The sequence below is a fragment of the Pleurodeles waltl genome, chromosome 1_2, assembly GCF_031143425.1.
Source record: "Pleurodeles waltl isolate 20211129_DDA chromosome 1_2, aPleWal1.hap1.20221129, whole genome shotgun sequence".
In the NCBI taxonomy this organism is placed as follows: domain Eukaryota; kingdom Metazoa; phylum Chordata; class Amphibia; order Caudata; family Salamandridae; genus Pleurodeles; species Pleurodeles waltl.
The window spans coordinates 1,025,451,557-1,026,604,989 of NC_090437.1; the positions used below are offsets into that span (position 1 = coordinate 1,025,451,557).

General features: G+C 45.8%; 3 protein-coding genes across 5 annotated transcripts in view; 1 reads left to right on the forward strand and 2 right to left on the reverse strand.

Moving 5' to 3' along the window:
- RFC1 (replication factor C subunit 1) overlaps positions 1-26,583 on the forward strand; it is a 622,078-nt gene extending 595,495 nt beyond the window's left edge. The window contains exons 24-25 of the mRNA XM_069202064.1: positions 21,247-21,435; positions 25,985-26,583. Of these exons, the coding sequence (XP_069058165.1) occupies positions 21,247-21,435; positions 25,985-26,077 (282 nt within the window). The 3' untranslated portion in view covers positions 26,078-26,583. The remainder of the gene's footprint in view (positions 1-21,246; positions 21,436-25,984) is intronic.
- Positions 26,584-96,833: 70,250 nt separating this feature from the next.
- Positions 96,834-698,138, reverse strand: WDR19 (WD repeat domain 19). Of its 2 annotated transcripts, none has more exons than XM_069202086.1 (37): positions 698,027-698,138; positions 663,957-664,048; positions 656,640-656,705; positions 646,930-647,055; positions 641,379-641,494; positions 633,803-633,918; positions 629,246-629,323; positions 618,863-618,975; positions 618,596-618,769; positions 593,802-593,872; positions 591,004-591,176; positions 589,058-589,172; positions 587,595-587,701; positions 585,762-585,884; positions 579,508-579,657; positions 575,027-575,174; positions 543,903-544,107; positions 514,139-514,298; positions 490,106-490,216; positions 482,879-482,988; positions 476,215-476,272; positions 460,554-460,700; positions 460,361-460,443; positions 458,818-458,901; positions 426,238-426,384; positions 388,675-388,799; positions 387,723-387,835; positions 345,561-345,629; positions 314,998-315,075; positions 294,203-294,299; positions 247,878-248,002; positions 214,127-214,208; positions 195,866-196,016; positions 178,528-178,651; positions 163,665-163,741; positions 124,818-124,942; positions 96,834-98,021 (listed from the first exon to the last, which is right to left on the reverse strand). In XM_069202086.1, the coding sequence occupies exons 1-36, from the start codon at positions 698,030-698,032 to the stop codon at positions 124,831-124,833; spliced, it is 4,032 nt and encodes a 1,343-aa protein (XP_069058187.1). In that variant the 5' UTR covers positions 698,033-698,138; the 3' UTR covers positions 96,834-98,021; positions 124,818-124,830. The 2 variants fall into 2 exon arrangements, with proteins under 2 accessions (XP_069058187.1, XP_069058181.1); XM_069202080.1 differs by lacking the exon at positions 698,027-698,138 and adding an exon at positions 697,958-697,986.
- Positions 698,139-801,538: 103,400 nt separating this feature from the next.
- Positions 801,539-1,153,433, reverse strand: part of KLHL5 (kelch like family member 5) — a 439,436-nt gene continuing 87,541 nt past the window's right edge. Inside the window, exons 2-12 of one of the 2 annotated variants that reach the window (XM_069202095.1) lie at positions 1,145,388-1,145,464; positions 1,044,425-1,044,607; positions 1,030,348-1,030,484; positions 992,368-992,564; positions 950,611-950,823; positions 949,807-949,993; positions 888,414-888,638; positions 870,736-870,898; positions 839,730-839,942; positions 810,092-810,263; positions 801,539-803,330 (exon numbers count right to left, since the gene is read on the reverse strand). In XM_069202095.1, coding sequence (XP_069058196.1) covers positions 803,274-803,330; positions 810,092-810,263; positions 839,730-839,942; positions 870,736-870,898; positions 888,414-888,638; positions 949,807-949,993; positions 950,611-950,823; positions 992,368-992,564; positions 1,030,348-1,030,484; positions 1,044,425-1,044,567 — 1,707 coding nt within the window. In that variant the 5' untranslated portion in view covers positions 1,044,568-1,044,607; positions 1,145,388-1,145,464 and the 3' untranslated portion in view covers positions 801,539-803,273. Of the gene's footprint in view, positions 803,331-810,091; positions 810,264-839,729; positions 839,943-870,735; positions 870,899-888,413; positions 888,639-949,806; positions 949,994-950,610; positions 950,824-992,367; positions 992,565-1,030,347; positions 1,030,485-1,044,424; positions 1,044,608-1,079,753; positions 1,080,479-1,145,387; positions 1,145,465-1,153,433 lie in introns of those variants that run through there. The other variant, XM_069202090.1, reaches the window with a different exon arrangement.

Genomic DNA, 1,153,433 nt, shown 5'->3' on the forward strand with positions numbered 1-1,153,433 from the left:
AGAAGCTTACTTTCATTGGAGCTGTTCTGGACACTGTGCAGTATTGGGCCTAATCTCCCGAACAGCGAGTCCAGGATATTCAGGTTACGATTCCGGTGTTTCGGCCTCTATCCTGGATTTCGGTGAGACAGACTCTGAGGCTGTTGGGACTCATGGCTTCCTGCATCCTATTGGTCAAGCCTGCCAGATGGCATAAGAGGGCTCTGCAGTGGGACTTGGAGTTCCAATGGGCACAGCATTTGGGAAATCTTACCGACGTGGATCAGATCTCAGAAGGAACTGCAAAGGAGCAAAGGATCTGCAGTGGTGGTTAGTGAACTGTGTTTGGGTCATAGGCAGACTCCTCTCCCTTCCCCAACCAGATCTCACAGTAGAGACAGATGCATCACTTCTGGGACGGGGCGGCCATCTGGGAGAGGTGGAGATCAGATGTTGCTGGTCTCTGGCGGAATCCAGGCTCCATATAAACTTGCTGGCGCTCCGGGCGATCCGGCTAGCATTAAGAGGATTTGTTCCTGTTGTGAAAGGGAAGGTAGTGCAGGTGTTCACGGACAACACTACCGCAGTGTGGTACTGCAGCAAGCAGGGCGGTGTGGGGTCGTGGACTCTTTGTCAAGAGGCTCTGCGTCTCTGGACATGGCTGGAACAGCAGGACAAATCCCTGGTGGTTCAACATCTGGCAGGTTCTCTGAACGCCAGGGAGGACAAACTCAGCTGACAATGCTTAGCAGGTCATGAATGGCATCTCCATCCGTAGGTGGGGCAAGGACTCTTTCAGCAGTGGGGAGAGTCTTGGTTAGATCTGTTTGCCTCCGTAGAGAACGTTCAATGCCAGCAGTATTGTGCATTGGAGTTTCCAAGGGGGCTATCGCTAGGCAACGCTTTTCGTCTCAAGTGGAGTTCAGGCCTCCTGTATGCCTTTCCGCCCATACCACTTCTGCCCAGAGTTCTCAAGAAAATCAAGAATGACTGGGCCCAAGTAATCCTAGTGGCTCTGGATTGGGTACGGAGAGTCTGGTATCCAGAGCTTCTCAAAATGAGCATCAGTCCTCCAGTCAGGTTGCCTCTTCGGGAGGACCTTCTGTCGCAGTAGCAGGGGAAGTTTTTCCATCTGAACCTGTCAACTTTGCGGCTTCATGCGTGGAGGTTGAGCGGCGGCAGTCAATGGTTTATGACCTCCCTCCCGGAGTCTGTGATGTCATTCTGGCAGCCAGGCGTCCCTCTACTAAGTCGATTTACGCCTGCCGGTGGAAATGTTTTGTTTCACATTGTAGAGAGAGGTCTATTGATCCTCTTTCTTCTTCTCTATCTAATGTCCTTTTGTTTATTCTATCACTTGCCCAACAGGGTTCCTCCTTAGGGACTCATAAAGGGCTATCTTGCTTCCTTATCGACTTCTTTACGCTTGCCCGACCAGCCATCTTTGTTCAAGTCTCCCGTTGTACAGATATTCTTAAAAGGGCTCGTGCATATGTTTCCACCTGTGCCTTTTGTCATGCCCCAGTAGGATCTTAATCTTGTACTTACTTTTCTAATCTGTGCTCCTTTTGAGCCTTTACATAACTGTCCTCTCAGCTGCTCACTATCAAAACAGCTTTTTTGGTGGCAATTACATCTGCCAGGAGAGTGAGCTGCAGGCTTTATCATCGAAACCGCTGTATCTCACGATATATTCTGATAGAGTAGTCCTCAGAACCCATGCCTCTTTCCTCCCTAAGGTGATGTCTCCTTTCCATTTGGGTCAAAATATCACCCTGCCCACCTTCTTTGCGCCACCGCATCCCTCTAAGGAAAAGGAGCATCTCCATTGGCTGGACCCAAAAAGAGCGTTATCGTTCTACCTTGACCGCACAAAAGAGTTCCGGGTGGGCGACCACCTCTTTGTGGATACGTTGGTGCAAAGAAGGGTCAGGCAGTACAGAAACAATCCATTTCGTGCTGAGTGTTGTAGGAAGTTGGCTCTGTATATACTATCTCAAAGTGAGAGATAGTGTGCACAGAGTCCAAGGGTTCCCCTTAGAGGTTGATAGTGGCAAAATTAGATAATACTAATGCTCTATTTTGTGGTTGTGTGGTTGAGCAGTAGGCTTATCAGAGGGTAGTGTTAAGCATTTGTTGAACACACACAGGCAATAAATGAGGAACACACACGCAGACTTACTCCAGACCAGTAGGTTTTTATATAGAAAAATATATTTTCTTAATTTATTTTTAGAACTGCAAGATTCAAATTTGAGGTAAATACATAAAATGCAAGGTACTTTACACAGGTAAGTATAGAACTTTGATTTAAAACAGTAGTACACACAGTTTTGGTTAAAATGGCAAATAGCTATTTTAAAAGTGGGCGCTGCAAAAATCAACAGTTCCTGGGGGAGGTAAGTAATAGTTAGTTTCTTAGATAAGTAAAGCACCTACAAGTTCAGTCTCCTGGGCATAGGCAGCCCACCGTTGGGGGTTCAAGGCAACCCCAAAGTCACTGCACCAGCAACAGAGTGCCGGTCAGGTGCAGATGTCAAAGGCGGGCCCAAAACACATAGGCACCTATGGAGAATAGGGGTGCTCTGGTTTCAGTCTGCTAGCAGGTCCTCAGGGTGCAGACCAGGGGGTTTTTGTAGAGCGCTGGGGGGGGATCACTTCTTGATTTCCCTGTCACTCTTTAGCTGTTTGGTGGGTATCAGATTAAATGGACAGGTTGGAGTGATGACAATTCCTTGTTGTTAGTGTTAAAATACCAGTGCCAGCGCTCCTTCACTGGGTAGTCTGCACTGCAACATCTGACTCCCTCGAATCAGGGTAGACGTTTGAAGTGGTCCAAAATAATTCCGGAACAATTCTGTGGGTCTTTGTTTAGCCAGCTGGGCCCTGAGTTAGAATGCTGTCTTAACCCTAACATCTCTGGCAAGAAGGTTTTCACTGCTTTTTGCGCTCTTTGTGCAGGGGTGAGACTTTTCCTTATGTGTTCCTTGCTGAGGTTTACAGATCCAGAATATTCCCCAGCAGTTTAATAAAGCATGTTCTAAAGCTCTTCATGGTCTAAAATCAGCCCTTAAATATTCTCTGAGAAATAGGGGGGATTCAGGAACTAAGATCCCACTACAAGAAAGTGTTGAAGGAGAGAAAAACCCCTTAAGGATGATGCCTGGGACCAGTTAGTCTCTGCCAGTGAATCAAAGGATTGTGTAACCTTTTGGAGAACTTTCATTCACCCCCTTCTTGCTGAGGATGCCAAGTCAAATCTTGCTACTGTGATTCCTGAATGGTATGAGCATTTTTCTCAGATCTATTCTTTTTAGGTTAGGTCTGACTCTGGCACCCCAAATAGCAGCATAAATGAGGTTTATGTCCCTCATATGGGTCCACAGGTGAGGAGTGCCTCTGGCCTTAACCTTTTCTATCTCAGAAGTTACCTGTGCCATTAGATGTTTAACTCGCAATAAGGCCCCCAGACCTGACATTGTTTCAGCTGACCTTTTCAAGAGTGACATAGCTATTTGGGCACCCCTGCTGACTAATACCTTAAATGCTGCAGTGTAATGCTCCCTCCGTTCCTGACTCCAATCCATCCTTTTACCAGTTTTCAAGAAGGGTGATCTGGCGATCCGAAAAGTTACAGGCTCATATCACTTATTGATACCGCTGTCAGGGTCCTGGGGCAGGTAGTCCTTAAGAGATTGTCGGGTTGGGCTGTGGAGTTGAATATTATCATAGACTCCTAGTACAGTTTCAGGCCATGTTTAGGCACTGTTGATCAGTGTCTAAACCTTGTGATTCAGAAATTACTGTGGCTAAAAGGGGTCCTCTTTTTGGGGGTTCTATGGATCTCTGCCTTCGATCGGGTGATTCGCTCAAAGTTGTGAGCCTTGTTGTGCTTAGAGCTAGAACGAGATCCAATTTGTTTTAGCAGACCTCAGTATGGAAATGTCTGCCTCAGTCAGATTTAAGGAGGATGGTGCCTGTACTAAATGCTTTTGTATTATCAGAGCAGTCAGATGGGTGCATTTTTGCCTATTTTTTTATGTACCATTTATAGTAATGGGTTAGAGGCTGCTCTGGTGAGAGTGCAAGGAGATCTCCCCAGGCAGGTACGTGGTGTAGGAAGCAGGCTCTGTATATACTGTATCAAAATGAGATATAGTGTCACAGAGTCCAGGGGTTCCCCATTGGCTTAACAGAGGCTAAAGTAGATAATACTAATGCTCTCTTTTGTGGTAGTGTGGTCAAGCAGTTAGGCTTATCAGAGGGTAGTGCAAAGCATTTGTTGTACACACACAGACAATAGAAGAGGCACACACTTAGTGACTTAACTCCAGACCAGTGTTTTTATATAGCAAAAATACATTCTCTTAATTTATTTTTAGAACCACAAGATTCAAGTTGCAGGTAAGTACTTCAATGGTTTCGTATTTCACTCGTACCAATAACACTTTGTTTGAAATCGATGTTATACGTTTTTTGAAATATTGGCAATTATCTGTTTTAAACGTTGACAGTGCAATTTTCAGAAACAGTTCCTGAGGGGAAGAAAAGTTAGATCAATTTGCAGGTAATTACAACACTTACAGTTCCAGTCTCTGGGGGTTAGGAAGTCAACAGGTTGGGGTTCATGTTAAGCCCAAACACCCACCACCAGCAACATGGGGCTGGCCGGCTGCAGATGTCAAAGTCTCCTATGGAGACTGGGGGTACCCTGTTTCAGATCTCCAGGCAGGTAAGTACCTGCGTCTTCGGAGGGCACCAAACATACACCCTCAGTGGCGCTGGGGCGGCCGGGTGCAGGGTGAAAACAAGATGTTGGGTCTCCAATGATTCTATGCGAGGGACCCTGGGGTCACTCAGAAGCTGCAGGCGAGGTCCAGGGGGTTGTCTCAGGCAAACCACAGGCTGGACGGGGAGGAGGGCCGCCTGCTGAAAGTTGTTCCACCGTGGGTCGTGTTCTCCAAGGCCTGGGGGCTGCGGGTGCAGTGTGTATTTAGACATCAGATATCTTCATCTGGAGCTTTGCGGTCAGGTAGGTCCTCGGGATTCCCTCTGCAGGCGTCGTCGTGGAGGGGTGGAGAGCTCAACCCAGGGTGGGCACTTGCTGTGAATTGCCTGGGGATCCTCTCTAGATGGTTGGGGCACCTGGACACGGGGCGTGGGCACCTGGTGCAGAGTGGTCAGGACTCACGCATTTGGAGTGATACTGGAGTCCTTAGTTGTTGTTTCTTCTTGCCCAGGGCAACTGTCAACGGGGGTTCTTTGTTCTTTTGGGTGCAGGGCTATCCTCTAGAGCTTGGCAGAGGTTGCTGGTCTCGCTGGATGCGTCGCTGTTCTTCTGCAGGTTCTTTGAAGCAGGAGACAGGCCGGTAGGGCTTGGGGCCAAGTCAGTTGTTGCCTTCCTTCTTCTCTGCTGGGGGTTCAACTTAGCAGTCCTTTTTGTCAGGTCACCAGGAATCTGGTGAGCTGGGTTCAGGGAAGCCCTAAAATACAAGATTTAGGGGCGTCACTGGGGTCAGAGGGCAGTAGCCTATGACTGCTGTCCCTGATGGTGGCTATACCCTTCCTGCGTCTACTCCCTTTGGGGAGGGGGGCACAAACCTAATCCTATTGGTCCTTGTCCTCCAAACCAAAATGGAGGATTCTGCAGGGAGGCGGGGGGTCACCTCAGCTCTGGACACCTTAGGAGTGGTCCTAGTTGGAGTGATTACTCCTCCCTGTTTTCCCTAATTTTCCATCCGGACTTGCCGCCAAAAGAGGGGTGTTTTGAGGGGGGGGGGGTGTGAACGGGTGGGGGGGGGGGGAATGGGTGGAGGTCTTCTCCACTAGCTGGAGTGACCTTGGGCATCCACCCAGAGCAGGCTTGTTTCTGGTCTCATAGGGCACAAGGCCGTCACCCCATGGGGTCAGAGACTTGTTTGCAAGTGGCAGGCTGGTACAGACCAGTCAATCCTACACTAGAGGATTGGGTAAAATACAGGGGGCATCTCTGAGAAGCCCTCGGGGTGCTTTTTAGAATAAATCCAACACTGGCATCAGTGTAGGTTTATTGTGCTGGGAAGTTTGATACCAAACTTCCCAGTATTTGGTCAAGTCCCAGACCATGTACTTAATATGGCCACACTGCATTTACACTGTCTAAGAATGGACTTAGACTCTGTAAGGGTAAAATGCTCATGCAGCTATGCCCTCACCTTTTGATATAGTGCACTCTGTCTTAGGGCTGTAAGGCCTGCTAGATGGGTGACTTACCTATGCCACAGGCAGTGATTTGTGGGCATGGCACCCTGAGAGGGATGCCATGTCGACTTTGCCTTTTTCTCCCCACCAACACACACAATCTGCAATGGCAGTGTGCATGTCTTTGGTGAGGGGGTCCCCCTAGGATGGCATAACACATGCTGCAGCACTTAGGGACCCTCCCTGGTCACAGGGCTCTTGGTACCACTGTTACCTTTTACAAGGGACTTATCTGTGTACCAGTGGTGTGCCAATTGTGTAGACAATGGTACATTTTTAGGGAAAGAACACTAGTGCTGGGGCCTGGTTAGCAGGGTCCCAGCGCACTCTGTCAAGTTAGCATCCATATCAGGTCAAAAGTAGGGGGGGTAACTGCAACAAGGGCCAGTTTCCTACACAAGCCCTATCCCCCAGCCCAGGAGACTCAGCCAAACCTGGGAGAGTATTCCTAGTCTGTTAGACGAGGAAGAGTAGGGAAACAGGCTGGTTTGTTGCAGGGCCTACTCTGCGTTACATCCTCTTGTCTAGGTCATTCCCTCTGGGGGAACTGACCTACCTCAACAGTGCTAGGGCCCAATCTGAATTGCTTCTTGTCTGTGTTCTTTTAGTGTCTTCATCCATTCTTTTTATCTTGGGGCTAGAGCCATCTACCTCTGCCAATCCTATCTTAGCCAGGGCCACCCCCAGCTTACCCAAAATAGTTACCCACATCTGGAGTAACCCTACCACGACCAACAGGGTCAGGGGTCCTATCTTGCTAATTGGGATGCAGTCAGACCACCTTGCCAAGGACAGTGCAGCCATAAGGGCTAGCACCCAGCAGAGGCCACTGACAGCTGTCTGTGCCAAGAACTACGCCTTTAGCTCTTCACCAACAGTGGAAGGGGCTAAGATACAGGCTTCTTTGGGTTCAGGGTGCCCGTCTGATGTGGTAGAATGGGGAGGGGGGTTGCCACATCTTTTAGTAAAATACCCCCTTCCACTCTCTCTTCTGTTAGCTGAGGAGTCACCCACTCATGTTTAACAGTTGCTTGACTGGTCAGGACTTCTTGTGGATCAGCCAGGAGTTTATCAGTGCCAACTTTAGGGTTCTCCCCTACTGGAACAGAATCTCCTTGGCTTACTGAAACCTTGGCTAAAGGCTGTCCACCTTCCCTGTTTTTTCTTCTTTCTCTTCTGGGGCCTTCCTTTAGACACTGCAGGGGCAGTGGGCAGTACCTCCAGACTCCTTGGGAGAGGGCTTGACTGGACCAGCTCCTCTTTTGGGCTCTGACCAACCTCGGGTTAGTCATTTCCAAGGAAACAATCAAGGGGGGAAGGCCTGTACTGGCTATCACCCTTTTCCAGCTAAAAGTCCCATCCACTTCTAGGGGCACTAAAGTTACAGGCCTGTTAGTGACCTCCTCTGGGCTAACCCTTACCCTGGCAATCTCACTTGGAATGTTCTACCAGCCTGTCATGCACAATTGTGTGACTGGCACAAGTGTGGTGTGTCTGAGGGCAGTGGCTAGGATTCCATTCACCAATATGTGGTGGAAGTGTCTCCTTCCCTCTGGAATCTGTAACTCACCTGTGGGGCCCATTTTCCAGTTAAAGGCTATGAGGACCTTCTCATCTGAGGAGTCATCCTCCATGGCTTCACTAGCTACCCCTGGGGATTTGCTAATTGGTTTGCTTTTAGTACAAGACGTGACCTTGGTGTGGTGCCCTGTCTGTCTACAGTTGTGGCACAATGCCTTAGTGGCATTCCAGTTTTAACGCTGGTACCCACCTTTGTTTTGGGATGTGTCTTGGGGCCCACCCACCTGGACAGATCTTTTGGGGCCTACTGAGGAATATTTTTATTTATTTATGGGAGTGCCACCCACCTTCTCCTGGGGTGGCTTTGTAACCCCCTTCTTTTGGTCACTACCAGTGGAAGTCTTGGTCACCCTAGTCTTGAACCAGTGGTCTGTCTTCTTTCCCAATTCTTGGAGAGAAATTGGACCTAGTTCTACCAGATAGTGATACAAATTTTCATTGAAGCAGTTATTTAAAATGTGTTCTTTCATTACCAAGTTATAAAGCCCATCATAGTCATGCACTTTATTTCCAGTTCCCCAACCATTCAGTGTTTTCACTTTTCATTGAAGCAGTTATTTAAAATGTGTTCTTTCATTACCAAGTTATAAAGCCCATCATAGTCATGCACTTTATTTCCAGTTCCCCAACCATTCAGTGTTTTCACTTTTCATTGAAGCAGTTATTTAAAATGTGTTCTTTCATTACCAAGTTATAAAGCCCATCATAGTCATGCACTTTATTTCCAGTTCCCCAACCATTCAGTGTTTTCACTGAGTAGTCTATAAAATCAACCCAGGACTGGCTTGAGGTTTTGTGAGCCCCCCTGAACCCAATAGTATACTCCTCAGTGGTGAATCCAAAGCCCTCAATGAGGGTAGCTGTCATGTGGTCATAGGATTCAGCATCTGCACCAGTGAGTGTGAGGAGCGTATAACCCTACAGTTACCAGTAAACAGTTCCCAAAGAAGAGCTTCCCAATGAGACTTTTTTAATCTTCTGTTTCCACAGGCCCCCTCAAAGGCTGTGAACCACTTGGTGATGTGATCCCCGTCCTCATATTTGGGGACAATCCCTTTTGGGATTTTAAAGGGTGTCAGAATACTCTCTGTCTCTAGTTCTTATGTTGCTGCTACAGTAAGTGGGTGTTAAGCCCATTTCTGCTCTCTCCCTTTCTATAGCCAGGAGTTGCTGCTCTAAAGCTAATCTTTTGGCCATCCTTGCTAGAAGGAGGTCTTTTTCATGAGGCTGCCCTCAATGTTTCTAGAGGAACTGGACTCCCCTGTGGGACTCCCAGATCCTACGAGTACTGTCCTTGGAGGCTGGGACCTTGGGATCCTGCCCTCCCTAGTTAGGTTAGGAGAAGGAAGTTCATCCTCCTGATCCCTAACGTCTTCCCCATCTGAGGGGCGATCTTCCTCCTCAGCAGGGTGGCCCCTTGTATAATCTGCAAAGAGCTCCTGGAGCTTGACCTTGGTAGGGTGGGCACCTGTTTTAATTTTCTGAGGTTGAAAAGATTCCTTAACTCTCTCATCCCAAGATGAAGGTAAGAGGTGAGGTTGAGTTCCACCTCCATGTTCCCTGAGCTACTCATTTTGTTTACTAAGTTTGGGGATTACTTTTAGGGACTAGTAACTTAGAATAACTTTTAAATCTAACTTTTGAATCTAAAAGAAATGCTAAAGGGACTTAACCAATGCCCTAGCAGGACTTTAAATTTTTTGAAATTTAGAAAACTTTGCCAAATTCAAAAATCAGTTTTCTAAAGGCAATTTTGGAATTTAGTTGTGTCATCAGGTATTGGCTGAGTAGTCTAGCAAACGCAAAGTCATAGACCCCACTGCTGATCCACCAATGTAGAAATCTGGCTCTGTATGTATTATAGAAAAGTGAGATATAGTGTGCACAGAGTCCAGGGGTTCCCCAGAGGCTTAGCAGAGGCTAAAGTAGATAATACAAATTCTCTCTTTTGTGGTAGTGTGGTCGAGCAGTTAGGCTTATAAGAGGGTAGTGCAAAGCATTTGTTGTGTACACACTTAGAATAGAAGAAGCACACACTCAATGACTTAACTCCAGACCAATGGTTTTTATATAGCAAAAATATATTTTCTTAATTTATTTTTAGAACCACAAGATTCAAGTTGCAAGTAAGTACTTTAATAGTTTCGTATTTCACACATGAATCGATAAGTTATACAGTTTTTAAAATATTGGCAGTTATCTGTTTTAAAAGTTGACTCTGCTATTTTCAGAAACAGTTCCGGGGGGAAGGGAGAGAGAAAAGATAGATCGATGTGCAGGTAAGTACAACAGCTCCAATCTCCGGGGGTTAGGAAGTCCACAGGTTGGGGTTCAGGTTAACCCCAAACACCCACCACCAGCAACAAGGGGCTGGCCAGGTGCAGAGGTCACAGTGTAGGCAAAATTAACATGGGCTCCAGTGGAGACTGGGGAGCACTCTGTTTCAGATCTGCAGGCAGGTAAGTACCTGCGTCTTCGGAGGGCTGACCTGGGGTGTTTAGAGGAGCACTGGGGGGGCCCACAAGTAAGCCCCAAACATACACCCTCAGCGGCGCTGGGGCGGCCAGGAGTAGGGAGCAAACAAGATGTCGGGTCTCCAATGATTCTCTATGAGGGGACCCTGGGCGTCTCTGAGGCTGCAGGCGAGGTCCAGGGGGCCGTCTCAGGCAAACCACAGGCTGGACAAGGAGTAGGGCTGCCTGCTGAATGTTGCGGCACCGGATGTCAGGTTCTCCAAGGCCCTGGAACTGTGGGTGGAGTGTGTCGTTAGGCTTCAGATATCTTCGTCTGGAGCTTCACGGTCAGGGGGTCCTCAGGATTCCCTCTGCAGGCATCGTCGTGGAGGGGTGGATCGGTCAACCCAGGGTGGGCACTTGCTCAGAATCGCCTAGGGATCCTCTCTAGCTGGTTGGACCACCTGGACACGGGCCGTGGGTGTCGGGTGGCGAGTGGTCAGGACTCACACATTTGGGGTGAGGCTAAAGTCCTTAGTTGTTGAATTTTCTTGGACATTGCCACTGTCCACAGGAGTTCTTAGTCCTTTTGGGTGCACGGCAGTCCTCTGGAGTTTGGCAGAGGTCGCTGGTCCAGCTGGATGAGTCGCTAGTCTTGTGCAAGTTCTTTGAAGCAGGAAACAGGCCAGGAGGGCTGGGGCCAAGAAAAGGATTACACTAGCCAGGCTGTGTGGCTCTGTCCTGGGTTTTAGCTTAAGGGTGGGCAAGAAACCTATAAAAACCTTGATTAACATCTAACCAGCTGAGCGTGTCTTTTAAACCTGTTAAGGCAGTGACATTTGGGGGTACCGGGACTGTAGCTCTTTTCAGTTAGAGAAAAACAAGTTTGTTAGGAGGGTGTTGGGGTTACCTCAAAGCACCCCTACATTTGCAGGGAATTAGGAACTTGGTCTTTGATATATCACAGACATAATCTAACTAAGGCTCTTACTCAGTCGCCTCCTCCTACTCTCAAAATCTCCACAAACTTTGAAAGATCTTTAGTTGTTATCTTCCTTCTTCTCTGCTGGGAATTCAGCTTAGTAGTCCTTCTTTTTGTCAGTTCACCAGGAATCTGGTGAGCTGGGTTCAGGGAAGCCCTTAAATACAAGATTTAGGGGTGTTAGAGAGGTCAGAGGGCAGTAGCCAATGGCTACTGTTCCTGAGGGTGGCTACACTATTCCTGTGTCCACTCTCTTTGGGGGAGGAAGACACACACCTAATCCTATTTGTCCCTGTCCTCCAAACTAAGATGAAGGATTCTGCATGGAGGGGGTCACCTCCGCTCTGAACACCTTAGGGGTGTTCCTAGCTGGGGTGCTCACTCCTCCCTGTTTTCCTGTCGGACTTGACGCCAAAAGTGGGGCTTTGTCCAGGAGGCGTGCATCTCCACTAGCTGGAGTGCCCTGGGGCATTGTAACATGAGGCCTGAGCCTTTGAAGCTCATCGCCAGGTGTTAAAGTTCCTGCAGGGGGAGGTGTGGAGCCCCTCCACCCAGAGCAGGCTTTGATTCTGGCCTTAGAGGGCACAACACCCTCACCCCATGGGGTCATTTGTCTGCTAGTGGCAGGCTGGTACAGACCAGTCAGTCCTACACTAGATGATTGGGTAAAATACAGGGGGCATCTCTAAGATGCCCTCTGTGTGCTTTTTAGAATAAATCCAACACTGGCTGAGTGTGAGTTTATTGTGCCCGGACCTCCCAGTATTCGGTCAAGCCATTATGGAGCAGTCGAGTTCGAAATGACAACCACCAGACCATATACTTAATATGGCCACACTGCGCTTACACTGTCTAAGAATGGACTTTGACACTGTAGGGGCATATTGATCATGCAGCTATGCCCTCACCTATGGTGTGCCCTGCCTTTGGGTTGTAAGGCCTGCTGGAGGGGTGACTTACCTATGCCACAGGCAGTGTTTTGTGGGCATGGCACCTGGAGAGGGATGCCATGTCGACTTTGCGTTTGTTTCCCCACCAACACACACAATATGCAAAAGCAGTGTGCATGTGTTTGGTGAGGGGTCCTTTAATGTGGCATAACACATGCTGCAGCCCTTGGGGACCCTCCCTGGTCACAGGGCCCTTGGTACCACTGGTACCTTTTTACAAACAACTTATCGGTGTGCCAATTGTGGAGACAATGGTACATTTTTAGGGAAATAACGCTGGGGCTTGGTTAGCAGGATCCCAGCACACTCTGTCAAGTCAGAATCAGTATAAGGCAAAATGTGGGGGGGTAACAGCAACAAGGGCCAGTTTCAAACACATGGGCCTTGCCTGTTCTCTTATATGCAGACAATGATGTCCTTATGTCAATGATTGCACTAGGACTTCAATTACTGCTTGACTCTTATGTAGTGTTCATGGAGGGCCTGGATCTCTCTGTGAACACTATGAAATCTTTTGTGATGGTTGCAGAGGAAAGCCAGCTAAAACCAAAAGTCATTTCTGCCTTACTGCCAAGATCTCTCAAGTTCGAACTTTTACCTATTTGGGTATTCTTTTTGATCAGCAATCTTCCTGGGGTCCTTCTATCTGTTCGAAAAGGCTTACACTAGCCAGGCTGTGTGGCTCTGTCCTGGGTTTTAGCTTAAGGGTGGGCAAGAAACCTATAAAAGCCTTGATTAACATCTAACCAGCTGAGCTTGTCTTTTAAACCTGTTAAGGCAGTGACATTTGCGGGTGCTGGGACTGTAGCTCTATTCAGTTAGAGAAAAACAAGTTTGTTAGGAGGGTGTTGGGGTTACCTCAAAGCACCCCTACATTTGCAGGGAATGAGGAACTTGTTCTTTGATATATCACAGACATAATCTAACTAAGGCTCTTACTCAGTCGCCTCCTCCTGCTCTCAAAATCTCCACAAACTTTGAAAGATCTTCGGATGGATCCCAGCAGACTGTCGCAGGACAGTCACCCACACCTTAGTCACAAGCAAGCTCAACTACGGCAATGCCCTCTATGCCGGCACCTCAACTAGAAACATCAAAAAACTACAACTCTTCCAGAACGCAGCCACCAGACTCATTCTGGACCTCCCAAACCGAGAACACATCTTCCAACACCTGAGGACTCTCCACTGGCTACTGGTCGAGAAGCGAATCACCGTCAAGCTACTCACCCACACGTACAAGGCCATACACAACGCTGGACCAGCCTACCTGAACCACTTCGTCTCCATCCACATCCCCGCCAGATCCCTCTGCTCTGCCCAGATAGCCCTGGCCACCATCCCTCACATCCGCAAAACCACCGCCGGAGGATGATCCTCCACCTACATTGCAGCTAAGAGCTGGAAAAACCTCGCCCACACATCAGAGAAAGCCCGTCGCTCACCATCTTCAGGAAGAACTTCAAGACGTGGCTCTTCGAATGAGGCCCCTCCCCCCAGCGCTTTGAGACCTTCACGGGTGAGTAGCCACGCTCTACAAAAACTGATTGATTGATTGATGTTGGCTTTCGCTATGGTGCAAGAGGGAGACTGAACTTAATCGGCTTATAGTCTGGGTCTGCCTCTCTCTGGATAACTCTAAAGCCGTTTCCTAGTTGAACTATGTTAAGTCGGAATTAGCAGTCTTGGGCTGCCCCAGCTTATTCACCCATTCAGACAAGATTGTTAAGGTTGACTTGTCATGGGTCAAACATAATTTCCTTCAGCCCCTTTCTGCTGTTAGGGAGTGTCTTGAAATGTGGAAACTAGCTGTCTGGGCATATTATCTGACAAAATCAGTCAACTCAATTGAGCCATATTTGACCTGGGTTACTAATATTTACCACCAACAGCTTTTAACCAGGTTTAGGATGAACTCATTCCTCCAACGAATCATCTTTCCTCAAGGCTGGGCTGCTGATGGTACCTTAGACCTGTGTGTGTGATAATACTTCAGCTCCTGACCATCACCCATGTAGTAATGTTCTGCACTTTATGTACTATCCGCAGGCGAACGTTTTTGGTTCCTGTATAAGGGTGGCCCATTTTAAGCAAGTAAAGCCTGCAATGTTTTTTCTTCTTATGTTTGTAGGAGCTTCGTGCCTGTGTACATATGGGCCATTTTTAAGTTGTATTGTCAAGATGAGAGGGGCTGGGCCACAATCCCGCCCATGGAGGTCGGGTGAACCATGCTTGCTTTTGGACCACAATCTTTCATGGTTATGTGTTTTAACCGAATAAAGAATTTATCTAGCTACTATGCAGAGGTGCCTGCTGTCGCCTCTGCTGTTTGCACTATGCTTGGAACCGCCGGCCTGCTTGGTGCGTTGCAGAGTGGACGTAGTGGGATTCCCCCAGATAAAGGACACCGTGGAAAAACTGTACCCATATGCAGATGGTGCATTGGTGTACATGTTGGACCCAGAACGGACAATCCTGGCAGTGATATTGGTACTTACTCACACTTACATAAACTAGGATAAGTCAGTTCTCTACCAGACTGGGATGGCCTTAGGACATTGCAGTCGACTTCAGGCTGAACAAGAATGGCATTCAATACTTGGGCATAGAGGTCATTATGAATGTGGAGCGCTTCCTTGACCTCAACTTAGTAATAAGGGACTTCCAAGCTGATATGGAAAGGTGCCGAAAACGTCCACAAACACGAATTTAGCCACCCTGTAAAAAAATGATCACACTGCCCAAACTGCTCTGTGTATTGCAGATCTACTTGTATCTCGTCCTTGAACACTACTTTGCTAAGTTGTATACAGCGCTCCACACAGTGCTCTAGGATGGAGGCGCTCCTAGAGTGGCCCTGCGAACACTGTACAGGTCAGTTTATGATGGAGGCCTAGCACACTGCCAGAAATGCGAGTGTGTCATAGGGCCACTCAGTTACACATTATTAACGAATGGGGACATAGTCCACAAGATGAGCTTACATACCAGGTAGAGAGAGCGGTAATGGTAGTGAAGACACACATCCACTCCACATACAGGGAGCAAGACAGGCACATCCTACTGGAACCAACCCGGACGACCATGAGGAACTGGGATGGGACTATCAGGGACCTGAGGTGGAAGGGCAGCCTCACTGTACCCATTCCCCTTGTGGAAAGGCACCTCCTTGGCAGAAGTGGGCAAACTCACCAGATTTCACAGCTGTGAGAAAATTGGTATGGACACCGTGGGTGTCCTGTTGAGGGGTGGCTCAAGACGTTCAAGACACTCCAACAAGCATACACCTTAGCCCCCAATCAGATGGTCCGATATATGCAAATCTCTCATGCCCTAGAGGCGGAGAGCATGCTAAGCAAGGAGCTTCAAGACGCCAATCCACTGAAGAGCTGGGTCCTGGGGTGCGAGATTACCCACTGGATGGTATCACAGCTATACCAGACCATTCTGAATAATATCCCAGACAACTTAGGAAAACCCGGGGAAAGATAGGAGTCCGATGTAGGACCCCTAGAAAATATTGATTGGGAGGCGTTGTTGATGCACCCCAGGTAGATGGCCATTCAGGCCAGACTGATACTGATTCAATTCAACATCCTATACAGGGTCTACTATAATAGATCTCATTTACATAAAATGGGGAGGGCTGATAGCCCTTTGTGTCTGTGGGAGGGGTGGGGGACTCCTCTTTTGCAGAATTTCTACCCTCCACTTGTTTCTTCCTTCATACCACCACCGCTGTCGTATCTACTGATACTGTCTCTGCCACCTACACCACAACCTCAACCACAAGTTTTTTCTTCAGAATCTCTGCCATGTCTATCATCACTGACCCCATCACCATGTTCTGTAGCGCAACGCATAGGGACATGGGAGACCACGATTCTCCTCTTCCCCCATAGCAGTCGGTATTCATCCGTAAATGAAGAGGATGGTGAGGTATGGAAAAAGGACGGTAGAAGGAAGGTGATCACCAAGAGGAGGAAGAATGGCAGAGCTTCATTCTACCTAAAGACATCAGCAAGAGTCCTCTGCAACTAAAATCTCCACGGAACAACATTGGTCATTTTCATGCCCGCCAAGAATGAGCAACAAATAAATTTGACCTTCCAATGTCTTTATTGCAGCCAGTTTCACTGGTTTCCAAATTGCAACCTGTCTAATGAATAGATATGGGGCAGGTCATTATATGACCTCCTATTCCTTGCTTTAGGAACTGACCTATAAGTACATAGGCTTCTTCACAAAAACAAATGGTGGTTGTTAAACTTTTTGTGCACAATTTGCGACTAGTATATTAGTACATCTGGCCCTAAATTCTCTCTGATGATGCAGTGCCAGGTGATGGCGAGCCTTCACAAAACGCTCATAGTGCCTCCGATTAATCCACAGCAAGGCATATTCAGTCAGGGATGTGAAAAATGCATTAGAATCATTTTGTAATTTAGAGATTTCACAGGTTTTTGGACGGCTAAATCATTGAGTACATCTAGCCCCAGGTTCTGCCATGTCAGCTCTTAGGAAAGAGGATGGTACATTACTAACATACCATCTTAATATTCCTGAGGCGTTTGCCTGTTACTTTAGGCAACTGCATGTCTTGAAGTTATTGGATGTTAGTTAATCAGGTTTTGAGAAATGCGGCTTAGGGTAACATCAAACCATTGTTGCTCAGAACATTTCCAGCGGTGACTACTTCCGTATCGATGTCTCTGTTAAAGGATGCAGGTGATTAAAATGAACATTGCTCCATAGTTTAATTATGTCTTTAATATGTTGGCAATGGCTATCCCTAGACTACTTGTAAAGGAAATAGTCTTAATGATCAAAGGTCTTCTCTGGAATGAATTGAGGCCGAAGTTCAAGATTTCAGAACTGTACCCTGTGTACATGGCATGAGGGTTTTCCATTTGCCATATGTGCTGCTATTACATATGACACAAATATCAGGACCTTGTTTTTATACAGATGGTCACCTCTTGTCTGCATGAGGATTCAAAAAAATTCTGTCTGCTAGACATTGTCAGAGTATTCAGGTGGTGACTCCAAGCATAATGGAGGAGCATAAAATCCTGTTTTACTATTCACCTATCACGTATGGCGTGCAGCGCTCAGACAACTTAGGAAGTCACTTACACTCGGAGTCTCCTTTGTGCACAATCACCAAGTTTAGCATTTGAGAGTCTTCGAGCCACTGGGCTCCGTGGTCACAAGGGAGTATAATGAGCATCTTGATGTTCAGTGGAGAAGCACTGCTTCTTGTAGGATTTTGAGGAACAGCCCAGAAAGACAACTAAGTTCAACCCTGTCATAGATTATACCTGGAAAGAAGGGCTCAAACCCACGCACACACCAGCCATGGTACAGTGATACTGGGCCTTGAAAAGAAAAACAGAGCACTGAAGTCTGCACTGGCATGTATAACTGCATATGTAAGCTGGATTCCATTATTACAGCACAGGCTCAGAGGCAGTCAAAAATCCTGTAACTGTCCTCCTGATAGACATGGGAGACGTCTTGATAAGTTAGGCTGCAAAATCAGGTCGACGGCCGTGAAATCCACCAAGGCAGATGCCTTAGCCATCTTTGGTCACTACTGCTGCCGGTTCAAACTCTGTGGCATTTAGTTCAATACTAAAAGATTTAAGCATGTGTAGGAAGTTGGCTCTGTATGTACTATTTCAAAGTAAGAAATAGCATGCACAGAGTCCAAGGGTGCCCCTTAGAGGTAAGATAGTGGCAAAAAGAGATAATTCTAATGCTCTATTTTGTGGTAGTGTGGTCGAGCAGTAGGCTTAACAGAGGGTAATGTTAAGCATTTGTTGTACACACACAGGCAATAAATGAGGAACACACACTCAAAGACAATTCCAGACCAATCGGTTTTTATATAGAAAAATATATTTTCTTAGTTTATTTTAAGAACCACCATTTCAAGATTTACAATCAATACTTTAAATGAAAGGTACTTCACTCAGGTATCATAGAAAATTAGAATCAGCAAAATAGCATGTACGGTTTTGGCAAAAATGGCAATAAGCTATTTTAGAACTAGACAGTGCAAATTTCAACAGTTCCTGGGGAGGTAAGTGTTTGTTAGTTGTGCAGGTAAGTAAACCACCTACAGGGTTCAAAGTTGGGTCCAAGGTAGCCCACCGTGGGGGGTTCAGGGCAACCCCAAAGTTACCACACCAGCAGCTCAGGGCCGGTCAGGGGCAGAGGTCAAAGTGGTGCCCAAAACACATACACTTCAATGGAGAAGGGGGTGCCCCGGTTCCAGTCTGCCAGCAGGTAGGTACCCGCATCTTCGGAGGGCAGACCAGGGGGGTTTTGTAGGGCACCAGGGGGGACACAAGTCAGCACAAAAAGTACACCCTCAGCGGCACGGGGGTGGCCGGGTGCAGAGTGCAAACAGGCGTCAGGTTTGCAATGGAGTTCAATGGGAGACCCAAGGGTCTTTTCAGCGAAGCAGGCAGGCAAGGGGGGGGGGGGGGGCTCCTCGGGGTAGCCACCACCTGGGCAAGGGAGAGGGCCACCTGGGGGTCGCTTCTGCACTGGAGGTCGGATCCTTCAGGTCCTGGGGGCTGCGGGTGCAGTGTCTTTACCAGGCATCGGGTTCTTAGAAGCAGGCAGTCGCGGTCAGGGGGAGCCTCTGGATTCCCTCTGCAGGCGTCGCTGGGGAGGCTCAGGGGGGTCATCTCTGGTTACTCACAGGGTCGCAGTCGCTGGGGAGTCCTCCCTGTAGTGTTGTTTCCCTGCAGGTCGAGCCGGGGGCGTCGGGTGCAGAGTGGAAAGTCTCACGCTTCCGGCGGGAAACGTGCAGTCCTTTAAAGTTGGTTTCTTTGTTGCAAAGTTGTTTCTTCTTTGGAGCAGAGCCGCTGTCCTCGGGAGTTCTTGGTCCTTTTAGATGCAGGGTAGTCCTCTGAGGCTTCAGAAGTCGCTGGACCCTGGGGAACGCGTCGCTGTTGCAGTTTTTCTTGACGTCGGAAGACAGGCCGGTAGAGCTGGGTCCAAAGCAGTTGGTGTCTCCGTACTCTCTGCAGGGCTTTCAGGTCAGCAGTCCTTCTTCGTCTTCAGGTTGCAGGAAAATATCTTGCTTGGTTCTGGGGGCCCCTAAATACTCAATTTAGGGGTGTGTTTAGGTCTGGGGGTTAGTAGCCAATGGCTACTAGCCCTGAAGGTGGCTACACCCTCTTTGTGCCTCCTCCCTGAGGGGAGGGAGCACATCCCTAATCCTATTGGGGGAATCCTCCATCTGCAAGATGGAGGATTTCTAAAAGTCAGAGTCATCTCAGCTCAGGACACCTTAGGGGCTGTCCTGACTGGCCAGTGACTCCTCCTTGTTTTTCTCATTATCTCCTCCGGCCTTGCTGCCAAAAGTGGGGCCGTGGCCGGAGGGGGCGGGCATCTCCACTAGTTGGAGTGCCCTGGGGCGCTGTAACAAAGGGGATGAGCCTTTGAGGCTCATCGCCAGGTGTTACAGTTCCTGCAGGGGGAGGTGAGAAGCACCTCCACCAAGTACAGGCTTTATTACTAGCCACAGAGTAACAAAGGCACTCTCCCCATGTGGCCAGCAACATGTCTGGTGTGTGGCACGGCTGGCAAAACTAGTCAGCCCACACTGGAAGTCGGGTATGTTTTCAGGGGGCATCTCTAAGATGCCCTCTGGGGTGTATTTCACAATAAAATGTACACTGGCATCAGTGTGCATTTATTGTGCTGAGAAGTTTGATACCAAACTTCCCAGTTTTCAGTGTAGCCATTATGGTGCTGTGGAGTTCATGCATGACAGACTCCCAGACCATATACTCTTATGGCTACCCTGCACTTACAATGTTTAAGGTTTTGCTTAGACACTGTAGGGGCATAGTGCTCATGCACCTATGCCCTCACCTATGGTATAGTGCACCCTGCCTTAGGGCTGTAAGGCCTGCTAGAGGGGTGACTTATCTATGCCATAGGCAGTGTGAGGTTGGCATGGCACTCTGAGGGGAGTGCCATGTCGACTTAGTCATTTTCTCCCCACCAGCACACACAAGCTGGCAAGCAGTGTGTATGTGCTGAGTGAGGGGTCCCCAGGGTGGCATAAGACATGCTGCAGCCCTTAGAGACCTTACCTGGCATCAGGGCCCTTGGTGCCAGGGGGTGCCAATTGTGGAAACAAAGGTACATGTTAGGTAAAGAAAACTGGTGCTGGGGCCTGGTTAGCAGGCCTCAGCACACTTTCAAATCATAACTTGGCATCAGCAAAGGCAAAATGTCAGGGGGTAACCATGCCAAGGAGGCATTTCCTTACAGCATGTCTCCCCAATTCCTTCTTCTTTGCCATGAATACTTTAGCTCAGTCCTCAGCCAGGAGATTCCTGGAGAGCTGCTCTTGCCAGCACAGGCACAGTAACTCACTCGTAGGTCCGAGCGCAGGCGTTCTCTAATAGTCCCATAGAGACCAGAGACCACATCCCAGAACCATCTTCAATTTGCACAGGGCCACTTACCAGCATGCAAGAATACTGCTTTTTGGGCTTCTAGATCCTGACTGGCACCTGGGTTGACTACCAAGGTGGGAAATCTGCAGTTAGAGTATCAACCAGCAAGAGCATTGCCAAAGGTGAGTAACTTGTTTGTTTAGCCAGTTCTTTTCATATAAACCTTTTATGCGCCATTTATACTGTGTAGCTTTTTGAAGTGAGCAATGTGCCTTTTCTCAACGATTAAGCACTCCAAACATCCTTTAATCTCAGTCCATATTTTTATGATGCACTTAAGTTTTGATACTTTAAATTGTGTTCTGCACAAACTACAGTAGTGGAATTATCAATTGGATGTCTGTCTTTCAAACCATATCTGCTAGAATGCTATCACATTTTGTTTGACCCAGGCTTTGAACTAACACAAGATTTTAGGAAACACTTTACATACACTTGATTTGCAAAAGATGTAGGTGAATGGTACCATATAGGGAAAACGCAATGCTCAGTTTTATAAGTCAAACAACTGCATAGTTTGGATACATTGTTTTCAGCGCTTTTGAGGCTAATGTGTGCTTTCTCATCTCCTCTTAGGTCAAAGCCGCATTCACCCGGGGCTATAACAAAGAAGCCCATATGACTCCTTATTCACTTCAGGTGGTGAAAGCATCGAAACGGGGGGCAGCATCTCTGCCTGATTCTGAAATGAATGAAGACCCAACCTTGGACGACTCACTGCCTGACGAAAAGGATGAGGATATTGAGACCGATGCAATGATTAAGGTTCTTTTTTATCATGCTACTAGCTTTCACATTTTACCTTCACTTTACATCAGTGGTGATGTTACTGTTTTCGCCAGGATAATAACTCTTGGTTCAGGGCTAGGTGAAGCTCAGTTGATTATTGAATGTTTGTACTGCCTGGTACCATAAAGATCTCCGACTCCTTTGGGAGAATGGTACACAAGTAGTATGATTTGTAAATGTAGAGTCAAAGGAGAAACGCAAATGATGAGCTTCCACACCTTGTGTCCAGATATAGCCAAACATTGTATTGTCCAGAAAATCAAATTCAAAGACAGCACACAAGAGATGCCCACAGTGGCACTTTTGTTTGTAGGACCACAGATGCACCAGTAAGTAAAATTATACCAGTACAAAAAGCCAAGCATCAACAAGCTAAACATAAACTAAAATGGTCTGTGGATAATGTTATTAAATTTAACAGGCTGCTGACCTCCATCAAGGAACTAATAATGCATGAACCTAATAGCTGTGCAAGGTCTCAGGCTACAAGATCAATTCCACATAGTTCTGTCTAGTTCCTAATTTGTGCCAAGTTGCACAAATTAGGTAGCCTGGCTGATGAAGGGTGACACCTTGAAACCGGTCCCAGAATGCTTGTTTCTGGTTCAGGGAGGACCTGGCCTGGCAGTTTGGGCTGAACTGTTTCCATGGGAAACATTGTCAAGACTGATTCGCATATGCCTGGTTCCAAACTGGAATGGCATGACAAGCAAAAAAACGAATGGATTAAACCCAGATTTATGACTGGGAGTGAATGTTTGATTTTCTCTGCATTCCGTCTATCTCTTGTTTTTGCATGTGCCGCCCCAAGTGGGAAGGGTATGCCCAAACATGGGTCCCGTGCTTGCTATGCCACCATATTCAAGCTAGCCTGACTGATGAAGGGTGATACCCTGAAACCCGTCCGAGGATGCTTGTTTATGGTTCAGGGAGGACCTGGCCTGGCAGTTCGGGCTGGACTGTTCCCACGGGGAACAGGGTCAAGACTGATTTGCATATGGCTGGGTCCTAACTGGAATGGTGTGGCGAGCAAACAAAACTGATGGATTAAACCCAGATCTGTGAATGTTTGATTTGCTCTGCACTCCGTCCATCATCTGCTGTTTTTTGCAAGGGTTGCAGGTGATGTGGCACCAGCACTCATTTTTGGGGACCAGAACTTGACCCACAGTAAGAAAGGCATAACATGTAGAAAGTAGGTAGAAGACCTAAAAACATTAACAATGCGAGCAAGCAAGGATAACAAGTAAAGCAAAGCTCCGATACTGGAGAGGGTCCAAAGTCACTATTCTCCTGTGTAAAGTGCCTTATTCACAAGGTGGGGGACTTGACCAGAGGACAGGGACCCAAAGTCCTCTAGAAATACAGGAAAAAGGTAAAGTCCCACTCTAAGAAATCTTGGGGTTATCAAGTTCAAAGTTTATTGCAGTGCTATTCAGACGTTTTACTTCCAAAATTTCAAAAAGTCACTTTATTTCCATAGCAAAGGCAACATCCAAAGTAATGACACGAGAAAAGAGAATCAGCCAACACGTGTTTCGCCCCCTCTGGCTATATAAGCCGGGGCTTTCTCAAGGCTGAAAGAGAAAAGAAAAATCAAACTCGCTGATAATGTTGATCAAAATACGGCGAAAAAGAATTATCGAGATACCTTCAAAAAACCACCGAAAAGTGAGCAAAAAAACAAAATCCTGTGTGAAAGAGTTACCGATGTGAAATTCCAAGGTTGGAAAAGTCTTAAACCCAAACATGGGAAAAAGTTAACAAGCATTTATAATTTGTTTAGTTAGTTATTCAATTACACTATCGTTGATATCATTATTATTATTTATTTTTTCTCACGTTTCTCTTTTAAGTCTGAAATGCCTCAACATTTGATTAATGTTTCTTTACAGAATATGACTGACTTAATATTAAAATTATAAATGCTTGTTAACTCTTACGGTATGTTAGCTCAATTTGTTTCATCATTTTTTCACCTCTCACTCTCTAGTATTGGTTTACCTTCTTTGGGGCACCTCTAGTTTTTTCTGGACTTGGGCACCAAATGCTCAATCACTATTTCATCTCTCTCCTGTACATTTTTCTGTAATAATAAATAAAAAAATCTCTCTTAAAAGATTTCTCTTTAAATTAGAGTGATCATGATACTAGTCGAAGTGACCTTGTTTATCTCTCGGATTTAATATTTTTGTTGTATTCACAGTTTCTCTTTTTCTTTCTAACTACTCAGACTGAATAACATCACAGCACTTGTAGCAAGCTTGGTTCTGTATGATTCCAAACTGTTTTCTTTCTTATTCTCAAGGACTCTGTATCTCACTTTAATAGCTTACTAATTTTTTCCCATGTTTGGGTTTAAGACTTTTCCAACCTTGGAATTTCACATCGGTAACTCTTTCACACAGGATTTTGTTTTTTTGCTCACTTTTCGGTGGTTTTTTGAAGGTATCTCGATAATTATTTTTCGCCGTATTTTGATCAACATTATCAGCGAGTTTGATTTTTCTTTTCTCTTTCAGCCTTGAGAAAGCCCCGGCTTATATAGCCAGAGGGGGCGAAACACGTGTTGGCAGATTCTTTTTTCTCGTGTCATTACTTTGGATGTTGCCTTTGCTATGGAAATAAAGTGACTTTTTGAAATTTTGAAAGGATAACAAGTAACCTGCAAGTGAGGTAAAGAGACAGGATGGTTGAAGAGGCATGAGGTGCAATCAAGTCTAAGTAGCCATTATGTTTGGCCCGTGATAGGCTTCTTAGAAAATCTTTGGGCCCTTGCACTTACCTTTTCATAAATTAATTAATTACTGGTTCTTTGAAATCTGAAATTCTGAACGTGTCCTTAGGTAAACTGAAAAATGTGTCATTGGATGTAGCAAATATCTGTGAATTAATGTCACTAATAGCTACCACAATACCCGCAAGCCAGGCTATAACCCTAGCTATTTAAGTTTATAAAAATTGATTTTTTTATAGACCCAACTGGAGTAGCCCTAGACTGACTAGAGTAAAGTGAACTGGAATAGTCCTTTTACAGTGGGGATGGAGAGTGCAGCATATCACAAAGAGAATGCATGTCTTGCCGATTCACCTGTTTAACATGATCCTAGTAAAACAGCCCAGTTTTCATCACACTTCCACAGAAGGAGTGGCATGCTCAACTTTGGTGAAGACTGATGTTTATGGACTAAGGATACTTGCTGAAACAGCAAAAGAGCTTTGGCGCATTACTGTGAACACATGAAACAGGCTACACCCAGAACAGAACTTGTGGGCCAGCTAAGCAACTTTGACTGATAAAAATCCCTATACGCCAAATACAACCAAAATAGCAACACAGGCCTGCGTTACAGCATTTAGAGGCTTAACCAGTATTCCCTCACCTTTCATCCCCACTCATTGTGCTAGCCAGTCACATCTGTAATCAAGGCAGGTAATGTTAAAGCGTTGACAAGGGACATGACGTCAACTGGTTGAACTGCTCCACAAGAGGAAACGGAGTCTTTCTGTGACCGTATAACTAAATTTGAAGTTTGGAAATATTGACAGTTATTACTACCATCTAAATCCACCGTAAAATGTATCTGTTGGCGAGAGCGTGTAAAAGTAATCAGCTTATTCTCGTTTCTGAGCCCAACCAAATAGAAGGCACAATAGGAACGTGATCAGACCCGGAAAGACACGCTGACGCAGAGGCAGGCCAGCAAAACATATATGTCATTGCTAAAGCAGACTATAGTATAAATTGCTTCATGAATGGCATTACACATGAGCCAGTCTGAAAGTGCATCATCCTAGTAAGTGTGGCAGCTGCTGGAGTCTGTCCGAAGCAGGTAACCACCATTTACGCGCGGTGAAGTGCATTTTTGGATAGCTGCAAGGGGAAACATAGCCAAAAGAGCAGAATAATAGATTCCCTGAAGGCCACTTCAGCTAAGTCTTGGAGATTCAGACCCTTCCCTCCCCCCTTCAGCAAAAGGGAATCTGTGATGCTTATGGGAGCCATCGATAGCTTCCCGTAAGAGGCAAGATCATGTGAATAATAATTTAAAGTAATTTGCAGAATTCTGTCATTTTAGACTCTTTCAAAGGTAATCCACACATCGTGTTTTGAGCGGTCTATAATTGCACTTTAAAGCAATCTCTGCCATGTTAGTAGAGCAGAGTAAGTATGTAGGGAAGTGTAGAGGGGCTGGCGAGTTAAAGCCAGTCCGTTGTTTGTTTGTTTGTTTTTTTTTTTTTTTTTTTATTGTATCGGCAGAGAGACGCACCCTCTGTGACATTATTATCGCATATGTTCATATATGTTCCTGTTGTATTAGCAATTATTGAATACTGCTAAAATAAAAACCTGGAATTGAAAAAAAGTAAACATCAGCTAGGATACCTTAATGTGACAGGACAGTCGAGTGCTCTTTTTCACCATTCGAAAATGTCATTTTGGTAATTATTAAAGTACTGTATTCGATAATTAGAAGAAATATGATTTCTAGTTATTTTTAATATGCAATGTTGCTCTTTGCAGGCCAAGAAAATGAAAGCTTCAAAGGCTGCCTCAAAGTCAGAAAAAAGCGGAGAAGTTAAAAAAGGCAAGGGTAAAGGAAAGAAGACGAAGTGACGTCTTATTCCAGGAAAACAGAACTGTGCGATACTCGGGAGTACTTTCGAGGCACACGAGGACAGGCACGTGTTTCCTGGGATCCTATGTGCGGAAGTGACGGTGACAATTCTAGCTTGGACGTGTGATGCTGTGCTATAAGGCTGCAATGCCTGCTCTTCTCTGTCCTTTTTTGTTAAGAAGTTTATTCGTCTTAGACGCATCAGTTTATTTCCTAAGGAGCGCAGATGAATCCGTTTTCGTTTTTTCAGTCTGTGCGAAAGTGTGCACCTTCGGGGAAGAGGTTATGTGCACGCGGCTCCCTGCAATCATGTAAAGTGCTTCCGCCTCCGGCTCACAGTCTTCACAGGACTTGCGCTTATTTTAATAGTTTCTCTGTTACAAGGTAACATATTTGTAAATAGTATATAGAGTAAGGCTCAAACTGAAATTGGGCATTTCTTTTGTACATTACCTAAAAAGTATCTATATAAAAACTACAATAAAATTAGTTTCACAGAAACTCAGTTTGATTTAAAGTATTAATTTGTTCCTCATACTGTAAGACTTTAATAACCTTTTGGAGGCTCCTGGTGCGTGCTTCCTGTCCGTCGGCATGGCTTATGCTAGGGTGACGGGCGCTGCTCGAGCCATAGATATTAGCGTCTTCACAACTTGTCCTGCAGCTACTTGAAGGCGCGCTGATGCTGCTGACAGCCCTCCCTTGCTTCACCATGCCTGTTCCTGCCTCATGGTCTGCCTCTGGGCGCCGACCAGACTGACTGCCTACGTGACTGTCAGCGTTAACCAGCTGCGCCAGGAGGGCAGCGTGAGTGGCACCGGTTTACCCCAGTGGATGCTAGCAAATGGTATATTTTGATCTGCAGTGAAGTGCTCTCGCTCTCTGTACGCGCGTGCAGCATAGGTGCATGGCAGATTAATCTGTTAGGTGAGAGAGATTGGTTTTTGCTTTGTTTGTTAAATTAGTTATGTTGGGTGTTAATTTCTTATTTCGAATGTTGAATAATAATCTGTTGCTGAGTACGTTTATAAAGCTGATTTAAAAGTAGATACTTTTGAACTGTCATACCTTTGATTTGTTATTGTTGTTCCAGCAGAAATGTTGAGAATTGCCTACACATTGTTCACTAGGACTAATACTGTACTTGTTTCATAAAACTACTTCTCGGTAAAATATATTGCATTTGTAAATGCGTTTTAATCTATAGACCTGAAACACTATGACAACCAGGATTGGTAAGGCCAAAAGGTCTTCTTTAATGTGTTTGTGTGTGCAAACATGCGTGCCATACTGCACCACAGTATTTGTGATGTCAGTTTGCAGCCTATCTCTTTCTGTACCTACCGTTGCTGCAGTTTTTTTAGTTAATTCAAGCCATATCTTTTGACTTTCCAAATGCTTGTTTTACTGCTGGCTTTATAGATTTTTTGGGAACGCAAGATTTGGTTATTGTATAGTGTTAGAAATGGGGTTTTTGGTTGGCAGTCAGGTTACCCTCTGTTCAAGCAAGAACCCTCACTCTAGTCAGGGTAAGTCACACACAATCCAAATTATCCTGTGCCCACCCTCTGGTAGCTTGGCACGAGCAGTCAGGCTTAACTTAGAAGGCAATGTGTAAAGTATTTGTGCAATAAATCATACAATAACACCATATAGCACCACAAAAATACACCACACAGTGCTTAGAAAAATATAGAGTATTTATCTGGATATTTGTAGTTCAACACAATCAAAGATGCAATAAGAATTTGTAGAAATATCACTGAAAAGTGATATAAAGGCCCTCATTCTGACCCTGGCGGTCGGCGGAGAGACGGCGGTCGGACCGCGAACAGACCGGCGGTATTAAAAATGGCATTCTGACCGCGGCGGTCCCCGCCGCGACCGACCGCCACTTCTCCACTCCGACCGCCACGGCGGTCATGACCGCCGGGCTGGAGTTTGCGCACTCCGGCCCGGCGGTCGTCCCAAGACCGCCAAGGGTATTATGACCCTGCCTACCGCCGCGGTTTCTTGCGGGCGGGAACCGCCGTGTGAACCATGGCGGTAAGCACTATCGGGGCCAGGGAATTCCTTCCCTGGCACTGATAGGGGTCTCCCCCACCCCCCACTACCCACCCGAGTCCTCCCCCCACACCCTCCACCCCCCTGCCACCCCCCAGAGGTGGTACGAACCCCCTCCCCACCCCCAGCCCGACATGCACATACATGCACCCCGACATGCACACACCCCCAACATGCACATATACACACCCCCTACACACACATACACAACGGGGACACATACCCGCACACATACATGCAGACATGCGCACCTGCCGAACAGCACACATTACCCATAGACACAGCAGCACCCCCCGCCCGCATACACGCACTCACACACCCCCTCTACACACTCACACGCACACCCCCATGCACGCCCACATCACACAACACCCCCCCCACCCCCTCCCCTCACGGACGATCAACTTACCTTGTGCGTTGGTCCTCCGGGAGGCGACGGGAGCCATGGGGAGGTGACCGCCAACAGAAGACCGCCAACAGAAGACCGCCACACAGAAATGTGGGTCGTAATTCTGTGGGCGGTGTTCTGCTGGCGTGGCGGTGGAGGTTGACCAGTCTCCACTTTCCCGCCGACCGCCAGTGTGGCTGCTGGCGTTTTTCCGGCGGAACGCTCCCAGCGGTCAGAATGCGCACAGCGGCATACTGCCGCGGTCGGCGGTCTTCACCGCGGCGGTAACTCGGCGGTCTTGCGAAAAGACCGCCAGGGTCAGAATGAGGGCCAAAGTGTCTTAAGTCTTTAAAAAGCAAACAAAGTCTCTTTCAAGCACAAAGTACCTGGTTTGGAGTGGAAAATCTCCGCAGAGGGCCGCAGAGGAGGAGATGCGTGGAAAAATGGTGTGTGTGTCGGTTTCGCCCCTTCACACACGGACTTGCGTCGTTATTTTTCACGCGGGGAGACGTGCGTCGTTCTGCGGGAAGAAAAATGGTGTGTGCGTCGGTTTCGCCCCTTCACACACGGACTTGTGTCGTTATTTTTCACTCGGGGAAGACGTGCGTAGTTTTCTGGCACGCGGTCCGACTCCTCCTATGGTTCGCGGGATTACCAGATGTCCCAGGGTCTGTGCGTGGATTCCTCGGCTTGTTATCAGGCTACGCGTCGTTCCGGGAGGCTGTGCGTGGAATTTTCTTTCTCACGGCAGGCGTCGCGTCGATTTCCTCTCTGGAAGCCGGGTGGCGTTGTCCATGCGAGGCCATGCGTCGAAGTTCCGGTCCCCCGTAGGCGTCACGTCGGGCAGCGTCGGCGTACGGCGATTTTCTCACCGCGGAGCAAGCTGTGCGTCGAATTTTTCGGCGCACGAGGAGTCCAAATGAAAAAGAGAAGTCTCTTTGGTCCTGAGACTTCAGGGAACAGGAGGCAAGCTCTATCTAAGCCCTTGGAGAGCACTTTGGCAGCCAGACAAGAGTTCAGCAAGGCAGCAGGCCAACAGCAAGGCAGCAATCCTTTGTAGAAAGCAGACAGGTGAGTCCTTTGAGCAGCTAGGCAGTTCTTCTTGGCAGGATGCAGGTTCTGGTTCAGGTTTCTTCTACAGCAAGTATCTGAGGTGGTAGGGCAGAGGCCCTGTTTTATACCCAAATGTGCCTTTGAAGTGGGGGAGACTTCAAAGAGTGGTTTAGAAGTGCACCAGGTCCCCTTTCAGTTCAATCCTGTCTGCCAGGGTCCCAGTAGGGGGTGTGGCAGTCCTTTGTGTCAGAGCAGGCCCTCCACCCTCCCAGCCCAGGAAGACCCATTCAAAATGCAGATGTATGCAAGTGAGGCTGAGTACCCTGTGTTTGGGGTGTGTCTGAGTGAATGCACAAGGAACTGTCAACTAAACCTAGCCAGACGTGGATTGTAAGGCACAGAAAGATTTAAGTGCAGAGAAATGCTCACTTTCTAAAAGTGGCATTTCTAAAATAGTAATATTAAATCCAACTTCACCAGTCAGCAGGATTTTGTATTACCATTCTGGCCATACTAAATATGACCTCCTACTCCCTTAATATCAGCAGCTGCCACTTCACCAATGTATGAGGGCAGCCCCAATGTTAGCCTATGAAGGGAGCGGGCCTCACAGTAGTGTAACAACGAATGTAGGAGTTTTACACTACCAGGACAGGTAAACTACACAGGTACATGTCCTGCCTTTTACCCACACAGCACCCTGCTCTAGGGGTTACCTAGGGCACACATTAGAGGTGACTTATGTGTAGAAAAAGGGGAGCTTTAGGCTTGGCAAGTACTTTTGAATGCCAAGTCAAAGTGGCAGTGAAACTGCACACACAGGCCTTGCCATGGCAGGCCTAGGAAAAGGTAAGGGGCTATTTGAGTGGGTGGCACAACCAGTACTGCAGGCCCACTAGTAGCATTTAATGTACAGGCCCTAGGCACATACAGTGCCCATATTAAATAATCCAATTGGGTATGATCCAAAGTTAGCATGTTTGAAGGGAGAGAGCATATGCACTTCAGCACTGGTTAGCAGTGGTGAAGTGCGCAGAGTCTAAAAGCCAGCAAAAACAGAGTCCAAAAAGTTAGGGGTGACCACCCTAAGGTATGTCAGGTCTAACATATAGTATTTTCAAAATGTTTTTTCTGGTGCTGATGAAGTGACTTGGCCCAGTAACTTTCTTTCTGGTAGATACTCTGTTCTAACAGCATATTCTTCACCTTGTGAATCTCCATCTGCCAGACCGTATCCAGCACCAGCCAATGCCTCCTCCTCCCTTCCACCTCCAGGCAGATATGACGACATGGGGCAGCATATAGGGCTCTCTCCCTACACACTGATGTCAGTTTGTTGATTGTTATTATCCAGGTTGGAACCTTAGAAACCCCTGAAATCCACTCCACAGAACAGGGAAGAGGAGGAAGGTAGATGTGAGAAATCTGTTGTTGATGTGATTGACATTTGTAAGGAAATGCCTCCTTGGCATGGTTACCCCCTGACTTTTTGCCTTTGCTGCTGCCAAGTTATGATTTGAAAGTGTGCTGAGGCCTGCTAACCAGGCCCCAGCACCAGTGTTCTTTCCCTAACTTGTACCTTTGTTTCCACAATTGGCACCCCCTGGCATCCAGGTAAGTCCCTTGTAACTGGTAGCCCTGGTACCAAGGGCCCTGATGCCAGGGAAGGTCTCTAAGGGCTGCAGCATGTCTTATGCCACCCTGGAGACCCCTCACTCAGCACAGACACACTGCTTGCCAGCTTGTGTGTGCTGGTGGGGAGAAAATGACTAAGTCGACATGGCACTCCCCTCAGGGTGCCATGCCAACCTCACACTGCCCAGAGATATAGATAAGTCACCCCTCTAGCAGGCCTTACAGCCATAAGGCAGGGTGCACTATACCATAGGTGAGGGCATAGGTGCATGAGCGCTATGCCCCTACAGTGTCTAAGCAAAACCTTAGACATTGTAAGTGCAGGGTAGCCATAAGAGTATATGGTCTGGGAGTCTGTCAAACACGAACTCCACAGCACCATAATGGCTACACTGAAAACTGGGAAGTTTGGTATCAAACTTCTCAGCACAATAAATGCACACTGATTCCAGTGTACATTTTATTGTAAAATACACCCCAGAGGGCATCTTAGAGTTGCCACCTGAAACCATACCCGACTACCAGTGTGGGATGACTAGTTTTGCCAGCCTGCCACACACCAGACATGTTGCTGGCCACATGAAGAGAGTGCCTTTGTCACTCTGTGGCTAGTAACAAAGCCTGTACTGGGTGGAGGTGCTTCTCACCTCCCCCTGCAGGAACTGTAACACCTGGCGGTGAGCCTCAAAGGCTGACCCCCTTTGTTACAGCACCCCAGGGCACTCCAGCTAGGGGAGTTGCCCGCCCCCTCCGGCCACGGCCCCACAAACAAGGAGTCGTCACTGGCCAGTCAGGACAGCCCCTAAGGTGTCCTGAGCTGAGGTGACTCTGACTTTTAGAAATCCTCCATCTTGCAGATGGAGGATTCCCCCAATAGGATTATGGATGTGCCCCCCCTCCCCTCAGGGAGGAGGCACAAAGAGGGTGTAGCGACCCTCAGGGCTAGTAGCCATTGGCTACTAACCCCCCAGACCTAAACACACCCCTAAATCGAGTATTTAGGGGCTCCCAGAACCTAGCAAGATAAGATTCCTGCAACCTAAGACGAAGAAGGACTGCTGAGCTGAAAAACCTGCAGAGAAGACGGAGACACCAATTGCTTTGGCCCCAGCCCTACTGGCCTGTCTCCCCACTTCAAAAGAACTGCTACAGTGACACGTTCCACAGGGTCCAGCGACCTCTGAAGCCTCAGAGGACTACCCTGCATCTAAAAGGACCAAGAACTCCCGAGGACAGCGGCTCTGCTCCAAAGAAGAAACATCTTTGCAACAAAGAAGCAACTTTGAATGAACACACGTTTCCCGCCGGAAGCGTGAGACTTTGCACTCTGCACCCGACGCCCCCGGCTCAACTTGTGGAGAACCAACACTACAGGGAGGACTCCCCGGCGACTGAGAGCCCGTGAGTAGCCAGAGTTGAGCCCCCACAGCGACACCTGCAGAGGGAATCCAAAGGCTCCCCCTGACCGCGACTGCCTGCTTCTAAGAACCCGACGCCTGGTAAGGACACTGCACCCGCAGCCCCCAGGACCTGAAGGATCCGACCTCCAGTGCAGAAGCGACCCCCAGGTGGCCCTCTCCCTTGCCCAGGTGGTGGCTACCCATTGAAGCCTATGCGTTTTGGGCACCATTTTGACCTCTGCACCTGACCGGCCCTGAGCTGCTGGTGTGGTAACTTTGGGGTTGCCCTGAACCCCCAACGGTGGGCTACCTTGGACCCAACTTTGAACCCTGTAGGTGGTTTACTTACCTGCAAAACTAACAAACACTTACCTCCCCCAGGAACTGTTGAAAATTGCACTGTGTCCAGTTTTAAAATAGCTTATTGCCATTTGTGTGAAAACTGTATATGCTATTTTGCTAATTCAAAGTTCCTAAGTGAAATACCTTTCATTTAAAGTATTGTTTGTAAATCTTGAACCTGTGGCTCTTAAAATAAACTAAGAAAATATATTTTTCTATATAAAAATCTATTGGCCTGGAATTGAGTGTGTGTTCCTCATTTATTGCCTGTGTGTGTACAACAAATGCTTAACACTACCCTCTGATAAGCCTACTGCTCGACCACACTACCACAAAATAGAGCATTAGAATGATCTCTTTTTGCCACTATCTTACCTCTAAGGGGAACCCTTGGACTCTGTGCATGCTATTTCTTACTTTGAAATAGTGCATACAGAGCCAACTTCCTACAACATTCCATTTTTATCACTGGCTAATTGGAACCAACAATGAATAAATCCAGCACTGAAAAATCACCTTTGTTTTTTGGGCATCAATTAAGGAACCATTTGAATGCCACCATTTTAATGTGCTTCTATCTGTTTGATGTTAGGTACATTTAGAAAGAATCCTTACTAAGCAAAAAGTGGTACCAAAGGCAAATACGGAAAATGTTACTTACCCAGTAGACATCTGTTTGTGGCATGTAATGCTGTAGATTCACAAGCTGTGCATACTCCTGCCATCTAGTTGTTGAGCCTGAACTGTGCAACTATTTTTCTTTGAAGAAGTAGGAGTAAGTAATATTTTCCCTTCACACACGTGTGGCTGTAGATTGACATACTATGCATAGGAGACTGTAAAGCAGTCCTCCCAAAAGTGGTGCCTAGCCTGTGGGTGTTGCAGTAGATTCAAAAAGTGTACAGAGTACTGTCTGGCACCTTTGGCCTGTTGGTGGGCAAGCACATCAACACAGAGGTGTTTTGTAAATGTGTGTGGTGTGGACTAGATAGCTGCTTTGAATATGTCAACTATAAGAATATTCCCCAGGAAGGCCGTGGAGGCTCCTTTCTGCGAGTTGAGTGGGCTTCAGGAGGGACAGATAAGGTTCTCTTTACTTTAGCATAGCAGGTTTGGATGTATTTAACTATTCATCTGGCAATGCCCGATTTGAAGAGGGCCTTTCCTTTGTTGGTTGAGAAAGTGGCAAAAAGTTGCGGAGTCTTTCTGAAAGGTTTTGATGTAGCTATGTAATACATAAGGGCTTGTTTGACATCTAGCTCATAGAGAACCTTTCTGCTATTGAAAATGGTTGAGGAAAAAATACAAGGAGTTCTATTGACTTGTTCAGGTGGAATTGAGAAACCACCATAAGAAGGAATTTAGGGTTGGGGCATAGGATGACTTTGTCCCTATGCACTTCAAAGAAAGGTTCTTCTAGGATTAGTGCCTGGAGCTCACGGACACACTGAAGGGAAGTATTGGCAAACAGAAAAGCCACCTTACATGAGAGGAACGGAAGAGGGTAAGAGTGGAGAGGCTCAAAAGGTTTGGCTGTGTAGCATGTGTAGGTAGTGGGTCTACATGCTTCTGAACGTCAAGTCAACTTTATTGTTTAGTTGATAAAAACCATAACAAGGAATTTTTGCAAATGATGCAAAAAATGCATACTCAAAGATTGTGGATTTAGTAACACTTTTAGTTGCACTGCAAGCACCCAATAATTAATTTACCATAAAACAAACATTAAAAAGACCAAAAGAACTGGTTAAATTCAAGGACTGGGTGGTTAAGGTGCAAGTATACGTCCAACTAATTTAGGTCTGACTAGTATGTAAAGTGCTGTGTGCAGTGGGGTCGCCCCTGTAGTGTACAAGTTAGATGTTTCAGTGTTTCTGGGTGCTGTAATTTGTTATAAGCTGTTTGGTGTAATTGATGGAATTTGGTTTCTTGACACGAGGTCGAAGGAGGGCTCTAAATTCTTTGACATATTTGGTACACCTTGATAAGGATATTGTTAGTTTGAGAGGAACATATTGAAGAGGCCTCCTGGCAAGTGCGAGCCCCCCTTTCATCCGAAAAGTTGGTTTCAGTAAAAACCTCCTGGTGGCGTCAAGGGCGGGGCAGCAGCACAGAAGGTGCAGCCTTGATTCTCATTTAAAGTTGCACAGTCTGCATGGCCCCTCTTTGCGAGAGGTGACCCAAGCTGGCTTAAAATCTGTTGTTGGTAGGCAGAGCAATCTCCTGTACATGATATCTCTGCACACCCGACTGTTAATAAGCTCTATGAGGTAGGGTTGAGATCTCCCCACCTAGTATGAAGTGTTCGGGGGGGGGGGAGAATGTGTGGAGGTCTTTAAGGAAGCAGTATCCTGCTAGTAGTAGATTAGACACAGCTGCCTGTTAATTACATTTTTCCAGGACGAAAAAGGAATCTAGTTCATTGTGAGTGCTGGGACGTCTATTTGAAACATTGCCTATGCCCTCTGTAGATGCCCAAACCAGAGTTTCCTGGGGTTTTCGAAGGTGTCCTTCAAACAAACCTGGAGTGAGTTACAGGTTAAGTATCCGCAGATAATATTTCAGGATCTCTGACTCACAGGTTAGCTCTTGATGTGCCAGGCCGAATTCTAGGCAGATTTAAGATCTACGAAGATACCTGGGTAGAAGAAATATTTTCTTATAACATGAGTGTAGGAAACTCCCTTCTTTTTGGCATGGTTACCCCCACTTTTTGACTGCTGTCAGTGTGTTCAGACTGTCTTCACTGGGATCCTGCTAACCAGCACCATAGTGATTGTGCTCTCCCCCTCTAAATTTGGTTGCTTAGGACTTTGGACACCCCACAATTGGCATACTGGTGCACCCATATAAGTCCCTAGTATATGGTTCCAAGGTACCCAGGGCATTGGGGCACCAGGGGTTCTCCATGGGTTGCCATATGTATTGTGCCACCCATGGGAGCCCATGCAAAATGTGTCTGCAGCCCTGCCATTGCAGCCTACGTGAAAACGTGCATGCATCCTTTCACACCAGGTCACTAAGTCACTCCTATGGTAGGCCCTCTTAGGTCAGGGTGCAGGTACCTGTGTGTGAGGGAACACCTACATGAGCAGAGGTGCCCCTACGAATTCCAGCTCTATTACACTGGACTTCGTAAGTGTGGGGAAGCCATTTTACCCATGTACTGGACACAGGCTACATAATGGTAACTCCGCAACTCGGCATGTTTGGTATCAAAGATGTCAAAATCATACCCCAATACTGTTGCCAGTATTGGTTGTATGATTCCATGTACTCTGGGGGCTCCTTATAGGACCCCCAGCATTGCTCCTATCCGTCTTCTGGGGTTTTCCGGGAAGTCCGCGCTGCTGCCACCCCTCAGACAGGTTTCTGCCCTCCTGCTGCTTGACTAGCTCAGGCAGAGGAAGGCAGAACAAAGGATTTAATGTGAGAGAGGGAGGTATCACCCTCTCCCTTGGAAATAGGTGTTACATGGCTTGCAAACGTAGCCTCACAAGCCTCCGGTATGCTTTGAAAGGCACATTTGGTGCCCTCCTTGCCTGAACCGGTTTGCACCACTCCAGGGACCCCTAGTCCCTGCTCTGGCACGAAACTGGAAAACGGAAAGGGGAGTGCCCACTCCCCTGTCCATCACCACCCTAGGGGTGATGCCCAGAGCTCCTCCAGGTGGCCATTTGATTCTGCCATCTTGAATCCAAGGTGGGCAGAGGCCCCTGAGAACATCTGAGTGGCCAGGTCAGGTAGGTGACTTCACAGCCCCCTCCTGATATGTGATCACCCTGCTAGGTGACAAATCCCTTTTTCCTGGGCTATTTAGGGTCTCCCTCTTGGGTGGGTCCTCAGATTCAACGTGCAAGATTACAACATGACTCCTCTGCATTGCTTACTTAATGTTCTAGCCACTGGGACTGCAACTGGTTCCTCCAGTAACCAACAATCTGCAACCCCAACGACGACCCCGCTCTGCAACATTGTTTCTCCGGCTCCTTCTAGCAACTGCAACATTGCCCCGGCTATGCATCCTGTGAGTGTGACAAGTCTTCAGCCTGCACTAGTAGTAAGAAGGAATCTCCCTTGGAGTGAAGGAGTCACTCCCCTGCATCCACAGGCACCAACTGCAACGACTATCAACTGCGTGGATCCTGCATCACAGGTGGTGGTCTGGAGGGGTCCCCTTGGTCCTCTCTACCAGCTGTCCAACTTGGTAGACCGTAAACCCTTACCTCTCCTTGCTGGACAGTACCCCTGTGCACCGCGACTCTTGCAGCTACCAAGGCTTGTTTGTTCCTCCTCCAAGGCATCTTTCGGCTCTGTGTAGCCCCGGCTTCCAGCACTCCTTTCTGCAAAGCACAGTTTCCTGCCTGTTGCTCCAGTGACGTGGGACTCCTCTTCAGGTGTGCTTAGTAGGCCTCACTGTGACTCCTGTGCCTGCTGCCAGTGGCTTGCCTATGGGGGCTGCCTCTTCTTGTGACTCTCCCAGCTGCCAAGGGTCACCCCGGACTCCCCTCCTTGGCTCGAGTACCCTGAACCTTGCTGGCCCCCTTCAGCCTTGCAAACCTTCTTCTGCGTCTCTTCCAGTCTTGGTTGGCTCTTGCATAATCGTTTTCCAAAGTCTTCCTGTTGGTTTTCGGGAAAACCAGGTACTTAACTCTGCTCTCCTGGTCGCTGGGGGTCACTCTGGTACTCACCTCTTGGGGTCCCTAGTTCCTCCAGCTCCCTTCTACTGATTCCACTTCCTTGAGTGACTGCCTTTCACATTCCTCTTTTTTTGTATATGGTTTAGCCCTCCCTTATGGCCATCACTATTTGTGATTGCTTTTACCAATGCCTGTTGCTTTCTATGCTATTTACGGATTGCTAATGTGTATATAATAGTGTGTTTACTTGCCTCCAGTTGGGGGACTGCCTATTCAGTATTCTATTATTTATGTTACTATAATAAAGTACCTTTATTTTTATAACACTATGGTGTTCTTTCATGTGTGTAAGTGCTGTGTGACTATATTGGTATTGCATAAGCTTTGACTGTCTCCTAGATAAGTCTTGGCTGCTCATCCACAAATACCTCTAGAGAGCCCTGGCTTCCTACACACTTCCTACACTAATAGGGGATATCTGCACCTGGTATAAGGTGATAACACCATAGGTGCTCAGCACACACCAGGCCAGCTTCCTACATTGGTGCATCGGTGGGATAAGACACCTGCAATTTCCTTTCCACTTTGTCACTAGTCACTTTCCACAGGAAAGACCATTTCCAGCTGTTATGTACACACTGCACTTAGTTGTCAGTGTCAGGATTTCTAGTCTCCTAAGTTTGGTTAAGTTAGGGTTCTAGCATAGCCCTTGCTCCAAACGTTCTAAGGTGTCTGGTTGTTAGAGGAGTTAAGAGCACCCACACCACTCTAATGTCTTCAGTAGAGCACATCTCTCAGGCCCTAGACTCTCACTATGAGAGTCTCACTTTCCAAGAGTTGAGGGAGATGTGTGCCTCTAGAAAACTAAAGACAGGGAGAAATCCCAATAAGAGTCTGCTTCTGGGGTTAGATTTCCAGGCTGACCAGAAAAAAGCAGGCAGCCGGGAGGAGGAGGAGGAGGAAGTAGAAAATGACCCTCCAGTCCTAGACAGGGTACATTTAGGCTACACTAGGGAGGGCCAAGAAGAACCTGGGGAACAACACAGCCCTGTTAGGAGCACTACAGACAGTGAGGGAGGAGTCATTTCAGTAGGCCCACCTTTACTCCTAGAGGGTTGGTTCAGAGATTCCCCAGGAGGAGGGATAGGTCCTTTTCTTTCAACACCCATATCTCCTCAGAATCTGAGGAAATTGTAATAAAGTGACACTGTTGGCATGGTTACCCTCCTACTTTTTGCCTAGTGTTGATGCCAACTTTGATTGAAAGTGTGCTGGGATCCTGCTAACCAGGCCCCAGCACCAGTGTTCTTTCCGAAAATCTGTACTTGGTTTCCACAATTGGCACAACCCTGGCCCATAGTTAAGTCCCTTGTAAAAGGTATCCACGGTACCAAGGGCCCTGTGGCCAGGGAAGGTCCCCAAGGGCTGCAACATGTATTATGCCACCCTAGAGGACCCCTCACTAAGCACATGTAACACTGCCTATGCAGCCGGTGTGTGCTGGTGGGGAGAATAAAGTCAAAGTTGACATGACCCCCTCTCAGAGTGCCATGCCCTCAAACCACTGCCTGTGGCATACATAAGACACCCCTCTGGCAGGCCTTACAGCCTTAGGGCAGGGTGCACTATACCACAGGTATGGTATAGCTGCATGAGCAATATGCCCCTACAGTGTCTAAGTCCATTCTTAGACATTGTTAGTGCAGTGTAGCCATATTGAGTATATGGTCTGGGAGTTTGTCATTACGAACTCCACAGCTCCATAATGGCTTCACTGGGAACTGGGAAGTTTGGTATCAAACTTCTCAGCACAATAAACCCACACTGATGCCAGTGTTGGATTTATTGAAAAATGCACACAGACGGCATCTCGGAGATGCTCCCTGTATGTTAGCCAAACTAACTGCTAGTGTAGGACTGACCGGTCTGTGCCAGCCTGCCACTTTCAGACATGTTTCTGGCCATATGGGGGTGAGAGCATTTGTGCACTATGTGGTCAGAAACAAAGCCTGTCCTGGTTGGAGGTGCTTCATACCTCCCCCTCCAGAAACTGTAACACCTGGTGGTGAGCCTCAAAGGCTCAAGCCTCGGATTACAGTGCCCCAGGGCACTCCAGCTAGTGGAGCTGCCCACCCTCGGACAAAGCCCCACTTTTGGCAGCAAGTCCGGCAGGAAAATTAGGAAAAACAGGGAGGATTGACTACCCCAGCCAGGACCACCACTAAGGTGTCCAGAGCTGAGGTGACCCCCTCCCTGCAGAATCCTCCATCTTGGTTTGAAGGATAGGGACCAATAGGACTAGGCTTGTTCCCCCTTCCAGAAGGAGTAGGCACAAAGAGGGTGTAGCCACGTTCAGTGACAGTAGCCATTGGCTACTGTCCTCTGACCCCTAAAATGCCCCTAAGTCTTGTATTTAAGGGCTTCCCTGAACCCAGCTCACCATATTCCTGGCGACCTGACACAAAAAGGACTGCTAAGCTGAAACCCCAGCAGAGAAGAAGGAAGACAACTGATTGGGCCCCAGCCCTACCAGCCTGTCCCCTACTTCAAAGAACCTGTAAAAGAACAGCAACTCATCCAGCAGGACCAGCTACCTCTGCAAAGCTCCAGAGGACTGCCCTGCACCCAAAAGGACCAAGAACTCCAGTGGACAGCTGCCCTGTCGAAGAAGAAACCAACAACTAAGGACTCCAATCTCACTCCGAATGCGTGAGTCCTAACCACTCTGCACCCGACGCCCACGGCCTGTGTCCAGGTGGTCCAACCAGCTGGAGAGGATCCCCAGGCTATTCCGAACAAATGCCCACCCTGGGTTGACCTTTCCACCCCTCCCCTGCATGACAACTGCAGAGCAAATCCTGAGGACCCCCTTACCTTGAAAGCTCTGGACGAAAATATCCGAGGCCTAAAGCCCCACTGCACCTGCAATTGCCAGGCCTTTGAGAAACCGACACCAACTTTCAGCAGATGACCCTCCTTCCTGTCCAGTCTGTGGTTTGCCCGAGACGACCCACTGGACCTCGACTGCAGCCTCTGAGTGACCCCCAGGGTCCCCTCATAGAGACCCAAAGTCTTGTTTGCATCCGGTCGCCCCGGTGCTGCTGAGGGTGTATGTTTGGTGCCTACTTGTCTTCTCTCCCCCCCCCCCCTTACCACTCCCCCCCCTTCCCACCAAGTACTCTTCTAAACCCCCCAGGTCTGCCCTCCGAAGTCACCGGTAATTGCCTGCCTGCAGATCTGAAACTGAGTGCATCCAGTCTCCATAGGAGCCCATGTTAATTTTGCCCACACTTTGACCTCTGCATCCGGCTGGCCCCGTGTTGCTGGTGGTGGGTGTTTAGGGTTAACTCAACCCCAACCTGTGGACTTCCCAACCCCCGGTGACTGGAAGTGTAAGTGTTGTACTTACCTGTAAAATTATCTAACTGTTCTCCTCCTCCCCCCAAAAAAAACAAATCTGTTGAAGTACTTACCTGTAACTTGAATCTTCTGTTCTAAAAACAAATTAAGAAAATATATTTTTGCTATATAAAAAACATTGGTCTGGAGTTAAGTTACTGAGTGTGTGCTTCTTCTGTTGTCTGTGTACAACGAATACTTTGCACTTCCCTCTGATAAGCCTAACTACTCGACCACACTACCAGGAAAAAGAGCATTAGTATTATCTACTTTAGCCTCTGTTAAGCCTCTGGGAAACCCCTAAACTCTGTGCACATTATATATCATTTTGATATAGTATATACAGAGCCAGCATCTTACAGAAACCCACTGCTCCAACTCCGGAGAAGATTTCTTAGATAGGGAACTTAAGAAACTGAGATTGGAGGAGGCAAAGGTGAGGCTGCAGCAGTAATAGCTATCCCTAGATAGGGAGGCCTTATCAGTGGAAAGGGAGCGACAGGGTTTGGGGTTAACTCCCCATGGTGGCAGCAGTCTTAGCTTCAAGGACAGTAGGGTCAGGGAGTACTCCTGTGATTCAAGGAACCTGAGCAAGATAGTTCCACCTTACAAGGTGGGTGATGATATTTATAAATGGTTCACTACTTTGGAAAGGGCCTGTAAAGTACAGAAGGTACCCCAAAGACAGTGGGCAGCAGTCTTGTGGCTCTCCTTCTCTGACAAAGGCAGAGACAAACTCCTCACTGTCAGTGAGGAAGATTGTAGGAAGCTGGCTTTGTATATACTATATCAAAATGAGATATACGCCCTCGTTATGGCATTGGCGGTCATTTCCGAAGACCGCCATGGTGACGATCGGCAACAGGCCGCCATGGAGGCGGCAATCCACCCGCCAGATTATGACACACAAACACAAAACCGACAGAAAGCAGCCCCAACAACAATTCCACCAGACCCAACGGAGGCGAAAAACTGTCAGACCCATCACCCTCCCTGCTATGCCCGCAACACACCATCCTCCAAATTATGAACCACGAATCACCCCAACGGACAATCAACGGCGGTCAGCCGTTGGCAGTGCGGGCCACCGCGGTTGATTTTGCCACTCCACACCAACAGAAGCCAACATTGGCCAGATTGAAAAACCCACACCTGACACATATACACACTATGTACACACCCACCAACAGCACTATAAAACACACCCCCACACAACCCACAATTCTTTGCAAACTCGACGTTGCCAGCACATACATTGACAGAACTGCATGCACACACACACCACAGCCACCTATACACCCATCACACATCGCATACTACACACCATACCTCAACAACTAACACCCTCTCCACCACACACACTACACAATAGGCATGTCCCCACAACAGAACCCCCGTTTCACTAATGAGGATTTGTGGATCATGGTTGAAGAAATTGTCAGGGTAGAGCCACAGCTGCACAGGTCCAGCAGATATCCATTGCCAGGAAGATGGAGCTGTGGCAGAGAATCATGGACAAGGTGAACTCCATGGGAACCTATCCACGCATAATGGATGACATTCGAAAGAGGTGGAACAACCTACGGGGGAAGGTGCGTTTTTAGTGGCTTCCAGGCACCAGGTTGTGATCATGAAGACTGGCGGTGGGCCCCTACCTCCTCCCCCACAGTTGACAGCATGGGAGAAGAAAGTCTTCGCTAACCTGCATCCAGAGGGCCTCACTGGAATCACTGAAGGACTGTACACTGGTAAGTCACCATTACCACTTCACCACCACCAATACCTGCATGGCATGTAACCCACTCACCCGACTCCCTTCACCCCTATCCATCCCATAGAGAACCACCCTCAACTGTGTACCCCTGCATGCCCTACCCACTGCAAGCACACCCCTCCCAGCTCTACATGCACACACAACAGTAATGCATGGATAACATGTAGCACTACCAATCCCACAATCCATCACCATACATGAACCAAAGGTGGAAGGACAATACCCATCCCAAAGAAAAAGCAAGAAACGCTGAATATGCAACTGACAATTACTGTAACAGATCTTTTACATGTCCACAGGTACCCCAGCCAATGACAGCGTCGAGAATGTGCCACGGCAACCCAGTCCTCCACCAGAAAAAGCCCTCAGTGATGACAGCAATTCTGGACAATCTCCCTGGCCCATCTGAGACCACTGGTCAGTCGTGCACCACAGCCAACACCCAGTCGACCACAGAGCCCCCCCTTTGGACTTCAACAGCACAGCAGCCACCCAGTGTCCCTAAACCTTTGTCCCCAGGACACGATAATCAATAGTGTGCTCACCTGCACAGGGACCCGAGTCGACACCAGACAGCAAGACGATGAAGGTCCTGCTGTAAGTTGGAATAGGTACACAGTTCAGGGGACACAGGCACAGGTGGCCAGGGTCAGTGGGAGGTTAGCTGTGCACCAAGGGAAGGCCCAAACCAGGGAACCAACTGCCCAGGAGGCACTCGCACATGTCCTGGGAGCCTACCAGAAATCCTAGGACAGGATGGGCCAGGTACTTAACATCTTGCAGGAGAACCAGCGGTTTCAGAAGGCACACCACCAGGAAGGTCATGCAGCAGTTGCAGGGCTTAAATTCCAACATGACCTCCATTGCAGGGGTGCTGGGTTACATGGCGAACATCATGTATGAGTACACAACACACCAGCGGGCCCCTTCCATTAGTAAGTGTACTCACCAGCCTTCCCCATCTGCTGCAGCTAGTGGACAGGTGGATCTGCCACAAGGCCGACAGGCCACAGCACTGCTCCCTCTGCAGCAGGAGAACCACCACGCAAACGTTCCCTGCGGCCCAGACACCTGAGACTGCAGCCAAGACCCAAACCACCGCCAGGAAATGAGCCCCTCCTGAATGTCTCCCTTGTGTGCCACTGAGACACCTTGTTCACTTTGGACTGCCATTGCTCCATTTCCTATGGCCCCATGGATACTGGACCTGTGCTACAAACCAACTGGGCCACTACACTGAATATTTCGTCCACATCACCCCACTCTATTGCACTATCCCTTCCTTTTTGTCACTTCAACAAACACACTTCAACAGAACTGAAGCTTTTGTGCTTTAATTACAACAATATGCAATGTCTTGACCTGTATAATCCTGTGCAAATGTCATGTAATTTGTGAATCCATACAATGAACAGTCAGTTTTGGGTACACATAACCAGTGTGAGAGCATGCTACAAATCACCATCCACCAAACTGTGAAAGCAGTCTGTAGTCATCATATTAGTTCACAGTTGTGACCACAGCAACAGCTGCAAAAAGCGAAAGCATTAGTGACAGTCGTTTGAGAAGTAAAGGAAGTAGAGCAACATGAGCCCCTGTAACAACATAGCCTACATTCAGCTGGTCACTTCTACTCAGTAATTTGCACAGCAATTGACGCATAACACCATAAGTGAGGAGAAACAACCCATTACAGGCCCTCACACAAGATACCACAGTGTCAGCATGCCAATCCCTCCTCTGGACCACCTAGTCTGGTTCACACTGTCAGGGAAATTGAAGACACAGATCAGTTGTGTAAGCACATTGTAGGTCACATGACATTCCCAGAAACATATGCTATGTACTGTATGGGATGAGGGCACAGTTTGCAGTGGGCATGTATTTGAGAAAGCTAAACTACTGACACATTGTATGAGCTGAATAAGCTTGTACAGCATCACCATAACACTGGCACGACTGACCAGAGATGGAACAGTGTCAGCTCACATAATGCACACAGCACTTGACTGTAATGGAGATATGAACAGACATTCAGTCTTACTTGAGTTTCATTGGAAGTACTGCTGTATCAGATGTGTCCTGTTGTCCACATCCTCCCCCCCATCCTCATCACTGTCTTCAGTGTCATCTGCTGCAGCAGGTGCATTGCCCCCCTCCCCAACCCCCACCCCACCCCAAGAATGGCACATGGCAGCAAACCACCTCTACCTGACAGACCTTCCTAGGGGCGTAGAGTAGGGATCCACCAATCCATCAGATACATGGAGGCACCGGAACCTGGCTTTCAGTAGCCCAAAAGTCCTTTCAATTACCCTTCTGGTACGACCTTGTGCTTCATTGTACCAATTTTCTGCCCCCGTCCTCGGATTCCTCACTAGTGTCAACAGCCAGGATAGGTTTGGGTAGCCAGAGTCACCTGGAAGTAGTGAGAGACACACATTACTCATGTACAGTAGCACAGAGTACAACTTCGTGTGACATACAGTGACATACATTGGGTGAAACCTCTAGCTCACCTATGAGCCACACTCTCTCTCTAGTCACGCCTTCACCTGCAGGACGCTGCTGTTCCTCAATACATAAGCATCATGCACAGATTCAGGAACTTGACAGTAAAGCGGAAGCTGTATTGATCTGCAAGGCACACCATATGGACATTATTGAATGGAAACTCTTCCTATTTCTGTAAACCTGCTCATTTGTCCTGGGAGTGACCAAGTTTTTCATAAAATGACAATAAGCTATTTTAAAAGTGGACACTGTGCAAATTTCAACAGTTCCTGTGGGAGGTAAGTACAGTTTGGTTAATACGGTAAGTAAATCAGTTACAAGTTCAGTCTCCGGGGCATAGGTAGCCCTCCGCTGGGGGTTCAAGTCAACCCCAAACACCCAGCAACACAGGGCCGGTCAGGTGCAGAGGTCAAAGAGGAGCCAAAATAACATGGGCGCCTATGGAGACGGGGTGCTCCGGTCCCGGTCTGCTGGCAGGTAAGTACCTGCGTTCTCAGGGGCCAGACCAGGGATGTTAAGTAGAGCACTGGGGGGCCCCCAAGTAGGCACACAAAACACACCCTCATCGGCACAGGGGCGGCCAGATGCAGTGGGCAAACAGGGCATCTGGTTTGCAATAGGATTCAGTGGAAGGACCCGGAGGTCACTCAGACATTGCAGGCAGGGCACAGGGGGGCTTCTTGGGCCAGCCACCGCCTGGGCAAGGGTGAGGGCTGCCTGCTGGTCACTGCTGCACCGGTGGTCGATTTCTCACGGGCCTGGGGGCAGCGGGTGTAGTGCTTCTCCAGGCGTCTGATATCTTTGTCCCGGGCAGTCATGGTCAGGGGGGTCCCTGGGATTCCCTCTGCAGGCGTCGTCGTGGGGCTGCAGAGAGATCAGCCCAGGGTGGACACGTCGTCAGAGTCGCCTGGGGGTCTTCTCTGGGTTGTTGGTTTCTCTGGGCAGAGGCCAGTGGCGTCGGGGGCAGAGTGGTGGGTACTCAGGCTTCTGGAGTGAGGTGAGAGTCCCTTTAAAGATGGTGTCTTCTTTCTTTGGTTGGACAGGTCTGCTGTCCAGAGGAGTTCTTGATCCTTTGTAGTTGCAGGGCAGTCCTCTGAGTTGGCAGAAGTCGCTGGGCCCGCAGGATGCGTCACTGCTGCAGGTTCTCTGAAGCAGGAGACAGCCCAGTAGGGCTGGGGCCAAAGCAGTTGTCGTCGTCCTTCTTCTCTGCGGGGTCTTTCAGCTAAGCAGTCCTTCTTCTTTGTAGGTTGTCAGGAATCTGAAGTTCTGGGTTCAGGGTCGCCCCTAAATACTGAATTTAGGGGTGTGTTAGGGTAACAAGGCAGTAGCCAATGGCGACTGTCCTTAAGGGTGGCTACACCCTCCTTGTGCTCACTCCCTCTGGAGAGGGGAGCACATCCCTGTCCCTATTGGTCCTAATCCTCTAAAGCAAGATGGAGGATTTCTCAAGGAGGGGGGGTCACTTCAGCTCTGGTCACCTCAGGGGCGGACCTGGCTGAGGGGGTGACTCCTTGTTTATCTCATTATCCCTCTGGACTTGCTGCCAAAAGTGGGGGCTCGTCCAGGGAGTCGGCATCTCCACTAGCTGGAGTGCCCTGGGGGCATTATATACACCAGGCCTGAGCCTTTGAGCTTGGGCGGTCAGCGGCGGAAGCAGCTATGGAGATCCCAGGTGAGTGCTGGGCTGGGCTGGACTGGACTGGACTGGACTGGACTGGACTGGACTGGAGTAGAGGGGCACCTGAGGGGACGCAGGTTCAGCACCAAGGAGTAATCACGGGCTGCGACAGCATGACTACTGGGCGCGGTCGGGTGAGGCTCGGTTGGGGTTTGGGCTTGGGTTAGGCTTGGCTTGGTTTGAGGTCTGAGGGCTAGGGGTCGAGGACAGAGAGGCCGGGATAGAGGGGTTGCGGAGGAGCTACGGTGAGGAGAGCATGTGTGCAAGCTCAGGCCATTGTGGTGCTTTCCTTCCCTGCCTCCTTGCCCTATCTCTGCACCAGCCCCCCTGCCCTTCCCGGTGCCTCCCGGTCTTGGTCTTAGTTCTTGGTTCCTGGCTCTTCGCCCGCCCCCGCTCCCTCTCCTTCCTCTGCCCTCCCCCACCCGGTTGTCCTCTCGCTGCTGCTGCCGCCGTTCTTGGTTCCTAGTTGCCACCTGTCGGCTTCAGCTGCCCCCCAGTCCACCCTATCCCTTCTCTCCTGCTCCTCCCACTCCTTCGGATCTTTGCTGGCTTTACCCAGCCCCACTTAGCCCCTGCAGGTCCTAGCTCCTACCTACCTCTATCACGCTTCCCCCTGCTTGCCTGTCTCTCCCCCAGGTAAGATCCCTAGGATTCCTTGGACAGCTGCTGCATTGCAAGGAGGACTACAGGTGCGGTGGCTGTAGCTAGCCACCGTTGAGTGCGCGCCACGGGGTTCTCATGGAAGCGTCCCAGCTAGGCTGGGTGCGGCCTGTGAGACCCGCTCACAGCCCATCCTTCTCAATCACCCTCTCCCTGCTGATGGCATGCTGACGGTACCCTGCTTCGTCAATCCAAGCCCCTCTACAGGGCACATACGTAGAGAAAAGAGAGTGCCTGGGAACCAAGCTGCCACTGTGATCATCCTGTGTTAGCGCCCTGAAACTGCAGTAAGAGTGCAGCAGCAGTGTAGAAAAGAAAAGAAGAGAGCGAGTGAGAGAGTTGCAGCCCTAAAAATGCACTCTGGGAGAACCAGACATCTCCCTACTTCCAGCCGAAGAAAGAAGTCAAACCGTAAAGGGAGGGCTGATTCATCTGGAATCCTGGTCAGTATCATTGACACTGATGACATAACTGATCAGTCACCACCGCAACCAAACAACAGCTCTAACATGATCAATTCAGTCAGCCAGACAACGCCCTGTGGCATGATTTGCTCAAGGCCCGTGCAAGACATTCTTACAGCAGCAAAGTGCCAGGCTAAAATTTACGCAAAATTTATTCTTCTCAAGGACCTGGTTTCAGCTATTTACGTGGCAAATTCAAGTAGTCCAGGCCTACCATCCCCTTTGGAACCGATTATTATCAGCCAAGTAGCGGCTCTCGGTTTAGCTCCAAACTCGGTGTGCACCCCCAAAAGTTTTAAAACTGCGGAGAATCCATCAATTCCATCCATTCCATTCTCCCTGCCTCTGGGGTGATCCTCCTTGCAAACTAGGGCTAAACCCTTTACATAGGTTCAGGTCCATTCGCACAGCACCGTAATGGAGTCTCCATTTGCAGACGAAACTGCCAACTGTAACGGCTACATAGACAAACTTAATTCAGCGGGCCTCAACAACCTTTCCCCCACCTCTCCGCTGGCGTCGCTACTAAGGCAGTTATTCCAGCATCCCAGCTTAATTCAGTTATGCCCCTTGGATTCATCAGGCTTAAGCCTGCACTATCTACTGAGAGCCTGGTCTCTGTCCCCTTAAGGTATTGTAGCTGGAGAGGTGGGGATGGGTATTATATTAAGAAATAACCACCGGTGTTGATATCTGACAAGTGTCCTTTTGTTATCAATCTACATTGTGTTGGTCAAGGCAATGTTCAATCATTTGTTGAAGGTTATACACGGTATGTCATCATTTAAACCACTGTTGTGCATTGCAAGACAGTAGACCCACCGTAGTTCTCTTTCAAGGAGAATCTGCTCCACCTTATTAGTATCATGTAGTTGTTCCAGGGTGACCCACCTGAGGTCCTTCACCGTATGTGCCCATGTAATAAAATGGTTCCTCATTTTTGTTGTGTTCTTTCTGCATCGTATATTGCTATGGTGTTCACTGATCCATACTCTGATCTTCCTGCATGTCGTGCCCAAGTGGCCCTGGCGCGTTATCATATAGGTTACTTTTGACAAACTTCAATTGGTATGTTATTTTTCCAGAATCCATGGGTTATTGAATCTAAGGTCAATGGTATTTGTTCAGGTTATAAAATGACACACATTACATGAACTGCAAAGGTCAGTTAAACCCTAAAGTTGTGATATTGGGTGACCTCCCCCCTTTTGGGTGTGTGTGTGTGTGTGTGGTCTAGGTTTTTCAGAAGGGAACTTTCCTTTGTTGAATAGGTGACAGTTCCTGTTGATGATCTTAATTACATAATTGGAAGCTGCATTATATATGGTTATACAGGTAAATGTGTTGGTTCCCTCTTCTCTGTGTGTCCCACAGTAATGAATTCCTATTCTGGTTCCTGGTTCTCTTCTTAGATTTTGATATGGTAGAGTCTGGGTATCACAGAATTTGCTCCTACTAGGGTTGAAACTGTCCTCAGTCTGAGCTTTGTAGTTAAGTAAATTGTGTACTTAAAATCAGGATTTAGGGGCAGATTTATGAAAAGTGGCACTGCAGTTTTCTTGCACCCTTTAGCGCCCCCCTAACGCCACCATGTGAGCTGTATTTAAAATACGGCGCACCATGGCGGTAGTCAGGGGACTAGCACCAACATTGTTGACACTAGTCTGGTGGTTTTCAGGATTAGCATAAAAAATGATGACGCTAATCTGGCAAAGCACCCAGGGGCCCATTATAACTAATTGGAGCCTCTTTTGGATGCCTGCACTTTTAGCAGGTGTTAAAAAAAATGCTGATACAAATGGCACAAAGGAATCTCATAGATTCCTTTGCGCCATTTATACGGCCCCTATTGCATACATTATGCCTGGTGCAAGCATAATGTGGCGCAAGGGGTTACAAAGTGGTGCAATATTTATAAATATTGTGCGCTGTTTTTGCCCTTCCAACGTCATATTAGCGTCAAAAAAAATTACGCTGATGTGGTGTTGGAGTGGCGCAACGCCACCAAATCTGGCCCGTAGTTCCTTAATTTCATCCTTCAGCTCCTTTACTATGTTGTTAAGTGGTGGCTCTGTGGCCAGCTTTTCTAATACAAGTTCTTGCATCCCCTACGTGCAATTTAATGGATTATTTTCATCTTGCTGGACGACCCTGAAAATGGCGCGAATCTATTTTGACAAATTACATTCACTTTGAATGGAACGTATGTGTCCATCGGTGTTGAGTTCCCCAATCTTCTGATTCATTTCTTTAGATAGAATCTCAACATCTCTTCTTGCATGTCATGCCCAAGTGGCACAGGCACGTAATCATATAGGTTACGTTTGACAAATTACGATTGGTATGTTTGAGAATCCATGGGTTATTTAATCCAAAATCAATGGTTTTTGTTCAGGTTATAAAATGACTCACACTACATGAACTGCAAAGGTCAGTTAAACCCCAAAGTTGTGATATTTGTGCTGTCAGTAATACACCTAGGCATTTTCTTAATTATTTTTAGTATTGTCACATGTTGTTTGGAGGATTGCTTGCTCGGAACCTTCTTAGTACTGATGATTAATTCTACTTCCTCTATCAAGACATTTATTTCTTTCGGAGAATGGTCGTTAACTTGGCATTTAGACATTTTTTTATGTTCATCTGCCCCCTGGACATTATCTATTGCTTTCCTTTTCCGCACATTAAATGCATGGCTGATAGAAACATGCAGAGCAGGGGCTGTTGGGAGGTTGCAGACCGAAGACTCTCCACTCACTAAGGAAGCAGCAGGCGGTGCGCCCCCCGCCAGCAGCAGCCAATGCAAAACATTTAACAAAGGAAACGATAATAAACAATGTTTATTATTGTTTAGTTTGTTAAATGGGCAGGGCATTGCGGATTAAGAGGATGAGGGGAGTGCTCTGTGCGCTCCCCTCAGTGCGCATGTATGTTTGTCCAGCCGTCTCTGGCCGGCCAAACACACATGCGCAGTAGGCTCTTTCCAGCCCGGCACTGTGTTGCCAGGCTGGAGAGAGCAGGCACAGCCTGGGAGCGCCAGGCTGGGCGCTACCAACCAACCCTGAGCAGGGAAGGCTGGGAGCCTGTGCCTTCAGCGACCGGAGAAAGAGGAGCGGTACAGCGGCAGATCACGTAAGTTTTTTTTTTTAATCTTTTTTTTTTTTTTTTTTATTACATTCAATCCCCTCCCACCCCTACATGCCACACCCACCCTGCCCCTTGTGAGCTCAGAGAGCCACAACTTTAAGGAAGGTAGCCACATTTCAAGATGATGCCGAGCTAAGAGGGTTGCCCCGCCTTTTCTGGCCTATGAAGGGTGAAGGGCACTTTGCTCAGGCACAGCCTACACGTGCCTTACCCTGTGGGAGGATGATGGCACTTATATAGCGCTGTGTCCAGCAGAGCAAAATCTCCTCTCTGCCCCCTCTTGTTGCAGTAATTCTGGGACACACAATACCTACTGTGCAGCAACAACAGGGTGATAGTCACTTTAAGGAAATGCTAACATTACATTTCTTCATTTTACACTTTTAAGGCCTAGATAGAGGTGCTTATCAATATTTAAAAGGTTTTTTTTTGACCTGTCAAAAGGGTTTACCTTGAAAGGTCCAATGTCAAACACATGCATTAAGTCCTGTTTAACAGGGCTCAGGTAATTTCAGAGCCATTACATCAGTACCTAGAAGTCAAAAAGGGGGGCATAAAGTGTGTGTGTGTGGTGGGGGGTAAACTTGCAAAAAGCCTGTTTCCTTATAATCTTCATCTACCATGGAGTCTGCAATACTCAAGGGAAGAGTGCCAAAGGAAAATCAACAGGCATCAGAGTCCTGAGGAGACAGGTCAACAGTACAAGCACACACACTCCTAAGAGTCCTGCAGCTGTGTGCCTACCAGCAGTGGACTAGCCAGGAAGAGTGTGGGGTCATGTATTCCTTGATGTGGTGTGCACTGGCGTCAGGGTGACCTTGCAAGAGAAATGGAGTGGTTAGGTATCTGGAAAGGTTAGCATGGAGAGGCCCGGTTCATCTGCTTTCTTGTGCCTCTTGCACTTTGGAGAAACCTGATGATGTGTACATACAGCAGTAGACGTCCACCTTTTCTCTTCTTGCATGAGTCTGTCTAATGTTTCACTGAATCGTGCTCTCCCTCAACTGCCATCTACACAATATAGGAGATGGGCTCATTGTAGGCAGTTGGCTCTGTATGTACTATTTCAAAGTCAGAAATAGCATGCACAGAGTCCAAGGGTTCCCCTTAGAGGTAAGATAGTGGCAAAAAGAGATAATTCTAATGCTCTATTTTGTGGTAGTGTGGTCGAGCAGTAGGCTTATCAGAGGGTAGTGTTAAGCATTTGTTGTACACACACAGGCAATAAATGAGGAACACGCACTCAAAGACAATTCCAGGCCAATATGTTTTTTATATAGAAAAATATATTTTCTTAGTTTATTTTAAGAACCACAGGTTCAAGATTTACAAACAATACTTTAAATGAAAGGTATTTCACTCAGGTATCTTAGGAACTTTGAATTATCACAATAGCATGTACAGTTTTAGCAAAAATGGCAATAAGCTATTTTGAAAGTGGACACAGTGCAAAAATCAACAGTTCATGGGGGAGGTCAGTATTTGTTAGGTTCACAGGTAAGTAAAGCAATAACAGGGTTCAAAGTTGGGTCCAAGGTAGCCCACCGTTGGGGGTTCAGGCCAACCCCAAAGTTACCACACCAGCAGCTCAGGGCCGGTCAGGTGCAGAGGTCAAAGTGGTGCCCAAAACACATAGGCTTCAATGGAAATAGGGGTGCCCCGGTTCCAGTCTGCCAGCAGGTAAGTACCCGTGACTTCGGAGGGCAGACCAGGGGGGTTTTGTAGGGCACCGGGGGGACACAAGTCAGCACAGAAAGTACACCCTCAGCGGCACGGGGGCGGCCGTGTGCAGACAGGCGTCGGGTTCGCAATAGGTTTCAACGGTAGACCCAGGGGTCTCTTCAGTGATGCGGGCAGGCAAGGGAGGGCTCCTCGGGGTAGCCACCACCTGGGCTAGGGAAAGGGCCTCCTGCGTGTCACTCCTGCACTAGATGTCAGATCCTTCAAGTCCTGGAGGCTGCAGGTGCAGTGTGTTTACCAGGCGTCGGGTTCTTTGAAGCAGGTAGTCGCGGTCAGGGGGAGCCTCTGGGTTCCCTCTGCTGGTGTCGCTGTGGGGGCTCAGGGGGGTCAACTCTGGCTACTCACGGGCTCGCAGTCGCCGGGGAGTCCTCCCTGTAGAGTTAGTTTTCCGCAGGTCGAGCCGGGGGAGTCGGGTGCAGAGTGGAAAGTCTCACGCTTCCGGCGGGAAACGTGTGGTCTTTAAAAGTTGCTTCTTTGTTGCAAAGTTGCAGTTTCTTTGGAATAGGGACGCTGTTCTCGGGAGTTCTTGGTCCTTTTAGATGCAGGGTAATCCTCTCAGGCTTCAGAGGTCGCTGGATCCTGGGGGACGCGTCGCTGTTGCAGTTTTTCTTGAAGTGGGGAGACAGGCCGGTAGGGCTGGGGCCAAAGCAGTTGGTGTCTCCGTCTTCTCTGTAGGGCTTCAGGTCAGCAGTCCTTCTTCGTCTTCAGTTTGCAGGAATCTATCTTCCTAGGTTCTGGGGGCCCCTAATACTCAATTTAGGGATGTCTTTAGGTCTGGGGGGTTAGTAGCCAATGGCTACTAGCCCTGAGGGTGGCTACACCCTCTTTGTGCCTCAGGGGGGCACATCCCTAAAAATCAGAGTCACCTCAGCTCAGGACACCTTAGGGGTTGTCCTGACTGGCCAGTGACTCCTCCTTGTTTTTCTCATTATCTCCTCCGGCTTTACCGCCAAAAGTGGGGCCGTGGCCGGAGGGGGCGGGCATCTCCACTAGCTGGGATGCCCTCGGGTGCTGTAACAAAAGGCATGAGGCTCACCACCAGGTGTTACAGTTCCTGCAGGGGGAGGTGAGAAGCACCTCCACCCAGTGCAGACTTTGTTTCTGTCATCAGAGAGCACAAAGGCTTCCACTCCAGGGGAGCAGAAACTCGTCTCAGTAGCAGGCTGGCACAGACCAGTCAGTCCCGCACTGAAGGATTGGGTAAAATACAGGGGGCATCTTCTAAGATGCCCTCTGTGTGGAGTTTGTAATAAATCCAACACTGGCATCAGTATGGGTTTATTATTCTGAGAAGTTTGATACCAAACTTCTCAGTATTCAGTGTAGCCATTATGGACCTGTGGAGTTCGTTTTGACAAACTCCCAGACCATATACTTAATATGGCCACACTGTATTTAGAATAGACTTAGACACTGTAGGGGCATATTGCTCATGCAGCTATGCCCTCACATGTGGTATAGTGCACCCTGCCTTAGGGCTGTAAGGCCTGCTAGAGGGGTGACTTACCTATGCCACAGGCAGCATTTTGTGTGCATGGCATCCTGAGGGGGATGCCATGTCGACTTTGCCCTTTTCTCCCCACCAACACACACAATCTACAATGGCAGTGTGCATGTGTTAGGTGAGGGGTCTCTTAGTGTAGCACAACATGTGCTGCAGCCCTTAGGGACCTTCCTTGGTCACAGGGCCCTTGGTACCTTTTACAAGGGGCTTATCTGTGTGCCAGGGATGTGCCAATTGTGGAACAATGGTAAATCTTTAAGTGAAAGAACACTGGTGCTGGGGCCTGGTTAGCAGGGTCCCAGCACACTTGTCACAATATCAGGCAAAAAGTGGGGGGTAACTGCAACAGGGAGCCATTTTCTTACAGGCCAGAACAGCTCTGATGAAAGTGAACTTCTGAGAGGGAGTCAGTTGTGACTTCGGCACATTTATAGTGAATCCCAGCAAATGCAGGAGGTTTGCCGCCGGTGACGAGAGCCTGGGCCGTCGGATCCTTCAACAGCCAATCGTCTAGGTTGGGGAAGACTGAAATCCCTAACCTGTGCAGATGAGCTGCCATCACCTTATTGAACACCCGAGGGGCGCTGGTGAGTCTGAAAGGGAACACGGTAAACTGAAAATGCTCGTGGCCCACCTTGAACCGCAAGTAACGTCTGTGGGCGGGCAGGATAGGGATATGAAAATACGCATCCTGCAAGTCCAATGCTACCATCCAGTCTCCTTGGTCTAGGGCAGACAAGACCTGAGCAAGAGTGAGCATCTTGAATTTCTCCTTCTTGAGGAAGAGATTGACGTCCCTTAAATCCAGGATAGGGCAAAGGCCCTTGTTCTTTTTGGGAATCAGAAAGTAGCAGGAATAATAACCACTGCCTACTTCTTACATCGGGACCCTTTCTATAGCTCTCCTGGCCAAGAAAGCCGTAACTTCCTCACGGAGCAAAACCAAATGATCCTCCATCAGCCGTTCTTTTATTGGAGGGATAGGAGGGAAAGACTGGAAGGGGAGGGAATAGCCCTTCTGTATGATCTGCAAGACCCATTTGTCCGATGTGATGGATTGCCAGTGAGGGAGATGAAATTGAAGCCTCCCTCCAACTGGACGGACATAGTCTTGCAGAACCACGCTAGGAGGGCTTGGGCACAGTGGAGGGGGGCTGTGTGGTGGCCAACCTCTGGCCAGACCCTCTGGGTCTGATGGTACCACGTCCTCGCATGGGATGTTGTGAAGCTTGAGGACGGTGGCTAGATTGTGGCTGGCGTGGTACCGTGCCCCTTCTGAAACCTCGAAAGGGACTGACGACAGACTGCTGGCGCTGAGAGGCCCAAGGATCTGGATGTAGCTCGAGAATCCTTGAACCTCTCAAGCACCGAGTCTGCCTTCTCACCAAAAAGGTGAGAGCCATCAAAAGGCATGTCCATCAAACTTGACTGGACATCCCCTGAAAAGCCAGTAGAACGGAGCGGGGCGTGGTGACGTAGGGCCACTGTCGACGCAATCGCTCTACCCGGTGACTCGGTCGTATCCAATCCACACCTGATAATAAACTTGGCTGCATTGCTCTCATCCTTGACAGCCTGGGTGAGAGTGTCCCGTACACCCTCTGGGACCTGGGGCAGCACCTGTGCCACCACATGCCATAAATTATGAGAAAAACAACCCAATTGGCAAGAGGTGTTTACTGACCTCAATGCCAGGCTGGAGAAAGAAAACAACTTCTTTCCAAGGTGGTCCAGCCTTTTCGATTCCCTATCCTGAGGAGCGGAATTGAAGGCACCACAGGAAGTGGAGGCTTGGACCACCAGGCTCTCCGGGTTGGGGTGTTGGGTGAGGAAATTAGGATCATTTGGAGCAGGTCTATGGCGGCAGCAGACTGTCCTATTCATAGGAGCCCCTGTGCTGGGTTTTGACCATGTTCCCAGAAGGACGTCCGTAAGGGCTTCATTGAAGGGCAACATTGGCTCTGATGTAGTCACCCCCGGCTGAAGCACCTCTGTCAGGAGATTCGTCCTGACTGGCACCATGAGCAAATCTAGGTCCAGGACCTCAGCTGCCGTACGCACTACCATGGCATAAGAAGCCCCCTCCTCCATAGCCATATTGGGAGGAGAGAGCATACCAGTATCTGGAGAAGTATCCAGTCCACTGGCTTCTTCAGATCCTCATACCAGTCCTGTTCTTGTTCCAATTCACACTCTAAAGCGTCCTCGGACCCCTCCCACTCCTCTCCTGTGCCTGGCTGTCCAAAATAAGGCTCAGGCAATGATCTGGACCTAATCAGCCCCGTCGGACTCGGCATCGTACGACGTCGCTCCGGATCATCTGGAATGAGGATGGAGCTACCATCAGTGGGCACCGGTGGTGGAGGAAGCGTCGACGTCTGACCGGGCGACGGCGCCGGTCCAGATCCACTATCGGATCCTAGGGGCCCCAATGGCACCAAAGCTGCTGATGTCGAATTCGATGGGGCCCCTGCTGACCCCACAGGGCCCGAAGACCGAACCCAAGGGTGCAGCCCACTCAAAAACAAGGCGCATAGCCTAGTTAAATCCTCTAATTTGAGCGGGGGTCGCTCTGGTCCCCGGAAAAGGGGGAAGACGCAGAGTCGGCCCTGGCGACGGCTCCGCGGAACTGCGCTCAGAACATCAACGTTCCCTGGACGCTTGGATTTTTCCTCTTTTTGCACTTCTTACCTGAGTGCCCTGATGACCTCGAATGCGAGGAAGAGGACTTGGGGCTCCGGGAGCGGTGCCGCAACCTCCTCCTACTACGGGACTGTGACCTCCTCGGAGTTGCGCCTGCTGAAGACAGCTGTCGGGCCGCCAGAAGTTTGAGGAACACGATGTCGAATCGTGGTCCTTCTGAAGACACCAGAGACACTGTGTGGATCTGTGACCGACATGGTGCAATGACATGCACCACACGGCTTGAATCCTGTCTTTCTCAAAGACATCTCAAACAATCAAGAAAAAGCCTTGACAAACGTCGAAGAAAAAGGGTAGCTCTTCCCAGATCTGTTCTTAACCGGCGCAGAAGGAAAAGAACTGACGTACGTGCGCCGGGGTGGTGCCTATATAGAAGACCGTGAAGTCACAGATGGCTCTGACGCGGACGATGCCACGCAGAGCTGGATGATGCACGCAGATCCGAACGACGCCACCCGACGGCTTGTGCAGGGTACTGCTCGGCAGAAAAATTCCAGATTAAAAGCTGACGCCAGGGAATTCTAAGGTATGCAGCTAGAAGTCTCTATCAGATGCTTTCATTTGTTAAACCTTTAAGATCAATCCTGGATAGCTTTAGCTCTTAGCAGGAAGACTTACACAAAAGAATATATTTTAAGCATTTAAACAGCACCAAAACAACTGAAGAGGAAATACAAGACACTTAAATCCAACACCAAATTTGATACTTAGAAATGTTTTCACGAAAACTTTGGCCAAGTGTCAATGCAGTTACTTAGAGTTACTGTAGGTGACCAACTCTGATAGAGAGCTAGTCAGGGGGTCAGCAAAGTCCACTGAAACAGTTGTCTTAAAAGTAAAAGTAGTGTCCAGGAAGTCCAGGCACTTTTATCCCCCTGCAATATGTTCCTATGGAAGTGGTCCTGATGCATGGGATACAGGATTCTGAAGATGCTGTAGATGCAATGCAATTGACAAAGTAACTCAACTTCAGTAACGCCTTATCTGTTAGAGGCATATTGTAGTTGCAGATTGCTTACCTTTGAACTTCCACAGGTGTCAGACTGGATCCGGAGAATTTTCTGAACAGTACTCCTGGGTGCCCTTAGGTAGCGTCAGTTGGCTCCGTGTCTGTTGGCGGTGGCGCGCTGGATATGACATTGCGGGTCCTATATAGGTGTCACGACTCACGTGCTGCTTACGCCTGGAATCCGCAGATCGAGTGGCGTGGGTCTTGAAGGTTCGGCTTTGGCCCAGAAAGGGGCGACTCTTTCTAGTAGCCACGGTGCTGTAGGCAATGGAAACGCCAAGAACAGACCGTGCCCTTTAGAAATAGCGCCAGAGGGAAAAAAAACCTAAAAAGGGGAAAAAACCTCCAAACAGTAGATTCCTGAAACAAGAACAAAAACCAGGAATCAAAAAGAAACAAAAATGCAGGTAAACACGAAATTGGACAAGATTCAGAACCGAAGGCAAAGAATCAGGAGCGAAGACACAATCAGAGCAGATAGTGTTGCAGCGCAAGGAAAGGAAGAAAACAGAGCCCTTAAATACCAAGAAACAGGAAATGATCAACAGGAAGTAAAAGGACACCATCTTAGATAGGGAAAAGTACATAGGACAGAATAGAGTAGGAACCATAGAGAATAGGGAACAAGGAATGCTGGTTTGAAGGGAAACAGACGATGAAAACGAGAAATCAGAAGAGGTGCGTGAACAGAAGATGCATCTTCCCAAGAGCATTCACTAAGAGGATATCCCTTCCAGTGAATCAAATACTGAAGACGTCTGTGAAAAAAGCAAGAGTCACAAATTTCCTGAACCTCATATTCAGGTACATCATTCACCAACACAGGAGGAGGACAAGGAAACTGACGAGAGAAAGAGTCAGGTACATAAGGTTTGAGCTGGGACACATGAAAGACCGGATGAATCTTCCAAGTATGAGGCAAGCGAAGACGGACAGTGACAGGATTGATCAACTGAAGAATACGGAAAGGCCCGTAATAGCGAGGTGTGAACTTATTAAGAGAAAGGCTTGAGGGCAAGACTTCATCTTGAGGGTGATAATCTGGAGTGGGTCCACGTTTCTTATCTGTGCTTTTCTTCATATATCTCTTGGTGTTCAATAAATTAGATCTAATTAGCCTATGGATTTGCAGGAGACGTTTGGAAAAAGATGTAATCGCAGGCAGAGGAGAGGTAGATTGAGGAGAAGTAGGAAAAGAGGTAGGATGATAGCCATAGGAACAGAAAAAAGGAGTGACCTTGGAGGCACTATGGACAGTATTGTTGTAGGAAAATTCAGCAATAGGGAGATAAGTGTTGCTTTGGGTAGAATTACAAAAACAGCGAAGGTATTGCTCTAATCCTTGGTTCAGACGCTCGGTTTGTCCATTGGTCTGAGGATGGAAACCGGATGAGAGTGCTATATTGATATTTAGTGTCTTGCAAAAATATTTCCAAAACCGGGAAATATACTGAGGTCCTCTGTCAGATACAATGGTATGTGGAAGTCCATGGAGACGGAAAATATGGTCGACAAATATCTGGCTCAATTCTTGGGATGTAGGTAACTTTTTTAGGGCAGTGAAGTGAGCCATTTTAGTAAAGGAATCAACAGTGACCATGATAACCTGGTTTCCAGCTAATGGTGGAAGTGAACACATGAAGTCAGTAGAAATAGTATGCCATGGAGCTGGTGGAACAGGCAAAGGCTGTAGTAATCCTGCAGGTCTGGTACGGGGAATCTTGATTTGAACACATATGGGACAAGCCTGAACGTATCTTTCAACATCTGACTTCCAGGTAGGCCACCAGAAAGATCGCGAGAGAAGTTCTAGTGTGGCTTTGATGCCTCTATAACCAGCAACCGGCGAATCATGGCACATCTGTAATGCCTTGTCTCGAACTCTGTTAGTAGGGAGGAATAACAGATTCTGATGATAATAGTATCCTTCCTTCATGCATAAAAAGGTTCTTAGTTTCTCTACTTCGCTGTTAGGCAGGCTGGAGTACTCCAGTTGTACCTCCTCCAGAAAAGATTGAGCAACTCCAATGATCTTACTAGGTTCCAGTAAATACTGAGATGGGGAAGGAGTACAATCTGGATAACGGCGAGACAGAGCATCAGCCAGAATGTTTTGGGATCCAGGAATATAGGTGATGTAAAAATCATACTGACTGAAGAAAAAGGCCCAACGGGCCTGGCGACTATTCTGGCATACAAAATTACGTAGACATTGTAGATTACGGTGGTCTGTTCTCACCTCAAAAGGCTCCTTGGAATCCATCAGAAACTGTCTCCATTCTAGGCAGGCTGTTTTCAAAGCTAATAACTCCCTTTCTAGTACTGAGTAATGTTGTTCTGCTGTAGAGAGTATATGGGATAAATAGAAAACAGGATGTTCAAGACCATCATCTTCTTGTTGTTGGAGTAAGACAGCTCCAATAGCTCTTTCGGAAGCATCGGTAACTACAATAAACTGTTTGTTGGTATCTGGATGTCTTAAGATGGGGGCTTGAGTGAAAGCCTTCTTTAAATCTTGAAAAGCTGTTTCAGCCGCCTTAGTCCATCAAACCCCTTCTTTAAATTTTCCTTCTTTAAAGTATGAGTTATATGGCTGGTCTGTTTAGCAAAGTCTAGAATGAACTGCCGATAAAAATTTGCTAATCCTAGGAAACATTGTGTTTCTTTAATAGAAGAGGGAGAAGGCCAATCGAGAATTGCTTGTACTTTTTCTTGGTCCATAGCTATGCCGGTGGGACTTAAATGATAACCCAGATATTTGACTTCCGTCTTATCGAACTCACATTTTTCGGGTTTACAGAATAGTTGATGTGCTCGGAGTCTTTGAAGGACTTGTTTCACATGGGAAGAATGGAGTTCGGGATGTCTGGAATAAATAAGGATATCGTCTAAGTAGATTACAACTGTCTGGTTCAAGAGATCAGAAAATATTGAGTCCATAAATCTTTGAAATATTGCGGGGGCATTCGTAAGTCCAAAAGGCATGACCTTGTACTCAAAATGACCAAATGGTGTCCTGAATGCTGTTTTCCACTCGTCTCCTTCCTTAATACGTAAGAGGTGGTAAGCTCCCCGAAGATCCAATTTGGTAAAACGTTGAGCCCCTCTGACTGCCTCTAGAATATCCTTGATGAGGGGCAAAGGATAACGATCCTTTATAGTTATCTTATTCAGGCCTCGAAAATCCAGGCAAGGACGAAGATCTTTAGTCTTCTTGGGTACAAAAAAGAGAGGAGCCCCTGCCGGAGAAGACAATGGAACAATAAGACCACTCTGTACATTTTCCTCCAGATACTCCTTTAGAACTTCCTTTTCAGGTTCCGTGAGAGAATACATCCTCCCAAAGGGAACGACAGTTCCAGGTTCCAAGGGAATAGCACAATCGTGCTCTCGATGTGGAGGTAATACAGGTCTGGATGGTTTTTGGAACACATCTTGAAACTCTAAATAGTGTTCAGGGACTCCTTGGACTGTATTGATGGAATATTCCGTAGTACTTTTAATAGGTGTTAATCTGTTCGGTGACCTATATTTGTCGGAAGCAAAACAGTTCTCATGGCAAAACTGTGAGGACAAGGAAATAGTCCGGGTTACCCAGTTTACATACGGATTATGTCTTGTAAACCACGGAATTCCGAGAATGATGGTATGGTTGGGAGATGAAATGAGATCAAAGGAGATGTGTTCTTGATGATTACCAAACTGTAAATTTAACATCAAGGTCGTAGTATCGACTGGACCAGAGGATATCAAGGATCCATCCACTGTGTGCACTTGTTCAGGGATGTCTTTGGGTTGTGTTGGAATCTGTTGATTAGTGGCCCAAGTCTTATCCATGTAAATACCACTAGCACCACAATCTAGTAATGCCATAGTCCTTTCTTGACGGCCATCAGGTAGTTGTAATATGACAGGTAACATGAACAAGTATGTCGTATTGTCATTAAATGAACTGATGGAAGGTATAGCCGATGATCCCGTCCCCTCCCTTCTTACAGAGGACGGGAAGTGGCGTTTCCCGATGGTCTTGGTGGACGTACAGGGCAGGTACGAAGCATGTGACCAGCAGAACCACAGTATAGGCACAATCCTTTCTTACGTCTGTCTTCCCGCTCACTAGCGGAGAGTGGCCCTCGAGTAGTATCCACTTGCATGGGTTCCCCCTCTATGTCTCTTACAGGAGGACGAGATTCCTCAGAACGAGGCAGATACACTCGAGAAGTGCTTGGCTGGGAAGACCCTCTACTCCTTCTCTTCTCCATTCGTCGCTCTTGAAGACGATACTCGATGGAAAGTGCTTGATCCATCAGGCCACGGAGATCTTCAACTCTGGTGGAATGTACTAATTCATCTTTTATTTCTTCCTTAAGTCCTCTGCGAAACAGTCACCAGGGTACGCTCCACCCAGGTGGTCTCTGCCGCTAGCTGACGAAAACGTGTAATATATTGAAGGACATCTTGGGAGCCTTGCTGGATGTCACATAAGGCTTCTTCCGCAGAGGCCTCCAATCCTGGACGACTAAACATTTGTTTGAAGCGAGTCACGAAAGCAGAATAGACCGACAATACCGGATCGTTGGATGACACCATCGGGGTTGCCCAGGCCAAGGCAGGACCGGATAATGCACTGATAAGATATCCCACCTTTGTCCTGTCATGGGAGAATTGGGTCGGTCAGAAGGCGAAGTACACTGTTAATGCATCAAGGAATTCACGCAGTTTAGTTGGTTCACCAGAGAAACGAGGAGTAGAAGCGGAGATAGTCGGAACATCGCCACTGCGGAAGGCCAAAGCCTGTCGTAACACAGCATTCTCATTGCGTAGTTGTTGCAATTCCTGAGCTTGTTGCTGAATAGTATTCAGAAGAGATTGATCAGGATCTGCAGCAGCTGCCACTGTATCGTCCATGGTGTCAGAAGACGTCGGTATGGTTTGGCGCTGCAATCTGTCACGACTCACGTGCTGCTTACGCCTTGAATCCGCAGATCGAGTGGCGTGGGTCTTGAAGGTTCGGCTTTGGCCCAGAAAGGGGCGACTCTTTCTAGTAGCCACGGTGCTGTAGGCAATGGAAACGCCAAGAACAGACCGTGCCCTTTAGAAATAGCGCCAGAGGGAAAAAAAACCCTAAAAAGGGGAAAAAACCTCCAAACAGTAGATTCCTGAAACAAGAACAAAAACCAGGAATCAAAAAGAAACAAAAATGCAGGTAAACACGAAATTGGACAAGATTCAGAACCGAAGGCCAAGAATCAGGAGCGAAGACACAATCAGAACAGATAGTGTTGCAGCGCAAGGAAAGGAAGAAAACAGAGCCCTTAAATACCAAGAAACAGGAAATGACCAACAGGAAGTAAAAGGACACCATCTTAGATAGGGAAAAGTACATAGGACAGAATAGAGTAGGAACCATAGAGAATAGGGAACAAGGAATGCTGGGAAGAAAAAGGTAACATGGGAAGGGGGAAAAGACATAAAGAAAGTACAATAAAATGCCCCAAAGAAGAAAAGAAGAACAGGTAAGGAGGGGTCAGGGGGTACCAGGGACGCAAGGAAAAGCAGAGCGAGGCCCCAAGCAAAATCTGGGGCCTCGCGAGGTTGCCAGAAGGCTCGGGGCGCGCCGCGTCCTGAGGACGCGCTGTGCGGCGCGAGCCGAATGCTCGGCTCGCGCCAACCCAGCGCACTGCGTCAGTTTCTTTTCACAACATTCCACACCAGAAAGGGGAGTCTCTGTCCCTAGGAATCAGTTTGCATAGTGGGGAGGATGGGTGGGTCGGTAAGGAATCTGCTACCAGAATATGTCTCTACCAGGTAAGGAGTTATCAAAGGTAAGTAACTTGCTCACCTGATAGAGACTTCTAGTTGCATATTCCTTACCTTTGACTAGATACTCAAACAGTACCATCCCCGGAGGTGGGTTTGCGCACCAAGGTCATACTAGAAAGTCCAGCAGGACTGAACAGGCAAAGTACCTGTCCCTACGGACCTGACTGTCCAAGCAGTAGTGTGTGGCAAACATGCAGAGAAGCCCACGTTGCCACCTGACAGTTGTCAGGAACTGGAACTCCAAGTGCTAACGCAGTGGCCGTGGCTGTAATTTGGGTAAAATGAGCATGCAAACCTGATGACACCCATTGGTATTTATTGGCCACAATAACCACCCGCCAGGACATGTCAGTGAAACATTAAATGTACCATTCTGGACCCATTCGTCGTGCTGATCTTCAGTTGCATTTGTATATTTTTGCCATTTATAAAAACTTTGCAGGGGCAGGTATACTGGGTATGTTTAATTCGCTAATTTTAGCTAAGCCCAAACAACTTGTTTGTTGTACTGTTTCATTTAAGAATATCATTTGTACAGGTATTAGGCATGCACTAAATAACACTTCTTTTCCCCTAATTTGCCAATGTATAGTTCCCCATATACTTTTCAGATCAATCGATTCCAGCCAATATTCCTAGCCTTCTATAGACAACCGGAAACAAAGGATTCCGAATATATAAATTTAGTATTCGTCAATAGCATATATATATCTTTAGTAGATGGTACTTCAAAATAGTATGACTCAGCATTCTTTACGTTGTGCCCAGAAAAATATGTAAACTTTTCAGAGTATGTTTTGGAACTCCCTTGTGGTGGGGACAGACAATGTTCCCATTGTGTATAGTTAAAAACAGTTTTGGGGCTGCTCGCTCTATGTATGAAATGGTGCCCATAATAATTATAGCAAAACATATCAAGATTATTCTCTTTAGATTGATAAACATCTTCGTTTTCAAATACAGTATAATACTGCAATTCAGTCATCATAGAATCAACTGTTTTCACATCCCAATCATCAGAAACAATGCTTGGTATCTTAACCTCAACGCTCAGCATACCTCCCATTCGATAGGAATATTTGTCAGGAAATCCTTTTGGATAGGGCATACCATCAGCCGTAGCTGTCACGGCAGCCCATATGTCTGCGTCCGGTTTTGAATTCAAACGAGTCACAGCAGCCACAGCCACTGCTGACTTTGCGGCTTCATCAGGCAATGTATTTCCAGCAACGTGTATCCCAACGCGCTGGTGTCCAAGTGTATGTACAACATGGACATTTGGTAGCATCTCTTTCAGATCTGCTACTTCCCCCACAGAAGTCTGTGTTTAATGATTTTGCCTTTGGAATCTTTGAACCCATTCTGGCGCCTGTAATGCAGATATTCATTGAAGGACTGGACACAATAAAATGAATCACACTCAATCAGCGTTGGCTGTGCAGGATCCGTATGTTCCAGTGCCATCAACAGCGTTTTTAGCTCTGCCAATTGTGCTGTGCAATCCCCTAGTGTTTGCGTAAATACATGTAGGGGACGAAATTTATCGTCCTCCATGTAGCCGCCTACAACAGCGCAAGCAGCAGAATATTGATGTTTTGTGCCACGTGCAGGTTGTGCTGAGCCATCGGTGAACATGACTCTGATATTGTTCGATAGGCAATGTATTTGCTGGAACTGGGTATTCTAGTTCATACTGCAAAAATTCTTGAGTTTGTAACTTTGGGTCAAAAATGTAGTCTACATCAGTGACTGTCAAAGATGTAGCCCATTGTATCCAACGTGGATGTAATGCTTTTGCGTTAGGAACGCTGGCTTTTGTAACAGCCTCCAGGACTGGGATCGGAGAAACAACAATAATGCGTTTTCCTTGGGCAAGAGGTCGCTCTTTAATGACAGCCATCTGTATAGCAGTGAGAATTTTCTCAGTGGGAGCAAAGCGTTGTTCTGCCGCTGAATATAAGTGTGATTTGTACGCAATCGGGACTGTCTCACCTTCATTAAATGTCACATAGGTGAAACCGATGGCACCAGCTATTACTCTGATGACCAAATGTGTTTTGTTGTCCCTTGTGTGTAAGTGTTGTGCTGCAAGCATGTCTGTTTGCAGTTCTCTAAGAATGCGTGTATGTTCAATTGTCCAGATTTTGCTCGCAAAAATCAGGACGTATCAGATCATATAAAGGTTTTATGCGTGTAGCATAATCTGGAATGTAGGTTCTGCCAAAATTTAGGAAACCCAATAGAGATTGGAGTTTTTTAATCGTATTCGGGGGTTGTAACTGTGCGCATTTCTCTAAGAATTGTGGCGCTAGGCTCTTTCCTTCACTTGACAGCTCATATCCCAGAAACAGGATGCTGAGGAAGGCGATTTTTTTTTTTTAAATTGAATTTGTAGCCAAATTCAGCAAATCCTACAACAATGCGGGCTACCCATCTTAAAGGTTGTAGCAATTTTTCATCTGTAAGATAGATATCGTCTACATAGGATAATGCTTCAGGATCAATCTCATGCAAAATTGTTGTCACACGAGCTGCGAACAGTCCTGGGCTGTTCTTATACCCCTGAGGTATACTACAGAATTTTTTCTGGGAGCCTAGTGCACTGAAACTTGTTAGGTTTCAACTCTCAGGCGCTATTTTCTGGCAGAAGAAACCATTGGAAATATCCAGTGTTTTGTATTTTTTACGCATTATATTGTTCATTAGTGCTGAGCTATGTGAGCTTTGTATAGCATAAGTGTGTGTATGACTGTTTAAGTGTCTATAGTCTAAGACTATTCTATATGAATGGTCTGGTTATCTACTGGGAACAATGGATTATTCATTGGGGAGACACAGGGTTCAATTACGCCCTGGTACTCTAATTGTGTGAGTACTTATCTCACAGGTGCTTTTGCTTCATGTTTTATTGGATACTGAGGTTGGGGTGAGGTTCATTTTTTATTGGAATTACATGGTAGGGAAATTCCTTATCCCATCCTACGTGATTTCGGTATAACGCAGGTGCCTGTGCCAAAGCCCAAGCAGTGGCATAGGGTTCAACGAGTTCCTCTGGAACAAGGGGCGAGAAGGAAGGCTTGATGACATCTTCTCCATATGGGCAGGTATGGACAAATTCAGGTGGCCAATCTTGTTCGGCCAACAGAACATCATATATGTTTACTACACAATCCCAAAAGATTGCGTCTATTATGCACTCAATGTCTCCTTCTAACTGTAGCATTACTTTATACACCCTATCAGGCGTGGAGACACGCATGTCTGCAGTTTCTACTTGTATAAAGTCATCAGTTGTTTTCACCTCCAATTGCTCTACAAGACTCAGGCGAACTTGTGACCTCTGCCGCGCTGTCTAGCAGTGCTAGTGCCCAATTCTTGTTCTTCAAGAAGACCCTGTTCCTGAGTGGCATGTCAGACTGCGACTGCTGCCACTTCTTTCTTTTTGAATTGGGGTTTTTGTTGGGTGGGTTTCTCTTCCTTGTTAACAGAAACCTCTGATGAGCGTTGTGATTCCTGTCTCGGTTTCAGGTACTCTGTTGTTCGCTCTGATCCCCCACCTCTCTCATTTTGTTTTTCCGATGAGTCCTGAAAGGAACAAGATTGGCGTGTATCAGTATATTGATATCTATCAGGCGTTTTTATATTATCTCTATTTCTGAGATTATATCTATTTTGTGGGGTCTCACTTTTTTAGGAGTTTTTTGTTTTTTATCCCAGCGTTTATTACCCTCAGGAGCTTACTTGAGAAAACCTTTATTAGATTTGCCCTGAAATTGTGGTTTAGATGGTCTGGCCCCTAAACTGTCTTGACCAATTCTAGAATAGGTCTCTGCTATAATTTTAGGCAGCTTGCGTTCCTGATCCGGTTGCGGAACGTCACAGAGCCACATGCGCACTGCCAGTGCGACCGCTTCCCCTTTAAGGTTACTTAAAATGATTGAGGATACTGTGGCAAAATTGCTCATCAATTGCATCCCCAAATCTAGTGGCAAGTCAGTCCCGTATTCAACTTGAAATAGCTCCAACACCTCTGGTAAATTGGCAAGTGTTGGTGTACCGTGTGCGGTTGTATAGAGTGCGGCAAATACCGTGCCCAAGGTGTATTACAGTTATCCACTGTAGGGACCATCCCAAATGCCAAGCACATCGTTAATATTCTATGTTTATCCTGAGGTCCCGTATGGGGAAATACTGCCTCCAGCGCATTTATTTTTTGTGATAACCAAAACAGTTTCCTCTCGTTTGGCGGGTACTTTACCCATGATTGAACGTACAGTTGCAGGGTTTATACTTGGCGTTACTGCATGTGGATGTGCTGGGTTTGCATTACAAATTGTACTATTCGTCTATATATCGCTGTTAATTCTGTATATAAGAAACGCACCTCAGCTACCGCCAAATTTGCAACTGGAGGATGTGGTGTATAGGTGGCCAATAAAGGCCAGGTAGGACCATCCTTACTTAGAGGACCTAACCTTACTGGTAAAAGTGTGTGGGGTAGGGCACCATCAAGCCAATTATTATGTTCTTGATAAGATAATGGTATTTCTAAATATGCGTATGCTCTGTATTGGCCAGGTGCATTTGCAAGTGTATAATGATGAAATGTATGTGTTCCCATCAACTGCTGGAAATGTGACCCAAGAATAAGAGTTCTGTTCTATAAGCTGCGTGGGCATCGCAAATGTGACTGGATCCCCCCCCCCCCCCCCCGGGCCGTTAGCGATTTGCTAATAAATGTGCAGTCAGAGGTTGTCTCATATAAACTGCTATTTGTATCTGCTGTGGATTCGCCATCATAGACAGACTAAGGCCCATATTTATACATTTTAAGCGCCTCATTTGCGTCGTTTTTTGAAGCAAAAACTGTGCAAACTTACAAAATACTATTGTATTTTGAAAGTGTGCGCCGATTTTGTGTAAAAAAACGGCGCAAATGTGGCACTAAAAAAGTATAAATATGGGCCCTAATGTTCAGAGAAGGCACACCAAATGGGGTTTTTCCTTTTAAAGTTCAAGCTTTAACAACCTCCAGCATCAGATAGGATAGCCTACGTAGCTGGGGTGGAAATCCTCAGTACAACGGACGTCTCCATATACGGTATTGAGGTGTCATTGTATATAATGAGACAGAGATACTCCGGAGGGCCCGAAAATTAGAGCCTAACCAAAAGCTGGCGGCGCCATGTCGCTTAGGCTCTCATTATTCTAATTAAACTACTGGATTTTGAGCGGCAGAATCGCCCGCAGTGTGGGAGAATTAGTCTAACCCACTGCGGGTGACACCTGTTGCTCCAAACTGGGTTTTGCTCCGGCTAACTAGCAGTGCCTCATCTCTACCCGAGGATAGGGATGACTGGGCAGCCAAGCGCAAGACATACTTGGCTTGTCAGGGAAGTCATGGTCACTCAGGTCTCATCCGTTTCTCTCATTTACAATTCAGTTTCATATATAAATGACAAATAGAGGCAGTATATGTTTCAATAATGAGTTTAATAAAACAACTGCATCTTAGATAGTAAAGCGTGAGCTGCAATAACCAGGATGATACAACATGACAGTATTAGAATTGTGACAAGAAGAGTGAAGCATAAAAACAACGCTATCATATTTTCACTGTAATCAATGGACTAGCTCCTACCTAGGCTATGATAGAGCACAGCATGTTAAACTCTAATTCTGCTCTTCAGGTTCCCCTGGGAAGACATCAACCCCCATACCTGAGCAAAGGCCTGCGGTCTGCGTTAGCATCTGTAGCGAAGCATTTGGCAATCAGCATACAGTTGTGGTTCCCTGGCTGGATTCTCCCTCTAACGTGTAAGGGACAAGGAAGTTTTTTTTATAACAACACAGCTGATGTTCTGAGAAAATGTCCCTGCGTAATGGTGTGTGTTTTCTACGAATGTTGGAGACTAAACTTCTACCACGTTCACCGGCAATGTACCGTGCTGTAGCCTTGGAAGAAGCCAGAGTGATCAGGAATGTCTTGTTTGAGAACAGGGTGCTGGCCTAGGCAAAAACAGTTAGATAAATGGAAAATAAAACAAGACCGTAAAATTGGTTATTGTTACAATAATAAGACGAAGCTGAATAAAATATATCTAGGATAAAGTGCACAGCGGCCTGGTGTGTTAAAATAACGTGCATGGAGCTATAACTAAAATGGCTACACAACACAAGTGGTTGCTTTTGGCCAGTGAATAGCAGATCTTAATGCAGAGTGCGACGCATCTGGAGCTGGCCTGATCTTTCTCTGCACCCACATAACCAACAAAGAGTTGATCATCCACTCAGAACTCTTTTGTTGATCAAGGGAAGTGCAGTCTTTCCTCTTCCTTAGAGGGATGTGCAGGCGCTTAAAAAGTAGGCAAGGTGATGGATTGGCCTACATGAAAGGGCGTAACCACCTTTGGCAGAAAGGAAGCCCTAGTGGAAAGCTCCACTTTATCAGGATAGATGGAAAGGTAGGGCGGCTTAGATGACTATGCCTGCAACTTGCCCTGCGGGCAGATGCAGTTGCCACAAGGAAGGCTGTTTTCAAAGTGAGAAGCCTGAGAGGACAATTGTGGAAAAGCTTGAAAGGAGAAAAAATGTCAAAGCCAATTTCAAATCCCATTGTGGATAATGAATGGGGATGGATGAAACATATGTGTAAGACTGTAGGAAAACACTCTTTTTTGCGTGGTTAGCCCCAACTCTTTGCCTGGTATCTTCAACTGAAAGTTCACTGGGTCCCTGCTAACCAGGTCCACAGTGCCAGATCTCCTTCCCTAAATTGTACAGTTGTCTCAATTGGCACCGCATTTAGCACCCTCTGTAAGTCCCTAGTAAATGGTACCCCTGGTACCTAGGGCCTGGGGTAGTAAAGAAGGTCCCTGAGGGCTATAGTACATATTGTGCCACCCTGAAGGCCTCACACCAAATACATAGAGCGCTGCCATCGCAGGCTGCGTGACTTGGTGCAGACAAAAGTGAAAACACAACCTGTCACACATCTATGTGTGCCAAGACCCCTACCACTTCATGTAATATTTGTAAGTCACCCCTACAGAAGGCCTACAGCCCTAAGACAGGGTGCGTTATATCATACGTGAGGACATATCTTCATGAAGAACTGTGCCCCTTCTTGTTTTTGTCAATTCTTAAGACATAGTAAGTGAACAGGGAAGCCATTTTGAGTACATGTGCGGGACACTGGTCATTACGAGTTCCCCAGCTACATGATGGCTTCACTGAAACTAGTGATGTTTAGTATCAAACATCTATTATTAATAAACCCTCACTGATTCCAGTGATGGATTTATTAATACATGCACTTAGAGTTGCTCCCAGAAAACCTACCCCACTGCTAGTGTGTTAACTGACTGATCTAAACCAGTCCAGCCACCCTAGACAGATTTCCGACCTCCTGAGGTGAGAGCTAGCGTTCTCGAGTGCCAGGAACAAAAGCCTGCTCTGGGCGGAGGTGTTGTAACCTCTTTCAGGCAGAGGATGGACATTCAAAGGCAAGAAGCTTCAAAGGACTAGCCGCCTTTGTAATGTGACCCAGGTCTCTCCAGATGGTAGAGATGACCATCCCCCTGTCCTGACCCCACTTTGGCAACAAGACAGGCAGGAAAATTAGTAAGATTAGGAGGTGTGCCCACATCACGCCCACCCCACTCCTAAGGTGCGCCAGCTGATGTGGACACCACTTTTCAAATTCATCCAGCTTGTTTTGGACGGAATTAGTATTCTAGGGTTAGGGTTATGTCCACTCACCAACAAAAATGGTCACAGTGGGGTGTAGTCACCATTTGCTGCTACCTGGCACTCCCTGTAACATCCCTAAATTGAGTATTTATGTGGCACCCCTGAACCCAAAAACTCAGATTTGACATATCAAGAGAAGAAGGATGCAGAAGAGTCATTGCCTGGAAAGAATAGCAGAAGAGCTGTGGACTTCTTGGCACAAAACCTTGCCTGCCTGCACCTCTCTCAACAGTCATGACAGAGTGACTCGTCCTGCGAGCTGAAGACCTACCAAAGCCTCGGGTAGCCTGCCAGTACTTCAAAATCGCCGCCAGTCTGCCTTGGAGTAGAGGAGCTACTTCCCTGCAGTCCACAGGCACCAACAGACAGAGGGGGTTATTCTAACTTTGGAGGAGTGTTAATCCGTCCCAAAAGTGACGGTAAAGTGACGGATATACCACCAGCCGTATTACGAGTTCCATAGGATATAATGGACTCGTAATACGGCTGGTGGTAAATCCGTCACTTTTCCATCACTTTTGGGTCGGATTAACACCTCCTCCAAAGTTAGAATAACCCCCAGAGTCTGGTACAATGACTTGCAACTCCCCAGCCTCGACTGATACCACAGATGACCAGGAGGAGTTACCGTGCTCTGGAGGACTAGGAGTATCCCCACTCCAAGTGTGATGACAGCAGGACCCGCCGGAAGCATGCAGCACTAATCCCAGGGTATCAGATGCCCAGCACCAACAGTGAGATTCCAGTTGGGAGTCTCACTGCACCAGGACCATACAGTTGTTGAGGGATGTCAGCATCACTGAAACTCACTTTGTGAGTGGCTTATCTCTCCTGATTTTGCCCCTGCCAGCTGTTTGTCCCTGACCATGAGGAGCGTCTTTGTGAATGGAGCCCAGACACTCTAACCGCTCTGTATCCGAGCCATCCAACCTGGATCCTGAAAACCAGGTGTGCCCCCTTGCTCCAAGACCCCTTGCAAACTAAGCCCCTGTTTGGGAGCTCACAGACATATCCTCAAGTCCCCCTGTAAAGCTTGTTTCTAGGTTGCCCCCCCCTTCTTTGTAGTGTGCCCAGCTACAACTACACTAAGACCCTGCTGCCAGTGGAATTCGGGGCGCTCCAGACGGACTGCTGGGTGTACTTTGACCTTGGGTCCCTACATCTCTAAATCCAGAAGGTGAACCCCTAAAGCCGACTGTACTTACCTTTATGCATAATTGACTTTTCGTTCCATAGGATTGCATTGGGCAAAAAGGCGCACAGGTTTAAACTCTTTATTACATAAAACTTTTAAAAACAAAAACAGTACTTACTTTTGGACGAAGTTTTTGGTTTCAAAATATATATAAAAATAAGAGTTATTTTTCTAAATTTGTCTCTGAATTATTCTTTGAGTGCGTCTCTCATTTATTGTCTCTATAAGTACAACAAATGCTTAGAACCCACCCTCTGTTAAGGCTAACTACTCCCCCACACTACCACACACATACAGCGTTAGTATTATCTACTTTTGCCTCTGTCAACCAATTGGGGATCCCCTGGACTATGCACTTCTTTTTAGTGCACCATATACAGAGCCACCTTTCTACACCCCCACTCACCTGCTCAAGCGCCTGGATACCCTCACGGGTGATTAGTGCGCTCTACAAATCTATCTAACATAAAACTTTTTGAAACTGCTCTTCCAGTCTGCAGAGGCGGTCTGGGAGACTTGTTTTACCGGTTTCACACCCAGGGTGGTACAACCAGTGCTGCAATCCCTGGGCTGACCCTTTCATGTACATGCCCTGGGTACCATATACTGGGGACTTATAGGTAAGCTAGCTTATGCCAATTGCATATAGGCCAACATAAGATACACGTTTTAGGATCAGAGCACTGGCACTGAGGACTGGTTAGCAGTTCTCAGTGCACTCAGTCGCAATAACAGCAGCATCAGTCCAAAAACCTTGGGGTGAGCACATAAAAGGGCATTTCCTTACAAGCCTTATTTATTAAACAGGGGGACTACCTATACAAAGAGCTCAGCTCCCCAATGCAAGTCTTCACAGTGAACTAAGATTTGGTCTTCTGTGAAGGTAAACTGGATCAAACTCTTGGTGACTGTTTAGGCAGTGGTGCACCCTTACTTTTCATGCAAGCCAGGTGGTTTTGTTGTGATGATAAACAGTGTAGGAAAGGACATATGTGTCATAATTATTTTGTTTAAAATTGAAAACTTGAGCTTGGAGTTACTCTGCTCTCCCTCATTACAGGTTGTTTCTGACTCCTACAATAATACAGACTCTCACAAGCTGCAACGCAGATGACTCATTAGAGGAAGCTGGCTCTCTATATAGTGCACTAAAATGAAGTACACGTGCAGAGTCCCCAACGGTTTGCAGAGGCAGAAATAGATAGGTCTAGTGCCCTTTTTGTGGTAGTCTGGGCGAGATGCTAAGCTTATAAAGCAGTCATGTTAAGTATTTGTTGTACTCACAGAGTCAACAAATGAGACACACTCAAAGATAAATCTGAGGCCACTTTAGAAAAATAACAGATACTTTTATATATGTTTTGAACTCAAGAACTTAGTTATAAGGTAAGTAGTTTTTAATTTAGGAATACTTTGTTGTTTCAAAAATCGACAGTACATTGTTCAGACTCTTCATTATTAACCTATGGAAGGAACACAAGAATGCAGTTTCTCTGGTAAGTACACAACTTACAACCCGTCTTCAGGGTTTCAGGCTAGCACCGGGCAAGGTTCAGGTTGGTACCAAATGTGCGTCCACAGCTGCACAGGTGTGGCGGTGTGCCAAGGTCGAAGTCGGTGCCCAATGTTAGTCAATGAAGACTGGGGGGGACTGAAGACTCACTGCTCCCAGGTAAGTGCACGCGGTGTCAGAGGTTGGTCTCTGGGGGTTGAGGCAAGCATGGGGGGAGGGGTGCCACAAGGCAGCACCAAACTTATACCCTCAGCAGCACAGGGACAGCTCGGTGCAGAGTGCCAACACAGAGCCTGGCGCCCAACGCTATCCAATGGAGACAGGGGGTATCTGCTGCAGAACTGCTTACAGGTGTGTAAAGTGGGTTATAGGTGAGTAGAGCGGGGTCAGGGTTGGATCTCTTGAGGTTGATGCAAGGACGAGGAGGGGCGGGGGGCACAAGGCATCACTAAACTTACACTCTCAGCAGCACAGGGGTGGTTGGGTGCAGGGTTCTAACACAGCATAAGGCTTCCAATGTTAGTCAATGTTGGAGATTACTTTCAGAAATGGGCTGCAGGCTCTGGCCAGGAGGCTGGGAGAGGTCAACCCACAGCTGCCCAGGTAAGTTAAGATGCCAGAGGCCATAGGGACACCAATGGTCTAGCTCCCCAAGTCCCAGGGACTCTGGGTGCAGGGGTGTCTTTTGGTGTAGGAAATAGCTAACCGGGTAGGTTGGGGTCAGGGGGAGCCCTCAGATTTAGGCTTCAGGCGTTGCTGTTAAGTCAGGCAGTGGTCAGCCCATGATGGACTCTGGATCAGACAAGCTGGGGAACCTTCACTGGATGGTGGACTACTTGGACTCGGGCTGTGGGCGTCGGGTGCAGAGGTGGTTCCAGGCGGTGGTTTCGTGGTTCCTTAGGCAGACTTCTTTCTCCTTTGGAGATGTTTCTTTGGGACCGGTCCACGTGAGTTATTGTTCTTTATTGAAGGCAGGCAATCCTCCCAAGGCGTTGGAGGTCTCTGGGCTGCAGGACGGGCGTATTCTGGGTGCAGGTTCTATGAATGCTGCAGACAGGATGGTAGGGCTGGGGCCAAATCAGCTGGTGCCTTCAGTCTTCTCTGTTGGGTGACTTCTGGGGTGTTCAGCTGTTCTTAGGTCGACAGAAATCTGATTCTAGGGTTCAGAGGTGCCACCTAAATACTGAATTTAGGGGTGTTACAGGGAGTGTACCCTTCCTATAACCTAATTCCTTCCATGCAAGATGGAGAAATTTAAAAAGCTAGTCCACCCTAGGGGTGGAACAGGCATGAATTGCGCACACCTCCTAATTTACCTAATGTTCCTGTCAGTCCTGCTGCCAAGAGTGAGGTCAGTCCCTGGGGTTTGACCTCCTCCACCAGTTAGAGAGGCCTGGGCCGCATTTCAAAGGCAGCAAGGCCTTTGAAACTCCCCACCTTGGAATGTCCATCCTGTCTAGGAGAGGAGGTCACACCTCTTCCCAGAGCAGGCCTTTGTTCTGAGCCCTCGAGAGCATTGGCTCTTACCTCAGGGGCCCTTAACTCTGTCTTAAGGTGGCTGTACTGGTTTTGAGCAGTCAGTGCCCACTCTAGGAATTGGTAGGTTTTTCAGGGGTGCTCCGAGTGCTTGCATTAAAAAAATCTATAACTAGATTCAGTGTAGGTTTATTAATACAAGATGTTTGATACCAAACATCCCTAGTGTCAATGAAGCCATCATGTAGCTGGGGAGCTCGTAATGACCAGTGTCCAGCACATGTACTTTGCAGTGCAGAGTGGACAGGGCACACAGGCTGTGTACCATCTCATGTTTTCATTTTGGTTCTACAGCAAGACACGCAGCCTGCGATTGTAGCACTGTGTGCACTTAGTGAGCGGGTCCGTGATGGTGACACACTTAGGCCCATATTTATACTTTTTTAGCGCCGCATTTGCGTCGTTTTTTGACGCAAAATCGGCGCAAACTTACAAAATACAATTGTATTTTGTAAGTTTGCGCCGTTTTTGCGTCATAAAATGATGCAAATGCGGCGCAAAAAAAGTAAAAATATGGGCCTTAGTGTTGCAGCCCTCAGGGGCCTTCTTTTAGTACCCCATGCCCTAGATACCAGTGGTACCATTTACTAGGTACTTATAGTGGTAGCTAAAGGTTTGCCAATTGGGTAAAAAGACAGTGCAGTTTTTGTTGGGCCTGCAAACCCGAATATGCTCCAGAATCCACATCTGACATTTGGTAAAGTGTGCCCCTAAGCAAATCACCTGTGCTTGCATGGGCCAATGATTGTTGTTGCCTTTGAGAAATGTTTACTTGAGCCAATGCTTGTTTTAGAACTCATGTAGGAATCTGGAGCACGTGTAAACTTGTTCCCTCAGCTTGTGGCATCCTCATGACTCAGACTGGGTGTGGCCAGGTACAGCAGCCTTATGACTTAGACTGGGTGTGGCCAGGTGACTCAGACTGGGTGTGGCCAGGTGCAGCAGGTATTTAAAGCCACATCAGTCATGAGGTGATTGCTTGTTTTCAGAGGTCTTCAGATGCAGAGTGGGATTCTCTGCTCCTCCGCACTTATTCATGGATCGTCTACTCAGCAGCCCAGCGTCGCTGATGCCGATCTTGGTAAAGAAGAGATCAAGAACGTCAGCATCATAAAAGGCAGTAGCACTCTGCATGCGCTTGAAAGGCTGCTTACCAGTTACCTTTGATAGTTCTTTGCCAGATGTTCAGACAGACAGCGCACACTAGAAGGGTATGTTTTCAGTGTCCTTGGTTACCTGAATATTTGCTGTCTGCTGGATAAAAACGCTCATTGTTGTTACCTTGCAATGACAGTACAGATTTGAGCGCGTTGGACAATTTTTATTTTAACTATGTACTATGAACATGTTTGTTATAGTTGAGTTTCTTGTAGCATTTTTGTGATACCAATCATTGCCTATGATAAAGAACACTCTGCTTGGCTCACGCTAGTTCCAAAATGTGAACCAGAGGTCGGTTATACCCATGTTCAATTGTCACTGTGATGTAACAGTGATGACATTAATTACATACGAAAGTGAGCTTTAGTATATCAACCCTATGCTCTCAGTGTGGTTAAAACACTGAACTGTGTTCTTTCCAATACTGCGCTGCGCTAATTAATCCCTGAATATTTGAGAAATCTAAATACTTAAGAATTGTTTTTTATTCTTTATCGCCCGTTATATGTCTATGTGAGTGTTACTGTTTTAGAAAGTCTCATCAAGACCCAACTAGCAAGACGTACACTGAATTTCTGGAACACTTTAGGTAGGTGTTTCAGTGGGGCCACATTGACTTGGGAACAAGGTGGGAAAACATGTAGATAGTATAGAAGGCTAAACATTGTATCTGGTTGCAGGTTCCATACTGTTTCTTGAAGATCCCTATAGAGAAGGGAGAGTCATGAAAAGCAGGAAAGGGGGCCCTGACAGGTACACCTTGTTTGTGGGCATTGGCAGAGGGTAGTTTTAGTATATTGGTTACATGAAAAGTATTATTTGACTAAATGTTTAATTCATAATAGGAGATATCTGGCCTTCGTAGACCACCGCTAGCCATCCTGATCCTGTCAGGCGACATTGATGTTTCTCTGTCTCTCTCTCATCCATCTCCTTTCCCCCCCAGAACATTTCTGTGCTGATCACATACTATTAAGTGGGAGACACGCTATGTCTAGGTGGAGTTAGAAACAAGCAATTTGGGTCAGCATTGTGTCTCAGTGGGACAAACAGGTTAGTGCTTGAAAGTTTTAGGGAAAGAGATCTGGAACTTGGGACTTGTTTAGCACGGACCCAATGCACTTTCAGTTTAAATTGCTCCAGAAACCAAGCAAAATGTGGGTGGGTGACCATGTCAAAAGAGGCACTATCCTACATTCATGTAGAACGCTGGCCCTCTATATAGTGCACTAACAAGAAGTAGACCATGCAAAGAGTCCAGTGGATCCCCAGCTGGTTGACAAAAGCAAAATTGGATAATACTAATGCTCTCTTTTGTGGTAGTGTGGCTTATCAGAGGTCAGTGCAAAGCATTTGTTTGTACTCACAGAGGCAAATACATGAGACACATACTCAAAGGATAAATCCGAGACCAATTTAGAAAAAATAACACATCTTTTTATATATACTTTGAAATCAAGAACTTTGTAAAAGAGTAAGTACTGCTTTCGTTATTATTTCTTACAATCTGATAGAGACATCTAGCCGCAGATTCCTTACTTTAGCATTTTCCCCAGGTGCAAGCCTAGATGAGGAAACTATTTTCCCATAGCACAAGTGCAAGCTACACAAGTCCGAATCAACATCATCTACCGGATGTGATATCAGCTGAGTCTATAAAGCCCCCTTGCAGATGTCAGTTCTTTCTTTTCTACCTTTGCAGTGCCGATCCGGTAATGGTTAGCAGGCTGTTTTCAGCCTACTTCGATGTTTTCATTGATGGAACAGTGTGCTTTTTCCAGTCCATGTCTTCGGGGTTTCAATCCATGTGGGTCCTGTGGATGACAAATGTCAGCAACGGATGCCCAGTCGATTTGTGTGTGGTGCCTGGGTGAGCACCATGAAGCCGAAGAGAGCGACTCCTGTCGCCAGCTTCATCCAAAAGCTCTGAGGGAGTTGTATGAAGCTTTTGGCGGTGCAGATGTTGGCGTCGACCAAGGTCTCTTTCTTGTACTGATGTCAGTTTGCCGTCCTGTTCAAGGAGTCATTCTCATGGACATCATTCTCCATCGACTTCACAAGGTAAGTCTCGACGCAAGCGTTCAAAGTCACAGAAGTTGCCGACTTCACTGCGTATAGCCTCCCGCCATTCCTCAGTTGAGAAGTCGAGGTCAGAGTCTACCTCGGGGTGACTTTAAATCAGATGTGTGAGTATTACATTTCACTTCATGCTGTCTTTGGGTCACCATCTCCCTCTGGAGCGCTTGTCGTTCCCAAGGAGGTGCAGAGTGCCTCGACTGTGTCCACGCCAGGGTGTTCACCCTCTGCTTCAGTTAGGCCTTCAGCTTCAGTTGAAGAAGCTGTTAGGCGTCAGTGCACAGCCCTTCCAGGTTTCCACCTTCAGCGCCCTTGTAGGAGGCTGGCTCAGTATGTGATGTCCACCTATAGGTGAGGCACCCTGTACCGAGTCCAGGCAACCCTTAGTGATAACGTAGGTGGCTCTAGATAACCAGAGCTCTCATAGGGGTTGCTGTGGAGAGCAGCTAAGGCTTATCCAGGAGGGTATAAAGTGGATGCAAATACCACACAGATCTGTCAGTGATGGACACACAGGAAAGGACTACACCAGTGTTACAAAACATGTTATATTTACTGTAACACACACTCTAGAACTAACTTTGGTATGTCTCCTAACCAGGGATATGGACAGACAAAAATACACTTAGCAAAAGGTAAGTAAAGGCATAAAATAACATGGGCCCCATGGAGGGGGCCAAACCATATACTAAAATAATGGAATGCGAAAATCACTTCCAACCCACACTGCCATCCAAGGACCCTTAGGACTATGAAAGTACTCAAGCCCCAAAGGTAAGTAGGTAGGATACCCCAGGCGCCTGTGTGCAGAGTAGTAATCTCAGGTCAGTGTCCATAGGCTAACATGCAAAAGTCGCGGTTGCAATTTTCATGTTTTAGGACCCTTCCCAGATGATCCTGAGGAAACCCGTTGGGACAAGGGAGGTTGGATAGTGCCTCCACCCATGGATACCCAGAACAGTGGAATACCTACACCAGGGAGCCCTGGTGCCTGGGTGAAGTTGTATCGGAACCTCCTGTTGAAGTAAATGTGGACCTCGATTGTCCAGCTACTGCCGTGACTTGGGGACCAGGTCGGTGCAATCAGCCGTCCTGAAGAAGATGACATAAGGAAAGAGGGGACAAAGTCCAGACCACCCGGAAGTGCCAAGGCAGTGCAGGAGGGGAATGCCCACCCTTCTCATGATGCTTTCCTGTAGAATGGTGGACAAATAAGTGCAGCTGTGGAGTTCAGGTGATGCAGGAAGATCCTAGGAGTTGTTCACAAGCTGTCCCACGTCGGTCGTCAAAGTGCAGAGAGGTCAGTGGTCAGCAGGACCACCAACAAGCCTGGGCAAATGCAGGGAAGCATTGCATGGAGTTTGCAGGATTTGTGGGGACCAGCAAGGTCCAGGTGACCCAACCTTGGCAGGTAGGTCAGGGCCAGCCCTCAGCAAGCAGAGAGCCAGGAGGAATCATTGGAGCCCTCAGCAGGACCCTCTGGCAGTAGGCACAGGGAGTCACAGAGAGGCCTCAGCAGCACAGCAAACAGGGATGCCCACGTGCTGGAGGCCAGGCTTCTTGAAGCTTAGAGGTCTTCGGACCGAAGAGCCAACAAGCCTTGGCAACAACAAGCGCATGTGGTGCACAGGAGTTCCATCCAAGCAACTCCAGCGAGGGACCACAGACTTCTCAGTTGCAAGGAAGTTAGGCCAGACCTCTGGAGAGGCACAGAACCACCCCCTGTGTTGTAGAGCCTTGAAGAGTCCGTGGGACAGCAGGATCCACAAACCAGTGATCATCATTGGGGTGCCTGCAGATGCAGGGGTGTGACTCCTTCACTCCAAGAGAGATTCCTTCTTGCTTTCCTAAGTGCAGGCAGAGTCCCAGTGACTCTGGAAGATGCACAGCCACAGGGTTGCAGAAGTCATTGCAGAACTTGGAAACAAAGTTGCAGTAGGTACCCTCCTAACTGGTTACAGACTTGGTTCCAGCAAATAACAGCAGCGGTTCCGGTGTCCAGGTTGCAGAAGTGTCTTGCATAGGGCACTTGCAGACAGTTCCTGAAGTCTTGCAGAAGAATCTAGGGTCCCACCCTCATGGGAACTCTTAAGTAACCCAGGAAGGGGGTCGGACACTTCTGCAGTAACCCACCTATCAGAGGGGGTCAGGGACCTCACCCAGCTGGATTAACCAGTCAGATGCTGCCAGAGGCCTGTGCTCATCCTATTTGCAAGATGGCAGAATTAAGTGGCCACCTGGCAGAGCTCTGTTCACCTCCCTAGGGGAGCAGTTGGGCAGGAGGGTGGTCACTCCCCTGTCCTTTGTGCAGTTTCGCGCCAGAGCAGGAACCAGGGGTTCCTGCAGTGGTGAAAACCAGTTTATGCAAGGAGAGCACCAAATGTGCCATTCAAAGCATTCTGGTGACGTTCAGAGCCACACCGACTCCAGCCAAGAAACATCTAATTCTAAAAAAGAGGTGTTCATACCTCTGTCTTACAGGAAATCCTTTGTTCTGCCTTCCCTTCCTGAATTAAGCTCAGCAGCAGTAGGACAGAACAGTGTCTGGGGTTGGCAGTAGCACAGGCTGGCATGCAGAGCCTGCGAGGCTGTACAGGCAGTCTTTGGGGGATCCCCTAGGAAACCCCCAGAGTACATGATATCATGCAACTAGCACTGGAATCGGTGTTGTTGCATGAATTCAACATGTTTGATACCAAACATGTTCAGTGAACACAAAAGGATGAAGCCATTATGTAGTTGCACAACTTGTGTTGACTAGTGTCCACTACATACCTTAAGATGGCTTCCTGGCACTTACAAATTCCAGAAAATGGAGTCGGGGGCTTGTAGGGGCACCTTTGCTCATGATGTATTTTCTACACTTTGGTCATGTTCTTTGAACATTATTCTTTCTTTTTCTTGCTGTGTGTCAGGTTATCATGGGTCTTCATTGAGAAGTATTGCTGTAGATTCTGTCACTCTCCTGTATAAAATAATGAATGTTATTGACTCTTTAGGAGTCACTTTGTGCTTTTGCATTTAAGACTCCCTTCTTTTCGGTAGGTACTTTTTCTTCTCTATGAAGATATGTATATCTGTTGTGCATTTAGGTGTTAATGCCTCATCTAGGTAAAACTTTTCATTATGACCTGAGTCTACTTGTAGTGGGTTGGGTTCACAATTTGAGAGTGCTGTCATAGGATGGAAGGTATAAAATCGGATGGAATGTTTTTAGGAAGAATCTTGTAAATTTTCAGTTTTTGCATCATTGACATCTTTTCTAGTTAATTGGTAGATTAATCTTATTCACTATAGGAGTCACATATTCACAGTGGTTTCCGCCCCTCTACCAAGGTCCCCCTTAAAAAAAAAAAAAAAAAGAACGAAAATAAATGAAAAAAAAAAAAATTATCGCACCCCGGTCAGAACCTAACATTAACATCCCTGTAACCGTTGTGTTTTTCAGTGAATTCCAAAGTTTTTTTAATTCTATTCCCTAACTATAACGTCCCTGTAACCTTTGTTTTTTTCAGTGAATTTCTATGTTTTTTTTAACATAAAGTAATTTCATTGCTATACATTAATACAACCACCACCGTGCACAGCTGAGGTTGGAACCACCCAACCCTGTCCTGTGCACGGCATTTGGCCACAGGGTCTGGCCGGCGGGCAGTCCCTGCAGCCAAACCCTATAACAACCCAACCCCGCCCCCCCAGATCTCGACCTTGGGACCCCTTCCCCCAGGGCTGAGCCTAAATATAACTTTTTTTTGAGGGGGGGGGGGGGGGTTGTGCTGCATGGGCCCCCTTGCCCAATCTCTGCCCCAGGGACCCTATCCCCTGGGGCCCGGCCTAAATAGTTAATATTTTTTGGGGCGCGCAGATCCCCTCATCGCACTTATATCGACCCTGGGGACCCCATCCCACAGGTCCTGGCCTATACATTTATTTATTTTTAGAGGGGGAGGGGGCTGCACAGCCCCCCTTCCCAGGCCGATCTTGGCCCCGGGGAATCCATCCTCCAGGGTGCGGCCTAATTATTGTTATTTTTTGGGTGGGGAAGGGGGCTGCGTGGCCACCCACTTCAGGGCCCCTGGGGCCCAGCAATGTGACCTAGGTGCCCCCTAGGGCACCCAATCAAATTTTGGGGACCATGGGCACCCACTCAGAATTGTGGGGACCGTGGGGGGAGCCTGAAGACCCCCACGGTCCCAGGTGGCTCCCCACCTCCTGTGGGAGACAGCATTACTGTCACAGAGAGCAATTGTTTCCTCTTTCTCCTTGCCCACATCTTTGCAGGCGGGGAGAAAGAGGAAACCTCTGCTCTGATGAAGGGAGAGCCATTTGCTGTCAAAGCTGCTACCAAGCCACAACAAATAGCTATTCCCCGGGGATGGGCACCCCGGGACATAGCAGGAGCTGACCCTGGGGGGCTGTTGGTCCCCAGGGCCATCAGTAGCTCCTCAAAGGGGGGGGACTCTCCTTTAACCTGCATAATCCCAGGGAGGTGGTGGTCCCTGGGGCTGTAGGGGGTCCGAAACAGACCCCCTTTCTATTTTTTTTTTTTAAACTTTGCCCAGTGGCTGTGGGGGGACCAGGTCCCCTACCTCCTGGCATAGATTTAACAATAGCACTGGGGAAGTGGTGTTCCCTTTGTTTTTTTAATGTGAAAAAAAAAATATATATATATATATTACAAATAATAAAGAGAAATGTGTGTGTGTGTGTGTATGTATATATATATATATATATATATATATATATATATATATATATATATATTTAAATGGTTACTACATAGCCATTTGTTTATTATAGTCCTATGTCAGTAGCTATGTATATTGAGAATATATTGATGAAGTTTCTTATCATCTCTAGCTACTTTTCCTGTGGAAAACTATGCTTATATCCCAAATGGTTGCTATTGTTGTCTACAACTCCTTTTTTAAAGAGGACAATTGTTTGTTTTCTCTGCAAGAAATAAGACATTGCATGTGTGTTTTATAGTGTAGGTCTGGTTAGGATATACCTTTACAGGACCAGAGGTATTGCTCAATAGCATGCTATGCTGCTCTGTGTTTCAACAGGGCAGAACATGCAGTTTCGGTCTACAAATAAGAACAAATAGAATTATATTCACTAACTTATGTGGCAATACTGTTCTACGGTCGTGGGTAGTGTTTCTTATTCATGTTTTCTTTATCTTTCTAATATCATTGCTGTGGTCCTTTCCACAGTATTGATGGGATGTTTGTGCATGGATTTGCATCCCATTAGGGGAGGAAGCAGTTAAATATTCATTCTGTTAGTTTGCCTCTAACACCAACTGGTCATATTAACATGGATTTTCTTTATTCCACGTTTTTTTTTTTAATGTTTGTGACTCCTTATATGTGGTTCCTCCCACCAGTCTTATGTAGGCTCACTTACATTATTATGAATGTCTGTTTTTTTTTTTTATGGTTCTAGACCGGTTTTGTTCTAAGGACAGATTTTTAATGGTCTTAATCATGGGTGATGCTATCTCCATGCTCGTAGTGTTTTTATTACTTTTTCTTACTGTGGTCCTTTACACAGTTCTTTTAGTAAAGAGTATGTGTTCCCTCATCGGTATTCTTATAAATGCACGGGCCATTTCTCTTGTCCGTTCTCAATCCTGGAGACTGGATGGTAGCGTTGGACCTGCAGGATGCTTATTTTCATATCCTCGTCATGCAGGCCAATAGGCTTTACCGGGGTTTCACAGTGCATCATGAGCATTTCTGTTCAAGGAGCTTCTATTTGGCCTTACCAGTGCCCCTCGTGTGTTCATGAAAGTGATGGCAGTGGTTGCCGCTCAGCTGCAGAGGTTGAAGGATCCGGTCTTCCCATACCTAAAAGACTAGCAATTGTAGGTGGGCTGTCCCCAGGCTTTTGTCACCCACCTCCAGATCTCATGCCGAAGTCACACCTGACTCCTTCCCATATGCTCCCTATTATTGAAGCCTTTCTGGACATGGTGCTGTTTTGCTCCTATCTTCCGGAGCGGAAAGTCCAGGACATTTGGGCTATGATCCCAATATTTCAGCCTCAGTCCTGGATTTCAGTGAGATTCACTCTGAGTCGGCTGGGGCTGATTACCCTTCTGCATTCTCCTGATCAAACATGCCCAATTGCATATGCGGGCTCTGCTGTGAGATCTGACGTCCCAGTGGCAGCAACATCAAGGGGACCTCTCTGCACGTGTCCAGATTTTGGAGGAGACTGCATGGGACTTGCAGTGGTGGCTACAAGATGCTGTTTGGTCAGCAGGAGACAGATCTTGCTACCACAAAGGTGACAGTGGTGACCAATGTATTGTTTCTTGGCGGGGAGGCAATCAGGAAGAGGTGGAGATTAAAGGCCTCAGGCAGAGACTCAGCTCTACATCAACCTGTTGGGAGTTATGAGCCATTTGCTTGGTGTTAAATGCCTTCATGCCCTCCATTTGAGGAAGACTGGTTCAGGTATTCATGGACAACACAAACGCTATGTGGTAGTGCAAGAAGCAGGGTGGGGACATGGACCCTGGGCCAGGAGGTCTTGCGCTTCTGGATATGTCTAGACCGCCAGAGGATTTTCCTGATGGTACAGCACCGGGCAAGATGAACAAATTAATTACCTTTGGTAACACATCTGGTAGAGACTCTATCTAGCTGGAGATTCCTTGCCTTTGAATTTCCCCAGGTGTCAGACTGGATCCAGAAACTTTTGCTCGAGCAATACCCATGCACATGCCGTCAGGTAGCTCAATTCGGCTCTGTGTGGCGTTGTTACCGCCGTAAATGGCGTGCGTCAATTCCATCAATCACGATATTCCATGCCAGGAGCACAGAGCCATGTCAAGAACAGATGAATATGCGTGTCCAAACTAGGGCCCTGAAAGGGATCACCCTGACCCTAGCAAATAGGTCCGCAGAACGGGGAGGCACGGGTGGTGAAGAAATCTGCAGCTAGATAGATAATGCATTACGGAAGGTAAATAACTTGTTCATCTAACAGAGACTTCTAGCTGCAGATTCCTTACCTTTGAATAGATACCAAAGCCATATCCTCCTGGCAGTGGACTGCAGACAAATTCTTTCAAACTAGGAAGTCCTGCAGGACTGAACTGGCGAAATACCTGTTCCTGCGGACCTGACTTATTCTTTGGCAAATGTGTGCAGGGACACCCACATTGCTGCCTGATAGACATTCAGGACTGGGACTCCACGAGCTAACGCTGAGGTCACAGCTTTTCCTCTAGTGGAAGGGGCTTATAAGGCCTCACGAGAGCGTAGCAGATCTTTATACAGAAAACGACCCAGTGCGAAATGGTTTGTTTCTGTACTGCTTGACCTTTCTTTGCTCCCACATACCCCACAAAGAGTTGGCTGTCCACCTGGAACTGTTTTGCGCGGTCAAGGTAGAACATCAATGCTCTTTTTGGGTCCAGTTGGAGGAGTCGTTCCTCTTCCTTAAAGGGATGCAGGAAAGCAAAGAAGGTGGGCAGAATGACAGATTGGCCCAAATGAGATGTGGGTCCCCCATCTTCGGGAGGAAAGAAGCACAGGCACGAAGCACTACCTTCTCAGGAAATACTGTGAGACATGGAGGCCTGGATGACAAGGCATCTATCTCACTTACCCTCTAAGCAGATGTTATGGCCACAAGAAAGGCTGTTTTGATGGGGAGCAGCCTGAGGGGCAATCGTGCAGTTGCTAGAAAGGGCACATATGAGGTATGTGAGAACTAGATTAAGATCCCACTGGGGCATGATAAAGGGTACAGGGGGAAACGTATGTACAAGCCATTTTAGAAACATTTTTACAATAGGGGACGTAAATCAAGAGGGTTGGTCAGGCTGCCGCAGAAAAGTGGATAGAGCAGTCAGATAGCCCTTAAGAGGACCCAGAGCAGAGCCCTGCTGGGAACAGACAGAATGAAAAGAAGAACATCCGAAATAGGATCTAAACACTTCTCTACACAGTATTTTACAAATCTTTGCCAACAGCAGGCATGTACCTTTTTGTGGAGGAACACCTGGCTACTAAAATAACATTACAGACTTCTGGAGGAAGTTTGTCAACTGTTGCCTCTCAATCTCTGTGCATGAAGGTGTAGAGATGACCGGTTCAGGTGGAGAACCCTTCCCTGCTGCTGCAACAGAAATCCTCCTGAAGGGGGAGCCTGATCGATGCTGAACTTCAGAAGCTTGGGATACCAGAGTCTTCATGCCCAGTCCGAAGCCACAAGGATTACTTGGGCCCGGTTGGTCTTGATCTTCTGGAGTACTCAGGGCAGGAGTGATACGAGCATAAAGGCGTAAAAGAGGCCTGAGCTCCACTTGAGATGAAAAGCGCCACTGAGCAATGGCCGCCTTGGAAACTCCAATGCGCAATACTGCTGACATTGCATGATCTCTCCGGAGGCGAATAGATCTAACCAAGGCTCCCCCCACTGCTGAAAGAGACCTTGTACCACTTCCTGATGGAGATGCCACTCGTGATCCTCTAGGTATCAACGCCTGAGTTTATCCACCATGGCATTCAGAGAACCCGCCAGGTGGTGAACCAACAGGGTTATGATCTGCTGTTCCAGCCATGTCCAGAAACGCAGGGCCTCTTTACTAAGGGTGCATGACCCCACCCCGCCCTGCTTGTTGCAGTACCACATGGTGGTGGAGTTGTCCGTAAACTTCTGCAGTAACTTTCCCTTGACAGAGGGAAGAAATGCCTTCAATGTTAGTCGGATCACCAACAGGTTGATGCGGAGTCTGAATTCCGCCGGAGACCAGAGTCCTCGGATCTCCATCCCTCCCAAATGGCCACCCCATCCCAGAAGGGATGCAACTTTCACTACCGTATGGTCTGGTTGGGAAGGGAGAGTAGTCTGCCTCTGACCCAATCGTGGTTCATAATCCACCACTGCAGGTCATTCGCAGTTTCTTCCGAGATCTGGACCATGGTGGAGACATATCCCTTATGCTGCGCCCACTGGAACTTCAGGTCCCACTGCAGAGCCCGCATATGCCATCTGGCATAGTTCACCAGCAGGATGCAAGAGGCCATGAAGTCCAGCAGCCTCAGAGTCAGTCTCACCAAAATCCAATATAGAGGCCGAAATATAGGTATCATAGCCTAAATTTAATGGGCTCGCTGCTCAGGAGGATAAGCCTGAAACTGCACCGTGTCCAGAACAGCTCCTATGAAAAAGAGCCTCTGAGCAGGAGTCAGGAGTGACTTCAGCATGTTTATAGTGAACCCCAGCGAACGCAGAAGGTTCACCCTAGTCTGGAGATGGAAGATGACTATCTAGTGCGAACTCGCCTTCAACAGGCAGTCGTCGAGGTAGGGGAAAACTGAAACCCCTGACCTGCGCAGATGAGCTGCGACCACTGCCAACACCTTGGTGAACACCTGAGGGGCACTGGGAAGGCCAAATGTCAGCACGGTGAACTGACAGTGTTTGTGGCCTACCCTGAACTGCAGTGATGCCTTTGGTCCGTCAGGATGGGGATATGAAAATATGCATCCTGTAAGTCCAGCACTAACAACCAGTCTTCTAGTTCTAGGGAAGACAAGATCTGAGCCAGCATAGGCAATTTGAACTTCTTTGTGAGGAAGAGATTTACAGTCCGTAGGTCTAGAGCAGGACATAACAGCCACTTCCTACTTCTGGTATCGGACCCTTTCTGTGGCTACCTTGGACAATAGAGCTGTAACTTCCTCTCTGAGTAGAGACAAGTGATCCTCCACCAGCCATTCGAATGTTGGTGGTACTGGGGGAGGAAAGGATAGGAAAAGCAGGGCATACCCCTTCCTGATGATCTCCAGTGCCCATGCGTCCGATGTGATAGACTGACAGTGGAGGAGATGATGGTGAATTCTCCCTCCAACTGGGCAAGCATGGTCCTGCAGAACCAAACTACGAGGGCTTTGAGGCTGCAGCTGCTGGGGGGGCTGGGTGGCTGACAACTTCTGACTTCCAGACCCTCAAGGTCTGATGGCACTGCACCCACGTCCTCACATAGCCTGGGGTGGTTGCATAGGATGGTGGCTGGCTCAGTGCCACACCCCTTCCACATCCACACAAGGGGCGAAAGGCAGATGGTGGACGATTGGTCACTGAGTGGCCCAAGGACTTGGCCGTAGCCCAACAGTCCTTAAAGCACCCCAGTACCAAGTGTGCCTTCTCGCCAAACAAGCAAGTCCCATCAAAAGGCATGTCCATCAGGTTTGCCTAAAAAAACAGATCTTCTGAGTCAGACAGGGCGTCGTATCCAAGCCACACCAAATCGTGAACTTGGCTGCGTCCATCCCGTCTGTTACTGCTTGGGAAAGTATGGCCCGGGCCTCCTGCGAGACCTGAGGCAGAACTTGTGCAACCTTATCAGTAATGGTGTGAGAATCTGCCCAATAAGCACAAGGTGTTTACCAACCACAGTGCCAGAGTGGAGGAAGAAAACATCTTCTTCCCAAGATGGTAAAGCCTCTTAGATTCCCTGTCCACAGGAGCAGATGGGAATGCACCATGGGAAGTTGAGGCTTGGACTCAGGAGTGGGGTGTTGGCTTGTTGGCTGAGGAAACTAGGGTTGCCAGATGCAGGGAAATGGCGATGAGCACTCATCATATTTACAGGAGCCCCTGTGCTGGCTTGGACCAAGTTCCCAGCAGGCTGTCTGTAAGTGCTCCATTGAGGGACAGAAGGGGTTCAAAAGTGGAAGCCCCAAGTTGAAGCACTTCAGTCAAAATGTTTTTCTTGACTGTAGGAAAGTAGCACCTTTCCAGCATAGTTACCCCCCGCCTTCTTGCCTGGTGTCAGTGTGTTTAGACTGTACTACACTGGGATCCTTCTAACCAGGACCCCAGTGTCCGTGTTCTCTCCCCTACATTTAGTTGTATGGTAACTTTTACACCTCACAATTGGCATACTGGTGCACCCATGCAAGTCCCTAGTATATGGTACTTAGGAACCCAGGGCATTGGCACCAGGGGTCTCCCATGGGCTGCAGCATGTATTGTGCCACCCATGAGGGCCCAGGCAAACTGCGATTACAGGCCGGCAATTGCAGCCTGTGTGAAATGGTGCATGCGCCTTTCACTCCAGATATAAGAATTGCCTTATAGCATGGTCCCTGCACTCTGACCCTGTAAGTAACTCCTAAGGTAGGCCCTTCAGCCCAAGGGCAGGGTGCATGGTTGTAAATGTGAGGGCACCCATGCATGAGCAGAGGTGCCCATACAAACCCTGGGCTCCATTTCCTGGGCTTTGTAAGTGTTGGGAAGCCATCTTAATGTATATAGTCGACACTGGTCAACACAAGTGGTCCAGCTACATAATGGCTTCACCGAGCATAGTCACCAATTCTAGTGCTAGTTGCATGATGCCATGTACTCTGGGGATTCCCTAGTGGATCCCCCATGTCTGCCTGTACAGCCTTGCAGGGTCTGCATGCCTGCCCGTGCTCCTGCCGACCACAGACACTGTTCTGCCCTCCTGCTGCTGAACCTAACTCGGGCAGGGGAAAGCAGAACACAAGAATCCCTGCAAGATAGAGGTGTGACCACCTCTTCTTTAGAAATAGGTGTCTCTGGGCTGGGGCTGGGGCGGGGGTGCCTTTGAGCGCCACCAGACTGCTTGAAGGGCACATTTGGTGCCCTCCTTGCATAAACTGGTGTGCACCAGTGCAGGAACCCCCCGTTCTTGCTCTGGCACAAAACCACACAAAGGACAAGGGAGTGACCACCCCCGTGTCCAGCTCCTCCCTTAGGGAGGTGCTCAGAGCTCTGCCATCTTAGAAAAAAGATGAGCCAAAGCCTCTGGGAACATCTGACTGGTTAGTCCAGCTGGGCGATGCCCCTGACCCCCTGTGATCGGTGGGGCATTGCAGTTAGTGTCCAACCCCCTTTCCGGGTTACTTAAGGACTCCCCTCAGGGTGAGATCCCAAATTCGTCTGCAAGACTTCAGGAACTATCTGCAAGACATTTCTGCAACCTGGACACCAGATCCGCTGCTGTTGTTCGCTAGAACCAGAAGCAAGATTATAATCAGTAGGAGGACTTCTACTGCAACTTTGGGTCTATGTTCTGCAAAGACTTCTGCAACCCTGTGGCCGTGCATCTTCCAAAGTCACTGGGACTCTACCTGCATTTAGGAAAGCACAAAGGAATTTCCCTTGAAGTGAAGGAGTCACTCCCCTGCATCTGCAGGCACCTCAACAAAGACAACTGGATTGTGAATCCTGCTATCGCATGGACTCTCCCAGGCTCTGCAACACAGGTGGTGGTTTTGTGGTTCTCCAGAGGCCCAACCCATCCTCCTTGCAATTGGTAAGTTTGTTGTCCCTCGCTAGAGCTGCTTGGCTGGAACCCATGTGCACAGCATCTGCTTGTCGTTGCCAAAGCTTGTTGTCCCTTCAGCCCGAATACCTCCTAGCTCCAAGAAGCCCTGGCCTCCAGCACTCTCCAGCTCCAAAAACAATGTCCTCTCTGCAACTCCTGAAACATGGGCATCCCTCCTTGCCGTGCTGCTGAGGCCTCCCTGTGCCTGCTGTCAAAGGGTCCTGCTGTGGAAGGGCGGAGGGGTGGGGTGGGGGGGAGGGGGCTCTAACAATTTCTGCTTGCTGAGGGCTGGCCCCTGACCAACCTGCTAAGGTTGGGTCACTTGGACCTTGCTTGTCCCCACAAATCCTGCAAACTCCATTCAACGCTTCTCTGCATTTGCAAAGGCTTGTTGGTGGTCCCGCTCACCCCTCTGCAATTCAATGACCGGGGTGGGACAGCTTGTGGACCACTCCTGGGATCCTTCTGCATTGCGTGGACTCCACAGCTGCACTTCTTTGTCCACTTACTTACAGGAAGGATCACCAAGAAGGATGGCCATTGCCCTCCTGCACCGCCTGGGCACCTATGGATGGTCTGGACTCTGTCCCCTTCCTCCTTAGGTCCTCTTCTTCCTGAGTTCACACCTAGGTTCCACCAACCTTTTCCACAGGTCACAACAGCAGTTGGGCAACCAAAATCCCCATTGACTCCAACGGGAGGTTCTGACACGACTTCACCCCTATGCACCTGGGCTCCCTGGTGTAGGTACTCCACTGTTCTGGGTATCCACAGGTGGCGGCACTATCAAACCTCCTTGTAAAATACTCCCAGAGGGCATCTTAGAGATGCCCCCTGAAAACATACCCGACTTATAGTGTAGGCTGACCAGTTCCTGCCAGCCTGCCACACACCAGACATGTTGCTGACCACATGGGGAGAGTGCCTTTGTCACTCTGTGGCCAGGAACAAAGCTTGTACTGGGTGGAGGTGCTTCTCACCTCCCCCTGCAGGAACTGTAACACCTGGCTGTGAGCCTCGAAGGCTCACCCCCTTTGTTACAGCGCCCCAGGGCATGCCGGCTAGTGGAGATGCCTGCCCCTCTGGCTACTGCCCCCACTTTTGGTGGCAAGGCTGGAGGAGATAATGAGAAAAACAAGGAGGAGTCACCCACCAGTCAGGACAGCCGCAAAAGGTGTCCTCAGCTGAGGTGACCCCTGCCTTGAGAAATCCTCCATCTTGAGTTTGGAGGATTCCCCCAATAGGATTAGGGATGTTCCCCTCTCCCCACAGGGAGAAGGCACAAAGAGGGTGTAGCCACCCTCAAGGACAGTAGCCATTGGCTACTGCCCTCCCAGACCCAAACACACCCCTAAATTCAGTATTTAGAGGCTCCCCATATCCCAGGAAATCAGGGCCCATATTTATACTTTTTGACGCTAAACTGCGCTAACGCAGTTTAGCGTCAAAAAGTTTTGCGCCGTCTAACGCCATTCTGAAGCGCCATGCGGGCGCCGTATTTATGGAATGGCGTTAGACGGCGCAATCAGACCGGCGCTGCCTGGTTTGCGTGGGAAAAAACCACGTAGACCAGACAGCGCCGGCGTAGGGGGAAAATGGCGCATGGGCGTCTTAAAATGGGGCAAGTCAGGTTACGTCGAAAAAATCGTCTTAACCCGACTTGCGCCATTTTTTAACGACGCCCATCCCCCATCAACATGACTCCTATCATTGTAAAGATAGGAGTCATGGCCCCTTGCCCAATGGCCATGCCCAGGGGACTTCTGTCCCCTGGGCATGGTCATTGGGCATAGTGGCATGTAGGGGGGCACAAATCAGGCCCCCCTATGCCACAAAATATTATTAAAAAAAAAAAAAAAAAATACTTACCTGAACTTACCTGAATGTCCCTGGGGTGGGTCCCTCCAGCCTTGGGTGTCCTCCTGGGGTGGGCAAGGGTGGCAGGGGGGGTCCCTGGGGGCAGGGGAGGGCACTCTGGGCTCATTTTGAGCCCACTTGTCCCTTAACGCCATGCCTGACCCAGGCGTTAAAAAGCGGCGCAAATGCGCCGTTTTTAGCCACGCCAACTCCCGGGCGTCTCTTTTGCCCGGGAGTATAAATACCACGTAAAGGCCTGGGAGTCATTTTTTAGACGGGAACGCCTCCCTTGCATATCATTAACGCAAGGAAGGGGTTCACGCTAAAAAATGACGCACATTCCGGGAACTTTGGCGCTATTCGCCTCTAACGCCATAGTATAAATATGGCGTTAGTTGGCGTTAGTTTTGCGTCGAAATTGCGTCAAAAAAAACGACGCAATTTCGGCGCAAACGGAGTATAAATATGGCCCCAGATTCCTACAACCTGAAGAAAGAAGGACTGCTGACCTACAAGCCTGCAGAGAAGGAGGAAGACGACAACTGCTTTGGCCCCAGCCCTACCGGCCTGTCTCCAACTTCGAAAACCTGCTCCAGCGATGCATCCGACAGGGACCAGCGACCTCTGAAGCCTCAGAGGATTGCCCTGGACTAAGGGACCAAGAAACTCCCGTGAACAGCGGCCCTGTTCATAACCAGCTACTTCTTTGCAACAAAGAAGCAACTTTCAAAGACTGCACGTTTCCCGCCGGAAGCGTGAGACTTCACACTCTGCACCTGACACCCCCGGCTCGACCTGCACAAAACCAACACCTCAGGGAGGACTCCCCGGCGACTGTGAGCCTGTGAGTAACCAGAGACGACCCCCCTGAGCCCCCACAGCGACGTCTGCAGAGAGAATCCAGAGGCTCCACCTGACTGCGACTGCCTGTAACAAGGGACCAGACGCCTGGAACCAACACTGCACCCGCAGCCCCCAGGACCTGAAGGAACCGAACTTCAGTGCAAGAGCGACCCCCCCAGGCGACCCTCTACCTAGCCCAGGAGTTGGCTGTCCCGAGAAGCCCCCGTGCCTGCCTGCAACGCTAGAGTGACCCCCAGGTCCCCATTGTTTTCAATCTAAAACCTGACGCCTGCTTTGCTCACTGCACCCGGCCGCCCCAGTGCTGCTGAGGGTGTACCTTGTGTGCCTTCTCGTGACACCCCCCCCCCCCCCCCCCCCCAAGTGCTCTACAAAACCCCCCCTGGTCTGCTCCCCGAATACGCAAGTACTTATCTGCTGGCAGACTGAAACCGGAGCACCCCTGTTCCCCATAGGCGCCTATGTGTTTTGGGCACCTCTTTGACCTCTGCACCTGACCATCCCTGAGCTGCTGGTGTGGTAACTTTGGGGTTGCCTTGAACCCCCAACGGTGGGCTGCCTATGCCCCAAACTTGAGACTTGTAAGTGTTTTACTTACCTTCAAAACTAACCTTTACTTACCTCCCCTGGAACTGTTGATTTTTGCACTGTGTCCACTTTGAAAATAGCTTATTGCCATTTTTACAAAGACTGTACATGATATTGTTTTCATTCAAAGTTCCTAAAGTATCTCAGTGAAGTACCTTACATTCAAAGTATGAACTGTAAATCTTGAACCTGTGGTTCTTAAAATAAAATAAGAAAATATATTTTTCAATATAAAAACCTATTGGCCTGGAGTAAGTCTTTGAGTGTGTGTTCCTCATTTATTGCCTGTGTGTGTACATCAAATGCTTAGCACTACCCTCTGATAAGCCTACTGCTCGACCACACTACCACAAAATAGAGCATTAGAATTATCTACTTTTGCCACTATCTTACCTTGGACTCTGTGCACACTATTTCTTACTTTGAAATAGTATATACAGAGCCAACTTCATACAACGAGTTTGTGCCTTGGTGCGCAACCAAACAAGTTGACCCACTTTGTGCCCATTTGTCGGAGGTATTGTTGATTGTGTTGTCTTTGGTCCAACAAGGTCTTGCTTTGGGCACAGTTAAGGGTTATCTTTCGACTATTTGGTGGAACCGTCTTCCTTGTTTAAGTCCCCAGTGGTGCGTTTTCTTAAAGGGCTTCAACATTTGTTTTCCCCCTTACCTTTTGTCGTACCCCAGTGGGACTTGAATTTGCTTGTTGACCATCCTTGTATGTTCCACATTTGAACTTATACTTAGATGTCCTCACAGAATGCTTACCCTTAAGGCAGTGTTCTTAGTGGCTATAACATCAGCCCAGAGGGTCATCAAGCTTTAAGCCCTCTCCATTAACCCTCCTTTCCTACCTTGCACCCAGACAAGTTGGTTCTCTGGACATGTGCATCCTTTTAACGAAAGGCGGTGGCGCCTTTTCATGTTGGTCAAACTATCACCCTAACTACATTATTCAATCCAACTAACCCATCTAGGGAGGAGGATCTGAAGAGAGCTTCTATACTGATTGGACTAGATGGTCAGCTCTTTATCATATTCGTGGGAGCGAAGAGGGGCAGAGTGGTGCAGAAGAGGACCATCTCTCGCTGGATCGTGCTCTGCACTAAGACTTATTCGGCCAAGGCTGCTACTACTGCATTGGCATGTGGCGTGCCTGACTGCACATCTGCCAGGCTGTGATACGGATGACCCTCTATTCGTTCATGAAGTACTACTGTCTGGACAGCCAGGATCCGAGACAACAGGCATTTTGTCGGTTCACAAGACTTTTTGGTTTGAGCTAGTTCAGAGGCCCACCTCCTGGGAGGTACTGCTCTGGTATCTATTTTAAGATGATGACTCTGCAGTTAGAAGCCTCTATCAGAAGAGAAGTTCCTAATCTTTGGTATAGCCTTTTCTAGGAGAGATTAACTGCAGATTCCTCAGCGACCCACCCATCCTCCCCTTTTATGAACTGGACTCTCTCACCTAAAAAGATCCCATTTTAGGTATCCATACACTGGTCATGGCCAACGTAACTGTTTGCTCCAAGACTGATGTCAGGGATGTGTCACGAATGCAACTAATGTCAGTACACATGGGTGAGACATATATAGGCCCACAAATGTCACATCCTGCAAGGGCGATGCAGGTGAAGAGCTGCAGGCACCACCTCCCACCACACAGAGGTACTGTTTCAATATTTTTCCAGATCCAGTCTGAGTACTTACTACTAAATGGGAGAATATTAGATGAGGTAAGAAGCGATTTAGGGAGGGATATGAAAATACTCCCACCACAAAAGAGTGCCCGCTGGGATTCACAAACTACCCTTCTAAAGCTACTACAGTCAAAAAAGTCCCCTAACACTAGTACATGTACTCCAGTCCAGCCTTGGAGTACATTCTGCACCACAAATTGCCACTCACAGGTATCAGATGAAAAAAAAAAGTGAATTAAATCAAATTATCTTGACTTATAGAAGAATATTTTGTTTAATGTTAACAATTATATACAATAATTACAATATAAAATGTAATATTTTAAAAGTTACAGTTAAATATTTAAACTTTTAAAAACAATCTGATGCATAACATAATAAATTAAAATGTATATTAAATACAAATAAAGTGTTGGAGGTATGATAAATGTTTAAACTATTTTTAATATATGTTTATACATTACATATACATTATTACATTAATTATGTAATACATATTTAAATTATTATGCTGTGGCATTTTATTTAATGTGCTCTACATTCATTTTATGTGCTCTACATTTAAAAGAAATATCTAAAAAATATTTTTCAATAAAATATTTGTTTTAAAATTTAAATATTTTATTATTGTAATAATTTTTCCTATATTTCACCACAGGGAGATCTGTGATTGAGACCGCCACCTAAGTGTGAAAAGTTAATAACAGCAGCGTTACACTCTGACATTGGTCTCCATTCCCTGGTTTCACAGGGTTAGAGACACATATGTTTACACTCCAAAATGGTGAATAGCAAACAGTAGTAAAGTGACTCCTAAAGGTTAGGGCAAATTTACATATAAGTAAATCTACACGTGCTAGTTTACTTTTGTGAATAGGCTCCACCAGTTCTAGTCTCACCATAAAGGTAGCTTTTTCGTTTGAGTTTTAAATATTTCAAGATGTCTGTAAATTTCTCAAGCTAACTGAATTTTTAAGCTGGAAATAACTCTCTCTTGTACAAGCATTAGATAAGCAAAATTAATAAAACTGCAAAAAAACAACTGGCCCAAACTACTAGTTTGGGGGAATAAATGGTAATGTAGACATAAATAAGAGGAATTAAAAAAAATATATGTAGAAAATATATAAGCTTTTATTCAATTAATGCAGTTTCTACATAATCTAACTGAATTAAATGCAGAATATCAATGAAGGTTGAATAGATGTTTATGCAACAATTTCAACAATGACTGGAAGAGATACAGGCTTTTTCACAATTAAAAATATACAACTTTGACTCATCACAACTGAACACAACAGCCAACGCTTTATAAATACAATATACAAATTGCATGGCATTGAAATATTTCTGAATATCCAGCAATTCAGTGAAATGCATGTTGTCATCCCCGAAGACTGAAATGTGTTTCTTTAATATCCAGTCCAGAAGGAAATTCTCCTAGAAAGAAAAACAGTAGTAGAATTACAAAATATGCATAACAAATATATATATATGTGGGGAGAAAAGAAACACCTTTTTCTTTCATCTCCCCTTTCTGCTGCACTCCCATGCCTAAAACATCATTTACTCCTGCTTTCCACAGGAGTATAAGTATTTGTAAGTGCACTATGACCTGGGAGGGTATCCTCAGTCTGAGGCAGGTGCGGCCTGGACTACTGACACCTGTGGAGTAGGCTATTTCAAGAACCAGACCATCAACTTCTTGTGGAATTCAAGTAGTGAGAAGAAGGCTTGGGGATGTGTAAATGCACGTTGTTTAAGGTTTTGGAAGAGATGTGTGGGAAGGCCAGGCTGCCACTTCTGGTTCTGCATAAGCGTGGGTTGTATGCAACTAAGAGGCCGCTAAAGTGGATACACCTCGTAGGTTTGTGAAATTAGATGTGTCTATTGAGGTAGGCAGGTCCTGTGTTGTGTAGTGCTTTGAGGGTGTGCGCTAGCAGTTTGAACCGGGCCTGTTTGAGTATTGGCAGTCAGTGGAGCTCTTTGAGGTGTAGTGTGATATGTGTGCTGCGTGGGAGGATGAGTAAGTCTGGCAGCTGAGTGCTGGGTGATTTGGAGACGTCTGGTAATGGTAAGGAGCGATTTGAAGATTTTTCTAAGCATCTCCAGGGTGTGGAAGCAGGAGGCGCCAAAAGTGTGGACTTAGGTGGTTCTCGTTGACAATGCTGAGGTTGTTCGTGAGGGTGGTGGGGGTGGGAATGGGTCTCAATTCAGCCGGTCACCAGGTGGATTTGCCTAGTAATTGGTTATTCATAAAGACAATGCCTTCTGTCTTGTCAGTGTTGAGCTTGAGACAGTTTATATCCAGTAGGCAATCTTGGTCATGCAGGCGAGGTACTTTGTCCAAGTGTTGTCTGCCTTTTCTGAGTGGGAGAACATCTACTGAGTGTCATCAGTGTATGTAAGCACATTCATGTCGTGGGTGCAGATGATGCTTGCGAGTGGGTTCATGTAGATGTTGAAGAGGGTTAAGTTGAGTGAGGATCACTGGAGTACTCCACAAATGAAGTTCCAATGTGTATGGGGCCATGCAGAAAGACTGTGTTCTTCTGGTCAGGTAGGTGCAGATCCAGCAGAGTGAGTCCTTGTATTCAGTTCTCGTGCAGGTGTCAGATGAGGATGGTGTGGGATACCATATGAAAGGCAGCAGAGAGGCCAGAAGAATGAGGGTGACTGTGTCTCCCCTATCTAGTATCATGCAGATGTTGTCTGTTGAAGCGATGAGGGCTGTTTCCATGTTTTGATTAGGTCTGAAGCTGGACGGAGTGACATTGAGGATTTGGTGGTCTGCGAGATGCTAAGATGGTTGGTACGCCGTCTGTTGATGAGCTTCTCCAGAATTTTGTCTGGGTACAGTTGCAGTGAGATAGGCCTGTAATTAGTAAGTGTTCTATGGTCTACCAAAGGCTTTTTGGGCAGAGGGGAGTATATTGTCCTATTTTCATGGTCCAGGAAAGGTGGCTGAAGAAATGGAATTGTTCAGGATTGGGGTGTAGTCCTTTGGTTACGGCTTTGTGGGGGCAAGGGTTCGATAGTGCTCAGGAGAAAATGGACAACGTAGCGGAGGCCGTTTTGTTTGTGGTGATTGTGGTAAAGGTGGTCATGATAGTGTCCTTGGGCTTGAAGTGGAGTCATGACGTGTGGTCTGACTGGTCCAGCCGGGGATCAAAGATGAAATATTTTTCTTGCTGCAGAAGAACTGTGTTAGCCTTTTGATGTTTTTGGAAGCGGACGCTGGGGAGATGAAATCCTTCATGACACCAAAGATCTCTTTGCTGGTGTTGGAGCTTCCAAGGAAGCGGTCCATGAGTGTGGCACATTTGGTGGCCCAAACCTGCTTGTGGTAACGTTTCAGGGTGAATTTGAACGTATTAATGTCTTCCTTATCTTGGGGCAATCGCCATCTCTGCCAGATCTGCTTGTGGTAACGTTTCAGGGTGAATTTGAAGGTATGAATGTCCTCTTTATCTTAGGGCAGTCGCCATCTTTGCAGCTGTTTGCAGTGGGGCTTTCCTGAGTTCTTCTGTGTCTCAGCTAGTTTGTTGTCTGTTTCTTGTGACTTTGCTGGGCTTGTGGGGAGCCAGGGTGTCAGCTCTGGTGGTGATCAAGTTGTTGAAGTTGGTGATGGCATCTGGCAGGCTGCTGTTTCAGGCTTGTGTTCCGCGAGTATGGTTGTCCAGTCATCCTCTGTTATGCTGATCCAGTCTCTGCAAACTAGCCTGGTGGCGGCTGTGTGATAGTGTGAGACGGGAATGTTGAATTTGATGAGGGCATGGTTGGTCCAGGTGACTGCAAGGACTTGTTGACAGAGATGCTGGTGATGATTGGGTCCAGAAGGTGCCTAGTGTAATATATGGGGCTTGTCACTCATTGGGTGAGTCTGAGGTTTCCTAACTTGTCAAGTAAGGCTATTGTTGTTCAGGTCTGACAGGTTTTTCAGATGAAAGTTCAGGCTCCCAGGTGGAAGTTATTTGCATTGAGAATGAGGGGTGCAATGAAGTCTGTAATGGTGTTAGCAAATTCAGTGCGTAGTCCTGGAGGGTGCTGTTCAAGGTGAATTTAGAAGTAATGTGGAGTTTGAAGGACAAGTGCTCCATGCTGTTGAGGACTGTTTATGAGGAGGTGGTGCAACTGATGGTGTCCTTGAAGATTGTGATGATTCTGCAGACGGGCTTGTGTTGCCTGTCCAGCCTTGTGAGCTTATAGCCAGAAGGGATGGCTGTAGCAATGTTGAGGGGCAATGCAGGGTTTATCCAGGTTTCTCTGAGGAACAGCAGGTCCAGTGCTTGGTCGTACAGCAGGTTCCAGACACCTGTGGAGTGCTGTCGGCAGCAAGGTATGCTGTCCGGTAGATGGGTGGTGAATGTGGGTGAGAGGGAATGGTGGTAGCAGCGTAGCGAACAGCGGCTAGAGTTGAGTGTGGAGAGCTGTGGTAAGTGGGACAGATGGGTTTGCCTCTGCATGCCTTTGGCATCCTAGCTGTGCACCCACTGCCTAAGACCCCTACAGCCACTATTAATTAAATTGATCCTGTGAGGGTGGTGTAGGAGGATGGAAGGAGCACACAATGAGTCAGTAGAAAAAGCAGGAAAAGGCCAAAGAAGGGTACATAACAATGAAAGAGCAAAAAGGTGCCAAAAGTGGCAAGAAGAATCGGCATAAGAGAGTAAAAGTGGCACGAGAGACCATTACAAATGAGCTAGAGTGGATGGTGAAAAGAGCAGAAAGAAGCGAGTATGAAAGGGGAAAGAAGCAGAAAAAAGTGTGAGAGTGGAAAGTCACATTGAGCAGGAAATAAGCGTGTGAAAGAGGAAAGAATCAGAAAAGAGCGAGAGTGGAAAATTAAAATGGGCAGAAAATAAGCAAGTGTGAAAGGACAGAAGAGAGTGAGATTGGCAAGAGAAAGAAAAACATTAGAGGGCTGGGAAGAGGGAGGCAGTAGGATGGAATCTCGGGTACACTGAAATGGTCCATTCCAGTGCAGGTCAAAGGACCGAATGCAGGTAAATCCAGTGGTCACCTGCTTAGTGCAAAATGGAAATTGAATGGAAAATGTTTATGAATACCCACAAACCTTTGAGTTTTAGGAGACAACCCTCAAGCCTCCTACAACACCGACTTGCAAGTTTTCCACCATCCTTAGTTCAATATACCACTGTCACAAATCAAAGATCTGTGACTCAAAGTAACACTCTGAGACTAACCGACCAGTATTTTTCCACTTGTAGGTTGCTCAAAGTAATCTGCTTAGCAGCTGGTACAGTGCATGGGTAGCCTACTCAACGTATGATTACACTCCCACCGGATAGTTCATGAACTGCCTTGAGGAATTTATCAGTGGCAGCTTTTAGTGAGAAGTTGTCCTACATTTGCTGAAATTGCACTGAAGCAACTGACAAACAGCATCCATCACCTGCCGGAGAAAATTATTGGATCAACATAACAAGAGAATGTGGACTTTCCTCTACAGAGACAAACAGCAGACATGAGCAAAATCTAGTATGATGTAGAGGATCCTCAGGGTTGTTTACACATTTGTTAAATCTCCTAATTGGGTCAATCAAAGGTTATTAAAACACTCTCACCTAACCCACAGGTGCCTACTTGCTGACAGTAGTAAAACACTGCCCAGGAGTCAGTCTTCACCAGTACTTTTATAGCTTACATCTATTTTATTTCATTTTTCGACGAGTAATAAGAAAGTAGTGGTTGCAATCGCAAACATTGGTTCATTCTGTATCATCTCACATTTTCACATTTGTATGATTGCTATGTTACATAACTTTAAGTACAGCCTATAGGAAAGAGAAGAACATGAAAACAAACCATCAAGACACATTTTTCCCATTAAAAAACCCTCACCCACAATCTCTGCAATTTTTCTTCCTTCTCACGATTCACAAAGCGGTTTCATCAGTATTTTAATAGCAACATTTGGTGCATCATGACTGTGATCCTGCCATTAAAGTATCAAACTTTTCTTCATTTCCTTTTTCAGAGTACATTTTAACAGGCAAACTCACAAGGCAACAGGGATCCTGTCCTGATAGGGAAGCACAGCCAACTCTGCTGTAGGTGTGTGCTGATACTGTTACAAGTGTTCATTCTTTTTTATACACTTATAAGACTCCTCATTAGGAGGATGCTAAATTAGTTCAAGACACGCTCAACTAATTCTAAGGATCACTAGGAAGCCTAAAAGGATCATGCTAAAGTTCTTCAGATCAGGACTAAACCATATTCCCACAGATTTATGTCTTCACAATATTTTTGGAAACCGCTAGCCATAAAACCAATCTGGAGTGAGTTTGTTTAAGCCATATTCCCATAGGTTTATATCTTCACAATCTTTTGGGAAACTGCTAGTCAAAAAGAGTTCTAAATAAGAAGCCTGATTAATGAACACACCCAGAAAAAGACAAAACAAGATACTGTCTGGCATGGCTGCATTCAAAGTTTGGATATCACAAGAGGAACACCAGACAACAAACATCTCCCAGCATCCTACATATACAGTTTGGTAGATTGATTACTGGCTGCCAAGAAGACACCAACCACTTTGGGAGGAAGAGTCAAAGAAGTCAACTATTGCTGTTGCATGGAGGTGCAGGTTGTATAGACGGGCGGGTGCAGGACCTGGCTCTGAGGCTGTGACAGGAAGTCCGCCTGAAGGTACAGCCAGATCAGAAGACGTATGCTAACAGCCAGAAGTTCCAGGTACCACACTCCTTGCCCAGTCCAGAGCCACTAGGATGACTTAGGCCTAGTCTTGCCTGATCTTTTTCAGTAATTTGTGCAGGAAATGCAGGGGTGGAAGGGCATACACAAGTCCCGACCCCCAGTTCAGGCAAAGGCAGTTGGGAACTCCAACGTGCAAAATATTTGACTGCATATTCTCTGCAGTGGCAAAAAAACAGAGCCAGGGTTCCCATTGCTGGAAAATACCCTGTGGCACTTCTAGGTGTAACTGCCACTCGTGATCCATTACTCTTCGTCAGCTAAGTTTGTTCGCTCTGGCATTCAAAGATCCCACCAACTGTTGGACCATCAAGGAGATGCCCTGGGCATTTAGCCACTCCCATAGACATAAAGCCTCTTGACACAATGCCCACAACCTCACACACTGCTGTATGTTTCAGCACCATATGTTGGCTGTGTTGTCCATGAGAATCGGTAGCCGTTCCCCATTGATGAACTGGTGGAAAAGTCTTTGGTGGCAAGAAAATTACTTGTAGCTCCAGCAAGTTGATTTGGAAACAAACTTCCTCCAAAAAACAGATTACTCTGACCTCCACCTCTCCCAAATGACCCTCCAAACCAGCATCAGTGCATACATCTTGGCAGTTAGCTCTGTGTGGGGCAGGCAGGTTTTGCTGCTGATCCAATTGTAGTCAGACAGCAACCACTGCAATCCTTTAACAGTCTCCTCGACACCTGGATGGAATCCAACAGGTTACCTTGGTGCTGAGCCCACTAAGAATTCAGATCACACTGCAGAGCCTGCATGTGCCACATGGCATGGTCGGCGAAGAGGACTCAAGAAGCCCAGGAGTCTCAGAGCCACTATCACTGAGATCCAGTTAAGAGTTGACACACTGGAATCACAGCCTGAATATCCTCATATAGTTGATGAGGGGATAAGGCTCAGAAGAGCATGGTATCCAGAATGGCCAAAATGGAGGGGAGTGATTCTGAAGGAGTCAGATGTGACTTTGACATGTTTTGGAAAAAACGATGTCAACAGGTCGGTCATTGTCTGGAGATCACTCAGCTGTTTGAGGTGAACCCACCTATATTAGCCAGTCATGAGGTATGGGAAGACTGGTATTCACTAAGGTGATTGTGGTGGTCGCAGCAGATGGGCTGTGACCACCACAATCACCTTAGTGAACACCCTAGGTGCACTGGTAAGGCCATTAGGTGCACTAAAAACTGAAAGTGCTCCTGGCCTATCTGAACCGCAAGAAAAAAAGACAAGGATGTGAAATTAGGTTTCCTACAGATCCAGCGTCCCCATCCAGTCTCCTGCATGTAGGGCAGGCAGAATTAAAGTAGTTTTGCAGCAGCTGAGGGAGGAGGCCTGAGTTTAAGTAGCACGTTGCCTCTGGAAGCTTTCAGCCTGATCTCCTGCCTCTAACTCAAAAGGGCTCAGAGGCCTGTCGTAGTTGAGGTACATTGTGACTTTGCCGCTGCTGACAAAGATGGTGACACAATTGAAAGATTCGGTTCTCTGGTTATAGTGATAGAGTTTTTCTGGGTTGTAATCTGTGCAATACATTGAGTAGGAGGACGGGGAGGAATGCAACAAAATTACCTGGGCCATTTGGAATTATGTGAGTACTATTAAAAGAAAAGAGGGATTAATTAAAAGAACAACAACCACTATAAAGAGAGCAGAGGCCGAAAAGGATTTCATTCTTACTCATCTAGCTGTGTGCAGAGGCTGCAGGCATCTCTGGAGAGTCCAAGATGTGTGAGACCACACTGGACTCGCTCTCTGGGCAGCTGGGGACCCACATTGGCACCATCAGTTGGTCGTGGACGTCGGGTGCAGTGCTCACTTCTGGGGTCAGGTTTTCAGGGCTCCAGCAGCTGCAGTCTCATCTTTGGAGTTGTTCGGTGCAGGGCAAGTCCGGTGCCCAAGGGAGACTTGAGTCTTTATTGAAGGTTGGACAAGTTTGCTTCTTGTGCAGGATCCTTAGAGGTCGGAAGGCAGGCTGGAGGGGCTGGGTCCAGGTCAGCTGCTTCTTCTTTTCCTCTTCTGCCGGTGCAACTCTTCTTTGTCCGGGACTTCTTAGGATGTCGAAATCTGAGTTCTGGGGTGCCACCTAAATACTCAATTTAGGGGTGTTACAGGCGGGTGCCAGGCGATAGCCAATGAGCTGATCACCTTTAGGGTGCTTTCACCTTTCTTAAGACCACTTCCTCTATGAAATGGGCATACCCCTAACCCTAGTGGTCTAGTTCCTTCCAAACAAGATGGAGGAATTTAAAAAGTAGTGTTCACTTCAACTCGTCCACCTTAGAGGTGCGACTGGCATGAAGTGGGCATTTCTAATTTAACTAATTTCCCGCCTGTGCTGCAGCCAAAAGTGGGGTCAGGACAGGGGGGTTGGTCATCTTCACCATCTGGATAGACCTGGGTTGCATTACAAAGGTGGCAAGGCCTTTGAAGCGCCCTGGAATGTCCATTCTGCCTGGGAGAGGTCACACCTGTGCCCAGAGCAGCCATTTGTATCAGGCCCTCTAGAGCACTGGTGTTCACTTTGGGGGGCAAGAAACAAGTCTGTGGTGGCTGAACTGGTCAGGACTAATCAGTCAGCACAGCCCTCTGTGTGTATATTTAAAATGATCCATACTGGGGACAAAGAGGGTTTATTATTCTGAGATGTTTGATACCAAACATCCCAGGATTCAGGGAAGCCATTATATAGCTGGGGAACTCGTAATGACCAGTGTCCAGCGAGATGCATTTAAAATGGATTCCCTGTGCACTTACTATGTCTCAGAATCGACAGAGAGATAGCAAGGGCATGTCTGCTCAAGCATATATTCTCTCACATGTGCCTCGATGCACCCAGCTTTAGTGGTGACTCACACCTGGCACATGCAGTGATAGGGGACCTGGCACACAGGTATGTGACAGGTTGTGTTTTCAACTTAGCCTGCACCAACACACACAGTCTGCAATGGCATCACTTGTGTGAGTTTGGTGAGGGGTCTCTGGGGGTGGCACAACTGGTGCTGCAGCCCTCAGAGGCCTTCCTTAGTACCACGGGCCCTATGTACCAGGGGTACCATTTATTAGGGACTTACAGTGGTAGCTAAAGAGTTTTCCAATTGTGCAAAACAACTGTGCAGTTTTATGGAAAGAGATCTGGCACTGGGGACCTGTTTAGCAGGGACCCAGTGCACTAACAGTCAAAGCCACAGCAGAAACCAGGAAAAAAGTGGAGGTTAACCATGTCAAAAAGGGTTCTTTCCTAGATGACCCCCTCCCAAACGAAAGAGGATGAAACTAAGCTTCCCCTAGAGAGCCTTCATCTTCTAAGTGGAAAAACCTGGAAAGGCCATATGCATTGGCATGATCAGTCCCAGGTCTATGTTCCACTGTGAAGTCCAATCTCTGTAGGGAGATAGACCACCTTAACAGTTTGGGATTTTTACCTTTCATCTGAATAGCCCATTTGAGAGGCCTGTGGTCAGTTTGAAAAAGGAAGTGAGAGCCACACAAGTATGGCCTCAACTTCTTCAGGGACCAAACCTCAGCAAAAGCTTCCCTCTCAATTGCACTCCAACACTTCACTCTGGAGAGTAACCTCCTCCTAATGAAAGCAACAGGTTGGTCATGGCCATCATCATTGATTTGGGACAGGGCTGCCCCTATCCCATGTTCAGAGGCATCTGTGTGCACTATGAACTGCTTGGTATAATTTGGAGCACTAAGAACAGGTTTTGAGCACATTGCTTCTTTCATGGTGTCAAAGGCATTTTGCCAGCTCACTGTCCAGTTTAGCTTTTTGGGAAATTTCCTTGAAGGTCAGTTTTGTGAGGGGGGCCACAACGGAGCCATACTGCTTCACAAACCTAATATAACACCCAGCCAAGTCAAGGAATGCCCTGAACTGAATATGGGTGTTTGGAGCTACCCATTCCAGAATTGCCTGGATCTTGGCTTGCAGTGGTTGAACCTGGCCTCCACCTACAAGGTGGCCCAACTATACAACCTGACCCTGCCCTAGCTGGCACTTGCTTTCCTTGATAAAGAGGCCTGCCCTTTTCAGAGCCTCAAGGACCTTCCCCAGGTGGATCAGGTGATCCTGCCAGGTAGAGCTAAATACAGCAATATCATCTAGATATGCTGCACTAAAGTCTTCTAACCCACAGAGAACTTTGAACACCAACCTGTGGGAGGTGGCAGGGGCATTCCTTAGTCCAAAGGGCATAATAGTGAACTGATAATGCCCATCAGGCGTGGAGAATGTAGATTTGTCCTTTGCTCCAGGAGTCAGACCTATCTGAGTACTGAGATATATGGCTGCCCCTATGCTGTCAATTAGCTCATCAACCCTAGGAATGGGGTGAGCATCATTTTTTTCTCACAGCATCAGGCCCCTATATCCCACACAAAATATAATTTCTTTCTTTTCACTCTGGGAATGAGGCTTGGGGACCAAAACCACTCGGCTGGCCCAGGGACTTTCAGAGTGCTCAATAACCCCTAATTATAGCATCTTGCTAACCTCAGCTTTGATGCTCTCTTTGACATGGTAAGACTGTCTGTAAATTTTGTTTTTGACAGGTAAGCTGCCCCCAGTGTCCACATCATTTGTGCACTAGGTAGTCTGACCAGGGGTCAAGGAGATGAGCTCAGCATACCGCTGTAAGACTTGCTTACAGTCAGCCTGGTGTTGGCCAGTGAGGGAGTCTGAAAAGACCAATCCCTCTACTGAGACATATTTTGGATTGCTGGAGAGGAGATCGGGGAGAGGTTCACTCTCTGCTTCCTGTCCCTCATAAGTGACCATGAGCATGGTCATCTCAGCTCTGTCAGGACAGGGTTTCAGGCAGTTTACATGGATAACCCTTTTGGGGCTCCTGCAAGAGCCAAAGTCCACCAGCTAGGTGACTTGCCTTTTTCTTTCTAGTATAGGGTAGGGTCCACTCCATTTGTCCTGGATGGCCCTAGGAGCCACAGGCTCCAAAACCCATACCTTTTCTGCCCTCCTTGGAACTCCACCAGTTCAGCTTTTTGGTCATACCAGTGCTTCCTGAGCTCTTGGCTGGATTTTTGGAAGCTTTTTCCATGTACTGAGCCATCCTGGAATGAAGGCCCAGCACGTAATCCACAATGTCTTGCTTGGGCTCTCTGAGAGGCCTCTCCTTTCCCTCCTTCACAAGACAACGGGGTTCTCTTACAGGATGCCTAAACAGAAGCTCAAAGGGGGAACAACCTACCCTCGTCTGTGGCACTTCCCTGTGAGCAAATAGCAGGCATGGAAGTAAGACATCCCATCTCCTTCTGAGTTTTTCAGGGAGTTCAGCAATCATACCTTTTAATGTCTTGTTAAATCTCTCAACCAAACCATTGGTATGGGTGTGATATGGGGTAGTGAGGGTATAGGTCACACCACATTCAGCCCACATGTGTTTTAGGTAGCCAGACATTAAGTTAGTATCTCTGTCTGACACAACCTCTTTTGGGAAGCCCACTCTGGTGAATGCACCAATGAGGGACCTAGCAGGAGTGGAATTAAGGAGGCCTTTGGGTGGCCACCTGTCTTGCCTCTGGCTTGAGGGGTGGCACAGGAGCTAACCAACTTCTGCAACTTCTGGGATATGCTTAGCCAGTATAAGTGGTTTACCAACCTACTCCATGTTTTGGCCTGGCCAAGATGCCCAGCTTGGGGGACATCATGGGCCAAAGTGAGGAGAAACTCTCTAAACTGCTGAGGCACTACCACTCTCGTAGTGGCACCAGGTTTAGGGTCTCTGGCCTTAGTGAACAGGAGTCCCTCCTCCTAATAGGTCCTGTGGGAGCCACAGATATCTCCTTTTCCAGATCAGCAGCTTGCTGTCTCAGGCCGTCAAGAGTGGGATAGGTCTTTTGTCACTGGCATAGATTCTCCCTAGAAGGTCCCCTTGGTCCTAGGAGCTCTGCCGTGTAAGACCCAAGCCACTGAGGCTCAGTTCTCTCTGGGGCTATCAAGTCTTCTCCCTGAGGAGAGGGGGCCTGTTCTGGTGTGTGAATAGAAGCTGTCTTCCCAGACAGTTTGCCTTTCCTCTTGGTAGGTTGGCCCATTTTTCCAGACTCAAACCCAAATTTTTCAACCTGGGCTTTGCTTTGTGCTCTTGTTGTTACACTGACCCCTTCAGGGATACCCAGCATAGCTGCATGAAGTTTTCTTTCTACCACAACCCATGCGGATGACTCCAGATCATTTCCTAGCAGACATTGCACAGGGATTGCAGGAGATACCACCACCTTCTTTTGGCCAGTAACCCCTCAGGTTGCACAGACCCATGTACCAGACCCTGCGCTGCTGCTGCGATACAAGGTCTTTCCAAAGAGGCTGTATGATCAGAGGGCAGATGCTCACACCCAGAGGTACTGGGTACCACACTCCCCAGGTCCTATCTGGAGCCACTAAGGTGACTTGGGTCCAGTCAGTCATGATCTTCTTCAGAACTCGGGCAGGTGAGGTAGCATCAGGAAGGCATACAAGAGTCCTGTGCTATACTTTAGGTAAAATATGTTTCAGACAGAGAAGCTTCTTGGGAACTCCAATGTGCAAAAGCTTTGACACTGTGCATTCTCAGAGGTGGTGAATTGATGCGCTAGGTGCGCCAGCTTACAAAGACCCTGCCAAATGGTTCGCAAACAACGATAAGCCCTGACGACCCAGTCAGTTCCAGAGTCTCCTTGCACAAGACCCAGGACATCAAAGTAATGTTGTCCGTGAGAACCTGTACAAGCCTTCCTTTGATGTTTGGCAGGAAAGCTACGCAAATCTCCTCCAACACCAGCAAAATGATATTGAAGTGGTGCTTCACCGCAGACCAGAGTCTTCTGACCTCCATCTCTTCCACATGGCCTGCCAATCCAAGTAGTGATGCATCAGTCACCACCATCAACTCTGGATGGAAAAGTGAGAGGGGTCTATTGCTGGTCGAATTGCTTTTGCGCAGCCACCACTACAATCTTTTGCAGTCTCCTCTGAAGCCTGGATCGAATCTGACACGTTCCCCTGGTGCTAGTCTAACGGAAACGTCTGATCCCACTGCAAGGCTTGCATGTGCCATGTGGCATGATCAGCGAGCAAGATGCAGGAAGCCAGTAGACCAAGAAGCCTCAGAGTCACTGGGACCTGGGACACAGGCTGAAACAGCTGGCTCACAACCTGAGTGTCTTGGACTTGTTGATCTGGAGGTAAGGCCAAAAAATGCACCGGAACCAGGGTGGTTCCTATGCGAAGGAGTCACCTTGACATTGGCATGCCGATAACAAACCCTGGCTATGCCAGGAGGTGACTGACTGTGGTGAACCCGCCTTGAGCTGTCAATGTAAAGAGAAGGCTGGTACTCACAAAGAGGGGAAGGGACAACCATAATCACCTTTGTGAACACCTAGCAAACAATATGCTTGTGGTCCACTTGGAACTGCTAATAGCATCTGCAGGACAGGGATTTGAAAATAGGCATCCTGCAGTTCTACGGCCACGATCCAGTCTCCTGGATCCACAGACATAGACAGAACTAGGGCCAGTGTAAGCATATTAATTGTATCCTTTCGCAGAAAGAAATTGAGAGGGCAAAGATCAAAAATAGGACAAAGGCCTCCATCCTTCTTTGGCATAAGAAAGTAGCGGGAATAACATCCAGACATATTTCTGAGGCCAGAGTCCCCCCTATGGCTACTGGGGCCAAAGAGCATGCACCTCCTGATGCAAAACAAACAAATGATCCTTTGAAAGTTGCCCTGATGCAGGTGGCCAGTGTGGTGTGCCAAACAAACGAGTTACTTACCTTCGGTAACGACTTTTCTGGTGGATACATTAGCTACCTGTGGATTCCTCACCTAATGAATACTCCCACTGCGCCAGCATTCGACGGAAATCTTCTTCCTAGCTTCTGCACGTCGACGAGGACGTCACATTTGCCCACGCGACGCCGTCTGACGTCATACAGGCAATAAGAGGTCCTCGCCGACGTGCCAACGTGCCGACGTCAGTACCAACATTTTTTACGTGCCTGAGAACAATAATCCAATGAGATGAAAGACAATAGCAATATTTCATGACATTGTAAACAACACATCCTTGCGAGAAGATGGACCACTAATTTAATAAAATTCTTTTTTTTTTCTTTTTCTTTTTTAAACAAGTAAATAAATATATATAAACTAAATATATATATATATAGATATATACAAATGCACATATATACATAATCTACACCAATCCTCAAAACCAAGAGGAGCACACTCAAGAATTACTTGGTTAGACCAAACAGGCAACGGGGAGGCGGGTGGGACCGTGAGGAATCCACAAGTAGCTAATGTATCCACCAGAAAAGTCGTTACCGAAGGTAAGTAACTCGTTCTTCTGATGGATACAACTACCTGTGGATTCCTCACCTAATGAATAGAGTCCCAAAGCAGTACCGCGCTCGGTGGTGGGTGCCTGAATGGTCAAACCAAGAAATCCTGCAGCACTGACCGTGCAAAATGGCCGTCCCTTATGACCTCAGAGTCCAAGCAGTAATGCTTCGCAAAAGTGTGAAGGGACGACCAAGTTGCGGCCTTGCAGATGTCAACCACAGGAACACCTCTGGCCAAGGCCGAAGTGGCCGACTTAGCTCTGGTGGAATGAGCTCTAATACCATCAGGAGGATCCTTCTTTTCCAAAGAGTAACACATTTTAATGCAAAGAACAACCCACCTGGAGAGTGTTCTCTTGTGGACTGCCTTTCCTCTCCTCTTTCCCACGTAGCCGATGAAAAGCTGATCCTTAAGCCTGAAATCCTTCGTCCTGTCTATGTAAAAGCTTAACGCCCTCTTTGGGTCCAAGCGATGTAGTCTCTCTTCTTCCTTTGAAGGATGAGGCGGAGGATAAAACGTGGACAGAGTAATTGTCTGGGCCAAATGAAAGGGTGAAACAACCTTCGGAAGGAAAGCAGCCTTGGTCCTCAACACCACCTTATCCCCATAAAAAGTTGTATAAGGGGGTTTTACCAATAAAGCCTGCAACTCACTCACTCTCCTTGCAGAAGTTATAGCAACCAGGAAAACTGTTTTAAGAACTAACAATCTTAAGGGGCAAGAATGCATAGGCTCAAAAGGGGACCCCATAAGGAACGTTAGGACCAAGGACAAATCCCATTGAGGCATAACGAAAGGATTTGGAGGAAATTTATTCATAAGGCCCTTCAAGAATCTAAGTACTATAGGAGATTTAAATAACGAAGGCTGGTCTGGAAGGCAAATGAAGGCTGACAAAGCAGACAAGTAACCCTTAACAGTAGCCACTGCACAACCCCTCTGTGCTAAAGACAAAGCAAAAGATAAAACATCTGACAAATGAGCATGTAAGGGATCAATCTGTCTCTCTCCACACCATACCACAAATTTAGACCACCTATTAGCGTAGATAGATTTAGTGGAGTGTCGCTTGGCCGCTAAAATAACATCCACTACATCAGGCGGGAGAGAAAAGGAACTCAGGTTGCCCCGCTCAATCTCCAGGCATGAAGGTGCAGACTCTGGAGGTTGGGGTGTAAAACCTGCCCCTGCGACTGCGAGAGGAGGTCTGCCCTGAGAGGGAGACGGAGCGGAGGGCACAGTGAGAGTTGGAGAAGGTCGGAATACCACACCCTCCTTGGCCAATCCGGAGCAATTAAGATTACTTGGGCCCGGTCTTGGCGAATTTTCCTCAACACTCGAGGAATCAAGGGTATGGGGGGAAACGCGTAAAGCAACTGTTCGCACCAGGTTCTCTGAAACGTGTCCCCCAACCCTCCTTGCACCGGATACTGGAGGCTGCAGAATAACGGGCAGTGCGAATTCTCCCGGGTGGAAAATAGATCTATCCGAGGAAGCCCCCACATCTGGAAGATTAGACGGACTTGATCTGGATGGAGACGCCACTCGTGGTCGGCAGAGAAATGGCGACTGAGACTGTCCGCACGTACATTCAAGACTCCGGCCAGATGATTTGCTACCAAACAAATCTGATGGTCCTTTGCCCAGGACCATAGCCGAAGAGCTTCTCTGCAGAGAAGGTACGACCCCACTCCTCCCTGTTTGTTTATATACCACATCGCGGTAGTATTGTCCGTCAAGACCTGAACCGACTGACCGCGAAGGGATGGGAGGAAGGCCTTGAGAGCCAGACGTACAGCCCGTAACTCTAACAGATTGATATGAAACATCTGTTCCTGTCGAGACCAAAGCCCTTTGATCTCCAGGTCCCCCAGATGAGCTCCCCACCCTAGAGTGGAAGCATCCGTTATGACCGTGGTCACTGGTGGAGGCTGCGTGAACGGCCTTCCCCGGGAAAGATTGTCGTCCGCAATCCACCACTTCAAATCCGTGGCTGCATCCCAGGAGATCTTGACAAAACCTTCTAGATCTCCTTTGTGTTGAGACCACTGCCTTCGGAGGCACCACTGAAGAGTCCTCATGTGCCAGCGAGCATGCGTGACCAACAGTATGCAGGAGGCAAACAGACTGAGCAGACGTAGGACCTTGAGGACTGGAATGACCGCTCCACTTTGAAACATTGGAACCAACGCCTGAATGTCTTGAATCCGCTGAGGCGGAGGGAAGGCTCGATTCAATGTTGTATCCAGTACTGCCCCTATGAACAGGAGGCGCTGAGAGGGCTCTAGGTGAGATTTGGGCACGTTCACCGAAAAGCCCAGGTCGAACAACAACTGGGTTGTCGACTGCAGATGATGCAACACAAGCTCCGGGGACTTGGCTTTGATCAACCAGTCGTCAAGGTAAGGGAATACTGCTATCCCCTTCCTCCTGAGCTCTGCTGCAACCACAGACATCACCTTCGTGAAGACTCGAGGTGCTGAAGTAAGACCAAACGGGAGGACCGCAAACTGATAGTGCTGCGACCCCACCACAAAACGGAGATACTTCCTGTGCGACTTGAGTATCGGGATATGAAAGTAAGCATCCTGCAAGTCGACATCCAATCTCCCTTGTTCAGCGCCAAAAGCACCTGAGCTAGGGTCAGCATCTTGAACTTTTCCTGTTTGAGGAACCAATTCAAGATCCTTAGGTCCAGGATTGGTCTCAACCGACCATCCTTCTTGGGAATCAGGAAGTACCTTGAATAACAACCTTGACCCTTTTCCTGCTCTGGAACAAACTCCACTGCGCCCTTTAAAAGGAGGACTTGAACCTCCTGTTCTAACAACAGGAGGTGTTCTTCTGAACAATAAGATGGGCGGGGCGGGATGGGGGGCGGAAACTCCCGAAAGGTAAGGGTGTAGCCTTTTCTCACAATGCTGGTAACCCAGGCGTCTGATGTAATGACCTCCCACTTGTGAAGAAAAAACAGTAACCTTCCCCCTACAGGAGAGGAGTGAGTGGGAATTGGTGGAAGCCTAAGGCTGCTTCCCCTGCTGCACCCCTCCAGAGGAAGAGGAAGAGGCAGAGTGCTGCTGAGGGGCTCCCCTGGTACGAACCCTACCAGTAGAAGAAGTGGCTTGTAATCCTAACGACTTGGCCGTGGCCCTGCTCTCCTTAAACCTCTCCAAGGCCGAATCTGCCTTGGCACCAAAGAGCTTGTCCCCATCAAAAGGGAGGTCCAACAGGGTCGACTGCACATCTGATGAGAACCCTGAGTTGCGAAGCCAAGCCTGTCTTCTCGTAACCACAGCCGTGCCCATCGCTCTAGCCACCGAGTCAGTTGTGTCCAACCCAGATTGGATAACCTGGGTTGCAGCAGCTTGAGCGTCTGACACGAGATTCAACAGCCCTTGAGGAACCTCTGTATGCGTAGATGTTATTTCGTCCATCAGAGCATAAATGTACCTCCCTAAAATACACGTAGCATTGGTAGACTTTAACGCCATGCTACATGACGAGAACACTTTCTTGGATTGCATATCCATCTTCTTGGAATCCCTATCAGATGGCACTGATGGAAAAGACCCAGGCGCAGATCTCGCCGAGCAGGAAGCCTGGACCACCAAGCTTTCAGGCGTTGGGTGTCTTGTAAGAAAGCCAGGGTCAGTTGGTGCAGCCCGATACCTCCTGGCCACAGACCTATTGACAGCCGAGGAAGATACCGGCTTCTTCCAGACCTCCAACACAGGTTCCAGCAGCGCCTCGTTAAACGGCAAAAGAGGCTCTGCTGATGTAGAGGCCGGATGTAATACCTCTGTCAGCAGATTCTGCTTCGCCTCAGTTACCAGCAAAGGCAGTTCCAGGAAGTTAGCTGCCTTCTTTATCACAGCATGAAAAGTGGCAGCCTCTTCAGTATACTCCGCTGGAGATGACAAGTCCCACTCAGGGGAAGTATCAAGGCCACTAGCAGTGTCCAGCCCATGAAGACCCTCGCCAGAGTCCTCAATTTCTCCTTCCTCCAGGATCTGCTGATACTCTTGTTCTTCCATGAGACGGAGAGCACGTCTCCTTGAGTGCAGCCTCTCCTCAATCCTCGGCGTCGACATGGCGTCAGCAGATGTCGAAGAACGACGCCGATCACCGGATCCGTCCGACGCCGGGTCAACAGGCGCCACAGGAAGCTTCGGCGCCGAACCAGTAGTCGGATGAAGAGAAGACTGCTTCGGAGTCGCAGAAGGCCCAGACGGCGTCGCTGGCCGAAACACCGAAGCCGCTGGAGTCGAAACTTCGGGAGCCGAAGACCCTGGAGCCACCGGAGCCGACACCGGTGCCGAGCCCACGTTCCCCAGGGGGAGAAAGGGCATGAAGGGTGCTGGTCGCAGCGGAGCCTGAGCACCCAAGCTAAAAGCCAAAGGACCCGAAGGCCCAGCCGGTGCGCCACCTGGAGCCATCTGCTGAAAGATGGAAAACATTGCATTTAAAAATGCGGTATTATCGGCTCCAAGGGCCGGAAAAGCCGGATACTGGGGTGCCTGGATCGAAGGCGACACCGACGCCGGCCTCGACGTCTGCTATGTCGGAGAGAACATTTGAGGCTGTGGCACCTCAAATACTGAAGGCGGCTGGCCCGAAGATCCAGGCGAAGTCGGCGAGGCTGGAGAAGGCAACGGCGTCGATGGATGAGGAGTGACTGTGGGACTGACTTCCCAAGTCTTACGACGCCGAGTCGATGGTGAGTCTCGATGACGCCGATGAGACTTCGGCGAGGAGGATTTTCTATGGTGCCTCTTCTCCTTTTTCTTAGACTTCGCCATAAAAAGTTTGGCCTCTCGCTCCTTCAGGGCTTTCGGATTCATATGCTGACATGAATCACACCTGGCCACATCATGGTCGGAACTTAAACACCACAAACAGTCCGAATGTGGGTCCGTAACCGACATCTTGCCCCCACACTCTCGACAGGGCTTAAAACCTGACTTCCTCTGAGACATAGTAACCTCAGAGAAAAAACACAGCCAAAAACACACTGTAACTGCCGAACAGCAACAGTAGCTCCCTCGAAGATAACTGTTTCGAATGGCACGGAAACAAGGGAACTGACGTCGGCGAGGACCTCTTATTGCCTGTATGACGTCAGACGGCATCGCATGGGCAAATGTGACGTCCTCGTCGACGTGCAGAAGCTAGGAAGAAGATTTCCGTCTAATGCTGGCGCAGTGGGAGTATTCATTAGGTGAGGAATCCACAGGTAGTTGTATCCATCAGAAAGTAATGGCAGGGCATACCCCATTGGGTCATTTGAAGGCTCCATCTGTTGGACTTAATAGCCGGTCACCCCTGGATGAAGTGGTGGATCCTGCCTCCTGCAGGGTGGGTATGTAGCAGAAAGGGTGCACTAAAGAGGTTTTGAAGTTGCTGTTGGAAGGACTGGGAACTGAGATGGATACTGTCTATGATGACCTGGTCATTGTCTGTTTGGACCATATCCTGACCTCAAAATGCCTGCTGTGCGGGTAGCAGGGCCTGGTGCTGCTGGCATTCCAAGCTCCTGGCATATCCCTGAAAAGGGCAAAACTTTGGAGGAGATTGCCACACTGATGCTGAAAGACCCAAGGAGAGCACCAAAGCTTAGCTCACTTGAAAACGCTAAAGGGCAGAGTCCACTTTTTCGACAACAGGTAGGATCTGTCAAAAGGCATGTCTATTAGGGATGCCCAGATGTCTATGGAGAAGCCTGTGGATCTCATCCACGTGTGGCACCAAAGCATCACGCTTGGTCCAAAAGCCCACCTAGACAATCAGTGGTGTCTGGGCCTGATCAGATGACAAACTTAGATATACCCCAGCCATTCTGAGTAGTTTGGGCCGAGGTGGCCTGTAAATCTTCTGGTTCTGCATGTACAATCTCACCAACCATGTCCCAGAGTGCATGGGTGTAGCATCCTAGGAGGCGGCTGGCACTGAACAACCCAAGACAAGGTTGGCAGACGAAAACATTCTCTTACCAAACGTTTGGACTCTGTCTGGAGGAGTAGTTGGAAAGGCATTAGGATTCACTCTGCTGGTGTACATCTGCACCACCAAACTCTCAGGGGTTGGATGCTGGGTTAAAAACAAATCTGGGTCACCTGGAGCTGGTCTAGGGCAACATGCAACTTGGCAACTGAGGACTAGAACATGGTTTAGCCCAAGTGTGTGTCAGTGAGGGCCTCATTGAAGGGCAGAAGAGATGCAGTTGGTACCTGGCCAAGTTGAAGGACTCAGTGAGGACATTAGTTTTTACCTCTATTGTGGGGAAGTGGTGGTCAAGGACCTCAGCAGCTTTCCTGATTTCTGTGGGAAAGGATGTACTTTCATCAGTTGCTGGTCGAGGAGGTAAAATCAACCCAGTATTGGGAGAGGTATCCAGTTCACTGGTATTTTGCTGGTTCACATACCAGTTTTCCTCATCATAGGACGAGCCAAATTTGTCCCCGTGACCCTCCTTATTGTCTCCATACAGCTAACTCTGGTCGGAGTCCAAGCAAAACAGTTAGTGCAGTGTCTGTGCGCAACTGCACCGTAATTATATTGTGTCCAAAAAGGAATGATTGAGTATTGGCTGTGCCACATCAGGGCCCTGCCTTGGTCGAGACAAATATGGCCCGGAGTCAGACACCACAACAGGATGTGGATCCTTATCTGGTGACAAAACAGAAATTGGTACAGATTTTGCAGTCAGAACCAAAGCTGGCACCAACTATGGTGCGGAAACCAAAGTGGGTTCAAGGGGCACAGACCGTGCTCAGGACAGAAGTAAGGAAATGCTTCTTTTTGTAAGGACACCCCCAAGTTTTTGACTGATGCTGCTTGTTTTTCAACTCTGAGAGTGCACTGAGTGCTGCTATCCAGATCTCAGAGCCAGTGCCCTGACCTGAAAGTGTAGGTCGAATTGGCTGTACCCAATTGGAAATGGCTAATTTACCAGTAAGTTTAGTATATGGGACCACGGTACCCAAGGGCATGTAAATTAGAAGGGTAACTCAGGGTTTGAAGCACTAGTTGTGCCACCCTGGAGATCCCCCACGTAAATCAGGCCCCACACCCCCAGTCCGCCACTGCAGACTGGTAGGGCACTTGTGCACTGATAGCCCGACTTTGCCTTTGACAGCAATGGCAAAGCAACCTCATCTTATTTACATTTGTGCAAGTTACCCCTCTGCCAGGCCTACCGAGTCCTAAGCAGGGTGTGACATATGGCAGGGGCAGGACATGTATTTTATATGTCCTGACTGTAAACATGCAAAACCACTGTTTTTACTGTGGAAAGACTTGCTCACCCAATTGACGAGTACAGGATTACATATTGATCCCTCAGCAGTACTAACTCCTCAATGGTGCGACCAAAGTGGGCATTCCAGGGTATCAAGCAACTCGTTACACTGAACCCAACATATCTCACAAATCGAAACTAATATAAATTGTTGCAGTGTGGAGCTTTTAGAAATCTGCCACTTTGTTGCCTTTAAAACTCCTGTGCCTTCCCGGTCACATATAATGCCTATTCCATGAGACAGCTTTCTGCCCTACTAGAGAGACGTGCCAAAGACTCTCAGGAACGAGAACAATGTGGGATTGCAGGCCAGGGTGTTACCTCCCTCCTGCATGAAGCCACTGGGGTGCTAGCCTCAAAAGGCAGGCTTGAAAGGAGAAGCTGCCTTTGAAGTGCCAATGAGTCATCCTAGAGAGAAGGGCTGCCCCAATATTTAGGCTGACACTGGGAGCAGAAAGGGAAAACCAGCTGCCAAACAGGTCTCTCAGGGCGTGTAACCCTTAGGTAGCCACATCCCAGGGGTGGGATAGGGAGGTCTGAACACTGAGAAGGGGCTCTCGCCATATTGAGAGTGGGCAGAATGGTGCATCCTGGGATAGCCAGATGCCACACTCAAAAGGAAGTGGAAGGTGGGAGGGAACCAGGATGCCCATTGGATACCAACCGCATCCTACCCTCATGGCACTTTCCGAGCATGAAGGAAACACCCCTGAAATCCAGACCCCAGATTTCAATGACTTGGAAGAAGGACTGAAGGAGGACTGGCCTGCAACACTACAGGACCAGCAAAGAGAGGCTGCACCGTCAAAAACTGCACCTGTTGGACCTTGTGGCTAGTGAAGAGAGGAACTGTGCCTGCTGTGTCCTGCTCAATGGGAAGCTCTCTCCAGCCCAGTCTAGTCAACAGAACTGCAAGGGCCAGTCGACTGGCCTCCTCTTTGCAGCACAGTGACACAACAGCTGAAGAAGGTCCCAGGGCCCGTGCTGCTGCATCATTCTTGCTCCTGTCCTATCGCTCCTTTTCCTCCATTTTTTGAGTGCTTTCTTTGGCTTCTCCTTGATTTTGCCCTCATTCTCACTGCTTTCTCCTTGCTTTTACCCTTGTTTTTTGTGTGCTCTCTCCTTGCTTTTCCCTCCTTTTTATTGCTCCCTCAATGCTTTGTCCTCTGTTTTTTGAGTGCCTTCTCCTTGCATTTTCCTCGTTTTCACTGCTTTCTCCTTGGTTATTTTTCTCTGTTTTTTGTGTGCCGCCTTCTTCCTTTATCCCCAGTTTTTTTGTGTGCCTTCTCCTTGCTTTTTCTTAGTTTTAACTGCTTTTTCCTTCCTTTCCCCTCTTTTTATTAGTGTGCCTTCTCTGTACTTTCTCCCCATTTTTTGTGTGCCGTCTCCTTGCTTTTGCCTCGTTCTCACTGCTTTCTCTTTCCTTTTTTCCGTTTTTTGTGTGCCTTCTCCTTATTTTTCCCTAGTTTTGACTGCTTTCTGCTTGCTTTTCCCCCTTTTTTATTAGCATGCCTTTTCCTTTGTTTTGACTGCTTTCTCCTTTACTTTTTCTCCTGTTTTTTGTGTGCCTTCTCCTTGCTTCTTCCTCATGCTCAATGCTTTCTCTTTGCTTTTTTCCCCTTTTTTGTGTGCCTTCTCCTTGCTTTTCCCTTGTTTTCACTCCTTTTCCCTCGTTTTCAGTGTGCCTTCTCCTTGCTTTTCTCTCGATTTCACTGCTTTCTCTGGGACCAGCAAGCGCCTGGATACCCTGTCGGGTGATTGGCCGTGCTTTACAAATCCTGATCGATTGTTTGATTGAAGAAGGCTGCTGGGGCAAGTTGGTAGCCCAAAGTCCTCAAGCTGCTACTACTGCAGCCGTGCAGCACCAAGGACCAAGACCTGAAGCACAGAGTTGCACCCAAGTTTGCTGAGCCCAGGAGTGCTGTTGGTGAGCTGTTGGAACCCACAGAAGTCAGGTTATCAACCTAGTAAGGATTGGCCTGTGACTGAGACACTGGACATCTGGTAGTCCAGTGAAGACTGGACTTTGACCAGACTGGAGAGGACCTTGTGGGACGTCGACCCTGCAACCAGGACCCCTGCACTATCTTTGCGGACTGATGAATGCCTGCAGGAAGACCCCCTTTCTACTGTGTCACACCAACAGCATTCTTGGAGCATCTTCAGCATCCTTCATCCCTTGCATCAGGACCACTTCATAGGAATCCACTGCAGCACGGATAGAGTGCCTGGGACAGCTTAAGGACTTCTCCTGTGCAGTAACTGTTTCTCAGGACCTTGCTAGACCCCCTCACTAGCTCCCGACTGGAGTTGGTCGCCAGAGTACTTCTACTTGACCACATTAATACTTACCCAAGATTTCTTTGTAAACGTTTTTAAGTGTCAAATTTGTTGAATCTGCAAAGGCTTGTTCGCGGTTGTCCGAAAATACTATAATTTATAAAAAATAAAAAATAAATACATATCTTCAGAACCCTCTGGTAGATCTTTTTCATTCTTGTGTCTACATTTTTATAAAAATACAGTCTATTTTTATAAATTGATGTTGGATTTCTTGAGTTTTGTGTCAATCACTTCTTCTATTGTTTTGTCGCTGTTTAAATGCTTTACACTTGTTCCTCTGTGTATGCTTTACTGCTCAGTACAGTACCAGAGCTACTCAGGGTTGAGTTGAGGGTTTGACAGACAAAATCTAAGGGTCTTAAAGCGGTTGGTAAGTGTATTGCACAACCACACCATATAACACCCCATTTCCTCCAGCAACAACCTGACTGGAGGCCTCTACGGACAAGGAAGGTGGGTCACTGAGGAATCGGATTCGAAAGGTATCCACTAGAAAGAGCGTTACCATAAGTAACTTGTTTTTCTGATGGAAACTTCTAACTGCTGATTTCCCATCCTGTGACAGAAGGCATGGGGAAAGCAGTTGGCTTTACATTTAGACAAAGACCAGTGGAGATAGAAACATTTGTGAGGGGGCAAACAGCTCTAAGGCTCAGTCTGCCTTGTCTCCGAAGGGATTTGTTGTATGTCGCTCAAGAACCCTGTGGAGCGAAACCAAACATGGTGCCTAAGCACCACACTGGTCCTGATTGGCCTACCCAAGCAGTTAGAAATGTCCAGACCAGAGGAAAACAATATTTTGCTAAGTGTTGCCCATCATGTATGATCTACTGGAAATTTGTTCTGAGGTCATCTGGGACTGCTGGCAAGACTTCTGCTGCCATGTCCCACAACGGCATGCAAATAGTGATGCAGGAAGCAGCTGGAGTTGACCGAACATAACCAAAGGGTGGCAGAGCAAAACATATGTTCCACAAATATCTTTATGCATTTGAGCTCTATCTGATCAGAAACACCATGAGATTGAGCCTGTTTTTAGAGTCCTGGACCACCAGACCAGACTCTCTGGTTTGGGATGTTGTAGCAGAAAGGCAGGGTCTCTGGGGACAGGCCTGTGTCGCCTCGCTCTTTGTTAACTGCTGGGCAAGATCCTAATTTTGCCCTGGAGCCCAGAGGCATATTAGCGATAGGTTCCTGCGAAGTCTACCCTGGCTGCAGGACCTCTGGTAGGACATCTGCTGTAACCTCAGTGCTGTGTAGTTGCAGGTTGAGGACCTCTGCTGCCCTAGAGATAACCACAGCGAAGGAGGCAGAGTCTTTTGTGTCAGTGTCAGGAGAGGGTGAGTGTAGACTAGTGTCTGGGGAGGTATAGAGACTACTGGCATTTCAGAGGTCCAAAAATAGGTTTTCATCATCATAACCTGTGAAATATCGTCATCATCGGAGTCAGGCAAATTGTAATATAGTGGAAGCTTATCTGAATATGCTATGGGGTGAGATGTATTCAAGCTTGGTGAAAACTGTGCCAGATTCACTTCTGAGTTTGAAAGGACTATCGGCCACTCATCCACTGTCTGTGCTGGTGTCGATGTTCGGGGTCCTGGCATCATTCATGGAGACGAAGAGTAGGCATCAGCCCTGGAGTCAGATGCCCTGGAGTCAGGGTGGAACTCAAAGCAGGGGCTAGTGGCACATTCAGCATCAGGACTGGTCTGCTGGTGGTAGACCAACTGGAGGCCCCCTGAATTCTTTATGACCCAAAGGTGCTACAGAGGGATCCTGTAGGTTACCGTAAATTCACAGCAAGGCTTTTTTGAAGGCCTGGAACTGCTGCATCAGCACCGATGGACCTGGAACCTCAACTGGATTCAAGATCAAGGTCAGAGACCAAGACGATGCCAAAAAGGTACGCTGGTGCCACATGACTCTTTGTGGTATGAGTGGAGGGACAAGGGGGAGCCATGCTTCGACATCTGGTGCTTGATTTTTCTAAACGTATCCTAAGACTTTGATCTGGAAGACGAGCAGCTGCAGGTTCAGCCTCTGGAACAAAAACACGTCTGCGTCCTCAATTTCAAGCGGAATCAGGCCTTTCGATGATGTTCTATGACATAGAGCTTCGGTTCCATGGCCCAAAAAGCTTTTGAATTCAGCCGAATGCCTTCATCACACAATGCTGAGTTGTGTCAAGAACACAAACACCAGAGACAGACTTTATGCGAGTCCGTCACTGGACATTTGTTTGTGCAATCCTCACAGGGCTTGAATTCTGTCAGCCTGGATGGAAAAGTGATATCTCCCATGTTCTTTTGAAAAATAAAGTCTGTTAGGCTTGAGAGAATTTGAATGAGAGAGTCCTGGATCTGCATTAGAAGATCCAGAAAGAAAGAAACTGACGTTTGCATGCAGAAGGGCAAACTAAGTATGGGCCCACATCTGGGGCGGGACAGATCCAACCCAGTGCCACACAATGCCACCTACAAACGCCAAGGAAATTGCTTCAAAAATTCACATGGTGAGGAATTTGCAGTTAGAAGTATCTTTCAGAAATACATACAACTGTCATGTCTCTTATCATCCAGTTTTAAGGTAATGTGTTGGATAAGGCAGAAAAGTAGCAGGGTCACATGTTGCATCACGCATGAGGTAATTTTGTTGGGAAGTGATCCTAAGGACTCTTACCCACTATTGTCAATGGAAAGCAAAATCATTCTCACACTTGCTGCTACTGGCAAAACACATGATCCTAAACAGGGGTGGGGGTGGGGAGGGCTATACCTACTTTCTAGAGAGGCTTGGCTGCAAACCATTGGTGTATACTGAGGACTGAGAAAATGGTCGTCAAAATGGCTCAGGGGAAAGAGAAGGCCTTTTGCAATTAATGTAGCGTTTAAATAACGTACCTGTCCAGAAGCTTTCTGGATGACTTGAGGTAGTCATTAGCTGCAGCTAATGTTTCTCAGACTGATTCACTTCAGTCTGTAATCAATGCTTCAGATGCTGCTCAAAAGCATGTGTAAGGGACAAACTAGGCCTGGAACCATCTCAGGAGTAACTGCCAAGAGGACGGTTGGGCATAGGGCATGAGGGTTAGTTCTGTGGCACTACCTCATACAGATTGTAACAACCAGTAATACAATGTAAAATTAGATAAAATATACTGATATTTATCTAGAACAGCACAATTATTCCAAATCTTCCTAAACTTCAAGGCTTGTATTCATGAGTGGCATTTGTCAATTATAATTTTCATTGACAAAACGGCTGATGGTGTTTTACTCCTGATTAACAGTATTTCTGCAGTAAAATATAGACATCACTTAATGTCTTGCATGGTTGATTACTTCTTTGTTACTGCTGATCACCAATTGGCAATTAAAACATTTAAATACAAAATAATTGTTTTTGGGTGGAAGGATTGTCTTCATGCATGTAATGTATGTTTTTGTGGAAAAGCTACACAACTTTCTCAAAACACATATCCGATACTCACCTAAACAAATCTACTATTCTGCTTCTTCTGGCTTGAGGTATGGTGCACAGTCAGTTACACGTTTAAGTTGACTTGCATCCACTTTTTCAGAACACATGGGACACACACTTTCTGTATCCAACATCCTTGAGGAAGAAACAATTGAAAGACAAGGTAACTAGTGTATGTTTGGTCACAAGCTTTTGAAAATGTCTGAAAAACAACAAGCAAACATTAATGAATACCATCAGAGTCTTAAGCAATTGAAAAGCCACGTTAGGGAGCGGTAGGAATTGAGTGATTATGTTTGGTAAGGGCAGCTTTTAAAGAAGCCCTTTAATTAGTTTTAAGTATTGTATTGTGCAGATCTACATACAACAGTCATTTCCATCATATGCTTCAACAGTATGCATGCTTTAACTAAAATGCCATACTTTTGAAATATGAAAAATAGATGCTCTTAATTTTCCTGCACAATAAACAAGAGTCAAATTGAAGAAGAATTTTTTAGCTGTCCTAGAACCTAGGACAAACAACATAACCTTGTGATGGTTCTAGCTCTAAGCTGAAATAGAACTGTAAAATGAGGGAAACCAGCTATCACACGGAAGGTGAACATAGCATATGTAATATGGTGCAGAATGAGTTTATGTCATGGTCAATTATCTCTGCTATTTACGGATCTAAAAACAACGGACTAGACTCACAGATGACTTTGCACAATATCTGTCTAAGAAAAAAACCTACAAGACTTAGGGAAAAGTCTAAGATCTGAAGGGAATATCCTTTGAATCATCTGTATGTAGCCATTTGAATGTCTGAGTAGTTCTGGAAATTGTCCTTAGTTACCAGGTCCCTTGTACATGCATATGCTCTCTTTGTGCAAACAAACAAATTTGGTGAATCAAATCTGGTACCTATTTAGTAAGCATGATGTCTAGATACAAGAGGTTTCTTTAATTGGTAGCAGTTCATGGCTATCTACTCCTGTCTGAAGGTTTGGAACTTGTCAAATTCGAGAAGCGTATTACATATCTCTGGTCACCCTGCACTTATTGGAGAGTTTTGGTTCGAAATGACACTTGAAAAGGGAATGATTAGTTCATGATAGCAGGCGGGAGCTGGATAAAGGCTTGGCCGGGGGTGAAGAACAGAATGTCAAGGTTGTGCATTACAGTGTGACCATTTGAGGATTCCTTTGCTAATTGAGCAAATCCCATCTTTTCCCTATCTCCCCCTTTTTCATTGAATGCAGGCATTTAGAGGCAAGTTCACCCAGAAGAGCACGTCTGCAGGGTCACTAGTTGTTGGGTCGAGTCAACAAGATGTGTCTAGAAGGATAGGAAGGATTCTGTGTGGGGGATAGGGAGTAGAACAGTGTACAGGCGAAGGAGGGAGTTAGGCTGGCGGCAGCTACATAGAAGTAATTTGAAAACTCATAGATCACTCACATCTCAAAGAACTCAACTAGCTGCCAATCCACAAACAAGTACTTCTCATGCACATACAAAGCCTTACATAGCATTGGCCGCATGTACCTCAACACCACATAAATCTGCACAAACCTACCAGACACCTCTGCTCACACAGATGCCTTTCCGCACACCCCTTTTGCATTGGCAGAACCAGATCTGGCAGCCAAGCCTTCTTCTGCCTCACTCCTAAAATCTGGAATGACCTGTCCCTGCACTTCAGAGCCGCCTCCTGAGTTCTTGAGTTCTGCAAGAAACTAAAGACCTGGTGTAAGGAAATGCCTCCTTGGCATGGTTACCCTCTGACTTTTTGCCTTTGCTGATGCCAAGTTATGATTTGAAAGTGTGCTGAGGCCTGCTAACCAGGCCCCAGCACCAGTGTTCTTTCCCTAAAACTGTACCTTTGTTTCCACAATTGGCACACTCTGGCATCCAGGTAAGTCCCTTGTAACTGGTACCCCTGGTGCCAAGGGCCAGGGAAGGTCTCTAAGGGCTGCAGAATGTCTTATGCCACCCTGGGGACCCCTTACTCAGCACAGACACACTGCTTGCCAGCTTGTGTGTGCTGGTGGGGAGAAAACGACTAAGTCAACATGGCACTCCCCTCAGGGTGCCATGCCAACCTCACACTGCCTATGGCATAGATAAGTCACCCCTCTAGCAGGCCTTACAGCCCTAAAGCAGGGTGCACTATACCATAGGTGAGGGCATAGGTGCATGAGCACTATGCCCCTACGGTGTCTAAGCAAAAGCTTAGACATTGTAAGTGCAGGGTAGCCATAAGAGTACATGGTCTGGGAGTCTGTCATACACGAACTCCACAGCACCATAATGGCTACACTGAAAACTGGGAAGTTTGGTATCAAACTTCTCAGCACAATAAATGCACACTGATGCCAGTGTACATTTTATTGTGAAATACACCCCAGAGGGCATCTTAGAGATGCCCCCTGAAAACATACCCAACTTCCAGTGTGGGCTGACTAGTTTTACCAGCCTGCCACCACCAGACATGTTGCTGGCCACATGGGGAGATTGCCTTTGTCACTCTGTGGCTAGTCCCAAAGCCTGTACTGGGTGGAGGTGCTTCTCACCTCCCCCTGCAGGAACTGTAACACCTGGCGGTGAGCCTCAAAGGCTCACCCCCTTTGTTACAGCGCCCCAGGGCACTCCAGCTAATGGAGATGCCCGCCCCCTCCGGCCACGGCCCCACTTTTGGCGGCAAGGCCGGAGGAGATAATGAGAAAAACAAGGAGGAGTCACTGGCCAGTCAGGACAGCCCCTAAGGTGTCCTGAGCTGAGGTGACTCTGACTATCCCAATCCCAATAGGATTAGGGATGTGCCCCCCTCCCCTCAGGGAGGAGGCACAAGGAGAGTGTAGCCACCCTCCGGGCTAGTAGCCATTGGCTACTAACCCCCCAGACCTAAACACACCCCTAAATTGAGTATTTAGGGGCCCCCAGAACCTAGTAAGACAGATTCCTGCAACCTGAAGATGAAGAAGGACTGATGACATGAAAGCCCTGCAGAGAAGACGGAGACACCAACTGCTTTGGCCCCAGCCCTACCGGCCTGTCTCCCCACTTCAAGAAAAACTGCAACATGGACGTGTTCCACAGGGTCCAGTGACCTCTGAAGCCTCAGAGGACTACCCTGCATCTAAAAGGACCAAGAACTCCAGAGGACAGCGGCTCTTCTCCAAAGAAGAAACAACTCTGCAACAAAGAAACAACTTTAAAAGGACTCCACGTTTCCCACCGGAAGCGTGAGACTTTGCACTGTGCACCTGAGGCCCCTGGCTCGACTTGTGGAGAAACAACGCTACAGGGAGGACTCCCTGGTGACTACGACCCTGTGAGTAGCCAGAGTTGACCCTCCTGACTCCCCCCCAAGCGACGCCTGCAGAGGGAATCCAGAGGCTCCCCCTGACCGCGACTGCCTGCTTCTAAGAACCCGACGTCTGGTAAAGACACTGCACCCGCAGCCCCAGGACCTGAAGGATCCGACCTCCAGTGCAGGAGCGACCCCCAGGTGGCCCTCTCCCTTGCCCAGGTGGTGGGTACCCCGAGGAGCCCCCCCCCCCTTGCCTGTCTGCTTCGCTGAAGAGACCCCTGGGTCTCCCATTGAACTCCATTGCAAACCCGAAGCCTGTTTGCACTCTGCACCCGGCCGCCCCCGTGCCGCTGAGGGTGTACTTTTTGTGCTGACTTGTGTCCCCCCATTGCCCTACAAAACCCCCCTGGTCTGCCCTCCGAAGACGTGGGTACCTCTACCTGCTGGCAGACTGGAGCCGGGGCACCCCCTTCTCCATTGAAGCCTATGCGTTTTGGGCACCACTTTGACCTCTGCACCTGACCGGCCCTGAGCTGCTGCTGTGGTAACTATGGGGATGCCCTGAACCCCCAACGGTGGGCTACCTTGGACCCAACTTTGAACCTTGTAGGTGGTTTACTTACCTGCAAAACTAACAAACACTTACCTCCCCCAGGAACTGTTGAAATTTGCACTGTCTAGTTTTAAAATAGCTTATTGCAATTTTTGTGAAAACTGTACATGCTATTTTGCTGATTCAAAGTTCCTAAGTTACCTATGTGAAATACCTTTCATTTGAAGTATGATTGTAAATCTTGAACCTGTGGTTCTTAAAATAAACTAAGAAAAGATATTTTTCTATACAAAAACCTATTGGCCTGGAATTGTCTTTGAGTGTGTGTTCCTCATTTATTGCCTGTGTGTGTACAACAAATGCTTAACACTACCCTCTGATAAGCCTACTTCTCGACCCCACTACCACAAAATAGAGCATTAGAAATATCTCTTTTTGCCACTATCTTACCTCTAAGGGGAACCCTTGGACTCTGTGCATGCTATTTCTTACTTTGAAATAGTACATACAGAGACAACTTCCTACACCTGGCTCTTCATATAACTGGATCCTTCAAGGACATTAAATGACGTCAGGGTCTTTGTAAGACTGCATCCACATCCACCCAAAAGATGAATTATTGGAAACATTCAACATTTAATTGGAAGTAGTATACAATTAATTGTTCTATTATCTGTGCAGGACTGGTATAATAGGACAAGATGCGATTCCTCGAGTCCACATGGCTGAGAAACTGCTTTCTCAGGGTTAGGTGGACTTCCCTGTCGTGTGTTCACTTTTTAGAGCCTAGGTTGGGCACCCATATTTTAACCGTTAGGCCCATAGCCTGTGCCTTTAAGACATGCATGCTTTTTATTTGCTTTTATTGTTTTTATTATATTTTAACACATCAAGCTTTTCAGTTTGTTGCTTTTATGTTTTATCAGCTGCCCTTCTTAGAAAACACATTTTGTTTGTGTTCCACATTTATCTGCAGTTTGTCTGCATTTTGTTCTGTGCTCTGCTTAAGGCAGTTATATTTATCCACAATAATTTACTTGATATTGCCTCTACAAGAGTACGGAGTCACAATCATGTCAGGCCTGTTCTCAGGACACAATATGTTTTGTTATAAAACCACCACACAGGCCAAAGGAGGTTAGAGAGGACATTCCAGCCAGAGTTCTGCATCTCTCTGCTTGTCTTTGCATGTGTGAGAATGTTGTTTAAATGAGAGAAAAGGGTAGGGTCTGTCAACCACGCGCTGAATAGTTCCACACGCCTGTTGGGACCCCGGACCACTGTTCTGAAATTGTCTTCTTAAGGGTAGATGTTCACCTTTCTTCAGGAAGTCCTGCAAAGTCACTTAAGAATGTCAATATGGAGCCTAGAGGAAAGGCTACAAAGACCAAATTCTTCATCCTACTTGGTTGAAAAAAGGGTGCTGTAACATAGATATGCATTAAAATGCATGGATATTCTAAAGATTTTGCAGACAAATGGTTCACAAACCTTTTTGCAATGTTACATAAGGATGAAGCAACGCAGGGCAGTGTAGCCCATAGGCTGCCATTATACAGAATGAAAAAAGAAGCTGTGCCTTTAAGAGCAGATGGTCCTCCACTATCCCATCATGCATAGCAAGAGGCAGTTACCTGTGTTCTTTTTGTAGGCTTTGGTAGCTGATATGAAGGAGTTTGTGAATTAGCAATCCTTATTAATATTATTAATATTATTATGTCTATTCCATCGGGGAGGAGGGAGGGTCGCTTATGACTCATGGAAATACCTCTACGAGAGAACTGGAGTTACAGGTAAGAAACTATTCCTTCTCTCGTAGGGGATTTCCATGTATAGTCATAAGTGCTGGATAGATTAGCAAGCCCATCCCCCTGACAGCGGTGGAGTAGACAGAAAAATAGAGTGATATGAAATAATGCGAAGAGATTTCTAAGAGAGGCCTGTCCTACTTGAGCATCTGCCCTAGCATCAGAATCAAGACAGTAATGCTTAGTATTTTATTTTTTTAATATATTTTTATTATTATTAATTAACTTTCACTGCATTACATCTGCAACATTCTTGGTGGCATCAACAGATTTCCATTTAGTACATATAATTGAACATTAAATATACAGCATACTCTTTCATTTTCTAATGCTCCCACCCCATTTATTCTTATTCTAGACTTGCACAGGTTCCTTGGGAGTGTAATGCGCATAGATTGCTTCAGTGCTTTAGGGGTACATCACTATCCTGTGGTCGTATTTAATCTGGAGTGCCCACTTGTTCATATCGCAAACTTCTCTAAAACTACTTATTATTTTAACTTGATGGCGCTATTTCAAACAGACTACATTCACAGCCATGGTGGGTGTTACTCATGGTTTCCTAGTTCTTCTTTTTTTTTTCCTCCCTTCTTTTAATCAATTGAGACCAGGCCGGTGCCTTCTTATGCTTATTGTCTCTGTTTCCTCATACCGAGACTGATGTGCTTGGGGGCCGGGAGCGTCCATGTTCTGTCTCTTGGGGTTCAGTCATCCTGTCCCCCTAACTGCCTGTTCCGGATGGTCCTGGTCACCCTCTTTCCACCTCTTTTCTCTTGGTTCCCCCATCATGCCCCATTGTCTGTGCTCTACCCTATTAGTCGCTCTGGGTTTCCACTGCCACTCTCCCTTCCTTAGTCTGACTATCCCATCTCAGGAGTATTTCTTCCCACGCCAGGGCAATGGGGGTTTGGCGCATACCCCTTGCTTCCTCACTTTTCAGCACTTGCAATTCTGCTCGGGCCCATCTTGACACTTCCCGCCTCCATTCGCTCGCCGATGGGCAGCTAGGAGATTTCCAACCTATCATGATTCGTCTCCTATAGAGGACAAGTGCAAGGTCCAGGAAGCGTCCCCTTACTTTCCCTAGAGGCGCATGCGCTCTCAAACCCAGCAGGCATGCCGCCGGGGATAGCCCAATCTCCACCCCAGCACCCGCTCCTGGTCCGCCAGCGCCGCAGCCCAGCCCCTCTGGAGCTCTGGGCAATTCCATACCATATGGTCAAAGTCTGCAGTTACATTTCCACATCTAGGGCATGTCTTGGGGGTTCCCCCATAAATACTTGTCAGTCTGTGTGGGGTGAGGTATGTTCTGTGCATGTAGTTGTACTGTATGTATCTCAACCGGGTGTTTCTGGACACCGTCTGAGGATAGGCTAGTGCCCTGCTCCACTCCGCATCTGTTAATTCCCTGCTCACTGTCTTTTCCCATTGTTCTCTTCGGGGCTCTAGTGCGTCCAGTGATTCCTCATTTTGGGCCCTGTAGATCCTAGCTATTAAGTGAGATTACCCACCAGACGTTAGTAGTAAGTGCAGTACTCTGTGGGTTGGGGGCTCTGCATTTACCGTTCCCCAGTGCTCTTTGAGGATGTGTGTTAGTTTCCTATACTGGAGGAACTGTCCCCTTGGGATGCCCATTTCTATTAGGTCCGAGAAGGACCTCAGCACTCCCTCTTGGAACAGTGCTCCGACTGTCACTACTCCCGCTCTCCTCCAGGGTCCGAGGCCAAAGCCCACCAGGTTCCCATCATCTGTTCCTTCCCCCAGTACTGAGAGTGGGAGCTCAGGGGAGTAAGGCTGTCCCACCCCTACTCTTCTCGCACTTTTCTTCCAACATGCTGCCGCTACACTCGTCATCATACTATCCGCGCGCTTGGTCACTCTCATGTTCACCATCCGCGCAATGATTCTTTCCATTCCAATTTCTCCTTGAGCAGTGTATCTATATAATTGTCCCTTTCCTCCCGTCCACTCCGCAATCCACTGCAGTTGTGATGCTAAATAATAAAACTCGAAGTCAGGGACTCCCAGGCCCCCCATGTGTGTCGGCCTGCAGAGAATCGAAAGAGCCGTACGTCTACGGCCTTCGTCCCATATAAGCTCCCTGATCAGCGTTTTAAGTTCGCGGAACCACGCCGAATTAATCTGCAGCGGCAGGTTCGCGAAATAGTAAAGTAACGGGGGCAGGATTATCATTTTGGACAGTGCAACTCTGGCCATTATGGATAGCCTCAGAGAGCGCCAGAACTTTACTGAGGACCGCAGGGAGCGGAGCGTCCTCCCAAGATTGCCATCCCGGAGGTCCCCCACCTCGTGGAACACCTGTATTCCCAGGTACTTAAATGTCCTTGGTGCCCAGCCTACATCTTCAGGGCACGATGCGGGCCGGTCACATCCCGCCAGTATGGGAAAAACATATGTTTTGCCCCTATTGAGACGCAGTCCCGATAAGAACCCAAAGTGCTCCAGGGCATCCAGAGCCCAGGGGAGTCCCGTCTCTCCGTCCCCGAGGTAGATGAGTATATCATCTGCATAAAGGGAAACAATGTGCTTCGGTTGTCCCCATTGTATCCCTCTGCCCCTGCCATCCCTACGTAGCTGGTCTGCCAGCGGCTCGATAGCCAGTGCGAATAATAGTGGCGATAGAGGGCAACCCTGCCTAGTGCCCCTGTGGATTGGGTAGGTGTCGGATACCGTCTTGCCTGTCCTCACTCTAGCCAGGGGGGATGCATATAGCAGGTCCACCCACTTTACCCAACCCTCTCCCAACCCCATCTTCCTCATCACTGTCCTCAGGTAGTCCCATCTAACAGAATCAAAGGCTTTTTCGAAGTCCACAGCGAGTAATACCCCAGTCAAAGGTTTCTCTTCCCTGGGCATATGTAGAATGGCAAATAGTCGTCTCAGGTTGAGGGATGTGCTCCGGTGCGGGACAAACCCGTTCTGATCCTCGTGTATCAGTTTGGGCATGTGGCCGAGCAGCCGATTGGCCAGAACTTTGCTGAGTATTTTAAAATCATTTTTCAGCATTGACAAGGGGCGAAAATTAGTGACAGATGTCTCTCTAGCTTTAGACTTGGGCAGTGGGACCACCAATGCTTCCCTCAGCGTGGCCGGCAACACACCCCGGCTCAATGCCTCAGAGTACACCACCGCCAGCCTAGGGGCCAGCAAGGTTTCGTACTTCTTATAGAAATCCATAGGTAAGCCGTCCGTTCCCGGTGTCTTCCCGGGCGCTAATTGCAATATGGCATTCTTTATCTCATCTGCTGTGTGAACTGCCCCAAGCCCCTCCTGTTCCTCAATTGTCAGCGTTGGCAATGGGAGATGCTGCAGGTACGCCTCAAGAGCCGATTCGTCAAGCTCCCCGGGTTTCCTATATAAATGAGCATAGTATTCCATGAAAGCGTCATTTATAGTGTTTGGACTGTGTCTTCCCTCTCCCTCCATGGTTATCACCTTGGTTATAGGCTCTCCTTCCCCTCCAGGTCTTACCAGCCATGCCAGCATTCTGCCTGACCTCCCCTCCTCGGAGTGTAATGAGGCCATATAGTTTTGCACACTATGGCATCTAAGTTGTTCCTCAACCTGGGAGTGGTCTCTCCGTGTCTGGGCATACTTTTCCCCTTCCTGCTCCTCTGTTCCCTGTCTCCGTTCCCCCTCATGTATTTCTTTCTCTAGTCTGGCCAGTTCACGTTCCAGCGATCGTCTGTCCCATACAGTATCCTCTGGTTGTCACTTTAAGGGTCTCCCACTCAACGGATCTAGAGTCAGTGGATCCCTCGTTAATTTTAATATGGTCAGCGAGGAAGAGACGGAGGTCATCCCCGTACACCTGGTCCTCCAAGGCTCCAGGGGCCAATCGCCACATCGAGATGGGGGGGCCTAACCTCCCTCACCCTCCAGGTCAGCAGAAGAGGATTATGGTCAGAGAGCGTACGTCCCAGGTATTCAGAGTGGACCATCCCCTGCATTAGTGTTGCTGTACAAACCACCCTGTCAATTCTTGTGTATACCCTGTGGAGTCCTGAGTAGTATGAATAATCTTTTTCAGTAGGATGTTGCTCACGCCATATGTCCAATAATTCCCATGCATCTAGCCATTCTCTAAGTTTTTGGGCTACTCTGCTTGTCGTAGCCCCTGACAGTGGTGGGGTGGCGCAGTCTAGTTCTATATCTAACACGCTGTTAAAGTCTCCCCCTATCAAGAGGCCTCCCCCCCGCTGGCTCGTGAGTTGACCCGATAGTCGTGTCATAAAGGGGATCTGGTCCTGGTTAGGAGCATAAATGCAACTCAAGGTAATTGGTACACCGTGCAACCTTCCCTCTAACACTACGTATCTGCCTTCCTGGTCAATATTGGTGGATTCTACTGCAAAGGGAACCCCAGCACGTATCCATATCAGCGCCCCCCTAGCATATGCAGAATATTCCGTGGCATACACCTGACCCCTCCATCTTCGCCTTATCTTTTCCGCTTCCCCCTTCGCTAAGTGGGTCTCTTGTAGTAACGCCACTTGGATACCCCTCCTCTTTAGGTTGGACAGAGTTTTGTGTCGTTTGTTTGGTGTTCCCAACCCCGCACATTCCATGTTAGCATATTATATTGTGCCATATTGGAAAGACATTCACTATATTTCCTTCTTGGCCCGTCCCATTGGCCTGAAACCTTCTGTGTCTGACTGTGTGTCTAATCCTAACAACCCACCTACTGCAGAGCGCCATCAGAACTAACAATCTTGAACCCCAGCTCCCCTTCCCCAGGGCGCCCCCTAAACAGAAGGCTGCCCAGAATATTGTGCAACTGTGCAACTCAGACAAACTGTCAATTCTAGTTCTCGCCATTCTGTCAGAATGGACGAGATTCTGGTGGGGGGGACTGCGCCCGGAGGGGCCATCAGATCGCTGTCCACCTCCATCTCAGGGCTGCGCTGCTTTTTCGATTACCCGAGCTCATCCGCCGTCTGGGGGGTCACCTTTGGTACCTGCACCGAGCAGCCCGACCCGTCCACCGAGGACATCACTGTGCCATCCGATTCTCCATCTGAGTCCCTGGGGGGCGATTCCTCTCTACTCATGGAGGCAGCAGCCTCTAATGCCGCTTTTTTCCCCATTTCCTTTTGCGACTGGGTTGGTGCCAAGCGGGGTCGGATCCTGTTTCGTCGTCTTCCCGAGCCCCGGCGTATTACCCCATTTGCGTGTCGCACCATTTGGGTCCCTCAGGCCTCCAGCCAGTCCCACGCCTCCTCGGGAGTCTGGAAAAAAGTGGTCTTACCATCCATAGTCACCTTTAGTTTTGCCGGGAAAAGGAGCGAGTATTGGATTCCTTCCTCTCTCAAGGCCCTTTTGACTGTCAGATATGATGCTCGCTTGGTTTGGACATCCAGTGTGAAGTCGGGGAAAAGTGTCACTTCCCCGTTCGCAACTTTAAAAGGGCCCGCTTCTCTGGCTCTTTGTAGAAGAATATCTCTGTCTCTATAGTGGAGGAGTCTGGCAATCACCACACGCGGAGGACGGCCCGGCGCCAGAGGCCTCGAAGGCACCCGATGCGTGCGCTCCAGGGTGTAGAATGGGGTCAGGCACTCCGGGGCTACGATCGTCCGCAGCCATTCCTCTAGAAACTTCAACATGTTCGCTCCTTCGGCCCCTTCCGGCAGCCCCACCACACGCACGTTGTTTCTGCGGCTTCTGCCTTCTGCGTACTCTGCTCTTTGTTCTAGGCGCGCAACCCTGTCTACAAGGCACGTCACCTCGGCTTTTAGATCTTTTTGTTGCGGGGCAATTTCAGCCAGGACATTCTCCGTGTCTTTTACTCTATCCACTAACTTATGGTGGTCCGCCCTCAGCAGGCCAACTTCAACTGCGACCTGGTTAATGTCACGTTGTAGAGTAGTTTTAGTGTCCTCAATTGCACCCAATATCTTATCTAAGGTGTCCTGCATTTTAAGCTGCGGTGGGTCCAGCTGCTCTCCCTCTTTCCGTTCAATGGGTGTCATATTTCCGATTATTTTGCCTTTGTGTCGATTCTTAGGGGACATCTGACACCCGGGTAGGGCCACCCACTCAGGCTGGACCGAGTTCTGGGATCTCGCAGGTTTCCTTTTGACCTCTCACTTCGTTCTCCGCCTCCGGCTCCCCGCATTCTGCCGGGGTCACTCAGATGGTCAGTGTCTCTTCACTCCGAGGCCGGAGTTCTCTATGGTTCAGGTTCCGTTACCACCCGCCGGGGTTACTCGCTCTCTGTTTATTATATTTTTATTTATTGGTACCCTTCAGGGTGCTGATCTTTGGGAGCACAGGTGTTTCAGCGGGGCTCCGCCGGGGGATCAATTGCAACACTCACACTCGTCTAGGGTGCCGATTTCGGGTCTCCACCATCTCTTTTCTGTTCCTCGGTGCGGTCCGTGAATTTCTTATGTGTCCAGAGGGTCAGATCCCGTGTTCTCTCTGCCCCTACTCCGGGCGCGATTGTCCTGAGGTGAGGGCCCACTGACTCCGCCCGCCTCCTTGCTGCCGTGTTTCTTTGGGGTTCGCTCCTCTGGTCTCTGCAGCACGCCTTCTGCCCTCCTTCGGCCTAGTGAGCGTCCCCCGGCCCCAGCGTCGTCGCCCGCCAAGCCGCTCCGCTCCCGGTCTCTCCTGTTCAGACCAGGTTCCGCCACCTCACGGCGAGGATTCTCTCTCTCCGTTTATTATATATTTATTTATTTACTTGTTTAAGGGCCCACCTCAGGGTGCTGATCTTTAGGGGCGCAGGCGTGTTCTAGTTGGACTCCACCAGAGCGCCAGGAGAATCTCTTGCAACACTCACCCTACTCCGGGGCACCGATTTCGGGCCTCCGCCATCTCCTTTCTGTTCCTTGGTACAGCTCAGTGACTTCCTATGTGTCCAAAGGGTTAGGTCCCGTATTCTCTTTGCCCCGACTACGGGCGTAGGAGTCGATTGTCCGGCGATCGGGGCCCACTGGCTCCGCTCGCCTCCTTGCTGTTGTGTTTCTTTGGGGCCCGCACCTCGGGTCTCCGCCGCACGCCCTTGGCAGTCCCTTGGATCAGCGAGCAACCCCCGGCCCAGCGCCATCACCCGTCAGACCGCTCCACTCTCGGCCTCTCCTGTTCGGACCAGGTTCTGCCGCCGTACGCCGGGATTTCTCTCTCTCTGTTTATTATATATTTATTTATTTATGTGCCCCCTTCAGGGTGTTGATCTGATCTTTGGGGGCGCAGGTATGTGTCCAGAGGGTCAGATCCTGCGTTCTCGCTGCCCCGACTCCGGGTGTAGGTACGGCGAACGGGGCCCACTGGCTCCGCTCGACTCCCTGCTACTGTGTTTCTTTAGAGCACGCTCCTCGGGTCTCTGCAGCACGCTCTCGGCATTCCCTCGGTCCAGCGAGTACCCTCTGGCCCCAGCGGCGTCACTCGCTAAGTCGCTCCGCTCCCTCCTGTTCCTCACGCGCAGCCGGTCGTCTCCGCGCTGGCACGTGTTCATACTCGGGTCCCCGGCTACGCTGGGCCCACCAAGTAGAAAGCTCTGCGGTTCCCCAACCTGCATCGGAGCCTCTCAGCCTCGCTCCGTTCGGGCTCCACTGTTTTGCAGTGTCCTCCACAGCTCTCCCGCACTGCGATTGCGGTTTGCCCCGAGGGCTGGGTGTAGATTTAACAGGATTATTTGTAGGCCCCTCCGGAGCTCGTAATTTATGCGTGCGCCATCTTCGATCGCGCGGCCACGCCCCCACAGTAATGCTTAGTAAAGGTGTGGACAGACCTCCATGTAGCCGCCTTGCAAATATCTGCTAACGGAATGTTTCTCATTAATGCAGCTGTGACTGCCTTGTCCCTAGTGGAATGCGCCTTAAGTCTGCCATCAAGGGTCTTATTGGTTAACTGGTAACAGAGCAAAATACATGAGACAATCCATCTGCACAATGATTGCTTGGAGGTGGCAAGGCCTGTTCGAACAGGGCCATAGTTAATGAACAGCTGTTGTGACTTGCAAAAGGATTTAGTTCTGTCTAAATAAACTTTTAGAGCCCTCTTCACATCCAGAGAGTTACGTGTTCTCTCAGCTGGAGTAGATGGGTTTTGAAAGAAAGTTGGTGAAGAGAGAGTCTGGTTTACATGAAAGTCAGAAATAACTTTGGGTAGAAATTTTGGATGTGTTCTCATTACTACCTTGGAGGAATGGAAAATTGTATATGGTTCCTGAGCGCAAACGCCTGGCTCTCACTAACCCTGCGAGGTGAAGTAATTGCTGCAAGGAAGGCAGTGTTCCAAGTAAGATGTTGGAGAGACGCCTTGTGTATGGGCTCAAAGGGATGCTGCATCAGATGTGAAAGAACTATATTAAGCTCCCATGGAGGAGAAGGATGTCTAGTAGGAGGAAAATCTTTTTTAACCCCTCATGAAGTCTTTAATGACTGGAATCTTAAAAAAAGAGGTTTGTGAAGGACTTTTCCTGTATGTAGTCAGAGCTGCCACTTTGATGGAGGAGAATTGTAAGCCAGATTTCGCTAGGTTCAACAGATATGGAAGAATAACATCCTCTCTGCATGTCGTTGGGTCTAAGCTCTTGTTCAGACACCACATGAAGAACCTTTTCCACTTTAAGGCATATGCCGATCTTGTAGAAGGTCGTTTTGCCTCTCTTAAAATATTCATTCAGTCCTGAGGAAGGTTAAGGTGACCATACTGTACAGGAGCCATGCTGCCAAATTCAACGACGAGAGGTTGGGATGTCTCATCTGACCTCCAAATTTTGTGAGAAGGTCTGGTCGGCATGGCAGTCTGAGATGTGGATGAAGTAACCGGTGAAGAGAGTCCGGAAACCACCACTGCCGTGGCCACTCCGGAGCAATGAGTATCATCTTGGTTTTGGAGTGGGACAGTTTGATGAAGACTGCCGGGATCAGGGGAGGCGGCGGAAAAGCGTAAAGAAATGTTCCTGACCAATCTATCCATAGGGCATTCCCTAATGTACCTGGATGGTAGTACCTGGAGGCAAAGTCTAGCCATTTTCTGTTTTCTGCTGTTGCGAATAGACCTACAGAAGGGATGACGTCATCATGTAGAACCCACTCGTGATTTTCATCTATCGCTCTGCTGAGAGCGTCTGCTTGAACATTTTCTACGCCAGAGTGGTGAGTTGCTGTTATTGTTACGTTCCTGGCCAGAAGCCAGTGCTAGATTGTTTGAGCCTCTAGAGATAGAGTCCTGGATCTGGTGCCCCCCTGCTTGTTCAAGTAATACATTATGGCTGTATTGTCCGCTTGAAGAAGCAGAGTATTCATGGTGAATGCCGGAAGGAAGGCTTTGAGCGTGAGATGGTCTGCTCATAGCTCTAGGAGATTGATGTGATACAATCTCTCTTTCCGAGACCAGGAGCATTGAATCTGTAGATGATCCATATGGGCACCCCATCCGAGTAATGATGCGTCCGTGACTATCGTCTGTGTGGGTGCCGGTTGGTGAAAAGGCATCCCTTTCAGGAGATTGCTCGGAGAACACCACTACTTGAGGGATTGTATTGCATGTGGAGAGAGTGTAATCCTGTCCTCCCAATTGCCCTTCAGCTGATTCCATTGGTTTTCCAGGCACTCCTGCAAAGACCTCATGTGGAGACGAGCATTGGAAGTGAGGTAGATACAAGACGCCATCGACCCCAGAAGAGATGAGACTATTCTTGCTGTGGACCGAGGAGCTTTCTTGAGAACTTGACATTTCCAGAGGATCGATGAATGTTGCTCCTCCGAAGGAAACACCTTTGCTGGAATGGTATTGATGGGGGCGCCTAAGTAGTGCAACCTCTGGACAGGTGAAGGCGTCGACTTGGTGAGGTTGACATGAAGACCCAGTTGTTGGAGTAGTTGGCAGGTCCAATTGAAATGCAGTTGGGCCTCTTGAGATGTGGATGCCTTTATGAGCCAATTGTCTAGGTAGGGATAGATAAAAGACTCAGGGGGTCATTCTGACCCCGGCCGGCGGCGGAAGCCGCCGGCCTGGCTGGGACCGCCAGAATACCACTGTGCGGTCAAAAGACCGCCGCGGGTATTCTGGGTTTCCCGCTGGGCTGGCGGGCGACCGCCAGAAGGCCGCCCGCCAGCCCAGCGGGAAACACCCTTCCATGAGGATGCCGGCTCCGAATGGAGCCGGCGGAGTGGAAGGGGTGCGACGGGTGCAGTTGCACCTGTTCCCGATTTTCAGTGTCTGCCTGGCAGACACTGAAAATCTTTGTGGGGCCCTGTTACGGGGGCCCCTGCAGTGCACATGCCATTGGCATGGGCACTGCAGGGGCCCCCAGGGGCCCCACGACACCCCATACCGCCATTCTGTTCCTGCCGGCCAAAACCGCCAGGAACAGGATGGCGGTATGGGGGTCAGAATCCCCATGGCGGCGCAGCAAGCTGCGCCGCCATGGAGGATTCCCCAGGGCAACGGGAAACCGGCAGTACACCACCGGTTTTCCGTTTCTGACCGCGGCTGTACCGCCGCGGTCAGAATGCCCATGGGAGCACCGCCAGCCTGTTGGCGGTGCTCCCGCGGTCGTTGGCCCTGGCGGATTTTACCGCCAGGGTCAGAATGACCCCCTCAATGTTTTCTTAGATGGGCTGCCACCACGGCCATGCATTTGGACAACATCCTGGGTGCTGACTTGAGGCCGAAAGGTAGCACTGCATAATGGTCTTGTCCGACAAGAAATCTTAGGAACTTCCGATGTTTTCTGGCAACAGGAATGTGAAAGTAAGCATTGTGTAGATGGGGGTAGATCTGATGCAAAGACAACATTCTGAATTTTTCCTTCTGAATCCATTTGTTGGCTATTCTTAGATCGAGAATGGGTCTGAACTCGTGCTTGTCCTTTTTTTGACACAAGGAAGTACCGTGAGTAGATTCCTTTTCCCCACTGATCTGTGGGAACTGGTTCTATCGCCTTCTTTTGTAATGTTTTTTTTACCTCTACTTTGAAAGCGTTGAGGTGGAATTTGGAAGGCTTTGGTGGAATAGAAGGTGGAGGATTGGAAAACCTGAGACAATAGCCATTCTGCACAATATTTAAAACCCCGGCGTCTGATGTTATGCGTTGCCACTTTTCCAGGAAATGTGAAATACTTCCCCCAACCGGAGTGGGTAACAGAAAAGGGGGAAGTAATGATTCAGGGTTTAGATGTTTGACGTCCTCCTTGGGCGGTTCGTGGAGTGGAAAGACAACGTGTCTGTTTGCGTTGAGTTGAAAACGGACTCTGGTGCTGTTGGTGCTGAGATCTAGGTGGCACCCATTGCGGAGTTTGGAGTCTTTGAGAGAAAAACCTGCAGTGGTAGGGACAGAAAGACTTCTGCTGCTCTCTCGGGTTTTCAATGCCCACAGCCTTAAGAATGTCTAGTTCTGCTTTCATCCTAGACATCTCATCATCCGCGTGAGACCCAAACAGAATAGAACCTGTAAATTGGAGGTTCTGTATCCTTTGCTGCGCTTCAGGTTTGAGAGAAGTAAGACGTAGCCACAAATGTCTTCTCAGGAATATCCCATGACGATATCCATGCGCTGCTAAAATGGAAGAATCTTCTGCTGTGCTTATAATCTGGTTAGAGACCATGGCACCTTTGTTAATAATTTCAAGGAAGTCTTCCTTCCTTTCTTTGGGAAGGTGATCAGCGAGTTGAATGATGGAGTCCCAAAAAGCATGATCATATCTGCCCAAAAGGGCAGTGGCACTAGCTGTCTTAATGGAAATGGCCGATGTTGAACAGACTTTGCGGCCTGCAGCATCTGTCTTTCTAATCTACTTGTCTGGTGGAGAGGAGCGACAATGACTACTGAATCTGGTGTTGGGTCTGCCCTTAGGAATAAAGGATCCTGTTCTGGAGGGTGATATTTCTTAGGGAGTCTAGAAAGTGCAGTTTTCGCTGTGGCTGGTGTCAAGAACAAGTCCATCACCGGTTCAAGCAGACCCGGGACCAGTGGAAGCAAGTGTCTTGCAGAAGAGCGTTGGTATAGGGTTTCAAAGATAACTGATGTAGTCGGTGTAGGTACTGCCATAGGGATGTTATGTTTGGAAACACCCCGGACAAGGACCTCCTGAAAAGTGTTTACATCATAAATCGGTGAGATTCATGGCGAAGGAGAGTCAGACAGAGTTGGAAAAGAATCCCTAGTAGACGATGAGGAATGCATACGATGGAAGCGAGATGTTGACCTGTTTGAGTCATGACGATGGCAATGTCTCGAAGTAGAGGAGCGTCTGGAAGACTGATGATGCGAATGTCTCAAGGATTCTGCAGGAGTAGTAAGGGCCGGTTCTGAAGGCGGTATCTGAGGAGGCGCCACAAGAGCAGTTGGAGCTGGAGGAGGAGGGAGCGACAAAGGCATTGTCGTATGTTGAGAAGGTGATGGCTGAGGAGAAGATCGTAGTATCACAAGAGAGGCAGAGAATTCAGATGTGGAGTAAATCCTCCTCCTTTTCCTTGGAGACCTCCTCGACGTTGACAGACTCCTAGACGTCAAAGTACGACGTCGACATGTTCCTCTCGACGTCAATCCTACATGACGTCGGGTATCCCTGAATTGTGATTCCTCGTGACGTCGGGTGGTCGATGTCGATCGTCTAAGATGTCAAGTGTCCCTTGACATCGATCTTCGTTACCGTGTCGACGGTGACCTCGAGAGAGAGAGGCACTCCTCGACATCGGACGTCCATGTTGCTTCGACAGCGTGTAGACTCTTGACGTCGACGAGTGGTGTGACGGCGAGCGTTGTAGCTTCCTAGCCGGCGAGCTTGTTCTCGACGGCGAACATGTCGGTGTTGTTCATTGCCGGACCTGCATGGTTTCTGACCAGAACTGTGTTTAGAAGCCGATTGGACGACGAAGTAAGAGCCCTGGTGGAAGACTGACCTCCCCTCGCTCTAAGGTCCTGCTGGTAGGCTGCTTTCTCCATCTGCTGTCCTATTTGGCCTGGAGGTGAATTTTCTCCATGTCACGCAGGGTGCACCTGGAGAAGTTCTTGCATATCTCACAGGCATCTGGTATATGAGAAGTTGGAAGGCGTATAATACAGACCTCGTGTGGGTCTGTTTTGGCCTTGTTTCTGCCACAGCGAGGGCACTTGTCAAAAAGTGAAGGCATTTTAAATGGAAAAAAGGCCTACATTTTTGTCAGAATTTTACAAAAAAAGACAGAAAATACTCAAGCAAGTTGAAAAATTTGGAATCAAAATGATTGATGAAAACATTTTGTGAAAAAACCTATAAATAGGTGGAACTCAATATTTCAGGGTCCTGTCAGCAGGAGCCGGAAAAAAAAGAACTGAGGTAACTGCCTCTTGCTATGCATGATGGGATAGATGAGGACCATCTGCTCTTAAAGTCACAGCTTCTTTTTCATTCTGTATAATGGCAGTCTATGGGCTACACTGCCCTGTGTTGCTTCATCCTTATGTAACATTGCAAAAAGGTTTGTGACAGATTTTTCTTTGAATTCGTTAGAATATCCATGCATTTTAATGCATATCTATGTTACAGTACCCTTTTTCAACTAAGTAGGATGAAGAATTTAGCCTTTCCTCTCGGCTGCATATTGACATTCTTAAGTGACTTTGCAGGCCCTCCTGAAGAAAGGCGAACATCTACACTTAAGAAGACAATTTCAGAACAGTGCTCCAGGGTCCCCGCAGGTGTGCAGAACTATTCAGTGCTTATGACTATAAATGGAAATCCGAGAGAACCTTGAATATTTCCAATTGTTTTTTCCTGCCAAAATCTAGTACCTAAAATCAGGGACTTAAGTGCATTCATAGCGCTCGGCTCAAAGAAAATGTTGCAGTTTGCCCAAGGGGTATAAGAACACTTCTGGATTGTACTCTGCCCGCGTGACATCAATATTAAATGAGATTGATTCCAAGGCATTGTCTTATGTGAATGACATCTATCTCAAAGACGACGACCTCAACACACATGTAGCCAGGGTGGATTGCATCATTTTGGGATTTGCCGCCCATGCCTACAAATTCAACTTCAAGAAAACCAAGACTGCTTTTCTGAGTGTCCTATTCCTAGGCACATATTAACAGACGAGGGCAAGAACCTAGCCCCCCAATTTCTAGAAAAATGCATGCAACATCAAGAAATAAGAGACATTGCTAGGATTCTTCAATTTTGGCAGACCCTACATTCCAGAATATGCGCAATGCATAAAAAAACACTTTATGACTTAATACATCTAGATTTCTCAAGTAAACACTGGACACCCGAACACACAGGCATTCTTAGATTGACATGCTTGAAGCAAAACACACATATGACAACAAAACAAAATTGGTAGTCAGTGTAATTCCTGGAGCCATCGGGTCCACCTATGTCACATTTAATGACAGTGACACGGTACCCATAGCATACAAATCACATTTGTACTTCAATGCAGAACAACGTTTTGCACCAAAAGAAAAAATACTGACTGCAGTTTAGATGGCGGTCATCAAGGAGAGGCACATTATTGTCTTGACCCCAATACCAGCCCTAGAGGCTGTAACAAAAGCAAGCATTCCAAATGCAAAAACATTAAGTCCGCTCTGGATTCAAGGGGCAACCTCCCTCACTACCACTGATGTCAATTATGTTTTTGATCCAAAACTTCAGATCCAAGAATTCCTGCAATATGAACTACAGTACCCCATGTTTGCCTCTTGACCAATACAGAATACTAATTTACACTGATGGTTCAACACAACCAGCTGTAGGTACCAAACACCAATACTATGCGGCTTGCGCAGCTGTCAGTGGAGTAATGAGGGATGGTAAATTTCTCCCTCCACATACCTACACGTAGACCCTAGAGGACTGCACAGCACAACTTGCAGGGCTTAAGGTTCCAATTTTGGCACTGGAACACAAGGATCATGAACTTTCAACTTTGATTGTGTACGATTCGTAATGCTGTGTTCAGCCCTTCAATGAATACTTACATTACTGGCACCTCAATAGGTTTAGGGATTCCAAGGGTAACACCATTAAACACAAACTCTTGTAGGGGAAGGTAGCTGATCTAGAAGAGGAGCTGCCACAGGCTTGTGCAGTCCATGTACTGGGCCATCACTGTGTAGGAATACACGTTATAGGAAACACTTTGGCTGATGAAGGTACCAAATATGCAGTAGCTACAGCTTCTGTTGCTGCGATTACCTGTTCTCAGATGAGAATGAATGAAGAAACATTGGCTTCTGTGCCATGCAAAGTTTTCTCATCATTAACTTTACTGCAAATGTTACAGTGATATTATCAATGATGTCAAAGATGTCATGAGTGATGTAATATCGACAGTGCATGGCGAGGGCACGAGTTATAGTTACCTTAGGGTACGAGTTTCTTGAAATAACTCTATAACAGCTAAAACCTGCGTGTAAAACCTAAAAACAACTATAACGTCCCTGCAACCTTTGTTTTTTTTTTGTGAATTTCAAATGTCTTTGTAATTCTTTTTCCTAACTATAGCGTCCCTTTAACCTTTGTTTTTTTCAGTGAATTTCTTGTTTTTTTTAATGTTAAGTAAGATGCCTATCGCAATACACGATGAGGGGGATGGATGCAGGTCCTGGCTCCCTAATTTCCTTATTTACTGCAGTATCCTCCATAGAAAATGCTTCCAGAGTTCCTCTTCGATTCCATTAAGATGCTATTCAGATGTGCCACACTTTTGGCATAAATTCAGAATGTCAGCATACAAGTTGCTCATTAGAACGCTGTAAGCTGCTGATCACCAGGGAGTTAACTGGCAGCCTGCTGCTGGTGTTGAAAGTGCACGTTTTAGACTGCATGTCAGAATGTTTTAATGAAAAAAAGTGAAAGATATTTGAGAACTCACTTTAAACGTGCTAATTTTTCTTACTACAGCACTTATTATAATTTCTATGACAAAATGAACGCTCAATTTTGTTTCTTTCTAACTTAAGCAGGGATGTGGAATTCCTATCGCCCGACGCCCGGGACATCTTGTTTGGGGTCAAGGGCAACAAGTTTTTATGTTTACTTTGTCCTTGGGACAAGTAGGCCCAACCCCCTGCAGCACAAACCCTTTGGCTGCCTGTTTACAGAGAGTGGAACTCTCTGCAGTTGAGGTAATGTGTTTCCGAAAGATAATGCTGTTCGAACTTGTATTTATGGTTCATTATTTGAAAGCCTTCATTATTAGGGTGAGTGCTGTAAATAAATGTTTTAAGGTCACACTTCACTACTGACGTAGGTTCCAGTACAAAAAAAAAGAAAATTACTGTATACACATGTTTGAAAAGTTTAGGCTATGAGGCTAAATATAATGCTCCCAGAATGCTCTCTGATTAGATGCAAATGAAGTGTCATTTAGTAAAATGTGTTGATGCATGCTAGTATTTCCCAAAAATATTTCTAATGGAAAATCAGTGTAACCATTTTCAACACGATTATGGGAAGCATGAAAATAAACAAACACTGACAAAGCCAACTAATCTGACATATTTTTATAAGTCTTTTTTAGTTTCATCAATGCGTGTCTTGTTTTGACATGGCTTTTGTAACACTTTATTGCTGTGGGAGCTACCAGGCCCTCAACATTGTAACAAACACTGGCAAAACCCCCCAAAAAAGTTTTTGAACTCTAAAAGCACACGTTGCCACCAGCGCATAACAAAGGCCCCGCAGCCGCCCTCCAGGGGGCCCCTTCAGCACAGCACCTGCCCTGAGTGAGTCTGGAGAGGGGGCTCCTCCATGTTCTTTGCAAAGGGGCACCCTCCAGTTTCGTTACGTCACTGATTGCCACTGTAGTTCCTGACACTGAACAAAACTACTTTGTGTGGCAATATGCTCCTTGTGGAAGAGCAGAATGCGATCACTCACAATAAAGCCAGCCGAAAGAGAGAGAAATAGAAGTTTAATATAAACAAAATGTCTTTGTTAACACCAGACCTAATTAGGGACCAAGACGCACATCTAGGTAGCTTTTTGCATGTCGCAAACAGCGACTTTCGCTGTTTGCGACGTGCAAAAAGCACATTGCGATGCACAAACCCAGTTTTGCGATTCAGTAACCTGGTTACCGAATCGCAAAACGGGTTTGCGACTCGCAATTAGTAAGGTGTGTTCCCTTCCTAATTGCGACTCGCATTGCAATGTAGGATTGTTTTGTGACCGCGAACGCGGGCGCAAACCAATCGCAGTTTGCACCCATTTCAAATGGGTGCTAACACTTTTGCAAAAGGGAAGGGATCCCCATGGGACCCCTTCCCCATTGTGAATGTCACTGTAAACATTTTTTCAGAGCAGGCAGTGGTCCTGCGGACCACTGCCTGCTCTGAAAAATAGAAACGAAAACGTTTCATTTTTTGTTTTTGTTATGCATCTCGTTTTCCTTTAAGGAAAACGTGCTGCATTTAAAAAAAAAAAAACAAAAAAAAAAACTGCTTTATTGAAAAGCAGTCACAGACATGGTGGTCTGCTGTCTCCAGCAGGCCACCATCCCTGTGAGGGCCGCCATTCGCGAGGGGGTCGCAAATTGCGACCCACCTCATGATTATTCATGAGGTGGGCATTTGCGAAGCCCTTGCGAATCACAGATGGTGTCAGGGACACCATCCTACATTCGGATTTGCGACTCGCAATTTGCAGGTCGCAAATCTGAACCTACCTACATGTGGCCCCAAATTCTTAAAGAAAGTCACAAAAGTGCACCCATGGTATATGTCGTACCCCTATAAAATATTTGTGAACTGTATTTTAGCATGGGTAAATACGATGTGTAGATTTGCTCATGTAAAAATCTATTGAGCATTTGCAAGTTCATTTTCCCTCCAGCCACTTTCTTCCCAACCCTGGAAGAAGTTCTAATTCTGCCATTGTCAGGAGTAAATGTCCAACCTTTCTTATTATGGGAAAATATTAGAGAGAAGCTGGTAAAAATCTTTAAAACATGCAGGTTAGTAGGTTTGCAGACTCAGAGGCATACCAGCCCTGGAACTATTGCTTACTGCTTCCTCCAGCCCCAGTATGCAGAAAGGTGGCAAAATAAGGAAATTGCTACAGTAGGGATTGAAACTGCAAGTATTCAAGCCATACTATGGTAGTAGCCCTGGCATAATCAGAGAGGCTGTTATCAGAGCACTTACATAATGAGATTGCTGCCATAATTTGTCGCCACACTACATGGCACCAAAGGGACAAGTAGATCTTTTTACAGGACAAGTAGATTTGAGAAGCAACCTGTCCCCTCGACAAGTAGATATTTTAATAAATTCCACACCCCTGTTAAGTGTTTTAAGTTTTACCAGTTGGATTCAATCAAGATGGCTTCACGTGTACCACACTTTTGTCATAAGGTAGACTGTTACCGCTCTAGTTGTTCTTTGTACCACTCTGGAAGGCTGCCGTATAAACTCAGGGGAATAATCTGACAGGCTGCTCCTTTTGGAAGAGCAACAGGAAGATATTTTAGAACTCACTTAAAATGTGTCCTAATATTTTATCTACAATACTAACCATAATTTCTATGACAAAATGAACCCCCTCACACTGTTCCTTTCTAAATTACATGTTTAAAGTTTTATCAGTTTGATTCAATCAAGGTGGATTCAGGTGTGCCACACTTTTGTCATACTGTTAGCACTCTAATTGCTCTTTAGAACACTCTGGAGTCCGCAGTAGAACACAGGGGAATCAACTGACAGGCTGCTCCTGTTGGAAGTACATGTTTTACTAAGAATGTCAGACTTCATTCTGATAAGGTTGAGAAAGACAGTGTGAATTTACAGGAAATATGATCTCATTTTAGCTTCTGAAGCATGTTCGATAACCTCTATGGGAAAATCATGAGAATAACAGTTTTCTCTCAAGCATGATTCATGAAATTGCAGCATGGTAAAATCACCTTAGAACACACAATAATTCCTAAAACTATCATGGTGCCCTCAACAAATGATTTATATTGTAACTAAACTTTATCATCACCCTCTGTACGTTCTCCTTTTTGTGACCCTCAAAACCTGCCATTCACTACAATGCATTTCAATGGGGTGCTATCGTGCATATTGGTCCCAAGATGGCAGCCAGCACTTCCTGGTTGAAGTGCTGGCAGCCAATCTCACCATGAGATCTGTGCTTAGGCTCCACCCAGATATACAAATTTGGTCTCCTTTAATATCTCAAAAACTACTGAACAGATTTACAACCAACAAAAAAAGCGTGATCTGCGGACCAAAAGAACGAGTTACTTACCTTCGGTAACGACTTTTCTGGTGGATACATTAGCTACCTGTGGATTCCTCACCTGATGAATACTCCCATGGCGCCAGCATTTGACGGAAATCTTCTTACTAGTCTCTGCACGTCGACGAGGACGTCACTCTAGCCCACGCGACGCCGTCTGACGTCATACAGGCAATAAGAAGTCCTCGCCGACGTGCCGATGACAGTACCAACATTTTTTACGTGCATGAGAATAATAATAATAACCCAATGCAATGAAAGAGCAAAGCAACATCTCTTAATATTGTAAATCACACAACATTGCAATAAAATAGCTGTAGATTTAATATAACCTTTTTTTTTTTTTTTTTTTTTTTTTAAACAAATAAATATATTTATACATACGAATCATGTATATACCCAATATATATATAGATTTATATATAAATATACACATATATACAAATATTATACATGCAAAATGTATTGCAACTTTGAAGACCAAAAGGAGCACACTCAAGGATTGCTTGGAGAGACCAAAAAGGCAACGGGGAGGCGGGTGGGACCGTGAGGAATCCACAGGTAGCTAATGTATCCACCAGAAAAGTCATTACCGAAGGTAAGTAACTCGTTCTTCTGATGGATACAACTACCTGTGGATTCCTCACCTGATGAATAGAGTCCCAAAGCAGTACCACGCCCGGCGGTGGGTGCCTAAATGGTCAAACCAAGAAATCCTGCAGCACTGACCGTGCAAAATGACCGTCCCTTCTGACCTCAGAGTCCAAACAGTAATGTTTCACAAAAGTGTGAAGGGACGACCAAGTTGCGGCCTTGCAGATGTCAACCACAGGAACACCCCTGGCCAAGGCCGAAGAGGCCGACTTAGCTCTGGTGGAGTGAGCTCTAATGCCCTCAGGCGGATCCTTCTTTGCCAAAGAGTAACAGATTTTAATGCAAAGAACAACCCACCTGGAGAGTGTTCTCTTGTGGACTGCCTTTCCTCTCCTCTTGCCCACGTATCCGACAAACAGCTGATCCTCCAGCCTGATATCCTTCATTCTGTCGATATAGAAGCTCAACGCCCTTTTTGGGTCCAGGCGATGTAGTCTTTCTTCCTCCTTTGAAGGATGAGGCGGAGGATAAAACGTGGACAAAGTGATTGTCTGAGCCAAATGGAAGGGTGAAACAACCTTCGGAAGGAAAGCAGCCTTGGTCCTCAACACCACCTTATCCCCATAAAACGTTATATAAGGGGGTTTAACCGATAAGGCCTGCAACTCACTCACTCTCCTTGCAGATGTTATAGCTACCAGGAATACTGTTTTAATAACCAAATACCTTAAGGGGCAAGAATGCATAGGCTCAAAAGGGGACCCCATAAGGAAAGTCAGGACCAAGGACAAATCCCATTGAGGCATAACGAATGGTTTTGGAGGATATTGATTCAGAAGACCTTTCAAGAATCTGAGAACAATAGGGGATTTAAATAACGATGGTTGGTCTGGAAGACAAATGAAGGCTGACAAGGCCGACAAATAACCCTTAATGGTAGCTACTGCACAACCTTTCTGCGCTAGAGACAGTGCAAAAGACAAAACATGTGACAGATGAGCATGTAAGGGATCAATCTGTCTCTCTCCACACCACATAACAAATTTAGACCACCTATTAGCGTAGATAGATTTAGTGGAGTGTCGCCTGGCCGCTAAGATAACATCCACTACATCAGGCGGGAGAGAGAAGGAACTCAGGTTGCCCCGTTCAATCTCCAAGCATGTAGGTGCAGACTCTGGAGGTTGGGGTGTAAAACCTGCCCCTGCGACTGCGAGAGGAGGTCTGCCCTGAGAGGGAGACGGAGCGGAGGGCACAGTGAGAGTTGGAGAAGGTCGGAGTACCATACCCTCCTTGGCCAATCCGGAGCTATTAAGATGACTTGGGCCCGGTCTTGGCGAATTTTCCTCAACACTCGAGGAATCAAGGGTATGGGGGGAAACGCGTAAAGCAACTGGTCGCACCAGGTTATCTGAAACGCGTCCCCCAACGCTCCCTGCATCGGATACTGGAGGCTGCAGAATAACGGGCAATGCGCGTTCTCCCGAGTGGCAAACAGATCTATCCGAGGAAACCCCCACATCTGGAAGATTAAACAGACTTGATCTGGATGGAGACGCCACTCGTGGTCTGCCGAGAATTGGCGACTGAGACTGTCCGCACGTACATTCAAGACCCCGGCCAGATGATTTGCCACCAAGCAAATCTGATGGTCCTTTGCCCAGGACCATAGCCGAAGAGCTTCTCTGCAGAGAAGGTACGACCCTACTCCTCCCTGTTTGTTTATGTACCACATCGTGGTAGTATTGTCCGTCAGGACCTGTACCGACTGACCACGAAGGGATGGGAGGAAGGCCTTGAGAGCCAAACGTACAGCCCGTAACTCCAACAGATTGATATGAAACACCTGTTCCTCTGGAGACCAAAGCCCTTTGATCTCCAGATCCCCCAGATGAGCTCCCCATCCTAGGGTGGAGGCATCCGTTATTACCGTGGCCACTGGTGGCGACTGCGCGAACGGCTTCCCCTGTGAAAGATTGTTGCCCGCAATCCACCACTTCAATTCCACAGCAGCATCTCTGGAGATCTTGACAGTACCTTCTAAATCTCCCTTGTGTTGAGACCACTGCCTTCGGAGGCACCACTGAAGAGCCCTCATGTGCCAGCGAGCATGCGTGACCAACAGAATGCAGGAGGCGAACAGACCGAGCAGACGAAGGACCTTGAGGACTGGAACTACCGCTCCATTTCGAAACATTGGAACCAATTCCTGAATATCTTGAATCCGCTGAGGCGGAGGAAAGGCTCGACTCAATGTTGTATCCAGTACTGCCCCTATGAACAGGAGGCGCTGAGAGGGCTCCAGGTGAGATTTGGGCACGTTCACCGAAAAGCCCAGGTCGAACAACAACTGGGTTGTTGACTGCAGATGATGCGACACAAGCTCCGGGGACTTGGCTTTGATCAACCAGTCGTCCAAGTAAGGGAATACTGCTATCCCCTTCCTTCTGAGCTCCGCCGCAACCACTGACATCACCTTTGTGAAGACTCGAGGTGCTGAAGTAAGACCAAACGGGAGGACCGCAAACTGATAGTGCTGCGACCCTACCACAAACCGGAGATACTTCCTGTGCGACTTGAGTATCGGGATATGAAAGTAAGCATCCTGCAAGTCGACAGACACCATCCAATCTTCCTTGTTCAACGCCAAAAGCACCTGTGCTAGGGTCAGCATCTTGAACTTTTCCTGTTTGAGGAACCAATTCAAGATCCTCAGATCCAGGATTGGTCTCAACTGACCATCCTTTTTGGGAATCAGGAAGTATCTTGAGTAACAACCTCGACCCTTTTCCTGCTCTGGGACCAACTCTACCGCGCCCTTTGAAAGGAGGACTTGAACCTCCTGTTCTAGCAACAGGAGGTGTTCTTCTGAACAATAAGATGGGCGGGGCGGGATGAGGGGCGGGAACTCCCGAAAGGGAAGGGCGTAGCCTTTTCCCACAATGCCGAGAACCCAAGTGTCCGTTGTGATAGACCTCCACTTGTGGAGAAAACGCTGTAATCTTCCCCCTACAGGAGAGGAGTGAGTGGGAAACGGTGGAAGCCTAAGGCTGCTTCCCCTGCTGCACCCCTCCAGAGGACGAGGAAGAGGCAGAGTGCTGTTGAGAGGCTCCTCTGGTACGGACCCCACCCCTCCCCCTCCCTCTAAATGACCTATAGGGGAGGGAAGAGGCGGGTTGCTGGAACCTCCCCCGAAAGGAAGAGGAATAAGAGCCACGCCCAAATCCCCGAAACCTCCTGAAAATTCTAGAAGAGGCAGAGGAAGAAGGAGCTTGCAGTCCTAACGATTTGGCTGTGGCTCTGCTCTCCTTAAATCGTTCCAAGGCCGAATCTGCCTTGGCTCCAAACAGTCTGTCCCCATCAAACGGGAGGTCCAGCAGGGTCGACTGCACATCCGCAGAGAACCCTGAGTTTCGGAGCCAGGCCTGTCTTCTTGCCACCACAGCCGTGCCCATCGCCCTGGCCACCGAGTCGGTCGTGTCCAGCCCAGACTGGATAATCTGGGTCGCGGCAGCCTGGGCGTCCGAGACCACATCCAAAAGACCCTGGGGAAGCTCCGTGAATGAAGACGAAATATCATCCATCAGCGCATGGATGTACCTCCCCAGAATGCACGTGGCGTTGGTGGCCTTCAACGCCAAACTGCATGACGAAAATATTTTCTTGGACTGCGCATCCAGTTTCTTGGAGTCTCTGTCTCCAGGCACCGTCGGGAAGGAACCAGGCGCTGACTTTGAGGAACAGGAGGCTTGCACCACCAAGCTCTCCGGCGTAGGGTGTCTAGAGAGAAAGCCAGGGTCAGATGGTGCAGCTCGATACCTCCTGGCCACAGCCCTATGAACGGCCGAGGAAGACACCGGCTTCTTCCACACCTCCAACACCGGATCCAGCAAAGCCTCATTAAATGGCAAGAGAGGCTCAGCTGCAGCAGAGGCCGGATGCAATACCTCTGTCAGCAAATTCTGCTTTGCCTCTGCCACCGGCAAAGGCAGGTCCAAAAAGCTCGCTGCCTTCCTCACCACAGCATGAAAGGAAGCAGCCTCCTCCGTATATTCCCCTGGAGATGAAAGGTCCCACTCAGGGGAAGTGTCCAGCCCACTGGCTGTATCCAGACCATGCAGTCCGTCTCCAGAGTCCTCAATCTCTCCCTCCTCTAGGACTCGCTGGTACTCTTGCTCTTCTAAAAGACGGAGAGCACGCCTCCTCGAATGAAGTCTCTCCTCGATACGCGGAGTCGACATGGCCTCCGCCGACGTCGAAGAACGGCGCCGATCTCCAGAAGCATCTGACGCCGCGTCCGGCGCCACAGGCAGCTTCGGCGCCGAGGCAGGAGCCGGAGGACGAGGTCTTGGAGCCGATGGACCAACCGGAGTCACAGGGCAAAATCCTGACTTCGACGGAGGGGCAACCTCCGGGGCCGAAACATCCGAAGCCACCGGAGCGGCCACCGACGCCGGCACCGGCGCCGAGCCCACATTCCCAAAAGGGAGAAAGGGCATAAAGGGTGCCGGCCGAAGAGGCGCAGGATCACCCAACGAAAAGGCCAAGGGCCCCGAAGGACCAGCCGGAGCAGCTCCTGGAGCCATCTGCTGAAAGATGGTATACATCGCATTAAGAAACGTGGTACTATCGGCTCCAGGAGTGGGAAAAGCCGGATACTGGGGTGCCTGGATCGAAGGCGACCCCGACGCCGGCCTCGACGTCTGCGACGCCGGAGAAAACACAAGAGGCTGCACCACCTCAATCACTGACGCCTGACCAGGTGAAGTCGGTGACGCCGGAGAGGGCAACGGCGTCGATGGATGCGGCGTGACCGTGGGGCTGACCTCCCAAGTCCTCCGACGCCGAGCCGAAGGTGACCTCGAATGAGACTCCTTGCTGGAGTGACGTCGTGAGTCTCTACGGCGCCGGGAGTCTCGATGACGCCGGTGAGACCTTGGCGAAGAAGACTTCTTATGATGTTTCTCCTTCTTCTTTGACTTTGCCATGAATAACTTGGCCTCGCGCTCTTTGAGGGCCTTCGGATTCATGTGTTGACATGAATCGCAAGTCGAGACGTCGTGGTCGGAGCTCAAACACCATAGACAGTCGGAGTGAGGATCTGTAACTGACATCTTGCCCCCACACTCTCGACAGGGCTTGAAACCCGACTTCCTCTGAGACATTGTTACCGCAGAGAAGACTACGCAGCAGACAATACACTGTAACCACGAAGGTAACAGTAACTCCCTCGAAGATAACCGTTTCGAATGCACGGAAAAAAGGGAACTGTCATCGGCACGTCGGCGAGGACTTCTTATTGCCTGTATGACGTCAGACGGCGTCGCGTGGGCTAGAGTGACGTCCTCGTCGACGTGCAGAGACTAGTAAGAAGATTTCCGTCAAATGCTGGCGCCATGGGAGTATTCATCAGGTGAGGAATCCACAGGTAGTTGTATCCATCAGAAGCTATCTTTCTGCCACATTTGGTGTAATTCCGTCCAGTGGTTCGGGCTGTAGTTGTGATCAAAACCCCAATGAGAATTACAATAAGCAACACACTTTTGTTGAGTCTCCCTTTTTCTCAGCCCCTGCTTGACAGATCACCCCGAAACTTTCCATGCACAACAAGACCCTTAGGCACACTTTTTGGGGGAAAATTTTGTAAAAAGATTTGTCAAACTACGCCAAAGATATACCCAAGTAAAAAAAAAGCTTTTTCAATAGGAACTAGGTCCTAACTATAACTACCTACTGGTGACCACCAAAATATATATATATATATATATATATATATATATATATATATAAATAACTTTAAGATGAGCCCCAATAGTTGAAATTGGTGGTATAGTAATGTCCTAATTAGAATCGGTTTAACAATCATACTTACAATGACAGACACCTTATCATTCTTGGTATACTTACTACGTTGTGCCAACACATTTAGTATAATAGAAAATTAAACAACATAGGCCCATATTTATACTTTTGGACGCAAACCAGTGGTTTTGCTTTAGTACTACCAGAGGGTCAGAAGTTACGATTCCAGATATATTCCCACTCCAAATTCAGTGGATTACATGTTTCCTGACTGGAATGGGAAATATTCGCATTGTCCTGGAGATACAGAGTTGTTTTCTGCATGGTTTCCCTGATTCCAGAGAAAAAAAAACTGAAGAAAGCTTTGTGCAGATGGAAATTGTCAGCAAGAGGGTGAGTGGGTCTAGGGGCAGAGTGGTCAGGGGATGGGGAATTCATGCAAGGAAGATTTGAGTCTGTTCAGGGGAGCAGTGTCTGCTACCCATGTGCTACAGCAGTGTAGGGATTGAGCAGAGGCTAGGGTGTGCTTCTGCCAGTAGGCCCAGTCCCCACCTGGAAAACGGTCTAGTGCAGTTTCCCAAACTGTGGGTCGTAAGCCAATTTTTGGCTTTGTGGGTTGCAGAAGTCCAAGAAGTAAATAAAGATGCCTTTAAATTCTGTATTAATCTTGATACATGTGCTGCACTTCAAAGACAGAAGTCAAATGTCAGGCTATGTCTTCTGACAAAGTGCTGCTTATGTATTGTTTAGCAAGAAGATTGGTGTTTGCAAACTCCTCACTTTGCAGTTAGAGTAAGAAAAAATAAAGTGAAATATGTGACAACCTTGCTGGGCAGAGTCAGACCGGGATAGAAAATAGACCCGGGCATCAAAATAAAAGTGGCCCCATAGGTGAATTAGAAAGCTAAAAAAGTGGCTAGTGTTTGTAAACTAGAGCAGTTTTGAACTTGTGAAGACATGATGTAGGAGGCTGGACTGGCTTGTAGTGAGTACCTAGGGGTACTTGCAACTTGCACCAGGCCCAGTTATCCCTTATTAGTGTATAGGGTGTCTAGCAGCATAGGCTGATAGATAATGGTAGCTTAGCAGAGCAGCTTAGGCTGAACTAGGAGACGAGTGAAGCTCCTACAGTACCACTTAGTGTCATATGCACAATATCATAAGAAAACACAATACACAGATATACTAAAATTAAAGGTACTTTATTTTTATGACAATATGCCAAAAGTATCTCAGTGAGTACCCTCAGTATGAGGATAGCAAATATACACAAGATATATGTACACAATACCAAAATATGCAGTAATAGTATTAGAAAACAGTGCAAACAATGTATAGTTACAATAGGATGCAATGGAGACACATAGGATATAGGGGCAACACAAACCATATACTCCAAAAGTGGAATGCGAACCACGAATGGACCCCAAACCTATGTGACCTTGTAGAGGGTCGCTGGGACTATTAGAAAATAGTAAGGGTTAGAAAAATAGCCCACCCCAAGACCCTGAAAAGTGAGTGCAAAGTTCCCCAAAGGACATAAAAGTCGTGATAGGGGAATTCTGCAGGAAAGACACAAACCAATAATGCAACAACGATGGATTTCCAGTCGAGGGTACCTGTGGAACAAGGGGACCAAGTCCAAAAGTCACAAGCAAGTCGGAGATGGGCAGATGCCCAGGAAATGCCAGCTGTGGGTGCAAAGGAGCTGCTACTGGACAGTAGAAGCATAGGTTTCTGCAAGAACGACAAAGGCTAGATACTTCCCCGTTGGAGGACGGATCCCTCACGCCGTGGAGAGTCGTGCAGAAGTGTTTTCCCGCCAAAAGACCGCCAACAAGCCTTGCTAGCTGCAAATCGTGCGGTAAGGGTTTTTGGATGCTGCTGTGGCCCAGGAGGGACCAGGATGTTGCAAATTGCATCAGGGGACAGAGGGGGCGTCGAGCAAGACAAGGAGCCCTCTCAGCAGCAGGCAGCACCCGGAGAAGTGCCAGAAACAGGCACTACGAGGATGCGTGAAACGGTGCTCACCCGAAGTCGCACAAAGGAGTCCCACGTCGCCGGAGAACAACTTAGGAGGCCGTGCAATGCAGGTTAGAGTGCCGTGGACCCAGGCTGGACTGTGCAAAAAGGATTTCCGCCGGAAGTGCACGGAGGCCGGAGTAGCTGCAAAAGTCGCGGTTCCCAGCAATGCAGTCTGGCGTGGGGAGGCAAGGACTTACCTCCACCAAACTTGGTCTGAAGAGTCACTGGACTGTGGGAGTCACTTGGACAGAGTTGCTGGATTCAAGGGACCTCGCTCGTCATGCTGAGAGGAGACCCAAGGTACCGGTGATGCAGTTCTTTGGTGCCTGCGGTTGCAGGGGGACGATTCCGTCGACCCACTGGAGATTTCTTCGGAGCTTCTAGTGCAGAGAGGAGGCAGACTACCCCCACAGCATGCACCACCAGGAAAGCAGTCGAGAAGGCGGCTGGATCAGCGTTACAGAGTTGCAGTAGTCGTCTTTGCTACTATGTTGCAGTTTTGCAGGCTTCCAACGCGGTCAGCAGTCGATTCCTTGGCAGAAGGTGAAGAGAGAGATGCAGAGGAACTCGGATGAGCTCTTGCATTCGTTATCTAAGGAATCCCAAGAGACAGAGACCCTAAATAGCCAGAAAAGAGGGTTTGGCTACCTAGGAGAGAGGATAGGCTAGCAACACCTGAAGGAGCCTATCAGCAGGAGTCTCTGACGTCACCTGATGGCACTGGCCACTTAGAGCAGTCCAGTGTGCCAGCAGCACCTCTGTTTCCAATATGGCAGAGGTCTGGAGCACACTGGAGGAGCTCTGGGCACCTCCCAGGGGAGGTACAGGTCAGGGGAGTGGTCACTCCCCTTTCCTTTGTCCAGTTTCGCGCCAGAGCAGGGCTAAGGGGTCCCTGAACCGGTGTAGACTGGCTTATGCAGAAATGGGCACCAAATGTGCCCATGAAAGCATTTCCAGAGGCTGGGGGAGGCTACTCCTCCCCTGCCTTCACACCATTTTCCAAAGGGAGAGGGTGTAACACCCTCTCTCAGAGGAAGTCCTTTGTTCTGCCATCCTGGGCCAGGCATGGCTGGACCCCAGGAGGGCAGATGCCTGTCTGAGGGGTTGGCAGCAGCAGCAGCTGCAGTGAAACCCCGGGAAAGGCAGTTTGGCAGTACCAGGGTCTGTGCTACAGACCACTGGGATCATGGGATTGTGCCAACTATGCCAGGATGGTATAGAGGGGGCAATTCCATGATCATAGACATATTACATGGCCATATTCGGAGTTACCATTGTGAAGCTACATATAGGTAGTGACCTATATGTAGTGCACGCGTGTAATGGTGTCCCCGCACTCACAAAGTCCGGGGAATTGGCCCTGAACAATGTGGAGGCACCTTGGCTAGTGCCAGGGTGCCCACACACTAAGTAACTTAGCACCCAACCTTTACCAGGTAAAGGTTAGACATATAGGTGACTTATAAGTTACTTAAGTGCAGTGTAAAATGGCTGTGAAATAACGTGGACGTTATTTCACTCAGGCTGCAGTGGCAGGCCTGTGTAAGAATTGTCAGAGCTCCCTATGGGTGGCAAAAGAAATGCTGCAGCCCATAGGGATCTCCTGGAACCCCAATACCCTGGGTACCTCAGTACCATATACTAGGGAATTATAAGGGTGTTCCAGTAAGCCAATGTAAATTGGTAAAATTGGTCACTAGCCTGTTAGTGACAATTTGAAAGAAATGAGAGAGCATAACCACTGAGGTTCTGATCAGCAGAGCCTCAGTGAGACAGTTAGTCATAACACAGGTAACACATTCAGGCACACTTATGAGCACTGGGGCCCTGACTAGCAGGGTCCCAGTGACACATACAACTAAAACAACATATATACAGTGAAAAATGGGGGTAACATGCCAGGCAAGATGGTACTTTCCTACAATGCTGTATAAGTGTTTTGCAACATATGGAAGAATGCATGGATTTGAGCTTGCTACAGGCAATGTTTGTCTCAATATCAGGGAAATCAATAGTAAAAACTGGCCCAGCAGACCATAACAAGCCCTCAAACAGAAAAAATGGTTCACACACTGACCTGAATGCCCCATAGGTCAGTCTGACCCTGGTGCTTGGGTATAGGGAGTGTGAAAGTAAAGGTTGTCATCTCTTTACAATACACAAATGTAAATATCTATAAATGAACTGTACACATTCATCAGTTAGGAAAGTAAAAATGAAGCATATTTCTTGTAATTCTGAAGTGTGATGGAAACAAAGATTTTAACAGAAATCAATACACTTTACCCTCTGCTGCAAAAATGATAAATATTCACTGAATCCCGATTTTCACACATTATCATTTGTGTGCAATATAGTTTTATCAGTAGAACTGTATGTCTGTGCAAATAGAGTGACCATTTCAATGGAAAATGTGCTGTAAATGACAGCGCGCTACCACATGATAATTTAGTTACATTCAGATATCGCCCTGCCCAGGGGCGGCTGGTGTTTAAGGGCTAAGGGGCTGCACCCCTAGCCTTTTCTGGCCTCTCTAGTGAAGCATATATTTAATTACATGATGAAAGTAAAACATTTTCTGCACAACATTTTCCGAGTGAAAGTTGTGCACTTTGAAAAGCCCCACTGGGCCTGCGTCAGTATGTGGCTGAAAGCTGCACAGTAGGGCTGACAGGGCTTGCCCACGCAAAGCCCTTACGTTTTCTCAGAATGCAGTGATGTCCCTGGCTTATCTCCTCCTCCACCAGAAGCCCTGATAGTAAACAGCCTGGAGGGTTTTTTGTTCAGCCCGGGTTTCTGAAAACTTCATGTCACTCCGATATTATTATCCACCCTTTCCTATTTACTCAAATGGTGGGGTGTGATCAGAAGGGTCTACATACAAGAGGTCACATTTTATTAAAAGAATGTGGCATTGTGCAAAGAAAACCCCTTTTCCTGCATTACAAGCAGTCTGTGGCAGAGAAATTTAATAAATACAATAAATAACTCCATCCAGGGCTCTCTGGGAGACAGGAGTGTGACCTGAAGACCTCAAGTCATAAATATGCCAAAGACAACCCTGCACACAAGTAAGTTGGAGCTCTATCTTTTTTACAGACAATAGGAAAAAAATCTGTTCTCTCAGCTCTCCTCTCCCTTCACTGCCTCTGTAGGTGATTTCGTCTCTCAAAGGCAGTAATGGTTCCAGTAATTTATCATGGCTAGTTATGATTGTTTTATTTCTTCTGCAGACTAATGACGTGATATTTCATATTAAACATGTAATCTGCAGCTCAAATAAACGTGTACCTTTTATCACTGAAACTGCTGGATACTGGATGGGTGAGGCAATGTGTGTTTGTTTGAATAAGTGTTTGCAGGGCTTGACTGAGTGGCTGAGAAAATGTGGGTGTCTGTGTATAAGAGTTGTGTGAATGGCAGTGGATGACAATGTGGATGAGTAAATGGGTAGGTGACCAAAGGCAGTGGGTGAGTAGGTGAATGGAAATACGTGGGTAGTGAGGCTCACTCACAAGGTGCAATTCCGTCTTGTATTTGTGCCCCACCACTGCTTTCAGTCATCAGCCACCACTGGTCCTGCCTCATGTCCATTAAAGTTAGGTGGGTCACAAACGTTTGTCGTTTTAAAAATTAGGTTGTGGTTCCAAATTCTCTGGGAAGCACTGGTCTTGTGTGTCCAGGCCTAGAACTATCAGGCCTGGAGTTCATGGACCAAATAATTCCAGGCCTAGAGATATCTGGAATTGCAGTTTCGAGAATTTCACCCAGCGTTATCGGAGTTATCATTCTGGGAGAAATTCCACAACTCGTAATGAGGTTCATAGTGTGTAGCTTAACAAACACATTACAGATTGCAAATAGAAACATATGTTTTGATACAGTACAGGGAGTGCAGAATTATTAGGCAAATGAGTATTTTGACCACATCATCCTCTTTATGCATGTTGTCTTACTCCAAGCTGTATAGGCTCGAAAGCCTACTACCAATTAAGCATATTAGGTGATGTGCATCTCTGTAATGAGAAGGGGTGTGGTCTAATGACATCAACACCCTATATCAGGTGTGCATAATTATTAGGCAACTTCCTTTCTTTTGGCAAAATGGGTCAAAAGAAGGACTTGACAGGCTCAGAAAAGTCAAAAATAGTGAGATATCTTGCAGAGGGATGCAGCACTCTTAAAATTGCAAAGCTTCTGAAGCGTGATCATCGAACAATCAAGCGTTTCATTCAAAATAGTCAACAGGGTCGCAAGAAGCGTGTGGAAAAACCAAGGCGCAAAATAACTGCCCATGAACTGAGAAAAGTCAAGCGTGCAGCTGCCACGATGCCACTTGCCACCAGTTTGGCCATATTTCAGAGCTGCAACATCACTGGAGTGCCCAAAAGCACAAGGTGTGCAATACTCAGAGACATGGCCAAGTTAAGAAAGGCTGAAAGACGACCACCACTGAACAAGACACACAAGCTGAAACGTCAAGACTGGGCCAAGAAATATCTCGAGACTGATTTTTCTAAGGTTTTATGGACTGATGAAATGAGAGTGAGTCTTGATGGGCCAGATGGATGGGCCCGTGGCTGGATTGGTAAAGGGCAGAGAGCTCCAGTCCGACTCAGACGCCAGCAAGGTGGAGGTGGAGTACTGGTTTGGTCTGGTATCATCAAAGATGAGCTTGTGGGGCCTTTTCGGGTTGAGGATGGAGTCAAGCTCAACTCCCAGTCCTACTGCCAGTTCCTGGAAGACACCTTCTTCAAGCAGTGGTACAGGAAGAAGTCTGCATCCTTCAAGAAAAACATGATTTTCATGCAGGACAATGCTCCATCACACGCGTCCAAGTACTCCACAGCGTGGCTGGCAAGAAAGGGTATAAAAGAAGGAAATCTAATGACATGGCCTCCTTGTTCACCTGATCTGAACCCCATTGAGAACCTGTGGTCCATCATCAAATGTGAGATTTACAAGGAGGGAAAACAGTACACCTCTCTGAACAGTGTCTGGGAGGCTGTGGTTGCTGCTGCACGCAATGTTGATGGTGAACAGATCAAAACACTGACAGAATCCATGGATGGCAGGCTTTTGAGTGTCCTTGCAAAGAAATGTGGCTATATTGGTCACTGATTTGTTTTTGTTTTGTTTTTGAATGTCAGAAATGTATATTTGTGAATGTTGAGATGTTATATTGGTTTCACTGGTAATAATAAATAATTGAAATGGGTATATATATTTTTTTTGTTAAGTTGCCTAATAATTATGCACAGTAATAGTCACCTGCACACACAGATATCCCCCTAACATAGCTAAAACTAAAAACAAACTAAAAACTACTTCCAAAAATATTCAGCTTTGATATTAATGAGTTTTTTGGGTTCATTGAGAACATGGTTGTTGTTCAATAATAAAATTAATCCTCAAAAATACAATTTGCCTAATAATTCAGCACTCCCTGTATAATCTGGAAAAACTGAAATGTTCATTACCAACCAATTCCACTCAAATATCAATACATTTTGTGTGAATTTCCAGACAACAATGTTAGTATCATGCAAACTAAAATACTAATCATACTTACATTTTGAATTCGGAGTACAAAGCTGAAAAGTCACAGTGTGGGCAGACTGTCCAGTCTTCTTTGACCATGTGTCGACCCTGAAGAATATTTTTTTAATTAGCATTTTTCTATTGACATCTGGCATAGATGCATCAAGGGTGCAATTATAACACTTAAAAAAAATCAGCAACAAGTAGTGTAATGCATCAAAACATCTCGTAGAGTGCTGGCCTCAGTATCAAGTGACACCTCAGCAAATGCCAACAGCCAGCATCCCTTCACCTGGTTCACCAATGAAGTAGCTTAAAGGATTTTTCGGAAGGGCAGTCAAGTATAGTATCTGTAAGAAAACCAACATTTCTTAGAAATCACTTCTTGAACTTAAGGAAACAATTTCCTCCCAGTTTTGAACGCCTCAGTCTGCAACAGAACTATAAAAATGAACACGCAATGGTGTCTCTTGGATTTCCTAGATAAAAGCATTTTATGGTAAAACCCAGAGTAAGTCAAACTGCTTAAATTGGATGTGGGGTTGAAGGAATGTGGACTAGAGAAGGTGCTCTTTGAAATTAACCCTCATGCTTGCACAGTAAACCGTAGACGTGTATTGTTAAGATCTGCCCAAAGGACGGGCAGATTAAAAACAAGCACTGGGAAAGACTTTAGAGGAAAGCCAATAAGTCTTACCTTCGGGAACTATCAGGGGGGCCCTCCTTCGCTATGGCGAAGGAGCGTCGCTCCACTGGCTGTGCCAGAAGCAGAAAAATAAAACAATAGTTTACTACTGTTTTATTTATTTGCATTCCGCACAGCCAGCAGTGCAGGGGTGGGGCTGAACCACGGGAGGTGGGAAGGGGGAGGAGGGGAGAGTGCACCTAAGTGTGCATGTGTGTTCGGCCAGCCGTCTCAGGCCGGCCAAACACACATGTGCACTTAGGTTTCTCCAGCCCGGCTGTGTAGACAGCCGGGCTAGAGAAAATGCACAGACCCCAAGGCTGTGTCTGAGTGGCATTCACTGCCACTCAGACAATTGCTTGCGCTGCTTTCATGCAAGGTTTTGCATGAAAGCAGCGGCAAGATTGCTGTGGAGCCTGTGATGGTGTCCCAGATCGAGGCGGCAGCGACAGGAAGAGGTAATTTATTTATTTTTTTATTCCCTCCCAGAATACCCCTCATATCCCCGTAGCCCCATCTGCCCACCCCTCCCCTTGATTTGCAGCTGCCGCCACTGGGACCTATTGGCTTTGTCAATGGTTTTGAGCCTTGTTATAGGGCATCACAATGCTGTGCAGCATAGCTTAAAACAACAAAAAAAAACAAGTGAAGAAAAAGTCGCTATGATTCGGCAGTCACTCATTTTGTTAGTGCACGCGCACACATACAGCATGCGCCTACAAAATTACACAAGCAATTATTATTTTCAATTATTATTTTTTTAAGTTACTGATTTTGCTTCAAAGCGCAGGGTGGTAGCAACAAGGATGGCCATAGCAGGAGAAGCAACCTAGAGACCCAGGTCAGGAGGCAAATCATCACGGATGGCGCTGGTGGGTGAAATCAGTACTGGGGCGTGGAAGGAATGCAGAGGGTGGGGTGGGTGGTGATGCAATGGGCGAGAGAAGGAGGGCATGGGTCTGGGGGAATCAGCATGTAGGGCGGTATTGGGTATAAGAAGCAACAGGAGAGAGAGGAAGGACTAGTTAGGGGGAAGGAAGGACGAGGGTGGGGAAGAGAGGCAATGGATGAAGGAGGCAGGTGAGGGAAGCAACAAAGAAGGCAGAGGTGGGATGAGAGCCATGTGAAACGGGCAGTGAAGAAGAACATTGGCAAGAAAGCAACTGGGATAAACACCAACAGTAGAGAGCAACACGGAGCACAAGGGGAGAGAAATACAGGAGCAAGACAGCTAGAAAGCACATGCACTCCTATGGAGTGCCTAACCCAAAAAAGAGTGTTTGAAAAACAATGAATGGAGGCATAGAAGCAAGCCAATCCAAAGAGAAGGTAAAAAGGGTATGCTCCATGGGAGGGATAAACACAAGATTGACAGGCTTGGACACAAATAAGAATCAGAAAAATGAGAATGGCAACCATTGCTGAGTAACATGCGAGCTATAAGGCCCCTGTTTGTTCTTGGTAAGCTCATATTATGTCTCACAAAAGACAGTGCATGTGAGATCTAGTGGGCTCGACATAATGAACATGTTACTTTAGAAAGATGGTCTGTCTCGTTCACAAGTAAACTAAATGGGTTAGACAATACTGATTCCTTTTATACAAGAACTGCCAGAATTGCGCTCAAGGACAGACATTACAACCATCAATGCTTTGAAGAATTTGACCGCCATTAGCCTTTGTCCTGGCGATCTATGATTGGACAAACATGGAGCAAAACTGCTGATTGTTTGAGCCAAATGAAGAATTAGCAACTGACAACTGTTTCCATCTGAGATCCCTGGCGCTAAAACACTGACATGTTGTAAAGTGGCAACTGAGAATTTGTTGGCTTTAAAATTTGCATATTAATTTATACCTTTGTTACACTTTTTTCATATGCCACTTTTGTTTGTAAGTCACAGTCATATGTTTTAGCATATTTAAAAATCAACAGACTAAATGGCCGAGGTAATGGCAGCCAAGGAGACGAGGCACTTCCTGCTTCATACTACGTAACAGTCCTACAGATTTCATTCTGAAGTGGGCCAGTCAAAACCTTGGCCCCAGGCCACCCTCATCGTCACTCAGAAATATGTCACAGGAGCTGCAGAAGAATGAATGAATAATTAAGAGGGCATCATCTGTGGATTTAGAGCCAAAACATCAGTGACTCCACAATTTGAATCCTAGGAAAAGGGCTTAGCAAGATGAACACAAAAAATGTCTTGCTTACATAACAAACGAGGACTCGTTTGAGACAAATCCATACAGAAAGTGAAGTATTAGGCAAATACTTCACAACATTCAGTTTGAAGTGTTTAGTTAAACATCAAAGCCCAGATTTATCAAACGTTGATGCAGCGCAACGCTGCAAGACAACTTGCTACGCTGCGTCAAATAGAGAGGACAGGAATGTGCCACATCTATCAAGATATGGCACATTCCTGCTCGCTCCGTGTGCTGGTCCGCTCAGTGCAGCCTATCTTCAATGCATATACCCTTGGATCATGGTGCAAGGGTGCCTGCGTTGCAGGCAGCATTGTTTTGCGCAGGAAGAGACAGGTTCCTGAATAAAAACAAACCTTAGAGGTGTTTCCTCTTTCTAAATGTGCTGCAGAATGAAGATATTTCTCCTCATTGCTCCTCTATCAGAAAGGCGAAGCATTTAGACCCTCAATCAATCAATCAATAATGGCGATTTGCTAGTCCTATGTGTGCTGCACAATGCAGTACACATAGGAGTAGCAAATCATTATTATTTAATGATTGTTTATGTGCAGGAAGGTACGCCTTCCATTGAATAAAAAACAAGCAGATAAGACTAACAATAAAGACAACCAATTGAAATCAAGGACCTGGCTCCACACCCACTACATGTTTTGGTCTGGTCCACAAAAGGTCTTTTGACACCAGACAGCCAAAGGCCAAAGGCTGCCTCTAGGCAATACCTAAAGACTTCATTTGAATGGCCAGCTCTTAATGTAATGCGTCTGGCGCAAGGATGGATGAGTCTTCCTCTGCTCTGAACCCCAGTGCCTCTGCATCAGGTGCACCACTGGCAGCTATGCCCTTGGTCCAAGTAATGGCAAAATATGAAACAAAGACATTCAATACGCTTTAAAAAACCCACATTTTCCAGTGAAGGGACAAATACAATTTTCTGCCAAAATCAGGATTCCAAGATGTGCAAACATTACTACGGAAGGAGTATTTTCTGTCGGATAAAAAAATCATCATGTAAAACCCGGCAAAATGTTAACAAGGAAAATGCAACATTTCAAGTTCTATAGATTGGAATGTGAAACGTGATATCACTGTGGTATTTCCGATTTTGAGATATGGTACTGAGAATGGGATGGTAAATATTTTCAAACAAAATGTCAAGTAAATAATTTCAAGCTAACTGGTTTAAACTATATTTATTTCAAATGAAAATTTACAAATTGATGATATGGAAAATGTCACTTACCCAGTGTACATCTGTTCGTGGCATTAGTCGCTGCAGATTCACATGCTGTGCACATCCCGCCATCTGGTGTTGGGCTCGGAGTGTTACAAGTTGTTTTTCTTCGGAGAAGTCTTTTCGAGTCACGAGACCGAGGGACTCCTCCCATTTCGGCTCCATTGCGCATGGGCGTCGACTCCATCTTAGATTGTTTTCCCCCGCAGAGGGTGAGGTAGGAGTTGTGTGTGCTAGTAATAGTGCCCATGCAATGGAGTAATGTACATAATGTAGTTTAAAGTAATATATTTACAAATATACAGATGTTCAAGATCAACTTCTAAACGGCTACAGGCTCCCGGGGAGGCGGGTGGGCACATGTGAATCTGCAGCGACTAATGCCACGAACAGATGTACACTGGGTAAGTGACATTTTCCGTTCAATGGCATGTGTAGCTGCAGATACACATGCTGTGCATAGACTAGTAAGCAGTTATCTCCCCAAAAGCAGTGGTTCAGCCTGTAGGAGTTGAAGTTGTTTGAAACAATGTTCGTAGTACTGCTTGGCCTACTGTGGCTTGTTGTGCGGTTAGCACATCTACACAGTAGTGTTTGGTAAATGTATGAGGCGTAGACCATGTAGCTGCCTTACATATTTCGGTCATTGGAATATTTCCTAGAAAGGCCATGGTAGCACCTTTCTTTCTAGTTGAGTGTGCCTTTGGTGTAATAGGCAGTTCTCTTTTTGCTTTAAGATAACAGGTTTGAATGCACTTAACTATCCATCTAGCAATGCCTTGTTTAGAAACTGGATTTCCTGTATGAGGTTTTTGGAAAGCAATAAATAATTGTTTTGTTTTTCGAATTAGTTTTGTTCTGTCAATGTAGTACACATTAACGCTCTTTTGATGTCTAATGTATGTAGTGCTCTTTCAGCTACAGAGTCTGGCTGTGGGAAGAACACTGGTAATTCTACTGTTTGATTTAAGTGGAACGGTGATATGACTTTTGGTAAAAATTTAGGATTCGTCCGTAGAACTACTTTATGCTTGTGTATTTGAATAAATGGTTCTTGTATGGTAAATGCTTGAATCTCACTTACTCTTCTTAAAGATGTGATGGCAAATAAAAATGCAACTTTCCATGTTAAGTATTGCATTTCACAAGAGTGCATGGGCTCAAAAGGTGGACCCATGAGTCGTGTTAAGACAATGTTGAGGTTCCATGAAGGAACTGGTGGTGTCCTTGGTGGTATAATTCTCTTTAGACCTTCCATAAATGCTTTTATCACTGGTATCCTAAATAGAGAAGTTGAGTGCGTAATTTGCAGGTAAGCTGAAATTGCTGTAAGATGTATCTTAATGGAAGAAAAAGCTAGCTTTGACTTTTGCAAATGTAGTAAGTATCCTACGATGTCTTTGGCAGATGCGTGTAAGGGTTGAATTTGATTATTATGGCAGTAATAAACAAATCTTTTCCACTTATTTGCATAGCAATGTCTAGTGGTAGGTTTCCTAGCTTGTTTTATGACCTTCGTACATTCATGTGTAAGGTCTAAGAGGGTCATTCTGACCCTGGCGGCCGGTGGCCGCCAGGGCCACCGACCACGGGAGCACCGCCGACAGGCTGGCGGTGCTCCAATGAGCATTCTGACCGCGGCGGTTCAGCCGCGGTCAGAAGCGGAAAGTCAGCGGTCTCCCGCTGACTTTCCGCTGCTCATTGGAATCCTCCATGGCTGCGGAGCGCGCTCCGCAGCCATGAGGATTCTGACCCCCCCCTACCGCCATCCAGTTCATGGCGGGAAAGCCGCCATGAACAGGATGGCGGTAGGGGGGGTCGCGGGGCCCCTGGGGGCCCCTGCCGTGCCCATGCCAATGGCATGGGCACGGCAGGGGCCCCCGTAAGAGGGCCCCAAAATGTATTTCACTGTCTGCCTTGCAGACAGTGAAATACGCGACGGGTGCAGTAGCACCCGTCGCACCTTCCCACTCCGCCGGCTCGATTACGAGCCGGCATCCTCGTGGGAAGGTCGTTTTCCCCTGGGCTGGCGGGCGGTTTAACTGGAACCGCCCGCCAGCCCAGGGGAAAACTCGTAATACCCGCCGCGGTCTTTTGACCGCGGCGCGGTAATTTGGAGGGCGCGATCCTGGCGGGCGGCCTCCGCCGCCCGCCAGGGTCATAATGAGGCCCTAAGTGTCCGAACTCTAGGACTTCAGGAGCCAGATTGCTAGATTCTGCGATGCTGGATTTGGGTGTCTGATCTGTTGTTTGTGTTGCGTTAACAGATCTGGTATGTTTGGTAGTTTGACATGAGGCACTACTGAAAGGTCTAGTAGTGTTGTGTACCAAGGTTGTCTTGCCCATGTTGGCGCTATTAGTATGAGTTTGAGTTTGTTTTGACTCAACTTGTTTACTAGATATGGAAGGAGTGGGAGAGGGGGAAAAGCGTAAGCAAATATCCCTGACCAACTCATCCATAACGCATTGCCCTGAGACTGATCTTGTGGGTACCTGGTTGCGAAGTTTTGGCATTTTGCGTTTTCCTTTGTTGCAAATAGATCTATTTGTGGTGTTCCCCAACTCTGGAAGTAAGTATTCAGTATTTGGGGGGTGAATCTCCCATTCGTGGATCTGTTGGTGATCCCGAGAGAGATTGTCTGCTAACTGATTCTGAATTCCTGAAATAAATTGTGCTATTAGGCGAATGTGGTTGTGAATCGCCCAATGCCATATTCTTTGTGCCAGGAGACACAACTGTGTTGAGTGTGTCCCTCCCTGTTTGTTTAGGTAATACATCGTTGTCATGTTGTCTGTTTTGACAAGAATGTGTTTGTGGCTTATTATGGGTGGAAATGCTTTCAGCGCTAGAAATACTGCCAATAGTTCTAAGTGATTTATGTGAAACTGTTTTTGGTGAGTGTCCCATTGTCCTTGGATGCTGTATTGATTGAGGTGTGCTCCCCACCCTGTCATGGAGGCATCTGTCGTTATTACATATTGTGGCACTGGGTCTTGGAAAGGCCGCCCTTTGTTTAAATTTATACTGTTCCACCATTGAAGCGAGGTGTATGTTTGGCGGTCTACCAACACCAGATCTAGAAGTTGACCCTGTGCCTGTGACCACTGTGATGCTAGGCACTGTTGTAAGGGCCGCATGTGCAACCTTGTGTTTGGGACAATGGCTATGCATGAGGACATCATGCCTAGGAGTTTCATCACCATTTTGACTTGTATTTTTTGTTTTGGATACATGGCCTGTATTACATTGTGAAATGCCTGAACCTTTTGTGGACTTGGAGTGGCAATCCCTTTTGCTGTGTTGATTGTCGCCCCCAAGTATTGCTGTGTTTGACACGGCATAAGGTGTGACTTTGTGTAGTTGATTGAGAAACCTAGTTTGTGGAGGGTTTCTATGACATACTTTGTGTGTTGTGAACACTTTTCTAGCGTGTTGGTTTTGATTAACCAATCGTCTAGGTACGGGAACACATGTATTGGCTGCCTTCTGATATGTGCAGCTACGACTGCCAGGCACTTTGTAAAAACTCTTGGCGCAGTTGTTATTCCGAATGGCAACACCTTGAATTGGTAATGTATCCCTTGGAATACAAACCTTAAGTACTTTCTGTGTGAAGGATGTATCGGTATATGGAAATATGCATCCTTTAGGTCTAGTGTTGTCATGTAGTCTTGTTGTTTGAGTAGTGGGATTACGTCTTGTAATGTCACCATGTGAAAGTGATCTGAGTTGATGTAGGTATTTAATGTTCGGAGATCTAATATAGGTCTCAGACTCTTGTCTTTTTTGGGTATGAGAAAGTACAGAGAGTAAAATCCTGTTCCTTTCTGGTGTTTTGGTACTAATTCTATTGCTTCTTTTAGTAGCAATGCCTGAACTTCTAGTCCTAGAAGATCTATATGTTGTTTTGACATATTGTGTGTTTTCGGTGGGACGTTTGGAGGGAATTTGAGAAATTCTATGCAATAACCATGCTGGATAATTGCTAGGACCCAAGTGTCTGTTGTTATTTCCTCCCAATGTTTGTAAAATTTGGTTAGTCTCCCCCCCCACAGATGTTATGTGTTGGGGATGTGTGACTTGGAAGTCACTGCTTGTTTTGAGGAGTTTTGGGACTTTGGAACTTTCCTCTATTCTTTTGGAATTGTCCCCCTTTATATTGTCCCCGAAAACTTCCCAGCTGATACTGGCTCTGGTAAGTGGGTCTTGTTTGTGAGGTTGTGGGTTCTGTGCTTTGTCCTCGAAACCCCCCTCTAAACTGTGTTTTTCGAAATGTGTCTCTGCCCTGTGGGGAGTAGAGTGCGCCCATGGCTTTGGCCATGTCAGTGTCTTTTTTAAGTTTTTCGATTGCAGTGTCCACCTCCGGCCCAAACAACTGCTGTCCGTTGAATGGCATATTCAGCACAGCTTGCTGTATTTCTGGTTTAAATCCTGATGTACGCAGCCATGCATGTCTCCTTATTGTTACTGCTGTGTTGACAGTTCTAGCAGCTGTGTCTGCAGCATCCATTGCTGACCGTATCTGATTGTTGGAGATACTCTGTCCTTCTTCTACTACCTGCTGCGCTCTCTTTTGGAACTCCTTGGGCAAATGTTCTATAAAGTGTTGCATTTCGTCCCAATGGGCCCTATCGTATCTGGCCAACAAAGCCTGTGAATTGGCAATACGCCACTGGTTTGCTGCCTGTGCTGCCACCCTCTTGCCTGCTGCATCGAATTTTCTACTTTCTTTATCTGGAGGTGGTGCATCTCCTGAAGTATGTGAGTTCGCTCTTTTGCGCGCTGCACTACAACTGAGTCCGGTGTTAGAAGTTGTGTGATGTACACGGGGTCTGTTGGTGGCGGTTTATATTTTTTCTCCACTCTTGGAGTAATGGCCCTTCCTTTTACAGGCTCTTCAAACACTTGTTTGGAGTGTTTTAGCATTCCGGGTAGCATAGGAAGACTGATACTGGCTGTGTGTGGACGACGGTGTGTTAAAAAGAAAGTCGTCTTCAATGGGCTCAGCATGCAGGCTGACATTATGAAATGCCGCTGCTCTCGACACCACCTGTGCGTAGGCTGTACTATCCTCTGGTGGCGACGGTCTAGCTGGATAACATTCAGGACTATTATCTGACACTGGTGCGTCATAAAGGTCCGATGCGTCAGGGTCATCTTGACTCATTCCTGTATGAGTTGGGGATTGCATCATTGGTGGAGTGGCTACCGGTGATGGTTGCGGAGAGCATTGTGGAGATGGTGGCGGGGTTACTTGTTTAGCCACCTTTGCCTGTGGCTGCTTGTCTTTTTCCTGAAAGGCAAGTTTGAGTTTCATTTTAATCGGAGGGAGAGTACTGATCTTCCCTGTTTCTTTTTGGATATGGAGCCTTCTTTGTGTATAGTCCGGCTCTATTGTTTCCAATTCCTGTCCAAATCTATGTGTCTTCATTTGTGTGGACAGTCCTTGTTCTTCAGTGTAGGAACTTGTTTTCGGTTCCGAGGCCGGATGTTTCGGTATCGAAACCTTTTCGGCTGCTTTTTTCAGTTCCGACGAAACCTTCTTTACTTTCGGCGTCGCGGTCTCTCGGTGCCGACCCATTTCGGTGCCGCTATCTCGGTGCCGAACCTGCTCGGAGCCACTATCTCGAGCCCGAGATTGCTGTGTGGCGGTATCTCGACCGGAGTCGGATGACTTCGGCCCCAGCGTGCCCTTTTTCGGTGCTGATGATCGGTCACCTATTTTTCAGGTTAAGCCATGGCCTGTTGGCGGTGGCATCCCCTGGGCTTTAGTGTTTTTTTCGTGAGTTTTGTGTTTCGACGTCTTACTCATGGTTTTCGGCGTTTCTTCGGGATCGATCTCATCCGAGTCCGATTCCTGGATGGAGAATGTTTCTTCCTCCTCTTCGAAACGCTCTTGTCCTGTCGGCGCCGACGCCATTTGCAGTCTCCTTGCTCTTCGGTCTCTTAGTGTCTTCCTGGACCGAAACGCTCGACAGGCTTCACAAGTATCTTCCTTGTGTTCCGGCGACAAACACAAGTTACAGACCAGATGCTGATCTGTACATGGATACTTGTTATGGCATTTTGGGCAGAAGCGGAATGGGGTCCGTTCCATCAGCCTTGAAGAGACACGTGGCCGGGCCGACCAGGCCCCAACGGGGGATCGAAAAAAACCCCGAAGGGCCACCGGAGCTCTTCAAAAGTCGGTGTCCATCTGTTGTAACTAACCCGATACCGAACGCAAACAATACCGACGATTTTTCCGAGATTCTAACTAACTTTCCGAATCGAAAAACACAGAGCGAAAAGGAACACGTCCGAACCCGATGGCGGAAAAAAAACAATCTAAGATGGAGTCGACGCCCATGCGCAATGGAGCCGAAATGGGAGGAGTCCCTCGGTCTCGTGACTCGAAAAGACTTCTTCGAAGAAAAACAACTTGTAACACTCCGAGCCCAACACCAGATGGCGGGATGTGCACAGCATGTGTATCTGCAGCTACACATGCCATCGAACACTATTTACACTTGTATGTTGCAAACTATCATTGTTATGGCATCGAAGTGCATTCTCAATATTGGCACTATTTTTTTTGTATCTGACCATCAATCAATTGCATGTGTTGTTTGTTGGTAGTTTGTTCAAAGTTTTCTTTAGAAGGGATTTGTGTAGATTAGTGTGAAAGTAAATTGTATTTGTGTGGTTGTATCTGTGTGGTTCTATGGTGCATGTAAGACTGGTGCATGATAGCACTGTGTTACCGGACTGGAGAGACCAGGCACAGGCTCCCAGTCTGCCTGCCAATCGTACCACTCTGACCAGTGTCAGGATTGGCCGCAGGGCAGGCTGGGAGCCTGTGCCTGCCTGTTGAGAAGATGTAGGAGTGCCCCCCGTGCGCCACTCCACCTCCCTGTAGCCCTGGCGAGCCGCCACTGTGTCTAACGCGTGCTGTTTATGGACGACTACTTTTAGGTGTCTTTGGAATGCTTGATGATATCTTGAACCTAGAGTGGTGTTGGAAAAGCCAATAAACGCCTAATTATGAGCTGTCAGCCATTGTGTGCTTATAACATCGTGACTGTAAGAATGTGGGGTGACTTAGGATAGGATAATACATGCATACTAAAACAGCTAAGCCAGAGTCTGTATGTGATGTTGCAAAGGTCTTCCTGATGGGTGAGCAGCCTGCCCTATAAGGGGAGAAGTGTGGTAACCAAAACATGGTGGGACATTACTGTTTCAGAATCGTCATTACCTGCTTAAAGGAGGTAAAAAAGCTTGACTAGAAATAAACTTCTCAGATCATACTATACTCTCGTAGTGCGGTCCAGCCTACATGTGCAAGAGATATCACATGAGGGAAGGTCTGCGAGTTCAGGCATGGAAGACAGTTTTGATCACACCCAGGGATGATGAGGAGGATGATGAAGACCCCTCCCCTTTGTAGCAGAGTCAAAGTACTCACTCTTCTTCCCCAATTTCGCTCCAAGGTGCTTTCAATTCCATGCTCTAAGTCTCATGTAAGGCAACTTCGGGGTAGCTTTGTGCATTTTTATGAAGTGCTAAACCGTAAGGGAATTGATGCACACATACTCATCCTTCCAGGGCTTCTTGCTCTCCACAAGAAAGGCATTTTATTGAGGACAGATTGCACAGTGCCTCAGGAAATAGGCTGACGAGAGCAAGAAATAGGCTAATGAGAGATAACAACTTAAGAAAAAAATAGAGGAAAAAAAGGCACTTAACTTAAAAAGTAGTGTAGGAAGTTGGCTCTGTATATACTATCTCAAAGTGAGAGATAGTGTACACAGAGTCCAAGGGTTCCCCTTAGAGGTTGATAGTGGCAAAATTAGATAATACTAATGCTCTATTTTGTGGTAGTGTGGACAAGCAGTAGACTTATCAGAGGGTAGTGTTAAGCATTTGTTGTACACACACAGGCAATAAATGTGGAACACACACTCAGACAATTCCAGGCCAATAGGTTTTTATATAGAAAAACATATTTTCTTAATTTATTTTAGAACCACAAGATTCAAGATTTGAGGTAAGTACATAAAATGCAAAGTACTACACACAGGTAAGTATAGAACTTTGATTCAAAGCAGTAGTACACACAGTTTTAGTTAAAATGGCAATAAGCTATTTTAAAAATGGACAAAGTGCAAAAATCAACAGTTCCTGGGGGAGGTAAGTTTGGTTAGGTTTCTCAGGTAAGTAAAGCACTTACACAGTCAGTCTCCTGGGTATAGGCTGCCCACCGTTGGAGGTTCAGGCAACCCAAAAGTCAACGCACCAGCAACACAGGGCCGGTCAGGTGCAGAGGTCAAAGGAGGGACCAAAACACATAGGCACCTATGAAGAACAGGTGTGCTCTGGTTCCAGTCTGCTAGTAGGTAAGTACCTGCGTCCTCGGGGAGCAGACCAGGGGGGTTTTGTAGAACACTGGAGGGGACACAAACAGGCACAGAAAACACACCCTCAGCGGCACAGGGGTGGCCGGGTGCAGTGTGTAAAGTAGGTGTCGGATTTGCTATTGAAAGCAATGGAGGGACCCATGGGTCACTTAGGTGATGCAGGCAGGGCACAGGGGCTTCTCGGGCCAGCCACCAACTGGGCTAGGAAGAGGGCCGCCTGCTGGTCACTCCTGCACTGGAAGGTGGTTCCTCTCGGTCCTGGGGGCTGCGGGTGCAGTGCTTGGTCCAGGCGTCGGGTTCCTTGTTACCAGGCAGTCGTGGTCAGGGAGAGCCTCTGGATTCTCTCTGTAGGCGTCGCTGTGGGGTGCCGGGGGGTCCACTCAGGTTACTCACGTCATCGTAGTTGCCTGGGAGTCCTCTCTGCGGTGTTAGTTCTCTGGAGCTCGAGCCGGGGGCGTCGGGTGCAGAGTGAGAAGTCTCACGCTTCTGGTGGGAAGAGAGAGTTCTTTGGAAGTTGCAAAAAAGTTGCGAAGTTATTTCTGTTTTTGAACAGTGCCGCTGTTCTCAGGAGTTTCTTGGTCCTTCGGGTTCAGACACTGGTCCCTGTCGGATGTGTCGCTGTGCAGGTTCTTTGAGTCTGGAGACAGGCCGGTAGGGCTGGGGCCAAGTCAGTTGGCGTCTCTGTCGTCTCTGCAGGGCTTTCAGGTCAGCAGTCCTTTCTTCAGGTTTCAGGAATCTGATTTCCTGGGTTCAGGGTTGCCCCTAAATACTAAATTTAGGGGTTTGTTTAGGTCTGGAGGGCAGCAGCCAGTCGCTACCGTCAGGGAGGGTGGCTACACCCTCTTTGTGCCTCCTCCTTGAGGGGAGGGGGGCACATCCCTATTCCTATTGGGGGACTCCTCTAATCTCAAGATGTAGGATTTCTAAAGGCAGGAGTCACCTCAGCTCAGGGCACCTTAGGGGCTGTCCTGACTGGTATGTGGCTCCTCCTTGTTTTCCTCATTATCTCCTCCGGCCTTGCCGCCAAAAGTGGGGGATGAGTGGCCGGAGGGGCAGGCATCTCCACTAGCTTGGATGCCCTGGGGTGCTGTAACAAAAGGCATGAGCCTTTGAGGTTCACCGCCAGGTGTTACAGTTCCTGCAGGGGGAGGTGAAAAGCACCTCCACCCAGTACAGACTTTGTTCCTGGCCAGAAACTCGTCTGGTTGTGGCAGGCTGGCAGAATCTGGTCAGCCTAGAACTAGGAGTCGGACTGGTATTCAGGGGGCATCTCTAAGATGCCCTCTGGGTGTATTTTACAATAAATCTCACACTAGCATCATATTGTGCTGAGAAGTTTGATACCTTCGCAGATTTCAGTGTGGCCATTATGATACTATGGAGTTCGTAATTGACAGACTCCCAGACCATATACTTCTTATGGCTTCCCTGCACTTACAATGTCTCCAGTTTTGCTTAGACACTGTAGGGGCATAGTGCTCATGCACTTATGCCCTCATCTGTGGTATAGTGCACCCTGCCTTAGGGCTGTAAGGCCTGCTAGAGGGGTGACTTACCTATGCCACAGGCAGTGAGAGGTGGGCATGGCACTCTGAGTGCCATGTCGACTTAGTCATTTTCTCCCCACCAGCACACACAAGCTGTGCAGCAGTGTGCATGTGTTGAGTGAGGGGTCCCCAGGCTGGAACAATACATGCTGCAGCCCTTAGAGACCTTCCCTGGTAACAGGGCCCTTGGTACCAGAAGTACCATTTACAAGGGACTTATCTGTGTGCCAAGGCTGTGCCAATTGTGGGAACAAAAGTACAGTTTAGGGAAAGAACACTGGTGCTGGGGCCTGGTTAGCAGGGTCCCAGCACACTTTCAATCATAACTGGCATCAACAAAAGGCAAAAATTCAGGGGGTAACCATGCCAAGGAAGGCATTTCCTTATAAGTAGCTATAAAAAATACGATGCAAACCGCAGAAACAATCTGATGAAAAACTAGCCTTATAAAAGCTTCTGTCTTTGAGCATCCTTGTTAGTGAGCCAGAAAAACTAATTTTCGGATGAACCCTGTAGAGCATGATGGGAAGAGGGGAGGCTTCTGGAATTCTTACAGATGTAGTGTCAGTTTTACACTCTGTTCACAATTGAAGTCAGAGTGTACTTCTGTCCTTTATTTTTCAGTTTTGAAAATCGGGAAAACATTTTTTTTTTAATAAATACACTTTATGGCTAATTTGCCAAACTGGCTTCATTGTTTTATTGTTTAAAAAGAATCCCAACGGGGAGAAACATTTTTCAGCTTGATAAGGCAGATGATTCCAAAAATAAACAAAATACAATGTGCCTACGCTGAAGAAGAACGTTTAAGGATACTTACGGTTATGATGCAGTAAGGGAGATTGTTTTTACACCCTGGACAAAGAAGTTCACATTCTGGCAGCTGGAATCCACAAAACGGACAAGGCGCTGTAGCTTCTTCTGCCTCCGACGTATCAGGCCGTCTACAAAGAAAGTTCAGTAATGTTTATGGTTGGAAAAAAACTTTTTTGCTGAGTAAATTACATTTATATGAGGTTATTATGCTAATACATTTTTAATGTACTACCCAATGATGATCAGAATGTGAACTAATCTTGCATTTGCCTGAGCTTCTGACAGAATGTCAGCAATGGTTGAAACCAAGCTTTCGCCATTTATGTTAGGTGGTATAAACTAGTAATAAGAAAAGCATCTTACAGGTGGGCCTTTAACAAATTAACCTACAATGTCCTGTCCTTAAATAAGAGCGCTGTCTAAATCTCACCTTTGTCTGAACGGACTGGAAACAGGAGTTGAACATAGGCAGGTTAAGCCCTCACATTCAGCCTTGTATTGACTAAATGCCATCACGGAGACAGAGTAAAATCTTTATAATGGTGTTTTTTTAGATCTCCCCTGCAGCCCACTACAGTGCAAGGATTACTGGAGCTGAGGCAGAACAAGAGTTTGTCAGACTAAACACAACGCCCCTGCTATGGGGAGGTTGGGAGGGGAATCCATGAAAAGGGAGGCAAACGGATGTGCAATGACCTATAGATCTCTATATCTCCTCTGCGTGTCAAAAGCCAGACCAGAGGATCCAGTCTCCAAACGTCATAGCTAGATGAAGTTCTGACAGCAATGGTTCAGCAAGACATATAAATTAAGTAAATTAAGTACTTAAATTCACTAATCTTAGTCACTCCCCATCGTTAGATCATTAGATCACAATATAATGAATACATAACAGAGCAGTATTTATTCACAAAGGTGGGGGCTGAAGTGAATGGCAAAAGGTCAACCTTTACAAAACATTGTTTGGTTTAAATAATGTTTCAGTGATCACAACAGCAGAAACATCACAAAGAATGAGTCAGCCTCTGGAGCTCACCTTACTCGTCATTCAGACAGATCTCCAGTGCCCCCACTCCTTAAAAGCCTCAGCTCATGCTCTGTTGGTTAACAGATCAATACATCCTCCAGTTCCCCAGAAAGAGAAAGGTCCTGAAAACATGATTATAGGCTCGGTGCATGGAGCTCTAAAGAGAAGTGGGCATCTTGCCCACCACCCAACTAAGCACCCCCCCCCCCCCACCAAATTCACTTCCAACAAAACAATTTGAAAGGAATCCACTTCTAAATTTGGCATCTGAGTTTTAGTGCTTTCTGAATGTCTTGCAGGAAGCAAGTACTAGCCTTACATAGCTCAATAAAAGGGAATCATCCATGTGGAAGCTTTCATCTAGCTAAGTATTTGGTGACATATCATCTATGTTGCTTAGTGATTTAACCGGATATTGCGTATTTATATTTGTGAAAGAAAAAAACAACCAGTGAATATCTGGTTACAACTCAAGTCTTCTATATTTAATGTTGTGGCTCATCTATGAAACTTTTACATTTCACAAACACTTTTTAATGTACAACCCCAAAAGTGAGATAAGACTGTGGCCTTGTACAGGTACAAGTAGCTGTAACTCTATTTTAGTGCGTGATCATGCCCTTGCTTCTCATATTGTAGGAAAATATTTTGCAACAATGTTCAGGTTACTGTCTCTGTCTGTTTTTTATACTTGTATAGATATCTACTCTCAAGTATTGCATCACTTAGTTGGCACTTATGTTTTTATACCAACTTATAATATCACTCAACACCTATTCACTTGAGCACTTAGCTGCCACCGACTTGTCCATGTGCCAAGAATGTCCACTTCTTTTGTACCATTGGTGTGCACAGATCTTTATGCACTAGCATATCATCTGAAAAGTTGGAAATTCCTTCTCATGTTCATCTCTGAATCAAGATCTCACCACTCGGACGTTAAGTCATAAAGTGGCAAGTGTGGTTTATGGCACTTGTAGAAAGCTGGCCTGGTGTGTGGTAGATACCTATGGTGTTAGCACCTTATATCAGGTCCAGACAACCCTTATTAGTGAGTGAGACAGTGTCTAGGAAGCCAGGGCTCTCTAGTGGTAGCTGTGAATGAGCAGCCAAGACTTATCTAGGAGGAGTGTAAAGCACTTGCAATACCACAGCAGTCACACAGTAACTTATCACACATGAAAGGAACCATACAGTGTTACAAAAATAAAGGTACTTTATTACAATAACACTGAACTAGAATACTATAGACAATCCCCCCTTTCTGGAGGCAAGTACACACAAAATATGCACAGGTAAGTACTAGGAATTAGCATAAAAACTGAAATAGCAAGCACCCTATAGGGGGGCCAAACTATATACTAAAAAAGTGGAATGCGAGAATGGGTCTCCCAACAGAGGATATGGAGTAGTTAACCAAGGGCTGGGAGGGTATGGAACCCCAAGAGATGACTATCTAGAAGACCCCCAGCGACCAGGAGAGCAGAGGTAAGTTACCTGGTAGTCTCATAGGCTAACATGGGGACTTGGAATTTGAACAATACAAGAACAGGACCAGACGGGTGGAACCCAACGGTGGATTTTGGATGAAGAGGGCCTGTAAAAGAAGGGGATAGAGTCCAGTCCACGCAGGATTGTCCAGTTGGGGCAGGAGGATCTGTAAAAGAAGGGGATAGAATCCAGTCCACGTAGGAGTGTCCAGGTGGGGTAGAGGCACTATCCACTCTTCAGTGGGTAAAGATCTGGTTCAACAGTGGTGGATGAAGTCCAGCTGCAGAGACCAGGAGCTCCATAGGAGTCCCTGAAGTCACCTAGGAGCTGTCCCTCGATGATCCCCGGATTGCAGACGGGTCAGTGGCCAGGAGGACCACCAACAAGCACAAGCTAATGCACATTGGAGCTAAATAAGATTTGCAGGTGAAGAGGACCAGCAAGGTCCAGGGGACTCGACCCTTGGAGAGGCTCCAGACTGATCCTAGGAAGACAGGAGAGCCAGCAGAAGCAGTTGAAGCCCCGACGAGCACCCCATTGGCAGCAGGCACATTAAATCACAGTGAGGTCCAGGCAGCACACCTAAAGAGGAGTCCCATGTAGCCGGAGCAGCAGAGAGGAGACTGTCATTGCAGAGGTAGAGTGCTGGGAGCTGGGGCTACTTGGAGCCTGAAGATCCTTCTGAGCAGGAGTCAACAAGCCTTGGTTGCTGCAAAATTCGTGGTGCACAGGAATTCTGCCCTGGAGGAAGAGGCAAGGGCTCACTGTCTCCCAAGTTGAACAGAAGGCAGAGGGGACCCAGAGGACCCCTCAGAACTACCACCTCTGTTGGAGAATCTTTGCAGGAGAGCAGATCTCAGCAGCCAGATGTCATTGCCTTAGGTCCCTACAGATGCAGAGGACTGACTCCTTCACTCCAAGCGAGATTCCTTCTTGCTGACCTCAGAGAATGCACAGCGGAGGAAATGTTGCAAACAGGAGCTGCGGAAACAATGTTGCAAGAAGAGGTCGTCTCAGAGTTGCAGTCTTGTTCGGTTCCTGTGTAGTTCAGTAGCAGTTCCGGTGGCCAGGAGCATAAGAGGTAGTTGCAGAGGAATCCTGGTGAAGCCTTGCATGCTAAATCTGGGGACGCAGCCACAAGGGAGTCCCTAAATAGCCCATAAATAGACCAGGGGTCCCTTGACCGGTGCAAACTGGATCATGTACGGAGGGCACCAAATGTGCCCTTCAAAGCAAGCCGGTGGCATGGGGAGGCTACCCCTCCCCAGCCTTGTAACACCTATTACAAAGCACAGGAAATCCTTTGTTATGCCTTCCCTTGCTTGAGCTGGTCAAGCAGCATGAGGGCAGAATCCTGTATGAGCGTGCGCTGCTTGCAGACCCTGGATGACTGGTAGAAGCAATGCTGGAGGGTCCTCTAAGGAGCCCCCAGAGTGCATGGAATCATGCGACCAGTACAGGCATCAATATTGGGCTATGATATTGACATGTTTGATACCAAACATGTCTAGGTTCAGAGTTGCCATTATGTAGCTGGACCATAGGCAGTGACCTATGGCCAGTAGATAGCTAAAATGGCTTTCATTCACTTACGAAGTCCAGGGAATTGGAACTGGAGTTTGTAGGGCAACTCTGCTCTTGCGGGGTGCCCACACACACAGGGACCTGCACCCTGCCCTTATGGCTGGAACGGCCTACCACAGGGGTGACTTACAATGAGCTGGTGTAGTGCCCTGCAGTGAAAGGGTGCATGCAACTTTTCATGCAGGCTGCAAATGGCAGGCCTGCAGACACAGTTTGCATGGGCTCCCATGGGTGGCATAATACATGCTGCAGCCTATGGGGGACCCCTGGTGTATCAATGTCCTGGGTACCTAAGTACCATATACTAGGGACTTACAGTGGTACATCAGTATGCCAATTTTGAGGTGTAAAGGGTAGAGGACAGAGCACAATCACTGGGGTCTTGGTTAGCAGGATCCCAGTGAAAACAATCTAAGCACACTGAAAACAGGCAAAAAGTTGGGGTAACCATGCCAAAAAGAGGGACTTCCCTACACCAGCCCTACGGCAAGAGTCAAAACCGGTCAGTATAGCTCAAATCATCTATTTGTATGTGGATGACACGCTTACTTATGTAAGGGGCCTACGCGCAAATATGTCACCCATCGCAGAGGCACTGCGGGAACTCAAAATTCTCTCAGGGCTCAAAGTCAATGACAACAAATCCCTGAGGTACCCTCTCTAGCAGCTGAAACCAGAGCAAGAAATGTATTTAGGAACCAACCAACTAACCTAGACCCTAATACTTTTAAATACCTAGTTATATGCCTCTATCAAGCAGATAACCTGGAGGGCAATTTAGATGGGGCAACAAGTTCACTTTGCTTAATGACTCAGTTTTGGTCCTCCCTTAGGTTGTCGATAACAGGGGGCTAGCCCTGTTCAAGATGGTGATGCTCCCCCTTATACTATTTTGCAGACCTTCCATTAAAGGTCCTCCCGGGACATTCTACAAATTAGATTCCCTCTTAGTGAGCCCAGTATGGGGCAGAGGGAGATGCAGAGTTTCATTAGATAAAATGAAACTGCTGCCAACAGGAAGAGATTTGGGAGCACCTAATTTCTTCTATAACGGCCTCACAGCATGGCTTAAGTAGCTATCATACTGCTTGTCGGGATGTCGTCATAGGGAGACTGGACGATCACAGTTTCAAAAATCAGGATATGATTCTCCATAGAGCCTTAAGCCCTAGGGTCCCAAACTCTGGGCATCTTGCAGGCCACTGCTCCGGTAAGTGCTGCCATTGTTTTTGGCTCGTTTGGGCTTGTTTGGGCTTGTTGGCTTCTCCTCTCCCGGAAGGTTCGCGCCGCTGCTTCCCCGCGGCCCGCCCCCTCCCTCCTCCTTGGAACTCTTCCCGCTCCTGACTCCTGCTGCCCCCACCCCCCGCACTTCCATTGGAGGTTTCCCTCCCTCCTCCCAGCTGCCACTCCCTCCCACCTCCCCTCTTATGGCAGCCACAGTGCGGACGCGCCGCTGGAGCGCCAACGGCAAGCCCGTCTGCGCCAAGACCGCGCCCAGCACCAGACCCCCCCTGGCCAACACGCCTCCCGTGCCACCGAACACCTTTACACTGCCAACGAACTCCACGCCCTTAATCCAGGACGCTCCTCCATCTGCTTCCAGTCCATACCGACGCGCACCAAAGGACCCTTCTGCAAAGCCTGCAATTTCACCTGCAACCTAACCTCCAAACTCCAAATCAAAACAGACAACCGCCTAAGATGCATCCTACTTAACACCCGCTCCGTCCACAAACATGCAATTGAACTCTGGGACCTTCTGACCACATACTCGCCCGATGTCGCATTCCTCACTGAAACCTGGATGAATTCCGCCTCAGAGCCAGACGTAGCCATAGCCATACCAGAAAACTACAAGATCACCAGAAGAGACCGAATCAACAGACCAGGAGGAGGAATCGCCATAGTCCACAAAAACACCATAAGAGTCTCCACCAACTCCCACGACACCATCAACTCCGACAAGCACCTCCACTTCAAAATCCACATCAACGCCAACAACACACTCAGAGGAACACTGGTCTACAGACCCTCTGGACCCAGACCGCAGTTCTGCGACGACATCGCCGACGCCATCAGCTCCCAAGCCCTCGCCTCAACAGACTACATCCTCCTCGGTGACCTAAACTTCCACCTAGAAAATAACAACAATATCAACACCACAAACCTAATTGACAACCTCGCCAACTTCGGCCTCAAGCAACTGGTCACTTCACCCACCCACTCCGCAGGCCACACACTCGACCCCATCTTCTCAGCCAGCAACCACGACCTCTTTCAGCCACACCACCGAACTCAGCTGGACAGACCACCGCTGCATCCACTTCTCCTACCAGACACCAGTCACTCACCACCACCGCACACAACCCCCTGACGCAACTGGAGCAAAATATCAAAGGATCAACTGATCTCCACTCTCGCCCGGGCCCCACCCCCTGGTACCCTGGACCCCAACACAGCCACCACCAACCTGCATCGCCGGATAGAAGACTGCGCCAACACCCTTGCACCGCTCAAAAAAACACAAACACCTCCCACAAAATCAAGGCCAGCTGGTTCACCCCAGAACTACAGGAATCCAAATGGCTATGTTGCAGAATGGAAAAAGCCTGGCACCTTGACCCTACCAACTCCAACTACATCGCTTTCAAGGATGCCCTACGCAAACATCACCAACTGATCCGCACCACCAAAAGGACCCACTTAAAAAACCGCATCGACGCCAACGCTCACAACAGTAAAGAGCTCTTCGGCATCATCAATGAGCTCTCCACCCCTAGGACCTGCTCCAACGAACCCCCGCCATCACAATAGTTCTGCAACTCACTGGCAACCCACTTCCGTCGAAAGATAGAAGAAATCCACAATAGCTTCAAACCCCAGACCCACGAGCTAACTACAAACACCCAAGAACCCAACGCTCCAAGCAACACCCACCTCCTCCACACCTGGACCCCCGTCAACATAGAGGACACCGCCACCACCATGGCCTCCATCCACTCCGGATCACCATCGGACCCCTGTCCACACCATATCTTCAGTAAGGAAAACATCATCATCGCCCCCCACCTCTGCAAAACCATCAATAGCTCCTTCGAGTCAGCCACCTTCCCAGAAAGATGGAAGCACGCAGAAATCAACGCCCTGCTGAAGAAACCAAAGGCAGACCCAGACGACCCCAACAACTACCGGCCGATCTCCCTCCTCCCCTTCCCAGCCGAGATCATCGAAAAAATCGTAAGCAGCCAACTACCCCGGTTCCTGGAAGACAGCAAGGTACTCGACACCTCCCAATCCGAATTCCGCAGAAACCACAGCACGGAGGCTGCACTCAATTGCTGCCACAGACAACATTAGGACCATGCTAGACAAAGGAGAAACAGCAGCACTCATCCTCCTGGACCTCTCCGCAGCTTTCGACACGGTATGTCATCACACTCTCTGCACACGCCTCCACAACGCTGGAATCTGCGACAAGGCACTCAATTGGATCTCGTCATTTCTCTCAGGCAGAACCCAGAGGGTCCGCCTCCCACCGTTCCTGTCAGAAGCCTCCAGAATCATCTGTGGCGTTCCCCAAGGATCTTCGCTCAGCCCCACGCTCTTCAACGTTTACATGGCCCCCCTCGCCAACATCGCACGAACCCACCACATCAACATAGTTTCCTACGCAGACGACACTCAGCTCATCCTCTCCCTCACGAAAGACACTACAACTGCAAAGAACAACCTCCACAACGGACTTCACGCCATCGCCAGCTTGATGGAATCAAGCCACCTCAAGTTAAACACAGACAAGACAGAAATCCTCATCTTTGGCACCAACCCCTCAACTTGGAATGACACCTGGTGGCCCACCTCCCTAGGAACCGCACCCTCACCCACCACCCACGCATGCAACCTAGGCTTCATCTTGGACTCCGCACTCAGCATGACTCAGCAGGTCAATGCCATCTCCTCTGGCTGCTACAACACACTCTGCATGCTCCGCAAAATCTTCAAGTGGATTCCCGTCGAAACCAGGAAAACTGCCACCCACGCCGTGGTCAGCAGCCGTTTGGACTACGGAAACGCCTTATAGCTGCAAAGAATCCAGAACGCATCCGCCCGCCTCATTCTGGACACCCCACGTTGCGACCACATTTCCCCCCACCTCAGAGACCTTCACTGGCTACCAGTATCAAAGAGGATCACCTTCAAACTCATCATCCAAGCACACAAGGCCCTCCACGACACAGGCCCAGCCTACCTCAATGACAGGCTCACCTTCCACACCCCCACCCGCAATCTGCGCTCCGCCAGCCTCGCCCTCGCCTCCATCCCCCGCATCCGCCACACCACCGCCAGAGGAAGATCCTTCTCTCACCTAGCCGCCAAGACCTGGAACTTCCTACCGCTCCACCTTCGCCAGACCCAAGACCTGTTAACATTCAGGAAACGCCTCAAGACATGGCTCTACGACCAGTAGCTCCCCCCCCGATGCCTACCCCCCAGCGCCTTGAGACCCTAACGGGTGATTAGTGCGCTCTATAAATCCTTAAACACATAAATCCTTAAACACATTCCCTGATGTTACGGATGACTTAGACCTGCTTGAAAATAGCTTTACACGTGGCGAAAGCCAGCAGCCGTATTCGCCCTCAAGGACATCCCTCCTAGCAGGACACATTACAAAAAAGAATTCTGTTGTTCTGGATAGCTGCAGGCATCACTCTGCTAGGGGACTTGTGCTCCCAAGAGACCTTGATGACCTTCCAAGACCTGCAGATCCAGTATGGCCTTCATGGAGGTCCTGTCTACTATACAGCAAAATGATATACATCCCCCAGCACTGGGTTATTAGAGAGCTAGAAGTGGAAACTCTCACACTCCTCCATAAGCTACACAACATTGGGCATGGCAGTCAGCTTGTTACATGGCTTTTCAAGTCCTTCCAATGCGACCCTTCTACAGTATTAGTGCCACTGAGAGATAAATGGGGGAATCATTGTGGCAGGACATTAATGATTTTGAATGGTTTCGAGTCCTCGAGTATCCACGTAAAATCCCAGGAATGCCTGATTTTGGTGCATACAGTTGCATATCCTACATAGACCCTAACACTTCACAGGTTGCATTTGATTTATCCTAAGGCAACGGATATTTGCCTATGATGTAGGTCGCTGCAAGCTGATTTTGTTACTTATGGTCTGGTCCTGCCTCGCACTGCAATCATTCTGACTCAGAGATAAATCACATAGGCCACAGAGCGCACAGAGATTACAGAGGCAACACTGTCTACTGGGGTTGTTCCCTAGAGCAAATCAAGAACGTCACCACAAGATTTATGGATTTGTTCCTCCTACTGGCCAAATGAGCAGCTATAACAATGAACTTGAAAGGTCCACCATCACAGATAGCGCAATGGAGACAAGAGGTTATACAATGGACGGGGACAGAAAGCACAGCCCTCCACAGAGGAGAGAGGGTTGTGCAGGTACTCCCTAGCAAAGTATTGGGACACAATCTTGCATGACTAGGTGGAACACACCAAAAATGATACTGGACCCCATGAGGCAGTCAACCTGTCGTTTTCACTCCTCTAATGCGCCCACGTGGGTCCCCTCCACTCACCACTCTGAAATAGCGGAACCCTCATGGCCTCTTCAAATTTATATCTTAGTGGTTTCAGAGCAGCCATATGCAATGTCATGGAAATTCTGATCCCCTACCCCTTCCTCAAGTATGCCACATAAGATACTGACTACTCTCCATAGACCCACGTCTATAATGTTTATTCATTATGCATGCCTACCATAATGCGGCAAGGTTCCCTAACCGCTCCCCAAAGACTTGACAGCGTGTGATTTAACTTTTGCTAGCTACATTCTGCCAGCTTTTTCTTGAGGTAACAGCACTGCAGAATGCTCCAGTAGATCACTATAATGTCATAAACAGAAAAGAATAGGCCAATCCTGCATTACAGTATACTATCTGCACTATATGCACACTCTGTATACAGATTGTCTGATCTTTATGAAAATGTATTATCAATATATACTGGTCTTATTGAAAGTATTTTGACATACAGATGTACTCACACTGAAAAAATGTCTGAAAATGAAAAGATTGTGAAATATGTATACAAGTCACTGCTGTCTATCAGACTCTGATGTATTGTATAGCTGACCACTAGTTTTGAGACCACTCAACCTCTGGCGTCGTGCATGTTGATGAGGGCCTACTTCTTTCTGTTCCTCTGACGAGGTCACCTTCATCACCCAGATGATACTTCTCACCTTGGCACAAAATCTTTAATCATCCCATTCAATCCTTGGCATATCTAAATCACACGCCAGCACGAGCGGTTTGCAATTATATTGTTTTTCCTTCATTGTTTTTTCTTCCTTCTTACTCTGCATCCTATGATCAGCATTTCCTGCTGTGAGCATGTACCAAATAGTAGGGAATGCATGCCTTAGGGATATCATTTCCTGTTATTTATAGTCTTCACGGGAAAAACCAAAGACCATGCCTTGTTACTTCCAGTATCTCTGGGTGTTCACCTCTTTACTTCCCATCCTTTTTTTTTTTTTTAATAGCACTCGTCACATAGGGTGATGGTTACACTTCTCCTTAGGTTCTAAGGACTGAGAATTACGTTACTTGCTTCTGCAGCTTAGAGAAAGCCCTAGGCTCTCAGCCTTGAAGGGGCGAAACACGTGTTGGCTGTTTTTTTCAACATTTTGTGATACAGAATATTTGGATCATAAGTACTACATCAATCTCTTTTCTGAACAACAAACTGGAGAAGTTGTTTTTGAATAAGACCACCTTTCAAGGTCTATAGAGCTCAATTTTAACTTCTAACCCTGGGTGGGTTCACTTACTTGCCTTCCATTCAACTGAATATGTAAGCTACGGTTTTAAATCATGAGAATATTATTGTGCAATAAGACTTTTTGAAGACTTTCTTCTTTTCTAGCATTCTAAAATGAATATATATTTGTGTGTTTGACCACAATAGCATGATTTTGTAGTCACATCACAGCCCTTTAGCCATTTCCTTTTCAACTTAAACAGTAATGATTTTGCTTTTTGAATATGGAAATTAAATATTTACATTTCAAAAACTGTGGTTATGGGTCAGAAACATAGAAAGGTTTATTTTGGAAATACTTTATAAATTACTCATCTACTCTTCTGGGTGATTAGCATTTAAAGAACCCACGCAGAGAACAAATTCACCTCAGGCTGAATAGAAAAATTCTTCATTACATCATTTGTCCCACATATTAATTTGATATGATCAGAAAGCATCAGACACCTTTCTCCTTCACATTCCCCAAGTCTAAAATTTCAAAGAAGACTATTCTGTGCTCACAGCATGAAAATATATGACAGGAACCGATCTTAGACCCGAAAGAAAGACTAAAACTCAAATCTAGAGTGCGGCCACCATTATGAGTGGCAGCAACTACTCTTTGCTTAAGGTTCAAAGAGGTCATACTCTTGAACAAACAAAGAAAAAAAGGGAGAATTTGCATATTCTCTACAATCATTAAAATACCCTAAACCAACTAGTTCCTTACATTTACTGTACTGTACTGTACTGGAGACCACAATTTAATTTAACCATGTAAAAACCCCACTGAGCAGTCAGGTTGATAAACGAAAATGATTCCTACTTTAAAATGAAAATAGGAAAAGAAAGCACTGAAATTTCTCAGCCTGGAGGTTGTGTGTTAGGACTTACTTCAAAAGGAAGATTTAGAATTAAAAAATCATAATTATTCTTCCACCTTTTCTTAGTTTCAGATCCTGTTTATGTTTCACCAGGTATCAGTTATAAAAGGTTCTTGCAGTTTCTCTTTCTGAATGGCCACTTTTAGAAGGTGGCGATTGGCTACAGCCGTAACACCATTAAAAAAGTCAGCAGTAAGGGTGGGTCGGTTGTTTTATTTGCATGCAGCTGCCATCTACGGTAGGGCCACATTTTCCCTCCTCCATCCTAAGTGCTGGTTTTACCTCATCATTAAGAGGCTAATCAGGAGAGAACAACCAAAGAAGGGACTTACCAAACAGGTGTGAACTGACAAAATGCAAGCAAATAGCATGAATTGCCTCCACCCACCATGGTTGCAATAGGCATGCCTAAAGCAAGCCTGTCTGTCTGTGCCTACGGCAAGCGAGTGACCGCCCCCTGAGCATATGGTCAAGGATCAATACTAAATGGCTTGTAGTTGCCCATCTCAAGGCAATCAGGGTAATGACTGTCCTAAGTCAGGCACAGATACAAATTGGCAAACAAAGAGTACACTGCTAAAGAAATTAATATAATAAAGAACAAAAGAAGAAGCATAGGGGTAGGCAACATCAATCAAGTGTTACAAGGAAAACTATATACAACAAAAAAAGGAAAACTAAATAAAAGAACAGCACAGGTGGGTCAGTCAACCCTCTTAGGGGAAATTAAAAGGCACAAACTGGACTACTGTTTAGTGTTGGGGTAAATGGCAGATCGAACAAGCTCTCACTCGCAGCAGTCTCCATAATGTTCTGCAATGAAGGGTAAACAAACTGATAGTGTCCATTACTCCTGCTTGCTTTTCATCCTTAAAAGCTGTTTTCAGAGCAAAAAGTCAAACAAGGCAGCTGTGCATTGGCTCAAAAGGAGATGCCATCAACAAAGTCAAAACAAGGCTCAAATTGTAATGAGGAACAATAAACATGCAAAGGAACAAGTAAATCAAAGTTTTTTGACAAAATGCTCCACAAGTGCTGATCTAAACAAAGAAGGTTGATCAGGTAGACACATGAAAGCAGGCAGAGACACCAGGTAGCCTTTAACTGGAGCTGCCACCATCAGGACTGAGAGTGGGACAAATTAATCTTTAAAACATTGGAAAGGGGTTGAAATCGTCTGACTCGAACCAGTTAAAGAAATGAGTGCAACCTTATCAGGAAGGCAAAAGGACTCTGACAGGCACCATTAAAGCTCCAGGTGTGCAGCCATAGCATTTGGGAATTAAGAGTGGAGGACATGGTTATTCTGCAGCAAAAGTAGGGCCACTCAAGGAAGGTTCAGCCGAATACTGAGTACCAACAAATCAGTGTACCTAACCTCCTTGCCCAGCCTGGGGGTGATTAGAATCAGCTGTGCCCGATCCTCCAGGAAAGTATACAAGACGTTTAACAGAAGCAGAGTCAGAGGAAATGCATTCAGCAAGCCCTGAGACCTGTCGAACCTAAAGGCATCCGGCAGCAAAGCATTCAAAGGGAAGTTTATTGCACAAAACGAGGACATGTTTTACTCTAAGCAGTGTGTGAAGAGATCCACAAAACGAAACCCAAACCTGTGAAATATAACCCTTTGTCACCTCATGGTGTAGTTCCAACTCATGGCCCACCAGAGACATGCAACTGAGAGCATCTGCCTTCACATTGAAAAAGCCAGCTAAATGAGCCGCTACTAAGAAGATTTTCCATTGCTGCACCCACTTCCATGACTGAATTGTTTCCTAAGAAAGGGTCTGGAACGTTACACTACCCTGTCCGCCCAGATAATGGCCATTGTTGATGCCATATGACAGAATCTGCATACATAAGCATCCCAGTCCAGTAAGGAGACATCTGTAGCCACAGTAGAATGATCCTGCAGAGGACTAAATGGGCGATCCCTTAGCAGGTTGAAGGGGTTCATCCACTAGTGTAAATCCTGATGCACTGACTGGAAAATCTGCACCTCAGCAAAATAATTCCTTGATGCTTCACTGCCTTCTCAGACAACACTGGAGGGCTCTCAGCCACCATCTGGCGTGGGGAACCTACAAGATGAATGAGACCTAACAGGTGCAAGACCAGACCTAGATACAAGCTTGAGAAATATGCATTGGGATCATCGCCTGAATATCCATAATATTCTGAAGAGGAGGGAAGACTTTCATAAGTGCTGTGCCAAGCACCACCCCAATAAAAGCAGCCTCTCTGTGGGAATGAGGTGAGACTTCTGGACATTGATGGTAAAGCTTGGGTTAAGAGGAGGCGAACCATCCTCTGCTGACATTTACCAGGATCAGCCTTCACTAGCCAGTGATGTAAATATGGAAATGCATGGACTACCAACGTCCGCAATGAAGCTGCTATGACCGCTAGCACCTTTATTAAATCCGATGGTGCTGTCATTCATCTGAACACGAGGACCACAAACTAATAGTGCTGGGATCAGACTGTGAGCCTCAAGCCTAGACTGTGGGTGGGCGAAGTGGTACATGGAAATAAATGCACTGAAGGTCTTGAGTTCAAGGCCACCTGAACACGGCTCAGGGACCCCATCTTAAACTGGTCCTGCAAGATGAATGGATTCAAAAGCCAGAGGTTCAGGACATGACTCAAGTCACCGTCCTTCCTGGAGGCTAAGGAGTAAAGGGAATAAAATCTCATTGTCCTTTCTTCTGGAGGCACCATTTGTATGGCCCCTTGAGTCAGCAAGCAAAACCTGAAGGAACAGAGGTGGTTTAGTGGGAAGGACAGGAAGGGAAGGCTCTTAGCAGGTCACTAGGACAAACCAATGGTCTGTTGTGATAGCCCCTCAATTTGTGACAACGAGACAGTCATGCCCACAGACCTGACAATGGTATCTGCAGAGTCAAAGCCATATTTTCAGATTCACTTTGGTGCACTGACACTCACAAGGTCCGAGAAAGGCTTCTTCATGTGCTCTGCAAGGCTGATGATTGTGGGTTATGCCACAGCAAGGGAATTGCATCCCAAAAAGCCAATGGGACTAGATGTGTGTAGCATCAAACTGCAGGAAGCAAAACATTGCATCTACTTTCTTACAGCCTCTATCCAGAGAAGCCATAGGAAAGGCATTTGTGTTCTGTATTGAGGATGATGCCTGAACCACCACACCCTTCAGTGACAGGTGGGAGGACAAAACAAATGTGTGAGTCTCTGGGGCAGAGAATTGGCGTCTTGTGATCTGCCTACAATTTCCTAGAACCTAAAAGGGTTTATTCAGGCAGCCATTATAGGGTCTAGGACAGTCTAGCTAAATGGGAGCCAGGGCTCTGAGCTAATTGTGGAGGGTTCCAAGACTTCGACAAAAAGGTTTGTCACTTCCGTAGAAGGCAAAGTAAGTTTCAAGGCCTCTATTGCCTTCCAAACAACTGTTGTGAAAGACATGACCTCCTTCGAGACAAGTCAGAGGGGTAAGGAATGTCCCCTTCTGGAGAAATATCTAGGCTGCTGGCATTCTGTAAGTCAAGGTGAAGGCCAGCATCTGAACCAAGACTTTCCCATAAGCAGACAAACGTTTGGGCCCTGGAAAGGTACTCAGATAATGATTCATTGTTGAAATTAGCCACAGAGATAATTTATCCTAACAACTTTGTGCCAGCACTGGAGAAAACTCCATGGAGGGTGTCACCACAGACATAGCGCGTGTCCGTTAGTGGCTTCTGGGTGTGGGACTGAGCCCGTGAGGGTGCACCAACAGGATTAGAGTGCTGTAACCACCAAACCCAAATGAACACTCCGCCACCCCACAATTGCTCCTACACAATCCACCACCCAGGGGTAGCCCAGTGTGTGCTGGGCCTTCCTAAAAAGATCAAGCATTGCTAGCCAGAGAGCGTCAACCTGAATGGGGTTGGCTGAAGGCCCGGAGAACTCTGACCCTGACGTCCTAGGAGCTGGAGATTCAGCAGATGCCCAGGAGGAGTGCAATGTCAACAAATGGGGGCAAGACTCCGAACAGTCCTGGGAAAAGGACTTCCCCTTCCTATGATGCTGTTTGTGGGAAGATTTCTCAGGGTAATTTTCCTTGGAATTTGACTTACCTTTGGGTCAGAGAATACACTTGGGGTACTTACTGAGGGCCTTAGCCAAATATGATTTGGCCTCCCACTCCGTAATGGCATGTGGGAGTTGCAGGTCAAGGCATTGTGTCGTGACATCGGATATCACATACAGTCATCAATGGAATCTGAAAGGGGCACCTTCTTCTTGAAGCCTGATGACACAACATAGTTGCTTTTGATAGTTGAGAATTTTGTCACTGAGACATCACTAAAGAGCTGTGGACAGCACTGATGAGGTGCTGAAAGACAGGAACTAAAAGCCAGCGCACTCGTGCCTTATATATTAAGATGATGTCTGATCTAGAAGTGCAGTCGCATGTGAAGTGACGTGGCACCACGTGACAGCGCTGGAAACTTATTGCTGAGAAAAAAAAGTTTGCTAGGCTTGTCTGAAGCCTGGAAGGAGTATTCATAAGGTAAGGAATCTGCAGGAAGATGTATCCGTTAGAAAAGCTGTTCTCCATCTTCTCTTTGGCTCCTAAGTGGTTTATGGGCCATGAGTGAGACTTTTGCTATTCTTCCTCGGAGCATCCACCTCAGTTTTCCTCACCCAGCAGATGTGGAATTTCCCAATATCTCTATTCACTGAGACAACAATGCAAGTGGCCACTGCCATTACAGCTGCCATCTCCCCTAGGTATGTCCTCTCCTTGTTTGCCCTGCACCTAAGCCGCAAAGGTATACAGAGAAGAAAAATGAAGGGCGCTACCATGGTCAGATGTTCTGGCAGCACCCCTTATCTTCACCTCCATAGCATGGTCACACTACACTTGCCCAAGGCTTATTCAGTCACAGCCATTAACATATTTTCCTGCTCATGAGAGCTTATGTGTTTCTGTTTTGCTAATTCATAAAGACCATCAATTTATGTGATCTCGTCTAATCAGTCTAAGAATTTTAAGAGTAGGCTTTAAGCCACATATAATTCTTGTTCAGACTCCTACAGGAGATACAATTAGCTCAATGGAAGACAGCATAAGGGAGAAAGGTAGTGGAATGCCTTATTATCCATGTCATATTGATAACCCTACCATATTTATTTTTTTCAAGGACCTGTTACTTACCTCTGGGCTAGGTTGAAAAGTATTCCCACTCATTATCATGTCACCTTCCTCCAGCACACCTCCCCTCCAGTGAAGTAGTAGGTTTTCTTTTGGCGCCTGCTCCATGCAGATACCACAGAGAACAATCTATTACTAGTACAACCTCAACATTCTTTGAAAACTAGGAATCTTTGTGACATACGCTGAGACGTTTTCATTTTTGGTTGAGTAGCAGTGATCCTTTTTAAAAACAAAAAACAAACAAACAAAAAACTTTTTGAATCATTCATGCACACCCACACAATAACAAGGACAACATTACATTATAGAAAACACATACAAAGTTCTGTTTACCTGACCATTGCCTCTATCTTTTTTTTGTATTTTGTGTCTATTTTATTGCGGTATTCAGGTCTCATTAACATTGCAGCAAAACTGAAGGAAGAGTTTCTCAATCCTGCTCTGTGACATTCAATTACTGTGGAGGTAAGGATTGGGACAATATCTGCATGCAGCAAAAAAGAAAATATCAAATGTTATTTAAAATTTTCATTGTATAGAAAGTTAAGCAAATAACTTACTGCAGAACAGACATTAATTGTTAGGACTAAGTGGTGGTAATGTTACCATTAATCATTTACGATTCTTCACTCTGACAGACTTTAGCTGCCAGAAGAAAAGGTTATTTACGTTCAGTATTCTTTCTGGTGAGTACTCCACCCACAGATTCCTCACTTTATGAATCTCCCAAGCCGTCAGAAAGGATTGGGAAAATTAAAATAGCTCTCCTGGGTGTTAAGTTGATACCACATTTCACGATCTACTGCAGTGCGGCATATGTGATGTCAATGAGCTGTTTATGGTACAGTTCCGGCACTATGATGTCAGTTATCCATAGATTTTTTTGTGCAGCAATAGGAGGAAACAAGACTGAAGAAGCTGGCAGGAATGGATTGTAGGAACCTAACTTGGAGCCTTATAAAACATGCAAGAACACTCTCTCAGAAAAGAGAGTTGGATGGTCCGTTGGGGAATCAGCAGGCATAGAGAGTAAGCACACCAAATGACCTTTACCAAAGGTAAGTAACTTATTCTTAAAATGCATAATTCTACTAATTCCTTATCCCACGAATCAAAACTAATTTAGTTACAAAAACCTTGCCACATGGGCTCATCAAGTGTGTGCCTTTGCATTCCTAAGGCCCAGATACTAACGTGGCAAGCCAGGGACACTTCTTGACAGTGCCAAAGAAACTGGTTTTGCCTCCAATAATGGAGCAGGACAAAAGTGTGCTTCTGGGCCACAGTGCCCTCATGGAACTAATGTATGCAACAAAGATTAGCCAGCCATAAAATTGTCAAGATCAAAGGATATAATACTTAGAATTCAGAAAAGGTGTAGGAAGTCCAGTCTCCTTTCCTCCTTGGGATGAGGCTGCAGCTAAAAGAGCTCTAGAAAAGGAAACTAAGCAAAGGTTAGAAGAACCAACATGTCAGTCTAAATGAAGAAAATCGCTGCTGTACAGACTAAACCAGTAACCCTGAAACATGTCAAACAGACATGGTATCCAGAAAATATAAAGTCATAAAGCAGAACAATAATAAATCCAACTCTGCTTTGGTTCACATCAACAACCCATCAGAAACGAGGATCAATCTGGCCCCATTGTGGCCTGATAGTCACTCTCGTCAAGGAAAAAAGGATGACTCATCAGGGGAACAAAAGTAAACCCTTGCCAAAGGTTACATGAAACATACCAGCAAAAAGAAGAATCAACCCCTATTTGGTACATCACACAAAACAAATCCTGCATCCCACTATAGTCATAGTCAGCCAATATAATTTCATCACCTAAGGGACAATGTAGATGGCTCAGGTAGTCTCAGCCTTGTACCTGTAATGAAGCAGCCATGTCTGTACATTTGTTTGAAGTACCTATCCCTCTCAAATAAAAGGAGATCCATCATGAATGGAAGTGGAAGACAAACAGAACTCTAACAGGTCCTTTGGGCCAACTCTTTTCCTGTTGTCTTATTGCAATTAGGATCAAAATTCACCATTTTGATGAGTTTTCCTGTGAATGTGAATACATGAAAGAATGAGACAAGGCATGATATTAGAGTGAAAATTCCACCCAAGAGGGAAAAATCTCACAGTAGAAACTGTGATGACATTCCAATGTAAAGTATAAGCTGAACTTCCTTCAGAAGATGACAATAGTCGGTCAGATGACGCAAAAAAAATCATCTACCTTCTTCTGGTCAGCAAGTTTATGGTTCAGTCCCGGAAGTATGGTTAGGAGCACATCCTAACAAATCCTGGGAAAATTGGCAATTTGTAAGGCATCCAACAGCAGCCCCGTCATCCTTAAGAGGGGCGGTGTAGAAGCTTACGGTGAAGACATGAAAGCAAGTGAAGAGAAGATCCCCAAACACAAAATGACCATTCTCAGCGTGGAAATCGTTCTCAGTCATGGGGACCCGCCACCTGTATTTAGTAGTACATGAGACAGGTAAATTAGTCTTTCCCTGATTCACTAATATTGACTATCATAACCAACATAATCTGCATGACGTGCTGAAGCTAAGCCAATCGGCAGAAGTGCAAGTTGAAAACCAGTAAAACCTACTACAGAACACAAAACCTGTTTGAGAGTCTGAATAAACCACATTCTGCAGGTTGAATTAGAGAAACTCCAGACTTCAGGGCTAAAGATATCTGTGCCATAACAAATACATAAAGACTGCCCTAGGAAGAAGGAATTCTCAAACTCAGGAACCCTTTCTATTGCATCTTACCCAAGGAGCAAAAGCAGTCTTATAGAAGATGTGTCATGTGTGGCAGATTTACAGAAAAAATGCAGTTAAGTGTACAGAGTTCTGAAAAGTGAGGGGGAATCTCCATGTACGATACAAAGAAGTCAGTGGAACGCGTTGATGGAGTGCCAACGTAGAAGTAGAAGGTAGAGCAATGGAGAACATCCACCCGTTTCTATGAATGACCACAGAGAAACCCATAAACTTGGCTACCAAATCCAGTAAGTTAAGACCAGATCTAAGAATTTGCTTTGCAGCCCCAAATACATCATGAACTACTTCATCTAAGTGTCTTCTCGTATGTTCCAGTAGAAGGAGGCACACCATCAGCTCCAACTCCCAAAAAGCATAGGAGTAGCACACCAACAGGTGTGTGCCATTGGATGGGCAGATGGGTGACTCCCACGACGTGGCTATATCGCAAGCTGATCCGGCTTTACGTGGATTGGGACTTCTCATGGTCCTTGGTCACATTTTAAGTATTCCTGTATTAAGGCTTTGGATGCTTGAAACTATTTGCTTCTTTGGACTAACAATAAGTGGTCTTCTGGACAATTCATCACTATAACACATTTCTAAGAACTTTATTTCATCTACTTAAATGTGGATGTTGCATTTTGCTGTCTACAGTATATTTTTGCTACTTGTTGCCTTTAAAAAGTCACATGTTGTGATGAAACATGTGTTGGCTGTCGGTGAGTTGTTTTATGAAAGACTGGTCTTCCTTGATTGAAACTGATGATACCAATTGAAGGTATAAGAATAATATTGGATTCATAAATTAAGGAGACTGGATCAGACTGGAACATCTGTGACGTTTTCATTATTGATTGTACTATATTGAAACTACATTGAGTGCTGCGGTTCCATCTTGTTTATTGGATGGGCAAAGATACTGGCTCTCTCATGAGAACTATTTCTTTCCCACTGCCTTGATCCACTGTGACTCTCTGTTGGAGGAAGAGGGAAATGAACCAGTATTAACGTTGGAGCAACAAGTAGCCCGAAGTATCAGACACTCAGGCAAAGGATGAAAGGACAGAAATGTTTGAGAATAGGGCGATGATAATGAGCAACCAAGCTGTGGCCTAGGTCGATGGTAGCTTAACCCAAACAGATATGATAGGGTTTTAGGAGAGCCTCATTAAAAAGCAATATGGGATTCAGATTTGGAGGAAATGGGCTGGACGATTTCTGTAAGTAGGTTAGCATTTACCTGTGCAACTGGCTTAGGCAGTGAAGGACATTAGCCACTTTGAATAGCACTGTCTTAAAAGAAGGAATGTCCTCATAAGGGACCGCAGTAAAAGTATTTGCATTGCAGACACTTTAGAAATGCAAAATGGTACCTTCATCAGAGTCTGAATAGGAGAGAAGGATGCCCACCTAACTCCTGCCCTTCTCATTATGAAAGCCTTGTTCCTAGGTTAAATCTAAAAGTGGATCCTAAACTCGCATATTGATGGTATCGGTACTGGCGTTGATGACAGAACAGTAGTCAGGGAATTTAGTGGTGAAAGAGGGGCTGTCGTAAACACTGTTACAGTTTCCATTCAAGTTCCTCTAGTTCCCTGTTTTAGCTTTATAAGGCTATTCTGTTTTCATTCTACACCTAACTTCAGACTCTTATCTCTTTCATAGAGAGTGTGAAGTTTTCAAGACATGCGTAGAAAGTTACTATCATGTCTTCTTATTGAATAAGCAGACATTGACATGCCCCCTTACTGCCTAAGCTGACATTATTTTATTGATTTTAGTTAGTAGGTTGTAGGAAGTTGGCTCTGTATATACTATCTTAAAGTGAGATATAGTGTGCACAGAGTCCAAGGGTTCCCCTTAGAGGTTGATAGTGGTAAAATTGGATAATACTAATGCTCTTTTTTGTGGTAGTGTGGTCGAGCAGTAGGCTTACCAGAGGGTAGTGTTGCGCATTTGTTGTACACACACAGACAATAAATGAGGAACACACACTCAAAGACTTAATTCCAGGCCAGTAGGTTTTATATAGAAAAATATATTTTCTTAATTTATTTTAGAACCACAAGGTTCAAGATTTGAGGTAAGTACATAAAATGCAAGGTACTTCACACAGGTAAGTATAGAACTTTGATTTAAAACAGTAGTACACACAGTTTTGGTTAAAATGGCAATAAGCTATTTTAAAAGTAGACACTGCAAAAATCAACAGTTCCTGGGGGCGGTAAGTTTGGTTAGGTTTCTCAGGTAAGTAAAGCACTTACAAAGTCAGTCTCCTGGGCATAGGCAGCCCACAGTGGGGGTTCAAGGCAACACTAAAGCCACAGCACCAGCAACACAGGGCCGGTCAGGTGCAGAGGTCAAAGGAGGGTCCAAAACACATAGGCGCCTATGAAGAACAGGGGTGCTCCAGTCGTAGTCTGCTTACAGGTAAGTAGCTGCGTCCTCGGGGAGCAGACCAAGGGGGTTTTGTAGAGCACGGGGGGGAAACACAAGCCCACAAAACACACCCTCAGCGGCACAGGGGTGGCTGGGTGTAGTAGGCAAAGTAGGCATTGGGTTTGCTATAGAAAGCAATGGAGGGACCCGGGGTCACTTAGGCAATGCATGCAGGGCACAGGAGGGCTTCTCGGGCCAGCCACTGACTGGGCTAGGATGAGGGCCGTCTGCTGGTCACTCCTGCACTGGTAGGTGGTTCCTCTCGGTCCTGGGGGCTGCGGGTGCAGTTCTTGGTCCAGGCGTCGGGTTCCTTTGTTACCAGGCAGTCGGGGTCCGGGGAAGCCTCTGGATCATCTCTGCAGGTGTGGTTGTGGAGGTGCAAGTGGGTCGACTCAGGGTGTCCACGTCATTGGAGTCACCTGGGAGTCCTCTCTGTGGTGTTTGCACCCGATGCCCTCAGCTCAAGTCTAGGACAACAGAGTGTGAAGACTCACGCTTCTGGCGGGAAGTGAGAGTCTCTTTAAAGTTGTTTCAAAGTTGTTGTAGTTTCTGAAAAGTGCAGCTGTTCTCTGGAGTTTCTTGGTCCTTTAGGTGCAGGGCAGTCCTCTGAGTCCTCAGAGGTCGCTGGTCCCGCTTGATGCATCGCTGTGCAGGTTCTTTGAGTCTGGAGACAGGCCGGTAGGGCTGGGGCCAAGTCAGTAGGTGTCTCTGTCGTCTCTGCGGGGCTTTCAGGTCAGCAGTCCTTCTTTCTTCAGGTTGCAGGAATCTGATTTCCTAGGTTCAGGGTCTCCCCTAAATACTGAATTTAGGGGTGTGTTTAGGTCTGGGGAGCAGTAGCCAATGGCTACTGTCCTTGAGGGTGGCTACACCCTCTTTGTGCCTCCTCCCTGAGGGGAGGGAGGCACATCCCTATTCTTATTGGGGGAATCCTCCAAACTCAGGATGGAGGATTTCTAAAGGCAGGGGTCACCTCAGCTCAGGGCACCTTAGGGGCTGCCCTGATTGGTAGGTGACTCCTCCTTGTTTTTCTCATTATCTCCTCCAGACCTGCCGCCAAAAATGAGGTCTGTGTCCGGAGGGACGGGCATCTCCACTAGCTGGGATGTCCTGGGCTGCTGTAACAACAGGCAGGAGCCTTTGAGGCTCACTGCCAGGTGTTACAGTTCCTGCAGGGGGATGTGAGAAGCACCTCCAACCAGTGCAGGCTTTGTTCCTGGCCACAGAGTGACAAAGGCACTCACCCCATGTGGCCAGAAACTTGTCTGGTTGTAGCAGGCTGGCAGAAACTGGTCAGCCTAGCACTCTGAGTCGGACTGGTATTCAGGCGGCATCTCTAAGATGCCCTCTGGGTGTATTTCACAATAAATTCCACACTGGCATCAGTTCGTAATTGACAGACTCCCAGAACATATACTCTTTATGGCTACCCTGCACTTATAATGTCTAAGGTTTGGCTTAGATACTGTAGGGGCATAGTGCTCAGGCAACTATGCCCTCACCTGTGGTATAGTGCACCCTGCCTTAGGGCTGTAAGGCCTCAAAGGCTCACCCCCTTTGTTACAGCGCCACAGGGCATCCAGCTAGTGGAGATGCCCGCCCCTCCGGACACTGCCCCTAATTTTGGCGGCAAGGCTGGAGGAGATAACGAGAAAAACAAGGAGGAGTCACCCCTGTAGGAAGTTGGCTGTGTATGTACTATTTCAAAGTAAGAAATAGCATGCACAGAGTCCAAGGGTTCCCCTTAGAGGTAAGATAGTGGCAAAAAGAGATAATTCTAATGCTCTATTTTGTGGTAGTGTGGTCGAGCAGTAGGCTTATCAGAGGGTAGTGTTAAGCACTTGTTGTACACACACAGGCAATAAATGAGGAACACACACTCAGACAATTCCAGGCCAATAGGTTTTTATATAGAAAAATATATTTTCTTAGTTTATTTTAAGAACCACAGGTTCAAGATTTACAATCAATATTTTAAATGAAAGGTATTTCACTCAGGTATCTTAGGAACTTTGAATAATCACAATAGCATGTACAGTCTTGGCAAAAATGGCAATAAGCTATTTTAAAAGTGGACACTGCAAAAATCAACAGTTCCTGAGGGAGGTAAGTAAATGTTAAGTTCACAGGTAAGTAAAACACTTACAGGGTTCAAAGTTGGGTCCAAGGTAGCCCACCGTTGGGGGTTGAAGGCAACCCCAAAGTTACCACACCAGCAGCTCAGGGCTGGTCAGTTACAGAGGTCAAAGTGGTGCCCAAAACACATAGGCTTCAATGGAAATAGGGGTGCCCCGGTTCCAGTCTGCCAGCAGGTAAGTACCCCCGACTTCGGAGGGCAGACCAGGGGGGTTTTGTAGGGCACCGGGGGGGGGACACAAGCAGGCACAGAAAGTACACCCTCAGCGGCACATGGGCGACCGGGTGCAGAGTGCAAACAGGCGTCGGGTTTTCAATAGGAATCAATGGGGAGACCCAGGGGTCTCTTCAGCGATGCAGGCAGGCACAGGGGGGGGGGGCTCCTCGGGGCAGCCACCACCTGGGCTAGGCAGAGGGTCGCCTGGGGGTCACTCCTGCACTGGAGTTCGGTTCCTTCAGGTTCTGGGGGCTGCGGGTGCAGGGTGGTTTCCAGGCGTCGGGTTCCTTGAAGCAGGCAGTCACGGTCAGGGGGAGCCTCTGGATTTCCTCTGCAGGCGTCGCTGTGGGGGCTCAGGGGGGTCAACTCTGACTTTTCACAGGCTCGCAGTTGCCGGGGAGTCCTCCCTGTAGTGTTAGTTTTCCGCAGGTCGAGCCGGGGGCGTCGGGTGCAGAGTGGAAAGTCTCACGCTTCCGGCAGGAAACGTGTGGTCTTTAAAAGTTGCTTCTTTGTTTCCAAAAGTTGCAGTTTCTTGAACAGGGCCGCTGTTCTCGGGAGCTTCTTGGTCCTTTAGATGCAGGGTAGTCCTCTGAGGCTTCAGAGGTCGCTGGACCCTGTGGGATGCGTCACTGTTGCAGTTTTCTTCGAAGTAGGGAGACAGGCGGGTGGGGCTAGGGCCAAATCAGTTGTCATCTCCGTCTTCACTGCAGGGCTTCAGGTCAGCAGTCCTTCTTCTTCTTCTTTAGGTTGCAGGAATATGATTTCCTGGGATCTGGGGTGCTCCTAAATACTAGATTTAGAGGTGTGTTTAGGTCAGGAGGGCAGTAGCCAATGGCTACTGTCCTTGAGGGTGGCTACACCCTCTTTGTGCCTCCTCCCTGAGGGGAGGGGGGCAGATCCCTATTCCTATTGGGGGAATCCTCCAAAATCAAGATGGAGGATTTCTAAAGGCAGGGGTCACCTCAGCTCAGGACACTTTAGGGGCTGTCCTGACTGGTGGGTGACTCCTCCTTGTTTTTCTCATTATCTCACCTGGACTTGCCACCAAAAGTGGGGGCTGTGTCCAGGGGGGCGGGCATCTCCACTAGCTGGAGTGCCATGGGGCATTGTAACACGAAGCCTGAGCCTTTGAGGCTCACTGCTAGGTGTTACAGTTCCTGCAGTGGGAAGGTGTGAAGCACCTCCATCCAGAGCAGGCTTTGGTTTCTGTCCTCAGAGAGCACAAAGGGCCTCACCAAATGGGGTCAGAAACTCGTCTCTCAGCAGCAGGCTGGCACAGACCAGTCAGTCCTGCAATGAACAACTGGGTAAAATACAAGGGGCATCTCTAAGATGACCTCTGTGTGCATTTTTTAATAAATCCAACAGTGGCATCAGTGTGGGTTTATTATTCTGAGAAGTTTGATACCAAACTTCCCAGTATTCAGTGTAGCCATTATCGAGCTATGGAGTTTGTTTTGACAAACTCCCAGACCATATACTTAATATGGCCACAACTGTACTTACAATGTCTAAGAATAGACTTAGACACTGTAGGGGCATATTGCTCATGCAGCTATGCCCTCACCTGTGGTATAGTGCACCCTGCCTTAGGGCTGTAAGGCCTGCTAGAGGGGTGACTTACCTATGCCACAGGCAGTATTTTGTGTGCATGGCATCCTGAGGGGGATGCCATGTCGACTTTGCCTTTTTCTCCCCACCAGCACACACAGGTGGTCATTCCGACCTAGGCGGGCGGCGGTTGCCGCCCGCCCGTCGGAAGCCGCCTGAATACCGCCCCGCGGTCAATAGACCGCGAGGGGTATTCTGACTTTCCCGCTGGGCCGGCGGGCGATCTGAATCAGATCGCCCGCCGGCCCAGCGGGAAAGCGCCTTCCACAAGGAAGCCGGCTCGGAATCGAGCCGGCGGAGTGGAAGGCGTGCGACGGGTGCAGCAGCACCCGTCGCGCTTTTCAGTGTCTGCATCGCAGACACTGAAAAGCCTAGTTGGGCCCTGTTAGGGGGCCCCTGCAGTGCCCATGCCATGGGCATGGGCACTGCAGGGGCCCCCAGGGGCCCCAAGACGCCCGTTCCCGCCGGCCAGGTTCTGGCGGTAAGAACCGCCAGAGCCAGGCCGGCGGGAAGGGGGTCGGAATCCCCATGGCGGCGCAGCATGCTGCGCCGCCATGGAGGATTCCCCAGGGCAGCGGGAAACTGGTGGGAGACCGCCAGTTTTCCCTGTCTGACCGCGGCGTTAGCGCCGCGGTCAGAATGCCCTTAGGGGCACCGCCGGCCTGTCGGCGGTGCTCCCGCGCCCCTTGGCCCTGGCGGATTGTATCCGCCAGGGTCAGAATGAGGGCCACAATCTGCAATGGCAGTGTGCATGTGTTAAGTGAGGGGTCCCTTATGGTGGAACAACATATGCTGCAGCCCTTAGGGACCTTCCCTTGTCACAGGGCCCTTGGTACCACTGGTACCACTGGTACCTTTTACAAGGGACTTATCTGTGTGCCAGGGGTGTGCCAATTGTGGAAACAATGGTACATTTTAGGTGAAAGAACACTGGTGCTGGGGCCTGGTTAGCAGGGTCCCAGCACACTTCTCAGTCAAGTCAGCATCAGTGTCAGGCAAAAAGTGGGGGGTAACTGCAACAGGGAGCCATTTCCTTACACCAACTTTCTCTGTGCGAAATGACATGCCCTAAAAAGGATAAAAATCTGAAAATACATGATATATCCACAGAGCGGGGAGGCATGGGTGGGTGTAAGGAATCTGCAGATAGATAGAGTCTCTACCAGATAATTTGTTACCAAAGGTAAGTAACTTGTTCATCTGATAGAGATGCTAGCTGCAGATTCCTTACCTTAGAATAGATACCCAAGCCATAACCTCCTGGCGGTGGGCTGCGGACATATCATTCATACAAGAAAGTCCTGTAGGACCAAGCGAGCAAAATGCCCATCTCTCCTCACCTGGCTATCCAGGCAGTAGTGCCTTGCGGACGTGTGCAAGGAAGCCCAAGTCACCGCCTGGCAGATGTTTAGGACCGGTACGCCTTGAGCTAACGCCGTGGTAGCAGCTTTCCCCCTTGTAGAGTGAGCTCTCAAGCCCTCAGGAGGCTGCTTCTTAGCCAGTGCGTAGCAGATTTTAATACAGAGAACAGCCCAGATCTAAATGGTTTGTTTCTGAACTGCCCGACCCTTCTTTGCACCAATGTACCCCTCAAAGAGTTGGTCATCCACTCAGAACCCTTTTGTGTGGTCAAGGTAGAAAGACAATGTTCTTTTTGGGTCCAGACGGTGGAGATGCTCCTCTTCTTTAGAGCGATGCTGTGGAGCAAAGAAAGTGGGCAGGGTGATGTTCTGACCCAGATGGAAAGGGGTCACCACAAGTTCTGAGGACTATCTTATCAAGATATACCGTCAGATACGGCGGTTTTGATGATAAAGCCTGCATCTCACGTACCCTCCTGGCAGATGTGATCGCCACTAAGAAGGTTGTTTTGATGGTGAGCAGCCGGGGAGGACAATTACATAAAGGCTCAAAAGGAGCACACATAAAAAAAGTGAGCACCAGATTAAGGTCCCACTGGGGCATAACAAAAAGGGTAGGTGTAAACATATGTACAAGCCCTTTTAAGAATCTCTGTACAATAGGAGACTTAAACAAAGACTGTTGATCAGGCAGTTGAAGAAAAGCCGAACATGCAGAAGGATAGCCCTTAAGAGTCACTAAGGAGGCAACCTGTTGGGTGAGTGTCAGAATGAAAAGAAGGATATTAGAAAGAGAAGAAGAAACAGGATCAATAGACCTCTCTGTACAATATAATACAAAACGCTTCCAACGGCAGGCGTAAATCGTCTTGGTAGAGGGACGCCGGGCTGACAGAATGACATTACAGACTTCGAGAGGGAGGTCATAAACCATCAACTGCAGCCGCTCATTCTCCACGCATGAAGCCGCAGAGTTGACAGGTTCGGGTGGAGAACCTGCTGCTGTGACAGAAGATCCTCCCGAAGAGGCAACATGATTGGAGGATTGATGCTCATTTTGAGAAGCTCTGAATACCAGACTCCATGTGCCCAATCTGGAGCCACTAGGATTACTTGGGCCCGGTTGTTCTTGATTTTCTTGAGAACTCTGGGCAGAAGTGGTATAGGCAGAAAGGCGTACAGGAGGCCTGAACTACACTCGCAACGAAAAGCGTCACCTAGTGATAGCAGCCTTCGAAACTCCAACACGCAATACTGCTGACATTGCGCGTTCTTTTCAGAGGCAAACAGATCTAACCAAGGCTCTCCCTACTGCTGAAAGAGTCCTTGCACCACCTCCGAATAGAGACACCATTCGTGATCTGCTAAGCATCGCCGGCTGAGTATGTCCACTCCGGCGTTCAGAGAACCTGCCAGGTGCTGAACCACCAGGATTATGCCCTGGTGTTCCAGCCATGTCCAGAGATGTAGAGCCTCTTGACAAAGAGTCCAATACCCTACACTGCCGTGCTTGTTGCAGTACCACATTGCGGTAGTGTTGTCCGTGAACACCTGCACTATCTTCCCTTTCACAAAAGGAAGAAATGCCTTTAATGCTAGCCGGATCGCCCGAAGTTCCAACAAGTTGATACGAAGCCCGGATTCCGACGGAGACCACGGACCTCTGATCTCCGCCTCTCCTAGATGGCCGCCCCATCCCAGGAGTGGTGCATCTGTCACTATCGTGAGATCAGGTTGGGGAAGGGAGAGGAGTCTGCCTTTGACCCAATCACAGTTCACTAACCACAACTGCAGGTCTTCTGCAGTTCCCTCTGAGATCTGAACCATGTAGGTAAGATTTCCCTGATGCTGTGCCCATTGGAACTTCATGTCCCACTGCAGATCCCTCATCTGCCATGTTTGACTAATAGGATGCAGGAAGCCATGAGTACCAACAGCCTCGGAGTCTGCCTCAACGAAATCCAGGATAGAGGCCGAAACATCAGTACCATAACCTGAGTATCCCGGACTCGCTTTTTGAGAGGATAGGCCCGAAACTGCACTGTGTCCAGAACAGCTTCGATGAAAGGGAGCTTCTGAGAGGGAGTCAGGTGTGACTTTGGCACATTTAGAGTGAACCCCAGCGAATGCAGGATGTCCGCCATAGTCTGAAGGTGGGTGAAGAGAGCCTGGGGCGTCTGAGCCTTCAACAGCCAGCTGTCCAGTTAGGGGAAGACTGAAATCCCTAACCTGCGCAGATGAGCTGCCACCACTGCCATCACTTTGGTGAACACCTGAGGGGCACTAGTGAGACCAAAGGGGACCACGGTAAACTGAAAGTGCTTGGGGCCCACCTTGAACCGCAAGTAACGCCAGTGGGCGGGCAGGATGGGGATGTGAAAATACGCATCCTGCAAGTCCAACTCTACCATCCAGTCTCATTGGTCTAGGACAGACAAGACTTGAGCAAGAGTGAGCATCTTGAATTTCTCCTTTTTGAGGAAGAGATTGACATCCCTTAAATCCAAGATAGGGCAAAGACCCTTGGTTTTTTTCGGAATCAGAAAGTAGCAGGAATAACAACCACTGCCTACTTCTGACATCAGGACCCTTTCTGTGGCTCCCTTTGCCAAGAGAGCCATAATTTCCTTGAGGAGTAAGATCAAATGATCCTCCATCAGCCAGTCTTTTACCGGAGGAATAGAGGGAGGAAAAGACTGGAAGGGGAGGGAATAGCCCTTCTGTATGATCTGCAAGACCCATTTGTCCGATGTTATGGAACGCCAGTGAGGGAGATGAAACTGATTCCTCCCTCCAACTGGGAGGACATGGTCTTGCTGAACCATACTAGGAGGGCTTGGGCATTGCGGTAGAAGGGGGGCTGGGCTGTGGCCGACCTCTGGCTAGTCCCTCTGGGTCTGAAGGTACCACAACCTCGTCCTCGCACGGGATGCTGTGAAGCTGGAGGACGGTTGCTAACCTGTGGTACCACGCCCCTCCCAAAGCCTCAAAAGGAGCGATAGACAGACTGCTGACGAGCCGGCGCTGAGAGGCCCAAGGATCTGGCCTTAGATCGAGAATCCTTGAACCTCTTAAGGGCAGAGTGTGCCTTCTCACCAAAAAGGCGTGAGCCATCAAAAGGCATGTCCATCAAGTTCGACTGGACATCCCCCCGAAAAGCCAGTGGTACAGCGCCGGGCGTGGCGTCGGAGGGCCACTGTTGAAGAAATCGCCCGTATGCCCTCTGGGTCCTGGGGCAGCACTTGTGCCACCTTATCTCATAAAGTATGAGAAAAATGGCCCAATAGGCAAGAGGTTTTTACTAACCTCAATGCCAGGCTGGAGGAAGAAAACAACTTCTTTCCAAGCTGGCCCAGCCTCTTGGATTCCCTATCCGTGGGAGCGGAAGGGAAGGCACTACAGGAAGTGGAGGCTTGGACCACCAAGCTCTCCTAGGTGGGGTGTTGGGTGAGAAAACTAGGGTCAGTTGGAGGTGGTCTATGGCGGCGGGCAATTGCCCCATTCACCGGAGCCCCTGTGCTGGGTTTGGACCACGTTCCCAGAAGGACATGTGTGAGGGCTTCGTTGAAGGGTAACATCGCCTCCAATGTAGCAACCCCTGGCTGAAGCACCTCTGTCAGGAGATTAGTCCTGACTGGCACCGTAGGCAAGTCTCGGTCCAAGACCACAGTTGCCCTACGCACCACCATGGCATAAGATGCCCCCTCCTCCGTACCGTAGCTACAGCGGGAGGAGAAAGCATGCCAGTATCTGGAGAAGTATCCAGTCCACTGGCTTCCCCTAGATCCTCATACTAGTCCTCATGCTCCAATCCATATTCCAAATGGTCCTCAGACCCCTCCCACTCCTCATCTGTGCCTGGATGTTCTAAATAAGCCTCAGGCACTGATCTGGGCCTATTCGGCGCCATCGAAGTCAGAATCCGTTCCGGCACCGGATCATCCGGAATGAGGATGGGGATACCACCACCAGTGAGCGCGGTGGTGGAGGGAGCGCTGCCGTCAGGCCCGGCACCAGAGGAGGTTGACTGTGAGAACCCAGCGCCGATCCGGATCCACTATCGGATCCTGGAGTCCCCAACGGCACCGAGGCCAAAGCAGAGCGTCGAATCCGATGGGGCCCCTGCTGACTCCCACAGGGCCCTAGGGTGCAGCCCACTCAAAAACAAGGTGCACAGCCTCGGAAAATTCCTTTATTTGAGCGGGGGTCGCTCCGGTTCCCGGAAAGGGGGAAAGACGCACAGTCAACCCTGGCGATGGCTCCGCGGAGCCGTACTCGGAACGTCAACGTTCCCTGTACGCCTCTTTGGCCAACAGGTGTGGGGAAGTCGAAGTCCCCTTGGACTTCTTCTTTTTGTGCCTCTTACCTGAAAGCCCCGGTGACCTTGAATGCGAGGAAGATTACTTGGGGCTCCGGGAGTGGTGCTGCGACCTGCTCCTAGAGCGGGACCGTGATCTACTCGGAGTTGCGCCGAACGAAGACGGCTGCCGGGCCGCTAGAAGTTTGAGAGATCTCTCTCCCAAGACCTTCAGAGCCACAGCCCGACAGTCGGAGCACAACTTCGCATTGTGGTCCTTTTCGAGGCACCAGAGACAAACTTGGTTCGGATCAGTGACAGACATTGCGCGATGACATGTGCCACACGGTTTAAATCCAGTCTTCCTCGAAGTCATTCACACAGACAATCGAAAACGTTTTCGGCGAAGCATTGAAAAAAGGGTAGCTCTATCCGGACCGGCGCAGAAGGAAAAGAACTGACGTACGTGCTCCGGGTGGTGCCTATATAGAAGACTGTGACATCACAGACAGCGCCAATGACACTGACGACGCCATGCGGAGCCAGACGACGCACGCAGATCCAAATGACACCACCTGACGGCGCACGCAGGGTACAGCTCAGCAGAAAAATTCTGGATTCAAAGCTGACTCCAGGGAATTCTTAGGTAAGGAATCTGCAGCTAAAAGTCTCTATCAGATGGCTTACTTTTATATCATTTATAACATTTTGGCCTTGTAACAGGGGAGTGCAATAGACAACTATTTCTGGGAAAATTAGAACTCAGTAGGAGACAAGTGCATTGTTTGAGAGGCATTAAAGATAAAGATCAGGAGGGAAAAGGACTAGAAAATGTGATCCTGAAAAATCTTGAAAAAGCTGAGAAAGATATGAAACACTGAAGAGTAGTCTGTGCGCAATTAGACAGTCTCTATTTACCCAGCAGAAATGATTGTGCTGTTTCACCTATAAAATAAACACAATTAAAAACACTCAGTTTGTGAGTAAAGAAGCAAGTAATGTGCTGTCTTTATTACCATGACAACAAAATAGATCAGACCCAGCCTGACTTCTCTATGTGACATTATGCATTCCCAAATGGAGGTAAACTATATATTTATGGACTACCAGAAACTTTTTTAAACGCAGGCCCCCATAAAGATGCTACAATAGCACAGGATTACCTTTGAATTGGCAGGGTTTGAGATACTGCTGCAAGAGTGAGTAATCTCCTTCGAACAGTCCATCATGGCCGAGGAGATGAGGGAGGTCATTGGAGCCATAGATATAAATAAGATGCTGTATTTGGATGGCAAACCAGTAGAATTCTATGAGATGTTCACCTCCAAATTGGGCCATAAACTGTTAGACTTAGACAATGAAAGGAGTCATTGGCCCAAGTTCCCAAAACCACTTGAGAAGCAGTAATAGTGGTCTTGCCCAAATTAGTCAAGAATAGACTGGCAGTAATGTCCTAAAAGCTTCTGTCAGAATCCCTAGGAGTAAAAGGAACAACAGATATCTCAACCTGACCTTTTTGTAGGTGACACTTTCCCTTAAAAGCACCACAAATACAATGTTGTAAGCACAAGTGCAGCGGAGAGTCAATCTTTATCTGTTTCAAGTGTAGAAAAAAAAGGAACTTGTGTCAGAGTGCTGTTGAGGTGCCATATGCAGCTCTGTGATGTCACATCAAAGGAGACATTAGAGTCAAGTTGGAGCTGTGGTGCTACCTACCAGCGCAGGACCACTATTTAAATTTCCTAGATCCATTGTGGTGCCTAGGGAGATTCATGAGGTGAGACATCTGCAGTACCCATTATTAACATTTGCAAACAACAAGAGTTGTGAAGTGATGCCATCAGAACTCCAGGTAATCATAGCAATTCCTGAGTGAAAAAAGTTACTTCGAATATAACGTCGGCTCAGAGGATTCTGAGGTAGTGGTACAAATGTACAGCACTGTAACACAGTCCTATATGAAAAAGCAAGGTGGGATGCTACAAAGAGCATTGGCTTCACTGTTTTTCCATACTGATCAGATCTTAGCCTTTCCACCTTTTCTATTAATTTCCTGGGGGAAATGAGGATCTTAGCTTTGAATACGTTTTGGCAGTGGACATGATAGGCCTCACTTCTTCACCTCAAAGCAATAGTTTTTCTAATCACCTCTAACATCCTGTTGTGTTGCCTCAGTTACGGAACAAGGTGAATCTGTCAACATGGTAGATCACAGAGGAGGCCTGCAGGTCTCAAAACTATGGAACCTCTCCATATATTCAGGTGCGCAATGAAGTATTCACTAGGTGGTCTTATGTTGTCACTGTGTTTAAGAATAGACAACATAGATTGGTAGTAGATAGTCTCATAATATTCAGTTTAAATGTAACGCTTTGTTGAGATTCAATATGCACCACAGTTTGAACCACCATTTAGGAAAACCTTGATTTAGAATACCTTAGTATGATCACTGAAATTAAAGAGACCTTTGTAAATGTACAGAGCCTTCACAATATGTACTAGTTACATATTGAGATAAATCTCGTTTATGGTTTATGGTAGTAATCTAGGGGTTCTACTTCACCTAGGCATGGATAACAATGTTGTCTCAAAGGACTAACCTATAGGTGGGTTATACCCCTGAAATTCCACACTTCAATAAAGAACAATAACCAAGGGTATAGAACGGTCATTTTTGGCATGTAAATCCAATTGGCAAATTTCAATTATTCTGAATATACTGAAAACAAAAATTCCATAGGTTATCATATTATGGTAAGTGTTTTATGCATCTTTTAACTCTAGGTGATCTTTAAGAGTTGTTTGCTCGATACAAGATTTTAAAAACAGTGACCAGCCAACAGGTGTTTCGCCCCGAGAGGTGCGCAGGCCTGTTTTTCAAGGCTGTTTATGGGTTCCAGAATACCACAGGTGACTCCCATTTTGAAGTAATACGATAACATGCGTAAATAGTGATTGTAAATAGACAAAATGAACCAATTGCATCATTTCAGCACATTCAACATAGTCAATGTTTGGAAAAGATAGTACAATAAAACAGTTAAGATGAACATAAATCACAGACATCACAATAAGACAAATATAAAAGCAAAAAAGAAGAAAATAAAAAAATATCTGTAGGAACATTTAGTCATAGCATATAATTTCTGCATTGGGCTTGAGTGGCAATGGTGTGAAAAACATTTCACAGTACGTGGGATATGGAACACAGGTGATCAGTCAATATGAGTTCTCCATGATATGGTGACAGAGTGGTGCTAGTGTACTTGTGTACATGCGTGTGGAGCAGTAGTTGTCAAGCATGGATATCTTCAGATTTTGGATAGTGTTTCATCTTGATTGTGCTTCATACAAATGTCATTTGAGCATAGCAGTATTATGACATGTGAACAGTGTTGCAGACATAGGGACCATTTTGAAGTGAACCACTCGAAAATGAGACATAACTGTGTCATAAGTGCATGGGAATAATCGTCAGGCTGAGTGTTACTACGAAGGGGCTGCCTTCTGATAAAGCAATGGGTATGGATAGGTTAATATCTTCTGAAATTGGTCTGTAAGAAAACGTAGTCCTTTATAGTATATGGCAATAGGACAGGAAAAGTCTTGGGCCCATGTTTGATAAGGCTCAATGTTGACATGTCACACAAAAGAAAAAAATGACAAAATATGATCAAGAACAAAAAACTGTTTCATATTTTAGAGATTCATTACACAGTTATAAGCAAAAAACCTACAAGAATATTGCACATCTCTTTACTTACGTGAAGGGAATTTACTTATGTTGTTAGCAACACGAATTAGCATCCTTGCCCCCTTCATGTGATCACCACGTTTAACATGAATCTAAAATGTAATAATAACAATTTATCAAAGTGTTGCAATATAGTTCAACACACAAAAATAAATTATGGTAAAACTATTTTTTTAAATGTGAAAATCACTAGGGCTAATTCAATTATTTGGATGTAAATTACACATAAGAGCTGAACGTATGGTAGAAATTCAAAATCATGATTCACAGAATCAGCATTTGAGATACTCCTCAAGCCTAAATCTCATTTTGTAAGCACAGGGTATGGAATGAGAACAGTGGAATAACACATGGGAGAAGCCATTAGGAATGTGAGGTGGTGCAATAGGAATGTGTGGAACAACTACAAAGTATGAACTCTATTGGCATTTAACAGCTTTCACAATAGGTACACGCACCCAAATTCCACACCTAACTTTAATGGTAAAAGAATAAAAATTTGAAATTGAATGACAAAAATGCCACCAACACCATATATTTTAGGTAATTTAGGAGATAGGACTTTACCTATAAAATGTTTTTCATATGGAGACAAAGAGATAAGGTACATCAGTACTTTAACCCTAACCTGGAGGATGTTCTGCCACTTGAAGCGCCAACTGTTTGTGCTAGGCATATATGTGGAAATCGATTTACCTAAATTAGATTGCATAGGAGCTGAGATTGAGTTTGGTGGGCAGAAGGTACTACAATGGGATGATGGAGGGCATTGTTCCCATCACCTTGAGGGACCTCTGCCTGCCAACTCTAGACTGGTCTGCCAGTCTCTACGAAAGCACCCTTTTTGGCAAGCTTAGCCCCCACATTTTGCCTGGTATCTGATGTAATTTCGAAAGAAAGTCCACTGGGTTCCTGCTAACCAGGTCCCCAGTGCCAGATATCTTTCCCAAAACTGCACAGTTGTTTCCACAATTGGCAAAACCTTTAGCACCCTCTATAAGTCCCTAGTACATGGTACCCCTGCTACCTAGGACTTGGGGTACTAAAGAGGGTCCCTAAAGGCTGCAGCATGAAATGTGTCACCCTAAGCGACCCCTTACTGAGCACATGACAAACTGCCCTAACACTGCCTGTAACATATATATAAGCCATCCCTCTAGCAGGCCTTAGAGCCCTAAGGCAGGGTGTATTATATTACATGTGATGGCATATCTGCATGAGCAGATATGCCCATGCTATGTCTTTGTCAATTCCCAAACACAGTAAATGACCAGGGAAGCCATTTTGAATACATGTGCTGGACACTGGTCACTACGAGTTTCTTAGCCACATGATGGCTTCTCTGAAACTAGGGATGTTTGGTATCAAACATCACAGATTAATAAACCCTCACTGATTCCAGTGAGGGATTTATTAATAAATGCACCCAGAGGGCACCTTAGAGGTGCCTTCTGAAAACATACCAGCTACTAGTGCGTTGACTAAGGCCCTGACCAGTCTGCCACCTTAGACATGTTTCTGGCCCCCAAAGTAAGAGCCAGTACTCTCGAGGGCCAGAGGCAAAAGCCTCCACTGGGTGGGGGTGTTAGCTCCTCACCCAGGCAGGATGGACATTCAGGGAGGGAGGCTTCAAAGGCCTATCCGCCTTTGTAATGCGACCCAGGTCTCTCCAGATGGCGGAGATGACCAACCACTGCCCTGACCCCATGTTTGGCGGCAGAACAGGTGAGAAAATTAGGCAGATTAGGAGGTGTTCCCACTTCATGCTAGTCCCACCCCTAAGGTGGACAAGCTGAAGTGGACACCACTTTTGAAATACCTCCTTCTTTGTTTGGAAAGAATTAGGCCCCTAGGGTTAGGGCTATACCCACTTCCCAGCAGAAGTGGTCATAGAAAGGGTGTAGTCACCCTAAAGGTGGTCAGCCCATTAGCTACCACCTAGCACTCCCTGTAATGCCCCTAAATTCAGTATTTAGGTGGCACCCCTGAACCCTAGAATGAAGAAAAGGACAACGAAGAGACGTACCTGCAGAAAAGGAGAAGCAGCAGCAGATAACCCGGTACCAACCCCGCCAGCCTGTCTGCACTCCTCGACAGACTACACCAAAAAGATGCCTCATCCTGCAGCTGAACCTTCAGAAACCTGGGAGGACTGCCTGCCTTAAAAAAGACTCAAGTCTCCCGCTAGCAGCGGTCCTGCTCTCCAACCAACTCCAAAGAAAGGACTCTGCAACATCCGAACCGCAAAGATACACCACCTGATGTCACCACTGCACCCACTGTCACCGACCTGAGTGGGAGTGGACTTCCAGTGCTAACAGGGTCCCCCTGTAGTGTAGCCATTTTTAATGTAGCTTTTTGCACGTTTGCTTAACGTATTAGGCCTCTGTGCACTTTGCCCTAGATGCATTTTATTTAGCCTCGCACTGTTATTTTACAATAACCAAGTTTCACGGTCTTATTTTATTTTCTTCTATCACACTGTTTAGCCTACTTCAGCACTGTAGTTCTCAAACAATCACTCTGTGCTTCAGTCAAGGATACAGTCTGGTACATTGCCGATAGACGTGGTAGAAGTTTAGCCTTTATGGTTCGTAGACAGTACACATTCTTACGCAGGAACATCGGGGTGTTAGTTCACATCAATAGTATAAAAACACTTTCTAGTCCCAGTACACGTAAGAGGGAGATTCGACCAGGAACCCACAACTAGATGCTGACTGCCCTGTTGCAGATGCTGATCCAGATCACAGGCTTTTGCTCAGGTATGAGGGTTGATGTCCTCCCGGGGGAACCTGAAAGGCAGGCTTAGAGAGCTTAACATGCTGTGCTCATAATATAACTTAGAGAGAGAGCGTAATCTAGTTGCACTATGATAGCATTATTCTTATGTTTCACTCTCCTCATTACTATTTCAATCCTACGGTGTTGCATGGTTCTGGTTATTGCGGCTCACGCCTTGTTATCTAAAATGCAGTTGTTTTATTAAACCAATCTTTAAAACTCAAACTGCCTTTGTCATTTACATATGAGATCACACTTTGTACAAGAGAACTAGTTGTGACCTGAGTGACCACGACTTCCCTGGGAAGCACTAAGATGTCATGCGGCTGCCCAATTGTCTCTTCCCTTTGGGAGAGATAAGGCACTGCTAGTTAGCCGGAGCACAACCCGGATTCGGGGTGACAAGGGTCCTTCGTCGTGGGTCAGACTTGGTCCCCCACACTGTGAACGATCTTGCCGCCCAATAATCCAGTAGTCTCATTAGGATAATGAGAGCCTACACGACATGGCGCCGCCAGCGTTTGGTCTGGCTCTAATTTTTGGGTCCACCAGTTCCTCTCGGTCTCATATAATATAATGATACCTCAGTTCCTTTAACGGAGACATCCGTGGCACTAAGGACTTCCACCACCGCGGTATAGGTAACCCTAATTACAGCGGATGGTTGTTCAAGCTTGAACCTTAAAAGAAAAGACCCCATCTTGGTGTGCCTTCTCTTACCTCTCGCTGTTTTCCTAATGGCGAATCCCCAGGCAATACAAATAGCTCTTAACATGAGACAGCCCCTCACAGCACATTTGCTAGCACATGGCCTTACGGCCCAGGGTGGTCCAGTCACGTTTGTGGTGGCTGCCCACGCAGCCTACAGAACAGAACTTTTTTATTCCTGGGTCACATTTCCAGCAGTTGATGGGAACACAAATACATTTCACACATATACGATTACAAACGCCCCTGGACAGTACAGGGCGTACGCAGACCTAGAGATACCTCTATCTTATCAAGAACATAATAACTGGCTTGATGGCGCCCTACCCCATACAATATTACCGGTAAGGTTGGGTCCACTAAGTAATGATGGTCCAACCTGGCCTTTATTGGCCACATATACACCCCATCCTGCGGTTGCTAATATGGCGGTGGCTGAAGTTCATCGTTTATATACAGACTTAATGGCTACATATAGACGTTTAGTACAATTTGTGATGCAGACACTAAATACAAACCCAGCGCGTGCTGCTCCAGCACAACCACATGCAGTACCACCAGGTATAAACCCGGTGAGTGTACACTCTATTATGGGTAAAGTTCCAGCCAAACGGGAGGAGACTCCATTTTGGCTGGCACAAAAAATAAATACGCTGGAGGCGGTATTTCCCCATACGGGACCTCAGGACAAACATAGAATACTAACTGTGTGTTTACCATTTGGAATGGTTCCCACAGTGGAACATTGTAATACATGGGGTACAGTGTTTGCCGCGCTCTATACAACGGCACACAGTACACCGACATTAGCCAACCTACTGGAAGTGCTTAAACAAATTTAGGATGAATACGGGGCTGCCCCGGCCCTAGATTTAGGAATGCAACTGATGGGCAGCTTTGCTACGGTTTCTTCAATAATACTCAGTAATCTTAAAGGGGAAGCAGTTGCACTTGTAGTGCGCATGCGTCTTCGTGACGTCCCGCAACAAGATCAGGAGCGGGAACTGCCAAAAATAATAGCGGAAACATATTCCAGTATTGGTCGAGATAGCCTAGGGGCTAGACCACAAAAACCTCAATTTCAGGGGAAAATAAGTTAAGAAAATGCTAAACAGCAACCTGAGGGTAATAAGAAGCGCTGGGAGAAAAAAAAATAAACACCTAAAAAAGAGAGGGGTGAATCTCCGCGTACGGAGAAACCGCAGAATAGGTATAATCTCAGGAATAGGGATAATATAAAAATGCCTGATAGATATCAATATACTGATACACGCCAATCTCGTTCCTTTCAGGACTCATCGGAAAAGAGAAATGAGAGAGGTGGGCAGTCAGAGCGGAGAACAGAGTACGTGAAACCGAGACAGGAATCACAACGCTCTTCGGAGGTTTCTGTCAAAAAGGAAGAGAAACCTGTACAGCAAAAACACCAGTTTAAAAAGAAAAAAGTGGCAGCGGTCTCAGTTCGACATGCCACTCAGGAAGAGAGTTCTCTTGAAGAACAAGACATGGGCGCTAGCACTGCTAGACAGTGCGGCAGAGGTCACAATAGTTCGCCGGAATCTTCTAGAGCATCCGGAGGTGAAAGCAACTGATGACTTCATACAGGTTGAAACAGCAGATATGCGTGTCTCTGAACCCAATAGGGTGTACACAGTGACTTTAGAATTGGAAGGAAGACATTGAAGGCACTATACACGCAATCTTTTGGGATTGTGTAGTTAAGATATATGACATTTTGCTGGGTGAACAAGATTGGCCGCCTGACTTTGTCCGCACCTGCCCAGTGAGGGAAGGAGGTTATTAAACCTTCGTTCTCGCCCCTTGTTCCAGGGGAACTCGCAGAGTCCTATTGCATCAAATGGGCTCTGGCACAGGCACCTGCCTTATATAGAAATCACGTAGGGTGGGATAGGGATTCTCCATATCATGTAATTCCAATTAAAAGTGATCCTCAGCCACAACCGCAGTATCCCATAAAACATGAAGCAAGGGCACCGGTGAGGGAAATACTTACACAACTGGAATACCAGGGGGTGATTGAACCCTGTGTCTCACCGATGAATAATCCCTTATTCCCGGTAGCTAAACCGGACCATTCATATAGAATATGCTTAGACTACAGGCATTTGTGCCGCACTGATGAACAACATTGTGCGGAAAAAATATAAAACCACCTTAGACATCTCGAATGGATTCTTCTGCCAGAATATAGCACCCGAAAGAAGGGATTTGACAAGCTTTAGCGCGTTCGGCTCCCAGAAAAATTTCTGTTGTTTGCCTCAGGGGTATAAGAACAGCCCAGGACTGTTTGCAGCTCGGATGACTGAAATTTTACACGAGTTGGACCCTGAAGCATTGTCATATGTAGATGATATATATCTCACGGATGACGAGTTGCTACAACATTTAAGACGAGTAGCCCGCATTGTTGTAGGATTTGCTAAAATTGGCTACAAATTTAACTTAAAAAAATCTAAAATTGCCTTCCTCAGCGTCATATTCCTGGGATATGAGCTGTCGAATGAAGGTAAGAGCCTAGCGCCACAATTTTTAGAAAAGTGTGCACAATTACAACCACCTAATACGATTAAGAAACTCCAATCATTGTTGGGCTTTTCTAAATTTTGGCAGAACATACATTCATGATTATGCTACGCACATAAAACCTTTATATGAATTAATTCGTCCTGATTTTTCAAGCAAATTCTGGACAATTGAACATACACATACTCTTCGGGAGTTGCAAGCAGATCTAATAGCCGCAAAACATTTACATACACGGGACAATAAGACGCATTTGGTCATCAGGGTGATAGCTGGGGCCATTGGGCTTACGTATGTCACATTTAATGAAGGTGAGACAGTCCCGATTGGATACAAGTCTCACTTGTATTCGGCTGCTGAACAACGATTTGCACCCACAGAGAAAATTCTCACTGGTGTGCAGATGGCTGTTATTAAAGAAAGACCTCTTTCCCAGGGTAAACGCATTATTGTCGTTTCCCCTATACCGGCCCTCGAGGCTGTCACAAAAGCTAGCGTTCCAAACTCAAAAGCACTCCACCCGCAATGGATACAATGGGCTACGTCTTTAACAGCCACTGATGTAGATTACAATTTTGACCCGAAATTACAAACTCAAGAATTTCTGCAATATGAAGTTGAATATCCGGTTCCCGCTGATACATTGCCTATTGATCAATATCAAGTTGTCATGTACACCGATGGCTCTGCACAACCGGCGGTAGGAACGAAACACCAATATTCGGCTGCATGTGCAGTAGTGAGAGGCCATATGGAGGGGGAGAAATTCTGCCCCCAACATACTTACACACAGACTTTAGGGGATTGTACGGCAAAGTTAGCTGGGCTGAAAGCTCTACTAATGGCGCTAGAACTTACAGATCCGACGCAGTTTACACTGATTGTTTGTGATTCGTATTATTGTGTCCAGTCTTTTAATGAATACCTACATTACTGGCGCTTGAATGGGTTCAGAGATTCAAAAGGCAACACCATAAAACACAGACTTCTGTGGAGGAAGGTAGCTGACCTGAAGGAGACGCTACCCAAAGTCCATGTTGTACATACACTTGGACACCAGCGCATTGGAATACACGTTGCTGGGAATACTTTGGCTGGTGAAGCCGCAAAGTCGGCAGTGGCAGTTGCCACTGTGGCTGCAGTGACTCGTTCGAGTTCCAAACCAGACACAGAGATTTTGGCTGCCATAAAAGCTACGGTTGATGGCACGCCTTATCCTAAAGGATTTCCTAGTAAATACCAATATTTCATGGGAAGTATGCTGAACGCTGAGGTTAAAATTCCTGGCGTAGGCGTACGCGACATCCCAAATACAGTTGTAAGACCACAATTGATTAAGGCAGCGCATGAGGGAGTGGCATCTGCAGATGCTGGCGTGGCCGCCACAATTTCGCTATTACAGGCCCGTTACTGGTGGCCTGGTCTCTATAAAGAGACTAAGCAGTATGTCCTTTGTTGTGACATCTGTCAACAAATTAAAGTTTCAACAGCTAGGCGCCCGCCGCAGACACCCCTCTTAATATCCGATAGACCATTACATTGTGTGTACTTGGATCATTGCGGTCCACTAACACCAGATAGTGCATACAAATATATACTAGTCGCTGTTGATTCTTGCTCCAGATTTGTGTGGGTGTGGCCACAGCGCTCGGCTGACGCTCGGACTGATATTAAAGATTTGCGAGTCTTTGTTGGTACATATGCAGTTGCGGCGTTCCATTCGGACCAGGGCCCTGCCTTTGCCTCAAGGGCATTCAGGGACACCATGGCTTCGTTGGGGGTCCAACTCCAGTACTCGTCTCCATTTCATCCCAAGGGAAATTCTGTCGTGGAGCGATTAAACCGCGATTTAAAGCAATCCTTAACAGCCAGAGTCTTAGGTATGGGTTGTAGTTGGCTAACCCACCTGTATGGAGTTCAGAGAGCACTAAATAACCTGCCTAGAAGGTCCCTGGAGGGGTCGTACTTCATATGAGTGCCTGTTCGGAACACAAATGTTTGTTCCGGATCTTGATGGTCCTGGTGTGGAGGCAGCGGAAACGCCTTTTGACATAAATGATCGTGTCACTGTTTTGCGGGACTTACAACAGTTCCATAAAGATAATTCTTCCAAAAATGCTGCCTCCGCAGGAATTAAGGATGTGCCAGTAACACCTACCGGCTGGATTCTCAGGGTTGGGGATCTTGTGCGTGAAAAGGTCGCAGTGAAGAAAGAATTGGCCCTTCTTATCGAGCACCAGTCCATGTGTTGGGGATACATGGAACGAGAACTGTTATTCTGCCCCCGTTGCCATGTGCCAAAGAAAATCGCTTTGTTTCTATTGACAATGGCAAGTTACAACATGTGGCTGATTCTACACAGCAGACCAGGAGGAACGTCCAGCAGTTCCTGAATCCCTCTCACTACTGGGGAAGATGTTCTGCTTCAAGTTATCTATACCAACACTGTTGCCTCTCCGAGCTTGGGGAGGGTGAATGATGATCTCACATTAGTTCCACTAACAACAGGTAACTTAGAAACCTTTGATCAAGTCATCATGACTACTGACGTAATGGATGGTGCTATCTATAGTGTACCACCACGAGAAACGCCAACTCCTCCATTGAATATGGCAACACCTTTTGCACTAACTGCCTCTGGTTACTTTGCCAACAACGATTATGTTCTATCGGACTCGTTTGCCTCTTCGACTACTGACCTGTCAGGTCCACATAAGCTGCTGTGTTGGCTTAAAGATAAGTATTTTGTTTTCCCCTGGAACTATCTGTGGCTCTTATTGACTATGCTAGCGTTTCTTCATTGGATAGGGTTTATCATTACCTTTTTCTGTTGATACATGGTCATTTTCTTCCTGAGAGATCAGCGGTTGAACAGGTGGAGGAGGTGTTCAAGCCACATTTTTCATCACATAGGGTTAGAAGAGACTTGTCCTTTGTGAACATTTCTGCAGTACCGATTCCGGATGGGATTGTGTGGGATAAAGTAATGTTTCATATATACGGTCCCACTGAGATAATCCAAATACCGTATGTCCTAAAGTTATCTATGAATGATATAGTAATACCGGGCATTGTTTCTGATGATTGGGATGTGAAGACAGTTGATTCTATGATGACTGAATTGCAATATTATACGGTCTATGAAAATGAAGATGTTTACCAGATTAAAGACAATTATGGTGACATGTTTTTCTATAATTATTATGGACACCATTTTATACACAAAGCAAGTAGTCTGAAAACGATATTTGACTATACGCAATGGGAGCATTGCCCAACTCCCCCGCAAGGGAGTTCTAAAACTTATTCTGACAAATTTCCGTATTTTTATGGGCATCATCAAATGAATGCTAAGTCATATTATTTTAGGTTAACTCCGTCAAAAGATAGACAAATGTTGTTGACTGATATGAAATTCATATACGCAGATTCTTTTGTTTCCCGACTGTTGATTGAAGGGTATGAATATTGGTCAAATAATGTTGATTTCAAAAGTGTTTGGGGAACAAAGCATTGGCAAACGAAGGGTAGAGAAACGTTGTTTAGAGCATGTCTAATTCCGGTCCAAATGATTTTTTTAAAATGAAACAGTGCAACAGACTAGCTGTTTGGACTTAGCAACAATTAGAGAATTGAAAATGCCTAGTATACCTGTCCCTGCAAAGATTAATAACTGGCAGAAATACATAAATGCCACTTTTAGCGAGCTTACAGGCTGGGTCCAGAATGGTACATTTAACACTTCATTGACACGTCCGGGAGGGGGGTTATTGTGACCTGTAGACACCAACGAGTGTCATCAACGTTTTGTCACCTCCTCGGGGGGTTTCCGGCCAAGTAGGTCAGACCCTCGCTATATATCACCAGAACATGCTGAAATAATTACTACATATAGTGTGGGAAAATTGTGCCAAGAATGGTGAAAATCATACTCGCTAGATGCAGTTAAGACACATCTCACCCTCCTGTCTAATAACACTGACTTACAAGATTTTTTGTCAGGCCCGAAGACACCACGTAGGAAGCGTTTCTTGTATGAAGTGTACAATGAGATATGGAAACTTTCCCAGCAGGAGGCTGCAGCCCGGTTAAGGCAGATTGATCAGGAAAATTTGAAAAATGCATTAGCTGTTGTGGATTATGGAATTCACACCTTGTCTGACCGAATATATACAATTAACAACATTGTTTCTTCTGCTATAGACATTATAAGATCTGATATGTCTTCCTTATATCATGGACAAAGTCTGACCAGGTCCATTATGCAGTTGGGTTGGACACTTCAGACATTGAGGGCCGGTCGCGTTCCGTGGCAGCACATCAGTGACAGGGAAATATTTTTTTCCTTTAATTTAATGCAACAACAACAACTAATGGCTAAGAAGGAGGCGACTTATGTCATGCTCCATATTGAAAAGTTAGAAAGACTGCCTTTTACTGTGGCCAAGATCCCCTCTGCAGAGTGGTTGATACACGGGGTTATTAATCTGCCTATTTCTACGTTACAGTTCACTTCTTGTTTGAAATATGTTCCGGTAGGCAGATATGAGAAGTTGGGAGATAGTTATATCCATGAGGTGTGGGAGCTTCCCTTCTTGTACAAATGCCTCAATGGTATGAAAGAGGACTTTCTTAGCGGTAGTGAATGCGAGACTTGAGTCAGCCATTCTATGATTTGTAAGCAGCTGTCCTTGCATGGGGCATGTAATGCCTCGGTTGCGAACTTGGCTTGCTATCTGAAGGGAGTTCCGGTCCCCTTGATTAAACGCACATTTCAGGTGCTTTCAAACGGCAGCTACGTCCTCCTCAATAGTGAAGACTGTTGTGGCATGCGGGCCGGAATAGTTTACGTTGTTTCGGTCACAAAGGTCGTTACTTGCTGCGGGAGTGTGTTGTTTCCCCCCACTAAATTAAGGGAGGTAGCAGATATCTGGCCTCACATTGCTACTTCTAAGGTGAATTTAGACTGAAGGCTTTATTGTTTCAGAAGCATGTGGTCCTTACATCTGCACGCGAGACCTACGCACTTCAGGTGGCAAGGTCATCGGCGGAAATACAGTCCCTGTTAAATACCAACTTTCCGAGTCACTTTGGTGAACTCGTGGGACGTATATTTAATGCGTCCAGCACAGCTGGATTAGCACATTTTTTCAAAGCCGTTGGTGTTGGTTTCGTTCACGCCTTCTCTTCCATATTCGGTTTAATACCTTCAACTATTCATTCGATTTTCGGAAGCATTTTTGGGGGATTTCCGATAACTTTGGCCATATTAGCCGGCATTTTGCTGTTGCTGTTGTTTTTCCGCAATGGCTGTCCCGCCGCACCAAGGACGAATGTGGGCGCTCCCATCAGCGCAACTGTGTCACTGTTCTCTGTCATTCAGACTGGTTTTGGATTGTGTGCAACCCGTGTTTCGGTGCCGTTGGTGCGATTTGGAACACGCACTGGCAGTCTGCCTCTCACAGCAACACCCCCCAGTGGTTGATGCTGATCTGTTGATGTTCCCGATGAGGGCTCATTACCAGACATGCGCGCTGCGGCTGCGCTTGCTTCTTGAGGCTGATTACGAGATACCCTTCCTGGAGGAAGTTGATATTAACTCGTTCACAGACTCTGGACGGGATGCCGCCTTGGTTGACACTGGGGCTTTGGAACACACCTGCTCCTTGATAATCTTTGGCGTGGATTTTCTGGTTTTGTCATCTGCTGAAGTGGAGAATCTCCTGCTTTCTATGAATTGAATGTAGTCTAAATTGCCACTGTTATATGGATTCGGCATTAAGCCACATGCTTATTTCTAAATTGAGGATTGATGTGCTTTGATGTCCTCTTGAAATTCTATAAGGTTTTTAGTAATTTTCTTTTTTATTTATTTATTTTTTTAGTTTACGGCATTTTTAGCTTCGGCTTAAACCACTTTCTACCGACAAGGGTGTAGTGTAGCCATTTTAATGCAGCTTTTTGCGCGTTTGCTTAACGTATTAGGCCTCTGTGCACTTTGCCCTAGATGTATTTTATTTAGCCTCACACTGTTATTTTACAATAACCAGTTTCACAGTCTTGTTTTATTTTCTTCTATCACACTGTTTAGCCTACTTTAGCACTGTAGTTCTCAAACAATCACTCTGTGCTTCAGTCAAGGATACAGTCTGGTACATTGCCGATAGATGTGGTAGAAGTTTAGTCTTTATGGTTCGTAGACAATACACATTCTTACGCAGTAACATCGGGCTGTTAGTTCACATTAATAGTGTAGGAAGTTGGCTCTGTATGTACTATTTCAAAGTAAGAAATAGCATGCACAGACAGAATCCAAGGGTTCCCCTTAGAGGTAAGATAGTGGCAAAAAGAGATAATTCTAATGCTCTATTTTGTGGTGGTGTGGTCGAGCAGTAGGCTTATCAGAGGGTAGTGTTAAGCATTTGTTGTACACACACAGGCAATAAATGAGGAACACACCCTCAAAGACAATTCCAGACCAATAGGTTTTTAGATAGAAAAATATATTTTCTTAGTTTATTTTAAGAACCACAGGTTCAAGATTTACAAACAATACTTTAAATGAAAGGTATTACACTTAGGAACTTTAGGAACTTTGAATTAGCAAAACAGCATATACAGTTTTCACACAAATGGCAATAAGCTATTTTAAAACTGGACACAGTGCAATTTTCAACAGTTCCGGGGGGGGGGGTAAGTGTTTGTTAGTTTTGCAGGTAAGTAAACCACCTACAGGGTTCAAATTTGGGTCCAAGGTAGCCCACCGTTGGGGGTTCAGAGCAACCCCAAAGTTACCACACCAGCATCTCCGGGCCGGTCAGGTGCAGAGGTCAAAGTGGTGCCCAAAACACATAGGCTTCAATGGAGAAGGGGGTGCCCCGGTTCCAGTCTGCTAGCAGGTAAGTACCCGCTTCTTCGGAGGGCAGACCAGGGGGGTTTTGTAGGGCACCCGGGGGGATACAAGTCAGCACAAAAAGTACACCCTCAGCTGCAAGTGGGCGGCCGGGTGCAGAATGCAAACAGGCGTCGGGTTTGTAATAGGTTTCAATGGGAGACCCAGGGGTCTTTTCAGCGAAGCAGGCAGGCAAGGGGGGGGCTCCTCGGGGAGGCCACCACCTGGGCAAGGGAGAGGGCCACCTGGGGGTCGCTTCTGCACTGGAGGTCGGATCCTTCAGGTCCTGGGGGCTGCGGGTGCAGTGTCTTTACCAGGCGTCGGGTTCTTTGAAGCAGGCAGTCGCCGTCAGGGGGAGCCTCTGGATTCCCTCTGCAGGCGTCGCTGGGGGGGCTCAGGGGGGTCAACTCTGGCTACTCACGGGCTCGCAGTCACCGGGGAGTCCTCCCTGTAGTGTTGGTTCTCCACAAGTCGAGCCGGGGGCGTCGGGTGCAGAGTGCAAAGTCTCGCGTTTCCGGGAAACGTGTGTTCTTTAAAAGTTGCTTCTTTGTTGCAAAGATGTTTCTTCTTTGGAGCAGAGCCGCTGTCCTCGGGAGTTCTTGGTCCTTTTAGATGCAGGGTAGTCCTCTGAGGCTTCAGAGGTCCATTGACCCTGTGGAACGCGTTGCTGTTGCAGTTTTTCTTGAAGTGGGGGAGACAGGCCGGTAGAGCTGGGGCCAAAGCACTTGGTGTCTCCGTCTTCTCTGCAGGATTGTCAGCTCAGTAGTCCGTCTTCGTCTTAGGTTGCAGGAATCTAGTTACCTAGGTTCTGGGAGCCCCTAAATACTCGATTTAGGGGTGTGTTTAGGTCTGGGGGGTTAGTAGCCAATGGCTACTAGCCCTGAGGGTGGCTACACCCTCTTTGTGCCTCCTCCCTGAGGGGAGGGGGGCACATCCCTAAACCTATTGGGGGAATCCTCCATCTGCAAGATGGAGGATTTCTAAAAGTCAGAGTCACCTCAGCTCAGGACACCTTAGGGGCTGTCCTGACTGGCCAGTGACTCCTCCTTGTTTTTCTCATTCTCTCCTCCGGCCTTGCCACCAAAAGTGGGGCTGTGGCCGGAGGGGGCGGGCAACTCCACTAGCTGGAGTGCCCTGGGGTGCTGTAACAAAGGAGGTGAGCCTTTGAGGCTCACCGCCAGGTGTTACAGTTCCTGCAGGGGGAGGTGAGAAGCACCTCCACCCAGTACAGGCTTTGTTACTAGCCACAGAGGGACAAAGGCACTCTCCCCATGTGGCCAGCAACATGTCTGGTGTGTGGCAGGCTGCTAAAACTAGTCAGCCCACACTGGAAGTCGGGTATGGTTTCAGGGGGCATCTCTAAGATGCCCTCTGGGGTGTATTTCACAATAAAATGTACACTGGCATCAGTGTGCATTTATTGTGCTGAGAAGTTTGATACCAAACTTCCCAGTTTTTAGTGTAGCCATTATGGTGCTGTGGAGTTCGTGCATGACAGACTCCCAGACCATATACTCTTATGGCTACCCTGCACTTACAATGTCTAAGATTATGCTTAGACACTGTAGGGGCATAGTGCTCATGCACCTATGCCCTCACCTATGGTATAGTGCACCCTGCCTTAGGGCTGTAAGGCCTGCTAGAGGGGTGACTTATCTATGCCTATAGGTAGTGTGAGGTTGGCATGGCACCCTGAGGGGAGTGCCATGTCGACTTAGTCCTTTTCTCCCCACCAGCACACACAAGCTGGCAAGCAGTGTGTCTGTGCTGAGTGAGGGGTCTCCAGGGTGGCATAAGACATGCTGCAGCCCTTAGAGACCTTCCCTGGCATCAGGGCCCTTGGTACCAGGGGTACCAGTTGCAAAGGACTTACCTGGATGCCAGGGTGTGCCAACTGTGGAAACAAAGGTACAGGTTAGGGAAAGAACACTGGTGCTGGGGCCTGGTTACCAGGCCTCAGCACACTTTCAAATCATCACTTGGCATCAGCAAAGGCAAAAAGTCAGGGGGTAACCATGCCAAGGGGGCAGTTCCTTACAAATAGTATAAAAACACTTTCTAGTCCCAGTACACGTAAGAGGGAGATTTCGACCAGGAACCCACAACTAGATTGCGACTGCCCTGTTGCAGATGCTGATCCAGATCACAGGCTTTTGCTCAGGTATGAGGGTTGATGTCCTCCCGGGGGAACCTGAAAGGCAGGCTTAGAGCTTAATATGCTGTGCTCATAATATAACTTAGAGAGAGAACGTAATTTAGTTGCACTATGATAGCATTATTCTTATGTTTCACTCTCCTCGTTACTATTTCAATCCTACTGTGTTGTATGGTTCTGGTTATTGCGGCTCACGCCTTGTTATCTAAAATGCAGTCGTTTTATTAAACCAATCTTTAAAACTCAAACTGCCTTTGTCATTTATATATGAGATCACACTTTGTACAAGAGAACTGGTTGTGACCTGAGTGACCACGACTTCCCTGGGAAGCACTAAGATGTCATGCGCTCGGCTGCCCAATTGTCTCTTCCCTCTGGGAGAGATAAGGCACTGCTAGTTAGCCGGAGCACAACCCGGACAAGGGTCCTTCGCCGTGGGTCAGACTTAGTCCCCCACACTGTGAACGATCTTGCCGCCCAATAATCCAGTAGTCTCATTAGGATAATGAGAGCCTACGCGACACCCCCACCTGTCCAGAGTCTGAGTCTATTGTGGTTTCACCCTTCCTTGACTCCCTGAAGTCGCCTGCAGTCTCTGCATGCAGGCCCTGCAGCTGCTACTGTGAGAGAACCCGACACCTAAAGCAACCACTGCTCCCGTCGCCGCCGGCCCGAGGTGAAGTGGACCCCTAGTGTCAACGATGTTGCCCCCACCCCCACCCCCCACTCCCCTGAACTCAGGTCCACTGTGGTTTCACCCCTCCTGGACTCCACAATGATGCCTGCAGCCTCAGACCACAGGTCCCTTCAACTGCAAGTGCTTCTGGACAAGGAAACCGGGCGCCAAAGTACACCCCTGCATCCGTTGCCCAGGGCCTTGGAGAAGAGGACCAAAGGTGCACCTATGTCCAGAGCACCCTACCGGAGATTGCAGCCTAAATCCACGGAGACCAATCCCCATTGATATACACTGGGCACCCGACGCGTACTGCACCTCTGCACCCGGCTGCCCTAGTGCTGCCTGGAGTGCCCTGTTGGTGTGGTCCTGACCTCTGCTCAGTACCTACCCTAAGTCTCCAAGTTGGTCTTGTGAGTCGTCAATTAGTGCTTGTTTGCTGACTGTTGTCTTCCCATAGCTTAACATTAAAGAACTCTGAAACTGCACTAAGGGTGTTATTACAACTTTGGAGGAGGTGTTAATCCGTCCCAAAAGTGACGGTAAAGTGACGGATATACCACCAGCCGTATTACGAGTCCATTATATCCTATGGAACTCGTAATACGGCTGGTGGTATATCCATCACATTTGGGATGGATTAACACCTCCTCCAAAGTTGTAATAACCCCCTAAGTGTTGATTTTTTAAACTAAAAAGTATTTGTGCTTGAAAGCGTGCTTACCGTACAACGAAGTTCTTGGGTTTAAAGTACATATAAAAAGAAGTGTTATTTTTCTAAATTGGTCTCAGATGTATTCTTTGAGTGCGTGTCTCATTTATTGCCTCTGTGAGTACAACAAATGCTTAGCACTACCCTCTGATAAGCCTAACGGCTCTCACACACTACCACAAAATAGAGCATTAGTCCTATCTACTTTTGTCTCTGCAAACTAATTGGGGATCCACTGGAATCTCTGGATGGTGTACTTTTTAGTGCACCATATAGAGAGCCAGCTTCCTACACAGTCTCTTAGACAACTCTAAACACTGGCAAGAAATGCTGTGACAGTTGTTCCTGTCATTGTTGTAAAAGTTTGCCTGACCATTAAACTTTTACAAAGTTTTTTTTAGTTTTCAAAAACAAAGCAGGAGATTGCTTTTGAAAACTGAAACATCAATGATTGCCCCTCCCTCCCACACCATTAGAATTTTCTCCCAAGATGACAGACAGTATTAAAAAAATAAAATAAAAAAAATAAATAAAAAAAGCTGTACACTCTAAATCGGGCGAACAGTGCTTAGCCTGTACTCATTCTGGCAGGCAAGGGGTATGTCAGTAACATACTTAAGGTTTGTCTGTCTCATAATAAATAGGGCTGGCAGATATTGAGTTTGGTGAAGAGGGTGTTACAACAGACCCTCTGCCACACTCTTAAGCAGCCCCATAGATGGAAATTTACAATTCACAACAAAACGGGAGGAGAGATGAATCTGCAGAATGAGCATTACCAAAGGGAGGTAACTTGTTCTTCTGAAGGTTATGTCTACCCGCAGATTTCCCACACACCAAAACAGTTCCTCCCAAGGTGATGGTTTGATGGAATAACTCAGATCAAAGAGTCCTGCAGTACTTAATAAGTGAAATGCCCTTCCCATCAGACCAGACTGTCAAGTAGTGCTTCATGAATGTGTGAATGGACACTAAAGTCGCAGCCTGACAGATGTCAACTACAGGTAGTGTGCATGTCAGTGCAGTGGAGTTAGATTTGGTCCTGTAAAATGGGCCCTCTACCCCTACGGAAACTGCTTCTTGGCTAACACGGATAAGATCTTGATGCAGAGGACTATCCACCTTAACAAAGTCCCCCTAATGTATTACCTTGCCTTTATTTGCCCCAGAGAACCCCACAACGAGATGATTGTCCACCCAGTGGTCTTTATACAAGTTCAAAGCCCTTTTAGAGTCCAGCCAATGGAGTATCTCCTCCTCTTTCGAGTGGTTAGGCAGGGCAAAAAATGTTGGGAAATTGATGGATTGTGAAAAGCAGCACCCCTTCTGGGAAAAGGATGGCGTGAGATAGCTGCCCTGAGACAGCCTGTAGTTCACTCATGTGACAAGCCAAAGTCACTGCAACCAGAAACAGTCTTCAAAGTCCGGAGACAAAAAGAATAGATGTGCAGGGGCTTAAATGGTGTGAACACAAGGAAGTGAGAACCTTATTAAGATCCCAATGTGGTATCATAAAGGATTTTACAGAAAATAAACGAGTTAAAACTTTCAAAACAGGTGATTTGACCAGGAATAGCTGGTCCGGTAAGCATAAAGAGCCAGAAGGGCAAAGAGATCAACTTTAATAGTGCCCAATTGAAGTCCATGCCAAAGGCTGGGCCAAAGACAAGACAATAGGATATCCAACAGTTTGGCCTGCAATGGATCGGTATTGGGGGTGCCACACCAGACAACAAACTTGTCCCAATGCCCAGCATAGACAGACTTAGAAGCAGGTGAAGAAGCCAGGATGCCATCCACAACTGCAGGAGGAAGATTGAATACCTTCAACTGCTGCTGTTCAATATCTACGTGTGGCGGTGCAGATTGTGCACGTTCGGGTACAGTACCCTGTCCTGCTGCTGCAACAGGAGGGCCTCTCAAAGAGGTAGTTTGATCAAACGACAGATGCTCATGTCCAGAAGTCTGGGTGCTACACTTGCCTTGCAAAATTGGGAACCGCTAGGATGACTTCGGACCCATCATTCCCGATCTTCACAACTCTGGGCAAGGGAGTAGCGGCGCAAAGGCATAAACGAGTCCAACCCTTCACTCTATTCCAATGCATCCTTGAAAGAAAGACATTGCAAGTTCTCTTCAGTGGTAACGGACCTAGCTGTGGTTCACCCCACAGCTAGAAGATGTCTAGTGCCACTTGGGATATAACTCCCATTCGCAATCTGTAAGGCACCACTGGCTTAGTTTGCCCACCCTGGCACTCAAAGATCACATTAGGTGGTTCATGAACAGGGAAACACTGAAGCTCCATGAAGCTACAGAGGCAAAGCACCTCCTGTCACAGGACGAAGGACCCCACCCACCCTACTTGTTGCAGTATCACATGGTGGTCTTTTTGTCAGTGTGTACCTGCATCAGCCTCCCTTTGATGGCCAGTAGAAAGGCCTTCAGCAACAGGTTAGTGTCCTGCAACTCCAACAGGATGATGTTGAGCCGGGTCTCTCTCGGAGACCACAGTCTTCTGACCTCCACCTCTCCCAGATGACCTCCCCATTCTGTCACCACCATCAGCTTGGGGTATGGCAGAGATAGAGGTTTGCCACTGGTCCAATTGCATGTCTTATGCATTCTCCTCCAAAACCTGGAAACCTGGACAGAATCAAATAGGTTCCCTTTTGCTGGACCTACAGAGAGTTCAGGTTCCTCTGCAGAGCCTGCATATGCCACCTGGTGTGATTGACCAGAAGGTTGGAGGAAGCTTAGAGGGCCAGACACCTCATCAGACTCTCAACAAAACCCAAGGCTGAAACATGGGGATCATAGCTAGAATAACCTGGGTTTGTGCTGGAGAGCAGACCAGAATCTGCACCCTATCCAGTATGGTTACAAAACAGGAGAACCTCTGCAGAGGAGTCAACTGCGACATCGGCATGATGATCATGAACCCTAACAAATTCAGGAGGTTTGCCATTGCCTACAGGTGGTCTAAGACTGCCCATGCCAGGCCCCCCCTTCAAGAGCCAGTTGAAAACTCGCACACCGACATCAGTATACCGCATCCACCATCATTACTTTCATGAACACTTGAGGGGTGCTGGTGAGGCCGAAGGGAAGCACAGTAAACTGAAATTGCTCATAGCCCACCTTGAATTGCAAGTAGCGGTTGTTGGGCTCCACAACAGGTAGATGAAAGTAACCATCCTGGAAGTTCAAAGCAAACATCCAGTCACCTGGATCCAGGGCAGACAATACCTGGCCAGCAGGAGCATTCTAAATAGGACATTGGAATCCTTCCTTTCGTGGCATGAGTAAATAACAGTAGTAACAGCCAGCCCTCTACTTCCTGAGCTTGGACCCTTTCTATGGTTCCTTCGGCAAAAATAATCCTGGAGCAGGATGGACAAATTCTCCTGTGAAAGATGTTTAGATGTAGGCGGGTGATGCAGTGGGTCAAAAGCAATGGTAAGGTATAGCCTTGCCTGATGATCTGCAGGTCCACCTGTCAGATGTTATATTTTGCCTCCTTTGGAGGAAAAATTTGATTCTGTCTCCCACACGTGCATTTTGTAAATCCATATAAAAACTGTCATTATCATGAAGGTGAAGCTCACATCTCTTACCCCACCATCCTCAACTCCTTCTGGTGGTGTACCCTCAGAACTCTGCCCATACCAACTCTGACTGATCGCAGTAGAAACCTCACAAGCAAACTTACCATGCCCTCACAATTCAACTCTGTCACATCCTCCTGCTTCTTCATCCTGTCCATGCTACACAGGATCTTTAAGTGGCTTCCCAGGATTCAATGCACACCATCACCCAGGCCCTCGTCACAAGCAGACTGGACTATGGCATCACACTATGAAGGAATACCAGCCCACCTCCTCCAAAGAATCCAGACCTTCCAGAACTCCATTGCTGGACTCATCCTGCACCTCCCTTGACGTACCCACATCACTCCCCACCTAAGGCAGCTGCACTGGCTCCTGATCTAGAAACGTTGCCAGTTCACGCTTGGCACACACTCATTCAACGATCTGCACAAATCTGGGCCCTCCTACCTCTACAACCGCCTCCTCTTCCATCAACCCTGTAGGTGGCTTTGCTCTGCCCCTCTCTCTCGCCCAAGTACCCAACATACACAGATTTATAGCCAGAGGCCAATCCTTCTCCTACCTCGCAGCAAAGTCCTGGAATGACCTCCCTCTCCACATCAGAACCTCCATGGCGCTGCTAGAATCCTGAAAGAAGCTGAAGCCCTAGCTCTTCGACTGGCATTCTAGTCCTTCCACTTACCACTGCTAGATTCAATTTTCACCTGCCTAGCGCCTGGATACCCTCACGGGTAATATGAACGGGTTTCATGAAAAAGTGCAAGCCATCTATCGCACTTTCCCAACGGGTTCCCTGATGTTAGAGCAGGTTGGTCGCACCTTAGGTGAGGGGGAATGTCTTTCCATCTTACCCCCCTTATCTCTGGAGATGTTTGACTATCTCAGCGCCAAAATTAAGTCTGGCTCTCCGGCTGATCCGTTGAAACCGGCCCAATTTAAGACTGGCACCGGTTTGCCGCTCCCCGGTACTGTCCTTGATCAACCTGTCTCTTTCTTCTGGAGTGGTTCCCGTCAGATGGAAGCAGGCAGTAGTTACGCCAATTCTGAAGAAGGCGACCCTTGACCCCCTTAAACCTGAAAGCTACCGCCCTATCTCCCTTCTTCCTTGGGCCACGAAAATAGCAGAGGCCCATGTGAATGCCACTCTTACAGACCACCTTGGTAGGTTTAACATTCTTGATCCTACCCAGAACGGGTTCCGCGCAGGTCATAGTACGGAGACGGCCCTCCTCTCGATGGTCGAGCATCTGCGCTCCGTGATGGATTCCGGTCGGACGGCGGCACTGTTGTTATTAGATCTTAGTGCCGCCTTCGACACGGTCTCGCACGGAGTTCTGGTTCGGCGTCTTGAGGAGGTGGGCGTTTCGGGCTCCGCCTTGCACTGGTTTCGTTCCTTCCTTATGGATAGGTCATTCCAGGTGGCAATCCCGCCCGGTAAGTCGTCACTCTACCCGTTAGACCAGGGAGTCCCACAGGGGTCTTCACTGAGTCCCACCCTTTTCAATCTGTATGTGAGACCGTTGGCTGCGGTCGTCAAGCGGTGGGGCCTAACCATGGTATCCTACGCAGATGATACGCAGCTGGCGGTCACACTGAGTGGGGACTCAGACCTGGAGGCTCCTAGGTTTTGTGATGGTCTGCGGGAAGTGGCTAACTGGATGAAATCCAACTGTCTCCAGTTAAACACCAAAAAGACGGAGATTATGGTGGTTGGTAAACAGGTGGTTTTGTGGGAGGATAAATGGTGGCCTTCGGAGTTGGGTGTGACTCCCCTTCCAGCGGCAGAGATAAAAAACTTGGGGGTATGGTTTGATTCTTCTCTGAGTTTCATCTGTCATACCAAGAAGGTGGCGACTTCTTGCTATGGCATCATCAGAGGACTTCGACCTATCCTCAAATTCTTTGACGCACCTACAAGACAGCTGGTGGTTCAAGCATCAGTGCTGTCTAGGTTGGACTATGCCAACTCCCTACTGGCGGGGATTAACCAGTCAGAATTTCAGCGGCTCCAGCGGGTTCAAAACGCTGCGGCCTGACCGGTGACTGGTCTCCCCAGGCGATGTTCGGTGTCCAATACTCTGCGCTCTCTCCACTGGCTTCCTGTGCAGCAGAGGATTAGATTTAAGGTTCTCTGTTTTGCATTTAAAATCTTAAAGGGTACTTCCCCGCAAATCATGGAGAAATTGCTGATTCCTTATGTTCCCTCTCGCACTCTTAGATCGTTAGGCCAGAACTTAGCAGTGGTTCCGCGCTTTAAGCTGAGCAGAATTGGGGGCCGCTCCTTTCGAGTCCTGGCAGCGAGTTGGTGGAATTCTCTTCCTCCACAAATTCGGGCCATTGATGAGCTCCTTCAGTTTAGGCGGGCTATTAAGACCTTTTTATTTGTCTAAGCTTATCTGTTGTGTTTTGTCTTCTTTTGCCCGCTTTTAGTGCTGTGTTGTGTTTACCTTCTCAAAGCGCCGGGACGCCCCTTTGCTGGGGCAGCTGTGCGCAGTACAAATAAAAATAACATAACATAACATAACATATGCTGAAGTCTGCAAATCCACTACCATAACATTACATACACTGCTCAGAGTCAAAACTGCATATGGAGGTAATGGGGCCTCTGTTGGAACAAACATCCTGAATGAGGCATTGGGGTAGAACCAGGTTGTATAAAGACTGTAGGAAGTTGGCTCTGTATATACTATCTCAAAGTGAGAGATAGTGTGCACAGAGTCCAAGGTTTCCCCTTAAAAGTTGACAGTGGCAAAATTAGATAATACTAATGCTCTATTTTGTGGTAGTGTTGTCGAGCAGTAGGCTTAACAGAGGGTAGTGTTAAGCATTTGTTGTACACACACAGGCACTAAATGAGAACACACGTTTAAAGACTTAACTCCAGGCCAATAGGTTTTTATATAGAAAAATATTATTTTCTTAATTTATTTTAGAACCACAAGATTCAGAATTTAGTTAAGTACATAAATTGTAAGGTACTTCACACAGGTAAGTATGGAACTGTGAATTAAAACAGTAATGTACACAGTTTTGGCAAATATGGCAAATAGCTATTTTAAAAGTGGACACAGTGCAAAAATCAACAGTTCCTGGGGGAGGTAATTATTGGTTAGTTTCTCAGGTAAGTATGGGCACTTACAAGTTCAGTCTCCTGGGCACAGGCAGCCCGCCGTTAGGGTTCAAGTCACCCCCAAACACCCAGCACCAGCAACACAGGGCCGGTCAGGTGCAGCGGTCAAAGTAGGGCCCAAATAGCATAGGCGCCTATGGAGAATAGGGGTGCTCTGGTTCCAGTCTGCTAGCAGGTAAGTACCTGTGTCCTCGGGGAGCAGACCAGGGGGGTTTTGTAGAGCACTGAGGGGGTCCCAAACAGGCACACAAAATACACCCTCAGCGGCACAGGGGTGGTCGGATGCAGTGTGTGAACAAGGCGTCGGGTTTTTTGTGTTGAAATCAATGGAGGAACCCGGGAGTCACTCTGGCGATGCAGGCAGGGCACAGGGGGGTTTCCCGGGGCAGCCACTGACTGGGCTAGGATGAGGGCCGCCTGCTGGTCACTCCTGCACCAGTGGTTGGTTCCTCTCGGTCCTGGGGGCTGCGGGTGCAGTGCTTCTTCCAGGCATCGGGTTCCTTTGTTACTGGGAAGTTCTAGTGCCCCACCAGCATGGGCAAACTGCAGGCACATCAGCTTGCCAACTCTCAAGTGGTTATCTCAAACAATGCACTAGACCCTTCAGAGTAGAAAAATAAAGTGACACACCACACCTGAATGTATGCTGAAAGTATGCAAAAGTGTGGATCCTGAAAGGGAGGACCCCCCTTGATGTTGAGGCCAAAGGAGAGATGAATGGTATAGGCAAAGAGAGAGACATCACTGTGATATCTTTCTCCCAACAACCTGTAGTCAAGAAGCCAGTTCCGCTTCAGCATCAAATCATTGCTAGCACTTATGGCCTACTCCTTGCTGGAGTGCAGGCAGTGAACTAGCAGGCCACATTAGCTAACTGGTGGTAATATATTCAGTCACTACAAACTGCTAGTTAGGAGCCATGTGAAATAAATCCAACACACTATGTTCAGTGACAAGGCAGGCAAGAGGAAACAGACCATTAACACAATTCTTGGTGCATGAATCATGCTATGAACTGCCATGTCTTGTCAAACCTGATCATCAGTTGGTGGAGAGAAATGCCATGCTTCAGTAAATCGTATGCCAACTTGGCAAAATAGTGCAAACACCAGGAGCTGCTAGTCACCAAGTGGTGCTTTGTATGTAATGGACACACCTATGTAATCATGTAGATTCTTCAGCAAGGCATGAAGGACTGGGAATTCAAAAAATATCTTTTTGCTCAAACAAGAAATGAGGGAGTGGGACGGAGCCAAGATGGCACTGAGGACGGATGCACCCTGAGATAGCGCCATCCTGGCCTCGGAAAATAATTCCTGATGGGAGATCCGCTGTCTCCCAGATGGACCCCCGCGTGATGCTGGAGGTGAGGAGGTGTCTCCGATGGGGCAGTACGGCCAGAGCTGTGGTGTAGCAGCGGCCTGACGAGGCCTGCGCCGTTGTGGGTTGCTAAGCGGGCCTTCCGAACAGCGGGGGCTCTGATGGGCCCCCCGGCTTTCTCCCCATCTGCCCTGGTGTCCACGGGGCCCCCGAGAAGAGAAAGAGGTATAGCGGTGCACCCCCACTGAGGCTGAAGCAGCGGGGGCAGATTTGAAGAGGCCCCCCTGAGCCATCTTGCCAGTGGCCAGCTGGCGAGGCCTGATCAGCCCTGAGGGCGGGGCCAGTCTGGGGGCACCTCACTCAGCCCGGGAGGGGTTCCCATCAGCCCTCCGCTATTGTCCTCATCTACCCTGAGGGGCCCCCCTCATCTTGAAAGAAGGAGGAGAGATCGACTGGGGCAGCAGGTCCCGATGCCGCACGTGAAGGGCAATGATCTGGTGAGTGCCGGGGACGCAGCCAAGAGCTTTGCCGGCGAGGTTGTGCCGGAAAAGGCAGAGGGGGGCGAAAGAGGGGCCCTGTGTGGCCTCCCCTCTAACCCCTACTCTACAGGAGGAAGCACTGCGAGGGGGGCAGAAAGTGTGTGCTGAGGCGTGGGAGGGAGCAGAGGTGATACTGTGTGCCTCCTCCACCCCGTGCCTTCCAGGTCACTGTGGTCAATAGGCTGGAACAGTGAGGCACAGACTGGCGCCAACGGATCAAGGCACCTTAATGGACCTGGCCCTCGTGATTGGCACATGGGGGAGTGGCAGACCCGAGGAGGCAATGAGTAACCAGCGATGGGTTGCAGTAGTGGAAGTGTTTTGGTGGAGGATTGTGAAGTCTGCACCCCCCCAAGCCCCCATCTGTTGTCTGGAGGGACTGACCTGTTGGAGCGGAATGCCCCCCCCCGCCGGGGTTTCGCTGGGGGGAGTGTGCCACGGCGGAACGGGCAGAGGTCTTGCCCGTCCGTGGCGGACCGTCAGAGGAGGAGGTCGTAGGCCATAAATACTAGGATGGCGAGAGATAAGGAACCTAAGCCACCCAGACAGGGGCGTATGGACCGCTATACGAAGTTGGTGACCCCCCTGTCCCTGGTTGCGGACCCTCCGGCAGTACATGATAACGCCGCCATTCTGTCGGCTATTCAGTCCTCAAGGGAGGCGCTGGAGGGACGAGGGGGAGAAGTACGCTCGGAGGTGTCCCTCCTGCGTCAAGATCTCCGAAACGTGGCAGAAAGGGTCACCTCGGTGGAAACGTGGATATCTGTTTTGGAAGACACTGTTCAGAATCTCAGCAAGGAAATAGCCGAGACTAGGGTCCTCAACAAAGAGGTTTGTGGGTTTCCCGGAAGGAACAGAAGGGAAAAATGCAGGCCGGTTCCTGGAAATGTGGCTGAAAACTGTCTTGCCGACAGAGAAGTTTTCGTTCTGCTTCGTAACTGAACGTGCCCACCGGGCGCTCAACTGTGTGAGTGAGGTGGCAATGAGCTTAATGGATGGCCTGGGCCCTCTTGACCCACGGCGTGGCGAGATCAGTCGCGACCCAGGAGAAAGGGACAGAGGCGGTAGAGGGGAGATAGAGACCTGTCGTGGCAAATGAGTCGATTGCCAAAGAATGGAGCGGCATCATCCGAATTGGAGGACAGTCGGGCCCCAGTGATCCGGGGAGAGGTGAAGGGGTGGACTCAGTGCCGGACATGGGAGAGATGGCCCGAGTGCGAGCTCAGGGTCAACAGCGGGGTCTCCGCATCCGTTGGTGGCACCCATCACCCGACTAGAAACTGAGGAGGTGGTTCTCAGGGCTGAAGGGGGGAGTCCAGACTGTGGAGATAATGCAGTAATGTGTGGACGAAGGAGTAGGAGCTGAATGTGATAGCACCATCCCGTGTAAGGACGCAGTGGAGCAGTAGGTGGTGCTGGACTGCAATCTTGACATTACGCAAGTTCCCTCATGTTGAGGGTGGTGGCGGGTAGTCTTCCTGTGCGGAGGGGATCTGTGAGTTGTAGTTTTGTGTTGAGGGGGTACAATGGGGGGAGGAGACGACAGACCTCTCGACTCCTGGTGAGTGACTGCATGGAGTTTCTTACTCACAGGGGCCCATGAGAGGTGGGGTGGGGGAAGGGTAAAAGCAGGTCTTGTTGGGGGTTATTTTTTGCCTGTTTTTGTTGACGTCGGATACACCACAGACATGTAAGCATACTAGGTCCCGCCTTCGACACAGCTGGCAATTAGTTGTCCCGCCCACATGCTGGGGAGTAGGGGATAGGGGGGGCCTCCCCCCAACACACCGAAATCCCTACTAATGTATAATGCTCCTACAAGTGATATGCCCCCCCCATGAGTCAATCTGCGGGCCTTTTCTGTGCTATCTTGGGGACAGCGTTAAACAAGGTCTGGTGTCTCAGTACATAAAGAGAATACACCCAGATGTTGTGCTTCTACAGGAGACACAGCACAAGGGCGCCAGGTGTAAATTTCTGGGTAGAGGACCCTATGTTACACTGGCACATGCAGGTTACACATCTGGCTCCAGGGGGGGTGGCGATTTTAATCCGTAAGTACCCGCCCTTTCATTTCTCAAGACAGTGGGTGGACCCAGCTGGAAGGTACGTGGGGGTACAGGGATTCTGGGGTAGACAGAAAGTACTTTCAAAAGCGTATATGCCCCACCTAGGCTTCAGGCTCCTGTCCTGGAAAAGCTTGCAGAGATTTTATTGCCAGCGGATGCCTCGACCCACGTGGTGGGAGGTGACTTTAATGGCGTAATGGATATGGAGCTAGTTCGCTGACTGATGTCTGTGGGAAGGGACTCCCATACTCAATTGTACCAATTTGTGGCACCATTGGGCCTGTCGGATCTTTGGAGACGTGCCTACCCCCACATACAGGAAAAAACCCTACTTTTCGGGCGCATAAAGTATTTTCTAGGTTGGATTACATTTTTGCCCCCGGCGGGGACATGGAGGTTGTCCGCCAGGCAGATTATCTAGTTGGGGTTTGTCGGACCATTCCCCCTTAATGGTACAGACTGGGAAGTCAGAAGGGAGACCCCAAAAATGGAAGCTCAGGGCTTGGGACCTGCAAGAACATGAGGTGGCATATGGGCTCCATGTGGACACGGAACTATACTTCTGGGAAAATCAGGGATCAGTTGAGTCCTCGGTGATACTCTGGGAGGCGTATAAGACAGTGATAAGGGACAGTGCGCAGACATTAGTGGAACGGAAGAGAAAGAAGGAGTCGGAAAAGCTGGAAAAATATGAGCAGCAACTTCTAGAGATGGAAGGGGCCCTCACACAGGTTCAGGCTCCTCCCGCCCTTCACCGCCTGCAGCTAACTAGAGCAGAATATAGAGCAGTGGCAGAGCCAGAAAGCAGAGCTCGACTACGCAATGCCCAGTACAGGCCCCATGAAACGGGTGACAAGGCAGGGAAAGTCCTGGCCTGGCTGGGTAGGAAAGAAATGAAAGCGAGGTGGGTGGACGAGGTAGAGACCCTTGGGGGGGTATATACCTCAATACAGAGCATTGAGGTCCACACCTTGGACTCCAAGGACCGGAAGGCCTTAGAAGGGGATATTACCCTAGAAGAGGTCAAAAAGGCCATGACAGGGCTGCGTGCAGGGAAAGCTCCAGGCCCTAATGGGTCCCCAGCGGAGCATTTTAAAAAGCTCAGCGATCTAGTAGCCCCTCATCTCCTGGCAATGTTCTTGGAAGGAAGAAGCCGGGGCACACTCCCCCGGATTAAAGGATGGACAAAATAGTGGTTATTCATAAAGAGGGCCTCCCTAGAACGTCCTGTGCATTGTATAGGCAGATTTTCCTCCTTAATGTAGAGGTGAAAGTGCTGGCCACAGTACTAGCCACACGTCTTCAGGAAGTAATTACCCCTTCAGTTCACAAAGACCAATCCGGCTTCATGCCGAGACGGTCCACGAGATATAACCTGAGGCGTACACATAACTGGATACGTGCCATCTTGCGCTGCTCAGACCCCACATATTTTTGGCCCTTGCTGCTAAAAAAGCATTCAATGCGGTTCACTGGGCCTTCCTGGAAGGTACGTTGGAGAGGTTTCAGGTGGGTCCCAGATACCCAGAATGGGGGCGGCTGCTCTATGGTAAACCGGTGGCGGTGGTCAGGGTGAATGGGACTCTCTCGTCTGAACTTCCTACTGCATGAGGCAACAGACAGGGTTGTCCCTTGTCCTCCTTGTTATTCGCACTCACTATAGAATCCCTAGCATGCATGATCCATGCCCACCCCAAGATATATGGGTTCAGGCTGAAAGAAGAGGGAAGGGAGGGAGAATGTATCACCTTATACGTAGACAATATCCTCCTCTGCGTAGCGAAGCCCCTAAATTCTCTGCTGCGCCTCTTCCAGGTTTTAACGGAGTACAGGAGTTATTCTGGGTACCAGATTAACTAGGATAATTCAGTGTTATATGCACCACCGGAGGACACGGTTCTCCACTCCCTTCCAGGTCAACTCAAATATTCCAGTGAGGGTTTCAAATACAATGGCATCTTTATGACATACATGGCAGACCTAGGTCATGCCCGGAATCTAGGGAGGGTGACTGAAATGTGCAAGGCTGATATGGAGCGTTGGGGGGGCCTCCCGCTCAACCTGATGGGTAGGGTAGCCCTGTTTAAAATGATCCCCCTGCCAAAGTTATTATATGTCCTACAAAACACGTATTAATGGATCCCACAGTGGTTTTTCCCACACTGGAGCGGGATATGCGGGCCTTTTTATGGGAAAAGAAACACCAGCGCCTTGCTCTCATAACCCTGCAATGTAATCATTACAACAGGGGCCTGTTCATGCTGGACGTGGAAGAATATTATTGGGCTGCGCACCTGATCGGCATTAATGGCTAGATATTTGCCCCTGGTGACCACCCTACTTTTAGGCTGGAGAGATTGTAGTGGGAGGGGAGGTTTTGTTTCCATTATTTATATGGTGGTAGGGAAGTGCAACGGCTACTGCCCGCTACGCAGGTGGCTCTTGGAGCCTGGGCTAGAGCAACCAAGGTGATGGGTTGGATGCGCAGACCCACGAGGATGACCACCCTGATGGAGGGTGGCTGGCTGTCAGAAATTGGAAAACTGACAGGATTTGAGAAGTGGGATCACACTGGAATTTCTAATCTAGGAGATGTGTTGCAAGGGGGGAATCTTATGCCCTTTGATGCACTGAGGAACGCTTACGGGCTCAGCAAGACACAGTTCCTCTACTACGCTCGACTGAGGCATGCTTGGAGGGCGGAGGGCCTCACTGGGATGGAAATACCAAAATATGCCCCACTGGAGGGTAGACTGTTGACTGAACAGTTAACGGTGAAAGCCGTCTCTATGGTGTATACGACAGTTAATAATAATATGCCGGACACCCTTAGTAAACTACGCTGCCGATGGGAGGCTGACTTAGGGGACATGGAGGATGTCGACAGCGAAGCCGTGCTGATGTTTCCCCGAGAAGTTGCCATAAGGTCGAGGCTGCAACTAATTCAGTTTAAGATCCTTCATAGGATCTATTATGATAGGCAGCGTCTACATACTATGGAGCGGGCGCAACACCCGAACTGTGTACGATGTCAGGGGCAGATAGGCACCTTCTTCCATACCATATGGGATTGCCCGGTACTGCAGGAATACTGGGGGAAGATTGTAGGGGAACTACAGGTGGTGGTTACGGAGCGGCTACCACTTGACCCCAAATATATCCTCCTGGGCATTCCCAATGATGTAGTTGTGCCCAGGGCAAAACTTTTATTCTGCAATCTTTGGTTGGTGGTGGCTAAGAGAGACATGACCCGTTTGTGGGGCGCAGCACCTGGACCCATAGTAGAGAGGTGGAGGAGAGGGATGGATGGCTTCATGATGGCAGAAAAGGTAACATATGCAAACAGAGGATGTCCGAGGAAGTTTGAAAAGATAGGGAGCGTTTGGTTGACTATCATTCACTATTTCTGTAGGGAGGCAAAGTCGGGGGTTCCATGGGGGCTCATGGAGGTCTGTAATTTATGGCAGGAGGGGAGGGGTGGGACTAGGACCCATGCGCAGGAGAATAGGACCTACATAAAGAACTGTTTAAGACTATGCCAGAATGTCTGTGGGGGTTTGGGGGAGAGGGAGGGATTCAAGGTTGTTACGCCTTTGCTACTTTTGGTGCCAAAGTAGAGTGCTGTTCTGTATGTATTTTTTTAATCTGGTACACACCGGTTGGAAAATGTCAATAAAAAGTTAAAAGAAAAAAAAGAAATGAGGGGGTGCACTCAGATGCACTGTGGAATGTATACACTATCATTTTATTTCGTTTGGGACAGAGAAGGAAGATGGGCTTAGTTCATGGGGTGGGTTAAGTTAAGGGGCTTGCTGATTTAATTGTGACTGGCGTACCATTGATGTCAGTGTCGTGTGTTTGTTGCCTTGGTGCTCATGTGGCTTGGTGAACTGATCATTCGGGTCAGTTTCACAGCTTTCCCCACTGAGCCATGACATATTATGCCTCATGGCCTGGTTATGCAAACTGGAGAACTTGGGAATTATTTCTGAGACCTTCTATGGGCATAAGGCAATGCCCAACTTATGACGTGAAGGTACCAAAGACTAGGTTTCAGAAGCCCAAATGAATGCTTAAGGAGTTCATAAAGAGTGCATTTCCTCTTGTGGTGTTGCAGTTTGACAGAGGCTGAAATAGATATGCATATTCAATTGGAAAAGGAACACAGGGTATATGCATGTGATGTTTTTCCAAAAGGTTTTCTACGCCTGCAGACACCTATGTGTTTGAACACATACTATATGACAGCCCAGGGGGTAGAGTGCCATTTACTTTGATGAATGCACCTGTACTGTATGGGTGCAGGTATGTTTGTATTTGCATAGAACACACCAATAGTACTACATTTCTCTGTTAAACCCAATATTCCTGCAGGTCTACAGTTAGAAACATCAATAGTTGCCTTGCAGGTGCTTTGTTTTTGTTTAAAGTCAGTCAGTTATATGGCGGAGCATTGTGTGCGAACGTCACATGTGTGATCCATATTCTCCTTGGGTAGTGCTTCCTTTTAACACCTGAAAAGCAGATGCAGCAGAGATTCCTCGAGTCTTTTAAAGATCATGGGATTCACATATACATACGTATGAAGGATAGACCTGCATTCTTCCTGTTGCAGGAGACCTGTTTCTAGCCCCTAGGGGCAAAAGCTGCATATGAGTAGTGTCAATGGGACCCTCCAATACCGGGTACATTGGAAGCATGAATGATCTGTCTGTCCTTCGCAAATATGGTGCACAATCTACATGCTTGTATAGGCATTACCTGCATCAGCATCTGTAGGATGATGGGTTGGGCAATGTCAAACGCAAATGGTAGGAAGCATTTGAGTACAGTGCTGGGTGGCCAGAGGAGTTGGAGTATTGTTCTTATTCTAATATTTGGCTCAACGTCATCCTGATGCAATGCCAACATGTGTAGAATGTATGCCAACTGATAGAGGGGTTAGTACGGGACACTGAAAGGCTGAGAGCTCTCTGGTATCCCAGCAGTCAATAAACAAATGGATGCAACATATGTAAATCTCAGTAAGGGGAAGCACACAACTTCAAGCTGGCAAAGAACATTGGACTATCATAGAAGTGAACACTGTGATGTTGTTGATGATGGTTAATTAGTTATTGTTTTAAATATATAAAAAAAGAGAAATGGCAACAATATCTGATTGGGAGTGATGCTGGATTAGCAGAGTCTGCACTGGTACATCCACAGAGGAGTTGGAATGTTAGCAGGTCAAGCTGAGTGGATTGCTCATTGAGCTGAAATGTCACAGCTGAAAGAGGTGAGTAGCAGGTCCAAAGGTTGTATCCTGGTAAAGCAGATTCAGTCTACAATCCTTCCAAGACTAATGGACTGAGTACCATTACACTGGATAAAAGATCCACCTGGTACTTACAGCATGTAGAAATGGCAGACATCAGTAGGAAGAGCTCTGTAAAAAACGTATTGCTTGCGATGTTATTTTGATTGCTGCATCCTGAAGTGTGCTGCTTCTGCATGCATTGTCACTTGCAATTGTTGTGTTTTGCTTGCAGTACATTAGGTTACCACCTGCTTTCAGCCTGTGGTCATCTCTGGGGTCAATGTCAGTGCCATTCACTTATCTTCTGCCTAAATACTAGAAGTATCGCAAGCAGCATTAGTTCTATTATGTGCTACATTATGGCTGTGAAAGACACACAGATCCACAATTTGTGTTTGTGAATGAGCTATTTCTCAAACACTATACATTCGCAGAGCTATATATTTTTTGCGGTTATTCTGATACTACACGATTTCCTGATTACTGGGGCAATATAAATGAGTGTGTAAATAAATAACAGCTGCAAAGTTATTAATTGCTTTGGGACATCAGATCTGCAAGTTCATCCTACAACACAGAAACCTACACCACCTTTGGAACTCTAAATATTGTTTAGGAAACTCTAGCTTTGTGAGTAACTATGTGAAGGAAATAAGGATTCAGAGGAATCAAGACCTGCAGAAGCAAAAGAAAATGCTAGCCATTCTAGAATCTACCACCAAGAGGATCCACCTCTACAGACTAAATATACATTTAAGTATCTGAAATATCACTTTTCCACCCAGTTGAAAAATAAAGGGTTCTCCCAATGTGAAAGTCATTACAAAAGATCAAAAGTAAATCATGCTCTGACATTACAGGAATCAAAACCTTTCTTGTTATGACTGGCTCATCAAAGCAAGAGGTCATTCCTGATGTCACATATTCTACTCAGCAGAATGAATATAAATCAATCCAAACATGGTCCACTGCCTGCCCAAAACAATAAATGAAATAAAATCAGTGATTGTAAACTACTACTACAAAGGTTCCAATGTAGCAAACGTGACAAAGCAAAAACTGTTAACCTAAACTAAAGAGACCACTCTTTTGCTTGATCTTTTCTACGACTATTTTCACGCAGTCACCTGAGGCTTTTGGGAGACTATCAATAGAAAACCTGAGCTGCTTATTGAATGAAAACGAAAAAACAGGCCTACATGGAAACATACCGCATATCGTTCTCTACAATTTAGGTCCAGAAGGAAATTAAACTTTTACGGAGTGAGCATATTTTAGCATTAAAGATTAAAAAGATGGAATAATTTCCAATTCATTACCTTCACTAGAATGTAGCTGTGCAAAATCATCAAGTTTGTCGCCATCTCTGAAGGAATTTTGATTTTCTGTGTTCTCAATTCTGTATACATACTGAAAAGCACATCATGAGCATTCCGATAATTTCCTAAAATGGCAACAGAAAATCAGAAATTTAACTTGCATGCTATTGGGACTCCATTTGTACACTCCAGGAAGTACATAGCTATCATACTCTGGTCAAGTCACACTTGAAATAATCTATCCTAAGTGCTCATCTATCGTAAAGCAGAAGAGTGTAAAGTTGACTTTGTGTATCGTGTTATGACCTGACCACCCACACAGACTATATTCATTGACATCTACACTGATGTCAAAGAAGATTCTTGTGCAGCGACATCAGGCCTCCAATAAATATTCTACTGTTCATAAAGGTGCATTGAGAACTGTAGAAAGTGCTCTTGATGGCTCCAAATATGCCTAGTGGTACCACAAAGTACTGCTAGAATACCAGAAAGGCATCCCTGTGATACATATTGCGTGAAGTCTGACATTTGCTCCCAGGAAATTGACCTCTTTCTTGGCATGGTTACCCCCATTTTCTGCCTATTGTCAGTGTGTTTGACTGTGTTCACTGGGATCCCGTTAACCAGGGCCCCAGTTATTATGCTCTCTCCCTTCTAACTTGGTAACTGTGCCTTTTTCCTCCCACAACTGGCATACTGGTCTCCCCATGTCAGTCCCTAGTATATGGTACCCAGGGCATTGGAATACCAGGGGATCATTTGCTGCAGCAGTTATTCTGCCACCCATAGCGAGCCCATACAAAGGGTTCTGCAGGCAGGCAATTGCAGTCTGCGTGAAACGGGTGCGTGCACCCGTTTTCACTACAGGTCACTGCACCAGGTCACTATAATTTACCCCTATGGTAGACCCTCTCAGCCCAGAGGGCAGGGTGCAGGTACCTGTGAGTGAGGGCACCCCTCCACTAGCAGAGGTGCCCTCACAAACTCCCGTTCCAGTTTCCTGGATTTCGTGAGTGCGGGGACGTCATTTTACGCATGTACTGGACATAGGTCACTACCTATGTCCAGCTACATAATGGTAACTCCGAACCTGGGCATGTTTGGTATCAAACATGTCAGAATCATACCCCAATGCTGTTGCAAGTATTGGAAGTAGGATTCCATGCTCTCTGGGGGCTCCTTAGAGGACTTCCAGCATTGCTACCACCCATCTTACAGGGTTTTCCAGGCAGCCCAAGCTGCTGCTATCCCTCAGACAGGTTTCTGCCCTCCTGCTGTTTGATCTAATCAAGCCCAGTAAGGCAGAACAAAGGATTTCCTTTGGGAGAGGGAGGTAACACCCTCTCCCTTTTGAAATAGGTGTGACTGGCTTAAGAGGTTAGACTCCCCAAGCCACTGGTGTGCTTTGAAGGGCACATTTGGTGCCCTCCGTGCATACATCAGTCCACACCGGCTTAGGGACCACCAGTCCCAGCTCTGGCGCAAAACAGGACAATGGAAAGGGGAGTAACCACTACCCTGTCCATCACAACCCACGGGGTGGAGCTCAGAGCTCCTCCACATGGTCCCTGGGTTTTGCCAACTTGTTTCCAAGGTTGGTAGGGAACTCTGGGAGCATCTGAGTGGCCAGGCAGGTGACATTGGAGCCCCCCTCCTGATAGGTGCTTACCTGGCTAGGAGGCCAATCCCCCTTTCAGGGCTATTTAGGGTCTCTCTCTGAGGTGGGTTATCAGATTCAGCTTGCAAGATTCCAGCAGGACTCCTCTGCAACCTCTACTTCGACTTCTGGCCTCCGGAACAGGGACTGGAACCTCCAGGATCAGACAAGCTGCCTCCAAGAAGAAGATCTCTTCTGCAACATTGTTTCCAGGGCTCCTGCCAGCAACTGCAACATTTCCACCGGCTGTGCATCCACAGAGGGCGGCATGTCTTCAGTCTGCACTAGAAGAAAGAAGGAATATTCCTAGGAGTAAAGGAGTCACTCCCCTACATCCGGAGGCACCTGCTGCAATGACGACCTGCTGCATGGCCTCTCATGCTCAGCTGCGTGGATTGTGCATCCCGGGTGGTGGTCCGTAGTAGTCCTCTTAGCCAGCTGTCCAACTTTGGTGGAGGTAAGCCCTTGCCTTCCCACGCAGGACAGTACCCCCGTGCACTGCGTCTCTTGCAGCTGCCAAGGCTTGTTTGCACCTCCTCCAAGGGATCTTCAGAAGACATGTAGCTTCAGTCCCCAGCACTCCTTCCTGTAACACATAGCCCTCTGCGATCCCTTCCTGTAGTGCTGCGTGGGCTTCTTCTGTGACTTCTGTGTCCCTGTCCTGTAGGACACCTGTGGATGCTGCCTCTGCTCCTGTGGGCTCTCTCTGATGCTGAGGGCACCCTCTGACTCCCCTTCCTGGGTTGAGTTCCTGGGCCTTGCTGATTCCCGGCAGCACCACTTGTCCACTAACTGCAAATTTTCCTTTGCCAAGGCTTATTGGAGGAATTCCTGCACCAACACCCTTCAGCAATCTTCATTCCAGACATGGGACATCTTCTGCATCCATCAGGAACTCTTCTCCGGCTGCAGTGCTGACCAGTTCTTCCTCACCGTCGACCAACTCCTGCAAGTACAGCTGGGTGGGTAGTAGCTCCTACTCCTCCAGGACTCCACTGTGACTTTTGGATTTGGTCCCCTCTCTCCACAGGTCTTCTTCTCTAGGAATCCACCACTGGTTTCTTGCAGTCGTCTGGGTATCTTCTTTTCTTCTTTTTCCTCCTTTTGGGTAGTTTGGGGAAATTCCAGTGATTTACTCCTGCTTTCCTGGTCGCTGGGGGGTCCTGTGTTACTTACCTCTGTGGTTTTCTAGTACTCCCAGCTCCCCTCTACACATTCCACTTAGCTAGGTGGGGGTCCTCTGTTTGCATTCCATTTTTTTAGTATATGGTTTGGGCTCCCCCTAGGGTCACTATTGGTTATCCACATTTGCACTGTTTTCTAACCTTTTCTATGCCTATAACTGTTTACTAGTATATATATTTAGGGGGTCATTCTGACCTCGGCGGTAAAAGGCCCTTACCGCCGGTCAGAAGTCCGCCATTCTACCGCCGCGGCCGTGGTAAACCGGCATGGTCATTCTGACCCACAACGGCGGGACCGCCAAAATCCCGACATCCAAGGAAGGCCGCCACATCAGCGGGCCGCGGAAAACTGGAGATGACCAAACCTCCACCGTCACGCCAACACAAACACGCCCATGCCATTCTGACCCACGAATCCACGTGGCGGTCTTTCAACCGCGGTAATCCATTGGCGGTACACACCGCCGCGCTCAAAATACACACACAGCTCCAAAACACAGCCACATTGGACAATTTGAAATACACACACCTGACACACATACAAACAACACTCCCACACATCCAACCAACTATAAAACACACACCCACATCACCCACAAACCCCTACGACCGAAGATCATAGACGAAGGAGAGAGAGACACATCACACAATAGAGAGCTACATCACACAGAGGCACACTACACCATCACACACACCACATAGAAGCACAAAGCACCACACACCAACACACTCTTCACCATATACACCACCCCACACCTCATCCACACCACCCCATGGCACCCCAAAGGCACCCACGCTTTTCGGACCAAGAACTCCGGGTCATGGTGGAGGAGATCATAAGAGTCGAACCCCAGCTCTTCGGCTCACAGGTGCAGCACACCACTATAGCCAGGAAGGCGGAGCTATGGCAGCGGATCGTGGACAGGGTCAACGCGGTGGGACAGCATCCCAGAAATCGAGAGGACATCCGCAAACGTTGGAACGACTTACGGGGAAAGGTGCGCTCGATGGTCTCGCGACACAACATCGCAGTGCAGAAGACTGGCGGGGGACCCCCACCCACACCACCCGAATTCACAGCATGGGAGCAAGAGGTACTAAACATCCTGCATCCTGATGGCCTTGCTGGAGTACACGGAGGAATGGACTCTGGTAAGTACAATCTCAACTACTTCACCCCCCCCCCCCAGCATGCCAACCCCCACCACCACCCTCACCCCCAACCCCCCATCACACATCCTCCCTGAGAATGTCTCCCCAGCACAACCCACCCAACACCAACCCCTGCATGCCACCACAAACTATGGACACCCATCACCTAAGCATGACCACTGCACATACCCCCCACCCCCAACACCCCCACAACACCTCCCCCAAGGGAATGACAGCACTGGGGGACAAGGGCACCCATAAATCGCACACAATAGCACACACAGAAACAATAACCATACTCTCTTACCCCATGCAGGACCCGAACGCCAACACACCGACCAGGAGGGTCCAGAAATGTCCATCCCCCCCCCGGAAGAGGCACCCAGTGATGACAGCAGCTCTGTCGACGTGGAACCTGACGACCAGCCCGGACCATCGGGGACCTCTGGACAGTCGGTTCCCCACACACAGGCCACAGCAGACCCAACCCCCTCTGGGAACAACAGCACAGCTCCCACCCAGCGGGCCCATGGCTCTGTCTCTAGGACAGGTCAATCAGCGGTGTGTCTGCCACTACAGGGCCCCCAGGCTAACCCACCACCCCCACAACAACAGGGACCTGGGGGCAGTGGTAGTGGGCACACCGTCCAGGGGACAGAGTCCGGGGGAAACAGGGCAACTCGGAGGGCTGCTGTGCGACAGGGGGGGGGAGGAGAGGCCCAGGGAACCGACTCTCCAAGAGGCCCTCACCACCATCATGGCAGCCTACCACCGCTCACAAGAGACGATGGCGACGGTACTGGCCAGGTTCCAGGAGATCCAGGCACAGCAGGAGGAACGCTACATGGGGTTCAACAATCATCTCACCCACATCTCTACCGCCATGGGGAGCCTAGTCCAGGCCCTCCACCGGATAGAAGACACGTTGCGGGACCATGTGGCACCACACAGGGCCCCTGTCACTAGCCCGGACCAGGAACAGCCTACCACCTCCGCCGGCGCTAGTGGACAGGAGGCCCCACCACAACGACAGGCCACCAGAACCCCACCTCCTGCTGAAGAACAACCACCCCGCAAGAGGAGCCTGAGATCCAAAAGACAGAGTAGGATGTCAAGACCCCCGCCAGCATGAGATACCCCCTGAAGTCATCCCACTGTCCCACATTGCCACCCTGTCCAACCTTGAACTGCCCCTGCTCCATCCTTCCACAGGCATATGGACAATGCACCTGTGAGACTGAGAACTGGACTCTGCCATGGACATTACTCCACCCCCACCCATCACCGTGTGAATATCATGTACCATTATCTAGCACCAAAAATAAATCACTCAATGCACCGAAATCATGCTGGAGTCAGGCTGTATTATTTACAAATGTAAAACACATTACCGATCAATTATGTTCTGTAAACTTTGTGCTGAACACATACCGAGATCAATAAGCATTAGTCCATGGGCTAACCAAGCAGAAGTCACGCAGTGGGTCATACAGCACTGAAAAGGGAAGGGAGAATCAAACATCAGTTTCAAATAACTGGGGGGTCATAGACAAAGTTGAGAAAAACGAGGCAGTCAGGAAAATTAAAATGGCGTGTGTGATTCTTACCTGTGTGCTACTGAAAATACTGTTGGATAACTCTGTCCCTGTTGTCTGGGTCGTCCTCTGAGTCTTCCTCCTCTTCACTCTCCACAGGCTCTACAGCTGCTTCAACACCACCATCTGGACCATCCTCCTGCAGGAAAGGCACCTGACGTCGCAATGCCAGATTGTGAAGCATACAGCAGGCCACGATGATCTGGCACACCTTCTTTGGTGAGTACATCAGGGATCCCCCTGTCATATGCAGACACCTAAACCTGGCCTTCAGAACCCCAAAGGTCCTTTCTATGATCCTCCTAGTTCGCCCATGGGCCTCATTGTACCGTTCCTCAGCCCTGGTCCGGGGATTCCTCACTGGGGTCAATAGCCAAGGCAGGTTGGGGTAACCAGAGTCACCTATTAGCCACACACATTGTCTCTGTAGCTGTTCCATCACAAAAGGGATGCTGCTATTACGCATCACATACGCGTCATGCACTGAACCAGGGAACATTGCATTCACATGGGAGATGTACTGGTCAGCCAAACAGACCACCTGGACGTTCATAGAATGGTAACTCTTCCTGTTTCTGTACACCTGCTCATCGTCTTTTGGGGGGACTAAGGCTACATGGGTCCCATCAATGGCACCAATTATGTTGGGAATATGTCCAAGGGCATAAAAATCACCCTTCACAGTGGGCAAATCAACCTCCTCTGGGAATATAATGTAACTCCGCATGTGTTTCGTCAGGGCAGACAACACTCTAGACAAAACCTTTGAAAACATTGGCTGAGACATTCCAGATGACATGGCCACTGTTGTCTGGAATGAGCCACTTGCAAGAAAATGGAGGACTGACAGCACCTGCACCAGAGGGGGAATTCCTGTGGGTTGGCGGATGGGGGACATCAGGGCTGGCTCCAGCTGGGCACACAGTTCATGGATGGGGGCACGGTCAAGTCGGTATCGTAGTATGATGTGGCGTTCTTCCATTGTCGACAGGTCCACCAGCGGTCGGTACACGCGAGGATTCATCCTTCTCCTCGCAAATCCCAGCGGACGGTGCCTAGGAAGGACAACATGGAGCACAGAGTCAAGATAATCACTGGTACGTTCACCACTGCTTGCATGGCACACGGTTATCTAGGTATTGAAAGGCGTGTATGTGTGGCAATGCCAGGCCTAGGCCTGTGTGTCGCAGTAGAGATTATGCCATGTGGGCCCTTGAAATGGCGGCTGCCTGACCTGTGAAGTGGGACAATGGGATGTGAGGTCACTGCGCTGGCGGAGCACACCGTGGCGGTAGGCGGTCGAAGACCGCTATACGGAGCCGCACTGGATAACATTGAAGCCTATGGGTTTCAGGAGCCAATGACGATGTGCGCCAGCGGTCGCGGTACGCACCGCCGCGGGTGTGACCGCCATTTTCTATCTGCTTAATCACTCGAGACCTGATCATCCACAGGAGAGGACCTATACTGCAAGTGCTGCTGTGAACTCGGTCTGGAAGTGACAATGGCTGCTGCGACTGGGGAAAGGGCCCCTGCCTTCACGTCTGAAGAGTTGGAGAAGCTCGTGGATGGGGTCCTCCCCCAGTATGCGTTACTCTACGGTCCTCCAGACCAACAGGTGAGTACACCGGGTGCACATGGAATGGGCGATGCCTGTGTGGAGTGGGGTGGATGTAAGTTGGTGGGGTGGGGGGCGAAAGAGGAGTGCAACGCACGACAGATGAGAGCATGTGCTATATTGCAAAGTTGGGGAGGGGGGGCCAATCACATGTAACATGCAGTAAGTTGATGATTGTTTCCTTCCCACCCTGTACATGTCACATAGGTCAGCGCCCATCAGAAAGTCGGGATTTGGCGTGCCATCGCCAAGGAAGTCAGGGCCCTGGGGGTCCACGTCAGACGGGGCACCCACTGCCGCAAGAGGTGGGAGGACATCCGCCGCGGAACCAGGAAGACCGCCGAGTCACTGCTGGGGATGGCCTCCCAACCTAGGAGGGGTGCCAGTCGTACCCTGACCCCCCTGATGTCCCGGATCCTGGCGGTGGCCTACCCTGAATTGGATGGGCGCTTGAGAGCATCACAGCAGACACAAGGGGGTGAGTATCAGCACATTCAGCTATCTTTCTGCGCAGTGGAGGCGTCTGGGTGGGGGAGGAGGGTTGGGGGTGACATTAGGCCAGGGCGCTTTCTGTAGTGTAGTCCTCTCCCTTAGGCATGGCCCTGTGCTCCCGGCCCCCACCTAGGGTGACAAGTCCAGCTATTGATGGTCCAGCCTCAAACATGTGCGCGCTTGTCGTCTCCTGACCTGTTGTCCGAGTCAGAAGTACTGAGTAGTGTGCCCCGAATGCGCGGCTTAGTGCATGCGGCTCCTGTGTCTGTCGTCTCCGCCAACGGTGTTGACATTGCATGCACTCAACCAGGTCTTCTCTTTCTCCCCCCACCCTTCTTCTTCATCTTCTTGTGCATGTGTACATTAGCATCATCAGGCGGAGAAGATTTGGCATCGGAGCACGAGGGAGCTGCAAGCCACAAGGCCCCGGTGGGCACAGGAACAGACACCGAGGACCCAAGTGAGCCGGAGGGCGAGGGGAGCACCACGACGGGGACCGCTGGTGAGAGCAGCGACAGCGACACGTCCTCGGATGGGAGCTCCCTAGCAGTGGCAGCAACATCCGGGCCCCCCGCCTCTACAGGTACAGCCGCCACCCAGCGCACCAGCCCCGCCCTCCCAGCAGCCCCTCAGCCTACGCTCCGTGCCCGCTCACCCAGGAAGGCGGGCGTCTCCTTCGCCCCAGGCACCTCAGCCCCTGCCCCTGTTACCCCTGCTGCCCTCAGTGAGGAGGTCATTGATCTCCTCAGGACACTCATTGTTGGGCAGACTACCCTTTTGAATGCCATCCAGGGGGTAGAAAGGGAGGTGCATCGGAGCAATGCCTACCTGGAGGGCATTCATTCGGGTCATGCTGCCCATCAACGATCGTTCAATGCTCTGGCCTCAGCACTGACGGCAGCCATTGTCCCTGTTTCCAGCCTCCCTCTTCTGACTGCCTCCAGCCTGTCTCTGTCTCCTGTTCCTCAGCCTATCCCAGCCACACCATCAGACCAGCCTGCACACACCTCAACACCCAAGGGCAGCTCATCCAGACACAAGCACCACAGATCCCACAAACACTCACCCAAGCAACACACAGATGCAGACATCCCAACAGTCACTACCACCCCTGTGTCCCCCTCCTCCTCGTCTCCCTCCTCCCTCCCTGTGACGTCTCCACTCACACCTGCATGCACACCAACATCAGCCAGTGCTACCATCACCACCACACCCTCCTGTACAGTCCGCACGCGTGCAGTCACCACCCCCACTGCCATTTACACGTCCCCTGTGTCCTCTCCCACTGTGTCTGTCACCACCCCTTCCAAGACACACAAACGCAGGCAGACACCCACCCAACAGACATCCACCTCACAACAGCCTACAGCACCTGCACCTTTACCCAATGACAGCACACCTGACTCTCCTACAACCACATCCTCTTCCTCCACTTCCATCTCCACTTCTACCTTTTACCTTGGCCCTAAAAAGCTTTTCCTGGCTAATCTTGACCTCTTCCCCTCCGATGACCTACCCCCTCCATCTGCAAAGAGTCCCAAGAGCACCACAGCCACCACCAGCCCAACTTCGGGTGTCACTGTTGTGCATGGGTTCTGGAGCCTACCCTTTGCCAGCAGTGACACCTCCATCAGCAGCAAGGACACATCCAGCCCCCCCCCCCGGCAAGAGGACCAGGAAACACAAGGGCCGCCGTGCGAAGACTGACACGGCTGCCCCCAAGGAGCAGAGTTCGCCCACTTCACCAGCCACAACGTCTAGGGGAGGCAAGGGCCCGAGGGCCCCATCTAAGGAGCGTAAGGGCAGCAGGGCGGAGACGTCAGCCAGCAGGAGCGCGGAGCAGGTGGGCCCCACATGCCACATCCCAGCTGTAAAGGAGGACACCAAAGGGCCCAGGACTCCGTCACCGAAGGGCCCAGGAACATCACGGCCGGAGAGCGTCTGAGCACGGAGTCCAGGCCAGGTCTGGCTCCCTTGAACCTACTGGATGTGCACCGCTGAACAGGGCCCGCTGTGAAGATAGGCACCGCTGAACAGGGCCCGCCGTGCAGAAGAGCACCGCTGAACAGGGCCCGCCGTGCAGAAGAGCACCGCTGAACAGGGCCCGCCGTGCAGAAGAGCACCGCTGAACAGGGCCCGCTGTGAAGATAGGCACCGCTGAACAGGGCCCGCCGTGCAGAAGAGCACCGCTGAACAGGGCCCGCTGTGAAGATAGGCACCGCTGAACAGGGCCCGCCGTGCAGAAGAGCACCGCTGAACAGGGCCCGCCGTGCAGAAGAGCACTGCTCCGCTGGGCCCTTCCTGTCTAGCACCGCGCCGCTGGGCCCCTTCGTCTCAAGCACCGCTCCGCTGGGCCCCGCCGTCTCAAGCACCGCTCCGCTGGGCCCCGCCGTCTCAAGCACCGCTCCGCTGGGCCCCTTCATCTCAAGCACCGCTCCGCTGGGCCCCGCCGTCTCAAGCACCGCTCCGCTGGGCCCCTTCATCTCAAGCACGCTCCGCTGGGCCCCGCCGTCTCAAGCACCGCTCCGCTGGGCCCCGCCGTCTCAAGCACCGCTCCGCTGGGCCCCGCCGTCTCAAGCACCGCTCCGCTGGGCCCCGCCGTCTCAAGCACCGCTCCGCTGGGCCCCGCCGTCTCAAGCACCGCTCCGCTGGGCCCCTTCATCTCAAGCACCGCTCCGCTGGGCCCCGCCGTCTCAAGCACCGCTCCGCTGGGCCCCGCCGTCTCAAGCACCGCTCCGCTGGGCCCCGCCGTCTCAAGCACCGCTCTGCTGGGCCCCTTCATCTCAAGCACCGCTGGGCCCCGCCGTCTCAAGCACCGCTCCGCTGGGCCCCGCCGTCTCAAGCACCGCTCCGCTGGGCCCCGCCGTCTCAAGCACCGCTCCGCTGGGCCCCGCCGTCTCAAGCACCGCTCCGCTGGGCCCCTTCATCTCAAGCACCGCTCCGCTGGGCCCCGCCGTCTCAAGCACCGCTCCGCTGGGCCCCGCCGTCTCAAGCACCGCTCCGCTGGGCCCCTTCATCTCAAGCACCGCTCCGCTGGGCCCCGCCGTCTCAAGCACCGCTCCGCTGGGCCCCGCCGTCTCAAGCACCGCTCCGCTGGGCCCCGCCGTCTCAAGCACCGCTCCGCTGGGCCCCGCCGTCTCAAGCACCGCTCCGCTGGGCCCCGCCGTCTCAAGCACCGCTCCGCTGGGCCCCGCCGTCTCAAGCACCGCTCCGCTGGGCCCCGCCGTCTCAAGCACCGCTCCGCTGGGCCCCGCCGTCTCAAGCACCGCTCCGCTGGGCCCCTTCATCTCAAGCACCGCTCCGCTGGGCCCCGCCGTCTCAAGCACCGCTCCGCTGGGCCCCGCCGTCTCAAGCACCGCTCCGCTGGGCCCCTTCATCTCAAGCACCGCTCTGCTGGGCCCCTTCATCTCAAGCACCGCTGGGCCCCGCCGTCTCAAGCACCGCTCCGCTGGGCCCCTTCATCTCAAGCACCGCTCCGCTGGGCCCCGCCGTCTCAAGCACCGCTCCGCTGGGCCCCTTCATCTCAAGCACCGCTCCGCTGGGCCCCGCCGTCTCAAGCACCGCTCCGCTGGGCCCCGCCGTCTCAAGCACCGCTCCGCTGGGCCCCGCCGTCTCAAGCACCGCTCCGCTGGGCCCCGCCGTCTCAAGCACCGCTCCGCTGGGCCTCGCCGTCTCAAGCACCGCTCCGCTGGGCCCCTTCGTCTCAAGCACCGCTCCGCTGGGCCCCGCCGTCTCAAGCACCGCTCCGCTGGGCCCCTTCATCTCAAGCACCGCTCCGCTGGGCCCCGCCGTCTCAAGCACCGCTCCGCTGGGCCCCGCCGTCTCAAGCACTGTTTATGGTTCACTGTGCCCCCCATGCCTCCTCCTTGACCAGTGGAGACTGTTATCCACTTGAGAGACTGTGGCTTTGCACTCCCCAGGATGGCAGAGTGGGCAAGCCACCCACTGTAGAGACTTGAGACACTGTGGCTTTGCACTCCCCAGGATGGCAGAGTGGGCAAGCCACCCACTGTAGAGACTTGAGAGACTGTGGCTTTGCACTCCCCAGGATGGCAGAGTGGGCAACCCACCCACTTGTGAGACTTGAGAGACTGTGGCTTTGCACTCCCCAGGATGGTACAGTGGGCAAGCCACCCACTTGTGAGACTTGAGAGACTGTGGCTTTGCACTCTCCAGGATGGCAGAGTGGGCAACCCACCCACTGTAGAGACTTGAGAGACTGTGGCTTTGCACTCCCCAGGATGGTACAGTGGGCAAGCCACCCACTTGTGAGACTTGAGAGACTGTGGCTTTGCACTCCCCAGGATGGTACAGTGGGCAAGCCACCCACTGTAGAGACTTGAGAGACTGTGGCTTTGCACTCCCCAGGATGGTACAGTGGGCAAGCCACCCACTTGTGAGACTTGAGAGACTGTGGCTTTGCACTCCCCAGGATGGTACAGTGGGCAAGCCACCCACTGTAGAGACTTGAGAGACTCTGGCTTTGCACTCACCAGGATGGTACAGTGGGCAAGCCACCCACTTGTGAGACTTGAGAGACTGTGGCTTTGCACTCCCCAGGATGGCACAGTGGGCATGGTGGCCCCTTCGTGGATCTTGCGTCGTGGACTCATGTGGCTGTGGTGCCCCCCCCTTCCCTTCCCCCTGAGGTGCCTGTAGTATTTTCATCAGATGCCCCTGCAGTGTTCTCTCCAAAGGACTCAGGTCTCCTGTGTGGGCTTTGCCCTTGTGTCGCTACACTGTAGCCCACGGACTGTTCCATTTGACTTGGATGTAGCGGACCAATTGCCTCGGTTCGCCATGGCAGTGTGTATAGTATTATTTTGTTAGGGATATTTTGCATAGTTGCCGATACGTCTCAGAGTCTATTTTTTATATAAAGATTTGGTTCAAAATTTAATTATGTCTTTGCATTTTTCAGGGGGGTTTGGGTGGTGTCACTGTGCATTGTTGCTCTGCATTGGTGTGTACATAGTTTGGGGGGTGGGGGTCGCATATGTGTGTGCCCGTAACCTTTCGTCCTCCCCCCTCCCGTGTGTCGTAGGTGCAGTACTCACCGTTGTCGTCTGCGCCGGAGTTCGTACTCGTGGTAGATGAGCAGGTAGACGAGTGCAGGTAGGATGTTTAATTCGGGTTCCATGCTGTCCTCCGTACTCGTGGAGTGTGTTTTGGTGAGCGTTTTCCCGTCCGTAGTCTGTTTCCGCCGTGTTTTTATTGGCGGGGCTCCCGCCCCGGAAAAGGTGGCGGATTGGTGAGTTGTGATACTGTGGGCGGTACATTGTCTGCCGCCTGCCTGTTGGCGGTGACCGCCGCGCTGTTTGTCTGTACCGCGGTGGCGGTCGGAGTGTTAATGTGGCGGGCTGTGTTGGCGGTTCCCGCCAGGGTCAGAATTCCATTTTTTGGACCGCCGGCCTGTTGGCGGGTTGGCCGCCGCTTTATCACCGACCGCCAGGGTTAGAATCACCCCCTTAGTGTATTACTTACATCCTACTGGATGGTTGCCCTTCTAGCATTTTATGGTATTGTGTTTCAAAAATAAAGTACCTTTATTTTGTATAACTGAGTGTTTTCTTTCATGTGCGTAGGTGCTGTGTGACTACAGTGGTTTTGCTTGAGCTGTGCATGTCTCCTAGATAAGCCTTGGCTGCTCATCCAAAGCTACTTCTAGAGAGCCTGGCTTCTAGACACTGAAAATGTGTTGCCTGTAATGGCAGTGCGCTACCACACCATGCATACTCTACTCCACACCACTCTATGACACTCTACCCCAATCTATGGCATGACACTCTATTCCCCGCCACCATACGCCACTCCAATCTGTGCCACTTCAATCCACGCCACGTTACTCCACTGTGTGACATTCAAATCCACTTTTTCCCACTCCATTCTACCCTACTTTTCACCACTCCATTCTATGGCACTTTATGCCATTGCCTTCAAGGCCACTCCACTCTATGACACCATAAAACACTGTATGCCACTCCACAACAATCTACTCCATTCTATGTCAATCCACTCTAGGCCATTCCATTCTACACTACAACACCCTACTCCACACCACTCCACTCCGCTCTATGACACTAATGCACTCCACTTTACAACACTGGTCTCCACTCTATGCTTTATCAACACTAAAGGTGTGGGGTAGTGGGAAAAGGGGAGGGCCTAGGTCGATTAACCCAGTGCACCGTGTTGGAGTCGCTTAAGACTCTGAAGTGGGGAAGTCATGGTGGGAAAGAATCCACGTAGGGGGGTGCTATGTAGTTGTACAAGGGGTCGGGGGAGTTCCCTTACGGACTAGGTGGTCTCACACACATAATAGTGTCTTGCTTCATCATTTGACCACCTAGCCCCACCCAAGTAAGATGATACTACTTGGGCGGACTGGGTTAATCGACCTAGGCCCTCCCCTTTTCCCACTACCCCACACCTTTAGTGTTGATATAGTTTCCTTTGGGAGTCGGTGTGGGCTAGCAACACTCCCAGTGCTCTCCTTTTGTGTGTTATATAACTCCACTCTATGCTACCCCACTCCACACCAATCTATGGCTTTCCACACCACTTTAGCCTAATCTGCGCCACTCCACTCTACGTTATTCTGCTCTACAACACTCCACGTCCTTACTCCATTCTATGCCACTTCACTTTACATCTCTCTACTCCATGCCTCTCTACGCCACTCCACTCCAGGCCACTCTCCTCTACACCACTAACTTTTAACCATGCTGAACACTAGCCATGGTGGTGAACAGCATGGCTAAAACACTTTGACAAAGCTAATAGCTCTCACATAGGCAAGCCCTATTGGCTTTGCCAGTTCTTGTGTTTGTGGCATTGTTTCCCTCCCTCCGACATGTGCAACATTCGAACTAAAGTCTGCAGTTACCATGGTCATACTGTTGTCCAAGCTTTGATTCAACACTATTGTAAGTCTAATCTATTTCACCGCTGTCCCCTGCAACATCTAAGATTAGACATTTGCGGAGGGGTCTGTCTTATTTAGGTGTAACTCCTATACATCAAGATGTAAAAGAGGAGATAATTTGGTGGTTAGATTTTGTAACCAATTGGAACAGTTTTCCATTTTTTCCCCGAATCCCATGTCTAGTATTAGAATCCGGTGCCAGTAGCTGGGGATGGATGAACTAAAGTGGCAATTTCACAACTGCAGGAAGATGTCAGGGAGGGAGTTTTCAATGCATATATCTTGTTTAGAGCTTCTTGTAGTTTCCTTTGCAATTTGCAGCTTTGTAAAGGGCAAGGCAAAATGTAAATTACTTTGGAGGAATGAGGTCAAAGCCCTTGGAAGATTTGACGAAGTCGCTCTGGGAGTTTTTTTTTATGAGGTTTTATTGATTTTCAATGAACAAAAACCACAAAACAACCCCATGCCCCATACACATCTAGATCAACAGCATAAATTCTCATAGATCATATAAGTAGCAGCCATTACGCAGAATGAGCAGTGTGACATGGAGAAATATACATAACATCAACCAGTTCATCCCGTCCCCTTACATTCCCCTTTGTGTATCCGTGGTATAGTTAATCTGAGGTTGACCCGTATATTTTTTAAGGGCAACATGTGGAGGAGGATAAAAGACAGTTCTTGATTAAAGTGTCTCAGTGTAAGTCAGAGTCAATAGCAGGTAGGTTAGTAGCTGGACAGTCCCCCTTCGACTTAAATCATACAGCTTGGCTTTCCATGCCCGAAGACCTTTGTCTAGTTTTTCATCTGTGCCCACTCATTTCATACAGTTCCTCTGCCCGTCCCCATTCACACACATCCCTAAGCCACATTATATGTTTAGGGGGCTCCTGAGAGAGCCAGCAGATGGACATGCGATGCTTCACTAATGTAAGACGGAGGAGTATGAATTTCCTACAGAGTGTTCTCATGGCCGGATTAGGTATGATTCCCAATATGACTTGTTTGATGGTCAGCGGAGTCACTCTGGGAGTTTTGCATTAATCAGACAATATCGTTGAAGGCAGAGTGCTTTCTGGGCCTCACAGCATGGTACCAGGTAGGTACCTGAGAATTTAGACCCACCACAGAGATTGGCATTCGCATCTGCAAGATTTTGAAGCCCTCAACGAGCTCCAAGGTTGCTTTATGATAGATCTCTTTGCCCCCGGGTTGACTGCTCATCTACGAAAATATTTAATCTGGAGACCAGCTGCTTTTGTTTGCAAGTGAAGATGCATTTTTGCAATATTGGTCATGTGGAATTCTCTGCGCATTTTTTCTCCTTTAGCAACGATATTCAGACATCTTGAGCACATCAGCGGCTCCTCTTCATGGGTGTCAGGGCTTTGCCCTCTTTATTTTAGCCCCATGCCAAACTGAGATTTGTTTATCGCAGGCTTCTTTTAATCTAAATAGTGCCAATGATTCTTTTAAAAAATGCGCACAGAGGTTCGCCGTCTGAGGCTGCCCTTAGCCCCAGTGGTGCTTTTTAGCTTGAAGCCAGGGCTTAAAAATGCACTGAATATGCATGCACAGAGTTGCCTTCCACCTGCTAAAACACATCTGCCAGGCTGTCAATCTCACAGCCCTGCCTCTATTTAGTACATGTAGTTGTTAAGCAGTATGTGTACGGAGTACAATAATTGTTTTGTAGTGCTAAATGTAGTATTCTCTCCAACTTCTAAGTGCTGTAAATAACAGATGTTGCTGCCTGTTCTCCAGTGTAATGGCACTTAATGAATTGAATATTGAAGAATGAAGGGCTGACATGGATTTGAAGGGGTTCAAGTCCATAATCTGCACCGCAAGTAACACAGTGTCTGCAGCCAGGTTGTAGCACACAATCTGACTGAGCCACGTTGCACAAAGTGACTAATCACAGGGCAGTGAGTTCAGTCAGTAGTGTGATCGTGAAATTTAAAGTAACGTTTCTGTAGTTAAAAAAAAAAAAAAAAACATTATTTCAGGGTTTCAACTCAAAACATTGAAATATAAAACATTTACAAAGCATAAAACAGCCACACAGTGCCATGATAAGTTTTCCTGTGACATAGGAAGGTGAGATATTAAGAGTTCCGAGTTTTCACGATTAATTTGCAACAGCAACGTCAGTGTGGGCTTTCGCAGCACATCACATATAGCAGTTATTGCACTATGATTTCATAAACCAAGTCGCCAAGCTAACATAATGGTCCTAATTGATCAGAGGACGCATTTACTCATTTGGTCGTCTCTAATATTATTCAAAATAACAGTATGTGCATTCTTCACCCCTCCACATCTGCAAGAGACTCCGGAGTTTGAGTCCTCTTCTTTTGTAAATCATTCAAGCAGCAAACCCCCAGCCAAAATTTCAGCCATAGCACCATCATCTGTGCAAACTAACTGCATATGCTGTTCCTCTGCCGCCCCCATTCCATCAATTCTCTCATCCAATGTTCCATCCGTGGATTCCTGGTTTCCATCCAACTAATTGCTACCCTTCTCTTAGCCAGCAAGATCAATTTATAAGGTATTTTCCACCCCTTAGATCTAGGTATCACTCCCAGTAAGTAGGTTGTGGGAGACAATAGGAATATTAGCTCCGTAGCACTCGTTATTTTGGGGACAAACTCTCTCCTAAAGGCCTGAACATCATCGCATGCCCATGCCAAGTGCAGGAAAGAGGTCCCTTCTCCACATCGCTGGCATCTAGACCACCTACCCCCTAGCTGGGTGCATCTTATTCAGCATAGAAGGTGTGACATAGGTGCAATGTAGATAGTTAAAATGCAGGAGTTTAAACCTATTATTACATGATACAGTGCAGACCAGCTCCAGGGCCTGTCCCCAATCCGAATCAGAGAGCGGTTCCCCTAAGTCTTCCTCCCATGCTCTACGTGCAACACTCAGTGCAGTCTGCCTGTCAGTTTTAGGCACTGTATAAAACAGTGAAATGAAGTGCCTTCCCTTCCCTTCCCCTCCTTACTAGCCCTCCCAGGATCTCTGATGCACGTGGGGCATTCGGATAGTCACACCAAACTTCTCACACCACACTCTCTCATTTAGCATAGAGCAGAAACTGGTCTGGCCCTATTCCAAAGGTCTTCTGCGCCTCTTGAAAGGATATGAATTGTTCTCCCGGGTAAAACTTTCCTAACAATAGGCAACCTTTCCTTCTCCACTGTCCCATCGACATACAGTCATCGATGGCATGAAAAGGCATCAGACCCCACAAAGGTAATTTCCTGTCAAAGGGGGCCCTCCGAATACCCTTCCGAGCCACCTGCTCCCACAGCGCAGCCATGATTTTTACCAGATGCAGTATTGGGTATGGCGTTCTGCCCCCTCGCATCAGGAACTGTGGTAGGGTATCCTCACCCAGTAGGCCCTCATACAGTTTTTTCTCTCATCGTTCCGTGTTTGTAGGCCATCTAGCTGCATGCTGTAATTGGGCTGCATAATAATAAAGCTACATATCTAGGACTGCTAGGGCTCCATCTTCCAAATTTTTCTGCAGCGTGGAGAGGGAAACCCTGCTGCAACGTCCAGCTCATATTAATGGCCTCAATAACCCATCATATCTGTGAAAAAGCTGAGAGTCATTTGGAAACAGTGTGTTCTGGACTAAATATAGACAGCAGGGCAGGAAGACCATTTTGGCCACCACTGGTCTGCCCATAGTGGAAAGGGGGAGTTTATTTGAAAAAGCAATGGAGTTCATCAAACCTCCCACCAACCTCTCCACATTAAGTCAGAGGTGTGCTTCCCTTGTGTGTGTGACCCATATACCCAGGTAGCGGAAGCCCTCCATTTCCCAGCGTAGGCCTATTTCTGGCAACTGATCAGCAGGCCATCCTGTTAGGCCCCCTTGGGGGAATAGAAGCGATTTCGGGGCATTGATTTTAAGCCCAGGGAATCTTCCAAATGTTGCGAGCATGTGCATTAGTATTGGGACAGACTCTTCTGGGCTTCTAGCATTGTCCGCATACAAGGAGATGACGTGAGTTTTCTGCCCAACCCGAATACCATAGCAGGCCACATCCTGTCGCAACAATAGGCCTAGTGTTTCAATTGCCATCGCAAACAGGAGTGGTGATAGGGGACATCCCTGTTTAATTCCCCTGCCCACCCTCCATGCCCCGGAGAGCTGACCCCTACTTTTATACGTATGAAGGGTTCATTATAAATTAGGCGTACCCAAGCACAAAAATTAGGGCTGAATCCCATGCCCTTAAGCACTTTCAACAAATAACTCCAATCAATTGTATAAAAAGCCTTTTCCAGGTCTAAAAATACCAGGGCCAAATCCTCCTCCTCTACATTAATCCCATGCAAAATGTGGGCAATCCGTCTCAAATTAAACAAAGTGCTGCGTGTAGGCATAAATCTGCATTGATCTTCATGGTCCAAATCGCGGATCACTCGTCTCAAACTGGAAGCCAGGGCCTTACAAAAGATTTTAACACCTGAGTTTAACCTGGTGAGCGGCCTATATGAAGAAGGATCCACGCCGTCCCTTCCCGGTTTCAAGATGAGACGTACAATCCTTTCTCACATTGTGGCAGGCAAACATCTCTTTCCCCTGTTTCCTTAAACACTTCTAATAATTTGGGGAGGAGTGTGGCACCGTACATCTGATAAAATTCCAGAGGCAAGCCGTCCCCCCAAGCAACGTTTTTGACCTATTGAGTGTTTTCACAGCCTCCCTCAAATCCTCTCGGGTTATTTCCTCCTCTAGTTCGTGCTTCTGTACGGAGCTCAAAGTGGGGAGATCGATACCTCTCAGGTACCTCTTGTAACAGGTCAGCGCGACCCTCTGTATAAACTGCACAGAGGTGTTCAACAAACACAGCTAGGATCTCACTTCTACCGGTAACACCTTCTCTTGCTTTGTTTTTGAGGTATAGGTTAGGTGGGGATTCGATCTTGTGCCTGAGTATCCACGCCAATAAGTGTCCTCACTTGTCCCCTTCCCTATGCCATCTCTGTCGATATGACCTTAAAGTCATCATGACAAGCCTATTCCGAAGCTCATTCATGGCCCTGTGTACCTGTAATGGTGTCCCTGTGCAGTGGCTGAACGTGTTTCTTCTCTCTGTAGTGTCACCAATTTCCGTTCCAATGCCTTGAGTTCAATTTCGATTTAGCGTCGTACTCTGCAAACTGTCCCCACACATGTCCCCCTCACTACCTTGTCTGGTGCCCCAAATTAGGTCCAAATATTCATGTATGGATGACGCCAGAGCCTCACGGCTCGCAGAATCCAAAAGGAAGTCTGGTGGCATGTGAAGGTGCGCTCGTGATTTCTCCTGGGCCCCATTGCAGCTCCAACAGAACCGGAGCATGATCAGATAAGAATCTGCCCAAGTGCTTAACTGCGGACATGTGCAGGAGTGTCAGTCCGCCCAGCAAAAATCTATCTAAGCGGCTGTATGTCCCACATGTTTGGGAATGGCGTGTATATTCTTGCCCATTTGGGAGTAGCTACCTCCAGCCATCTAGAAGCCCCAAACAATTCATTACCCTCTTGAGTGATCTCACCATCAGTGGTTTGGTGCCCTGCTTAGGCGGAAATCGGTCCCTATAGCCATCTATTATGCAGTTAAAATCTCAGGTCCAAAGTATGGGGGTACCCATTGCCACTTCCAGCAAATCCAGAATTCTGTCATAAAACATGTAATCATCAGTGTTGGGTGCATAAGTGTTTAGGATCATTATAGGCAGTCCACCCAGAGTGCCCTGCAGGAGTAAATAGAGACCCTCTAATACAGCCTCACTATATGTGCGCCTGGATGGTACCCCAGGGGCCTCCCAGATGGCTACCTCCGTTCATGGAGAAGTTTGTGGATGTAAACAGTTGACCTTGCCATTTTTTGGCCAGCATTTGAGTTTCATTCCCCGTGAGATATGTCTCCTGTAGACATGCAATCTGTACTCCTTGCCGACGCAAATAAGAGTATATTCTATAGGGCGTAGTGTGTTGTCTGAGCCCCCTGACATTTCAGGTTATACCCTTTAGTTGATCTACCATAAACTCATATAACTCTGCTCTCGAAGGGGACCAAGCCCCTCAACTATTGTTCCTCTAGTATTAGAAAGTATCCGTAGGAAACCCATACCTTCTTAAACCCCATGCACACTGTTGGCACACAACAATGTTATTTAAACTTTTTCAGAACCAATGCAACAAACTTCCATCCCTTCCACCCCGGATAAGCAGTGAAACATGCTGCAAATCCATTACATAATACGCTGTCAGGACAATCAATCAATCAATCAATCACAGACATTTATAGAGCGCGCTACTTACCCGTTAGGGTTCCAAGGCGCTGAGGGAGGAGGGTAGGGGGGGAGGGGGAGACTGCTACTGCTCGAAGAGCCAGGTCTTGAGGAGTCTTCTGAAGGCGAGTAGGTCTTGAGTCTGTCGGAGGTAGGTAGGGAGCGTGTTCCAGGTTTTGGCGGCGAGGTGGGTGAAGGATCTGCCGCCGGAGGAGGTTCGTTGGATGCGGGGGACGGTGGGGAGGGCGAGGCTCGCGGATCGCAGTTGGCGGGTCGGGGTGTAGAAGTTGAGTCTGTCGTTGAGGTAGGAGGGGCCGGCGTTGTGGAGTGCTTTGTGTGCGTGGGTGAGGAGCTTGAAGGTGACCCTTTTGTCGACGGGGAGCCAGTGGAGTCCTTTGAGGTGAGGGGTGATGTGTGATGAGTCGGGCTGAGGTGTTTTGGATGCGTTGGAGTCGCTGGAGGTGTTTTGCTGGGATTCCTGCATAGAGTGCGTTGCCGTAGTCCAGTCTGCTGCTGACTAGGGCGTGGGTCACTGTCTTCCTGGTGTCGGTCGGGATCCACTTGTAGATCCTGCGGAGAGTGTGGAGGGTGTTGTAGCAGGAGGAGGTGACGGCGCTGACTTGTCTGTCCATGGAGAGTGCGGAGTCAAGGATGAATCCTAAGTTGCGGGCGTGGTCGGTGGGCGTCGGGGCAGTTCCAAGGGTGGTGGGCCACAACGAGTCGTCCCAGGCGGAGGGAGATGTCCCGAGGATGAGGATTTCTGTCTTGTCGGTGTTGAGTTTCAGGCGGCTATTTCTCATCCAGTCGGCGACTGCTTTCATTCCCTCGTGGAGGTTGGCTTTGGCAGTGGCAGGGTCGTTGGTGAGGGAGAGGATGAGCTGTGTGTCGTCGGCGTAGGTGATGATGTTGAGGTCGAAGCAGCGGGCCACTTGTGCGAAGGGGCCCATGTAAATGTTGAACAGCGTTGGGCTCAGGGAGGAGCCCTGGGGGACGCCGCAGATGATGATGTTGGCTTCCGAGCGGAAGGGTGGGAGGCGGACGGTCTGTGTTCTGCCGGAGAGGAAGGATGAGGTCCAGGCTAGGGCTTTTTCCTGGATGCCGGCTTCTTGGAGGCGTGACAGTAGGGTGCGGTGGCAGACTGTGTCGAAGGCCGCAGAGAGGTCTAGGAGAATGAGGGCGGAGGTCTCGCCGCGGTCGAGTTGGCGTCTGATGTCATCTGTTGCAGCGATGAGGGCGGGCTCGGTGCTGTGGTTGCGTCAAAATCCGGTTTGTGAGGGGTCGAGGACGTTGTTGTCTTCGATGTGACATGTCAGTTAAGATTGACGATCTTTTCTGCGACTTTAGCTGGGTAGGGGAGGAGGGAGATGGGGCGGAAGTTCTTGAGGTCCTTGGGGTCGGCTTTTGGGTTCTTGAGGAGGGCGTTGATGTCTGCGTGCTTCCAGCTTTCTGGAAAGGTGCCTGTTTCGAAGGAGGCGTTGATGATCTTGCAGAGTTGGGGTGCGATGATAGAGTCGGCTTTGTTGAAGATGTGGTGGGGGCAGGGGTCAGTCGGTGATCCGGAGTGGATGGAGTTCATGATTTTGCGTGTTGCGTCGTCGTTGACGTTGGACCAGGCGCTGATGGGGTTGGTGATGCTAGGGTACGAGGTGGTGACGGAGGTGGGTGTTGAAGCTGCTGTGGATGTCGGCGATCTTGCTGTGGAAAAAGGCGGCGAGGGAGTCGCAAAGTTCCTGAGAGGGCGGGATGTCGTTGACGTTCGTGCTGGGGGTGGATAGTTCCTTCACGATGCGGAAGAGCTCTTTGCTGTCATGTGCGTTGTTGTCTAGGCAGTCTTTGAAGGAGGACCTCTTGGTGGTCCTGATGAGGTGGTGGTGTCGGCGGGTTGCGTCTTTGAGGGTTGTGTGATTGTCCGGTGTGCGTTCTTGGAGCCATTTCTTTTCCAGTTTCCTGCAGGCGCATTTGGAGGCCAGGAGTTCGTCGGTGAACCAGGAGGCTTTCTTGCTGGCGGGGTTGCTGGGGGGTTTCTTCAGTGGGGCGAGGATGTTGGCGCAGTTGTTGATCCATTGTCTGAAGTTACAGGCCACGGTGTCTGGGTCGGTGGGCTCTTTTGGTGGGTTCTGGGAGAGGGTGCTGAGAAGTTGTTCTTTGGTGACTTTGCCCCAGTTGCGGCGGGGGAGTTGGCGGCTGTGGTGGTGTGCGGTGTTTTTGTTGTAGGTGAAGTGGACGCAGTGGTGGTCGGTCCAGTAGGGTTCGGTGTTGTCGTGGTCGCTGGTGGAGAAGATGGCGTCCAGTGTGTGTCCGGCGGCGTGGGTTGGTGGCGTGACGAGTTGTCCGAGTCCGAGATTCGTGAGGTGGCTGATCAGTGTGGTGGAGTTGTGGTCGTTGTTGTTCTCGAGGTGAAAATTGAGGTCCCCGAGGAGGATGTAGTCCGTGGAGGCGAGTGCGTGGGTGCTTGCGAGGTCAGCGATGGCGTCGCAGAACTGGGCTCGTGGTCCGGGGGGTCTGTAGACGAGCGTTCCTCTGAGGGTGGTGTTGGGGTCGGTGTTGATCCGGAAGTGTAGAAACTCTGCGGTGTTGAAGTGGTCGTCGGTGTGGGTGGTGATCTTGAGGGAGGATTTGTGGACAATGGCGAGTCCTCCACCGTGGCCGTTGATGCGGTCCCTGTGGGAGATCTTATATCCGTCTGGGATGGCGATGGCGATGTCTGGCGCGGATGAGTCGTTCCACCATGTCTCGGTCAGGAAGGCTACGTCCGGGGCGGTGCTGTCGAGCAGGTCCCAGAGTTCTACGGCGTGTTTGCGTGCGGAGCGGGTGTTGAGGAGTATGCAGCGGAGGTGGTTCAGACTGGTGGTCGTTGGCTTGGAGGTTCGGTCGCATGAGAAGTGGCAGTTGCGGCAGGCGAAAGGTCCGTGGGTGTGCTTCGGGGCGGCTTGGTAGCAGCGTTGGTTTTGGTCTTGGTCGTAGTTGAGTGCGTGGAGGCAGGCGGCGTCGTAACTGAGCCTGGGCGGTGTGCGGTGCGCGGTGCGAGGTCCAGGGGTCCTGGCGCTGGGCGCGGGCCAGGCGCAGACGGGCTGCCAGCGACCTGCATTAAGAGGGGGTGGAGGGAGGGAGGAGGAGCTGGGGGCGGGAGGGGGGCGGGGCCGAAGCGTCGGCAAACGGGCGATGGAGCGTCGAGTAGGGAGGGGGGGTGAAAAAAATAACGCTAGGTAGCTAGAGGGGGTGGGGGAGGTGGGAGGGCAGGGGGTGTAGGCTGGGAGAAAAGAGTCAGGGAAGCGGGCGGATGGCGCTGGATTGAGGGCGGGGAGGAGGGAGACGCGCAAGGGGAGAGAGCAAGAAGCGGTACAACACACAGGATAACGAGACTACTAGGTAACAGATACAGATACTAGGACACAGGGCACAGATGGAATAACAGTGAATAACAGTGACAAAGTGATTACAATACAATACAATACAATACAATACAATACAGAGAATACACAACAGGGAGAGACGGTGAGGAGACAGAGACAGAAACAGACACGACAGAGCAAACCTTACTGCCCACCACTGGGCCACCAGGGATGAGGCGCAGGCGGGGCCTGCGGGTGGAGGAGGGCCTCGAACTCAGGCAGCAGCGGCAGTCAGGGACAGGGCACCTGCAGGGTGCGCTGCGCGGCGGGGGGAGCGTCCTGTCCTGACAACAAGGCCAGAGAACGCACCCTCGGAGCGCAGCGACCTGCATTAAGAGGGGGTGGAGGGAGGGAGGAGGAGCTGGGGGCGGGCCGAAGCGGCGGCAAACGGGCGAGGGAGCGGCGAGTAGGGAGGGGGGGGTGAAAAAAATAACGCTAGATAGCTAAAGGGGCGGGGGAGGTGGGAGGGCAGGGGGTGTAGGCTGGGAGAAAAGAGTCAGGGAAGCGGGCGGATGGCGCTGGATTGAGGGCGGGGGGGTCAGAGGAGGAGGGAGACGCGCAAGGGGAGAGAGCAAGAAGTGGTACAACACACAGGATAACGAGACTACTAGGTAACAGATACAGATACTAGGACACAGGGCACAGATGGAATAACAGTGACAACGTGATTACAATACAATACAATACAATACAATACAATACAATACAATACAGAGAATACACAACAGGGAGAGACGGTGAGGAGACAGAGACAGAAACAGACACGACAGAGCAAACCTTACTGCCCACCACTGGGCCACCAGGGATGAGGCGCAGGCGGGGGCCTGCGGGTGGAGGAGGGCCTCGAACTCAGGCAGCAGCGGCAGTCAGGGACAGGGCACCTGCAGGGTGCGCTGCGCGGCGAGGGGAGCGTCCTGTCCTGACAACATCCAGCCTAAAGCCAGTTACCCCAACCACTGCTTACCACAAACATGAAATGCCGTCATCCTGGATCAACACTCTTTATGTTCCTCACCTGTCGCAAAGAGATTGTACCCAGTCACAGTCTCATCCCACTGTCTCCAGTTGGTGTTGTGTGATCCAGCGGGCTCGAGCACCAAGGTTTGACCCCATCCCTGGGCACCTTGTCTCACACCTCTAGCCAGCGCCATCCTGTGGGGTATCGAAAAAGTGGGATTTACCACCAGAGATGACCTGAAGCCTGGCCGGGGACAGCAGCATATATCTGACAGCCATGGATCTCAGCTTTGCCTTGACCTCGAGGAAGCCTTTCCGCGAGTTCTGTACTTTGTTGGTGTACTCAGGATATATGGATATCTTTTGGTTCTCAAACTGAGCCAATTTGATAGAGTCTCTATCCTTATAATTCAATATTCAGGTGATAATGGCTCGCGGAGGGGCCCCAGGTCTGGGAGGAGCCACTAGTATCCTGTGGGCCCTCTAGATGGCGAACAAGGGTGACAATCCTGTTGGTTTCAGGGTGGAGCGGATCCAGTTTTCAACAAACTGTTCAGTGGATGCCCCCTCTGATCTCACTGGGAAGCCCAGAATTCTCACATTGTTACAGACCCCCCGCTGAATCCTCTACCCACGCCTCCAGTTCACTAATATTTGAGGTAGCTGCTGCCACCTGTTTCCGGCGAGTGGTCACCTCTGTCTGCATTCTGCAATGGGACCTTCTGCAACTCTTACTTTATCAGCAACCTTACGTAGATCTGTATGTAAGAGGTTGACTTCAACTGCAACAGTTTCAATTTTTCCCTCTAAGGCTTCCCTCGAAACATGCATGGCAGCAAGCAGCTCTGCCCTTGCAGGCTCCTCCTCAGTCTCCTGAATGGTCTGTCTTATGGTGTGCTGTGTCGGGGTAGCATAATTGTCCAAGGTGTTACCCTGGGAACAGGATGCTTGCTTATGCCTACCCATGCTCGTATCCTTCATGTATTGTACAGACCTCCCTGTGTACTCAGATCAATACCCAGTGCCAGCTCCACCAGTCTCTATAGGTGCACAGAGGGAAGACGACCTTCACTGGGCAGGGAGCGCATAGTTTATACACTGTGCAGGAGGGATGTGCTCAATAAAAAAAAAAGTCTTAAAGAAGGGGGGCCCATTTAGGTAAGTTTCGCCATCAGATTTCCGCATCCTGAGGGCCAATACTGCCCAATCTTTCCGCTTATAGTCAGTAGGCGATAAGGGGCCTCCTGCTGGGTGGAAGCAATTCAGGGCCCCCTGTCTATCTGCTCAAGTGTCCCCCTCCTGCACTCTGATCGTGAGAATATCTCTCTGAGGCCTGTCCCAGAAACTGGCTTTTTTACAGGGTGCCGCCAACTCCCCTCTCTCCACCACTGGGTCGATTTGCGCTCACCTTCTGTGCGCTATATGCAGGCACATGGCTCCGATCGTGTTGCTCACCGCCCGCCAGGCCGGACGTCTCACAGCAATCACTCCATGCCTCAGTGCCACCGGGTACTCCCAGGACAGGTCGAGCGAGCCGCCAGACCGCAACTTCTTCCAGTGGTCCCAGTGCCACCCTCCAGAGTACAAGAGGTCTCCTCTCAAATTCCAGCCCCGGTGAGGCTAGGGGCCACCCGCCACAGTCCAGTCAGGCACCCTCCGTTCAGGTCGCTGCTGTGCCATGGCCCAGATCTCGGCTGGGTCTCAGCCAGACCTCCACTCCACAGGAACACAGCCCAGGGTGGAGGCAGCCAAATCGCCCATCTCACTGCCTCCGCTTCCACTGCAGGGACTCCTCTGCCACGGCCAGCAGACACAGGAGTCCCCACAGAACCCCCGTCCAAGGCCCATGCAATCCCTCCTGTCAGGAGGCCAGTCTGAGTTCGCCTGACCAGAGCACCGTCATCGGGGGCTCATGGACCCAGGATTCTGCAGGGAATGAGCAGTGAGAGAAGGTAGGGGGTGTCAGATCCATAGCTACTTCTAGAAGGCTATCTTGGACATGCTAGGACATCCAAGGGATTTCAGAATCAACTGCTGTAATCATCAGAGTGTCCAGGGCACAAGGAATACATAAAATGTATAAATAAGCCTGTGACATTTGGTCCAGTTGATGTCCTGAGAGGGGTACCCATCCCATTTCATCAGCTGTCCCCTTGGTTCTAAATTTTTCCAACTTACCTATAAACTCAATGTAAATCCTATTGTACTGCTAGTAGGTACCGGTCAGCTAAATCAGTAGGCTTAAAAAGTTGGGTAATACGTGGTAGGTGAGCTCCCAGTGGTTTGTAGGATCAAAGGATTAGGTATGTGAATCCCCCAAAACATAGTTTTTCTGCTTTGTGAGTTGTGGATTTAGTGCTCCTATTGTTTCAATCATAGGGGGGTAACGATACACTCTCATTGAAAATGTTATCAGCTAAGCTGGTGACGCTATTGTGTTCTGTTTCTTTTAGAAAAAGGTCTGATGATAGAATGTTGGATATTACTTTGCTGCATTGTTGTCCATCTGGTGTTCATTTCAATATAACCAGACAAACTAAAAATGCTTCTACTGCGGTGGAATATCATTCCTTTCCTTTTCATCCTAACTTATGCATGGTGTGCTGCATTGAACAATGTGAACAAGTTACTTACCTTCTGTAATGCTTTTTAGGTGGATACTCTATGTAACCACTGTACTGAACAATATGGGCCAGTTACTCACTTTTCATAATGCTCTTTGTGGTCGATACTATATCAAGTTGCAGAATCCTTATCTATAGACTATTTCCACAAGCTAGACTGGATCTGGAAACCTTTCATAGCAGTGTTCCAGCACATCACTAGATGGCACCATGCGACTTTGCCTTGTCCTCGTTCCACCCCAGAAATGACAGAGAGGAGACACACCTAAGTGCCACCTTTGGGCTCCGATGTAAGTTACTTGCTTGACTCTTTCTGTGGCCTGGGATGTGGGCACTGAGGTATTTGCAGTTAGATAGAGTATCCATCAGAAAGAGTGTTACTGAAGGAAAGTAACTCATTCTTCTGATGGATACTTCTAACTGAAGATTCCTCACCTTCAAAACAGACACCAAAGCATTATCCAAAAAATAAAGGATCTATGGAGTGGTCTCAGACCAGAAAAGCCAGCAGGACTAAACAGGCAGTGCCCTTGATTTACTTGGCTGTCAAGGCAGTAGTGCTTTGTTGACATGTGCACAGACACAATGTCACGGTTTGACAGATGTACAGGACAAGCACAACACGTCTCAACGCAGCAGTGGCAGCCTTGGCCCTGGTGGAATGGGCCTACTATCCTTCCAGTGTGAAGAAGATCTTAATGCAAAGGCTATGTCATTGACAGGGTTTTTTTCTGCACCGCCATATCTTTCTATGAACCAGAGAACCCCCTGATCATCCACATGATGGTTTTTAGTGCACCTGATGTAAAAGCTTAAGGCTTTCTTGTGGTCCAGCACAGAATTTCGGGAGGGTGATGGTATGCCCAACATGAACATGAGTCACATCTTTGATCCCCAGCACCAATCTCTCTGGAAAAAAAGGTGGTGTACGGCACTTACATTGAGAGAGCCTGAAGCTCACTCATGCAACAAGCGGAAGTTATCACGATGGGGAAGACGGTCTTTACGGTCAAAAGACGTAACAAGCAGATGTACACTGGCTCAAAGTAAGCTCAAATGGCCGCACATGAGAAAAGTGAGATCCAAATCAAAGTCCCACTGTGGCATCAGAATTGGTGTTAGCCGGAACTTATGAATCAGCCCTTTCAAAAAACGCATAGCAACCATTGATTTAAAAAGAGATATTAAGGAAACAAACGGGCCCTCTGGGGAAAGTGTCAATCAATCAAACAAGACTTGTATAGCTCTGATAATCACCTGCGAGGGTATCCAGGTGCTGAAGATCTTGCTGCGGGGCCTCACTTGAACAGCCAGGTCTTGAGTCCTTCCCTGAATTCCAGTAGAGTGTGTGAGGTCCAGCGGTGAAGAGGGAAGTTGTTCCAGGACCTAGCTGCAAGGAGAAGGAACAACTTTTGCTGTGGCTTCGAAGTATGCGAGGGATGTGAGCAAGGTGAAGGGAGGCAGAGTGCAGGTATCTGAAAGGTTGGTGGAAGTTCAGGCAGTGTTTGATGTATGCTGGTCCTATTGTTGTGCAGGGCCTTGTATGTGTGGATGAGTATCTTGAAGTGACATCTCTTCTGGACGGGGAGCCAGTGGAGCTTCCTAAGAGGGGTGTGGGTGATGTGGGCCTGCTTGGGGAGGTCTAGGATGAGTCTGGCCACAGAGTTTTGTATGATCTGCAGTCTCTCCAGGAGGTGTGAGGTGATGAGTGTGTTCCTGCAGCCGAGACAGTTGGTGATTAGGGCTTGTAGGAAAGTACCCTCTTTTTGTCATGGTTACCCCCATTTTCTGCCTTATGTCAGTGTGCTTGACTGTGCTCACTGGGATCCTGCTAACCAGGACCCCAGTGATTATGCTCTCTCTCCTCTAAATGTGGTTGTTGCATACTGGTAACCCAGTATTTCACCCAGAATCAGTATACTGGTGCCCCCTTATGAGTCCCAAGTATCTGGTACTTAGGTACACAGGGCATTGGGGTTCCAGGGGATCCCTATGGGCTGCAGCATATCTCTTGCCACACATAGGGAGCCCATGCAAAGGGTTCTGCAGGACTGCCATTGCAGCCTGTGTGAAAGGGTGCATGCGCCCTTTCACTGCCATTTACACTGCACCAGGTCACTTATAAGTCACCCCTAGAGCAGGCCCTCCAGCCCTGAGGGCAGGGTGCAAAGTACCTGTGTCTGAGGGCACCCCTGCACTAGCAGAGGTGCCCCACGGTCTCCAGGACCATTTTACCTGGCTTCGTGATTGCGGGGACGCCATTTTACACGTGTACTGGACATAGGTACCTAAGTCCAGCTACATAATGGTAACTCCGAACATAGGCATGCTTGGCATCAAACATGTAGGAATCATACCCCCATGCTTTGGCAAGCATTGGTTGATTGATCCCATGCACTCTGGGGGCTCCTTAGAGGACCCCCAGTACTGCCATTTCAGTCTTCTGAGGTTTTCCAGGCAGCCCCAGCTGTTGCCACCTCACAGACAGGTTTCTGCCCTCATGTTGCTTGAGAAGCTCAAGCCCAGGAAGGCAGAACAAAGGATTTCCTTTGGGAGAGGGGTGTTACACCTTCTCCCTTTGGAAATAGATGTTACAGGCTTGGGAGGGGTAGCCTCCACAAGCCACTGTAAATGTTTTGAATGGCACATAGGGTGCTTTCCTTGCATAATCCAGTCTACACCGGTTCAGGGACCCCCAGACCTTGCTCTGGCGCGAAACTGGACAAAAGAAAGGGGAGTGACTACTCCCCTGTCCATCACCACCCCAGGGGTGGTGCTAAGAGCTCCTCCAGAGGGTCCCTGGGTTTTGCCATCTTGGATTCCACGTTGGCAGGGAACTCTGGGAGCATCTGAGTGGCCAGTGTCAGTAGGTGACGTCAGAGCCCACTCCTGATAGGTGCTTACCTGGTTAGGTGACCAATCCCCCTTTCAGGGCTATTTAGGGTCTCTCCTGTGGGTGGTTCTTCAGATTCGGATTGCAAGACTCCAGCAGGAATCCTCTCCATCCTCCACTTTGACTTTTCACTGAAGAAACTGCATCTGGACCCTTCAGGAACTCTATAAACTGCAACAAAGAAGCAAGACGCCTTCTGCAACATTGTATCTTCAGCTGCTGCTGGTAACTGTAACTGTTTCTCGGTTGTGCATCCTCTATCGACAGCCCGTCTTCAGCCTGCACCAGAAGAGCAAAGGAATCTCCCTTGGGCTGAAGGAGTCACTCCCCTGCTTCTGCAGGCACCTACTGTAATGACGACTGGCTGCGTGGATCCCCTCTCTTGCTGAGCTGCCTGGATCCTGCATCACGGGTGGTGGACTGAAGTGGTCCTGACGTCCTACTCTCCAACTTTGGAGCTTGCCTCCCCACGCAAGACGGCACCCCGTGCACCACATGTTTTGCAGTAGCCAAGGTTTGTTGGCATCCTTCCATGAAGTTCTTTGTGCATCTTGCAGCTCCAGCCCCCAGCACTCTATCCTGTGCCATACAGCTTCCTCAGTGGTTCTCCGGCAACGTGGGAGCCTTTGTCTTCATGCTGCGTGGGCCTCTTTTGCACCTTCCTTGTTCCCCGTGCGGTGTGACTCCTGTGCGCTCTGCCTGGTCTTCTGTGGGCTCTCCGAGTTGCTAAGAGCCCCTTTCGACTCCCCCTTCTGGGTAGAGTCTACCTGGTCCTTTCTAGCCCCAGGCAGCACCATTTTCCACTAACTGCGAGGTTTGCATGTGCCAAGACTTGTTGGCGGACTCCAGCGACGCAAACCAGACTGCAATCATCCATCCGGCATGGGACATCACTTGCACCAAAACAGGAACCCGACTCTGTCTTCTTGGGGGCAATACTGACTGTTCTTCTTCACAAGTGGGTCTTCTTTTGCACCTTCATCAGGGTTACCAGGGGCTCCTGTTCTCCCTGGACGCTTCTGTGCTTCTTGGACTTGGTCCCCTTCGTCCACAGGTCTTCAGGTTCAGAAATCCACTGTTGGTGTCTTGCAGTCTCTTTTGGTTCTTGCATAATCTTCTTTCTCGTTTCCGTGTGTGTTCTGGTAAAGTTACTGTGTTTTACTCCTGCTTTCTTAGGCACTGAGTTAGGTTCTAGTACTTACCTTTGGGGTTTTCTAGTACTCCCAGCTCCCCTCTACACACTACACTTGCCTAGGTGGGAAACCGACATTCGCATTCCACTTTCTTACTATATGGTTTGTGTTTCCCCTAGGCCCATTTCTAACCATCGTGATTTTCACTACTTGCACTGTTTTTACATCTGATTTTGCATACTAATGTATATAATTTATGTATTACTTACCTCCTAAGGGATTATGGTCTCTATGGTATTAGTGTCACCAGAATAAAGTACTTTTATTTTTGTAACACTGAGAATTTTCTTTCATGTGTGCGAGTACTGTGTGACTACAGTGGTATTGCATGCGCTTTGCATGTCTTCTAGATAAGCCTTGGATGCTCATCCACACCTACCTCTAGAGAGCCTGGCTTCTAGACACTGCTTACATTCCACTAATAAGGGATATCTGGACCTGGTGTAAGTACCTTAGGTACCCACTACAAACCAGGCCAGCCTCTTACAGGGCTTGGGTGACTGTTCTTCTGGTATTGATCGGAGCCATCTGAAGATCTTGCGGAGCACGCGAAGAGCGAGGAAGCAGGCGGAGGAGACTGCATTGATCTAGTTTTTCTTTGTTAGCTTGCTGTCCGGGATGATACCGAGGTTGCAGGCATGGTCTGTCAGCGTGGGTGAGAGTTCTAGTTCAGAAGGCCACCAGGAGTCATTCCATGAGCAGTTGTGTTCCCGGAGATCAGTACTCCGATCTTGTCTGTGTTGGGTTTCAGGCAGGTGTCTCTCATCCAGTCAGTGATGCTCTTCATGCATTTGTGGAAATTGGCCTTTGTCGTGGAGAGCTCTTCTAATAGAGAGAGGATGAGCTGCATGTTATAGGCATGAGAAATTATGTTAGAATGTTGTCATCAGATTGGATTGGCAAGAATAAAGTGGGACATTCATGGCATAACTATTTGTGAAAAAGAGAGAAAAGGAAACCAATTCATCTCTTCCGTGGGGGGAATCGATATCCTATTTACAAAAAAGGTACAAGAAGCATGCAACCACAATTATCTTGTGTCAGAAAAACACTGTATCTCTCTCATGCGCGGAATCACTGTCTTGGTTAAACCGGTACAAGTAGCTGGCAACCACAAATACCTTGTGCTAGAAAACGTCAAACTCACTGGTGGGATAGTGCTAAAGGGAAGCAACCTTTGCAAAAATGTTGGCTAATGTAGCCAGAAACTAGGGAGTCTCTGTTTACTCTGGCCAATATCATGATCTGAATTAGTGAAACATGGTGTTGCAATGGAACTCACCGCTCAATGCAAATACCATTGTTCAATCGGTGTAACTGGAAGGGAATGAAATTTAGCCATTACCTTCATGGGTTTTACAGAAAAAACAATGCCGTGTATGCATCCTAGAGCATGCATGTGGGGAGAGGATGACAATGCCAGAACATCCAGCTGAGGGAACTGCAGTTGAAAAATCGAATGTTATTTGCAAAATTGAATTGTGCAAGGACGCTGCCATGTTAAAAAAGGATAAGTTACTTACCTGTAAATCCTAGTTCTCTTCCAGGGGTATCCTCATCAAAGTCATAAACATTGAATATTCCCGCCCTTGTGCGGGGACCCCGGAGCATATATATAAAATACATACATATTATCATGTGTAAAACAGCAATGCAGGCTATAATCATAAATAGGCTAAAATGCTTTATTTCTATGAAGTTTTTTTTTTTTTTTTTTTTTTTTTTTTATATTATAAAATCACAATAGATCATAAATATCTACCTAAGCCCCCAAAAACTGGACTTAGGGAAGTAAACAGCAGTAAATAGCAGAGAAAAATAGAAAAAAACTACATTGAAAAACAATGAAGCATTCTTAGCCAATAGGCTGCATGCAGGTTAACACAGGAGAACCATAAAAACTTTGGCACCGTGCCTTTAAGACCCTGAGCACCTCCAGTATCCCACCATGCCTCAGGGGTGAAGGGAAGGTGACAGTTGGTTCACAGTTAGGTCAGTACTTTTTTACGGTGACAATCTGTGTAACTGATCAGAAAGATAATCTGTCCTGCACTTCCAGGAGACTTGAGTCCGGGGAGGAGGGTGGGTTGTTTATGACTTTGATGAGGATACCCCTGGAAGAGAACTAGGATTTACAGGTAAGTAACTTATCCTTCTCTTCCAGGGGATCCTCATCAATAGTCATAAACATTGAATAGATTAGCAAGCCCATCCCTAAACTCTGCGGACTGTCTGAAAGAAGTGCAGGAAAAGATATATATTCATGCAAATAGATTTCTAAGAGAGGCCTGCCCCACCTGGGCATCCGCTCTTGCATCCGAGTCTAAACAGTAATGCTTAGTAAAGGTATGCACAGACTTCCATGTAGCAGCCTTACAAATCTCGGAAATTGGTACATTGTTAAGGAGGGCAGCAGTAGCCGCTTTTCCCCTTGTGGAATGCGCTCTTGGCCTAGCCAGTAATCTCTTATTAGCCAGTTGGTAAGAGTTAACAATACAAGACACAATCCATCTTGATATCGTTCGTTTAGACGCTGCCTCTCCTGTTCTTAAATGACCATAATTTAGAAACAAATGGTTAGAATGTCTAATCGGTTTTGTTTTGTCCAAATAGAATTTCAGCACTCTTTTCAAGTCTAAGGAGTGCAATGCTTTCTCAGCCGGAGTCTCCGGCTTGGGAAAGAAAGTCGGTAAAGATATAGTCTGATTGATATGGAATTCTGACACCACCTTCGGAAGGAAAGATGGGTGAGTTCGCAGAACCACTCTATTATCGTGAAAAACCGTGTACGGTTCTCTGCAAGACAGAGCCTGAATTTCGCTGACCCTCCTCGCTGAAGTAATGGCCACCAAAAAAGCTGTCTTCCACGTAAGGTGCTGTAAAGAGGCCTTGTGGATAGGTTCAAAAGGAGGGCCCATAAGTTTTGACAGGACTACATTCAGTTCCCATGGAGAAGGTCTCCGAATGGGAGGAAAAACCTTTTTCAAGCCTTCTAAAAAATCCTTGACTACAGGTATCGTAAAGAAGGATTCCTGAGAAGGCGACTTACGATACGCTGTAATTGCAGACAAATGAACCTTAATAGAAGATACCTGCAGACCAGACTTCGCCAGATGAAGTAAATAGGATAGTATGACGTCCTCCTGAGCTCGTATGGGATTTATACCTTGTTGAGAGCACCAGATGTAAAATCTCTTCCACTTAAAAGCGTAAGAACGCCGCGTGGAAGGTCGTTTTGACTCTTTCAAGATGCTCATGCACTCCTGTGAGAGCCCTAGGTGCCCATACTGTAGGAATTCAGGAGCCATGCTGTCAAGCTCAGAGAGGGAAGGTTGGGATGTAGGATTCTGCCTTCCATTCTGCTCAGGAGATCCGGTCTGCACGGCAACCTCCTGTGAGGTCTTTCCGATAAGTTGAGTAGGTCCGTGTACCAGAATTGGCGGGGCCATTGTGGCGCTATCAGAATCATTCTGGTTCTGGAGTTGTAAAATTTGTTGATTACTGCCGGTATGAGGGGAATCGGTGGAAAGGCGTAGAGAAATGTCCCTGACCAGTTGATCAACAGGGCATTCCCTTGAGATCCCGGATGGCAGAACCTGGATGCGAAGTCTGGGCATTTCTTGTTTGTTTCGTCTGCAAAGAGATCCAACTGAGGTCGACCCCATTGACCGAAGATGTCCTCGACGACTTCGTCGTGTAGCACCCAGTCGTGCGCGTCTTCCAGATGTCTGCTCAGGAAATCTGCCTCTACGTTTTGCTGACCTGGCAGGTGTACCGCTGTGATAGACATTCCCCTGGCCAGGAGCCAATGCCATATCGTTTGGGATTCTCGAGACAGAGGTAGTGATCTTGTTCCCCCCTGTTTGTTCAGGTAATACATTGTGGTTGTATTGTCTGTCTGAATTAGGATAGATTTCCCCTGAACCAATGGAGAGAAAGATTTGAGAGCCAGATGGACTGCTCTGAGTTCCAGTAGATTTATGTGATAGTTCTTTTCCTTGTCGGACCACAGACCCTGAGCTTGGAAGGAACCCAGATGAGCACCCCAACCCTGAAGAGACGCATCCGTTACCAGAGTGTCGACTGGAATTGTCTGGTGAAACGGAGAACCTATCGACAGGTGAGGTCTGTGCATCCACCATTGTAGTGATTGAAAAGCCACTGCTGGTAGTCGAACTCTGTCCTCCCAGTGACCAGTCTTTTGGCTCCAATTGTTCTCTAATGCCTCCTGAAGGGGCCTCATGCGTAGCCTGGCATTCGGGACAATGAAGATGCATGAAGCCATGGAGCCCAGAAGCGATGTCACCTGACGAGCTGTAGGTGCATCGGCTGTTAATAGTTGTTGACACTTCCTGTGGATTGATAAAAGTCGTTCCTCCGAAGGATACACTCTTTGGAGCTCTGTGTTTAGTATCGCTCCCAGGTAGTGGAGGTTTTGTGTTGGAATCAAGGTTGACTTGTCGTGGTTGATTTGAAGACCTAGAGACTCGAAAGTTCTTAGAACGATATCTCGATGTTTTCTCGCCTGATCCGGAGATGAGGCCTTCACTAGCCAGTCGTCCAGGTAGGGGTAGACGAATATTTTTTGTCTTCGAAGGTGTGCCGCTACCACTGCTACACATTTTGAAAAGACTCGGGGTGCAGACTTCAGGCCGAATGGAAGGACTCTGAATTGGTAGTGCTGTGACGCTATCTGGAAACGTAAAAATTTCCGATGTTTGGTTGCTATTGGGATGTGAAAATATGCATCCTGTAGGTCGATGGAGCACATCCAGTCTCCCTGATGCAGTTGCGGGACAATCTGGTGAAGGGCTAGCATCCTGAACTTTTGTTTTCTTATGTACTTGTTCAGGAGCCGTAAGTCCAGAATTGGCCTGAAGAGGCCCTGTTGACCTTTTTTCGCCACCAGAAAGTAACGGGAGTACACCCCTTTTCCTTTTTGTGCCGGAGGAACCTTTTCTACAGCTTTCTTTTGTAGGAGTGCGAGAACTTCCTTGCGTAGCAGGCTGAGATGAGAAGGAAAACACCTTGCTGGCGGCAAGTGTGGAGGAGGTTTTTTGAAAAGGAGAGAATAGCCATGTTCGACAATATTGAGCACCCATTTGTCTTTTGTGATTGAGTGCCACTCGCGAAGATGATGCGTAACACTTCCCCCCACCGGAGTGGTGCACAGTGCTGAGGGAAGCAATGCCTCATTGCTTTGATGGTGTCTTTGCTGTAGACTGTTGAGGTCTACTTGACCCTCTGTCTCTTGTGGGTCTACGTGCCTGAAACAGGGGACGTCCCTGTCGTTGTTGTGGCCTTTGAGACCAGTGAGGGGTTTGAACCCTCTGCTGGAATGGTCGTCTGTCATACGGCCTGTACCTCCGCCTGAAGTCTTTTTTACGTTCCAGGCCCACTGCCCTCATCGTGTCGACTTCCGTTTTCATTCGGGCCATCTCTTCATCCGCGTGGGTACCGAACAACGAACTCCCGCTGAATGGGAGGTTCAAAATGCGCTGCTGTGCTTCCTGTTTCAGACCCGTGAGCCGTAGCCAGGAAGACCTCCTAGCGCAGATTCCGTGCGCATACCCATGCGCAGCCAAATCCGCCCCGTCCGCCGCCGCGCTGATGACCTGGTTAGATACTAGGCCCCCTTCCTGCAAGATTTCCTGGAAGTCCTGTCTATCTTCCCTGGGCAACTTTTCTGTAAATCTGTGGAGTGAGTCCCACAGAGAGCGGTCATATCTGCCCAGAAGTGCTGAGGCGCTGGAGACCTTCATAGCAGATGCCGCCGTACCGCACATCTTTCTCCCCAGAGAGTCTAGGTGTCTGCTCTCCTTATCCGGGGGGACTGTGGAAGATGATGCCACAGAGTGTGTTTTTCTGGCTGCGGCTAAGATCACAGAGTCCGGTGGCGGATCCTTCCGCAGGAATAAAGGATCTTGTTCCGGAGCTTTGTATTTCTTTTGAATCCTAGCCGGGGCAGACTTGAGAGTGGCTGGAGACAGAAAAGTGTCCATAGTCGGTTGCAGCAAACCCGGTACTAGTGGCAGCAGTTTTCTCGAGACTGATCTGTGTTGTAGGGTCTCAAAGATAACTGAGGATGAGGTGGCCGGCTCCGGTACCTCAATATTTAGCTTCTGCGCTCCCCTTAGAAGAACCTCATTAAAAGTGGTGATATCATCCACCGGGGAAATCCTAGCAGGTGGAGAATCTGTGAGTGTGGGGGAGTAGCGCCCAACAGACGATCCTGAAGAAGACCAAGAAGGTGATCTTCTGCGTGGTGTTCGTGACCTGGTTCTCCTTCGGGAACGGGACCTGCTCCGAGAGGCTGTAGCAGAGTGTGCAGGTCTTGTGGTCGGCTGACGAGAAGCAGAACGAGCCCGTCCTGCTCTAGCTGTAGGCGATGGCGTTCTCGGTAATGAGGCAGTAGGAGAATACATCCTAGAGTATTGTGAATCCGGGGATGCTGCCGGTCTATTCAGGCTCTCTAACCATCTGGGTGATAGAGTGATGGGAGAAACATGCCCCGATGCTCTGGAATGGGATGATGCACTCCTTATAGAGACCACCGGTGAGGGAGCTTTGTCCGCTGGCTCTACTGCCTGTGACACAGCTGAAGGTTGTGTCGACGTCGATTGCATCCTCGACGTCGAAGGTTGCGCTGGCTGATCTGTTCTCGACGTCGAAGGTCTTGACGTCAGAGGTCTTGCCGTCGAGTGTCTGGACGCCGATCACTATCGCGGGACCTGGACCTACTCGCCGTCGTGTGTCTCGACGTTGAGTGGCGAGTGGTCGACGGCGGATGTTCATGCCGTCGAGGTGTTTTTGGTGTCGTGTCCTTCGACGCCAAGGGGTGAGACGTTCTCAACGGCGAACGGGAGCGCCGGAGATGGCTCGACGCCGAACGGCGGCCTGCCGTCGACGGAGATGTACCCCTGTGTCCATGCTTCGACGTTTTGTCCCTCGACGTCGGTCTGGTCGCCGTCGACGGCGATCTATGCCGGTGAGACGGTGGTGCCGATGACGTCGATGGAGAACAAACAGGAACAATCCTACCTGTCGACGTCGATCGGGCCATTCCTTCTGCTGTAGGTCTGGGAAGTGAAGAGGATGTTGACTTTTTCCTCTCCTGAAGCCCATGTAGCCTGATCTTCTCTCTGTCTTTGAGAGTCCTCCTTGACATGTTCTTACAATACTTGCAGGTGTCAGGACAGTGACTCTGTGGCAGGCAGACAATACACAGAGAGTGTGGGTCTGACTGGGCTTTCTTCTTCCCACAAGAAGGACATTTTACAAAAAGAGATGGCATTTTCTGTCAAAAAAGACTTCCAAACTCAGACAAAAGATGTTATCTGTCGAGTAAATAGGAAAAACACTATTTTTAAGGATTTTTCTGAAGAAAAACTCAGAAAAACTGAGAGCTCAATGCTCCAGGATCCTCTCAGAAGAAGCCGGAAAAAAGAACTGACCTAACTGTGAACCAACTGTCACCTTCCCTTCACCCCTGAGGCATGGTGGGATACTGGAGGTGCTCAGGGTCTTAAAGGCACGGTGCCAAAGTTTTTATGGTTCTCCTGTGTTAACCTGCATGCAGCCTATTGGCTAAGAATGCTTCATTGTTTTTCAATGTAGTTTTTTCTATTTTTCTCTGCTATTTACTGCTGTTTACTTCCCTAAGTCCAGTTTTTGGGGGCTTAGGTAGATATTTATGATCTATTGTGATTTTATAATATAAAAAAAAAAATAAAAATAAAAAAACTTCATAGAAATAAAGCATTTTAGCCTATTTATGATTATAGCCTGCATTGCTGTTTTACACATGATAATATGTATGTATTTTATATATATGCTCCGGGGTCCCCGCACAAGGGCGGGAATATTCAATGTTTATGACTATTGATGAGGATCCCCTGGAAGAGAACGTTAGGAATAGGTTAAATTATTTGACAAATTGAAAAGGAATACAAATTGAAAATAATCCTCATTTGTAGTGCAATTAATTGTATACTTACTGCAAAGGAAATTTGCCAAGGGAGGATAAGGGGGAACCCTCATTAAAGGGCACATTGTAAGTTGAATGGATCTGGTATGGATTCAATTAGTGTTGAATATTGCATATAAAAATATATATCGCTCAGAATGGAAACGATAAAAATAGAATTGGAAAAAACCTTGAGCTTGAAGGAATCCTGTTTGTTCTGTTATTCTGAAACTTACTGTAGGATCAAATGCCATTCTGAAAAGATTAGCCACATTAGAAATGTAAGCATATTTGAAGAGATTAAAATGAGATGGCTGATCAGGTAGACATAAAAAATTCAAAGGGGCTGAGAAAATAACATTCATCTGCTGCCACAGCAAGGCCTTGATGAGCTACAGAAAGACTAAACAGCAGTAGGTGAGTTAACTGTGCCCGTAAAGGCTGAATATTGCGGGAGGAATACCAGACACCAAACCTCCCCCAGTGTCTTGCATAAATACTTTTGGTGGAGGGATTCCTAGATGCCAGTATTACAGTAACTACTTTGGGAGGGAGAACGAAAGCCATCAAAGGTCACCGCTCAATCTCTATGCATGGAGGTGTAATTTGTGCAGGAGACTGCCCAGCTGTGGCAGCAAGACATCATCCTGAAGTAGCAGCCGGATCGAAGGACATATGCTCATGGGCACCACACTCAGTCAGGAGCCAATAGGATGACTTGGGCCTGGTCTTTCTTGATCTTTTCAGAACTCTGGGCAGGAAAGGTAGAGGCAGGAAGACATACAAGATTCCTGAGCTCTAATCCAAACAAAAGGTGTCTCCAAGTGAGAGCTGCCTTGAGACCTCCAACATTCAGAAGCTCGGACATTGAGGCTTCTCTGAGATGGTGAAAAATTGAACCAGGGTTTTCCCGATTGCTGGAAGATGTCCTGTGCTATCTCCCAGTGCAGCCGCCATTCGTGATCTGATAGGACACATTGGCTGAGTTTGTCCAGCCTGGGGTTAAAAAAATCTTTCAGGTGTAGTACGATCAGGGAGATGCCCTTGCAAATCAGCCACTTCCAAAGACACAAGGCCTTCTGGCTCAAGACCCATGACCCAACTAAGTCCTGTTTGTTGCAGTACCACTTGGTCGTAGCATTTTCTATGAGAATCCACACTAGTTTTGCCTTTCTCTTTCAGTGCCAACCATATCGACAGCAGCTCCAATTAGTTCATGTGGAGATGAGCTTGCACCAGAGACCAGGGTCCTCTGATTTCCACCTAACCCAGGTGATCCACCCCAACCCAACAAAGATGCATCCGTCATGACCGTTAGCGCTGGGTAGGGTAAGGAGAGGTATCTGCCATAGGTCCAACTGCAGTCTAGAAAAAAATGGTGTAGGTCTTTTGCAGTATCCTCCAACACCTGGATGTGATATGACACATCCCCTTGGTGTTGAGCCCATTGAGAGCTCAAATCCTGCTGCAAAGTCTACATGTGCCACCTGGCGTAGTCCAAAAGCAGGATGCTGGAAGCCAAAAGGCCAAGAACCCTTTTTACTTTCTTCAAAGGGCTCCAGGGCTGAGTCTGCCGTGTCCCTTAAGAGACATGTATCACTTAATAGCATCTGCGTAAGGGACTGTCAGACACTGCTCTAAAACCCAGTGGGGCGAATCCAAGCATGGCCCTGGCCCTGAAGCAACACACTGCTCCCAAATTCCCAACGCAGTCAGTGGTGTCAAGACACGAGTGGCGATGTTGGATAAGCCACTGAAGGCTGGGCCAGATGTCATCTGACACAGCAGGCAAAATGTCCACCACCATGCTGCATAAACCATGCAAGAATCTCCCCATGGGGCAGCTGCTGTTCACTGACTTGAGTGCAAGGCTGGCAGAAGAGAACATTCTTTTAGCGAATGCCTCCATTCATTTCGACTGTGTCTAGTGGGGTGGTTAGAAAAGCATTTGGATTTAGTCAACATGATTAAGTGGAGGCCTACATCAAAAGACTCTCTGGTGTAGGATGCTGAAGGAGGAAGGCAGTGTCCCACTGAGAAGAGTTATGTAATATTGTAATCTGCCCATTGACTGAGCTGCAAAGTCCTGTCTTTGCCCAGGTGCCCAGCAATGTGTCTGTGAAACTCTCACTGAATGGTAGGAGAGGCTCTTGAGACATCTGTCAAGGATGAAGGACCTCCATAAGGACATAGGTTTTCACTTCAGTAGTAAGTAATGTAAGGTCCACGACCTCTGCTAATCTTCTTGTAATGGTGGCAAAGGAGGCAGATTCCACTGTAGCTGTTTCCAGGGTAGGTGAATAGATGTCAGTGTTAGGAGATTCCTCTAGTCCGCTGCCATCCTGTAGGTCAAAATAGAGAGTTTCTTCGTCATAGATTTTATTTTTGTCATTGTTGTCATCAGGGTCATCATATTAGTGTGGCAAAGTCTCAGAATCATAGTGGGGATATTGTCGAAGTGGTTGTGATAAACTGGAATTTGTGGCGGATGAGTCTCTGAGTCAGAAATGACTATCGGCTCTCCCTCCGGCATCGGTGGTGTCGATGCCGGGGTTGACCCTCCAGGTTGAAGCAATGGTCATGGTGCCATAAAAGGCATCAGGCTTGATGTCATGACTGGAATCTGGACTGACCCAAGGCAGGTTCGAGTGAAAGAAATTAGCACCAAATTATACCGACAGGAGTCCACCTCGGATGATTATGGTCTGAAAGCACTGCAGAGAGATCCAGACAAGTACTGAATATCCTGTCCATGAGTTTGTGGAGTTGTTGAGGCTTTGCTGATGGCCCAGAAAGTCGAGGCGCATTGGGTCACAGGACGGAGTCAGTTCATAGGTCAGAGATGCTGCATCTAAGGTACTCAGGGCATCACGTGACTGGCGAGACAAGGGTGAGCCGTTCTTTGACTTCTTGTGTCTCTTAGACTTTTTGGACTTACATGGTAAATCGGACTTCGAGGGTGAGCAATTTCAAGATTGGTCCCAGGAGCGAGAGCACATCTGTGTCCGAGACTTTGACCAGGACCAGGCTCTCCTGTAGCGTTTTGCTTTGCAGTCTCAAATGGCCTTCGGTTAATCTTTTTGGACCTGTCGCATGACGTTGAATCGTGCTGAGAGCCCAGAGACAGATCTCATGGGGGTCTGTCACTGACATCTGTTTGTGCCAATCCTTACACAGCTTGAAATATGTTGTTTTCAGAGGGCATATGTCCCTTGGACACTGGAAAAAGATTTTGAAAGAGTCTTCAGACTAAAAGAATTCAAGGGAGTGAGCTCTGGAACCATGTCAGAAGGCTCGGTGAGAAAGTAACTGATGTCAGCATGTCCAGGAGCTGGCTATGTAGGTCCACTGAGGTAACTTCCAGTGAACACCGGAACCGATGCTGAGTAGTACGGCGTCGCCAATCCGCCTGTTGATAAAAATCTCCAGATTCAGTCTGGTGCCTTGGTATACACATAAGGTGAGGAATCTACACGTAGAAGTATCCATTAGATGCCCACTGACACAAGACGTCTTTGCTGGCCCGCCACTTCCTCTCCAGCTGTTTGATGTCTCAATTAGCTGTTCTGAGTTCAGGGGTGTACCAGCTGGCCAGAGGGTTTTCTCTGGATGCTGCTTTTGACAGGGATGATGCCGTCAGCACAGTTGGTAATCCAGGCGTTGAAGTTCTTTACTCATTGTTTGAAGACGGTAGTGGTGGCAGGGCTGGAGGTTCTGACAGAGTGGTCAGTCCATGTGAGTTCAGTGATGTGGCTGTATGTGACACGTCTGCTGGAGGTGAAGATGGGATCCAGCACATGTTCTGCTGTATGCATAGGGTTGTGGATGATTTTGGTTAATCCGAGGCAGCTCATACTGTCTAGGAGGTGTGCGGTGTTGTTGTTGTGGTTGTCAATGTGGAAGTTAAGGTCACTGAGGAAGATGTAGTCCTTGAATTCTAAGGGTGGGGGAGCTATGAAGTATGCAATGGTTTTGCATAAGCTGCCATGTGGGCCTGGGGGTTGGTATGGTAGGGTACCTGTGACTGTAGTCTTGTCGTCCATGCAGACCTTGAAGTTGAGGTGCTCCATGGGGTGGTAGTGTTATCGGTGGTTACTGTATGGTTTCTTTATGATCTATGACTGTTCCTTCTCCTGGTTTTCTGGTGCGGTCTTCGTGAGTGACTTTATATCCATTGAGGATTGCTGTGGCAGTGTCTGGGGCACACCTGGGTTTGAGCCAGGTTTCGGTGAGGAAGAGGATGTCAGGTGTGAGGGTAGTAATGAGGCCCCATAGTTCGGTGGAGTGCTTGCACTTCGAGCATGTGTTGAGGAGCAGGCAGTGAAGTTGGAGTGTTGCTTCTGGTGTATTGTGGTGAGAGTTCAGCGTGGTGCTGTGTGCCGTGATGGTGGTCGTGCAGGAGAAGGTGAATCTGACGCAGGAGAACGGTCTTACCATCAAGTGCAGTGCAGCGTTCGCTGGGTTGTTATGTGTTTAGAGCATGGCAGCTTCCTACTGTGGGGGCCTGACGCTAAATGTGTTCCAGGCACGTACGGGCTCAGACGGGCTTGCCGTGGATGCAAACGGCCTCCATTAAGTAGTTCCTGGGTGAAGGGAGGGGTGCTGGGAGGTGGTAGGTGGGGATAAGTGGGAAATAAGAGGAGGGAGCAGCAATGAGGGAAAAAGCAAGGAGAAATAGTGAAAATGAGGGAAAAGCAAGGAGACAGGCACACAAGAAACAGGGAAAAGCAGTGAAAATGAGGGAAAAGCAAGGAGAAAGCAGTGAAAATGAGGGAAAAGCAAGAAGGCACACGTAAAATGGGGGAAAAGCAAGGAAAAAGCAGTGAAAATGAGGGAAAAGCAAGGAGAAAAGAGTGAAAACAAGGGAAAAGCAAGGAGAAGGCACACAAAAAATGGGGGTGAAAGCAGTCAAAACGAGGGAAAATGAGGGAGAAGGCACACAAATAAAACAGGAGAAAAAGCAAAGAGAAGACAGGAGCAAGAGCAATTCCACTGTACGGGGAGAGCAGGGCCTGGGACCTGCTCTTCTTTTCCATTCTTAATTACCTGTTTTGCTCTCCACACCTCCTCTCAATCTCCTCTACAGCTTCTAGTTTTTGTACCAACCATGATAAACAGTGAAAACAGATCTGTCCAACTTTTTTGTTAAATTCTTCTTCCTATTCTCCTTTGTGTAACCAATTCACAACGTTGTAGAATGTATGGGTCTTTTTCAATTAACAGGATAAAGACTCGACTCCAAAGCTGAAATTCAATAGCTAGTCTGTGTTGTGTCACTTATTTCGTTCTGTTGAATAAACAACATAAACTATTGTCAGAACTGACTTTCGTCAGAGGTCTCGGTAAACATGGCGCTCAGTAAATTTGAATTTCATAAAGAACATGTAGGTCAGTTCTCTTGATGTTGAGCGGTCTCTGTTACAGATTTCTGCTTTTCGAATCTGAAGAGGAAGCTTGGTCCTCTTTTGTTTCATCTTACTTGTGCTATGACTACCATGTCTCTATTGCTAAAATGTGACTCAGTACCCAGGGGCATAGCTTGGTCAATAAGATTTGGGGTGGGGCAGTGAGCTTCAGATCTTCCAACAATTACACAGGCATATAGTGTTAAAATACATTATACGACAAGCAGGGCGCATGAGAGAGGCTTAAGGGGCCGTGGAAAGTGAGAAGAATGCAGATTGGTAGGGATACTGAGTGATGAAAAATACAATATTTTGTATATTAACCAACATTTTTAACACTTTCAAAACAGATCAAATTCCTGGTGAAATCCGACAGACATCACCTGTATCCAACTATTTACCAGAAAATCGATTTATTAGGGAGGTGTAACACCCTAAACACCCCCTTAAGCTACGCCCGTCGGTACCACAACTTCTCTTGCTTGTGTTACTGTGTCAAAAGTACCCGGCTGGCTCCACATATCTTCAGCTCCTGGGGGCTTACGTCCCGCAGGTACTGTTTGCTCTTGCATTAGCATCTGTCACACCATGCGTTTGGCCTACAGAAATTGACGAAAAGCATGTTTAAATGTTCTTTCATATATACATTTAAAACATGTCTTGCTACCATGTCTGAAGCCTGATACGTAGTAATTTCTGTTTATTTGAGCAGAATAAAATGTGTTTTATTTTTTTTAACAGATTTTTTTTAATGGCATAAATCAAGACTTTTTAGCAAATGTAATAAAATGACCAGGCTTGCTTCCATAGCATTTTTATCCACTGGAACGGATATTAAGGCATGATGCCTAGGGTGGGTTTATGTATTTCTATAGGTTATCCTCTTTGTTAGAATACATCATTATTTCTTAAATAAGATATTACGTTATTTTATGTCAATGAAAGAAAGGATTGTTCACCTACCTGCTGATTGATCCTCCCTGGCAATTATAATGGCAGTGCGAGCGGCTTCTCTGTATTGTTTTAATGCCATATATAAACGAAAGAGGTACTTGGCATCCTTGAAGGAAACAATAATGAAATTAAACCACATTTATTCCTGTACTACTAAATACACAAATGAGAACGTTAAATTGGGTGTCTGAAGTCAAACAAAATGAATGGCAAATGCTTTAAACTTCAATACGATACAGCTTTAGATATTCTGGTTAAAAGAAAGTGACATTTCGGGTGTTTATTCATGGATGCACTACATGGTTAAGCATGACATGGGAAAGCCTGGTTTAGAACGCTTCTAGGCACTGAGGTTTGGCAGATAAATACACAGAAGCAACAGAAAATAAAACATGTTCCCAGTAGCAAACCTTCAGTTTGCAGGGTTGTGCTCTACACGTCTTCCAATCAGTCACTAAACAGATAGGGGTTTTGTCAATTAAAATTCAAGAGTTCTACTAAGCAGGAATCAACGCGATGTTAGGAATTGTTCATGCAGTACCTATTCCTTTTAAGCGAAGGGGATAGTTTTTTTCGGGGGACTCGGGCCGGCTTTGGTGCTGGTGACGCCCTGTGCGACAGTCTTTTTTGGTCCTCCACACCCCATGACCAACCCCTCAGATTCCCTCACTACCACCAGGCAAATGAGCCCCTCATATCTCCATAGCTCCTATTTCACAAACATTCGCGTTAAAGCGCTTGTAAAGGCTGGCTTTACTAATCCACTCAGCTGTCCACATAAAATATAGTTCTGTTCTTTGCAGCAGACACTTTAACTCTCTACCCCATTTTATGATGAGTCAAAGCTGCCTCTAGACAAAACTCCCATCTCCCCCCCTAGCGGGAACATTACTCACAAGAGGTACCTTGACATTCTAATTGCTTCCTGAAGGCTGGACACACAAGGAACTTTTCAGCAGGTGCTTTCAAATCGCAAGTTTCGTATGTTATTGCTAAACACAACGCCCCCCTGCGGTCAGCTCCCCCAAATCTAGGTCAACACCCGGTGGGGCCGCACCGCCCTAAAGCCAGCCCTGAGGGGACTTGAGTGAAAGCTCTTAAATGTTTTAAGCCAGTACAGTCCTGTGTAGAAGAACTACATTCAAGCCCTGCTGCAACTAACGGAATACAAGATTTTCGTGCCACTCTGGGGTTTGCTACAGTTGTACTTGGAGGGTAGAAACAATAGTTACTCCTGGATTCCTAGGATCCTTGTACATAAGTTGAGAAATAAAATCCTTGTGGGGTCCTAGTGCCTAGTGAAACAACGAAGTAATGTATTGTATTAGGTCGAAATACATGTGATTGTGAAGCAAACCTTGATAGGCACGCGTCTTTCATATAACTGTTAATCTCCTCTTTGCTTCACACTAACTAGACCTATGCAGTTTTTCGAGTTCTGGAATCCTCAGATACACAAATTAGCTCTGCCCCTCAAGCGAAGTATGGTAAGATGTCTCAAGTTACCATATCTACATAATATATGCTTTGTGTACCAGGTCCATGTACTTATCCACCACGACTAATCTAGCATCATCTTTTTATGGCTACTTTACATGACAAAATATTACGTCACTGGAGATGACAGTCAGTCAACTGTGCGTAAAGGGCACATGGTGGAAACAGTGCCACAGACAGGCTACCATGCCTACTTTCCAGACTCTTACTACAGGTATGCCCTGAGCAGCTCCACAAAGATTAACATTAATTACTGGGTATTATTCACTCATGCTTTGGTCACTCTCTGCCATAGAGGTACGCTCTGTCACAGTATCAGAAATAGTTGTTCATCTAAAGTTATGCCACGTTAGGGATATCAGACTGAGGGTGCCATGTACATTAATGATATCCAAGGAATCCATATGTGATGCATTTAATAATTCATCCATGAAGGTCAAACCTTCCTGTTGAGACTCCTTTCCCACCATGACAGCACTAAAATCAGTATTAATTACCTTTAAAGGCATTAATTACCTTTAAAGAACATCTTTCACGTGAAATCCAATCACCTGCTCAATAGCCTGAGTTGCATTGTAGGAATTTATAATATACATTGACCTTGAAGGCCACTGCCCTTATTGCTACCAGCAGAAGAACTACAACTCAGAAAAAAGCGAACCTGCAGGGTAATATTTTGATGCAGATCTGAAAGCAATGCATCCATTATTTTTGACTAGCTCTATTGCTTATATAACAAATGTGGAAATTGCTCACAAAGGTTTGCCAGTAACCATTTCCTAGATCTTTTACTTTAACTCCCTATATGTTGACCACTTAGAGGCAGGGGGCACTTCCTCTGGGTTGTAGTGTACACGACACCAACTATAGGGGGTTTCTATTACAACTATTGATGCTTAAGGTGAAATCATTTGTAATGCAGTATACTGCGTTTTGTTTTCCACACTGCAGTGCTTGTACCTAGAAGGGCAGTAGTAAGGGCCAATGGAAAAAGGTGAACAATGCAATGAAGTTAGGACAATGGAGACAATGAACTCAGAATGCCAATGAATGAATGAATAAAATAAGTTAGATTCATAATGAAGTGAGTGGGGAGTTTATCTTCACCCTTTCTATGCTGGTGAGGTAGGAGTGAAAAGAGAAAGGAGAAAAATCAACATTTAGTAACATTAAGGTGAGCGGGGGCTTGAGCTTCAAATTCATCATGCTGAAGAGGTAACCTTCATTGTTTTTAAAAGCTGAGCTTCAGTGTATTGTCTAAAGTAGGACTTCTCCTTCACAGGTCTTGGTTTTCTTGGTTGTTGTACCACTGAAAAATAATGATCTAATAAGTGATGTTCTATATATGGTGAGGAGGAAAAGAGTCTCGCTTAGGGCGGGTACAGGTCCAAGCAGCTGTCAGATAAGTGTTAAGTACTGAATGTGATTTTAAGGTTCAAAACAACTCTGAGATTCTTGATAGATTAGAAGTTAGGAGTTCACCCATGTTACACAGACAGGCGGAAGGGAGTCAAGAAGAATATCCTGAGATATGAATTTCAGTTTTGTTTTTATTTAAGGGTAGGCAGTCAGCTGACGCCGTTGCCATATAAAAGTGGAAGTGGAATTCTTTAATACTAGCTGAGATCATCCATGGTTGATATCTCAACACTAAGCAAAATATAGGCTTATTGCCTATATGGCATCAAAGCTACTATTCAGATGTTAGCATACATGATCTAATAAAAGGTGCGTTTTTTAACTATGCATTTGCTTCATTAACAGCATCTCCCATGCAACCTTGTAAAATAGCCACACCCTGGATGAAAAACCAATGGGCACTGCTGTTAGCAATGACCTAGAGAATGTCATAAAGGTAATCTCCTTACACTTAATGCATGACAACGTTTGAATCTAGTGATGGGCTGGGAAACCGGATCTCATGCTCTACTTGTTGTGGGATTATATCCTCTGGGTGGATGTGAGCTCTTAAGATAGGTGGTAACCTTTAGCAGTCCTTTTATCAATCTACTGCTGAAACAATACTGAATTAGGAGTCTGAAGCCCTAAACCCCCAAAACTACATAACACCCATGATGCTCACTGAGCAAGCTTTTAAATGTTTTGATAAAACGAAACATATTTAAGATCTTAGGTGGTCATTATGACTTTGGAGGTCTAGCCCCGCCATGCAGGGGGTTGTGGTCAGACCGCTGCCGGCGTGGCGGGCAGGACCACCAAATTATGACTGCAGCAGCGACCTGGCTGCATCACAGCCAGTTCACCTCCTGTACCGCCAGGGCAGTGGGACTGCCTGGCCGAAGGTTGACCACCTTCGACCTGGCGGTCCACCTAACACTGCATGCGGTATTACAAGTATCCTTTCTGCCAGGGATTCCATGGCTGCAGCCCTGCCACGAAATCCCTGGCACTGCTGCCACGGAATCCCTGGTGGAAAGGATACTGGCAACAGGAATACTAATTCCTGTTGCCACAACAGGAATCCCCAACCGCCCCCCCCTCCATGTAGGAGGCCCCCGACCCCATCAGAAGCTCCCCATCCCCCCAAGCATCGAAGCCCCCATCCCCCCGTATTTACCCCCACCACCCCGATCCACGCACGGAAGCCCACAGACACTTGCACACAAACAAACACACACACACACAATAACCCCCTCCCCTGTTGGACAATCACCTTACCCGGTGGTCGCGGTGATCGTCCGGGAGGGAACGGGGTCCATGACGCTTGCTCCGCCGCCAGCGCCCCACCAGCACAACACCGCCACGCGTTTACAATGTTGTAATACAGCGGGCGGTGTTGTGGAGAAGGAGCAAGCTCCACTACACCGCTGACCGCCAGTATGGCTGCTGGCAGCTTTCCCGCCAAATAGTGGCGGAGAGCAGCCAGCAGTCATAATATGGCAGTCTTCAGACCGCTGGCAGCGGTGACTTCGGAGGTCTATGGAATAGACTGCTGAAGTCATAATGAGGGCCTTAATGTCTAGTGTTCCCTTCACAGCCACAATATTTCACTCTCAATTAAGAATACCCTACCACATTCATCAGATTATTTTTGGCACATTATGCATTCTAGTGGTAACCCAAGGATTATCAAAGAATTGTACAGAGCACATGAACAAAAGGTGCAAGACTAGAGACTGCTAGACAAGGATGTCACACTGCTGGATGTGGGTAATGTATGTTGTGGGAAACAAATCTAATCTCAATTACTTTTGGTATTCTCACATGTGGTTTACAACAACTAGATATCCCAACATCACTTCTCCATTCCTTGTGGGTTGCAGAATAATAGAGGGAATGGACGATGGGTGGTCAATATTGCTGATACCAAGAGAATGACCATCAATCAGCCTGCCCACCACCAATATTTTGTGTTCTAAGTTGGATAGCACTGTGGTTTTGTACGGTCACAGATATCTAAGTGGTCTTCTGTTTCATCTGCCACATTTCTCTCACGTGTCCTACTGAAACTACCAGTGAAATAACTGGCCTCTACTAAACATTCAGCAACTCAACCCCCTCCAAGACTGAAATCCTTTTACTCACCAAAAACCAACAACAACCAGCCCAGACCTGGCTCAGTGGCACAAACCTGGAAAGCTTCAACCCCAAACTACCTATCAATACTAAGTAACTAGGATTCACCTTCAACATCAAATGTTCCCTCAAGGGACACATCGATAAGAAGACCAAAACAGCACTTTACCAAGTTCTCCCTCTTGAAAATAAGAGTGATACTGTATCTCTTCATAAACAATTGCAGAACTGCTGTTCAAGTTTTTGTACTTTTGCAACTATCAGGCCACCATAAACATTCCCTCTGTAAGGGTTGGCTGACAAGTTAGCCTTCTCTGGTGAATCCCAGCACACCTGCAAGCCAGCCTGCCACCCTCGTTGGAGTCAAAGAAATGTAAGAAAGAAACATCTAGGTAACAGGCTTTCAACATCTAGGTGCCCAGAAAATCCAACTGCATCTCCCTAATGATCAAAACTGCCCCAGCTGTTGTCTACTTCAGGACAGAGCTGTAGACTTGCCTATTCAAAGAACACTACATAGTGACTCCTTAGAAAGCCCTTTACCTTTACTGTCCCTTTCTCCCACTCTATAAACAATCATGGATCGCAATCCTTGACTTTGGGCAAGTTTGCGATATGCAAATATCCACATCCATACATACCATATCTGTGTCTTTGTTGTCAAGATTGGAGGCATCAAAGATACGGTTGTGCTAGTATATCAGTTATGGAGTTCCAAATATCTAGTCATCTTTCTGTGAGCTTACATTTTTTAAAGTGTTATCTACCAAAAATCTGTTTCCAATAACAATGCAAAGGTTTGAAATGCACATCAAAAGAAATACAGGAAAAAGGGGCGTGCCCAAGAAAGAAGGCGGACAACAGTCCTTAATCAGAGGTTCTGTAATCTGCTGGCACATCCTGCGGCATCCCGGGCTATTCTTGGCTGATACAATAGTGCCACCAGTCAGCACAGATGGCGTAATGATGGAGATTCCTATTGCACAATGAAACTGGCTGAACAGAAAAAAGCACTTTGGAGGAGAGAGGCCTGTCAGGACGCGTATGCTGCAAGATGTCGGTCATCGAGTGATGGTGTTGCCCGGTGGTCCGAACCTGGAGCTGTGCTGCTATCAAGCTCGGGAGCGTTGAGTGGAAATATCCACTGGGCATTAGAGCTGACTGAAGCAGTCGAGAACCCTTAAAGGTGAGATGCTGTAACAGAAGATTGGGGCTGATCTGCAGGTCATGCACGGTTGAGCGGCTGCTGCCATGGATCAGAGTTCCTGGAGGCCCACTGGGGCTGGAGGAGGAATCTGTTTGTCGGTGAGGCTGTAGGTGAGCTGCCGCATGGGAGAGGAGGAGGGGGACCTGAGACAGTCCAACAAGCGTTGAAGCTTGTTTTGGAGACCCTTCTCCCGGTCTGCAGAGAGGCACAAAGGTGGGGTACAAAGAAGCTGGTGCAGCTGCCATCCCACTTGCACTGACTTACCAAATTGAGGGGATTGTGGAATTCGGGCAGATTATCTCTGCGGCACCTGCTTGAGAACAGGATATATCGCTCCTGTTGACTAGCTTGGTGGACCTGAGGACTCTGGGGACATCATGGTTCCAGGCAAATCTGTCAAAGACTCACAGCAGATCAGAATGGATCAATTTACCAATTCTGTGGCATCTGGTGCGATGCAAGCAGGTGCTGGGGCAGATCTGCCTGTACTTGGTAAGTCAGAGCCCACAGAAGCACAAATTCTGGCACCAATGGAACACTCCAAGCAAGTGCTGGAGCAAAAAATGGACACTATTACATTGGAAATGTATCTTTTGCACACTGACCTTCACCAGGTCAATTAACATTCTTTGAAAACTGAGGAAAACATACGCAGCTTAACATTAGAAGTAAAGGAACTCTGAAACACAGTTCGTACCGATGCCAAGCAAGCAAAACGGTTTCACAACAAATTGGGAGACTCAGAGGTTCAGTCATGGAAATGCAATCACCAATTTGCTGCATTCCTGGAATGGGCAGAGGGGGGTGACCCGGAGTTGTTTCTCGACAGTGGCTTAGAGAGACTATGGGGACGGGGAGATGGTCAGCCTTTTTTGGAATAAAAACATTCCCAGTAACTACATCATATTTCTGCCGCATTATTGTTTGAGGAGTGCCTTGATCCTGTTCATGTTTTTCTTTCAATTTGTATATTCAGCCTTTTTTGCGTTGAAGCAGACTCACCGGAGTACTGGTGCCCCGCCCACAATCACATATCCCCCTGTGTACTATAATTGTGAATTCCTAAATTATATGGATGGAGATAAAATCCTTCAATGGAAGCGCAAGCATAGATACACCGGGTTTGAAGGGCAAACCATCAGAATTTTACCAGACTACACATGCAAAGTCCAGGCAGAGCAGAAGTCCTTCATGGCAGTGAAGCAGAAATTGTGCTCACTAAACATCAAATACATGCCCCTTTTCTCTGCAAACCTCAGAGTGGTACCGGGGGTCATTCATACTATTGTCTCTGCCCTGAGTAAGTGTGGGACTAGCTTGAAAGGGGAAGTCAATCTGGAGGGTGCAGCAGCACTGGGCCAGATACAGGCAGGAGAGAGAGCTGAAATAGACCCTGGTTTAGGTGAGAGGAGGCACAGGGGCATGGGGGCGGGCCACGATGGGTCCCGAATCGATGTGCACCAAGATGGAATGCTGAGCATTGTTGGGTAGAGGACAGAGAGCTCTGTAGAAGATCCAGACGAGTCCCCCTCGGGATGCAGGAGAGCGGTCTCTGCAAGGACTGAACAGAAATACAAGAATTGATGGAATGACAAACAGTGACTAACAAAATATATATGCCATAGTATCTAGATTGGGGGAACCAATGTTAGTAGTATGGGATGTACTGGGGGAGAGAGTTGATATCACTGGGTCATAGAACAAAAACCCTTTCAGACCCAGTGGCCCACAGATGTTACAGCTTTTATAGTCAGGCAAACGGGGGGAGCTTACTTCCTCACTCTCAGGCTAGGTGCATTAGGGAAACTGGAGGAGTCCGCACTCTGTAGCCTGTGCGGTGTCCCGTTGGGTAGCATGGCAGGAGAAGTGCTGCAATGGCAGTTATACATAGAAAGTGATTACATACGCACATATTATGGAAGTTCTGTTTATGACTCACTGACAAGGGAGAAGAGCGAAGGTGGACCAGATTGCAGCTTTATGCAGATGCATCACAGATATACAGATGAGGGTGTTTACTGGTGTGGGGGAGGGGGTGGTTTCAATGTTCCTGTTTTTTGTTGGATGTTACTTTGGCAAGCTAGGCAGAGCATTGAGGCAAGAGAATTATATGAGACAAAACAATGCAATCTTGTGCAAACAGTGTGAAGGGTCTTTTAGGTATTACCTCACTTTTCTCTCCTCCCTGATCACTATCTTTATGGCTGTTCATAGCCACGTGCAGATAGTTCACACCCCTTTGTGCCTTTGTAGTGGGTGATCCAGGCTGGACAGTACCCTGCTGTGAGGATCAACAGCCCACACAAAAGCTGTCTCTGCAGAACAGAATGGAGAGGCAATTGAAAATGGAAGTCATCCCAAACTAGTTCTCCTGTCTGCAGATTTTTGAAAAAATAGCACTTTAGGTTTTTCAGAGAGAGTTTTAAGAGGTTAAAAGTGGATTAAAAGGGACTCTGCGGCCTATGGACCATTAGACAACATAACTAGGATGTCTGAAGCAACAGGTGATAATGGCAGATCAAGGGCCTGATTTAGAATTCGGTGGATCGGTTACTCCTTCACAATGGTGACGGATATCCCATAAACAGAAATCTAAATCCCATTATATTCTATGGGATTTATATTTGGGCGGATGGCATATCAGTCACTGCTGTGATGTAGTAACCCATCAGCCAGGGGTGGTTTCTTTATTGGTGCAGGGCGGTGTTGCCCCTGGGTCCAGTATTGAATGTTTTCATCAATTATTTTTTTTCCCTAGCTCGGTCGCAGTGCACCGCCAGCACGGGCCGAGTTTTGCCTTTCAGTGTCTGAGAGTGAGGGTGGATGTGGATGGGGGAGGGGTTTGACACCGCCTGGTTCAGTTCAGCTGGGCCTTGGACTGAAGTGCGCGCGTCAGGTTGGACAGGTGCCTTGCTGTGACAGCCCAACATGTGCACTTCAACCCTTTACTATCTGTGCAGTGCTAAGAACTCGGGGGATTACAGCCACAGCCCTCAAGTCTCCTAAGGAGTGTTGGCCTCGCCTGACCAAGCCAATCCTCACGCTGCTCTCATGCTGTTACTTAGATAAACAGCAAGGGATCCGAGTCTAGATTGTCTCAGGAGACGAGGGGGTCGGAGGGCCAAGCTGAAGCATAGTCGCAAAATTCCTGTGCCAGTACGCCCGGAGGCAGCCGCACCTTACGAGTTAACTTCCATTTCTGAGCAAATGTTTCAGTAGTAAAGAATTGTTTATTTACTTACTCTTGTCTTTTCTGTTATGAAAAAAACACCTTTCCTTGCCCCAAGGCCTCCAAGCTGCAGCACCGCCTTCAAAACAAAATCAGTCTTCCGCGGTCTCTACCTGTTGCTCTCTATACCATGACGGTCTCGCCCTTCATGGTCACATCCTCAGTCCTTCGCTGGGCCCTGGATCTAACTGGGCCTCGGGGCAGTGGGACCTACACCATCAGCCAGCGCGAAGTCTTTCTTTTCCAGTACCCTACACCAGACAAAGGTGAAATCCTCACTATGAAATCAGCCTGGGCTCCCATCTCTCCAGTCCCGGGTATGAGAACAATGAGTTCAGATCTCCAGGGAGACCACTGAACAACCAGTTGATGCCCTCAATAACCTGACAATTAGATTGCGAAAATGCTGGGGTCCACAGCCGGTAAACAGAGGCTCCCGGACGGGCCGCTGTTCGAACACTAGAGACCGCAGTGGAACCGACATATGCTGTCAATCGGCACCAGCACAAACTGCTATTTGTACCAGAAAGAAATTTGTTATAGTAATATTAATGACGGGACCCTCAGTCTCTGCCTGTTTCCCTTGTTTTTTCGAACCGGAGTTTGTTAGCGGCCCGAATGATTCGCACTTTTAACTTCACAACCGTGCTGGAGCAGTAGTACTTGCACAGCACTACTGCTACAACACAATTGTGAAGGTAAAAACACAAATTATCTGTGGCGCTAAAGGCATACATGCTCTCTTTGCAGGAGGCACTGTTCGCAGAGGTAAGTCATGTGTCACCAAGAGCCGCGGCTGGGAAAGGGCGGGTAGTCCCACCGGGAGAGGCCTGTGACCATGGTATCGAACGCAGATCCCCCTCCGCACCGGATAAGGAGTGCTTGGTGTAAGTAAATGGCCCTTTTCAAGTCGACCTGCGTTTATTGCCGACGTGAATAATCCATTTTCGACAGAAACTTTTCCCTCCTATTTATACACGTTTTGCCCCATCATCTTGTTTCCTCTAATGGCAGGTCCCCTACTCAGAGACCTGGCGGTGTTTGTGTATTACATGCAGACTTCTTGTATTGTTTCTATGTAAAGCACGAAAGTGCCTCGAGAGCTGTTCCACACTATATAAACAACTGCAAAACTAATGAATCCATTGCTTAACTTGTGTTTAAATATAGATTACTGATTAATGTACGGTGGCGTGTGCAAGTGGTTTCTGAAGCGATCCTTTCACTACCGTATAGATAAATGTATTTGATACACTGGGGCACGGATGGAAATAAGGCGGGGAGTGGGGGATAAAATGCGAAATATAGAAAACCTTGGAGCGGACACTTGCGAGCAGCTAAAAAGTAGAATTTCAGCAAATAAAACTTAAACACCCAGTAACAGAGCTGCACATCTTAGATACCGGGGATGCAATGGCCCTCATTTACTGTGTGACCGAGCGCAATTCAAAGAAAGTGCGTACAACCATATACCAAACCCTTTTATTTCACAGCAGATGTCTCAAATGTTTACAAGACAGCCTGTAAACTGCTAGCTGTAAAGCAAAGAAGCCAAGAGGAACATTATTAAAGTGTGTGTGATGAACATTGTATGCAAGCTGCAATATTTATTTTATTTTATATATATATATTTTTTACATATCATTGTATCAGAGCCTTGGCTTTTATAAAGGGCACTCCTATCTGTAAAAATGCTTGCAGGCTCACGGCTCACTCGCATGTAAATAAACTTTTCACAATGGACAGAGCATAAATAAAATCACAGGGCCTGGGAACTGATTCCAGGGAATGGCGCCAGCATATAGCCTCGGGCTGTACTATAGTTGTAGGGTTCCCTACAGCCTTTTTAGGGTCGAGCCTGAGTTGCATGTGCTCGCACATCGCAGCGAGACGCTTTAGGGTTTATAAAAGTGCTCGGAGTCCTGTCGACGTCACGTCAGTGTTTTTTATTGGTTCGTGGGCTTGCCTATTTAAATCTGCTTGCTTTCATTAGTCGAAGGCATGCATACGTCATGCCTTTTCCGGTGGCTAGCCCTCCTCGAGCGCATCGACCAAGTACAGAAAACATGCGAGTCTCGCTGTTTTCTGTCTGGCTCGTGGACTACTTTTTACTAGCGCGATTTCGCTTGGCAGAAGTCGAGCGCTTTACACAGTTAACTGCACTTTTTCGGGTTAGGTACATAAATGCACTTTCGCCGATAGCGTTGTAAACTCCTAACCCGATTTTTCACCTATCAGCTCTAACATGAGCAAACGCGAGACCCGTTGCATTGCAAATGGTTGTTATATTTATTCCTTGATGTCACTTTTTTTTTTTTTAAATACATTTTCCGGGGGGAGAACCCCCCGAACCTGGGCTCACTCACCATGTTCGCTGGCCGCAGAGCACTCATCCCAAACATTTACGCCCCACCACCTTTAAATGATGCAAGCCGCCACTGCCATCGGCTGAGTTCTAAATCAGACCGTAAATATGTAAATATCCCAGGAATCATATTGTTCGGTCTGTGGACACTTAAAAGCCCCACCAGAAGAAGTTTGAATGGTGAGGGATGTAGTGAAGAAAAAAGTAAATATGTGGGCAGCAAATCGAGATAGTGTGAACATGGAATATACCTTACAAACAGCGTGCACAGACAATATAGTATACAAACAAAACAAACATTGTACGATAAACCCAAAACACTTTTGTGCAATAAACAGTGCAATTAGCACAAACTTATTCAAATTAAACAGTCGTGGTATTGTGTGTTTCATTTACGTTTCACTAGAATAAATTTGTCACTTGTCTAACTGCATGTGCGAGAGGGGTGTCTATCTGTGTGACTACTGGGGAATTGTTTCAATATAGAGAGGCACATGCCAATGTAGAGGGTAGATATATTTTGATATATAGCCTCCTGGATGGAGTGAAAATGTTTCCATTGACTGTATATGCCCCAATAGGAGGCCTTCTTTGGTAAAATACTAGATGCCCTGGTACCATATATGAGTGATCTTCTCCTGTACGCAGGTGACTTTAATTGCATTCTTGATGGGAACTTGGACAAGTCACCCCCTAGGAGTCTTACAAAGCCACGTATAGCTGAAGTGCTTGAAGAAAAAGTGATGGATTGACTGAAATGCATTGATGTCTGGAGGTCACTGCACCCCACTGCCAAAAAGTTTCACTAGCAATGAGTTTACATATTTCTCAACCATGCACAACATATACAGTAGATTGGACAGGATGCTCATATCTCATATCCTATTTGATCATGCACCACTGCTACTCAGATACACCTGGGACAGCAATACCCCAGTCATCTCTACATGGCGGTTGAACCCATTGGCCCTTTAAGACGCCTGTTTTAGGGCAAAATAGGTGAGTTTTTAGAGAGATATTTTACAGATAATTGGGGTACAATGACCACTAGGGCCAATGAGTAGAAAATCTTTAAAGTAGTCCTCCGCTTTATCACCCATTTCTTCGACATAGTAAGCCCAATTACCAGTCTTTTATGAAAAAGGTGCCTTTTGTCTGGTCCATGGAGGTCTAGGATGCATTCAAGTAACTCAAAGAGAAATTCACCACAGCTCCGGTACTCAGACATCCGGACCCCAATTTACTGTACTTTGTAGAGGCAGACACCACAGGGCACATGCATCCAGTAGCATTCTTTTCTAAAAAGTTGTTGCCAGTTGAACAAAACTACACAGTTGTCGAACAAGAACTATTGGCAATTAAATTATGTTTCCAAGAATGGCAGAAATACCTGTTGGGGGCTAAACATACCAATACAATGTACACTGATCATAAGAATCTCCAGTTCTTACAATCATTAAAAGCACTGACTCCTAGACAAGTAAGGCAGTTCTTCAGTGAATCCAATTTCATTGTTACCTATTGTCCCGGCTCACAACAGACTAAAGCAGACATGCTATCCAGGGGGGGTTACTCCAATTAGATTTCTCAGGAAAAGGCACACTAGGACATCACAGCACCTGAACACATTTTAGGTCTTTGTGACTAAGAGTAATTTTTTAACAGGATTAGACAAAGCCTGAGCCAGGTGGGCTTAGATTCTTGGTAACTGATAAAGATAATCATGTCCATAAAATAATCATGGCACCACTTTATTTATTCCCACCCAGGGATTAAGACGAGAAGCACTAACTTGGTGTCATGACACTCCTCTGGTTGGTCATCCTGGAATTCACAAGACCCTAGCTAATTGTCAGCAATGGTTTTGCTGGTCAACACTATCCACAGATGTCCATGATCATGTCCAGATCTCTACCATCTGTTCTCAGAACCAGGCTTCTCACACCGCCCCTGCAGGTCTGTTAGGAACCTTGTCTGTATCCCCACATCCCTGGCATACTATAACTATGGATTTTATCACAAAATTGCCCAACACCAGCGGTAAAAATACTATTTCAGTAGTTGTTGACCCATTTTCTAAGACGGCACACTTCATTGCCATAAATCAAATACCCAATGCCAAGACTCTTTCCACCCTGTTTGTGCAACATATTGTTATCTCTGATAGAGGCATTCAGTTCATTTCCCGGTTGTGCCGCAGGCTTGCCACATCATTGGACATTGACATTCCAATCTCGTCGCATTATCACCCACAAACTGATGGGCAGACAGATTGATTAAATCAGGTACTGAAACAGAAACTGCAATGTCTTTTAACCTCAATTCCCAAAGAGCGGGAGTCCTTGTTACCTTTTAAAGATGTTTGCGTCTAACAATTCACAGCATTCTGCCACTAGGGTATCCCCCTTCTACTGTGTATCAGGCACTAATCCACAAATGTTACCTGGAAATATTTGTAAATCATAGTGTACCTGCAATAGAATACTTTGTAAAGTATCTCTCTGACTCCCAACAAGAAGTGTTACAACCCTTACAACAGGCTAAACTGAACATGGAAAGAAATGCTAATAAACATCGTCAATCACCACCAGGGTACAAAAGCGGAGATCAGACTTGACTTGCCACAAAAAACTTACGACTACATGGTCCTCACAAACTGAGACCTTGATTTTTTGGACCCTTCTCCCTATTAAAAAGATTATGAATCCAGTAGCAGTCAATCTCCAACTGCCAGATGATTTCCCTGTTCACCCTGTGTTCCATATTTCGCTCCTCAAACCATATCATGGTCAATACCGTCCAGTGTCTCCTCCTCCACCTATAACCATGGATGGTCACCCAGAGTTTGAAGTCCAAAGGATTCTAGATTTGCGACGTGTTAAGGGTTGTTTGTTTTACCTAAATGCATGAAAAGTCTTTAATCCTGAGGAAAAATCATGGGAACCAGCTAGTAATGTTCATGCCCTTCTACTGGTTTGTTCAGTTCATGCCCTACACCCTGACAAACAACGCCCTATAGGTCGTTCCTTGTAGGAGGGAACTGTAACATCTCCTTCTTGTGCCCTATGTGCTGTGGGTTTTACTCTTCAGGCTCATGTCTCCCCTGGTGGCATCTCCCTGTTCCAAGCACTCCAAGCCATCATTCCCCAGTGGCGCCTCCTTAGCTAAAGCACTCTATGATTCCCTCCCAGGAAACCTGAATTATTGACCCTCCTGTTGTATTGTAAAGCAAGTTTAGTCTGTTTTGCACCTGCAGGTTATCATGTGTCTTTTTAAAATATGTTACACATCCTTTGTGACCCATTGAACTGTACCATTATGCACTCGGAGGTTCCATTATATTTGTTTCGAATTACTCTTTGCACCTGCCACTTGCAAGGCCCCATATCCATTGTCCTACGTGGGACACATTCCTTCTGGATCACTCTTTTTCTTCTAGCATAAATATCCTGCTGAACTTGACCTCGTTCCAGTCCTGCACAAACATTGTCCTTGCCTGGAACTTCCAGCATTCTTGTCTTCCAAGTCAGGAGATGATCCTGTGATCCTGGCTTCTGCAATGCTTCTAGTGTCTTCCTTCACAAGCTATGATTCCACCTCCTCTTGACCTTCTTGCACCGAGCCTCCTGTCGTCTTTGGATTCCAGTCAAAGTACTAGACAAGGCTAAATACTTTTCCCTCAGGTTAGTGTGCATTTTTTCATAGGTTAGTGAATAAGTCAAAGAATGATTCCTATGATTTAATGAGCACGTTTTTAGACATTGTTTGAGTATTAACCCCCATGAGGCCCAAAGCTCTGGCCTCTTTCATTGCAGAACTCTGAACTTTATTGTACCCAAACTGAAAGTTTGCCACTGTGTTTCTTGGCAAGTTGTATATAGTATTTTGGGAGAAACGTCTAGAGCTTGAAGTTGTATTAGAGTTTGACTCTGAATCCTGTATGTTCCGGAGTGCCACAAAATCTCCAGTTTATCCTTGAAATGGTTTCTGCTCTCTCTTATGCACTAGTTATGATGAAGTATGTAAGTGTACATATAGTGTAAACAATTGATAGATCATTCTGAGTTGTGCACATATGGGTAACATCACCTCTTGTTGTTTTTACTGTACCACACCTGCATTGAGGATGACGAGGGAGTCCCAATCCTACTAGGCAGTGCACAAGATAGCTAAGCAGTACCCTCAGTGACACAAGTTCATCCTTTCTTGTTTCATCCCACCCCACCCCTTTCCCCTGTGGGGCATTTTTTAGAACCAGGCAGTAGTTATCGGTGGAACTGCACCGGTTTGGTAGAGCCCCATGTCTCTAGATCAACCAGGAGAAGTCTCTGATATTCCAGCTTGCAGGGCTGTAGAGCCGAGCTCCAGGGTACCTACCAAATGTGGAAATTAGGTGGAAACAGGATAAAGTCAGGTACCTGGGGATGCAGGTGGCACACATGGAAGCTAAACAATACATAACAAGGGTAGAGTGTTGACTGACTTGAAGGCTTCAGGTGGGGCTTTGGAATAAATTGCCACTTTCTGTGGTGGGCAGGATCTCAGTGGCAAAAATGGTATTCCTTCTGCAATGTTTGTATGTCCTCCAGAACTCACAATACCTGCTCCGCAAATGCACTTATAAAGAAATAGATAGTTTTTTTATCTCCTCAATATGGGTAGGCAAATGAAGTAGGGTAATATGAGGATTTTAAAGCTGGATACAGACAAGGGATGTTTCTGCCTCCCTGATCTGGAACTGTACTATTTTACAGTGATTTTACATTATGCTGCAAGATGGTGTGCTGAAGGAGGCAATTTTGAATAATGTTCACCTGCAGGGTTTCCCGGAGTGCCTGTGAGACTGATGGCAGGGGCCAGCATGATCAATGATGCCCCTATATAGTGCACCAGGTATCTAGGGTATCGGAGATCATAGGGAAAATGGTGATATGCAAATCGCCTTTGTCGCTCCAGATTTAGTGGCTGCAGCCATTTAAAAAACAAAATCGAAAAATTATGTCAATGATTGAATGAAAAGGGGGTGAGGGGTTAGGGGATCACTATCCAGGTGATAGCTGAATTACCAATGAAGAAGCACAAGAGACTGTTGGTGTGAGGACAGGGCAATTCCTACAGTTTGCTAAACTGACCAAAAGGGCAAGAGATATTTGGCCATGTTTCACCGCGACGCCTAAGTACATATGCGTTCGAGGTGATGTTGGATATGGGCTCCCACAAGTGACTGGTGTCCTACCTCTATGAGGCTTGAAAAGAGATAGAGTGCAAACTTCATTGCCTGCTAAGCCTAAAAGAGAGGAGGGCTTCTTAATGCCATGGTCTGATGGAGACTCGAATAAATCCTGAGCATCTGTCAAGGAGGTTTCTAGCAATGTCAGATTTAATATTGCTCATTTCTATGTATCACGTTGTACTTACACCACCTACACAACTATGTAAAATATACCAGACCTGCCCGGCCAAGTGTCCCATGTGTACGGGGTTTATATACATGATTTGGAATAGTGCTGCTGTAACGCAATGTTGGACGGACGGACATTGTCCAACATCTGAGGCAGTATCATACCAGATATCACTATACAACATTGTTTGTTGTGGGTAATGCCTTGGCCTAACAATAGGAAGGTGCAATACAGGTTTGCACAACCTGGGGATATTGTTGGGAAACAGATGGATTGCTATTCAATAGAAGTCTGCCTCTAGTCCTAACTTAATTGCCATGTACAATGGCCGTTGTCTAAGGAGAGATGCTTGCAGAGAGAGAATGATTGTTTAGAAAGGACAGCGATGCTGCAGAGTCTGGTGAACCCAGATGAGGCAGACTCCCCTGTGCCGAGCTTAAATGGACTGGACTCGACTGGTAGACATGACTCATAGGCCGTTGGCAACGCTGAAGTAAATTGTGCCGGGGAGGCACAAGTGAGATCTAAATCGAGAATGCAACAATCTTCGATGGCAGCAGTCACAGATTGGCGTGGTGAATGTCTCCACAGCATATTAGGATGATGGTAAGGGAGGCAGGCAGAATATGTAAGACATGCCAGTGGAACCAGAGGGAGTGATCTGGGTAATTTTACCTTTAATGAAAGGGCTGAGATGAGAGACCTGTAATGCTCTGCCGGCAGTGCTCGCTATGGGTTATATGCTGAAAAAAGTTGTGTCACTGTAGCTGACTGACTGTTATCCATGCCAAAAAAATTAAAATAAAAAAATACCAAAATTAACACTCAAGAATTCCTCAGTATTACATTTTATGCTATGGAGTCTAATTTAGGCCATTAGGTAGGCCTGGGGCCAGTGTCTCACCTTGTTTTCAGCACATGGTGTACAGCCTTTTCCCCCACCAGCCAAAGCAAGTACTGTCATCTGTATGCATTGCATGTAGCACTCACAGAATTAGAATGTTCCTGGTGTAATTTCTGTGGCTTATTTACTTAAAACAAAGAATTTGAGGAGGGATTATGTGTACAATTGAGTGGAACGTGCTGTAAAACAGCATTGTATCATTACACTGTTCAATAGTTTACTCTGTTCAAGAGTCCAGAAAATGTTGTTAAATGATCTTGGATAAGGCATAAATGGATAAAAAAGATTGTCACCTGAGGTGTGACAAGGCGAAAATTCTCCCACTCCAAACGAAAATCAGACTTATTATGTCGAGCGTCAGCATTCGACCTCGTGTATACTTTTAAGTATACTTATACTGTGTGTTTTTAAAGAGATTTATTGTGTTGGCTGTAGTGTCCTTTAAAAATCTTTGCTCTCTAGTGGTCAGTTCTGCCTCTTTGTCCCTCCTTTTTCTCTTTCAGAGCAGGGATCAACAACTGTATAATTACACTTTGTCCTGTTTATCTCTTTTGTAGGGCACTTTTTGTATCAGTTTTTGCCTACTCATCTTACACTGTGGGTGTATCAGAGCAGTCACGCTTCCTCGGGCAAGTCCTCCAGCAGATTTCCCTTCCCCTCTTCCTCCCTCTGCAAACATAAAACAACAGAAGAGGGAGGTGTTTCCAGGGCCAGCTCACCCTCACTCTCTTAGTGTGTTTCCATCTATTAACGCAGACCACCGCACTTTACCTTTAAATAACTTTAAACATAGCAGACGCCTGGCTTTTTTTCCTCCACAGAATGGTTTGTTTACTATATACCGGTGTGCTCCTTTAAATGTTGGGGTCTGTGGCACTAGCACATCGACATTTACTGCCTTTAATTAAATACAAGAAATGAGGACGTTTGAATGGAGCGTTTGAATGGGCACAGCAGTAATGGTGAACACGGTTGACGTGCTGGTAATTGAAGCAGTAGCGTTTCGAAGTACCAGTAAGAGGGGCACACTTCTTGATTTTGGTAGCATGTTTTTTCATTGGGCACTGTTTTTTTTGTAAGCACCTTTACTTTATGCTTTCATGGGATTGTTTAATCTGCTCCTGGACTCTACGCCTCTCTCTGCCTCTGTTGCTTCACCTTCCCTCCGTTCTCTCTCATTCTACCTCTTGCTTTCTGTTGGCTCAGATCCTGTCCACCCATCAGGTGCAGCCTCCCACGCTGTCCTGGAGGACTGAAGCTGATTCATTCATACACAAACACCGTATGGAAAATCTTTAATGAAATAATGTGAAGAGGAAAGAGCCACAGTGCCCGGGCAGTTAACCATGTGAATAGGACAGCCGGCGTTTTCCATACTGACCCGTACATTTGATGTTACCCATGTGCACATATTAAGAGAATCCAGTGTGGATGATGGAGGGGTTGAGACTTGCAACATTAATCAAAAGACATATGTGCTTTCTCTGCATTATGCTTAACTGTCGAGCCCATTTGAATCGGTCTGTGTGGTTGGAGGATTAGAATGCTGCCTGTCTTGTGGTAATTTTTCTCTAGTCCATATGATTTCCTTGCACCATTCCAGCTGAAAAGATGGTGGTCTTGTTTTCTGTTAGCATTCCTCTGTGGGATTTTGAAAGACAGGTGAGCCCTGCACTAGGTGGTGAGATATGCTGGTCTGTGTGTAATGGCTAACCAGGATGCATGTTGTGAAGGTGAGGTTTGGTAAGATGATGAGGTGTTTGTGTGACAGGCACTCAGTTGCATTTTGATGTGCTTTGTTGTAATTGTAAATTGTATTATTATAGTGCTTACTGCCCCTCCCAAGGCTGTCAAGCGCATTGCAGTGAGTAGCATGCTCTGATTAGAGTTTCATAGTAGATTAGTACTTTTTAAGTCGAGCACGCAAGCGCTCTGATGTGTTGTGATCTATCTGTGGGCTTTTAACCACATCCACCGCACACTCATCACTATCACTCGTTCATGGGCTTGCCTTTCAAAAATCCTTTGTTATCATTGGTAAATGCTTTACGTTTGTCCCTTATTTGGGCAGTTTTGTTACCGCCTTGGGCATTGACACTGTTACATGGATAATTGCACATTTGCAAATATGTTTGACTGCAAGCAATCTTCTTTTTCCTTTTGTGTCCCTCCTTCACGCTCATAGCAGCCATGGCGCTTTGAATCGGCTCACTTATGTCAATTGTTTTACTTTTCATTTTCAATTTATGTAGAAAGAAAAGTCCAGCTAGTAATTTACAATGCTAACAGCTCTAAATCAAGCAATCACAAGACCCATGCATTGTAAATGCTTGTTTTTAAGTTTGTGGTTTAGATTGCCTTCCCCAACCAAAGTTGAAAGTGCTCACGGAGAAGCTCAGACTTTGGAGACACTCAAGAGCAAGTTGTTTGAAAAGAAACTTTCAGCTCTTAGAGAGACAACAGGGTACCTTTGTATGTGCTACAAACCGGAATGCCAATAACTTCGCTTAAGTAACTCTAAACATGTAACACAAAAATTGTAGCTGTGATTAGCAGAACACTGAGGAAAGCTGGAAAAAAAGGAAAAGGTAACACTGACAGGAGGAAAGAAACTGAAGAGAGTGAAGAAATGTTGCTAATTTTTAAGTCTTCAGTTGTTTTACCTTAGGCATGCCATCACTCTCTCCCATAAGGTAGTCAATAAGCTGGTTTGTTAGAAGGTCATCTTTCGCTTGTCCAACCTGATTGATGAAAGAGGCATTTCAAGTAGGAGTATCAAACATAAGCAACATATGACATAAGTATAAATTATTAAAATGAGCAGCCTTTGCAACTGTTTTCTTTCTCATAACAAAATGTAGTTTAAAAACTCCAATTACAGAATGAACCAAATATATATATATATTTTTTTAATAAAACACCCATTAGGAACCACAAACTGCATACTAACACAATTTTAAATAATAATATTTATCTTAATATCTTTAAGCTAACCTTAAAAAAAATCTCTCAGAAATATCTGTGAATACTTGTATACATTATTATACAAAAAACACAGTTTTAAGAAACCTTTGCATTTACATTTAATGCTGTACAATGAATAAATTGCATACTAAAAAATAACAAAACAAAAATGAACTCTAATACCTTTACGAAAGCTTGCTTTGAACAAACCTTCTCTGAAATAAGTGTAACGTTATTATTTAAATTATTATACAAATAAAAATTATAAGAAACATTTAAAATTACACTTCATGTAGAATTTAGATCAAATTTATGAATATCCTTGACAATAACTTTGGAAATAGACTTGGAGCCTGATTTAGAATTTGGCAGAGGTGGTTACTATGCCACAAACGTGACGGATATCCCGCCCGCCGTATTACGATTTCATTATAGCCTATTGAAATCGTAATAGAGCGGTCGGGATATCCATCACATTTATAGCAGAGTAACCCCTCTGCCAAACTCTAAATGAGGCCCCTAATGACTTTAAAAAAGAAACCTTAAAATAATATGCTCTTCTTAGCATTGATTAAGCAATATTGCAATGTAAAAACCCTTCATTAAACATAATACCATCTCCAATGCTGCTATACCATGTTTCTCTTAGTTGAGATGTTGTTATTTGTATATTTCACTCCCGGTAAAAATATCCACTTGTTAAGTTAAAACATCAAAGCAATGAAAGATTATGAGAACTCCAGTCATGGAACTGTAGGCAAGCTGAAATAGTAGATGCATATCCTTTCAACGGACACTGGGATCATTTTCTGTGAGCACAACTACAAACTTAAGTATATTCAAAGTGTCAGCCTGCAAGATGTCTAAAGATTTATAATAGCACCATTTGTTATGTTAGGTAGATTTCTGCAGCACGCTAATCATCTGTGCACTTGAGCAGTTGCATAGGCGCTATTTGGAAAGCCAGGTCTTCAGCTTCTTGCAGAATTCAAGATGCAAGAAGGAGGCTCCGAGTGTGTTGAGGGTTGTTTCAGATTTTGGGTGCAAAGTAGGAAAATAAGTGACCTCTGGGTCTATTTTTGTGGATGCAAGGTGTGTGTCTGCGAGTCAGTGTGTGGTTGAGTGAAGGTGTCTGGGGAAAGAGTACACAGTTGTTCAGGTATGCTGGACCAATGTTGTGCAGTGCTTTATATGCATGCATGAGGAGTCCGAATTGACTTTATATGTATATATGGTGCCAGTGTAGCTCCATGAAGTGTGGTGAGATGTCGGTGCTACATGGGAGGTTGAGGCGGTCTGGATGGTAGGGAGTCTGTAGGAGCTGTTTGGAGATCCCAGTGCAGAGTGTTTTGCTGTAGTCGAGTCTGCTTGTGATGAGTGCTTGAGTGATGGAAAGTCTAGTGTTCTAGGGCAGCCATTTGAAGATCATGCATAGAATGTGAAAGCCGTAAGAGCTAACTATGTTGAATTGCAGTCTCATGTTAAGCTTATCATCTATGATGAGTCCCAAGTTTTTGGTGTGGTCAGTGGGTTTTGGTGTTGGCCCTAGGTCTGTCAGTCAGCAGGTAGAGTCATCAGGGGAGTTCTTGTTTCCAAAGACCAGCACTTCCATCTTGTCAGAGTTGAGCTTCCAGAAGTTGGTTCTCATCCATTCTGCTACCTTGATTATGCAATTGATGAAGCTGGGGTCTGGTAGTGATTGTCTTGTCAGTCAGGGACGGGATGAGTTGGGTGTCTTAGGATTTGATGTTTATGCCTTCAGATCTGATGGTAGCGATCAGAGTCATGTATCGGGGTAGAACTGAAATGAGCCCTGAGGGACTCTGCAGATCAGGTTCTGGGATTCAGACATGTAGAGTGGTAGTCTGACTCTCTGTGTTCTTCCCATGAGGATGGAGTCTATCCGGCTGAGTGCCAGTACTTGGACTCTACATTCGTAGAGTCATCTGACAAGTGGGTGGTGAGAGACTGTGCCGAAGGCAGCCGAGAGGTCGAGCAGATGAGGACTGGTGTCTCTCCTGAGTCCAGTGTAGTTCGTATGTCGTATGTGGCCGCAATGAGTGCAGTTTCAATGCTATGGGTACTTCTGAATCTCGATTGGATGTGGTCCTGAAGGTGGTGTAGTTTTAGGTGGCTGGTGAGTTGTTCATTCATGGCCTTCTTCATCCCTTTGGCTAGGTAGGGAAGAAGTGAGATGGCACAGAAGTTGCTCAACTCATTTGGGTTGGTCGAAGGGTTTTTTGAGGAGGGCATTGGCAGCTGCATGTTTCCAGTCTTTGAGAGGGTGGCGGATCTGATGGAGGTGTTGATGATATGAGTGAGGGTGCTACTGATCTGTGAGCCTTCCATGTTGTAGATGTTGTGGGGACATGGATCAGTTGGGGTCTCGGGGTGGTCTATCTGCATGATCGCTATTGTGTCTTCTCTAGTAAGTGTTTTCCATTGAGTCAAGTGTCCATCTTGGTAAGTGGTGTGCAGGTTGGTGATGAGGACTCTTGGGTCCAGTTGTTCGAAGATACTGTAAATCAGTGGTTCTTACCCATCTGACTTCTGTGGACCCCCACTTTATCATTACTGGAACCCGGGGACCCCCACTAAATAATTACTGAAATCCAGGAACTCCACCCCACCCCCCACTGAGTCATTAGGGTGGGGACCCTGCCCTAAACATTGTTGATGATTTGAACAGCAAAACATCACACATAAAATACAGAAACAAGCATTCATCAGACACATATACAAATAATAAAATATTTTAGTTAATTTGCAAACAAATATAAATAAAAAAATTGTTTAATTTTAAAAGGAAAGTTGGAGCTTTTCTAAATCTAACTGAAGCCACACATCATCCATACTATAATCTGTTTGATGCACCTACACTGCTCCCACGAATCAATCTGAGGATACTAATTTAATTGTTAGCCTCCAATTTCAAATTCCTCGACATGTACAGTACGTTTTATGACTATTATTTGTACATTTAGACTCTTTTCTTATATACACTTTATTAATCAGTTAATATTATTGAATTTTCTAAGCAGTTACGGATCCCCTGAGGAGGCTTATGAGACCCATATGGGTGCCTAGACCACAGGTTGGTGTTTGATATTCTGCTGTGGAAAAAGTTGATAAGTAGTAGTAGAGTTCCTGGGAGTCGGTGATGTTGCTGACTGCGGCCTCCAGGTGGTGAATTCTTTGACAAGGGAGACAACTTGTTTGCAGCTTTTGGTGCTTGCCTGGATGGGCTGCACCAGTGCTCTTTTTTGGTGTTTCTTAGTGCTTGTGGTAGCATCTGAGTGTGGCCTCGTAATTGGTTCTTGCAGTGGTCTCGTGGTTGATTCTGCATTTCCTTTCTAGCTGTTCTCATTGATGTTTAGATTCTCAGAGTTCATCTATGTACCAGCTGGCTTGTTTGTTGTTTTTGTCTGTTGGCTCTTCTTTGTCTGTTGTTTTTGAGTGGTGCAAAGAAGTCTACTTAGTTCTTGATCCAATCATTGAAGTTGGTGATCCTCGAGATTGTTGGTGATATTGGGTTGGTCCATACTGAGGGCCTTGAACCAGTCTGCTTCTGAGATTTTTCCCCAGCTGCGGCTCAGTTGGTTGATGGGTGTGTTGACTTGTGGTGTGATGGTTTGGAAGAGGATGCCTGAATGGTCTGTCCATCTGTGCGGTGAGGTGGAGCTGTAAATGATTCTGTCGCTGATGGTACAGACTGGGTTTAGTGCGTGTCCTGCAATGTGTGTTGGATCTGTGATGAGTTCAGTGAGACTGATGTTGTCCAGGCTTTCAAAGAGGGCTGTGGAGCAGAAGTCTGTTTGGTCTTATAGGTGGAAATTGACATCAATGAATAGTATGAAGTCCCTGGAGTTGATGGTGTAGGGGGCGATGAAGTCTGACGAGTTTGTTGAAGTTGGTTCCCTTTAGGGTGAAGCTGTAGCTATTTTGCAAGCTGTAGCTGATTTGCAGTTTTAAGTACATGTGTTCCATGAAGGGGTGTTTTTCTCTGTGAATACAGAATATTTGATGGTGTCAAGGTAAACCACGGTGAGACCTCCTTCTGGCTTGTGAAGGCAGTCCTATTGCGCCATCTTGTAGTCCTTTGGAGAATAGACGTATTGGAGCATTCAGTGTAAGTATTGAGTCTTTTTGGAAGTGAGTCATGCCAAAATACTAACTTTTTAAGTTCCAAGCCTGAAAATTGAAGCTGTACAGGACATGATTCAGGATAGCCTTACTAGGTTAAAAAAAATACACTCACTTAAAGGTAACAGGCTGGGTGAGACTTAACTGATGTCTAGGAAGCCTGAAAATCAAGGACGTACTACCCAGATTAGGTGTACAGGGTGATCTAAACTCTGTGTTACTCGTCGTTTTTTAATTACTCTCTGGATCAAAAGAAAATGAAAGAAACTACCACCACTGCAGTGAGCCTCTCCCCAGGAATTCTGCTAAGCACTGCAACTGAAATTTCATGTTAGTGTGGATTGTAGGTATAGAGTAGGAGAAGCTCCCGTTTGAACTTTGTCCAAATCTGTCTCACCAGTCAGTGTGCTGTTGCCTTCAGAATCCCCGCAAAATGAGCTGCTGATAGAACCAATTCTCTCATCTATGAACAAAAAGCTACAGGTTCAAGGCCTCATCAACTTGTGGGTTGGCTGACAGTTGATACAGGACTCAGATGGGCCTGCCACTTCAGCATGTATTTCCCCGCCATCCCCAGAGATCTCTTGGTGTTGAGCGTAATAAGCCTCATTTAAGCGTTCCACTGAAATTAGTAAGTGAAGTAGTCTGTATTAGTTCAGTCGGAAGGCTATTCCAGAGTTAAAGTGTAAACCAAAAAGGAATGACTCCCTTGCGCAGATAGCCAGAATTTTGAGACTTATAAGAAACCTTTATTTTTTTTGTTGCTGCAAAGATCTCTGGCAGATGCATGTGACCTATGTTTAGCAGAGAGGTAGACTGAGGATAGATGTTTGAGGCATTTTAAGGCCAGACAACCCATCTTAAAACAAATAAGTGCTGTACTGGAAACCAGTGAAGAGGTTTCTGGCAAGATAAAAACCTGATCCCATTTTTTCAGAACACAAACTGCTCTAATTGCTGCTTGCATTCTGAACTATCTGCAGCTGATCTATAAAGTTGTCAGTAGGCCTGTGTGTAGAGCATTACAATTTATCAGGGCTCCCACTAATACTGCTCTATTGGACAAAGAAACTAGAAGGAGGACGGGTGTGTTTTTTTTAGTTGGCACAATAGTACGTTATTTACCTTTGGTAACACTCTTTCTGGTGGATACTCTATGTAACTGCTGATTCCTCACCTTGTTAACACCCCCAGGCTGGATCCTGAGATGCTTGAAAACATTGCTCCCGCGCATCAAAAGGTCACATTGGGTAGCTTGACGTCCACTTAGTGCCGCTCCATAAGTGGCATCGGAACTGTACACAGGCACCACCCTTGCGTGCTGACGTCAGTTTCCTTCTTCACTCTGGCTGCTCCCTTAGATGCTGAGCTCAGTACCTGAACAGATGTGAGTGTGCAGGTCTCTAGATTGGGAACTTTTTAAGTATGGAAACGAGACCATTTCACAGGACAGGGAGTGGGAGGGTTGTATGGAATCTACTGTTCGATAACAGTATCCACTAGAAAGAGCGTTATCGAAGGTAAGTAACTTGCTCTTCCAATGGGTATTTCTAACCGCATGCTCCTCACCTTGTGAACAGATCCCAAAGCAGTACCAAAAGAGGTGGGTTAGTGGAATCGCTAACAGGGAAGAGTCGTGTTGGACTGAACAGGTGAAATGTCAATTTCCATGGACCTAACTGTCAAGATAATAGTGCTTTGTTAATGCGTGAATTGATGCCCACGCAGCAGCCTCACACATGCCCAGAACAGGCCCTCCGCGTGTCAAAGTAGTGGTACCAGCTTTGGCTCTGTTGGAATGAGTCCTCATGCATTCTGGGGGATGCCTCATAGCAAATGCGTAGCAGATATTAATACAGAAAACAATCCATTAAACGGCATTAAGTTGAGTGCTGGAAGACACCCATGAGACCTCGGGTTAACTACTATTCATCTGCCCTGGCATTCAAAGATCCTGCCAGGTGGTTTACAAGCAGGGAAATGCCCCAACGATTCATTGAGTTCCAGAGGACCAAGGCCTCTAGGCACAGAACCCAGGTCCCCACTCCACCCAATTTGATGCAGTACCACAAAGTGGTGATGTTGTCCTGAACCAGTGTTCCCTTGCTTGATGGAAGGCAGGAAGGTTTTCAATCTCAAGTGAATATCCTGCAACTCTAACAGGATGATGTTGAGTAGGTTCTCGACTAAAGACCTGAGCCCTCTGATCTCCACCTCTCCCAAGTTACCTCTTCAACTCAACAGTGATGACCAAGTCACCACTATTAGCTCTAGGTGGTAGAGGGAAATACCACAATAACATAGGCTGGTATTGGTTTGCTGCCAGTCCAATAACAGTCGAGCTGCCACCACTGCATGTCTTTTTACAGTCTCCTCCAAAACCTAGATGGAATCTGACAAGTTCTCTTGGTGCTGAGCCCACTGAGACTTGAGGCCCAACTGTAGAGCCCGCATGTGACATCTGGCATAGTTGACAAGCAGGATAGAGGAGGTCAAGGAATCTTGGAGCCACTTTCACTAGGTGGGTCACTGAGCAATATTCTGGGCTGATACATCTGAAGCTGCGGCGGGATGGCTGCGCGTGTTGCTGCATGGTGCATGCAAGCAGACCCTTGTTCTTTTGGACCACACACACGTGTGAGCCCCCAGGTGGCGAAGCCTGCTGAGGCCCATCCACCACCCGGCTCCCAGCATTACCTGACCATTCCACCAGTGAAGACTGTTGAGGCCAGATACACTGGTGGCTGGCTGCCGTTGCCCTGAAACTCATTACACCTTTGCTTCAGCAGCCTTAGCCACTCAACTTTAGCAGCTGGTGCTATTGGACATTTACGCTCTGGAACTAGTGGCAAACCCCAGGTGCTGGGATCTGGTGCATCGACATCTGCTGGCCATAAGCTAGAAGCCGTACGGGCGGTAGTGGAGCGACTTGGCACATCCATTACTCAAATAAGAGCATTAGTGAAAAACAAAATTGGTAAAGTAACCACTGACCTCACCTTGTTTCACACTGATCATCTCAAGCTGGTGGACAGAACTCGCTCTCTAGAATGCAATTTGAGTGACCTTGGCCCTAATACCTGCCAGATGGAGACCTCGGTGCTGACGCTGCTTAACAGGGTAACGCCATTGGAGCGCAGAGCTGAAGATGCAGAAGGATGTACCAGGAGGAACAACATCTGCATGATGGGCCTCCCAGAGGGGATGGAGGGCACTAATGCGGTCTCCTACATACAGAAATGGGTACGGGAGCTGGTCCTGGCTGAGCTACTTCCTCAGTTTTTCTAAGTTGAACGTGCTCATTGCGTTTCTGCAAGGCCTCCACAACCGGAGTCAAACCCGCGACCCCTCCTGTTCTACTGGCTACATTACGCGGACAGAAGCATTATATTGAGCAAGGTGAGGTCACTCCCAGCCCTCTAAGCGAGTAAGGCTAAGGTAATGATGTTCCCTAATTACACCATCGCTGTGCGGAGATAGAGGAGCTCCTTCTCATCTGTAAAGTTGCGAACCCTAAACTTAAAATACTCTCTCCTATTTACTGCAAGACTGCGTGTGGTGGCCCAGGGGAAAGCTCAATTCTTTGGTAACCCTGAGGCTGCTTGGGAGTGGCTGGAATCAACGGGTCTTGCACGTCAGCGGACTTTGCCGAAGGAATGTGGCGAGATGTGGGATTCGAGGCCTGGCCATCATGGGAGTCGAAAGTGCTGTGGGACTCCCCCCAGTGGTCAGGTCATGATCCTGATTTAGAACAGATCATACAAGATCAACGCCACGCCATTCAGACTGTGGCAGCTATCAGAGAAGCAACACCTGTCTTGGACCTCAAAGAGAGCCTCAGCAGCCCTGGCAGTGGAGATGAGTCTCAGTGGCGAACTCTCAGATGCTGAATCTGCAGCTCCCTCTACTGTGACACTGAAGACTGCAGACAACATAATCTGAGTTGAAAATTGTACTGAGTTTCCGTTCATACAAGTACTATGCTACTTCCTGTTGATATTGTATGCTATTGGATTCTACTGTCATGTAATCTGCATGAAATTAGCTAAGGCTCTGAAAGGGTATCACGTTTGTTCTTTCTTTCCCCTCTCCTACCCCTTGTTTCCTTGTCTTCCCCAACCATTTTCCTTCTTGCCACTCCTTTTCCCTGACTGCGTTATATACTGCAGCTCTGTATCTATTTCACTGAGCTTTATGATGCGCACTACACCAAATATCCGGTTCCTGCATGCATACATGATACACCCTGGGGCTTCCGCTACTGAGGATCCTCAACAGCCCCTCTTTTGTAGGTACTTTCTTCCCCTATTCTAGTTATGCCGGATTGAAGGGTTATGTACTTTAGGGAGATACTGGTTGTCCTTCTGCTCTAATGGTATTTTACTGCTTTGGTTTTGTGGCATCTGTTTGTTTTATTGTTTTTTGCTTGTTTGTGGCTGGATAGAGCCCAGTCTTCCAATCCTACCCGTTCCCCCCACCCTCCCTCCATGGCCTAGTTGCTAGCTGAGGGGCGTTGTTGTAGTCACACAGTGGTACTATGTATTTTTTGGACCCCCGCTAACTGCCTATGACACACACTAACATTCTGACATGGAATGTGAGAGTTATACACATGCCGGCGCGCAGGTACTTCATTTAATCATACCTCAAACGACACTTGGCTTATATATAGCTCTTTCAGGAAATGCACTTCACGCTCCCGGAAGCCACTAGGGTGCAGCGGCGCTGGCGAGGACAACTGTTTGTAACCAACTTTTCCTCATATGTTGGGGGGCTTTCATATGGATCTGGCCGGGCACCACTTTGGTGGCTGACGAACATGATATTGACACTGAAGGCCGCTATATGTTTGTGCGCAGACACCTAGATGGCAGTGCAATATTACTAGGATTAATTTATGCACCAAATCCAGACCAAGCATCCTTCTTTTGACAGTTATTTAGCACTCTTTCCCGCTGGAGTGGCCTCCTGTGGCTCGTGGGAGGGGATTTCAATAGTGTCCTAGATCCGAAGCTTGATCGCTCATTTCTACCACTGCCTACTGCGTCCACAGTAACAGCTGCACGCTCATTGAGGGATTGGCTCCAACACTGGCATCTGATAGACGTCTGGTGCCAGTAGAACACCACAATAAGGGTTTATTTGTTCTTCTCTGCCCCCCCACCAGTTACATGTACGGCTTGACAGAATCCTCTGTACAGTTCACCTGATTCACACAGTGCTGCAAACCAACTATCTAGGTCGCAAACATTCTGACCACAACATTTACAATTGGCATGGGACAACTCCATTGCACCTGGCGGCTACAGCCTGAGGCACTGGAGGACATCTCCTTCCGGACTCTCTGGGCTCAGCTAAAACTGCATATTTTGACTGTAATGACGGCACTGCATCCTTAAAGCTCCTTGAATGGGATGCGTTCAAGGTTACCATGAGAAGATATTGTTTGGGCATGCAATGGAATGTGTACAAATCTATCGAAAAAATGTACCCCAGTTCAGGGAACCCTCTTACAGTGCGGGTATCGCGCTATCCAAGACCCTGCGGAGCAACACCAACTTACAGACAGGCACAGGGAAAATGCGTCCCTGATGGAGAGATTACGCTGCCTTAATTACACAACTCACTTGGCCCGCACGCATGCTGCTGCTGACAGGCTGGGCAGGTTGCTAGCCTGGCTGACACGCCAGGAACAAACAAGTGCCCCTATTCTAGAATTATGTTTGGCTACAGGGCACATGCTTCACACTACAAATGAGAAACATGATAAAGTAAGGAGACATTATACAACCTTATGTCAATCGACTGTAACACCAGGCCAGAGGACTTTGAAACACTTTTTTCTCTGCTTTCCCTGCCCTGCCTCACAACTGAGCAGCGAGTGGAGCTGGATGAGCCTCTAACACTGCTTGAAATACAGGACAGTATACACGCCCTGGCCACTGGTAAAACCTTTGGCACGATGGCCTCCCTGCCGAATTTTATAAAGCCTATTCTACTATGATTGCTCCTGGCCAGAGGCTGTACAAGGAGGCTTTATTGGCAGCTGTCCTGCCTGCTGCGCAACGTGAAACGCTGCTAATATGTCTCCTTAAGCCTGGCAGGGATCCAGCAAAGATGGTTTCTTACAGACGGTTAGCAATTCTCAACGAGATCCTGGCCAAAACTCTGGCAACCAGACTGGTGCCTCTGGTGCCTCAGCTGGTGCACTCAGATAAAAACAGGTTTGCACTAGCACGGAGCACTTCCTTGAATCTTAAATGGTTTTTTTCGTGTCATGAAGTACTCGAGACAAAACTGGCCTGAGGCTGACTGTCTCATGCTGGATCTTGAAAAGGCTTTTCATTCACTGGAATGGCCTTTCTTGTTCACAGTGTTGCGCTGTTATGTCCTCGGGCTCCCCATTCTTACGGCTGGTGCAGCTGCTGTTCACCCGGCACCAGATCCGAGTCAAGACTGGCTTGATTATCTCTGAGCCGATTTCAATTAGCAGAGGGAACCGCAAGGCTACCCCCTTTCACCATTGCTATTTTTGTTGGCAATTGAGCCCTTGGCAGGGGAGTTCCATCGACTGGGGGAGGCCTGGAGCATCCCACTAGGTAATGCCTTGCATATTGTGCCACTTTATACAGATGATCTCCTGTATTCAGGGACATCCCCAACATTCCGGACAAAGTGGCTGACATATTTGACTGGCCTGCGCATGAATTGGGCAAAGTTGAGACCAGGGGCTTGCGTTCTCTGTTGTACCCATCCCATGGCAACCCAGGACGTTTCAATACCTTAGTATCCGCAAATACCACTTTATGGAGGGTTTACATGACGGGAATATCAAGCGTGTGGTTTCATCCATCCCAGCTCAGACGGCCTTTTGGCAAAAGCTGCCACTATCGGTGATGGGGGCGAGTGGCTCTCCTAAAGATGGTGGTCCTCCTACGAATGTTATATTACTTCTCCAATTTACCTCTGTCCGTCCCAGCCAAATTCTTTAGGGAATTAGAACCCAGGATCAGGAAATTCATCTGGAACAGGGGCTGCTGTAGAGTGGCACTGGCAAAATTGTATTCGCTGCCTGATCGGGGTGGCCTTGCAGTGCCGAATATGGAGCAATAATATTTAGCCTCGCAACTGTAATGGGTGGCCAAGTGTCTCTCCAGCTTGCGGTTGATAAACACGGCCACGGCCCTAGACACTACCTAGCATGTCTCATTTGATCCACTCAATCACACATGTGGGGACGCCGGACCCCCTGCTGCTGGGCGTGGCACACCGCTGCTAATGTAGGTGCCTTCTTCAGGTGTGCTGAGTGGGCCTCATTGCGACACCTGTGCCTGCTGACAGAGGGTTTGGTTGTGGGGGCTGCCTCCTCCTCTTGTGACTCTCCCAGCTGCTAAAGGTCCCCTCGACTTCTCTCCTTGGGTCAAGTCCCCTGGACCTTGCTGGCCCTCTTCAGCCTTGCAAACCTTCTTCTCTGTCTCTTGCATCTAACCAAGGCTTCTTGGTGGTTTTCCAGCACCACTAACCGACTGCTTCTCGACCGCTGATGTGGGACAACATTTGCATCACTTCTGGGACTTCTCTTCATCTCCTGTGCTGCACTGCTGACCTTCTTCTTCCACCATCGACCTCGTCCTACATCCACAGAAGGGTGGATAGTGGCTCCTGCCACAACCGGACACTTCAACACAAACTGGACTTGGTCCCCTTCCTTTGCAGGTCCTTTGCTGTCAGGATCCACCTTTGGGATCTTCCCGTCTTAGTTGGGGCTTTCATAATCCATTTCCAAAGTCCTCCTGTTTGTTTTGGGGAAAACCAGGTACTTACCTCTGCTCTCCTGGTCGCTGGGGGTCACAGTGGTACTCACATCTAGGGTTCCTAGTTTCTTCAGCACCCGTCCACTGATTCCACTTCCTTGGGTGTGGGTCTGCCTTTCACATTCCACTTTTTTAGTGTATGGTTTGTCCCTACCCTAGGGCCCTCACTGTTTACCTATACTTTTGCCAATGCTTATTGCTTTCTTTCCATGCTCCTTACTGATTGCTAATGTGTATATAATAGTGTGATTATTACCTCCATTTGGGGAATTGCCTATTTAGTATTGTAGTATTTGTGTTCCTATAATAAAGTACCTTTATTTTTGTAACACTGTGTGGTTCTTTCATGGGTGATGGTGCTGTGTGACTATAGTGGTACTGCATATGTTTTGCATCCCTCCTATAAGTCTTGGCTGCTCATCCACAGCTACCTCTAAAGAGCCCTGGCTTCCTAGACACTACCTACACTTCACTAATAGGGGATACCTGGTATCGGGTAATAACACCATAGGTGTCCACCAAACACCAGGCCAGCTCACTACGAACCCACACTGTCCCCGCGTGTGCTGCCCTAAGGGCCAGTTGGGAGGGGGACTTGGCTCGACCCTGCACAGACAGAATGGGTTGCAGTTTTGGAAGGCCCTACTAACTTACCACACAATGTGAGATTCTGCCTAATCCACTTCTACATATTACTCAGACCCTATCTCACCTTAGCCAAGATCAACCAGTACTTCCATTGCACCAATGCAACCTGTACTCAGTGTTCACTGGTGATGTTGTGGTCCTGCCCTTGCCTGCGCTCCTACTGGCAAGGTGTATCGGTTCGGCTTTCTGCCTGCACGGCACACCTGCCACTGCACACATGGGAAGCATGTATATTGAACTTGTTCCGTAGAGCTAAAAAGCAACTATGAGGTTCCTGGACTTAGGCCTCTTGACGGCCAAGCGCCTTATCATTAGACAATGGAAATCCCTTAATTCCCCCCTCGCTTGGGACATGGATGCAGTGTTTTGTGGTGTGGGCTGAGGTAGAAAGGTTGGCACTGCAGAGGGAGGATAGCCTAGGGGCATGCAAATACCCGCTGACTTCTGGCTGGGACAAGATGCTGTCTGAATTCAGAGCGCTGGAGCACAGGATTGATGGAGACATCTCGGACCCATGAATCACAGAGGTACTGTGGTGGTCTGATGGTGTCCCCCATGCTCTGCCAGTACTCCTACCACCTGGTCTCCCTCTCTGACATTGTCTGGATGAGACATACCTGGTCTGGGTTTGTTGTTGCACATTGTGGGATATGGCTGGATGGGGCTGGCAGGGACATGGGGGAGGGGATGGGCACCTGGGAACTGAGGAAGTGCACGCCATCTATGTTTGTTGTTTTTGTTGTTAATTGTATTAACATATCCATGACAATGTTGAATCTTTCCTTCTTTGTTATACAAGATAAAGACAACTTCTCACTAAGGGATCGGTTTGGCCTGACTACGAGCCTACACCACAACGTACCCTGGAGACACATGTACACTCTCAGAGTCGACAAGTTGATTTGTTGATCAATCTCGTCTGTAGGAAGCTGGCCTGGTGTGTGGTGGGTACCCAAGATACTTATACCAGGTATCCTCTTAATGAAGTGTGGACAGCATCTAGAAGCCATGCTCTCTAGGGGTAGCTGTGGATGAGCAGCCAAGGCTTATCTAGGAGACATGCAAAGCTCATGCAATACCACTGTAGTCACTCCGCACTTACACACATGAAAGAAAACACTCAGTTGTACAAAAATAGAGATACTTTATTTTTGGAACACAATAACAGAAGATAATAGAAGGGCAATCCTCCCATAGGAAGTAAGTGATACACTAAATATATACACTAGTAAACAGTAATAGGCATAGAAAAGGTTAGAAAATAGTACAAATAGCAATAACCAATGGTGACCCTCGGGGTAACCCAAACCATATACTAAAAAATGGAATGCGAACAAAGGACCCCCACCTAGGTAAGTGCAATGTGTAGAGGGGAGTGTTGAGTACTAGAGAACCACACAGGTAAGCAACACAGTACTCCCCAGCGACCAGGAAAGAAGGAGTAAATCACTGGAATTTTCCCAAACCACCCAAAAGGAAGGAAAAGAAGACACCCAGACAAGACTGCACGAAACCAGCGGCGGATTCCTGGAGAAGAAGACCTGTGGAGAGAGGGGACCAAGTCCAGGAGTCACAGTGGAGTCCAGGAGGAGTAGGAGCTACTACCCACCCAGCTGTACTTGCAGGAGTAGGTTGACGGTTAAGAAGAACAGGTCAGCACTGCAGTTCTGGAGCCGGAGAAGAGTTCTTGATGGATGCAGAAGATGTCCTATGCTGGAGTGAAGATTGCAGATGGGTGTCAGTCAGGAATTCCACCAACAAGCCTTGGCAAAAGCAAACTTGCGGTTGGTGGAAAAGTGGTGCTGCTGGGGACTAGCAAGGCCCAGGAGTACTCAACCAGGAGGGGGGGGGCACAAGGGACCCTTAGCGGCACAGAGGACCCACAGAAGCAGAGGCAGCACCCACAGGTGTCCCACAGGACAAGGACACAGAAGTTGCAGAAGGAGAACATGCAGCACTACAGAAAGGGATCCCACGCCGCAGGAGAACCAAACAGAGAGCTGTGTCTCTCAGGAAGGAGTGCCGGGGACTAGAGCTACATGTCGTCTGAAGATCCCTTGGAGGCAATTCAAACAAGCCTTGGCAGCTGCAAGAGACATGGTGCATGAGGGTACTGTCCTGCGTGGGAAGGCAAGGGCTTACCTCCACCAAAGTTAGACAGCTGACAGAGAGGACTACTCTGGACCATTACCCGTAATGCAGGAGTCACGCAGCTCAACATAAGGGGAGATCCACACAGCCAGTTGTTGCTGCAGCAGGTGCCTACAGATGCAGGGGAGTGACTCCTTCAATCCAATGGAGATTCCTTCTTCCTTCTGGTGCAGACTGAAGACACGCTGACATGAGAGGATGCACAGCCAATGGAAATGTTGCAGTTTCTGACAGGAGTCCTGGAAACAATGTTGCAGAAGCGTTCTTCTTCTTGGAAGCAGCTTGTCATGTCCTGGAGGTTCCAGTCGCAGTTCTGTGGGCCAGAAGTCGAAGTAATAGTTGCAGAGGAGTCCTGCTGGAATCTTGCAAGCCGAATCTGAGGACCCAACCAAGAGAGAGACCCTAAATAGCCCTGAAAGGGGGATTGGTCACCTAGCCAGGTAAGCACCTATCAGGAGGGGGCTCTGATATTACCTGCCTGGCCTGGCACTCAGATGTTCCTAGAGTTCCCTGCCAACCTTGGAAACAAGATGGCAGAACCCAGGGACCCTCTGGTGGAGCTCTGAGCACCACCCCTGGGGTGGTGATGGACAGGGGAGTGGTCACTCCCCTTTCCATTGTCCAGTTTAGCACCAGAGCAGGGACTGGGGGTCCCTGAACCGGAGTGGACAGGTTTATGCACGGAGGGCACAAAATGTGCCCTTCAAAGCATATCAGTGGCTTGTGAATGCTACCCCTCCCAAGCCAGTCACACCTTTTTACAAAGGAAGAGGGGGTGTTACCTCCCACTCCCAAAGGAAATCCTATGTTGTGCCTTCCTGGGCTTGATCAGGTCAAGCAACAGGAGGGCAGAAACCTGTCTGAGGAGTGGCAGCAGCTTGGGATGCCCAGAAAACCTTGTATGACTGGTGGTAGCAATGCTGGGGGGTCCTCTAAGGAACCCCCAGATTGCATGGAATCATACTTCCAATACTTGCAATAGTATTGGGGTATGATTCCGACATGTTTGATACCAAACATGCCGAGATTCGGAAATACCATTATGTAGCTGGACATAGGTAGGGACCTATGTCCAGTACATGCGTAAAATGGCATCCCCGCAGTTTGTGGGGGCCCGTCTGCTACTGCAGAGGTCCCTAACACACGGGCACCTGCAACCTGCCCTCGGGGCTGAGAGGGCCTACCATAGGGGTGACTTCAAGTGACCTGGTGCAGTGACCTTTAGTGAAAACTTCACGCAGACTGCAATGGCAGGCCTGCACAAACCCTTTGCATGGGCTCCCTATAGGTGGCAGAATAACTGCTGGGGCCCATAGGGATCCCCTGGTACCTCATTGCCCAGGGTACCTAGGTACCATATACTAGGGACTTACATGTGGAGCACATGTAGGCCAATTGTGGGAAGAAAAAGGTACAGTTACCAAGTTAGAACGTAGAGAACATAATCACTGGGGTCCTGGATAGCAGGATCCCAGTGAACACAGTCAAACACACTGATAACAGAAAGAAAATTGAGGTAACCATGCCAAGAAAGAGGGCACTTTCCTACACCGTCATTAACTGATGTATGAAACCTTGCAGTAGTACATGCTCAAGTTGCACTGAAATTATTCATGGCTGCGTCCCTGACCCATCTCTATTGCTACACTCTAGTCTCTTGGATCCGGCGCAGTTAGAATTGGGCCAGCATCATCATCTTGAATTTATTCTCTTTCAGAAAGAAGTTAAGATGGTGAAGATCTAAAACAGGATGAAGACCTCCGTTCTTATTCGCCACTAGAAAATAAAAGTAATAACATCCAGACCCTATTTCTGATGCCAGAACCATCTCTGTAGCTCGTTTGTCCAACAGACCCTGAATTCCTGTTGCAGAATTAACAAATGGTTCCCCCAAAAAGCCGCATGTGAGAATCATCCAAGGATACAGCTAACATTGACAGAGTGAAGAGTTACACTGGCTGAAGTAAACATACTTTTCTCAAATGCCTCCATAGGTTTTGATTTCCTATTGGAAGGAGTCATATAAAACTAGTTCTGGTTCGCCCTACCTGTAGATGTGCTGACCTCTAGGCTCTGAGACGGAGGTTGCGGAGTGAAGAAGGCAGGGCCACCTGGGGCAAAACTATGGAATATGGCCCTTTGCCTATTTACCCACCAGTAACAGCAAGGCATGGCTCAAGTGCCATTAACATGTCTGTTAGGGCCTCATTAAAAGGTAAAAGTGGTTTTTATCAAGGAGTGACCAGGCTGCAGAATCTTTGTCAAGGAATTTGTTTTGACTTAAATAGATGTCAGTTGCAAGAGTAAAACTTTGGCAGCATGCCTAACCACTACAGCAAGTGATGCTGATTCTTCTTTCAAAATATGGAAACAGAACAAATCCTGGTATCAGGGGACGTGTCAAATGCACTTACCTCTTGTACATTCACCAGGAGTTTATCATCATCATTATAACGGGATGCACAATCCCTATCATCTCTATTATCATCGCCTAGTTAATGTAGGGTGTGCTCAGAATAGGTTGTGGAGTGCTTGTGGGCCACCGCATGGTAATAGCAAGGTTATGTCTAGGTCTGAATGATGTTGTGTCGGGACTTGAGCAAAGCAAAATATCAGTTGAAGTTGTGCTGGATTTGTTTCACAGTCAGACAAAACAATTGCGTCCTCCACCAGAAACGACGTAGCAGAAACCAACATAGGCCGTGGAACCAAAATCGAAGTAAGGTTAGATGTTGGCCCCAGACTCAGGCAGATCCTGCTGAGGGTAAGCAAATCCTCGTATCTAAACAGGGTCCCTGAGCTAGATACAGAGAGTAACACACAGGGAAGCAATACTATGAGTATAACGTAGTTTACTCTCCATTAACATAGCAAACATAGGAATGGAAATCTTAATTTCAAATATACAACATACAATATATTTCAATTTAGATATTTATTATAGCTAATTAAACATTCAGTTCGCACATAATATAATCAACATATTTTTGCGTATCTACTGGTATGTTATTTATGTTTTTATATATGTATGTTTCTTTTAGGTTAGGGGGTTGTACTATATTTTTTTGGTTGATTCTATGTTGATTATATCATGTGCGAACTGAATATTTAATTAGCTATAATAAATATCTAAATTGAAATATATTGTATGTTGTATATTTGAAATTAAGATTTCCATTCCTATGTTTGCTATGTTAATGGAGAGTAAACTACGTTATACTCAGATCCTGCTGAGGGGTCAAGAGGCACAGATGGCTCAGAGGACAGATCTGGTGATGGTAATTAAACTGGAGGTCTCCCCAGATTTGTGGGGCCCATAGGTGCACCAGAGGACGGGTGCCAGAAATATGCACATGGCTTCTTTGAAAGTCACTGCTGTAAAATTGCTGACTGATGCAGGAATTTGGAGTGCATCGGAGTATGTTGGGGAATCTGTTCCTCTTTAGCAGACCAAGACCAGGAGGTACCTTGAATTCTGTGTGACTTCTCTGGTTGAGAGTAGCTGGTCAGGGAGGAATCCTGCTTTGTTTTTTGATCTTTTTTGTCTACTCACTTGAGGATCTTGAATGTGAAGATCTTTCAGGGGAGTGGTCTTGAGAGTGGAAGCCAGTGCACCCTAGACTTTCACCAGGACTTATACAGTTTCAGTCAGTGCTCGGTCATGTAGTTTGGCTTTGTGGTTCAGTATCACCTTGGGGTTCATCCAGGGGCAGTCCTCACAAGACTTGAAGCTGTACGACGACCCTAAACACCAAAGGCATACCTGGAGGGGATTAGTCACAGATATCTGTTTGTACCAAGAAGGCTTAAACAGTGTGTTTTTAGGTGGGGACTAAAACACTGTTGAAGAATTTTAAGCAAAAAGCTCATTGTGAACAAAGTAAAGGTTTGGGAGTGAGCGCTGGATCAGCAACCATAGGCACAGAAAGAAAGGATCTGATGTTAGTATGCAGAGGTGGTGCACATATGTGGCTTTGATGCCACTTCGAGGGTGGGTTGAAGCCAGCACATAGTGAAAGGATGCCGCCTAAGGTATGTGAGAGAAATGCTCTGAAAAATGTCCAGATCCAGTCTAGCACCCTGGGGCAATCATAAAATGATAAATCTGTGGTTAGAAATATCAATTAGAGCCTACTCCTAACCACAGATTTAAGTTTAGGAACCAGTGTTGTGTCAACATCAGAGATAATTGCTATTTTTTAAGTCTGACCTCAGGCGGTAGGTAGAGGCCAAAGATGTGTGGAGGGCTGAAAGCATTGAGAGAAGTTCGGCCTCTTTGATCAAAGATGATTATTTCAGTTTTTTTGGGGAATTGAGTTAGGTGTTTTGAAAGCCACCCAAGGTTTGATCTTCTCAAACAGGGTGTCAGGAATCGGAAAAGGGGGACGACCTTTGTCTAAATATTGCTACTCAACAGCTCTAATGACCTACCTTTTGGAAGCCAACCTTGGCCTCTGCTGCTCAGTTCTACTGAAAAGGTGGGTGCTTACTGCTCATGGGCTATTGATCAGATCTACATTATATTTGAAGCCCAAAGCAGCTCCTTCCTCACCTAACTTGGGAGCCACTGCTGATGGCTCTGTTGGCTGACTGGTTGGTGACTGTGAGATGCTGGTGGCTTTTTGTGCATTTGTACACAGGACTCAGAGTGATCTCTTTTCCATAAACAAAGAGCTGAACACTTTCAGTCTGGGTTCCCTTTATCTAAGCCATAATCAGCGACTCGCACAAGGTGTCATGAGAGAAGGTTCTCCAGTATTGCAAGACCATGATAAACCACTGCCAGGTAAATGACAGGTTGGGGTGAAGAACTGGTGGTGTGGCCAACTGATAGAATGTCCACTGGTTAGTCTACCAATTGATTTAATGATGTCTTTAAAGCCATAGATAACTTAAGAACTATCTTTGAAATGTAATATGAGCATGATGACTTTCAATGTGAATCTGCTGTGATGTGATCTTCAGAAGGTTTTGAGCCATGTCACAGAAGAGGAATCAACCATATACATCTTGGAGTTAAAAGTGTTGAACCTAAAACGCTAGGTGGTTACATGACTGGCTGAATACAATTTTTGAAATATACATGTGAGGATGCTCAGAGACATCCGTGATGCAATAACCATCAGTGGGTGGGCTTATTTGAAGGAACTGAGGAACAGAATATAGAACTGTCCAAATTCACATTGGAACATGCTCACAGGTTTCCTGAGCTCCCCCCAGTACTTTACTACGTTCTGTCACAGTGAGACAAAAGGGGATCACAGCTAAGTCTGCATTTTCCTGATTGAATGCATGCTGTACAAAAGCAACAAAAGTCTGCTATTGCAGAGTACATGCTGATCTCCTGATTAAATTCAAACTTTACACACTGGACAGGCAAGGTTCTTTTCTTCTCCTGTAGCTCCTGAATGTAGCATGCTAGGCCAACACAGTCGTAATCCAGAGCTATGTGTGGATACTGCACGTGGGGCCTGTGGCTCCCATATTTGCTCCTTGGGCGATAAAATCACCTGGAATGGCTAATGTATTAGGTCAAGAGACAAAACAGTTCTGATCATGCAAGGTCAGAACAGTTTTGTCTCATGAACTAATACATCAGTCAATTCCTGATGACTATTTCACATCTTGTCGGAAGTGGCGAACGGGAAGTCTCTCCCTTTGGTTACCTTGAGTTAGTCTGTGACAGCCTTTGACACTCTGGCATGGGCTTATCTAAATAAAACACTCTGGTTCATGGATTTTAAGGCATGCATTTTGAAGATCTGCTTGTTATACATAGAACCCTTTGCACAGGTCAAATCAGGGCACTAACTTCAGACAACTGGAAGGTATCCTTTATCTCCCAACCTGTTTGCACTTCACATGGATTCAATTCCTAGTTCCATTAGGAGATATGAGGTGCGCCAGGAAATCTTTGGAGGAGGCATGTAGCACTAGATTTGACTTTAAGCTAATATTGTTTTATTGTACACCAAAGATTCACCTGTAGTATGCCAATCCTCCTGGAGAAAGCGGATACATCTAGACTCCTCTATAACTCTGGGTAAATTGGGCCAAATCTTGCTTGTTCCTGCTTTGATAGAAATTCTTCAATTTTTGGGCCAATTATACTTTCTATTATTTGGGTGTTACATGAACATGAACAACTAATATTGAGTAACCTGACCAAGATAGTGAATGCAATCCGTGAACTAAAAATCAACCTATTCCTCAACCTGGAAACTGACATGGTGGTCCTGGACAAGATGGTAGTGCTCGCTAGGCCACAGTATTACTTTCACAGTCTTCCATCATACTAAAGGTGTAATACTGGAGTAAGTTATATTATCTATCAGAGCAGGAAGGCATTCATTTTGGAATCATATTACCAGGAACCACAGCTAGTGTTCAACAGTCATTGGGTATCTGTGGCTACAACTGAGGGAGGTCTTTTGTTGCCTGGCAGTAAGTAGCTGAGACCAGATAAGTTTTCCAATGTGTTGCCATCAATATTTACCTACTTGTGCTAATAGTAAAGGCTCAATATTTTTAGAACAGAATCCTAGGCAGATTTCACTATGGGAACTATCAGCTTTCACAAAGATTGTTGAGCTGATCAGTATTTCAATATGGATAAATGCTGGGTTTTTGATTATTTATATACGGAGGGTAGACTAAACCTTCCCAGAGTTAGGAACACATTCCAGATACTAGTGTGACAATTGCAGAAACACAGGCATAGTATGTAGGCAACATATGCAGCAGGGCTTAAAAGGAAATCAGTCAGTGAAGAACTGGAAATGCCACAGAGCACTCTACAAACTGACTACGGGTGTGGCTGAGAGGGGATCCCTGATTTACTGTACTAAATATACAGAGGAAACAGGACAATACTCTGGAAAGATTCCATACAAAATGGGGCAGAGGGCTGCATAACAGCATTTCTCATGTGCGTTGGGGCTGCTTAAATACATTTAATTTAGTTACTTTCACTGCAACTCTCTAATTCCAAGCCTGGTTCTGAAGACAGATGTACCATCAGGCGTGGATCAGAAGCATCCCTACTCCTACCTGCCAGTATATCAAACTTGACAACAAAAGATGCCCCCAGGGTTAAGTCAATCAATTGTGATACAAGGGAGCTGAAATGAGACAGGCGCACAAAATCAGTAAGATGTCCAATTTGAGACTATGTACTAAATAAAAACACTCCTGCCCCACTGCTTGACTTCCAAGTGAACTATCTGATCCATAATGCATTAGCATTGATAATCTGAACCCCAGAATCAACTTCAGAGAAATAATAACGTAAATCCCTTGCAAATGATAAGAAGTGGAAACAAAAAGTACAAATTAGTGTTTTTATTGTAAGGGAAGTATAGCTTCACTGAATCAGGAGAGAATGAGTCAAAATAGGAGGAATGATGAAAAAGGAACTTGCCTTATGGAGTAAGAAAATAAGGCAGGACCTTGAACAAGGTCAGTCCAAAGTCTAAATGCCTATGCAGGAAAGCAACAGCAGGTCTGGCCAACCTGTGCAGTCTTTGTAAATTGAATGAAGTATAGAGGAAATTACTCAACACTGTTATTTTGTGACTGTGCCTTTATAAAGGCCTTTCCCCGATTACTAATGTTAGGTGCACCAGAGTGCCTAGCACTATAAAGGAAGAGGTTACCCACTAGCAACTTCCAGCTATTTGCATGAAGTCTGTTTGCAGGATCCAGTGGAGCATGCCATGTCACCCCCTTCTCCTCACCCCCCCCCCCCCACCAATAATGGCCACAGTGTCCATGGCACGCTTCCCCACTGCTGCAGTCTCCTGATGCCAACACTCACCTTTGACCAGGCTGTGTGGCTCAATGGACAAACACTGCTTACAATGGGGTGGGGGAGGGTTGATGTTAGGGCAAGTGTAACATCACTCAATTCTAGAAGTTTGCTCCCTCCCACTGGGCGGGTGCAACAGCACTTAATCCTAACAGTTTGCTCCCCTCGCCAAGGTATCTCCTCCTCCTCCTCAAGAACCTAGGGGTCTCTTAATGCAATCTATAACAGTTACTAACCAGTACACGAACATTCTTTTCTGCAATACGGAATTTGTCTTCTGGCCCATTTCCAATCAAATCTAACAAAAACAGCATATCTCTACCCAGATGTCTGGCAAGACAACTAGTCAAACTGTAAACTGTAAACTTCGCACTTGTATAGCGCACTAGTCACCTGTTAGGGTCTCAAGGCGCTGCACGCATACCGCTGTGGAATCCCTCCTGGCTTTTCCCTGTGAGGCGCCGACTCCTGGGCAACCCCCAGGGTGAAGCCAGGCATCCAAGCGCTGTGAGGGCCGTTGTGGAGATTAAGCAAGCTATTACCCAGAGTTACAGAGTGGGGCCCATTAATTAGATTAGGCACTGCGGCGAGAATTATCTGGTCCAAGGGAATTGAGCTCAAGACCTGCCAAGGCAGGAATTGAACCCCGGCCCGAGCCAGATCTCTGCATCAGGGTCTGCCGCTCTAACCATTGTGCCACATCTCTGACTCCAGTCAAGGTATTCCACTTGTAATAGAGGGGGGCTTTTCACTGCGACATAGAAAGCACTCAGATTCAAAGATAGCTGTTAATAGATAAGATGGATACTGGATGGCACTTATGGTGTGAAGGTGATTGTTGATGATTTGTTCCAATTTGTATGGGGTTATGTATTTTGGTTTTTAGCTACTCCTAACAGTTTTAGATTGTGGTCGACAATCAAACAGACTGTCAAGGGATAGAATCCGGTGCATTTTCCTACTGATGGTTAGACCATTAGTCGGCATCTTCCTTAGACGTCTGTAACAAGAAAGCAATTTTCTTACATCCATTTTAAAGTAACTGCACTAAAACAGTTGTGTTGAGACAGGAGAAGGCAAACACAATGATACAGGCATCAGACATGGATGGTATGCCATACTTCAACAGCTGAATGAGTAGGTTTGTTTTGTCAAAACTTAGCTTATGGTCCTGTTGGGTACAAAAACAATGGAGTATTGCTCAACTGACGGGATAGTTCTTTTGGCTTGCCAACTGCTGAGAATGATAAGCAGGTGAATATCATAAATGGATTTCCAGCAGTCTGTTCATCTCTATCGAAGACCTAGAAAGGGATTGAGTTTTTCGAACAGGCACCATTTTGACTGGTAGTCAAAAGATGCGTTGGACATCAGACCTGCAAGAGTTCTGGCAGAAGGGCCATCTAAGGTATGAAACGGGGAATCTTGGTGTAGAGATCTATCACAGTCCGGATTGTGGTTCATTCTTCTTGCAAAGGAAGGTCTATGATAAAAATCCTTGAAGCAGGTATGCCAATGATATGTGGTATCAGTAGAGAAAGAAGTCAAACCTAAGGTCTTTGGGACATGGTTTTTGACCACACACAAACCATACAGTTGTTTAAATAATGCTTTATTCCTCTTCCCAGGATTTCCCATATGGAATTAAGAATGATTAACTAATGAGTTCTGTGTATTTAAAAAGGGCCAGCACTGTCTTCATTCAAAGAGCTGGTGTTGGCATTCCAGGTTAGGGAGCCAAACCCTGTCCTCAAGAAAGTAGATCCCATCATGGCCAGTATAGGAGGCATAACTGTTCTGAAATGTTGGTCCATCCATATTCTGATAGCGCTGCAGAAGCACCTTTTCAAAGTTCTGAACAGGGATTCTGCTTAATTTCAAAGACCTTATCAATTGAAATGAATGGAATTTCTTCTATTTCAGCTTCTCTTCCTTCAATCTGAATCAATATTGAGGTATTAGAATTGGTGTTCTATCAAACAGGTTTCAAGGTGACTAAGAAGTAACTCCACTTGAACTGTTGTTGATTACAAGTTTGGACCGTGTACAGGAATCCATAACTCTTAAGTTCAGTAAAACAAGTGATAGGAACATGTGCACCTACCGGAAAAGGCCTCCAATTCCAATTCCACAAATGCCTCTTTGATACCTAGGAGTACTTTCTTAAATACTGAGTAGTTCTTGTCAGAAGTGTTTAACTTTTGTTTGCGACAGAAAAGCAATAAGATGTAGAAGACCTGTATTCGGGTTCCTCTGTGAAAGGACTTCTCCAGCTATGCTATTGGAGTCAGCCAGATGCACTGTTTAGGAGTCTTCAGGATGTGGATGCTTTTTGGGATGGGGGCTGTAGTAAAACACTCACTAAAAGCATGAAAGGCAGATTGATAAGAAGAGGACATGATATAGATGCATCTTTCAAATGAGCTGATTCAATTGAAGGATCAGATGTGACTAGCTATAAAAATTGGTAAAACCTAAAAACTGTTTTATTGCTTTTAATTTGGATTGACAGGGCAATCTGTTCTTTTGTAGGATCCAGCTTAATCTCGTTAGGAAGCAGAATATACCTTAAAAAAGTAGTTCTCTGCTGACAGAACTCAAATTACGACATCTTAGCCTTTAAAAAAGAACCTTCAAATGGGTCACATGAAGGTCTACAGAGGAGAAGAAAAAAATCTAACTATCATAGAGACAGATCATTACATATTTATCAAAAATGTTTGAAACATATTGTTTAAAAAGTGTTGAAAGGAGGTAGGGGGGTACATACAACTTGTGGTGATGTGGAATGCAAGATGAACCACTTATCCAAATGTCCCTCAATGTATTTCTGCATTATATGATTTTCATTTTTCTGTCACAGCGTATGCTCTCTCATAGGGAAGAGAAGCTCCTGAAACCATATCGATTGTGCAGTCATTTTCCCTAGCACGAGTCACGGTGACCTTCTTTAGCATTAAAGACATCAAGGTATGAGAAACGCTCAGATGCAGTATCACCTAAGGCAACATCAAAATCCACAGAGTGTGTAGCAACAGTAGGACAAAAGTGGATTACAGACATACACATGGAATCTTGATTTGAACTGTAACATGCATGGCAGCATACTTCCAGGAAGGTACGATTCTTTTGCTGCCAATTCATTAAAGGACAAATTACTTACTTCGGTAACACATTATCCGGTAGATGCAGGATCAAGCCGCAAATTCCTTACTTTAGAATCCTCCCCAGGCACAAGCTTGGATCTGGAAACTTTTTCTGTAGTACACCAGCACGTCGTTTTATGGCGTTGCGCAACTCTATCAACGTTGTTCACCAGATTTTACATCATGTAACACCATATGACACACAACTCTCTCACCAACGTCAGTTTCTTCTGTGACTATTTTTCGCACTCAAAACGTAGAGCTCCACATAGAAACTGCCTATTGAAATAGTGTGCTTTCAACAAAAGACCAAATTCTTAATTCTAGATGTAGATTTTCATAATAGAATCTTCAGAAACAAAAGAGGAACACAGTTCGCAGACCTGGGAGGATGGGAGGGTTGTTAAGGAATCTGCGGCTAGATCCTGTCTCTACCAGATAATCCGTTACCGAAGGGAAGTAACTTGTTCATCTGATAGAGAAGTCAAGCGGCAGACTCATTACTTTAGAATCAGATACCAAAGCATAGTAACCCGGGGGAGCAACTGCGAACTGAGACTTTTGAAAAGGTATCTTAGTATTGTAAAAGCAGTCTAGAACAAGAGAAAAATGACTGAATAATCATAATAATTAAGGAGAGTAATAATATACTCTTCAACATCAAAACCTGTGGAAGAAACTACAGGTAAATAAAATCATAAAACATGAGAGCATGGAAATAAGCTCATCCATGTTAGCATGTCAATTGTGTGTCATAAGTTATCTAACAACATTTAAAGTCTTCTATCCGTGTGAAAACTGGTCTACTACCTCAGAAATAGAATATGCACTCGTAATAATACCTTTGAGGAAGAACATCCTCGTTAGTAACAGAACTGTGTAAAAGACCGCAGTAAAAAAAAGTTATAAAAACGTTAATAACATTGGATATAGCATCACCCTTGATCGTTACCATTAAAATTATGTTCTTAGAACTAAATCAGCCTAGAGTAATGCAAAAAGACCAGCATTAATAAGAATGTAGATGAGCCCTAACATATTTCATGACTGAAGACTCCTGGGAGGAACCACTGATAAGGAGCCATAAACATGGAATAAAGAAAGTCCATGTTAATATGACAAATCAGCGAACTAACAAAATTGAATATAAAGCTACTTGCATCCATTATGGGATGTGAACCCATCCACATACATCCCATTAATAATGTGGAAAGGACCACAACAATGTCATCATAAAGACAAAGAAAACATGGGTGAGAAACACTACAGATGACTGTAGGACAGTACTACCAAATGAGCTAGTGAAGATATATCTATTTATTTATTCTTATATGTAGACTGATACTGCATGTTGTACCCTGTTGGAACACACAGCAGCATAATATGCCATTGAGCAGAACCTTATTCTTTACCATGTGAAGGTATATCTCCCAAACAGACCTACATTATAAAACACACATAAAATGTTAATCTCTTGGAGAGAAAACATACAATTCCACTCATTGAAAAGAAGTTGAAGACAATAATAATAATTTTCCATATAAATATACTCCCCCCAACCCCCCCCCACCAAAACCCCCAGAAAAGTAGCAGGTATAATAAAAAAAACATCTTTAAGACGTTCTCAAAAAATATTTCCACTGACATAGGAGTGAAACAAACACCTGTGTAGTATCAATGATATATATATATATATATATATATATCATTGATACTACACAGGTGTTTGTTTGTCGGAAACCCAGGTCAATATTTCACTCTCATAATGAATAAGACTTATCTACAGAGGACTAGAAAGGGTATCAATGATGAAAAACTAGACAGTTCACCAGATTCTTAAATAAAAAGAATCTGTCCGAGTTTGATGAATCCACCCTATGACAACACTTCTCCAAGTGTGACCCCAACGTACAACAAGTAGAGTCATGTAAAGATGAAAACAGTTGTACCTATATAACATACCAATAATTAACCTAATCAAATATATAACAGATATAAATATCTTCATGGAGACAAAGTACTCCTGAATAAGGGTAAACCCCTTCCAAAAAGAAAGAAATCCTGAATGCAACTGCAAAAACAAAGAACAACTCCTGAAGAGTCCATATATGAATCAGTCCTCACAAGAGACTGAACAGAATCTACAAAGATACATCTCTATGAAGACCATTATCAACTAACTTAAGTCAGAAAACAAAATAATAGTGTTCAAAGAACATGACGATGCTATAGAAAAGTCTACACTAAAGTGCAGAAAATACGTAAGCTGTGATGAGTATCTAATATGAACACTTTAAGACCAAAACAAGGAAAGTCTTAAAGTCCTCAAGAAGATACTTTCTGGCCTGTACAGAATTCAATTGATCAAAATCAGAAGATAAGGGATACTAGCAAAATTCCGTAATTCCCCACAAGTTAGAAAAACTAACTTTCTTCAGAGGGAGAAATTCTGTCCCCTCCAATGAAGGTGTAATTGCTCACAACTTAAGGATTGCACATTATATATAAATGCTCTGCAGCATACTAGCAAATACTCAAATATTCAGTATGGTATATACCATAAAGGTAAAAACTCTCAAGCACAAGCTTTCCTTCGATAAAGTAAATGATATCACCTTAATTCAGATGTAGTAAAATTTGCTAACACTCTAAGAGGTTATTATTGACAAACATGAAGTAGAAAGTCACTACTTACACCAACATGAGGGGATTCTTGTTGAGGAAGACCAGGGATGACAGGCATGACTGACACTGTTCCTGACATCGACTGGTGTTGAGAAGGCAACTCCTCAAAGTCGATTTAGTCTTCAGATGGAGATAGGGATTCAAATTCGATTGGCGCCGCTAGCAGAGTCACTGGAGTCAGCTGATCAGATACTGGTGCCAACGGTGGAAACCCCGAAGGGCTGTGACCAGCCCCATAACAGCTTTGTCAACTGACACTGTCGGCCTTAATGAAGCAGAGGGCAAACCCGCTGATGTGGATACAGTCAAGGCTCTTCACACCTCCTAGGGACCAACAGGTGCTCCAGAGGGAGGTGACTGACCAAAGATAGCAGGAAGGGAAGCATAATAATTATGCATCTGGTCTAGAGTCACCCATCTTCTGGAAAGGGAGTGAGACATGGGCAGACTCTGATCTCGTCTCCTCAACCAAGGAATGAAGGGAGGTGGTATGCGGTGAAGTTGTCAACTTTTGTGACTTAGACCGCTTACTAGACTTACCTTTGGATGTCGATGGAGAATGGTGTCCATGATAATGACTCCTCGAATGGCCCCATAAACAGACATCAGACCGAGATGACTCAGACAACGTGCTGCTAGAAGCTTCATCTGATGCTCTCAGAGCTTTCAGTCGTACTTGCCGACAGGAATCGCAGTCTTGGGCGTCATGGCACATGCCTAGTCCCTACATGCAAACAGAATGGGGGTCTATTGCCGACATTTGTCGTCCCCAGGGTTTAAACCCCAAAGACATAGAAAGTACACTGTTCTAATACAACGAAAACAGCGAAGTAGGCCAATAAAAGGCCTGACCAACCATTACTAGATCCGCGTTGCAAGCGCAGAAAAGGAGGAACTCATGTCTGTGCGTCAGCAAGGGAGTTATAGACTCAGAAGACGTCATATCAGGTGGACAACGTTGATTTGGAGTCGTTCTGGGAAAAAGTCATGCTGGAAAAAGTTTCCGGATCAAGGCTTGCACCTGGAAAGAAGTCTAAAGTAAGAAATCTGCAGCTGGATGTCTCTATCAGACAGGCTGTGTTTGTTCAGCCACTGTATTCCTAGGATAACTTGAAATCTGGGAGCATCTATGGTGGCTGGAACAGGTGTGATTCCTGGGTGTGGTGAGACATGGCATCGGATGTTCAGGTACGGCCATCAACTGATGACTGTCGAGCTTTAGTATGGATCGGGATATGTTACTGGCCACAAACGTGGTCTCAATAAAGCTACCAGTGGCCCCACAGGCCACTGAAGTTCTAACCCATATATCTGTGGCTAAGAAAGCCCATGACGTGAAAACAAGGAATGAAAGGCTTTTTCACAAGGCACTACGGACATTCAAAATGAGGGTAATTTTTGGTCATCTGTCACTGATATTTCCTGCAGGCCTAATGGAGTAGGAGGAGATAGATGCAGTAAGAAATATATGTTTTCTGGTGTATAAACTTTGAAAAGAACCATGAAAAAGTGCAAGTACATTAGAAAGCTCTGAAAGTTGTGTGGGACTGAGGAAATGACTGTGCTAAGGGGTCAGATAAAGGTGTTTTGTGTTGCCCCATCCAAAAGCAAAATAAATGGAGAGAAATTAAAAAAAATCGAAGTTTCTTCCTGCATCCATAGCTGCTCATTCATTCCACCCATATTCTTTCCTCTAGTATACATGTAAATAAAAGCAAATACATTAAAATACAACTAATGCCTTTGTAAAAAAAATATATATTTCTACAGACAATGAAAATAATCACTTTTCTTTTGAAAAACAATTCACGTTGCTAAAAGAGAAATTATTTCACCATAACAGTGCACATATTAATACAAGCACTTACTGTTTCAATAGCCATTTCTATAGCAGCATTATCTTCGGTACTTGGACATTTAAGGAAGTGCTTTAATGCCTGAAAAGTATTAAATTAGACAAATGAGCTAAGACAGTCAGCAAATTAAATAAACTAGTACTAATTAAAAAACAAATTAAAAAAATATTACACATATGAACTTCTTTCAAATGTTATTACTAGCAACAGAGGTTTGTGCTGTGTATGTAAGTATGAACAAACAAATGTCTAGTTAGACAGTCTGTATGGCTGCTGGCGGCTCTCCACCCAAAATATGGCGGAGGGTCGCCACCAGTCATAATATGGTTGGTGGAAGACCGCCTACACTGGCGGTCTTGGATCTGGCGGGACCTCAGCGGTCTTCTCTGAAGACTGCTGAGGTCATAATGAGGGCCATAGAGTGCACAGAGTCCAGGTGTTCCCCAGAGGCTTGAGAGAGGCAATAATAGATAATACTAGTGCTCTCTTTTGTGGTAGTGTGGTCGAGCAGTTAGGCATATCAGAGGGTAGTGTTAAGCATTTGTTGTACACACACAGACAATAAGAGAAACACATACTCCATTACTTAACTCCAGAACAATAGGATTTTTATATAGAAAAATATTCTTTCTTAATTTATTTCTAAGAACCACAAGATTCAATTAGCACGTAAGTACATTAAATGAAAGGTACTTTGCATAGTTATGATCAGGACTTTGAATGGAATCAACAATGTACACAGTTTTTCTTAAAATGGCAAAAAGCTATTTTAAAAGTGGACAATGCAATTTTCACCAGTTGGGTGAAGAAAGTACAGTACAGTTTTGGAGGTAAGTAATCGACTTACAGGTTCAGTGTCCGGGGCATAGGTAGCGCACTGTTGGGGGTTCAAGATAACCCCAAACACCCAGCACCAGCAACACAGGGCTGGTTAGGTGCAGAGGTCAAATAGGAGCCAAAAAAATGTGGGCTCCTATGGAGACAGGGGGCACTCCGGTTCCGGTCTGCTTGCAGGTAAGCACCCGCGTTGTCAGAGGGCAGACCAGGGGGGTTTAAAGGAGCTCTGGGGGACCCCAAGTAGGCAAAAAACATGCACTCTCAGAGGAACGGGGCGGCCGGGTGCAAACAGGGCGTTGGTTTCCCAATGGAACTCAATAGGTGGCCCCCGTGGGTCACTTAGGCGCTGTAGGCAAGGCACAGGGTGGCTTCTCGGCAAGCCACCAACTGGACAGGGACTGCTGCACTGGTGGTCTGTTTCTCTCAGGTTTGGGGGCTGCGGTGCAGTGCTTCTACAGGCGTCAGATATCTCTGTCCCGGGAAGTTGCGGTCAGGGGGGTCCTCGGGATTCCCTCTGCAGGTGTCGTCGTGGAGAGGTCAGCCCAGGGTGGACACTTGGTCAGAATCGCCTGGGGATCCTCTCTGGATAATTGGGCCACCTGGACATGGGCCGTGGGTGTTGGGCGCAGAGTGGTTTTGGACTTCCGCTTCTGGAGTGAGGTGGAAGACCCTTGGAAGTAGTTTTCTCTTCTTCTTGTTGGACAGGTCCATCCACTGTCCACAGGAGTTTCTTGGTCCTCTGCGATGCAGGCCATGGCTACTGTCCCTGAGGGTGGCTACACCCTCCTTGTGCCCACTCCCTTTGGGGAGGGGAGCACATTCCTACCCATACCCAATCCTCCAAAGCAAGATGGAGGATTTCTCAAGGAGGGGGTCTCTTTAGCTCTGGACACCTTAGGGGTGGTCCTGGCTGAGGGGGTGACTCCTCCTTATTTTTTTTTTATTTTCCCTCTGGACTTGCTGCCAAAAGTGGGGCTGTGTCTCGGGGGCGGGCATCGCCACTAGCTGGAGTGTCCTGGGGGGCACTGTAATCCGAGGCTTGAGCCTTTGAGGCTCACAGCCAGGTGTTACAGCTCCTGTAGGGGGAGGTGTGAAGCACCTCCACCCAGGACAGGCTTTAGTTTCTGACCACAGAGTGCACAAGGGTGCTCACCCCATGTGGTCAGAAACTCGTCTGAAAGTGGCAGGCTGGCACAGACCGGTCAGTCTTACAGTAGCAGTTGGGCTAACATACAGGGGGCATCTCTAAGATGCCCTCTGTGTGCATTTTTCAATATCAGTGTGGGATTATTGTGCTGAGAGGGTTGATACCAAACTTCCCAGTATTCAGTGAAGCCATCGTGGTGCTGTGGAGTTTGTAATGACAAGCTTCCAGACCATATACTTAATATGGCTACACGGCACTTACAATGTCTAAGAATGGACTTAGAGGCTGTAGGGCATATTGCTCATGCAGCTATGCCCTCACCTGTGGTATAGTATGCCCTGACCTAGGGCTGCAAGAGGTGTGACTTACCTATGCCACAGGTAGTGGTTTGTGGGCATGGCACCCTGAGAGGAGTGCCATGTCAACTTAGCCTTTTTCTCCCCACCAGCACACACAAGCCAGAAGGCAGTGTGCATGTGCTGAGTAAAGGGTCCCCAAGGTGGCATAATACATGCTGCAGCCCTTAGAGACATTCCCTGGCCACAGGGCCCTTGGTACCATTGGTACCTTTTACAAGGGACTCACCTGTGTGCCAGGGCTGTTCCAATTGTGGGACACAGGTACAGTTTTAGGGAAAGAACACTGGTGCTGGGGCCTCCTTAGCAGGGTCCCAGCACACTTTCAATGAATGTTGGCATCAACACTGGTCACAAAGTGGGGGGTAAACATGCCAACAGTGGCATTTCCTACACTATGTTTCTTTCCTCTTTCTGTTGTATTTAATCTGTAATGCACATTCTGTGTGCTTACACCATTCCAGGGCATTCTGGCGCTGTTGATCTTTTCTAACCCCAGTTCCAGAAAAACTGAAACTCTGCAAAGAAAGTTAAAGTACTCTCAATTAAAGGTTACTTACTACAGATGAAGAACAAGTTTCTTACCTTTGGTAATGCTCTTTCTGGTGGATACCACACCTTTAGAATATTCTCCAGGTGGTACACTGGATCAAGAAGTTTTTAAAGCAGTGCTTCTGAGCACTGCTAAGTGGTGGTGCAGTGTGGGTCTGTTTCGGCCTTATTTTACCCTGGAAGTGACCAAGAGTAAGCGCACATAAATGCCACCCTTGAGCACCTATGTCAGTTTCTTGGTTGACTTTCTGTACCCTTGGATGCAGAGCACAAAACACTAATTGGTATCAGGGTGCAGATCTCTATCTTGGGACCTTTTCGTTTTTTTTAAAACGTCTTCTTTACAGACCGGGAGGTGGGAGGGTGGTGAGGAGTCTTCACCAGATATACTATTCACCAGAAAGAGCGTTATCTTGCTCTTCTTTGGATACTTCTAACCGCAGATTCTTCATCTTTAGGATATATAGTAAAACTGTACATCCCAAAGGGGGAGGATCTGTGGCGTACATTGTAGGAAGCTGGGTTCTGGCTGCAGTATCCCCCCTCCACACTTTTTGCCTGGTTTTTAGATGCAACTTCGACTGAAGTGCACTGAGTTCCTGCTAACCAGGTCCCCAGTAACAGTGTTCCTTACCTAAAACAAGGCACTTGGTCATGTGATCCCCAAGAGACCAGACCCTTTACCCCCTAAAGGTCCCTAGTAAATGGTACCCCTGGTACCTAGGGCATGGGTACTGAAGAGGGCCCCCTCAGAGATGCAGCACAACTTGTACCACTCTGAGGGACCCAGCACCAAACTTATGCAGACTACCATTGCAGGCTGCGTGACAAGGTGCTCCCAAAACTGAAAATACAACATGGCACACAGCCTATGTGCCATGTCCCCTAACACTGCATGCAATATATGCAAGTCACCCCTCTAGCAGGCCTTACAGACTTAAGGCAGGGTGCACTAGATTATATGTGAGGGCATATATGCAAGAACAGATTTGCCCCTGCCATGTCTCTGTTGAGTCTGAGATATAGTAAGTGCACAGGGAAGCCATTTTAAAGGCATGTGCTGGACACTTATCATTTGGAGATCCCCAGCTACATGAAGCTTTTCTGAATCCTACAATGTTTGGTATCAAACATCTCAGAATAATAAAACCTCAGTGAACCCAGTGATGGATTTATTAAAAAATGCACAAAGAGGGCACCTTAGAGGTGTCCCCTATAAACCTATCAGGCTACTGGTGTGTTCACTGACTGGTCCAAACCCGTGCAGCCACCCTAGACCAAGATCTATCCCCCTGAGGTCAGAGCCAATGCTCTTGGAGGCCTAGAACAAAGGCCTGCTGTGGGTGGAGGTAATAACACCTCATCCAGAGCAGTATGGACATTCCAGGGGGGAGCTCCACAGGCCACGCCACCATTGAAATGCAACCCAGGTATCCACAAATGGCGGAGATGACTCCCTCTGTCCTGACTCCACTTTTGGGGGCAGCACAGGTGAGAAAATTAGGCAGATTAGGAGGTGTGCCTACTTCATGTCTGTCCCACCCCTAAGGTGGACGAGCCGAGGTGGACACTACTTTCTCAATTCCTCCATCTTGTTTGGAAGAAATTAAGCCACTAGGGTAAGGATTATGCCCATGTCCCAGCGTAAATGGTCATAGAAAGTGTGCAGTCACCCTAAAGGTGGTCAGCCCATTTGCTACCACGTGGCACTCCCTGTAACACCTATAAATTGAGTATTTAGGTGGCACCACTGCTGACCTCAAAGAATCCTGCACAAAAAAAGCCAATTCCACCTGCCTTCAATAAAGACTCACTTCTCCCGTGAGCACCAGACTTGCCCTACAACCAGAAACTCCAAGAAAAGGACTCTGCAGCTGCTGGATCCTGGAAAACCCGACATTAGCTTTGACCACTTCACTTAATGTCCACGACTTGAGGTGAATCCAAGCAATGGTGCCAACGTGGGTCCCCAGCTGCCAGAGACCGAGTCCAGTCTGGTCTCACCCCCCCGTGACGTCTGCAGCCCCTGCATGGAGGCCCCCCCTCCCGCAGGCTTTTGGAGAGAGAAACTCTGACAGCTACAGCAAACACTGCACCCATGACCCCTGACCCCAGCTGAGGTGGGTCATCGGTGCCAACGTCGTCGCCCGGCTCCTAGGAGCTCAAATCCACCCTGGGTCCACCCCTGCCGGACTCCGCTAAGACACCTACAGCCTCAACATACAGGACACCCTGACTGCAAATCCTCCCAGACTTGAAAATTTGAAGCCTAAGGACACCCACTGCATCCGCCGCCCTGGGCACAGGAGAAAAGGAAAAAAGGTGCACCTACATCAGAGCACTCCAAGTCTACTACCTAGCTGTTTGTTGTCCCTGACTGGTTTTCTAGCCAGAGCCTGCAGCCTGTCTTGACGAGGACCAAACTTCAATAGGAAACTATTTGGCACCCAATGCTTTACTGCACCTCTGCACCTGGCCGCCCCAGTGTCGCCCGGTGTGACCTGTTGGTGTGGTTCTGATCAGTGCTCAGTACTTACCTTAACGCCCTAAGATTGGCTTTGTAAGTGGTTTTTAAACCTGTGATTGCTGAACATTGTTTTCCTCCATAGGATAACATTAAGAGAACTCTGCAAATTGCACTGTGTCTATTTCTGAAACTGCAAAGTCTTAAAAGTCTACTTAACTGATTACAAAGTTCTTGGGTTTGAAACATATACATAAAGAACATTTTCTAAATTGGTCTCAGATTTATTCTTTGATTGTGTGTCTCATGTACTGCCTCTGTGAGTACAACAAATGCATAGCACTACCTTCTGATAAGCCTAACTGCTCGCCCACACTACCACAAATAGAGCATTAGTCCTATCTCTTTTTGCCTCTGCAATACAAAAAAGCAGTACATAGTAAACTAGTTTCCAACATACACCCAGAACAAAAAGTCTTTCAGGACCAAACAGAAAAAATGCCATTCACATAGGACCTGACTGTCAAGGCAGCAGTGTTTTGCAATGCCCACATCAAGAACAGGCACTCCTCATGCCAATGCAGTGGTAGCGGCCATGGCCCTAGAGAATTAGCTCTCAGTCCCTCCAGAAGCTGCTTTTCGTCTAGCCTGTAGCAGATCTTCATGCAGAGAACTATCCACCTTGACAAAATCATTTTCGATATGTCAAAAGCTGATCATCCACCCAATGGTCTCTGGTACAACTGATGTAAAAGCTTAAGGTTCTTTTGTGGTCCAGGTAATGGAGTCCCTTCCCCTTTTTCGATGGGTAAGGGGAGCAAAGAACTTTGGGAAGATGATGGATTACCCAACGTGAAAATGTGTCATGACTTTTGCCAAAAAGACAGACCCATATTCTCTAAAATCTGCTGTAATCAAGCAGGTGAGGACTTGTTTATAAGATGTGGACAGAAGCTGCAATCGGTTGGAAAGGAACGGAAGAACATAGATCTGTTGGACAATCAGGAGGACCTATATGTTGGATGTGATGGATTGCAACTTCCGGAAAAAATCTTTGATCCTGCCTCCCACATGGTGGTTGTGGTTGTATACTTCTAAGAGGAAATTAAAGTGGCTTGAGAGCTGATGCTGCAGGAGAAGGGACTGGGGAAATTGGCGACCCTATTGACCTGCACGTTGTGTACATAATCACTGCCCCTGGCCCTGAAAGAGCAGAGGTAACTATGGCGGGGTCTGGTGGGGGCCTGATGTTGCTTATGCCAATCCTCTGGAGTAGCTCATAAAGAATTCAAACTGATGATGAAACTGTCTGGAAGGTATTGAAAGGTCCAAAGAGTGTGCTGGGCTTGATTTCCCTTGAAATGCTCCAGGGTGGAGTGAGCTTTTTTGCCAAAATAAAAAAAGGGGATGGGGGCACCAAATGGTATATCCATAAGGCGGAGGCCTACATATCTCAAGAAAAGCCTGTGGATCTCACCCATGCATGGTGACAGGGCACCACACTAGTAGTAGACTGCTAATCCCAATCGATGGTATCAAGGCCAGTCCAAATCACATATCTGGCTACATCATTGCCACCTTGAATGCCACCTTGAATGGTTTGAGCCAAGGAGGCCCATTCTGGTATCATCAGCAACATCTTGCTGGCCATGTCAAAGAAGGCATGTTTATAACAGACTAGCAGGCAATTTTCAGTGACCTACCTCAAGGCTAGGCTGTTCGAGGAGGGCATTCACTTCTTAGATGCCTCAATCCTTTTGAGACTCGCTGTTGAAGCATAATAAAAAATTCTGTTTCACTCTGCTGGTGGAAGCTTTGACCACCAAATGCTCCAGAGTAGGATGCTATGTAAGAAAATCAGGATCACCAGGCGCTGGTCTGTGGCATCTTGCACCTGCCTGTTCACTGGTGGGCAGGAGCAAGGTTTAGTCCAAGAGAATCAGTTAGGACTTTGTTGAACCACAGTAATGCTCAGGAGAAGCCAGCACAGGCTGTCATCACCTAATAGTAGCAAGCTCTGGTCAGAGTTGGAAGTGAAAAAGTGGTGGAGCAACTGAGGAGAACCCCTCTAGAGCTGGCGAAGTCGGGCCGATGTCATCAAAGAAGGGACCAACACAGGCTCTTGAGCAGGAATAGAAGTAGGATGAGGGTCAGGTTCAAGGGGCTCGGATAGCACAAAGGGTGGATCTGCTGGTTGTAACTCGACTGGAGCCCCAGCAGATCCTTGGGGCCAGAAGCACACCAGAGGGAGCTGAAAGTATGGCCTCCCTAAAGGCATCAATCTTGCAGTGTTGTCAAAGGCTCAGAAAAGTCTGGGTGCATCAGGGTCAGCTGAGTAATCATCTCACCTCAATCAGAGATCGGGAGTGAAATTGAGTGCCACTTTGATGCTGTCACAGCCTTTATTTTGATAGAGATGGGTGGGATGGGATCAAGTACTGCTTCACCTGTGTTTCTACTTTGATCTGGACTTGGACTTACAGTATGATCTTAACTGAGAAAAGGACCAGTTGTGGGATCGGCCTTGAGAGCGGGAACAAGTCTGCACCCTCAACTGTGAGCAGGAGACAGAGTTGCGTGGTTTCTGCCAATGCATGGTCCTGGATCACCTTCAGGTGCATGAGGGCACATTGCCCAGAAAACGTGAAGTTGTGCCCTTAGCCCAAACCCCAGAGGTACATCTTGTGCAGGTCTATCTCCGTCATCCGTTTATGACATACTGGTCACAGCAACTTCATTCCTTTCCACACTGAAATTCAGTTTTAAAAAACTTGTCAAACCAACAAAAAAGGGAGCAGAACTCTTGATCCGCATACTGGGGACAAACTGTAGCCAGACTCACTTAAACATTCAAATGGCTTTCTCTTCTGCATACAGAAAAACAAAATGTGACACTAGGCCTGCCCTGAGTTTTGTCACCCCCAGACAGTTTCGAGCTTTGACAGGGGAAGAACTTTCTGGAATCTGATATGGGGGTAGGACAGGGAGTCTCCTGACTGAAATGCCTGCATTAGGTATAAATATTGAAACTACAGAGTCACTCATCGGAACACTGTGGAAGTTACAGAAGGACTGCCCTGCTGCTTGAAGGACTACCTTACTGTCTTACAAGGAAGACTGGACCTGCTTGCCTTCATTCTAGGCTAACCAGAGTAACTCCAAGGGTTAGCTGGCTAACCGCCTGTGTGAGTTACAGGGACCCAATAAGCTTCCGAGGCCTCTCAACAACGGTCCAGCTGATTTGCTGCAACTAGAAATTGCAACCGGTTCTGCTTTAGCCCTTCTGGCCTCTGCTGGAGTTGATTCCCTGATCCCCAAGAAGTGCCTCTATGTGATCTTGGACCCCTGACTGGCAGAGTACACTCTTCATAAAGAAAAGGTAAAAATCCTGAAGTTTGGGCTCCTGGCGAGCATGAAAGGGCCCGGTCGCACCGAAACTCTGGCTGCGACAGCTGCCATTGTGAAGCACTGGCGAAACCTGCTATTCATGCAGACGGCAGTCCATCGTGACCAGCAATGCCCGACCTGCACTTCGAGCTAGAGCGACAACTGTCTGTGATGCTCAGACTCCCCCTTGACGCCTCCTCTAACGTGAATGGAACTCTTTGTGCCCGACTTAGAAGGTAACTTTCCAGCTGAACTAACCTGGTCCCTGTATCTGACCCACTCTCCATCGTGGTCGGCCTGAACTTTCCCTTGGATTAGCATGACCAGAGGAACTTTTTTAATTAGAAAATTTAAATTGCATATCTCCTAATTACATTGTTGTTTTAGTATCTTAATTTATTTAAATTGACTCTATTTTCTAAGTTGGTTTGGGATTTGTATTGTGTTATGTTTTAACTTTATTACTGTTTGTGTTCTCCATAAACACTTTACACATTGCTTCTAAGTTAAGCATTGACTGCTTTTGAGCCAAACCACTAAAGGATTAAACACAGGTTAACTTAGTGACTTGTGGTTCACCGTCAAGGACTGTGGCTGTTGCCTGAGTGGGAGTACCACCCCCTCAACCAATAACTCAGTTTCTTACAGGCTCATCACAGCAACCATGCTATTATTGCTCTCAGTATGCCTATACTCTGGGTCAATTATGCCTGATGAACGAGTTACTTACCTTCGGTAACGACTTTTCTGGTGGATACATTAGCTACCTGTGGATTCCTCACCTCATGAATACTCCCATGGCGCCAGCATTCGACGGAAATCTTCTTACTAGTCTCTGCACGTCGACGAGGACGTCACTGTCTCGCACGCGACGCCGCCTGACGTCATACAGGCAATAAGAGGTCCTCGACGACGTGCAGACGTCAGTACCAATCATTTTTTACGTGCATGAGAACAACCAGGCAATGCAATGAAAGAGCAAGGCAACATCCATTATATTGTAAAATACACCACATTGTATGAATAACTGTAAATCTTTTTATGTACATATATATATAAATATATATAAAACTCTCTCTTTTAAAATATATACACACACCAAGTATATACATAAAGATATATACACATATACACATATATATATACAAATATATTATATATATACATCTATTGCACCCTCAAGGACCAAGAGGAGCGCACTCAAGGATTACTTGGCAAGACCATAAAGGCAACGGGGAGGCGGGTGGGACCGTGAGGAATCCACAGGTAGCTAATGTATCCACCAGAAAAGTCGTTACCGAAGGTAAGTAACTCGTTCTTCTGATGGATACAACTACCTGTGGATTCCTCACCTCATGAATAGAGTCCCAAAGCAGTACCACGCCCGGCGGTGGGTGCCTAAATGGTCAAACCAAGAAATCCTGCAGCACTGACCGTGCAAAATGGCCGTCCCTTCTAACCTCAGAATCTAAACAGTAATGTTTTGCAAAAGTGTGAAGGGACGACCAAGTTGCGGCCTTGCAGATGTCGACCACAGGAACACCTCTGGCTAAGGCCGAAGTGGCCGACTTAGCTCTGGTGGAATGAGCTCTAATGCCCTCAGGAGGATCCTTCTTTGCCAAAGAGTAACATATTTTAATGCAAAGAACAACCCACCTGGATAGTGTTCTCTTGTGGACTGCCTTTCCTCTCCTCTTGCCCACGTATCCAATAAACAGCTGATCCTCCAGCCTGAAATCCCTTGTTCTATCGATAAAGAAGCTCAACGCTCTCTTTGGGTCCAGACGGTGCAGTCTTTCTTCCTCTTTGGAAGGATGAGGCGGAGGATAGAACGTGGACAAAGTAATTGCCTGAGCCAAATGGAAGGGTGAAACAACCTTCGGGAGGAAAGCAGCCTTGGTCCTCAACACCACCTTATCCCCATAAAAAGTTGTATAAGGGGGTTTTACTGATAAGGCCTGCAACTCACTCACTCTCCTTGCTGATGTTATAGCTATCAGGAAGACTGTTTTTAAAACCAAATACCTCAAGGGGCAAGAATGCATAGGTTCAAAAGGGGACCCCATAAGGAAAGTCAGGACTAAGGACAAATCCCATTGCGGCATAACGAATGGCTTTGGAGGATATTGATTTAGAAGACCTTTCAAGAATCTGATAACAATAGGGGATTTAAATAAAGATGGTTGGTCTGGAAGACATATGAAGGCTGACAAGGCCGATAAATAACCTTTAATGGTAGCCACTGCACAACCTTTTTGCGCCAGAGATAGAGCAAAAGACAAAATGTCTGATAGATGAGCATGTAAGGGATCAATCTGCCTCTCTCCACACCACGCAACAAATTTAGACCACCTATTAGCGTAGATAGATTTAGTGGAGTGTCGCCTGGCCGCTAATATAACATCCACTACCTCAGGCGGGAGAGAGAAGGAACTCAGGTTGCCCCGTTCAATCTCCAGGCATGTAGGTGCAGACTCTGGAGGTTGGGGTGTAGAACCTGCCCCTGCGACTGCGAGAGGAGGTCTGCCCTGAAAGGGAGACGGAGCGGCGGGCACGTTGAGAGTTGGAGAAGGTCGGAGTACCATACCCTCCTTGGCCAATCCGGAGCTATTAAGATTACTAGAGCCCGGTCTTGGCGAATCTTCCTCAATACTCGAGGAATCAAGGGTATGGGAGGAAACGCGTAAAGCAACTGGCCGCACCAGGTCATTTGAAACGCGTCCCCCAACGCTTCCTGCATCGGATACTGAAGGCTGCAGAACAACGGACAATGCGCGTTCTCTCGAGTGGCGAACAGATCTACCCGAGGAAACCCCCACTTCTGGAAGATTAAACGGACTTGATCTGGATGGAGACGCCACTCGTGGTCTGCCGAGAAGTGGCGACTGAGACTGTCCGCACGCACGTTCAAAACTCCGCCCAGATGGTTTGCTATCAAGCAAATCCGATGGTCCTTTGCCCAGGACCATAGTCGAAGAGCTTCTCTGCAGAGAAGGTACGACCCCACTCCTCCCTGCTTGTTTATGTACCACATCGTGGTAGTATTGTCCGTTAGGACCTGTACCGACTGACCACGAAGGGAAGGGAGGAAGGCCTTGAGAGCCAGACGTACAGCCCGTAACTCTAACAGATTGATGTGAAAAATCTGTTCCTCTGGAGACCAAAGACCTTTGATCTCCAGATCCCCCAGATGAGCTCCCTACCCTAGAGTGGAAGCATCCGTTATGACTGTTGTCACTGGTGGCGACTGCTGGAACGGCTTTCCTTGTGAAAGATTGTTGCTTGCAATCCACCACTTCAAATCCACAGCAGCATCTCTGGAGATCTTGACAGTACCCTCTAGATCCCCTCTGTGCTGAGACCACTGCCTTCGGAGGCACCACTGAAGAGCCCTCATGTGCCAGCGAGCATGCGTGACCAACAGAATGCAGGAGGCAAAAAGACCGAGCAGACGTAGGACCTTGAGGACTGGAACTACCGCTCCATTTCGAAACATTGGAACCAAATCCTGAATATCTTGAATCCGCTGAGGCGGAGGAAAGGCCCGACCCAATGTTGTATCCAGTACTGCCCCTATGAACAGGAGGCGCTGAGAGGGCTCTAGGTGAGATTTGGGCTCGTTCACCGAAAAGCCCAGGTCGAACAACAACTGGGTTGTTGACTGCAGATGACGCAACACAAGCTCCGGGGACTTGGCTTTGATTAACCAATCGTCCAAGTAAGGGAATACTGCTATCCCCTTCCTTCTGAGCTCTGCCGCAACCACCGACATCACCTTCGTGAAGACTCGAGGTGCTGAAGTAAGACCAAACGGAAGGACCGCAAACTGGTAGTGTTGCGATCCCACCACAAACCGGAGATACTTCCTGTGTGACTTGAGTATCGGGATATGAAAGTAAGCATCCTGCAAGTCGACAGACACCATCCAGTCTTCCATGTTCAACGCCAAAAGCACCTGTGCTAGGGTCAGCATCTTGAACTTTTCCTGCTTGAGGAACCAATTCAAGATCCTCAGGTCCAGAATTGGTCTCAAACGACCATCCTTCTTGGGAATCAGGAAATACCTTGAGTAAACTCCTTGACCCCTTTCCTGCTCCGGGACCAACTCCACTGCGCCCTTTAAAAGGAGGACTTCTACCTCCTGTTCTAGCAACAGGAGGTGTTCTTGTGAACAATACGAAGGGCGGGGCGGGATGAGGGGCGGAAACTCCCGAAAGGGAAGGGTGTAGCCTTTTCCCACAACACTGAGAACCCAAGTGTCCGACGTAACAGTCTCCCATTTGGTGAGAAAATGCTGTAATCTTCCCCCTACAGGAGAGGAGTGAGTGGGAAATGGTGGAAGCCTAAGGCTGCTTCCCCTGCTGCACCCCGCCAGAGGATGAGGAAGAGGCAGAGTGCTGCTGAGAAGCTCCCCTGGTGCGGACCCTACCCCTCCCCCTAAAAGATCTATAGGGATGGGAAGAGGCAGGTTGCTGATATCTTCCCCGAAAGGAAGAGGAGGAAGAGCCACGCCCAAATCCACGAAACCTCCTGAAGAATCTGGAAGAGGCTGTGGAAGAAGGAGCTTGGAGTCCCAGCGACTTAGCCGTGGCCCTGCTCTCCTTAAACCGTTCCAAGGCCGAATCAGCCTTAGCCCCAAACAGTTTGTCCCCATCAAACGGGAGATCCAACAATGTGGACTGTACATCTGCCGAAAAGCCCGAGTTACGGAGCCAGGCCTGTCTCCTTTCCACCACAGTTGTGCCCATTGCTCTGGCTACCGAGTCGGTGGTATCCAGTCCCGTCTGGATAATTTGGGTCGCAGCAGCCTGAGCATCAGAGACAAGATCCAAAAGACCCTGGGGAAGCTCTGTAAACGAAGAGGAGATGTCATCCATCAGAGCATGAATATACCTCCCCAGGATACAGGTTGCATTGGTGGCTTTTAAAGCCAGACTGCAGGACGAAAAAATCTTCTTCGACTGCGCCTCCAGCTTTTTTGAATCTCTGTCCCCCGGCACCGTCGGAAAAGAACCAGGCGCTGACTTGGACGAACAGGAGGCCTGCACAACCAAGCTCTCCGGCGTAGGGTGCCTAGATAGGAAACCAGGATCAGTTGGAGCCGTCCGATACCTCCTGGCCACGGCTCTGTGAACTGCTGGGGAAGAAGCCGGCTTCTTCCACACCTCTAAAACCGGATCCAGCAGAGCGTCATTAAAAGGTAATAGAGGCTCCGCCGCGGCTGAGGCCGGATGCAACACCTCTGTCAAAAGGTTTTGTTTCGCCTCCACCACCGGCAAAGGCAGGTCCAAAAAACTAGCTGCCTTCCGTACCACTGTATGAAAGGAAGCAGCTTCCTCGGTATATTCCCCCGGGGACGAAAGGTCCCACTCAGGGGAAGTGTCCAGCCCACTGGCCGACTCCAGTCCACGCAGCCCATCACCCGAGTCCTCTAGCTCTCCTTCCTCTAGAGCTCGTTGGTACTCCTGCTCCTCTAGTACCCGGAGAGCACGCCTCCTTGAATGCAGTCGTTGCTCAATCCGCGGAGTCGACAATACCTCCGCCGAAGTCGGAGATCGGCGCCGATCTTCCGAAGCCACCGACGCCGCATCCGGCGCCACAGGTAACTTCGGCGCCGACTGAAGAGCAGATGAAACGGATGGACCCACCGGAGTCACAGGTCGAAATCTCGACGTCGACGGGATGGAAATCCCTGGGGCCAATCCCTCCGAAGCCATCGGAGCGGCCACCGGCGCCGACACTGGCGCCGAGCCCACGTTCCCAAACGGGAGAAAGGGCATAAAGGGTGCCGGCCGAAGAGGCGCAGGATCACCCAAAGAAAAGGCCAAAGGCCCAGCCGGAGCACCCCCTGGAGCCATCTGCTGGAAGATGGCATACATCGCATTCAAGAATGCGGAACTATCGGCTCCAGGGGTGGGAAAAGCCGGATACTGGGGTGCCTGACTCGGAGGCGACCCCGACGCCGGCCTCGGCGTCTGCGCCGGAGAAAACACTTCAGGCTCCAATACCTCAATCACCGACGCCTGTCCAGGCGAAGTTGGAGACGCCGGAGAGAGCAACGGCGTCGAAGGATGCGGCGTCACCGTGGGGCTGACCTCCCATGTCCTCCGGCGCCGATCCGGAGACCTGGAACGAGCCTCCCTTGAATGACGCCGAGATTCTCTACGGCGCCGGGAGTCTCGATGACGCCGATGTCTTGGAGAAGACTTTTTCTTGTGATGCTTCTCCTTTGCCTTGGCCATAAACAGCTTCGCCTCACGTTCTTTAAGGGCCTTCGGATTCATGTGCTGACACGAATCACAAGTCGAGACGTCGTGGTCGGAGCTCAAACACCAAAGGCAATCGGAATGAGGATCCGTCACCGACATCTTGCCTCCACACTCACGACAAGGCTTAAATCCAGACTTTCTCTGCGACATTATTTCCACAGAGAAAGAGTACGCAGCAAGATATACACTGTAACCGCAAGAGTAACAGTTGCTCCCTCGAAGATAACCGTTTCGAATGCACGGAAAAAAGGGAACTGACGTCTGCACGTCGTCGAGGACCTCTTATTGCCTGTATGACGTCAGGCGGCGTCGCGTGCGAGACAGTGACGTCCTCGTCGACGTGCAGAGACTAGTAAGAAGATTTCCGTCGAATGCTGGCGCCATGGGAGTATTCATGAGGTGAGGAATCCACAGGTAGTTGTATCCATCAGAACTATACGCTTTGTGCAATTTTCACCTCTCACATGGATAACTGGTCACTGCTCATAGCCTGGTACATCCCTTTTGGTTTTGGTTTCATGTTAACCTCTAATGTAATGTACAGTTTCTTCACTATTACTCCAACCAGAGCAGACGAGTTGACTAAATTGTACTAACTACTGCTTAACAATGAAGTATCATATCCATGATATTGTTGATAGTATCATATGGATGTTAGGGTTTTTGTACTCCACAAAGTCTATGTAATAAGAGGATGCCCCCAAACCCCAATTTGGATCATACACACTATCTTACAATGCTGTCATAAAAATGGTGAAATTTTGTTGTGCTTTCTTATAAACCCAGTAAAAAATTATAAAATAAATAAAACTTTCCTATTTGTGCCCAGCTCTCCATTCCTCATTTCCAAGCCTGTAACATCTGCAGAATAATATATTCAAGTGCTTATAAATTAACATGTCAATTGTAATATATTGATCATAATTAAAACTACCTCAAGCAGGGCCGGCTTTTGGGCGGTGCGAGCTGTGCGGCCGCACCGGGCACTGACCTTGGGGGGGGGGGGAAGGGAGGGTGGGGCTGTGTTTAGTAATAGATTCCGAAACGTGCGATTTAAAAGCACCTGCTGAAAAGTTCCTTGTGTGTCCAGCCTTCAGGAAACAATTAAAATGTCAAGATACCTCTTGTGATTAATGTTCCTGCTAGGGAGAGAGATGGGAGTTTTGCCTAGCTGCAGCTTTGACTCCACGTAAAGTAGCATAGAGGGTTAATATGCCTGCTGCAAAAAAACAGAACTATGGGGCATATTTAAGAAAAGTGGTGCTGCACATAGTGCAACGCCACTTTTCTTGCTCCCCTTGGCGCCCCCCTAATGCCACACTGTGTGTGTTATATTTAAAATATAGTGCACCATAGCGTGCGTTAGGGGAATAGCTTCAGAATTTTTTATACGAGTCCGGCACTTTGCAGGATTGGTGTAAAAAATGTTGACGCTAATCCTGCAAAGCACCCAGAGGCCCACTGTAACCAATGGAAGCCTCCTTTTAATGCCTGCTCTGAGCAGGCGTTAAAAGTGCTGGAAACAAATGACGCAAAGAAATCTGACAAATTTCTTTGTGTCATTTTTTTGGCCCCTCTTAGTGGGATCACCCCCTTTGCATACATTATGCCTGGTGCAGCCTTAATGTAGCGCAAAGGGTTACAAAGTGGTGCAATGAATGTATTGCACCACTTTGTAAATATGGTGCAGCATTTTTGGCCTTCATTAGCGTATTCAAATGGCACTAATGTGGTTTTAGAATGGCACTAAGAGCTTTTAAATATGCCCCTTTGGGGTATATTTGAAAAACATGGCGCTGCACACAGTACTGCACCTCATTTCTTGCTCCCCTTAGTGTCCCCCCAACACCACCATGTGTGCCTCATATTTAAAATACAGAGTACCATGGCGGTAGTTGGGGGACTAGTGTCAGACTTTTTTACGCTAGTCAGGCCTTGCAGGATTAGAGTACACATTTTTGATGCTGATCCTGCAAAGCAGTCAGATTCCCATTGTACCTAAGGAAAGCCTCCTTTTAATGCCTGGTGGTGGTGGGGAGGGGGGGGGAAATCGCACCTTTGCATACATTATGCCTGGCACAGCCATAATTGTAGTGCAAATGGTTACAAAGTGGTGCAATGCATGCATTGCACAGCTTTGTAAATATGGCACTGGCTTTTTGGCCTTCTAATGCCACATTAACGTAACAAAATGATGCTAATGTGGCGTTAGAATGGCGATAGGAGCTTTTAAATATGTCCCTATATTTTAGGTGGATAGCTGAGTGGATTAGTAACGCCAGCCTTTACAAGTGCTTTAAAACACATGAATGTATGTGAAAGGGGAGCGATGGAGAAATGAGGGGCACATTTACCAGGTGGGAGTGAGTGAAACCGAGGAGGAGGTCATGGGGTGGGGGGTGCCAAAATAAACTGTCGCACAGGGTGCCACCAGTCCTAAATCCAGCCTTGAGCTCAAGCATGAAACATTAGTTTATTTGATCCATCATTCATGTTCTTTAATAATTTAAGTTGGTAAAGTAAACTACCGGTCTAAATTTATATGTTAGTCCTTTCCCCTTGGGAGCGCAGCAAGCAATCGATTGTCTAAGACATGTTTCACTCATAATAACAATAATAAAGATACCTTGAATTAATAATGGAGCACCACAGCTACATCAAGTCTACCAGGAGAAAGTAAGTTGGTATTATCATGATAAGGGCACTGGCTTTAAGATGGCACCTGACCTTGGGGCTCCTGTGATCCTGCAGGCAGGGTGAATGGTGTAGGTAGCAGCAAGAGGCCATGGCTGCTGACAGGAGCACTTAATTGCTCAATGGTTGCCTGACTAGTATGCCAGCATCGCTAGACCTTTTGGCGGGGACTCGTTAAATGAATACGGTTTCGGTCCCCTGCTTCCACTCAGTCAAAATGCTCTAGAGGATCTTCAATGCCCTCCCATCAACACTCTCAGAACCATCACTATATGCTGGAATCAGTGCTCAACTGACGAGAAGACTCCAGACCATGCATAACTCAGCCACCAGGCTCACTGTCAACCTCTGACCCCACACTCACATCACCCCACCTCAAAGAGCTCCACTCGCTCTTAAGCCACAAATGTGCAAGCATCACATTCCTCACACACACATACAAAGTCTTAACCAACCTCTACAGCCACATAAGGTTCAACAAAGCTACCAGACACTTCGGCTCAGCTGGCAGTCGTGCCTTTCTCTACCTCGCTCCTAAAACTGAAAAAGATTTCCGCTGCACATCAAAGCTGCCTCCTCAGTTCTTGTATTCTGCAGGAAACTGAAGACCTTCTAGCCCCGACCCTGGCTCTGCACATACAGCTCCTGCTTAAGAGCCAGGACATCCTCCAGGGTAAGTTGTGTGCTATACAAATACACATAAAATGACATATTATACCTCTATGATAGTGCTGCTCTGTGTATGCTGGTTGCCTACCTAGGGGTTTCTTGAAGCATATGTCTTTGGCCCCAAGGGGAGTGTGGCAAGCACCATATCTCCTAATTTGGAGGGGCCTTCACCTTTACTTCAGCAGCAGATGTTGGGCCCAATTCACCCCTCCCTTTAGTACTAGTCCGTTCCCCACCTCACAAACACCAGGGGGCGCAACTGTTATTGAGATTATTGTGCCCAAAGTGTAGACACATCCAATTGGAATTTCATCTTACTACACTGCCAGCACGTTTATCCCTAACTCTCTCAATCCGGATGAGGTGACTTGTGAAGGGTCTTTTTCACTTCTTCACAGTTTTACTTGCCCACAAGGTCTATGGGATCCCTCTGGTATCAAAGGACCACCCCTGTCAGTGGTGGCACAGCTACAGAACTACAGGAACCAACACCGACTGTTTCAGAGGGCCAGGCAAAATAGACTTGTTGAGATAGAGAACAGTAGGTGCTTCTATTCCCTGGTTACATGGTGGCATTGTGCAATACTAGAACTTATTCCAAGAGATTAAAGTAAAGTTCTGCAAACATGGGCTCAAGTACATGCTCGTCTCCTCAGCCTAACTAAAAGTCATTAATTAAGGTGAGGTATTTTTCTCCAAAAGAGTACTTTAATGGAGAGAAAAGTGTGCAGCTTCAATGAAGGAAACATGAACATGGATTTCAATCCCAATGCAGAAGGAGAAGACTTCCATGGTGATTGCAACATAGAAGAGGCCAGTGTAGTAGAATCCAAGAGGCTTGCCCTGGAATCTGAGGTACTTGTGGGATGGAGCAGTTCACAATATATAACAATGGTTCCCATTTCCTTTTGTTGCTCATCACTGACATATTACTGATCAGGTGACAGTGGGAGTTGAGTTTGAATGCATGAAAGCGACAAAGATATTAGTTGCCCCCTTACATAGATTTACTGACCTATATAGGAACCCGGCAGGTAGTTATTTGATGGGCTTAGGCATGTTTTGCTTATGCCCAGATGGCAGATCAGGGCTATGGTTGCCACTGAAAGATTAATCTCCCAGACTAGAAGGCAGTCCTTTAAACACTGGGGGGAAAAGTTAAACCTGGTAGTGGAGGGCCTAAAGGTAATGAACATAAGAGGAGCATGAAAGATGGTTGAACTAGACGGCTGAAAATGAGGAACTGTTGCAGATAGGTGAAAACAGGCTGAATATTTGTAGTAAAGGCTACATTTTCCAGATACAAATCTGTCCAAGAGATTCAGGGACGGTCCACACCTATTTAAGAACTGGAGTGCCTTTCACCCTACTATAAGAAATGCAGTTGACAAGTCCTGAGGTCACAAAGTTGAAAAATATAGATGGGACAAATGTACTGCATGACATATTTAGCATTTGCCAGGACCCTTCACACTCAGCAGGGAAAACAAAGACACAGAAGGCAGATTTTTTGCTGATTGAGGGGGGCAAGAGGGTTGGACAGTGATTCCAGTAGAAATTCTTTGTATATATAGTCTGAGCACAGCGCAAGATAAATATAATGATTAATTGCCATCCTACATGGCGATGACGCCATATTTACCCATGATAATGGTGGTGACTATTTCTGTGGTGAATTAATCCCTGGAATGATTTTGACCTCTGATTCCGGCTACAGCAGTGGGTAGGACAACTGCTAAACAGGCTGGACAGAAGGATGGAACTTTGCGAAGGTGTGGAGGGAAGTGCTTCCAAAAGAAAGGTAATAGTAGACATGATACTATGCACTGCTACACTATGTAGCTGTGTTGCACACATAGAATAACTCCACAAAATGATTTTGAATCATAATCCATTATGCTAATCTTAAACTGAGGTAGACATGTATTCTAAACTAGTGAATGCAAGCAATAATATTAATGACACAGAATGTATGGGGACACTGAGAGACTCCATATATGCTTAATTTCAAGACAGCATGGAATCAGTGGGAGATGTATATGTAGAATGTGAGGCATTTAAAATTATCAGAGGGTCTATATAAATACCTCCTATGGAGACTGCAGCCCTACACAATGGCCTGAAATCACTTGAAGAGAAAATGAAAAAGAGTAGCAGTGACATACACAATGATGGTAGCTGATTTACAAGGTAAAAGGAAATTATACATCCAATTGTTAGACTTAACTGATTATCAAGAAAATATCCTAAACAGCATACCAAGGACACGACTTGGAATTGTTGGCCTGATTCACTCACTCAGAAATACATCAATCCCATGTGGCAACACTACAGTGGCAAATCAGAATATGGACATTCGTAAAACCCAATTATAATGCTTCCTTTACAGAGTAGTATGACCTACTATATTTAAAGCCAAATGTTTATGGCAGCACAGTACTGAGTGCATATATGAGGATAGTAAAGTTGAATATATTGACTCACAGACATGAAAGGGGCTTGGAAATGCTTCTTAGAGAAAATAAAATGTGCAATTAAACAGCTAGAACTAGGCAAGTGTTGGGGAGAGATGGTTTCCCCGTTGAGTTCAAGTCTGGTATTATTAGACAAGTATATGGCAGCTACAAATATGCATGTGCTACCGTGATCCAGGAGGCAGCTTTTATAGGAGGTTTACCCAAACTCCTTACTGACCCAAAAGACATTAAATTGTACTGGGCTCTATCACTGTTTATCTGGGTGTTAAAACCTTAGGTAAACCACTGGATACACGACTGATGAAGGTCCTACCTAGTCTTGTGCATCCAGACCGGAGCCTTTGTGCCAGACAAGAGCACCTCCTGCAAAATCCATATGAGTTTCTACATCTTAGACAGGGTATCTGCCAAGGAGAGTAACACTGTGTCTTGAATTGATATTGAGCAGGCCTATGATAACATGGGACGGGAATAAATGTTAAGTGTTACAGTGCATAGGTTTCCACAAGTAAATACTTGCTTGGATCCCACTGTTGTATAATGATCTTGTTGCAAGAGATAAAATCTATTGCATCATATCTGGTCCTTGGTCTGCCAGGAGGGGCATAGACAGAGTTGTCCCTTGTAGCCATAATTGTTTGTGCTGGTTCAGGAAGCCATAAGGTGCTCTGTGTGAGGGCGCAAACAGAGGTTAAAACCAGGTAAAGAGACACGCACCATTTCTTTATGTTCAGATTTAATCTTTCTATCCTTGTGGAATGTCAAGACTGGATTGACCCCATTGATGTGTAGGTTAGACGACTGTGGCTCTGTAACTGGGTTAAAGGTCAACAGGAATATATAAAGTGTTTTCCCTTTGCACATACACATCCCAATTCAAACGCAAGAGGTAAACCTGGCTTTGAGGTAGGAAGAATGCATTTTCTCACACCCGAGTGTTCAAGTTTGTCACCGGGTGACAGACATTAATGAAAGTAATATCTCCAGAGCTGTAAATGGGATGCACTGCTCCATTTCATATGGAAGCAACTGTCATCGTTTGTGATGGGCAAGTTGTTCCCTAACTGAAAAGGATAATACTTACCACATTACTCTATTTGGTCACTAAAGGAGAAGTGGTTGTCACTTGCTCTGTCTTTTGCTATCTAAATTCACAGCTGGTTGACTTTATCTGGAATGGTGGCAGATGTAGAGCTTCGTTCAGCAAGTTACAAATACAAGTTACAGACAGGGTGCACAGGGTACATTTTTTGGAGACTTTATGTGGCTGCTAAACTGCAGTAAGTAACAGAAAGGTTTCAGTAGAGGCTAAATACATACATAAGCCACTATGCCAAATACCTATCAAAAAGGTTCACAGTGCCTGATACAAGGACGTAAGCTGAAGCATATGTAACCTAAGTTGCTGCAAGTGACCTAATATTGCTGGAACAAATGTCTCAGCAAAACAAAATGTGAAGGTAACTTATGCACCTGAACTATGTTTGTGGTGTCCCTCCCTTTTCACTGAGGCAGGAAATAGAGCAGTTAGTAACACAATATTGATGACGGTGAGTGTCCCAAAGGTCAGTGATCTGTCCATAAATAACCGCTTGCTCAACTTTACAGAATGTAGGCAAAAGTGCATTGTGCTGGCCAATTTATCATACACACCGTGTTATCAAAGGCAGCCCAGTCAACTAGGAGCTGCATAAGCATTCGAATCACCCACTTCTGAGGTTCCTAAAGCATTATTGGTGTTTGCTGGCTCTAGGACGTTAGTAGTTCGACTATACTGGATGATCAGAGCAATGATCTCTGCTGATTTGTAAGCACTAACTGCGAATGAGTTTATTCCACATGGCTAAAGTCTCCAGTAATGCAGAGTTCAAATTATTGTGCTTTAACTATATGCACTACATCTATCTTATGCTGCATTAATTTCACGAAAGGCAGCCAGGTGTTTCAAATACTTGCCCAAATGCAGTAGTCAAGCAGCAAAATTATTTCATATGGGGTAAGACTGTCATGTGCTTGAGTTATTCTGGGGAGACTCAGCTCCCTGTTGGGAAAGTGTAGACTCCAAACCCAGGAAAAGTGCCTGTGTGGCATAATCACATGACCCAAGTTCAACAAATCAATAAATAAGTTCACAGACATGGCACAGCATTGCACTGCATTGTCATCAAGTTAGGAAGTGTTGGAGATTGGATGTACCAAAGCCCCACAAGGATCCAGGCAGGTATTGCATGCTGTACTCCTCCTTGGAGAGATGAGGAGGCACGTTGAAAAACAGTAGTGATTCACTGACCCAGGTGAAACAGATTAGCCATATTCAGTAGGAAGATGTCTTATTCCAAAAGACCAGTTTGTCAAGAAAAAAATATACAAAACAGAGAAAAATAAAGCCTGCAGTTTGCTATTGAGTCAAAACAGACAACAAAAGTTCAGACAGCTTGCCTTTCAGTGGGTCAATGTATAGGGTGCCACACAAAGCAACAACTGTCACAACAACTAGCATAACCAATTTTATGGAGGAATACCTCACCACAAGCTGACATCAACGACCTAAAGAGGAAGGTCAAACGAGGTCAACCACCGCTGCCTTATGTCCAAATATGGAGATGCAAATTGTGTGGGCCAGTGTACAGTACTCTGCCCTGCTGCAACAGGAGATCCTACCATAGTAGCAACTTGCTCTGAGAAAAGATGCTCATGTCCCGGAGTTACGGGTACCAAACTCTACTGGTCCAGTCCGGCGCCACTAGTATGACCTGGTCCTGGTCATTCCTGATCATCTTCAGAACTTGGGGCAAAAGAGACAGTGGTGGGAAGGCATCCAGGAGTCTCGGGCTCGGGCTCCCCTCTACACAGAAACCATTCCCAAAATAGAGCAGACTTGGAAGTTGCAACACACAAAATTGCTGCCACTACGCATTCTCTGTGGTGGCAAAAAGATCCAGCCAGGGTTCTTTCTAATACTGGAAGACACCTTGAGCCACCTCTGACTGCCCTAAAGCTCCTGCTGCGTGGTTCACCACCAGAGAAATTCCATGGTGGTCTGGCCATTTCAAGAGGCACTGTAATAGGATGGCCGATTAAGTACACCAGACTGTTTGTCTTTTTAAGGTAAGTGGGTTTTATTGTTCTTTTACAGGGTGGTTGCTTTTGCCGTGGGGTGAGTTGTAAGGTAGGGGGTGGGTAGACGTCTTCTCTCTTCTGGCCGCTAATCTCGTCTTCTTCTTTCTTTCCTTTCCAGAGGCCTGGTTTTGCCACGCTTCTCCTGAAGCGTGGCATGTTCACTCATGGGCTCCCCGGGGCCAGCGGTCCTCGCTTCTGAGTCGGGACTGCAAGGGTGTCGGCTCCGGTCCACTCTTCTGTCGAGGATTCCCAGCATCTTCGGTTTCTTCCTTCTTGGGTACACTCCGTCTCTTTTCCGTTCTTCCACCCGTCGGCTCCTTCAGAATGCTCCTCCGGATCCTTTCTGTCTTGGTAGCGTGGAGCCACCTCTTTTACGACGACTCCTTCCCGCGGCCATGGCAGGGATCCAACGGGAAGGTGTTCCCCTCGGGTTGCTTCCGTGCGGCCAGGGGCAGAGGCAGCACAAGTTGTATTGGTGTGCGGGTCGGCATGGTCCGACCCGTCACATACACTCCCCCTAGAGAGCGTCTGCCGATGACGCTCAGGAGCAGGATGGCGGGAGAGGTAATCAGCATTCACCATGTGACGGCCCAGAGAGTGTCTCACCTGGAAGGAAAAGGGTTGCAAAGAGAGAAACCATCTTAGAACCCGCGCATTCGTATCCTTATTACGAGCGAGCCAGGTGAGAGGCGCATGATCCGTCAAGAGGGTGAAGGTACGCCCACTGAGATAATAACGTAAAGACTCAACAGCCCACTTAATGGCCAGGCATTCCTTCTCAATGGTGGGGTAGTGTGTTTCCCTCGGGAGTAATTTCCTACTGATGTATAAGACGGGGTGGATAGATCCGTCCGTTTGTGTTTGCGATAACACAGCCCCCAGTCCCACGTCCGAAGCATCAGTCTGTAAATAAAAAGGGCTATGGAAATCGGGACAGCACAATACCGGGTCGGTAGTCAAGGCAGTCTTGAGACAGACAAAACTGTGGAGGGCTGCCTCAGGAAGGGTGGAGAAGGTTTTAGGAGTAGTATTTTTCAGTAAGTTGGTTAGTGGTTCGGCTACTGTTGAGAACTGTGGTATAAACCTTCTATAGTACCCTACCAGACCGAGGAAGGCACGTACTTCTTTTTTTGACTTAGGAATCGGGATCTGTTGGATTGCTTCTACCTTCTCTATTTGTGGACGGACCAGTCCTTGCCCCAAGGCGTACCCTAAATACCGAATCGCGGTAAATCCCAGTCTACATTTCTCGGGGTTAGCAGTTAACTGGGCTTCCCTCAATGCCTGTAGGACTGATTTCAAGTGATTGAGATGGTCAGTCCATGTCTGGCTATATATCACTATGTCATCTAGATATGCGGCCGCATATGGTTGGTGGGGAAGTAGGACCTTATCCATTAGTCTTTGAAATGTGGCAGGGGCACCGTGTAATCCAAAGGGAAGAACAGTAAACTGATACAACCCTGAGGGGGCTGCAAATGCGTTTTTTCCCTGTCTCCTGCTTTCAAGGGGATCTGCCAATACCCCTTCGTCAGGTCCAGAGTAGACATGAACCTGGCTTGTCCTAATCTTTCTAACAGCTCGTCTATACGGGGCATGGGGTAGGCATCAAAATATGTTAGTTCATTAACCCTCCTGTAGTCTACACAAAACCGAGTACTCCCATCCGGTTTTGGGACCAACACGACAGGAGAACACCACGGACTGTTGGATGGCTCCATGATCCCTGCACCTAACATATTTTGGACTTCTTGCTCAATTAAGGTTTTCTTTGCCTCGGGGACATGATAGGGTCGTTGTCTTGATATAGCCTCACTCTTGGTGCGGATGCCGTGTTCAGCTAAAGGGGTATGTCCGGATTGTTTGGAAAACACATCCTCATAGGAACTTATGACCTGTGAGAGGGATATTACTTGTGGATCTGAGAGGGATGTATTAATCAGAGGTTTGGACACCTCCTGCCCTTGTGGGAGGGAAAGGGAGGGGTACGGGATATCTTCACTATTGTCAGTAGTGATGTGTTGGACCCTTTGGACACTATCAGGTTCTTGCCATTTTTTTTAACAGGTTTATGTGATAGATCTGTTCTCTATGTGTCTATGAGGGAAAGCCAATTTATAAGTTGTGGGGTTGATCTGCTCTACTACTTCGTATGGCCCCTGCCACCGTGCTAATAATTTATTCTCGCTACTGGGAAGGAGGACCAGTGCTTTATCTCCTATGTTAAGAGTATGAAGCACACTTCAGGTGTCATATCCTTTCTTCTGTTTGTCTTGGACTTCTAGGAGACTGGTGTGGGCCTTTTCCCAGACCAATTGTAAATTTTCCCTCAATTCTTTAGTATATGTAAGGAGGTCTTTTGCTTCCTCGTCCGTCTCTTCCCACTGTTTGACTAACATTTCGAGAAGAGTTCGGGGTGGCTGGCCAAATAACAATTCGAATGGACTATGACCCAGGGAGGATTGAGTATGTGTACGTATTGCGTAGAGTACAAGGGGTCGCTTTTTTCCCCAATCCCTTCCATCTTCATCAATGCTCTTCCTGAGTAAAGATTTAATTGTCCGGTTGTATCTTTCCACGAGACCGTCAGTCTGGGGATGATACACTGATGTTCTAATTTGTTTTATCCCCGATGTTTTGCTTAATTCCCCCATAAGCCGGGACCTAAAAGGTGTGCCCTGGTCAGTTAAGATCTCTTTAGGGAAACCGACCCTTGAGAAAAACTCAATCATTGCTTGGGCTGTTACTTTCGTGTGCATGCTGGAGAGGGGAATAGCCTTGGGATAGCGAGTGGCGTAATCAACCAACACTAGGACGTACTGTCTACCTCTACTGGACGGAATGAGGAGACCGATGATATCCATGCCCACCCGGGAAAAAGGGGTTTCTATAATTGGGAGTGGTTGTAATGGATCAGGGGGTTGGCTGACAGGATTATATAATTGGCATTTAGGACAATTCGAGCAATATCTACGTATATCCCCGAAGACCCCAGGCCAATAGAATCTCCGGAGTATTGCCACCTCAGTCTTCTCCCTACCAAGATGCCCTTCCCCTTGGTCCCCATGAGCTAATTGCAGAACCTGTTGTCGGTGACTACTAGGGACTAGTAATTGTTTCTGCCTGTCATTAGTAGACTGGGGAAGTCTATATAAAAGATGATTTTGGATGTGGAATTTCGGTCCCACCCCAGGCTCCTCGTTACTCAATGTCTTTTCCCATGTGTTCTTTAAGGAAGGATCGTCCCTCTGACTCTGTCTAAAATCTCCGGCAACTGTGTATACCTTGCCTATGGCTCCTGGTTCCGTCTCCTGGATTCCATAGTCTATTCCCGAATATTGCTTTTTTTGTATCCTTTTCTGTCGTTTACTTAGACGGAGTTTGGGTGGTCGACTATCTTTCCTGCGTCATATGGCACTTCTTCCCACCATTTTTTCATGATATGTTCCTGTCCTGCTTTGGTCAACAAAAGAGAAAAGGCCGCATAGTCGGTCCCAATGATAATATCTTCTTCAAGGTGAGGTAATACCCCCACCTTGAGATTTTCATCCTCTCCTCTCCACTGAAAACTGATGATTGCCACCGGATAGTACGCCTGCTCCCCATGGACACAGGCGATTAATACTTGTGCCTGGGGTAGCCCATGTCTGGGTTCAACCAGTTCCTGACGTATAACACTCTGGCTGCAACCCGAGTCTACCAGGGCTACTCTTTCCTTTCCATTGAGAAGGATAGGGAGGGTGTATGTAGGTTTTGTTTCTCCTGCCCACATCACCCTTCCTTTTGTGACTCCTATTTCCATCGGTTCTTCCATGTCCTTTTTCTGAGGACAATACCGTGCGATGTGACCCCATTCCGAGCAGTGATAACACTGAGGTCCGGTTGAGGGAAAATGAGGATTGGAGAGGATGGGGTATCCGACCCTGTCGAGATCATGTGTACCCTGAGGTCGTGGGGTAGCTCCTTTTCCTATACTGGGACGCATAGGGGAGGGAACAGGGGATCTGCTGGGGTTGGCTCTAAAGTCGGGACTCCTGTGAAAAGCGCAGGCTAGTTCAATGGCCGCTTCATTACTCAACCCGGGGTGTTGGCGAACCCAGTTACGGGTAGTGTTGGGTAGGGCGTCTAAAAATTGTTCCAATACTATTATGTCAAACATCTCTTCTCGCGTGTTTTCGGTGGGATGCAACCATCGACCAGCAGCATGTTGTACCCTGTAGTATAGGGTACGTGGGCTCTCCTGTGGAAGCCACTTCATGTGTCGGAACTTGGACCGATAACTCTCACTGTCAAGTCCTACCCATTCTAGGATGGTCTTCTTTATATCTTTACATGGAAGATTACCAGTAGGATTAATAGCTTGGTATGTTGCTTGTAGTTGTCCAGTCAATAGTGAGGCAATATACTGGCCCCACTTCTCTTCTGGCCAACAAGCCAAGCTTGCCACCCTCTCGAAATTAAGGAAAAACGAGTCCGGGTCTTCCTGGTCCTGATATTTTTGTAGCACCCTACTTGGTACGTTGGGATGTACCTTAGTGTGAGCGATAGTCTCAGTTAGTTTACCGATTGCAGTCTCATGGACTAGTTGGTTGTTAGCCGTGATTGTGGCCTGGCTTTTAAGGGCGGTTTGTAAGGCCTCACGCTCCTCACGAGCGTCGTTCATCTGTTGTTCCCACATTAACTGGAGATGGCGTTGTCCTTCCGCTAACTGAGCTATAACATCCGCCATGGTGGGCTTTTCTTCCATTCTGGGGTTTAGTTAGGCTTGAAATCCCAATTCTGACACCACTTTGTAATAGGATGGCCGATTAAGTACACCAGACTGTTTGTCTTTTTAAGGTAAGTGGGTTTTATTGTTCTTTTACAGGGTGGTTGCTTTTGCCGTGGGGTGAGTTGTAAGGTAGGGGTGGGTAGACGTCTTCTCTCTTCTGGCCGCTAATCTCGTCTTCTTCTTTCTTTCCTTTCCAGAGGCCTGGTTTTGCCACGCTTCTCCTGAAGCGTGGCAGGTTCACTCATGGGCTCCCCGGGGCCAGCGGTCCTTGCTTCTGAGTCGGGACTGCAAGGGTGTCGGCTCCGGCTCCGGCCCACTCTTCTGTTGAGGATTCCCAGCGTCTTCAGTTTCTTCCTTCTTGGGTACACTCCGTCTCTTTTCCGTTCTTCCACCAGTCGGCTCCTTCAGAATGCTCCTCCGGATCCTTTCTGTCTTGGTAGCGTGGAGCCACCCCTTTTACGGCTCCTCCTTCCCGCGGCCACGGCAGGGATCCAATGGGAAGGCGTTCCCCTCGGGTTGCTTCCTTGCTGCCAGGGGCAGAGGCAGCACAAGTTGTATTGGTGTGCGTGTCGGCATGGTCCGACCCGTCACAGGCACAGAGTCTCCTGTTACAGGACCTAAGACACAACCCCACTCTGCGTGCTGCAGTATCACATGGAGGTGGTGTAAGTGAGTAGCCTTCTTTTGAAGGAGGATAAGAAAGCCTTCAACAGCAAGCAGATTGGCTCAACTCCAATAAACTGATGTGGAGTCGAGTCTCTGCCAGAAACCAGAGAAATGCATCCGTCACCACTATCAAATTTGGGTGGGGACTGGAAAGGGGTCTGCCACTGACCCAATCGCAGTCCACTACAGATCTTTTACAGTCTCTGCCAACATCTGGATACAATCTGATATGTTCTCTCTGGTGTTGTGCCCACCTTGTAGGGATGAGGTGCAGCATAGAATGCCAGAAGGGCGATAACTTGCCCGACAAAATTGAGTGACCACTTTCAACAGAAAGGAAATATGGGTCCCCAACACCAACTTATCTGGGAAGAATGATGTATAAGGTGGCTTGACAGAAAGACCCTGCAGCTTGTTCACATGCCTAGTCGATGTAATGGCAATAGAAAAGACAGTGATCAATGGCAGAAGTCTCAATGGACAACTGTGCAGCTGCACAAAAGGGTCAAACCTAAAATCAAGTCCCACTGTGGCATTACTCAGGGCTTTGGTGGAAATAAATGTGGCAAATCTTTCATAAATCTCATTATAACAGATGATTTAAATAGAGAAAACTGTCCCAGCAACTGCAGAAAGAGCTGACAAATAACCTTTAACAATGTCCGAAGCAAGTCCTTGCTAAGCCAGGGACAAAACAGACAACAAAAGTTCAGACACCTTCGCTTTTAGTGGGTCAATGTGTAGGGTGCAGCACAAAGCAACAACTCTGTCACAACAACTAGCATACACCAATTTTGTGGAAGAGCACCTCACCACACTGGGAATTGAGGTCCCACTACAGAGACCGCATGTGCTACCTAGTATGTTTGCCAGCAGGATGCAGGGCAGACAGGACTAGCTTAAGCATTTTGAATTTGTCCTTCTGCAGAAATGCATTGAGATTGTGAAGATCTAAAATAGGATGAAGGCCTCTGTCTGTCTTCTGCCCGAGAAAATCACACCCAGTTCCTACATCAGAGGCTGGAATCTTTTGGAGGACCCACCAGTCTGAAGTGATACCCTGCCACCCTTCAAAGAAATAATGGATCCTACCTATGACAGAGTGTGGGTGTGCCCACAAGAAGACTCTAACAAGGTTTTGCAGCTGCCGATGGAGGAGGGGGAGGGGACTGAGCTGCACGTTGTCCCACCTGACCTGGGTGTTGTCTAAAAGGCACGGGAGTAGTGGCCTAAAAGACAGCTGATGTTCACTGTCCTCAGAGCAAGGCTTGTATAGGAGAAAATCTGCTTGCCAAATGTTTCTATTTGTTTTGACTCATGATCAAGCAGGATGGTAGAGAAGGATAAGTTACTTACCTGTAAATCCTAGTTCTCTTCCAGGGGTATCCTCATCAAAGTCATAAACATTGAATATTCCCGCCCTTGTGCGGGGACCCCGGAGCATATATATATAAAATACATACATATTATCATGTGTAAAACAGCAATGCAGGCTATAATCATAAATAGGCTAAAATGCTTTATTTCTATGCAAGTTTTTTTTTTTTTTTTTTTTTCATATTATAAAATCACAATAGATCATAAATATCTACCTAAGCCCCCAAAAACTGGACTTAGGGAAGTAAACAGCAGTAAATAGCAGAGACAAATAGAAAAAACCACATTGAAAAACAATGAAGCATTCTTAGCCAATAGGCTGCATGCAGGTTAACACAGGAGAACCATAAAAACTTTGGCACCGTGCCTTTAAGACCCTGAGCACCTCCAGTATCCCACCATGCCTCAGGGGTGAAGGGAAGGTGACAGTTGGTTCACAGTTAGGTCAGTACTTTTTTACGGTGACAATCTGTGTAACTGATCAGAAAGATAATCTGTCCTGCACTTCTAGGAGACTTGAGTCCGGGGAGGAGGGTGGGTTGTTTATGACTTTGATGAGGATACCCCTGGAAGAGAACTAGGATTTACAGGTAAGTAACTTATCCTTCTCTTCCAGGGGATCCTCATTGTAAGGAAATGCCTCCTTGGCATGGTTGCCCCCTGACTTTTTGCCTTTGCTGATGCTATGTTTACAATTGAAAGTGTGCTGAGGCCTGCTAACCAGGCCCCAGCACCAGTGTTCTTTCCCTAACCTGTACTTTTGTATCCACAATTGGCAGACCCTGGCATCCAGATAAGTCCCTTGTAACTGGTACTTCTAGTACCAAGGGCCCTGATGCCAAGGAAGGTCTCTAAGGGCTGCAGCATGTCTTATGCCACCCTGGAGACCTCTCACTCAGCACAGACACACTGCTTGCCAGCTTGTGTGTGCTAGTGAGAACAAAACGAGTAAGTCGACATGGCACTCCCCTCAGGGTGCCATGCCAGCCTCTCACTGCCTATGCAAGTATAGGTCAGTCACCCCTCTAGCAGGCCTTACAGCCCTAAGGCAGGGTGCACTATACCATAGGTGAGGGTACCAGTGCATGAGCATGGTACCCCTACAGTGTCTAAACAAAACCTTAGACATTGTAAGTGCAGGGTAGCCATAAGAGTATATGGTCTGGGAGTTTGTCAAACACGAACTCCACAGCACCATAATGGCTACACTGAAAACTGGGAAGTTTGGTATCAAACTTCTCAGCACAATAAATGCACACTGATGCCAGTGTACATTTTATTGCAAAATACACCCCAGAGGGCACCTTAGAGGTGCCCCCTGAAACTTAACCGACTATCTGTGTAGGCTGACTAGTTCCAGCAGCCTGCCACACTAGAGACATGTTGCTGGCCCCATGGTGAGAGTGCCTTTGTCACTCTGAGGCCAGTAACAAAGCCTGCACTGGGTGGAGATGCTAACACCTCCCCCAGGCAGGAGCTGTAACACCTGGCGGTGAGCCTCAAAGGCTCACCCCTTTGTCACAGCACCGCAGGACACTCCAGCTAGTGGAGTTGCCCGCCCCCTCCGGCCCGGCCCCCGCTTTTGGCGGCAAGGCCGGAGAAAATAATGAGAATAACAAGGAGGAGTCACTGGCCAGTCAGGACAGCCCCTAAGGTGTCCTGAGCTGAGGTGACTCTAACTTTTAGAAATCCTCCATCTTGCAGATGGAGGATTCCCCCAATAGGGTTAGGATTGTGACCCCCTCCCCTTGGGAGGAGACACAAAGAGGGTGTACCCACCCTCAGGGCTAGTAGCCATTGGCTACTAACCCCCCAGACCCAAACACGCCCTTAAATTTAGTATTTAAGGGCTACCCTGAACCCTAGAAAATTAGATTCCTGCGACAACAAGAAGAAGGACTGCCCAGCTGAAAACCCCTGCAGAGGAAGACCAGAAGACAACAACTGCCTTGGCTCCAGAAACTCACCGGCCTGTCTCCTGCCTTCCAAAGAACTCTGCTCCAGCGACGCCTTCCAAAGAGACCAGCGACCTTTGAATCCTCTGAGGACTGCCCTGCTTCGACGACGACCAGAAACTCCCGAGGACAGCGGACCTGCTCCAAAAAGACTGCAACTTTGTTTCAAGGAGCAGCTTTAAAGACCCCTGCAACTCCCCGCAAGAAGCGTGAGACTTGCAACACTGCACCCGGCGACCCCGACTCGGCTGGTGGAGAACCAACACCTCAGGGAGGACCCCCGGACTACTCTCCGACTGTGAGTACCAAAACCTGTCCCCCCTGAGCCCCCACAGCGCCGCCTGCAGAGGGAATCCCGAGGCTTCCCCTGACCGCGACTCTCTGAAACCTAAGTCCCGACGCCTGGAAAAGACCCTGCACCCGCAGCCCCCAGGACCTGAAGGACCGGACTTTCACTGGAGAAGTGACCCCCAGGAGTCCCTCTCCCTTGCCCAAGTGGAGGTTTCCCCGAGGAAGCCCCCCCTTGCCTGCCTGCAGCGCTAAAGAGATCCCTTGATCTCTCATAGACTAACATTGCAAACCCAACGCTTGTTTCTACACTGCACCCGGCCGCCACCGCGCCGCTGAGGGTGAAATTTCTGTGTGGGCTTGTGTCCCCCCCGGTGCCCTACAAAACCCCCCTGGTCTGCCCTCCGAAGACGCGGGTACTTACCTGCAAGCAGACCGGAACCGGGGCACCCCCTTCTCTCCATTCTAGCCTATGCGTTTTGGGCACCACTTTGAACTCTGCACCTGACCGGCCCTGAGCTGCTGGTGTGGTGACTTTGGGGTTGCTCTGAACCCCCAACGGTGGGCTACCTTGGACCAAGAACTGAACCCTGTAAGTGTCTTACTTACCTGGTAAAACTAACAAAAACTTACCTCCCCCAGGAACTGTGAAAATTGCACTAAGTGTCCACTTTTAAAGTAGCTATTTGTCAATAACTTAAAAAGTATACATGCAATTGAAATGATTCAAAGTTCCTAATGTACTTACCTGCAATACCTTTCAAACAAGATATTACATGTTAAATTTGAACCTGTGGTTCTTAAAATAAACTAAGAAAAGATATTTTTCTATAACAAAACCTATTGGCTGGATTTGTCTCTGAGTGTGTGTACCTCATTTATTGTCTATGTGTATGTACAACAAATGCTTAACACTACTCCTTGGATAAGCCTACTGCTCGACCACACTACCACAAAATAGAGCATTAGTATTATCTCTTTTTACCACTATTTTACCTCTAAGGGGAACCCTTGGACTCTGTGCATGCTATTCCTTACTTTGAAATAGCACATACAGAGCCAACTTCCTACACTCATCAATAGTCATAAACATTGAATAGATTAGCAAGCCCATCCCTAGACTCTGCGGACTGTCTGAAAGAAGTGCAGGAAAGAATACATATTCATGCAAATAGATTTCTAAGAGAGGCCTGCCCCACCTGGGCATCCGCTCTTGCATCCGAGTCTAAACAGTAATGCTTAGTAAAGGTATGCACAGACTTCCATGTAGCAGCCTTACAAATCTCGGAAATTGGTACATTGTTAAGGAGGGCAGCAGTAGCCGCTTTTCCCCTTGTGGAATGCGCTTTTGGCCTAGCCAGTAATTGCTTATTAGCCAGCTGGTAAGTGTTAACAATACAAGACACAATCCATCTTGATATCGTTCGTTTAGACGCTGCCTCTCCTGTTCTTAAATGACCATAATTCAGAAACAAATGGTTAGAACGTCTAATCGGTTTTGTTTTGTCCAAATAGAATTTCAGCACTCTTTTCAAGTCTAAAGAATGCAATGCTTTCTCAGCCGGAGTCTCCGGATTGGGAAAGAAAGTCGGTAAAGATATAGTCTGATTGATATGGAATTCTGACACCACCTTCGGAAGGAAAGATGGGTGAGTTCGCAGAACCACTCTATTATCGTGAAAAACCGTGTACGGTTCTCTGCAAGACAGAGTCTGAATTTCGCTGACCCTCCTCGCTGAAGTAATGGCCACCAAAAAAGCCGTCTTCCACGTAAGGTGCTGTAAAGAGGCCTTGTGGATAGGTTCAAAGGGAGGGCCCATAAGTTTTGACAGGACTACATTCAGTTCCCATGGAGGAGAAGGTCTCCGAATGGGAGGAAAAACCTTTTTCAAGCCTTCTAAGAAATCCTTGACTACAGGTATCGTAAAGAAGGATTCCTGAGAAGGCGACTTACGATAAGCTGTAATTGCCGACAAATGTACCTTAATAGATAATACCTGCAGACCAGACTTCGCCAGATGAAGCAAATAGGACAGTATGACATCCTCCTGAGCTCGTATGGGGTTTATACCTTGTTGAGAGCACCAGATGTAAAATCTCTTCCACTTAAAAGCGTAAGAACGCCGTGTGGAAGGTCGTTTTGACTCTTTCAAGATGTTCATGCACTCCTGTGAGAGCCCTAGGTGCCCATACTGCAGGAATTCAGGAGCCATGCTGTCAAGCTCAGAGAGGGAAGGTTGGGATGTAGGATTCTGCCTTCCATTCTGCTCAGGAGATCCGGTCTGCACGGCAACCTCCTGTGAGGTTTTTCCGATAAGTTGAGTAGATCCGTGTACCAGAATTGGCGGGGCCATTGTGGCGCTATCAGAATCATTCTGGTTCTGGAGTTGTAAAGTTTGTTTATTACTGCCGGTATGAGGGGAATCGGTGGAAAGGCGTAGAGAAATATCCCTGACCAGTTGATCAACAGGGCATTCCCTTGAGATCCCGGACGGCAGAACCTGGATGCGAAGTCTGGGCATTTTTTGTTTACTTCGTCTGCAAAGAGATCCAACTGGGGTCGACCCCATTGACCGAAGATGTCCTCGGCGACTTCGTCGTGTAGGACCCAGTCGTGCGCGTCTTCTAGATGTCTGCTCAGGAAATCTGCCTCTACGTTTTGCTGACCTGGCAGGTGTACCACTGTGATAGACATAACCCTGGCCAGGAGCCAATGCCATATCGTTTGGGACGCTCGAGATAGAGGTAGTGATCTTGTTCCCACCTGTTTGTTCAGATAATACATTGTGGTTGTATTGTCTGTCTGAATTAGGAGAGATTTCCCCTGAACCAATGGAGAGAAAGATTTGAGAGCCAGATGGACCGCTCTGAGCTCCAGTAGATTTATGTGATAGTTCTTTTCCTTGTCGGACCACAGACCCTCAGCTTGGAAGGAACCCAGATGAGCACCCCAACCCTGAAGAGACGCATCCGTTACCAGAGTGTCGGCTGGAATTGTCTGGTGAAACGGAGAACCTATCGACAGGTGAGGTCTGTGCATCCACCATTGTAGTGATTGAAAAGCCGCTGCTGGTAGTCGCACTCTGTCGTCCCAGCGACCAGTCTTTTGGCTCCAGTTTTTCTCTAATGCCTCCTGAAGGGGCCTCATGTGTAGCCTGGCGTTCGGGACAATGAAGATGCATGAAGCCATGGAGCCCAGAAGCGATGTCACCTGACGAGCAGTAGGTGCATCGGCTTTTAATAGTTGTTCACACTTCCTGTGGATCGATAAAAGTCGTTCCTCCGAAGGATACACTCTTTGGAGCTCTGTGTTTAGTATAGCTCCCAGGTAGTGGAGGTTTTGTGTTGGAATCAGGGTTGACTTGTTGTGGTTGATTTGAAGACCTAGAGACTCGAAAGTTCTTAGTACAATGTCTCGATGTTTTCTCGCCTGATCCGGAGAGGAAGCCTTCAATAACCAGTCGTCCAGGTAGGGGTAGACGAATATTTTTTGTCTTCGAAGATGTGCCGCTACCACTGCTACACATTTTGAAAAGACTCGGGGTGCAGACTTCAGGCCGAATGGTAGGACTCTGAATTGGTAGTGCTGTGACGCTATTTGGAAACGTAAGAATTTCCGATGTTTGGATGCTATTGGGATGTGAAAATATGCATCCTGTAGGTCGATGGAGCACATCCAGTCTCCCTGATGCAGTTGCGGAACAATCTGGTGAAGGGCTAGCATCCTGAACTTCTGTTTTCTTATGTACTTGTTCAGGAGCCGTAAGTCCAGAATTGGCCTGAAGATGCCCTGTTGACCCTTTTTCGCCACCAGAAAGTAACGGGAGTACACCCCTTTTCCTCTTTGTGCCGGTGGAACCTTTTCTACAGCTTTCTTTTGTAGGAGTGCAAGAACTTCCTTGCGTAGCAGGCTGAGATGAGAAGGAAAACATCTTGCTGGTGGCAAGTGTGGAGGAGGTTTTTTGAAAAGAAGAGAATAGCCATGTTCGACAATATTGAGCACCCATTTGTCTTTTGTGATGGAGTGCCACTCGTGAAGATGATGCGTAATACTTCCCCCCACCGGAGTGGTGCACAGTGCTGAGGGGAGCAATGCTTCATTGCTTTGTTGGTGTCTTTGCTGTAGACTGTTGAGGTCTACTTGCCCCTCGGTCTCTTGTGGGTCTACGCGCCTGAAACAGGGGACGCCCCTGTCGTTGCTGTGGCCTCTGAGACCAGTGAGGGGTTTGAACCCTCTGCTGGAATGGGCGTCTGTCGTACGGCCTGTACCTCCGCCTGAAGTCTTTCTTACGTTCCAGGCCCACTGCCCTCATAGTGTCCACCTCTGTTTTCATTCGGGCCATCTCTTCATCCGCGTGGGTACCGAACAACGAATTCCCGCTGAATGGGAGGTTTAAAATACGTTGTTGTGCTTCCTGTTTCAGACCAGTGAGCCGTAGCCAGGAAGACCTCCTAGCGCAGATTCCGTGCGCATACCCATGCGCAGCCAAATCCGCCCCGTCCGCCGCCACGCTGATGACCTGGTTAGATACTAGGCCCCCTTCCTGCAAGATTTCCTGGAAGTCCTGTCTATCTTCCCTGGGCAACTTCTCTGTAAATCTGTGGAGTGAGTCCCACAGAGAGCGGTCATATCTGCCCAGAAGTGCTGAGGCGCTGGAGACCTTCATAGCAGATGCCGCCGTACCGCACATCTTTCTCCCCAGGGAGTCTAGGTGTCTGCTCTCCTTATCCGGGGGGACTGTGGAAGATGATGCCACAGAGTGTGTTTTTCTGGCTGCGGCTAAGATAACAGAGTCCGGTGGCGGATCCTTCCGCAGGAATAAAGGATCTTGCTCCGGAGCTTTGTACTTCTTTTGAATCCTAGCCGGGGAAGACTTGAGAGTGGCTGGAGTCAGAAAGGTGTCCATAGTAGGTTGCAGCAAACCCGGTACTAGTGGCAGCAGTTTTCTCGAGACTGATCTGTGTTGTAGAGTCTCAAAGATAACTGAGGATGAGGTGGCCGGCTCCGGTACCTCAATATTTAGTTTCTGCGCTCCCCTTAAAAGAACCTCATTAAAAGTGGTGATATCATCCACCAGTGAGATCCTAGCAGGTGGAGAATCTGTCAGTGTGGGGGAGTAGCGCCCAACAGACGATCCTGAAGAAGACCAAGAGGGTGATCGCGACCTGGTTCTCCTTCGGGAACGAGACCTGCTACGAGAAGCTGTAGCAGAGTGTGCAGGTCTTGTGGTCGGCTGACGAGGAGCAGAACGAGCCCGTCCTGCTCTAGTTGTAGGCGATGGCGTTCTAGGTAATGAGGCAGTAGGAGAATACATCCTAGAGTATTGGGAATCCGGGGATGCTGCCGGTCTATTCAGGCTCTCTAACCATCTAGGTGATAGAGTGATGGGAGAAACATGCCCCGATGAGCCCGCTCTGGAATGGGATGATGCACTCCGTATAGAGACCACCGGTGAGGGAGCTTTATCCGCTGGCTCTACTGCCTGTGACACAGCTGAAGGTTGTGTCGACGTCGATTGCATCCTCGACGTCGAAAGATGCGATGGCTCAGGTGTTCTCGACGTCGAAGGTCTGATGTCGAAAGCCTTGACGTTGAATGTCTCGACGCCGAGCGTCGATCGCGGGATCTGGACCTACTCGCCGTCGTGTGCCTCGACGTTGAGTGGCGAGTGGTCGACGGCGGATGTTCATGCCGTCGTGGCGATTTTGACGTCTTATCCTTCGACGCCAAGGGGCGAGACGTTCTCGACGGCGAACGGGAGCGCCGGAGATGGCTCGAAGCCGAACGGCGGCCTGCCGTCGACGGAGATGTACCCCTGTGCTGTCCATGCTTCGACGCTTTGTCCCTCGACGTCGGTCTGGACACCGTCGACGGCGATCTATGCCGGTGAGACGGTGGCAACGATGACGTCGATGGAGAACAAACAGGCACAATCCTACCTGTCGACGTCGATCTGGCCATTCCTTCTGTTGGAGGCCTGGGAAGTGAAGAGGCTGTTGACTTTTTCCTCTCCTGAAGCCCATGCAGCCTGATTTTCTCTCTGTCTTTAAGAGTCCTCCTTGACATCTTCTTACAATACTTGCAGGTGTCAGGACAGTGACTCTGTGGCAGGCAGACAATACACAGAGAGTGTGGGTCTGACTGGGCTTTCTTCTTCCCACAAGAAGGACATTTTACAAAAAGAGATGGCATTTTCTGTCAGAAAAGACTGCCAAACTCAGACAAAAGATGTTATCTGTCGAGTAAACAGGAAAAACACTATTTTTAGGGATTTTTCTGAAGAAAAACTCAGAAAAACAGAGCTCAATGCTCCAGGATCCTCTCAGAATAAGCCGGAAAAAAGAACTGACCTAACTGTGAACCAACTGTCACCTTCCCTTCACCCCTGAGGCATGGTGGGATACTGGAGGTGCTCAGGGTCTTAAAGGCACGGTGCCAAAGTTTTTATGGTTCTCCTGGGTTAACCTGCATGCAGCCTATTGGCTAAGAATGCTTCATTGTTTTTCAATGTGGTTTTTTCTATTTTTCTCTGCTATTTACTGCTGTTTACTTCCCTAAGTCCAGTTTTTGGGGGCTTAGGTAGATATTTATGATCTATTGTGATTTTATAATATGAAAAAAAAAAACAAAAAAACTTGCATAGAAATAAAGCATTTTAGCCTATTTATGATTATAGCCTGCATTGCTGTTTTACACATGATAATATGTATGTATTTTATATATATATGCTCCGGGGTCCCCGCACAAGGGCGGGAATATTCAATGTTTATGACTATTGATGAGGATCCCCTGGAAGAGAAGGCATTGGGACTGACTGTTGGACTAAACTCTGGCGTCGGATGTTGTGTAAGAAATGCTGGGTCAGCTGGAGCAGGACGACGACTGACCTGCCTAATAACAGGTGAATCCGAACATGATTTTGCCCAAGTGTCCAAAAGGGTATCCGTGCGGGCCTCATTAAATGGCAAGAGAACTTCTTGAGGGAACTGCCCAGTCTGAAGTACTCTAGTCAAAACATTAGTCTACACCTCCATAGCAGGAAGGTGTAGGTCTAAAACTTCTGCTGTCCTCTGCATAATAATGTGAAGAAAGCGCCTTCCTCAGTAGGCGGACTGGGGAGGTGGGGATGAAAGGCAAGTATCTGTAGAAATATCAAGAAAATTGGCATCTTGGAGTTCTCCGTACCAGTTTTCCTCATCATATTTTGGGATATAATCACCCTCTTCACATAACTATAATTTGTTCAAGTCTGTGCTCAAAACATTGAGGTAAGGACAAAGTGTCAGAATCAAAATAATTGCCTGTTGGCTGCATGCTAGTCGGAGCAGGATGTGACCTTGGAAGACGTCATAGTGAATTCTATTAGGAGTTAGGCACAATGGGCTGAAAATTCTCCTCCAGGGTCGGCATTGGTGCCAGTGCATAATGAACTGGCACAATGTGGTTTCAAGGGGCACAGACAGTGGCGAGGGCAGATCTGCCGGCAGAAGCCCCAATGGAAGCCCCCGCGGAACCCTTGGGGCCCAAAGGTGCATCAGAAGGAATCAGAAAAGTGCCAAAATATTTGCAGAATGTCCTAACTAAAAGACTCCACTTACTGCAATGTCACTAAAGGACCTGGGAACTCAGGGTACTTTGGGATTAATCTCTGAACCGGCTGCGATGGACATCGGGTAGCGAGACTGGGAGATAGGCTGACCTCTTTACAACCTCTCCGAAGTTTGAAAGCTGCAGGAAGGGCCTAATTCCAGCTTTGACTTCTTATGCTTTTTGTTGGGCTTACACAAAGACTTCGACTGTGATGATGATCTGCTGCTGGAACAGGATGTACTTTTCGACTTTTATCAGTTGTGGTACAGAGTCTTCATTATCTAATGATGTACAGTTTGGCCTTGCAGTCCCCCGTATGCATAGACGTCATTTAGGGGTTGCCAGGGGTCACAGCTGAACCCAGCAACCCTGGGCTTCTGAGGTAGCAAACTGAGTGCCAGGAACACAGTGGCCGCTTGTCCTTATGGACTTCAGTACGGGTTCCACTCTCTTTGTTTTGTGTCAATTTGTTATTACACTAATAATGAATAATAATATATGTCTTTTCATTGCAGCTGAGGTAAAAAATGCTTTTAAATGCATGGTGTGTGCTTGCTTGCAGGTGAGTGTGTGTTTATGTGAGAGAGTGTATGTAAGTGTGAATTTGTGTGCATGTGTGTTTGAGTGAAAGTGGAGGTCAACTGCCATGTGATGTTACTTCCGCTACCCCTGGCATTTCGGTGAATTGACGTCCATGACCGTATGGCCTTTAGATTCATCTGAACGCAGTCATCACAGGTCCTTGAATCACACACTGACCCTAGGCACCAATGACACACTTTGTGAGGGTCCATCACAGACATCTGTTTGTGACAGTCCGTATTGCTTGTGCCCTGTTGTCTTAACTGTGTGACACTTTCCCTTCCAAAGCTGCATTTTTGGATGAAAAATGGGTCTTGATAACAAAGGAGTAACGCAGATCAGCATCTGAAGGTGCAAAAAGAAAGGCAATTCTGCATGGGTGGCATGTAGATTTGGCTTTGCCGGTCACTTCTGGAACAGAACAAAGTCAGCGCACAGCCACACACCATCACCTATCGGTGCACTGGGGTACTACTTCCGGATCCAATCTGATGCCATGGGAAATATTCACCTGGTGGGGAATCTGCAGTTGGGTACATCCATCAGAAATTATAATACGCAAACTTTCCCAATTACATGGTCCCTTCCACTTGCCCCCTACACCCAGGCCTCTGTATTCTAATTTCAACTATAATGCTCCATGTACAACACCTTGTTTTTAAGGTGTACCTTTTACAATGAAATGTTCTCTCTGTAAGAATTCTACTGCTTCCTGGTGCTAAACTAAAGAGTGACATGGCTGGAACATCAGGCTAATTTCTTAATCATTAACTGACACATACTGCTGAAATAATGCCGTAAAAATAATAATAATTTGAAACGTTTGAGGGAAAATATTAGAATAACATAACTACTACAACAGACAGAAACATGGAAATCTAGCTACATTAAGTACCTTGAGCTTCTTATTGAGATTGTTTATTTCTGTCATTGCTATTACCACTCTATTCCAGTTGTTATGTGCATACTTACTCGAGCGTGTTGACCACAGAGTAAAAAGAACTTGCCCGCTTGAAAATGTTTCTTTTCTCCCTCAAAGTAAAGTGCAATACTTTGGTAGTCTTCATTGGTGGTATTTTCTGAACCTGTAACCAAAGCAGTAATATGTAACCTGGACAGCTCAAAACAAAACAAAATATATTGTATGGCTCATGGAAAGCTTTCTATTTGCACCAATCTATGCTACCACTCTTCAATTCCTAGGGACAGATTTATTTATCCTTATCGCAGGGTAAAACGGGCCACAGAGGAAGAATGGCATGCTGTAGGAAGACACTATTATGCGATATCAATGTGCTGTGTGGCAGAACTAGCAGAAACCAAGTGGGGCAGGGATTGTGCCAGGACTGAGGAAATTGCCAGGGTTCCTTCCTGCACTCTACTGAAGGCAATGAAAAGGGACAGCTGAATCTTACCCTGTTTCCACTCTGCATGATGCAGTAGCCCCAAGCACTTGCTTAAAACCTCAAGTGAATTCAATTATCATGCTGCTCATAGAACAACAATTACACATATCAATGGGCACAACTTCCCACATTGGAAAAAATGGGAAATTCTATAACTGCTCTTTGCTGAAAGAAGAGGACAATCAAAACTGTATTTTATTTAAGGACCTACACGAAGTCATCTCAGTTATTGAGGCTTATTACTACACAAATCACACACTGCTTCGTGTACTCTGTCTTTGACACATGATTTATCTATTAGTTTATAGATTAAGCATAATCGACAGACTGGTTCAACCACTTATTACTACAACTTATGCGATGTGCATGCCACAGTTCACAAGAGCTAGTGACTCTCAGCAGGATGCAAGGCTGCTGAGAAACAAAAACATGGCAACTGCAGATGCAAAATGCATGATGATGTTCATAAAAGTGTGCAAAACTGTCTGGCGCTAATTAGCGCACAAAGTAGCACTTACCAATGATATCAGCATAAATCTCCATCTGATTATGCTGTTGAGCCAGCTGGAATGCTTCATCATTACATTTGGACATGACCAGAAATTGAATTGCTGAACCATAGTCACCTAGTTGGAGAAAGAACCTAGCCAGACAAAGAAGTATCATTAGAAGAGTATTAGGAAACATTAAAACATACACGCAGGATTAATGCACAACAAAAATTACTACAACAGCATTTACTGACATCGTATTAAAGGAAAAGAGACCAACTAAGCAGGTGGATATAACAAGAGGCATGGATCCTTTGGGTAAATACACTGTTACGTCACAATATGCTTCAGAAAATCTAAGAAATACATGAACTACTTCAGACATTGTGCACATAAACTTCCACAGAACTCATGGGTTTCTGCTACTAGATAGTGATTTTGATTGTTTGGTAAGCACATGTTGGCTCTAAAACCCCGATGTTCACTTGTTACCCAACTCAGTGGTACTCATTTTGTCCACATCAGAAAATGAAAAGCTGAGTAGACCTACAGGGATTCAAAACTGTGACCAAACAATTTTTGGCAGTGAATGCATTAGTTTACCACACCCAACTTATGTCCCTCTTCTAATCAGATTAATTGAGAAAAAGCTGACTAAACACCCTAAGTGTTTTTTTCGATCTAAGTAAAATCTTAGGTCATTTCTAAGACAACCTTTGGAGACATTTTTCTGCCAGTCAAGTAAGGTTCTTAAATAATACCAGCAAATAAATTGTTTAATTGACATAAAAATCAGAAACTAACTCTCCGAAAAAGTGTTTTGCAGCACATCATCACTGATGATCTATTCAGGACTTGTTTGTCTGCTGAGAACATATGTTTTAAGAGTTCTCAATCCCTAGGAAATGAACTGCGTTCAGGGAAAGATTTCTAAGAAGAATCTATTTCCATACTGCTTTCACTTACAAAGATAGTGGTTCTTGATCTGGTGTTCCCTTGCTTCTTAACAGTACATGGTAATGTTACTGTTGGTTTGAATTAATATCCTGTTTGTTGCCTCTGAAGACAGAAAGACCTTGATGTATAATGGACTGCCCTGGTGACTAATGTGATAAATAAACTTCCCACTCTGACTATTAATCTTGCACTGTGGGACTCTCCGGTGTTTTCCCCACCTTAACAGGAATGTGGCTTTGACTATCATCTGGGACGGTAGATCTTGATTAAATGGAACTTCCTATAAAACACTGCTATGCGGGCACAGCAATGGTAGAGACTGTCTTACAGCGTGTAAGAGACAAAGGGCCTGATTACGACCTTGGCGGATGGACTAATCTGTCACAAAAGTGATGGATATCCCGCCCGCCATTTCACAAGTTCCATAGGATATAATGGAACTTGTAATACGGCGGACAGGCTATCCATCACTTTTGTGACGGAATGTCCCATCCGCCAAGGTCATAATCACGCTTTTTGTCTATCTTCATTGATTTGACTAATTGGCTTTGCAGTATTTTGCTTGTTTGCATGGTTCTAGAATTGGCCTGTATTTGTATTTTGGACCCTCTTTCTGGACCAAAAATATCTCAATAAATCCCTTCCCCTATGTGAAAGAGAAAAAAAAGCACACTGGCTGTTTTTTGAAGGAGGGCAGATGTTGCTCAAAATAGCAAATCCAGCTGAAATTTGTGTTCTTTTCTTGGTGGAATCGCTGATGTTGGAGACTATCGATTTTGCACAATATTGAGCACCCATTTATCTTTCGTTATTTTCTGTCAACTGTAAAGCTGCATTATGACACTGCACCCTACTGGAATGACCCACTAGGGCACAGAAGAGGTGTAGTCACGGTCTTTAGTGCAGGAGGGCTTCCCTACAGAAATTGCTGCTGTGATCCTGCTGCTGTGGTATCCCACCCTACACGATGCCCTCTTTAAGTAAGGCTGATGTTGTTACAGCTGTAAATATGACTGAGTTGTTTGAAGCTCTGCTAGAGATGTTGGTGGTATTACCAATTTCTTTGCTGTGAAATTTAATTTTTTTTCTTCTCTTCAAGGCCTACAGCCTTCAGCATCTTTGACTCACACTTCATCCTGTGCCTCCCAGCTCTTCTGCATGCGGACCACAGAATGACATTCAGTTGAAAATCATGACCTTGTCATGCCTGAGGGATGTTAGCTGCAGACATAGAAATATTCTTATTGCCATTCCATTTCAGAAATCGCCAGGCCTGCATAATCAGTAGAGGATCTGTTCACCTGATGGTATACTAATTATGTAGAGTATTTGGTTGTGGAAGTGAATGAACAGGGACAACCAGAAGAACCCCTGTGGGTGTAGAGGGAGGAGCATGTGGTGGAGAAAGGCTCCTATGTTCAGGCGACACAGACCTTTGCCTCAGGATGCCTCTGTACAATGCATTAGATTTTCTGGAAGCTGTAATGGTTGCAATGACATTTCCATAGAGTCACTGGAACATATGATGATCACTGGAGGAGAATGCTATTCAAGAGAAGCTACCTAAGTTGCAGAATATAAAGGTAGCCTTCTTGGCATTGAGATTTTACAGATAAGTGTTGAAGTCATGACTAGTTCAATACAAGGTGCAGTATGAAGCAATGTTGAGTTTGTGGACACTTGTGTGTGCCTTGCCATTGAACAGTGTCTTTGTTTTCTGGACCATGCATATCTTTGAGAGCGAGGCATCCAACAGCGAATAGGAGTGGTGTGAATGTCAGGCATGCCAATATTTCTTATGCCTCCCCTTTCTTCTCCGAGAGAGAGATTAGGAGCTGAGAGCTTGGTAGGAATGGAGGAAGCCCATTGGCTCGTACCTTTGTTTCACCCTTTTTGTGCTCTTGATTCAGCTCTTGTATTTCAGTGTTGTGGCATTTTTTTGCAAGGTATGCTCTTCTTCACCATGTGCAAGCATGGGAGACAACCCACACACACCATCTGGGGTTCATGTGAAGCTTTCCTTTTTCTACATGAGGAGTATTTAATGAACAATGTAGGCATGATGAAATCAAAGTAGAAAAAGCTGCTGAAATTATTCAAATGAATCGTAAATTGTCAAAACGCTTGCAATTCATATTATGAAACCACAAATGATTTGACAAAAAGAAAAAGTTCTAAAAAAAGAGGGATGACAAAAACCACAGGAGTCCAGGGCAAACAAAATGAGTCTGTGAAGCTACTGCCACTGCAAGACATAATAAGATACAGACAAAGAAACACTGTATATTGACCTGCTTCTCTGTGCATGCTGCTTATTTGGCTGCATTTGCTTTATTTTCAGCATGCTTACTTTTCTTATTTCCATTTGCTGTAAAGTTTCCTCAAGTAGCTTTTGTTCTTAATTAGATTTAATTCTGGGAAGCAGGAAGTTTAACATTTGGAACATGTAGACTTAAGCTAAAATACGATGGCCTTGGACAGGAATTCAACTTGATAACTGGTTGGTTGGAAACACGTCCACTGGTATATGGAAATCATAGGATTACTGATTTATTGCACAAGAGCCCTGTTACCTTATTAGGGCACAGGACCTGTGATTTTCTCGTTCCTGAAGCATTTAGAGTTTTTTGCCTATTCCTTTCTACACAGTCGCTGAAGAAAGAAATAGTTAAAAAAATATACCACTCTAACCTAACTGATTATTTCGCGAAATTCAAAGCACTTGTTCCCATAATATCTTGCGCTTCTCGAACCAAAGCATTGTACCGATTTTTACGAAAACCTGTTTCGGCACAGTAAGAAAACTTATGTATTCATGCCATCATGTTTATTGTCACATCTCAAAGAACACAGAGCTCCGTGACATTGCTTGCTGAGAGGTATATTTTGCATGCTTCTGCTTTTTTGACTAAATGTGATTGACTTAGGGGTCTAAAAACTTTTTAGAATTAAACTATTTTTCATGGGAATTTTAGAATCTTGAGACTGCTGGCTGGAAAACCAGGTCTAAATCTAAGAGAAAGCTATACTGTATTGTGGGAAGCTTATTAAAGTTTAGTCGGTTGGCATACAATTGCGTACGGTACCACATAAGATGGACAGTGAGAGGGTCAGTGTTGTTGAAGAAAACCTTCTGAAATGGGAAGATGCACTCAGGGATGCCCACCACCTCCATAGTGTGTGACTGCTTACCTGCACTTGTGTGGCATATAAGATTAGGGTGATGTAGTAGCTAAGGCACACCATGTTAGTACAAAGTGAAAGCTCTATGAGATTGATAACAGGACTAAGTACCTAAGAGTATGGCCAAGCAAAAGGGACAAGTAATACAGATGGGCTCAAGTAGTCAGGGACTGCACCGGGACTGACAAATCAGATGCTAAATGTTTGCTGAATTTTTCGAGGCACTGTATTAAACAAGGCCAGAGAGAAACATTGTTACAATGACAGACCTGCTAAATGAGGTTTGTATCTTGAGCTTTACTGATGACGACAGACATAATCTATCGGTTATTCTCTATGACAAGGACCTCAGACATATCATAATAAAGGCATAGAGTGAATGCACCTCCTTACATAGAATTTCACTCCTGACTGAAGAGAACAAAGAACTAGCCGAGGAGCTGGCCAATAGACTTCTTCTGGTAATCACCTCCCTCATACTTCCTGGCAGGCTTAATGCCCTTTAGATGGACAAGACAGAAACTATGTAGGTTACATAATTGCTTGCAACAGGCAGGGAAAGTTAAGGAACACTATGTCATTCTGTCCCTGAATGCGGAGTGGTGCTTTGTCTTCAGGGTGTTAAAAAAGTTGTCTATTTAGGTCCAGGAAAGTGCAGCTTAATGCAGAACCTGTCTTATGTACAATAAAACTGGTCTCAACAGCTATGCCTCTGCAGCGTGTAGTCAATAATACTTCTTCATGCATGCATTTCAACAATAAGATTACCTCTGCAGCAGTGGTTTAACAAGGGTGCAACAAGGCCTAATGTAAGCAAGGGAAAAGGACACAAGTATTAGCTACTATGAACAGCCATAGTAGGGGAGTCATGGGCCCTTTAGGCTTCTGGTCCTCTGTGCTGATGGACCTGTTGTAGCATGGATAGCTGTGCTCATGCACTATAGGCTCCTAAGTGCAACCTACAGAAGGAAGATGATGAAAATGCCCCTCAGGATATGGCAAAAGATTAAGAGATAGAAGATGTTAAAATAGTTCCTAACACAGAAGAGGAAGAGAACAAGAAGAAGAAATGGTCTTGCACAGTGTGCCACTCATCCAGTGCTTTGATATTAACAGGAAACATCTGTTTTTAATAATGAGAAAAGAAAAGTGGAATATCTAGCATTTCTGTCAGTATGCCAATACTGGTATTATTCACCACCTAACCAGGCCTGTGTTTGTCAGCTACTTCAGGGTAGGCATATTGTGCCCCTTCCATGACATCTCTCAACTGGTCTCTCACCTTCAATAAAAAAAGATAATCAATGACTGCTACAATAGATTTCCGAAACCATCCACTCACATACGAAACAGCAGGGAACGCTTCATTGAAAATATCAGTGCCTATTCCAATCACAGGAAAACCAGAGTCCGTCTCCTTGAACAGTCTCAAAAGGGACTGAAGAGCAATGCATGGAGGATTTTGGGCACGATCTTTGGTTATGATGATCGTTGCTTGGAAGGAGTCCTGGCAGAAGATTGAGGAAACTACCTTATGCTAGAAAAAGTTATCCCCACTAACTGCTTTCGAGTACACTTCAGCAAATGTAATCTCAAAATGCCACTCATTAACAAAAGCTTTTCTGCTTAATTTAACCTCACTACAATATGAAAAGAAATTCATATATTTATGCTGCAGAAACAAAGCAAATTTATAAAGCAATAACATTTTGGCCATGTATAGACAGAAGTTGTTTTTTTCAACAAATTCCTTGGCTTCCTATTCACCTTTGTCACTTAGAACAGTGAAGAAGAACAAGTTACTTGCCTTTGGTTACACTTTTCTCTGGTGGATGCCATCTACTGCAATAAACCATTTTGGTGGAGTGTGGCCTAGCTCAAAAAATACCATCCGTCACTTCAGGGGGCAAAGAAAACACACTCAAGTTGTACCACTCAATCTTCAGACATGTAGGTGTAGGCTCTGAAGGCTGGTGTGTAAACCTGCCCTTGAAACTGCCTTCACTATGAGGAAGACTGAGAAGAGTGCACAGGGAGAGCTGAACAAGGTCTGCATACCACATCCTACGTGCCCAGTCTGTGGCAATTACTATTACTTGGGCATGATCGAGGCCCACTGGAGGCAAAGGTCGAAGGCATGGAGAAAAATGTGTAGTGAAGTCCAAAGTTCCATTTCAAGCGAAATGCAGCCTCAAATGCCCCCTGCATCTGATAATAGAAACCACAGAATTTTGGCTATTGAACTTCTCTTAAGAGTGGCAAGCAAGTCTATCTGAGCAATCCCCCACAACTTGAAGATGTCCTGGACTACTGCTGGGTGGAGGCGTCACTCGCGGTCAGCAAGATGGCGCTGACTGAGGCTGCCCACTCACATATTGAACACTTCGGCTAAGTAATTTGCTACCACACAAAACTGATGGTGGTGAGCATAGGACCGGAGTCACAGAGCTTCTCTGCAGAGAGGAGACGACCACACTCCACCTTTCCTGTTGATGTACCACATTGTGGTCATGCTGTCTATCAAAATCTGGACAGATTGGCCATGAAGGGAGGAAGGCCTTGAGCACCAGGCACATTGCTTGCAATTCCAACAGACTGATGTGCAAAATCTATTCTTCTGGAGACCAGAGTCTTCTGATCTCCAGCTTCTTCTGATGAGCTCCCTATTCTACAGTGGAGGCATCTGTAATTACTACTGTCACCTACGGGAGAAGGTGAAATGGTTTTTGTTAAGAAATGTTGCTGGCCACTATTTACCATTGCAGTTCCACTGCAATGCTCCTGGAGATCTTGATGCAAGCTTGGAGATCTCCATTGTGTTGGAACTACAGCCTGCGGAGGCACCACTGGAGGGCCCACATGTGCCAGTGTGCATTGTTGGTGACTCAGGTAAAACAATTCTAAGAGACAGAACAGATGTAAGATAATCAGAACTAGAATGATCACTCCATCCTGAAACATCGGAATCACAGCCTGAATGTCTTTAATACTCTTAGGAGGAGGGAAGCCTTTATTCGATGAAGTGTTGAGTACTGCCCCTATCAAAAAATGCATCGACACAGCAGCAGGTGAGGTTTGGGCTTGTTGACAGAAAGCCAAAGTTGTACAACAGCTGAGCTGTCACCTGAAAGTGACGAGACACCATATCTGGAATTTTGGCTTTGAATAGCCAGTCGTCAAGGTAAGGGAACACTGGAATTCTCACCCTGCTGAGATGAGCTGCAACCACCGTCCTCACCATTGTCAAGGCTCGAGATGCAGAAGTGAGGCAAAAGGGAAGGACTAAAAACTGATAATATTCAGACCCTGTGGTGAAGCGTAGGAAGTTTGTGTACGACTGCAGAATTGGGAAGTGGAGGTAAGCATCCTCCATGTTGACCGACAGCTTCCAAACCTTACACTTCCAGCACAAGCAAAACATGAGCTATGACCAGCATTCTGAACCTTTCCTTTTTGAGGAACTGTAGGAAAGTCACTATTTTTGGCATGGTTACCCCCACTTTTTGGCTGTTGTCAGTGTGCTTAGACTGTTTTCACTGGGATCGAGCAACCAGGACCCCAGTGATTGTGCACTCTACTCTGAAATTTGGTTCACTTGGTAACCTTTACACCCCACAACTGGCATACTGGTGCACCCCTGAACGTCCTTTGTATATGGTACTTAAGTACCCAGGGCACTGGTACACCAGGGCTCCCTATGGGCTGCAGCATCTATTCTGCCACCAATGGGAGCCTATGCAAACTGTGTCTGCAGGCCTGCCATTTGCAGCCTGCATGAAAAGGTGCATGTACTCTTTCACTGCTGGTTACTACACCAGCTCATTGTAAGTCACCCCTGTGGTAGCCCCTTCCAGTCCTAAGGGCAGGGTGCAGGTCCCTGTGTGTGTGGGCACCCCTGCATGAGCAGAGGTGCCCCTACGACCTCCAGTTCCAATTCACTGGGCTTCGTAAGTGTGGGGAAGCCATTTTAGCTATGTACTGACCATAGATCACTACCTATGGTCCAACTATATAATGGTAACTCCGAATCTGAATATGTTTGGTATCAAACATGTTGGAATCATACCTCAATACTGATGCCAGTATTGATGGCATGATTCCATGCACTCTGGGGGCTCCTTAGAAGTCCCCCTCCCCAGTATTGCTCCTACTGGTGTTCCAGGGTCGCCGAGCAGACCACGCTGCTGCAGCTCCTCAGACAGGATTCTGCCATCATGCTGCTTGACCAGCTCACCATGTGGGAGAGGGGTGCAACCTCCTCTCCCTTGGAAATAGGTGTTACAAGGCTGGGGAGGAGTAGCCTCCCCACACCACCAACTTACTTTGAAGGGCACATTTGGTGTCCTCCTTGCATAATCCGGTTTGCGCCAGTCCAGGGACCCACAATCTCTGCTCTGGCACAAAACTACACAAAGGAAAGGGGAATGACTACTCCCCTGTCCTTCATCACCCAAGGGGTGTTACCCAGCGCTCCTCCAGGTGGTCACTTGATTCTGTCATCTTAAAACCAAGATGGGCAGAGGCCCCTGGGAGCATCTGAGTGGTCAGGTTAGGCAGGTGATGCCAGTGACCCCCTCTGATAGGCAGTCACCTTGCAAATTTTGGGCTATTTAGGGACTCCAGGTGGGTGCCCAGATTCAACATGCAAGACTCCACCAGGACTCCTCTGTAATGACGTCTTCTGCTCCTGGGAACCGGAACTGCTGCTGGACTTCACAGAAACCGAACAAGACTGCAACACTGAGACAACCTTGCCCTGCAACATTGTTTTTACTGCTCCTGTCAGCACTTTGCAACATTTCCATGGCTGTGAATCCTCTGGGGTCGGCAAGACTTCAGCTGCACCAAAGAAACAAGAAGGAATCTCCCTTAGAGTGCAGTGGCGGCCGGCAGTTTTAGGAGGGAGGGGGGCGGACGGGCAGCACACTCACACTTTCACACACACACGCACATCTCATCAACATTCAAACATACACGCACGTACCAAACATTAATTTAAAAAGATCACACACACACATACCTTCAGCCTCGGAGGTCCCAGGAGGGTTGGGACTGCTGCCTTCCCTCACTGGCTGACCCTAGGTCAGCCAATGAGGGAAGGCAGCAGTGCCAGTCTCGTCACAGAGTGGGATGGGGTCAGTGAGACTGCTGACCCCACCCCACTCTGGGACAAAGTGTCACTGATTGACAGTCGCCCTGGGCGCTTCAGGGCTTAAACCTGAACTGCCCAGGTCGAAGTCAATGGGTGACGCTTTCCTCGTCACCTGGGGGAGGGCCTCGAGGCACCTTTGCTGAGTCGAGGAGGTTACACCCATAGGAGCTGTGACCTCTTCAGCCAAGCAAAGTTCAGCTCGGGCAGCCAGGAGTCTGAGCAAATCGTGCATGTCTGCTCCTGGCTGCCTGACCTGAATATGAAGAGTGTCCTTCAGGCTGACCTTTGCTCAGCCTGACAGACACTCTTCACAAGGGGCAAAAGATGGGGGGCATAGCCCCTCCACCCTAAAGGACAGGCTTCGCCCGTTAGAGTGAATGAGTCACTCCCCTGCATCTGCAGGCACCTAAGGCAACGACGTCCGGCTGCTGAGATCTGCTGTCCTCTGGATCTGTGGATATCATCCAACCCAGGTGGTAGTTCTGAGGGGTCATCCAGATCTTCTTTGCACTGCGACTGTTGCAGCAACCAAGGTTTGTTTACTCCTGCTCCGAGGCATTATCAGGCTCCAAGTAGACCCGGTCCCCAGCACTCTGCAAGTACAGTCTCCTTTTTGCTGCTCCAGCGACGTGGGACTCCTCTTCAGGTGTGCTGCCTGGGCCTCACTGTTACTTACTGTGTCTGCAGCCACTGGGTTGCTCATGGTGGCTCAGACTGCTTCTGCTGGCTCTCAAGTCTTCCTAGGGTTAGCCCAGACTCCCCTCCAAGGGTCGAACCCCCGGGACATTGCTGGTCCTCTCCAGCCCTGCAAATCTTCTTCAGCTTCAACTTCAATTTGCTTGTGCTTATTGGTGGTCCTCCTGACCACTGACCCATCTTCAATCCGGCAATCTCAAGGGACAGCTCCTTGATGACTTCAGGGACTCCTCTGCAGCTCCTGGATTCCGCAGATGGCCTTCACCCATCACTGTTGTCCCAGATCTTCACCCACAGAAGTGTGGGCATTGTCTCCTGCCCTGCCTGTACACTCTGTGTGTACTGGACTCTGTCCCCTCCTTTTACAAGTCCTCTTCATCCAGAATCCACTATTGGGTTCCACTGATCTGGTCTTTTTCTAGTATTGTTCTGATTCAAAGTTCCCTGTTAGAGTATGGGGCGACCAGGTAACTTATCTCTGCTCTCCTGGTCGCTGAGGGTCTTCTAGATACTCACAAATTGGGGTTCCATAATCTCCCAGCCCTTGGCTAACTACTCCATATCCTCTGGGTGGGGGGCCCATTCTCGCATTCCACTATTTAAGTATATGGTTTGGTCCCCCTGGAGGGCCATAGCTATTTCTAATGGTTCTATGCTAATTCCTAGTACTTAACTGTGTATATATTTTGTGCACTTAACTCCAGAGAGGGGGGATTGCCTATAGAATTCTAGTTCACTGTTACTATAATAAAGTACCTTTACTTGTGCAAAACTGTGTGGTTCCTTTCATGTGTGATAAGTTACTGTGGGACTGCTGTGGTATTGCAAGTGCTTTACACTGCTCCTAGATAAGTCTTGGGTGCTCACCACAGCTACCACTAGAGAGCCCTGGCTTCCTAGACACTGTAACACTTACTAATAAGGGTTGCCTGGACCTGGAATAATGTGCCTACATCATAGGTGTCCACCACACACCAGGCCGGCCTCCTACAGGAACTATTCCAAAACCTCAGTGCATCAAGAAGTAACAAGAATAACATCCTTGACCCCTGCATCTGCTCTAGAATCAACTCCATTGCACCCTATAGAAGTACGGATTGAACTTCCTTTTGAAGGAGGAGTAGATGGTTTTGCAAGAGTGCAAAATGGTTGGGGAGGAGTGGGAGGTGGTGATTTTTGGAAGGGTAGGGCATACCACCTCTCCACAATTTGCAGTACCAAAGATCTGAAGTGATGGCCCTGCTTGTTGAAAGGAAGATACCAGCCCTCCAACGAGTAGCATGTGCTCTGATAATGTGGAACAAGGGCTGCTTCCGTGTAGTGGCTGGGGAAAAGAAAGAGGAAGAAGAGGAGAGAGAGAGGGAGAGGTAGGACACATTTTTCTCTGCCACACCCTTTGTAATGTCTGTAGAGACGGTTCACCTGCTGTTGTTGTTAAACAGAACATTGTTGATGCCCTTGAAAAGAGAATTCTCTAATAAAGCCCCAGAATTTATTAACTGTCTGTAATTCCTGGGCTCGGTTTGCAGAACAAGTGACCTTGCAGTGGCTTTGCTGTCTTTTAAGATTTCATGTGGTGAGTATGCCCTAGCACCAAAGAAATGAGAGCCATCAAAAGGTAAGTGTGAGTATTGCCTGGAAGTCCTGTGAGATGCCTGAATTCCACAAACAGATGTGTCTTCTTTGAAAGACTGAAGTCCCCATAGCTCTAAACACAGAGTCTGCAGTGTCAAGGCCAGCCTGTACAACCTGCTTTGCAGCAGCCTGAACATTGTTTATGAATCCTTTGAAGTGGGCTTGAAGCTTATTTGAGAGGGTACGGATAACAGCCTAAGAAGAGTCTAACAAGACATGCACATACTGTAGGAAGCTGCCTCACTGATGTTGCTACTGCTTCTTTCCCTGGGCCCAGATTTGGGGCTTTGGAAAGTGTTTCTCTTATTGTAATTTTGAAAAGGACTATTTAAAAAAAAAAAACTCCATAGAAATAAAGCATTTTAGCCTGTTTATGAATATAGTCTGCATTGCTGTTGTACACAAGTATACATGAGTTTGGTATGAAAATTGTCTACTAAAAATGCTATATATATATTTTTCGTGCATATTTCATACTTTTACATGTGTGTATTTTATGTATGCTCCGGGGTCCCAGCACGAGGGCGGGAATATTCATTGTTTATGACTGTTGATGAGGATCCTCTGGAAGAGAACAATGGGTTCAATCTTCAGACCATAGGTAGCCCACCGTTGGGGGTTCAACATAACCCCAAACACCCAGCACCAGCAACACAGGCCGGTTAGGTGCAGAGGTCAAAGAGAAGCCAAAATAACGTGGGTCCCTATGGAGACCGGGGGTATTCCAGTTCCGGTCTGCTTGCAGGTAAGTAACCGTGTTGTCGGAGGGCAGACCAGGGGGGGTTTGGAGGAGTACTAGAGGGGCCCCAAGTAGGCACAAAAACCACACCCTCAGTGGCACAGGGGTGGCAGGGTGGAGTGTGCAAACAGGGTGTGGGGTTCTCAATAGAACTCTATGGAGGGACCTCGGGGTCACTTGGGCGCTGCAGGCTGGGCACAGGGGGGGCCTCTCGGGCAACCCACCGACTGGGCAAGGGTGAGGGTCGCCTGCTGGTAGGTTTCTCTCAGGGCTGGGGGCTACGGGTGCAGTGCTTCTCCAGGCACAGATGTCCTCGTCCCGGGCAGTCGCGGTCAGGGGGGTCCTCGGGATTCACTCTGCAGGCATCATCATGGGGGTGTAGAGAGGTCAGCCAGGGTGGACCCGTAGTCTGAGTCGCCTGCAGATCCTCTCTGGCTAGTTGGTTTCTCTAGACATGGGACGGGGGCGTCGGGTGCAGAGTAGTTGGACTCGCGCTTCTGGAGTGAGGGGAGAGTCCCTTTAAAGATGGTTTCTTTGTCTTCTTTTTGGACAGGTCTGCTTTCCACTGGAGTCTCTTGGTCCTCGGTGATGCAGGCAGTCCCCTGGAGGCTTTTCAGGGGTCGCTGGTCCTGCAGAACGCGTTGCTTCTTTTCTTGCAGCTTTTTGAAGCAGGAGACAGGCTGGCAGGGCTGAGGCCGAGTCAGTTGTTGTCTCCTTCTCTCCGCTGCTGGGTTTTCAGCTCAGCACTCCTTCTTTCTTGAGGTCGTCAGCTTTGTTCAGGGAGCCCTTAAATACACAATTTAGGGGCGTTTTTAGGGGTCAGAGGGCAGTAGCCAATGGCTACTGTCCCTGAGGGTGGCTACACCTTCCTTGTGCTCACTCCCTTTGGGGTGGGGAGCGCATTCCTATCCCTATTGGCCATGATCCTCCAAACCAAGATGGAGGATTCTGCAAGGATGGGATCACTTCAGATCTGGACACCTTAGGGGTAGTCCTGGCTGAGGTGGTGACTCCTCCTTGTTTTTCCTAATTATCCCTCTGGACTTGCAGCCAAAAGTGTGGGTTTTGCCCGGGGACTGGGTATATCCACTAGCTGGAGTGCCCTGGGGCATTGTAATACAAAGCCTGAGCCTTTGAGGCTCATTGCTAGGTGTTACAGTTCCTGCAGAGGGGAGGTGTGTGAAGCACCGCCACCCAGTGCAGGCTTTGTTTCTGGCCCCAGAGAGCACAAAGGCTCTCACCCCAGTTGTGCACTGAAGGATTGGGTAAAATACAGGGGGCATCTCTAAGATGCCCATTGTGTGCATTTGTTTAATACATCCAACACTGGTATCAGTGTGAGTTTTTTATTCTGAAAAGTTTGATACCAAACTTCCCAGTAGTCAGTGTAGCCATTATGGAACTGTGGGGTTCGTTTTGACAAACTCCCAGACCATATACTTAATATGGCCACACTGTACTTACAATGTCTACACTCTAGGGGCATATTGCTCATGCAGCTATGCCCTCACCTGTGGTATAGTGCATCCTGCCTTAGGGCATTATGGCCTGCTAGAGGGGTGACTTACCTATGCCACAGGCAGTGTTTTGTGCGCAAGGCACCCCGAATGGGATGCCATGTCGACTTTGCCTTTTTCTCCCCACCAACACACACAATCTGCAATGGCAGTGTGCATGTGTTAGGTGAGGGGTCCCTTAGGGTAGTACAACACATGCAGCAGCCCTTAGGGACCTTCCCTGGTCACAGGGCCCTTGGTACCACTGGTACCTTTACAAGGGGCTTATCTGTGTGCCAGTGGTGTGCCAATGGCGGAAACAATGGTACATTTTTAGTGAAAGAACACTGGTGCTGGGGCCTGGTTAGCAGGGTGCCAGCAAACTCTCAGTCAAGTCAGCATCAATATCAGGCAAAAAGTGGCGGGGGAGTAACTGCAACAAGGGCCATTTTCCTACACATACCAACCCATAAAGCAAGTGGTATTTATCTACTTGAGAGCCATACTTACAGCAGAAATTACCTTTTTTACATATTGTTCTATCGTCTTTGACTCCTGGTCAGACGGTGTGGATGGAAACTATCCAGGAGTTAGCTTTGAAGAACATTGAGTTTGTACTACCAGGATTTCTGGGGATGGATGGGTAGACAAGAATTCAGGGTCTCTAGGGGGCAGGTTTCCTAGCTATATGCCTGGATACAGCTGTGGAAGTTGTTGGCTTCTCTCAAATAGCCAAGATGAGCTCAGCCAGGGACTTGTTAAAAGGTAGAAGTGGCTCTGGAGAGCAGTACCTCAATTAGGATGTTTTGTTTGACCTCTGTAGTGGGAAGTTGCAGGTCAAGCATAGGATAAGTCAGCTTAGGTGGAGAAAGACCTGTTGGGGAGAGCACTCAGGGAAGTGTCCAGGCCACTTGCATCCTTCAAGCCTTCAAAGTCCATATCAATCATTATATATACACATATAATATACAACATATACTTCTTATATACAAGAAGATATTCTTCGAGGGTTAGATGACCTACTCCTTTATGATGGACACAGGAACAATGGGATTAAACTGCTTACACCATGGCTGACCTCTGTCAACAAGAAAGGCAACGTAACTTGATCATAGAGCCAGATGTCCAATGCCTCATCATGGACATGGCAGGAACTTCTCCCCTTGTGAAGTGTTTGAACTAATGAGATCATTCGCTTTTATTTTAATAATTAGTATTGGATTTACTTAAACATAGTAACAAATATCACAAACAAGGGAAATGTTCAGTGGCATCAGCAGAGTTGAGACTTTACCATCTTCAAGAATATGGGTCTTACCATACACTATGTTTAACAATGGCAGGCACACTAGCACATTTAGAGGGACATATACCGGCCTGGCGAAACACGAAGGCTCCCCATTAATACCCAGTGCACCACCTAGCTTCTGAAGGGGTCACCTAATCCCTTCGTAAATTACTTTCTCCAAGAAATAAACCAGTCCATCATAGCGCACCATAAGTAAATGTTAAGATGTGAGACATTCCCTCTCTTCTACACAGTGTCCTGTTAGGCGGCATAAGACCCATGGAATGTAGCACCTAACTACTTATGGGAATGTCAATATATTTCCATATGGCCAATGTTACGATTCTCAGGTGAAGGGCATACTGATTCCGAGAAAAGTGCAGAATTCACTATTGCCTGAAACACTGAATCTCTCCCCAGAGTAAGATCAAGAGAATGAAGGTTATATCTTCAATTTTGCATAATAGATGCATGCGATTAAACTATGTTTTAAGTGGAGATGGCCATGTACCTCTGCACCTTATTCCAATCAGTACCACAGCACATACATTCTCTCCCACTTTTATCTTGTAGCCCCATACAGCCTGATACATTGACAATAAGTGTTTAGATCAAAGAGGTTGTTCCCTTAATGAGTTCCACCCAATCATCCCAGTCTCCAACAATACAAATTTAGGATGTTATATCATTTAAAAAATAGCTGCTTGCCCCACAATGACAGAGACAAAATACTCCTATCTTGGGCAGCATATCTGTAGTTAGTAAGTGATGCAATCAGTACCAAAGTACCTCCTGCACGCCACTGAGTGGCGTAGATTGGCTCCGCGTCCGTCGTCATCAGCGTCTGATATGACGTTGCGGGTCCTATATAGGCACCACCAGGCACACTGAGATCAGTTTCTTTTCACAACTTTACACACCAGAAGTGCAGAGTCATGAAGAACACTGACTATTGGTGTGTCAAAACTAAGGCCCTGAAAGGGAAGTCCCTGCCCCTAGAAATCAGTTCCCAGAGCAGTAAAGATGGGAGGGGCAGTAAGGAATCTGCAGCTAGATAATGTCTCCACAAGATAAAGCATTAACAAAAGGTAAGTAACTTGTCCATCTGACAGAGATTTAAAGATGCAGATTCCTTACCTTTAAATAGATACCCAAGCAATACCATCCCCACAGCTGGGTCTGCGAACCAAGTTCAGAATAGAAAGTTCTGCAGCACCAAAGGGGCAAAGTGCTGTCTCTATGGACCCGACTGTCCAGGCAGTAGTTTTGGTAAACATGTGCAGAGATTCCCATGTTGAGGCCTGACAGATGTCAAGGACTGGAACTCCTCACGCTAATGCAGTGGTAGCAGCTTTAGCTGAGGTAAAATGAGTGTGCAAACCTTCCAGGGTTGCTTTTTGGCCAGTGCATAGCAGATCTTAATGCAGAGTACAACCAATTTGGAGATGTCCGCTTCTGCACTGCCCGACCTTTCTTTGCACCCACATACTCTACAAAGAGTTGGCCATCCACCCTGAACTCTTTTGTAAAATCAAGGTAAAAAGCCAATGTTATTTTTGGGCGCAGGTGGTGAAGACTCTCCTCTTCCTTAGAAGGATGTGGGAGTGTGTAAAAAGTAGGCAATATGATGGATTGGTCTATATGAAAGGGAGTGACAACTTTTGGCAGAAAAGAGGCCCTAGTGCGAAGAACCACTTTCTCAGGGTAGGTATAAAAGGTGGGGCAGTTTAGATGACAATGCCTGCAGCTCACTCACTCTGCGGGCAGATGTAATTGCAACAAGGAAGGCTGTTTTCAATGTGAGAACCCTGAGAGAAACACAGGGGAGAGGCTTGAAGGGAGCACACATCAAAAAGTCAGAACCAAATTAAGATCCTATTTGGGCATAATGAACGGAGATAGAGGAAAAAGATGTGTAAGTGATTACCTATGTACAATAGGAGACTTGAACAAAGACAGTTGATCAAGCAACCACAACAAAGCAGAAATAGCAGACAAATATCCCTTTAAAGTGTCCAGTACAGAGCCTTTCTAGGCAAGGGACAGAATGAACAATAGGACCTCAAAGAGAGGGACAGAAAAAAGATCAACAGACTTGTCTGTTCAACATGCCACAAATGTCTTCCAATGACAGGCAAATACTGTTTTGGTGGAGGGACATTTGGCTGCCAAGATTATGTTACAGACTTCGGGAGGAAAGTCAAAAGCTGTCAATAGCCACCGCTCAATCTTCACACGAGAAGGCATAGAGTGGACAGGCTCAGGCGCAGAACCCTTCCCTGCTGCTGTGTCAAAATATTCACCAGAAAAAGTCTGATGGAGGATTGATGGACATACTCAGCAGCTCGGGAAACCAGACTCTGTGCCCAGTCTGGAGCCATAAGGATTACTTGGGCCCGGTCATTCTTGATCTTGAAAACTCTGGGCAGAAGTGGTATGGATGGAAAGTCATACAGGAGGCCTGAACTCCGAGCGATAGCCACCTCGGAAACTGTAATGTGTAAAACTGCTGACACTGGGCATTCTCGGCAGAGGTGAACAGATCTGACCTAGGCTCTCCCCACTGCTAAAAGTGACCTTGCGCCACCTCTGGATGGAGACACTATTCATGATTCACTGGGCATTTTCAGCTGAATTTGACCCTTCTGGCATTCAGAGAGTCCGCCAGATGTTGAAGCATCACTGATCTGCCCTGCTGTCCCAGCCACATCCAGAGGCAGAGAGCCTCTTGACAAAGGGTCCATAATCCCACCTGCCCTCTTTGTTGCAGTACCACATGGTGGTGGTGTTGTCCATGAACACAGGCACAGTCTTTCCCTTGACAGAGGGGAAAAAATGCTTTCAAAGCCAGCCGGTTCGCACAGAGCTCCAACAGGTTGATGTGGCTGTCCATTTCTGCCAGAGAATGGCTGCTCCATCCTGGGAGTGACGCATCTGTCACTACTGTCAGATCTGTTTAGGGAAGGGAGAGGACTCTGCCTCTGACCCAATAGCGGTCCGTTAACCACCACTGCAGATATTTTGCAGATCCCTCCGAGATCTGGACCTTGTCAGAGAAATTCCCCTGATGCTGCACCCAGTGGAACTTCAGGCCCTACTGCAGAGCCCGCATATGCCATATGGTATGTGTTGCTAGCAAGATGCAGGAGGCCATGAGTCCTAGCAGCATCAGAGTCATTCTCAATGAAATCCAGGACAGAGGCTGAAACATAGGTATCATAGCCTGAATATCCAAGACTTACCGCTCTGGAGGATAGGCCTGAAACTGCACTGTGTCCAGAACTGCTCCAATGAAAGGGGCGTCTGAGAGGGACTCAGATGTGGACGGTTATAGTGAAACCCAGCAAATGCAGGAGGTCTGCCATAGTCTGGTGGTGGGAGATGTTAGCTTGGGGAGAGCCTGCCTTCAACAGTCAGTCGTCGAGATAGGGGAAGATTGAAACCCCTGATCTCCCCAGATGAGGTGCAACCACTGCCATCACCTTGGTGGACACTCGAGGGGAGCTGGTAAGGCCATAGGAGAACATGGTGAACTGAAAGTGCGTGTGGACTACTATGAACCACAAGTAAAGTCTATGGGCAGGCAGCACACGGTTATGAAAATAAGCGTCCTGCAAGTCCAACATTACCATCTAGTCTCCTGGGTGCAGGGCAGATAGAACCTGAGCCAAAGTGAGCATTTCAACCTTCTCCTTCTTGAAGAAGAACTTGAGGGACCGAAGATCTAGGATAGGGCAGAGATCCTCGTCCTTTTTGGGAACCAGAAACTAGTGGGAATAGCAACCACAGCCTACTTCTGGCACAGGAACCCCACTATGGCTCCCTTTGCGGAGAAGGGACAAATGATCCTTGTCATCCGATCATAGGATGGTGGCATGGATGGAGGGGTCGTCTCAAAGGAAAGGGATTAGCACCTTTGGCTTATCTGCAAAACCCACCTATCTGATATTATGGAATTGCCAGCAGAACAAGTGATGGTGAATCCTACTGCCAACTGGCCCATGGTAGGGGTGAGTCAGACTAGGAAGGTTTAGAGGCTGCTGCAGAGGGGGGAAGGTGGTGGACTGACCAGACTGCTGGGGCAGCTTACCCATGAGGTTGGCGCGTCCCAGGCCACGCAGAGGCTGGGCACCATGCTTGGCACAGTGGCTGACCGGGAATGGGTGTGGTTGGAGACCCCTTATGTAGCCATGAGAGGGGTGAAAGGCAGACTGGAAGGGACAAGGGACCTGGCCGTAGTCCGACAGCCTGAGAGAGTACAGCTAGGCCTCCTACAGGACCTGTGGCAGCACTTGCACAACTGTATCCCACAACGTTTGGGAATAACGGTCCAAAAAGCATGCAGTGTTCACAGACCACAGTGCAAGGCTGTCAGAAGAAAACATCTTCTTCCCAACTGAGTCCTACCTTTTGGATTCCTTATCTTGGGAGCGTACGTGTACCTGCCATGGGAGGTAAAGGCTTGGACCACTAAGCTCTCAGGTGTATGGTGTGGCATTAAAAAACCTTGGCCCCCAAGTGCGGGGCGATGGCGGCGGACAACCGTCCTGTTCACAGAAACCCCTGTACGACGTCAGCGAGGGTATCACTGAACGAGATCAAGGGTTCTGAGGTGGAAGCTCTTGGTTGCAGCACCTCTGTCAGAAGATTAGTCTTGACGACCACCGAGGGCAGTTGAAGGTCCTTGCCAGTATCTAGAGAAGTATCCAGTCCACTGGCCTTACCCAAGTCTTCATGCCAGTCCATTGTTTCATGTGGCTGATATTCCAAAGGATCCAGAGACCCCTTCCATTCATCACCAAAGCCTAGCCCATAGAAAAGCGTTCAGGATCTAAATGAGGATGCAAATTGTCATATGATGCCCGTCTGCCTCCATGTTGGAATCAGCGTCTACAATGGGGATGGTGCCACCTGTGGTCGTGGACGGCGCCAGGAGCATCAGAACCAGTGCTGGGGAAGGTTGGGGTGGCATGACTGCCACTGGTCCAGATTGATGACCCCTGGGAGCCACTTAGCGTTGAGGCCAAAGAAGCAGGCGGGGAACTCAAAGGGGCCCCCTCCGACTCTGCGGGCCTGAAGGTGCTCCAGGGGGTCGGACTGCCCAAAAATGAGGCGCATGGCCTCATAAAACTCTTGGGCAGAAGTTGCTCTGGCTCCTGGAAATTTGGGGAGGCGCAGAGTCTGCCTAGGTGCAGGTTCGCAGAACGAGGCCTACAGCGTCTACCCTCCCTCGTCTCGTTGACCGACTAGACGAGGAGAAATCAAAGCGCTCATCGACTTCTTGGAGTTTTTTCTTGTGCCTCGGCTTACCTGATCGTCCCATGGACCTGGAGTGGGATGACTTCAGACTCCATAACCGATCCCGGGACCTTCCTCTCGACTGGGATCTCCACTTGCGCAGTGCTGAGTGCTGGGCCGCCATCATCTTCAGGGACCACTCCCTCAAAGCCTTCAGATGCATGGCCCGGCATTTGGAGCACGACTTTGGTTCGTGGTAGCTCTTCAGACACCAAAGACACACAAGGAGCGGATCCATCAAGGATATCGGCCAATGGCAGGAGCCGTGGGGTTGAGTCCTGTCTTCCTAGAAGACATCGTTCAACGCATCAGGAGTAAAACTCAAAAAATAATCAAAAACAAAAGTGGAAAAAAGTTGGTCAAAAACTGACTGAGGGGTAGCTCTTTTCGGATCAGCGCACCTGGGTAGCACCTATATAGGACCAGCAACACCATATTGAGTGCAGACGACGATGGACGCAGAGCCAATAGATGTCACCTAACGGCACACAAGGTTACTGCTCATGAAATCTTCTGGGTCCGGCTGTGAACAAGACTCTTCAGAGTTTAAACGCATTAGTGTTTGGTGGTGTGGATTAAACACTGTTAATTTTCAGGAGAAACAGAGAGCAGTGGTTTCTTTCCTTGGAATTATATATATATATATATATATATATATATGCATAGATAGATATATGTGTGTGTGTGTGTGTATATATATATATATATACGTACACGTATACACACACTTAAAAAACCAAAGGTTACAGGGACGTTATACATTTTAAACGTGCAAAACCATAGAAATTCAGTTGTTTCAAGTAACTATAACTTGCGGCCCCTGCCATGCACAGTTTTATAATGTCATTGTCAACGTTACAGTGACATTACCAGTGATGTTATAAAAAGTGTCATGAGTGCTGTAATATCTGGGGCAATAAGCTGTGTAATTCCATCCCATCATATTACGATTATAGTCAAATTCAAGAAGAAAGGGAATCGGTTAATGAGAACTAACTACCACACATGTGCTATCTTAGCCCATTTCATAATTTCATCATAATGCACATGTAGTTCTGCATCTACATCTACATTAAGCCCCTGTGGTATCTCAGTCAGGATGAGACACTTTGATTCTGATCTTTGAAGCATCAATTCACAATCACCTTCTCTGGGTCCCTGGGTAATAAGCTGAATGCCATAATATTTCAATCTAGGCGTGTTGCCATTATGATGCTCCCAAATGTACAAGTGGATCATTGAGTAGGTTGTTCCTCTATTACTAATGGATTTAGGGTGCTGTAGAATGTGTAATGTCAATTTGTTGATTGTGGTGCTAACATATATTATTTTTACCACAGCTGCATTCGAAAAAATTTACTACAAAGGAAGTCTCACAACTTATCCATTCTTTGATTTTCATCATTCCCATATCATGTAGTTTGAAATATGTCATATTTTTAGCAAATGAACATGCCTTTCATTTGAGAGACCTCCAAAACCTAGTTGATTTTGTTTTAACCAGTTTAAACCATCAATTGTTTTGTAATGCCATATAGCTTTTTGTTAAATAATCACCCAATTAAGCTGTTTTCCTATAGATGACTTGTGGATGGTCTGGTAGTATTGCTTTAAGTGTCTCATCCATCAACAGCAATTACCAATTACTTTACAGGAGTTCCTTTATCTGTTGGCTGGTACCATCAAAATGCCTTATATATCTAATATAATTATTACTGGCTATGTTCTCAATCCGATTTGATTTTGGGATCAGCCAATCCTCTCGTTTATACCTCCAAGCTCTTTTCATGGCATCCTCAAGCACTGAATTTGGGTCCCTGGATACCCTCTATGGATAAATCTTGTCTACATGTCCATGGCTTGTGCTTTGAATTAATTGTCTTCTGAATAGCTGTGCCTAGCTCTGAAGAATTTGCTATATGGTACACTCCACTTGAATGCTTGTGGGTGGCCACTGTTCATATGTAGAACACTGTTATAGCTGGTCAATTTCCTATGGAGCTTTGTACACATTTTCCAATTTTGTATATAGAGCTCAATGTCTAGATAATTTCCGTTCCACTTATGTCATAGGTAAAATTCTGTTGTTAAGGATCGATACTGAGTTAGGCAAAAAACTGTTCCAAGTCTCTCTGTTCTCCTTCCCAGATTAAAAACAGGTTGTCAAAGTAATGGGCCCATAAGACAACATATCCCAAAGTCTCTAAGTCATCTTCTGTCCATACAGTCTCTGCCTCACACCACACCATTGTCATGTTTGCATAGGTGGGGGCAAAGGACGTGCCCATCACAGACCCTCTCTTTTGTAGATAACAAATGTTATTGAAAAAAAAAAAATATGGGGGTTAGGCAAAATTGCAAAACCTCCATTAACATTTCATTATGTTCTAATAGACTGATGGGCCTGCACCACAGAAAATATCTACAAGCATTCAAATCACCCTCATGTTTGATGGAGCTGTATAGGAAAAAAACATCTATTGTGGCCATTAGGTAGTTCTTCTTCCATGGTATGTTAGCAATTCTATTTAGGAAGCCCATTGAGTCCTTGAGATAAGGTGGCATATTCGGTATATAGGAGAACAAGAACATGTCCACAAATCTGGAAGTGTTCTCTAACTACAACCCTATCGAACTCACAATGGGTCATCCAGGAGGATTGATATTAATTATCTTTGTGCACTTTTGGGAAGAAATATATTGTGTATGCGATTGGGTGATCTTTCTTAAGATATCTAAACTCCTCCTCTTCTAACAAGCCTCTGTCATACCAGTCACTAAATTTTCATGGTATAGTGCGGTATGTTCGTCTGCTAAGTTCATTTACAATTTCTCATAGCTTGTTCTGTCACTCAGTTTTCTCTTGGCTTCCTTTATATATTTTTAATGATCTGATCCAGAATAAATATATTGTCTCGCTCATCAGATGCTTTTATTATAATGGTGTCATCATTCGGTTAATCTTGCAGTGTTGACCAATCATCCTTTGTCATATTGGTTTTATCCTTTATTTGTGTTTTTTAGGCAATTTTATTCAGTCCTGCTACTTTTACCACTTGAAGCAGATCTATTTTGTTCCCATTGGGTAATTGGGGGCAAAAATGACTTTGATCTGAAATGACTGGTTAGTGTGGTGTCTGTTGTAATCCCACGGGCTTCACAGAGCTCCTTATCTGACAGAGTTTTAGGAGCAGATATGACTGAGAATCCATCAGACTCTACCTCCAGAATGGACAGGGCTCTTTGATGATCCATTTCTATGGTAGTAATTGGAGAAATGTCTCGATGGTCTGGAGTGTCAAGCTTCTGTCCCTTCAATAGTCTGAAGAATCTGTATAGGTCAACTCTGGCCACATGCGTGCTACAGGGCAAAAAGTCAGTCCTTTGTTTAACAAATTGTTGCGTTTGGCTCGTAATTTGTTTTTAGAGGAGAGGATAATCACCAGATCTTTCTGTACTTCAAGTTTTTTAATCCTACTTGCCGCCTCCTCTTTTGCCTCTTCAATTCTGTTCTCTTGTGTTCACATTTACCTTGTTTTGTATTACCCTTCCACACCTCCTTGTTTCAATATTGCAAAGGCGCATTTCTGCAGAAAAAATCTAACCCGGGTAACATTGTGGTTGGAACTTCGTCCCCCGAACAAAGGTCAGAACTATCAATGCTAAATGGTGCTTTGTCTTCCTCAAAGGTTTTGACCATTGTTTGTCTAATATAAAAGGAGTCAGATCTTTTCGCAAATAGGTTTATCCTACCAGTGGCATAACAAGCCTTGTCTCTGTTGAACTTCTTTGATTTCTTCAATTTTACTTAGTTTTCATGTTTTTCTAGTTGTTTTCTCCATTTCTCCCAAGGCATTCTTTACTTCTTCTAAAGTATGTCCAGACTCCAAAGCATGTTCAATGTCTTTAACTCTCTGTGATGATCTTCCCAATTTGAGTTCTGCCTGTAAAAGAAGTGCATTCATCAATTTCATGGAGCATTCTGCCACATCCATCTGCCACTGTTTCAGTAAATCTTGATCCATATTCCTAAGTGTAGACAAGACAAAGATCCTCAAGTTCATGGGGACCCTCCCACATTCGATATATTTCTTTAATGTTGCATTTTTCCCACCATGTATTAATTTCCATGATTCTGTCTTGTTCTAGTTCTTTTATTAATTTAATGGGTGTCACATATTGTTTCCTTGTGTGGCTAACTCTTCAACCCTATTATTGCTGTCTTCATCAAATAAGGTCTTAAATGCCTGCTCATGTCTAATCAGCCTCTTTGCCATCATTTGCGGTCAGTCCAACTTAAAACCAACACTTGTAGCCCATACCTTTTAATCTTCACGGTGTTGTTGCAAAATAAAGCAGAGTTGGGAGCACCTCAGAGTACTAATGAGTCTGCAGCTATAAAATTTCAAATAGATTCGTACTCTGCAGTGAACCAACAGAATATCCTCAGTTGGTTTGTGTCTCTCTTTATGGTTATGTGCCAGCTGTACTGTACATACTGCGGGTCATTGGGGGAAACCACGTCTTCTAAGAGGCGTTATGGTAACAATCCCCCCTGTGCCCCAACTGCTCCCGATTCCCCACTCACCACGTGTTGCATGTAACCTAGGTGTCACACTGGCAAACTTCCTTCTTCACTTACTTTGCGATCCCAGGCTAGTCTTCAATGGACTGCACAGTGTCGGAGACAGCTTCTCCCAACTCCTTTTAAATGACTGACATCTCGGCTGGCCCTTTTCCTCACAAATAAGCACATCTGCATTCAGCGACTTGGGCTGCATCTGAGGTTGTAGGTCAAGTAGAGCAAGGTCCTACCACCACAAAAAATGGAACCAGACACCAGGACCCTCGCTTCCTTCCAAGTGCACTTCCAATATAGCCTGGGTGGCGCACTATACTTGCAGTTAACAGCTTCTCAACGCTCTCTTCCGAGGGGTCGTAGATAAAGTAGGCAGCACTCAAGTCTGCAATTATCGTGGTCTTTATTGAATTTTTAGCCATAAGGTGCGCGGTGCAAGAGACGCGTTTTGGCCGGGGCCTTTAACTGCCATAGAGTTTGACAACTGTAGTGTTCCTTTGAACAGTGGAGTTTTCCCAACCTATCATCACCATTTCAAAAGCGACTAGACCGTTAACTTTTCCAATAATTCTGCTTCCTCATAAACGCCATTTTTTACTATAACGTTGCTTATATAACAGAGCTCAAAGCATATAATCATACCATTTTAACTTATGTAAATGAGCTAAGTTCACATAGGATACATGCTTTGAAAAAATTATTTGAAAAAATTCTAACACTCAGTAAAATACCTTTTATTGTTCAATATTCATATATATTCACTGAAAAAACAAAAGTTACAGGGACATTTAAGTTAGGAAACAGAATTTAAAAAACCTTGGAAGTTCACTGAAAATAAACAAAGGTTAAAGAGACGTTATAGATAGGCGTACATATTACACACACAAAACCATAGAAATTCAGCAGTTCTAGTTATACATGAGTTAAGAATGTCCCCGTAACCATATAACTATAGAGAGAGAGACAGAGAGAGAGAAAGCATGCGAAGAACACCAGTACCTCAGATGTAACGCTGATCTTTTACCAGTCCTATATTTACTACAGAAGGTACAAAAGAATGAGAAGGATCCCCCCTAGTAGGCCCATAGGATCATCAAGAGAATGCATGACAATATCTTGATTTTTTTGAGGACTCTGTTTCTGACTTTCTTGGCAGGACTGAAGGAGTGGAGTGGGCAGAGGATTATGTATTGAAGACATAGGATAGATGCTTATTGTATACCTGTGTTGAACAAATGCATGGCATAAAAGCCTGAAGTCACTTCATGAGAGCAAGACCAATAAACTTGTTGTCACATACGGAGATGATTTTGGAAATGCAAGATCCTGTTTCGTGGAGTGTTGTACAAACAAGGATGTGCTTTTGTTTTGTTCCCAGTTTTGCCAACCTATTCATGTGTTGGTAGGAGGAGCAAGCGCCCACCGCGTCTGACACAGGGGAGGACAAGGAATGGGCCATACTATGGCTTTGGTTCAGTGACAATTGTTTTAACATTCAGCAGGGCTCAGAATTCCCTCTAGGATTAGTCCACAAGATCAGAAGCAATACTGTAAATTTGGATTTTACATGTACCATCAGTGAAAATAGAATTGAGTTTCTGGATGTGATGACTTACAAGGTTGATAGTAGGCTTCACACCAGTCTCTGCAGAAAACCTACCACAGGCAACAGTCTCCGTCACACTCTCAGCAGTCACACTGACATGCTCAAGTGGAGCATTCCCTACGGGGAGCTTCTGAGGGAGAGGTGGAACTGTAGCTCAGAAAAAGAAGCATTGTAGCTTAGAAGGGGCATCTTAAAGGGAGCAAAAGTCATGGTCCAAAGGTTCCAAGAGAGAAGATCTCCTCAGCAAGCTCGCAGAGTAGGGAAACCACCTTATTTCAAACCAGCCTGAGGGAGGACAAGGAAGGCAAAGAAATCATCAGGTTAATAACCACAATTAGTGTGGATTCCAGGAGGATTAGTAACATTATTCAGAAACACTGGAATATCCTTTACAATGACTCAGTCTTGGGGGAAGTACTGGGTGACAAACCTAGCATTACCTACAAGAAGGGGTACTCCCTCAGTGACAAATTGGTACATAGAGATGACAGCAAAGTAGCCAGATTGGAAAATCTGAAGGGCTTTTGCCCATGTTGGAGATGCAAGGTTTGTAGGAACAGTAAGGGTAGCAAGGTTAGGAAAGAGTATCTGGTCCCCTTTGGTAATGGCAAAAAAAAACAATCAACCAATTTCTTACATGCAGTATTGATTATGTGGTATACATTCTGGAGTGCCCTTCAACAAAATGTATGTTGCCAGCACTATCCACCAGGCTAAAAAGGGAGTGTTGGAACACAAGGTCTATAGGTAATAATGATGTACATTACCAAGAGAAATATTTCAGTGACAGGAACCTGGCCTCCTTTTTTCTGGTAGGACAAGTAGACAAGGAAGTGGGAGGGGTGGGATAATAGGACTATGACTATTAGGGAAAGGGAATCTAGGTACATCATTAACCTATAGACTAAGGGTCCTCTGAGATGGAACAAGGAAGAAGAACTAAGGGGGCACCCGATAAAAGGAATGACCATGGGTGGATGAAACAGAATGGCTTATTTGTGACTTCGACTTAATTCTGTTCTATGGAATTTTGTTTTTAATAACACATGGACTTTAGCTTTTATTACAGGAGGAAAGGATCTACCACACACTTGTGTAGATATATGGTGGAAACCCCTCTACCCTTTCTTCTTATCTCTCACATGGTGATGGAACATCGGAGCAGAAACAACTACACAGTATTTTACTTATTGCATTTTGGTATGGAGTTTTATTTGGATTTTGGCTGTGCGACATTGACCATTAAACTATTGGTCAGCAATATAGGATTTGGTACAGAAAGGTTGTTCCCAGAAGCAGGAGTGAGTCATTAAGGTCCCACTGAGGCTTTATTCTGAAGAAAAATAAATAAATATATATATATATATATATATATACATATATACATATATACACACACACACACATATATATAAAACCTAGAGGTCGTCACCACTAGGTAGTTACAGTTAGGACCAAGTTTCCATAGAAAAGGCGTTTTTTGACTTGCCTATCTCTTTGGCACGGTTTGACAAATCTTTGCAAAATGTTCCCAAAAATGTGCCTCAGTGATTCTTGTTGCGCATGGAAAGTTTTGGGGAGATTCGTCAAGAGGGGGCCAAGAACAAGGAGAGGGCGGCAAAAAAAGTTGTGTTTCCCGTGTTAATTCCGTAGGACCTTTAGACACGGCCACAGCCCAAACCACTAAACAGACTTACACCAAATTTGGCAGGAATCTAGATTTCGGTATGCAAATTGTGCTTTTGTTTATTTGGTGTAAATTTGTTCATTCGTTTTTAATAAATTTAAGGGAAAATACATTTGTATATCTCTGGCCGTGAAATTTTTGTGATGATCGTGGTGAATTCGCAAATGAGCGTGACAACAGGAATGCTGTGATTGGCAGACTGCAACCTGATTAGAAAACTGTTGCCGCCATTTTATTTTATGGAAGAGGGTCCCTAGTGCTGAAAATAGAAATGATAAGTGGTATAAGGGGTCAGGATTTGGTACAGAAAGGTTGTTCTCAGAAGCAGGAGTGAGTCATTAAGGTCCCCCTGACCCCAGGGGTGTAATTATAGGTGTGTTTGAGGGTCAAATTATGGGTTTAAAATGATTTTTCATCCTGAGCAATCTTCACAAATATGCAAGAATATCCTCATATATTCTTAAATATTCAAAGGTCATTCGCGAATATGCAAAAAAAAAAAAAAATCAGACTCATTCATACACTAATTCATTCACTCATAGATGCACTCAGAGGCTAATGCGCCCACTCACACACCCACACAGACACTCATGCACCCACTCAGACCCACACACCCACTTTGAGACCGACTCAGACACTCACACACCCACTTACAGATCCACTGACCGAGACAGGCCTGTGTCCAACCCTCGCTGCAAATGGCCAAAGGCCATGCGTGGTGCGAGGTTGGGTGGTTATAAGGGCTTGGCTACAGTTAAAATTACTTTACGTAAAAAAAAAAAACATATAAATTCAATGAAAAAATACAAAGGTTACAGGGACACTATAGTTAGGTTCTGAATTTACTCACACCAACCCATAGAAATTCAGCAGTTATAGCTAGAGTTATTTCAAGTCACTATAACTCGTGCCCTAAGGTAACTATAATTTGGTCTTCGCCATGCACAGTTAATTACTGTTCATATTATATCATTATTGACATCTTCTTTGGCATCTTTGATATTATCACTGCAACATTTACAATATAATTATAGATTTGTTTGTTTTTGTTTATTGGTCTTTTATTTTTTCCTTTTACTCAAGGGAGAACAAGCACAGAGATTAAAATAGCACAACATCTAGTCATCATCAGAGATAGTACAATGTGGTAGGTTCATCCAAGCGATGTAGTGACATTATTATCTTCTATCAAGAGTTACAGCAGGTTATGCCCGTACCATTTTCACACTCTGAGGTCAGTCTAGTCCTTTAGCGTGTGCTAACACTAAGTTCAGTTTCGAGGGAATGTCACATACAGTATCTATTATTTCCCATTGTGATGCTGGCACCAATTTCAGTTATGAATAAAGCAATAAACATCCAACATAAAACATAGCGCCTAAAGAATAGCTCCCTGAAGGTGTATGGTAGTGTTGATTTCGGGATGGGGGTTCCCCGTGGATGGAGCCGTTGATTCCAAGCAATGTGGTCTCTGGCAGCAGGGGGAGTGCGAATCATTTAGGCAGGGCATGGGGTCAGCAGTTGCATTCTGCCTTGGTCCCTGTCATAGCAGTTTGCTACCATCCTATTCTACCCTTCCACTTCTGTTGGTGCTTGCGTGGGCCTATGTCTGCACGGTGCCAGCCAGTGTCGCCGCGTCCCCCGAGTTCCCTGCCCTCAGGGGTAAGGTGGGTCTCCGTCAAACTGCCTGTGACCTGTCTCCCGCTGTCCATGTGCTCTCCCGGTCCTGCAACTCCCATGTCTCCAATATTTCTGACCATAGAGGGGCAATGAGGCGTGCTCGCACTCCGCATGCCTCTTCCCAGTTCAACGGACTCAGCTCTGCCCATGCCCATCTCTTTACATCTTGCTTCCATCCCATCAGGGTCAGGCCTATAGGGGACTTCCAGGTTATAGCTATTATGCATCTAGCCAGGACCAAGGCTAAATCCAAGAATCTATTACCAACCTTTCCAGTAGCCGGTCTGGGAAATGGGCCCAACAGACACAGAACAGGGCTCAGCGTTAGGGGCCAGTTCATGAACCTCCCCACAGTACTCAGGGTCTGGTTCCAGAACTGCTGCGCCCTGGGGCATTACCATGTCATGTGGTCAAAGTCTGGGTACTCTGCATCACATCTGGGGCACCCTCTTGGTTCCCGGCCATAAATTGCTCTAAGTCTATGTGGGGTTAGGTATGTTCTGTGGACATAAATATATGGAGTGTATTTGAACCGGGTGTTGCGGGATACTTTGTGGGGGGAGGCAGTTCTTTCTGCCATTCTGTGTCTGCTACTTCCCTTCCCAGCGTCACCTCCCATTTGATTCTTAGCAGCTGCAGTGCTTTCCGAGTCATCTCATTGAGGGCTCTATAGAGCCAGGTAACCAAATGAGTACCCTCTCCTATTGTCAGCAACAGCTGGAAGAGTTTGTGAGCATCCGGCTCTGCATTCACAGTATCCCATAAGCTTCTTACAGTACCCGTTAGCACTCTGTGGGTAATAAACTGCCGAGGGGTACTCCGGTCTTCACAGCAAGGTCTTCGAATGGGATTAGTACGCCGGTCCGAAAGCAGTCCCCCAGTGACATCAGTCCCACCTCCTTCCAAGATCGCATTTTTCGTGCCGTAAAGGAGCGGGCTGGGGCCCCAAGGGGAATGCCCGTCAATGGAAGCTCTGGGGTGTATGGCACCTTCACACCTGTGCGCTTCAGGCTCCGGGACCAACAGGCCAGTGCTATTGTTAGGAGGGCATTCTGGGCCAGTAGGGGAACCTTGAGGTCGAGCATCTCGACTAATAACAGGTCCTTGCTAATCCTCCCCTGGGATGTCTCTAGGTCTAGGCAGCTCTTCCTGCAAGCCATTTCGTTTTCCACTGCAGCTGACAAGCCAGGTAGTATAACTCGGAATTGGGCACTCCAAGCCCTCCTTCGCCATGGGGTCCGCAGAGTGTGGAGAGGGAGGTCCGCTGTCGGCCTCCGTCCCATAGGAGTTCCCTAAGAAGGGCGTCCAAACTCCTGAACCAGCGGGTTGGTATGTTTACTGGAAGATTAATAAAGAAGTATAATAGGTGGGGTAGCATAATTATTTTGGATAATGACACTCATGCCATCATGGGGAGTCTGAGGGAGTGCCAGAACATTACACAGGAACGCAGGGATCAGAGTGCCTCTCCCAGGTTTCCATCGCTAAGGTCTTGGAGGTCGTGGAATATTTGTATCCCCAGATATCTGAACACACGGGGAGCCCAGGGGATGTTGGAGGGACAAGTGAGGGGTGGACGGGGGGAGCAGGTCGCACCCGCACGCTGTGGAAACAAAGGTTTGTTTTCCATTCATTTTAAGGCCTGAGGGGCCTGCAAATTCCTCAAGTATGTTTAAAGCCTGTGGGATCCCAGTTGTGCCATCTCACACAAACAAAGAGGTTGTCTGCATACAATGAAATAATGTGATTAGAAGTGCCCCATTGCACTCCTCTGTCCCTTCCCTGCATATGGAATTGAGCTTCTAAGGGTTAAATGGCTATAGCAAACAGCAGAGGGGAGAGGGGACAACCCTGTCTGGTTCCTATGAATATTCTGTAGGCCTCCTGCTGTCGGGGAGCTATATAATAGCTCCACCCATTTCACCCAGTGTTCACCGAGCCCCATTCTGATCATCACCGCCCTCAAGTAATCCCATCTCAGACAGTCAAATGCTTTCTCTGAGTCAATGGAGATAAGCATAGCGTTGAGGTGTTGCATGTCATGTGGGAGTTATAACAATGAGTACAGGTGCCTTAGGTTCAGGGAGGTATTACATGTAGGTATGAAACCATTTTGATCATCATGTATGAGGTGGGAAACGTGGGGAAGTAGCAGATTGGCCATAACTTTACTCAATATCTTAAAGTCACAGTTCAGCATGGATAATGGACGGAAGTCGGTCACCAGGGCCTCCTCTGCCTTGGTTTTGGGCAGGGGGAATCACCAATGCTTCCCTCATTGTCATCAGAAGGATACCCTTTTCATACACCTCAGCATATAGGTCAACCATTTGGGGCGCCAGGATCTCTGTGTGTGTCTTATAGAACTCCATAGTGAGTCCATCTGTACCCGGGGTTTTGCCCACTAGCAGTTGTTTAGTGGCCGTCTTAACCTCCTCTAGTGTTATTGGATCACCCAGGGGGCCCCTGTCTGCCTGCTCGAGTGTACGCAGTGGCAAGGTCTGCAAGTGGTGTCCTAACGTCAATGGCAGTCCATCTACGGGCTGCCTATATAGGGACTTATCGTAGGTTTTAAATGCATCATTTATGCCTTCTGGCCAATATATACATATCCCGTCCACTGTGCGGAGACTTGTGATCAGGGTACCCACATTCCCAGGGCGCACCAACCAGGCTAGCATTCTATCGGATCTACCCTCCCCCTTGTGGGCTGAAGCCTAGTATCTCTGGCAGCTATGGCAGCTCTGCTTTGCTAACGTCTCGGTATATGCCTCACGCACACGGGTTAGATGCTGTTGCGCCCCCTGGCTTGTGCCTTGGTCATTACCTCTATCATGTATTTCCCTCTCTAGGCGATCCAGGTCTCTCTCTAGAGTTCGTAGGATCCCTACTGACTGACCCATACAGTGTCCCCATGTCTCTACCTTCAGGGTCTCCCATTCAATGCTTTGGCCAGAGGTGGACCCCTTATTAGCGGTGATGTGTTCAATTAATTAACTCCGTAGGGAGTCTCTATAAGTCACGTCTTCTAACGCCTGAGGCTGTAGTCTCCACGTAGGGACTGGGGGTCTATTGCTTACGCAGCACCATGTAAGTAACAGTGGGCTATGAACAGACAGGGTGCGCCCTAGGTATTTAGTGTGCACAATCTCGGGGCTGAGGGTCTTAGTGCACACCACTAGGTCTATTCTGTAAGACCTGCTAGATGGGTGACTTACATATGCCACAGGCAGTGGTTAGTGGGCGTGGCACCTTGAGAGGGGTGCCATGTGTACTTTGCCCCCCCGGGTGGCATAATACATGCTGCAGCCCTCGGGGACCTTCCCTGGCCACAGGGCCCTTGGTACCATGGGTACCTTTTACCAGGGACTTAACTGTGTGCCAATTGTGGAAGCAATGGTACATTTGTAGGGAAAGAACACTGGTGCTGGGGCCTGGTTAGCAGGATCCCAGCACACTCTCAGTCAAGTCAGCATCAATATCAGGCAAAAAGTGTGTGTGTGTGGTGGGTATCCATGCCAAAAGGGGCACTTTCCTACAACAGTAATTTGACATTTAAAGTACCAAAAAAAGGGCCTGCATAATTACTTATTTACGAAGTAATGTCCTGAGCATTAAAGATGTGGAATAAAGGTTGTATGCATTTATGTGCAGGTCACAGGTCTCAGATAGACTGAAGTAAAATACTTTAGGCTTTAAAGGAGTATGAGTCATGATGAGCCAGCCTAAAGCTGGCAATATTCAATGGTAGAGCTGCTTAGAAACGATGTTGCTTTCTAAATACAAAACTAAGATACAGCTAACTGAACTGCCAGAACGCGGAAGGTATGGTATCTAACATTCCACCTGAAAGATGGTATAATCATTTTAGTAGGATTTATTCCTTTGGGGAGGTCCCCGGGAGAGCTGGGACACTAATTGAGCCCACCCTAATTTGGAAATTAGGTTTTGTTTTGAAAAAGGTATAGCGGCGATCCAAAAAACGTCCATCAAAAAAGGCACCTGCTCCTGATGGATTTATAGAAGGAAAATGTTCCATAATGGGCAGCTGTCAATACGAATATATTAAATGCTGCAGTTAAACATACTATTCCCTTATCCTGGAAAACTACTGTATTGTTCCAGTTTATTTTTAAAAAAAAGGTGGCAGAACAGATTCCAGATGTTACAGGCCCCTCTCATTGTTGGACCTATGGTGAAGATTGTGGGGCGCATTGTCCTACAGAAATTGGAGAACTGGGCCAAAGACAATGCTATTATGAGTCCTGTACAGTTTAGGTTCCAGGAATGCTTAGGGACAAAGGAGCAGTGTTTATATTTTACATTTATTAATTTGAAAATACACAGCCGCTAAGATAGGTGCCCTGTATCTTGCATTCATGGACCTTAGTACTGTGTTTGACAGGGTCAACTGCACTAAACTTTTGAGCATCCTGCATAAATTGGGTGCACCATCACATATAGTGGAATTTTTACTGGCACTCCATGATGGACTTAGAGCCACCATTAGGTATGGGGGAGCTGGGGGAGCGCGCTGAATTTTTAATCTTACTATGGGGGTGTGGCAGGGGATATGTTTTAACTCCCACCTTATTTCTTTTATATTTTAATGGTTTGCACTCTTTTTTAGTCGACCATTGTAAAGATAGTCATGTGGTAAAAGGCAAAGGCATCATGGCTCTGCTATATGCTGATGACGCAGACCTTCTGTCTCTAATATCTAATGGTTTGTGGAGAGCTGTTGATGCCTTTGTTAGTTCTATGAATGACCTGGATTTGGAAGTCAATGTATCTAAAACTTACTATATGATGTGTAGCAAACCTTTAAGCAAACTAGATCGAGTAGCAATCAAAGGTCAGTCTATCAGCCTGGCACATGAGCTTTCCTATTTAGGAGTACCCATTGATGACAAGGGGAATTGGCAACTGTGGATGTCTAAGAGGTGTGCCAGTTTTAATGCTGCTGTCGGCTCGGCCTTTGAACTCTCAGCTAGGTTGGGAACAAGCCCATTTTGCCACTGTTGGAGATGTATAAACTTAAGTGTTTACCAGTTTTAACCTCTGGGGCCTCCATTTGGGGTTATCAAAAGAGTTGTACTCTGCAGCAGGAAGAAATCCGTTGTGCAGGCTTTTACTTGGAGTTTGGCCCAATAGTCCGTGTTTTGCACTGTTTTGCAATACATGAGGATCTGGGTTTAGAGCATGTGGAGGATGGTTGCTTCTATGTATTGCTATATGGGTCAATAAGCAGGCGGCGCTCAGTAGGGACAGCTTTTTAGATTGTTTGTCTTGCGATCTGGGACTAAAAATACCATGGCTGAAATATACCAGCCATATGGCCGAAAGCCTGGGTTGATCAAAGATATTTTCCTCTCCACAGTTGTTGTCTAAAAGTGATAGATTTTGGGCAAAAGAGAGTTTATGATATTAACAGGGGCCACAAGGGAATCCAAGGAGATACAGAGAAGCCGATTGTGTGAGATTTAATTTTAGTGAAGACATGTTTGGAACTTGAGCCCTAACTCACCATGACTGATAATGTGTGGAAGAGGGTTCTTATAACTAGTTTTTGGTTAGATGTGACCTCTGTTTCCCTTTGGGGCAGTTTGATCCAAATAGCATTCTTATTTGCCCCTGTGAATGTGTTTCTCCTCAAAATCTGCAGCATTTTACCCTTTTCTGTAAATTCTATGAACCTTTTAGACATAGATTTTTGATACCTATTTTAAAAGTGCAAGGGTTCTCTCAGTGTAGGCCAGCCTTTTATTTGGTGGATGATGCTACAGTGTGTATTGAGGTGGGAGCTTTAAAAAAAAAAAAAAGAGAGCAATATGTTGGCGCAATGCACTGATTTTTTTTTAACGTTTGTAACTTTTAATGTGTTTAATGTTTTTTTTTTCCTTTAGTTATTTATGTTTTATATGATGATTAATTTCTGCTCTTTTATGGTTATATTTTTTAATTGAATAAACATGGAGATTGATTGATGGTGCTCTCTAAATACAGAGCTAAGAAACAGCTAACTGAACTTCCAGATGGATCTTGGAAGTACACTCCCTGCCAACTGAGACAGAGAAAACAATCACCTTCTCTAATAGACTGAAAGATTTGGGTCAAGATAAACATCTTTGATTTCCATCAGTAATATGTTTATTGACCTATCTGAGACAGAGGAAAGGGCGTACACCTTTGTGTCCTTTGGAGACCTGAAAATACATTTAAGACAATACCACAGACATTCTACCCAGCTCTGATGAAGAAGTAGATGGAGAAGGAGAGCATGTCTCAGGTGGTTGTTTACAAACAAATCAATGGCCTCCAGATAAGAGTCTTCTGAATAGATTGCAGCCTCTGACTGAAGAAGAGGGAGAATTTAGCTCGACTGAGGAGACTGGGTACTTAATGGAGACACGGTTCTTAATGATTAATCTATTTGTATGAAACTAGGTCCAGGAACACCTATTGTTGGCTCTAGAGGAGGTGTGGCCAGAAATCATCCCTGAACGTGACAGCAAGTTGTATGAAACCAAGTAGAATAACTGCTTCTTGGAGACCATGTAGAAATACTGCTTGCTTGACATGTAAACGGATATCAGAAAAAAATACATGGCAGATATAAATATTATTTAAGTCTTGAGTAGTCTAGCTGAAGTAAAATACTCTGAAGCATAGCTCCTCTATGTCACACTGAACCATGACACTTGTGGTGGATGCATGTAGGTGGTGACATCAAGTATACCAATAGAAGGCTCAGGGAAGAGGAAATATTTATACAGTTGAGGATATAAGTCAGTTATAAAGAGCTGGTAACTTTGTTACCTTTTTAGACTGTGCAATACAGGTGCAGACATCATTTTAGGAACTCTAGGCTTAGTGCTGCAGTTGAAAGTACCAAAGAGGAAGGGAAGCCAAAGTAAGAAATTACTATGGAAGGCAGCAACTCGAGATCACCAACATATGAAAGTTTGAAAGGCTCTAACTACTTTTATGTAGCAGAAACCGACGTGCTTCATGTGAAGACAATTCAAATGGTCTTTCAGTCATTGATCTGGTACTTGATGTACAAAGTATAATATGCTAGGGTAATGGGTAGGATGTATGGCACAGAGGGGATAACTGTAGCTTCTCTTTGATTGAACTCTACTGTTGGAATTTAGTCTCAGCAGAAAAAATATTTTGTTACAATGTGCAAATGTTTACAGCCACGTCACCTACTGAGCTAAGCTTTCATAAATGTTCATTCAGAAACTGAAGCACAATTTATCTTGCTATTCTTTTCAACTCAAACAATACAAGTTAAGTAACATCAAGGACTTAATTTAGAGTTTGGTGATAAAACAATTCACCAATTAATGAAGGAAATTGCTAAATCCAGAGAAGTATCCAATGGCTGAATGTACTCCACTATAGGCATAATGAGGTTGAGTAAATTTAGACATTGACCACTCCTTTTGATTAATATTTTTTCTCCAGAAATGAAAGGGCTACGGCATCACGTAAGTTGAATTTACAGCCAGATTTAGAAACATGTATATAAATAACATATAACAACATTTTTCCAAGGCATTCCGTGACTATACCAAAGATCAGTTACCTGGCTACCATTTTGGCTCCTTCAAGAGACTGAGTTTCCCTTACTATACCAACAGCCTTTTCAGGATTATTAAGGTGATCAAGATGAATGCGGATGAGGTTGTCCCAGTCTTTGGCATTTTCATAAGCAACAGCTGCTTCCTTGTATCTACACATGAAACAAACATATTTTCAGTTCACTGTAGCAAGTGTTTTTCAGGTAATGTTTAATATTTAATCCTATATAAATGACCATAGGACCCAGAAATGCAGCATATTATTTACCATACTGTGGTAGCTAAGCAGAAGAGTCAGCATATTGTGGGATAAGCAAAAGGAGATATTACTATAAACATTCTCACGGTAATGATACATGCTCTAGCCTACAGCTACATAAAAAATACACAATTTTGATCAGGAAGTTTTCCACTAGCATTTCATGAAATAAGGTGTGCAAGAAAGTGCCACTGTTGGCATGGCTACGCGTGCCACACATTTTCCCTAGTGTTGATGCCCACTTTGACTGAAAGTGTGCTGGGATCCTGCTAACCAGGCCCCAGCACCAATGTTCTTTTCTAAAATCTGGACCTTTTAGCACAACTCTGGCCCACGGTTAAGGCCCTTGTATAAGGTACCCATGGTACCAAGGGCCCTGTGGCCAGGGAAGGTCCCTAAGGGCTGCGGCATGTATTATGCCACCCTATGGGACCCCTCAGCAAGCACACATACAGTGCCTCAGCAGCCTGTGTGTGCTAGTGGGGAGAAAAAGGCAAAGTCGACATGGCACCCCTCTCAGGGTGCCATGCCCACAAACCACTGCCTGTGGCATAGGTAAGACACCCATCTAGCAGACCTTACAGCCCTAAGGCAGGGTGCACTATACCACAGGTGAGGGCATAGCTGCATGAGCAATATTCCCCTACAGTGTCTAAGTCCATACTTAGACATTGTAAGTGCAGTGTAGCCATATTGAGTATATGGTCTGGGAGTCTGTCATTTCGAACTCCACAGTTCCATAATGGCTTCACTGAATACTAGGAAGTTTGGTATCAAACTTCTAAGCTCAATAAACCCCCACTGATGCCAGTGTGGGATTTATTGAAAAAAAAGAAACTGCTAGGACTGACCGGTCTGTGCCAGCCTGCCACTTTCAGACAAGTTTCTGAGCACATGGGGTGAGTGCCTTTGTGCACTCTGTGGACAGAAAAAAAAGCCTGTCCTGGGTGGAGGTGCTTCACACCTCCCCCCTACAGGAACTCAAGCCTCAGATTACAGTGCCCCAGAGCACTCCAGCTAGTGGAGTTGCCTGCCCCCAATGCCCCCTCCCTCCCCCCTCTGCAAAGCCGCACTTTTGGTGTCAAGTCAGACGGGAAAATTATGGAAAACAAAGAGGCGTGACCACTCCAACCAGGACCACCTCTAAGGTGTCCAGAGCTGAGGTGACCCTCTCCCTGCAGAATCCTCCATCTTGGTTTGGAGGACAGGGACCAATAGGATTAGGTTTGTGCCCCACTCCCCAAAGGGAGTGGGCACAAAGAGGGTGTAGCCACCCTCAAGGACAGTAGCCATTGGCTGCTGCCCTCTGACCCCTAAAACACCCCTAATTCTAGGATTTAAGGACCTTCCTGAACACAACCCACCAGATTCCTGGCGACCCGACAAGAAGGACTGCTTAGCTGAAACCCCCAGCAGAGAAGAAGGAAGATGACAACTACTGTGGCTCCAGCCCTACCAGCCTGTCTCCTGCTTCAAAGAACCTGCAAAAAACAGCGACGCGTCCAGCAGGACCAGTAGCCTCTGCCAAGCTCCAGAGGACTGCCCTGCACCCAAGAGGATCAAAACCTCCTGAGGACAGCGACCCTGTATAAGAAAAAACAATAACTAAGGACTTCCACCTCACACCGGATGAGCGAGTCCTGACCACTCTGCACCAGATGCCGGTGGCCCGTTTCTAGGTGGTCCACCCAACTAGAGAGGGCCCCCAGGCGATTGCGAGCAAGTACCCACCCTGGGTTGACCTCTTCACCCCTCCACGACGACACCTGCAGACGAAATCCCGAGGACCCCCCTGACCGCAAAGCTCCGGATGAGGATATCCAACGCCTAAAGACACATTGCACCCACAGCCCCCAGGCCTTGGAGAAACTGACATCCGGTGCAGCAACGTTCAGCAGGCAGCCCTCCTCCTTAGTCGACCATCGGTGTGCCTGAGACAAACCCCTGGACCTCGCCTGCAGCCTCTGAGTGACCCCCGGGGACCTCTCATAGACCAGCATTGGAAGCTAGACGTCCTGTTTGCACCCTGCACTCGGCCGCAGCTGTGTCGCTGAGGGTGTGTGTTTGGTGCCTACTTGTGGCCCTTCCAGTGCTCCCTCAATCCCCCCTGGTCTGCCCTCGAGCAGCGGGTATTTATCTGTAGGCAGGCCTGATTCCGAGAACCCCCTGTCTCCATAGGAGCCCACGTTACATTTGCTCATCTTTGACCTCTGCACCCGGCCGGCCCCGTGTTGCTGGTGGTGGGTGTTTGGGGTTAACTTAAACCCCAACTAGTGGACTTCCTAAAACCCGGAGACTGAAACTGTAAGTGTTGTACTTACCTACAAATCGAACTAACATTTCTTCCTCCAGGAACTGTTTCTGAAAATTGTAGTGTTCATTTTTAAAACAGATTATTGCCAATATTTCAAGAACTGTATAACTTATCAATTTCAAAATACTGTTGATACATGTGTGAAATACGAATCTATTGAAGTACTTACCTGCAACTCGAATCTTGTGGTTCTACAAATCGATTAAGAAAATATATTTTTGCTATATAAAAACCATTGGTCTGGAGTTAAGTCATTGAGTGTGTGATTCTTCTATTGACTGTTTGTACAGCAAATGCTTTGCACTACCCTCTGATAAGCCTAACCCCACTACCACAAAAGAGAGCATTAGTATTAACTACGTTAGCCTCTGTTAAGCCTCTGGGGAACCCCTGGACTCTGTGCACACTATATCTCATTTTGATATAGTATTTACAGAGCTAGCTTCCTACAAGTTGCTACCTGTAAGGGACCAAATTATTAAGATCATGTTAAGCATCTAAATAAACACTCAAGAAGGGTTGCTCTACAGTCACATTACTATCATCACTGCAGTCAAGGACAGCACGTAATAAACTAAATGAGGACATAAGGTGTGAACCTATAAGCAAAGAACTTCTGAAAGACACTAAGATTCTGTATTCACAAGCGGTATTGTTATGAAACTAGGGCATCAAGGGGACTAATGCTGTTCCCGATTCCGAGGGGAGCCACAGTACTTGTATGTAGTATCGTCAATGAACATATGCTTATCCATTCTTTTGGACCATTTCCTGACAGCAGGATGTAAGGAAATGTCTCCTTGGCATGGTTACCCCCTAACTTTTTGCCTTTGCTGATGCTAAGTTATGATTTGAAAGTGTGCTGGGACCCTGCTAACCAGGCCCCAGCACCAGTGTTCTTTCCCTAAACTGTACCTTTGTCTCCACAATTGGCACAACCCTGGCACTCAGGTAAGTCCCTTGTAACTGGTGCCCCTGGTACCAAGGGCCCTGATGCCAGGGAAGGTCTCTAAGGGCTGCAGCATGTCTTATGCCACCCTAGGGACCCCTCACTCAGCACACGTACACTGCCTCACAGCTTGTGTGTGCTGGTGGGGAGAAAATGACTAAGTCGACATGGCACTCCCCTCAGAGTGCCATGCCAACCTCACACTGACTGTGGCATAGGTAAGTCACCCCTCTAGCAGGCCTTACAGCCCTAAGGCAGGGTGCACTATACCACAGGTGAGGGCATATGTGCATGAGCACTATGCCCATACAGTGTCTACGCAAAACCTTAGACATTGTAAGTGCAGGGTAGCCATAAGAGTATATGGTCTGGGAGTTTGTCAAACACGAACTCCACAGTTCCATAATGGCTACACTGAAATCTGGGAAGTTTGGTATCAAACGTTTCAGCACAATAAATGCACACTGATGCCAGTGTGCAATTTATTGTAACATACACCCAGAGGACATCTTAGAGATTCCCCCGAATACCAATCCGACTTCTAGTGTAGACTGACCAGTTTCTGCCAGCCTGCCACACACCAGACATGTTGCTGGCCACATAGGAGAGTGCCTTTGTCACTCTGTGGCCAGGAACAAACCCTGTACTGGGTGGAGGTGCTTCTCCCCTTCCCCTGCAGGAACTGTAACACCTGGCGGTGAGCCTCAAAGGCTCACCGCCTTTTGTTACAGCGCCCCAGGACATCCCAGCTAGTGGAGATGCCCGCCCCCCGGCCACTGCCCCCACTTTTGGCGGCAAGGCTGGAGGAGATAATGAGAAAAACAAGGAGGAGTCACCCACCAGTCAGGATAGCCCCTAAGGTGTCCTGAGCTGAGGTGACCCCTGCCTTTAGAAACCCTCCATCTTGAGTTTGGAGGATTTCCCCAATAGGATTAGGGATGTGCCACCCTCCCCACAGGGAGGAGGCACAAAGAGGGTGTAGCAACCCTCAAGGACAGTAGCCGTTGGCAACTGCCCTCCGAGACCTAAACACACCCCTAAATTCAGTATTTAGCGGCTCCCCAGATCCCAGGAAATCAGATTCCTGCAACCTGAAGAAACAAGAAAGACTGCTGACCTACAAGCCTGCAGAGAAGGAGGAAAACGACAACTGCTTTGGCCCCAGCCCTACCGGCCTGTCTCCAACTTTGAAAACCAGCTCCAGCGATGCCTTGACAGGGACCAGCGACCTCTGAAGCCTCAGCGGACTGCCCTGGACTAAATGACCAAGAAACTCCAGTGAACAGCGGCCCTGTTCAAAACCAGCTACTTCTCTGCAACAAAGAAGCAACTTTCCAAGACTGCACGTTTCCCGCCGGAAGCGTGAGACTTCACACTCTGCACCCGACACGACCCCGCTCGAGATACAGAGAACAAACACCTCAGGGAGGACTCCCCGGCGACTGTGAGCCCGTGAGTAACCAGAGACGACCCCCCCTGGGCCCCCACAGGGACGCCTGCAGAGAGAATCCAGAGGCTGCCCCTGACCGCGACTGCCTGTAAAAAGGGACCCGACGCCTGGAACCAACACTGCACCCGCAGCCCCCAGGACATAAAGGAACCGAACTTCAACGCAGGAGTGACCCCCCAGGCACCCCTCTGCCTTGCCCAGGTGGTGGCTGTCCCAGGAAGACCCCCCTGTGCCTTCCTGCACCGCTAGAGTGACCCCTGGGTCTCTCCATTGTTTCCTACCTGAAACCCGACGCCTGCTTTGCACACTGCACCCGGCCGCCCCTGTGTCGCTGAGGGTGTGTTCTGTGTGCCTACTTGTGTGTCCCCCAGTGCTCTAAAAAACACCCCTGGTCTGCCCCCGAGGATGCGGGTACTTACCTGCTGGCAGACTGGAACCGGAGCACCCCTGTTCTCCACAGGCGCCTATGTGTTTTGGGCACCTCTTTGACCTCTGCACCTGACCGGCCTAGAGGTGCTGGTGTGGTAACTTTGGGGTTGCCTTGAACCCCGAACGGTGGGCTGCCTATGCCCCAGAACTGAGACTTTTAAGTGTTTTACTTACCTCCTTATCTAATCTTTACTTACCTCCCCCAGCAACTGTTAATTTTTGCACTGTGTCCACTTTGAAAATAGCTTATTGCCATTTTTACAAAGACTGTATATGATATTGCTTTTATTCAAAGTTCCTAAAGTATCTTAGTGAAGTATCTTGCATTTAAAGTTTTTTATGTAAATCTTGAACCTGTAGTTCTTAAAATAAACTAAGAAAATATATTTTTCTATATAAAAACCTATTGGCCTGGAATTGTCTGAGTGTGTGTTCCTCATTTATTGCCTGTGTGTGTACAACAAATGCTTAACACTACCCTGTGATAAGCCTACTGCTCGACCACACTACCACAAAATAGAGCATTAGAATTATCTAATTTTGCCACTATCTTACCTCTAAGGGGAACCCTTGGACTCTGTGCACATTATTTCTTACTTTGAAATAGTATATACAGAGCCAACTTCCTACCTACACAGGAGCATCATTATTGTGCCAATATTGCGTATTACATCTTTTCACAAAGAAGACTAGATGGATGAAAGGTTTAGTATGTATGTTTGGAGCCAAATCTTCCACTTTAGTGCAGGTGTAATCACAGAACTACAGACACAACACTTAGAGACCTCCTGCCAAAAATGTCGGAAAACTTTGTAACCTCAAATAGGATGCATGAAATCATCTTGCTCGATGTGACAACATGGGCAATTGGGGAAATATCCCATTATTTATGCCAGAGCTAGGTCTCAAAGTGAAATCTATGTAAACAATTGCATTTAATTTGGTGATATCACAGCAATATATAGTTATTTCCCAAGGCGCTGTAAGTTCTTTCTTACAGTCCTCCTTGCTCAGGTACCATCAACATCTCATGAAAGTTGCAAGTTAATATGTACATCTGATGAATGAATAAACAGTGTCTTTGAAACCCAGTTTTTTTACTGTCCTACCTTTCAGTTATGAGAATAACGTCCAGGGGACTCAAAATGCCCAATATTATTACAGTTTAATACTCGAGAAAGCTATAATGGACGCATTTACTCACAGCAACTTTTGGTACTTCTCATGCTCATCAAATTAAACAAACTTGCAGTTCTGATGCGCTGTGAGCGTCCCAAATGGTTCCTCATCCTCAGAATCTTTTCAGTCCAAGAGGTGACTAGGTAGCAATGTTGAAACCATTCTCAGGGACGTGTCATCAGGATGTAAAAGCAGTTTTTGTGACTTCAGTAATTTTTATTGTAGTATGAGTGTCAGCAGAATCTGAAGTATCGGCCGCAATAGTGTAGTGTAGCATTTTTTATGGCAGATGGTGATGTCGTCGATGGCACCATCAACGGTGCTGTCTTCGACAATAGGTTCAACGCTGGTGGCCTCGTCAACTGTGATGTCCTCAACAACGGTGGTACCTTCCATGATGCGGTCGTCGACGGTGGTTTCATTGATGGATGAGACGTAGATGGTGAAGCAATCTTAGTTGACGGTTCTTAAGATATCTTCGTCGATGGAAGTCTTTTCTTCACTAATGGCGAAGTCAAATCCACCATGTCTGAATGAGTTGTGTAACATACCGTCGCTAAGGAGACTGGTGTTTGTAGGACCGCCATCGATGATGGCCTCGTCGACAAGACAGTGGTGACGGTGGATCTGTTTGTTGTTGTCGACAGCATTGTCGACAGTGGTGAAGCTTCAGTGATGGTTTTCTTGATGTCAACGAATCAGAGGAAGAAAAAAGGTTACAAGTGTCCTTTTTCTTTGGATATGCAGTGGATGACTTTGAGGAGGCTGATCTTGTGAAGACTAGTTAATTTTCTCCTTTCAAGGGTCCTTCTGATGAGTCTTTGCAGCCTTCCTGCTCTCCTCAGAAATCCCTGGTTCTGAAGACCTTAACCTTCCTTAGGGGTTTTGAAGCTGTATCACTGTCCTCACCTGAAGTGCTGGACCTTGCCTGTAACCATAAAAGAAGTCTTCCTTCCTTGTCCCTCAGAGTTTTAGAGGAGAAGGTGCAACAGATCTTGCAGCCCTTCACTTGATGTTTAGGGTACAGGCAGTCTTTATGAGGATCATCAATATGTAGCATTTTCTTGCCACAGGATTTACAAGGGTATGAAAAGGCCTTTTTTTAGAATGATCTTACATCTTTTGGTTGTAGACAAAATAGGTTTCACAGGAAAAAACTGAGCAGAGCTCAGGGAAACTCCCTGCACATGATGTGTGGTAGAAAATCTGAGGGAAAGAGCTTCTCTTGGGAGTATTCTAGAGGGTGCTGGCACCTGATTGGTCATAGATCAAGTATGGCTCTTTTTTCAAAAGAACATAGATGAGCTATTCAATTGATGGCTACTACCAATGTGGCCTATGTGATTCTTACATACTGCTTTTGTAAGGTCCTGTGGGACTCCCACTTCAACGATGGGGAATAATGCAAGCATATGAATCTATGAAAGTTCAAATACTGGATAAATTAAAATTAACAAAGGCAGAGAGGATGGGAGTGCGTGAGCAATATGCAGGAATAATCTATCATAAGAAATAACGTTACCAAACATAAGTAACTTGTTCTTTGAATGGATATTACCTCTAGAAGAATGCTGGCTTAAACACTCCCAAATTCACACTCCTAAAGCAAAGGAGGAAAGACTAGAACAGAGACCCAGCTTGTCCAAAAGGACTGCAAAACTGTCCTACTAAGCTGAGACTGTTTTAGCAACTTTAGAAATAGATAATGAAAGACTGGGGAAAATACATAACGTCCTAACCTGCATGCAGCTGTTTGATGACAGTTCATAACAGTCGCTGTTCTATATTAGGATTGTATACTATGAACTACATTAAAAAGGATCCCTCTGACAAAGGCAGTAATCCACTCAGCTATCTATATAAAATACAGTTCTATGATCTGCATGGTACATGTTCTTTGCAGCAGGCACATGAACCCACTGAGCTACTTTATGGTGAGTCAAAACTGCCACTACACAATACTCTCTCTCTAGGAAGAACATGAATCACAAGAGTTATCTTGATATTTGTATTGCTGCCTGAAAACTGGACCTAAGAAACTCTGCAGCAGCTTTTTTAAACTGTATTTGTTAAACACAATGCTCTTCCAACGCCTATGATTACCTCCCCATGTCACATCGGTCGCAGCACCCTAAAGCCAGCCCTGGCTATGTCCCCCATGGAATGAGCCCCAAACCCTCTGCAGGAGCACTCTAAAACAGTTTGAAACAGAGCTTGACAGTCAATAACCTCCAATAGCAGATAGTCTGCTTTCTAACAGCAGGTCCTGCCCTTAATCATTTAAAGGACACAAACAGATTAACATCTTTCTGAAACCCCATTTTCACTGGATATATAAAATCAAAGCTCTTTTGAGATTCAACTTATGAAACCTCACCTCATCCTTTAGAGGAAAGTAGGCAAAAGAAATAGCGTAAGACATGTGGAACTCTTACACAACCTTAGGTAAAAAAAAAAAAAAGTTTGACCTGAAGCACTATCCTATCGTTCTGCAACACTGTTAAAGGAAAATCAGATAAAACCTGCAAATCACCAACTATACTGGCAGAAGTGATCATTACCAAAATAAAGAAATGGCCTAAGAGAAACAAGAGATCACAGGAACGTGTAGGCTCAAAAGGAGAAGTCATACGATTTGTCGACACCAAGTTTAACTGAAATCTGGAAAAATTAAGAAAATATATTAACAACTTGCACTCACATGGTATTCAGACAATAATTCATACATACCAAGTAACAAAGACAGGCCACCTCTTGGCATACACTGCCTGTATCAATAGCCTACATGCTGCCAACATAACATTGTTATCCTTTTCAGGTAGCATAAACCAGATGGAACTACCATTCCAGGTAGAACACATCTCCCAGCGTTCCATCAAGAAAACTCCCTTAAGCACAATCAGGGACAAAGTGACTTGATTTGGGGGCAAAGTCATCTACATGCAAAATTCCACAGATCTGAACTATCAAGCAAGCCACCATTGTGTGAACTTAACACTCATAAGTCACTAGACAGGCATCATCTCATTTTGATTCTGCACTAGATGAATAACTGAAAGCCCAATATACCTGTCTAAATAGAAACGTTTTATTTCCTTTCCACACTAGATGAACAGCTGAAAACCCAATATATCTGTCTAAATAGAAATGTAAGAGACTTACTACAACCAAGCATAGAGGACAAGAACTCTCACCCTCCAGCTTGTCTGGATACAACATGGAATTAAAGTTTTCTGAGAATATATGCACTTGCTTGAATTGCTTCAGTGATGGAAAGACATTCAATGGCAGGCTGATCACTATTAAGTTTATGGCAGAATTTTCTCGTTTGACAACAACAAATTGAATGTTGGATCTTGAAACTGAGCACCACAAACCAGAAGTGTTGAATCTGTCACCAGAATCACTTCCAGCCAAGGATGAAAGTGCTCCCCCTTCTACCTCCGAAAGCTGCTGCAGGAGCAGATATTTTACTGATGAAATTTATAATTAAATATGTACTGATCTTGATTAACGAATGTGTGATTTTTATAATAAATGCCAACAAAACGGGTGACTTTTGAAAATGGCCACCAGAACCCTACTTAGGCTAACTTTAGCTTATAATGGAATTGTTTTTCATTACTCAATGCTTACTCAAAAAGAGTGTGTTTAATAGTGTATAGAAGTGTAAACAGCTACTCCTAGTGGAATTTTGTGTTATGCCTTACAAGGTCAGATTTATTAGGTCATTGCTAGAGTTTGACTGTCCTATTGTTTAGAAAAATGCACTAACGTGTGGTTTTTCCTCGAGGATGGAAGTAGAAGCAACATTGTTAGAAGTTTCTTCCTGAATATGAAGCTTTGACGAGATGGAACAATGGATCAACAGACGAGACAGAAGAGAAGAAGAAATTGTTATAAATTGTGTTTAGTTGATGATTTCGTCAATGAGACTTTGGCGAATTACAACTTAGATAACTAAAAGTTATACATTCATTGTACTCTAACAGTAGTTTTATTGGTTGAATGTATAACACCCCCATGTCCTGACCAATCATGAGCTTTATGAGAATTAATTTAACATTCTGTCATTTATTCTTTAAGTCAGTTATGGTCAGATTATGATGTGATCATTTCTACTGATGCTGTCCCTTGCTGAAGTGATTTCTGTTGTTATTCATTGACCTTATGGGTAATGTATAATGTAAATTGTTATGTGTCTTTTGTTTTACAGGTACAAGCTGCAACTCGTGAATTAATTGCTGCATAATAATATTATTTTGATACAATCCGAGTTAGTATGTTTTTTAAATGTGTGTTTCTAAAACTTTTTACATGAAGCCCATTATGTTAATGCTAATTAGTGGTTAGAGAGGGAGTCTGTTTTTACATGCTCATGATTCGTGTTGACGTTCTTTGATTTGTTGCTTCAATGTATATTATCTCACCCACGCAGATTTTGGGGCTATTAAGTTGTGTCATAACTCTTGAGTTAATTTGTTTACTTGCTTTGATTAAACTTAGATATATAAGGCTTCTAACCAGCCATTGATGATTCTTTATATGTATCGTTTGTGTTTGATAATTATTTTCGGGACTTTAGCATTGTTAATATAGGGAAATAAGTTTACAAACCTTCTTAATAAATTGGTGTGGTCATTGCAGTTTAATTGGATTGTCGATTTCTTGTTTTTGGTGTTTATTGTTATGACTATGGCATATACTGTTGACATCCCCTTTGTCCTATGTTGTGTCGGTCTATCGGCCTAAGGCGCAAAATCCACTATTTGGTCTAAGATAATAGCTAGGATTTCTCCGCCCTGCAGGAGCTTTTGGTAGCAGAGTTATGGTTACGTCATTGTCAAATGATGTCATAGTGATGTCATAATTGGTGAAAGAATTTTCTTGAAATTAGTTTTTACTAATTTTTCTGAAATGTTTTACAGATCTTAAAAAAGTAGTTGCTAGATGCCTTAAGTAACTTTCCCCAGTCCTTGGAGACGCTCTAGGTTGAAGGGTATGTTCTTAGCAGTGTTTGATTGAATCCAGTGAGGTGAGATTATTTTGCGCTTGCACAGCTTGAGCTAATATGCAGATGACTGAGGTGTTCATGACTTTAGAAGGAGTGGGCGTACTCCAATAAAGTTTATAGAGAGTGGGCGTACTCCAATAGGTATGAGAGTAGGGAAGCGGCGTTCTTCATTTGTGAGTGGCACTTAGTGCAGGAAAAATTGTCCACGTGGTTGTTGATAAGACGGACCTAATGAGAGAGGTCTAAGACTCCAGAGTATTTTGACCAGTGTAGTGATACACTTGGTACAAGTGTAGAGAGACACTTGCTATATGTTGTAATTTGTCTATTTAGTAGACCGATCCGGCATGGTTGGTGAGTCGAGTTTGTGAGATAATTTGTGCGGTTGAAATTATAACTGGGATTTGGTGAGTACTAAATTCACTAGGACAATAATCCAATTGACCAGTTGAGAAGTGAAATTTGCAGGTCGAACTTTGCTTACGAACGTGGGGAACTGCGAAAAATAGTAACTGTAGATGCACAAGCTGAAGGCGAAATTTGAAAGGTTCCTGAAGCGTTTGTTTTACCCCACCCGTTTTAAATAGACAAATTTGTGTTCTTTATTATTTTTGGTTTAAGGTTTGCTCGCGAACTAATATTGCATTAGTTTGGTATGTTAGTTGTGTGAAAGTCAAGCCAAAAGACTTTGTCAATGTCTCAGCTGTCACGCTGATAGGGGGTGAGTGTATTAATGTGACTTAAGTTGTGCTGCGCTGGGATAGGTTGGTTAGTGAGAAGGGTCGCGCATGGATTTGTTCATCAGTCCGACACTTGTGTAGTGTGATTGGAAGGCAAGAGTGTCGAAGAGGATTGTGGGATTGTAGTCACTCTTTCTGATTGGTTATTTTTTAACAGATTTCGTTGTTTTGTTTTGTTTGGAACAGATTTGTAAGTCACTTCTTGGTTAAATTGTTTTTGAACAGGATTTTGTGGAAAAATGAAGTTTTCCAAAGCTTTAAAGAGTGCCTTTAGAGGTGATGAGTATATTCCGGCAAGAGAGGGAGAAACTTGTCTGCCAGAAAATACTCCTGTATATATTGTGATTGAGGAGAAGGGTACGGGAGCATGCCTTTGGTTAAAACACTGGATTAAGATCACAAAGAAAGAAGGTTGTTTGGCTTTTCCAGAAAATTATACTTTTAATTTGAGAATTTTGGAGAATCTAAGACAGAAAATGTACAGTTTAAAACCTCCTCAGAGACCAGCTCAGTTTAAAGCCTTAGCGATTTGGGAGCTAGTAGCTAGACAACAACAAGCTTTGAATTTAGAGAAAAGAATGAAGAGAGTAGAAAAGTCACTAGCAGAAGCTAAATGGGACGAGGAGCAGGAGTAGAAACTAGCTACCATACAGGGAATTAGGTTATTTCCTGCAAGAACAAAGGACGATGAGAACGAGTCAAAAGCTGAGAAGAAAAAGAAAGAGTTCTTTAGTAATGTTTAATGATGATGATGAATTGGACGAGGGTGAATTAAAATCTGACTTTATGCGAAATCGTCCGCCACCATATTCAGCTCAAGAAGGTCATGGAAGGAGTGAGAGTGGAACAAGTAGAAGTGGGATTGGTAATATGAGTCCTACTGCACCATCAACAGTGTGGGTATCACAGAATATCCTGAACAGAGAACAAGTTCTGATGCAGAGTAGTTTTAATGATTCATTAAACAATGGGCAGCAGCTAGAGATAAACATTCCTGAGTCTTATCCAGAAGTTCTGATTGTAAGGACAACTACTAATTTAGTGTTGTCTCCAGGTCAACAAGGGATGAGTTTAATTCCTCAAATGCAGAGCATGAGAACAATGCAGACCCAGATTGCTGGATCTCTTGTTAATCCGGATACAATTTCAGTACCTATTACATTGGGTCAGCTTATGAAACTATATATTCAGAGTAATAATAGTGGAGTGAGTTCTTTGGTCCAGTTTCAGAATGGGGTTCTGGAAAAATCAACTCCAAGGCAAGAACAAAACTTGAATGAGAATCGGTCCTAATACATTTGTTTCCTGTTGGGAATTCTGGGATCAGATTCTGCAGTAATCAGGAAGAGAAATTATTGTCTCCACAACAATGTGCGAGTACAGTACAACAGCAAAGCTCGAGTGCACAGTCAAATGAGATTTCTTTAAAAGGTCTATCTGCACAAGAAATAACCAAATGGTTAGAAGATCTAAGTAGTTCGAAGACCATAGAGAGGGAGAATAGGGAGGAAGACTCAATAAACAGAGTGAGATTATCAATGGAAGGAAATTAGCTTCTTGAAGGGACAATGGGTGTGAACCGACTCGAGTCATATACTGAAGTGCAATTGAGATACTTGTGAAAGATCATTACAAAGGGAGCAGGAAAGGTACACCAGCAGTTACGAGAAATAGCAGGTGAGTATGATATCGACCTCACGAAATTGAAAAGCCTGAAAAGAAGTTATAGATTAGATCTTGAGAAAGAAGATTTTGCTCACATGAGATCTGCAGGGATGAAGACACATTTTAGGGAATTGCTTGAAAGAGTACAAGTTTGGAGAGCCTTAGATAAATGGGAAGGCAGATGGGTCAAGAAAAGAGAAAGACCGAAGAAAGGAGATGTGACGCAGACAGGAGAATCTGTGAAGATGTTACCAATGAGAGAAACACCAGGAGGGAATGTTGAACATGTACCCTGGAGTAGGAGTGATATCTTAAGTTTTACAAATGATTACCCAAGGTTGAGCAAAAAGCCAGTAGAATGGTACCAGCAGACAGATAGGTTTGTGAAGCTTGTGAAATGTCTGCGGGAAGACCCGAATACTCTCTTTGATATTGTTGTTCCAGCAGATTTGTGGATTGAGTGCAAAAGGAGTGTAGATTGATCGACAAGTGAACCGCAGAGAGATTTGAAAACAGGTGCACCATCTCCAGAAGTAATGAAATATTACTATAAAGTTGTTGAGTTCTTGAAAACATAAGTTTCACCGAAAAATAATGATTGCAACGCATAGATAGAACAGCACATGAAGCAAAAGAATCAATTCATGCATATTATGAAAGGTTGTTGAAGGCATTCAAACATTTCAGTGGTACAGAGACAATTGAGAAACAGGATATGTATCATTTCGTGTTCAGATTTGTTGAAGGATTGAGAACAGATGATTAAGAGTCATTTGATCTGTTGGCAAGCTAAACCGATTCATGAGGTGTTGCAATATGCAAAATACTGCAGTGACGAGATTGAAATGAAGCAGAAAAAGTTGAGGAAGAAAGCAATGGTGATGCAGATCAAGGCTGCACAGACAGGAATACAGGGACATTTTCAGCAGCAGTTGCAAGGGAATGGCATGTTTCAGAGTGAAGGCAGAGGTAGAGGTTGAGGTGGAATGATGTTTCCGGTTGTCAATAGAAATGTGTATTAGAATTCAGTGGTGATGCAGGAAGAGCAGCAAAGAAAAAGTGTTACTTTGACATAATTGCAGGGCAATTGGACATAGGAAAAGACAGTGTCCGATGTTAAATCAAGGTGGTGTTCAACAGACAAATTGTGTCAATTCCTATCAGAGCACGAAAGGACCTAGAGTGAGAGGTCAAAATCTGAATTTCCAGAATAATGTAAATACTATGCAGGGTTTCCAACCTTTGCAGCCGATGCAAAATGTACAACAGCAGGTACAAGTACAAATGCCACAGGTACAATAATTGCAGCCACAAGTGCAGATGCAGATGGTGCCTGCACAACAAATTCACATGCAGAGACAAATTCACATGACACAGGTTCCTATAAATCAACAACAGGTGATGCTTTCGCAGGTGGTCACGAGTCAGAAGTCAAACAAAAGTGGAAAAACACTTGGGCCCTCATTACAGCCAGGGCTGTTTTGACGGAAGCACCGCCAACAGGCTGGTGGTGCTTCACCGCCGGGATCGGCGGCTTCCCGCCATATTGGTCTCAGTGGTTGTAATCCCCCAGGGCAGCGCTGGTTGCAGCGCTGCCCAGGGGATTACGAGTCCCCCTCCCGCCAGCCTTTTCATGGCGGTATGAACCACCATGAAATGGCTGGTGGAAAGGGGAGTCGCAGGGCCCCTAGGTGCCCCTGCCACGGCCCCATGGAACTTTTCACTGTCTGCATAGCAGACAGTGAAAAGCGCGACGGGTGCAACTGCACCCGTCGCACCGCCGCAACACCGCTGGCTCCATTTGATGCTGGCTCCCGTGTTGCGGCCGAGATCCCCGCTGGGCCTGCGGGCGGAAACTAGGTTTCCACCCACCGGCCCAGTGGGGATCTCTAAATAGACACCGCAGGAGTGCGGCCGCATTGGCGGCCGCGCTGAGGTTTCAACTTGGCGGACGGCGCTTGCTGCCTGCCAAAGTTGAAATGAGGGCCTGGATCTATTTCCTTTACCTAGTGAGAATGAAATAAACGATGAATGGCCGTTGGATGGTTCAGATGAGGAGGAGTGTGTGTCGGCAACCTCATTAGAAGTGGATCAGAAGGGTCCTTATGTAAAGGGTAAAGTACATGGTCATTAAGTTTCTTTTTTGGTTGATACAGGAGCTACATGCAGTAAGAACTATAGAGGTTCCAGATTTACCTTTATAAGAGAGGACAGTTCAGATTGTGGGAGCTGCGAACAAGCATTTGACTAACACTCTTACAGAACCAGTTACTGTTAAAATTGGTAATTTTAAAGGTCTCCACAGATTTGCGGTTTGCGATTCCAGTCCAGTATCACTTCTGGGAAGAGGTTAGTTGTGTAAAATAAATTGTTCAATTACCTGTTCAGTTGAAGGGATTGAGATTGAGACAAATAGTGATGATGAAAATTCTGTGTTTACTGCTGACAGTGAACAAGTGTCCAGAGAGTTTCCTCTGATTAATTTTGATGAACAAGAAGATGAGGAGAATAATTCAGCTGATTTGATTAATTGCTTTCCAGTTTTTTATATGAAAGATCTTCCAGTCGATTTGCAGGAAAGGGTCAAGTCTAAAGTTTGGGGTCTTTCAGGGAAAGACATTAGTTTGATTAAGGGAGTTGAAAGAGTCAAAGTGGCAGTGAAAGAGAATGTGGCATTTCCACAGACTGCACAATACCCGATGACAAATGAAGCAATCAAAGTTATAAGACCTTTGATAGAGCAGTTTGTACAACAAGGAGTTCCGAAAGAAGTGATGAGTAGTCCGTGTAATTTACCAATACTGGGTTTGACAAAACCAAGTAGAAAAATTCGTCTTGTCCAGGATTTGAGAAAAATAAATGATATTGTGGTTAAATCGTATTCAGTCGTGCCAAATTCAGCTGTGATTATGTTCCAGATTCCGTGTGATGATGAATGGTTTACTGTGGTAGATTTATGCCAAGCATTTTTCTCCCTGCCTCTTCATAAGGACAGTAGATATCTCTTTTGTTTTAAATTCCTGATCAGAGTCTATTGTTGGTGTAGAATTCCTCAGGGTTTTTCAGAGTCACTGTAGGAAGTTGGCTCTGTATGTGCTATTTCAAAGTAAGGAATAGCATGCACAGAGTCCAAGGGTTCCCCTTAGAGGTAAGATAGTGGCAAAAAGAGATAATACTAATGCTCTATTTTGTGGTAGTGTGGTCGAGCAGTAGGCTTATCAAAGGAGTAGTGTTAAGCATTTGTTGTACATACACCCAGGCAATAAATGAGGAACACACACTCAGAGACAATTCCAGGCCAATAGGTTTTTGTATAGAAAAATATATTTTCTTAGTTTATTTTAGGAACCACAGGTTCAAATTCTACATGTGATATCTCGTTTGAAAGGTATTGCAGTTAAGTACTTTGGGAACGTTGAATAATCACAATAGCATATATACTTTTTACATAAAACACATATAGCTATTTTAAAAGTGGACACAGTGCAATTTTCAACAGTTCCTGGGGGAGGTAAGTTATTGTTAGTTCTTGCAGGTAAGTAAACCACCTACGGGGTTCAAATTGGGGTCCAAGGTAGCCCACCGTTGGGGGTTCAGAGCAACACCAAAATCACCACACCAGCAGCTCAGGGCCGGTCAGGTGCAGAGTTCAAAGTGGTGCCCAAAACACACAGGCTTCAATGGAGAAGGGGGTGCCCCGGTTCCAGTCTGCCAGCAGGTAAGTACCCGCGTTTTCGGAGGGCAGACCAGGGGGGTTTTGTAGGGCACCGGGGGGGACACAAGTCAGCACAGAAAGTACACCCTCAGCAGCACGGGGGCGGCCCGGTGCAGTGTGCAAACACGCGTCGGGTTTTCAATAGGTTTCAATGAGAGACCAAGGGGTCTCTTCAGCGATGCAGGCAGGCAAGGGGGAGACTCCTCGGGGTAGCCACCACCTGGGCAAGGGAGAGGGCCTCCTGGGGGTCACTCCTGCACTGGAGTTCCGATCCTTCAGGTCCTGGGGGCTGCGGATGCAGGGTCTTTTCCAGGCGTCGGGAATTTGGATTCAGACAGTCGCGGTCAGGGGGAGCCTCGGGATTCCCTCTGCAGGCGTCGCTGTTGGGACTCAGGGGGGACAACTTTGGTTACTCACAGTCTTGGAGTCGCCTGGGGGTCCTCCCTGTAGCGTTGTTTCTTCACCAGTCGAGTCGGGGTCGCCGGGTGCAGTGTTGCAAGTCTCACGCTTCTGGCGGGAATTGCAGGGGTCTTTAAATCTGCTCCTATGGAAACAAAGTTGCAGTCTTTGTTGAACAGGGCCGCTGTTCTCAGGAGTTTCTTGGTCTTTTGGAAGCAGGGCAGTCCTCTGAGGATTCAGAGGTCGCTGGTCCTGGGGAAAGCGTCGCTGGAGCAGTTTTCTTCCGAAGGAGGGAGACAGGCCGGTAGGGCTGGGGCCAAAGCAGTTGGTGTCTCCGTCTTCTCTGCAGGGTTTTTCAGCTCAGCAGTCCTCTTCTTCTTAAGTTGCAGGAATCTGATTTCCTAGGTTCAGGGGAGCCCCTAAATACAGAATTTAGGGGGGTGTTTAGGTCAGGGAGGGCAGTAGCCAATGGCTACTAGCCCTGAGGGTGGCTACACCCTCTTTGTGCCTCCTCCCAAGGGGAGGGGGTCACATTCCTATCCCTATTGGGGGGATCCTCCATCTGCAAGATGGAGGATTCCTAAAAGTCAGAGTCACTTCAGCTCAGGTTGCCTTAGGGGCTATCCTGACTGGTCAGTGACTCCTCCTTGTTTTTCTCATTATCTCCTCCGGCCTTGCCGCCAAAAGTGGGGCCGTGGCCGGAGGGGGCAGGCAACTCCACTAGCTGGAATGCCCTGTGGTGCTGGAACAAAGGGGGTGAGCCTTTGAGGCTCACCACCAGGTGTTACAGCTCCTGCCTGGGGGAGGTGATAGCATCTCCACCCAGTGCAGGCTTTGTTACTAGCCACAGAGTGACAAAGGCACTCTCCCCATGTGGCCAGCAACATGTCTCGAGTGTGGCAGGCTGCTAAAACCAGTCAGCCTACACAGGTAGTTGGTTAAGGTTTCAGGGGGCACCTCTAAGGTGCCCTCTGTGGTGTATTTTACAATAAAATGTACACTGGCATCAGTGTGCATTTATTGTGCTGAGAAGTTTGATACCAAACTTCCCAGTTTTCAGTGTAGCCATTATGGTGCTGTGGAGTTGGTGTTTGACAGACTCCCAGACCATATACTCTTATGGCTACCCGGCACTTACAATGTCTAAGGTTTGGCTTAGACACTGTAGGGGCACAGTGCTCATGCACTGGTGCCCTCACCTATGGTATAGTGCACCCTGCCTTAGGGCTGTAAGGACTGCTAGAGGGGTGACTTACCTATACTGCATAGGCAGTGTGAGGTTGGCGTGGCACCCTGAGGGGAGTGCCATGTCGACCTTCTCGTTTTGTCCTCACCAGCACACACAAGCTGGCAAGCAGTGTGTCTGTGCTGAGTGAGGGGTCCCTAGGGTGGCATAAGATATGCTGCAGCCCTTAGAGACCTTCCCTGGCATCAGGGCCCTTGGTACCAGGGGTACCAGTTACAAGGGACTTACTTGGATGCCAGGGTGTGCCAATTGTGAAAACAAAAGTACAGGTTAGGGAAAGAACACTGGTGCTGGGGCCTGGTTAGCAGGCCTCAGCACACTTTCAATTCAAAACATAGCATCAGCAAAGGCAAAAAGTCAGGGGGTAACCATGCCAAGGAGGCATTTCCTTACAGTCACCATCGATTTTCAATCAGATTTTGAAAAAGAACCTGGAGTCATTGGTAATTCCTTACCAATCGACATCAGTGCAGTACACAGATTATGTATTGATTGAATCAAAGACGCTGGATGTAAGGACGATACAACTGCATTGTTGAATTGTCTGGGGGGACAATGGTCACAAGGTGTCCACTACAAAATTGCAGTATTGTCAAAAAGTGGTGAAATATGTAGGTCATTTGATTGAGAAAGGGACTAGAATAATTTCTAGTGAAAGAGTAGAGGCAACTGTGCAAATGAAAATACCAAGTACTCAGAAAGAAATAAGGATGTATCTGGGAATGGTAGGGTATTGTCATCAATGGATTCCGAATTTTTCAGTTGAGACCTTTACAAAAGCTGACACATAAGGATGTTTCAGATCCTATAATGATGGATTAAGACTGTATGAAAGTATTTATTGAGTTGAAAGAGAGTTTGTGCCGAGCTCCAGCTTTAGGTATGCCTGATTACACGAAAGGTTTTCTGTTGTTCTGTCATGAAGGAGATGGATGTTCTTTAACTGTTTTGACACAGACAAATGGTGGTGTCAATTGATCAGTAGCATATTTTTCAGCTACTTTGGATCCAGTCGCAGCAGCCTCACCGGGATGTTTGCGAGCAGTTGCAGCAGTAGGGCAGAGTATGCCTCAAAGTGAGAAAATTGTGATGGGTTATCCTCTAACAGTAATGGTACCTCATTCAATAGAAATTCTGTTGACACAATCAAAAACGCAATACTTGACCAATGCAAGGTTGGCACGTTATGAAACAGTGATTTTGGGAGCACCAAATGTAACAATTAAGAGATATACAGTGCTTAACCCAGCAACATTATTACCAGTTGAAAGAACTGATTCAGATAAAATGGATGATATTGAACATGATTGTTCGGAAGTTACAGAATTGTGCACAAAACCAAGGGCAGATATTGGAGACACCTGCCCGAAAGGCAATGATCGAATTATCTTTGTTGATGGTTCCTGCTTGAGAGATAACATGGTTACACTGAGAGCAGGATATGCAGTATGCACAATTACTGGCATACTGGAAGCTTCATGGCTTTGAGGAGTGTTTTCTGCTCACATAGCAGCTCTTACTTGACCATGCCAAATTTCAGACCAGATGAAAGTAATGATCTATATTGATAGCCAATATGGATTAGGTACTGTGCATGATTTTGGCCAGATTTGGTCACAGAGATGTTTTCTAACTTCGTCTGGCTCACCTGTAAGAAATGGTGTGAGAATACATGAATTGTTACAAGCTATTCTAAACCTGAGAAAATTGCTGTGGTTAAATACAGTGCACATCAAAGAGGACAGGATTATGTGACTTTAGGAAATGCTTATGCAGATAAAGTTGCAAAATGATGTGCCTTAAATGGTATCTCTTTCAAGGGAAAGTGGAAACTGATGCCTGAAAATGATGAAGTGTATACAAATTTTACGATGCAAATTGTTAAGACTTTGGAAGAGTTTAAAGCTTTACAAAACAATGTTCCAGAAGAAGAGCAACACGATTGGGTGAAGTTTAAATGTATACAAAGGGAAGATGATATCTTGGTCGCAGCAGAAGAAAAGGTAGTTCTGCCAAACAGTTTGCTGACTCAAATGGCCAGATACTATCATGGTCAAGCACACATAAGGAGAGATGCAATGATTAGGAGTTTTAAACAGTATTGGTTCAATCTAAAATTTAGACAAGCTGCCGAAGTAGTTTGCAGTAGATGCATTGTCTGCCAGCAGATGAATGTTGGTAAAGGAACAGTGGTCAAAATAGGACACACAGGCATGGTGGGAGGTCCATTCAGCAGGAAGCAAATGGATTTTATTGAGATGCCTGTGTGTGCTGGTTTGAAATATGTGTTTGTGATTGTGTGCATTTTTAGTCACTGGATCGAGGCATAACCTACAGGAAGAAATTATAGCCTTACAGTAGCTAAGTTACTTCCCAGAGAGTTGATTCCACGTTTCGGTTTCCCGGTCTCTTTAGAACCAGATAGAGGAAACCACTTCAACAATGAGGATATAAAGTTACTATTTTCAGCTTTAAACATTCAGCAGAAACCACATTGTAGTTACTGCCCAGAAGCTTCAGGACTTGTAGAGCAAATTAACAGAACTCTAAAGTCCCGACTGACAAAGATGTGTGCATCAACGAATTTGAAATGGCCAGATGCTTTGCCTTTGGTTCTAATGTCAATGAGAAGTACTCCTGACAAGAAGACTGGTTTTTCTGCTCACAAAATCCTGATGGGGAGAGCAATGAGACTGCCAGCAATTCCTGCAAATGCTCTTGTAAATATTACAGATGACATGGTGTTAGACTATTGCAAAGGCTTAGCTGATGTGGTCCGATCTTTTTCTCATCAGGTGGAAGCCACAACAATTCAACAATCTCAAGGTCAAGGTCACAACTTGAGAGCTGGTGATTGGGTCATAATACGAAAGCACAAGAGGAAGTCGTGTTTGGAGCCACAGTGGAAGGGGGCCTATCAAGTTATCCTTGTAACAACGACAGCTGTGAAGTGTGCAGGTTTGCCAAACTGGGTGCATGCAATCCATATACGGAAGGTGAATAATCCAACAGAACAAGAAGGGAAGCTGTTGAGGTTACCAACAGCTAATAGCATTCCAGGTCGAGAACAAGAAAGAGAGGAACTGGAGAAAATTCCTGAGAATGTTCGAAAAGATGTACTTACTCCTAGGACAGATGAAGGAGAGAGAATCTTGGAGGAAAGTGAATCCTCTACAAGTGGAGTAGTGGAAAAATTGGTACAAGAGGAAAGAGAAATATCGGTTGAGAGAAGTTCTGATCAGAGGAGGGAGTCCTCAGAAGAGAGTGATCAGAGACGACCGAGTGAGAGAATATCTGCTCCGAGGAGGGTGTCCTTAGCAGCAGGTGGTTTGACATAACAAACTGAACAAGAAAGTGACCCCATTGGAAAAGGAATTGAGAAAGATCCTGCCCAAGTGGATTTGCCTCTTCCTGAACCAGTTGCAGGAACGTCGGAAGAAAAGAAGATTTCAAGTTCAAGTTCAAATTCAATTTTGAAAAAGGTGCTGACAAGAAAGCCACTGAAAGGTGATAATTGGCCAGAGAAAAGTTCAAAAGGAGAGAAGATAAATGTAGTTCTGCCACTTCGGGAGGAAAAGAACTGAATGAAGGAGATAATACGAGTGGAGAAGAAGGTGAGATTAGTAAAAGGTCAAAAAAGAAAGAGTTGCAAGCAGAAGATACTCCAGAATGGGCATATGTAACTACCAATGAATGGGAAGAAGAATTTTTGAGTTATTGTTTTGATAGAGACATTCCAGATTTTCAATTTGGCACGTGAAGAACAACAGTGCATGGTTGGGAAGAGCTGAAACCGGATTTGACACAAGAAGACTATCCTGTGTAAATTAACATTTGAAGAAGAAAAAAAATTAATAATTAGGAGGGATTTACTTAAATTCTTTTGAATTTTTTTGTTTTTTGTTTTATTTTTTCTGATTCTTCAAAGACCATGAGAAACTTCAGTAATCAAAACAATAGAATTAGCCCTTGCTAATGTGTAGGTATTGGTTTGATGGTAGCAAGTGTGTTAATATGCTTATTGTCATTTGTAGGTGTGATTGTTTATGAGATGAGTGGAGCCAACCATTTTGCAGGAACACTTACTATTGACAATTCTTTAGAAACTACTACTACATCATTTACAAAAGATAGGTTTAGATAGATGTCAAATACTTACATGAAGAGAAAGAGCTTTCTTCTAATGTTTTCTATCATTTATTGTGTAAGTATGTTGAAGGGATGGACGCGAAAAATTGTTATGTCTGTATGCAGATTCCAACTTCTGTGGAGGAAGGAATTGCCCATCATAGTTTACCACTAACATATGCTATAAGTTGCAGTCTTTTACTAACGCGTTTCTATAACCAAGAGCATGTACAATATTTCTTCTCTAATTATGATGTAGTGTTTGCATTTGTGCCTGTCATTGGTTAATTGAATAAGATAGCCAAAGATAATAACACAGTAATTGAGAGAGATTTCTTTGAGCCTACATTAACTTTTGGTACTGCTTTTGCACACAGGAATAATTTAACCTATTTACTAACATCTGTAGAAAATAAATTTTTAGATAACACAGAAGATAGGAGAAGAGAAATCAAGGCTAAAATAAATAAGGGAATGATTAATCGTAGACCTGGGATTGATTATGCTTATACTGACATTACTAAACAAGGAAAATTAACACTGGATGCTGAGCATGTGGGAAAGCTTTGTATATATAGGCCACAAAGTAGTACTGATAGAGTGTTTGTGGGTACGAGTGAATTTAGACGTATTTATGTTTTGGAGTAAGTGGGATTTTATGATGAATGGATAGGACCCACCAGTGCCTGGTGTTTACTATATTTGTAACTGAAATGCTTACTACCGTCTTCCTAGAGGATGGTATGGCATATGTTATTTGGGAATAGTCTTTCCAAAAATGTACCAATTGGAAGACTTGAATAAATTTCCTAAATTGACAAGAATTCAAAGGAGACACAAGCGAGAATCAATTTCTAGCATTGTGGGAGACATTTTAGGAGCTATAGTTCCGTCAGTGGGAGTAGATGTGAATTCGATCAAGATACAGAAGTTGTCTACAATAGTGGATAACATGTTGACTAGTTATTCTGGAACTATTATACTCCTAGATTCTGAATTATCTGCTACAAGAGCCATGGCTCTTCAGAACCGCCTTGCGTTAGACATTCTTTTGGCAAAAGAGGGCAGAGTTTGCAAATTACTTGGTCTGAGTCATTGTTGTGCGTATATACCGGACAATTCTAAAGAAGTTAGAGGTTTGATTCATAATTTAACAAATAAAGATTTAAAAGAACTAACTGAAACTACGATCTGGGAGAAAGCTGGCAAGGGAATTGCAGCTGTGGGAAATTGGTTTGGCAACTTGGGAAAAGGAATTATATTAAAAATAGTAAAATGGTTTTCAATAATTGTGTTTTGTTTAATTGGAATTTGGGGATTATATAAATTATTTAAATTAGGATTTAGGTCACTGTCAATTCTGGTGAAATGCTCTATTCTCTCTGTGGGTCGTCACTCGTCTTCTGCAATGTCTTGTCAATCTGCCGGTGTTGTTGTCCTGCTCTTGACTTCCTCTGCGGTTTACCCGTTGTGCTCGAGCCCTCAAGCCAGTCCCAGGTGTCTTGTGGTGCCTCGAAGTACCATGTTCTCCCTTCAGCAACTACTCACAATCTGGCTGGGAAGATCATAGAGTATTTAATTTCACGTTCTCTTAGGGCTCGCTTTACTTCCAGAAAATTGTGCCGCAGTAGTTGCATCTGTATCATAAAGTCCGGAAAGAAGGTTAGCTCTGCGTTCTCATGATGGACCGGTGAAGCAGCATGGGCTGTTTGCAAGATTACATCTCAATCTGAAAATTAAAAAAAGTCTAGCTAGTATTCGAAGAGGTGGTGCTCCTGGACAGGGAGACATGCCAGGAACTCGGTGTGCACTTTCCACAGAGAAGAATTTGGAGAGCCCTCTAGGCTACAATTTCTTGAGGATGAGATCTTTGACAAACAAGTCGACCGCAGGTCCTTCGGTCAGGCACCCCCACGATCCAGATATTGTTCCTCCTAGCTCGACCTTCATAATACTCTAGTTTGGCCTGCAGATTGGTAGCGAGGGTCTGTAGCTGGCTGACATGGGTCTTTATGGTGCTGATGTACACCTGGAGGGAGGCGGTAGAATCCTCGACTTCTCTCACACACGTGCCAATGTTACGGAGATCAGCTCGTAGTAACGCTACTTCCGAAGTCACTGAGTCAATTCTAGATTCTAGGGAGACACAGGCTCCTTGGATGGCCTCCGTGATATCTTGGAGCGTAAGAGGTCCTGTCTCAGTCACAGCCCGGGACTGGAGTAACCATGTCCAGGGGAGTGCCTCCGCACCAGCGACTACCTTTGTTATGGTGTATTTGTCCAGCGTATTCTGTTGCACAGCTCCTCCTCCTTTACTACGAGTCATGGAAACACCTCAGGTCTATCGCTTTTGAAGGATCAGATGTCGTGCATCATAGAATAACAGGAGAGGAGAGTGGGGGTGCTAGCGCAGTACTTGCTGCTGCCAGCCCAAGAAATATGAGAAAGCTCTTGGTGACCTGTCAGTTTTCCCACTATGCAATTACCCGGCCTATATGAGACGTATTAGTGCTTCTCCAATCTGGACGCGTGGTGCCCAGTGGGCTTCAGTCACCACACCGCCACCACAGATGAGGGAGAGAGGGTCGCCACCTCCTTTCAAATTGCAAATGGTATTGGCCCCCCAAAAGGGGGGGTTGCCTCCCTGATATTGTTGAGAGTCCTCTCCACCTGTACAGCAGCTGATGATTCCCTGAGTTAAGAGGTATCAGCATGAGTCTCCGCTCACCTGCCGGCCAGGGGGGCAGTCCCCTAGTTGATCAACTTGTTTTCCCGGCAGTCACATCAGATTGCTATAGTTCAGTGTCTCCCCCTGCCCCACACCCCGTGCTCCAGTGGGCCAGGTCAGTCACCCCAGGGAGGCCCAGGGGCTTAGCAATTTGCCACCATTAGAATTCTGCTGGCCCCAAGTCGAGAAGGGGCTGCCTGGCTCTACTGGTGTATTGCCCTATACAGGCCGCTCGCCAGACACCACACCAGGCTAGAGGGGCAGGGAGAAGAGACTCAGGCGGTCCAGAGGTCGTCTTTTTCGGGTCTTGTCTCGGACCTCTGGGGCCCTCAGAAGCCACAGAGATAGCTGCAACCGTCTCCTTTAGCCCGGGCCCCCGGGCGTGTGCTGCACACACCACCTGGCTGCGGTCCAACCCGACCACCGATTTACCTCACCCTCTGTGCCAACAGCCACCGCATAGAGGGCCTCCAAACATCCCCTCCAGGGGCTCCGGGGCAAGAGGAGAAGGGCTGGGCCAATCCATCTGGTGACAGGGAGCCCCGCTCCTGGCCTGCTCAGCCCCTAAGTCACGGCAGCATCCGTAGCCACTCACCTCCTTTAGAGGCCGCAGGGCTTGTGTCAAGTATCCGGTGCCGCTGCGATCCGATTCGATCGCCGATCCTCTGCTCCCCTGAACCAGGGCCACCCTGGTACGGCTCGCTCTCTTCTGTCCTCTGCAGCGCCGCACGGTCAGGCAGGACCCCAAGCCAGCCTCGGGCTCCGCATGACAGCCTCTCCCTTCAGTCGCAGCCCGGAGCGAGGAGCTGCAGTGACGATGGCCCTGAAGCCTTCACCTGGTCCATGACTCCACCACACAGCGAGCCAGTGTCCGGCCCCGGGCCTCTTCACGACCAGTCCGCAGCACAGCACATTGCGCACTGCACTCCTTTAGACCTGGCAGGTGGCTTAATAGTGTCCCGGGTGTATGTCGGATGGCTGGCCGGATGTTTAGGGATGGATGGACCCAACGGTAGGTCGCTCCCCCTGCCGCTGCAGCTCCTCCAGCTTCCTGAGTTCCTGAGACCCACCTCACAGTAAGTACCCCCCACCTCCCAGCCCCTCGCTCTGCCCCGCGCTACTCACCCTCTCTCCTGCTTCTTTTCTTCCTCTCTGTTCTTCCTCCTCGCTCCTCGTCTGTAATCTTCTTCTGTACTCTTCTTCTCCCCGTCTTCTCTCCTTCTGTGTGCTTCTCAGCCTCTCCTGTCGCCTCTCTTCTTCCTCATCTTCTTCTGTGGTCTTCTGCCTTCTGTTCTTCGTTTTCTGTATCTTCCTCTGTGTTCTTCTGTGTTCTTCTGTTCTTCTGGTCTCCTGCTCTTCTGTTCTTCCGGTCTTCTTTTCTTCTGTTCTTCTGTTCTTCCGGTCTTCTGCTCTTCTGTCTTCTATCTTCTGCCTTCGGCTCTTCTGCCTCCTCCGTCTTCTTCTCCCCGCGCCTGCCCTCCTGCTCCTGCCTCATCCCCCTCCCTCACTCGCCTCCCCCTCTCTATCACCCCTATCTAACCCGTTCGCTATCTACCTCCCTCACTCCTCCTTTCTACCTATCTCTCTATCTCTCTATCCCACTATCTAACTCCCTCACTCTCCACCTCCTCCTATCTACCTATCTCTCTATCTATCTATTTCTCTATCTATTTTCTCTATCTATTTCTCTATCTCTCCCCCCCTTCCCGCCACCCCCTCTATTACCTATCTTCCTATCCTCTCACTCTACCTCTCACCCTCACCCACCTCTACAACCCCCCCTCCCCTATCTTCACAACCCTACTCGTATATTTCTCCCTAATCTCCTAAACCTCCTAACACTCACCCCCCTCCACCCTTAAACCCCCCTCCCCCTGCTCTTCTCACTCTACCTGTCCCCCCCTCCCTCGCGTTTTCCCGCCGCGACCTCCTGCACGCCCCCGCCCCCTAGCTCCCATTCGCCCCCAGCTGACCCCTCCTACCTCATATGGCGGCCGGAGGCGCGCCAGAGGCAAGCCCGTCTGCGCCCGTAAGCGCCTGGCCCGCGCCCAGCGCCGCGACCCCTGGTCCCCAGCTCTCCCAAGCCCCGCTGATCCGCTACGACCCCACCACCCTCCACGCCCTCAACCCAGGACGCTCCAACACCTGCTTCCAAGCTCACCCCAAACGCACCCATGGACCCTTCGCCTGCAACTCCTGCAAACGCATCTTCCACCACGCAACTACCACGACCACAAGCCCACGCGCCATCAACCACCTCAAGTGCATCCTGGTCAGCGCTCGTTCCGTCCACAAGCACGCCGTTGAACTCTGGGACCTCCTGGACTCCACAGCCCCGGACGTCGCCTTCATCACGGAGACCTGGATGAACGCCTCCTCTGCTCCAGACATCGCCACCGCCATCCCCGAAGGCTACAAGATCTCCAGAAAAGACCGCACCAACCAAGTAGGAGGAGGTATCGCCATCGTCTTCAAAGACTCCATCAGCGTCACCACCTCCACCGAAGACACCCCTCTCGCCGCTGAACACCTGCATTTTCAGATTTGCACCGACCCGAGGACCACCCTCAGAGGATCCCTTGTCTACCGTCCTCCCGGACCGCGCGCCCCTTACAGCGACGCCATCGCCGACTTCATCTCCCCGCACGCCCTCGCCTCACCGGACTACATCCTCCTAGGCGACCTCAACTTTCATCTGGAACAAAACAACTACCCCAACACCACCACCCTGCTCGACAACCTCGCCAACCTCGGCCTCAAACAACTGGTGAACACTGCCACCCACATCGCCGGACATACGCTTGACCCTATCTTCTCCGCCAGCAAACACGTCTTCTTCAGCCACACCTCCGCTCTACACTGGACCGACCACAGCTGTGTCCACTTCACATTCCGACGCGAGACCCGCCACCTCCGCACTCAACCCATCCCGCGTCGACAGTGGAACAAGATCCCCGAAGAGCAACTTTTCTCAGCACTCGCCGCCAACCAACCCACCCTCACCACCGACCCCAACGACCCCAACGACGCAGCCCTCAACCTCACAAACTGGATCTCCAACTGTGCAGACAACCTTGCTCCCATCAAACGCACGCATCGACAGACCAACACCAAAAAACCTCACTGGTTCTCTGACACCCTCAAAGAATCAAAGAAAACTTGTCGCGCCCTCGAGAAGGCCTAGCGCAAGGACCACACCACGGACAACATGACCCCCCTCAAGAACGCTACCCGCAAACACCACCGCCTGATCCGCGCTGCTAAAAAGAACTTTTTCACCGACAGACTGGACAAAAACAGCCACAACAGCAGAGAACTCTTCAGTATCGTCAAGGAGTTCTCCAACCCAAATGCCAACGCTGTCACGCCCTCACAGGATCTGTGCGAATCCCTCGCCACTTTTTTCCATCGCAAGATCAGTGACCTCCACGACAGCTTCGGACAACAGACCCAACATAACACCACTGAACCCGCACCCCCGGCCATTACCCTCAACAACTGGACCCACATCAACACTGAAGAAACCAAATCCATTATGAACTCTATCCACTCCGGCACCCCTTCGGACCCCTGTCCTCACTTCATCTTTAACAAAGCCGACGACATCATCGCCCCGCACCTCCAGACCGTCATCAACTCTTCTTTTTCTTCTGCTACCTTCCCCCAATGCTGGAAACACGCCGAAGTCAACGCCCTACTAAAGAAACCTACGGCTGACCCGACCGACCTGAAAAACTTCCGCCCCATCTCTCTTCTGCCTTTCCCAGCCAAGGTAATAGAGAAGACCGTCAACAAACAGCTGACCACCTTCCTGGAAAACAACAACCTGCTCGACCCTTCACAAACCGGATTCCGAACCAACCACAGCACGGAAACCGCCCTCATCTCAGTCACTGACGACATCAGAACCCTGATGGACAACTGTGAAACAGTCGCCCTCATTCTCCTCGACCTCTCGGCTGCCTTCGACACCTTCTGTCACCGCACCCTAATCACCCGCCTCCGCTCCACCGGGATCCAAGGCCAGGCCCTGGACTGGATCACCTCCTTCCTCTCAAACCGTTCCCAAAGAGTTTACCTCCCTCCGTTTCGCTCAGAACCCACCGAGATCATCTGCGGCGTCCCACAAGGCTCATCGCTCAGCCCGACACTCTTCAATGTCTACATGAGCCCCCTCGCCAACATCGTTCGCAAGCCCGACATCATCATCACCTCCTACGCCGACGACACCCAACTTATACTCTCCCTCACCAAGGACCCCGCCAGCGCCAAGACCAACCTACAAGAGGGTATGAAGGACGTCGCAGATTGGATGAAGCTCAGCCGCCTAAAGCTGAACTCTGAAAAAACGGAAGTCCTCATCCTCGGCAACACCCCGTCCGCCTGGGACGACTCCTGGTGGCCCACGGCCCTCGGCACCGCACCGACCCCCACAGACCACGCCCGCAACCTCGGATTCATCTTGGACCCTCTTCTCACCATGACCAAGCAAGTCAACGCTGTGTCCTCCGCCTGCTTCCTCACCCTCCGCATGATCTTCCGCTGGATCCCCGCCGACACTAGAAAAACCGTGACCCACGCCGTGACCCACCGCCTGGACTACGGCAACACCCTCTACGCCGGGACCACAGCCAAACTCCAAAATCGCCTGCAACGCATTCAAAACGCATCGGCATGCCTCATCCTCGACGTACCCCGCAACAGCCACATCTCCGCACACCTGAGACACCTGCATTGGCTCCCAGGCAGCAAAAGGATCACCTTTCGACTTCTCACCCACGCACACAAAGCCCTCCACAACAAGGGACCGGAATACCTCAACCGACGCCTCAGCTTCTACGTCCCCACCCGCCTCCTCCGTTCCTCTGGTCTCGCACTCGCTGTCGTCCCTCGCATCCGCCGCTCCACGGCGGGTGGGAGATCTTTTTCCTTCCTGGCGGCCAAGACCTGGAACTCCCTCCCCACCAGCCTCAGGACCACCCAGGACCACTCCACTTTCCGGAGACTCCTAAAAACCTGGCTATTCGAGCAGCAGTAACCCCCCCTGCTCCCTAGCGCCTTGAGACCCTCACGGGTGAGTAGCGCGCTTTATAAATGTTAAGGATTTGATTTGATTTGATGGAAGCTAGTTAGGGGAACAGAGCCTCCTTAGTATGCGGCCATTTTAGGTGGCGATTGGCCACACCCCCGGGACTACATTTGTTGGTATTCACAACAGGCAGGAAAGCATTTCCCACATGTATCGAAACACCTAACTTGCACTCAATTTGACAATTAAAATGGTTGGAATCAACTTATATTTTAAAGTTAGACAGTAAGATTTCATCAGGACTAAACACGGAAAAAGAATTATAAACACCATTTTAATGTTTACATTTTTGTTTTTCATTTTCCTTTATTGCCTTTATCCCATTTGGGAGATAGGATCTATGTAAATAGAGTCGCTGACTTTGACTCCTCTCTTTAACAGATAGGAGGCATAGATAAATTATGCCTCCTATGTTCAACAGAGTGTAATTAGTAAGTATAGAACAGATTATAAGAAACAGAAAGGGCCGCCCAACTTCACATGGTTACTGTTAGAATGTTATACATTATATATTGGAGCTCAGAATAATTAGCAACAGTAAGCCAAGTAAGGCATAATTGTGGACACGTTGTGTAAAGTATTTTGTTTATGTTTACACAGGGAATGTGCAAGCCCACTGAGGCGTGATTTATAATATTATTAATACTTAAAGTACTAACTATCATGTATTGGAGTTCAGAATGATGAGGGACAATAAGCCCACAGCTGCATACTTTTGGACAATTTCAGTATAAAAAGGTGAGACCTTTGTTTTACTTGGAGCAAGTAACAGACAAATATGAAATGTCAAATGTTTGTAAACTGAATATTCGTACAAAATGTGTCCCACATGAATTAATACAATTAATGTATGTTGGTACATGGGGCGGTGAAAAAAGCACAATAAAATGTGTCCGTATTTGGTTTGTGTTTATACCGGAAATGTGCAGGTGAACACATTCAATAAAACACCAACAATGGCGACCCCCAACCCCCATGTGTGAGAACTGCCTTGGTGTGCTGCGGTCTGATTTAGTATGGCGGTAACTGAAGCCTCAGCAAAAAAAAAAAAAAAAAAGGTGTACCTTTTCAATGGCTGCCCGTAAAGACACCAATGACATTAAGATCTGCATGCTTCACCCACAGATGGTGAGGACTTTCTTGGATGTGCAAGGTTACTCTCTGGACCTAGGGGACAATTTAAAGCTGGGAGAATCCAAGTGATGAATAAGTGCAAAAGAGAATTGTCATCGCTGTAATGCCTTTCATTAGGACCTGCTAGAGAACAGTGATGAAACTTACCTGCCATCTGCTTCCTTTGATTTGGCATACTGCAAATGAATCTTGGGAGATGTAACATGAGGGAGTAGCTCACCAACCTTTGCCCTAAAAAAACAAATATTTTCACAGTTATGCAGCAATATCTTGTGTAAATGCCACAACAAACTTTGAAGCACATGGTAGCACTAAATATGGCATGGGGTGCAGAAAGGCTTTTTGACAACTGGTCCTTAGGAATATATTACTGCATCAGGATTACAGATTGTGGGACACGTGAAGGCCCAGTGACGAAAGTTACGAATTTGTGGAGCAAGAAGCTATCTTCAAAGACAAATGCAGATTTGGTCCAGCACAATGAATCTACAGCATTTCACTTGAATAATGCATCTGCTCTTTTTTCATTAGAAAACATTACTGTGTGTGTACTGGATAACAGAATGGTACTGGCAAGAAATGTACCTGGTCAATAGGTGATGGAGTTTCAAGATAGTATTTGCCTTTTGGTTTGGGCTTCTTAAAAGATTACTAAGTTCTTATATGAACCATTTTCAAAGCAGGATCACTTGGTTATCACTGAAAATATAGACACGTTCAAAAATGTCTCATTGTGAGAAGTTTCATATGCAGGGAAAACATAGCAAGAGAGTTGATTCTTTGAAACTGAAGTGAATACTGACGCATAAAACATGGAGTTGTGTATTGAAGACATGAGCTGGTAAGCAGCCATGGAGAAGATAACTTTTAGAGTTAAAGACTGTGTAAACATACAATCAGATTTTGCTTTCTTTCTGGAACTGTATTGTTCAACTACTTAATTTGTTGAGACAACTATTTGTATTAAATTTGGTGAGGGATAGTAATTTGTTTTAAATTAAATGGGTTTTTACAATGGAATCCTATTATTTTACTGGGGGAGTTGTGTTTTGTGCCTAACATTTACAATGTATGTTCTTGTAGTATAGTTGATAATGCCAATAAAATTCCATTTGAATTACAAGTGGCTGCTGATTTTCCACTCAGTGCTACTCAAGGGTAAAGCAGTTGTCACCCAGACCAAGAAAAAGCTGAGAAAAGTAGACCACAGTAGGAATTACCTCCTGTTTAAAAATTGAGGGTAACAGATGCAAGTTGGTTATGGAAAATATCATCTGAATCAGAAGAGTAAAATCTGCCTAATTTTAGTGACATTGTTTTTGAAGAATACTAATTGTATAGCAGATTCTGCAATCTTGAAAATTTGGAATGTTATATTGGCCTCCCAGCAATTGCTAAAAAAATAGCAATGAGGCTGCGTTAAGACATACCTAGTAATGCTCCACTCCACCATACAGAATAACCAAAAGCAATGAGTCTAAGAAATGTCTGAGCTGTTAAGGTGCAATGGATTCTTGAACATTTATACATTAAGGTAAAGAAGTAATGTGCTACCTAGGGGGGCAAGTCCCACAATGATTCTAGAAAAGATTTGAGCAAGCAATAGAAGTCAATAAATAACCCATTCAAAAATGTATACGCATTACAAATATAAAACAAAGTCCTACTCACATTAGACATACAAACTTACCAATTTTTACAGCGGATATATACGGAGGCTGCTTTGTCATAATATTGACCCTTCTCATATAACTGGGCTGCTTCTGAAAATTGCTGCAAAAGGGAAATGTGTAATTCTGTTTTAATAATAATCTTTCTTCTTTTTGAAAGTATTTGTTTTCATTTAACAGTCACATTTCTCAAATACAAAAAAGTGCAAAGACCTTCATGCTCTCCAAAATGGCACCACAGTCTTTTTTCAGCAGTCGGCTGGGGTGTTTGATGGCCTGGTTCACACCTCTACGGATATCACCCATTCGTATTGACATACGTGCTACTCCAGCTAGACAAGCTTCATCATGTTCCTGGAACTAGTTTTATAAAAGAAACCAATGAAAACAAATTATCCTTAAGCAGTAAACAGGTGTATTTTTGGACACTACAGATAACACTAAAATAATGTTATTTGTTTTGAAATTGACATCAAAAGATTCCAATTAGGATTTGCATTTAATTTCAAAACAGGAGAGCTTAGGAAAATGATTTGAACAATATAACCCGCACAGGTTGCATGGACGTCAATCATTTTCACATGAGACTTGAGTAATCAACCCTCAGGAAGGTACAAAAACTGACACTGAGAATCTCTCACGTAAACATATTGATTTTTACAAAATACTATTTTGGTGAAGACAGTCTAGACCAGAGGTCTTTAAACTGGAGGGCGGGCCCCCCTAGTGGGGGCCTCAAGTGGTCCCCTCTAGTGGGGCGCCAGACTCTGGCCAAAAGAAGAATTATACAGGTAACAGGCCTTTGTTTAAGGCAAAAGCAGTTACTGTTTTTTTTTTAAAAGGTAACAGTACTTAACTGCAATGTTTAAATAGGTCTAGACATATTTAAACATTGCCTTCTTTATAAAATAATTGTGAAAAGTTCTGAAGGGGGGCCCAATGATTTTTATTTTTCAACTGGGGGGGCGCGGCATTCAAAAGATTGGAGACCACTGGGCTAGACAGTAGTGTCAGACATGGAGGAAGTAAACTTTTATTTCAAAAAGTAAGTAAAAGTGGAGGGAGTTGTTGCTACATGGAGTTAAACGATAAATCACGGTAAAGAGGAAAATCAAATATGTGAAGAGTATGTCTTAGAATATGTGATGGCACTTGTATGTGTCGCAAATGGGCCAACATTGCAATATTTTTGTGTTTTAGAAACAAACCTCCAAAACAGAGGGTTATATTTAAGAAACAAAGAAAAAATTATTTCTGAAACACAGAAAGTTCTCTTACTATTTGTGGGGACCATTTATTGTTTTTTTTATGACTGAGAGTGCAGTGAAAGGCACTAATAATGACAGTGAAAGGGGGGGGTTGGCCTGATGCAAATAGAGGAAGAAGCCTCTCCTTGAGGCTCCTGCCAGCGATTCCCCCCTCCCTAGGTCACCCTGACTTTCAGTCTGCCCTCTGGCCCCCAAATAGCTGCTGATTCCTCTTAAGGCCCACCCCCATCGCGGAGTGAGCTGTTTGGCACCGGCATTGAGGCATATTAGATGCTGGCGGCCAATAACACTGAGAAAACTGGGTGGTAGCAAAATGGTGGCTGCAACACTGTTAGCGGCGGACGGACGGCCGCCCTGGAAGCTCATAATGAGGGGATAGCACTGAAGATCGGTGGATCAAGGTCACCAGCAGTGTTCCTTGCATGTCATCGTGGGCTGCCCAGTTGGCGGGTGATTTGGCAGCCGCACAGCCCCCGAGGTGAGGAGGCTGAGCGAGGGACATGCGGTGACGAAAGGCCGCACGGAGCCCCAAGCGCGGCAGCATATGGGCATCGCGGCTGAGGCAAGGAGGCAACAGCCCTTCTTTGGTGTCTACATGGTGCGCTTCCGCAGTGGTACGGCGGTTGGTGAGTAGCAGCCTGCGGAGTGCTGTGGAGCCCAGGCGAGGAACTGTGTTCCAGGTCAGGAGGAGGCCTGAGGCTGGATCGGGGCGTGGGTGGCGCAGCGCTTGGCGGTGGGAGCCTCATGACGGCGCTCTGGCGTGGCCCTCACTGCAGAAAGCCCTGGAGACCCAGGCAACACCTGGGCTTCCCGGTGTGGGCCCAAGGGACCTGGCCAATAGGTGTGTCTGAATATTTTGGAAACCAGGGGCGTGACAGCGAGGAACACTGATGTTAAAGGGAGCCCCTCGGCCGTGGGCTCATGAAGGAGGTGTGGACACAGCTGCACACCGGCTGAAACCGGAGAAGTGGAAGGCCGGTACCAGGGAAAAATGTTCCCACTCCTACAGGTAGGCGTGACCCAGTGGCAAATCAGGAGGACCGGCGCAATACCACTGGGGCGGAATTACCTACACTGGTGCAACACAGGACTACCTTCTAACTATCGCAAGCTGCGCTGTAGCATTGGCTGACAATGTAGGGGGCCCGGGCTTCCACAATGGAGGCCTAGGTCAATCTGAGACAGACACTGTGATCCAGGTGAGAACTAGCCATGGGAAAACAGGTTGTAAGAGGGACAAGGAGAAGAAGGAGGAAGCCGCGGGGGGTCCCGGCCCCACAGTCTGAGGCTAAGCGCGTCCACTCAGTAGAGAGCTCCGGGGCCCCTTCCCTCCATGACATCCTGCAGGCTTTACCGGCCTCTCGCGAAGCCCTGCAAGGAAAAATCGATGCCCTGGCGACAGACTTGACTATATTGCATGATGATCACCACCGATTGGCGGATAGGGTATATACATCAAAGAAACAAATCAAGGAGGCTTTGCCCGTTATAAAGAATTTGACTGACAAATTGCGCAAGTTAGAGAGATAAATTCATGACCTCGAATTAAGGGCAGAAGATGCAGAAAACAGATCAAGGTGAAATAATCTCTGAGTAACTGGTCTACCTGAGCGTATAGAGAGAAATGATATGGTGGGTTTCTTGGAGCGCTGGCTTAGGGAGGCAATAACAGACAAAGGATTTTTACTGTTTTTTTACCCTGGAGAGGGCGCATAGAGTACTGGCATGCTCTACCCCATCGGGGGCTACACCAAGACCAGTCATAGCAACAATGCTTCATTGTAGGGACAGAGACTATCTTCTGGGGCAGGCGAGAAAGAAAGGAGACTGTACAGTGGAAAACAGCATTGTTTGCATTTTCTCAGACTTCTCGCGAGAGGTGCAAACACAGAGAGCCATCTTTAGAGAGGCTACACAAAAATTAGGACAAATGGGCATACAATATGGAATTATGTTCCCTGCACGACTGACTGCGTGTGGTAACGGAAAAGAGGACGCAATTCTTCAACTCTCCATAAGATATCTGGCAGTGGATTGATGTCAGTTGTTGAGCGGAACGGTCACAGAAACTGGCACCAACTCGCAATGGCAAAATAGACATCCTCGGCATAAGCCTCAACACAACAATCTGCCCCATCTAAAAAGGAGAAACAATAAGAACGATAAAAAGTGATGGAAGAAGTAGCCTCCCTGAGTGGAAGAGACCAGAGTCCAACCCCAGCGCTTGGCGAAGAGGCGGACCACTCAGGATCTGACAGAAATTCAGGCAGCACACGTATATCAGAGGACACCAAACCAGAGGTAAAACCAGGGAAGTCAGACTATATCATTTAGCTCTCTCGCCCTTGCTACCTGTGAGAATTGTATCAACACTGTGGACTTGCTGGGTTCCTACTTAGCGGTCTCCTAAGAGGAGGAAGAGATTAGTAGAGATGATTTTGGAGGAGGAATCGGGGGTGATGACACGCCAGAGGGAGTGTGACTGGGGTGGTGGGGTATGGGCGGTGTTACAGTACTCTGAACGAATCGAGTGACCAGCACCTAATTTTGTGTGCACAGTTTATTATTTTTTGTTTGGATGAGAGGCAGCTGTCTTTTTGTCCTGGGGATGGAGAGATGGGAAGTTAGTAGTTGGTTTGTTTATACCCACGAGTCACATGATAAGGTGGAAAAACGTCTAGGCTTGGAGTGTAATGATGACCAGATGCAGGAATTGGGGTGGAGGAGGAGGGTACGGAGGGGTTTTGCTTTGAGACTGTACTATGGCTACACTAGTGACATATAAATTCATATCGTGGAACATCCGGGGTTGCGTACGATGTCAAAAAGATACAAAGTCTTCTCCTATTTACAGAGGCGAGGAGCTTATGCGGCAATGCTCCAAGAAACACATATGGCACTAGCTGAAGGGAGGGCTATACAGAAGCGTTGGAGGGGCAAGTATATTATACCACTTATTCAGCATTCGCCAGAGGTACTCTGATTTGGATAAGAGCTGGGGTTCCGTTTCAAACCATGGATAGCTTTGTCAACCCATACGGGCACTATGTGGCTATGAAAGGAAAATTAGAGGGCTGGGATTTAGTCTTGGTCAACGTTTACGCACCTAACACCTACCAAGGGTCATTCTGTGAGAAACTCACTGCCGAACTGGCCCTGCACCTTATGCAGTCAATAGTGCTGGGTGGGGGCTTTAACTATGTGGCGGACCCCAGTATGGACAGATTCCACTCCCCCATTGAACGATTCTTCGACAGCAAGGGCAGTACTGCAGTTTACAACCTGGCAAACACAGTGGGGCCTCATAGATGCCTGGCGTAGTTTATACCCACATACCCGAGGATTACTCATACTTTTCCCATTTACATGACCTGCATGTGTGTATAGATTCTTTCTTTTGCACCCTGTCTTATCCAGGTGACTGGTTGACACCTGTTCGGTATAAGTCAATAAGGACGCTCAATGAAGGACCACACGCCAATTATGAATACAATTTAGCTTTACTAGAAATTCAGGTAAATGTAGGCATTTAGCACATTCACAATAGTGGAATAAGAATAGCAATGAAAAGCATCTATTTATATATAAGTACACTACAAAGAGCATCTATGTATACATATGAGCAAAGAGTTCATTGACAGATATAAGCTTGGAATAACTGTATACCAAAATGTGTTACACTACGATGTTCAGGAAGTAAAATATAAAGGAGTTGAATACTTCAGATAAGCTTTGATTTACTGCACACCAAAATGCATGTTTCAATTACTGCAGCAGGCTCACACTACGATGTTTAGAAAGCAAAATATAAACGAGCTGAATACTGCAGAATATAAACACAGTGCAAGCATAATAATCAATCATAATAATAGAGCAGAGAAACAAAGGCCTTTCATCTCTGTGTGGAACTTAATTTAGTCCACGAAATGCTGGGAAGCCCTCTACTGCCTGCTTGGACCTCTCTCCCCCTCAAGCATCACGGTCTCTGAACAGCAAAACAGGGAGGAAGCGCTGGGCCATGGCAGCTTTCACAACCCCATCTGCGAGCTTCAAATCCCCCACCCGAACTTCAGTGCTTAAATAACTCGAAGCTTGGATTCTATCTCTTTCTGGCATTTCCTAGCTATGTTATCAGCACTTGGCTGCTCTGCCCTTCCCCAGCCTTTGTTTTCATTCCATCTTCTCCCTGTACTCTCATTCTCAAGGTTGAGACGGAGTCTTCTACACAAACAAGCTTGAAAATAATATCATGAACTTTTCCACGCTGTTCGGTGATTTCAGCAGGCATCACGCTCATCTACACTGCTCAAGCTAATTAACCCTTCGCGTCACAATGTCTTCCGCACCTTTCCCTATACTGATCACACCCCCAATGTGTTTTCAACCATACATAATGTCAAGTACTTGGCCTGCACCATTTCGGAGCGCAATCCCATATTATTGTCACTGAAGTGGGGCTCCACCTGTCCTCTTATTCCTACATGGAAATTAAAACCCGAAATCTTAGAAGATACATGCTACCAAGAAGTCATAAGACAACAGATTGCACATTTCTTTCTTGAAAACAACAACACAGCTAGTAACCCATTAGTTGAATGGGACGCTTTTAAAGCAGTGCTGAGGGGGTAGATGTATAGCGAAAGCAGTGGGGGTGAGGCACACATTGCTCAGGGAAACAACAGAGGCAGAGGATATGCTGCGAGAGAAAAAAAAAACAGAGGCCTGCACAACCAGACCTCCAGCATTGATTATTAGAATTAAAAGAGAGAGTGACAGCCCAGGTTGAGCAAATTCACTGCTTCGATTACAAGAATTACATATCGCGGGCTCACGCAGAGAGAGAGATAAAGAGGGTAGACTGCTTGCATGGTTAGCATCACCGACTAAGAGGGGGTTGATCATTATGGAAGCACGGACAGCCACAGGGGATAGGTTGTATACACAGAAAGGGATTAATGCTCACTTCCTGCACTATTAAGAGGGACTATATAAAAACGTCCTCCAATATGATGAAGAGGCCACCCATGAATACCTGGACCTGGTGCCACTCACACGAGAGGCAGCCGAACAGTTGGTGGGGGGGCATAACACTACAGGAAATTAAAAGTGCCGTTAAGGACTTAGCTAGGGACAAGATGCCAGGAACAAATGGCTTTCCAGTTGAGTTCTATGCCACCTATTCTTACTTATTGGCCCCGCAGTTGATCACCCTTATTCAAGCTGCAAAGGAAAGGGGACTCTTGCCGGCTATGACACAGGAGGCTTTAGTGGTGCCATTATTAAAACCCGGTAAAGACCCGACTGAGTGTAGTGCATGTAAGCCATTATCCATTCTGAATCTAGATGATAAGAGTCTTAGTATAATACTGGCAACACGGCTACTCCCTCATATGACACACCTGGTGCACCGGACCAGGCAGGGTTTATCCTGGGGCGGGATACGGCTGGTAACATTCGTCGTCTGCTGGCTGTCATGACAGACTCATCGTATGACAAGATAGTGGCAGGGTATTGGCGGTGGATATTGAAAAAGCATTTGACAGTCTTGAATGGTGTTTTCTTTATGCAGTGATGGCAAAGATGGGACTGGGTGAGGAATACATAGCATGGGTAAAATTACTATATACTGCCCCGATGGCTAGGCTTCGTACAGGACGAACAATCTCAGACAGCTATGCAGTCGAACAGGGCACCAGTCAGGGCTGCCCCCTTTCTCCGCTGTTGTTCGCGACAGTCAGGAAGCCGTTGGTGGCTCTGACCCATGCAGGAGGTTGGGGCCAAGGGATATGTGTAGGTGGTCAATGGCACCGCATAGCCCTAAATGTAGATGACTTGATTATATTCCTGAGGATTATGTAGGAGGGAATCAACCAAGTGCCTAGCTATTGTTGTCCAAGTTCGGAGCCTTGTTGGGTCTCGGCGTGAACTGGCAGAAGTCCCGCCTTCTCCCATTGGGGCCCGCCAGGGTAGCTCCGTCAGACTTGGGTGAATTATTGTGGGAACCAGAATGCATTATTTGGGTGTTAAAATATATCACGATATGCACAACATTTTGGACAGCAACATGGGGCATGCTATACAATCTGTCCAAGCAAGTATGACCTTCTGGCAGGTATTGCCTTTGTCACTGGCAGGCAGAGAGGCACATCTCAAAATGATAGTTTTGCTGAGGCTGTTGTACTACTTCACAGTGCTACCAGTGTGGATACCCAGGTCAACCTATTAAGAGTTCGATACCCTGCTAACATCATTCCTATATACATACTACCCGGAAGCGGGTGGCTTTGGCTAAACTACAAAAACAGTTGGCAGATGGTTGATTGGCAGTTCCTGACTTTGAATCCTATTATCTCTCTGCACAGCTCCAATGGTTTACACAGTGGCTGGCGAGTAGACAGACCTCCGAAGCATTAGTGAAATCCTTTACCCCTCCGTTAACGAGACTGATAGAAGTTTTACTACGAATCGGACAACACAGGGGAACTGACATACCCGAACTGATGGTACTCACTCAGTGCTGGACACGCTATTTGAATAAAGTTAAGACAAAGATCCTTATTCTCCAGACTTCCCCTTAATGTTATTACGAATCTTGCCAAATAGGGGTAACTGGGAAGGTTTAAATACCTGGACCAAAGCGCGAATATCCACCATTGGGAGCATTTTTAGAGATGATACTCTAATCCCTTTGAAGCTCTTGGAGCTGAGTTCGACCTGCTGAGAGGGCATTTTCTGTTACATGGATCAGTTACTGCAGTCATTCATCACCATTGGAGGGCAGGCTTGGCTAAACCCAAGGCACAGGCCACCAGTACCTATGTATCGGTTTTTCTCAGGCATGTTTAAAGCAGTCACAAACCTATATTATGGAATAAGGACAGATATGACCCCCTCCAGGCCCAGGAGTCGATAAGGCTTAAACGGAGGAGGATTTGGGAACTCACATACCATGCAAATCTTGGGAAATTATATTGGAAAGGACCCCCAAGGTCTTCCGAAATGTTAGGTTCAAACTGGTAAACTTCTTTATATTGCATAGAGCATACTTGACACCGGGGAGGATCAATCAGAACGTCAATATAGCGAGGGCGGAGTGCCCAAGATGTGGAACACTAGGGGTGGCATTCAAACACATGTTCTTGGATTGCCCACAGCTGGGAACATACTGGGAAGAGGTGACTCAGAAGGTGGCAGACATGATAGATAAAGAAATACCTTGTATATTGGGCCATTGTTTGCCGGGATGGTTCCCGCACACCCCAAAAACAAAGGTAACCAATAGATTCCAGGACCTGGCTTACATCCTGGCCAAAAGGGAAATTACCATGAACTGGAAAACTCCATATGGCCCGAACTTAAATAGGTGGTACACGGAATTGGAGAAAAGGGCAGCCTGTGAAGTAGATTCTCTCTTCCGGGAGGCCAAGAGGGGGTTGAGACCACTAGACATGGCAAGGGCTTGGGGGATCCTTGTGGATAGCTTGAAACAATTGACTCATAACACCCCTGACCCGTCTCTGGACTAATTCCGGCCTTGCTGCCTGCCTCGCAATATCACTGAGCCAACTTGGGCAACAAGATGCAGTTTCCCAACTACAAAATCTTACCCATAGATGGCCTAATGACACTCCACACTCCAAGCATACTGAACTTGACTCATTAGGGAAGGAGGGGAGGGAACGTTGAATAATGGATGTTTAATTTGTTATCTTCAATTGGGAGGGCCTCACTGAAAAAGTGTAGACTATCAGATGTATGCAGAACTGACATTCTAATGCTGAATATGAGGCAGGCATGCTAATAACACTTTTGTTTAAAAAAAATTAAAAACAATGGCTTTGGAAGGTCTTCAAGAAATAGGGTGGGCCTTCTGGGAATATACTGGTGGTCCTGCGACATATGGGCCAGCAGGTCACAGGTTCCTGATACTGGTGCCAACTGAGGCAATCCTGTCAGGAACCTAGTGGTTTGCAGAGTCTCAAGGACATGCCAAGGTGAAAAGGTGGATCACCTGATCCTGCCAAGTGGAACCAAAGACCGCAATATCATCAAGATATGCTGTACTAAAAGACTCCAACCCAGCAAGGGCTTTGTTCACCAACCTTTGGAAGGTGGCAGCAGCATTCTTTAGCCCAAATGGCATGACTGTAAATTGGTAATGTCCATCTGGGGTTGAGAATGCTGATTTTTCTTTTGCTCCAGGGGTCAGACCAATCTGCCAGTACCCTGATGTGAAATCAAAAGTACGGAGAAGTTTGGCTGCCCCTAACCTGTCAATCAGTTCATCTGCTCTTAGGATAGGGTGTACCTCTGTCTTAGTGACAGCATAGAGACCTTTATAGTCTACGCAAAACCTCTGCTCTTGTTTTCCTCCCTTGGGATGAGGTTTGGGGACTAAGAACACTGGGATGGCCCAGGGACTGTCAATGGGCTCAATCACCCCTAAATCCAGCATCTTGCTGACTTCAGTCCTGATGCTTTCCTTCGCATCGTGGACATATTAGTTAGTCTGACCAGGGGTGAGAGAAAAGAGGTCAGTGTACGGCTCCAGGACTTGCCTGCAGTCAGTTTGCTGCTGAGCAGAGAGGGTGTCTGAAAAGACCACTCCATCAACTGACCCATCTTTGGGGCTGTGGGAGAGGAGGTCAGGGAGAGGCTCACTCTCTACTTCCTGATCCTCGTCAGTACCCATCATCATAGCCACATCAGCCTTGTCATTTAAAGGTTTCTCGCGGGCACATGGATGACCCTGTGAGGGTTCCTGCAAGTGGCTAGGTCAACCTGATAGGTGACTTCACCCTTTAAGTATAGGGTAAGGGCCACTCCATTTGTTCTGGGGTGCCCTGGAAGCCACAGGTTCTAGTACCCATACCGTCTGTCGTAGTTGATATTCCACCATTGCAGCCTTTTGGACATACCAGAGCTTCTGGTGCTCTTGGCTGGCCTCAAGTTTTTGTATACTTTCTCCATGTATTTAGCCGTCCTTGAACGAAGGCCAAGTACACAGTCCACTATGTCTTACTTAGGCTCTTTGAGAGGCCTTTCTCAACTTCCTTCACTAGGCACATTGGTTCCCTTACAGGATGACCAAACAGAAATTCAAAGGGGGAAAACCTACTCCCTTCTGTGGCTCTTCTCTGTAGGAAAAAAGCAGGCATGGTGGCAGGATATCCCATCTCCTTCTGAGTTTTTCTGAAAGTCCTGAGATCATGCCTTTCATGGGTTTGTTGAACCTCTCTACTAAACCATTAGTTTATGTGGATGATATGAGGTGGTGAACTTGTAGGTCACTACACATTCATTCCACATGGCCTTTAGGTAACCAGACATGAAGTTACTACAGCTGTCTGACACCACCTCCTTAGGAAAACCTACTCTTGTGAAAACACTCAAGAGGGCCCTGGCAACTGTAGGAACAGTGACATTTCTAAGGGGAACAGCCTCAGGGTACCTGGTGGCATGATCCACTACCACCAGCATGAATCTGTTCCCTGATGCTGTTGGAGGATCCGGGGGCCAACAACATCACCTCTTACCCCAACCACTGGAAGGGGAATTAAGAGGGCCATTGGATGGTTGCCTGTCTTGCCACTGGCTTGACAGGTAACACTGGATTTACAAAACTCCTTCACCTTCTGGGACATACCTGGCCAGTAGAAGTGAGGGGCTAACAAACTCCAAGTTTTCTTCTGGCTAAGATGCCCAGCTAAGAGGATGTCATGTGCTAAGATGAGCAGTAACTCTATACACCTGAGGCACCTCCACTCTCCTAGTGGCACCAAGTTGGGGTCTCTGGCCTCAGTGTACAGGATTCACTCTTCACAACAGGTTCGGTGGGAGCCACAGACATCTCCCTTTTCCTGGTCATCAGCTTGCTGTCTCAGGCTCTTAAGAGTGGGCAGGTCCTCTGTCCCTGGCACCTCTCTACCCTAGGGGGTCACCCTGGTCCTAGGAGCTCTGCTATGTAACGCCAAAGTTCCTGGGCTCAGTTCCTTCAAGGGTTGACAGGCCAGTAGCCCCTCCCTATTCTAAGGACACCATTGCCATGGGACGGACCTTAGTTTGGTTGTCAGGCTTGACGACTGTGAAAGTCTCACAAGTCAGATACGGTTCTGGAGATATCCGTTTTTTAGTCAACATGGTGACACTTGCACCTGCATCCCTCAGTGCTTTAACTTTGGTCCCATTTATGTGAGGCTGTTGTCTGTATTTCTCCATGCTAATGGGCCAGACAGCCAGGGCAGCTACATCCACCCCAGCCTCAGAGACTAAATTTGCTTCAGTGTGCTCTCTGAAATGCTCAGGGCACACATGGGATCTCATCTGCAGACTTGCCACTGCAGCAGCAGATGCAGGTGCATTAGGGGGATTCTTTCTTGGACAGACAGGGTCTCCAGTTCAGTGGCCACTGACTTTGCAATTAAAGCAAAAAGCCTTCTTGGATCCCAGTTTTTACCCTGGTACCCTCCCCTTGGTCTGTGTTTTGTCTTGAGGCCCATCCTCCTAAACAGTTTTTTGGGGCCCTTTAGAAAACTCTTAGTTTTTATCTTTAGACTAGTCACCATCTTTCCCTTGGAGGGCTTAGCAACCCCTTTTTTTGGGTCACCCCACCATGTGTTGTCTTGGATACCCTAGTCTTGACCCGGTGGGCTGCCTTCTTTCCCAATTCTTCAGGCGAAATTGGAGCCAGATCTACTAATTACTGATGTAATTTTTCAGATACACTGTTACTCAACAGATGCTCTTTCATAAGAAGATTATAAAGCCCATCTGTCTTGCACCTGGTTACCTTTTAACCAGCCTCTCTGTGTTTTGACTGAGAAGTCAACAAAATCTACCCAGGTCGGACTCCAGGTTTTTCGTGTTTCCCTGAATCTGTTCCTGTATTACTCAGTAGGGATTCCAAAGCCCTCAATCAAGGTGTCCTTCATGTGGTCATAGGACTCAGCATCTGTCTCATTCAGTGTCAGGGGCCTATCCCTGCACTTTCCTGAAAATAGCTCCCAGAGTAGAAAGCCCCAATACTTTTTTTTTGCAGTTTCCTCATTATACAAGCCCTCTCAAAGGCTGTAAACCACTTGGTGAAAACCTCACCTTCTGTATATCTGGGAACACTCCCTTTTGGATCTTAGTGTCAAAAGATTCTTCTTCCACTCTTGCAGATGTGCCTTAGTGGGTTTAGGCCCCATGGAAAGTTTTCATTCTTGGCAGAGGGCCTTAAGTTGGACAAACTTAAGATTTTTTTAGGGGTCCAGGTTGAGCACCTGGGATGGACCTGCTGCCTCGGTCATGAGTTTAAAGTAGTTGGAACCTTATTAGATAAAAATCTAAGTTCACTTCTAAATGAGCCTAACTAGCTAACGTATGTTTAAATTCTAAACAATTTGGACTGGGGGGACTTAACACAAGGCCCAACAGTTAGTTTAAACAATTTAGAAAAAAATTAAAATCGAAAAAAAAAAAATGTTTTCAACTAAAGGCAATTTTGGATTCCTTAGTGGAATCACTTATTAACGAAGTGGTACAGCAAATGTCAAGTCTTGTATCCCACAGCTGCACCACAAATGTAGGAAAGCTGGCTCTTTATATAGTATATCAAAATTAGGTATACTGTGCAAAGAGTCCAGGTATTCCCTTAAAAGTGGATAGGGGCATGCTCTAGCAATCCGAAGCGCTCTCTTAGGGGAGTAGGGTGGTCGAGCAGCCTTAGGCTTATCAGCGAGGAGTGTTAGACATCAGCTATAGGCACACAGTCAGTAAATGATGTACTCAACTCAATAAGGTGATCCAAACCAATTTATAAAAATAACATGTATCTTTATGAAACACTAGGCACCAAAATGATCACAATCAGACAAGAACGTTTTGAAAGAGAAATTCTTACAGTTTTGAAAAGTCGACATCATGCAATTTTCTGAAGCTGCAATGTTAACATATGGAGGAAAAACATGTACTACAAACAGGTACTCATCAGTGACTTACAGGACCAATCTTCCACACTTAAGGTGAGTATAGGGGAGGGTCTTAGGCCACACCAACAGGTCACTTCGGGCGGCCAGGTGCAGTTCAGTGTTGGGAGCCCCACTGATGTCAATGAGGATCGGTCCAGTCAGAAAGATGCTGCAGGTTGGGACTGGGGGGAAGGGGGTTGGGGGAATCGCGGTCAGTAGCCTGGCTGACAGGGTTGGAGCCATGTCAGCTGCTGGTCATCTATCTGTTCTTACTTTGAGACTCTTCAGTGTCCGTCGTCGTCTTCTTTCAGGTCAGCAGGATTTGATTTTCTGGATTTAGGGGCATTAGGGGAGCGCAGAGTAGTAGCCAATAGGCTACTTACCCCTGAGGTCATTATGCCCCCTATATTACAACTTCATGTGGGAGGTAGACAAAACCCTCTTCCAGAGTTGCTAGTTCCACCATCACCAAGATGGGCAGACTTTCAAATTTTGTGTCCACATCAAGTAGCTCACCTTAGGGGTGAAACTGGCCTGAAGGTTGACACACCTCTCTGACTACTAATTTTCCCACCTGTCCAGGTGCCAAATGGGCCCTGGTCAGGCGGGTGTCTGCATTCACTCATCTCTGAGGGAATCCAGATTTACAAACCAAAGACAACAGGCTCTTTGAAGCCCCCTGCCTTAGAATGCTAATTTCCAGGTCATCCTGTTGGAAGGGGTGTGTAACACCCTGCCAGAGAAGGCTTTGTTCCTGACCACCTAAGAGTAGGGGCTCTCATCCCTGTGGATTTAGAAAGGTGTCTGCAGTGGAACGCTCATTGAGACCAGTCTGTCAGCACACTAGTTGTTGGGAGGTATTTCAGGGGGCACCTCTAAGGTGCCCTCTGAGTGGACGTATGAATAAATACATCACTGGAATCAGTGAGGGTTTAATAATACATGATGTTTGATAACAAACATCCGACAAAGACATAGCAGGGCCATATCGGCTCTTGGAGATATGTCCACACATAATATACTGCACCCTGTGTTAGGGCTGGAAGGCCTGCTGGAGGGGTGACTTACATATAATTGCATGCAGTGTCAGTGGGCATGGCAACAGGCTGTGTGCCATGTCGTCTTTTCACTTTTAACTGCACCAAGAACCGCAGCCTGCCATAAGCTGAGGTCTCCCTTAGTGTGGCACAAAACATGCTGCAGCCCTTAGAGACACTCTTTGGTACCAACGCCCTAAACATCCCTTGAAAACCAGGATTAGAACATCCAGATGTGCTTTCTAAGCCCTGGTATCAATTGCATTTCCCACACAGTCCGTGGTGTCCAAACCAGCATGCAGGACTCACTACAACCCATCCTGGCCATCATGTATTGTTTGATCCAGCGAGGTTCTGAGGTCCACCAAGACAGCCGGCAAGATTTTGCTCCCAATGTCACATTTGGGTGCACCTGTTCAAAAAGCACACTGTGTTCAAGGACCTCAAGGCCAAAGTCACCAAAGAGAACAATCTCTTCCCAAATCCATCAATACGTTTCTACTCTCTATCAGGAGGATTGGTTGGAAAGGCTTTAGGATTTACTTTACTCATTTTCACCTGTTCCAACGAGGCACTTTCTTCTGTTAGTGAACCAGGATGGTGAGTCTTCCAGAGTGGAAGTATGAACCAGCATTAGAATGGGCCAAAGAACTGGTACCACAGCATCAGTTGCGGCAGAAGGATGGCTGTTCTAAAGGCATGCTTTAGATTTCGTATTTATCATTCAACCATGATCATTTGGGGCATGCCAGGACTAACTGTAGGACTAAATGGGAACATGCTTGTGGGGTATGACCTTTAAACTGACACCAACTTGTCTGATTTTGAAAGATGTTATTGGGTGAAGTCCTGTTTAGCTTTTTTGCACTTATGGCACAGCTTTGACTTACAGGAAGACTTGAATGGGAACAAGATGCGACTCACTTATTTAACAACAATGCGAATGGCACTGCAACTTCATGCAGGCGCATGATTCATTTTTAAACTGAAAATTCTTCTTATTTTTGGTGACGTAGAGTTTCATCTCCCACTCATGGATCATCTTTGGGTGCATAAGGGAACATATATTACACAACTTTCAATTGTGAATGATGTCTAAGCAGCAAAGGCACACATCATGACCAACATCTGCTTCCTGCAGTGATGGCTCGAATCTTAAAGATTTCAGGGGAGACATCATGTCTGGTGCGTCAGTGTAATTTATGAAGAAGTTCGAGAAACAACAAATTGGGAGCAGGGATCAGGATAAGCGTCAATGGGTGCGGAAAGACAATAACTGATATCAGTGCGCAGGGCTGGCTTTTACATGCAGCTCTGCTGGGGTGGTACCGAGTCACATGGCGTCACCTACTCGTACGTGGGAGCATGATGCAAAAATTCTCCAAATACTGGTGCCGGTGAATACTCTTAAGGTCCGTAATCTGCTGTTAGATGGGCCCATCAGAGTAATTTTTAATGAAACTTAAAAAACTTTGGTATTGAAATGCTTCACAGAAGCTGACATAACCAAGGGTATTTAGTGAGCAGAATCAATACTTCAAAAGTTATCAAAATATTTTTTTTGTCTCTAATTTTTACATGAATACAGACAGTCCTTTATCCACATCAATACAATTACCTTATTGTCTCCTGTGATTCCCTTTTCATAATGAGCCAGAGCATTAACGTAATCACCACTGCCAAGCCAAAAAAAAAAAAAAAAAAAAAACATTTTTATGTATTAATCATCCATGACTCCACGCTAGCAGAAGAAACATCAGCAGAAAATACATAAAATAAGAAAGTATGCAGCAGGAAACAAGTTACAGCATACATGAGAAGCAATCAAGAGATTCCAAACATCAAACCACCAATACCCAGCATCACAAAGGTAAATGTTTTTCTCCTGTTACAAATGGAAATGTTTTACTAATAAAGGTGGTAAAAAAAACTGAATCAGTTTTTCACTTTACTCCTCCTTCATGGGAATGTGCATTGAAGTTGACATTTGAATAGCCTCTCAGGTGTGTGGGATCCTGGGACTTTGATATATTATATGGAAAATGTCACTTATCCAATGTACATCTGTTCGTGGCATGTAGTGCTGCAGATTCACATGCTATGCATATCTCTTTCGACATCTATTGTTGGGCTCGGAGTGTTACAAGTTGTTTTTCTTCGAAGAAGTCTTTTCGGCGTTACAGGATCGAGTGACTCCTCCTCTGGGTTACAGTGCTCATGGGCATCGACTCCATTGTTAGATTGTTTTCCCGCAAAGAGTGAAGGAAGGAGTGATAGAGTAGAAGAATATAAAGAGATGTCCATGCAAATGTAAATGTATATACATATGTACAAATGCTAAACTTAAACAACTACAGGCTTTCGGGGAGGAGGGAGGGTGCATGTAAATCTGCAGCACTACATGCCATGAACAGATGTACACTGGGTAAGTGACATTTTCCGTTCAATGGCATGTATAGCTGCAGATACACATGCTATGCACAGACTACAAAGCAGTTAGTCCTCCCAAAAAATAGCGGTGGAGTTGAAGTTGTTTGAAATAGTGTTCTTAATACAGCCTGGCCTACAGTAGCCTGTTCTGTGAGAAAACATCAACACAATAGTGTTTTGTAAATGTATGAGGAGTTGACCATGTGGCAGCTTTACATATATCAGCCATTGGTCTGTTTCCTAAAAATGCTATTGATGCACCTTTCTTTCTTGTAGAATGTGCTCTAGGAGTGAGTAAAAGTTTTCTCTTTGCTTGGATGTAGCATGTTTGGATGCATCTAACAATCCATCTTGCTAAGCCTTGTTTAGATATAGGATTACCTTTATGTGGATGTTGAAAGGCAACGAAAAGTTGTTTTGTTTTCTAAAATCTTTAGTTCCATCAATGTAGTACATAAGAGCTCTTTTGAGATCTAAGGTATGAAGAGCTCATTCTGCCACTGAGTCTGGCTGTGGAAAGAAGACAAGCAATTCCACTGTTTGGTTGATGTGAAAAGGAGATACTACTTTGAGTAAAAATTTTGGATTTGTTCTAAGTACAACTTTAAGTTTGTGTACTCGGAAGAAAGGTCCTTCAAGAGTGAACGCCTGTATTTCACTAACTCTTCGTAAAGAACTAATAGCTACAAGGAAGGCAACTTTCCATGTTAAAAATGTAATTTCACAAGAGTGCATGGGTTCAAAAGGTGGGCCTATAAGTCTGGTAAGTACGATATTTAAATTCCAGGAAGAAACAGGTGGTCTTCTGGATGGAATAATGCATTTTAATCCTTCCATGAAGGCTTTAATAACAGGAACTCTGAATAGAGAAGTGTGTTGAATAGTTTGTAAATAAGCAGATATTGAAGTAAGGTGGATTTTGATGGATGAGAAAGCTAAATTTGATTTCTGCAAATGAAGTAAATAGCATAAAATATCTTTTATAGATGCTGTAAGGGGTTCAGTGTTTTTAGATTGAAAGTAGTAGACAAATCTTTTCCACTTATTTGCATAACATTGTCTAGTAGGTTTACGTGCTTGTTTAATTACTTCCATACATTCTGATGGAAGTTTTAAGTAACCAAATTCTAAGACTTCAGGAGCCAAATCACCAGATTGAGAGCATTGGGGTTTGAGTGCCTTATTTGACCTTTGTTCTGTGTTAACAAGTCTGGTCTGTTTGGGAGTTTGGAATGAGGTACTACAGACAGATCTAGAAGTGTCGTGTACCAATGTTGACGTGCCCACGTTGGGCTATGAGTATCATGGTGAGTGATGTTTGACGTAGCTTGCTGACTAGAAAGGGAAGGAGTGGGAGAGGGACAAAAGAATAAGCAAATATCCCTGACCAATTGATCCATAGAGCATTGCCCTTGGATAGGGGATGTGGGTGTCTGGATGCGCAGTTTTGGCATTTTGCATTTTCGCTTGTTGCAAATAGGTCTATTTCTGATGTCCCCCATTTTTGGAAGTACTTGGGAGTGAATTTCCCATTCGTGAGTTTGTTGGTGATTCCTCCTTAGGAGATCTGCCAGCTGATTGTCTATCCCTGGAATGTATTGTGCTAACAAATGAATGTGTTTGTGAATTGCCTATTTCCATTTTGTTTGGGCTAGTAGGGACAGATGAGATGAATGTGTCCCGCCCTGTTTGTTGAGGTAATACATGGTTGTCATGCTGTCTGTTTTTATTAGAACAGTCTTCTGTTTGAGAAGGGGTTGAAACGCTTTTAGGGCAAGAAATACAGATAATAATTCTAGGTGGTTTATGTGAAACTGTTTCTGTTCAGCATCCCAATCTCCTTGAACAGTATGATTGTTGAGATGAGCTCCCCAACCTATCATGAATGCATCTGTTGTGATTATGGTCTGAGGCACAGGGTCTTGAAATCACCGCCCCTTCATTAGATTGCGGAGATTCCACCATTGAAGGGACATGTGTGTTTGCGGGTCCACCAACACTAGAACTTGAAGTTGACCGTGTGCCTGAGACCATTGTTGTGAGAGGCACTGTTGTAAGGATGTCATGTTTGGCATGTGCAACTATAGCTATGCAAGTTGCCATCATCCCTAGAATTTTCATGATGAATCTTACAGTATATTGTTAGTTTGGCTGCATCTGTGGTATGAGATTTTGGAAAGCTTGTATCCTTTGTGTATTTGGATATGCTAGGGCTTTCTTAATATTTAGAATAGCACCTAGGTAAGGTTGTACTTGTGCTGGTTGAAGGTGTGATTTTGAGTAATTGAGAGTGAACCCTAGTATATGAAGGGTTTATATCACGTATTGAGTGTGTTATTGGCATTGTGTAAAATTGCTTAATTTTATTAGCCAATTGTCTAGATATGGAAAGATATGAATGTGTCGTCTTCTTAAGTAAGCTGCTACTACTGCTAGACATTTTGTGAACACTCTTGGAGCTGCTGTTATGCCGAATGGCAAAACTTTGAACTGGTAATGTTTTCCTGCTATGACAAACCTGAGGTATTTTTTGTGAGCTGGATGGATGGGTATGTGAAAATACGCATCTTTGAGGTCTAAAGCAGTCATCTAATCCTGTTTTTGTAGTAGTGGAATGACATCCTGCAGAGTTACCATGTGAAAATGTTCTGACAGGATGTATAGAGTGAGAGGCCTGAGGTCTAAGATGGGCCTGAGGGTGCCATCTTTTGGGGGAATGAGGAAGTATAGTGAATATACTCCTGTTCCCTGTTGAGAATGTGGAACGAATTCTATTGCTTGTTTTGATAGAAGAGATTGTACCTCTTTTTGCAGCAGAACATTGTGTAGTGGGGACAATTTGTGGTGACGTGGTGGGATGTTTGGAGTGGTGGAGGTTAATTCTAGGCAATAGCCATTGCGGATAATTGATAACACCGAATTGTCTGTGGTGATATTTTGCCAATGAGAGTGGAATAGCTGTAGTCTTCCCCCCCCCCACAGGAGATGTGTGGAGTGGAGGGGTTAGAAGGAAGTCACTGTTTAGATGGTGTAGTGGTGTGTTTTTGAGGCTTAGAACTTGCCTTTATTCCTATAACATTATCCTCTGTAGGACCCTCTGAATCCCCCTCTTTGATATTGAGTTTGTTGTCCCTGCTTTGTCTGGGAGGTAGATGCGTCAGAGGATTGTGGCTTAAATCCTCCTCTAAACTGTGGTCTGTGAAATGAGCCTCTATATGGTGTGGTATATAATGCCCCCAATGCCTCAGCAGTGTCTGAGTCTTTTCTCCGTTTCTCTACAGTGGTGTCTACTTCAGGGCAAAATAAATGTTTCTTACCAAAAGGCATATTAAGTACTGCCTGTTGTATTTCTGGTTTAAAACCAAAGGAGTGCAGACATGCATGCCTTCTAATTGTAATGGCAGTGTTGACACCTCTTGCAGCTGTATCAGCAGCATCGAGGGCAGACCTTATTTGGTTATTACTTATAGCCTGTCCCTCTTCTACCACCTGTTGCGCCGTTTTCTGATGCTCTTTTGGGAGGTGCATCTCATCCCAATGGACTCTATCGTTTCTAGCGAGCAGTGCCTGAGAATTAGCAATCCTCCATTGGTTAGCTGCTTGTGTGGCTACTCTTTTGCCAGCAGCATCACATTTTCCACTTTCCTTATCAGGAGTAGGAGTGTCTCCTGATGACTGTCTGTTAGCTCTTTTTCTGGCCACGCTGATTGACACCGAGTCCGGAGGAACCTGGTGTGTGATATAGTCTGGGTCCATAGGGGCAAGTTTATATTTTTTGTCAATTCTAGGAGTAATGACTCTAGCTTTGACAGGTTCACAAAAAATTTCTTCAGCATGTTTAACCATTCCAGGCAACATTGGGAGACACTGATATCTGGAGTGAGTGGAAGACAGAGTGTTGAATAGAAAATCTTCTTCCAGGGGTTTGGAATGCATAAGCATCCCATGATAAGCCACTGCCCTAGAGACTACCTGAGTGTAGGCAGTGGTGAAGGTTTGGAAAGGTAGAGGTCAGGATCATTATCTGGAATGGGATCAGGGTCCTAGAGATTTCTTGGGTCCACTGTATCTCCATGCGTGTATAATGAGTGTGTCGGAGAAGGCAATGGTGGTGGACTATTGTGAGGTGAAAAAGAAAGTTGTGGAGAGTGAGGAGGAGAACTTGGGAGAGGTGCTGGCTTCTCCTTTTGTTTCTGCACTTTTGCTGGTGGTTGAGCAGAATCTAACTCCTCTTGAAAGGCGATCTTTCTTTTAGTCAATAAAGGAGGTGCAGTGAGGATTCGACCAGTCTCATTATGTATCTGGATTCTCGATTGTCTTTCATCCATAACCTCCAACATTGGTTCAATCTCAGTCTCTTCCTCAGAAGCTTTGCATGATTCTTGCATAGGCTTTGAGATTTGCTTTAGTTTTCTCGAAAGTCCTTGTTCCTCTGTGTATGAGGATTTTTTCCGCTCCGAAGTTTGGATCTTTTTCGGTCCCGAAAAGGAAGTCGGTTGTTTCGGCTCCAAAGCAGGGTGTCGAATTTACAATTCCGAAGAGTGAGGGCATTTGCTAGAGTCCGAGGTGAAAGTTTTAACCTACTTGCTCAACTCCGAAGTGGACGGAGGAGTGGCCTTTTTCGGCACCGATCCAGAAGGTCGGTCACTGACAGTTGTTTTTTCGGGCTAAACCATGGCCTTCCGGCAGTGGTGTACCCAAGGCCTTCGGTTGTTTTTTATATGGGGGCATAGGGGCAGAGGTACTCACATGCTGGCCAGCCATGACTATCATCTTCCGATTCCTGTTCAGAGTCAGTGTCTCGGATGGAGACTGCTGTCTGCGCCTGCTCTTCCTCCATGACGTCGAGATGTTCGGTGCTTTTGGACGCCATTTCTAGTCTTCGGGCCCTGCGATCTCTTAAGCTCTTCTTCGATCGAAACGATCGACAGGCTTCGCAGTTTTCCTCTCGATGGTCCGGAGAAAGGCACAAATTACAAACCAGGTGTTGGTCTGTATATGGGTACTTTGTGTGGCATGGAGGGCAGAATCGAAATAGAGTCCGATCCATCAGGCTTTCCACACAGTAGGCCCGAACAGGCCCGAGGTGGGCGCATGCGCCCTGAAGGGCGAAATTTTGATTCCAACGGTACTACCGGTTCAATGCTAGATGGGAAACGCGATGGAAACAATACCGACAAATAAGTAGGTTTTCTAAGGGTTTCCAATTTGAGTGAGAGAAAACTCGTCTGAACCAGATAGTGGAAAGATAAACATCTAACAAGGGAGTCGATGCCCATGCGCACTGTAACCGAGAGGAGGAGTGACTCCGAAAAGACTTCTTCGAAGAAAAACAACTCCGAGCCCAACACTAGATGTCTGAAGAGATATGCATAGCATGTGTATCTGCAGCTACACATGCCATCGAACATATATAAAAAATATTTATTAAACAAGCACTGGCCATTTTCAAAATGCAGATCACTTATAATTTGTGATATCTTGTTTGGTTCTTTTGCTTAACTTTACTTACCATACCTACTTAAACCTAAACATTACTGCAACACATGCTTATATATACATAATACATATACACTCACACGCACATACAGACAAAGTGATCATAAATGAGATTACACAGCAAAATCAGGAGTCAATCAGGAGTCAAATAAAATAATTTTAAGGAGGGGGCTACATGTGTGTATGGGTATAATCGCTGTTTCGAATCTACACCTGAAGAAAGCTTTAATTCTCAAAAACATAATTTGATATCTCTGTGTAATGCCATGAGCTAAGATCTAATTAATTAGGATGTGCCATGAATATAAGTTTTCTTATGAAAATCCAACACAAGCTAATGGGCAAAAACCTACGTGAATTCAAGTTGCATAGCATATTCCTTTGATATGAAAGAAATCTGGTTAGGAGCCAGCCGTTTTGCCAGCTGGAGGGCACTATCCCAGTGCTGCAGATCTCGCCTCATCTGAAAAATAAATAGAGATTTCTTGGAGTATTAAGAAACCAACTCTGCAAATAAATCGCATAATACTGTTCAAGATTGTCTATGTGCTCGTTAAAGGAGCTTTTAGCAAATGGACTGAGTTAGACTTATTTGTAAAGTGACTTAAAGCGATATTGAACAAGATGCCAAGACACTCCTTTTATTGGTATCCATGACAAAACCGTGTTTTACACCAACATGTATCTACAACAAATTTCAGAGTTACTCTCATGAAGCATATGCGGTTCACGCTGCATTACCGGCATGAACAAAACATGTTTATTTACTGGTTGTGGTAGTCCTAAGGGTTCTACAAAAGAATAACATTACCTTTATGGTGACATTTTTACTCTAAGTCTGTAAACTTCTACACATTATCTACCTTGTGGGTACTAAGTGGCCAGACCATAGATTATGTTAAAAACTGTCAAATTAGAGTTCTGAGTGCCAGAAATATGCATGCAGTGGAATAGCCAGAGAAATAAAATACCTTCCACTTTTACCCAAATGCCACTGAGCAAGTAAAGCATGCAATCCGGCGCTCATTCAGGGGTTGATTCCCCCTAAGGGAATTTTAAAACAGTGGGCCATAATCACAAAAGTAAATTTACATGTGGAGATTTGGTGATCTGCTAATGTATTTTTATGCATAGTATGTATGCATGTATTAGTATTTATATTGCGCATACCTAGTTGTAAAGCAAAGGAGCGCTGTACATTACATGAGGAGTTGGGAGACGATTGTGTACATCAAGTGGGGATTAAAAATATATTTTTACACACATTTAGGCACAGGGATATTAGGTGATTTGCTGAGAATCATACAATGTTGGGCCTAGCGCTGGGGTCAGGACTTAAACCTGGAGTCCCAAGTTCTATAAGGTGGCATCTCGAGCCGCTAGGCCACCCCACCTTGTAGTAACTTTACGATTTTTGTCTATTCACCATTTCTGAGTGTAAAGTTACTACAAAGGGCAGGCCTACATTGTCCCCACTGCCCTGAAACCAGGGGTGGAGCTAAATTTCGGAATGTAACTTAGTACCAGTAACTTTTCACACATAGGCGAAGATCTCCGCACCAGGGTGGAAATCTCCCTGCAAGTAAACATTTTAAACTTTATTAAACTTGAAAATAATTTAGTAAAAATATTTTTGTGTTAAATATTCATGTAAATAATGTTGCTTATTTTTTAAAGTTAGCATAAACACTTACAGTTCTGGTACATTAAAAATAATGAATGAAATATTTAATTAATATATAATTATTTAAAGATTTGAAAATATCCAACCTAACGTCAAATGTTTATTTTATATGTATGAAAACAATTACTAAAGTTATTGTATAGAATTTATTTTAATTATTTTATTTATTTTTACAAAAAAATAACATTTTAATTTACTTTTAAACTTTAAAGTGTATTCAAAAATATATAATAAAATATTTATTTTAAGTATATACCTTTTCAACATTAAAGAAAATGTATATTTTAGTTGAAATAAGTTAAATTACTTAAACATTATTTTCCATTGGGTTTAACTTGCAATTGCAGTTGTTGGCCAAGTGTGGCGCTGAACTTACATCAGGTCTGGGAAGACGTACATTTACTGTTTTGGGACCTTTTCAGATGCAGTAACTACAGAAGTGCTGTTTGTGATTATTTAACAGGCTTACTGTTTTGGGGTTGGGATTTTGGTCCAGACTACAACCCTCATTAACCCTCCCTTGGCTCCTCCCTATCTTCCTAAACCACTCATATTTTTTAGTAAGTATTCTCTGCTTGTTCTGCTACTCCCCCTCACACTCACTACAAAAATGTAGCTCTAGGTCTACATGTGTAGAGATCTCAGCAAAGAAAATATAGGGGATGCTGAGGTCTCCACATTTAGGCTAGTGGATTTTGTAGTACTCAAGTTGTACTATTGGAGTACTATTAAATGTGCTATAAAGTGCTATAAAGGGCACTTTGTGAATAAGCCCCACTGTGGACAAACAGTGCATTTCACACCCCAGCTGTCACAGAATTTTACCAATACAATAGAGGCTTTCTAAGTAGTTCTATATGGGCACTCATGAAAGAATCACATTTGTCAAGCTCTGCCTACTATGGCCACCCATTCTTCATTCTTTATTTCTTTTTCCATCCATCTATCCACCCTTCTCACCATCATTTTTTCTTCCTTCCATCCATTTATCCTGCTTTTTATTCTGTACTCCTTTTGACTATCTTTTACTTCCTTTTATCTCCATCCTTCGATCAGTCTTTTTCCCTTCCTTCTTCCTCCGTCTATTCAGCCATTTCTTCATTCACTCTTCCTACTAGCCATCCATTATTTCTTATCTTCACTCATTCTATCTTTCTTATCTCCATCCATACGTCCATCCTTCCGTCCATCCATCCATCTCTTTATATACTTCTGTGCAGGGTCCCATCCTTTTCTCCATCTCCATCAGCCCTTCTGCCCTTCTATCCATGGATCCATCTCTCCATCCTTTATTCCTTTCATTTATCCATTCTTCCTTCCTTCATCTTTCTCTCTATCCATTTTTCTCTCCATTTATCCATCAAACCACTCTTTTCTGTGTCCATTCATCCAGGTTTCGTCCACCTTTTTCTCCATCCTTTCACCTTCTCCATCCTTCCTTTCAGGCTCCTTTTTCATATAATGATAGCTCCATAATCCATCTCCATCCATCAATCAATCAATCAATCAATCTATCTATCTATCTATCTATCTATCTATCTATCTATCTATCTATCTATCTATCCCACTGTCCATCTTTCCATTGTTCTCTCCATTCGTCCCTGCATCCTTTCCTTCTGTGATCTCGCCTTCCTCACCCCACTGCGCCATCATAGTAGCCTCTTTCAATGGTATTTCTGAACTTATGTTTGGAGACCATCATCTCAGAATGGTCATGAGAGCCCACAAAGAACAATTCAAATGTTTTATTTTAGAGGATTACCAAGTGGCATCACATTATTCTTAAGATGCTAAAGCAGGGGCCTAGGGTGCCTCTTCATGCATGCCTGCATATTTCTTACTCAACCCACCCCTATTTACTGCATGTAGGCACATTTGTGTTCAGTGATGTTCTAAGGGGCACCACTGTTCAAATACTGTTTTGATATTTTATTATTTTTGCTTTATTTCCTACTCCCTCAAGTAGTGGAGTAAGAGCCAGGGCTTACCAGTAATAAATACAAAGAAACGTGAAAAAAATAGTTACAACAGCAGTCACATACAGCACTATAACAACAAAATAAAACCTTGCCACAAAAAGCTTCAGAAAGAATATGATTTTTCAAATAAATACAGAAGGATTAAAGTGTGAAAATAATGGCCCGCAGAAGGAGTAAAAAATGCATGATCAAGAATGAAAAAGAAATGCAACTTGGAGGGTCTGGGGTGCTGAAATAACAGATTTGGGAGGCATACCATAAAGACAAAAGAAGAGAGGGTTGAATAAGAGAGGCCAAATACAAATGGGGGCAGATCTTGAATACATTTAAAAAACACAATACAAAGAAAATAAAGCTAAGATAAGAGCATAAAGAAAGAAAACAGTGGCTCCAAAAGTGTTTAAATACGTGATTAACAATGAAGATCAAAGAAAGAATTAAAACCAGATCGGAGGGGAGCAAAAACATATAACCAAAAAGAGACAGAAGTGAAGGAGGAATTAGGGTTTTGGAGGCACTATTATTGAATGACTCAAAAACAACCCGTCAGGGAGATAATCCAGGTAAATAAATGGGGAATAGTCAACAATGACTCTTAGATTCCAGGCACAAGAGAATGAGGTGGAAGAAAAGTAAAATAATATACTAGGAAAGCAAAGGAAAGGCTGTGTGTCGAGGGTGTTGAAAAAAAAAGAAATTTCAGTCTCAGATGGGTTAAGTTTTTGGAAGTGAGTAGATTTCCAAGACTCGGGATGAGAGAAGATTTGTGAGTCCATTCATGTTGAAGTGGCACAAAAGCAAAAAAAACACAGCAAATGACTAGAATAATAGAATAAATAGGGGGGATGAGGGGAAAGGCATAGAAGCAAAGTCTCACCACTGCTACTGCTCATGTTCCAAACTTTCTTAATACCATCAGATTCAGCATACAGCTCATGCTCATCAACCACCTAGAAAAAAAGAGGCTCAGGCCTAGCTGTCATGCACAAGTTCTTGCTGGACTGCCCTACTGGAGAACCCTCCAACCTCTCCTCAGGGAACTACTTGCATGTCAAATTGTCATCTTCACATCATAAGCAATCACTGTTATTTTAATCAACTACCTCCAGATAACATTACTTTTATTGACAAATATACTAACTTCATTCATCAAATACAAACTCCAGGTACTTGGGAGACATCAACATACACGAAAACAGCATCACTAAAATTAAAAACTTTACCCCTAGGTAATCTAAAATCCTACTGGATAATTCATTACATAAAGTTGCACACGCTCACACATCCTCGTCAACATCCCATCAGTAAGTAGAAGATTTACTAGCACAGAAGAGTAATGGTTCTCCCTTTCTATCTGATTGATCACAGACATCTTCACATCATAAGCAATCGCTGTTATTTTAATCAACTACCTCCAGATAACATTACTTTTATTGACAAATATACTAACTTCATTCATCAAATACAAACTCCAGGTACTTGGGAGACATCAACATACACGAAAACAGCATCACTAAAAATAAAAACTTTACCCCTAGGTAATCTAAAATCCTACTGGATAATTCATTACATAAAGTTGCACACGCTCACACATCCTCGTCAACATCCCATCAGTAAGTAGAAGATTTACAAGCACAGAAGAGTAATGGTTCTCCCTTTCTATCTGATTGATCACAGACTATTCAGAGAAACGTGTCCTTCTCCTGACTGCCAGGGACTTGTGGGGTTCCAAAAAGCCCCAACCATGACATAGTCACCTTTAATCTGTACATGAGGCCCTTCATTCCTCCTTGACAACCATAGTATACAGATTCATAAATATGCCAATACTCATCTGTAATGTAATGCTCCCATAAACAAAGTCACTAAACGTTTCAGAAGTTAATTGTACTTAGAAATAATGTATCTCCTTTGGCAATGCCCCATTGGCCAAAACCCATGTCCAAAACTAGCTCAATAACATGACCGGAACAATACTCATCTTGACTCAAACACATAATTCATTGGCTTCTTCATTTACTCAGAACTAGTCTTCAAACTTCACATCATAGATGCGTAGGCTTAAGCAACATATGGTGTCATCCTCACCCAGAGGAAGTGGGGCCACCTTCTTTCTGGAGCACAAAGATCCTTTACCCATATTGACTATTTCTGACATCTACCATCAACTTGAATCAAATTAATTGGGTGGCCCTTCATGCCAGGGGCCTTTCTGACCATGCGCCTACTGAACTTAAATTACATGGTAAACCCTTGACTATCCCTAAAGTTTTGGATGAGCCCCCGATTAATTTAAAAAGAGGAGGTGCGAGACTCCTTGGCAGAAGATACAACACAGTTTGATCAATAAGTATGGGGGAGTGGGTTGAGCTTCAAATTTTACAACAATCATGCGGGCATATAATGTTAAAATACATTTTACAACAAGGAGGGCACATAAGAGGGGCTTATGCGGCAGTGGAAAGGGAGAGAAATGCGGACTAGTAGGGGTACTGAGTGACAGAAACACAATATTTTGTAAAATAGCAAATATTTTTGAAGACTTTCAAAATAGTGAGGGAGAGAAAGTGCGTTTTTGTCTGTGTATATGTAAAAATCCCTGGTGAAATCCAACAGACACTTCATCACACCCGGCTGAACACATTTGTACCCAACTATTTTATAAGACACTTATTAGGGAGGGTGTAACACTCCAAACATGCCCCCCTGAAGCTACGCTACGCCCCTGCACTGTATTGTTTTGTGTTATGTAGGGAGACAGACATCAGCCACTTTGAAGATGCGGAATGGGCCACTGAATTTATGAGCCAACAGAATGCAGCAATCATGAATATGCTATGCCTGATGCAGTTCTAATATCTGACCACCGAAAGACTGTGGTATTTCCAGAGAGTCGCTGGGCCAGATTGTTTGAGATGCTGGGAACAGGTGGAGGCATCATCCATATGGTTTGGGCTTGCCCAAACCTTTGACCTGTTTGGGAGGGGCTTTTTATACCTTTCGTGTCATACTGAAACAGCCAGTTGAACTGAATCCAAAGATCATTCTGCTGTATATCCATGAAGATGAGGGCTTCATGAAAGCAGAGAAAGCTCTCCTGACATTGGTGTTAACACCAGGAAAAATGGTCATTGCACAGAATTGAGTGAACCCAACACACATCAGCGTGGTCAGATGAAAGCGCAGGAGGAAAGGTACCGTGTTCTTGAGATCCTGATATACAAGGACGGCTGCTACCCAAAATTGCTATTTTGTGTTCTATGAAAAGTCAGTGAAGAAATTCATTAAAAAATTCACATAATAAAGAAAACACCATCATTATGGTACAAACCACCTGCAAGCCTCTGAAGCTTCTCTTCAGAATGATGGTAATAACGTGAATACTGGAATCCCAAATTCAGCTCTGAAAAGTATTCCATGCAGACGCATGCCTCATCAAACAACTTAAAATATTTAGAAACATATTACTCACCCTGAAAGACAAACTCAGGTTGCATTCCAAGCCTGCATAATGCACAAAACATGTTGCATCACATACAAATCAGTACCAAACAGCACAGCCCTCCTAATCATCGAGTACAAGGGTTGCATAGCGATAGCGGTCAATGCTTCATAGAAAAACATCACCAGAGTGCAAAAAGAGCTACAAAAACACTGGAAATAACCCTTTCCCCATATAAGTACCCAGAATCTGGAGCACTTTCCTGCCATACATCAGGCTCGCCCCATTACTCCTGCAGTTCAAGAAAGATCTGAAGATATGTATCTTCAAGGAGCTTTTACTCATACAATAAAGGCCAACATTACCCTTGCACCCTGAATAGTTGTGCAACCTATTTTCTCCCTCAAACCTCTGTTTATGATCTTGAATAGCATCTTCTCCCAATTCCTCAACAAACAGTGCTCCAATAACATACCTCAAGTGCAGCAATAGGACACGTAGAGGCTAGGTATAGATCCTGTGCCAGATTGAAATCACCGGTAAACATGGCAAGGTGACCAGCTATGAGGTTGTGATCTTCTATCCCCTGTTAACAGAAACAATGAAGTAAGAGTAAATCTAAATATTGATTTGTTCAGCTCAGCAAACACTCATTTCTATTGTACACTGTTGTATGTTTATTTAGGTAGCATTTTTACAGCAAAAGCAGATTCAGTTCCAAGGAAACATGGTGGCATGACTACCAACAGCAAGAAAAGGAGTCACCACAGACTGAAACTATAACATGCTGCACAACCTAAAATGCAGCATGGGGGTGGGAGTAATAAAAGAAACAGGATCTCACAAGATATCTAACACTTGTTACATTTTATAAAGCATAGCGTCTTGAAGTTCCTTAATGTTTTTCTTGAATATTCTGAAGTTATTAAAGTTCCAAAGGGCATAGCATTCAATAGGGGGGTTTTAGGTAAGACAGTGACATGTCTCAGAATATGGCATTCTTGATGTTAGGAACTGGAGCTTAGAGTACCTAAGCTTAGTAATGTCAAGCAGGTGCAATTACTGTTTGGTTTATGGTAGATGCAAATAACTTTTTGTAATGTTTCATTGTTTTAATTCATAAACAAAACAACACATAAGGTATACTGTTTATTAGTTGATTGGATGTTTATAACATATATGAGAGTTACTGATATTGCTCTACACCAATCTATCATATACTTATGGCTGGCAGAGGCTAAAAGGTGCAACAGCACTATTGTATTTACAAACAGACACACTACTCCCACTGTTTCATCATTCTTCACTATACGGCAATGAGCCATACACCCACATTGCACCATGGCCCAGCAGCTGTCAGACCATAAATACAGCAGAGTTTGCAGACTACCTTGTCATTTCAGTACTACTGCATGCCCAACAAGTGCTTTCAGTACCAAGAACTTTGAAAGTGATTCCACTTTTGAAAGGTGACCAGTGTAGGCACCCAACTGAGGTATGATGAGCTAGACAACCGAAGTATGACACTGCCTCTCACCTTGGGGTCCCATGGACAGTGGTATATGTATTTCCCCCTCATCCTAGGGTCCCTTGAACAGTGGTATATGTATTTACCTATGTAAGGCTGAGGACTCCCTATTAGTATCTGCCCGATGTATATCATTTCATAGATAAACTATTTTATGGAACACCATTACTGAGACACCATTTCATCTAACCTCTTTAATGGAAATATGCAAGATGAATGGCATTTTCCATTTCATAGAAACCAATTAATGTAATGTCTTTTTTCAAAATCGGCATTTGCATTCCTATTTTTTAAATGTATGTCTGAGGTATTTATTTCAGTGCTGTCCTTAAGGGGACATTATTCTCAATTTATATTTTTACATTGCCAAATGCTTTTAATTCAGTAACTCCTCATGTCCCCTAAACACCATTTATCCCGACTCCTTCATAACCCCTAAACACTATTCACCCTGTCCCCTAAAAACATTTTCTACATTTAAACTCTACCTTGAACCATAAAAACACTATATCACACCTAAACTACTAAAACCCCTCAATATCCTTAAACTCCATCCATCCTTGAACCTTATAATCCCTCTCTACAGGCTAATCCTAAACCCTAACAAACACTCACCAGCATTAAACACCTTCTATCCAAGTGCCCTAAAAAACCCTCACTACTCAAACTCAACTAATCCTAGAACTCTAAAAGTTCTCTCTACATCTAAACTCTGCCCATCCTTGAAACTTTAAACAACTCAACAGCCTAAACTCCACCCATTCCTGTACCCTAAAACTCTTTCTGCATACAAACTCTACCCATTCCTGATCCCTAAAATCCCTCCCCACCCCTAAACCAAACTCCTTCCTGAACCATAAAAAAAACCCTCACCACCCCTAAACTCCACCCATTCGTAAACCCTAAAAATCCCTCAACTACCCTACACTCCACCCATCCATGAAACCTAGAAACCCATCACCACCCATAGACTCCACCCATTCCTGAACCCAAACACAGTCACTACCCATAAATTTCATCCAAGTTTAATGTAATTTTGGATCTTTTTCTTAAGTTGAAATTCCCTTTCGAATGTTTCCATTAATTTCTGATTTATTCGTATTTCCGTAAAATTGTCTTTCCTTAAAAATTTTCTGCATGATTTGGTTTCCTCCAATGTGGCTTCTCAGTTTTAATTTTCCAATTAATTAAAATTTATAATTATCTGCCACCTCTTTCTGTTAAATGAAGAAGAGTCCATAGTACTGACAAACATAAAGACTTGCAAAATACTTTGCACAGCACATGATTAAAAGTGATAGCAATAGTTTCCCAAGTTGAGCGTAAGCCAGCAAAAAGGCTGGCACTTAGTAGCACATTTAGGAAATCAAATTAAAAATGTGCTATCTCGAAGCATAACTGCAAAAGGATGAGAAGATGGTCTTTCACTTCTCTGATTTTCTGTATTGTGCAGTAGGGACAATTGCCCAACTTGGAGAAAAGGTGACAAGATTAAAGAAGGCCATATGAGCAGCTAGTATGGCTCTTGTGGGATCTAGGAAACTGTCCGAAGGAAAAGAGCTAGTGTCAAGTACTGGTCTGGTAGTTTCTCAACAAAGATGTTCTGCTATCCAGTGATTCACTGAGACCAGATGTTTTACAGTATACTGCAATACCACAACAGGTACAGGTAGTAATAACCTGACAGAAAGCACATTGATAATACCGACAAGTGATGGCAGGAAAGTGTGAAGAAATTCCTAAAACAGCTGCCAGGAAATAGCTAGCACTGCTTGGATGTAAGCAGATGTGTGCCTTACCAGCCCTTAGTGTGGGTCTCTATGCTGAAGAAAGGAGTTGGGAGCATTCGGTAGCCTATTCCAGGATCTACGAGTGTACGCCTCAGTATCTAACTCATGCTTGATGTGAGGCCCTTTTTTAGAGCCTCAGGGTACTCCATGGTTACTGGGCTTCAATTGTAAAACAACAGAGGTCATTAACCACAGATGCCCTGTGCTACACAATATTAATACACCACACCTATATGATCAAGTAGTCTCCTGTGGCACTTGACTCTCAGAGGGTAGTGTGATTAAGCAGTCACAGCTTACTCAAACTAGTTGCACGGATTAGACACTCATGTTAGAGTGAGATTTGTAGTAACAATTAATAAGATCAATGTTCACTCAGATCTTTTAAAGGGAAATATCTATAAGATTTATAATCTACAAATATACACCTGAGATACCAACCACAAGAGTGAAACACATTTTGGGCTTCAGATGTGACCAGAGGCAGATTTAAGTATTCATGTGCTAAACACTAGAAAGCCAGTTAACACTGTCTATGTGGGAGGACTCAAAACACTTTTCAATTAATGGAATGAGTAAGAAAGGTACTTCAAGGGCACGGTGATGGTAGGAATTAAGCAGACTCACAAACACATGGTGTGAAGGTGACAAGGCCTCTCCTGGACTCTGGTGACACTGTGTGTAGGTCTTGCTTGTTTCCTGGGCAGCTGTGGACCTTCTATCCATAGGGAAGTCATAGTCTGATGAACTGTTCCACACAAGCCTCTTCAGTTAGTTGGGCTATGGTAATCATTGAGGTTTGGTCACTCCTCCTGGTTGTCACTGTGTAGAGCTTCTGTTGGCTGTTTGGTCTTCCTCTTCACTCAGGTCAGCATTGGATGTCATTTAGCGGTTGCTAGAGGTAGCAGTCGCGACCCCTGGGCTCTCCCTTGCACTCCCTGGCATTGTTCTGAGGACCCCTGGCCTCTGTAGTGTCCAAGATGCCCCAGGAAAAGGGAAATCTATTTCCAGGGCGCACTTCCTTCTCCTTTTAAAATAAGAGCGGACTGGCTTAGACTATGGAGATTGTAAACAGTTGTACTGCAATTGTTACAATTTGTCCAATGATAGAGCAACCCACATTCTAGGTCTAGGGTGCATTGAAGCTTCACTGCAGTGTATACATTTGGGACGACACTTGACACAATGTGTCAAACCGATGGAAAACACCTAGGAACAAAACAGCTTCATGGAACAGCTGAATGATGAAATAGGGAGTCTTTATAGGTAAACTTTTCAAAATGTTGTAACATTTTCTGAATCTCTGCTTGTCTGTGTTTGTTTGAGAGAGAGAGAAAGTGTGCGTGAGAGAGCAGATGAGGAAGGGCGTGAGTGAAAATTACAATTCTGTCACTGGCATATTGTATGTAATTCTTGGCAAACGTTTGTCATCACAGGTCAAAGGGCATGTGATGTCACTTCCGCTACCCCTGGCATTTCGATTAATTGGCATCCGTGAGGTCAGCAGCAGCTCTGTAGTCCAGTACGAACTTATTCCCAGTGTGGGGAAGAATAGCAACCTACAGAGGTTGTGCTCCTGGATCACTGGGGGAGCTGATAATACAGGATTGTCCAGGAATATACAAAGGCAGAGATGAGCAGTTTCACAAAGCTTTTAGAAGGAGGGTAACACAAAAGGACTCCATTGAGGACAGCCTGAACCTCTGTAATATTTTAAAAAAGTAGCAACGTAAATGCAACACGTGTGCTTTTCTTTTTACAAACAACGTTTGATGAAGCAATTAAGCTGAAACACTGCTTTCATATTTTTTCCTCAAAAGGAACAAACAAACTAAATAGGAGCAGGAAACAACCTCATAAGAGAGAGATTGGACACTATAAATTTAAGGCAGCAGGTTCAACAGGGTATCCAATACAGCAGGTAACACTGGAGTCACTGTGCACATTCTGAGGAAGGATTTTGATCAGTATATTCCACCTAATTGACCAACATTACCAGGGACAGGAGCAGGTTGCTTATGAATTGTACAAGGCTACACATGATGGAGAACTATGACTACGAGTAGGTAAACTTCCTACTTCAGCATGAGATATGAATAGAAAGCAAGATCATCTCCCAAACAAGAAGGATGGTAAGCTGCAGGATAGTGAAAAGAGGTAAAAAAAGAATGATTTACCAGATGCATTCAACAGAGAAGACTGGCCCAGAGTATATACCAGTTTTGGAACCAGAATCAACCAATGCTTGTTAAAGGAGTGGACTGATCTCCAAAATGCTACTCTGCAAAGTTTTGTGATACTACCCAACTGATTACAAACTGACGCCCTGCCAGTAGTAAATCACTGTTAGAGTTTTGCATTACATATGTTGTCTCACAATATTAACTTTTATTTTACTTGATATTAAAGGCAAGACCAGTTAGGGACATTAATATCACAAGAGGACTAGATAGGGTTGTTCTTTGTCACATTTTATTTTCAACCTTTACTCACCCTCTTACAAACGCATTAAGATCAACTGGGTTGATTAAGACAGCATTGCTGAGGGCCCCAAGCTTAAATGTTATGCCTAGGATACAGAAGTGTTTTTCGATTTTAATTGAGCATGATTAAGCCCGTGTCAAAGCATGTGGGAAAAGGGGAGCATGAGAATGGCGCTGATCTAGATGCTTTTTCTGAAATAGGCATTTCAGTTCCAATCTCTTCCCGTCCCCGAAGGCTGGGATACCCTAGGCCCTATCCTTGAAGGCATAGATAGGGATGATGATTTTCCTCCCCCTGACACCCCATACCCTTTGGATAGGGGTGACTCACATGGAGACTTGAATATAAACCTAGGCCCCTCCAGACTCTGCTGCTAGTCTATTGATGCACTAACACAGCCTAAGCCCAATGGCTCAGGGACAGACACATCTGCAAAGCTTGATCTGGATAACCTCTGGTATCCCTGCTCCTCTGAGTGGTCTAGGACCAAGAAGGTTGTGGCACATGTGACGGGCGGGCTCAGAAAATCTTTGGAGAAGGAAGTTCACAACCACCTCAGGGTGGAATGCCCTCGCCCTTCCTTAGCTGGCAAAGTGGTCATGACCCAGAAACTGATACTAGGATGGCCACGTTTTTAGGGATGTATGGCATATAAAGAAAGGCACAGACTCCTCAAGGCAGTCTTGCTAAGATGTATTGTTGGATATGGCTGGCCTCATTAGTAAGATTCTAGATGTGGCAGAGGAAGCCAAATAATCAGGATCGGTGATCTCCCCTGAAGTCCTCTATGGGTAGGCTCAACAAGCAATCATGTTCTTAGGCACTGCTATTTATGCCCTATTTGCTGAGAAACATAGGTCTCTTTTAATCAAAGTTGACCAAAGCTTGGAGATCTGGCTTCTTCAGAAGCAGGGGTGATTGTTCAAGGGGGCTTGTTTGGTGACCCCTTTATTGAAGAGTTAGGAAGCTCGTAACAACATTTACTCCCCTGGTCATGGCTATAATGAAACTGTGTCCCAAAGTTTTCTTATGGGACCAGTCATGGTAGAGGGCACTCGACTGGCCATCTCCTCTCAAGCTCCTGCAAGAGGTCAAGGCTCCTGGCATGGCCAATAGAAGGATCAGCAAAGATATGGGCGCTACTTCCCCTCCAGAGGCTTCTAGTGTCACTGGAAAACCAGAGGCCGTCTCTGTGAAAATTTCCAAGGATTTTTTTTCCAGTAAGAATTCTCCCTTTTTCCCAAAAGAAAGTGGAAGGACGGCTGGCACAATTCACCCACAGTTGCAGGAAGCTAATAACTGATGCTTGGGTCCCTTAGACAATCCAAGGATTTCAAGTAGAGTTCTACAGCACTCTGTGACAAACTCAGAAACCATGTCCTGTCTCTTTTTTGGACCCAAGAGGATTCCCAATCACACAGGAGGTAACACATTTTCAATCAAAAGACACAGTTTCTCCAACCAATATCCAGTCAAATGGATTGGGGATGCACTTCTGCTCAGCAGAAAAGAGGGTTTGGGGTCAGAGAACTGTCATCAACCTCTTCAAAATGTGGCTGGTTGGTTTAGCGCCACTTCCAGATGGAAGGCATCCACCTTGTCAGAGACTTCCTGAGACCACACAACTGAATGGGGAGCCTGGATTAGAAGGACGTGCATCTCAAAGGACCGATTCCTCCTCTCCATTGACGGTTCCTACAATTCCTCTGGGAACGTAAGACATATGAAATCAAGACACTTTGTTCAGACTATCTTTGGCACCATGGTGCAGCATATGGCTATGGAGAAACTTTGCGTTCAATGGGCGTTTGATAGTGTATCTGACCGACATCCTCTAATTGAATCAACATCCGAAGAGACTGCTGGAACATCTTCAGGTGACAGTGATTTTTCTAGAAGACTTGGGTTTTGTCATCAACGAGAAGAAATCACTTATTACATCAGCACAACAGACAACATTCCTGGGATCTGTAATAGACTCCAGCAAAAATATTAAAAGCTTTCCCTCAAGGAAAACGTGTTTGCATCAAAAGACCTCGTTGAGACACATTGCCTGACTGGGCATGCTTTTATTATTGATTCAGGTGATATTCCCAGGGGTGCACCACTAAAGGGCGTTTCAATGGTTAAAGGCATATCACACTTATGTAAGTCTCTGAAGTACTTTGAGTTAGTCCTACTGATCGAGGATGCAAAGGAGAAGATGCGATGGTGGCTCATGCATATTGAAGCATGGAATGGGTGAGCAATATTCGAATACATTCTGGATATTGCCATAGAGGCGGACACCAGCAAAAGTGGCTGGGATGCCAGATGTGGTGAGTTGTCCACCTGCGGAAAGTGGTCTGAGCAAGAGCAACAACTACACATCAAATGCCTGGAACTACTGGCAGGTTCCTTCACAATACGATAGTAGATCAAACAGAAGGTACAGTGTTGCGTACTGGTGAAGATGGACAACATCTTTCATCAACCATTGGGGTTGCGATCGAAAACCCTATAAGAATTGCCAATGAACGTCTGCCATTTTTGCCTGGACAAAAAGATTTTGGCAACAGCAGAATTCCTCCCGAGCAAGGCCAATTATATGGCAGACTAGCAGTCATGCAGTGCACAAGGCATGAGCCTATGGAAACTGCCACAAAGATCTTCAAGGAGATGGAAAACAGTTGGGACCTTTTCACAGTAGACCTGTTCACCTCGAGGCTGGACCATCAAGTGAACAGCAACTTCATTCGGACGTGGGGTCCGCAAGCTTTGGCAATGGATGCCATCCTTTGAGAGTGGAGTGAATGATCACAAGGTTATCAGCACAAGACAGGAGACAGAAGGTGAACTTGGTGGTCATCAGACCGATGTGGAGTTTGCAAGTATGGAATTCAGTTCAGATGGAACTTTCTTGAGATTCTACAATCCATCTTGCCTGTTTCCACAACTTCTCCTGGATCCTCTAAGTAATCCATACCATCTTGTGGTGAGTAGCAGTTCACATCTCATGGCATGTTAGATTACATGGAACAATGGAAAGTCACGGGACTTTCACGAGAAGTTGAACAACTCCCGTTAATGGCATGGCAGATGGAAGAGTTAAGCAATAAAGATCCGCCTGGTCAAGATGGACGGGGTTGGTGTCTGCAGAGTGCTGAGGAGCCAGTGTTGTTTGACGCTGTGCAGATATTCTATTTCGTGTTCCTTTTGGCCTCTGAAAGGAAATACTTATAGATCAGGTAATACATTCTGGTCAGCCATTTCAGTGGGGCATAGCCCAGTAGAAAGATCTCCTGTGGGGGAACATCCTTTGATAAAGAAACTGATGACGGAAATACGTTTAGCTCTCCCCCAGAACCCAGGTATTCATCTCATTGGGATGTGAATAAAGTACTTCCTATTTTTCTTTTCCTGGGGGAGCAACAACTAAGCTAGCCATGCTGCTGTGTATGATCTCCTGCAGGAGAGTCTCCAACGTCAGGTCCTCGGACATTACAGGTAGAGTATTTACCCCTGGTGGAGTTACTTTCATTTTTATAGAAGAACAAAATGTAATTTCAGGTTAAATTCATATCCATCCTTTAAAGGAACCCCTGAATTGTGCGTATTTAGGTTTATCAATGTCTATGAAGACATGACTAATGAATTTCATCCCCTAAGTTAGTGACAGTTATTGATTTCCATTGGTTAGCCTTTCAAGGCGGTTTCATCTCCTAACATAGCAAGAAGGATCAGGTGGACCGACCATGCAACAGTCAGGCACTGAAGTCTCAATTTTTGGGGCACAGTCTGACCGTGGAAACATGGCCTCAAAGGTCTTTTCGCTTGGGGCTCTTTTGGATGATATTTTGAATGCTGCAGATTTGTGCAAAATGGACTCTACCTTTAAAAAGGTTTACTTTAAACTGGCTTTGGATATGGGGGGGGTGGTAAGTAATCTTTGAACAAGCATAATCCTCATCTCTGGCCCTGACTTATAATGTAAAATTTCCTATCTTTTGTAAAAAAAAAAAAAGTTTCAATTCTATAAAGGACACAGGAGGCAAGGATTATCCCTTCCAATGATCAAAAAGGACTGTATCACCACCCTATCATGATAAAGAAAAAGAACCGCTGGATTGTGTCAATGCATATGCTTAAGTATTTGATGACTTTTGGTACTTATGTTTATGGAAGTTGTTTGTACATTCTACGATATATGATTTAAATTATGAATCTCAATGTATGGTTACTGTTTACTGTTGGATTGTATCAAGGTACATTAAAAGAGTTTACTGTTGAAGGAATCAAAACCGCAAAAGAGGAGTAATATGGGTACGAAGAGGACCCTGTCATACGACGAAAGAGAGGGCTTAGGAGCTAAAGAAAGACTGTAAAGGACAAGCAGCACTGATTTGATAATCTTTTGTTTCTTCCAGTCTCTATAGTTTCTGCGAAAATGTTAGTTATTTTTGGTTATATTAAGGCTGCTGTACATTATTAAAGTAAAGCAGCTGAGAAAAATCCTCACTCCATGTCCTTAACAGAACTGGAACTTCTATTAAGACAGCTAGAAAATTTTACATTACACTCCACAAGCTCTCCCGTGCTCCCTAGCCCAGACCTACAATGAAGAGCCTAATTTTTTTTAAAGTATTTTGGTTTCACAAAATAATGATTGCTTGTGTAAATTGATTTATAATCGGTTGATTCAGAAAATTTGAAGTTTATTCAAATAGATGGGGAAACATTCCTTTATTGATCATAGGTAGATTTTTTATTATTATAATTGGTATTGTTCCCTTAATTACATTTCATTTCTCTACACTCACTGTTATTTTGAACAAAAACGTCTTTTAAAAAATGAAGAAATGATTAATAGCTTTCTATAGAGCAAAGGCCACCTTAGAATAAGTTTGAAAAATTGCACTGCCAAAGGGAAGGAGAAGGATTGGCAGTTCCAGACTATAAGACCTGTTAATTGGCCGATATCTAATGACACACCCTCAACTTTTCCAATGTATGAAAACTAAAAATATTTGATAATTCTTTGATATAATAAAAGGAGATGAATACTCATATCCACCTTCAAAAAAAATAGATGTTTTGAAATCCCAAACTTGTACAATATCAGACTTTTGATTTCTTAAAGACAATAATAGGTATTTTATTTTTTATATTTTTATTTTTTAAAGATACCCAAAGATACATGAAGAGACAACATTAAGAACAATCTGTGCACAACTATCATCGAGGGAGAGAAATTGCTGAGAAACAATAGGCAATGGCAGTTTTATCTTGGAATAAGTAAAATAACCTGAAAACTAAAATAGAGGGTGAATTCAATTTCCCTATTGTCAAGTTAGCAGGATGAAAAATCCAGAGCCACCGTCTTCTCTTTTTAAGGTGGGTCTATTGCAGCCGTGGTTTGGCCACTGGGTTCTACATTTGATGAAGCAAAAAAAAAAAATACTAATGTGCTGCTTGAACAAATATTTTGAAAGTGGAAGAATGAAACCTTTTTTGTGATTACCTGTACAACGTTACTTAAGTTTAGAGCATGGAAATATATATGTAAAGTGCACTAGTGCTCTAAATTCCTTTAAAAAGATTTGTCCTAGATATGATGATTTTATTTAAAGTATGACATTTTTGCTCAATTTGATAATGAAAGATGAATTTTGAATTTGATTGTACCAATCGGGGATCCTAATATTAAATTTAAAAAAGCAGAATTTGATGGAATCAGAGGCAAGGTAAGATTTAAATTTGAATTTCATTTCCATTTTTCACGTGATTCATTGGAATGAAAGCAATGTTTTGGCATCTATGAAGATTGGCTTCAACCTTCATCCACCAGTAGTCAAGATTTAACACTATATTTTATGGATCAATTCTGTTTATTGTTGTTTTAGATTAGAAAAATAAGAAGAACACAGCTATATGCCTACAACCTTACAGGCAGGCAGCAGTATAGGCGCTCAGTAGAAGTACAACAGAGTTTTAACGCCGTCCTTGGGGGGGTCGTCAATGTAACCAAGCAACATGAGCATTGTATTTACAAGAACAGTCAACAGAACAGTATGGTGTAAAACTGGTCCCCTCCCTGCCCTGGCTATGATAGTGTACCCCGTGTCCTTCCCCATAGGTGTATTAGTAATTTTATCTGGCCTCCCTCCCAACTCAGTGGTTGAGTGAGTAGCTCCAAGTGTAATCAATGAGTTCAATAGTCACCTCAACAGGCGTAGGACTTTTAAGTACGTGGGGCATGTGATGTCACTGGATTCTGAGGACAGGATTTGTATGAAGGGTGCCCATAATGTAAAAACTTCTGCTGTTCGGTTTTCTGCTGCTAGGGAAAGTTTCTCCATCCCCAGCAGGAACCATAGATTATGTAGCCATGAGGTGTTGTTTGGGATTCTATCCGTGCCCCATTGTGATAATATCGCCTGGTGGGCAGCGTTGAGGGCGAGTGCCATTTGACGACCTCTAAGCGATCGTAAAGGAAAGGTGAGGGGATTAGATAGGCCAAGAATGATGTATGTTGGAAATCTCGGAATCTCCATGTGGAATGTTTTGTCTATGTCGTCTAGGATGCTCCTCCAATACCGTTGCAATTTGGGACAGTGCATAGTAAATGAATCAGTGTACTGGTATTTCCGTATCCTCTCCAGCATAGCTCAGGCTTAGTAGGATTCCATGCATAAATGCTCTCAGGGATACAGTACCGGTATGTTGCTATTTTATAGGCTGTTTCAGACCATTCTTGACCACCACTGAGTCCCAAACCCGGAATGCCTTGCCCGTCATAGGGGAGGAATATAATCCCACAGCTCTATGTCTGCGTTGCAGCCAATGCTTCTTCTAGATGTGCGACCCTGAGACTACTTGATCCATGAAACACCAGTGTTTCTCAGTGAGTGGGAGATTCCATTATAGTATGAACCGTAGTTGGGTAGCCTGGTAGTATTTCATAAGGCATGGGACCACCAGACCCACTTTTGTCTTAGGGAGATACAGGGGTTGCCACAGTATGCATGCAGGTTTCCGGTCCCAGATACATTTTAGTAGAATCCGTGGTAAAATCGTCGTCATCTTAATCGCTGCCGCTCTACCCAGCCATAACAGCTTATGTTTGCGCCAAGTCTCCAGGTCTGCTAGTACAGCTTTAGAGAGGGCGGCATAATTCCTATTGACTGTTTTTGAAGTTGTATTGGCTAGGTCAATGCCGAGGTATGGGACATGGGAGGAGGATCATATATAGGGGAGCCTTGAGCGAAGCTTTTTTTCTTGGGCGGGAGGGACTGAAAGATTCAGGATTTGTGATTTCTGTATATTTACTTTGAAGCCCGATGCATTCCCAAACTCCAGTATGGCTTGAGTAAGAGCCATCAGTGAGACCACTGGGTCCGACAGCATCAGAATCATATCATCTGCATAGAGGCTAACAAGATGGTGATCGCCCCAGAATGTAATGCCAGTTATGAGGAGATTTGTACATAGATAGAGACTCCATGTAGAGGGCAAATAAGAGTGGGGATAGTGGGCAGCCCTGTCTTGTCCCTTGCTGAATCGGAAAAGACTGAGACAGGGTACCATTACCCGGGACAGTTGCCTTGGGCTCTTTGTAAGCACATTTTAACCATTTCAGAAGTTTCGTTCCAAGGCCAAAGCTTTCAAGTACTTTGAATAGGTATGGCCAGCGCACTCTGTCAAACACTTTCTCGGTGTCTATAGAAAGTAGTAGTGCCTCTTTCTGTGATCTATGCGTTTTGTCTATGAGGTGTAGGAGTCGTGTTGTGTTATCGCCACATTGCCGGTGGGGTATGAAACCCGCCTGGTCAGGGTCCACAAGCCCAGGCATGTAGGGGCTGAGGCGATGCTCTAAGATGCTGGTGAACAGCTTGGCGTCTATATTTAGAAGTGAGATGGCCGGTAGGAGCCACATTCCCCCAGGTCTTTGCCTGGTTTGGGGATTACAGTGATGGTTGCGTCTAGCATACTGGTTGCGAGGGAAGTGGTCTCTGCGAAGGAGTTAAATAGCCTCATGAGTATCGGGGCTAGTTTGCAACAATTTTATTTTTTTAATAGAAAAGTGGGATGTAGCCATCTGGGCCTGGCGACTACCCAGTTTGTAAACAGGAAGAAATAAGTTAGTTACCTGTAACTGTAGTTCTCCAGTTTTGGAGAACTACAGTTACAGATAACTAACTTATTTCCCTGACGGGGAAGTATTCTGTTCCTGAATACTTCCCCGTCGTCAAGATGGGAGTCACCGGTGTAATATAAAAGATATGATTAAATGCATACATACATTACATGCATTATGCCTTTAGCTTAGTAACATATCACAGTGATTTTGTTTATAAAAAAAAATATATATAAGAACAACACAAACTCAAAATTCAACCAATCAGGTTGCACCACCCTCTAGAAGCCTCCTCTGAGGAGCTGCCTTCCGTCAGATTTTCTGAGCATAAGTGCTGCAATATTAAAGAAACACTGAGAAAAGAGAAGGTGGGCTCTGCAGGGGAGGTAGGTGGGCCTCATGTGAATCTATTAAAGTTTCCAATACTGGAGAACTACAGTTACAGGTAAGTAACTTATTTCTTACTCCAGTATTGGAACTTAGATTCACATGCTTGAATAAGAATAGCAAGCAGTAATTAGCACATTTTCTGTATTTGTAATAACAACATTCTACCATATATGAGATAGTATTAGCATTTAGATAAATCCATGCCTGATATTTATTTATAGTATTCAAGCAAATATATTATTATACAGAAAACGTGGTACTAAACAGTAGTAGGGGATGGCGGGATAAAGAAATGGCTCGCCTTCATTGGAACAAATGTCTAAGGACTGCTTGGCCTACTGCTGCATCTCGGGAGCATTTCAGCATCTAAGCAATAGTGCTTTGTGAAAGTATGTGCCGTTTTCCATGTTGCCGCTCGGCAGATGTCTGGAAGGGATACGCCCGAGAACAATGCACAAGAGGTGGAAACCGCTCTAGTGGAATGTGCACGTACTCTAGTGTCCGAAGGTCGACCAGCCTTTTGATTAGCTTTTTGCCATCGCGCTCGAAATCCACTTGGAAATAGTCTGTTTAATAACTGGATGCCCTCTTCTGGGTGCACTGAAGACTATGAAGAGTTGGTTTGATTTCCTGAATGACTTTGTTCTGTGTAAGTAGAATTTGAGGCATTTTTTCAAGTCAAGAAAATGGAGAGATCTTTCTGCTCCAGTTTGATGTTTTGGGAAGAAGGACTTCAGTACTATTGGCTTATTAATATGAAAGTCCAATGGTACTTTGGGTATAAATTTAGGGTTGGTACGTAAGTTAACTCTATCCCCTCTGAACTGTAGAAGAGGCTATTGGATTGTAAATGCTTGTATTTTGCTGACTCTGCGAGCAGATGTTAGAGCTAAGAGGAACGCTACTTTCCATGTGAGGTATTTGATGTCCGCTTTTTTGGATGGGCTCAAATGGTTCTTTCATCAGCTGGCCCAAGACTGTATTAAGCTGCCAAGCTGGAGGAGGGGCTTTAACTGGAGGAAAAGACCAAAAAAGACCATTCAAATGTTTTTTTTTAAGCCTGTGAGACCAGAGGGATGGTTCACCAGATATTTTCCTGTTTCTAGAAATGGCTGCCAAGTGAACCTTAATGGACGCATAGGCAAGGCCTGAGCGTGCTTGATGAAGTAGGCAAGGTAAGATTTGTTCTGGAATGGAAGAAAGAGGGTGTATGTTTTTGGAGACACACTACAGGCAGAAGCGTTTCCAATTTAATTGGTATGTCTTACTTGTACTATCTGCACAGGACTTAGCAAGGATCTCCTTACAGTCGAATGTTTAAGTGGTCAAACTCATTAAATTCAGGAGCTATGCAGATAAATTGAAAGATTCGGGATCCGGGTGTCTCACCTGACCTTGGTTGATGGTTAGCAACTACGGAATCGGTGTTATCCTGATGGGTGGACACAACGACAGCAGTAGTAGCTCTGTGTACCAAGGTTGACACAGCCAGACTGGAGCAATTAGGAGAATTTGGCAGGGTTCAGATTTTATTTTGCTGATCACTCGTGGAAGGAGAGGAATCAGAGGAAAATCGTTAAGTATAAATTCCTGACCATGCTATTGAAAAGGAATCTCCCCACGATCCTAGTTGGTAATGCCAACTTGCGTAAAATCAGCATTTGGCGTTCTGGGAAGTCGCAAATAGGTCCACATTTGGTTTTCCCCACTGGAGGAATATTCTGTCCAGCATTTCCTGGTTCATTTCCCATTCGTGGGTGGATGTGTTTAGCCTGCTCAGCGAATCTGCAGTGGTGTTCTGCAGTCCTGGGAAATGCTCCGCTTTTATGTGCACTGAGTGTCGAATGCACCAGCTCCAAATGGTCTGTGCTTCTTAGGATAGTAGATGCAACTGAGTCTTTCCTTGCTTGTTGATGTAGTGTATGGTAGTCCTATTGTCTGTTCTGCAAGCACTGAAGAGCCTTGGATTCTTGAAAGGAAGGCCTGCAATGCCAGATACACTGCTCTGCGTTCAAGGAGGTTGATATGAAAAGTGGTGTGAGAGGGGGCCACTTGCTGCTTACTTGAAGGTCCTGCAGACATGCACCCCATCCCGCCATCAATGTGTCCGTTGTTATAGTTAGCGGAGAGACCTGTGTTGAGAAGCATAGGCCTCTGTAAATGTTCTTGGATATTATCCACCAATTGAGAGAAGGCGTCATACTTGGGGTTATTTGTATTATGTCCTCGAATTAGCCTTTTGTCTGCTTCCATTGTGTCTAGCTTCTCCTGGAGTGGACGAATATGAAGGCTACAGTGGGGAGTAAGATTTATGCAAGATGAAATCATCCCCAGCAATGATTTGTAGCGTTGAACTGAAAGAAACTTTCTTTGTTGAATTGTTCTCTCTAGCTTGACTAGCTTGTGTTGTTTGTCCACTGTTGGATAAGCTTTGGTTTGGACTGTATCCAGTATGGCGCCCAGGAAGACTATGTTTGTGGATGGCTGGATATGGGACTTTTCTTGGTTGAGAGTGAGGCCCAATTGTCTGAAAAGGAGTAAGGTCGCCTTGAGAGGTCAGCATACTAACTGGATGTCGGGAGCTTTTACTAGCCAGTCGTCTAGGTATGGAAACATTTGATGTTGCTTGTGCCTTAGATATACTGCAACAGGGACTAGACATTTGGTAAAAATCCAGGGAGCTGACTTGAACCCGAAAGGGAGCACCTTGAATTGAAAGTGCCTGCCGGCTACCATAAATCTTAGGAACTTCCTGTGTTTTGAGTGGATGGGTATGTGGAAGTAGGCGTCTTGCAGGTCTAGGGAAGCCATATAGTCCGCTCTGTTGAGAAGCTGCAAGATGTCTTTCAATGTCACCATGCGGAATGTCTGCTTTTTCAGGTACTTGTTCAGCACCCTTAAATCTAGGATGGGTCTCCATAGATGAGATTTTTTCCTGATTAGAAAGATGCAAGAATAGAAACCCTTTCCCCTTTGGGTATAGGGTACAAATTCTAATGCTCCTTTGGTTAACATCACATCCGTTTCTAGATTGAGAAGACTGAGATGTCTTTGATGAACTTGGGAGGAATGTGTCCACAGGGCATATGTATAAATTTAGAAGGTGACTGAATCGTATTATGTCTAGGACCCACTTGTCAGCCTAGCGATTTGGCAGTATCCGTGTCTGCTTTGATTGTCTGGAAGGCGCCATCGACATGTTTGCCAAAAAGGGCTTCCCCATCACAAGGAAGGTCCAGAATCTTTGTTTGGACTTTGAGCTGAAAGTTAGTGGCTTTAAGCCATCCTTGGCGCCTTAACAATGCTGATCCTGCCAAAACCTTAAAACCCATAGCGGCAATGTCTAGCGCGCAGTGTATTATCTGCCAAGGAGTGCTAAGGAGTTTGTTGTGCGCACAATGGCAGAAATTCGGGAGAATCTTTTCCCAATGTTATCAAGGTGTCTACCTTCTTTATCCGGAGAAGCCGTCAGAGGTGCACAAGGGTTCCTGGAATGCCTTTATGCCGCTTGGGAAATGACTGAATCCAGCTTTGGATGACCTGATATGCAGGCAGGGGAGTCATCAGTTGCTTTGTACGTTTTATCCAACTTAGGCACGACCGCTGGTACAGTAGCAGGGTTACGCATGATTTTCAAACCCTGATTCCACACGTGGTCTATTATTGGGATAGCTCTGATGACTTTCCTGTGAGGTTCTTTAAAGTCATACAAGAAACAATCTTGCTGGACTGTGGGCATTTGTAAATCAAAACGTGTGGCAGCTTTCTCCAATGGATTATGGAAGGTACCAATATCTACTGGAGAGGATTCAACAGAAGGTGGCCCTGGAGAGGCAAGTATTGGCAATATATATTCGTCCCACTCATCCTGTGTTGTAAGTATTTCTCTGTCTTCTGCTTCATCATCTGACGAAGTGTGGATTTGTGGGTGCAGATTCTGCTGAGAAATGTGCAAAGTGGCAGGATGTACATGCAGATGTAGCAATTGTGGAGTACTTGGTGCGGAAACCACTGGCTGCTGAATGACTGTAGGCTGTGGGTGGAAGCGTTCTTTATAATCTGCCAGCATGGCTTGCAGATCAGAAACCAGACCGGAGGGCAAACATACCATTTCCTGCTGCTGTTGTTGAGGAAGTGGTTCATAGTAGTGCTGGTCATAATGAGTCATCGTCAGAATATTCCTGGCATTTAACACGTAATTGGGAGGGACTTCTAGCCACTCCATATACACCATCATCATCTGAATCATCATCATCCAAGAGGCGTAATGGTAAAAGCCTTGATACCTTACTTGGGGATGTTATGGATGGTGTTAGATAAGTCTTGGACATCTCTTGTAAGTGGCATATGTTCCTTCGACGGGTAAAGAGGCAATGAAGATGGTCTTTGCCTTTTTGTAGGCATTTGTTTGATCGTCGACGATAGAAGAGTTGGTGGCGTTGACGAGAAGGTAATCGTCGGCGGAGGCATCTTCGAAGGGAGCATCATTGATGAAGGTGCCGTTGACGGGAGTATCGTCGATGGGGCATCGTCGACGGAGGCATCATTGGAGGTATCATCGTTGACGTGAGGTCTATAGAAGAGACCGTCGATGGGAGGGTCGGAGACGAGGTATGAAACAACGGTGACCAAATCCATGGCGATGAGATGGGCCGCCCCGTCGCCGAGAATGAAAGCGTTGTTGATGAGGATCCTGAAATAGTGACTATGGTTAATGTCACTGTTTATGACAGGGTCGTCGACGAGAACGTCGTTGATGATGATGGTGCCAACGAGGTCACAGATCCTGGCTTCTTGAATTTATGTTTAATTTGAAGAGGTGGCGTTGGGGAATCCGAGAGGGTCAGGCTCCCTCATAATACCCAAAAAGAAAACTCTCTCTGAGTGCCAGACTGCATTTTCTTCGCAGGGCTGTGAATTTTTGAAGATCCCTCAGATGACTTTTTCGGAGCATTGTTAGGAGGTTCCTTAATATCTGAGCCCTCATTATGTCTTAACAGGTGTCTTTGTGACAGAGATAGTAGATGAGACACTGTCATCGTCAGATGCTGGATGGGCAGATTTACATTTTTGTAGCCACAAAAGAAGACGACCCTCTCTGTCCTTTAAAGTCTTTGTAGAAAACTTTCTACATACCTTGCAGTCTCTGGTCTTGTGTTTTGGGTATAAGCAGTATATGAAGTCTTCATATGGGTCATCCACATATAATCTCTTTTTCAGACAGGTTGCACCGAATCTGAAAAGCCCCTTTTTTGGTGTCTCTGACACGGCAGCCAGTTTGAAGCACCAGTAGAACAGATGTAAATTCCGAAATCCCTGGAAATAAGTTTCTGAGAGAAAAAAAACTGAGCAGAGCTCAAAGGATACTCCTCAGCACGAAGTTCGTTTTTTTTTTTGTAAACAAAATGACTGTGATATGTTACTAAGCTAAAGGCCTAATGCATGTAATGTATGTATACATTTAAGCATATCTTTTATATTACACCGGGGACTTCCATTTCAACGACGGGGAGGTATTCAAGCATGTGAATCTATGAAAGTTCCAATACTGGAGTAAATAGCCAATATCACTTCTTCAACCTGAATTGACTAGTCAAGGAGAATTGCATCATGCGTTGGGAGCGAGGCAAGGGCACAATGATTTAAGTATGTGGAGGGATCCGTGCTGATAGAGACGTCGGCGGCCTATAATGCTTGATAGAACTCGCAGAAGACCGTCACAATTTGGGGATCTGTGAGCGCTTCCCCCAGGGAGGATAAGCGTACCATTTTAATCGTATTGGCCTGGACGCACGCTCTCAGTTTGTGGGCTAGGAGCTTTTCGCTGCGGTTGCACACCACATAGTATTTATGTTTGAGTCATACAATGGTGTAGTCAGCACGGTCCCACTCTAACCGCCTCAGTTGGAGGCGGGCTTTTTCTAGCTCCTTCCATACTCTTGGGGCTCCTGTGCGTTTTTAAATGCGTTCCCATTCAACCACCTTCTGCTCAACCAGCGCTCGCAGTTCTCTCCGGGCTTCATTCTCTATTGCCGATAGAGAGATCACCTCCCCCCACATCACTGCCTTAAGGGCGTCCCATACAGTCGCTAATGAGGTGCGCTCATGATCATTTTGGGTAAGGTAGTCTTTAATCGTGTGTCTCAGAGTCTCCACTGTGCTCTGTGTCAGGAGAATAGTGTCCCTAAATCTCCAGCTAGGGACTCTGAAGTGGTTCATGGCGAGTTGGGCTGTTAATGTGATCGGTGCATGGTCTGAGAGAGCGCGGGGTTCAATGGCCACCTCTCGGGTGTGAGCTCGGAAGGCCACAGAGGCTAAGAAATAATCTATGCGCATATCTGTTTTTGATGCTGCTGAATAGAAGGTGTAATCCCAGGTATTTGGATTTGTATCCCTCCATACTTCTGTCAAGCCACAATCCTTGAGCCATTGAAGCCCTGCCAGGAAGAGAGGGCCTGTCTGACATCGCCTGTCTCCTGAACAGTCTAAGTCGTTGTCCATAACTATGTTAAGATCACCTCCCACAAGGATTGCTGTGTCGGGGGTAGTCAAAGTTGGGGTAAGATCCTCTGTTAGGACTGCTTCTTGGTGCGTGCTGGGGGCATAGATAATGGCGAGTGGAAAGTGGAATTAATCTATACGCACTCTGTAGGCGAAGTATCTATCTTTTATCTTGTGTACCTTGGTGAGGAATTCCCGTGGGAATGTTTTAGAAACCAGAATCGCCACCCCCCATTTCGTGAGGGCTGAGGACCAGAACTGTTGGTGAAAGCGTTTAAAGTGCATTCAGTAGACATCTTTGGATAGGAGGTGTGCTTCCTGTAATAAGCATATACGACTCTCTGTACGCTTGAGGAGGGAAAGAATTGCCATTCACAAGGGTTATTGAGGACTCTGACATTGAGGCTCAGACATTTAAGTGTCAAGTGTGTTGATGGGTAGGGAAAGTCATTTACATCTGCATGTCATGAGTGATAAGGAGCAGAGGGCAATGCTGCACAGTGTGCCTATGGTGGGATCTTCGAACACATGGTTCTTGCTGTGTGGCATGGGGGCCGGGAGGATGACACCAATAACAGTGTGGCACAACAGGTGCCTAACCAAACTAATAACCAAGTCCTCGGTTTAAGGTAATCCATAGAAGGGGTGTCGATCGAGGCCAAGGGTGTTCAGTGGGGTCTGAGTAAGCCATCCCTGGGCTCCACCACCTCAGGCCCAGGTATCGCGCAGCTCATCGGACTGGAGCCCAAAAGGTCAGCCACCAGGACTTCCTTTCAGGCTGGTGTTGTCAATCAGTGTCTATGCTTTGGTGCCGGAAACAATGCTATCCAGGACAGCCTGCCGCTCATGTGCTCATTCCTTAGATGATGGTATTGGGTGTTTCCAACGTCGTCCCACCCTTTTCCATCCTGTTCGGCCCCCAGAGGGGACTCCCTTAGAACCTCTCGCCTCTGAGTCCGAGGGGTCCTCTGCCATATCCAATATTTGACTGGCCTCTTTGACTGTTTTCACTTGTCGCAACTGATTGTCCCAACGAAATATATAAGTTTAAAGGGGTGTCCCCAGCAATATGAGACGTTATGAGACCGAAGGTGCTCAGTGATAGTTGTTGCAGGGTGAGCAGAGAGAAGTCCTGGAATTGAAGCAAGGCGCGTCCTCTAAAGTGGATCTGAGGTTGATTTTGCGCTCGTCGGAGGATGTCCTCTTTAATCATAAAATTGTGGACACAGGCTAAAATGTTCAGGGCACGTAATCCGGTCCCCCCTTGGAGACCTGCTCTGTGCACACGATCCATCAAGATCTCCCGATTGTTCTCATGTCCCAGGAGTGATCGGAACAAGGCTGTGGTGTGCTCCCTGATATCTTCACCTTCAGCCCCGTTGGCGGCCCCACTGATTTGACAGGAGCAATTTTCCAGGTCTTCAGTCATGATCTGTAGTTGCTCCTGCTGTTTCCGTAATCTAAGGACCTCTTGCTGGAGTTGTTTGACATCTTCTCCTCTCACAATCTCATTGTCTTCCAGACACAAAATCCGCTCCTATATGAAGGTGAGGTTGGTGCGAGGCTCGCGTAGTTCCTGGAAGAGGTCTTTTTGCAGGTCCTGGAGGTCAGTTTTTATGGAGTCGAACAGGGAGGTGAGGAATCCTCTCATAACTGGCGCAAGCTCATTGTCCCCCGGGCCTCCATCGTCTATCGTTGAAGGTTGCAAGGGAGTATCTATAAGTTTGTTTTGCGCTGGCGCCGACCTTGTCAGCATCTCGCGGACCAACTGGTCCCTTTTAATTTTTTTTGTGGTGGTCATTGTCGAGAGCTGGCCCGCTTTGTTGCGGCGTGGGCCGTCAGTCGGGTAAAACAGGTGTTGCAAGCCACGGCCCAGGTAGGCGGCCTGTAGCTGGGCTTCTCTTCACCTGTTCCTCGCAGCTACTCCGACGTGGGGGCCTCGTCAGCTTAGTGGGCCCTTTCTCCATCACCATGTGTGCATACTCCGGTATCCTGGGTGCCTTAGTTTTCTCCACGTTGCCTAATGCCTCTGTGCCATATGCCGCTGTGCCACCGGTCCTGCTCCCGCTAGGACAGTATGGGGAAGCCCTCCAGGCCCTGTCTGTCCTCACTTTCCCTGGGCTGGAACAGGCTTTTGTGCTGACCTGGTGCTCCCCCTGCTCTCTGTCTGCAGCTGCTGTACGGGAGGCGATCAGCAAGTGCGCCCTTCTTCTCGCCCATTGGCCTTGAGACCTGGCCCCCAGGCCTCACCCGAGTCAGCCTACGCCACAGCCCGATCCGTGCCGCCGATCAGAGGCCCACACCTAGAGCCCATACAGTGCCCTCCTCTAGCGTCGGGCCTCGTTCACGTCTGTTCCTCGGTCCAGGTTGTCCCCCGGTCATGCCTCTCTCCCCTGTGTCCCGTGAGGGGGCGCAAGGCCCACCTGCTGGCTTGTGTCTGGCTGCCTGCCCTGTGGCCGCTATGGGGGAAGAGACACCTCACTTTTTGAGGCCCGGGCTTAGGGCCTCACCGCTTCCTGCGGGCCTACCGCACCTCACGCCTCAGCCGCAAGGTCCGGCCTTAGGCCTTCCCTCGCCGCTGCCCGATCCATGTCGCTGATCGGCTCCCACTGGTTAGGACACACGCAGCACTCACCTCCGGTGTTGGGCCCCCAGCTCAACTGCTCTTCCGTCTGGAAGGGGTCCTCGGACCCCTGCCGTCCACCAGTGTCTCTCTGAAGCGTGTTCGGGCCTTCGCAGTGTGCAAGCACCAGGCCCTCTCGCTGATGTGCTTTTGGACGCCAGGAGGGTCACCTTCTCACCAGCACCCCCTCATCTGTTGCTGATTCTTATTTCTAGAGTGTGGCTGAAGGGCTCCGGGCTCCGCTATGTCGTTTTTTTCTGGGTCCAGGTGGCAGAGCAACCCCACGTACGTTCACGCCGCCATCTTGGCCACACCCCTAACACTATCTTTTATGCAGGGAGTTTGAAGATATTCTAATCTAGGAGTAATATGAATGTGCAGTTGTGAATCTTAACTAAATCATGTTTTATTTCTACCTCAATTTATCCTGTATGTTATATATGAACAACCCTTGTTAATTGGATGACCATTAGAATGTTTCAGGCGTAAATTTTGAGTGTATAGGAGAGCAAAATATATCAAATATATATTCTACATAGATACTAGTAAGTTTCAACTATTGCAGTGATTAATTGTAATATGTGTTGAAACATATCTAACAGTGCTCTGGTATGGAGAGGTGGGTGCAGATTTTGGGTGATGTGCAGATAATTATATAAATTAAAAATGGTTTACAATACTCTAAAGAACAGCATGTAAAAGAAAATTCTACAACAACTATTGTCAAATATCCACTTTTGGTGACATCAAAAAGACTTAAGTTTACTCTAATTTTCTTTGTAGAGAGCTGATGGCATAATCACAGCTCTCAACTTGGCACTGTACTTTCTAAAGAGAAACAATCCTTTTAGAGTGAATCTCTTCATAAAACTTTCAACTGATTTGATGTTCTTTTTTTTGTAGCAAATGCTGTACAACAAAAGCCCACATTTTTATATCAAAATAATATGGGAAACCAATAAAAATAAATGGCTCACACATGTACATATATATATGTCAACATAATTACAAAATCAAAAGAAATTATGATTAAGATTACATATTTTTTACTCGCGCACATGTGTATTTTTTTTTACCTTGATCTGTTCCAAGGACATCACCATGCCAACATTTCCAATTGTCCGGTAAACACGTACTGCAAACTCTACCTCCATGTGGTGAAGGCATGCTCTAGCCAACTCATTCCAACCGGATTGCTCATTTTGAATTTTACAAATTTCCCAGGCTTCCGAAAACCTAAGAAAGAACGAGATGGCAGTACTACTTAATTTTTTCTGATTTATCTAAAAGAATTACGTTTTCATTTTGATATGCTAAACAGATAATTGAGCTAGGAAATGCCAAAATTCACATAATAAGCAAATCATTTAGTTTTACTTTCCTGATATTGTGTATCATCTGACCTCATTGATATCTCTGAGAAGAGCATTGTCAATCCAGGCTTCAGATTGTAGAGGCAGGTTGTTCTACACAGTTTTACAACAGCACTGCTCCAATTCACCTGAGTAAAACTTGCGAGTGCTGCTTACTGGGTTTGAGATGCCACAGTGACCAGTATGTGATGTACAGATAGGGACCAGGGCATCAATCTGTTTGGTCAATAATTAAAAAATGTCCTTGCAATGGGCCCCTACTGAATCCTAAATTCATGTCCTTTACAACAACGACCGCAGAAAGCCTCGAGATAAGTGACAATGCAGACTGTAATTACATTTCCTAGTTCATCTTGCATTCCCTAAAACATTTTTTTTGTACGCTGCGTATTTGTTGTATTTTCATATGAATTGTATGTGAACTGAGTCCCCTCCAGGAGTCTGGGTGAGTTCTGGTTGTGGGTCAGTGTTCATGACTGCACAAGTGAGAGCTCTGAAGATGAGGCTAAAGATACTGTGGATGTCTCACAGTGCCTGTTAGAGGGCCATAAAAGGATCAGACTTCATGCACATGTAATCTTTAGTCTCTCTGCAAAGCGCACAGAGCAATAGTTACATATGTGGCAACTGAAATTGTGGTCTGTAGCTAAGTGGGTGAGAAGGTTGTGTTTGGGGGATGGTGAAGTGAAGGAAATTAACAAAAGAAGTGGCAACATAGTGTGAGAGGAAAATGTGCAAAATAAACAGACAGAGGATTTGAGAAACCTCTGGGGAGTAAGGGCCTGATTCTAACTTTGGAGGACGGTGTTAAACCGTCCCAAAAGTGGCGGATATACCACCTACCGTATTAAGAGTCCATTATATCCTATGGAACTCGTAATACGGTAGGTGGTATATCCGCCACTTTTGGGACGGTTTAACACCGTCCTCCAAAGTTAGAATCAGGCCCTAAGTGTTCAATAATGTGAGAGATAGCAAAGGAAAGTGGTGTGAAGAGAAACAGAAGTGATTGAAGCATGTGGAAGACCACCTCTCCTTGCACAGACATTTGTAATGTTTAATTGAGTCTTAACTTTTCAGAAATGGCACATTTTCAATTTTAATTATTAACAACAAAATCATTGTTGTTACTCCTATATTAGATACTTGTAGGAAGAGCATTAGAATTATCTCTTTTTGCCACTACCTTACCTCTAAGGTGAACCCTTGGACTCTGTGCATGCTATTTTTTACTTTGAAATAGTACATACAGAGCCAACTTCCTACATTTGGTATCAAACTTCTCAGCACAATAAACCCACACTGATGCCAGTGTAGGATTTATTGAAAAATGCACACAGAGAGCATATCTTAGAGATGTCTCCTGTATGTTAGCCCAACTGCTAGTGCAAGGCTGACCGGTCTGTGTCAGCCTGCCACTTCCAGACCAGTTTCTGACCACATGGTGTGAGTGCCTGTAAAGAAATGGCTCCCTGTTGCAGTTACCCCCCACTTTTTGCCTGATACTGATGCTGACTTGACTGAGAAGTGTGCTGGGACCCTGCTAACCAGGCCCCAGCACCAGTGTTCTTTCACCTAAAATGTACAGTTGTTTCCACAATTGGCACAACCCTGGCACCCAGGTAAGTCCCTTGTAACTGGTACCCCTGGTACCAAGGGCCCTGATGCCAGGGAAGGTCTCTAAGGGCTGCAGCATGTCTTATGCCACCCTAGGGACCCCTCACTCAGCACAGACACACTGCTTGCCAGCTTGTGTGTGCTGGTGAGGACAAAACGAGTAAGTCGACATGGCACTCCCCTCAGGGTGCCATGCCAACCTCACACTGCCTGTGGCATAGGTAAGTCACCCCTCTAGCAGGCCTTACAGCCCTAAGGCAGGGTGCACTATACCACAGGTGAGGGCATAGGTGCATGAGCACTATGCCCCTACAGTGTCTAAGCAAAACCTTAGACATTGTAAGTGCAGGGTAGCCATAAGAATATATGGTCTGGGAGTCTGTCAAAAACGAACTCCACAGCTCCATAATGGCTACACTGAATACTGGGAAGTTTAGTATCAAACTTCTCAGAATAATAAACCCACACTGATGCCAGTGTTGGATGTATTAAAAAATGCACACAGAGGGCACCTTAGAGATGCCCCCTGTATTTTACCCAATTGTTCAGTGTAGGCTGACTGGTTCCAGCAGCCTGCCACAACCGAGACATGTTGCTGGCCCCATGGGGAGAGTGCCTTTGTCACTCTGAGGCCAGTAACAAAGCCTGCACTGGGTGGAGATGCTAACACCTCCCCCAGGCAGGAGCTGTCACACCTGGCGGTGAGCCTCAAAGGCTCACCCCTTTGTGCCAGCACCGCAGGACACTCCAGCTAGTGGAGTTGCCCGCCCCCTCCGGCCACGGCCCCCACTTTTGGCGGCAAGGCCGAAGAAAATAATGAGAATAACAAGGAGGAGTCACTGGCCAGTCAGGACAGCCCCTAAGGTGTCCTGAGCTGAAGGGACTCTAACTTTTAGAAATCCTCCATCTTGCAGATGGAGGATTCCCCAATAGGATTAGGGATGTGACCCCCTCCCCTTGGGAGGAGGCACAAAGAGGGTGTACCCACCCTCAGGGCTAGTAGCCATTGGCTACTAACCCCCCAGACCTAAACACGCCCTTAAATTTAGTATTTAAGGGCTTCCCTGAACCTACGAATTGAGATTCCTGAAACCTACAAGAAGAAGAAGACTGCTGAGTTGAAAAACCCCTGCAGAGGAAGAACAGAAGACACCAACTGCTTTGGCCCCAGTCCTACCGGCCTGTCTCCTGCCTTCCAAAGAAACCTGCTCCAGCGACGCTTTCCAAAGGACCAGCGACCTCTGAATCCTCAGAGGACTGCCCTGCTTCAAGAAAAACAAGGAACTCCAGAGGACAGCGGCCCTGCTCCAAAAGACTGCAACTTTGTTTCAAAGGAGCAGACTTAAAGACCCCTGCAACTCCCCGCAAGAAGCGTGAGACTTGTAACACTGCACCCGGCGACCCCGACTCGACTGGTGGAGAACCAACACCTCAGGGAGGACCCTCTGGCGACTCCGAGACCGTGAGTAACCAAAGTTGTCCCCCCTGAGCCCCCACAGCAACGCCTGCAGAGGGAATCCCGAGGCTCCCCCTGACCGCGACTGCCTGAAACTCCATTTCCCGATGGCTGGAAGAGACCCTGCACCCGCAGCCCCCAGCACCTAAAGGAACGGAACTCCTGTGCAGGAGTGACCCCCAGGAGGCCCTCTCCCTTGCCCAGGTGGTGGCTACCCCGAGGAGCCCCCCCCCTTGCCTGCCTGCGACGCTGAAGAGATCCCTTGATCTCTCATTGAACAACATTGAAAACCCGACGCGTGTTTGCACACTGCACCCGGCCGCCCCCGCGCTGCTGAGGGTGTACTTTCTGTGCTGACTTGTGTCCCCCCCGGTGCCCTACAAAACCCCCCTGGTCTGCCCTCCGAAGACGCGGGTACTTACCTGCTGGTAGACCGGAACCGGGGCACCCCCTTCTCTCCATTGAAGCCTATGCGTTTTGGGCACCTCTTTGACCTCTGCACCTGACCGGCCCTGAGCTGCTGGTGTGGTAACTTTGGGGTTGCTCTGAACCCCCAACGGTGGGCTACCTTGGACCCAAACCTGAGACTTGTAAGTGATTTACTTACCTGACAAAACTAACAAAAACTTACCTCCCCCAGGAACTGTGAAAATTGCACTGTGTCCACTTTTAAAACAGCTTATTGTGTTTTATGTGAAAAGTATACATACTAATGTAATGATTCAAAGTTCCTAAAGTACTTACCTGCAATACCTTTCAAATGAGATATTACATGTAGAATTTGAACCTGTGGTTCTTAAAATAAACTAAGAATAGATATTTTTCTATAAACAAAACCTATTGGCTGGATTTGTCTCTGAGTGTGTGTTCCTCATTTATTGCCTGTATGTATGTACAACAAATGCTTAACACTACTCCTTTGATAAGCCTACTGCTCGACCACACTACCACAAAATAGAGCATTAGTATTATCTCTTTTTGCCACTATCTTACCTCTAAGGGGAACCCTTGGACTCTGTGCATACTATTCCTTACTTTGAAATAGTGCATACAGAGCCAACTTCCTACATTGGTGAATCAGCGGTGGGGTACAAGACTTTGCATTTGCTGGACTACTCAGCCAATACCTGATCACACGACAAATTCCAAAAATTGTCATTAGAAATTGATTTTTTGCAATTTGAAATTTTTTCTAAATTCTTAAAAGTCCTGCTAGGGCCTTGTGTTAGTCCCTGTTAGCATTTCCTTTTAGAGTTTAAAAGTTTGGTAAAAGTTTGAATTAGAACCTAGAACTAGTTTTAGATTCTTAAAAAGTATTCCAACTTTTAGAAGCATAATGTCTAGTGCAGAGATGAATGTGGTGGAACTCGACACCACACCTTACCTCCATCTTAAGATGAGGGAGCTAAGGTCACTCTGTACACTAAAGAAAATAGTAATGGGCCCCAGACCTTCCAAACTACAGCTCCAGGAGCTTTTGGCAGAGTTTGAAAGAGCCAACCCCTCTGAGGATGGCAACACAGAGGATGAGTATAGTGACTTGGAGGGTGATTCCCCCCCACCAGTCCTATCTAGGGAGAACAGGGCCTCTCAAGCCCTGACTCCACAAATCATAGTCAGAGATGCTGGTTCCCTCACAGGAGGGACCAACCTCTCTGAAATCACTGAGGATAACTCCAGTGAAGAGGACATTCAGTTAGCCAGGATGGCCAAAAGATTGGCTTTGGAAAGACAGATCCTAGCCATAGAAAGGGAAAGACAAGAGATGGGCCTAGGACCCATCAATGGTGGCAGCAACATAAATAGGGTCAGAGATTCTCCTGACATGTAGAAAATCCCTAAAGGGATTGTAACTAAATTTGAAGATGGTGATGACATCACCAAATGGTTCACAGCTTTTGAGAGGGCTTGTGTAACCAGAAAAGTGAACAAATCTCAGTGGGGTGCTCTCCTTTGGGAAATGTTCACTGTAAAGTGTAGGGATAGACTCCTCACACTCTCTGGTAAAGATGCAGAATATTATGACCTCATGAAGGGTACCCTGATTGAGGGCTTTGGATTCTCCACTGAGGAGTACAGGATTAGGTTCAGGGGGGCTCAAAAATCCTCGAGCCAGACCTGGGTTGATTTTGTAGACTACTCAGTGAAAACACTGGATGGTTGGGTAACTGGAAATGAAGTGCATGACTATGTTGGGCTTTATAATTTGTTTATGAAAGAACACATTTTAAGTAACTGCTTCAATGAAAAGTTGCATCAGTATCTGGTAGACCTAGGTCCAATTTCTCCCCAAGAATTGGGAAAGAAGGCAGACCACTGGGTCAAGACTAGGGTAACCAAAACTTCCACTGGGGGTGACCAAAAGAAAGGGGTTACAAAGCCTCCCCAGGAGAAAGTGGGTGACACTAGAAACAAAGAAAAAGAGTCCTCTGTAGGCCCCAAAAAACTAGACCAGGTGGGTGGGCCCGAGACACAACCCAAAACAAAGGTGGGTACCAGGGTAAGAACTGGGATGCCACTAAGGCATGGTGCCATAACTGTAAACAGACAGGGCACCACACCAAGGACACTTCTTGTCTCAAAAACACACCCCCTAGCAAAATCCCAGGGGTGACCAGTGTAGCCATTGGGGATGACTCCTCAGATGAGGAGGTCTTCATAGCCTTCAACTGGAAAAAGGGCCCAACAGGTGAGTTGCAGATTCCAGAGGGAAGTAGACACTTCCACCACCTACTGGTGAATGGAATCCCAGCCACTGCCCTGAGAGACACTTGTGCCAGTCACACCATTGTGCATGACAGGCTGGTGTCCTCAAACCAGTACATCCCAGGTGAGACTGCCAGAGTAAGAGTTAGCCCAGACAGGGTCACTGATAGGCCTGTGGCTTTTGTGCCCATAGAAGTGGGTGGGACTTTTAGCTGGAGAAGGGTGGTAGTCAGTACAGACCTCCCCCTTGATTGTCTCCTTGGAAATGACTACCCAGAGGTTAGTCAGAGCCCAAGAGAGGAGCTGGTCCAGTGCCAGTCCTCTCCCAAGGATTCTGGAGTTCCTGCCTCTGCAGTAAATGCAAGTAGGCCCCAGAAGAAAAAGAAAAGAAAACAGTGTAGGAAGGGTGGACAACCTTTAGCCAAGGTTCCAGCAAGCGCAGGAGGTTCTGCTCCAGTAGGGGAGAACTCCAAAGGTGGCACTGGTAAAGTCCAACCTGACCCACAAGAAGTCCTGGCTAGTCAGGCAACTGTTAAGCCTGAGTGGGTGGCTCCTCAGCTAACAGAAGAAAGAGTGGAAGAAGGGTGTTTACAACAAGATGTGGTAACCCCCCACTCTAATACAGCAGACAGGCACCCTGAACCCAAAGAAGCCTGTAACTTAGCCCCTTCCCTTGTAGGTGAAGAGCTAAAGGTGTGGTTCTGGGCACTGACAGCTGTCAGTGGCCTCTGCTGGGTGTTAGCCTTTATGGCTGCACTATCCTTGGCATGGTGGTCTGACCCCATGCCAAATAGCAAGTTAGGCCCCCTGACCCTGTTGGTCATGGTGGGGTTACTCCAGCTCTGGGTAACCTCTTTGGGTAAGCTAGGGGTGACCCTGGCTAAGATAAGATTAGCAGAGGTGGATACCTCTAACCCCAAAATAGAGAGAATGGGTGGAGACATAAAAAGTACAGACAAGAGGCAATTCAGACTAGGTCCTATCACTGTGGAAGTGGGTCAGTTCCCCAGAGGGAATGACCTGGACAGGAGGATGTAAGGCAGAGTAGGCCCTGCAACAAACCAGCCTATTTCCTCTACTCTTCCTCGCCTGACAGACTAGGCAAACTCTCCCAGCTTTGGCCGAGTCTCCTGGCCTGTAGGCTGGGGGGGGCTTGTGTAAAGAAATGGCTCCCTGTTGCAGTTACCCCCCACTTTTTGCCTGATACTGATGCTGACTTGACTGAGAAGTGTGCTGGGACCCTGCTAACCAGGCCCCAGCACCAGTGTTCTTTCACCTAAAATGTACAGTTGTTTCCACAATTGGCACAACCCTGGCACCCAGGTAAGTCCCTTGTAACTGGTACCCCTGGTACCAAGGGCCCTGATGCCAGGGAAGGTCTCTAAGGGCTGCAGCATGTCTTATGCCACCCTAGGGACCCCTCACTCAGCACAGACACACTGCTTGCCAGCTTGTGTGTGCTGGTGAGGACAAAACGAGTAAGTCGACATGGCACTCCCCTCAGGGTGCCATGCCAACCTCACACTGCCTGTGGCATAGGTAAGTCACCCCTCTAGCAGGCCTTACAGCCCTAAGGCAGGGTGCACTATACCACAGGTGAGGGCATAGGTGCATGAGCACTATGCCCCTACAGTGTCTAAGCAAAACCTTAGACATTGTAAGTGCAGGGTAGCCATAAGAATATATGGTCTGGGAGTCTGTCAAAAACGAACTCCACAGCTCCATAATGGCTACACTGAATACTGGGAAGTTTAGTATCAAACTTCTCAGAATAATAAACCCACACTGATGCCAGTGTTGGATTTATTAAAAAATGCACACAGAGGGCACCTTAGAGATGCCCCCTGTATTTTACCCAATTGTTCAGTGTAGGCTGACTGGTTCCAGCAGCCTGCCACAACCGAGACATGTTGCTGGCCCCATGGGGAGAGTGCCTTTGTCACTCTGAGGCCAGTAACAAAGCCTGCACTGGGTGGAGATGCTAACTCCTCCCCCAGGCAGGAGCTGTCACACCTGGCGGTGAGCCTCAAAGGCTCACCCCTTTGTGCCAGCACCGCAGGACACTCCAGCTAGTGGAGTTGCCCGCCCCCTCCGGCCACGGCCCCCACTTTTGGCGGCAAGGGCGAAGAAAATAATGAGAATAACAAGGAGGAGTCACTGGCCAGTCAGGACAGCCCCTAAGGTGTCCTGAGCTGAAGTGACTAACTTTTAGAAATCCTCCATCTTGCAGATGGAGGATTCCCCAATAGGATTAGGGATGTGACCCCCTCCCCTTGGGAGGAGGCACAAAGAGGGTGTACCCACCCTCAGGGCTAGTAGCCATTGGCTACTAACCCCCCAGACCTAAACACGCCCTTAAATTTAGTATTTAAGGGCTTCCCTGAACCTACGAATTGAGATTCCTGAAACCTACAAGAAGAAGAAGACTGCTGAGCTGAAAAACCCCTGCAGAGGAAGAACAGAAGACACCAACTGCTTTGGCCCCAGTCCTACCGGCCTGTCTCCTGCCTTCCAAAGAAACCTGCTCCAGCGACGCTTTCCAAAGGACCAGCGACCTCTGAATCCTCAGAGGACTGCCCTGCTTCAAGAAAAACAAGGAACTCCCGAGGACAGAGGCCCTGCTCCAAAAGACTGCAACTTTGTTTCAAAGGAGCAGACTTAAAGACCCCTGCAACTCCCCGCAAGAAGCGTGAGACTTGCAACACTGCACCCGGCGACCCCGACTCGACTGGTGGAGAACCAACACCTCAGGGAGGACCCTCCGGCAACTCCGAGACCGTGAGTAACCAAAGTTGTCCCCCCTGAGCCCCCACAGCAACGCCTGCAGAGGGAATCCCGAGGCTCCCCCTGACCGCGACTGCCTGAAACTCCATTTCCCGACGGCTGGAAGAGACCCTGCACCCGCAGCCCCCAGCACCTAAAGAAACGGAACTCCTGTGCAGGAGTGACCCCCAGGAGGCCCTCTCCCTTGCCCAGGTGGTGGCTACCCCGAGGAGCCCCCCCCCTTGCCTGCCTGCGACGCTGAAGAGATCCCTTGATCTCTCATTGAACAACATTGAAAACCCGACGCGTGTTTGCACACTGCACCCGCCCGCCCCCGCGCTGCTGAGGGTGTACTTTCTGTGCTGACTTGTGTCCCCCCCGGTGCCCTACAAAACCCCCCTGGTCTGCCCTCCGAAGACGCGGGTACTTACCTGCTGGTAGACCGGAACCGGGGCACCCCCTTCTCTCCATTGAAGCCTATGCGTTTTGGGCACCTCTTTGACCTCTGCACCTGACCGGCCCTGAGCTGCTGGTGTGGTAACTTTGGGGTTGCTCTGAACCCCCAACGGTGGGCTACCTTGGACCCAAACCTGAGACTTGTAAGTGATTTACTTACCTGACAAAACTAACAAAAACTTACCTCCCCCAGGAACTGTGAAAATTGCACTGTGTCCACTTTTAAAACAGCTTATTGTGTTTTATGTGAAAAGTATACATACTAATGTAATGATTCAAAGTTCCTAAAGTACTTACCTGCAATACCTTTCAAATGAGATATTACATGTAGAATTTGAACCTGAGGTTCTTAAAATAAACAAAGAATAGATATTTTTCTATAAACAAAACCTATTGGCTGGATTTGTCTCTGAGTGTGTGTTCCTCATTTATTGCCTGTATGTATGTACAACAAATGCTTAACACTACTCCTTTGATAAGCCTACTGCTCGACCACACTACCACAAAATAGAGCATTAGTATTATCTCTTTTTGCCACTATCTTACCTCTAAGGGGAACCCTTGGACTCTGTGCATACTATTCCTTACTTTGAAATAGTGCATACAGAGCCAACTTCCTACAGTGCCTTTGTACACTCTGTGGTCAGAAACAAAGCCTGTCTTGGATGGAGGTGTTTCACACCTCCCCCTGCAGGAACTGTAACACCTGGCAGTGAGTCTCAAAGGTTAGTGGAGATGCCCACCCCCCCGGATGAGCCCCCACGTTTGGCAGCAAGTCCTGAGGGATAATGAGAAAAACAAGGAGGAGTCACCCCTCCAGCCAGGTCCACCCCTAAGGTGACCAGAGCTGATGTGACCCTCCCCCCCTTGAGAAATCCTCCATTGTGCTTTGGAGGATTAGGCCCAAAAGGGATAGGGATGTGCCCCCCTCCCCAGAGTGAGTGGGCACAAGGAGGGTGTAGCCACCCTCAGGGACAGTAGCCATTGGCTACTGCTCTCTGACCCTAACAGACCCCTAAATGTAGTATTTAGGGGCAACCCTGAACCCAGCTCTTCAGAATCCTGATGAACTCAAGAAAGAAGAAGGACTGCTGAGCTGAAAACCCCGCAGAGAAGAGAAGGAGACACCAACTGACTCAGCCCCAGCCCTACCAGCTGGTCTCCTACTTCGAAAAGCTGCAAGAAAAGAAGCAACGTGTACTGCAGGGCCAGCGACCCCTGAAAATCCTCCCGGGGACTGCCTGCATCACCGAGGACCAAAAAAAGTCCTGTGGACAGCGGACGTACCCAAAGAAAAGACCAAGAAACCAACTTCAAAGGGACTCTCACCTCACTCCAGAAGAGCGAGTCCAACTACTCAGCACCCGACGCCCCCGGCCCGTGTCCAGAGAATCCAACTACCCAGGGAGGACCCCTAGGCGACTCAGACGATGAGTCCCCCCTGGGCTGACCTCTCTGCACCCCCACGACAACTCCTGCAGAGGGAATCCTGAGGACCCCCTGACGGCGACTGCCCCGGACGAAGATATCTGACTCCTGGAGAAGGACTGCACCCACAGCCCACAGGCCTGTGAGAAACCATCCACCGGTGGAGCAACGACCAGCAAGCGGCCCTCGCCCTTTCCCAGTCAGTGGCTTGCCTGATAGGCCCCCCTGTGCCCTGCCTGCAGCACTTAAGTGACCCCTGAGTCCCTCCATAGAGTTTTATTGAGAACCCGACACCCTGTTGGCACACTGCACCCGGCCGCCAGTGCCGCTGAGGGTGTGGTTTTTGTGCCTACTTGGGGCCCCTCCAGTACTCCTCCAAACCCCTCTGGTCTGCCCTCTGACAACACGGGTACTTACCTGCAAGCAGACTGGAACCTGAGTACCTCGTCTCCATAGGCGCCCACATTATTTTTGCTCCTGTTTGGCCTCTGCACCTGACCGGCCCTGTGTTGCTGGTGCTGGGTGTTTGGTGTTGCCTTGAACCCCCAACGGTGGGCTACCTATGCCCTCAAGACTGAACCCGTAAGTGTGGTACTTACCTCAGAAACTGTACTTTACTTACCTCCCCCGGAACTGTTGAAAATTGCAGTGTCCACATTTAAAACAGCATTTTGCCATTTTAAAGAAAACTGTGTACAATATTGAATCTGTTCAAAGTCGTAAATATTACTATGTAAAGTACCTTTCATTTGATGTACTTACCTGCTAAATGAATCTTGTGGTTCTAAAAATAAATTAACAAAAGAATATTTTTCTATATAAAAACCCATTGGCCTGGAGTTAAGTCATTGAGTGCGTGTTTTTACTTATGGCTTATGTGTGTACAGCAAATGCTTAACACTACCCTCTGATAAGCCTAGCTGCTGGAACACACTACCACAAATAAAGCATTAGTATTTTCTAATATTGCCTCTGTCAAGCCTCTTGGGAAACCCCTGGACTCTGTGCACACTATATCTTATTTTGATATAGTATATACAGTGCCAGCTTCCTAAATTCAGCATTCCTAAAAAACATAACTTACAAGCCAGCCTGTCTCCCACTCACCTATATGTCCACCAACTCATTTCACCTTTCACTTATCCACCCACTTACTGATGTATCATCACATACATTCACTCCTCCACACATAACATAACATGAAATGAAATATGTATTTGTAAAGGGCATCTTGGTGTTGAAATAACAGATGTTTATATTCCATCATCCATAGTTAACTATTTACTTGCTGAACCGTCCATGCACTTACCAATCCGCACAACCATACTGAAACGTGTGTGACCGGCCAGACGGAGAGGGAGACACTGGCCCAGCACTAGAGTACTTTCCTTCATGACCTGGGGGGTACAGACTGGAATCAGCAAGATCTGACGCTGCTGCACGCTCAAGACGCTACAACACCTACAAAAGAGGAGTGACCAGGATGCGGAAAGAGAGACACAGAACACAGAAGGAGTGGGATACCGGGTACAAAGGAAATGGAGACCGATGTCGGGAGGCCTGGATCCAGACAGTCGGGAGAGACGGAACGGACCCTGATGGGAGAGGCACAGGGTCAGGATGCACACTCCAGCCATGGCCCACAAGGGACATGGCTAGACAATGTATGGGCTCGTACACAGGGCCACAGGGGTAGCAGGGGAAGTAGTGCACTAAGTAGGGGATGCGAACAGGATATGGAGAGCAGCGGGCAGGCGGGGTTGCATGGATAAGAACTCTCTGCTGCCTCTGAACCGCATGTCCCAAATCTCCAAAAACAAAGCACCTTCACTTACAATCAGCTCCTGCAAGGTGGTTGGAGCTATACTATTCTTGCATGTGTGATGCACCACTTGAGAGAAGGGTCCCTGTTCCCCTCACTGGCATTTCCTCACCCCTTCCTTGGATTCCCAGACATAATCCATTATCTTTTGTTTGTTTCATGCCTGTCTCTCGAGGTCCAATGACAAGGAGCAAATCCGTATATACACCGCCGATGAAGTCCTGTAAAATGGAAAACAAGGGCCTCTAGGTATTGTTCCAGTAGTATTTTATTGACAATGTCCTCCTTTGAGGACTCAGCTGGTTTAAGCCATTGAAGCCCTACATCCTGTATGAGGAAGAACAATACCCTGGGATTTTCCTGATGGTTCAATTTTTTCCTTCTGGAGAAGGCTGAAGGAAGCCCCTTTTCATAACAAGTCTATACAATGGGGTAAGGAGCAGGACATACTAAGTCGAAAGGACAAGTGGGAAAATAAGAAACTGTTTTATCCCACCACAGGTTCTAATTACCCCTATTTGTTCTCCACAGTGGCCATCATAAGACACCCCCTCAGGGAGTTTCCAAGCCAGTCAGAGGTAAGATTCTACTTTACATCAAGCATGGGCCCAGGTCGTTCAAGAGGACACAGAGAAAATAGGACTTTATTTTAGCACAAAAAAGGATCACTGTATTGGAACATGCACCGGGAGAGGGACACAGTCACTCAACTAGTGGTGCCCCTTCCATACCGGACCCAGCCAGTTGCATATAGCCAAACAGGGGGAGAACATTATGGGAAGGGAAAAGACTGAAGAATACCTATTACGACGATTCTACTGGACCGGGGTGTTTGCAGATATACGTAGGTTCTGTAGAGCCTGTCATAGATGTCAACTCATTAACACCCACAGGTACCCAAAGCACCTCTAAGACCTGTATCAATGATGTTCCATTCTCATGGTAGGGATGGATCTGGTCGGGCCCTTGACAACTTCTTCTAAGGGGTATCAATATATCCTAGTTCTGGCGGAATACGTTACCCAGTATTGGAGGCCATTCACCTTTCCAGTATGACTACCTGAACAGTAGTGCAGGCCATGATAGAATTTGTTTCTAGGGTGGGATTTCCAAAAGAGCTCTTGACAGACCAAGGGACTCCTTTTATGTCTAGACTGATGTCCTAGATATGCCACTTATTAGCGATTAAACAAATCAGAATGTCTGTGTACCACCCCTAAACTGACGGACTGGTCAAGAGATACAATAGAACAAGTAAAACGGTTCTCAGGAAACTAGTATCATGCTGGTGGGGAGTTGGACAAGAAGCTTCCTCTCGTCCTATGTGCCATACGGACACACACCCAATCCTCTACAGGACATAGACCTTTCGAACTTGTGTTCAGGAGACAACCACGTACCTTGCTTGATATGTCCACTGAACGGTGGGAAGAAGAGGAAGATGAGGGAAAGGGGATATTAGTGTACACAAAAACATTACAAGACAGGATACACACTCTATGGGAAGATGTCAGAGTCAAAATGGAAAAGGCTCAGGAGAAACCGAAAACAGGATATGACCAGCAGTGCAAAGTGTGACAGTTGCAAGTAGGATGTTAATTGTTGATTCTCCTCCCCTTCTCAAGTAATAAAACTGTTAGCCACATGGCAGAGACCATATGACGTTTTATCCCAAGTATACCGTCACTTATCGCCTGGCAGGCCCCCATGCACAAGGAAAAGGTCAGATTTATCACATCAATCTACTGAAAGAATCAGAGGACGACGAGGTACATCCAGTGAAGAGTCATTGGCCTTTGGACATCACCTTTCCCCCAAAGACATCTTTAGCACACAAGCAACTCTCGCAAGTAGGAGATGCCCTCCCAAAAGAATAGAAGGAACAGCTAGAAAGACTGGTACAGAGAAACCAGGAAAAGTTTTTCTCAGTACCTGGACGTACGCCTTCAACACAACATGATATCCAGACAGAAGAAGGGAAAACAATACTCCTTAGACTGTCTTGTATTCCTGAAGCCTGACGACAGGTAGTGGAAAGAGAGGTATTCAGTACGCTAGCAAGCGACATTATTGAACCCTCCACGAGACCCTGGTGTTCTCTGGTGGTATTGGTTCCAAAACCCAAAGGGTCTGCAAGATTTTGTATTGACTTCCGTCAAATAAACAGTATTTCCCGGTCATATCAGACCCCAGGTGGATAAAGTGCAAGCCATTCAGGGACTACCTTACACAAAAATGCAAAAAAGACATGAGTCCTTCCTGGGGCTGGTTGGTTATTATGGGTGTTTTATACCCAATTTTTCTGAAAAGGCAGCTCCGTTGACAAATCTCCTACAGAAAACACAACCCACCAAGATACACGACTTGACACTACAATAGTGAGCTAATTTTGTTCAGCTAAAGATGTTGCTTCATTGTCCAGACTTTTTCAAACCTTATGTACTACAGACGGATGCGTCCACACTGGATTCAGGGGCGGTGCTGTTGCAGCCGGATTCCCTTGGTCACCTGCACCCTGTGGTTTATATTAGCTGTAAACTGTTTTCCAGGGAAGCCTACTATCCTATGATTGAACTGGAGTGTCTGGAAATCAAGTGGGCTATTGAATCCCTGCAGTACTATCTCCTGGGTCATTCCTTTATTTTATTGACCGATCCATGTCACCTTGGGCTGGCTGGCAAGGAACAAAGACACAAATTCTCAGATATTGCATTGGTTCCTGGCATTGCAACCTTTTTCTTTTCAGACTCTTCACTTATTGGGTCTGAGTCAAGTCACTGCGCAATTCCTTTTCCGGGTTCCCGCTTCCTGGTGGCATGATCGGCCATGCCCTGGTGGGAGGCAAATTGACGGGCCGGACGGACAGGGAGACATCGGCCCCTCACTAGAGTACTTCAAATTATTGTATTGAGGAGTCCTGCAACATGCCAGTAGCCAAGCAGACAGCTCCGAGGGCCATCAATCAGCTACAAGCCATCCAGATGGTTCAGTGCTTGCCAGATCAGTAGTAGCGTTAGCTATTTAGCTCAAGCCACACAACAGAACATTACACATAGTTCCTATCATCATCAAATGCACAGCATAGATCAAAGCTATACAGTTGTCTTAAGTGTACCCTTGATTCCTCTGTGGTATATTCTGTGAAGTTATACTGAAAAATGATATCATATCATCAACCTACATATCCATTGTGAAAAGTTTAGATTAGGTCTACCACATTCACTTACACTCAGAATGGCATCAAAGCCATAAAATTACGAAAGGTATTTAACAACTGCTTAAAGCAAAGCAATAGACAACTGTACATCACAGCAGAACAAAACAAATTGCAATGTCCTTCAATACACGAATCCATGAACATAATCTTCATATCTCTGAACTTGTGATATCATTTCTAAATTTTCTACTAGAGAAAAAGAAAGAAGGATCACTGGTTCCTTACTGTGCGTGCAAGTTAGTTTTAAACATTCCTTTTCAGGAGTTTTAGGCACCTTGTGTCATTGGGCACTGCTAAGTATTTGCAGCATTTTCTATTTCCTTGCAGATTCCCCTCTTCTTCCAAGTGTGGTTTGCGGCTTAGTAAGGGCTTGTAAAAGGCCTACTCTCACTACCCACCATAAACGTGGTTTGCTGGGATTAGGTACAGACTTGTGCTTGCCTGCTCTGCTTGACCTTTCCTGCCTACATTGATGTGAGGAGGAAATGGGCTAGGGTGGACAACACACAGTCCAGACTATCTCACTCAGGCCTTCCGCTGACTGACCTTACTTTTTCAAATAACTGAAAGCTAATGCACCCAAGTCTGTCAATTACCATCATCCAACAGCTCATGAATACCATATCATTGTTAGTTGGATACACTGCTTTGCTTGGTGGAAAATCTCAGACTCGCACCCTTCTACTATTATTGTTTAAGCTATGCCCCTGCTCTACAGCCGCATGGAGCTGTAGCATACACTTTTCGGATCATTGCCAAAACAGCTGGCACTATAAAGTAGCTGCAAAATGGATGATGTGGGTTGACAAATAAACATCAATCTGAATGTCTGTTCTACCATATCGAACTGAGAGTAAACAGTTAGCCGTAACTGTAGTTCTTCAGTCCTGGTGAAAAATCACATCCCTGCATTATTACCAGGCATCAGGCTGGGATCCCTCTGTGGTCCATGTTAACCTAGTAGTGGTGCCGAGGGTCAGAGCTCCAACTACTGACAGTGAGTACAGTGTGAGATTTTATTTTTCTTTTAATAACACATTTTATTGATTTTACTACAGGCATAACCATCATCCATGTACCAATGCTTAAATGATCCAACATTTAGGCCAGATTATATTGTAGGAAAAGTGCTCCTTTTGGAATGCTATCCCACCACCCCAATCTTTGCCTGATATCTGATACTAACTTGACTGAGTGTGTGCTGGGATCCTGCTGACCAGCTGTACTGAAATTAAGTATGTTTGAACACTGACTTTGTGTTTCACCACTGTGCAAATTAGTTGTTCAATGTTCACCAGTAGCACATTACATTTTGTATTCAGTTTAGCTGCCTATTGGCTTTAACGTGGCATTACACATTACATTTTGTATTCAGTTTAGCTGCCTATTGGCTTTAACGTGGCATTAGACATTACATTTTGTGTTCAGTTTAGCTGCCTATTGGCTTTAACATGGCATTAGACATTACATTTTGTATTCAGTTCAGCTGCCTATTGGCTTGATCGTGGTGTTAGACATTGCAGATGAGCTGTGTTTTTCCACAGGGTAAACCAAGTTTGTGTTTTTCGTATTTTCTCTCACAGAACACTAGCATGATAAGGAAGCGCATATTTTGTGTTTTTCTCTAGGGCAGGGAAGGACTCAGCCTTGGGAAAGACAGCCTTGAAAACTTGGCCAACTTTCGACGCTTATTTCTTCCAACTCTGACATACAGTAGCCAGCATGTTTTGACTATTAGAGGGAAGGGCCTTTCAGCAGACTTTTTCATTATTTAATCTATAAAAGGTGTCCCTGGGCAGCAGCAAGGGGAATTTTCCGAGACTTCAGTCAGGAGTGGACGTCAAGTGCCTGACCTGTCCCGTGAGGGTGGAAAATCTCTTTCTCGCAGTTGAACAGGGGTCATCAACTTGCTGGCATGAGAAAGATGACGAGCAGTGATAGGCCCTACGGTGATGAATTTTGACTTTTATTCTTTGCTTGATGCTATAATATAATCACATGTATTTGCTGTGTACATTGCAATTGAGAATCATTTTGATATATTTTCCTTTCATTGCTGTGACTATTTTTAAACATATGCCTCCAACCTACTAATTTCCTCTCTCAGGAACCTCGTGGTGAAATAATAATAAGTGTCTTCTTTAACCCCTTCTGTGCCCAGGACGTAATGGTTACATCCTGAGGCACAGTGCTGCTATGCCCAGGACGTAACCATTACGTCCTGGGCACAGAGCCCAGAGGGAGCGCTAGCGCTCCCTCTGTGGGGTTTACCCCCACCCCTCCAAAGCAGGGATGGAAGGGGAAGCCCTTCCACTTCCACACCCGAACCCTCCCACCCCCGTGACATCAGCGCGCGCGTACTGATTGTCACAAGGCCTCCTCCCATCGCGCTTTGCATTTCTCTTCCGATCACGTGGGGAAGGCCGAGAGAGGCTTCAAAGGGAAGGAAAGTTATTTTGGCTGTCAAAACGCCCACCAGACACCAGGGACGTTTGTTTTTAAAAATGAAATTGTCATAAGGGAGCGACCCCTTGGGCAAGGGTCGCTCCCAGGGGGGGGCATTTTTTTTAAAGGCCTTTTCTGCCCCACTAGGCACCAGGGAGTATTTATTTATTTATTTTTTTATATTTTTGAGGTGGGGAGCGACCCCTTAGGCAAGGATCGCTCCCTGGGGGGGGGGGGCAAATTATATTTAGGCCATTTCTGCCCCCCTTGGGGGCAGATTGGCCTATTTTTAGGAGGACAATCTGCCCCCAAGGGGGACAGAAACCACTAGACACCAGGGAGTTTTTTTTTTTTTTTTTTTTGCGAATTTCACGCAAGGGGGGTGACCCCTTGGGCAAGGGTCGCTCCCTGGGGGGGGGGGGGGTTGCTGGGGGGGGGGTGGGGGATTTTTATTAAAGGCCTTTTCCGCCCCCCCAGGGGGGGGGGGGCAGAAACCTCTAGGCACTAGGGATCATTTTTTATTTTTTGTTGTTGTTTTTGTTTTGTATTTTTGAGGTGGGGAGCGACCTGTTAGGCAAGGGTCGCTCCCCTAGGGGGCAAATTATATTTAGGCCATTTCTGCCCCCCTTAGGGGCAGATTGGCCTATTTTTATGAGGCCAATCTGCCCCAAAGGGGGACAGAAAACACTAGACACCAGGGAGTTTTTTTTTTTTTTTTCACGAATTTCACGCAAGGGGAGCGACCCCTTAGGCAAGGGTCGTTCCCCTGGGGGGCAAATTTATTTTAGGCCATTTCTGCCCCCTTTGGGGGCAGATCGGCCGATTTTAGGTCAATCTGCCCCCAAGGGGGGCAGAAACAACTAGGCACCGGGGATTTTTTTTTTTGCGACAATGTCACGCAAGGGGAACGACCCCGTAGGCAAGGGTCGCTCCCGGGGGGGGATTGGGGGAACAATTTTATTTTAGGCCATTTCTACCCCCCTGGGGGAAGATCGGCCTATTGTTATTAGGCCGATCTACCACGGGGGGGCAGAAACCTCTAGGCGCCAGGGCAATTTTTTTTTGTGTGTTTTTTTTTTTTTTTTTTTTTTAGAGATGGGGAGCAACCCATTAGGCAAGGGTTGCTCCCCTGGGGGGCAAATTATATTTAGACCATTTCTGCCCCCCTTTTTTTCACCAATGTCACGCAGGGGTAGTGACCCCGTAGGCAAGGGTCGCTCCCCGCGGGGGTTGGGAGGGCAAATTTATTTTAGGCCATTTCTGCCCCCCCTGGGGCCGGCTGAGCTAGAGGCCAAAATCCACAGGTAGGCACTTTGCAAAAAACACATCTGTTTTCTGTGAAATAATATGATGTGTCCACGTTGTGTTTTGGGCCATTTCCTTTCGTGGGCGCTAGGCCTACCCACACAAGTGAGGTACCATTTTTATTGGGAGACTTGGGGGAACGCTGGGGGGAAGGAAATTTGTGGCTCCTCTCAGATTCCAGAACTTTCTGTCACCGAAATGAGAGGAAAAAGTGTTTTTTGGGTTGAATTTTGAGGTTTGCAAAGGATTCTGGGTAACAGAACCTGGTCAGATCCCCACAAGTCACCCCATCTTGGATTCCCCTAGGTGTCTAGTTTTCAAAAATGCACTGGTTTGCTAGGTTTCCCCAGGTGCCGACTGAGCTAGAGGCCAAAATCCACAGGTAGGCACTTTGCAAAAAACACCACTGTTTTCTGTGAAAAAATGTGATGGTGTCCACGTTGTGTTTTGAGCCATTTCCTTTCGTGGGCGCTAGGCCTACCCACACAAGTGAGGTACCATTTTTATCGGGAGACTTGGGAGAACACAGAATAGCAAAACAAGTGTTATTGCCCCTTGTCTTTCTCTACATTTTTTCCTTCCAAATGTAAGGCAGTGTGTAAAAAAGAAGTCTATTTGAGAAATGCCCTGTAATTCACATGCTAGTATGGGCACCCCGGAATTCAGAGATGTGCAAATAACCACTGCTTCTCAACACCTTATCTTTTGGCCATTTTGGAAATACAAAGGTTTTCTTGATACCTATTTTTCACTTTTTATATTTCAGCAAATGAATTGCTGTATACCCGGTATAGAATAAAAACCCATTGCAAGGTGCAGCTCATTTATTGGCTCTGGGTACCTAGAGTTCTTGATGAACCTACAAGCCCTATGTATCCCCGCAACCAGAAGTGTCCAGCTGACGTAACGGTATATTGCTTTAAAAAAATCTGACATCGCAGGTAAAAGTTACAGAGTAAAACGTGGAGGAAAATGGCTGTTTTTTTCACCTAAATTTCAATATTTTTTTTTATTTCAGCTGTTATTTTCTGTAGGAAACACTTGTAGGATCTACACAAATGACCCCTTGCTGAATTCAGAATGTTGTCTAGGTTTCAGAAATGTTTAGCTTTCTGGGATCCAGCACTGGTTTCTCACCCATTTTGGTCACTAACTGGAAGGAGGCTGAAAGCACAAAAAATAGTAAAAATGGGGTATGTCCCAGTAAAATGTCAAAATTGTATTGAAAAATTGGGTTACCAATTCAAGTCTGCCTGTTCCTGAAAGCTGGGAAGATGGCGAGCTTGCCACCGCAAACCCTTTTTTAGTGCCATTTTCAGGGAAAAAACCCACGAGCTGCCTTCTGCAGCCCTTTTTTCCCCCATTTAAAAAAAAAAAAAATGTCACTGTATTTTGGCTAATTTCTTGGTCTCCTTCAGGGGAACCCACAAAGTCTGGGTACCTCTAGAATCCCTAGGATGTTGGGAAAAAAGGACGCATATTTGGCGTGGGTAGCTTATGTGAACAAAAAGTTATGAGGGCCTAAGCGCGAACTGCCCCAAATAGCCAAAAAAAGGCTCGGCACAGGAGGGGGAAAAGGCCCGGCAGCGAAGGGGTTAAACTAAGAAGTGCATTCCAGAGATTGTTGTCAGCTCGGTCATTAATGAAAGCAAAACACCAGCCCCCAGTACCTGTGTTCTTTCCCTAAACTGTAACATTGCCTCCACCACTGGCACACCCCTTGCACACAGCTAAGTCCTTTGTAAAAGGTACCAGTGGTACCAAGGGTCATGTGACCAGGGAGGGTCCCTAAGGGCAGCAGCATGTATTATGCCTCACCAAAAACATGCACACTGCCACTGCAGATTGTGTGTGTTGGTGGGGAAATAAAGGTAAATTCGACATGACATCCCTCCCTGGGTGCCATACCTATGCTACAGGCAGTGTTTTGTAGGCAAGTCACCCCTCTAGCAGGCCTTACAGCTCTAAGGCAGGGTCCACTACACCACAGGCGAGGGCACTGCTGCATGAGCAATATGCCTCTACAGTGTCTAAGTCCATCTGTACACCCTGTATGTGCAGTTTAGCCTTAATGAGTACAAGGGCTGGGAGTTTCTCATTACGAACTCCACAGCTCCATGATGGCTTCACTGGAGACTGAAAAGTTTGGTATCAAACTTTTCAGCTCAATAAACCCACAATGATGCCAGTGTGGGATTTATTGCACACTGAGGGCATCTTAGAGATGCCCCCTGTAATTCACCCATCTCTCTAGTATATGGCTGATCGGTCTATGCCAGCCTGCCACCACCAGACAAGTTTCTGGCCCCATGGTGTGAGAGCCTTTGTGCTCTCAGAAGTCAGGGACAAAGCCTGTCCTGGGTGAAGGTGCTTCACACCTCCCCCCCTGCAGGAACAGAAACACTTGGTGGGGAGCCTCAAAGGCTTCTGCAATTTGTTCTGCTGCGTCAGCAAGTGATGACTGCCCCCAGACAAGCCCCACTTTTGGCGGCAGGTCCAGCAAGAAAATGAGTAGAAGTGCCCACCCCAGCTGGGACCACCCCTAGAGTGCCCAGAGCTGAGGTGAACCCCTCTCTGCAGTATCCTCCATCTTGTTTTGGAAAGAGATATCCAACAGGGTTAGGAATATGTCCCCTCCCCAAAGGGGAAAGATACTAGCTTGTAATGTTTGTGTTTGACCCTCAGGGTCAGTAGCCATCTGCCTCTGCAACGCCCCTGAACCTTGCTCTTCAGATTCCTGGTGACCTGAAAAGAAGAAGGACTGAAGAGTCGCACCAGCAGAGAAGTCTCTCTACTGCCCTGTCTGCACCTTCAAGACTCCTGCTACAAAAAGAAGACTCATCCTGCAGGAACGGTGACCTCTACAAACCCCCAGAGGACTGCCTGCCTACCTAAGGACCAAGAACTCCTGAGGACAGCGGCCCTGTCTACAAAGAAACCTCCAACAAGGACTCCAGAGCCCTCCGGTTCCGTGAGTTCTGCCCACTCTGCACCCAACATGCACAGAGTCCAGGTGGCCCACCGGTCCAGAGAAGACCCCTGAGTGATTCTGACCTCAAGTCCACCCTGGGTTGAGCCCTCCTGACCAACACGACAACTCCTTCAGCCTAAATCCCGAGGACGCTACTGACCGTGACCGGCTCCGATGAAGATTCCAGATGCCAAAAGGTATCCCTGCACCAGCAGCCCCCTGGCCTTGGGGAACCCAACCGACGGTCCAGCGACATCCAGTAGAATCTCTAATTACCTATCCAGCCATTGGTTTTCTTCAGCCGACTCCCTGGACCAAGCCTGCAGCATCTTTGTGACACCCAGGATTCCACATTTAAAAGCATAGGGCGCCCAATGCTGTGTTTGCACCCTGCACCCGGCCACCCCCGGGCCGCTGAGTGTGTATGTTTGGTGCTGACCTGTGCCCCACCCCCTCCAATTACTGATCTAAAACCTCCAGGGCCTGTGCCCCGAGACCGCAGGAACTTACCTGCAAACCATTTACTTCTGAGTGCCCCAAGTCCATGTATTTCCATTAGGCACCCGACACTAATCAATCAATCAAACATTTGTAAAGCGCAATACTCACCCGCTAGGGTCTCAAGGCACTGAAACAGGGGGGTGTGAAGGAACTGCTACTGCTTGAATAACCAGGTCTTGAGGAGTTTCCTGAAGGTCAGGATGTCCTGGGTCTGTCGTAGGTGGGCGGGGAGGGTGTTACAGGTCTTGGCAGCGAGGCGGGAAAAGCATCTGCCGCCGGCTGTAGTTTGATGGATGCGATGGACGGCGGCGAGGGCAAGCTTGGCGGAGCATAGCTGGCGGGTGGGAGCGTGGAAGGTGAGTCGCTCGTTGAGGTAGGCAGGGCCCGTGTTGTGAAGAGCTTTGTGGGTGTGGATGAGGAGTTTGAAGGTGATCCTCTTAGTGACTGGAAGCCAGTGTGGGTCTTTGAGGTGGGCTGAGATGTGGTCACGGCGTGGGATGTTGAGGATGAGGCGTGCGGAGGCGTTCTGTATACTTTGTAGCTTCTTCTGGAGCTTGGCTGTGGTTCCTGCTTAGAGCGCGTTGCCGTAGTCCAGTCTGCTGCTGACGAGGGCGTGGGTGACAGTCCTTCTTGTTTCGATGGGGATCCATCTGAAGATCTTGCGAAGCATGCAGAGGGTGTTGAAGCAGGAAGCTGAAAGGGCATTGACTTGATGGGTCATGGTGAGTGATGAGTCTAGGATGAAGCCTAGATTGCGTGCATGGGTGGTGGGTGTAGGTGCGGTTCCTAGGGTGGCTGGCCACCAGGAGTCGTCCCATGCAGAGCGGTTGGAGCTGAGGATGAGGATTTCTGTCTTGTCAGAGTTAAGTTTGAGGCGGCTCTTCTCCATCCAGTTGGCGATGGCATGTAGTCTGTCGTGGAGGTTGGTTTTGGCGGTGGCGGGGTCCTTGGTGAGTGAGAGGATCAGCTGGGTGTCATCGGCGTAGGACACGATGTTGAAGTTGTGGGATCGGACGATGTTGGCGAGCGGTGCCATGTAGATGTTAAAAAGAGTTGGGCTGAGGGAAGACCCTTGGGGAACGTCGCAGATGGTCTTGGTGGCTTCCAACAGGAAGGGAGGGAGGCGGACTCTCTGAGTTCTGCCGGAGAGGAAGGATGTGATCCAGTCCAGGGTCTTGTGGTGGATCCCAGCATCGTAGAGGCGAGTGCATAGGGTGTGGTGGCATAGGGTGTGGTGGCAGACTGTGACAAAGGCAGCCGAGAGGTACCGGAGGATGAGGGCCGCGGTTTCGCCTTTGTCGAGTATGGTCCTGATGTCGTCGGTTGCGGCGATGAGGGCGGTTTCCGTGCTGTGATTCCTACGGAATCCAAATTGGGAGATGTCCAGTGTGTTGTTGTCCTCCAGGAAGCGGCTCAGTTGGCTGTTGCCGATCTTCTCGATGACCTTCGCCGGGAAGGGAAGGAGGGAGATGGGTCGGTAATTTTTGATGTCATCGGGGTCAGCTTTGTTTTTTTTTTAGCAGGGCGCGGACTTCAGCGTGCTTCCTGCTCTCTGGGAAGGTGGCGGTCTCGAAGGAGCTGTTCATGATCATGCAGAGTTGGGGGGGCGATGATGGGGCTCGGTTTGTTGAAGACATGGTGGGGGCAAGGGTCTGAGGGAGATCCGGAGTGGATGGTGCTCATGGTTTTTGCGGTGTCCTCGTCGTTGAGGTGGGTCCAGGAGAGCAAGAGGTTGGTGTGGCTGGGTGCATTGGGGTTGGTGGTGATTGTGGTGGTCGTGGGGGGCAAGGAGTTGAAGCTGTTGTGGATTTCCATGATCTTGCGATGGAAGAAAGTGGCGAGGGAGTCACAGAGGTCTTGCGATGGAGGGGGGTTGATGGAGCATGACCTGGGGTTGGTGAGTTCTTTGACGATGCTCAAGAGCTCTTTGCTGTCATGGGCGTTGTTGTTGATGCGATCTTTGTAGAAGGATCTTTTGGTGGTCTGGATGAGCTGGTGGTGCTTGCGGATGGCTATCTTGAGGGCTGCGTGGTTGCTCTCTGTTGGTTCTTGGCGCCACTTCTTCTTGATTTTCAGGCATACCTGCTTGGAGGTTTGAAGGTCGGCGGTGAACCAGATGGCCTTGGTGCTAGTGCGGTTGTTGGAGAATTTCCTGAGCGGGGCGAGGGTGTTGGTGCAGTCATCTAACGAGTGTCTGAGGTTGAGGGCGGCTGTGTTGGGGGTCGGTGGTGCTGGGTGGCGGGGCCCGGGTGAGGATGGAGATCAGTTGGTCTCCCAAGATCTTGTTCCAGCTTCGGTGGGGATCTGTTGTGGGCGGAGGTGAATGGCGGGTTTCTGGAAGGTGAAGTGGACGCAGTGGGGGTCGGTCAGTGGAGTTCGGTGGTATGGCTGAAGGTGACGTGGCTGCTGATGGAGAAGACGGGGTCGAGTGTGTGGCCAGCGGAGCGGGTGGGCATTGTGACCAGTTGTTTGAGACCGAGGATGGCGATCAGAACAGTGGAGTTGCTGTAGTTGGCGTTCTCGAGGTGAAAATTCAAGTCGTCGAGGAGAATGTACTCTGTGGAGGCAAGGGCCTGGGTGCGGATCATGTCGGCGATGGAGTCGCTGAACTGTGGTCGGGGGCCTGAAGACAAGGGTTGCTCTGAGGGTGGTGTTCGGCAGCATTGTGAATCTTGAAGTGTATGTGTTCGGCGGCATCAAGGGTGTCATCGGTGTTTATTGAGATTCTGATGGTTTTCTTATGGACTATAGCGATTACTCCTCCCGGTCTGTTGGTGTGGTCTCTGCGGGTGATCTTATAGCCTTCGGGGATGGCTATGGCGATGTCAGGTTTCGAGGAGGGAGTCATCCAGGTTTCGGTGAGGAAGGTGACGTTTGGGGAAGATGAGGTGAGTAGGTCCCAGAGTTCAACGGCGTGCTTGTGGATGAAGCAGGTGTTGAGGAGGATGCAGCTGAGGTGGTTGTTAGTGGTCCTGGTGTGGTGCTTGGCAGCTTGGGGGCAGGTGAAGCTTCAGATCCGACAGGAGAAGGGACTGTGGGGGTGCCTCAGGGTGGCTTGGAAGCAGGAGGTGGAGCGGCCTGGGTTGAGGGCGTGGAGGTCGTTGGCACTGTAGTGGCGTCTGGCGGCGTGTGGAGCGCGTGGGCCAGGGAGTCTGGCGCTGGGCGCGGTCCAGGCACGGACAGGTGCAGACGGGCGTGCCTCTGGCGCGCCAGCCACCATTAAGAAGGGGAGGTGGGAGGGAGGATCAGCTGGGAGGCGGGAGCGGTGGGCAAATGGGGGCGCAAGGGTTGCGGGGCTGCAGGGGACGCAGCGGCGGGAAAATAGAGAGCGGCAGAAGCCGAAAAACAAGCGAGGAAAGAGATAAGAAGGAAAATGGCAGTAAAAGGCAAAAAAACACAAGCAAAAAGGCACAAAAAGCCAAAAGGGCACAAATACAAAATACAATAACAGGACAGACACGCAATACTTACGGAAACCACTAGACACCAGGGATGAGGCGCAGGCGGGTGCCTGCGGTGGTGGAGGACCTCGAACTCGCAGCAGCAGCGAGGGTGGGGTAGAGGGCACGGAGGGAGTCAGGAGGAGCTGCGCGGCATGAGGAGTGAAACCCGACCTAAAATCAGGTCAGGGGTCACTCTGTACACCGCGCAGTGGCCGCCACCAAGAAGGGGAGGTGGGAGGGAGGAGCAGCTGGGAGGCGGGAGCGTGGCAAATGGGGGCGGCGGGAAAGGAGAGAGCGGCAGAAGCCGAAAAACAAGCGTGGAAAGAGAAAAGAAGGAAAATGGCAGTAAAAGGCAGAAAACATGAGCAAAAAGGCACAAAAAGGCAAAAGGGCACAAATACAAAATACAATAACAGGACAGACACACAATACTTACGGCAACCACTAGACACCAGGGATGAAGCGCAGGTGGGTGCCTGCGGGTGGTGGAGGGCCTCGAACTCGCAGCAGCAGCGAGGGCGGGGTAGAGGGCAAGGAGGCAGTCAGAAGGAGCTGCGGGGCGTGAGGAGTGAAACCCGACCTAAAATCAGGTCACTAACGCCCAGTGTCGCTGGTTGTGCACCATCGGTGTCTCCCCAAACTTCACCTTGCGGTCACCTTAACCCCCAAAGACTAGGACCATAACTCAAGTACTTACCTGTAAACTGTGTTGGTACTTTTACTCCTCTAGGACTGCATTGCCTTCAATGATTTTTGCACTGTGTCTACTTTTGCTATTAAAAAATAAGGGGGGAGGGTAGGAATACCCTGACCCCCTAGGCCTGGTGAAGAGGTCACATAGGTACCTACGTCAGGGTCAAAAGATTATTTTATTTTTTTTCAATTTTGGGGGGTTGCGAGATATTGATACCTTAGGGCATGAGTTATAGTTCCTTGAAATAACTGTATTTATAACTGCTGAATTTCTATGGTTTTGTGTGTGCAAATTATGAACCTAACTATAACATCCCTGTGACCATTGTTTTTTTAGGATATATATATATATATATATCTCAAATCTAGTGGCAGTTGCCACTAGGTCGTTGTAATTAGGACCCAGTATCCGTTTTGCTAAGGACTTTGGTGCTGTCTTCTAGATCTGGATCTGTCTGTAGAATATGCCAGCTTTTGGTAAGTGCCTTTCTCAGATTATATGCTTGATTAGAATAGGTCGTAACAAACCTAATTTTGTTTTTGCAACCATTCGAAGGTGTCTTGACTTTTCCTTTATACTGGATAAGGAAATATGGGTGTACACGTACACATGTACACACACACACACACATATATATATACATATATATAGCTACTGTCCTTGAGGGTGGCTCCTCCTTGTTTTCCTAATTATCTCCTCCAGCCTTCCTGCCAAAAGTGGGGGCAGTGGCCGGAGGGGTGGACATCTCCACTAGCTGGGATGCCCTGGGGCGCTGTAACAAAAGGGGTGAGCCTTTGAGGCTCACCGCCAGGTGTTACAGTTCCTGCAGGGGGGGGGGTGAGACGCACCTCCACCCAGTACAGGCTTTGTTCCTGGCCACAGAGTGACAACGGCACTCTCCCCATGTGGCCAGCAACATGTCTGGTGTGTGACAGGCTGGAAAAACTAGTCAGCCTACACTGGAAGTCGGATATGTTTTCAGGGGGCATCTCTAAGATGCCCTCTGGGTGTATTGTACAATAAATTGCACACTTGCATCAGTGTGCATTTATTGTGCTGAGAAGTTTGATACCAAACTTCCCAGTTTTCAGTGTAGCCATTTTTGGTGCTGTGGAGTTCGTGTTTGACAAACTCCCAGACCATATACTCTTATGGCTACCCTGCACTTACAATGTCTAAGGTTTTGCTTAGAAAATGTAGGGGCATAGTGCTCATGCACATATGCCCTCACCTGTGGTATAGTGCACCCTGCCTTAGGGCTGTAAGGCCTGTCAGAGGGGTGACTTACCTATGCCACAGGCAGTGTGAGGTTGGCATGGCACTCTGAGGGGAGTGTCATGTCGACTTAGTCATTTTCTCCCCACCAGCACACACAAGCTGTTAAGCAGTGTGTATGTGCTGAGTGAGGGGTCTCAAGGGTGGCATAAGACATGATGCAGCCCTTAGAGACCTTCCCTGGCATCAGGGCCCTTGGTACCAGGGGTACCAGTTACAAGGGACTTACCTGGGTGCCAGGGTTGTGCCAATTGTGGAGACAAAGGTACAGTTTAGGGAAAGAACACTGATGCTGGGGCCTGTTTAGCAGGGTCCCAGTACCCTTTCAAGTCATAACTTGACATCAGCAAAGGCAAAATGTCAGGGGGTAACCATGCTAAGGAGGCATTTCCTTACACACACACACACACACACACACACACATATATATATATACACACACAAGCATATAGACACACACACATTTATACATACACACACACACACAAGCACGCACGCATATACATATGTATATTTTTCCTGAATGACTTTCGGACCATGTTATCATCTTTGCCTTGCACTTGCTGGTAGTTAAAAGGTAATTGCCATTACCATTCTACACCAGTCCCTAAGTGCTCTCCCCTCTTTCTGCAGGTTATGGTTGTTAAATTAGCCTGGACTAAGTCCAACAATGCCTTTCCGTTTCCTGACTGGTCCCAGACTGGGAGGTGAGGAGTAAATGGTCATCTGAGAAGGGTGATATCTCGTTTTTAAGCCCCATTCCATTTTAAATAGTGTCCCTTCCCAGTTCTGGTCGGTGAAGGCAGGATGATGGTTCCTGTACTTTCTCCTGAGGAGACCAGCTTTTTTGAAGACCTGGGGAAGTACATCCACTGTTCATGGACATAGAAGAATAGTTTGTTTAAAACTTCCTATAAGCACTACCATCCTGTCTGTAGGAGCCGGCCAGCTCAGTGGAGTCCTTGCCTGGGAAATACATGTTACATTCTGAGCCTGTGTGCAGAGAAAGAGGTGCTGAACAAGTTCATGATATGGCCCTGGTCTGTGCAGGGAGCCCTCCATAAGATGTCAGAAATACGATCTGGTCCCCTTTTGGTACTACTTATGTAATACAGAATGTGACTATGGCAGGACCCAAAATTATTGGATAAATAATCGGAAAGGTGACAATTAATCTTACACTATCCTATAGTTTTCACAAATGTGGGTGGGAAAAGAGAAACACTTCAAAATTGTACAAATATAAAGGAGTTGGTTTAACTGATCGGTAATGCCATAGATGGACTCAGCTGCTTTCATCAACCCAATTGTGGTAATTTATTGTACAAATTAAATAATAAGAAATACAATAACAAAGAAAAGGCTTACCGTTTCAGTGTTAAAGTCTGTGTCAGCATCTGTTTTAGCTCACTGGATCCAGACTCTTTTAATTTGCCAAGAAAACTATGAGTGTTCAAATAGAAATTGTTTGTTTTTCCACTCTGTGTCTGGCATGTTAACTCCCCATTATGCAGCATCAATGGTTTATGCGAAAATAGCAACTTAGTCCCTCCGGCCAATATTACCTTCGAGCCTGTGGAAAACATAAACCAAAGCAAATTAGCAGAAATAAATTATCTGTATGTTTTTGTTTATGTTCACTGGATGGTCAATTACAATTAAGAGGTATTATATGAAATGTCCTCCATTCACAAGGAATTCAGTAAAAATAGATAAGTGGTAGTTGTTTTATTTATCAGTGTCTATTGATAGGATAGGCAAACTGATCTAGTTTTATTGAATGAGGGATCAAAAGGACATACTGAACCTGTCTTTTAAGATTTTAACCTTCCAACTCACTGATTATAGTATATCTCATTAGTAAAGATCTCTTACAATAAATGGATGCCTTTTAGGAAACGTGAATCGGCTCCTGTAGGAAAGTACACTTTTTGCCTGGTATCTGATGTCATTTTGACTGAAAGTGCACTAGGGTCTTGCTAACCAGGTCCCCAGGGCCAGATCTCTTTCCCCAAAACTGCACAGTTGTTTCCCAATTCGCCAAACCTCTAGCCTACCCTATAAGTCCCTAATAAATGGTACCACTGGTACGTAGGGCCTGGGGTAATAAGGAGGGTCCTTAATGGCTGCAGCATGAATTGTGCCACCATAACGGACCCCTCACCAAGCACACGACAAGCTGCCATTACAGGCTGCGTGTCTTGGTGCAGACAAAAGTGAAAACACGACATGGCCTGTGTCTCATGTCCCCTAACACTGCATGCAATATATGTAAGTCACCTCTCTAGCAGTGAGCGGTCCATAAGCAGATATACCCCTGCTGTGTCCTTATCGATTCTTAGACATAGTAAGTGATCAGGGAAGCCATTTTAGATACATGTGCTGGGCAGGGGTCACTTCGAGTTCCCCAGCTACATGATGGCTTCACTGAAGATAGGGATGTTTTGTATCAAACATCCCGTATTGGTGTACCCACATTGATCCCAGTATTGGATTCACCAATACATGCACCCAGAGGGCACCTTAGAGGTGCCCCCAGAAAACCTACCATCTACTAGTTTGTTAACTGACTGGTTCTGACCAATTCAGCCCCTTGCCACGTTTCTAACCCCCTAAGAGAGAGCCAGCACTCTCAGGATCCAGAGACAAAAGCCTGCACTGGGCGATGGTGCTGACACCTCTTCCAGACAGGATGGTCATTCTGAGGTGGGAAGCTTTAAAGGCCTAGCCACCTTTGTAATGTGACTTAGGTCTCTCCAAATGGTGGAGAGGACCAACTCCCCTCCCCCCTCTTGTAACCTCACTTTTGACAGCAAGACAGGTGGTAAAATTTGGCAGATTACTAGGTGTGCTCACTTTATGCCAGTCCAACCCCTAAGGTGGACGAGCTAAAGTGGACACCGCTTTTTACATTCCTAAATCTTGGTTTGGAAGGAATTAGGCCACTAGGGTTTGGGTTATGCCCACTTCCCTATGGTCATAGAAAGGGTGTAGTCAACCTAAAGGTGGGCAACTCACTGGCTGCCACCTGGCACTCTATGTAAAGTCCCTTAATTGAGTATTTAAGTGGCACCCCTAAGCCCCAGAACGGAGAACCTGATGACCTAAGAAGAAAAGGACAAAGAAGAGAAGCGGCCACAGAAGAGGAGAAGAAGAAGCTGACCTGGTACCAACCCCACCGGCCTGTCTGCACTCCTCGAACTCTGCACCAGAAGGCGCCTTGTCCTGCAGCTGAACCTCCAGAAACCTGGGAGGGCTGCCTGCCTTCGAAAAAGACTCAAATCTCCCGTGAGCAGCAGACCTGCTTGCCCAGGAACTCTAAGGAAAGGTCTCTGCCTCCTCTGGAACCGCAAAGACTGAACATCTGAAGTCACCACTGCACCCGCCTCACTGACCCAAGTGGGAGTGGATCTCTGGTGCCAGCAACGTCTCTCAGCTGTCCAGAGTCCATCATGGTTTCACCCTCCTGTATTCCCTGAAGTTGCCTGCAGCCTCTGAATGCAGATCCCTCCTCTCTCCAGTGGCTTATGTGGGGAGAGAAACCCAACACCTAAAGCAACCACTGCACCCGTCGCTGACGACCCGAGCTGAAGTGGACCCCTGCTGTCATCAACATTCCACAGCTCTCCTGAGCACGAGCCCACTGTTCTTTCACCCCTCCTGGACTCAACGATGATACCTGCAGCCTCAGACCACAGGCACCCCAACCGCAAGTGCTCCTGGACAAGGAAACCTGACACCAAACGACACCCCTTCATCTGTCGCCCCTGGGCCCTGGTGAAGAGGACAAAAGGTGCACCTATGTGCCAGGGCACCCCACATTTGCAACTTACCTGTTGGTTGTCCCTGAATGGCCCCGCAGCCAGAGCATTCAGCCTAAATCCACGGGGACCAATCCATACATACAATGAAATACATTGGACACCCAACGCCGTACTGCACCTCTGCACATTGAAGAACTCTGAAACTGTACTGTTGCTTTTTGCAAGTGAAAAGTATTTATGCTTAAAAACGTACCTACCTTAAAATGAAGTTTGTGGGTTTAAAGTATATATAAAAAGTGTTATTTTTCTAAATTGGTCTCGGATTTATTCATTTATTGCCTCTGTGAGTACAAGTGCTTAGCACTACCCTCTGATAAGCCTAACTGCTCGCCCACACCACCACAAAATAGAGCATTAGTCCCATCTACTTTTGCCTCTGCAAACCAATTGGGGATCCACTGGACTCTCTGCACAGTGTATTTTTTTTTCGTTCACCAAGTAGAGAGACAGCTTCCTACAGCTCCACAAACACAAATAGTGCACTGTACACTACTGAAGGGTATCTTGAAGTTATTTTCTCCCGAGAGATGGGATGAAACCCAATGGAATTTTCCTTAATGACTCAGCCAACTGATAATTTGTTCCCAGGTCACTGAGGAAGGAATGCTCAAAGAAGCCGTATGATTGTACAAATCCCATAACCCCTGTGAGACCCTGAGATCCCAACACCAGGGCATCTTGAACAGCTAAAGGTGAAGTGTAAGTGTAAGTGTAAGTCTATTAATTGCATCTACCTCCCCTAAATGGTGCCTGTTGAACATATGGGATGAAACAGATCTCAGCCACTTGGACCGGTTATGGAGGACTCTGGGGTTTGTGGTAGCGAAACGGAACATTGCACGCACATGGAAAGCAAGTCGACGCCAGAACAGGCGGACTGGAAATTTGTCCTGGGCTGGTGCATGTTGGCAGAGCGAGTGGTATATACGAGCTGGGGTTGCCCAAAGAAATGGACTAGAATCTGGGGAAAGTGGAATACCTATAGAGGTGGTCTATGTACTCCACCTGGCTCCGCGGGGGCAGTAGATCACAACCAGATATGATCGTATGCTCAAGATGTGCTCTGATTTTAGTATTGGGGGTGGCGCAAAGGAGTGGGCCATGGGGAATCTTCGGGGAGAATGAATGTGTTCTGACTGTTATCCTGATGTCGTCAATTATGCAGCTGCAACGTTCTGTCTGTTCTTCTTTTGCAATAAAAATAATTGATTAAAAAAAATGGGTCTACATAGGCTTCCATCACAGGACAATACTTTGCAAGTTATTGGACCCCACACTGAAGTACTCTCAGGAATTATTCAGAGCACTCAGAAGTAACGAGGGCAAATGAATTCCCTATATTTTGTCAACAGTAGCGTCAGGAAAGATCGCCAGTCAAAGTCAAAGGATTTGAGTCTATGGTGCACCACAAGAGTACATTTTCTGTGGCTAATATGTACCAAAGCCTAGCCATCCATTGCCTCAGGATCAGGACAGACCGCTTTCACCAATGGTGCCTAGTACCCCACAGCCTCTCCAGCAATCACTCCTCTTGTTTTATTCTCCCGATACCTATCTCTCTGGGATGTGGTTCTAAACATGTGAGAAGCTTGTGTTATATTCTTACCCCTTGACATTAAACACAGAAATGTTGTCATATTGTGAATCCTTTCCCATTCTCCATCACCATGCTCCCTCGTCTGCATTTCTCCCCCCCCCCCAATGTCTTATGGCCTGGGCTATTCCCAGCCGGCGCCACTTCCTGCAGCATAATATACAATGCTGAAATTACATGGCTGTTGTGACTCTCCAATTTTAGTAGTTTCTCAAAGCTAGTGAGCTGTCTGGAGGCTCCACTTATGGCCTGGAGTTGTAGAACCCACTGACAGACTTTTAAGCCGCAAAATCACAAACTGTTTGGAAGGCCATATGGCTTCTTGATGTCCTCGAGGGGCCTGATGGCCCCATTTACATGAATGTGTAAATGAATAAATGAGGTAGATTTATAGAGCATGCAGCTATTCAGAGGCGTCCTGGTGCTGGACCAGGGAGCAAAGTTAGACCTGGAACAACCACATTTTCAGATTTTTCTGAAAAGAGAAATGTTTTGAATGCTACAAATTTAAAGTGGGAGAGAGTTCTGGGTTATTGCAACGAGAAAGTGCCTCTCTGCTGGCGAAATCTTGGTATGGTGGCAATATGAAGAGAGAAGGATCTGAACACCTGGGGGGGACTGTGCCACAAAACTCTATTTTTAATGTAGAGGGGTCCAGAATTGTGAAGAGTAAGAAACTAGGTACACAGAACCTTAAAGACAACTCGCTTCTTGACCAGAACCAGTGTAAGGCCAGAGTTAAGAACGAAGATGGGGTTCACAAGAAGGATTGTTCAAAAGAATCGTGTCAGCAGCATTATGTACCACTCAATGGCTGCGAACAAAAACAGTTTGGTAGCCTTGGTAATAGGGAATTAGGTTATTCAAGGGGAGAGGAAATTAATATCTGCATAACCGATTTATGAGAGGACATTTGGTGAAAGGGGGAGAACTTCTTAGGGACCCAGTCTACTATACATACACAGAGCCCACCTTAACAAACCTGGTCTTTTTCTAGTTATGGAACTCATGGAATGAACTTGGGGAAAGGAAGGAGATTTAGGTGCTTGCTTATCCTGTCCCAGACTGCCAAGGGTATCTCTAGTGATAGGTGAGAAGTAAAGACTCCTGCTTCTCCGGTATCTCCGCAACTTTGAGACTAGCCAGAGGGAGATGCCTGTGGTCAAGTAATCAACAAAGCACCACTGTATTTTCATATCACGTTTCTCACGTTCTACTCAGAATTGGAGCTGCACAGTTTAAAACTAAAAACTTTAGTGCCAACCCCTTCATGGAGATTGGCTAACAGAGAAGCCCTCTGGAGACCCTTAGATGTTTTTCCTGACAAATGACCCACTGATAAATGATTGAAACTGAAGAAGAGCACGGGGTGGGCGATGGAGGGACCACTGCAAGATGTTCGCACTTTAGTGCAGCTCCACCGGCCATGAGCAATTATCCCTTCAATATTCCGCCATTAGGCATATTTACTCCCAGAACAAGGAAAGCTGGGTGTAAAAACACTTTCCTGAAATGCAGGCAGCGAAATCCAGCTGTAATATGGCATGATGGAGGAGAAACATCTTGTCAGTGAGCAGCCTCTTGGGAGGCCACCAACATTAAGATGTCGGGAGTACATGAAGAAGGCGCGACTACCCGATAACACAACCCTACACTGCTGATTTGATGATCGCACAGGCTCGGAAGGATACAGAGAGTAACACAAAAAAGGCGGCGGTGCTGTAGACGAGAGGTGGAGTAATGCCGAGACAATGACGGCAGCAACGAGCGGCTAAATTACCAGCAGTGCGGCGAATCGGGGGAGCCTGCTACAGGGCGGCTTGCCCCCGTGCTAGAGTAAGCCCCAAAGTGCATGTGAGAACCATGCAGAGGGTGTGTGAAGTCACCAGTGGCGAGAGGAGATGCCCTCTCGTCAGCAGGCTAAGAGGCCTCCTGCATGGCCAGCGGCAGCACCACCTGATAGGACTAATCGGGGACTGCGGAGCGGCCTGGAATCAAGGTCTTGCCTGCATTGAGTGAACACAGCATCCGCCATCAGCTCTGACGTCCGTAAAATGCAGAACGAAACAGTTTGGTTGTTGACAGGTGAGTGGTCCTTGCTGCGACAAGTTTGCCGCCCCCCTGCGCTGAGGAGAGACCCAAATGTATGCGCTACTTCGGGAGTGGGGTCGCCATAATTGAAACTGCCTGCTGAGCATATTGCTGGAAAAACGAGCCCGTGGTCCGTTTTCGCAACCCGCGATGACACCGCGCGGTGAGAGCAATTAAAAAGCCTGCCTAACACCAACCAGTCGCTCCACAAAGGCTGACATCATCATCACAGCACTAATACGTTGTGAGCCAGCTACTGTGGCCCTGTGTGTAAATGAGACATCGCAAGGACACACGTACAGCGGCCATCTCCTCTACACTGTGACTCTGCAGATGTGTGAAGGCCTCCCAGCATAGGATACATTGCCTCTCAGCATAGGATACATTGCCTCCCAGCATAGGATACATTGCCTCCCAGCATAGGATACATTGCCTCCCAGCATAGGATACATTGCCTCCCAGCATAGGATACATTGCTGCTGAACCACAGATCACAGTGAGGGACACAGACCACCCGAGGAAGCCCCCCACTTCAACTTAAAATATAGTATAACACTGACAGAACTCTGGCCTTGCATTACATTGACGAATTGCCGTGGAAAAAAACTGGCTGAACAACATCTGATATCAATATACATCACCCAATTCACCATTGTTGAAGCTCCTTAAAATAAAGAGACACAGACAAAGTCAAGTTCATATGCAGTGTATTGGTGATAACGGAACGATGTGTCCTTGAAAAGCATGACCGATTTGGAGAAGTTCCATCAGATCTTTTATACATGAAAACCACAAAGGAGTGAACATACATTATCCACCCAGAACCACAGAAAGACGATTTCCTCAACAGATGGTGTGGAGTGGTCACGAGATGTACAGATTACACAAACAATATGTACCCAACCAATAAACATCCATGTATGCTAAGAGCGTGATAAAACATGGTGCAGGGTGTGATGCCCACATGTCCTAACAACTGGTACTTTCCAGAGTTCACAAAACAGTTTCTTCAACACCCTTGACCAATCAAGTGTGAGCCTTGAAATGAAGCTAAATATGGTTATAGCTCTAACTGACCGTTGCTGGGTGAGGCACCTGCATATCACGTGATGTGTGTTTCTAAGCAAGCTTTCCGTTACAAGTTGTTTCAGCACAGTACATTCGTCTAATAAAGATCATTTGACCGTTTGCATACATTTTGCAGGCTTGTTCAACATAGAGAATCACAAAGTTGGGACAGGCCTGAGAAAATACAAAATGGATTCTTTAGCCAATTTCCACACACTGACTGCGCCAAGGTTGAGGACTCCAGTGGGGAAAATAGACAAGATGCAACCGCAGATAACATTTGTGGCAGGGAGGAATGCCAGGGCCCTGCAGGAGGCGACCGCAGAAAAAGACATGGAACCACTTAGTCAAAGCACCACAATGTTAGAGAGTACATTACTTGCCATGCAGAAGAGCCTACAAACTATAGATGGTAAGATCAACACCCTGAACCTGCACATGGACCATCTGATCACCAAACTGGATAAACTGAGTGAATAACGGTGGGAGAGCAATGCATCTCTGCGACGGAAGATAATGTGCAATCTCTAAACACAAAATGCCTCAATATGGAGTAAGCGTTAGCAGTCAAACAAGAAAAAAATGAAGATTTAGTGGTGCGATCCCACCGCAATAATCTGCCAGAGTCCACAAACACTGGCAAAATGGAAATATGCTTGGAAACTATGCTCAAAGACATCTTTGGCCATGAAAACCTGTCACATGTTCTGGTGGTGGAGAGGGCACATAAATCCCTGGCAGCAGGAGCACTTCTGGGGGCTCCCCCAAGGCCAATCATAGTCAAACTACTAAACTACTGCGATTCAGACTCGTTGCTGAGATTAGTGTAGGAAGGTAGCCTCTTTCTAGCCTTGTTACTCCCACTTTTGGCCTGTTTGTGAGTATATGTCAGGGTGTTTTTACTGTCTCACTGTGATCCTACTAGCCAGGGCCCAGTGCTCATAGTGAAAACCCTATGTTGTCAGTGTGTTTGATATGTGTCACTGGGATCCTGCTAGCCAGGACCCCAGTGCTCATAAGCTTGTGGCCTGTATGTGTTCTCTGTGTGGTGCCTAACTGTATCACTGATGCTCTGCTAACCAGAACCTCAGTGTTTATGCTCTCTCTTTGCTTTAAAATTGTCACTGCAGGCTAGTGACTAATTTGACCAATTCTCATTGGCACACTGGAACACCCATATATGAGTCCCTTGTATATGGTACCTAGGTACCCAGGGTATTGGGGTTCCAGGAGATCCCTATGGTTTGCAGCATTTCTTTTGCTACCCATAGGGAGCTCCGACAATTCTTACACAGGACTGCCACTGCAGCCTGAGTGAAATAACGTCCACGTTATTTCACAGCCATTTTTCACTGCACATAAGTAACTTATAAGTCACCTATATGTCTAACCCTCACTTGGTGAAGGTTAGGTGCCAAGTTACTTAGTGTGTGGGCACCCTGGCACTAGCCAAGGTGCCCCCACATCGTTCAGGGCAAATTCCCCAAACTTTGTGAGTGCGGGCACACCATTACACGCGTGCACTACACATAAGTCACTATCTATGTGTAGCGTCACAATGGTAACTCTGAACATGGTCATGTAACGTCCACCCCCAGTCTCTAGCACAGAACCCGGGTACTGCCAAACTGCCTTTCTGGGGTCTCCATTGCAGCTGCTGCCAACCCCTCAGACAGGTTTCTGCCCCCCTGGGGTCTGGGCAGCCAAGTCCCAGGAAGGCAGAACAAAGGATTTCCTCTGAGAGAGGGTGTTGCACCCTCTCCCTTTGGAAATAGGTGTGAGGGCTGGGGAGGAGTAGCTTCCCCCAGCCTCTGGAAATGCTTTGATGGGCACAGATGGTGCCCATCTCTGCATAAGCCAGTCTACACCAGTTCAGGGATCCCCCAGCCCTGCTCTGGCGTGAAACTGGATAAAGGAAAGGGGAGTGACCACTCCCCTGACCTGCACCTCCCAGTGGAGGTGCCCAGAGCTCCTCCAGTGTGTCCCAGACCTCTGCCATCTTGGATTCAGAGGTGTTGGGGCACAATGGACTGCTCTAAGTGGCCAGAGCCAGCAGGTGACGTCAGAGACCTCTCCTGATAGGTGCTTACCTCTTTCAGTAGCCAAGCCTCCTTTCTTGGTAGCCAAACCTCCTTTTCTGGCTATTTAGGGTCTCTCCTCTGGGCTATTCCTCAGATAACGAATGCAAGAGCTCACCAGAGTTCCTCTGCACTCCTCTCTTCGACTTCTGCCAAGGATCGACCGCTGACAGCTACAGGACGCCGGCAAAACCGCAACAAAGTAGCAAGACGACTACCAGCAACATTGTAGCACCTCATCCTGCCGGCTTTCTCAACTGTTTCCTGGTGGTGCATGCTCTGAGGGCTGTCTGCCTTCACCCTGCACTGGAAGTCAAGAAGAAATCTCCTGTGGGTCGACGGAATCTTCCCCCTGCCAACGCAGGCACCAAACTTCTGCATCACCGGTCCTCTGGGTCCCCTCTCATCCTGACAAGCGTGATCCCTGGAACACAGGAGCTGGGTCCAAGTGTCTCCCACAGTCCAGTGGCCTTCTGTCCAAATGTGCCCCCCCTGGACACTATTGCAACTCTTGGACTTGGTCCCCTTCCTTTATAGGTCCTCAGGTCCAGGGATCCGTCTTCAGTATTTTGCTGGTGCTTGTGGTTCTTGCAGAATCACCTAACACGACTATTGTGTCTTTCTGGGGTAGTAGGGTAACTTTACTCCTACTTTTCAGGGTCTTGGGGTGGGGTATTTTGGACACCCTTACTGTTTTCTCACAGTCCCAGCGACCCTTTACAACCTCCCATAGGCCTGGGGTCCATTTGTGATTCGCATTCTACTTTTGGAGTATATGGTTTGTGTTGCCCCTATGCCTATGTCTACCTATTGCATCCTATTGTGATTCTACACGGTTTGCACTACTTTTCTTACTGTTACTTACCTGTTTTAGGTTTGTGTACATATAATTTGTGTATATTACTTACCTCCTAAGTGAGGGCATCCTCTGAGATACTTTTGGTATATTGTCACTAAAATAAAGTACCTTTATTTTTAGTAACTCCGAGTATTGTGTTTTCTCATGATATTGTGCTATATGTTATAAGTGGTATAGTAGGAGCTTTGCATGCCTCCTAGTTCAGCCTAAACTGCTTTGCCATATCTACCTTCTATCAGCCTAAGCTGCTAGAAACACCTTTATTCTACTAATAAGGGATAACTGGACCTGGCACAGGGTGTAAGTACCACAATGTACCCACTATAAGCCAGGTCAGCCTCCTACAATTAGCGCACGAAAAGAGAGACATTAACTATCAAGGAAACAAAGTGGCGTTTATCATTGATTTTACAACAGTTCAATCGGCGCAGAAAGAATTCTGCCCATCAAAAAGAAGCTGCAAAAAGCAGGGATAGCTTACGCAATGTTCTACCTAGCTCGTTTACGAATAGACCATCGGGGGACCACAAAGATCTTCGCAACAACGAAGGCAGCAATGGAATTCCTTCAAAAACTCTCCTTGCGCAGACATAATCAATCCAACAATAATGCCGACAATGAGCCGGGACTGATGCTGCATCATAAGATCACTTACTGCACCTAAGGCCATAGGTCACTGCAGCTATATTGAGCTAAGGCCCAGACTGAACAATCGGAAGAACCAGGAAGGGTGAGAGATTGCAAATAAATACAGTAAATATGTCCCTAACCTGAAACTGGGAAACTCCTGTAAAATGCCCTCGATCTGCCCCGACGTCGGCCTCGCTCTGGCACAGAATTCTGAACTCAGTCCCACTCCCTAACTCTGCCCTACTCGCACTAGATGTTTGCAGGACGATACTTAATGTGCCTCTCGGCCACCCAGTCTACCGTGTGGGCGACTGGGTTCCTGGCTGCCCTCGTGAGTGTGCACCCCGTATGAATCTCCAAAGTGATGCACTGTCCACTGTGGTGCATGTCAACTTTCATTTTTAGTAATGCGTTTTTTGTTAACAAGAGATGGGAAGGTCTTTGTCATAATGGGGATACTACAGTGGGTGAGGGGTAGGGTTACTGCTCGTCATTGGTGTTGCCACTGTAATATTGATACTGCCTATACATACGGACACCACCTCATGCTGTACATGCTCAGCTCAGCCGACTGGATGCATATCCCTCATGACCTGGAATCTACAGGGGGTTAAATAGCCCAGTAAAATATGCCAGGCGCTCACTTATCTCAACAGACATCACATACAAATTGCTCTTCTCCAAGAGACACTCAACCAAGCAGACAGAGAATGTAGCTGGTGCCCGCTGGGCGGTGACTCGACTGGCCTCCTAATCATTATACTCCAGAAAAGTAGTAACACTAATTGAAAAGGGACTACCCATCAAAGTTACTCACACTATAACAGATGATCAGGGCAGATATGCCGTCATGTAAGGAGGCACTCTGTAAGGCACGATGATCACCCTAGCAAACACTTAAGGGCCCAATGTTGATAAACCTGAATTCTATATACAACTCTGGAAGGCATTCCAATGCCTACAACCGTCTGCAATTCTCTGGGGTGGGGATTTAAACATATATCTCGATCCGATGCAAGATTGATTGACGCAGACAGAATGGCATGGCAGTCACTCGGCTAGGGTGCTGCACGAGGGCCAGGAAGTCTAGGATGTGGTGCATCTACGGAGATTGCCAAACCCTGACTGGCGGGAAGGTACCTTCACCTCACAGAGCTCGTGGTCCGCATTGATTACTGGCTGGCGACATAGGAGAAGAGCACCTGGACTATAGCAATACAGCATCTTGCCAGAACGCCATCAGACCTCAAGCCAGTCACACCGGACATATAGAGTCACACACATCTCCGTATACAATTCACATTGAAGTTCAGCACTAAAGCGTTATTAGGCCAGGCATACCGTGAAGGCCTGACGTCAGCCATAGTAGATTTTTTTTTTTGCATATGAGCTATGTGACTGGAGCAGATATACCTTGGGAAGTAGTCAAAGTTACAATAAGGTGGGTTTGCATTAGTACACAAGCTGCAGTCTTGCAAGACATATGCACACAACTACACAAAACTGAAACCATGTTAGGCACTAGAACGAGATTATGAAAATGCGCCTGACACACTAGCTGAAATTAGAAAACAAATCACAAATTATACTGATATGGCGGAAAGTGCACAGCGCTATCTATCCCGTCGACATAGAGCAAGGGCTGACGGGGATGGAGGCCACCCAAGCCAGTCTAGCCATCAGACCGAAACCACCAAGCCACGGAGCTATGTGATTAAAATCACCGAGTCAGGGACAGATAGGACACACCAGCAATTTTGAATGCCTCTTCAGATTACTACACACGCCTTGAGGCTGCCCATCGATTGGCCACAGAGACATAAACATACCTGGGACAGCCAGCATATTTGATGTGTCCTATAGCAGTGGAGGAGGTGAAGGAGGCCATGGGGGCACTCCTAAATGGCAAGGAGCCAGGCCAGATGGCCTAATGAGTGAATTCCATAAAGAGTTTGCGGTTTGATTGCACCACACTTCCATGCGGTCTATGAAGAAGCATACACTAAACAAGTGCTACCCCCCCCTTCATGAAGCCTCATAATCACGCTACTTAAACTTGATAACGCGAACATTGCGAATCATATTGCTCGCTTTCGCCAATAAACACAGATGCTAAAATAACAGCGAAAATAAAAGCCACCAGTCTCCAGTCACTGCTGATAAACCTGGTACTGTCGGACCAAACAGGATTTATCCCAACCCTTTCCACTGCACAGAACCAGCGTACTATATCCGCACTATTGCACCAGCTTGATCCTAGTATGGAGGCTGTGGTGGTCTTGTTGGACCCGCAAAAGCCTTTGATTCCATCGACTGAACATTCATGTTCACAATTCTGCCTCGCATGGGTATGCCTGAGACCTTTTTGAAATGGATATGTCTGTTATATACTAATCCAGTGGCCAGAAAAAGTGTTGATGGGCACACGTCAGAGCTGCTGCCTATGTACAGAGGCACACGACAGAGCTGCTGCCTATGTACAGAGGCACACGACAGAGCTGCTGCCTATGTACAGAGGCACACGACAGAGCTGCTGCCTATGTACAGAGGCACACGACAGAGCTGCTGCCTATCCTATGTACAGAAGCACACGTCAGAGCTGCTGCCTACCCTATGTACAGAGGCACACGTCAGAGCTGCTGCCTATGTACAGAGGCACACGTCAGAGCTGCTGCCTATGTACAGAGGCACACGTCAGAGCTGCTGCCTATGTACAGAGGCACACGTCAGAGCTGCTGCCTATGTACAGAGGCACACGTCAGAGCTGCTGCCTATGTACAGAGGCACACGTCAGAGCTGCTGCCTATGTACAGAGGCACACGACAGAGCTGCTGCCTATCCTATGTACAGAGGCACACGTCAGAGCTGCTGCCTACCCTATGTACAGAGACACACGTCAGAGCTGCTGCCTATGTACAGAGGCACACGTCAGAGCTGCTGCCTATGTACAGAGGCACACGTCAGAGCTGCTGCCTATGTACAGAGGCACACGTCAGAGCTGCTGCCTATGTACAGAGGCACACGTCAGAGCTGCTGCCTATCCTATGTACAGAGGCACACGTCAGAGCTGCTGCCTATGTACAGAGGCACACGTCAGAGCTGCTGCCTATGTACAGAGGCACACGTCAGAGATGCTGCCTATGTACAGAGGCACACGACAGAGCTGCTGCCTATATACAGAGGCACACGTCAGAGCTGCTGCCTATCCTATGTACAGAGGCACACGTCAGAGCTGCTGCCTATCCTATGTACAGAGGCACACGTCAGAGCTGCTGCCTATGTACAGAGGCACACGACAGGGCTGCTCCCATCTCCGATTCTGTTCAAACTCACACTGGAACCACTGGCGTGCGTGCTCCGTCAGAGGTACGTGGCCTCCGCATTGCGTTTCCGATTGCAGCCAGTTGGTGTTCCTCTCTATGCAGAGAATATTGTCTTATACCTTTGTAATCTCACATTGCACCTAGCGCTGGTACTCTAGGAATATATCCAATTTGAATGACACTGGGCATAAACTGGGGGAAATCAATTGTGCTTCCCCTAACCCCTGCTACTCAACCACACACTTTAGAATACCCATTAGAATGGAGCACAGATTCGGACTCATTTTTGGGAATCTGAATTCACAGAGACCCGGATCATGTGGTCTTTGAGAATTATGGAAGGGAGGTGACAAAATTGGAGGAGCAGGCTACAAGATGGAGTATAATGCCACTGTCGCTGGCTGACAGAGTGGCAATCACAAAGATTATGGTGAATAAATAGAGAAATTTAGGAAACACTAACATCCCCATAGTGTTGCCACAAAGCTTCTTTAAAACTGTTCTCACACACACAAACACAGTAACACTGGCATGAGCCGGAAAACAGACTCGGATTGGCTGGAACATACTGACACTCCGTTGTGCATAGGGGGGATTCTGTGCTTCAGACTTACACCTCTATTATCTGTGTGCCCAATCACAATTTGCACACTATTGGTACAGCCCCATGCATACACACCGCATGTGGCTTCTGAAGCAAACGATGTGTACCTGTTCCCCTTAGCACTATCTTACCACCCAGATGTATAGACATGAAAATAACTGAAATCAACACCATCCACTGCATTACAATAGCCTGGAAGATACTAGGGGCGAACACCCAGGAAGGATTATGTTACTTACCCTGTAAGCATCTGTTTGTGGCATGTAGTGCTGTAGATTCACATGCTCTGCATACTCCTGTATCTACTGTTGTGTCCGGAGTGGTGAAAGTTGTTTTTCTTCGAATAAGGGAATTTAGGGGTCAGGATGGAGTGACCCCTACTCTCTGTGATATTGTGCATGGGCATTGACTCTTTTTTTAGATTGTTTTCCCGCTCGTGGGTGAGAAAGTAGTGGAAGGAAGGAAAGTGTAGGAAAAAGATGTCCATTCAATGTATAAACACATATGTACAAATTTATTCAAGGATATAGTAACTGCAACAGCCACATGCATCCAGGGCGGAAGGAGGGCGCATGTGAATCTACTGCACTACATGCCACGAACAGATGCTTACAGGGTAACAGAATCAGTTTGGTGGCATGTGTGCCTGTAGATACACATGATTTGCATAAACTGTAAACCAGTCCCTCAATATAAGTGGTGGCTAGCCTGTAGAGGCTGCAGTTTAGTGACGAAGTGTTCGTAGTACAGCCTCATCTACATTGGCTTGTTGGCGTGCTAGCACATCCACACAGTAATGTTTCATGAATGTATGTGGTGCTCACAATGCAGCTACCTTACAGATGTCACCTATAGAAATGTTTCCAAGAAAAGCCATAGTAGTACCTTTCTTCCTAGTGGAATGTGCCCTAGGGGTAAAATGTAATGGTCTTTTAGCTTTAGCACAGCAAGTCTCAATACAATTAACTATCCATCTGGCTACTCCAGATTTGGATATCAGACAGCCTCTGTGAGGCAGTGAGAAGGCCACAAAGACTGGCTTAGGTTTTCTAAACTCTTTGATCCTATCTATGTAAAACATGAGTGCTCTTTTAACATCTAAAGTGTGGAGAGGTCTTTCTGCAACAGAGTCAGGTTGCAGAAAGAAGACTGGTAGCTCAATGGATTGATGAAACCACTTTAGGAAAGAACTTCAGGTTTGTGCGAAGGACTACCTTGTCTTTATGAATCTGGAAGAAAGGTTCTTCCAAGGATAGAGCCTGGAGCCCCCTGACACACCTGAGTGATGTGATTTAATATAAGACGGCTACCTTCCAAGAAAGGTACTGAAGAGGACATGAATGCAGTGGCTCAAAAGGAAGGGCCATGAGCCTAGTGAGCACAATGTTGAGGTTCCAGGATGGTGCAGGGGGTACCCTGGGTGGAATGACTTTTTTAAAGCCTTCCATAAAAGCCTTAATGACAGGAATTCTGAAAAAAGAAATAGGTTGCCTGTTCTGTAGATATGCAGCTATGGCTGCAAGATGAAGACATGAAGTGAAAGCTAGATTTGCTTTCGATAAGTGCAGCAAATAAACAATCTCTTGAACAGTAGCTTTCATGTACCAAACAAAATGTTTCCATTTTGCAGCATAGCAGGCTCTAGTTGTGGGTTTATGGGCTTCCCTGAGAATGTCCATACATTCTGTAGACATCCTAAGTAACAAAACTCTGTGACCTCAGGAGCCATATAACAAGGTTGAGAGATTTGGGATCTGGATGTCAGATTTGTCCTTGATTTTGAGTGAGAAGGTCCGGCCTGTTGGGAAGCTTCTCGTGTGGAATTACTGAGAGGTCAAGGAGTGTTGTGAACCATGGCTGACACGCCCAAATGGGAGCTACTAGGATCATGGTGAGAAGTGTTTGCCTGATTCTCCGAACCAGAAATGGAATGAGAGGGAGAGGTGGAAAAGCATAAACAAATATCCCTCACCAGTTCACCAATAGAGCATTGCCCTTGGATAGAGGGTGTGAAGACCTAGAGGTGAAGCTTTGGCATTTTGCACTTTCTGCTGTGGCAAAAAAATCTATCTGAGGAGTGCCCCACTTGGCAAAGTGTGATTGAAGGACTTGTGGGTGGAGTTCCCCCTCGTGGGCTTGTTACTGCGTCCAGCTGAACAGGTCTGCAAAGTGGCTGTCCTTCCCTGGAAGATACTGTTCCACCTGGTAAATGTGGTGATGGAGAGACAACCTCCATACTGTCTGAGAGAGTTGTGACAATTGGGACGGCCAAGCCCCGTCCCCCCACCCCTTAATTTCTGCAGATAATACATGGCTGTCATGTTGTTGGTGTGGACTAAGACAACCTTGTGAGATAGGTATGAAGAAATGCTTTCAGGGCTAGAAACTGCCCAAAGCTCGAGGTAATTGATGTGTAGGGATTGGTGACTGAGATCCCAGAGGCCCTGTACTGTGAGGTCTTGATGGTGAGCGCCCCAACCAGCCAGTGATGAATCTGTGTTCAGTATAACCTGAGGCACAGGGTTCAGAAAAAGGTGCCCTTTCAACAGGTTGGTGGTGTTTCACCATTGAAGAGAGCGGCGAGTATGGTGGTCCAACAACACTAGATCTTCTACGTGACCCTGTGACTGAGACCACAGACGAGACAGACACTGCTGTAAGGGACACATGTGTATTTTGGCATTGGAAATGATAGCTGTAGGAAGTTGGCTCTGTATATACTATTTCAAAGTAAGAAATAGTGTGCACAGAGTCCAAGGGTTCCCCTTGGTAAGATGGTGGCAAAAGTAGATAATTCTAATGCTCTATTTTGCGGTAGTGTGGTCGAGCAGTAGGCTTATCAGAGGGTAGTGTTAAGCATTTGTTGTACACACACAGGCAATAAATGAGGAACACACACTGCAAGACTTACTCCAGGCCAATAGGTTTTTATATTGAAAAATATATTTTCTTAGTTTATTTTAAGAACCACAGGTTCAAGATTTACATCAAACACTTTAAATGTAAGGTACTTCACTTAGATACTTTAGGAACTTCGAATGAAAACAATATCATGTACAGTCTTTGTAAAAATGGCAATAAGCTATTTTCAAAGTGGACACAGTGCAAAAATCAACAGTTCCTGGGGGAGGTAAGTAAAGGTTAGGTTAGGAGGTAAGTAAAACACTTACAAGTCTCAGTTCTGGGGCATAGGCAGCCCACTGTTGGGGGTTCAAGGCAACCCCAAAGTTACCACAACAGCAGCTCAGGGCCGGTCAGGTGCAGAGGTCAAAGAGGTCGCTAAAACACATAGGTGCCTATGGAGAACAGGGGTGCTCCGGTTCCAGTCTGCCAGCAGGTAAGTACCTGCGTCCTCGGGGGGCAGACCGGGGGGTTTTGCAGAGCACTGGGGGGGGACACAAGTAGGCACACAAAACACACCCTCAGCGGCACAGGGGCGGCTGGGTGCAGTGTGCAAAGCAGGCATCGGGTTTCAGGTAGGAAACAATTGAGGGACCAGGGGATCACTCTAGCGGTGCACGCAGGCACAGGGGGGGCTTCTCGGGACAGCCACTACCTGGGCAAGGCAGAGGGTTGCCTAGGGGTCAATCCTGCGCTGAGGTTTTGTTCCTTCAGGTCCTAGGGGCTGCAGGTGCAGTGTTGGTTCCAGGCGTCGGGTCCCTTGTTAAAGGCAGTCGCGGTCAGGGGGAGCCTCTGGATTCTCTCTGCAGGCGTTGCTGTGGGAGCTCAGGGGGGTCGTCTCTGGTTACTCACTGGCTCGTGGTCGCCGGAGAGTCCTCCCTGGGGTGTTTGTACTCTGGATCTCGAGCCGGGGGGCGTCGGTGCAGAGTGTGAAGTCGCACGCTTCCGGCAGGAAATGTGCAGTCTTTGAAAGTTGCTTCTTTGTTTCAAAGAAGTAGCTGGATTGAACAGGGCCGCTGTTCACGGGAGTTTCTTGGTCCTTTAGTCCAGGGCAGTCCTCGGAGGCATCAGAGATAACTGGTCCCTGTCGGATGCGTCGCTGGAGCAGGTTTTTGAAGTTGGAGACAGACCGGTAGGGCTGGGGCCAAAGCAGTTGTCGTCTTCCTCCTTCTCTGCAGGCTTGTAGGTCAGCAGTCCTTCTTGTTTCTTCAGGTTGCAGGAATCAGATTTCCTGGGATCTGGGGAGCCCCTAAATACTGAATTTAGGGGTGTGTTTAGGTATGGGAGGGCAGTAGCCAATGGCTACTGTCCTTGAGGGTGGCTATACCCTCTTTGTGCCTCCACCCTGTGGGGAGGGGGGCACATCCCTAATCCTATTGGGGGAATCCTCCAAACTCAGGATGAAGGATTTCTCAAGGCAGGAGTCACCTCAGCTCAGGACACCTTAGGGGCTGTCCTGACTGGTGGGTGACTCCTCCTTGTTTTTCTCATTATCTCCTCCAGCCTTGCTGCCAAAAGTGGGGGCAGTGGCCGGAGGGGCAGGCATCTCCACTAGCTGGTATGCCCTGGGGGGAGGGGGGCACATCCCTAATCCTATTGGGGGAATCCTTCAAACTCAAGATGGAGGATTTCTCAAGGCAGGGGTCACCTCAGCTCAGGACACCTTAGGGGCTGTCCTGACCTGTGGGTGACTCCTCCTTGTTTTTCTCATTATCTCCTCCAGCCTTGCTGCCAAAAGTGGGGGCAGTGGCCGGAGGGGCAGGCATCTCCACTAGCTGGGATGCCCTGGGGCGCTGTAACAAAAGGGGTGAGCTTTTGAGGCTCACCGCCAGGTGTTACTGTTCCTGCAGGGGGAGGTGAGAAGCACCTCCACCCAGTACATGCTTTGTTCCTGGCCACAGAGTGAGAAAGGCACTCTCCCCATGTGGCCAGCAACAGGTCTAGTGTGGCAGGCTGGCAGAAACTGGTCAGTCTACACTAGAAGTCAGGTAGGCATTCAGGGGGCATCTCTAAGATGCCCTCTGGGTGTATGTTGCAACATATTGCACACTGTCATCAGTGTGCATTTATTGTGCTGAGAAGTTTGATACCAAACTTCCTAGTTTTCAGTGTAGCCATTATGGAACTGTGGAGTTCGTGTCTGACAAACTCCCAGACCATATACTCTTATGGCCACCCTGCACTTACAATGTCTGAGGTTTTGCTTAGCCACTGTAGGGGCATAGTGCTCATGCACATATGCCCTCACCTGTGGTATAGTGCACCCTGCCTTAGGGCTGTAAGGCCTGCTAGAGGGGTGACTTGCCTATGCCACAGGCAGTGTGAGGGTGGCATGGCACTCTGAGGGGAGTGCCATGCCGACTTAGTCATTTTCTCCCCACCAGCACACACAAGCTGTGAAGCAGTGTGCATGTGCTGAGTGAGGGGTCCCTAGGGTGGCATAAGACATGCTGCAGCCCTTAGAAACCTTCCCTGGCATCAGGGCCCTTGGTACCAGGGGTACCAGTTACAAGGGGCTTACCTGAGTGCCAGGGTTGTGCCAATTGTACAGTTTAGGGAAAGAACAATGGTGCTGGGGCCTGGTTAGCAGGGTCCCAGCACACTTTCAAATCATAACTTAGCATCAGCAAAGGCAAAAAGTTAGGGGGTAACCATGCCAAGGAGGCATTTCCTTACAATAGCAATGCAATATGCCATCATCCTTAACAGTCGCATACTGGTCCTGACTGTGTACGTATGATTCTCCTGAAATTGAGGGAAAAGAGACTGAAAACTCTGACCAGAAGCTGGGTTGGGGTATGCTAACCCTAACTTTGCACTGAGAAGGGTACCTAGATAAGGCTGTACCTGAAGAGGTTGAAGGTAGGACTTGGAGAAATTCACAGTGAAACCCAGTGTGTGAAGGGGATGCACTGTCAACAGGGTATGATATTGGCACTGTTGTAAGGTACTGGTTTTGATGAGCCAGTCGTCTACATAAGGAAACACTTGGATGTTCTGCCTTCTGAGGTGTGTGACAAGTACTGCTAAACACTTTGTGAGGACTCTGGGACCGGTAGTGATCCTGAAAGGAAGGACCTTGAACTGGTAATGTTTGCCTGCAATAACAAACCTTAGGTATTTTTGATGAGCAGGGTGGTTGGCAATATGAAAGTAGGTGTCCTTTAGATCTACAGCTGTCAAAGTCGCCTTGCTGTAGAAATGCAATAACATTTTAAAGAGTAACCATGTGAAAGTGTTCGGACATGATGTATTGGTTTAGTGGTCTGAGGTCGAGAATAGGCCTAAGAGAACTGTATTTTTGGGGAATAAGGAAGTAAAGGGAGTATACCCTTGATCCCTGGTGTTGTAATGGAACAGGCACTATAACCCCTTTGAGAAGCAGGGATTGGACCTCTTGATTGAGAAGGCTGAGGTGTTTGTGGGATAGCCTGTGGGTGCTAGGGGGAATATTGGGATGAGTGGTGATGAGTTCCAGACAATAACCATGTTGGATAATAGAAAGGACTCATTGGTCCGTGGTGAAGTTGATCTACAGTGAATGAAAGTTTTGTAGCCTTCCCCCGACAGGTGTGGTATGACCAGGGTAGAGGGTAAGATGGAGGTAGTCACTGCTTTGCAGTGGGGGGGGAAAGCCCCCGGAGGCAGTGCTTTTACCTTGTCCCTTATTGTTGCTGCCTTTAAAAAAATCCCCTGTAGAAACCCTAGAGTAGGAGGCTTGAGGCTGTCTGCAGTGTGATGTAGATGCCTCAGAGGATGCAGTTTTGAAGGAGCCTCTGAAACTGGGGCAACGAAAAGTTGCCCCTCCGTGTAGCGGATTGGAGGGAACCCATAGCCTTTGCTGCGTCCTGCGTCCGTGAGCTTTCCAAGGGTAGTGTCCACTTGAGGCCCAAAAAGAGGATCCTCTTCAAAGGGCATATTAAGGACCGCTTGCTGAACTTCTGGTTTGAAACCAGAGCAGCGGAGCCAAGCATGCCGTCAAAGGAAGACACTAGTGTTAATGCCACATGCAGCTGATCTGCGGTGCACAGGTCACAACTAATGGAGCTGTTGGAAATTGTTTGCCCTTTGGCAACTATTTGTTGCCCTCTTTAATGGTGCTTATTTGGTAGGAACTGTTGGAGGAGCTCCTCAATTTCATCCCAATAAGCCTGGTCGAATCTGGCCAACAATGCGAGTTGGCAATGATTGGCTGCTTGTGCAGCAACACGTTTGCCCGCAGCATAAATTATTTGCTCTCCTTCTCAGGAGGAGGGGAGCCCCAGTGGCCTAAGTGTTGGCACGTTTCCATGTGGTGGTGGTAACAACTGAGTCAGGAGGGACCTGAGATCGAATGTATATTGTGTAAGAGGGAGCTGGTTTATATTTCTTTTATCAACTCTAGTGTGGTAAATCTGGAGCAAACAGGTTCCTTAAAAATGTTGGCAGTGTGACAAAGCATGCCAGGCAGCATTGGGAGGAACTGAATATCCCTGTGTGTAGAGGTAAGTGTATTGAACAGGAAGTTCTTCTGGATAGGGTCCTTATGTAACTCTACATTATGAAATGCAGCTGCTCCTGCCACTACTTGTTGGTAGGAAGTAGTGTCCTCTGGTGTCCCAAGGATCTGGGTCATGTCATGGCCCACCCAAATCTCCCCAAGTAAATAAAGGGGATTCTTGAGGAGTGCAATCTCCCGGTGTAGTTGAGCCAGGAGAATGAGGAGGCAGGGTAAGGGTGGAGGGGAAGAAGAGGGTGGAGAAGAGGGTGGAGAAGAGGGTGGAGAAGTTGGAGGAAAAGGTGCGGGAGGCCTACGAGGTGGCCTGATGACCCTGCCCTTGGTCTTTTTCCCTTCAGAGGAGGAGTGTCCAAAGGTTCCTGAAAGGAAAGCTTCCTCTTCAAAAGTACAGTAGATGAAGCAATGTGTCCTGTACCCTCCTAAATTTGTAGGAAACGCTGACGAGTGTCCATGGTCTCCAATATAGGCTCTATGGGAGAAGGGGCAGCAGAAGACTGACTGGAGTCTGTGGTCTGATGATTTTGGTTCTGTGTGTGTTTCAGCACCAAAGATTTTAGTTGTGAGATTTCCCCAGCACCAAAGTGGAAGCTATAGGCTCGAGACAGAGACGATCCCTCAGTCTGAGGTGGAGGAGGTCAAAGCTGAAGACAATGGCCTGGTCTTGGCTGATGTTTTCGAAGCCGAGATAGAAGGCGGGGCAGCCAAAGCAGTTTTTTGGCTCCGACCATGGCCTGGTGGCAATGGTGGACCAGCAACCTCTGGAAGGGGCTCCTTAAGAGTCTCAGGGTGGGTAGGAGGGGCCATGGTACTGACAGGTTGCGCTGAGGTAATCTTGTTGCTCTCAATGTCCGACTGCACGTCAGAGCTGGAAGAGCCCTTGATGGAAAGGGCCTCTTCTTCCTGTGCGTGTTCCTCCCAAAAGATGTCCGGGATGTCATCCGGAGTCTTGTGCCATTTCCAACTGGCGTATGTGTAGGAAGCTGGCTCCTTTTTATAGTGGACCAAAATGAGGTACACTGTGCAAAGAGTCCAAGTAATCCCCAGAGGTATCACAGAGGCACAAATTATATCCCAAATGCTCTCTTTTTGGGTAGTGTGGTCGAGCAGTTAGGCATATCAGACGATAGTGCTAAGCAAGTAAGACACACACTCATGCAGTAAGTGAGACACACACTCAAAAAAGTAATCCAACTCCAATTTATTGAAATAACACGTACTTTTATATAAAATTTGATCCAAGGATCACTGGAGTCAGGTGAGTACTTTTCGAGCTATGAATTTTTAGGGTTTTCAAAAGTCGACAGTGCATTTTTCAGATGCAGTAGTGTTATCTTATCGAGGAAGGAGAAGCACTGCATACAGGGACTTATGGGACCAATCTCCTGGACTTAGGGTAATTATGGGGCAAGGTCCAAGGCCACACTAACAGGTCACCTCGGGCAGTACTGGGGCGGCCGGGTGCAGTTCATTATCGGGTGCCCTGTATAAGTCTATGGGGATCGGTCCAGTCACAAAGTTGCTGCAGGGATGGACTTAAAGTCCAGTCCGGGTGAACTACTGAGGAGGTTCAGTTCTTGCGATGCTCGGGGACGTAAGGACACCACTGGCCCGTTTCTCCTCAGTCCGGGGCATCCAGAAATGGTTAGGACTGTTGGGTTTCCCGTCACCAAAGGCAGTCATGATGCAGGGAGATCATACAAACAGGCTGCAGGTGTGGACTGTGGGGGCCGTCTGGCCGAACCAAGAGGTGGATTTGGGTCTCACGAGCCTGGGGAATGTATGGCTACCAGTGGTCCTATTCTCCTAGGTATGGCACTTTTGGGTGCAGAGGACCGTCGTGTCACAGGAGACAGTGAAAGGGGGTCTGCAGAATCAGACTGCGGACGCCGTTGGGGTGGTGTAGGAAAGTGCATGGTTACCCAACCCCCCCTAGACTTTTTACCTGATACTGATGCTTACTTGGCTGAGACTGTGCTTGGATTCTGCTAATCAGGCCCCAGCACCAGTGTTCTTTACCAAAACTGTACCATTACTTCCACAATTGGCACACCGTGGCACACAGTTAAGTCCCTTGTAGAAGGTACCCATGGTCCCAAGGGCCCTGTGGCCGCAGAAGGTCCCCATGGGCAGCAGCATGTATTATGCCACCCTGGGGGACCCCTCACCAAGCACATGCCTTTGCAGCTTGTGTGTGCTGGTGGGAGGAAAAAGTCAAAGTCAACATGGCAACCCTCTCAGGGTGCCATGCCCATAAACCACTGCCTGTGGCATAGGTAATTCACTCGTCGAGCAGGCCTTATAGCCCTTAGGCAGGGTGCACTATACCACAGGTGAGGGTATAGCTGCATGACCAATATGCCCCTACAGTGTCTAAGTCCATTCTTAGACATTGTAAGTGCAGTGTGGCCATATTGACTATATGGGCTGGGAGTTTGTCATTACGAACTCCACAGCTCCATAATGGCTTCACTGAATACTGGGAAGTTTGGTATCAGACTTCTTAGCACAATAAACCCACACTGATGCCTGTGTTGGATTTATTGGAAAATGCACCCAGCGGGCATCTTAGAGATGCCCCCTGTATGTTAGCCAAACTACTAGTGCAGGACTGACCAGTCTGTGCCAGCCTACCATTTCCTGATGAGGTTCTGACCACATAGGTGAGAGCCTTTGTGCCAGAATCAAAGCCTGCACTGGGTGTAGGTGCTTCACACCTCTGCTCTGCAGGAACTGTAACACCTGGCTGTGAGCCTCAAAGGCTCCGGCCTCTTATTACAGTGTCCCAGGGCAGTCCAGCTAGTGTAAATGCCCGCCCCCAGACAAAGCCCTATTTTTGGCCGCAAGTCTGGTGGGAAAATTAGGGAAAACAAGGAGGAGTGACCACCTTAGCTGGGACGCATCCTGCAGGACCTCTGAAAGACCTCAAAAGGACTGCCTGCACCCCAGAGGACAGAGAACTCGCATGGAAAGCGTCCCTGTCCAAGAAGAAACTCCATCAAGGGCTCCAGAGCCTCCCTAGATCCACGAATCCTGTCCACTCTGCACTCAACGTCCAAGGCCCGTGTCCAGGTAGCCCAACTGACTAGAGCTGGTTCCCAGGTGATTCTGAGCAAGTGCCCATCCTGGGTTGACCCCTCCTGTCCAACATGACGCCGCCTGCAGCCTGAATCCAGAGAACCGCCCCGGACTGCGACAGAGCCCCAACGCCTTAAGGTACACCTGCACCCGCAACCCTCTGGCCTTGGGGAACCCGACCTTCGGTGCAGCAACATCTAGCAGGCACCCCCCCTCCTTGTCCGGCCTTTGGTTTCCCGGAACCGATCACCTAGACTTCACCTGCAGCATCTTTGTGACCCCCGGGGTCACCCTATAGGAAAGCATTGGGAACACGGCGCTGTGTTTGCACCCTGCACCCGGCCATCCCCGCGCCACTGAGGGTGTGTGTTTAGTGCTGACCTGTGCTGCCCGCCCCCCCCGGTGCTCCTCTAAACCCCCCAGGTCTGCCCTCCGAAGGCACGGGTACTTGCCTGCAAGCAGGCCTGATTCCAAGTGCCCCCAGTCTCCATAACAGCCCATGTTAAATCAACCTCAACTTTGAACTCTGCACCTGGCGGGCCCGTGTTGCTGGTGGTGGGTGTTTGGGGTTAACTTGAACCCCAACCCGTGGACATCCTAACCCCTGGAGGCTGGAACTGTAAGTCTTGTACTTACCTTGAAACTGCTAACTTTTCTTCCCCTCTAGAACTGTTTCTAAAAATTGCAGTGGCAACTTTTAAAACATATTATTGCTATTTATTCAAAAACGTATAACTTGCCAAACTGTGGTATTGATACATATGTTGGATACCTAATTGCAAATGTACTTACCTGCAACTTGAATCTTGTGGTTCTAGTAATAAAGTAACAAAATATATTTTTCCTATATAAAAAAATTGGCCTGGAGTTAGTCATTGAGTGTGTGCTTCTTTTTATTGCCCGAGTACAACAAATGCTTTGCGCTACCCTCTGATAAGCCTACGTGCTCCACCATACTACCACAAAAAAGAGCATTAGTATTATGTACTTTAGCCTCTGTTAATCCTCGGGGGAACCCCTGGACTCTGTGCACACTATATCCCATTTTGATATAGTATATACAGAGCCAGCTTTGTACAGATGGGCTTCGTCTCTGGAGGGCGTGGGGACTATGCTGACAGCATTGGCCCACTTCAGATGAGGCTAGGTGGCTCAGGTGCAGTGATGATATCCTGCGTCAGTTTTTGGGCAGCACTGGTCCTCACAGTTCTTTCTTGGGTGCCAGCAGATGCGGGGGAACAGCTCTTCCACTCCTAGGGAGTTCCTCTTGGTGATTTGTAAAGCACTGGCAGCTCTTCCAGTTTCTTGGAGGCTGCAGCTGCTGAACAAGCCCTTTGCTCTTCAAGGGTTGGGTGCAGCAGGCAGGCTGGCAGGGTTGGTGCCAAGTCAGTTGTGCTCCTCGGTTCTTGGGTTTGGCAGTCTTCTTGTCCACTCCTTCTTTTGTGTCCAGCGAACACCCGAAGTCCTGGTATCGGCGGGTCCCCTAAATATAAACTTTTTGGGGGGGAGTTTAGACCTTATTTTATTTTCTCCCCACACTCTTGTTTTTAATCATGACAGAGGTTGGATATCGTAATAAAATTTTATTTTACCTCTAGCCATTTTTAACAGCATTTTTTCTTTTTCATACCAATCCTACACTAGTATAGTTTTTGACCGGCTGGTTACCACTTCAAAAGATCTCTGGCAAAGAGCCCCCCTGTGGGGCCCGTCAGGCATTGCAGTGCCGGCCTGACGAGGAGCAAAGCCCTATGATGAACCATGTCACCGGATGGTAAGTGAGGGCTCTTGCTTCAAATATATGAATTTTCAGGGACCTATGAATTAGGAGCACACATTCTGGTAGTGGAACTGTGTTTTTTTTTTTGATTTACATGTTTGATGGGAGCACTATACACAGGACCAGGACTTTGTTTCCGAACCTCCCACATTTTTTGAGCCCCTCTTTTTGTATTGGAGGACGATTCTTACCAATGTACCACAATTGTGAACTGTGCTCTTACATGAGGTATCTATAGCATTATAGCATATGTTTAGAAAATGTTTAAGTCACTGAAAGATTTAAAAAAAAAAAAAAGTTTCAGGGGCATGAAAGACAGGGTGAGAAAGATAGAGCAGCTTCGGGAGGACTTTAATCTTGATTATGTTCGCCCTCTCTAGCGAGGAGAAATGTCTGACATGTCACTTTCAGGGGATACTATTTCAGTTCTTTAAGAAGCAGTGACTAGTTAAGCGGCATGATCTGGGGAAATGAGAAGGCTAAGAGAATGCCCTAGTAGGTAATTTCCTTGAAATCTCATTGGATGGGGATCAGCTTGTGGAGCTCATCCAACTGCATGGTAGGTGGGAGTAGTAGTAATGTTTTAGACTTGGAGAGGTTGAATTTAAAGCTAGAGTGCGCTCTACAGGCCATTATTCCTGTAAGAGAAGGGGAACCGTAGAAAGCGGATCCACTCGGGACACTACAAAGTCGTCTGCGGGCATTGTCAGTTTGAAGTCATCCTGGCCTGTGTGTGAGGGCAAAGAGAAGCAGTGACAGCAGGCAGCCCTGGGGTGTGCCCAATTTGATGTCAACCTGTGTTTAGTCAATCCCTTTTACCCTGATGTGAAGAATGGATTACTCAAGACTCATCAGGAGCCATTTCACAAAGCACGGGACAAAACCTGTGGTGCATATTAGTGGGGCTATGTATGGCCAACTTGAACAAGTTCTGCGCTTCCAACAAGAGCAACAGGACAGTACCTCTCCTTCTCTGGGTGTTTTCTAGGATACAGGGAATTTTCTGTTGTACTTTCCCTACATTGTCATACCAAAATGAACCAAGACTGGTCTGACTGAACTATATTTGAAAGGAGAGGAGAGTCTTGCCATTAGAATTCCTGTGAAGAGTTTAAAATCTACATCAAGAAGTGGCACCGGTCTGTAGGAGGCACACTAGATTGGGTCCTTTCCAGCCTTTGGGATCACTACTATGACCACATAAAGCACAGTACTAAACAGTGAACCAGATCATACCAGTTCACTGAAGGGTGTTGTCTTGAGAGGTGCTAACAAACTATAAACGATCTTGCATAAAAGACTTGGAAAACTACCTGGGCCTGGGGTGTCTCTGTTGTGAGCTTAGCACTGGTGGTGAAGACATCCTCTTGCATTATGGGGTCTTCCAGGGATTCCACGCTCGAGAGGCGATAACCATGGTGATACCCTCCTACTTAGGTTAGTTTGCAGGTGGACGTAAGCACTGTGGTCGGATACAGGTTTTCATGAGACCTTGAATGCATTTGCAATTTGTTGTCTTCTATCAAAGGTTCACCCCACCCCACACAGTACAAACCCTCTCTCTACTGGTTTGGGCTTTCTGTTGTTAAGTTAGAAGTCTGCCAGTCTTATTTCCAGAGTCGTGGTACTTATGCTTAGTTCTGATAAAGGTGCACTCAGCACTATTCAAATTTAGGGCTCACACTTGAATTCCATGTGCCACTATTTTCCTCCACACCTTTTTGAACAAGATGTGCTGGTGCATGGCCACCAGCTCGTCTGAACATCAAGTCCCAATTTTTCAAAAAATCCAGCACCAATATAAAATCACCCATTAGACCAGTTTCAGTGCATCCCTAAGATTTGCCATGGAGATTTCCTCTGAATCATTCTCCATCAGGTACTATTTAACCTTTTATCCACGTATACTCGAACTATGGGGTCGAGCAGAAGGATCCAGGTAGATCCCAGTCTTGGTGAGCATGGTGCTTTGATTCAGAGTGTGATAAGTGCATGAACAGGCAATTCGATGTGCATAAGTCTTTTTACCTGAGGCATAAGTCTGGAATTGGCCCAGCTGTGCATATGTACCAGCTGCACAGGGTAGAAGATGTAGTCTCCCTCCTCTCTATGTGTGTCCCTCCAAGCATCATTCAGGCCCATATCTCTCAGCCAGTCTTTAAAGATCTGGGCCTCTGCCCTGTATTCTCCAGCACTTTGATGTTAGTGATCTTTGGTGCTTTCCTTCATTATGTAAAGATCTCCACCCAAGATAAACTGCCTGTCAGCATAAGTGAAAGTGTCAGAGAAAGTGGATCTAAGAAAGCTTTCTTGATGCATGTTGTTTGTGTAGTGTGCTGTTATTTTGTATATTTTGGAGTTCAGCTCTGCCACTAAGCTCTGAACTCTCCCTGCCTTGTCCGATAACACCATTTTGACACTGCTCTGGAAGCTAGGGGTATACAATATAGCCTACATGCCTCTTTCTTGGGGCCAGATGGAAAGGACTGTAAAGGGAACTATTTAGAGTGGAATCTTAAGCTGTCCTTTAAAAAAAAAGTAACATTCCTGTAGGGGGCATATGCCACCCCCACTTTTTTGAAGGAGGTTAAGGACTGCAAGCAATTTTGTTGTTGCATGAAACTCCTTGACATTTAGGCTAACTATTTTTAATAAGTTAAACAATCAGGGGGTCCATACACTTAGCGTGTCCATTTCATGGCATCACATCCCTCACTTGGTCCATGGCCATTGGGCACTCTGCACTTCATGTCAAGCCCCGGGTGGCAGCATTAACCTATTCACCAAGCCCCTCCCTTAAAACCAAACAACCTAACCCGGAATAGTCCTCCCCAAACTCTTCCTTCCCTTATATGATACCTTGCTCCACCCCACTCTAGAGCACTGTCGGTCATCCCGATCTCCATAGTGTAACATTGTATAACATCTGCCCTCCTTGTAATGAGACCGCCCTCACCTGGGGGGGACATGCACACATTTATTATTGGTTCTCCAAGGGACAGGTCTACCTAGGGATGCCCTTCTGTTTCCCTGGCTTTGCTTTATTCTCTCCCTAATTTCTGAACTTGAAGCACTGCTTCAATTTTGTCCCTCTCAACCTCCCTGAGGGAGGCAGTTTTCTTACATCTACTTCAACGCATCCTCCACTAGACTGGGAGGTGGGGGGGGGGGGGGGGGGGGTGAGGGGGACTTCCTAAACCTCATGACATATCCCATGTTGGCAATCTTAGTCTTACTCCATGGCAATTCCCAGGATACTGCAGGCCTCTTTTAGTGTCCTGACTAAGCACTTTTGTTGATCTGAGACGAAGATCAGCCTAAAAGGGTATCCCTACTGTTATGGTGTGAACCTCTGTCAAAGGGGGTCAATTATTTGTCAGAATAAACCTTGGGCCTTTATATAAAAAAGGCACATAGACAGATGGTCTGTCGAGTCCTCCCTGAGGCATTCATTTGGGATTGTGACTTTCAGAGGAGGGAAGGCATAACAGCACTGGCTCATTCCGGTCATTGATTGTCACTTACTCTACCCTAAGCGACCATAAGTGCAGCTTGGCATATAAGTCAAATGAGTAGCAATAACGTTTTCCAAAGACAGTAATACTACTATAGCATAAGCAATGGAATGGCAGGAGCACACAGTGGATTCATCCTGCGCGGCATGCAGCCAATAGATAACTTCAGGGTCTATCGTTGGCATGATCTTATATATGACTACAAGGGAAGGGACTGGACTGATAGAGGGGTACTGGTGCAGGCACTTTCATATACTAATACCAGTCTTATCTTTAGAGCCTATCAATATTTATTCTCTCTTACCCTCCCCTATGACCTTAAAGCCTGCTGTCCAGGTTGTAAGTCATGTGAGGGCCAAGCACTACTTTGAATCTGAGGTCACAAATGCCATGTTATTAAATGCTACCAAGTGTAACTGTTGCTTGTCTTCAACATAGTAGCAAAAATAACCACCAGCTACAGCCTTTAAATTATTTTTAATACCAACAAACTAGTTTTGCCAACTAATAGAGTGGATACAATACGTAAGTATTTCCAGTTTCAAAGAAATCCCATGAGTAAACATAAGTAGTGCACATTGAGCACCTTGTATTGTGTCATGAAAATGTTGTTATATTTCAAACTCAAAAAAGTTTGTTATAAAAAAAGTACCTTGTATTGTGTCCTTGTGAAATACATAAGTGTACACTTTATCGTCGTCACAGGCACAGAAAACTCCTTTATCCGTTGGAAAGTTTTCCCACAAAATACCTTTTATAGATGGCGATAAATTTGGAATCTCATACACACTGTCGTTGACCTATGAAACAGAAAAATTAGTCCAACAACCTAAATATTTTAAATACAAAAATGTATGTTAGAAACCCATATTGACAATTGTTATGTGCCTCTGAAACAGTTATAGAAGGGAATACTGTTTCTTTCTCATGGAATCCGTAAAAGCTTTTTATAGCAATGCATCTCAATGACAAGAGATTTCTTTCATTACAAAATACATCAACATTTGTGAGAAAAGAGCAAGGAATCATATACATGTTCACATTTCAAAACCAGTGGAAGATATTTCAAAGACAGAATAGCTGGATGACATACAATTGTAGATGTTTTACAAAGGATGCTTTTTCTCAAAAGTAAAATGAGAACTTGAAGGGTGTGTTCAGCACAATTTAAAACAAAGCTGTAGTCAAGTGCTGGATGCAATGTTGTAGGCTCTTCCCAGAGGAGGGAGCAGAGAGGGCAACACTAATTTCCTTTAGCCAGAGTTCCTGACCAGGACAACCAACTACAGGCTACTAAAGGGGGCAAAAGAAGGTGCAGAGGAAGAAAACGTTAAAAGGCAGAAAAAAATCCTTGAAGCAAATACGAACAACATACGTTTTTGGAAGTGGGATGTGGGACGACAAGAATCAAGATAATGAGCTAGGCAATTCAAAGTATCAAGGTAGAAGTGCTGCAATACAAATAATTATTTGGTCACTAGCATTTGTATTGTGAAAATAAAGAAATCCTATTCAGAACCAGAACAGCAAATGTGACATCATAGTTTGGATGCCTAAGTGTCATCAGTTTGGACATGATTCCAATGAGCTGTTTATCAAGCCCAGTAAGAGTCACCTGTTCCCACTCAACACTTAACCTACAATGCCTGTCTTAATCCTAATTCAGTTCCTGAGTCTATCCTCTATCGCATTACCCACTCACCCTCTTCCTTATGCCTGCCCTCATCCGGGAGTTAAAGCACACTCCCAACATCCCCTAAGATAGCAGAAAACTCCATATACTCTACTTCTACCACCCATCCAACTGATCCTTGCCTACAGATTCCTTGGTACTACAATGTTAAACCGACCACTTTATCTTCCGTCTTTATTCAACACTGCTGGGCCATGGCTTCATTTTCGATATGGACTTGTGGTATTTACACATCATCTTTATTTTCATTATTGTTCTTTATCTAGAAATGTAGTCTCTGTGTTGTAGTCTGTTCTTTAAAATTACCAGAGCATGCAGAATGATGGACTTTTAACTGAGAAATACTATGACTAAGAAACACTTCAACGGCATTAGACACGACTTGTGTACTTGTACTGCTTCAATTATGGCTATTGCAGTTAACATGTTAAGAATTTTGTTTAGAATAACGAAAACTGAAAATAGTTTCAAACCCACAATGCCACCATTGCTACAGATGCTAGTGGACTAACTATGCCCAGAGAAGAGGCGGGAAGCTACTGAATCCCTCCTCCATCCACCTCAAGTTAAGAAACACAGGGTGCAGGCAAACCAACATGGAATTAAATCCCATGATCTTAGACACACTTCATGAATCCCTGCTCCTTTATATTATGAGAGAATTAAATGTTGAGTGTTTCCACAGCTATTCCAAAATACACAGTTTTCCCCGAACAGAACTAAATACCCATTTAGGTAGACATATTTACAGCCAGGAAATATAATAAGCGCAATAAAACATCAAACACCCACCAAGAAAAGAACAGTGATTGAGCGAATCAGAAATTACACTTTGGTAAGTTAACTGACACACTGACACACTAGGAGAATACTAGTAAGATTTGGGTTTAATGTGTGAATAGCTGGAAAGGAAAGGAGCTTGTTAAAGGGTACAAAATGCCACGCTGGGGAGGGTGGTTCACAACATGTGAAGTTTTGTACACGAATCTAAGCTTTAATAAGGTGTCCTGAATTGAAATGTAAAATATAGATCTTCCTATCTCATCAGCATGGCTTCTTGGCCAGTACTTGTAATCAAGAAGATTAAAAACATGTTGGCAATTAAGTTGCATCCTAAATGTGCCCTTCGTCATACAGGAATGTTTTCTTTTTAACTTTCACCATTTTATGGATATTTTAAATACTGTATTGACTGGAAAGAGGTCAGTGGAAGTCCATCCTGCCCAAGACTGTAGTGGAGGCCACTAGACATGGCTGTGTATCTGACACAGAGGCTGGCACTAACAGCAGAAAGGAAATCTTCACCATTATTCTAGAGATCACCATGCCTGCAGCTGCCTCCATCAACATACCTCCCTCATAAAACTTCTGCAACAAGCTAAGCTCTTCTGTAACAAGATCACATCTATATGCATCAACATTTACTCCCCCACCCGTTGCCCTCGCTATTCATTCCCCATCTCAGCTGAAGAACTGACCCTGACCACATGGTCCACCATCACCATGAATGAGACTGCCAATACCATGAAGCCTCCCCTGGGCCTCATGGTCCACTGTCAGCGCGAATGAGACAGCCACTACCATCTACTCTGGGGCCACCTCTGGCCTCACCAGGCCTTCACCAAAATACTCACACTCATCAGTGAAGCTTTTACAGGACACACGCCATGGTAACTCCTCTGCTCAAGAAACCTTCAACTGACTCGGCTTCACTCATTAGCTAAGGTCCAATCTCCCTCCTTCTGAAACCACCAAAGCTCCTTGAGAAGCTAATCAACAGAAGACTCACTGACCACATCAACAACCATCAGCTCCTCAGCACCAAGCAGCCCAGCTTCAGATGCAGCCATAGTACAGACTAGTACTCATCGTTTCCACAGATTGCATTCACTTGATCCTGTACAGAGTCGATACAGCAGCTCTCATCCTATGGACCACTAAGGATTATCTTGTCCCCTTAGGGGTGATTTCTCACCATGTAAATGCCCCACATTTCCTCTGAGCAAAAACGTGGCTTTAGGGATTGATACTGGCAAAAACAGAAATACAGTAGTCTCGGAACTATGTTGAGATTGATGCTATCAATTATATTTAGCTATGAAAAAACCCTACTAGAACATGTTGGCAAATTTGTTTCTCTAGTACTAAGATGCTAGCAAGTTGGAATATGTAATACAATGGCTATAACTGATAAAATATTAATAAAAAGATTTAAATAAATAAATATATGTTCCCACTAAATGTATAGTTTGTGCTGAAGTTCATGAAAATGTCAAAGCTTGAATTGGTGAAGGACAGAAATTAACAGTCTTTAATACAGCCTTAGAGCCCATTCTCATCAGACACCTGAATGAGATTGTCATCCAATGACCCAATCCCTGACGGGTCTGCTCCTTCTTGACGGACATAGCACAACACAAGCTGCCAACCAGGAACCACACTTCTCACAAGCCCACAAACTCATCTGCTGAGCGCCTCAAGGTTCATCTATCAGAACCACCCTCTTCAACACTTACATGACCGCTCTGGCTTATATCACCTGCGCACACGTCAACATCCTCACCTACATTGAAGACATGCAGCTCATACTTTCTCTCTCACACAAGACTCTCTACAAGCGGAACAAGTTCACCACCTGCATAGCCGAAGTTGCCATCTGGATGAAGGCCAACTGTGTCGAAGTCTACACCGACAAGAAAGAAATGGTGATCTTCAGAAACAAATCTGGGACTCTACCTACTGGCCGGCCAACCTTGGACCCACACCAACCCACAGCCACCAAGTCAGGTACCTCAGGATCATCATGGACAGAAAGCTAAACTTGACTGGGCAAATTAATGCTGTCACTGCATATTGTTTCCATCCCCTGAAGATGCTGAGTGCTGAGAAAGCTCTTCAAATGGCTCTCTAACACCACGAGAAAAAATACCACTCATTCCATCATCAGCAAGCTGTACTATGGGAACACCCTCTATGCTGGAATCACCAAGCAACTCACAAGAGTACTACAAATCATCCTGAACTCAGCAACCAGACTCTTCCTTATCCTCCCATGCAGAACACTCATCACACCTTATACCAGGGTCCTCTACTGGCTCCCGATACAGAAACGTGGTTAGTTCAAACTTCACACTCACACATTCAAGACATTGCATAACATTGGCTATGCCTACCTGAACAGCCGCATCTAAAATATTAATAAAAATATTTAAAGAAATAAATATATGTTCCCACTAAATGTATGGTTTGTGATGAGTGAATGAAAATGTCAAAGCTTGACTTGGTGAGGAACAGAAATTAACAGTTAGAATAAAAAAAAATCTAAAAGCGGCAAACAGCAAAATATGTGTTACATACATTGTACAACTGAACATACCATGAGCTAGCCTAGACCATAGCAAAAAACATGACAGATAGGTTTCATTGACTGCTTGACTTACAGGACAGTAGACAAAGCCATCACTTTTTTCATCAATAAAAACTAATCTTGTCCCCGAGGGATCAGGAAAAACTTTTTTAACGCCAACCGTGTGCCGATATTCATTCACATACTGCCAGTCTTCTATGTAGAAATACTGAATAACTCCAGTCTTAAGAAAAAGAAAAAAATATACATCATTGCAAATTAACTCATAACAAAGAAGTAGATACATGCAAAACATTTTATTAAAAACTAATCAAAGTAATGTCTTTATTTTGAAAAAGGGTTGTTTTAAACAAATTCAAAACCATGTCTGCTACAAAACAGAATGTCTCAAAAAATATTAATAACAAATCTACAAGCGAACATAGTTTGATACCATATTGTTGTTCTCCTAAGAGCCAGAATAGTTAAAGGCCACTGTTCACCATATCTAATGAGAAGGTAAAATTAATGCAGGCTATATCAAGGCCATTAAAAGTATTTAGACCAGTAACAGCTGAATAATCAAAACTCAAGATATGAACCTGGGATCAACTTCCTTAGATGGAGGACTAGCAGGTTCTAAGATATAGTTCCCTGTGGATCTACTGCTGTGTGCAAAGAAATTCCCAGTATTATGCTGCCTTCTGTTGCCAAATTGTGACATTTGCATTCTTTTGGCCAGTAGAAAAGATTGGAATTGGGTCACTGGCAGTAGAGAAGAATGGCAGGTTAGGCCTACCTCTAATTAAGATCTGACCCCAGGTGTTAAGCAACACTTTATTTTTGGATGCATTCTGTCTGTACCTATATTTACACAGAAGATGCTTTAACTTATTAATACTTTTTAGCTATATACCACCACAGTACCACAGATCTGCAGAATGCCTTTGCAAACCATTCAGAAAAATTACCCTATTTTTGAACATTTGCATGTACCTGTTAATTTTATTCAGCAGATCCAGACACACTTATTTTGCAGTTAGATAATCCAAAGCACACCACAAGTTGAATGAAGGCAATTCTATGACTTGTGGAGAAGGACAGGTATGCGTTTTCGCAGATGTCTTAAGAAACAGGGTTATTATTTGGGAAGCATGTGAGGCCTCCACAAGTAAGTCAGAAATCTTCTGACTGTTGGGAACCAAACACCCCTTTGCAGCACTTGACTGTTTCAGCGTAGTGAGGCCGACCAGTCCAAGACCTTCTCAGTGCAGGTAGTGTTGGCTAGTAGCCCAGTTTACAGGTACGCAACAAATAATACCCAATAAATAATTATCCAGTCAGTGCTTTAATTACATGCACACTACTTAACACTGCATTAATTCATGTCAATATACGAGCGGCCAGCAGGAAAAGCCTCAGGTCACACTTTCTTTAATAGTTCACACATTTAGGAAGCCCACAACTCTAAAACCATAATACCCTCTTCACACAAGAGACACAATATAATGTGGTGTAGCTCTTAAAATTAAGGCCTAGTGGTGTTGTCAGGGTGTGACCCCAATTGTAAAGCAGAACTAAGTCATGATAAACCAATGCAACATCATAAAAACTGGTCACAATGACACACAGACACATCAGACACACCGACACACCGACACATCACACACACACACATACATATATACAGACTGAAAAAACTAAAGTTTAAGTAATGTTATATATTTTTTTATATATATATATATATATATATATATATATATATATATATATATATATATATATATATATATATATATATATATATATATATATGCACACACACACATACATACACACACAGTTATGCAGTATGTTACTAATGTGTAAAGGGTTCCCCATGAGTGGAAAGGGCTTGCTATCAAATCCCAAAGTGCCCTATTTAGGGGTAGTGTGGTTGAGCAGCCTTAGACTTAACATAGAGTGCATGACATCTACACATACACAGAACAGTCAATAAATGAGACAACTCAAGCAGGAGATCCACACCAATTTATAAAAATAGCAGGTATCTTTATATATGTTTAGGCACTAGAAAGAAATAATTCAGGTACGTTTTAATTACGAAAGTGGACACAGTGCAATTTTTGAGTTCTGCAATGTTATCCTATGCGAGGAAAAACAAGTTCTGGAATCAGGTACTGTATGACGACTTACAGAACCAATCTCCGAGACTTAAGGTGAGTATTGGGTAAGGGTCAGGACCACATCAACAGTTCACTCCAGGTGGCACTGGTGTGGCCGGCTGCAGAGGTGTGGTACAGCCTTGGGTGCCCAATGTATTCAAATGGAAATCAGTCTTTGTGGAAAAAAAGGCTGCAGGCTCTGGCCAGGAGGCCAGTCAAGGTCAACCAACAGGTAGATTACAAATGTGGGGTGCTCTGGGATGTAGGTGCAACTTTGGCCCTCTTCTCCATGGGTCAGGGGGTGACTGGTGCAGAGGTGTCCTTTGGTGTTGGGTTTCTGTGTCCGGGAGCACTAGCGGTGCAGGGGTCCTGTGGGCTGAGGCTGCAGGCTTCGTCGAGGAGGGGTGAAACCACAGTGGACTCAAGTTCAGCAGAGGTGGGGGACTTTGTTGACACCAGGGGCCCACTTCAACTCGGGCTGGAGGCGCGACGGATGCAGTGGTTATTTTAGGCACTGGGTTTCTTTCATCGCAGAAGCCGTGGGAGAGTGAGCCTGAGTGCAGAGGCTGTAGGCGGTTTCGGGGAGTCCAGGAGGGCTGATACCATGATGGACTCTGGGGAACTGGGCTACATTGTTGGCACCAGTAGTCCACTTCACCTCAGGTCGGAGATGGCAGGTGCAGTGGTGACGTCATTTGTCGGCTTTTGACGGTTCCAGAGGCTTCAGAGTACCTTCTTTGGAGGATTCTGGAGAACAGGTCCACTGTTCAAGAGAAGTCTTGAGTCTTTATTGAAGGAAGGCAGTCCCTCCTAGGTTTATGGAGTCACAGCTGCAGGACAAGGTGACTTTGGTGTAGGTTTCGTCGAGGGACGCAGACAGGCTGGGTTTGTTGGTACCAGGTCAGCTGCTTCTTTTCTCCTATCCTGCAGTTGCAGCTCTTCGGTGTCCCTTGTCTTATTAGGTCATCAGGATCTTCTTCTCTGGTGCCAGGGGCTTCCCTAAATACTGGATGTAGGGGTGCTAGAGGGGTATAGGGTAGTAGCCAATGGCCTACTGACCCTTGGAGTCACTACACCACCTATATGACAACTTAGTGTGGGAAGTGGTCCAGAATTCCCAAGTATGCCATCATAAAGATGGCAACTTCTGAAACATTGTGTCCACCACGAAGTAGCCCATCTTAGGGGTGGTACTGGCCTGGGGGTGGCACTCCTACCTGAACACCAAATTTTCTCGCCTGTCCAGGTGCTAAATGGGCTCTGGACTGGGGGGGGGGGGTGTTTGGGGGTGGCTTCCTCTCAAGTGAGGGGAGCCAGATTTGACGCTTACTGGCCCAGGGAGGCTAATCGGCTAATCGGCAGGCCATACTCTGGGAGGGGTGTTACGCCCTCTTCCCAGACAGGTCTTTGTTCTAGGCCTCTTGAGAGCAAAGGCTCTCACCCTAGGAGGTCAAACTCTTGTCTGTTGCCTGACGGTGGCAGGCTGGCTCGAACTGGTCAGTAAGCACACCAGAGACTGGTAGATTTTCAGGGGGCACTTCTAAGGTGCCCTCTGGGTGCAAGTATTGATAAATACATCAATGGCATCAGTGAGGGTTTATCAATACGAGATGTTTGATACTAAACAGTCCTATCTTCAGTGAAGCTTGATGTAGCTGTGGTACTAGTATTGACCAGTGTCCAGCACATGCATGTAAAATGGGTTCCCTGGTCACTACTATGTCTCAGAATCGACAAAGACATAGCAGGGGCATATCTGCCCTCACATGTCATTTAATGCACCATGCCTTAGGGCTGTAAGGCCTGCTAGAGGGGTGACTTACATATATTGCATGCAGTGTTAGGAAACATGGCACTCAACCTGTGTGCCATATTGTGCTTTCAATTTTGTTTGTGCCAAGACATGCAGCCAGCAATGGCAGCCTGTCATGTGCTTGGTGAAAGGTCCCTGAGGGTGGCAACATTCGTGCTCCAGAATTCCTAAGTATGCCACCCTCTTTAGTACCCAAGGCCCTGGGTACCAGGGGTACCATTTACTGGAGACTTAGAGGGTGCCAAAGGTTTTGCCCATTTGGGAAACAACTGTGCAGTTTTGGGAAAGAGATATGGAACTGGTGACCTGGTTAGCAGGAACCTAGTGCACTTTCAGTCAAAAACTACAGAAGATACCAGGCAAAAAGTGGGGGGTAACCATGTCAAAAGAGGTCTATAGGTAGGTATATATATATATATATATATATATATATACACATATATATATATATATATATACACACACACATATATATATATATATATATATATATATATGTGTGTTTTCACTGAAAAAACAAAGGTTAAAGTAATGTTATAGTTAGGTGAATATGCCAGTGACAACATTCACGTTTTAAACTAAAAACAAAACAAAAAAACCCACATAAATTCACCAGTTGTAGTTAGCAGAGCTAACTATAAAGTGTGCCCCCGCATCGCACTGCTTATGACTTCATATATCATATCACTCATGATTTGTTCTAAAACATAATTTATGACATCACTGATAACATCTCAAATTGCAGGAGTTAATGGCATTCACTTCCCTGCTTCCATCTGGGCTGTGGTAGTGGTGTGCCCACAGATTCTTCCACATCTGGACATGGGCTGCAGAGGAGGCACACTGTGGTACTCCCTGGCCTCCCTGGTAGCAAGTTCTTTTAAAGTACAGCAGTAGCACTTGTTCTTTCGGTCTCCAAGGAGAGGCGGGCCCCTGAAGATATTTTGTAACATAGCATGATAATTCTCACTTTTTCTTCTGCTCTTTGGTGTCAGATCTGAGAGAGATGGAGGCTCCCAGGGACATTTGGAATACATTTAACACAGACACCATGCTGGCCCACTAGACAATTCTCTTCCTAGGGGGTTTTCCACAAGCTATGCATGACCGATCACTGCATCACACGTCTCCCAGTGTTTTCTCTGGCCCCATTGTGACGTTTTGGTCAATCTTGGGCTTGTTTGGTTCCTGGTGGCAGGCTCCAGCATTAATTTGTGGTCTCTTGGTCTTAACCCCTGTTTTGATCTAGGGGCTATTTTTCTTCTTTGCTCCCCCATCATTAGAAAGAGCTCAGGGCCCGTCTTTTAGTTCCTGGCCATGAACCACTCCTGTGACAAGCACCTAGTGTTCTCCTCAGCGTGAAGTCAACCTCTAGCTGCACCCAAACCCTTTAAAGGGACAATACCCTCACTGCATGCACTCTTCAGACCCCACGGCATCCTTTGGCCACCTGGAGGGCACCCATGTGGTGACAGAAGTCAAAAGAGACTGTCCTCCGATTAGGGTTACCCTTCAATGGAACCTTTTTCCTTCATGGTCTCCCAACAGGTCCATCCCTCTATTGCCCCTCAGGGGGTCCCACAGTGGGTGTAAAGGGGACACCTTTACACCCTGGCCCTGGGGAAGGAGATCCATGGAGTTTCATTCTGTCCAAGTCCAGAGTGCCCCAGTGCTCTAGACAAAGGTCAGGTCTTCTTGAGGGTCCTGCAAAATTTATACTTCCTCTCCCTTGCACAGAGAATTGTAATTGGGGAGCTGAATGTTCCATAATGTATGCATCCCTGTCCAATCTGGGATTGCACATCATCACTCCACACCTTTCCCAACCCTCCTGAACAGCATTTTGGGACATTCTAAAATGGAGACTTGAAGTAGTCGGTTTAAAGACCACTCCTAAGACGGTGTAACCACAACCCTACCTGCTGGGTTCCTTCCTCCAAAACCTCAAAGGGGAACCCTTCCTGCGATTGGCTCCAGAGATCTTGCCTTCTGCACTACAGACCTACTCGTTGAGACCACATGTGCACATACATGTGCTCATGTGCAGTCAACCGTCCGAAAGATCAGCTGCAAGAGCACAGCTTTCATGGGGCCACTGGGATAACTTACCCTTTTACAACCACATTTACCCTAAAGATAGGGACACAACCTGTGCCCAGAAACAAATCCCTGAAATACTAACAAGTTGCAAATCAACACAATTAAGCATCTGCATGATTCCCCAAGTTGGCTAGAGGTTTCCTCCCAATAAAGGAACCAAATGCATCAAGTCCTATTAAACTAAACTGAGCAAACATTAAAATGGAAAGGGAATGGTAGGATAAATAACACCTCACAACCTATCACTTCCTATGTTAAGAAAATGCATACATCAGTTCCATAGACGAGGAAGTCACTAGTTAAGGCATGACACCAAATCCGACACTTATCATCAAGTGCTGGGAAGAGGCGTGTCTCTCGTTCTTCCTGACTATCCAATCCTTCACTTTCAATCTGCAATAAAAAAGAATAGAATTCATACTCAGTCACTGTGAATTAATACTTAGCAAACAGAAAAGATTATCAGCCTATTATACAAAGTTACAGCATATTATGATAAAAACTACAAAGCATCTGTCTCTGACAATGCATTTCCAGACCCAGAACTGAGAATTCCTTCATTAACAATGAAACGGCTCTTGTAGCTCTTGAGGCAGTGTGGTATCAAACGCCTACATATCAAGGTGGTTCACTCATATATATAGTTATAAAGCTGTGCCACGCTAGGTATAAGTGGCTCATACTGTGCCATTTTGGTTTGCATTCTGATACTTGGAGTTTAACTCTGTCCATTATCAAAAGAGGACTGAATATGCCAGATTGAACAGTTTATGGTAAGTTCTTCAGACGTTTATGATTAGGAGCCTAGTCATCACTACCTCAATGGAGAAATACAACTACGTTTCTTTAAGTGGCTGGTTGCTAACGCCTATTTCAGGTGCAGGTGAAGGACAACAAAATGAATGAAAAGTGTACAGAGCTCCTTCAAAAGAGGATAAGGCACATCCCACAAATTTCAGGTAAGGTATATATAATTAGTTCATGCAACTAATTAGGTGTCAAACTATCACCGTATTACGTAGAATGAGGCAGATTGGGTGAAAACAGATTAGTATCAAAGAAGTCTGTGCAGATATGGATGAGTATTCTGTTCCTGTCATCAGGAACAGTTGTATTGTGTACAAGCAGGAACTTTTCAGTTTTTATCAATTAAATCTGTAGAGTTTTTTTAATGAAGAAATACCTGGTGAGATGGAAGACTTCTTGTCTAAGTTGTGTTAGGAAGATAAACTTCTAAATTAGGGTTCCCCAACGAGTAGCTCGGGAGTTAATGGTGGCTTTCCAGCTTCCTTTGACTAGCTCCCCTATGTGTAGGCACTATTGGTAAGTGTATAGCTTTAGTTTGGTTGGGTTATACAAATATATAAAATATAATTTGAGGCTGGTAATTCAAGCTGTATTGGGTGGTCTTAAAACTGATTTTTTTCTGAGGTATCGGGTGCATTGCATACATGACTGCTGTGACACATAGAGGCACTGAAAATTAAAATTGATAATGCTTTTTGGGCATTATTGCTAGTGTCCTTGCCTGTACACCAAGGTTGTCACTACTGGTAATCCTGCATGCATTGGCCTCTAATGGGTGTTTGTATGAAGCTGTCATTAATGTTAACACTGATAATTTATTTTTGCAGTTCACATTTATTTTGAAGGACCATAGGAAGCTCTTACTATGGAAAAGGTTCAAGACTCCTTTACTGAACACTCTCTTTATCTAAAAGGTGCGCTTTTTAGCTGGCTTTTATCAAACAGTATAGTTGGTAGTTGGAAAAAACCTCAAAACCTATTATAATGAAACATGGTTCCACATGACATAATATTGAACTCTGGACCAATATCCTGCATCTGAATCCTGATTGGCAAATGCCTCATTTGACCAGATTGTTCCAGAACTATCATGTAATTTTATGATGAATCAAGAGACTCCAGAAGAGGGATGTCCAACGTAGGTCTACCAGGGCTGATCTGCTCTAGTGAGACATACTAATGACTGCTATGACCGTATGACAGTTTGATGCCTCGGTGTTACATGTTTCTGTTTTAATAATGCATTCAGTCACAATACATTTTCAGATGGAATAAACAGCCAAAATTGAACCTTACCACATGAAGCTGCACTTTGCCCTCAAACAAAGCAGCAGCATAATCTGAGTTAAGGCACATGCTAGCCACTGTCCCAAGATACTCAACGTCCTTAAGTTTTTCTACACCTAAAAAGTTAATCAGAAAAAAAGATAACTCACTGGAATACAGTTCTGACATTCATATTCAAAAACGTTTTCACATACAAAGCACAATTATTTAAAGTGACATTTTAGTAGACATTTTGTAGGACATTAACCGAGTTTGTCTGACTTACGTATATCTTGCAGCTTGAAAACAATGTGGTTTGTTACTGAAAATAATATGATTTTGATGCAGATATGTGATCTGTTCCGTTACTGTACAAAAATAAAATCTAAGGTTAGAAAGATAAAACAACCACTGAATCCTCAGTGGGCAATTCTTACGGACATTGATGGCTTTACCCTGAAGCTGCTCACCACAGCACTGACCTCGTAAAAAGAACTTAAAAATATTTTATATTGTTTATGTTTATGTCTTTGACCTCTTCCGAGAAGATGTGATCAAATGGCACTCTCATTTTGGTACATAATTCCTGACAGAGACCTGCTCAACCTCTGGGAGAAGAAGCATGGCTGTAGGGTTACCTACATTTTGGAGAAATGTGACTCTGGAAGACTCATTGACTTCAAAGGGAACGTGTAATAAATGTGGCTTGATGACACCAATATTTTATTTTTCACTCCTTTAAAATATAGTTTGGAAACAGGATTTCACTGTCCTGATTACAACTTTATTATGTAGAGGCTGCTGCTCAGATGCACAAAGAATTTACTTGTTTTACATCCTTTGTAAAAAAACAGTAGCTTTACACACCACTAACTGTGTGGTTGTGCTCCTTTACAACAGAAGCATTCAAAAGGATGAGTACAAAATACAATGCTCATTTCACTGTGGAGGCTTGACATTGGATACTGATAAAGCCAAATATTTTGGTTTTGGCACAAAGGAAGGCACCGTCCTTACAGGTAGTTAGCGCATAACTGGTCTTGAGGAATCTGCTAGTGGTGTAGTAAGAGGGAATATAGTTCTACACATACAATTACCCATGTCTGTGGCAAAACTGTGATGGGTACAGTGCAATATGTGCATGCACAAACTCAGAAGGGGAATGCCTAAGTGAAGTATGCTAGAAGGGTGAGGATAGATAGGGTAGCAGCCTGGAAACAAACTGGCCTGCAAATATGTCTGGGCCTCAATTTTAGTGTTCGGCACCTGTTATTACTCCACTAACTGAAGTAAATTCATGTCCGATGTGTCCCAAAAAAGGTGGTTGGTTTGTAGGAGTAAAAAACATTTTACACATTTGCTGAAAGGTTTGGTGCAGACACACATTTTGTGAATGATGGCAAAGACAGAAAGAGAATAACAAGCAAGGCAAAGCGTCTTTCCAGCAATAGCCAACTGAAAAATAATTTTAAAATAATTTAAAGAATACTCACCATTATCTGTAAGTGCATAAAACCAAGCACGATTATTCATTCCCACAGCCAAATGAAAAGGACCGACAGCGACAAAGCTGGGTTCCACTTCAACAGAAACGGTGATTGGTTGCTCCTATAGGAATATTAAAGCTGTAAATGGAGAGCCTGATACAGCCAAATTTCTGAGCTTGTGGGTTTGATCTAGAACGTATTGTAGAAGCGCCTACTGAGGAGATACAGTGAGGTTTCTACAAGTAAGCAGTGAGCACGTAAGTGTACAGATCTGCATCATGAAGTGCAGATGCAAGCATGGAGTTACTAAATTTGTTTTGACATCAGAAAAAAAACAACTCAGTAGGCTTTTTGACTAAAATAAACTCATGTATAACTTGTGCTTACATTTTTTGGCTTTTATCCCATTGTCATGAACGTCTGGAGAATAGCACGCTAGACATTAATTACATAATAAAAATGCTGTTGATCAGACAAGGGAAGATGTTTTTACTTCTGTACAGAATGTTGTTTGTAAATCGAACTGATTTTGCAGCATCTGCCCATACTAATCAGTTTACCAATCGTTCATATATTACATTTTCTCTATCCGTGATGCCACCTAGCCTTATGCTTGAACTAGACTATTTTTATCTTATCATACTTAATTTGAAAAATGCATGTTATAAAGTGATTTCTATGAGTTTATACATTACATATGACTGAGCTGAGAGTACGTATATTAAATGTGTGACAAGATACAAAGTAACTTTTTATCAAATTAGAAAAGTAGCCCATATTTTCAAACCTCCTTATATAAATTGTGAAGCTAGGATATATGAATACTGTGAATAGCTTGCAGAGCTGCTAGGTCTCCATATGCTGCCAGTCATGGGAGGAAAATTGAAAATTTTTTACTAATTTGAATCGGGCTCCTCTCCCCACAGATAAATGATCAACGAAAACCAATGCATTATCTAATTAATAAAACAATACATTTTAGCACAACGTCTCAGTCTCTAGTATGCAAGTGTTTCTAATGTTACTAACCATGGACACCTTAATATACCAGCGTTTTTGCCCAGTGCCTGCAGAAACAAGACGAGCCTGCTCTAGTTTTAAAGTGCATACCTTCCAAATCTTTTCAAAACAATCAACAGCAATGGCCCCATTGATAAATGATCTGCTATATAGAAGAATAGGCAATGTACATAAAGGAAGATTCCTTTTTCTGATTCTTCAAGCCATTTGTGTCCTTTTGCATCCAGGCTGCTAGGTACACCAATGTCAACAAGAGTGATATAGGAGACAGGATAGCCCTGTCTAGTCCAATGCCCCAGGGGAAGGATTTGGAAATTTACACAAACCCTTGCATTGCTGCAGTTTGATACATTTACATTCAACGAACACTGGCCTACAGTCTGTTCTACAAGACCCTAGACTTTATCTGAGTCAAAAGTGTTTAAGAGGCTAGGAAACCCACATTGGTGCCTCTAATGTGCTTTCTGTCAATGTCAGGCAATAACAGACCACATTTTAGATTGCAGTCAATTAAACTTTGCTGCCATAAATTCTGCTTTTAGAAAGGATTGAAACTATTTGGCCCACACATCTCAGAAACTATCTTTTGAAAATGATTTTTTTTTTTAGATTAAATAAGATTGGCAGCATACTATATAAGCAATAATAACAGGCTCATAAATGCCTTGAAAAACTGCAGAATAATGCATAGTGGATATTTATAAAAGCATGGTCCAGTCTTCTTCTGAAGTGACGTGATTTCAGCTATTAATCTAGTTCTCAATTAACATCGAATTTAAAACAAGAATCATATAAAGCAAATCTAAAACATAAACTTGTTTTCCAATTGCAAACATTTCCCACTCACATAATTGACACAAGGATAGCTAAATATTATCATGATATGTGCGAGTGTATGTATTTGTGAAATAAATGTATTACAGTGTTCTTACTCCTTCAATGTAGTTGGCCACAGTGACTTCGAGAAGAGAGGTAAGATAAGCAATCTTTGTTCCACACGTGTCACCAAGTACTGGAAGTTTTGTTAAGAAGACATGCAGCGACCCTCTTTGTGTAGATACAGCCAGTAACTGCCCATCATCTGTCCAGGATAGCCAGTCTAGACCTGCAAAAAGAGAAAACACTAACTGTTGTAAAAAGTTAATTGATTACTATTTGGAAAACAAATATGCCAACAAAAGTAGTTAATTAATTAATTTAAGCTACAACAGATTATGCATAAATTCACCAGTCCTTCAGATATGAGCCATTATGATATATTCATTCATACCAAAGTGTATGACCAAGGTAGCGGAAACACAAGTTCGAGGAAACTATTTGGGTCTTATATTCTCCACAATATAACTACACGTTGAACTACTTTTATACTGTTTTTTTTTTTATTTAACCCCTCATTTATATCCAGTGTGTTGTCTTGAGCAACTTGAAGGGGAATGTCTCCTGGGTGTTCCTGTTGAGAGAGAAGACCTTGTGGCAAGACTTCAGAGAGAACTCGAGTATTCATCCTTGCAACCAAAGCAGCAGACCTGCTGTTGCATATGCTCAACATCTATTACAGGAGCCTCCCCCCCTCATCGCCCCACCCACCCCAACACATTATAGTTTCCTTGGAGGTTTACAAGGCTGTGAAGCACCTGCTAGGTAGCACAATCGAAATTACCTTCTGTATTCAGAGAGGAGATGAACTATGTGGGTGGCAGGTGCAATCAACCAAGCTCCCTGCCTAGGATGTTGTGTCTGTTTAATTATAGCTACCTGTGGAAACAAGAGGACAAATAGAACGAATGGCTAAAGGGAGCAGCTATAGTGCAGTTGGGAACTGGTTTCCTACTTGTATCTGGTGTATACATCTGAGTCTGCACTGAGAAGGCAGGATCCTGAACAGGAGGGACCTTCTGAAAGAATGTGACTACAGAAGTTAGAAAGCAGCTCCAGGAGAGGTGAAGGAATAAAAGGCCCCAGAGTAAAGGCAGTGAGTCCGGTGGTGGGGTGTAGATGCTGCAGTCTGAACAACTGAAAAAGAAACTCCAGCACATTATCACAAGTGAAAGGTTAGTTCAGTTTAGCAGTTGGGCAATAAACTGATTAGTGTTACTGTTGCTGCCAGTACTACCACTGACCTCTTCCTTTGTAGTCCAAGTATATCCTCAGAAAAAGCACTGTTGGCTGGAACTTTACTTCTTTACCATACAGTCCCCCAATACTATAAACAACTTCCCCAACTGCATGACGGGTGTTGCAGACTGGATGAAGACAGCAACACCTCTCTGTGGAAAGAAACCTGATAACACTCCAACCTCGGACCCACACCACCAGACCACTCCCGGAACCTCGGCATCATACTGGACAGCAAACTCACCATGAAATTCCAGATCAACTTAGTCTCCCACGCCTGCTTAAATACCCTCTGCATGCTCTGAAAGATCTTCAGATGGCTCCCCATCAGGAAAACGTCACCTAAGCGGGTTGGACTACTGCAACACTCTCTATGTAGGAATCACCACCCAACTCCTGAAAAGACTCCAGACGATTCAGGAAGCAGCCACTACACTCATCCTCAACCTCCCTAAATGGACCTACATCACCCCCACCTTAGGAACCTCCACTGGCTCCTCATCCAGAAAAGATGCCACTCTAAGATACTGACACATACCTACAAGGCTCTTCAAGACCTAGGAGCAACATACATCAACCACGGCTTGAACTTCCACCAACCCTCCAGACACCTGCAATTTGCCGTCCTCGCGCACACTTCCCTCATCCGCCAAAGCTACAGTGGAGTACGATCCTCCTCCTACCTCACCGCCAAGCCCTGGAACAACCTCCCCCTCCACTTCTGAATCGCATCCTCCCTGCAGGAATTCAGAAAGGGACTCAAGATATGGCTTTTCAACTTGGCCCAGGAAGCTTGAAGTGCCTGGATACGCTTTCGGGTGATTAGCCACGCTCTATAAATCCAAGTTGATTTATTGATTGACAGCTTGATTCAGCACTTCTCTGAAAGAGATTCATGTCCCACTTTTTAATAGATGATGGTGGGAAATCCCTGTATAGTGAGTCTTAACTTCCAGTGCAATAAACACATCAATAGGTAGATTTTAAGCCACAGAGAAATGTACTCGATCATGGCATGGAGTAGGTCTATAATGTGTTCAGATATGGTTATCTATGCCCTGAAGTCGTACAAAGCAACCTATGAGGAGCAGAGTTAGACCTTTAAAAGAGTGTTTGTGAATTGTGCACTAAGTTGTCAAAGTGCCAATGAAAATTATTTTTGAATGGCTGGATCGCTATATTTAACCTGATATCTTACAAAAAATAGCAGGTGCTGCCTGCTTCTGGATGAAAACTAGAACATCGTGCAAGACTTCGCATGAACAAGACACTCATCATCCACCAATGAGTCCTCGGAGAGAATCTTGCAATGTGCTGGAAGAATGGTTGTTAAGTGACCAGTTACCAATGTCCCAAACTATTGACACATCTTGACATTCACAAATATCATGTTTTTTTAATCTGGATATTCTTACAATAGGCCACGCTGCAACAACTCATGATGAAACAGCCCAATGTGAAAGAAACTCACAGCATAGTCACAGAATATATTAAAAAACAAAAAACACTAGTGCTTTTATGGGGAAATCGCCATCAACTTTTTAGGCGAATTGCCTATGATAATAAGATATGTGTGATTTTCTTCATATCAAAATCGAAAGGAGGGTTTAGTTACCTTTTGTTTCATCGTCCAGGTTTATAATGGCATACATTTCTTTAAGTTCTGAAAGATCGTGGATCTTGATGCTAAAACAAAAACACAAATTATAAATATGATGCAATTTGCACTTTACAGTTACTGTTATCCTTGACTGACATGCAGGCTGTAAAGCCTCCTCAAGACTAATTGAATTAGTGGCATTCACATTCCCAGAACCACAATTTAATTTGTATTCATCTCATGAACTCTAAACTGACTTTGAGACAAGGAACACATGGTTAATCTTGGCAAATTATATGCAATTGAGGAAGGCAGTCCTTTACAGTATCGGCGTGATTTATAAACTGCATTGCTACAGTTAAATTACTACAATTAAAGTATTACTACTTAAAAAACAAAATGCAGTTCACAAACCTATAGCCGGAGACTTCCAGCTATGCCGCTCATACCTTTTCTGTACAGAGATCTAGGACACTGTGTTGATGATCTCCGCACACATATACAAGTTAGTAGCACATGTGGTAGGTACCATGGAGAATGGTGGGAAAATGGGCAATAATTACTACTAAATGGGAGGAGTTAGGAAGATTTAAGAGGGGATTTGGGTGCGACATGCTAATACAAAAAACATATCCACAAGAGAGAAAGATAATTGCAATTCATTAACTACAGTTCTAAAGTTACTAAGGCAATATATGTGTCAAAACAGGCTCTACTGTACTCTATACCAGGCCTGAAGTAAGCTAACCAAAGGAGAAGGAACACACTTGAAAGGAAGATGTCCTGTTTTTGTATCCACCCAAGCCATCACTATTAGTTTTTAAAAGGACTCTCACCTACTATGTTTTTTTTTGGGTGGTATGCTTCATCATCAAGTCCTCGCCCGGATGCTGCCAGTATTTGGGCATGCTCATCCTTGGCTATCAAGGGAGCTATTTTTTGCAGGCAGTGATCCACATCTAAAATTGCCTAAAGGTACCCTATGTTTATCTTGGGATTTTCTACTTGGGTCCTCTGGCAAGATTAAAAACAATATGCAGTTCTATAGGAGAGGGTAACCAACTCCTGCATCAGGGATTGACACGTTTCAACCATAGATTTGCCACATCTGGATAACTGGCTTTCACCAGGACCAAGATCAAGATACTTATTCAAATGCCGTTTGAGTATATTAGTGTTCCTGCAATTCAGTGCACCCTATTCTGTGCCAAAATTATCACAGTCATAATCGTTTGGACATGCCACAAATTGCCTCCTGAGGATCTTCCTCACTCTAGTTTCCTTAATAATCACGGTCACTAATTTTCTTCTTTACTGTGATACAAACTGGTGATCACTGCACATGGCTTTCATTTGTGAAAAACTGGGAAAGCTCACACACGTTCATTGGTTTGAGAATTCTTTGAAACTGTCATTTTCTATCAATCAATGATCTGTTTTGTGATTTCAGAACTGAGTATTCCTTCATGCATATCATGATGCAACATCGAAATACGGTAATGCAAAAGTAGGATACGCACAAACTTCAGGGTATATTTCAGAGGGCACTATAAGGATGCAGAGCAGGGACGGCTTTGTAGTAACATATTGAAAAGGGAGGAGTGGGAACTCCAGACCTTGCAGGAGTTAATGGAAACATCAGAGATTTATTCTAATTTCTGCACAGCCCAGTCATTGCCAAATCTAAGAATCTTCCTGATAAAGCGAAACAGTATGTTCTGGGTCTCCCACATAGAACAGATTTGTATTCACATAGGATTCCCAACATTTTAAGCCCCTGTTAAAGTGATGCTCCCACAGGGCACATGACAAGGGCTCAATAGCAATTGCAAATAACAACAGACAATGGGCATCCCTGTGGAGTATTGGTAAACATATTGTTATAACTGCTGATATATCTTTGGTCATCCGCATGGGAGCCATATACAATAGGGATATCCAGTCTATGTCATTTCCTAGGCCTCCCCTGCAGAGCATCACAAAAAGAAAATGCCAATCCAATGATTCTCATGCTTTTTCCGCATCTGAGAACACTGCCGCTGGTGGTAATGGAGAGTTGATTTGGTGCATTACCACAGAGTGTCTGATGAATGAGGGATGTGAGGGGTCAGGGATTAATTTATTCTCTTTTGGAAGCACCAGACCATATATATATATATATATATATATATATATATATATATATATATATATATATATATATATATATATATATGGAAAATGTCACTTACCCAGTGTACATCTGTTCGTGGCATGAGACGCTGAAGATTCACATGCTTTGCACATCCCGCCATATAGTGTTGGGCTCGGAGTGTTACAAGTTGTTTTCTTCAAAGAAGTCTTTGAGAGTCACGAGATCGAGGGACTCCTCCCATTTTGACTCCATTGCGCATGGGCGTCAACTCCATCTTAGATTGTTTTCCCCGCAGAGGGTGAGGTAGGAGTTGTGTATTACAGTAATAGTGCCCATGCAATGGAGTAAACATGTATGTACATAATGTAGTTTAAGGTGATATATTTACAAATTTACAATTGTTCAAGATCAACTTCGAAGCGGCTACAGGCTCCCGGGGAGGCGGGTGGGCGCATGTGAATCTGCAGCGTCTCATGCCACGAACAGATGTACACTGGGTAAGTGACATTTTCAGTTCGATGGCATGTGTAGCTGCAGATACACATGCTTTGCATAGACTAGTAAGCAGTTATCTCCCCAAAAGCTGTGGTTCAGCCTGTAGGAGTTGAAGTTGTTTGAAACAAAGTTCGTAGTACTGCCTGGCCTACTGTGGCTTGTTGTGCTGTTAACACATCCACGCAATAGTGTTTGGTAAACGTATGAGGCGTAGACCATGTGGCTGCCTTACATATCTCAGTCATTGGAATGTTTCCTAGAAAGGCCATGGTAGCATCCTTCTTTCTAGTTGAGTGTGCCTTTGGTGTAATAGGCAGTTGTCTCTTTGCTTTGAAATAACAGGTTTGAATGCATTTAACTATCCATCTAGCAATGCCTTGTTTGGAAATTGGATTTCCTGAATGAGGTTTTTGGAAAGCAACAAATAATTGTTTTGTTTTCCGAATTTGTTTGGTTCTGTCAATGTAGTACATTAACGCTCTTTTGATGTCTAACGTATGTAGTGCTCTCTCAGCTACAGAATCTGGTTGTGGGAAGAACACTGGTAGTTCTCCTGTTTGATTCAAGTGGAACGGTGATATGACTTTTGGTAAGAATTTTGGATTTGTTCGAAGAACTACTTTATGCTTGTGTATTTGAATAAATGGTTCTTGTATGGTAAATGCTTGGATTTCACTTACTCTTCTTAGAGATGTGATGGCAATTAGAAATGCAACTTTCCATGTTAAATATTGCATTTCACATGAGTGTATGGGCTCAAAAGGTGGCCCCATGAGTCGTGTTAATACAATGTTGAGGTTCCATGAAGGGACTGGTGGTGTTCTTGGTGGTATAATTCTTTTTAGGCCTTCCATAAAGGCTTTAATGACTGGTATCCTAAACAATGAAGTTGATGCATGTAAAGGTTGAATTTGATTATTATGGCAATAATAAACGAACCTTTTCCACTTATTTGCATAGCAATGTCTAGTGGTTGGTTTCCTAGCTTGTTTTATGACTTCCATACATTCTTGTGTAAGGTGTAAGTGTCCGAACTCTAAGACCTCAGGAGCCAAGTTGCTAGATTCAGCGATGCTGGATTGGGGTGTCTGATCTGTTGATTGTGTTGAGTTAACAGATCTGGTCTGTTTGGTAGTTTGACATGAGGTACTACTGAGAGGTCTAGTAGTGTTGTGTACCAAGGTTGTCTTGCCCAAGTTGGTGCTATGAGTATGAGTTTGAGTTTGTTTTGACTCAACTTGTTTACTAGATATGGAAGGATATGCAAATATCCCTGACCAACTCATCCAAAATGCATTGCCCAGAGACTGATCTTGTGGGTACCTGGATGCGAAGCTTTGGCATTTTGCGTTTTCTTTTGTTGCAAATAGGTCTATTTGTGGTGTCCCCCAATTTTGGAAGTACGTATGTAGTACTTGGGGGTGAATCTCCCATTCGTGCATTTGTTGGTGATCCCGAGAGAGATTGTCTGCTAATTGATTCTGAATTCCTGGAATAAACTGTGCTAATAGGCGAATGTGGTTGTGTATCGCCCAATGCCATATTTTCTGTGTCAGGAGACACAACTGTGTTGAGTGTGTTCCTCCCTGTTTGTTTAGGTAATACATAGTTGTCATGTTGTCTGTTTTGACAAGAATGTGTTTGTGGCTTATTATTGGTTGAAAAGCTTTTAACGCTAGAAATACTGCCACTACTTCTAGGTGATTTATGTGAAACTGTTTTTGCTGATTGTTCCATTGTCCCTGAATGCTGTGTTGATTGAGGTGTGCTCCCCACCCTATCATGGAGGCATCTGTAGTTATTACGAATTGAGGCACTGGGTCTTGAAAAGGCCGCCCTTGGTTTAAATTTATATTGTTCCACCATTGAAGCAAGGTGTATGTTTGGCGGTCTATCAACACTAGATCTAGAAGTTGACCCTGTGCCTGTGACCATTGTGATGCTAGGCACTTTTGTAAGGGCCGCATGTGCAATCTTGCGTTTGGGACAATAGCTATGCATGAGGACATCATGCCTAGTAGTTTCATTACTATTTTGACTTTTATCCTTTGGTTTGGATATATGACCTTTATTACATTGTGAAATGCTTGTACTCTTTGTGGACTTGGCGTGGCAATCGCTCTTGCTGTGTCGATTGTTGCCCCTAAGTATTGCTGTGTCTGACACGGCTGAAGGTGTGACTTTGTGTAGTTGATTGAGAAACCTAGTTTGTGTAGGGTTTCTATGACGTACTTTGTGTGTTGTGAACACCGTTTTAGTGTGTTGGTTTTGATTAACCAATCGTCTAGATACGGGAACACATGTATTTGCTGCCTTCTGATATGCGCAGCTACTACTGCTAGGCATTTTGTAAAGACTCTTGGCGCAGTAGTTATTCCGAATGGCAACACTTTGAATTGGTAGTGTACCCTTTGGAATACAAATCTTAGGTACTTTCTGTGTGAAGGATGTATTGGTATATGGAAATATGCACCCTTTAGGTCTAGTGTTGTCATGTAGTCTTGTTGTTTGAGCAGTGGGATTACGTCTTGTAATGTCACCATGTGAAAGTGGTCTGATTTGATGTAGGTATTTAATGTTCTTAGATCTAATATAGGTCTTAGTGTTTTGTTTTTTTTGGGTATGAGAAAGTACAGAGAGTAAACTCCTGTTCCTTTCTGTTGGATTGATACTAATTCTATTGCTCCTTTCTGTAGCAATGCCTGGACCTCTAGTCCTAGAAGATCCATGTGTTGTTTTGACATATTGTGTGTTTTCGGTGGGACGTTTGGAGGGAATTTGAGAAATTCTATGCAATAACCATGCTGGATAATTGCCAGTACCCAGGTGTCTGTTGTTATCTCCTCCCAATGTTTGTAAAAATAGCTTAGTCTCCCCCCACAGGTGTTATGTGTTGGGGATGTGTGACTTGGAAGTCACTGCTTGTTTTGAGGAGTTTTGGGGCTTTGGAACTTCCCTCTATTCTTTTGGAATTGTCCCCCTCTATATTGCCCCCGAAAACTTCCCCGCTGATATTGGCTTTGGTAAGTGGGCCTTGCTTGTGAGGTTGTGGCTTCTGTAGGTTGACCTCGAAACCCCCCTCTAAATTGTGTCTTGCGAAATGTGCCTGTGCTCTGTGGGGAGTAGAGTGCGCCCATGGCTTTTGCCGTATCAGTGTCTTTTTTTAAGTTTCTCAATAGCAGTGTACACCTCCGGCCCAAACAACTGCTGTTCATTAAAAGGCATATTCAGCATGGCTTGTTGTATTTCCGGCTTGAATCCTGACGTACGCAACCATGCGTGTCTCCTTATTGTTACTGCAGTATTTACTGTCCTCGCAGCTGTATCTGCTGCATCCATTGCTGACCGTATCTGATTATTTGAGATACTTTGTCCTTCCTCCACCACTTGTTGTGCCCTTTTCTGGAACTCTTTGGGTAAGTGTTCTATGAAATGCTGCATTTCGTCCCAATGAGCTCTATCGTATCTTGCCAGAAGTGCCTGTGAGTTGGCAATGCGCCATTGGTTTGCTGCTTGTGCTGCAACCCTTTTCTACCGCAGCGTTGCATTTGCGACTCTCCTTGTCTGGAGGTGGAGCGTCTCCCGAGGTATGAGAGTTTGCTCTCTTGCGAGCTGCACCAACAACCACAGAGTCTGGTGTTAATTGCTGCGTAATATAAACAGGGTCTGTTGGCGGTGGCTTGTACTTTTTCTCCACCCTTGGAGTTATGGCCCTGCCTTTCACAGGATCTTGAAATACTTGTTTGGAGTGTTTTAGCATTCCAGGGAGCATAGGTAAGCTTTGGTATTGGCTATGAGTGGAGGATAGTGTATTAAACAAAAAATTATCCTCAATTGGTTCTGCATGCAGGGTGACGTTATGAAAAGCGGCTGCCCTTGAGACGACCTGCGTGTAGGATGTACTGTCTTCAGGTGGCGACGGCCTCGCAGGGTAACAGTCTGGGCTGTTATCTGATACCGGAGCATCATAAAGGTCCCATGCGTCGGGATCATCTTGACTCATTGCAGTAGGAGTCGGGGATTGCATCAGTGGTGGAGTGGCTACCGGTGATGTGTGCATTGATGGTGGTGGAGATGGTGGTGGAGTTGTTTGTCTTGCCACCTTTGCCTGTGGCTGCTTGTCCTTTTCTTGAAGGGCAAGTCTTCTTTTCATTTTAATTGGGGGAAGAGTGCTTATCTTCCCTGTGTCCTTTTGAATGTGGAGCCTCCTCTGAGTGTAGTCTGGCTCCATTGATTCAAGTTCTTGTCCGAACTTATGTCCTTGCATTTGGGAGGACAATCCCTGTTCCTCTGTGTAGGAACCTGTTTTTGGTTCCGAGGCTGGATATTTCGGAATTGAAACCTTTTCGGTCCCCTTTTTGGGCTCCGATGAAACCTTCTTTATTTTCGGCGTCGTGGTGTCTCAGTGCCGACTCATTTCGGTGCCACTGTCTCGGTGCCGAACTTGCTCGGAGCCGCTGTCTCGGGCTCGAGATTGCTGTGTGCCGGTATCTCGACCGGAGTCGAATGACTTCGACACAAGCGTGCCCTTTTCCGGTGCCGATGATCGGTCACCTATTTTTCGGGTTAAACCATGGCCTGTTGGCGGTGGCGTCCCCTGGGCTTTTGTGGTCTTCTCGTGAGTTTTATGTTTCGACGTCTTACTCACGGTTTTCGGCGTTTCTTCGGGGTCAAGCTCGTCTGAGTCAGACTCCTGAATGGAGAAGGTTTCTTCTTCCTCCTCGAAACGCCCTTGTCCTGTCGGCGCCTACGCCATCTGCAGTCTTCTCGCTCTTCGGTCTCTTAATGTCTTCCTCGACCGAAACGCTCGACAGGCTTCACAAGTATCTTCCTTGTGCTCTGGAGACAAACACAAGTTACAGACCAGATGCTGATCTGTATACAGATACTTGTGACATTTTGGCCAGAAGCGGAATGGGGTCCGTTCCATCAGCCTTGAAGAGACACGTGGCCGGGCCGACCAGGCCCCGACGGGGGATCGAAAAAAAAACAAAGGGCCACCGGGGCTCTTCAATAGTCGGTGTCGATTTGTTGTAACTAACCCGATACCGAACGCAAACAATACCGATGATTTTTCCGAGATTCTAACTAACTTTCCGACCCGAAACACGGAGCGAAAAGGAACACGTCCGAACCCAATGGCGGAAAAAAAACAATCTAAGATGGAGTCGACGGCCATGCGCAATGGAGCCGAAATGGGAGGAGTCCCTTGATCTCGTGACTCAAAAAGACTTCTTCGAAGAAAACAACTTGTAACACTCCAAGCCCAACACTAGATGGCGGGATGTGCAAAGCATGTGTATCTACAGCTAAACATGCCATCGAACATATATATATATATATATATATATATATATAAAGAATGTTACAAGTTGTTTTCTTCGAAGAAGTCTTTTCGGAATCACGGGATCGAGTGACTCCTCCTCTCGGTTCCATTGCGCATCGACTCCATTGTTAGATTGTTTTCCCGCAAAGGGTGACGAAAGGAGTGATAGAGTATATAAGAGATGTCCATGCAAATGTATATACAAATGTACAAATGTTAGTAACTTAAATGTCTACAGGCTTCCAGAGAGGAGGGAGGGTGCATGTGAATCTGCAGCACTACATGCTACGAACAGATATATACTGGGTAAGTGACATTTTCTATTCAATGGCATGTGTAGCTGCAGATACACATGCTATGCATAGACTACAAAGCAGTTAGTCCTCCCAAGCAGTGGCTAGCCTGTAGGAGTTGAAGTTGTTTGGAATAATGTTCTTAAGACAGCTTGGCCTACAGTGGCTTTTTGCTGTGAGAAAACATCAACACAGTAGTGTTTTGTAAATGTATGAGGGGTTGACCATGTAGCCACTTTACATATATCAACCATTGGTATGTTTCCTAAAAAAGCCATTGTTGCACCCTTCTTTTATGTAGAATGTGCTTTAGGAGTGATCAAAAGTTGTCTTTTTGCTTTGATATAACATGTTTATATACACCTAACAATCCATCTCGCTAAACCTTGCTTTGATATAGGATTGCCTGTACGTGGTTGTTGGAAAGCAACAAAAAGTTGTTTTGTTTTCCTAAACTCTTTAGTTCTGTCTATGTAGTACAGAAGAGCTCTTTTTAGATCTAGGGTATGAAGAGCTCTTTCTGCCACAGAATCTGGCTGTGGAAAGGAGACTGGCAATTCCACTGTTTGATTGATGTGAAAAGGAGATACTACTTTTGGTAGAAAGTTTGGATTTGTTCTTAGTACAACCTTATGTTTGTGCACTTGAAAAAAGGTTCTTCAAGAGTGAATGCTTGTATTTCACTAACTTCTTAAAGAAGTAATAGCCACAAGGAAGGCAACCTTCCATGTTAAAAATTGAATTTGGCAAGAGTGCATGGGTTCAAAAGGTGGTCCCATGAGCCTGGTAAGTACAATATTTAAATTCCATGATGGAACAGGTGGTGTTCTGGGTGGAATGATGTGTTTTACTCCTTCCATGAAGGCTCTGATAACAGGAACTCTGATTAGAGAAGTATTTTGAATAGTTTGCAAGTATGCAGATATTGCAGTAAGGTGTATTTTTATGGAGGAAAAAGCCAAATTTGATTTCTGTAAATGAAGTAAATAGCATACAATATCTTGTATAGATGCTGTAAGTGGATCTATGGTCTGAGATTGACAATAGTAGACAAATCTTTTCCACTTGTTTGCGTAGCACTGTCTAGTAGTGGGTTTTCATGCTTGTTTAATTATTTCCATACATTCAGATGAAAGATTTAAGTAACCAAATTCTATGACTTCAGGAGCCAAATCGCTAGATTGAGAGCATTGGGGTTTGGGTGCCTGATTTGACCTTTGTTTTGTGTTAACAAATCTGGTCTGTTTGGAGTGAGGTACTACAGATAGGTCTAATAGTGTTGTGTATCAAGGCTGGCATGCCCATGTTGGTGCTATGAGTATCATGTTGCGTGGTGTTTGACAAAATTTGTTGACCAGAAATGGAAGGAGTGGGAGAGGGGGAAAAGGATAAGCAAATATCCCTGACCAATTGATCCATAGAGCATTGCCCTTGGATAGGGGATGTGGGTGTCTGGATGCAAAGTTTTGGCATTTTGTGTTTTTGCTTTTTGCGAATAGATCTATGTCTGACGTTCCCCACCTTTGAAAGTACTTTTGAAGTACTTGGGGGTGAATCTCCCATTCATGTGTCTGTTGGTGATTTCTGCTGAGGAGATCTGCCAACTGATTGTCTATTCCTGGAATGCATTGTGCTAGTAGATGAATTTGATTGTGAATTGCCCATTTCCAAATTGTTTGGGCTAGAAGGGACAGCTGAGATGAATGTGTCCCTCCCTGTTTGTTGAGATAATACATGGTTGTCATGTTGTCTGTTTTTATGAGAACATTCTTCTGTTTGAAAAGAGGTTGAAATGCTTTTAGGGCAAGGAACACAGCTAATAATTCAAAGTGGTTTATTTGTAGCTGTTTCTGTTTGACATCCCATTGCCCTTGAATGGTGGGATTTTTTAGGTGAGCACCCCAACCGATCATTGATGCATTGGTTGTAATTATGGTCTGAGGCACATGGTCTTGAAATGACCGCCCCTTCATTAAATTGCTGTGATTCCGCCATTGAAGGGACATACATGTTTGGCGGTCCATCAACACTAGATCTTGAAGTTGACCGTGTGCCTGTGACCATTGTTGTGCAAGGCACTGTTGTAAGGGCCTTATTTTTAATCTTGCATGTGGGACTATTGCTATGCAAGATGCCATAATTCCTAAAATCTTCATGATAAATCTTACAGTGTATTTGGCTATATGAGTGGTATTAAATTTTGGAAAGCTTGTTTCCTTTATATATTTGGATACGCTAGAGCTAGTTGAGTATTTAGGATAGCACCTAGATACGGTTGTACTTATGCTGGTTGAAGGTGTGACTTTTGGTAGTTTATAGAAAATCCTAGTGTGTGCAGAGTTTCTATCACATAACGTGTATGTCTTTGGCATTCTGTAAGATTATTTGATTTTATTAGCCAATCGTCTAGATATGGAAAGACATGGATGTGTTGTCTTCTTAACTATGTCGCTACTACCGCTAGACACTTTGAGAACACCCTTGGAGTTGTTGTTATGCCAAATGGCAAAACTTGGAACTGGTAGTGTTTTCTTGTTATGACAAACCTGAGGTATTTTCTGTGAGCTGGGTGGATGGGTATGTGGAAATACACATCTTTGAGGTCTAGAGCAGTCATACAATCTTGTTTTTGCAGCAGTGGAATAACATCTTGCAGAGTTACCATGTGAAAATGTTCTGACAAGATGTATAGATTGAGGGTCTGAGGTCTAATATGGGCCTGTGGGTGCCATCTTTGTGGGGAATTAGGAAGTATAGTGAGTATACTCCTGTTATTTGTTGGGACTGTGGAACTAATTCTATTGCTTGTTTGAGTAGCAGAGATTGAACCTCTTGTTGTAACAGAACTGTATGTTCTGGGGACAACTTGTGATATCTTGGTGGAATGTTTGGAGGGGTGGTTATCAATTCTAGTCAATAGCCATTGCGGAAAATTGATAATACCCAGTTGTCTGTGGTGATATTTTGCCAATGAGAGTGGAACTGATGTAGTCTTTCCCCCACAGGAGATTTGTGGAGTGGAAGGAAGGGAAAGAAGTCACTGCTTTGGTTGTGTTGTTGTTTGTTTCGGGGTTTGGGATTTACCTCTATTCCTAAAATATTGACCTCTGTATGTTCCTCTAAACCCACCTCGTTGATACTGGATTTCATGTGGTTGCTTTGTGTGTGAGGTAGAAGCCTCTGAGGATTGTGCTTTAAAACCTCCTCGAAACTGAGACCTGCGAAATGAACCTCTACATGGTGTGGTGTACAAAGCGCCCATTGCTTTCGCAGTATCAGAGTCCTTTCTCAGTTTTTTCAATTATAGTGTACACTTCTGGGCCGAAGAGGTGCTTTTTTTTTATTCATCAAAAGGCATGTTAAGTACAGCCTGTTGAATATCTGGTTTAAAACCAGGAGCGTAGCCAAGCATGTCTTCTGATTGTGATGGGTGCGTTTATGCTTCTTGCAGCTGTATCAGCAGCATCAAGGGCAGATCTTATTTGATTGTTACTAATGACTTCCTAATGACTTCCCCTTCCTCTACCAATTGTTGTGCCCGCTTTTGGTGTTTTTTTGGGAGATGCTGTATAATATCCTGCATCTCATCCCAATGGGCTCTATCATAGCGGGCTAGCAGTGCTTGAGAATCAGCAATTCTCCATTGATTTTCTGCCTGAGAAGCAACTCTTTTCCCCGCTGCGTCAAATTTTCTGCTGTCTTTATCAGGAGGAGGTGCATCTCCTGAAGACTGGCCACTAAATCGGGAGGTACCTGATGAATAATATAATCTGGGTCAGAGGGCGCAGGCTTATATTTTTTCTCTATTCTAGGCTTTACAGGCTCGCTAAAAATGTGGTCTGTGTGTTTTACCATGCCTGGTAACATTGGGAGGTACTTGGAATGTGTTATAGTATTAAATAAAAAATCTTCTTCTAATTGCTCGGAATGCATTGTTACCCCATGATAAGCTGCCGCCCTGGATATGACCTGGTTGTATGCTGTGGTATCTTTAGGTGGCGATGGTCATTATCTGGGATGGGATCAGGGTCATAAACATCCCATGGGTCTGCTAGATCTTCTTGTGAATAAAATGAGTGTGTTGGAGAAGGCATTGGTGGAGGGCTGGTGTGGGGTGAGACAGATAATTGTGGAGAATGAGGAGGAGAAGTATGAGGAGGTATTGGCTTCTCCTTTTGCACCTTTGCTGGTGGCTGTACAGTGTCCAGTTCCTCTTGGAAAGCCAGCTTCCTTTTTGTTTTTAAAGGAGGTGCAGTAGCAATCCTTACTGTGTCTTTATGGATGTGTATCCTGGATTGTCCCTCATCCTTAATTTGTAGAATGGGCTCAATGTCCGACTCTTCCTCAGAGGTTTTATGGCTTTCTCTAAAAAAAATTAAAAGTCCTTGTTCCTCTGTATATGTTTTTTTTTTATTCCGAAGTTTGTTGTTTTTTCGGTATCGAAGATGTTGTGGAAGTTCTCGGCTCCAAAGCAGACTTTAGAATTTTCAACTTCAAAGCTTGGGGTTTCCTGGTTTTACTCGACTCCGAAGTCGACGGAGGAGTGGCCTTTTTCGGCGCCGACCCCAAAGGTTGATCGCCTAGCCTAGAGTCTTTTTTCGAGCCGAACCATGGCCTTCCGGCAGTGGTGTACCCAAGGCCTTAGAATGTTTTTTGTGCAGGGGTGTAGGAGCACATGTACTCACATGCTGGCTAGCTGTGATGGGTTTGTCGTCCTCGGATTCTTGTTCGGAGTCTGTGTCTCAGATGTAGACTGCTGTCTGCGCCTGCTCTTCTTCAGTGACGTCGAGATGTTCACTGCTTTTCGACGCCATTTCAAGTCTTCGGGCTCTGCGATCTCTGAGAGTCTTTTTTGAACGAAACGATGGACAGGCCTTACAGTTTTCCTCCTGATGGTCTGGAGTAAGGCACAAGTTACAAACCAAGTGCTGGTCTGTATAGGGATACTTTGCGTGGCACTGAGGGCAGAATCGGAATGGAGTCCGATCCATCAGGCTTTCCACGCGGTAAGTCCGAATAGGCCCGAGTTGGGCGCAGGCGCACCGAAGGGTGAACAAAAGTACGTTTCTGACGGTACTACCGGTTCGATGCTAGATGGAAAACGCATTTGAAACAATAAAGACAAAAAGGAAGGTTTTCTAAGGTTTTCCGAATCGAAATCTCAGAGCGAGAGGAAACACGTCCGAACTCGACGGCGTAAAGAAAACAATCCAACAATGGAGTCGATGCCCATGTGCAATGGAACCGAGAGGAGGAGTCACTCGATCCTTTCACTCCGAAAAGACTTCTTTGCAGAAAAACAACTTGTAACACTCCGAGCCCAACACTAGATGTCGGAATGGATATCCATAGCATGTGTATCTGCATCTACACATGCCATCGAACAGATGTACACTGTGTAAGTTACATTTTCCATATATCTTGCGAAATTCTAATAATAATTTGTTTAGCCTGCCAAGTATGTCCACTTTGTGTGTCAATATATATTTCCAGTGCTCTAATTTCACGTTCTAGTTTAGTGAAAGAGGCTCAAATTAACTTGAGCACTCACAATAGTTTTGCAATACAAAAACTTAGAATGTAGGCCTTTAAATGCCCCCTAGCATGTCTCAGCAGTAGATACTGATCTTCCATTAAATTGGAAAGATTCAGCAAATGGTCTGTTGTACCTCAGTTCTTAACGCTGAATGCCGGAGAGCCTCAGATGAGCAGCGCCTTGCTTCTATGACTACTGCTAGAGGCAGGCAAGGTGACCACAAGTTTCACTGGAGCGTGAACTGACAGGATCACCCAGGTACAGGCATCTTGTGTGAGAAGCCAATAATCTGTACATGATGCAACTTCATCTGCAGATGAATACAGTGCGAAATTAGTTATGTTTTTGTCTCTACAAGTTTAATCTGCTGCTTTATTTTAAAAAGAGGCTGGGGCATTGTCGATATGGGTATGGCTATAGCTGTGAATCAAGCACATCATTAAAATCCCCACCTTATACCAGTGTAGGAAAGTCACTCTTTTTGGCATGGTTACCCCCACTTTTTGCCTGCTGTCAGTATTCTTTAACTGTTTTCACTGGGATCCTGCGAACCAGGACCCCAGTGATTGTGCTCTCTCCTTCTAAATTTGGTTACCTGGCACTCTGCACATCCCACAATTGGCATACTGGTGCCTCCATAAAAGTATATGGCACTTAGGTACCCAGGGCATTGGGGCACCAGGGGTTCCTCATGGGTTGCAGCATGTATTCTGCCACCCCTGGGGGCCCATGCAAAATGTGTCTGCAGGCTTGTCATTACAGCCTGCGTGAAAAGGTGCATGTACCTTTTAACTACAGGTCACTGCACCAGGTCACTTTAAGGCACCCCTATGGTAGGCCCTTCTAGCCCAGAGGGCAGGGTACAGGTACCTGTGTGCGAGGGCACCACTGCATGAGCAGAGGTGCCCCTACAAACTCCAGCACCATTGCACTGGACTTCGTAAGTGCGGCAAAGCCATTTTACCTGTGGACAGGACACAGGTCACTACCTGTGTCCAGCTACATTATGTAGCTGTGTCCAGCTAAATTATGTAGCTGTGTCCAGCTAAATTATGTAGCTGTGTCCAGCTACATAATGGTAACTCTGAACCTGGGCATGTTTGGTATCAAACATGTCGGACTCATACCCAAACACTGTTGCCCGTATTTGTTGTATGATTCCATGCACTCTGGGGGGTCCTTCGAGGACTCCCCAGTATTGCTCCAACTAGGCTTTCAGGGTTTTGCAAGCAGCCCGCACTGCTGCCACCCTCCAGATGGGTTTCTTCCCTCCTGCTGCTTGACAAGCTCAAGCAGGGGGAAGGCATAACAAAGGATTTCCTGTGGGAGAGGGAGGCAACACCTTCTTCCATTGGAAATAGGTGTTACATGGCTTGGGAGGGGTAGCCTCTGCAAGCCACTGGTATGCTTTGAAGGAAACATTTGGTGCCCTCCTTGCATAAACCAGTTTGCACCAGTCCAGGGACCCCCAGCCCCTGCTCTGGTGTGAAACCCGACAAAGGAAAGGGGAATGACCACTCCCCTGTCCATCATCACCCCAGGGGTGGTGCCCAGAACTCCTCCAGGTAGCCACTTGATTCTGCCATCTTGAATCCAAGGTGGGCAGAGACCTCTGGGAGCATCTAAGTGGCCAGGTCAGGTAGGTGATGTCACAACCATCTCCTGATAGGTGGCCACTCTGCTAGGTGACCAATCCCCCCCCCTTCCTGGGCAATTTAGGGTATCCCTCTTGGGCGAGTCCTCAGATTCGATGTGCAAGATTCCTCCTCTGTATCACTTACTTCATCTTTTGGCCACAGGGACTGCAACTGGACTCTCCAGGAACCAGCAATCTGCAACTCCAGCGACTCTGCTCTTCAACATTATTTCTCTGGTTCCTTCCAGCAACTGCAACATTTCCCCAGCTGTGCATCATCAGAGGACAGCGAGGCTTCAGCCTGTACAAGAAGTAAGAAGGAATCTCCCTTGGTGTCACTCCCCTGCATCTACAGGCACCAACTGCAGCGACGAATGGCTGTGTGAATCTGCTCTCCTCCAGAACTGCGTGGATCCTGCATCACAGGTGATAGTCTGGAGTAGTCCCTTTGGTCCTCTCTACTAGCTGTCTACATTGGGAGACGGTAAGCCCTTCCCTCTCCTTGCAGGACAGTACCCTGTTCACTGTGACTCTTGCAGCTACCAAGGCTTGTTTGCTCCTCCTCCAAGGATCTTCAAGCTCTGTGTAGTCCTGGTCCAGAGCACTCCTTCCTACAAAGCACAGTCTTCTGCCTGCTGCTGCAGCGATGTGAGACTCCTCTTCAGGTGTGCTGAATGGGCCTCACTGTGATGCCTGTTCCTGCTGCTAGTGGGTTGCCTGTGGAGGCTGCCGCCTCTCCTTACAACTCTCCCGACTGCTGAGGGTCACCATGGACTCCCCTCCTTGGGCTGAATCCCCTGGGCCTTGCTGGTCCTCTTCAGCCTTGCAAAACTTCTTCTCTGTCTCTTACATTTGCCAAGGCTTGTTAGTGGTTTTCAAGCACCACTGACCAACTGCATCTCGACCGCTGGCTTGGGGCTCTACTTGCATCACTCCTGGAACTCCTCTTCATCTCTGGTGCTGCACTGCTGGCCTTCTTCGTCCACCATCGTCATGGTCCTGCATCCACAGAAGGGTGTGTAGTGGCTCCTGACACAACCGGACACTCCAATAGGAGCTAGACTTTGTCCCTTTCCTTTGCAGGTCCTCTTCTGCCAGGGTCCACCTTTGGGTTCTTCCAGTCTTGTTTAGGTCTTGCATAATCCTTTTCCAAAGTCCTCCTGTTGGTTTTGGGAAAAAACTGGTACTTACCTATGCTCTCCTGGTCACTGGGGGTCACTCTGGTACTCACCTCTTGGGCTTCCTGCTTCCTCCAGCTGCTTCATACTGATTCCACTTAATTGGGTGGGGAACTGCCTTTCACATTCCACTTGTTTAGTACATGGTTTGGCCCTCCCCTTGGGCCCTCACTGTTTACCTACACTTTTGCCAATGCTTATTGCTTTGTATGCTTTTCACTGATTTCTAATGTGTATATAATAGTATGTTTACTTACCTCCAGTTGGGGGACTGCCTATTCAGTATTCAAATATTTGTGTTACCCTAATAAAGTACCTTTGTTTTTGTAACACTGTGTGGTTCTTTCATGTGTAATAGTGCTGTGTGACTATAGTGGTATTGCATACGCTCCTTGGTAAGTCTTTGCTGCTCATCCACAGCTACCTCTAGAGAGCCCCGACTTCCTAGACACTGACTACACTTCACTAATAAGGGATACCTGGTATAAGGTGATAACACCATAGGTGCTCACCACACACCGGGCCAGCTTCCTACAACCAGCATACAAAGATACACACCTATGAAAACAGAGATTACCCTGTCAACAAAATCTGGATTGTTATTGTTTGGCCCACGAGTATTAACTAAAGTGATGAGTATGACTGCCAGCAGCTCTTGTGCAATGCCGGATTTCGGTTCTGTTGAGCAGATAGGAATCTTCTCAGTGTCACTGCAGAACAATGTCTGATCCTGCATCCGTATCACGAATATACATATCATATTCAACTTCAGGCTCCAGGCTGCATCACAAGGACGGGGAGAGTGCCCTGCAAGATCCTATGTTTCTATCTTCACTTGTTGGCTACAACTGATGGAGAGAACAGGAGCATCACAATCAGATTCAAGTACTGCATCTCGTCATGCAAGTAGTGGGGACTGAGGCTAGTTCACTGGGCAGGATCATGTCAGATTGTTAGTCAATAAGGTGAGGCTCTCTTGAAATACAGCTGTTTTGTTAGCTGGCTCAGGCACCCCTTGTAGTTTCAATCTTAATACTACTACTCAAAATTCCTAGCATGCAAAGTCTTTCTGGCTATTAATTTCACTTACTTTATTTAGTGGTCATTGTATTTCAAACAATGTTGGGATACATGAATTCTTCATGTGCAGTCTGTTGGTTAAATGAATACTGATCCGTATACTTGGAATATGAGTTTGTGGCAAAAAAGATGATCTTGGGAGAGAGAGAGTTTTAGGTCAGATACACTTCTGTTCCTTTCTGGAGCAGTTGTGCTCTTGCAGTTCAGAGAATCAATGATGATTTTTCATGTCTCAGAAAGTACTATTCTGCATACAGGGTGAGGTGATGCCTGAGCTGCCGCCTTTCGAACCTGGAGACCCAGGTTTGAATCCCAGCTTCGGAGCTAGACTCTATATTGTGAGATTCTGAGGGAATCACTTAATCTCCCTGTACTTATAACGTGTGTTTAAAATGTATTACCTAAGCTTGTACTATAAAGTTACCAATACATGCATATATTGGTTGAGCACATCCTGCATCCCTGCTTCATGGAGACATTTCCCTAAATTCTATGACTTCAGCATTGATTGATCACAATATGGAGTTCTCATGATGATCAGTCTTGGGTGCTTGCATTCAAATATAGCCCTTTTCCAGTGATACATCTCTAAGAGATGTAAGTGGAAATATTCTCCAATAAGCTATTGCATTCATGATTACACTCTGCAGGTACACATCTGTCAAGAGTTTTTTGAGCAGGCCATCTCTAGAAATTGGAGAACCTTTAAGTGCATGCCGATCACTGTTAGAAGACAGAAATCCAGAACTATTACCATTTGCCTGGTAGAAACAGGATATATGTAAAAATAAAAATAAATAAAAAATAAGGACATATGCTGTGTTCATTGTTTTTGTTGAGACTTAATGACTCACAGCAGTCATTGCAATAATCAGCTGTACATCACTTTGGACGGAGCCAAAAGATCCTAACCATTCGGTTCCATCTCTCATGACCAATGCATGCATACACTGTAAAGCACTCACTGCTTCTCTTCTACCATTTTAGATCCTGCAATAGACAGCTTTAGGTTACAGGCAGCCCTATTTCTTTCCGTACATAACATATACCTAGAATGGGCTTTGGGTAAGCCACTTGCATATGACTGGATAGCGTTGTCGCTTATCAAACATCCCGCACCCGAGTTGATGGTCTGCCACCCTATTCTTTTGTTTGTCTCTCCCAGGAGCATTCTAGACTCACAGTGTCCTGACTGCATATATCTTTCCACTGCGGAGGTCAAACCATGTTTGCAGTGCATGAGAGGCACTATTTTCTCCTCCTTTTCCCTGCTCCAAACTGCTTGCTCTCCCAGTTTCAGTCTCCTTCTAGTATATTCGTGCCTCCCCTATCCCTTTTTTTCTTATTTACTTTGTCAGCAAGTGTTTCCACCAAACCATCAACACAAAACCTGTGTCATTGCAATCAACCGCATTCAGAAAGGCTAAGAGGGTGAAGAGCAATCCCGCCGCCAAACGCACTTCTCACGACAGGAGGGTGAGCTCCGAACCATATAGGAGACACTGCTACAGCTTCTCCATGAAGCTGCTGTGCAGCGAGGCACCAGCAATGAAGCGAACCCATGCAGATCAGTGCTGCTGAGTGACGAGCATTTGCACCACGATCTGCTGTAGACTGAGGAGCTCTGCCCGCAGCACTGCTCGTACATCAAGGGTGTGCATAAGGATGTGAAGAGTTACATGCGTAGGATGCTAGAGGCTTGCTTCCCGTGGCTCTCACAGTTCTTGAAGTACCTGCAGAATAGGGGAAGTAAACACAGCAAGATGACTTTTGGCATGGATCTGGCCTCTATCGGAGGGCCTCAACTTGCAGGTAAGTTTAGGCGGCAGTGATGTTCCTGCTGAACCAAACAAGCTTTGGTGCTTGCAACTGGCATGTCGCCTCGAAGACTGGATGGGTCAACAGGGCCCACTCCTGGACACTCCGGATCCTCTTCTTGGCGAGTTGCTCCATCGGTGTACCCGATGGTCAGCAAAACGGGGAACCGGGTAGTCACAGTTGATGCTTCCTGGTGCAGGGAAGCGGCTCTTCCAATCCAAGGAGATGCTGGCTGGTTGGAGAAGTGCTGGCACACCTCCAAGGCTTTGGGAGTATGGATAGCTGTAGGACGAATTGAGTCTTTCCAACTGTTGGGACAGGAGCAGGTAGGCAGGGTTTGGAACCAAAGTCCACAGCTAGTCCACAGTTCTTGCGCTGGTCAGCTCTCCAACCCCAGCGCCACCATCAAAGACATCCCCCCCTCCCAAGAACTGTACGACGCCCTAGCCACCGCTTTCCACCGAAAGATCGCTGACATCCACGACAGCTTCAACACCCCTAATACCCCAAACACGCCAGTCTCCCACTCCGCGAACTCCACCCGCACCAACCGCCTGACCTCCTGGACCAGCATCAATGACGACGAAACTCGCAAGACCATGAATTCCATCCACTTCGGATCACCGTCAGACCCGTGCCCACACCACGTATACAACAAAGCAGACACAGCCATCACATCACACCTACGGAAGGTCATCAACCTCTCCTTCGAAACAGCAAGATTCCCAGAAAGCTGGAATCACGCCGAAATCAACGCTCTACTCAAAAAACCAAAGGTGGACCCCAAAGACCTGAAGAACTTCCGGCCCATCTCCTTGCTCCCTGTCCCGGCAAAAGTAATTGAGAAAATCGTCAACACACAACTCACCCGATACCTCGAAGACAACAACATCCTCGACCCCTCCCAGTCCGGATTCAGACGGAACCACAGCACCAAGACCTCTCTCCTCGCCGCCACAGACGACATCAGAAGCCAACTCGACAATGGAGAAACATCAGCCCTCATCCTCCCAGACCTGTCAGCCGCCTTCGACACAGTCTGCCACCACACCCTGAAAATCCGCCTCCACGAAGCAGGGATCCAAGAGAAAGCCCTTGACTGGACCACATCCTTCCTCTCCGGAAGAACCCAGAGAGTCCGCCTTCCCACTTTCCAATCCGAAGCCACCAACATCATCTGCGGCGTTCCCCAGGGCTCATCCCTCAGCCCGACGTTGTTCAACATCTACATGGCCCCCCTTGCACAAGTGGCCCGCCAACACAACCTCAACATCATCTCCTACGCCGATGACACCCAACTCATCCTCTCCCTCACCAAGGACCCACACACCGCCAAAACAAACCTCCACGAGGGCATGAAGGCCGTTGCCGACTGACTTTTTGAACTCTGACAAAATGGAGTTTCTCATCCTTGGGCCCACCCCCTCTGCCCGGGACGACTCGTGGTGGCCAGCCTCGCTGGGTACCCCTCCAACGTCAACTGACCATGCACACAACCTTGGCTTCATCCTCGACTCATCCCACTCCATGTCTAAACAGGTCAACGCCATCTCCTCCTCCTGCTACAACACCCTCCGCATGCTTCGCAGAATCTGCAAATGGATCCCAACCGAAACAAGAAAAACAGTAAGTCAGGCCCTCGTCAGCAGCAGGCTCGACTACGGCAACGTACTCTACGCAGGCATCCCGTCCAAACACCTGCAACGCCTCCAACGCATCCAAAACGCCTCCGCCCGACTCATCCTCAACATTCCCCGCCGCAGCCACATCACCCCCCACCTGAGAGACCTGCACTGGCTCCCCGTCGACAAGAGGATCACTTTCAAACTCCTCACCCACGCACACAAAGCACTCCACAACACCAGACCAGCCTACCTAAACAACAGACTCAGCATCTACACCCCCACCCGACAACTCCGTTCTTCCAACCTCGCCCTCACCTCCATCCCCCCCATCCAACGCAAATCCTTCGGCGGCAGATCTTTTTCCTACCTCGCCACCAAGACCTGGAATACCCTCCCGTCTGACCTTAGACAGATCCAGGACCTGCTCACCTTCAGAAGACACCTCAAGACCTGGCTCTTCAAACAGTAGCAGCACCCCCCCCCCTTTCTTCTCCCCCAGCGCCTTGAAACCCTCACGGGTATGTAGTGCGCTTTATAAATATACTGATTGATTGATTCTTTGTCCTTCTTTTTCTGGTAGTCAGACGAATCTGAGTTCCTGGTGTCAGGGGGCCTCCTAAATAATGAATTTATTGGTGTTACGGGGAATGAAGGGTAATAGCCAATGGGATACTTGACCCCTGGGGTAACTATACCCCCTAGATGACCACTTCCTGTGGGGATTGGGCATTTCTCTGACCCAAAGTTCCTGGTTCCACCAAAACTAAGATGTTGGAACCCTTCCTTCGTAGAGCACATCAGGCAGCCCACCTTAGGGGTGTGACTAGCCTACTGCATAGCTACTTTTCCACCTGTCCTGGTGCCAAATGGGCCTCACGGTAGGAAGTGGCACTCCCCACGGCTCGGGGGAAGCCAGTGTCACATATCAAAGGGTAGCAGAGACTTTGAAGCCTTCAGCCCAGATAGCTGATTTACTAGCCATCCTGCTGGAGGAGGTGATGACACCTTTTCCCGGAGCAGGTACTGTTTCTGACCTCTGAGAGCACGGGTTCTCACATCCAGGGGGTCAGAAACCTGTCTGTGGTAGCAGGTTGGACGATACCAGTCAGCCAGCACTCTAGAAGACTAGTAGGTTTTTAGGGGGTACCTCTAAGTCATATATGCATGTCATAATAAATCCAATACTGACATCAGTATGGGTTTATTAAGATGAGGTGTTTGATAACTACCATAGGTTTTAGTGAAGCCATTATGAAGCTGGGTAACCCATAATGACCAGTTCCCAGTACATACCTTAAGATAGCTTCGCTGTTCACTTGCAATATCGAGTAATAGAACTAGACATCACAGAGACATATCTGCTCATGTAGATTTGCCCTCACATGTATTATAATTAGGGCTCCCGGTGTTATGGTATTTAATTTTTTAACATTTCCGTCTGTACTTATCCATATTTATTTTTTGCTAATTGTATCTGTATTCATCCATATTTATTTTTGTTGCACGCAAAAGAAGAAGCTGCAACTAGTATTTTTTCACATTTATTATAATTTTGGAAAATCTGTTTATTAATGTTCTGAACATATTATAACATTCATATGTACATCAAAAGCAGGATAATAAATATGTGCAATTATTAGTAGACTAAATGAGCATAACTGTCCAAGGCAGACAGCGGAATGAATAGCTGCAAAGACTTAATGCAGATGGTTCAACCACACACTATAGAACTCGCATATAACAGGATTAATTAATGTACGAGCACTACCAGAGAAGACCGTACACTGGAGTCATGACTCACATAGATAATTGGAGATGCTGCAGGTACCACAGTGTCACTTTAAACCATTCTGGATGACCATTGTGTACGTACAACAGTATGCGTTTAAGCGCAGATCTTCAGATAAATCACAATTAACAATAAAAACATAAACGAACTTTGGAGGACTGTCTCTACGAGCAGTAGGCCTGGGCCAGGGCATATCCTCAGGGGCACAGGGGACCCCCCCCGTTTGGTCCGTTCGCATCAGCAGTGGGTGGATACGCGCACACACACCAGATCCCTGCCTCCCACATAAACCACACTCGCAACTCAATGGCCGAGGTCAGGTCTACCGCTCAATCGTCAGCACCCAACACATCTCGCTCCCGCACCAGGAGTAGATACATGTACACTGCAGCAGTCAGACCGCCTCCTCCACATTTTTTCACATTTATTTAAATAGACAACACACTTGCACTCAGTTGTTATAGGTTTATATATATTTAAATATATGCCAAATTAAATAAACACAATATATTCACCTGAAAACGTTGCTGTTGTAGTACAAGCACATGTGCATTTCAACAGACTTTGCAGACATTGAAGGTCACACTTCGCTGCACTGCCTTGAAACTCAGATTTTTATTGCCTCATTAGTGGGGGGCAATGGTGGGCAAATGGTCTTTCACACTTCTCTGCACCGCCTTGAAACTCGAATTTTTATTGTGTAAGCGGAGAGGTGAGCGATCCTTTGCTCCTGATTCACACACTGTGAATCAGGAGCGAAGGATCGCTCACCTCTCCGCTTAGTGACAACAATACAGCAGTATTTTACCGTTTATATTTATAAATACAGACAAAAGGAAAAATAGATTTCCGTCTGTATTTATGTGTAAAAATCAGTTGAAACGGAAAACCAGGAGCCTGAATTATAATGCACCCTGCCTTAGAACTCTTAAGACCTGCTGTGGGGGTGACTTACATATAAGACATGTAGTGTATTTGGGCATTGTGCACAGGGTGTGTGCAATGTTATGTTTTCAAGATGGTTTGCACCATTTCATGCACTCTTTGATGGCAGTCTGCATGTGTTTTTTGTGAGGGTCCCTTAGGGTGGCATAACATATGCTACATCCAGTAGGGACCCTCTTTAGTGCCCATGCCCTAGGTACCAGGGGTACCATTTACTAGGGACTTACAGGGGTGCTAAAGTTCTTGCCAATTGGGTTACAATTTATTATTTCATTTTTAGGGGAAAAACACAGGCACTGTTAGAGTAAAAAAAAACAGCACCCAGTAGTTGGAATGGGGGCAAAGAGAGGGGGGCATCAGGCTAGTTTCCTACAGCAATTTAACACTGAGTTACAAAATGTCTGTTCGCATCTCAAGAGACCCTTGTTTGGAATGGCTAACCTTCATTTCTATGGAACAAAAAGATTTTGTGACATTTCAAATATTTTTCGGAGCTACGCGTTTCACTGGCAAGGTCAGATTGGACAAGTATTTCCCCTTCAGGTGCCCCTTATTCTATGCCTGTGAGCTGCATAACTTGTTTGCTGACGTTTAAACAAAGTTTTTTTCAGTGATTTATTCATCAAAAGGTGCATCAATATTATCCATTAACCTTTTTGAGCCCAGACCTACTGGCTTTACCCAATGTCGGTTTCCTATTGTAATAAACATGCTCCTTCCATTTATTCTACCGGGCCAACTGCTACATAAATAAACTCTCTTCAGAAACAGGCCGAAGAACAGGATTGGGAAAAGGATCGATGAAGACATCAACGGCTGACAACAGGTCCAAGTATACTATAGTGCTGAAGCTTTGATTTCATTTACACCTGCATCACTTTGCTGAACACAACTGTCGTTCGCAGAGTAAACTAAATACATTTAAATAAAGTGAGGAATATTACGGTTACTTACCAACTGTCCCCACATGAAGCAGCTTTGTTAAGCGCTTGAGAGATAGCAATGCTTGTTAGGCTGTCATTGTGATTGTGAGCCTGGAAGAGCTCTTGGCCAATCTCTCGAATATGTGTGGAAATGACCACAAAAAATCCTTGTGAAAAGCCGATCATGATGTAGCCATCACCATACCTGCATGAGCAAATAAAACATGCGAATTTAAGCAAATGTAGAATGTGAGGAATTCAACATACTCACATTTAGAATAAGGTTTTGTTAACTCACCACTTATAGGATATTATGCTGCCATAACGCTGCTGAAATGCCAACTCAATTGGATTGTCTGGATCACTTAGATTAAACAGAAACAGTGTCTTCTTGCCAACCACCACACTTATCTGTAAATGTCCAGAGTACAACAAATTCATATTTTTAATTATAAGATATTCATACCTGTAGAAAATTAATTATAGAATTCATCAGTGGGTGAATCTAGTGAACCAGCAGCTGGAATGAACCAATCTGTGTTGTTTACTTTTTAGAGAGGAGCAGTATCACATTTAAATTTCCACAATAAGTCAAAGTTGTCTCGACTATACGAATATATTAATCCATGTGATATATCCAGGAGCATTTTGTTTTTCCAAGAGAAAGGTCTCTTTTGAAGAAGGGTTTTAATGATTTCCTATACCAGTACAACATTTTCTTTACTTTTTATAAATATCCATTATGACAAAATCTGTCTTAAATGTCCTAAAGTTAGGCCTCCTTAATTCTTTCTTTACAAATTAAAAAAGGAAATAGGGCTAGGGAGGCCTCATCGAAGAGCAATTTAAGGCTGCTACGTAGGAAGTAGCATGCACTAGAATGTATAATGCAGTGCAGTGTTACTTAATTCTAAGTTACTTCTAACAGCTATGCTACAGTAAAAATGTTCACAGTATCCAAGTGTCTGCCTGGCTTGACAGCAGATATGGGTGAATTATACATAAAGAAGGTAGTAATATTACACTAAGTAACTTTTCTTCCCGTTCATTGGATCGTTGTTGGTGTTCATAAGCACTAGACTCAAACAGCAAGTCCGTCCCCTGAGCTGGGGTGGAGAAGCATCAACATGAGAAATGAGCAGGGAAACCAGAAATACAAAGTGTTGATGTTGTGGCACTTTCTGTGTAGGTATGGATTTACCGCAAATTTCAAGTAAAATGGTTTTAAATAAAAATAACTTTCTAGCTCAAACGAATTACAGGTAATAAAAAAATGTTTTAAAAAAAGAGTCAGATGTGGTACAGCTCAGTCGCAAACATTTCGCAAGCGTTACCCTTTCACGTTTCAAATGTTGAAATCTCTATTCAAGAATTAAATTGGTACTAATGAGCTCAACACTTTGCCCACACTTTTAATGCCCCCAGCAAATGAACTGAGGGGTGGTTTTTGTCTGCATTATGAAACAATCCCGACAATTCAAGCCTCATGAACATAATGATTTATTTTCTTTGGCATGAAAACGTAATTTCTTTATAATTTGTGATAACCCACTTCACCCCACAGGTACTGTTCTGAGCTGTTTGAAGATGCACGCGCAGTACAGAAAAACCTTACTTTTTAACTTCTCTTATGAAGGTTTGATAGCTTAAATCATATAGTACTCTCCAGTACAGCACTATATGAGACATTAATTGTATACATTAGGGGCCAGATGTAGGAAAGGTTTAAAACGCCGTTTGCGAGTCGCTAAACCCCATCTGGTATGTAGAAATGCATTTTGGGAGTCGGAACCGACTCGCAAAATGCATTTCCGAGTCTCAAATCAGAAGGGATGTTCCCTTCCTATTTGCGAGTCGCACTGGTATGCAATTCCATTTGCGACCGCATAAGCGGTCGCAAATGGACTCGCAGTTACCATCCACTTGAAGTGGATGGTAACCCACTCGCAAACGGGAAGGGGTCCCCATGGGACCCCCTTCCCCTTTGTGACTGGACCACTACCTGCCCTGAAAAATACCGAAACAAAAGGTTTCGGTTTATTTTTCAAAGTGCAGCTCGTTTTCCTTTAAGGAAAACGGGTTGCACTTTGGAAAAAAAAATGCTTTATTTAAAAGCAGTCACGGACATGGAGGTCTGCTGTTCCCAGCAGGCCTCCATGTCCGTGGGTGCCCTGAATCGCTATGGGGTCGCAAATTGCGACCCACCTCATTAATATTAATGAGGTGGGTCTTTGCGACCCCATAGCGACTCGCAGAAGGTGTCTGAGACACCTTTCTGCATCCCAAATTGCGACTTGCAATTTGCGAGTCGCAGGGACTCGCAAATTGCAAGTCGCAATTTGGGAGTTTCCTAAAGCTGGCCCTTAGATACACATTTTGTGATCATAAAGTAAAACCAAGAAGAAAGAAATTCTAAAACATAGCTGTGAAACACAGACTAAATGGAGACATCTAGGCGTGTTTTCTGCTGAGTACACCACGGTATGTTTTACACAAGGTGCTGAACTTTAGGAGTTCATGGGATGTGGTGAACGTGTAAACTTTTGTTTCTGTTATATGCTGTATAATAATCCTTTGAATGGCCAGGGAAATTGGAAGCTTAGCTGCAATGCCTTTTCAGAAGCTCTGTTCTTTTACTCTGAAGTGTGTGGAATTTTTGGGGGCGTGGCCAGGGTCCGGAACATGGCGGACGCCTGATTATCTAGCTCCGGAGGGGCCTGCCGGATTAATCCTTCTCAGCGCGCTGGTCCGGGCCGCCTGCTCACGGAGTGTGGGCTCCATGCGGCGGACCGCCGGGAGGCGCGATTGGGCCCCCAACGCAGTCCTGGGGCGAGAGGCGGGCGGTGCAGTTTGCTCCGTTACGGGGAGAGGCGTGCGGCCCCTCCCCTGCTGGAAGCCGCGGCCTGACGTTGTGCGGCCGGCCGCGGCGGGAGCGAGGCGGGCGGCCAGAGTCCATCGGCGCTCGCGTCGGAGGCTGAATTTACCGTTGCGAGGGGAGGCTGAAAGCCGCGGCCCGGTGGTGAGCGGCCGACAGCAGCAGGAACAAGGCGGGCGGACCAGGTGCGGCTGCGCTCGCAACTGCGGCGCGAGTCTAGATCGCGGACCCTGGGGCCCTGATGCAGTTGGAGAGAACTGGGGGCCCTCCCTGGTGTAAGCCCTCAACGGAAGCGACGGAGCGGGCGTAACGGCCCCACCTTTGCCAGAGCCGACCTGAGGGCATTGTACTTGGCCCAATTGGAGTACCTGGGCACGGAAAAGGCAACGGGATGGGCTGCCTAACGGAGTGTGTCATCTGTGGAGGTTCAGTAGTTGAACACGGATCCCCATGTGTTGCGCCTTGAGAGAGGTGCGCATAACGGACGGCCCCGGGTCAACTGTCTGGCGTGAGGGGACCGCGGAGCCACCGGACGTCTTGGGGCACAACTGACTCCGGAGAGAAGATTACGAACACGATCAGGTGGACACCCTTGAGCACGGAAAGAGGACTGGAAAGTGGGTGAGTGCCCCATTGGTTGGATGACTGGGCCTTGGCTGTGGCGGGCGCCTGGATCTGGCTGCCAGGGCAGGGCCTGACTGGAAATCCGAACAAAGGCACCGGGACTGAAATAGGGAGTAATTAGCAGCGACCTACTGCATGAGTGCCCCCCATCCTGGGAGCCGCAATTTAGACACAACCAGCGGAGCTCTTGGAGTTCGGCCAAAAAGGACAGAGAGTAGAAGTTAGAGCTCCAAAGTCCGAAAAGAAGGGACAATCCTAGTTGTGGTTCACACGAACGCGCGCGGGCCGTCTGCCGGGGCCCCCGAGGCGCGCCTGCTTGCCGGACCGATGCCCCCCAAGGGCCGTCACAAGAATAGAACCATGGACCACGAGTTGCCTCCTGGGGTGAGCGAAGCAGACTCACTAAACCAATCCCAAATTAAAGTTCAGGACACCCTAGACAAGATACTGGGGGCCATAGAGGATACCAAATCAACATTGCAACGTGACATCAACCAGGTTGCGATTGAGGTGGGGCTCCTGAGAGCTGACCATCACAAGTTGGTTGACAGGGTCAAAGAAGCGGAAACCATATTAGCGGACATCGTACCAAGGCAGAAAGACATAGCGGCGGAGGTAACTTCATTGACCGACAGAGTGGCGAGACTTGAACAACGTGCCGAAGACGCGGAGGGAAGAAACAGGAGGAGCAATGTGCGAGTGGTAGGCCTCCCTGAGGGGACCGAAGGGTCAAACTTGGTGGGCTTTCTGGAGAAATGGTTGAGCGAGGTGGTTGCGCCGGGATGCCTGACCCCCTTCTACACCCTGGAACGTGCCTATCGTGTACCATCGAGACCTCTAGCTCCTGGCAGACCCCCCGTGCTATAATCGCTAAACTTCTGCACTACAGAGACAGGGACATCCTCCTACAGAAAGCCAGAGAGACGGGCCCGTTCAAAGTAGGGAACGGGGAAGTTACACTGTTCCCGGATTTCACGCTGGAGGTCCAGAACAGGCGAAACTCATTCCTAATGGTCAAAAGAGCCCTGCGAGACGAAGGGATCCAGTATTCGCTATTATACCCGGCCAGGCTAAGAGTGATGGTGGAGGGCAAGACCACATTCTTCCAATCGCCGGAGGAAGCATGGGAATGGCTTGAGAGGCGTGGATCCCAAAAAGTGCGACCTGCAAGTGAAAGCCCTGGAGCGAGAAGAGCCCGCCGAGCCCCGAAGGGGAAGAGATCAAGTGACCGCCCTCGGTTGGCACCAACGCAAACGCAGAGAGAAACGGACAGGAGGGCGGCCCTAGAGGCGGCGGCTCGGGTGGGTGGTGAGGTGCCCCCCCCCCCGAGGAGGGACCGAAGAAGAGTCCGATGATACAACGGTGTCCTCTGCCGAGGACTCGGAGGGCCTATCGCCAGCACCGAGTGTGACCCCACAGACAGCCGACGAGCTCGTATAGCCCGGACGTGAAGCGGCGCCCAGAGACATAGCACACTGCTTGAGCGAGTGGCCCCTTTCGGACCTGGCTCCCCCCCCGACTCGACTCTTGCCTGTCCGACTTGGCTGGCGAGTACTGCAGTTATGTGTTTGGAAAAGTTGCATTATAGCACAGTTTATTGGGCAACCTACAGTTCCGGAGGCGCCCTGGGGTTTGGGAGTTGGGGTTTACATTTACAAGTTAAATCGGCTAAATGGGTGGAGAAATCCGACTACAGTAGAGGGGTGGGCATGTGGGGGAGGCTATTGAGATCAAGGGCGCACCAGACCTGCCACAAGCAGGTCCCAAGCACTGGATGGCAGACTACAACCTTATAACCTGGAATGTCAGGGGGATGGGCACTCCGGCTAAAAGACAGAGTTATATCATTCCTCAAGAGAAGGGGGGTGCAGATAGCAATGTTGCAGGAGACCCACTTGGCAATGGGCGAGGGAGAGAAACAAAGACGGAGGTGGAGGGGGCGGGTTTTTGCCACGGAGTATTCAGCTTATGCAAGAGGCGCACTGATTTGGATTAGAGCGGGGGTCCCACTGACGGTTGAGTCTTCCAGCATTGACAAAGAGGGAAGGTTTGTGATACTGGAGGGGAAACTACAGGGGATCCCGTTAGTTCTGAGTTGCATTTATGCCCCCAACCAAGATCAGATCCCATTCATGATCGGCTTATCAAGTCACCTCACCCGCCAGAGCACAGGGGAAGTACTAATAGGAGGGGACTTCAACGCAGTACTAGATATAAACATGGATAGGTCTACCCCACCGCTCCAAGGGGCAACATCAATTAAAACAGCACAAAATCTAACTGAGTGGTTGAGTACTTGGGGGTTAGTGGAAGTCTGGCGGGTGCAGCACCCAACCGCCAGGGACTATTCATTTTACTCGGGCCTCCAACGAGTGCACACTAGAATTGATAGGGTGGTCTGCACCTCGGGACTGGCTCGCGATATGACCCAGTCTGAATACCTTGCTCGCACAATATCGGATCATAACCCTCTACTACTAACGATGAGGGTATCACGGGACAGGCCGCCCATCCCGTCATGGAGACGGGCCCCTGCGACACTCGAAGATCAGGCATATAGAGAGGCACTGCGCAACCACCTAACAGAACACATTGAAACAAACAAGGGATCCACCCCCTCCAGGGCGGTGGAGTGGGAGACACTCAAAGTGGTGACGAGGGGTTTCTGTCTCGGGCAGTCGGCGGGAGTGAGGCGCACACTAGAGAGGGAGCTAACCGCCCTGGAGGAGGTCATACACGAGGGGGAGCTAAGACAGGGCCCTGCAGCGCAAGAGGATGAAAAATATAATCAAGCACGCAGAGAACACTCACAGGCTGAAGAAAGACTAAGATGCCATGACATGCAAAAATATCTAGCATCCATACAATCTGAGGAGGGGAGGTCGGGTAAACTGTTGGCATGGTTGGTGCGCCCAAACAGAGATAGTGAACCCATCACAAGCGTGCTGGATAGAAGGGGAAACCGTAGGCTATGCCCAGGCCCCATCAATGACGCATTCAGGGATTATTACGCACACCTGTATAGAAGACCTAACGACTTGGAGACGGCGACATTTGACAACTACCTGTTACGGATCCCCCTACCGGTGCTGGATCTCGAGGATAGGGATAGGCTAGGAGGGCCAGTGACCATGGAAGAGATAAATGATGCCATAACGCAACTGGCCCCTGGGAAGACCCCTGGTACAGGCGGCCTTCCTATGGATTTTTACAAGAAATATAAATCCTTACTGACTCCCTGCTTGGCGGAGATGTATGCGGAGGCAATACAAAAGGGGGAGCTACCATGTACACTACGTGAGGCGCTGGTAGTCCCACTCCCCAAGACAGCCAACAGGGAGGCTTCGGTGTCCGACTTCCGCCCGCTATCCATGCTAAATAGTGACTTCAAGATCCTCAGCAGGATCTTAGCCGGCCGACTGCTTCCCCACATGTCCACACTGATACATGCTGACCAAAATGGCTTCATTCCCGGTCGCAGCACCTCTTTAAACCTTAGGCGACTCTTCTCTGTATTACACATGCCCGAAGAACTGAGGCCGCTGGCGGGGACCCTGTTGGCGGTGGATTTCGAGAAGGCATTTGACTCAATTTGGTGGGACTACCTGAGGTCGGTGATGTTAAAAATGGGTCTGGGAGAAAACTGGGTTAGATGGGTGGACCTGTTGTACTCGTCCCCGCTAGCAAGGGTGAGGACGGGTAGAACAATCTCCAGGGCGTACCCGGTGTTCCGTGGCACTAGACAGGGGTGCCCCCTTTCCCCACTACTGTTTGCCCTGGCTATCGAGCCCCTGGCGACTCGGCTGAGGGAGGGGGGTGTGGGTAGGGGGGGTCGAGTGGGGGCCAACTGAACACATTGTCTCCCTTTACGCTGACGATATATTAATTTATCTTAGGGACGGTCCCAGTGGTATCCCTTGGGCACTTGGGGCACTGGAGGACTTCGGGGTGGTTTCGGGACTGCGCCTAAACTGTGGCAAAACATACGTGTTCCCTTTGACTGCGGGTTGCGAGCGCCCACCAACATGCCCGACAGACGTGAACTGGGCCCCTCGGTCCTTCAGGTACTTGGGTATTCAAATATTCCACGAATTGGAAGATCTCAGGGAGGGTAACCTTGGCAAAGCGACTCGATCCTTGAGGTCCTCGGTAGGGTTTTGGCGCTCCCTGAAGTTATCAATAATGGCCAGAGTGGCACTATCTAAAATGATCATGCTTCCAAGACTCCTCTACTACTTTGTCAATTTACCATTGTTGATCCCTCTGGTATGGTTCCGTGGCTTGAACGTACTGCTCAGAGAGCTAATTTGGGACAATGGACGTAGACGCACTGCACTCACGACCACTTGTAGGCCGACCCGCATGGGAGGACTGGGTGCCCCCGACTTTGAGGCTTATTACTTGGCATCCCAACTACAGTGGGTAGCCGGCTGGCTGGCGGGCAAGGGACACCTGGACCTGTGGACAACCCAGGGGGTAATGGACACGTCACGGATTGCGACACTCATGACAGGCAAGAAAATAGTCCTGCCTGGAAACAACATGATGTTAAAAGTCGCAATGGCATGCTGGAAGAGATGCGCGAAGAGAGTAGGAGTGGGCCCACCATACTCCCCGGCCTTACCACTCTCGGCACTGATTATGGAGTCTGGGGGGAAAGGACCGAAAAGCCTGGGACTCGGTCCCTGGACGGGTGCAGGGATTGAGACCATGGGTGGACTATTCGAGGGGGGGGTACTGAGGGGCTTTGCTGATCTAACGGGTGTGGGTGTTCCCCGGGGTCAGTTCCTGCTCTTCGGGAAGTTAGTGCACGCACTGAAGGACCACCGGTGCACGATAAACGCTGAACCCACTCCTCACGGAGTATTGCACCTCCTACTGACGTCGGGGGAGGAGCCCCACTTGATAACCAAAATATACCGAACCCAGTTACAATCCATATTAGATCCCTTGCAGTCATTGAGGGAGCGATGGGAAGGCACGATTGGGCGGGACTTGTCTGACCCTGAGTGGAACAAAACGTTGGCATACCCCCAGACGATCACACGGAATGCGCGGTTAAAATACATCCAATATAATTACCTGCACAGAACGTACCTAACATCGCACCGACTATTCCGTATATAGGGGGGGCCCCCCAGGGCGTGTTCAAGATGTCGGGGGGGTGAGGCAGACTTTGACCATATGGTGTGGGGGTGCCCAGTGCTTCAGGTTGGTTGGAAGGAGATATTGTCTATTCTGTCCCAGCTATTCGGTACGGAGTTACTCCCTACCCCGGAACTGCGCTTACTGGGTCTCAGGCCGGCAGCATTAAACGGGAAAGTAAGAGGGCGTTTCCTGGACCTAACCCTGGCCCTTTACAAAAGATTGATCTCAAAGGGCTGGAAATCCTCAGACCACCCCTCACTGGCTGATTGGAAAAAGGATGTTACGAAATGGTCCAGGGCTGAACTACAGGTCCTGAAGGCGGAGGAGGCCAAGGGCATCCGTCAGGTTCCTATTGCCCCGGCCTGGGAAGACTTAGTGGCGAACTGGGATGGACTATGCAAGAGAGCAGCAGCCCCAATGGGAATGGTGGGAGATACTTAGCACATCTTGGTGGATTGACCTATGGGTTGGGACCCCCAGGGAATTCCATGGGGTAACTGAACACTCGTAGAGCCCACACTGAGGAACGCGAAACAGAAACCAACGAGCCACCAAATACTATATCACCATTGGATACGGGGATGAAGCGAACGGCCTGTTGTCCCCCCTCTCGCGATGGTGCGCCTGGCCTCCCCCTACATGCTTACATGCTTTAACTCCTCAAACACCGTTAGCTACAAATCCCACCCACATAACGCCGTAAAGTTGTTCTCCTATCTTGCTTATTTCCCCCCCTCTTCTTTTTTTTTTCTCTATCCATTTTTGTATTTTTCTTTTTCTCTTTTTTCTTTTTCTCAGTTTGCTTCGCTCTCATTCTCCTATTTAAAGTACAGAGTAGAACGGGTTTAAGTTGACTGATCACATATATGAGTTAAATTGATAGTGTAAGATTGCGAAGTGTATAGTACGGCTCGTCATAGGGTCGGGTATATCAACACCAAGTACCAACGAATGCATAGAAAATGTTAACAATACCAAAGTAATAAGTAACTAAAATTGTATAATGTGTGTCACAAATGCAGACTGTTTAATGCTCACATACAACAAATGCAAGTTGTTAACTCGAGCAAACGTATAAATGTAAAGCAACAAAAGGTTAATAAAATATATTTAAAAAAAAAAAAAGCGTGTGGAATTTGCCAAAAACTGTAAATTTAGAGTGCTTTGGAAGTTACAATAGTAGTCGATGCATGTGAGTAATTGTTCAATCCCCAGTGAACCCACGTCAAATATGTTTCTTAAAGAAGAGTTATTGGACTCGAACAGTTTTCTCTGTGTTTTGGAAGCCCTAAAAAATGTATTTTTGTCTCTCGAGTGATTTGAAAGCTCTTCTTCCTTACGTTTAACAGAAATAAAATCATTTTTGAGAGTTGGTGTTTATTGAAATGTGGAACATTGATTCTCCCCTACATGTCTGATCCTCTCTGCTCCAGCTCAGTAATTCTACAGGAAAACTCCTCATGCTTGTCACCCAGGTTTTTAATCTGCCAATTCAGAAGCAAAGCAGCTGTAGTATGTTTGGTCTCTTTTATGATACACTCGAGCATGGCATCATGCTGTGGTTTGTTTTGTAATGATGGTTCTTTGCACCATTCCAAAATGTATACATATAACGAGTGCTTTTATTTGTTCCATTTAATCCATTGATATTTCTAGTTTGCAATAAAAAAAATAAAGAAGGAATTTAGATTTTTTTTAAATGGAGCTCTAGATACACTATATTGCGCATGTTCTAATACGGAAAGAGCGGGAGTAGAGGAATAATCTGTTGGGAATGGTCTTAAATTCGGATGCAGTTAAAAAATGTCAAAGCAGCATAGGCTCCAGCCTTCGCCTGACTGCAGCAAAACAAGGTTCAAAGACAACGCATGAAGAAGGCAAAGAGTCATGGCACTGTGGAAAGGAATACCATGAGTGGTAGACATATAGGACAAGCAGCGGGATACTGTCAAATTGACGATTCTGGCAGATTCAGTTACATTTCAGGATCACTAATGTCACAAACATTGTAAAAGATTCTTTGAATTGTCTTACTGTACTTTCTCCCGCTGATCTCTCATCGGTTTTCATCACGGAAAACTGAATGTCGCTGGGCTCAGCTCTTACAGAAGTCTACAGAAAAAAAATGGAATCTAAAATTTCCGACAGATTTGCAAAAAGAGTAAAACCTGATAGAATGAAACGCAACAATTAATGGCACAGCACAAAAACGCCACATTTTAGATGCACTACACAGAAGAATATAGCTGAACAGAGTGCGTATTCTTTTGGTGCATTGTGAGTTATGTGACATGGCAGTCCTGAGGGTGTCTATAAGTATAAACACTTTAAGCTTTTATTCCAAGGTACTGGAAATGGTAAAGAATTAAAGGAAAAAGATTTAGGCTGCGCTTTTGTAGATAGCAGGTAGTAAATAGGGTAAGCTGCTGGTTCCACCCCCCCCCAGTGCCTGAAACAGATCCTACACTTATTTCAACCTACTCAGACTAAAGCTCCTGTCCATTGTCTTCTTCGCGTGGCACATTGTTGCTTTCACAGGGGTCTGCGTATGACAACTCTAACTCTAACTCTTCCCTATGCTTGCGCCATTCATCTACTGAGTCCCCCATGCAACCAGGGTTCAATGACACCCACTGACCGACAGGGCTTGTGTAGAGGGAGAGTGATGACCATAGGTGATCCTTTCCAGGATGGCACCTTAATGCCCTTTGACAAGTTAACAGATTAGCTTAACATTCCCAAGGAGCAGTTTCTAGTGTACCACACATTGGTTCATGTATTATGAATCAGCTGGAACATTGAGGCCACAGAACCTCCATCTCATGATTTAATGCAATATCTCCACACCATGGGCAACAGTCAGCTGGCTGTCCATGGCTGTTGGGGAGTACACCTAGATTTACCTTGTCAGCCTTGAGAGAAGTGGGAAACCGAAACGGAGTAGGTGTTCCCCAGGAAGCAATGGGATTGGATAGGGTGCCGGCTTACCTGGCTGCTGCCTCTGAAAACTCATGTTCAAACTCATCCAATTCTTCAAACTGCATAGCACATATCTACCTCTCGCCAAGACGAACACGTTTTTCCCTGGGGCGAATGCCTGCTACCCTCATTGTCAAGTTCCAGACTCTAACTTGCACCACATTGTATGGTCTTGTGCGTCCCTATCCCAGTACTGGTTAGATTACTTTGCAGCTCGTGCAAATGAGTTAATTAACTACCCTTCACAGCTGGTAGGTCTGCGCCCTGGGCTCTATCCCACGCACCATTATAAACAAAATGACAGTGCACTTTCTCAATTTGGCTCTGCTGTTGGCCAAGCGCACATTCACGCGCTGTTGGAAGGCTTTCCTTCCTCCTGCTTTATAAGCATGGCAGCACTCACTATTGGTTTGGCCCAGAAAGTACTGCCCTGAGAAGGAAACATACCAGAGGCCTCTGGAAATATCCCATCTTCCAGGCGTTGGCCAAACATGATTCTCTCCCCCCGCACTCACTCCTCCCAAACAGTCCCCCTCCTCGGGGCGGCCCCTCCACGTGGGCAGAGAAGCAGCACCCGCCAAAAAAAAACCCGGATGGAAAAATAAAATGGTAATAAACTTTGTTTATCACCATTTTATTTTTCAGTGCCCTATCCTGAATGGGGCAGGGCAACTGCTGCTGAGTGACATCAGGGAGCTGTGCACTTATTTAAAGTGCGCATGCCCCTTTGGCCGGCTGTATAGCAACGGACAGCCTGACATGCGCACTTTAAACTTCTCTAACCCAGCTGTATTAAGGCAGCTGAGTTAGATAAAGCACAGGCCTCCAGCACTCTGGTGAGCGCTGAGAGAGGCATCTCCCATCAATCCTGGCACTTGTTTGATGCTAGTTATCAGCATGAAACCAGCATCAGGATTGGTTTGTGCAGTTTCCTGGGTCCCGTGACCATCGCACATCGGAGAGACGAGAGAAGATTGTCATCAGGTGCCATTTAAAAAAAAATATGTATTCTTCCTGTATCCCCCCTCCCAACCTCCAATTGTAAATATGAGCCAGCCGCCACTGACCCTCCTGTGATCTGGGAATGATATCCTTTGCATTACTCCACGTCTGGCCTAGCCAACATTGCCTGCACGCACAACTTGCCAACACTCTTGGCTGCTACCGTTTAGTTTCCTTAGACGGGCACTTGCTGGCTGGAAGTTTTTCCCTGCAGACAATAAGACAATATGCATTTTTCCTAGGTGTATACATAAACTAAAATTTGCCCATGGAACACAACAGTGGGACTACAGGTGTCTACTTTCTTGCATTTCATTGTATACACATGCCCCAATAGCCTGCCTATATTTTTGTTTTATACTCGCCCCCTCCTTTCCTTACCCTTTGTCTTCATAGTCGGTATTTATATGTGTTCTGGTAGTGGTAATGCTGTACTAATGCCTACCATCTTCAATGTCTCTGCTTTTCCCCTGCCTTTTGCCATCACTATGGATGCAACAATGTTTATTTCTACTACACCGCTAACAACCTACTGTATTACGGTTCTCACCGTAAAAGTCTATAACTTTTTTTTTATTTTTATTAAAAGCAGGTAATAACCATCAATATTTGTTACAGCACAATACAAAGACTTCTAAAAATATCACATATGTTGACAAATTATTTTAGATTATTATCCATCCTTCTTACATTACGTCTCATTTCAGTTACCTATTAACACATTTCATGGAATGCTAACATTGGCCAACCAATCAAATTGCTCAAAATCAGGATAGTGACTACCATTAGCAATCTGATTGTAATGATAGGGTCTGATCAGCCACACAAAAAGCTCTGATGGTCATCTATGAAAGCCAAGAAACAGCTGGGCAGGATTACATGCGGTAAATGCTGTCCTCACAGGGAAGATTCAACCCTGCTGCTCATTTCTATTGCCTTATACGGTCAGGTAGCTACCGCCTCCATCCAATGTACTTCAATTTACTGCTCTAGCCTCTTTCCACTGCAGCTCTCGGCGGAAAAGCATTAGGGTATGCACAAACGCTCTAAGCATCAGCTGAGCTTCAGAGAAAGGCAGCAACAGGGGCAGAAGAAGGAAGAGGTGAGTGTCTAGTGAGGGAGGAGTGAAAGCAGTTGAGAGCAAAAGAGTATGTTTTCCAGGGGGAAGGGGGCTTGGGGAATGGGGAGCTGAGCCGAGAAAGGTAACAAGAGAGCATGAAGCACAAGGTTCGTAGTAAGAACAGAGCAGGGAAGATGAGCTTGGGGTAAGGAAGAACAGGGCACATTAAGACTGGATTTGGAGCATGTATACATAATGCTAAAAATATTGTGAAACGGCTATGTGAGTAATAACACTGTAATATCACTCTAAATCAGATCGCCCATACCCTATGTATGAACCACCGATGAACATCAGTCAGACCTGGTGCAACCAGTGGATAGGAAATTGTGAGAGAGGACTGATGTGTGGGAGAAAGACAGGGTAAGACAGATAATGCTACAATGATGGTGCTACAATCAGTGGGTAACCTCAAACTCCCTCAATGGCATCTGAGTATTTATATGATCACACTGCTAAGCCCCAAACAGAATTCAATGATTAGAGTTTTATTTCTTCGCCCTATAATTGGTTATGACCAGTCCCTAAAAATTATTTAATCCTGTGGAGCTATTTAATCAGTCAAGTTAAAGCAGACATCTTAAGGCTGAATACACAAGATTATCTTTTTAGCATATAACCATGTCACAATAATGAATACTATTTTTCATACATATTTAGACTGGCAGCAGTAAGACATAAGGGACAATTCACGGCGAAAACATACATTAGGTGAGTAAATATATATTACATTGCAGAAAAAGGATGAACTACTATCAAACAAAATGGATGATTAAATTCCGTTTGTTGTTGGTTAAGTTTGGAAACTTTGGTAGATCCTCCCAAATAAATCGACATTTAATTTCCAGATGTAATAAATACTCTGGACTACCATCAGGAAAACAGTATGTTCACTCCTTAATGCTCTAATTATCAAGCATTGGTAATGGTGCAGACAGACATTTGAACATTGCATTTTCTATGAGGGAGAGTGCTATAGAGGAAAGGTTATTTTTTTTCCACTTTTCTCTCCTGATGGTCCTTTTAAGCGCCACTGTAGATGACTTACTTTATCCAACCAGGTCATATCTATCTATCTATCCTCCCTTTTTACTTTGAAGTCAAAGATCAAGTAACATTTTCTGGCAAATCAAGGTTTAATAGTAGTCACATGGTTGTTGAGTCAATTTATTTAACTAGCAATCGATCAATTTAAAGATTATACTGTATTTTTGGTTTAAAGGCAATTGCTCCTCCATCCATTTAAAGAATCAACTGTGGCTTACCTGGCTTGCTCAAATCCTTAATATCAATCTAAGTTCAAGTATCTTAAAAGCAAAAATATTTTAGAATGCAGATGCAGAAAGCTGGCTTAGAGGCAGCTCATATGTTGGTTTAAAGTTTTTATAAGTATCTGATCAATTTTTTACATTTCTGTCCTGAAGTTTTCAATGGATACGGTTAAAATAATGCCATTAAGAAGTGAATATGTACAGGTGCTTCTATATTACCTGTCTGACAGTATCACCTTCCTGGTTGCTAACAGTTATAACTTTATCTTCACTTCCCAGTGCAAGAAGATTTTGAGAGCTCCAACAACCACAAGTTATCCGCTTAGTATGTTTACCTAAAATATAAATTGATAAATTAACAGTTGCAAAATAATATAAAACCAAATTTAAAATATGTATTTACTACGGATGTTTCTGCAGTATCATCAAATAATAGTAGTTGTCTGTTATATAAAATATAGATTTTTATAGAGGTCATATTACATATACAGCTAGTGTAGTGGTAGTTTAAGTGTTAGTGAGTTGCTAATTAATACAGTATTGTATAAGGTTATGGTGTCTTCCTATGCTCTATTAGTTTCTGCAACAATCGATACTCTTCTGCAGGAGGAAAAAACAATGTCCTTATTTTGCCTTGAAAGACCATATAGAACACCAAACTTTGCTGTTGCAAAAGAGCAGTAACCACTTTGATAAACTAACTGTATTGGTATCAGCTCATTAACAGCTACACAAAGAAATCAATAGCACACTATTGCAATATGTAATACAGTGCTAAATATCAAGCTGGGGCAAATTAACATCAACTGGGCTGACAATTAAGCTTTAAATTTCTTTCAAACCCATGCAGCATCTGGGTTCTTCCATCTCTTTCTGACCTCTGTTGTCATTGGTATAGGAAGTTGGCCTGGTGTGTGGTGCGTACCTAAGGTACTTACACCTTATACCAGGTTCAGGTACCCCTATTAGTGAGCTGTAGGCAGTGTCTGGAAGCCAGGCTCTCTAAGGGTAGCTGTGGATGAGCAGCCAAGGCTTATCTAGGAGACATGCAAAGCTCATGCAAAACCACTGTAGTCACACAGCACTTACATACATGAAAGAAAACACTCAGTTGTACAAAAATAAAGGCACTTTATTTTTGTTCACAAAATACCACAAAGTACTAGAAGGGCAACCCTCCAATAGGAGGTAAGTAATACATTAATTATATACACTAGTAAACAGTAATAGGCATAGAAAAGGTTAGAAAACAGTGCAAGTACAGTTAGACAACAGTGACCCTAGAGGGAGGCCAAACCATATACTAATAAAATGGGATGCAAACACAGGCTCCCCCCCAGATTAGAGGAATGTGCAGAGGAGAGCTGGGAATACTAGAAAACCAAACATCTAAGTAACCCAGTACCCCTCCCACAGACCAGGAAAGCAGGAGTAAATCACTGGAATTTCACAAACCACCCAAAAGGAAGGGAAAAAAAAGACACCCCACAAAAGACTGCAAGAAACCAGTGGTGGATTCCTGGAGGGGAAGTCCTGTGGAGAGATGGGACCAAGTCCAAGAGTCACAGCGGAGTTCAGGAGGTGTAGGAGCTACTACGCACCCAGCTGTAGTTGCAGAAGTTGGTCGACAGTGATGAGAAGGTCAGCACTGCAGCCCTGGAGCCGGAGAAGAGTTCCTGAAGGATGCAGATGACGTCCCACGCTGGAATGAGAACTGCAGTCGGGTGCCAGTGCAGGAATTCCACCAACAAGCCTTGGCAAAGGCAAATGTCCCAGTTGGTGAAAAGTGGAGCTGCCGGGGACCAGCAAGGCCCAGGAGCACTCAATAGGGGAGGGGGGACTCAGAGTGGACCCTCAGCACCACAGAGAACCCACAGAAGCAAAGGCAGCAGCCACAGGAGACCCACAGGATGGGGAAACAGGAGTCGCAGAAGAGCCCACGCAGCACGACTGAAGAAGGGTACCACGCCACAGGAGAACCATGCAGAGGGCTGTGCGTCGCAGGAAGGAGTGCTGGGGTCTGGAGCTACACACAGCCAGAAGATCCCTTGGAGGAGATGCAAACAAGCCTTGGGAGCGGCAAGAGACGCGTGCACAGGTAGTGTCCTGCGTGGGAAGGCAAGGGCTTACCTCCACCAAAGTCAGTTGGCAGAGAGGACCAAGAGGACTACGCTGGACCACCACCCATGATGCAGGATCCATGCAGCTCAGGATGAGAGGAGATCCATGCAGCTGGTCGTCGTTGCAGTTGGTGCCTGCGGATGCAGGGGATTGACACCTTCACTCCAAGGGAGATTCCTTCTTGCTTCTCGTGCAGACTGAAGACTTGCCGCCCTCAAGGGATGCACAGCTGGGGAACTGTTGCAGAAGCTGGAAGGCGCAGTGGAAACAATGTTGCAGGAAGAATCTTCTTCGTGGATGCAGATTATCTGTTCCTGGAGGGTCCAGTTGCGGTTCCTGTGGCTAGAATTCGAAGTAAGGTTGTAGAGGAATCTTCCAAGCTGAATCTGAGGACCCACCCAAGAGAGAGACCCTGAATAGCCCTGAAAGGGGGATTGGTCACCTAGCCAGGTGACCACCTATCAGGAAGGGGCTCTGATGTCACCTGCCTGGCCTGGCCACTCAGATGCTCCCAGAGGTCCCGGTCATCCTCGGATTCAAGATGGTAGAACCCAGGGACCCTCTGGAGGAGCTCTGGGCACCACCACTGGGGTGGTGATGGAGAGGGGAGTGGTCACTCCCCTTTCCATTGACCAGTTTCGCACCAGAGTAGTGACTGGGGGATCCCTGAACCGGTGTGGACTGGTTTATGCACAGAGGGCCTCAAACGTGCAGTGGCTTGGGGAGGCTACCCTTCCCAAGTCAGTCACACATATTTCAAAAGGAAGAGGGTGTTACCTCCCTCTCCCAAAGGAAATGCTTTGTTCTGCCTTCCTGAGCTTGATCAGACCAAGCAACAAGAGGGCAGAAACTTGTCTGAGGGGTGGCAGCACCTTGGGCTGCCCGGAAAACCCTTTAAGACTGGTGGTAGCAATGGAGGTCCTCTAAGGAGCCCCCAGACTGCATGGGATCATACGTCTAATACCTGCAACAATATTGGGGTAGGATTCAGACATGTTAGATACCAAACATGCCTAGGTTCGGAGTTACGATTATGTAGCTGGACATAGGTGGTGACCTATGTCCAGTACACGCATAAAATGGGGTCCCCCCCTCACAAGGTCTAGGAAAATGGAACTGGAGTTCGTGGGGGCTATTGCAGGTGGTACCCTCACGCACAGGTACTTGCACCCTGCCCTGTGGGATCTGAGGGCCCGCTAAAGGGGTGACTCACAGTGACTTGGTTCAGTGACGTGTAGTGATAAGGATGCATGCACCCTTTCACACAGACTGCAATGGTAGGCCTGCAGAACATTTTGCATGGGCTCACCATGGGTGGCATAATGCATGCTGCAGCCCATGGGGATTCCCTGGTACCCTAATGTCCTGGGTACCTGGGTATCATATTCTAGGGACTTACATGGGGGACCAGTATGCCAAATGTGAGGAGAAAAAGATACAGTTAACAGGTTTTAATGGAGAGAGCATAACCACTGGGTGCTGGTTAGCAGCATCCCAGTGGACATAGTCAAACACACTGACAACAGGAAGAAAATGGGTGGAAACCATGCTAAGAAACAGGGTACTTTTCTACAATTAGTCAAACCTTAGATGTAGTTAACACCAGGGTTTCAAATCCTGCATCATAAGCTCTTACTGCAGTTCACAGTAGAACATTTTAAACCTCTGCCCTTTTTCCTGGTATACTTCATTGACTTAAAATCCATGTACCTCTAATCCTGGAGAATAACATGCATTACAGCTCTGGGCAAGACACAATCAATTTCCCATAATTTGTATTCAAAGCATTTCTCTAAGTGTGTCCTGGAATACCAGAAGCTTACCAGGAAAGTGAAAGAAACTGCTCTGTGGAAAGTGCCAGTATATGCTGCAAGTGCACACCACGATATTGCCAGTGCTTTGTATTCATGATAATGCAACTACTGCCACCTCACAATAATGCGTTTAGCATCATACTGTAGAAGACTGGAACTGTAAGAAAAAAAGTGTCTAAAATGTCAAACATAAACAGAATGCATTTTTGCTAGGGGCCAAACAATTTAATTGCCAGGTCTTGAACAATGGTAATGGGAGCCAGGGGTTAAAAACAAAATGGCAAGGTTGCAATAGGTGGCCTAAAGGTCACAACTGAGATCCCTGACAACCCCCAATGACATCCATTGCTTCTACTATGTAGATGGCTGGTACGATTCTGGTAGGAGGGCACCTTTTTGCTTTGACTGAACTAAGCCCAAGTACAAGGGTGTTAGGGCCAGATGTAGGAAAGCTTTAGCGACTCGTAAACGGCGAAAAACGCCGTATGCGAGTCGCTAAAGCCCATCTGGTATGTAGAAATGCATTTTGCGAGTCGGAACCGACTCGCAAAATGCATTTCCGAGTCGCAAATAGGAAGGGGTGTTCCCTTCCTATTTGCGAGTCGCACTGGTATGCGCGGTCACAAATGGACTCGCAGTTACCATCCACTTGAAGTGGATGGTAACCCAGTCGCAAACGGGAAGGGGTCCCCATGGGACCCCTTCCCCTTTGTGACTGGACCAAAAAATAATTTTTCAGAGCAGGCAGTGGTCCAATGGACCACTACCTGCCCTGAAAAATACCGAAACAAAAGGTTTCGGTTTATTTTTCAAAGTGCAGGGTTGCACTTTGAAAAAAAAAAAAAACTGCTTTATTTAAAAGCAGTCACGGATATGGAGGTCTGCTGTTCCCAGCAGGCCTCCATCCCCATGAGTGCCCTGACTCGCTATGGGGGTCGCAAATTGCGACCCACCTCATTAATATTAATGAGGTGGGTCTTTGAGACCCCATAGCGACTCGCAGAAGGTGTCTGAGACACCTTTCTGCATCCCAAATTGCGACTTGCAATTTTGCGAGTCACAGGGACTTGCAAATTTGCAAGTCGCAATTTGGGAAGTTGCTACATCTGGCCCCTGATGCCTAGTGAATAAGATATACCCTTATAAGTCTATTATAAGTGAAACTATTACTTTTCACCTTAAGCTCGTTTGAACTGTGAGTGATGTAAGCTATGTATGCTATGCCATGAAGGATATCATACAGCAACAAATAGTGAATTTTAATCTTTTTTTACGGCCCACTGACTGTTCTACGACTAGAGGTGACTATTCAAAAGTCCTAGCGCTTGCATCTGATGAATATCAACCAATTTTTAATTTCAGATAGGACTCACATTGTTCACATGTAGATATCTGCTGAGGTACTCTGTCTACAAACATGTATGTATGTATGTATGTATGTATGTATGTATATATGTATGTATGTATTGGGTATTTATATAGCACAAACCTAGCCTAAAGGCAGCAAAGCACTGTACAAAGTCAAAGGCAAGACGTGATAGGAGGGGCAGCTGGGAGAGGACAGTCAATACACTTTGATATAGTGTCCTTTTAAGAGGTGGGTCTTCAACGCTTTCCTAAACTGGAACAGTATTGGGGCGGTCCTGATTGATACAGGGAAAATTCTGAGTAAATATATGGAAAAGGCCTGCTGCCTGGGTTTTCTTTTTCACACTTCTAAGGGCCTGACTGAGAGTTTGCTAGAGGGGTTACTCCATTATAAAATGACGGATATCCCATCCATCTTATTCCAAGTGCATTATATCCTATGGCACTGGTGATAAAGAAGACAGGATATCTGTCACATGGTGAGCTAAATCAGGTCCATAGTCTGCTATCTGCTGGTGTCCTAGCTGCCGGTGTGCAGCAAACCACCAGTGATATGAGTTTATTGGCAAGATATGCAGGGGGCTGGTGGTAATGGCTTTGTAAAAAACAGCTGCTTTTGAAGCTGCTGCAGGCTGGCAAAGGGAGCCAATGTAGTTCTATCAGGATGGGGATGATGTGATCATATTTTATTTAGGACCCGGATGAGATGTGATGAGGTGTGTAGGGTGACCTTATTGGGTGCCACTGTATAGTCTATGAAGTCATTTAGTAGGGCATTACCACCATCTAGGTGCAAGATTATGGGGGCCTGAACAGCAGTTCTGACATCTCTTTCTGGAAGAACAAGTTTTACTTTCTTTATAAGAGACGGCTGGTACCAGACTGTCTTTTTTGGCAATATGCTCCTTGAGGCTGTGGCTGGTGTCTAGGGTGAATGCAAGAAATGTGGTATTAGGTGAAAGTTCAGGTAGGAAGCTGTCAAGGTTCATGCCATCAAGACACATTTGTATGGTTTCTTGTTTGCTGTTCTTTGCACATAACATGAATCTGCATAGTTGGGTTGAGCTTCAGGCAGGCACTCAACATTTAGGTCTGGATGACGTGCAAGTGGTGTTTAAGGCACTGGATGTCTGAAGCACAGGAGACTTTCAAGCAAAGTTGTGGGTCATCATCATATTGATGAATCTTGATGTTGATGAACACGATGAATCAAGGTTGGTCACTGTTGCGCCATGATGAAGGGTACTTCCACTATGTGACAAATTAAATTTTTTATTTACAAAGTTCTTCATTATGCCCGTCAAATCTCCAAAATAACCATGACCATATATGCACACAATTTCATTTGTCTACAATTTGTCTCTACTGAAATAGACTTTCTGAACTGGAATTTCATTACATACTTAAAGGCGCTTTCCCTACAATGTAGAATACTTACTATTATTATCTACAACAGGGGCATCTAACCTTTTCTGTAATAAGAGCTGCTTATGTTCAGTAAAACTCATCAAGAGCTACTAAAGTTTTTAGTGTTGTAATAGTGTTTGCATCATTCAAGGTTACATTAGTGGCAATAATTTGCATGGGTAGTACCAGCAATCACTTCAGTGCATCCGACATGGTTGCCAGCAGTGATGTAATAAAAAGCTTTGTCCACATGAAATGCCTCTACATGGGTAATACATAACATATGTAAAACGTCTCTCCAGTGTCACATAATTTATCACTCAAATATCAGCATTATATATATATTTTAGAAATGCAGCCATTTATATTAAAATAACAGCTTATGAGTTCTGAAAATCACATTTTCATCTCAAATAAATAATATCGGTTTTGGTATATGTATATTAATTCAGCAAAGCAAAAGCTTCTAATTTAAACGGCTGGGCTACACTCAGGAGAGCTACATCGAGGTAGCTGGAGAGCTACCAGTAGTTCACAAGCTACTCGTTGGAGAAGGCTGATCTACAAGGAATGCCAAACAACTATAAAAAAAATACAGATGTAAAAATACAAGGAAGATGCAACCAAATTTGGAAGCCACCATGGCAACAGTGAACCTGTGCTCCACAAAAGTATGTTATATTTCGGCTAAACATCTTAGGAAATTCCATGGATGTAACCTTCTCTACATCTCTAAATTGCTCTCATTGTGAAAGTTCAGCTAGCTAAGTGTCAACTGTTGCAACTTGTGGCCTGAATGCCAGTAAGCCCAATGCCAAGTTTGTCCTAATAAAATGGAGTTGGATAAAAACAGTGATATCTACAGTGCTTCAAGGATGCAATCATCAGACGGTAAGCATTAAAATAGGATTTTGATTGTATTACTGTTAATACTAAGGGACACTAAGGGATGAAACACTGATTAGACAGTTGTCTGTATTCTACATACATGCATGTGATGAACTGTACCCTCAAATATATCCTTATCATGCCTGGAAAGTTACTAATGAAAAGATATATATAAAGCGGTGACTGCTATCACTTACCAAGCACAGGAACTTTGCGAGATGTTTGAAGGTTATAAATCAGCAAGTTGCCCTTAGATGTTCCAACAGCAAGCAAAGACCCAGCTTTCGACCAAAGCAAGAAAGACATCAGATCTCTGTAAAAAAAAAAAAAAAAACATTATGAATTATATCACTTTTTATTAAACCTTTTAAGAGGTATAAACACCTATTTTGTAAGTACTTACAATAGTAAAAAAAAAAATTGTAGCAATTGAACATAAAACTTTGAGTCTGGTGGAATGAACTGAGTATTTCAACAATTGCTAAATAATATTATTGACTTCAACAATATAACCTTTTACCTGGAATGGCTGAGGACATGTATACCATTTTGGTAGTTAAAAATATTTTTTACAAAGCTCATCAGCGACAAAGGCAAAACCAAGGGCTGCATTGGGGCATATACAGTAATCTAAAACACTGCCATGCAGGAAACCAATGCTGCATTGATATGAAAGATTTTAATAAAAGACAAACTTGAAAACACAAGGCACATCTTTGGCTAAAATCAGAGCTTGCGCAACCAACTGGGTAAAGACCAAACCCTCTCTTCTGCACATCTATCCTCAGGGAATGTTATGCATGACAGATGCCCCAGTTTTCAAAGACTGGGGGACATCCTCATAAACTGAACTCTGTCCCTGCAGTTTGTTCTCTCATGCATAGTCTAAGCAGGTAAAACTGTAATTAGACAAGTTCTTATAAGAAATCACCTTCTTTCTCGAGGTCCCTACACCAACGCAGTAGTGGCCTCTTTTCATCATTATTTAGTGGGTTTTCCCTGTTTAACCTACAGTTTACCCCTTATATTTATACCAATAATATTGGCAGCTGTTGTGCACTTCTAAAGCTTGTAACCTGTATGTTCTATTAGCATACCTTTTCCTCTACACATACATTCAGTCCACCTTTCAGGTTAAAACTAAAAATGACTTGGTAGTTGCTTGGACAGCCATTGGAGTGAAAAGGAGAGAGGAGAGCCAGAAAAAAGAGCTCTCTGCAGCTAATGGTAGAAAAATACAAACAAGCAAAGGCAAAGCCAATAGGTCTCGCTTTCGCGAGAATTAGAGCTATTGGCGTTGTAAATGACAATGTCTTTTACCAATGTGTTATGGGGTGGATGCATTTGGTGTGGAGTGGAAATATGTGGGTTGGATTGGAATTGTGTGGTGTGGAATTGTGTGGAATGAATGTGTGTAATCTCAAACACTGTTAATTTACTCTAGGTAGCATTTCAAGCCATCTTTTTTATTTGCCCACCATAACATCTCAGATCAGACCCAGCCATATGCAAATCAGCCTTGGTCCTGCACCACTAGGAATATTCCATGTTGAACTGCCAAGCCAGATCCTCTTTGAACTGGAGCATAAGCAACTCAAGGCTGGTTTTGGCCTAATTTGACCTCTTCAGGCGTGGGTTCCACCTCACTAAAGAGGAACAAGTAGGCCCAAACTGTACTTGGGTTAGTTGTGTTCTGCTTCAGAGAAGATATGGCTTAGCAGTTCAGCTGGATTGTTCCTTTGGGAGCAGGACTACATGATTAGGTATTATCTGAGGTGGGATGGTGGACCAAAGAACAATGGATTGAGATGCGCCTGAGTAATTATCAGTGGCTGACATTAATTTAAGAATTCCATCCATCGCTTTTGTATTGTTCTTTGCTAATGGCTGAGAGGCAGAAACATACCTGCTACTAATGGGACAATAAGGAAGGGGAGACATCTGAGAGAAGCATTCTGAAACTAATAAACTGTATTACTGCAATGAGTGGTCAGAAAGTGAGACACCCCAAAATTACTGAGAGTTAGGTGACTGATTACAGAAATGTATGCAACCAGAAATAGGAGAGACAGCCTGTGACAAATAGGGAGTGAGATGCATCTCTGAAACGTATGGAGAATGGAAAAACCATACCTCCAGCTAAAGGTTACAGCATTATCACAGCAGGCAATGTTGAGTGGGCAAGGATGTCTCCTGAAACTGATGAAGAGGAAGACAATGAAAGCTGTGATGGAAAGATGCACAGAGATGTATAGGGATAGGGATAGGGAGACATATAGGCATGCTTGGAATGAATGGGAACAGACACTTCTCTGAAATTAAGGGAGAATAATAGAACAAGACATCTATGTAATAAGGATGGAAAGAAACATCCCAATCCAGTGTTCAAGTATGGTCACAGCTCTGCAACAAATGAAGTGCAAAAGTGGCTTGGCTACAACCAATATGAAGGGAGTAATAGATCCATATTACCAATACAGAATTGTACAGATATCTCTAGTCCTGGTGGGAAGAGGGACAATCAGACATGGAGGTAATAAGTGGGAGAAAGATACATGGTATTTTGACGATGAGTTAAGGTCCAATGCTTAAATGACAAAAATAATAATAAAATCTAGGTACCAGGCCTCAAAGATTTTCTTAGGCATTTTCTTAGGCAAGCCGAATCCTGGGGCTGCCGAATACACCAACACTTACAAGTGCTGATTCTACCTCAAACTTCTTTCTTTTGACACCCTACACTTCCTGTCTCTTTACCTCACTCTTGCTTGGTCTTTTCCATCCCTGCGTTCTACCCTTGTGGTTGCTTTCCTATCTTTCCTTTCCTCTTTCTTACTCCCTTTTAGTATCTTGCTCTGGGTCAAAGTATGACAATGAAAAATATGTCCAAAAATGAACATCGGAGTCTACCACCTGCAACCACCGGCACAAACTATGCACAGAGAAAAAACATTCTACAAAAGTGGGTCCATGGGTACAAGGCCACTCAAAGATTTAAAAAAGAAGAGAAAGGCAGAACAAGAAACTAGTGTGGAAAAGATTAAAACGGGTTTAAAATGCAAAGTAATGATTAACACTTCATATGTGTAATTGTTCATACCAAATCACTTTTCTCTGCAGTCCTATTCTCATTTTGTATGAACACAATTTACATATTGCTGCATCCTGGAATAAATGGTGCTATGCATATGAAGCAACATGTTCTAAAGTCCACATGGAGACCATATACTAGAGATCAAATGCTAACCTACTGTAACCTATTTGTCTCAGTATTAGCTACAATGAAACAAATGAGAACTTAGAGCATCATTTAGAGATTGGAGGAGAAAACGTTCTACTGTCAATTGACACGGCTTCAACCACACCAAAACTACTGGGTCCTTTTCCTTATTTAGAAGTGGGGGAAGCGCTACGTTTCCAACACTGGTGGTGCCCAACAGACCAAGCACAACATGTAGTACACTAGGCCCACCCTATTTGATACAAGTCTTCCAAAATAATTTTTCTTATTGGGGACACCCATGCAAGGCATATCAGATGAGAGGAGTTAAAATGATCAAAGGTCTCCTCACACAGGGAGAAACATTCCTGCACCTCAGGACCACTGATTTGTTGCTCTGAAGAAACAACACACCCCCCCACGATTCTGGAGGACTGTTTCTGAAATAGAAAAATATATTTACACCAACCTCTGTGACAAAGTAGGTGTGAGGTTGTGGGTGGGATGGGCAGAGGCTAGGCATAAATTCATTTATGGAGGACTCTCCTATGTACAAACATCATCGTCTTTGCGCTGTCTAAAACAATAGTGCTCCCTTACCTCCTGTATTATTTTTTCTCTATTTCTCTTGGGAAAGTTTTACAAGATTTGGACTCTATGCTTAGGGATCAGGGAGTGCAGAATTATTAGGCAAGTTGTATTTTTGAGGATTAATTTTATTATTGAACAACAACCATGTTCTCAATGAACCCAAAAAACTCATTAATATCAAAGCTGAATATTTTTGGAAGTAGTTTTTAGTTTGTTTTTAGTTTTAGCTATGTTAGGGGGATATCTGTGTGTGCAGGTGACTATTACTGTGCATAATTATTAGGCAACTCAACAAAAAAAAATATATACTCATTTCAATTATTTATTATTACCAGTGAAACCAATATAACATCTCAACATTCACAAATATACATTTCTGACATTCAAAAACAAAACAAAAAAAAAATCAGTGACCAATATAGCCACCTTTCTTTGCAAGGACACTCAAAAGCCTGCCATCCATGGATTCTGTCAGTGTTTTGATCTGTTCACCATCAACATTGCGTGCAGCAGCAACCACAGCCTCCCAGACACTGTTCAGAGAGGTGTACTGTTTTCCCTCCTTGTAAATCTCACATTTGATGATGGACCACAGGTTCTCAATGGGGTTCAGATCAGGTGAACAAGGAGGCCATGTCATTAGATTTACTTCTTTTATATCCCTTTCTTGCCAGCCACGCTGTGGAGTACTTGGATGCGTGTGATGGAGCATTGTCCTGCATGAAAATCATGTTTTTCTTGAAGGATGCAGACTTCTTCCTGTACCACTGCTTGAAGAAGGTGTCTTCCAGGAACTGGCAGTAGGACTGGGAGTTGAGCTTGACTCCATCCTCAACCCGAAAAGGCCCCACAAGCTCATCTTTGATGATACCAGCCCAAACCAGTACTCCACCTCCACCTTGCTGGCGTCTGAGTCGGACTGGAGCTCTCTGCCCTTTACCAATCCAGCCACGGGCCCATCCATCTGGCCCATCAAGACTCACTCTCATTTCATCAGTCCATAAAACCTTAGAAAAAATCAGTCTTGAGATATTTCTTGGCCCAGTCTTGACGTTTCAGCTTGTGTGTCTTGTTCAGTGGTGGTCGTCTTTCAGCCTTTCTTACCTTGGCCATGTCTCGGAGTATTGCACACCTTGTGCTTTTGGGCACTCCAGTGATGTTGCAGCTCTGAAATATGGCCAAACTGGTGGCAAGTGGCATCGTGGCAGCTGCACGCTTGACTTTTCTCAGTTCATGGGCAGTTATTTTGCGCCTTGGTTTTTCCACACGCTTCTTGCGACCCTGTTGACTATTTTGAATGAAACGCTTGATTGTTCGATGATCACGCTTCAGAAGCTTTGCAATTTTAAGAGTGCTGCATCCCTCTGCAAGATATCTCACTATTTTTGACTTTTCTGAGCCTGTCAAGTCCTTCTTTTGACCCATTTTGCCAAAGGAAAGGAAGTTGCCTAATAATTATGCACACCTGATATAGGGTGTTGATGTCATTAGACCACACCCCTTCTCATTACAGAGATGCACATCACCTAATATGCTTAATTGGTAGTAGGCTTTCGAGCCTATACAGCTTGGAGTAAGACAACATGCATAAAGAGGATGATGTGGTCAAAATACTCATTTGCCTAATAATTCTGCACTCCCTGTATTATGGTGTAACGGTTGCCACAGGATTGCATTAACCAAACTGCATCTCTTTTTACAAAATTCTTTAACATGCATCGGGAGAGGAGGCTCAACCCCGTAATAAAGTTTATAACGACCATCTATTTTTGACTAACATAAACATTTGCTTTTTCACAAATTCACACCTACAGAAAACCAAGATACACCCTCCATTAACACCCAAATAAGATTACATCTAAACTTAACCACGCACTTGATTCATTTCCACAATAAATGTATGCAATTGATTCTTTGCCACACTTTAACTCTCTTACCTCATGCCACTGTCCAACTGACTAGTTTTGCTTGTGTTGGGATCCCACAGGTAAATACAATTCGTTTTGTCAGCAATAATTGCAAGGGTGTCTCCATCTTTGTCCCAGTCCATGCCAAAACAGATTCTAAAAAAGGACAAAGCATCAGCAGAGACGAGAAAATAAGTATTGTGTGTTGCAATATGTCTACAAACTAAACACTGACAGGTATAAAAAGAAGTTAAAAGCTGAAAGAGACATACTTTAGGGTTTTTAATCTTTCTATTGATATTTGCTTCAAGTAACCCAAACTTGATAATGTTTTGATTCTGCCAAATTTAAGATCCACACATAAACAAAAAGATGATTTAACTCAGATAAATATACCAATGGTGACTTCAGGTGAAATTGTAAAATTCAAGCAAAATTGGGCTGAGCATCGGTCTCCATACACAAGTCAGATTCCAGTAAAGATTATCATTCAATTGATGCCAAGTTAAGGCCAACTAATTCCAGTTTTAAACCACAGAAAGTGCTGATGCAGTGATGTCAGTTTTTTGGGCAGAGTCATGGAATGTGCTGAGGTCAGTGACCTCTGCGAGGGGGGGGGGAAATAAGTGAAGGAGACCCATGGCTTAACTCCACAAAGGGTGAAAGAGAGGACTATGGCTCTTGAAAGAGGTGCACTGGATGGCACTGCAGACAAGAACCTCACAGGAACCTCAGAGACATTCACTCTGGAGGTGAAGGTGATTTTGGGGTGGAAATCTCCGACAGGCAGGATGGAGGTCTGCACCAGGATACAGAAGCATGATGTGAAAGAAAGTGGGGTCAGAGCATGATGCAACTACATTCAAATAGTGGGCCTGCTTGAAAAATAACAAAGCATCACTACTGCTTTCACACTTAAACCCATTAGGCAACCAAGTGCTTAATTTCACCTGTGAAAGAAGCCAGCAACTAGTTCAGAAGAACAGATACATCCTCAAAGCTTTTCGAAATGGAAGCAGCTGATCTGTCAACTGTATCTGATCTGGCAGGCTGTTCCATAAATTACTCAGTTGAGTAGGATGAGATCTTTCTCCTGACCTGGTAAACATTATTTTGCCATTATGTGGTCAGCAGTTGTTTTACACTGGACCATAGTTCTCAACGTGTATTAAAGTAGAAATAGGTTTTCAGGTATTCTGGACCACTGCCAGAAACTGCCTTATGTGTCAAGGTAAGCACCTTGAACGTATTCCTGGCTAGCACTGTCAACCTATGCATGGTTTTTCATGCGTAAGTATTATGTTTAACAGGAAAAGACTAATCTTTGGCTTCAAAAGAGAGTTCTGCAAAACTTAAAGTTTGACAAAGTTCCTTTTTGTTGTCACTACCAATAGAGCATTAGAGCACTCTACGTTTGCGCCACTCATAGCTTTAGATACAACGGCTTTATTTATTTTATCTAGCAACAGTCTGGGACTACACAGCAAGAACAAGTTAATTACCTTCTGTAACGCTTTTTCTGGTGGATACAATAGCTACCTGTGGATTCCTCACCTTATGAATTCACCCATGCACCAGCATCCAACAGAAAATCTTCTTCCCAGCTCTCCACGTCGACGAGGACGTCACAATTGCACGGCTCCACGCGACTCCGTCTGAAGTCACTGTGACAATAAGAGGTCCTCGCCGGCGTGCTGACGTCAGTTTCACCCATTGTTTACATGCCTTTGAGGAGAACAGGTGAGAACCGACCCCACAATAACTCCAATAAATACATAAAACTACCATGATGCAATATAATCAAAACCATCATTTATATATACAGGAAAATACATAAATATATACATACACCTATACAACCACATATCTAAGTGTAACCAGACAGGCAACGGGGAGGCAGGTGGGACTGTGAGGAATCCACAGGTAGCTATTGTATCCACCAGAAAAAGCGTTACCGAAGGTAAGTAACTTGTTCTTCTGATGTATACAACTACCTGTAGATTAGTCACCTTATTATTAGAGTCCCAAAGCAGCACCTCACTCGGCGGTGGGATCCTGCCTGGTTACACCAAGAAGTCCTGCAATACAGATAGTGCAAAATGGCCTTCCCTCCTAACCTCCGAGTCCAAGCAGTAAAGCTTTGCGAAGGTGTGGAGGGACACCCAAGTTGCTGCCTTGCAAATGTCCACCACTGGAACCCCTCTTGCCAGGGCCGACGTAGCGGACTTAGCCCTGGTGGAATGGGCTCTGATACCCTCAGGGAGAACTTTCTTTGCCAACGAGTAGCAAATCTTGATACACAGAATGACCCACCTGGAGATTGTTCTTTTATGGACTGCTCTGCCCTTCCTCTGTCCAATATACCCCACGAACAGCTGGTCCTCCAGGCAAAAGTCTTTTGTCCTTTCAATAAAAAAAATAAGCTCCCTTTTAGGGTCCAAACGGTGGAGCCTCTCTTCCTCCTTCGAGGGGTGAGGAGGAGGGTAGAAAGATGGAATGGTAATGGTCTGCCCTGTATGAAAAGGAGTGACAAGTTATGGCAGGAAAGCCGCCCTGGTTTTCAACACCATTTTATCCGGGAAAAACAAGGTAAAGGGGTGTTTAACAGAAAGAGCTTGAAGCTCACTAACCCACCTAGCCGAGGTTATAGCAACGAGAAAAACTGTTTTAAGCACCAGAAACCTTAACGGGCAAGAGTGCATGGGCTCGAAAGGTGAGCCCATTAAAAAGGTTAAAACAAGATTTAGGTCCCACTGAGGTACATGAAAAGGAGTGGGAGGAAACCTATTAACTAAACCCTTTAAAAACCTAATCACAATAGGCGATTTAAACAATGAGGGCTGATCCGGTAGGCAAAGAAAGGCTGACAGAGCAGCCACATAACCCTTAACTGTAGCCACTGCACAACCCTTCTTTGCTAAATACAAAGCAAATAATACAATATTAGAAAGGTGGGCTTTCAAAGGATCAATTTGCTTTCATCCACACCAAGCCACGAATTTTGCCAGCATAAACGGTCTTAGTGGAGTGTCGCTTGGGCGATTAAATAACATCCACTACATCTAGTGGGAGAGAAAAGGAACTCAGGTTGCCCCATTCAATCTCCAGGCATGAAGGTGCAGGCTCTGGAGGTATGGGTGTAGAACCTGCCCCTACGACTGCGATAGGAGGTCTGCCCTGAGAGGGAGACGGAGCGGAGGGCACAGCGAGAGTTGGAGAATGTCTGCGTACCACACCCTTCTTGGCCTATCCGGGGCTATTAAAATGACCCGAGCCTGATCTTGGCGAATCTTTCTCAAAACCCGAGGAATCAAGGGTATGGGGGGAAATGTGTAAAGCAACTGGTTGCACCAAAAGTTCTGAAACGCATCCCCCAAAGCTCCTTGCGCCGGATACTGGAGGCTGCAGAATGACGGGCTGTGCGTGATCTCCCAAGTGGCAAACAGATCTATCACTGGAGAACCCCACATCTGAAAGATGTGCAGGACCAGATCCGGATGGAGACGTCACTCGTGATCGGCTGAAAAATGTCAACTGAGAGTGTCCGCACGAATGTTGAGCACTCCGGCCAGATGATTCGCTATCAAGCAAATCCGATGGTCCTGAAGCTAGGACCAGAGTCGCAGAGCTTCTCTGCAGAGAAGATATGACCCTACTCCTCCTGGCTTGTTTATATATCGCATTGCGGTAGTGTTGTCCGTCAGGACCTGAACTGACTAACCACGAAGGGATGGGAGGAAGGCCTTTAGAGCCAAACGTATCGCCTGCAATTCTAATCGATTTTTATGAAAAGTCTGTTCCACTGGATACCAACGACCCTTGATCTCCAGGTCCCCCAGTAGAGCACCCCACCCTAGAGTGGAAGCATCAGTCATGACCGTGGCCACTGGAGGCGGCAGTGAAAACGGCCTTCCTTGAGAAAGGTTGCCGTCCACAGCCCACCATCGTAACTCCGCTGAGCGTCTCTTGAGATCGTTATCGACTCCTCAAGATCTCCTTTGTGTTGACACCACTGCCTGCAGAGGCACCACTGGAGAGCCCTCCATGTGCCAACGTGCATGAGTGACCAACAGAATGCAAGAAGCGAACAGACCGAGCAGACGTAAGACCTTCAGGACTGGAACAACCGCTCCATTTTGAAACATTGGAATCAACGCCTGAATGTCCTGAATCCGCTGAGGCAGAGGATAGGCACGATTCAATGTTGTATCCAGTACTGCTCCTATAAACCGGAGGCGTTGAGAGGGCTCCAGGTGAGACTTGGGTACATTTATCGTAAAACGCAGACTGAACAACAACTGAGCTGTCATCTGCAAGTGACGCAACACAAGCTCTGGAGACTTGGCTTTGATCAACCAATCATCCGGGTAAGGTAATACTGATACCCCATTCCTTCTGAGACTTGCTGCTACCACTGCCATCACCTTCGTGAAGACTCAAGGTGCTGAAGTAAGATCAAACGGAAGGACCGCAAACTGATAGTGTTGCGACCCCACCACAAACCGGAGATACTTCCTGTGAGACTTGAGTATAGGGATATGAAAGTAAGCCTCCTGCAAATCGACAGACACTATCCAATCCTCTCTGTTCAACACCAGAAGTACCTGTGTCAACGTCAGCATCTTGATTTGTTCCTGTTTGAGGAACAAATTCAAAATCCTCAGGTCTAGAATTGGTCTCAAACAACCGTCCTTCTTGGGGATCAGGAAGTATCTTGAATATCAACCCTGACCCCTTTCTTGCTCTGGAACCAACTCCACCGCACCTTTTGACAATAGAATCTGAACCTCCTGCTCCAACAACAGGAGTATCTGTACATCCTGCAGCAGGTCAGGAACCATAGCCCTAGCGGAGACTATCAGGGCATGGACATAGCTACCGAGAACACAGGTAGCATTCGCAGCCTTGAGAGCCATGCTGAAAGAAGAGAATGTTTTCTTTGCGGATTGCTCCATCCTTTTGGAGTCCCTGTCCAACGCAATCACAGGGAAGGAGCCTGGAGCAGACCGTGTAGAACAAGAGGCCTGAACAACCAGACTCTCCGGGGTAGGTTTCGATAAAAACCCCAGATCACCAGGTGCCACTCTGTACCTTTGTGCTACTGATCTATTAACAGCAGGTGACGACACAGGCTTCCTCCAAAGCTCTAATATGGGCTCCGTAAGAGCATCGTTGAACAGAAGCAAAGGATCCACAGAAGTTGAAGGACTTCCGTCAAAATGTTTGTCTTAACCTCTGCAGCAGGCAATGGAAGTTCTAAAAAGTTTGCCGCCTTTCTAATCACCGTGTGAAAGGAGGCAGCCTCCTCCATGAACTCCCCCGGTGAAGACAGGTCCCATTCTGGGGAAGTGTCAACCCACTGGCCGAATCCAGCCCTTGATATTCTCCCAAAGGCTCCACAATCTCCCCCTCCACCAACAACTGCCTTTGGTACTCTTCCTCTTCTAAAAGTCTCAATGCCTTTCTAAGTGACCTCAGTCTGGCCTCTAACCTCGGCGTCGACATAGGATTGGCCGACGTCGATGACACTGGCTTCAACACTTGAAGACGCGGAACAGGAGAGGAAGGTTGGCTTCGGTCGAATACATAACTCGGATCTGGCACCAGAGAGGATCCCAACGGCGGCAAGGACACTTGTGGCTCCACCATTGGCGTAGACTGACGGGGCAATGAAATTGGCGCCATAGGCCTGGAAGGCGACATCATGGGAACCACGGGGCCTCGAGGCAACGTCATCAGTGTTGGTCCGGCACCCTCAGCCAGATAGAATGGCATAAACGGCGCCGCCTTGTATGTAGCAGGGGAGCCCAATGAAAACGCCAGCTAACCCGTGGGACCAGCCGGGACACCAGCAGGGGCCATAGCATTGAACATCGAGAACATGGCATTTAAAAATGCCGCCGGATCCACTCCCGGAAGGTAGGATACCACTGATCCCCATGTTGCACCGGTGCTTGCTGAACATCGGAATCCTGAGCAGCAGGTGAAAATCGAGGACTGTCCGGAGGTGCCACTACCTCGAAGACTGACGGCCCCGGAGAAGCCTCAGGGCTCTGAGGTTGTGGAGACACCCGTCGGACTCACCTCCCACATCGCCATCGAGATGGAGACCTTGATCTTGACCAGCTCCGAGCCAAATGACGCAGAGAGTCATGACGACACCGTTTCTTATGTCTCTTTGAAGAGGTATGGGAAGAGGATCTACGATGACTCCATTGCCCCTTCTTTGCCTTGACCAAAAAGAGTTTGGCCTATCTTTCCTTCAGAGCCTTGGGATTCATGGCCTGGCAGGAAACAAAACTCCTCAACGTCATGCTCAGAGCTCAGCCACCAAAGGCAATCGTCATGAGGGTTAGTAACCGACATGCGACCCCTGCACTCTCGACATGGCTTGCATCCCGACTTCCTAGGAGGAGACATTGTAACTAGAAACTGGATAGAAACTAGCAACAAGATGGAACATCGTCAACAGTAGCGAGAGCTAGGAGAAAACCGTTAGCGTTGAAGGCACTGAAAAAAGGGAACTGACGTCAGCGCGCCAGCAAGGACCTATTATTGGCACGGTGACGTCAGACGGAGTCGCGTGGAGCTGTGCAATTGTGACATCCTCGACGACGTGGAGAGCTGGGAAGAAGATTTTCCGCCGGATGCTGGTGCATGGGTCAATTCATAAGGTGAGAAATCCACAGGTAGTTATAGCCATCAGAAATATAGGTTTCAGAATTTTAGTATTATAACAATGCTAGACAAACATCACATAAATTAATGAATGCTAAAAAAAAAAATATTTGTCCAAATACTTTTCCACATCACCACAGAATATTCAAAACAGATTTTGTATTTTAAAATACCGCAATCTGCAATTTAGGATGACTCTGCAGTTGTGGTGAGGGATAAGTTTACGGACGGAAACAGTAGGTAGAAAAGAAAGAAGAGAAAGGGGAAATTAAAATAACAGGAAGAGAATCAACAATTACCTTTTGTCTGACTCCTGCTTCTGCAAACATTCCCCTCTTTCCCTCTCCCTGAGCTCAGCGTCATGTGAGACTTGACAGTGAATGGGTCTGAGAGATAACTCACCAACCTAGACAACCAACAAACGTTGACCAACAAAAGGCACATCAGCCTCTGGGAGAGTCCTTTTTCAGACCCTGCAGAAAAGATTGGAGGTAGGAATTCTATTTAAAATCACGTTAAATTTGATTGAGTTTCATAAGTAAGCTGGAATGCTTAGGCCTAAGAATTATTTTCACCCCACCATAAATTGCTTTCTCTTCATCTGAGTTTATATTGTGGCTTGTTATATGGGAAGAGAAGAATTATTTTGTTTTCTACCTACAGCTCCATCTTTAGGGATGCAACCTTCCTCAAGATGGGTTGTCGTCACTCAAAGTTTAGCAGGGCCACTGGGTTAGTTTCACTCGCTATTTCCTTCAATGATTTAGATGTGGTAAAAGGTAGTGTGGAGTCACTTTTTAATCAGTAATGGCCAGGGTGGTCCACAGCAGAGAATTTTGTGAACAGTCTAGCGTTCTGCAAAAAGGCTTGCATCACCTTTCGATACTGCTTCTGCAGTTTCTTGAGCTCTTCAACTGGTCAACTCTCCCTTTCAGGGTGAGCATTAGACACACCATTTAAGAATACCACTGAGTTATTATGTTGGATTCAGCTGCCTTTAACAATTTTAAATTGTCTGTAGTTTCTCTTCAGTCAATGGCACTGCAGTCTAGACCCAAGTCAAGCTGTTCTCCATTTTCCTGACCAACATCACAAATTTCTCTATTTTCTCATGTTTCATCAAGATGGAGACTCAAGCCCACATCACTTCTTTCTACAACCTCAACAAATTTTCCAGATGCCCCATGGTCTTCTATCTCGGTTTGCTTCTTCCTCCTCAAGTGAGGCTGGAAGAAGTGTTGCCTAGCGCATTTAGACTAGCTGTCTGTCAACTCAATCTTCTATTCTTTTCAATGCTCAGTCACACAGCAGCTTGGTTCCGCTATGGAATCGTTGTCACTCGACCACCTTGGTAGATCTACCTTCTCCATCCTCCTGCCAATCTGGACCAGAGATGCTGACATTCTGGCTCTGCTTAGGCTGGCACTCTCTGAGTTGAGTTAATATCATACTATAGTTGTGTGGGGTACTGAATTGAACAAGGGAAGCCTGGAGGCAACAAGATATGCATGAGAACATGCACACTGTTATTTTACTAGCACAGTGCCATCAACAGTGATATATATTATTATTGATATAGATGGCCTATTGACAACTGGGAAGGGGATGGGGGATGAGATGTTTGCATAGTGTAATGGTAGAAGCACCCGAATTGTCATGGGGACAAGGATAAGGAAAGTGTATCTCCTTACTCCATATGCAAGTTGTACCCCAAGGATGGCATAATATAGAATAATGACCTGTCATGTCATGGGTGTCAATCACAACAAAAGCCTCAACGCATAACATGTGAGAAGCATTGGTACAGGAGCTACTAGGCTGTAGGAAACACAGCTGAACAAACAGAAAAATTGCAAAATGGAACTAAAAGGGATAGTAAGTTCTCAGCCTCATACAGAAACTTTGAAAATCTACATTAAAAATAGGGTGCCTAGAGTACTCTCAGACAGGTGAGGCAGATAATATTAAGAGGTGTGTTAGCAGACCAAATGGCATGCCTCATAAATGAATCACCATTACACTCTTCCCTAACGTTGGGGGAAAGAAGCTCCAGGTACTGTGGCGGAGAAATACACGTAAAACTCCACTGTTGACAGAAGGTAGAAATCTGTAATCGACGATCAAAGACATCAACGTTCCTGAGAGAAGTCCTAAGAGCTTTGGGCTGTGTAAGGTCTGGGTATGTGAAGGTCTGGAACGGGGGAGAGGGGTCAAGAACACAAAAATGTGTTTTGCGCAGATTTCATGCTTTCTAAGAGTACTAAGAGTACAGTATCGGCTTAAGAGCACTTTCTAGAAAACTGATTTTTTTTGGGGGGCAGGAAAGATTGTGCACTTGCAACGAGACAAAGACAATCAAATACACATACAACACAGGCAAGCGATAACAGTAGACAAACGTGATGTCACTGCTAAACGCCACAGGTCCTTGACGTTGTGGACACGAAGTAGACATGTTTATTACTTCATCAATCATTGTAATAGATCTCGATCACTGATTCATTTCTCTTATGCTCGTTGTACATTTTTAGGGCCTTGGGCGAAGCAATTATATAGCAAAAGCACTTGTGTGGGCTTATTTAACACCAGTCTTCCTACTGCTGGCCCCTTGAACTGTACTGCTGGGTGCATTCACTTCCCAGGAGATGCAGAGTTAATCTAAAGAATAATTACTTTTGTAAGTATCAATGGAGCAAGAGTGCTGACGGGTTGTGGAATCCCTTCAGAAGGCTGGCATGGGCCCCACTATCTTCATACTTGAGGTGGCGGGTGGGGGGGGCAGGTCTGAACACAATCTGAAGAGTGGTATTTAACACAGCTTAAAGTCAAGCAGCAAGCACTGCAGGGTGGAGGATCCAAGAGCACAGCAACAATTTCCGGAGAAAGAGGTGCTCTTCCCTCACTAAAGAACTCTGATTGGACAGTGGCCGATGAGGAGCAGCAGTGGTATTTGTGACACACGCAGCAGATGGCTAATGTCAGTCACCACAGGATTTGCTTCCCACTTGTAGCTAAAGTGAACAACAAATGAGCAAGAAGTGCAACAGTCATATGGTACTAACCCTGGTAAGTTAATTTCATCTTTCTTTTGTCCATGGCGATCAAAGACTTTTACATTGTGATCAGCACTGCAAAAAAAAAAAAAAAAAAAAAAAAAAAAAGAAACATTAATAAATTGTTGTATATTGACAAATGTGCATAATTTTTAGATCTTTATTTTTATTTTCCATTCAGCAACACCAGAAACATGGCACAGTGGTAAAAAAAAAGGAATCATTCGCAATTGAAACACCCCAACCAGCCCTTTGGACCCACCTCCAACCACCCTCTCACCCCTGTAAAAAGCAGCCACACATGGCACAGTTATGGGTCCTTTGCCAGGAATTCACCACCACACAAGACCTCCCCTTCAAAACAGTAAGACTCTTCAGTTCCCCCAAACATTTTCGAATTTCCTGGAAAATACCCCAACTGTGGACCACCCTCTCTGCCTCCATGCATATATTCAAACCCTTTAGCCACATACAGTCGTTGTCTGCGTCTGCCACCACATTTTGGCTATATCACATGTAGCAACCATAAGTCTCTTTATAAAAAAATAACAGCTGTTACCTCGGGATATACACAATGCACGGAACATTGTCCCCAGTATGCTCTCATTTTTTAACATGTCAAAATCATGTGGATAAAAGTGCCCTTCTCTATGTGGCATTGTACATATATGGGGCTCTGGGCCCTTCCTGTTTTGTATAACCTGTTCTTACTGTAATATATCCAATGCAACAGTTTTAGTTGTATTAGTCTCAATCTGGCTTTAATCGCTACTTCCCTAGGATGCATCAAGGCTGCCTCTTTATTAAGTAACCGTGGGTCCCTGGTCAGTCTCCCATCTGCTTCTTTCGGTGGTTGTCAGGGGTACTATTAAGGGTCGCTCAGTAAATTTGAGATACTGGATTCTGTGTAATCGCACCCATCAGGACCCAGTTTTCCAATGGGCCGTACTTGGGAATATCTGATCCTCTGAGCCCTTCCACCCTGAGGACATGTAGCAGTTGCACTTATCTATATCTTTGATTGGGCAACAGCTGAAATTCATTCTGCAGTGTCTCAAAGGGCCTCAAGTCACCCCCTTCCAACACATCTCTTACGAAGCTGATCCCAAAGACCTCCCACTGTTTAAAACCTGATAGTTTTCAGACCTCTTTAAGCACTGTCCCAAAGTTCCAGAGTGGAATGGCCAGTGTTCTCTTTCCCTGCCGGCCCAGAAATTACTAATGTCATCCCATGCTTCCAGGGAGGTCTGTGTGGGCACCGCCAAACGTTTTCGGTTTCTGTGTCGATAGATGTAGTGTATGTACTGGTCGGATTCCATAAGTACCTGTCCTAGTCCAGTCGCCGGCTCAGTATGTGGGTTGAGCCCCTGCTCACTAATAATGTGAATTTGCAAAGCCCAATAGTATGCCCTTATATCTGGGTGAGTCATACCCAGAGCCACTGAAATTATGTGATTCTGCGTTCGCAGTGCTTTTCGCATAGTCATAGATTTGCCGCATTTGCCACATAATCCATCATCATCAAATGTTTCCAACTCAAATGGATAAAATGTTACTAAAAATGTAGTGACTTATGTTCATGCGCACTGAAAGGCCCTTACCAAAGGTTGGCTGGTCATCTTTCAGTTGGTTAATGCTCTATTTGGATACTAAATCGGTACTAATTAGGTGAAATATTTTCCTAGGCAGTGCTTACAGGTGTAAAATTGCCAAAATAATGAGGTAATGCTAATACAAATGTGTTGCATTATGCTGCATAATTTGCCTTTACTTGCTGCGTAATTTAGTCAGCCTTGCCTCATAATTTGGTCCTCGTCTGCTGCATGATTCATGTGCCCTGATCATACACCCATTGTAGCACCAGCAGTAGAGAGTTTGTAGGGCTATCCTCGGGTGACCCACCTCCCCCCGTCCTAGAGAAACGTTTGTAGTGTTTTGTCCAACCTGTCAAAGTATGCTTCTGGTATCTCCTAGGGGATATTCTGCAAAATATACAAGAGTTGAAGTAGACTAATCATTTAAAAATGAAGACCCTGCCTGTAAGTGATAAAGAAGGTTTACGCCACCTCTCTGCATTCTCCTGGAATTCACAGAGGGCCCAATCCAGATTCTACTCCAGGAACCTATCTCTGTTCGCCATTATGACGGTTCCCAGGTGAGGTTGTTCTACATATCCCAAAGTTCCCACTCACACCACCCAGTCTTTCCCAGTTTTCCATCTGATACTAGAAAGATCTGTTCATGTGGTACCCTAAGTAGGTCTCAAAGTTGTGGAACACAGATGCATCGGGAGCAACGCTTCAGGGTCCGGGGTATTGTTCACATATACAGATAGTCGCTCCGGCTCATTGAGCACTTCTGGAAATCCCACTATAGCCGCTCTGCTCCATACTCTGCATGCAAACAGCTCCAGGCAGAGCGCAAACAAAAGGGCTAAAGGGAGAGCAATGGCCACCCGTCTTGTGCCCCTCCCCAATTCCAATTTATCAGAAAGGACTTTGTTCACCCTTATCGCCGCCATAGGGGCCTTATATAGAAATTTCACTCACCTACAGAAGTTAGGGCCAAATCCAAAGCACTTTAGGTTCAAATGGAGGTACCCCCAATCAACTGAGTTGAAAGTCTTCTTGGCATCTAGCAGTAATATGGCCTTGAAGTCCCATTAATCTTTTGTTTGGTCTAACCAGACCTGCAAACGTCGGAGATTAAGCCTCATAGCCCTCCCCAGCATAAACTCTGTTTGATCCTTGTGGGCAAGGAAGGTGACCCTGGGTAGTTGTGTCGCCGAAATTGTTGCCAGAACCTTAGTTTCAGTGTTCAAAAGTGAAATGGGCCTATATGGCTCACAAAGATTGGAAGGTTGATCCTTTTTGAGGATTACCACAATAACAGCATGTTTAAGGTCGCTGCGAAGTGCTCCGTCCTCTTTCGCCGTGTGGAAGAGATTCAACAGATGTAGCTTAAACAGTTGCTCCAGCTTAAACAGTTGCTCCAGTCTTTTATATAACTCCACTGGGAGACCGTTTGCTCCCAGTGCTTTCCCCAATTTCATGGGGCTCAAAGCAATTTCTTTCAATAAGAGATTGTCCTCCAAGCCACCCCCTCTCCCCTGGCTACTTGGCTAAGGACCTGGAGCTCTCCTAGGAATGCCTCTATGACTATATGCGTGCAGGGCTGCCTACCTCTAGGGTTTTATAATATGTTGCAAAGGCTTGCACTGTCTGCCGGTCAGTTTATGCAGTCTCTCCACTCTGTATCTCGGCCACTCAAAGTGACTCCTCTTCTCACCTTTCTAACCATGCTAGGAGGCAGCCTGTCTTATCCCCCGTTTTATACAACTTCCCCTGCATCGAGAGGTATTGCTGTCAAGTGGTATTGTGAGTGAGGTTTCAGTACTGCTCCTAGACCACTACTAGCCACATGTATGTGGCCTGTGCCCCGTCTGCAACCAGACAGACTCCAGGGACAATACTTTGTCCTCCAGTACCTTCACCTGTCCGTCTCTGCTCTTCTTCGTCACAGAAATTATATTTGGGGCTTTGACCCTTAGCAGGGTGTTATAGGCCTTACAGAGTATGACCGGGGAAGCCACAGATTCCTTGTTTTCCTCAAAGTACAGCTGTGAGTCTAATTGTAGGGCTGCAACAAAGCTAGGTTTATAGGCAACTGGTCAGAAACTCCACCTCACGCACCCACTGAACCTTGTCTGCTGGGACAAACAAGCAGTCTAGATGTGAGGAGGTCCTGTGGACTCCTGAAAGAAAGGAGTATTGTCTATCCAATGGATGCTGGAATATCCAGGAATCCATGAGACCCAAAGCGTGTGTAAAGCACGCCACATCCGTAAGTGCTTGTGTTGTCGACATACGTGTGGCGCTCCATTACGTCACTGAAGTCTCCCCCCACAATGTGTAATTCAGACACCGCCTTATTAGTTTGGAACCCAGCTTGTCAAGGTCCCTCTGCTGCAGTTCGTGAGGTGCAAGGACGCTAGCTACTAGGGTATCCTGTCTACATCATTTAGCCCAAAGAGCCAAATAGCAAAGCTGATAATTCACCCAGCATTTGTCTATGAGAAAGGGAGGTTGTTTCTTGGTTAGTATAGCCACCATTCTGGAGCACCCAGAGAACCCTGCATGGTTACTTATATTGGCCCAGGTGAAGGGATTTACAGTTATTACCCTGCAGGCTAGGGTCTTGTAGCAGGACCAGATCCGGGAAGTGCCTATGCAAGTAATGACCCACTTCCCACCCCCCACCCCCACTTGATCCTATAACCCAACCCAATTACATTTTACAAGAGTGCCATCTGTTACTCAACAATAAGATGGTGGGGGGGGTCGAAACCAGCCTAGTGGCACCCTCCTTCAAGGCCTCCAGAGTCTCCATGTGTATCCTCACCCGGTGTTCTCTTAAATCCCTAAAACTGTGAACTGAGATACAAATTTCAGTTCTTGCATTACCTGGATGTGGTGGGCTGCACAGACACCAGTTCTTCCAAATCCGGATCTGCACGCAGGCTACGCATCCTAGTCAATGCCTACGCCTCATTAATGGTGTCCCAAAAATAAGTCTTGCCAATGTAAATAACCTTCATAAGTGCAGGGTAAAGAAACATATGGGATATTTGCATGGGCCGTAACTTCCCTTTGACTTCGGTTGTTGTTGAGCATGGGCTGCATGGTGCGGGAATATCATAATCATAGCATCCTGAAATTGCAAGCACTGTGTATAAATATTGTTAAACTACACTGCTATAGGACATCTACTGATCTATATTAAGGTACACAGTGTGATGTTGTTCTCATCAGTTCAATGAAATAAATGTGCCTCACCCCTGCTCTCTACACGTTATTGAATTTGGTGTTTAATTCTAACCCAACTCGTAAAATATGTTCCGGGAACTTAATTTTGTGGTCACATCCAGTCACCCATGTGGGACATCTAAATTTTCAGTCCTTTCCCGTGTTTGGATTTCTCTCTTGATTAAAATGTGAAACATAATTAAGCACACTCCCACACCAAATCTGGCAGAATTAATATGTATGAATGAGAAATATTTGTTGATTATTGAAATCTCTATTTTGATGATCCATTACCCATTAAATCCAGAACCTCTTTCATATGCTTACATTTCAAATAACTACCTGCTTACGTACTGTGTAAATCTTGCTATTAAAATCAATTAAAATCCACTGATAGTCCAAGACAATTAAAGTCAAGAGCACAAAGACTCTCATAGCCTTTTCTTCCGATAAAAAATATGTAAGTTCTCTTGCGCCCAAGTGTGTGGCGATGTGAGGGGATCTGCTACAACTTTACTAAGTCGAAATATAGAGAAAAGTGAGCTGCATAAACCGAATTTGTATTGCTTCTTTCCATGATTCGCTCTACTCAGTGTCCATGACAGGCAGCCAGCACTGATTATTTACATTCACAAGCCAGCTGCCCTTGAGCAGAGAGTACAGAAGTGACGTTGGTCAGGCAAACACAGGAATCTCGTAGTTGTTGGGTCCTGGGCGACTCAACAATTAATCGCCCTTAAAAGGTGAAAACATTGTGGTGGGGGCTGATAGTACACTGAACTTGGAGTTTCAGGGGGACCGGATGACAATGTTCTGTAGTTACCTTTGATTACTATGATGGCTCCAGTCTTGGTTAACTGAAAAAAATCTAGCCTCATTTGCTAGGGCCACCATTGGAGCCCTCAATAAATGTTGGGTCACCTTTCAAAGGATTCAAAATTATCCACCTAGAGTTGTAGCAAAGCTCAACCACTGACAGCACGTTAGTCAAATACTGCAGAGGCTGAACTAGCTACAAATAGCCAATCTGAAAATTTCCAAACCTCAACAAGGATTTTTAAGGTACTCTACCTGGGTGGCGCAAGGCATTAGCAAACAAGACTTGTTACATGCAGAAGCACACTGGGCTATGGGCTGAGTGGAGTCTCCCAGAATCAAACTGTTACACTGGGGAACAATCTTGTTCAGGTTGCTGGGTTCAAACAGGGGAACAAACTCTTGCTGAGCCTCTGAAACTTTGTCCATCTGCTACATTTAAAGCAGCCTTTCATTCCACAGGGCATTTCCCCGGTGGGCTGGAGTCCTTGGAGTCCAGATGTTCAAGCCCAGGACCGCCCGTGACGCCTCTCTCACTTCCCCAGTTCCCTGAGGTTAACTCCAGCCGGTACGGTGAAGCTTAAATGGAAATAGAAGGGGGGATGGGGGAAGTAGAGAGAAAGCGATCAGAGAGTAAGAAGAGAGAGAGAAGAAGAGTGGCAGAATGGATGGGTAGAAAGAGAAAGAGATAAGAAGGAGACAAAGGTAGAGGGACTGGTTTGAACATTTTACCCAGAGTTGCTTTTGGGTCCCCTCCCGATTGCAAGAGTATGCTGTAATTTTTTTTTGTTTTAGTCTCTTTCTGGATCTCTACAATTGTGTTATGTGCGCACAGAGCCTGGATACCTTTGAGTTTTTGCAGCTTGGTGTGGCGTTTAACTCACTGATTGAGAAAAGGTATTGCACTCTAGTTCAGTTGTAATGTTTTATTCCATTTAACAGTAAACACAGAGAGAAGTCCTACCCTTTTCACCTGTCTGACGAATTAACCATTTCATGTTTTTCTCCAGAAAACCTCACAGAGTGGACTGTGATTAATACAGGTACTGTCTGGCTCAAGAGTGGTGGATGTGAAAAGGCACCTCAATAAAATAAAAAGGAATTATCAGTACCACCTAATGGCCCACTCCTGCAAATACTTCCAACATGAACCAACATAATATATGTGTCTTCCTAAAGCAACGTGAGCTAAAGACCTCACATACTTAAAGGACAGTGGATGACAAAGAGTGAAGCCACAACTAGAAAACAATAATGAAATAAAGTCTAGCAGTAGGTAAAAGTGATAGAATGGTGCCTGTGGAAGGCAAAGCCTAGAGACTGACGGAATAAGTGTGCTGGGGATAAAAGTGTGTTCCAGAGGTTTCATCAGATCTGCGAAGACCTAGTCAATCAATATTTTGCAAACGACCCGTCTCTGGAGAGAAGCAATATTCAGAAATGGAGTTCCAGAAGGAAAACACAGCAGACCTCAATGTACGGGCACAGATCAAATTACACTTGCCCCGATTAAATAGGAGTGATGAGGCCCACGGAAAGGGAAAAAGGACAAGGTTTCCATGGGCTTCCACTACTGAAGTGCCCTAAGGGCTCTGCAGCAACCTGATAAGCAGACATTAGCATTAACCTCTCCTAACACGTTTGTGCAGTATTCAAAACATTCAGCAAAAAAGGGGTGCAATACTTTTAAGTCAATGTAACTTACCCCGTAACACAAATATAATTTCCTAGACTTTTCTGCCAGATGTACTGGATAGGAGCACCCAGCAAGCCTTTCTCTGACAAAGTGAACACCCTCTGAAATGGAGAAAAATACCAAAGTATAAGCAAACACACTTAGACATATAAATGTATTATATTATATACTTATGTATTTATTCATTTAATTATTAGTAGTATATGGCTCAAACCAAATCCCTGGGATGTCAGCACGCTTTATGAGTGAGAAAATTATGCAAAACTATAGCACAGGTACCGAGAATTGCAAAAATGATACTTGTAAATAAATATGAAAAGTAAAATTTACTACTGAACGCAATGCCGTTTTAAAACTCATGGTAATAGCATGTGGACAACATGTCAGATTTGAAAAGGCGTTTAAAAAGAAGACATTTCAGATCTTTTCTAAAAACTTTATAATAAAGGTTGATCAAAATCCATAGAGGAAATGATTTCAATATCTCGAGAGCACTGTGTAAAAAGGACTGGGTTAAGGGTTTCTGTGTTGATTTAAACTGAAGCTATATCTGCTACATATTCTATGAAATATGTCAGTCCTGGATAAAGTCATTTGGAGCTTAATAGGACATTCACAATTGTTCCCTTCTACTGTAAATGTCACACATGCCAGTTAGCTCGAAACATGGTAAACTCATTTGGAAAATAGCTTATAGGTGAAGTAAGACACATAGTTTCACCATTTTCTGCTACTAGCATTTCAGAAATGCTAGCTTGTTGGGAGTTTTTCCAATTTTTGCAATATGGAGGAAAACCTTCTCTTAGGAGGAGCAACGAATCACTAAGCTGCCAATTGTGTTATCAGCTTAGTAAGAATTAAAGGTGAGAATGACTTCACTGGAATTTGAACCTGTGACCTACATGCTGTACAACAATACCGTCTCATGTGGGCCTCGTTCCCATCTTGGCTCTACTCTGCCTTCGATGGGGCCTATTCACAAAGGTAAACTTACACATGAGTGAACCTACATGTGTAAATTTAATCTTAGATTGTAGTAAATGTACTACTTATGCTTGTTCACCATTTACAAGTGTAAATCTACTACAAAGTGTAGAATCTCTTGCTGTCACCGCTTGAATCCGAGGGTGGAGAATAATTTACGAGTGTAAAGTTACGACTAGTAACATTTAACATTTAAACTGAGATTTTCACTATCATCGCAAAGAACTCTTTATTGTAAACTATAGGGAAAAGTTAAAAAAAAAAGTTTAAATAGCTAAAATATTTTTAAATGATGAAATATTAACGTGAATTTGTTGTACATATGTATATACTATATACATTAAAAAAAACAATAGAAAATGTTACACCACTATTAACTTAATTTGAATTACATATTTCATTCATTTAAATTCATTACAGTAAAATTAGCTTTTCAAAGATACAAAAAAATCTCACCTAAAGTAAAATGTTCATATTTATTATAATGTATTAAATATATTTCTGCTATGCACAGAATTGAAATTAAATTACCTTTTTTTATTTTTAAATTAAAGTTCTATTTATATTTATTTTTTTAACATTTTAATTAAGTTTATATACATTTTTAAGAAGTCGAAAAAAACAATGTACTTTAAGATTATTTCCTCTGAATATTTTTTTTGAAGTCCCCGCATCAAATTATTTTCTAATCGGAGAGTGTTGCAGTATCAGTGGCTAGCCAATTGTGGTGCTGGACTTAATCCATGTCTGAGCCGGAGAACATTTACTATTGTTTTGGGTCAAGTTTCGTTGAAGTAACTTTAGCAGTTTGTGAATAAGAATGTGCTTACTCTTTTATTGGTGGGTGCATGTGCCTCCCTAGACTCTTCCCTAGTCCTCTCCTAACTCTTACTTACTTCTTCTAAAACCCTTCCTATTTAGTAGTAAGTACTGCCTATTTTCCAGCCACTCCTGTGTACCTCCCACACTTACAACTAAACCGTAGGCATAAATGTGCAGAGATTTCCACACAGAAAATACAGGAGAGGCAGAGGCGGGCACATCTGCACATAGGTTAGTGAATAGCATTTTGTAGTAGACATCAGTACTACTATTGTAAATTTGTGAACAGCCCACATCCACAACTCTGGTGGAATAATGTTAGCTTCTTGCACCTTAGCTTCCTCTTCATGCAAATGCAGAGCTCTTCCACAACAAATAAATACACATACAGAAGTGCAATCATTAAGTAAACAACAGAACCAGAGCTGTACTATGCGTATACATTTGGTGTGTGAAAAATGTTGGTGGAAGTCCTGCCATTTGGTCTTCCAGGTAATGGCCGAAAGAACTGAGCCAGCTTCCAACACTTTCAGATTTTGCATCTTGCAACCGCCAGCTCAAATTAAGCACTGCATAACACCATATCCTTTTGGCCTCCTAAAATGTGAAAGCCACCTACAACATTTAAAAAGATCAGAAGCCTTTGAGTGATCAACCCTAAGCTCTTGATTAAATGTAAAAAAACTGGCAAGAGGCTCAGTATATATAGTAACACTTCAACATTTGTTCCCTGTAGGAAAGTTCCCCTTTTTGGCATGGTTACCCCCCACTTTTTGCCTGATATTGATGCCGATTTGACTGAGAGTGTGCTGGATCCTGCTAACCAGGCCCCAGCACCAGTGTTCTTTCCCAAAACTGTACCATTGTCCCCACAATTGGCACACAGCCAAGTCCCTTGTAAAAGGTACCCCTAGTACCAAGGGGCCTATGGCCAGGGAAGATCCCCAAGTGCTGCAGCATGTATTGTGCCACCCTGAAGGACCCCTCACCAAACACATGCACACTGCCATTGCTGCTTCGGTGTGTTAGTGGGGAGAAAAAGGCAAAGCCAACATAGCATCCCCCTAGGGTGCCATGCCCACAATCCATTGCATGTGGCATAGGTACGTCACCCCCTAGCAGGCCTTACAGCCCTAAGGCATGGTCACTATATCACAGGTGAGGGCATAGCTGCATGAGCAATATGCCTCAACAGGGTCTAAGTCCATTCTTAGACACTACAAGTACAGTGTGGCCATATTGAGTACATGGGCTGGGAGTTTGTTATTCTAAACTCCACAGCTCCATGATGGCTTCACTGAAGGCTGGGAAGTTTGGTATCAAACGTCTCAGCACAATAAACCCACACTGATGCCAGTGTTGGATTTATTGTACAATGCATCCAGAGGGCATCTTAAAGATGCCCCTTGTATTTTAACCAACCCTTTAGTGTAAGGCTGACCAGTTTGTGCCAGCCTGCCACTAAGAGACAGGTTTCTGACCTCATGGGTGAGAGCCTTTGTGCTCTCTGAGGGCAGAAACAAAGCCTGCTCTGGGTGGAGGTGCTTCACAGCTCCCCCGCAGGAACTGTAACACCTTGGCGGCGAGCCTCAAAGGCTCAGGCCTCCTGTTACAGTGCCCCAGGGCACTCCAGCTAGTGGAGATGTCCGCCCTCGGATAAAGCCCCACTTTTGGCTGCATGTCTGGTAGCATAATTAGATAAAATAGGGAGAAGTGACCACTCCAGCTAGGACCAACCCTAAGGTGTCCAGGGCTGAAGTGAACCCTCCCTGCAGAATCCTCCATCTTGGTTTGGAGCAGAGGGACCAACAGGGTTAGGAATGTACCCCCCCCCCCAAAGAGAGTGGGAACAGGAAGGGTGCAGTCACCCTCAGGGAATGTAGCCATTGACTACTGCCCTCTGACCCCTGTAACACCCTAAATCCAGGATCTAAGGACTCCCCTGAACCTAGCTTGTCAGATTCCTGGCGGCCCCAAGAACAAGACAAGAAAAGAAAAGGAGTGCTAAGCCGATCCCCCAGCAGAGAAGACTACAGACATCAACTGACTTGCCTCAGCCCTACCAGCCTGCCTGCAGCTTCTGAAGCCCTGCTACAAAAAAAAGCGATGCATCCTGCAGGACCATTGACCTCTCAAAACACCCAGAGGACTGTCTGCCCACCAGAGGACCAAGAACTCCAGAGGACAGCGACCCTGTCCACAAGAAACTCCAAGAAGAACTCCAGAACCGCCCCAGATCGGTCCTGCCCACTCTGCACCCAATGCCCCGGCCCATGCGGCCCCCCCAGGTCCAGAGAAGGTCCCCAGGTGATTCTGATCTTGTGTCTGCCCTGGGTTGCCACAATGACTCCAGCAGCCAAAATCCAGAGGACCCCCTGATTGAAAGAGAACTACACAGAGATTCCTGATGCCAAAAGGTACCCCTGCACCCACAGCCCCCTGGGTTTGGGAAACCCGACCTCCGGTGAAGCAAGGTTCAGGTTCAGCTGGCGGCCCTCCTCCTCATCCAGCCTGTGGTTTTCCAGGACCAATCTCCTGGACCCAGCCTGCAGCCTACTTGTGACCCCCAGGGTTCCCTTATTGGGAAGCACTGGTAGCCCGATGCTGTGTTTGCACCCTGCACTCGGCTGCCTCTGCGCAGCTGAGGGTGTGGGTTTGGTGCTGACCTGTGCCTCCCCGGTGCTCACCTAAACCACCCCCCTAGGTCCAGCCCTCTGAAGTCATGTGTATTTATCTGCTTGCAGATCTGTTTCCGAGTACCCCCCGTCTCCATCACATTCTAAATCTACCTTCAGCTTTTACCTCTGCACCCAGCCGGTCCCATGTTGCTGGTGGTGTAAGTTTGCTGTCATCCTGAAGCCCGACGTGTGGACATCCTAGCCTCAAAACTGCACTAACACTCCCAGGACTGTTCTGAAAATTCCACTGTCAACTTTTTAAAGTGAAAAGTGTTACTTGTCATAAGTAAAGCGGTTTACAGGCATCTAAACAAAGTGTAATTGATACCTAAGCTTGATACTTACTTGCAAATGTACTTACCTGCAATTAGATCTTAATGGTTCTAGAAATAACAACATTTATTTTTCCAATATAAATATATTGGACTGGAATTAGTCATTGAGTGTGCGTTTCAATAATTGACAGTGTGTGCACAACAAATGGTTTGCACTACCGTCTGATAAGCCTAACTGCTCAAACACACTACCACAAAAGAGAGCATTAGTATTATCTACTTTAGGCTCTGTTAAGCCGCCGGGGAACCCCTGGACTCTGTATGCACTATATCAAAATTATATATAGTGTGCACAGAGCCAGCTTCCTACATTCCCCTACTAAGAGCTCTCACACAGGATGGAGGCGTCTCTGTCCCTGGTTATAGCTTGCCTGGGCTGTGCAAAAGGACTCATATAATGCATTTATACACTACAAAGAATTGTATATGCAGCAGGAGGACAAATACTCAATTCAAACAGACAAGTCCACATTACTACTACATTGTGCACAGGGTGATCCATGGGACAGGACAAACCTACTCGCAATGTAAACTAAGACCGTGGAACCACAAGATAAACCTTAGCTCAAATAGGTCCACCTGCCTGATAAAACCTCCTTACCGAAAAACTTGAGTAGCTGACAGCCTTCTAAATAAAGTAGAAATACTGTGCCAAAGAGGATAAGGACCCGAAAACTATCACAAATTTAGAAGAGAAAACAATACCTAGCCCCTCTTAAAAGGTGGAGTCAATTAAATACATGCCACAAGAACAAGCTGCACACTCTTTGGGCTCACACATTGCAGCAAAAACTCAACAACAGCATGCCTGATTACTACAAACACCCTTCACTTCCGTTCATGCACTAAATGTGCAGTAATTAGTCACCAACTACCACGAAAGCTCTTTGAGGCCTTGACAAGATGTAGGAAACCACTATGTTACAATATAATACAGCTGTCTCTCTTTGTGCTGTCTCAATTCTTTCTCTCTCCTTCTGATATAAGGACCAATTTGTTCAATCGCTGTGAATCTAATAGTACGATCAACCTAATGTGCTACATGTTCTGTAAAATAACGTTTGAGTCAAGATTCTTGACAGCATGTTCATGTTTTTGCATACCGATTTTTAATAGGTGAATAATGCTGTCCATATATGTTTTGTTGCATCGAACGTATCAAATATAGACAACAAAGTACTTTACAAACATGAAGATACTGATTCTATTCATCTGTTTCCCAAGTGCTTGCATGGCTTTGCATTTTTTCCATGTGTGTAGGAGGAGAATTTGGTAAAGGTGAAAAGTCTCTTGGCTTACTGCTCTCAAGCATGGCATTTTTTGGTCGTGATGTCCGTTTACGGCTCACTAATACATATAAATGAATTTAAACTTGGACAAAAAAGTAGGCAATTGATGCTTTTTGTGACATGTATTTGCAAATGATGAAATCTGATATTATTCAAAATATAAGCCACTGGGATACCTAGTGTTAGGCTTGAGCAATGCCATTGACCAGTATGCAGAAAACACTCAACTCCATCTGAAACTGTTGTCTTTGGCAGATGTTCATAACTGAAGACCGAATGTCCCATGAATCTCAAGTTAATTATTTGGGAAACAAACAGAATTTCTTCTGTTCCGTTTACCTAGCATACGCTTTGTTCAAGTAGGAATTGCCAATCTTACTTCATTCAACATTTCGCTATATATATTTGTGTGGTACAGTCTTTGGGTTTTTACATTGTATTGTTTTGTGGTATTTCACGTGCACATTTTATAATTCATCCAATCTCATCTTTTCAACTTTCTATTTTAGAAGAATTAACATGTTCTCATTCTTTTGGTCATTCAATCCTGCTTGAAGCTATGGCCATTTCCAGACTGGTTGGTGTCAATGACCTTTTAACAGAATTTCCTGTTTCTGCTTTGGCTCCACTAAAGCTGTTCTTCACTCCAAGGAGAAGTTAAAGTCTGAACTTTGGACTGTATCACCCGGTTCTTTATACTTTTTCTGGATTCCTTTAAACTTTGGAATTCTATTACTCATACTTGGCTGCTTTCCTTTTTTTAACCTGGCATGTGCCAGCTGGTAACTTAGTAATGAAGCTGTGGACTGTAGTCAGTTCCACAGTAATGCAGAGCCCACCATGTTTACATGTCTCGAGATTCTGACATTCAAGGTAATGTAACTAATCAGACACAGTCACAACTCTACGGCCCTGAGATTTCAAGCTACTGAGATATAAATAAATAAATAAATAAAGGCAATATACAGCATTATCGGATGCCTTGACTGCTTAGTGGTGTCTTCTGGGTTGAAGGGCAGACAACTGGTGTCTCTCTCATTAGTATTTTTAGTTATTTATGTGTCACAATTGCATTTTTATTTCCATTGTCTTTTGATCTGGCCTGTTTTAGCAGTAGTTGTTAATCTAGTTTTATACGGTGCTTCTGTTAGAGTCTTGCCTCAGCAAAAGTGACACTTTGGTGTTAAAACTACTAGGTGGTACCAGGCATTGGGATTATCCTGACAACAGGAAAGGGGAAATAATGCCCTTTTTCAGGAAATCAAATTATTGACTAACATTAAAGCAAGTACTCCAATATTTAACCAGAACAGTGAAGAATGCCTTTCCACCAAATGTTCCTGTATTGGTCTCCCTAGACTAATAGTAACAGTGATCACCTGAAGTAGGGGGCCTGTTCATCTGATATCACACTAGGCCATATGTCAGAAATGTTGCCACCCTTCCACAGCCCCCATAACCTGCAACAGAAAGTGTACTGAGCTACAATTAGGATATTAAACTGAATGAGCTGCTAAACTGAAAGTCAACGAACATGAAGAAATAGCATTGTAATTGGTAACATAAGCTGATTGTTTTTTGATTTTGATAGTTAATATTTGGGGAGGGCAGTGTAAACTTTCTGACAATAGTTGAGCCCGGAGTCAATAGTGGTTTTCAGTAACTCTTCTTTGACTTTCGCACCTTTAGATGGTGCAGACAGGCTGGCGCCAATGCATTGATTTGGGGGCCTAGGGAGCATTCTCTATCAATGATGGCACACACATTTTTAAAACTCTGTTCTGGCCTCATTAAGTTTAAATTAATGTGCCTCCGTACTACAATGAATATTCAATAGGCTATACTTTATCGGAGTTCTGTAAAAGAGGAAATATTCACAGCCTGGCCAGTGCCCTTAAACCGGGCAAACAAGATAATTGGATAGCGAAGCCTATAATCACCAGCTATCCATATCCAGAGATTGAGACAAATCCTTGTGCTTGACAGCTGTTTAGCTGTAAGGATATACTCCATACAGAACACACAAGGAGCACCCCTGGGAATCAGAAATCCAATTTATTGAGAAGGCCTTCTTAATAAATTGGATTTCTGATGCCTGGGAGCGCCCCTGGTCTGTTCCGTGTGGAGCATTTAGATTAAATTTATTGACGTGACACCACTATCACGTAAGAAAGCACCCGTTCTATAAAAAAAGAGTTTGGCAGCTTATTAGTGGCATTGATGGAACATATGGGAACATTGCAAATTGAAAATTCTCAAAATAAACATTGTCAGCCAATAGCAAGGAACCTGTCAGATGTACACAACTGGGACATCCATGCAGGTTGGCCGGGACTACATTCTGCAGCAGCAGAGAATAACAATTTAGAGGTTTTATGGTATTACTCAATGCTTGTGTCCCTGTCCTGAGGGGAAATAGCCTGGCTGTTTGTGCGATGTTCCTATAGGAGCAGAACTAAAACTGAATTTCACAAAGTTGGCATCTCTCTAGAGTAGTATGGTGGCTGAAAAATAAGGAACTGAAACGCGGGTTTAAGTCAGCATCACTGTATGAGATTAATAATGCAAACATTCCTTTCATCACTCTGTTGTTTGAATAAATGTATTTTCAGAGTGGGAAAAAGCAGAGGGAACCCCTTCTCAAATAATTAATTGTAGTGCTGCAGAAGAAGTTTCTCATTGGGCAAGAGATGCTTTGCATATGGATACAAAAATGATAGTTACATCTAAATGTAGAAGTAATGTCACATTCAAAATTTCTGACTTTTTCCAGACAATGTGAGAATTGGGCTCTGTTACATTATAATGATTTCAAGGGTGTGTGCTCTGCTGATGTTGCATTGTGTTAGTTTGCATATGTACAACTTGTAATAATTGGGTTTCGAGTGTTCAGCCTAGAAATAACAAATACAAGATGTAACCCACTCATACAGCTCTTTAATCTTTGAGTTGCATAACAATTCTTACTTATACTAATGACACAGATGTATCTGCATATCTACAACTCCCTAAGGCCAGTATAACACAAAATATGAATCCATGCAGGAACTGAAAGCAGGAAGTCAAAAGTAGTCTCAAGCTGACTGGTGAGGACAAGGGAGGTCTATGTAGTGGGCCTTCATGATGTGCTGGAAAGGCAGGAGCCCATTCTGATCTCTAACATTCTTTAGGGGTCACACAAGTTCACCCAGATAAAAGTCAATATTTAGGGTGGATCTGAGTAGCATCAATCAGTTATGCTAAACTGCGTGTTCAACGTATTTGCTTCTTAATGCCAAAGGGCATATTTCTCTTATCTGTGATTTAAGCCCTGGCGAATTAAAATAGTCAATAGTAACTTATACATGAGCACACCTTAGTCCTAAATATATCAGATTCATATGTTTAGTTCTGGGTCTACACCATAGGATATGCTACCACTTAACAAGCAAAACTCTGATGGCACCAAGCAAGCAAAGCAAATGATCCCAACCCTCCCTAGAACGCTCTCTTGTCTCCTCCATCCAAACCTCTCTCACCGTTTCATCAACATGCTGATATCCACCAATCCATTTGTACATTGTTTCATTGATTAATTATTTCATCCATCATTCAATCTTTCACCATTCCATCCATTTGTTTGCACATACATCTATGCATACATGCATTCATCCATACATCAATCCTTTGACTTACCCATCCATCAGTAAAGCCACCCATCCACATTCTGCCATCATTTTTCCTGTTTATCCATTCACTTATCCGTTCACCCACTAATTCCTGCACTAATCCATTCACCTACTCATGAATCCTTCTTACCTTCTTTCACACGCTTACCACAATACTCACAACAAAAAGACATACAGCAATATATGGACAAGACGTAAAAACTATGACCCAGGAAGCGGTCCAGGTCACAACGGGCCCGGTCGGTGGCCGGTAAGCAGCGGGGGGGGCACTCATGATCCTGATTCACAGGAGGGGAAGGTCCTGGATGCAGACCTGACGGCCACTCCAACCTTGTTTATATTGGCCGAAACTGTTCTAACCTCCCAGACGTGAACTGGAGAATGCAGAAAGCCTCAGTTCATTGCAATGGAGGGGCAGTGCCTAGCGGATGCCGAGGCGCATGGCCCTACGGAGGTGGTGACTCAGATCACTGCGTCAGGTCATGTATAGCGTTACTCAAGGTCAGGTTGCATACCTGTCAGTAGGGCACCGCCAGAAGATACCGACCCCCACAATTGATTAGACTGTTTATTGCTTGTTAGCAATGTGTTGGGGTAGGGCGACAGATGCTTCACGGGGAGAAGTGTGAGGTGGAGGGTGGGGGTGGGGGGGGGGCAGTTGGGTTGTTGGGTTGTTGAGACAAATGGTTTAAATTCTAGTTGTATTAACCTTTTCATTTATAGGTATGTTATACTTGCAGTGAGTACTATCCGCAATCACATGCGGTCCAGGGAGGCTTTGAGGGGCCTGTGTGTGGGGCAGAATAGATTGGTAGTGGGACACCAGTCACGTCAAGCCTTAATTTAGCAAGGCAGCACCATGTTCAAGCTCTTGTCCTGGAATGTTAATGGCCTTTTAGACCAGATTAAGAGGTATGCAGTGTTGCACTATATTAAACGGCATAGACCAGAAATGGTCCTTATACAGGAGACCTACTAGGCCTGAACCCAGTGTATGTTCCTTGAGAGGTTTGGCTATGAGCAGGTGTTCCATGCTGGGTTCTCAAGAGGTCCAGGGGGGTGGCGCTCTTGCTCCACAGGTCGATGCCCCTGTCGGTGATCCAGGTGCACACTGACCCCCTGGGGAGATATGTGGGGCTGGAGGGACGCCTGGCTGGGAAATAGATTAATATCATCTCAAGTTATGTGTCTCGTGACTCTGCGGTCCACACTTACTGATCTGCGGAGATTGCTGGTCCTTTTCCCGCAGGGCGCCACGTTTGTTGGTTGGGACTTTAATGCGATTCCGGACCCGTTTCGGAACATCACGGCCGACCCCCGTCTTGGCAGACGGGCCGGGTCATTGGGTCTCATGACATGGGCTGACTCACTGGGCCTGTGCGATGCCTGGAGGGTGTGGAACCCACAAACAAGGGCATTTACACATCAATCAGCGGCACACCTTACAGAGGCGCGGACTGACCAGATTTGGTTCCCGGCGGCAGACGTTCTGGACCGGACCTCCATGCAAATCCTGGTGCGCGGGATCTCAGATCACGCACCAATCTTGATGGCGTGAGGGACTCCTATCCAGTCCCAGCTTCTGATGTGGCACGTCAATGTCTGGTACTTGAAAAGCTCTGAGTGCGTGGAATACATTGAACAGCAAATAGATCACAACTTTAAGGACAACGCGGACTCGGTAGCCTCAGTGGGGACCATATGGCCTACCAGTAAACCCTCTCGGAGGAGGGGGGGGGGGGGTCATCAAGTGATACATCCAAAAACAGAAGGCCTGAAAACTGAAGGCTCGACGGCTTGGAGCCCAGGGGGTGGGGGAGCGGGTGGCGCTGTTGCGAGCAGAGATTCAGCAGGTATCACTTGCAGAAGCCAGACAATGCTGGCAAGCCTCAACCCAGAGCGTGTACGAATAAAGGTATAAGAAGGGGAAACTGCTGTATTGGTTGGTGACCAGAGCTGCGTCACCGCAGGTGGTGCCCCTTATTACGGACCGGAGCTACACAGGAGCCTAGAGGAGATAGTGTGCACCTTTGCCTCCTAATATGAAGACCTTTACTCCAGAGTACCCCTGCCTCCAACGGAACGAGAAGACCCCATTTTGCAAGACAGCTAGCTCCCCTCTACTCTGGCGTCTCTAGCTGTGGAACTAGACCTACCTCTAACGAAGATCGAGGTAGACTTTGCGATATCGGCCCTCCAGGCCGAGAAGATACCAGACGGCTAACCCATAGAATACTACCAGAGGTTTTGTCAACGCCTCGTTCCCCACCTTGTGAGCACCTATGGGCAGTGCAGAAGGGCGCATTCCTCCCTGGTCTGGACTGCGCCAACATTGTGGTCATACTAAAGAGTGACCTTCCCCGCAACCAGTACTCCTCGTACCGCCCCATCTCACTGATTAATGCAGATATTAAAATATTTGCGAAGGTGATGGCCACTCGATTGGCCCGTATCCTGCCTTTCCTTGTTCACCAAGACCAATGTGGCTTCACGCCGGGGAGGAGCACACGTCACTCCTTGAGGCTGGTCCAGGCGTCGCTCTCCCAGACTGATGGACTGGAGGGAGTGTTGGCACTCTTATTGGTGGACTTCCACAAGGCCTTTGATACACTAGCGTGGTAATTCCTGGAGGAGTTGCTGACCCGCATGGGATTTGGCCCAACATTTGGAGGGATGGTACACCTCCTCTATCGCGATCCCTCTGCACAGGTGCGGGTCACTGGCATCTTGTCGGACCCCTTACCGATCAGAAGAGGAACGCGCTAGGGCTGCCGTCTTTCGCCCTGACCACTGAGTCGCGGGCCCGCCTTCTTCGGGAAGACCGGCTTATGAGAGGCTGGAGGTGGAGTGTATGCGAGGACCGTGTGTCTTTGTACACAGATGATGTCCTGGTGTTTCTGGGGAGGCCTTGAGGCTCTGGCACCCGATGCCTCGAGCTCCTGACACTATATGGCAAGGCGTTGGGCCTAAGCACAGGGAAATTGGTACTGGTGGAGGGAAGGGGACAGGCAGAGGGAAACAAATGGTATTCTTCCTTCCCGGTGAGGAGTAATGCCTTCAAATACCTGGGAATCCACATCTCGACCAACCCAGACTTGGTCTGGGAATTGAAATTTCAACCCCTTGCACGAACCTTGACAGCGGATCTGGGCAGGTGGCGATGCCTCCCCCTGAATCCCTTGGACCGCAGCGCCCTTTTCAAGATGGTCTGTCTCCCCGATACTTATACCGCAGGCCTGGTTCCGATCCCTTACTTCCAAAATTACCCATTTTGGTGGGTGGGAGGGCCACACAGGATGGCCTTCAGCTCGGCGCGGATGCCTCCGTACGAAGGGGATTGGAATCCCAGACTTGTATATCTATTACCCGGCGGCTCCGATGGTCCCCATCAATGAATGGTTTAAAGACATTGGGATGACTCGGCCTATCGGCGGGAGATTGGGCAGGTGAGCTTTGAGGGCCTCCTGGGATTCCTATATGGGGGCCACATTCCCAGTACTGCCCCCCATTGTACGCAGGTGGCGGTGAGATGAGGGACAGCAGCGCTGCAGTTGACGGGGTGGGAGCGACGGCTTACCCAGATGACACCCCTATGGCAGGGCACCCGGCTCTAGCAGATCGCAGAGCTTGAAGGATTTAAACAATGGGACAACATCGGAATTACCTACCTAAGTGATGTGACCAACACAGAAGGGATTTTGTCCTTCCAACAGCTGAAGGACCATTACGTACTGTCCAATGCACAATTCTTTTGTTTCCTCCAGTTACGGCATGCCTTGAACACTCACTTGTCTCAGGCTCAATCCCTCCCTGACAATAGCCCCCTTGAAGCTAAACTCCTGATGGGAAAACTGGGAAAGGGTGCTATTACCCAGATTCACCACTCCCTACTCACCAATGCACCCGACGGCTGCAGGACAGGTGGGCAGCCTGGGCTGGAGATTTGGATGAGGACAACTGGAGGGAGGCCTATCTGGCACCGCGGGAACTGGCTATTTCAGCGCGCTTGAGAATGGTGCAACTTAACTATTTCCACATGACGTATCTCACTCCACAGCGCTTGCGACACATGAATACTGGGACTTCTGGGGAATGGGTGAGGTGTGGACAGGAGGGGGCTCATCTCTTGCATGTTGCCTGGGAGTGCTCGAAGATACGCCCCCTCCGGGAGGGGTTGGGGAGGGAAATCTCCACGGTACTGGGACACTCAATCGATTTGAATGTCAGGGTGGCGATATTGGGCCTTCTAGCAGAGCTGGGGGGGTCCCGGGCAGAGAGAACTTTCATTGGGCTGGCAAGCCTAATGGCCAAACAAGATATTGCACAGCAATGGAAAAATCCTGAGACGCCGTCGGTCCCGAAGTGACGAGCAGGGATGGACTGGTGTTCTCTGGTGGAGAGGCCGATCTACGAGGCAAGGGGCTGTCCCTAGAAATATGAGGCGATTTGGGGAAAGTGGAGGGCACATCGTGGAATGCACTACTAAACACTGCACTTGCCCGGGGCTGGGCTGGTGGGTACTTGGCTCCTGATCCCACACTATGTATGAACTCAACTATTGTACTTGTATTCTACTGTACTCACTGCATGGTACTGTAGTTGTCTTTTGTTCTTCCATGTAAAATAAAAACAAAAAAGAAATACAATTGGATATAAAAAAAAAAAAATACATACAAACTATAAATTTAGAACATTATTTAAGAAAACAAAAATGAAAAAAATATATAAAATATTTTAAAAATATATATTTAAAAATTAGATATATTTAACTCTTCTTTATGTATATATTTTAGGCATTTATGTTTACACATTAACATGCATATGAATTTCTATGCACAGACACATTATTATGGGCATGTGAAGATATTATTTAGGTCTGTATGTTGTATAGGGATTGCACTGTATCCTATAGGTAAGTGGAAATACGTGTGTGAGTGTATATTATATATATATATATATATATACACACACACACACACACACACACACACACACACACACACAATATTATACATGAACAGCTCACTAAATTAAAATAAAAGATAAAAAAGATCAATATATTATATGCATAAATGTACGCATATGTGCATTAATATAAGTTGACAACTATATGAAGATAGACATATAAAAAATAACTGTCATTGTTTATTGATGATGTGTAGATGGGTGTATGCTTCTTTCTATGATAATACATGTATGTCTGAGTAAGTAAATGTGGAAGGTACTGGAAGGAGGATAACAATATATTTTAGATACAGAAAAATAAAAATAAACAAAGTAAATAAAGACATAAAAGTTCCTATGTGTACTCATCCACAACATACATGTGTAAACATATATGGATCAATTAATTGCAAAGACATATTACTGAGAGTGAAGCAAATGTGTGTGTATGCATATATGAATACATATAGTTATATGTATATATTTAGATGTGTTTATTTGTCTATTTGTATAAATTATTTGTTATTAAAACATTTTTAAAATAAATTCAGTAATAATATAGTTCTGCTTAACATATAAACGTATGTCATACAATATAAATAACATATGTAGACTGCTTAGAGGTTTGTGCTTTTCTATGATAATAAGTGTTGTTATCAATGCTAAGATTTCACTTGGTATGAGATATGCCATATGCAATGTAATAACCAGTGCAGGGAGAAGGCTCAAGTTATAGTTAATGTAGTGTGCCACGTGAGGAGACAACACTGTGCATGGAGGTGTGCAATTTATAGTAATTTAAAGGTGTTCCGTAAACTATAAATATATGGTATAAGTTTAGAATTTCTAAAATTAACGTAGTTTAAGATTTGTTTGTAAGGAAAGAATAAATAAAGGTTCCATAACTGTAACATCGTTTTAACCATATTTTCATTGAATTTGAAAGTTGTTTCTAAACGTCTTTCAAATTGTAGAGTCCACTATTGTTAAGTGGAGTATCATACAGTAGAGTGGACAAGAGCGTTGTATAGTGCAGTGTCAGAGTGGCTTGGGATACAGTGGACTAAACTGAGTGCAGTGGCGTGTTAGATAGTACAGTGGGGTGGAATGCACTAGAGTGGACAAGCGTATCCTAGAGTCAAGTAAAGTATTATAAATTAGAGTCTCATGTTGAACAGTACAGTGAAGTGATGTGTTGTAGGGTCCTGGAATGAAGTAGAGAGCTGTAAAGTGGCATGTAGCTACATAAAGTGGAGCTGAGGGTTGTATAGTGTAGTGTAGGGGCATAGAGTGTAGCAGATTCTTATAGACTGGAGTTGCATAGAGTGGAGTAAATTGTGTTAAAGTGGAGCAGAGTGATGTATTGTTCAATGTCTGAGAGTGGGGTAAAGTGTTGTGTAGTAGAGTCAAGTGGAATGGCGTAGCATAGAGTGGATTAGCATGTTATACAGTAGTGTGTCGTGGAGTGCAATAGAGTGGATTGGAGTAGTATACAGTGAAATTAATTGTGGCAGAGTGAAGTTGCATGTGGTACAGTGGAGTGGTGTGTCAAGAGTGGAGCTGAGTGCCAGAGTGGATTACAGTGCTGAGCAGCTAAGTGGTGTGGAGTAGAGTACAGTGTACTACAATATGGTACAGTGGAGTGGCATAGAGTGGTTATAGAGTTAAGTAGACTACAGTGGAGAGGCATGAAAGGCAGTAGTGGAGTACTGTCCCAGATTAAAATTGGAATGTAGCAGCATAGAGAAAGATGCGTAGAGTGTTGCAGAATGGGGTAGAGTGTTGTATAGTGGTATAGAGTAAAGTACAGTGCAGTAGACTTGCACTGACAGGAGTACATTGTAGTACAGTGTAGTATTATAGAGTGGAGGGGCATAGACTGCTGTTAAGTAGAGGACAGTGTTGTTGAGTACAGTGAAGTGACGCGGAGTTGGGTAGAGTGGAGTGGTGCAGAGTAGAAAAGCATGCAGTGGGAGTGTCTTCTGCGTGGAGTGACAGAGTGGACTATTGTAGCGTGTAGTTACGTACAGCAGAATAGTGTGGCATTGCATACAGTGGCGTGGCGATGGTGAGGAATGTCAGAGTGGAGTTGAGTAGTATGGAGTGGCATAGAGTCGGTTCGCGTATAATGGAATAGCATAGAGTGTAGTGGCATTGAGTGTAGTGATATACAGTTGATTGGTGAAGACTGGAGTGGCTTAGACAGGAGTGTCGTAGACTGGAATAGCATTCAGTGGAGTGGTGTACAGTACAGTGGCATAGAATGGAGTGTAGTAGAATGGAGTGGCATACAGTGGAGTGAGGTACATGTGTAATGGCATAGAGTGGAATAGCATAGATTGGAGTGGCATACAATGGAATGGAGAAGCATAGAATAGCATACAGTGCAGTGGCGTAGAGTGGGGTGTGGTAGAGTGGAATAGCGTACAGTAGAGTGGGATATACTGGAGTGGTGTAGACTGGAGTGATGTAGATTGGTGTGAGGTGCAGTGCAGTGGTGTACAGTAGAATAGCATGTATTTGAGTAGCATAGAGTTGTATGGTATATATTGGAGTGGGATAGAGGGGAGTGGTGTAGAGTGGCGTGGAGTGGCATACTGTGGAATATCACAGAGTGAAGCTGTGTACACTGGAGTCGCATACAGTGGATTAAGGTACATCTGTAGTGGAAAGTATTGTAAAGTGGAATGGCGTACAGCGGAGTGGCATAGAGTGGAGTCCATAGAGCATGGTACTTGAAACAGACAATGTGATATTGGGTGAAAATAAGTAGATGTAATATGGCAGGACCAAAGATTATGAGATGCAAATAGTAATTTTTGGTAGATGTAAATAGTGTAAGTGGTGTTAAAGTTATAAGTCTCAAAATGCTTGGGTATATATTCTGCCTCGGTATACAGCGTAACTTTGTTGTAAACTGCAGTAGATGCAGATGAGAAGGCAGTATGTGACTGGCTAATGGCTTTCTTTACAAAACGTAAAAGGAAGCCATGTACCTTATAGCACACTTTCGCTGTGTTCTGGGTTAGGTCCTCAGATATAGGAAGTAGTAGGTTTCATTGCTGTTCCCGGCCTACTTCTACTTTATTAAAATGGTAATAGGAAGAGAAATGTACTTATATCTTTACAGCATTTGATGGAGAACCACACTTGTTTGTAATTTTTTCAAGTATTTCAGTAATTTGTAGGTATTATTGCAGTACTCCGTAGACTTCTTTTGTACAAAATTTAGGGCCTGATTTAGATGTTGGCGGACGAGTTACTCGATCACAACTGTAACAGATATCCTATTCGCTGAAATATAAATCCCATTATATACTATGGGATTTACATTTTGGCGGGTGGGATATTGTCACCGTTGTGACGGACTAACTCATCTGCCAACATCTAAATCAGTCCCTAAATATGTAAAAAGTTGAAAATACATTGTAGTACAGTATATTTCCAAAATATTGTGTAGTATATTGTACATTTCATTTTTCTTTTTCTTTTTTTTAAGTATTGCAGTACTTCCTAAGGAAGTACTGTGGTACTCTGTAATATTTTTTTAAATATAAAGAAACTTTTAAATACTTTTCCCTACCTATTACACCTTTAATAAAGTGGTACGTGTTAGAAAATAAATCTAAAACCTAATACTTATCTACATCTACGGCCGTAATGCACAACACAGACAAAGTATACTTAAAACAACAGGTCTACCTTTAGCTTTTGTAAAGGCAGTCATTAGCCAATCACATAATGCCTTGTCATTGCTATGTATTGCAGTACTTCCGCAAACTTTTGCGAAAGTATAGCAACAACAGATATCACTACGTTAAAATACATTATAGTTTTCAAAATACTTACCCTACTTACTTGTACTACAGAAAAGGATCATCTACACACCATAATCTAAATTCCTGCCAAATTTCATTTGAATCCCTTCAGCTGTTTTTTTTTTTTTTGCTATGCAAGAGAACAAAGTCAATGAGAAATAAATTGGAGCCAAAATGCATTTTGGGACCCCCTTTTTTTCTTTGCACCCCCTGGACAAATCTCGCAAAACTTTGCATCATCCTCCAACGTAGAGAAAGGAGCAAGTCTGAAACGTTTCATGGAGATTCGTCAGGGGGTGGAAGGAAACAGGGGATCCCTAAATGCATTTTGGCATCAATGCATTTTCCATATACTTTGTACTCTTGAGTAGCGAAAAACAGCTAAACAGCTTACAATGAAATTTGTCAATTTTAAGTAAGTGATATCTGTTGTTCAATATCTGGGAATCCTAATTATAACTACTTAGCCACTGTGTATTATTAAAAAAAAACAGAGTTTATTTTTGTATAACACACATATGAATTTCTGAGCATGTAAATAATACTACTACATATATATGTATATATATATATACACACACACACATATATATTTATACATACACATTTAGGTGTTTATACAGTCAGAGTTATGCCTTGTACATAAAATTGCACAATTATGTTTTTGTGTGTGTATGTATTTATGTATACTTATTACTATACATTTAAATGAATTGTTTTATCTCCTTGTATTTATAAAATGATTATTTGTATTTTGTCCTGGGAGATGGGGGTGCGGGGGGGGTGTACAAATATTTTTAAAATCCCCTTTCAACCTCTGCCCATACCACAAATCAACAGACAGGCACACATGTCCACTGCCCCCAATAACTCCCATCTCTCCTGTTCTAATCCACTTAAATTAAATGATCCCTTTAAAAACAATATGGTAAATGCATGAGATCTCAATAAGAACTAGCTCAACACATTTACCAAAACTAATCCACAAGGAAACAAACAAACAAAACAAAATAAAATATAAAAATCACCTTTTACTAACCTCCTTGCTTCTTACATCTAACCTCAGGTTCTGGAGTAGCATGCTACTTGCCACAACGCACTTAAATGCATTGCCAGGGGAGGTAAGCGCTATATAAATACTACTTACAAATACAATACAATATATATATATATATATATATATAAATGAGGGCAAACAAAAAACAAAGGGGGGGGGGGAGCTTGGGGGGGGCAGGACAAGGATCCCAAAAAGTTAATTTCCCATGGTAATTTTCATGGGAAATTTTGGGAAGGAATAAAGAAAAGAAACGTATGAACGGAATTACCCCCAATTGGCAGCAAGTTAGAACTATGCTGCTAGAAACTGGGTATCTAGTTGACAGAAGTATGCACCCTGTCCAAGTATGGACCACATCCCTAGTTAGGGTAAGTCAGATACACAACCTAAATTAAACTGTGCTCACCCTGTGGTAGCTTGGCACAGAGTAGTCAGAATTAATTTAAGAGGCAATGTGTAAAGTATTTGTGCAATACTTAAATTACAGTAATACTGTGAAAAACATCCCAAAAAGACTCCACATCAGTTTAGAAAAATAGGGAATGTTTCTCTGAGTAAAACAGGACCAAAACAACAAAACTCCAATATGTAGAACTCAAGATATAAAGTTATAAAGAATAAACTGCAATGTAGTGCTTCAAAGTCAATAGTGCCGAAAGGTTACTTGAGATCGTGCTAGACTGGGGTAAATCCAAAGTTCAGAGCGACCCCGATGGAGGGCAAGCGGGCTACAGGACTCATGCAGAGCACCCTGAAAAAGTACTTTGGATGGAGCAAGCGTCGTTGTCAAGGGGCAATGCGAAGGCGATGCGTCGATTTCAATCCATGCAGTTGGGGAGATGTGTCGGTTTTGAGCCCTGCAGTTGGGTCCCACGTTGGCATCGAACTCCGCTTGGATGTATGCGATACGTCATCGAGCCACGCAGCGATGCCCTCGAATTGGCGCTGTGTCGTCGCCGAGCTTTGCAACTGGTCCTGTGTCATTGTCTAATTAGCAATGCCTCGCATCAGAGGCCACTGTGTCCGTTCTGAGCAGCGTTTCTGCTCGAATGCACTGCTTCTTGCAGAGAAGCAGCTGCAAAACACACTTCTAGGGGCTTGGCCTGGATTGGCACCTTAAGCAAGGGTAGGACTCGCAGATGGCAGAGTCCAGGAACAGAGTTGCAGGCAGTTTTGGATGTCCCTGAGACTGCAAGAACAGGGGGCAAGTCAGCAAGCCCTTGGATTCATTTGGTTCTGTAGAGGATGAAGACATCAAAGTCCAGTCCTTCTTACTCCCAGGCACGAGGCAGCAGGCATCAGGCCAGGATAGCAATGCAGCTGAGCAGAGTGGCAGTCCCTCCTTGCAGCACGGCAGTCATTCTTCCTGGCAGATTGGCCTTCAGATCCAGAAGGGTACCAATTTGGTGGGATTTGGGGTTCGTACTTATACCCAGTTGAGCCTTTGGAGTGGCCTTTGAAGTGCGCAAGGTCCCTGTCCTTTCTTCCCTGGCTCCAGACACTCATCAGGGGGTTATGCAGCTGTTCGTGTGTGGAGAGGTACAGCCCTATTCAGATGTAAGTGTCAGCTCCTCCCTCCCATCAAGCCCAGAAAGAACCATCAGCCTGGTGATGGGCCATCAGGATGCCAATGTCACATCTCAGAGTCCTTTGTGGTGACTGTCTAGATGGAATGCATAAAGCCCAGCTGTCACCCACCCAAGATGTGTATTCAGAGACAGGCAGACATCAAACTGCAAATGTTTAGCTTTTCCCAATTGGAAGTTACACGTAAAGCTGCTTCAAGGTAACCCCAATGTTAACCTAGGGGAGGGATAGGCCTTGCAGTAGTGAAAATTAAATGTAATAGTTTTTCACTACAAGGACATGTTAAACTTAAAAGTACATGTCCAACTTTTCAAATACACTGCACCTTTCCCTTGGGGGTAACCAGGGCCTACCTTAGGGGTGATATATGTAATAAAAAGGAAGGTTTGGGCCTGGCAAGTGGGTGCACTTGCCAGGTTGAAATGGCAGTGTAAAACCGTGCACACTGGCTCTGCAGTAGCAGGCCTGAGATGTTTAAAGAGATGCTGTAGTGGGTGATACAGTCATTGCTTCAGGCCCACTAATAGCATTTAATTTACAGGCCCTGGGCACATATAATGCATTTAGGGGCTTAAATATAAATGAAATATGTCAATTGTGGATAAGCCAATGTTACCATGTTTAGAGTACAGAGCGTACCTGCACTTTAACACTGGGAAGCAGTGGTAAAGAGTATATAATCCTAACACCAGCAAGAATGAAGTCAGAAAAACAGGAGGTCAGAAGGCAAAAAGCCTAACATATACCCAGAAAGCATTTTTTTTTGTTCTCTGATGTAAATCTACTCCATTGTTTTGAGAAATTTGCAATTTAAGAGGTGCTCAGGTGGTAAGGAAGGAGTTAAAAAAAAAAAAAAAAAAAAAAAAAAAAGGTGAATCTGGACTGCTAGTGTCCAGATATCCTTGTATTGGTCCCTTAAAGGGGAACTAGTCAACATTGATTGATTCAACCTGGTCTCAACCTGAACAATATGTTGGGCAGCCATTACAGAACTCATTGACATGGCCCTGAATCTTCAAAATTCCATTCGACCTCCAAGATAATGTATTGTGTGGACAGGCAGATTTTTTCCAAAAAAAGACAAACTTTCCAGTTGATGCCTCTTCCGCTGTCCACAGAATAGTCTGTACCAGTTACCTACTGGGATCTGGTCTGGATTCCGGGCAGGGATCTTTCAAAAGGTGAGTGATCTGCTGGAACCTCAGGAAAAACAGCTTGCAGGAATGTCCACATCAAGCTTGCAGTTCCTACCATGTAACACACTTCCCCCACAACAAAAAGTGTCTCAATTCTTTAAACCCATTGGCATTCAAAACCCTAACCAGACTCTGTGGTATTGACAACCCTGAATACCAACACTTCTGCAATGTAAGACACTCAATACCTCCTAAAATACTTTTGGATAGATAGAATAATTGGAGACGAGCGCTCATCTCTTGCAGCACCTTGTATCTGATTTTCTTGGGTAGGGTCACTGTTTTAATAAACACTGGCAACTGAGTCCCGGCTTCCCAGATCAGTTTATTCATTAAAAAAAAAAAAAAAAAAAAAAAAAAAAAAAATCAACGTCCTATCTTGATCTATTTTTTAAAAAAAATATTTTTATTCAACAATAAAAAGCCATTACATCTTGTAACATGCGACCATCAATAACCCCTCTTTTGATAATAACTCATAGTGGGGGAACCAAGCATTGCATTATCAAATTGACATCATAAACAGACATCCCCCTTTTAATACACAGCAACTGAGCGACCACTCTCTGACCTCCCCCGCTAGAACAGAACAAACAGCAGGATCAATCCCTTCCCCTGTAGGCCCCCCACCCATCAAAGATTTTGCACCATTTCCCAGGGCACCCCCTGCTTTCATAAACTACTTTTTCCGCGCTGCAGAACCAGTCGAGGTCTGACCTCCACTCCTGAAGACTAGGCGGGGACTCCGTGCCCCACAACCGCACTATATTACGCTTGGCAACTATAGCTGCTATTGCCAACCATGTAGCCTGTTGTCTCATCCAGTGTTCCTCACTCACTATATTTAAGAGCAGTAGTCCTGGATCCAGGGGGACCGTCTTGCCAAGGACCCGGGTTGCCTCCCCGGCCACCCCCTGCCAATAATGCAAAAATAACAAGTGATGGACGGAATGCTGAACAATGTCAATGTCAATGACTGGGGGTGAGTGTTTGCATTGTTCAGCACTCCGTCCATCATCCTTTTGTGTTGCTAAAGTTGCCATAAGTGGGAAGGGTATGCCCAGACGTGGGTCCCGTGCTCACTGTGCCACTGGATTCAAGCTAGCCTGGCTGATGAAGGGTGATACCCTGAAACCGGTCCCAGGATGCTTGTTTCCGGTCCAGGGAGGACCTGGCTTGGCAGTTCGGGCTGGACTGTTCCCATGAGGAACAGGGTCAAGACTGATTTGCATATATCTGGGTCCAAACTGGGGTGGCATGGTGAGCAAAAGAACAATAGATTAAACCCAGATCTGTGACTGGGGGTGAGGGTTTGCATTGTTCAGCACCCCTTCCATCATCCTTTTGTGTTGCTAAAGTTACCCCCTACCAATAAGTCTGCACTCTGGGGCAGGTCCATAGAATATGTAAGAAGGTGCCCTCCATCCTTCAGCGGCGCAAGCACTGCGCACTTTGGGTCTGACCCATCTTATGCATCACTACCCTGGAATAGTATGCCCTGTGAAGAACCCGGAGCCGTACCAGTCTGACTTGTGTCTTGATTGCCACCACCCTGGGACCCTGCCTCGCCGCCCCCCTGTCCTCGTCTGAGAGTGTACCCAAATCAGACTCCCATTTTGCCCGTAGGATCTTCATCGGATCTGGCGAGTTATTCATTAGTTTCTTGTAAAGCAGGGATATGGCCTTCGACTCGAGGGGCTCAATCAGGAGTCGATCTTCCAGAGGAGCTGCCTCTGGCAGCTGCTCGTGTTTTGGAACATATTGACTCAGTGCATGCCGCAGCTGCAGGTACCTGAACCATTCCGCTACCGACATTTCGTATTCCGGCTGCAGGTCCTTGAACGTCACAGTCGCCTGGCCCCTCCAGACATCTCCCAGGTGATCAATCCCCACCAGTGACCATTTAGAGAATCCACCCAGGGTCTTCAAATCTTTCACTATCTTGATCTATTGATCTAGCAAGGCAGATCCAGCAGAGGAGGGTCATAGTATATCTGCAAATGGGGTAGTGCCAAATCCCCCCGATTGGTATCTAACTGAAGTACCAAAGGTTTTACACTAGAAGCCTGTTTATTCCAAACAAAATGACTACAAAGTGCTTCTATTTCTGTAAAATAACTATTTTTGATTTTGATGGGACAATGATAAAAAGAAATAACAACAACGGTAGAATCAACACTTTAATAAGTGCCACTCTGCCCACTAATGTTAAGGGAGGCAAAGCCCACCTCTCCAGCAATCCCCTAATCTTCGTGAACATTCCCATATAAGTCAAATGCTTGTTACAAAGATCCCCAGGTAGCGGATCGGTTTTGATGAACTGGCCTGTTGCTGCAAGCCAGGAGGGAGTTCACTACTTAAATAATTAAATAAAAGTAATTCAGTTTCATTCTGATTATTTTGCCCACCCCCAATCTTTTCAAACAGTGCAAACTCCTCAAGGGCCTCTTGAATGGTCTGTTCCTCTGGCTAAGATATAGAATAACATCCGCAAACATTTTTAATTTAGGCATCCCAGCAAGTGAGGCAACAATTCTCTGGTTCACCGAATCCTAACAGCTAAGGGCTCTATAAAAAAAGTAAATAAGATTGGGGACAGATGGCAAACCTGTCTCGTACCCTATTTATATTTACCACCCTTGCCAAATTAGCATTCACATATATCTTTGCTTGTTCCCCTTTTAGAGATTCCGCAGCATTGTGATGAACCCAGAAAGAAAACCAAACCTCCCCATACCATAGAAAAGTGTGTCCCAGTTCACCAAGTCCAATGCCCTTTCCACAACCACCATTATTACTAGAGTACAAGACTGATTAACAGTAAAGTGCCTGTACTAGGAACCCCGTATTCCCCGACATTGCCAGACCCACTACAAACCCCTTCTGGTCATTATGTATTATTGCCTGGGCTGCCAGGGTTATCCGTCTAGCCCAAACTTTAATTAGCAATATATAATCCATATTTAATAAACTAATTGGTCACTAGGAATTGACATATTTGGGGCACTTATCCTGCTTTACAAAACTGATGACCGTGTACTCCTTAAAAGACGGAGGAACCTTCCCCCCTACCATCCTTTACAAAATTAAACAACTCAGTTAAGAAAGGCACAAGTTCACTAACAAATACTTTTAAAAAATCAGCTGGGAATCCATCATTACCATAAGCCTTCCTATTAGACATTGCGGCAAGAGCTTCGTGGCCCTTGGTCCACGGTATATTTGAAGTCAGACCTTCGCCCTGAACGGATGTCAACACCGGAAGTTGAACAGACTGAAAGTATTCAGCTATACTGACCTGCAAAATTAAATACTTGCTTTCATACAGGACTGCAGAAAAGCCTGAGACACTGCCGCCTTATTGGAAATGAGCTCCCCAGAGACTGAGTTCTGTAGCTGGCTAATAGATGCATCCTTGCACTTCAGAGGAGCAGACTAGGCAAGAGGTTTCCCAATCATCTGGCTTTCCTCCTATACCCCCTGCTGAAAAGCCCTAAAGCTATAAATCTCTTCCAGAATTTTCTTAATTCGGGCATTACCTCACTCAAATGGGCCTCTATATGTAAATCATGACCGTAATACCTATTCTTGGCCTGTAGGGTGACATCAACTACACCTCAAAGCTCGGCTATATGCTTTGCCCGCAGCTTTGATTACTACACCTTATAGCCCACCCCCGAACTGCTGTCTTAAAGGCTTCCTAAACTGAAAAAAGTGGAGCAGTTCCCTTATTCAATATAAAAAAACAAATCTCAGATAAAGACTCTCATACTTCTCAACCATTCTTGGTTTGTGAGAAGGTTCCAAGCCAGCTGCCACCTGGACATTTCCCTTCTCACAAATTCCAACTCAAGAGTGACAATAGCGAGAGAGTGATCAGAAAATGAGTTTGTCCCGATGTCTGAACTGACCCATTCAAGCGGATGAGAAATTAGAAAGTAGTCAATCTGGGAGGCTGTATGAAAGCGGTGTGAGAAACAAGTATATTGTGAGCAGGCAGGATGGTCAAAACGCCAAGGATCAAGTAATTGACCCTCATATTCCAGAGCATCCAGCACACTTTTCGTCTGAGGCATAAGTTGTTTTATCGTTTCCTTAGATGCATCCCACACCAGATCCTGAATTAAGTTAAAGTCACCCCCTAAAATTATGAGGCCAACCGCCCCAAAAGTGATATTATAAATCTGCCTTAATGGTTCACAGTCATCAAATACTGAAACATAATAACAGACCAAATTTAAGGGGTTGCCATTCATGCTGCCTTCCAACAAGATTCAACTTCTCTGGGGGTCACTCGACACTTGGGAAACCTGCCATTGTAACCCTCTATCCAGATAAACAGTTACTCCACTCATCACGAGACCAGCTGAAGCAAAGTGCGTTCTAGAACAGTAATTTGGGGTAAATAATTTGGGAAAATTACTTTTCAAATGGGTTTCCTGCACAAATAGCACTTCTAGTGAGAGAGATGTTAACCATCTAATGAGCCCCCCATACTTCCGCTTATTTAAAATGCCATTAACATTACACAAGATAGATTTTGCTTCAAATCCCATCACAGCAATAGCCTTATCCTTAATAGAAGCACTAACCCCCCACCCAACATTTTATCAAAACGTAGGCAATTTAGACACAATTCTACTCATTTTCATTATAGATGGAAGCATTCCCCCATACTGTGTACCAAAAATTAAATAATCAGACATTATTCTGCTCCTTTTAAACTATGTGTGCTCCCCTCCATCCCACCTCACACACAAAACAAACCAAGTGCCCAGAAAAGAAAAAAAAACTAAACTCAGCAAGAGGGGGATTGCCCACCATACCCCTCTCACAGTGTCCCTGGCTGCACCTGGTGCCATGACACTGCACCCTGTCATGCTCATGTCCTCCCCCCTCATCACCATCACATCACCATATGCAGCAGTAAATATTAGCAATCTGGACACAAAAAAAACCTTGATCACTGAATACTGACCACAGAGGGCCAAATTAATTAAACTTTTCAGAATCCATTTGGGCTTAATTATTATTTGGCATTTATAAAGCCAGAGACTCTGACATTTTAAAAGAATACTGCTTCAATCCACTCCCCTGACCACTGCCCCTAAAAAAAAACCTCTCAAGAGCACAGCAGGAATAACAAAGATTACATCATATTACACTTAGGGGTGGTCAGAGGTCTGCTTGTAAAAGATACTGAGTCTCTGACCGATTCACAAATAGATAAAACTGGCCCTTAACCAGCCCCTTCCATTTAGATTGCTGTACAGTTGATGCTTAAATACCCTGAGCTTTCAACCAAGAACAGCATTTTTGCAAACTCTTTTTGGCAATGAGCAGCGGAAACAAGCATGTACGAGAAAATACGATAGTGGCATATTTCAGGCGTGGAGAACTGCTCCTGTTTGATTGCCTTAGCTAAGACCAGTTCTTTAATTCAATAGTACAGAAACTTAAGCAGGGTGATACGTGGAAATTTTGGATTAGAGGGGTGTTGTGCCAGAACCCGCTGTGCTCTTGTTATTGTCAGATTGCCAGCATAATCCAGAAGAACATGAGTTTTATTAAATGTGTCGACCCATTTAAGAGCCTGTTTGCCTTTGCATCCTTCTGGGATCCCTTCTAAACGAAGATTAGCCTGTTGTGAATGGTTTTCAAGTTCCTCTATCTTAGATTCCAGTAAAGATTTTTGTTTATAGAACTGACTAACTTGTTTCTGCATGGTAGTAACTTGATCCCCCAAATTCGGGACTCCGCCTCCTTCAACCACTCTGGGAGCTGGGCGATCGTTTCTTCGATTTTAGAAAGTCATGCATGGATGGCCGCTGTTTCAAGTTCTTTGATTCCAAAATCAAATTAAGCATAACCTCTGCATCCCATTGCATTGTACCTGATTTAAGACACGGCTCTTGTAGAGCCTCCTGCAGTGTCCCCCCTCCCCCTCCCCCGAGGGCAAGAGCGCATCACTGAATCCACTGTGCTATTTTCCTTAGCAAGGCTAGTAGGCTCAGGGCCACAATGTAATGCTGTCTCGAAAACAGGAGCACGCTTTTGCAGAGAATCTACACTTGCCAAGGAAGTGGAAGCTGGTGTAGCAGGAGAGGACTGTACAACTGAGGCCTGTAAAGCCTCTGATGCTCCAGAGACTGTTTTGCCCTTCAAAAACAAAGGATAGTCCTTAGATTTAACCTGACCGGAGTCGGGCTCTAAAGATGCCCCCATTGCGCCCCCAACACTCTTGCTATTACGATCAGGGGATACATACACTATGACGTTAGTCCACAAATCTGCCCCCACCTGAATTAAAGCACCATCTGTCTTGACTGTGACTTGTATAGGAAGATTGTCCTCTGAGCTCACTGAGGTTGCCACCATCCTTAGCTCCTTATGCTTCTGCAAGCTGCAAATTGCTCCTGCCACGGACTGTCCTGCGTGTTTTTTAAACCTGTGCCAAGACTGAAACTTCAAAATTGTCAGCACTTGCTGGCTGAAAGTGCTTTTGCATAGTTAACCAAAGTTTAAACTACTTGACTTGCGCCCTAAGCATAAGGCAGCGCATCACAAGTTTCCCTTCTGCTGAGGTTTTCATTTACATAAGCTAGCCAGTGACCCTCAACTGGCAGTCAAGCTGCGCCCAGCAAATTACCCACAGAGAATGCAGCACACTTACCCCCCTTCCCAGCACGAAAACTGGCCGCAGACTCCACTTTGCCACTGGTCCAGAAGGAGACCCCTAAATCCACTGAGTCACCTCAGCTGCCAATCAGCATATCAATGCACACATCGTTATGTACCTAGGCCTAGGCGCAGCATGCTCTGTGTTCCTCCATATTCCTTTAATGTAGCAGGGGCCATACAAGGATCAGCAGCCTTCACCTCCCGCCCCACCCACAACCCATGCCGTAAAGCCTCAGGACCCTCTGCAGCACCATGGCAAAAGAGTGTACAGCAGCAGCTCAATTCCAGTGCCTGTTTCAACCTCCAACAGAGAGCGCCATCACAAGGGCCAAAATCCACACCACTCCAGCGTCACTCAGGCTCCAACACTCATCTGGCAAAAAACAGCTTCATCTCAGAAGGGTTCCGCAAACTCTGAGCGACAAACAGCACAACAGCAACACCATTCACTGCTGTGGGTCAACTTTGCATGGAAAAGCCACGTAAATGCCATCACAGAGCTGCCTCTCCTACACACATCTCAGACCTCTCCCGCAACTCCAACGCAGAAAAAGATGCAATGCGACAGGAGGGCGGGGCTGTGAGTACTTCAGCAGTGGATCATCGCTGATCCACCCACTGCCCCTTGTATGTCTTCTTAACACACATATCATAACATAACATAACCTTACATAACAGCTTTCTTCTCTTAAGGTTTTCTCACAGATGTTATGTAAGACACTCCAGATGCTAAAATTCATAACTATTATCCCCAGTAAAAAAAAAAAGAATAAAGTCTGACATGCTGAGTAAAACATGCACTTCTAACAGCAGCTTGTCAGTAAATTTCCCAGTGTTCTACTGCAGCCTCCCATAGTGTTCTAATTTAAAACTAGAGTGCTAAACTTCTGGATTTATGATAGAACTGTGGCTCACCTGACGCAATTTTGATGGATTCAAAACTCTAAAACTTAAAGCATTTTCTTTAGAAATGAGCAAAAGGGGGGTGGGGTTTGTTTGATCCTAGAAATTAAGGTTAGTGCTCTAGAAAGCTAAAATGAGGACAAGCATGCGGCACTGGCCGCACAACGTCGGTGGAGGGAAGGGTGCATGGGCATGGACAAAAGAGGTTAGGACGGTGGTGGCAGGGACACCAAGATGACCATGGAGGGCTGGCAGGAATGGGCAGTAGCAGCACAGCGGACCATGAAGAGCGGGAGGGAGGAGGAAAAGGTACACACATTCGAGAGAGTAAGGGATGGGAGGTGGAGCAGCAACCTGACCACAGAGGGCAGGAAAGAAGGGCAGGTGCACGCAGAGAAAGGAGAGCAAGGAGAGCAAGTGGGAGGGGGTTTTGGATGGGGCAACGAACTGTCCATCAAGGCCAGGCCAGCATGGGCGGCAAGTTACCACAGAGGAAAAGGGGCATGGCCAGAAAGCTGACCAAATCAAGGCAGTCCAGCTTGGTAAGCACAATGGACCACGAAGGGAGGGAAGAAGGAGGTGGGAGCACTCACACAGAGAACCGGGACAGGAGGAGGTGGGGAAGGACAGGGAGCTGATTGCAAAGAAAAACAAAAGTTAAAGAGACGTCATAGTTAGGTATGGTAAAAGATCTTCCTTTTCATTTAAAAAAAATGAAGTCATAGTAATGTGTGAGGTCTTTAGCAGTTAATGGTGGGGGTGCAAGCTATAGTTAGTTCACTGAACTATAATTGGTGAATTTCAATGTTTCTTTAGGTTTGTAAATAGTAATTTTAAAACAATTCTAATATAGAACTATAAGATCACTTTAATCTTTGTTTTTTCAATATATACATGAATACATATACATACAGCAATGAAAGAGCTTATTAGCACTCACTGTGGCCCACCCAAATCACTATCACACATGTATGTCTGGACTAATAGACCTGTGCCACATCTGAGAAGCTCAGAAAACTGGTGTTGGTACACTCACTTAATATATTACTCTCCACAAAACATTGTAAATTATTCCGAAAAACAGGCATGAAAAATGGGTAGTGTTGTAGAGGTTGTTTGGGAAGGTTAAATGTTCTGTCAATTATGGAAAAACAACAAATAAATTGCATCCATTCCCCACTCACGCCTGCCTGGATTTACGTCCTTGGCCGAGATGACCTGACCCAGAATCCTAGGTTGAGTAATACAGAATCATCTAACTCCAAATGCTTAATGGAGTTACTGTTGAACAGCATACTTGTTTCAATTCATGTCTTCAAAAGCAGCATCCTATTGTTCTTTTATATAGCCATTCTGTGTGACTTTGGAAACTAGCAGCCATGGGGCTTTTGCTACAGGAGAGGACGTTAAGGGAGAAGGAGGTGTACGGCCTGCTTGTCCATAGGGGAAACAAATACATTACATGCTTTCAGTCTTAATCATTATACGTCCTCGGAGATTAGAATTCCACACCCCTGGTATGTGGGCCAACCAAGCAAAACACAAGTCTGCCTCAGGCTGAATGTGTGCCTCTGGTCCGACCACTCTTTTTTGCATCTCGCCAGCCGTTTTTGCTTGTTTTCTTCTGTTCATAGAAAAGAAAATCACGCTTTCTGGTCAACACTGATGATGCAGGAAAACATTCCTGCAGCTTCACAACCAACCCACGCACAGTATGTATGTGGTCTTTGGTTGTTCTTCCAGGTCAGGTGGGCTTCTGGAAAGTTTTGTTTCTCAGAGGCACCCTCCGAACTGTTTTTTAGGGTCGAGCCTGCAAAGTGCTTTGTCCCTAGTGTAATCTCTCTATGGGCTTTTAACCACACCCATCAGTTTGTTTGGTTTGTGGGTTTGCCTTTTAAAATTTGCTTGATTTCATTAGTGAAAGGAATGCATACATTGTGTCTTTTCCGGTGTTTAGCCCTCCTCGAGCACACTGTTTGCATTAGGTTTCTGTAGTACCCTTTATTTTGATTTTGTAGGCAGTGCGATCTCCCTGGGCAGTAATCGAGCGCTTTGCATGACATCGACCCTGTTACATGGATAGTTGCACTTTTGCTGATACGTTTCACTGCAAGCAAACTTCTGTTTCCTTTTGTGTGTCTACTTTGCGCTCATGGCGGCCATCGGCTCGCTTAGGTGAAACTGTTTTACTTTTCAGTTTATGTGGCAAGAAAAGATCGGTTAAGACTTTAAAATGCTAATAGCTCTAACTTAAGCAAACTCAAGACCCATTGCATAGCAAATGCTTGTCCTTCCGCTGGGCCCCATGTAGCTCTTCCAACAGTCAGGGAGTACCGCTCCTCAGAGGCCAGGAAAGCTCCTTCTTCTATAGGTCACAGCATAAAGTACACTAAGAACCCATGCCAAGCCTCATCCTGAGCACACCCAGCCTCAGCAACAATCCACCACCAAAGAGTCTGCTCCTGTAAATATGTCTATCTAGCACTATTTACAGAACCTTCAAACTCAAGATGCTGTATAAGCAATTGGCTCGAGGGGACCAATATTTTTTTCTTCTCTGGAAGTCACAGCTGGGAGCCTGTCAATCAAGTGCTCTCCAAATTAGACAAAAAAAGTGTGTGTGTGGGGGGGGGGGGTGTTATGGGAACTACAACCCTGTGCACCCGCGCATAAAATGACACAAATGGACACCACTATTCACTTTGTACTATGTAGTGAAACATGCACACACATTACCCACACACGTGGATGGAGATGCGAGGCGACTAGATGGATTTTTAGTGGAGACAGTCGGAATGCAATCTCTCCAAGGGAATACACGGAAAATGCAGGAGTCCCTGAGCTAATATGTTGTCATCAACACCGGTTACTTCACGCCAAGTGAGACGAAGGAGAGCAGGCAACCTCACTCAGGAATGGGTTTCACATTAGGTGACCCTAGTTACAAGAACCAAGCACTGCTGACTAACAGCAAAGCAAAAATGCGGAGCTCCAGCAGTGAGCGCGCACGTTGTCAAGTTCTCTATAGGAAAACCATAGAAGAGGCCAAAAAGTGTGCAGAACAAGAAAGCGCTGCGTTTCCAAAATCTGGAGAGGATTTTTTCTTTTAACGGATGACAATTGTCGCGTAGTTTCCGTGACAGTTATTCTAACCGCTCAACTCTCGCTTCGCACCTTACGACCTGGCCAAACTCCTGGCTCGACTATCCTCTCTAAATCTGATGGTCTGCCCACTTCAACGCTACAAACATGCTGGCAGTGTTCATACAGATACATTGGTAGTGTAAGATAATAGGCAGCATAATCCTTGCTGCTGACAAACAACCCAGGTGGGATGTTCAATACATACGAATGTGAACTTACGTCACTTGGGTCACACAGAAAGTCTCACCGATACATACACCGATGGGGGTATTCGAAATATTTGATGGAACCCACTTAATAACTTTCGCAAACCGTGATTGCTGATTGGAGCGAATTTGGTTTGACCATCTCGGAAACATTGTGTACGCCAGGAGCCGAGACATGTAGAAAAGCTGCTTTAAATGTGAAAAATGGTAAAATAATGTAGATAAAGGTTTGGTCGGCGTGTCCTGAATGAAGGAGAGTGGATAGCCTTACACCTAGGGCTACGAGAGCTGTCCTTGGCTGCCTCGCAGCGGCGCCCCAGTGTCGTGTTGAAAAAAACGCTTTTCGCCCATTTAGTCCGCTCTCACGAGTTTCGGAACATTGAAGAACCTTCACTTTCAAGGTCCCCAGACCTAGATGATACTTACTAGAAAACGCATTTATGAGACTGATGGCTTTTGACAATACTAAAAGCGGCAGTAACGACTGCGAATACACCCAATAAACAATCACGGATGTCTTAAAGAAGGATGGGATCCTAACTACTAACCCGACAGCTTATGTTCTGTTGGAAATCTAGTATGTGTTCTCAACTGTGTACCCATCTACGGTCTGATTAAATGTCGCCCCGCTTTGCACATTTGCCAACTAGTGTTTCATAAAAGATGGGGATCGATGTAGGACAGACGACCCTACCAACCCAGAACATTTGCCGCTATAAAATTCCCGTCCTCTAAACACCGTGCTCCGGGTCTATTCAAGAGCATACCTTCATCTTCTCTCGGGTTCGAACCAAGATTGGCAATAGAAGGAAAGCGCAGGCGCGTCACCATAGTAATCCCACCATGCATCACGTCTGAGGCGTCTGTTGTCGCCATAGAAATGGGAAAGGAAGTATTTTAGCCAATGAGAGATGGCCGATTATTATACGTCACAAAACAGCGGCAGCATTCGTAGCACTGTGATGGGCAAGAACACAAAAAAAGGACACGCTTCTTCACGAGTCGGCCATCTTAAGGTGGGATTTTCGACGCTAGAGAATTCTACTACAGCAATTAACCCCTTCGCTGCCAGGCCTTTTCCCCCTCCTGTGCCGAGCCTTTTTTTGGCTATTTGGAGCAGTTCGCGCTTAGGCCCTCATAACTTTTTGTTCACATAAGCTACCCATGCCAAATTTGCGTCCTTTTTTTCCAACATCCTAGGGATTCTAGAGGTACCCAGACTTTGTGGGTTCCCCAGAAGGAGGCCAAGAAATTAGCCAAAAAACAGTGAAAATTTCATTTTTTTTAAAAAAATTGGAAAAATGGGCTGCAGAAGAAGGCTTGCGGTTTTTTCCCTGAAAAGGGCATCAACAAAGGGTTTGCGGTGATAAAATCACCAGCTTCCCAGCTTTCAGGAACAGGCAGACTTGAATCAGAAAACCCAAATTTTCAACCCAATTTTGGCATTTTACTGGGACATACCCCATTTTTACGATTTTTTGTGCTTTCAGCCTCCTTCCAGTCAGTGACAGAAATGGGCATGAAACCAACGCTGGATCCCATAAACCGCAACATTTCTGAAAAGTAGACAAAATTCTGAATTCAGCAAGGGGTAATTTGTGTAGATCCTACAAGGGTTTCCTACAGAAAATAGCAACTGAAAAAGAAAAATATTGAAATTGAGGTGAAAAAAACATCAATTTTTCTCTAAGTTTTACTCTGTAACTTTTTCCTGCAATGTCAGATTTTCGAAAGCAATATACCGTTACGTCTGCTGGACTCTTCTGGTTGCGGGGATATATAGGGCTTGTAGGTTCATCAAGAACTCTAGGTACCCAGAGCCAATAAATGACCTGCACCCTGCAGTGGGTTTTCATTCTATGCCGGGTATACAGCAATTCATTTGCTGAAATATAAAGAGTAAAAAATAGCTATCAAGAAAACCTTTGTATTTCCAAAATGGGCACAAGATAAGGTGTTGAGAAGCAGTGGTTATTTGCACATCTCTGAATTCCGGGGTGCCCATACTAGCATGTGAATTACAGGGCATTTCTCAAATAGACGTCTTTTTTACACACTGTCTTACATTTGGAAGGGAAAAATGTAGAGAAAGACAAGGGGCAATAACACTTGTTTTGCTATTCTATGTTCCCCCAAGTCTCCCGATAAAAATGATACCTCACTTGTGTGGGTAGGCCTAGCGCCCGCGACAGGAAACGCCCCAAAGCGCAACGTGGACACATCACAGAAAACAGACCTGTTTTTAGCAAAGTGCCTACCTGTAGATTTTGGCCTCTAGCTCAGCCGCCACCTAGGGAAACCTACCAAACCTGTGCATTTCTGAAAACTAGAGACCTAGGGGAATCCAAGATGGGGTGATTTGTGTGGCTCGGACCAAGTTCTGTTACCCAGAATCCTTTGCACACCTCAAAATTTGGCTAAAAAAACACATGTTCCTCACATTTCTGTGGCAGAAAGTTCTGGAATCTGAGAGGAGCCACAAATTTCCTTCCACCCAGCGTTCCCCCACGTCTCCCGATAAAAATGATACCTCACTTGTGTGGGTAGGCCTAGCGCCCGCGACAGGAAACACCCCAAAGCGCAATATGGACACATCACAGAAAACAGACCTGTTTTTAGCAAAGTGCCTACCTGTAGATTTTGGCCTCTAGCTCAGCCGCCACCTAGGGAAACCTACCAAACCTGTGCATTTCTGAAAACTAGAGACCTAGGGGAATCCAAGATGGGGTGATTTGTGTGGCTCGGACCAGGTTCTGTTACCCAGAATCCTTTGCAAAGCTCAAAAATTGGCTAAAAAAACACATGTTCCTCACATTTCTGTGGCAGAAAGTGCTGGAATCTGAGAGGAGCCACAAATGTCCTTCCTCCCAGCGTTCCCCCACGTCTCCCGATAAAAATGATACCTCACTTGTGTGGGTAGGCCTAGCGCCCGCGACAGGAAACGCCCCAAAGCGCAACGTGGACACATCACAGAAAACAGACCTGTTTTTAGCAAAGTGCCTACCTGTAGATTTTGGCCTCTAGCTCAGCCGCCACCTAGGGAAACCTACCAAACCTGTGCATTTCTGTAAACTAGAGACCTAGGGGAATCCAAGATGGGGTGATTTGTGTGGCTCGGACCCGGTTCTGTTACCCAGAATCCTTTGCAAAGCTCAAAAATTGGCTAAAAAAACACATGTTCCTCACATTTCTGTGGCAGAAAGTTCTGGAATCTGAGAGGAGCCACAAATTTCCTTCCACCCAGCGTTCCCCCACGTCTCCCGATAAAAATGATACCTCACTTGTGTGGGTAGGCCTAGCGCCCGCGACAGGAAACGCCCCAAAGCGCAACGTGGACACCACCAAAATTTTGGAAGAAAACAGAGGTGTTTTTTGCGAAGTGACTACCTGTAGATTTTGGCCTCTAGCTCAGCCGGCACCTAGGGAAACCTACCAAACCTGTACATTTCTGAAAACTAGAGACCTAGGGGAATCCAAGGAGGGGTGACTGGCGGGGCTCGGACCAGGTTCTGTTACCCAGAATCCTTTGCAAAGCTCAAAAATTGGCTAAAAAAACACATGTTCCTCACATTTCTGTGGCAGAAAGTGCTGGAATCTGAGAGGAGCCACAAATGTCCTTCCACCCAGCGTTCCCCCACGTCTCCCGATAAAAATGATACCTCACTTGTGTGGGTAGGCCTAGCGCCCGCGACAGGAAACGCCCCAAAGCGCAACGTGGACACATCACAGAAAACAGACCTGTTTTTAGCAAAGTGCCTACCTGTAGATTTTGGCCTCTAGCTCAGCCGCCACCTAGGGAAACCTACCAAACCTGTGCATTTCTGAAAACTAGAGACCTAGGGGAATCCAAGGAGGGGTGACTGGCGGGGCTCGGACCAGGTTCTGTTACCCAGAATCCTTTGCAAAGCTCAAAAATTGGCTAAAAAAACACATGTTCCTCACATTTCTGTGGCAGAAAGTTCTGGAATCTGGGAGGAGCCACAAATTTCCTTCCACCCAGCGTTCCCCCAAGTCTCCCGATAAAAATGATACCTCACTTGCGTGGGTAGGCCTAGCGCCCGCGACAGGAAACGCCCCAAAGCGCAACGTGGACACCACCAAAATTTTGGAAGAAAACAGAGGTGTTTTTTGCGAAGTGACTACCTGTAGATTTTGGCCTCTAGCTCAGCCGGCACCTAGGGAAACCTACCAAACCTGTACATTTCTGAAAACTAGAGACCTAGGGGAATCCAAGGAGGGGTGACTGGCGGGGCTCGGACCAGGTTCTGTTACCCAGAATCCTTTGCAAAGCTCAAAAATTGGCTAAAAAAACACATGTTCCTCACATTTCTGTGGCAGAAAGTGCTGGAATCTGAGAGGAGCCACAAATGTCCTTCCACCCAGCGTTCCCCCACGTCTCCCGATAAAAATGATACCTCACTTGTGTGGGTAGGCCTAGCGCCCGCGACAGGAAACGCCCCAAAGCGCAACGTGGACACATCACAGAAAACAGACCTGTTTTTAGCAAAGTGCCTACCTGTAGATTTTGGCCTCTAGCTCAGCCGCCACCTAGGGAAACCTACCAAACCTGTGCATTTCTGAAAACTAGAGACCTAGGGGAATCCAAGATGGGGTGATTTGTGTGGCTCGGACCAAGTTCTGTTACCCAGAATCCTTTGCACACCTCAAAATTTGGCTAAAAAAACACATGTTCCTCACATTTCTGTGGCAGAAAGTTCTGGAATCTGAGAGGAGCCACAAATTTCCTTCCACCCAGCGTTCCCCCACGTCTCCCGATAAAAATGATACCTCACTTGTGTGGGTAGGCCTAGCGCCCGCGACAGGAAACACCCCAAAGCGCAATATGGACACATCACAGAAAACAGACCTGTTTTTAGCAAAGTGCCTACCTGTAGATTTTGGCCTCTAGCTCAGCCGCCACCTAGGGAAACCTACCAAACCTGTGCATTTCTGAAAACTAGAGACCTAGGGGAATCCAAGATGGGGTGATTTGTGTGGCTCGGACCAGGTTCTGTTACCCAGAATCCTTTGCAAAGCTCAAAAATTGGCTAAAAAAACACATGTTCCTCACATTTCTGTGGCAGAAAGTGCTGGAATCTGAGAGGAGCCACAAATGTCCTTCCTCCCAGCGTTCCCCCACGTCTCCCGATAAAAATGATACCTCACTTGTGTGGGTAGGCCTAGCGCCCGCGACAGGAAACGCCCCAAAGCGCAACGTGGACACATCACAGAAAACAGACCTGTTTTTAGCAAAGTGCCTACCTGTAGATTTTGGCCTCTAGCTCAGCCGCCACCTAGGGAAACCTACCAAACCTGTGCATTTCTGTAAACTAGAGACCTAGGGGAATCCAAGATGGGGTGATTTGTGTGGCTCGGACCCGGTTCTGTTACCCAGAATCCTTTGCAAAGCTCAAAAATTGGCTAAAAAAACACATGTTCCTCACATTTCTGTGGCAGAAAGTTCTGGAATCTGAGAGGAGCCACAAATTTCCTTCCACCCAGCGTTCCCCCACGTCTCCCGATAAAAATGATACCTCACTTGTGTGGGTAGGCCTAGCGCCCGCGACAGGAAACGCCCCAAAGCGCAACGTGGACACCACCAAAATTTTGGAAGAAAACAGAGGTGTTTTTTGCGAAGTGACTACCTGTAGATTTTGGCCTCTAGCTCAGCCGGCACCTAGGGAAACCTACCAAACCTGTACATTTCTGAAAACTAGAGACCTAGGGGAATCCAAGGAGGGGTGACTGGCGGGGCTCGGACCAGGTTCTGTTACCCAGAATCCTTTGCAAAGCTCAAAAATTGGCTAAAAAAACACATGTTCCTCACATTTCTGTGGCAGAAAGTGCTGGAATCTGAGAGGAGCCACAAATGTCCTTCCACCCAGCGTTCCCCCACGTCTCCCGATAAAAATGATACCTCACTTGTGTGGGTAGGCCTAGCGCCCGCGACAGGAAACGCCCCAAAGCGCAACGTGGACACATCACAGAAAACAGACCTGTTTTTAGCAAAGTGCCTACCTGTAGATTTTGGCCTCTAGCTCAGCCGCCACCTAGGGAAACCTACCAAACCTGTGCATTTCTGAAAACTAGAGACCTAGGGGAATCCAAGGAGGGGTGACTGGCGGGGCTCGGACCAGGTTCTGTTACCCAGAATCCTTTGCAAAGCTCAAAAATTGGCTAAAAAAACACATGTTCCTCACATTTCTGTGGCAGAAAGTTCTGGAATCTGGGAGGAGCCACAAATTTCCTTCCACCCAGCGTTCCCCCAAGTCTCCCGATAAAAATGATACCTCACTTGCGTGGGTAGGCCTAGCGCCCGCGACAGGAAACGCCCCAAAGCGCAACGTGGACACCACCAAAATTTTGGAAGAAAACAGAGGTGTTTTTTGCGAAGTGACTACCTGTAGATTTTGGCCTCTAGCTCAGCCGGCACCTAGGGAAACCTACCAAACCTGTACATTTCTGAAAACTAGAGACCTAGGGGAATCCAAGGAGGGGTGACTGGCGGGGCTCGGACCAGGTTCTGTTACCCAGAATCCTTTGCAAAGCTCAAAAATTGGCTAAAAAAACACATGTTCCTCACATTTCTGTGGCAGAAAGTTCTGGAATCCGAGAGGAGCCACAAATTTCCTTCCACCCAGCGTTCCCCCACGTCTCCCGATAAAAATGATACCTCACTTGTGTGGGTAGGCCTAGCGCCCGCGACAGGAAACGCCCCAAAGCGCAACGTGGACACATCACAGAAAACAGACCTGTTTTTAGCAAAGTGCCTACCTGTAGATTTTGGCCTCTAGCTCAGCCGCCACCTAGGGAAACCTACCAAACCTGTGCATTTCTGAAAACTAGAGACCTAGGGGAATCCAAGGAGGGGTGACTGGCGGGGCTCGGACCAGGTTCTGTTACCCAGAATCCTTTGCAAAGCTCAAAAATTGGCTAAAAAAACACATGTTCCTCACATTTCTGTGGCAGAAAGTGCTGGAATCTGAGAGGAGCCACAAATGTCCTTCCACCCAGCGTTCCCCCACGTCTCCCGATAAAAATGATACCTCACTTGTGTGGGTAGGCCTAGCGCCCGCGACAGGAAACGCCCCAAAGCGCAACGTGGACACATCACAGAAAACAGACCTGTTTTTAGCAAAGTGCCTACCTGTAGATTTTGGCCTCTAGCTCAGCCGCCACCTAGGGAAACCTACTAAACCTGTGCATTTCTGAAAACTAGAGACCTAGGGGAATCCAAGGAGGGGTGACTGGCGGGGCTCGGACCAGGTTCTGTTACCCAGAATCCTTTGCAAAGCTCAAAAATTGGCTAAAAAAACACATGTTCCTCACATTTCTGTGGCAGAAAGTTCTGGAATCTGGGAGGAGCCACAAATTTCCTTCCACCCAGCGTTCCCCCAAGTCTCCCGATAAAAATGATACCTCACTTGCGTGGGTAGGCCTAGCGCCCGCGACAGGAAACGCCCCAAAGCGCAACGTGGACACCACCAAAATTTTGGAAGAAAACAGAGGTGTTTTTTGCGAAGTGACTACCTGTAGATTTTGGCCTCTAGCTCAGCCGGCACCTAGGGAAACCTACCAAACCTGTACATTTCTGAAAACTAGAGACCTAGGGGAATCCAAGGAGGGGTGACTGGCGGGGCTCGGACCAGGTTCTGTTACCCAGAATCCTTTGCAAAGCTCAAAAATTGGCTAAAAAAACACATGTTCCTCACATTTCTGTGGCAGAAAGTTCTGGAATCCGAGAGGAGCCACAAATTTCCTTCCACCCAGCGTTCCCCCACGTCTCCCGATAAAAATGATACCTCACTTGTGTGGGTAGGCCTAGCGCCCGCGACAGGAAACGCCCCAAAGCGCAACGTGGACACATCACAGAAAACAGACCTGTTTTTAGCAAAGTGCCTACCTGTAGATTTTGGCCTCTAGCTCAGCCGCCACCTAGGGAAACCTACCAAACCTGTGCATTTCTGAAAACTAGAGACCTAGGGGAATCCAAGGAGGGGTGACTGGCGGGGCTCGGACCAGGTTCTGTTACCCAGAATCCTTTGCAAAGCTCAAAAATTGGCTAAAAAAACACATGTTCCTCACATTTCTGTGGCAGAAAGTGCTGGAATCTGAGAGGAGCCACAAATGTCCTTCCACCCAGCGTTCCCCCACGTCTCCCGATAAAAATGATACCTCACTTGTGTGGGTAGGCCTAGCGCCCGCGACAGGAAACGCCCCAAAGCGCAACGTGGACACATCACAGAAAACAGACCTGTTTTTAGCAAAGTGCCTACCTGTAGATTTTGGCCTCTAGCTCAGCCGCCACCTAGGGAAACCTACCAAACCTGTGCATTTCTGAAAACTAGAGACCTAGGGGAATCCAAGGAGGGGTGACTGGCGGGGCTCGGACCAGGTTCTGTTACCCAGAATCCTTTGCAAAGCTCAAAAATTGGCTAAAAAAACACATGTTCCTCACATTTCTGTGGCAGAAAGTTCTGGAATCTGGGAGGAGCCACAAATTTCCTTCCACCCAGCGTTCCCCCAAGTCTCCCGATAAAAATGATACCTCACTTGCGTGGGTAGGCCTAGCGCCCGCGACAGGAAACGCCCCAAAGCGCAACGTGGACACCACCAAAATTTTGGAAGAAAACAGAGGTGTTTTTTGCGAAGTGACTACCTGTAGATTTTGGCCTCTAGCTCAGCCGGCACCTAGGGAAACCTACCAAACCTGTACATTTCTGAAAACTAGAGACCTAGGGGAATCCAAGGAGGGGTGACTGGCGGGGCTCGGACCAGGTTCTGTTACCCAGAATCCTTTGCAAAGCTCAAAAATTGGCTAAAAAAACACATGTTCCTCACATTTCTGTGGCAGAAAGTGCTGGAATCTGAGAGGAGCCACAAATGTCCTTCCACCCAGCGTTCCCCCACGTCTCCCGATAAAAATGATACCTCACTTGTGTGGGTAGGCCTAGCGCCCGCGACAGGAAACGCCCCAAAGCGCAACGTGGACACATCACAGAAAACAGACCTGTTTTTAGCAAAGTGCCTACCTGTAGATTTTGGCCTCTAGCTCAGCCGCCACCTAGGGAAACCTACCAAACCTGTGCATTTCTGAAAACTAGAGACCTAGGGGAATCCAAGGAGGGGTGACTGGCGGGGCTCGGACCAGGTTCTGTTACCCAGAATCCTTTGCAAAGCTCAAAAATTGGCTAAAAAAACACATGTTCCTCACATTTCTGTGGCAGAAAGTTCTGGAATCTGGGAGGAGCCACAAATTTCCTTCCACCCAGCGTTCCCCCAAGTCTCCCGATAAAAATGATACCTCACTTGCGTGGGTAGGCCTAGCGCCCGCGACAGGAAACGCCCCAAAGCGCAACGTGGACACCACCAAAATTTTGGAAGAAAACAGAGGTGTTTTTTGCGAAGTGACTACCTGTAGATTTTGGCCTCTAGCTCAGCCGGCACCTAGGGAAACCTACCAAACCTGTACATTTCTGAAAACTAGAGACCTAGGGGAATCCAAGGAGGGGTGACTGACGGGGCTCGGACCAGGTTCTGTTACCCAGAATCCTTTGCAAAGCTCAAAAATTGGCTAAAAAAACACATGTTCCTCACATTTCTGTGGCAGAAAGTGCTGGAATCTGAGAGGAGCCACAAATGTCCTTCCACCCAGCGTTCCCCCACGTCTCCCGATAAAAATGATACCTCACTTGTGTGGGTAGGCCTAGCGCCCGCGACAGGAAACGCCCCAAAGCGCAACGTGGACACATCACAGAAAACAGACCTGTTTTTAGCAAAGTGCCTACCTGTAGATTTTGGCCTCTAGCTCAGCCGCCACCTAGGGAAACCTACCAAACCTGTGCATTTCTGAAAACTAGAGACCTAGGGGAATCCAAGATGGGGTGATTTGTGTGGCTCGGACCAAGTTCTGTTACCCAGAATCCTTTGCACACCTCAAAATTTGGCTAAAAAAACACATGTTCCTCACATTTCTGTGGCAGAAAGTTCTGGAATCTGAGAGGAGCCACAAATTTCCTTCCACCCAGCGTTCCCCCACGTCTCCCGATAAAAATGATACCTCACTTGTGTGGGTAGGCCTAGCGCCCGCGACAGGAAACACCCCAAAGCGCAATATGGACACATCACAGAAAACAGACCTGTTTTTAGCAAAGTGCCTACCTGTAGATTTTGGCCTCTAGCTCAGCCGCCACCTAGGGAAACCTACCAAACCTGTGCATTTCTGAAAACTAGAGACCTAGGGGAATCCAAGATGGGGTGATTTGTGTGGCTCGGACCAGGTTCTGTTACCCAGAATCCTTTGCAAAGCTCAAAAATTGGCTAAAAAAACACATGTTCCTCACATTTCTGTGGCAGAAAGTGCTGGAATCTGAGAGGAGCCACAAATGTCCTTCCTCCCAGCGTTCCCCCACGTCTCCCGATAAAAATGATACCTCACTTGTGTGGGTAGGCCTAGCGCCCGCGACAGGAAACGCCCCAAAGCGCAACGTGGACACATCACAGAAAACAGACCTGTTTTTAGCAAAGTGCCTACCTGTAGATTTTGGCCTCTAGCTCAGCCGCCACCTAGGGAAACCTACCAAACCTGTGCATTTCTGTAAACTAGAGACCTAGGGGAATCCAAGATGGGGTGATTTGTGTGGCTCGGACCCGGTTCTGTTACCCAGAATCCTTTGCAAAGCTCAAAAATTGGCTAAAAAAACACATGTTCCTCACATTTCTGTGGCAGAAAGTTCTGGAATCTGAGAGGAGCCACAAATTTCCTTCCACCCAGCGTTCCCCCACGTCTCCCGATAAAAATGATACCTCACTTGTGTGGGTAGGCCTAGCGCCCGCGACAGGAAACGCCCCAAAGCGCAACGTGGACACCACCAAAATTTTGGAAGAAAACAGAGGTGTTTTTTGCGAAGTGACTACCTGTAGATTTTGGCCTCTAGCTCAGCCGGCACCTAGGGAAACCTACCAAACCTGTACATTTCTGAAAACTAGAGACCTAGGGGAATCCAAGGAGGGGTGACTGGCGGGGCTCGGACCAGGTTCTGTTACCCAGAATCCTTTGCAAAGCTCAAAAATTGGCTAAAAAAACACATGTTCCTCACATTTCTGTGGCAGAAAGTGCTGGAATCTGAGAGGAGCCACAAATGTCCTTCCACCCAGCGTTCCCCCACGTCTCCCGATAAAAATGATACCTCACTTGTGTGGGTAGGCCTAGCGCCCGCGACAGGAAACGCCCCAAAGCGCAACGTGGACACATCACAGAAAACAGACCTGTTTTTAGCAAAGTGCCTACCTGTAGATTTTGGCCTCTAGCTCAGCCGCCACCTAGGGAAACCTACCAAACCTGTGCATTTCTGAAAACTAGAGACCTAGGGGAATCCAAGGAGGGGTGACTGGCGGGGCTCGGACCAGGTTCTGTTACCCAGAATCCTTTGCAAAGCTCAAAAATTGGCTAAAAAAACACATGTTCCTCACATTTCTGTGGCAGAAAGTTCTGGAATCTGGGAGGAGCCACAAATTTCCTTCCACCCAGCGTTCCCCCAAGTCTCCCGATAAAAATGATACCTCACTTGCGTGGGTAGGCCTAGCGCCCGCGACAGGAAACGCCCCAAAGCGCAACGTGGACACCACCAAAATTTTGGAAGAAAACAGAGGTGTTTTTTGCGAAGTGACTACCTGTAGATTTTGGCCTCTAGCTCAGCCGGCACCTAGGGAAACCTACCAAACCTGTACATTTCTGAAAACTAGAGACCTAGGGGAATCCAAGGAGGGGTGACTGGCGGGGCTCGGACCAGGTTCTGTTACCCAGAATCCTTTGCAAAGCTCAAAAATTGGCTAAAAAAACACATGTTCCTCACATTTCTGTGGCAGAAAGTTCTGGAATCCGAGAGGAGCCACAAATTTCCTTCCACCCAGCGTTCCCCCACGTCTCCCGATAAAAATGATACCTCACTTGTGTGGGTAGGCCTAGCGCCCGCGACAGGAAACGCCCCAAAGCGCAACGTGGACACATCACAGAAAACAGACCTGTTTTTAGCAAAGTGCCTACCTGTAGATTTTGGCCTCTAGCTCAGCCGCCACCTAGGGAAACCTACCAAACCTGTGCATTTCTGAAAACTAGAGACCTAGGGGAATCCAAGGAGGGGTGACTGGCGGGGCTCGGACCAGGTTCTGTTACCCAGAATCCTTTGCAAAGCTCAAAAATTGGCTAAAAAAACACATGTTCCTCACATTTCTGTGGCAGAAAGTGCTGGAATCTGAGAGGAGCCACAAATGTCCTTCCACCCAGCGTTCCCCCACGTCTCCCGATAAAAATGATACCTCACTTGTGTGGGTAGGCCTAGCGCCCGCGACAGGAAACGCCCCAAAGCGCAACGTGGACACATCACAGAAAACAGACCTGTTTTTAGCAAAGTGCCTACCTGTAGATTTTGGCCTCTAGCTCAGCCGCCACCTAGGGAAACCTACCAAACCTGTGCATTTCTGAAAACTAGAGACCTAGGGGAATCCAAGGAGGGGTGACTGGCGGGGCTCGGACCAGGTTCTGTTACCCAGAATCCTTTGCAAAGCTCAAAAATTGGCTAAAAAAACACATGTTCCTCACATTTCTGTGGCAGAAAGTTCTGGAATCTGGGAGGAGCCACAAATTTCCTTCCACCCAGCGTTCCCCCAAGTCTCCCGATAAAAATGATACCTCACTTGCGTGGGTAGGCCTAGCGCCCGCGACAGGAAACGCCCCAAAGCGCAACGTGGACACCACCAAAATTTTGGAAGAAAACAGAGGTGTTTTTTGCGAAGTGACTACCTGTAGATTTTGGCCTCTAGCTCAGCCGGCACCTAGGGAAACCTACCAAACCTGTACATTTCTGAAAACTAGAGACCTAGGGGAATCCAAGGAGGGGTGACTGACGGGGCTCGGACCAGGTTCTGTTACCCAGAATCCTTTGCAAAGCTCAAAAATTGGCTAAAAAAACACATGTTCCTCACATTTCTGTGGCAGAAAGTGCTGGAATCTGAGAGGAGCCACAAATGTCCTTCCACCCAGCGTTCCCCCACGTCTCCCGATAAAAATGATACCTCACTTGTGTGGGTAGGCCTAGCGCCCGCGACAGGAAACGCCCCAAAGCGCAACGTGGACACATCACAGAAAACAGACCTGTTTTTAGCAAAGTGCCTACCTGTAGATTTTGGCCTCTAGCTCAGCCGCCACCTAGGGAAACCTACCAAACCTGTGCATTTCTGAAAACTAGAGACCTAGGGGAATCCAAGATGGGGTGATTTGTGTGGCTCAGACCAAGTTCTGTTACCCAGAATCCTTTGCACACCTCAAAATTTGGCTAAAAAAACACATGTTCCTCACATTTCTGTGGCAGAAAGTTCTGGAATCTGAGAGGAGCCACAAATTTCCTTCCACCCAGCGTTCCCCCACGTCTCCCGATAAAAATGATACCTCACTTGTGTGGGTAGGCCTAGCGCCCGCGACAGGAAACACCCCAAAGCGCAATATGGACACATCACAGAAAACAGACCTGTTTTTAGCAAAGTGCCTACCTGTAGATTTTGGCCTCTAGCTCAGCCGCCACCTAGGGAAACCTACCAAACCTGTGCATTTCTGAAAACTAGAGACCTAGGGGAATCCAAGATGGGGTGATTTGTGTGGCTCGGACCAGGTTCTGTTACCCAGAATCCTTTGCAAAGCTCAAAAATTGGCTAAAAAAACACATGTTCCTCACATTTCTGTGGCAGAAAGTGCTGGAATCTGAGAGGAGCCACAAATGTCCTTCCTCCCAGCGTTCCCCCACGTCTCCCGATAAAAATGATACCTCACTTGTGTGGGTAGGCCTAGCGCCCGCGACAGGAAACGCCCCAAAGCGCAACGTGGACACATCACAGAAAACAGACCTGTTTTTAGCAAAGTGCCTACCTGTAGATTTTGGCCTCTAGCTCAGCCGCCACCTAGGGAAACCTACCAAACCTGTGCATTTCTGTAAACTAGAGACCTAGGGGAATCCAAGATGGGGTGATTTGTGTGGCTCGGACCAGGTTCTGTTACCCAGAATCCTTTGCAAAGCTCAAAAATTGGCTAAAAAAACACATGTTCCTCACATTTCTGTGGCAGAAAGTTCTGGAATCTGGGAGGAGCCACAAATTTCCTTCCACCCAGCGTTCCCCCAAGTCTCCCGATAAAAATGATACCTCACTTGCGTGGGTAGGCCTAGCGCCCGCGACAGGAAACGCCCCAAAGCGCAACGTGGACACCACCAAAATTTTGGAAGAAAACAGAGGTGTTTTTTGCGAAGTGACTACCTGTAGATTTTGGCCTCTAGCTCAGCCGGCACCTAGGGAAACCTACCAAACCTGTACATTTCTGAAAACTAGAGACCTAGGGGAATCCAAGGAGGGGTGACTGGCGGGGCTCGGACCAGGTTCTGTTACCCAGAATCCTTTGCAAAGCTCAAAAATTGGCTAAAAAAACACATGTTCCTCACATTTCTGTGGCAGAAAGTGCTGGAATCTGAGAGGAGCCACAAATGTCCTTCCACCCAGCGTTCCCCCACGTCTCCCGATAAAAATGATACCTCACTTGTGTGGGTAGGCCTAGCGCCCGCGACAGGAAACGCCCCAAAGCGCAACGTGGACACATCACAGAAAACAGACCTGTTTTTAGCAAAGTGCCTACCTGTAGATTTTGGCCTCTAGCTCAGCCGCCACCTAGGGAAACCTACCAAACCTGTGCATTTCTGAAAACTAGAGACCTAGGGGAATCCAAGGAGGGGTGACTGGCGGGGCTCGGACCAGGTTCTGTTACCCAGAATCCTTTGCAAAGCTCAAAAATTGGCTAAAAAAACACATGTTCCTCACATTTCTGTGGCAGAAAGTTCTGGAATCTGGGAGGAGCCACAAATTTCCTTCCACCCAGCGTTCCCCCAAGTCTCCCGATAAAAATGATACCTCACTTGCGTGGGTAGGCCTAGCGCCCGCGACAGGAAACGCCCCAAAGCGCAACGTGGACACCACCAAAATTTTGGAAGAAAACAGAGGTGTTTTTTGCGAAGTGACTACCTGTAGATTTTGGCCTCTAGCTCAGCCGGCACCTAGGGAAACCTACCAAACCTGTACATTTCTGAAAACTAGAGACCTAGGGGAATCCAAGGAGGGGTGACTGACGGGGCTCGGACCAGGTTCTGTTACCCAGAATCCTTTGCAAAGCTCAAAAATTGGCTAAAAAAACACATGTTCCTCACATTTCTGTGGCAGAAAGTTCTGGAATCTGGGAGGAGCCACAAATTTCCTTCCACCCAGCGTTCCCCCAAGTCTCCCGATAAAAATGATACCTCACTTGCGTGGGTAGGCCTAGCGCCCGCGACAGGAAACGCCCCAAAGCGCAACGTGGACACCACCAAAATTTTGGAAGAAAACAGAGGTGTTTTTTGCGAAGTGACTACCTGTAGATTTTGGCCTCTAGCTCAGCCGGCACCTAGGGAAACCTACCAAACCTGTACATTTCTGAAAACTAGAGACCTAGGGGAATCCAAGGAGGGGTGACTGGCGGGGCTCGGACCAGGTTCTGTTACCCAGAATCCTTTGCAAAGCTCAAAAATTGGCTAAAAAAACACATGTTCCTCACATTTCTGTGGCAGAAAGTTCTGGAATCCGAGAGGAGCCACAAATTTCCTTCCACCCAGCGTTCCCCCACGTCTCCCGATACAAATGATACCTCACTTGTGTGGGTAGGCCTAGCGCCCGCGACAGGAAACGCCCCAAAGCGCAACGTGGACACATCACAGAAAACAGACCTGTTTTTAGCAAAGTGCCTACCTGTAGATTTTGGCCTCTAGCTCAGCCGCCACCTAGGGAAACCTACCAAACCTGTGCATTTCTGAAAACTAGAGACCTAGGGGAATCCAAGGAGGGGTGACTGGCGGGGCTCGGACCAGGTTCTGTTACCCAGAATCCTTTGCAAAGCTCAAAAATTGGCTAAAAAAACACATGTTCCTCACATTTCTGTGGCAGAAAGTGCTGGAATCTGAGAGGAGCCACAAATGTCCTTCCACCCAGCGTTCCCCCACGTCTCCCGATAAAAATTATACCTCACTTGTGTGGGTAGGCCTAGCGCCCGCGACAGGAAACGCCCCAAAGCGCAACGTGGACACATCACAGAAAACAGACCTGTTTTTAGCAAAGTGCCTACCTGTAGATTTTGGCCTCTAGCTCAGCCGCCACCTAGGGAAACCTACCAAACCTGTGCATTTCTGAAAACTAGAGACCTAGGGGAATCCAAGGAGGGGTGACTGGCGGGGCTCGGACCAGGTTCTGTTACCCAGAATCCTTTGCAAAGCTCAAAAATTGGCTAAAAAAACACATGTTCCTCACATTTCTGTGGCAGAAAGTTCTGGAATCTGGGAGGAGCCACAAATTTCCTTCCACCCAGCGTTCCCCCAAGTCTCCCGATAAAAATGATACCTCACTTGCGTGGGTAGGCCTAGCGCCCGCGACAGGAAACGCCCCAAAGCGCAACGTGGACACCACCAAAATTTTGGAAGAAAACAGAGGTGTTTTTTGCGAAGTGACTACCTGTAGATTTTGGCCTCTAGCTCAGCCGGCACCTAGGGAAACCTACCAAACCTGTACATTTCTGAAAACTAGAGACCTAGGGGAATCCAAGGAGGGGTGACTGGCGGGGCTCGGACCAGGTTCTGTTACCCAGAATCCTTTGCAAAGCTCAAAAATTGGCTAAAAAAACACATGTTCCTCACATTTCTGTGGCAGAAAGTTCTGGAATCCGAGAGGAGCCACAAATTTCCTTCCACCCAGCGTTCCCCCACGTCTCCCGATAAAAATGATACCTCACTTGTGTGGGTAGGCCTAGCGCCCGCGACAGGAAACGCCCCAAAGCGCAACGTGGACACATCACAGAAAACAGACCTGTTTTTAGCAAAGTGCCTACCTGTAGATTTTGGCCTCTAGCTCAGCCGCCACCTAGGGAAACCTACCAAACCTGTGCATTTCTGAAAACTAGAGACCTAGGGGAATCCAAGGAGGGGTGACTGGCGGGGCTCGGACCAGGTTCTGTTACCCAGAATCCTTTGCAAAGCTCAAAAATTGGCTAAAAAAACACATGTTCCTCACATTTCTGTGGCAGAAAGTGCTGGAATCTGAGAGGAGCCACAAATGTCCTTCCACCCAGCGTTCCCCCACGTCTCCCGATAAAAATGATACCTCACTTGTGTGGGTAGGCCTAGCGCCCGCGACAGGAAACGCCCCAAAGCGCAACGTGGACACATCACAGAAAACAGACCTGTTTTTAGCAAAGTGCCTACCTGTAGATTTTGGCCTCTAGCTCAGCCGCCACCTAGGGAAACCTACCAAACCTGTGCATTTCTGAAAACTAGAGACCTAGGGGAATCCAAGGAGGGGTGACTGGCGGGGCTCGGACCAGGTTCTGTTACCCAGAATCCTTTGCAAAGCTCAAAAATTGGCTAAAAAAACACATGTTCCTCACATTTCTGTGGCAGAAAGTTCTGGAATCTGGGAGGAGCCACAAATTTCCTTCCACCCAGCGTTCCCCCAAGTCTCCCGATAAAAATGATACCTCACTTGCGTGGGTAGGCCTAGCGCCCGCGACAGGAAACGCCCCAAAGCGCAACGTGGACACCACCAAAATTTTGGAAGAAAACAGAGGTGTTTTTTGCGAAGTGACTACCTGTAGATTTTGGCCTCTAGCTCAGCCGGCACCTAGGGAAACCTACCAAACCTGTACATTTCTGAAAACTAGAGACCTAGGGGAATCCAAGGAGGGGTGACTGGCGGGGCTCGGACCAGGTTCTGTTACCCAGAATCCTTTGCAAAGCTCAAAAATTGGCTAAAAAAACACATGTTCCTCACATTTCTGTGGCAGAAAGTTCTGGAATCCGAGAGGAGCCACAAATTTCCTTCCACCCAGCGTTCCCCCACGTCTCCCGATAAAAATGATACCTCACTTGTGTGGGTAGGCCTAGCGCCCGCGACAGGAAACGCCCCAAAGCGCAACGTGGACACATCACAGAAAACAGACCTGTTTTTAGCAAAGTGCCTACCTGTAGATTTTGGCCTCTAGCTCAGCCGCCACCTAGGGAAACCTACCAAACCTGTGCATTTCTGAAAACTAGAGACCTAGGGGAATCCAAGGAGGGGTGACTGGCGGGGCTCGGACCAGGTTCTGTTACCCAGAATCCTTTGCAAAGCTCAAAAATTGGCTAAAAAAACACATGTTCCTCACATTTCTGTGGCAGAAAGTTCTGGAATCTGGGAGGAGCCACAAATTTCCTTCCACCCAGCGTTCCCCCAAGTCTCCCGATAAAAATGATACCTCACTTGCGTGGGTAGGCCTAGCGCCCGCGACAGGAAACGCCCCAAAGCGCAACGTGGACACCACCAAAATTTTGGAAGAAAACAGAGGTGTTTTTTGCGAAGTGACTACCTGTAGATTTTGGCCTCTAGCTCAGCCAGCACCTAGGGAAACCTACCAAACCTGTACATTTCTGAAAACTAGAGACCTAGGGGAATCCAAGGAAGGGTGACTGGCGGGGCTCGGACCAGGTTCTGTTACCCAGAATCCTTTGCAAAGCTCAAAAATTGGCTAAAAAAACACATGTTCCTCACATTTCTGTGGCAGAAAGTTCTGGAATCCGAGAGGAGCCACAAATTTCCTTCCACCCAGCGTTCCCCCACGTCTCCCGATAAAAATGATACCTCACTTGTGTGGGTAGGCCTAGCGCCCGCGACAGGAAACGCCCCAAAGCGCAACGTGGACACATCACAGAAAACAGACCTGTTTTTAGCAAAGTGCCTACCTGTAGATTTTGGCCTCTAGCTCAGCCGCCACCTAGGGAAACCTACCAAACCTGTGCATTTCTGAAAACTAGAGACCTAGGGGAATCCAAGGAGGGGTGACTGGCGGGGCTCGGACCAGGTTCTGTTACCCAGAATCCTTTGCAAAGCTCAAAAATTGGCTAAAAAAACACATGTTCCTCACATTTCTGTGGCAGAAAGTTCTGGAATCTGGGAGGAGCCACAAATTTCCTTCCACCCAGCGTTCCCCCAAGTCTCCCGATAAAAATGATACCTCACTTGCGTGGGTAGGCCTAGCGCCCGCGACAGGAAACGCCCCAAAGCGCAACGTGGACACCACCAAAATTTTGGAAGAAAACAGAGGTGTTTTTTGCGAAGTGACTACCTGTAGATTTTGGCCTCTAGCTCAGCCGGCACCTAGGGAAACCTACCAAACCTGTACATTTCTGAAAACTAGAGACCTAGGGGAATCCAAGGAGGGGTGACTGGCGGGGCTCGGACCAGGTTCTGTTACCCAGAATCCTTTGCAAAGCTCAAAAATTGGCTAAAAAAACACATGTTCCTCACATTTCTGTGGCAGAAAGTTCTGGAATCCGAGAGGAGCCACAAATTTCCTTCCTCCCAGCGTTCCCCCACGTCTCCCGATAAAAATGATACCTCACTTGTGTGGGTAGGCCTAGCGCCCGCGACAGGAAACGCCCCAAAGCGCAACATGGACACATCACAGAAAAAAGACCTGTTTTTAGCAAAGTGCCTACCTGTAGATTTTGGCCTCTAGCTCAGCCGCCACCTAGGGAAACCTACCAAACCTGTGCATTTCTGAAAACTAGAGACCTCGGGGAATCCAAGGAGCGGTGACTGGCGGGGCTCGGACCAGGTTCTGTTACCCAGAATCCTTTGCAAAGCTCAAAAATTGGCTAAAAAAACACATGTTCCTCACATTTCTGTGGCAGAAAGTTCTGGAATCTGGGAGGAGCCACAAATTTCCTTCCACCCAGCGTTCCCCCAAGTCTCCCGATAAAAATGATACCTCACTTGCGTGGGTAGGCCTAGCGCCCGCGACAGGAAACGCCCCAAAGCGCAACGTGGACACCACCAAAATTTTGGAAGAAAACAGAGGTGTTTTTTGCGAAGTGACTACCTGTAGATTTTGGCCTCTAGCTCAGCCGGCACCTAGGGAAACCTACCAAACCTGTACATTTCTGAAAACTAGAGACCTAGGGGAACCCAAGGAGGGGTGACTGGCGGGGCTCGGACCAGGTTCTGTTACCCAGAATCCTTTGCAAAGCTCAAAAATTGGCTAAAAAAACACATGTTCCTCACATTTCTGTGGCAGAAAGTTCTGGAATCTGAGAGGAGCCACAAATTTCCTTCCACCCAGCGTTCCCCCACGTCTCCCGATAAAAATGATACCTCACTTGTGTGGGTAGGCCTAGCGCCCGCGACAGGAAACGCCCCAAAGCGCAACGTGGACACATCACAGAAAACAGACCTGTTTTTAGCAAAGTGCCTACCTGTAGATTTTGGCCTGTAGCTCAGCCACCACCTAGGGAAACCTACCAAACCTGTGCATTTCTGAAAACTAGAGACCTAGGGGAATCCAAGATGGGGTGATTTGTGTGGCTCGGACCAGGTTCTGTTACCCAGAATCCTTTGCAAACCTCAAAATTTGGCTAAAAAAACACATGTTCCTCACATTTCTGTGGCAGAAAGTTCTGGAATCTGAGAGGGGCCACAAATTTCCTTCCACCAAGCGTTCCCCCACGTCTCCCGATAAAAATGATACCTCACTTGTGTGGGTAGGCCTAGCGCCCGCGACAGGAAACGCCCCAAAGCGCAGCGTGGACACATCACATTTTTTCATTGAAAACAGTGCCTACCTGTAGTTTTTGGCCTGTAGCTCAGCCAGCACCTAGGGAAACCTACCAAACCTGTGAATTCTGAAAACTAGAGACCTAGGGGAATCCAAGATGGGGTGACTTGAGGGGCTCTGACCAGGTTCTGTTACCCAGAATCCTTTCCAAACCTCAAATATTGGCTAAAAAAACGCATTTTTCACACATTTCGGTGACAGAAAGTTCTGGAATCTGAGTGGAGCCACAAATTTCCTTCCACCCAGCGTTCCCCCAAGTCTCCCGATAAAAATGATACCTCAGTTGTGTGGGTGGGCCAGGTGCCTCCAACAGAATAAGGCCCAAAACTTGTAGAGATACAGGGGATAGTACTGCGAGTTTATAAGGACATATTCTTTTATACATCTTTAGACTGACTCTGCTTTGGGGACCCACATACGTGAGGTGTCATTTTATTTGGGAGACTGAGGGGAACACTGGGGAGTAGGAATTTTGTGCTGGAGTGGTGATCGTACGAAGAAAAGTCAGGAAAATATGCTTTTTTTAAGCACATTTTGAGGTTTACAGAGGAGTCTGGGTAAGAAAATGTTGGGGGATCCACGCAAGCCACTCCTCCCTAGACTCCTTGGGGTGTCTAGTTTTAAAAAATGTCTGGGTTTGGTAGGTTTCCCTAGATGAAGGCCGCACACAGGACCAAAAACATAGGTGCCCTCTCCCCCCCCCAAACACAGGTAGTTTTGTAATATATCGTTTTGATGTGCCCACATACGTCCGTGATGTGCCAAACACTAAAATTTTGAAAAGAAACACAATTAGGTTATGTGAAAAAGACCCCTCACCCACCAACCAAGTTGGTGGCATGCTTCATCATCGGGGTCCCACCTGAGGCACCTAGCGTGTCATAGGTGTGCTGCGACGCCTGATTACAGCGGAGCAGGTTTGGTCATTTTTACCACACATACTGGTTGGATTTGGCACGAGGGTGAGTGATGGTTCAGTGGATCAAATTTTACTAACAAGAGCTTTCACAAAAATGAAAAGCACTGTTAGTAACTGAAAGGCAAAAAACTGAACCAATGACTCACAGCTCGTGAGCTGTAAAGCCGCGACAAGGCACCAACCGCTTTACAGTCCATTCACACAACTTTCATACATGACACACACAAGGCCATTCACACCGCCAGCCACGGGCCCAGCACATTACAACACTCACATCGACAGACAGCGCCACTCAAGGGCCCATCACTTACATACGCCCACATGCCTGATACAACAATCACACCAGCTGATGGGAGTGTGTGGACTGGTGTTTGGCTGGCAGTGTGTTGCAGTAGCCAACATCAAGTCAATATGTACAGTCTCAGCCAAGCCCCACTCCACACACAATGGCATCATATTTTTATTTTATTTTTTAAACAGAGGAACCCCTAACTAAGTAGAAAGAATTACAAAACAACAAACACAAAAGCTCTAACTAACAACATGACAGAAATGCTAACCATGAAACTAAACACATGAAAATACAAAACAGACATGAGTTTACACTCATGGTTGTTCCCAGAAATTCTTCTGGGTGTGGTAATTCTTAAAACAAGCACCGACACACAGCCCAGGCTTTGAAGGACAATCTGGGCAGTACATTCGAGACTCCCTCCGGATACCTCTTCGAAAACACACTCTACATTTCTTAGCTGGAAAGTCTTTTTTGGGTGTGGGAGGAATGTGCTCAGCAAAGTGGCGATCTTTCAATCTAGCCACATCCTCCACCACTGCTTCTCTAGGAACTCTGGCCTGTTCCACCACAATAAGGCTCTCTATCACTGACTCCTGAAATTTCACAAATGTCATCTTTGAGTCTGGAGACCTATCCCTAAACACAATAAAAGCATTGAAGGTTGCTAAGTGGAAGAGGTGAAGTGCTAACTTCTTATACCAAACATAAGACTTACGAATAGCAGTATAAGGTTCCAACCTCTGGTCAACTCTATCTACACCTCCCATGTGCTTATTATAATCTAAAATGCACACAGGTTTGCGCACTTCAGCAACCTGGCCCCAAACAGTCACAGGGGAAGTACTCTCATCATGGATGGTACTTAGCATGTAGACATCCCTCTTGTCTGAAAATTTCAAAGCTAGCAGCTCCTCGTTCCGCAAGGCACAGCACTGTCCCCTCTCAAGTTTTTTACAGACAAGCTCCCTTGGATAGCCTTTCCGGTTAGAACGGATTGTGCCACAAGCAACTGTGTCCACTCTAAACAATTCCTTGAACAACTGCACACCAGTGTAGAAGTTATCTACATACAAATGGTGACCTTTGTTGAACAGTCGTCTACCAAGATCCCACACTATTTTCTCAGTAACTCCAAAAGTGGGAGGACAACCAGGGGGGTCAATATTGGAATCCCTACCAGTGTACACACGGAAACTATACACATATCCTGTCCTACTTTCAGACAGCATATACAATTTAATTCCATATCGTGCCCTTTTGCTAGGAATGTACTGCCTAAAAACCAAACGACCCTTGAAGAGGACCAAAGACTCGTCCACACTTATCTCTTTGCCTGGAACATAGACCTCCGAAAACCGATCTACAAAATGATCAAGGACAGGCCTAATCTTAAAAAGACGGTCAGAATCTGGGTGATCTCGTGGCAAGGCTAATGCATTGTCAACAAAATGCAGCATCCTAAGAAGAAGCAAATACCGATTACGACTCATGGTAGCTGGAAATATAGCTGTTGCCATCAAGGGACTAGTAGACCAATAAGAAGCCAGTGACGGCTTCCTTATCAACCCCATCAAAAAAGTCAAACCCAAAAACTTTTTTAGCTCCTCCAAATTTGTGGGAATCCACTGGGCAGCTCTAGAGTGTGGCCTAAGTCTAGCAGCGTTGTCCCTCAAATGCTGCTCCGCATACAAATTAGTCTGCTCAACAATCTCTTCCAAAAACACATCATCCATGAATAACTCAAAGAAATTGATAGGCATAAAGTTCTCTGTATTGGCGTTACACCCCGGGAGACCAGTAAAGGCAGGCAACTCTGGCTGCTCCATGTTTGGGGCAACCCAGACATCAGGTCTTCTAACGGGAAACCTTTCAGCCCCAGGTTGCTGCACTATTGGCACATCAATGTCCTCCTCTAAAACAGAACCTTCATCTGCACTGAGTGTGGCTTCATCATCAGAAGATTCCCCTCCAACAGAAACATCACTGCCAGAATCTCTGACTTCCTCCTCTGCCTCAGATGCAGAGTCCGTCTCATAGTCATGATCAGACTGTGACTCAAAAAGCATACCAACCACCTGCTGAGCGGTCATCCTGCGGCTAGCCATGATCTCTCCTGCTAAAATTAACTGGACAAATTCACCACCAACAACCAGCACTGTGTAAGACAAGTAACAAAGTGTAGCTTTGTTAGTAAGAGTTACAAACTCAAAAACTATACCGCTCACTTGCCTGAAAAAGCTTGATTCACCAGCAACTACACAGCAATCACCAATGATATCCCACTAAAAAGAAAGAAAGAAAGGCAAATTAGAAATAAGACAAAACAAATATCATTGTGCACAAACCTAAGGACAATTTCACACACAATCCTGCATTTAGTACACCCCCTACAAACATGTCATTCATGCATGGCAACAATACTCCTTTGGAGTAAATTGTTTTTACTTACCTAAAACATGCAACTGTGCAAACTGCAGGTCAACCACCGCCAAAACCGCAAGGAGCCACAGCAAATAAAGCAAAAGCTTTGAACTAGAACAAAAAGGAGGAAAACATTTTTTATCACAAATGCAAAGACTTCTTCAGTTGACAAACACCCCACCATCAAACATTTTAGAAATTGGTGCCTAAGTGGATTCTGCCATAGGGGCAGATGGGCCTACTAAAAAAATAGGCCTGTCTGCCCCAAGGAAGCCAAAAAATACCTTTAGTACTGTGTCCCCATGGAGAGCGACCCTTGCCAAAGGGGACAGCCCTCAAACAAAAAAAACACACACAACACTATCCCTGGTGCCTAAGTGGCTTCTGCCCCCTTGGGGGCAGGTGGTTCTAGAAAAATAGGCCCATCTGCCCCCAGGGGGGGCAGAAATGGCCAACAGGTCAATGCCCCCCTTGGGGGGGCGCCCGTGCCCAAGGGGACGCCCCCACACAAAAATAAACACATAAAAAAAAATCCCTGGCGTTCTAGTGGTTTCTGCCCCCCTTGGGGGCAGATCAACCTAAAAATAATAGGCTGATCTGTCTCCAAGGGGTGCAGAAATGGCCTGGGTACATGTGCCCCCAAAGTGGGGGGCGACCCTTGCCCAAGCCCCCCCCCATCCACTAACACACACACACACACACACTATCCCTGGTGTCTACGTGGCTTCTGCCCCCCTTGGGGGCAGGTGGGTCTAGAAAAATAGGCCCATCTGCCCCCAGGGGGGGGCAGAAATGGCCAACAGGTCAATGCCCCCCTTGGGGGGGCGCCCGTGCCCAAGGGGACGCCCCCACACAAAAATAAACACATAAAAAAAAATCCCTGGCGTTCTAGTGGTTTCTGCCCCCCTTGGGGGCAGATCAACCTAAAAATAATAGGCTGATCTGTCTCCAAGGGGTGCAGAAATGGCCTGGGTACATGTGCCCCCAAAGTGGGGGGCGACCCTTGCCCAAGCCCCCCCCCATCCACTAACACACACACACACTATCCCTGGTGTCTACGTGGCTTCTGCCCCCCTTGGGGGCAGGTGGGTCTAGAAAAATAGGCCCATCTGCCCCCAGGGGGGGGCAGAAATGGCCAACAGGTCAATGCCCCCCTTGGGGGGGCGCCCGTGCACAAGGGGACGCCCCCACACAAAAATAAACACATAAAAAAAAATCCTTGGCGTTCTAGTGGTTTCTGCCCCCCTTGGGGGCAGATCAGCCTAAAAATAATAGGCTGATCTGTCTCCAAGGGGTGCAGAAATGGCCTGGGTACATGTGCCCCCAAAGTGGGGGGCGACCCTTGCCCAAGCCCCCCCCCCATCCACTAACACACACACACACACTATCCCTGGTGTCTACGTGGCTTCTGCCCCCCTTGGGGGCAGGTGGGTCTAGAAAAATAGGCCCATCTGCCCCCAGGGGGGGCAGAAATGGCCAACAGGTCAATGCCCCCCTTGGGGGGGCGCCCCGTGCCCAAGGGGACGCCCCCCCACAAAAATAAACACATAAAAAAACATCCCTGGCGTTCTAGTGGTTTCTGCCCCCCTTGGGGGCAGATCAGCCTAAAAATAATAGGCTGATCTGTCTCCAAGGGGTGCAGAAATGGCCTGGGTACATGTGCCCCCAAAGTGGGGGGGCGACCCTTGCCCAAGCCCCCCCCCCATCCACTAACACACACACACACACACACTATCCCTGGTGTCTACGTGGCTTCTGCCCCCCTTGGGGGCAGGTGGGTCTAGAAAAATAGGCCCATCTGCCCCCAGGGGGGGCAGAAATGGCCAACAGGTCAATGCCCCCCTTGGGGGGGCGCCCCGTGCCCAAGGGGACGCCCCCCCACAAAAATAAACACATAAAAAAACATCCCTGGCGTTCTAGTGGTTTCTGCCCCCCTTGGGGGCAGATCAGCCTAAAAATAATAGGCTGATCTGTCTCCAAGGGGTGCAGAAATGGCCTGGGTACATGTGCCCCCAAAGTGGGGGGCGACCCTTGCCCAAGCCCCCCCCCATCCACTAACACACACACACACACACTATCCCTGGTGTCTACGTGGCTTCTGCCCCCCTTGGGGGCAGGTGGGTCTAGAAAAATAGGCCCATCTGCCCCCAGGGGGGGCAGAAATGGCCAACAGGTCAATGCCCCCCTTGGGGGGGCGCCCCGTGCCCAAGGGGACGCCCCCCCACAAAAATAAACACATAAAAAAACATCCCTGGCGTTCTAGTGGTTTCTGCCCCCCTTGGGGGCAGATCAGCCTAAAAATAATAGGCTGATCTGTCTCCAAGGGGTGCAGAAATGGCCTGGGTACATGTGCCCCCAAAGTGGGGGGTGACCCTTGCCCAAACCCCCCCCCATCCACTAACACACACACACACACACTATCCCTGGTGTCTACGTGGCTTCTGCCCCCCTTGGGGGCAGGTGGGTCTAGAAAAATAGGCCCATCTGCCCCCAGGGGGGGCAGAAATGGCCAACAGGTCAATGCCCCCCTTGGGGGGGCGCCCCGTGCCCAAGGGGACGCCCCCCCACAGAAATAAACACATAAAAAAACATCCCTGGCGTTCTAGTGGTTTCTGCCCCCCTTGGGGGCAGATCAGCCTAAAAATAATAGGCTGATCTGCCCTCAAGGGGGGCAGAAATGGCCCTAAAAGACATGCCCCCCAAAGGGGAGCGACCCTTGCCCAAGGGGGCGCCCCCCCATCCACTACACACACAATCCCTGGTGCCTAAGTGGCTTCTGCCCCCCTTGGGGGCAGATGGACCTAAAAAAAATAGGCCGATTTGCCCCCAAGGGGGGTAGAAAAGGCCAACAGTTCTCTGCCCCCTTGGGGGGGGCGCCCCTTGCCCAAGGGGGCACCCCCCCCCACATAAATACACATAAAAATAAAAAACCCTGGTGATCTAGTGTTTTCTGCCCCCCTTGGGGGCAGATCTGGCTAAAAAGTAGCCAATCTGCCCTCAAGGGGGGCAGAAATGGCCCTAAAGGACATGCCCCCCACAGGGGAGCGACCCTTGCCCAAGGGGGCGCCCCCCCATTCACTACACACACAATCCCTGGTGCCTAAGTGGCTTCTGCCCCCCTTGGGGGCAGATGGACCTAAAAAAAATAGGCCGATCTGCCCCCAAGGGGGGCAGAAAAGGCCAACAGTTCTCTGCCCCCTTGGGGGGGCGCCCCTTGCCCAAGGGGGCACCCCCCCCAACATAAATGCACAGAAAATAAAAATCCCTGGTGATCCAGTGGTTTCTGCCCCCCTTGGGGGCAGATCCGCCTAAAAAGTAGGCCAATCTGCCCCCAAGGGGGGCAGAAATGGCCGTAACAATTTGCCCCCACAAGGGGAGCGACCCTTGCCCAAGGGGCCGCTCCCCGCCAACAAGAAACAGAAAGTACAACAAAAAAAAAAAATCCCTGGTGTCTAGTGGGCATTCCTGCTGCCCGATCGCAATGCGATCGGGCAGCAGGAATGCTCAAAGAGACACCGGGGGAAAGGAAAAGCCTTTCCTTTCCCCCGGTGCCTCTTTAGCCCAAACCCCCCACCCACCGGGAAGAGGAACTCACCTCTTCTCCGTTCGCCGCACAGGAAGCAAATGGCTTCCTGTGCGGCGAAATCCCCATAATGAAGTCAGCGCGCGATCGCGCGCTGACGTCATTATGGGGGGGTGGGGGGGTCGGGGGTGGAAGGGGAAGGGCTTCCCCTTCCATCCCTGACTTTGGGGGGGTGGGGGGAAGCACACAGAGGGAGCGAGAGCGCTCCCTCTGGGCTGTGTGCCGAGGACGTAGTGGTTACGTCCTCGGCACAGCAGCACTGTGCCGCGGGACGTAACCACTACGTCCGCGGCACAGAAGGGGTTAAAGCAGCGATAGTTTACGTTTTTAGTTACTCACCTGCGATTGCCCTTGGCCAGTTCGTTGGAGAAACACAGATATGTGGCCTCGCCTTAACGATGCATTTATATTATATGTTCCTGTTGGACCAACTTACTTTAATATCATTAGCATTACGCGAAATGCCCAGCTGCACTTGTAAAAGGGATGTACAGTCAGAGGTAGACTTCTTGTGACGGTGTCTTGAAAGTTATATGATCACTATAGGGAGGGCTTTTAGTTTACTTGCAATTCCCTTCTGACACAGAAACAATAGTCAAGCCCAGGGATAGAAGAGCCAAGTGACCCTCGACAGGAGGGCTAGCAACCACAGCAGAAGCGAGGAATAGGTAGGGGCGTAGGAGACAATACATTTCTGTGGAGGACAGGGACAGCCTTGGGGACTTTTTAAATCGAACCTATACAAATTGCTCATTGTTTGCGAACTACAGGCTCCGATAAATGTACACAATCATATATATTGGAAGTGAAATAGGGAAAAGGGAAAGCATATTGTGACAGTCTGAAAATATCTTTTAATGGTATTTACATTCACAAAGTAATTAGCTCAAATGTGAAAATAGGATGTGGATTAACCTTGCATCTTTGTGAACCGAGCAAATAAAGGTAGGAGGGTACAAAGAAAGAAAATACCCTTTGCGCCCCACACCCATCATGCTCCTCGATGTAGAGAGCCATCCGGAGAGCCATCCAGACTCTCCTATACTTTGTATCCTGTCCAGCGCGTCCGGGCGGAGCGCGGACAGAAGTTATAAATAAAGACGGGGCTGCGCTGACGCAGTTTCCCCTTTGGCAGCAACTGCATCGTGTGTGTGTCGTTACTGTGCCAGCAAAGACCCACACTACATTGACGACGGGTGGGATTACGGTTAGTAAACTGAAAGAAAGAGAAAAAAAAACTGAGGGAGAAGCCCAAAAGAAAAAACATATAATAAATACACACAAGGCAATAGAAAGAGAAAGTGGTACCCAGAGAGAGAGATGGAAAATGAAAAGGGAGATAAATAGTACAAAAGGAAAGGTGAACTGAATAAAAAAATAAAAAAAAACAAGGGGTGTTAAAAAAAAAAAAAAAGAAGGCAAACACTGGAAAAAAAAAAGCTCCACACAAGATCTGCAACCAACCAGAAAGTGTATACATAGTGCGCCACCACAAGAAAATACCCAGCTCCCCGCACAACCAAACAACAGTGTTCACTCCTCAGTCACAGCGTTACCCTCGTTCAGCCAACTGATTGATCCGGCCACAGCAGCACCAAGATCGCCTAGACAACTATTTCTGTGCCACAAGGGAAACGGATGGAGCGGTGCGCAGGTCGCTCATGTTGCTGATGGGCGGAGATGAATTGCAAGAGTTGTTCGATTCACTCCCAGACACCGCCGATAAATCTGACTTTGATGCGGCAGTAGCAGCTCTAAACAAACACTTTGACCCCTAATTGAACTCAGACTATGAGCACTTCAAACATCGACAGGCGCAACAAACGGAAGTTGAGTCAATGGACATGTTCTACGTGAGACTGAGAAAGCTAGCAAGCTCATGCGTAGGGCTCAATGAGCAGGAAGAGATCAGAGCCCAGATTATCCAGGGGTGCTGGTCTAACGCTCTAAGAAAGCTCATTCTACGCCAGCAAGGTATCTCCCTCAACAAAATTCTGGTTCTTGCACGCTCTCATGAACTATCAGCGGTCCAGGCAGACGCCATGGCGGCGGTGCGAGGACAGTCGTTGGCAGCGGCTTCGTCCACACGTCCAGTCCAGGTAAAAGAAGAGCAAGTAGACACCATTCAGGCACGCCAAACACCAGGATGCAGACCAAACCCCTTTAGACCCCGCGAACGTGCCTGCAGGAGCTGCGGGTATGAACACAAATCAACAATGGGGTGCCCGGCAAAGGGAAAATCTTGCAATCGCTGTGGCAAAGGTAATCATTTCGCAAAGGTGTGTAGGTCCGGAAGGAACAAGCAAGGAGACCAAAAGGGAAAGGACGCCAAGGTCCGGAGTGTAACCAAAGAGAATGAAGAGTTGAGAGAAAATACAGCCTCTGGAGCACCTGTCTTTGAGGAAGACGGGGAGGAGGACATCTTTGTAATTTCATTCACCGGCAGGAGGCAACAAAAGAAGCGACCGCCACCCATTAGTAACGTACAAGTCAACGGCACGCTAGCATCAGTACTTATCGACACAGGGGAGTCAGTCAATGTAATGGATGAGACCCTATTCCAACAGTTAACTCCCACACACCGTCCCTCACCCCAACTACCACCCAGATATACAACTATGGAGGATGGGAGACCCTTCCTCTGAAAGGCACAGTGGATGTGTCAGTAACCAGTGGAGAGCGTTCGTCACAAGCAAAGTTCTATGTGGTAACAGGAGATCGAGGCACCCTGTTGGGATGTCACACCGCAGAGGATTTAGAGTTGGTGTTCTTTGCCCACAAAGTATATGACTCTCATGTCCAACGCCTCATCAGTGAGTTTCCGCATCTCTTTGAGGGATTGGGACGGCTGAAAGGGAAACTCATCAAACTCCACATAGACTCGAGTGTCGCTCCGGTCGCTCTAAGACATCGCCGTGTGCCGTTCCATCTGTAACCAGCAGTGGAAAAGGAGCTGCTCGAGGACCAGGGAGTCATAGAAAAGGTAGAAGGGCCAACGCCATGGGTTTCGCCTTTGGTGATAGCACCGAAACCCAAGCAGCCCGGAGCCATTCGCCTCTGCGTCGACATGCGCATACCCAATAAAGCCATCCGGAGGGAGAGACACATAATGCCCACAATGGATGGCATCACAACAGATCTGAATGGGGCGCAGTGGTTCTCAAAACTGGATCTCAACGCTGGTTATCACCAGCTGGAGCTGGACCCCGATAGGAGAAACATCACCACTTTCTCAACACATGTGGGACTCCGATGCTACAGGAGGCTGAGCTTCGGGGTGTCCTCTGCAGCCAAAGTGTTCCAGAATGCTATAAAGAGACTTTGTCAGGGCTGCCAGGGGTGACCAATTTAATTGATGACATCTTAATACATTCCAGGACAAGAGATGAATACCATCGCCATCTAAGGGCTACGTTGCAAAGACTAGCGGAAGCGGGGCTGACGCTTCACAAGAACAAATATGCGTTTTATCAAACGTCTGTGGAATTCTTTGGTTACATCTTTTCGAAGGATGGTCTACAAGTAGATCCGTGCAAGGCCGTTTCTTGGGAATGGCAACGTATTGCGGAAGGTTCATACAGCAGCTTGCCACAATGGCAGAGCCTCTTCGACAGCTCACCAAAGGACAACACCGCTGGGAGTGGAGCCCGGCCGCAGACAAGGCGTTTGCGGACATCAAAGCAGCGCTGCTGGACAAGTCAACCATGGCTTACTGTAACCGTCTCAAACGGACGGAAATAGTGGTGGACGCGAGCCCTGTTGTGCTTGGGGCCGTTCTTCTTCAGGAACAGAGACATCAGGAGTGGATTCCGGTTGCGTATGCCAGCAGGGCGCTGTCTGCAGTTGAAACACGGTACGCTCAGATCGAGCGGGAAGCCTTAGCGATTCGGTGGGCATGCAAGCACTTTCACTTATATCTCTGTGGGCACGAATTCCAAGTGGTGACTGATCATAAGCCCTTAGTGTCACTGTTTGCAGGAAGCCCACGTTTGGCACCTCCTCAAATTGAACGGTGGACTGTCCTGCTTCAACCTTACCGGTTCACGGTCATTTATCGACCAGGGGTAAATAACCCAGCAGATTATTTATCTCGTCACCCGTCCCCGAAAACATTAGATGCCTATCAAGAAAAAGACGAAGAGAGCACAGAAGTCTTTGTTAGTATGTTCGTACAATCTGCATGTCCCAATGCTCTTCTCATAGCAGACATTGTGAATGCCACCAAGGATGATGAGGTACTGAACCAGGTTAAGGAGGCGTTAGACCACAGGAAATGGAAGCACTTCCTAGAAAAGACAAAGGTATCTAGCCCAGAAAGCAAAGTGGCAATGCAAGGAATGTGGAGGGTGCGTGATGAGCTATCCACTGACAGCGAAGGACTGGTCCTGTGGGGAAGGAGGATCGTACTTCCTCAGTGCTTGTGGACTCGAGTGATAGAGTTAGCACACCAGGGGCACCAAGGTGCTGCAAAAACGAAGGCTCGATTGCGTGCCAAAGTGTGGTTCCCTAGCATGGACAGCCAAGTTGACTAAATGGTGGGGAAGTGTGTCTCCTGTATTATCACATCTGCGGAACCGCCCAGTTGTCCAATCATTACCGAACCTGCCAGTCTGAAGCCGTGGGCGAAAGTAAGCATGGACTTTGGGAGTTTCCCGGATGGGCGGCTGATGGTCGTCCTGATAGACTCCTATACAAAATTTCCTGTTGGCGAGGTCATATCCTCTACTGCGTTTGAAAATGTGCGTCCAGTACTTCAAAAGACATTTGCGTTGTTTGGGCTCCCTGATGAGGTCAGGACAGACCATGGGCCACCGTTTCAGGGACAAGAATTTCGCTCTTACCTTGATGGTTTGGCCATACGCCACCGCAAGATCATGCCGTATTGGCCTCAGGTGAACGGCGACGTTGAAAGATTCATGCGAACTTTAAATCGAGCCCTTAGGATAGGCGTGGAACAAAGAGAAGAGGGTGAACAATGCCTGCAGCAGTTCCTGAGCACCTATCGCCAGACACCCCATAGTACCACTGGGTGTGCCCCAGAAGCTTTGATGTTCAGAGTCTCACCACAAGACTGTATCCCGGCTAGTCCTCACTGGAAGCCACCTGCATTAGATGTGAAAGCCACTCAGAGGCGCCGGGAAATTACTAATCATAAAGCCAACGAAAAACGGCGAACAAGGCATTGAGAGTTTCGGGAAGGTGATCGGGTGGTAGTGAAAAATCGTCGGGCAGGAGAAAGTTCCGAACACCGTTCGAACCTGAGGTGTGGGAAATCATTGGCATTCGAGGTGCAATGATAACGGCTGCCCGAGGTAGCCAGAAGATTACGAGGAATGTGTCACACTTCCGAAAAGCAGGAGTCCTGGTCCCCTCTGAAGAAGAAGGAGAGATGGAGGAAGCGACTGGTGTCTCGCCGAGCAGAAATGAAGAAACTGCGAGTGTCCCTGTGCCGGTGCCTACTGCGAAAGACCTGCCGGTTGGTGATCCTGGACATGGGGGATTGCTCGCCCGAAGTGCAAAGTATTATTTACGTCCCAACCCAGCACCCAACAGTCAGCTGAAAGATTTTTGGCCCTCATTCTGACCTTGGCGGGCGGCGGAGGCCGACCGCCAAAGTCCCGCCGTCAGGTTACCGTTCCGCGGTCGAAAGACCGCGGCGGTAATTCTGACTTTCCCGCTGGGCTGGCGGGCGGTCGCCTTCAGACCGCCAGCCAGCCCAGCGGGAAAGAGGCTTCCACGATGAAGCCGGCTCGGAATCGAGCCGGCGGAGTGGAAGCTGTGCGACGGGTGCAGTTGCACCCGTCGCGTATTTCACTGTCTGCGCAGCAGACAGTGAAATACATTTAGGGGCCCTCTTACGGGGGCCCCTGCAATGCCCATGCCAGTGGCATGGGCACTGCAGGGGCCCCCAGGGGCCCCGCGACCCCCCCTACCGCCATCCGGATCTCGGCGGTCCGACCGCCGGGATCTGGATGGCGGTAGGGGGGGTCGGAATCCCCGCGGCGGTGCAGCAAGCTGCGCCGCCGCGGAGGATTCAATGGGGCCGCGGTACACTGGCGGGACCCCGCCAGTGGTGCCGGTCCGACCGCGGCTTTACCGCCGCGGTCGGAATCCCCATTGGAGCACCGCCGGCCTGTCGGCGGTGCTCCCGCGGTCCTCCGCCCTGGCGGTCAAAGACCGCCAGGGTCAGAATGACCCCCTTTGTCTGTAAAACAGATCAGTCATGAACTGTAGTCTAGTATCACCATCCATAGGCTGGACACCGGTGGTGTCAGGTGTCGGCGACAGGAGGACATTTCCTGGGATCTGGAGAACTGAGATGTCTTCGGGCAGACAGTTGGGTTTGCGCCAATTTGGTACTTGTATAATCGGTGAACTTTTCTGGTTGTATTCTTAGTTTGTTCTTCTGGTTTATCTTTCTTTTTTATTTCTCTTTTCTTTCACACTCCAGTGTTGGGGTACATCATTGGATTTTGATTATTTATCTATGCAAACACGTCTCTTCCGTGGAGTAAAACATGGGAGGGAAGTAGAGAGCCCCCTATACTTTGTATCCTGTCCAGCGCGTCCAGGCGGAGCGCGGACAGAAGGTATAAATAAAGACGGGGCTGCGCTGATGCAGTTTCCCCTTTGGCAGCAACAGCATCGTGTGTGTGTCGTTACTGTGCCAGCAAAGACCCACACTACACTCACCTCATGCCAATTTAAATCACACTGGAGATATCAAAAGCAATTAGGTACAACAGTTGTAAACTGTGCTCAGAAACCATAGTTCTTATAACACTTCTACTCCTGTGTGTGATCTTGGGCAGTTCAGCGCCACATCAGTCATTACTGGAAGCATTTCAACTGAATAAGCTTTTGGAGTTACAGGCTATAGAAACTTGGGATTCTTTAATCCCTGTATAAACTGCAGTCACTAATTTCTTTAGAATCAGCTAGTTGTGATGCACCCACTCACAGTATAAAGAAAAGACATTCACAAGTTTTAAAGAAAATACATCAGAAAATGTCTATTATAAGGTTATTACAGTCGAGTTCTAACATCACAATTCCTTCTGCCCGAGCTAGCAACCAAGGTGAAAGGCAGATCAGGTCACAGAGCATAATTAATGCAGCTGTTTAAAGCAACAAATGGAATATTGCTTTTCTTTGTTTTGCTCTATTTTAATAGCTTGCAATGACAGAAGCTATGCACTAAGGTTTTAAGTCTTTTATGGGAAAGTTGATGGTGTGACCATGTATTATATGGGGTAAAATACCTCCTGCATACATAAGGATATTGCAAGTCACCTCGAAGTTCATACCTTATAAACAAGCATTGGCAAAGCCAATAGGTCTTGCCTATGAAAGATCTATTGCCTTTAACAATGTGTTTTATCCATGCTGTACACTAGTAAGACTACTATTCAGCATGGCTAAAAGTTAATGGTGTAAAGGAGAATGATGTGTCATCGATCGGTGTGGCGTAGTGTCATGGTGTAAGTAGAGTATCCTAGAATGGAGTAGTATACCAACTAGAGTAAAATGCAACATCACTCCAACAAACGACGATATTAAAGTAGTATCCAAATGGAAGGTTTTGTGCCTTTATTCAATCAAAATATAAAAGTTCAGTTGTAGTGGTAAAACATCAACAGGGGCAATCGAGAAAGACTTTGGTATTCAGGCATTACACAGGTTATCTGGATGACCCAATGCCACCAATTACAAGAAAAAATAAAAAAAGTAATCCATATAGCACAGTGGTTAGCATCCACAATAATGATTTACAAGCTTTCATACACCAGCCTTTACACGAATGACTTAAATAGCGAATCAAGAAGACATTAGCTTATAGTACCTATGCTTATGCCAACTTATATACAATATAACAAATTCAAGTCAAGGGAATTTGGCTGACAACATTTTGATCCCCTAGACAAGTATCAGGATCATCGTCAGCATTATTTAAGCCTGAGATAAAAGGGTTACCGAGTGCTTGTAACCAAAAAGCCCAAGATAAATCTGACTCACTTCTCACATGAACAAGAAGACAATCAATGGAGATATGAATCTCTAATCAAGCGCCAATGCCATAAAGTAGTAGTAGTAGAGTGGAATAGTGTCAGAGTGTAGTAGAGTATAGTAGAGTGGAATAGTGTCAGAGTGTAGTAGAGTATAGTAGAGTGCAGTGGAGTGGCAGAGTGTTGCAGACTGGAAAGGCATAAAGAAGAGTGAAGTGGCATAGAGTGAAGTAAAGTAATGTGAAGGTGCATAGACAGAGTTGGGTAGAGTGTTATTGAGCATAGTACATTGTTGTATAGTGGAGTGGCATAGAGGGTTGTGGAGTAGAGTATCATAGATTGAAGTGGCATGGAGTGGCATAGAGTGGAGGAAGGTGGAATGGAGTGGCATATGGGGAGTTGTGTAGGGGGTTACAGAGTGTAGAAAGTGTCGTAGAATGGCACAGAGTAGAGTTTATTGGAATAGAGTGACAGAGTCTAGTATCATGGAGTGTAATGTCAGAGTGAAGTTGATTGGTCTAGAGTGAAGTGGCATAGAATACAATGGTGCAAAGTAGATTGGCGTACAGTGAAGTAGTGTAGAGTGCATTAGTTTTGAGTAAAGTTGTGTAGAGTGCATTGGTGTAGAGTGCACTGGTTTAGAATAGAGTGCAGTAGCGTAGAGTTGTGAAGAGTAGAGGGGCCTGGAGTGGCACAGAATAGATTGCAGTGGTGCAGAGTGCAATGGTGCAGAGTGCTGTGTCATAGAGTGATGTGGTGCATGGTAGAGTGGAGTGGTGCAAGGTAGAGTAGACTGGTGTAGAGTGCAGTGGTGGAGTGCAGTGATGCAGAGTAGAGTGGTGTAGAGTGTAGTAACATAGAGTGCATTGGTGTAGAGTGCAGTAGAGTGGCATAAAGTTGAGCAGTGCAGAGTAGAGTGCCGTGGTGCAGAGTAGAGAGGAGTATAGTTCAGTGGCAGAGTGCAGTGTTGCAGAGTAGAGTGTCATAAAGGGCAGAGATGCAAAGTAGAGTGAGGTAGAGTGATGCAGAGTAGAGAAGAGTGGCATAGAGTGTAGTTGTGCAGAGTAGAATAGAATGGCATAGAGTGCAGTGGCATAGAGTAGATTGCTGCAAAGTAGAGTATAGTGGTGAAGAGTAGAGTGTTGCAGAGTAGAGCATAGTAATGTAGAGGGCAGCAGCATAGAGTGGTGCAGAGCAGATTGGAGGTGCGCAGGGTACATTGGAGTGGTGCAGGGTAGACTGTACTCGCAAAGCATAAGAGTGGAGTTGCATAGATTGCAGTGGCATATAGTAGATGATTTCAAAGTAGAGTGCAGTGCCTTAGAGTGGAGTGGTGCAGAGTAGATTAGAGAGCAGTGGTGCAGAATAGAGTGCAGTGGGGCAGAGTACAGTGGCATTGAGTGCAGTGGTGCAGAGTAGAGTGGCGTAGAATTCAATGGTGGAGACTGCAGTGTTGCAGATTTGAGGGTCATAGAGTACAGTGGTGTATGGTAGAGTGGCATAGAGTGCATTGGCATAGAGTGCTTTAGTGCATAGTACAGTGGCATAGAAAGCAGTAGCATAGAGTGCTGTGGTGCAGAGTAGATTGGCATAGAGTGCAGTGGCATACAGTGCATTGATTTTTAGTAACGTGGTTAAGTGTGCACTGCCGTAGAGTGCAGTGGTGTAGTGTAGATTGGTTTGAGTAAAATAGCATAGATTGCAGTGGCGTAGTGTAGAGTGTTGCAGAGTAGAGTGATGAAAATTGGAGTGGTACAGCATAGATTGCAGTGGCGTAGAGTGCAGTGGCGTAGATTAGCACAGTGGAGAAAAGTGGTGTAGGGTGCAGTGGCATAGGGTAGATTGTTTCAGAGTAGAGTGAAGAAAAGACAGAGAAAAGACAATATATATACTTCAATATGCTTAAGTATGTAACAAAAACAACAACATAAATAACGCTCGGGATAAATGCCCAAAATGAAATATGGCTTCTCCCTGTTCGCCATACTGTAAATCAAACCCTTCATTACCTAGATACCCTTCTAGTAGCTAAATTGTGTAGTGTGAAAAGGTAAAATCTGGGCTCAATCTCAACTTCCCTGTTTCACCAACTGGTGTGATCTTAGGAAAATACAAATACTGTGTTTCACAGAGTCTCCTTTGTATCCTGCAGGCGCCAGGCTGAGACTCTGTTTCCTCTTTAGACCTTCCTCATTGTCCTACAGTGCTCCTCTTCAAGGCGGCAGGTTAGGGTAGGGCTAGTGGTGCAGACAGCAATCATCAAAAACTATTTTCTCCACCTCACTCACTTTGTTCTCATGTGGCCTTAATGCCCGCAGCTGTAAACAGGACAAACAAAAGGGCATAGGGCATAGGGCGTAGGGGGCCTCCTGACTCACCTTCTTTCTGTGACCATCAGATTGGAGGCAGTCAGCAGTTCAGGAGCAGGGCTATTATAAGTAGCGCTTTTGCACGCTAATGGCCCTGTGAATAATAGAAGTGAGAGGGGAAATTATTTTGTTCCCTTGTCCCCCCCACCCTTGTTCCCCCATGTCCCCCACCCTCCAAAATCTGCAGGGGGGATACATCTCCCGCATCCCACACACTTCCTACACCCATGGGAATAAGGATATGGTGAAGGATGACTCAAAGGTTATTTTATTTTCTAGCACAAGCCATACCGTTTCTGCGAGAAAGAAAGATCTGCAAGTCATCAAGGTGATAATTTATAAGGGGCCTGATATTTCTTCATAGGTTCCAGATGGGTTGAAAGTTAGTTATGGAGTGGAAGACATTTCTATATACGAACACTGAAGATACTAATTGACTTTTAGAAGTGAAATAAAAGAATTAAGAGCATATCGAGAAAAGAGGTCCTACCTACTCCCAGCCTGTCGACACTGGAGTTATTGTATAGTAATAATTACACATGTCTGAATCAATATCCAAATTATGGGGAAAGGGGGTGGCTTTAAACCAGTGTAAATTATGCTTTTGAAACTATTAATCGTGTGAGCTGCAATATGTAAGAGTTAACTCTTTAGTTTTGTCTCACCCAGCTACTCTCCTTTAAGGTCACAGCCTACTAGACAGCACAGCTGTCAGACTTGCTAAAGACATTTTGGGGACATTCAGAAAGTTGACCCACAAATGCATTCTGATCGTTGCTTACCATTGGCTTTGTGGTCTCCAACCCACATTTCTGGATATTTGCTGGCTTTATTTGCTTTAGGATGTCTGTCTTGAATTCGTCCCTCTCATTGCTTAAACCTTGTTTACTCTGCCCATGGAACTCGCTTGTGCCCCTCCTATGCTCCATTTAGGAGTCTGTAACATAAACCTTGAATTGCACATCATGTAACACATGAGTGACAGATTTTTATTTTAACTAGATAGATAAGTTGGTTACTGCTTTTAACACATGGATCTTTTTGTTATTTGCAGTTAATAAATTGTAATCCTTCTAATATAGCACAGTGAGCTATGAAGGATGTGACTCCTAAACCTTGTAACCCTCACTGTTTTATGCAACAAATATCTTGTACATTGATTTACATACATGATTTATTGTCAATGTATAATATGTATGTTATGTAAAGCGCTCTGACACCATGTACTGGGATGAGTAGCACTATAAAAAAAAAATAGTCATATTTACCTTATTTGTGCAAATACTGGGACAGACCAATACATGACATTTTTACAGCGCATTCATTTCTCTTATAAACAGGGACTGAACAAAGTTAAAAGCATACCTCTCAATCACATTTGAAGTGATAACAAGCTGTGCGCCTTTTTTTCCCCTCCTTTCCATTTGCATCTAAGTATGAGCCTCCAGACTTCACTGAGTCAGGATCAGATTAAAAAAAAGAAGGCCTGATGGCCCCTTAACTTCAGCTTTTATCTTTGACCTAGCGGGAGGTGAAAATAAATAAAAAAGCGCCTACTCCGCCTGCATGTTACTACTTAGAATGAAAGCAGATAACATTGCAGGCACTGCTAAATGTGCCCCAGAGGCTGAAATTACACCGGAACAAGCTCAGCACAGGAAAAAGGGCAATGGTGTTCTTCACAAACAATAACACCCCATCACTGTTTTTCTAAGCACCTCATCCCCTCTTCCTTTCCTATCCTTTGAAAACCCATTTCCAGGATCTTACTTTATTTTCAAACAACAAGTGCAGTGACACCAGGACAATAGGAACTCATGGAAACATTAAATCTACACTAATGCTTCAGTTTAAACAGACAAAAAGAACACAGTTTCTTTAATTGCACTAGAAGATACCACACACTACCTACATTAGAATATACATTTTGTCCCTAGCTGAATGTTACAATGCATGCAAAGTATGGCTATTGTTTACTAATAACACAACTTCTCACCCTGCTTCGGGACACACATACCAACAACACCCCTCTCTCTTTATTGGTCATTCTGAAGTACACTTACCAGACAGGACATTACATTTGTGCAGCAGGTACATTGGCACCATGCCCAACACGAACACAATGAACATAAACCACAACTTCCTTTCACCTCTCTACACCCATCTACATATTCCTCTTCTGTCCCTAGACTTACCTCACCTCCTCCCCTCTCTCCCATGGTTTTACAAAGTCCTAACTTCAATTCAGGTAGCAAGTCTAATGGCTCCAGGATGATAATTTCACTTATATGTGCTTTTGTGCACAAATGCAGAAGTTGTAACATCAACCTTCCTGCTACTTGTAAGCAGACACCACAAACTTACAGCCACTCTGAAAACCCCTCCTCCACCCACCGAGAGTTGTAAGCACCCCAAGCTCCTTTCCCTCTGCCTTTCCAACTTCAAAGCTTCATAATCTGCCTTTAAGTTCTTTTAACACGTTGTCCGACATTGTGTCTAATTACACCTCACCACACACTCAAACAAAAATTACACTGCATCCTTCATGTCTTTTCATCATGGACAACAATTACAAATGTATGCTGTTTCAGGCCCCGTCTTTCACTTAATAAATCACATAAGCAACACAAACAGGCATCTCGCTTCTTATTACTTTTCCAGCCCTAGCCTGTACAACATTACTTAGTTTGCTTAATTAATTACATGTACCCGTGCAGTAACACCTTATGCCAAAAATAAGATCAATATAAAATAATAATAAATACAGCAGCATATTCAATTAATACCAGTACAACTCAGGATACACTACTCTGCCACGGAGCACTTTTTCATTAAAATAGATTTGACCTACTTGCGTTATCACCGCTAACACAAATGTGTTTTTTGAAACAACAACAAATCCTCAGCAGTAATATTTCTTAACACTTTAGCAGTCATCCCTTTCTCCTGTCCCTACCCTTTGACACACTTATATGTCACTCTTTTTATTTGTGCAACAGGTGCAGTCACTAAGAGACAATCTGGCATCAAGGACATATTTTTTTTTTTTTGTCCTCATCTCACCAGCCCGTGCCAATAGCGGGAGAATCCAAATTTGCTACCGGTATCCAGCCCCTTAGTATCAGCGGGCCATTCCACCCAGCGCACTTTTCAGTGGATCTCCTTATCTCCTTGGCAAGTCGTCCCCTCCTTCGCCAAAAATCCCGATTTGCCAATAGGGCCCGGTACATCCATGAGGGGGGCAGGTATAATCATCGGACCTTTTTAATCACTTAAATAGTATTTTGCCATTCATTTTCCCATCCCACCCACAAAACATCTCTTTTACTGATCGGCCCAGCTCTATCCAGTTTATACAATCTGTCTATTGATATCAGCCACTCCTGTACTGTAGGAGGTTGTGAACTTATCCATTTATAACAGATTTGTCGCCTAGCGGTAAGCATCAAAAGGAATAATAAACGTTGCTGAGATTGATCTCTCATCTCACAGACGCCAAATAACACTAAGCCAAAATTCAAAATGATTTCTTCCCCAAATATCCTATTTAAGACAGTCTGCACATCTGTCCAATATTTAACTAATCCTGGACAGTCCCAAAACATGTGCACATCATCCGCCTCAGTGCCTTCACATCGTGGACATTTCCTCTGGGTTCCACTTATCCGAGATAGTCTCGCTGGAGTCCAATACACTCTATGCAATGTAAACAGATGATTCTTCCTTATTGCCGCAGATTTCGCCGTATTCCAGAGGATATACCATGATTTTTGCCACGTCGCAATTATGTCTATATTTGGGAACACCTCTCCCCATTTCTGGCACTGCCTCCATCAATGCTTTATACCAAACCGCCACTTCTTTCGGTATAGATCTTTGATTTAGTTTCTCCTCCCAGCTGGATCTACCAATTTCTCCTTCGTGTAAAGATTTGATCCAACTGACCAGCTGGTAGTATTTGAATTTAGAAATGTTTTCTCCCGCTCTCTCCAAAAATGTGGCCCATGGTACCAAATTCACACCCTCTATAATCTGTCCCCATTGTATTATCCCGCTAACTTTTAGTGGATTTGAAAGTTTATCGCACAGACATGCCGGAGTGCCTGGTGAATCCCATATTGGAGCTGAGCCTGAGTAATAAGCTATCGCAATAAGTTGCGGATCTGTATCAAAATTTTACATGCCTGCCACAAAATCTTGAGTCTAACTTTTTGGAAATATTTTGGGTGGCCAAATTTGTATAGAAAAAACTCAGCATCAAGGACATATTGAAAACAAATTACTGCTTCAGTTTGAATTGTTCTCACATGTCACAAGGATGCTATTTCCTCTATCTCTATGCCACTGCCCTCTATCCCACTACACTTTAAGCCACTCTACCCTACACCACTGCACTCTACAACATTTTCCTCTGCAACACTGCACTCTCCAAAACTCTATTCTGCTCCACTGCACTCTATGCAATTGGACCACTGTACTCTATGCCACTCTTTGCCACTGCAGTCTACACCACTCTAACATACTGGAGACCACTGCACTATACACCACTTTACACCTCTGTACTCTACTCTGCACAACTGTTCTCTATTCCAATGCTCTCTACTATGCACCACTGCACTCTACAGCATTCCAGTCTATTCTACACCACTTCACTCTACACCACTATGCTATGTCACTCCACTCTACCCTGCACCACTCCACTCTTCTGTGCAGCACTTCACTCTACGCCACTTCACTCTATTCTGAAAATAATCTATTCTACACCATTGCACTCTATGTCACTCTACTCTATGTTGCGCCACTCTACGCCACTCTACTCTACACCACTGCGCTCTATGCCAGTCTACTTTTAACCACTGCCCTCTACTCAATGTACTCTATACCACCTTACTCAAAACCAATGCACTCTACGCCACTGCACTGTATGCAACTACCCTGACCCTCTGTACTCTATGCCACCATACTCTACTCTGCAACACTTTTTGCCACTTCACTCTACAGCACTGCACGCTATTCCACTCTACACAGTTGCACTCTACGTCACTGCACTCTATGCCACTCTATTCTACTCTGCATCACTGTACTGTATGCCACTAGTGTCTACAGCACTCTCCTCTGCAACACTCTATGCCAATGCAGTCTACAGAATAAATTCTACACCACTGCACTCTAAGGCACTCTACTCTGCAAGAGTGCACTCTGCACCACTGAACTCTACGCTACTCTGCACCATTGCACTCTATGCCACTGCACTCTTCTCTGCACCACTCATCTCTCCACCAATTCACTCTATGTCACGCCACTCTCTGTTACTGTAATTTACTTTGCACCACTGCACTCCATGCCACTGCACCCTACGCAACTCTACACCACTGCACTCTATGCCACTCTACTGTACATCTCTGTACTCTATCCTGCACCACTCCACTTCACCACGCACCACTTCACTGTATTCTGAAACAATCTACTCTGCACCACTGCACTGTACGCCACTGTACTCCACCCTGCATCACTCAACTCTACGCCACTGCACTCTACACCACCGCAATCCACACTGTGCCATTCCACTTTACTCTGCACCTCTCTACTCTGCATCACTATTCTACTTCCTTTACCTACTCTACTCCAGTGCACTCTAAGCCAATGCACTGCACGCCACCTTAATCAAAACCAGTGCACTCTAAGCCACTGCACTCTTTGCCAATCGGGTCACGGAGGGTGACCAGACCGCTCTAACTTCCCTACGTCCCCTGGAAATGGATCACCAGAGTTAGAATCCCTAGCGCCAGAAGGCACTTGCATCACACCATCGAGGGGGTGGGCAGCCTCAGCCTTCCAGCAGTGCGAGACACTGATAGTATCGCTGGGAGGGACCAGACCCCTGTAACTGCCCTAAGTCCCCTGAAAAGGGACTACCAGAGCCAGAATCCCTAGTACCAGGAGACGCTGCATTGCTCTATCGAAGGGGCAGGGCCACCCACCACCAATGGGCTACTAACACACCCCGGACTTCCTGCAGCGCAGAAACCTGATGGTATTGCTGAGGGGGTCCAGATCCCTGTAACTGTCCTAATTCCCTGGGAAAGGGACCACCAGAGCCAGAATTCCTAGCACCAGGAGTTATCTGCTTTGCTCCATCAATGGGGCAGGGTCGGCCTTCCAGCAGTGCGGGACGCTGATGGTATCGCTGAGCGGGATCAGACCCCTGTACCTGCCCTAAGTCCCCTGGAAAGGTACTGCCAGCATCTCTAGTTCCAGCATGCACGTGCATTTCTCCATCAAGGGGGCAGGGTCGCCCACCATCAACCTGCTCTTAGCGCAACCTGGCCTTCCTGCAGCGCGGGATGTGCCCAGGCCAAGGGTGGGCCCGTCGGTGCCCGTCCACGGCCAACTGAGCCTGTGCTGGGCCACACCTCTAATGCCTATGCTGAGGCTTCCTCATTGCGAGGTAACAGAAAAGGGGGATTTTCGGCCCGCCACATTATTACTGCTCCTGCACCATGGGTAAGAGAAAAGGTTCCGAGACTCTAACTGGAAAAAGGTCCAAAAACTTACAAACCTCTGCTGCATGAGGTACAACACAGAGGGGTTCAACAATTGAGAACATTGCTAATCTAATAAAGGAAGTTGAATCTCTGCTCGGGGGGAGGCAGGATCCAGCCCTACAGCAAAAACACAAAGTAAAATTGACCTTATTTTTGCAAACAAATCTAAACACCCATCCCCAAGACCTGCTTGACCGTCTGTTGTAGATGACTCTCCTGCGCTTAGTGCTACTGAAAAGGCCACTGAGGAGGCCTCTAAGCTGTCTGACCTGGGAAAATACATGCTCCACTCTGCATTGGAACCCGCTACTGCCTGTAAAAATATTTATGAGGTTCTCTTCGATCCCAGTTAATAGTGCTCCAAAGTCCCCTGGGGAACGATTCCTAGCAGAGGCAAATGGGGTGTGCGCATCATGTAAGGGTATGTGCAAGGGAGGTTTGGGGCTTTAGGAAGTGTTTACCACGGTCAAGAATTTACAGTCAGAGATTTGATAGCTCAAGTGGTGGCCCTAGTAAACAAAGTTGGGGTCCTAAGACAATATCCCGATGGGGAATGTCCCAAATCCTTTCCCCAATTTTACTTATACCTCTCTTATTGAGGAACAAAATAGGCACAAAAAAAAGTTGAGGACGCACGGGGTGGAGGGAATAAAATTCATATGCAACTCAAGCTTGACACTAATGTCCATGTCCGATTAGCTGTGACTAGTGTACCACAAGGGGCAGACTCCCCTACATCTAGGGCTGAGGCGATAACCCAATACCAATACAAGCCCCTACATTAATACACATGGGAGGCCAGTTTAAAAATGGTAAGGGAAGAGGATGTTCAGAATGGAGACCTTAAAGAATCGATCGACAACATTCCCAGCTTATTTTTGACTAATGTCCCAGGGTTAAAATGTAGGGGTAAAAAAGGATGAGGAATCCCTTATAAACAAATATATCCACCTGTTAAGACATGTCCACAAATGTCGTTCATTAATTCATACTGATACAGTCCAAGCTATGTGATTAATTACTCATCAGCAACAAACTGGGACTTCATTGACTTGTGGGTCTGGGCTTAAGCAAAAACATCTCCCCGGGCTTTGCAGTCCAGTACAAACGCAGATCACAAGCACTTCACAATCCTCTAGCAGTCACAACTGATGGGAAGGAGTTGGGTGAATTGGGCAATATGCAATTGATTGACTCAATTTGAGCCCTCCAACAAGAACTTATGAGGGGTACAACCTGATGAGGGACTCGACCCAGAAAATGCCCAGTAGGGACCCACACAGACAATGGTTTTCTTATCACACCGGCTCTAGAAGGCCGCAACATTCCCAAATAGTGCAATATCTTGTCCTCGAATGCCACAGGCGTCATCAAAAAATTAGATGACCCTGCTGGAGCACGTTTATTGACAATTTCGACATTTGTTTATTGCAGGAGACACGGTGTGTGGATTCAGTATTTAGGCCGGGTTATTCAAACTTTTATATCCCAGCGCAAAACACCGGTAGTGGCCGTCCAACCAGCGGCCTAATAATATGGGCCCGTCTCTCACCAAGCACAGATGTGCGATCTCTTGAAGTACTCTCTTCGGAAATACAGGGCATCCGTGTAACCCGTAAGGATGGGCGCCCATTGTACATATATAACACATACAATAGAGGAGTAAGAGGAACGGGGAGTCCCGACACTTAAGCACTTTTGCCACTTTGGGAAAATTCTGATCCTAATGGCCCCCTGGTAGTCGGTGGGGATTGTAAAACCCCTTTCAAGCACATAGGTGATTTCTGTGATTCTATAGGAGAGACGGAGGATGGGGAGTGGGGTATCCTGTTGTTGGACATACCACCCATCAAATGATGCATGGGGTAGCTCTCCAGATGCTTTTACTCACACTGTCCGGTGGCCTGAGGGCCTGCAATGGCCACAACAAGTTGGATCCCTTAGCCCATCACACTTACAACAGGCCTGGCCACACCAGTACAATCGATTATGTACCTGTATTCCTGCCCCTTTAGAGATCAGTGGTAGAAATGAGGGTGGTTACAATGTCTGACAGTGGCCATGATACTATTCATTGCACAATGGCTGACATTTGATCATAAGCCCTCCCCAGTATCCCTTAGCAGAGATATTGGGCCAGCAAATAACAGGCACACCCTGAAATGGGCCCGAGTTGCTACTCAGCCTAAAAGTTTTGTTAGGATAAACGAGGCCCTCTCCAATTTCCTAGGCTACATAGACAATTTGAACAATCCAGACTTGAGAAAACGGGAAATTGTGGATGTTAGAAAGTCCTTATTTGTCACTTTCAGGAACCTTTTCCAGTCCAACTATAGTAGTACCTGCTCCACCATCAAAGCCAGCAACACATGGTTTAATAAGGACTGCAGAGTAGCCAAGACGGATTTGCATTTGGCCCTGAGAAGTGGGAATTGTGATCTGGTAAATACTAGAAGGGCTTAATACAGAGAAGTACAGCAGAAGGCACAGACGTCTTGGGATTTCCAACTTTGGGATCTCATGTCATGTCCAGTGAACTCTGAACATTCTGGAGGCAAGTGGCCAATGGGAGACAGCTCGAACATGGTTTTCTAAATAATTATATTCAACCCCAGACATGGTGGGAGCACTTTTCACACTCTGTGATACGGCTGCTGAAGTAGATCATATACGCCTGAATTAGACTGACCAAGGAGTTCTGGTGTAGTTCCAGTTCTCATTATAGATCTAGAAACAACTAGAAACGAAATCAAGAGTCTTATCCCAGGAAAAGCTGCAGGGCCAGATTTAATCCCTGAGTATCTCTTCATTGCATACATTGACAATTTGGTGAAATACTTGAACAAGCTCACCAAGGCGATTCTGGCGGGAGCCGAGATCCCAGCTTCATGGAAAGCAGTTGAAATAGTTCCAATCCACAAAACACCCCACAAAATTATGGGCCAATTATCCTGATTGATGCCTCCCAAAAATATTTTATAGACCGATTCTGTTTTTCCCTGGAGGCATGGATAGAAGAAACTGGTGTACTATCTCACCTCCAAGCGGGATTCAGAAAACAGGTCAGCACTACAGATCAGGTTTTTAGATTCATGACTATTTACTGGAAGACAGTGGTCATCCAGAAACAACATCTTTAGTCACTTTTGTGGATCTAAATATGGCAACTGATCTAGTCCCACAAGCTAAATTATAGGCGACTTTTAGAGATATGGGCATTCCTCCATCCCTACTAGATATCTTATTACCCTTACATACAGACACATTTGCACAGGTCCAGTGGGGTCAACAAGGGGAGCTTACTAATTGGGTGAAAGGTTAAACGTGGGGTATGGCAGGGCTGTGTGTTTTCCCTCACCCTTTTCTCGCTGTACCTGAATGATGCAGTGGCCACCAGGGAGCAATGCAGGGAGGATGCACCGAGGATAGCTGATCTCAAAACACGGATTCTCCTTTTTGCAGACAATACCCTGCTGGTCTCCAGAGGGCCTACAAACTCTTATGGATCGGTTCTCTGAGTGTAAGGGAAGGGGCCTGGTAATCAGCTTGGGCAAAACAAGGTTTATGACCATTAGTTCCCACAGGTCTTTTAGGAGGTCCATTACTCTAGAAGGTATCGTTTTGGAGAAGGTGACAGACAGGGGTGTAGCTTCAGGCGTGGTATTTGGAGTGTTACACCCCCTTAATAAAAGCATTTTCTGGTGAATAATTGGGTACAAGTGCTTTAAGTTGGGTAAGGTTAGATGTCTGTCGGATTTCACCAGGAATTATTTGATACACGCAGACAATAATGCATACACACTCTACCCCTCTCTGTTTTGAAAGTCCTCAAAAAATTGTATTTTACAAAACATTGAGTTTTTACTTTTAGAACTCCCAATAGTCCACATTTCTCTCCCTTTCCACGGCCCCTTAGGCCTCTCTCATGCTCCCTGCTTGTCGTAACATTATATGCCAGCCTGATTGTTTGAAAATCCAAAGCTCGAACCACCCCATACTCACTGACCAAGCTATGCCCCTGGTGATAGAATTCAATTACCGGGGCATTGGATTATCCTCTAAAATGACCTGGCTCCCCCAAATTAAGAAGAATGCCCTCATCCTATCCCATTATGTTTCAGTTGCCCTAAGGCTTTATTATGCCTCTAAAACTAGGCAGATTTCCCCCATTACTCAGTATTTATCACAACAGTCAAAATGGGGAGCACCCTGTCTTCCATTCCAGCATTTGTGACCCCAAGGCATCATGGTAAATGCAGTCATTAGCACGAATTTGAATGGAGTTTTGAAAGTTTTTCACCATAAGTTGGTGCGGCGAGTGCTCAGTATTTATCAGTTTAAGACAGTGGGTGGCACCCTGTATGGAGTTGAATTGTGGGGGCACATGTGGCTCGCATCCTTGTCTATGGGGGAAAACCATTTTTAAAGATCTATCCTTAACCTACAAAACAGCATTCCTACTCTCCTTTCACTGGGATACTAATGTAAAAGCAATCATAAACAAGGTCAAACTTAGGACAATCGAATATTGGCGCAGACTGAAAACCACCCCAGCTCTTGATAGTTACTATTGTGCCTTCAAAGAGATGGTGGCCTTGGATAAGGGAAACAAGATTAAATGGCTGACCTCCTTTAGGTCATTCCTAAATGAAATAGGCTTAGGTGACACTTGGGATTTAGAGCCTTCAATAAATAAACTGCCAAAGGCCCATCTTAAAGAGCTTTATTTGGCACATGTATGGGGTACAGAGGTATGTGATAAAAGATTAGGCTCACTCACTGTTGTTTTTATGGATCTTAAGCATAATTGCAGATTCGAATCCTTTCTGGATTATATATCGGTACCGACAGCCAGGAAACTCAAATTGGTACCTTACCTGTGATGTCATTCTGCCAAAAGTGGGTGGTTCAGCTTACACGTGGCACTTCGTGCCTGGCTTGCCAACTGTTAGAGGAGATACTTCTCCACTACTTTTTCTTTTGTCCAGCCTATACTTGACCTAGGAAGAAGTGGATTGTACCCACTTGTAGACAGCCTGGTGAGAGACACCATCACGCTGCTTTCAGGTTGCTGTGTGCTGAACCCAACGAGGTTACAATGTGCGCAGATGCAAAGTTCCTTCACTTGAGCTGGACCATTCGCTAGAACACCATGGCCCTACAGTAGTTTTTTGTACTTAGCACTCCAAGCTGACACCCAGGGCTATATACCCTGAAGTTATGTCTTACATGTGCCTTTATTGGCCTGAACACTTTGCACTGTACTTTAATATATAGCTCCTGGCTGGCACTTTTTAGGTGCTGTTTCATAGTTTTATGATGTACCTAAACTACATTGTGTATTTAGGTTGATTATCTCTTAATGTATGTTACCTAGATAAAATATTTTATGGATTTTACCTACTGCTTTTATGGTGTTAAACCAAAATAAATCACTTTTGACTGACTATGCCAATCTACTCTGCACCACTGTACTTTACATCACATCACTCTAGGCCACTCTACAACACTCCATTAAACTCTACTCCACTCTATGACCCTCCACACCACTCAGTGCCACTCCACAACACTCTACTCCACTCTGTGCTATTGCACTACTTCACTCCATGCCAGTCTACTCTACAACAATCTACTCCGCTCAACACCACTCTCCTCTACAGCACCCTATGCAACACTCTCTACGCCACTCCAGTCTGCTCTATACCACTCAACAGCACTATGCCGCTCCACTCTTCTCCACTCTGACACTCTACTCCACCCTACACCACTTAACTCTACAACACTCTATGCTATTCTACTTTACTCCCTTCATGACAATCCACAGCACTTTGCCACTTCACTCAATGCCACACCATGACAGTCCATTACACTCTACTCAACTCCACTCTACTCCATGACACTGTACAACACTCCATTCCACACCACTCTCCTTTATGCCACATTTAGCCATGCTGAAGGGAGCAGCCAAGCTGGTGTACAACATGGCTAAATCATATTGGGAGAGCAAATACCTCTTGCATAGGTGCAACCTATTGGCTTTGGCAATACTTGTTTTTATCCAGAAGTACATTCTCAGTACTGAGACTTATCTGCAGCAGTTTCTAAAGAGATTCTTGATATGTGGAGATTTTTTTTTTTTACAAAGCAGTCTCTATTACTGTTGCTTCCTTATTTACACCATCTTCAAGTCAACTGATGTTCTTGGTTAAATGGTTAATAGAAAGATTTAAAGTTAGATCATGCAATTTTTCATTATCCTCACTATTTACCCATAAAAGAATCCCCTGGGGAATGTCTATTCCTCCCAAAAATATTGTGCACACATATTTAGGCTATTTCTTTTTTAATCAAAACCTAATGAACTTCAAAATGTAGAATTAGGAGAAGACCCCCACAAGCACCCTTGTAAAGTGGTCTTTGAACTATATCCAGATCTGACCAACATTACTTGTTCACCATGCCTTAGTATACATCAAGGCCCGTATTTATACTTTTTGACGCTAAACTGCGCTAACGCAGTTTAGCGTCAAAAATTTTTGCGCCGGCTAACGCCATTCTGAAGCGCCATGCGGGCGCCGTATTTATTGAATGGCGTTAGCCGGCGCAAGCAGACCGGCGCTGCCTGGTGTGCGTGGAAAAAAACCACGTACACCAGGCAGCGCCGGCGTAGGGAAAAATGGCATTAGGGCGTCTTAAAAATGGCGCAAGTCAGGTTGATGCTAAAAAATCGTATTAACCCGATTTGCGCCATTTTAAACGACGCCCAGACGCCATTTACATGACTCCTGTCTTAGTAAAGACAGGAGTCATGCCCCCTTGCCCAATGGCCATGCCCAGGGGACTTCTGTCCCCTGGGCATGGTCATTGGGCATTGTGGCATGTAGGGGGGCACAAATCAGGCCCCCCTATGCCAAAAAAAAAAGATAAAAAAAAAAAAAAAATTATACTTACCTGAACTTACCTGAATGTCCCTGGGATGGGTCCCTCCATCCTTGGGTGTCCTCCTGGGGTGGGCAAGGGTGGCAGGGGGGGTCCCTGGGGGCATGGGAGGGCAGCTGTGGGCTCATTTTGAGCCCACAGGTCCCTTAACGCCTGCCCTGACCCAGGCGTTAAAAAGTGGCGCAAATGCGGGGTTTTCTGCCCCGCCAACTCCCGGGCGTGATTTTTGCCCGGGAGTATAAATACGACGCATTTGCGGCGCAGTCATTTTTTTGGACGGGAACGCCTACCTTGCATCTCATTAACGCAAGGAAGGCGTTCACGCTAAAAAATGACGCTCTTTACTCATACTTTGGCGCTAGACGCGTCTAGCGCCAAAGTATAAATATGGCGTTAGTTTTGCGCCGAATTTGCGTCGAAAAAAACGACGCTAATTCGGCGCAAACGGAGTATAAATATGCCCCCAAGCTTCTAAACTTTTCACTATGGGAATAGCCACCCAGGCTACTCGATGACTCATCGTGAATGTTCTCGCTGCTGCACAAATATTGCCCTCAACTTTGACTTGAAAAGTTGAAAGGTGTGTTCTGAGGTGTGGAACTCGAAATTTGGAGGGAACCTGTGACACCGCTGCCAACATTATTACATACAGTGCCCTGAAGGCATTTCAGATGTGTGCACCTGTTGTTTGTGCCCCAGGGAACTGTAGTATTATACAGTGCTGCCCCTTATGTAATACTGATAGTACTGGCGCACAAGTAGTGCTACTGTTGTCTTAAGAGGACATTCCCTCATTTGCATGGCGTTTGGGCCCCATGAAAATGAGGGAATCACTTTGCCTTTGCTCCCGTGTTCTATTACAAACCTTGGTGCAGAGGCAAACATGCTTTTAGGAGGGGCACTGACAGTGCACCACTAAGAGGTGGCGCACTGTCAGTGCAACCCGAGGGCAGCCCTCTCAAGGAGGACAAGGGGGTTCCATTGACACCCCTCCCCCCAGATACCTCCCAGCAGGCAGGTGCAGTCACTCAATGCACCAGCCTGCAAGGGGATCACTGTTCCCTCTTTAAAGTCGGGATCTGTTTGGGGGGTCCATAGTCTTGTAAGCAGCCGATTTGTCATTAAATGAATGCGCTGCCCAATCTTGAGAATAGGGCACACCATCTCGGCCTTCACTAGGTGCATCTTTTGAAAGACGTGTCGTGGCACAGGCAGACATAGTTTGCCCTTTGCATAATATGGCCCAAATGTGTTTTCTCCTAATACAGAATGATTTGACCACATTAATGCCTTAGAAAAGCGAGTTAAGAGTGCTGGTGTATCTTTTAACATCATCAAGTGTTACAAGATACACTAGCATTCATACTCCATGCAGTACCTATCAACATATGTCAGAAGCTGTCACCAACATTTTCTAAGAAAGTTTAAAAAAATGCCTCACATGTATGATTTGTTTGTTTCTAGTGCAACATTTCACTGCTTTGGTTACAGATTGTATTAAGTGCTGCAAGAAACTATTTAGTAAGTCGTTGCTCTAGCGGAGCAGCTTATGAGGTTTCAGTATCTTGTGAGGACACATGCTCTTTTCCCTGTTTGGGATGATTCTCATGTTAATGAAGGCAAGAGCTAGTGCACCAGGCCATTTCAGTTGCAACTCACTACATATTTTGACAAGTTTGTTCTTAAATATTCCATGCTGGAGTTCCAGAACCGTGAAGACTGCGAATGTTAGTGGTAATGAAACTACTGTGCAATATTGAGGGCCTTGCACGCCTATTGAATAATCTGTTCACTAAATGACTTCCCCAATCTGAATCCATATGGAGTGGAATCAAACCATGGGGGAAAATCTTTGAGTAGGCATTTGATAACTGTTCTAGTATCCCCACACACTAAGGTCATACTGGACACCATCTTCATTTCTGAACGTTTAAGCTACAAATCATTGATTTAGTCTAATTAGTTCAAAGGAAGCCAAACAACACCCAGAATACATTAGACTATCACATAGAAGCCCAAACTAGAAAATGTGTCCATAATGACTTTGAGAGAGGTGGACCTACATGGTTATGCTTCCTTCCATGCTCCTTGAGAAATGGAAAACTATAACTAAAATATACTCAAATCTTTAACACTGGGCATCTGTATGAAATCTAGTTGGATCTGTACAAAAGGAACCTATAGAGGGGGATGTGCACCTTCCTCAGTCCTAACCATCTTCGTACATTATGTGCTTGACAAATGGCACTTAAATGGCATTACTAGGAAGCCAAAGATGAAGACAAAGGTGAAAAACAGTGTTGCTGAAAAGCAGAGACAAACCCCCTTTGCTCATATGTACAAATGGAAGGTACACATGAATACAATATGGTAATAAGGAGGGCGCCGCAACCTGGCCAATAGGCGATAGCTGAAGTGCATGAAGAGACTGTGCACAACCATTCTTAAGTCACATTCTCATTCCTGCAATGGACAGTCATTTTGGAGGGAGACCAGATCAACTGATGAACTTGCAGTTGGGTATTAAATACAAATAATTTCGGAAAGAATGTCTGGGTGGAGGTACATATCCAGCGTCATCTGCACTTATTACCCCTGGTGACATCCTCTGTGATCAGCAGTACGTTTGACAACAACAATTTTAGAAAGAAGGCAAAGGGCAGTAGGCAAATAGAACACTCATATCATTGTTAATGGGTTCTCCAGTTGACATAAGAAACCTTCTGTGGGCCCATGTTAGGCCACAACCGTGCACAGTGTGGAAAGAATTTCTTTGAACCTGTATAAATTAGAACTGTCTTTCCCATTGCCAAGACACAGGCTATAATAAGGGCTACACGTTCAGCAACCTGGGCAGAATAAACTGCCTGCAGCGATGATTTTAACAGTGAATATAGTACATAAAGCATTGTACGCCACTAACTTGCTGTGCTACTTTCACAGACATGAACCATCAATAGAAGTTACATAATCAGCATTAGGGATAGGTGTGACTGACAATACATTGTTAACCAACATGAGTTTTTATTAGTAAACAGTCAGATATCTTTCTCCCATGGGGAGTAGGTAACAATGAAGTAGAACTGAGTGATGTGGAGTGTACACAGGAGATATTAGGAAGGGAAGGAAATCGATTCATGCTTTTTGAGCTTAGCATTAGTGAGGTGCTGAGTCTTCAAAAGAAGTTGAGGAACTGCATGAGAAATTGCTACAGTAAGCTGGGTACACAAAACAATGTGTTCTGTGGGCTGCACTAACACAGCTGCTGTGGCCATAGCATGTAGAAGGGGAGGCAATGCAGCAGCTACAAGATCCAAAGCAGCTGAATAATATGCAACAGTACACTTGTGATCTCTGTGCTTATTGGTGAACACCTGGACCTAAACAGTCTCTCAAGGCAGAAAAGTATAAAGATTTATAGCTATCCGACAGTCCCAAAGCAGCAGAGGAGATCAACACTTGTCTGAAAATTATGAAAGACTGCTCTGCTTCAGTTGACCAGGAGACAAGATACTATATGCTTAGTAAAATCCTGTAAAGGCTTCCTACGCCCAACATAACCAAGTATCTACTGTCAGCAGTACACAGCCATTCCTAGGTAAGTGCAGATGTGTGACTGAATGGTAGGATTAGGTACAGCTATACTAGCATTAATGCAGCCCAGAGATGCAAGATGTGATCCAGTTGAAATTCTGTCTCTCAAGAAATGCACCAATGGCCAACAATAGTGCAGTTTATCCTTAGAAACATTATGTTCATGGTGAGTCAAGTGTTGTAGTATAGCAGTGGCATCTTGCAAATATGCTTCATAAGAAGGAGATGAAAGCAAGAGATCATCAATATACTCTACAAAGCTAGACCTTCAGGTAAAGTGAGGGTGTCAAGATTTCTTTTGAAGGCTTGTGAGGAGAAGAAGGAAGGTCATTTAGTATACCGTTGGATCAGTCTTATTCATGTGTTCTGGTGTCCCCGGTTGGTAAAACAAATAAATAATATCAGGATGAGTTGGCATACAAATAAAGCCACGCACAAATCAACAGTACTCAAACAAGTGGAACCTGGAGGAACAGTAACAAGGTTTGGAACTATGAGTAAAGCGGGGAAGTATACGGCATTAATAGCCATAAGTTCTAGCACAAATGGGGGAGTGTCCGCCACATGACACTTTAGACTCTGTGTATCATGTATTACCCTGTAAAGTATAAGATTGATTTACAGGCTGCAGCTGGCCTGCCCCCTCAATGTCAGCACTATCTTACATTGCATGGCTTGGCATACAATTGCGACCCTGTGCAGTATGTTTTCTGACTAATTGGCAAAGTAAGAGTTTGCATACCTTTCTGTAATTGGGCTGTAATTCTAAGTTAATGTATTAGCATAGAGGACTGGTACTTGCACATGCCATTGTTTACCTCAATGTAGCTTCGTACCCAGGCTGTCACTGATGCTCTTACCTCTGGTGTCTAGTACATTTTTTACAGTGGATACTATTTTATTGTATTTTGTCATTTTAATGTGATGTATTCATTTTTGTTTGTATTACACTGTAATGATTTTAAGTAATTATGCAATAGAGTGATAGTGTCCACCTGGTTCCTTCACAGGAAGCAAAAGGGTATTAGAAGAGCTTCTTGCTGAAACAATCATGGCCTGTGATGGAAGGGAGGCAATCACAGGTGCTATACAGTTTTCTGCATCTAGGGGATAATGGGTGTTTTTGGAAGGGGTTTTCCTGGTTTCAACATAATGGTAACAGACTGACATCAAACATCAATCCAACTCATATGGCCCCTGAGACCACACATTATCAGGTACAGATGAGCGGACCTCTGCAGGGAAGTGAGAAGGACCGCAGAAAATATATAAAGAGTGGCAGTGATCTTCTCTAGAAATGCTGATTAACACAACAAAAAGCTCTGTCCAGTGTGCAGTAAATAGTGCAACTTAATTAATATAGAAGGTCTCGCCATAACAAATTAACAGAGGATGTTGGGTTAGGAAGGAAAGCATGCTGATCTGAAAGGGGTCCTACCATTACAGAGATGGGCTGCAATAATGTTTTGAAAATAGTTTGTGGAACAAATGCCTATGGCATGTTAGGTGGCTGTTGAGTTTGTGGAATTTGAGAGACCTGCCAAAAAAGGTGCCTGTAGTTGCATTCCCCTCCACACTGGTGTGCCCCCCCCCCCAAAGTTGAAGACTGAGGAAAGCCTGGTTAGAATGTCCAGTCCCAAGAGCACACTCGTTCCTCCACTGTCCCAACTAACCACAATAGTGGTGAAGGTAGAAATCCCCTTTATTTTCCTGGCTTCTAGTTCCCTTCCTGTGCCCTCTACCTTTACTTTTCATTCCAAAGTCTGTACTCTACCTCTCCCCATTCGTGTCAGCTCCTGTATTTATAAGTTATGCATCTGCAAAGTTTTTAATTAGCTCTTTAACCCTTTCCTTTTCCTTGCCTTGTGCACAAAGTTAGCAGCTTCTACGACCTTTGAAGTTTCTGCCAACCCCCACAAACTGATTGCAAGTGATCCCTAATCTTAGGCTACAAAGCAACCATATAATCCGTCACCAATAATTTTTGTGCAGTCTGCATAGCATTTGAAACACTGGGTACCTTTTAAAAAATGGATTGAAGGTGTACTGCAGAATAATTGTTTTATTCCTTTTATTCCTTTCCCTCCTGCTGGCAGGAATGTACCTTTATCCAGCCTGTTTTCCTAGGGCCTACTGTTCATATATTTGTAATGCTTCTTCTCTTTTATCCTTAAAATCTGCAGGAAGAACCCTATTTGCATTTCTACTTGGCTCATGGTCTTGCTAATTTGTCCCCATGATAAGTCTTTCTCCATAAATCTGAGGGAAGAAGCACTATCATTAGTTTATTACAATCAGATCATGTTGGCTCCTAGCAGCATATTAGGACCTTTAATTCCCGCATACATTTATCTGAGCCTTCTCTAATATTAGAGCAGAACTGTGCATGTCCTTTCAGTCAAAAAACATACATGTACACTCTGTCTACCTTTGGCAAAGGGAGTAAGCAACTTTTATTTTTTGTGCAAAGGAAACAATTTTACTTGTTCCTTCAGTCAATCTGCATCTATATCTGCAGGCTCATTAGACCTAAATGAAGTTGCTATGTCCAAACTTTTAAATGACCTGGTCAGTGACCCTAGTTGCTTGTTGGCAAAATCTTGACCATTTTGTTTTATTGGCTTATTACTGTTCTTAAATCTTCCTCTAGGTGGCCATACGCCATGTCTATTACTGTCCCAGTCATTTCACCCCACTGTCTCATCACCTTCTTTGTTTCTCACAACAGAATTGCTATATCTTTATTGTGTTGTCTTAATTGCTTTCCATGTATTCATGAAGACAGAGGAATCACAGGGGTTGGTGGTCAGGAAGGTATTGTTGCAGTACGCACTAGCCCTGTCCTGGGCCGTTATTGTATGTGAACTTCCTAGTAGTGGTATCAAAGTGCAGTACGATTATGGGCGAGCAAAGTGATGGAGAGAGATACATGTGCCCTTGCAAGAGTTTAATGGGATGCTGTTGGCACTGTCTCCAAATTCCCTGGTGGGGAGGATTGTGAAGCCATTTCAACAGACTATCTGTTAACCTACTCGGAAGCTAGGTGTCAGGCCGGGACTTACCTCTTTTAAACAACATTTTACTTGTGCCAGGAGTATGCTCAGGACAGACATGCAGGATGGGAAGGGGTGCGTGTGATAGTAGAACAGCTGGTATTGCCTCAGGAGTACCTCGATCAGGTGGTGGGCACACAGCATGGGTTGGTTCATTAATGCCTCCATCAAAATAATCTTCCTCATTTCTATCTCTTTTTCTAATACTGGGCGTATAGACACTACCTCATTATGGCATTTCTTAACATATTTCTACACGTTTTCAACTTTTTCTCCATTTTCCTTCAACAGTCTATAGCATCAATTTATGTTTCTTTTCATTGCTTTCTCACTTCTCTGGTGGTGATCATTCCATTGATCTGAGTTAACCTTGTAATTTGTTTCCCTTTTCTGATGCATAACTGATGTCAAATAGTCAAATATAGCTAAGTTAGGGAACCTTCAGTTTCTTCTGTCTTCAGAACAAAACCACCAGAACTTTAACCAACATATGTGCAAACTCTTTCTAACTACATATAACAGGCGGGGGATGCGTAGGACTGCTCCAGAATTCACCTATATCCTTTAACCCTCAGTTTTGTTCCATCCCACACGCAACAAAGGATTTAGGGAAGAAAAATCTAGGCACCCTTCGCTTTTGGTAATCCACGGATGCAAGGGGAAGTGTGGCTTGGATCATGGCCAAGTATACAAAAAAATTTTGTGTAGCGTTAAGAATTGTAGATTCTATTAAGGACACGGAGGCGAGGATTATGCTTCTCAGTTCTTTACTACTCATAAACAGCAGCCAATGAAAAACAATAAACATTAATGAGGCTTTGAACCCCGCCTCCCATAACTAACAATAGCAGACCAACAGTCTATAAACTGGGGAGGCACCAACTGACATTCTATTTCTTTGTATATTCAGAAAAAACATACAGTGACCAAGTCCATCAACAGTCTCTTGGGCGTAGAACAAAGAACCAAGATTTCGAGCTTGCCAAAAACGACCAAACGACGGCCCGTCAAAACTTCATCCTTGTTTGGAATCAGATTCCGAAATAAAAATCCATTATAAGACTTAAGAATAATACAACCATAAAATTCCAGGATGGGAAAAAAATTATACTACAACCCATTGCATTATAACATTTATTTTCAACTTATATACTGGGTGGGATAATCTTCGCCTCCGTGTCCTTAATAGAATCTAAAATTCTTAACGCTACACTAGATCATTTTGTATTCTGTGTCAGGACCGGAGGCTCCGATTATGCTGGTTCAAAGCTGATCCACCACAAAATTAGACACATGCACTATTGGTTTATAATAAAACATTTTAAACATAGAATCACTGGACCAGACGGCTGCTCTAAAATATCTTCTAATCTAGAACCCAAAAGAAAAGCTTTTGATGTCATGGCCCCCCTGGTGGAATGGGCCCCAGATAAAGACATATCAATCCCTGCCTCTGCCATCACCCAACGAACCCAGCGTGCCAAAGTAGCTGCTGAAACCAGTTTGAAGGATTTCAAAGTGGAAATAAGAAGAGGACCCACCGGATCCACTCTGTAACTTGCAGTGCATTCTTCATACACCTTTAAACACTTGACCACACACAGATTTGCATTATGTGGAAAAGCTGGGTAATCCACAGAAGAAGACATGCATTTTGTATGCTTGGAAATAAGAAACGAAACACCAGAAGTGGAAAACAACCTCCCTGCTAAATCTAACACATCTGACACCCTGCGACAAGATATTAAACAGAGTAACATAGTTAACTTTGCAGACAATAGTTTCATAGATAACAGATGATTATCCGGCCAATTAGTCAAAAAAGATTAAACCACATTCACATTCCAAAGCTGTGAGTAGTGTGGTCTAGGTGGAATTGCTACTCTGATACCTTTCAGCAATTTACATACCAAAGGATGTTGACCAACCAGTTTATTATTGATCCATGAATGTCCAGCCAAAATAGTCGATCTAAAATTATTTACTGACCTGTAACATAGACCAGTATCTGCACACTCAGACAGGAAATTAATAATGTCCTTGACTTCGGATCCCACAAGATACACATCTCCTTGAAGACACCAACCCACCCGCTTTTTCCATGCCAGAGAGTATCGTTTGTGGGTGGAAGGAGCCCAAGCTGAACCCGAAAGGCCCTGCACTTGTGAATGTCTCCAGATATCGTCCAGGAAAATGAGACACAGCTGACCCGATAGAAGAAGAGTGTGCAGGGATCCCACCAGATTTAGAGGGAGTTGAGGAAAAATCAGGAGCTGTAGAGGAAGAGCAATCGAGAGTTCCAGGAGGGATGGAAACCAGGGCTGACTCTTCCAAAAGGGGGTGATGAGAACTGCAGACGCTGCTTGTCGGCGCAAGCACGTTGCGACTAGTGGAATCATGGCAAACTGAGGAAACGCATAATTCGTCTGAGTTGACCAATCCTGCAGAAACGCATCCGTTGCCAGAGCCAACAGAGCCGGTCTCCAACTGAAAAATCAAATCAAATCAAATCATTAACATTTATAAAGCGCGCTACTCACCCGTGCGGGTCTCAAGGCGCTAGGGGAAAGAGGTGGTTACTGCTGCTCGAAAAGCCAGGATTTTAGGAGTCTCCGGAAAGCGGAGTGGTCCTGGGTGGTCCTGAGGCTGGTGGGGAGGGAGTTCCAGGTTTTGGCCGCCAGGAAGGAGAAAGATCTCCCACCTGCCGTGGAGCGGCGGATGCGAGGGACGGCAGCGAGTTCGAGGCTAGAGGACAGAGGAGGCGGGTGGGGACGTAGAAGCTGAGGCGTCGGTTGAGGTATTCCGGTCCCTTGTTGTGGAGGGCTTTGTGTGCGTGGGTGAGAAGTCGAAAGGTGATCCTTTTGCTGACTGGGAGCCAATGCAGGTGTCTCAGGTGTGCAGAGATGTGGCTGTTGCGGGGTACGTCGAGGATGAGGCGGGCCGAGGCGTTTTGAATGCGTTGCAGGCGATTTTGGAGTGTGGCTGTGGTCCCAGCGTAGAGGGTGTTGCCGTAGTCCAGGCGGCTCGTGACAAGGGCGTGGGTCACGGTTTTTCTAGTGTCGGCGGGGATCCAGCGGAAGATCTTGCGGAGCATGCGGAGGGTGAGGAAGCAGGCGGAGGACACGGCGTTGACTTGCTTGGTCATGGTGAGAAGAGGGTCCAAGATGAAGACGAGGTTGCGGGCGTGGTCTGTGGGGATCGGTGCGGTGCCGAGGGCCGTGGGCCACCAGGAGTCGTCCCAGGCGGACGGGGTGTTGCCGAGGATGAGGACTTCCGTTTTTTCAGAGTTCAGCTTTAGGCAGCTGAGCCTCATCCAATCTGCGACGTCCTTCATACCCTCTTGTAGGTTGGTCTTGGCGCTGGCGAGGTCCTTGGTGAGGGAGAGTATAAGTTGGGTGTCGTCGGCGTAGGAGGTGATGATGATGTCGTGCTTGTGTACGATGTTGGCGAGGGGGCTCATGTAGACATTGAAGAGTGTCGGGCTGAGTGATGAGCCTTGAGGTACGCCGCAGATGATCTCAGTGGGTTCTGAGCTAAACGGAGGGAGGTAAACTCTTTGGGAACGGTTTGAGAGGAAGGAGGCGATCCAGTCCAGGGCCTGGCCTTGGATCCCGGTGGAGCGGAGGCGGGTGATTAGGGTGCGGTGACAGACGGTGTCGAAGGCAGCCGAGAGGTCGAGGAGAATGAGGGCGACTGTTTCACCGTTGTCCATCAGGGTTCTGATGTCATCTGTGACTGAGATGAGGGCGGTTTCCGTGCTGTGGTTGGTTCGGAATCCGGTTTGTGAAGGGTCGAGCAGGTTGTTGTTTTCCAGGAAGGTGGGCAGCTGTTTGTTGACGGTCTTCTCTATTACCTTGGCTGGGAAAGGCAGGAGAGAGATGGGGCGGAAGTTTTTCAGGTCGCTTGGGTCAGCCGTAGGTTTCTTTAGTAGGGCGTTGACTTCGGCGTGTTTCCAGCATTCGGGGAAGGTAGCAGAAGAAAAAGAAGAGTTGATGACGGCCTGGAGGTGCGGGGCGATGATGTCGTCGGCTTTGTTAAAGATGAAGTGAGGGCAGGGGTCCGAAGGGGCGCCGGAGTGAATAGAGTTCATGGTGGATTTGGTTTCTTCAGTGTTGATGTGGGTCCAGTTGTTGAGGGTGATGGCCGGGGGTGCGGGTTCGGTGGTGTTTGGTTGGGTCTGGTGTCCGAAGCTGTCGTGGAGGTGATCTTGCGATGGAAGAAGGTGGCGAGGGATTCGCACAAATCCTGTGAGGGCGTGACGGCGTTGGCGTTGGAGAACTCCTTGACGATGCTGAAGAGTTCTCTGCTGTTGTGGCTGTTTTTGTCCAGTCTGTTGGTGAAAAAGTTCCTTTTAGCAGCGAAGATCAGGTGGTGGTGTTCGCGGGTAGCGTTCTTGAGGGCGGTCATGTTGTCAGCGGTGTGGTCCTTGCGCCAGGCCTTCTTGAGGGCGCGACAAGTTTTCTTTGATTCTTTGAGGGTGTCAGAGAACCAGAGAGGTTTTTTGGTGTTGGTCTGTCGATGCGTGCATTTGAGGGGAGCAAGGTTGTCTGCGCAGTTGGAGATCCAGTTTGTGAGGCTGAGGGCTGCGTCGTTGGGGTCGGTGGTGAGGGTGGGTTGGTTGGCGGCGAGTGCGGAGAAGAGTTGCTCTTCGGGGATCTTGTTCCACTGTCGACGAGGGATGGGTTGAGTGCGGAGGTGGCGGGTCTCGCGTCGGAATGTGAAGTGGACACAGCTGTGGTCTGTCCAGTGTAGAGCGGAGGTGTGGCTGAAGAAGATGTGTTTGCTGGCGGAGAAGATAGGGTCGAGCGTGTGTCCGGCGATGTGGGTGGCGGTGTTCACCAGTTGTTTGAGGCCAAGGTTGGCGAGGTTGTCGAGCAGGGTGGTGGTGTTGGGGTCGTTGTTTTGTTCCAGATGAAAGTTGAGGTTGCCTAGGAGGATGTAGTCCGGTGAGGCGAGGGCGTGCGGGAAGATGAAGTCGGCGATGGCGTCGCTGAAAGGGGCGCGCGGTCCGGGAGGACGGTAGACGAGGGATCCTCTGAGGGTGGTCCTCGGGTCGGTGCGAATCTGAAAATGCAGGTGTTCAGCGGCGAGAGGGGTGTCTTCGGTGGAGGTGGTGACGCTGATGGAGTCTTTGAAGACGATGGCGATACCTCCCCCTACTTGGTTGGTGCGGTCTTTTCTGGAGATCTTGTAGCCTTCAGGGATGGCGGTGGCGATGTCTGGAGCAGAGGAGGCGTTCATCCAGGTCTCCGTGATGAAGGCGACGTCCGGGGCTGTGGAGTCTAGGAGGTCCCAGAGTTCAACGGCGTGCTTGTGGACGGAACAAGCGTTGACCAGGATGCACTTGAGGCGGTTGATGGCGCATGGGCTTGTGGTCGTGGTAGTTGCGTGGTGGAAGATGCGTTTGCAGGAGTTGCAGGCGAAGGGTCCATGGGTGCGTTTGGGGTGAGCTTGGAAGCAGGTGTTGGAGCACCCTGGGTTGAGGGCGTGGAGGGTGGTGGGGTCGTAGCGGATCAGCGGGGCTTGGGAGAGCTGGGAGAAAAAAGTTTGGGATCTGGAAATTGGGGCGAGACGCAAACAGATCCACTTAACATGATCCCAACAACCCTATGACTTTCTGAAATACAGAAGGAAGAAATTTCCAATTGTTGGAATCCCTCAAGAACCAGGAGTTCTATTCTGCCACTAGGTTGTTGTTGCCCGGAAGGAATTCCGCTATCATCATGATCTTCCGATCCAGACAAAGATGCCAAAACTCCCTGGCAATATTCGCCAGGAGGCGAGACCTCGTTACCCCCAAACGATTGGTGTATTGGACTGCGGACACATTGTCCATTTTCAGAAGAATACAACAATTGCTCCTGAGAGGGGAAAGAGATCTGATGGGAAAAGAACCCGCTAAGAGTTCCAGACAATTGATGTGGAGTTGCAATTCCTCTGAGGACCACCTCCCTCCTGTCGAAAAAGGACTGCATCTTGCTCCCCATCCCCAGCGACTGCCATCTGATTATCACCACCTTGGGGTTTCCCCAAAAATGGCCCTGCCATTTCAGGCCTCCATGTGAGAGAGCCACCATTGGAGCTCTTCTCTGGCTTCTAGAGAGAGCGGAACCAGGTGATCGTATGAGAAACCCTGTTGAAGGAATTGGATTTGTAATCTCTGCAAGGCTCTGTAATGGAGAGGACTCGGAAAGACCACCTGAATCGAAGAGGCCAAAAGGCCTACAATCCGTGCTAGGGACCTCAAAGAAACCATCTGTTTCGATAATGACATCCACAACTCTCTCTTGATCAACTTCATTTTTTGAGAAGGAAGGAGTGACTAGGCTTTTATTGAATCCACCTGTAATCCCAAGAACTCTAATTGCTGAGATGGAATCATGCAGGATTTCTTGTGTTTGATCACAATCCCCAGGTCCTGAAGAAGAGAACCTACACATAGCAGATGAGTCAATAACAGAGATCGATCCTGAGCCATGATAATCATGTCATCTAGATAGATTATCAGGCGAATGCCTCTCTCGCAAAGATTTTCCACTACTGGTTTCAAGAGATTGGGGAACACTCAAGCAGCTGAAGACAGCCCGAAAGGGAGCGTCAGGTATTCGCACCAACTGTCTCTCCACTGAAATTGGAGAAACTGCCAGTGGGAAGGCGCTATGGGAACTGATAATTAAGCGTCCTTCAGGTCTATACAAACCGTACAGTCTCCCTCATGAAGAAGATCTCTCAACAGATGGATGCCCTCCAACTTGAAGTGGCGGTATACCACAAAGGGGTTGAAGTTTCTTAAGTTGAGTACTAATCTCTGACCGCCTCCTTTCTTTTGCAACAAAAAAATGTTGCTGCAGAAACCCCTTGTGTGCGGGAAGTGAGAGAAATAGCCTTCTTTGTTAACAATTCCTGAATTTCACACCTATAAAGGATTTGTCTAGCTGGGAAAAAAGGATAGGAGGAGGCAGGGTGTGCTGTTGAGGGAAAGTTACCAGTTCTATGGAATAACCCTGAACAGTATCTAGAACTCATGTGTCTGAGGAAATGAAAGCCCATTTTTGAACGAAAAATTGTAGTCTGCCTCCTAAGGGGATAGAAGGATTAGGAAGATTTATTACCTGTGGGGGTGTTATCAATGGCTCTGTAACCTCTATGTGCGCCTCGATTGTTGCGGTTGCGTGCTCCTCTATATCTGCAGGGATAGAAACCTGCTTGGGAAGGATCTTGGGTGTAACCCCTGCGTCTTGCATAATTTCCTCTTGCAGGACATTGTTGAAAGTCCCGGCCGGTCGAGCATCCTCGAAATTGACTGGCCCGTCCAAAAAGTGGGTTAAACATTCTTTTGAGGGAAGATTGGGATTTATCCAATGACGTGAAAGTGTTGATGAATTTTGCAATGTCCTTCACAAAGTTGTCCCCAAAAAGTTGTCCCTCAGCTAGAGGACCTGCCTCAGCCGAAGCCATATCTGCCAGTTGAGGATTAATACGCAGTAAGACGGACTTTCTACGTTCTGAAGCTAATGCACAGTTTGCATTGCCAAGAAAACAAATGGCTTGTTGAGTCCACCCAGCCAGAACCTCCAGATGGATGGCTGCTCCAGTTTCCTGAGCCTGAAGAGCCTATTCGAGCATTTTTGCGAGGGGACCGGAAACATCTAACAGTTTATCTTGACAAGCCTTGAGGGCCCTGCCTATCCCCTTCTTTGGATCCTTATTATATTTCTTAAGGAATGTCACCATCGCATTATCAATCTCAGGAGGGAGCGAAGTTTTGTGTGGTAAATCTGAACGCGGACACTCCGATCTCAATCTGGATCTGACCTCCTTCTCAAACCCTTTCCAAATATGCAGGTGCATATAATCCACGACAGCGGGGGCTGGAGCCCAATCTGATGATCTAGGATGAATAATATCAGAAGATTCGAAAGAAAAAGGAGAAGGAGAGAAGGAAGAGGAAAGTTTACGCTTCTTCGTGCGTTTCAGAATCAGAAACAGCAGTAGGCAAAGTTATAGGAGTGGAAGGATTTGAAGCGAAAGTATGTTCAGAGGTAGAAGAAATGGGGATATTGGTCAACTTGCTTGTGAGAACACAGCTGTTCAGTAGAAGGGACAGACGGAGATGAAGTATCTCCAGAAGGAAGAGACGGAGAAGGGCCAGCCAGATCATCAATCTTTTTGGATAAGGGTACAAGGGCCGATGAAATTACTTTATCCAAGGACTTCTGTATGGAAGAGTCAATAACCTGTTCAAAACAGGAATCAAAATAGTAGTCTTTGTCCTCATAGGGGCCATACATCTCCAAGCCCTGACCATAATACTCTTCATCAGACATGGTATCACCACTGTCAAACTTCACAAATTGAAGTGCTCACAATTGCAGAAATAGCAAGTTCTTAATTGTTCCAACCCCAGCCAGCACTTGTCAGGGGTGTCAAAAGTCAAATTAGCTGCACCAGAAGTCGAGTGCCTGCACAGGAATATTTAATAGCAGACTCACTATTTAAGTAAGAAAAACGAGGTACAATATTGTACAACTACTAAAAATATTCACTGCCCGTGTTCGATCAGCCCGGGGCCGGTGTCTGTGTTCGACGAGAAAGGGAAGTTGACACACGTCACTTTCCTACACGCGCGTGAATAGCCCAATTGGGCTCTGCACGCACGTCTCCTGGTGCGCAAGAACTCCGTGACCCAGAAGACAGGCAAGCCGTGCCTGACCTTCTGGTCGCCTCACCTCCTCGGCGCACTCATGCGTGGGGGAAAAATACAGCTGTGATGAGGCAAAAGAAAGGGCAGAAACGAGAAAACCCAGGAACCTGGGCCTCAGAAGCTGTCTGAAGAAAAATGCTTGCAGCGCGCGTGCAAAGCACGCGACTTGCAAGCGAGAGCGGCGATACCACAATACAACGAAAAACAGACTATGGGTGCAACATGCACCCTAGCGCGCGCAGGCAAGCAGAGCGCGCGAGGAAGGAAAACACATCAAAGGTAATAAATTGTGCGATAACATTTCCACATAACAGTGCCCAAAATTAGGCACAAATGGGGAGGCATTTATCTGACTGCGGAGCGGCAAAGAAAGAAGACGTCAGTTGGTGCCTCCCTAGTTTATAGACTATGCTGGGCTGCTACTGGTGGTTATGGGAGGCGGGGTTCAAAGCCTCATTAATGTTTATTGTTTTTCATTGGCTGCTGTTTATGAGTAGTAAAGAATTGAGAAGCATAATCGGAGCCTCCGGTCCTGACATAGAATTCCAGCAACCCCAGAAGTAATCCTACATGATGTTGACTGCATTATCCTTAATACCTGATGGAAGAGGAAAGAAGTTGCCCGCAGGCTGGTGGCGACGAGTTTTCCTGACGAGATCCTGATGCATTTGTGCCACTTGATTTGGCATTTCCGGTGGTGGTGAAAAGAGACTGTGCCCCAGTGCCATCTGGGGCAAGGTGGTGACCGCGGCTCTTTGCAGCGCTGCCCCCCCTATCCTTGGTTGCAGGCTCTCCATGGAGGGGGGTAGAGGAAACTGGGCACTACGGAGACAAGCAGGAGCTGCCCCGGGTCTTGCCTTGTGAGTGGTTCGACAGCCTGCACCAAAGACTTCTGCCTGAGCTGTTGACAAGGGGTAAACGGGAGACTCATGCGTCCTGCCCCGGACTTGTGAATAACTGGGACGCTTGGCCTGCCTGCTTTTCATCACTGGTGGCGTAATCATGGTTAAGGAAAAAAACACGAAGCCACGGCAGATTAATACTATAATGCACCTCACCATACTACACGCCTGACAAAATCCCAGAGGGAGCGCAGGGAGGTCACTCTGAGGAGACCTCGCCAGTGGACCGGTTTACTATGCATAGCTCCGGAGAAACACTGGAGGGGAGAATAGCAGACATTGCTATAGACTTGAACTTGCTGCACACAGACTTGCGGAACGTAGCTGTGACAGTCCACAACTTGGAGGTTCGGTGTTAGTCCTACAAATGAAGCGAAAGCACTGAAGGAACAGGTGACCTCCCTAAAATCAGTGCAATAATTTATGCTTCCTGGGTTTGGTGGACTGGGCGGGAGGTGCACCTGCGGCATCCTTTTTCAAGAACTCGCCTGGATTTGCTGCAAACTGCAATCATGAGGCCTCTTAACTGTGTAGGTCTTGATGCGGCCGCCTGCGCCAGGCGTTCTGTGGCCTCCGCCTAGAGCTATAATTGCCTGTGTTCTGACTTATGAAGATCGAGCCTGTATCCTAGGGGTGGCCAGGGAGGCTGGCTGCCTAGCTTTCGAAAACAGAACTATTTCCATTGAACCAAATCATACCAGGAAAGTGCAATCACCACAAAATCCTGTGGTGAGGTGAAAACAAAATTGAGAGCTAAGAATCTCCAGGATATGTTGCTCTTGCCCGCCTACCTCAAAGTGATTTTCCAAGATAAAAACCTCTCTTATGAACCCAGAGGAGGTCTGGGCCTGACCAGAGGTTTGGGACAAGGCTGGGGAGAGGCTACCAAGATACCTGTGCAGCACCTTATTCATCATGCCTGCCTTGGGAGCCTTAGAAGTCTATGCAACCTCCCTACCAGTGACCTACCACACCCAGGCTTCACTATTATATTATGAATAGGACATTGATTACATGGAACGTCTGTGGGCTAACCGACTGTGGTAAGAGATACTGGGTGCACTCATACTAGCAGAGAGGGTACAGAGGCACTCCTCCAGGAGACCCACCTGCCACACGCTTGGGAAAGAGATGGAAGGAACATCAGTTTCCAGTTACATACTCCAAATATGCTGAAGGGTTGGGGTCCATTGTTACAGAAGGAGGTACATCAGGACCTCCAGGGGCATTATGTTATTGTTATGGGGACACTGAATGAGTTTGACACTTGCACTGTAAATACCTTTGCACTCAATGTAGATGACAAACTTCTACCTTGAGATGCTGAAGTTAATTGCTCCGTACATACACATGAGACTTTTGTGTGCAGGGAACACAAACTGTGTGGTTAATTGGAGACTGGACAGAATTCCCCCTAGACAGAGCCAAAAGCCTCATATGGAAACCTCTCTGAGGGAGATGATGGACAACCTCCACTTGTTGGAAGTCTGGCATCACCACCATCCATAGTGCTAGGGTGGGGAGAGGACCTAAATCTGTTTAAACGTTTAGCACACCGGTGGCCAAGGACATTAAGATGGCGGGTGCACTCTAGGAGTGCTCCTGGACCCCTCCGTCATTCGTATCACTCTACCACCATCGACACCACGAACATGCCCAGACGGGCATCCCAGGTGGTTCCCTGTCTGAGCCATTATGGGCTTTAGCGTCACTCTGACTGGGGACCTGTAGCGGAGGTCCGCAAAGCCACAGCAAGATGGCAGCTCACACATACTGACACCCTAAGGGGGGAACATCACCAGCTGAAGGGGCCTGAGCTCTGTGTGGTGGCTAAAACCGGGGGTCCCCTTGTGCTGCCCAACTACAGTGCTGTCTGACAGTCCCGGCACACGGAGCAGGAACCGGATTATGGTGAGTGTGACCGCCGATGGGTGGCCTCACTGCTTCTCTTCTGGTGCGGTGGGGGATGGGACGTCCTATATTTATAGCATCTCCCCCCCCACCCGATGAAGTGTTGCTTCGTGGGGCGTTAGGGGGTTTGGCGGCCTGTGGCCCTCAGCTGTCCCCATGCCTGCACCCCACGATGCCATTAATCCATGCAGCTTGAGGATAAGAGCTGATGGAGTCCTCTGCTGACACGCTGCACAACCGGGGACGTAGCGGGGGGCTACCAGTCCAAATGTGGCGCATGAAGAGCTTGCTGAGGGGCCCCACAGACAACTCTGGGGCCACACATTACAATCTACTATGCTAAATTTGTGCAGAACTGCAACCCCCACAGAGGTTCTGCATACACCACAAGGAAAAGGGCTCAACCCTTTCACCTCTTATCAGCTGGATGCAGTGGCTGCCTCGAAGCCCTCAATTAGGCCTCCTGGGTGCCCTGATTCTTGACTGTGTGGCTACCCCCAGAACTTTCCTGTGCCGACTCCGATTGCACACAACAGAGACACAAAATTGCTTACCAGCAATCTTGACTCTGCCCTGGACCCTCTGGGTGAGGCTGGGGACTACCTGACCTGCAAAACACAACCTACTGCTTCCAATCCCTCCAGCCCCACTGATTACCCCTGCACATTCTACCACAGCAGAGGTTACCAGCCAAGACCAACCACCTCCTTTTGACCTGTTGCGGGCCCTTGACCTGCCACCGCCACCTGATTTTGCCGCATAATTGCGAATAACGGATCAGTAAGACCAGTCTCTCATTTCCAGAGTCCCTCCAGACCCAGCAAAGAGTGGGACAGCATTGTTGGACTTGTCAGATCTTCCTGCCTGAGAACTCTCCTGTAAGGAAATGCCTCCTTGGCATGGTTACCCCCTGACTTTTCGCCTTTGCTGATGACAAGTTATGATTTGAAAGTGTGCTGGGACCCTGCTAACCAGGCTCCAGCACCAGTGTTCTTTCCCTAAACTGTACCTTTGTCTCCACAATTGGCACAACCCTGGCACTCAGGTAAGTCCCTTGTAACTGGTACCCCTGGTACCAAGGGCCCTGATGCCAGGGAAGGTCTCTAAGGGCTGCAGCATGTCTTATGCCACCCTGGGGACCCCTCACTCAGCACATACACACTGCTTGCCAGCTTGTGTGTGCTGGTGAGGAGAAAATGACTAAGTCGACATGGCACTCCCCTCAGAGTGCCATGCCAACCTCACACTGCCTGTGGCATAGGTAAGTCACCCCTCTAGCAGGCCTTACAGCCCTAAGATAGGGTGCACTATACCACAGGTGAGGGCATAAGTGCATGAGCACTATGCCCCTACAGTGTCTAAGCAAAACCTTAGACATTGTAAGTGCAGGGTAGCCATAAGAGTATATGGTCTGGGAGTCTGTCAAACACGAACGCCACAGCACCATAATGGCTACACTGAAAACTGGGAAGTTTGGTATCAAACTTCTCAGCATAATAAATGCACACTGATGCCAGTGTGCACTTTATTGTAAAATACACCCAGAGAGCATCTTAGAGATGCCCCCTGAAAACATACCCGACTTCCAGTGTGGGCAGACTAATCTTTGCCAGCCTTCCACGCACCCAACATGTTGCTGGCCACATGGGGAGAGTGCCTTTGTCACTCTGTGGCCAGGAACAAAGCCTGTACTGGGTGGAGGTGCTTCTCACCTCCCCCTGCAAGAACTGTAACACCTGGCGGTGAGCCTCACCCTTTGTTACAGCACCACAGGGCATCCCAGCTAGTGGAGATGCCTGCCCCTCCGGCCACTGCCCCCACTTTTGGTGGCAAGGCTGGAGGAGATAATGAGGAAAACAAGGAGGAGTCACCCCCAGTCAGGACATCCCCTAAGGCAGAGGTCTCCAAACTTTTTAATGCCGCGCCCCCCCAGTTGAAAAATAAAAATCATTGGGCCCCCCTCAGAATTTTTCACAATTATTTTATAAACATGGCAATGTTTAAATATGTCTAAACCTATTTAAACATTGCAGTTAAGTACTGTTACCTTTTTAAAACTGCAATAACATGCTTCTGCTTAAAACAAAGGCCTGTTATCTGTATAATATTTATTTTGTCCAGAGTCTGGGCCCCCCCCTGGGATCACTTCAGGCCCCCCTAGGGGGGCCCGCCCCCCAGTTTGAAGACCTCTGCCCTAAGGTGTCCCGAGCTGAGGTGACTTACTTTTAGAAATCCTCCATCTTGGAGAAGGAGGATTCCCCCAATAGGATTAGGGATGGGGGCACAAAGAGGGTGTAGCCACCCTCAGGGCCAGTAGCCATTGGCTATTGCCCTCCCAGACCTAAACACACCCCTAAATTCAGTATTTAGGGGCTCCCAGAACTGAGGAAGATAGATTCCTGCAACCTAAAGAAAAAGAAGGACTGCTGACCTGAAGCCCTGCAGTGAAGACGGAGACGACAACTGATTTGGCCCCAGCCCCACCGGCCTGTCTCCCTACTTCGACGAAAACTGCACCAGTGACGCATCAAACAGGGACCAGCGACCTCTGAAGCCTCAGAGGACTGCCCTGCATCTAAAGGACCAAGAAGCTCCCGAGAACAGCGTCCCTGTTCAAGAAACTGCAACTTTCTGCAACAAAGAAGCAACTTTAAAGACCCCACGTTTCCCGCCGGAAGCGTGAGACTTTCCACTCTGCACCCGATGCCCCCGGCTCGAGCTGCGGAAAACTAACACTTCAGGGAGGACTCCCCAGCGACAGCGAGCCCGTGAGTAGCCAGAGTTGACCCCCACCTGAGCCCCCACAGCGACGCCTGCAGAGGAAATCCAGAGGCTCCCCCTGACCGCGACTGCCTGCACCCGCAGCCCCCAGGACCTGAAGGAACCAAACTCCAGTGCAGGAGCGACCCCCAGGTGACCCTCTGCCTAGCCCAGGGGGTGGCTACCCCGAGGAGCCCCCCTGTGCCCGCCTGCATCGTTGAAGAGACCCCCGGGTCTCCCCATTGATTCCTATCTGAAACCAGACGCCTGTTTGCACTCTGCACCTGGCCGCCCCTGTGCCGCTGAGGGTGTTCTTTCTGTGCCTGCTTGTGTCCCCCCCGGTGCCCTACAAAACCCCCCTGGTCTGCCCTCCGAGGACACGGGTACTTACCTGCTGGCAGACTAGAACTGGGGCGCCCCCGTTTCCATTTGAGCCTATGTGTTTTTGGGCACCTCTTTGACCTCTGCAGCTGACCAGCCCTGAGCTGCTGGTGTGGTAACTTTGGGGTTGCCTTGAACCCCCAATGTTGGGCTACCTTGGACCCAACTTTGAACCCTGTAAGTGTTTTACTTACCTGTGAACTTAACATTTACTTAGCTCCCCCAGGAACTGTTGATTTTTGCAGTGTCCACTTTTAAAATAGCTTATTGCCATTTTTGTCAAAACTGTACAAGCTATTGTGATTATTCAAAGTTCCTAGAATACCTGAGTGAAATACCTTTAATTTGAAGTATTACTTGTAAATCTTGAACCTGTGGTTCTTAAAACAAACTAAGAAAATATATTTTTCTATATAAAAACCTATTGGCCTGGAGTAAGTCTTTGAGTGTGTGTTTCTCATTTATTGCCTGTGTGTGTACAACAAATGCTTAACACTACCCTCTGATAAGCCTACTGCTCGACCACACTACCACAAAATAGAGCATTAGAATTCTCTTTTTGCCACTATCTTACCTCTAAGGGGAACCCTTGGACTCTGTGCACACTATTTCTTACTTTGAAATAGTATATACAGAGCCAACTTCCTACATTGGTGGCAGCGGTGGGATCTAAGAATTTGCATTTGCTGGACTACTCAGCCAATACCTGAACACACGTCAAAATTCCCAAAAATTTCATTAGAAACTGAATTTTGAAATTTGAGCTATTTTTCTAATTTTTTAAAAGTCCTGCTAGGGCCTTGTGTAAGTCCCTGATAGCATTTCTTTTAGAGTTTAAAAGTTTGTAAAAAATTGGATTTAAGTTCTATAAGTAGTTTTTAGATTCTTAAAAAGTAATCCCAACTTTTGGAGAAATAATGTCTAGCACAGATGAGATGGTGGTGGAACTCAACCTCACCCCTTACCTGCATCTAAAGATGTCAGAGTTAAGGTCTCTGTAAGCTAAAAAAAGATAAACACTGGGTCCAACCCTACCAAAGTACAGCTCCGGGAGCTTTTGGCAGAGTTCAAACGGGACCACCCCTCTGAGGATAATCCTTCAGATGGAGAAATTAGTGAACAGGAGGATGACTTCCCCCCTCCTGTCCTAAATAGGGAGAACAGGGTCCCTCACACCCTGACTCCTCAAATCCTAGTCAGAGAAACTGGTTCTTCCATAGGGGAGTCCAGTACCTCTGAAAACATTGAGGGCAGCCTCAATGAAGATGACCTCCCATTAGCCAGGATGGTCAAAAGATTGGTTTTGGAGAAACAGCTCCTAGCCATAGAAAGGGAAAGAAACAAGATGGGTTTAGCTCCCATCAATGGTGGCAGCAGCTTAAATAGGGTCAGAGAGAATACTGACAAGCTAAAAATCCCCAAAGGGATTGTAACAAAATATGAAGATGGTGATGATATCACCAAATGGTTCACAGCTTTTGAGAGGGCTTGTGAAACCAGAAAAGTAAACAAATCTCACTGGGGTGCTCTCCTTTGGGAAATGTTCACTGGAAAGTGTAGGGATAGACTCCTCACACTCTCTGGAAAAGTTGCAGAATCCTATGACCTCATGAAGGCTACCCTGATTGAGGGCTTTGGATTCTCAACTAAGGAGTACAGGATAAGGTTCAGGGGGGCTCAAAAATCCTCGAGTCAGACCTGGGTTGATTTTGTTGACTTCTCAGTCAAAACACTGGATGGTTGGATTAATGGCAGTGGTGTAAATGATTATGATGGGCTGTACAATCTGTTTATGAAAGAACACCTTTTAAGTAATTGTTTCAATGATAAACTGCATCAGCAACTGGTAGACCTAGGTCCAATTTCTCCCCAAGAACTGGGAAAGAAGGCAGACCATTGGGTCAAGACTAGGGTGACCAAGACTTCCACAGGTGGCTACCAAAAGAAAGGGGTCACAAAGACTCCCCAGGGGAAGAGTGTTGAGACATCCAAGGGAAAGAGTAAAGAGTCTTCTACAGGGCCACAAAAACCTGCTCAGGAGGGAGGGTCCAAAGCCTCTTCACAATCTACATTTGGGTACAAGGGTAAAAACTTTGATCCCAAAAAGGCCTGGTGTCGTAGCTCTAATCAGCAAAGACACCAAACTGGAGACAAGGCCTGTCCCAAGAAAGGTTCCACTTCTACTACTACTCCAGCTAGCACTGGAATAGCCAGTCTCCAGGTGGGATCAACAGTGTGCCCAGAGCAAATCAGGGTTCACACTGAAGTTACATTAGTTTCTGAGGGTGGGGTGGACTTAGCCACACTAGCTGCCTGGCCCCCTAATATGTAAAAATACAGGCAGTAACTCTTAATTAATGGGACTAGTGTAGAAGCCCTGAGGGATACAGGTGCCAGTGTCACAATGGTGACAGACAAACTGGTTTCCCCAGGACAATACCTGACTGGACAAACATCCAGTCACCAACGCTGACAATCAGACTAAAGTACATCCCATGGCTATGGTAACTTGAGAAAGGGGAGGGGGTCACGGCCCTGAAACAGGTGGTAGTCCCCTCTGCTATCCCAGTAGACTGTTTGCTTGGAAACGACCTGGAGTCCTCAGCATGGGCTGAGGTAGAACTCAAAACCCATGCAGCCATGCTGGGTATCCCTGAACTGGTGTGTGTCAAGACAAGGGCACAGTGCAAGACTCAGGGTGAAAAAGAGGTGTTGGAGTCTGGAATAATGGTCCAACCCTCCACGAGAAAAGGAAAGAAGACTGGGGAACCAGCTTCAACACAGCAAAAGCAAAATAACCTATCTTCCCAGGAAGAAGTTCTGCCTGCTGAGGGAACTGAGCCCATGGAGTTGTGACCTTATCAGGTTGAACTCTTAGGCCCAGGGGGACATACAAGGGAACAGCTGTGTAAGGGGCAAGAAACCTGTCCCTCTCTTGAAGGCCTTAGGCAGCAAGCTGCTGAGGAAACAAAAGGAAATGTCAGTGGAACCCACAGGGTCTATTGGAAAGATGGACTCCTTTACACTGAGGCAAGAGATCCCAAACCTTGTGCCACTTGGAGAGTGGTAGTGCATTAGGAGTTTAGGGAATTCATTCTGACCTTAGCCCATGACATTCCACTTGCTGGGCACTTGGGACAAACCAAGACATGGGAGAGGTTAGTCAACCATTTCTATTGGCCCAACATGTCCCATAAAGTCAAGGAGCTTTGTGCCTCCTGCGCCACCTGTCAAGTCAGTGGTAAGACAGGTGGCCATCCAAAGGCCCCCCTCATTCCACTTCCAGTGGTGGGGGTCCCCTTTGAAAGAGTGGGAGTGGACATAGTGGGTCCGCTTGAACCTCCCACAGCCTCAGGGAATGAGTATATCCTAGTAGTAGTGGATCATGCTACTAGGTACCCTGAAGCAATTCCCCTTAGGTCCACTACTGCCCCTGCAGTAGCCAAAGCACTCATTGGTATCTTTACCAGAGTGGGATTTCCTAAGGAGGTGGTTTCTGACAGAGGTACCAACTTCATGTCAGCATACCTTAAACACATGTGGAATGAGTGTGGGGTGACTTACAAATTCACCACACCATATCATCCACAAAACAATGGTCTTGTTGAAAGGTTTAACAAGACATTGAAGGGCATGATCATGGAGCTCCCTGAAAAGCTCAATAGGAGATGGGATGTCCTCTTGCCATGTCTGCTTTTCACCTACAGAGAGGTGCCTCAGAAGGAATAGGGTTTTCCCCCTTTGAACTTCTGTTTGGCCATCCTGTAAGGGGACCCCTAGCTCTTGTGAAAGAAGGCTGGGAGAGACCTCTTCATGAGCCTAAGCAATATATAGTGGACTATGTACTAGTCCTACATTCCAGGATGGCAGAGTACATGGAAAAGGCAAGTAAAAATCTTGAGGCCAGCCAACAACTCCAGAAGATGTGGTATGACCAAAAGGCTGCTATGGTTGAGTTTCAGCCAGGGCAGAAAGTCTGGGTTCTGGAGCCTGTGGCTCCCAGGGCACTTCAGGACAGATGGAGTGGCCCTTACCCAGTGCTAGAGAGAAAGAGTCAAGTCACCTACTTGGTAGACCTAGGCACTAGCAGGACACCCAAAAGGGTGATCCATGTGAACCGCCTCAAACTCTTTCATGACAGGGCAGATGTAAACATGTTAATGGTTACAGATGAGGACCAGGAAGTTGAGAGTGAACCTCTCCCTGACCCTAAAGATGGCTCAGTAGATGGAGTGATCTATTCAGACACCCTCTCTGGCCAGCAGCAAACTGACTGTAGGAAAGTCCTACAACAGTTTGCTGAGCTCTTTTCCCTAACCCCTGTTAGACACACTTGTGTACCCATGATGTGGACACAGGAGACAGCATGCCTGTCAAAAACAAAATTTTTAGACAGTCTGACCAAGTTAAGGAAAGCATCAAAGTGGAAGTCCACAAGATGCTGGAATTGGGAGTCATTGAGCACTCTGACAGCCCCTGGGCTAGCCCAGTGGTCTTAGTCCCCAAACCTCACACAAAAGAGGGCAAGAGAGAGATAAGGTTTTGTGTGGTCCACAGAGGACTTAATTATGTCACCAAGACAGATGCCCATCCCATTCCAAGGGCAGATGAGTTAATTGACAAATTGGGTGCTGCCAAATACTTGAGTACCTTTGACTTGACCGCAGGGTACTGGCAAATAAAAATGGCACCAGGAGCAAAAGAAAAGACAGCATTCTCTACACCTGATGGGCACTATCAGTTTACTGTGATGCCCTTTGGCTTAAAGAATGCCCCTGCCACCTTCCAAAGGTTGGTGAATCAAGTCCTTGCTGGCTTGGAGACCTTTAGTGCAGCTTATCTTGATGATATTGCTGTCTTTAGCTCTTGCTGGCAGGATCACCTGGTCCACCTGAAGAAGGGTTTGCAGGCCCTGCAAGCAGCAGGCCTCTCTATCAAGGCATCTAAATGCCAGATAGGGCAGGGTACTGTGGTTTACTTGGGACACCTTGTAGGTGGAGGCCAAGTTCAGCCACTCCAACCCAAGATCCAGACTATTCTGGACTGGGTAGCTCCAAAAACCCAGACTCAAGCCAGGGCATTCCTTGGCTTGACTTGTTACTATAGAAGGTTTGTGAAGGGATATGGATCCATAGTGACACCCCTCACAGAACTTACCTATAAGAAAATGCCCAAGAAGGTAAACTGGACTGTACAATGCCAAAAGGCCTTTGACACCCTGAAACAAGCTATGTGCACAGCACCAGTTCTCAAAGCTCAAGATTACTCCAAGCAGTTCTTTGTGCAGACTGATGCCTCTGAACATGGGATAGGAGCAGTTCTGTCCCAAACAAATGATGATGGCCTTGACCAGCCTGTTGCTTTTATTAGCAGGAGGTTACTCCCCGGGGAGCAGCGTTGGAGTGCCATTGAGAGGGAGGCCTTTGCTGTGGTCTGGTCCCTGAAGAAGCTGAGACCATACCTCTTTGGTACTCACTTTGTAGTTCAAACTGACCACAGACCTCTCAGATGGCTAATGCAAATGAAAGGTGAAAATACTAAACTGTTGAGGTGGTCCATATACCTACAGGGAATGGACTTTATGGTGGAACACAGACCTGGGACTGCCCATGCCAATGCAGAAGGCCTTTCCAGGTTCTTCCACTTAGAAAATGAAGACTCTCTTGGGAAAGGTTAGTCTCATCCACTTTCGCTTGGGTGTGGGGGGTGGGTTGTGTAAGGAAATGCCTCCTTGGCATGGTTACCCCCTGACTTTTCGCCTTTGCTGATGACAAGTTATGATTTGAAAGTGTGCTGGGACCCTGCTAACCAGGCCCCAGCACCAGTGTTCTTTCCCTAAACTGTACCTTTGTCTCCACAATTGGCACAACCCTGGCACCCAGGTAAGTCCCTTGTAACTGGTACCCCTGGTACCAAGGGCCCTGATGCCAGGGAAGGTCTCTAAGGGCTACAGCATGTCTTATGGCACCCTAGGGACCCCTCACTCAGCACATACACACTGCTTGCCAGCTTGTGTGTGCTGGTGAGGAGAAAATGACTAAGTCGACATGGCACTCCCCTCAGAGTGCCATGCCAACCTCACACTGCCTGTGGCATAGGTAAGTCACCCCTCTAGCAGGCCTTACAGCCCTGAGGCAGGGTGCACTATACCACAGGTGAGGGCATAAGTGCATGAGCACTATGCCCCTACAGTGTCTAAGAAAAACCTTATACATTGTAAGTGCAGGATAGCCATAAGAGTATATGGTCTGGGAGTCTGTCAAACACGAACTCCACAGCACCATAATGGCTACAATGAAAACTGGGAAGTTTGGTATCAAACTTCTCAGCACAATAAATGCACACTGATGCCAGTGTGCACTTTATTGTAAAATATACCCAGAGGGCATCTTAGAGATTCCCCCTGAAAACATACCCGACTTCCAGTGTGGGCTGACTAGTTTTTGCCAGCCTGCCACACACCAGACATGTTGCTGGCCACATGGGGAGAGTGCCTTTGTCACTCTGTGGCCAGGAACAAAGCCTGTACTGGGTGGAGGTGCTTCTCACCTCCCCCTGCAGGAACTGTAACACCTGGCGGTGAGCCTCAAAGGCTCACCCCCTTTGTTACAGCACCACAGGGCATCCCAGCTAGTGGAGAGACCCGCCCCTCTGGCCACAGCCCCCACTTTTGGCGGCAAGGGTGGAGGAGATAATGAGGAAAACAAGGAGGAGTCACCCCCCAGTCAGGACAGCCCCTATGGTGTCTTGAGCTGAGGTGACTCTTACTTTTAGAAATCATCTTATAGAAGGAGGATTCCCCCAATAGGATGAGGGATGTGCCACCCTCCCCACAGGGAGGAGGCACAAAGAGGGTTGTCTACTGCCTTCCCAGACCTAAACACACCCCTAAATTTAGTAATTAGGGGCTCCCAGAACCGAGGAAGATAGATTCCTGCAACCTAAAGAAGAAGAAGGACTGCTGACCTGAAGTCCTGCAGTGAAGACGGAGACGACAACTGATTTGGCCCCAGCCCCACCAGCCTGTCTCCCTACTTCGACAAAAACTGCACCAGCGACGCATCAACAGGGACCAGCGACCTCTGAAGCCTCAGAGGACTGCCCTGCATCTAAAGGACCAAGAAGCTCCCAAGAACAGCGGCCCTGTTCAAGAAACTGTAACTTTCTGCAACAAAGAAGCAACTTTAAAGACCCCACGTTTCCCGCCGGAAGCATGAGACTTTCCACTCTGCATCGGACACCCCCGGCTCGACCTGCGGAAAACTAACACTTCAGGGAGGACTCCCTGGCGACTGCAAGCCAGTCAGTAGCCAGAGTTGACCCCCCTGAGTCCCGTCAGCGACGCCTGCAGAGGAAATCCAGAGGCTCCCCCTGACCGCGACTGCCTGTAACAAGGAACTCGACGCCTGGAACCAGCACTGCACCCGCAGCCCCAGGACCTGAAGGAACTGAACTCCAGTGCAGGAGCGACCCCCAGGCGACCCTCTGCCTAGCCCAGGTGGTGGCTACCCAGAGAAGCCCCCCCTGTGCCCGCCTGCATCATTGAAGAGACCCCCGGGTCTCCCCATTGATTCCTATCTGAAACCCGACGCCTGTTTGCACTCTGCACCCGGCCGCCACTGTGCCGCTAAGGGTGTTCTTTCTGTGCCTGCTTGTGTCCCCCCCGGTGCCCTACAAAACCCTCCTGGTCTGCCCTCCGAGGACGCGGGTACTTACCTGCTGGCAGACTGGAACCGGGGCACCCCTGTTTCCATTGAAGCCTATGTGTTTTGGGCACCTCTTTGACCTCTGCACCTGACCGGCCCTGAGCTGCTGGTGTGGTAACTTTGTGGTTGCCTTGAACCCCCAACGGTAGGCTACCTTGGACCCAACTTTGAACCCTGTAAGTGTTTTACTTACCTGTGAACTTAACATTTACTTACCTCCCCCAGGAACTGTTGATTTTTGCAGTGTCCCCACTTTTAAAATAGCTTATTGCCATTTTTTGTCAAAACTGTACAAGCTATTGTGATTATTCAAAGTTCCTAGAATATCTGAGTGAAATACCTTTCATCTGAAGTATTACTTGTAAATCTTGAACCTGTGGTTCTTAAAATAAACTAAGAAAATATATTTTTCTATATAAAAACCTATTGGCCTGGAGTAAGTCTTTGAGTGTGTGTTCCTCATTTATTGCCTGTGTGTGTACAACAAATGCTTAACACTACCCTCTGATAAGCCTACTGCTCGACCACACTACCACAAAATAGAGCATTGGAATTATCTCTTTTTGCCACTATCTTACCTCTAAGGGGAACCTTTGGACTCTGTGCACACTATTTCTTACTTTGAAATAGTATATACAGAGCCAACTTCCTACATGTCCCATCTGCATCACTGTGGCAAGTGGGCCAACTCCTTGAGGGTGAGGCTGAGAGACATGGGCAAGGATAAACCGGCATGTTCAACATCAGCCCAAGCCCGCATGGACCAATACAGTACTGGCCCCACTACTGGTGCCATTGGCAAGGGTGCAATGGAAAAAGCAACTGCTGCCGACAGTGACCTTACAACTGTCCTCCAAGTCATTCATGTCTCTCATTCGACTGTAGAAACTAAGATAGGCGAAGTATGCGAAGATAATGCCCTGCTCAAACAAGATCTACAGAACGCTGCAGCATGAATTAAGGAAGTGGAGTCAAAGCTCTCTACAATACAGGACTATGTTGTAACACTCAAAACCCATATGTCAAAGCTGCACACCTACATGGCAGAACTCCATCGCCGTGCCAAAGATGCTGAAAACAGATCTAGGCACAATAATATAAGAGTGATAGGCGTACCAGAAACAGTGGAACACACCCAGGCTGTGGACTGGAAGCCTGGATAAAAAAAATGGATGCCGGCTGACCTCTCACCCTGGTTTGCAGTCGAGCTAGCTCACCGCACCCAAAGACCTAAACTGCCACCTGGTGCTCCTCCTAAGCTAATGATCGCACACATCCTAAACTTCTGCCACAGAGATGCTGTTCTCAGAGAGCCCCGCACCCGTCCAGACCTTCGTTGTAGAGATGTCAAGGTCCTTCTCTTTCCGGACTATACTCAGATTCAACAAGGAAGATGCTCTTATACTGAGGTGAAGCAAAAACTGAGAGCCATGGGTCTCCAATACCGCCTCCTCTTCCCAGTAAACCTTTGAGTGGTCCGCGCAAACAGAATTCCCCAGAAATTGCTTGGCAGTGGCTGTAGGAGGCTGGACTGGCTTGTAGTGAGTACCAAGGGGTACTTGCACCTTGCACCAGGTCCAGTTATCTCTTATTAGTGTATAGGGTGTCTAGCAGCTTAGGCTGATAGATAATGGTAGCTTAGCAGAGCAGCTTAGGCTGAACTAGGAGACGTGTGAAGCTACTACAGTACCACTTCGTGTCATATGCACAATATCATAAGAAAACACAATACAGAGTTATACTAAAAAAAAAGGTACTTTATTTTTATGACAATATGCCAAAGTATCTTAGAGTGTACCCTCAGTGAGAGGATAGGAAATATACACAAGATATATATACACAATAGCAAAAATATGCAGTATAGTCTTAGAACACAGTGCAAACAATGTATAGTTACAATAGGATGCAATGGGGAAACATAGGGATAGGGGCTACACAAACCATATACTCCAAAAGTGGAATGCGAACCACGAATGGACCCCAAACCTATGTGACCTTGTAGAGGGTCGCTGGGACTATTAGAAAATAGTGAGAGTTAGAAAAATAACCCTCCCCAAGACCCTGAAAAGTGAGTGCAAAGTGCACTAAAGTTCCCCTAAGGACAAAGAAGTCGTGTTAGAGGAATAATGCAGGAAAGACACAAACCAACAATGCAACAACTTTGGATTTCCAATCTAGGGTACCTGTGGAACAAGGGGACCAAGTCCAAAAGTCACAAGCAAGTCGGAGATGGGCATATGCCCAGGAAATGCCAGCTGTGGATGCAAAGAAGCTTCTACTGGACAGAAGAAGCTGAGGTTTCTGCAGGAACAAAAAGGGCTAGAGACTTCCCCTTTGGTGGACGGATCCCTCTCGCCGTGGAGAGTCGTGCAGAAGTGTTTTCCCGCCGAAAGAACGCCAACAAGCCTTGCTAGCTGCAAATCGTGCGGTTAGCGTTTTTGGACGCTGCTGTGGCCCTGGAGGGACCAGGAGGTCGCAAATTGGACCAGGAGAGAGAGGGGACGTCGAGCAAGACAAGGAGCCCTCTCAGCAGCAGGTAGCACCCGGAGAAGTGCCAGAAACAGGCACTACGAGGATGCGTGAAACGGTGCTCACCCGAAGTCGCACAAAGGAGTCCCACGTCGCCGGAGACCAACTTAGAACGTCGTGCAATGCAGGTTAGAGTGCCGTGGACCCAGGCTTGGCTGTGCACAAAGGATTTCCGCCGGAAAGTGCACAGGGGCCGGAGTAGCTGCAAAAGTCGCGGTTCCCAGCAATGCAGTCTAGCGAGGTGAGGCAAGGACTTACCTCCACCAAACTTGGACTGAAGAGTCACTGGACTGTGGGAGTCACTTGGACAGAGTTGCTGGATTCGAGGGACCTCGCTCGTCGTGCTGAGAGGAGACCCAAGGGACCGGTAATGCAGCTTTTTGGTGCCTGCGGTTGCAGGGGGAAGATTCCGTCGACCCACGGGAGATTTCTTCGGAGCTTCTAGTGCAGAGAGGAGGCAGACTACCCCCACAGCATGCACCGCCGAGAAGGCGGCAGGATCAGCGTTACAGAGTTGCAGTAGTCGTCTTAGCTACTTTGTTGCAGTTTTGCAGGCTTCCAGCGCGGTCAGCAGTCGATTCCTTGGCAGAAGGTGAAGAGAGAGATGCAGAGGAACTCGGATGAGCTCTTGCATTCGTTATCTAAAGTTTCCCCAGAGACAGAGACCCTAAATAGCCAGAAAAGAGGGTTTGGCTACCTAGGAGAGAGGATAGGCTAGCAACACCTGAAGGAGCCTATCACAAGGAGTCTCTGACGTCACCTGGTGGCACTGGCCACTCAGAGCAGTCCAGTGTGCCAGCAGCACCTCTGTTTCCAAGATGGCAGAGGTCTGGAGCACACTGGAGGAGCTCTGGACACCTCCCAGGGGAGGTGCAGGTCAGGGGAGTGGTCACTCCCCTTTCCTTTGTCCAGTTTCGCGCCAGAGCAGGGCTAAGGGGTCCCCTGAACCGGTGTAGACTGGCTTATGCAGAATTGGGCACATCTGTGCCCAACAAAGCATTTCCAGAGGCTGGGGGAGGCTACTCCTCCCCTGCCTTCACACCATTTTCCAAAGGGAGAGGGTGTCACACCCTCTCTCAGAGGAAGTTCTTTGTTCTGCCATCCTGGGCCAGGCCTGGCTGGACCCCAGGAGGGCAGATGCCTGTCTGAGGGGTTGGCAGCAGCAGCAGCTGCAGTGAAACCCCAGGAAGGGCAGTTTGGCAGTACCAGGGTCTGTGCTACAGACCACTGGGATCATGGGATTGTGCCAACTATGCCAGGATGGCATAGAGGGGGCAATTCCATGATCATAGACATGTTACATGGCCATATTCGGAGTTACCATTGTGAAGCCACATATAGGTAGTGACCTATATGTAGTGCACGCGTGTAATGGTGTCCCCGCACTCACAAAGTTCAGGGAATTGGCTCTGAACAATGTGGGGGCACCTTGGCTAGTGCCAGGGTGCCCTCACACTAAGTAACTTTGCACCTAACCTTTACCAGGTAAAGGTTAGACATATAGGTGACTTATAAGTTACTTAAGTGCAGTGTAAAATGGCTGTGAAATAACGTGGACGTTATTTCACTCAGGCTGCAGTGGCAGGCCTGTGTAAGAATTGTCAGAGCTCCCTATGGGTGGCAAAAGAAATGCTGCAGCCCATAGGGATCTCCTGGAACCCCAATACCCTGGGTACCTCAGTACCATATACTAGGGAATTATAAGGGTGTTCCAGTAAGCCAATGTAAATTGGTAAAAGCCTGTCAGTGACAATTTGGAAAGAAATGAGAGAGCATAACCACTGAGGTTCTGGTTAGCAGAGCCTCAGTGAGACAGTTAGGCACTACACAGGGAACACACACATATAGGCCACAACCTTATGAGCACTGGGGTCCTGACTAGCAGGGTCCCAGTGACACATAACAAACATACTGAAAACATAGGGTTTTCACTATGAGCACTGGGCCCTGGCTAGCAGGATCCCAGTGAGACAGTGAAAACACCCTGACATACACTCACAAACAGGCCAAAAGTGGGGGTAACAAGGCTAGAAAGAGGCTACTTTCTCACAGTGGCTCACAGAGGACTGTCCCCACTAGATCCCAGTGGAGACCCATACACGCCCCTCTGGTGGTCCGAAACTACCAACTGCGGGAACAAGGCCTAAACCCCAATGCCATCGGACTTGATCACAGTGGAGACATCATGTCCTACCTATGATTCCCAGGGCTCAAGGAGACCCTCCATCCTCGTTGGTGACACAACAACTTTCTGGAGCAGACAGCATCCACCGAGTACACACGATCCTGAAAGACCACCACAAGCTCCACCGCAATGCGATGTTGACTCTGATCTTTCTCGTAGCCCCACATTGCCATTAACCTGCAACAACCCATGACTGCGAGCACAAGAGCAATATCCCCTGGGAAAGCTTATTGAGTTATAAGTCGATGGCTACCACTTATTCTTCATAAAGGAGGGGTCCACTACACCACTCTTTTATTGTTGAGTTTGTAGCTTATTTTTTCGATGTTTTCATTGTTCAGGGGGTTGACAGGTGCTTGTGGTAGGAAAGTATGGGGAGAGGAGGGTGTTAGAGGTTGAGATTCAGTAAAGTTTTACTGTTTGATTTGTTGTTCATCTAATCTTGTATGGCAACTGTTCCTTCAGGAGGTCTTCATATACAGACACACTTACTTTTAAACTCAGTACGCAGTTCTTTCTACTATTTGCTGGGTGAGGAGCAACACAAGAGATCCTCTCTCTTCGCATGCAAACGCCTTGCTACACCCCTGCAATAGCCTTGCATGCTATTTCATGGAATGTTAATGGCCTGCTAGACTGAGTGAAGAGATCTTCACTTTTGCGCACTGCCTTTCACCAGATGTACTATTACTTCAGGAGAGTCAACTCCTGGGCAACTGCTGTCCTTTTCTGGCCTGTAGATGTTATGATAGTGTGTACCATGCAGGGCATTCTAGGGGATCCAGAGGAGGGGCCATATTGTTTTGAAGATCCTTCCCCATGATAGTCTCTCATGGACCGCTTCCTAATCCGCACTGGCACAATTGAGGGACACACCATTTACCTAATAAGTGTATATGCCCCACCAGTAGCTCTCCATGCCTTCCTCCGAGACCTTTCTTCACACTTACTGGATCTCCCATGGGGTTGACCTTGATAAGGGTCGATTTCTTTTTTTTTTTTTTTATTCTTTAAAAAAATATATATATATATATATTGGGTTTTTATTGACAACATATACTGACACAATCAACATCTTGTGTTAACTATGCCCTCATCATTCCCTCCCCTGTATCAGCTTATCACATTAGGATTTCCAAAGTGTTCAGTTAGGGTTTCTTCTCACTTGATCGGCTTGAATCAGAGTCAGGGTCGAACAGCGTTCAGCTAGTTCTGCTGGTTAAGTTCTTCATCGCTGTATGGTTCATCAGATATTGGGGACTGATACTCTGTTTCTGCGTTAGGTTCCTAAAGGAAGTCTACCAAGCAGTCCCATTTTCTTGCCAATTCTACAGGGCTGCAGCCCCTCGCCGCTTCTTGGTGTAGTGCCCTCCCTTCTGCTTCGGCCCATCATATTAATGTTTTTTTCCAAATTTGTAGCTGTGGGCCCCGTGGGTCCTGCCAGTGCAAGGTAATTTCCCTTTTGGCCAGGATTAATGCTAAGTCAATATACTTATTCATAATTTTTTTGGTTTTGGGGCGGGGGAATTCCCTTAGTAAGGCCGCCAGTAGTGAGGCCAGGTGTCTTTCTGTCACCGCATTTATGTTCTGGAACACCCCTTCCTAGTAGTGCCCAATGTCTGTGCAACTCCATAGTATATGGACGAGTTCTGCATCTGGTTCAGAGCAGCGGGGGCATCCCCCACCCCTGGTTTTAAACATCTTTGCTATCTGGTGGGGAGTAAGGTATACTCTGTGGAATACGTAGAGATTAATCAGTTTGAATCAGGCATTTCTAGACACTGTGTATATATGTGCTGTAATTCTTGCCCATTGTTGTTCATCTATGGGCACCCTAGTATCCTCTTGCCATACCATTCATAGTTTATCGGAAGGGAGTAGAGTGTCTTTTTGCAAGGCTTTATACAGGGTAGAGACCACTTTCCTCCCCACCGACCGTGCAGATAGCTTGACATCCTAGGTGGGTGGTGTACTGCCATTTGATAAAGTTTGTTTTGACCAATGACTTTGTGTTTCACCACTGCGCATATTAGTTGCTCAATGTTCACATTGTATGTTTTGTTCAGTTTAGCCGCCTATGGGCTTTGACATGGCATTAGCCATTACATTTTGTATTCAGCTCCGCTGCCTATTGGCTTTGACATGATATCATATATTACATTTTGTATTCAGCTCCGCTACCTATTGGCTTTGACATGATATTATACATTGCATTTTGTATTCAGCTCAGCTGCCTATGGGCTTTGACATGATATAAGACATTGCATTTTGTATTCAGCTTAGATGCCTATTGGCTTTGACATGACACTAGACATTGCATTTGATATTTAGGTTAGCTGCCTATTGCCTTTAACATGACATTGCATTTGATATTTAGGTTAGCTGCCCATTGCCTTTAACGTGGAGTTAGACATTGCAGTTGAGAATCCAAGCTGTATTTTTCCAAGCTGTGTTTTTGCACCAGAGAACCAAGATGTTTTTCTCACAGTAGACTAGACATGATAAGAGAGAGTACATGGGTGTTGTTCTCTCTGCTTGAGCTTGGGAACAGGAGTAGTCTTGGAGACCTGGCCAGTCTCCAAAGGGCTTGCTCAGTTTCCCAGGTCTGAGAGGAGGGGGCACACCTTTGTAACGAATGTAACAGGCTGCAGAGAGTCAGATTCGAATCTGCCGGACCTCGTGCTGGAGCTTGGCGCAGGCTGCCAGCAATCCCGTGTGGGTAGATGAATCTCTCTTTCTCGCGGCTGACAGGGGTCATCAGCTTGCAGACCTTAGAAAGATGAAGCTGTAGATAGTTCCCACACGGTGAAGTATTTGTTTTGCTTTGCATTCAATATCTTATAAATATAACCTGCTGTGTATAGTGCAAACTGATGTATTTTGTTTGATTAACGCGGACTTGAAAGCTACTAATTCGTCATTCATAAATATTGTGGTTGGGGAAGAATTAACAACAATAAAAGTCTTCTTTGACCTCAGAAGTGCATTTCTGTTGTGTTATGTTAGTGCTTAGAAACTAAATAAGAGGAAAGCACTACAGGTGGGAGGTCCGGACAGCCCTTGTGTAGCAGAAATAACCCTGGGGGGACATAACATTTTTCCATTAGGGCAGTGAAGGACAGCAATTCTCCACTGCTGAACAGATCCCCCAGTGTACCTATGCTGAGTGCAGTTAGTTTGGTAATGCTCGACACGTCTTGTCCACCCGGGAGAGTAGCCAGATCGCATAGTGGTATGTCCGGTGTATATGGGGAATTGATCCTTGCACGCTGTAGGCTGTGCAGCCAGCAGATGCGCAGTACAAGCAATTCTGGTGATTTCAATGGGTATTGCCCTCTTGGGTTCAGTAGGATCCCTACAAGGTTGTTAACTGAGTGTTCTGTGTGATGGTTTGTGGCGGATTCCGACAGTGCAGCATGGAAAGCCTTCGCTAACCACTGGAGCTGGCATACCATATAGTAGATTTCAACATCTGGTGCTGCCATCCCCCCTTCTACTGTGGGTTTTTGGAGCTTATGTAGTGCTAATCTGTGCCTGCACGCTCCCCAAACGAAACCAGTCAGGATGGAATCGATGTCTCGAAATACTGAACGAGGAACGAGCAATGGCAGAGTCGAGAAATAGTACATCAATCGAGGTCGGGCATCCATTTTTATAAGCGCTATTCTCCCCGCCACCGACAATGGGAGCGTTTTCCAAAACAGGACATCTGCCCGTAATCTCAAGATCGCCCGGCCCACATTCCCCTCTAGCAGGTCTTCAGGTTTGTGGTATATGTTCACTCCCAGGTAGCAGAAGGTGGCCGAGGTCCATTCAAGCCCTCGTGTATTTCCCACCCTCGGTGTCCCCTCCCCCATGGTGAAAATGCGAGACTTCTGCCAGTTGATCCTTAATCCAGATTTTTCTCCAAACTTCTCGAGGAGATCCATAGCTCCCAGTAGTTTGCTTTCTGCATAATCTAAAAAGAGTATCATGTCATCTGAATATAGCGCGATTTGGCGAGTATGTTCCCCAATGTTTAACCCCTTGCAGTAGGCGCCTGTTCTCGCCGCCTACGCCAATGGTCCCATAGCTATGGCAAATAACAGTGGTGACAGAGGGCAGTCTTGTCTGGTGCCCCTGCCGAACACATATGGCTCCGATATTGTGCAGCCTGTGTGGACACGCGCTGTGGGTTTTGTGTATAGCAGGTTTGTTCATTTAATGAAACCCTGGCCCAAACCCATCCGCACCACTACATGTTCTAGGAAATCCCATCGAAGACTATCGAAGGCTTTTTCTATGTCTACTGCTATGATCGCTGCCCTAAGCAGATTCGGGAACTTAAACTGTAAAATCGAGACCAATCGTCTGATATTGGTAGCAGTGCTACAATGAGGGCTAAACCCTGTCTGGTCTGGGTGAATCAGTGTTGGCATATAAAGCAGAAGTTGTGCGGCGAGGATTCGGCTGAGTATTTTATAGTCCAAATGTAGCATGGACAAAGGGCGGTGGGAGCGCACATCAGTTGCGGACGGTCCGGTTTTAAGAGTGTTATCACTATGGCTTCAGTCGTGGACGGGGGCAGTACTCCGCTTTGTAGCGCCTCGGAGTAGAATGCGCTAGGTTGAGGTGGCAGTAGGTCTATTTATGTACTATAAAACTCTGAGGGGAGTCCATGTGCGCTAGGTACTTTCCCTCGAGCCATCGCTCCAACAGCCCTGGCTATATCCGTGGAGGAAATTGGTTCCTCCAGATTGTGCAGAGCCGCCTCCCCGAGTCCCGGGGAGGCGAAGGCCATCCAGGTCCTGCAAGTGGGCAGGGGGGATAGCCTCCTTCTGGGGGGCATATAACAGGGAATAATAGCTTGCAAATCTATCATTTATTTCCCCCTGTCGGAAAAGCTGCTTTCCCACCTGATCCTCAATTTCCATCACCAAGGAGTGCTGCAATGGCGGGGCGGAGAGCGAGTCCAGTAGTGTCCCAGCTCTATCCCCCTCCGTATGCTGCCTAGTTATACATTTTTTATAGTCAAAGCATCTTAATTTTTCAATCGTCAGTGCAACTTTTTCCCTGGTCTCTGCAAACAGAGGGGCCACGTCCAGGGAACCAGGCCTCCTTCGTTCCAAATCTCTAAGCTCCCCATCACTTTTATCAATTTCTATCTCTAATGTCTTCCTGACCCCCACTACTTCCGCCATGCACTGGCCCCTAATGACCGTTTTAAAGGCATGCCATTCCAGCTCGCGGGATGATGCGGGATGCGGTTGTGTGCAAAATAATCTTGGATTTTGTCTTTAATTGCTTGTCGGAAGGCACGATCTTCAAGTGACTCCACTTTGAGTCGCCAATCCAGTATACACGGGAGGTCCCTTTTCCAGGCCAGCATTAGCAATAAAGGATTATGGTCTGAGGCTGTGGGGCCTAGGTATTCTGCTGCTATTGCTGTACTACTGACTTCAGGGGATGCTAAAAAGAGTTCTAGACGGACATGTAGGTCATGTAAATGAGACTTAAAGGAGTAGTCCAGCTCAGTGGGGTGTAGGTGTCTCCAACAGTCTGTGAAGCCCCAGTGTCATTGCCAGTTAATAAAAGTCTTAGCCAACCTGTGTGTCGGGGAGTATTTGTAGCAGAGGGTGGGACCTGTCAAGCTCTGTGTCAGCAATACAATTAAAATTGCCGCCCATGATGGTTGTCTGATTGAGGTGTGATCCCATTATGTGTGACAGCGATGTCAGGAAGGCGCCCTGTCCCTGATTTGGCGTGTAGATTCCCCCCAGTGTGATGCCTCTACCCTCTAATCTCCCAGATACCAGGACAAAGCGGCCCTCTTTATCTATAACTTCCTTCAGTTTTTGGAACAGGACTCCCGGTCGAATCCAGAAGAGGATCCCCCTGGCGAATGCAGAGTAGGTTGTGGCGTAGACTTGACTGCGCCATCTTTTGGCGATAGCCTTATCCTCCTGACTAGTTAGATGTGTTTCCTGGATCACAGCTATATGTACCCCTCTTCTTTTAAGTTGGCTGCAAAGTTTATATCTTTTATTCATGTTGTTCAATCCCATGAGATTCCAGGTTAGAAATTTGTAGGTTAGGGGGCAGACCATAATTTGTTTGTTAAGCAAGATATCTCACTTCCCCACGTCCAGGATCTGCAAACCAGTGAGGATGTACCCTTATATATTGGTGAGTGTTGTGGAGCCGATATGTCTATGGTTATCAGAACAGTAGTAACCAAAACAGTTTTTCCAACTTCCCAACTCCTTCCCCCCCAGGACCGGCATCAAAACTATACCCGTCCAAACATTCAATAACATTGTACTTGGGGTGAGGTGCGAAAGACCAGGAGCAGGCCTGCCGGCATACCCCCACCATCTAGTAGTGCAGATTAATTCTCTGTGTCCCAGCAGTGGTGTAGCCGGTTCCAATGCGTATTCGAGGTGGGACATATAGTAACAAGGTAATGCTTGTGATGCCATCTTAGTACGCTTTGCAAGTTCAGTATGTATTCCATCTGATCAATGGCATAACATCAAGGGTTACCACTTGCCCTCTATTGCGTCCGTGTGGATTCACTCAGTCACCCTGTCCATGGAGGGTCGTTGCGGGTATTTACAGTTAGTGCCCATTATAGAATTTCGTCAGAGGTCCACGGAGTCACTGTCGTCAGGATGTGTCATGAGATGAGAGGGATGCACTTCCAGATGTGGATTAGTGGTCCGAGAGAGCCTTGAAGGGGTGTGAGGATCCCGGGCCTCTTCCGTGCAGGGATGCCACGATGTCCACTGCTTCTCACATTTCCTGTGGAGCTTGTTTTCGAGGCAGCGCTGCAGTCGTGGTCAGTTTCCCAGTCTGGTGCACGATCGATTTGTGTTTTCCGTGGTCTCAACTGGGACAGGGTCCATTGTTTCCAGCTATTCCCACACCTGTTGCGGGGTCATGAAGAAAATAACTCCATTATTCGTGGCTACTCTTAATTTAGCTGGGAACAGCATGACATATTGGAGTCCCCGCTCTCGAAGTTTTTTCTTTGCTTCAATAAAAGATGCCCTTTGCTTCTGTGTCTCTTTGGTGAAATCCGGAAATACCATATTATTTTGTCCATCTCCAGCCGGGGCCCCACCAATGCTCCCCTCTTCGGGCCATCCCTTTTTTTCATCTTACCCATCATTATATTGACTGCTCTCACTTCTCTTACAGGCGCAATTCGTGGGTAATAGGCCAATCACCGTATTGTCTAAGGGCCAATCACCGTATTGGGTTGGCGAAAAGGGGGTGACTCATACACCTCCTCAGGAGGAAGCTATGCTCTTCGGTTATGTGCTCTGTGTTTGCACTTGCTCTAGGACTCTGCCACCCAGGCCGGCGATGCCCATCCGCTTCACGAACAGCGTGACACATTCTGATATCCTCCTTGACACTGGGGGGGGAGGTGAGGGGGTGACCAGGCAATCCCCGTCAATGCTAGGGATGTATCCGGGTGCAGGTCGTGCAATAGCGCCCCTTCTAATACTCCTTCACTCCGGCCCAGGTCCCGAACACACTCCCATGGGCCATGTGGAACCTTCACAGCAATCTGCGCGAGTCCCCCAGCCTGGGTAAGTGGCGGTAACAGAAGGCTCCCACTGTGGAGGGCGAGCCAATACTTCCCCCTACCCGGTTGCCCCTGATCACACCAGGTAGGGGGAGAAGGGGGTGGCAGTGGCATCATTTGGATCCCGGCACGCCAGTAGCGGGGCCGCGCCCCTGCAGTCCCCAATCAATCATCTGCCAACATCACGCTGCCACCGATCTCCACTCACACTGACTGCTGGTTTCCTCGGGATCGCTGGCTGGACGGCGAACTTCGTTCCACAGCCGCCCTCCTCCGGGACACAGATTCTCTCTGCGGCTAGTTCACCGCCGCACACCAGGAGTTTCCATGAGCGCCCCCAGGTCTCGGCTTCATCACGGGGGATCTTTGCAGTTTCACAGTGCGGGCGCCATCTTAGATTGCGGGCGTCTGCTTCGGAGCACTCCCGTCGGCGCACCAGGGCTCCCTGGGTTGCTGTTTTCTGTTGTGCATTAAGCGCTCCCCAAGATGCTACGTCCCTGTTTGAGTTACGGATGGCCGAGGACACAGGATATCATCGGTTAGATGGAGGCCGCCGTGAGCTCCACTTTAAGCGTGCTGCCTCATCGGTCTCAGGCCACGCCCTGATAAGGGCCAATTTTAACGCAGTTCTGGCTCTCAAGCTTGACACCTCCGGTCCTCTTTCCGTGCCCGGACATATAAATGACCGTCATCTAGCCGGATGGATCACCACGCTTGGCCTGTGCGATGTGTGGCAGACATGGCATCCAAGACGATGGCAATTCACGCATACTTCTGCAGCACATCACACTCACTTGCGCATAGATTTGATATTTGTACCGGCGCAGGACAGATCCAAATTTTACCAAGAGGCTTTTCTGATCACTCCCCAATTCTTCTTCATATTGGACCCCCTAAGGAGGGTATATGCCCGATGTTGTGCCTTAGCGCCTGGTATTTACAGGATAAATTCTATAATCAGGCCCTGGGGGCGGAGCTCCAGAACTACTTTAACGATAATGATGGCTCGGGCTCCTCTGCGGGCACCATTTGGGCTGCCAGCAAGGTGACTCTGCGGGGCTTTGCCAAGGGTTGCCTACATGCGCTTGAACAAGCCTGTCTGCGCCGATTACTCAGATGGAAGCCTGTGCCCTTTTGATTGGAAACCAGTATTGTGAGAGACTCAGGAGCAGTTGCAACCCTTGAACTGGGCCTGCAGAGAGATAAAATACGCCGGCAATCTCTTGAGGCAGCCAAGCATCTCTGGCTAGCTACTCAGTCCAATATATATGGCTGGGGCGACAAAAATGGTAAACTCCTATATTGGCTGATTCCCACCATCAAATGTCTACGATTGTGCCAGAGCTCATTGATGATGAGGGCAATAAAGGACACACATTAGCTGAAGTGGTACAACCTTTTGCCCATTATTACCATTAACTGTATATTGCTCCACTTCAGCATGACCCGGAATACTCCAGATAGTTCTTCACGGAACTGTCCCTCCGCCACGTATCTTAACAGACGCTCAAATGTTGGATGAAACACTTACAGATCTAGAATGAATGCTGCTCTCTCAGTAATGGCCTCTGGGAAAACCAATGGACCAGATGGGTTTCTGGCTGAATACTACACTACACTTCAAGAAACTCTAGTCCCTAAATTGTTGGCCTTTTATAAAGAGGTAGAGCATGCCGGCACCTTCCCAACTGAACTAGACACAGCAACGGTTGTGGTGATACCAACAACTCAACATCCGCCAACGTTTTGTGCGGCTTACTGGCCCATATCTCTTATTAACAATGAGGTTAAAATACATGATACCATGCTAGCCTCCTGACTCAAATGTGTCCTCCCCATCCTGATCCACCCGGATCAATGTGGCTTCTTGCCAACGTGAAGCACGAGGCACTGCATCCAATGCCTCCACGTGGCCCTTGCCCACTGGTATCACCTCCCAATCAATCTAGAGCTGCTTTTTCTTGACTTTGAAAAGGGTTTAGATACAGCAGATTGGGGCTATTTGGGGGCAGTTTTGAGGTGCGCCGACTGGGACCCTGCTTTTGTAAACTTTTCTGGGCCCTCTACTCCAACCCCACGGCACGAGTGTAGATTAATGGGGTCTTAACTGATGCCTTTCCCATCGGACAGGGAACTAGATAGAGGTGCTCCTGCCCCCCCTCCTATTCGCTCTCGCGATTGAACCACTGGTGACCCTGATTCACAGTGATGCCCAGATCTGGGGTTGGAGCTGGGGGAAGAGGAGATAGGATCACATTGCTCTATAAGCGGATTATGTCCTCCTTTACCTGGCTAACACGGCCTTCACGGGTCCTCGCTGCCTACACATCCTTCAGTGCTTTGGGGAGGCCTCAGGACTCCGAATGAACCCTTCAAAGTTGGTGCTCATGCCCTTGGCCCCCTCTCAGGACTGTTTTGCATGGCAGAATGACATCCCCATCCATTTCCTTAGCATTAAGTACCTTGATATATAGGTATTTCTGCACCCAGAACTGGCTTACCTCTGGTGAAGAAGACCAAACAGGACCTCACTAAATGGCAATCTCTACCATTAAACATAATGGGCTGAGTGCCTCTCTATAAAATGATGGTGTTGCCATGGTTCCTTTATGTGCTTCAGAATACTCCGCTAACCATACCACGGAGATGGTTCCGACTTCAAGACACATATGTGACCTCCTTCCTATGGCAGGGTGCCTGACTCCGGCTTGAGCTCAAAACATGTCAATATACGTTGTACGTGGTCTGGGAATGGCAAACTTATATCTATATCATCTGGCTTCTTACTTCCTCGTGATCCACGACTGGGTCAATGTTGGTTGGGCCGATCCCGCTTATTGCTTGGAGTTGCCCCTCCTGAGCTTTCCTCAAAACGTATCTGTGTTATATGGCCCCCAATCCCCCAAGATACCACTCCCATCACCAAAATAGTGCTGTTGGCCTGGAGAGCAGCCCAGTGACACATTCAATGTCTAAACAGACTCACACATCAAACACCTCTCTGGCATGGCACCTGGCTTCGCGAAACGGTGCCGCTGCAGGGTTTTGCGCAATGGGAACTCAGTGGCCTGTCGCGACTGGGAGATGTCTGGTTGGGAAAATAGATTGGGTTGTTTCAGGACCTACAGCTTGACTACGGATTCACAAACACACAATTTTATAAATACCTACAACTGTGTCACGCCCTTCATGCCCAGGTCCCTGGAACCAACCTCCTTCCTGAATATAGCCCCTTGGAGGCCAAACTCCTCATGGGGACACTAGGCAGAGGAAAAATATCTAAAATCGATTGTACACATATCTTCAATTCCCCAGGAGACCTAGCTTACCTTAGGTCCCGTTGGGAGGACTGGATCGGGTCCTTTGAAGATGATGACTGATGAGATGCGTTAATGGCCCCCCAGAACCCTTACTCCTCTGTCTAATGTGTGTGGTTGGGTATTTTTCACAGCCTTGATTAGATACTGCCCCTCTTCCCACATGCATGTTGATTTTGGTAGATGTGGAAACATGGTTGGCCTCTACTTCGAACAATAATGCCAATAGCATGCCTTAAATTTCAGCCTGCATCCCTGCTGGTTTCTCTGGTGCATGCATGGGCACAGTATGAACAGGGTAAACAGGGTCATCTCCATAGCCTTGGGGAAATACCAATGCCTTCTCTATGTGGCACTGGCAGGGTCCAACAGAGCAAGAGGTCCTCCCTTTGCAAGCCATAAAATCTGTTAGAACTGCCAGGTATGTGTGGGGATTGCAGACAGTACAGTTAAAGGCACAATTAAAAATGGAACAATCATGTCAAAAAGATTAGCCAAGTGGGCAGGCCAGAAATAAGGCCGCAGCCAGGATACTAACCACAAAGATGATATAAAATGCTACAGTTCCAAACCAATGGTTACTCCTGTTGAAAGGGAACCAAGTAACTATCAATTGTGGCACTGTAGAGAGAGGACCATAGAACCAGCCCAGGGCTCTCATGACATAGCAACAAATGCAGAGGTGCAAACTCGACTGCACAAGAATATGAAGGTTGTAAGCAGCTACAGCAAGGTTCATGCCCTCCAGTAACATGAGGTATAGAAGAGTGCGGGCTGGCCTTCAAAGGGAGGGACCAGTCCAGTCAGAACATCTCAAGATGAGCAACCCAAAAGGGAGCTATAGTGATGTTCTGGATAACAGTGATATGCAGGAAGACTGGCCCACTCAGCAGCAATGCCTAGTTCAGACAGAGTGATCTTGATATACAGTTCTCCACTTTCATATGGCTGATGTCCACAGCAACGTCTTGGCAGCACACACATCTGACAAGCCTGCCAGAACCACTTGCTGACAAAGGGCAGCATTAGGGCATGGCTGTTAGGTATCATCAGGCACATATTAAGGCAGACCTCCCTCTTAGTATTTCAGGGACATGAGGCAAAGCAGTTAGAGGAATCTGTGGGCAAGGTGGTACCAGGTTAAAGCAGGGCTGTGAAGGCCTAAAGCAAATCATTAGATCACTTTACAAGCGTAAAGATCAACAGTTTTAATGTATGTTAACATCCAAACCGAGAGGACTGCGGCCACTGCCCACTAGTTAAACCCTGGCTGCGACAATTGTCAAATGAGGTCAACACAGGCCCTGGGTTAGTTGCATTCCCAGAGCACAGCCACATGGTCACCTAACTCTTTGGGAGGGGAGAAAACTTGCTGGATGAATGAAGGTACACCTTATTAAGCCGGTATGAAGTATTTACCACACCTTGTTCATACTGATACATCAGGCTGTATTATTTACTCAATGCGGTAAATACCTTATATTTCGAGTTTTTCTCTCGAAAATTAGGAATTACAGGCATTATTAGCATTTTTTCGCTCAAGGTGCAGCATGTATCCGAATTTAACACACAGGTTCCCCCGGTTTGACCACGACATTTGCTAGGGGAAAATTGTAGGGTACGCTAATTTCAGCATTACTAGGACTTCTGATCCGCGGTGTAAACTCCAATTAATCACTTATCTCGTACCTGAAAGAAATTAAATGCTGGCATTAAATGTCTGGATACAAAATAGTGCCTCTAATGTGGGAAAACCATCTACAAACTGCCAATGTCTGCTCCTTCCAACTCCATCTTCGTATAGGATCCTCAAACCCTTTATCCCACAAACAGGTATGAGCACAGCAGGGCAGACTGTGGGACTCTATGTAAACAGAAGCAATACAATACTTGAGGGCTTTCCCAAGTCCACAATTGCATCTCTAAACGCCATCTCTTCATGCAGTAGCACACGTGGTCACAGACCCACCACAAAATAAAGGCTAAACAGGATTCAACTTTTTACTAAACAATCTTTATTAACTACTTTAACAGAGATATGGTAACATATTAAACATAATTTATCAACTTTTCCTGTTCAGGGTCAAAACAACAATAAATATGCAGAGCAGATATTCACACGCACTCACACTGAGAATGTGCACAAGTACAACATTTTTCGAGACTGAGGAGATTCAACAATACTTCTAATAGGACATTTCAAAAACAAAACATCTTTCATTGCCAATAATTAGCAAAAAAGTTACTTCTATTAAACAAAATACACAAAGCACAGGCAAAAAATAACGCAATTCAAGAAGGAAAGAAGGTAAGCATTCAAGTACAAGCATTGGCAAAGCAAATCGGTTTTGCCTCTGCAAATTCTAGTGAGTTTGTCAATGTTTAGCTAGACATGTTATACAGCAGTGCAAGCTGCTGTACAACATGGCTTAAAGTTTTTTTTTTTAAAACACCACTATGATGCAGCCAGCGTTGACCGCGTCATGCTTTTTTTTCCGTAACTCTGCGCCACAGCAGCTTACATGTTTTCAAAAACGAAAATGTCCCTGTGTAGTGTAAGTGTTGTTCATGTAAAGCATTCCAATAATTTCCAGATGAGTTTGTGCTATACAAAAGCGCCCCAAAAAGTAATTAAATAAAAAAAACATAGCAACACTGTAACATGTTTTTTATTGAATTAATTTTTGAGGCGCTTTTATATAATGTAAACTAGGCTGGAAAGTATGGATGTTTGGAGTGCTTTACATGAGCACCACTTACACTACACGTGCACATGTTAATTATTAAAAACACGTTACAAAGCAGTACAAGCTGCTGTGGCTTAAAGTTGAAAAACAAAAGTCCTATGACGTGGTTGGCGCTAGCTGCATCATAGCGCTTTTTATTTTTAGCCATGTTGTATAGTAGCTAACGCTGCTGTGCAACATGTTTCCAAAAACAAAAGTGTCCCTTTGTAGTGTAAGTGGTGTTCATGTAAAGCATTCCAATACTTTCCGGTCGAGTTTGTGCTATACAAAAGCGCCCCAAAAAGTAATTAAATAAAAAAACATGTTACATAGCAACACTGTAAGACGTTTTTTATTCAATTAAATTTTGGGGCGCTATTATATAATGTAAACTAGGCTGGAAGGTATGGAAGTTTGGAGTGCTTTACATGAGCACCACTACACGTGTACATGTTAATTATTAAAAACATGTTAAACAGCAGTACAAGCTGCTGTGGCTTAAAGTTAAAAAACAAATGTCCTATAATGTGGTATGCGCTAGCTGCGTCATAGCACTTTTTTTTTTTTTTGTTTTACTTTAAGCCATGTTGTATAGTAGCTAGCACTGCTGTGCAACATGTTTTAACAATTGAAGTGTTTCAGTGTAATGTTAGTGGTGCTTATGTAAAGCACTCCAATACCTTCAGGTTGAGTTTCAGCTACATAAAAGTTCCACAAAAACAAAAAAGTCCCAGAATGTAAAAAATCATAGAGCTCACAAGCACAGTAGAAATAAATGTGTGCTGGGAGGACGGGATTACATTAAAAAAAGCACTGAACAAACAAAATGAGGAAATTAACTAAAAAAAAAAATGTATATATATATATATATATATGAGAAAACAAACTGGTCCTGCTTCTGGCGCGCTCTTTCAAGTTGGTGCAGGTGTGAGGAATGGACCATTTCCTCTCATAAATCCAAAAACAAACAGTTGCAAGCAACTTCACCACCGCACTCCAGGAGGAAGTTATTTCCTTTTATTGCAGTCAAGATTAAATCACCATCCTTCACCACCGACGCGTTTCGACTTGCTTGCAACTGTTTGTTTTTGTGTATATATATATATATATATATATATATATATATATATATAAATAAATATATAATCGGACAAAAAAAAAACAAATGCTGTTGACACGCATGCTTTAAAGCGTGCATCCACACTGTGCAGGCTTAACCTAACAAAAGAAGTTCCACCCACTAAAGCCGATGGGCCATCGGACACTGATAAGAGAAATACACAAGAAACAACAGGAAACAGAATGCTACAACTAATAGAAACAGAGGAAAAGTAAAGTGGCAAGCAGACAAACCTATAAGAAGGACGGGACGTAAGCCCATTTTAAGATATAATAAATACAGTAGATTTTGCAAGCCCTGTGCAGGAGAAACCGTTTTCAAAACAAAGACGAAAATTAGTGCAGTAAAGGAATGTGCAGAGAAAAAAAGTGATTATGTCATTTCAGAACATAATTATGCAGTATAAGTACAAATTTCCTTAATGAAACCCAGCAAGGTACTCATTTGAAATTAAAGGAAGCATTTGTCCACGTATAAATCTGCTTTCTCATTGGTAATAAAGTAAATTATTAAGCTTTCTGATGACCACTTTCATTCATAGTTTTCTCAAAACCTTTAGTATGTTTGAAGTTACAAGATAATACAATTAAGATGATATCACCTGTGATTTCACTGCTGTCAATTTGGCTCCATTAGAACTCTTAAAATATGTGGGTTTTAAAAGCCTATTCCGAGTAATAAAAAGTGAAAAATAAGTAAAAACCATCAACATAAAATTCTGACATTTAAGCAGATGTAGAGTTTTCCTTTATGTACAAGTGCACCTTCAGAAATGTAAAAGGTAAGATCATGGTGGAGTAATAAGAATTAGCATGTTGATGGGTATGAGCGTCCAACAGTCACATGCAGCAGGCTAGGCCCAGGTGCATGACAAAATGCAAACACAGGAACAACTTGGATAAGTTTATGATACACAGACAGAGTGACAGACAATGGGGATGGCACTAAGCTTGCTCCAGTGTGGAAGTGTGTGCATAATGTTGAGAAGAATTCCCAAAATTTATGGTATGCGCAGGATAGAGTTAACATATTTGGTCAATGTAAGCCTATATTGAGCCTCTACTATTAAAATAAGTGAAATGGGCATGGAATTAAAAACACAATGTATTGGAGACTAACATTATAAGGTTATCATATAGTGCTTCATAACACAGTACTGACGTTTTTAAGCACTGTAAATAACAGGTGCCACTATTACCCAATTTCATGGCACTCTACGACCTTCAAAAATGAAAACCTCTGATCTGCATGTTACAGCGGGTGTCAGCGACGAGTGTTGACTCACTGAGTCATTGTGCATGCATGAATCCAGTGTTGTCAATTTTATACTCTGCATTTTTGGAAAAGCTCTTTAAGTAACTAGTGCTGTGTCCTCGCTCTACAAGCTAGGTCATGATGGTTGATGCTTGCAAAGATTCAACAAAAGAAGAAGTAATGTGGGGGTGGGAGGGTCTTGGATCACATTCACGATGAGAGGTACCAATTAATGGTGTTTTAAAATAAATGCAAGTTGGTTATATTTTATTATATTTAGATTTATGGGTCCTGTGCTTTTACCCTTTCAGTGAGACTTCCTCTCTGTAATACATAACCACCTGTACTATCAATATTTTCTGCATATAAAAAACACCCCGCAAAACATGTGAGCATTGAGACTGGAAGGGAGATTAAAGAGATGTCTAGAGAGTGGAGGAATTACTCAAAAAGGAACAAAAATGACTAAACAGTTATAAATGATCCAGGCTAGTCTAAACAAGGTAGCACAGATGGGTACTGATTACAATAGTAGACCAATGATTTGAGCCAGGCTATACACTGAACAAGAATCTACTAGCCAAGGCAATATATCCACGCATTTAAAGCAGAGGAACAGGATTTGGTTTTAGGTGTAAGTAATGGAACTTCAGGCTCTGTCAAGGTTTTTGGGTGTGAACAGTAACTAATGATTTTCTTTGTACTTACATAGCACACAAATTGCTTGATATTCTGTGCACAGATGTAGCGTGGAGGTGTTGTTGGTTATCAATTAAAGAAGGCTCGAGAAAAAGACCAAGACTTTATTTTTTCAAAGTCTTAACAGCAGGCTGCAATAGCTGTCTGTTGGCAGCCCTGCTGTTTCAAATACATGACATATATTTAAGAGTGGGCTTTAGGTGAAACACTTGCTCATGTCTGAATGGCACTGTTGTTCATCTCAGGTGTCTGCGATTGATTAAATGTCTTTCCTTCCTATCCGTGTACTTATCCTGGCAAGAGCACTTCTGTCTCACAGTGTTTTGATTGTATGAGCTGTATCCTTTCAACTGCTGACTTGATGGGAGCTGTTATTTTAATTTTGCAATTGGTAATCCATGGGAGTGCTTGCATTTCACTGATCTCTCTCCTACCTGTTCCTGATCCGCCATGCACCTTGTTTTTCACTCCTCTCCCCCATTCCTTTCCCCGATGTTTTCCATCCTGCTCCCTGCTTTATATATATTTTTGTTATTTGTTAATGTATTTAATGTAGGAAGGAAGCTGTAAGCTGCAGTTATAAAGGGCCCCTTGCATTTTGTTGCTCTAGCATGCACTTTTGGAATGTTAGAATAGTGAATTAAAAATGGCTGTCAGATTGCACTAAGCATGTGTCATGATGGCCTGTACACATGTTACAATGCACACACACGCATGTGTCACAAAGCACACATCAATTTTTGCTGCATTTTTGGAATGGATTCTCTTTAATATAAAACCCATGGCAAAATTGCCAGCCATATGCCTTCATGGATGGATCATACCTCAGGTGTTTACATGTAAATGCAAATTAAAAGCACTGGCAAAGCTCAAAGGTCTGCATTTTGGAGCCAATGCTTATTGGTTTTGCCAATGCTTGTTTTAAAAGCTAATGGTTTTAAACTTTTGTAGCACAGAATAAGATTTCATTGAAATCAGATTCTCATTGTCAACGGTAAGTAGCTAACAAGTAACTGAAATTAGTGGTGTGCAGAACAGCCATGTTGTGCCCATTTGGCACTCGTTTTTGCTTGAGATATAGCGTTGGACAGTACTACAAAGGCCATGGTGGGGTGGGGTGGGGTGGAGTGGAGTGGAGTGGGGTGATTTCTTTAAACTGGATGTATCTGATGCCATAAAACCAATAGAGATTGTCCGTCTGATTCACTAAACTACTTGTGCACCTAGTGACACTTACATAACTAAACATATAATTTACAGGTGGAAATTCAAGTTTGTGATTCACAAAGGTTAATTATTCATAGCTAAAATTACACCAGTATGGCTTGACTTTGATTGTGAGCGGATCTAGCAGGAGCAGGCTGTGAGCATTTTAAGGTGGTGACACCTGTAAAAAGTGGAGCACACCCACAAACCTACACATTTGTAGGTACTCAAACATCTTGTGGGTAGTTTCACACCTTGAAAACAGTTGTATAGTTAGCTCTATTAAGGAGTAGGAGTTAATTCGATCTCATAACCTCAAAATTAATTTTGGTGTTAGGTAATGAGTTTTCCACAAGAAACTACATTGATTTGCTACATTTATACAATAAGAAATACATCTACTACATTTTCAAATATGTAAACGTTTATGAATGTAGGTACCCAAGGGAAGCTGCGAGAGGCACAGCCTCCTTGGAGTCCTCCTGGAATTCTTTGTGAATTACAAGACAGTTGGACATTTTCTTAAAACATGATAGCAAATTACTGTGTCCAGTTCACAAACAGTATTACACCAAGAGGTGATTACCTATGGGAAAGGGAAAGTGATTGGAGTGTTGGGCAAGGAGTTTCCATACAAGGAAATACATTGATTTGCTATATTTATACATTTGCTATAATTCTGAATATGTAAATGTTTATGCATGTTGGTGCTCCAGGGAAACTGTGAAATTTGATTTTTTTCCCTCCAAATACTCGAAGGAGGTACCAAACGCATTTGCATGGAAAACAGAAAAGCTGATTCACAGAGTCAGTTTTTTCATGCAGCAATCCACTTACTCCCATGGTAAGGTTCATCACATGCTAGGTGGCCTTTTTTTTTTAACTTGAGGAAATGAGGGATATGGGTGGGAAAAGGGTTATAAGGCTAAGGATTTGCTGGAGAACAGGAAAGGCTGATCTTGAAGGGGTTTTGCATACCCACTAAGTTGGAATTTTTGTGTTGAGTTCCGAGTTTTTGGGTGACAAAAAGAATGATTTAAAACTGTGTTCCTTAAAATGGACAGTCACAGACTGTGCGCTTGAGACTAGTCGACCTTGTACAATCATCATCTAGCAGGCCTTCTCAGACCACCTTCTCAGTCCACAATGACATAAACAAATTGCAAAATCAGCATCCAATTAAGCTAAAATGACTTTCTCCGGAAATACATAGGCTACTAGGATAATTCCTGAATTCCTCAGAACATACTGTAAAACATTCATACTGCAATAACCCAAGAGTTCTTAACAAAAGTGTCAGCAGCACACACGAGACACATGACAATGAGGACGTAACTGCTGTTTGGGAGGAGGAGAGGACATATCTTTGCATTCCATGTCTGAGTTTCACCACCCACGACATACAAAGCAACACCTTCACAGTTTGTTGGATATGGCCCAAAATATATTTTCAGCAAGTAAGAGAACAGAAAAGGTTATATTAAAATGCCCCAGAAGGCCAAGTACGTGATAGATACTGCTCATGAATGGAGAAGTATCTGCCCCTTCAAAATATTAGGAGGGCTGCCATTTAAGATATGTTCTCTTTCTGGAATGTACATCCCATAAATCGATGGGAGGGAACAGCACTGTAGATCAACGCAAATTCCCATACCTGACACTCTTTGAATGCACTTTGTTCCTTTTTTATCCAAATGTAATTATTCTCAGAAGTAAACAGTATTTTTTCATTTAACAGAGGAATCAATTGGGTGGTTTTTTCAAAGTATTTTGACTTGTAGCAGAAAAAAGAAAACAGGCATTACTATGGTCAAATGGAATACTTCCAAATGTCTGCAGAGTATCAAAAATAATAAATGAAAACGAACCACTCAATACCAAGACTTCTCTAAATACAAAGTGTCAATGTTCGCATTTGAGATAAATTCGATAAAAAGAAGGTATGAAAGAAATGTTACAGAAAAACAGCAATAAAAAGAACCTGTGCTTTACAAACAAAAAGAACATTTTGGGGAGCATTCATTATATTGACAGTCACGTTTTAACAAAACATAAAAAAATAACAGCAAAACATTGTATTTAACCATAAGGCTTTGGTTAAATAAACAGATACACAAAACAGGAATTGTGGTAAATTGTGGTAAAAGTGCAATAAACTGTGGTCATCTTTCTTTTCACAGTTAATAAGTAGAGTGCATTTGCCGATTACAACTGCTGCTCTGAAATATATATAAAAAACAATCTGATACTTTAACTGTAGTAACTTTGCTTATATTCCAAATATAGGAAACATACTTTCCTAAACTTTTTTCTTTTCTTTGTTTACATATGATACATCAGAAGATATAAAAAGCTGATCTTGTCTTACAATATAAACAAGTATACTATCAGAGTCTTACATGTACAAAGCGTACAAGGGTATGTTCGTGCAACTGTACATATCAGGAAATACAGGAACTTCTTGGACTGGCGCTCTGTAATGGTCCTTTGGATTTTTGTGCAGTTTCGTTTCAAGTGGAATAATCTATTGTGATAAATAAATATCTCCCAGAATGTATAGCACATTTCTTTGGACAAATTCACGTAGGTCTGGAATCTATTGTCTCTGCGTTGACATTATATTTTTACATTCACAACACATGCACCAGCTCTTCCTAAGCACAATGGTGCAACCTGTAAAAGAAGAAAATACTCAGTAAAAGTTAAATACTTGCAATATTTAGATGTAGCTTCAGTTTGACAAAACTCTACAGAGAGGCCCGAGATTAATAATAACAATAATCTGCAAAACCTGATGATTCAACTTCAGTGCCATATTCTCTACCATCTATTTCACAAGACAAACTGGGTACATGGATTATATAGTGAGTGCAAACTGTAAATTGACTTTTTGCGACCTGCCTTCCATTTTGTGATGCAACCCATGTACTACCAGGTCTCGTCCCAAATGCCAATTCGCAGAGGGTCACTAAAGAATATTAATTAGGCAGCTCTCTATTGTGGACCCTCTGTGATTTTGCGTATTGCAGCCTCTGTGAACACAAAAGTGATTTAAACAGCAGGCCCCAAGTGCTTAAAAAAGTGTAAATTCTCCATAACTCGACTGTCCTTTTTAAAAGTAAGGGTGACAAAAAACCTTACGTACATTTGCTTCATCCCACAGGTAGTTCCCACTCATAATATTTTTTAGATTTCTCTCTTTTTTTTTTTTAAAGTTATTTAGTCAAATATATGTGGGCCACTCTGAATCCCCAAATCTCCCATATCTATCAACAGCCTTGTGAAATCTTGCTTCCTTTGTGTATTTGACAAGGTTATAGGTGATATGGGACTGATCCACAGTGGGAAGGCAGTTTATTGGGAGGGGAAAGAAAACAGTGAGATACAGACACAAGAAAAAGGCACCTCACTTTTAAGTGATGTTGTATTTCACTGGTTCCCAGCCTGTGGTCCGGGGAACCCTAGGGGTCCGCGAAGCCTTCTCAGGGGGTCCGTGACTGCTTAGAAAATTAAATAATAACAGATTAGGTCCCCAGCTTTCAATAATGACTCAGTAGGGGGTCCCCGGATTCCAATAATGATTCAGTAGGGGTCCCCGGGTTCCAGTAATGATAAAGTGGGGTCTACAGATGTCAAAAGGTTGGGAACCACTGGTGTAGTTAACGTGACTTATGGTGAATCCCATGTTACTGGTCCTAGCCTCATTGATATGGGAAGAGGAAGAAGAATGTCCTGCTATCTGGCAGGGAGGCCCTTTCTTAGATTTTATATTCCATTGTCACTGGGTAGTATTAACAGTGGGCACCTTTGTTTACCATTGGTGTCCCAGTGAAACCAATACCATTGTACCACAACAGGATAACCAAGTTACTCCTATTTGCCAACTGAGTCTCCAGGAGTAGCAAAGTTGAGCGTTCAAGGACTACTCCAAGGGTAGGACACAAGTTAGATAAGTTATGACACTGCAAATAACATTTGATAGTCAGTGCTAAAGCGTACGAGAATAGAACTTTCTTTAAAGAATAGCCCTTTCTTTAACAAATAAGCAAAGAACCCCTTCCTAAAATACGATATACAGAGAAAGCCAGAAGGTGGCAAACTATACTTAAAGATTATAACTGCTAGCTGGTAGATAAACCTTTAGACCTATGGCCAACCTAATCATATTGGGCAGTGTACATGAGTTTTCCATCTCCGATTAGCAGGGTTTTTACACACACTTAGATCAAGATGCCAGACCAAGGCTCACAACGCAACAATATACAAATGATATATTTAGTCTTCTCGTAAGCCAGCTGCATTTACTTTCAAACAAAAACGGTCCAAACAAGCGTTCACAAAAAAAAAAAAAAAAAAAAAAAAAAAAACACCCAAACAACGAGTGTTCCAGCCAAAGGAACAAGTAGTGAATTTAGGGGGCCAAGACTCTTGCTGTCGATGTCAAGGTGTCCAATTGGCATCAAGTTGGACCTGGGGTCCACTGAGACCAGATAAATACCTAAACAGGATAAGATGGTCCTCATATAGTCAAAGTAAACTTATTGAACACTTAGAAAAACATAGTGTCAATTGTGGCATAGAAATGTGAAGCCAAGATGATGGACTTGTGGCAACAGAGTGTGGCATCTCTCTTAAACAATCTGACAAATTATAAAAATACTAAAGCAAAGTCACAAAACACCCTCTTGAAGGCAGCCAGTAAATCGTATTCAACAAAACACTTAACCAGCTACTTAAAAAAGTGAAACAAACGAAACTCAACCAGTCCCTAAAAGATGAAATAAGAAAAGTGAGAACACAATACAAGAACTACTCTGAAATGAGCAAAATGAAGCCTGCAAAATAGAAAACAGAAGAAATTCTGGTCTTAAGCAAATTATATAATTTCAGGTGAGAAAAGAACCAAAATAACTTGAGTTCCCCCACAAGACAGGATTAGCTATATTCCAATTCTATGGAACAACTACCTGCAATAACTTCCTTACCCGTTCAGCATGAGGATGCCATTGTAAATGATGATTTAATAACCATCTCAAAAGCAAAAATAAAAACTATTCCAAGGAACACTAGAAGGAATAGAGCACCAGGCCCCAATGTTCCATCCACGCTGCTTTATAAGAATATATATTTTTGGGCAGACATGCCCCTGCACCTCATGAATGCTGCATCGCTCCGGGAATTCAGAAAAGGACTGAAGAAATGGCTGTTCGAATGAACAGAGCACCATGAAGCAGCTAGCCACTCTAGCGCATTGAGACCCTCACGGCTGATTTCCCACGCTTTATAAATCCTGTTTGATTGACATGTTAACATCGCTCTATGCGCAGTGCTTGAAAATAAATGCTGTGCCTGAAAGCAGACCACAATAACTCAATACCCATCCATCAATCTGGTTTTGAAAAAGAGAGCGGCAATGGCTCGATCCTTAATAACACACCAGAACATTGAAAAAGTAAGCCTTCATCAGTTAAAAAAAAAAAGCATTTTTTTTTGTCAATAGTAGCAAATTATAGGATAGAAGCTGCAAGACTGTGGCATTCGCGCCAGCCTACTAAACGCTATGGTCAGTTTATAGTCAAAACTTGGGTAAAAATCAGGCTGGCCCTAACCATGACTACCAAAGGGAAGAGAAGAACATACAAAGGCCTGAAACAAGGCTGCGTTTTTGCTCCCCTCCTCTTCAATCTCTATACATTTCACATAGGAGCAGCACTGGAAGATGCCGACCCATTTCTCCTAAATTATCCAGTCAATCATTTAACACGCTCCAATACACTGGCGATAGTGATTTTAAATAAAGCAGCAATTGGTTTGCAACAAAAATGAAATAAGCTGAGCGAATACACTGCAAATCATGACTTGAACATTAACAAAGGGAAATCTAAAGTGATCAAGATTCTCAAGAAGGGCAACTGGTACTTAAACAACAACAAACTTGAACACATTTCCAAATGCATATACTTAAGCATATGGTTAAATGATCGGAGAGGCCATAAAAGCCAATTAACATTCATAAAAACAACATAAATAGCAATGAACATGTATCTTCTTAAACTTGTTACCAAAATGTCGGGCTCCTCTTTGAACCCATTTCTACAAATAGCCAGGCACAGAGTGATGCGCTCACTAACTTTGAGGCAAGCAGTTTTCCACAGGAAATGTGCAAAATGGTTGGACATGGCAAAATGCCCTTAAGGGAGCTGAGGCCAGTGCCATGGTACAACAGCACACTCCGAATGTGCACTGTCTGCAACGCAGAGTGTGCGCATTCCAAAGGTGCTGGCAGGGGGGACCCTGCACTGTTATTGCCATGGGCAATTCAGGGGCCCCCATGTGGCCCCCTACCAGCCTTTTCATGGCGGGGACCCTGCCATGAAAAGGCTGGTGGAAAGGGGACTTGTGATCAGCACAACGGTGCTGAACTCAGTGCAGCCATGGCGGACTAAGACTTTGACCACCACCACCCCACTGGGATCCATGATCCTGGAGGTAGCGGCGGTCCGACCGCCAGGTTTGTAATCTTGCGGTCGGACAGCCAGGAGTGTGGCAGTCCGACTGACACCGCATGTTTGGCAGCACTCAGACTGCCAAACTCGTAATGACCTCCTTAGTCAGAATAGGATTCCCTGTACTCTTTAACACATTATTACTATAATCGCTCAGGAGATCAAAAAGATACTACATGCCGTCTATGCAAAACAAGCAGCAAATAATTGCTCCACATCATCTGCAAGTACAAAAAGCTTTCAACAGAAATTTCTGCAGCATTCTGTTTTTTTTGCGGCTTAATCTCAGGAACTGTATGGAGACAGTGAAAGCATGTCTGAGTGGCGCAGACCCCCAATAGACTGGTGGCTCTTTGACATTTTTTTAATGGTTTTAACTATGATTAAGCTGAATGACTGCACAAAACGCCAAGTGCTGGTTCGTAGTCTGGACAAACTCTTAATTTTTTTAATTATATTAAGTAAATTGTACAATACTGAAATGACTAAGTAACTGTGCAATATTTATCTGATCTAGTCTTAGTTTTTAAATGGGTCAAATGCAGTAGTATCAGCAGCGACAATGATGATGTCACCGTGGGCATACCAGACTTTAGGGGGCTAAACTCAAATTGGGCTGCTTGTGGTTAAGTAATGAGGGGGCTGGGGCCCATTTGACTGCAGGCACCCACCAATCCCAAAAGTGTCACTAGTTACAAAAAGGGAATTAGATCTACAGGTTCAGAATGCTATAGCGGTGAAACTATAGGAGCTAGGATGACTATGTGAATGATTACGGAATAAAAACCACTTGTCACAGCCAACAGAAACCATTTGCATGCCAAGAGTGTGAAAGTAAAGAACCTCCACATACTCCTGAGGCTGGATGGAAGAAACATGGGGCTCCCTAAAGGTGTACTGTGCATCAGAAATTGTGCATGCTCACTAGAGATGAAGCAGCAAAGTATCTCTGCTTTTTTGCAACCTAGGCAGTTCCAGTATTTTTATTTAATTGTTAAGTCAGGATCCTGGGCTGCAGATATCTCATTGCTTCAGGGTAGCTTAATCTACTGATTCATCCAAAACAGATTCATCAGTCAGCAGGGGCTTGTGCAAGTCTTCCAAACAGTCTGTTATCTGTTCTTGTCCTTGTAAGGTACGCCTTTGCCACTTCTTTCATTTTTAGTCACAACAGCAATATGTTCTCACAAACCAGACTTGACCCAAATATGAAGTAGAACACTTGCTAGTATGGGTCTATCCTAATCTACTTTTATCATAGCAGACACTCTGGAGCTATTCACAAACTGCACTTTGTAGTACATTCAGTAGTATTACTTACGTCGTACAAAATGTTATTCACAAACCTTTGTGGGCCATCTGCCTCTCCTATCTTTTCTATGGAGATATATCTGCCTCAGTTGTGGCGGTCTCAGCATACCACAGTGTACATTTTAGTAGTAAATGTGGGAAGAACATGGGAGAGTGGGTAAAAAATGGGGGAAGCTTTCTACTAAATGGGAGAGGATTAGGGAGAGGAGGGGCTTAGGGACGGGTAGGAGGAGTTTCGGGAGGGCCATGCAAATACAAACAACCATTCACAAAAGAGTAAGCTGTTCACAGACTGCACTTCTAAACATGGCCAGACAGGGAACCAAAGGCAGTCCCGGCAAATTCTGTCACACGATCTCTCATACTGCATGTAGCGAGTGAGCCTGACCACTGCAAGGAGGATGTGGGCAGTGGGAGTGTTCTACCTCCAAAAAGTTCTGAAAAAAATGCACATTTGGTGCTTTTAACATCACATTTTTTTCATTGTAGAATATTATGTAATCACTGGATGGAGACATGTCTGCAATGCTTAATGAATGAATGAATAGTTGGATGGGTGAGGAGTGGGTGGACGAATTAATTCAAGAATGGATGACAATGAATAAAGATTTTAAGCTATAGGGAGCAAATGATTTTAAATCTTTGGCCAATAGTGGATGCCCCGGTTTTCATTTTAACTTCTGCAGTAAAACATCACCCTCCCCAAACACTACCTTGTGAATCCTTGTGAGACATGCATAGCCTGAATGTACTAAACACATTGTGCAGTTGTAACAACTATAGAATGAGCTAGTGATTTCTTGGCATCAAACATTCTAACTGTAGTTTTTTATTGAGGGAATAACATTCTTTTACATTCTAGCAATTGTGCACTAGCTTATCTCCATTTTCTCAATGCCAGAAAACTTCTATATCTGAAAATTCCACGTTTTACCTTTAAAGTCATTAACAATATGGGGCCTGAGATTTAAGTTGCTCACCTTGGAACATGGAGGCCCGAGTCTGAGTAATGTATTAAGCATATTAAGCATTTGTCTAAACATGTTATGGTTCTAGGCTAATCTCTTCATTTTCCTGTACCTGGAATTAAAAAAATAATGTCTGTAATATGTAAATAAGTACAGGTGAGTAATGTAAATATGTGTAATGTGGGCATTCGATTGTTCAATTTGTGTTTAGTATGATCAAAGTTACATATTCCTACAGTCCCTCCACATCAATGGCTGGTTTCTCAAATTCAGACTGTCACTCTCATACTGTTCTAAGCACAACAGTGTTCTATCACACTGAGGCTTTAATGTCGTCCTGTGAAAATATCATATCTAGAACATTACCACAATATCCTGAAGGTAAGTACGCATAGGTAGTTATAAATGAAATGTACTATTTTTAACTCCACATCTAAGTACCTCAGTCCTACAAAGCAAGTGTTCCTTGGGATCAAAATGTATTTGCTTGGTGCCACCTTCTTGAATCATAAATGTACATGTACTTGTGGAAAGACACAAAAAACACACCAACACATACACAAAAAAATTGAGAGTTAACCAAGAAGCCTTACAGCGAAAAGGACAGTAATTAGGACAAATTGACAAGTACTGTTAAATGTTGTTTTACCTGCGTCCACTCATTAGTCTGAGGATCATACGCCTCTACTGTATTCAGATAAGCTTGTCCATCGTATCCTCCAACTGCATATAGTTTGTCACCAAGAAGGCACACCCCAACAGCATCCCTACTAATGCTCATAGACGCAACTGCTGTCCACATGTCTGTCTTAGGATCATATCTGTAAAAGAAATTCTGGGTTTTATTGATTATATTTTAAATGGGGTTGACTTCTACTGAAAGGTAACATGCCGAGATTCACACAGACAAAGGTGTTTTCAGTGGCAAGCACCAGAGGTAAGTCGTCTGTAATTGTTACATTGTTAACTGTCTGCTTTTTCTACAACTATGCAGCCACTACTCATTCATACTAAACGTCATGACATTGCAATGCCTGTCTCTTCAGCTCTCTGGTGCCATGCTGCAGCTCTTTGCATGCATGCCTAGTTACCACTATTCTTATTTTGGTGTTCCTGTATAGTGCCCGTTGCAGCACCAGGCTGCCTAATTACATTCAGACAAGTGAAAGTGATATATTAAACAATGACACCATGCATTGTCGTCCATTTACAACAAATGGTAAGCAGGACTTTCCACGTTCCAAAGCCTAAATGGAAAAACTGCAGCTCAGAATGGTAATCAATTATGGGTAAAAAAGAGAAGAGAGGAACCCTTCAAACCAAGGGGATGGGATAATTAAAAACCAAGAACAAAAGAGCTTAGTGCACACTGTAAACTAAATCTCATACTGTAATGCACACAATTTCCATTTTATTTATAATAAACAAGTTTTCAGCCATCATCATGCACATCAGAATGCCGGGGTACTAGAAAAAATATATATTTTAATCTGACAAAATCAACTTATATATAACATTTATAAAGATTTCCTTGAATAAAATGTGATACATATCCATATTATTACACAATATACAGACCAAAAGGAAGAGAAAGAACTAAAGCAGACCAATCAATATGTTTTCTGACATGTACATTATGTACTATAGTGTTGCTGGTCATTCATAACCCTTTATAAGAATGGCCAGTGACCGCAGATAGTGTCAATAACTTATCATTGATATGTTTCGGTGGGAAGAATTTGATAAAATCCATCTTTTTTCAGGACTAACACAGATATTTGTCTTCCTAATAATTGGTCAACATATACCAACATCTTGACCTTACAATCTATCTCCAAAATTGGACAATATCTCTTGTGATTCCGATCTATTCACTTAAAATATGTTTGCCACTTTCAGCCCTCCTAAGAACGCATAACTGGTGGAAGCTGGCATCTTAAAAAGGAGAGTACCAGGAAGCTTCTATTGTGGGTAATTTCCAAAAGAGACTAACTGGCCTCACTGAGTATATCCTTCTGGTTTTACGCAAGGTATCTCAATCTTCAATCAGTTCCTCTCTTCTAATTAGTGTGATATCCAAGGTCTCCCGGTGAATGTTGACCCTGTCTGCGGGTACTGGCCATTCTTATATCGCACCAACGGAATCGGTGGAGGAATAGCCATCGTCCACAAATCCACCCTCAAGATCCACACCCACACGGACGACACCCTCAAGACAGCTGAACACCTTCACTTCCAGATCCACACGGACCCCAACACTACCCTCAGAGGAACTCTCATATACCGACCTCCAGGACCAAGAGCCCCCTTCAGTGACACCATTTCCGACCTCGCAAGCACCCACGCCCTCGCCTCAACGGACTACATCCTCCTTGGAGACCTCAATTTCCACCTGGAGAACAACAGCAACGCCAACACCGCATCACTGACCACCAACCTCTCCAACCTCGGACTCAGACAACTGGTCAACACACCCACCCACATCGCCGGTCACACCCTAGACCCACTCTTCACTACAAGCAACCACATCTCCTTCAGCCACACCACCGAACTCCACTGGACCGACCACCACTGCGTCCACTTCACTTTCAAGAAAAACACCGAACACCACCGCACCCCATTACCGCCGCACCGCCGCTGGGGCAAAGTCACCGAAGATCAACTAACCAGCACCCTCACCAAGAACTCGCCAACCGACCCCACCGACCCGGACTCCGCCGCCATCAACCTCCAACAGTGGATCCTCAACTGCGCCAACACCCTCGCACAACTCAAGAGGCCCACCGTCAACCAAGGAAAGAAAAAAGCAGCCTGGTTCACAGACGAACTGATCACCTCCAAATGCACTTGCCAGAAACTCAAGGAAAAATGGCTTCTCGAGCGCACACCCGACAGCCTAGCAATCCACAAGGAAGCCACCCGCAAGCACCACCAACTTATCCGACTCGCCAAACGCTCCCACTTCACAGAACGCCTAAACAACAACGCTCACGACAGCAAGGAGCTCTTCTGCATCGTGAAAGTGCTCTCCAACCCCAGCGCCAACGTCAACGACGTCCCACCATCCCAGAAACTCTGCGACGCACTCTCCACCTTTTTCTACCAGAAAATCGCTGCCATCCACGACAGCCTCAACACCACACCTCCGCCAGACCCCACCCCCGACAACTCCTCCCACGCCGACCGCCTCACCACCTGGACCCACGTAGATGACACCGAAACCCGAAAGACCATGAACTCCATCCACTCAGGATCCCCCTCAGACCCCTGCCCACACCATGTCTACAACAAAGCCGACTCCACCATCGCCCCCCAACTTCGCAAGATCATCAACCTATCCTTCGACACTGCAACCTTTCCGGACAGCTGGAAGCACGCCGATATCCAAGCCCTCCTCAAGAAACCCAAGGCTGACCTCAACGACCTCAAAAACTTCCGCCCGATCTCCCTCCTCCCCTTCCCAGCGAAGGTCATCGAGAAGATCGTCAACGCCCAGCTGACCCACTACCTCCAAGACAACTCCATCCTAGACCCCTCCCAATCCGGATTAAGACGCAATCACAGCACCGAGACTGCACTCCTCGCCGCCACAGACGACATCAGACAGCAAATGGACAACGGCAAAACTTCATCCCTCATCCTCCTGGACCTCTCCGCAGCCTTCGACACGGTCTGCCACCGCACCCTACTAACTCGTCTCCACGAAGCCGGAATACAAGACAAAGCCCTCAACTGGATCTCCTCTTTTCTCTCCGGCAGAACCCAGAGAGTCCGACTCTCACCCTTCCGCTCCGAAGCCACCAACCTCATCTGCGGCGTCTCCCAAGGCTCCTCGCTAAGCCCAACGCTGTTCAACGTCTACATGGCACCCCTCGCACAACTGGCCCGTCAGCACAACCTCAGCATCCTCTCCTACGCCGACGACACCCAGCTCATCCTCTCCCTTACTAAAGATCCACACACCGCCAAAGCCACCTTCACGAGGGACTGAAATCCATTGCCGAATGGATGAGAAACAGCCGCCTGAAATTAAACTCCGATAAGACGGAAGTTCTCATCCTCGGACGCTCCCCCTCTGCCTGGGACGACTCCTGGTGGCCCACCGCGCTGGGACCCCCACCTACTCCAGCCAACCACGCACGCAACCTCGGCTTCATCCTCGACTCCGCTCTCACCATGTCCAAACAGGTCAACGCAGTCTCCTCCTCCTGCTTCAACACCCTCTGCATGCTCCGTAGAATCTACAAGTGGATCCCGACGGAAACCAGAAAAACAGTGACCCAGGCCCTCGTCAGTAGCAGACTTGACTACGGCAACGCACTCTACACAGGCATCCCAGCAAAAGACATCCAACAACTCCAACGCATCCAGAACGCATCCGCCCGCCTGATCCTCGACATACCCCGCCGATGCCACATCTCCCACCACCTGAAGGACTTCCACTGGCTCCCCGTGGACAAGAGGATCACCTTTAAACTTCTCACCCACGCGCACAAAGCATTACATGACGCCGGACCCGCCTACCTGAACAACAGACTCAACTTCTACGTACCCTCCAGCCAACTCCGCTCTGCCAACCTCGCCCTCGCCATCGTTCCCCGAATTAAACGCAAGACCTCCGGCGGCAGATCATTCTCCTACTTTGCCGCCAAGACCTGGAACTCACTCCCGACCTCCCTGCGCCAGACCCAGGACCTCCTCACCTTCAGGAGACTCCTCAAGACATGGCTTCGAGCGATAGCAGCCGCCCACCCCCCAGCGCCTTGAAACCCTAACGGGTACATAGCGCGCTTTATAAATTTAATGATTGATTATATAGGAGCAAAGTTTTATGAATGTCCAGTGGCAGTACATTAGAAGAGCATATGTCAAAAGACATAGTGATTGGTGAACTTTAGTTCTTTCTCTTCCTTTTGTTGTGATTTTATGTTAGAATGTGGTTATGTATCAAATCTTAATCATGAAAATCCTTTTAAATAATATGTATAAATCTATTTTATCAGATTAAAAATATACATATATTTTTCTAGGACTCTGGCATTCGGATTTGTTTGATGGTGGATGAAGATTGGCTTATTGTATGAATGGAGGAGATCATGTGCAGTAAATTCAGGTTATTTCGTACACTAAAAGGAGCTCTTTTCCTCTTGGTTTTTAATCAATTATGGGTAGCCACTGATCGTAGCAGCTACTGCTGACTTGACCTCTGGTACATCTGGCACTACCTTTGCTAGCCCTGTTGTCAGGGGTGATGAAGGGACAGCAGCAGCAGAAAGTATAGAGGCTCAACGAGCTGGATCTACTGACTCTAGTTGAGGCTGTTGAGAGACGTAGAATGAGGCAGGGCATTAAACAAAGGGCCACATGTAGTAGTGTACAAAACAGAAGCCACCCGTGTAACCCAAGAAGGAACTCTTATCATAATAATGTAAAACGATGGTACACAGTTGAGCATGTATTTATAACGATTTTTCAAAGAATCAAATGTCTTTTGCGATTAAAGCAATAAACTATTTAAAAATATATGTGCATCCTCAGACATTATACAGAACCACAAGTATGTCAAAGTGTTTTTAATGTAAACTCTAGTAAAGTGTTTTCTGCTTAGAAGGATCACAGAGCGATAAAAATGTAATTTATATACATAAATTGATAACAACATAAGACCACGACTAGATGGAAAATTGGAAGGGATTAGGCAAGGTCTTTTCATGAATCCAATCTAGACATACAGTTCCTAGTATGATTGTTGTGCAAGATGATGCCGTTTCAACCTATCAATTATTCAGGAGGTCATCATTAGGATGAAGCGATTAATAGAAGCATAAAGGTGCGGAGGAGGGGGGTAAAAATGACTAAGGATTTAAGTCCTTTAACCGGACAGCATCTGTGATGGTGTAGATAGGCCCTAAAGGGTTCCAAAGACAGAGAAGTTGTATGATAATGGTAAACACATTGTGGACAGATCTCTCAGGTCAAGATCCAGAATAGGTTATTCTTCAAACTATATCAGGAGCAGTGATATTAATTAGTGAACATGGCACAATTGCCACCTGTGAAGTTTGTGCTACTGTATGTGAAAAGAACAAACATTTTAATTTTGGGAGTCACAGGAGGCTGAAGCAATCAGGCTAACATGAAGAAGTCAAATAAGTAACCATTAGTGCCTGTGTTCAGACAGTAATGACATTTGATGCATTACCACCCGTGCAGCTCAAGTCTTTGCCTGGAGTAGAAATGCAAGTAAGTATATAATACCTGATAAAAGGGTTAGGAAAGAAGAAGGTGTAGAATTCTTGGCCAAGCATTTTCTCAAGCAACATCTGTGTGCCAGAATTAGCATTATGAATTCCATCACCTTTTGGACTGATGGCCAAGGTAAGATATAGATCATTTGTTAAATTTAGTCCTTAGGCTTTAATGCAAATAAAGATTGAGCTTGGAAGCACAATATATTGGAAGGATAGCTCAGTACACATTTGTAGCCATTTCCCAAGATCAAAATATATGCTCAACTTAAAGGTTCCAATCCTGGCAGATGTACTTGGCCTCTAATCCTTACCAAGATGTTGAAATAAGAATGGCTGTGATGTGTAATACTAACATGCAGAATTTACAGGCCTTTCACTGAGACTGCCACAGCCACGATGAGTTTCTGCAAAGCTGAATGTCGAAGAACAAACTGACAACGTTTCTTATTTTATATACAGATGCCAGCACTTTTTAATTAACAAGTAATCATGAACAAGCTGTTTAACAGCACTTGCTTGTAATTACCTTTTTAACTGGTATGAAAGCAGCAAAGATGCACTTAACGTTTACACACAAGGATATTGAATACTGAATTAATTCTTGTGTTGCCTGCCTCTGCCCCAACATCACGTGTCCAAATCTGCCTAACAGGTTACAGTCCAGGAGCAGCTCCTGATTAGTTGGACAGCATTATGGCTCCGATCCACAAACCAATATGAGACGCCTATTATCCCCTAGGAAATCAAGTAATAGTGTGCCTCGTAACTTGTTGTCATGGAACTGTAACAACAAAAGGAAGATGCAATTTGAGTAACTGGTTCCCTGTAAACACTTGAGGACAAGTTTCAATCTCAGTGACTCAAGTATTGGTCTGACTGACAGTGTTTTTAGATATACATTAGTCTTTAAGTTAACTTGGAGTACACCTTATGACTCAGATAGCTTTGTGCACCTGCACAGAGAAAGGCTGAGACTAGATGCAGATAATTTGGCCGTCTCCTCCCTGAAAAAGTAGGAAGTATATTTCAATACTGAGGCAAAGACCTGCAGCTGCAATCTAAAATCAGAAAGCAGCAAGTCTGCCTGCAAGCCCCAGACCTAGATGTTCTACAAGTTGCTGAAATGAAGCTTTGTTCAACAAAGTGCTGCTAAAATTGGCAACTGGAGACTGCTGACCAATAGGGTTCAAGGAAGTGAAGAAGCCTCTCTCTCTCCTTCCAATTTTATATGAAACGTGTGTGCTATGCTCCGAGTGAGTAAGAAAACATCCATTGTCTGTGACCTCTTTCACCGCCCTCCCCTGTACGGTCTTTGTGCATTCTCAAAAAGTATGGTGCCAACCATCCAGTGAGGGCTGTAAGCCTCATGACCTTCCCCTGTGTGGCTTGGTTCTCCCCGAACAGTGCCATCCCCTAACACCATCAGCCCCAAATGCACAGACAAAAACACTATGAAACAAAGTAAGAACAACAAGTAGGAAGAATTGATTCCATTTAAAAAATTAGCTACCACGCTTGGCTACTTCTCCCTCCTCAGTTCCTGAGTAAAGACTCAGAGGAGTATGTAGACTATTGAAACATACAGAGTGACACAGGAAATCTGCACCCATAACATTCCTGTAATGTGGTTAATTTGCTCATGTGCTCACAGAAAACCTTGAAAAATTACTCTAACTTGTTCAACTTAGCTAACTTCTGAAATCACATAAAGGGACTCTACACAAAGTATAACAAATGTGCTGTCAGGAGTATAGCCTTTGGTGGGCTGCTGCTCTCCTTCCAATCTGGATCAAGGTCTGTGACTGTGTGTGACACATTTTCTGCAATCACCGGAGGAAAGATGGAGAGATTGCCTGTCTGAATAAGAAGCTAACTGCATGTACAAGGAGAGGATGACCCGAACCCAGGAACACATGACATTGTGCAGCTGACTGGAGAAGCTGCACAATGTTTCAATGGGTTGCGGTCAACAAAGAGTTACAAAGTACCGACAAGCCCAGCTGGCCGAAAGAATAAAGAACTGCAACATCTGAGTATCGAAGCTTGAACATCACCTCTATTCAAGTTGGCAAAAACTCGACCCATCCCGTACCTGTCTGGGTGCACCATCACTCCATGCCCCAGACTCAGAAGGACCTGGAGAAGGTTAACCTTTAGATCCTTGGTATATTGTTTGTTCTTTTCAATAGAGGATGGTATCTTGTTTCCTGAGCCATTACAACCATATTTTCCGCTTGTACAGTTCTAGAGATGTCAATGTTCTAAGTCAATGTTGAGACCATCAACCTAAGTCCAGTTCCTATTGGGAAATGATGAAGCCATTGGGTTCAGTAGGTGCTCAGCTACCTAGTAATTCCAACTGTGAGTAGTACATTTTGATATATATTTACCCCCTAAATTTTTGGCACCCTCAGGCACTTGATAGAAAGGGCTGGCCTACTAATACGTATGCTGCAGTTGAAGAACTAATCAAAACAGATGAGTACTAAATTGTTTTTAGGCACCAGTAAACTAAATTTTGTCTTGAACTGGTCCCATATATCACCACTGACTTTAAGCACTGGAATGTGGACTGCATCAGTGATGTCTCTGCGTGGGTTCTTTATTTCAGTGGTGGATCAATCCAGTATGCTGCCCAAAACAGTACCAAAGGGTGCAGCAGGATATAGACAGGTTCTGAAGTACAGACTCTGAATCACTACCCCAGCCAGAAACACTTTTCATGTAAAAGTCTCTGCACGAAACAGACACCCAATGAGCTCTGAATATCCCCGTCTTCGTATTTCTATCAACTGTAGAGAAAAGTCCTATAAGTTATAGCACTGACTAGACACTGAAGTTATTAAAGTGTTATTTACTGGGACACTCTGTTTTGAGTTTCTAAATCTGATTATCTCCTTGAGTAGCCATGATTGCTTGCTCTCGCTAGCTGAGTCAAGTGTCCAAAGGGAATAACTTGTTTATCTAATTTGAGTCCAATAGTTTTACAGCACTATGCTAACAGCGGCAAACAACAGTATTGACACAGGACACTGCAGCACCCTGTTACATCCTGAAAGTCTGCTTTTAAAAGAGATGGTTTAAATTATGCTTATAAAAAGCAAACTGTAAATACTGCCTATTTACAGGAATCAAAAGCACTCTTCAAACTCTATATAAGGAAGGATAATGTTCCTGGAGTGCACTTTAGAGTAATTATTCTGGTCTAGCCCACACATACTTCTTGAGAAAATAAATCCCACGGGAGATATTAATTGCAGCTGTGGTCCAATCCCATTTAACACTCCTCTCTAATAATTTGTTGCTTTATTATGATTTGATTTACTTTCATAACAACTGCACTAACGCGTACCACAAGTGCTGAATTTATGTACTGCCCTGGTAGAAACAAAGTGGATTATTAACAGTGAATAGCTTTTAGGATCGTACGGATTCAATCCGTACCTTTTAGAATTCCAGCAGGCACAGCTATATCTATCAACTCAATTTAGTCTGGTAAAAACCTTCTATCCCAGAGGCAATTACTCAGTAGCTAATGAAGTACTCTGAAACTACTCAACGTTAGCAGAAAGTGAGCGTCTTCGAGACAATAGCACAAGTGAAGGCTTGGACCTACTCAAAAGTAACTAAAATTCATTACCATCCGCTGGCAGCTAGCAGACGGGCGCAATAAAAAGTGCCACCAAGATATGAATAATTTGAGAGAGCCTTTGCCATTGCATCCCGGAGTGGAGAAGAGATTGCACCAGTCACCTGGCCCTTCACTAATAGGACTTATTATTTTATTAATGTGATGACTGAGGAAGAACATTTGGATAATCACAGACTGTTACGAGGTGACACTTGATCTTCTCAGGTGAAAGGGACAGAAACAATGCTCAGGATCACAAAGTGAAGCAACGAAGTACACTGAGAGCAAGCTTGCATTCCACCTTCTCGCAGCTGGAGTAATGGGAAGCAGACGCACAAGTCTTTATAGTGATCCGTTTAGAAGAAGGCTGCTCACATGTTCAACAAGGTACCTCCTTGGGAGATTAAGCTCAGAGGCCAACACAAAGTACGAGTTTGACTTTCAGAAGGTGGAGAAACTGAATTGGTTATACTTCTCCTTAGCAATGTTACTTGAACAGGTTACTCACTAACTTCCTGAATAATTCTTTACCACGAGAAGGGACCTCAGTAGATTGAGCTGCTGCCACCACAGCTGCCGAATTTGGTAATGGGTAACCAGGTTCGAGTCTCGGCGCTGCTCAACATCCTGTGATTCTGACAAATCATTTCATCTTCCAGTGCCTAAAAATGAATGTGATGTTGTGTCATGTATCTGGTGCTCGGGTTAAGCTCTCCAAAACCTTCGAGTAGAGTTTGTGCTACATAAAAATGTGGGGAAAAAAACTGTTGTCTAAAAACAATTCATAGTTCTAACTCCAACAACTAGTGTGCAGTTTTCAACAAAAGCTTGCATGGATATGCTTGCAGAGTAGGTGTGACCCAAGCAAAACCATAATATCAGAAACCTACTACAAACCTATTTTGAGCCCTTAATTCTTATGCAGGGACTAAATTATTAAAGAAATCAATTGCATGCTAAACGTTTTTGAGAGCTGAGGAGAAAGACATTAAAAGGTAATTCTGAAATTCCAGAGAGCTGCTGTTCACAATGTAATCAGCTCTGGATACTAGACCACACAGCTGGAAGAAAGTAAGCACTGAGACCCACATAATGTGTTCTAAAATCCCTGGAATAGGACCTGTAGGAAAGTACCATCTTGCCTGGCATGTTACCCCCATTTTTCACTGTATATATGTTGTTTTAGTTGTATGTGTCACTGGGACCCTGCTAGTCAGGGCCCCAGTGCTCATAAGTGTGCCTGAATGTGTTACCTGTGTTATGACTCACTGTCTCACTGAGGCTCTGCTGATCAGAACCTCAGTGGTTATGCTCTCTCATTTCTTTTAAATTGTCAATGACAGGCTAGTGACCAATTTTACCAATTTACATTGGCTTACTGGAACACCCTTATAATTCCCTAGTATATGGTACTGAGGTACCCAGGGTATTGGGGTTCCAGGAGATCCCTATGGGCTGCAGCATTTCTTTTGCCACCCATAGGGAGCTCTGACAAATCTTACACAGGCCTGCCACTGCAGCCTGAGTGAAATAACGTCCACGTTATCTCACAGCCATTTTACACTGCACTTAAGTAACTTATAAGTCACCTATATGTCTAACCTTTACCTGGTAAAGGTTGGGTGCTAAGGTTCTTAGTGTGAGGGCACCCTGGCACTAGCCAAGGTGCCCCCACATTGTCCAGGGCCAATTCCCCGGACTTTGTGAGTGCGGGGACACCATTACACGCGTGCACTACATATAGGTCACTACCTATATGTAGCTTCACAATGGTAACTCCGAATATGGCCATGTAATATGTCTATGATCATGGAATTGCCCCCTCTATACCATCCTGGCATAGTTGGCACAATCCCATGATCCCAGTGGTCTGTAGCACAGACCCTGGTACTGCCAAACTGCTTTTCCCGGGGTTTCACTGCAGCAGCTGCTGCTGCCAACCCCTCAGACAGGCAGCTGCCCTCCTGGGGTCCAGCCAGGCCTGGCCCAGGATGGCAGAACAAAGGACTTCCTCTGAGAGAGGGTGTGACACCCTCTCCCTTTGGAAAATGGTGTGAAGGCAGGGGAGGAGTAGCCTCCCCCAGCCTCTGGAAATGCTTTCTTGGGCCCAAATGTGCCCAATTCTGCATAAGCCAGTCTACACCGGTTCAGGGGACCCCTTAGCCCTGCTCTGGCGCGAAACTGGACAAAGGAAAGGGGAGTGACCACTCCCCTGACCTGTACCTCCCCTGGGAGGTGCCCAGAGCTCCTCCAGTGTGCTCCAGACCTCTGCCATCTTGGAAACAGAGGTGCTGCTGGCACACTGGACTGCTCTGAGTGGCCAGTGCCACCAGGTGACGTCAGAGACTCCTTGTGATAGGCTCCTTCAGGTGTTGCTAGCCTATCCTCTCTCCTAAGTAGCCAAACCCTCTTTTCTGGCTATTTAGGGTCTCTGTCTCTTGGGATTCCTTAGATAACGAATGCAAGAGCTCATCCGAGTTCCTCTGCATCTCTCTCTTCACCTTCTGCCAAGGAATCGACTGCTGACCGCGCTGGAAGCCTGCAACACTGCAACAAAGTAGCAAAGACGACTACCGCAACTCTGTAACGCTGATCCTGCCGCCTTCTCGACTGTTTTCCTGGTGGTGCATGCTGTGGGGGTAGTCTGCCTCCTCTCTGCACTAGAATCTCCGAAGAAATCTCCCGTGGGTCGACGGAATCTTCCCCCTGCAACCGCAGGCACCAAAAAGCTGCATTACCGGTCCCTTGGGTCTCCTCTCAGCACGACGAGCGAGGTCCCTCGAATCCAGCAACTCTGTCCAAGTGACCCCCACAGTCCAGTGACTCTTCAGTCCAAGTTTGGTGGAGGTAAGTCCTTGCCTCACCTCGCTAGACTGCATTGCTGGGAACCGCGACTTTTGCAGCCACTCCGGCCTCCGTGCACTTCCGGCGGAAATCCTTTGTGCACAGTCCAGCCTGGGTCCACGGCACTCTAACCTGCATTGCACGACCTCCTAAGTTGTTCTCCGGCGACGTGGGACTTCTTTGGGCGACTTCGGGTGAGCACCGTTTCACGCATCCTCGTAGTGCCTGTTTCTGGCACTTCTCCGGGTGCTACCTGCTGCTAAGAGGGCTCCTTCTCTTGCTCGACGTCCCCTCTACCTCCTGGTCTAATTTGCGACCTCCTGGTCCCTCCTGGGCCACAGCAGCATCCAAAAACGCTAACCGCACGATTTGCAGCTAGCAAGGCTTGTTGGCGTTCTTTCGGCGGGAAAACACTTCTGCACGACTCTACAAGGCGAGACGGATCCGTCCTCCAAAGGGGAAGTCTCTAGCCCTTTGCGTTCCTGCAGAAACCACAGCTTCTTCTGTCCAGTAGAAGCTTCTTTGCGCCCGCAGCTGGCATTTCCTGGACATCTGCCCATCTCCGACTTGCTTGTGACTTTTGGACTTGGTCCCCTTGTTCCACAGGTACCCTAGATTGGAAATCCACAGTTGTTGCATTGTTGGTTTGTGTCTTTCCTGCATTATTCCTCTAACACGACTTCTTTGTCCTTAGGGGAACTTTAGTGCACTTTGCACTCACTTTTCAGGGTCTTGGGGAGGGTTATTTTTCTAACTCTCACTATTTTCTAATAGTCCCAGCGACCCTCTACAAGGTCACATAGGTTTGGGGTCCATTCGTGGTTCGCATTCCACTTTTGGAGTATATGGTTTGTGTTGCCCCATCCCTATGTGTCCCCATTGCATCCTATTGTAACTATACACTGTTTGCACTGTTTTCTAAGACTATACTGCATATTTTTGCTATTGTGTATATATATCTTGTGTATATTTCCTATCCTCTCACTGAGGGTACACTCTGAGATACTTTGGCATATTGTCATAAAAATAAAGTACCTTTATTTTTAGTATAACTGTATATTGTGTTTTCTTATGATATTGTGCATATGACACTAAGTGGTACTGTGGTAGCTTCACACATCTCCTAGTTCAGCCTAAGCTGCTCTGCTAAGCTACCATTATCTATCAGCCTAAGCTGCTAGACACCCTATACACTAATAAGGGATAACTGGGCCTGGTGCAAGGTGCAAGTACCCCTAGGTACTCACTACAAGCCAGTCCAGCCTCCTACATTGGTTGTGCAGCGGTGGGATAAGTGCTTTGAGACTACTTACCACTCTTGTCATTGTACTTTTCATAAGAGAAAAATATACAAAACAAGTTCAGTGTATATACACATTGCCAAAAAGTTTTGCATTTCCTCTTTTCACTCTTTTCTAAGTGCTGAAAAGTACTTCTAACTTTCTAAAAAGTTCTAAAAAGTTTTAAAAGTTTTTTTCTCTGTCTTTCTAAAAGCTCTGACAAACTTTTTTCTCTTTTTCTATCACTTTAACTCTCTCTAAAAATGTCTGGCACAGGCCAAAATGTTGATCTGTCCAAACTTGCATATGACCACCTTAGCTGGAAAGGAGCAAGGAGTCTCTGTGTAGAGAGAGGTTTGAGTGTAGGGAAGAATCCTTCCTTGGAACTGTTACTTAACATGCTTAGAGAACAGGATAAGGCTAGAAGTGCCCCATCTGTAGAAAAAGTAGCTAATGGTTCCCAATCTGATCCAGGGACTCCCCCAGGAAAAGATTCAGGAAAGAAACTTCCTAGCCTGCCCATTACTAGACAGTCTAGCATAGTTGGTAATGATGTGGAGTCACACCATACAAATAGTGTTGTCTCACATCATAGCAAAAGCATTTATTCTCACCACAGTGGTACTGATGTTTCTGTTAGCCAAGCTGTTAGGGTGCCCTCTGTAAGGGACAGGTCTCCTTCTGTCCATTCTCACCATACTTCTGTTTCAAGGCATGTCCCTCCCACCCACCCTGATGACAGATTGTTAGAAAGGGAGCTCAATAGATTGAGAGTGGAACAAACCAGACTGAAGCTCAAAAAGCAACAGCTGGATTTGGATAGACAGACCTTAGAAGTAGAGAAGGAGAGACAGAAACTGGGTTTAGAAACCCATGGTGGCAGCAGCAGTATTCCCCATAGTCATCCTGCAAAAGAGCATGATTCCAGGAATCTGCATAAGATAGTTCCCCCTTATAAGGAGGGGGATGACATTACCAAGTGGTTTGCTGCACTTGAGAGGGCCTGTGCTGTACAGGATGTCCCTCAAAGGCAGTGGGCTGCTATCCTATGGCTATCATTTAGTGGAAAAGGTAGGGATAGGCTCCTTACTGTAAAAGAAAATGAAGCTAATGATTACAAAGTTCTTAAGAATGCACTCCTGGATGGTTATGGCTTAACCACTGAACAATACAGGATAAAGTTCAGAGAGACCAAAAAGGAGTCTTCACAAGACTGGGTTGATTTCATTGACCATTCAGTGAAGGCCTTGGAGGGGTGGTTACATGGCAGTAAAGTTACTGATTATGACAGCCTGTATAACTTGATCCTGAGAGAGCATATTCTTAATAATTGTGTGTCTGATTTGTTGCACCAGTACTTGGTGGACTCTGATCTGACCTCTCCCCAAGAATTGGGAAAGAAGGCAGACAAATGGGTCAGAACAAGGGTGAACAGAAAAGTTCATACAGGGGGTGACAAAGATGGCAACAAGAAGAAGGATGGTAAGTCTTCTGACAAGGGTGGGGACAAATCTAAAAATGAGTCTTCATCAGGCCCACAAAAACACTCTGGTGGGGGTGGTGGGCCCAAATCCTCTTCTAATCAAAACAAGGAAAAGAAACCATGGTGCTATTTATGTAAAATAAAAGGCCATTGGACAACAGATCCCAGTTGTCCAAAGAAAAGCACCAAGCCTCCTACCACTACAACCCCTACTGCTACACCTAGTGTCCCTACTAATAGCAGTGGTGGTGGGAGCAAACCTACTAATAGCCAATCCAAGGGAGTAGCTGGGCTCACTATTGGTAACTTAGTTGGGGTTGGTCTTGTTAGGGAGACCACAGAGGCTGTGTAAGTCTCTGAGGGGGCTATTGATTTAGCCACCTTAGTTGCTTGTCCCCTTAATATGGATAAGTACAAGCAGCTACCCCTAATAAATGGTGTTGAGGTTCAGGCCTACAGGGACACTGGAGCCAGTGTGACTATGGTCATAGAGAAACTGGTCCACCCTGAACAACACCTACTTGGTCACCAGTACCAAGTAACCGATGCTCACAACAACACACTTAGCCACCCCATGGCTGTTGTAAATCTCAACTGGGGGGGGGGTTACTGGTCCAAAGAAAGTTGTGGTAGCTTCAGATTTACCTGTAGACTGTCTATTAGGGAATGATTTGGAGACATCAGCTTGGTCAGATGTGGAGTTGGAGGCCCATGCAGCAATGCTGGGCATCCCAGGGCATATTTTTGCTTTGACAAGGGCTCAGGCCAAAAAGCAAAAAGGACAGGGAAGCTTGGATCCTGGAACAATGGACCAAGTGCTCCCTAAAGCTAGGGCTAGTAGAAGCAAACCACTTCCTACTATCCCTCCCTCTACAGTGGATTCTACTTCTGAGGAAGAAGAATTCCCTCCCTGTGCAGAACCTACACCAGAGGAGCTTCAAGCAGACACTGCTGAGCTTTTGGGTGAAGGGGGGCCTGCCAGGGAGGAGCTGAGTGTGGCACAGCAAACCTGTCCCACATTAGAGGGTCTAAGACAGCAAGCTGTCAAACAGGCTAATGGGGATGTCAGTGACTCTCACAGAGTTTACTGGGAGGACAACCTCTTGTACACTGAGGCAAGGGATCCTAAACCTGGAACTGCCAGGAGATTAGTGATCCCTCAGGAGTACAGAAAGTTCCTCCTAACTCTTGCACACGACATTCCCCTAGCTGGGCACCTGGGACAAATGAAAACTTGGGACAGACTGGTTCCCTTGTTTCATTGGCCTAGGATGTCTGAGGACACAAAAGATTTTTGTAAGTCCTGTGAAACCTGTCAAGCCAGTGGCAAGACAGGTGGCACTCCAAAGGCACCCCTTATTCCACTGCCTGTGGTTGGGGTACCCTTTGAAAGGGTAGGGGTTGGCATAGTTGGCTCCCTTGACCCTCCTACTGCTTCAGGCAATAGGTTTATCTTGGTGGTAGTGGACCATGCCACAAGATATCCTGAAGCAATTCCTTTAAGGACCACTACAGCACCTGCAGTGGCAAAGGCCCTCCTGGGAATATTTTCTAGGGTGGGCTTCCCAAAGGAAGTAGTATCAGACAGGGGAAGCAATTTCATGTCTGCATACTTAAAGGCCATGTGGAAGGAGTGTGGTGTGACTTACAAGTTCACTACACCCTATCATCCACAAACAAATGGACTGGTGGAGAGATTTAATAAAACTCTCAAAGGCCTGATTATGGGTCTCCCTGAAAAACTCCGCAGGAGATGGGATATCCTGTTACCATGCGTCCTTTTTGCCTACAGGGAGGTACCCCAGAAAGGAGTGGGCTTCAGCCCCTTTGAACTTCTTTTTGGACACCCTGTTAGGGGTCCACTCACACTTGTAAAGGAGGGTTGGGAACAACCTTTAAAAGCTCCTAAGCAAGATATTGTGGATTATGTACTTGGCCTCAGATCAAGGATGGCTGAGTATATGAAAAAGGCCAGTAAAAACCTTCAGGCCAGCCAAGAGCTCCAGAAGCAATGGCATGATCAGAAGGCTGTTATGGTTCAGTACAAACCAGGGCAGAAAGTGTGGGTCTTGGAGCCTGTGGCCCCAAGAGCACTCCAAGATAAATGGAGTGGACCCTACACAATTGTTGAAAAGAAGGGTGAAGTCACCTACTTAGTTGACTTAGGCACTGCCAGGAGTCCCCTTAGGGTGCTCCATGTCAATCGCCTGAAACCCTACTATGACAGGGCTGATCTCACCCTGCTCATGGCAACTGATGAGGGACAGGAAGAAGACAGTGATCCTCTACCTGATCTCTTCTCTTCCACAGAACAAGATACTCTTGTGGAAGGTGTAGTTTTTGCTGATTGTCTTACTGCTGAGCAGAAAGACCATTGCATAAATCTCCTAGATCAATTCTCTGAACTCTTCTCTACTGTGCCAGGTACCACTTCTTGGTGTGAGCACACTATAGATACTGGAGACAGTTTACCTGTCAAAAGTAAGATCTATAGGCAGCCTGACCATGTCAGGGACTGCATAAAGCAAGAGGTGCAGAAAATGTTAGAGCTGGGAGTGGTTGAGCACTCTGAAAGTCCATGGGCTTCTCCTGTGGTACTTGTACCAAAACCCCATTCCAAAGATGGAAAGAAGGAAATGCGGTTTTGTGTAGACTATAGAGGTCTCAACCTTGTAACCAAAACTGATGCTCACCCTATACCCAGGGCAGATGAGCTCATAGATACACTGGCATCTGCCAAGTATCTAAGCACTTTTGATTTGACTGCAGGGTATTGGCAGATCAAATTGTCAAAAGATGCTAAACCTAAAACTGCATTTTCAACCATTGGAGGCCATTACCAATTTACAGTAATGCCTTTTGGTTTGAAAAATGCACCTGCCACTTTTCAAAGGTTGGTGAACACAGTCCTGCAAGGGCTGGAAGCTTTCAGTGCAGCATATTTGGACGATATAGCTGTCTTTAGCTCCAGCTGGGATGATCACCTGGTCCACCTATGGAAAGTTTTAGAGGCCCTGCAAAAGGCAGGCCTCACTATCAAGGCTTCAAAGTGCCAGATAGGGCAGGGGAAGGTGGTTTATCTGGGACACCTTGTTGGTGGGGAACAGATTGCACCACTTCAGGGGAAAATCCAAACAATTATTGATTGGGTTCCCCCTACCACTCAGACTCAGGTGAGAGCCTTCCTAGGCCTCACTGGGTATTACAGGAGGTTCATTAAGAACTATGGCTCCATAGCAGCCCCTCTTAATGACCTCACATCCAAAAAGATGCCTAAAAAGGTATTGTGGACAGCTAGCTGTCAGAAAGCTTTTGAGGAGCTGAAGCAGGCCATGTGCTCTGCACCTGTCCTGAAAAGCCCTTGTTACTCTAAAAAATTCTATGTCCAAACTGATGCATCTGAATTAGGAGTAGGGGCAGTCCTATCACAACTTAATTCTGAGGGCCAGGATCAACCTGTTGCTTTTATTAGTAGGAGGTTGACCCCTAGGGAAAAGCGTTGGTCGGCCATCGAGAGGGAGGCCTTTGCTGTGGTCTGGGCTCTGAAGAAGTTGAGGCCATATCTGTTTGGCACTCACTTCATTGTTCAGACAGACCACAAACCTCTACTTTGGCTAAAACAAATGAAAGGTGAAAATCCTAAATTGTTGAGGTGGTCCATATCCCTACAGGGAATGGACTATACAGTGGAACATAGACCTGGGAGTAGCCACTCCAATGCAGATGGACTCTCCAGATATTTCCACTTAGACAATGAAGACTCATCAGGTCATGGCTAGTCTTATTGTCCTTCGTTTGGGGGGGGGTTGTGTAGGAAAGTACCATCTTGCCTGGCATGTTACCCCCAATTTTCACTGTATATATGTTGTTTTAGTTGTATGTGTCACTGGGACCCTGTTCACCAGGGCCCCAGTGCTCATAAGTGTGCCTGAATGTGTTACCTGTGTAGTGACTAACTGTCTCACTGAGGCTCTGCTAATCAGAACCTCAGTGGTTATGCTCTCTCATTTCTTTTAAATTGTCACTGACAGGCTAGTGACCAATTTTACCAATTTACATTGGCTTACTGGAACACCCTTATAATTCCCTAGTATATGGTACTGAGGTACCCAGGGTATTGGGGTTCCAGGAGATCCCTATGGGCTGCAGCATTTCTTTTGCCACCCATAGGGAGCTCTGACAAATCTTACACAGGCCTGCCACTGCAGCCTGAGTGAAATAACGTCCACGTTATCTCACAGCCATTTTACACTGCACTTAAGTAACTTATAAGTCACCTATATGTCTAACCTTTACCTGGTAAAGGTTGGGTGCTAAGTTTCTTAGTGTGAGGGCACCCTGGCACTAGCCAAGGTGCCCCCACATTGTCCAGGGCCAATTCCCCGGACTTTGTGAGTGCGGGGACACCATTACACGCGTGCACTACATATAGGTCACTACCTATATGTAGCTTCACAATGGTAACTCCGAATATGGCCATGTAATATGTCTATGATCATGGAATTGCCCCCTCTATACCATCCTGGCATAGTTGGCACAATCCCATGATCCCAGTGGTCTGTAGCACAGACCCTGGTACTGCCAAACTGCTTTTCCCGGGGTTTCACTGCAGCTGCTGCTGCTGCCAACCCCTCAGACAGGCAGCTGCCCTCCTGGGGTCCAGCCAGGCCTGGCCCAGGATGGCAGAACAAAGGACTTCCTCTGAGAGAGGGTGTGACACCCTCTCCCTTTGGAAAATGGTGTGAAGGCAGGGGAGGAGTAGCCTCCCCCAGTCTCTGGAAATGCTTTCTTGGGCCCAAATGTGCCCAATTCTGCATAAGCTAGTCTACACCGGTTCAGGGGACCCCTTAGCCCTGCTCTGGCGCGAAACTGGACAAAGGAAAGGGGAGTGACCACTCCCCTGACCTGTACCTCCCCTGGGAGGTGCCCAGAGCTCCTCCAGTGTGCTCCAGACCTCTGCCATCTTGGAAACAGAGGTGCTGCTGGCACACTGGACTGCTCTGAGTGGCCAGTGCCACCAGGTGACGTCAGAGACTCATTGTGATAGGCTCCTTCAGGTGTTGCTAGCCTATCCTCTCTCCTAAGTAGCCAAACCCTCTTTTCTGGCTATTTAGGGTCTCTGTCTCTTGGGATTCCTTAGATAACGAATGCAAGAGCTCATCCGAGTTCCTCTGCATCTCTCTCTTCACCTTCTGCCAAGGAATCGACTGCTGACCGCGCTGGAAGCCTGCAACACTGCAACAAAGTAGCAAAGACGACTACCGCAACTCTGTAACGCTGATCCTGCCGCCTTCTCGACTGTTTTCCTGGTGGTGCATGCTGTGGGGGTAGTCTGCCTCCTCTCTGCACTAGAAGCTCCGAAGAAATCTCCCGTGGGTCGACGGAATCTTCCCCCTGCAACCGCAGGCACCAAAAAGCTGCATTACCGGTCCCTTGGGTCTCCTCTCAGCAAGACGAGCGAGGTCCCTCGAATCCAGCAACTCTGTCCAAGTGACCCCCACAGTCCAGTGACTCTTCAGTCCAAGTTTGGTGGAGGTAAGTCCTTGCCTCACCTCGCTAGACTGCATTGCTGGGAACCGCGACTTTTGCAGCCACTCCGGCCTCCGTGCATTTCCGGCGGAAATCCTTTGTGCACAGTCCAGCCTGGGTCCACGGCACTCTAACCTGCATTGCACGACCTCCTAAGTTATTCTCCGGCGACGTTGGACTTCTTTGTGCGACTTCGGGTGAGCACCGTTTCACGCATCCTCGTAGTGCCTGTTTCTGGCACTTCTCCGGGTGCTACCTGCTGCTAAGAGGGCTCCATCTCTTGCTCGACGTCCCCTCTACCTCCTGGTCTAATTTGCGACCTCCTGGTCCCTCCTGGGCCACAGCAGCATCCAAAAACGCTAACCGCACGATTTGCAGCTAGCAAGGCTTGTTGGCGTTCTTTCGGCGGGAAAACACTTCTGCACGACTCTACAAGGCGAGACGGATCCGTCCTCCAAAGGGGAAGTCTCTAGCCCTTTGCGTTCCTGCAGAAACCGCAGCTTCTTCTGTCCAGTAGAAGCTTCTTTGCGCCCGCAGCTGGCATTTCCTGGGCATCTGCCCATCTCCGACTTGCTTGTGACTTTTGGACTTGGTCCCCTTGTTCCACAGGTACCCTAGATTGGAAATCCACAGTTGTTGCATTGTTGGTTTGTGTCTTTCCTGCATTATTCCTCTAACACGACTTCTTTGTCCTTAGGGGAACTTTAGTGCACTTTGCACTCACTTTTCAGGGTCTTGGGGAGGGTTATTTTTCTAACTCTCACTATTTTCTAATAGTCCCAGCGACCCTCTACAAGGTCACATAGGTTTGGGGTCCATTCGTGGTTCGCATTCCACTTTTGGAGTATATGGTTTGTGTTGCCCCTATCCCTATGTGTCCCCATTGCATCCTATTGTAACTATACACTGTTTGCACTGTTTTCTAAGACTATACTGCATATTTTTGCTATTGTGTATATATATCTTGTGTATATTTCCTATCCTCTCACTGAGGGTACACTCTGAGATACTTTGGCATATTGTCATAAAAATAAAGTACCTTTATTTTTAGTATAACTGTGTATTGTGTTTTCTTATGATATTGTGCATATGACACTAAGTGGTACTGTGGTAGCTTCACACGTCTCCTAGTTCAGCCTAAGCTGCTCTGCTAAGCTACCATTATCTATCAGCCTAAGCTGCTAGACACCCTATACACTAATAAGGGATAACTGGGCCTGGTGCAAGGTGCAAGTACCCCTAGGTACTCACTACAAGCCAGTCCAGCCTCCTACAGGACCTAACAGTAGAAGGAAAGGATTACTTTTCTCATGGCTACATTACTTGTAGTCCATAGATACTTTCCCATTATCAACTTGCGGGTATCTCTTAATATTCTATAAAATTAAATAAAAAGACCTTCATCTAGTTCTCACCAAGGCCTAACCTCAAGTGACAAATACGTGCACACACAAACACACACCCACATTTCATTTTGCCACTGTTTATTCAACAAAACACAAATCAGTCAACATTTAGTAGCCTTCTGTGGAATGAGCAAGCACACCGCGTGACTCAGTAATGTGTGCAACACCCTTCAGCAATAACTTGCAATAAAAGTTGTATGTAGCAGTCTCTCCATCACCTTTGGGGAATTCTGGGCCACTCCATCGATTCCATTCAAAACTGCTTAAGTTCAGAGATGATTGAGGGCATTCATTTATGCACAGCTAGTTTTAGGTTCTGTAACAGCATCTCGATGTGAGTGAGATGTGGACTTGACTTGGCCGTTCCAGCAATTTGGTAGGTTTACAGTTGTATTTTCGATCATTGTCCTGTTTAATTATGTAATTTTGGCTAAGACTTAGCAGCTGGAATGAAAATGTCACTTACCCAGTGTACATCTGTTCGTGGCATCAGTCGCTAAGATTCACATGGTCTGCATTAGCTCGCCATCTGGTGTTGGGTCGGAGTGTTACAAGTTGTTTTTCTTCGAAGAAGTGTTTTCGAGTCACTGGACCGAGTGGCTCCTCCTTCTGTGCTCATTGCGCATGGGCGTCGACTCCATCTTCGATTGTTTTCCCCGCAGAGGGTGAGGTAGGAGTTGTACTATACTAATAGTGCCCGCGCAATGAAATGTGTAAGTATGTACCTATTAAAGGTTTAAATAATATATATACAAATGTACAAAATTGAAGGTAACTTCTGAACTGCTACAGGCTTCCGGGGAGGTGGGTGGGCCCATGTGAATCTCAGCGACTGATGCCACGAACAGATGTACACTGGGTAAGTGACATTTTCAGTTCGATGGCATCTGTCGCTGTAGATACACATGGTCTGCATAGACTAGTAAGCAGTTATTTCCCTATAAGCGGTGGATTAGCCTGTAGGAGTAGAAGTTGTCTGAAATAGAGTTCTTAATACAGCTTGACCTACTGCGGCTTGTTGTGCGGATAGCACATCTATACAGTAGTGTTTGGTGAATGTGTGAGGCGTAGACCATGTGGCTGCCTTACATATTTCATGCATTGGGATGTTTCCTAAAAAGGCCATTGAAGCACCTTTTTTCCTGGTTGAATGTGCCCTGGGAGTAATGGGCAGTTGTCTTTTTGCTTTAAGGTAGCAGATTTGGATGCATTTAACAATCCATCTGGCTATACCTTGTTTTGATATTGGGTTACCTGCATGAGGTTTTTGGAATGCAATAAATAGCTGTTTAGTCTTTCTGATGTTCTTTGTTCTGTCAATGTAGTACATTAATGCTCTTTTGACATCTAATGTATGTAGTGCTCTTTCAGCCACAGAATCTGGCTGTGGGAAAAAAACAGGTAGTTCTACCGTTTGATTTAGATGGAACGGTGAAATAACTTTTGGTAAAAAATTTGGATTAGGTCGTAGGACGACCTTATTTTTATGTATTTGTATAAAAGGTTCCTGTGTTGTGAACGCTTGGATTTCACTTACTCTTCTCAGAGATGTAATGGCGATGAGAAAGGCAACTTTCCAGGTTAGGAATTGTATTCCGCAAGAGTGCATGGGTTCGAAAGGTGGGCCCATGAGTCTTGTTAGGACCACGTTTAGGTTCCATGAAGGAACAGGTGGTGTTCTTGGTGGTATAATTCTTTTAAGACCTTCTATGAATGCTTTGATGACTGGTATCCTATACAAGGAAGTTGAATAGGTAGTCTGCAGGTATGCAGATATTGCTGCAAGGTGTATTTTAATAGAAGAGAAGGCTAGCCTTGCTTTTTGTAAATGGAGCAAGTAATTTATTATATGTTTTGGAGTTGCGTCTAGTGGTTGTATCTGATTATGATGGCAGTAACAAACAAATCTTTTCCACTTACTTGCGTAGCAGTGTCTAGTGGATGGCCTTCTGGCCTGCTTTATGACCTCCATACACTCTTGGCTAAGTTGTAAGTGTCCGAATTCTAGGATTTCAGGAGCCAGATTGCTAGATTCAGCGATGCTGGATCTGGGTGTCTGATCTGTTGGTTGTGTTGCGTTAACAGATCTGGTTTGTTCGGCAGTTTGATGTGGGGTACTACAGAAAGATCTAGCAGTGTTGTGTACCAGGGTTGTCTTGCCCACGTTGGTGCTATTAAAATGAGTTTGAGTTTGTTTTGACTCAATTTGTTCACTAGATAAGGGAGGAGAGGGAGAGGAGGAAAAGCGTAAGCAAATATTCCTGACCAGTTCATCCATAGGGCATTGCCTTGGGATTGCTTGTGTGGGTATCTGGACGCGAAGTTTTGGCATTTTGCGTTCTCTTTTGTTGCAAATAAGTCTATCTGAGGTGTTCCCCAGAGTGTGAAGTAGGTGTTCAGAATTTGTGGGTGGATTTCCCATTCGTGGACTTGTTGGTGATCTCGAGAGAGATTGTCTGCCAGTTGATTCTGGATCCCTGGAATAAACTGTGCTATGAGGCGAATTTGATGGTGGATTGCCCACTTCCATATGTTTTGAGCTAATAAGCTTAACTGCGTTGAATGTGTTCCTCCTTGTTTGTTTAGATAATACATCGTTGTCATGTTGTCTGTTTTGACAAGGATGTATTTGTGGGTTATGATTGGTTGGAAAGCTTTTAGTGCTTGAAAAACTGCTAATAATTCTAGATGATTTATATGCAGTTTTGTTTGATGTATGTTCCATTGTCCTCTTATGGTGTGTTGATTGAGATGTGCTCCCCACCCTGTCATGGAAGCATCTGTTGTTATTACGTACTGTGGCACTGGGTCTTGGAAAGGCCGCCCTTTGTTTAAATTTATACTGTTCCACCATAGAAGCGAGAGGTAAGTTTGGCGGTCTATTAACACCAGATCTAGAAGGTGACCCTGTGCTTGAGACCACTGTGAGGCTAGGCATTGTTGTAAGGGCCTCATGTGCAGTCTTGCGTTTGGGACAATGGCTATGCATGAGGACATCATGCCTAGGAGCTGTAGTATTGTTCTTGCTTGTATTGTTTGATTTGGAGACATGTGTTGAATGACTCTGTTGAAATTGTGAATTCTTTGTGGAGTTGGCGTTGCTACTCCTTTTGTCGTGTCTATTATGGCTCCTAGATATTGCTGTACTTTGCTTGGCTGAATGTTGGATTTTGCAAAGTTGACGGTGAACCCTAGTTTGTAGAGGGTTTGTATGACTTGATTTGTGTGGTTTGAGCATTGTGTGAGCGAACTGGTTTTGATTAGCCAGTCGTCTAGATACGGGAATACATGTATTTGCTGCCTTCTGATGTGTGCAGCGACTACTGCTAGGCATTTTGTGAATACCCTTGGAGCGGTTGTTAAACCGAAAGGCAATACTTTGAATTGGTAATGTATTCCTTTGAATACAAACCTTAGATATTTTCTGTGTGATTGATGTATTGGTATATGGAAATATGCGTCTTTGAGGTCTAGGGTTGTCATGTAGTTGTGTTTTTTGAGCAATGGTAACACTTCTTGTAGTGTGACCATGTGAAAGTGGTCTGATTTGATGAATGTGTTTACTACTCTGAGGTCCAGAATTGGTCTCAGTGTTTTGTCCTTTTTTGGTATCAAGAAGTACAGTGAATAAACTCCTGTGTTTATTTGTGTGCTTGGTACTAATTCTATTGCATTTTTTTGCAGTAGTGCTTGAACTTCTATCTCTAGAAGCTGTGAATGGTGTTTTGATAAATTTTGTGATTTTGGTGGTATGTCTGGAGGGAATTGCAGGAATTCTATGCAATAACCATGTTGGATAATTGCTAGGACCCATGTGTCTGTAGTTATTTCCTCCCATGCTTCGTAATATTGACCTATCCTTCCCCCCACTGGTGTTGTGTGGGGGGGGTGAGTGACGTGTGAGTCACTGCTTGTTGGTAGTGGTTTTGGGGCTTTGAAATCTTCCTCTATTCCTAGGGAATTGCCCTCCTCTATACTGGCCCCGAAAGCCTCCCCTGTACTGTCCCTGGTAGGTGGACGGTGCGGACTGTGAGGTACTGGCTTGTGTGGCCTGACCCCGAAACCCTCCTCTAAAAGGTGTTTTGCGGAAGGTGGTATAAGATCCTCTGCTCTGCGGGGAGTAGAGTGCGCCCATGGCCTTGGCAGTGTCAGTGTCCTTTTTGAGCTTTTCTATGGCTGTGTCGACCTCCGGACCGAACAGCATTTTTTCGTTTACTGGCATGTTAAGTACTGCCTGCTGAATTTCCGGCTTGAATCCAGACGTTCTGAGCCATGCGTGCCTACGGATGGTAACCGACGTATTAATGGTCCTTGCGGCTGTGTCTGCTGCATCCATAGAGGAGCGTATTTGATTGTTGGAAATGTTTTGACCTTCTTCAACAACCTGTTTTGCTCTTTTTTGTAGATCTTTTGGGAGATGTTCAATGAGATGCTGCATCTCATCCCAGTGGGCTCTGTCGTATCGCGCTAGCAGCGCTTGTGAGTTTGCGATGCGCCACTGGTTTGCTGCCTGGACAGCGACCCTCTTCCCGGCTGCATCAAACTTTCTGCTTTCTTTATCTGGGGGAGGTGCATCCCCAGAAGTGTGTGAATTTGCCCGTTTTCTGGCAGCACCTACCACCACAGAATCTGGTGGCAGCTGAGAGGTGATGAATACAGGGTCCGTAGGAGGCGCCTTATATTTTTTGTCCACTCTAGGCGTTACTGCCCTGCTTTTGACTGGCTCTTTGAAGATCTCCTTTGCATGGCGAAGCATGCCTGGGAGCATAGGCAGGCTTTGGTAGGAGCTGTGGGTGGAGGAGCGGGTGTTAAATAAAAAGTCATCCTCTACTTGTTCAGAGTGTAGTTCCACATTATGGAACTGAGCTGCTCTAGCCACCACTTGTGAATAGGCTGTGCTGTCCTCAGGTGGTGATGGCCTAGTTGGGTATGTGTCTGGGCTGTTATCAGACACTGGTGCATCGTACAAGTCCCACGCGTCTTGATCTTGGTCGTCGTGGCTCATGGCGGTGTGAGCTGGCGAATGTGACGGGGTGTAAGTTGGTGAAGCCGGAGTTACAGGTGGAGGCGAGGGAGGAGGTGTTACCGTCTTTGCTGTTTGTTGCTGAGGAGCCTCTTGTGCTACAAACTGAAGTGTTCTCTTTCTTTTGACAGGTGGAAGGGTACTGATCTTCCCTGTCCCCTGCTGAATAAAGATACGCTTTTGCGTGTGATCCACTTCAGTGGATTGCAGTTCCTGTTCGAATCTGTGTCTTTTCATTTGTGAAGACATAGAAAGTTCTTCAGTATAGGAGCCTGAAACTGGGTCTGTTGGTGCTTTTTTCGGCTCCGAAAACCCTGTTGTTTGTTTTTTCGGCTCCGAGGTAACCTTCCTCTTCTTTTGTGCCGAAAAATCTTGGCCTCTATGATCTTCGGCGCCACTGTCTCGGCATCGATCCGTGTCGACACCGAACTCTCGGTGTCGATGCTTCTCTTTAGCACTCTCTCGGTCCCGAGGAGGCTGCGTGCCGGTGTCTCGACCGGAGTCGGACGATCTCGACACTGAATGGGCCTTTTTCGGTGACGATTGTTGGTCACCGTGAATTTGGGTTGAGCCATGGCCGGTTGGCAGTGGCGTCCCCTGGGCCTTTTTGCCTTTTTTAATTTCTGATCTCGACGTCTTACTCACTGTTTTTGGATGGTCGAGTTCGTCGGAGTCTGAATCCTGGATGGAAAAGGATTCCTCCTGTTCCTCTTCTGTCTCGAACTGTCGATGCTCTTTTGGCGTGGACGCCATCTGCAGTCTTCTCGCTCGACGGTCGCGCAGAGTTTTTCGGGACCGGAACGCCCGACAGGCCTCACAGGATTCTTCGCTGTGCTCGGGTGACAGGCACAGGTTACAGACCGAGTGTTGGTCCGTATAAGGATATTTGTTGTGGCATTCAGGGCAGAATCGAAACGGGGTCCGTTCCATCGGCGTTGTTCTCCACGCGGTCGGGCCGACTAGGCCCCGACGGTGTGCCGAAATCTACCCCGAAGGGCACCGAAGCGCTTCGATGTTCAATGCGTTGTCGTATGTGTTTATCTCGAACCGGATCGCAACGATACCGTCGAAAATCTTCCGTTTTCAGCTATCTTTCCGTTCCGAAACTCGGAGCGACAGGAACACGTCCGAACCCGATGGCGGAAAGAAAACAATCGAAGATGGAGTCGACGCCCATGCGCAATGAGCACAGAAGGAGGAGCCACTCGGTCCAGTGACTCGAAAACACTTCTTCGAAGAAAAACAACTTGTAACACTCCGACCCAACACCAGATGGCGAGCTAATGCAGACCATGTGTATCTACAGCGACAGATGCCATCGAACACATCGTTTCACTTTCGCATTGTACAGAAAGCAATTGATAATAGACTCAATGATTGTGAGGCACCCAGGTCCTGCAGCTGAAGAGCGTGTTTAAATCATCTCACCTTCACCAACATGGTTGAACTTTTGCATGAGGTTCCTACAGTGTTTGATTTTCGCTAAACATGGTGTGCATTCCAGTTAAAGAAACTTCACATCCGTCTCATCTGTCCAGAGTCCCGAGAACATGAATCCAGTTATATGGTTCATTCAGGTGCAGTTCAACAAACCTAGGTCAATCAGCAAAGTTCTTTTTTTAGCTCTGCACAAAAGCCATCCTGTCCCTCCCTAAACATTTACTGCATTGACAAAGGCCCGAAGATCCCTGCACTTAGCTTTCGAGTTCTATGTAAATTCTAGCAGTATCAAATAGTCTGGTATTGATTTGAGCTTGCTCGGATGCCCATTCCCAGAGGCCTGCAGGTACCTGTATGTAGCTTTGGTTTTTTTTGACACTCTGGGCATCATACACTCTGATCCTAGGGTAAATGTGCTGGAATGTCCACCTCTGGGCAATGTCTAGAATTGTAGATAATCTTTCTCACTGTGGAATGATAGTCTTCATATTGTTTACAAAAGACCTTAAAACCTTTCACAGACTAATGAGAATGAGACTAATGAGAAGCAACAATGTTTTTTCTTAAGCTGTCACATATATGTTCTGACCAGGTACGACATGTTATCACAACCCTGAATGTTTCAGATCAATCAAAGTTCCTCGTTTTATATGCAGGTATTTCCTGATGATCATGTAACTGTGAGTATTTATGTGGCAGAATCCAATTGTAACTACCTTCTTCACTGATATGAGTGCAGTACCTTTCCCGAAAAGGCTTCTTTCCCGCCATTTTAAGACAGGACCAAAGATGGACAAGCAAGGGTGAGCAAGGATGTCACCCTCTTTGGAGAAAGAAAGCCTTTTGCCAGGCTGGAGTCTAAAATCTGCCCTTTGAACTGAACCCTTTTGGAGGGATCCAGAAAGGATTTGGTGTGTTTCTTGAGAACTAGGGTCTTTTGTACTAGGTAAAATACCATCTGCACACTCTGCATGGACACCGATCAGATGAAATATGGGTAGCAGTAGGTTTACTACTGTCACAGGAAGGTCAGGAACAAAGATTTGCCTGGCACCAAGACCAAATTAATCTGAATAGAACTTCCTGGCATATTCAGTGACTATCCTAACGATTAGGTATAAATACATCCCCCCTAGACTCAAGTTGGATACCACTGGTACCGTTTAATGGCCTGTACAATTTATGTGATGGTACTGTGAATAAGAAATAGCTTGTGATCTTCTACCAGAGCAACCGCATAAATGGAACACTGCACATATATCGACATCAGAGTTAACACCTATTGGGTTACTGAACTACATTCTACTCTGTGCACCTCATTCCACTCAAATGAGACTGGTGTGTACCTAAGGGTTCAACGCACAATTATTTATCATTATATATAATTGACTACATTTTACCTTTCCACACAGTCCGAGAGCCTAGAGGTCAGGTTAGATGCTGGTGCATCATGCCCTCCGATAGCATAAAGGAATCCATTCCAGGTAGTCACTCCCACTCCCCCTCGTCTCTTTGACATCTGTGAACAGAGAGTCCACTTGTTTGTGTGTGGATCAAAGCACTCTACTGACTTGAGACAAGAACTGCCATCCCGACCACCAACAGCAAAAAGTCTGCCAAGAAAAATGAAACAAAAATTATATTGAAAGATTAAATATGAATTATTAAAACTGAAACACATGTTGCAAAAACAGTCTTTCATGCGTAACCCCACGTCAAATAATTCAGTAAGTAAAACTGGAAACTGAAAGGAGACATCAATTACAATGAATCTAAGGGGCTAACATTATAGTTTATTGAAACATTCACTCTAGACCAGATCACGAACAAAGTTAGGGGATTTGTGCAGACTGTGGTCTTTAGATTTCTGACATTTTTGCATTTACTAACCATTTCTTTTTCCTAGGCACAGGTCATAGAAATCCATGCCAGATCTAAGCCTGAAAAATCTGACTGTAACATCATTTACATGCAATACTTAGAAACAGCAAAAGCTTATGAAGAACTGCATGAATACAAGATATTAGTATTATTATTTTCTGTTCATTTTATCTCATGCATCTTAACAGGAGAAATAATTTTCCCTTTGGAGAACTATTTTTATTTCACCCCCATATTTTATATGTTTAAAGATCTCAATATCTATGTGCATTTTGAGCAGGAAACTATGAGAAATATTTTAATTAATAGTTAGAAGGGTTTACTTTCCAACTGTCCACCAAAACACAATTTATTGCTCATCGTTGATACCAAAAATTAACATTGACAACACTAAAAGGTCTCGTCCATAAGACCTATTGGCTTTGCCAATGCTTGTGTTTTTTTAAACCCAGATGACTGCCTGGCGTGCACATATGGTGGCCATGTTTAACAGGATTTTTAAGCATAAGAAAATTCATTCAAAGATGTCAGTCACAATTGCATGTGCATCTGAGTCCATCTATGAAAGGATTTTCTTGAAACATAAGGGAAAAAATTAAGATGGCCACTGCAGGTGTATGCGCACTTGTGGTGGGCATGTGTCAATACATTTTTCTTTGCATTATGAACATCTGTTCAAAGAATGAAATGGTAAATATGCGGGTGCCATCCAAGGCCCCCTCTGAATCGATTTCTGTAAAGCATAAGAAAAAATTACTCAAAGATGTCCACAATAATTTCCATATGCAAAAACGGACTACCATCTTGCAGTGTGAGGAGAAGGGGGGGCAAGCTGGTGCTGGGGTTTGCTTTTCAAAGAAAAGAGGGGGTTGTGGAACCTGGGAGAGAGAGAAAACGTCCCTCATATGCAGAGCAAAGTCTGACGTCAGCTATGTAAGGATAAATACCATACATTCAAGGCATATGTTCCTGGGGTGGACAAAACAAAAGAACAAGGAGGAAAGCCACCTAATGAGGCGAGAGGGACAAGAAAGCCATCCAATCACAAGTAAGGGACTATCCCATAAGCCACTCAATGTACTGTGTTTTTCACAATAGGCCATCAGCAACAGACAGGCGACACCTGTTCAAGCAGCCAAACTATGGAATTCACTATCCCCAAATATAAGATCCACGGATAACTATCTGGTCTTCAGAAGACTACTCAAGAGTTGGCTCCTCCCTTTATAACCACCATATTCAAACCGCAATGGACTGCATATGCCTGTGTTGATAAATATTTTTAAACTGATTATGTATATATTCTAGATAGGTATAGTTCTTTAGGAAATATGCATCGCTACTATATAATTACAATGAATTATACACATACTCTTTAAACCAGTTTAACAAATGTATATTTACTCACGTTTAAATATATATATGTGTATGCATGTGTGTGTATATACATATATATGTGTATGTTATTCTATGCTTAACATGTTCATAGGTCATTGCATAGCTCCTAGATAAGTTGTTATATTAGATACTTATGAATCCCTACTCTCGTTTTTCATATCACACTGATCAAAAGTTTTATTATCATAAGCATTTCGCTATTCAAAAATTGATGACAGATAAATGTTAGAAAAGTACACTTATTAACTTCAAATATTACAAATCTTGAAAGTCTGTGTTTATACAATTCTTCTTTTCTTCTCATATTATTATACCCATTATTATATTCCTTGAACATATATTCCCTTACTATGTATTTACATAACTATTTAGTACTCTAGTCCTACTGTACTAGAGAAAAACAAAAAAACAAAAATCTATAAATAACATTAAAATTATAAATAATTTAAAGTTTGTAAAATAATGAATAAATAAAAGAAAAATTACAATAATAATGATAAAAATGTGTATATATATATATATATATATACACACACACACACACACATATATATACACACACACATATATATATATATATATAAAAATAGAAATATAAATTTACTCTCTTGTAAGCTTGACTTTGTCTACCCATCACCCTATGTCATGTCTCTATCAATCTATCCTCCTTCCCCACTCTGACTCATCCCAAACCCATTCTACTACTTTCATCTACAAAATACCCCTGCCTAAGGTCTTCCCTCCTCTTCCACATCTAGCTCACCCCAAACCTCAGTTTACTACCATGATCTTGCAAACAACCCTACTAAATTCTCCCTCATTTATCTCACCTTTGACTCATCCAAAACCCCTCCTGCTACTATGATTTCCCTAACCCTTTCCACAGACCCTTCCCTTCTCCACCTCTCCTTTACTCATCCCAAACCTCATCCTATTACTATAAACTCCCAATTAACACTTCTGGATTCTTCCCTCCTCTATCCCTCCATTGCTCTAGTCCATCCAAGTAACAAACTCACATATCCTCTGCTCACATTAACTCATAATAATACTAATACTGTACTCATATTTCCCTATATTAATCCACCACTAATTCCTCTTGGGTTCCGGAGTAGCGTGCTACTCGCTGAAAAGCGCTTCGCCACCTCATCAGGGGTAGTAAGCGCTATATAAATACTATTACAATTACCTAAAGAAGCCCATTTGCTTCCTTCCATTGTGATTGCGGTTAGTTTATCTTCCATCAAGACCCTGGCATTCAGCAAACCCACTATGATTTCCAGTGCTATATTTGACAGGGAAAGGAATAATGGTTGTCTTTCCTCCAAATTAGCCAACAAGGAATGGAACAATTTGTGTGGTCTTTTAAGAGACATCACTGGTCTGTCATTCATTAGAAAAAAAAGTTCAAGATATGGCTTTTCGACAAATAACTACCTCTTGTTTCAGAGTAAATATCTGCTTAGGCTCTCTAATTAGGATAGTGCCAAAAAATCCCTTAGGGAGTATTTGCCTCAACAAATGAGTTCAATAAATAATAAATAACGCATAAAGGCATCACAAACTACTAAACTCCTATGTCTGCTACAGAGGCTTTGCTAAGGTGCCACCACTTACCCAACACTGTCTTCTTTATAGTTATCACATGATCTCTGCTGATAACTAATTTTCCCATTTGGAGTGACCAACTCTACCTTAGGTTTATTGTAGCAAGCCTAATGATGATGAACAAGTAACTTCTGGTAGAAACTTCTAGCCACAGATTGCTCACTGTTTGAATAGATACCAAAGTGGTACCTATGGGAAGTGGGCTGTGAATGGACTCAAATGAGAAAGTCCTGAATAACTTAGCGGGCAAAGTGCCATTCTCATCTGTCAGTCTGGGCTTTTCACAAATATGTTTTAAGTGATAGGCAAAGTGGGCCTTGGCCCAGAGCCCCAGCCTTTTCAGAGCGCCCCCTGATACAGCCAGCTCCGTTCTGCAGAGTGTTTTCTGCCAAGAGTCTTGTCATGATGACTTTGAGTCATTTTTAAACAGAATGTTTTAAATAACGTTTTCCTTTCATTTATTTTTAAGGTGGGTGAAGTGTGGGAGTCTACTACAGACATGTTATTGAGAAATGTTGTACTTGTTTAATGCAACAGTCATAAAAAGGTTTCTTTTAGATCAAAACAAAACCTCACATATGAGAAAGAGTTGGGGTTACGGATATTATTTGCAATAATATTAGTGAGCTGCTGCTGTCTTTTAGTATACAAAATACAAATCACTATCCCTGAATATTATATGTAAACACATCTAGAATTTGGATCAATGTGCCTGCACACTGTCAGTGATGTGACCAAAGAGGCATGAAAGAGCTGAAAGTAGATCATAAATTCATAGCAGTTCCAAACAGGGACCATCACAATACATTTGGTCAAGGGCTCTTTTGAAAATGCAGGGTCACCCCCCAAGCACTTTGCCCTTCATGCTCCACTTTTTGCTGACTCTTTTTGTTGCCCTTAGGACCCTGAGCACCTTACAACTTCTGACAAATGCGAAAGTGCATGTGCTTCTCCCTTAAAAAAGGTAACATTGATGTAAAAATAAATTGGCAGATGTAACCTACTTATAAAGTCCCTTGTAAATTTGTATACTATACACCCAGAGCTGTATATCAAATGCTACTAGTGGGCCTGCAGCACTGATTGTGCCACCTACTTCAGTAGAACTAAAACGTGTTTCATGCTTGCCACTTGAGAGCCTGTGAGTGCAGTTTCACTGCCACTTCGATTTGGCATTTAAAACCCCTTGCCAAGCCTTAAACTCCTCTTTTATTACATATACGTCACCCCTAAGGAAGGCTGTAAGTAGCCAATAGGGCAGGCTGCTATGTAAGTAAAATGTATTTTTACGTTTTACATGCCCTGGTAGTCAGAAACGCCCAGCGTCGTTTTTCACTACTGTGAGGTTTACTCCTCTCATAGGCCATCATTGGCAATTCCTGAATATACTTTTAAGCCGTAATTCCTGATCAGAAAGGAGTTGCGTAGTTATGTTTCATTTTTTTTTATGGGAATGATAAAACCTCTTTACTGGTAAAGTCGGATTAAACATTACTATTTTAGAATTGCCACTTTTAGAAAGTGGGCATTTCTCTGCTCTTACTGCTCTGTGTGCCTTGCAGCCTGTCTCCAATAAATGTCTGGTGTGGGTGACAGCTACATTTTGCGCATTACCTCTAGACAGCCACAAACATAGGAAGGCTAGGTGTGTCTGAGCACTCATATGTATTCATCTGCTTGATAATGGTCCTTCCTGGGCAGGAAGGGTGGAGGGGAGTTGACAGTTACACTTAAATACAGGGATGATTACCCTCTACCGATAATCTTGAGCAAGGGTTGGAATGAAAGGAGGACTTGTGCACTTGAAGGACTTGCTTTGAAGTCATCCCCTTCACTTCAAAGGCATATTTGGGTATAATAACTGGGTCTTTGACCAAATTAGATACTACAGGACTTGTACCTAAATGTCTGTCAGAAGAACTGTTGAGCTGCCTAAAGGACTCATCTGGGCTGCTTTTCTGGAAGGGCTGCTTTTCTACTTGTTGCCCTGCTGCCTGCTGCTCTCTGACTCTGTTGAAGGACAAATGGACTCTGCCTTCTTCCAAGTGGTCTCCAAGGGCTAGCTGGGTTCCTACCTGTTCATGAAGTCTCAGGGACACCGAAGAAGTCATTGTATTATGGCCATGGGACACTGCAATCTTTGGGTCTGGTAAGGAGCAGAGCATGCCTGATCGCCAGCTTGCTTAACCTACAAATCAAGCATTGTTGCTTTCTCAGGATCAGCGCTGCATATATGGAAATGTGACCTGGATCAGAGTGTACTAGATCGCCAGCTGTTTTTCATTTGACTACCAGCGATTTTGCTCCGCTCAAGATCAGCGCCTCATATTTGACCCGTGCTGCAACTGGCTGAGGCTGTGTGTGCGCATCACCGCCTCCTTCTGAAGCCACTGCATCCCCTCTTAGTGTAACTCTTTAGCGTTGCCTTGCCTGGGAGATCAGGGGCATATGAGGGGTACGAGGCTCATCAACCCATCTCCGCCCTTACGATCAATGCAGTGTGTTCTACGCTGGCTATCCTTGTCTGGGAAGAAACAAAGATGCGGCACCCACTTCCAAGGCCCTCTGAAATCTCCACAGCCCGGCACCTGCATCAGCACCGTCCCGGGCTTGCCAACTTCAGCAATTCTTCACCGTAACATACTGTGGTCTGTAACGCATGCCTGCAAGGTTCTGGGAGTCGCCCTGCACGCTCGTAGACGTCTGAACTTTCCTACACACCTGGTCCAGAGGGACTAGTGCAGAATTTTCCTTGCGTGCCTCTTGGGCACTGTTCTATGCAGGAGCTTTTGAGGAAACCTATCTAACGATCCACTGCTTGGATCAGTAATATTTAATCTGCGATTGCTCTAGCAGTGTGTTTACTGTGATGCCTTCCATGTCATAACTTGAATTTTATACATGTGAATTTTGTCGTTTTGTGGTGTATTCATTGTGCTACTCTGTGTGTTGCACAAATATGTTACACATTGCCTTCCTAGATAAGCCTCACTGCTCTGTGCCAAGCTATCAGAGGGTGAGCACAGGTTATCTTTTAGTGTGAAGCTAGTTTACCCTGACTAGAGTGGTGGTTTCTGCTCACCTGGGTGCATACCTTAGCCAACCAGGAATCCCATTTCTAACAGGTCCGCAAAAACCTTAAAATGTCCATGGCTCTCCAGACAATAGTGCTACGTGGACGTATGGAGGGATGCCTATGTAGCTGCCTGGCCAATGTCTAGGACAGGAACTTCGCATGCTAATGCGGTGGTAGCAGCTTGGACCATGGTGGAGTGGGCTTGCAAGCCTTCCAGAGGCTGATTCTTTGCCAATGTGCAGCAGATCTCAATGCAGAGCACTATCCAGCGAGAGATGTTACATTTCAGCATAGCCTTGCCTTTATTCAACTCGGTGAACTCCACAAACTGTTGATTGTCCTCTCGGGGCTCTTTGATACGATCGATGTAGAAACTAAGCACTCTTTTGATGTCCAACCAATGGTGTTTCTTCTCCTCTTTACATGGGTAAGGAAGAGCAGAGTACCCCAGCAGGGTGAAGGTTTGACCAACATGGAACAGAGTCATAACTTTCAGTAGAAAAGGAGGCTCTTTGTTTGCAGAACCTGCTTATTAGGGAAGAAGGTGATCTATGGTGGATGAACACACAGAGTCTGAAGCTCACTCACATGCTGTGCAGAGCTGATGGCAATCTGAAACACGGTCTGAATGGTGAGAAGCTACAAGGGACAGCTGTGGAACGTTCAAATGTAGTACACATTAAATAAATAAGGCCAAGATTGAGATCCCATTGGGGCATCACAAATGGAGGAAGGGGAAACGTGTTGTAGCCCTTTCAAAACGTGTTGTAGCCCTTTCAAAAAGAGGGCTGATCAGGTTATCACAGGAGAAAGATAACCTTCAACCGTGCCCAGAGCAAGGCTTTGCTGGGTGTATACAGTTTTTCGTCAAGCTAGGGGAAGACTGACACTCCAGACCTCTGAAGGGCGTGTTGCCACCTCCACCAACACTTTTGTGAACACTCAAGGGGCACTGATGAGACCAAAGGGGAGCACCACATACTGAAAATGCTCCTGTTCCACCACAAACCGCAAGTCACACTGATGGGCTGGAATGACGGGAATATGAAAATAGGTGACCTATAGGTCCAGCGCCACCAAGCAGTGTCCAGTTTCGAGGGCAGACAAGAACTGGGCCAGTGTGAGGATTTTTAATTTTAACTTCCAGAGGAAGACATTGAGAGGGCACAGGTCTAGAATAGGCCAAAGACCTCTGCCCTTCTTGGGCACCAGAAAGTAGCAGCAATATCAACAATGTCCTACTTTTGGTGCGGACACCATTGCAATAGCCCCATTGAGCAAAAGAGCTTGTACTTCCTGCTGCAAAATGGCGAGATGGTCCTTTGTCATTCGTTGGGGAGACGGTGGAAGGTGCGGCAGGAACAAAAGAAAGGGTAAGGTATAGCCATTGGAAACAATCTGGAGGTCTGTTTGATATGATCACTTGCCAACCCGGATAGAAACAGTGGAGTCTGCCTCCTACCAGGTGGCTGTAACCATGTAAGAGTACACTAAAGAAGTTTGGAAGGTGGGGCTGCAGAGGGAGGGGAGTCAGGGTGGTGGGGAGGGGGTGAACTGAGCAGCATGCTGACCTTGGCCGCTGGGGTGGTGAGCACCACGGCCTCTTCCATGAAACTGTTGGTTCCGTGCTGGGGAGAGATTGGCTGGCAGTTAGGAATGCTTCGTCCAAATGCATGAAAGGAAAGTCGAAATTGTTGGTGGCGAGGCTGGGTAGAAAAGCTCAGAGCGCGCTGTAACCCTACACTCCTTGAAATTTTCAAGGGCAGAATCAGCCTTGTCCCTGAACAGGTAAGTACCATCGAATGGGATGTCCATCAGGGAGGACTGGACATCCCCTGAGAACCAAACTCATCATTGTGGCAAAATGTGGGGAATGGTAACACTGGTGCCAACAGCTCGCCCGACAGTCAGTAGTGTTCAAGCAACAACGAATTATAAACTTGGCTGCACCACGACCATCCTGAACGGCCTGTGACAGAACAGCAAGAAGTCCTTCAGGAACACTAGTGCCACCAAGTGCCATAGGCATGAGTATAGCACCTTAGCGGACAGGACAAATTAAATGACCGCAGGGCCAAACTGATCAATGAGAGGAGGCGTTTTACAATAATTCCACTCACTTTGATTTCCCTGTCAGGGGGAGTGGTAGACAAATTGTTGGGTTTGGTCCAGCTGGTGAAGGTCTGCACTACGAGGCTCTCAGGAGAAGGGTGCTGTGATAAAAAGGCTGGGTTGACTGGAGTAGGGGGATTTCATTTGGCATTTTTGCCAGTTAACAGGAGGGCTGTTACACGGCTTAGCCCAAGCCTCTAATGAGTTGTCTGTCAAGGCCTCATTACAAGGTAGGAGAAGGGTCAGAAGCTGTCTGGTTAGGCTGCAGGACGTCCATCATGATGCTTGATTTCACCTCCATTGTCGGGAGGTGGAGGTCAAGGACTTCAGCCGCCCTGAGCAGAACAATGGCATACGATGCAGATTCTTCAGTGGCCAGGCCAGGAGGGAAGTAAAGGGCTGACTCAGGGGGAAGCGTCTAGTATCTTGCAGGTCCTCATGCCAATTGTCATCAGCATAGGGCTCAGTGAACTCATCACACTGGTCATAGTCTTTAGCACAGTCTGTTCCGAAAAGAGAATGTAAAGAGTGTTACCTGCCTTGTGGTAAGGGAAGTGCGGAAACCTGGATCAGATTTGCCGGTGATGTTGGTCAACTTTGGACCAGCATTGAGCCCGCATTAGAAAGGACACCTGGAGCCACCTCTTTGGGCGGCAAAGTCAGTATCAGCATCAACGTACCTGGCCCTAGATTGGGTATGGGGGCCAGAGGTGGCATCAATACTGAAGCAGAGGGCAGAAGCGGCTTCAAGGATCCAGCAGGTGCAGAGGGCGAGCCTGCCGGCGGTAATCCGTATGGTAAGCATCTCTGCTCTGTGGGGCCCTAAGGAGAGCGCTGGTAGAGGACTGAAGAGCCACAGCATAGCTGAGTGAAACGTTTTGATCTGGCGCGGCAAGGCTGAAGGCCCCAGAAAGTCGGTTGTGCCACAATCAGCTCCGAAGGCGGTCAACTTCGGGAACGGGACCGTTGGCGCGATCCACGCACTTCATCAGGGGATTGGGAATAATACAAAGAAGCAGAACTCTGCTTAGAATTCTTATCTTTCTTGTATTTACCGGAGGATTTGAAGTGCAATGAAGACTGGCCTCAAGAGCGACTACTGACTCTGGGAACAGGAGCGGGAGCGGCCTTTGGATTTAGAGAGAGACTTGGAGCGGTCTTGGTCCCTGGCGTCGTAGATTTTTGCCGTGTGTTCTCTGATGTCCGTCGGGTTCATTAACAAACAGTCTCTACAGGTCTTGAAGCTGTGGCTTGACTCCAGACCTCACAAGAAAACCTGGTGGGGATCTGTCACAGACATTTATTTGTGACAGTCCTTACAGGGATAGAAACCGGCCTCTGAGAAGCTCTGGATCCAAGTCCAGAGGCCCGGAAAGTAAGGGGCTGCTGTTAGCATACAGGAGTGGCGCCTATATACGCTCCACACATCACTCCAGGAGTGGACCTGTGTCAGTGTGGAGTTGCAAAGCACCTCCTTCCAGCGCGAAGAGGTACTACTGAAAAGTTTCCATATCCAGTCAGACATCTGGAGAAAAGTCAACAGGTGAGGAATCTGCAGCTCGAAGTCTCTTTTAGGGATTAAAATGCTCGTAAAAATGCAGACGTTTCTAATACTGGATAAACACACGCATGTAACTTGTGATATGTTTTAGTATATGTGATATTTTGTATACGTGATATATTTTTGTAGAAAACATGCATTTCCCAAGTACAAGGTCACGGGGTTCTGTGTAAGCGCCAAATTATGTTCCTTCCAGTGATTTAAATAAAAATGTCACTCGTGTGTGCCGATGGAATACCGCTAGGTGGCACTCACGCTTTAGTAATTTTGAAAGGTAAAATTACAATGACGCCTCAAAAGAATATTACATTTACAAAGCAAGTATACATTATTCTACTCTGGCCTTATAGGAAACATCAACAGCCATTACATCAAACAATCATGTTGAATCAACCGGTCACCCTAAAATATAAGGCATTACGGATCCAACGTTTCGCACCTGAATAACAAGATCCTCATCACGACAGAAGTGCAATGAGTGATAAAAATGAGCGTGTTACATCTACAAAGGCACTCCGTAAGGGATGTCCAGACTGAGGCTGGTACACATTCAGAAGCTCATTCCGAGCGAGCGCCCCGGTAAGACAATGCAGCACAGTGCATGGACAGTAAATGAGAATTACATGGGTGCAGCATTACCACATAGCTAAAATGGGCCTGACGTGATAATACCACATCGAATCCAAGTTACAAAAGTCGTAATATTGTTTAACCATCCCAGCTACCCCTCACCCCTTCTCCCTCACATTTCACCAAGTAGCCCCAAGAAAAATCTGTGCAGGAAAAACTGCTGGGACGGTGCGGTAATTTTGCCCAAAGTATCATCGTGATTCAGGCACAAATACTTGTGCTCAAATCCAGGTTACCGTTCCAATCAGAATCATAGCCATAGCGGTATTTCGTGAGGTACAGTTTTACACGAGTTACACTATTCTCCACCAAAGACATGGCGGCCTCTGCAGACATGGTGGCCTCTGCAGACATGGTGGCCTCTGCAGACATGGAGGCGGCCTCTGCAGACATGGTAGCCTACAGCAGTGGTTCTCAACCGTTTGACTTCTGTGGACCCCCACTGTACTATCTCTGAAAATCGGGAACCCCCGGCTTAAACACGGTCGATGATTTGAACCGCAAAACAATACACAAAAATGCAGAAACAAGCATTCTTCAAACAAACACATTTTACTTAATTTACAAACAACTATAAAATAATCGGAGGGCTGGAGTCTTCTAAATTCTGTTAAAGCCACACATCATCCATACGACAATCTTTCTGACGCACCTGCACTGCTCCCACGAATCAATCAATCTGATTTGATTTTAATATTTGTAAAACGCACAACTGCCCAAGGGCATCTCTCGGCGCTGCCACCAGAAGGGACAAAAGACCACAGCAGAAAAACATGTAGAGAAAAAGAAACCAATACTTAAGGAGTTCTAGTGATGGGGGAAAGCCAGGTTTTCAATTGTTTCCTGAATAACAGGAAGGTAGGCTGGTTTCTAAGAAGAAAGGGCATCTGGTTCCAAAGCCTGCAAGTTGTATTGGAGAAGCTCCGACTTCCCCCCTAACCCCTCCCCCTTTCCCGAAGCTGCCCGAATTTTAGGGATGGAGAGCTTCTTGGCTGAGGCAGACCACAGTTTGGCATGAGGGGTATTCCATAAAATCCGTTCTTTTAATGTTTAAAGACCCACCGAAATGAGAATTGCATGTGCAATGCACAGAGATTTAAAAGCCAATCTTTTTTTAACGGGGAGCCAATGCAGATTTAGTCTCGGCAAAGAGACAGAATCCGATTTTTTGAGAAGCATTAGGATACGGATGGCAGCATTTTAAGGATACTAATTTCATTTTTTAGCCTCCAATTTCAAATTCCTTGACATATGCAGTATATTTTAAAATGTTCAATTGTACATTTGGCCACTTTATTTATATATACTTCATTAATCTGTTAATATTAGTTAATTTTCTTATCAGTCATGCCCCCCCCACCCCCCAAGGGTGCTTTGTGGAACCCCACGGGTCCCAGGAGCACAGGTTAGGAACCACTGGCCTACAGCAGACCCATAAGCATCCATGGCACATGAGGGATGTGGAAATTCAGTTTCTGTTGGCGCAACATTTTACACCAGATCTTTTCAATATCCCATAACTGCCAACACTACAGCATAGTAGGAGGTCCTACGTCCACACTCAAGTGAGGCCTGGTTAAAACCCTCATGACAATATAAACCAAAATATGCTTCTTTTTATAATCCGAATTGAAGGTCCGATGATTTTAATTGGAAGAGCTCGGTAATATTAAAAAAAAAAAAACAGAATTCATTTTATACCCTATTTGCTGGAAGTTTGCAGTGAGGTTGGCTTTTCAGTTGGGCATCACAAAAAGCTGACACTTTCTCCTTGCTGTGAAGAGTACAGAATGTTATATTCACGTTACTTCTGATCTTTTGAGACAAGGAGTCCACTTAAAAGGCAAAGATTAATAGGGGGAAAGGGCATCACGGTGGTGTATCCCTGTTCAGTACAATTAATGAGGACATGTTCTCACGAATGCCTCATTAAGAGAAGCTCGTAAAAATTGCTAAATCCAAACCTCTTGTGACTCCGGTAAGAGACTCAATCAAATACGACCATTTTAGGTGCTTGGTTTTTCTGCATGTAGAGAAAGGAGCGCTAATGGGAATTTATGCACACTGAATTCATTCATCACATTACGCACTCTCCTGTTATGAAATGTATCTCGATCTTCATTCTGACCGACCTCTACTGACTAAGGGTATGTCTCACCTAATCGCATAACGAGTTTTTGGCAGACACCCTAGCAGCCTAATTCAGGGGAGCAATGGATTAATATGGAGTGCTGTCTTCTTGACGTCTACCTGGCTTCCAGTAGCGGCTTGTGGGAGTGGGGGTGGAAGCAGAATTATTAAATTGTTCCGCTCCTCTGATGGCTGAAGGCACAGGATCCCAGCCTGCCCTGCGTCAATTCCTGACGCTCCTTAGAGCAGTGTTTTTTTTTTTCAGGATTCTTTTTATTGTTATTTCAAATTTCAACTATACGTAACAGTTTGGTGGTATAGTAGTATTCGAACAGTAGACAGATACATCTGTTATACATTTTGCAAATTTATGGGTATTATCAACAGTAACTAGTACATGTATAACATTTACAGAGAGGAGAATAGATTGTATACCCGAACCCATGCATCACATTTTACAGTCAGTAGGAGGTATCTAAGCCGGAGTATAAGTGCTTCATATGTAGGGTAGTTGGGCCTCTGGATGTAAGCACAGTACACCAGTCGTCTTAACTCTCTTACTGCCTTTCCGTTTAAGTTTGCATGTAATTGCACAGTCATATATAAATGTTGATCCTGGATTAGTAACGAATAAAAACAGTAACATTCTGAAACAATGAAGTACCTTATCTTCAAACATTTAATGACAGTATTACTATGCCTTCGTGTGTGTGGAATCCCCTTGTTGTTACGAGGATGTGTCTATGCAGCTTGAGCCATATTTGAACTCCAGCTGTTTAGTGTCTACGTTGTCCTGAGTTAATAGTTTGAGATCAGAGTGCGATAATCAGTAAGCATGTCAGTAACCTTTTCATAATATCTCCAGTGTTTAATAATCGATATGTCACCGTATATATTATGTTGTCTCTGTGGAGTCGGAGTCCTGTTCTGGAGTTTGTAAGTGTGTCATCATCGCGTCCCAGCCATCCGACAGAGGGTATTTACGCAAACCAAGTGCATCCTCCAATTTCAGCGCCACCCCCTCGGCTACCAACCAGATCATAAATGATTGTTTCCAAGCCAATACAGTGGGCGCCTCCGCAGACTTCTATCTGCGAGTTATCAGCCGTTTGGCTGTTATAAATCCCAAGTCCAAAAACCTTGCGGTAGCCCTGTGCCGTGGGCCTCTGGGGAATAAACCCAACATGCAGGTCTCTCATGTGCGCGGTATTGTGCGTGTTGTGTATGCTGACAAACAAGCAAACACAGCCTCCCAGTAGTTATGCAAGGAGGGGCAGGACCATAGCATTTGCAGGATATCAGCGTCTAAATGTTTGCAACGGGGGCAGGCTGCATCGCAGCAAAGGAAGTATCTGTTGATGCGAGCTGGCGTAAGGTATGCCCTATGTATAATGTAGAATTGTATGAGTCGAAATCTGGAGTTACGGGGAATAGTGGTGTGGCTAGAGAGGGCAGATTTCCACTGCGAGTCCAAGAAGGACGAGGCCGATTCACTCTCCCAGGCAGTGCGCAGCGTGCCATGCTCCTGTACCAAGTGAACTCGAAGTGCTTTTGTGAACCACCTGATCAGATGTCTACCCCATCCCATTACCTGTATATATTGTATTAGTAAATTGGTTGGGGGGGCGGTCCTTAGGTCTCCCCACCTACTCGATAAGGATCACAGAAGTGAGTTATACAGCAGAAATTGTCCCTCCGGGAGACCCGTGTCTGCGACCAGAGTAGAGAACGCGATCAGCCTGCCATCACTGTACAGATCACCCAGTGTGTGCAGGTCCGCAGCATGCCACGCCCGAAGCTCAGCTCCAGACATGACTCTGGAGCCACGAAGCGTGCCCAATAGTCCCAAAGTCGGGGCAAACGGAACAGTCCCCTTCGTGAGCTGCAGGGACCTGCGATAACAGCTGTAGGCCACTTTGAGGAGGAGCTCCCCCGGCGGCGCTAGGCGCGCAAGTGGGTGGAACTTGCACAAGAGACCAGGGCTCTGTGGTCGTTGCTGTGTCAGAGAGATGAAGTCCCGCCAGCCATTTAGATACCCACTGGAGCTTGGATGCCAAATAATAGTGCTCCAGGTTGGGTGCTGAGAGACCGCCCTGCTCCAATGGCAAATAAAGCTTCTTAAGCGCAACCCTGCAGCGCCCTTTATTCCAGATGAATTCGCGTAGTTTGGGTTCCAGTTCCCTAAAGAAGCTGACCGGTATATAGTATGGGAGGTTGGAGAAGTAGTGTAATAGTCGTGCTAATACAATCATTTTCAGGAGAGCAATTCTTCCTGCTACAGAGAGCGGCAGTGTTTGCCAGAAGGCCATCTGGGATCTGATGGATGTCACCGCCCTTCTAAGGTTTCCGTCAAACAGATCCTCCTTCCGGTGATAGATGTGGATGCCTAAATATCTAAACGTATGTGGCTGCCAGGGAACATCAACTCCAGAGAGGTGCAACCCTGGGTCTGGGAGGGTGGGGTCGAAGGGAAAGAGGCAGGACTTTGCCTAGTTAACCCGTAATCCGGAAAGCGTGGCAAAGTGTTGCAGTATTGTCCCAACTACTGAGGGGACCTGCATGATGTCCCTAAAATACATACAATAAGAGGTCGTTGGCATACAATGATATGGTGTGCAGGCCATCTCCCAGCGCAATACTCCAGTGGGGGCCTCGGTCACGTAGCACCACAGCCAGGGGCTCCATGGTGAGGGAAAACAGCAATGGAGAGAGGGGGCAGCCCTGTCTCGTGCCCCTGTGCACCACAACCGACTCTGAGACAGTCCCACTTGTCTTGACCCGAACCCTGGGGGCTAGTGTATAGCAGCCTAACCATACTGAGGAAGCGAGGCCCCAGTCCGAACCGTGTCAGTACTTCAAAGAGATATAGCCATTCCAATGAATCAAAGGCTTTTTCCAGGTCTAGGACCAGGCATCCCGCCAATGGCCAGTCATATTTCGAGTAATGCATAACACAGAACAGCTCCTTACAGCAGCGTTAGGATTGTCTGGGAGAGCCCAGCCAGGGTGCTTTCAGGCAGACTGGGAGGCTGTGCAGGCTCTCTCCAGCCCAGCAACTGACGCTCCTCCGCCCTAATGGAGGAGCCACCCTTGTTGGCTTCACCATTCAGTAATTGGGGATTCCAAGCATTCCATTATCGCTAGTTAAACCCAAGGAAGATCAAGAGAAGTTAGTTAAGACTGATAAAGGTCCTAGACCTGTAGAGCATTAAAAGAACGGTGCTTAGCATCCAACAATGCTTCGATGCTTGGAAACTGTCTTTGTTCAGCTAAAACAGAGTTCCTATTCATGCACCCTGGCCACATGTTAGGAAAGGCTACCACTGGCAGCTGGTGAAACAAAGTCACAGAAGGTGGTGTCATATTTGATGAATGTCTAACAATTGAAGGTTAGAGCAATGCAGTACCCACAGCCTCAATTTACCATCTAAAAATACTGCGAAAGTCAGGCCAATCTTAGATGAAAGCAGTACGAGGTAGGTATCCAGAACAATCACTGGGCCAAACTAGATTCCAGTAATGCCCTGATGACTGGTACCTCCTAGTACACAGTTAAACTCCAAACTATTCAGAATCCAGTCCAGTCGTTAGAACTGTGATACCTAGCGCATTCCTGGTGCAACAAGGAACAGATAGCCAACGTGTGCTAAATTAAGCAGATATTAGACAGTGGCACTATTTATATTTTTCAAAACATCCTTCCTCATAATATCGTTTGGCTAATGGCAGAAAATATGAAAAGTACTGAAACTATATGGTTTCTCTTTTCTGCAACTGGTTATTGTGATGCCACTCAGTGTAAAAAAAAAAAAAAATACACAATATGGCATTTAATGTGGTATCTGTTTAAGATACCTATGAGAAATCTATTCTTATAAACCTAAACATGGCTTAAATTTCACTACTCTCCAAATACATAACTACATCCAAAGAGCTTTTGCAATACCTGGAACTAAAAAATACTGTAATGTCATTTGTTGGAAACTGGGTTACTGGTTGTGGGGGGTGAAACCATTCTCAAGCAACAGCCGCAATCTATGGCAGGGTGAAAAACAAGCAAACCTCAAATTACCCTGTACTTAACCTGCTGATAGCTTGGCGCAAAAGCAGTCAGGCTTAACTTAGAGGCAACATATAATGTATTTATTTAGCACTTCAAACAGTAATAAAGTGAAAACAACTCAAGAAAAATCCTACACCAATTTAAACAAATAGAGTAAAACTGAATACATCATGTGACACCAAAACAACAAAAATCCTATCAGTAGAAACTGAGATATGCAATTTTAAAGATTTAAGTGAAAACACTGTCTAGAAGCACACAGAGCCAACTGTGGTTCTCTGGTTGCGCTGTACAGGGACAAAGTCACAAGTTTAGGCCAACCACAATGGGCTACAGGGACAAGAGTACCTGAAATCCTGGTTGCAGAACATTGTCAGATCCTAAGTCAAAGATGTGTCGCGCCGCTGTGCTTCCGAGCAGCTGTGAGGCTGAGATGCAAGGTCCTGCTTCACCGTCAAGATGCAGTTGATGAGAGGCTTGCAATGCAAAGTCCTGCGATGAAGATGCATTGTGCACCGGCTGGTTCTGAAGGAGCTGCGTGACTGCGATGTGGACTCCTGCATCATCATCAAGGAGGCCGTCGATGAAGGGCTTACAATGCGAAGAAGGCCTGCATCAAGGATGCACCCACAGCAGTGGTGGATCTGCTCACCGGACCACACCTGAGCTGGCACAGCACCTTCAGGCCCACTTCTGAAGGTCCAGGACTGATATGGCACCACTTGGGGTGTAGGACTCTCTGCAGACCAGGGGCTAGGTTCAAGGTAGTTGGAGCCTTCTGTCCTTGAGGCTCTGGTCAGGAGGCCAGCCAACCAGACCCCGGAGTCACTCTTGTGGCAATGGGTTCAAATTGCAGATCCAGTCCTTTCACTCAGGCCACAGGACAACAGAGTAGCAGTCCTTTTTGCTGAGCAGCACAGCAATCCTTCTGAGTCTTCCACAGATCCAGAGGTGTACTGAAGAGCTGGGTCTGAGGGTTCAATATTTACATCTGGTGCCCACTTTGAAGTAGGAGCAGGTTCTGGAGATTTCTACCCCAGAGGTTCATGGAATTTCCTGCCTTCCACCCTGGCCCCAGATTGTCTGGGGTCATAACAGACAAGTGTTAAACCCTTTGTGAGAGCCTTTGTGATGTGCAAGTGTGGTAGGTGACAGCACCTTCCCCCATCAAGTCGTAGATGGCCCATCCTGCCATTCCCTAATGCCCATTGTTTCACTGTCTGGGAGCAATACACAAAGACCAAATGCCATCTACACCTAGTCATGTGACCCTGTAAACAGACTACAGACACCAAATGGTTATGACAAGAAAATGCCAACTTTCTAGAAATGGCCTTTTCAGAATTGTGACTTAAAGTGCAAGTTCACCAATAAAGAAGTCTTTAAATTACAATTCTTTAGACACAAAACTTGACATACCTACCTGCTCCCAATTGAAAGTTATCACGTATTAAATTAAGTAAGTTAACGCAATGGTATCCAATGGGAGAGGTAGTCCTTGCAGTAGCAGGACATGTACACGTTATAAATACATGTCCAACTTTTTAAATACTCTGCACATTGCCCTATGGGCTATTTAGTGCCTACATTAGGGGTGACAATTATACATTAAAAAGGAAGGTTTGAGCCTGGCAAAAGGGTTATTTTGCCAGGTCAAAATGACAGTTTAAAATTGCACACACAGGCTGCAATGGCAGGCCTGAGACATGTTTAAATGGTACTTAAGCGGGTGGCACAATCAGTGCTGCAGGCCCACTAGTAGCATTTAATTTACAGGCTCTGGGTATATGTTAAAATGTTTATTAGGAGAGGAGCACAAGCACTTTAGTACTGGTTAGCATAGACGAAGTGTGAAGAGTCCTAAAGCCAACAAAAACAAAGTCAGCAAAAACAGAAGGGAAGGAGGCAAAAAGAATGGGGGGAACCACACCAAGAATGTCAGATCCAACACCATTTGATTAACCGCAGATCTCTGCTTCTTAGGACCATCCGTTAGAAAAACATAATAGAAAACTAACATTGAGGGTAACATTGAGGGTAACATTTGAGAATGTCTCATAAGTAGGCTTCATGAGGAGGTCTCTCAATTGAGAATAAACATAAAATGTAATGTCAGGTTGCCCATCCAATTACTATAAATACGCACAAAAAAGTAATTAAATGTGGTACTGGATAATACAGTCTTGGGTTAGGTGTCCTAAAACATCTTTTGTAATGTGTGTCAATGAATGCAAACATTAATTTTGTGCATATGTAATTTACAACGTTTCTTAGGGAGGACATACACATTTCAATTCTTCACATATATGGAATACTGCCTGCAACTAGCAGATGATAATACCTGATACACTCATCCGTAGAAAAGACGTTGTAATGTGAGGAACTTATTCTTGAAGATTAAGGATATGCGGATGAAACACACGGATTACAAAAGCAAGCTATGACTGGTATTGGTAATGAAACTTATGATCCGTAAAGTTACCTACTTTGTGCATACAGCCCACACACCCTCTGCTTTCCTTCGTGTAATACGCTACTAATAAAAATGCACTGGAGATAAATGCCTTTTTTCTTCAGTGGCTTTGCTTCTGCCATTTTGTTGGCTCTGTGCAATTGCAGATGTACCTAGTATGCATGCAGACAAATGATATATATAACATCTTCAATTAAATTACTCCATTCAAAGACCAGCAGCAATCCATTATGCAAGAGGTTAGCTGCTACTTTATAACAAAATGTCTAAATTCAATATTATTTTTGTGGAGTTCTACATTTCAAGTGCCATTTTATAAAAGGCCATAAAATATGGCCTTTCAGATTCCTTGGTTTTTCTTGAGAAGAAACAATATTGTTTAAGCCATATAGCACCCGCCTGATCATGCTAGAAGTAAACTAGATTTACCTGCTCCACACTGGTTGGGAACGTCACTCCTAGTATGCCTCACCACAGTGGACCTTTCAGACGTACAGTGAACGCCTGGATCGAGGACCTCATAAATAACCTGAGTTTGTGTCCATCTTCAAAACTCAGAAAGTCAAATGAGCTTCAAGTACACTGAAAATATTTTTTGCAAGATTGTGCTTATGTTGCTTTACTACAAATGAAAGTGCAATCCTCAGTTGCGTATGAATGGTGACCATTAGATTTAGAAAGTGAAAAACAGAAACCCAAAGCCAGTGGTGCTGGAACAATTTTCAGAGCTGGGGTGCTGGACATCAATCTCATCTTACCCTTAATAGGGACTGTGAACATTTCCAATGCTCTTTAAAGAGCAAATATCCTAAGGCAATCACTACCACTGATGGGCAGGCTGAGGGGGTGAAACATGGTCCAGTGGACTATTTTAGAGGACGTTTATTAATGTATATCTAAACATGAGGCAATATGGTATAGTCTATCATTAAGAGGAAAACATTAGACAGCCAACTCACTTTCAAGTGGAAAACAGAAAGGCCTCAATTCCTCTACAAATCTTAAAATGGGATGTTTTAAAGACCGTCAAGACCAACTACAGCATCTCAACGAGCATTTGCAATGCACACTTCACCTCCATGTAAACAGGTTCAATTAGAACTTTCAATGGTGGTTTGTCCACGTACCTATGTAGATTGAGGAGAGTGTTCTCAGCCCGATTACTGGTTGTGTGCTTTGTCCGTTTGGCATCAATATGCTCATCCTAAAATCTCGTTGCCAGTTTAGGACACCCAATAAATGAATTAATTGTGTCTCAGAGGAGATGATGTGAAATTCTGGGGCTGGTAAAGGAATTTCTTCTCCTTCATGTTGTGGGACCCTTTCACTGCTCACTCTTCAAGCCAAACAGTAGGAAGGGTGGCCTGCTTTTATCGCCACTGGGACTGTGGAATGACATACAATCAATTTTGCTGGTTGGTGTGTAAGAGATGTGTCAATTATCCTGCTCGTTTTCCACTGAGTACAAAAAGCTCACAAACAACTGGAAAACTGTCAGACCTCACTAAAGGATGTAACAATTTGTAATGTCTAATATTCAACATTCCCCATTGATAATCTGGAGTTCTGAAATTTTGTATTGTTTCAGGCACTGTCTCAAACTGTCGCACAGAAGTAACGTAAAAACTGTGCTTATTCGGCCTTTTGTGCTAAACAAATGCTGCTATCAAACGCCTGTTTATCTCGCATAACTTGTCTGTGATGGAATAATATAATACATACAATTCATCAAGAATATATTGTGGACCTGTGCTTCTTTGACTATGGACTCCGGAGAAAGCATGGGCAATACTGAGTGTCAGAGGCACCCTCCATCCAGGCAGCGTTGTGTGGCCTCTTTCCCAACTAGGATTAGAAGGACACTCCAAGTAGGCAGGATACCACACTTCCTTTCAGTTTCTGTTAGAAATATTTTCTTAAAGTGCACTATTACAATTGGCTCAACTGAAGCACAGTCTACAACTACTAGATTGCACTGACAGATAAATGAAGTTGGTGGAGTGGACAAAACATGATGGCTTGTCGACATCAAGCAGCCTGGCAACTCTATGCATAATACTGAGAAAGAGAGGCAAAGGCATCACCCGGCTGAGCCCTCCAAGCACAGAGCATTCACCCCTTATTGGTGGCCACCTAGGCTAACTACCTCCACTGTGCCACTGCCATGGTTGGTAACTACAGCAGCCTAAGTGAATACCCGGGTCATTCAGACCCCTACAGGGATGCGGGGGATAGTGATCTGAAATCAACCTACCAGTTGCCAACCCACTGACCCTTCCCATATCCGAAGTGAGTTGTTAGAACTCTTAATTGGTTGCATTTACTGTGAACGTGTTTATTCTTGATGCTGTGTTGCTTATTCATATTAGATTTGTGAAAATGTCGTCAGTTAAATGTATTGTGCTACTCATTCAAAAGTTTGAATTAAATGAAAGTATTTAATTTACCATAATTAAAATGAGGAAAGAAGGTCCTAATATTTTTGCAGCATCTAACTGCGGGCAGAGACGGGCAGCAGTGCGCCTCCGATACCCTGCTTCCAACACACGGCTAAGGCCATCTACAACGAGTACTCAAAGGCAAGGATTGGTCACTTAAGCATAAGCTGAGCGCCAGTAGTTCAGTGGGTTAACATACCTACTGTGGAGTTCTCCGAACAACAGATGTCAAAATAATAACGGAACATACTTTACCAAAAAACGAGAAGTAACCTTTAATATCATCAAGTGAAAAGGAAAAACTATGATGTTCGTTTAAACAAAAAAGAGCATAAAATCAGAAGGAAAAGCCTTAAAAAAGCTATTTTTTCTGCTGTGCTTTACATCAAAAGTAAGCATTTTAATAGTAAACATAAGACATAACACAAATTAACACTGTTTCTGCACGTTTTAACCGTTTACACAGCACTCTAAAGTAGTGCAATTATGAAACGTAGGCAGTTGTTGGCATAATAGGCCGATAATATATTAGATTACAGTGGGCACTTTTATCAAGACTCTGCACCTCCACAAAGTCATGCAGAGTATCACAAAGTCTGGATATGGCATTTACTTTCCAATGAAAATCTTTTCTTGCACTGGAAGGCAAGTGTAGCCTTAGCACTGCCTTACTACAATGCATCAAGTGGAGGCTCCTTGGGTGGTATTTGGGCATCCCAACAATACCACCATGGCTTTTGACACAAAGCCAGATCCACCAAACATTGTCAGATCCTGCTTTGTATCAAAACACAAAACACTCTTTGAGGCAGGCGCAAAGTCAGAGAACTATCTTCATTTTGCTAAACATTTCATACACCGTACAGCTAACGTACAATGTGTGAAATGTTAAAAAGAATATTTAAGCATAGAATTTTGTACTGGAAGATGTGCCTTCCAGTGCAAAACCTATGCTAGACAACAAGCACACACCTTTGCACCATGCACCAGCGCCTGGGGAGTGAGCAGTAACTGGGCTTATTTATGAAATATGGTTTTGCGCTGCTCTCTCTAGCACAACACAGGCCAGCAATCTTGTTTGCTGAACTACGCTGCGCTATTTTTTTTTAAATCTGCCCAGCGTGTTGGGTTTGTAAGTGTGTACATTTTAAATGAAACGGACGGATTTAAAAGGGGGAAATAATACATCGGAGTAGTTTAAGGTTTGTGTGCATCATGAAGAGTAAAATGAACGTGTCTTGGTTTGTTTTGAACCTAGTAAAAATTTAGTTCCCTCACATTGCAGGATTAGGAGGCAACTACTTTATTGATATGTGAGTTGGAATATTTTGACATTATTTCCTTAACTTTTCTTTTATACCAGTAAGAAAATCGCTTTGTTCAACATACAAAATCACCCTACTTTTTGTCAGTGAACAAGCATCAAATGCAGTCAGAGCAAAAGCACCTGAAAAGCCTCTTTACTGATCCTTTTCTGTGGGAAATTCTACAATTGTATCGATGTTTGCAGAAGAACCTCCCGCACCCCTAGTCCCGGCGCCCTTGCCTAAAAAGCCCAATTCACAAATCTTTTTCCCTTATCTGTGCAGCCACAAATCACAAACAAGCATTTGCAATGGAGTGGGTCTTGCGTTTGCTCCAGTTAGAGCTATTAGCATTGTAAATTCCTAAGTGGACTGTTCTTGCCACATAAATTGAAAATGAAAAGTAAAACAGCTGATTCAAAGCGACACGGCTGCCATGAGCGCAAACGAGGGACACAAAAGGGAAAAAGGTTTGCTCACAGTCAAACGTATCTGCAAACATGCAATGATCGATGTAACAGGGTCGATGGCCAAGGCGGTAACAAAACTGCCCCAATGAGGGACAAACGTAAAGCATTTACCAATGATAACAAATGATTTTTGAAAATCAAGCCCATAAACAAGTGATTGTGATGGGCGTGGTTAAAAGACCACAGACAGATTACAACACTTCAGAGCGCTTGAGTGCTCGACCTAAAAAGGCACAATTTAGAAACTGCAGTATTCACACAAAGAAAATCAGTTGGGCACAATCATCTGTTCTCCTACTAAGATGCCAAATGTAATTTGTGCAACTGTAGAAAGTGCCTGGGTAATAGACAGTCCTAGATCCTTGCATAACTTTCTTTCACAAAGACATGCATAAGAGTCTGAAGTATTTTCCTGGTCTGCTTCTCTACAAGAACCCTGAAATGATGCAGAACAAACAGAGGCAGCCTCCACAAAATGTCAAAGGGGGTGTGGGGGGAACAATGGGGGAAACATTAAAAAAAAACACAAAAAAAAAACCCAGTTTTCATTGCGCCACCCATCTCCGGCCGTGTCCTGGCATTCACTGGGACACCAGAAGAGGCTTCCCAGCAATCCTAGGACTGCTTTCCTGCTAAACATAGAATGAAAGCAGCGTCATGATTGGTCTGACGGGCAGTGACTGCCACTCAGACACAGCCCTAGGGTCAGTGCAGTTTCTCCAGCTCAGCTGTTAAACACAGCTGGGCTGGAGAAACCTAAGTGTGCATGTGTGTTTGGCCGGCCTGAGACAGCCTACCAAACACACATGCACACTTAGGTGCACTCTCGCCTCCTCTCTCCTCCCATCTCTCGTGGCCCTGCCCCGCCCCTCCCTGTACAGCTGGCTGAGCCAGCAGATGAAAAATAAAACAATGGTGCAGCTATAATTTTATTTGTAATCTGGTGGCTCAGCCAATGGGGCGACGCTCCTCTGCCATTGCGGAGGAGCTGCCCCTGAGAACACACACATAAAAAGATGCAATTCAGATGGATAATATGAAACAGATGTACAAAGCCATTTTTGCGAATGTAAAGCCTGCGATTTGCAAAATTACATTGTTTGAGACTGCAACTGTGGAGGGGGTCATCCCCTCCTAATTGAGGATTCAGTATGGCAACTGAAGTCACAAACCACTGGTCGATTACCAACATCTCAAACGTGGTACTAACTTATTCTAAATGGCATTGGGTGACCTTGGGAGGAGCAGGCTGTGGTCCACTGCCCTACTGCCTGCTCCCCTCGAAATTATCCCAAAAGGCAAATATGTATATATATTTTTTTTTTTAACGCAGCACCAATTCTTTTAAGGTTTTTTTTAATGCCTAATTAATATAAATTTGACCTCCAGTGACTAAAGATATTGGGTTGCAACCTATTGGCACATACGTCGCATCGCAAAACGAAAGATTGTTTACACAAGTTGGTGTGCAGTTTGCAGCCACCTCTGCGACTAATGTTTCAGTACATCAGGCCCATGTCCCTCCCACACCTCCCATGGGTGCCTGTGAACTACAAGGCTGTTGATGTGGTTCTTTAGTATTCAATGAGGCTCGACTTAAACAGGATGAACTTGCCTGGAAGAAATTCACCCTCACAGATCTTCAACACTAAGGGGGTTATTACAACTTTGGAGGAGGTGTTAATCCGTCCCAAAAGTGACGGTAAAGTGACGGATATACCACCAGCCGTATTACGAGTCCATTATATCCTATGGAACTCGTAATACGGCTGGTGGTATATCCGTCACATTTGGGACGGATTAACACCTCCTCCAAAGTTGTAATAACCCCCTAAGTTTGGTCCTCATGGATATGCAGCAGCAGGTTCGTTACTCTGCCACACAGCTTTCACCTACCAGACAGGGGCCCACTAATGTTTACAACAGTCCCCAAACCGGAAACATACGCAAAGGTCCTTGTTCTGGAAAGAAACTGGCCAGGTACAGACGTACGTTAATCAGGGGCTGCCACACTTTGTGACCCCTGGCTTCAAGTCAGCAGTGCAGGGTTCAGAAAGGAGTTGTTGGATAAAGTCTGTGTTTTGAAAAGACAATATACAGCACAGTTTATCGTTTTATTTTGATTTCGTAAGTGTTATAACAGTAATCAATACAGCAATACAAAACAAAAGAGGAAGAAAAGAAAAAAGCATTCACATCAGCAGTCTAATACAAACATGTCAGTTTCACCTTTAAATCACAATAGTGGGTAAAATTACTGTAATGTTCATTATTCGAGTACCTTCAAAAGTCAGGTAGAAAGAAGTACACATTGCATTTTCTGAGCAATGCAGTACAGATGTTCCAGGGAGTGTGCTCCTCTGGGTTGAGTTTGGTCAAATTTCTGGCCAACAAACAAACTGGCAAAAATGATGCCCTTTCCCTGTGATCCAGGGGCTGGCCGAGCCTCCAGCAGCAGTGCAGGAGATTAGGCTACAGTGGCAACCTATGGTGCTCAGATACTTGGGGGTCGAGACATACCAGTCTGACAATGACATCAAAGAGGGCAACCTTGGGGGCATGCTGCATGCCCTCAGACGTAGCATTACGTTTTGGAGGACACTGAAACTCCCTATTATGGCCTGCATAGCGTTAATCAAGATGGTCATGTTGCCCAGACTCTTTTACTTCTTTGCCAATTTGGATACTGAAGTAATGGTTTTTATCCATTAATGGCATGCTCCGGGATCTGATCTGGGACAGGCAGCACTGAGCACGCTGCACAGGCAGACCTCTAAAGGTGGTCTGGGGTCCCTGACTTTGAGATGCATTATTATGTGGCGCACCTGCAGTGGATTGCTCTCTGGCTGGCAGGACGCGGTCCTACCGAGCTGGGGGAGTTTGAGACTGTGCGCAGGGAGGGGAGAGGTATTGGTCATGCTGCTGGGGGCCAAACCTGGATCCATCTGGCCAGACGTGACTCTTATGGATAGCTCTCCAATAAAGGGGGTTGAGGAATCACAAACAGGGTGGGACCAGCCTTACTATATATGCCAGCGATTCCACTGGTGGCGTTACCTACCACCAAGAGGAGTTTATTTCACATCCTAGCGACTAACTACCTGGATGGGGCAGGTATGGAGATTTTTTTGGGACTTCTATTCTGACAGCTCTTTCCACACATCACAGGAGCGGGAGACCAACAGTGGCGTACCAGGCACCCAGTTTAGAACACACAGGGCCCAGACACTGGCTGTGTGACAGCTGTATAGGGTGCTGGTGCCAACAAACCCGTACACACCCGTACATGACCTACTGCAGACTTAGCTGAAGTTTGGTCAAGAGGGGCATCTGTTCTCCTGGTTGTACCGAGCTACACTTTCTATGACAGTTGATGACCTGCCAAATTTTCGGGACAGATGAAAAACTCTCCTCAGCAGACCTTTTACTGGAAAGGAGTGAGACCAAACACTAGAACGTTCAAACAAGTACACCCGGCAACACAAGATTTAAATTTAGGCAATTTAATTATCTGCACTGTAAGTACCTTGCACCACACAGACAATGTTATGTTACATACCACGGACAGGGGCTGACCTAGATGCTCCCTGGTGGATGCAGACTTCTTCCATATAGTGTGGAACTGCCCAATGTAGGAAGCTGGCTATCTATATGGAGAACCACGTGTACGGGGGCTCTATGTTGATTGTCCAGGCGACCCTTATTGGTTTACAGGGTCACAAGTGACAATCACACAAGCTCTCTTTTGTGGTAGTGTGGGCGGGCAATTAGCCTTTTCAGAAAGATAGTGCTAAGCATTTGTTGTATTCACAGAGGCAATAAATGAGACACAAACTCAAGAAGAAACTCAAGATCAATTGTTAGAAAAGATAATTACTTTGTTTATAATGTTTCAACACCAGAACACTTTTCCGAAAATAAATACTGATGCACTCTTAAGAAAACAGGCAATATACTTGCATTGTCTTTTATGCGGTAATGCAATCCTAAAACAGATGTACTGCATATGGTACTCAACAGCGACTTACAGGACCAATCTTCTGGAGTTAAGGTAAGTACAGGGCACTGTCCAAGACAGCACCGACAGGTCACCTCAGGAGCATCTAGGGCCACCAGGTGCAGAGGTGCTTCACAGCATTGGGTACCCCGTTAGTGTCACAGGGAAATGGCCCTGGGGAAAATAGGATGCATATAGGGACTAGTGGGCCAGTCCAGCTAAACCAACAGGGGGGACTCAGGTCCTGCACTGCTCAGGGACATAGGGACACCTTTGGTCCTCTTCTTCTCGGTTCGGTGCAGAGGTGTCCTGAAGCGTCGAGTCTTCGTCACTGGAGGCGGTCGTAGTATAGAGGGCCTACACAAAGAGGCTGAAGGTGGTGTTGGGAAGTCCACAGCTGAGAAACTCAAGGTGGGCTTAGGGTATGGAGGGCCGGGGGACCATGCTGGCACTGTTGGCCCACTTCAACTTGGTCTAGGGGGCATGGGTGCAGTGGTGATTTCCGGTGTCGGGTTTTGGCAGTCTGGAGTCCTCAAATTTCTTCTTTGGTGCCTGCATGGTGCAGGGAAGCATCTCCGCTACTCCATGGGAGATCCTGCTTAGTTCCTGAAGTGCTGGCAGTCCTCCCAGGCTTTTGGAAGCAAAGCAGCTGCAAGACAAGTTGTCTTTGGTGCAACTGTCGATGACTGCAAACAGGCTGGTCGGGTCGGGGCCAAGTCAGTTGTTGCTCCTCAGTTCTTGCTTTTTATGGCTCTTCAGTGTCCTTCTCAATTTACAGGCGTTTAGAGGAGTATAGGGTAGTAGCCAACGGGATACTTACCCTTGGTGTACCTACACCCCCTATATGACCACTTTCTGTGGGGAGTGGGCATATCCCTATCACAGAAGGCCTAGATCCAAACAAAAACAAGATGATGGAAGCCTTCCTCCAGTGTTGACTTTTTGTATTCTACCACAGGGGTATGGCTGGCCCAAAGGTGGTACACACCTAATGCCTAACTATTTTTCCCACCTGTCCTGGTACCAAATGGGCCTCAGGGCAGGGGTGGATATACCATGAGGGGATTTCCAATAAAGTGCAGTCTCTCTGCTGGCTATTCTCAGGGCCAAGTTGAAGAATCTATTGCCTACTTTTTTCTCCTGCTGCCTTTTTTTAAACCCCAGAAGGCATATACAGACAGTATGAAGCTGTCGACGGCCTAGAGTACTTTCCACATCTCTCATGACGTGCATCCAAAAGCGCTCAATTATTGGATGTAAAGTGCCCTTTTTGACATGGTCACCCCTCACCTTTTGCTCACTGGTACTGAGATTGTTTGACTGAGGTGCACTGGGTCCCTGCTAAACAGGGTCCCAGTGCCAGTGCCCTTTCCCTAAAACCAGGTAATAATGTATACTCCTCTACCAGTGTAAGTCCCTAATAAGTGGTAAACCTGGTACCTAGGGCATGGGTAGGGGAGAGGGTCCTTAAGGGGTGCAGCATGTATCGAGCCACCCTCAGGGACCCCCGATTAAAAAAAAGAGTTGCCCCCACAGCCCCTGGATGAAGGTGGTGGAGACATTGGCCTTGGCACAGCGGTGCTGCATGCTGAAGAATACAGAAGGATGCACAGGCAACCACTTTTTGACTTATGGGCAGAAGTGCTGACCCTTAGAATGAGAGGGTCTAGAGTGCCTGCTTGGTATAGAAGGGATCCCACCATATATTGATATTCCTGGTTCTTCCCCCTTGATGCCTGCCAACTTTTCCTAACTAATGTGATATGGAGGAAAGATCAGAGGATCTTGCACCCACCTGCAGCACACGTGCCTATGGGGAAATATACCAAGCAACCTTTTTGTTACTAGCTATGTTTTATGTTAATTTTTCTTAACTGGACCCAGATTTATAGTGCGAAAGATTGCATGTAGAATGCAATTTGTCCTGTAATGCTGGGTTCAAGCGTGTACTAGAACCGATAGAGTACAAATACCTGGAAAACTCTGATCAGCACAGTTATGATGTAGTCCTTAACAAATGAGTCCTGAAACCTGTCCCATAAGCCTACAAAATGACATCCATACTGTAATGGTTGCAAAACCCATATTATATTAAAAAGAAAACATCACATTGCAGCTTTCAACATAAAGTACACTCATTATAAATCAGAAAATCCACATTGCATTGAGCCAGTATATTTTCAGTAATGTGTGATACTAAAAAATGCCTTAATCAGTTAAGAACAATCAGTCTCCCCCCCCCCCATCTTAACCAAGTATCTCTTAGAGGGCCCTAGATATCTCTGGGAGGAGACATTCTTGATTGGAGAGTACCACTTGCCTCCGAACCTCATTGCACGCCACCACTATGTCTTTAATCCAGTCCATTTCTTTGGCAGCTGGTCTGTGCGTTATTCTTCATGAGGATCGGGGTAAAGGAATGGCAGCCGATCTTCTACCTGTCTTTGGGATATGTTGCCCATGACCCAGCAGGGCAATTAGCAGAGTTGTTGGGATATTTCCATCTAACATTCTTGTCAATGTTGACAAAATGCTACTCAATACACCTGTATTTCTGGCCATCTCGAGGCTACATGAATAAAATCCATCATTGGATGCCAACACCTATGGCACACTGGATTTTGGTTTGGGTGCAGCATGTGTGAAAACAGTGGAATACAATAATATTGAAGTAATAAGATGAAATGTAAAACCTTGTGTCTACTATTTATTTAATCAATCATTTATATCTCCACACATACTGGTAAAATGTCTAGAGCCGTGTAGGTTGTTTGATTGCTAAGAAAGCTGAACGTTGACTGCAGACACCTGACCTAGAGAGAAGGCTCAGCATCTCTCTCAAACTACCACAGTATTTAATAAATTCACAGTAGGTAATCTGGTTTGTTAAGTGTGCTATATACATGCCAAACATATTTAATACATGTACAACCAGAGATATAATTATCAGAATATTTTGTGTGTATGTCTATGCTACACAGTTCGATGATTAAACAGCATGCACTCGCTGGTAGGAGGGTCAAAGACGTAGGGAAAATTGAAGCTTGTGCATGCTACCACTTTCTTCATGTTAAGGTCTGTCAATATACTAGACCCTTTTATTTTACTTACTTTCACCATTTTTGAATATGACTTTTCAGTCTTACCAGCTTTTAGTGTTTTGGTTGTTCTTTTGTAATAGGACTACATATTATATTCAAAAGTACAGGGATCTCTGGGTGATTACTGAAACTGTGATTTAAGAAAATGATTGGTACTTGCTTACTTTCCATTCAGTACAGCCACACCAACCGTACTCCGCGGTGTTGACATGCTTGCAACAAAATTCCACTGACGAGCCTGAGGATCCCATCTTTCCACTGTGTTGAGGTAGCTCCATCCATCGTGCCCTCCAACAGCATACATAGGGCCTTCCAACACAGCGACTCCTAAACAAACAAAAAACAAAATAAGGCATTTTTTGTATTTTTTAATATGACAACAGGTCACTTCTAGTCTTCACACCACTTAATCTGGAAACAGCAGCATAGTGATACAGTAAATACTGATATAAGGAAAATGAAAAAATGTAATCAATTTTAACACATCAATTGTTTTCAGATGACTGATTTGAGATGAGAGAAATATCCATCAGTAAACATGTCAGTCTACCTATTCGAAGTAGCAACTTCTGAATAATTTTGACAATAATGACACTTAGCCGCTTAGGTTGTTTGCTGGATAATTGTGCAGAAAACTGTGCATCACTGTGCCTTTTTGTGCAGACTTTATCATAGGATGACCACTGATTGTATATGCTATGCACTAACTGCTTAATAAATGTTCAGTTTGTAATTAGAAAATCTAATAAGCATAAAAAGACATTTGGATACATTTCAAAGTTTCACCAGCACTGCAAAAAGAAAATAATTGATATTTATGACCGCTGCGATTTCAACAACTACCAACAGAACAAAAAACTGGCTACACAACTAATGTAGTTCTGATTTTCTTATCTCCTCTAAGGGTGGAAATACACTTTTGTAAATCTGCTGTTCTTAAAATTAAGATCCTTCACTTTAGTAAGATTTATATTCTAATAGTCTAATGTTGCTGTCATCACTTAACTTAAATACCAGATCATCATGCTGTAAAACTGGCTTACAGTTATGAAATGATGACCATATATTCTCCTAGAACTGATGCATATTAATCCACATTCACAGTACAGTTAGCAATCTGAAATCAGATGCAGTTTTGCTCTTCATAGAGGCTTCAAATTGGCTTCCACCCAACATATTGATGCTCATTACTTACAGATAACCTTCACAAGATCATGACCATAACGAGAACAAATCCTCAAACTCTCAGAATACAAACATCAAACAATGAGTATTAGCATCTACTATTTTCAAACCCAGGACTCAATGTCCTTACCCAAAAATGTAATACTGATACAATTCCCAAAGTCGCCCCTCTGTCGGAATCGGATAGATATTCAAACTATATCAACAGTAACAAACACTCAGTACTTCTTATTGATCATATTGTTCTCAAGTGTAGTTCCTTCTTTACATGTTATAATTTAATTTATGTGGAAAAAAATAAATATTTGGCCGATACTAATGCGATTGAGAATCTACAATGTAATGACTGTGTAGTGGAGCCTCGAGAAAACTCGAAAGCAACGAAACGTGTTGGATGTCTATGTATTTTTTTTTAATGGCTCTTGATGAGTTGGAATAATACATTTTGGAGCAACAAGACGAATAGAAGCTTGCAGGGCACTGTGACTTTACAATATTCTTAAACATAGGGATTCCATTGAATGGAATCTCATGTAGTTATTTAAGTTTAAAAGGTTCAGTATAATTCCTTATCCAAATATCACAACTCTTATCAGAGGTGCTATTTCATGTTATTTAATATCCATTTTGTATGCTTGTATGTTTGTGTCTGCATAATTATTAGTTGTTTGTTTTTAAGTTTCGCTGTGATGGGTCCATCCCTTGCTGTGGAAACTGCGCAATTCTACATCATGATTGCTCTCTCAGCCATGAGTGTCGCTCATGTGTATTGAAATGAACATTCGGAGCTTTCTAAAGGCTGCATACACACCATCACGTTTTTCCAAACAGTGAGACTATTACGAATTTTTATAGGAAGGAACAAAAGAACCATTAAAAATGGAATTGATCAGGACTTTAACTTTCCTGTATGAAATTGCTTACACTTTTAGCATCATCTGTGGGCATTAAACATTTTTATTTTTACTTTAGGATCAGCTGTATCAAAGCACTGTTGATAAAACAAAGTGCACCACTTCAATTGTATATCCTAAGGACATATTTTGTTACTTAATAATAACAATACTGATACTCAATCTACAGCGGTGTAGTATAGGGTCTTGCATTGAGAGGATAATCATCACTATTAGTAGAATTTACTATTTATAGAAACTTAAAACAGGTAGCATTGAAAACAATTGCTCTCGTGGTACTTAGGATGTTGAAATCTAGCTACTGTTTTTAAAGTGGGCACAGCTCACATTATATAAATGTCAAAGTGAACAGGACGTTATTAGTTATTATTAGTCAGTAATAAAACGTGAAAATGTATATATGGTGAAGAGGGACAGTTACTGTGATCAAGAATTTGTTAAGGTGTCTGCTGGTACTGCAGGTCTAATAGTATGTAGACTACCACCCGGCTGATGCTAATTCAATAGCATGGAGTGAGATAATTTAGGAATGTCCATGGAAATATGAGAGTATGATATTTTACAAACTTACTAAAAGAAGAGCAATTTTTGTCAGAAAGCACAATAATAAACAATGATCAAATACAACTCCCTTACCTTTTACGTGATCTTACATACATTTTGTCGAAGGGATGATAAAGATTATTAGCCTTCACAGATAAATATTTTATTTGACATTAATTTTGTACAGTGAATAGGTCCTTTACATTAAAAATTCTATTTATTCGGAAATCAAGAAGCTGAGCACTGTATCTTGTACTGCAGTCTAGCTACAACTATAGGTGACCAGCCTTTGCTACACATTTATATTGGTATGCCAAAAAAGAATGTTTAGTGACACTGACAACTAAGTGATCACCACTGGAGACTGACAACTATAGTCTGTGCATCTGCTATGTCCGAGAACTTTAAACATGGCTATATCATCAAGCCATGCTGAGAGACACAGTCAAACGTTCTTAACAAACCATAAAAAGCTGTACACTGTTCCAGCCAGTTTTATGGTTGAGTTGAATCTACATATGCATGCTATACTTAAAGAACCGATGTAATTAGAAATCATTTAATCTGAGATACTCTGCATTTTTCATAGGTTCAATTCTTTTTAATTGCAGTTTCAGAAGTTAACATTATCCTTTAATGGTGACAGAGTGGCCTTCTCTCTGACAAGTCTCATGTCATAGCATTCCTCACACAACACACATTTCACCTGAGCTCAACTCACAGTGTAACTATTTGCAGAGTTCTAAGAGATCTGGGCCATGTCAAGGTTCTATATTCCTTAACAAAAAATGCATTACCAGGCCCCAGGTTTTTGTCAATCTATGCTCATCCCCATGCATTGCAGAGGTGAGCTCCATGCCCAGAATCTTCCCGTCTGTTATACCAGTTCCTTATGGAAGGAAAAAGTGATTAACCCTACACTAAGAAGATACACTGTTTTTCGGGCAGCATTAGAGCATTTAACAAGCTTCTCTGAATTCTTTATTTCCACATTTTAGACTGGACATTCAGTCTGGAAAAATGCTTGCCGGGGACCTGGGGAACCTAGTGTTTATCTCATCAATGTCGTTCAAAGTTTCTTCTCAAAACATTGTTACCTTCAGGCAGTCCAATGCTATAGGTTTCATCTGTCCAATCTGGTTACATCCTCTCCAGCAAATATTCAGCCTGTGTGGAGTAACAAGTCAATAAAGCAACACCATGCTATCTGTTTCCCTACTTTGTATATGTGTAACTCCTCTAATGGTATTGTTGAAGATGATGTCCCATTGTTCTGGCGAGAACTCTACCCTCAGCTCTCTCAACTGATCTAGGCTGCATGTTTGGCAGCCAATAAACTCTTCACTATGAACTTAAACATCTGTGAGATCACACATATGTATAAGCCAGTAATCACTTACTGTAGAACCCCGTGCCTTATCTGTGCCTTGTCTATATTGTTTTCTTTTTCTCCTAAACCAAAGTCTCTCATTACTCATTCAAAGGACTTCATTTTGTTGGAACATATTGCCCATTTTAATGCACCTTGCCTTGCTCCACTGCCTGAAAGCCTCTCTATCTACCCATGTGGTGACATCCAGGTTCCCGAACAGGGACTTAAAAGGAGCTAGATGCTATGTAAGCCTTAGTTGTTTTTGTACTACATCTCAGTTAGGGGGGAGTGAGTTAGATAGATAGCCCTATACCGGTATTAGCCATGGGATTTCACAGAGGTAGCTCCCTGTTAGGTGGTAATCAATAACGCACGAGTAGTGCTCAGATTCAGACTTGGACCATTCCAATAGGAAGCTCAGATATGCTGCTTGATAATTAGTCCTAAATTTTGAGAGTCTCAAGTCCTGCTTTTTAATGGTTTGGTAGGTATGTTTCGCTGCCATTCCAGATCACTTGCCCTGGTTTATTAAGTCCAAAAAGGCCTGCTGCAGCTGTCTCTGGATATGGGATTATTTTTAAGGGAAGCTCCTGGAAAGCCAGAACGCTCTTGGTAACACATTCATCTTAGACGTGATATGCCCTTGCCACAGAAGAAAGTCACCATGCCAACTTTGTAGATCTCTTTACTTCTCTCACCTGTGGCAGGAAGTTATTGCTACTAGGAAGTTAGAAGGTGGCTGCTCTTGCAGCCAATGCACATCACTGGTAGTTATATTGAAACTCTGTGCCTCGGATCTCAACATGCTCAGCTTACTACCCAACTCATGCAGGCGTGCAACTCATCTAATAACGGACAGAAAGACACTTTCGGGTTCGCCAATGACATCAAAACATAATTAATAAAGAGCGAAAGCTTGACTCCACGTTTGCCCAGCTTAATCCCTTGAGTGGTTTGGAGCAGATGTTTTATGCTAACGGTTCCAAATAAAGGGTAAAGAGCAGGGGGGACAGCGGACATTCCTGTCTTGCTCCTGCTCTATCCTCACTGTAGTTGACTGCTGCCCATAGACACTGACTTTTGCAGTTGGGCTCATCTCCCTTGCTAACACCATCCTAATGGATTGTTCTCTTGCTCCCCTGTCCTCCTATGCCTTCTTCAGAAAAAGCTCTATCAAAGGCCTTCTCACGGTTGAGGAATAGCACGAGCACAGTGTCTTTACACTTTATGCTTGTGAGCTATGTCAATAGTATGAGGACCTTTTTTGTGCTGGTAACCACTCTTCTCTTGTGGATAAACAGAGCCTTGTTAGGATGTATGTTATTTTAACTAATGTATTGGTGATTATTTGTTTTAATGGATGAATTTTTTCAAACCGAATAAAGTCTTCTTCTTGTTAGGATGTATTAGCTCTAGTCGAAGGTACTGCAATCGGTTTGCACTATATTGAGGCATATTTTCAAATCTACGTTCAGTAAAGAAATCAGCTTGTAGAAGCCACAGTATTCATGGGTGGTTCTTCCCCTTCTGTGAAAGAACTGAAAACTTTGCCTGTCAAGGATTGGATGATCACACTTCTTGTTGCTATAGGGTTAATGACTTTAGTTGTTAGTGACATCACTGTAAGGCTCAAACTCCTAATGTCCTCAAATTCTTATAGAATGTCCTGGTGAACCCATCCGGTCTGGGGGGCTGGAGCTCTTAATGGTCATATTGCTCGGCAAACTATGGCTGCACAGCAAAAAGTGAATTCTGGTGTAAGCTTTATTTGACGCAGAATAGTGATGGGAATCTCTCATGTCCCCATGTAAACGTCGGCAGATATGAACAAGTTACTTTCGGTAACGCATTATCTGGTAGAGAGAGACAGGAGTAGGCTTGAGGATGGGGAAGAATCCAAGCAGGTAAAGGAATGGCATCAACAGGAAGGATGAAAGGCCTAGCAGAGTTAGTATGGAAATCCAATCCAAGATGGTACTGGCTCACTTTCAGGTTTCTTGTGCCTCTGTTCAATCGGGGACTGCAAAGGCTCTGTTTCTGGTTAACCTACGAACAGTGTTGCTTTAAAGGCAGTCAGAAACAGTCATGCTGCCTTGCAACATCAGGTTGGTGGACTCACCCTCCCTCAACCAGTTTGCACAAGCAATTTCCTGTGAGTACACATTTGTTTTGTTTTTGTGTTTCCTTTTTCAGGTTCCCCCTGCCTTTCCTTGTGCTTCGCTCTTTTACATTACTCCAGAGGTTATCCTCTTAAAATTGTTCTAGCTCTCTCTTATCCTGTGAACGACAACATTCTTGTCTTCATACTTCAACACACCACAAGCCCTTCTTCATTTCTGCCCTCGACCCACCAGTGAAGGTCAAACAGCAAATAACCTGGAAGGCGGCAAGTGTCAGAATCGAATATCGAGATACTGGTTATGTTGTCCTAGCCGCTATATTTCTAGAAGCTAGAGAGGAAAAATTATGAGTTACCTTGGAAACTAAGCATAAAGGCCTGGGCAAGGGTGGAACATTGATGGTGATCCTGACGTCAGCAGAAAGTCATGAGTCATGAAGTTATGATCCAATATAAGGCGGGCCTACCAGAGAACAGTTGTCTCTCTTGTTCCTGGACTAACATCTCGACACACTATTTTGACGTGCTTTCATGCACGTCAAAATAGATTTGTCTGTTAAGTGGTTCATGTAGGGAAAAAAATTGCCTTCACAGGTCAAATCGGCCAAGACTTTTCTGCATAGCTTGCAGACTAGTGAGGCATGATTTTCTGTTATATTGTTGCTTCTGTTTACTGACGCTCCTCTCTTGATATTAACTTTTTTTGAGGGTAGATGTGAGGAGTTTCTCATGCTCTTGTTCTCAAAGTTCAGGGAAGAATAACCTATATAGGGCGGATGGAGGAGTGATGGCAGCTGGAACCATGTTTTGAATTGTGCTATTATTTTGTTACTTTGCCTCTCTTCTGTTCTTTTTCCTCTAGGGGTTCCTTGCGAGCCATTGTGTACTTATGATATTGATACAGGGCTGCTAGGTTATAATAAGATTATAAAGTATCAGGGTCTACATTTTGTGAACTGTTGTATGCTTAAGAACAAAACCTGCAAGTTAATGTAAAGGATTTGTAAATTATTTGAATTCATAACCAGTACTAACCCATTATGCAATGGCAGACGGTTCAGGAAAATAGAAGACTTCTGTCACTTGCCAACAGAAACCTCTAGATGAATCTCATCAGCACTGCAAGGAATGAAACACTGTACAAAGGAAGCAATCTCAACCACACTCTTCATTCAGCGTGTTTCTTTTAATAAGCAGTTCCCCAACCAAAACAGCATAGTCCAGATGGATCCCGAATTATGGATGTGCAACTTCAGTTTATGTCACACACCTGGGACCAAATTTAAACTACAGGTTCATAATTCATAAGAACGTGTCCCTGTCCCTACTGGTCAAATTAGTCACAAAGCCATACCTCTTTCAGCTAAAAGCCCATTTTCTTTTGGGCTCTTGAGTTCCATCAGGGTGTGAACTACTATTTCTACATAGATCTCTCAAAGCAACTGATAAACTGCGTTCAGTACCTCCAGAATCTCGTTGCATGGATTGTTTCATAGACTCGGAGGATGAACTACATCTTAACACTCCACACCAAGCTGCACGATCATCTTTGCTTCAATGTTTAAAAAGGGGCCTGTTTTTTATTACTATGTGCTTTGAACCAAAGGTATCTTCTCGTTTCTTGCATTCCTGACACAACTGGCTCACTGCGCTACATTTGTAAAGCCTGATCCGGAGTCAGGGTGCTTTCAATTCAGGACTCAAAATTATGGAGTTCTTTATCCAGATCTTAGGGAAACTGAAAATCACCTTTCATTCAGATGGATAGAGGGGTTTTTACCAGTTAGTAGAAACTTGGATTCATAGAGAGCGCCGTCCAGTTCATACGATTTCACCCAGTCAGTGATAAGAATGGATGTGGTGGTTCCGTGCTTTATAAAACTATGCAACATAACAGACATGTCAAAAATTGGGTTAATTTGTGTACGATGTGAGTCCTTCACAAGTAATAGGTCCACAACTGTGTTATTACTGGGAACCAAGCACCCCATTATAGCACTTGACTCTCAGGGTAATGAAGCAGAGCTGTCAATGGCCTACTCAGAGGAAGTGTGGGTTAGCAATCCCAATTCGCTGGCACGCAATAACATAAATCAAAACATTATTGTCCAGTACATTTAGTACACTCACTATTTAATATTACTCATTAAATTACAAATATTTACATTCAGGTAGCTGGAAGTCCCTTTGGTGACATCATCATATTACACTTACCCCTAGTGGGTAATAAACTCCATAGGCACGATATCCCACACATATACGAGATATAGCACCACATTATGAGGGAGTGTCATTATATATATGGCAAACCTACTATCTTTGTCAGGGTGTCCGCACATTAATAAACCAGCCGTGTTATCATTCACTGTTATATCACCATTAAAGCCAATGAGAACAATAAATATATTTAAATGCTTTCATTTAAGTATGAACACTCCAGTGTTCATCGGTGTTAGAAAAGATGTCTTTGGTTGGCAGTCAGGTTACCACCTGTCCAAGCAAGGGACCTTGTTCTAGTCAGGGTAAAGCAGAATCACCTTCAGTTAACCCCTGCTCACCCCCTTGGTAGCTTGCCATGAGCAGGCAGGCTTAACTTCAGAAGTATTTGTACCAACACACACAGTAATACAGTGAAAACACTACAAAATGGACACCACACCAGTGTAGAAAAATAGGTAATATTTATCTAAATCAAACAAGACCAAAACGACAAAAATCCAACATGCACAAGTCAAGATATGAATTTTCAAAAGAATAAGAGTTGTAATCCTTAGAAAACAGTGAGAATGTTGTTGTTACACAAAGTACCTGGTTAGTGTAAAAAAATAAAGCCGCACGGGCGAGCGTGCGTCGGAAAAGGGGAGCGATGCATCGATTCCTCACTCGCAAGTGAGGCCATGCGTTGTTTCATTCTCTGGTGTGGTCGGCGATGCGCCGTTTTTCTCCCTCGCAAGAAAGCGATGCGTCAATTTCCAGATGGGGCATCTTGGATCTGCGCAGAGTGGGGTTGACTTTGACGCCCACGGGCGATGCGTGGAAAATCCGGTCAGAAAGCCGGGTTGCGTGGGGTTTGCATATTCAGCCTCCATAAGCAGGTGTTGCACGTCATTTCTACAGCCGCGATGAGTCTATCTCTCACCCGCGATGCAGGTGGAGCATCGATTTCCACCACGAAGTCGGCGGTGCGTCGTGTATCAGCCGCGTTGCGGAAGGTGGGTCGAAAATGTCCCCGCACGGCATTCTGTGCATGGATTTTCAGTTCTTGTCTGCCAACTTCACCTTTCAAGGGCCCAGGGACTGGATAGGGCACAACTTGGCAGGGCAAAAGTCTCAGCAGAGAGTCCAGGTGCTGGCAGAGGAAGTCTTTGATGGCCCTGAGACTTCAACAACAGGAGGCAAGCTCAAGTCAAGCCCTGGGAGATTCTTCTAAAGCAGGAATGCACAACAAAGCTCAGTCAGTTTGTCCCCTTTCACAGGCAGAAGCAGCAACTGCAGGATTGCCCAGCAAAGCCCAGTCACAGGCATGGCAGCACTTCTCTTCGGTAGAAGTTCCTCTTGAATCCAGAAGTGATCTAATTTTCAGGGGGTTTGGGTTCAATACCCCTTTCTGCCTTTGAAGTAGGCTTACTTCAAAGGAAAATCTCTGTTGTTCACAAGATTCTGTCTTGCTCAGGCCAGGCCCCAGACAAACACCAGGGGGTTGGAGAGTGCACTGTGAGAGGTTTGCCATCTTTGTCTTACAATGAACCTGCTTGAATCCAGGAGGCAGGTCATGAGCAGGCCAGTAAAGACGGTTATCGCCTTCACGAGCTGGGTTGTGTTTTTGTAAGGCACGTAGCCATAAAGTTAGCCAAAAGCACAGGTAGGGTGACCACCCGTCCGTAAATTTCACGGACTGTCCGTAATTTCTCCCTGCTGTCCGTTGTCCATGATGAAAGCTTTAACGGACGGCATTTGTCCGTAATTTTACCCTTTCACCTAAAGGGCAATGGAGGCAGGGCGAAATTACGGGCAGATCAGTTTCCCCAGCTGGACTGGAAGGCAGGGAGTCTCCTGTGCTCTGAGGGAGGGAGGGGCAGACAGATAAGAATCAGACCTTCTTGCCAGGGGGTCTCCTTCCCTAAAGTTCTTTCAGGTACTTCGGTACCTCATAGTACTAACAAACATTGGCAAAGCAATAGGTCTCATCTACGAAAGAGATATTGGCTTTGCTAATGTGTTTTAGCCATTAGCCATGTTATACACCAGAGTAGCTGCTGTTCAGCATGGCTTACAATTAGTGGCATTGTGGAGTGGAGTAGAGTAGAGTAGCATAGGAGCAGTGGTGTAGAGCCCAGTGGTGCAAAGTACAGTGCAGTGGGGTACAGTGCAGTTGTTTAGAGTGCGTTAGCGTAGAGTGCAGTGGTTTAGAGTGCAGTGGCATGGAGTGGTGTGGGACAGAGTAGAGTGGCATAAAGTGCAGTGGAGTAGAGTGGCATACATTAGAGTGTCAGAGAGAGCAGTAGTGTAGAGTGGTGCAGTGGCATAGATCGCAGAGTAGACTCACGTTGCAGGGAGTGCAATGGCGTGGTGTAGAGTGGTGCAGAGTAGAACAAAGTGCTGTAGAGTGGAGTGATGCAGAGTAGAGTGCAGTGGCATAGAATGCAGTAGCACATAGTACATTGGTGTATAGTACAGTGGTGGAGAGTGCAACGCTGCAGAGTAGAGTGTCAGTGCAGTGATGTAGAGTGGAGTAGAGTGGCACAGAGAGCAGTGGCGTAGAGTACAGTGGTACAGAGTAGAGGGCAGTGGCGTACAGTGCACTTGTATAGAGTGCATTGGCGCAGAGTGCAGTGGCATAGAGTGGTATGAGGTAGAGTTACATAGAGTGCAGTGGAGTAGAGTGGCATACAATAGAGTAGCAGAGAGTGCAGTAATGCAGAGTGGAGCAGTGTCAGAGTGCAGACTAGACTCATGTGGCATAGAGTGCAGTGGTGTAGAGTGGTGCAGAGTGAAGTATCGTAGAGTGGTGTAGAGTATAGTGCCTAGAGTGCAGTGGCATAGAGTAGAGTGGTGTAGAGTGCAGAGTTGCAGAGTAGAGTGTCAGTGCAGTGGTGTAGAGTGGTACAGAGAACAGTGGCATAGAGTACAGTAGTGCAGAGTAAAGGGCAGTGGCATACAGTGCAGTTGTTTAAAGTGCACTGGTGTAGAGTGCAGTTGCATAGAGTGGCATTGGGCAGAGTAGAGTGGCATAGAATGCAGTGGAATAGAGTATATTGGTGCAGAATACAGTAGTACAGAGCAGAGTGGTGTAGAGTATAGTGGTGGCCAGTGCAGTGCTGCAGAGTGCCAGCTTGCAGTGGTGTAGAGTGCATTGAACTAGAGTGCAGTGGTCAGAGTGGTATAGAGTACAGTGGCGCAGAATAGATTGTTTCAGAGTAGAGTGCAGTTGCATAGAGTGGAGAGGTGCAGGGTAGAGTGCAGTGGAATAGAATGCAGTGGCACAGAGTGCAGTGGCATAAAGTAGATTATTTCACAGTAGAGTGAGGTGGCTTAAAGTGGAGAGGTGCAGGTTAGAGTGGCGTTGCATAAAGTGGCATAGAGTAAAGTAGTATAGAGTGCAGTGGCAGAGGTGCAGAGTAGATTAGAGTGATGTACAGCGTATTGATGTAGAGTGCAGGGGCACAGAGTTGAGTGTTGCAGAGTAAAGTGCATTAGCATAGAGTGTATTAGCTTAGAGTGCAGTGGCGTACAGTGTAGTGTTGCAGAGTGGCAGAGAGTGGAGTTGTGCGGATTAGATTGGTGTTGCCTAGACTGGAGTGGTATGGCGTGCAGATGAGCAGAGCGCAGTGGTGTAGAGAGGCGTAAAGTGCAGTGGCATAGAGTAGAGTGGTACAGAGAAGAGTAGAGAGGCATAGTGTGAAGTCGCATAGAGTGCTGTGGCATAATGTGTCGTGGTTCTGACTGGAGAAGAGTGCAGTGGCATGGAGTGGAGTAAAGTAGAGTGATACAGAGTAGGGTGCAGTGGCGTGTAGTGGTGCAGAGCAGAGTGGAGTGCAGAATGGATGATATGCTAACACACTGCCATTACAGACAACACATTTTTGATTGAAATGACCATTACATTTGCACAGATATACAGTTTATCAAATCTAACTATACTGTGCACAGACGATGTGTGGAAATTGCATCACCTAATGCAATGATTTGTTTTAGTCATGTAAAGGTATTTGTTTCCAGCACAGTTCAGAATTAACAAAAATGTGCTTGATTTGTACTTCTAATTCTGATATATTCTGAAGTTTATTTAAATGTTGTCATGTGATAGAAAAAACTCTTTCCTAACCCCGGTATCCAGGAAGATTGTTCCATAAATCCTCTCACTTTGAAGTCAGAGAAAGGAAAGTAAACACTAAGTTCCCACCGAAGACAGAGCCTGACATTTGACTTTGTTCTTTGAATGCACAGCAAATAAAAGATAAGATAAGAACAAGATTTACAGGCCTGTTTACAGAAAGGGAGCACTCGGCAGGATACTGTAAATAAGGTTTTGGCAAGGGAAGGGAGGAATTCAAGCTGCATAGCCTAAAACAAATAAAGCCAGCAAATTGAAAGCAACAAATTGTGAGTTACAAACCACAAGGTCAATGGCAAGCAACGGGCAGAATGCATTCACAGGGAAGCACTATGAATTTACTTAAAGTGACAGCTGTGGGATACTTTGTGGGGAAAGTCCAGTATTTTAGTCCATATCTTGCAGAGGTTTGGCTACATCAATCACCCAGGTAGTATGACGAGAAGACCTGGAGTGGTTTCCATGTTGCAGGATAGGTCTGTACACCCATTCTATCAGTTTGCGACCATTTCCTATGGTACAGAGCTTCTGGAACACCTCTTGTAGGGTTAGTGCTAGGTGGCAGACATGAAATATGGCATTTAATGATTATTTAAGGTGGTTGTAAGTAAGGAGTTGACCGGGGTGAAGATGGTAGCGTGCCACAAGAGTTTGGAAATTTAATAGCTCACTGTTCAGAAACAAAGTCCCCAATTTTAAGACACCTGCAACATGCCACTGATGGAGTTGCTCTGAGCACAGCCATCCTATGCGAGTCGGAAGGCTTAGCAAAGGTAGTGCAGGAGCATAGGGTTTCTTCGTGTCAGTGAGTTTACAGGTTCTGGCAAGGCAAGAGAAAGCCGTGCATTTTAACCCCAGATGGTGAACCGTAGAATGGTCAGTAGGAAACAATGAGCAGTGCATTAAGCCTTCCTTAAAAGTCTTTACTGGTAAACCCCATCTCATGCAGGGAGGTGGGCAGAAAGCCAGTGAGCCACCCATTGGACCTGTGAAGATGAATAATAGCATTCTAAGTCCAGAAGACCTAATCCACCCGCAGTCACAGTTAGCTTTAGAGTGGAAAGAGCTCCCGATGGCACCGCAGTGACCAAATCAGATGTGTGGCCTGTCTAAAGAAGGAATGAAGGATGAGCAGGGGAAGGTTTGCAAAATAATACTATTATTGGGGTAGCACACCATCTTCACTGGTGCCATGTGGCCTTTACAGAAAGAAGAGAAGACCAAAAAGCAAACTGGGCTTGGAGGGACCGTTTGCTCTGCCGAGATTTTCATCCAGGAAATCAGTGTAAGAATGGTAGATATTAATCAGTAGGTATCAAAAGGTAACTGGTTTCCAGTTCAATCTGAGATCTAATTGTATATGAAGGCGAAAACAGTGCCATATGTTAAATAAACACTAATTAAATTTTTACATTTGTAAATTTTGTTTGTGCAATTTACATCCCAAATATTTTGAAGATTCTATGTGTACTTGACACTTAGGGATAACCCAGATCTCTAGTTTGGCTTTTGCTCAATTTCAAAACCATATAAAGACATGGACAAAGCGGGCAATTGGATTGCACAACCTTGCAAGGGGTCTGGCCCCAGCTCACCCTTCACAAGCACTAACAGCGGACCATTGCACAAGAAGAGTTTGCCAAGGTGGATGGGTGTTGCTTGTTCAACCACTTGAGAGCGCCCCTTCTGTTTCGCTCCTGTGTGCAGAGACAACTCCCCAGGTACCCAATACCTTTGAATAGTCTTGGTGGACCCATCTTGTCTGATTTTAGGAATTGTCCCACCTTGTTCTTCTCTTCTTTATTTATCCAGTTTTTAGCAACAACCCTTTGAATTACTTGCCGTGGATCTCCCATTTGATCTCGATTTCATCCTCCTCTTTTATTATCCTTGATTGGTAGTCCGGGCTCCCATTTCTGAAATAAATATAGAGTCCCATTCATACACTCTATTGCAGTGAGACTACAGACAAGTTATGGGCACATCACATCCTGACATTAGGTGTGAGACTGTCGCCCACACCATCTGCCCTGCCTCTTTAAAAAAAAAATAGGTTGAAAGTCCATGGGCGGTTGGGGTAAGCCAGATGTTTTTGTTCAATTTGTTTAAACTAGCATAAGGTTAATTACCTTAATGTTTCCCAAACTGTTTGCCAGGGGGTTTAAAATGTTCAGAAACATAATCAAAATGTTGCTGTTACTTTCTCTTCAGGAAAGATGGGGTAGATTTGGGTAGGGGTGATGGCCTTGCCGCAGTACTGAAGGGCATTAATTTACTACTGAACAAGGACGTAATGTGACACTTGAATGTAGAATACCAGGCGGCAATCACAAAAGGTCGCCAGTAAATAAATAGTGCTATGTTAAAAAAGAGTACATAAATGCATTGATAACATAGTGAGGCACGGCCTCTCTTGCGTGTGTCTGTAAAACTGACATTTGTTCTTGAATTTTTGTCCTGAATTTTGACCCTTTGTCCTGAATTTTTGTCCTGAATTTTGACCCTTTGTCCTGAATTTTTTACAGCCCTGTCCAGAATTTGCCTCAATGCCAGGTGGTCACCCTAAGCACATGATGTTAAGCCACCGAGTGAGCCAAAACCCTGGTTTATAAGAATGCACGCCAGACTCAACCGCGATAAAAGCACAGTTGCTTTTAGTTTGTGTGAAGAAGCCTTTCTAGGGAATAAAAAACAGTCAAGTTCACACAATTTAACACCTTTATTATGTGCATGATTGCAAGTGTGCACCTGCGCCTAATTTGACCTAAAAATGATTATTAGATAGTACGCCATGAACTGCGGCGTCCGTCACGCGGGTGCCGCGGTAATTTAGCGCAAATTTTAAGATGCCCCATCTGAGAAGTGTTCATTAAAATTAAAGTGCGTGGTCCGTGAAGGGTATGCCGTCACGTTTTGAGCGAGAGATTCAGTAGGGCTCAGCTTCATGGAGTCCGGCGTCCGTGAAGTCAGTACCGCGATAAGTGGGAAGTGCTTGGTCACTTTTTCATCTCCAAATTTGCATAATGTAAATTAAAAACGGGGAAATTAAAAGAAAGGTGTGCATGGGCACAAAGCAACTGAGCCACAATAATGGATTTAAGTGAAGCGCAACGTCACATAAGACCTACCGACAGACATAATTGATTAGAATGAAGGCGGCATCATATAACATATCCCCATTTTTAGACTGTAATGCCTGCAAGCACAGACTTTAATTAAGAAAAAGTAGCGCTGCGCCAACTAACATATCATTCACTTATTTGTAGACTGTAATACCGACAAACACATCCAACCTCAAAAAGAGGAGAATCGAAGACATGCGAGCGTCCTCCCAGTGCGTCCGCATAGACGGCATCAAAGACAGTGCGGCGTCTGTAAAGCGCGTGCTGCGGCAAGTGTGAAGTGCTGCTTCCCAACTTCAACTTCAAAACGCATACATTACAAGAATATTGTGTGAACGATGTTGTCGACATAGCGAATTCCGCGCATTTAAAGCAGAAACCGAACCAACAAACACTTGAGGGCAGGGCTCCTTTACATAGAAGCGCAGCCGTGTACCGCCAAAAGCATACATTAAATTACATGTGTGCGAAGCGCGTCATGTATGAAGCGGGTGGCACGCTGACAAAACACACTAAACAAACCCTTGAGGTGCGTACTTGCACTGAAGCGGAAAGTGCTCGATGTTATTAATGTGCGGCAGTGACCCTCAACAAGCATACACCTACATTAAAAGAAATTCACAAGAAGCGTGGCGTCCGTGAATCTAGTGCAGCGCTAAGTGGGAATTACTCGTTCAGAACAAACACCTCAGGGACGTGGGCGATTTCATTGAAGCTCGGTGTCCGTGATCCGTGCGCTAAGTGAAAAGCCCTCGGTCTGACGAAACACTCGAGGGAAGTGATCGCTTTCATTAATGCGCTAAAAAGCATGCACCTACATTAAAAGTGAATCACACAAAGCGCAACGCCCCTTAGCCGAGTCCCAGGCTAGTAAAGCATAAACAAACCACACTAACAGACACCTGAGGGGAGTTCCGACGGTGAACCCTAAAAAGCAAAGCATACACACATCTAATGGAAACGAAAACTTCACGAAGCACGGAGTTCATGAATGTCTATTGTCATCAAGCATCGTGATGTCCATATAACACCCGATCCTTGGGCAGATCCCCACACGCCGACGTGCGTTTATTTTGTTTGGTGTCCACCAGGTGGAGGTTGGGCCTCCCACAGTAGCGGGAATACTAGGTACGACAAGGGTGCCAGACAGCCGTTTTCATTAAAGCACTCAGAAGGACCTATAGGCTTCAGAACCCTGCCTCACGTGAGTCCACTGCTATCTGCTGCCCCATGTTTGGGTAGTAAAAGACCAGTGGGCCACTAAGGCCTCGGTGCAACTGCACTTGCTGAACCATTGATATCTACGCCACTGGTTTTCCGTTACTCATTTCTGGACATGACAAAGACCAAGCACGGCAGACTTGAGACTTGTGAAAACCCACTTTTGCACTCCTTTGGACGGCATTGACTTCCACAGCACCCCGAATTGTGCTTAATGCTGGTTTACAAATAAAAACCACCATTATTTGCTTTCTGTTATAACTGTCACTCAGACGTGTCATCTCAAACATGAGACGTGGTAAAGGCCTTCCATATTAACCTCAAAATAAATCTGGACTTACACTGAATCATAATATTTAGTGCCAGGTGCAAGTTAATAACGAGATGACCCATGAATATTCCTCAGGTATTGTTAATTTCTGTTAAACATGTTTCCATATAGCAGTGTAAACAAAACTACATCTTTCTATAAAACGAGCAGTGAAAATGTATGCAAACAAAACAAGAACACACAGAGGGCCTGATTCTAACTTTGGAGGACGGTGTTAAACCGTCCCAAAAGTGGCGGATATACCACCTACCGTATTACGAGTTCCATAGGATATAATGGACTCGTAATACGGTAGGTGGTATATCCGCCACTTTTGGGACGGTTTAACACCGTCCTCCAAAGTTAGAATCAGGCCCAGAGTCACATAATGTTTCTACTATGTACACATTTTCATTCTTGCACACCACAGGTGCACTTAACAAACATGACAAAACGTCAGCACGCAGAGCAGACTACAGTGCATTCCACATGCGTCATTTCCTCTATATGGCAGCGACGGAAGTATTCATTCCAACAAAGGTACATGCTTGTGCCACTGCCGTGGGCCCTGTCGATAAAAAGAAAATGCCCTTCCTTGGCCGCTGCTTGAACTGTGAAATACAGCAATAATCAGGGTTCCCTGGGCCCCTTAGGCCACTGGACGCCGCTGCCACTGTACCTGCTGCACAATTAGGAGTTACGTCTCTGATCTGTATACGTACCGAGGCCGTGTCGGTGCGTGGACATGGGCGGCATCACACTCCAGGTCTTGGTTTTCGGGTTGTAGCATTCAACAGTATTCAAGGTCTTCAGGCCGTCTCTTCCCCCGACGACGTACAACTTGTCGTCGAGCACTGCGACCCCGAACTGTAGTCTTCTCCCATTCATGTTTGCTACTGGAGTCCACATGTTTGTTCGGAGGTCATACTTCTCGATGCTTGTAGCGCCTAGAAAGAAATAGGCGCTAGGTTAATTCACGGCACTTGGATCACTTAAAACCTTATACTTGTCAATATTTTAAGGGTCACAAACTCGGCAAACTGCGAGGCAGCAGTGTAAGTATTGGTATTTATAAAGGGCAGATTGGTCTCGGGAGCACATTATAGTCAGGGCGAATGTTCGCAGATGATACAAGAACGCATGCATAAAGTCGGGACTAACGTCTCTCAATTGTGTTTTGAATTTCACATGTCAGGACATTGAGATCAGTAGAGATTGACTGATTTGTCCAGAACATAAGATTTTCGTGTCAAGTTTGGATGCCGGGATTCGAGCCCTCGTCCTCAGATTCCAAAGTCGGCAGCTCTGCTTATCTTAACTTATCTCTGTCTCCTTCCTACAAAGCTTGACTTTCCTATATCGAGAACTAATCTCGACACATTTTTAGAAAAGCATTTCCTTAACATGCGCAGTGGCGGTCCTAATTAGGATTGTGTAGTGATGAAGCAGAAAAAGAAAGACTAACAAACATTTATATATCATGCAATAAAATCATATAAGACAATGTGATTTTAGCAAAGAAAAATAATGTAGAAAAATGTGCCCACGAAGTAGTTCGCCATTAGTATAAACAAGCTTAATTAATCACAAAAACTGACAAATGTATGGATATGTCATAATTGAAGCTATATTTTATGATTTTCTCATTAAAACTGTTATATGCTTAGCCTAAATTTAGCAGAGGCGTTGGCCTAGTTGCCTGGTCTCAATTTTAACTGCGTAGTTTTCACTTGTATTAACAAAGACGTGTTTTGAATCTTTAAAGGCTGTATTTTTCCAGTAGAATGACTAATACACTTATCTCAAAGTTGTGTAGTAGGCAACTTTCATCCCCTTTGAAGCTCAAGGTCAGTTTCTGCAGGTGCAGACAATGAAGACACTGATGCAGAATTAATTGGCAACTTTGTTGCTACTTATGTTCCAAAACCCCAAGGACACCTTATGGTAGATGAGTATTAAGAGAAAAGACACTATTCATTGGTCAAAGAGAAATCACCCCATGGACCCTCCAATGGAAGAACCTGAAGAATTTGGAACTTTTCTTACTTAATCCCATCGGACAAAAAGAAGCCAGCCATTTTCTTTGATGCCATTTTGAAGCCAGATTTGAGAAGCCATTTTGATGACACTCTGATGCTTTTTTTCTATCCCAGAGAGAGAGAGACTTTAAAGAATTCTCACCCTAGAGACTTTCTTTACTTTGCCTTGCCCATACAATAACTTTTGCCCCCCTTTTTCCTTGCTGCTGCAAAGAAAACTTGACTTAAACTTTGCCCCTTTGAAGTCTGCCCCATGCTGATCGAACCGGTACCTGAAGGACGAAGACTTACCTTGAATGCTGATTGTATTTGGTAATTATGAAATGATAAAAGTACTAATCATTGTATTTTCCTTCTTAGGTACCAACTGCTTATTTTGACAGCGCCTAAGCTAGAAGTTTTCTAAATTTATGTTGATTAAATTCATTTTGCATGAAGCCCCACATGCCAATGCTAATTAGAAGTTAGTTCAGGTATTCATTTGATGCACTGTGCTGAATTGAAATCTTGTTATGCTGACCGATGTATGCAATTAGTCAAATTCAGTTACTCTTATTAGTGATTTGCATAGCTATATCTGAGTGTATAATTATTCTAGTTTTACGTAGGTTGAGTTTCTTCCGTCGCTATGGACAGCCAGTAATGTTCATATATGTATATCATTTGATTTTGAGACTTACAGTGTGCTAGCTTTGTTAATATAGGGAAATAAACTCATTAACTTTTAATGAACAGGTGTGGTTATTCATGACTGAAAGGTCATGGTGTGTCAAATGACTGATTTCTGTTTAACTAATTTGTTGATTGATTACTAATTGAGTATTGGTTATTGATTATAAATGATTATTGATCACTGATTTGAGGGATCCGATGATTTCTTTGGATGAGGAGAACTCAACCCGGTCAAAAGGTTCACCGACCTCCGGCGTGTCCAAGTATAAGTAATTAATCAGTAGTCAACTGAGTCAAAGATTATGGCAACTGAATAGACAAATCTATGCTTCACAGGCATGTTAACGTCCTGAATTACTAACATTTCCTTGGACAAGAAGCAACAGGGAAAAAGGAGCAGGAAGGAGGGCGCCGCTGCATGCTGATGGGCTTCAGGCGTACTAAGATCCAGGTGGGTGGCGGCAGCAGGCGGAGAACGTGAAGGCCCCATACATGGGGCCCCAGGTGAGGCCAAAAGTATTATTTACAAAGAGGCAACCCCAGCTGGTGATCAGTAATTCTCAATGGTAGGGCCTGCACTGTCCCGGGATAGCTTGGAAGATAATGTGTGATCCGCTCACCCCTCACTGGGAGCCACCTAGGCCAGGTATGATGGGAGCGTTGAGAGCTCGTAGTTAGGCCCACTGAACTATTCTGGATCTATTATAGTAGTTGGATATGTCATTTATGAGGACTGTCCATGGGCAATGCCGTAGTTCAGCTGCACAGAGCAAAACACAGGGCGCAGGGGAGGCCCCAAGCCTTAGTGAGGGGCCTTATTATTCAGTCCAAGGCCAATGAATATTGGGGAGACAAGGGCAATTGAACAGATTGTGAGGAGTGTCGGGGTGTGTGTGTGTGTGTGTGTGTATGTGGGAGGTGGTGGTGTGGGGATAGGGCTTCATTTTGCAATACACCGCTGAGTGGGGCAGTATGAACAATATCTACGCACACTCAACTGATCGGTCACATCTCTGCACATCACAGACATAATGAAGTAAAATAAACAGGAACCTCTTCAAGCATGTCGCCCATCTTAATTTGTTAAATCGATGGATTCCTATCCATAGATTGTTTTATTTTAATAAATGTATGCACAAATCTAGATTGTATACATCAAGTAGGAATCTACAGCACCCCTCAGGCTTGCAACTATTCTCCCCTATCCTTTTGTACGCCCCTCTCAAAGCACTACGAGGCTACCGTACCATACCGTGGAGTGCAGCGGTATACAAAAAAACACAATAATAATAATAATACATTCTTACTTTGCATAATTACATCACACATATATACAATGTGACACACAAAAAGAATAAGTCATTCCCGGGAAGGTTGGAATGTGAGAAAACCCAGATCTTCAGTTTTTAACATAAGTAACTTAGCAGCCACATGACCACCCCACAACTAAGTCACTAATCATATAGGCACTTCTCTGGATTTAGGCTTTCCAAAACATTATCAACAAACAGAAGTCTGCTCCTGATAGAACCAGTAAACCTAAAAATGCCTCCACGTGCCAAACATGACTGCCCTGCATACCAGTCATGTTTCTGCCTCTTGCCCAAACTAGAGACAGTCATTTGAGACAGCACGACCACATCTTACTTCTGAGCTCACTGAGATGGTCTTCCACGGAGGCATGGAGGACCCTCAAACATCCACTCAACTCAAACTATCCTGGCCACAAACGTGTTGTCTCTGACGGCCAACGCCACCTTCTCAACTCTGACTCCCACTTCCATGCCTTGAAGACAAACATTTGAGCAATCCTTGTGGGGACGGAAGTCCTCCCACGCGGTGGAGCTCTATTCCACCCACCTATGAAATGCTTAAAAGAAAGCTGAGGAGCCTTTGTCGCACTGTTGCTTCATCCACCGAAAAGCCCCCAACTATGTCACACACAGCCCTAACACTAACCTCTTGTGACAACCACCACTGCTACTATGTCTGTAAATATTGTTTTTCAACTCCTTTGTATATAATATTGTACTGCTCGGCTCTACCTTGAGATGGTCACCTTATGTAAGTGTATTGTGTGTAATATTTTCTGTTGTTAATCCACTCACATGTAAAGCGCTCTATAGGAAGCTGCTAATAAATACGCATAGCTGCACCTGTGAATAGGTTTGCTTGTCCTATGCCACGTTCATCTTCTACCTGAATATGTGCAGTCTGCAAAAGCCCTCTTTCTCTTACACTACATTCCTTCCACAGAGATATTTTCAGCCAGTTTCCTACCATATTGTTGCAGTTGAAGTTGCCCTGACTTATTTCCACTTTCTCAATGCCCTATTAACTTTGGTCAAAACATTGCTACTGCCTGATCTGTAAACCAATGGAAGAGAGCATAGCGCACCGAACGGCTTAGAGGAGGACACCAAAACCAGTTTGTAAAAACAAGAAAAGATCCAGTACCACAACTGTTGTCCCAGCTTTGACTTCACTCAAAGCCAATCGTCTTTCAACATTCTGAAATACCACTTCCACTCAGAACCCTGTCTCTAGTGGCCACAGTGTTACACCTGAGGTCGTCTCTCTGTTTTCAACAGTTAATGCTGACATTGTCCGTGTGACTTTCTTTGGGCCATTGCCCAAAGAAGCAGAGTTTCAAGCGGTAAATCCTAACAGTCACCTGTGGCACACCTATGCTTCAACCTAAGTATGCAGCCACTGGTCCAGATAACCAGCACCACCAAATAAAATATCAGGTGTATTCTGCTGACTCTATCACAGGCATGAAGAAGAGAACCTGGAAGCTAAAGCAACATCCAACTATCTAAAGCATCTCTCCCACCAGGATGAGGAAAATCATCGTCTGCACCAAGAGCACCCAAGTGGGTCTTTTGTTAATAGGTAGAACAAAAGATGAGGCTACATCTCCGGAAACAGCCACAGTCCCAGCAAATCTATTATACAACCCTGAAACACTGTGGTAACAGGTATCAACTTGTAATTATCTGTGTTCCTTAAAGTACTACCACTCCTTCCAACAGAATATTGAATGAAGCTGACAAGATTGATATTGTAAGGTGACTTACCCAGGTCTAACCATAATGCTCATGATAGACTGCAAAGTGTGTAAAATCAACGGTCAATCTCAATTGTGAGAAATGTGTCCACTTCTGGCATATTTTCAAACCATTCGTTGGCTCCTGGTGGAAGCCAGAATTAAATCAAAAGTACAAACCGTAAGGCTCAGTGGTCGAATGGTCAATAGCAGAAGTAATGCATATGAAACTTACTCAAACAGATAATAAGCTGGCAGAAGATCTAACTGACTGACAGACACTAGTAGGGGACCTGACACACACCCGGAGGATGCACTGCCTCCATGATTCAATTCATCATTCATCCCTTAATCAATACCACTGAAATAAGTAAAATAAGAGCAATAGGTTAACCGTAAGTCACTGCAACATATTATGTAAAAGCTGCGATACATGCTTGAGTATTGGATAAATGTATAATTATTCTCTTCTGTACACGAAGCTACTGTGCTATTAATCTTAATTTCTTGATTGCCACCAGGCCGAATGTAAACAACATAAGTTCTCTTTATATAGTCCATAAAGATATATTAAAATAATCTTTGAAACACTAAATAAGACTTTGTGGAAAAAAAACTCAGCCTCACACAAACAGTAGTCCCTAGCCATACTTTAGACTGGAATATATCCCTCATCTGCGCAGATGCAGAGTATTGGTCAACCCAAGATCAAGTAACAAAGATGGGGAGAAATCCGTAAGAACACGAGTTTAACAGATTAATGAGTGCAAAAAAAAAATCCTCTACTCTTCAGAGAAGCTACAAACATTGAAAACTAAGATCCTGGGATGCAGTTAACTCAGTAACACAGGAAGAGACAAAGAAATAGGGCTGCCTCGAACCTTTAAGTATCTCGCCCCTTTACCCTCGTTTCTAACTAGACTTGGTCTAGGACCTGGCACAGAGACCATGGTAGATGTAGCTAGCAGACTGCACCTTTATGTGTTTCAGTTAGAGTGAGTATAATGCAAACCGTAACAAGCGTCTTGGTAGAAGCTAGAGTCCTTATCTCTCCAGCTATTTAGAATCCATAATCCCTAAAAGTTACCAAATAACAGCAGGAACTTTAAACCAATATTAGATCCCTTCCTCAGTGTGAGGGGTGGGTATGTGATCTGGGCTACAGAGTACACGGACGCGGATGTATCAACCCTTGATAGGGAGTTACGTGCTTTATTTAAGTTGTAGGAGAGGTGGAACAATTAATGTCTCTTGGTGGTTATTTTTTCTCTTCTTTTATTCTTTCTCTTCCTGCTTTCCTTTAGGCCGCTAAGGTCTTTAATGTTCTCCTTTCCTTTTTCTCCAGGTGGCGTGTTCCCGGCGTCCTCCTTTTGGGACCGTGATTTCCTCGGGAGAACAAAAAGAGGATAGAGCAGGTAAGTGGGACGGTGTTTCCTTATTTCCTAATTGTGGGGGGTTTTGTGCGGGGAGGGGAGGAGATGTGAGGGAAATAGGAAGTGACGGGTGGTGTTTTTAGGTTTAGTAAGGAGGTTTAGGAGGTCGTTCTGAGCTCTCTTTGGGGTTAAGGGTCGAGTGGTAGGGTGCCCTGGGAGTCTCCCCAGTCCTTATCCCCTTTCTTGCTACCCCCTCCTTCTTCCCTCCCCTCTCTCCCTCCCCTTCTCTCCTCCTTATTGTGCCTGCCCTTGAAGAGGGCACGTACCTTGTGCTGCCACGACCCTCCTGGGCAGTGGCAGGCTGTCTCGTCCTCTCTCGTCGGGTTGCTCCGGCCGCCTCCTTCCAGTCGGGGTCTGTCCTCGTTGGGCTCCCTGCTGGCTCTCGGGGTCTGTGGTATCTCCTCGGCTCAGTTTTCTCCTCCTGCTCGCCGCGCTCGATCGCGGCGTCTCTTTCTTTAAAAATGCCGGCAACCCGGAAGTCCGGGGCCGATTGCCGTCTCCGCCTCCACGCGTCTCCTTGACGACGTGGGCGGAAGTCGGGAAAGGCGTCGGGTGAACGCCAATGTGTTACATCTGTAGGCGAGGCGAGCGACGCCCGCCTACACTCAGCTAAACCACAGATGCGATATGAGAGGACATCACCTCTCTCAGGTTGGCACTAGCAGGTCCTCCGCTTTCACAAAGCTCTCGGATAACTTCAGAGAGGGATAGCAGCTTTGGGATTTTGGGGTGCCTCGTTGTAGTAAAATATGTGTTTTTGACCACTGACTTTGTTGTTGCACCACTTTGCACCCAAATTAGCTGTCTAGTGTTCGCCAATTGCAGACTACATTTTGTATTCAGGTTAGCTGCCTATTTACCTTATTGTAGCATTAGACACTGCCATGTTAAATCTGTTCGTATTTTTCCACATTGTAAACTGTGCTTGTTTTTGTGCTTTTGCTCACCAAAGAGCTAGGACATATTATCACCTTAGAACTAGTACATAATATGGAGGAGTTAGGCAGTCAGCACAATAAGAATGTACCCGACTGATGTTTATAGTGCAAGCAGGGAACGGTTTGACTTTGGGAGGGGTGCCTTGGGATTCTAACCAGGTCCCAACGCATTTCTTTCAAAGCTTACCTAAACTATTATGCATTTTTGAATATTTCTTTTTAATGGTAGGGTTTTTCTTGAAAGCCCTTTTCTGGTTCTTTAAGATATAAAAAAAAGACCCAGTGCGACAGCGAGAGGGAGAGTGGCCTCAATCAGGATTCTTGACGTCGGAGTCCTGATATTTGTCCTGTGAGGGTGGTAATCTCTTTCTCGCAGGCGAAAGGGGTCATCGTCTTGCTGGCATGAGAAAGATGACGAGCCTGGCAGGCCCTACGATGATGATTTTTTACTTCATTATTTGCATAATATAATGTAACTACATATATTTGCTGTGTACATTGCAGTTGAGAATCATTTTGGTATGTTTTCCTTTCATTCCTGTGACTATTCGTAAACGTGTGCTTTCAACATACTAATCTTCTTTTTAGGAACTTTGTGGTGAAATAATAAATGTCTTCTTTGAACTGAGAAGTGCATTCTAGAGATTTTTTTGTCAGCTCAGTCATTAGTGAAAGCAAAACACTCGTGCAGACAATAGCCCTGCCGTATTGGTGACCACGCAGCAAGAATGTATTCTCCTTTGTATTCTCTCACTTGGATACATAGGTCACTCTCAGAAAGTTGTTCAGTCTACCTCTGTTCCGCTACAGCTTCTCTACGGGTAGAACTCCTCAGATTCGTTGGGGTTTGTGTAATACCTGCGTATTCATGTTGTAAAATAACTTATTTTTTTATTTACATCTGCACTGTTTTAAGCATAATGTACATTTACTCTTCTAAATCAGGCTGCCCAGAATACAAGTGCAAGTTAAGAATAGCAATCAAAAATATTTCAAATTAACACTTGCAAACGTAAAACTGATACTGTATGAATGGTTGACTTACAACGTAACCAAAGTATGCAACAGCCACGACAAGCATATATTGAACTATTTTATTTACATTCATGCTGTTCAACCTATGCTCAGCACTTTAAACTACACTCACCTTGGTCAGCATGGATGTGGACCAATGCAGACACATGCAATGGACTCCCTCCCTGTTTATTTCTCGTTATAAAAAAATGAGCTTGCAACTAGTGTTGTTTATGTTTGTAGGAACACATCGAAGGCCCCACATGATGGATTCAGAAAAGCAAGGGCAACAAGCACAGGCAAAATCAATCGGTCTGTCCTTGGCAAGTTGGTGCAATTGTTATTTTTTATTTATTCTTTATTGTAAGCATATGACACAAAAAAGAAAAAGTACTGCTACCAAATGGTCACAATTAAATATAAAAAATTAACTATCGCACTAGTTAGCCAATTCCAGATCAGAAATGCCACACAGAAAGAGAAAACCTCTGCACAACTGGTTCTCTCAAATGGCACATGACAGGCCTCCAGTTCTATAGCGAAAAAAGATGAAGCAAGAGGATCCCTGGGAGTACCTTCTAAAGTTTTAATTCCTAGTACAGTAGGAAACGTTCACTTGCCCACAAGCCAGAGGACAACAAAGAAATCCACCTGATAAAATCGTGACCCAGACCAAGCCCTCAGATTATCACAAACTAAGATCCAGTCTAGGTAATCAAAGGTTTTTGTTGTCAAGAACGACTGCTGCTGCCCATAGCTCCTGGTGTATCTGGTGCATAAGGGCAAAGATGGTCCAGAGATTGTAAAACGTGGATTGACCTGAGACAAAGCCCACCCGGCCTGGAATAGCTACGCCAAGTATCAGTGAAAGAAACCTGATGCTGATAATTTTCTTCAATATTGTTTGTCTGTGCATTGGGAGGCCATCTTGTCCGGTTTGAATGATGGTTTGATCATTACCTCACACACTATTGGGGCACTTTGCCTTTGTTCTCATCTCCAGAAGGAATGGTTTCTTACCTGTAACTCCAGTTCTCTCGTAGGGGTATTTACATGATAGTCATAAGCACTGAATAGTTCAGCGCGCCTGCGGGGACCCCGGAGCACTGATGTGAAGTATATTCTTAAGTGCCAACACCAGCCGTTTGAAGAAAAGGTCTGTCAAAAAACACTTAAGAATAACATTGTGCAGCCTATGTGAACAGCTACACAGGCCAAATTGTTGAAAAGAAAATCAATAGTAGTGTAAATTCATGTTCAAACACCTATTTATTCTAGAAATGTAATAACAAATACATTCTCATACTTTATTTACACCTCTGATGAGAATAAAAACAATGCAGGGCAGTGTAGCCCATAGGCTGCCATTATACAGAATGTAAATAGAGCTGTGCCTTTAAGAAAGCAAAGTCTTCCTGTATCCCATCATGCACAGCAACAGGCAGTTGCCTCAGTTCTTTTTGAAGGCTTTTAACCTGGAACAAGCTTTGTTGGAGTATCAACATCAACCATATTTATGGCAACTTTTTCTATGTGAACTCCACCGGGGAGGAGGGAGGGTTGCTTATGACTATCATGGAAATACCCCTACGAGAGAACTGGAGTTACAGGTAAGAAACCATTCCTTCTCTCGTAGGGGATTTCCATGTATAGTCATAAGCACTGAATAGAGTAGCAAGCCCATCCCCATAACCGCGGTGGAGCAGACAGAAAAAATAGTGCCAAAACACTAAAGTTATGCAAATAAGTTCTTAAGCAAGGCCTGTCCAACCTGTGCATCCGCCCTAGCGTCTGTATCAAGGCAGTAATGCTGAGTAAAGGTATGGACAGACTTCCAAGTGGCAGCCTTGCATATTTCTGCCAAAGGTATATTTCTCATTAAGGCTGTAGTAGCTGCCTTCCCTCTAGTAGAGTGGGCTTTTGGCCTACCACCGAGGGACTTGTTCGCTAACTGATAACATAACATTATACATGAAACAATCCACCTGGATAGTGATTGCTTAGACGTGCCCAACCCTGTTCTAAGTGGGCCATAGTTAACAAAAAGCTGTTGTGATTTACGTAAGCATTTTGTCCTGTCCAAGTAAAATTTCAAAACCCTCTTTACATCCAGAGAGTGCAGCGTTCTCTCAGCAGGAGTAGCTGGATTTTGAAAGAAAGTTGGAAGTGAAATGGTTTGATTCACATGAAAATCGGAGATGACTTTCGGTAAATATTTTGGATGAGTTCTCATTACCACTTTCGCAGAATGAAAAACCGTGTAGGGTTCCTGAGAGCAAAGGGCTTGGATTTCACTGACCCTACGCGCTGAAGTGATTGCCACCAGAAAAGCAGTTTTCCATGTGAGATGTTGAAGCGATGCCTTATGTATTGGCTCGAATGGAGGTAGCATCAGGCGCGATAGGACAACATTCAATTCCCATGGAGGAGACGGCCTTCTAATGGGGGGAAAAACCTTTTTTAAACCCTCCAGGAAGTCTTTAATAATTGGGATTCGAAAAAAGGAAGGTTGTGATGGGCTCTTCCTGTATGCTGTTAGAGCCGCCAAATGTACCTTTATTGAAGATAATTGTAAGCCCGATTTTGCCAATGTTAGGAGGTATGGCAGAATAGACTCTTCTCCACAGGATATCGGGTCAATGTTGTTGTCTAAACACCACACACAAAATCTCTTCCACTTGCTTGCATAAGTGGATCGTGTGGAAGGGCGCTTAGCTTCTCTCAGGATTTCCATACAGTCCTGAGGTAAGTTCAAGTGTCCATATTGCACTAGCTCAGGAGCCATGCTGCCAAACTCAGTGATGAGAGGTTGGGATGAGATATCTGCCCTCCGAACTTCGTGAGCAGGTCCGGACGATAAGGGAGCCTGATGTGTGGTTTGAGTGACCGGTGAAGAAGGTCTGGGAACCACCATTGTCGTGGCCATTCCGGAGGAATCAGGATCATTTTGGACTGAGCATTGGATAACTTCTGGAGGACCGCCGGAATCAGGGGAAGCGGTGGAAAGGCGTAAAGAAATGCTCCTGACCAGCTTATCCACAGGGCATTCCCCAGTGTCCCTGGATGGTAATATCTGGAGGCGAAGTTTTGGCATTTTTTGTTTTCTGGGGTTGCGAACAGGTCTATAGAGGGGGAACCCCATAGTGCGAAAATGGAATGAACGACGTCGTCGTGTAGAACCCACTCGTGGTTCTCGTCCATTACTCGGCTGAGAGCATCCGCTTGCACATTCTGGATGCCCGGCAGGTGAGTTGCTACTAGCGACATGTTCCTGGCTAGAAGCCAATGCCAGATTGTCTGAGCCTCCCTGGATAAAATCCTGGTGCCTCCTTGTTTGTTTACATAGTACATGGTGGCCACGTTGTCCGTCTGAAGAAGGAGAGTTCCCGCTCTCAGAGAGGGAAGGAAAGTTTGAGCGCAAGGTGGACCGCTCGAAGTTCCAGCAGGTTGATGTGATAGAGACTCTCTTTCTGTGACCACTTGCCTTGGACTCGAAGATGCCCCATGTGCGCTCCCCATCCGAGCAGTGACGCATCTGTTACGATGGTTTGAGCTGGAGGCTGTCGTTGGAACGGAATCCCCACCAAGAGATTGTCGGGTAGACACCACCACTTGAGGGACTGTAAGGCGTGGGAGAAAGGAGGACTTTGTTCTCCCATTCGTTCATTAGTTGACTCCATTGATCTTCCAGGTTTTCCTGTAATGGTCTCATATGGAGGCGAGCATTGGGAACGAGATGGATACAAGACGCCATCGAGCCCAGTAGGGAAGCTATTACTCTTGCAGTGGTCTGTGGAGCCTTTTGCAGTTGTTTGCACTTTTGGAGAATCGATAATCGTCGTTCCTCCGAAGGAAACACCTTTCCTAGATTTGTATCTATAATGGCTCCTAAGTAATGCAACCTCTGAACCGGTGTTGCTGTGGATTTCAGGAGATTTACTTGAAGACCGAGTTTCTGTAACAGCTGTAGAGTCCATTTGAAATGTTGTTGCGTCTCTAGATAACTGGAGGCTTTTATGAGCCAATCGTCTAGATAGGGGTAGACAAAAATTCGATGCTTCCTCAAATGGGCGGCTACCACCGCCATGCATTTGGAAAAGGTCCTCGGCGCTGATTTTAGGCCGAAGGGCAGAACCGCAAATTGGTAATGATGTTTTCCGACGGTGAACCTTAAGAATTTTCGATGTTTCTTGGCCACCGGAATATGAAAATAAGCGTCGCAAAGGTCTACCGCACAGAGCCAGTCGCCCTGACGAAGATGTGGGTAAATTTGGTGCAAGGATAGCATCCTGAATTTCTCTTTGCGAATCCACTTGTTTGCTGTCCTTAGGTCTAAAATGGGACGAAACTCTTGCTTGTCTTTTTTTGGCACAAGGAAATACCTCGAATAAATCCCCTTCCCTTGCTGGCTGATCGGGACGGGTTCTATGGCTCTTTTTTGCAATAGGATGGTGACTTCTAACTGAAGAGCTTCGAGGTGTCGGTTGGTTGTTTTGGGTGGAACAGATGGTGGAGGACTGGTGAATCTGAGAACGTAACCATGTCTCACAATATTCAAAACCCAGACGTCTGATGTGATGCGTAGCCACTCGTCCAGATGATTTGAGATACTTCCCCCTACCGGAGTGGGTAACGGAGGAGGGGGAAGCAAAGATTCAGGGCTTAGACGCGGGCACCTGTCGAGGTGTCTGGGTCTGAGGTGTTGAACGACCCCTTGTCGACCTTCTGGAGAAGCCCCTCTGATGCTGCTGCTGTTGCTGTTGCTGAGGGCGTGAAGACGTCCAATGTGGAGTCTGATACCTGTGGGTGAACAGTCTTCTTTGATATGGGCGGAATCCTTTTCGCTGTTCTTTAGGTCGCTCCATGCCTACCGCTTTCAGGGTATCCAGCTCCGACTTCATTCTGGCCATCTCGTCATCGGCATGAGAGCCGAACAAAGTGGAGCCTGAGAAAGGCAGGTATCCTCTGCTGTGCTTCGGGTTTAAGCGATGTAAGCCGCAGCCATGCATGTCTCCTGAGCGCTATACCATGAGCATAGTTATGTGCGGATAGTGTTGAAGAATCTGCCACAGCACTTATAATCTGGTTAGAAACCATAGCTCCCTCGCTCACGACCTCTAGGAAATCTTCCCTTTTGTCCCTAGGGAGATGCTCCGCGAACTGCAGTACAGAGTCCCAGAGGGATCGATCATATCTCCCTAATAAAGCAGTGGCACTGGCTGCTTTCATGGTGATGGATGCCGTCAAGCATACTTTTCTTCCTGCAGCATCGATCTTTCTGCTCTCTTTGTCTGGAGGAGCAGAGGAAGACGGTGACGTCGAATGCGATTTCTTCGCTGCCACTATAACTACCGAGTCTGGTACTGGGTCCGACCTCAAGAATAGAGGATCTTGCTCTGGTGGACGGTACTTTTTAATGAGTCTGGAAGGAGCAGACTTTGTTGTAGCCGGCGTGAGAAAAATGTCCATTGCTGGCTCAATAAGACCCGGAACTAGTGGAAGTAAAGGTCGTGAAGATGTCTTTTGATGCAAGGTCTCAAAGATCACTGATGTCGATGGGGCCGGAGCTGCTAGCGGGATATTCAGCTTGGTTGCCCCTCTCACTAAGACCTCCTGAAATGTGTTGACATCATCTATGGGGGACACTCTTGGGGACGGTGAGTCCGATAAGGTTGGAGAGTAGTCCCGTGTGGACGATGAAGAATGTCCATGATGTGATTCCTGACGACGGTGCCTAGAGGTAGATGTACGCCTCGAGGAATAACCAGAACGCCCTGCAGATCGCGTTGGAGTCCTCGGAACAGGCTCTGGAGGAGGCGCCGGAAGAGGAGCCGTAGGTGTTACCGGCGTCTGTGGTAACGGCGACTGCCTTTGCGAGAGCTGTGGCGATGCTGGAAGTAGGATAAGCGAGGCCGAGGATTCCGAGGTTGTATAAACCCTTCTAGGCCTCTTAGATGGTCTTCGACGTCGAAGCACTCCTCGATGTCGAACTGCGGTGACGGCGAGTGCCTCTAGACGTCGACTCGTCTCGCCACTGAGAACCTCTCGACGTCGAACCTCGACGTCGGTGTAGTGACGGTGAACGTCTCCGACGGCGAACACTCTCTCTCGACGGCGATCTCCCTCGCCGTGTCGACGGCGAGCCCGACTCGGATCTCCTTGACGTGGACTGTGTTCGCCGTGTCGACGGCGACCCAGATCCTCTCGACGTCGGGTGTCTTCGCCGCCTCGACGGCGAAATAGCTGTCGACGGCGAACGATGTCTTTTTCTCGCCGGCGAAGCACTCCTCGACGGCGAACATGTTGGCGCCGTTCCCTGCTTCGACGTCGACGCTCTCGACGTCATCGGGGATCTATGTCGTTTTTCAGCAGGTCTGGAAGGAGTCATGGAGGAAACAGGTTGAGCCCTGGTAGATGTCTGACCTTCTCCTCGCTCTGTAGTGGAATGGCCACTTTTTCAACTGTCCTCTCTCGCCTGAAGTCGGATCTTCTCTCTATCACGAAGGGTTCTTCTAGAGATGGTTTTACAAATGTCACACGACTCCGGTTTGTGGCTGGATGGAAGACAAATTATACAGACCCTATGTGGATCTGTTTTAGCCTTCTTTCTGCCACAAGAAGGACATTTATCAAAAAGTTAAGGCATTTCTAACTAGAAAAACCTCAAAATTCTGTCAGAATTTAACAGAAATCAGTAGAAAATGATCACTCAAAGGTAAAAACGTCGAGTGAAAATGAAATTCAGAAGATATCTCAATGAATTTCTGTCACAAAAAGCTTTGTGAGGTAGAGCTCAATGCTTCAGGGTCCTGTCAGCAGGAGCCGGAAAAAAGAACTGAGGCAACTGCCTGTTGCTGTGCATGATGGGATACAGGAAGACTTTGCTTTCTTAAAGGCACAGCTCTATTTACATTCTGTATAATGGCAGCCTATGGGCTACACTGCCCTGCATTGTTTTTATTCTCATCAGAGGTGTAAATAAAGTATGAGAATGTATTTGTTATTACATTTCTAGAATAAATAGGTGTTTGAACATGAATTTACACTACTATTGATTTTCTTTTCAACAATTTGGCCTGTGTAGCTGTTCACATAGGCTGCACAATGTTATTCTTAAGTGTTTTTTGACAGACCTTTTCTTCAAACGGCTGGTGTTGGCACTTAAGAATATACTTCACATCAGTGCTCCGGGGTCCCCGCAGGCGCGCGGAACTATTCAGTGCTTATGACTATACATGGAAATCCCCTACGAGAGAAATATAATTAGCATGTGGGAGTAAGTCTAATCTATGTATTGCTTCTAAAAAGCAGATGTTATCCAATGCTTACACGCAGGCATGCTATTAACTGCCTCTTGAATTTCTGTTATTGTGGGGTGTGCAAGGGGGTTACCTTACTGCGTCTCGCAAACCGGAAACTGACATTCTAATGGTACGAGAATATGTCAGCACTGGGACGTTGTGGCTCGATGTACATAGTTTAGTGTAATGTCAAAAATGCTGTGAGAACACTAGCAGTGCCATGGAGGAGCAGCGCCCTTCATCTTGTATTTCCACCAAGTAGATGCCATATGAAGGTTAACCCGGGGTGTTCCCATTAGTCATGTCCTAGTAGCCTGAAGGGAGGACCATGCAGCCAGCAGTGAGAGGCATGGAAAGAATTGTTCACTGCCACTGAAATTAGAGGAAACCACCACTGTCTGGCAGTCCATAGGAGGGGTCCAGTAGTAACATATTTCTTAGACTGCTGGCCCCCAAATATGTGTGGTGCAGTTGCTGTATGGCATAGTCCAGATGAATCCACATGAAGCCGTTAGGGTAGAAGACCCGACTCCCTTGTTCCTGCACTGCAAGCGTTAAGTCAGCAAATATGGACAGTGACGCCACTATTTTAGAATCGCGCAGCTCTCTACCTAGGGGAGACACTGTATTTCTGTCCCTGTAGCCGGGGCACAAAAGGATGCTTAAATCATTTGAAAGTTTAGCAGTGGTCCCCAACCTTTTGACTTCTCTGGACCCTCACTTTATCATTACAAGATCCCGGGGGCCCACACTGAATCATTATTGGGTTCCGGGTACCCCCACTGAGTCATTACTGGAAGCTGGGGACCCAGGCCTAAACGTTGTCGAGGATTTGAAACGCAAAACAATACACAAAAAAATACAGAAACAAGCAATCAAACACATAGACAAACGATAACACATCTTATTTAATTTGAAAACAAATAAAATAATAAAGATTTAAATTTTAATTGGAAGGTTGGAGCTTTTCTAAAATCAAGTGAAGCAACACATCGTCCATACTATTTTCTGTTTGATGCACTTCCACTGCTCCCACGAGCCAATCAGATGATGCTAATTTAATTTTTAGCCTCCAATTTAAAATTCCATGACATTTACAGTACATTATAACATTTTCAATTGTACATTCAGGCACTTTATTTATAGACACTTTGTCAATCTGTTAAAATTAGTTCATTTTGTAAGCAGTCACTGACCCCCTGCGGAGGCTTTGTGGACCCTTAGGGGTCCTTGGGCCACACTCTGAGAACTACTGGTTTCAGGAACAATGGCGTTAAAATATACATCTCCTACATGAAATTAAAATCATCAGCTGGTTTGGGAGGAAATAAAGTAAATATGTTTCAAGTCCGAAGCGATGTCTACCGTGATCCTGGTCATTCAACCCCTGAACTGTCCATCCTCTCCCCAACCCTTGGATTTATAGCCCCAATAGATCCCCTCCCACCTACCCCTGACCCTCCTGGAACATTCAGTAAATGTCAAAAGGCCCTGGCTGAAGCATAAACATGACGTTTAAGGTGGGTGACTCAAATCGGACATGGCCCATGGACTAAGTGCAAATCTGTAGCTGTAAAATTCCCAACTGTGACGGATGGTAAACCAGGGTGCTCCCCCCCACCACCCTTTACAGAGCCGCATTAGTTCATTTGGAATATCTTAAAGCCTGTGTGTGAACGCAGGCCCTGTTTGCAACATCACTTATGTGGAGCCACGCTTGTACAACATATTAAGGTCTGTATGCCAATTGCTGTTAAAAAACAGGCATTTGCCAATACAATGGGTCTTGCGTTTGGTCGTGTTAGAGCTATTGGCGTCATAAATTTCTAACTGGACTTTTCTTTCCACATAAATTGAAAATTAGAAGTAACACAGTTGACAGAAGCAAGCCGATTCAAAGCGCCACCGCCGCCATGAGTGTGTGCGCGAGAGTTATTGGCTCCCTGCGTGAATGTCTAGAAAGGATCACTGCTTGGATGAAAGGCAAACCGAAACTGGAGGGGTCATCACACGCTGTAACAGGAGGAAGCGTGAACTACTGTGATGGCCAACAAAAATATTCACCTAGTCAAATCGCTTGTGGGACGGAACTCGGCACAGAAAGGAGGGACAGTTCACAAAATGCAGCAATAAAAATGATGCATTTAAAACAAGTACGGAGTGGATGTGGTTAAAAGCCCACAGAGAGATTACAACGGGCGAGAGTGTTTGCGTGCTTGACCCTAATAAATACAAATCAATTAAACAGTATGAAACTACTTCTGTTTGATACAACATGCCTTCAGTGGATTGCTGCACTAACAGTTAAAATTCTCTGTAGGCAGAAGTTTAACAAGTAACCCAGTTAAAACACAACACTCCTTACTGTCAAAATCTGCTCAGTGTTACAACAAATCCATTCAAGCTTTCCCCCTCACTTCTCGTCTCATGGTGTGGAACTCAGCAGGTTGTCCAGTAAGGCACAAGAAGTAAAAAAAAAAAAAAAAAAACACCTACGCTATTGATTTCAGCCCTCTTACAAGATGGATTCTCCAGGGGAAGCGCTCTACTCTCAGAACTTTATCATTATTCTTGGAAAGGCGAAGAGAGAGTCCAATACACAAATGACAGACTGAAATTACTTCTGTGCTACCTGCATGGGTTACTTAGAAAACAAGAACAGGCGCAAGAAAAATGAAATTAACGTTGGTTGCTGAACTATAGGAATACCGATATGGCATTCTTAAAGGTACACACATGTACATAAACATCTGATATGAGGGAAGCACATTTTTCAAAAGAAAGCCACATGAACACATAAATCAATTTGGACAGATTCACATCTTCATGAAACTTAAAAAGTTAATGGACCTCAGCTCCTTCCTGCAAAGTTTTGTGGTGATCCGTCAAGCACGGGGCCGAGATGGGAGTCCTAAACCCCAAATCCCCATGCATTTTCCACATACTTCTTTAGATAGGGCTACAGCGAAAACTGCTGAACGGAATTACCCCAAATCTGACAGGAAGCTAGATGTTCATCCATATATATTGTGCTTTTTTGTGATTTGGTGTTAATCCATTCAGTAGCTTTTGAGTAATTAAGGGTAAACAAATGATTGTATATTTTGGCAATTGGGCTCACGAGAATCTCATGAGCCTCCCATGAGAGTGCGAAATCAAAAATAGAGCCCTGTGATTGGTCGAGAGGCCCATTTTTCCCGCGAGCCTTCACGCTCTCACAGGAGTAAAAGGCTCCCGCAAGTCCTGTGAGAGCGAGCGCTCGGATTGCCTGGCTTTTGGAATGTTAGAAATTAAATTGTGGTGATTACTGTTTACTGTGAAAAATTGGAGGTGTTGTGGAATCAAGTAAAAAAAAAACTATATAAGGCGGAGCAGAAAGGCATGCTGCCCCCTCTAGATTTAGAAAGGAGGTGTCTAAGGGATAACTACTGTGAAGATTATAAATGTATATTGTTTGTAACTAATTTTTACGATCTTGCGGGACTTGTTGGGGTTCGGGAAAAGTAAAAAGGAATGTGAGAGTTATCAGTGCACTCTACTAGTAGAAATGCATATTGTGGTCCTTGTTATTGGGAGGAAGTGTGTAAGAGATAAGTACTATGGTGAGTAGAAGGTACATTTTTTTGTTTTAAAGCTATGGTCTGAAGACCCTCGTAAGATCATGAAAAATAGGAAGGAGTAGGTAATCTTTGAATACACTCTGGTATACACACTTGGTACTCTACTCTAATCGGAGATGGTGTTCATCAGAGGCTATTATTTACGCTCATTGTCTTGGGAAGAGTTGCGAGTAGAGTTAAGCCTCTTTCCACACCCTACTATGCAAACCCATCACCACAGAATGGGGTCTCAGCGGAGAAGCCAGTCCATCCACACCCTCTACTACACACATCTGTCATCTGAGTGAGAGAGGTCTCAAACGAGAAGCTAAACCCTCACCATACATCCTACTATGCACACCTGTCATGTGTGAGAGATGTCTCAGCAGAGAGGCTACTCTCTCCCCACACACACACCTGTCATCTGAGAGTGTTCTGAAAGGAGAGGCCAGTCCCTCCACACTCGCACACCTGATATCTGAGAGAGAGGTGTGAAAGGAGAAGCCAGTCACTCAACACCGTACTAAGCACACCAGTCATCTGAGACCAGTCCATGTCCACACTCGAAAATGCACACCTGCCATCTCAGAGAGAGGTCTGAGAGGAAAGGGCAGTGCCTCTCCACTCTCTACTATGCACACCTGTCATGTCAGAGGAAGGTCTGAGAGGAAAGGGAACTCCATTTCTACTCCCTACTATGCAGACCCCATCCTCTGAGAGAGAGGTCTTAGAGGAGAGGCCAGCCTCTCCACACACCCTACTACGCACACCCGCCATCTTAGAGATAGGTCTGACAGGAGAGGCCAGTACTTGTCCACACTGTAATAAGCACACCCATCATGTCAGAGAGAGGTCTGAGAGGTAAGGGCAGTCCCTCTTCACTCACTACTATGTACATTCGTCATCTCTGCAAGTGATCTTAGAGGAGAGGGCAGACTCTCTCCACACACCCTATTACGCACACCCGTCATCTGACAGAGAGGTCTGACACAAGAGGCCAGTCCATGCACACATCCTACTATGCACACCAGTCATCTGAGAGAGAAGTCTTAAAGGAGAAGCCAGTCCACCCACACACCCTACTACTGACATTCGTCATCTGAGAGAGAGAGGTCTGAAAGTAGAGGCATGTCGATGCACACACCCTACTATGCAGACCTGTCATCTGAGAGAGACCAGTGCGACTACACAGCGTACTATGCACACCTGCCATGTGAGAGCGGTCTCAGCAGAGAAGGCAGTCTCTCTCCACACACCCTACCACGTACATCTGTCATCTGAAAGAAGTGTGACAGGAGAGGCCAGTGCATCTATACACCCCACTACGCAGAGCTGACATTTGAGAAAGAGGTCTCAAAGGAGAGGCCAGTCTATTTAGAGAGTCTACTACATACACACATCATTTGAGACAGGGGTCTGACAGGAGAGGGCAGTACCTCTCCAAACAATACTATGCATATTTGTAATTCAAGAGAGAGCTTTCAAAGGTGAAAGGAGAAGCAAGTCCCTAGTTACACCATAGTATGCAGAACTATTATACAAGAGAGGGTTCATAGTGAAGAGGTTAATCCCTCTCATATAACACTTTTGTCCTAAAATTGTGTTGTGCTCTCGTGAGAGACTTGCAAGAGTGGTGTGCAAGCTTCAGGGATTGAAGCTTGCTGCATGGGGTTCATAGATCTCATGAGACCTGCATGGAAAATACCGAGCCTGCCACAAGGGGTTTTACGATTCGGCGAGCATCTCATGAGACCCGCATAGAAAATTAATAGGCTAGCCAACAAAGCTTTTTACGATCCCACAAGAGTCTCAAGAGATTGCATGGGGAGAAGCAAAAAAAATAAAAAAAATAAAAAAAGAACGGGCCAAGGCTCAACCAATAGTTCCTATTCTTATTACATGTTGAAGAAATGCTGTGATGTGATTGGCTGCAGAACCAGAAATTCAGTTTGTTCTTGGTGCTTTGGAGGATAAGGACGTCTGAGTTGTGCTCATCAGAAGTGAATTTATGTGGCGCTGAAAGAGACTGATGTCTTCATCTCTATTTAAGAAAACTCCATGTTCAGGTAATTAATAATTTAGTTTATGAACGTTGTCGTGAAGTGTCAGTAAGTGTACTAATGTTGGTAAACATATTGTACACCATGTTTATAGAGTGAAAAAGCTGTTTGGGGAGGTTTGAAAGGTACACATTATAATGTAGAGAGATGTGAGCAAGTTTTAAGGATTGTGTTAAAACATGACGTTTTTCAACTGTGTATACTTGTCACTAAATGAAGTACTGTTTCTTAAATTATAAAACAACGAATGTAATAATACAAGCTTTACCGTTCTTATTGACCTCAATATGTGTATATATATATATACCTTTGCCCTATGAGATGTTTGAGTGGTGATGAATAAGTTACTTACCTTCGGTAACGCTTTTTCTGGTGGATACAGTAACTACCTGTGGATTCCTCACCAAAAGAATTCTCCCCTCGCGCCAGCCTCGACGGAAATTTCTTCTAGCTCTGCACATCGACGATGACGTCACAATCGCCCGGCTCCATGCGACGCCGTATGACGTCATCCAGGCAATAAGAAGCCCTCGTCGACGTGCAGACGTCAGTTATCACCATTTTTTTACGTGCCAAAGAGGCGAACAGGTTAAACCTAAAGAGCACATATTCATCCAAAATGAATGAAAATAGAACATTTATTATAAAACACATTCTAAATAACAGTAATGAATGGTCAATACCAGAGAGAAATAAATATGTACATATATAAACTAAGATCAAAAGGTCTTCTTTGAACTATCTTAATTCGCAAAGGAATTGTATATACAGTTATCATAACTATATACAAGAATCAGTTATATACATATTTACAAGATCAAGGATGCGCACCCACGGACTTCTCGGTTTGACCAGTCAGGCAACAGGGAGGCGGGTGGGACCGTGAGGAATCCACAGGTAGTTAATGTATCCACCAGAAAAAGCATTACCGAAGGTAAGTAACATATTCTTCTGATGGATACACCTACCTGTGGATTCCTCACCAAAAGAATTCTCCCCTCGCGCCAGCCTCGACGGAAATTTCTTCTAGCTCTGCACATCGACGATGACGTCACAATCGCCCGGCTCCATGCGACGCCGTATGACGTCATCCAGGCAATAAGAAGCCCTCGTCGACGTGCAGACGTCAGTTATCACCATTTTTTTACGTGCCAAAGAGGCGAACAGGTTAAACCTAAAGAGCACATATTCATCCAAAATGAATGAAAATAGAACATTTATTATAAAACACATTCTAAATAACAGTAATGAATGGTCAATACCAGAGAGAAATAAATATGTACATATATAAACTAAGATCAAAAGGTCTTCTTTGAACTATCTTAATTCGCAAAGGAATTGTATATACAGTTATCATAACTATATACATGAATCAGTTATATACATATTTACAAGATCAAGGATGCGCACCCACGGACTTCTCGGTTTGACCAGTCAGGCAACAGGGAGGCGGGTGGGACCGTGAGGAATCCACAGGTAGTTAATGTATCCACCAGAAAAAGCATTACCGAAGGTAAGTAACATATTCTTCTGATGGATACACCTACCTGTGGATTCCTCACCAAAAGAATAGAGTGCCAAAGCAGTACTACCTCCAGAGGTGGGTGCCCGAATGGTCAAACCAAGAAATCCTGCAGCACCGAGCGAGCAAAATGGCCATCCCTCCTAACCTCAGAATCCAAACAGTAATGCTTGGCAAAAGTATGGAGGGACGCCCAGGTCGCTGCCCTGCAGATGTCAGCCACAGGAACACCTCTAGCCAAAGCCGATGAAGCTGCTTTAGCCCTGGTGGAATGGGCACGAAGCCCCACAGGTGGATCTCTCTTCGCCAAAGAATAGCAGATCTTAATACATAGAATGACCCACCTGGATAGCGTTCTCTCGTGGACCGCTCTACCTTTGCTCTTCCCCACGTATCCAACGAAGAGCTGTTCATCCTGTCTGAACTCTTTCGTCCTGGCGACGTAGAAGCTCAGTGCTCTTCGTGGATCCAGCCGGTGGAGCCCCTCTTCCTCTTTGGATGGGTGAGGTGGAGGGTAAAAGGAAGAGCGAGTAATTGACTGCCCCAGGTGAAAGGGTGTAACAACCTTCGGAAGGAAAGCCGCCTTGGTCCTCAACACCACTTTGTCCTTAAAGAAAGAAAGGTATGGAGGTTCTACAGTGAGAGCCTGAAGCTCGCTAACCCTTCTGGCAGATGTTATGGCCACCAGGAAAACAGTTTTGAATACCAGGAACCGTAAAGAGCAAGAGTGCATTGACTCAAACGGAGTCCCCATAAGAAACGTTAAGACTAAGTTAAGGTCCCACTGAGGCATAATGAATGGTGTAGGTGGAAACTTATTAGTGAGCCCCTTTAGGAACTTTAAAACAATTGGTGATTTAAAGAAGGATGGTTGATCAGGAAGGCACGGAAAAGCAGATAGAGCAGACAAATAACCTTTGACAGTGGCAATCGCACAACCTCTCTGTGCCAGATGGAGTGCAAATGACAAAATGTCAGATAAACCAGCTTTTAAAGGATCTAAACTGTTCTCTCCACACCAGCATGCAAATTTAGTCCAACGATTAGCATAGATTGACTTGGTGGAGTATCGTCTGGCCGATAAAATAACTTCCACCACATCTGGAGGGAGAGAAAAGGAACTCAGATTGCCCCGTTCAATTTCCAGCCATGAAGATGCAGGCTCTGGAGGTGGGGGTGTGGAAACTGCCCCTGCGACTTCGTGAGGAGGTGCACCCTGCAAGGGAGACGGAGCGGAGGGCACTGAGAGAGTTGGAGTAGGTCCGAATACCACACCATTCTCGGCCAATCCGGAGCTATTAGGATGACTTGAGCCCGGTCTTGGCGGATCTTCCTGACAACTCGAGGAATCAAGTGTATGGGGGAAACGCATAAAGCAACTGACCCTTCCAGGACATCTGAAACGCGTCCCCCAAAGCTCCTTGCACCGGATACTGGAGGCTGCAAAACAGCGGGCACTGCGCATTCTCTTGAGTTGCAAACAGATCTATTTGTGGATATCCCCACATCCGGAAGATATACAGAACTAGATCTGGATGAAGACGCCACTCGTGGTCGACTGAGCTGCGTTGACTGAGAATGTCCGCACGCACGTTCAGGACTTCTGCCAAATGATGTGCAACTAAGCAGATCTTGTGCTCCTGAAGCCAGGACCAGAGACAAAGAGCTTCTCTGCAGAGAAGATACGACCCCACTCCTCCCTGTTTGTTTATATACCACATCGCAGTCGTGTTGTCCGTTAGAACTTGGATTGACTGACCGCGAATGGAAGGGAGGAGGGCCTTGAGAGCCAGACGTACTGCCCGCAACTCTAACAGATTAATGTGTAACTTCTGTTCCCCTGGAGACCAAAGGCCCTTGATCTCCAGGTCCCCCAGATGAGCTGGTGGTGGTAGCGAGAACGGCCTTCCTTGAGACAGGATGTCGACCGCTGCCCACCATTGAAGATCCACTGCAGTGTCTCTGGAGATCTTTATCGAGTTCTCGAGATCCCCTTTGTGCTGAAACCACTGCCTGCGGACGCACCACTGAAGAGCCCTCATGTGCCAGCGTGCATGAGTGACCAACAGTATGCAAGAAGCAAACAGACCGAGCAGACGAAGGACCTTGAGGACTGGAGCTACCTCTCCATTTTGAAACATTGGAATCAACGCCTGAATGTCCTGGACCCGCTGGGGTGGAGGGAAGGCCTGATTCAATGTTGTGTCCAATACTGCCCCTATGAACAGGAGGCGTTGAGAGGGCTCCAGATGAGATTTGGGTACATTGACTGAAAAACCCAGGTCGTACAACAATTGAGTCGTCGACTGGAGTTGGCACCGCACGAGCTCTGGAGTTTTGGATTTGATCAACCAATCGTCCAGATAGGGAAACACAGCCATCCCCCTTCTTCTGAGCTCTGCAGCTACCACCGCCATCACCTTTGTGAAGACTCGAGGTGCTGAAGTAAGACCAAAAGGGAGGACCCCAAACTGATAATGCTGCGATCCCACCACAAACCGGAGATACTTCCTGTGCGATTCGAGGATCGGAATATGAAAATACGCGTCCTGCAAATCGACCGACACCATCCAGTCTCCTTCGTTCAACGCCAAAAGAACCTGTGAGAGGGTCAGCATTTTGAATTTTTCCTGCTTGAGGAACCAATTCAAAATCCTCAAGTCCAAAATCGGTCTCAACCGACCATCCTTTTTGGGGATCAGGAAGTATCTTGAATAACAACCCTGACCCCTCTCTTGCTCGGGAACCAACTCTATCGCACCTTTTGCCAATAAGGATAATACTTCCTGCTGTAATAGGAGAAGATGGACTTCCGAACAGAAGGACGGGCGGGGAGGGAAGGTAGGAGGGAATTCCCAAAAGGTAAGAGCGTACCCCTTCTTCACAATGTCGATGACCCAGGAGTCCGATGTTATAACCTCCCACATCGGAAGAAAATGGGCAAGTCTCCCGCCTACCGGAGACAAGTGGACAGGGAGTGAAGGAGGACTACGGCTGCTTTCCTTGCTGCACCCCTCCTGAGGAAGAGGAAGAGGCAGAGTGCTGCAAGGTGGCTCCTCTCGTACGGACTCTGCCCCTGCCCCCTGAAGGATCTGTATGACAGGGTAGAAGCAGATTGTTGTGGTTCTTGCAATCTTCCACGAAAGGAAGAGCCACGTCCAAATCCTTTAATTCTCCGAAAACCCCTAAAGGAGGATGAGGCTGAAGACTGGAGTCCTAAAGATCTTGCAGTAGCTCTGCTCTCTTTAAAACGCTCCAGGGCAGAGTCAGCCTTTGTGCCGAAGAGCCTCTCTCCATCAAAGGGAAGATCAAGAAGTGTTGCCTGCACGTCCGACGAGAAGCCAGATGACCGTAACCAAGACTGCCGTCTAGAAACTATGGTCGTGCCCATAGCTCTAGTCACCGAGTCTGAAGTGTCCAATCCCGACAGGATCACCTGAGTCGCTGCCACCTGAGCATCCGCCAACAGCTGCAACATCGCCTGGGACAAATTAGGGTGGCCCTTCGCCTCTTCCATGAGGGCATGGATGTAACGCCTCAGTATGCAAGTTGCATTGGAAGATTTTAAGGCCATACTGCAAGATGAAAAGGTCTTTTTTGCAGTAGGGTCCATCTTTTTTGACTCCCTGTCCGCAGGTGTCCCAGGAAACGAACCAGGAGAGTATCTGGACGAACAAGAGGCTTGCACCACTAGACTCTCCGGAGTTGGCTGTCTGGGGAGAAACACCGGATCACCAGGCGCCGTCCTATAGCGACGAGCCACCGCAGCAGTGGACACAGGTTTCATCCAGATGTCCTTAATGGGGTCCAGCAGTGCCTCATTGAAGGGCAAAAGAGGCTCAGCAGAAGCAGAAGCCGGGTGCAAAACCTCTGTTAATAAATTCCTTTTGACTTCCGCAGTAGGAAGGGGAAGGTCCAAAAAGTCTGCAGCCTTCCGAATGACTGCGAGGAATGAAGCAGCTTCCTCAGTGATCTCTCCAGGGGAAGCTAGATCCCATTCCGGGGTAGTGTCCAAGCCACTGGCTGCATCCAGTCCCTGGAAGTCACCAGAGGGCTCCAAATCTTCACCTTCCTCCAGGTGTTGTCTCGCATACTCTTCCTTCTCCAAAAGTCGTAAAGTCAGACGTCTTGATCTAAGCCTTGACTCCAGACCTGGCGTCGATAAGGCGTCGGCCGATGCCGAAGATCTTCGTCGGCGCCGAACCTTGGATCCGCCCGAAGCCGGAAGCTCCGGCTTCACAGGATTCTTAACCGTCAATCGGATCTGAGGCGCATCCAACGGCGCCGTAGCAAGTGTAGACGGCCTGGGCGACGTCATGGGTATCGGCGCTGCTTCAGGTGCAGCAGATAAAAATGGGGTGCAAGACGCCGATTTATAAGACGCCGGTATGCCCAAATTGTAGGCCAGAGGGCCAGACGGACCTGCTTGACTTCCACACGGCGTCATGGAAGTAAAGATGTTAAACATTGCGTTTAAGAATGCTGCAGGATCCGTTCTCGGAGTCAGGAAAGCCGGGTATTGCTACTGCTGCACCAGCGCCGGCGTAGATGCCGAGGAAGGTCCAGGTAACTCCTGGCCAGGAGAACCTTCTGGCCTCTGGGGAGGCTCGATCTCAAAAACCGACCTGGGTGACGTCTGGGTCGTAGGAGGCGGAGGGGTGACGGTCGGGCTAATCTCCCACATCGGACGGCGCCGAGCTGACGGAGAAGCCGATCTTGACCTAGACCGTCCCTTGCTCGATCGGCGCCGAGATCCATGACGGCGCCGAGAGCCACTATGATGGTGATGAGACCTCGAGGATCTCGAAGAAGACTCCCTCCGATGACGCCTCTCCTTCTTTTTCTTGGATCAAGCCAAGAACAATTTAGCCTCCCTCTCTTTAAGTGCCTTAGGGTTCATGCGCTGACAAGAGCCGCATGACTCAACCTCATGGTCGGAACTAAGGCACCAGAGGCAACTCTCATGGGGGTTGGTAACCGACATCCGACCCCCGCACTGGTTACATGGTTTAAAGCCGGATTTTCTTGGCTGCGACATCGTAACCGTCGTTTGGAAACAGTAGCTCCCTCTGAGCCTCGAAGAATTAACCGTTACTCAGGCACGGAAAAAAGGGAACAAGGGCTTCTTATTGCCTGGATGACGTCATAGGGCGTCGCGTGGAGTCGGGCGATTGTGACGTCATCGTCGACGTGCAGAGCTAGAAGAAATTTCCGTCGAGGCTGGCACGAGGGGAGAATTCTTTTGGTGAGGAATCCACAGGTAGGTGTATCCATCAGAAATTGCTATTTCTAGAGTGAAACACTGTGGTGAGTATTAGGAAAGGTGTGCCAAGATGATTATGTTACTACAGAGTTTGTTATGGAAGCAGAGTTCATGGCATGTTAACATTTAATTACAAAAATATGAAAATAAGACTAGTAGAGGGTGTGGTATTTTTCAGGAGAAAGGATTAACAGGTACATAGTGCACTAGATATAACTGTGATATGGGTGAAAAATGTAGTAAAGGTTAGACAATATAGCGATGTATCACTGTTATGAATAACTTGATCAGCATATAACTTATATTTTTTGTTATTTTGTCAAGAAAGAGCTTTGTTGAAGCACAGTGTTTTCAGGTTGGAAAGATATGGCAGTGACTGAACAGCTGTGCAGTTTGGCAGCATGAGCTAACTATGCAAGTGCCAGGCTCTGTGAACTGTAATTTATAGATATGGTGCTTTGCTGAAACTTTCTTACCACTTAGCCTGCTAATATATACCACAAAACTGATGACACTTTGGCAGGCTAAGGTGGCTAAAAGACTGGAAAAGAAGTGCTATTTGAATCAAAATCCAGTAGGTAAATACAGCAAACTACTATAGTAAAATCGAAATTTATAATAAGCCTTAATCAAAGAAATCCAAAGTAACTTTAAACTGTTTTATTACAACAAAATAATTTAACAATAAAAAATCTACAACATCTATATTAACAGACTATATGAACAACTATTAAACAAACAAACAACTATATAACTTATAACATTTTTGACACCCATCAGCAGGAGCCAATGTCTCCCACATTTACAATATTCCCCGAAACTGTCCGTTCCATATTCAGGCACTGTAAATATTCCTCTGTATGCATACGTATCTCTATGGTGGTATGCACATCTTTTATTCTACAGACACTTGGTAATGGAGAAGCCAATTGTTTTGTTATGCAGCTATGATGACTTGTCATGCAACAGTGAGGTCCTAGTAGAGAGATCAGTCCTTGTCCACACTGTAGTATAGGGACTTCTGATAGAAAAGAAAGGTATTGGCACAGAGAGTAGTGCAACTTCGTACTCTAATACATACTCCTATCAACTGCTGTGCACACAACATTACATATGACTGTCACCATTGGGAGATGTCTGAAAGACAGGTGAGTATATCCATAAAATCTAATATGGACACCAATAGTGCAAGATACCGTTTTCTACAGAGAGGATACTCCATTTTATAGTCTACTATGGGCATTCATCACTGTGAGAGAGGTATGCGCAGAGAGAACAGTCTACCCACAATCTACTTTGCACACATGTTACTCTAGGGCAGAGGTCTTCAAAATGGGGGGCTGGCCACCCTAGGGGGGCCTCAAGTGATCCCGGGGGGGCGCCAGAGTATGGCCAAAATAAGCATTATACAGATAACAGGCCTTTGTTCTAAGCACAAGCATGTTATTGCATTTTTTAAAATATAACAGTACTTAACTGCAATGTTTAAATAGGTCTAGACATATTTAAACATTGCCATCTTTATAAAACAATTGTGAAAAATTCTGAGGGGGGGCCCTATGATCTCTATTTTTCAACTGGGGGGGCACAGTATTAAAAAGTTTGGAGACCACTGCTCTAGGGTGATGTCTCAGCTGACATGTCAGTGTGCCTCCATACCAGTGCTTAATTTGTGCTTGTTTCTGGTGCTGAGCACCGACACTTGTTTTTGAGGGCCGGCGCTTAGTCTTCTGCCTCAAGCATTTACTGCGAGCAAAAGACACACATGGATAAGACGGAGGAAGACAAAAACGAAAAAGTGTCACAATAGGGGAAAGTAGAAAACTGCTGGAGTGAACTGAAGGGGCAGGGAGTGGCTGTAATGGATTGAAGAGGCCCGAGATGGCTTCAGGATTACACCGCCTCAGTATTTCATGCTTGCACATCAGCCGCGTGCTTCAGAGGAGGGGTTTGGGCACCGGCATGTTGTTATTTACAAATTAAGCACTGCTCCATACCATAGTTTCTATAGCTGTTATGCAAAACATACTTCTCAGCACACAGGCAATTTCATCTCTACACCTTAGTTGTATATCTGTCATCCTGGAGAAAGCTGTGACCAGAGAGGCAAGTCCCTTTTGACATCTAATTTGCACACCCATCATCCAAAACAGAGGTCACACAAGAGCGACCAGTTTCTCCCCACACTGTACTATCAATCAATCAATCAAAGAGATTTATAAAGCGCGCTACTATGCAGACTTATCATGTAAGAAAGATCTGCCAGCACACTGGGATGTTCCTCCCCACAGCATGGGAAGAGGTATGAGCAGAGATACACTTTTCTCAAACCCTTCTATAGGCATATCTCATCCAGGTAAGATGTGTTAGCAGATAGGTAACATCCTTCCCAGACATTACCGCATATTCATGTTGGTCTAAGGAGAGGTGTCAACAGAGAGGTCACTCCTTGCCAACACTGCACTGCACATCCTTGTTGTCTTGGAGATAGGTGTTTCTGGGGAGGAGAATGTTTCCATACTCACTACTGTATATGGCTGTCATCCTGGGGAAAGCTGTGAGTGGATATTGAAATCCGTTCCTACACTTGAATATATATGGTTATTTTCCTGGTGAGGGGTGTTAGTCGACAGGACAGTACTTATTATAGAGTAGTAAGGTCTTACATGTGAAGGAAGTATCTTCTACTATGCATACTGCTGAGCCTGGGAAAGGTGTGAGGAGGGAAGCATTGCCTCTTTACACCTTACTCTGCACCAGTAGTCTCCAAACTTTTTAATGCCGTGCACCCCCAGTTGAAAAAAAAAAATCACTGGGCCCCTCTCAGAATTTTTCACAAATATTTTATAAAGATGGCAATGTTTAAATATGTCTAGACATATTTAAACATTGCAGTTAAGTACTGTTATATTTTTAAAAATGCAATAACATGTTTCTGCTTAAAACAAAACACTTATCTGTGTAATGCTTCTTTTGGCCAGAGCCTGCGCCCCCCCCGGATCACTTAAGGCCCCCCCAGTTTCAAGACCCCTGCTCTACACACTGGTTACCTTCATGTGAGGCATCAATGGAGGGGCCAGTCACATCCAATAATCTACTATACAAAGTTGTCAGACTGTGGAGAGATGTCAGTGAGGTTGCAGTTTCTCTTAACACTGTTGTCATACTGTGAAACAGCTCTTGTTGGAGAGTCTACTTTCTCCTTACACCCTACTAATGGGGACTATATGGCATACTGTCAAAGGAAAGTGTCAATTCCAGAGAGGATGCCACTTTTGCTACGGGTGGCCCTGTAGTACTAGAAGCTTGCTCTCAAATACACAGCTGATCTGATTCCCTATGCCCCCAATATTCCTTTGATGAGACTACCTGTGAATGTCGGAATACTAACCCAAAGCAGGATACAAAGGTGGACGCAGGAGGGAGTGGACACAATTGAGGTGCTATTCAAAGACTTTCACTTACTCACACATATGGATTTCACACATGAACACAACCTGCCTACTTCACTATTTTTACTATACGCAAATATAATACACTACCTAAAGGGCCACTGGGCTCCAGATGGCATAGAGCCCTCTACGCATGATTTCATCCATACTGTGTATGCCATAGGACATGTGAAACATTTAATAAAATGGCTTTATCGAGGACTTATAGTACATTTACTACAGCCCCCAACCGCTTTAAAAACTAAATGGGGAGTGGATGTGGGTAAAGAATTCTCAGACAAAGAGTGGTCTTCAATTCTGGAGTACACTAGTCAGGTATCCCGAAATACAAGATTCGAGTTTATACAATATACCATACTGCATAGAGCGTATCTTACACCACATAAGCTACATATACTATTCCTAACACTCTCATCAACATGTCCTAGATGTGGGGTGGAGGATGCAGAACTATTACACATGCTTTGGAATTGCCCTCGTATCACGCAGCACTGGCATGATGTGGGTACCATTTTGGAGAGGGCAACTGGAAGCTGTGTCTGGAGGACGGCAGAGGCGTGCGAGCTTGCTTAGGTTGTTTCCCCACACAAGAAAAGGAAGGGTGTCGTCGCGGTTTGCAGACTTGGCCTTATTATTGGCAAAGCGCCTATTGACTAGGCGCTGGGAGGCTACATCGGCCCCCTCAATGGTACAATGGGGTGCAGAGGTGTTGGAGTGGGGCAGAGCCGGGAGTACCGCTCTCAGAAGGAAGGGGAGAGTAGAGAACTGAGAAGACACCCTATGGCTTTAGACTGGGATGAACTGTTGGATATTTTTCAAACAACATGCGAGACAGAGAGGGAGTCTAACTGAAGATATAGAATTACCCATACTGGGCTACTGGGTTTATCAAAACCCAACTGCCTAATGAAAACTGTTAACAGAAATGAGATACGGAAGTAGTACCCCAGATCACAAATACACTGCGAGCTCTCTTCCACACCAGAACTAAGGTGTGATCATGTGCTAAGCAACAAATGGCTGAAATAAGACACACCATTGCTGTGATTATTATATGAGGGTAAGGCGTCAAGTTTAAAAGGGAAGGGGAGGGGGGGGGGGGGAGTGTTAATCTTTATTTGCCAAGAATTATTGAAAAGAACACAGTTTCACCTGTTAGACTTCAATATGACAAGCCCATATGTATACTCAAGCATTGGTTTAGAACAAGCATAAGAACAGAATCTTGATATAGGATTGACTGTTTGAATTTTAAGGTATGAAACTATGTTACCAAGATAAAAATCCTATATATTGTATATTATACAAAATATGTCCTAAAGTAGAACATGAATGATATTGTGTGTTATATACCGAAAACAATAAAAAATGTGTTTAAAAAAATAGAACTGGATCACTCCTTGTTGTTAAGGAAGATCCTGTTCCCTTCTGCAGTGAAGTGCACTCCATCTAGCCAACAGACACCAGGCATATCAAACCAGATGCTGTAGATATATGAAGACCATGCCATGGTCACAAAGAAATGCAGAATGAAAATGTCACTTACCCAGTGTACATCTGTTTGTGGCATCAGTCGCTGTAGATTCGCATGTTTTGCATAGCTCGCCATCTGGTGTTGGGCCGGAGTGTTACAAGTTGTTTTTCTTCGAAGAAGTCTTTCGAGTCACGGGACCGAGTGACTCCTCCTTTTGTCTCCATTGCGCATGGGCGTCGACTCCATCTTCGATTGTTTTTCCCCCGCAGAGGGTGAGGTAGGAGTTGAATTGTAGTAATAGTGCCCATGCAATGGAGTGACTAAGTATGTACTTATTTAAGGTTGAAATGATATATATACAAATAGTTGAAGGTAACTTCCGAACTGCTACAGGCTCCCGGGGAGGCGGGTGGGCACATGCGAATCTACAGCGACTGATGCCACGAACAGATGTACACTGGGTAAGTGACATTTTCAGTTCGATGGCATCTGTCGCTGTAGATACGCATGTTTTGCATAGACTAGTAAGCAGTTATCTCCCCAAAAGCGGTGGCTCAGCCTGTAGGAGTGGAAGTAGTCTGAAACAATGTTCTTAATACGGCTTGACCTACTGTGGCTTGTTGTGCGGATAACACGTCTACACAGTAGTGCTTGGTGAATGTGTGAGGCGTAGCTGCCTTACATATTTCTTGCATTGGGATGTTTCCTAGAAAGGCCATGGTAGCACCTTTCTTTCTGGTTGAGTGTGCCCTTGGTGTAATGGGCAGCTGTCGTTTAGCTTTAAAGTAGCAGATTTGGATGCATTTAACTATCCATCTGGCTATACCTTGTTTTGATATTGGGTTTCCTGCATGAGGTTTTTGAAATGCAATAAATAGTTGTTTAGTCTTTCTGATGTTCTTTGTTCTGTCAATGTAATACATTAATGCTCTTTTGACACCTAATGTATGTAGTGCCCTCTCAGCTACGGTATCTGGCTGTGGAAAGAACACTGGAAGTTCCACTGTTTGATTTAGATGGAACGGTGAAATAACCTTTGGTAAAAATTTAGGATTAGTCCTTAGGACGACCTTATTCTTGTGTAGTTGTATAAAAGGTTCTTGTATTGTAAACGCCTGAATCTCGCTTACTCTTCTTAGGGAAGTAATGGCGATGAGAAATGCAACCTTCCAGGTTAGGAACTGTATTTCGCAGGAGTGCATGGGTTCAAAAGGTGGACCCATAAGTCTAGTTAGGACAACATTTAGGTTCCATGAAGGAACAGGTGGTGTTCTTGGTGGTATAATTCTCTTAAGGCCCTCCATGAATGCTTTAATGACTGGTATCCTATATAGGGAAGTTGAATAGGTAGTCTGCAGGTATGCAGATATTGCTGCAAGGTGTATTTTAATGGAAGAGAAAGCCAGGTTAGATTTTTGTAAGTGAAGCAAGTAACCCACTACATGTTTTGGAGTCGTGTGTAATGGTTGGATTTGATTAATATGGCAGTAGCAAACAAACCTCTTCCATTTACTTGCATAGCAGTGCCTGGTGGATGGCCTTCTGGCTTGCTTTATGACTTCCATACATTCTTGGGTAAGTTGTAAGTGCCCGAATTCTAGGATTTCAGGAGCCAAATTGCTAGATTCAGCGATGCTGGATCTGGGTGTCTGATCTTTTGGTTGTGTTGTGTCAATAGATCTGGCCTGTTGGGCAATTTGATGTGGGGTACTACTGATAGGTCTAGCAGCGTTGTGTACCAGGGTTGCCTTGCCCAAGTTGGTGCTATTAATATGAGTTTGAGTTTGTTTTGACTGAGTTTGTTTACCAGATAAGGAAGGAGAGGAGGAAAAGCGTAAGCAGATATCCCTGACCAGTTCATCCATAGGGCATTGCCTTGGGACTGCTTGTGTGGGTATCTGGATGCGAAGTTTTGGCATTTTGCGTTCTCCTTCGTCGCAAACAAGTCTATTTGAGGTGTTCCCCAGAGTTTGAAATAGGTGTTCAGAATTTGGGGGTGAATTTCCCATTCGTGGACCTGTTGGTGATCTCGAGAGAGATTGTCTGCGAGTTGATTCTGAATCCCTGGTATAAATTGTGCTATTAGGCGAATTTGGTTGTGAAATGCCCAACGCCAAATTTTTTGTGCTAGCAGGCTTAACTGCGTGGAGTGTGTCCCCCCTTGTTTGTTTAGATAATACATTGTTGTCATGTTGTCTGTTTTGACGAGAATGTATTTGTGAACTATTATTGGTTGGAAAGCTTTTAGTGCTTGAAAAACTGCTAGCAGTTCTAGGTGATTTATAGGCAGTTTTGTTTGATGTACGTTCCATTGTCCTTGTATGCTGTGTTGATCGAGGTGTGCTCCCCACCCTGTCATGGAAGCATCTGTTGTTATTACGTATTGTGGCACTGGGTCTTGGAAAGGCCGCCCTTTGTTTAAATTTATGTTGTTCCACCATAGAAGCGAGAGGTAAGTTTGGCGGTCTATTAACACCAGATCTAGAAGATGACCCTGTGCTTGTGACCACTGTGATGCTAGGCACTGTTGTAAGGGCCTCATGTGCAGTCTTGCGTTTGGGACAATGGCTATGCATGAAGACATCATGCCTAGGAGTTGTAATATCATCTTTGCTTGTATCTTTTGTGTTGGATACATGCGTTGTATGATGTTGAAATTTTGAATTCTTTGGGGACTTGGAGTGGCTACTCCTTTTGTTGAGTCTATTATGGCTCCTAGGTATTGTTGTACCTTGCACGGCAGAATGTTGGATTTCGTGAAGTTGACGGTGAACCCTAGTTTGAAGAGGGTTTGTATGATCTGATTTGTGTGGTTTGAGCACTCTATTAACGAATGGGCCTTGATTAGCCAGTCGTCTAGATATGGGAACACATGTATTTGATGCCTTCTGATGTGTGCAGCGACTACTGCTAGACATTTGGTAAAGACTCTTGGTGCGGTTGTTAATCCGAAAGGCAATACCTTGAATTGGTAATGTATTCCTTTGAATACAAACCTTAGGTATTTCCTGTGCGATGGGTGTATTGGTATATGGAAATACGCGTCTTTGAGGTCTAAAGTTGTCATGTAGTCGTGTAGTTTTAGCAATGGTAACACTTCTTGTAGTGTGACCATGTGATAGTGGTCTGATTTGATGAATGTGTTTACTATTCTGAGGTCTAGGATTGGTCTCAGCGTTTTGTCCTTCTTTGGTATCAGAAAGTACAGTGAGTAAACTCCTGTGTTTATTTGTGTGTTTGGTACTAATTCGATTGCATTCTTCTGCAATAGTGCCTGCACTTCTATCTCCAGGAGATTGGAATGATGTTTTGTCAAATTTTGTGCTTTTGGTGGTATGTTTGGAGGGAATTGTAGAAATTCTATGCAATAACCATGTTGGATAATTGCTAGAACCCAAGTGTCTGTAGTGATTTCCTCCTATGCTTTGTAATAATGACCTATTCTTCCCCCCACTGGTGTTGTGTGGAGGGGGTGAGTGACATGTGAGTCACTGCTTAGTAGTAGGGGTTTTGGGGCTTTGAAATTTTCCCCTATTCCTAGGGAATTGCCCTCCTCTATATTGTCCCCGAAAACCTCCTCTGTACTGTCCCTGGTAACTGGACGGTGTTGCCTGTGAGGTGCTGGCTTGTGTGCCCTGACCCCGAAACCCCCCTCTAAAGGGTGTTTTACGGAATGTGCTGTAATTCCCTCTGCTCTGCGGGGAGTAGAGTGCGCCCATGGCTTTAGCAGTGTCCGTGTCCTTTTTGAGTTTCTCAATCGCTGTGTCCACTTCTGGACCGAACAGTTCTTTTTCGTTAAAAGGCATATTGAGAACTGCTTGCTGAATCTCTGGTTTAAATCCAGACGTTCGTAGCCATGCATGCCTTCTGATAGTTACAGATGTATTAATTGTCCGTGCAGCTGTATCTGCAGCGTCCATGGAGGAGCGTATTTGGTTGTTTGAAATGTTCTGTCCCTCCTCAACCACTTGTTTTGCCCTCTTTTGTAGGTCCTTGGGCAGATGTTCAATGAGATGTTGCATCTCATCCCAATGGGCTCTGTCATAGCGCGCAAGTAGTGCCTGAGAGTTAGCGATGCGCCACTGGTTTGCAGCTTGTGCTGCGACTCTCTTACCAGCTGCATCGAACTTGCGGCTTTCTTTATCTGGGGGTGGTGCATCTCCAGATGTGTGGGAGTTGGCCCTTTTCCTAGCTGCTCCTACAACGACAGATTCTGGTGGCAGCTGTGTAGTGATGAAAACTGGGTCTGTAGGAGGCGCCTTATACTTTTTTTCCACTCTTGGTGTGATTGCCCTACTTTTGACCGGCTCCTTAAAGATTTCTTTTGCGTGCCGGAGCATACCAGGGAGCATAGGCAGGCTTTGGTAGGAGCTGTGGGTGGAGGAGAGGGTGTTGAATAAAAAGTCATCCTCGACCTGTTCTGAGTGGAGGCTTACATTGTGAAATTGTGCTGCTCTAGCCACCACTTGAGAATACGCAGTGCTGTCCTCTGGTGGAGATGGCTTCGTAGGGTATGCCTCCGGGCTGTTATCTGACACTGGGGCGTCGTATAAGTCCCATGCGTCCTGATCTTGGTCACCCTGGCTCATGATGGTGTGAGCTGGGGAATGTGATGGAGTTTGTGCTGGTGAGACGTTAATTACAGGTGGAGGAGAGGGTGGTGGAGTAACCTTTTTCGCCACCTTTGTTTGTGGTGTTTGTTCAGTTTGGAACTCCAATCTTCTCTTTCTTCTAATAGGGGGAAGGGTGCTTATTTTTCCTGTCCCCTCCTGTATGAAAATACGCTTTTGCGTATGGTCTACATCAGTTGATTGTAGCTCTTCCTCAAACCTATGCTTTCGCATTTGGGAGGTTAGCGATTGCTCTTCTGTATAAGAGCCTGAAACTGGGTCGGTTGCAGTTTGTTTTGGCACCGAAACCCTGTCTGCATCTTTTTTCGGCTCCGAGGTGACTTTTTTCTTTTTCGGGGCCGAAACCTCTCGGCGTCGATCTTCGTCGGTGCCGCTGTCTCGGCGTCGAGCCGTGTCTACACCGGTATCTCGGTGTCGATGCTTGTCTCCAGCACTTTCTCGATCCCGAGAAGGCTGCGTGCCGGTGTCTCGACCGGAGTCGGACGATCTCGGCACTGTTTGGGCCTTTTTCGGTGCAGACGGTCGGTCTCCGAATTTATGGGTCGAGCCATGGCCTGGTGGCAGTGGCGTCCCCTGGGCCTTGTAAATCTTCTTCTGAGTGGTTTTCGACGTCTTACTCACGGTTTGTGTATCGTCGAATCCTTCGGAGTCCGATTCGTGGATCGAAAAGGTTCCTTTCTCTTCTTGTTCCTCGAACTCTTGGTGGGCTGTCGGCGCGGACGCCATCTGAAGTCTTCTGGCTCGACGGTCTCGGAGTGTTTTTCGGGACCGGAACGCACGACAGGCCTCGCAGGTGTCTTCATTGTGCTCAGGTGACAGGCACAGGTTACAGACCAAGTGTTGGTCTGTATAGGGGTATTTATTGTGGCATTTGGGACAGAAGCGGAACGGGGTCCGTTCCATCGGCGTTCTTCTGCACGCGGTCGGGCCGACCAGGCCCCGACGGGGGATCGAAAAACTACCCCGAAGGGCACCGGAGCTCTTCGATCTTTCGACGCGGTGTTGAATCTAACTACGCCGATCCCGAACGCAACAATACCGACGAAAATCTTCCGAAATTAGCTATCTTTCCGTTCCGAAACTCGGAGCGACAGGAACACGTCCGAACCCGATGGCGGAAAAAAAACAATCGACGATGGAGTCGACGCCCATGCGCAATGGAGACAAAAGGAGGAGTCACTCGGTCCCGTGACTCGAAAGACTTCTTCGAAGAAAAACAACTTGTAACACTCCGGCCCAACACCAGATGGCGAGCTATGCAAAACATGCGTATCTACAGCGACAGATGCCATCGAACACAGTGTTACTGACATTCTTCCGGGATTTCTCAATCTTAGGACAAAACAGTTTTGACCATTGCCATTTCTGCCTTTTACATATTTTAGTATATACAAAGGCAGTTTGAGGAAAGCAAGATATCAGTTGTGAAAAGGTATTCTTGATTTGTATTTCAAGCGCAACACCGTGATTGTGGCTATGTCAATGCCACCACAGTACACTTTTATCAGGTCTGGTCTGGTGCTCACAAACCAAAATGCTCTCAACTACTGGTAACAACTGATGCAACGTCATACCTCTATGGCCAATCCAAGTTATGTCCAAGTTTGGAAAATTAAGATTATACCTATAATTGGTAGATTTTTGTCAGCTACAAACATAGCCTAGGTTGTGACCAATAGCTGTTTGCATCGTGCACAGTTACCTGATAAATAGTATGAGCTTTTCTATTGGCTGATTTTAAAATTTTGCTACAATTTCACAAAAGTCTCGCAAGATTCACTGAGATGCTTCTGTAGGTGAATGGAGTGCATTTCACTAAACTAAACACACTGTTAGTATTCTGGTGCATATACATTGTACTTACTGCATCAGGATATATTAAGTGTAAGTGCAAATGTCATTATATTAAGTATGATCTCACAAGAGACTTGCGAGAAAAAAACACAAAGCACGGACCCCTGGGATTGAATGTCAGGGACTGCTTCCCTGGCTCTTGCGATTATGGTGGCGTTCTCTGGCTCTCGCAGAAGTCTTGCGAGATAGTTTAAGAATGGAAAAAAGGGAAACAGTGCAAACAGCATACATCATCCAAGTAGAGGGAAGCTCTGAAAAAAGCTGTTTTTTAACAGTTTTTACCGACTATAAAGCTTTTTTGCGTTTTCAAACATCATTTTTAATATTTATTTGATATTTTAAAATACTTTTTTAAAGGTTGTGACAAAAACATAGCACTTGAAGTGTTAAAGAAACACCAAGTGCATCTCATTAAAAACAAAATTGAGAAAAACTTACAAAAAACTGATAAAAAAAACTACTGCCTAGTGGGGCACTTGTGATCTTGGACAAGCTTGTCCTGGGCAGATCTGCTTGCCTTTGATGAAAAAACGATCTGTTTGCACAAGTAGCAAAATAGAACTCCTGGAGCAAGTGATGATGAAACCCCTGTAGAGTTGTCCAGCTCTACAGCACAAGCCAACTCTGCCACTGCAAGCCTTTGACCTCAGGTGTCTCCATATCCCTGTGGTATTCATGTTATATCATATATTTTTGCTCCACCCGCTGAACTCTTGGCTGCAAAGTTTACATGTAACATATTTTGCAGAAACTTTATCGCCACCTGGCCTCATTTCAAAGTATTGCCACATCACAAGGATTCCTTGAGTGGCTGAGATGGCTGAGCTAGTTGTTCATCTGAATCAGATGAAGACACCTTTCTGCTGAAAAGTAAGCAGGATAGGAGATAAAACCAAATATGTCTACTCTTACCAATGTCCAACAGTGAAATAAACCAAAAAGGATGGAATGTGCTTCTTCTACTGGAACTCCCGCAGGTGCCTCACTTTCTTTATATCTTTTATAGAACAGTACAAAATTTGTTTTTCTATTTTAAACAACATGTGCAATAATCTGTTTTGTTCAAAATTACAGTAAAACGCAGTAATTACCTTAATTCTAAATGTACGATCTTGTGAGTGGTTCGCAAGAGCTGAAAAGGAAGTACAGCCCCCCACAGAGTCCACGCAGGAAATTGTGCATCTGACTCCAACAAGTGTCTAGCAAGAGCCTCATTTAAAAAAAAATATTCAGCCATGTATAATTCACTACTCTATTACAGATTAGCATGAAATAATAAATTATTTACTTTAAAAATATTTGTTTTCGTTTAATAAAAAACAACCCTAGAAATTCACAGAAAATAACAAAGGATAAAGTATTGGTATAGTTAGGTGAATTTCTCACTGACTGCGCTAACATTTTGAACGAAAAAAAAATCTGCAGTTAGAGTTAGCAGGACTAACTATAACTTGCTCCCCCGCCATGCACCGTTTATGACCTCACATATGACATCAATCATGACATGTTCTATGACATCATTTATGACATCACTGATGACAACATCCAAATGTCAATTCCACATATATTGCTCTATAAATTAGTATGACATTAGAGACCTAGCAGTAAGTACAAAATAGCTCAGGAGAAAATCACCCATCTCCACGGTCACCACGAATACAACTTACTTAGATGTTGAAAACAAGCATTATATGCAACATTGACCCTACTGTATACACTTTACAGGTGGCATAGATCAAATTAACAATCACCCACAAATATACAAGAAACACTCATTGACCGGTGTTCAATATTTATACAATTGTTGACAGGGAGACAAAATAATGAAGGCCACTTCAAAAACAAATGCCTTACTATGGACAGCTTTTATCTGTATTAAATCCTTGATGCTCACTGAACCTACATTGAGAAAGTAATTTGATATGAGCCGAAAGTAGGTACTGTAAAAAACAGATTTCTCAATGGATAGAGTTTACTCTGTATCACACTGTCTGCAGACAGTGAAACTCTGCTGAAAAAAATGCACCACAAGTTATTTAAAAAAATATACTAAGAACAGTGAACACTCTATGCAACAGTTGTAAAAAAAAGACTATTTACTAAAAATAATCACAATCTGAAAGTGCTAAAAAACCTTCATCCTTCACCCTTCATACTATGGTGAATACGTTATGGATAGCTCATCTATTCTAGCAAAACTAGCACACGTACATATCTTAGTTCCTGGTACACACGGTCTTCTATCATGAGTCTAAATTATCATGCGCACAAGATTCTCTAATAACTGAAGGCAGCTTACAAAAGTTAGTATCTACTATGTAGAATCTTTCTCCTCTAGGAAACCAAAAAACTTGTCTGAAGCATAATGACCGCAAGTCAACTGTACACACAGTTACTCTTAAATAAAAAAAATCATTGTGTGTTCAATACCTCTACACAGCTATGGTGCATTAGGAGCACATGTATTTTGTTAACCCCTTTTTATATATTATATTTTGCATATGTGTAACAATAAATGACCAAGCAGCAAGAAAACAAGAGTTGCATTATTCTCAGCAGTCCCATCGTGTGGACTATCTTCCAATATGTATCTGCAACAGGTCCATTTACTAGGCACACTAATCTCAATTCCTTGTGTAGAACAGGACAGGCACTCTACTGACACATCCTGGGGGCAAAATTCGCTAAGGCCCGGCCCAACAAAGGCAGTCCTGCAAGGCGATCCAGCGCACCGAAGCGTTAAGCAGCTGTACCAGAGGTGGCCTCTCCAGACCAGTCATATCGTCAATCACATCCAACACTTCCAGCCAAAAGTCCTGTATCCTGATGCAACCCCAAGCTGAGTGCAGAAAGTCTGCTTTCGGTATCGAGCGCCTAGGGCTCCTTGCATCTGCTCGCAGTCCCATATGCCAGACTCGCTGCGGGGTAGAATATATACTGTTTATGAACTTGAAATGTATTAATCGTAACCTGTATTAGGAGAGAGGTAATGCATATGGGTGCAGCAATACCGCCTGACGTCATCTGGGAGAGGAGCATCTCAGTCCAATTCCCATTGCAGCCTGGCCCTAGGTCTCGTGGAGAAAGCCGTGGTCTGCATGATAGCGTACACACCGGTAACTAGCCTCTGGGGCATCGGGCCATGTATAACAGCTCAAGTGCCTGAAATGTCTGCGGTGTGGAAGGGAAGTCAGGGCTCCACGCATGCACGTCAGGAAGTGCAGTGCGGTATTGTCGGGCTCACCGAGCGTGGCCTCTGGGGAAATAAATTGGCCATCTGGATACAATGATCCCATAGTAGTCAACTCCATGTTGCAAAGGCATGTGCAAACCTCATCACCCTCCGCCAGCTGCAAACCCGGGTGATACGTAGGGGCACCAGTAGGTCGGAACAGCGCCTGCCAGGCGACAGCTGTACATGCCACTTTATCAATGTCCGCCTGAGTCCGCACCGGACGATAGTATAACACCCTGGAAAGCTTGCGCAGCCATATGGAATCATGTTCAGGGGCGAGTGTGGTAAGCATCTCGTGGGGTGGATCCAGAAGTGTGCATAATGAGCCTGGGCACAATTGTATTAGAGCTCCAGGTCAGGGGCCGCTAATCCCCCCATTTCAAAGGGTTGAGTCAGCATTTCCCATGCAATCCTGGGGTGCTTGCCTGCCCAAACTGGCTGTGAGAGCGAGAGGAATATTAATGAATAAGTACAAAAATGTGCGCAATATTACCATCTTTGCGATTGCTATTGGACCAGTTAATGAGAGAGGGAGATAGCGCAAGTGACCCTGTCCTCAGCCACGCGATCGCCCTGCTGTAATTTCTGGCCCAAACCTCATTTACATCTCTACTTAGCCAAGTATCGAACCGTCTCTGATGCCCAATGTAGAGGGTAATCCGAGAGGTGTGGGGTTGTGACATCCGTCAATGGGAAGATTACGGACTTGGCCCACTTTACTGTGATGACCGAGAGGCAACCAAATCAAGAGAATTCTTCTATAAAGGGGTCTAAATGAACATGTGGGTATCGCATGTACAGGGTAACATCATCAGCATACATCAATATTAGAATTGGACGCTACCAGAATGCCAGCCCCCAATTAGTGTGATGCTGCCGCAGACGTACAGCCAGCGGCTCCACCGCCACCACGAACAGCAGTGGCGAAAGGGGGCACCCCTGCCTAGTGCCCCTCGAGACTTTTAAGGGTTCAGAAAGGCATCCATTGCTTCTCAAACTGGCCGTTGGGTTTGAATACAGGAACCAAATAAATGGATAAATCTAGGGCTCTGCACCAACCATGCGAGAAGGGCAAATAGGTAAGGCCAAGTGAGAGACTCAGAGGCCTTCGTGGCATCCAAGAAAATCCCTGCAGTGTGGCTTTCCTGGTCTACCATCCAGGTCGTCGCAAAAAATGTGTGCAAATTATACAGGGTTGAGCAGCCCGGCACGAAGCTCAACTGATCTGGGAGCACTATAGATGATAGTGAAGGCTGCAGTTTGGATGATATCCGCTTCGCCAAAATCTTATTGTCGACATTTATAAGCGACAGCGGTCTGTATGAATCGCATAAACAGAGGTCCTTCCCGGGCTTCAGTACAGTGACTATGATGGCTTCGCAGAACGAAAGGGGAAGTATGCCCCCCTCCAGGGACTCTTCGTACATTTCTAGCAGGTGAGGTGCTAAAAGGTCCACATACTCCTTATAAAAGGCCACTGTGAGCCCATCCAGACCTGGTGCCTTATCACTTGGTAGATCACGGATGACCAGAGTGACATCTTCAACCGAAAACAAGGACTACAAGTACTGTCTGTGTGTGACCTCCAGCCATAGCAAACTGATTATGTCTAAATATTCAGTGTACTGCACAGGTCTGGCTCTTCCGATGCGGAGTATGAAGAGGCATAGAAATCCTTCATAATTTTCTACACTTCCACTGTTCTGACACAGAGCTCGCCCGGCGTCTTTAAGTTCAACAATGTAATCGCCTTCACAGGGTTTCCACAAGATTGCTGCAAGCGTCTTCCCAGCTCTCTCACCGTTCCCATATCGCCGCGCTGTTGCCTCCTTCCCCAAAAAACAAACTTCTCGCTGCTTCCTCATACTGTGAAACTTGTCTCTTGTCAGCCAGCTCACGGCACAGCGCCCAAAGCATCCGATGCTGCTTGGCAAGGCATACTTCACGAATCACCATCTTAAAGGTTTTCCAGAGCACGCTGGGAGGTGATACAGAGCCTTGGTTATGGGCAAGATAGTCCACAATTTCCTCCTGAACTTCTTCCCTAAATGCCTGATCACGCAGTCCTTCCGCTGGGAAGGTGGCAGGCGAACTCCCGACGGATGTTCCCGGGAATCAATAGCTCGAGGAACACTGGGGAGTGATCCGATAATGTTCGTGGCAAGTGCTCAACCCCAACCGCCGAGAGTTCTAAATCCCTAGTCCCAAGCCACCTATCTATGCGCAACCTGCTGTTATGCACTGTGTTAATGCAGGTGCCCTCCCTGCACATGCCATGCCTTGCACACCAAATATCTTCCAAAGCATGGTCTGTCATGTCAGACAAAACCTTTAATGCTGCCTGATGTGGGGGATGCACGCAGCTGTCCCGGTCTACGGTGGGTTGAGCACCATGTTAAAATCACCACCCCACAGCTGGGTCCCAGATCCCAGCGAACACACCAGGCAACCAAGCCTCTGCAAAAAAAAACTCTGGATCATTCGCGTTGGGACCATATAGCGATAGCAGCTGAAAGGGACGGTCTTAGAGCATTCCTGACAGCATTACATAGCAGTCGTTCGTATCACAGAGCACCCTCCCAGTGCGCCACGGCAGCCCCCTTCATATAATTATTGCCACCCCGCATGCATACCCAGAGTATGTTATAATATGACATTCTCCCATCCAGCCCGCTCGCAGCCGCAATCTTGTTTCAGCAGTTAAGTAGACTTCCTGCAGCATGCAGACGTCAATCGCATGACGACGTAGGTATGCCGATATTAGTCGCATTTTGCATGTATCATTCAGTCCCCTTACATTCCAAGACATACATCTCACTCTAGTGTGTTTGCTGTGTGCTTTCATACAACTACCCGCATCTTGCATAAGCAGCGGCCTCCTCCATTGTAGCGCCGACTGATACTGAGTGCGAGGACAGGGAAAAGGGAAGGAGAGGACACCAAGGGAGTAATTACAAAACATCTAACGAACATATCCCCTCCCACCCACCGCCCACGTCGGCCCCCCAATCGGGCCATACTACCCTTCTCCACCCTAAACAGTCCTGCGTTCGATCCCCAAGGGTGTAACGATTTTCTTGGACTCATCCAATGGGGCATTGGTGTGGCCGTAGGGCCCACCCCCAAAGTGGGTGGCAGGGAGGGTAGGAGATCCAACAGCAAGGTAAACTGACTGGGCCAGGAGACTCCACATCGCTCCAGGTCCAGGGCCCCCCCTTCATTTTGACACCTGATCGAGAATACATTTATTGCTTAGTCATTGTCACTTAGACAGACCCTGTTGTCTTCATTGCCAGGTGCTCGAACCAGGTCCACTTTCTTTGGGAGGGTTTTAACAAACTTTGTGGCCTGCTTCGGATCAGTGAAGAAATGCAGTTTGCTGTTGTGCTGGATTTTCAGCTTGGCTGGGTAGATTAGTGAGTATTTTGCTTCTGTTTGACTCAGAGTACGTTTTACCGGCTAAAATGCCCTATGTGCCTCCTGCACGCCGGGGGTACAGTTCAGGAAAATGCTGAGCGTATTATTGTTGTAGACGATGGGTCTGCGCTCACAGGCCAATCATAGTACTGTGTCTCGGTCTCTATAATTTAGCAGGCGTGCTATAATGGGTCGGCGAGGGTCCCGGAAGGTGGTCTAGGGCCCAACGATCTACGAGCCCGCTCCAACACCAGCAACGGGGAGAGCTCACATGGGAAAAGCGCCGTCAACATGGTCTCCACATAGTCTTCCATGCGACTCATGTCTGTCGATTCGGGGACCCCCAGGATGTGGAGATTATTCAGTTGTGAACGGGCTTTGAGGTCTTCATTTTTGTTACGGATTAGCTCAAGCACTCGCTTCATCTGAAGGAGGCATTTGTTCTCGGCACACTGTCTATCCTCCAAGTCCGAAGTATGGGACTCCACCTGATCCAGGCGAGTATCCTGGTCATCTACCCTATCCTTCAGACAGTCCACGTAATCAGTGCGATGGTCTAATTTAGCATCTATGCCTACAAGGCTTTGTTTGAGGTCCATAAACATTGCCTTGATTGAGGTTGACTGTACCTCACCTTCCTGAAGCTGCTCAGTGTCCCCCTCCTCCTCTGCCGGTCAACCTGCCTGCCCAGCCTTCCTCTTGCTCTCAAATGAGAGTTTAGTTTGTCTGTGATCTGCCTTCCCCATACCGTCTGTTCAACTTCGGCTGGCCTCACTCCTAGGTATCAAGCAGACCGTTACTGTGTGTCCAGCAGCGTGTTCAATGTCGCAATCGCCACAGGCCACTCCCGAAACGACTACCACCGCTTATCCCACTAGGCAATGCCACCTGCTGTTTGCCTATGTGGGTTTACAGTGCCCTCTGTGAGTCTTCAGCGTACAGAGGTTACACACTCTCCAGTCCTGGTTCTCGATCTCCACTCCATCCAAGCGCCAACCCGCCTCTCTGGCTCAGTCCTCGCCCCCGTATTGCCGTGCAAGGACGGCTGAAGTTCTCCAGGTCTATTCCAGTATGCTTCCTACTGTAGAGTCTGGGCAACTTCCACGTCATATCCCACCTGTGGGGATTCCACACACCTAGCTGATGCCAGGGGCCTGCATGCCTCCAGCGCCTTCTGCTCACCAGGACTCTCTCCACTGAGAGGGCCTCCAATTCTCTTCGACCTCCAGGGCGAGCCCTCCCGGGACCAGCTGGCACCTGGCCGCGCAGTTGGCCTCCGGAGCCCCACTCACCCGGGCTCGGAGCTTAGTTTCTGTGCTCCAGCGGCACCAGCCACACTCTGCAGCCTGCGGCGCAGCCTCCACAAGGTCATAGCCACGGATGTGGTCTTCACCCAGGCCGTGTGCTCACCACTGCGGCTCCGCAAGGGCACCCTGCATGAGTCTGCCGTGCAGGCCAGGGCACCCTCCAGCCAGGTGCACCAACCCTCTGCCAGCCGGCCGTGAGGCCAGACGACTCCCTCCTGCTGCTGCTTCACCTCTCGCCAGGAGCTCCATCTCCGCTCCCGGCACGATGACTGTCAGGCTTCCTCCACTAGCTCTTTGGGGCAGGATGCACATGGGGTGACCGGGCCTCCTGCTGCCCGCAGTCCTTGCCCCGCCGGTCAGATGGCCCGGGCGCAGCACACCCAGAGCGGACGCAGATTTCAGCAGCATGCGCACTCCAGGCCCTTGTGCCCCAGTCCTCCTTGCGGCCGGGCCCAGTACCAGGCCTCTGCGCGCCCCGGCCCTCACCACAGCCGCCTCTCGGACCCGGTGGCTCCATCTGCTCTCTCCCACAGTGGGTTGGTGCCGGGGCCACCCCCACTACACCGCGTCCCACCACTGACTTGGGGACAGTGCTGGAGGAGGCCAGCGCCACGCGTCGGGGACAACTCCTCCACTGGGCCTTCAGGGTCTATGCGCCTCAAGCCTGCATGCTACCTTTCTGTTGCTCCAGCCACAACCTTCCGGCGATTCGGCCTCTGTTCTGTTTCTGCTGGATGATCGGCAGGTGACTGATGGGCCAGGATAATTACAGGATTAATTCCCCTGCCCCGTGGAGCCTCACGAAGTGACGGCAATCTTGCAGGCCGGCCAGGCCACGCCACCACTTTTTGTAAACACTTACACACATTAGCTAATCCAAGCTGTGCAAAATTAAGTAGAATAGTAATATAACAGCTATCCACCACTATGCTAACTTCCTGACTGGACAAACTCAGAGAGTCAGACTCCCGGCTCACTTGTCAGAACCTACGGAGATCAGCTGTGGAGTTCCACAGGGCTCCTCCCTGAACCCCACACTCTTCAATGTCTACATGGCCCTGATCACATCCATCGTCAGGGACCACGAACTGAACATAATCTCCTATGCTGACGATACCCAGCTAATCATCTCACTGACCGAAAACCTTACTACTGCCAAGAAGAATTTCCACAACTGGATGGAAGCCGTCGCCGCCTGGATGAAGGACAGCTGCTTTAAGCTCAACTCAGACAAGACCGAGATCCTCATCCTGGGACCATCCACATCAGCCTGGGACGACTAGCAATCGACCCTCGGCACCACCGCCACCCCAACAAACCACACACGCAACCTTAGCGTCATCCTGGACTCATCGCTCATCATGACCCGCCAAGTCAACTCAGTCACATCCTCCTGCTTTCATACCTGCCGTCTTCTCAGGAAGATCTACAAATGGATTCCAAAGGACTGCCGCAAAACTGTAACCCAAGCCCTGGTTATCAGCAGACTTGATTATGGCAACGCCCTTTATTCCGGTACCACCCCGAAGAACCTCCAGAGATTACAGCACATCCAAAACACCTCCGCCAGACTCCTCCTGGACATTCCCCGCTGGGAACATATCTACAATCACCTAAGAGACTTCCACTATCGAGAAGAGAATTAACTTCAAGCTCCTCGTCCACGCTTACAAGGCCCTCCACGACCAAGGACCCACCTACCTCAACCCCCTCATCACCTTCTACTCCCCCACCAGACCTCTCCTCTCCGTTCAACAAGCACTAGCCACCTTACCCTGCATACAGAAGACCTCGACTGGTGGGAGATCCTTCGCCTACCTCTCAGCAAAGAGCTGGAACACCCTGCCCCTGCACCTCAGGCAGTCACCATCACTACCCCAATTCAGGAAGGACCCTAAAACCTGGCTCTTCAACTGAAGCTCAGAAGACAAACCTCCTTAGCGCCTTGAAGCCCTTACGGGTGAGTAGTTGTGCTTTGCAAACTCAGATTGATTGACTGAGATTGATAGAACAAATTAGCACACTAACTGGATTATGTAATCAGTGATGTCATAAATGATGTCATAGAACACGTCATGAGTGATTCTCTCTCTTTCTTGTTTCTCTCTCTCTCTTTCTCTCTCTCCCCCATTGCCCTCTGTCTCTCAGTATTCTGTCTCAATTGCTTCCCTAGGTATAATTTACTCATGCCCTTGAGAGGTGCAAATTTTACCAAATTGACGTTGAGGAATAGACAGTGAAAACAGTTGTGAATGCTCACACATTTATTAGTATTCTGTCACTACTGGTTAGAGGGACCTTACCAGGCAGCCATCTTGGCTGCTGTGTATCTTCAGTTGTGAAGAAAATGGGTTGTTTGCCATGTACCCGTAAGGTAGACGCTTGGAAGAAAAAGGCCCAGAACATTGGTCTTATTGGACCTTGGGGAAGGGGCTTTACTCAAATTATTATGATTAACTAGTATTAAACATTTATAGTGATCATATTGATAATTTAAGGGAAGAACATATTAGGGAAGCACACCTTGTATTGGCACTAGTTTGTGGTTGTATTGGCACTAGTTTGTGGTTGCTGTGAGTAGAAATGAGTGCACAGAACCTCATGATCAGCACTCCACAAGCTTTTTAGCCAACAGGGCACATAACTTCAATTAGATGGATTGAATGGAGGGGTACCTCCTTAACTGTATTGCGATTACTGACTAACTTAGTAGTATGCCTGCTGAACAGAAAAACAGGATCTTATTGGGCTTTTTAGGTCCAGAACGCCTGAAAACTAGTTGCAATCAAATGACTAAACGTGTGGTATAACTATGTTTAACGCCACATTAACAGATCTAGACAGTTATTTTGCTCCTAAAGTATGTATTAAGGTCACTCATTATTTCAGAGAAAACACTTAAGGGGGTAGTCAAACGATGACTATATTACTGCACTAAAAAAGGAGCAATTTTTTGTAAGTTTGCATTCTGAGTAATCATGTCATACATGATCAAGTGGTAAGGCACAAATGTGAGCCCTCTCGATTGAGGAGTGCCTCTGGGTGAACTGGAAGCAAACTGGGCAAATGCGTGCAAAGCAGAAATGTCTAGGAGCCGTGCAACTGTATGAAAATTTGAGACAGGGAAAAAAATCACCTGTTTGGTAGGAAGGATCAAGTATTCGAAAGACAGCCTGGCAGCCACGTGGTGAAGGGAAAGAAACTAATGACAGAACTGCTGAGGTATTACAAGTGCACTAGTAAAGAACATATGGCTTTCAGGAAGTCAAGTCCTGTAATCAGGCAACAGCGTGCAGTCTGCAATTTAATGAGACATGTCACCAAAGTATTCATGAACAAGAAGGATGGTGCTGTCAAGTGTGTGAATGATGAAGACTGTGAGGGCAATTATTTGAAGTGTGATGGAAGAATCAAATGGGCGTGAAAAGAGTTCATGAGTAAACTGATTTTAAAATACAAGAAGTGTTTGCAGTTGCTAACACAAATTCTGGCTCATCTATCAAGTGTATAATTGAGGATGTTTGAAAGGCAAGGAGAGGATTGGAAAGATCAGACATGCATCACAGGGATATAGCAGGTGAAAACATTGAATTTTTGGGTTAAAGATTGGTGTTTTTTTTTTAGATTTAAGAGCCGTGTTTCAGTAGGAAGGTTGTTAATTGCAAAGAACGAGCCACTTATACACACACACACACACACACACACACACACACACAGATCTTGGCATTAGTAAAGGATTCCAGAGTGTTTTCAACTGTACATATATTGCCTGTGGATCACTAAATACCTTTGGAACTGAGCAGTGTGTGCATCTGCTAGCACGGTATTCCAGAGGTTGATGATTCAGTTGTTCAAGAAAGAAAAAAGAATTTCCAAAATGATATTCTGATTTATGAAAAGCGCAAACTGGTGCCTGGTTCTAGATTGAGACATTTGTTGAGTGTGCTGGAAAGTAATAGACCGACGGTAAAATTCTCAAAGTGTAATTATGAAGAAGAGAGTGTTACTTATCTGGGTCATATGTTACGTAGTGAAGATGAGAGGGCAAAACCTTTTTGGTGGATGTCATCTGTGATGCTCCATCCCCAAGTAATAAAGAAGATGTGAGATCGTTTTTGAATTTAACAGAATGTTGTATGTGCCAAGATTTTCAAGTCAACTATTTCATATTCAGCAGCTGATAAAAAGCAGGGTTAGATTTGAATGGACAGGGGTGCATCAACATGAATCTAATAGCATCAAGTAGGCATTTGTCACAACCATAGCACTGGGAGGATTTTTCCTGAGGTACAGAGTGCAGTCACAACAGAAGCTAGATAGTAATAAAAGTATTCATGCTGGACTTTCGCACATTGAATGTTCATAGTAGGGAGTATGTGAGGAAAAATATCCAGTCGCTGAATGAGAAATGCTGTTGTGTGGGGGGTTTAGAATATTTTTAGGACATACATTTGGGGTAAGTAGTGTGCTGCACATTGCAATCACAAACCTCTGGTAAATGTTTTGACAGCAGGAGGTATGGCGAGGTACGGTTAGTGCATCAGCAAGGATTACTTGGATGTTCATGACAATACAGACTTTTGTTATACACTACTATATTTGCCAGGTAGAGAAAATGTGTTCGCACATTTTTTTGTCACATTTGCCAAAATAATTGGAGAAGTATGAAAGACTGTTACTGACAAAGGATTGTAATCGCTCCAGAGTAAAGTAGACAAAACTCAACAAAATGTAGTGGGGGATGGAGGAAGGGTGGCCAAAGGAATTTTTGGGTGGAAATGTGAGGCTGTTTTAGGAGGTCAAATCAGAATGTCATTGGAGAAACGGATGGTATTCTGAGGTCTCCTCCGGTCTAAATAAGAGAATCTGTCGTGAAGTTGGGGCCATTTTGGCAAACTAAGAAAGTTGTAAAGCAGTTTTATTGAAATGAAGGGTAGCGAGTGTACCCTAGCTGATAACACTTTGAGAACATTGAAACCACCAATGTCTGAGGGTGTCGTACCCAGGGAATCCAAGGAAGTCTGAGCAGTAAACATTATGGGGTCTGAATGATCAGCACAGAAATTCAACATTGTGCTGATGAATTAATGTTCACTCTGAAAATAGTTGAAAGGGCAGATACCGATTCGGTACTGGAATTTTTGGCTTCATAACTGAGTGACCATGTTGTACAATTCTTATCAAGAAAAGCAACTTCCTTCTGAATAGGTGTGGTGTGAAGCACAGAATGTCTTCCCTTTACCATCCTAGTGGCAATGGTATCGTGAAGATATTTTACAGAATTCGCAAGGGTGCAATATAGCTAGCAAATTATGATGGTCCGGATTGGGGATGACAAGTGAGGAAGGATGAGTGGGCCTAAAAAGTTATGTAGAATGAAGCAAAAAGGTTTTTCTCAATTTGTAATTAAGAAAGGTAGAAACCGGAGGACTCAGTGCAACCCAGGGTGGTTATTTAACTCAAAAATAGAAGCCTGGGATGTTGAAGGAGAAGACAGAGCAGGGTCTGTCTGCTCTCTAAGTATTGTATGACAAAAACATGTTAAATCAGTGGAGATTGTGGATGGTGAGTGGATTTGTGTAAAGAAACTAGGGAAAGTATGCAAGGAAGAGAAACGATTTTATCAACCTAAGTAGTGGTGAAAGAGTTAATGAATGCTGTCAGACTTAGTGATGGAAAGCTATGCAACCATAAAAGAGTGGTATATGGTTATGGTGACTGATGGAGTAGTAGCCAAGAGAATACTAGTGGGAAGCAGTATACTGAAGTGAGATATAAGGATCATGAAGATGCATGTGTGGTTAGAATGGATTTGGGTGTCCAAGGAAATAAGGGAGAGATGTGTGAGATACTGGGTGAAGAAGTCTCAATGCCATGTTCAATAGAGGAAGAGATGGGTGAATGGATGGATAGTGACTCTCCTGGCGTTTCCCAGGACATTCAAAGTGAATATTTACTGGATGCTTGTAATGAGATGAAGAAGATCAACTGAGGGAAAGAAAAGAAAGAATGGCAGCAACAAATGACAAGGAGAACATGGACTCAACTACAGCACCGATTGCTAAGCAAGATATCACAGACATCTCAAGTGGATGAAATCTGCTGGGTTTATTTTATTTTTATTTGACAGAATGTTGTTGTGCTTGTTAGGGAGGTTACTTAGGTTTGAATTTCATATTAGGGAAGGATTTATTGTGGTGCCTTGCACGCATGAGAATGTTGGAGCTGAGGTCACGTGGATATGTGAGTATATGGAGCATTGGATGATATATGTTCTTGTATGAGGTACGGGGGGTTTTATGCTTGGCAGCTGAAAGTATTGGTTTGCATGGTGGCGGCCCGCTGAACTTCGCTATCCTTGCATTGGAATAACTTTACTTTATCAGGCCTGGAAAAATCATAAAAATTTTACTAGACCTTCAGGTCTATTAGCTTGAGTAAGCTACTTGACCTAACTGTAATGTACTTGACCCAGAAATGGGTCTCAAACTGTGTGATCCTAGGCAAATATTGTACTTTAAAGTCACCTTTTTTTCATTCTCACATATGAGTACTCCTTCAATTATGTAAGTTCGGCATTTCTGTTGTAAAAAAAATCCTCTTTTGTTTGATTGAATACACAAAACGATTGCTCCATGTGTAATAAATCAAGCTCACATATAGGTTACACATGATCCATGCATGACTTGCTGCTTAGTTTACTAATGGCATTGCCATCAGGGCAGGAGTGTTTCTCGGTTTATGTTTAAACACTCACTTTTAATAAATAGATTACTAAAGCATTATGTGGTAGCGTACTGTCATTTACAGACAGTAAATTTCCAAGAAATGTCCAAAAACCTTCCCACTAACTTGCAGCTTTACTTCTGTGAAAATTGGGTTTCAGAAAACATTTATCATTTGCACAGCACCAAGTAAAGTGTTCCTGACTTTTTTATTCTATTAAAATATTTTGTTCAACACACAGAAGTAGAATAAATAGTCTTTCACAGCTACTGAAATATATGTTGAAATGTTTGTAAAGTTAACTTCTTTATATTAATAATGTGTGTTTGGAAAAACCAGATACCAAAAACCTTTAATTTCACATAGGTCAGAAAGTTCACCTTACAAAATCCTGGAACTCTGCAGTCACAAGTAAAAGTACTGGCATTGCAAGAAGACAAATTGACGTTTGACCTCTGTCTCTGCAAATGTGACATGAATAAGATTTAAAGGCATCTTAATTGCTAATTCAGTTTCTAACTGAACAGAGCACCTGTTCTTTGTTTACTGCCAGAAGGGTCGAGTGGACTCTAAAAATAGCTCGACCTCATAAAATAAAACTTGCCATAGTGAGTGGTCAAATAGATTTTTGGAGCCCTGTTTACATTAGAATCATGAAAGTCGGCTTCTTGGATTGACCATAACATACACCTCAGTTGCTATTCAAACTATCTGAAACTGTCAAAACTTCCAACTAGGAAAAACTAATCCCTGGGGGTACAGTGATGTGTACTGTCTGTCTCTGTCTCCTTTTTTCTGTCTTTCTGTTATTTTTCCTGTGTTTATCTTTTTACTGTATTTTTCTCTTGAATTTCTCTTATCTGTATTTCTCTGTGCCCCTTTCATGTACCGTTGCGCTTCCCACCCTCAGCGCTGCCCGCCCCTCCAGCCCAGCTGACCAGCACCTCCCACCTCTACTTAATGGCACCCGCTGCGCAGTGAAGGAGCAACCTCACTGATCTAGTCAGCGTGCATTGCTCCCTGCCGCGCAGCTCCACCTGGTAGCTGTGTACCCCCCTGTGCTCTAGTTGTAGTGTTTAAGGCCCTCCTCCACCCGCAGGCCCGTGCGTCATCCCTACTGGTCCAGTGGTGACTATTGTCTGTCTCTGTTTTTCAAGTCTTTCTGTTATTTTTCCTGTGTTTATCATTTTCCTGTTTTTCTCTTTCTATGTTTTTTTCTTGTATCTCTCGTCTGTATTTCTCTGTGTCCATTGTGCTTCCCTCCCTCGTCGCTGCCTACCCCGGCAGCCCCACCCCCTCCCAGCGATGCTTCCCGCCTCCCAGATGACCAACACCTCCCTCCTCCCCACCACTACGTAATGGCAGCTGCTATGCGGCAGTGCCGCTGGCACGCCAAAGGCAAGCCCGTCTGCGCCCATCAACGCCTGCACCGCACCCAGCGCCAGAGACCTTGGTCCCCGCACCCCTCACCAATGCAACGCCAGCTTCCTCCACTCCCTTAACAACTAATGAAAAACTGCCTGCCACCCCACATCACTAAGCGACATCCAAAGACCCTTTGCCTGCCACCCCACATCACTAAGCGACATCCAAAGACCCTTTGCCTGCCGCAACTGAGCCTTCTCCTGTCACCACACACCAGCCCTACCAACCACACGGTCCCCAAGAACCAGACACGACCATCTTAGCTGCATTCTGCTCAACACACGCTCCCTCAAGAAACACACCGTGGAGATTTGGGACCTGCTAGACTCCACCACCCGACATTGCGTTCCTCATGGCGATCTGGCTAAACCCCACCTCTGCACCGGACCTCGCCACCACCATCCCAGACAGCTACAAGATCATTCACAAGGACTGCGCCAACCGACCGGCAGGAGGAATCACCATCATACACAAGAACGCTCTCCGCCTCACAAACAGTACCGGTGACCACGCACCCAACATAGAGCACCTCCCCTTCCAGACCAACCCGAACCCCACCCTACACAACACCTTTGTCTACAGACCCCCACCAAACCCCACCTCCTTCAGCGAATCCATAGCCGACTTCATTGCACATCACGCCCTCACCTCTATAGACTACATCCTCCTTGGCAACCTCAATTTTCACCTGGACAACCTCAGTGACCCAAACACCTCATTCCTACTGGAGAACCTCACCAGCATCTGACTTTTACTGGTCACCTCCCCAATGCACTCAGCAGGACACACGCTTGACCCCCATCTTCTCTGCCAGCAGCAACACCTCTGTCAGTCACACAGCCAAACCTCTATGGATCAACAACCACTGCGTCTACTTCTTCACCAAACCTACCCATCACCATCATGCCCTCCGCCACCTGCGCAGAAGCTGGAACAAGGTCAATGAAGCCCAACTTTCCACCACCCTCCACAACACACCACCACCGACCTCCACGGACGCCACCACATCTGCACGCCTCCTCCACCGACGGATCTCCGATTGCACCAACACTCTGCCCCCCCCTCAAGAAACCCTCTGGCAAACAGACCACTGAGAAAACCAGCTGGTTCTCCCCTGCCCTCCAAGAGTCCAGACGCACCTGTGGGCCACCTGGGAGAAGATGGAGGTGCAGCAAGACCCCAGTAGACCCCGCAGCCCTCAAAACTGCTGTCACATCACGCCACAGCCTCATCAGATCCACGAAGAAAACCATTTTAAAAGAACAAATCAACACAAATGCACACAACAGCAAAGAACTCTTCATCGTGATCAAAGAATTCACCAAACCCAGCACTGACACCACGGACATCCCACCATCCCAGCCCTCTGCGACAACGTCGCCACCTTCTTCTACCGCCAGATCTCTGACATCTACGACAGCTTCACAACACATAACCCACCCACAACCACTGCCCCCAAAGATTCTGGATCCCAGCTGACCCTGACCAACTGGATCACCCTCACCACTGATGACACCCTATGGATCATGAAGACTGTACACTCCGGAACCCCCTCGCATCCCTGCCCCTACCACATGTTCAACCGAGTCAGCGACACCATTACTCCTGAGCTTTGCCACACCATCAACTGCTTCATCGAGACTGCCACCTTCCCTGAAGACTGGAAACACGCAGAGATCAAACCCCTGCTGAAGAAACCCTCCGCTGACCTGATGGAACTCCAGAACTACAGACCCATCTCTCTGCTCCCCTTCCCGGCCAAAGTCATAGAGAAAGCCATCAACTCCCAACTCTCAGAATTAATCGAGACCAACCACACCCTGTACCACTCCTGCAACAGATGACATTCGCAATCTCCTAGACCAAGGTGAAACCACAGCCCTCATCTTCTTGGACCTCTCGACTGCCTTCAACACGGTCTCCCACCCCACCCTCTGCGCAAGACTCCATGATGCCAGCAACCGCGGCAAAGCCCTGAAATGGATCCTCTCCATCCTCACCGGCCGGACTCAGAGAGTCAGACTCCTACCGTTCACATCCGAACCTACAGATATCAGCTGCGGCATCCCCCAAGGCTCCTCCCTGAGCCTAACCTATCAACATCTACATGGCCCCGCTAGCAGGCACTGTCAGAAACCAAAGACTCAACATTGTCTCCTACGCTGACGACAGTCAGCTGATCCACTCCCTCAACGACGAACCTACAGTTGCAAAGACCAACTTCCACAATGGGATGAAGGCTGTCGCCACCTGGATGAAAGACAGCTGCCTCAAGCTCAGCTCAGACAAGACAGAAGTCCTCATTTTCAGCACCACCCCCTTCGCCTGGGACGACTCCTGGTATGCCTCCAGCTCTCGGTCCATGCCACCCTCCCCCCCACCCACACACACGGACCAACCACGCCCTTAACCTCTGTATCATCCTTGGCACCTCGCTATCTATGAAGTCAACACCATCTCGTCCTCCTTCTTCCACACGCTCCACCTGCTCCAAAAGATCTTCAAGTGGATCCAGAAGTACAGTCACCCAGGTGCTCGTCAGCAGCAAGCTTGAGTACGGCAATGCACTCTACGCAGGCTCCATCCAGAAGCTCCAAAAGAAGATGCAAAGAATCCAGAACGATGCCGCTAGACTTATCCTGGACATCCCTTGCCACAGCTACGGGCACCTGAGAGACCGACACTGGCTCCCAATCAACAAAAGAATCCCATTCAAGCTCCTCTTGCACGCCTACAAGGCACCCCACAACATCCGACCTGCATAACTCAACCACCACCTCGCCTACCACATATGCCCACCAGACAACTCCATTCCTTTCACCTGACCCGGACCACCATCCCACAGATCCGCAAGACCACAGCCAGAGGAAGATCCTTCTCCTACCTTGCTGCTAAGACCTAGAACTCTTTTCCTCTTTTCTCAGGCAATCTCCCTCTCTGCCTCAATTCAGGGAGGACTTCAAGACCCGACTCTTCGACTGAACTGGCCTTCCAGTGCTTCAACTGAGCTGCAGTACCCATCCAGCCTCACACTTGAGCACCTTGAGACCCGAACAGGTGATTAGCCGCGCTCTATAAGAACCCTGATTGATTGATTGACTCTGGTAAGCTTGCTCTTGCTTTGGCCAAAAATAGAACAGTGAATTGATGCATGAGAAAATACTATCTGGCCATCCAGCTAGGTCTCTCTATATGTAATGAGGGGAGAGGATAGTTTAGGAAACAGATATGTTTTATGTAAAAGCTGACAGATGGGATGCTTATAGACCATACCTGTCTAGAGAAGGGCAGGTGGATAATGACATCTTTTATACCGAAAATGTACAACGTGAATGTCGAAAATCACCATGACTGGATGTGGACTAACATTCAGCTATACTGTACTGTCATCATGGGAATGCTTCTCCTTGTCTCCTGTCCACAATTGTGTCATGTAATCTGCATCTTATTGTACAACATGAAACACAGTGATTAAATACTGCTAACAGATGGGGCAGAAAATGGACTGACAATGAACTAAGGCCCAATATGGTTGTACTTGTGTGAGGCTTGTGAAACTGGGAATGCTGAAACGTGGAACATGTGCTTGTTGTGCCAGATGATTCAAGCTACAAGTCACTGATGAGGACTGATGGTTATACCAAGACGTGGGTCCTGAGCTCACTGTGCCACACAACAAGCTGTTGCTCAATAATGAGGCCTAAGTAGATGGAAACAAAGCTGTGATTACTTTTGCTAATGTTCAGAGAGGACCTGGTTATTCAGTTTGAGATGAAGTGGCATAATGGGTGAAAAAACAGGCTTGGAATACAGCCCAAGCAACTGCCATTAGCTGAGATGTTTGCAGCCATTCCACACATTACTTTGGTCATTTTTTCAGCTCTGTGGACTGGTCTTGCTGCTTTGAATGTGCAGATGAGAAGCAGTGGCACTGATACAGACTCCTTTAATTGATAGATCACAACTCCTGAACCAACATTTTGAACGATCATTGGATACTGAGTGATACTTGCACACCCTTTGAGCTGCACAAAGACTGAAACAGAATTGGCAGTGGCAAATGCAGACCTCTCCGAGATGACTGTTGGGGGGTCTTGAAAGGCACGAAATTTTAGGTGAGAGTCGAGAAGTGCACTGAGTGGGCAGCAATTACAGACTGTGTGCAGTGTCCCTCAGCCATTAGAGATCTGTTCTAGTCTAGCTAGGCTTGAGCTACTTCCCAGTGTGGGCCCTTTAGCAGTGCTTTTGTGCCTATGTAGGACTCACACCATAGCATTTGCTACAACTGTCTCACATACTGTGAAGAATTCCGCCATCTGGGATGCAGTTCAGCAGGGAGTTCAACGGATTATCAACCTGCCATCATGACTGACCCCAGAGTAACCAACAAGGGATGGCACAGTCAAGTGGGGAAGATGGCTCATAGGAACATGCAGGTTTAACTAAGAGAGAGCAAACATGACTATGGTCCATTAAGTTATTGTATATTAACATGAACAACAATATGAATAAAATTCAAACTGAAGGGAGATCTGTTAGAGAAAATATTAAAGGGCTAGCTGCTAGAGTCTTGCAGATGGAACAACAAACTTCGACCATACAGCTGTGCCACAGAAAGTGGAAGGTGAGACACAAGTAGTCAAAGGTGCACTATGAGACATAGCAACTTTAAACAAACTGCATGATGGGAAGCCTGATGTGCCTAAAGAACCAATGCGAACTCCTGCACAATATACAGAGGTGGGGCCTTGCTCCAGGTACTGAGGTCCATGGTTCTATTTAGCTGGACTGACTCAGGGGGTGATGTTGGATCTGTTGCAGAATCTGTTGAATAGCAAGGGGAAGGTAACTTGCCTGGGGGCACTATGACGGTCTTGGATTCTGTTAAAAGACACAATCTTAGGCTTAGAGAAGAACGAACCAAAGCAGTACTTCTGATGCCACCCACTTTTTCTCATTCCCTGATCTTTGCCAAGAGTCCCTGGCTATGATGAAAGTTTTGTATGCTGTTAAAAAGGAGGCTTTGGTAGGCTTCCCTGCTGTCCAGTTGAGAGTAACACACAAGGGGAATAAATATTTTTTCATTGTACATGTGGCTATGGCATTTTTAAAGGCGGTAAAAGAGAACAAACAAACATATACTGAGCTAGCACTGAGGATTCTTGCTGCTGTTCCATTGAGGATTTTCAAGTAAGGATATATTAATTTTATTCAGAGCCCAAAGACAGGAGAGTGGCAAACCCAACATCTAGCACACAACTCGATACAGATTATCAACAAATATGTGAGATTTCACACAGAGAGAAAAAGGGTTGGAATGTTCAACTAAGTGATACACCTAAGGCGAAGTTACCAGTTCCGTCCTTTCTTCTACAGACGTGAACCTCTTCATAATCCACACATGCAAATTTTAGGCAGGGGATGGTCAACTAGATGTATTATTGCTTTTAATTGTGTGAAAATAAACATGTATGGGGTTCTAGGATTGTCACATAAAATGTGGGAGACAACTAAACAGAATCTTCAGTAGTTTCTACGAGTAGTCAGTAACTATATTCACAAATTTATTCAACAACACATTTTGTACCTATAGAAAAGGCCAAAACAAGTAGCGGTGATGGCTGGCTGTTCAAAAAATGAAAATTAACCCATTTTTGATTAAGCCTAGTGTAATCAACACAAAGATCAATTTAAAAAACAGTACCTTTGGTTGCATCCATTCCTCCCACTGCAAACAATACTCCGACTGTGGACTTTCTAGGTTTGGTGCGTGGACTTTGTAACATAGGCCTTCTCTCTGGCAGTAAATGGTATTTCATTGCTTCCATGATTAGTTTCTGACATTCAATGTCATCTCTGAAGAGCACATTATTTTCCATGTCGGCTAGAAACTGCAGAAAGAAGAGAGAACTCTTCAGTTACAGTTAATACATTCACAACAGGAGCACAGCATCTGTATGGATTTGATGTTCTTTTCAACACCTGGCCTTAACAAACTAGCAGGATATCCAGGAACAGGAGATGATTTACAAAGCTTATTAAGCAGATTTATTTTACTTCCATCCTCAGTCTGATTTAATCCTGCATTTTCAGGCCTGCTTTTCAAAGCTTTTCCTGCAAGTAGTTATTTCTTACTCTGGGCTTTGGTGTACCTCACTCCTAAAAATTCCCAAAGTAAGACATGCTTATAAATGTTTTTGATTCACAAAGTGTTTATCCTTCAGAATCCTCTCTTATTCCTGGAAATACATGAATAAGTCACACCTAAGAATCAATGTTGGGATGGGTTGATGGACACCGAATCCATGCCCAATCAAGCCACCCACACTATGGCCATGCATGGGTGTAGCTCCAATTCAGGCATAAATGTACTTTAGCAGTCTGCCTATCTGTACTCTAAGTTTGGTACATTTATATGGTGCTTCATACCCCTAACAAGGCACTGAAGAGATTCCAATGGAAGATAAGCATGCTCGTCCATATATCAAAGTAAAGTGAATGCTCATACCTGTGGCACAAGAAGAGGCAGCCTAATGTAAGCTAGTAATTTACTGAGATCCTTCCTCCTCGCTTCCAAGTCATGGCACACCCATGTCAGCAGTGCGTTCAGTATGGTTTCTTCAATTGGGATGTTCATATCGTCACTTGCTAGCAACTTTGCAATTTCGCAGCTTGGTAACAACAGAAATTCCTGATTCTTTATTACTTCCATAAAGTGTTCCTGCAAAAAACAAGAGATTACAAACAATAATTTATCATTCACTCCAATCATGTAAAAGTGAATGTAGAAGCTTCAGAGGAGCAACGTATGACGTTCACTTCATGCTGACTGTGCATCATTCTGCAAACCATGTGGCCCATCTAGGACCAATGCCTATAGTTCTATGTCATTACTGAATCAAAAGGCAATGAGAATCAGTGAGCATTTCCGATGAATAACAAAGCTTAAGACAATATCAAGATTTGTTTCAGTTCTGTTTATATTTGTGATTTAGTATAGCACATACCACACATGAATGAGTCATGGAACGCCTTGCATGTTGACAACTTTACACAGCTATGTGGATAACCAATAGAAATATAGAATGGTACATAAACAAAAAGACATTCTGGCCAAGCAGAGGCTGGTCCATATCCCAACTTACAATCAGTTGCATCAGTATTAGCCCGACTGATCCATCCCAGGTGAGTCTCAGGGTACAGGTGAGCAGCAGAGGAGACACGCATACATCTCAGGTCATGACTGTTGGACCCTGTAACAGGATATGCTGACAAGTTGCTGTTGGACAAGCAACGGTTTAGATCTGTTTGAAAGGATTTGCCCTGATAGCAGGTGGAACAGAGAACCCAGTGCAAACCTGGGCGCATCTTCAAGGAATATTGCTGAAATTTTCTTTACATTCTGAAGCTGCCACTGACTGCCCAGGATGTGCAGCTGGTGGGCAAGGTAGCTTAGAGCTCTAATGTGGAAACCAGCTCGTCTTAAGCTACTACAGCATTAAAATCTCGTAAACTCTACTTTAAATGGGCCAGCTGTCAGGTGCTGAGTATCTGCACGTCTTTATTTTGTGCGGGACAGTGCCTGCACTTCTCAGCAGAGATGCAACGCTTTTAGCTGGAGAGTACAGGGACTTCTCTGAAGCAACTATGTGCTTGCACTTCTGTTTTTCCATTTCAAGCACTAATTTCAACGTAAATGAAGTTTTGAATCTTGATCGAGGCGATTACGTTTATTATGACTCGAGTGGTTACCAGAAATAAAGGGGCACCTGCAACTACATTTTCATTGCTAAAATCACATTTTGGATCAAATCTTCTGCAGTTCAAAACTAAATGTCAGCCACAATTGGGTAAAACTGTGACCTGAGGATTGTCAAAAAGATATTCTACAGTAGTCTTCTGAATCGCTTTCCTTAGGAATTAGGGACCAGAAACCACAAGCAAAGGATAGAAGGAGCCACGGCAGCACCACACCTTAGGGATTCTTGGGGCCCCCGTTCAAAACAACCAGGGGTGTAACTAGCAATGGTGCACCAGGTGCAGCAGCACTGAGTTACAGGGATTGGGACCTCATTTATGTTTATAACTACAACGGTATAAGTAAGGCCCGTTTTCTTTGCATGCATCCGGCGTTAGCCAAGACCTAATGATTTAAAAAAAACATCTATGAACAATATACTTATTTAAATGGGCTTTCAGCCAGCTTTCTTCATACATTGGTTTGTTGGCGAGTCTTTCACATGTTGCTTCCACTCACTACACCAAACAACATGGGGCAGCAAGTCGAGCCCACATGAGCCAGTGGATAACTTCACTTTGAGTGACTTCATTTTGCTCTTTCACAATGAGCACATCTACACAAAAGCTAGTTCCCATCCGTGCAAATGTTTATGTTTTTAATTTATTACTTTGATGTTATCTTTGTATTTAGAGTCTATGTCAGCAGGGTTTTTTATACCAGAACTGAGCAAAGGCCATATTCCACGCTTTCTTTATCAGGTCTTTTCTCAAACAAATGCTGTTGCAAATTCCTTTAGGGAAAGTCCTTTGTTCTTCTGACTTTCTCAGATTAACACGAGAGACTCCAAATGGAATTCCACAGAATTACAGATTGCAGTCCATTTGAAACTACTCTGTATTGAGTTACTGAAAGATTCAATATTATTTATATGAATTTATAAACAGGCAATTCTGCAGAACACGTTTATTCTGGACTCAATTTCCAATGGTTCTTTAATAAACTTTGCCCAGGAAGAAACTCAGCCTTCAACATGTTTAATTTGTAGCATTTGTAACACTTTTTTTAATTCCTTCTTTCCTTCTTTATTTCTCTCTCCCTCTTTCTTTCATTCCTCTTTCCTGCTCTTTTCCTTTCACTCCTTGTCTTTCATTCCTTCTCTTTAATTTTTATTTTGTTCTGTATTTCCTTCTTTCATTCCCTCTTTCCTTTTTTTCTTTCATACTTGCTTTCATTATTTCTTGCTTTCGTTGATTCTTTCATTCAACTAATCAATTCAATAGCTTTGGTAGTTCATAAAACAAACCATAAAAACACAAACAAATAAAATACATAAAAAGTTGATAAAAACATACAAGATTTAAAACATACAGACATCATTTATAAAAACAAGGAGCTAAAAATGTAAACCATCCATGAAATACAAACTGCAGCATGAATGGCCATAACTACACAACATAAGGTCAAAACTGTGATCGGTGTCATTCTGCCCCAATTGGCATCAAAACAAGATTGCACGTCGGACGACCCATCAAAACAAACATACAGAACATGGCTGGAGAGACTCAGTGTGACAAGCAAGCTAAAAATACCTTCTACAGTTAAAAATCTATGAACTTATCCGTATGTTACGGAACACTGGCAGGGATATACAGACAGCTAAAACAATAGTGAGCCATAATACATGGTTAAGGAAGGTGGCCGGCCACACCTGCACAAACTCCTGGAGTAGGTAGCAACAGCAAAAACAGGGGTGCAGATCTGTGAGTGAAATTAAGAACTTTCTAATATAACTGCATTAAAACCCACAGAAATATAAAAAGTACCCCAAGGTTTGCAAGGACAGCTTGGACAGACCAGAATTGCTTTTGGGTCAAACTGGCCTAAAGGGAAAGAGAGCTAACACCTAATCTGGCCTAACCGAAATATGGTTAGAAGTATCCTATCCCAAACTTTCAGGCCATTATCAGATAATCCTTCAACCCAGAGGTAGTTAGTACCAGCAGGTACTCTCTATTGGCGGGCTTCCTCAGCTCAGACAAATCTATTTTGCTGTGTTCTCTGCAGGTGGATTGAAGCCAGCTTTTTTCTCTCACCGTGATATCACCAGGCAAAGAAAAGATGTTAGGACGACCTCACTTATTGCAGATGTCCTTAATATTACTGAGCCAGGGGATCTGAAGGCCCTATTCACATGCAAGGCAGCCCCCGATGATCTTATTCAGAAAGTCCTCCAATTTCGCTAGATGGAGCACCATAACATCAGAGGGGCCAGATTAATGTTGTCAGATACATTTAGTAGACTGAGTTCCTCATGGACACAGTAAGTAAGTGACCTTGCTGACACACCAAGGATACACCTACACACTGTATTTTCCTCATCCCGCAAGTGTCTGACACATTTGTACCTCCATAGACCAGAACCATAAGGATGGGCAGATACCTCCTTTTATATATTTCAATAAGGGGGTGCTACAGTTTGGTTGCCTATTTTGGAAGCAAAGCTGAAAAGATATCCTATAGAATTACAAAATTTAAGACTTCTCTGATTCCGACATGGAGCCCAAGACTCTTGTGAGTTGAAAATACCCCCCAAAATATGGAAATTCGTGAGTTCTCCCTAAAGGGGTTCCCCGAAGTGCAAAATAACGCGATTTCAAGTTCTTTAGACCATAAAGTTTTAGCAAGATTCACATTTAAGCCCAGACCATCCATGGCGAGGACAATAGAGTTCAACAGAAGCTGAAGGCTATTGGGTGTTCTGGATAATAAGATTGCATCATCTGTGAATAGGAGGACGGGGACACGCCAGCCACTGGTGGTCAGAATGTCCTTTCCCCTGTTGACCAAGGCCACATCCAGGCCATTAACATACTGGGGCCAGGATGCAGCACTGCCAGACGTCTCGACCCAAGCCAACTCTCAGTACATTCTCCTTCGGCGCATATATGATTGAAGCACTGAGGTCAAAATGGAAAGCAGGTAAGAAAGACACAAAACCAGAGTTGTGCTCCATGGACACCAACAAATCCCATAATTTGGATCTGCCCACACTATCGAAAGCGCAGGCCAGATCCATGAATACAAGATAAAAGGGGCCCCTTTTTGAGGTATAGTCAGAATTAATAAATATAGATTAAGGCACTTCTCTTGGGTGTACAAACTGTGTTTGAAACCATGTTGACCGTCTGAAATTATATGATTGTCGTGACACCTACGACATAATTCATAATTCAGTTGAGAATAACCCAGACAATGACTTTCACAGATGAATTCAAAAGGGATATGGACCTATTACAGCAGGGGGAGGCACTGATCCCTTTTTTAAAGATAGCAACAATAATTGCTGAATGTCACGAACTAGGAAGGCCGGTTTTGAAGGCTAAATTATCATAGTTTGTTAAGATGGGTGACCAAAGATCCATCTCCAGTTTGTATAGATCCATGGGTACCCCATCTGGCCAGGGGGCTTTACACATGGGGCTTTCACAAATAGTTTCTGCTACTTCCTCCACAAAGCCTTCAATTTCCAAAGGAAAAGTGGTGAGCAAAGATCTATCTCCCGAGTGAATCAGATGTGTGATAAACTTGTTTAAAATGACCCACTCAAGAGTCAACACAGATATTGGCACAAAGTTACAATCTGTATTTAGCAATTTGTTGTTTTTTGACAGTGTGTCAAAACAGATCAGTGTTTCTGGACCTGCAAGAAATAACCAACTTACACCAAACATCATCCCCAAGATCCGCCTTCCTTCTGGCTGATAATGGATTTATGAATTCCTCAACAAGAGGCAACCCAAGGGATTGTCCTGATGGCACTCTGCAGGCAACAGTTGGCCTCCCTGCAGGCCTTGTCAAACCAAGAGTTGGCAACCAGCTTGGTGGAAGTAATGGGCCTCATGAGGTGTTTTTGATGTTGTGTTCAAAAGCAACAAAGAGGTCCACACTGCATGGAGAGTTAAAGGTCAATCTCAAATTTTGTAGAGCATGCTCAAGAGCCTGACAGAGTCTGCTCTGTATACATCGTTCAGATTAGCTGACCTCCGCTAGTCTAAGCCCATCACTGTTTGGGAGAAGATTCATCCCCTCACAACGTTGGTCCAGGGGCAGGTCCTCGGGCAAGACACAGTAATGGAAAGAGGATTACGACAGCTGAAAATGCTAAGGATGACCAAACCTTCCCTCAAGTTTCGGGAAAAGCTCCTGCTAGCAAAATGTAGTCGACAATCCTGCTCCACTGGTAAACGTAGATGTCAGAACAGGTTGTGTTCAGACAAATATGGGAATAACACTGATCCTCTACGATCTCTGGGTCAGATGGGCGCAACCATAGAGGAAGAATTAAAGATGTATAGTTCTGAACATACAAGACCACCCACATCAAAAATTCAGTTTTGCACTTAAGCCCCTTGCAAGCACAATGTTATGGTCGGGATCATGATGAAAATGGTTAAGTTCTAGGTCACAGATAAAATGTAACAGAAAAACAAAATTGGGATTGACCTTTGGAAGAAAAGTTACAATATAAAAATTGATAAGAAAAAAGCTGAAGGATTTTGACCACTTGACATGGAATGCTTGAATCTGCCTACTGTTAGCATAAATGGTGCAGTCAAGGGAAGTTTTACACCGAACTGCAAGCCCAGCACAGGCCCTTCCCGAGTCAGAAGAGAAACAACTAGTGTAGGTACAGAATAAAAATCACTCAGTGTCAACTCAGGGCGGTCCTCTCCCTCAAAACGTCATCCCCCAATCCCAGGACTCTATAAAAGTACCCCAATGGCAGCACCTTCACTTGGCTTAGTTGTGCTGTGCAAAGTCCAAAAAAGACAAAATAATCAATGCACCAGCAACAGATTGTTTAGCGAAATTCACAATAATGCAATACCCCTCAAATTTGTTTCTAATGGGGCTCACCCAAGGGACTCTGCAGGCAAACAATGTCAGAAAACAGTTTGAATTGACATCAGGGATGAGACTGTAGAGAGAGAGTGGCCTTCTTTCTTCATTCTTTCATTCCTTCTTTCTACCCTTTTTCTTTCATTCTTTCTTTCCTTATTTTTTTACTTTCCTTTTTTCTTTTATTCCTTTTTTGTTTTTTCCATTCTTTCATCCCTATTTTCTTTCTTTCTTGCCTCATTTTTCTTTCATTCCTTCATTTCTTTTCTCTTGATTTTTTCTCTTGCCTTCTGTTCTTGCTTTCATTCATTATTTCCTTATTTCTTCCTTTAGTTCCTTCTTTCCTTACTTGCTTTAATTCCTTTCTTGCCTTTATTTCTTCTTTCTTGCTTTCATTCCCTCTACCAGTCTTTCCTTCTCTTCCTCTTTCCTTGTTTCTTGCTTTCCTTTCCGCTGATGTCTTTCCTCTTTCTTTGCCCTTTCTCTTCCTTTCTCTTTCCTTATTCCTCCTTTCATTTTTTTCTTGCTACGTCTTTATTTTGTTCTTTCTTAACTTCTGTCTTGCCTTCCTTCTTTCTTCTTTTCCTTCTTTCTTTCTTGCCTTCTTTCTTTCCTTGCTTCCTTTCTTTGATTCTTTCTTTTTTAACGCAGAAGGATGGCAGCCAATGACATACCAATTGGCTCGTTTAGGTGTGTGTTAGCCAGAACCTTTTGATTTTACTAAAATGATGTGTATGACGTAGTTACGTATAGGGATATTCAGCCACACTTCATCCATCTGCCTGTGCTTGTGTGATTCACATTTTTCTACAACTCACTCATCACTGCATCAAGGGGCAACACATCACCACACTTTAACCATTGGTTGAATTATATGAGCTACAGCATGCTGCCCTTTCACGAGGAGCACATCCACACACAAAGTAGCTCCCATCAGTACCAGGGAGCAGTTCCAGTCACTTCCAGGCAGATGCCTTCTTGTCAATCTGACATTCATAGGCTGAAATAAAGCTGTACTACAACCCCAACCTTTCTATCACATGGTCTGGCCCTGCTCAATCATACAACGGTACTGGGAAGCCATGGTTGCAGAACTCTCTGCTTAGGGGCTTTGTTCTTAAACGATAGTTACAAAAGTGCATGAGCCGGTATACATCCTTACTTTGGTGCAAATTTAGGATTTCAGGAGTCCATAAGAGTTTGTAGAAGTAGGTCTGGAAACTGTACTTCCAGCAAATTTTAATGAATTCCATTTTTGCAAGAGCAAATATACACATATATCTATTTGCCATGCGAAAACCTACTCACCTCAAATTCACTTTCATATAACCCCTTATTTTCGGCATACTGGAAAACAATATTCTTGAGACCTGGTTAGGAGTAAACTGTCAACCTTTTCCAGTGTGGGAAGAGAGTGGAGAGAGGCTCGTGAATACCCTAAAATGTGTAAGTTTGTGGGTGTGCACCAATGTGCACTGCGTCATAGGGAACTGCAACCCTACAGTTTTCTGGTTACCCCTAACCCATGTAGGTGCCATTGTTGAAAGGTGGCAAAATCATTGGCAAAGTGGCAAGAGCCTTGCTAGAGCCTAACCCTGATATACCATAAGCCCTAGCATCATCTAAGGGGCTATTGTCACAGCTCTGACATATGAAGGATGCTGCAATGATCTATCACCTTACTACATGGCACCAAAAAAGTAAAGTGCTTTTTTTAACAGAACAAGTAGATTTTTGAGGCATCTTGTCCTTTGGACAAATAGATATTTTATAAATGTCCTCACCCCGGCCAATCCATCACCATTCTTATAAATCTAAGAACCTTGGATTCTTAAAACAGCCAGAGTGGGCAAACAGCGACCAATATGTTCGATTTTATTTTCTTGCTTAGACGTCATGGTAGCCTTAAAACCATGTTCACAGAACATCAACGCAAATGCCCTGCCATGGATCCAAATGGAGGGAAAAAAGATGAAATAGAAGGAAGTCCAATCATTTCACCTTAAAGGTCTTAGCTGTTATAGAGAATCCTGCTCAGGACCTTGGAAGCCTATCAAAATACTGATGGGCCAACTTTTCTGAACAGTAATGCTTCCCTTACAGTCTAAGATGGCATATGCTTTCATGAACATCAGGTACGGCTCCTTAGGGTAGAAAGGCAACAACAACACCTTGAAAGTTACTATGACAGATACAGAAGTGGCACTGTGGTACATGCAAAGCCCATGAATCAGTTAGTCTATATGCGTGGTCGAAAAGCCTGACTAGAGACAAAGGACTACATGAAAAGTTGTATAGTTTGAACATGGCTCAAAACCATAACCTAAAGAGTTTCTATCTGCTACTGATACCACCATATGCGTGACATATCTGTGCGATGGCCTTTATCACAGATTTTCCTTTGCAAGCCACATACACCACTATCTGCACTCTGGTAGACATCTAGACCAAGATAGCCCTTTTCATACATTTGAGGGCTCTTCCTACTGCCAGGACCTTTGCTCAGCGTTTTGTCCAACACAACTTCTGGTGTGCACATGGATTATGAGACAAATCCGTGACTGATGCACATACCTGATTTGTTTCTAGATTATGGAGAGAGATCCACAGAATGCTTGAAATTCCATTATGGTATTTCTCTATAATCTCCAGAGCAATGGTCAATCTAAAAGCACCAGACAACTGTGTAATTTTCCCTTTCTGTTTGTACCCAACAAGAAAAGATTTGAGTTTATCTATCACTGGCTGAGTTTGCATTTAGATCTACTAATTCAGCTTTCGAGATGTACACCCCTTCGTCAGGTTTTATGCATGCCAATTATGCATGATCAAAGTATCATTCCCTTAGCCTTCTCCTGTTCCAGACACCAGGGATTTAATACAGTCCATCAAAGACTGATACAAGAAAATGTCATCAATGTTACAGGAAAGAAAATGCCCAGATGTTTCTGATCATCATCGAAGAAATGCACCTGCTTTTATCTCTAATCAATCTGTTTGGTCACCTACCCACTGGTATCTGTTATGTTATCTCCTCCAAGCTGAAACCTAAATACAAAGACTAACAAAGTGAATGTATAATCAATCAAGTTTCAGCACAGTTTTTCTTACCTTCACACCTCAAAGGGTATCCGGTATTCCACGGGCCTGTTCTGAAAGCTATTCTTGAATTCAAACACTTTCACTGCATTCCTGACAAACTGCTTCCACTACAAGTGGAACAACTTGAAGAACACAAAGTTCTACAAATCATCATCATCACAGCCACACGTCAGGGTGGGGGTTTGTTTTTAGTGGACTGGAAAAAGTATGGGATTCAAGACTGGTCAGAGCTTAATAAAGGTTGAACCAGGAGGCCTTGGTGGAGGGAGCAGAACACTATCCTACCATCAAACCCTGCACCCCACTGCAGGCAGCACACCCCCCGCTTAGTCACAAAGCCTTGTCACAGGGAAAGAGGTGGCATTAGGAGACTTAGGAGTTGGCTTTAGGAGACTTGAACAGTAAGGAAGAGCATTCTGGAGACCACAGACTTTGTGAGGAGTGGCAATCCACATAGTATAGGTCTGCAGGAAGCCCCCACACCACACTGGGAGCTGGAAGTCAGTGGTAATGCGGTCTGTATTTATAGAGCAGGTCACTCTGGGGAAATATTTCCTCTCCCTCACTTCAACCAGACCCTCTGACAACAGTTAGCAATTAGCCAGAGTATATAAAAAGGCACAGCCACAGAATGGTAGTGCTCAGTAAGTTCTTCAGAACAGAGGATGATGTACTAATACTTCTTTTGTTTGACCAGACCCAGTCCTGCTTACCTGCATTGACTGTTTAGGTATTTAGACTTTACACTGGCATTGTTCCAGTTCTTGTCTTATTGTGCTTTCTCCTGAGGAAGAGTTCCTGTGGTACCTAATCTATCCTGGTTTGTAACTCTCTTGTGGTCCCTCCTATTCTGACTCATTCACTCTACTGAGGCTATCCTGGATGGATCCCCTATGAATGATTCCAGTCACATGTACTTGTGTCAACTTTCTATCTCTCCCCATAGGATTTATCACCATTACTCTGAAGTTGTTGTTGAGAATTTAGATTATCAGCAGCGGTGTATTACAGATCAGGTAGTTCAATTTATAAGCTTGGTAGTGGGAAGGAGGGAGGAATTAATTATTTAGAACACAGACTAACATTGGACTATGAGGCCATCTTACTAATCACTGTCCTCATCTCATTTCATCTCCCTTGGTATCAATGCTATTTGTTTTCTTCCCCTGGGGGAGATCTTCTGCAGTTTATTCTGATATACCAGTGGATAATGGTCTCCTACTCAGGTTGGGGTGGCACTTATTCATATCCACCCCTGAAGATAACTCTGTCTCCATCCAGCAAAAAAAGACAATGCACTTCACCAGGATCCAACGTGTCCTTCACATCCCATGTATTTGCATAGCAGTACTAGCTTCTGTCAAGCACCTAAAATTTGCTTTGGCTCACAATGACACACCTTGATGCACAGTATCGATGCTGCCTGCCTTAGGGTTGTCACCAACTGTGATGGACCAGATCTTGTCTAGTCAGAAGGAATAAATGGCGGTAGAGCACTATACATAGCTATGAACCAGTGCCATGTCTAACAGCTTCAGCCAGTCCTGGTATTTTACCTAACAGCACTGTGCATGCACGACAGTTTGACTTCGTACTTACAATGTTTAAGGTGAAATTACAATTCTCAAATGTTATGCGCGGTTGAAATGCAAGGACTTGGTAACAGTGTCATACACAAGGATCAGGTAGCAGCTACTCTCCTTGTTGTGTATAGGGGTGGATAAACCTTTGTCAGAGTCAGGGAGAGACAAAGAGAGCACCTATTCCACATCCACTTTGCGCAGGATATGCCTGAAATGGAGGAAGTTTAACATATAATTGTTCAAGTAGGATTTGAAAAAAGGTTCTAATGTCTTGGAGCGAATGTCGACGCTATTACTTTGAATTGGAGTATGGATGAAAACCTGAAGCCTAGCAACGGCAAACAGACGACACTGATCAGAGGCACTGAAGGGACCATGAATAAGCAAGAGCAGTACTAGGACAATGTAAGTATATGAGGCCAGGTGCCCCTAATATTACAGCATGGACCCCGCCGCACAACAAGATTTAGAGCTAGAGGAAGGGCTTGGCTGCTGGGAGTTTAACAGGTGAGAGGATGCAAACTACAGAATGGCTCTAAAATCAAAGATAGGTGTAGTTACTCTTGGATAACCTAAAACAAACATTTGTAATTCCAATCAGTGTCGCTTACCTTTACATACAAGCGAGACAAGTTGGCATTACCAATTCTTGATTAGAGTGGTCGGTTGAGATCATGCTGTAGTTCAACAATTCTGCTTCAGTTTTTCTGTTTGACCACTAGGAGGCACTAAAAGGCAGCAAACTGGTTTTTAAAAGTGGCTTTGTTTGCGATGTTGTGGTCAGAGCAGGAAGAATTTTGTATCTTATGAGGGCAAACCCAAAAAGCTTTAGAGAACGGGTCAAACAGAGAAAGGGAGGGAAGCAAAACATAGAAGTAAGGCAACTGAAACTGACACGAGAGACATCCCATTATGAGAACGGACTGGCGCCGTGGAGTGTAGTTTACAATGCTGACCCCGGAAAGACAGCTGGAGCTGTCTGTAGAGTGACCGCAATTACAATAATAAGACCATGATGACAGGGTCGTCAGCCCATCTTGTATTATTTTGTTTAAAATGCTTATGGGGAACACTACTGAACTGCATATGTATTATTCATATGTATATTTTATCAACATAACACATTTCTGAAATTAAAGACAACTGAAGACGTCAACTATAAAACAGCAATTATATACCAATAAAACATCTTTGACTAGTGTTTGAATAACTGGATGAAGTTTGAGATCCAATATAAGTGAACCCAAAGAAGACATACACAAATGTTTACTATTTAGTCATTCAAGTTCTACGAGACGCTATGGTTTTTAGTATTTGGAAATGTAAGTTCTAGGTGACGCTACAGTAGGCCACCTTGGAATGACATACCACTCCTCCAATAAAATATTAGAACATCTGGAAAACACTGCAGCACATAATCACAGAATCATGCATTTCTGTTTTTTAGAACGATTAAGCTAACACATTCTTCAAAACCGTCAAGTATTTTGCTCTAGATATGCTCTGTGTGATAGGAGGTCTCTGGCAGATATGGGTTGCTTGAGATCTGAGGCGCATGAATATACAAGACCATGAGTTAAGTTACAGTGGCTCAGTCTGGTACCAAGGAAGAAATCTCAGACAATGTAACATACACGCACACATTTTACTAAGCAATCAGTAATACGAGAAATGGACCAGTGACGCAATCAAAGTGCAGATGCATGCTTAATGGCAGATGTAGCCTCATATAGTTTAAATTATTTAAAATATTGAAAGAAATGTTTCATTCAATTTTAATATTAAAATAAGTCATTAACATTTAATATATGATTATCACACCCAGGAGTCGAGAACCACAGTCGCTGCTTCACTGATCGTTTAAATTATTTTCAATACAAAAGTATGAATATACTTAGTTTAAATTATTTTAAATATTTAAAGAAATGTTTAATTCAATTTTAATATTAAAATAAGTCATTAACATTTAATATATAATTACAAACACATTTTTAATATTATTAGACTATATGTTTGTAGTTTTTCAAAAAAGTTGCTCCCAGAAGAAATCTGGAGGGAGTGCTTGCCGGAGCTGCAGCTTAAAGACCAAGTATCTACTACACTTTTGGATAACACTGTTAAACCTGCTACGTTAAGGAGAAATCATCTATTCTCTATTCACAGAGCCTTCTGGACTCCCAAAAAATTGTCCAGGCTGAGACAAGATATCGTGGTGAGGTGTAAGAAGTGTGGTTCTGCATCAGCTGATGATTTACATATGTTTATTGACCGCCTTTACTTCGTACGTTTTGGCAAGAGGTGGGGGATGCAGCTAAGGATATTCTTCCCTCAAGCCTTTCGATTGTGATGTTTGGCTGCTCATATGAGTCACGGAAGACGGGTAGAGATGGAGCTAAATTGTTTTATATGATGCTGGTGGCGAGAAGGGAGATTTGTAGGAAATGGATTAGCCCTGTCCCCCCTACTTTTATTGAATGGAAACATTCTTTAATTTACTATTATAAGTTTGATTGTTATAAAGTTTGTAAGAGGATCAGATTTTGGAATCCGCTGAAGCAATGGTTGGGAAGTGGGGAGGTATAAATAGATAGGAAGTGATCCTATGATTATATCCTTACCTCTGCTTTCCGCACTAGAGTTTTGGATGGAAGGTTTGTCCCGGACAGGGGAGACGAGGTTAGGGTTCAGAGGAGTGCAGTTGGGTGAGAACCTTTGCTGCCCCTCCTCCCCTATTGGTCATGTGAGGGAAATTTGGAAGATGTATGAGGATCAATAAAAATAAAAAAAAGTTGAAATGATCCCTCCAATTTTTTAGTAAGTATTTCCCATTTTCCAACCACTCCTCTGGTCTCTTTCAAATTTAGCACTAAAAAACTTAGAGCTACGTGTGTGGGGAGCTCTGCATAGACAAGATAGGGAGCACAACGGTGGTGGTCTCCACATGTAGGTTAATGAATAGAATTTCAAGTGTACTTACGTTTGACAATTGAGGTACTACTTCAGATACAACATAGTTTTGTAAATAGGCTCCAAAGAGTTCGATAGAAAGTAAATTAAAGCAAATTCTAAATTGTTGATAAGTGTTTACACTGTCAGTCCTAAAATGTCTTTGAAAAAAACAACCTTCAATACTAGTATTCTCTGTACTTTCTTTCTCACATCCTCCTGTAATTAGCCACGTGTGTTTTGTAACATCTAGGACAAATATTTTTCTAGCATTACCCTCTTGTGTGACGCTGTATCAGGCATTAACTATTAGCTTTTTTTCATAAAACCACTGTGTCAACATTTGAGTCGTACTCTTATATATTTAAGGGTCCTTGAAAAACAAGGTTGCTGTTACATACACAGATATACCAAATGCTGTTCCTCAATATTCTGAACTATTCAATAATTAAACTCCACAGAAACCCTAGGCATTCGCTGGGAAGATCTCTTGATCTATATATTAGAAGGTCGAATTCAATCAAGGTCAATTAAACCTCTTGTACTTACGAGGTCACTAAATTACAGTTATATAGAGTTAAAATAGCACCTGTCATTTACAGCACTTACACACTGGAAAAACCAGCTTTCACATGCTACAAACTTAAGTATAATTATATACTATAATAATTGATGTGAAAATGTATTAGAACTTGTGGGCACTTTATCATTTACCAAAATTCCTTAATACTTTTTTCAAACAAACAAAAATCTCATAACAAGTAATAAATGTCTGAATGCCCAGTCCAGCCCCAAGAGTTTTTTTGGAGGGTTATATTCAGATAGGTAGCTGTGACAATAACTAAAAGATGTCGCACAGTACTCATCTAGTCAGGGTGGGAAGACTACAGAAAGAATACTCGTTCAAAGCCTGAGCTACCACAGTTTACAACTCTGCTACTTGTAAGGGAAATTATGTTTTTACTCCAAAGAATGACAAACCACTAAATCATAAAACAATGTACTGCAGCACTCCAACAGTTTGTTTAAATACCACTGTTTGCGGACAAATAACCAGAAAGGTCAGTCCCTAAGCCCGAGGTCATTTGATTTATTTTCGTTGTCTTCATTGTGTTTACACGCTTCCAACCTCTGGATGTTCTTTCCCACTCAAAGTTTTACTGATGGCAGCTCAGAGAGATACTGATATTCCCTGTATTTCCCCATCTCTCAGCGATCTGCAGACTCCTTAGAGAGCTGGGAGAAGGTGGGTGGGACAGCATACTCTCACTACAAATATACTATCTACATCAGGTTTCTTGAGTTACAGGGTATAAGGCAGATAAGTGTCCAACACAGCAGTAGCTTTGAGCCTCTTTCACTGCTGTGATGTGAGAGAAATGAATAACTGGGTATCAAACAGCTTCTACACTACAAAGGGGTTTAGGCCAGTCCTACACAAAAGTGGCTCCACACAATATTCTTTTGAACACCAAAATGGGTTATTTAGCGGTGGATGCCGACTCCATCAATCGTATGGCTGTCCAAATTATTTAGAGGCTGGCGGTGCTCCAGCGTTCCTGCAGTGAAACCTCAAGAAGCTCCATTGTCAGAGATCTTAGACCAACAACTCAACACTCTTTCACAAGAATTTACATGCCCACACATTTGACTTTAATTTGTGTATAATCAGTATTTTTGGACAAGAGTAAAGACCTGGTCTCAACTGGGAAGGATTTTACCTTTTTTAAGAAAAAATATTTATTGGAAATGAGTATCAATCCTTTGTTGACTGGCTAGCCACAATAATTTGTTTAATATAAACTTTGGTGAATTCCTGAGCATCAGACAAATTTTGCTTATCTGTAATATTTGTCTGATAAATAAATGCTTTTTTACCTGTCCTAAATGAATCATTGCTGAAGCCACGAAAGAACACTGATTAATTATGGTTTGCCTTTCATTATTTAGTTTTGGGCATTTCCCAAAAATGTAAGCTAAACTGCCAGAATCCTGCAAGCATCAAGTGTAGAGTTATCTACTTGCCAAGTACAACTTATGTAATTTAAATAGTTTATAGCAACATTGCTGTAAAATCTTAAATAACATAAGCATAGCAGTACCCAACAAAAATGTTCACAAAATCAGAGTTGCCATAAGCAGATTGGCCTTTTCGGTGTGTACTAAACACATTTTGTGAGTCGGAAAGCATTCCTCACCTTCAGAATATCCCCGTCGCCAGGCTGGATCCAAAAGTTTTTACAGCAGTGCTCCCATGCACGACTAGGTGATGCGATGCAGCTCCGCATTGGTCTGATTTTGCCCCGGAAGTGACAGAGCAGAGCTGCATATAAGCACCACACCTACATCAATGTTATTTTTTTGCCTGAATCTTTCTGCACCCTCTGAGCACAAATGAATTGTCAGTACCAGAAGCAGTTCTCTAAATTGGTACCTTTTTAGATGGCAAAAGAGGCCAACCCACAGAAAGGTTAGGAGGTAGGGCAGTGAGGACTTTGCAGTTAAACAGAGTATCCACCAGAAAGAGTGTTACCAAAGGAAAGTAAATTGTTCTTCTGATGGATACTTCTAACTGCTCACCTTTAGAGCAGATACCTTAGCTTCAGGTTTTCTGACAATCAAGCTGGCATATAGGGCCTGATTACAACTTTGGAGGAGGTGTTAATCCGTCCCAAATGTGACGGATATACCACCAGACGTATTACGAGTTCCATAGGATATAATGGACTCGTAATATGGCTGGTGGTATATCCGTCACTTTTGGGACGGATTAACACCGTCCTCCAAAGTTGTAATCAGGCCCATAATGTTTAAATAAACACACTAACGTAGGGCGGGATTCTGTTGCACTTCTGACACTACTCAATCATATGCAATATATTGACTACCTCTCAGAAGACGTCTCCTTTTTATGAACGGAAAGGCCTCACCCACCTAGGCGTGGCATGCTTCATCATAGGCCTGTCCATTCCACAAGGTTAAGATAGTACCAACCCTGTGATCTCAACTGTAGCCCCGAGGGGAAACTAGTTTCCTTTGTGGACAGGGAGAACAGAATAAAGTATCTTCTGGTCAGTAGGGCACCAGTATCAAAAGAGTCACATGATGAGCTGAAGTGATTGTGATGAGGACAGTGAGAGTCAAGACACAACAGAAAGCTGGGCACTGGCTTGAAGAGGGTGCACATGAGGAACATCAGGACCAGTGTAAGAGCCCACTATGGCATCACAAAGAGTTTGGGAGGCAACGTGTCAAACCTTACATAAACCTAATCACAACAGGTGGTCTGGTAAATGCAAAAGGCTGAAAGGGCCAACAAATGACCTTCAAATTATACCCACTGCACGACCCTGCTGGGCTAAAGACAAAAAAAACAATAAAACATCCGACAGTTTGACTTGTAAGGTGTCTGTGTTGCTGACTCCACACCAAGCCACAAATTTGTTCCAGAGCACAGTGTACACGAACATCTGAGAGAGACACCTAGCTAGGAAGATAACCTTCACAACTTCACATGGCAGATCAAATGCAGTTACCTGCCGCTGCTCAATCTCCACACATGGAAGTGTAGCTTGCACAGAATCTGGTGAAGGACCCTGCTCTACTGTTGCAACAAGATTCTCCTGAAGTGGAAGCTTGGTTGGATGGTAGATGCTCGTACTCAAGGAGTTCCAGGCAATGCACTCTCCTGGCCCAATCTCGAGTCACTAGGATGACTTTGACCTAGTCATTCCTGATATTTTTCATGACTTGTGGCAGGAGAGGCAGAGATGGTAAGGTGTGCAGGAAATCACAAGCTCCTCTAACTCCTGAATAAATCCCAGAGAAAAAGCATTCTGGGGAGCTCCAGTCTGAAGATATTTTAAAACTGTACATTCTTAACAATGGCAATAGAATACAGATAGGGTTATCCTCTGTGTCAGAAGATATCCTGCACCACTTAGGGTGCAACCAGTATTCGTGATCTGTCAGGCATCCCGGCTGCACTTGTTTGCCATGGCTTTTAAAGTTCTCACCAGGTAGTTTATGATCAGGGACAGGCATGGACACTTTAGCAAACTACAAAGGTGCACCGCCTCCTAGCACAGGGCCCAAGACACCAGTCCATCCTGCTTGATGCACTACCTCATGGCCATGGTATTGTCCAAGAAAATCAGAACCAGCCTTCTCTTGATGAAAATCCAAGAAGGCCTTCAATGCTAGGGGAACAGCCCGCAACTCCAAAAGAATAATGTGGAGCCAGTTGTCTGCCAGAGCCAGGGACCTCTGATTACCGCCTCACCCAGATGGCCTCCGCAACCCAGTCATGATGCATTACAACCACAGTCAGCTAAGGTTGGGGAAGGGAGAGCGATCTGCTACTGGTCAGGTTGCGGTCATGAAGCTGCCATTGCAGATCTTAAGCAGTTTCCTCCAAAGCATATTTGATGTCTGCCAGGTTCCCTTGCTGCTGGGACCACAGAAACGTCAGATCCCAGTGAAGATCCCACTTCTGCAACCTGGAAAAAATGGACAAGCAGGATGCATGGGGCAATGATATCATGGTCACGGACTTGTAGGAGAGGAAGGGCCCTGGACAGCACAAAGTCTAATAGAGCTCATATAAAAAGAAGACTTTGCAAAACAGTCAGGTGTAACTTTGGCTTGTTGACTAAGAATCCTAATGCTGTCAATGCACTGCAGTCATCTAAAGGTGGTCTACAACTGACTGAGTCAAGTCCACCTTCAACCGCAAGTCATCGATGAAGGGGAAAACAGTATCCCCAACTTCAGAGGATGAACGAAGATCAATGTAATCACTTTCATAAAACACCAGAGGGACACTGTTTAGGCCGAAGGAGAACACAGCAAACTGAAAATGCTCTTGGCCGATCTTGAACCGCAAGTAAGGTCTGAGGACTGCAGGAAGGGCACATGAAAGTTTGCATCCTACAGGACCAAGGCAATTAATCAGTCGCTCAGGTCGAGGGCAGACAGGACTTGAATTTGTCCTTCCGCAGGAAGGTCTTCTGAGGATAATGAGTTATAACAGGATAAAGGCCTTCGCTTCTTCAGAATGAGGAAGTAGCAGGAGTAAAAACCCGTTTCTATTTCTGAGGCAGACACCCACTTGACGTTTCCTTGGACCGTAGGATTTGCACCTCTTGCAGTAAGACGCATAGGTGCTCCTCTGAGGGCATCTCTGATATGGGTGAAAGCTGCAGAGGGTCGCAAAGGAACAGAGGCGCACCCATGATGGACAATCTGGAGGACCCATCTATCAGATGTGACTGACTGCCTTTCCATTAGGGATGGCTGATCTCTCTAGAAAAGCCTGTGGATCTCATCCATGCATATGAACGAAGCACCACACTAGTGCTAAAGGCTTGCCTCAAACAATCAGCAGTGTGAACGCCAGCTCAAATGACATTTTTGGATGCATCCTGTCCATCTTGGATGGTTTGAGCCAAGAAGGCCCAGAATTCTGCCAGAATGGCTGACAAGATCTCGTTGGCCAGAAGGCGTGTGTGTAACCGCTTAACAGGCAGACAACATGACTGAGCTCAGTACCAAACTGGCTGAACAGAACATTTGCTTCCCAAATGCCTCAATCCTTTTCAACACCCTATCTGGAGGAGTCATTGGGAATGCATTAGGATTCATTTTACTGGTAGTAGCCACCAAAGTCTCACGAGTATGATGAAAATCCTGGACACTGGGTGGTCTGTGGCTGTGGCCACCTGTCTGTTTACTTGTGGGAAAGAGGCAGGCTTAGTTCATAAGGGTGTCTGTCTGGGCTCCATTACATGGGAATAAGAGCGCAGACGAGGATGGGTCAGGATGCAAAACCTCAGTAAATACATTTATCTTGACTTCAACAGAAAGCAACTGTAGGTGCAGAACCTCAGATGCGCATCTGAAACTACGGCAAATGAAGCACTCTCCTCCATTGGTCGTCTAGGAGGCAAAATCAACTCTATCTCAGGAGACATATCAACCCCATTGGCCTCCTGTTAGTCCATTTAGAAAGTATCATCATCAGGTGGGGGTTAACGTCCCTATCAACACCACTGTCATCATCAGGTGTGGCAAACTCTGGTCAGAATCCAAGCCAAAAATATGGTATAGCCTCAGAGGATGGCTCTATGCTAAAGCAAGTGTTTTATCTGTGTCAGATCGTACGTTAATCCTTTGAAGTGGAGTTAGAGATTGCTTCAGTCAGGATTGAGACTGATTTGGCTCGAGGTCAGATGTAGGTATCATCAAGGGATCGACCACTGGCATCTACAACACTAGAATTGATGTCGAAGAAGGAACCGTCCAAGGTCTTGCAGCTGGAAAGGAAGTATATAGGCACCATGGTCTGGGCGGAACCAGCAGCACATTCCAGGGGCACAGACAGCATGAAGGACAGATATGTCACAGTAACCTGACTGGAGGACACCCATGGATACTTGGGAATCAAACGATCACCAGAGGGAGTCAAAAGAGTGTCAAAAATACACAGCAGGACCTTCTTAATGGCCTCGACCTGCTGTGGATTTGCCAATGGTACAAGATAGTCTGTGCACCAGTTGTGAACTCAATTTCTGGATCAGAGATTGGTAGCAAGATCTATTGGCACCCTGATGTCCACCCAATTTTTTTTTTTTAGCAGAGTGGTGAGATAGGGATGGAGTCCCACTTTAACTGCTTATGTTTCTTCTTCGAATTGAACTTCAATATACCACATGACATCGACCGAGAAGACATGTTGCAGGATGGATGTCCACACCCTCAACTTGGTGCAGGAGTGGGATTTACACAACATTTGTGACTTCTTTCAGTGTTCAGCGATATACAGCTTTGTTTCACTGTCCTGGATAACCTTTGCATGTGAGAGGGCACATTCTTTGCAAAATTGTGAGTCGAGCCCCAAGCCCAAACATTAAAGGAAAACCAACATCTGTTTCCGGCCATCTTGGCACGGTTTGAACATTTCAGGAGTCAGTGGTGGCATTGGTCCCTTGCACACTGGAAAACAATTTGGTGGAGTACGTCAGCCAAGGTAAATCGGAGCACAGCTCTGCAATGGAAGACACAGATGGAAAGGGGTGACACTTACATGCAGAGCCAGAAACACTGCTGTGAAAACTTCCAGATCCAATCTGACTCCTGGGGGATACTTTAAATGTGAGGCATCTGCAGTTCGAAGTATCAATCGGAGGTATACCGTTTTAAAGCAGGACAGGTTCCTCTAAGGAACATAGGCTACTTTTAAACAAAATTATGTCTGGAAATGCACACACAGTAATAGTGGTCTGCTGATCATCCCTCAGCCCCACGCTGTTCAACACCTACATGTTCCCCCTAGCAGACATCATCATATCCCACAGTCTCAACATTATATGTTACACAAATGACACACAGCTCCTCCTCTCACTCACCAAAGACCACCACCACTACCAAAACAAACCTCTGCAATGCCAGGACCAACATTTGCCAACTGGATGAGAGATAACGGTCTCAAACTCAACTCTGACAAAATGAAAGTACTGATCTTTGGGAGCAACACATCTATCTGGAACCACAGCCGGTGGCCAGCCAATCTTGGACCCATACCGACAGACTGCACACGCAACCTCAGCATCATCCTCGACAATGAACAGACCATGAAGTGGCAAATTAATGCAGTCACTGCTGCCTGCTTCCACATTCTCCGCATGCTCCACAGAATCTTCAAATGGAGCCCTATCAACACCAGAAAAAACATCACCCAGGCCCTCATCACCAGCCACCTCGACTACGGCATCATACTTTACGTCAGCATCTTCACCCAACTCCTCAAAAGACTCCAGACCATACAGAACACAACAGCCAGGCTCATCCTGGACCTCCCCAAACGGGCCATATCACCACCCAACTTAAAGACCTCCACTGGCTCCTTATCAAGAAAAGATGCTAGTTCAAGATCCTCAGGCATGCCTACAAAGCCCTACATGATCAAGGCCCGGCATACATCAACCAGGACTGAACTTTCATCAACCCATCCAGACAACTGCTTTCCTCATCACTAGCCCTCGCACGGACCCCAGGAATCTGTTGCAGCCGTAGCGGGGGCCGCTCCTTCTCTTACATTGTGGCGAAGTACCGGAACGACTTGCTGCTCCACCTGCATATAGCAAGCACACTCCCTGGCAGATTTCAGAAAAAAGCTCAAGATCTGGCTCTTCCACACAGACCTCGCACTCCAACACCCAGGTCCCCCCAGGGGTGATAGTGATGAGCTCTACAAATACTGATTGATTGATTGTTCCTTGCATGCCACTCTTCCTGTGTTTGTAGCCAATTACAGGTGGTCGCAAACAGCAAACTGCCTAATTAACATTAGGCAGGTCATAATATGATTCTCTGCGACTGGAATTTTTCCAATGCAACCTAAAAATACATGAGTCGCACTGCAAATTTAAAGACCAGCTGCAAAATGTTGGTAATCAATTTCCAACATGTGTTTGCAATTTATTTGGGAGGGAGTTAAGCGTATATCAGACATCTAACTCGCTCCCAAATAAATTATCTGACATTCACACTCTATTGTCAATTTGTGCTTACAGTTCTTATTGTGCCCTGCACTATGACCCTGAAGAAGGTTACTCTTTAAACCAATTTTATATAATCAGGCCAAATTTATCATTCAAAAATAATTCAACATTAGTGTTTAATGAATATTCTCTCACATTATCGCTTATTCTCTACATACTTTGGCTAACTTGTAAAGAGGGTTCAACTGGACATTTGATGAATTATTTTAATTTATATAAGGTAATAATTTATGACCCGCTCACTGACGTCCAGAAGTTCAATACTTATTGAACCTAGTCATAAAATTTCACAGAGATATTAGGAACATACAACGGAGGTGTACATTTTGATAGGTATTCATTATTCCTTCTATTGTAAATTAAAATAGTAACTTAACTGTAACAACAGTTTTGATGTTTGAGATGGTAAAGTTTCACGTTTCTGTCATCTAGTATTAGGTTTGGAAATTCTTACTGTATTTTTTAGAAAACGTTTTCAGGCAAATGAAGTAGCTCACTGAGAAAATTGTCTGTAATGAGGTTCTCGTGTGACACAGACACAGCGCTCTCTCATCTCACACTCTGTACGGTCTTCAGAATTGTGCTTCTACTACGTGGTCTTGATATTATGCATGTAAAGATATAATTAAAAAACACTTTTCTGTTAGAGACTGAATTTATTCCTAATTTGTACAAACGTGGATTAATGCCAATAACCTGCAACAGCCAGCAGAGCTAATTATTGCAGATCAAATAGAAAGCTAACAAACATGAAAGCTATCCAGACCTATTTCCCTTTACAAATACATTTAGTAAGAGGCACTAGCAGAGTTGTCTACATACCTTTTGGGATATACCCATGGATGCCTATTAGTCAGAGTAGCCCTTATATTAACCTTTCAATACATATTACCCAATATGTCTGAATATGACACATGGGAGTCAATCATAAACAAAACATTTATATTTCCTTAATATGCTACTGGTTTGGATAATAAAACTTAAATCTATGTATTCTCTGACTTGACTATATAAAAATACTCATTCAGTGCAGAAATTCTGTCTTCGCTTTGTTAACTATGTTAACTATTATACCCGACATTTCTGAAAACATTACACTGGGATGACCACTGAAGAACCATTATCTATTATGTTAACACAGCAGTCACTCACACAACTGAATTTCAGGTTTTTGTCACTGAATAATAAAATTATAATAATTTATATTCTGGTTCCTTCTATAAATATTCCGAGACCAGAGAGGCCAGAAGCCAATTAGTATAAGAGAAAAGGTTGATACATTAATTACTGGATGAATTTCATTTTTCTTACTTGTGTTCTTAAAATAATCTTCTGCTGCCAGAATAATCTTTATCAGATTATCAACAATAAACCAACAGACTCAATCCGCAATACCAATGCTAAATGTTCAACAATACTGTCCACAGATTTCAATTACAAGTTATCTTACAATACCCCTAAATGTTAGGTTCAAGCTTGACTCCTTCCTCAGCTGTGTCAAGGATGAGACCAGGCTACTAAACTAACAGTTTTTTTGCTCCCTTTATTGTCAGATAAGGATTTTAGCTCAAATCTACCCGACCCCAGCAGGCATAACGAACCACTAGGCTCCAAGGAATAGACATATTTGATGAACGAGGTGGGGGCTAGCTTCTCCTCCTGATATGGCATTGCCAGCCTTGCTGCCATGGGAGGGAGGGGAGTGGATTACCCCCAAGGGAAAAAAAACAGCACTAGAGATCAGAGAAATAAAAACAAGTTGATGAAACAAGCGTGAACAGTCCTTCTGGGCATTGGGTCTCACACAAGCACCTTTACCACCCACAGCACATTCTGCATTTCTATCTCGCATTCCCCTTATAAACTGTATTTCTTTTTAGGCATAGATGACAATTGTAGAACATTCAAGGGAGAAAATGTGGTGAAATTAGAGCACACTACACTACTCTAGAATACCCTGGGTCTCTACTTTTCAGAAATGCCCGGGGTTGCTAGAGTTCCCTAGTTGCAGCCCACCCCTGATCAGAAACAGTGCATCCATGGCCAACCGAAATGGAGAAGAAACTGCATTTTTGGTACATGGTTTGATATTTATAGATTATTCTAGTTAATAAAATTTGGTGGGATCTAGGCAAGTGATAGCACCCACCCAGCTTCTCTGGGTCTTTAGTTATCAGAAATGTCTGGGGTTGATAGGTTTACTTATTTCCCGTCCCAAAAATCAACCTTTTGAAAGAGTATTTTTGGTGTTCAAATGTTTTTTTATTATTGAGGTATACTGCAGAGGAAAAACAGAAAACAGAGCTAAACATAAAACTTAGGTAGCCTACAGCGATACAATTACCTATTATCAATAAACACATCAGTCGATAAACACATGAAGCAAAGTATAATAATACATCGGTTAACTTGGATAATTTGGCTGGGCACAATTAGTGACCAAAGAATTGTACAGTACCAAGGTTCAGTGCAACAAGTGGAGGGTAGGAATGATGTGTAATGCTTGTTAATATAATCGCTAATGATCAGGCCCATAAGTAAATGAGGGTAATGGGGGCAGGAGGTTGGGAAGGGGCGGAGTGGGGGAGAGGTGGTAAGCGGTGGGAAGTGTGGAGACAGGAGGCCAGAAGCGTTTATGGGTGTGTCTTAAAGATCTAATTGGGGAAGAAATTCTCATTGTGATGAATGAATGTGTGTAATGATTGCCAAATTGTATTGGAAATCTTAAGAATAAGACAGTAGTTTCGCTAAGGTTATGTTTGCTTCTGAGGTATGTTACCCACGCCCATCACGTATGATACGAAACATGATTGAAAGATTTCCATTCTGAGAGATTAACTTTTATCACAATTGTTAGGAGACAATCCCACAGTGCTGTGCCGTCGTAATTAAGATTGAATGTATTTGGGTTAATCCACGGACCCAGTGCTACCAGTGAGAAATTCAAAGTGATGGTTTTACCAAATGGGGAAGTAAGCTGGTTTCAGATTGAGGCCTTTTGTTTATATGACCCAGGAGCTGAATTGCAATTCCAGCACGTCTTTGTCTCTTAGATTCATTTTGTGTGGGAAACATCCTTTATTACGACGTTTTATTAACAAAGTCGTGGTTAACGAAAGCGCAACAACGGTTTTTTTAACCACGACTCTGTAATTTTGTGCCTTAACTACGTATGTTCTGAACAACGAACATGCGTGGTTAAGGTACAAAGAAGGGAGTTGGCGAAGGAGGACGACGCAGGTGACAAGGGGTCGACTAAGGTAAGTGGGGGGTTTTAGGTTTTGGGGAGGGGGTGAGGGCTCAGGGGGTTTTAGGTTTTGGGTTGGGGTGGGGCGTTTTTGGGGAGGGGGTGGGGGTCAGGGAGTTTTAGGTTTTGGGGCGGGGTTGGGGGGTGCGGCGTTTTTGGTTTTTGGGAGGGGTGGGTGTCAGGGGGTTTTTGGTTTTGGGGAGGGGGTCAGGGGGTTTTAGGTTTTGGGGCGGGGTTGGGGGGTTTTTGGTTTTGGGGAGGGGGGTCAGGTTTTGGGGCGGGGTTGGGGGTGGGGCGTTTTTGGTTTTGGGGAGGGGGCGGGGGGTCAGGGGGTTTTAGGTTTTGGGGCGGGGTTGGGGGGTGGGGCATTTTTGGTTTTGGGGAGGGGGTGGGGGGGGTCAGGGGGTTTTAGGTTTTGGGGCAGGGTTGGGGGGTGGGGCGTTTTTGGTTTTGGGGAGGGGGTGGGGGTTCAGGGGGTTTTAGGTTTTGGGGCGGGGTTGGGCGTTTTTGGTTTTGGGGAGGGGGTCAGGGGGTTTTAGGTTTTGGGGTGGGGTTGGGGGGGTGGGGCGTTTTTGGGAGGGGTGGGGGGTCAGGGGGTTTTAGGTTTTGGGGTGGGGTTGGGGGCGGGGCGTTTTTGGTTTTGGGGAGGGAGTGGGGGTCAGGGGGTTTTAGGTTTTGTGGCGGGGTTGGGGTGTGGGGCGTTTTTGGTTTTGGGGAGGGGGTGGAGGGTCAGGGGGTTTTAGGTTTTGGGGTGGATTTGGGGGGGTGAGGTGAGAGATGTAGGGTCAATGGTGCCTATTAGTAATGCTTTTATCAGGAATGCCTTTACAACGAAAATCGTTGTTAAGGCATTCGTGGTAAAATCATTAGTAGTAACAACTAGGTCGGTGTTCCGACCTCGTTGTTAAGGCACTAGTTGTTTTGGAAGTCGGTGTTCCGTCGTACAACCATTTTGTGTAGCCTGGAGGGGTTCCAGTGTGGTAGGTTAATTATGAAGAATTTCGATTGGATCAAGGTGGGACAGATTTTTTCACGGAGGGAAATTTACCAGCCGTTAACCAGTTTTCTTCTGAGATATGGATCAGGATATCAGGGTTAAAGTGTTTGATCCATTTAGCATACAGGATCAATTCTGAATGTGTCAGGGAGAAGGCTAATGCTTTATAAATTTTGAAAGCAAGATGAACTGAGGATTGCCAGAATGGCAGTCGATGTATAATAGATGCACCACTGGTGCATGGGAGTTTAGCTAGTTTGACTGAGCTTTAGAAAGCTATAAAAATCAATGTTGGGAAGACCATAGCTTTCTGTGAGATCAGCAAAGGAACAAGGTTCCTTGTTATTATCATACAGTTCTCGGATTAGGTAAGTACCTTTTGATGCCCATGAATATGCCAGAGTATCGGAGGAATCGATTTTTAGTTAACGGTTATGCCAAAGCGATGCCATTGTGTTGTGCATAGGAAGATGTAGTTGTTTATCTAGGGACTTAAGTGCATATGCAGTATCAGACAGAATCCGCAGGGAAAGTGTGGGTTTGAATTTCAACATGGTAATGTACGCAGTAGCACTGAATGGGGAAATGGAGTGTTTTCGATATCATGCCAAAGGGGCAACAACAAGTACCTTATGCCGCAAGAAATGCAGATTGGTAAAGGGTCTAGTTTGGGAGTTTGCATCCTCCCTCCGTAAAGTTTTGTATCTCAGCTTTGAAGAAAATCCTGGTTCTCTTACCACAGGAAATTTGATGTCAATTTGTTTACTGTATGGAAGGAGAAGCAAGACAGTTTCATTGGTAACTTGGAGGTGGTAACATTTATAATAGGATTGACAATGGTCTTCAGAGTTTGGAGTCTGCCTTAAAAGGAGATATGCTTGAGTGACCAAGAGGAAGCAGATTTTTTACCTTATTAATTGTTTTAGATTTGTTTAAATGGATAGCCTCTGATAGGTCATTAGAGAACCAGATCCCTAGGTAATTAAGGTGTTTTGGTTGCCACTTAAGCCTACAGTCTCCAAGATGGACAGAAAAGAATAGGGGGGAAAGCAGAAACACCTCAATCAATCAATCATTGCATTTGTAAAGCGCACCGCTCACCCGTGAGGGTCTCAAGGCACTGATGTGGGGAGGGGGCTGCTACTGCTCAAACAGCCATGTCTTGAGGTCTCTCCTGAAGGTAAGTAGGTCCTGTGACTGTCACAGGTGGGTGGGAAGAGAGTTCCACGTCTTGGCGGCGAGGTGGAAGAACGATCTGCCAGAGGAGGTCGTTCTGTGGATGTCAGGTCGGGGTATAGAAGGTGAGACGTCTGTTGAGGTATTCTGGTCCGGTGTTGTGCAGTGCCTTGTGAGCATGGGTGAGGAGTTTGACCGTGATTCTTTTGTTGACAGGGAGCCAGTGTAGGTCTCTCAGGTGGGCTGTGATGTGGCAGTGGCAGGGGATGTCTAGAATGAGACGTGCAGAGGCGTCCTGTATGTGTTGCAGTCTCTTCTGGAGATTGCCTGTGGTTCCTGCAAAGTGGGCATTGTCGTAATCCAGTTTGATGCTTACGAGGGCTTTGGTGACCACCCTTCTGTTTTCAGTGGGGATTCATTCGTAGATCTGCCGAAGCATGCGGAGGGTGTTGAGGCAGGAGGAAGAGATGGCGTTGACTTGCTGGGTCATTGATAGTGATGAGTCCACGATAAATCCCAGGTTGTGTGCGTGGTCGGTGGGTGTTGGTGCCATTCCCAGTGTAGCAAGCCACCAGGAGTCGTCCCATGTGGAGGGCGTGGAGCAGACGATGAGCACCTCAGTTCTGTCGGAATTCAGTTTCAGGCAGCTGTTCTTCATCCATTCGGTGATGGCCTTCATTTCTTCGTGGAGGTTGGTTTTGGCGATGGCCGGGTCCTTAATGAGGGAGACGATCAGCTGGGTGACATCGGATTATGAGACGATGTTGTGGTTGTGAGATTGGGCGATGTTTGCGAGCGGAGCCATGTAGACGTTAAAGAGGGTCGGGCTGAAGGATGATCCCTGGGGTACGCCGCAGATGATTTTGGTGGCTTCAGAGTGGAATGGAGGGAGGCGGACTCTCTGAGTTCTGCCGGTGATAAAGGAGGTGATCCAGTCCAGGGCTCTGTCGTGGATCCCTGCGTCATTGAGGCGTGTGCGTAGGGTGTGGTGGCAGACGGTGTTGAACGCGGCTGAGAGGTCCAGGAGGATGAGGGCCGCGGTTTTGTCGTTGTCAAGTATGGTCCTGATATTGTCGGTGGCGGCGATGAGGGTGGTTTCGGTGCTGTGGTTGCTGCTGAATCCGGATTAGGACGGGTCCAGAGTGTTGTTCTCCTCGAGGAAACGGATCATTTGTTTGTTGACAATTTTCTCTATGACCTTTGCCGGGAAGGGGAGCAGGGAGATGGGCTGGAAGTTCTTGTGGTCCTTTAGGTCCGCCTTGGGTTTCTTGAGGAGGGCGTTGATCTTGGCGTGTTTCCAGCTCTCCGGGAAGGTGGGGGTCTCGAAGGAACTGTTAATGATCTTCCGGAGTTGGGGTGCGATGACGGAGATTGCTTTGTTGAAGATGTGGTGAGGGCAGGGGTCGTCTGGTGAGCCGGAGTGGATGGTGTTCATGATTTCGATGGTGTCGTCGTCGTTGACTTTAGTCCAGGAGAGCAGGAGGCTGGTGAATCTGTGGTGTCGGTGGTTGACATGGGGGTCTGAGTATTGAAGCTGTCATGTAGTCTGCGATCTTGCGGTAGAAAAAGGTGGCTAGGGAGTCACAGAGGTCTTGTGATGGTGAGAGGTGGTTGATGTTGGGGCCGGGGTTGGAAAGCTCCTTCACAATGTTGAAGAGATTCTTGTAGCTGTGTGCGTTGTCGATGCGTTCTTTGGAGGCTGTTTGGATGAGTTGGTGGTGTCTGCAGATGGCATTCTTGAAGGCTGTGTGGTTGTACGGTGTCTGATCTTGGCGCCACTTCTCGAGTCTTTGGCATGTTTACTTGGATTCTTGGAGGCCGGCGGTGAACCAGAAGGCCTTTCTGTCGGTGCATCTGTTAGAAGGCTTCTTGACCGGGGCGAGAGTGTTGCACAGTCGTCAATCCATTGCCTGAGGTTGCGGGCTGCTGTGTTGGTGGTGTCGATAGGTAGGTTCCGGCAGAGGGTAGTGATAAGCTGGTCTTCGGTGACCTTGTTCCATCTGCAGTGGGGAATCCGTTGCAGGTGATGGTGTGTTGTGGATTTCTCAAAGGAGAAGTGGATGCAGCGGTGGTCGGTCCAGTGAAGTTTGGTGGTGTGGCTGAAGGAGACGTGTTTGCTGGCGGGGAAAATGGGGTCGAGCGTGTGTCCCGCAGAGTGGGTGTTGTGACGAGCTGCTTGAGGCCAAGGTTGTCGAGGTTGTCGAGCAGGGTGGTAGAGTTGTTGTTGTTGTTCCAGAGGTGGAAGTTCAGGTCCCCAAGGACGATGTAGTCTGTGGATGCGAAGGCGTGCTTGCTGATGATGTCGGTGATGGAGTCGCTGAACTGCTGTCGGGGGGACCCCTGTTTTATCTTTATTTAAGGTGTACCCTGAGACCTGGGAAAAATCATCTATAACACTAGTCAATGCAGGAATTGCTTGTTACATATCATCAAAGAAGATGAGGATGTTGTCAGCATAAGCTGCAGTTTTATAGGATTTGGAACCAAATTCAAAACCTCTGATCTCTGGAGGGCGTCAATTAGTAGAAGCAATGGGTCGATGACAAGTAAGAAAAGAAGGGGAGGTAGAGGGCATCCCTGCCTTGGTGTAAATCAAGGGAGGAAGAATGTTCTGAGTTTATTCTAATATTCGCTTTAGGGATGGCGTAAAGTGCCATGGTCATGTTGATAACTGATTCTCCAAGGTCATGAGCCTCCAAAACTGCATGAAGAAAAGGCCAGTAAACCTTGTTGAAGCATTTTCTGCATTGAGTACAATCACTGTCGCGGGAAGGGAGGAGAGTCTAGCCTTCTCTATTATGTGGCAAAAATGTAGGGATGTTATCTCTGGCTAATCTGCTCTTAACAATGCCAGTCTGAGAGTTGTAGATGAGTCTAGGAATAAATGTTTCTATTCTTTTTGCTACGATTTTAGCGAATATGTTTGCCTCTATGTTAAACAAAGAGATGGGGTAATACTTTTTGGGATATGAGTGATCTTTATCTTCTTTGGGGATTACTACAATTGTGGGTTCCGCCACAATACTGCAGCCTCTTCCTCGGTGAGCGAAGTAGTCGAAGGTATTTCTGAGATGTTCAAAAAGTGAATTTTTTATAGAAAATAATGGGAAAACCATTCAGACCTGGTGCTTTCCCGGATCGGATGGAGTTGATAGCATTCAAGACTTTGGGAGTTTCAAGGGGTTTTTCCAGATGGACTCCATCAGTGCCTGAGAGTTTGGTGATATTTAGTGTGTGCAAGAACGTCTCACAATCAGATTTCTAACACTAACAGGTGGGCTGGGGGCATAGAGTTTAGCATAGAATTCCTTAAAGACATCCAGGATCTCTTTAGTTTTGCATTTCTGGGAGCTTTAATATGGGTAATGTTGTTAGAAACAGTCCTGAAAATGAGAGTGGCTGCTAGGGTTTTTCAAGCCCTATTAAGGAATAAGAGTTGTTTGGACTTTGCAGTATGAACCCAGAAGTAGACTCTTTTACTTACGATGGAATTATATTTCTATTTCAGTTGTTTGATCAAATTAAGTATATGTTTGTTATTGGAGTGTCTGAAAGGGGATTCTATGTTTTTAATTTCAAGAGCTAACTTCTTTAGAGTCTCTTTAATTTCATGATTTCTATTGGCCATGCGTTTAATAATATGCCCTCTCATGGTGCATTTAAATGCATCCCAGGGAAATACAGATGAGGAGAAAGAGTTTATGTTTTCTTTAAAGAAAAGATCAATTTCTCGTTTTAGGTCTGTTATATCCTCTGATTTGTCAAGGATTTCCTCATTCATACACGAGATTCTGTTTTTCACTTTAGTGAGCATATTTAGGATTGACACTGAGATAGCAACATGGTCAGATAGCAAAAAAGGATGAATATTGGTCATAGAAGTGGACTGGAGAAGAGGATCAGAGACCAAGAGGTAATCAATACAGGAGAAGCTAGAATGTGGAGGGAAAAAAAGGAAAGTCATTACTGGTTGTGGAGTCTTCAAACATCTCTAAAGCAATGTGTGCTGCAGAGGGTAAGCATTTGTTTATGAGATTTGGGGATCCTGAAATTAAATGATGAGTGGCAATGCAGGATGGGGTCCATTGGGAGATTAAAATCTCCACCTAATATCAATTTTGAGTTTGGCGGTATTCCTGCCAGCTTCTTACTGATAGAAAACCAAAACTCCAGATCGTCTGCATTAGGAGCAGAACTATTCATTACATATAGATCTTGTTTGCCAGCATTCAACCTAGTGAGAAGCCATCTATCATGGGTATCATGTTTGGAGGAAATCACCTATAAGCCTGAAGTTTTCTAAATGAGGGTAAGCGCACCATTTTTATTACCAAATACTTCAGAGCATACCACATCAGCAACCCAGCTTCTTCTTATCGAAAGTGCCTCTCTATAGCCAATGTATGTTTTTTAGAGAAGCGCAATATCGCCTGAAAGGCTTTTACAGTAATCTAGGTTTTTTGTTCTTTTCACTGGGTGGTTTAGCCCCTTAGTGTTCAAGAAAATCACACTCAGGAAAGTCATGGGTGAGTATTAAGAGTGGTTGGAAACAGACTTGGTCTAGAATGTCTGGGGTGGGACAATTTCAGCACTATCCATTGTGTCAAGGATACAGAATTCTTCACAGTTGGAGAATGGACTAAAGACGTGAAGGAAAGAGGGGTGAGAGGCTGGGAGAAAATAATGTGAACAACAAATGGGTCTGGTTGTCTCACAGGCCACAGTTGAGCCCCTTCCCACCATGGGAAATATGTAAGAGACAATATATTGTGGGAGAAAACATGGAGAAACATGACATAACGCCCCATCCACAAAAGGCCAGTTCCTGGGACATAGCACTTAAGGAGAATGCTCCTACAACTTTGTATTAGGGGAGAATATGAAGTGGTTGATTTATATCTTTTATTACTGACATGAAGTACGTGAGAGCAAGGGATTTGAATTTACCCTAGGATCAGAGTGTAGTGAAGGTACCTTAGGACTCCAGAGGTTGATGCATGGGAACATGGTCTCTAATCAATAAATTGTGAGCATAGATGGGACAATTAAAGTAATTAAGGCTGCTACACAGGCTAGCATATGATAACAGCGAACATTAGCATAATCATTAACAAACTTGTGTGTACAAAGTAGTTTTGAGAGAGTTAGACAACCATGCAAATACAACTTCAGCGTCACTACCCATTGATGTTGGGGATCGCAAAAATGTGAAGAGAACAGACTGCATGTCTCCAGCATACTTTCAATGGATCAGTGAAGGCTGTTGGTCGTTGGAAATTAGTTACCCAAAAAAAAGAAAAGAACGGAGGTCAGATCTATCAAGCCATTGTGGCGAATGAAACTGTACACAGCACAGTTGTTATACCTGTAAAACCAGATAATGTGCTGCCAGAAGGGGCCTCCTCCTGCAATATGCCTCTAGGATGCAAGCCTGTGACACAATTAAACATTCTTAATATAACCATCAATATTTCAATCAGCATCTATACCGTGGGAAGGATATGGTATAACTTGCAGCTTGGGAAAACATCATAAGAGAGAGTCGGGGTAGTAGATCTTGCTGAATTTTCAGCTATTGACTCAGCGTCCATCCAGGTCTCAGATTTATTGTCGATGAAGTCAGCAAGGTCTGCAGGAAACTTTTTCTGGTCCCTAAAGGTTATATAGAATTTGGAGGAGACAGAAAAAGCAAATGGTATTCCCATTTCCGTAAGTCTTTTCCTTAATGCCAAAAAGCCTTTCCGGCAATCTGCTGTTCCCTTGGCATAGCCTTGTGAGATGGAGATTATTTAGTTCTGCCACATGACCATCTTGATCTTCCTCATTTGTGTCAGGATTTTTCAGTGTGCTGGAGTCTAAACGGTTTAAAAATCAGAGGTCTTGGTGCTGTCGAATAGATTGGTTTGTGGGTCGGCCCCCAATGAGTCCTCTCAATTTCAAAGTGTTTAGCAAACGATTTCTGCAAGACTTCTGGGATCCAAGTTATAAGGAAGTCAGCTACAGATGTGTATGAACTTTCAATGCCTTCAGGGATTTAAAGGATACAGAGGTTACTTCTTCGATTAAAGTCCTCCTGCTAAGCTAGTTGTTGCTTTATGGCAGATACAGACTGTTCCAGCCCAAGGACTCGTTTAGATTGAGCATTGGACTGCACTAATCCTTGACTCAGTGTGTTAGAAATCCTTATCGGAAAGTCTTTGGGGTCCCTACATATCCCAGTCACTTCAATCTGGAGCAAGTTAGGATTTGTTTTGGTGCTCTGCGCAATGTTATGTACCATGTTAAGTTTATGTAGGATAACATCCAGGGTGGAAGACGAGTCTGACTTTTCATTGACAGGAGAATCCGTATTGGGAGTAAATTGCATAGTGCACTTTAATTTGGCCTTGGATTCTCTTTCCTTCATAGTTGCACCTCTGGTTTCAGACATAATGGAAATCTTTAGTTCAATTACACCCACAAAAACTGTGGTAGGCACAACCGAATGAGCTCGCTTTTGAGATAACTTTTCTCTTAAAGTGCTAAACACGGGATCACAGTAGCCTGTAAAGAAAGAGGTTAGACCAGTCATCTCTGGGTTGTGCCCTAGAGCCTCTGCATGCAGAAGTTGGAAATACCTCCCAAAGACAATAGGCGCAAGAAGGAGAGACGCTAGTTAGCCAAAATGTACTGTTGTCGTTCAAAGAGGTGGCACTAAAGTATCTGAGAAGACTCTGGGCCTGATTAGGAGTTTGGCAGACGGTTTAAAACATCTGCTGAACTTCCGACAGGGAGGTTGCTGCCACACTGGCTACCTCCCCGCCGGACCCATTAGGAGTTTCTCACTGGGCTGGCGGGCAGAAACCGCGGTTTCCACCCACCAGCTTAGTGAGAAACAGGCGGCAGCATTGTTGCTGGCTCGTACTCAAGCCGGCAGTAATGCTGCTACCACAGGGTGCACCAGTACCTTTGCAATGTTTACTGTCTGCACAGCAGTCAGTGAACATTTGTGATGGTGCTGGACAAGGGGACCTTGCACTGACCATGCCAAGTGCATGAACAGTGCAGGGGCCCCCATGTGGCCCCCCTGCACCTGTTCTCTGCCAGCCTTTTCATGGTGGTAAAACCAAAAATAGTGCTCGGACAAGTAGCATCTGGTGGAGATACCGGTGTATAACATTCATAGATCAGCTTTTAGTACACAAACTTACAGATGAAAACCTTGTCACTCATTTGTATTTTGTCCCCTCTTACATTACTATGACACCCTAATAGCTTTCGGAAACAAGGTAAGATTTTCACAAATGATTCTTTGATGATTTCACAAACTGTCAAGTATTCAGGCATATACAGCTGTCTGAGTTCACCCATGGCTTTCGTATCTGTTTACCCCACAAGTTGCAAGTATGCAGAACAGTGCTTTCCAAATGTTTTTAAAAAACAACCCAATTTTTAGAACGATAAATCTTTGCAACCCACCTAGCTTTAACAGCCATGAGGCAAGGGTGATTTTTAATGCAATCACAGACATGCTTTCAAAACGTTGTGAATTAACAAAAAAGCATACTCTAATTGTGTTTGCATCCCTCTCTAACAGCAATTGTTTGTAAATTTCATTACCTTAACCACATACTTTAATATGTTTTTATCGCACTGTGGCCAAGATATTGATCTGCCATTAAAAGTGGCAGATGGTGAACTGCACTGGGACTTGAAATTTTTTCAGAATGGGGTGCTGACCGGTGGCATCTTTTCACTAAAACCTAAAGGCTGCCGAAAATCTTGGTGATACCACCAGTGATATTACAAAATCTGAAAAACCCTTTCTACAGTATGGAGAAAGGCCTTGTAACCATTTGTGTTAAAATGGGGATCAGTGGTGCATCATGGACTCCAAATATATATATATTGCAGTTTTATATAGTGCCTACAATGCGTAATGGCATTATAGTGCTTTACAGGACTCATTTTATTTTAAACACTGGAGACTAAGGGCCTGATTACAATCTTGGCGTAGGGGGTTACTCTGTCACAAACGTGACGGATATCCCATCCACCGTATTCTGATTCCACTATATCCTATGGAAATCGCAGTTAGGCAGACGGAATATCCATCATGTTTGTGACAGAGTATTCCATCTGCCAAGATAGTAATCAAGCCCTAACTGTTTTGCCCAAAGTCAACACCAAGATCCAAACCTGGCCCTCCATATCCAAATTTATCAGAAGACACACCTGACATTTGACCTCCATCTTTGAAACACAGCAAACGTAATACGATAAATATAAAATGTAAAGGCATATTTATTTATTGTTCTTTAGAAATCGGCTGGCAACCTACCTGTAGGTTGCGACCTACAGTCTGGGAAGCACTAATGCAGAAACTGAGGAAAAAACATGATTTAAAAAGTGCACAGTATTGAAAAAGTGGTCTCCCTCTGCCTATTCCTGAATGATTGGAAGAGAGGGATTGTTAGCACATCTTTCTGCATGCCATGTTTAGTATAGAAAACTTTCTAGTACATCACTTTTTACTCATATGTTGCCAAATTTGAGTTATTTTCACAGGTGATTCCAGGAAAAACCCCATAGATTAGGTACCTTAAAAATCCGAAAAATGTTGAAAAAGGGCCATAAATGTTTCATGGGCTCAATTTGTGGAAAAATAAAAAGTCATGGAGGAGTAAGAGAGAATGATCCCAAATGTCAAAAAAGAGTTTAACATGCCAGGTGAAAAGGGCTAAGCAGGCAAGTGGTCAAGGGAAATGGACAACTTTAATATAAACACTATATAACAAATTGTAGGAGTTTGAATTCTTTAAGCTGTTTTTAACTTTCAAACTTAGTAAATTTCATGCTCTTTCCAAAGCTTTCAAAAGGTAGAAGAAGAATCCTGTGGAAAGTAGGTTAACAGAAGCAAAAACAACGAAAAACAACTTTTAACAGACAAAACTGTGTGACATCAAGCTATACAAGTACAAACGTCATCATTTCCATTCCTGTGCCAGCAGAATTTTAATTCCTCACACTCCTACCACCAGAGTTTGTTCTAGGAAGAGAGGCAGAAGACAGACCATAAAATGATACACATAGTAGATTATGTTAAGATATTCAGTAAACCAGCAATCCTACTCTGCGTTAATGCTGATAATGCTTGTAATCAAGTGGACTGGTGCTTTTAGTTAAAGAGAGGTGCTGAAGTATATGAAGCGTAGCTCTAACTCTGCAGAATGGATCTTGGCATGTTATAAAAACTCCCACTTCAAAGATACTTGTGAATTGTCCCTATGAATAGGCTGAGAATACCCACAGCAGCTAGGGCTATCTCATGTCCTTCTTCACAGTTTTCCATGTGGGTCAAACCTCTGGTCTAACATATTAGTAATAATGAGAAGATAAAAAAAAGGGTCCCCAAGGAGGATGATATATTACAAAATCCTGTTTGATGATAATATACTGGTTTGGGGCCAGATTCGTCAACCTCCATGGTACTTTTCTTTAGAATCTTAACACTACTGGTGAGTGTCATAATCTAAACCAACTGAACAAACCTGAGGTTTCAATTTTCAACAGTTCATAACCGTAATCTACCACAAGCCTTATGGAGCCAAACATCCAACACTCTTTGCTTAAATCTATGATAACCAGGGCACAAGGTGGAATATCGTTGTCAGCCCTTGGGGAGGATTGCTAAATCCACTCCACCATTACACCTATCCTGTGGAGTGTTAGGATGGAATGCGACAGAACCTCAATGAAATACACACCAGTATATGTTTAATAGTAAGAGGCTCAGAGTGCTAAATAACTGACCAGACATAAAGCTGAGCACGGTTTGGCATCTTCGACTGGGTGAAATGAAGGAAACCTGAACCCCTGAGACAACATTGTTTAACTAAACCTGTATTATTCACGTCAACCTTAAGGGGTATGTGTTTAAAGGTGTAAAAGCCCAGACCTGTGGCCCTATATAAATAACATTAATTAATAAGATCATGTATGATATTGGGATAAGATTAGGAGGAAGATGGAGGCCACTCCCAACACTTTTTGTTTCACTATACTCCTTAACAATATGGTCTTACAAAGATGGGGGAGGGGAGATTGTGAACTTGAACACATTTTTGTAGACGGATTATTAATTTCTTTGCTCAATGATACCTGGATTTCAACTTGGTGAAAAGAAAGGGATATGTAATATCGAAATAGGACATGGTCATAAACACAGAAGTTAGAAAAGGAGTCACTGGAATGTTCATAGCTCTTGGATATCATGATTACTCAGTGCTGGCTCTGGGGACTTCATTTTGGCCTCAGGAGCATTACAGCAATTTCTGGAATCAATTACATAATGGAACTATCAAATAGTTCGGTACAGGACCTGGGCATTCAGGTACCTAACCAAGAGTAGAAGGAATTGGATATTATTCTTTTAAAATGGTATCATACTCCTGTCCAACTTAAACAGATAGATCCAAAGATATCTGCTCTGTGCTAGAGAAAATATGAGATGGTGGGAAATTCACCGCACATAATGTAGAACCGCCAGAAGGTTTTCCACTGCTGGAAGGATGAACTGGACGAGGTAGACTCAACTTTGACTCACACAAACCTTCTGTATACTTTATTAAGTTGGACATATTATGAGAAATATCTGTTTCTGTACAGCAACAGTAGGTTGATCACCCTAATCCTACTCCCAGTTAAGCAACTACATACTTTTCCATGATAAAATCGCAAATTTTCTTTTTTTAAATTTCTCCCTTTGGCCGGAAGGAAAACGGTAGCATTTGTGCTCATAACCCTGAGGTTCGATTATTAAAAGAGCCTCTATTTAGGCATTTCTAAGCAACCCTTACACAGCTACAAGTGGTTCAAAATTCGGCCACAGGGCTTGTGCTTAAACCTCTTAGGAAAAGCTCAGTTTCTCAGGACTATAGGTAATTAAATTGAACCTTTAGTTCTGTTTTTCAGATCCTTCCATGCTGCTGGCCCCAAATATCTATCTGATCATTTCTTTCATTATAAGACACAGAAGACCATTAGATCTTTTAATTCTAATCTATTAAAAGTTACCATTTTGAGGCAAAAATCCCTAGGAGGCAAATATTTTGCCGCTTTGGAATCTAAGCCCTTGAATCAACTTCCAGGTTCTCTTCGACTTATCGTTATGAAGCCATTTTTAGGCAGAACTTGAAAACTTGATTATTTATTGACCTTGATTAACTGTGTCGTCACCCATTTTAACTTGGTCCTGCTCAGGGGTGTCTTTCGGATTTATTTCAGGTGCTTTTTGATCGACTTATGTTGCAACGGCAACGGCTGTCTGAGGACTGGTGTTTGACTTAGTGCCAGGATGCTCTGTTTGAGAGACAGCATGTGTTACAAGTACCATTTTCATTCATTCAAGTAATACTAGCCAAAGGTAGTGCAACTCTATGCCCACAATGACAGAATGGTATGGTAAAATGTGTGACTTCCCGACTATGAAAAAAATCAATTTACTTCATTCAATAAATGTATGCCTAATTTACGTTCATATCCCCCCTTGACAACATACATGCCAAGCCAATTAAAGGATGCTCTTCTATGCTGCAGATACACGACAGCTCTCTTCCGCATGCTGGGGTATTAAGAAAACATGGGACTGTCCAGCACGTTACATTATGAATGAGATAGTACAGACCAAAGGGAGGGGGATGTATCAAATAAACATTTAAAATGTTATGATTTGTTGCTAATAAAATGTGTTTGAAACAACCATACAGGTTGAAATACAGGTATGTCCCAGTTTATATATAGTGAACAGCTTTTATAATTGCAGATTAGCTTTTTTCACTCTTTAAACTAGAAAAATTACCTTACATTTAGAGTATTTTTTCTAATAGATGTATTGAATGTTTTGATCCGTTCATACAGCTTGGAATAAATTAAATTACTTTCTTGTAAATTAAATTTCAATTGGTTTCATGCGGTTTCCATAGTAACCTGTGGTTCAGAGAAAAGCAACTCCTTCTGTTACAATTCATTACTGCAAAAAATAATAACATTCACAACACTGATGGAAGTGAACAAGATCAAAAACGCCTTAGGAGGCAAAATTAATTTGCTGAGAATGTCTTTTAAATGATGCTAAGGTTGGACGACCTGAGAACATTGGGTTATGCTTCTGAACAAAGCACAGCCTCCAAGCGAAGCATGTTGCCTCAATCACAAAAATCTGTCTCACTTTACAAATGAGATTATCCCTTTCTTTCCAAGGACATGCACTCAATGGTAGAAACGAAAACGTAAACAACTCAAGGAAAAAGAATCATTGTTGACAAGAAGCTAATCGACTAATGGCAGTGATAAATTATTTGTAGCATTATTACTTCTTGTAATACAATATATGGCCTTAATGACAAATCAAGAGTAAATAATGGCAAGCGTACTTTAATGAGGCATGTTTTTAGGCAAAGTTGAGAACTTCACACCAGGATCCAAATAAATATATGAAACGTTCACATTTATTTTTTGACATCGTCTTTTGGGCAACCACTCTGGGCATGTATCACCATATGGAAATCAAGGTAAGTGAGTGTTCCCTTTTCATGGATAATAATCGTGTCTGTACAAAATGAAGATAGTATATTTTATACCCCATTATCTACACAAGCTTTAGCTGCACAAGAATGGGTTTGCTTAACACAAATGTGACATGCACAAATGCACAGATCTAACGGTGTTCACAAGGCATATCTGCACACTGTAGATTAGAACATATGTTTTTAGCCCGTCAACTCTTTGAAGAAGAAGACTGCTTCAGGGAACTTATTTTATTCCTATGCCAACAAATTGAGTGCGCATTGCACCGGAAAGCAACATGGTGGGCCATTTAAAACACGCACTAAATACTTTGACCTTTGTAAGTGAAACAGTCGCCTGCTGACTCCAACAGGTTGTGCTTCCATCAGGAAAGGACCTATTAGCATGGCAAAGTTTCACGTTCCTTGCTCCCAGCGTCAGAACTGGACGAACACATTTTCTTCAGAATGCAGAGCATAACTGAATCTTCCTCGAAATGCTAGATTTGATAGTCGGAATATTAACAGTATTAGGGCCAGATTACGACCTTGGTGGAGGGGATTACTCAGTCACAAACGTGACGGATATCTAGTCCGCCGTTTTACAAGTTCCACAGGATATAAAAGAACTTGTAAAAAGGCGGATGGGATATCAGTCACGTCTGTGACAGAGTAATCCCCTCCGCCAAGGTGGTAATCAGGTCCTTAAACTGCAATACTAAGGCTGTTGAAATATTGCTGCATTTTGACCTCAAACATCTCTTCGAAGTATTCAAAACTAATTTTAGACAAATACTTGCTACATGCTGCCTCCTCAAATGAGACAAAAATGCTCAGGTGTTGCACTAGTTATAATCCTTTGCACTGATTCTTTGGAAGGAGTAGGTTAGTTTACAATACTCTTCCACGCAGGACACAGACCTTGATGGAGTAAAACAATCTAAGTAAAACAAAGGGTGTAGTACTCACTGGTGAGGTTATGCCTGAGGGTGGTGCAGGGAGATAATACATAGAAGTGGAGCTAGGGCAAGGCAGTGATTCACTCTGTGGACCACATTCAGGCCTTTCTTTTTTAAATTAAAGTTTCTCAGATGTTGGAGCTGGCTGACAAGAAGGAAAATATAATATTTTGCTAGTCCCAAAATATCAAACAGTGGCCTACTTTGAGGTTTCTGGAAAAAAAAAAAAAAAGACACTGATGCTAAGCAAAAAATTAATAGAAACACCCAACGAGTACATAGTCACTTTTGGGGAAAACCTGAATTTAACAGACATTTTGGCAACCTTTTCAGCTACTGTAATTTTGACGTGGGTTCGTCCTAAAAAAAATACTGTATCCATTTATCTACAACTATTTCCTCAATATTACATGTTTTAGTTATTTTTCCCCGAGTACCACAGCCTACGTGAAACTTCATTTTATATCTCAATTGAATCGATTCTTGCACCCATAACATGTAGAACATACCATGGTGTAATTATGTGCCACTTTATGCAAATCTGTGCACCCTTGTGCATCCGCAAAAGACCGGATCCCCAGGCAGTTCGATGGGTGAAGCTGTTTCATCAAGAACTTGCAACATGCTTCGACAACCTGCGATAACTGGAGAAGGCAAGCGGTAGACAGGAGGCACTCTACAGTATCTTCTTTTAATTCAAGGCTACCTGAAAAGCGAAATTTTTTATGAATTAGTTCGCACCCTTAATATCTGCTTCCATTTTTCAGCAAACATCACATAACAAAGTAAGCACAATGTTCTTTACCTACCTAAACACATGTGTAAAAACAATGGCACAATGTAGGCAGCTGAAGTAGTACAGAGGGGAAGAGAGGGCACAGGAACAGAGGAGAAGCCTTAGTGAACACATGGGGATTCCTGGGAAGACTAGGGTTGGATATGGACTGGTTGTGGGGTTGCGAGTGATGGCTTATTCAGAGGAAGCCTTTCAAGAATAAGCACAGGTATGAGTCCAAAAGTGCTTCTCACTCTAGTGTCTATTGTTTATTGCCACTTGTAAGTACAGATTACGCACACTGTAACATCAGTAGTGAAGAAGTTCAGAAGATGTAATATTATTTCCACTTCATCTGAGAAGGGGCCTGAAGGTGCAGCGATGCAGCAAAACGCTAGAGAAGCTGGGGTTACTTAAATGAGTAAAGGTTAATCAGTAATATGAAGCACCTTGAGCCATGTCGAGCAAAGATGGTAACAGTGCCGGAGATTGTCCATTAATCACGAAAGTAATGTCTGGAGAATAAAAAAAACAGACCCACATCAATCGAGCCAGCTGATGCATGTGAGGCCTACGTATAATTTAAGCAAAGAGTAAAAAAAAAAAACAATGTCCAGGCAACGATGGCACAAAGAAGCACCCACATCAGCGCACAAGTATTGCCATGTGTGGTATGAAATGTACCACAATGGACAATGAACCATAGAACACTACAATTAGGACAAGTCAATGTACATGTGCAAAAACTGGAGCACCAAATTAGACCTGCACAACCGAACTAAAGTAAATTTATCAACAAAAAAAATACTACCCATTCAATCAAACTCGTGTGTCAATGCCCACAAAGAGCAAAAAGTCACACACAACCACCTGCTGCAAGATGCAGCCACTCGTGGCAAAGTATTGAAGGACATGCTGATATTCAATGAATGCAAAAAACTCACTGCTGCACTGAATAAAAACAGGGGTGTGTGGCCAAGTGGCTGAAAGATGGAGAAGCCTCTCTCAGCTCCACTCTGGCACACTACTAAATTGCCCTCATGACCCGGCACAGGAATCGGGGCCCAGAAAACCATTGGTGAAACTGCTGTTGTCGAGCTGCAGAGAGAAGGCTGCAGAGACCCACAGTGGGCAATTCTTCATGCTAAGGACTGAATAGCGGTAGCTACACTCAGCCTCCACAGATGCCACATGACACCATGTGAAGAACAGCAAGAGTGGGCGCGCAAGGTCTCAGGAGTTTGTACGGTGCTGGGACCAATCGAGAAAGCAGGATATCCACCACCAAACTGGAGACTAAGACCCTCATTATGACTTTGGCGGTCCCTCCACAGAACCGCAGGGAGGACACCACCACCATGATGGCAGTGGTGTCCCCCCAAGCGTATTACAATGTTCCCGCAATACGCGGTACCCACTGGTCAGTCCGGCTGGAACCATGGTACAATACAGCACTTGGTTCCCTTAAGGGAGCCGAGTGCTATCTCGTAACACAGAGGGGGCCGACCAGCAAATGCTTGTGACCGGGAAGAGCCAAAAACATGTCGAAATTGAGGGGGAACAAAAGCGGATCCGAAAGGGCAGTTTGAAAAAAAACATTTTTAGGCTGACAAGTGGGGCACATTTTTTATCAGTATAGATGAGAGAATGCTGGGTGGTAGGAATTTTGTGGATTCCTGCAGATTCCAGAAGGTTCCATTGAAAAATGTGGAAAATGTATGATTTCCAGCAAAGTTGGAGGTTTGCAGGGCATTGTGGATAAGAAAATGGTGCTGGTGAATATGAAGCACACCGCCATGGGCTCACCCAGATGTTTAGCTTTTAGATGTGTCTAGGTCTTGTGGATTTTTCTACATGGCAGCGTCCCAAAGTCCAAAAAGGGCAGCCCTCACCATTTCAAGTGGGACGATTTTGAGAGTTAGCCAAGCTCTCATGGCCCAAATGTAAAACCAAAACCCCAAATAATCAAATGTCCTCTTGCTTGCCGTGGGATAAGATGTTTTAGTGTGCAGGGGAGAGCTGAAAGACTGTTACCCCCTTCAGTTGGGGTGGGGGGTATAACCATGCCCATACTGGTTGGTATCCACCGCCACAGCATTTTATTTATTTTTTAAAATTTCCTGGCATCTAGTAGACTTTCTGCCCCCCACCCTGGGTGTGGATTGGGGGTAATCGCTCCATCGGCCCACTGGTGAGCAGAACAACTTTGGCTCCATTTATTTGGGGTGGGTTATGACCATACCCCCACCCTCTCATTTTGAAAAAAAAAAAATCTTCTCTGGTGTGCCCCATGGGGAGCAACCCTTGCCCAAGGGGCTGCCCCCCCCAAGCAAAACACCAAAACACACACATACAAACACACACCAATCCATGGTGCCTAAATGGCTGCTGTCCCTCTCCACCCCCCAATAAAAAAAAATGATTCCTGGTGCCTAGTGGTTTCTGCCCCCCCACCCTCCCCGGGGGGCAGAGGCCGATCTGCCCCCAAGGGGAGCAGAAATGGCCTAAAATAAATTTGCACTCCCCCAGGGGAGCGACCCTCGCCTAAGGGGTTGCTCCCCTTGCGTGAAATTGGCACAAAAAAATTAAAATCCCTGGTGTCTAGTGGTTTCTGCCTCCCTTGGGGGCAGATTGGCCATATAAAAATAGGCCGATCTGCCCCAAGGGGGGCAGAAATGGCCTAAATAAAATTTTTCCCCCAGGGGAGCGACCCTTGCCTAAGGGGTTGCTCCCCACATATAAAAAATAAATAAAGTAAACAAAAAAATATATATCCCTGGTGTCTAGGGGCTTCTGCCCTCCCCCCGGGGGCAGACTGCCAAAATTATAATAGGCTGATCTGCCCCGGGGCGGGGGGCAGAAAAGGCCTAAAAATATTTTGCCCTCCTAGGGAGTGGCACTTGCCCATGGGGTCGTTCCCCTTATATATAAACAATTCCCTGGTTTCTAGTGGTTTCTGCCCTCCTTGAGGGCAGATTTGCCTAATACAAGTAGGCCAATCTTCCCCCAAGGGGGCAGAAATGGCCTAAATACAATTTGCCCCCCACCCCCACATTGGAGCGCCCTTTGCTTAAGGGGTCGCTTCCCATATATAAAAACAAAGTAAACAAAAAACAAATATCCCTGGTGTCTAGGGGTTCCCAGCATAGACATATCTAATGATTAAAAATACATTATTTTGTTAATTGTGAAGTGAAGCAAAATCATCAATAATTTAAAATAATTTCATGTCCATACATAACCAACTATAAAATACTTAAGTGTGGTTTGTAATAACATACTGAATAAATAAAAATAACATTTTAAAATGTTATTTACAGCTGTCCCAAAGGTTTTCTACTCACTCATATGGGAAAAATGTATTTTTTCTGTTTGTAGGTTGCCAGTTTTTTTTTAACATCTTCCTGGTGTTGAGTTTATTTTGACATTGGATGCAGAATTGCTGTCGCGGAAGGGCAGATACAGGGGAGGAACAAACTTTTTCAAATTTAAATTTTCACCACCCAATAAAACATTTATTTTAAGTAATGTTTAAGGAAGGTAGACAGAACTAGAGTGGTAAATGTAATGTGAATGTTCTTAACTTTTACACCCTTCCAGAGGTCATCAGAATAGATGTAGTTTACCTTTTTTTTCCATAAAAAAACTGAAATGTACCACTTTTTAAAGGTTCTTTTTTTAAAAAGAACTCAAAATCATCCTTATGTACAGATATATATATATATATATATTTTTTATTTTACAGTTTTGCTAATGAAGGATGACACATTTCATTGTGTGCGTGTGTAGGGGGGTAGGGGGCATCAAATATTACTTGCGTTATAAACACCCCCCCCCCTCCACTTGCTTAATTTTTTTCTCTTATGGTGCCCTTGTACTTTGAATTTTTGGCCAATTTCTTTTTAGGTTTTTGAAGAGCTCTGATTTGAATAGACTATGCGATTGTTTACTTTTTTTTTTTAAAAAATGGTTTATAATTTTCATTTTTTGCTGGAGTATTTGTTTATAAATATTAAACAAAATAATATTCATTTTTTTCCGTATGCTTTCCCACATGGATTAATGACACCTACTTTGGATCTAATAAATAAATGTGGGATGGGTGTTTAAAAACTCACTTTAACTTAAGAAAGAAGATCTCTCACTGTAAAAAGTTGATTACATGTAATTTGCAAATGTTTATTTTTTTACTTTCAACTAAATTATATATATTTGTTCGAACAAAAGACAGGAGAGTGAGGTTGTTAAAAGATTGTTGATTTGTACTTTTTAAAATTTGTTTTCTTGTTTTCATAAGGAAAGAACAATACAGCATAAATCTTTCACAATTTCATAGACACTAATTAGAAAGAATAATGGTGACATTAGATAAAGAAAAAAGAACATTCCCCAACCAAGTATCCCACCCACCCATGCTGCTCTTATCTCTATTTGTGTATCTGACTACATTCGGTCTCCAGTGCTATTGTTGTCCGATAGGTATTGCCATTCGACCATTCACTCCATCAAGGCCCCTAGTTACAAATACCATTTTCTTTGTATCTTTGGCCTAGGTACCATGACTTCTCCTAAACGGTATCCCTTGCCCACGTCCCCAAATTTCTCCCCACCTGAATCAGGCCCTGGCACCTCTAGTCCCTCAGTGCACTGCTCCTTCTTCCTGCATCCTCCTGTACTGCACCTCTATCGAACCAGTTGATGCACCTCCTGCATTTTATCAGTTTCCTGGTTATTTCAAAAGTCAGTCAGCATCGCCACCCATGCGGGCAAGCAATCTTCCACCTTCTCACGTCTTACATGCTTCAACTGTACCTCTTCTGCCACTGCCCACTACGACACCTCCTGGAGCCAGTCCACAAACTGGGAGGGGAGGAGGGAGGTGGGCTGCCTCCAACCACCATATGGCAATGCGACGTTTTGCCAGCAGTAGACCCAATAGCAGGAATTTTCTACTCAGTTTCTCATCTGCTATGGCTGTGCTCAAGCTCAGCCTCACCCCGTTGTTCCAACTGTATATTCTATCCTGTTGCGCATTAATACTTCCCTTCCCCTTGACCAATATGTTTTGAGTGGCGAGCAACTTCATACCACATGTATTAAGTCTGTGGTGGGGTGTCTGCATCTGCTGAATCTGTCTGGTGTATGTTCGTAGATGTGATGTAGTATTTTTGGTGAGAGGTATGCTTGGGGTATAAAATTGTATTGAATTCATTTGAATCATGGATTCAAACTCACCGTTTGTGCCCCAGCATGTATTTTCTTCCATTTTTAAGCCGGTAGGGGTTCCCCAAGATTTCCTTCCCATCTAGCACATGCCTTTGGTACTAGCACCAGCATGTCGTCTCGGAGACCCCGGTATATATGGGAGATCAACCTACACCCACCCGCCAAGGACAATAGTGCCATCAATGTATGGGAGGGTCCCGGTTCCTCAAGAAAACATGGGAAGACCACCCGGGCAGCGGTGACAACTCCATGTATTTAAGATAGTGTCCCCTCTGAAGGGTAAAGGAGTGAAATGTGTCCTCCCGAGTTATGAATTCACCGCCTAAGTAGAAGTCATCTAGCAATTTGTACGAATGGTTTTATGTCCAAAATTGGCAAGACCCGTGTATAGGGTGCCCGCCTCAACACCCTCCTGACTGACAGTTCCCATATAAGACACACTTGCCCCATTATATAGGGAGTGTTTTGCGGCACCCGTTCACATGGGATGACTTCAACAGTTGTTTTTCCAGTTATTGTGTGGGTTGAACCAATGGACCGTATCCTGCACATGTGCGGCCATGTAGTAATGTTCGAAGTGTGATATCTCAATTCCTCAGTTCCCAGGTCTGTCGAAGCATAGGTGAGCTAAATCTTTTCCGGTTGTTAGCCCACAGGAGGTCAAGAACTAGTCGATCCAACTCAAGAAAATATTGTTGGGGGATGTCATACAACGTATTCTGCAGCGCATAGAGGCACTGAGGTAGTACTACCATCTTTTCAAATGCCGCTTTGCCCATAAGAGACAAAGGGAGGTCCCTCCAAAACTAGACCGACCGACAGACATTCGACTGAAAGTAAGCTCTAGGAAAGTCGGGTCTGTGTGGGCCAGTCAGATCCCAAGATACCGATCCCTTCTGATGCCCACGGAAAGCCCACTGGGGGCAGGGCCTCAGGCGCCACTGCTGCCAAGCAACCAAAGGTAAAAAGTTAGGATTTTGTCATATTAACTCTCAAACCCGAGGCGTCCCTGAACGCCGTAGCATATTTCTAATATTGGGAGTGAGTATTCTGGGCTGCTAGTGTACACCAGGACATCGTCCGCATACAGGGATATCACATGGGTCATGTCCCCTACCTTAATACCCCAGGGCTTCAATACCTTTTGTGACATCTTCACCAGCGGCTCCCTAGTTAGGGCAAACAAAAAGGTGACAAGGGGCAGTCTTGGTGTGTAACCCTTGACAATAAAAACGTACTAGAAACTAGTCCTCCCATTTGTTCCCTGGCTCCCAGGTCAGTGTATAACAGTTTGATCCAGCCGATATACTATGGACCAAGAACCATCCTTGTTAGAACCTCCTAGAGCTATTTCCAGGCTACAGAGTTAAATACCTGTTCAATATCTAAAAAGGCTAGAGCCCAAACTTCTCCCACAATGAGGAACACGCAACGACCGGCGGATATTATGCATAGTGCTTCTCTGCCGAATAAACCCACATTGGTCGGGTGTACTAGGGTGGACAAGTATTGCAGCAGGTGCACAGGCAAGATTCCACTGAGAATTTTTACATCCACATTTAAAAGGGATATCGGCCTGCAGGAGGAAGCAGACAATGGATCCTTTCCCAGTTTGGGAAGCAGGATTATAAGGGACTCGCGCATGGATTCAGGCAAGATATATGTATGAAGGGCTACCCTGATATACCTTAAGTAACCTCTCCACCATCTGATTTGCATATTTTGATAAAATTCAGCCAGTGGGCAATCCTCATCCAGCGACCTCGCCGTGTTCAGGTTTTTTTTAAGCTGCTAATATCTATTCCCGGGTAATAGGTTTTTCCATGTTTTCCCTACCCTCCGCCGACAAGTGCGGCAGGTCTAGCTTGTCTAGGAAGATGAGATCTAGGTCACCCGCATCCCTCTCATTAGTTGTGTATATTGCAGACAAGTGTTCCAGGAAGATGCCATTGATGGCTGCCTGAGAGCGAACCAAGAAATAGTTGGATAGCGCCTCACCCACCTCAGTGGATAAAGAGGGTTCTGTGAGGGCATCCACCCAAAGGTGCCATAGTGGGACTGCCGGTCTGATATATCCCATCTGTGAACTCATGATCACCAGGGAGTGATCCGAGGTGTAGTGGGCCAAATAAAAAATTATATTCACATCCTGTGCCAATGTGCGCGTTAATAGACAATAATCAAGTCTGCTATAAGTTCTAGCTGCATGTGTATAGCAAGAATATGCCCTGGTATCAGGGTGTCTATCCTGCCAAACATCAGTCAGTTCCATCCCTTGCATTACACATCAAGGAGTGCTCTGGTCGTCCTAGCTTTGGTATTGGCTTACAGAGGAGTATGTTCCAAAGACCCGTCAAGGACACAGTTATCGTCTCCTGACAGAACCACATGTCGTCAAGTATGTTGCCACCGCCACCAGGACTCCCCAGTAGTAAGTGCTGCAGTCATTGTTCGGGGCGTACATATTTATCAGGCACATTCCCTGCCCAGCCAAAGCCCGTAGCAGGATTGCACAGAGGCCCTTCTGGGTCCAGTACGTGAGCCCTTTGCTGGAAGGGTGTCCGGGGGGCCCACCCAGATCAGCGCTCCCTGCACGTAACCTGAATATAAGGTAGCATACAATTGTCCCATAATCTTTTCCTGAGACTAGGAATACATTCCCCCCAAACATGTGTTCTCTGCAAGAAAGCAATAGAGACTTAGGCCTCATTACGAGGATGGCGCTCATGAGACCGCCAGCCTCGCCGTGGTGTTCCTTCCGCAGTGGAGCCGGCGGTAAGAACCGCCACATTAAGAGTTGAGAGGCTTGGCAGATGCCAAGCCTCCACAACCTCACCTGGCCTACTGGTGCGGTTGCGCCGCTGTGGCCGGCAGTGAGCATCTCCAACCAGGCGGCAGGTGGCAGCCTGCCATCTGGATTACGAGGCTGCACACCACCAGGCTTTCTGTGGCGGTCACCCTGCCATAAAAACCCTGGCGGTCACGCACCTGGCAACAGGAACCTTCATTCCTGTCGCCGGCACATACACATGTCCCCACACATTCACATATCCCGCCAACCCGTCCACACACTCAAGCCCCCGCACCCTTTCATGCTTGCATGCATTGACATACACATACATGCAGCACACGCATACATGCACTCAGACACCCCCGTTCACTCGCATTCATCCACACAGACACCCCCACTCACTCACATTCATCAATACAGACACCCCCACTCACTTGCATTCATCCACACAGACACGCCCATACACGCGCACATACACGCACACACACAATCACTCACAGACACGCATGCATTCAGCACCCCCCTCCGCAAACACGCACACATGCACCCAAACACACAGAGCCCCCCTCCGCACCTTTCGGACAACCACTTACCTTCTCAGTTGAGGGGGATGTCTGGGACGGGATGGGTCCTGGTGGTCTTCCCTCGCCGCCATCACCACGCCAGCAGGACTCTGCCAAGTCGTATTACGGCTTGTAATACGGCAGGCGGAGTCCTGCTGGCATGGCGGTGCCGGCGAGGAAACCTCTGCAGCGCTGACCGCCAGAACGACTGCTGGCTGCTTTCCGCCTCAATAATGGTGGAAAGCAGCCAGCACTTTTAATATGGCGGTCTGCTGACATCCAAGACTGATGGTCGTCTGGCGGGTTGGGCTTTGGCGATCAGTGAAATTGACATCCGAAGTCCAAATGAGGACCTTAATATCTTTTTAGGTAGGCATGCACTCTTTGGCACTTCTTTAACTGGCCCAAACCCCTGACATTCCATATTATAAACCTGAACCCATCAGTCGTCATCCCCATTCTGTTTCAAAATTAGCCTCTTCCGGACCCTTCCATCCTCCATCTCAACATGCACCAGAGACAAAAATGTCTGGTATACCACAGATATGAGCAGCAATCAATATGCCGAACTCTAGAAACTCTCAAAACACCAATTCTCCCCACCCCGCTCCTGTTAGGCAGTGATGCGAACATGCACAGTCCAAAAAATAGGACAACAATTGGCACCTCCTGCCTCATTTCCCCATGTGTATGTACTATTAATACAAGGTTTATTAGTACATAGTTATTAGTAAAAGATACCAGTAATGTACAGCATATGCAATGTTTTTTAAGCAGTCCATTCCACAAAACATGTTGAATTGATGTTTTTTTTTTTAGGTGAATCTTCATTCATTTAGTATTTTTTGAGGAAATTATAGACATTGGGACAGTCATTTCCTATACAGATTAAGAATGAATTCTGCCAACACTTGAAAAATGAAAAAACTTTCTTCTACCTGTGTTTTAGGACATACTTTTTCAATTACTGGGATAAGCAACTATTAAAAAAAACAATCACTATTATTATTTTTTTAGGTATTTTTCTATTAGTTTTATTTTTTATAACATCTAAACGTTCTGAATATGTAGAAGATTGCTTGTCTGGGAGCACACAATAGAAGAGAGGAATAGTGGTGTGATTTATTTTAGCATGTATAGTATATATTTGAACGAATGGATGGGGAGTAAGCTTGAAAGTACTCATCTATAATGCAAAAATTACTATTCTCTATGATGATCACATTATTTTGCATTCCTAAAATTCTTCTTTGTAGAGGACTTATATGCAAGAATTTTGTTTTCTTTTTTAAAGGTATACGTTAATTCGTCATGAATGTTAATGTCTGAAAAGATTTTGGGTGGTGCAGGGTGTACATTTCTTGTTTGTCTGTTGTGTGAAATCATACGTCTTAAATGATGGATGGCTGGCATCTTTATAATGACATATGTAGGGATATTTGTAGATAAACGCCTCAGAACAAAACCTGAAGCTCCACTGGAGGTGGAAGCTAGGGATTTAATTAGTTCTATGTTTTATCTCCCTTCTAAATCCATCACAGAAGGAGAGTGGTTACGTTCACTCGTTATTTCAAGGTTGTCTCCAAGTGTAACTGCTCCACACTTGTAATGTGCAGAACAATAATTCACACACCTTAAATGAGCCCTAGGTTCAGTTATTCTTTCCCTACAGAAAATGTGCCCATTGTGTTTTAAACATCTATTTCCTCTTTTTGACAAAACATATTGGGCTTTCCCTAAACTTCCCATGTTGATTATTCTAAATACTAAAATAATACAAATAAAAACAGAAACAGAAATAATGAGTAGAAATGTATTATTAGTTGTAAACATATTTTGATTTGTTCCTGCTTTCACACATTTTCACATTGTCAGTATTATTATTTGGTACCTTCTAAATTTCAATCTATGGAGCAGATTTTCTGTCAGAAAAAAATGTATTTGTTTATACTTTTCGATGTATTTATGATTTTTATATCAACCTGTGGAACAAAAGAAGTGTTTTATTGGCGTACATAACTGAGCTCTGAGTCTCATAACTTACAGGAAAAGCAGCATATCATCAGCATACAGGGAGCTATGTTTGTGAAGCTGCGGGTATGTATCGCCACGAAATTTGATTCCAGCCAAGCTCTGCTCATTGGCGGTTCAACCGCTAAGGCAAACAGTGGACAACCTTGTATAGTGCCCCTTTCCACTTGGTACTGTACGGAGATCATTCAGCCTGTCCAGACTCTTGCAGTTGGTGAGGAGTAGATTAGTCACACCCACCCAGTGAATCCCAGTCCCATTTGGCTCATCACAGTATAAAGAAAATCCCAGTCTAATCTATCAAACGCTTTCTTGATGTCCACTGACAGCAAGAATAACACCGCACTGATGGTCAGATCACCCAATAAGACAGCTAAGAGTTTCCCTATATTTACTGCTGTGGTACGGGACGGGATGAGCCTGGACTGTTCTGGGTGAATTGGTAATTTCATATATTGAAGGAGCCTCCTTACCAGGACGCTCCTGAACATCTTGCAATCGGCATATAACAACTATAACATCCATGGAGGTTTCTCCATTTTAAGTTGGGGAACTATCGTTACGTCTTCTGTCAACTATGGGAGGGAATGCCCTTCTTGTGCCCGCTTAGTCAAGAGTTACAAGCCAGGGAGCAAGCTTCTCAATGTATACGGCGTAGAACTGGACCAGAAGACCGTAGGTTCCAGACTTCCCATAGGCCATCCTCTTAACCACCTCCCTAACTTCTTCCACCAATATATATGCTCCCAACTCAAGAGCTTTATTGGTTGTGAGGTGGTGTCTCTCAGGAAGAGTTGCGAGGGGCCATCCTGTCTCTTCTGTCACTAGAATAAAGTTTAGTTCAATATCTTACGAAGGTTTCATTTGTATCTCCTTGTTTTTAGACCGTGTCTCCCTGGTCAGTTTAAATTTCCAGGATTTGTGAGCCTCTTTCGGTAGGCTTGGCCAGCCACGCTAACAGTGTTCCAGCCTTGTCCCTGCACCCTTATAATCGAAGCAGCAGATGCTCTGTGGTTTCTTTTTTGTATATAACAGCTCTTGATGCAGCTCTGGTTTATAGGGCCCTTCACCCTCAGTGGTTCTAAGAGTTTCCTCTTGTGTGTCTACTTTTGTCATCAATGTCTGGTGGACCACAACTGATTCTGATATGCACTGTCCCTGTGTTACAGTTTTGAACGCTTGGAGTGGTGCCTTTATTTTCAGTGAAATAATTCTGGATTCCCTTCCCTACTGTATCATGAAAAACAGGGTTGTCCAAGCTGTCTATTTTTAATCGGCAATTGTCACAGGACCGGTCATAAATACTGAGTTATGGTCAGAAATAGTCCTTGCTAGGTTTTCCTGTGTGTAAAACGGATTTTAGTACATTGGGTGTGCATAGGAATGTGTTTAATCAAACATATATTATGAAATATGAATAGTGATGGTCTCTTGAGTAGGTCAACTTCCACGTATCAGTGAGAATCCAGTTTTCTTACCAATGGTGAAATCTCCTAGCCAGTCGAGTGGCATGAGTGTCACACGGCCGAAGGGAGCAATCAAGCACAGTATTTGCTACGCAGTTGAAGTCTCCCCAATAATTACTGAGCAGGGCATAAAGGAAACTAATGTTTGGGAGACTGTATCCAGGAATGCGCCCTGGTTGGTGTTCGATGTGAATATGTTCACTATTTTTATATCTATACTCCCCATCCCCCAGGAGGACGCTAAGAATGGTGTATCACCTCTCTGTGTCTACTTTCTCACTGAGGCTCTGGAATGGTATTCCGGGTTTCACCCAGATGTATCCTCCTGGCAAAAGTTGAGTACTCTCTAAATATTGTTTGGAGTTGGAGGTGAGTTTCTTGTAATAGGGCTGAAAGTACACCCCTTCATTTCTGATAAACGTGGGCCTTATACTATTTGTTCATGTTGTTCCAGGACACAATTTTATACATAGGGGCTCACTGCGAGTTTGGCGGTCCCAACGTGGGACCACCAAACTGACGGGGAGGACGACATGGCGATGGCGTCTCCCCGCCCTATTGCAAGGTTTCACTCGGTCTGACCTGGAAACCGTGAATTAGAGCATTCCCGTCGGTATGCCCGCTGGGAACTGTGCTACGAGATAGCAATGGCATGGACAGAGCAAGGGCCCCCTAAGGCCCACTGCATGTGTTCTGCATCAGCCTTTTCATGGTGTGGAAACTGCCATGAAGCGGCTGGCGGAGAACAAGGTTGTAATCTGCAGGGAGGCGCTGAGTTCAGCGCCGCCTTGGCTGATTACAACCAAGACCACCGTCACCTCATTGGGATCTAGGATCCAGGCAGGGACGCCAGTCGGATGGTCGTCTTCCCGCCAAACTTGTAATGTGGCGGTCCGACTGCCACCACGAGGCTGGCGGTCTTGTGACCACCAGTCTCATATTGAGGCCCATGGTGTGTCCACCCATCATCTAGGGGGTGTCCCGGCCCAGTTTGTCCATAGTTTTGACCCCCAAGGACCACTGCTTGCTCTGAAAAAGTGAAAAGAAACTTTTCATTTTTCTTATTGAAATAAGACGTAACCTCACTACTGTGGGGAGAGATGCCGCCTCAGGGGGCGGTGGGTACAGCAGGACTCTTGAGACCCTTCTAGAGCAAAGAAGGGGCAGCCTCTCTAGGGCCACAGTCTCTCTGAGCCAGGCCTCCGGGAAGGCCACCATGTCGTTATCCTCCACTCTCTCCAGTAGGCCCATCTCCCAGATGTTGTTCCTGAGGGCCCTTCCCTCCATATCCTCCTACCTATATTCCAACTCCCAGACCCTATCTATCACATTGGCCTTCTGATCCTTCAAGGCTCCTGACACTGAAGTAAGTTTTGTGAGCACCTGTTTGTTCTTTGTTACCCAGTCCGCCAACTTGTGCTAGTCATTGTGAAGAAGACACAGATCTGCCACCACTGTTTCCATCTAGTGTCTTTGAAAGCAATAAGGTAGAGTCTACTTTTTCTGCTGGTATACGTGACGGCTCCTGCTGCAATCGAGAGACTCCATCCAAGGTGTCCCCAACAGGCGTCATCCCCTCTTGTCAACCAGACGATGTGTCCTTCTAACGAGAGTTACACCCCGTGGTGGGGAGCAGCCACCCAAGAGAGTCAATTTGTGGGCTGCAAACTGGGGCAGGGAGCTTTGCCGTGGCCAACACTTCTGGTGTTGTGGGGTTCCCAGTGCTTTCCCCCTGCCATAGTTAGGAGTTCTCTGTGGACTATCGCTGCCCACCTTAGGCGTTGAGAGAGACTCTGGGCCTGGTAGATGGTGAGGAGGGTATTAAGTTGAAGGAATGTGGTGCACTGCTGGCTCTCTTCGAGCTATTCTGCTCTAGAGGCTTCCTCGTCGCTTATACCAGGCTTCCCCCACAGGTAGCTATGACCCCAGGCCTCACAGATTTTTTTTCTTGGAAGAGGTTTCACTGTCATCAGCAGTACTCCATTGAGTCTGCCAGGTATAATCCTCACAAGGATATTCAGGCATTCTGTTTTGCCTATCAGGTGCTCGGCACCCCCCCGTATTGCCAGAGGTCACCGCCGGCACCCTGCTGGTCACTTCACAGCCAGGGAACAATGCCACAGACTGCCAGGGTGGCAAACAGGAAGCAGAGAAAGAAGCAACACAGCCTCCCAGCCAATCTCAGACTGCCCCTCTTCTATAGTACATCTGATGTTCCCAGCAAATTCTGCGCACTTCAGGGAAGGCTCTTGGTGAAGGTGTTGTTAAACCGAGCAAGAAGGCAAACCCTCCGCTTGTAGCTAAGCAGGTTTCAGGATGCAGGCACTGTTAGAAATTGTGTCTCTAGATGGCAGAGGTATGCACCCTGTCCAACTAGAGACCACAATCCTAGTCAGGGTAGGTAACAACACAATCGAAATTATCCTGTGCTCACCCTCGGGTAGCCTGCCACAGAGCAGACAGGCAGGCTTAACTTACAAAGCAATGTGCAAAGCATTTGTGCAATAACTCATACAGTAACACAGGGAAAACTTCACAAAAAGACTTCACACTTCGTTAGAAAAATAGACAATGATTTTATCAATACATGAAGACCAGAACAACAAAAATCTAATGTGTAGAGGTCAAAATATTGATTTTCAAAGATTGAATGGGAAATAGCACTTAGAATTCAATAGTGCTCTTAAGGGTTACTTTAGGTCACGTTAGACTGGGCCAAAGTTTGGGCCATCCACAATGGAGCACAGGCTCCAAGCAGGCTGCAGCTGTGAGATGCGTTGTGAGATGTGTCGATCAGGCGCCCGCAGGGATGGTGATCCATCGATCCGTCCCACGCACTGATGCCGATGCGACAGTTATGAAGACAAGCGCTGGAGCTGAGATGTGTTGGTTCCGAGTGCAATGTGCTGGGATTTCCCACGCAGTCAAGGGTTACATCGATCTCCGTCGACTGCTGTGGTGGCGAAGCACGGTTCCGATTCGTTGGGCTCTGAAGGCAATGCAGCAGATCCAAGAGTGATGTGGCGATTTTAATCCTGCAACCAGGTCGATACGCTGGTTCTGCTATGCGCAGACAGGAGATGTGTTGATTTTCATGTAGCAAGTCTTTGGGTCCACTTCCAGAGAACCAGGCACAGCAGCAGGGATAGGGACTTTGATGTCCCTGAGTTTCAAGCAACAGGAGGCAAGCCAATAAGCCGGAGATCACTTGGGATGCAAGGCAGAATCCAACTCTCCCTCAAGCAGGTTCAGAGAGCAGCAGGCAGTACAGCAGTAAAGCAGTCCTTCAAGGTCAGCAGTTCAGAGAAGTAACAGTCTTAGTTGCAGCATAGCAGTTCTTCTGACAGAGTCCAGATGTAGGTCCAGAAGTGTGTGATCTGGTGGGGTCAGAGACTCAGTACTTATACCCAAATGTGCCTTTGAAGTGAGGGAGACTTCAAAGAGTGGCTTTGAAGTGCACCAGCATCCCTTACAACTCAGTCCTGTCTGCTAGACTATCCGTGGTGGGTAATCAGTCCTTTGTATGGGCTCAGGCCACTATCCATTGAAGTGTAAGTGTTAGCCTGTTCATCTCTTCCTGCCCAGTGAGGGTCATCACGATAATGATGTATGTAGATGGGTACTCAGCCACACCTAGCCTTCCTGTATTTGTGGCGGTTTGGAGGGAATGCAAAAAGTGTAGCTGTCACCCCACCCAGACGTATACTGGAGACAGGCTGTAAGGCACACAGACCGTAAGAGCAGAGAAATGCCCACTTTCTAGGAGTGGCATTTCTAATCAAGTAATGATAAATCAGACTTTACCAGTAAAGAGAATTTATCATTACCATTCCAAAGATATGAAAGATGATGTAACTACTCCTTTCTGATCAGGAATTACAGCTTAAAAGAGTATTAAGGAAACCACAATGCTGGCCTATGAGGGGAGTAGGCCTCACAGTAGTAAAAAACGACTTTGGGAGTTTTTCACTGCCAGGGCATGTAAATCATTAAAGTACATGCCCTGTCTTTTAAATACACCGCACCCTGCCCTGTGGGTCACATAGGGCCTATCTTAGGGATGACATATGTAGTAAAAGGGGAGTTCAAGACTTGGCAAGGGGTTTTAAATGCCAAGTTGAGGTGGCAGAAAACTGCGCACACAGGCCCTGCAATAGCAGGCCTGAGACATGGTTAAGGGGCTACTTATGTGGGTGGCACAATCAGTGCTGCAGGCCAATTTTAGCATTTAATTTACAGGCCCTGGGCACATGTAGTGCACTTTACTAGGGACATATTCATAAATTAAATATGCCAACTGGGTTGGAGCCAATATTACCATGTTTAGGGGAGAACGCACTTTAGCACTCGTCAGCCGTTGTAAAGTACACAGAGTCCTAAAGCCAGCAGGGAGGAAGGTAAAAAGTAGAGGTATGAGTTTATCTCTCCAGCCGGCCGCAGGAGAGACCAAATTGCAGTTATAGTGTGCAGTTTAGTGTCTACTCTCTTCGTACTGTTCCAGAGGGGTAGTGGCATGCAGTGAGTCAGGATGGTGCCATCTAGTGTCCCAACTGAAGCTTCGCTACATGCTGCAAACTCCACTGGCATTAGGCCACATCCCTGCCAGTGAATACAATTGTTCCGCATTACAATACAAAGCTATGCTGATGCTAGAAAGGCAAAGTTCTGTCTAGTTTTCTATTCACGTCCACACACTTAGTATTCTGTATTTTTTTTTTGTGGTGACTGTGGCCAGACATCACATTTGTCTGGTTGTGCCATTCTCCAGAATCTAACTGGATGTAAACAGTGTTTGTATTTTTTTATTTTAGAGCATAATTGTTGTGATTTACTTTGCATTGAAAGTGTGTTTCCCACTGCAAACCAAAGTAGCATTATTGCAGTTACTGACGCCCCGATTCTTAAAAACTATTTGGAAATCTGCATGACAAAGTTTCTGACCTTACATGGCACTAATTTCCAAATTATCAGAATTCACAATAATTTCCTGACAATCACAGATTTTTAGGCATATTCCAAAAAAACCTTTTTGAATCTGCATGCATAATTATACATAGTATACAGCTGAGCGGGAGGAAATGCCTTCCCTGTTAGAAATGGGGTCTCTGGTTGGCAGTCAATTTGCACTCTGTCCAAAGCTGGGACCCTCATTTTAGTCAGGGTAAGGGAGATACACACCCTGGGTAACCTCTGCTCACCCCCTGGTAGCTTGGCACAAGCAGTCAGGGTTATCTCAGAGGAAATGTGTAAACTATTTGTACAATCACAAACAGTGAAGACACCACAAAAGGACTCAATATCAGGTTAGAAAAATAACCAATATTTATCTGAGTAAAACAAGATCGAAACAACAAAAATCCAATACACACAAACAAAGTTATGAATTTTTAAAGATTAAACTTCAATAAAGCAATAAGAAACACAAATGCTTCAAATTGGTAAAATCAGGGTGCCGTGACGGAGTTGTTCCCAACAATCTGACGGCAAAAGCACCGGTCACGGAGTCGCACGTACCCCAGGTACAGTATCTTGTGAAAATGAGAAAACAAGCCAGTGCACGGAGTCGGGGATCAAGGCATCGCTGGATCCAGTGCAGTGTTGGTTCTGGTGCTGCAGAGTGGAGGGGCGGTGTGAGGTGTCAGGTCCTTGCTGCAGTGCTGTGGAGGTGAGGTGGCGTCAGCGCGAAGCATCGGATCCTCGCACTTCTGATGTGGTCGATATCCTGCTGTCACGACGTGGTGCAGTGACCTCACTAAGTCACGGTCAAGCCACGAGGCTGCAGGCACCGTGGTGGAGTCGGGTGTCACGGATGTCAGTGACACAGCACTTCGGAATTCACAGAACTCGTGGTGGCGAGACGGTCGTTGCACTCCAGCGGGGACCATGGCTTCAGTTGCAGCCGGCATTGCGGGATCTGGCAGCGGCATCAGTCGGAGCATCGTCCGAAGTCGGTGCACTTGGTGGTTCTTGGTTTTTCACCAGCTTCTCCTTTCAATGGCCCAGGGACTGGATTAGGCACCACTTGGCAGGGTAAGAGTTTCAGCAGAGAGTCCAGGTGCTGGCAAAGTAAGTGTTTGATGGCCCTGAGACTTCAGAAAAGGGGGCAAAGCTCAGTCCAAGCCCTTGGAGAAACTTCACAAGCAGGATACACAGCAAAGTCCAGGCTTTGTCCTCTCTAAGGCAGAAGCAGCAACTGTAGCCCAACCCAGCAAAGCACAAACAGCAAAGGGGCAGTACTCCTCCTCCAGCTCGTCAACTCTCCTTGGCAGAGGTTTCTCTTGATCCAGAAGTGTTGTAAAAATCTGGGGTTTTGGGTCCACTACTTATGTAGGCAAACTTCAAAGGAAAGTATCTGTTGTTCAAAGGATCCTGTCTTGCTCAGGCCTGGCCCCAGTCACACACCAGGGGGTTGGAGACTACACTGTGTGAGCCCGTTCAGGTGTGTCAGCTCCTCCCTCCCCACTCTAGCCCAGGAGACTCATCAGAATATGCAGGCTACACCCCAGCCCCCTGAGTGTCACTGACTAGAAGGAAATTTACACCATCCCAAATGTCAGTCTGATCCAGACGTGGAATACACAAGCAAGCAGAGGCACAGAATGGTTTAAGCAAGAAAATGCCCACTTTCTAAAAGTGGCATTTTCAAACTGACAATGTAAAAACCAACTTAACCAAAATATGTATTTTTAAATTGTGAGTTCAGATACCCCAAACTCCACAACTCTATCTGCTCCCAATGGAAAACAGCACTTAAAATATATTTAAAGGCAGTCCCCATGTTAACCTATGTGAGAGATAGGCCTTGCAACAGTGAAAACTGAATTTGGCAGTATTTCACTGTCAGGACATGTAAAACATATCAGTACATGTCCTTCCTTTAAAATACACTGCACCCTGCCCATGGGGCTATCTAGGTCCTACCTTAAAGGTGCCTTACATGAACAAAAAGGGAAGGTCTGAACCTGGTAAGTGGGTACACAATTGGCAGTTTAAAACTGCATACACAGACACTGCGGCGACAGGTCTGCGCCATGTTTACTGGGCTACTCATGTGGGTGGCACGACCAGTGCTACAGGCCCACTAGTAGCATTTGATTTACAGGCCCTGGGCACCTCTAGTGCACTTTACTAGGGATATACTAGTAAATCAAATTTGGCAATCATGGAAAAGCCAATTACACATACAGCTTACACAGAGATCATTGCACTTTAGCACTGGTCAGCAGTGGTATAGTGCCCAAAGTACCAAAACAGAGTCCGGTACACAGTCAAAAACACAGGAAGCAGAGACAAAAATACCAGGGAGACTACGCCAAGGATGCCAGGTCTAACTCTTCCCATATGTGTAATAGCACTTTTCCTCCTCCTTTTGGTTCTCTGTGGCTTGCCCACTTCCCCTTCACCCTCCCCAGCATTGGGGGCACTCTCTTCCAATCCTGTAAAGGGTTTTACTCTTGTCCTTGACAGAAGTAAATATCTGACTGATTTCAGAGTGGGAAAGGGTTTAGAATGGGTTACCAGGGTAGAGAGAAGAGAGAGAGGAGCAGTGCGGTGCGGTGTGGGAACCATGGCACTGAGGCCCACAGGAGAGGCAAGGGAGTAGAAACCCTGATTGAAATTTGGGGTGATTGAAGACTGGATCTCAGCCCACCACATCGAGGTTGAAGCAGCAGGAGTCGCGAATGTGGGAAGAAACTAACCAGCCCGCTGTCTGTCTTGGAAACCCCATGGCACTAGAGGATATTGGATCAAGGTCAGAGTTTGAGGTGCAACACTTGGTCTGGCAGGTGAGAGGTGTACCCGATGCAATAGGCACCTGAGCGTTGGGGTTGAGGTTCTGAGTCCAGGAATCGACTGGTGAAGTCACCAGTGCAGCTTTTGTTCATAACACTCCCCCTGGCTTACCTGTCCCTCATCCATTAGTACTACCAATTTTAACATTAACATCAATAATAACACCAATATTTTACCTCTCACAGCGCAATGCTCTGTACCACCCTCTACAGATCCCTCAGACTCCTAAATAAACAATAACCCATTTTCCACTAAGTAGTAAGAGACACCCACTTAAAGTGTACAACAGGCACAAGAGAGATTCAAAGCCCAAATGGAAGGCCCTTAACTTGCTCCATGAGATTCGGTAGAATAAGATCCACCCCAACTGGAGCCCATCAGTAAATTGAAAACCTGCAAGTCAGAATAAAATACTCAAGTCAGTGTCAGTCACAACAAATATCTTGTTGAATCTTTATTAAGGAAACACAGTGGGTTAATGTGCTCCCTCAATGCTCACCTTTTTCAAAATCGACCCCAGGAAAGGAAGTGCTCTGCTGGACTCACCATGAGGGATGACCATAGAAAGTTCTCAAGTATTCAATCCACCAATTCCATCCACAAACGCCACACACCCAATGGACTACAAAATGCAATGCACCCAGATGCAGGACAGGCATCTTAGCAACCCCGGTGAAGGGGTTAGCCCGGCCCACAAGGCATATGCTACTTGGAGGATGCGGACCCCTCACATACTGCAAGTAAATTCAAAGTGATGCAGTGCAGCTGTATCTTGTTCAGCACAAGTTTATCATCTCCCAGATTATCTGTGGAGAAATAACATCACTAATAGCCTGGCATTGACACCCCATGTACTAACAGTCATTGACCCAGAAATCCCCTGCAGCATGAAGACCCACTCAGAGCACAACAGTGGCTCGCAAAATAAGATGGTTTGCAGTGATCAAATATGGTCCCAAGCATGCATGGAGACTGCCCCCGATCCCCTAGCTGTGCTGGATGATCTCTCACACACATTAAACAAACAGAATGGCAAAGGCCTTTGATCCTTCCCCTTTAAGCTGACTCAAGGCTCAGACCAAACTCCAGTAGTTAATTTACACTTCCCAAGAAAAGCACAAACAGCCTGCACAATGTGCTAGGCAACCCTTTTGGATATGTTACAGGCTACTGTTGTTGCCATGAACCTCCACTTTTCCAAATTAGACATTCAGTTTGATATATTGAACATCATCGCTGTATTAATTTCTGGAATTGGCAAAAAGCTGGAGGTACTATATAACCTGATAACAAGATTTCAGAATGATCCATATACAGCCAACATCACATGCCACTACTCTCAAATCCTTGAAAAGTTGAGCCTGTTACCTCAGGTTTTAAGTAAATTGGTGGCAAAGATGGAGAAACTAGCAAACCAAACAACAGCACAGCACTCAGCAAAGAGAGACACCAGCTCTCTGATTGATATTGCCCTTAAGCACAATAACTCCAAGCTTGTCGCTCCCAAACTCAAACCTCATTCAGAGAGTAAACCAATCCATGAGGAAGTACCCTTGCACAATTTAAGTGGCACCAACCATACAAAGACAACCCACCTCAAACCCAGGTCTTCAACACACGCACTTAAAAGTTCACCTGACCTCCACACTTCAAACAAGGGAGAGCAAACCTTGCAAAGTTCTTCAGATCCATCCTTCCCAACAGGACCCCAAAAATGGAATCATGAGAATGTCAGGACTCAAACTGTCCGGGGTTAGACACCTGAACCCTGTGGAATGGAATTAAATAAGCTTGCAAGCACTCAAGAGCAGACTTCTCAGGGTCTGGGGAGTCAACATATGGAGAAGAGGCAGAGAACGCACCAAAATGAATCTGTAAAAAGGAATGAGACGTTGACCAAGAGGAAATACAAAAGACTATGTAAAAGAAGGAATGGAATTGTGAGCATTGCTGGGCCAGTAAATAATTCATCTAAACTGAAATTATTCCCTATTTTCAAAAAGCCAGAGGAGACTCCAGGTGGCCAAGAGACGCCCGAAACCACCCCTCTGCAGACTGGCCTAGAAGACAACTCATCAACAGGAGGCCCTCACTGCACTAAAGACTGCAAGATGGGTCACAGCTGCCCTAAAAAACATCCAAATCAATGGCAAATTTGACTATGAGGGAAGATTCAGTACACAATGAAAAGGTACAAGAACACACAGAAACACAGACAGTCTCCACGTGGCCACCCCTGTGAGCCAATCAGTGAGCTACCTTCAGCTCACCTCATCCATACAACAGTTCGCAATAATGACAACATGGGCACAACACAGCCCCACCAGGCATTTTCTCTACATCCATCGAGCTCCTTTATATCTAATAAACTTTTGCTTATAGAGCAATATGCATCTAGGAGGTCGCACAATATCTTTAACCGCAGAAACCTGATGAAACGTTTTAAGAATTGTGAAAATTAGGAAACACTTCCCCCATCAGATATCATATCTGTGGCTCTTCTAAAACCGAGAGCAGCACAAGTGTATGAATCTTCCTTGATATCATTTCCAACCATCGAATCGGCCCAAAAGGTGCTGGGCAATAAAGAAACGTTTTGGAACTGGAGAATTAACATCTCACCTTAACACGATATTGGCTACCCATTCTCACTTGCAACCTTTGCTCCTTGAGTAACCATTCCAAACACCCAAGAGAATGTCCCCACAAAAGCAACCATTTACGTAGAGAATACTCTCGCTTAGGAAAAGCAGGGAATGAAAGAATAATTAAAACAATTATACAAAACCACCATTCAGGAAAGAGTTCACCAATCCACTCAGCATTCTCCAGAACGCCACTGGATTCTCAATAACCAGTCAAAGGAAATGCACAAGTTTAGCTGCAGAGATCAGTAATTCAAAAAGCCATGCAGGTTGATTGCCCATACCATACTAGACTGGTCCTTGCTCCCTACTGCTTTGACAAGCAAGAAACATGCATGATCAGGACTCGTGGGAAACACTCTTTGACAAACAAACCAGATCACTAATACAGCCAGCATTAAAAACAACTGTCAAGCACAATGGAAATTTGTTTGTGGAACATCACAGAAATTCAAAATAAACTTTCTAACACTTAAACTGTCAAATGTTTGAGGAAATTCTATATAATCACTACATAGGAGGCCTGTGCTAAGAACCCTGTGCCCTTAATGGGATATCTTGAATACATCAATCCAGCTATAAGAACCAGCTCAAGGGTTCAGCCAAACGGGGGGGGGGGTTGCAATCTACACCTCAGCACACCTGGACATAAAGGTTGAACAGCTATACTCCCAAGAAACCTGGCTGCATACTGTCAGAATAGATAATTGTGAGGAAATTGGGTGTATTATATGGTGTGGTTGTGCAACTTCATTGTGTAATACTCTTACCAGCTGATTAGAATCCTTGGGTTTTGTCTGTCAACCCCTCAGCTCAATCCTAGGTAACTGTGGCACTGAGCAGCCAAGGTTTACACAGAGGCAGTATCAAGTACTTAAACAGCACAAAAACAATTGAAGAAGAAAATCGACAACACTCAACAAATCAAACACCAATTTATAAAAAATAGGCTGAATTTTTATAATAATTTAGATACTAGAACAGAAAAATATTCACCAGAGGGTTCAAGAGATATATATCTTACAAGAAATAATAAATCAGTGTAATTTCACTCAACCGCGAACAAGCCTTGACAAAGTCAACAAACTGGACATTTAAAACTTTTTCAAGGAAAGGTAACTGTCAATGCGGCCGGTTAGCAGTACTTGGGGTGACCAACTCCAGCTGGAAGCCAATTAGGGGGGCCGTCAAGGTCCTCAAGAACAGTCACCTTCACAGTGGAGCAGTGAAGGCACTTCAACAGTTCCAGGCACTTTATCCATGTTCAACTGTCTCCTATGAAATGGTCCTGATGCAAGGGATGAAGGATGGTGAAGATTCTCTAAGGATGCTGTGGATGCAACTCAGTCAACAGAGGTCTTCCTGCAAGGATTCCTTGGTCCATGAAGGTGGTCTGGGGCCCTGGTTGGAGGGTCAACATCCCACAAAGTCGTCTCCGATCAAGCCGAAGTCCAGTTGCCACTGGACTACCAGTCGCCCATTGTAGTGGTCACAGGTCCGTCTTGAGTCGATAACTCACCTTTTGAGGGTCCCAGTAACTCTGACAGCACTCCCAGGTTCAGTGAACTTACGTGCAAATCTGAGCGTCGGGTCTTGGTCCTCGGTGCTGCACATCGGCAGTGGTAGCGGCTTGAAGACTTCGGGCTACTAACTTGTCCTAGCAGGTTTCTTAAGCTGTTGCGTCTCTGTGCTGCGAGCAGGAGGCCAATCAGTTGGCCCTTGGAGTTCTCTTGGCTTGACTAGGCTTTAGAGAAGACTTCTTCTTGAGCAGGACACGGCATGCACAGTCCCTCTCTTTGCTAGCCAGCAGGTGCGGCCCTCCTCTGTGCAGTCTTTCTTCGCTGGTCCCTCAGTGCAGCAGGGCAGTCCTTCTTTGGTCCTTCTTCCGAGTCGGTAGAGATCTGAAGTTTGGGTAGCAGGGGTGCCCCTCTTTTTCTTGGGGAATACGCTCAGGGAAGGATGTGGTTGAAAGCCAATGGACTACCAGATTCTCTCCCACCTAGTGACCACTTCCTATGGAGTGTGGCATCTAGTTGTCCTAGGATGCACCATTCTACTCACTCCCAATATGGCAAGACCCCTTTCTCAGTGTGCAGACCTACCTTGTCCACCCCGCAGTGTAGCTACTTCAGAGCTACATGTCTCTGGGAAAACTGGTTTAGCAACTGGTTTCCCCTCTGTGCTCCCCATGCCATACTGTCTACCTCAATATTGGGGCAGCCTTCTCCCCCCGGTGTCCCACATCTGCTCTTCAGAGGCGGCTTCATCTTTGAAGCCTGCCTTTTGGAGCTAACAACTAAGTAGCTTCCTGCAGGAGGGTGGTGACACCTCTCTGGCCTGCAATCCCTAATTGTTCTCCTTCCTGAGAGTCGTTGGCACATCTCTTCAGGAGGGCAAAAAACTGTCTCGTGGAGAAGGCTTCATGTGTGCACAAGGAAGGACAGGAGTTTTAAAGGCAACGAAGTGGCAGCTTGTCTGAAGCTGCATACTACAACAAGTTACATACATTTCGACTTCAGATACAAACAAATTGTTTGATACCTTTGATTGCCCATTATGGTTGTACCTTTTAGGAGTTAACACAGCTGAGGGGTCAGCGTGTAACCCTGTACTCGTCAATTGGGCGACCAAGTCTTTCAACAGTACAACAGTTGTTTCTCGTGTTTTACTGTTAGGCCTTGTAAAACACATGTCCTGCCTGCGCCATATGCGGCCTGCCAGAGGGGTGACCTAGACACATGTACAGGAAAAGCGCTGGCTTTTCCATTGCTTTCAATGGCAAAGTTGGGCCAGCAGTGCAGAACTGCTCTACCATGCCTACAGTGGTGGACTGGGGGACCCGTTTTACTCAAGGGACCTCCAGGGAGGCACAATCAGTGCTGCAAGCCCTGGGGTACCTCCTTAAGTTACCTGTAAGTCTTTAGTAAATGGTACCCTAGTACCTAGGAATGTACGTTAGCCATTTTCAATTGGTTAGAACTAATTCAACAGAGACTTTAGGGTCAGGGAACAGAAACTGAGGTCTGATTAGCTGGCCTGCAGTGGTAAATTAGGTCACAGAAAGACCTTCTGAATAAATGCACAACTTGGTTGCAGCATCAGTCAGAAAACTTGGCATTGTATATGCAGTGACACAAGGCTGCTTATCGTGATCAACGTTTATTTCAACCCAGGGAAAAATCTGTTTTCATTTTTTCATTTCAAAACTTGAAATAATCATGAACAACCCCATGAAGGATCACAAAACACATCATATGATAATAACCGGGGACTTTAACTCAAACCTTTTCCATATGGATATTACACAAGATAATGGCATAGTTCAAAATGAAGTATGGAACATTCCAGTTCAGGCAGTCCCAGCCACTAGGTGATATAGCTCACAATGTACTTGCCTAGTCTAGCTTCTATCTACATTTGAATTGTGTGTACTACGCAGATGTTTCCCAGGGGAGAGGCACCTCGTCCGGACACACATTGCAAAATTACACCACTGTAATGCAAAGCAGCCTTATTAGCCTTATTCAGACTCATCACTTCAGGACTGAAGACCGGGAAAAGAGTGACTACAACTCACGGTCTATAACTATGATCTTTGAGCACAACACTCATGATCCAGCCAACATATTCATCTCCAACTTAAAAAAAAAAAAAAAAAAAAAAAAAGAAAACAGAAAATACAAAATGACTGCAATGGTAAATTAGGTCACAGGAAGACATTCTGGATAAATACACAATCCAGATGGAGGAATATTTAATCACCAGGCTCAATATAATCTTGGACTTATACAATATTGCAAGGCACTTCTGAATCAATACGGTTGAGTCAAAACTGCCACTCACTACTTCACAGCTAAGGGGAAAGACCCACCTCTCCCCCCGCACCCCCCCCCCCCCCCCCTTGGGTGTCGAAACAACTCCACACATTGACGAAAGAGTTAAACAGAGAGTACTGCCAATTAAAAAACAACCACACTGACAAAACACAGTTAGCCAAGGGTTGGAAGCTTCGAAAGCTTTATTTTTTTTTAAAGCAACTCAGCAGGGCAAAAGCACACATACTGATATCTGCTGGGCAAAACTGCTCCACACCTGCAAAACGGGTATTAGCACAGTTTTCTGGAAAACAATTAACAGAATTAACAAGGACCGTACTGTTGCAAACATACCTGAGGGGGCCTGGGTACAGGACCTAATGTCGCTTTATCAAAGCAACCCAGTGCTGCTAACACAAAAAGCCGGATGCAATGACGACTGTGCAGAGGTTCAGCAAGAGGAACAGCTGCAGGAGCCAACAAATTCTCCTGCGCTCCTCTGCATACCAGGGACTGCAAGAGCAAAAACACGCCGCCTAGAATTTGTAGTAAAAAACTTTGGCAGAGCTAATGGCGTGCCTCCTTTTAATGGCCTTCCACCAGCCCTCTTCAGATTGAACAGTGACGTTTGGGCAAACAAAAACGTTTAACCTTGTACGGTGCGGTGAGTCTGCAACAAACCACACCGAACTCATGACGTGGAAGCATAATACATTCAATCTTCAAAGGAAGGGAAAGGAGCGAGACGCCTATTATCGACTGATTGCATTTCTTGAAGTGGAATCGAAATACTTTGCCAGCCGGGTACTACAAGCTTTGTCTCAAATTGGTTTCTGCGCAGGGCAGGGCACCCTATCTAACTTAGCTGTCTTAGTGGTCAGTATGGATAAAGTGAATAATGGAAAATCCACTTTACATGCCTGCTTAATTGACTTTAAGGCTGCATTTGACAGGGTATCACGCAACCTCTTCTGGAAAAAAATATGAACAGCCGGATTCTGTCAACATTATTTAAGGTCATTCAACTTTTACATACTAGTTAGTACCTGTCTGTATGTGACGATTGAGGACGGCACAGAACTCTCCCACAAGATCTATACTACAGATGGGTTGAAGTAGGGGTGTGTTCTTGCACTCATGCTGTGTAACATCTAAATTTCGCCCCTTTCCAGCGATCTTGATTCAATAAACGCCTACCCACCGAAACTCGGGATCGTGCCCTCACCCATATTCTTCCTATGTGCCAATGTTCTGCTAATAATGAGTCAGGGCCCCGTGGGCTTGCAGCGTCGTTTGAAAGTACTCTCCACCTATATGTTATGGAACAAACTGGAAACTTTGTGAATTTCTCAAAAAAGACAAGAGCAAAAGGCTCTTGGTTTATCAACGGCACACAGAAAGACTGAGACACAATACAAATGCATGAGGGTAACATTCGACACAAGGGGCTCTAAGTCACACCTATAAGCAATGAAACACAAGGCTGACGCCCCCACAGTGGAATTCATGACCCTTTCAAGGTCATGTTAAGGCCTGATTATGGAGCCACTGCATAAGGCAACGTCCACCAAATGTCTCCCAATGATCACATACGATTGTGGAATTATTTTGGATAAAGCTGAAAGGTGGTTAAACCAATCACTGGCCAAAGCACACAGGACCATGCATCGGCTACTAAATCACACCTCACAGGCTCAGCTCCCTTAGAAACTTGGACTGGTCAAGAAATCTTGGGTGATCAGACACTCCCATCTCAAGATGTGCCATAAATTCAGGCTTGCAGACGAAAATTTGTTAGCATTACATGCCTGGCAGGAATAAACATTTTCAATCCTAGGTCTAAATATAGTCGGGCACTGTATGGAGCAGTATAATTATTACAAAATGCTAACTTGCAGGATACCAGGGTGTCACCACCCATATTTAAGAAACAACTTAACGTCATAAAAATCTGCTCCCTGCAAGAGGGCAATTCAACCTTAGCAAACAGTTTTAACGCGTGGCAGGTTATTATTAATTCCTATAGTTATCTCAAGCCTCAGCGCTATTTTGACCAAGAGTACTTGTGTTACACGAAGCTCCAGTTTATGCAAGGTAGGCTAAACATCTATCTAGCCCTGAATGCAATACCCTCCTGGGTAAACACTGCCAACAGAGAATCCTGCAGGTTGTGTCTCTCCGGGAAATAAACTATGATTCATATCTTTTGTATCTGCTTCGCCTTGCTATCTGAAGGAAGAGAGCTGCTAAGAGCGATTTTTAACCAAAAAACAGATAGGATCATGCAGACAAGCTCTTATCAGAACACTGAACACCAGGCACAATCAATTAAACGTGCAGCTTGTCAAATTCCTATCAACTTTCAGTGCAAAGGTAAAAACCATTGCGAAAAAACATTACCAACAGAAGATAGGTTGTCGGAAAAGAGACCATATAGATATGCACTTTAGATCCCATTAGTCGGATAGCGAAGAGATAACACGGACATGTTCAGTTTTATTAGTTTGTGCCTTGAATGTCCGCAGGAAAAGAGACTACATAGATATGCAGTCCCTTTACTAGTCATTAGCCGGCTGGCAAAGAGATTATGTAGATGTGTTCAGTCGTTTTTGCTTCATTAGTGTGTTTTGCCTTACAGCTTTATCATTTTCACAAATTTGCACCTGACTTTACTATTTGACTTTAGAATTTGTGCTATGTTTTAATAGAGAAATTGTGGGAATGTGTAATGTGTTTTTAATCAACCATGCACTTTTTTAAATAAAAAAAATGGTGGACAATTCATCGGCCATTCACTGAGGGAAAAACCTGTCAACCAAACTCTAAATAGGGCCCTACGTTTTTTTCATGACTGTTCAGCCACTTACACGTACAAATAGCTTTGTGAATTGGACTCTTTTTTTTTTGACAATGTGCTAGAAAAACCAGTGAAAACAGTACTCCATGTTAGGCAGAAACCCATAGAAAGCATCTTCCTAAGATGCCTGATACTACTGGAAAATTATTTCTGTGACAAACATACTCAGTCAAGGCTTAAATATCAGTGACCCAAATTGTGAGCAAATCAAATTATTTTCTTGACGAGGAACATTTGCTTAAACAGTTTCTAAGATTTCATTGACCCAAATTGTGAGCAAATCAAATTATTTTGTTTACAGTAAGTATTTGCAGAACCTTTCAACTTATTATGCTGTTTCCATTTAAGTCACATGTTCGCCAGGCTGTATCACCACAAGATGAGTATATGTGTTTTCTACAGAGACACCCATCTCACAAAATCTAGCCCGACAAGCAGGGCCACACGAGTTCCAAGAGGTATTAAGCTTTCTAAAACACAAGCTATCTGCAGATTGCTTTCTCTTTACTGCCTTTCATCTTTTGATATTATTTTCTCCTTCTGACAACATTTTCCTAGATATACAAATTTCACTTACTAATCCTTTTCCACCTCAAGTCAAATTTTGTTTTTGTACTATTTCTTGGTTTGTCTTCAAACATTGACATTCACTCCATTTTCTGTCCGTTATCCCCTACTAAGCATTTAGGCCCTCACTATGACCCAGGCGGTCTATTGACCGCCAGGGCCACAGTGGCGGTTTCACCGCTGACTGGCTGGCAGTGAAGACCGCCACAGTACGAGTGTGGATGGTTGGCCTCTGCCAGTCTGCCACTTCACCGCTCAGACCACCCAGGCAGTTGGACCCGCCGGGCCGGAGAGGAGCATCTCCGACCTGGCGGTCCAATGAAGACCGCCGGCAGTACTATGAGCCAGCCTTCTACCAGGGTTTCTGAATCAGTAGCATTGTCATGAACACTGCAAGCACTGGAGGTCTGCTGGCGCCCGCAGCTTTGGCGGTCTTTCAAAAAGACCGCCAAAGTCATAATGAGGGCCTAATGAGGGCCTTAGTGTGATTATTTTCAAGCATCATATTATCTTCCATTGCTTGTTATGGGTTTCTGTGCTACTGACATGTTTCACCTTATACCATATCTTCACACAAGGTTCATTTGTTTTGTAAAACGCTTTGGCAAAAGCACTTTCTAAATTCTTACAAGTTATGTTAAAGATTTTCTAAAGTGCAACAAATACCCGGAGGCGTCTTGGCGCTTCAGCTAAAATGAAGTAAAGCAGGAAAATATAGGCAGATCTGAACAGCCAGGTCTTTAGTTGCTTATGAAACTGTAATAGCTTTGGAGCATTATTGATATCCAGAGGCAGTGCACTCCAAGTTTTGACAGCCCCAAGAAAGAAACTCCTGCCTCCCGAAGTGGCTCGCTTAAACTTAGGGACAGCATTGAGATTAGCTTTCACTGACCTGAGCGACCTGCCTGGAGAATACACAGTAAATCCACTGCACAGAAACTCTTGTCCCATACCATGGAGAGCCTTATAAGTGTTACAAAGTGCTTTGAACCTGATTCTTTGCCGCATGGGTGGCCAATGCAGCTCTTTGATGTCCTTCGTCACCAAGCTATATTTAGGAAGCTTCAGAAGGAGCCTAGCGACTGCATTCTGAAACATTTGAAGTCTGTTCAAGACATATTGGTGGGCATTTAGGTAGAGACTGTTGCAATAGTCCACTCTAGTCAGGACTAACACAGAGGCCAGAGTCTTTTGCAAGTGGGAGGGGATGTAAGGAAAGATTGTTTTCAACAATTCAAGCATTAGGAACACAGAGGACACTGTAGCACTAACTTGATCCTGATAGCTGAGCTTACCGTCACTAAGAAAGCCTGGATAACGGGCCTTCTTCATCAGGGTGGGGTGGGGACTCATGCCAGAAGGAGAACAGGACGGGGACCAAAAGGACAGATGAAGCCCAAACAGAATGACCTTAGTATTATCAGAATTCAGATCAAACTATTACTTTCCCTCCTATGATCAACCGCCTACATGCAATCACAAAGTGTGGGGTCAAGGCTGCTGTCATCCTTGGCTAGAGAAACCACAATCTGGGTGTTTTCTGCATAGGAAGTTAAAGAAAAGCCAAACGAGCGAAACAGGTTAGCCAGCGGGGTAACGTAAACATTAAATAGGGTCGGGCTCAATGAGAACCCTGTGGGACCCCACAAAGAGAAGAAAACGGGCCAGAAGTTAGGGTACCCATTCTTACGATATGTTCACGGCCCTCAATAAATTATTTAAGCAAGTTCAGGGCTAGGGCGATGACGCCAATAGTAGCCAGGCGGTCGAGTAACTTGAGATGGCAGACAGTGTCCAAGGCCACCGAGAGATCTAATAGGAGGAGCACCGCACTCTTCTCTTGGTCAAGTACTGATCACAGATCCTCAGTGGCTCATGCCCGGACTGGTGTGGTCTGGGCAAGGCAGGTGCAGATGGGCTTGCCTTTGGCGCACCAGCAGTACACCCACTGCGTGTGTCCGCTGTGCAGACATGTGTTAGGAGCTCTGAAAATGCCCTCCATCCAAGAAGGGGGGGTGCCCGGGAGTGTGGTTCATTGTGCAGTGTAACCCGTCAACTAAAAAGTATTGGGCAACACAAAACTAAACTGGGGTCCAGCAACCCCTGTAATCCGGCGGCAGGCTCCCCTCCACCTTAATTACTACTGGTAAAATAAAGCAAAATAAAACAACAGAGTGAACAGAAAACACATAAAACCAATTAAAACAAAGGAACAAAGCCTTGGGTTTGCGACAAGGCAAGGGAGCCAGGCACCTCCCACAAAGCTGGCAGAACTGTTGAACTGTCTACAAAGAAAGGAAATGGAATATTTATCACAGACTCTGTATCAGCTGCACGGTCGCACGTTAGGAACTCTGAAATAGCCCTCCATCCAAGAAGGGGGAGTGACCTTAGCAGATACGTGGCAATCTCACCACTCCAATGTCCACAGAGGCCACTCATGAATTAATCTCTTCCTCATCACATCAATTTTGGAGGAGACTGTAATCTCTGTGGTGACTGAAAAACAAACTCCTATTAGACTGCTCATCTGCAGCCTCAACAACAGAAGTCTATCTCTGCCCACCTCCCTCACCCCCAGACACTGGAAACTGAGTGAGGAGGTGTCCAGGAATCTAGCTTTCCAGGGCAGTGTCAACAACATCAAAGAGCACTACTCCAATGCCAATGTAAATCCCAAGATTAATTGGGATACTAAAATTCAGGCAAGAACATCACCTAGATGTCCTCACTGTTCAAGGAAGCTAATTTTAAGTGAATAGCTTTAGAGACCCAGCTTAGTGGCCCGGAAGCTAGTAGACAAAAATAAATTGTCTTGCTTAAAACCTACAATGCCCTTGTAGAGAAAGTCATGAGATTAAGACTATCCTAATGAAAGAACACAAACATTTGTGTAACAAAATATGGTACTGTGAGAGGGATGACGAGATGAACAAATTGCAGGCCCGCAAGAACCAGATACCGTAACAGAAATGAGACTCATGCCACCATGCATTACATTTACTTCCACAAACAGGCATTTTTCCAGAGTACATCAAGAGTTGCCTAGACCAAAGAGAAAGACTGCATATTTGGGAAGTGTTGTCTTTCCCACACTCAATGCTGCCTGAATTGACACTACAGAAGAACCTCTCACCAAAGAAAAGGTGAAAGAGGTGATGGAGGTGAAAACAAAGTCCCTGTTGGCATGGCAGTGTTTTCTATTAGACTTCCAGCGTCTTACCAAATCCCTCATTAAATAAACTGGAAAGTGTTTCTCCAGTCAGGAGAAGCCATGTACAGTGATCTTAACGCTAATAGTAAAACCAAACAAAAGATGTATGCCACAGGTGATATTCCCCAGCCAGGTAGCCTTCATCAGACAAAGGCAAGTGGGTAAAGATGGCAGGATGGTGCTGAATGCTCTTAGCATCAAAACATGGAACAAAACCCGAATGGTTGTTCTTTTTGCTGAACGCAGAAATCACCTGATAAAGTAGACAGGGCCAATCTCAAGCTGGAGATGTTAAGGGCAGGCCAGGGACCCAGATATATTAAGCTCATTCTGGACAGCTTTGACTGACATTCACCAGGATAAAATATCTCAAGTTTGATTGTCCTTTTTCAAGGTTCAAGACAAGGGTGCTCTCTCTTTCATCTGTTGTTTGCTCATACTGTGGTGCTCCTTTACAGCACATGGATAACAACAAGACAATTTTAGGGGTTTATCTGAATAAAAGACAATAAAAAATACATTCAAAAAGTGGCTATCTGGTCATCTGCCTCAATAGATTTTTGTTACAAAAAAAGACTTTGATCAAAACAATATTCCTAGCTTGCTGAATTTTCTCAAGTATCACCTGACTCAGTGAGGCAAATTCAAAATATTTTGGTCTGACTGGTTAAACTGTTTCAAGATAAGCTTCTAACTGCATCTTCTTAATGTGGCTCACACCACCCTACTTAGATAAGCTACAGACACTCATGAATATCCAGTGTAGGCTTCTCAGTTTTATTTGGCAGGGCAAACCACTGAGAAGGGTGCAGAATGCAATCTGCAGACCAGTACATGGCAGGGGGTTTGGAATACAAGATACCAGGAGGTATATAGGAGGGGTATGTGGGAGGTACATCATCACAGGTCAACCCATATCTGCACTTGAGTAGATGGTAACCCCTACACTCAAGTAATGGCTCTTTCTGGAACAGGAGAATTGCATTACTTTCCTCTGTAAATCACTATTGCTGCAACCTACATGACTACAAGTATGGCAATCTTCTGAAATTCATTCATATCTGATTATAGTATCGTATGAAGCCAGTGAGAGTTTGTGAACTGGTCACAATTTCCTCTACATGCATCCCAGTACTAACAAAAATCTGACATTATATCTGTGTAAATGCTTTCCACTGAGGGCGCAGAGACACATCTCATATTCTGTGTTTTGACTAAACTCTATTATAGAGGAATTTCAATGGGCTTTGCTTCTTCTGAAGACGATTTTGGCCTATTAGAAAGGGATACATTTTATTACATTCAGCTGGGCCACTGTCTGGTTCAGGATAGGATCAAGCCAGAGAGCAAGAAAAACCTCACCTCACTGAGCAGGTTTTTGCCTAGAGATCCACTTAGTTCCTGGCCCACACTCACCTTATGTCTAGCACTATTAATTTGATCTCCTCCAGCGACAGGCAATTATATGACATCTTGGATGATTAATTTATCCTAGGAAATTTTAGGTGAATCTTAATGAAACATATGTTCTAGCTTTAGTCCTCAATCTGCTCCTCCTAACAAAAGGGGAGTGCCTCCAAAATGTGATATTTTTTGCACTTACACTTACAAGACTGGGCTCCATATATCAGTACCTCACCTCCTCCTACTGAAGATGGCAACAGTAGGAGATTATGACTTATGGTTGGTGCACGTACAGTGTTATGGTTACCACTAGAAGGAAATTCTAGTAACATAAAAATCATCACAAATATGGGAGACATTTTCAGGTTTACCTCAAGAGTCACATATAAATCACATTTGAAATAAAAAAAAACTGTTGTTAAAAATGTGGAAGGGATTCTTTGTGACTGTATTTATGAAGGAAAGATATATGTAGAAAAGTAATTAAAAGTCTCAGGGACCATACGTTTTGGTCGGATATTGGTGGTGCAGGGAACCCAAATAATCTTTACTTCCCAATCATAACTGTACAGATATTATTCACTATAGGCAGCATTCTTGCCTTGCCTTATAAACATGTGTAGCGTTATCTTGCAACATTTGACAGCAAATGTCCATTTCCGTCTTGGGCCTTATGCTTCATTCTTAACTCCAGCCTCAGTCTGTTGGACTGTGAGAGCTTGGAGATGCTTGCGGTGTCTACTAAGAGGGAACATGTGTAGGCTTAAAAAGTGTCTTGGCCACTAAAGTCCCAAGTATTGGCAAGGTGGCATAATATGGTTCAACCCAGCCAGCAAAGATACTGTGCAGTGGGCATGATTTGAAGACTATAGACAAGAAAGCACATAAGACCCCTTTTCTCCCTGAAAGGAGGGGGTGGGCACAATCAAAAGACCAAATAAAGTAGGCTCAGGCAAGGGATGCACACTGCTGACCAAAGTTAACTGCTGACCGCGAGGCAGAGGGAGGATTAAAGAACTAGCCCATGTCACCAGAGCCAGAAATTGAAGTAGGTTAAGCAGCTCCAGTACTCAACAGAAGGGAGATGTAAAACATAGCGTCTAATGGATATCGGTGGGACGAAAGTGTTGTAAGGCAAAAGCAGTATAGAGGGACTAATTCAGTCAATTGAGCAGTTCAGGATTCTCTGGAAAGCCTTTCACCATGTTGGACACCATACATGCTGAGAAGGAAATCTGTACAGATGCAAAACAAAGCTTTAGAAACAAATATCACGATGTGCCAAAAAATATATAAAATAAAATGAAGACAGGATGACAGGACAAGACTAGCCTTTCAGTACCTAGAAGAACATAGGATGAAGAACCATTCAGATGTGCAAGATTCCATTAAGGTATTACAGCTTGAACAAAACGTCCAGTATTTAGATTTGACTAGACACACATCTTTAGCCAGGTTCTAAACAATTCCACAGTCCTACAGTGTTCACCAGAGGCTTAACTGCCATCACAGGGGCGGGAGAGCAGTGACAGAGAAGTGCAAGGTGGTGTGGCAGCAGACGTCAGAATGACAGTGGCTGTCAAGGTAGTAGGCCATCATTAAGGGACAACTATGCAGTCCAGAATCTGACAAATCTGTGTGATGTGGAAGAAGGCCACAGCTGCCTACTGTCAAACTCTACGTTAAATAATAAAGATCAAAAACAATATGAGATGTTCACACCATGGAAAGAAAAATATAGGTAAGCACACCAAATTCTAATACAGGCGCTACATCTTAATACAAATCGGGAAACACAGAGATACATGCAGCATCATCATGGTCCAAGAGGCACACCTCAAAAGCCCGAAAATAACGCAATGTAACACTTTCTCTGGTATGCCAAGTAAAGTACAAGGGACAGATCTTCCAACAGTAAAGAGGAAATGGCTAAGTTCATAGAAGATTCTCAGTAAGTTCCAACTAAAAGTACCATGTAACAATTCTAAAAAATAAAAAAAACAACAAAAAAAAAAGAGCAATGGTTCAAAGGGGTTATGTACAGTGCAACGGTAACTTTTGAGTGAATTCTACAAATCATAAAGGATGATAAAGAAAGCATACAAAGTAGTTCCCTATCACTCCCTCATATATGTTGGATTCCTTGATCACCAAGTACAGGAGAAAAGAATCTGAAGAAATAAAGATAGATTTGACAAAGGCTTTGAATACAGCGACCTCAGTATCACAATAGTATTACAGCATGATAAATAATAATATTGTGACTATCATTATTTATTGGGTGTGATAAATAACACCAGTTATAGTTTCCCCAATAAAAAGCTTAGTGCAACAATCTCTGCATGGCCTTGAATTTACTACCCCCACAAATCCATACAAGAATACCAACTTAATTTTTAACCTCCAGTTTCAAATTCCTTCACACTTATAGAACATTTTAAAACTTCAGAACATTTTAAAATTTCAATTTTACTTCTCTATTTATTTATATTTAAGTAATTTGATTATATCATTTTATTTAATTTTCTAAGCAGTTGCAGGACCCCTGAGTAGGCATTGTGGACTCCCAGGGTCCATGAACCACCAGTTAAGAACCGCTGCCATAAAGCGACTGTATACATAACTGACACAATTTTTTTTTTTTTTTAGAACCCAGGAAACACTAGGGAATTAATGGGCTCCTTCCAAAAGAAAGGGGGTATGTTGCATTCGTAGACCAAATTGTTAGACTGAAGGTGATGAAGCAGGAAGCATGTTTTTAAGACATACATGTTATAGATACAGGATGATCTACAAATGGTCAAGTTTACATCTCTCATGATTCTGAGTTAGATCTTAGTATCTTGTGTGCTCCATTCATAAACCCTCTAACAAGGGATGGGTTAAAGTGTAATTTTTGTCCTCCTGGAACACATAATTTTCATAAAAGCTAAGCAAGTTAAAAGAAACAGATTTTGCCATTAGTCCATGGGGGAAATGTATGTAAAAACATTCTACTAAGACAAAAGGCACATGAGAAGCTGGTGAGAGACAGATTGAAGTAGAAATGCCGCCTAGTCACAGCAACATCAGCTTCACAGTTCCTGCAAGAAACCATTTTCAGCTCAGACCAGTTTTACACGGCAGGAAAACAGGAATTATGTGAGATTTCCTCGCATAATAAAAATGTTGACCTGGACCTACCATCACAAAGAACTGTGGACTTACAACAATCTAAGTCTACATGTAACGCAGACTGAAGAGAAGGGATACGAATTGGCCCTCTGACACCTATTGCTCTCATCTAAAATTTAAAATGCGTTTCAGTGCCACTTTTACCCTAGAGAAGCCCCAAACATTACCTGTATATGCATATTGAACTAATGCCCAGAGTGCACTTGGCTCCACGCCTTCCATCTTGATTTCTTCCTGCCTTGCTTCCCTCACATCATTAGTAAACATGGCAGCAAAGTAGTCCGAGACAGAGGAAAGCACCAACCTGGAAGGACACAAGGGAGAGAAAAACCATCATCTTTCACTGTGCAGGCACTCAGTAATGAATTTTTCACTTCATGTCCTCTGAAGGCGCACTGTGCAGAGGAAAGTATTTTACATTTGACAAACGGTTTCATGGCTCAGTTCTTTCCCATGAATAATGAATGACCGACACTAAAAGTACATTTTACACCGAAGGCATAAATATCACTTCAGCACCCAATGATTTTTCCTAATTTCATACTTAAAATTGATCAATGAAAATGTGCAGCAATAACACGATAAAAGAAATCCTTCTCTCGTCCGTTTTACAAGGACAAGTTTATAAAATATGAGCTTCTACACATACATCAGTCTGCTGTAGGAGAAGTGAGGTCGCCTCCCACTCAGGAACAGTTAAAGAAAGGTTCAGCCTCGCTAGAAACAGTAATCTACGTATAACACGCGTTTGTAGCATATTCTGTACGCTCATTTTACCCATGCTGAGAAACGTTTACCTCACAATTCACATTCAATGGCAACAATAATATTATTAATCGATTACACTAAAGTACCTATTACAGAAAGCAAAGGGAGGAAAAAAGGAAGGACATTCCGCGCTCAAGGAAACAGGGAAAGGAGGTGGAATGATGGAGAGGGTCGCCAGGGTACTCCAAGGATCGTGGAGGGGCAGAAAGTGACGTAAAAGTACAGAGTTCCTATGCTACAGATCTCTCTGCGGAATGATATGGAAGTGGTCCAAGGTTCTGTTAACCTCATCACATTTCATGAACGATGAATGTCCTGTCGCTCTTAACAGTCAATATATTCCGTTAGTGTCTTCTATGGCCTTATACTCTCAATTACTAAATAAAACAGTGGCAGAATGTCACACTACTTCCATATTCTTCCCTGAATTCGAGGGTGTCCCTATTTCTGACCCACTGAGTTTCCTGCATTAGAGGTGTCCCAACTACAGTTATGAGTTTTTTGGCCAAATATTTTGTGTATTTGTGTCGGGTCCCATGTCATATTAGCAATTTCCTATAGGAGCTCCTATATTTGTCTAAAGACACAACCTATCCATAATAATGTACACCGCCCTTTCAATTTTCATCATCATTGTTATCCATTCCTCTTTAGTGGATAATGACAGCGCTAATGAGGTCGACAACCACCTGTGTTTATGTCAGTCCTACAGGTGGGTCCTTCTGAGATATCCGTTTCCTTGATTAATAATACTACACATACTCCTGCCAATAGCAATTGGACTTTATGACAATCCCATAAAACTGTGTGCTAAATCATATCTGGGCTGGATGCATCTCAATCAATTAGAATGATTAAGAAGGCCTGCTCTGCCAAGTCTGAACGGTGTCTTGAACCAATTACTCAGCATTTTAAAATTGGAACATTTTAGCCTGGCTTCTCTTAAATATCTATCCAGTCTTCCACTGTTTAGTCTTGCTGCGGCAGTGCCTGTCAGTATTTTCTTTAATATTTTTCAGTTTCTTTATCGACGTATTGCCCTATGAATATTCTGTATGAGCCTGATTTTAAGCCCTTGTATTGACTCCTAAGTGCTAGGTATTGTTAGATAGTTGTGAGAAAGTGGATTATTAGGCTGGATGGATCAGAGTCCATCACAAGTAATAATGTCACTGTTCTTGTTAGGTCAAGTAAAGTTTTAAGCAATTACATTTTTATGTTACCATACTTCTTGTTCCCCAATCATGACTTTTTCATTCTACCCCTCCAATTCAAACATTATGTGTTCTACTGAATGTAAATGCCTGTGGTAGGGTCTGTCTGTCCTTAACGTTTTCATCCAGAGGACACTTTGTTTTTTTCAGTCCATATTTCCCATGTTAGTTCGGATCACTGATATTTCTTTCAACATGGTGTTCAGGGAAAGGTCAGGCGTGACTGAAGGAGACACTACAGCTGACCTACTTCCACCTGTCATGTACTCTGAAAACAGAAGCTATAAAGCAGGTTTCATCAAGGACATCGGACATGCCACTTGGCTTTTGTAGGTATTGTCTTGGAGTATAGCAGGCCACTGCAGCACCAATGTGCCTTCTAACAGTTACAATTTATGTTCAATATGCTTTTCTATGTAGCTGGTTCACTGAAAGCTGCAAGTCTGCCTCAGTGCTTCTTTTCCTTCTCCAGTGCTCTCCCCTCCACAGTGGATCACTGAGCACAGATACCCAAACCTTCACATGGACTTCAGAAAACCAGGTGGTAAATTTTTCTTAATTAGTCCACTCTGGTAAGCCTATGCTCCCACACAAAGAACTCTATATTTAACTGAATGAATGGTACATAATGGCCCCTTATGTACACTTTGGGTTTGGGCTGCAATTTTTCACATCCAGCCTTGCAGTTCCATTGTTATGGGTGCTGAATCCTCCTCAATCAACAGTGTTTCATTACTTTAGTTTGATTCTGGAATTATTCTGGACAGGCGGATTTAATTTGTGAATACTGCTGTGTTGTCTCAAACGAGGACAAGTCACTTCTCATCTTTCACTAGGTCCAACTGACTTTCACGCCCCTTCACGGTGACTACATTGACTTGCACCTTTGTACTACTCCTCTGGGTTTTGGGCGTTCCGAGCTTTGGTCACAGTGCACCCACTGTAAGTGTGCTGTACTATCCTCTTCTTTGCTGTTGGTGCTGATCTTAGATGCCGCAGTCCTCCCTCATTCACTTTTGCAGCCTTAGGCCTACAGCATAAAATTTGTAAATGGTAGGGGTAAGAGGGCACTCTGTCCTTCAACGTCCATGGTCACTGCCAAGGACAATTTCTATTAGTGACCATCACCATGTATAAATAATTGCTTTCTGTTGCAACAGTTAGGCGTTATTATAATGTCAATACTTTATGGTGCTGGTATGGGCTCTGGGTTGTGCTGCGTAGGAGAGCTTCTTCCAAGGGTAGTCAAACCCCCACCTCCTAGGAAATGCATATTTAGTTGCATCTATGTACTTAGTATGTAGAGAAACTGAGGCATAGGAGTGTCTTTTTCAAGATTAGTCCTGATTTCAAGGCTTCAAACAGTTGATCCGAGTCTGACAACTCCAACTTCCACACATTTAACTTCGAGATCCTTCCCTTGCTGTCATGTGAGGTGACAGGATGTTTCGGCAAACAGAATACTTGAACTACACCAGCGACATATATGAAGAACCAAGGTCAATGTCTGATTTCATCCTTGGTTAAGAATGATAGAAGTGCAGCACTACGTTCCTCATATTTATGTACACCCTATATGCGATTTTTCATTGTGCCACCTAAGCTATGGAACTCTCTCTATCCAGATCTTCATTCAATGCTATCTTGATTAGCCTCTGTCATGCATAACTTAAGGGCTGGAAGAGAAAACACAACTAAGACCTGCTCATCGGTACCATGGAAGAGCATCATCACACCCAGTGCCCTTATGATATGATAGCGCTAGAGTTATTTAAAGGCTTCAGTCAAGATTGGCAATAGTGGAGGAACACCAAGCGGCAGATATGAAAGAAGTAAGCAGTCAAATCTATGGGTTAGAGCCTCGATATATACAGGCAGTTGTTAACTGACTGCTTTTGCCATTCAACAAATGGAAAGGGCAATGATAGTTCCACAGGTCAACCTTGAATAAATGTTTGAAACACCCGGCTTCCGCATATCTGATGGGTTTTTGTTTTTTCAACATGATGGGTATCTACCAGGATGGATTTGACATCCTAGGAATGCCATCCATTTAGAAAAAGAGGATGATCGAAAAGTCGATTGAGAATATTCTACCAAAACAGACTTCCAGAGTTTCTATTCTCCAGAATCACATAAACCTTTCAAATAATCTCCCAGAGAAGGACTTCTAAAGAAGATAATATGCAGTTGGGGCCAACATTTGTTCTTAGACTGCCCAGGGGGACCTCCCTCCCTGAGGATCTGTTGCTCGGCCTGAGCCAAAGACAACTCAAAGCACAGTTCTGTCTGGAAGTTCAGCATTCTACGGGACATCTCCATTATTGTAGACAGTTGGTACACACTGGCAGTATTCTGGAGTGCAGACAAGGGAGTGGCATGGAGATCACCGCCAAGCTGTACAGTTTTGTCCCACGTTAACATACTGCAGCCAGACTATTGAGCTGCAACATGGTCGAGAAGTGGTGGAGGCACAGGATCAGATCCTTTCACTTAGCTCATTTTTTTATCAGCTTTGTTATGTTTGCATTCTATTTTGCTAGCCCTCAGTTACTTAAGCTTAACTTTAGCCTGTTCAATTAATTCTGTTTCTTCACAAGTAGAAAAGCCTGTGAAGGAAGTTGGCTCTGTATGTGCTATTTCAAAGTAAGGAATAGCATGCACAGAGTCCAAGGGTTCCCCTTAGAGGTAAAATAGTGGTAAAAATAGATAATACTAATGCTCTATTTTGTGGTAGTGTGGTCGAGCAGTAGGCTTATCCAAGGAGTAGTGTTAAGCATTTGTTGTACATACACATAGACAATAAATGAGGTACACACACTCAGAGACAAATCCAGCCAATAGGTTTTGTTATAGAAAAATATATTTTCTTAGTTTATTTTAAGAACCACAGGTTCAAACTTAACATGTAATATCTTGTTTGAAAGGTATTGCAGGTAAGTACATTAGGAACTTTGAATCATTTCAATTGCATGTATACTTTTCAAGTTATTCACAAATAGCTACTTTAAAAGTGGACACTTAGTGCAATTTTCACAGTTCCTGGGGGAGGTAAGTTTTTGTTAGTTTTACCAGGTAAGTAAGACACTTACAGGGTTCAGTTCTTGGTCCAAGGTAGCCCACCGTTGGGGGTTCAGAGCAACCCCAAAGTTACCACACCAGCAGCTCAGGGCCGGTCAGGTGCAGAGTTCAAAGTGGTGCCCAAAACTCATAGGCTTCAATGGAGAGAAGGGGGTGCCCCGGTTCCGGTCTGCTTGCAGGTAAGTACCCGCGTCTTCGGAGGGCAGACCAGGGGGGTTTTGTAGGGCACCGGGGGGGAAACCAAGCCCACACAGAAATTTCACCCTCAGCGGCGCGGGGGCGGCCGGGTGCAGTGTTAGAACAAGCGTCGGGTTCGCAATGGAAGTCAATGAGAGATCACGGGATCTCTTCAGCGCTGCAGGCAGGCAAGGGGGGGCTTCCTCGGGGAAACCTCCACTTGGGCAAGGGAGAGGGACTCCTGGGGGTCACTTCTGCAGTGAAAGTCCGGTCCTTCAGGTCCTGGGGGCTGCGGGTGCAGGGTCTTTTCCAGGCGTCGGGACTTAGGTTTCAGAGAGTCGCGGTCAGGGGAAGCCTCGGGATTCCCTCTGCAGGCGGCGCTGTGGGGGCTCAGGGGGGACAGGTTTTGGTACTCACAGTCGTAGAGTAGTCCGGGGGTCCTCCCTGAGGTGTTGGTTCTCCACCAGTCGAGTCGGGGTCGCCGGGTGCAGTGTTGCAAGTCTCACGCTTCTTGCGGGGAGTTGCAGGGTTCTTTAAAGCTGCTTCTTGAAACAAAGTTGCAGTCTTTTTGGAGCAGGTCCGCTGTCCTCGGGAGTTTCTTGTCGTCGTCTAAGCAGGGCAGTCCTCAGAGGATTCAGAGGTCGCTGGTCCCTTTGGAAGGCGTCGCTGGAGCAGAGTTCTTTGGAAGGCAGGAGACAGGCCGGTGAGTTTCTGGAGCCAAGGCAGTTGTTCTCTTCTGGTCTTCCTCTGCAGGGGTTTTCAGCTAGGCAGTCCTTCTTCTTGTTGTTGCAGGAATCTAATTTTCTAGGGTTCAGGGTAGCCCTTAAATACTAAATTTAAGGGCGTGTTTAGGTCTGGGGGGTTAGTAGCCAATGGCTACTAGCCCTGAGGGTGGGTACACCCTCTTTGTGCCTCCTCCCAAGGGGAGGGGGTCGCAATCCTAACCCTATTGGGGGAATCCTCCATCTGCAAGATGGAGGATTTCTAAAAGTTAGAGTCACCTCAGCTCAGGACACCTTAGGGGCTGTCCTGACTGGCCAGTGACTCCTCCTTGTTATTCTCATTATTTTCTCCGGCCTTGCCGCCAAAAGTGGGGGCCGGGGCCGGAGGGGGCGGGCAACTCCACTAGCTGGAGTGTCCTGCGGTGCTGTGACAAAGGGGTGAGCCTTTGAGGCTCACCGCCAGGTGTTACAGCTCCTGCCTGGGGGAGGTGTTAGCATCTCCACCCAGTGCAGGCTTTGTTACTGGCCTCAGAGTGACAAAGGCACTCTCCCCATGGGGCCAGCAAAATGTCTCTAGTGTGGCAGGCTGCTGGAACTAGTCAGCCTACACAGATAGTCGGTTAAGTTTCAGGGGGCACCTCTAAGGTGCCCTCTGGGGTGTATTTTGCAATAAAATGTACACTGGCATCAGTGTGCATTTATTGTGCTGAGAAGTTTGATACCAAACTTCCCAGTTTTCAGTGTAGCCATTATGGTGCTGTGGAGTTCGTGTAAAGCAGACTCCCAGACCATATACTCTTATGGCTACCCTGCACTTACAATGTCTAAGGTTTTGCTTAGACACTGTAGGGGTACAGTGCTCATGCACTGGTACCCTCACCTAGGGTATAGTGCACCCTGCCTTAGGGCTGTAAGGCCTGCTAGAGGGGTGTCTTACCTATACTGCATAGGCAGTGAGAGGCTGGCATGGCACCCTGAGGGGAGTGCCATGTCGACTTACTCGTTTTGTCCTCACTAGCACACACAAGCTGGCAAGCAGTGTGTCTGTGCTGAGTGGTGAGAGGTCTCCAGGGTGGCATAAGACATGCTGCAGCCCTTAGAGACCTTCCTTGGCATCAGGGCCCTTGGTACTAGAAGTACCAGTTACAAGGGACTTATCTGGATGCCAGGGTCTGCCAATTGTGGATACAAAAGTACAGGTTAGGGAAAGAACACTGGTGCTGGGGCCTGGTTAGCAGGCCTCAGCACACTTTCAATTGTAAACATAGCATCAGCAAAGGCAAAAAGTCAGGGGGCAACCATGCCAAGGAGGCATTTCCTTACAGCCTGCTATTTCCCCATTCCATGGCTTTTAAGAAATATGACTTGAAAGATGATTTTGGCAGTGCTGAGGTGCGGTACGCCATGCTTGGCCCTGTGGGGTACGCATCAGTGGACAGCAACTGTCTTTCCAAAGCACTTCTTAGCTATAATATCGACTGAAGCGTGGGATTGCTATGTGGTATGAATTTTGTGAATCATCACAGATTCCACAACTTTCCCTCACAGACGTTTGCAGGGCATTCTGCATAAGACGGCATAGTGGCTTTCCTGGTTGCAGGATGATTCATACTCAAACTGTGTGGCCATTCACCACAGCAGTTGTGAGGAAATTGTGATTCTCCACCTCTCTGCCAGCCCATATGTCAAATCAACGCCCATAAGAATCCATATGTACTCTTGCATGCTTTAGGGCTGGGATGTTCAATGCACCAGGGGCGCATAAAGACTGTTGAGGCTCTGTGGCTGGGATGCAGTCAGTGAAAGACGGTCTCCACTGATTTTATTTTTAATATATTCATGGCCTCCAGTGGGCTTTCTGCCCCCAGTGATGGGTGATTAGGTGTAAATCCTCCAATATCACCCCCTACAGGACAGAAAAACAAACACTGCTGGGGCTTTCTGGGACGGAGGAATGGGCCAGTGCAAGCTGGCCTTCACCCCATTCATTTTAATAAAATAAATAAAAAATATGTGGGTGCAATGGCCTTTGGGTCACTGATGGGCAGATTGGGGGTAAATCACCTCAATAGGCCTCACAGAGAGCAGAAAGTCTTTACAGCTCGTATGGGTTGTGGGTAAGGCCTGCTACCTGGGAGGGCTGCCCCCACACCGCCTTTTTTTCTTTAATACTTTCCCTAGATTATAGAAGTCTTTCTCTCCTGTGGGTGCAGACTGGGGGTAACCAAGCAATCTTCCACCAAAAGGTGCAGAAAGACTGCTGGGGCACTTTTGTGGTGGGTGGCATGGCCCAATATCTGGGTGGACAACCTGGTCCCCACCCCTTTCATTTTCATTTTTAAATATTATTCCTAGAGACTACTGGGCTTTCTGCCACCAAATCGAGTAACCCTCCCAATGTGCACCATGGCTTGGTGGCCCGCCCCAATCCCTCTTTTTTCCTTAAAGTAGTTTTCTCATGTATCTAGGGCATTCCTCCCCTTGGAGGGAGGAGGGGGGCTTGAAAACAACTGCTGGGCCCATTATGTGGTGGGGACACAACCTGATGCCTGGGCGGGGATCCCCTACAAATTTCCCTTGGTGTTAAGTGGGCTTTCTAAGTTATGCTGGTACTTCCTCTTTCAAATTAAAGAAGTGCAGGGTCTCAGCAACTGACAGTATGTGCCCACTTAAAGCACTGCATAAGAGAAAGTATTAATTCAGTGAGATGATGGGGGAATAGGGGCAAAGTAAATGCTGGAGAGTCTCACTTCGGGCAAAATAACACTAACTAGAAACTGAGATAACTTGTTTAGCTGTTGACGCATGCTTTAACTACCACAAAAGGTCACAATAAAGATATGAGAAAACATGGACAAATATTGTATTACTACATTACAGACCTTTTACAACTGAGACATTTGCACATGGAGCTTTCTATGCTGGAGAAAGGGAAGATGTTGAGAACTGACATCCAGAGAGAAAAATAGTGAAATGGCATTGTATTGCAAGGAAGCAACGAGGCTGGTGAAAGGAGGCAGATTACATGGTTTAATCCCTAACACTGGCCACTGACTGTACGTCTCAAACAAATCCACACGCATTCCACATCATATGAACACTCACACAGAACCCGACAATAGACATCGTGAACATTCTATAATACTGAAAGTGGACAGGATACTTACAAAGAGCAACACTCTCCACGGTCACCGATGCCATAAGACACAACATAACAAATCTTTTTTATACAAGGAAGTGCACACACGATAACACACAAAATTAAGATATGCAATCCAACGATCAATCCTCTTAAGAGAAAAGTGAAAAATAATAGCATCTACATGTATCCTACATAGCAGCTGCAACATCAAGTTTCAAGTACAAGAAAGGGTAACATTGCAGCTTCATATATAATCCTTTCGACCTTTATGCAATTCACTCATCACTTTATTTTTTTTTATACTCCGTTCCACCTGGTGGTGCTCAGTAGGTCCAGCAATACACGGGGCCAGCCCTCCAACCTGCCCCCGTTTGCCTGATTCCAAACAGTCAGCAGCCCTAGGCACCTGCTTACTGACGTCTTCTAACCCAAACATCAAATCTTCTTTTCTCACGGCACCAGGAATCTCGATTATCTCTATATCAATCACTCTGAAACTGTGGTTTTTGACACAATGTTTCTTGTCATACCTGGCTTATGCTCATTGTCTGCGTAGTCCCTATATGTACCCTCACTCTCCAGTCTTCACAACATGGACACAATGAACCCCACACAGCCCATGGGCACCCAAGTGATTCCAAACAACGCAATCCGTTCAACACCACAAGGTTTTTTTTTCAGAGGAAATGCCTTTTGTAGTGTGAGAAGTACACATGTATGACCATAACAAGTTACTGACCACTGGCAATTCATTTACAGCTGTTACTCTGTTATCTACCATCCAAATCTGTTACCTTGAAGACAGTACAAATATCAAAACCTGTCTTTGATTGTTGCTAACTTTAAACATAACCTCACCTTATTAAATACAAATTATACACCATTAGCTGAAACCTAAACTATGGGAAGGTTGTCCCTATAATATATCTCAGTAATAACTTAACAATTGTCTTCGTGTCAGGAAACTTGAAAAATCCCATTTAAATCCACCTTGATTTATAGTCAATCAATACAGTGGCATATCGCAATTATGTGGTCAAACACTCAATGCCAAACTTCTTTCAAACTATCTGGCACACCCATTGTCACTACTGGCGCCGCACTAGTTCTCACATTCTTACCTGCTGTACAACACACCACACAGCCCATAACTTTAAGTTCGACATACTTAGCAATTTCTGGTCACCAGTAAGTCTCCTTGCGCATTTTCTTATTCAACATAATTTCCAAATGGCCTCAATGAAATATATACATTAACTTTTTCCTGACTTTAGAAGGAGGAACTATGTATCCACTGTAAGAAAATCACCTTCCAGTGTCAGCTTTGATGAAATTTTAGCAAAGACTGCATTTCCTCTGATAGACCTTGGTTTCTTGGCAACCCAATCAGTACGTACTTGACCTCCTGAATAAGAATCATGTTGAACTCAATTTTTTTCCTCCATTCATTCTTTGGCATAAAATTCATGATTTGATTAACCCATTCTGACTATGGCAACTAAACATTCACTATCTTACAAGAACCTGCATTTTCATCCTCATTATTACCATGCAAAAGCAATCTGCCTTCTTTTTCCTTGTGAGCACAAATCATAATTGCACTGTTTGGCCCCCAATCTAGCTAAATGAGTACCATATTTACAGAAATGCACATTTGGTACACAAGCGAGTTTGGGTCTGTCTTTAATGCATACCTGCTTTCCCAAATGTACGATCTAAACCGTGCAGAGTCCAGGTGCATGCAAGCATTTCTTCTCCAAAGACAGGATGTTGTTTCTCAGGATCCTTCACTTTGGTGGAGATAAAAATGGAGTTTGGTTCTCACGTTCACATTCTCCTGACTCGAAACAGCACGCACAGCATTTTCACTTGTATCCATAGTTATAAAAACTCTATCTCAAGGTAGAATTAGCTGTAATCTCAGTGGTTGAGTCAGTAGATTTTTTTAGTCTGTTAACCGCAAACATTTGCTTGATGCTAGCACAATCTTCACTCCCTTCTTCAGCAATCTCATAAGTGATATCAGAAAAGTACAGTACTGCGACAGACTCCAACCTCAAAGGCATCTTTATTGGGATGATCGAATCAAGAGTAGCAAAAGCAGTATGATTCTGAGATTCACGAGTCAGCCCAGTTTGATAACAGGCAGATCAATGCCCCAATTAAAAATAAAATACAGTTTTCCCTATGCTGAATTCCAACATCATTTTTGGATTATGGGTATTCATCAACGTAAAAAGCCCGATTCAATTGCACAAATCAATGCACATTCACAACACGTTGTTTTTTTATTTTACAAGGCACCACAATGGAAGACTACAACAGCAAATTATTTGCAGGCTCAATAACACTTTTCAAACATAACTAACTTATCCAAAAGATCAGCTAACTCTTTACGCATTCTCTGAAGGACCCCTCTCATCTTCTGGTTGAAGGCAAAATCCATCCATTGAAATCTCCCAGCACCTGTTTGAACACTACTTGATGCCTCACAAGCACATCATAAATGTTTTAAACATCCATGACTACACATTTCAGAACTTGCTACAACCTGGAAATCTCCCCCAGGCATTAACACAATGCCCAAGAACCCATGATAAAACACCCCAATATGCCTTGTCATTTAACAGAGAGATGCCCTTTGCGAAAACCTCATAATCCATTGAACCATTAAATTCAATAGTAGTTTCAAAATGGCCAGTCAAATCAGTTCTCAATCCCCTATAAGCTACAGGAGTGATACTTTTTATAGAGGTGAAAAGGTTAATTTTCTAGCCCCTCCTGGAATTAAGGACTTATTCAATGTGCCAAACCAAAGTAGAAAATATGTTGCACTGCAACTATTTGCCAACATACTGAGCAATAGCTGAACAAGATGTGTTCTAGGTAACGATCAATTACATAAGATATTACAGAGACAATTAATGGAATCCCAAACCTTCTTTTGTTAAGGAATGACACACTCAAACACTAGTACAGAAAGGATACATTTAAAATATTGATCTAAAACAAAAATCCTACACTCCATCACAAGTTATCAATTGTAACTACAATGAAGACAGATAATATGGCAGCTGCAACATTTACAATAAACATGAACAGCAGATACTACACAAACATGACTGCTGTTAACAGTACATGACAAATCCACACCTCTTTCTGCTATTTCAAAGTGCTGGCCTAATTCTAGTGAAACAGAAAATAAAACCTATGATGAGTTTCCAATATGGTGCATGCCATCATACCTGTTTGAACAATGAAGTTCTGTGTTCAAGGAAATAGCAAGGTCTGATATTCCCATCTTCACTGATAACTCAGGGTATGATGGCTAAGTGCCTCCGGTTCCAGTAGCCTTTAATAGAAAGTGGAGGTAGGACTCTGTACAGCTGTTCCAGTGTCACTTGGTGTGAAGACTCCCTACTTCCCTTCACTGTCTGTGGTCATCATTTATAACATATTCTCATTGTTGTTAAGACGTCTTGGTGAAAACAACTGACAGAAAGTGGTCTGATGCCCATTCAGTTATTTTCATCAACAAGACTGTATTCTTTGAATGAGACACAAAGTTATCAACCTTCTAAAAACTCTAAGAAATGAACAACAAGTTAAAGTAAAAATGAAGCAGCCCCATTTACATAAAACACTGCAAACATATTCACCTAGGCTTATCACACAGCGGAACACGAAAATATAAAAACAAAACGTGTGTCATATAAATAATATGTGTTCAGCATTTTAACTGTTTAGGACATGTAACTCAAGCAGAGGAGTGCCCAGGTTATAGAAAAGACACATTTTGGAGAAACGGGCATAGGAAGCTGTTCAATAATATCTGCTGCTTTTTCCAAGACAATGCTCAAGCATGCATTTCTTCATAGATCAGTGTCTGTCAATTGTCCATAAGTACATGTAAACCATGTGAACCATTCTTTCCAGCATACCAGTGGTTCGCCTGGGAAGTGTAAAAAAAAAAAAAAAAAAAAAAAAAAAGAAGGAGGCAGGTTTAATAACTGCACACCATATCCACTAATAACTAGCGCCCTCAATCATAAGAACAAAATAATACAGTATTTAAACGATTGAAATTCAGAAAGAAATATGAGCAAGACTCATTGAGGTCAGAAAAGCACCATCTCCTCCTGAGGACATCATGGCATCAATCATTCAAAACAATTCCAAATAATGTCAAACCCATAAACTACCATATTATGGCTGCACCTCTCCCTGCCCAAAACCTCCTTTCACACCAATGGGAAGTGCTAGAACATCAACAGGTTACCTCAAATAGGCAAACAGCTCCCAACCAAGTGCCATAATGCACCATAGTGTTCCCCAGATGGCATTAAAAATTACAATATGGCCGTAGTCAAGTTACACAGAGCACCAACAGGGACTATGGTATAAATGTGCAGAGGATGGTCAGTCCAGAGTCCCTCAAGCACCACCCTCTAATATTGTTCCATTCAGCTCCTTTACCAAGTAGTTGAAGAGTCTTACAAATGCTCTCAAGACAAGCTTCAATGCTTCCACATCAATGATAGATCTCCGTGGCACCTCGGAAGCAGCAACAAACAACTCTGATAAACTTTCCACACATTACAATGTGTGCTGCAACCTGACTGTTGCCACTTGAGATCATTGCTGCCAACTCTTCGTCAAAATGAAATGGCGTTGCAAGGAGAGGAAAATGCACAAGAGAGCAGGTAGATTATTTGGTTTAATGCGACCCACACCACCGGCCACAGACTATACCCTGCTGCTACAATGGTCCTCACGCAACTTCTCCAACATTTTCAGGCACATCCACACACATTTACATCATGTTGACACTCACATAGATCAGGGCACCCAACAAAGTTAACATTCTATAATATGCGTGTGGAACAGCGCACTTACACAGAGCAAGATTCACCACACACACCAATTACATGCCATACAACATCACACGTTAGTAGGTGGCGATCTCATCAGAATGCAGAGGACAAAAGTCGTGTAGATTGTGTTTGGTTTGCCGATTTCTGACAGTGCATAACTTTTGATGTGAGTTTTGGCTCTAAGCATGATGTTTATGCTCAGGAACTACATTTTAGGTTGCGTCAAAGAAGCATTTCATTGGAGGGATTCTTTTTAAAATAAGTACCTGTGAGCTGGAATTCTGCGGTCCCCAGCAACTAATACCACGTCACATAACTGTTTGTGCCTCAGGTAATTCTCCATCTTTTTAAAGGTCTGTTCTGCATGATTGAGAGCTTGGAAAAATTCATCTGGTGCACAAGGCTCCATGGTATGGCAAGATGACAGCGTCTGAGTGCTATTGGAGGTCCTGAAAGAATGTAAACATACATATTTAGAAGAAGCCCACAGTCATGACAATATTGTAATGTTTCACTTGCAGCAGGATGCAAAAATAACAAAAACTGTACAATGTAGAAGGGGTTATATTGAGGAGAAATGGAATTAAAATACCACTGGTGAAGCTGTGTTAAACTGATAAAACTTTGTGAAGCTGCAATGTTGTCGACTTTATATGTCGATGAAAGTGCTATTGTTGTTCCTGCTACAAGTGTTTTTATCAGAGTGCTTCTCCTGCAAGAATTATTTTAGGTCGTTTGTGCTATCTGCTTTTGATACAACAAACCCTGATAATTGCACCAATCATCTAAAGATTAAAAAATACACAAGGCCGTTGTTTCACCCACGCTAAGATACATGGCATGTTTTATTGAAGCGCAAAGTAACGGCATGAAAGACCTCTGTGGCTGAAGAATCTTACGGTATTAACCTCGAAGGAAGGCTCGCAGCAGGTAGTACAGTAACACCACACTCGAAGACTACATTCAACGTGTGCCACTCGTGCCAGGGAGGAAGTCCCAATCACAATGACGAGCTACTTATAATGGCAAACAGACAGACCGTTTATGTATCTCTACCAGATAAGACAAATCCGCTTCAGTTCAAAAACATATGTTGTAACGTGCGCTTGCCTAACCTGCAAGACATCTCAGTATAGTATTGCCAAAAGAATTAAGTTGCACCTGTTTTGGAGATCAGCTATATTGTTTGTTATTCGCATAGTGTGAAATGTGGGGGCGAATGTCCCTGAGAATCTCTGAACAACATGAGGGAGAGTGAAACATGCGTCCACGAAGAAATATGTGTGTGCATGTGTACACAGCAGTTCTGCCACTAGGTGGCGCTTTGGGGGACGGGGAGGGGGCAGATAACCTTGGATTTCTGCAGTTTCTCGCAGTCCTCAGCTCATTCCATATTTGTGCAGGAGTCTGCAGGCTGTTAACAATCTTACTTTTATCACTGAACTTTGCCTCCGATATTCCTACAGCCTGTAGTGTCCTATTCACTTTTCTGCAGAAGACATACCTCATTCAGTGCCAGGCCCAAGCCCTGGTTTCACTACATGTAGGGTGAAACTGTGCGATTTGGCCGCTGCACCTTTGTGATGTCACAGTAAATGTTGCTAATTGTAAATTGCTAGAAACTTTAATTAATTGCATACACATTCTGAACGATTCTGTAACAAGCAAAACAATCAGGAATCGACACTCCGCTGTTAATAAGAGTGAATTACTTTACAGCCCTATTTCAAAAGGTGCTCGGCAGCCCCACGTCTTGTGAATTATTCAGATTTCCTTTGCCCGTCTCTTGATGCTGAGTGCGGAGTAAAACAGAGCCAATAAGACCGAAACCAGCCGTGTCCCAGGGTGATGCAAAACCACAACGGCAGAGGATGCTTCTGTTGTGCAAGCAATTAATCATCGATTATGTATGCGAGGAGCTACGTGGGCAATGAAGCACATCCCAACCATATCTTAAAAGCTTATTTTAAGTCATCGAACAGTTCTACGACCATAGGGAAGTCCGAGGCCTCAGGGCGAGTGCCGTTATGATGTCAACGCCCTCGGAGGGAATTTGGAATACATTAACCTAGACGTGTCACCTTTACGATACAGTTTTACAATGACCTACTTTGTCCTCAAATCTTTTAAAACCATGAGCCTTTACAAAACACGTCTTTAAAAAGCAGGTGAAGGTAAGTATCTAGCCATGGAAGTCAGTTAGGGGTCGCTGGCTTGCCCCTTGTGATCCCTGGCAATGCTTTTGCGGCCCCTAGCCTCAGAGGTGGCAAGATCTGTGCCGGGAGCACAGGAGTAGCTCGCATTTCCAGGGTCCGACTCCAAACTCGTTTTCTGCTCATTTTCATAACAGTATATTATTCACAATTAATGCAGTAAAAAGTGGAGCAGCAGGATCTGGAACGGGCTTTGACTGGCGTTTAAAGGAAGAAACAAATGGCTTCAAATGGGTGTGCGTGCACGTGGGGGAGAGTGAATCTGTCTGAGACTGCTTATATATGTGAGCATTCATGTTTGTATCTGGGATTGTGCAAATATACATGAGTGAGAGAATGTGAATGAGTGAGACTGGGTAAGAGTGAGTGTAAAAGAGAGTGAAAATGAAGAGGTGCAAGAGAGTGCTGAGCAAGACTGAGTGAATGACTGTAAGTGAATGAAAAACAGCATAAGTGAGAATGTGTTACGCTTGCAAGTCTCATGTTGTACCTGGCATGCTTCTTAGCTTATAGAAACACCATTGTTACAATGCTATCAATGGCATACTTGAGGCAATACTCGCATATGGGATACCCGTGGCAAAATGCTAGCGCTTGCCACAGCACAGGCCATTAGTGGCGTGGGGCACCCACAGAGGAATATCAGTGCTGGCATACTGGAGGAAATTCTTGGCATAGTTGACACCTGTAGGAAATTGCTGACGCTAGCACCCTGAAGGAAATTCTTAGCATATGAGAGGACAATGTGACATATGTCAGACGGTTATCCAGGACAAAATACAGTCCTCAACATACTATACATAACTTTTTACATACGGGCCCCCCATATTACATGGATAGCAGTGTTGGCTAAATTCTAACACTGGCATATTGAATGCAATACTCTGACAAAATGGACTTTCATAGCAAAATGCTGGCCCTCGCAATGGAGGTCATTTTTGACTTATGGGGTGCACACAGGACATTTTAAAACATAATGGGGTCAACTCATTGGAGCTATCAAATTTTAATAGCGTGGCACACCATGAAAGGACTTGAAATGCACTATTAGAGCCCGTTTTTTTACTAAATTTGGTCAGGGGAGAGAAACCCCCACCCTCCAGTCTCCACTAGAACACATAAGGCTCACTTTGCTTGCTAACTACAATGTAGGTAACTGTTCCCTTAACATCCACATCTTTACATAGAAAACATCCATAAATAGATGTTTGTGTTATATTAATCATGCAATTATTATGGAACTTCACCTGTGTTAATTATTGTGATGTCATCTGGCTTAAGGTCATGCAACATCGCTGCCTAGGAAGATTCAAAGTCAAAGGCCGTATGATGTCCCTTCCTCGGACCTCATTAAGGTCAAAGGGTATATGATGTCACTTCCGCTACCACTAGCATTTTGGTGAATTGATGTTCATGTATCTAGTAATAAGTTAAAGTATGTATTAGAGGGTTCAGGGGTGGGTATATGTAAAGGGAGATACAGGTGTTTTAGGGTTCAGAGGTGGCTAGAGATGAAGAAAGGTAACAGTTGAAGGGTTCAGGGGTGGGTGGAGGAAAAGGGGGTAAGGATTTTTATAATTCACTGATGGGTAGAAGTTAAGGGTGGTAAGAAGTTTTAAAAGTTAAGAGGAGAGTAGAAGTAAAGGGAGGTTAGGGATTTTTTTAGGGTTTGGAGTGGGAAGAGGTAAAGGGAAGTATCAGTTTTTTAGGGGGATGAAGGATGGACACAGGTAAAGAGAATTAAAGTGTTTAGAGAGTTCAGGGGTGGTTAGAGATCAAAAGCAAAAAAAACAAAAAACACACACACACTAATACAGTAATTGGAAACAAAACAGGTTAAAGTGACAGGTTAGAGAGATGGTAGGAATTGTAAATATATTTGACTATAAATTAAAAAATCTTTTAAATTCATTAAAAAAACAAAGATTAAGGTGACGTCTTAGGTGAAACTAACAGTTAAAAAAGACTGGTTCAAACTAACAAAACCACTGAAATTCACCTGTTACAGTTATCTCAAGTAACTAAAGGTATCTCGCAGCGCATGGCAGGGGCGCAAATTATAGCTACTTTACGGAACAAGTTATAGTTACTTGAGATAACTTTAAATAGCGAATTTCAGTGGTTTAGTTAGTTTAAAACAGTATGTTTAAACCAGCACTGTCGGGGATGGGGTCCTCGCCACACTACGATTGAGCTGCAAGGATTGGGGTCCCTGGAGCTAATCATGGGGAGGTGGGCCCCATGCAACACCCTCCCCATAAAAAGTCCACTGACCCTAGGATATGGGATCACTGGGGCTTCCTGCAGTGTCAAGAAAGGGAGGGCCGCACACCCCCACCCCTTATTATTAAATTGCCCCAGGGAACGGGATTTCCAGGGCCTTTGAGCCTTGGGGAGGGGGACAGAACACCCCCTCACCTCAAAATGAAGCAGCCCAGGGTGCTGGGGGTCCTTGGGCACTCTTTGACACTTGGGGGTGGGGGAGTGTCTGCGAGCCCCCCTTCCCATATTATGAAACTGGTCCCAGGGGATGGGGTTTCAAAGGGTGAAATCTTCTTGGAGAGTGGGGTCACAGAACTCAAATAAAAAAAAACAAGTCTCGGAGTCTTGTAATCATCACTGCAACATTTTTTTCATGTTGCAGTCAGCCTCTTAGCGGATGAGCTTCTGTGTGAGCCGTGATTCTTACAGGAGCTAGGTGGCCAATTGGGAAGAAAGCCCGCTTGGCCAATCAGATTGCTTTATTTTTAGTTTTTGTGGTCGAGTGTCTGGCAAACTCAACCGTTCATTTATACAAAGTTTTTAAACCACAATTTGTCAGAAACTGCTAAACTGATTTACACCAAATCATAGAAAACACAGTTTCTGGAACAAGATTTTGCTTTCTGCAAAATCTGGTGCAATTCCGTTCAGTCATTTTTTTAGTATTGCTGTTCAAATGACCTTTGAAAAAATGAATGGGGATTTTCAGCTTTGAGACCCCCTTTTTTCCTTGGCCCCCGCTTAATGGATCACCCCAAAACCTTTCAGGAAGGAGCTGTGGTGGATGAACCTTTTTTTGAAAGTTTTGTCAAGTTATTAGCAAACCAAAAAATCAATTTTCTATGGTAACTAGGTCCTAACTGTAACTACAGAATGCAACTGCCACTCAGTAATATATTTATATATATATATATATATATATATATATATATATATATATATATATATATATATATATATATATATAAACTGCCACTAGGTTGTGTGTGTAGATATAGATTATATATATATATATATATATATATATATATATATATATATATATATATAGATAGATATATATACACACACACACACACACACACGTAGCAGTCTCCTCTAGATAGTTATAATTAGGACCTAGTTTCTATAGAAAAAGTGTTTTTTGTTTTGCTAATACCTTTGGCGCCGTTTGATGAATCTTCACAAAATTTACCAAAAAACAACAGATGTCACTTCGGTTGCTGTTTGGAAAGTTTCAGGTGTTCCATCAAGTGTAGGCTGAGAAAAGTGTGGGGGGGTCCCAAAACACATTTTTCCTATTCATTTTTCCATAGGGATTTTGAGCCGCTATAGTGCCCAAACCACTGGACGAATTACACCAAAATTGACAGAAAGCTAGCTCTTGGTCCAGAATGAGAACTTTTTGTTATTTGGGTTAAATCCATTCAGTAGTTTTTGAAATATTAAAGAAAAGCCAAATCCGTAATGTACGGACGCGATGGCTCCGTGAACACTCCTGATCTTGCACTGAGATCTGATTGGTTGCCGACACTTCAACAAGGAAGTGTTAGCAGCCATCTTGGGACTCAGCTTCAGGAGTGAAGTAGAGTGGAAGGGATAAGAGTGAAACTGAGTCGAGTGGAGTATCATGGAGTGGAATGTCAGAGTGGCGTAGAGCAGAGCTGAGTGTTTTAGAATGGAAAGAAGCAGAGTGTTGTAGAGTGGAGTATCATGAAGTAGAGTGGCGTAGAGTGGCGTAGAGTGGTGTGGAGTGGCGTAGACTGTCATGGAGTGTCAGAGTAGAGTGTCAAACAGTGGAGTAAAGTGGAATGGAGTAGAGTATCATGGAGTAAATTATTGTGGAGCAGTGTGTTGTGGAGTGGCATAAAGTGGCGTGGAGTAGAGTGGCGTGGAGTTGAGTGGCATAGAATGGAGTGGCCTACAATGAAGTGTCAGAGTAGAGTGGCGTAGCGTGGAATACTGTAGAGTGCAGTGGCAAAGAGTAGAGTGACATGGAGTGACATAGGGTGGAGTGAAGTAGAGTGGCAAGGTGTGGAGTGGCGGAGAGTGGGGTGGCAGAGTGGCATGGGGCAGGGTAGAGTAGCATGGAGTAGTGGCATAGAATGTCGTGGAGGGGAGTAATAATGTAGTGTATCATGGAGTAGAATGCTGTAGAGTGGACTGGCAGAGTGAAGCATGCATGGTACAATAGCACATTACCATTACAGACAACATATATAGAATGGTACAATAGCACACTACCATTACAGACAACATATTTTCAATTGAAATGACCATTGCATTTGCACAGAAATAGAGTTTTACTGAATAAACTATACAGTGAACGAACAATGTGTGGAAATGGCATCACGATGTGTACTGATATTTATTTATTTTTTACAGCTATTTTTATTGCCATTTCAATAAAACAAGTATAAAAATCAAACTGTTCACTGGGTGGCATCTAATCATTGCCTACCCCCTCCTACAGAGGTGAGGTTGTCACGTATATCACCACTGTAGCTATTCCAACTTCCCCGATCTTTGCCCAGTTTTGGGGCATCCTAGCCTTTATATACCACTCTCTCAGTCAACATACACCAATCCATATCACATTTCCATTCCACCGGCTGCGGCGCTTGTTCCACGTCCCACTATCTTGCCACAATCCATTTAGTTACAGCCAACCCTAAAGTGAGCCAAAAACACTCCATACAGAGCAGATCTGTTTCTTCCCAGATATTCAGGAGACACCACTTTGCTGAGGCAGTGAGGGAATTCCCACACACCTCGCCTATACATACAACTACAGCCACCCAAAAGCTTTGCAGTGTTGGACAGTCCCATTTTATATGGTATAAACGGACCAGTGGGTCAACAACCTCAATGGCAGCTTTCATTAGGTGCTCTAACCATCTTAACCAGTGTGGTCTTAACGTAATAGGAATGGTGGCGGACCTGTAACTGAACTAGGTGGAAACCCACCTGTATAGCCACCTCTCTAGGAGATGCCAGGGCCTCCGCCAACTTGTCATTTTCTAGGCCTCCCAAGTCATGGTCCCAGTGCTCTTAATTGCCTGAGGGTATGTTAGGGATGTGGCTTTACGTGGCATGTACTCGTCAAGCTGCCGGTCTTTCAGGAGCAAAGCCTCCAGGAGCTTCCCTCCCTTCAGCAACACTGCCCTCAATGCATGGTATACCTGTATGTAGCAATACGTTTCGGCTGGGGCCAGTTGGTAGTCCCGCTGCAAGTCTGCTAAGGGGATGACATCTCCCCAAGTCCATAAGTCTCCCACCGAGAGATATCAATGAGGTCCCATTTGTCAAACCTTAGTAACTTTCCCAGTGTACCCAATGCTGCAGAGTCTCAAACGGGAGTGGAGTGTGTGATCTTACCTCTCCACCCTAGGGCCCGCGTGGCTGTGTGCCAGAGGTCAACTACAGTCCCAATCAATCCATCAATGTTGGTGTGTCTTGGAGTACCATAAAGAGTCCTTAGATGAACCTCTGGTTGCAGCACCAGTTTGTCCAACCGAAACGCGGGTTCCTTCGGGGAGAGGATGCCCCAACTGTTTATTGGTGATCAATTGCGCTGCCCTGTAGTATTTTTTAATATAAGGCAGGGCTATTCCCCCCATCATACCATCCCCTCGTCAGTTTGTGCTGCACTATCCGTGCCGGGCTTCCATCCCAGAGCAACGCCCTAATCTTGCCCTCTATTTTCTTAAAACAGGATACAGCATTTTTTGCAGGACATACATGAAACGAGGCAGGGACATCATCTTAAAAATAGCAGCTGTCTAAGAGTAACAACGGCAGGGACCACCAATGTTGGACATCTAATGTCAGCCTCTCTAGTGGTGGCAACAGGTTCCTGAGGAAGAACAAGTCTGGGTCCTTCGTTACATAAATCCCAAGGTAGCGGAACCCCTCCGAGGCTATCTCCACCTCACAGGGTAACTGTAGGAACCATCCCTGCAGATTTTATATTTGGGATTTTCTTCAGTTAATAGTATAACCTATTTTCTATTCTATTTATTTCTCTCTATTTCTCTCTCTCTCGCTCTCTATTATATATATATATATATATATATATATATATATATATATATATATATATATATATTTTAAATAGGATAACCGATTTTCTTCAGTTAATAGTATGACCTATAGTTATAGTAGCAAATAGTATAATAGGCAAAGATGGTAATGATCTGCATTAGCCTGCTCAGGGTATTTTCAGGATCTGACACATAAAGCAGGCCATCGTCCGCCTATAGAGATATTTTAACCTTCCAGTGATCAGTTAATTACAAACTGCCGAACAGGGGATTCTGACTGATCCAGGCCGCCAAGGGCTCTAGAGCTAGGGCAAAGATTAAGGGCGACAAGGGGCAGCCCTGTCTAGTACCTCCCTAGAGCCCAAATTCACGGAATGCCCCCCCCCCCCATTTACCCTTACCTGTGCCAACTGATCAGCGTACAAAAGTCGCACCCAAAGTATGAAGCACTGGCTGAAGCCCATTCTAGCCAGTACCTCAAAGATATATACCCACTCCACAGAATCAAACACCATTCTGGTATCCAAAGAGCGCACCAGTGTGCGCGCCTGTAGATTGGGCACCAGGTTGAGTACGCCATGAAGTTGTTTCAGGTTAAAGGTGGTGCTGCCATTGGACATAAAGTCCAATTGGTCCGAAAAGACCAGGTCTGTAATAACCTTGTTCAGGTAAGAGGCCAAAGCCTTGGCTAAGATCTTAACCTCAGCACTGAGAAGTGATATTGGCCTGTAAGAGGCGCAATCATTGGGTGGTTTATCCTCTTTAAGGAAGACCACTATGGAGGCCAGCCTCTGGTCCTTTGGAAACAAGCTGCATAGCCAGCTCTCCTTAAACATTTTCAACGTGAGGAGCCAGTTTCTGGGCTGTCAGTTTGTATAACTCAACTGACACCCCGTTAGGGCCGACTGCCTTGCCTGGGTCCAGGTCACCTATTGCTCTTATTATTTCATCTTTCGTTATTTCCCCTTCAAGAAGAGCGCAGTCTGCGGTCGGGAGACTTGGCAGGCGGATATCAGACAGGAACTCCTGGGACACCTCCATTGTGGCTATCACGGCCGAGGAGTATAACTGGGTGTAGTAGGTGGCAAACACATTCACCATGCCCTGAATATCTCTCACTAATGTACCTTCCCTTGTCTTAACCTCCAGCACCCGGCCTGCTCCCTCCTGTCTAACCAGGCTAATAGCTTACCAGTCTGGTTACTGACCTCATACAAGAGGTGTTGTGTGGTCCTATGCCTCATCAGGGTGGCATTTGTCACCACGTCTCTATATTCTTCATGCTTCAGCAGGAGGGAATGACTGGCCATATTATTATCCAGTGAAATAAGCTCACTTTCCATGTTTAAATCTTCTGTTCTACCGTCTCAAGCCTGGCCCTCTTTCTTTTCTTGTGCCCCACAATTAAAGGGAGTGTCTGACCTTCAGTTGTCACCTTATATGCCTCCCAAAGCGTCTGAGAGGAGTTAACTGAAGAATTGTTCTTGGCAAAATAATGCTCAGTTGCATCAATTAGTCTCTTTCTAACATTGGCCAGCGTAAGATACCAGGGGTTAAGTGATACAGTACGTGTTTCGGGACCCACACCCCCATCCCAGGAAACATCACCCATGTGGGAGAGTGATCAGGGATGTCTCTAGCCAGGTGACAGAGAAGTAATGAAGCTGGTGTGGAAGGGAAAGAAGATGGTCAATAAGGGAAAGATTCCCATGTGCCCCTGAGTGGAATGTGAATTGCTGTTCCCTGCGGTTATGGGCCTGTCATAATTCAGTCAACCCAAGGACTGTAAGGAAATTAAACAGAGAGTGAGCAACTTCCCGTCCGGCAGTCAAAGTAGAAGGGCACTTAAGTCAGGTAGCATAATGTCATGTAGGCATGGAAGGACACAGACCGGGCAAACATTGATGGTTTTCCCCTCCCAACTCCCCATGACAGTCTGGGACCCTATGGGCTGATTCAGCAGGGAAGTAGTTCGATAGGCCTGGGGCTGTAATACTTTAAGAAGTAGGTCTTCCACACAAAAGGTCTACTGCTGGCCCCTCTGCCTTCTCAGGGACCCTGACCAAGCAAATGTTATTCCATCTTGGGCACACCTTAAAATCTTCCAGCTTTGCCCCTAAGACCTCTATGGCAGTGTGCAGTTCTTTGATCTGCTTCTTCAGGGCTGCAGTCACGGCCCCAAGAGACGTGATCAAGTCCTCTGCTTCCTTCACTCTTGCATTCACATTTTGTTGAGAACATGATGATTTTTGTCTCCAGGGACTCCGAAACCTTCTGGACTGCTGCCATAGTGTCTGAGTGTGAGTGATCCATCCTAATGCTGGGGATGTTCCACCTGGTTCCGCTATTCCTCCATCCCCGCTTTACTGGGTCCATTACAGGGAAGGGCAAATTTGTCTAGTTTAGTCTGGTGCCCTGCTCACACACCCTGATCTCTGGTCATATCTGCCGGTCACTGGTTTTGGCCTTGGTGCTACTGCGGTAGTTGCCACCTCCAGCCAGGGGTACCAGCCAGACATGGGCCTCCCCTGAGGCCTGTCTGTTTTCCCACCATTTGCCCCCCAGCCATCCCAGCTCCTCTCAAGAGCCACACATGAGATATTGCACTGCAGGGGCCACAGATCAAGTATCCAGTGTCCATAGCCAAAAAATAGTTTGCTGCGTAGAAGTCACTCCCCGCTCCTCTTACACCGAGTATGTGGCAATTACTGTATAGGGCAGTGCTCCAAGGAGCCAGACCTCTCAGTCTCCTGGCGTTCAAGTGCCTCTGGGCTCTTACACAGTACAAGTACTGGAACTGCCGAGCCCACGCAAAGCTGACCCCTAAGGAATCCGTAACTGGGCTCCCCCCTATGGAACTTACAGAACAGTACCAATGGTTGCCCTGCAACCACTTCGCATTATTTTTACTTCGGTGTTGGTGAGAGACTGGGGAAGAGAGGCCCACAGTTGTACAGTTGTAGTAGCTTTTCAGAGGCCAGGCGGCAATTCCTTGGCCCCTCCCCATCAGTACCGCAACACTGATCATGCTGCCAGAATCCTTAATGGTCCCACGGGGCTGCCTTGTTGGCCATTCACAGGGCCCTTGCCCAGCACCTTACAGGACCTACGGATATCAACTGGGGGTTATCAATGTCACCTCATGACTACTGGGGCCCAGTCAAAGGGTACGTGCAGACAGGTCAGCCGTCTTCACTTGTCAGCGATCAGCCCATGTGGTGCGAACTGGCCAATAGGGCTCTTCTCCCACTTCATATCAGGGCCTCATGTCACTCACAGGGGGCCTGCACCTCACAGCTCACCAGTCTCGCCTCATGGAGGAACTTTTTGCTACTAGGTAGGGTCGCCTGATGGTGATTTCCTCCAAGCGCTCCTCACCCCTGCAGAGTCACTCGCTGGCCGGGCAATTTTCAGAGACACGGCTGCGGCCAAGGCCCTAAGTCGGGCACCACCCCACCACTGGTGCTCCACTGAATCTTCAACGAGACGGCGTCCATGTCGGCCCCTGTACTGGTCTCTGTGGGGGCCGCTGTAATACACTGTCTCTCACAGGCAAAGTCCAGCACCCCACTAACCAACTCAGTGCAGCGCCGCCAGTGTCATCTCATTACTCGGGCAGTGGCATCCCATGCCACACTAAGCCTTACCCAGCAATGTCAGTCTTGCCCTGGCAGCGGGACACAGATAAAGGCCTCTTATTCATCCCTACAGCCTCAGCACTAGAATCAGTCTTGCTGGGGCTGCAGGAGACAGATAAGACAACAGATTTTGGTGGACTGGGCTGATGGAAAACGTGAGATGCTCTAGCAAGTGGCCATTTTGATCAGCAGTAAGCCATGCCCCCTCATACTGATTTGTTTTGATTGTATTAAAATATGTGTTTTCACCACACTTCAGAATGTGTGCGTGCAACTGAATATCTGTGTGTTTGTGCGCCTGTATTGGTGGATGAAGACCGAATGTTTGACCCACTAACCCCACTTATGAAATGCTGGACCTAGTAACTGTTGTAATTAGTGCAAAAGGTTGGCCCTGGCATGACAGTGGCATTCCCTTGCAACATGTAAGTCACTGCACAATTGTGGGAATATTTGGCAAATTGTCAACCCTGCTGCAAGGTTGGTAATCAGTGGCAACAGGCTGGCCCTGGGCACAATTATGTCAAATACTGACAACATGCTGCCACTGGCAAAATAGCAGTAAATCCGGGCAACACACTGACCCTAGCACAATAGAGGTAATTCCTAGTAAAATGCTGACCCATGAACAAATGGTAGCAGTCCCTGGCAAAATGTTTACCCTGGCACAATTGTGATAATTCCTGATAAAATGCTGGGCCTGACGCAACAGCTGCAATCTCTAGCTGGCTCTAGCACAACTGCGATAATTCATGATAAAAGGCTGGCCGTGCCACAATGATGGTAATCCCTGGTGGGAGGCCATGGTATGATGGTGCCAGCACACGAACGCATATCATTTTGAATATATTAGAGTTCAGGCAGGCTCATAGAAGAGAAAAACCAGTGCAAATGAACCTATGTAACGGACAGGCTTATGTTAATGCTTAGCTAAACTCTCCGTGACCAGGACAAATGCCTTTGCCATTACCCAGGATTTGGGAGAGGGCTGGGCAAGGTGAAAACAATTGCTTAAATGAAAGGTCTTGGCTCACACCAGACCTACAAAGAAGTGAATGTACAGACGAGAAAATGTATTTTCATGTGCAAAAAAAATAGATTTGAAAAAATATGGTTAATTCGATTTTGGAAAGATACATTATTTAAGTCTGGTAGCAAGATTCAAGGACACATTAGAATGAGATGTTTTGTATCTGTAGGACAAAGGAGTGAAATATGGACTGGTACCTACAAAAGAATATCTGTAGCTGAATAAAGGAGCTGGATTTAAGGGAAGTTGTAAAGGTGATCAGGAAGTGGGAGAAGATTGTGAGAATGTCACTGGGTGTAGAGGTGGTGTTCTGAAATATACAGCACTTATTAAGAAGAAGGTAGATTGTTGGGTGGACAATGGTTGTGATGTTGCTGAGTTAATGGAGAACGAATTGCTGCGGACTGCCTGAGGTGACTGTGCAGGAAACATAAAGGAACCGATCAAGGCAGAGACACCATCTCTCAAGAGGAGAGTGGGTGTACTCATAAGAATATTCAGTAGGCTGGAACATCTGTAAAGCTGTAGGACTGTGCGTTAACAAAAGTAAATAGTTTTGTTTGGGGTATAGACATTCGTGTTCGTAAGTGTAAGGTCCCAAAGTGTGCATTTTTGGATGCACTCTAAAGAAGCTTGAGCTCTCTGGGGTCATTCTCCCAGACCATCTTGTGCGTTCCAAGGCCACAGCCCTTTCTATGCTCTAAAAGCACCTTGCTGACACAGTGCAAGCTGCAATGTAGAGGGCTGTGTGACACTAGACATGAATGGTGAACATGAACTTCACAAAGTAGGCTAACTTATACTATTTGTACGAAATGAAGTTTGCTGATATATCACGTTACGTTTTTCAAACGAGCATAACCGGTGTAAACAAAAAAAAAGCCATTTGAGATACCAGGAGGAGTCTAATTTGAGCAAAAAATATCTCTTTACAATACAGTTTCTGGGTCAACTAGTCATTGCTGTGCAAAAATTACACAAAATCGCATGATGTTAAATTTTGAGCAGTTTCATGAATTTCGCATAACAAATTTTACCGGCATAATTTATTTTTCGAATTGGCCTCATGAATATTTTGATACTTAATTTGTGGTGCAATATCATTTTTGTAGAATTCCTGACATCAAAATATGTGCAAATGTGTGCAACAAAGAATATTGTCCTTATTCGATGTCTTCAGTCAAAAGATATTATTTGGTGGAAGCAAGACGAACTCAAACAACTGATGTTTTCTTATCCGGTCCTTAAAAAAACGGATTTTCTCCAGCGTTAACATCACTCATTTAATTTCTTTCGCAATTCTATTTTCAGAATTTAGAAACCAGGTGGAGTCTGGGTCTGTTTTAGACGCCGGTGGTGCAGTATTTCTGAACCACAACACAGGCACTGAGTGTCCTTTAAAAGCAGGCAGCCGTGGATATGTTTACGTGAAGACACTGACGGGATAAGGTGACTTCCGCGGAAAGGGTTGCGCTTATCAGGGCAGTGTTTCTTGGAAGCTGTGTTTGCTCTGAGAATTAGTGATAAGAAAATAATGCGTGGACTCACAGTTGTTCATATAGCGAAGAAAAGTATCTTTAAAAGTTATATTTTTAAATAAATAGAACTAACTGGTGATCTTTGAATTCACATGATAAAACAATCTTTTTAGGCTTTGCTTGACGGCGCAGCTGTCCACCAGACCTCATGTAAGCACGAAGAGAGCATTAAAAACCATTACAAAGGGGTTTAGGCACCATCCGTGTGTTGATTTTCCTCTCTATAGCCATTTGATTTGGCAGCACTTGTGTTATTCTGCTCATTAAGAGGTTGCGTTGCAGTACATGAGAATAGTGAAGGGCGCATACACTGTACTGTAGGCTGGTGCACCGTTCCAGTTAATATATATATATATATATATAAAAAGATTTAGTTCATAAATGGGCACCAATGGCCCTTCAGTGAGGTATAGGTGTGGTGCTGTAAATGTGTCATGCCACATGGACCAGCAGCAGCTTTGTTACATGCCGTATGATACAGCATTTCTTCTGTGTCCATGTGTCTCTTTAGGGAAGGTCACGGACGTGGACAGCTTTACATGTCAGGCTCTGTAGCTTCAGACCTGGTGTTCCAATGCAGCACTAGAAGCATTTTTATATGCACTTCTATCTACACTAGTCACCTTTCTCCCAGTAATAGGGGCCAGGTAGATCCATGGATAACACTCATCTCCTGTCAGGGCATAAGGAAAGCATATGTGCAGGGCACTCTATCCTCCAAACCACAACCAACATACCAGCTGTTCTCCAAATACCCTCTTCTCCCAGCACAAGCAGAGCAGAAACTGGCGGGGTTCCTGGTCTGGTCCTCAACTCCTCATAGTTGCTTTTTTAGGACCTGCTCGACAGCTCCTTCCAGGGGTCACAACGGCAGTAGTTCCAGTGGCTGCATGCCAGCCAGAAGACCAGACTCAGGATGCCTTGTTCAGAGGAGTATGTGGCAGACGCAATGAGCTCATCAAGGGCATCTCCAACTACAAACGAACGCTGCAACACCACATCTCAGTCAAGCATCACCTCAAGAAGCCCATCTCGCACGTATGTGCAGCATGCACAATTCTCCAACATAAGAGCAGGAGAGCGGCAGAGGGCAATAAGGTCTTAGACCATTAACCTGTTCTACACACAGCTATTGTTGTGCAAATATTCATCTGTGGTACCTCTGACCTCCTGTCACACCAGGTCCTGTCGGCTACCAGGTGCACAACATCACCCCCTTACAGTTCGTTTAGTCTGGCCAATGACAGACGCAAAACATGTACTCAGAGATCTTTCTTAGCCTATTGCTACATTCACCACAAATTCCAGCAGATCTGTCACCCATGTTGAAGCGGAGACTTGGAATAAATATTTGTTCATCTGTCTCATTTAAAATTTCCGCTTACTATAGGACACCAAGGCAATGAACCTTTGAGTAAGAAGGGAAAGAACGGCAAATCAAAAACATAAAATATTCTCAATTCCTCAATGACGTTTTCTTTTAAGAGTCAATGATGAGAGTTTTGGGTTCTATTTTAAAAAATGCTATTACAATTATTAGCTCATAAATATCTTTATTAGCAAATCAATTAAGATCAATACAAATTACAGAACAATGCATATAACATCTCCCATACAGATCTAATTCCCATTCAAATCTATTTCAGGAAAATAAAGTTCAACAGGCCCCTTGAAGAGTTCCTGTCTCAGATGTGAAACTATATTATTTGCTAGTCAAGTATCTCTCTGATATGTTCAGTAGAATCTCTCAGTAATCTCTCAGTAATAGGTCCAAGCAGGATAATGTCAGTCTCAGATGAATCCAAGACATCAGCAAAGAGAAAAGAGCAAAAAGTGCTAGAATCAGAGGGTTCTCAGAGACTCTCTAAGATGAGAAGTGTCTGCATGTACAGAGAGTCTGACCAGAGTGAACCTGGGAGTAGAGTAGTCCCCCTATCTTAGTCTAGGAACACATTTTTATAAAATTATACAAAAAAAACAAGCTACAAAGTATGAGTAGATAATTATCGGTATTAGCCAATTGTTAGACGCTCAGCCAAGTACGTAATTGTGCAAGTTTTAAAGACAAAATCAACCTTTAAATGCAGTGTTTAGTTAAGGCAACAAAATCCTTTTGTACAAGCTAATTAGTAAAATGTTTTATGTCTTATAAAATAATCTGTCTCTCACCCATCTCCCCTAAACCTGCGACACTTAGAATACGGATACACACTCATGGGCGGCTCCTTGGCAATAGTGGAGGGCCGTCGCCCCCCTGGCTAAGAGCCAGCAGATGAAAAATAAAATGATAGCTTAATATTGTTTTATTTTTCATCTTCTGGCTCAGCCAGACTCATCCTGGACATCCCCCGACACAGCCACATCTCCTCCCACCTCAGAGACCTACACTGGCTCTCAGTCAACAAGCGCATCACATACAAACTCCTGATCCACACCTACAAGGCACTACACAACATAGGGCCAGCATACCTCAACCACCGCCTCGCCTTTTACGTACCTAACAGACAACTCTGTTCTTCCTAGCTTGCCCTCGCAGCCGTTCCCAAGATCCAGAAAAGCACAGCAGTAGGAAGATCCTTCTTCTACCTTACAAGCCACACATGGAACACGCTACCTCTCAAACTCAGGCAGACCACATCACTGAAGCAGTTCAGGAAAGACCTCAAGACCTTGCTCTTCGACTGAGCAGCACGCCCGCAAACAGCACCTTGAGACACTCTGGGTGATGAGCGGTGCTTTAGTAATCACTGATTGATTGAGAAGTGCAGGGCGGGGCTAGGCCACAGGAGGTGGGAGAAAGGAGCAGAGAGTACATCTAAGTACGCATGAATGTCTTGCTGGCCATTGCAGGTTGGCCAAACACACATGCGCACTTAGGTTTCTCCAACCCAGTTGTGTACACAGCCAGGCTGGAGAAACTGCACACAGACTCCAGGGTTGTGTATGAGCGGCAGTCCAAGCCACTCAGACCAATCCTGATGCTGCTTTGGTGCTAGGTTTAGCATGAAAGCAGCACTAGGACTACTGGGGAGCCTGCGCTGGTGTCCCAGTGAATGCTGGGACACCACATCGAGGGAAAAGGAACAAGGTGGCAGGAGATGGCGGCATCGTGGTGAGAGGTAACTTTTTTTTTTTTTTTCATTTCTACCCCCCGTCTGCCTCCCCCCTGCCTCTACCCTTGAGGTTTGCAACAGCCGCAGCTGTACACACTGCCCTTAAAGACCTCTGAATTCTTTTTCTCTGAAATCATTTTCTTTCATTGTTCTTCAAATAAAATTGTATACATTGTGATGTAAAATTGTACAAACAAGTGAAAAGTAACTCTGCAAAAAAACGTGCTGGTTAGGACTGTGATATTTACATTCTCTAACCTTTGCGTCACATCCTGTTTTCTGTAACAGCCTAAGCACACCACACAATTCTGTGCACAGCACCTCATTTAAAAAGCTCCAACGATAACAAGCATTAGCAAAGACAATAGGTCTGGCCTGCATTTCCAGTTAGAAGCCTTTGACAATGCTTGTTCCTACGTTAAATATCCCAAGAACTCGTTGTGGTGTTCAAGTGGACTTATGTTGTATGGTTTTAGCTTACTGTTTAACATGTTTAGTGTTTACTTTTTCTGTGTTCCTAAGTTAAAACTGTGCCTTACTTTTCATTGTGAGTATCCCATTGTATAGGATATACATGTTCATATAGAGTTTTCCAAATTGCTGGTGAGACCTAACTCTCTAACCTAGCTTGTCTACCTTGATCATAACCAGACCATTTAGGCAAAAGTTAATCTGCAGTATTTTCTGCACACCACAATACCTGTTTACACTTCCAAGTGATCAAGCCTGTCCCAACATTGGCATCTTCATTTTATTGGCCCCTGCAAGGTGGCTAGCATAGTGTTGCCTAGTTCAATAAAGTGATGATTGATAAACACGGTATAGTTTGGTTTAATAATGTTTAAATTAGAGCATTGGGCAGATTATAAAATTGTCGAAAAGTAACTGAAGGTAGATACAACATCTACTAAGGTTGGGAGGTAAACTAAAGTCCACGGTGTGGCAGATAGGGAATATAGGGCCTCTGCTAAAACATTCCAGTGTTTTTATATTGACATTAGTTGTACATTGCACCTGGTCTGTACGAACAGACAGATCTTAATTTACATAACGGAATCGCTTCACGAAAAAACAGATTCAGTTGCAGCATCCAAGTGTATTCACAGGATACCCACCAGGAACATGGTACTGCCCTGTTCTGCCTCATATGCTAACCGGTATAAAGATCAGATTAAAACTCAAAGTGATACAGCAATAGTCCATGAAGCATTATACTCATAGTAGAGCAGGCACATGTAAAATACCAGGAAAAGAAAGTACAATTCAAAATGGATCTCTCCTTTGGGAACACTTTAAACAAGTTACCAGCTTCTGGACAAAGTAAGATTGTACAAACAAGTTGACAAAACTCTGAAGCCAACGAGAAACACCTAAAGCAAGCTAAAAGTCTAGACTGCACAGGGAGACTCAGAATCATTTTAATAAAACATGCAAGTAAACTTCCACCGAGGAAGCACAGTCGACAGTTTTGCTTTCTGTTTCTCCAATTACCGTGAAACATTCAGCCCTCAATGGGTAGAATTTTCTTTCTTTTTTTAAAGAAATCTTTTTATTAGTTTTGCAACCACCAGGCAAACAATAAACACAAGACTAAGGCCCTGATTAAGACCTTGGCGGAGGGGATTACTCCGTCCCAAATGTGACGGATATCCCGCCCGTCGTATTACAAGTTCCATTATATTGTAACATGACAGACGGGATATCCGTCACATTTGGGACTGAGTAATCCCCTCCGCCAAGGTCGTAATCAGGCCCTAAGTCTCCATAAAAACCCCTGCCGGGTTCACCCCAGCTCTGCAGTATAGGAACAGTTCCAAACGCATAATGATGTAAACACTCCAGTTCTAAGGGTCTCCCATCCTGATGATTGTGCCTTCAGTAAGTGCTCCACACATCTTCACCGCTCAGCTTGAGTCCTGATGGTCAACACATAATGCATTCCCCTGTTGTCAGCCTTAGTCCATCATTTCTGACCTCTACCAATCCTCTTCGGTAGTAAATTCCTTCCATGGGTAGAGTGGGTCAAATGGTCTGATGGCAGTATAATATAGCTAGACATTAAATGCTCCCTCTCAGATTTTTTTTTATTACTTTTTTGATCGCAAGCTAGACAACCAATACCAAGACATAGGGATCACATAGCTCGCTTGTCAGTTTGACAATTGAAAGAGAGAAGAACAGAAAATGAAAAGGGGGAAGAGCAGATAAGGCAAAGTAATATATGCATAGCCACGCAACCAAACCTATATGAAGGAAAGCACAGTGGAGAACAAGTCAAACTAATAGGCTAGGTAGGCCCACCCTGTGAAGCAACCACAGAGGCCAGCCACCCCCAACCAGGATCCCAGATCTGCCCCAACTTCTTCCTCCGAAGGTCATTCTCAATTAGCAACATCTCCAGCCGACTTATCTTTAAAAATTCCCACCACCAGCTCCATGGATCAGGAGGCTCACTGGAAAGCCATAATAACGCAACAATCACCTGTACTAATGCGATAGAAAAGAAGTATGGACCCCAAAAATAAGATGGAATAGCAGATTAATGACCCAACATGATCACTTGGGATCAAAGTTGACCACCAAATTAGAGATGCTCCCCATCTTGCCAAAAACAAAGGCACAATACAGACACAGAGCCAGACAAGATGCAAAGACATGAACCACATTTGCTCCTGCAAATCCACAATGAGAACAGCAATCCTCAGACCGCAGATTCATCATAAAAAGAAGGTACAGAGTATATTATCAATCACTGATACACTTAAGGTCATGTACCTTAATACAAGATACGTTCAAAGCTACGTGGGACAACACCTTACTGCACCAGAGGTCAGCAACCGTTACCACCGAATTAGGTAAAATGCTCCACTTGTTGGCCCTCAGCAGGAAAGGATCATCCACCTGATTATAGGATGAACAACAGATTGACTTGTAGACCAACCCAATGTTTCTCTTTAAAGGGGCCCACGTAATAAGATCCAGACAAGGATTATGAGAACAGATCCGATCTGCTTCCTTACGACTTGAAATGAAATGTTGCATCTGAAAATACCTAAAAAAGGCTGTATGAGGAAGAGAGACCTGTTGCTGTAAGTTCCCAAACAAAGAAAGAGCATCACCGTTGAATAACTGACAGAAAGTCAAGAGGTTGACCCTTCCCCAAATCTCCTTAAAACTTCCATGGACATTAGGAGGGAGGATAGGGTTATAACCCAAATAAGTAAGCTGATTAAATGGGGTGATACCCGGGAATACTCTCTTAAAGGAGCCCAGGATGAGATGGAAAACTTTAAGCATCTTGAAGCGAGTTAGCTTAAAGTACGTTGTGTCAACATTACCCACACAGAGAGTAACTGATTCACTGCAAACATATGACCCAATGGCCACCCCTCCCATCCTAGAACCATCCTAAGTCGGACATAAAATGACACCAGAGAGTAAAACCCAAGTATCAGGAGTGAGATCCCCCGTCCTCCTTGGGCTGTTATAGAAACTGGATCTTGCTACAAGGTTTTGATAGCCCCAAAAGAACTTCTGCCACAAAGCCTCCACTTGTGTAAAGAAAGCCACAGAAAGAAAAAGCGGAATACAATGAAAATAAAAGGTACCAAGGGAGGATGATCATCTTAAGACTGCAACGACTGATAAAGCCCAGGTGAAAGCGATTCCTTTTGAGAAAAAATTATGATACAACTCCCCATAATTAATCTCAAGGATCTCAGAGATATTAACAGATATGGTGACTCCAAGATACATCAATGACTGAACCCACCGCTTGTCCTGGGTAGGAGGAATCAGACTGGATAAGATCTGAGTCTTACCCGGATTTAGCTTGTACCCAGCTACTTTACCAAACGATTGCGCTGCAACAACCACTGCCCGTAAACCACTGATCGGGGCAGGGGTCAAGACAGCAATGTTGTCCGTGTACGCCAGGATTTTTACTTCATAGTGGTGCAGTGCCAAATATTCTATCTCCTCCATCCCCTTAAGAGATTGAATAAATTGTTCAATATATAATGCAAATAACTGTGGGAAGAGAGGGCACCCCTTCTGAAGAATAGAGATCGGACCTGACAATACAATCCCACTGGAAATCCATGCCTTCAGATCGAAATACAGCCTCCTAACTCTGGAGACGAAGACCGGGCCTAAACCAGTGGACTCCATGACCCCACCAGAGGAGGGGCCAGGAGATTCGATCAAAGGTTGCTCGGCATCCAAGCAGATCATACTGACTGGGCCCCTCACCTGTTGAGGCAACCTCCAGGGCCGTAATTACTGGGTTGACATGTAATGTCCTATCCAAGCCGCGGATGAAACCATGCTAATTGGGGTCTACCAATTCTGAGATGACACCAGTTGATTAGCAAGAACATGCATATAGATCCTGGAATTGGCATTAATTAGCGAAATTGGACTATAGGAGCCGCAGAGAGTGGGGTCCTTCCCCTTTTTTCTGAAAGATTAAAATATTTGTCTCCCTCCAAGACTCCGGGACACTGTCGGACAGATCAAAAAAATTAAACAGATCCCTTAACACTGGAGCCAATTTTTGTGAGAAGATGCAATACAACTCTAATGGTATCTAGCCGGGCCCAAAGCCTTCCACTACCCACAAAGCTTTAACCTCCAAAAGTGCATCCAGTTTGGACTGCTGAACAGATGTCACCTGATGATCAAAATGTTGCCGGATAATTTAAGAACTATGCTCAATTGAACAGAGACAGTCCTCCCTATACAGGTCCTGGCAAAACTGGCAGCAGATTTCACACATTGCAGCTGGATCAGAGACAAGAGCATCATTCTCATCCTGCGATCTGCTGGATGGTGTTAGAATTAGCTCTTAATATTTTCAAACAGAGTCATCTGACGGGCCCTTCCATCTTTCACCGCCTTATCCCAGATGTGTTTTTTAAGGGAAGATCTCAGAACAGTAGACTGCTCTAAAAGCTAATCAGCCCAAGGTCCATCCTGCACCAAAAAACTATACCCTAACTCAGATTCCAAAAAGCTTAGAATATTTTGAGTTGTCGTTTCTTCCACCACTAACATCCTCTGTTAGTGTGAAGCAAATTGAAGGGTCCGTCCACGGCATGAAGCTTTGAGAGAATCCTAGACCGCCGACAATTGTGCCGACGCAATATTAAAATTAAAGAACTCCCTTAGGTAGGCATTCTTAAAGCTGACATAACCATCTTCCAGTACCAGTCTACGTTTGAATGTCCAGGTCCAGAGGCAGGATGTCTGGATAGGTTCCCCCAGTTGAATGAACAATGAAAGAGAATTATGGTCTGACAAGACCCGCGGATTAAGCACGTACCTGGAGGAGGAAGCCAAAGTATTACTAACCAAGAATGTATCCAACCTCGACATGACTTGCTGAGGAGAATAAAACATAAATCCTGGATCTTTAGGATGAGAGAAATGCCAGAGGTCTACCAGAGCACAAGAGGAGATTAAATGATGAACCGCTCCCCCATGCCAATATTTGCTTCGACTAGCCCGGTTATTATAAGACTGATCCGAGGACCCTGCCTGAGATGCTGAATCAATTTTAGGACACAACATCATATTAAGGTCCCTGCAGACAATACAGGGTGGAACCCATAGGTGAAACTCTCCTAGAAAAAAATCCAGGACCTTCGGATCATCTGTGTTTGGTCCATACAGGACACAGATAGTAAAACGGTCCCTGTTCTTCTGGATAGTGTGCAACAACCAAAGACCTCCCGGATCTGTACCCGCCACCTGCTGTCCCCGACCAAGAGTGCAACCCCTGTCTGAGAAGACTTAGGCGGAGAGGGATAGAACCTAATAAGCAAGTTTATTTAACAAAAAGTCCTCGGTCTGAGACAGATGAATCTCCTGAAGACAGAAACTTGTGGCCGGAGCATGCGCTACTCTTCTCGTCCAAGTTTGCACTTTTGCAGCAATTTGCTCCCATTAATGTTCCATGACAAGATGTGAAGCTGCTGCCCAGGACTGCCGCCATAGCTAGTGATAACCATTACTTCACCAAAACCACAAGCTACTTCTCCACCTTACAACTTGCAATAAACCATATCCCTGCATATGTTGCCAGACCAAGATGCACATGCTTTCTTCATCATAAACAACCATAGCCAAAATCATTGTTCCACAAATGTTACCGTAAGTGCCCTGTAAACAAACCCAGTGATCCCAGTCAGACACCCCCCTCTGTCTCTAAACCCACCCCTAAACCCATCACCAGTCCCCATACGCGTGGACCAACCTACCCCCAACACTCAATGCCCTATGAGCTAAGGCCCACTGCTGAATCAGCATACAGCCTGACCCCACCCTCCACCCACCAAGAAGCGGTCAGAAAGAAAGAAAGATAGGAAGCCCCTACTGTCCTAAAATGATACTACTCCCACCCAAGAGGGGGGGTGGGAATAAGAGACAACTATTCACACAACCGAACCCTCCCCAACCATACCCTAAACTGCTCTCACAACAAACAATGGCTTCCCACTCCCAATCCAAATTACACAGATTCAAACCAGATTGAGAACCGCCACACACTACAAATGGAAACTGCTGTGCAGGACACCCTAAAAAAAAAAAAAAAAAAACAATAAGAGCGACATCAGCCGCCCCCCGGTTGCCACTTAGTTAGCAGTCCCTGGACCTTTTGACCATTGTAACAATAGAAAGTCTGGCCATCCTTTTGATTCCGCAGGGTAGCAGGCTCCATTAGAGAAACATAAGCACCCAACTTCTGGAGAGCCAGAATCTGCTCCTGCAGCTCCCACCGTCTCACCACCGTTTGATGGCAAAGATCTGAACAAACAAAAAACTCAATACCACATGCTTTTGCTGGAGACTTAGGGATTGCAGTCCGAAAGATCTCTTGTCCGAGGATAAACTTCCCAATATAGATTAAAATCGCTCAGGGATACAGAGAGGCTTATTGGGAGATTGACAAGGGAAATGATGTGCATGCTAAATCATAGAATCCACAATTCAGTCACTCAGAGCAGGGAAGGCCTCTCAAAACAGACAAAAACGGAACCACAGGGATCATCACCTTCAGCCCCTTCTGGAACCCCCAGGACCATTAGATTATTCCAACGTGACCTGTTCTCTAAGTCGTCCACCCTGGATGACAAAGTAGTAAGCTGCCATTCAAGCAGAGAAATCTCCGGGCTGTTTGCTTCCACTGCCTTTTGGTCAGCTGACTGGGAAGCTTCCACCACTCCCAATCGGGACTGAGTAACGTCCATATTTTTTGACAGCTTACGAAGAACCACCTGGGTCTTGAGATGGGCAGATTTCAAAGCCAGTGAATCCTTACAGTAATCCTTTCTGTGCCGCAAAAGGATGTGACAGATAGCGCCCAGGGTGGGGGCATCCCGAGCTGAACCATCGGGTGAAGATCCGGAGGGAAGCGGCGGGTCCCTTTCCATAATCAAATTGCCAGGTGAGGATGGCATAGTTGAGGCTACCACTCCGAGGGAGAACGATTTGTATGTGTCAACTCCATTCCTTTCGGATCCCATATCAGCTCCACGTCATCTGCCAGCGTAACAAATGGATTGATTACCCCTTGATCAAAAGCCGCTGACACCAAGTCCTTTGCTTGATCCTTTGGAAGACCACACTGCTTGCTAGCTCGCAGAGATGAAATAACAGAGCAGACTGATGTCTCGCTTGAGAATTGAGACACTTGGTCCAAACCCTTGTCCCAATCACTATCGGTCAGAGAAAAGAAAGGACGTCTCTTGGCCACCACATCCTGGTGCGGCCAACTGCAAAATGCCTTGACACAGGGGCTGAGAAGCCTGGCAAGATTCTGGCATGGGCTGTAGGAGGGACACCGTGTGCACCACAGAAGACCCTGATTCAACAGTATCCGCAGGAGGCAGATGCATCACAGACTGATGCAATTGGGGTGATGATGTACAGACAGTCAGTCACCTCCTTGCTACCAGAGACCACCCCTGTAGGGTAGGAGTGGGGGAGCCACTGCCATTGCCAGTACCTCACTCTTTCCCATATGATTGTCCTGCCCCATAGATGCAGCTGACAGGGACAGAGATGGAGCTAGGGTTAAATATGAGTCTATGGTACACTGTGAACGGTTATCAAACGGTCCCTCTCAGATCCAGCCAGATATGTCAATGCAGTGTCCACCAAGGCTTTCTCAGTCAGATGGGTTTCCAAAATATTAGCAGCAGGGGAGACTTCCACCTTTTCCAGAACGTCTGAAGCAGTGGCAGTATAGGAACAGTTCCAAATGAATAATGATGTAAACACACCAGCATATCTTCACCACTCGGCTTGAGTACTGATGGTCAACATTGTGTTGTCTGTGGTGTCACATGTAGCCCGAGACAACTTATGTATGGAATCTGTGTACATGACTCTTGGGCACTCACAGAAGCCTCATTCACAACATCAAAAACTTCCCATTTAGGCTTTCCATTCCTCTACATATTCGCCCAACCGCACATGCCTGCTTTGGCCTGTAACCACCCGGACAAGACCTAAATACACTGCAAGGCGGCATTAGTGGTAGAGAGGCGCTATAAAATGTATGATAACAGTACTATTCACCACTGTTTCTGTGTGAAGAAATAAAATGCTATGACAAATGCCTATTGTTTGCCAGGGTAGTGCCATCATACGCCAAGGCACGTCGAAAAAAAAGTGAGTGCAGCTCAATTATTTGAGATGTTTCTAATTATATTAGAGTACTGTTCAGGTGTCCTAGGGTGCTGCTAAAATGATGCTCAATGTGCAGTCTTACAAGAAATGCTGCTTAACTATGCTCCAATAGGGCTCTAAATGCTAGCATATCATGAGGCAGCTCCACAGACTTGACAAATTTTCACTCAGCTCTTTTCAACAAGCTGGCTTCTTCTAAGTTTTCTCCCAACTTCCGTATGTAACAATACTGTGGGTTTTCTTCCAATACAGAACTGGACTCCTAACAAATGAGTTGTCACTGCAGCAGCTGCACAACCCATGTGTAACACAAATACATCACGCACAGGTCTCTGCAGCACTGTTTTTGGGAGCTCCAGGCTGCTGGCATCATTGCACTGGCGGGGTATGAACGCTGGTGCTTTTTTTTTTTAATGCTTTTTTTCGGGAGTCCGTTACATCTTTTCTCATTTCTGAATTTTATTTCTTCTCCAAGAATCACCTCCTCACCATTGTCACCGATGACAAGAACACGTGGACTCTGTACAGCATCTATTTAACATTTGTAGGTACTGCTACTCTTACCCATGGGGTTTCAGAACGCTTTACAGATAAATAATTTTAAAAAAAGAACAATGAAGTCTCTTAGTAGTATATTGAGCAGGACAAGAAACCTAGAAAAAGTACACTCAGAATTTTCAAGGGTGCTAGAAGAAGAAAAGGAGAGAATATTTACATGAAGGTAATATTATGTGGGTTTGAAGAGAAAAATAAGCAAACACGCATTGAAAGGGTGTCGAGGGAGGAGCTAGGAAGAGATTACAGACTTAAGAAGGAGCACAATAATACAGTTTTCAATTCAACCGGAAAGGAAAAACATTTCCTTGACATCTCAAGTCATCGAGGGGAGAGTTCCACATGAAGCAAGCTGCACTAAAAAGCCGTTAGTCAGCACGGGAAAAAAGCCGTTAGTCAGAACAGAATCGCACTTGAATCTTTTGGTCTAGCCGAAGATCTTTTTTGGCTATGAGGTTTATCACCACTGGATTTTTTTTTTAGAGTCGGGTAGAGGAAAACTTGCTTTGAGGTCTGAGTGGTTTGAACGTGAGGCACACACTAGATTCAAATTAGTTCTCACCTGAAGGGATACACTCTTAAGTTCTTAAAAACGACTGTCTCATTTTCAAACAAGTGTTTTGCATCCTGGGCCACATGCGGCCGCTAGAAAAATGTTTGTGGGTGCTAGGGTGTTTTGGGTGCTCTGATGGGAAGAGCACTGTTATAGTCAATTAAAAAAAAATATTTTGGCTTCAATGAATGTAAACAAATCTGATTTAGGCAGGGTTTCGGTCTTTTTACAATGAGGAGGGCCAGTCTTGTCGATCTGGTTGTGTGTTAAATGTGTGGTTTCATGGAAAGGTTTGAGTCTATCCAGAAAACAAGGTATTTTGGTTCCTAGGTAAATCGGGGAGAAAAACATTTCAGCTGTAGTTCATTTAGCAATTTTCTATTGAGCTTCCGATGCTGGTCTCTGGCAACGAGGATGACTTCAGTCTTTCAGAGGGTTTTGCTTGAGGACGTTTTAGGATGTCAATTTGTTATGTTTTTAGTCAATGAGATGAAGGAAGTCCATGAAGAAGGTCAGTGATGGACATTCGCATATTGTTGGAAAGAGCATCTGGTTCTTCCATAATGACTCAGTATCTCCATATAACTGTCACAGAAAGAATAGATCCCTGCAAGGGGAATGAATATCAATGTGCCTCTGATGAACAACCACGTCAAAGCCAACTGAGAGTTCAAGAAAGAGATGTATGTGTATATAAATGTATAAATATATTCACTGAAAAAAAACAAAGGTTACGGGGACGTTATAGTTACGCCCACATTTTAAAATGACAAAACCATACAAATTAACCTGTTATAGCTAGTTATCTCAAGTAACAATAACTCGTGCCCCAAGGTAACATTAACTCACGCCCCGCAATGCATACTTTTTTCATAAAAGATTTTACTGCAAATATTACTTTGATATTATCAGTGATGTTATCAAAGATGTCATGAGTGATATGATGTGTGGTGTAATTAGCAGTGCATGGCAAGGGTGCGAGTTATAGTTGCCTTAGGGCACGGCTTAATAGTTATTTGAGATAACTTTAACTATAAAAAGTGAATTTCTATGATTTTGTACATTTAAATTAAAATAAAATGTGAGCCAAACTATAACGTACCTGTAATGTTTTTTTTTTTTTCCAGTAAATTTCTATGTTTTTTAATTCAATTGCCTAAGTATAACGTCTCTGTAACCTTTGTTTTTTTCAGTGAATTTCTATGCTTTTTTAAACGTATAGCAATTTTCAATACTATACATTAATCCAACCACCGTCGCGCACAGCCTTTGGGAGTTAGCTGCAGCCTGTCACTCTGGGTGTGAGAACAGGCTGTCACTCTGGGTGTGAGAATAGGTGTGAGAGAGGGTACCTGGGGAAGAGAGTGGCTGTGAGAGTCTGTCTGGGTGTGCGACTGCATGCATCAGTGTCTTAGTGGGTGCGTCATTGTCTGCGCAAGTATGCGAGTGTGTACATGAGGGTGTCAGTGGGTCTTTGAGTGGATGTGTGAGGGTCTGAGTGGGTCTGTGAGTGAGTGGGTGTGTGAGGGTCTGAGTGGGGCTGTGAGTGGGTCCACGAGAGTTTGAGTGGGTTCAAGAGTGTCTGAGTACATCTGGGAGTGGGTGCGTAAGAGTCTGAGTGGGTGAGTGAGTTGGAGAAAGAGATTGAAAGAGAGCGAAAGGGTGTGAGGGATAGTTCTTTAAGCTTTGTTGGATAATATACTTAGAATTATAATTTTCTGGGCAAATTGAAAAGAATAATGTATATGTCAATTAAAAAGAGTGAGGGAAATTATCACGGACACACCTGGAGGAGAACCCTCAACTTTCAGGGCGAGGGTCTGAGAAATTAACAATTAGGCCATAGGTGACTCCTTATTGTGCTTTGTCCAGACATAACTACGACATTCAGCACACAAACTTCGAGAGGAAAGAGACAAGAATGTTCCATTACTAGGAAGGTTTAACAATCTAAACACTAGTAAGTAAACGGACCCACTGCCTTCGGATACCAGGCTTTGAACCATCAACCTACTGAATGGCAGTCCAAGAGCTTTACCAGTAGGTCAGAAGAGACTCTGTTCTGCTTTGCATCAAAAGCAAACTTTAACATTTGAACCACACATCTTGCTAATCTAACTCTTTCAAGTCATTGCATGGAAAGACCATGCAATGACAATCTCTCTCTATCATCCCATTATGAAATGGAAGAGAGAGAGAGAGAGAGAGAGAGAGACGGAGAGTGTGACAGGACCGTGGGGGGGTGGGGGGGGCTCAAGGCTCCCACAGTCCTAGCCGGCTTCCTGCATCGTGCAGGAGCCGGCATTTCTCCCAGAAGCAGAGAGCTACTTTTAATAGCAGCTCCCTGCTTCTGGGAGCAATGTTTTCATCTGTCTTCTCTGCACGCATATTTGCATGCAGAGAAGAAAGATAAAAAACTCTGCTATCTGACAGCGGGAGCTGTTTGACAAAACTCCAGCTGTCAGAAAGCAGAATTTGTTTGCTTTTGCTTGGTGGGGGCTGTCAGCTCCCACCGAGCAAAAGCAAACAGCTATGTCCCGGGGGTGGACACCCTGGGACATAGCAGGAACTGGCCCTGGGGAGTAGCAGTCCACAGGGCCATCATTGGAGACTGCACGCCCCCCCTTCAACCTTACACAGCCCGAGGAGGTGGTGGTGGTCTTTAGGGTTTGGGAGTCTGAAATGGACCGCCTTCATTTTTTTTCATTAAAGCCCCAGGGAGGTGGCAGTCCCCGGGGTTGCAGGGGGCGGGGGGCATGCAACCCCCTCACACTATATTTCTGTTATGCCCTGGGGAGGTGGTGGTCCCCGGGACTAAGGGGAGGCCGCATGGCTCCCCCTGCATAATATATATGTAAAGCCCCAAGGAGGTGGTGGTCCCTGGGGCTGCCCGGGGGGCCCTGCATTGAATTAGCGATGCCCCTGGGTCTTGGCACACTTGGGAGCTTCAGAATAAAGAAACGTGGAAGAATGCGCTTCGTTTTTTTGTTTTTTTCCTCTCTGCAAATCGCTGCGACAATTTAAATAAATGCTTTTCAGCTCTGTGAGGTCCCTCTGGGACCCCAGCACCAGAGCTGAGGGGTCAAGGTGACTCTGCTCTGGCCCCTTGTTTTTTTCACTTTTTTTGTGGGACTCTGCTGAAGCTGTGTTCCAAAATGGCTGCCAACACTTCCTGGTTTGGAGTTTTGGCAGGCAATCAGAGTTGCGCATTTTCCTGCACAAGCTTGTCTTTTTCCCCCCAAAGTCGCAGCGGCTAGAGAGAAATACAATTGTATGTTCCCTTTAATATCTCCAAAACTACTGAATGGATTTACACCAGATAAGCGACAGCACAATCTGGGTACCGAAAGCTAGCTTTCTGCCAAATTTGGTGTGATTCTGTCCAGCGGTTTGGGCTGTAGTCGTGTCTAAAGGTCCAATAGGAATTAACATGGGAGAAGCAACTTCTTTGACCTCCCCTTTTTCTTGGCCTCTGCTTGATGGATCACCCTGAATCTTTCCTTGCTCAACCAGAATCTAATAGTAATTCCATTTGACATCAAGGAGGAATTTGGCAGAGGTAGCGCTGGTCACCACATCCTGTAATGGAATAGCAAGCTGACTCTAATATTATGCTGTCTTTCTGATATTGAGCTGGTGGTCAGGGATGCTCAACTGATGGAGAGAGACAGTAGGCTGAAACCTGCACTCAAGGCTAGGTATGAGCAAAAAAAGAGGCACGAGAACCTCAAAGACCATGGGAGACAAGGGAGGCCCCAGAAAGCACAAACAATAGAGACTAACAGTTTCTGAGTATAGGGTGACAGCTGCCCAGTATGCTAGGTTTGCCTTGTGTTTACATAACTCCTGCTCTATGCTGGAGAACTCAAAGAAGAAGGTGGTAGAAATAACTAGTAATTTTACATGCCCTGAAATGTAGGAAGGAGATTCTATACACCAGGAACTTTAATCAGAGTGACTTGAAAGACCACACTAATAATCATGCACTTTTTACTGAACCTTATTCATATAGGTTAAGAACAGTGGTTCTTATCCTGGGGATCTGCGAAGGCTACTTAGGAGGTTTGTGACTGGTTAGAAAATTAAATAATATTAGCTGACTAATAAAGTGTACGTAAATAAAGAAGCAAAATATAAAATTCAACATTTCAAACATTCCATAAATGTGAAGGAATTTAAAACTAGTGGCTAAAGATTAAATTAATATCCTCAGAATGATTTGGGGGAGCAGTACAAGTGCATCAAACAGAACACAACAATAGCCTCAATTGAATTTAGACAAGCTTCAACCTTCTAATTAAAATTAAACTTTTTTTTAAATTTGTTTGTGAACTAAATAAAATATTTCATCATTTGTTTATCAGTCTAAAGATTGCTTATTTCTATATTTGTTGAGCACTGTTTTGCAGTTTAAATCATTGAATATTCTTAAGCCGGGTTCCCCTTCTTCTAGTATTGATTCAGTAGGGGGTCTCCGGGTTCTAGGTATAATTAAGAAGTGGTCACAAAACTCAAAAGTTTAAAAACCACTGGTTTAGAAGTTATATGAGTATTGGCTAAATGTTGAACGAAATGTACCCATCAAGCTGTAAACATGTATACGTATACATAGAATTCAGAAATATAAAGAGATTTGAAACACAGACTCAGGGGCGTCGTCAACACCCCCTTTTCTCCTCCCTTCTTAGCACCTACAGCAGGGGTGGGGTTTTTAAATGGGCCTCTTCCGTCAGGAACTCGGAAGTCAAAGGCTCATGATTAACACTAAAAGTTGAGAAAGGTGAGTGAGTGAAATGATGGAAGGATGAGTAAAATGGTGGGTGGTTGAGTGAAATTGTGGGTGGGTAGCTGAGTGAAATTGTGGGTGGGTAGCTGAGTGAAATTGTGGGTGGGTGGCTGAGTGAAATTGTGGGTGGGTGGCTGAGTGAAATTGTGGGTGGGTGGCTGAGTGAAATTGTGGGTGGGTGGCTGAGTGAAATTGTGGGTGGGTGGCTGAGTGAAATTGTGGGTGGGTGGCTGAGTGAAATGGCTGGTGTGTGAGTGGAGAGATAGATGGATAGATGCATGAATGAATGAGTGAAATGATGGATGTAAGAATGGATAAGTGAAAGGGAGGATGGATGGATGAATGTGTGAAAGGGTGGACGGATGATGAGAAAGGATGGATGTGAGTGAAAGCATGGATGGAGTTAAAGGGTAAACGGATGGTGGATGGATAGAGTAACGGATGGATGGATGAGTGAAAGGGCGAATGGATGAGTGAAAGGAGGGATGCAAGGGTGGATAAGTGACAGAATGGATGAATGAGTGAAAGGGAGGATAGATGGATGGCTAGATGAAAGGGTGGACGGATGGATGAGGGAAAGGGTGGATGGCTCAGTAAGTGAAATGATGGATGAGTGAAAGTGTAAATGGACGGATGAATAGATGGATGGATGTGTGAGTGAAATGGTAGATGGATGGGTGAGGGAAAAGGTAGATGATGGATGCATGGCTGAATGAGTGAAAGAATGAATGTAAAGACAGATGAGTGAAACAGAGGAAGGATGGATAGATGAGTGAAAGGGTGAATGGATGAATGGACAAGTGAAATGGTGGATGGATGATGAGAGAAAGAGTGGATGGATAAGTAAGTGAAAATGTACATGAGTTAAAGGGTAAATGGATGGTGAATGGCTGGATGGAGTGGAAGGCTGAATGGATGGACGGGTTAAAAGGGTGGCTGGATGGATGAGTGCAAGGATGGATGAGTGAAAGGAAGGGTAGATGGATGGACGAAAGGGTGAGTGTATAGACTAGGGACAGGGTATATGGATGGATAAGTGACAGGATGGATGGATGAGTGAAAGGGCAAATTAATGGATGGATGTGTGAGTTGGTGGATGGATTGGTGAGTGAAAAGTGGATGGAGAGATGCATGGCTGAATGAGTGAAAGGATGGATGTAAGGCTGGATGAATGAAAGGGAGGATGGATAAGTGAAAGGGTGAATGGATGAGTGAAATGGTGGATGATGAGAGAAAGGACGGATGAGTGAGTGAAAGGATGGATTGATGAGTGAAAGGGTAAATGGATGGATCGATGAGTGGATGGATGGACTGAGAAAGGATGGATGTGTGAAAAGATGATGAATGAAAGGGAGGGTAGATGGACGGCTGGATGAAAGGGTGAACGGATGGATGAGTGAAAGGGTGAATGAATGGACGAATAAGTGAAAGGGTGACTAGATATGTGACTGAAAGGGTGGGTGAATGAGTGAAAGGGTCAAAAGATGGATGGGTAAGTGGATGGATGAGTCGAACGGTGGGTGGATGAGTGAAAGGGTGGATGGATGAGTGAAAGGGAGGATGGATAAGTGAAAGGGAGGATGGATAAGTGAAAGGGAGGATGGATGAATAGAGTGAAGGGAGGGATGAGTGAAATGGGTGGATGGATGAGTGAATGGATGGATGAATGGATGACTGAAAGGATGATGGATGAATGGACAAAAGGAGGATGGACTAGTCAAAGGATCAATGACAGGATGGGTGGGACTGAATATAGATGGATACGTTTGGATATGGATGGACAGACAGACAGAATGGCGACAGACTGTCGGATAAAAGACAGAATGGATGACAGAATGAAAAGGTGAAATGGTGGATATCAGCGGTGGATGGGAGGATGAAAAGATGAATGGACATAAGAGACAAACAAGCTCTTCTGGGGAGGGTTGCGATGTCTTGCTTCGCTTGCTAGGAGCTATACCAGCTTTGGTTTAAAGTGGATGACATTTTAATTTTCTGGCTACTCCCTTGCATGAAGTAAAATGCAAACAATGTACTTTGCAACCTCACCCTGAGGACATCACGTTCTACACAAAAGATGGACCGAGGAGGATTTGCAAGTGACAGAGGCCTCCGAAACATTAGCAAGAGATCACAAACAAGTTAGGTAGATATGGTGGTGTGTTTTTCAGGAGTATGTTAGCACAATATGCAGGTTCACAAACGAATGTGTTTGTAAGCACCCTGGACATGAAGCACAGAGGACCGAGTTCCTATTTTGCTAGAGCTAGTCCACACGTTAGTGTTACTGAAGAAGGTATTCACGGTCAGACATTAATCAGAGGGCTGTACACCTTCCCCGTCTTCGCGTCATCGGGCAGCCAGTGATCCTTTCTAGAGGTCGATACCGCTCACTTCTATGTGACACTGTAAAAGAATATACCGCTTTTTCCGTTACACACAAACGCGCGTGTACAGGCTCGAGCACTTCTTGATAGATATTCTCTTAAAAATGACACTAATTCATTTGAATGCTTACTGGCATCTTAGACCCATGCTGCGCCTTCAAGGTTACATCCACTGGCTGGTTACACACAGCATCAGGCTGCATGGCGCAATTCCCGCCCTTAATCAGGGACTTGGCTGGGTGCGTACATTTATAAGCCTGGAAACAATTATAGGTATGGCTAAAAAGAGCCTTTAGCATGGGACTGAAAATACAAAAAAAAGGCCTCCTAGTTGGGAACATCTACATAGTAAGGCTCAATGGAAATGCCATCAGTAGTAACCATCAATAAAAATGAATTTGAGTAGTTGTGGCTTAGTGCAACAAAAAAACCGTTTCCTGTCTAATAACTATAATAATAAGGTCTCTCCTAAATCAAAGTTAACTGCCAACATCCAAACGGAGGTTCAATATTATGGGCACGTGCAATTACAATCTATTTATCTGGACTGTTTGTAGACAAAACAATCACCAGCACATGCGATGTGCCTCACCTGCAGTATGGGCCTTGCATGGGTTAGATGCTGCAAAAACGTATCTGGTTCGCTTGCTCACTATACACATGATTTAGTTATAGTTTATGTGGAAGACCACTACTCAATGCCACCATCGAAGCAGTGTGCCCTGGAAGTCAGTGATTGAAAAAGTATAGGGGCTTGAAAGCTTTCTGGAGCAGCCCCCTCACCTGCATGAACTGCTGTCAGACTCCACGTCCTCCTCACTTCCTCGCTCTTCGGCTTCCGGTCCCTCGAGCCAGTGGGGCCCCTCGCAGTCTTCGGTGGTAAACTCTATGGTGGGCGCTTCCGAGGGGGACGCCATCGGGCAGCACAGGGTTGGATTCGGACTGGCTGGCTGGCTTCGGTAACCGATGGAAGCCAGGGGTAAGGGCAGGTTGCCCGGGTCCAAGAACTTTCGGCCAGCAGTTGCGCCCCGGCTCCAGAAGTCTCCGTGGTGGCCGTCACCCACGGCGGACGAAGGGGCCGCCTGGTGACCAAACCATCGCCATCGGATCTTCAAAATCTGCTTCACGTCAAAGTCCCTGCGCGAGCCAGACATCCTCCGAGAGGGAACGCGATCGTCTAGGCAACAGAGCAAAAAGCGCTACCCAGAAAAGGAGGTCTGTGCGTCCAGGCACGGCAGACCGAGCACATGCTACGCCTGTCAGCAGCGAGCAGGACTGGGAGTACGGCAAGGAATATTATATATTCACATTCTGCACGCACGCGCTCATGTTCTTCAGCCCAATCAAGAGCTAAGCAAGTAGCAAAGGATGATGAAAATGGAGCACCAAAAACACTGCAAACACCAATCAGCTTATGCTGTGAACCGCTGCACTTTCTATTACCCAGCGCCACATCCCCCGACCATTAGCGTTCAGACACTGACAGCATTCATTAAACCCTCTCAGATGCGGAACACCACCCCCTGCTCTGAAACCACAAATGACAGAAAGCCCCAGCGCCTCCGCTGGACCGTTAACCCATTCGGCACTGGATTAAGGAGGGCAGAAGAAACGTACACAACTGTTTTGTTTTTGGGCTCGGTGGCAAGCAAAATGACAGAGATAAACATAAACAAGTACCAAATTGTGTTTTTAAAACACAAATGGAGCTGTGAATAAATGAAAGTTGTGGCATGACACTCATAACCGATAACTGGGTATTGCACTTCTGAGGACACCGGAAGCACTGCCCGCAAAAATGATATATCAGATGTCAAGTTGCATAATTAGAGGTCTCGAGGGGAGAAAAATCGAGGAGTTCCCCTCATGTAATGCAAACGTCTCAGATAACCTTGGACAAGCCTAAAGGTCCACATGGGAACGGAGGCAGCAACGACTAACTCTCGCTTCGAGATAGATGAAGACGACCCACGTTCAGATTAGATACATTTCCAGTATCCAGGTCTTCTGCTCAAAGCTGCAGGAAGAAGCAGGTGCCCGAGGGCTCAGACACACAGTAGAGTGGCCTGGCACCATGCTAGAAGCCACACAAACTCAAGCTCGTTATACCCAGGCCAACGTGTTATTAACCCGCTACAGATAAAAGGGATCAAGGGCAGAGATGTGTGCTAGAAAATATTAACTCTGGCATTCAATTTCGTGGCAGGCTTTTGCAAAGGCAATAGGTTTGGCTTTGATATGTCAACACATCTAAACGGAAGCGTGCAAAAATGGGCTCAGACTTTTGGTGGTGTGACAACTTGCCTCTGCTTATGCCCCCTATGTCCCCGTTTCTTATTCCCCAAGCCGCTTGCTTTGTAAATAAAATATATTGCAGAGACTTAGGAGATACAGAAGGTGATAGGATGTACAGGGACACACATGAATAGTCTATGCGTGTTTGTGCTTGCTTGTGCATGTGGTGGCACCCTTAGGCCAGCTCTGTTAGCTTTTCCAATGTTTGTTGACAATGTTTATGAGGTCTCTAGATTCTACCAGTTTCTTATCCGGTTTAGAATTTTGCATTTCATTCGGGAATTTGAAAGGAATGGAGATGTGTTTGACCTAATTCATTAAAAAAGTAGCAATTTGTATGTGGTATTTCTTTATTAAAAAAGGCCAGAATTGTGGAGAGATGTGAGTGGCTTTATGTTATTGCTGGTGGACGTTGAAACGTCCCTGGAAATGTGATCAAATAAGGAGGTGTGTTGATTAGTACTTAAATCAAGAAAACCACCAACAAATCTCTTGTTGCCATGTGTGTGGCCTTTATGGTTTAGGTGTCATGTTTTAAACCTCCACAGTGAAGTACTTGAATAAGGAGGAGTTTATTGAGTAAATCAATTTGCATTGAAGGTACTTTGAGGGGATAAGGGCAACACTTCCCCGCTAGTTTTGAATGTTCTCTAGAACATTATTATTAAAACATTATTTTTCGTTATTTTTCAAATACCAATTTAATACATTAGCTATTTAAACAAAAACAGCTCAGCCGTCATACCATAGATCAGTGGATGCTCATTGTGGAATCAGTATGACTAACAAAACAACTTTTTGAGCTCTGGGGCAAGGGAGATTGATCTTCTTGTCCCTCCAATCAATGCCACCCTCTTTCTCCAAGCCACCACTCGCATAATGTTCTCTCAAACATGAATACGTTGGATCCTAGTGGGAAGATGATGTGCAGCACAGGTTTCCATGAACACAAGAGCATCAAGGCGATAGCCTCAAATGAGGAACGATATAGAAGCTGTAGTACTGACTGCAGTGCCAGGGTTAGGAGGCAGCTTTGATGTGATGTGTGGAGGAGTTCACTCAACTGAGAGGGGGAGATCCTTCCGAGTTGGCTGAGCAGATTTCACTTTGTGTTTGGGAAGTCTAGATCTGTAGACTGTGGTAGTAGGTTGGGTTGTGGTATCTGTGACCACAAAGTATGTGGCTGTCTAGGGTGTGTCAGAAGTACTGTTCATGGAATGATACTGTGAAGCACTGAGGTTTATGTGTGCATGTCGGGCTCTTCAGGAGTGGGTGTATCGAATGAAGTGTGACAGGGAGTGGTGTGAGGTGAACCTTCCTTGGGAGGAGACTGCATTGCTTATAGAGTGCGCAAGTGCTTGAGCTGCAGAGTGTTGTGAAATGTGTGTTCCACTCATTAGTAAGGGTTTGCAATGAAGACTTCCGGAGGGGATCTATTTCTTCTGTGGAGAGACTGTCTGCCATTCACAGGAGAAGGTGGGGGAGAGGTGGTCACAGAGCAAGCATTAAACGTGAAAAACAGGCAGCACGGACACACCGTTTTAGCAGTTTAAGGACACATGTCTCTACAACTGCACGTTATATTCTGACAATAGTTTCAGCTAATAAGGACACTGAGCAACAAAGCAACAAAGCGATATGCTCGGAATCACACTATTTAGATATGAAAAAACGTAGGATTAACCTCAGCTCACTCAGAGCTCAGATCGCAGAGTGGTCACTAGTTCTCAGCCTCTCCCTCAGATAGCTCTGTAAGAAGATGGAGGGAATGTGAATACAGTCCTGGCTTCTAGCAGCAGGAACGCACGGGTTCTCTGATGGGTGTGATAAAGTTATATAGTTTGTACCATTTTATGAGATTGCTGTATTTTTACTTTCAACCAAGTTAGGATTCCACCCCAGCAGTACAACATCCTCCAAGTGGAGATCAATGTGAGGTTCATGATGAAGAGCGGGTCACCAGCACCACCATGCAATGCAGAATGCTATTGGTGCCGCAAAATGTTTTCATAATTTACATCTAGGTTGGAAACACACTATTTTCAAAAACTTTTCAAGGAATGCGGACTTCGACGCTGAACGATTTTTCAGTAAAGAATCCAAAAGATATGGTTCAGAAAGGATTCCCGCATTGATGAGCGTAGCAGATCTGCACATACTGACTGGTCTTTGGTTCAATCTATTTTGCAGTGACTGGCGGAGCTTGCCAGGAAGGCGGATGAAGATATTAATTTTACTTCACAAGGTTAACTTTCTATCTGACTTTATTTATCTTGCCCGATGAGTAGCAAGCAGATAGTGTGCGCCTCTCTTTGACTGAGGACTTCGTGGATAGGGTAACTGGGGAACTACTTCATTGATAAATACAAACACAATGAGCGTGGACTATGTATTGATTAATTGACAATTATCCTGATGTGACTCTCCCTTGGATTCCTGGAGCAAATGTACGTGGATCAGAATTGTAATGTCAGTGGACCCTTATTAACGTCTTTAAACGCGTTAGCTGTGGTGAACACTATAGAGGGGGACCCTGACCCCCTAAACATCCATTGTGATTGTTTAACAAAGCTTGCAGTTGGTTTGAAATGATTAATAGGTGTGTTGTTGTGCGTGCAGCTTTGTCTCCGGTTTTAGTCGGCTTGTACCGAATAAAGCAAAGGAATCAGGAAGAGGAAACGCTTAACATTTTTAGTTGCTCTAGTCTAGTCTCTCTAGTTAGACTAGTACCAACCATATGAAGAGAGCTTTCTTGAACCACAGACCCTATCCGCCTGCAGTTAAAGAACCACGCACATTCAATGAGACTCATGCCAGTGAGCCTTTATGTATCTAACATCCCTGTCAGAGAAGATGAAGGTGACTATGGATGAAGGCTGAAGACGACTACAAAAGCCCGGGCTGAAGCACAAGAGACAGACTGTCAGACATTTGACAGTTTAGGGATGTCGGGGAAAGATGCAACCACATTAGTCATCCATACTAAAGGTTTTCTCCTGACACTGGACGCAAAGGTTGTAAATATTATGAGGCGATATGTGACAATTTCACAGCAATAATTCCTCAGGGAAAATGTTGAAATTAGTAAAAACAATACATTTATTAGCTATCGTCAGGCCAATAATGTGTGACAGATTCACCTCTCAGGTCCAAGGCACTTCTCCCACTTCAGTCACTTCTATCATGAAAACAGAGAACAAAGGACAGGAGTGAATAACACAACAATGGATCATCCAAAGAGTTTATCATGAGAAGCAAGACATGCTCTGGGGCTAAAGAGGAGCTGTCACAAACCACAATAAAAAGAAAGGTGGGGATACTGTCATAGGGGGGCAGAAGGTAAGAGAGACCTGGCAGTGATATGGTCTGGCACAGAAGTAGGTAAGATATGGGAGACAAGTGCCAAAGTAGGATGCAAGAAGCGAGAAGGGCAGGGCCTTCACTTCCGCAAGGCAAGATAACGAATGTCCTTACAAAAACGGGTAAGAGGTTCTAGCCTAACCCATACTCCACATATAGTTACTCATCACTAAAGGAGAAGGTAGAATTTCATATAAGAAAACAAGCATTTGCAATGCAGTGGGTCTCACGTTTGCTCAAGTTAGAGTTCTAAATTCCTAACTGGACTTTTCTTGCCGCACAAACTGAAAATAAAAAGTAAAACAGTTGACATAAGCGAGTCAATTCAAAGTGCCACCACCGCCATCAGCATGAGCGCAAAGGAGACACACTAAAGGAAAAAGTAGTTCGCTTGCAGTCAAAGTTATCGGCAAAAGTGCAATTATCCATGTAACAGGGTCGAAGGCCAAGGTGGTAACAAAACCGCCCCAAGGAAGGGCAAATGTAAAGCGTTTACCAACAAAAACAAAGGATTTTTAAAAGACAAGCACATGAACGAGTGATAGTGATGGGTGTAGTTAACAGCCCAAATACATACCAACATGTTGAAAAAGCAGCGCTTGCGCACTGCTATGGTCAACCTAAAAACTCACTACTGATGTAGCACAGGGATATTGCCAAAGTCAGTATCTCCTACAAGCTTTTTTTTAGTTAAATATTATGCGTTTCTTCTCTAAAACTCTAAATAGGCTCATAAATTGAATCAGGAAACCATTAAAAATGACTAGATAATATACCAGCACCTGACAATATTGTATGGGCCCCCTCAAATCCACATGGATGGGAATCTTTGAAGTGCTGGTCACTTCCCTAACAGATCTTCTCTTGGGACAGTTTAACATGATGGTATGTTTCACACTCCAAAAATCCCATAATAAAAATGTATCTATCCCCTATGATCTTTCTGGGGATAACTGTGTAGGCCATTTAGCTGTTATATCACGCTTGCAATCTGGGAGGACCCATAGCTATCCAGACCCATTACAATGTGTTGACAAATATACACAGCCCTGAGACGGACACATAGCACAAAAAATGCTAATCACAATAAAATATTACACAAGTTTTATCAGATTCATCACCTCACAGATTTTATCTGTCAATTAGTAACAGTTATACATGTATAGTCCACTTCGTTTAGCATGTATTAGAGCAATCAAAGTAGAACACATTAATCGGGACTGTTGAGCAATGTGTACTCTCAGACCTTATTAAGGGATAGATATAGGGGTCTGCCCACATAGAAAGAGAACCTCTATTTCACATCACCTGAATGCTGCTAAAAAAGTAGGAGACAATAATCAAAGCTGCAGAACAAAGATATCAAATGTAGAACTGAATTGCACACTCATTTCAAGCCTAAATGTATTCTGCAGGATTGTTTTTACACACCATTGGTAGAAAACCTGGTTCCAGTTTTATAAAACATTACCACCCATCTCCCAAAGGTCTGAAAAACATTCATGAACCAAAAGAAGTCAGCCACAGGCAGGCAGCACTTTAATGTTCCAAATCATGCTATCCTCCCGTGAGTCAGAGAACACTCAGTTGGCTGCCTTCTATATTTTCAGGCAAAAGTTGTAACACCTCATCACAGGTGTTTGTGGATCCAGACTCCTTGGGTTTTTTTTAACAACCATTTTAGGCAGCACATCCTATTCACTTAGAAGCGCTGTTAACTTGCTTAAATGGGGTAAGGCCACTGGCCTTGCAAAGTACCGGGTGACTTATATACATCAAAAATGAATATCTGGGTACCTTACATTAATACTGTTTGTAACGCGGTATCAGCCAGTGCCCCAATTCCATCAACATGGAAGGGGGCTAAGATATGCCTATTTTTTAAATGGGTAATCCAAGCGAGCTGTCCAACTTCTAGCCGATTAGTCTGCTAGACAATCTACAGAAGATTTTTGCAAGCAGAATTTTGACCAGCTGCAGGAATGGATTGAAGAGAGAGTGGTGCTATTTCAAGTCTCCAGGCTGGTCTTAGACCTGTGACCAGTGCCCTAGACCAAGTTTGATATTCTTGCTAATCAAGTGGAAGATTGGGGCTATTGTTGAGGGGACTTGTTTGTGGCCTTCATAGACCTTTATGCAGCATTCGATTTAATACCCAGAAAGAAGCTATGGTGTACACTGCAAAGGAAAGGAGTCCCGTCAAATGTACTAGGCCTTATAATTCACCAACATGAGGACATATTTGTAAAGATTAGGAGTGATAATAATGGGGAGCCGACTGATACAATCAGGGTAGAGTGGGGGGTGCGCCAGGGCTGTGTCCTGGCACCCACTTTCTTTTTTTTGTATATTAACAACTGTATTGAATATTTGAACAACTGTGTGAATGATTCCCCCAGTCTGGCTGATCAAAAAATACCCAGGTTGTTTTACACTGACAACACCCTTTATTGGCCAAAACAAGGAAGGGCCTCCAGAATTTAGTAAACCACGTTTGTTTATTCTGCAAGCACTTTAGGCTGGAGATTAATTCGGTAAAAACGAAGCTGATGATTTGTTCTAGGAAGAGGAAGCTGAATGCTAAGGTGACTCTGAACACTGTTAGCTTAGAGAGAGTTACTAAGTTCGACTATTTGGGCATCAGACTAACAGACTCAGGTGATTGGGGAGCTCAAATAATGAAAAGCTCACACACTATTAGCCATAAAGGGGGCACGTTGGGCAGGATGGCCAAAAAAGCCTAGTATTTCCCAGTTAATCCCGCTCTAGCTATATACAAAAATCCAGGTAAGGGCAGCAGCTCTTTATGGGGCCGAGTTGTAGGGCCTAAGTAATTTAAGCACCCTCGCTGTTAAAGAAAATAATTTCCTTAGGTATATCACGGGGATGGGGAAGAGCACTCTGTTGGGGCCTCTTAGACTAGACCTAGGGCTCCACCCAATAACAGATCTGGCAACCTGAAGGACCCTATAGTACTGGATCCGCCTCCAGGGAACTGAGTGATTGGAGTCCTATAGGGTTGGACATAGGGATATATTGGGGTGGGCTAAAGCTATAGAGGAGACAGGCTGGTTAAGGAAGTTGAGGTCCACTTGGGCAGAGCTTGGTTTCTTACAGTTTTGGGACACCCCAGAAGAAATTCTGTGAAATGCCGTCCCTACTGTCAAGCAAAACATTTTGGGAGGAGGTGTCCTCTCAGCTTCTACAAGCTGGTGCTAGAGGTCGTCTGGTGGGTGTTTTTTTCACAGTTAAAGCAGGAACCTGTAGAAGAGCCTTTTATGGATGTGATCAGATCAGCCGGTACTCGCGTCCTGTTTTTACAGTTCAGATATGGCATCTTACCCACAGCTACTTTTACTGCCAGTTGGGCCCCTGTGGAGGATGGCGACAAAGTATAAAATGTGCTGCTTGGCTGACGAACCAGATGAGCATTTGCTCTTGTTTTGCCCTAGATATGCTGCTCCTAGACGAAGATGGTTTGTGCCCTTATGTAAAAAAAATTATGTTTGATCGTGCAATTTCTAGAATATGTAAGAGTGATTCGCCGCTGGTGATCGTTAGAGCTGTATCTAAATTTATATACGTGTCCTGGATCATTAGACAGAAAGAACTTAGGGCACTAAAAACAAACCCGATTGAAGCACCTGCGTTGTGTTAACGCCGGGTTGTCAATTGATCTGTTTAGGAACTAATTATGTTTACTGATTTATTATGCTGTTTGAGTATTGAATTTTGTATTTTATTGAACTTCTATTTATTTGTTTTGCTGATTTTCACAATCTACGACGATGAAATTATCTATTTCGAACAGTCAATAAACTTTGAAACTTAGATGCGCAAATATGTGACATTCGAGTGTCATGACTTCACCATTTGTACACGTACCTTGCACGTCGTCATGGTAACACAAATACAACAGTGGAGGAAGTTGAGCACCTTCTGTGCACAGAGAACAACTAAACCACAGGAGGAACATCCTGAGAGAACAGCGCTGAGTGCGCCGCTAGCGCCAGAAGACTAGAGGCAAGAGAGCCCTCCTGGGAGCTAGAGACATGGAGAAACTCAGTGCAGGAAGAGACAAATGTGTTTGCTCACAGATGTGCCAGCTGACTGCCTGAATCGGGAGTTGAGAGAGGTGGCCTCAGCACTCCGGAACCTCTTTAGGAACCCAGGTGGGACCACCATCAGGGAATCTGAAGGGAACACATGAGACAGAGACCAGACTGTATAAAGGTGGCGAGTTGTGCAATGACATAACTCACTGAAGTCCCAGGGGATGCAGCAGGAACTGACAGGTCACATGGGGAATGTTGGATAGTATGGCGTTCTGCAACTTTCCGCCTCAACCTCATTGTGCGATCAGAAGGCAATACTTGGGGGAGGGAGAGTTGTTGACTGCTTGCATCCTTATTGGCTGGCAGCACCAACCTGCACCTCAGGGACCAGCCTTCTACCAGCATGACCGCATGAAGGCAATACTGATCTGAAACACCAGTCTCACGCTTAATTGTTTGGGGGGGGGGGGGGGGGGGGGCGGTGTCTGTTGCTCAGGCACATAACTGAAGATACAGCTTGGACTTTGTTTTCCTGTTTGTTCCATATCACAGCTCCTTAAGTGATTTTTTTATTCAGCTGAAAGACGAGTCATTCTGAATCTGTGTGTCTCTAAGACAGGGGGGGTGGGGGGACTGGTATTCCTTCGCACTTAACTCTGGATACTCCTGGATAAGGGAAAACTGTGAAAGTGTGGCAGGGAAGAGTGGGCCTCGAGGTAGCAAAGTTAGCAACTTTACAAGGCTGAGTAATGTGACTGTTGAAGGTAATCTCCCCTCCCTCTTTTAGAGCATCCTTTGAAGTGAACAGGCTATGTGAGGGCTTAAATGCAGGGCCCGGTGAGTGGACTTCTCAGCAAGAGTAGGGACACTGGAGAACGTCAGCGCAAACTGTCACAAATACTTGATCAACAAGCATTTCTCAAGAAGCCACGTGATAAGAGGGAGTAGAAAATCAACTGTGTCAGCTCCTTCTATGATGTCTCTGAAAGCTGAATATTCCCAGAAAAACGTGTTTGCGACCATAAGGGACTCTGGAACAAAAGATAAACAAAACGTCTAGGTAAATCTTTTGCTAGCAAATTGTAAGAAAATGTCTGAAATGTTTGAATAGGGTTAAAAGATATTACAAACTATTGCGATTGAAGAAAACCAATTAAAAGATTGTGCCAAGCAGCTAGTGATTCACAGCTCCTGCAACTGAAAGTGGAAGACGCACAAGGCTGCTAATGTTATAATAATGTCAGCTTTATACAATCCCCTGAGAAGACAGAAGGCCCAAGTGTGGAATTATTCACAGAAGACTGGATAAGATTTTGAAACTTAAGGAACTGTCAGCCTTCTTTTCTGGAGAAAGAGCACATAGTTCCCCCGATTACCCAGTGCCTCCACAAGTATCAAGAGGAGACTCTGGGAAACAGAACTAATGTATATCCATATACGGAACTTTTCCATATACAGCTTAGAATTATAGCTGAGGAGTCCTAGCATTTTTATTGACTGAATGATACATGGGAACTACAATCAGCGAAAGAATGAGAAACTGTGCAAAGGTTGAGCAAGAACACAACTGGTATGATCAGGGAAGATACTAGTTGTAGCAATGTATGTAATGAATTTTGGACGCGGTGGGCTGTTAGGGAGTCAAACTTAAAGACTGAGGAAACATTGTGGCAAACAAATGCTGAAGATACACACACGTTACCATGGGAAATGCAGAAACCACCAGTACTTGAACATGTACTTAACATTTGATCACTAAGAGGCAGGTGGATGAGGATACAAATAAACAAGAAGGTATTGGCTCCGAGTTCCCTGGCTTAGACTGTTCTACTGGGTGGCTCTGGACAATTCCTTTGCAAAGGTCGTCAGGTTCTTACGTTCTACCCTTCCTGTAATAGCACTATGTGAATAACTGGATGGGGGCTTGGTATCTGCCATGTCGGTCATTCTGGGACTGTTTCTCTAATCCTAGTTGGAGCGAGGCATATCTAAACAGAATTACCTTATCTTCTAGTTCCAGTTATGTTGGGCAGCAAGCACTTTGTGCAGTGGAGTGATAGGTGGATTCAGATCCACCCTACGAAAAAAAGGTTTGTAATGGAGCAGCAGAGAGTGTGGTTGTTGCTGGTCACATATGAGTGATGTCACAATGACAATTTCGCATAACGTTGTGATTTATGCCAACTACCTGCCTCATTATACTCAACCAACATCTACACAATCCCCCCGTTCTGTGCTAGATAAAAATTTCCCACCTGAAAAGTGGATGGACTGGGAAACAAGGTTAGGGCGATTGTTGCTCAGCTGCTTCTTAGACACAAATCAGATTCGGTCCTTTTACCGAAGATTGACATGGTAGGTAATGAGCCTGGGTTTATGAATAGAGGCAGGTATATTCTCCAAACACAAGAAAGCTTTTGCTTCAGGCTCCAGGAGTGTTGTCGTATACTTGAAAAAAACTGACCCATTTGGTACAGACAGAATATAAATAGATAAATAGGAATATGCCAAAAATGGAATGATGAGACAACAGGAGTGATTGCAGTTTATCCCCCCCCCTTAATTTACAACAAATGAGCTTGAACAAAATAGTGTTCCGACTTGCTGGAAGTGCTCTGGGCAAATAATGTGCTTGAAGGTGATTTTAAACTGGCCATGGACAACATTATTGATAGCCCACTTCTGTTGTAAGGGGGAGGCAAAATTCACGACTAGGAAGTTTCATGGTTGTTGTGAGCATGGCAGGTATTTTGAGGGTTCCCCACAAAAGGCCTGAACAGAACTACTTTTCTGGTGCCCACACTTCTTTCTCCTCCAGACTTAAAGAGGCTGAATACATGAGTATACAGACAGAGATATAGATCAATTTCTCGCTTGTAATAAATACTGAGAGGACAGGTCACTGGATAGGAAGCTGCATCTGGATGCTTGATGTTAACTAAATCTAAAGAAAGTGAACTGGATGGTAGAAGGTACGGATGGATACACTGAAGATAATGTTCAGTGACGACGGTAAGATCACAGAAGAGGCTCAACAAGGATGGGGAGAATGTTGGGTAATTTATAAGCTTGGCTAAGCAAGAGAGAGGCAGAAGACCGGTGGATACAGACGTTTACAAATATTAACGAAGTTAAGATAACAAGAGAAGCTACTCTTGCTTGAATCTTTAAGCTATCTCAGTCTATGTGTGAGATGTGCTGAGAAACTTCCTCTACCAAAACTGGGAGTCTCTGATACAGAATTACTAGAGGAAGAGGCGGCTGAAGAGGGTGTTCAGAAAGTATTCTCGAAACCACAACCTGGAAAGGTAAACAAACCAAATGAATTTGCAGTCGAGCTATTAAAAAGCTTTCCACGTGTATGTCAGCTCTTTTGTTAAATATCTTCGGACTGACACTGACTAGGGGAAGTCTCTCAAATAACCAGATAACAGGCTCTGTAATCCTAATACGTGCAAACGGTAAATGGAAAAGCAAATGTGCTTCAGACTGCTTGATACCAGCACTCAATTGAAAGAATAAAGGGCTCAAAGAGGCACCCATGTCCTAACTGTGGTGACTGAGTTCATATACTGGGACCAATCTGGTGTAATGGCGAGTAAATTATGCAGGCTAACCCTTAGAAATCTCCGTAACTGTCTTGAGATGACTCGTATAACCTCAAACCTATAATATTCCTTTAGTTGGATGCTGAAAAGGCATTTGACTCAGCAGGGTCCTTCATGTTGGACTCAGCAGGGCCCTTCGTGTTTACAGTTCTGTAAAACAAGATTCTCAGTGGGCTATTGGCTAATGTGGTATGATGGAATGTAGTGGGGAAAAGAGCATTAATGGTAATTTTTATTTTTGTTTTATTTTACCTTGACTGGACATTGAGCTTGCAAGGTCTATTTGAGGAGACAAATTCTCTGATTTTAACCCCTTCCCCGCCAGGGACGTAATGGTTACGTCCATGGCAGCGCCCGTGTGGCGCCATGGACGTAACCATTACGTCCTGGGACTGGCAGTCAGGGGAAGCGCTAGCGCTTCCCCCGAGGGCCGCCCCCCAACACCCCCAGGCCAGGGCTGAAAGGGGAATCCCTTCCCCTTTCACGCCCCCCCCCCCCCACCCTCCCCCATGACGTCAGCGCGCGATCGCACGCTGATTTCATGGAAAGGGGGAAAGACGCGCTGGAAGCCATTTGCTTCCAGCGCCTCTAAGGGAGAAGGTGAGTTTTTCACCTTCGTGCGGGGTGGGGGTGCTCTGAGAGAGGCTTCGAGGGAAAGGAAAGGGTTTTCCTTTCCCTCGATGTCTCTTTGAGCATTCCTGCTGCCCGATCGCGATGCGATCGGGCAGCAGGAATGCCCACTAGACACCAGGGATTTCTCTTTTGAATGCATACTAGTGTAGGGGAGCGACCCCTTGGGCAAGGGTCGCTCCCCTTTGGGGGCACATGTATTTTACGTCGTTTCTGCCCCCCCTGGGGGCAGATTGGCCCTATTTTTAGGCCGATCTGCCCCCAAGGGGGGCAGAAAGCCACTAGACACCAGGGATTTTATTGTTGATTTGTATTTTTTGTGTTGGGGGGCGGCCCCTTGGGCAAGGGTCGCTCCCCTTTGGGGGCAAATGTATTTTACGTCGTTTCTGCCCCCCCTGGGGGCAGATTGGCCCTATTTTTAGGCCGATCTGCCCCCAAGGGGGGCAGAAAGCCACTAGACACCAGGGATTTTATTGTTGATTTGTATTTTTTGTGTTGGGGGGCGGCCCCTTGGGCAAGGGTCGCCCCCAGGGGCCCTCATGTATTTTTGGGCAGTTCTGCCCCCCTTGGGGGCAGAGAGGCCTATTTTTTTTAGGCCTTTCTGCCCCCAAGGGGGGCAGAATCCCAATAGCGCCAGAAATAGTATGTATGTATGTGTGCTTTGTGTTGGGGGGTGGCCCCTTGGGCAAGGGTCGCTCCCCCCGGCGGCGCAATGTATTTATCGTCGTTTCTGCCCCCCTTGGGGGCAGATTGGCCCTATTTTTATGCCGATCTGCCCCCAAGGGGGGCAGAAAGCCACTAGACACCAGGGATTTTATTGTTGATTTTTATTTTTTGTGTTGGGGGGTGGCCCCTTGGGCAAGGGTCGCCCCCAGGGGCCCACATGTATTTTTGGGCAGTTCTGCCCCCCTTGGGGGCAGAGAGGCCTATTTTTTTTAGGCCTTTCTGCCCCCAAGGGAGGCAGAATCCCAATAGCGCCAGAAAGATATGTTTGTATGTGTGCTTTGTGTTGGGGGGTGGCCCCTTGGGCAAGGGTCGCTCCCCCCGGGGGCGCAATGTATTTATCGTCGTTTCTGCCCCCCTTGGGGGCAGATTGGCCCTATTTTTACGCCGATCTGCCCCCAAGGGGGGCAGAAAGCCACTAGACACCAGGGATTTTATTGTTGGTTTTTATTTTTTGTGTTGGGGGGCGGCCCCTTGGGCAAGGGTCGCCCCCAGGGGCCCACATGTATTTTTGGGCAGTTCTGCCCCCCTTGGGGGCAGATATGCCTATTTTTTAGGCCTTTCTGTCCCCAAGGGGGGCAGAATCCCCATAGCGCCAGGGATACTATATGTGTGTGTGTGTGCTTTGTGTGGGGGTGTGGCCCCTTGGGCAAGGGTCGCCCCCCCCCAAAGGGTGCAATGTAATCTGGGCGATTTCTGCCCCCTCCCCTTGGGGGTAGATTGGCCTATTTTTTTTTAGGCCCATCTTCCCCCAAGCAGAGAAGACTAGACACAAGGGAAAATGAAAAAATGGTTAGTGGCGGAGTGTTTGTCAACTGGCGAAGTATTTGCTTTTATGATAATAACAGTTTTTCTCCTTTTTGTTCTAGTTCAAAGCTTTTGCTGACTTTGCTGTGGCTTGTTGCAGTTTTGGCAGTAGTTGTCCTGCGGTTTGCGTAGTTGCATGTTTTAGGTAAGTAAATAAATTTACTCCAAGTGAGTATTGTTGCAATGCATGAATGACATGTTTGTAGGTGGTGTACTGAATGCAGGATTGTGTGTGAAATTGTCCTTAGAGTTATGCACAATGATTATTGTGTTGTCTTATGTCTAATTTGCTTTTTTTTTTCTCTTTTTAGTGGGATATCGTTGGTGATTGCTGTGGCTGTGCAGAGTAGTTGCTGGTGAGTCAAGCTTTTTCAGGCAAGTGAGCAGTATAGTTTTTGAGTTTATAATTCTTAGTGATAAACCTATACTTTGTTACTTATCTTACACAGTGCTGGTTGTTGGTGGTGTATTTGTCCAGTTAATTTTTGTAGGAAGGATCATGGCCAGCCGTAGGATGACCGCTCAGCAGGTTGTTAGTGTGCTTTTTGAGTCATCTTCTGACCATGAATATGAGACTGACTCTGCATCTGAGGCAGAGGAGGAAGTGCAGGATTCTGGAAGTGAATTTTCTGTCAGAGATGAATCATCTGATGATGAAGCCACTCTCAGTGCTGATGAAGGGCCTGTTTTAGAGGAGGACAGTGATGTGCCAATGGTGCAGGAGCCAGCGGCTGAAAGGCTTCCCATTGGAAGACCTGACGCATGGGTTGCACCAAACATGGAGCAGCCACAGTTGCCTGCGTTTACTGGTTTTCCAGGGTGTCGAGTTAATACGGAAAACTTTTTGCCCGTCAACTTTTTTGAGTTGTTTATGGACGATATATTTTTGGAAGAGATTGTTGAGCAGACTAATTTGTATGCAGAGCAGTTTTTGAGGGACAACGCTGCCAGACTTAGGCCACACTCTAGAGCTAGCCGGTGGATTCCCACAAATCTGGAAGAGTTGAAAAAGTTCTTGGGTTTAACTTTTTTGATGGGGCTGATAAGGAAGCCGTCGCTGTCTTCATATTGGTCTACTAGTCCCTTGATGGTAACTGCTATATTTCCTGCCATCATGAGTCGTAACCGGTATGCGCTTCTTCTTCGGATGTTGCATTTTGTAGATAATGCTTTAGCCTTGCCACGAGATCATCCTGATTCTGACCGTCTTTTTAAGATTAGACCTGTCCTTGATCATTTGGTAGATCGGTTTTCAGAGATCTAAGTTCCAGGGAAAGAAATATCTGTAGATGAGTCTTTGGTCCTGTTCAAGGGTCGTTTGGTTTTTAGGCAGTACATTCCTAGCAAGAGGGCACGGTATGGAATTAAATTGTATATGCTGTCAGAAAGTAGTACAGGATATGTTTATAATTTCCGGGTCTACACTGGTAGGGATTCCAATATTGACCCCCCTGGTTGTCCTCCCACTTTTGGAGTTAGTGAGAAAATTGTGTGGGAACTTGGTAGTCGACTGTTTAACAAAGGTCACCATTTATATGTAGATAACTTCTACACTGGAGTTCGGTTGTTCAAGGAGTTGTTCAGAGTGGACACTGTTGCTTGTGGCACAATCCGCTCTAATCGGAAAGGCTATCCAAAAGAGCTTGTCTGTAAAAAACTTGAGAAGGGACAGTGCAGTGCCTTGCGGAATGATGAGCTGCTAGCTCTGAAATTTGTAGACAAGAGGGATGTATACAAGCTAAGCACCATCCATGATGAGAGTACTTCACCTGTGGCTGTTTGGGGTCAGGTTGCCGAAGTGCACAAACCTGTGTGCATCTTAGACTATAATAAGCACATGGGTGGTGTTGATAGAGTAGATCAGAGGTTAGAACCTTACACTGCTGCTCGTAAGTCTTATGTGTGGTATAAGAAATTAGCGCTTCACTTGTTCCACTTGGCAACTTTTAATGCTTTTGTTGTGTTTAAGGATAGTTCTCCAGAGTCAAGGATGACATTTGTGAAATTTCAGGAGTCTATCATAGCTAGCCTTGTTGTGCTGGAACAGGCAAGAGTTCCTAGAGAAGCAGTGGTGGAGGATGTGGCTAGATTGAAAGATCGTCACTTTGCTGAGCACATTCCTCCCACGGCCAAAAAAAACTTTCCTGCTAAGAGATGTAGAGTCTGTGCTCGAAGAGGTATCAGGAAGGAGACTAGGATGTACTGCCCTGATTGTCCTTCAAAGCCTGGGCTGTGTGTGGGTGGCTGTTTCAGGAGCTACCACACACAGAAGAATTATTGGGAAATTCCGTGATCGTAAACTGGTGTTTTATATTTTTATATGTTCGGTTTCACGGTTGGCATTAGTCATGTATTCAGTTAGAGCTTTTGTGTTTGTAGTTTTGTACTAATTTATGATTAGTGGTTTCTTTGTTGTTTAAAAACAAAAAAAAGGGGATGGCATGTGTAGAGTGGCGCTTGGCTGGCGGCGTGGGTGTGGTGGCGCTTGGCTGGCGGTGTGTGTGGGGTGGCGCTTGGCTGGCGGTGTGTGTGGGGTGGCGCTGGGCTGGCGGTGTGTGTGGGGTGGCGCTTGGCTGGTGGTGTGGGTGGGGTGGCGCTTGGCTGGTGGTGTGGCGCTTGGCTAGCAGTGCCGGCCAAACGCCAGTCCACACACTCATCAGCTGGTGTGATTGCTGTATCAGGCATGTGGGCGTATGAAAGTGATGGGCCCTTGACTGGCGCTGTCTGTGGATGCGAGTCTTGTAATGTGCTGGGCCCGTGGCTGGCGGCGTGAATGGTCTAGTGCATGTCATGTATGAAAGGTGTGTGAATGGACTGTAAAGCGGTTGGTGCCTTGTCGTGGCTTTACAGCTCACGAGCTGTGAGTCATTGGTTCAGTTTTTTGGCCTTTCAGTTATTACCAGTGCATTTCACTTTTGTGAAATCTCTTGTTAATAAAATTTGATCTACTGAACCATCACTCACCCTCGTGCCAAATCCAACCAGTATGTGTGGTACAAATGACAAAACCTGCTCCGCTGTAATCAGGCGTCGCAGCACACTTGAGACACGCTAGGTGCCTCGGGTGGGACCCCGATGATGAAGCATGCCACCAACTTGGTTGGTGGGTGAGGGGTCTTCTTCACATAACCTAAGTGTGTTTCTTTTCACAATTTTAGTGTTTGGCACATCACGGACGTATGTGCACACATCAAAGTGATATATTCCAAAAATTCCTGTGTTTGGGGGGGAGGGCCCACCTATGTTTTTGGTCCTGGGTGCGGCCGTCATGTAGGGAAACCTACAAAACCCAGAAACTTTTTAAAACTAGGCACCCCAAGGAGTCTAGGGAGGTGTGGCTTGTGTGGCTCCCCCAACATTTTCTTACCCAGACTCCTCTGTAAACCTCAAAATTTGCATAAAAAAGCATATTTTCCTGATTTTTCTTAGTAGGATCACCGCTCCAGCACAAAATTCCTACTCCCCAGTTTTCCCCTCAGTCTCCCAAGTAAAATTACACCTCACTTATGTGGGTCCCCAAAGCAGAGTCCGTCTAAAGATGTATAAAAGAATATGCCCTTATAAACTTGCTGTGCTATCCCTTCTATCCCTTCAGGTTTTGGGCCTTATTCTGTTGCAGGCACCTGGCCCACCCACACAAGTGAGGTATCATTTTTATCGGGAGACTTGGGGGAACGCTGGGTGGAAGGAAATTTGTGGCTCCTATCAGATTCCAGAACTTTCTGCCACAGAAATGTGAGGAACATGTGTTTTTTTAGCCAAATTTTGAGGTTTGCAAGTCACCCCTCCTTGGATTCCCCTAGGTCTCTAGTTTTCAGAAATGCACAGGTTTGGTAGGTTTCCCTAGGTGCCGGCTGAGCTAGAGGCCAAAATCTACAGGTAGGCACTTCGCAAAAAACACCTCTGTTTTTTTCCAAAATTTAGGATGTGTCCACGTTGCGCTTTGGGGTGTTTCCTGTCGCCGGCGCTAGGCCTACCCACGCAAGTGAGGTATCATTTCTATCGGGAGACTTGGGGGAACGCTGGGTGGAAGGAAATTTGTAGCTCCTCTCAGATTCCAGAACTTTCTGCCACAGAAATGTGAGGAACATGTGTTTTTTTAGCCAAATTTTGAGGTTTGCAAAGGATTCTGGGTAACAGAACCTGGTCCGAGCCCCGCAAGTCACCCCTCCTTGGATTCCCCTAGGTCTCTAGTTTTCAGAAATGCACAGGTTTGGTAGGTTTCCCTAGGTGCCGGCTGAGCTAGAGGCCAAAATCTACAGGTAGGCACTTCGCAAAAAACACCTCTGTTTTTTTCCAAAATTTAGGATGTGTCCACGTTGCGCTTTGGGGTGTTTCCTGTCGCCGGCGCTAGGCCTACCCACGCAAGTGAGGTATCATTTTTATCGGGAGACTTGGGGGAACGCTGGGTGGAAGGAAATTTGTAGCTCCTCTCAGATTCCAGAACTTTCTGCCACAGAAATGTGAGGAACATGTGTTTTTTTAGCCAAATTTTGAGGTTTGCAAAGGATTCTGGGTAACAGAACCTGGTCCGAGCCCCGCAAGTCACCCCTCCTTGGATTCCCCTAGGTCTCTAGTTTTCAGAAATGCACAGGTTTGGTAGGTTTCCCTAGGTGCCGGCTGAGCTAGAGGCCAAAATCTACAGGTAGGCACTTCGCAAAAAACACCTCTGTTTTTTCCCAAAATTTAGGATGTGTCCACTTTGCGCTTTGGGGTGTTTCCTGTCGCCGGCGCTAGGCCTACCCACGCAAGTGAGGTATCATTTTTATCGGGAGACTTGGGGGAACGCTGGGTGGAAGGAAATTTGTAGCTGCTCTCAGATTCCAGAACTTTCTGCCACAGAAATGTGAGGAACATGTGTTTTTTTAGCCAAATTTTGAGGTTTGCAAAGGATTCTGGGTAACAGAACCTGGTCCGAGCCCCGCAAGTCACCCCTCCTTGGATTCCCCTAGGTCTCTAGTTTTCAGAAATGCACAGGTTTGGTAGGTTTCCCTAGGTGCCGGCTGAGCTAGAGGCCAAAATCTACAGGTAGGCACTTCGCAAAAAACACCTCTGTTTTTTTCCAAAATTTAGGATGTGTCCACGTTGCGCTTTGGGGTGTTTCCTGTCGCAGGCGCTAGGCCTACCCACGCAAGTGAGGTATCATTTTTATCGGGAGACTTGGGGGAACGCTGGGTGGAAGGAAATTTGTAGCTCCTCTCAGATTCCAGAACTTTCTGCCACAGAAATGTGAGGAACATGTGTTTTTTTAGCCAAATTTTGAGGTTTGCAAAGGATTCTGGGTAACAGAACCTGGTCCGAGCCCCGCAAGTCACCCCTCCTTGGATTCCCCTAGGTCTCTAGTTTTCAGAAATGCACAGGTTTGGTAGGTTTCCCTAGGTGCCGGCTGAGCTAGAGGCCAAAATCTACAGGTAGGCACTTCGCAAAAAACACCTCTGTTTTTTCCAAAATTTAGGATGTGTCCACGTTGCGCTTTGGGGTGTTTCCTGTCGCCGGCGCTAGGCCTACCCACGCAAGTGAGGTATCATTTTTATCGGGAGACTTGGGGGAACGCTGGGTGGAAGGAAATTTGTAGCTCCTCTCAGATTCCAGAACTTTCTGCCACAGAAATGTGAGGAACATGTGTTTTTTTAGCCAAATTTTGAGGTTTGCAAAGGATTCTGGGTAACAGAACCTGGTCCGAGCCCCGCAAGTCACCCCTCCTTGGATTCCCCTAGGTCTCTAGTTTTCAGAAATGCACAGGTTTGGTAGGTTTCCCTGAGCTAGAGGCCAAAATCTACAGGTAGGCACTTCGCAAAAAACACCTCTGTTTTTTTCCAAAATTTAGGATGTGTCCACGTTGCGCTTTGGGGTGTTTCCTGTCGCCGGCGCTAGGCCTACCCACGCAAGTGAGGTATCATTTTTATCGGGAGACTTGGGGGAACGCTGGGTGGAAGGAAATTTGTAGCTCCTCTCAGATTCCAGAACTTTCTGCCACAGAAATGTGAGGAACATGTGTTTTTTTAGCCAAATTTTGAGGTTTGCAAAGGATTCTGGGTAACAGAACCTGGTCCGAGCCCCGCAAGTCACCCCTCCTTGGATTCCCCTAGGTCTCTAGTTTTCAGAAATGCACAGGTTTGGTAGGTTTCCCTAGGTGCCGGCTGAGCTAGAGGCCAAAATCTACAGGTAGGCACTTCGCAAAAAACACCTCTGTTTTTTTCCAAAATTTAGGATGTGTCCACGTTGCGCTTTGGGGTGTTTCCTGTCGCCGGCGCTAGGCCTACCCACGCAAGTGAGGTATCATTTTTATCGGGAGACTTGGGGGAACGCTGGGTGGAAGGAAATTTGTAGCTCCTCTCAGATTCCAGAACTTTCTGCCACAGAAATGTGAGGAACATGTGTTTTTTTTTAGCCAAATTGTGAGGTTTGCAAAGGATTCTGGGTAACAGAACCTGGTCCGAGCCCCGCAAGTCACCCCTCCTTGGATTCCCCTAGGTCTCTAGTTTTCAGAAATGCACAGGTTTGGTAGGTTTCCCTAGGTGCCGGCTGAGCTAGAGGCCAAAATCTACAGGTAGGCACTTCGCAAAAAACACCTCTGTTTTTTTCCAAAATTTAGGATGTGTCCACGTTGCGCTTTGGGGTGTTTCCTGTCGCCAGCGCTAGGCCTACCCACGCAAGTGAGGTATCATTTTTATCGGGAGACTTGGGGGAACGCTGGGTGGAAGGAAATTTGTAGCTCCTCTCAGATTCCAGAACTTTCTGCCACAGAAATGTGAGGAACATGTGTTTTTTTTAGCCAAATTTTGAGGTTTGCAAAGGATTCTGGGTAACAGAACCTGGTCCGAGCCCCGCAAGTCACCCCTCCTTGGATTCCCCTAGGTCTCTAGTTTTCAGAAATGCACAGGTTTGGTAGGTTTCCCTAGGTGCCGGCTGAGCTAGAGGCCAAAATCTACAGGTAGGCACTTCGCAAAAAACACCTCTGTTTTTTTCCAAAATTTAGGATGTGTCCACGTTGCGCTTTGGGGTGTTTCCTGTCTCCGGCGCTAGGCCTACCCACGCAAGTGAGGTATCATTTTTATCGGGAGACTTGGGGGAACGCTGGGTGGAAGGAAATTTGTAGCTCCTCTCAGATTCCAGAACTTTCTGCCACAGAAATGTGAGGAACATGTGTTTTTTTAGCCAAATTTTGAGGTTTGCAAAGGATTCTGGGTAACAGAACCTGGTCCGAGCCCCGCAAGTCACCCCTCCTTGGATTCCCCTAGGTCTCTAGTTTTCAGAAATGCACAGGTTTGGTAGGTTTCCCTGAGCTAGAGGCCAAAATCTACAGGTAGGCACTTCGCAAAAAACACCTCTGTTTTTTTCCAAAATTTAGGATGTGTCCACGTTGCGCTTTGGGGTGTTTCCTGTCACCGGCGCTAGGCCTACCCACACAAGTGAGGTATCATTTTTATCGGTAGACTTGGGGGAACATAGATTAGCAAAACAAGTGCTATTGCCCCTTGTCTTTCTCTACATTTTTTCCTTCCAAATATAGGAGAGTGTGTAAAAAAGACATCTATTTGAGATATTCCCTATAATTCACATGCTTGTATGGTCACCCCGGAATTCAGAGATGTGCAAATAACCACTGCTCCTCAGCACCTTATCTTGTGCCCTTTTTGGAAATGCAAAGGTTTTCTTGATAGCAATTTTTTACTCTTTATATTTCAGCAAATGAATTGCTGTATACCCGGTATAGAATGAAAACGCACTGCAGGGTGCAGCTCATTTATTGGCTCTGGGTTCCTCGGGTTCTTGATGAACCTACAAGCCCTATATATCCCCGCAACCAGAGGAGTCCACCAGACGTAACGGTATATTGCTTTCCATAATCTGACATTGCAGGGAAAAGTTACAGAGTAAAACGTAGAGAAAAATTGATGTTTTTGTTCACCTCAATTTCAATATTTTTCTCTTTCAGCTGTTATTTTCTGTAGGAAACCCTTCTAGGATCTACACAAATGACCCCTTGCTGAATTCAGAATTTTCTCTACTTTTCAGAAATGGTTAGGTTTCTGGGATCCAGCATTGGTTTCATGCCCATTCCTGTCACTGACTGGAAGGAGGCTGAAAGCACAAAAAATTGCAAAAATGGGGTATGCCCCAGTAAAATGCCAAAATTGTGTTGAAAAATTGGGTTTTCTGATTCAAGTCTGCCTGTTCCTGAAAGCTAGGAAGCTGCTGAGTTTAGCACTACAAACCCTTTGTTGATGCCATTTTCAGGGGGAAATCCACAAGCCTTCTTCTGCAGCCACTTTTTCCATTTTTTTTAAAAAAAACGAAATTTTCACTGTATTTTGGCCAATTTCTTGGCCTCCTTCAAGGGAACCCACAAAGTTTGGGTACCTCTAGGATCCCTAGGATGTTGGAAAAAAAGGACGCAAATTTGTCTTGGTTAGCTTATGTGGACAAAAAGTTATGAGGGCCTAAGCGCGAACTGCCCCAAATAGGCAAAAAAAGGCCTGGCACAGGAGGGGGAAAAGGCCTGGCAGCGAAGGGGTTAAGGAAGAATTGTAAACATGATCTTTTTAGCAAATGCCATTGCAATTGTTTTACTATTTGATGCAAAGAAAAAAAAACAATAAAAGTTGTATCAAAAGAGGATGAAATAAGCCACTCTTCAGTATCAGGTGACAGTGTCTGGAAGTCCATTAGCATTCATTACCATCTGTGAAATGTTTTCACAAGTCTCTTAATCAATATACAAGAAAGATGTTAAATTGCATCCCCGTCGGTGTCAGAAAAAGAGGACAGAGAGATGTTACACCTGCCACCATTGGTGTGGTTTTCCCTAACTTTTTGTCTTAAGACCTCCTGAATTTGCTGACTTAGTTTTTGATGGCCCTTGGACTCTTTGCACTTTACCATGGCTAACCGGTGCTAAAGTGCTTGAACTCTCCCCTTAAAACACAGTCAGATTGGCTTATACCCAATTGGTTCATTTACTTTACTTGTAAGTCCCTAGTAAAGTGGCACGATTCGTGCACAGGGCCTGTAAATTAAATGCTACGACTGGGCCTGCTGAACTGATTGTGCCACCCACATAAGTAGCCCTTTGAACATGTCTCAGGCCTGCCACTGCAGCCTGTGTTTTGCCAGTTCTAAACTGTCATTTCGACCAGGCAAAGTAAACCTATTGACAGGTCCAAACCTTCCTTATAAATGCATATAGGTCACCCCTAGAGTAGGCCCTGGATTGCCCAAAGGGCGAAGTGCAATGTATTTAAAATGTAGGACATGTACATTTACGTTTTCCATGTCTTGGCAGAGGAAAAACTCCTACATTATTTTTCACCACAGCAAGGCCTACCTCTTTCATAGGATAACACTGGAGGTACCTTATTACATTTTATAAATGTAATTTCCAAATGGGAACAGGTCACCTCTTCATGTTTGGTGTCTCTGGAATCACAATGTAAAATCCTAACTTATGATGAAGTCAGATTTAAAATTACAATCTTGAAAATGTCACTTTTAGAAAGTTGACATTTTCTTGCCTTAGCCCTTCAGTGCCTGCAGCCTGTCTGTGGGGTCACGTGACTAGGTGTGGGCAACAGTGGGGATTTATGTATTCCTCAAAGAGAGCGACACACACTGGGGAGCTTAGGTGTGACTGGATAGGCCCTCACTGGCAGGATGGGAGGAAGGAGCTGTATCCAGCCCCACTTACCTTTAAATAGGCTGTGCCCCATCTCCACACAAAGCGCGGTATTACACCTGAAATTAGTATGGAGCTAGGAAGGCAGAGCACCTGTGCACTTCAAAGCATGCCTCCCCGCTTCGAAGACACAACTAAGTATAAATACTGGACCTCAGACCCAAACTATTCAGGACACTTCTGGAACTGAGGATAGTCTGCCTGGAAGAAAGCCTACTGCTGCAGAAAGGACTGCTACTCTGCTGGACTGCTGCTCTGAAGGAACTACTGCCCTACTGTGCACCTGCTGCCCTCTTGCCTGGATGAGAAAGACTGGACCAGCATCCCTTGAACGCAGTACCCAGAGTGACTCAAAAGGCTAGTTGGCTGGCCTTGTGATCTGAAGCCTCAGGGATACAACAGGCTTCCAACAACCTTGTATCTGCACCTGGACTCTGCCTCTGTGGATCCTGCGAAACCAACATATCTCCCCTGATGTGCAGAGCAAACTCGAGCAGGACCAACACATCACTGCTGCTGTGTGGATTGGATCTGTAACAAAGACTCACATTGCACCGCAGTCCTTCAGAACAGACGCATCGCCTGACTGCACAACGCTTCCTCGGCACAGGCCCTTGAAACCCTCATCGAAGGCAGCCTCGTCGATTACACCAGACTTCGCATCGTAGCTCTTTAGAACAGACGCATCACCCTGACTGCGGAGCACATCCTCAGTGCCGCACTTCGCATCGCAAGCCCTATCAATGGGATCCTCAGTGACGACGCAGGCCCTTGAATCGTAGCCTTGCCACATCTGGAAAAGACACCTTGTCTCGGTTGCGTGATGCATTTTCTGCATGGATCCCCATAACATTCTGCAATTCAGGATCTAAGGTACTCTGCCAGCAGGCCTAACTGGGTGGCTGTAGCTGGCTTGTGATCCATCGTGGTCAGCCTGAACTTATGACTTTGTCCGGGCTGGTGCAACCAGCCACCCACAGTTGGCACTTTGTGCTTTCTGGCACTATTTTTACTAAAATCTTTAATATTTCTCCTATTCTACTGATTGGATTTTTGTCGTTTTGGTCTTATTTTAATTAATACATTTTACTTGGTATGGGATACATTTTGTGTGGTGTTTTTCACTTTATTACTGTTTGAAACTAGCACAAATACTTTACGCATTGCCTCTAAGTTAAGCCGTTATTTAGGGTTCGCCTGTGCCTCATCCTGACAAAGGATGTGGTTGCTGCTTGACCAAGGCTTACACCCCAGACAACCAACATCCTAATTTCTTAGAAGAGGAAATGGAGAGAGACACTAACATCTGACACAACAATCTGACCACAAGTTATTTTTCTACATCATAGCTTGCATAGATCTCTCAGGCGTTACTGTTGCTCTTTTTTTCCTTGGTGGTTACTGTCTGAGGACATACAGAGCATACTCAATAAAACTATTTTACCATGAGGGCAAACATCCTCCCTGCAATTCAATCCCTCTGCACAGAAGACGACACCGTTTTGGTTAATGTATTTATTTTCACAAGGCTACATCAGGTTTGGGACTCTCTGGGGCATTTCAACTAGGTAAGTGATGTTTTTATGAAATTGGCAAGGATTGCGCTGAAGAGGGGTGGGTGAGTCACAGAAGGCTCGATCCATCTGACTGGCTGTGGCTCAGCCCAAGGTCATTTGAAATTCACATGCTAAACACGAGCCCAGCAAACTACATCTAATTCTTTTTACAACTATGCTCCACCAATGTTGTTGGTGCTTTCAAGCGCTCCCACTCTAAGAGCTTGCCCCTGAGGTCTCTAGCATATGATGCAAGTAGGGGAGGGATACAGGAGGGACTGAAGAGGAAAGGACAGTAGAGAGGATGTGAGATAGGGCTGAGGAATATGGAGAGTGTTTAGGAAGTGAACGCAAATGGAATGATTTGGTTGGCAGCTTGGTGAGGCATATGTGTGCAAAAAAAAAAGAGGGGAATTTCGCCTGGAAAAGGGTGAGAAATGGGTGAGGAGAGGAACAGCAGGGGGAAGAAAGAAATGATATGAAAGAAGAGTGACAAGCTGATGTCAAAGGCAGTTAGGGTAGAGTCAGTAGTGTGAGGTGAACGAATGTGACTGTTTGCACGATCTGGCTGACAGGTGCACCAGCTTTCATAATATGTTCTTATCCAACTATAGGCCAGTCTGTTTCTGCCTGTCCCACATGCACACATCCCAGACCCCGCCATCCCCCCCCAAAGCATGACTTTTTGTGTTACAGCTTGTAGAGTTAAGCCATTTCTCTGGCTCGACTCTTTACATAAATTCTCTTGCATGCCTGCCTCTATTGCAGAGGTTTAGGAAACCAAGGTTGAGGATTTTTGAATAACTGCAATCAAAAGAGAGAAAGCTGTTTTTAAATAAGACAAAATAGTGAGGACCGAGTCTTGGGTGGATAGTGCGTCTTAGTCCTGGTGGCATCCCAGCTGTGATACTGGTCTAGGAGTCATAGCCAGGCATTAGCTATTCAGAGGGGATATTAGTTTTCCTTGACACAACCCCTGTGTGCAGCCCACAGGAATGCTCTCCATGCGCCTATAATTGTGGTGAGCTTAGTAGTGAAACTATAAGGACCACAAGCTAGGATGAGCTGGGTGGCCCTGTGTGAGAATCACCCAAAAGGGGTAGGGAGTAACCACTAGTGCTTCAGTCATAAGAAGTCCCACATGTGTGAAGGCAAAGAAGTCCTCATGGCGCAAATGGATATTAACGTTACAGCTGCTGCTGCTCTTACTAGTACTACTGATAACTAGATTTGTAAGGCACCTTCTCCCAAAGGTCACAAAGCACCGTTAATCAGATGTCTGCAATAACAGCAAACAACCCTGACAAAAACATTCACGAAAAGAAAGGATGGGAAAAGAAAGAAGCCCTCATTACAATTCTGGCGGTAAGTCCCACTTACCGCCGTGCCGACGGCCACCAAGATACCGTGCCCTCAGCGGTAATCCACCACGGGTATTATGACCCACACAGAGAATACCACCACAATACAGACACCCACACACGTCCGCCAGACCAAAGGTCAGTGATAAACTAGCGATAGCAAAACCCATAACATCATGCCAACAGGAATACGCCCATAGTATCACGACCCACGAATCAACGCAGCGGTCTTTCAATCGCGGTAAACCATTGGCAGTACACACCGCCGCGCTCAAAATACACACACACTTACAAAACTACACCACATTGGACAATTCAAAATACACACACCTGACACATACACACAACACACCCACACACACACTACTATAAAATACACACCCACACTACCCACAACCCCTTACAACTAAAAAAAAAAAAAAAAAAAAAGACCAAGCAGAGAGAGACATGCAAAGAGCACACACTCAATCAGAGGCACAGAACACCATCACTCAAACCATCCACGCACATCACAGTATACACCCCAACACATCACCTCACACATATCACTCATACCACATCCATGGCACCCCAAAGACACCCCAGGTTTTCTGTGGAGGAGCTCAGGGTCATGGTGAAGGAAATCATTCGGGTAGAGCTACAGCTATTCGGATCACAGGTGCAGCAGACGTCCATTGCAAGGAAGATGGAGCTATGGCGGAGAATTGTGAACAGGGTCAACGCCGTGGGACAGCGTCCAAGAACCAGGGATGACATCAGGAAGAGGTGGAACAACATACAAGGGAAGGTGCGTTTCGTGGTTTCAAGACACCAGATTGCTGTACAGGGGACTGGCGATGGACCCCCACCTCCTTCCCCACAACTAACATGGGAGGAGCAAGTCTTGGCGATCATGCATCCTGAGGGCCTCGCAGGAGCAGTAGGAGGACTGGGCTCTGGTAAGTCAAATCATTACCATTATATCCCCCATCCTACATGCATGCCAATACATACCCCCACCCGTACCCTCACTCCCATCACTCCATCACCTCACATATACCCACCATCACAACCCACACATCCCAGTACCAAGCCCTGCATGCAACAACAATGCATGGACACCTATCACAGCCCTGCATGGACACCCATCACCACAGCATGCCCAGTAGAGAGACTCACCCAGCCCACACAATCAGCAATCACACATCACACATGGCCAAGGTGACAGGGAAAACACAATTACACAGGGAAACACACCCATTGCACAAGATGGCACACACAGATACAATAACAATGCATTTGCATCCCAACAGGACCCCTACCCAACGTCACCGGAGAGGAGATGCCACCAACATCCAGTCCCCCCCCACAGAAGAGGCCCACAGTGATGACAGCAGCTCTGCACACCTGGATCACGATGACCAACCTGGCCCATCAGGGACCTCTGGACAGTCGGTTCTCCTACCACAATCCCAACCCACCACAGAGCCTCCCCCCTCAGGAAACACCACCACTGCACCCATCCAGTGGGCCCATACCTCTGTCCCAGGACACATCAATCAGCAGTGTGTCCACCACTACAGGGACCCCAGGCAACTCCACTAACACAGGACGATCAGGGACCTGGGGTCAGTGGCAGTGGGCACACAGTTCAGGGGACAGAGGCACAGGACAACAGGGAAGCTGGGAGGACTGCTGTGCAACAGGGGGAGGACAGGCCCAGGGAACCGACCCGCCACGAGGCACTCTCAAACATCATGGGAGCATACCACCATTCCCAGGACACCATGGGCACGGTACTGGCCAAGTTACAGGAGACCCAGCGGCTGCAGGAGGGACAGTACCTGGGGATCAGGGAGGACCTCACAAAAATCTACACCATCCTGGTCACCATAGCAGGGGTGCGGGCTGACATGGGCAAGACCATGAGGGAGGCAGTGGCACAACAAAGGGCCCCTGACACTAGCCAAACCGAGGAACGGCCTTCCACCTCTGCCGGCGCTAGTGGACAGGAGGCCCTGCCACAGGACTAACAGGCCACCAGCACCCCACCCCCTGCAGAAGGAGAACCATCCCGCAAACGGTCCCTGCGATCCAGGCAGAAGACCAAGAACATTGCCAAGACCCCGCCAGGAAATAGGACTCTCCTGATTGTCACCCTTCTGTGCCACTCTGTCACCCTGTCCACTTTGAACTGCCATTACTCCCCTTCCTATGCCCCATTGGACAATGCACTTGTGATACCAAGAAACTGGACTCTACCCTGGACTTTCCTCCACCATCACCCCAGCCCCTTGCACGTACTCCCACACTATTTAGCACAAAACATAAACAACATCTAAATATAAACCATACTGGAGTCAGTGTAATGATTGGAAAGATGTGTTCTTACAACATACTCAAAGCATTGAAACGTCTATGTTCATTGAATTATACCAATGTATGACAGTTGGTGGGCAGCAGTACACATAGGAGCCAGAATGGGGTACACAGATCTGAAAAAAGTGAATCCAAAGGGAACTGTCAGTGTCCATAAACAGAGGTTAAGAGGCTGCCATGTACAATGTCCAAAACTATGCTGAAATGTGAAGAGGAGTTACAGTCTCTTACCTGTGTGTCACTGGAAGAAGTGATGTATCATGTTTGTTCTGTTGTCTACATCTTCTTTATCTGCCTCCTCTTCCTCACTGTCCACAGGCTCCACCGCTGCCACAAGACCATCACCAGGCTCATCCTCCTGCAGAAAAGGCACCTGGCATCTCAAGGCCAGGTTGTGGAACATACAGCATGCTACGATCATCTGGCACATCTTCTTGGGTGAGTAGTACAGGGATCCACCTGTCAGATGGAGGCACCGAAACCTGGCCTTCAGGAGGCCGAAGGTCCTCTCAGTAATCCTCCTTGTTCACCCATGTGCCTCATTGTAACGTTCCTCTACCTTTGTCCTGGGATTCCTCACTGGGGTCAGTAGCCATGAAAGGTTGGGGTAACCAGAGTAACCTGCAAATATCGAGGGACAACTGTTAGACACATACTAACCCTTATGGAGAACCCCATACCCAGACACCTACTTGTACTGTGTGGGGACCTTGGGCTCACCTATTAGCCACACCCGGTGCCTCTGGAGTTGGCCCGTCACATAAGGGATGCTGGTATTCCTCAAGGTGTAGGCGTCATGCACTGAACCAGGATATTTGGCATTCACATGGGAGATGCACTGGTCTGCCAAACACAACATTTGCACATTCATCAAATGACAGCTTTTCTATTCTTGTACACCTGTTCATTTCTGCAGGGGTGGAGGGGACAAATGCCACATGTCAATGGCACCAATGATGTTGGGGATATGTCCCAGGGCATAGAAGTCAGCTTTCACTGTGCCCAAATCCTCCACCTGGGGGAAGACGATGTAACTGCGCATGTGTTTCAGTAGGGCAGACAACACTCTGGTCAACACGTTGGAGAACATTGGCTGAGACATCCCTGATGCCATTGCCACTGTTGTTTGAAAGGAGCCACTTGCCAGGAAAAGCAGCACTGACAGGACCTGCACTAGAGGGGGTATTCCTGTGGGCAGGCGGATAGCGGACATCAATTGGGCACACAGTTCTTGGATTGTGGCACGATCAAGTCTGTATGTGATGATAATGTGTCTGTGCTCCATTGTCGACAGGTCCACCAGGGGTCTGTACACTGGAGGACGCCACCATCTCATTATCTGCCTCAGCGGTTGTAGCCTATGGAGGAGAGTGGTGAGCAGAAGGTCATTTACCACATAGATAGCACAACTGTGTTTGAATTAATGTCACAGAAGCAGTGTGTGAATTTGAGAGTCAGTATATGTGCCAATATGTGCTGTGTCGCAGTTAGGTGCCATGCCCTGTGCCCTCCTGAAATGGCAGCTGCCTGACCTGTGAGGAGGGACAAAGGGAAATGAGGTAACTGCGCTGGCGTTGTGCTGCGTCGCGGTAGGCGGTCGATGACCGTCGCGCAACTCCGCATTGGTTACCATTGTGCCCTCTGGTTCCCAGGAGCCAATTGCGATGTCCGCCGCCGGTGACGGTACGCACCGCCGCGGACGTCACAGCCATTTTCTACCTATTCACTCACTTGCTACCTGACCATCAACAGGAGAGGACCTACACTGCAAGTGCTGCTGTGACGTGAGTCTGGAAGCAACAATGGCTAGAGTGTCTGGGGAAAGGGCCCCTGCCTTCACTGCGGAGGAGTTGGAGAAACTAGTGGATGGGGTTCTCCCCCAGTACACGTTACTCTACGGTTCTCCAGACAAACAGGTGAGTACACTGTGAGCATGATGTGTGGGCAATGCATGTTTGCAGCAGGGCATTGCTGGGAACTGGTGGGCAATGAGTGTGACGGTCCGGACGGGTGAGTAATTACATTTTCCGCTGTCTTTTCCCTCTAGGTCAGCGCCCACCAGAAAAAGGGTATTTGGCGTGCCATCACCAAGGAGGTGTGGACGCTGGGGTCCTATCACAGGTGGAGCACACACTGCCGCAAGAGATGGGAGGACCTGCGCCACTGGACCAAGAAGGCAGCAGAGGCCCAGCTGGGGCTGGCCTCCCAATGTGGAAGGGGTGCCTGTCGCACCATGACCCCCCTGATGTTCTGCATCTTGGCAGTGGCCTATCTGGAGTGGGATGGGCGCTTGAGGGCATCACAGCAGTCACAAGGGGGTGAGTACAGTTTCAGAAAGCTGACTTTGCGCGCTTTAGGAACTAGCTGGGTGGGGGATGTGGGGTGTGGGTGCCCCTAGGCCAGGGCGATCATGACAGGGTAGGTCACTTGTCTGCAGGCTCTAAAGCAGCCCTACCCCAATGGTACAAGTGGCCAACTACTACTGGGCAGGGTCCTGTGGGTGTCGTGTGCAGATGCTGGTGTTAGGCATTGTACCCCATGGGCTGGTGACTACTTTAGTGAGTGGATGGGCATGGCCTAGTGCATAGGGCAGCTCAGTGTGTGTTGTGTACGCCAACGGTAGCGGTGTTGCTGGCATTGACCATGTGTATCCTTTGTCTCTTCCCCCCTTTTTTGTTTGTCACCCTGTCCTTGTGTGCATTAGCATAATCTGGCGGAGGAGCAGAGCCACCGGCGACAGCGGGAGCTGCATCGCACAAGGCCCATGAGGGCAAATCCACTTAGGGTGAAGACACCAGTTGGACGGAGGGCGAGGAGAGCTCCACGACAGGGACAGGAGGGGATACCAGTGACAGCGACTCCTCCTCCGATGGAAGCTCCCTGGCGGTGGCGGACACCTCTGTGCCCACCCAAACAGGTACAGCCGCCACCCTCCCCACCAGCATTGCCTTCCCACCAGCACTGCCCTCCCAGCAGCCACTGAGCGTGTTTCCTGTGCCCGCTCACCCAGGAGGGTGGGCATCTCCTTCGCCCCAGGCACCTCAGCCCCGGCCCCAGTCAGCCTTGCTGCCCTCAGTGAGGAGGCTATTGACCTGCTGAGATCCCTCACTGTTGGGCAGTCAACCATTTTGAATGTCATCCAGGGTGTCGAGAGGCATTTGCAACAAACAAATGCATACCTGGAGGGCATTCATTCTGGTGGGGTGGCCCAACAGAGAGCATTCAGGCTCTGGCCTCAGCACTGATGGCAGCCATTCTCCCTGTGTCCAGCCTCCCCCTCCAACTTCCACTACCCAGACCCCCCCCCCACCTCCCGTCCTTCCCCTAGGGCCAGGATGTCTAGATCCCAGGCCAGCACCTCAGCCACCAAGTCGACGTCCACTGTGGTCCCTGCAAGTCCGAGAGGGTCGAAGGGGGCACCTGTCAGGTTTGGCAGTGTGCCACCTACCGATGCTAAAGCCCACCAGATTCCGCTACCTGCCAAGGTTAAGAAGGGGCCGGCATGCAGCATGGACAAGACGCACCACCCACCCAGCAAGGCCTCATCCAAAACAAAAGAGGACAGTGCCAAGTTCCCAGCAGCGTCTACCAAGGTGGGGAAGGGACACAAAAGCAGGGGCAAGTCACTTCAGGGCTCGGAGCCTCCAGGTGAGGGACTGGTGACCACCATTTGTCCTGACAGGCCAGCAACCTGTACCACGGTAAGCACTGCCGCAATGACCGCCACCTGCACCGCTACATGCCCCACCATCTGCACCGCCGCTGCCACAACAGTCACCAGCATCATCCCCAGTGGGCAGCCGTCCGAGGCTGCTGGGGACGGCCTGGTGTCTCCCTCCACTACTACAAGCACCTGCACCACGGGCAGCACCGGCAGCATCTCTGCCGCAGGCACCGCCACATGCCCAGCCGGTGCCACTACATCGGACATCAGCAGCATCCCCAGTGTGCAGCCATCCGAGGCTGCAGGAGACGTCCTGGACCCTGCACACACCACTTGAGGCACCACCACTGGCACTACCAGCAGTTTGCAGCCTAAGTCGCCGCAGGATGGAGTGTGGCTCTGCCTCCATGGAGTATCATGCTACCTGTTCCCTGCACACCTCGTGCCTCAGACACCCAGGTGAGGGAATGTGAACTGCCACACCCCAGGTGCAGCATCACTGGGCACAACGCCCCCTCCAGAACCAGTGGAGAAATGCATCCACTCACCCAATCCTTGGCAGGATGAAGCAGACTGGGCACAATGCCCCCTCCAGAACCAGTGGAACATGTCACCCACTTGGGAGACTGTGGCTTTGCACTCCCCAGGACCAAGCAGTGGGCAACCCACCCACTAGAGAGACTGTGGCTTTGCACTCCCCATGACCAAGCAGTGGGTAACCCACCCACTTGAGAGACTTGAGAGACTGTGGCTTTACACTCCCCAGGACATCGCTGTGGGCATGTTGCCCCCTCGAGGAGCAGTGGCGTAGTACCATCTTCCGGCTGAGGTGCCCCCTCTCCCCTTCCCCCTGAGGTGGCTGTGTTTTTTCGACCTGATGCCCCTGCAGGGTTCTCTCCGTTTTGAGGCAGGAGTCAAGTGGCCACTGGTCCACGGACATTTGCAATGGACAGTGTACGGCCCTCTGTCATATTGTACATACCTGTAAAAACTGTTGTTTGCAATCTTTCATTTTATATGCATTTTCTAAATATCACAGATTTGACTCAATTCCTTTTGTCGTTGCGCTCTTCCAGGGGGTTACAGGGTGTATCTGTAATGTTGTTGGATGTGTTACTGTGTATGGTGTTGTGGGTGAGGGTGGGGGTGTTGCGTGTTGCGTGTGTCACTCTTTTTCCTCCCCCCGCCACTGTGTGCTAGGTGCAGTACTCACCTTCGTCGTCGCCTTATTCAAATTCCTGGTGTAATAGTAGATACACCAGCATGAGGAGGACCTGCAGTTCGGGCTCCATGGCGTCCTGGTTCTTTGTTGAGTGTCTAAAGGTGAGTGGTTCCCCTTCAGTGTACTGTTTCTGCCGTGCTTTTGATGTCGTTGGTACCGCCCCGGAAAAGCTGGCGGATTGGCCTCTCATAATACAGTGGGCAGTACATTGTCTTCTGCCTGTCTGTTGGCGGTGACCGCTGCAGTGTTTGTTGCTAACGCCCTGGCGGTCAGAGTGTTAAAGTGGTAATCTATGATGCCGGTTTCTGCCGTGGTCACGATCCCATTTTTTTGTCTGCCAGCCTGTTGGCGGTATTACCGCCACTTTATCTCCGACCGCCAGGGTTGTAATGAGGGCCAGAATGTTTTTCAAAGCCTTTTTTGAGGCTGTACAAGCTGAAACACAAAAAAGACCTGAGTTGCTGGTGTTCTGCTTTGGAGTTCAACATACTACGAGGGAGATTGAGAAGGTTTTTCCCTGAACGCCTGAGGATGTGACACAGCGACTAGAGTAATAAGGCATGGAATAGCTATGGGTAGAATGACTGACAGGTTTATGTGCCACTGAAAATAATCTGAAATTGATGTTTTCCTGGACTGGTAAAGAGTAGAGTGCTTTCCTGCTTTCGGAACTGTGATTTCCTCTTTTATGATAAAAAATAATGAGTATTACTGTAGCATTCTGCTAAAGCTCTAATCTATCCAGTAGGATGGCCTAGAGCAGGGGTCCTCAAACTACGGCCAGCCAGGTTCCTGGATCCAGCCCGCCAGGGTCCTGCACCCCAGGGGCCTTGTCAGCGCAACCGGGCCCCTTTAATAAATTGCAGCCACAAGATAATGGGAGGAAGTGACGGCCGGTCACTTTCTCCTAGCTCCCTCTGTGCGGGAGGGGCCCGGCCCCTTTAAAAAATTGCAGCCAAGCAAGGTAATGGGAGGAAGTGACGGCCGCTCACTTCCTCCCAGCTCCTTCCGTGCAGGAGGGGCCCGGTCAGCACTGATGCAGAGCATGACCGGGCCCATGAACAAAATGCAGGCCCATCATTGGGCGGTAGTGACGGACGGCCAGTCACTTCCTCCCCGCTCCCTCCGCGCAGGAGGGAAGAGACAAGCCTTTGCTTGTCTAGGGGCCCAGTCAGCGCTGCTCCATAGCGCGACCGGGCCCATTAAAAAATGCAGGCCCAAGGTAATGGGAGGAACTGACGGCCGGTCACTTCCTCCCCGCTCCCTCCGCGCAGGAGGGAAGAGACAAGCCTTTGCTTGTCTAAAGGCCCTGTCAGCGCTGCTGCATAGCGCGACCGGGCCCATTAAAAAAATGCATGCCCAAGGAAGGCTCCGTCCGCGTGGGCGGGAAGAGGCAAGCCACGAGGACAGGAGAGCCACACCGACCTCCATGAGCCACAGCCACCGTCCTGCAAAAAAAAAAAAAAAAAAAAGTACGAAAAATTAGCTGTGTGCATATGCATGTATGCCAGTATGTATGTCTGTGTCTGTATGTATGTATGTATGTGTTTGTACGGTGACAGAGCGTAGGAATGGCATCACTCAGCTGGTGAAGCATGGCACTGCGGTGTGGCCCACCCGTCGCTGGTCCTCTGCGCTTGTGCCCACACCTCATATAGTGAGCACTGGACTTTGCACAAGTTTAGCCATCATACCGTGTCCTGTGATACCCTTTGGATTCCTCATAGAACAAGACTGCGAACAGGGGAGTTTGACCTCAGGCGCACTTTCAGATTTAATCATGTAATTTTGGCTGTGCAGACCAACAAGTTGTCACTGTAGAAAAGCCTAGCGAAAATGATGCCAAAACATTCTTAAAGCTAACATTTTATTAAAAAGAGTCACAACCCAACAATTCCTTCTGCAGCTCCTTTCCTCTTCACCAGTACCCCCTTGGCAGGAACTTCCACAGCCTTGTTTCTTTTTCGGTTGCCCAATGCTAAGTAGGGGCGAACATTGTTTGACCTTCTCCCTCACTGTTTTTCCTGAAAAGGAGTTTATCATGTATGTATGTCAGTATGTGTATGTGTATGTGTATGTCTGTTTGTCATTATTAATTGCATCCAGCAAAATCAGTTGCCACAAGTGTGTTCCCAATAATTGGGCATAACACAAATTTTGATGTTTACTGTATGTTTGATGTATTTTGCATTAATTTGATCCCACTGCCCACCCTTCATCCATAAGTGCTTCCTGTGAACGTAGGAAGCTTGTCCACTATTAGAGGCTTCTTTGGCAAGCAAGCTAGGACAGTGATGAAACATGACACCCAGAGGGGCAGGGGAGCCTGGGGGGGGGGGGGGATCATTTGTTACAAATTATTGTGTTAAGTGCCTGCTAGAGAGAGAGCTTGTGTGTGTGTGTGTGTCTGCTAGTGAAAGAGCATGTGGGTGTGTGTGTGTGTGTGTGTGTCTGCTAGTGAATGAGCTTGTGTGTGTGTGTGTGTGTGTGTGTCTGCTAGTGAGTGAGCTTGTGTGTGTGCCTGCTAGTGAGTGAGCTTGTGCGTTACTGCTGAGCGCTGACCATTTGCGTTACTGCTGAGTGCTGACATTTTTTATTTTTGTTCAGTCATTTTTGCTGGTATATTGTTTTTGTAGCTGTGAATTTTTTGGTATTTTACTAATAGCAATTTTTAATCCCTAGGAAATCATTATGTCAACAAAAAGAAAAAATTGACTCTGAGAGCAGGGTGTTCAAAGAACAGTGGACTTACGATTACTTTTTCACGCAGTACAAAGAAAGAGCTGTTTGGCTAATATGCCAGAATTTAGTGTCTGTGTTCAAGGAATACAATCTGCGTCGATACTATGAAACTCAACATAAAGATCAATATGATTGTTTGGTCGGACAAGTGAGAAAAGATAAAATATTAAAACTGAAAAATGGATTGACAACTCAGCAACATATTTTTGTAAAGCAAAAGCAGCTAAATATATCATCATTGCAAGCAAGTTTTCAAGTTGCCAAGCTCATAGCGCGCACTGGCTGACCATTCGTAGAGGGTGAATGCCTTCTTTCTGTTGCCAAAGAGATGTGTCCAGAGAAGGCTGATTTATTTAGTACAGTGAGTCTTTCAGGACCTACAATTACACAATGGATTGAAGAAATGGGGGAAGATTTGCATCTGCATTTGCAAAACTCCTCAAAAAAAACTTTGCTATTTTTAATTGGCACTCGACGAAAGCAATGATGTTTGTGATTCTGCACAACTTCTAATTTTCATTTGTGGGACAAATGATTATTTCAAAGTCACAGAGGAGCTTGCTGCACTGAAAAGCATCAAAGGAGCAACAACAGGAGAGGATATCAATGAAAATGTTTGCCAAATTGTGAATGATTTGGAGCTGGACTGAGCTAAACTAGCCAGTGTGACAACTGATGGTGCTCCTAGCATGGTGGGGTCTATGAAAGGAGTGGTTGCACGCATTAAAAAAAGATGGACAAACACAACCATTCACATCCAATAGCCATACACTGCCTCATCCACCAACAAGCACTGTGTTGTAAATCACTGAAGTTGGACTATGAAAATTGTGGTATCTTGTGTTAACTTTATTAGAGCTCATGCACTTAACCACAAACAGTTTCAGGAATTTCTATCTGAGCTAAATGTTGCCTTTGGAGCTATTCTGTACCACACAGAGATCCGTTGGCTGAGTCGAGGGAGAGTTTTGAAACATTTTTATGACTTACTTCTACAGGTTTCTGATTTTATGCTTTCAAAAAACAAAGAAGTACCAGAGCTCAAAGATGCAGAATGGAAATGTCACCTTGCCTTTCTGACAGATTTAACAGAGCTACTCAACAGTTTCAATATTCAACTTCAAGGAAAGGGGAAGCTCATCTGTGATATGCATTCACATATGAAAGCATTTCAAGTAAAATTAGACCTCCTCATTAAACAAGTGAAGGAGGAAAATGTCTGCCATCTCCCCACCACTCAAAACCTGTTGGCACAAAAAAACAGCAGTTGCATTCCCAAACAAAACGTGTGGATTTACTAGAAATGTTGCAAAAGGAGTTTCAAATTAGATTTAAAGAGCTTCATCTCAATGAGCAGGACATACAGCTTTTACGGAACCCATTTTCTGTTGACAATTAAATTGTTGATCCAATTTACCAAATGGAATTGGCCGAACTACAGAACTGTGACTCTCTGAAAGAAACATTCAAATCAAGCGGCCTTACTAATTTCTATGAATCTCTCCCTTCTGAGAAATATCTTAATCTCAGGATCCATGCACTCAAAATTGCAACCAACTTTGGCAGCACCTATATCTGTGAACAGACTTTTTCCCGAATGAAACATCTGAAATCTCCAACCAGATCCAGACTAACTGAAGAACACTTGCGTCACTTGCTACGACTAGCAGTGACAAATATGGAACCGGATATTGACCATCTCATTAGCCAAAAGCAGGCCCATACTTCCCATTGAAATAAGTTTATATTGATTAAAATATTTCTTCATTGCATTGTTTCTCCTGCTTTTTGAGCACTACAATTAAATATTTGCAGTGTGCATAGGAATTTGTTCATATTTTTTTCAAACTATAGTCCGGCCTCCAACAGTGACTGAGGGACAGTGAACTGGCCCCCTGTTTAAAAAGTTTGAGGACCCCTGGCTTAGAGCCATGCACAGAAGTCACTGAAATCAATGGCCGTCCCAAATACCAAAGCCCGATACTCGACTGACAGCAAATTACAAACAGGTTTTAGAAGGTTCTTGATTTGAGAAAGAAAAAAAAAAACATTCTCACTCACAGATCAGGCTGGAATGGCCAGGACTGTTTCCTCACCTATAATTGTGCCCTAGTGTTCAAATTTAGTGGACGGTTCAACAGTTTCACCAAGTAGAAACTAGAGGGGCGCGGACTGATAGGGAGCCTTCATTTTCAAGAAAACAATGATGATCTCTTATTTGGCCTAATTTAGTCGAATTCAATTGGTGTACGACTAGCCACGGACTGCAATAAGGTAGTCTTGCATCAACTCAGAAACCTCATTTTATTTGTGAAATTAATACAAAGGTGAGTGCCATTCACCCTGAACCTAATTTAGCACCATGAACAGCGTGGAAAAAAATGTAAGGACGTCAATTATAAGGAAGAAAATCTCCAACCACCTGAGTAGATATTCCATGCCTGACATTTTGTTGGTCTTGAAGGTTCCCCGATGTTCTGTCTTTTTGATATAGTGTAGGTGATCCCTAGTTACAAAAGGCGCCCAGACTGCAAAGTGGTGCTCTTTAGAGACACTCACTACTCTGTAGTCTCAAAGTGGTAACTCCTCCCGACCTCTTTTTTCCTGGTCCTGGATGGTGACAACCACGGGGTGAGGACTACAGCTTTGCCGTACAATCCAAGTACAGTGACATATTTTTAATGAATATGAATGTTTACTAACATTGTGTGTATGGTTTTTGCAATAACACTTCTGAACATTGCAACAAACAAAATATGAAAACTGATTGTGATCACCTTTTAGCTGATCACACACATCTGTTTAGTTAAAATGGTGCAAGATGGAAGATGGCTGCTACCTGTCACAGGACAATGAACAGCGTTTCCCTCCTGAGCAGCCCCTCTGAGATAGTACATGTATGGTGCCACAAAGATGCATAGCCCCAGCAGTGCATTCCGGAAGCCTCTCCCAAGAGGGAAACTTTGCTGCAGCTTCGCTGAGGGAAAAATAAGCCGTTAGTATGCATGGATACTGCATGGCAGTGTTTTGTCACCTGAGATTAGTGAATCCTGGAGCTCCCCTCCAGTTTACTGAAGAACAGAACCAGACCAGCACTGTTGCTGTTGTGGTGCTCCTTGTGTTGAGCTGCATGCTGCAACTTTCCTAAAAGCTAAAACTGACAATGATGCCTTGCTCATTCTCTGCTACCCTGCAATGCAGCAGCTGAAAATCCCAGCATGGCAGCCCCAACCAAGTCCCAGGAATCTAGAGACATAGACACAAAGACATATCTAGCCCTCATCAGAGACCAAGACTGCCTGAGAAACTACAATCAACAGGTGCAGATGAGCAGGATGGTGACCCTGCGTGTAGACTACAATCCCTCATTGTGCCCATAGTTGCGTGAATGCAATGATTTACTTTTTCTGGACACCTGCTTGCAGCCTCCCAGTACTCAATAGGCAACATAAGGTATGGTGTTAACCACAGGCCCATCGCCAGCCTAAAACAGTCCCCGTGCCTGAAGAAGTATGCCTGAGCCTTCAACATCCTGCTGGCTTGCACTGTAGCCTGTGGGGTCACAACACCATTTGATCTTGAGGGTTAGGCAACCATCTGCCCCATATAAGTACAGAGATCTGCCCCTCCTGATTAAGAAGCCATTGATCTAGAGTTGCTGGGACCCCCATGACCCCAGGCAAGAGAAATCCATTTTTTAAGAGACTGGCAGACCATTAGCCTAAACTGGGAGATATGAATATCTTCCCGTTTTATTACTCAGAAAGCTGGAGACCCAAAAAAAAAATTTTTTCCGTTGTGGTATTTAGTCTTCTTCCTTTATGGGCTATCCGGGTGGGGCTTGTTGTATTATAATATTTCTGCTGTTCTCAATTGGTTATTGTCAGCAAGCAGTGTTTAGAGAATAACCCTGGTTTTGCAGAGTTTGTGATCAGTTACTGATCACGAACAGATCATACTGTATGGGACCTCAAAGTAGCGTGTTGCATCTACATCTCATTATGTATTGTGGTTTGTGTAATTTTCATCGTTTGACTACTATTTGTACTGCAAGTATGGTTATATGTTTTGAGGGATTAGTAAAGTGTTATATAATACAACTCAGGCTGGACGTTACAATCTTTACTGCAACTAGGATAGGAGTGTTTTGCTGAAGCTCGATTTCACACCATCTCCTTTGATCAAGCTATCTGGAGAATCAGGGTGGCTTGGGAGGTTAACTCTGCAGTGTCCTGGTATGTGAGGAGCTCTTGTAATCTAAACATTTATACTACTAAGTCACCACTGTGACTACAAGCATTAGGAAAAAAAGCACAACTACAGGGGTGATCCTTGGACCCCAACTATGTGTAGTTGTTAATTCAGCAATATGTGGAGGGATGTAATATGTTGGTGATGTTTCAAAAGGACATCTGAAAATTCTGGAGCCCTCTTAAAGCAGGAGTGGTATCAGTGATGTCACCTACTTCTGAGAGGTCGAGAAGGAGCAATTGCGGTGTGTGATGGTCATTCCAAAGATCCAGCAATGCACTCTGTGTTCTGTGACTGGTGTTGAAGACTGACTGAAATGGAAATATTCTAGAATGCAACTCCCAGAAAGACTGTAATTGGGCCACCACTCGCTTGCCCATGATGGCCTAGGACTGGAACACTCGTAATGAGCTAATAATTGAACGGTTCCAATGTATGTGAACTAGACATTTTCAGTAGTGAGGTCTCCGTATCTTCTTGCAGAAAGTCAAGTGCATGCCCTTCAATGAGAGACTTGTTGATAACAGCCTGAATCAAATGGGCAAAACAGCAACCTTCCACTAGCAGTGAGAAGAGACCAGTTGTTATTGTGAGCATTACAATGTAATGGATTAATCAATAATTAATTTAACAACCAAGTGGAATAGGACCAAGCAAAGAGAAATAATAAAGTATGAAAACACTGCGCCCTTTAACGTGAGGAGGACTAGAATAAATTAATTAGTGCCACAAGCTAGCACAGATAAGTGAAAATATGGTTGCATTCTCTGCCTGGATGTTTGTACTGGGTGGTAACAACGCAGCTGCGGTAGGCTGGCCTCATCCCCACCAAAAGAAAAGTTGGCTCCCCAATTGCGCCCGCCGATATGAGCACGCATTTACTCGTGTCACGCTCAAATAAAGGAGTCTGGCGCACAGAACCAGTGTCTGTTGACTGGGGCACGCGAAGTGTGCAGTTTCGGAGCTGGTAGCAGTAGGCTACTAGTTTGGTTGCTGGGGACACCATACACGAGGCATTGCGCGTGGGCACGCGGAGCTCACTTAAAAGGGACCAGTGTGTAGTCAAGAGAGAGAGCACGAGACACGAGGGGACTGCTTCTGTTCATGAAATAATGAAAACAGCACATTGGAAAATGTATTCTGCTCTCGCCCATCCAATTAGCGGGCTTTGTTCAGACTGAAAACCCTTTTAAGGAGCATGCTGCAGCGCACTTCATAAATGTTCCCGGCGTCAAGAACCGTGTGTGAGGGAAAGGATAAGGCTTAATTGCGGTGGATAGCGTTCACGTGTGCCACTACTCATGACTCACACTGTTGCATAGCAACAATGCAATACAGGCTTTGAGAGCTCTTTTTCCTTAATGGCTGTTATCATCAGAAAATACACTGCCACCCTTCAAGAAGTAGGAATTCATTGGAAACCGGAGCTCATCGTTTGCTTCTTTGAGATATGCACCATGTATCTGCTCTGGACTGATAACATAAGTTGTACACTTACTAAAATGGGCAGTATGGCAAACTTAGGGTTCTATGAGCTTTGCTTCTGTATTTCTGAGAGTCAGTTGTCTCATTCCGGTCTTCTGCATTGTAGTCTTCTGGTGTTTGTCATCTCAAATTTGAAATTGGTGTGCAGGAAAATTGGTATAAGTTTCCAGTTTGTGAGTGCGTGCCTGACATCGCCTTGATCGGATGGGCAATTGCTGGCTCTTCTTCTTAATAACATATTGTCAACTACTCTCCTGCCTCTGTGGTCGCCACTACAAGTCAGCATCAAAGTGGTTCTTGTATCACTGGATTTACCTTTACATTTTTCTGCTGCAACGTGTCAGTGTGGTGCATGCGGTTCAGGTGCAGTCACTATAGGAGGACCTACCTGCTTTCTCCTGCTTCTGGGATGGGCTGGAAATACTGTATCTACACCCACAATGGGACTTACCACATTAGACAATCCCCCGTGAGCATGACCTGGCCGTTGGGGGCGATTGGCCCTGTGACAGGGAAGATAAATAAGGCTTGAAAAGTGCCATCACTTGACGAACATTCATATTGAGGGGCACACAAGCGGACAGAGAAACGGTGCTGGATCAGGAAAACAAAATGCTGCTGGAATTGGACTAGTTAAGTTTTATTGACCTTTCTGCCTCGTTTTCAGGCCTCCCTATTCCGTTTGGCAAATACTGGTCCTGGACTTAGAAAGGCCAGCACATTTGTGCTTGCCATAGTTTGAGTTACCAATGTTACCGAAGATCAGTCTGGATCACTGCGTTGGGCAGGGTGCTACCATTTCTGGTCAAGGTGCAAAAAACATTTTTAATGGGTAGAGGGAGGTATTAAAATAACAACTTGGGCAGGAAAAGTAGATTTTAACACGAAATCAGAATAAATAGCAAGATGATATCAGTGAAACACAAAGAACACCGATTCACAAAAACCCCGGGTTAAAATATCACCGATCCGTCCTCACATTGGGAACCACAAAGGATCTCATGAATACTCCAAAACGTCTGGCAGTCCAGTTTCCTGGAGTACAGGGATGCACTAAAATAAACATGCAGAATTTCCTCCAGGCTGAAAATTAAAAAGTCATAGTGAAATTTAGATGTGCTTTAGAAAAAGCAATGTTTCTTGTCCCTAAAGGTAAGATATGTTCTGCATGTATACATTCAAACCTCCTCCACTACACCACCATTATACATGGGTGAGGTGGGGAAGCAGGGGAGTGTCCACTTCTATTTCGCCCCTTCAAACAAACGTACACCTGCTTTTGAAAGGAGGACATTCACATACGATTCCAGAACGTAAAACTAATCGCAAGAAGTATGTACACTTATTTAAGGAATTGTCTTTTACACTAAACATCTCACCCGACGGCAACATCAGAGAGCTAGATAGGAGGAGATAAGAGTCTTCAGAGTCTCATCTGATTTAGTGAGACACACAAAGTCTTCGGCTGGCTCTGGAAAGGATCATCAGGACCCTAAAAAAGACTGGCTCAGGAGAACAGGCCATGGAATAGAGCCAATTCCTCCAGATGGCACAGTCATCAAAAGTATTGAGTTAGCTGAGTTGGAGCTTAGCTTGTCAATCTGGCCCAGTCCATGGGATGGCGTGGAAAGGACAGGAGCTCTTTTTTAGGTAGCTGCCGCACAATATTCATTGAAAATAGAGATTTCAGGTCCTTCCAGTAATTGAAGCAGTTTGGTCCGCATCTAAAGGTTTGGTCACACTCATTCTATAGATGGACACTCGAGACCTGCATGCTTGGATCTTGGGTTCAAGAGTAGATGGTAGGAGGTCAGTATGCACAGGAACCTCGCCCTCTTTGCCAGACAAACTTGCAGCTGGTACTGAACATACTAAAATAAATCATTTGGTGTACTGGGAGACAGCAGAGCCATTGTAAGGCTAAGCTATAATGGTCAGGTTCTGTGGGATTCAAACACACACTGGCACTCCGACTCTGCATTCTTTGCATTTTGTAGCACTGCATCTAGTTCATCCACTTGAAAAATCTGAGCTTCCAAGTGACAACAGGGGGATCTGAGGGGCACAAACTGATGGTGCATATCCTTGACAACTGCTTTTCTGGATCTTGAATATGTCCAGTGGTGTGGAATTTATTAAAATATCTACTTGTCCCGGGGACAGGCAGCTTCTCAAATCTACTTGTCCTGTAAAAAGATCTACTTGTCCCTTTGTGCCATGTAGTGTGGTGCCAAATTATGGCAGAAATCTCATTATGTAAGAGCTCTGATAATAGCCTCTCTGATTATGCCAGGGCTACTACCACAGTAGGGCTTGAATACTTGCAGTTTCAATCCCTACTGTAGCAATTTCCTTATTTTGCCACCTTTCTGCAGATCTACATACTGGGGCTGGAGGAAGCAGTAAGCAATAGTTCCAGGGCTGGAATGCCTTTGAGTCTGCAAACCTACTAACCTGCATGTTTTAAAGATTTTCACCAGCTTCTCTCTAATATTTTCCCATAATAAGAAAGGTTGGACATTTACTCCTGACAATGGCAGAATTAGAACTTCTTCCAGGGTTGGGAAGAAAGTGGCTGAAGGGAAAATGAACTTGCAAATGCTCAATAGATTTTCACATGAGCAAATCTACACATGCATATTTACCCATGCTAAAATACAGTTCACAAATATTTTATAGGGGTACGACATATACCATGCGTGAACTTTTGTGACTTTCTTTAAGAATTTGGTGCCACATGTAGGTAGGTTCAGATTTGCGACCCGCAAATTGCGAGTCAGAGCGACTCGCAATTTGTGAGTCGCAAATCCGAATGTAGGATGGTGTCCCTGACACCATCTGTGATTCGCAAGGGCTTCGCAAATGCCCACCTCATGAATAATCATGAGGTGGGTCGCAATTTGCAACCCCCTTGCGAATGGCGGCCCTCACAGGGATGGTGGCCTGCTGGAGACAGCAGACCACCATGTCTGTGACTGCTTTTCAATAAAGCAGTTTTTTTTTTTTTTGTAATGCAGCCCGTTTTCCTTAAAGGAAAACGAGATGCATTACAAAAACGAAAAATGAAACGTTGCCTGCTCTGAAATGTTTTTTACAGTGACATTCACAATGGGGAAGGGGTCCCATTCCCTTTTGCGAAAGTGTTAGCACCCATTTGAAATGGGTGCAAACTGCGATTGGTTTGCGCCCGCATTCGCAAAACATTCCTACATTGCACTGCGAGTCGCAAACAAGAAGGGAACACCCCTTCCTAATTGCGAGGTTTGCCAAGGTACCGAATCGCAAAACTGTGTTTGTGCATCGCAATGTGCTTTTTCCACGTCGCAAACAGCGAAAGTCACTGTTTCGACATGCAAAAAGCTACATACATGTGGGTCTTGGTCCCTAATTAGGTCTGGTGTTAACAAAGACATTTTGTTTTTATTAAACTTCTATTTCTCTCCCTTTCGGCTGGCTTTACTGTGAGTGATCGCATTCTGCTCTTCCACAAGGAGCATATTGGCACACAAAGTAGTTTTGTTCAGTGTTAGGAACTACAGTGGCAATCAGTGACGTAACGAAACTGGAGGGTGCCCCTTTGCAATTAACATGGAGGAGCCCCCTCTCCAGACTCACTCAGGGCAGGTGATGTGCTGAAGGGGCCCCCTGGAGGGCGGCTGCGGGGCCTTTGTTATGCCACTGGTGGCAACGTGTGCTTTTAGAGTTCAAAAACGTTTTGGTTTTTTTTTGCCAGTGTTTGTTACAATGTTGAGGGCCTGGTAGCTCCCACAACAATAAAGTGTTACAAAAGCCATGTCAAAACAAGACACGCATTGATGAAACTAAAAGACTTATAAAAATATGTCAGATCAGTTGGCTTTGTCAGTGTTTGTTTATTTTCATGCTTCCCATAATCGTGTTGAAAATGGTTACACTGATTTTCCCTTAGAAATATTTTTGGGAAATACTAGCATGCATCAAAACATTTTACTAAATGACACTTCATTTGCATCTAATCAGAGAGCATTCTGGGAGCACTATACTTAGCCTCATAGCCTAAACTTTTCAAACATGTGTATACACGTTTTTTTGTTTTGTACTGGAACCAACGTCAGTAGTGAAGTGTGACCTTAAAACATTTATTTACAGCGCTCACCCTAATAATGAAGGCTTTCAAATAATGAACCATAAATACAAGTTCGAACAGCATTATCTTTTGGAAACACATTACCTCAACTGCAGAGAGTTCCACTCTCTGTAAACAGGCAGCCAAAGGGTTTGTGCTGCAGAGGGTTGGGCCTACTTGTCCCAAGGACAAAGTAAACATAAAAACTTGTTGCCCTTGACCCCAAACAAGATGTCCTGGGCGTCGGGCTATAGGAATTCCACATCCCTGATGTCACATTAAAAAAAGACAAGAGGTCTGCATTTTTCACACTCTCTTGATCACAGATATCGAGGACTATTTTGAAAGGTTCACCTGTTGGGTCTGAGTTTCTGTTAATGTGCTGGTTAATAGCTTTTCTTTGCTAATGTGGGAGCTCTAAGGTAACCTTCGTGTAGATTAGCATCTAGTCTTGCATGCTTCTGAATTGGTTCTCCTTTGGGAATATTTCAATTTCTAGTCTAACATTTTCATTTTTTTGCAAGGACATAGCAGAACCATTTATTTATGGCTAATCTGAGGTTCCTAAGCTAGTAGGGGACTAACTATGTTGAAAGATGCAGTGATGTTACTGTAGAATGTGTATAATAGATGTTCAAGAGTAGTCCCACTCAGAGGTCATTCATACAACCTACAATATGACAGAAAATGTATTGGTTGAGTGTTTTGTTTGCTGGGTCTTCTCTATCGGCTTAGAAGCATGCTTAGTGATAAACGTGAGCAGAGAACAGTGTGTGGTGTGATAAAGGGAATGGGGTTGTCTTTGCAATACACAAGTGCACGGTCCAAGAAAAGATAAAGTCAAGCCTTTATCTGGCCTTGTGTGTGAAGACACGTGCCAGCTGGATGAAGCCCAAGAGTTCTAGTTTCCACAAGTGCGTCAGACAAACATTGAATCTTGTTAGCCTGCATATTAAGGCGGCCCATGTTTTTGGCCTTGTTGCATAGTGTTTGAAGGTGTAGGTTGTGTATATTGTCATTGAAGGAGATAATGTAACCTGGTGCTTTACAAGTCACTGCTGCACGAAAGAAATGTTAGCATTGACTGAACAGTGAATAACTACGTCTGACAATGCTCTCTTTTTTGAGACCGGAATCTCAATTATGAGAATCTCTATACATTTAGCAACGACTATAGGTGAATCTCGCAAAGAAGAGTCCACCAGCTCAATCAACCTACGTTGATATAGTAGATCTAATATGAATGGCAAATCCTTATTGTTCTTTCTTGACCTTAGGTTCGAGCCACAAAGAGTTTCTTTTGAACCTTAGTGAAAACCTGCAACCCCACCTAACTGTCTTGCTACTCTATTGCTGCAGATTATGATATGGGACAGGGTACTACTTTATGTTGTTGGACAAATGCAGCAACTCTTCAAGGAATGTGATTATGATAATGAATCAATATTTGCAAAGCCCGCAGATGCTCCATATGTACAGGTTTCCTGGTGTTAATCTACTTTTGCAGGGTGCCGCAACTAGAAATGTCCAAAATCCGACTCCAGCCCTAAATCTGCAAAAGCAGTGATTCAACCAAACTTGTCAAATTTATGCATTCAAAAGTACACTTACCAAATTTAACTTTCATCAACTCGAGGATTTTGTAGGAGGCTGGCCTGGTTTGTAGTGGGTACCTTGGGTACTTGCACCTTACACCATGTCCAGTTATCCCTTGTTAGTGAATGTAGTAGTGTTCTAGCAGCTTAGGCTGATGGAGGTAGCTATAGCAGAGCAGCTTGGGCTGAACTAGGAGACATGCAAAGCTCATGCAATACCACTTATAGGTACACAGTACTTATACACAAGTAAAGACAATACTCAATGTTACAAAAAATAAAGGTATTTATTTGGGTGACACAGTACCAAAAATATCTTAGAGACAATACTCCTTCTGGAGGTAAGTATTATACACAATATATACGCTAAACACCAAAATTAGACAAGTAAATAGTCACAGAACAATGCAAACAGTAGGAAATCCCATAGAATGCAATTGGAGAAAATAGGTCTAGGAGCAACACAAACCATATACTAAAAAAGTGGAATGTGAATCAGAACATCTCCCCTAGACAAGTGTAGTGTGTGCAGAATCGCTAGGAGAGTAAGAATACAGTAAAGGTAAGTAAATTACCCCACCCCAGAGCCCAGAAAAGCAGGAGTAAGGTACTGTAAGTTTCCTTAGGACACACTACACCTCGTTTTGGGGATTTTGCAGCAGCCAACCAAGTCTGCAAAGAACAACTGCTGGATTATTGGACCTGAAGAGCTGGAAAGGAAGGGGACCAAGTCCAGAAGTAGAAAGAAGTTCCAGGAAGGACAGGATCCCCTGCCAACCCAGAAGAGGGTGCAAAAGACGAGTCCCCAGTTAGTATAAGACTGCAGAAATGCACCCTAGGAAGATGCCAGCGGGTTCCTGCGTGATGCAACAGGTGTCCCACGGCGTGAAGATCGTTGGAGACAATATTTCGTGTTGGAAGGTGCCAACAAGCCTTGGTTACGACAAAAGTGCACTTTTCATCGAAATGGCGCTGGATGGATGTAGGAGGGACCTGGGGGCCTCAACTCTGTGTGAGGAGGAAGAGGGGGCTCTCAGCACTTTAGAGAGCCCTCAGGATGCCAGCCAGCACCCCAGAAGCCACAGGATCCAGGTTCAAAGGAGGTGCAAAACGCGGTTTATGCAGCACAACAAAAGAAGGTCCCACACCGCCAGAGAACAACTCACCAAGTTGAGCGTCGCAGGGTAGAGTGCTGGGGACCTGGGCCAGGCTGTGCATGAAGGAATTTTGCAAAGAGTGCACCGAGGCTTCAGAAGGCAAAGACGCCAACACACATGGGGTACCGTCGTTCTCAGGGAAGGCAAGGTCTTACCTCCTCCAAATTGCGTCAGCAGCACCTCAGGACAGTCTATGTCGATGAGGTCCACCCTCTGTGTCTTTAGGAGCACGCTCGTCGCCGTGAGAGGAGTACCAGGGTACCCGTGGTTGCTTTGGAAGGTGCCTGCTTGGAGCAGGGGAGTGACTCCGTCACTCCACAGGAGATTTCTTCGGTCCTTCTGGTGCAGGATGAACCGAGGAAACTGTTGCAGTTGCTAACCTGGTGCTGAGGTTGCTGAAGAAAAGTGTCTCTTGTAGACACTTTGTTGCAGTTACAGCGTTTCTTGGAGCAGGCTGTGGTTGATCTGAGGTCAGAAGAGTCTGAAGTGGTTACAGAGGATTCCTGAAGGAAACTTGCAAGCAGAACCTGAACAGAACCCACAGGGGAGACCCTAAATAGACCTGAGAGGGGGAGTGGCTACCTTATCAGGTATGGACCTATCGGGAGGGGTCTCTGACGTCACCTGCTGGCACTGGCCACTCAGAGCCCTCCAGAGTGCCCCCACACCTTGCAAAGCAAGATGGCTGAAGTCTGGGACACAGTGGAGGAGCTCTTGCCACCACCCCTGGGGTGGCGATGGACAGGGGAGTGGTCACTTCCCTTTCCTTTGTCCAGTTTCCTGCCAGAGCAGGGGAGAAGGGGTCCCTGAACTGGTGTAGACTGGGTAATGCAAGGAGGGCCCCAACTGTGCCCTTCAAAGCATTTCCAGAGGCTGGGGGAGGCTACCCCTCCCCAGCCTGTAACACCTATTTCCAAAGGGAGAAGGTGTAACACCCTGCTCTCAGAGGAAATGCTTTGTTCTACCTTCCTGCTGAGACTGGGCTGCCCAGACCTCAGGAAGGCAGAACCCGGTCTGTGAGGTGGCAGCAGCTGTACCTGCAGTGCAAGCCTCAGAAAGCTGGTTTGGCAATACTGGGGGTCCATGGTGGAGCTGCCAGGATGCATGGAATTGGTTCCCCAATATCAGATTCGGAATGGGAGGACAATTTCATGATCTTAGACATGTCATATGGCCATATTCGGAGTTACAATTGTGAAGCTACATAAAGGTATTGACCTATATGTAGTGCACATGTGTAATGGTGTCCCCACACTCACAAAGTCCAGAGAAATGGCCCTGAACTATGTAGGGGCACCTTTGCTAGTGCAAGGGTGCCCTCACACTTAGTAACTTTGCACCTAACCTTCAGGAAGTGAAGGTTAGACATATAGGTGACTTATAAGTGCAGTGAAAATGGCTGTGAAATAACATGTGCCTTATTTCATGCAGGCTGCAATGGCAGACCTGTGCAAGGGTTTGTCTGAGCTCCATATGAGTGGCAAACAAAATGCTGCAGCCCATATGGATCTCCTGGAACCCCAACGCCCTGGGTACCTAGGTACCATATACTAGGGACTTGTAAGGGGGGGTCCAGTATGCCAATTGAAATTGGTAAATGTAGTCACTGGCCTACAGCAACAAATTTAAAAGCAGAGAGAGCATAAGCACTGAGGTTCTGGTTAGCAGAGCCCCAGTGACACAGGCATACATATTAGGCCACAAACTATAAGCACTGGGGTCCTGGCTAGCAGGATCTCAGTGAGACATGCAAAACACACTGACATATAGGTTTTCAACTATGAGCACTGGGGTCCTGGCTAGCAGGATCTCAGTGAGACAGGCAAAACACACTGACATATAGGTTTTCATCTATGAGCACTGGGGTCCTGGCTAGCAGGATCCCAGGGACACAGTAAAAACACACTGACACAGACTCACAAACAGGCCAAAAGTGGGGGTAACCATGCTAGAGAGAAGCTACTTTCCTACTGATTTTTTTTCAATCACAGACTTACAGGAAGCAACTTAATACTAGATTTTTTATTTCAAAAATGTAACTTGTTTTGTTGCTTTTGAGAAACAGATCAGGCTTTCTCTGTCAATTTGCTAAAATGTACCAAGTGAGTGCTTTGTACATCTGACCCTTAGTCCCCAGTTAACCAAATTGCGGGAATGTGATTTACTAGTAACTACAGAGTAATTTTTGCAGACTCGGACAACATATATAAATATAAATATATATATATATATATATATATATGTATATATATATATATATATTCTCCATGGAAAGTACGATAGAACCATAACGACAAAGCAGCGACTACTGCATTTAATAATATTATATTATATATATATATATATATATATATATATACACACACACACACACACATATGTATATATGTTATGAAACACTTAGTTGTTATGATTCTGTCACACTTGCCACTGAAAAATCATTCTGAACCTTCCTATAACTCTGAGCACTACTGATGAATCTGCAATTTTTTTGCACTTGTTTACGGTATGCAGCTGGCATGCAAATTTTCATGCAGTTCTGTGCAACAAGGGAAAAGTTACAGTTGTTTACTGTTAGAGTACAATCCACTGAACGGATTCACAACAACGAGGCATGAATGTAGAATACGTGTTTTTCTTGATATGGTGTAAATGTGTTCACTGGTGTTAAATATTAGTGTTTGTAAAATATGTCATGTGGACTTTAAAAGGTTAATATTTTGACAGCTTTTTTTATTTGCTTATAAATGTAGCATCGTTTGGGGGACATGCATGTTTGAAATTCAGCAGACATTTGGCAGGTTTAGCTTACTCTGGGGAAATTTAAAGTTCATGCAGATCCATCAAGGGGGACCCAGCTAAAAACGGGGAGCGGGCAAAAAAGTGGTCTTTTAATAATACCGTTGGCACAATCTGATAACTTCCATCCAGTTTTACAGAACTTTAAAAGGATTAGTTTTTATTGATATGTAAAGTGGATGTCAATACATCTTCAGGGGGGCAAAGTTAAAGGCGTAATATACTAACTTTTCCACTCATTAATAACCTGGACGCTGTTTGATTCATCAGAAGGAAATTTGGCAAACAGCAAATAAAGGGCAATGCATGCTTATGTTTATGCAGATAAGTGTAAAGTTAAAGAGTGTTAAAAAGTAGTCTAGCCCGCTATTTATAGACGGTTAGGCCAGGCCTAGCTAAAGGCCAAATCTCTGTTGCGCATGACCAAAAGACTTGAGCAAACAGATTTGTCCACGTATGAGAATTGGGAGCAAGGCAGGTAATTGCAATACATCATAAACAGGCATTTGCAATGCAATAGGTCTCACACTTTCTTGAGTTAGAGCTATTGGCATTGTAAATTCAGAACTGGACTTGTCTTGCCACATAAATTGGTCAACCCTGTCACATAATTTCTTCTTTTCCTGCCATGTTTTGGTGGTCACTGGAGGCTACTGACATCAGAAATAACAAGCCCCTGAGAAGACGAATGCACAACCTTGTGTTGTGTAAACGTCTGAACAGAAATTGGAAAATAAGGCTGGAAAAGTGAAGTGGGAAAAGTATATTTTTGTATTACAGATATATTATGTAATCTTTTTGGGTTAATATACAGAGATGTGTATTTGTCAACCATATAGTTACTTGCCTTTTGGTAAGCATGCTTTAAATAATTTTCTTAAGCTCTGACACTCCAACTTTGGTATGGTAGATAAAATGTAGCGCAGTCATTCAGTTTTATTTACATTGCACAGGTGTGCACCAGTTGTAGGGATCAGTATGGAAAGCATTATTTGCTTCCGCCAAGGAGAACCAGTATTGCTTGGGTGATCGCGAAAAAGAAGAAAATATGAAAAGGAGGGAGAAGGAGGAATAGAAAGAATGAACGACGGAGATATGTTTGAAGCGAGAAAATTCTATTGGAAAAGAACAGATATAGGTAGGGATGGGAGAAGGAAGAGAATATAGATAGGTTAGAGCAAAAGATGGAAGCAAGGGAGAAAGACTGGACAAGAGAGATATGGAGGGGAGGAAAAGACGTTTCAGTAAGAGCAGGACCCCAGATACAGGAAGCAGACCATTTATAGAGGAACACAGGGGGCAACAAGTAAGGAGACAATGTTGGACATGGCTACTGAAAGTAGAGCCCCATCTAAACTGGCAAGATGGGCGAGTGCACGTCAAGCTCATACGCTAACAAGACGGGTGAGTCCACATCGAGCTCATACCCTAAAAGTAAAAATTAAAATAAACAGCATAAGCACGTATACCAACAGATGAAAAAATTCTACTTAGAGAAACGTCAATAACATTGCAGTCAAAACACCAACATCAAAAATGAAAAAAAATGAAAAGTAAAACATTTGACATAAGCGAGCCGTTTCAAAGCGCCACGGCCGCCATGAGCTCGAAGAAGACACAAAACGAGAGCAAGGCTCAACAGTTTAAAATAATAAACATACCCTTGAAGATGAAGCATGCGCCGAGCCGCGAGGAGAAAGGATCACAGCTCGGATCAAAGGGAAAACTGAAACCAAACGGGAGGAGGGAGGCAGGGCTATCACACACTGGAGGAAGCGCAACGTAGTGTGATGGACAACAAAAATGTTCTCTTAGTGAATGCTCCCTGGGCGGGAACTTAGCGCGCAAAGGAAGGACATTTAGCACAACACACCGCTAAAAGTGAAGCATTTAAGACAAGCACAACAAAGAACGAAAGGCAAGAGTGGGCGTGGCCTAAGCCCCTATACTGAACACAGCATGTCTCGCAGTCGACCTAAAAACTGGAAAATACATGTAAATGATAGTTATGGTTCAATGAATACAAAACAGAAAAAGATCAGAAATTGGTCAGTTATTTTATTAAAAACACACAATACATACCATAGCTCATGCTGCCCACCATGCTCAATGTATCACTTTGAAGGTGGCACATAAAAGCTGTCTACCGAGAGCAAACACGGTGGGCAGTGAGAGCTACAGTGTATGTCGTGTGCACTGAATATCAATGCCTAGCAAATTTTATTGCTCTTGTGTTTTGTTTTTGCTGAATCTCAAATAACATTTAACTGCGATTTGTGTCCGAGAATATATACACACAAATCTGGTGAGCTCACAAATTTCTTAATTGAAAACACACTGCATTAAATTATGGAAGGAATGCTTTTTAAAAGAGACTTAGCCAGAGAACGCACAAGAAGTGAAATAGCTCTAAGATATCTATCAAATTTCACCAAAGTTGACATATGTTTTGAACCCATTTGGACCATAGGTGTGTGTTTAATAAATGGTGAAAAATATCAAACTGTCATAAAAAAAAAAAAATTTAAAAAAAAAAAAACATGAGCCTAAACAGGTTTGGATTTGGATGAACTTGGGCTTGCACAGATTCTTTTTTCTGAATACAATCCAACAGTGACTACATGGTGTACCCAGAAAACTAGATGTACCAGGAGAGTAAGGTTTGAAAGTAGCCTTACCCCTGCAAGAAGATTTTGTTTTTAGAGCAACTATCTGGCTTTTGTGGAATTGTTACATACAAGAATGATAGATTCTCAAGAGAAATGACATGTCATTATTTCTCCGCATTGAATAGTGACTAATGATTTTATCATGATTGTACAACTACAATATCCAGAGTGCAATGGGAGACCAGAAAGAGGAATTAAGTGAAGTCCTAATCCGATTGACATTGATGCTTGTTTGTTGCCAAGCAGTTGCATAACAAGTTTTTTAAGTTGAAATCTTTGCTTCATGTAGAAGTTTCATTATTGCAAAGAGCATTGAGAAGCTAGTGAACCGTTATGCTGCATGTATATTTAACTCCCTCCAAATTGCAAATTGGCATTGCTACTCTCGTTTGATGAGCCCAGAACAACATAAAATACTTATTAGTGGTCCTAAAAATGTGAGAAAAAAAACAAAATGACCATAATGCCTTGGGGCATAAGAATTTTTACAAACTTGAAATTGTGCAGTAAAGGCCTACTATAGATACAAGCAAAAGGTACACAAGAGTTCAGTGTTTCATAGCACAGCAACCAAAAACTCACTTACCTCTGAAGTAACCAAATTCTAGACATAACATGGCCTCTCCCAGCCAGTATCCGTCCGGACTCACTCACAACAAAGGCATTCTGCTTAAGTTAATTATCCTGTTCGCAAGCCTCAGCTACCATGCGATAAAGTTTAGCATGAGTATCTTAGGTCTGCACTAGCAGGCCTGGCGAAATAAGAGAAAATCATTAAACAACCCCTGAAAAATATATTTATCCTGCAAGTACTTACAGAACTAAAATCACTGCAAAAGCTAAAGTCATTCCACATTCCAAAGATCTAAGTAATTACTATAGTAATGTCATTTTTTATGACCACGAAAAAGCATAGGCACCCCTCACCCTGCAAAATTAACGTCAGCAAAATGACAACTAAAAAAATGTAAAACAAACCTTCAACATTAGAAGCACTACTAGCACTGAAAAGCAACACAGAAAAAAAATTAAGGAGCTCAATCTTCTACTAAGAGCAGACTATTTTAAACACATCAATGAATCCTCAAACCACTTCAAGGCTCTCTTCCCAATTATCCATGTTCAACTGAACTCAAAAAGCTAAACTTGCATGCTGAGCCTCTATCGCAAACAACTACACCGAATTCTCTTCAGCTAGATGCTAAAAATACACAAGGGGCAAAAGAAAAACTCGTACTTATGCAATTGTAATATAAAAGTTATGTTTGCAGCGAACACGTTCACCCCAAGCTTCTCTTGGTGCTTTTAATGGTCAAAGAATGTTTATTGTTAAACAAATCAATTGTACTCTTCTTACTGACGTCTGCAGGATGAACACTGATATGGTGCAGCGGGATTTCAACCCCTGACAATGGGGTCAGACCGTTTCCAGTAGTAGATGCATTAGTCCACTGAGCAAGCAGACCCATTCAATCAATTCCTGGTGCCAATACAGTAGGGGGTCTACAACCTGTATCCTTCCTCTTCATAGATAAACCCCAGCAGTCTAAGACCTAGAAATCCTACAGACAAAAAGGACATTGTCTGTTCCCAGAGACCTTCTTCCCCTACAACACTGCGCTGCTCTGCTCTCATGTAATATAATTCTCCTCTAGCAGCTCAAGACCCTGAAAGCTTTATGCCAAATGGGAAGGGACTGGCGGCCTGAATCTTTCCACCCTGATAGACACCACACTGCACTCTCTCAATGGGAACATAACATAACATATCATATCATACTTCCCTAGCAGTCCAAGACTCTGAAATTCTGGTGCCAAATAGGAGGAGGGCCTCACCCTACGTACTTATTGCTTTGTAAATACAGACTACTGCACTGCACAATTCAACTATGCACTCATTCTCCCACCCAACATAACAGAACGTTGTTCTCCTAGCATGAGCAGGGCGGTTGGTCATGACCTGTGTCCATCTTCCCCAATCTACACACAACACTGCACTTTACAGTTCTACCCTGTACTTATTCTCTCAACCAACACGACAACATCATTTTCATCTAGCACTACAAGACCCTAGTATTCAAGCATCAAATGGGGAAGGGTTTGCACCCTGTCTCACTCCATGCATTGGGAACAGGGGCAAGCCCTGGTCAGGTCAAGAAATTAGCGGCTCCAGTATAAAAGCCACGTAGGTAACCTTGGGTTACAATTCTGGTCATTTACCCCATGTTGTGTTAAGAATACTCAGTACTAAGGCAGGACCTTAGGGAAATTAAAGGGAAAGTACCATACCTTTATCTCTCAGTTTTCCTCTCTCTCTATCCCTCACCCTCACCCTTTTATTTTATTCTTAACACAATCATACTGACTGTTGAACAAGGAAGCCTAGATTAGGAAAATGTTTCAGTGCCACCCTAAAGGTTGAAGATCCAATCCAACTTCAAATGCAGTTAACAAACTGTGTGTCTGTAAGCTGGTCCTGCCTGCCAGTTTCCTTAATATAAATACCTTCATCTGTATTGCTTGAGCTTAAACCACATGACTGTTGTAGAATGCATTTATCTCTAAATGTGACGATTGTATCGCCCCCTCTTTCTGTTTTTCACCTACAGGACAACCAAGGCCGATTACCCACCTTCAGAAAGCACCAGCCAATAACACATTCATGTATAAAAGCAACTTTGATTTAGGAGAACAGCTACTTATAATCTGACTAGTGACTGTCCAAATCCAAAAATCAACAGACAATACATTATAGGCTTACTACTACATTACCAAAACACCTCTGATAAGCTGTAGTCTGTCTTTCAGCACGTTCAATAGAACTCTACAGTGAACGTCACACACTGATTTTCAGTGTGTGACGTTCACTGTAGAGTTCCACCTGATTCTCCAAAAGGTACAACTAAACAGAACCTCCTCCCCATGATGCACACAAAACAACAGAGCCAAATATTTGGCAAGGCTTTATTAGATCACTCACACAGTCATGAACCACACCAACATTTACTATAGAAACAAGCAGATAACATTAGTATAAACATAACATATCTTGAAGTGCACAACATTCCACCACACCTACCTGGCTTACATAGGAAAAACAGTATTTTGCCTAACAGTAGAATTGATACTACCCTCCCAGAATTCAAAGACAAAAGGACCACCACTTGACACCAACCCATATACAAAAACACAACAAAGCTCTCTAAATCAAGCTTGCTCTACAGTCAAACTAACCAAAATCATTCCAAATCTAAATATCATAAACCCTTTACTAATCACACACAACCAAATCAGCAATACAACATCCACAATCAAACAATTGTTGTTCCAGTCCAGCTAATGGCCTTGCCAGTTCTGCACAAAATGGAAGCCCAGATAGAGATTGCACTACAATACCATAAAAAAGGTGTATTCACTTATAAAATGTGACTAATATAGCATACTTCAAACTGGAGCTTATTGTGATCCTTCATCCAATTCCAAAGATTACATTCCAGATAGTCAGATAAAGTCATGTCCTCAACTAATATGCACATTTTGACCTCTTCCCTAGAAAAAGAGTCAATCCCATCGTCGCATCGGATAACGCTCTTACAGTTAAAATCTAACTGGAATTCCAAAGAATTGCAAAACCTGACTCGAAACATCCCTTTCTCTGAAAATAATAGAAAAGGCAGTCTTGTAACATCATTTATTTCCACACTCTATCAATGACCTCTTGAATGCATTCAAAGTAGTTTGCTGCCCCAACCACACCACACAAACAGCTACCCAACAGATTCTAGATCAGGGGTTTAAACCTTTTCTGTAGGTGAGAGCTACTTCTGCTGAAGGAAAGCCCCCCAGGAGCTATTAGAAAATGTTGTCAGTGTAAAATTGTAACCACAGGTTAACATTACTTGATCACCATCCTAAGCAGAATTATCAATAGTGACTACCAAGCAGTTCTGGCAAGGGTAAAAGCAGAAATGCTGTTGAAGTGCTTATCAATAATAATAAATGCCTCCATCAGAGTAATGAAGAAAGACAAAGCAGCATGTTCCCTCTGGCACAAATGGCGTAACCACAGCAATATGTCTCCAACTCAGCTTGACATATCATTCAACTATCAGCTTGAAATGTGTGTAGGAATTGCAACCTTTGTCTTCAACATATCGGTTTCTGAAAATATACAGATTTTTCTGTCAAACACCACTTTCTATCTTAGGGGGAAAAGATTCAAAAAGAAAAATATTTTGCAAAAAAACAGAATTTTGCCTTTAAAACCCCATTTTCTATTTTAGGAAATAGATAGTTCTCAAATATCAGTTTGTAATTTCTTATCGAGTGCTGACAAGTACAGATTCCTTATAAGGACAGTTTCTGCTGCAAATGAACAGGTATTACAATAATATTGGGAATGCCTGTAAAATGTCAATAATGCTCACCACTGCCCTAGGACCACCATTGTGTCAAGGCTGCCCAACATGTATCAATTATAGCTATTATTATGCAAGGGGCAGCTACTATTAAGTCATGGATGGAATAAAGTATGCTAATCATGCTCTTATAATGTCAATGATGGCTTGGCTTCCGGTATGCCACAAATAGACCAGAGTGCCCAAAATAGTCAACAATGGACACTATCATGCCACTGGCATTATTATGCCATGAACGGACACATCTGTGCCAAAGATGAACCCCTTATGATGGAGAAGGAGAGTAGCATATACTTCTGACAGTATTTGAGACTAAAAAGCTTCCAGGGTCCACAGGGAGGGGCACAGTGTCAAGCAGACACACATAATTGTGTACACATCCATACATATACAAAAATGAATGCACATGAGGCTTTTAACTGTCTCATCTCTAGATCCATAACCTCCTCTCCTCAGCTCATTGGCTGATCATGCACCCAAGTAACACATTTTTCTTATGGCTGCTGCAGTCCCACATTTTGGAGGTCAGCAGTGGTTACTGCTCACGCTACTGCTGGCTCTCTTATTTCATGGTCCATTGTTTACACAAGATGGGACTGGCAGAAGAGGATCTACAAGGATTTACAACATGGCCCATCTCCTAGTGAGTTAGCTTGATTGAGAAGGGAGGCATATGGTCATGTGGCAGAGCTACAGGAAGAGTGTGTCTCGAGTGTTTTCAAAAGGCGCTGTTATTGGTTCGGCTTGCTGTCACTCTATGGGTCTTGAGAGAAGCAGTGCTGCCTTATTTAATATGAATTAGACACTTGTCTTGGCGTCAACCCTCACAGCTACTTTGAGGGTATCTGCGAGTTACCAGTAGCTCCGGAGCTACTCGTTGGAGACCCCGTTCTAAATGATACTGGAAAAACAATGATTTAACCTGATGCATATTTAGCAGTGTTTCATGAACTGTCAGCAACACTTGATACAGTTAACCACAAAATGAATCTTACCATCCTCACCACAAGAATGGGAATGAAAGGGCATGTACTTGATTTGTTTTCATCCTTTCTCTCATCAAGTTCGCATGGACTGTTTCAAATCATGCAGCCTTCCCCGGAACAGCAGAATACTGCAAAGTCTATTATCATTCACTTTCTATTCCATCTTTGCATAGACTGCTTTGCCAGCAACTCCAATGAAAAGGTATTAACATCCATTAATTAGCATGATGATGTTACCCAACTTTACCTAGAAATCTCTGCCCATCAGATGTAGAATTCCCAAAATACTTCAGAGAAGATCTACATAACTGGATTACCTCATTCTCTGTAAAACTTAAGCAGGCCAAACTTTATTTTTCCTCCTCAATAGCGGACAATTGTCACTTCCAGTCCAAAAATAAGAGAGAAACTATAACATATGAGAACAGGTTCCACACTGGTACCTTCAACATGATCACTTGGCCTCATCAAAGTATAAAAAAAAAGTGATGGCTGGAATGCTTGAATTAATCCCAGCCACTGGTAATTATTCGGGGATGCACTCCAATCCATTGTCATTTTGCACACCATGTCACCTCAGCTTGGACCCAGCCACATGCAAATCAGTCATCACATTGCTTGAAACGGAACAGTCCAGTCAGAACTGCCAAGCTAGGTCCTTCCTGGACTGGACACAAGCAACCCAGGTCTGGTTTTGTCCTATTTATGGGCTCATCAGCCGGGTACAACTTGATTCCAGTGACAAAGTGTGCACAGGACCCATGTCTGGGCATACCTGCCCCATTTAGGCCAACACACTAAAGTATACAAAAAAGTGATGGATGGAATGCTTTAATTAATCCCAGCCACTGGTAATTATGTGGGCTGCATCCCAATTCATTGTTAGTTTGCACACCATGTCACCTTAGTTTGGGCTCAGCTATATGTAAATCAGTTGTGACCCTGCTCCATTTGGAACAGTCCAGCCCGAACTGCCAAGCAAGGTCCGCCCTGAACTTGAACACAAGCAATCCAGGACTTGCTGGTTCCAAACTGAGGTGCCATGAAGGGCAAAAAAATGATGGAGTGGGATGCAGCCCCAAGTGATTGCCAGCGGCTGAGATTAATTCAAGCATTAAACCCACCACCTCACTGTGCCACTCGAATCGAGCTATACCTCATTGAAGAGCCCATAATAAAGGCAAAACTGGTCCTACATTGTTTGTATTCTGGTTGAGGGGGGACCTGGCTTAGCAGTTCGGGCGGGACTGTTCGCATTGAAGCAGGGTCAACACTGATTTGCATATGCCTGGGTGCAAAGTGAGGCAGTATCGTGGCTGAAAAATGATGGAGTGGGATGCAGCCCGAGCGACTGCCAGTGGCTGAAATTAATTCAAGCTTTCCATCCATCACCTTGTTGTTGTTGCACTTGGCGCCATCATCAGTCTGAAGAGAGCCATAGCCCACGTACCCAAATAGACTAGTACTGCTTCATTCCAGTTATCTGTTCTCTTACACAGGAACAGCAACTATTCGTACCTTTGACCTTAGAACAGTAATCCAGGCACCTCTGGCTTAGTGCCCCTTCCGAGCAGCATGACTCCTACAACAAGCAAAGTAATAAGAACACATCTTCCCTGTTCTGAGAGCCCTTTATTTGTTTCTGATGGAAATCAGAATCTACTTCAAAATGGCCTGTGTCATACAGAAAGCTCTCACATTTCGACCTGCTTTGCTACTATATAACACATTGCTCACCAGAAGAAGCAACACTAAATGCAAATATGCCTTTTTTACTGTAAACCTTACAAAAATAAAAAAGCAAAGAACACCAAACTCTGAATCAAGTCTTCTCCTGCCAAGCACCACAAATGGAGGAACACCTGCTGAAGGAAATACATCCTAAGATGCCAGCCTTCTGAAAAGACTTATAAATCTACCTTTTAAGTATATAAAGGACCAAGGGGCTTAGGTTTGGAGGCCAACCACCAAACCACTGAGGCCTAGGAGGCACAGCCGTGGCTAACTACCCACACCCAGCTACCAGTGTTAGAGAATGCAGCATGTGTGGTGGGGCATCTGCTTTCTTGGTAGGCACTCTTAACACACACAAGTAATGCCGGCTGGCATGCCATGCCATGCCTGGAATGCAATCAATTTCCTATGACAATCCCCCAAAGGGTTGGGAGGGGGTCGTTTTGCGGAAATTTTAAATCAATGTACTCAATACCCTGGGAGTTCTCTCAGTGCATATGGGACATTGATGCCATTTCCTGCCAGATAAAAAAAATCAGCAGACGTAATATTGGAATCCCTCACCAAGAATAAGGAGGGCAATTTGAACCTGTGCTTTTATTAATAAACGTATTTTATTGGTTTTCCGATACACATGTACATTAACATACTGAAATCACTGTGAAATCACATTGCACCTTCCCCATACCCTATTCCTTGTGGTGGGCCTTCATCATTGGGGGCTGTGCCAGGCAGGTTCGTCAGGCCATAGCAGTCCCCACCATCTGCATTATTTCTTGTGGTATTTGTTGGAACAGCCTCTGGCTATCTATACAGGCTCTTCCTGTTTTGCGCTCCAGTCTATTCCGGACCTTGATTCGGACAGCGTTGGTGGGCTCTTGGATTTCCATTTGCATGCAATCTCCCTGTTGGAGACCACTGTTGCCAGGACTAGGATTGTGCGATCCCCCAAGGTACCTCCAACACCCTCCTGGAGACGTAGTAGAGCTATTCTCGGTGATAGCTCAATAGGTCTCTCTAAAACACGGGAAATAGTTTTGGCGATTAGCTTCCACTAGTGTGCTACACTGGGACACTACCATACCATATGAAAGAAACTGGCCGCTAGAAGTGAACAGCGGGTGCATCTGGGCCTAGGAAGAATCCCTGCGTACCAGAGACGCTGCGATGTAACATATCTCATATGATGATAGTGTTTTTTTGTTAATCTTATTTTACTGGATACATTTGAACATTTAACTATAGTTAATTTTAACAATGCTGGGCATTCTACCTCTTTAATAGTTATTTACCATAAGGCAAACAGCAGTTTCATACTGTAACCTGCCACATATTTTCAAATGAAAAAGAAAAAAAACATTTGCAAATAAATTTCAAATGGTATGGATCAGTTCTAATCTCTGAGGGGAATCTAAGAATTCTTCAATCATAATTATACATATAATTTTCTACATTGTTCTTTTTTCCAAAGGAGAACTTCATTCAGTCTACGGACAGCTAACAGCCAGTGACAGCTTCACAGTTAGAAACACAAAAATACCCAAGACAATAAATGAGGTTGGGAGCATCAACATATTGGCAATCAGGACACACTCCAATTTTTGGCAGACACCCATGTAACTGGCCATCACTAAATTACCTTATGCATCTATTCAAAGTTGTTCTCCGATCTTAGCCTGACATGGTCTACAGTGCTTAGCTGTTTCAGAGAGTTACCCATGAAGCCATCTGAGAAGTGCTACCTGCGAAGCTTCTAGCCCTTTTCAGTCTTGCCTAGAGACAGACTGAACTGTCTCACCAGCCTCTTGTAATAAAAGAAATTATACATAAAAAATACATATATGCTTTGAGGAGCTTTGAGTGAGATCTCTTCATCCACTGGTTGGTACAACTATCATCTACAGTTTGCCTCCTCCCACCACACCATACAGGATGATGCAGTGGGTCAGCCCGCTTTAGGCACTGCAACAGAATTTTACCTGATCACAAGTGCACATCTACCAAAAACAACTGCTTTTCCGAATCAGGACTAGTGGGCCAATACTTTACTTTCTCTTTTCTTCCATTCTTCATCTATATGTATTTCATCAGTCATCATTGTGAGGTTAAACTGTGTCTTGCGGTTACAGTAATTCAAAACAAATAATATGTTTTCTTTTTGTCAATAGGAATAGTATTTTCCTTTGATGTGTATTAAAACCAAAAATGGTGTTGATGCCTGTTCTAAGTACACATGCCCGCTAGGAAGCTACCGAAATGCTATATTAAAATTATATTTGATGTTTTTTGTGTTTCTTTTTAATTTTCAAGTTTGGGCGGTGTCCCACTTTTCTTTCTATTTTCTGGCATATGCTCGCAATATACAAAACAAAAAAATAATCACACCTGCTTGCAGATCTATTTGCTTTTGCAATGCCTGTTACTCATTTTATTAGCTTTTAAATCGAGCATGCCGAACAATGAACTGTTTGCGTTAACACATAGCACCTACAATGAATACAAAATTCAAAAGACCGTAAACAGAGCTACGATGTATTTGGCACTGTATGTCAAACACATTATCTCTTTATATTTACTGCAATAAGGTCTACTCAACAATAAATCCGTAAACTCTATTTATCCAGGCCTGTAAAGCACACACACCACTTTTTTAACCATTTTGGGAGTTCGACAGTAACCCTAGACTCTTCGTGTTGCCCTTCCACTGAGGAAATATCAAATGTGCACCCTTCATCTCACACCAATTGATATATTTACATCGAATCTAACTGCAGACATCACATTCACAACAAAGTATGTTGGTTAAATTACTACCAAGATAAAAAAAAAATCTAAACTTGCAAATCTACAAATTAATTTGCTATATAATGATAACAAAAATCTTTAAAAAGATTAAAGAGGCGCTACAATACAAAATAAGAACCTGACATCCTTACTGGCTGGTCGTGAATAAACATACCCTTATGCAGGTATAGTACCACGGGAAAATATTGTTATACGTGTGTTTCAATATACAAAGGCAGAGGTAATTGGCCAAAACCGACTGTTGAGCCAATGCTGATCCTCAATATGAAGTCAAAGCACATAAAAATAGAAGTATGCAAGAGACTCAACAGTAACTTTACTTGGAAGAGAACGAGCGCATTGTTTTATAACAATTACCTGCAGTGGTTTTAAGGCTCTCGCAGTACTCGCCAGTCATTTGTTCTCATTGTTCAATGCTTCACACGCAGCAAAATCTAAAATGAGAAAACACGTTCTTGATTAACCCTTTCAGAAAATGTGAAAAAATACTATTTCTCTGCCCTTACTCCAGGTCACAAATCAAGAGGCAGTGAAGCCAAACACATGGCACGCAGGTTCACTGTCAGTAAACAGAAGGCCCTCTCGGCCTTGCGACTCACAATGGGCCAGCAGCCTCGTGAGACGGAAGTTCGCTTACTCACAAATACGTTCTGTCAAGTTCACGACAAAGGAAAGCATATGTTCCGTTTTCAATTTCTGAATAAATCTTTGTCTGCTTCCTCCGTTCGTACTGGCCTTTGATGATACACTAAGGAATCCAGGGAGAAAACTGTGCATACACTTGAGAGGAGCAGGATAGGGACCAGGAGGAGAAACATGGACGGGGAAACTGGATAGGAACCAGCAGCAACCATCACAGAAGGAGAAACTGGACAGGGGCCAGGAGCAAGAAACACAGAAGGAAACTCTGGATAGGGACCAAGACCAAGTAACGTAGGAGTGACTGGGTAGGACCCAGGAGCAACCATCATGGAAGAAGAAACCGGATAGGCACCAGGAGCAAGCAACACAAAAGGAAAAACTGGATAGGAACCAAGACCAAGCAACACAGATGTAACTGGAAAGGAACCAGGACCAAGAAACACAGACTTAACTGGACAGGGACTGGGAGTAAGCAGCAGAAAGGAGAACCTGTACAGGGACAAGGAGAAGCAACACAGAAGGAAGGAATGCATAGAAATCAGTAGCAGACAACAGAGAAGGAGAAACTGGATAGGGACCAGAAGCAAGCAACACAGAAGCAAAACCTGGAGCGGAACCAGGACCAAGCGACAGAGAAGGAGTAACTGGATAGGTACCAAAAACAAGTAACACAGAAATAACTGGATAGGGACCAAGAGCAAGCAACAGAAAAGGAGAACTGGATAGGGACCATGGGCACACAACACAGAAGGGGAAACTGGATAGGTACCAGGAGCAGCAACACAGACAAGAACATCGAATTAGGTGAAAATGCACTCGACCCAAAAAACAGTTGATACTACATACTTATACTGCTGGCAGTAACTCGCAAGTCAACAGCAGCCACTTTGGACTGGAGTAAGAGAACCTTGATGAATAAGATAACCATAATGTGGAATGGGGTTTTACAAGCATGATTGTTTCTTCCAACTGACGAGACAATATGGAGTCCTGGATGAGAGCTCAAAGGAGCAGACCTTAGGGTCAGTACACGTACTGTACCAGAAAGCCGTGAGGATACAGTTGGAAGCCACCGGGAGCTGCGAAGAGCACAGATACGCTACTTACATAGGAAGCAAAAAAAAAACAGTTTGGAGGGAGTACCATGCCAGGCACTGACTGTGCTCAAAAGGTGGGCAATGCAGACAGCACCGTGCAGGGCAAGAAGCATACTCAACAGCCGAGAGATGCACGCTTTCTAAGCGCACCTTGATATCTATGGCATTTGAATACTTCAAGGGGGTACATACAGTCATAAAGAACGAGTTACTTACCTTCGGTAACGACTTTTCTGGTGGATACATTAGCTACCTGTGGATTCCTCACCTAATGAATACTCCCATGGCGCCAGCATTCGACGGAAATCTTCTTACTAGTCTCTGCACGTCGACGAGGACGTCACTCTAGCCCACGCGACGCCGTCTGACGTCATACAGGCAATAAGAGGTCCTCGACGACGTGCGGACGTCAGTACCAATCATTTTTTACGTGCATGAGAACAACCAGGCAATGCAATGAAAGAGCAAGGCAACATCCCATTACATTGTAAAAATACACAACATTGCATGAATAACTGTAAATCTTTTATATATATATATAACTCTCTCTTTTTTAAAATATATATCTACACATCAAGTATATACACAAAGATATATACATATAATATATACAACATCTATTGCACCCTCAAAGACCAAGAGGAGCGTACTCAAGGATTACTTGGTAAGACCAGAAAGGCAACGGGGAGGCGGGTGGGACCGTGAGGAATCCACAGGTAGCTAATGTATCCACCAGAAAAGTCGTTACCGAAGGTAAGTAACTCGTTCTTCTGATGGATACAACTACCTGTGGATTCCTCACCTAATGAATAGAGTCCCAAAGCAGTACCACGCCCGGCGGTGGGTGCCTAAATGGTCAAACCAAGAAATCCTGCAGCACTGACCGTGCAAAATGGCCGTCCCTTCTAACCTCAGAATCCAAACAGTAATGTTTTGCAAAAGTGTGAAGGGACGACCAAGTTGCGGCCTTGCAGATGTCGACCACAGGAACACCTCTGGCCAAGGCCGAAGTGGCCGACTTAGCTCTGGTGGAATGAGCTCTAATGCCCTCAGGAGGATCCTTCTTTGCCAAAGAGTAACAGATTTTAATGCAAAGAACAACCCACCTGGATAGTGTTCTCTTGTGGACTGCCTTTCCTCTACTCTTGCCCACGTATCCAATAAACAGCTGATCCTCCAGCCTGAAATCCTTTGTTCTATCAATAAAGAAGCTCAACGCCCTCTTTGGGTCCAGACGGTGCAGTCTTTCTTCCTCTTTGGAAGGATGAGGCGGAGGATAGAACGTGGACAAAGTAATTGCCTGAGCCAAATGGAAAGGTGAAACAACCTTCGGGAGGAAAGCAGCCTTGGTCCTCAACACCACCTTATCCCCATAAAAAGTTGTATAAGGGGGCTTTACTGATAAGGCCTGCAACTCACTCACTCTCCTTGCTGATGTTATAGCTATCAGGAAGACTGTTTTTAAAACCAAATACCTTAAGGGGCAAGAATGCATAGGTTCAAAAGGGGACCCCATAAGGAAAGTCAGGACCAAGGACAAATCCCATTGCGGCATAACGAATGGCTTTGGAGGATATTTATTTAGAAGACCTTTCAAGAATCTGATAACAATAGGGGATTTAAATAAAGATGGTTGGTCTGGAAGACATATGAAGGCTGACAAGGCCGATAAATAACCCTTAATGGTAGCCACTGCACAACCTTTCTGCGCTAGAGACAGAGCAAAAGACAAAACGTCCGATAGATGAGCATGCAAAGGATCAATCTGCCTCTCTCCACACCACGCAACAAATTTAGCCCATCTATTAGCGTAGATAGATTTAGTGGAGTGTCGCCTGGCCGCTAATATAACATCCACTACCTCAGGCGGGAGAGAGAAGGAACTCAGGTTGCCCCGTTCAATCTCCAGGCATGTAGGTGCAGACTCTGGAGGTTGGGGTGTAGAACCTGCCCCTGCGACTGCGAGAGGAGGTCTGCCTTGAAAGGGAGACGGAGCGGAGGGCACATTGAGAGTTGGAGAAGGTCGGAGTACCATACCCTCCTTGGCCAATCCGGAGCTATTAGGATGACTAGAGCCCGGTCCTGGCGAATCTTCCACAATACTCGAGGAATCAAGGGTATGGGAGGAAACGCGTAAAGCAACTGGCCGCACCAGGTTATTTGAAACGCGTCCCCCAACGCTCCCTGCATCGGATACTGGAGGCTGCAGAATAACGGACAATGCGCGTTCTCCCGAGTGGCAAACAGCTCTACCCGAGGAAACCCCCACCTCTGGAAGATTAAACGGACTTGATCTGGATGGAGACGCCACTCGTGGTCTGCCGAGAATTGGCGACTGAGACTGTCCGCACACACGTTCAAGACTCCGGCCAGATGGTTTGCTATCAAGCAAATCTGATGGTCCTTTGCCCAGGACCATAGTCGAAGAGCTTCTCTGCAGAGAAGGTACGACCCCACTCCTCCCTGCTTGTTTATGTACCACATCGTGGTAGTATTGTCCGTTAGGACCTGTACCGACTGACCACGAAGGGAAGGGAGGAAGGCCTTGAGAGCCAGACTTACAGCCCGTAACTCTAACAGATTGATGTGAAACATCTGTTCCTCTGGAGACCAAAGACCTTTGATCTCCAGATCCCCCAGATGAGCTCCCCACCCTAGAGTGGAAGCATCCGTTATGACTGTGGCCACTGGTGGCGACTGCTGGAACGGCTTTCCTTGTGAAAGATTGTTGCTTGCAATCCACCACTTCAAATCCACAGCAGCATCTCTGGAGATCTTGACAATACCCTCTAAATCCCCTTTGTGTTGAGACCACTGCCTTCGGAGGCACCACTGAAGAGCCCTCATGTGCCAGCGAGCATGCGTGACCAACAGAATGCAGGAGGCAAACAGACCGAGCAGACGAAGGACCTTGAGGACTGGAACTACCGCTCCATTTCGAAACATTGGAACCAAATCCTGAATATCTTGAATCCGCTGAGGCGGAGGAAAGGCCCGACCCAATGTTGTATCCAGTACTGCCCCTATGAACAGGAGGTGCTGAGAGGGCTCTAGGTGAGATTTGGGCTCGTTCACCGAAAAAGGGTCGAACAACAACTGGGTTGTTGACTGCAGATGATGCGACACAAGCTCCAGGGACTTGGCTTTGATCAACCAGTCGTCCAAATAAGGGAATACTGCTATCCCCTTCCTTCTGAGTTCTGCCGCAACCACCGACATCACCTTCGTGAAGACTCGAGATGCTGAAGTAAGACCAAACGGAAGGACCGCAAACTGATAGTGCTTCGATCCCACCACAAACCGGAGATACTTCCTGTGTGACTTGAGTATCGGGATATGAAAGTAAGCATCCTGCAAGTTGACAGACACCATCCAGTCTTCCTTGTTCAACGCCAAAAGCACCTGTGCTAGGGTCAGCATCTTGAACTTTTCCTGCTTGAGGAACCAATTCAAGATCCTCAGGTCCAGGATTGGTCTCAAACGACCATCCTTCTTGGGAATCAGGAAATACCTTGAGTAACATCCTCGACCCCTTTCCTGCTCTGGGACCAACTCCACCGCGCCCTTTGAAAGGAGGGCTTGTACCTCCTGTTCTAGCAACAGGAGATGTTCTTCTGAACAATAAGAAGGGCGGGGCGGGATGAGGGGCGGGAACTCCCGAAAGGGAAGGGTGTAGCCTTTTCCCACAATACTGAGAACCCAAGTGTCCGTTGTAACAGTCTTCCATTTGGTGAGAAAATGCTGTAATCTTCCCCCTACAGGAGAGGAGTGAGTGGGAAATGGTGGAAGCCTAAGGCTGCTTCCCCTGCTGCACCCCGCCAGAGGATGAGGAAGAGGCAGAGTGCTGCTGAGAGGCTCCTCTGGTGCGGACCCTACCTCTCCCCCTAAAAGATCTATAGGGATGGGAAGAGGCAGGTTGCTGATATCTTCCCCGAAAGGAAGAGGAGGAAGAGCCACGCCCAAATCCACGAAACCTCCTGAAAAATCTGGAAGAGGCCGTGGAAGAAGGAGCTTGGAGCCCTAACGACTTAGCCGTGGCCCTGCTCTCCTTAAAACGTTCCAAGGCCGAATCAGCCTTGGCTCCAAACAGTTTGTCCCCATCAAACGGGAGATCCAACAATGTGGACTGTACATCCGCAGAAAAGCCCGAGTTACGGAGCCAGGCCTGTCTCCTTGCCACCACAGTTGTGCCCATTGCTCTGGCTACCGAGTCGGTCGTATCCAGTCCCGTCTGGATAATCTGGGTCGCAGCAGCCTGGGCATTTGAAACAACATCCAAAAGACCCTGGGGAAACTCTGTAAATGATGAGGAAATGTCATCCATCAGAGCATGAATATACCTCCCCAGGATACAGGTTGCGTTGGTGGCCTTCAACGCCAGACTGCAGGACGAAAAAATCTTCTTGGACTGCGCCTCTAGTTTCTTTGAATCTCTGTCCCCAGGCACCGTCGGGAAAGAACCAGGCGCTGACTTAGATGAACAGGAGGCCTGCACCACCAAGCTCTCCGGCGTAGGGTGCCTAGACAGAAAACCAGGGTCAGTCGGAGCCGCCCGATACCTCCTGGCCACGGCTCTGTGAACTGCTGGGGAAGATGCCGGCCTCTTCCACACCTCTAACACCGGATCCAGCAGAGCGTCATTAAATGGCAAAAGAGGCTCCGCCGCAGCTGAGGCCGGATGTAGCACCTCTGTTAGAAGGTTTTGTTTAGCCTCCACCACCGGCAAAGGCAGATCCAAAAAACTAGCTGCCTTCCGTACCACTGCATGAAAGGAAGCAGCCTCCTCAGTGTATTCTCCCGGGGACGAAATATCCCACTCAGGGGAAGTGTCCAGCCCACTGGCCGACTCCAGACCACGCAGCCCATCACCCGAGTCCTCTAGCTCTCCTTCCTATAGGGCTCGTTGGTACTCCTGCTCCTCTAATACACGGAGAGCACGTCTCCTCGAATGAAGCCGTTGTTCAATACGCGGAGTCGACAATGCCTCCGCCGAAGTCGAAGATCGGCGCCGATCTTCAGAAGCCACCGACGCTGTGTCCGGCGCCACAGGTAACTTCGGCGCCGACAAAAGAGCAGTTGAAGCAGATGGACCCATCGGAGTCACAGGCCGAAATCCCGACGTCGACGGGATGGAAATCCCCGGGGCCAATCCCTCTGAAGCCACCGGAGCGGCCACCGGCGCCGACACTGGCGCCGAGCCCACGTTCCCAAAAGGGAGAAAGGGCATAAAGGGTGCCGGCCGAAGAGGCGCAGGATCACCCAATGAAAAGGCCAAAGGCCCAGCCGGAGCACCCCCTGGAGCCATCTGTTGGAAGATGGCATACATCGCATTCAAGAATGCGGAACTATCGGCTCCAGGGGTGGGAAAAGCCGGATACTGGGGTGCCTGTCTCGGAGGCGACCCCGACGCCGGCCTCGACGTCTGCAACGCCGGAGAAAACACCTGAGGCTCCAATACCTCAATCACCGACGCCTGTCCAGGTGAAGTTGGAGACGTCGGAGAGGGCAACTGCGTCGAAGGATGCGGCGTAACCGTGGGACTGATCTCCCATGTCCTTCGGCGCCGATCCGAAGACCTGGAACGAGTCTCCTTCGAATGACGCCGAGATTCTCTACGGCGCCGGGAGTCTCGATGACGCCGATGTCTTGGAGAAGAAGACTTCTTGTGATGCTTCTCCTTCGATTTCGCCATAAACAGCTTCGCCTCACGTTCCTTGAGGGCCTTTGGATTCATGTGCTGGCATGAATCACAAGTCGAGACGTCGTGGTCGGAGCTCAAACACCAAAGGCAATCGGAATGAGGATCCGTCACCGACATCTTGCCTCCACACTCACGACAAGGCTTGAATCCAGACTTTCTCTGCGACATTATTACCACAGCGAAAGACTACGCAGCAAAAATACACTGTAACCACAAAAGTAACAGTTGCTCCCTCGAAGATAACCGTTTCGAATGCACGGAAAAAAGGGAACTGACGTCCGCACGTCGTCGAGGACCTCTTATTGCCTGTATGACGTCAGACGGCGTTGCGTGGGCTAGAGTGACGTCCTCGTCGACGTGCAGAGACTAGTAAGAAGATTTCCGTCGAATGCTGGCGCCATGGGAGTATTCATTAGGTGAGGAATCCACAGGTAGTTGTATCCATCAGAAATGCACACTTTTATGTACCCCCTACCCCTTGACAGGAGTAAATCGACCTGCGTTTCAGGTGGGAAAACTATCAGAAAGGGGTATTTGAATATTCACAAAAAAGAAGCTTTCAGTATCAGCCTTTTACTCATAGACGCACACAAGAATACTGACAAAGCTACCCCTAAACCTTAATTTGAGCTTGAGGAAATTCAACAATACAGGTGGGATTTTTACCTGAAAAAGTCACTAGGGGACTGGGGGGGGGGGGTTATGCTAAGCCAGGAATTTACTCGTTAATTGTTTCTTATTTAGCTACATTGAATGCAGATGTAAAATACTTTGACAACTCTGCGTTGACTCTTGGAATATACAGTTAAAAGTAAGTCACGCAACAGTTAAGATCTAACTGTTTTGCATGCATGATCATCTTCTAATTGAACTATTTATTACAATCCCACCTATATATCATTTAGGTTGCAAGACATGACCTAGGATTCTCCACGCTCATTTTTAGGTAGAGAGTGCAAGCAC

What these genes read in the sequence shown, in the direction of transcription:
- WDR19 (XM_069202080.1), bottom strand. An exon ending in TCTGTGGTCAACACGCTCGA is followed by an intron (nt 345,630 to 387,722) that starts GTAAGTATGCAC and finishes AATACTTTTCAG; the next exon opens with GCATTAAAGCACTTCCTTAA. An exon ending in CATAAGTAAATTCCCTTCAC is followed by an intron (nt 196,017 to 214,126) that starts GTAAGTAAAGAG and finishes TGCTGCATGCAG; the next exon opens with ATATTGTCCCAATCCTTACC.